The 979,901-nt window shown below is 43.0% G+C and overlaps 1 protein-coding gene and 1 long non-coding RNA gene across 7 annotated transcripts; one reads left to right on the top strand and one right to left on the bottom strand.

Annotated features, from left to right (window-relative positions):
- Nucleotides 1-113,715: 113,715 nt before the first annotated feature.
- On the bottom strand, nucleotides 113,716-139,648 carry LOC115089337. The gene is made up of 3 exons (XR_003856082.1): nucleotides 139,531-139,648; nucleotides 131,779-131,967; nucleotides 113,716-114,273 (listed from the first exon to the last, which is right to left on the bottom strand). It is a non-coding gene; the product is annotated as an uncharacterized LOC115089337 (long non-coding RNA).
- An 87,191-nt stretch (nucleotides 139,649-226,839) lies between these two features.
- On the top strand, nucleotides 226,840-972,088 carry SIPA1L1 (signal induced proliferation associated 1 like 1). Of its 6 annotated transcripts, XM_029598740.1 has the most exons (25): nucleotides 226,841-227,432; nucleotides 363,729-363,822; nucleotides 375,389-375,443; nucleotides 438,191-438,264; nucleotides 478,875-478,945; nucleotides 568,171-569,996; nucleotides 585,970-586,100; nucleotides 619,871-620,059; nucleotides 640,788-640,962; nucleotides 686,171-686,274; nucleotides 720,848-721,005; nucleotides 741,652-742,228; nucleotides 759,795-760,069; nucleotides 771,551-771,829; nucleotides 833,093-833,245; nucleotides 847,718-847,842; nucleotides 871,032-871,144; nucleotides 886,825-887,270; nucleotides 900,087-900,326; nucleotides 902,365-902,530; nucleotides 933,712-933,937; nucleotides 950,426-950,572; nucleotides 951,287-951,401; nucleotides 957,259-957,340; nucleotides 968,859-972,088. In XM_029598740.1, exons 6-25 carry the CDS (start codon nucleotides 568,496-568,498, stop codon nucleotides 969,000-969,002), a joined length of 5,346 nt encoding a protein of 1,781 aa, XP_029454600.1. In that variant the 5' UTR covers nucleotides 226,841-227,432; nucleotides 363,729-363,822; nucleotides 375,389-375,443; nucleotides 438,191-438,264; nucleotides 478,875-478,945; nucleotides 568,171-568,495; the 3' UTR covers nucleotides 969,003-972,088. The 6 variants fall into 6 exon arrangements, with proteins under 6 accessions (XP_029454603.1, XP_029454600.1, XP_029454599.1 ...); XM_029598739.1 differs by lacking the exon at nucleotides 363,729-363,822; XM_029598741.1 differs by lacking the exons at nucleotides 226,841-227,432; nucleotides 363,729-363,822 and adding an exon at nucleotides 235,155-235,579.
- Nucleotides 972,089-979,901: the final 7,813 nt, after the last annotated feature.

Below are 979,901 nucleotides of genomic sequence, written 5' to 3'. Positions count from 1 at the left end.
TGTACCTTCTCCATCGCAATTACATCTTTTTTGAGATGCGGTGACCAGAATTGTACACAGTATTCAAGATGCGGTCTCACCATGGAGTGATACAGAGGCATTATGACATTTTCCGTTTTATTCACCTTTCCCTTTCTAATAATTCCCAACATTCTGTTTGCTTTTTTGACTGCCGCAGCACACTGAACCGATGATTTCAATGTGTTATCCACTATGACGCCTAGATCTTTCTTAGGTTTTAGCACCTAATATGGAACCTAACATTGTGTAACTTTAGCATGGGTTATTTTTCCCTATATGCATCACCTTGCACTTATTCACATTAAATTTCATCTGCCATTTTGATGCCCAATTTTCCAGTCTTACAAGGTCTTCCTGAAATTTATCACAATCTGCTTGCAATTTAACTGCAAATTTGATTACCTCACTCGTCGTATTTCTTTCCAGATCATTTATAACTATATTGAAAAGTAAAGGTCCCAATACAGATCCCTGAGGCACTCCACTTCCCACTCCCTTCCACTGAGAAAATTGTCCATTTAATCCTACTCTCTGTTTCCTGTCTTTTAGCCAGTTTGCAATCAACGAAAGGACATCACCTATCCCATGACTTTTTACTTTTCCTAGAAGCCTTTCATGCCCTCTCTCATACGCACACTCTATCAAACACCTCTTCCTTCTCTCACACACACACTTGCTCACCTTCTCTCACTTGCTCCCTCATTCACACACACACACACACATGCTCACATTTCCACATAGAAAACTCATGAATAAAAGGAGCGGCCTGGGGGTAGATTCCAAGGTGATAGAATGATTAGAAATTGATTGACTGATAGACGACAGAGGGTAGTGGCAAATGGAATTCACTCTAAGGAGAAAAGGGTGATACATGGAGTGCCGAGAGGAGAGACAATGGGGATATGATACAGACTTTCAAATACTTGAAAAGCATTAATGCACAAGAATCAAATCTTTTCTGATGGAAAGGAAGCTGTAGAACTAGTGTTCCTGATAAACTCCAAGCGGGTAGACTCAAACAGGAACAGTGTAGTCTCTAGATAGAAGTACTTAGAGCAGGGGTCGGGAACCCATGGCTCGCGAGCCAGATATGGCTCTTTTGATGGCTGCATCTGGCTTGCAGACAAATCTAAATCAGTGTGTCGCCACACTTTCCAGTCCCCCGCTGACCCAGCTGCTCCCCGGTCCTCCTCCGCCCGGACTTAAAATGCTGTCAGCCCGGGCGGAACACAGCAGAATAGCTGGAGTCAGTGGCACCGGCGTGCTCTCTTCTCCCCCCCCCCCCCCCCCCCCGCGGCCCGGAAGAGGAAGCTGCAGAATAGCTGGAGTCGGCAGCACCGGCATGCTCTCTTCTTCCCGCCCCCAGCGGCCCGGAAGAGGAAGTGGTGAGCATCGGGTGCGTGCGCGGGAAGAAGAGACCACGCTAGTGTGGTCAGCGTTGGTCCAACGAAAAGAAGACTGTGCAGCGCGGCTCGGAGGAAAATAAAGAACCGCGGCCGATGGGACTCCTCCTCCGCGAGGGCTGAAAATGAAGGAGGTTAGCGTTGGGAGGAGGCTGCTGCTGCCACGAGTTCCCGGGGTGGGGGTGGGGGAGAGAGAGAGTGAATGAGCGAGCAAGCATGTGTGTTTGAGATCCTGTGTGTATGTGTGAGTGAGAGATTGCATGTATGTGAATGATTGAGAGCCTGTATATGTGAAAGAGAGTATGTCTGTGATTGAGAGCCTGCCTGTGAGAGAGAGAGAGCATGAATGTAAGCTTACGATTGGGAACCTGTATGTGTAAGTTTGTGATTGAAAACCTGTTTGTGTGAAAGAGTATGTGTGTATGATTGAGATCCTTTGTGTGTGAGAGAAATCATGTGTATGTATGATTAAGAGCCTGTGTGTATAAGTAAGAGAGAGACCATGTGTGTCTGTGTGTGATTGAGAGCTGGTTTAGGTGGTGGAGCATGTGAGTATGTGATTGAGAGCCTGTGTTTAAATGAGAGAGAGAGACCATGTGTGTCTGTGTGATTGAGAGCTGATTTAGGTGAGGGAGCATGTGAGTATGTGATTGAGAGCCTGTGTGTAAATGAGAGAAAGAGAGGACATGTTTATAAGCATGTGAATGAGAGTCTGTGTGTGAGAGAAAAAGACAGCATGTATTTATGTGATTGAAAGCCTGTGTGTGTGTAAGCGTGAAAAGATAGACAGCATGTGTGTAAATGTGTAATTAAGAGCCTATATAAATGAAAGAGAAAAAGCATGTGTATATGTGAGTGACTGAGAGCATGTGTATAGGTGTGTAATTGAGAGCCAGTGTGAAAGAGAGCGCTGGTATGTGACTGAGAGAGGAGAAAGTTCCAAGCAAACCACCCCTCCTCCTGCTAATTCAGAACAATCTCAGGACACCTGGATATCAAACGTTCCCAGGTTTGCAGAGCAAAATATTTTTTGTATCCATATTATTTTTCATTACTGGGTCTTTGTGTCTGCTATTTTTGAAATATTTTGTTGGTATCTGGAAATTTTTTATGAGTTTTTAATTATTGGATATTCCACTCATCAGCTGTTTCGAAATATGTTCTTTTTGTTAGTACAGTTTTACTGCTGATGATTTTATATTTCTTGATTTGTTTTATAAGGATGGGTGATGTTTCTTTTTTCCTTTGTTATACTGCATACAGAGACTCTGGCTTGTTGCAGTTTCCAATTCAGTTTTTTCTGCATGCTTCTAGTTATGCGTTTTGGTCTCTTTATTCTATGTTAGGTGAGGGTCAGCACGTGATTCAGGTGAGGTTTTCTGCTGGCGTGTAGTTTCTGTATAGGACTCTATAGCAGCCTGACTTGGTCCGTTTTCCTAATAGGAGATTTATTGGTGTCTTAAGGCCTGGTGTAATATTTTCAGAGACTTATTGTACTTTAAAAGTGTGATCTTACATAAAATGCACACATTTACTTGTATTTAGTTTTAAACATATTGTATGGCTGTCATGGAATTACATTTTAAAATATGTGGCGTTTATGGCTCTCTCAGCCAAAAAGGTTCCTGACCCCTGACTTAGAGGAACAAGCTAGGTATGGAAGAGAGCAAGTCAGAATGACATTTCTGCATATCATGCCCATGGTTGTTCGGTCAAGCCTTCCCCTATCCCTAAACTAGCATTCCGTTTACATAAACTACCTAGCATTTCTTATGCAAAACCTAGACCAGCCTACTTTCACATAAACATGACATAGATTAGAGACAGGCCACTCTAGCCTCCCTAAATACATTTCAGTATTTAGTATCTAGCTCTCCCTCTCTTCTTTTCCATTCCCAGTTGTTTTCCCTGTTTTATTGTAACTTTTACTTCATCTGGTTATGATTTAATGTTTATTGTTATTGTTAAGATCTTTGTTCTCTGTAAACCGAGTTGATTTGATTTGCATCAAGAAAGTCGGTATATAAAAGCTCTAAATAAAAATAATAAAAAATAATAATCCCAACAGTCCAGTCCCTTGCCCCCTTTAAATTAGCTATAAAAGACTCTACAAGAAAAGTCCTAAGGGTACCCTCTGCTTCTGTTTTTTTAACCAGTTAGCAATCCACAACAGGACACTGCATCCTATCCCATGATTTAGTAATTTCTTGAGAAGTCTCTCATGGGGGACTTTGTCAAATGCTTTCTGAAAGTTCAAATATGCTATATCAATCGGCTCACTTTTATCTGTATGTTTATTTACACTTTCAAAAAATTCAAAAAAATTGGAAAGACAAGACTTCTTGCTAAAATCATATTAACTCTTTTTCAGTAAGCCATGTCAATCTGTATTGCCAGTGATTTTGTTTTTAAGAATAGTTTCTACCATTTAGCCCAGCATCGATGTCAGGCTCCCCGGTCTATAGTTTTCTGGATCACTCCTACAGCCCTTTTTAAAAATCGGCATCATATTGGTCACCTTCCAGTCTTCAGGAATTGTGCACTTATTGTGTTTGTGGCATTGTGGACACTTTGTTGCTGTGAAGATGACTCACCCCACAGGGAGGGGCCCCATGGGGAACCACAGCGTTAGGCTGAACTCGGATATCAGACACAGAACTGGATGGAGGGCTTTATTGTACTGCTGTAGATGGATGGTGTAGAGCAGGAAGGTAAGGCACTGAGATCCATGAGGTGCCAATACGTTCAACAGGCTCGGATGTAGAATCTCACCCAGATGTTCATGATAGGCAGGAGCCCGCAGTTCAGGTAACGCCGTGGTTGGTGGGTGGAGTTGGAGCACCGGATCGTAGAAGTACTCACAGGAGTGTAGGCATCTTTCTGGTATTGAGATGGTGGGACTGAAGGTCTGTGGTACAGGATACATAGACCGGTAGACCCTGGAGGAGTAAGTACCTGATAGTCCAAGATCCTGAAATGGAGAAGAGAGAGAAAAGCCCCAAGGAGCGGTTGTCTAATTAGTAGAGACCCCGAAAGAAGTTGGAAGCGAGAGACCCCCGAGGAGCAGGTGTCTAGAGCTTCTAGAGGAGCGAGGCCCTTGGAGTGAAAGCGGCGTCTAAGCGTGCAGCTTAGAGCGATTAGAGTAGCTAAACCAAAGTCCTTGCTAACTCAAAGATGGTAGCGAAATGGAGGTTTGATATACCCAGAGGTATTGACGTCATGCGGTGGGGACACCCCCAAGGTTCCCGCCATGACGTGTATTTGAGCATAGGAGATGTGCGCACACGCACCCTAGGAGGCCACGGGAGAGAGCATGGCAGAATGGAATGCCCATGCTAAGTTGAAGACGTACGATCGCTTTGAAAAATGACCCCCTAAGATAGCCAGATAAGACTTAGCCGGGATTGTCAGCGGTGCAGCCATGCCACTGAAAATACCTGGATAAATTTAAAGTTAAAACAATCAAAAAGGACTCTCAAATTCTTTAGAGCAGTGGTAACAGCCAAAACAATTCAAACATAACAAAAACTGTTTAACCACACGGATTGAGGAGTAGTTATGAACACCAACAGTGAGAGAGAATTTTTTCTCTCATTTATCAGACCTCATACATACGCCAGTTAGTATAATCATAGGTATTAGATGAGTGGGTTTTTTTTGCTTTGCATACTGAAACAGTCTGATACACCAGAACAATTTTCAAACTTCTCATAATATTTTTGCAGGCAAAAATGTCTGAATTCCAACTATTTTAACTTAACATTTTGCTGGTCTTTGCAACTCGAAGAAACGCCATTCTTCATGTGAGGCTTAGATGGAGAGAGTGCCCGACACAGGATCCGTGTTTCGGCTATGCCTTCATCGGGGGCCAAAATTTGCTGTAGGAGTAAACAAACACAGTTTATACAGGCATCTTAGAAAATATAATACTTGCAAGATGATATGAAAATGATGGGACACCAACATGTTCAGTGCGGCTTGAGGTGCCGGCATTTGCCGGTAGTATGTTTCTTCTGCCAAGGGAGACCACTCTCGCGCCGTTTTTTAAAGAACCAACAGCCAAGCCACGTGGGCAAAAGATGACGTGGATGGATGCTATGGACCTTTAAACCAAAGAATACCATTCCACGGCTATATTTAGACCGTGAGGCTTTACAGAATTTAAATTAAAAATCCATTGTTGCTCTTTAAATTCAGCAATTTTTGTGGATCACTGTTGGTGTTCATAACTACTCCTCAATCCGTGTGGTTAAACGGTTTTTGTTATGTTTAAATTTAAAGTTAAAACAAAGAGCACTAAATAGGTCCTTGAAATCAAATAAGGAACACAAAAGGCACCACCAAAATCACTTCAGGCGCGCAAAAAAGTTACAATTATGTAAAATGAAAATTATTAATGAAGTAAGAGCTGCATCTGCAAGCCTGACAACGTGTTCAAACTCACCAGGTTGAACCGTCCGGTCTTTTCTTCATTTGCGGCTCTTACCGGGCTGTAAAGCCTATTGTTGTTGTTATGTCTGTTAAGCCTAGAGAGAGTATTTTAAAATGGATAACTTTTATCAATAACTTTTGAAATGCATAACCAATGTCACATTGTCCCGTTTCTGTAAGTAAACAATCTCCCCGACAGCGGCCGGTGTTTCGCTGCACAACTTGCAGCTTCGTTAGGGGTGAAAACCTTTGAGACAAGAAAATAGCGAAAGAATAATAATCAATGAAATGTTAAGTCAAACAAAAGTAATACTTAACTTGTAGTTGTGGCGCCAACCTCCTCTATCCGGACACAGGTCTCTCAAAAAATGTTCAGAAAACGCGGGACAGAGACGATAACAGCAGTCTAGAATGATTAAATAGCCCGCGCGAACTAAGGAACGTGTCTACATCATGACGTTCAGTAGTCATGGTAACCGTGTCAACAAAAAAAATCTTATAGAAAAACTTGTAACTCCAATGTAGAATTTAAACCCTTCGGATATACTGTATCTAGCAAGTGTATCCATCGCTGCTCTTCTTGTAACAGGGCACCGTTGAAATCTCCTCCCCGCCAGGAAGGAATGAGTTGTTTTAAAACGCAGACTCGTAGAGAATCAAAACATTGGGCTTTTTCCAGGCAATGTGTAACGAGAGGAGCTGAAATGCGTGCTTTGTTGAGGCAAGATTTATGTTCAATAATTCTGGTCTTCAACTGTCTTCGTGTTTTGCCCACATATCATAGGTTTACATGGGCATTGAATCAAATATACAACACCTGCAGATGAACAATCTGTTTTTTGTTTGTGTCACTGTAAAATTTAATCTAGAAAAGAAAAGAACTTCCATTTCAATCATTACTTGGCACACAGAACAGGAGCCGCAGGCTTTATGCGACCCTGTCAATTGAGTTTGGGATGGTCTTCTAGAGTTTGAGTGCACTAGTTGATCACATAAATTAATGCCTCTAGTATAAGTGAACCGTGGAATCCGATCAAACTCAGGATGAAGTTGCAAGATGTGCCAATTCTGCGCAATGATATTCTTCATTTGCTGCGTCATGAAGGAGAAAGGAAGCACACAGGTGAGAATATCAGAGTGGTCCTCTTGTTGCTGTAAAAATAACCAATCTCTATGTGCAAACTTAGCTCGTGTGTATGCTCGCTTTATGCAGTGTCTAGGGTAACCTCTTGCTGCAAACCTTGTACTCAACGATTGTGCTTGGACTTTGAAGTCTGCTGTGGTGGTGCAGAGACGCCGAATCCGAAGGAATTGACTAACTGGCAGATTCTCTTTAAGGCTGTGAGGGTGTGCGCTGGTAAAGTGCAAAAATGTATTACTAGAAACTGGTTTGCGGTATAATGTAGTGAGAAATTTTCCAGAGGTTTTAATGATGGAAATGTCCAAAAAATGAATATTGTCTTTCTGAATTTCTGCTGTGAAATGTAAATGGCTATTACATCTATTCAGCCAAAGTATCATAAGTGCCAGACCACAGAAGAAAAATGTCATCAATATATCTTTTCCACGTTGTGATGTATTGTATAAAAGGATTGTTATTCTAAATCCATTGTTCCTCAAAATTGGCCATATAAAGATTTGCCAAATCCGGGGCCATCATCACCCCCATGGCTGTCCCACAGATTTGCTGGTAAAACTGGCCCTCAAAGGCAAAACATTTTTTTGTCAGGGCTATCTGTAATAGAGAATGTAAAAATTGCTCAATAGCAGGTCTAAAGTTAACTGGATACTTTAGCTGGATACATTTGAATATCACTACTTATCTGGCTAAGTTTGTCATATAAGTAGCTCCTCCCAGTCATGCCACCAGAACACTGCTATTTTTATCTGCTTAGATTGTAGCCAGATAATGACTTATCCAGCTAACATCTAGCTGGATAAGAGGCTGAATATACCAAAATTTGCCATTTAGATGGATAACCAAGTTATTCATTTTAATGGCTTTTAGTTCTTTTAGAATTCTGGGTTGGATGCCATCCTGTCCCGGTGATTTATTACTCTTTAATTTGTTAATCTGATCTATTATGTCCTGCACTATCACAGATATTGGTTTTAGTTGCTCAGAATGTCTACCATTAAACAATGTTTAAGGGGTGTGTATGTTCCCAACATCCTCCTCTGTATAGACAGAGGCAAAGAATTCATTCAGTTTTTCTGCTATTTCCATGTCCTCCCTGACTACCCCTTTTTCAACTTGTGTTCCAACTGATTCCCTCCTTTTTGTTTCAAATATACTTGAAAAATGTTTTAGTTTTGCCTCACTGGCAAGCTTTAAATCAGTCTCTTTCAACCTGTCAAACTATTTTACATCTAACTTGCCAATGCTTATGCTCTTGATTATTTTCATCTTTTGGATCTGCTCTCCATTTTTTGAACCATGCCCTTATAGCTTTAACTGCCTCATTCACGTCACCATTTAACCACGCTAGCAGTCTTTTGGTCTTCCTTCAACCTTTTTGGGCCAGGTAGCCAGTAGTATATACCCACTGCTATACTCTTACCCATCACACATGGAATTTCTATCCATAAGGATTCCCCAGTGCATTTTGTTTTCTATAGTATTTTTATCATGCTTGACTCTTTTGCTTATAGTTCCACCCCTTTATCAATTTGATCTGCCCTATCACAGTGATATAATTTATACCCTGGTATCAGTGTCCCATTGGTTATCCTCCTTCCCTCACATCTCTGAAATCCTATAATGTCTATATCCTTATATAATGCCATATATTCTAACTCACCAATCTTACTGTTCAGACTTCTGGCATTCGCATACAGACATTTTAAAGTATGTTTTTATTTGTACTTCTTGTTTTGTAGTCACAACCTGTTTCTTAGCAAATGATACAGGAAGTTTAGAGTCATTTACATCTGGCTGCTCTTTGTCTACATCCATCTAGGCTACTTCAGCCTTAAACACAACCTCTCTACTGTGACATTCTGTTTTGCAGGTATCTTTGGAAGATACATCCCTCTGAATGTAGTTAGTGCAGTTAGTGTAGCTTGGTTTAAAAAAGGTTTGGATAAGTTCTTTTAGGACAAGTCCATTAACTTTTAGGACAAGTCCATTAACTGCCATTAGCAATGGTTACATGGAATAGACTTAGTTTTTGGGTACTTGCCAGGTTCTTATGGCCTGGATTGGCCACTGTTGGAAACAGGATGCTGGGCTTGATGGACCCTTGGTCTGACCCAGTATGGCATTTTCTTATGTTCTTATGACTTAGGGAATAGCCACTGCTATTATTGGCATCAGTAGCATGGGATCTACTTAGTGTTTGGATACTTGCCAGGTACTTGTAGCCTGGATTAACCACTGTTGGAAACAGGATGCTGGGCTTGATGGACCCTTGGTCTGACCCAGTATGGCATTTTCTTATGTTCTTATGTTCTTATGACTTAGGGAATAGCCACTGCTATTATTGGCATCAGTAGCATGGGATCTACTTAGTGTTTGGATACTTGCCAGGTACTTGTAACCTGGATTAACCACTGCTGGAAACAGGATGCTGGGCTTGATGGACCCTTGGTCTGACCCAGTATGGCAATTTCTTATGTTCTTATGAACCATATCCTTCTTAGTAACTGTCTGTTTTCCCCCATGGTCTAGTTTAAAAGCTGCTCCTATCTCCTTTTAAAAGTTTAGGCCAGCAGCCTGGTTCCACTCTGGTTAAGGTGGAATCCATCCTGTCAAAAATGCTCCCCCCCCCCCCCCTCCACCATCGTCCCATCCATGCATTGAGACTCTGAAGTTCAGCCCACTTCTGGGGTCCTGTGGGTGGAACTGGGAGCATTTCTGAGGATGCAGTCCTTGGTGTAACGTTCCACAGGGGGGTAACCTGCACAGTGCGGCAATTACAACCCTAAGCAAAAGGTATGGGGGGTAACCTGCATGCACAGCAATTACAAACCTAAACAGAAGGTGTGGGGGTGACCTGCATGGTGATTACAACCCTAAACACGTTGCTGGGCAGACTGGATGGACCACTGTGGTCTTTATCTATCATTTACTATGCTAGTATATTTTTATATTGACCTTTATTTCTGCACATTTTAGGTAAAAGAACAAAGAAAGAGCAGTGGTTTCAGGCTATTTGAATAAGTCATATACCAGAAAAATATTGTGTAAGGAAGGCATAAAAATGATTAAAGTGGGGAGCAAGAAATGGATGTCAGCCTTGACCAGATGACTGTTAGCAAGAGTTACATGACTTGTGACTTCTGTGATTTTAGCACTGGTCTAGAGAGAGAGCCATCAGATGGCAAGTACTGAATCAGAGGATGCAGATGTCTTACAGATGGTTTCATAAATATATGCAAATAAGTGCCCTTTATAGAATTTTGCATTATAAATGTACATGTAGCACTCCAGCCTACAACAGTATGTATTTAGTTCACCACTGACTCATCTGCCTGGGGCTGTTTCCCTCATACTGTAGATTGCATTTAGAGGAGTGCATATTTTCAGAAGCTGGCATGGTGTTAGAGGAAACTTTCTTCTCTTCGCATGAGCATGAAATATTGTCATTAGATTAGGTTGTTAATTTTCATGCTGCTATGGTATACATATATAGTATACTGCAATATTCCATTGTTGTCTCTTATGTGTCTCTATAAAGTTCTGCGTATGCAGGGTAGTGACATACGAATGAGAGTAGTAATAATAATGTGGTTTTAGTTCCTGACAATTGTGAAGCAGTCAAAGTTTCACTTTGCTTAAAATTAACCACCGTAGTGATATTATTTTGCATATAGGGTTATTGAGATTCTCGTGGAGGATGTAATAACCAGAAAGGTATAACAGACAGGGAGGATAACTTTTAAAACTGCTCATGTACACCCATATATGCGTGTGAATGGGTGCATGTGAATTTACCACTGTATTTTAATACCTGTGTGCAAATGATATGCACAGATTATAAAATATGAGTATATATGCACACTCATATGCTCACATATGTAAAAATCATGAGATGTACAAGGTCTGATTTGTACGTAAAAGTAGCAAAAATTATCAGGATAAGTTCTGATTTATGCAGCACTTAGCCAGATAAATATGAAAAGCGCTACTTGTCCATCTAAATAGCACTTTTCATACTCATCTGGGTATGTAAGATAGCTGGGTAAATCCAAAAAAAAGCACTATTTATCCGGATAAGTTCAAATTTGTCTAAGTAGCAGCAAGGGCACTATGTAACCAGATAAGTCAGAACTTTGCTGGATAAGTGTGCAAATTATATACCCACATATTTGTACTTTGTATTTTAAGGGATTATAAGAATAAATTTTACTCGCTATTACTTAAATACATTTATAGCTTATAAGTCTGTTTTACATGTGTAAGTCAGGGAATTTTATAACGTGTGCAGCATAAGAACATGCCATACTGGGTCAGACCAAGGGTCCATCAAGCCCAGCATCCTGTTTCCAACAGTGGCCAAACCAGGCCATAAGGAAAGTTCCCTTCTCTAGTACGGGTAGCTCCCCAACATTCTCTTCAGTAAACACCGAAACAAAGAAATCATTTAATCTTTCCGCGATGGCCTTATCTTCTCTAAGTGCCCCTTTAACCCCTCGATCATCTAACGGTCCAACTGACTCCCTCAGGCTTTCTGCTTCGGATATATTTTTAAAAGTTTTTACTGTGAGTTTTTGCCTCTAAGGCCAACTTCTTTTCAAATTCTCTCTTAGCCTGTCTTATCAATGTCTTACATTTAACTTGCCAACGTTTATGCATTATCCTATTTTCTTCTTTTGGATCCTTCTTCCAATTTTTGAATGAAGATCTTTTGGCTAAAATAACTTTTCATTTTGCCATCTTTCCACCTTTCTTAATATGTGGAATACATCTGGACTGTGCTTCTAGAATGGTATTTTTTAACAATGACCACGCCTCTTGCACATTTTTTACTTTTGTAGCTGCTCCTTTCAGTTTTTTTCTAACAATTTTTCTCATTTTTTCAAAGTTTCCCTTTTGAAAGTTTAGCACGAGAGCCGTGGATTTGCATACTGTTCCTCTTCCAGTCATTAATTCAAATTTGATCATATTATGATCACTATTGCCAAGCGGCCCCACCACCGTTACCTCTCTCACCAAGTCCTGTGCTCCACTGAGAATTAGATCTAAAATTGCTCTCTCTCTCGTCGGTTCCTGAACCAATTGCTCCATAAAGCTATCATATATTCCATCCAGAAACGTTATCTCTCTAGTGTGTCCAGATGATATATTTACTCAGTCAATATTGGGGTAATTGAAGTCTCCCTTTATTACCGCACTACCAATTTGGTTAGCTTCCCTAATTTCTCTTAGCATTTCACTGTCCATCTCACCATCTTGACCAGGTGGATGGTAGTATACTCCTATCACTATAGTCTTCCCTGACACACAAGAGATTTCCACCCATAAAGATTCAAGTTTGCATTTAGTCTCATGCAGGATGTTTATCCTCTTGGACTCTATGCCTTCCTGGACATAAAGCGCCACACCGCCTCACAGGTGCTCCTCTCTGTCATTGCGATATAATTTGTACCCTGGTATAGCACTGTCCCATTGGTTATCCTCCTTCCACCATGTCTCTGAAATGCCAATTAAGTCTGTCATCATTCACTGCTATACATTCTAATTCTCCCATCTTACTTCTTAAACTTCTGGCATTAGCATACAAACATTTCAAAGTTTGTTTTTTGTTTGTATTTCCATTCTGCTTTTTAATTGATAGGGATAAGTTAGAATTTTTTTTAGCTCAGGTGAGTTTTTAGTTACAGGCACTTGGACTACTGTTATTATTGGAACCTCACTGTCGGGATGCCCTAACTCTAATGCATCATTAGTATCCTTTGAAGATACCTTTCTCCGAACCATGCGCTTCTGAGTGACTGTCGGCTTTCCCCTTTGTTCTAGTTTAAAAGCTGCTCTATCTCCTTTTTTATTTATTTTATTTAGATTTTTATATTCCGCTTTTCGCACTTTTTTCAGCACTTCAAAGTGGATTACATTCAGGTACTGTAGATATTTCTCTATCCCCAGAGGGTTTACAATCTAACAACTAGCTTCATCAAAAAGAGTTATTAATGCATTGATAACAAAAAGGGGTGTGTTTATGAAAGTTTTTTAATTGGTATGATAATCCCTATTTTTCACACACAAGAGAGAGAACACCTATCTACAAGGCCATCATAGTAGTTAAGTATTTTTATCTCTATAGGAGGGCCATCTAATAGAGCAAGGTGAGGTGTTGGTGGTGGTTTCAGGCTTAGGGGTCAGTTTTGAATGTAGAGTGAGATGTGTGAAGAGCACAGTACACTTTGGTGAAGATTTGACCTCATTTTGAGTGAGGAAAGTCTCACAAAGATGAAATTTCAACTATGTTCTCTCACCCTAGCTTGATGGACTCTATAACAGGGTACCATCAAGCTAGGGTGAGGTAACATAGTACAAAATTTCATCTTTATGAGACTTTCCTCACTCAAAATGATGTCAAATCTTCACCGAGGTGTACTGTTCTCTTCACACATCTCACTCTACATGCAAAACTGGCCCCTAAACCCGAAACCCCCACCAACACCTCACCTTGACCTATTAGATGGCCCTCCCATAGAGATATAAATATGTGCACACAGTGAAGGCTCTCCCCGGAGGGTGTGCATGCTCGTTCTCTCTCTCTCGCCCTACTCTACTCTTCTCTCCTCTCCCTTCTCCCTCCCCAAGCCCAGAAATGGGCAAAATCCTATTCCAAATTTTTTTTTTTATATAATTATATCTTTATTAAATTTCTTATTTGATTATAATAAGATAAAGAAAATACAATTGTTGCAAAGCAAAATTACAAGTATAATCTTCAATTTAAACAAATATAAAGCAGTCGTATGCCCTATAAAATGGGCAGTAAGGAAAATTATCCATAACAAAAATGTTATCAAGAATATTCAATATTATCAAGAATATTCAATATTCCCTAAGACCTTACCTGCAACTACTCTCTAATCATAGGTCATTAACTCTGGTCTACTAAACCTTTCTCTGCATTTTTATTAAAAATAAGTTTCCAAATGTAAGGGATTTGTATTCAGCGTTATTAAACATCTACAAGGAAACTTAAGGAAAAAGGTTGCTCCTAATGCAAGGACCTGTTAAGCGTCAGGCCATTCTTTTACGCTTATGTCCAGGGATAGAAGAACACTTAGATTTTGGTAGAAAGCATAATTTTTTATTTATTAATATAAGTATTCTTGGGAGATGCTAATACCATTTCTCTGACAAACTGACCTCCAGCATCTCATCATATACAGGAAGTGATCCTTCTTTTATAGATAACATACAATATTGTACTGGGTTAGAAGATTCTAGAGTGAATGATTACCTCGAGGATAATTTACATAGGTTGTCATGTCAACAGCATGATAAGATCATCCCTAGCTATTCCTGAGTATTTCTCCAGTCCTTTGTTCTGTTAGAATCTTACTGGTCAGGGCAATTAACACATCTGAAGTTGTGTTTACAGATACTGCTGAGAATAGTGCCTCTTATTGTGACAGTATAGCCTGAAGTTCTCTCCGTTGGCTTCTGCTTTGTGGGACCCTATAATTAAGCATCACAGTATGGAGCCAGCTTCGACTGCCTGGGGAATTCTTGCAGGTCAGGCTCAGCAAGTCACTTTGAGGTCACATAGGCTAAGAGAGCAGAGGATTCTGGGTTGGTTTTCAGGCTCAGGTACACTCATCAGACCTTATTTTTAAAGGCAAGAAAATGTCTCCTACTTACTTGTGTAGGTTGAGAGACATCAGGAAATATTTGTATCTTTTGTCCATATAAGGAAACATCCTTATTTTTTTAAGTATCTATAGAACACCAAATCTTTATCTCTCTCTGCACAGAAAGAAACTATTAAAGTAGCTCTATTACTTATTAAATCTACCGATTCCTCAAGAAATGTTGAGAGACCAAGGCTATCTGGAATAGGAGGTTGGTTTATCTGTTCTGATCCCTTCAAGTTATACATATAAAATATCTTAGAAATATAAGGTATCTCAGTTTCCAAAAAGGACATAACCTCTTGTAGTTATTTTTTAAACAACTCTGATGCTAATAATAATCTAGTATAAGGAAAATTAATTATATGCACATTTTTAACTCTAACAAGATTTTCCAATGCTTCAATCTCATTATGCAGTACCAAACTATCCTTAATATGTGCCGCTTCAGCATTAAGTAGCAGTGGAATTTCTAGATTCAAAGCAGATGTTGTTTTTTCCAGCTCTTGTAATTTCTTTTCTTCTACTAAGAGTATTTTTTTGTTTCAATCATAAAGACATTAAACTGAGATATGAATTGATTTACATCATTATCCAACGTTTTAATCAATGTCCATAAATCAACAAGTATAACACTAGCTGAATCTTTGCCTATATCCATAGATGGTACCTTAGATTTAACCTTAGAATCCTCAGGACCAGAATTGTCTATGCCTGTTGAATCAACAGGTGAAGTAAAATCAATTGCCTGTTGATCAGAACTTGGATCATTCCCCACAATAGATATCAAAAATTGGGGAGAATCCAACATCTCAACTTGTGATAGAGGAGCAGCTGGTTGAGGAGGAAGTCTATTATTAACAGGACTCGAGGAAACTCCCGTTGAGGAGCTTCCAGTGCAGTCACTGGTGGACAACTCACCCATCTGCAGTAAATGCTTGTCCATTGGGCCTTGAAAAATGGCTAGAGCTGGTGTAGATGTTAAAATTTTCGATTTTCTCTTCTTCCTCATCAAAGAAAGCCATGCGCCGACAGCTCACGCTGTAGGCCTTTTGATTTTATAGAGGCATATGTCCCTTGCTGATGATGTCATCAATAGCGTCTGGGAAGGAGTGGGCATCACCGCAGCTGGGCGCAGTGGCCCTCAATTTTGCAATCAGGTATCTCCACCTAGGAAGCTCCCACTCACTCAGGGTAGTCCTCTAGATTTTATAGAGGCAGATGTCCCTTGTTGATGTCAACAATAGATTCAGGGTGGGAGTGGGGCGTCACCGCATATGGAACCAGCACCCAGAAGGAGCTCACAGCAGCCCTCGATGTTGCAATCAGGTATCTCCACCTAGGAAGCTCCCCCAATTCCAAAAATGTATCGCAAATTGCCTTATGGCCATTTCAAGCATATCGCACAGCCTAATGCCAGGAAAAAAGGTGTAGTTATTTCCAGTGTTAAAACCATGCAATAGCATGCGTTATGCTATCACTCGGTGTGATAATACCTCTCATTTAACTAAACTCCTCCCAAATTCCTCCCTGATCCCGCCTCTCCAAAAAAATGTGCATTTGCGCCATGCGATATAAACAATAACGCATTTTGATCAATGACCCAGTAATTTTGTACCTGAGGCAATGGAGGGTAAAGTGACTTGCCCAAGGTCACAAGGAGTGACAGTGCGACTCGAACCCTGGTCTCTTGCTCTAACCATTAGGCTACTCCTCTACTCCACTCCTTCTTTCTAAATGTTAGTGCCAGTAGCCTGGTTCCACCCTGGTTAAGGTGGAGCCCATCCCTTCAGAGAAGTCTCTCCCTTCCCCAAAAGGTTCTCCAGATCCTTACAAAACTGAATCCCTCTTCCTTGTACCATCGTCTCATCCATGCATTGAGACTCCAGAGCTCTGCCTGCATCTGGGTTCCTGCACATGGAACAGGGAACATTTCTGAGAATGCTACTCTGGAGGTTCTGGATTTCAGCTTTCTACCTAAAAGCCTAAATTTGGTTTCCAGAACCTCCCTCCCACATTTTCCTATGTCGTTGCTGCCCACATATACCATGACAGCTGGCTCCTCCCCAGCATTGTCTAAAATCCTATCTAGGTGACACATGAGGTCCACCATCTTTGCATCAGGTAGGCATGTTACCAGGCCATCCTTATGCCCACCAGTCATCCAGCTGTCTACATTACTAATAATCAAATCACCAACTATGACAGTCTACCTAATCCTTTTCTTTCTGGGCAGTAGCCCTGGGAGAGATATCCTTGGTGCGAGAGGACAATGCACCAGCTGGAGAGCAGGTCCTTGCTGTACCAGGTTGATGCTCTCCAATCATGAGACCTTCCTTCTCCAAGGCAGTACCAGGCTGCCAGACTGAAGTTGGGACTTGGCTACTATGTCCCGGAAGGTCTAATCTATATACTTCTCTGTCTTCCTTAGCTCCTCCAGGTCTGCCACTCTAGCCTCCAGAGATCGGACTTGTTCTCTGAGAGATAGGAGCTTTTTGCATTGGATGCACATGTACAATTTCTCACCGGCGGGTAAAAAATCATACAAGTGACATTCTATGCAAAAGACTGGGAGGCCCCCCCCCCCCCCTCTTGGTGCTAGACTGCTGCCTTCATCTTAAATTTGTTCAGTTTCTAGTTAAGTTTTAGGTTATGTGAGTAAGAATGCATACAATTAGGGTCCTTTAAATGTATTAGTAAATTCACTATATATCTGGTAGTGACCTACAAGGGAATGATCAAACTCTTGATAAGGTGTGGGGACTTTCTGAGTTTAAGTTAAAAGGCCAATTGATTGATTTGTTTAAGTGTGAAAGTGACACCTGCCTATAAATTAAAGGATGATTTAGGGGTGGGTGGGAGCAGGTTCACATTTGCACACATACACACACAAACCATGCAGGCTCACATTCACGCATGCACACACACAGGCTTCTATTCTCAAAGACACACATGTCCTAGGCAGGCTCTCATTCACACACATAACCCAGGCAGGCTTCCTCTCTCTCACACACACATGTGAACAGGCTTCCTGTCTCTCACAAACAAACACATTCAGGCAAGCTTCCTCTTTCACATAAACACATGCACAAGAAGGCTTTCTCCTTCACACATACGCTCATATATACAGGCAGGCTATTCCATGGCCGCCGCCGGCACAGCTGCCCCTTTTTTTGGCCGCAGGCGGGCTGGGCTCCGCTGGCAGCACCATGGCCTCTTCTCTTCTTTGTCAGCTGATGAGTTGGACTCCAGCAGTAGCCCGGCAGCTTCTCTTGGTGTTGCTGCCACCACCCCCAGGTGTGCTATCCCATGCAAAGGCACAGTTTGCATACCTAGTCGCACAAAGCCTGCCAAGAAAGAACTGCCAGGTATGGGAAGGAAAGAGGGAGGAAGTGACTAAGACTAGGAAAGTGAAAGTGAGAGAAGGTAGGAAAAAATGGAAAAGAGAGGCAGAGATAAACTAGGAGGAAAGCATAGAAGGAAAGGGGCTGATTCCAACAAAAACCTGGCCCACAACTGGAGCACTTGATCTGATGCTACTTGCCCTTCCTTGGACTTGCTTAACTACTAGTCTAAGGATATTTCGCTACGAGTGGCTTTACAGCTTCAGAAACAGTGGTCTTCTAAGTTCTAACATAGGAAAACCTGCACCTTGATCTGGATGAAATGCATTTTCTTGCTATGAGGGAAGTGAGCACTTAGGTCCTATTGTCTTTCAGATGCCACGTTTATTAGATTCAATAATTCTATTTAAGGATAGCACTTAGGATTTTGCATTACTACAAAGAGGATGAAGGGAGTCTTGATGAATTATCCACAGTTAAGTGATCCAGTTCTGCTGAACCTTGGTCTTTTCAGTTATTCTGACATTAACATAGGAATTCACTCCGGTTTGACCTTGGCTGTTTGTTTAACTCTGGGGAAGCCACATAATTCCAAAGGTACAAACAGACTTTAGTCTTTCTTCTCAGAAGATAGCGTGATTTTTGCAATGACTTAAATGTTTACCACCCACTTAAATAATTCTTCTTGTGAGACCAGTCCTTGGGGCATCTGACATCAGCTTACATCAGCGTTCAGTTTTAGAAAGGTGAATAGCTTAGGCAAACTATAAAAATTCTTCTGTCCAACAACTTGGCGTCACTTTAATTCGACAGCGTGAGCTTTCCCATGGAAAAATGCTGATATAAACACAATGTACCTCTGCCTAACAAAGCAATTTCAATGTTTAATTAGAAACTCTTTCTTCAGATTTCTGCCCACCTCTTCAGTTACAGCATGCAACTATATAACCAGCTTATTGATCTTCTCTAGGCTTTTTGCAGATTTACATTTCAGGCAAAAGTAGGGAAAAACAAGTATTAAAAGCCTATTCATCAATTTGCTTGCACTATTTTGAAATGGAGAATCTTCTGCTCAAGTATTTAATTTTTTTTGTAAATACTGGAAGAGAAAAACAAACTGAAAAAATTATGCAAGCAAAAGCATCTGTACAAAGCACTATGAGGGAATTTTCAATTGTGTGCTTAACTCAGCACATACACACATAAGCAGGTGCTTCTAAAGTTACACCAGTATTTTAATAACAGGAGCTGCACTCCCATGCCTCCATCTTGAAAGTTCGTGCATATTTTCAGTAGCCACACCTTTTTAAGGCAGGGATCTGCATTGCTTGCAGGGATCTGCATTGCTTGTCTATTTTATGAAAGTATGCATAATATTTTATGTGCAAAATAATAGTAATGTGCATGTATACCCTCAGTTTATGCATGGAGGTAGGTATTTCATAAAATTGGTTGATGTCTATATGTATCTTGTTTATGAAAATATAAAAAAAACTTGCTGAGCAGAATGGAGGACCACTTGGGTTGTTTTCTGCTGCCATTTACTATGTTGCTTGTGTGCGTTCTTCCAAGCACTAGTATCCTGAGACCTACAGCAGTTGACCCAGACGTCCACCATTTGACCCAGATCTTCCACCAGTTTATCCACATCCTCCACCACTTGCCCTAGATCCCCAACCAAAAACTACGGACAAAAGAGAAGTCAGATTTAAAGGTGAATTTTAAAAGCTGGACGCGCACCGTTACCAGCAGATGGGCGCGCATCTAGCACAAATGCTTGATTCCACCCGATTTTATATGCCGCCCACACATGGGCAGAAGTACCGATGCACAAATATCTCGCATCAGGGGGAAAAAAAAAGGGATGGAACGTGGGCAAGGAATGGTTGTTCCGGGGCAGGGTCAAGAGAGATGTGCGCATACAGTTATGCGCCGGGGCATGTGCCCAGGTCCAATTCAGTACAAACTTACTTCTGCTATGGATGCCTAAGTCCACACCAAACTATTTCCAACCATTTATTAAGTGCTTGGGGGGGGTCTGGAGTAACTGGGGGGAGTGCAGGCTAAAGAACCAGGGAGATCTGGAGGACCTAGCTGTAGACTGGGTAAACTGGTGGACGAACTGTCAGAGGAAAAGAAAAGGAAAAGTTCAGAGAGGCAGGTAGCAAAAAAGAGAAGGACCCAAAAAACACAAAGGAAGGCGATCTATAAAAGCCGTCAGGATGAAAAAAAGGGATAGATGCCAAAAGTCTTATAAAATTCCTTTATTGAAGTGGAGACACAAGGGTAGCCCGACTCTGGCCGAGTTTCACAATTTAGATTCAAGTAAATTGTGTATGGAGGATCATATAAACCACTATATGACCAACAACAGTATTGAATCTTTTGAACGCATTCACGGAAGAATCTGTTTGACCGCCCGAGTGAACACAAGAGAATATATGTAAGCCCCTGAGGCAGCCGTTTTCAGACGGCGAAACTCGGCCAGAGTCGGGCTACCCTTGTGTCTCCACTTCAATAAAGGAATTTTATAAGACTTTTGGCAAAAAAGAGAAGGCCAGACTCTCCTCAACACCAAAGCCATGCCTCTTTGGCTTCAGGTTCTGAGTGCAAGTAGGAAAGGAAATCATACCCATTGGCGCTGAGAGCTTCAAATCATTTCCATAAGAGTTACCACACAACATGCATAAAATTGGCACCATCAGTGACGATGTTTCAGAGCCACCTTCACTGAATGCCCTAGAGTTGAAGATTCAAGTGCCAAAACTGTAACTGCTCACCACAGAGATTCTGTACTTAAACCTCCTGCAAAGAAAAGCACTCCTCCAATCTTAGTAGCCAAGTCTGACAACTCTTTCTGTATTGCTTCCTCCTCCAGCTTCTGAATACCATCCATTTATCCAAAAGCTTTGGTTGGCGTTTGTCCATAACTATATGAAGAATATTCTATCCACTCCTTCACCTCTTTTGCTCATAGAGCAAATGTTATCTGTCTAATTAGATTCCCAGTCATCTATTTCTCCTTTTCAGAAAGTTAAACTAGAGAATCATGATAAATTTCCCAGATTCAATTAGCTGAAGCAGTTGAGTGGATTGCCTTCAGATCCCTCATCAGAACCATTTAGAGGCACACTGCACCAGAGGGTATGACTTACCTGGCCTTCCTCCAATAAAAAAATGGGAAAACCAATTCCAATTAAATTAGAAGAAGAGGCCAACTCAAAAGAAAACCTATTTGAGATTATGAAATACATATAGGCATTTAAACAAGCCATTTCAGTCACAGTTCATAGAATCCTTCAAGAGGTGCAATCTAAAATGCAGCAGACTCTTTTTGCTTTTCTTCCAGTCACCAGAAATGTAGATCTTAAATATAAAAATCAACTCTGACCAGGGCATAGAAAAGTACAACTACCTCATAAATCTGTGGTAGAATCTGCCTTAAAGCAAGCAAAAATAACTAAAACACACTCCTATAGTCCTCCTAGTAAGGGCATCAAATTACTCGATATCACAGGAAAGAAAAATTTCCAGTTAGTAATGTTGCAAAGTGTTTCAGCCTACCAATTCCAAATGGCTCAGTGTCTTTATGATATACTGCAGAAAAAAAGGAATGCCTCATTTCATCTTTCTCTGGATATGCAAGAGCAGTTTATGCCTCACCTGAACGAAGATATTCATACAATAGTTTCAAAACAACTTTGAAATCACAACTGTAAGAGCCAGAAGATTGGCTTGGTTGAGAGCTTTCAAGCCTATGGGAGAACATACAGGAGAAGTTGGTGGATGCTCTGTATTCAGGAGACAACTTATTTGGGGACAAAGTAAAAGAAACTGTAGAACTCATAAAAGATCACTGCTCAACTCTACAAACATTATCTGCAGTTACTTCTGAGCAACAGTCTGCTCATATTAAAAACCCACTGCAATCTTACAGAAGGCAATAATATTACCCTCGTAGAAGGTACCAATGCAGCAACAACAGAACGGCAGATCATATCCTAGAGAAATGACCCAACTAAGACCCATTCAGGAAATCACTCAGAAATCCAGGCCTAATTTTTTACTTCAAAATTCTTACCTCTACACTTCCCTCAAAGCTCCCCCGTGGTCTCTCTCATTACTGCAAACCAATGGGTTCTGATGATAATCTTGATGGCATAGTGCCCATACTGTCAAAGTTACCCCACCCTCACTCCACCGAACTCTCATTTGATTCCCTTGGAGCAATTTCAGATCCTGTAACAGGAACTAACTTTATTATTGGTAGTCATAGCAACAGAACCAATCCGAAAAATGGAGAAGGAGAAGGGATTTTACTCGAGATATTACCGAATTCCAAAAAAATCAGGAGGCCTTCATATTATTCTGGGCTAGAAAAATTTAAACAAATATCTCGAGAGATAAATGAAAATTAATTCACTAAGCACCATCCTTCCACACCTAAAAATCAATGATTAGCTGATGACACTGAATCTGAAGGATACTTATGCACATATTTCTATTCATGTCAATCACAGGAAGTATCTACAATGCACTGTAGTAGGACAACATTATCAGTACAGTATACTGCCCTTCGGTCTGCCTGCATCTCCAAGAGTATTCACCAAATGCCTGGCAGTGGTAGCAGCCCATATCAGTCGGATGCCCTCCATGAAAATCAGTATATAAAATGTTTTAAATAAATAAAATAAAATAAAACAATGTTTTTGTTTTTCCCTAATTAAATGACTGGCTAATACTGAGCAGATCCTGTCAGGATGCAAAGCTGACAATTTCCTATACTCTTAACATGCTCCTCTTGTTGTTCATTGTCAATTTCCAGAAGTCTAATCTGATTCCATCTCATCCACTGGCACCTTTTCTAAGTATGTGTACTCTAACTCGCATAGGGGGTCATTTTCTATCCCTATCGCACGCGAAAAGTCCCTTTTCGCGTGCGATAGCTAGATAGGGGCGGAGTTGGGGTGGCGTCGGCACCTGAAGAGGAGGAGTTGGGGCGGACGCGGCAGAAACTTCGCTGGCGGCGAAAAGGTAAGACCCCTTATTGCCACCAGTAGTGCGCCCAATAGCACCACCTTTCACGGTGGCGCTATTGGGTGCAAAAGCCGGCAGTGATAACACTGTGGTGGTGCGATCGCTGCCGGCTTTCGCAGGCCTGCCCCCCGCTTCGCCCCCACCCACCCCCCCCCCCATCCCCATTACCACGCAATTCACAAATCAGTGCGATCTTAGAAAATCCAGGCCATAGTTTGCTCCTTCTCCACTCGAACATCAGTATCAACCAGAGCCTTCATGGAAATGTTAGACCACATGGTAGTAAAAGGTCACATGATATCCTTTACATGTTTACATATGAGACAAGTTCACTGACACTTAAAACTTTGCTGGAACCAACATTTACAAACAATGTCTCGCAAGATATATCTATTCAGGTTTCTCGTTTGCTCATTGAGATAGTGAACCCAAACTTCAGAACTTCTTTGTGGTTCACCATTTCATCCTCCTCAAAGTCAACAGGTTTTAACTACAGATGCCTCCAACCAAGGCAGGAAACTCATCTCAAGAGACATAGAGCACACAGGAGCAAATATTTCACATAAACTTTCCAGAGCTAAGAGTCATTTTCAAAGTTTTTCTAGTATTCGAGCCATGGCTAGAGGGAACAGTAGTCTAGATACAATCAAGTAGCAATATACTATATCAACAAGCAAGGAGGAACAGGATCTTCAAAGCTTGGCAAGGAAACATACATGATATGGAATATGGGCAATTCCAAGGAAAATATTTGTCAGTACCATTCACCTCCTGAGCAAAGACAATATCTTAGTGGACTCATTGAGTCATCGTCTTCAGCCCCACAAATGGTCATTCCAGCACAATTTCTCTTTTGACTCTGGGGAACTCTGCTAGGGGTCCTCTTTGCAGCTCTGTTCAACCACAAGCTCCCTCTCTATTATTGAAAAAGACTAGCATTTGACTTCCTATCGTCAAACGCTCATTTCCAAAACAATCTTCAAATTAAAAAAGAAAAAAGGAAGATGATTCTAGCAGCCCCCTTTTGGCTATGCAAATTTGGTTCTATGGCTTCAATGCCTAGCCATTATTGAACCAGTATGTCTGGCAAATATTCCCAACAATGGGACACTTATTTACCCTTATCCTTTTGCCTCTGGAACTTGATTGAGTGATTGCACTTATATCCATACACAACTTTGATCATTGAGGCTTACAATAAACATACATATTCATAATAAATAGACATAAAATAAAATTGATTAAAATCAAAACACCATAAGTTTATATCTTACTAAAAACCTGAATATAAATAACTTATATGCTATACACCTGTCTAAAAAATGTTGCATTCAATTCTTTTCTAAAATTCAGGAAATCCACCTCCCCTTCTCTTATTTTACCCTCTGACCTATTCCACAATTTAGGACTGGCAATAGAAAAGGCTCTATTCCTAGTCTCCTGCAGTTTAAAATCCTTAAAAAATGATATATATATATATAGATAGATAGATATCTAATGAATTTTGGTTCAAAGATTGAAGAGAACAATTATTGGTGTAAGGCTTAATTCAGAAAGGGGATAATTCTCAATATGTATAGCATTATGTATATGTAGTAAGGTTAATACTTTAAACTCTGATTTTTCTAAAATGGGTAACCAATGTAACCTCTCCAACATGGGGGAAACATGCTCATGATGTTTTACCCTAGTTAAGGCCTTTGCTGCCCTGTTTTGCACAGGTTCAAGAATTCTCAATAATACTTTAGGTAGTTCTGTATACAGGGCTTAACATTAATCAAGTTTACTCAACACTAATGCCTGCAACACTGTATGCAAATCTGTGTCTTATCTGTATCATCTATTTCATACTGCAACTGCTGGACCATGCTAAGCTTATAAAAGCTGATTTTTATGTGGGGTTTCAGACTCCAAGTTGGAGTCCAAGATAATTCTTAAATTTTAGCTTAAGAAACAATAGGAATATTATAATCATTAAACTTAACCCCAATTTTTCAAGAGAGGTCTGCCTACCTACCTTACAGAAGTTTTTTTCACATTCAGGACTAATCTATCTGCCTTCAACCAGTATCTCACAGTTTCCAAACAATTATTAAGTCGCTGAGCAGGCAAACTACCATCCTGATTACAATATAACCTAGGCAAAACTGCAAATCATTAGCACATACTGTATATAATCCACTACTCCTAAGGAAGCTAAAACTTTCCCTAGGGGTTGAATGTAAATATTAGAAAGCTGAAGATAAAGCTGACCCTTGCGGAACTCTTAATGTAATAGGTTTCCAAGTGGAATGATTAGTTCCCAAACTTACTTGCTGACTTCTTCCCAATAAAAATAAAATGCAAGTCATGAAAAAAACAGTTGCAAATGAGCCAGCAACATTTTATGATTTACAGAGTTAAAAGCAATTGCAGTATCCAGTTGAATAAGTAAAACGGAGAATCCTTTATCATCTTCCTGCTATAATGTCTATTAATGATACAAGAAAAAAATCTCTGTGCTACAGTTTTTCCTAAAACCAAGTTGATATGTAATAAGTATAGTGTTTTCTTTAAGGTAATTTGATCAAAACTCACTTCTCCACAAGTTTACTTATTGATAGCAAATTTGAAATTGGGTGAAAATTGGCCAATCCATAATAATTGGATTAGAATCTTTTTGTATAGGCCAAACATTTGCCCTCTTTTATATTTCTGGCAGCACCTCTCCATCAATATCTTATTTATAATCTGGAGAATAACTCCATACAACTCAGATGGCATACTACAAATAATCCAAAAAGGAACAGGATCTAAAGGAGAATTTGTAAATTTCAGTTAGGAAATTAACTCAGGGATTTTATCCAACACCAAAGCCCAAACTTTGACCAACTCGATACACAATCTATAATCACTATGTCTTCTATCTCAAATTATCAAACGCCGGTAGGACATTTTGTAATTTTACAATTTTTGGATTTTGCAGGGAAAGTCTAATAACACATTTTATACTATATTACCTGCAAATCATTATCTTTATAATCTTTATATCTATCTACTTTTATATTTCTTCAGTCAGCCAAGATTCTTTCTATGTGACACTTGAAAGCTTTCACAGTGATTATCTAGGCATTTTAAAACATCTGATACATATCATGTTATAAACTAGAGATGTGAATCGTGTCCTCGATTGTCTTAACGATCGATTTCGGCTGGGAGGGGGAGGGAATCGTATTGTTGCCGTTTGGGTTTTAAAAATATCGTGAAAAATCGTTAAAATCATGAGCCAACCCCCTAAAACCCACCCCCGACCCTTTAAATTAAATCCCCCACCCTCCCGAACCCCCCCAAATGCTTTAAATTACCTGGGGATCCAGCGGTGGTCCAGAACGGCGGCGGTCCGGAACGGCCCCCTCAATTGAATCCTTTTGTCTTCAGCTGGCGCCATTTTGCAAAATGGCCGCCGCAAAATGGCGGCGGCCATAGACAAAAACGATTCGACACAGGAGGTCGTTCCGGACCCCCGCTGGACTTTTGGCAAGTCTTGTGGGGGTCAGGAGGCCCCCCCCAAGCTGGCCAAAAGTTTCTGGGAGTCCAGCGGGGTTCAGGAAGCGATTTCTTGCCGCGAATCGTTTTCCGTACGGAAAATGGCGCCGGCAGGAGATCGACTGCAGGAGGGTCGTTCAGCGGGGGTTCCGGACCGCCGCTGAATGACCTCCTGCAGTCGATCTCCTGCCGGCGCCATTTTCCGTACGGAAAACGATTCTTCCCACCCCTTCCCCTAACCTTCCCTCCCCCCCTAGCCCTACTCTAACCCCCCACTGACCTTTATTTTACCTTTTCCGCCTGCCTCCGGGCAGGCACAAGTTGTGCACACCAGCCGACTGCCGGCCCACGATCCCCGGCACAGCGGCTAATATGGCTGCTGTGCTGGGAGCCTGCCCCTTTTGTAAAGCTCCGGGACTTACACGTGTCCTGGGGCTTTACGCACGCCGCCGGGCCTTTTTAAAATAGGCCCGGTACGCGTAAGACAGGTTACACGCGTAACCTTTTGAAAATCTGGCCCACAATGAATATGCATGATATAGATTTACATACACTGTCTCTCTCATACATATTCATTGTGGATCTCCTGAAAACCTGACTGGTTGGGTGTGACCTGAGGAATGGGTTGAGAACAACTATTATAAACCACTGAATGCACCAGGCGCGAACAAAAGTACGTTGGATTTTATAAGATACGTGCGTAACTTATAAAATCCGGGGTCGGCGCACGCAAGGGGTGCACATTTGTGCAACCTGCGCGCAGAGCCCAGCGCGCTGCCTGTTCCCTCCGAGGCCGCTCCGATTTCGGAGCGGCCTCGGAGGGAACTTTCCTTCGCCCTCCCCCCACCCCCCACCTTCCCCTCCCTTCCCCTGCCTAACCCACCCCCCCGGCCCTATCTAACCCCCCCCCTACCTTTGTCGGCAAAGTTACGCCTGCTTTAAGCAGGCGTAACTTTGCACGCACCGGCCGGCAGCCCCGCTCCGTGTTCCGGTCCTGGGGGCTGGTCCGGAGGGTGTGGCCACGCCCCTGGAACGCCCCTGGGCCAAAACCACGCCTGCGTCGCCACCCCCGAAACGCTGCGTCACGCGCGTCGCCGCCCCCGAAACGCCGCGTCATTTTAGACATGCTCCCGACACGTCCCTTTTAGAAAGCCCCGGGTGAGAATCACTGGACTAGATGGTCAGTTTCCCCAGGATCTGTACTAGGACCCATGCTTTTTAATATATTTATAAATGATATGGAAAAGGGAACAATGAGTGAGGTGATCAAATTTGCAGATGACACAACATTATTACAGGTTGTTAAATCTCAAGTGGATTGTGAGAAATTGCAGGAGGACCTTGTGATTAGGCATCCAAATGGCAGATAAAATTTAATGTGGACAAGTGGAAAGTGATGCACATAGGGAAAAATAATCCAAACTGTATTCACTTGATGTTAGATTCCATATTAGGAGTCACCACCCACAAAAGGAATCTAGGTGTCATCATGGACAATACGTTGAAATCCTTTGCTCAGTGTGCTGTGGCGGTCAAAATAACAAACAGAATGTTAGGAACTATTAGGAAAGGAATGGAGACTAAAATGGAGAATATCATAATACCTCTGTATCACTCCACAGTGCAACTGCACCTAGAGTAGAGTGCAATTCTGGGTGCTGCATCTCAAAAAAGATATAGTAGAACTAGAAAAGGTACTGAGAAGGACAACCAAAATGATAAAGGGAATGGAATGGCTTCCCTATGAGGAAAGGCTAAAGAGGTTAAGGCTCTTCAGCTGGGAGAAGATCGCTGAGGGGCAATATGTTAGAGGTCTCTAAAATCCTGCATGGAATGGAACAGGTAAATGCAAATTAGTTATTTATCCTTGCAAAAAAATAAAAAGACTAAGGGACACTACTTAGCACATTTGAAACAAATGATGCACAATAGCACTCTGGAATTCATTGCCAGAGAATGTGGTAAAGGCAGTTAAGAGTAACTAGGTTTAAAATATTTTTGGGCAGTTCATCGTTTTATGTAAACCGGAGTGATTTGTAATTCCCACAAGAACTTCGGTATATAAAAATTAAAAATAAATAAATAAATAAATAAAATATTTAGATACGTTCCTGGAGGACAAATCCATAAAATGTTATTAACCATGTACATTTGGGGAAAGCCACTGCTTATCCCTGTGCATAGGCAGAATAGAATCTATCTACTATTTCGAATCCAGCCAGCTACTTGTGACCTGAATTAGTCACTGGAAATAGAATACTAGGCTTCAAGGACCCTTGGTCTGACCCAGTATGGTGATTCTTATATTTTTATGGGACATGTAAGAGAGAGAAAGACAGCTTGCAGGATATGGGTGAGAGATTATAGAGTGGGTGTGGATGTTATAGGGAACAGGACTAGAGCACGGGTAGGGATACCTATCTGCCTTCCCAGAATCAAATATCTCTTTGATCCCAGAAACCTCTCTCCTTTCCTATTCCACATTCCAGATGCTCCCTTTTTTCACATCTGCCCTTTCTATACTCCTATCCTCAACCCTGGCCTTCACCCCCAATCTAGTTCTCTGCTTCTATTTTCTCGCCCATCCCTGGTCTTCCCTAGCCTTGCTCTTCTGGTGGGGGCAGAGGAGAGAGTGTTAAAGTTGGGGGAGGGGCGAGGGGGAAGCTGGTAGACATGGGCAAAGAGAGAGAGAGAGGAGTCAGGGGATACTGGTGCTGGGCAAAGGATGGGGAAAGCAGATACCACAAGGGGTGGGGGTGAAAGGCTGGGGCCACCAAGCCTCCTTGGTTTTTCTTATAGGTGGCAGGAGAGGGTGTTATATAACAAAACACCTCTCATTCTCCACAAGAACAATGGTAGGGGCTCAGCAGCCCCGACATAACACCCCCTACTCCCCACATGAATGACGATGGGGCTTGGCTTAAGGAGGAAAAGTTTCTGTTTTGCTCTGCATACAGAGTCTGGCTTCTTGGGATTTCCATTTCAGTTTTATGTCTGCATATTTGTCATTTCTGCTCCATTAAAGGCAGAATTAAATTAAATGAATTATACTAACTAATCTGTGTTTGGTGGATGTCTGTGTTCTGCAAGTGTGACCGCACGGAGGTATTCTGCTAGTGTGTAGGGATCTGTAGCAGTCTTGTTCATTGTATTTTACCAACAGGAGATATCTTGTTCTAGGGCCTGGTATAATATTTCTGGTGTTGCCTTTTTATATAGGTAGGATGGTTGTGAAAGTTCTGTGAGTTAGTGTTGCTATGGTATAGCAAGTTTGCTACGTACATGCTGAATGTTTTAGTTTTGTTTTGCAGCAGTTTGAATTATTTTATAATGTGTTACTGTTACTAAAATAACACCAGAATTTGATTTTTTTTTTTTTTTTTTTTGTATGGTGAGTTGTACCAGGGAATTATCCTAGTTCTGGTCTGCCCTCATTGTTGAAGGTAGGGAGTTTCTGCCACATTCCCTTGATCTCCGATTGCATCTCTTGGTGCATGATCTTCTCTCTCTCTATATAAAGTACAGAATAACCACTTGGTACTGACACTTCTATTAGCAATGATGTTTTTGTGCTTTTCTGCTTTACCCCACAATGTCTGGTTTTCTAGCATCAAGCTTGGGGATAGCCCACATAAATAATTATACTCTGTGTGATTTATGTGAAGAATGCATGTAACTGTAAATGTAAGAAATTGGTTATAGGAGCTGAGCTGGGGGAATGGAGGAGCTTGGTTAGTTTGCTTGACCCCCCACCCATATGTTTGCATGTCAGTTTCCCATTTTCTATGAAATATTTTCCTTTACTGTTTTGGATATTCAGTTTTGAATAAAGCATTAATATAAGCCTTCTGCTTTAAAAAAAAAAATAAATAAATAAAATTTAACTCTTTGAAGAGTCTTATAAATTCAGCTTTATTGGCATGAAAAAAGAGTTCCACCTGAAAAAAAATGAGAAAATTGAAATGTGTGGCGTGCACAACTTATTTTGTTGGACCCCTCTACAAATGAAGGCTCCCGCCTCAATAAAATCTAACATTTTGTTCATGTGAAATCTTTTCAAAATTTCCAGTCCAGGTGTAGGTAGTCTGCTGTCACATATAAAGGGCAATTTTCAAAGCCATTTCCACAGGTAAAAAGTGCTTCATGCGCAGAAATGGGCTCTTTAAAAGCCGCCTAGCCTCCCTCCGTGTAAAAATACGCATCTAGCACCAATACACTTGGGCTTTTTTGCGCAGAGAGGGGGCAGTTGATGTGGGCGAAGTCAAGTCTGATCATGTACTTCTTCTGAACCAATTTTCAAAGGGAAAGTTTTCCAGACTTTTTACACGGCTAAACAGGGGCTTGCCCATGTAAAATGCGTGTTGGAAGATTGTCTCCACTCACTGTGGGTAAAAGCCCTCGCGCTGTTCAGAGTTTGTTCTTTTCCCCATGGAAAAAGGGGCAAGGGTTAGGTCAGGGGAAAGAAAGTACTCTCAGAGATTTCATTCTGAAATCCCCACTCGTACTTTCACATGGGTCGTTTGGACCTGCATCGAAGCTTTCCACTGCTGTCCCAAACTCCCTTTGGAAATTAGCCTTCAGACCTGTACCCAAAGGCAGGGCTGTCGCCAGAAGTGGGCAAGCAGGGCGACAAACTGAAGGGGGGGGGGTGCCATGGGCAGTCTCAAAATTGCCCTCAGCGAGGATAACTTTCCAAGCCGTGGCGATCTATCCGTGTAAATTGGCCGTCTGACGCTTGCCCTCTAGGCGGACACTTTTAGCTGCATTTAGAAGAGGTGATCCTGGGGTGGGGGGGGGGGGGGTTGTTTTGGGTGGGATCAGAAAATAATGTGCACAGATTGTATTTCTAGCTCAAGGCACGTTATTTTCCTTAGAAAATCTACCAGTACAATAGGTAGCTGCAAAGGTTCACCTCTAGCAAATTGCAAGGAGAAAGCTTCTGTATGAAACTGGATGCAAAACCTGCAGATAAAAAAATACCCAAGGTCTTTGTCCACAAGTGGACAGTCTGAAAATGATCCCCCATAGGGTAGAGGGAGAGAACATTTAAATAGTCCAGCAGTCTTGTCTCAGATTTTGAAACCCTGAACTGATCAAAGGATGAAACTGGATTTTGTTTTTCACATGATCTACTACAACTACTTAACATTTCTATAGTGCTACATGACATATGCAGCGCCGCACAAACAACACACCAAAAAGACAATCTCTGTTCTATAGAGCTTACAGTCTTATAAGACAAACCTACCGGACAAGAGACTTGAGGCAATTCATAAATTAAGACAATAAGTCTCAGGGAAAAAGCCCCTAAGCCAGTGGTCTTCACTTCCAGACTCGGGGGGGGGGGAGGGGAGAGAAGGTTCTAGAAACAGGGGTAGATTTTAAAAGGGTTACGTGCATAAGTTATGCGCGTAACCCTTTAAAAACCCCCCTGCACGCGCCGAGCAAGCCCCAGGACGCTCATAAGTCCCGGGACTTTCCGGGGCGGGGGTGTGTTGGGGGAGCATGTCGGGGCCGACATGACATTCGGGGTGTTCCGGGGGGGAGATGCCGGCCCGGGGGCATTTTAGGGGCGTGGCCGAGGCCTCTGAAATGGGTCCCGGGTCGGGGAATTGTGCACCAGCAGCCCACTTCTGGCAGGCATAACTTTTAAAACACAGGTGGGGGGGGGGGGTGGAAGGAAAGTTCCCTCCGAGGCTGCTCCGATTTCGGAGCGGCCTCGGAGGGAACGGACAGCGCGTGCAGGGCTCGGCGCACGCAAGTTGCACAAATGTGCACCCCCTTGCGCGCGCCGACCCCGGATTTTATAAGATAGGCGCGGCTACGCACCTATCTTATAAAATCTGGCATACTTTTGTTTGCGCGGGCGTACTTTTAGAAAATCTACCCCTTAATGTTTTCACGGTATCCGCAATTAATATGCATGAGATAGGTTTGCATACAACTGAGGCAATGTGCATGCAAATATATCTTACGCATGGGGCAGATTTTAAAAAAAGACGCGCGCGGGTACTTTTGTTCACGCAACTGGTGCGAACAAAAGTACACCAGATTTTAAAAGATACGCGCATCTTTTAAAATCTGGGGTCGGTGCGCACAAGGCTGCGCAAAATCGGCAGCCTGCGCGCGCCGAGCTGCGCAGCCTGCCTCGGAGGGAACTTTTTTTTGTCCCCTCCCTTCCCCTATCTAACCCACTCCCCTCCGACCCTACCTAAATCCCCCCCCTACCTTGTTCGATGGAGTTACGCCTGCCGCTGGCAGCCATAACTTGCACCGGCTGGCCAGGCCCCAACATAGGCCGCTGTGTCGGGGCATTTGGCCACGCCCCCAGACCGCCCCGGACCATGGACATGCCCCGGACACACCCCTGGACTGCAGACATGCCCCCCCGGACCGCCCATTTTAGCAAGCCCTGGGACTTACGCGTGTCCCAGGGCTTTGCGCGCGCCAGTGGCCTATGCAAAATAGGCCGCTGGCGCACAGAGCTTTTAAAATCTACCCCATATTCCTTACGGAAAATCCTAAAAACCAGAACCAATGGTAGCCTTCGAGGCCTGGCAGTGAACTGAGCACCACTGCCCTAAGCTATATGGAACCAGAGTTTTCTGTTTCTATTCACCATTTTCATGTCATCTTACTTTGATCCTTTGTTACCGTTGTCCTAACTGTCTCAGTCCGAGCATCAAATCTGAACAAGCTATTGTAGAGCTGATGATGTGATTGGTCGTTTTCATACTGTAAAGCAAAAGACGGCCTAGTCAACAATATGTATTATTTTGTGGCACATGAGCTTTTGAGGCTACTTCATCAAATGTCTTTGGGGTTGAGACTGAAGTTTAGTTACATTTTTGTTATTTTGGAATAATTAAAAAAAAAAAAAAATTAGAGTGAAGGGGTGAGCAAACAAAACGGGTTCCCTCGCAGAAGTGCTGTAGGAGGAGGAGGAGTGTTCTCATGGGAAATGCATGTGAATTCTTTTTTAGTGTTTAAGAAGTTTGCTAGAATGTCAACACTGCAAAATGAAAGTCTTCACTTATTCCTGAAACCTGTGTATTGATGGCAGTGCAAATTCCACACACTGCCTAATTTATTCAGTTTTTTGAATTGTTCCTTTTAAAGAGAGAGACTCCTTCCAATTTGGGCAAACGTTTTGCAATTTTCTACTTTCTTATCTAAAAATGTTTTATTCTCCAATCTGCTTCAATATGAGCTTGATATATTGCCCTCATTTTCCCCCCAGTCTCCATTTTTAGAGCATTCAACTGTTGGCATCTGTGCTATTGTAAAGAGACCATGTCTAGAAGAGCTGGTGATTCAGTTTCTATGCCAACTCGCTCTCACCCTTACTTCTCTGCTGTGAGTGCCAATATGTTCTAGCTGAGATGGTGATATTTGCCATCTGTCCACCATGACTTGAAATAAGACTACTAGCTCATATTACACAGGCCACTGAATGATCACTACATATTTGAGCTGGATTTGACCAAAGCCCATATGTACTGTATGTACTGAACATCCGTTCCCTCTGGGTAAACATTCTTAAATTTACCAGCAACAAGAATCTGCTTTCAATCTCTCAGTACATGACACATCAGAACAGTACAGCAAATTAAGTGCATCAGTCAGCCTGTGGGCAAAATTAACCTTGACAGTTGAAACAGCTGTTTTGTCCTAATAACTTTTCACTGAAAGAACAAGAAACCAGACAAGGACCTTTGCTGTCTTCCACGTTTTCTCATTGCAATAAAAAAATGACAGCAGTATGTTCATCCTGTGCAATATTATCCCAACCTGATAATAAGTGATCCTATCTACGGAGGGCTGGATGTTCAGCATTGCAGGATCAATAAGCATTCTATTTTATAGAGAGTGAATTTCTTATTTATACACTCCTAAACGTGCTGCCATCCTAAAGCAAAGATGCTTGTTGAATGACATAAGGGTTACATGTAAAACTAATATTAATACACTGTAAATAACAAGTGCAAATGCATAGAAGAATTGACACTAGGACCAGATGTACTAGATAATTTTTACTGTTTTGGGTTTTTTCTAGAAAATAATTTAGTACCACTATATAAAAAAAACCCCACCAAAGGCTAGAAACTATGATACACAAAATTGAAAGTATCTATTTTAGAATATATACTATTATACTCACAAATGAAATTAAGCTTATGTTACAAGTTTAGAATGATTATTTATAGCAAGGCCATCGTACATGGAATGCCAGTGCAATTGCTAGGAATAGCTGGTGCTGCAGTTCCCCATTATAATCAGGTCTTATTTGATGTCTTTTTAAAAAAAAAAATGTTTCAAATGCTAATAAAACATCCAACATTAGGTGCCATAGTATGTATCCTTATATATGATGTCTTATACCTGACATAGAATCATTTTGCATTAGTGGTATGAATGCAACTTCTGTCTGGTTGTACACAATGAGAATGAACGGCCATTTTATAAACTGTCTATAACATGATTGATGGGTACTTCCTTTAGCCATTAGCCATTAACCCCACTGATCAGCCCAGGCTATATCACTCAATTGCCTTTTTGAGTCTTTGCAGGTGCTACTGTATTCAAAGTTGATATCCATATTACTCACATCTGCTAAGAACACATCAGTCTTGCTATAAATAATTATGCTAAATTTGTAGCATATGCTCAGTAGGGTGTATAATGTAGATTCTAAGATAGATACCTTCAATTTTGTGGAAAACAGTTTAGTATATCTGGTCCTAAAGATCATTTGCAAAGGAACTGTCTTATTGCTGAGGAGCGAGAAAACCATGGTGGATGAGTGAAAGTGCTAGTTGATGCATTGAATTTGGCACCATTATGAGAAGATCTGTGTGGTTATGTTACAAAAACCACTACTAAAAGTGTTGCTTAAGCTGGTAATCTAAACAAACAGATGGGCATGGAGACAAAATTACTTTCATCAATCCCTGCAATTCAGGGTAGAGGTACATTGGCAGGACAGTGCTGGGTTGCTTGCACTGTTATTGTTTGTATTATACTTTTTTTTGTAAATGGTAGTTTTAAGTTTCCGGTGGCGTTTTGCAAGAAGTAAAATTACTAGAATAAAATGAAAAAAATATATATATTTTTGATTGTGGAACGACAGCAATGTAGACACACTGTTGTTAATGTTTTATATTACAGAATCTCTGATTAAATAACTAAATAAATAGTACTGTAACATGGTAGATTATGGCAGATAAAGACCAATACACTCACCAGTCTGCTCAGGTTTTCTGGAGTAAACTACTAAGCATATATTCCAGCTGACAGATAGAAGCTTGATCACTTGAATGATATTCCTCCTTATTTACGTCGGCTTTTCTTCTCCTCCTTTCTTGTTTTTCTATTATCCTGGGTAAATAAGCATGCAAGCTCCCCGTGCTTAATCCAACATCCAGGCCCTACAACCCCCAAGTCTTAGCACCAAGCTTTGAAATAATTTAAAGAACTTAGACTAATTTCATCTAAGGAACAATTTAAAAAATATCTTATGCAGGTCCTTTTGATTTCCACAGATTCATTACCACAGATTTCTAAAATCTATTTTGCCCCTATTCATAAGAACGGTAATGATACAGGAGTAAGACCTATAAACATCAATATAGATTCAGAACTAACAGCTTTTTTAGAAGCACCAACTGACAAACAGATTGAATATAGGGGAATATTATTGGTAACTTTTGTACATACGATGGATAGAGATTTCATTTTGAGATTGTTCCTTCGTAGTCGTAATAAATTGTATTACGGACAAAAAGTCTGGATCTACCCTGATGTTACAAGGGAGACACAATCCAGAAGAAAATATTTTGTGGGTATGATGCAGGAAGCAAAATCATTGGGTATTCAACTGAATATAAGATATCCCTGTAAATGCATGCTAAATTATAAGGATAATAGATATATATTCTATGAACCTCAGCATCTAAGAATTTTTCTTGATAAATGTAAAAGTGAGACCAGTATCACCTAACCATTTCAGGTGGAAAAAGAAATAAGCTGCTTGCCTCCTTATATTTGATGTTGGTAGATATGATAGCATAGATCGAAGTGTTCCTGATAAATCCTGAGATCCTTTTATTGCTTTATAAACTGATTAACAGAAATAATAGTTTACATTAGTTAGACTGCTTTATATTGTATATGTGATATCAAATATAAGATGTAAACTTTTCTGTTTGGTGTTAAGAAAAACTGATAAAGAATTAAAAAAAAAATAATAATAATTTAAAGAACTACCAAAACTAGCAAGGCTATTGCTCTAACATCCAGCTGCTTATATCCCACTGTGGTCTTGCTGGATGATACCTGGCCACAACTAACCTGCCAGCCTTCACTTGGTTGGTTTTTGGGGCATTGTATTCCACCCAGCTACCCTGTGGTAGCTTTCAGTATCACCAGCTTTTAAACAATACTGGAAGTCATTTTCAAAGGAGTGACATATGTAAATGTGACATACTATCACAGCAAGTTTCAAAAGCCATTTATGCACAGAGGGTCTGATTTTTAAAAAGCATTTGCATGCTTAAAATTGGGTTTTACACATGTAAATACACTTTACTCGATAAGTGGGCTTTTGAAAATTGGTATGATATATGCCATTGAATTGTCCATAGGATTTATTTGTGTAAGTGCATTTAAATCAGGTAAATGGCTTTTGAAAACTGCTACAATAGTATGTTACATTTATGCACGTAACTCCTTTGAAAATCTGGCCCTTTATGAGGTAATTTTCAAAGGGGTACACCCATAAGATATGCGCGTACCCCCCGAAAACCTGCCTGAAGTTCCCACTGCACGCGCCGAGCCTATGTTGAGTAGGCTCGGCGGCGCGCACAAGCCTCAGGACGCGCCTAAGTCACGGTGATTTCCGGGGGGGGGGGGCGTATTGGGGGGGCATGTCGTGGCAGCGCGTCATTTGGGGGTGGGGCCGCGGGCATGGTTCCGGCCCAGGGGCATTTCGGGGGCATGGCAGAGGCCTCCGAAATGGCTCCTGAGCCTGGAAATAGCATGCTGGTGGCCGGCCCGGCACGCACAAGTTACGCCTGCCCAAGGCAGGCGTAACTTGTGCAACAAAGGTAGGGGGGGGTTTAGGTAGGGCTGGGGGGGTGAGTTAGGGAGGGGAAGGTGTGGGGGGTGGAGGGAACGGAGGCAGGCTGCGCGGCTCGGCGCACGCAGGCTGCTGATTTTGCACAGCCTTGCTCGCACCATTCCCGGATTTTAACAGATACGCGCGTATCTATTAACATCCCGCGTACTCTTGTTTGCGCCTGATGCGTGAACAAAAGTATGCGTGTGTGCAAATTTGTAAAATCTACCCCAAAGTGCACTTACACATATAAAACCTATGGACAATTCAATGGCATACATTGTAGCAATTTTCAAAAGTCACTAACATGGGTAAAGTGCATTTATACATGTAAAACCCAGTTTTATGCGTGTAAATCCTTTTGAAAATTACCCTCACTACAACTAGGGGACACTCCTTGAAACTAGCAACTGGCAGATTTAAAACAAATCATAGGAAATATTTTTTCACTTGGCGCACAATCAAGCTATGAAATCTGTTGCTGTAGGGTATGGTCAAGGCAACTAACAGTAGGGTTCAAAAGAGGATTGGACAATTTCCTGAAGGAAAAGTCCATAAACAGTTATTTGCCAGGTAGACTTGGGGAAAACCAGTGCTTAGCTCTGGGAGTGAGATACAATAAGTAGATGAACTATTATGGATCTGAAGGCCACTTGTGACCCGGACTGGCCACTGTCGAAGACAGAATGTTGAGCTTGATGGGCCTTGGCCTGACCCAGCATAGCACTTCTATGTTCTTATGTTCCTTTATCCATGCCTTTGTTTCTTTTCACCACCTTTTCCCTTTCCACTGTTCTTGAGGTAGTTAAGAGTGGGTTGTAAAATTGCACCCTCCTAACCTTGTTCCTACCACCAACCTCTTTATTTGTCCCAAGCATGTTTGAATTCTATCAAGGTTTTGGTTGCCATTACCTCTGCCAATAACTTATTCCAGGAAGCTACCAACCTCTCAGTAAATACCATTAATCTTTTATATAATTTTCTTTTGGTGCACTTTGAAAGACATGAAAAACTCATGAAGGAAAACAACGCAATTGATGCAAACTGGATTCTCTTATTAAAATCCCTTGAGTGTGCGCTGGCTCTGTGATAGTATTCTGCACTGCTATGTGGATGTGCCTGGGTTTGATTCCCCACACAGGGCTTCTGCTCCCCAGGTTGGCCAGAGCTGGGGATGTTGCATAAACAGTGTTCAAAATCCCCAGTTTCCTGCACTACGGATTTTATAATTCTATGACATATTTGCAAACATTTGAATATATATTTCATTACTTAGGAACCTGTTTACTCAAGTGCATTAGAAATCATGATAACAGCCGATTTTAATATAGGCATTGGCAGGGGATTAAATACCTAATTTACTAAAGGCATGAGGTCTTTAGTTAATCAAGTTGTTAACAGTCGGATTTACCATGGCCAAGAATGCATCTGCTGCTAAGGACTATAGTTCTCCCTCCAAGACTCCAAAGACAGGCCCCTGTGAGTAATTCTTCCATCCTTAAGACTTGAGGATAGAGCTCTCATGGACTGATTCTGTATACTATCCTCCCCCAATGATGAAAATAAGGTTCTGTGGTTCAAACCCTTCAAATGCATATGTGCGGCAAAGGTGTGCATCTAGTCAGCCAAGAAGGGAGCAGAGCATAAAGGAGGAGTCTGCTCTCCTATCCCATCTTCATTTGAGGATCATCAGATGGAGCAGGTATAGGGATAGGTAATTGGGCCAGGGGATCCCTACCTTCATTACCTGAGAGGAAAGGGCTTTAGCCATGGGGGTCCTGCTTCCATCACTCATAGGAAGAAGGCCCACAGAGTCCCTCCTTTCAGGGTAGGGGATCAGCTCACAGAGGTCTTTCTTTGGAGTCTCAGGGGAGAGAGGGGATGGTTGGATGACATTTGGTCTCAGGGGTTGAAAGGCTGGACATCTTGGTAGGTGACCTAAAGTGCGGTTAAGTTTTGGTGGTCCTGGCAGGGTTAACAAAAAGTGCCTTTGTTAGTGCAATTTGTACTAACTGTATATGAATATTAATTTGCTTTATTGTGTGTTAACACACTTAGGGGTAGATTTTAAAAGGTGCACGCCGATTTTTATAACATGCGAGCGCGTGCATGTTATAAAATATGTGGGCCGCATGCACATACGGGCTGGATTTTATAATTTAAGGGGCGTATGTGTGGGTGGTGCGCACAAGGGGGGGGGTGTAAAATTTTGCAAATTCACGCAACGACGAGATCGGGGCTCCCCCATTTCCCTCCCAGTCCGCTCCAATTTAGGCCCGACCTGAAGTAACTTGCGCGTGCCAGCAGACGGGACAGCGATGAATGGCGCTGTCCCGGTCCTCCCCCCAGCTCGCCCCGCTCCACCCATCACCACCTCCTGGCCCATCCATTTGTCAGGGCCCGGCACTTATGCACGTATAGTCACTTACACATGTGGCCGGGCCCTGCACATGCTGCGTGCATTTTAAAAAGGGCCCGGCCACTTACACATGCTGCGTGCATTTTAAAAAGGGCCCGGCCACGCGCATAAGTGGCGATTTTTACACACGCAGCAGATTTAAGATCCTGCTGTTAGTAAAAAGTTCCCTTAATGGGAGATAATATTCAAAGCCATTTAAGCACATAAAATATCTGTTTATGCATGTAAGTGGTTTGTGCGCATAATCATATATACATAACCAAATTTCATGCATACTTTTATACTTTCAAATGTATCTGCATAAATTAACATGCCCAAGTTGCATCCTGCAAAGAGCAAGTATAGCTCTGTGGGGTGAGCTTTTGAGCATTCTGTTGGGTAATTTTGCAAAGCAAATTTATGCAAGTAGCTGCCACATATATTACTTGTAATGCTACAAACGTACTCTTCTTATGCACTGTCACTTTTTAAAATGTTTAAATATGTTTTTAGTGTATAATTCAAATATTTTCCAGTCTTTATTGTGTACATCTGATTAATTCTCTTGGCTGCTTTTACCGCGTTTCTTTCTCTATTTTGCTTTTCTCCTTTAATAAATGTTAATTCCTTTCTTTCCCTTTTTCTTCTTCTCTCCATAGCCTCTCTCCTCTGCCAAATGTGCTTCTGCTCTCTCCGCCATCCTTTTCACCTTCCTTCCTATCTATTCTCCTCTTACTTCTTCTCCATCATGCATTCTCTCCTTTCTTATCCATTTTCCATTCCACTTTCCACCCTTCCCCTGATCCCTTCTCTACATCCCTCCCATTCATTATCCTGCCTCCACCCCCATGTTTGTGCCTCTTCTGCTCAGCTCTATGTCCCCTGCAAACTGTGTGGGGCCAGCTTTACTTGGTGTTATAAAATGGGTAAGAAATCGCAGTTAGTTGGAAATGAAGTCTCATGCCACCATAGCTCAGTAGAGAGAGACAGGTTCCCACTGAATTAAAATGCCAAAGGAGGAGCAGAAAACTGCCAGCCCAAAAATATACATATAAATCGATGATCATATTTTATGGTTAAAGGATCTTCATAAACTTGATTTTGAATTTTACAAAACATTCTTTTGGACATTCAGGTTTGGTTAGCACCCCTCAATATTATTTATATATTACATTCAAAGGCATTTCAGTTGCTTCCTAAAGATATGTGCTTCATCTCCCTTAAATTTTTCATACTTGACGTTTTAAAATTATATTCTAAATTCCCCCATGCTTTTTTTTAAATTGTTCCATCAGGGTTTCAAGACAGATATCCTGTCAGTTCCAAAGTGTCTGATCATTTTAACTTCAAAGGTCCTGCATGCTTGGTTGTTTAAAACGTTCCTTTAATTTTCCTGCTCATAAGGTCATTGATGCAGTGGTTTGGTTTCAAAAGGGGCTCTTCCAAGAAGTGGCACCTTCGTCGTCGCTGTAGTGCTTAATTTTGTATCTGTGTGAACTGACTTTTGCCTTTAATGTCTGGCCTGTCTCACCAATTCAGCATGCTGCTTCACATTCTCTGCATTCAATAATTTATACCACATGAGAGGAGGAACCTGAGTAGGATCCCCTTATGTTGAATGTTTTTTGAATGTGGGCGATTGTGAGGTCCTTTGATATCTGCTGGCATAGCTGGTAGCATGGTTGCATTGCAGGAATATGTGCCCTATTCTTCTTTCTGAGTTTTTATTAGAAGCTCGCATTTTACTGAGTTTTACTTAAGATCAGGTGGTTGTCTGAAGGCTAATACCAGTGAAACAGGCTGTAGGTCTTTTAAGATTTTTTTTTAATTTTCTAGCTTTGGGCTGTATGTAACTACAAGAAGTACTTGCACTGTAGTTTTCCTTTCTTTGCATTGCAGTAGATTTATCCTGGGTATTTTAAGTGAAAAAGCCATCTTGTTGGAGATGATTTTGGAATTGTAGCTTTTTTGCTTAAAGTATTCACTCAGGACTTTGAGGTGTTTATCTCATGGCTTTCATGTGGTTGTCATGTGGCTTGACTGTGTATAATGGATATTTTTGTATGTGAAGGGTGGAAGCAGGAACTGTGAAGGTATCTGCATCTGTCAATTGGTTTCCTGTATACAGATTTATTTATTTTAAGAATGTACAAATAAATACAGATATCTGTTGGCAGAAACTGTGGTATCCAAAAAGTTGACTCTTTCTGTGGAGTAGTCCATTTTGAAATTGATTGAAAGCAGGGCCAGTAGAAACACTAGGCAGACTAGGTAGCAGTCTAGAATGCCACAAGTTTGGGTGTGGCTGCCTGGTTCTTCCGCCAGCCCTGCTCAGATGTGGTCTTCAGGCAGCAGAGCAAGACTCTGGACTCTTCCAGGTAGCAGGACCTTGGCAATTGTTCCTCTTCCTTCCTACCCATGCAGGCTGGAAGAAGAAATGGTGTCTGGATGGATGACCAACTGTCACGGCCTGAATGAATAACCTCCTCTTACTTAACTTCAAGACTCTAGTACAGGCAGGACTGGACAGGATACTGGAACAGACAAGGGAAACCCCAAACAAAGAACACTGAAGCCCAAAGGCAACAAGACTTGGAACAGGCAGAATAGACCGGAAGGCCCCAAGGCAGGATACAAGAAAGAACATAAGAAATTGCCATGCTGGGTCAGACCAAGGGTCCATCAAGCCCAGCATCCTGTTTCCAACAGAGGCCAAACCAAGCCACAAGAACCTGGCAATTATCCAAACACTAAGAAGATCCCATGCTACTGATGCAATTAATAGCAGTGGCTATTCCCTAAGTCAACTTGATTAATAGCGGTAATGGACTTCTCATCCAAGAACTTGTCCAAATCTTTTTTGAAACCAGCTACACTAATTGCACTAACCACATCCTCTGGTAACAAATTCCAGAGCTTAATTGTGCGTTGAGTGATGCAGCTTTCCTCTCCTCTCTGTCAGGCCAGTGGCATAGCATGTGGCAGTAGTGGGAAATGTTTATCACCACCTTGATAATCCATCTTTCTTCTGTTTTCTTAGTGTGCAACAGAAGCTGCAAAGGTTCTGATAGTTGCAATCAACCCCTCTCTTCTCCACATCCTCATAAAGTATAGCAGTGGGGTTTACAAATGGCCATTCTCTTCCCCACCTCTGCTAAACATGCAGAAATGCAGTTTAAGGCTTCTAATGGGTGAAAAACCAGCTACTGGACCAAGACACTCATCTGAGGGACCACGGAAATCACCTCAGGAATTCTCAACTGGGGAGGGACCATTTGGTATCACCACAGGAGAGTGGGGCGAATTAAATTTCCTTCTTTCTCCTTCTAAAACTTGAAGCAATCCCCAGTAGGGAGACGCACGTCCAACATCTGCTGGAGATGGAGAATATTGGCGGGCTGATGTCACTGCAGGAGTATATATACACTGTGATGTCAACTTTGCTCCATTTCCATCTACTGGTAGAGGTGCATAACCCACTGGTTCTGGATTCATCTGTCTGGACACTAAGAAATGCTGGATTCACACTCTCCTGCTAAGCTAATGTTCAGTTCGGAGTTAACAGTCTGCTTGGGATTAGCAATCTGTTGATATTTAGGAGAGTTGTGGGTGGATCCTTGGACCGGTGGCAGATGACCACGCCCCTGGGTGAAGATCCTGAGAGGGACCACCGGTCAGGCTCAGAGTTAGGAGACAGACACACACTAGTTCTTTTATTAGACAGTATACTGAACCACCAGAGGTGGCAGTAGTGAGCTGGAATGCCCGGCTGGGCTGTAGTCCCTCAGATACTGGAACAGCGATCCCTGGAGACTGAACTGTAGAGAAACTGAAATATAGTGAGTAGGCAGGGTATTCATGAACTGAACCAGATGGTAACACTCACACAATGTCTCATAGAAGCCCAGGAGCTGGAATGTATAGGCCCTCGAGGAGCGAGTACCTGGTTCCAGGGAAAGCTCTGAGAGAGTGATGGTAACTCACTGATGTAGTTGGCAGTGATGACTTCCAGGCAGAAGAGAGTACCGAGTAAGTCTCGGAACGAGGGTCCTCAAGGAGCGAGTACTGGTTTCCAGACGGTCTCCTGAAAAACAAAGGAGAGGGTGAGGCCCCCGAGGAGGCAGAGTAGCTTAGGTAGAGTAACCCTTGCTAACTCGATGTGTTAGCAATTCTAAGACCTTATATATCCGTCGCGGGTGACGTCATCTTCGGGGGACGTCCCCGAGGATGTGCCATCGCTGGTACTTCAGTCAGGGCCATGCGTGCGCCCCTAGGCCTCCAGGAACATGGCGGTTTGCAGCATCCAACGGTCCAGGGATGCCAGAGGACTTCGGCAAGAAGAACGACGCGGCAGCCAATCTTCCCATGGACGAAGAGGGAGGTGCCAAAGAGGTAAGGAGGGCGGAGAGAGGGTGTCGGGAACCGATGGACACAACAGCTAATGGTCTGTCTGAGTCCCCCTGCTGCTGAAAAAGCTGAATCGCCCTTGGGGAACTCCCCCAACTACTACCCCTTCGAAGCACAATCTCACAGCCATGGGCAACACCAGCGTTCTGCTTTTTTTTTTTGTTTCTAAATGACCACACATACAGTGATGTGGATGGCGCGTCATCGGGGGGCGTGTCGGGGGGCGTGACATGGTCGGCGCGTCATCCAGGGGTGGTGCCGTGGGTGTGGTTTTGGCCCGGGGGCATTCTGGGGGTGTGGCCGCGGCCTCCGGACCAGCCCCCGGACCGGAACACGGCGCACGGCAGCCGGGCCGGCGCGCACAAAGTTACGCCTGCTTCAAGCAGGCGTAACTTCTGTGACAGAGGTAGCGGGGGTTTAGATAGGGCCGGGGGGTGGGTAAGGGAGGGGAAGGTGGGGGGAGGCGGAAGGAAAGTTCCCTCCGAGGCTGCGCAGGGCTCGGCGCGCGTAAGTTGCACAAATGTGCACCCCCCTTGCATGCGCCGACCCCGGATTTTATAAGATACACACGGTTACGCGCATATCTTATAAAATCCGGCGTACTTTTGTTCGCGTGCACATAGAATTATAAAATCTACCCCTATATTTGTTGGTAGGCATAGATATGAGGCATTACAATAATCTAGGCCTGTAAGAATTAAGGCTTGTAACACTAATTGGAAGTCATTTGAATTGAGGAGGGGCTTTAAACATTTCAGTAAATGAATCTTATAGAAGATTTAACAACCCAGGATATGTGTTGAGTCATGCCTGCTCTGCAGAATGTCTCTGGTTAAAATCCCGTGCCCAAGCAGACTTCATATATTTCAAATTTATGCTGACCTCTTCCAGACTGCTATAGCACTTGCCAAGCAAGACTACTTTGTCCATCTGGCAAAATTTCTTCAGTCCAACCCTTGCTGTCTCTTTGCCACACTCAGTGCCTTCATCTCCCTCCCTCTCTTTAGTCTCTGCCCAGACTATGGCTGACTATTTTCATAACAAGATTCACAAAATTAGTCTTGAGTTCTCATCCAGGTCATCTCTACTTTCCTCTCCCTACTTCTTTCCTCTCTCCTTCTCCTGGCCTCTGCCACTCCCTCCTCCTTTTCTGAAGTCACAATGGAGAAATCTGCCTAACTTCTCTCCTCCTCCAAACGCACTACTTGTTCCTTTAACCCCATTCCCACCCAGTTCCATAGCTCGATCTCCACTGCAGTCATCCCTTCCATCTGTCACATCCTTAATCTATCATTTTCCACTTTCCATTGCTACTGTTCCTGCTGTCTTCAAACATGCTGTGATCACACCACTCCTCAAAAAACCATCATTAGACCCTATCTGTCCTTCCAGCTATGTCCCATCTCCCTCCTTTCTTTCGCTACAAAATTACTTGAATGTGTGCTGTTTACCGCCGCTGTCTTGACTTTCATTTCAGGCCTTTCTTGATCCCATCCAGTCAGGTTTTTGCCCTTTACATTTCACAGAAAAGCCCTTACCAAAGTTTCAATGACCTGTTTATGGCTAAAACCAAAGGCCTTTACTCAGTCCTTATCCTCCATGACCTATCTGTATCTGCTGCTTTTGACATGGTTGATAACCATTTGGATTTCAGGAATCTGTCCTGTCCTGGTTCTCTTCTTACCTCTCCCATCGCAATTTTAGTGTTTCCTCTGGTGGATCCTCCTCTACTGCCATCCCACTACCAATAGGTATGCCTCAGGGTTCTGTCCTAGGCCCTCTTCTCTTCTCTCTACGTATTAATTCCCTCGATGCTCTGATTTCTTCTCATGGCTTTCAATAGCATCTTTATGCTGTTTCCCAGATTTACCTCTCTTTCATCAGGAAACCAGTCCCAGACCTCAACCTGCTTGTCTAACATTGCAGCCTGCATGTCCCACCACCACTTTAAACTCAACATGGCCAAGACAGATCTCCTTATGTTTCCTCCCAAGCCCATTTCCTCTCTTCCTCCTTGTTTTGTTTCTGTGGATAACACTGTAATCCTCCCAGTCCATAACCTTGAAGTCATCTTCAGCTCCTCTCTCTCCTTCTCTATGCATATCCAAAACACTGCTAAAACCTGCCATTTCTCTCTTTATAACATCACCAAAATCCATCCCTGCCTTACTGAACACACTATCAGAATCCTTATCCACTCTCTCATCACCCCTGCTTAGACTGTTGCAACTTGCTCCTCACAGGTCTCCTGGTGAGCCATCTCTCTCCACTACAATCTGTCCAAAATTCAGTTGGGCAATAGCCATATAAATCCTCTTCTCAAGTCACTACATTGGTTCCCTATCCTTCCCACATACATTTCAAGCTCCTCTTACTCAAGTACAAGAGCCTCATTCTGCAGCTCCTCACTATCTCTTCACTCTTATTTTTCTCTACAATCCCTCCTTATGCATTCCACTCATTTGGCAAGTCACGCCTATCTATACCTTTCTTCTCTACCGTCATTTCTCAACCCTGTGCTTTCCACCTGGCTGCACCATATGCTTGGAATAGTCTTCCTGAGCTGGAGCATCATCATAACACCTGATTGTTCCACTTATGGCCTCATTCATTTTTAACCCTTGTTTTAATAAATTAAATTCCCAAAGTCTCTTTAGCCCTGTATGTTTGTCTTGATTAAATTGTAAGCTCTACAGAGAAGGGACTGTTTCTTATATGTTTTTGTACAGCACTGCAGATGTGTTCAGTAGTAGAAGTAGTATGTAAAAAAGTATATGTGTAAGAAACAGAGCACTTGTATGTGTATGATCATAGAGAGAAACATTGTGTGTGTGTGTGTGTGAGAGAGAGAGATGATAGAGAGAGATTGCATGCCGCCCCCTCCCCCTCCCCCAACCCACTAATCCACTACCATCTCAGAGTGATTGCGAATCAAAAATTTCTAGGTATGGCACGGAGGGGATTTTTTATACTTATTAGTTGTAATTATTGGGTATTATTTGATGTCTGATATTTTAAAATATTTTATCAGTGTTTAGGAAAATTTAAAAAATGTGTATATGAATGTTTAATTATTTGTCAGTGGTTTTGAAATATTTTTTTATTAGTGTAACCCCATCTTAGGACACATAAAATGATGGGAGGGTTTTCCTTGTCAAAAAAGGATCTATCTCCCAAATTTATTTAGTGGGTTCCAATTTATGGGTCATGCACCTGGTGAAGAAGACACAGATGGAGACAGCAGGGGTGGATTACATCTCTGGTCTGGTCAGGGACAACAACTATCCTCCTCCTCCGCATGAACTTTAGCCCTTAACTATCCCGAAGTGATGGCAGCGATTAAGCATTAAGCGGATTCATCCCACTGCTAGATAAACAAAAACTCTAAACTTTATTTTTTGTTTTAATCCTGCCACTATGCAGGGCTGGAGCAAGGGTGTTAGGCACCCTAGGCGAACCATACAGCTTGGTGCTTCTCCCCCCCCCCCCCCCCCCCCCCCCCCCCCCCAGTTGCACTCTCTAGCTCTACATATGTACACAACATTTTCAAAAAAATTGTATTTATAATAGATTTTACATGAAAAACAACAAAGTATAGTATTTTTAGATAAAAAATATTACTTAAAACATGTATATTATATTTACATGCACCACTATGGTGCCAATCAGAAAAACATGTAAAGAAGAAATTGGAACCCATATGGTATTAGGCCTATGGTAATGCATGTTGGATGTGGACTTGGTCATCAGAAAGCCAAGCATAAACGGAATTACAATTACAATGTAGTAAACCTCCCATACCGACACAGCACTAGTAAATACCAGCACTAAAACAGTAACAATCCGACCTATGAAAAGGCAACACTGCAAATATTACAGCAAGCCCTAAAACACCAATATATTTCCTATTAGGGAAAGCAGAACAAGCCAGGCTGCTATAGACCTGTTGTGTTCCATGGCCGTGGCAGGCCACGACCGCGGTCCCCTACCTTGCCCGCTGCGGGAGCCCTGGGGGAGGGCACTGACTTCAGGCCGTCGCTCCGGCACGGGCCTCAGTGCTGCTCGCTGCAGGGGAGAGCCATCCCTGCTCCCCCTTGCGGCGTCCAGCAGCGTTTCTCCTCCGCGGGGGAAATCGAAGATGGCCGCCGCCATCTTTAGGCATGAGGCTGCACCTCCTTCACAGATTTAAAGGGACCTGATCCCTTTAACCAGCTTCACCTGTTCCTGATCAGCCTAAGCAGGGGAAGTATAAAGGGAGGCTTCCTCTGCTCATTCCCTGACTTGGCAACGTTCTCCAGCGCTGTCTAGTCTGCTTGTTTCGGTGAGTTCCTTGTACTTTGGATCCTTGTTCCCGTTACGTCTTGGTGTTCCCGGTTCCTGACTTTGGATTGGCTTACGGTGATTCTCTGGTGTGTGACTTTGGACTGGCAAGTGGTGATCCCTCGGTGCGTGACCTCGGACTGGTAAGCGACGACCCTCTGGCACTTGACCTTGGACTTCTTCTGGACTACCATCTCCAAGGGCCCGCCTAAGTCCCAGCAGTCCGGGTCCCTACGGGCTCCTCCCGAGGGGGGGACCGCGGGTTTCCAGGGTGAAGCTCCAGTTAGCCCTTGCACCGATACCTTGACCTCTCAAAGGTCCACCTAAGTCCCAGGTGGACACCACTTCCTCATAAGTGTATTATATATAATATATACATAAAACATAAATTGGCCCACGGGTCGGAAGACGGATGCTCAATTATGCCGGTGTCCATTTTCCGAAACCCTGGCTGTCAGGGGGTTTGAGAACCGACGCCGGCAAAATTGAACATCGGCTGTCAAACTCGCTGACAGCCGCTGCTCCTGTCAAAAAAGAGATGCTAGGGACGTGCTAGAGTCCCTAGCGCCTCTTTTTACCATGGGCCCTAATTTTCATAGGCCACCATCCTGAATCGTGCGCCCAGGAGAGTGGCCTGTGCGCGCGCCAGGAGAGTGGGTGCTCGCCAGCTCTCCCGCGCATTTTTCTGTATCGGCTTGAGTATTCTCAGGATTCCTCTGCTGGGGATGCTTGGAGAACTATGCAATGATCCTTCTGGTCCTTTATTACTAGAAAGCATGCAGGGACTGTGCAAGCTGAAAGCTAGCTAGCTAGCTTGCATTGTGTTCTGCTGTGGCTGCTGGGAGAATTATGCAAATGAACCTTCCAGTTTTCTATTTCTGGAAATTCTGTGAGAACTGTGGAAAGTGAGCCTAGATCAGTGATGGCAAACTCCAGTCCTCGAGTGCCACAAACAGGCCAGGTTTTCAGGATATCTACAATGAATATGCATGAGAAGGTTTGCATGCACCGCCTCCATTGTATGCAAATATATCTCATGCAAATTCATTGTAAATATCCTGAAAACCTTGCCTGTTGTGGCACTCAAGGACTGGAGTTCACCATCACTGGCTTAGATGGCTTGCAGTGTCCTCTGGAGTCCTCTGCTGGGGCTTCTGAGAGAAGTATACAAATAAGTCTTCTAGTTTTCTACCATTGGAAATAGTGCAGGGCTGTGGAAGCTGAACCTAGATGAATTACAGTGTGCTCTGGAATCCTTTGCTGGGGCTGTAGAAAGAAGTATGCAAATGAGCCTTCCAGTTTTTTACTACTGGAAAGAGTGTAGGAGCTGTGGAAACTAAGCCTGGAGAGCTTATGGTATTCTCTGGAGTCCTTTGCTGAGAGAAATATGCAGATGAGCCTTCAGTTCATCTTCTTCTAGAAAGCATGTAGGGGTTGTGAAAGCTGAAATCTAGATGGTTCATGGTGTCCTCTGGATTTCTTTACTGGGAAAAATATACAAATGAGCCTTCCATTTTCTACTACTGGAAAGAGAGCAGGGGCTGTGAAAGCTGAGCCTAGATAGCTTGTGGTATCTTCTTGAGTCCTTTCCTGGGAAACCTATGCAGATGAACCTTCCAGTTTTCTACTACTGAAAAGAGTGCGGGGCCTGTGGAAGCTGAGCCTAGATGGCTCACAACATCTTTTGGAGTCCTCTGCTGAGAGAAATATGCAAATGAACCTTCTGGTTTTTTACTATTAGAGTGTGGGAGCTATGGAAGCTGAGCCTAGATTATCTCTGTGTCCTCTGAAGCCCCCTGCTGAGAGAAGTATGCAAATAAGCCTTCTAGTTTTAAAAGGCAGAGGTGAGGAAGCTGAGCCTAGATAGCTCATGGTATCCTCTGAAGTCCTTTTCTAGGGCTGCTGAAAGAAGTATGCAAATGAGCATTCCAGTTTTCTATTATTGGAAAGAATGCAAGGGTTATGAAAGCTAAGCTTAGATGGCTCATAGTGTTCTCTGGAGTCCTCTGCTAGGAGAAATATGCAAATAAGCCTTCTGGTGGTCTACTGCTAGAAAGCATACAAGGACTGTGAAAGCTGAAATCTAGATGTAAAGAGCGCATGTGCTGGGGGGGGGGGGGAGCTGAACCTAGAAAGCACACAGTGTTCTCTAGAGTCCTCTGTTGGGGCTGCTGGGAGAAGTATGCAAATGAGCCTTCCAGTTCTGTATTGCAGACACCACTTCCTCCTAAGTGTATTATATATAATATATACATAAAACATTAAACTATAAACTCCCTGGTTATCCCCCACCTAAACTGTCTTGTACTGTCAGCATAAAGCATGATACATATTAAGCATTGATTCCCCCTATATTAGTATTGTTTTACTATTATGACTACTAATTTATATTTCTTGATTTTATTGTTTGATGTTTTATGAGGAATGGTAATGTTTCTGTTTTTCTATTGTTGCACTGCATACAAAATCTTGATTGTTGCGGCTTCCAGTTCAGTTTTTATCTGTACATTTCTGTTTATACTTTATATTCTCCTTATTCTTTATTTTGTGAGGGTCTATCTCTTCTACATATGTGATTGAGGAGAGATATTCTGCTAATCTGTAGTTTCTGTATAGGAATCTATAGTAGGGATGTGAATTGTTTTTTGACGATTTAAAATATCGTCCGATATATTTTAAATCGTTAAAAATCGTTAGAGGCGATATTTAATAGGAATTCCCCCGATTTATAGTCAAAAATCGTAAATCGGGGGGAGGGGAAGGGGGCGGGCGGGAAAACCGGCACACTAAATCAACCCTAAAACCCACCCCGACCCTTTAAAATAAATCCCCCACCCTCCCGAACCCCCCCAAAATGCCTTAAATTACCTGGGGTCCACTGGGGGGGTCCCGGTGTGATCTTTTACTCTCGGATCTCCGGTGCATTGTAGAAATGGTGCCGGCGCTACCTTTGCCCTGTCATCACACCGGGACCCTTCCTCTGGACCCCAGGTAATTTAAGGCTTTTTGGGGGGGTTCGGGAGGGTGGGGGATTTATTTTAAAGGGTCGGGGTGGTTTTAGGGATGTTTTAGTGTGCCGGTTTTCCCGCCCTCCCCCGATTTACGATTTACACGATATTTTAAAAAACAAAACCGCGATGATAAGATTTTCTCCCCCCCCCAGCCAAAATCGATCGTTAAGACGATCGATCACACGATTTACATCTCTAATCTATAGCAGCCTGGCTTGGTCTGTTTTCTTAACAGGAGGTGTGTTAGTGTTGTAGGGTCTGGTGTAGTATTTGCAGTATTGCTTTTTCATGGGTAGGGTTGTTATTATTTGAGTGATGGCAGTTAGTATTGTTTTGGTATGGGAGACTTACTATATTGTAATTGTAATTCAGTTTACTCACGGCTTTCTTAGGGCCAAGCCCACATGCAGCATGTAACAATAGACCTAATATATACAAAACACAATTTTTCAAAATTCTGACACTGGCTCAGTGTTTTGTGCAACTTGCATCTGCATCAGGGTTACAAATCTTCTTCATTTTTTGAATGGGTTAATAAACATGTGGATAAAGGTGAACCGGTACATGTAGTGAATTTAGATTTTCAGAAGTTTTTGACAAAGTCCCTCATGATAGGCTTCTAAGGAAACTAAAAAGTCATGGGATAGGAGGTGATGTCCTTTCGTGGATTACAAACTGGTTAAAAGACATGAAACAGAGTAGGATTAAATGGTCAATTTTCTCAGTGGAAAATGGTAAACAGTGGAGTGCTTCAGGGATCTGTACTTGGACCGGTGCTTTTCAATATATTTATAAATGATCTGGAAAGGAATATGATGAGTGAGGTTATCAAATTTGCAGATGATACAAAATTATTCAGAATAGTTAAATCACAAGCAGATTGTGATACATTGCAGGAGGACTTTGTGGGACTGGAAGATTGGGCATCCAAATGGCAGATGAAATTTAATATGGACAAGTGCAAGGTGTTGCATATAGGGAAAAATAGCCCTTGCTGTAATTACATGATGTTTGGTTCCATAATACTTTGAAATTGTCGGCTCAGTGTGCTGCAGGAGTCAAAAAAGCAAACAGAATGTTAGGAATTATTAGGAAGGGAATGGTTAATAAATGGAAAATGTCATAATGCCTCTGTATCGCTTCATGGTGAGACTGCACCTTGAATACTGTGTACAATTCTGGTCGCCGCATCTCAAAAAAATATATAGTTGTGATGGAGAAGGTACAGAGAAGGGCAACCAAAATTATAAAGGGGATGGAACAGCTCCCCTATGAGGAAAGGCTGAAGAGGTTAGGGCTGTTCAACTTGGAGAAGGGATGGCTGATTGGGGGTATGATAGAATCTTTAAAATCATGAGAGGTCTTGAATGAGTAGATGTAAATCAGTTATTTACACTTTTGGATAATAGAAGAACTAGGGAGCACTCCATGAAGTTTGCAAGTAGCACATTTAAGACTAATTGGAAAAAATTCTTTTTCACTCAACGCACAATTATTTATTTATTTAATTATTTAAAAATTGTTTGTATACCGCCTTTACAAAAAAATAGTATTTGATCAAAACGGTTAAGCTCTGGAATTTGTTGTCAGAGGATGTGGTTAGTGCAGTTGGTGTAGCTGGGTTTAAAAAAGGCTTGGATAATTTCTTGGAGGAGAAGTCCATTAACTGCTATTAATCAAGTTGACTTAGGGAATGGCCTCTGCTATTAATTGCATCAGTAGCTTGGGATCTTCTTAGTGTTTGGGTACTTGCCAGGTTCTTGTGGTCTGGTTTGGCCTCTGTTGGAAAACAGGATGCTGGGCTTGATGGACCCTTGGTCTTGACCCAGCATGGCAATTTCTTATGTTCTTAGTGGGTGTCCTCCTTCATTAACAGTGGCTCAGTATTTCATGCATCTTCCATCTGCATCAGGGGTACAAATCTTAATGGATGCCCTTCTTCACTTTCAGTATTTCATTTTAACAGCCACACAGTTTACTAGCATCCAAATGTGTCGTTGTCCATATTTGTGTCATGATGTCCCTACAAAGAGCCAATCAAAATTCAATTCAGGAGCCCCAATTAGAGTAGACTTCAAGGCTGACATCATGTACATCCTTAAATGATACTAGACCAGTCAACCTCTTCATTCATCTCGAGAGGCATCATGGATTTGATGGAAAATATCCAAAATTGCTCCCTATAACTTAATAGATGAAAAATCTCTCTCACATTCCAAAATCTGCATTTGCTCAGTAATCAACTATTTCAACTCATTAAATGTGTAGTTATTTTGCAGACAGTGTTTAACTAATTGGGCTAGCTATTTCCTTGTATTCAAATAACTGCAGTGCTCAATAAGCCATACATGTACAGGACGCTTAGTGTGGCCAATATATAACAATGGGCATGAATATTGTAACATGTAGATTGCATTAAATGAATTACAATCAGTATTCTGTTTATGTGCAACCTTGTAATCCAGTAAATGAGTGATGCCATGAATTTCCCTCAACATTTGTATACATGTCGATGTCTATATTCCATCAACACATTAGAAGAATCTTTTAATTTCGGTAGTGCCGCTCTAATAACCCGATCTCTTGAATATGCTTCTCTTGAATACACTATCAATAAAGGTTCCTTGAATGCCATATGCATTTGAATACACATACCAATGCCTTTGTAAAATTGGAGGCAATGGCTGAAGACTTATTTGTAAATCTTAATAGACATACATCCTGGGATTGCTGGCAAGTAGGTTGATATTCCTTGATATCCAGGATGCCCCTTGGGATGAATGAAGAGGTTGAATAGTCTAGTCTCATTTAAGAATATAAGTGATGTCATCTTTGGAGTCTACTCTAACTGGGTTCTTCATGATGCATAAATATGGATGATGACACATTGGGGTCCTTGTAAGTCTGTGTGGATATTAAAATGCCATGCTGAAAGTGAAGGAGGACACCCACTAAGAAGATTTGTACCCCTGAAGCAGGCACAAGATGCATGAAACACTAAGCCAGTGTCAGTGTTTTTGAATATTGTTGGTTTTTTATATGTGCAATAGACCTAATACCATATGAGTTCCAAATGGGGTTGGGTTTTTTTTTGCAGCAGTGTCTGGTTGGCACCTCATTAGGGCATGCAAATATGATATACATGTTGTTGTAATTTTTACCTCAGAATATCCTTTTCCATGCAAAATCTGTTATTATAAATTCATAATTTCTAATTGTGTGTGGTGAAGTTGGGTGGGGGGAGCGCAAGGCTGTAAGGTTTTCCTAGGGCACCTAATACCCTTCCACGGCCCTGATTGAAGGATGGAGTACATTAAAGGAGTTGTGAAATTGCTTGAGAGTCTCTTTTCCCAGTATGCAAATTTTAAAAATGTCATCAATATACTGGTAATATTTAAAGGGTTTAATCTGATTATTATTAAAAAATGTCTCTTCCAGTTCTGCCATATAAAGGTTGGTGTCTGTTATTATTAAAGCTGAAGTAGTTGTGTGTAAGGATGAATGCGATTAATTTTGTAATAATTTCTAATGTTTATTGGTGGTCCAGGGTGGATATCTTTAGAAATGTATCACTTGCAGTTATGCAATCTGCATGGGGAATGTTGCTGTATGGTGATTCTATATCCATTGTCACCAGATGAGTGTCAGGAGGTAGCTGCTCGATTCTCTAACTTGTTTTGAAAGTCTGTGATGTCTTGTAGGAATCTGTGTTGTGCACTGAATCCCAGATTTGCTCCTTAAGGCTCCCAAATAAGTCTGGTTTTCAAGATATCAGCAATGAATGAGGAGGTCTCAGTCAGGAGGATTTACATGTTTTGATTGCCCTGAAAACCAGACCTATCTGACAACCTCAAGGACTAGATTTTAGAACCATGGTATTTATGCTAATGATAACTTGTTCCCTTGGTGGATGGACTGATGTGTTGCGGTTTATTTTATTTTTCAAAATTAAGTTCTGATTTTTTGTGTGCAGCTAAGAATTTAGTAATGCATTAAAAGCAAAAGCTAGATAGTTCTTTTTTTTATTATCCATTAGGATAATCAAGCTAATTATGCAAAAATCTTGTGACTGGTGGTGGTTACCTTTTCTCTATTATTAGTTCACTCCAGGAGATAAAATGCACAAAAAATTTTCAAATACAGCATTTAACTGTGAACTGCAATTAAGTAGAGGTTGCCATGGAGTCACTTCACACAGTGTTTTTACGTTCCTTATATAGCTGTAATCCCCAACAGAAACAGAATTTTTCCTCCTGAAAGCTGTTCTCTGTTTTATTTAATTTTGATTTCCTGTTATGGGATTGTTTCATATTGTTTCTTTTGCAGAATATACAAATCTCTATGTGGTGGTGGTGTAAGAAAATGAATTATTAGTTCACAAATATCTCAGACTTTTAAAAAGTTCAGACAGAAGCTAAAATACTAGCTGCACATTGTTTGTCTAAACCAAGATTTTGGATTGGTTAATGGCTAGTAGAATAATTTATACAGTTTTGCCTCATGTAGAAACATCCGTTTCATTTCATATGTCACCCATGTTTTGAGTTAAAAATGTTTTCTATCTATAGTGTACATTAGCAATTTTTCTCTTCTGGCAGCTTCTTCCTGCACCTTTGAACTTCCTAGTTAATCACAGCTGACCTTTATTGGGCTATGGCACCATGAGCCTTCATTCATAACTACCTGAGGAGATTTCTTCCTTTTTTAATACTCCCTTGCAATTCACCAACCCCAGTGACAAGCCTCAAGTGGAGGGCATGCACCAGGACGACTCCTATGACTCCTTCCAGTATTAGTTTTACCCCACTGCATATTTGGACTTGCAGTTCCAACATCCCTACTGCATGGCAGCAACTTTATAGAATGCTATAGAACATTTAAAGGGGCATTGTCAAAGCGCTAAAATGTGTTTACCCTTCATATATCAGTACCGATGGCCAACATAAAGTGCTTTCAAAGCATTGATGATGTTATACTCATTACCTTTTCAAATTCCACTGTTTTATTTTTTAGTTTTGTTTTTTAACACAAAACTCTTGAAATACTGTTAATCTATGTCCAATATCCCCCAAAGCAGAAAACACTTATTGTAATATCGTCTTCAAACAAGATGATTGTGCCCAGAACTATTCATCATGAATAACCTAACATGGGCTCTGTTTTTGAAACTTTCATAAGAAGAAAAGACTTGCCATACTGGGTCAGACCAAAGGTCCATCAAGCCCAGTATCCTGTTGCCAAGCCAGGTCACAAGTGTTGCGATGCTGCTTGTGGGCTAGGCAGGCCCAGAGGCCGCCGCTGCCGATGTACGCTGCCGTTTTCTCCGTGGCCACAGCCATTGTTGTTGCTGCCGCCGCCGCCCGCATTAGTCCAGCCACTGCCGACACCGCTGACGTCCTTCTTGCGGCCTGGAGGCCGCCGCTGATGCTCTTCCCTGCACGACCTGGAGGCCGCCACCGGCACCATTTCTTCCGCAGCCCAGAGGCCACTGCGGAGCTCCTCTTTTTGCGGCAGGAAGCCGCCTTCACTTTCCTTCTTCGCGACAGGGAGCTGCCAACATCAGGGCCTTCCCTCGCGGCATGGATGCTGCCGCCGCTCTCCATGGTCCTGCCTCCCTCCTAGGCACGCAGCTGCACCTCTCATCATTATTTAAAGGGCCCGCAAGTGGGCAGTCCTCCACAGCCCCATCTGATGACGTTTTCAAGGCATCTCCACTTCAGCCCTATAAAAAGGGCCTTCCTTCAGTCTGTCTTTGCCTTTGCAAGGAGCTAGTCAGCTCCTGGATTCTCTGTTCCAGTTCTTCGATCCAGGAGACCTCCATGATCCTTCCTCACTTCTTCAAGGCACTCTGTTCTTTGTGGGAATTTTCTTGTCTTCACCTGTGATTCCTGATCCTTCATCTTCATCTTCGTTTGTACTTCCTGGTCTCTCGTTGGATCCTGCATCCTCGTCAGTCTTGTCTTCAGATGTTCCTGTCTTCAGATGTACCTGATGCTCCATGCTCCGTGTTTCCGATGACCCTGATGTCCTCGTCTCCTGATGTCCAGATGCCCTAATCTCCTGTGTCCAGAGGTACTGGTGTCCTGATGTTCTATGTTCCAGTCCTGATCCTGATGCATCCGAGTTCTTAGTTCCAAGTTCCGAGTCTTGAATCCTGATGTCCTACGTTCCAGTCCTGTTCCTGATGTCCTCATCAGCAGCGCAAGCCTCCAGAAGTCCATTGCTTTTTATGTTCCTGAATCCAAGTTCCAAGTACCAAGTCTTGTATTCTGAATCTTGAATCCTGTTCTCGGTCTTCGGAGTACCTTGTGTCTGCTTTGTCCATGACCTGTATCTTGCATCTTCATCTGAGTATCCTGAGCCTTTGTCCTCATCTGAGTTTCCTGAGTCCTCGTCTGACTATCCTGAGTTCTCATCTGAGCATCTTGCATCTCCATCCACGTCTAAACCTCCTGAACCCTTGTCCAAGTCTTCAAGTCTCGTCCAAGTTCCAAGTATCCTCGTTTTGTTCAAGTCTTGTCCAAGTCTCCAAGTTCCTATGTCTTGTTCCAAATTCCAGTACCATCGCCTGTCCTCGACCTCTGTCTGTCCTGTCACATCTGCCGTTCCCAGACGGCCGGTCTGAATGGGCTATCAAGTGGCCGGAGGGCTACCTCAGAGACCAGCATTCCATTGCTGGGTCTCTCCCAGTGCGTTCAGGTTCGACAGAGGTCAGGGCTCTGGTGGTCAGCCTGTCCATCCATGCTTGGACACATCTTGCCTGCCTCGGTTCTTCCACGGAGTTCCTCTGCAGTCGCGCCGTGGTCCAAGGGCACACCAATCTCCCCGGAATTGGGACCGCTCCCTAGCACTCCTGCAACAGATTACAAAGGCCATGTGTCCAGGTGAGCGTGATGGTTCCACGTCTTTTTTTTTTGCATCAGGGTGTAATAGCCTCATCAACATGAATTTATATGTGATGAGCTCTATTAGCTTCATACTTGTTTGGACGTGCGTTTTGGACAGGCTAATCCCCTTATTGCTTGAAGGGTTTGGACACGTGACCAAAACGTGATTCCAAGCACTTGTAAAGTCGTGTGCTCAGCCGAGCACACTATATTGCATCGGCCTGTGATTTTTTAACACAACCTGCTTTGGCACATTTGGGGGAAGTTTTTCTGACCAATCGATCCCTGTAAATCCTGGCGGCCCAACAGCCTGGAGCCACTATCATATGGTTTTTCAGGGGCTCTGCTAAACTATGGTATTCCTCCCCATGCTATTTTACCACCAGGAAAAATACTTCAGGGTTTACAAAGCTGCAGTATTCGGTATCATTAAATCCTGCACTATCCTTCTGAAGGGGAAAATACCACAGTTTAGTATATATACCCCTAAGTGAGTACCTGAGACAACTGGAGACAACTCAGCACCAGTGCAATAGCTATCAAGGAGGAAGAAAACAAGTGGTCAGTGTATAGATCCAATTGTCAGAATGTCACACTTGCTACTAGGGTTGATCACAGATATCTAAAAAATGCCGGCACTGGCCAGTGCTTGCCTCTCACACAATCTTCAAGGAAACCCCATGTTTTGCATTCCATTGGGGTAAAATCCTTTGGGATTGGTCAGTCCATACAGAACTACGCCCCCCCCCCCCCCAACTCTGATCCAGCCCCTCCATACCTAGGCCACCATCCTTGTGGCACATATTCAGCCTGCTCCCGTTCTCTGTCATGTACCACATTTAGAAATCCTATGACAGGCAAAGACTACCCCTTGCATCATTCCACATCTTGCCTCGCCATTGGGATCATATATGTGATCATTTGTCCATGTTCAAAATTATATGTGGGAAAAACTACCCATGTGCTTAAAACTTGCATTTTTGAGCATCATTAGTGTATCTGATCTCTTCAGAAGGAAGCTCCTCTGGTGGAACACTGGACACAGGCTTCACATTTCCCCTCGATCTCAGATTTTTTGCCATAGATACTGTACTGCCTCCTTTGCAAGGCGGGGACTTTTCTGCCTCTTAATTAGACATGAGCAGAGATGGATTTTCAGTTTACATACACTCTCTTCAAATGGTTTGAACATGGAGCCTGAATGGTTTCATTTTTTGTAATTTGAATTTTTCAGCTATATTTTGTAACTTTCTGTATCTTTTGGCACTTTTTAGGTATTTATGATCCACCCTAGCAGCAAATGTGGCATTCTGACAATTTGTTCTGTACACACTGACTTGTTTTCTTCTTCCTTGCTAGATATTGCACTGGTGTTGAGTTTCTTACTGTTATGAGCTTATTGGTTTACCCTAATCATGTGACTTTCATTTGATTGGCGCAGTACCCTTTGGAGCCAAGAAAGCCAAAGCCAGTTTGAACTCATTTATAAGACTCTAGTTTTAGATGCTCAGTAAGGGCTTCTGTTATTGTTGCTACATCTCTCCGGTATGTATGAGTATATGTACATCTTTATTTTTAACATATCCTTCTGTCTGTACTATCCTATTGGGTCCCTATTAGCTTATATATTCACTGCACTTTTGTCTTTTTATAGCATGGTTAAGCCGTGGCGCTTTTCGTCTCTCCCCATGCAGCCTAAGGGCAAAACACAGAACCATGTCAGGGGACGCACAAACCTTTTACCTATTTGAAAAGTTTGACAAAAGGAGCCTTCTGATAATAAAGATATTCTGCACTGAAACTGTGATAAAGGTTTACTTTACTTAAGTGGATCACCACGCTTCCTTACTTTGAATTTTGACTTTTCCAAGTATGGTCAATACTTCTTGACTTAATGTTTCAATATGACATGGCACAATTGATGGGTTTACTAGCCTATCAGATTTGGATACATATGAAAACACGAGTGGATGTATGGTAATTGAATTATGATTTAAATGATGCCTGTTATCTTCTGTATGTTTACCTTTGCCTCCTGTGCAAGTAGACTGTAATGGATCCCTGATGTACTAGGGATATACACATGACTATAAGCAATCACAGAGGTCACTGTCCTTTTAGATAGATATGCCCAGCAAACCCTCAAAATATGACTTCAAGATCTGGTGGTGCAGTGATGCAGTATCATTGAATGGGGAAACACAATAGAGAAGTACAATACAAACAGGTAGCCATGCTATACAAAAACTTTCAGCCCTGGTACAAATCAGGAAGGAATGTTGTGGGTGACAACTTTTTCATCAGAACAGACCTAGCAGACAAATTCCTAAGTGAAAAATTGACCTACCCGGGCAACATCAGGAGAAACGAGACTAAAATTCCAAATGGTCTACAGCCTGATCCAAAAACAGAGAAATGTTCATCCATCTTTGCTTTTGATAGGTATCTCACCTTAGTTTTGTTGTGATTATCCCTGTTATGCAACCTCCCAACCACCAGAGGTCTTTGGGGAGCTGCTCTTACCCTCTCTCCATTTATAGTTTCTGTGTTCTCATGACTCAGCAGGACCCAGCCTATTTAACCCTGTCTCTGGTTATGCTCATTGCCTTGTCATCAAGTCTACTCATCTCCCTTCTTGGTCCCACATCTCTGAATGATCTGTGGCTTTCCCAAGCCTTCTGCTCTAGCCCTGTCCTGTGGCCTTTTTGGCTTTTAGCCTAGCTCTGCGGCTTTTTCTGGCCTTTTGTCTAAGTGACCTTCGGGTCTTCTGTGTATGGCCTCTGGGCCTTCACTGTTATATGTCTGTTCTAGTCTCTGTCCTGTCTGTGTTTTGTCCTGTTCCTGTACCTAGCCAATGTCTTAACCTCAGTCTTGTTGTAGCTTCCAGCACTGCCTGACATCAGCCACCAGTCCTGCCTGACCTCAGCCTCTAGTTCTGCAGCCTGCATATCTAGTCCTGCCCAGCCTCTTTCTCCAGCCCTGCCTGGACTCAGCTTCCAGTCCTGCAGCCTGTACCTCCAGTCCTGCTCAGCTTCACCGGCACTAGTTCCAGTCCAGCATCACCCTCAACACCAGCTCCTATCTAAGTCCTGCCGGCCGCCAGAACCCAGGCCTCAATCTGCAGGGGAGGGGATTCCCTAGCTCAGTTCTGCCTTGCCCTGTAGCCCTGGACTGTTCCTGTGGGAGTTTCCTAGCCTGGCTGGGTCCTCAACCGCAATAAGTTTCATATATGCCCAAGAAGAAAGAAAACCACTTATCTTTTTTTTTAAACTCTTTATTTATACATTTTTATACAAACACATTAACGAGCAAACAATGCTGAACAGGAATAGAGGTTTAATATTAAATGCCACAGTAATATATAAGAAAATTTAAACAGCAAATCCCCTAACAGAGATCCACAAAAGGAAAAAGGAGGACTAAAGAAAATAAGAAAAGAAAGAAAAAAACATTTGATACTAGCTACTGATCTGAAGAGCACAATACATCAAGATCATCCTCCAGGGGTGGCTCAAGGCAATCTGCTGCCTGAGGCAAAGGATGAAATGGCGCCCCCCCCCCAATTGGCCCTTTGCAGATGAAATCACAGAGGGCCCTGGGCAGGGGGAAGGCAACGGAGGGTGAAGTGACTTGCACAAGGAATGGCAATAGGGTTTGAATCCTGGCTTCCCTTGTTTGCAGCCCTCTGCTCTAACCACTCAGTTTTTGGGTCTGTTATTCTTTTGTTCTCAGTCTTTGGCATCCGCACTAGGGGGTGCCGGAGAAATGTTTAATGGGGCGGGGTGGCCTTTGTTCGCCCCACCTCCGGGGTCTAAAAATAGGACTCCTCCATTCCCTATTGCCTGCCTCCCACCCTTCTCCAGAATCTGCCCCCTGAGTTGTGAGAGGTTGGTAAATGGTGGGAGTCTCTGTGTGTGTGTGTGTGTGAGACACACTCTCTCTTAGGGCAGATACAAGGGTATTAGATGCCCTAGACAAACCTTGCAGCCTTTCATTCCCCTCCCCTCCCCACATAATTACAACTTATGCATTCTTTTCCAATTTAAAATTTATTAACTTCCCCAACCTAAAAAGGCAGATTGCATAAGAAAAGAGGCATTCAAAGTACAATCTTCTGAAGTAAAAATATCACTTACAACATTTATTTATTTGTTTAAAACTTTTTTATACCGACATTCATTTTCATATCATATCGGTTTACAATTAACAGGGTAACATTGAACCAGATTTAGAAGGAGAAAATAAAGTTACATGTAACAGGGAGATGAAGGAACAAGTTGGGAGGAGTAGAGGAAAAAGCAGGGTCCAGTGGACTTAGGAATGCAATTAAATAAGAGATTGGAGTAAGCAAAACTATGTACAACTGAGTATAACCAGTATAAATAGTTTAGAATTCTAGGTTCTTTGGCAGGGAGGGGTGGTGAGAAGGGGCCTGATGGGAAAGTAAAGTATGATAGCATTAATTATGTATAGGCCAAATTGAATAGCCAAGTTTTCAGGTTTTTTTTGAAGGTTTTTGTCCAGTGTTCTTGGCGTAGTTCGGGTGGCATAGAGTTCCAAAGAGTTGGTCCTGCTATGGAAAACACGCGTTCCTTGGTGGAGATGTGATGGGTGAGTTTGTGGGCGGGTGTAAACAGGGATCCTTTATAGGCAGCTCTGGTAGGTCTGTTGGAAGTATGGTAATGCAGGGAGTCATTAAGCCAATGTATATTCTGATTGTGTATTGTTTTGTGGATAATTGTGAGGATTTTGTGGAGTATTCTAGAGGGGATAGGAAAGCCAATGAAGATCTCTGAAGATTGGTGTGATGTGATCTGTTCTGCGGGAATTGGTCAGGATTCTAGCGGCTGTGTTTTGCAGCATTTGGAGAGGTTTGATGGAAATGGCCGGGAGGCCTAAGAGGAGGGTGTTGCAGTGGTCAATTTTGCTGAATAAGGTGGCTTGGAGGACGGTTCAGAAGTCATTGTGATGGAGGAGGGGTCTTAGTTTTTTAAGGACCTGCAGTTTATAGAAGCAATCTTTAGTGGTATTGTTAATAAATTTTTTTAAGTTCAGATGGCTATCAAGAATGACCCCTAAATCTCTGATGTGCTGTGGAAAAGGGGAGGGTTGATCATCGCGATATAATTTGTAACACGGTATAGCATTATCCCATTGGTTATCCTCTTTCCACCATGTCTCTGAGTTGCCAATTAAGTCTATGTCATCATTTACTGCTATACATTCTAATTCTCCCATCTTACTTCTTAGACTTCTGGTATTAGCGTACAAACATTTCAAAGTTAGTTTTTTGTTTGTATTTACATTCTGCTTTCAGTTGACAAGCATAAATTGGAATCTTTTAGCTCAGGTGAGTTTTTAATTATAGGTACTTGGACTACTTTTCTTATTATTGGAACCTCTATTTTGGGATGCCCTAACTCTAATGATTCATTAGTATCCTTTGAAAATACCCCCCTCTGAACCATGCGATCCTGAATGACTGTCGTCTTTCCCTTTTGTTCTAGTTTAAAAGCTGCTCTATCTCCTTTTTAAAGGTTAGTGCCAGCAGCCTGGTTCCACCCTGGTTAAGGTGGAGCCCATCCCTTCGGAAAAGACTCCCCCTTACCTAAAAGGTTCCCCAGTTCCTTACAAAACTGAATCCTTCTTCCCTGCACCATCGTCTTATCCATGCATTGAGACTCCAGAGCTCTGTCTGCCTCTGGGGACCTGCACGTGTTACAGGGAGCATTTCAGAGAATGCTACCCTGGAGGTTCTGGATTTAAGCTTTCTACCTAAGAGCCTAAATTTGGCTTCCAGAACCTCCCTCCCACATTTTCCAATGTCGTTGGTACCCACATGTACCATGACAGCCAGCTCCTCCCCAGCATTATCTAAAATCCTAACTAGGTGATGCGTGAGATCCGCCACCTTCGCACCAGGTAGGCATGTTACCAAGCGATCCTCATGCCCACCAGCCACCCAGCTGTCTACATTCCTAAAATCGAATCACCAACTATGATGGCCGACCTAACCCTTCCCTCCTTGGCAGAAACCTAGGTGTGGGTGGGAGGGTTGGGAAATACAAACTCACAAACTTCTGTTTGTTTCCTGACTTTCTGACCACCTATTTAAAACAAAACATATGAACTCACTAAATCAGCGCTTCTCAACTGGTATGTCGTGACACACCAGTGTGTCTCCAAGCACAGACAGGTGTGTCGCGTGCTCCCGGTCTCTCCTACTGCTCTTTCTTCCCTGCTGCAGTTGCCACCGGGCTAACAGCACGTTCAAGCCCAATGGGAATGGCAGTGGTGTTAGAGGAAGCTGTGGCACCCGCAGCTGGCCTTTTCTTCTTCCTGTGCCTGCCCCAGAACAGGAAGTGATACACAGTGCAGTGCGCAGGAAGGAGAAAGATCTGTGCCTCATGGAAAAGTAGCGGTGGTGGCGGCAGCAGCAGTGTCGGCCCCCAAGCAGTAGCGTGGCCCGGAGCAATCGAAGCAGCCGGCAAGCGGCAAAGGAGACAGCAGTATCCCGCAGCTGTTGGGATTCTTCTTTCTTGGCCTGCTGCAGCTACCATTTGTGCCGCGGGGGGGGGGGGGGAGAAGTGAGTGAGAGAGAGAGAAGACAGCCAGCCTGTGTGTGATTGAGAGCATGCATTTGATTGAGAGCATGTGTGTGATTGAGAGGAACTGGTCAGAGAGGTGATGTGTGTAGATGTGAGAGACAATAAAAGTGACTGGTCAGGGAGATGACTGGAGTGTGAGTGAGAGATTGGTCAGGGAGGTGACTGGTGTGTGTATGTGTGTGTGTGAGAGAGAGAAAAAGCATGGAAGTGAGAAATCTGGGTATGTGAGAAAGCATGGGAGTAAGAAGCCTGGTGCTGTGGGAGTGTGTGTGAAAGAAAGCATAGGAGTGAGAAGCCTGTATATGTGAGAGAGCATGGGAGTGGGAAACCTGTGTGTGTGTGTGTGCATGCATGAGAGAGAGACTGGTTGGTAAGGTGATGGTGTGTGAGAAAGAGAGACTGGTGTGTGTGTATATGAGAGAAAGAAAGTGATTAAGGGAATGAGAAGCCTGTGCTTGTGGAGAAAGCGAGCATGGGAATGAGAAAAACTGGTGCGTGTGTGTGTAAGAGAGAGAAAGTGATTATGGGAATGAGAAGCCCGTGCATGTGGAGAGAGTGAGCATGGATGTGAGAAACCTAGGTGTGTGTGAGACACAGTACGGGAGTGAGAAGTCCATCTATGTAAGATAGAACATGGGAGTGGGAAGCCTGTTTGTGTGTATGGCATGAGAGAAACTGTTCAGGAAGGTGACTGGTGTGTGTATCAAAGACTGGTTGGGAGATAATTGGTGTGTGAGAGACAGAAACTGGTCATGGGGGTATGACTGGTATGGTGTGTATGTGAGAGACAGAAAGACTAGTCATGGGACCTAAGGAAGAGGACCATGAGTACAGAGCTTAGCCCCTACTGCTGCTTCTGGTGTGTGCTACGGCCTGCACGGAAGAGGAGTAGGAGAGCTGCTGGAAGAAGGTAAGTAAAGGTGGCTTTTTAAGTTTATTTTCCTTGATTGACTGCCATTTTAATTATTTAATATTATGTGATATGTCTGCTTTTTTGAAATATTTTATTGGTGTTTGGAGAATTTTTAATAGTTTTTATGAGTTTTTAATTGTTGGATGTTGTTCTGTTCATAGCTGTTTTGAAACATTTATTCTGCTTATTAGTATAGTTTTACAATTATTTCTGTGTGGGGATCTATAGCTGTTTGCTTGTTCTGTTTTCCTAATTGGAGGTATATTGGTGTTTAGGACCTGATTTATTATTTGTAGTGTTGATAGGGTTGCTTCTGTTTGAGTGCTTTTCATAATACAGGTGTAACTGTGTGTGGATTAGTTTATGTGCATAACTGCAGATCCTGGGAGTATGTTAGGTCGGTTCTGTATGTGTTACTGAGGTGAGATATTTTACTAGCATGTAAGCGTTTGTATCAGTCTTATTTGTTGTGTTTTCTCAAGAGGACATGCATTGGTGGTAAACTGCTGTCTTTTCATAAGTAGGGCTATTGAGCCTGGAAGTAGGAGTTTGAGTTGCTGTTACTGAGATGACACCAGAACCAGAATATCTTTTTTGTAGGGTGAGTTATATGGGGAATGTCGTAATTCTGCTTTACATCCATTATTGTGGGTCAGGGGGGTACCCGTGGATACAAACTGTACTTTTACATCTAGCCCCGTGACGATCATGGGTTCAGTGTGCCATGCATGTGAGAACCATCTGTCAGGTGTGTCCCGACAGAAAAAAGGTTGAGAACCACTGCACTAAATAATATACCCCAATAGTTTACTTCTCCTCAATACTTTTAAGTTTTAAAAATTTCTCCAAGCAGTATTACTGATTCTTTCCAGCCACCAGCAAGGTGATCCTACCCTCTCAGTGCTCCCACTGGATTGTTTCGGTAATATGTTATTTAACACCCAGTTTGCTGAGTAATTGATCTTTGAATTATCATAACATTAACATTTATTTTATAAGCAAATTTGGAAACCCCTTTTTCAACCTACTTAATCTGCTGTTTGACTCCATCTGCATGCCAGATGATACAGGCACTCATAGAGTTAGCTTAACTACTTCTAGATTGCATTCCTATGCCATATCCTCTGGATCTAATTGTTGCTGTGATCTCTATCCCCACTCTCCTCCACCAGAGATAGAGATTTTCATGGATCTTATTGTTACTGTGTCTGCTGGTTCTTTTTGTACTAAAGTCACAAGCACTTGAAGTGCAGTATAGATGCATCTTTTCTTCTTGGCATTAAGGCAAATATCTTTTAGAGTAAAAGGGGGCAGTTTTCAAACTGTCCATTTTGGACCAAAGACTACATGTAATTTTTACCCATAGGCTTTGCACAAATTTTAAAAGTGAAAGTACATGTGCGCTTTTGCTTTCAAACTTGATGCTCATATAGAGTACACATGGTCTCTTGCACCTGTTTTTCCTAGAAAAATACATGCAAAGATTTAAACCTGTATTGATGTGTGTACTTTTCCTCCACGTTCCTGGAAATGCCTCCTCTATACAGCTAAAAGGGTGTGTGGTTTTCAAGAATGGGTATACTTTTAGCCATATTTAGAAGAAGACAATTTTCAGACAGCCAATTAATGCAGGTAAAATGCTTTTTATCCATGTAAATTGCTTTGAAAAATGGCTTCAAAATTATTCTAGTGCAGCACTTTCACTTGACTCATAATGTCACCCTTTCTGCACTACTGCAGTTCAACTGCAATGTCCAAGCCCATGCTCCTACTTTTCTTATCTCTGTGCTTTTTTGTTCTTACCTAAAATGAAAGTTCCCTGCAGTTGGCGCAGACCTCTCCCTTTATCCACTAGGTCCAACCCTTCTACTGTCTTTGTTTACAGGCTTTTCCAGGTAAACTTTGGTAGAACCTTCTCACTCTAATCTTCTATCCTGATGTTGCTGCTGAGGGCAGGAGTCTCATAGACCATCTTATGGTGCCTCAATCTTCTGGAAATTGTGCATTGTCCCACCACAGCCCTAAAACTTTCACATTCTCATTAGAAATGCTAAAAGCACATAAATAGATAGCCAGAACTTGATTTACTTCTTGTGCGTGCCTAGGCTCAGAAGCAATGGGGAGGTCTTCCTCTGATGAAGTTGCAAGAATGCGGAGGGGCTCCCTGGAAAACTGCAGGATCCCTTCCAAAGATGCACTGCAATCAATGTGCATCTCTTTCTCTTGGTACCCTTTCCTCCCCTTGGAGCAACCCCTTTAAAGGGCACTTGGCACCCTGTAATGGGAAGTACATCCCATTCCTGGTGCCCCTTAGGGGAAAAGACCTGAGAAAGTTAAAAGCAGGATAGGAAGCTGTTGGGGGAGGGAAAACTGACAGTTCCCTGCAGTATGAATTGAACTGCAGGGCAGGAAGTAGAACTCAGATCCTGACCTGATTAAGGAGAAGGAAGAGCCACAGAGGGAAAGAAAGTGTTAGAGCCAGTAAGAAGGAGGACATGAGAACAGAAAGAGAGAGGGGTTGAACAAAGATTCCCCAGGTACCCAGGGATTCTGCAGAGGGAATCAGGAAGGAGAGACTCTAACGGACAGAGTGCTGGAAAAAGCCTAGCGCGGTATTTCCCAATCTTTTCGAGCCCAAGGCACACCTACAATAACAAAAATGTTGTGTGGCACACCAACCTCCATGAGGCAGGCAATGCAGATGTGGAGAAGACTCATATAGTCAAAAGAAGATCTAGGAATGCACTGAAAGTCCCACCAGTGTCTCTGTCAAATTTTAAAACAAAGAGAGAGAGAGGATGGAGACAGATATGACACAATGGACCAGCTCCCTCTAAATATAAGTGCAGTAGAAGGGAGAAGTCTGTGTAGTGTGGGCAGCTAGCTCTGTGAGTTATCTTGGCTGCTGCATGTGACTGCCAGAGCTCTCCCACTGGTGTTGCTTCCAACACTCAGTGAGTCATAATCTAGTACTCTGCATATGTTCTCTCTGTCTCACTCAACCTGAGGATAAGAAAGAGGCTTGAAGGACTCAACAGAAGAAGCCCAGGAAGAGGAAAATGAAGAGGATGCTGTGTGTATTGTATGCCACACAAACCAGGGTCTGGCTATCCATGCCCTGTATGTTGTCCAATTAATTGCCACAATCCATGGCTCATGCTGTAGTTAGGAAGAAGAAGCATGCATGATTACATATGTTCTCAGAAACAAGCTTATGACTCTTGTCCCTGTGAGGTGCTGAAAGCAGAGCCCAAGTGTTGGTTTGGATCTGAGCTTCAGGCAGTGGTGACGTTTCCATGGCACATCTGATCAGGTCTGAAGATGCACCAGTGTGCCTTGCCTAGTGGACGGCTGGTGGAGACTGGGATATGGAATGCCTTACACACCCTCAAAACAGAAGGTACCCTTATTATATCTAATGGGAAATCCAGTCATGTAGATAGGTGACAAAAAAAAATAGGTTAATGAGAATAATCTTTTTACAGATAATCACATTGTTAGCCCCCTACTAGAGTTTGAGTAAAAGAGTATACCATTGGTGTGGGGGGGAAGAGGATAATAACCTTGTGATAACTTTATGGGTTTGCAGCTCCCCCATGTAGAAGCTTGAGAAGGACAGATGCCACTGGCACTTAGAGCTATTTTACCTTGTGGATCTCCTTCACTTTTGGAAGAGACAGCATCTCCTATGTTGGGTTCTTATTATTCTCCCATCCAAGTACTAACCAGGCCCAACCTTGCGTAGCTTCCTAGATAAGACCAAATCAGCACATTCAGGGTGGCATGGCCATAGGCCCTATTCTACTTTTAACTTAAAGCTTCCATGGAGTTTTTTATTTTGGTTGGGAGCTTCCACCTTCTCATTCCACCTTCTGTTCTTCAATTGATTTATTTGAGTTTGGAGTCTTCAGTAAATTGGGTCTCATTTAAGCTTAATTAATTTTGCTCTTCAATCTAATGGAAGAGATTCCCTTCATTCAAGAGAAATCTGTGATCTCAGAATCAAAGGAGAAGGATGATTTCCAGCCATCCTAAGAAGAGGAAGAAGATGGGGAGAAAGGAGTTGAAGTGGACCCCAACTGGGTCCATGAACATTTGCAACAGAAAGGAGACATTACAGGTATCTTTATGATACTGAAAAGGAGAAGGATGGAGAAGGACCGCCTGAGAGAAGTCACAAACTTACTAAAAGCATTGTAATAACTTGAAAATGAAGTACACAACTGTAAAGACTTTAAATCATCATTTGTACCTTATCAGTAAAAGTGAAAAGTTGGAAACTACCAAACAATTCTCATGTGATTTATTGATTAGTGACTTTATTGATCATCTGTGCTGTTATCATCAATGTTATGTGCAAATAACTTTAACAAGAGAAACTAAGTGAGGTTCTCGAAAGAAAGCTTCCCTCCGCACAGGAAATCCTGGAAATTACATCTTATTGCATAACCACAGTTTCCACTTAAAATAGAAATGTGAGATATGGCCTCTGGAACTGTTATCCCGGTTCTGTCATAATAGGGGTTACACTCATTTATCAGCTATGATGATATCTCTTTAAGAATACTGAGTAAAGCTTTCATTGTTTTGTACAAGATTTTGGAGTCTTTCATCTTATCCTCTGCTGAGGAAGAATCAATTCAATTCCATGCCAAACTGTCACCCAGCTTGTCTGCATGAATAAGCACCTGAGTAAAGTTTAGGCATGTAAACAGCATTTAAGATCAGACTATCTGTATATTCCAGCCCTTGCAGTGATCAAAGAGATCTGAATATACACTTGCATTAATGTTCATTATTTCATAATAGAATATTTCTAGCTTTAAGCAGAGGGAAGAAGAAACAGAAATACTATGGAAACAATTTATACTGTGCTATTTTTGGTCTGTTCAGGAAACAGAGCAGAAGAACAGAGCATCAGCACTCACAGCACACAATATAAGTTGTTATGGACCTATACAGACAGCTTCTTTCTTGTTTATGTAGTAAGCTAATATAAAACAGGTTCCTGCCCCCATGAACTTATGTGTTGGAGCCTTACAATGTGGAATGAGCTGTATCTGGATCTGAGTGATGTGTTTTGGACCTGTCAAAAAGAGGTTTTCAACCCCGCAGAGACTACTACAGCTAAGGTGAAGGAATATAAAATACATGAGAACTCCTATGTGCTCTCCTGTGAATGACAAATGTTCTGCAAGAACCAGCATCCAGCACTCACAGTGTTAAAAAGTTGGGAAGGGCCATACTGTTTAGCCTGCCCAGAGAGCAGCACTACATAGCTAGCAGAGGAGGAAGCCAAAGGAATGCTGGGAGACCATTTAAGGAAGAAAAGGCGCAATTTGGTTGCTGCTGTCTGTGTGTAAGGGGTGGGGATGGCCAGAAGTTGAAGCCATGAGCCAAGAAGCTCCTGCAATCAGATCTTTTCTTCAATAACTAATTATCAAGAGGGAGAGACAGAAGTCTGTTCTCTGAGGAAATAGAGAGACAGACAGCTGGTCTTGCTTCATAGCCGAGCTTACATGTAAAATACTAACAAGGGACAGAGGAGCCAGGAGCTGAAAGACTGAGACTTTCTTTCCAGAGATATCCAGGCCCAGGAGCACATGGCTGGATCACCCTCCTTAAAAGACTGTTAAGTAATCTAAACTTAGCAGAGGAGGAAGAAGGTTTATTTCCTTGCCTTTCACAAATTCAGTATCTCATCTTAAATGTTTCAGTCTTTCAGCCGAAAACAAGCATAAACCTTTGCCACAGCCACACTAGATAGGGCACGGAAAGAGAAGCTGATGGACCAGTTCTTTCTGTAAGAGACTGAAACCAGACCTGCTTTCTGTTTAGCACCAAGTAAACCATTTGGGGAAGCTCTCCGAGAGAGAGAGAGAGACCTTCCACACACCGCAATACTCATTTATTTTGGTTTGTCATCTAGCCAGCTCCACTAACAAGAGGGACTTCTTCATTATCTTGATTGTTTTTTCCACACAATTTTGAGTTTGGGACAGGATGCACCCTTTACAAACTGGTGTCATTGGGGTGGATCTGTCCCCCCCTCCTCCCTTTTTGAGAACTCAGACATAAAGACAATTTGTGAAAGCTTTATACTTCACTGCTTTTCCATCCAACCTTTCTCTATTAGCTTTCTTTATTTTATTTACTATCCATAGGAGTCCAGATATATTCCACACATTAAGAAAGGTGGGAGGAAAGAAAAACAATTACCAACTTGATTAAAAAGTGAGGTGAAAGAAGCTATTTTAGCCACACAAAAAAATCCTTCAAAAATTGGAAGACAGATCCATCTGAAGAAAATAGGACAAGGCATAAGCATTGTCAAGTTAAGTGTAAAACATTAATAAGGCAGGCTAAGAAAGAATTTGAAATAAAGTTGGCCACAGAGGCAAAATCTCATAATAAAAATTTTAAAATATATCCAAAGCAAGAAACCTGTGAGGGAGTCGGTTGGACCGTTAGATGACCGCGGAATTAAAGGGGCTCTTATGGAAGATAAGGCCATTGCAGAAAGTGATATATCTGCCTGAGCTTGAGATCAACATGGAGACGGCAACTGACCCAGAATCCTCTGCTATCTTAGCCTTTCTGGCTAGGTGAGCTTTAAATGCTCTACTGAGCCTGACCTGGAGGAATTCCAAGGAAACCTGGACACCAGTTGAAGCTGGCAACAATGTATGATGCCTAATTATAGGGTCACAAGAGCAGAAGGTAATGGTCAGAACCTCAGGCTAGAATGACGATTATAGGGGCATCTGAAAACACAGCACACATCCTAAGATATAACTATTACCCTGAACAGCAAGATTTTAACAGGACAAAGGATTATCTAAAGTGATGGTAAATGGGCCCCAACTTGGAGAACTGGTCGGGGTTAATTTAGGGATAATTTATCATGCTGTTGACATGACAACCTATGTAAATGATACTCCAGGTGGTCACGCAACTTAAGAATTTCTAACCCAGTATTGTATTGTATTTTACCTATATAAGAAGGATCAATTCATGTATACAGACAAAATGCTGGTTGATCAGTTTGTCAGAGAACTGGTATCCAGCATCTCCCAAGAATACTTATATTGCTCAATAAAAAAATTATATTTTCTACAAAATCTAAGTATAGGGGTAGATTTTCAAAGGGGTACGCGTGTACCCCCCGAAAGCCTACCCCAAACCCCCCCTGTGCACGCCGAGCCTATTTTGCATAGGCTCGGCGGCGCGCATAAGCCTCGGGACACGCGTAAGTCCCGGGGCATGCATGGAGGGGCGAGTGACGCAGCGTTTCGGTGGCGTGCCGCGACTGACGCGGCATTTCGGAGGCGGGTCCGGGGGCATGGTCGAGGCCTCTGGACCAGCCCCTGGGTCGGGTGATGGTGCGCCAGCAACCTGCTGGCGCGCACAGATTTACGCCTGCTTTCCGCAGGCGTAAATCATAGAAACATAGAAACATAGAAATGACGGCAGAAGAAGACCGAATGGCCCATCCAGTCTGCCCAGCAAGCCTCACACATTTTCTCTCTCATTCTTATCTGTTTCTCTTAGCTCCTTGTTCTATTCCCCTTCCACCCCCACCATTAATGTAGAGAGCAGTGATGGAGCTGCAAAGGTGGGGGGGGGGTTAGATAGGGCCGGGGGGGGGGGGGGGTTGGGTAGGGGAAGGGAGGGGAAGGTGCGGGGGGATGGAAAGAAAGTTCCCTCCGAGGCTGCTCTGATTTCGGAGCGGCCTCGGAGGGAACTGGCAGCGCGAGCCAGGCTCGGCGCGCGCAGGTTGCACAAATGTGCACCCCCTTGCGCGCGCCGATCCTGGATTTTATAAGATACGCGCGGCTACGTGCGTATCTTATAAAATCCAGTGTACTTTTGTTCGCGCCTGGTGCACGAACAAAAGTACGTGCGCGCGGAAATTTATAAAATCTACCCCATAGTGTTCTTGTATCCGTGGAGAAGCGCCATAAGCGTGTTTGGCGCATAACAAAAGACTAAATGGATTCTTTGCTTCTATGTTTACTAATGAGGATGTTAGGGAGATACTGGTTCCGGAGATGGTTTTCAAGGGTGATGATTCAGATGAACTGAACCAAATCACTGTGAACCTGGAAAATGTAGTAGGCCAGATTGACAAACTAAAGAGTAGCAAATCATCTGGACTGGATGATATGCATCCCATACCCCATAGTTCTGAAGGAACTAAAAAATGAAATTTCATATCTATTAGTAAATATTTGTAACCTATCATTAAAATCATTCATTGTACCTGAAGACTGAAGGGTGACCAATGTAACCCCAATATTTAAAAAGGGCTCCAGCGGCAATCCAGGAAACTATAGACCAGTGAGCCTGACATCAGTGCCAAGAAAAATAGTGGAAACTATTCTAAAGATCAAAATCATAGAGCATATAGAAAGACATGGTTTATTGGAAGAGAGTCAGTATGGATTTACCCAAAGCAAGTCTTGCCTCACAAATCTGCTTCATTTTTTTGAAGGGGTTAACAAACATGGAGATAAAGGTGAACCTGTTGATGTAGTGTATTTGGATTTTCAGAAGGCATTTGACAAAGTCCCTCATGAGAGGCTTCTAAGGAAACTAAAAAGTCATGGAATAGGAGGCGGTGTCCTTTCGTGGATTACAAACTGGTTAAAAGACAGGAAACAAAGAGTAGGATTAAATGGTCAATTTTCTCACTGGAAAAGTGTAAATAGAGGAGTGCTTCATGGATCTGTACTTGGACAAGTGCTTTTCAATATATTTATAAATTATCTGGAAAGGAATACGACAAGTGAGGTAATCAAATTTGCAGATGATACAAAATTATTCAGAGTAGTTAAATCACAAGCCGATTATGATAAATTGCAGGACGACCTTGCAAGACTGGAAGATTGGGCATCCAAATGGCAGATGAAATTTAATGTGGACAAGTGCACAGTGATGTATATAGGGAAAAAGAATCCATGCTGTAGTTACATGATGTTAGGTTCCATATTAGGAGCTACCACCCAGGAAAAAGATCTAGGTGTCATAGTAGATAATACATTGAAATTGTTGGCTCAGTGTGCTGCGGCAGTCAAAAAAGCAAACAATGTTAGGAATAATTAAGAACAGAATGATGAAAAAAACGGAAAATGTTATAATGCCTCTATCACTCTGTGGTGAGACCACTCCTTGAATATTGTGTTCAATTCTGATCGTTGCATCTCAAAAAAGATATAGGTACGATGGAGAAGATACAGAGAAGGGTGACCAAAATGATAAAGGGGATGGAACAGCTCCCCTGTGAGGAAAGGCTAAAGAGGTTAGGGCTGTTCAGCTTGGAGAAGAGATGGCTGAGGGGGGATATGATAGAGGTGTTTAAAATCATGAGAAGTCTAGAACGGGTAAATGTGAATTGGTTATTTACTCTTTTGGATAAAAGAAGGACTAGGGGCACTCTATGAAGTTAGCAAGTAGCACATTTAAAACGAATCGGAGAAAATTCTTTTTCACTCAATGCACAATTAAACTCTGGAATTTGTTGCCAGAGGATGTGGTTAGTGTATTTAGTATAACTGTGTTTAAATAAGGTTTGGATAAGTTCTTGGAGAAGAAGTCCATTAACTGCTATTAATGAAGTTGACATAGGAGCAGATTTTAAAACCTACGTGCGCGGCCTACATTTGTGCGCACTGCTCGGCACACACAAATGTACACCTGATTTCATAACATGCACGCTCAGCCACACGCATGTTATAAAATCCAGGGTCGGCGCGCACAAGGGGCTTCACACCAGTGCACCTTGCGCGCGCTGAGCCCTAGGGGAGCCCCGATGGCTTTCCCCATTCCCTCCGATGCCGCTCTGAAATCGGAGTGGCCTTGGAGGGAACTTTCCTTTGGCCCCTCCCCCCATCCCTACCTAAATCCCCCCCCCCCCACACCTTTTTTTTGGAAGTTACGCCTGCCGGCTGCCGGCGTGCAATCCCCTGGCACAGCAGCAAATGGCCACTGTGTTGGAGGCCTCTGACCTGTCCCACCCTTTTTTCAAGCCCCGGGACATACGCGCGTCCCAGGGCATTATGCGTGCCGCTGGGCCTTTAAAATCTGCCTCTTAGAGAATAGCCCCTGCTATTACTGGTCAGTAGCATGGGATTTACTTAGTGTTTGGGTACTTGCCAGGTTCTTGAGGCCTGAATTGGCCACTGTTGGAAACAGGATGCTGGGCTTGATGGATCTTGGTTTGACGCAGTATGGCAATTTCTTATGTTCTTATGCTGGTTGCCCTGGCTAACAGTGTTATTTCTGCATTGCTTGATTTAAAATAAGAAAACTGCAGGTTTATATTATACTTCACTACTGTACTTTTCCCATTTAATGTTCTGGTTGTATTTACTGCCTACTTACATAATACTAGTAAAAAACGGGGCCGACTCGCCGCGTGCGGGGAGGGCCCCCCCCCTTAACATGGCGTCTGCCGAGGGGGGGGGACCCCCGCTCCACCCTACCTGGTGTCCCGGGGCGCTCCCCGCGGTGACGCGCGATTGCCTGCGAGCGGGGAGCAGCGGACGTCATCGCGTTGATGACGCGCCGGCGCGGCCGCGCGCGTCGCCAGCGCAATGACGTCAGCACGGGGTCTCTCAGGCGTCCCGGGGGGACTTTTAAGAAGCGGCGAGCGCGGGTCTCGGCCTTTTCCTTGCCCGCGCTCGCCGGTTCGGAGCGTCGGAGACAGCATCAGCAGGGCCCTAACACGTGGGGCGCACAACCGGACCGCGAATCGTGCGGCGATACGTCCGGAGAGCGGAGGAGGGGGCAGGCAGCGCTGAGGACCACTAGGAGAATCGAGGACCCAGACAACAACAACAAAAAAAAAAAAGTCAAAGGCAGTCCGTTTCTCCAGCAGCACCCGGCGTTGGGATAAGCAGCGACCCCGGGACTCGACTGGTGGCCGCGCGTGCAGCCTCGAGGAGGAGGAGGAGGAGACAAGGGGCAAGAGAGGAATTTAAAGGAGCAGGCACCCACAGGGATACAGGACAGCGGAGCTGCAGGGGAACCACGTGGCAGCGCACAGACGCCAGAGGGGCGCAGATGCCGGAGGGGCAGAGCAACCCAGCAAGCTGAACCAGCGATCGGAGGCGGCAGCGATCGGAGCCAGCAGAGACACAGCGTTAGGAGGAGAAGCAGCACCGGGATTGCTCCGGGGAAAGTAGCACAGATCCGTGCGTCTTGGAGCGGCAGGTTTAACCGGGGGAGGACTGCAGCAGTGCTGTGGAGAATTTAAAGACACAGCCGACAGAGATACAAGAGGCAGGCAGGACTCCCAGCTCAGCTGAGCACGGAAACGCGCTGACTGGAGCTGATTGCAGGAGCGGGTGAGGAAGCCCCAGCGCTCCCCCCCCCCATCGTTGAAGCAACAAACCGTGAGTAGACAATTTAAACTGTTGAATAAAGAAAGAGAACGGTCCTGTGTGTTGATTGTGAGCATGCCGGGGAAAGGACCAGCGAGAACACGGGGGGGAGCAAGGAAGAAGAGGGGTGAAGAGCCACGGAATGGACCGGCCGATCCTGCCCCAGGAAGGGGAGAGGGAGGACGAGAGGCCGGGAGGAGGAAAGGACCGATCACCAGGAACTACAAGGAGGCACGGCCAGCGGAGAAGGCCCAAAGGGTGCCGGCAAAAAGGAGCGGAAAGGGGCGGCAGCAGACGCAACAAGCCCCGGTCGAACAAGGCAGCAAGGGACCGACGGGCACGCGGCCCGAGACGGGACAAGGAGGCCCAATCCAGTGGGGATGGCCCATGTGGCCTACGACAGGCGGGCCACCCACGGGAACATCCGGCCCACCACCAGAAGGAACCCAGCAAGGTGCCCAGGCATGGATGACCTCCATGGCTAACTCTTATCAGCAGCACATGTACCCACCATGGTGGCAGGTGCCTCCGCCATGGTACAATCAGGCGGCCGGGAACACAATGGCCTCGCAGGACAGGGTCGTTGGACCCCAAAAAGCTTCGGAGTTTACACAAGTGCAAGAGGGACCGAGAGAGTCGGGACCGCAGCGCAAGAAACGAACCGTGGAGAGCAAGACTTGCAGAGGCAAGGTCACCACAGGGACTGAGAGTCGCGAAAGCGAGACGAGCTCCGGGGAGGACAACGAGGCACTAGCACCGGGATGTGCAGCGGACGTGGTAGTCAGAGCAGCGGCACCCAGTGGGCGACACAGTCGAGAACGAGTCAAGGAGGGAGCGGCGAATAGGAATGGTAAGAGGAAAAGGAGGAAGGTCAGCGAATCCCCCACTGACTCGTCGGAGGACGACTCCGAGGGGAGCGAAGGGCAGGTGCGCAGGTGCACAGGAGCAGACACAACAGCTGTAACGGCACTGCCGCCCTTAGCGGAATTGTGGGAAAGTGTTCCGAGGGTGCTGCGCAGTAGAATAAGGAAAAGAGAATACATAGATATATTCTCAATATTGGAGGGACGGAAGGGTGCGGTAGAGAGAAGGAAGAAGGGAAAGGAGGAGGGAAAAAAGGCGGCCGAAGCAAAAGTGGCAAAAAACATAGTTAATTGGGCCAGAGCATTTTTGAGGATGATTAGCGTAATGGGAAGGGCGGACCTGTCCCAGTATGCGCCCATGCTCAGCTATGCAGATGCAATACTGGAAGGTTATAAGGAATATCAAGGGTGGTGCTGGTTGAATTACGACGAGCATTTTAGGGATAAAATGGAGGACAACAAGGGCATGTCATGGGGAACACAGGACGTCGGCCTATGGTTACGTCAAATGACCAGCAAAGTCCTTGACACGAGTGGTGCACATGGGAGCGGAAAGGCGGCTAACGGGACGCCAACACCGGGGAGTAATTCATGGGGGGAAAGCGGGAACAGCAAGGATAAAGTGTGTTGGAGATACAACAAGTCAGGTTGCACCTTCCACGAATGCAAGTTCAGGCATATATGCTCCATGTGCTCCGCGCCGCACCCGGCCAGCAAGTGCATTAAAAAAGGGCTCGGGACGGCTAGCACCCTCGGAGGGGGAGGAAAGCAATAGCGTCCTCGGTAAGGCACCGTCACCGATACACCTGGCGAACATGTTGGAATGGCTGGCAGTCTACCCTAAAAGAGAAGAGGCTGCCAGGCTTAGAGAGGGTTTCAGACACGGTTTTCTGATACCATTTCAAGGAAAAATTAGGAGCGCAAGTTTAGGTAATGCCATCTCTGTAGTGAGGCACGAGGACATAGTACAACTGAAGGTCCTCAGAGAAATCGAATTGGGAAGGATGGCGGGTCCATTCACGGACCCACCTTTCCGGGACATGATGGTATCACCCTTGGCAGTAGTGCCTAAGAAAGAGCAAGGGGAGTTCAGGCTTATCCAGAACCTGTCGTATCCCCCGGGCGAGTCCGTTAATGATCATTTACCAGAGGAGGCTTGCAGGGTCCAATATGCATCTTTTGATGCAGCGATCGCGTTGGTCAGGCAATGCGGCCAAGGGGCTTTAATGGCCAAGGCCGACATAAAGTCCGCTTTCAGATTGCTCCCCGTGCATCCAGACAGCTTCCCGCTCCTAGGTTTTAAATTCAAAGGTAGATACTATTTCGACAAGTGTATGCCCATGGGGTGTTCTATATCTTGTGCTTGTTTCGAGATGTTTAGCACATTCCTACATTGGGCACTACAGAAAAGGACAGGGAACAGCAACGTGGTCCATTATTTGGACGATTTCTTGTTTGTGGGACCGGCCAATAGGGCCACCTGTGCACAGACGTTAGCTGGATTTCAGGAAATGGCCAGGGAATTTGGTGTCCCTTTGGCACAGGAAAAGACGGAAGGTCCGGCTACCATCTTATCTTTCTTAGGTATAGAGATAGATACGTTGACAATGACGTCGAGACTGCCGTTAGAAAAAGTATGTAAGCTACGGGACTTGCTTAGAAAGACAATGACAGCTAGGAAGGTCACCCTAACAGCGATGCAATCCTTGATAGGAAGCCTCAATTTTGCAACTCGGGTAATACCCATGGGGAGGGCTTTCTTAAGGCGATTGGCAGTAGCGACAAAAGGGGTGAAGCGACCGCATCATCACATTAGGATATCGAGACCAGTAAGGGCGGAAATTGTAACGTGGTTACAATTTTTGGATAGGTTCAATGGCGTGGCAATGTGGCAGGAGGAGACCATGTCCAACAGGGACTTAGACATTTTCACGGACGCCTCGGGAGGTTGGGGATTCGGGGCGTACTGCCAGGGTTCATGGTGTGCGGCGCCATGGCCCCAGGCATGGAGGGATGACGGATTGGTGAGGAACATTACCTTCCTCGAGCTTTTTCCAATTTTGGTGACAATCACTGTGTGGGCCCATAGATTGCATAACAAGCAAATAGTTTTTTGGTGCGACAATATGGCCGTAGTAACAGTGCTGAACAAACAGGCGGCCCACTGTCCGCGGGTGGCTGGGCTGTTGAGGGAAGTGGTTCTGCAGAGCTTGCAATTGAACATGACCATAAGGGCCAAACATGTGCCGGGCACACGGAATCAGGTGGCGGATGCATTATCACGGGCTAAGTGGGCTCTCTTTCGCCAACAGGTGCCAGAGGCAGAGGCGGAGGGAGTCCCAATGCCGGAACACCTATGGCAAATTGGAACAAGGTCGAGCAGGGATTGCTGAGGGCGTCGGTTGCCCCGGCAACGTGGAAAGCTTACTGCCGTGGTTATGCTAAGGTGCAGGAGTTTATGGGGGGCCAGGGTAGTGCCACAGGGGAGGTGGAGGCCAATCAGATAGTCCGGTTCATATCATGGTCAAAAGAGACAGGAGTGTCCAGAGGAGCAACGATCAACCACCTGGCCGGTTTCGCCTTCTTTACCAAGGCGCAAGGTTTGGGCGACCCTTTCAGCTTCTTCATAGTCAAGAAGATGCTAGCGGGGTGGGCGAGGGAAGTAGCTTGGGAAGGCGATAAAAGACGGCCCATCACGCACGAGTTATTGGTCAGATTGTGGTACGCGGTACAGCAGGTATGCACTGACCCATTTGAGGTGGGATTGTTCAGAGCGGCCTTTTGCTTAGCGTTTTTTGCGGCATTAAGGGTTAGCGAGTTGGTGGCCCCATCCAAAAAAGATAAGGGCCGCAACGGGTTATTGTACGGCAACGTACAGGTGCAGGACCGGTTCATGAGAATCCGGGTGCATAAATCAAAGACAGACCAAAAGGCAAAAGGGGTGGAAATCAGATTGGCAGCAGGGGGGTCGATGGTGACATGCCCGGTGCGGAACTTAGAGAGTTATCTGCGATTACGGCCGGCAGGCGGGGATCACTTGCTGGTGCATATAGATGGTGTTCCGTTGACTCGGTACCAGTTTGCAGCGGTGTTGCGCTCGGCTTTAGAAAAGATAGGATTGGACCCTAAAGATTACGGAACACACTCCTTCCGGATCGGGGTAGCGACTAGCGCGGCGCAAGCGGGTATGCCAATGGACGCCATACGTAAGATCGGTCGTTGGCGATCAGCAGTGGCTAAGCGCTATGTGAGGCCGGGGTTCGCGCAAACGGGTAACTAATACATTTATTTTCACCCGCAGATCCACGGAGCCCGAGGAGAATAGCATGGTTAATAGGACACTCATTCGTGAGATGGGTGGCAAAAAGGGCGCGGGAGAGACCTTACGGTGTCCACTTGGGGCTGGCTCCGGAAGGAGTCACCCTGAAATGGATGGGAAGGTCAGGCATGAAATGGGAGCACCTGCTGTCGGACCTGCGGCACAAAATTTCCACGGCGCAACAACCAGAGGCCATAGTTATTTATCTCGGGGGCAACGACCTGGGGTCCCATTCGGCTAAACAACTAATAGGGGCGATTAAAAGAGACTTAGAGGCAATTAAGGGGTTGGTACCAGGAACAGCCATTATCTGGTCAGATATTATACCCAGGATCAAATGGCAGAGTAGCAAGCTATGGGGCAGGGGCAGGAAGAAGATTAATAGGCAGGTCGGGGTATGGGCCCAACAGAGGGGCATTCACCAAATCAGGCATGAATGGGCAGACGAGCCTTGCGCCGGCCTGTATAGGCCGGACCAGATTCATTTATCCGATATTGGTTACGATCTATTTAACAACGCCTTACAGGAAACTCTTGAGCGGGTGCTCTGCAAGGTTCGGCCGCAGCATTAAAGGGGGGGAGCCTGGGACAAGTGGGGCACTGTCCCAGTCTGGTGGCGGGGGTACCCGAGTCGGTAGGTAAGGGGGGACCTCGAGGACACGGTCAGGAGGGACCGGAAGTCCTCGGGAGAAGAAAGTGCGTGTATTCAGGCATGGGCGGCCTGGAGGAATGGTCCCCTGGCTTGGTCACGGCGGGGGGGCCGGTAAGATAATGGCGGACTGGCTTAAACGGCGGACGCCGGTTGTGACGCCCGGAACGCACTAGGGTTGAGAGCACCGACGGCTCGGGTACCGGTAATGTAATTATGTTGATTCATGTTAATTAATGTTAATAAATGCTGCGGCCTTTGTTTCACCAAACACGGAGTGTGGTGTGATATATGGGGCAATGGGGGAGGGGACTTTGGAGGGGGGGTGGTGTTCGGGGGACGGCCACGGGAGTGCAGACTGCCAATGTTAAACGGGGCCGACTCGCCGCGTGCGGGGAGGGCCCCCCCCCTTAACATGGCGTCTGCCGAGGGGGGGAACCCCCGCTCCACCCTACCTGGTGTCCCGGGGCGCTCCCCGCGGTGACGCGCGATTGCCTGCGAGCGGGGAGCAGCGGACGTCATCGCGTTGATGACGCGCCGGCGCGGCCGCGCGCGTCGCCAGCGCAATGACGTCAGCACGGGGTCTCTCAGGCGTCCCGGGGGGACTTTTAAGAAGCGGCGAGCGCGGGTCTCGGCCTTTTCCTTGCCCGCGCTCGCCGGTTCCCCACCCACCCACCCAGAGGAGTAAAAGGATGCCGCAAAGAGTCGGAGTCAGTCGGAGACAAGGGGAGAAGAGGACAAGGTACATCTCGACAGTAAAGGAAGGACTTGTCGCAGCAAGGCGGGGGTACCCGAGTCGGTAGGTAAGGGGGGACCTCGAGGACACGGTCAGGAGGGACCGGAAGTCCTCGGGAGAAGAAAGTGCGTGTATTCAGGCATGGGCGGCCTGGAGGAATGGTCCCCTGGCTTGGTCACGGCGGGGGGCCGGTAAGATAATGGCGGACTGGCTTAAACAGCGGACGCCGGTTGTGACGCCCGGAACGCACTAGGGTTGAGAGCACCGACGGCTCGGGTACCGGTAATGTAATTATGTTGATTCATGTTAATTAATGTTAATAAATGCTGCGGCCTTTGTTTCACCAAACACGGAGTGTGGTGTGATATATGGGGGAGGGGACTTTGGAGGGGGGGTGGTGTTCGGGGGACGGCCACGGGAGTGCAGACTGCCAATGTTAAGGTTAATTACTGTTTTATTCTGGTGGGATGATTTTATCTGGTCTGTGGTGCCACAAGTGGGAGGTTATTTGGGAACGGCACAGAATTGTGGTATTGGGGTGACCGGAATCCTGTCTCATCTCCCATTTAGGATACGAATCTGAAGATAAATCATATTAGTAAATATAATTTCTCATGTGGTACTGTTTATTATATCAGGCATGCATTGCTACGGGCGTCTAAATTGTGCGGTCCTAAGAAACGTGTACTTCTTTTTGAGCAAATCAATATACATTTGTTTTTCCTTATCGCAAGCAGTGTATATTCAAGAGGCGGCATGATACTAAAGAGGAAGACACGTTTATTGCAACACAGAGGTCCATATATTGTAATCTTTCTCATGAGCCCTTGACTGCAAGTTGACTTTACTCCACCTCCAGAGCTGGAGTTGAATTCCCTGCATTGAAAAATGTGCATTGGGCACCCAGCGCTTTCCTGCATCAGGTGCTAATAGTTAATGTCCTCATCTAAATGGAATTTGCATGCATTGGCTGCTATCAGGCTCGTGTTTGTTAGGGCGTGCAGTGTTGGACGCACTAATCTCCTTCCTGCATCGGGTGCTAGTCTAGCACGTCTAAAACGTGTGCCCAACTGTGTGTAAACCCATGTGCTAGGCTGGAAGCACTTTATTGCCTCATATGCAAACATCCTTCTTAGGTGCATATATGCTATTTTTATGCATGGAGCCGCTTTGAAAATTCACTCCTATGATACATGCTGAGAATATAATAAATATGAGCAAAGGGAAAAAAAAAAGTATATAGCAAAAGTTGCAGTTTGAGTCTTTAGCCTTAAAAGTAAATGTGCAAAGGAGGGCAGAAATATCTCTCAGTGTATGGCACTTATGGAAGAAAGTCAGTAAAGTAATTTACAGTTTAACTGGAGATGCTGCAAACTACCTTTCAGGACACAGCAAACTGTTTCATAAAGTGTGAATGAAAATGCAGAAGCTGTGAGGAGATTGCTGAAATGAACAAAGCAAGAGCAGCAAAGTGTGGTACTTTATGAGAGCAAAGACAAACGAGATAATGGTTCAACAGCTACAAGGTGCTTTGCTCTGTTTTGTTATTGAACACCAATGTATTGCATGCTCAGATTTTTCTGTTTTCACAACAGAATTTTGTAAAATAGTGCGTGAAATGTTTAGGTAATGTGACATGACAAGGATACATTAAGATCATTGAAATAATTTCAAATAAATTTACCTTAAATGAGGAGCAGGGTAAAACTGAGATGAACAGGTTTATATACAGATAACTCATTTACCACTGTGCATTCATGGTATAATAGTAATTGTAGATATTTGAAATAAAGATTTTTGTCATGAGAGTTTTTTCTCCAGGGACAGCAAGGAAGGAAGAGATGAGAGGCCTTAGTAAGCAAAGGTTAGGAATAGAAGCTGCTTCAATGGAGGAGGCCCACTAAGCAAGGCACCCAGCCAGGGTCTTCACCCAGTGCTGCAGCTGTTCCCATGGGTTGAGCCTGAAGGTGCAGGCTGTGGCTGAGACTTGGTGGTCCAAGGTAGGCAAAGGGCTTCAGGGCATTGGGGTGACTGGGCACTAGGGTGGATCAGGAATCAGGACTGGTTTAACAGCATTTCCACAGGGAAAGACCTCAGGAGACTGGACCAGCAAAGATGTATCAGGCAAGGGCTCTTTATATTCAGCCTCCAGTCTGGGTCACACCTAAGACTGTTCCAATCAAGAGCTTCCAGGGATATGGACCGCACCTGCTAAGTAAACTAGATAGTTGCTACAGAAGTGTTTAGAGATCAGTCCATCTTCTGGCTAATCCTAAAGTTCTGAGCTTTGGGGGTTGCCAGTTAAAAGGCAATTTTTACTAACAAGACAATTTTTACTAACAAGATACATGTTATAGAAATTAAATTACTAAGGTCATTTGAAGCAGTGAGAGTTGTAATATAAGGCTGAAGTTTTCTCATAAAATAATTTTCTCATAGACACCTAATGGAGGAAAATCTCAATATATTATTTATTTATTTATTTATTTACTCATTTTTGCTATATCGATATTCAAGACAAGTCTTATCGTACCGGTTTACATCAAACAAGGGAAAAACCATGTAAACGTGTGGAGAGAGAAAGTTACACATAACAGGGGTGAAGAACTTGGAACAAGTCGGAAATGGGAACTTATTTTAACATAGGGCTAGAATGAAAGTGAAAATAATTTAACTTGAAATAAATTTAGCATAAACAATGATTAGCATCAAGTAGCTTATTGAGAATGTGATGAGGAATTGTAATCAAATCTTGAGGATCTCAGAGGAAGACTGTATCAAATAGGTGACTGCATTAAGAGTCAGTATTAGTAGCTTAGTGTTATTTGAGTATTGTCTGATTATGGGTAGGCTTGTTCGAATAGCCAAGTTTTCAGTTTTTTTCTAAAGGTGAATTGACATTGTTCTTGGCGAAGCTCTGGTGGTAGTGAATTCCATTGAGCTGGTCCGGCTGTAGAAAATACACGTTTCCGAATGGAGGGGTGAAGTGTGGATTTGGCGTGGGGTGTATGAAGGGATCTTTTATAGGCAGATCTGATTGTTCTCATGGAGGAGTGAAGGTTGAACAGGATTTTGAGCTGGAGTGTGTAATTATGGTGGATGGTTTTGTGTATAATGGTCAGAGATTTATACAAGATTCTGAAATTGATGGGGAGCCAATGTAAATTTTTGAGGATGGGTGTGATGTGGTCTCTTCATCTAGCGTTGGTGAGGATCCTTGCGGTGGCGTTCTGGAGCATTTGTAATGGTTTAGTAGTGGAAGCAGGAAGGCCCAGAAGTAATGAGTTACAGTAGTCAATTTCTGAAAACAGGATGGCTTGGAGGACTGTGCAGTAGTCGTGAAAGTGAAGGAGAGGTCTGAGCCGTTTTAGAACATGTATCTTATGGAAGCATTCTTTTGTGGTGTTATTTATGAATTTTTTAAAATTCATTCGGGTGTCTATTATGACACCGAGATCTCTCACTTGGGATACTGATGGAATGTTGAGGTTGCTGAGGAGTGGGTCACTGTCGTTGGGGGAGATGAAGAGGAGTTCAGTTTTGGAAGTATTTAGGACTAGGTTGAGGCTGGAGAGGAGTCGGTTGATGGAATGGAGGCAGCTGTTCCAGAAGTTGAGGGTTTTGGAGATGGGATCAGTTATGGGGATCAGGATCTGAACGTCATCGGCGTAAATGAAATGTGTTAGATTTAGACTTGAGAGGAGCTGGCAGAGGGGTAGGAGATATGTTAAACAGTGTTGGTGAGAGGGAAGATCCCTGTGGTACTCCATGTGAAGAGCAGATGGGGGGTGATTCCTTATTGTTTATTCTGACCTTGTATTTTCTGTTGCTGAGGAAGGATTTAAACCAGCCGAGGGTGGTATCGGAGATGCCGATGTCTGCAAGACGGTTGATGAGGATGGGATGATTCACGGTGTCAAAAGCTGCTGAGATATCGAATAAAGCTAATAGGTAGGATTAACCTTTGTCTAGGCCTATTAGGATATTGTCTGTAAGTGAGATCAAAAGTGATTCCGTGTTTAGTAATTTATGGAATCTGAACTGGGAAGGGTAGAGAATCTTGTGAGTGTCTAGGTATTTGGAGAGTTGGTTGTTGACCAGTTTTTCCATTAGTTTAGCAATGAAAGGAAGATTGGCGATGGGACGAAAGTTAGCAGGGTTAGCTGGATCCAAGTTGGGTTTCTTTAGTAGAGGTTTGAGCGTGGCAAGTTTCAGAAGGTCGGGGACAGTTCCTTGGGCAAGGGAGCAGTTTATTATATCCACCAGGGGTTTGGAGATGGTGTTGGGGATGGTCAGTAGGAGTTTAGTCTGTATGTGGTCATATGGGTGAGAGGAAGGCTTCATGTTCTTGAGGATGGATTCTATTTCTAGGGATGAAGTGGGTTCGAAGGAGTCGAAAGTGGGATTGTGAGTAGTGGAGGGGTTGTAAAGGGGCAGGGACCATACATATATAGGAACCATACATATATGGGGACCATACATATATAGGGGACCATACATATATAGGAACCATACTGAGGGAACTTTGTTGGGCAATCAAAACCAAGTACATTTCTTAGGGCTGAATTTTCAAAGCCATTTGCGTGCATAAAACCATGTTACATATGCATAAATGGCTGTTCTAAAATAACCTGGGATTCAGTGCACCTAAAAGTATATGCATAATTTGGTTACATGCATACTTTTAAGCAAACTGATGAAAGTCAATTCCAAGGAATGGAGTTAGAATTTACGAGCATACTTTTTAAGTTTATAAAGTAATCATGTAAATTAACCCACACAAGTAACATCCTCCAAAGAAAAGGTGCAACTTTTTATATGAGTTAATCTGTGCATGTACCAGGCCAATTACCCACACATTTTCAAATTGAACTCGTGGGCATAAATTGGCTTGGAATATTCTGGGTAAAGCCGGTGCATAAAAGATATGTACAGAATTTGCATGAACTCACATTTCTAAAATTACCTCCCTAATCCTGCTTTTGAGAACGCTTCCAGTCAGCTTAGATAAATGTATATACAAACAGGATATACCCGCATACGTTTACCCACACATGAGGCCGGCAATTTTGTAAAAGGCCATTTCTGCAGATGAAATGCTGTTTTTTTGTTTTTTTTAAATGAGTTGTTTTTGTTTTAACTGCAGAACTCCCTTTGAAAATTACCCTCCTTATGGTCATCTCTGATGAAATTTAGAACTAACAGACTGCAAGCACTGCAGTAATCTTCAGAAATGAATGGCCCCCACATAATCAGTCTTGCTACTAGACTCGGCAGAAGGCAGGCTTCAAACCTATTCTACCTGTGCATTCCCTACACGTTATTGCCATGCCCCTCTAGTTCATCATTGCCCCGCCAGCTTATTCCTGTCAGTTCCACAGTTCTAAAGTGAGTTATAATATATATTGTTCAGAAAACAGCATTAGTAAAGCAATCTACCTACTGTGTTCCCATTCATCATAAATGTATTTATTTATTTTACAAATTTTTATTCTGCCGATCAATAAATCTCAAAACATAAAAAATGCCAAAATGTGAGTAAATAAACGTAATAAATTCTTAAATCGCACGGAACAGAAAGTTGTTCAAAAATGTTACTTAGCTGCACATCAAAGCTGTGTCCTGGAGGTTCCTCGAACGCATCTAAAATAATTCGGTAGCACCTCCTTTACCCCAACATGGCCAGGTTTCAGATTAAATCCTTCATCAGGGGTCCAAGCTCACCAAATAACAAGAAATTGTCCCGCTATTCACATCAGGCTCCGTGCGCCAACCTTTGCAATGTGGTCAAAGGTTGCAAAGGTTGGCGCACGGAGCCTGATGCGAACAACGGGACAATTTCCTGTTATTTGGTGAGCTTGGACCCCTGATGAAGGATTTAATCTGAAACCTGGCCATGTTGGGGTAAAGGAAGTGCTACCGAATTATTTTAGATGCGTTCGAGGAACCTCCAGGACACAGCTTTTGATGTGCAGCTAAGTAACATTTTTGAACAACTTTCTGTTCCGTGCGATTTAAGAATTTATTACGTTTGGAACTATGTTTCACAATTTTCACGGCTTCAGCTTTCATTCACACATTTTTTGAGTTTCACCTTTTTAAAAAAAAAAACGGGGGACTGTGGTCAGTTGATTACATCAGCGGGTAACTGGGATGGTACCTTTATACAATGATATGAAACCACCACTTTCTCCTTCAAAAAATTTTTTTGAGACATTAGGTTGTCTGGAAATAGTTTGACATACATAATATAACATTTTTTTCAAATTAAAAAAACTCATGTGAGTTCATTTATGATCAATAAATCTCAGCAGATTCCAGGCTTCACACACATGATCAAACTGACAATACGGTGTATACAAATACAATCAATACAACAGTCAGTTCAAAATAATACAATAGAGAAATTCAACACAGAAAATAAACAGTGGAGGCTGAAGTTCATACAGCTTTCTGCTATCAATCTGCTGTCAAACCAGCAACTTAATTAATGCTAATGAGAACATGCGAGTTGTTAATAGCTCCCTAAAATGGAGCAAATCTTTCTCTGCCCATATAATCTCAAGAAGCTCATTCCATAAAAAAAAAGATACAGCAACACAGAAAATTCTCTTCCAGTGTTCAGCAAGTTTTAAAAACTTGGGGGGAAAGGGTTAACTGAAGCAAATTCCCTGAGGAAGAGCGTAAAGAGTGACTTGGTTGATATGACTGAATGGAAGAAGGAATACATAGTGGGGCAAGGTTGTACAGACCTTTAAACATTAAAGGGTAGGTTTTCAAAGGTGTGGGCGCTTCCCGGCGCGCGCACATGGATGCACTAATTTTATAACATGTGCATGCCAGCACTCATTATGTAAAATCCCGGGGCCGTGCGCATGTGCGGGCGGCGCATGCAAGGGGGGGGAGAAGAGAATGCAATTTCCACGCAGTGACGCATCCCGGCCTTCCCCAGTTCCCTCCCTTCCCCTTCCCCTCTCCTCCCCAACCCCTAAATCCTACCTTTTTGCTTTTTTTTTTTTGTTTTCCAACTTACTTCAGGATTCGACCTGAAGTAAGTTGTGTGCACTGGCAGCAGGCCAAGCGAGCAATGGCGCTGTCCCGGCCCGCCCACAGACCCGCCCTTCCCCTCCCCATCAATGAGGCCCGGCCCTTATGCGTGTACCAGGGTTTACATGTGTGGCCGGGCCCCTTTGAAAACGTGCCCGGCGCGTGCAAGGCACGGCCACGCACGTAAACCCTGGGATTTATGCGTACGGCCCTTTGAAAATCTACCCCTAAGCATAAGACTGTGAACTGTATTCACCGAATCATTGGAAGCCAATGAAGTTTAGCAAGTGTAGGGGTTATATTTTCCCATGATGAACCACCAATTACTAAATGAGCAATAGAGTTTTGTACTAGCTGTAAAGAATTAAGAGAGGAAAGTGGGAGACCTAAACAGTGTTACAGTAGTGCAGAAGGAGATAAGACAAGGGTTTGAGTAATTAAGCAGAAATCTGCAGCACCTAAGTATGGCTTAACAGAACGTAGCATTCACATTTTATGATATGAGGACTTAATTACAGAATTTATTTGGAGTTGCATTGAGAATATTGTGTCATTGAGTGCCTAAATTATGCACATGCATGGAAAGAGGAATGCGTTGCCCTTCAAAAGTAAAGGTGGCTGGCATATCTGGCAATAATTAATTTGGAAAAAAACTGTTGTTTCTGGTATGCATTATTCTGGTTGTATAGACAATAGACAGATGAAAATATTTAATCCCTGGGAGAACACTCCCCTTAGTTCATTCTGAACAGCAGTAGAAAGGAATCCCAAATGTCTTTCAGGTTTTTCTTCTGAAATATCAATATTATGCATGTTTTCTGATGGGAAGAGTATCCTATCCCAACTTTCTACCCTGCTTTCCATACAACCATAGTCAGGACCTATGCCTAAAACAGCATGGTGTCAAATTCTGGACTCTGTTTACATAAATCACACTTTTTTTTTTAGTTCTAAGCTTGACTTTATTTTAAATATCTTCATATACAGTAATTGAAATATACTGGCTTATATATATGACAGGTTTCAATATAAAGTACAGGCTCTCTTCAAGCTTCTATAATAAGTCCATAAATGCAAGCTCACCTCAAGCATGGTTTCAATACATATAAAACCAACAGTAATTCAAATCTATTAATTTATCTTCAGGGTTATCGATAACTCAGGACCAGATATATACATACAAGTCAAGTTGCTTGGTCAGCTCTCAAGTACTTCACATCACCATCCAAGTACTCAAGAACAGATCATTTTACACAAATCACAATATCCAGGATTCACAGCCAAGTCAGCAGAGTCCTCAGGTGCTGGTGTAATCCCTGTGATGATTTAACCCGGATAACAGTTCCCACAGAGTCCCACGTTAAGGGTGCTCCAAACTTAATTAAATAGAGACTTAAGGGTGAATTGAGAGGATGGAAAAAAAACCCCTCAAAATCCAAATAATATGCACCATGGAGGCAAGAAGTCAATTAATAGAAAAAAGAAAATCACAGAATAGTATAGGACCAGCTTCCATTGTAAACCCGCTCTCTCCCCACACCAATTGGTAACTCTAGTAGGGGACTAACAGGATCCCTAAACTGGGAACAAACTTTCCTGCTCCTGTAAATCCCTTTTCTAATCCCTAAGAACAATCCAGTTTCTCAGAGGTGGAGTTTCTGAGTCTGTCAGCAAAATCAGAATGTATTATTTTATTTTCATCAGTGTCCTCAAATGGTTCAGACAGTAAAATCACTGAACTCCTAGGTGGTGAGGGCCTCAGTTTGAGGCTAGTCCTAAAAGTAGGGATCATATCCAATGGAGGAGAGCTGAAGCAAGTACAACCACTTTTTCAATTTTCTCATAATTTCTCAAGAAATTATAGAAGGCTGGTGCTGGCCTCAATCACAGATAAAATTACATCCTTTATATATATATGTGTGTGTGTGTGTGTGTGTGTGTATGTGTATACACACACACACACATATATATAAAGGATGTAATTTTATCTGTGATTGAGGCCAGCACCAGCCTTCTATAATTTCTTGAGAAATTATGAGAAAATTGAAAGTGCTTGGGATTAGAAAAGGGATTTACAGGAGCAGGAAAGTTTGTTCCCAGTGTAGGGATCCTGTTAGTCCCCTACTAGAGTTACCAATTGGTGCGGGGAGAGACCGGGTTTACAATGGAAGCTGGTCCTATACTATTCTGTGATTTTATTTTTTCTATTAATTGACTTCTTGCCTCCATGGAGCATATTATTTGGATTTTGAGGGGGGGGGGGGGGGTTTCCATCCTCTCAATTCACCCTTAAGTCTATATTTAATTAAGTTTGGAGCACCCTTAACGTGGGACTCAGCTAAGCCAATTTGTACATACACATATGGTTTAATGTTTAGGCCACTCTGAAGATGAGAGCTGTAAAGTAAAAAAACATGACCAGAAGTGAGATAGTCTTAACATATTGGCACCATGCATTTCAATGACTTTAGATCAGAAAAGAATGCAGGACAGCATTAGAAAACTAAGTTAAATCTACATGCATTTGTTAATCTTCCTCCTTTAAAAAGAAACCCAAAGTGCTTTATATAAAATGTATCAACATAATATAATACATTCATAATAATAATATATATATATATAATATATAACATACTTTAGATTAAGGTAACAAACAAGCAATGTGAGACTGGGAAGTTATAGCACTCATAGAGTGCTATAACTCTGAGTGCTATAGAGACAGACTTGTGAGTCAGATGAGTTAATTCAGCAGAAGGAGATGTAGACTCATGTTCCAACTTAAAAAGATGTTTTTTCTTGAGCACAGAAGGGTAGAAATTAATGAAAAAAAGGCCTTGTACATTGAAATATTCATTGTAAGCTCAGTTAGTACTGTAGACCAATCTTTTAACTAAAGGTCAGCACATAATACAAGACTCTTTGCATTTGTTTGAATCTGAATGGGGAAAATGCAACAAATGAGTTGATTTTTGGTTTAGTTGGCTGCAACTGAATTGAAATAAAAAGATACCTGAATCTTTTCCAGTTCATTTAGGCCTGGATTTATAAAAAAAAAAAAAAGTACCGCATGCGATAGCAAAAGGGGCGTGTTTTATATTTATCGCAATTTGCACTAATTACCTGTGCAAAGAACTAAGTTAGTGCAAATTGCGATACCATTTTCAGATTCTGCGATAAGTGCCAGACCTGTTGTATTTCCTGCATTCAACTACTGGGGGAATCTCATCTTGGAGTGAATTTCCTCATTCCAAAGGTCATCAAGTCTTCATGACACCACTGTTCTGTCCGTAGGTGTCACGTAGAATGTCAACGTGGCCCTTAACCCCCTACACTCTTACCTAAACCCCACCTCGAGTTACTAGGTGGGCCTACTATAGGGATACAAATACTTACCTATGGGCCATGATACTATGGCCAGTCTCTCTCTCTCTCTCTCTGTCAATTCACCTGAAATATGGGAGACATCGCAAAGGGCGATGAAACCTTACCACACAGTCACGGCAGCTATCGCACAGCCTAACGCAATTCAAAGAGGTGTAGTTAAAATCGGCCTTACGGCTGTGCGATAGCTCTTCGCAGTCAGGCTAACCCAGCCCACTCTCCGCCCCTAACTCCTCCTATTTTCTGAATTTGCATCGCACCATACGATATGGTGCTATCGCATGCAGTAAGGGCCTATCGCATGCGTTAACGGGGCTTTTTGCATGCGATAAGCCCTTAATGCATGCGAAAACGCCTTATCGCATTTTGATAAATGACCCCCTTAGTTTGGTGCCATTAAAATCTATGGGGAAAGCAAAGCAATGCATTTATTTTTACTTCAAACCAGGCACTGGAGCCGGTTTGGGATGGGAAAAGGAAGGTGCAAGATGAATCAAGTTGAAGCACTTTTTCTTCCAGCCTAGCCAATCTGCATGTCATGATTTCATCATTTCTTTTAGAAGAAAAGTGAAACTATAAGCACTCACTATTTTTTTCAGTCATCACTTTGATCTCAGAGAGAAGGCAGAATCTCATAAGAACATAAGATTTTCTATACTGAGTCAGACCAAAGGACCATCAAGCCCAGTATCTTCTTTCCAACAGTAGCCAATCCAGGTCACCAAGTACCTGGCGGGATCCCAAGGGGTAGATAGATTCCAAGCTGCTTATCCCCAAGAATAAGCAGTGGATTTCTGCAAATCTACATTAATAATGGTTAATGGACTTTTCCTCCAGGAATTTGTCCAAACCTTTTTTAAACACAGCTACACTAATAGCTCCTTGCTTCAAAAGTTCAGAGATAGAACAAAGCTTATAAAAACAAATTCAGATGTAGAGGAAAAAGCCAAGTATTTTGTTGCAGTCACTGCCATATATTCTAGCTGTGGTTTGGAGAGGTAGTAGCAGAAAAAGCTGTAATTTCTCTGTCAGAATGTTGCAGAGTTTATTGTTGGAGTAAGATTAGCTCTCCAGCAGACAGTATTGTATCAGTGTCTGCAGGAAAGATGCAGAAAGAGAGTGACTCTCTCTTGCAGCATGTTCAGTGGCTGTCACAGCATGTACAGTGGCTTGCTTTATTTGTGTAAACGAGTCATGACAATGTACTAATTCTACTGTATGTCACTCTTGTGTAACCCCATCCCTGGGTGCTGATTTCTGCCCAATGAGGCCATAAAATAATTTGTTGTACTCTTTGGAGCAGGAACCTTCCCAGGCTAACTTTTCAAGGTATCTTGAGTTCAGGGCTGGATCCTTTGTCAAGTGTGGGGAAAGGGGGGGGGGGGGAGATATTATTCCCAAGGCCTTGAGTGCTAAGAGTGGCTCCTTGTGTCTGTCCCGTTGTCACAGGGGTAACCAGTGTAAGTCCGTCCCAATATGTGTTGGGTGTGACAAATACATGACTGGAGTCACTGTGCTAGTGTCCAAAACAATTCTTTACTGATGAGCAATATGTGAAAATGGCATAACTCAATCCACAGCAGCACAAGGTATTGGTTTGTAACAAAATCTTCCTCAATCTATGAAGGAATATCTAAGGTCAGCCAGGGAAATTCCTACTCTCCTGGGCTTGGAAAAATATGGCCCCAGGTGGTCAGGGTAGCTTTTTGATGGGCAGAACCACACCTTCCAGTTGGCAAGGATACAAAGTTAGTGTTTCTACACAGAGAGAGAAACTTTCTCTCTCGTCCCCAGGGCCAGAAGAATCACTGGATGAGTGTCCTTTTGGATTATTTAAACCTGCTTAGTTCTAATGCAATCTTTTGTTCTTTTCTCTCGAATCCCTTATGGGAGGGAGCCCCTGGAGCAGGACTTTTACTCCAGTCAGGCAGAAAGGGCAGTCAAAACTTCCTGCTGGGTGTTGAAATCAACCTTCTGGAAACCGAGAACACCGGGGTTCTCCTTACTGCAGGTCACTACCACTTCTACAGTAGGTCTTCCCTAACCTGCACAGCCCCAGACCCAGGGTTCCCCAGTCCCTGGGCCCAGGTGGTGTACAAGCTCCAGTAAGGCCCCTACTACTTAAAAGTCAAAGTCCAAAAAATGCACCCAGAAGGAGAATTCCCACCAGACAGGTTGAGTACTGGTTAGGCAAAACCCCTCCAACCCTAGCCAGGACCACCAAACATGGTTTGCTTGGCTCCTCTGGCTGGGCCTGAAAAATATCAAAAGCTAAGCTCCTCTCTACCCCTGAACACTGTTCACATCTCAAAGGACTGCCTCTCTAGCAGTAGCTAGAGCCCCGCTTTTGAAAGCTCCCTAGAGGGATGGTCATTCCAGACCCTGGAGAGGGTGGGGCTTTATTTGAATGAATCCTCCCTCACTATCATCCTGCAGTAGATCTATTGGATACTTGATACCCAGGGCTTAATGGTAACAGAACTGAGTGTCTGTTGCATGTGCACTAAATTTGACTTAGTTTACTTAGCAAGCATTAGCAGTTCATTGTGCTCTGTAGGCCAGATTTTAAAAGGCCCGTACGCATAAAATTCAGGGGTTACATGTGTGACCAGGCTCTGCGTGCACGTGCACATTTTCTAAAGGGCCCAGCCATGCGCATAACCCCTAATACGCGCCAAAGTGCTGGGCCAGATGAAAGGGGCAGGCCTGGGGGCAGGGGCGGGGTGGGATAGCACTATTAGACGTTGTCCCAGGGCAGCTGGCTGGCACACGAAACTTACTTCTGCTCATCAGAGCAGGTAAGTTACCAAAGAAAACAAGAGTTAGTTAGGATAGTTTTAGGGGTCAGGTTGGAGAGTGGTAAAGGGAGGAAGGTTAGGTAGGGGGTAGGGAAGTTCCCTCCCAGTCTTCTCCTTAATTGGAGCAGACTGGGAGGGAACTGGGAAGAAACCCAATTGCGTCACCATGCGTAATTGAAAAAATTTCCCCCTGTGTGCAGAGGAGGCCACACGCACACACATGCATTCGTGGATATTAAAATCCAGCGCACATGTGCGTATGGGTATTGTATTTTATAACATGCATGTGCAGTTTGATGATGAGAAACAAATGAGGATTAGATGATGATGAGAAACAATGAGGATTAGACATTCCCCTGTTAAGGTCAAAAGAGATTTTTTTAAGGAGGGGAAAACCAGTGAGAGATACAGGATTGATGTGAAAGCGTGGACAGCCAGAGATGTGACTCCAAGGCCAAGAGTGGCCAATATACTGGCAAGGTGAGTTTGATTGGTTCCAACTGGAACAACAGGGCATCTTCTTCCTGTGATGGCCACCTTTTCCCTTAGGTTGAGTCCTCAGCTGCTGATGGTCAACAGGGTTTAGGTAGGAAGTCTGAAACTAGAACTAAACAGGAATGCAGTTGGAAACACAAGTGAATACTGGAAACAAAATTAGATGACACAAATCAGCCTAGAGCCTTTATTGTAAATTGCTTAGAGCCTAGTACATTAGGTGGTACATAAATTTTTAATAAAGATTTAAAAAAATACATTGGAGTCAACCAAGTAAGATGAACTCAGGAAGCAGGACCCCAGCAAGAGGGCTGGAGAATGAGAACTAAGCTCTGGCAATCTGTTGACTAGAAGCCTGGAAATTGTGTGTGATCGGTAAGAAACAAGAAGCATAATTTATGATTTTCCATGAAACTTAACTACATCTCAATGAAGTATAGTTAAATTTTGTGTGATATTGTATAAATGTTACCGCAAAATAAATGCCACATGTTTCTTTTGAATAATATTTAAATAAACCAGTATCATGCTAAACGTTTCTTATGGTACCAACTCAATTCTTGGGCAGACTCCCAAGTTAGTACATTTGTCTTTAAGATAGGACTCTCGCTCATGGTAGTCAAACAGGGCAAAATATTGTGCATGGTTTAGCCCAAGTGTCCCTAATTTCTGTACCAGTTCCAGTTAAAATGCTTTTATTGCCAGCAGTGATGGATAAACGATTTCAGAAACAAAGAAGAGCACTTTATATGATCATTCCTGTTCTCATATTAAAAATGCTATAAGATTCTTGCCGTTGTATCCTATGTTTGTTAATTAAGATTTGTAAATTGTCTATACACAATGGACTAGGAGATGTACAATTTCAACATACATAAAATAAAGCATACAAACATGTATCACCAAAAACAGTATTGTATTCTGAAAAGACATTAATGTTATCAGATATCAATCATTCTTAAATGGAAAAATGCACTTGTTGAAAAAAAAAAAGTTTTAGTTCTTGATTGAACTGAACCCAAAGTCTGAGAATAAACCTGGTGATGGGCTATCGGATTTCTTAGCAGAAACTCTCCACCTTTTATGTTCCACTTTGAGAGGCATTCTTTGCTTTTACAAAATAATTGAACAAGAAGGTCAAGATGATTCACCTGATATACTAAAGTGATTTCTCTTGCTGTTTTCTACCCATGAAAATGAGCACACTAGAAAAATAGCATGCAGTTTGCTATGTGAAGTTTTGCAAAACAAATAACTACATCTCATATACTGGGCAGTAGATACACATGTATTTTATCATGTGCACCATATAAATACACACAGATTATAAAATACTATAGTAGATCTCTGTGCACCCATATATCTGTGTATATGGGACCATGTGGACATCTTTGAACATTATCCTTATAGTGTGCTTTTAGTATAGATGCCTTAATTCATCTGCATTAACTGACCCAAAGTAAAGAAAAGCCAGTTAGCCTGGGGACCAACCTCTCCCTCTTCCAATTATCCCCTTTTGACACCTGCTCTGGACCCCTCCATCTCCCTATTTATGGCATTGGCATATGACAAATATTGCGGATCCTTAAAGACTTAAGGAAAGGAAAGGTGTAGTATTTCTAATTGGGATAAACTGCACGCAGCAGCAGTTTTCCTGTAAGCAAACTGCTGAGCAGACTAGATGGACCATTTGGCCTACCTTCCACCATTCGTATGTTACTACGTAATCCAGTAGAAAAGTCTCTTACTGTCTACTGGTTCAGCTTCCAACAGCAATCCAATACGACATACCAGTGCCACAAACTCTGAATGGCACACACATAGTTGAAAGTTCATGACATCGCTAGGCAGTGCCAGGTCATCACTATAAACTGAGCCGGTAAGGGCTGCAGCATGCTCTGCAATATTGGTAGAGGGAATGTGGAAGGGCTACCTGGGTGATGGGGAGATGGGGATAATTGCTTCTATACTAGTGGTTTGTGGAAATTTGAGTCTGGGTGGGGGGATTAAAAAGGATATATTATCGTGAGCAAAGACCAAGGCACAGTATCCCTTAATTTTGTAAATGACTAGCATGCCAAATCAGCATACTAGAAGTTTACTACAGATCCAGACAGGAGCAAAATGTATAAAACAATTATTTGCACAGGGCAGCACAGGGCACAATAATTATTTGCACAGGGCTGCAAGAAAACTAGCACCGGCCCTGGCAAAACCTGCACTATTTAGTGTGTATGCCTACATTTGTTATATATTTAAATGGAATGCTAACGATCTTGTTAGATATTAGCATATTGTATACTATGACCATCAAAACAGGAGCTAAATTTTATACATTGTTGGAAAAAGTGTGGGGGGACTGGCACTTACTTCCATATGTGGTGGACTTGTCGAAAGGTGAACATGTTTTGGGAAGACACCCAAAAATTGGTTGCAGGTATTCTAGGCTTAGAGGTTCCCCTAGCTCCTGAGCATGTTTTACTGAATGTGTCTCCACCAGTCCCTCACTATCAATGGTTACTCACACACCAAATCATCCTTGCAGCCAGGTGTGAGCTAGCTCTGTTTTGGAAGCGAACAGACCTCCCTACTAAGGAAGCAGTTGTAGCCCGACTTGACCATAACTGCTATCTTTATAAGCTAACTGCGATTAAAAATCATACTTTACCTAAATATTATAGAATATGGGATCCTTATCTGACATGGAGGAATCAACTGTCATAGAGTCTATGTGCATGTATTTTATATGAGAGACGACTTGTTAATGTATAACCTGCTCACTACAGTGGTCTAAGAATAAGACTGTATTATATGTACTCCAGTTTATATATTCTTGATTGCAGTACTCTCAGTTGGGGGGGGGGGGTTAATCTTGCATTGATAACTTGTTGGTTGTCTAGTGTCTCACTGTTTGTATATTTTACATGTGAAGACCAATAAAAATTGTCAATCAAAAAAAAAAAAAAGAGTAAAGTAATTCACGTTCTCCATACCTGGAAACTTTTGTTTTTTAGTCACTCAGATTGTTGAGGATTAGTGAGATAGAGATGCATAAACTTTCTCCTCTCTCTCTCTCATACATACATACATATGCTCTCTCCCTCATATATGCACGTTTCCTCTTACATATACATGCTCACATGCTTCCTCTCTCTCACACACATTCATGCTCACAGATGCTCCCTCCTACATATGTGTTCACACACTCATATACATGTTCCCTCTTACATACACATACACACACACACGATCCCTCTTTCTCACACATACATGCTCAGACACACGCATACATGCTCAGACACACGAAGAGAACACCCTGTGCTTCAATACCTCACCCTTTTCTGACATAAACTGAAGAATTTACTGCTTAAAAAGAACTTACTACTGTTTAGACCTCTTATTCCACCATCCCTAGAACTTGCATCTGTCTCAGTGCTCTCTTTTTCACACACACACACACACACACACACACACACACACACACACACACACACACACACGCATATGCTCCCTCTTACACAAACTTGCCTCCTCTCACATGCACATGTTCAGACACCCACACACACTCCGCTTCTGCTCAAACACACACACACCCATGCTCAGAACCCACTCACACTCTACTTCTGCTCAGGCACCCCCATACACACATACATGCTGAGACACCCACACACACTCCATTTATGCTCAGACACACACCCACACACACTCACACATAGATGCTCAGACACACACAGGTTTCCTCCTGCTCATACATACACTGTAGAACCAAGGCCTCTCTTAGCAGCCCTGGCCCTCTACTTCTTCGGTGGAGCAGGTTGGGAGCTGCCTGGTGGCTTGTTTTTTCCTTCTGGCTGCCTAGCCTAGTGGTCCTACAGCTCATCCTGACCTTGCAGCTATGCAACTCTTCACTGCGTGGCAGGTTGGGAACCTCTCCAAATAGGGGGGAGGCTGAACCTCCAGGGCCCAAGGCTGCAGGGGGAAACCCCCACTTTCTCTTCCTCTTATTAACACTCTCTTTGGTACTTTGTTGTCTCCAAGCCAATAACCAAGTTAGCCACTTGGGATGTTCCAAAACAAAATTTACTGTAGCAAATCTTCAATGGTTATGATTTGGCACCAGTACATGTTCTCAAGTCATGTCTAATCTCCATCCACAGTCGCAATCCTGTTCCTCTAGGTGTGTGTCCCTCAAGGTCACTGGCCCTAAGATGACCTCTCCTTCCAGAGTTTGGAAGATAGCAAGGCAAAGGGGTTCCCTATCCAAAATGGGTCTTTCTTTCCAAGATGAAGGAAAAAATCCCTGAGGCTCTCCCAGAGTCCCATCCACTCAGTCCTCTCTGTTCATGGGTAGAAACTCTGATGGGGAATTCTCTGCCTGAATTCCTTTTCCATTTCCCATTCTCTTCTTTGAAATAAAAAATGGATCTCTCAGTTTGAAAGTCCAATCATGCAGCAAACAGATGAAATCCTCACTCCCTTCTCCTGGGTAGAAAGGGAGGGTAGAACTTCCTCCCAATACAAAACTGGACACAAAATCTTCTAAAAAAAAAAAAAATTTAGAAATTCTTCTCTTGTAGTGAGTTACTGTTGTTCCTTCACATGCTGTAGAATGGGAATCACAGGCAGGGGGGGAAATCCTCCAGAGCCAAGAATTGAGATTCTCCACAATCCACACACAAATCTCCAAAACAATTGCTCACACAAAACTGAGACATACGCTTCCAGACCAGTTGGGTATTGAATAGGGAAATGCTTCTCCCTTTCTCTATGATATCAGATTGGGATTCTGGGAAACGCCTAAAAATGACAAACCACTCTAGGCACCCTCCTGCAGTTTTGGCTCCTCCTCTTCTTTGCTGGTTGGGAACTACCAAGTGGCCCTAGGGCTCCTCTTGTTCACAGTGCAGCGCTAAGGCTCCTTCTCTGCTTCACCGCACGGTCCTGCAAATCTCTCATCTTTGCTGCATGGCTAGTTGGGAACCGCCACGGGGCCCTGCAAGTTCCACCTCTTCGCTGCTATGGCCTGTGGCTCCTCCTTTTCTTTGCAGGGCGGCCTCGCCAGCAGCCGACTCAACTTGGTCATGGCCTTGAGGCTGCTGCCCTGCCCAGGCCGCCGCCCTGAGCAAGGGCATGGCTTGAACAGTGGGTTGCGCCCAATATCAGGGGCTTAGTACATAGACTGCTAATTAACAAGTATTAACAACAGTTAGCATACATATTCAGTGTAATGCAATTTTGGTACATGGGCTACTTAGTGCACAAAAAGTTTAACCTGCCTGATTTTGCAAATTAAAGTGGTGAATTTCAATTTTAAGAAATGTTCTTAGTCTCTTTCCTCCTGATATCCCCACCTACACACACCTTAATAAAACAGAGTTCCAAGGGGCTAAAATAAAAAAGGACAATGTAATAAGATTGCTTACCATAAATGGTGTTCTTCAGAGAGAGCAGGATGAATTAGCCATGACATGTGGATGACTTCATCTGACAGTACCGAACAGACTTCTCTCTCTTAGCAGAGCTTTTGTTCTACTGAGCATGTGCAGGAATTCCCACATGGGCATTGCCTCATGAGCCCTCTCAGTTGATTTTAGACCTAAATCTAGATAGGTCGTCAACTCTTCCGAGAGGTAGGGGGGCATTTATCATGGCTAATTCGTTCTGCTGTCTACTGAAAACATCATTTACAGTAAGCAAACTTGCTTTGTCCATCAACAAGCAGGGCTGAATTAGCCATGAGAGGTGGGGAATCCTAAGCTTAAGATTGCTACAGAGTGTTTATTAAGTAAATAACCTGGGCTCCACCATGGAGAGTAGGCCACTGGGTGAACAGCCTATGCAAAACTTCTTGTCTGAATTTACTGTTACTCCTTGAGAGGATATCCAGCCAGTAATGGGTGCAAAGGTGTGTTCTAACAACCAAGTTGAAGTTTTCTTCAAGAGGCACTGCTCTCAGATGAGCCACTAGTGCAGCCATGGCTCTAACTTGATGAGCTTTAATGGTGTCTGTATTTTGTAGGCCTGCTAGCATATATTATTTTATGATTGTTTTGTCTTGCATGCTACCTAGGACATATGCATTTGCGACTAATAAATACAAAAAAATAAATAACTCTAGTAGTGCATGATGCTGTCTGCTAGCCAGTTGGACAATGTATGTTTGGCCACCGCTATGCTCAGTCTGTTAGGATCATAAGAGACTAATAGTTGTGAAGCCTGACGATGGGACTGAGTTCTTCTTTTGTAGTAAGCCAAGGCGCTTTTACAGACTAAGATATGAATGGGTTTCTCACTTTCATGTGAATGTTGCCTCGGGGAAAAAAGTAGATAACACAATGGCTTGATAGATATGGAAAGCTGATATTACCTTTTAATAGAAATTTTGAGTAGGTGTAGAAGAATTGTATACAAGATGGATAATAAACTAAAGCCTGAAGCTAGCTGACTCTTCTGGCTAATGTTAAGCTACAAGGAATATTACTTTCCATGTTAGAAACTTAAGAGAAATTGACTCCAACGGTTCAAATAGCGGCTTCATCTGTTGCACCAGAACCATGTTTAGGTGGTTTCACAACTGGAGGTTTAGTGATGTTATTACGTGTGTTTTAGTGGATCCTTGGGTGCTGTAGAGATGACCATGCCCACGGGGAGGAGTCCCGTGAGGAGCCACAGCACTGGGCTAGACTCTAAACACAAAACACCGGAATTGAACTCTTTTATTATACAGCTTGAAGATAGCCACCAGGTGGCAGTGGTGAGTTGTAGTCTCAGGGACCTCGGCAAAGGGAGTCCTTCTCTCCTAGGTGACGTCAGGAGGTTCCACAGCAAGAGTTACTGTGGATGAGACAGATGAGATATTAGAGGATGCAATCAGTGTTAGCTGTTATGGATGCGATTCCACCAGATAGTTGTCGTAGTTACAGGCACTGAAGCAGGTAGAGCAGGCCCTCGAGGAATGAGTACCTGTTCCCTGAATGGCACCTGAAAATAGAACAGAGGGCCCCCGAGGAGCAGGTACCCAAGTTAGTAGCAAAACCCCGAAGGGCAGAAGGAAAGCTTCCTGCAGGCAGCAGGGAAGCGGCAGAGTGGCGCAGACAGGAACAGTTCAAGTCTATTCAAGCCTTTGCCAACTCAATGAGCTAGCAATCTTGAGAAGTAGATATACCCGGATTGGCGTGACGTCAGATGAGGGAACACCCTCGAGGTTCGCGCCACTGGGTGTACTTAGACGTGAGTTGCGCACGCACACCCTAGCAGGTACCTGGGATGAGCAATGGCGTACGGCTGCACCATAGCCATTCCAGAGACACCAGAGAAGTCAGCTTGACGATGCTGCGGTAGCCATCTTGCCCAGGTAAGTGGGAGGAGCCAAGATAGGGGTGCAACAAGCGGGGCAAAGCCATCGAAGAACGACTGACGCAACATTTAGTATGCTATAATCCTTTCATAAACTTGGAAACTAACAAATGAGTGAAGATAGGCTTACCTTTGATGTGAGTATGGTAAGCTGCTATGGCACTTATATGCATTCTTACTGATGAGGTGCTAAGAAAGAATGAGTAAATAGCTCAGTAATTCTTTGGGTTCACATGCTAATGAATCCAAGGTATTGAGCTGACATCATTCAAAACTGTAGGCTCTTCTAGTTGATGGTTTTCTGACAGACACTAGTATGTCTTCAATCTCCTTGGGTAAGCATAACTCAGTGATCACTGAGTGCTCAACATCCAAACTGTCAAGGTGAGGGAGGGAAGGTTCAGATGAACTAAAGTTACCTCTTCTTGAGTTAATAAGAATGGATCTGACATGAGAGAGATTGGAGGACTACTGGATAGCTGTATTAGATACACAAACCAAACTTGTCTGGGCCATGCTGGAGCTATGAGGATTAGAAGAGCCTGGTCTTTGAACACTTATGCACTGTTCTGCCTATCAGTGAAATTGGTGGAAAAGCATACATGAGATCTGCATTCCAATTGAGCAGAAAAGCTTCCTAAACTGATCTGAGCTTGCTGGGAAGAATGGAGTAATACTTTTCCAGTTTTCTGATTTACTCAGATGCAAATAGGTTGATTGCTAGAAGTCCCCATAAAGGGGCAGATTTTTTAAAAATACGCGAGCGCATACTTTTGTTCGTGCACTCGGCGCAAACAAGAGTATGCCGGATTTTAATAGATACGCGCGTATCTTTTAAAATCCGGGGTCGGCGCGCGCAAGGGGGTGAACATTTGTGCACCTTGCGCGTGCCGAACCCTGCGCGCGCTGCCCGTTCCCTCCGAGGCCGCTCCGAAATCGGAGCGGCCTCGGAGGGAACTTTCCTTCCGCCTACCCCCATCTTCCCCTCCCTTCCCCTACCTAATCCAACCCTCAGCCCTATCTAAACCCCCCCCCCCACCTTTATTATAAAAGTTACGCCTGCCAGCTGCCGGCACGCGATTCCCTAGCCCGGAAGCAGTTTCGGAGGCCTTGGCCACGCCCCGGGCCGGAACCACGCCCGCGGCCCTGCCCCCCGATGATGCACCGCCACGACACGCCCCCAACACGCCCCCCAGGCCAATGGCACGGATACCCTGTCACATGGTAAGGGCAAAGGGGCATCGGCGCCATTTTATTTTTAGAACAGCTGATGCCTGGGAACGGGAAATCTCTCCCCGAGGCCCCCCTGGATCTCTCCTCTCCCCGAGGCCCCCCTGGACCACCAGGTAATTTTAAAAGGTTTTGGGGGGGTCGGGGGGGGGTCGATTTAAAGGGTCGGGTGGGTTGTTTTTTTTTTATTGGGCCATCGGCGCCATTTTAATTAGTAGCAGCCAAAATGGCGCCGATGGCCCGAGAGCGGGAGATCGCGCCGGGACCCCCCCCCCCCCACTGGACCACTAGGTAACAACATTTTGGGGGGGTGGGGGAGGGTAAGGAATTGGTTTTAAAGGGTCGGGGTGGGTTTAGGGGTTGTTTTGGTGTGCCGGTTTTCCCGCCCTCCCCCAAATAATTCCCGTGCCCTATTTAACGATACAATACAAATGCCCCTGACGATAAATCGGGGGCATTTGTATTGTATCGTGCACTCTAACGATTTAGGACGACTTTAAAATTATCTGACGATAATTTTAATCGTTCAAAAACTATTCACATCCCTATTATACCTCACCACAGTCACATGTGCAGACCCTCACCTAATAAAGAATAAAGAGACCATAAAGCATAAATAGAAACATGCAGTCAGAAACTGAACTGGAAACCACAACAAGCCAGAGTCTCTGTATGCAGTGCAACAAAGAAAAAAGAGAAATCACCAGTTCTCATAAAATAAAGCAAGAAATATAAAATCAATAGCAGTAAAAACATATTAATAAAAAAAACAGATTTCAAAACAGCTGATGAATGGTATATTCAATAATTAAAAACTCATAAAAAATTTCTAAACACCAAGTAAATATTTCAAAACTGCAGACACAAAAACCCAATAATTAAAAATAAGGATTAAAATATGCTCTGTTCTCCATACCTGGAAACGTTTGATTTCCAGGTGCCCTGAGATTGTTGTGAATTAGTGTGTGTGTGTGGGGGGGGGGGGATTGTTTGCAAATTTCTCCTCTCTCTGTCACACACAAGTTCTCTCTCTTACTTACATAGGTTCACAATCACACAATTACACACATGCTCTCTCTCTCATACACGGGCTCTTAATCATACATACACATGCTCTCACTTCACACACAGGTTCTCAATCACACTTACAGACATGCTCTCAATCATAAAAACAGGTTCTTAAATAACACACACATACATGCACGCTCACTCACTCTCTCCCCACTTAATTAGCGACAGCAACAGCCTCCTCCTCTTCCAGCCCTCGTGGCCTTGAGAAATATCTCCATCTGCCCATTAACATTCTGGGTAGGCCAGTATACTGCTGCATGTCGAGGCTCAATGATCTGGGGCTCAATGCATTGAAAAAAAAAAAAAGGTATATGCCAGTGGTGCTGGGATCTTGTGCTTTGATGAGCCAGGGCCTTGTGCTCCAATGGCACCAGTGTGCATGTGTTGACCGTTCCAAACCACTTGAGGCTCAATGCTTCTTTGATGCAGAGTGATGCCTCTTTTTCTTCAATGCATACCACATCTGTTTACTTGACACAGAGGATTTGGCCTGTTTTGCCAATGGGAGAGATACTTTGGATTAGCTCCTGCTCAACTCTATTTCCAGGAAGGCAGACGAGGCTGCACTTCAAGAAGACCACCAACTGCAGCTTCTAAGAGACTTACGCAGTTCTTCCATTTTCTAGGCCTTCAATCTTGGGGTACCTGTGGACATCCAACTACAATCATAACAGTTGGCCTGGTTATGGTCCGGTCCCAGGCATTGGTAAAACAATTGATGTCCATCAGTAATACTCATTCTACTGCAAATGCAATCTTTAAAACCACTTGCTGTGGCTTTCTTCGTACTCCACATTGTGAGGACATTTTTTCTTTTTTCTAAATAGGTAGCACTGAAAAGTGCTGTTTGGAGGCTACTAAAACAGTGAGGCAACTTTTAAGAAAGAATTTATGAAAAATTTTCCAGCAAAAAAAGGGAGATAGAGGTACATATCCATTATGATGCTCGGACGACAAAAGACTAACAAGGCAACTCCTGCACATTCTCAGTAGCTAAGAGAGAGAAGTCCATTTGGTGCCACCAGATGACATCACCCCATGTCTTGGCTAATTCATTCTGCTGTCTATGAAGAAAAAACTAAATTAAAAATTCTTATTTTAGTTCTATTAACTATTGAGAATTCAAGCCCACTAACTCTTCTTTATTCATATTCTGAGATAAATAGCAAATTGAAAAAAAAACTTTGAATTTACTACTAATAACAACTACAGATCAGTGAGAGGATTTTGTTTCTCTCCCTTTACCATCACATTGTCCAAACATTTGGGTTACAACACCATGCCCTTCAACTGTGTAGGCCGTACTTGCACTGCAAGGATAAGTAAAGCAAACACTTATTCCTGGATTCATCATTCCACTATAAATATAGCGGAATGATGAGCCGTGAAAAAGAAGGGGCGGGAAACGATAGTGAGCAGGTGACCGCATCACAGTGGTGCATTTTCCCCCCATCATGGTTGTGGCTGCGCTGCCCACTATCACCCCCGTAGTGCCCATGAAATAGCTGTAGCTCTTTCCGGCACTAATGCAGGTGATAATGCGTGATACATTATCTCCCACAGCGCTACAGGACACACATTTTCCTAAACCCCGCCCAAACCCCTCCCCTTTCCCTAATTTACATTTTTTATTCGTGAAGCGATAGTTATTGCCGGCATTAGGGCGTTAACACGCAATCGCCCATTGCGATTTGAAAAATGACCCCCTATAGTTAGCCTTATTAGAGTAGATATTCAAACAGCCAGTTAAGTAAGTTAGCTGGATAAGACTTATCCAATTAATTTACAAGGGATATTCAACAGTATGGCTATGCTGTTGAACATCTCTGAATAAATCACTCATTAGCTGGATAAGTCTTAACCAGCTAGTTTTAGACCAGCTATTGAGCAGGTCTAACTTATCCAGTTAGCTTAATCGGATAAGTTGAACATCACTATTTATCCAGTTAAATTAGCTGGATAAGTAGCTCCTCCTCAGAATTCTTAAATCCCGCTCACCACTTATCCAGTTAAATATTTAGCTGGATAAGTACTTATCCAGCTAAGTGGCAGCTGCTGAACGAGATCGGGTATTCAGCCACCACAACTTAGCCAGATAAGTTCCTACTTAGCCAGCTAAGGAGTGATGAATATTAACCTCATTAGGGATTCAATATTTATAAATTAGTTGCATTGTCATAAATATGTCTAGAATGTTAGGTGCTCATATGCCTACAAGTTTTGCAAAATTTTCTCCATGGCATTCTTGTCAATAATTTAATTTATGTGATTTTCAGATGTCCTATTTTTATAAGAATCTTTTTATTGGATCAGGTCCTGCAGTAGTAAAATAAATGTGACTTAATGGAATGCCTGGTTTTTAGGTGCTGATCCGGAAAGATGCCATCATGAGAACATGAATGTAATCCATCAAATGGAAGAAAGAATTGCCTTAGCATTTCTTTTTTCCTTCTCCTGGATAACCACTAAGAAATTGACAGAAGGAAAAAAGATAGACTTGTGATCTCCCTCAGCCTAACCTATCTATGTGCACACCACAGAAAAAAAAAATCCTTATGAAACTGGGATCTAAAAGGAGTGTAATTTTTGTCTATATATCTGTTATATTTAAATGTATAACGCCTATTTGCTATTGTAGCCTTTGAATAACATTTGAAAATTTACTTTTAGCTTTCATTCAAGACTCTGTGTGTCTAGATCATCCCCTCTGCTCCCAACCCTAACTAGGCCAAGAATCATGAGTTTAAACTAGGAAATGAGCCCATATTTTCACATTGCCAGTGCTGAAAATCAACCACTCTGTTATTGCGCCAGCTCATTTTGTTGTTAATCTAATATTTAAAAGCCTGATTGTAAATTCTTGTAATGCTACCATTAAGAATAATGTCTAGTTAAGACATCTGTTAAAAGTCAATAGTGTTAATTATATGGAAAAACTCCAGAAATGTTCTCTTAAATTTTACCCTTCTTATTAATGCAACAGAATTTATGTGGGAGTCTGTCAGAATTAGATATTATGGTTCATAGGACTCTTTAAAATCAGCACAGATGTGCCTTGTAATGTAAATTGCCCACAAGATGCAGGGCCTGATTCACTAAGACATCAGTTTCCACTTAGCTGCTGAGAAGCTAGGTTTGTTCAGCTAGATTTAATTAATTCAGCTATTTGTGCTACTGGAGGTATCTTGCTAAATTTAGCCTTCTTAGGCCTGGATTTATCAAAATGCATTAAATATCGCCTGTGATAGAAAAAGGGGTGTGTTTTATGGTAATAGGCAGTTTATTGCAATTTATGCTAATACCTATGTGAAGAGCTAAGTTACTGCAAATTGCAATAACTTTTTTGCACTTTGAGATAAGTGCCAGAATCTGGTATTTCCTACATACAACCACTGGGGGACCATGTTTACTGTCGGGTCGATACAGTAAGGCCGCGTTAGAAAGAGTGCCGCAGTGCCGGGCGCACCCTCGTTTGCCCCACGCACTGTTCTGATCACATACCGCTCGATACTCTATTTAAATTGCTTGCAAATGCAAGCCGCGTATGCAAAGCGTTAGGCGAAGCGTTAGGCCCGTGCAACCCATTTTACTGTATAGGCGCTTAATACAGCGCCTATACAGTATCCTGGGTGCGCTGGTACCTGTCATTTCAAATGACATTTGAAATGACAGGCACCAGGAAGTGGATCCCAACTTTAACCCAGGAAAACCTAAAAACCGAAAATCCCCTCCTCCCAAAGCGGCTCGACATGTGCCAACTTACCTTTTGTTGCTTTTCAGCTCCTTCCCTTCTCTGCCGCCCTCCGGAGGGGGCAGCCGGCGGCGAAAGCGGCTCGCAGCGGTCCCCCCCGCGCATGTCCCGGTTCTCCTGGCTCGGCAACAGCAGTACAACAGCTAGGGCTCCATCCACCCCAATCCTTCCTTCCTTCCTGGCTCGGACAGATTGTGAAGCGGCTTGCAGCGTTCCTCCCCCCTTCCCCCGCGCAGGTCCCGGTTCTCCTGGCTCGGCGTGAGGTGAGAGCCCACTGTTCTGTGCCCTCTCTGGCACGAGCGGAGCGAAGCGTTCTTTCGTTGGCCGGACCGCTGCGAGCCGCTTTCGCCGCCGGCTGCCCCCTCTGGAGGGTGGCAGAGAAGGGACGGGGATGAAAAGCAACAAAAGGTAAGAAAACAACAAAGTAATGTCGAGTCACTTCGGGAGGAGGGGATTTTAGGTTTTTAGAGGTTTCCTTTTGGGGGAAAGTTTGCCGTCTACCATTACCCCTGCCTCTAACGCAGGTAGGATGGGTTAAAGGGGATAGTGTATCACAGGAAGGGCTAACGTGGCCGGAAAGTGAGTAGAAAGTGGGTTAGGAGTGGGGTAACCGCGGCCCCACTTTACTGTATTGAGCTGTGTGTGAGAGAGAGAGAGAGAACCTAGACATAATGCCCTCACCCTAGATAGGTATTTATAGCTCTATGGGAGGACCCACCTAGTAACTCGAGGTGAGGTTTAGGTATTAGTGCGGGGGTTAGGGGCCACGTTGACATTCAAAGTGAGACGTACGAACAGAACAGTGCTCTCTTATGAAGATTTGATGACTCTTGGAGTGAGGAAACTCACTCAAAGACCATATTTGTGCAATGTTCTCTCAACCTAGCTTTATGTTACCCAGGTAGAGAATCCACCAAGCTAGGTTGAGAGAACACTGCACAAATCTCTCTCTCTCTCTCTGGGCCTGGATAGCCTGGCTGGTGCTCCTGGAGACATGGCTTAACACTACTGAAAAAGGTGTAGTTAAAGTCATGCAATAGGGCTTCGCAAAATGATAAACCCACCCCTAACTCCTCCTCTTTTTCGGATTTGCATCGCACCATACGATATGGTGCTATCTCAGGCATTAACGACGCTTTTCGCATGCGATAAGCCCTTAATGAATGCGAAAATGCCTTAGTGCATTTTGATATATGACCCTATTAGTGTTGAAAATCCATGCTAACCAGTTAAACTCAAAACCTACCCCAGGGACAACTCCTGAGGTGCCACTTTTCAGACTGCCTAAATTTGTGCAATCTGTGAATCTGGGAAGATAAATTTAGCTGATCAGTGGAGAAAGTTTTAAAGTCAGATTTACCTGGCTACTACAGAGCTCTATGGCAGAGCAGAGTAGGGTCTTCTGCCTGGCCAGTTACCTCCCCTTAGGTTAAGCCCACAGGTTCTGGCGACCAGCAGGACTTCTCTGGCCTGGTGTATGGCAGGCAGAGGTCAAGATAGGCGGAGAACAGCAAAGCAAGGGCAGAAGTCAGTCCAGGTCAGCAACAGAAGATCTGTCCAAGGAAGTTTTTGATTGGACTACTTTTCTATATTAAAAAAAAGTGAGCATAAGCTCACTTCTGGGTGGGTGAAATTCATGGTGGATTCAAATGGCTATGAAATGGCATCTAAAGTGTGTGAGCACTTAGATTAATAAAAACATAAGATTTACCATACTGAGTCAGGCCAAAGGTCCATCAAGCTCAGTATCCTGCTTCCAACAGTGTCCAATCCACAACACAGGTACCTGGCAGGATCCCAAAAGGTAGACAGATTCCATGCTGCTTATCCCAGGGATAAGCAGTGGATTTCCCCAAGTCCAGCTTAATAATGGTTTATGGACTTCTCCCAAAAAAATGCCCAAAACAAATGGAATCACCCAGGATGAATAGGAAACAAATGAAATGACAAAGAAATCCCAGTCAGCAATATTCTACGGGGGTAATTTTCAAAAGGATTTACACACATAAAACTAGGTTTTATACATGTAAATGCATTTTACTCATGTAAGTGGCTCTTGAAAATTGCTACGATAGTATATTACATTTACATCTGTAACTGCTTTGAATATTATCTCCTATGGAATTGTGAAACCTCATGCTTAGGAATATTTATGTTTGTAGGACCATTCTCAAACCTAGTCTATTAATTGTAACTATATAGGCTACTAGTTACAGATCCTTATTTGCTGGTATTTTTATGATGATTTTAAGAATTACAAATGCCCAAAAGACTAAACCACTGTACATGTTCAGCTCATGAGTGAACCAATAAAGAAGACAAAAAAAATACTTAGCTTCACTAAAGCAAATTGTCTAGGCAATACTTCAACACAGGGCCGTGTTTCATAGAAAACTGCTTCAGGGGGTTTTCTGTGGCAATACAGGCTCACCTTAATCTGAATGTCAAATTTCTCTAAAAAAGGAGGAAGACACTAATGGCTTTTAAAGGGGAAGGAAACAGAAATTACATCACATATAGATGAAAACGCAGAAAAAACGTGTTGTGTATAAATGTCAAAAATACATTTGAATCTAAAAAATATCAGTTCTCTCCCCAGCAGTGGGTACATGTTTGTATCTGTCTGTTCTGTAGTTTAACTGTTTAGTGCAGTCCTCACGTCTGAGGGTTCTTAATAATGAAGTACTGTTTGTAACCTATTATAAAAATCTGTGAGCCTTTTTCTTTAAGAGGCCCCCCCTCCACTTTCTCTCACCATCGGGAGAGCTTGAATCCTATTCAACCTAACTTAAGTTTTCCAGGGTGCCTTATAGGTTCAAAGGACTGCCCTTATTGCTCCCCCTGTGTTACATGGTTCTTAGGCTTGCTGCCATTGGACCCTGTGCTCTGCCTCTAGCTGTGTGGAGGCGTTTCTGTTGGCAGCTCATGGCCATGAGTCAGTTGCTCCATGCTGGCCTCTGAGTAACTTTGTGTGCTCTGTTACCCCCTGAAACGGATTGGATTTCACCTTCCCTCTTATTGCCTTCTTCTATGGAATAAATCAGCCTCATATTCCTCTCATCCTTCCCATCTCTACAATAACTAACTCCTGCAACACAAGAAACTCCATTCACCCTTCTCCTGCTATAGTTTCAGTTACCAAAGATTCTTGCCTGGGGCTTGCATCTGAAGTGCAACAATTGTAAGTAAAGTTTACTTGTACAATAAACAATTTCAGACGTACAGAATCTTTGTCATAAGGACTGATTGTGGGGGGGAAGTTTAGCTGCCTAGGTAATAAAACATGGATGTTTTATGTGAGCCAGAACAATCACACAAGTGTAAAGTTTACCCTCATACAATCAATATTTATTTATTTATTTATTTATTTATTTATTTATTTTATGAGAGAATTGCAATTTAATTTGTCATTGAGTACATCTGGAGCAACTGTGTGTAAGGAAATAATCTAATATTGTTTGCATCTCTTTTATGCCTTCTGTATATCTCCCCGACATCGATGGGGACAACATTTTTCAAGCACTGTCCATCTAAGATCCTGAAATGGTATTTAAGCAAACACTGTGATACAATAGGAGCCGTCACTCTCGGGGTATGTATACAGCTCTTATGTTCGATGACTCCAACCAATGTAAATTAGATTGCAAGGACATTAAATAAAGTAGATGACTCCCATTGATGAGCAGTCAGTAGATTGTTTCAATGTTATAATCCAACCTTAAAGAGGGTGTGTCCATACTATCCCAGTCATAGTGGTGTCACTAATGGAGCAGTGACCACGCTTGCAATATCCACTTATCAGTTGCGGCTGACCCAAGTTATCTTGATGAAACCATGAATGTACCATCATATCCCTGATGTTATGTCCATGAGAAAAAGCTGTGCATAGAAAATCTTCAAAAATCTGATGAAGAGTTAGGACATGCCTGTGATGTTTAATAATCCTAATCATATCTTCAACCTGAGTGGTATAATGAAGAATGCATGTAAGATCACGTTGTTTGTCTTTAGATCTATATGACAGCAGTAAGGAGTTATTTGTGATAAACACCCTCTTATATGCTCTTTTAATTACTGACCAAGGATATCCCCAGGTTTGTCATTAGATTGTCTTTTGAAAACGCTCACATCTAAACAAATTCTTAGTTGCAAAAATTGGCTGACTGCAGGCTTTTAGGTTACATGGATAGCAACTATTATACATTAAAAAATTATTGCAATCAGTCTCTTTTTGATATAAAGTGATTGTTATTAAATTACCTTGCTTCAAAATCAAAATGTCTAGAAAAGAAATTTGTAAAGTGTGAAATTGCATAGTAAATCTCATATTATGATCCAACTGGTTAATGCAATGACAGAATGCTTTTAATGATCCTGAATCTGATGTCCAAATGAAAAAAATATAATCAGTATAGCAGCAACATGATAACCATAAAGTGATATCAGAGGAATTTGAAGTGACATTGAAGACTTGTTTTTTTTCCCTGGCGGTAGGACATTTGTACGAAACATGGTCTTGTGTCGGGGATAAAGAAAAGGGAATAAATGCTACATTTTAGTTAAGTACTGCATTATAGACACTATTTTAATTGCAGAATCTAAGAAAAAAAAAGAAAAGAAATATGTGGACTATAGTGATGGACCAATTATAAGATGATATTGCAGGCAATTTGAATAATAATAACCTGGCATATCCAGTATGATGGTCCTTTATTCATCCATTGGTGTGCAGGTGTCACTAAATAAAGTATTTGTAATCTGGGATAAAACATTGGATTGGTATTTAGTTCATATATTTTAAAAGAAATAAAACCAAAAGCTAATGAAAAAGAAAGGAAAAACCAAAATGAATGGAAGGGACTAGAGTTCCCCCTCCCCTGCTGAAAAAATATACAGTTTTGGCATTGTAAATATTTTAATAAAGCCCCCTGCCAGGCCTGCCTTCACTCTCTCTTCAACCTACTCCAGATCCTTCTTGCTCCATCCGTTGGTCTTAAGAAATCCAAAAGAAACAGAAATGATCCTCAGGCACTGCTGCCCTGGAAAATCCTTATTCAGAATGATTCTGGGTGGCCTTAAGGCTGCTGCCATTTTGAATAAGGACCTGGCAGGCAGGAGTACCTGGGGATTTCTCCTTCCCCATTTGGATTTCTTAAGACTCACAAACTGGGGGAGAGAAAGGGCTTCAGGTTTTATTTTGGGGTTTTTTTTTTTGGGGGGGGGGGGGTTTGCAGTGGCAACGCTTTTTTCCATGTAAGGGGGAGAGGGATTGTGGCATGGGCGGATGACTATTTGGAAAATGAAACCAAAGAAAAATAATTTGATTTTCTTTTATTTGCAAAAGAAAATGAAATAAAAGCGCATTCCTAGAAACACTAGGAGTGATGAAAACTAGGCAGAAGCTAAGCAGAAGAAACAGGCTTTCAGCTTAGAGTGGTAAAACTAGAGGCAGCATTTACAAACATTAAAACATAAATATGATGACAGATGAAAACCGCAAAGCCTGATGTGCCCAGTTTCCCAACCTACCTCAATACTGCAGATTCTACTTCATCTCTAACTTAAACTCACATCCTCCACCACTACAGTTTCTCTGTATGTCTACCTTGCTTGATTTAGTTCTGATATTGTTTTTGCCCCCCCCCCCTTCATTTGGAGACTGTACCAGGCATCCACCACCCCTTCTGTCAGTGTAAAAAAAAATGATGTATTAGATAGATGTTGGTTTACCTTCCAAAAATACCGTTATATTCACTGTTTAAAAATTCTTGTTGACATCTCATCTCATTCCAAAGTTTGCACAAAGTAATTCTTCTCAAGGACAGATAATCTAAAAGAACTATGAACCTTATATTGGATGACAGATGTTACATTTAACACTGTAAATCTATTTTTACATTCAATTGCAATTGTTGGCTTGGAAACCAGTTTTGATTTTTCTCTACTGTTTGTATGTTGTGTTCTGCAAGACAGGGGCAGCTCAAGGCATTCTGCTGCCTGAGGTGAGATGGCAGTCGTCGTCGTCGTCCCCCTCCACTCACCTCACTAGGGTGTGTAGCAGGTAAATCCTTGGAGTTTTGTTGAGCAGTAGCCTCTTAGTCTGACCCTTTTGGTGATTTAAAATGCTGGGTAAGGTGGGAGGCAGAAAGAGGTCAGGGATCCCAGAGGAGTGGCAAATAAAGTGTCAATGACAATATTTCTAGGAAGCTGACAACCCTGCTACACTCCAGAAACCCTACCATCTGCTTCCCATCTTTCCCTAGCACCTGCCCCCAGGCCCAGTAGGAGATGGGTGAATGGTGGGGATTTATTGTGCAACACTCTCTCCCACTCATATACATCCCCTTACAGTCTTGCTCCCTCTGTACTTCCCTCCCTTTTCCCTTCTGCTCTTTTTCTCACTCCCTTCTTCTACCTCACTCACACCTGCTTCCCTTACACCTTTCTAACTCATACCCTCTCCTTCCATTCCCTCTCCTCTCATACACAACCTCCCTTCTCTCGCTCACAATCTCCCTTCCCTTCGTCTCTCCCTCACACCCTTTCTTCCCTTCCCTTTTGCCCCCTCTCACTCACATCCACAGCACTCCCGGGTGTTCTTCCTTCTGCTGGTGGGGAGGAGAGAGCACTGCCAGCAGAGTACTTCTCACACTGCTGTGCACGGTGGTCCTCCTGCCAGCATGGGGTGGGAAACGCTGCCATGTGAGACTTTCTCCCCTGGCAGGCATCTAGGTGGAAAGTTAGGTAGCTGGTGCAGTGGTGCCTTACTGCTGTCCCCAAAATGTTGACACCTGAGGCAAGTATTTTATCCTGCTTAAATTATAGAAACTACCTCTGCTGCAAGAGATCTCATTCAACACTGATCTGCAAAGATGAGGAAGGGAATAGTCTTTGTTTTTTACTTGTTAATTTATTATACTATTCTGGCATTTGTTTACTAAACCTGCATATACTTGATAGCAGAATGATGGCAACATGTCCAAAATTCTTGGAGTTCTGATTTGTTTTTCTTGTGAATAATAGCATCAAAAATTGAAGCCTACTATTTATTCCCACAGTTGATCTAGTTCAACAGTAGAAATTGCCATCAAAGTGCAATGTACAGTATTCCAAATGAGCTCTCACCATGGACCTATAGAGGGGCAATATCACCTCCCTTTTTCTGCTGACCATTCCTCTCCCTATATAGCCAGAAATTCTTCTGGCCTTTGCTGTCACTTTATCCACCTATTTGGATAAAGTGATAGCACAATCACTCCTAGATCCCATTCTTCTTTCGTGCTTAGAATTTCACCCCCAATACTATACTTCTCCCTTTGGATTTTGCAGCATAAATGCATAACTGCATTTTTTAAGCATTAAATCTTAGCTGCCAGACTCTAGACCATTCCTCAAGCTTCCCTAGATCTCGCTACATGTTTTCCATGCCTTCCTGGCCATCTATGCTGTTGCAGGTTTTGGCATCTTCAGCAAAAAGACAAATCTTTCCAGATAATCTTTCAGTAATGTTGCTGACGAAAATGCTGAAAAGAGCCAATCCAAAGACTGATCCCTAAAGCCCTCCACTAGTAACAATAGGGGGTATTACTAGTGGGGTGCCTTAGGGAAGGAGATGTGAGTGAGGAGAGCTGTGAGAGAGAAAGGAAGAAAAGCATAACTGAGTTAAAGAGAAGGGGAAAGGTATTAGTAAAAATGAGGAGGGTGAGTAAGGGGAAGAGAGGAGGGTTTGGTGAAAGGGGAGGGGAAGGGGGATGAGTGTGAGAAGGAAAAGGGGTGTGTGAGAAGGAAAAGGGGTGAGTAAGAAGAAAGGCAAGGGGGTAAGTGAGAGCAGAGGGAAGGAAGGGGATATGAGCATTGATATTTTTGATGTAACTGCAACTTCACTCTCCACTTTGGTGAGGGAGGAAAAATGGGGAATTGGATTCAGATGGCAACTAACTCAGATCCCGCTGTTTACTGTCTGGGAGTACTGATATGCAGATATAAGGGAAAAAGCATAGGACTGCTTCTACAGCCAAATACAAAAGCAAAGCAAGTCAGCATTGCTGGAATTTTCTGGAAGGCTCCTCACCCAGTAAAAATGTTGCTAGCAGTCATTTTTTACGGGTTTGACAGTTGCTTGGTTTTTTGATTGAAAATATTTCTACCCTTATCATTGTTGAGGTTGAGGATCCAGCCAGGCTGGGGAGCCCCCACAGGAACAGTCCTTGGGTACAGGGCAGGACAGAACTGAGCTAGGGAAACTTCAGCCTATACCAGCCACCTCCCCCACAGGTTGAGCTCTGGGTTCTGGCGGCCGGCAGGTCTTAGACAGGGGATGGTGTTGAGAGTAGTACTGGACTGGAACTAGCACCGGTGAAGCTCGGCAGGACTGGAAGCTGAGGCCAGGCAGAGCTGGAGACTGAGGCTGGGCAAGACTGGAGATGCAGGCTGCAGGACCAGAAGCTGCAACAAGACTGAGGTTAAGACAATGGTTAGGCACAGGAAAGGACAAGGCACAGACAAGACAGAGATTAGACCAGACAGATAACAGTGAAGGTCACTTAGGCAAAAGGCCTGAGAAGGCCACAGAGCTGGGCTGAAGCCAAAGAGGCCACAGGGCAAGGCTAAAGTAGAAGGCTTGGAAAAGCCACCGAGCAAAACCGGAGCAGAAGGCTTAGGAAAGCCACAGAGCATTCAGAGACGTGAGGCCAAGCAGGGAGCCAAATAGACTTGATGACAGCCACTTAAAAAAGACTCTGCCACATGTTAAAGTTACGAAAATGGGGGGGGGGGGGGGGGGGGTAGTAATGAGTGTCTTAACTCATTTCCTCCTATTCATGAAAGTTAAGAGCTTAAGTCCCATGCTGGGTCAGATCAATGATTCATCAAACCTAGCCTCTTGTTTCCAACAAATCCTGTTGCTCAGTCTCACAAGAGGTGTGTACTTGACTAATAGTGATTAATGGACCTATTCTCCAGAAACTTGCCCAAACCATGGTTTGTTTTTTTTTCAACCTAGCTATACTACTAATCCTTCAGCAAGAAGTTCCACAACTTAATTCAGCACTGACTGAAAAAAATACTTTCTTAATTTTATTTTAAATCTGCTACCCATTAGGTTCAGAATGTCTCTTAGTTCTAGTACTATGTGAAAGTGAAAATAACCATTCCCTATGAACTTTTTACCCATCCTACTTATGATTTTATAAACCTGTCTTTCTTCTCGAGGCTCAATAGCCGTAATCTGCTAGGACAAATTGATCACAAAGGGTCAGTTCTTGCAATAAACAGTTCCTATTCCTAAGAAGGCCAAATGCTATGTACTCTCTCTAGTTGTTTTCCATTACATTGCTCATTGCACTTCTAGTGAGTCTCGGCTTACGCAGCTTCATATTAAACTCTGCACCTCTTGATTCATATCTGATCAGACACTTTGGTGCCAAGGGGAACATTGTTGTTGTGAATCGCAAGCAAAAGCCGAATCTTGGTAATTCCCAGAAGCTGCACTTACAAGAACTGTAACTGAGATTAGGGCTTTGCTTTCATAGTTTTATATATGTATATATGGTACTGCTTCCAGAAAGAATTTCAATTTGGAGAATGTCCAGTGTGGAAGATTCCTGTGTAATTAAAATGGATTTTAAAAAAACAGGACTATGCCAGTGTTTTGAATAGATTTCAGAGAAGTTCTTCTACAGATACAATGTAAAAAAAAAAATCTGCAAGAAACTCAGATACAGAAGATAAAAATCCAGTAGTTAAAACATATTTCAGGGAACTCATAAATAAGTTAAATAGAATTTTTAGGGGCAATTTTCAAAATCCCTAAATTGATGTAAAGTCAGCAGCTACTTTTTATCCATGGGCTTTGTACCAGTTTTCAAAGTTATAGTATATGCATACTTCTTTCTTTGAACATTGCCTCAGGGAAAAAAAATAATACCTGTAGAAACTGGCACCTGTTTTTCTGCAGATTTTTTTCCATCTTCTCATGAATAGATTTGAAAATGCAAACACTGGAATGAATTTTCAAAGAAGTTATGCCTGTAAAAGTAGCACATATAGCAATTTTCAAAAGCCATTTTACCCACGTCAATACTTTTGAAAATTATCCCCATGCGCATTATTGTCCTCCTCTGATCTAAACACATCCCTAGGGAATGCTGCCGCTCTATCAGGCCTGCCCTTGGACGTGTGTTTTCCCTTACCCCTTATTCAGTAAGGGGCGGAAAACACGCATCCAACCCGCGGCACCTAATAGCGCCCTCAACATGCAAATGCATGTTGATGGCCCCATTAGGTATGACCGCGCGATACAGAAAGTAAAATGTGCAGCCAAGCCGCACATTTTACTTTAAGAAATTAGCGCCTACCCAAAGGTAGGCGCTAGTTTCTGCCGGCACCAGGAAAGTGCACAGAAAAGCAGTAAAAACTGCTTTTCTGTGCACCCTCCAACTTAATATCAAGGCGATATTAAATCGGAGGTCCCGAAGAGTAAAAAAAAAAAAAAAAAAATTAAAATGGGCCGGCGGCTGTCGGGCCGAAAACCGGACGCTCAATTTTGCCGGCGTCCGGTTTCCGAGCCCGTGGCTGTCAGCGGGCTCGAGAACCGACGCCGGCAAAATTGAGCGTCGACTGTCAAACCCGCTGACAGCCTCAGCTCCGGGTCAAAAGGAGGTGCTAGGGACGCGTTAGTGTCCCTAGCGCCTCCTTTTGCCTGTTTCTACTGCACCACCTAATTTAAATACAGAATTGCGCGCACAGGCGTGTGGCCTGTGCGCATGCCGGGAGAGGGGGCGTTCGTCCGCTCTCCCGCGGACTTTACTGAATTGGCCCGTATGTGAGTAAAAGTATGCATATTGTGGAACCATATACAGTACGTACTTTTAGCCAGAGGGAATGCAGTTTTCAGACAGCCCCCTTACCTGGCTAAAATCATTATTTATCTGGGAAAATGACTTTTGATAATTATCCTACTCATTAGGAATATACATTCATTTCAAATGAAAACCAAAATTGCAATGAATAAAACCATTTTTGGTTCATCCACTCCCACCAACCTCAACTGTATTTCAGGAACCTCAGAAGGGGTAAGCAGTGGTGAAGGAGAGTTATTGGCCCTATTGGGGCAACTGCTGTCCTCAAGAGGTGCTATACTCAGTGTCACCATTCCCTCTAAGCTGTGCACATGTACATGCACCCACAACAAAACAGTGTGCACAAAAAATCCCAGTATTTGCATTATACTTGCTCGTAGCACACAAATTTGTACTCAAACTTTATAAAAAATTGCACAATAGAACATTTTTGTGCACAGGGATGGTAACTTTCAAACCAGCGTTGTTTGCATGCATGCACACAAATGTATCAACTCGCACAGAGGTACAGTCATTTTATAACATATGTTATAAAATAGCCTGGCCACGCGCATATGTGCGCAAATTCCACTTCTACTGCGTAAATTGGGGAATTTTAAAAGGAGCACACGCTGACACCATTCCCAGTTTTACCAGTTTGTCCCCAGTTTACCCAGTTAAAATATAGGTCCTCCAACCCCCCTCCCCCCTCGGTTTAATAGCCTTAACTCCCCACATTTAGCTCCGATCCTTAAATGTTAACTTACATGGCACCCACAGGAGAAGTAAAGTTATGCAGCAGGGGACCTCAGTGCACACTGGGTCGCATCAGTATTTACATGCACATTTTAGGTTCACGCCCCGAAATGCCTGCCCCGCCCAGACAATGTCCTGCTCCTTTTTTTAAACTTTCGAGATATGTGCCCTGTGGGAGATAAGTGCGTATCTTGGCGGTTTTTAAAATCTTCTTAGCACGTGTGAGCCCTTCTTCTTTCATCCCCTAATTAATGCGACCGGCTCGCTTTTAAAATTCACATCAGTCTTTCAAAAATTAGAGGTAGCATTGCTCAGGGCAGAGATGCTCTGTTTAGACAGGTTATTGGCTTTTGGGGGATGCTGCTGCTGCAATATTTGATTGGAAGGGGGGTCAGCCTGGGTGGGAGCCTTCATTATGTCTCAGACAGAATGTGCAAGACATCATGACCTGTATGGAGCTTTGCATTAGTAGCCAGATAACACAGTGGCATTATCTGTCATAAAACATCAGGCTTAATGCTCTTGAGTCTTTAGTACACTAGGCATTTAACATGGTGTTTTCTGGCAGATGCCGCATGTGGTAAAATAGTTCATTAACATTGTTACATTTCTGGTCCACGGGATGTTCATGCGAACCGGCGCACTCCAATGACCAGACTCAGCCAGCTTTAATGGCCCTGTGACGCCCATGGATGACGTCACCCACCTAGCCCTATAAAGGGCCTCTCCAAACGCTCACTCATTGCCTCAGTAATGGGTTGCCTGCATCCTAGCAGTGGTGAATTGCTGCCTCGAGTTCCTGAGGTCTAGTTCAAGCCTGCCTCATCCTCCCTGTTCCACTGTCTCTGTCCTCTCAGTATCTTCCACGCCTGCCTTTGTACTGACTACCAGATCTGACCAAAGCCTGAACCCTGACTATTCAGGTTAATAAATATGTGGATAAAGGTGAACCGGTAGATGTAGTGTATTTGGATTTTCAGAAGGAAATGGGAAAGTCCCTCATGAGAGGCTTCTAAGAAAAACTAAAAAGTCATGGGATAGGAGGCAATGTCCTTTCGTGGATTACAAACTGTTTAAAAGACAGGAATCAGAGAGTAGGATTAAATGGACAATTTTCTCAGCGGAAAAGGGTAAAACAGTGGAATACCTCAGGGATCTGTACTTGGACCAGTGCTTTTCAATATATTTATAAATGAACTGGAAAGGAATACGACAAGTGAGGTAATCAAATTTTCAGATGATACAAAATTATTCAGAGTAGTTAAATCACAAGCCGATTGTGATACATTACAGGAGGACCTTGCAAGACTGGAAGATTGGGCATCCAAATGGCAGATGAAATTTAATGTGGATAAGTGCAAGGTGTTGCATATAGGGAAAAATAACCCTTGCTGTAGTTACACGGTTAGGAGCTACCACCCAGGAAAAAGATCTAGGCATCATAGTGGATAATACTTTAAAATCGTCGGCTCAGTGTGCTGCAGCAGTCAAAAAAGCAAACAGAATGTTAGGAATTATTAGGAAGGGAATGGTTAATAAAACAGAAAATGTCATAATGCCTCTATATCGCTCCATGCTGAGACCGCACCTTGAATACTGTGTACAATTCTGGTCGCCGCATCTCAAAAAAGATATAGTTGCGATGGAGAAGGTACAGAGAAGGGCAACCAAAATGATAAAGGGGATGGAACAGCTCCCCTATGAGGAAAGGCTGAAGAGGTTAGGGCTGTTCAGCTTGGAGAAGAGACGGCTGAGGGGGGATATGATAGAGGTCTTTAAGATCATGAGAGGTCTTGAAGGAGTAGATGTGAATCGGTTATTTACACTTTCGAACAATAGAAGGACTAGGGGGCATTCCATGAAGTTAGCAAGTAGCACATTTAAGACTAATTGGAGAACATTCTTTTTCACTCAACCCACAATAAAGCTCTGAAATTTGTTGCCAGAGGATGTGGTTAGTGCAGTTAGTGTAGCTGGGTTCAAAAAAGGTTTGGATAAGTTCTTGGAGGAGAAGTCCATTAACTGCTATTATTCAAGTTTACTTAGGGAATAGCCACTGATATTAATTGCATCAGTCAACACCTAACAATAACCAAACCTCGTTCCCTTGTTTTCAAGAGACAATAAACAACCAATTATAGAGGGAACTCCCCAATATAGCAATGTGCGGTGGCTATGTATGAGGCACCCACTATGTGGTTGTCTCCTTGAATAGCCCCCGTGTTTGTTCTTTAAATCACTTTATTATTTTTATTCAATTAATTTTTTTATTTTTTTATTTTCCTGTGCCTGGGTGTCTGGTATCCGCTCCCTAGCAGGTGTCCCAACCTCTGTTATATATGTCCCTTTTATTATGGGTACTTATCAATTCTGCAGTGGTACAACTCTGTTCCTGCCATTGCTGTGAGGTCGGGGTCACCTGCCCGCCCGACATCAGCCATGTTTCGGCAGTCATCTGCCTGCTTCAGGGGCCTTGGGGGAGGGGGGGGGGGAATAACTTCTGTTCCGCTCGGCGTTACCAATCTCTAAAGCACATGTCTTTTTATAAAAAGTATAACAGACATTTAGTTTTATACATATACCTATTCTATTATACTATCTATGGGGGGTTTTTTAATACTGAAAAACAGTATACTCTCTCACATAATATAACAATGCTGGGTAATAGCCAAATAAATATTCAACACAAGCTGAAGCTACCAACCCAATATGATAATCCAAATGTTTGAACGATGATAGTACACATAGACAAGTTTGTGTAGGGAAGACCTCATACAAAGGCATACAATTCCATGCTAGTTAGCACAAAGTGTAAGTATACCGATAGTATAATCATAGGTCTAGTGTCATTTCAATTTTTCATTGAGATTTTTCATTTCAATTTGTGTATTTGTGATAAAGTGAGTATCATCATTCAAATTTTGATACTTAGCTTTTGCGCTGTTGGAGGAAATGCCTGAGACTTGGTCGTGAAGGTTTTGTAAGATACGAGCCCGACACGTACCGCGTTTCGGCATGTGACAGCCTTCTTCAAGGGGCCTATTGTGTCTAAGAATTTAAAGAGACATCATTAAAGACAAAATGGCATGAGCATTGAAAAAATATACATACTTATTGACATCTATTGGAACTAACGCGTAGATGCAGCAGCGGCATATTCTGGACCGGTAATGTATCTCCTCTACCGGAGGGGCCGCTTTGGCGCCATTTTTAAAGGGAAAAACAACCAATGGGTAAATGCCACTTAGTCAGGAAGTATTGTGATGTCATTAGTTGCTATGGGCCTCATTTTCTAAAGTATCGTAGGCCTGCGATACTTTAGAAGATGAGGGGTGGGGGGCTGAAACGGGGGAGCGGGCCTGTGCTAGCCTGCAGTGATCGCACCGTTGCGGTGCGATAGCTGTCAGTTTCACACCCAATAGCGCCACCATAGGAGGTGCATCTATTGGGAGCGAAATAGGCAGCGAAAAAGCACTTACCTTTTCGCTGTGCGCGCCGTCGTCGCGGAGTCGGCCCCGGTGATGTCCCAACTCCTCCTCTTCCGGGGCCGACTCCGCCCCCATTTTGGTATCGCACGTGAAAAGGGACATTTCGCGTGCGAAACGTCCCTTACCGCGTGCGATACATTTGGAAAATAAGGCCCTTTGTCACTATAGCAGAGAATACCATTCAATAGCGGCATTCAATCCATCGGGTTGCATACTATTTAAATGAAAAATCCAACGTTGCTCACGGAAGTTCAAAACCTTTTGTGGATCACCCCCCTTGATGAAATATATATTCTATCGATAACCTGCCACTTCAAATCCACAAATGAATGTTGTTTGTCTAGGCAGTGCTGGACTATGGGAGCAGTTAATTTGCCGCTATTAAGACAACTCCAGTGTTCAATCATTCGAGTTCTAATGGCTCGTTTGGTCCTCCCAATATAGACTTCATTGCATGGGCACATTATAATATATATAACGTGGGAAGTAGAACAATCTGAATGAATATTGACAATGTATTTTGCCACCATTGTCTTTCCATGAGACTCTGTTGAGGGACTGAGCGCACACTGTGCATCTGTTACAAGCCCAGTGGCCAATAGGGGCTTCAATCTGCGGTGCAACGTCTGGTTTCAAGAAGGAGTGGGTAAGCAGATCTCAAATTATGACCTCTACTGTAGGCAATTAAGGGAGGATCAGAAAAAACCACATATGTTTTCAACACATGCCAATATTTACGAATAGTTGTAGCAATGGCTGTGGATTTTGTTGAGATCTCAAAGTACATACTAATGGTGGATCATATCGTTGTTCAGATTGTTCTAAAAGGAGTCACTCGCGTTGAGCATTTGATGCTCGTTTTAAGGCTTTCTTGATTGTAGACGGAGGGTAATCCCGATGCAGCAATCTAGATGCAAGAAATTGGGCCTGTGTGGAAAAATCCTCTTTTTCAGAACAGAGCCAACAGAGACGTAAAAATTGGCCTACCGGAAGGCTTTTTTTTTTAAATTATAGGCATGATAGCTAGTGAAATGCAGTAGAATGTTTTTGTCGGTGGGTTTTCTGTATAAAGAGGTGACAAAATGATCCTGAATCCGGGTTATCAAAATGTCCAAAAAGGTGATCTGTGAATGATGAGACTGCATAGAAAAGAAGAGATTAGAGTCCAGAGAATTAATCCACGTTAGAAACTGTTGCAAATTTAATTCAGTACTGTGCCACAAGAAAAAAAAATATCATCGATATACCGCATCCAATGTGACACGGATGAGAAAATAGAGGCAGGATATAGATGTTTTTCTTCAGTCGGCCATGTAGAGGTTTGCTAGGCTCGGGGCCATAGTGGCCCCCCATTGCTGTTCCGTGTATTTGTTTGTTTGAAAAAATGGTCGTTGAATAAAAAATAATTCTCACATAGAGCAATTTTGGCTAATTCCACAAGAAAAATAGTTGGAACTCGATGAGGATGAGGACGAGTTTCTAATGCTTGTTCCAAAATTACAAGGGCCGGGTCTTGAGGAATACTAGTGTATAGCGCTCTAATATCCAGGGTCACCATGATACAAGGGGAAGGTAGATGTATGGCATCCAAAAGTGTCAACATAGATTTGGTGTCTTTAATGTAAGAAGCCATCTGAGGAATCAAAGGCTGTAGAAACTTGTCCACGAAAATAGACAGAGGTTCTAAAAGAGACCAAATGGTGCTAACAATGGGTTTGCATGGAGGTTTTTCAACATTTTTATGAATCTTAGGGATCATGTGCAGCACAGGTGATCGATATGATTTGTTCACCAAAAAAGTGTGTTCCTTATTAGATAAGAAACCAACAGCAAATCCATCCTCCACTATTTCTTCGATCCGTTGCAGTAACACTGGACCTGGATCCTGAGGTAAAACCAAATAGTTGTTGTGATCCGAAACATGGTCCTGTACTGTATTAACATAAAATGATCTGTCCATAATGACAGTGGCGCCACCTTTATCCGCTTGTTTAATGACCAATGTTGTAGTAGATTTCAATTCTTTTAGTGCCAAATATTGCTCCTTGGAGAGATTAAACTGTGGATACTCATTTACAGATTCAATTTCATCCAATTCACAGAGAACAAGATCAATAAATGTTTTAATATGAGGGTCAACGGGGCCCGGGGGTAACCATGTAGATTTTGGAAAGACAACCGAACAGTCGGTTGTAGGAGCCTGTAATGAAAAAAATAACCTTAATTGTAATTTGCGGAAAAATCTGAATAAATCACGTCTGGTAAGGAAAGGGTCATAATAATAGAACAGCACAAAAGACAAGCCTTTTTCCAATAGAGCAAGTTGTGCAGATGTGAGCTGCTGCGATGAGATATTCACTACAGTGGATTGAGAGCACTCTGCGAACGAGTTTGTGGGCGACCTCCCGTATCCAACCAGTTGGTCCCTCGGTTCCGAAAAAAACGACGTCCGAATCTTCGTGTAGAAGATCGGTAGTTGTTGTATCGGGGATCAGTTGGCATGGACTGTGGGTTACTTGCAGTGTCCACATCTGATCCTGATGAGGAGTCTGCAAAAGCTCCTTTTCTAGGTCTTGTAGTCCGGCGACGCTGCCATGGATAAACAGTACCGGCAGCGTAATCGTTCTCATCTCGTTTATACTTGGAGATTTTTGATTGCTGGATCTCAGCTCTGAACTTCTCCATAGAATGATTGAATTTGTGGAGTTTCTTATCATACTCCTCCAAACTCTCTATAGTCTGTAAAACTGTTCTTATTTCATCACATGTAGATTTCACTGTTTCCGTCAATTTATTTGTGGTCTCCACTAACAGGAGCATAATGTCAAGAGAACATTTATTGAGAATCGCAATCCATTATGCACAAACTCCTCATCATCACCATAAATAGATGGTTCCAAGTTTAAACGTAGCCCACGAGGGATCATCTCTGATTTAATATGTTGCAGGAGAGTGGACACATGCAACTCTGATCTAATGAACTGTTTGTATGAGACTGTCAAAGAATTCCAAAGATTTGTTATCAGATGGAACCGGTTCATCTAGGAGTAAAGTGCCCTGCAGGGCTTGTGCCACCTGTTGGTCAGTGTAATTATATACATTAGACCACATAGTTTGATGTAAAAATAAAGTGATTTTATGAGAGAATAATAACGTCAATCAGAAAAAACAGTATACTCTCACATAATATAACAATGCTGGGTAATAGCCAAATGAATATTCAACACAAGCAGAAGCTATCAACCCAATATGATAATCCAAATGTTCTGTGTAAGTACACATAGACCTCATACAAAGGCAGACAATTCCATGCTAGTTAGCACAAAGTGTAAGTATACCGAAAGTATAATCATAGGTCTAGTGTCATTTTGAAGAAGCCACTTCAAAATGTGGCTTCTTACTTCCTATGCGTACAATAAATCCCATTACTTATAGCCATGCTTATAAGTGTCAGTATAAGTAATAGGATTTATTGTACGCATAGGAAATAAGTAAGAAGCCATATTTTGAAGTACACTCAGGTTAAAAAATAGCAATTGGGATACAGGTTTATAGGTTCCATCATTGGACGGCACAAATCGCAGTCCTCTATCAGGTCCAATCCATCAGAGTACAGCAAAATCATGAAGATTGAAGTGAAACAATAATAAAAAATTTAAAAAACATATGTACAGCAGTTTCTAGATTCATAGATACACACATATAGGGACACAGGTAGGTCGGAAGTAGTTATAAGAAAACAGCACCCAAGGGTGCCTGTAGCCTCATTCTGGATGGGACGGTGGTGATTGGCCCTAGGGCATTTAAAAGTAAGTCGGGGAGAGAGAGACGCCAGATTACATCATGAAAGCGCCGCTCACGCAAAAGTCTTTTAAAGAAAAACTGTAAGTATTAAAAAAAAAAAAACCCATAGATAGTACGAGGATAAGTCAGTAAGTAAGTCACAAACATATATGGGATTAATATTCATGAAATTTATTTAAATGCAAAAGATGAATTATTTACTGTAAAATATACAGAATATAGTCACAAACAGTTTTTCTGGAAAAACCAACTACTTTTCAACGTAATCGCCGCGAACATTTATACATTTGTCCCAGCGTTTGAAAAGTCCGTCAAAACCTTCTGCGTAAAAGTCTTTTGGCTGGCATCGTAACCAGCGCTTCACCTCTTGTTCCACTTCTTCATCGCTGGTGAAATGTTTACCATCGAGATGGCTTTTCAGTTTGCCAAACAAGTGAAAATAGCTGGGTGCCAAATCCGGACTGTATAGTGGATGTTCAAGAACTTCCCAGTGCAGGTTCGCAATTGTCTGACGAGTCTTATTCGAAGTGTGTGGTCTGGCATTATCGTGAAGAATTAGCACTCCTCTTTTTTCCAGATCTGGGCGTTTTCTACGAATAGCTCCTTTAAGCTTTAATAGAATAGCACAGTAGGAAGCTGAATTAACAGATTCACCACGCTTCTGAAAACTGGTTAAGAGTATCCCATCTCGGTCCCAAAACACAGACAACATCACCTTTCCTGCAGAAGGCACAAGCTTGAACTTTCTCTGTGTCAGTGATAGTGGATGCTTCCACTGCATGGAATCATGTTTCGCTTCTGGTTGATAGTGGTGCACCCACGACTCGTCACCAATAACAATACGTGCCATCATTGATTCTCCTTTGTTTGCATAACGGCAGAGATTTTCCAAACAGACACCCATCCGGTTGTTCTTATTGTCTTCGGTCAGCTGATTGGGAACCCATCTTGCACAGACTTTGCGAAAGTTCAATGCATCGTGCACTAAGGAATATGCTAATCCATGAAAACACCCAATTTCTTTGGCAACTTCGTAAATTGTTACCCTCCGGTTAACGCGAACCATCTCTTCAACCTGCTTCACAGTTGCCTCTGTCGCAATCTCTACAGGTCGACTAGATCTGGTTTCGTCGTTCATGTTGGCACGTCCTTGTGCAAATTTATCGGTCCAGTTGTAAATTGCTTTACACGAGAGACATTTCTCTCCATATACTGGATACATTTCTTTATGAATGTCTTTTGCCACTAAGCCCTTAGCCCATAAAAATCGGACAACAGCACGTTGTTCTTCGACCGTACAATCTGTCAACACGGCAGCCATTTTCCTTGTGTACACAGCCCCTGCGCATGCACAGTTTAAATAACTATTTATGTACAGAAGCACTTCTAAGGTGCTGCCATCTATGGAATATGACAACATTACAGATCTATGTTTTATTACCTTAGTAGAGAGATTTGTGACTTACTGACTTACCCTCGTATAATAGAATAGGTATATGTATAAAACTAAATGTCTGTTATACTTTTTATAAAAAGACATGTGCTTTAGAGATTGGTAGCGCCGAGCAGGACAGAACTTATCTCCCCCCCCCCCCCCCCCCGAGGCCCCTGAAGCAGGCAGACTGTCGAAACACGGCCGATGTCAAGCGGGCAGGTGACCCCGACCTCACAGCAATGGCAGGAACAGAGTTGTACCACTGCAGAATTGATAAGTACCCATAATAAAAGGGACATATATAACAGAGGTTGGGACACCTGCTAGGGAGCGGATACCAGACACCCAGGCACAGGAAAATAAAAAAATAAAAAAATTAATTGAATAAAAATAATAAAGTGATTTAAAGAACAAACACGGGGGCTATTCAAGGAGACAACCACATAGTGGGTGCCTCATACATAGCCACCGCACATTGCTATATTGGGGAGTTCCCTCTATAATTGGTTGTTTATTGTCTATTAATTGCATCAGTAGCATGGGATCTTCTTAGTGTTTGGGTACTTGCCAGGTTCTTGTGGCCTGGTTTGGCCTCTGTTGGAAACAGGATGCTAGGCTTGATGGACCCTTGGTCTGACCCAGCATGGCAATTTCTTATGTTCTTATGCCTACTGCCTGCCTCTGACCTCAGACTGGACCATGACCATTCTCACCTGCTTGCCTGTCTCTAACCCTACCCACAACTGGGACTTCTCACATTACTACCTTCCATGAGATCAAGCCTAAGTCCTGCTGGCCCACGGAAATCACGTGCTCAACTTAAGGGGAAAGGGGCTGCTATATGTGAAGCCCTAGACCCGTCTCATCCCAGACTAGTCATGCCAGCTGTCAGGAAGGACCTACAAGGATCCACAAACTTTACAAACCTTCTTTAATGGAAGATTTTATTCTGGCTTAGTGTATTAGCCCCTAGGTAACGACTACATGCAATAGCATGTATAGCGTACATCCTACTGCATGTTTCATTCACGCCCCTCTTTCGTATCACATACTCGCTTTCCCTTAAAAAATCCACAGCACAATACAATTCATACAGGAACAGACACCACAGACTATAAATATTTTAAAAAAAAATTTGTACTTACAGAAATGAAAAAAAAATTGCTCGGAAGTCTACTGGCAGGATGAAGGGGTGATGCTGTGAAAGTGGGGGCTGGAAATCATTGTGTCCTACTTTGACTCCTAAACCAGTGCTCCTGTTTTAGTAGTGTTCTCTGTGATTCTTAAGTCTGCTGTTGTTCCTGCAGGTATAAGAGCAGCATGCCACTGTGCGACTGGAAGAGAAATGAAATAATATAGCAAGTATTTTAATCCTTTCTTAACTCCTACTCATCTAAGTGTAAAGGGGTTCTTAAACACCATATCTACAGGGGAAACGCTGACATGATGGAAGTGAAAGGTGGGAAACTATAAAAGAAAAAATAACATAAGTAAGTAGAAATAACATTTGCCAAAGTGTCAACACTATAATCAACTAGACCAGGGTTACAAATTGAAATTATTTGGTGAATAGGAATAAAACAATTTTGTTTAAAAAAAATAAAACTTTTTCCTGGGGGGGGAAGCAAAATTGCCACTGGAGGAGAGGTTGGTGGGTGTTTGAGCTCTCCCTCCACTTAAATTGTTTTCCTCTTTAACAATGCCTCATACTAAGCGTAAGGGTAAAATCAGGGAGCAATCCCCTGCATCTCCCTCGGTGGGCCCTACTCAGCAACGGATTATCCAAGCATTGCAAAGTTTTCCAAATGCAGGAACCATTGAGGAGGCTGCTGCTGAGTAAGCGGCATCATCACTGGCTGAAGAGACCTCAATGAGCCCGGGTGCACTGAGGACTCCCACTCACCCTTTATCGGCTGACACCTGCAGAAGCAGCCTTGCTATTGAGTGGTCCCGTGTCAAGCCAAGATCTGACAGTTTTGGGAAGGCTTTTATTCCTGCTACTGCAGAACCTAAGTGACTGGTTTCAGTGGAGGTTGCGTCTGTTCCGGGAGATTTGATTCATCTGCTGGTGGAGGGAGTTATCCTGGCGAGATCCTAATTTCAGGCCTCAACACCCAAGGATGGAGGGGAAGCTGCTAGAACTACTTCCATTGGGCAGGACTCCGGCGATGGCTCTCATATGAGGAAAATCGGATGAGACCTATCCAAAGTGTAACTTTAACTAAATCCTCAATTATTGCCTTAGATGTGGTTTGGAATGCTTTGGTTCTTCCAGAGAAGTCTATTTCCTCTTTAATCGTGTTGATACATATTTGCGTGTTCCGGTTGCTGAAGGTTTGATCACTTCTCATAATACAAAGAGTTAGAAGATCCGGACAAATATGTTTCAAAGATTGAGAATGTGCAATACGATCTGGTCCAAAGGGAAAATAAGAAAATGTTGCAAATAAACTTGTTAATAACATTTTTGCAGCGGGAAGAATGCCACTGCTGGACCTTCCCCAGGCCAGATTCCACGTCCAACGGAGCCAGAATAGAACTAGAAGCCGGGGTCCGGAACCCCCGCTGAACGACCTCCTGCAGTCGATCTCCTGCCGGCGCCATTTTCCGTACGGAAAACGATTCGCGGCAGGAGATCGCTCCCGGACCCCCGCCGGACCCCCAGGGACTTTTGGCCAGCTTGGGGGGGCCTCATGACCCCCACAAGACTTGCCAAAAGTCCAGCAGGGGTCCGGAACGACCTCCTGCAGTTGAATCGTGTTGGTCTATGGCCGCCGCCATTTTGCGCCGCCATTTTGCAAAATGGCGGCGCAAAATGGCGCCGGCTGAAGACAACACGATTCAATTGCAGGAGGCCGTTCCAGACCGCCGCTGGATCCCCAGGTAATTTAAGGCATTTGGGGGGGTTCGGGAGGGTGGGGGATTTAATTTAAAGGGTCAGGGGTGGGTTTTAGGGTGTTTTAGTGTGCCGGTTTTCCTGCCCTCCCCCTTCCCCCAATTTAGCTACAGACCGCCGCTGGACCCCCAGGTAATTTAAGGCATTTGGGGGGGGGTTCGGGAGGGTGGGGGATTTAATTTAAAGAGTCGGGGTGGGTTTTAGGGTGTTTTAGTGTGCCGGTTTTCCTGCCCTCCCCCTTCCCCCTGATTTAGCTACGGACCGCCACTGGACCCCCAGGTAATTTAAGGCATTTGGGGGGGTTCGGGAGGGTGGGGGATTTAATTTAAAGGGTCGGGGGTGGGTTTTAGGGGGTTTTAGTGTGCCGGTTCACGATTTTAACGATTTTCACGATACTCTAAACACTCAAACAGCCACGATACGATTCCCTCCCCCTCCCAGCCGAAATCGATCGTTAAGACGATCGAGGACACGATTCACATCTCTAATTTTAATGCCAAGCAGGTCAGTTTGGTCTTCAGCCCAAGTACTTCACTATATGGCAGTTCAGTTTTGTCTCCAGCACAAGGACTCATATATAACACTGTTCAAAATTGGCTTCCTTGCCCCCAGCCCGGCTACTTTTCCGTAGCTGGGGAGGATTTCCACCTCCCCCTTTATAGGAAACCCAAAAGATTAATTACTCGCGTTTCAGTATCAAGGATTTCAACTTTTCCTACACTGCCTGCTGCAATCCAGTTGGGGACTTCTCTGCTGATAGAACCAGTCATTTCCTCTCCTTCTTGCCCCCTGAGGTCCTCCTCTGTTTGGTTTCCCCACCAGCTTTGTATATCCAGTAGCTCCCTTGTAATCAGTTCACCACCTGGTTCCTGGTCTTGTGCAACTTCCTTTTCCCTCAGCCCTGTGGCCCTCTGGGAGGTGTAGTCATCCCCTCCCCCACCCCAAGTTCTGCCTTCACTGACTTTTTCTTGCCTTTCACTCACCTTTAATCAGAGTAATGGGATGTACTTCCCATTACAATATATATATTCCTTGCACAGTGTTAATATCACTTTTGCAGAATATATATTCCTTACACAGAGAAACCTTTAAATTTTAACGGATGGACAATCATAACACCCCACAGATATTGAACTTAAATATTTTCATTGTTTTTCCTCTGAAAGGTTATCAATAATCATTGATCTCATTAAAGAAACCTTTGTGCATTTTTTGACAGTTATGCACAAGAAGCACCTGAAGCAGTGATTCAAAACATGATATCATGTCGGGCACAATGAATGAGACGTATGCTTCTTTAAAAAAAAAAGTATAAGCATTTAAAAAATGCAAAAAAGTTTTTTCCATCTCTGGACCGATGATTATTGATGACCTTTCAGCGTTAAAAACACTGAAAATATTTAAGTTTAGTATCTGCAGGGTGTTATGATGGTCCATTCTTTATAAATTTAAAGGTTTCTCTGTGTAAGGAATATATATTCTGCAAAACTGATAAGTTTATTTGCAACTTTTTTTGTTTCAAAATTTTTTATGTCTGCAATTATTTTGGACTATTTCTTCGCCAAAGGGAAACTATACCCAAGAAGAAATTGGAAAATACGGAAAACTCTATTAGATGCTTTGATCTTAGGGTATTAAATTTTCCTGTTATATAATATGTTACATCGGTGGACTTATTCAAGAAATATATCTCTGAGATTCTAAAGATTCCTCCTGAAGGTATGCCTATTATTTCAAAGGCCTATTATCTCCCAATGGGATATGGAAGATATAGTGGAGAACAAATGCTAGATTCTACTTTAAATTTAATGGATTTCCTGGAAACTTCTGAAGAACCTCGAGGAACACTTTTGGTTTCTTTTTCTTTTTTACATGACTGAGTTTCTATTTTGAGATTTTTCTTTCATAATTGGTTAGCTGTTTTTTGGTCAGAAATTTTGGATTTACTCTGATATTACCAGTGCTACTCAAGATCGAATAAAAAAATTCTTGTCCATGTGCTCAGAAGTTCTGGTGCTTGGTGCTCAATTTATATTCATTATCCTTGTAAATGAATTGTAAAACATCTAAATGTGAAGTATGCATTTTCTGAACCATCTTAACTGAGATTTTTCTTGGATTCTCATGTTCATGGTTAGTTCCCAAAGATATTTAGCATTTGAAGTATAGGCGACGGTATTTCTTTCAGTCTTTTTCTTTTTTCCTTTTCAATGTATCGTTTAGTCTTTTTTTATGTCTTGTACTCCCCCCTCTTTCACCTTCTCGGTCATCCATGATAAAATATTTGCATAGGATTGCCTATGCATGACCTTCTTTGCATGCATTTGTATTATTCATGCAAGCAAATCGCATACAAAGAAGGTCATTGTAATAGGGGAGGAAACAGGGCAGGGAGATACAAAATATTGCATATATCACGCAATATACACGAATTAACGCACGTTAGAGCCTTACCACGGCTTATTGCATCTCTCTGTGAGTGTGGATAAGATGTGATTCTGTTTTATTGCCATCAGTTCTGATGTACTCAGTATGGACCATGTTACCAATCATTGTATATAGTTGCTGGCTATTCCACCCAGAAATAAAGTTAATAGTAGAAGTCTGAAAGTGGTGTCTGCTATACTTTATTTTAACCAGCACCAATGGGCAGCATGAGCTAGAGTTCATGGAGGGGAGGTGAGTTGTGCGGTCCCTTTTCAGTCAGGGAATACAGTGTAGTTAACTGCCACTTTGGCTGACTCTAAATAGATCCACTTCACTATCTGCATGACAAAAAATGTATAGCCCACTAAAAAAATTTGGGAAAGATAACCCTTACCCAACAGGGGATTTTTTTTCCCATCATTTTTTTAAATTCTTTAATAAGATTTTCAATTTACAATTCAAAATAAAACTTGACATTAAGGCAACAATTTCCATAAAAACATATGAAACCTTAGACCACAATTATGGTGGGTATTAAAGAAATTACAGACGAAAAGTCATAAGCGCTCCCCACCTACACTCTTTCTAAGCTGGTTAACCTACACTTTATCAGACCCTTCACTAACAGCTAGTGGCAACTCTCTATTTGACAGAAATCCTTCCAAATGACCAGGATCATAAAAAACATATTTATTGCTATTTCATTTGGCATTTGCAAGGAAGCCGTAAAGTGAAAGTAGCACCAACTACCCAAACTCTCTGCCGCTTTATAAGAAACAATTTTTGTTTCTGTTGAGTGGATCTAGCAACATCAGGAAAATACATACTCTATAACTTAAAAAGGAACAGGATTTATTACAAAAAAATACTTTAAAAGTCTATTCCCTGCCAAGTTCTCAGGGCTGGTGCTAGCTTTTTTGTTGCCCTGTGTGAACAATTACTGTGCTACCCCCCACCCTCCCCTCCCCAATTCATTCATTCTCTGTCCTGGGTCCATCCAAAAAAAGCCCACTTCCCTTACTTCCCTTCAGTGATACAAGCTTTTAGATACATTTTAAAAGGACTGTGTGTGTACCCATAAACACGTGCAAAGGTTCATGCTATTTTACACACACTTGAGGAGAGAGAAAGGGATTCCTTATAAGCCTCACTCTGATACTCTATATATGAACCATTGTAAGGGGCCTCTTTGATTCGGGGTGAGTTTTTGGGAGGTGGGATGGGGGGGGGGGGGTGTTACAGACACATTCGGTGGTATCCATTGTAAAACTGACATTATAAAATAATTGTTGATCTTATAAGTGATGAAAATGCTAACAAGAGGAGTTGATTTGTACACTGCAGCCTTGTACAAATCAACTCCTTTTTATCACTTATAAGGTCTAAAATAAGAGTTGGGGGGAGGGTCTGTAGCACCCCCCTCCCCCCAACCATTTTAAATAGTTCTTCACAAGAAGTCTATAACAGGGCTGGTGGAGATGGTTTTTAACTAAATCTAAATAGCACTGAAGTTAAAGAGAATTGTACACAAAAGAGTTGTATACAAAAGAGTTGGAACATGGGCATTGATTGTTTTCCGTTGAATTTGATTGGCTCTGGTGCTCTAGAGCAAGACAAGTTTGCAAGGTCTTTAAATAGACTTTGTTTTTCAGATTGCTATGACTGGCCAGAAGAGAAGCATGTGGAATGCCCTCAAGCAGCAGTTTAGACTGCAAAACGTGGCCATGTCTGCATCTTTCGTTGCATAGAAGTTCTGCACAAACCAGCATTTTGTGGTTTATTGGAAGCTTTCATAAGTCCAGAAAAAATAAGTGCCAAAAGTGGTTTAAACATTGTCAAGTTTGTTGATTGTGAAAACAAGTGAAATCTGACTTTGGATTCAGCAATGGTTAAATTGACAAATGTATAGAGGGTTTTTTCCCCCTGATGGCAGCTTTAAATGGCTATAGGCACCGCTAAAAGTTGTCAGGTTGACATCATGTTGGTGTGCTGTCTGAGGTTTTTTCTCCCCATTTTTCCATTGCTTTACATAGTTGCATGTGTGTGTGGCTACCTGTGGATTCTGTATTGATTAAGAAAGAATAAAAAATAAAAGGCAAATATAAAGTAATTAAGCAATACAGTAGAAGATAAAAAATTAATAAAATCTTCAAAAAAGTTTTCCCCCAACAAAAGGGATACATATAATTTAAAAATAGCTTATACACCAAAGTTGACAAAAAAAAAACCAACAAAAAAACACTGTAAATCAAACAAATCCAATCATGTAGGTGTTATGCCTGTCAGTTGCAGATGGCTGTGACCTCTCATGCTCACCTCTTTTTTCCCTGTACCATCAAGTCTGGGAAGAATGGCGGCCTCTGCTAATCCTTGCAGGTCTCTCCAGTGTTCCCAGGACAGTGTGGGTGCTGCTAACCGCCATCTTGGATCCGGAATTACTTAGGCATGTGCGCGCGTGCAAGGGCCTCCTTTGAACAAGTCATGGCAGGAACCTCAGGGGCGTTCCCTCACAATGACGCCAACCTGCTAGGGACTAGGGGGCACTCCATGAAGTTGGCATGTGACACATTTAGAACTAATCGGAGACAGTTCTTTTTCACTCAACGCACAATTAAACTCTGGAATTTGTTGCAAAGGATGTGGTTAGTGCAGTTAGTGTAGCTGGGTTTAAAAAAGGATTGGATAAGTTCTTGGAGGAGAAGTCCATTACCTGCTATTGATTAAGATGACTTGGAAAATAGCCACTGCTATTACTAGCAACAGTAACATGGAACAGACTTAGTTTTTTGGTACTTGTCAGGTTCTTGTGGCCTGGATTGGCCACTGTTGGAAACAGGATGCTGGGCTTGATGGACCCTTGGTCTGACCCAGTATGGCATGTTCTTATGTTCTTATGTTCTTATACCCCGCTCTGTGGGCCACTACCGGATCTGTATTCCTAAGGTGCCTACACTCGTCAAAGGGGATCCCCGGCATACCCCTCTCTGAGGGACACTACCGGATCTTCTCATCTGTGGCTTCGCTCTGGGTATTCCCCATTGCTCAGGACATTCTAGTATATCCCCAACTCTGTGAACATTACTTATTCCTTCCCTCATAATAAAGTCTCTACTTCTAGGTGTGTCTTATGCCACTGAGTCCATGCCTGCTGATGGTGAGGCTCACAGGGCTCCTCCCTGGGGGCGGAGACATCTCTCATCTCAGCCCAGGGTTCACATTCTTACCAAAAACATAACAGTAGGAAAGACAGAAAGCTAAAAAAAACTTGAAAGAAAATATGGGCATTCACAACACCAACTAGTAGAATTAAACCACCACTCCCTGCTTCCCCAAATAACCTATGGCAAACGTACAGTAAACAGAAACCTACCACCATGTGCTTGCAGTATGGATAACACATCAACAAGGAGTTTTGCCATGCAACAATTTGACCAACTTAACACACACAATATAAAATAGCCATGCTATTGCACAAACATGTGCTACAGATAGCAATGATTTTGATTTCAGCCATTCAAACATTTGACACAACAGGAAAAAAAATGTACTTTCTGCATGGTGCTATATCACTCACCAGGGTTGCTCCTGGATCCTCTTGCACCGTGATATCCTGGTAATCCCAGGCCATGTATCTTGGAAGCAGGGTTCTCAGGTCACTGTCCCAAACCAAGATAAGGTTTCTGGCCTGTCCACCTTTATAAGTATGAAAAAACCATGAAAGGTAACACACAGAAATATATGTTGCAGCACTACATCATATTGACTTGAATTTGTACTCCTATCAGACAATAGAACCATGCACAGATAAGACATGGAAATAAAAGATTAAATAAAACTGAACAAAAAATTTGTATCTATCTATATATAGAGATAGTCCAAAAAAAAAAAAAAGTATCACCATGTCTATCTAACAATACATTTTTTTGACTAGCTTTTGAGAGCTAATAGTTTCTTTTTTCGGTCAGAATTCAAATGAACAAAAGATATTAACAGGAAATATAAAGTGGTATGGCTGCCAAAAATGTATTAAATGAAGTAACATAGCAGCCAAACTGCATCCCAGATATTCAGAAGCCATTTAGATGGATAACTGAAAAGTTATCCATCTAAATGGCAAAGAGGTGATATTTGAAGCCCATGCAGAACAAGGGCGACCAGGAGGCATTTCAGGACAGGCCAGAGTTAGCCGCATAAGTTAAGCGGCTAACTCAGATATTCAGAATTAGCCGCTTAACCTATGTGGAAATATATCCTTCTAACTTAACTAGCCCCTCTGCGGCTGAATATGGACCCCTTCATTTATACCTTTGCAACCACCATTAAGTATACTCTAAGAACAAATAAGAAAAAAAGCACTCATAGGGGCTAGTAGGAGGATCCTCCCAGTTCATACCAGATGACAGTGAATAAAGATCCAGAATATCATGCAGGGTATATGAGGATGGTGAATTTAAAGATAAAGTTGTTTATCCATCTCTAATTCAAACTAGTCTAAATGACATCTTTTAAAGACCCTACATTACATATCCTTTCCTTGTGTATACATGAGCTTTAAATATTTGAAATTGCTTAGTGGAATGCATGAAATAAGAAAGAAAATGAAAAAAATAGAGGAAACTCTTCTTTCAGCCAATTAGCTAATTACTCTGACATAAGAGCCTGTCATTCTTCCTCCATTGCCTCTTTGCCCATTTCTGTAGCTTGGTAGACACCTTTTCTGGAGGCATGGATTTTTGTTTAGTCTTTTTGTTTTACCTGCTAGTGAATAATATACAGTACAACAAAATAAAGTAGATTACAAGTTTTCTATTTAACATAATAGAGCATAATGGGTGATCTGTGCCACCTGCCATGATATCACAATTTATGCCAATAGAGTATTGCTCTTCTTCCAGTACTGGTGTGAATGACTTCTACATGAAGGATGCCAGTTTTCTGATTAATTTACATATTGTGTTGCTAGGCAACATTAACCATTTTTCCAACAGTTCATCTTATATTTGATGCATATCACATTTTACTCTATTTTAATTTCTTACGTTCACCAACATAGCTCATTTTATTGCAGATGACAGAAAGCACTTCATCTGTTGAAACCATGTGCATTTTAGCTAGTAAAAGATGCTCAACACTCATAATATTTTCTGTGCCATTGCTTTTTTAGCATGCCTTGACACATTAGTTGGTGTCATTTGGAGTTAAGCAGCTTGGATGGCAGGATGACTCCACAATCCTTCCTTCTACTGAAGATAGCTGGGACCTCCTTAATGGTAAGTTCACATTCCAGAAGAGTAGATGGTGGATTCCATGCTAGACTGCAGAGAGGGCTCTTGCTGCTTGCGGGGAGGGGGGAGAGGAGGGTGGCAAGTTCATTGTTGCCTCAAAGGGGCTCTTGGTCTTGGGGATAACAGTGGGAGCTCTTGCTTCCTGGGGTGGATTAGTGGGAAAGTATTCTCCCAGATGATCCCCCAAGCAAGAGTCCCAAGAGGAAGAGGATTACCCTAGTTATAGCTCTTGTTCTTCAGATCAGGCATTGAACAGTAGAGAAAGGGGGGCAGAGTTTGCTTCATGATTGGATAGGGTTGGGCCTTTGATGTTGGGGTGGGGGAGGGTTTCAGGGAGAGAAGAAATTCCTGCGCTAACCAGCCAAAAGTAAAAATATCAGTTGCATGAGGGATTTTGGGCCACATTAGGCCTGGTAAAAATGCAATACTTGGTTTGAGGAACATGTTACATTTTCAGGCTTTACCAAACCTGTGGAAAAGAGGTGTGGGCAGCATGCCATGCTATTTTCCATGGGTCTTATAAAGCATTATTTGCATATGATGCTTCGTCATTTACATATGGATATACACTAGTATGTGTTGTTATTTAATTTATTTCAAATTATTTATATTAATATTTTTAAAATGTATTAATACATTATTTTACAAAAAGGAGGATATTTATGTCCTAAGGTTATTTTTTTTATAGCCTTTAAGTGATACCTTTTGTAGAATCTGCTGCAGGGGAAATATATGAATGGCTGTAGGATTCAAACTTCCTCAGTTCAATCAGTTGTATTAGTAGAGCATGGGTGGAGACTCACTGTGAAGGACAAATTTCCTTTGTGTGGTAGAATCCAGACAGACTGATAGGCTTTATAACAATTTATATTTTATTCAGGAAGACAGTGAGTATTTACAGGCCTGCTACTTCCTACCGTGTTTCCCCGAAAGTAAGACAGCGTCTTACTTTCTTTTTACCCCAAAAAGTCCCACTATGTCTTACTTTCAGGGTATGTCTTATATTGGAAAAAGCCTGTAAGACATCCCCCGAAAGTAAGACGTAGTGTTAAAAAAAAAATAAAATTTTTTAAATACCTGTCTGAGGGCCGCGTGGGTCCAGGCGGCCGGCGGCGGGAGCCGGGTGGTCGCGTGTTAAATCTAGGCCGCGGGCGGGTGGGCGCTTGTTCCAGGCGGCGGGGGGACGCGCGTTAGTTCGAGACGGCCGGCGGGCGGCCTCGTGTTAAATCTAGGCCGGGTCGCACAGGCGCGCATTCATTCACTGCCGGTGGGGGCTGCCTCGGCAGCCCCCACCGGCAGTGAATGAATGCGCGCACAGGCCCACAGCGCCTGTGCGACCCCTGCGATTCGGCGCTGGGGGCTGCTGGTGGGGGCTGCTTTCGGCGCTCAAGGCAGTCACATGCCGTGACGTCACAGCATGTGGAGCCGTGACGTCACAGCATGTGACTGCCTTGAGCGCCGAAAGCAGCCCCCACCGGCAGCCCCCAGCGCCGAATCGCAGGGGTCGCACAGGCGCTGTGGGCCTGTGCGCGCATTCATTCACTGCCGGTGGGGGCTGCCGGGGCTGCTGAGGCAGCCCCCACCGGCAGTGAATGAATGCACGCCTGTGCGACCCGGCCTAGATGTAACACGCGACCACCCGCCGCCCGCCGGCCGTCTCGAACTAACGCGCGTCCACCCGCCCCCCCCCCCCCCGGGAACAAGCGCCCACCCGCCCGCGGCCTAGATTTAACACGCGACCACCCGGCTCCCGCCGCCAGCCGCCTGGACCCACGCGGCCCTCCGACAGGTATTTAAAAATAATTTTTTTTTGAACACTACGTCTTACTTTCGGGGGATGTCTTACATTAGCCGACCCCCCTAAAATTCCCACTACGTCTTACTATCAGGGGTGTCTTACTATCGGGGAAACACGGTAGCACAGTCTGCTTCCTGTAGCTTGCCCTCTGATCTAAAGCTAATCTGTTCTAGAGGATGTTACATTGCTCAGTTCTCTGCAAGTCACTGCTGCATGTTCACCTAGGGGAAAGGAGGCTGTCTATTGTAACAGTGAGTATAAAAGCTGGTAGTAGAATATACAGCAGGAACAGAATTCACAGCAGGAGTAGTTCCAATCTGATTTGACTATGTCCATGAAGTAATTGCACAAGTTGCATTCCACAGGAAACAATTAATTTTCCAGTTCTCAACTTTTGTGAACAGTAATGAAACTATAATACTGAATTGAAAGAGGAAATCCTAAGTAGCTATATCAGTATTCACTTCATAACAGGAATAATTTATGGAACTATCAGCAGATGAATGATTCCCTGTTTTCTTAATGAGGTCACTATGCACCCCTCTTTCTGACTTGGATTGCAAGTCTTACTATTTTCTTCTGTAGTGGGAGAAACCTAATAGTACTCACAATTTTAAGACCAGATTCATATTAATCCTCTGTTGTGGAGATTCCAAAAAGAAATGTCTTCATAATCCTTCCAGAAGCATTAATTTACTCAGAAAAAGGGCAAACTTTCTTCTGCTCTGTTAGCTCCTGCTTTCCTCTCTCTAACACTCAGATTTCTGTGGAGCACACCCAGTTCAGACTGGGGTTAGATCAATAGTTATCTCTACACAGGGTTTTCTAGAACATACCCGAAGACAGAGATTATACTTTGATATCATTTTTTATCACTTTGATATATCTGGTTCATTGGTGGGGTTTTATAAATCTGAAAGAGTTAATCTTGTAATGGCCAACATTAGTTTACAGTTCTAGAATGTTAGTAGAGCCCAGCAGGCTCAACCAATCCTGTCCCATCCTAGAGAAAGCTAGAAGTAGGGTTAAAACATGGTCTAATTACTGCAAAAGCTTTAGACAGCAAATTAAACAAAAGTTTTAAAAAGTAATGTTTTGTGTGGAAGATCTGACAGAAATGGCCTCATCTACTGAGCCAGCTGCTGCTAAGTGGCAGTTGACTCTCTTTCAAGTCACATATCTTTGGTTTACCACCATGGTTTAGCAGCAAGGTCATCCATTTCTATTTCATTAATCCTAACCATGTTCATTTTACTTTTACTTATAAGGAAGCACCAGGGGGCTTTCAACTCATTAGATGACTCAGATGACTGACACACTCTCTATCTCTAACTCTTGTACATATTAAGGACGTACAATAGAATGGCAGATTGTTCTACTGCAGGCTAGGGGCATCCTTTAACCATGGTACTTAAACGTTAAGAAGTATGCACAAATATAAAATCCATAGATGCTTTATAATAAGATAAGAGATGTTACTGACACAAATATTTATATAGAGGTACATTTTCCTAGATTTCCATTATACATGTCTATTGCTTTCTTCTGAACCCACTGTAATAATTTGAAAGGAAATGGCTTGGATGCTTACAAAAATATACTACTTGGATTTCAGTAAGGCCTTTGACATGGTTCTGAATAAGGGACATATAAATAAGTTGAATGCTCTAAAGTGACTGACCGAGTTAGAAATTGGTTGAGTAGGAGGTAACAAACAGTAGTGGTAAATGGAGTTCATGCCAAGAAAAAAAATGTGTTGATGTACTCTGCCAGAGGTGTGACCTTAAAGCCAAGAGTGGGTAGTGGCGACCAAGACAAGAGGATCAGTGAACACCAGGAGTTCTTTATTCTGCACAAATCATCATAAAAAGCCCGACTCAGGCCGAATTTCGCTCTTTGAGCTGCTTCAGGGGCTATTGTATGTAATGCCGGTGGTTTGTATCCATACAGCTGTTCAGCCTCTTTAGAAATGTTTAAACAATTGCCATCACCATTTAAATGCCGGCGCAAACGCTTCAGCGACTAGTTCCGTCCAGATAGGAATTCAGCCGAATTGATACCAGTCTTCAAGCGGTCAAAGCCATCAAAATTACAGCCGGAAATGCATTTAAATGGTGGTGGCAATTGTTTAAACATTTCTAAAGAGGCTGAACTGCTGTATGGAGACAAATCACTGGCATTGCATACAATAGCCCCTGAAGCAGTTCAAAAAGCGAAACTCAGCCTGAGTCGGGCTCTTTATGATGTTTTGTGCGGAATAAAGAACTCCTGGTGTTCACTGATCCTCTTGTCTTGGTCGCTACTGCAATATTGGATCAGTTTCCGGTTTGTAAGAGTGGGTAGTGTACAGACAGGGCAAGTTTGATGAGTTCTAACTGGAGCAATGGCAGGGTGTCTTTTACCTGCTTCCTCTTTTGTTGAGTCCTCAGGTGCTGGAGGCCAGCAGGACTTGGACAGGAACAACAGGAAACACAAGGCATACACTAAACAATGCAGAACCCAATTCTAAACAGCACCTCCCTAAGGAAGAGATCTCCCGCTGTCATGGCTGAGGTTAGTGGGGTACTGTTATGTTGTGAAGAAAGTCAATAGTGGACCCTTGGGCCGGCTGAGATGGACAATGTCCACAGATGTTAATCAGCCGGGAGGCGGAGCTCAGCTGGAGCGGACTGGTGACGTCTTCACCCTGGAAACCCGAGACCCCCCCAGGAGGAGCCCGTAGGGGTCCGAGTCGCTGGGACTTAGGAGAATCGTGAATAAGTCCGAGATCGGTGGCTGGCTGAAGACAAGGAGAATCGTGAAGAAGTCCAAGGATCGTGGCTGGCTGAAGACAAGGAGAATCGTGAGGAAGTCCGAGGGTCGTGGCAGGCTGAAGACAAGGAGAATCGTGAGGAAGTCCGAGGGTCGTGGCAGGCTGAAGACAAGGAGAATCGTGAGGCCGGAGCTGGAGTCAGGATACGTACAGAACAAGCAGGAACCAGAGCTGGAACCAAGGCACAGCAGGACCAAGCAGAACCTGAACTGGAAGCAAGGCACGGCTGGACCAAGCAAGAACCGGAGCTGGAAGCAAGGCACGGCTGGACCAAGCAGGAACCGGAGTTGGAAGCAAGGCACGGCTGGATCAAGCAGGAACCGGAGCTGGAAGCAAGGCACGGCTGGAACAAGCAGGAACCGGAGCTGGAAGCAAGGCACGGCTGGATCAAGCAGGAACCGGAGCTGGAAGCAAGGCACGGCTGGAACAGGCAGGAACCAGAGCTGGAAACAAGGCAACTAACCACTCAAGGAGCGACCACGTTGCAAAGGCAAAGCAAGGAAGTCAGACGCTGGTTTAAATAGCCAGCCGGCGTCTGACGTCAGGAACGAGGCGGTTCAGCACTTCCGGGTGCTGGACCTTTAAGAGCCCCCTGCTCGCGCGCGCGCGTTCCCTGGCAGTGGGAGGAGTCAGAGTTGGCCTTCGGCAGTGTCTCCACATGGAGAGAGACGCTGCCATGCGGCCCTACAGGCCCCAGAAGCGGCGGATCGCGGTGAGCCTGGGGGAGGCGGCGGAGAGGTAAGGACCCGGTCGCTAGCCTAGCGACCGGGACCGCAACAGTACCCCCTCCTTTACGCCCCCTCTTCAGAGGACTTGGCCTGTCAGGATGGTCCAGATGATATTGCTGCAGAAGAGTCTTGTCCAAGATGTTTCGGGCAGGCTCCCACGTATTGTCCTCGTCTCCACAACCCTCCCAAGCCAGCAAATATTCCCAACGTCTGTTGGCGAAACGAGCATCTAGGACCTCTCGTACCTGAAATGTAGGATCCTCCTCCGAAATGGTGGAACCGTCATCGAGTGGCCTGGGGTGAAATCTGGAAAGAATTACTGGTTTTAAAAGAGAGACGTGAAAGACATCATGAATGCGTAGAGTGGTTGGGAGTCGTAAACAATAAGAGACCAGCCCTACCCTTTCAGCTACGCGGAAGGGACCACAGAACTTGGGTGAAAGTTTCTTGGATGGTTGCCTCAAGTGAATGTTCTTTGTGCTAAGCCACACTCGATCGCCAGGGAGAAAAGCGAATGCAGGTTTTCGGTGTCGATCGTAGTAGCGTTTAGCAGTGCGTGCGACTTTCTGAAGTCGGTGTTGAATAGAGGACCAAAGTTTACTTAGTTGGTCTGCGGAAAACTGAGCAGCAGGTGAGGAGGTTGGTACTGGTAGAGGTAGTGGTGGTTTGAGCTGTTTACCATACACAATTTGGAAAGGCGATTTCCCTGATTATTATATGCGAACTCCGCCCAAGGCAAAAGCTCTACCCAGTTATCTTGTTTGTGGTTAATGAATGCTCGTAGGAACAACTTTAACGAACGATTCATGCGTTCTGTTTGCCCATTACTTTGTGGGTGGAAAGCGGAAGAGAAACTCAGCTGGATCTTAAATTGTTTACATAAGGCTTTCCAATAACTGGCTGTGAATTGAGGCCCTCTGTCAGACACAATGTCCTGAGGCAGGCCATGTATACGAAATACATGGTGTGTGAATAAAGAAGCCAATTCAGTGGCGGAAGGTAATTTGGGCAAAGGCACAAAGTGAGCCATTTTAGAGAAGCGGTCCACTGTGACCCATACCACAGTCTTGCCCTGCGAAGGCGGGAGTTCCACCAAGAAGTCTGTGGCGATATGTGTCCAGGGTTCTGTGGGTACAGGTAACGGTTGTAGAAAACCTCTTGGAGGACCATTAAGCGGTTTCTGCAGGGCGCAAGTAGGACAAGAGTTCACGTAAAGGGAAACATCATGTCGAAGACCAGGCCACCAATAGAAACGATTTATAAGATCCAGTGTTCGTAGTCTACCAGCATGGCCCCCAGTCAACGAGTCGTGTCCCCAAGACAAGACTTTCCCCCGAAGCCTTTTAGGAACCGCAGTTTTATTTGAGGGACCAATGGAAGTGGTATTTAGTTGAACACAAGCAGGATCCAGGATAGTTCATGGAGAGTCATCCTCTTCCTCCGGCTGAAAAGTACGAGATAGGACATCGGCCCGAATGTTCTTCTCCGCTGGTCGAAACTTGAGGATGAAATTGAAACGACTGAAGAAGAGTGACCATCTTGCTTGCCGCGAATTTAGTCGTTGAGCTTGGGCTAAGTACAATAAATTTTTGTGGTCAGTATTCACTGTCACTGGATGATTAGCCCCCTCCAGCCATTGCCTCCACTCCTCGAAGGCTAACTTGATGGCTAGGAGTTCTTTGTCCCCGATGCCGTAGTTACATTCAGCAGGCGAAAATTTTTTGGAAAAGTAAGAACATGGCATCAATTTGCCGGAGGTATCGTGTTGACTGAGCACTGCGCCGACAGCCAGATTTGAGGCATCGACTTCCAAGATGAAGGGTCGTTGTGGTTCTGGGTGTTGTAGACAGGAAGCAGCTAGGAATGCTTGCTTTAAGTTTTCGAAGGCGTCAGAGGCGGTTGAGGACCAGTCGTGAGCGTTAACCCCTTTGCGAGTAAGCGCAGTGAGCGGAGCTACCTTCTGGGAGTCATGTGGTATAAAATGCCTGTAAAAGTTGGCGAAGCCAAGGAATCGCTGTAGAGCCTTCAGGCCAGACGGGCGGGGCCAATTGACAATGGCTGCCACTTTTTCTGGGTCCATCTGGAAACCGGACGAGGAAACGATGTATCCCAAGAACGGGAGCGACTCACGCTCAAACTGGCATTTCTCAAATTTAGCGTATAGATGATTGTCTCTTAGAGCCTGTAAGACCCGCTTGACGTGTTGGCGATGAGAAGAGAGATCTTGGGAATAGATCAAGACATCAAGGTACACTATGACGAAAGAATGAAGCATCTCCCGAAGTACCTCATTCATTAGATTCTGGAAGACAGCAGGGGCATTACATAAGCCGAAAGGCATTACCAAATACTCGTAATGTCCGTCCCGAGTGTTGAACGCTGTCTTCCACTCGTCACCCGGACGAATGCGAACCAGATTGTATGCCCCACGTAAATCCAGTTTTGTAAAGATCTTGGCCCCCTGAAGTCTATCGAGCAATTCTGGGATGAGAGGCAAGGGATAGCGATCTTTCTTAGTGATGGAATTCAGGCCTCGATAGTCTATGCATGGCCGGAGGGAGCCATCTTTTTTAGACACAAAAAAGAACCCTGCTCCGGCAGGGGAGTGTGAGGGACGAATGAACCCCTTGGCAAGATTTTCCGTAATGTAATCTGACATTGCACGGGTTTCTGGCAGGGAAAGAGGGTATACCCTACCCCGTGGTGGAGTGGAGCCTGGTAGTAAATCAATGGCACAGTCAAAGGGCCGATGGCATGGAAGGAGTTCAGCCTTTTGTTTGGAAAATACGTCAGCGTATTCTTGGTAAGGCAGAGGAAGTTCCAGGGTTGAGTGAGAGAGTAATATCTCCGGTCTTGGAAAAGGATCCAGGCAGTTCCGGAAACAGTAAGGACTCCATTGCGCAATTTGGAGGGAGTCCCAATGGATCACCGGAGCATGCTTTGCAACCAAGGAAGTCCCAGGACCACAGGGTGCACCGACTTCTCAAGTAGCAAAAAAGAGATTGTCTCAGTGTGAAGCACGCCCGTCCGTAACGTGAGAGGCAACGTAGTTTCAGAAATGGATCCAGGTAAAGGGGTTCCCCGGATAGAGGTAACCCGTAATGGGGGTATCCGTCGCTTAGTAGGTAGTCCTATTGGTGCACCAGTTCTTTCCAGATAAAGTTCCCTCCGGCTCCGGAATCAATAAACGCTAGGGTCTGAAAAGAGCCACCTGGACACTCCAACGTTATAGGAACCGTACATTGAGGAGTAGCATTAACACAGCCTAGGGGAATCTCCTCATTTCTCCCTAGACTAGAGCATTTCCCGGTCTCGCAGGACATTGACCCAGGAAATGACCCTTGGTGCCGCAATACAAGCACAGGCCCTGGGTGCGGCGTCGCCTCTTCTCCTCCTCGGTTAGAGGCGCGCGTCCAAGCTGCATAGGTTCCTCCGCGGAACTGTTGGTAGCTGATGGTGTCTTGTGAGGTACAGTCAAAGACCTGGTGAAGGAGGGTGCCAATGAAACAGGCCGACGAAGAACTCGACCCTCCTTAGCTCGTTGCTGCAAACGCCGGTCAATCCTCCCGGCCAAGTCTATCACCCCATTCAGGGTGAGGGGAAGATCGCGAGCCATCAGCTCATCTTTGATACGGCCTGCGAGGCCTTCCAGGAAAATACCCCGCAAACAGTCATCCTGCCAGCCGAGTTCCATCGCCAGAGTACGGAATTCAATAGCGTACTCCGCCAGAGAGCGGGAACCTTGTCGTAGCTGTAGAATTTCAGTGGTAGCGGTGGTTGCACGAGCTGGCTCATCAAAAGTCTGTTTGAAGTGAGTCACGAAATCCTGTAAATTGTGCAGCATGGCGTCTTGCTTCTCCCACATGGGTGAGGCCCACAGCATAGCCTTCCCATCAAGCAAAGACAAAATATATGCTACCTTAACGGCATCAGACGGGAACTGCCCCAGTAGCAAGGTGAAGCGGATGAAGCACTGATTCAAAAACGCCCTGCACGACCTGGCATCCCCGGAGTAACGAGTAGGTGCTGGAAGCTGAGTCTGCACGGGGTTTTGCGGTGCCGGCGGAGGCGGAGGTTGTGCCACCGGTGGAGGATTGGTGTCCAAGCGACTGGCTAGACGATCCACCGTAGCAGCTAAGACCTCCAGGCATTGCTGTTGCTGCTGGATTCTTTGGGCCATGCCGGGGATGGCCTGCATAGGAGAGGAGTCCGCCGAGTCCATGGCCTTTGCAAACTGTTATGTCGTGAAGAAAGTCAATAGTGGACCCTTGGGCCGGCTGAGATGGACAATGTCCACAGATGTTAATCAGCCAGGAGGCGGAGCTCAGCTGGAGCGGACTGGTGACGTCTTCACCCTGGAAACCCGAGACCCCCCCCAGGAGGAGCCCGTAGGGGTCCGAGTCGCTGGGACTTAGGAGAATCATGAATAAGTCCGAGATCGGTGGCTGGCTGAAGACAAGGAGAATCGTGAAGAAGTCCAAGGATCATGGCTGGCTGAAGACAAGGAGAATCGTGAGGAAGTCCGAGGGTCGTGGCAGGCTGAAGACAAGGAGAATCGTGAGGAAGTCCGAGGGTCGTGGCAGGCTGAAGACAAGGAGAATCGTGAGGAAGTCCGAGGGTCGTGGCTGGCTGAAGACAAGGAGAATCGTGAGGAAGTCCGAGGGTCGTGGCAGGCTGAAGACAAGGAGAATCGTGAGGCCGGAGCTGGAGTCAGGATACGTACAGAACAAGCAGGAACCAGAGCTGGAACCAAGGCACGGCAGGACCAAGCAGAACCTGAACTGGAAGCAAGGCACGGCTGGACCAAGCAAGAACCGGAGCTGGAAGCAAGGCACGGCTGGACAAAGCAGGAACCGGAGTTGGAAGCAAGGCACGGCTGGATCAAGCAGGAACCGGAGCTGGAAGCAAGGCACGGCTGGAACAAGCAGGAACCGGAGCTGGAAGCAAGGCACGGCTGGAACAAGCAGGAACCGGAGCTGGAAGCAAGGCACGGCTGGAACAGGCAGGAACCAGAGCTGGAAACAAGGCAACTAACCACTCAAGGAGCGACCACGTTGCAAAGGCAAAGCAAGGAAGTCAGACGCTGGTTTAAATAGCCAGCCGGCGTCTGACGTCAGGAACGGGGCGGTTCAGCACTTCCGGGTGCTGGACCTTTAAGAGCCCCCTGCTCGCGCGCGCGCGCGTTCGTTCCCTGGCAGTGGGAGGAGTCAGAGTCGGCCTTCGGCAGCATCTCCACGTGGAGAGAGACGCTGCCATGCGGCCCTACAGGCCCCAGAAGCGGCGGATCGCGGTGAGCCCGGGGGAGGCGGCGGAGAGGTAAGGACCCGGTCGCTAGCCTAGCGACCGGGACCGCAACAGGGTACTAGGTGTTAAATACTTCTGTATTGTAAGGCCTCTAGATGGAGCCTCCCAGGGTGTACTGTTTGATGCCCTCTTCCCTGTTGGGTCTCCTGTGCAGAAATGGGATCCTAAACCCACCCTGCAGAAGTCTCCTGGGGGAAGGGAGGAGAAGCAGGGATAAAGTAAGGATAAACCATCCTGAGGGAGGATGTTATCTGGAAAACCTCGGAAATAAACAATTCCTGATTAACAAGTTTAACAATTTTATTTTTTCTAAAAAAAAAAAAAAAAAAGGCTAGGAATTTCAATGAACAAAAACAAATATTCAAATTCTTTTAATAAGCAGTGCCAGCAGAAGCACTAGGCGAGCTAAGGCACCGATCATTACAGGGCTCAAGCTCTTCTTTGCCACTGCTGCTCATGAGCTATGTGGGGGGATTCGAATCTCCACTCCTCTTTGCCATCGCCGCTCACAAGAGGTAGGAGTTGGGGCTGCGACTGGGGGAGCAACTGGGTTGGGGGGGGGGGGGGGGGTGTTGGTGCGACTGAGGTGGAGGGCGGCACAAGGCAGAAGGTGCCTAGGGTGCCTAATAATGTCAATAAGTATCTGTGAAACAATATTTCAAGAAGATTTTTCTTTTTCTTCTTTTACATTAATCAACAATTAAACAAATATTTGAAATGTAAATGTTTTTAAACTTTTCTTTTACATACAGCAATGCTAAACTAATATACAACAATTACATTGTCTTTCTTGTAGAGCTTTAAGGTGGATTCAACTCAGAATCAGATAAGTATTACTTTTAGTTTATTCTAGCTGTCTCCCAAACTTGTATCCAAACTTCAAATTTGTATTTTTAAGTCATTGAGTCTGTGGATTATATTTTCTCTTCCAGGCTCTGCTGAAACAAAGAGAGTCCCTTTTATGGTAAGTATCTTTGTTTTCTCTTCATTGTATGTGTTTGGAGTTTTTTCTGTGTTGTCTGTCTTTTCTATCACTTTCCTACTGAGCTCAGTAATTTTTACTTGTCTGACCAGAACTAGATTGTGTCCTTCAGATGTGTCTCCTTGTACCTCGCTCTATGGCCTACTCAGACCTTACCTTGCAGCCTCCAGGCCTTCTATCTTCTTAGACCTTTCTCTGTGGCCTATTCAAGCCTTAACTCACCTTGAGGTCTCTGGGCCTGCTCGTACCTTAGACCGTGCTCTATAGCTTACTATCCTTGCCTAGTGGCCTAGGGGTCTTATGCTTAGCGGCCCTTCTGTATTGTTGCTTTGGGCACCCAGTTTTCTTTATTCTATGCTATCTTGTCTAGTCCTTGCCTGGTCCTGTCCTGGTCAGTCTTGTCTATCCCTGCCCTTGTCTGGTCTTGTCCTGCTCTGTCCAGTCCAGTTCTTAGCATCCATTCCCTACCCTATTGCCTTGCCTCGCCGCAGTCAGTATCCAGTCTCCAGTCCTGCTTAGTATCCAGTTCTTGCTCAGTGTCCTGCTCAAGCCTGTGTTTGTATCCACTCCCAATCCCTGCTTAGTATCCTGTCTTCTTGTCCAGCCTGTTCTAGTATCCAATCATCTGCTCCTTGTCTGTTCCATACCCAGATAAGAACAAAAGATATGCCATACTGGGTCAGACCATGGGTCCATTAAGTCCAGTGGCCAATCCTAGTCACAAGTACCTGGCAAGTACCCAAACATTAAATAAATCTCAAGCTACTATTGCTTATTAATTAATAGCAGTTTATGGATTTTTCCTCTAGGAACTTATCAAACCTTTTTTAAACCCACTTACATTTGTTACACTCTGGTGGTTTAGTGTGCCCTTGGGCCTCAGCCCAGGCCCAGACCTTCAGGGCCGAGCCGAGGGTTGACGGTGGGCTCTGCATGGCTAACAGGCTGGCCCTCTGCCAGGCCTGCAAGATCCCAAGGCCAACATCCAAGAATGTTGGAAGTTGAATGGTCCTCCGACCATTCCGAGCCCTTTCGGACCTGCTGCGGAACAGCATGGAGCAGCAGGCCTGGCCTGAGGTTGAGGGCAGACGGAGGCCTAGACACGAAGACAGGACTATGGTCGATACGACGGCATCGCTGACAAAACACTTAGTTGATGCGACAGCATCCTTGACGAAGACACTTGGTTGATGCGACGGCATCACTGATGAAGACACCTGGTACTTGACACAGCTGGGCGGAAGGACATTTGCACTGTCTCTCAGGGCGCCCTACTCAGGCCACCCGCAGGACTGAGTCGCAGACCACCCTGTCCCACTACACGCCCTACACAGCCCTTGGAAGCTGGTCACGGACCACGAGGAAAACGGGACAAGCGCAGGGAAATTCCAGGCAAAGAGGAATTCCAATGACTAAGCCGGTGTCACCCGAAGCTCCCTCTATGGCTGGCAGGAACGGAGGCTCAAGAGCACCAGGGCAATCCCACCTGCAGGCCACCTCATTCCCGGGCACACATCATCCGAGAGAACAGGCCTACAGGATCAAAAGGCTCAGGAGCACCAGACGAAGACGCAGGGAAGAACATCCTGGAAGGCAGGCACATCAGGAAGTAGACAATCATGACGAGACATCAAACATGGACCGGGACCTCAGGCAAAACACCAAGACATGAAGACGTGGTAGAAGGCAGACGAGTCGAGGAGCTCCACGAAGAACAGAAGACCTTACAAGACTCTGGCAGGCAGGAGCCTCCAGAGGGATGTCGCTCAGATGCAAGGCGAGGAACAGACTGACGGAGCAGCCCTTTATAGGGCTAAAGCAGGAAGTCCCATTAAAGGTGGGGCCAGCACACTTCCTGTGCCTGGCCCTACCTTTAATGGGACTTTAAAGGTGCTCCTCATATCCTGCACAGGGAAACAGGGGCTGTGCAGGACCGTGGACAGTGGCCTGCACAGCATCTGTGCATACAGACGCAAGCAGGGCCTGAGGAGCAGGCCCTGACGTCGGCAGCGGCTCCAGCCGCTGCGGGGAGCCCCGGGGGCGGCTCCAGCTGCCGGATGGAACCGGGGCTTGCAGCCTAGCGCCGCGAAGATGCTGGTGACGTCGGGGGCAGTCCCGGCCCCGCGGGGAGGGGCAAGAAGGCCGCGGTTCCAACCACGGCGAAGATGAAGATCCGGGGCGGCCTCTGGGCCGCATGGGGCAGGCAAGACCGCAGCTCCAGCCACACAGAAGGTCCGACGGCGGCATCCTGCCACGTCGGGTGAAGAAGCCGGCACGGTAAGTGAGTCTGCTCAAGGGGGAGACCCGCGGGCAGCAGAGTTCATAACAACATTAACTGCCGTAATCACATCCTCTGGTAATGAATTCCAGAGCTTAACTATGCACTGAGTGAAAAAGAATTGTCTTTGATTTGTTTTAAATGAGCTACTTGCTAACTTCATGGAGTGTCCCCTAGTCCTTCTATTATCTGAGAGAGTTAATAACCGATTTACATTAACTTATTCAAGTCCTTTCATGATTTTATAGACCTCTATCATATCCTCCCTCAGTTGTCTCTTCTCCAAACTGAACAGCCCTAACTTCCTTAACCTTTCTTCATAGGGCAGCCGTTCCATGCCACTTATCATTTTGTTCACCCTTCTCTGCACTTTCTCCAGTGCAACTATAACTTTTTTGAGATGCAGCGACCAGAATTGCACACAGTATTCAAGATGTGGTCTCACCATGGAGCAATATAGAGGCATTATGACATCCATCATTTTATTTGCCATTCCCTTCTTAATAATTCCTAACATTCTGTTTCATTTTTTGATCACAACTGCACACTGAGCTGATGATTTCAATGTATTAGCCACTATGACACCAAGATCTCTTTCCTAGGTGGTAACTCCTAAGATAGAACCTAACATTGTGTAACTACAGCAAGGGTTATTTTTCCCTAAATGCATCACTTTGCACTTGTCCACGTTAAATTTCATCTGCCATTTGGAAGTCAAATCTTCCAGTCTTGCAAGGTCCTCCTGCAATTTTATCACAATCCGCTTGAGATTTAAGTATTCTGCATAATTTTGTGTCATCCGCAAATTTGACCACCTCACTCGTCATACCCCTTTCCAGATCATTTATAAATATATTAAAAAGCACCTGAGACACTCCACTATTTACCTTTTTCCACTGTGAAAACCGACCATTTAATCCTACTCTCTGTTTCCTGTCTTTTAATCTGCTTGCAAACCACAAAAGGACATTACCTCCTATCCCATGACTTTTTAGTTTTCTTAGAAGCCTCTCATGTGGGACTTTGTCGAGCACCTTCTGAAAATCCAAGTACACCACATCTACTGGTTCACCTTTGTCCACATGTTTATTCACCCCTTCAAAAAAAAATGTAGGAGATTTGTGAGGCAAGACTTCCCTTGGGTAAATCCATGCTGGCTGTGTCCCATTAAACCATGTCTATCTAAATATTTTGTGATTTTATTATTTATAACAGTTTCCACGATTTTTCCCGGCACTGATGTCAGGCTCACTGGTCTGTAGTTTCCAGGATCACTCCTGGAGCCCTTTTTAAATATCGAGGTTACATTGGCCATCTTCCCATCTTCAGGTACAACGGATAATTTTAATGATAAGTTACAAATGAATTGAACTATGTCTGAAATTTCATTTTTAGTTTTTTCAGAATCCTGGAAGTTATGCCATCCAGTCCAGGTGATTTACTACTCTGCAGTTTGTCAATCTGGCCTACCAAATCTTCCAGGTTTACCGTGATTTGGTTCACTTCATCTGAATCATCACCCTTGAAAAACGTCTCCAGAACAGGTATCTCCCCCACATCCTCGTCAGTAAACACCGACGCAAAGAAATCAATTAATCTTTCTGCGATGGCCTTATCTTCCCTAAGTGCCCCTTTAACCCCTCATCATCTAATGGTCTAACTGACTCTCTTGCAGGATTTCTGCTTCGGATATATTTTTAAAAGTTTTTATTGTGTGTTTTTTCCTCTACAGACAACTTCTTTTCAAATTCTCTCTTAGCCTATCTTCAGTGTCTTACATTTAACTTGCCAGTGCTTATGCTTAATCCTAATTTTTTCTGACGGATCCTTCTTCCAATTTTTGAATGAAGATCTTTTGACTAAAATAGCCACTGTCACCTCACATTTTAGCCTTGCTGGCAATCGTTTGACCTTCCTTCCACTTTTCTTAATGCGAGGAATATAAATGGACTGTCTTCTAGGATGGTATTTTCTAACAATGTTCACGCCTGTTGCACGCCTTTTTACCTTTGTAGCTGCACCTGTCAAATTTTTTAAACTATTTTCCTCATTTTATCAAAATTTCCTTTTTGAAAGTTTAGTGTTAGAGCCATGGATTTACTTACTGTCCCCCTTTAATTCAAATTTGATCATATTATGATTGTTGGGTTTGTGGCATGGTGTGGACTCTTAGTCGCTGTGGTGATGACTCTTCCCATAGGGAGGGGCCCCGTGGGGAACCACACCGATAGGCTAGACTCAGAGAGCAGACACTGGAGATGGAAAGCTTTATTAAACTGCTGTAGATAGATGGTATTAATGCAGGAAGCAATGGCACTGAAGTCCAGCAAGGTGCCAATACGTTCAACAGTCTCAGAAGTAGAGTCTCACCCAGATGTTCAAGGTTGGTAGTGTTCCGCAGAGTGGGATAAGCCGAACCTGGTGGGTGGAAATGGAGAGCTGGATCATAGAGGTACTCACTGAAGAGTAGTGCAGGAATCCTCCTGGTAGATGATGACGGTGGGACCCGAGGTCCGTGGTGCAGGATACATTGAGCTGGTAGGCCCTCGAGGAGCGAGTATCTGGAAGCACAGGAAATCCTGAAATGAAAAAGGAGACCCTCGAGGAGCGGTTGTCTATGTTAGTAGAATAACCCCGAAGGGTCGGTGGAATCAAGAGGCCCCCGAGGAGCGGGTGCCCAAAGCTTCTTCTGGAACAAGATACCCCGGTGGGTAGCGAGGAGTCTAAGCGTGCAGCTTAGAATCGGTCAGAGTAGCTAAACCGAAGTCCTTGCTAACTTGTTCGTTAGGAGCGGAGGCTTAAATACCTGGAGGTATTGACGTCATGTGATGGGGATGCCCCCGAGGTTCCCGCATGACGTGTAGATAAGCGTAGGCAGCGTGCGCATGCGTGCCCTAGGAGGCCACAGGAAGGAGCATGGCAGACAGGGACGCCCATGATGAGTTGGCGATGCCAAGGGTTTCGGCACTCAGCACCGGAGGCAGCCATCTTACCCATGGAGGAGGAGAAAGGCAAAAAAGAGGTGAGACAGAGCAGTCGCAGCTGTCTGCGACCGACGGATGCAAAAATGATCACTATTGCCAAGTGGCCCTACCACCGTTACCTCTCTCACCAAATCTTGTGCTCTTCTGAGAATTAGATCGAAAATTGCTCCCTCTCTCGTTGGTTCCAGAACTAATTGCTCCATAAAACTGTCATTTATTCCATCCAAGAACTTTATCTCTCTCCCATGTCCTGATGTTTCACTTACCCAGTCAATATTGGGGTAATTGAAATCTTAGTCCAAAAGAAGAAGGAGCAGAAACCTTGCACGTAAGCAAGTATCACAGTACACTGGTGCAGGATAATAAGTCTTTAATCACCACAAATTCTATGGTAGTTGTAGGCAGTTCCAATAATGAAAGATCTCAATGCTAATAATGGCGACTCCAAAACGTTCAGAATGACAGTGTTTAAATTGATCCCCCGACACGGTCCCGTGTTTCGCCAGGCTGCGTCGGGGGGGACCAAGGGTATATTTAAATCTAAGATATAAAAACAAATATCAATCAGTACAAAGAAGGTGAAAAGGGCTACCCAGTACTAACCTTTACAAATGTACATACCTTTGAAAGAATACCCGGAGCGCGCAAGCCCGCACAGGTGTAAGACATTTAAACAGGAAAGAGGCGCGAAACGTGGCAGCTCTCGCGAGAGCTGTCAGAACTTACAGCTGGTCTCGGTGGATCCATAAGATTAATAAAACAAATTCCACTCGATTTCTTTATTAAGGCCAGAGGGAGCTACCGTGTTTAAGGTGAAGATCCATCTCTGCTCCCTCCGACCAAGGATCTCGGGGTAGTTACCGCCCCGGGAGGGGCGGCGCACCACCTCGATCACAAGGAAGGAGAGATCAGAGATGGAATGGTCACAAGCAAGCCAGTGGGACACCAGGGGTTCATCGAGTCTGTGTAAACGGATGTTAGAACAATGTTCTATAATCTGAGTTTTCAACATACGTGTGGTCTTTCCTACGTAGAGTAAAGGGCATGGACATTTCACAATGTAGACAACCCCTTTGGTGAGACAGTCCAAGGGAGAACGAAGTTTAAACACCCGTCCCGTGCTGGGATGCAGAAATTCAGATGTAATTGTAGTGTGCCTGCACATTGTGCAGTGACCACAAGGTCCATGTATGCCAAGACTATCGGGTGGGTTGACAGTTGTATAGGTGTGAACTAACATGTCACGTAAGTTCCTGCCGCGCCTAAAAGTGAAGCGCAGCGGGCTACGTAACAAGTCTGTGAGGGACAGAGCAGACCAGTGCTTCCGTATCGTCTCAGCAATGGATCTCCCCATGATCGAAAATGGCAGGATGCAATTGTTGGACTCATCAGATGAATTGTGGGATGGTAAAAACAACCATTCACGATTCGTATATAATGCTCTTTTAAATGCTCTCTTTACTACCCTGCAGGGATAGCCGCGGACCAAAAAACGGTTAACCATACCCTCTGCTTGTGTTAGAAATTCAAGGCGAGACGAGCACAACCGACGTAGGCGTAAGAACTGCCCCGTGGGTATATTATCGCGCAATGCGCGAGGGTGACAGCTCTAATATTGTAATAGGGTATTGCGGTCAGTTTCCTTACGGTAAATGGATGTTTCAAAGGTACCCTGACCAGCCGCAATCAAAATGTCTAAAAAAGCGATTTCTCGATGGTGGATACAAAAATTAAATTGTATGTGGACATTAAGAGAGTTCAGCCAGTCTAAAAAACAATAAAATTGTATGTCCGTGCCCATCCAAATAACCAAAACGTCGTCAATGTACCGACGCCAAAGGAAAACAAATTTATACCATTCAGATGGATAGACAAATTGGCTCTCAAAATTGTCCATAAAAAGACAGGCAAGACTGGGGGCCATCGTGGCCCCCATAGCTGTCCCTTTAATCTGTTGAAAGTATAGATCATGGGCGCCTTCTTGAAGTGGTGGTGCACGATTCCGACGTTGAACCACCCGAGGACGTTGAACCACCCGAGGACGTTGCGGCTGGTCAGGGTACCTTTATTTAGACAGAGTTTTTTTGTCTCTGTCTAAATAAAGAATCCAGATCGGACATTTGGCTTCTAATTCTGTTTTGTCGCCTCTACAGCTTTGTTAGACAGCCTTCCTTGCTGTTTCATCAGTACATGTGTGTATGTGGACAGGTCTTAAAATTCCCCCTCTTAGATCTGGGAGGAAGGCAAAACGATTACCGGCATGGTTAAAAGGTGAGGTGAAAGAGGCTATTTTAGCCTAAAAACATCCTTCAAAAATTGGAAGAAGGATCCATATGAAGAATATAGTAAAAAGCATAAGCATTGTCAAGTTAAGTGTAAAACATTGATAAGGCAGGCTAAGAGAGAATTTGAAATGAAGTTGGCTGTAGAGACAAAAACTCATAATAAAAACATTTTAAATATATCCGAAGCAAGAAACCTGTGAGGGAGTTGGTTGGACAGTTAGATGACTGAGGGGTTAAAGGGGCTCTTAGGGAAGATAAGGCAATTGCAGAAAGACTAAATGAATTCATTGCTTCTGTGTTTACTAAAAAGGATGTGGGAGAGATACCGGTTCCGGAGATGGTTTTCAAGAGTGATGATTCAGATGAACTGAACCAAATCACTGCGAACCTGGAAGATGTAGTAGGCCAGATTGACTTACTAAAGAGTAGCAAATCACCTGGACTGGATGAAATGCACCCAGGGTTCTGAAGGAGCTAAAAAATGAAATTTCAGATCTTTTAGTAAAAATTTGTAACCTATCATTAAAATCATCCATTGTACCTGAAGACTGGAGGGTGGCCAATGTAACCCCAATACTTTAAAAGTGCTCCATGGGTGATCCAGGAAACTATAGACCAGTGAGCCTGACTTCAGTGCCAGGAAAAATAGTGGAAACTATTCTAAAGATCAAAATCACAGAGCATCTAGAAAGACATGACATAATGGAAGACAGTCAGTATGGATTTACCCAAAGCAAGTCTTGCCTCACAAATCTGCTTTACTAAGGCTTTTCTCCCATTCTATGTCTATGGGAAAAATGCTTAGTAAATGAGGCCCCAAGCTAGGTGCCTAATGCTGAAAATCAGTGCTAAGTGCCTAACATTTTTTCACTGTCTAATTTCACCCCTGTAGCCACTCACCTTTTAGGGACCTCTATTTAGTCACTCAGCCTTAGTCAATTTTTAAAAGGGCTGATTTAGTTGCCAAAACCCAAAGTTAGGTACCTAGACCCTTTAAAGGAACATAAGATATGCCATACTGGGTCAGACCAAGCCCAATATCCTGTTTCCAACAGTGGCCAATCCAAGTCAAGTACCCAAACGTTAGATAAATCACAAGCTAATATTGCTTATTAATTACAGTAATAGCAGTTTATGGATTTTTCCTCTAGGAACTTATCCAAACCTTTTTTAAACCCAGTTTCACTAACTGCTATAATCACATCCTCTGGCAATGAATTCCAGAGCTTAACTATGCGCTGAGTAAAAAGTAATTTTTCTGCGATTTGTTTTAAATGAGCTACTTGGTAACTTCATGGAGTGCCTCCTGGTCCTTCTATTATCTGACAGAGTAAATAATTGATTTACATTAACTTGTTCAAGTCCTTTCATGATTTGTAGACTTCTATAATATCCCCCCTCAGTCTTCTCTTCTCCAAACTGAACAGTCCTAACTTCTTTAGCCTATCCTCATAAGGCAGCTGTTTCATTACTTAAAATCTTTAAAATTACATTTCAATCCATTGATAATAAGAAACAATAATTTAAATCTAGACCCAGATATTTTGGCTGTAATATTGAATCTGCTGTCACTATATCTGCTGTTACTGCTGAATAAAACCTTGGAACCTAAGCTGATGTTCAATTACACTGAGCCTGACTTTTAATAGCATAGACACAGATGGAAATAACAATGATATTTCCCCAAATCCAATATAACACATGACCAACAGGCCAAAAAAAAAGCCTGCGGCTCAGCAAGCCACATAGAGATTGCATAGTAAGGACTTCTGCCTTTTATGTAATTTAAAACTTATCACAGCCAATTTTGCTTTAGCCCTATCAATTCAAAACATCTGTCCTGAATTATCAACCAGAAAACTCATACACCAACCATCCATTCCACTCTAAATTGTAAAGGCAAAAGATTAAGCCCGTCTTCAACATTCTCTTATAAACTGTATCCATATAATATGATTTGAAAATGTAGGGAGAGAAGGAAACCACTATTTATTAATTCTTTGAATATGGCCCTTAACAGTTCTGTACAGAGCACCTCACGCCATACAATAAAATTTAGTAAAGTTAACATCCCATCTAATAAGTTGCATAAAGAAAGTACTAGAAGTTTACTTTTCATCAGTAATTTTGGTTATGGATGTAAAGGGGTAAAAAATATTTCGTTTTCGGTTCATTTTCAGGAGGTTTTTTCCCCCACAAATTTCAATTTGTTTAATGTTTGATTTGTTTCTTTCATTTAAAAAAAACAAATCAAATATTAAATCCCTCCAAAAAAAATGAAAACAAAAGGAAATGGGGCCTCCTGATACCTCCACCATCTCTATCACTCGAAAAAATGCTGGGGCTAGGATCCCACCTGACCCCCACTTACCCGGTCTGGTGTGGGTCCGCTGGCAGCCGAAGCTGAAGCCTTATGTAGGCTGAGGTCACAGTAGGTCACCATGACCTTGGCCTAGGCCCTACGCAAGGCTGAGGCTTGGTGGCCTACTTCTGATGCCTCTGTGTAGGCCTAATGCCAGGGACTTGGCAAAGGTTGGAGCCCGGGCCTGATGCTGGTGACTGGCCTGGAAACTGGGTCCTGATGCCTGGGCCTGGGACTAGGCCCAGGACTGATGCTGCAGCCCGGCCCAGAGACCAGGTCCCAATGTTGGGACATTGGCCTAGGCCAGGGCTCAGCCCAGGCCTGTGTCCTGATGCTGGGGCCTCAGCCCGGACCAATGCCCAACAGTGGGGCCTGGTCTAGAGGCCAGATCTTGATGCCTGGGTCTCGGCCTGAGGTTCTCTTCTTAGGTCTCTCTTTTTTCTTCTAATGATGCCATTTGTAGGGGTCATGCCAGGCACTGGGCCTGGGTCTGGGCTGAGACCCCAGTGTTGGGACCCTGCCTCTGGGCCGTGGCATCTGGCGCAGGCCCTGGCCTAGGCCCAGGTGTTGGGACCTGGCCTTGGGTCTGGGTCTGGACTGAGGCCCCGGCTCTAGCCAGGGCTCAGGCATTGGGGTATCAGGACCCAGAATCCAGGCTGGGCATCAGAATCAGGCCTGGGCCCGGGTTCCAGCCTAGTTCTTGACATTGGGACCCAGCTGGGCTGTGCTTCAGATACTAGATGGATCAGGTAAGTAATTTTTCTTGAGGTTCTGAGTTTTTTTCGGGTCTCAGCTGAGGCCCTGGCATCTGCCTAGGCTTAGGCCAATGCCCCTGGCATTGTGTTTGGGCCTAGGCCACGGCCCTTGCTTTGGGTCTCGGCTTAGGCTTGTGGTCTGACCGGAAGTTTTAAATGAATTAAACAAATAATTTTAGTTTAATTCAAGTGCCCCTCAATTGATTTCACGGCCTCCTGAATGAAATAAATTGCCCCTTATTCTTTGAGTTTTACAAATTTGCTTAAAATGAATGCACATCCCTATACTCTAATAGGTAAATCAAATTAATGCGGGTGGAATTAATTATGACTCTCAAATATAAACTATATGATAGAAATACCCTGAATGAGAGTCAAAAAATCACTATATTCTGTTATAATTAGTGATGTTTGGGTGGACCCTTGGACACTGTGGCAGCTGACCACGCCCACGGGGGGGGAAGTCCCGTGAGGGGCCACAGGTCAGGCTCAGCTTAGGACACACAAACACAGAGATTGATCTTTTATTAGACATGTGATGGAGCCACCAAGATGGCAATAGCAGCAGAAGTAGCCCGGCTGGGCTAGTGTCCCTCAGGCGCTGGAACAGCGACTCCTCCAGTAGCAGTGCTGTAGTGGAAAGAACTGAGAACAATGAGTACAGTGGAATATGCACAAAGCCCCAGTATGGAGAACCCCAGGATAGGGAGAGCAGGCCCTCGAGAGGCGAGTACTGTATAATTTTTTGGACTCAAAGCCAGGGCAATCAGAACACTTCGATTCAGAAAAAGATTTTAAAATATAATTTATTCAGCTGTTTATAAGAAAGTCCAAGACAAGTGTTCTGGGAGATGCAATATGACTGCCCTCTATTAGTAATAACTTGCATCTCCTCCAATACAGGAAGAGAACCTTCTTTTATAATTAAAACATACAGTATTGCCGAAACTTCCAGAAAGGTGTAACCGCCCACAAACACATGATGCTGTTGTCATGACAATCTATCCTGTATAGGAAATGCTTGTGAGGACCTCCCTCAACTAAGAATTCTTCTAACCCTGTTCCTCCTCCCACCATAAAAAAGTTCCTTTATCAATCATGACTTTGCTGGCTTTGTTCTTCTGTTCTTCTCTTGATATTCTTTTGTTGTGTAAACAGGTAACAAGTCTGGTTTTTGAATAGAAACTCAGCATGAATTCCGTTTTGTGGCACCAGGATTTAATTAAAGCTGCACCCTCAGGGGCATCTTCATTTACCTGGCTCCTGTCAGTTGAAATAGGCATCTGCAAGACAAAAGCTTGCATCCTGATGTCATGTGCACCGAGTTTCCTTATATTGTGGTGCAAACTCTGTCATTGAATAGGCCTTTTCCTGTTGGTGCCAGTAGATCCATCTCAGAGATATTCTGCAAGTCATGCTCAGAAAAACACTCAAAGTTCATTCACCTTTGACAGGCTACAATACAGCAGAGGCATCTGGGAATTCTTGGTTGTCTGCTCGGCCTATTCTTCAGTACCTGATCCCTGAGAGCTGAGAGGTTTGAAGGTAATGTACTCACACAGCGGTTCCACGTAGGAGATGGCACTAGGGCTGGAACGGAGGCAGGCCCTCGAGGAGCGAGTACCTGGTTCCAGGGAACAGCTCTGAGGTGAAGATGGCAGTACTCACTGATGTTGAAGATAGCGAATCTTTCCAGGCAGAAGAGGAGCAGGCAGCGAGTCAGGGAACATGGGCCCTCGAGGAGCGAGTACCAGTTTCCTGATAGCGACATGAAAAGCAATTGAGGCCCCCGAGGAGCAGGTACCCCGTTAACGTTAAGAGTCCAGTGGAAGACTGGAGAGGCAGAGTAGCTGGGTACGGAGAGCGAATCCCATCCTTAAGATACCCCTTGCTAAACCAAAGGCTAGCAAACATTGTAGGCTTTAAATATCCGGGCAGCGTGATGTCATCATAGTGGAACGCCCCTGAGGTTCGTGCCAAGTAGGAAATAAGAGTGAGGGCCGCGCGTGCCCTAATGTACCAGCGGAGCATGGCGGGAGGCAGCATCCAAGCCGGTCCGGGGACACCGGAGAGGATGGCAGGCAGACGCCGCGGCCAGGCATCCATCCATAGCGAGAGGAGGTGCAAAGAAAGAAAGGTAGGCAGAGTGAAGCCGTCGGGTAGGGACGGTTGCAACAGTACCCCCCTTCAAAGGCGATCTTCTCTGTGGGTACCAGGTTTTGGTTTCCAAGGATGCGAGAGATGAAACTGATGGAGCATCTCTTTGTCAAGGATATTAGCCAGAGGCTCCCAAGAATTTTATTCAGGGCCAAAACCTTCCCATGAGAGAAGGTATTCCCAAGTTTTGCCTCGTTTGCAGACATCAAGAATGGCTTTGACCTTGTATTCTAGGTCATCTTCTCCATTGATAGGAGAAGGTTCCTGAGATTTGGAAGAGAATTCATTGATGATCAGTGGTTTCAGAAGTGAAGCATGAAAAGCGTTATGGATGTTCAATTCAGATGGTAACTTCAGACTGTAGGTAACATTGCAAAGACGTCGGAGGATTGGAAATGGTCCAACGTAGCGAGGAGCAAATCGAGAGAAGGGTAACTTCAGACTAAGGTGCTTAGTGGATAGCCAGACTTTGTCAGCAGGTTGAAAGACAGGCGCTTTGGAATGATGAGCGTCATAAAACCTTTTGGCTCGATCACTCGCTTTGAGTAGCATTGCTTTCGTCTGAGTCCATAATTGATGGATTTCTTCAGCAGTGGATTGAGCTGCTGGGGACGTCACTGAGAGCTTCAGTGGAAGTGGCAGTGATGGAGAACATCCATATACCACTGCAAATGGTGTTGATCCAGTTGATGTTGCTGGATAAGAATTAATGGCGAATTCAGCCCATGGTAAGAGTTCGGCCCAGTTATTCTGACGGCAACTCACATAGGCCCGAATGAACTGTTTCAGGGTCCTATTCATCCGTTCTGTTTGGCCATTAGATTGAGGATGATAGGCAGATGTATAATCTAGAGAGATGTTGAAGAGTTTGCACAGGGCCTTCCAGAATCTTGCCGTGAACTGTGATCCTTGATCCGAGACTATGTGCTTCGGTAAGCCGTGGAGACAAAAGATATAGACTATGAAGAGCTTCGCAAGTTCTGAGGCTGAGAGTAAGCCAGGTAGTGCCACGAAGTGGGCCATCTTGCTGAAGCAGTCGACTGTGACCCAGATGGTATTCATATCTCCAGAAAGGGGTCGATCAACTACAAAGTCAGTAGCGATATGCGTCCAGGTCTGTTCCGGAGCTGGAAGTGGTTGCAGCAATCCCCACAGTTGGCCAGAAGTAGGTTTGTGCTTGGCACAGTTGGCACAAGATGCCGCATAGGAGAGTGTATCTTCCTTGATAGCTTCAGCAGGGTACGGCGTTGACCAGGATGGTCAGCCAGCTTGGAATCGAGCGCTCAATAGAGCACTTTCTTTCTGAGATGCTTTGGCACAATGGTTTTACCAGTGGGTACAGAATGAGTAGCCACTAAGACGACTTTCTTTGGGTCGATTATGTGCTGCGGCTTTTCCGGAATATCTTCTGAGAGAAAGGAGCGTGATAGGGCATCAGTTCTAGTATTCTTGTCCCCTGGGCGATATTTGAGCACAAAGTCAAAGCGGTTGAAAAATAAGGTCCATCTAGCTTATCTATGGTTAAGATGTTGCGCATGGCGGAGATACTCTAGATTCTTATGGTCCGTAAACACGGTAATTTGATATTGAGCGCCTTCGAGCCAAGGCCGCCATTCCTCGAATGCCAACTTAATAGCCAGGAGCTCTTTGTCACCAATCCCATAATTCTTCTCTGTCAGAGAGAAACGTCATGAGAAGAAAGAGCAGGGACATAAGGACTTGGAATCTCCAGTCTGGCTCAGAACAGCCCCCACACCGACGTCAGAGGCGTCGATCTCTATGATGAATGGCTTGTTGGGGTCCGGATGACGTAGGCATGGTTCCGTGGAAAAGGCAGTCTTTAAATCTTCGAATGAGGAAATGGCCTCTGCAGTCCATTTAGAAGCATTGGCCCCTTTCCGGGTCATTGCAATCAAGGGCACAGTTAAAGAAGCCTAGTTCTTATAAAGCTTCTATAGTAATTGGTGAACCCCCAAAATCGTCTCAGGGCCTTCAGGCTGGTAGGTTGGGACCAATTCTTGATACTTTCTAATTTTTGAGGATCCATCTGGAAGCCATCTTTAGACACAATGTAGCCAAGAAAAGGCACGGAGTCTTTATAGAATTCACACTTGGATAGCTTGGCGTAGAGTTAGTGTTCTCGGAGTCTTAGTAGAACTTGCTTGACGTCTTCTAGATGAATAGACAGATTCTGAGAAAATATCAGAATGTCATCTAGGTACACTACAACACTCTTGTACAACAAGTCCCGCAGAATGTCATTCATCATGTTCTGGAACACAGCGGGTGCGTTGCACAGGCCAAAGGGCATTACTAAGTACTCAAAATGACCATCTCGAGTGTTGAAAGCCATTTTCCACTTGTCACCACTGCGAATCCGGATTAAGTTGTAGGCCCCCTTCAGATCAAGTTTCGAAAATATCTTGGCCCCTGAAGCCGGTCAAACAGCTCTGAGATTAAAGGCAGGGGGTAACGGTCTTTAATCGTAATCTCATTCAGACTTCGATAGTCGATACAAGGATGTAAGGTTCCATCCTTCTTCCCCACAAAGAAGAATCCTGCGCCGGCTGGCGACTTTGAAGATCTAATGAAACATTTCTGTAAGTTCTCCTCGATGTACTCGGACATATCCTAATTCTCTATTGCAGAGAGTGGATAGACACGTCCTTTAGGAGTTCAGTGTTTGGTTTCAGCCGAAAGACACAGTCATAAGATCTGTGTGGCGGGAGGATATCAGCAGCTTCTTTGGAAAACACATCACTAAATGATGCGTATTGAGGTGGCAGTCCTGCCATCACTGGAGTTGTAGGCATGCAGAGAACAGGAGAAACTTCCTTGAGGCCACTGCCATGACAACCTGGGCCCCAGCGGGAGAGCTCCAAGGAGGACCAGTTGAATCAAGGCTGATGCAACTGCAACCAGGGTAACCCCAGAAAGATAGGGTGCATGGCCTTCTCTAACACAAAGAAGGGAATTGTCTCCGTATGGAGGGCTCCGGTGTGAAGGGTCACTGGTTCGGTGCGACAAATCACATCACCGGGCAAAGGCTCTCCATGGATAGATGACAAGAGTAGTGGAGCTTCTAAACTAACAAGGGGAATCCTCAAATGTTCCACTAAGCTTTGAAGTATAAAGTTGCCTCCTGCCCCCGAATCCACAAGGGCAAGAGTTTGGATTGTAGACGGTCCGCAAGTCAGGGAGACTGGTAGAGAGAGCGGAGGAGAAGGCGTGGTAAGACCTAAGAACAGTCCTCCTGCAGGACTTAGGCCCGTCTGTTTTCCAGATGAATAGGGCATGTTGGGACAACGTGACTAGCTTGTCCACAGTACATACATAGGCCATGCCTCTTCCGAAGTCTCTCTCTTTTGAAGTCAAATGACTGCGACCAAGTTGCATCGGTTCTTCTCCACTGGCAACAGGTACTGCTGGATCCATCCGAATGGCAAGTTTAGCATGAGTCTCCTTCTGAACTGGTCCTTTAGTAGGCTTGAGTTCTTTCACCTTATTACCAAGCCGGTGGTCAATTCTAGTAGCCAAAGCCACTAGTTCATCCAGCAAGTCAGGTGTCTCATGAGCGGCAAGCTCGTCCTTCAAGCTGGTATTCAGACCTCTGAAGAAGAGGGTTTTCAGGCATCTAGGTTCCCAGCATAATTCTGTAGCAAGAGCCTTTAACTCTATTGCAAAATCAGCCAGTGGTCGGTTGCCTTGCTTCAGGTCCACCAGGTCAGAAGCAGCAACAGTCACTCGAGCAGGATCATCAAAAATGGATTTAAATAATTCTAGGAATCCATTAATATCCTGCAGGATTGGATCCTTATGTTCCCACAGCGTTGAAGCCCAAGACAAGGCCCTTCCATCAAGATAAGATAGAATATAAGTATTCTTGGCGTAGGCTGTGGAGAAGTGTGCAGGCTGCAATGCAAAATGCATGCAGCATTGGTTTAGAAAACCTCTATTCTTTGAATCTCTCCAGAGAAATGAACTGGAGCAGCCAGAGATACCATAGTCTTTATAGTTACTTCAGGTAACTGACCTTTATTACTGGAAGTAGCGCTTTGCGTCTTCTGTGTTTGTAGCTGATGAAATGCTGAAGTGAGTTTCTCCAAAGCATCTTGTTGTTTAGCAATGCGCAGGGCCAGGCCAGGGACGGCCTGTAAGGCATTGAGCTGTGCAGGATCCATGGAGTTAGCAATCTGTTATAATTAGTGAGGTTTGGGTGGACCCTTGGACATTGTGGCAGCTGACCACACCCACGGGGGGAAGTCCTGTGAGGGGCCACAGGTCAGGCTCAGCTTAGGGCACACAAACACAGAGATTGATCTTTTATTAGACATGCGATAGAGCCACCAGAGGTAGCAATACTGAGCAGTAGAAGTAGCTCAGCTAGGCTAGTGTCCCTCAGGCGCTGGAACAGCGACTCCTCCGATAGCAATGCTGTAGTGGAAAGAACTGAGAATAATGAGTTCAGTGGAATATGCACAAAGCCCCAGTATGGAGAACCCCAGGATAGGGAGAGCAGGCCCTAGAGGGCCGAGTACCTGATCCCTGAGAGCTGAGAGGCTTGAAGGTAATGTATTCACCCAGCAGTTCCACGTAGGAGATGGCACTAGGGCTGGAACGGAGGCAGGCCCTCAAGGAGCGAGTACCTGGTTCCAGAGAACAGCTCTGAGGTGAAGATGGTAGTACTCACTGATGTTGAAGATAGTGAATCCTTCCAGGCAGAAGAGAAGGTAGGAGCAGGCAGCAAGTCAGGGAACATGGGCCCTCGAGGAACGAGTACCAGTTTCCTGATAGCGACCTGAAAAGCAAGTGAGGCCCCCGAGGAGCTGGTACCCCATTAACATTAAGAGTCCAATGGAAGATTAGAGAGACAGAGCAGCTGGGTACGGAGAGCGAATTACATCCGTAAGATACCCCTTGCTAACCCAAAGGCTAGCAAACATCGTAGGCTTTAAATATCCGGGCAGCGTGACGTCATCACAGGGGAACGCCCCTGAGGTTTGCGCCAAGTAGAAAATAAGAGTGAGGGCCACGCGACGCATGGTGGGAGGCAGCGCCCAAGCTGGTCCAAGGACGCCGGAGAGCAGGGCAGGCAGTCGCCGTGGCAGCCAGGCGTCCATCCATAGCATGAGGAGGTGCAAAGAAAGAAAGGTAGGCGGAGTGAAGCCGTCAGGAAGGGAAGGTTTGAACATATTCATACCAAACTTCTGAGTGAGTGTGATTTTTTAGATATAAGGTGTAACATTTTCTATGAAACTGTATAATAAAAGTGTTTATAGAAGTTTGGTATAAATGTAGCAATTTTTTTACTCTCATTCAGGGTATTTCCATCCCTAAACTCTGTCAGATACAGTCAGGAGCATGAGCAATTGACAAAATTGTTAAGCTCAAGTACCTGTTTGAAATCGGAGGAGTCAAAGTTCCAAGCCATGTGATCAAAGTCCCATGGGTGAGCAAGTATAGGCAAGAATCCAAGCTGGCAAAGATCCAAGAAGTTGTCCAGGAAGGATTTCCTGTGAATCAACAAAGACCTTTTAAACTCACCAGGTTTATATTTCCTGATCAATCAGGGCAGAGTTTCTCCTGAGCCAATGCAAGCCTAATCTGGGAGTCGCAACTCTTTCCTTGTTGAAGGTTCTTAGTGTTCTCCAATGCTACACAAGAGACCTGTAGTTTTACTGGGAATTTTCCTGTAGAAAATATCCCAATTCTTGCTAACAATGACAAACAACTAAGATCGACTTTCTGACATCAGTAAAAATGGACATTGGCTTATTTGGGCTATGCACAGCAAAATGCAGAGAAAATAAACAGGTCCTGTTCTGCCATGGACAGCCAAAAGCAGTACTGTGTACGTGACAAGCCTGAAAGATTTATTAGCCTTGCTAGCTGAGCTGGCATCAAAATGGAGCCAAAATAAACATCAGCACAGATGGATCGATGTGGGAATCGGACCTGAAATAATATCGTGGCCTCTTTTTATGGCTCCTAATGTCCATCTGGGGTCATGGTTTACCAGAGCCTGCCAAACCTGTGTAAATGTCATTCATCAGAACTGACTGTTTTTAAACTCCACAACAAATAAAGAATCTGGTAAAATAGCAGGAAGCTCTCTAATTAAAAACCTTAATTATGGATTCACCTATGTATGAGCTGCTAAATTATGCATTGGTGAGCCCTTGAAAAGGGGTAAGCTAACAGCACTCTTGGCCGTCCGTCGTCAGCCCATTGCTACCCATCTGAAGAGAAGGAAGCGGCCCATGAGTGCTGTGGCTTTCCACCCCTGCTTTGCCCCTGTGCATCCTGAACCAAGGTGACTTGAGGAGACAAGGTCTAACAGACTTGAGAGTTGAACAGTCTTTGGTGGCTGTGACTGTCCTCTCTGCATCTGTGCTGGAGACTGGTGAAGGGCAGGACCTCCCAACAAGCCTGAGAACGTAAGCCACTACCAGCCACATGGTAGAAACCTGGGCTTCATTTCCTACCCAGTGGGTTAGTAAGATAGAGCTTATTAGCGTTCAAAAGTAAGTCTTGGCTAAAGAGAGGTGAGACCAGCAGAAACTAATGGTAATTATTGGAAATTAATTAATGGTAATTAATGGTAATGCAGCTCCAGCACTACTCTCTACATCAATGGCAGGGGTGGAAGGAAATTAGAACCAAAAAGTTACCAATAAGGGCCCTGACCTCAGCGGTCAGAGTAACAGATAAGTATGAGAAAAATAAGTGTGAAAGCTTGCTGGGCAGACTGGATGGGCCGTTTGGTCTTCTTCTACCATCATTTCTATGTTTCTATATTTCTATATGTTTCTATGTTTCTATTTGATAAGCACTAGATGTCAGATATGCTTTTGTAACTATTCTTTTTTCTATAGTCTGTGTCTCTAATTGCCTATGTCTGTATTTCCTGATGAAGTGTTAAGCTTAGCCCTGTGTAACCTATAAATAAAGATTTGTTTTTCTTCATATAGTTGGGTAATTTTTCTAACAACGAACAGGAGGGTCGCTGGTAAATAGTAGGTGCATACATAAAGGGAGGTGGTGGTAGAAATCAGAGCTCTTCTCGCTAGATTCCTGATTCACCTGTCCCTGGGGCTGCCGGTTCAAATCCTGTTGGATTTTACAGTATTCCCTCCCCCCATCTCTAAGTATCCTTGGAGGCACCTATGGTGAAAATGTTTTACCAGGCCAGTCCAGTGGTTCAGGTGCTAAATGCTGTGCACTGCTATACAAAATGTCCCTGGGTTGGGTGAGGATACAACATTAACAGCCTCTTGGGGGCAGAGACATGGTTATTGATTAATGGTGGCACCCAGTGGCACCTCTGATCCGAAGCAACTCCAGCATAGCCTCTGACAGCATGCTATTCCAAGGACCCAAGATAGAACTTGCTCTAACTCATTACTGCATTTATAGGTCCCCTAGCTGGGACTTCCTATGGCACTGGCTGATGATGTCACATCCTTCAGGAGTATATAAGGAAGTCTCTTGCTACTAGCCAGGGCCTCAGCAACAGGTCTTCTAGTGCCCTTGTGGTGCTTTCCTTGTCTCATGTGATTTGTCTTGATTCTTTGTCTTGTCCTACTTCCTCTGTGCTCTGTTCCTTGTCTGGTTCCTTGTCTGTCTGTCTTTGTTCCTTGCCCTGCTTGTTTTATTCCTTGCTTGTCTTGTTGACCTTGTCTGACTTGTCTATCCTATTTGTCTTGGACTGTATATCTGGATTCTGACCCTGGTCTGACCCCTATCCTTCTGCTGCCTGCCTTGACCTGTTCTACTGTCTGCTGCCTGCCTTGACCTCTGGCCTACTTTCCATTCTATTGACTGCTGCCTGCCACGACCCTTGCTCAGATCAGATTATCACTTAGCATAGCTCTAGGGACCCATTTAATTCCTGCCGTCCGCCAGAATTATGGGGGAGGCAGCTGATACAGGGGAACTCCAGTCGGTCCTGCACAAGAACTTCTCTGCTAGCTGTTGGTGCAAGCCTGATGGGTTCACTCACTAGGCAGTGCCAATTGCACCATAGCACAAAGGGTCCACAACCCTGGGCAGTGTTACAGTTGGATTCAGAGCCCAAAATCAACTACTGCAACTCCCTTCTCCTAGGCCTCCCTGTTAACACCCTCAAACCCCTCCAAATGCTACAAAATGCCACTGCCAGAGTCCTCACTAACACTCGCAAAAACGATCATATCACTCCTATCCTTAAAGACCTCCATTGGCTCCCAATCCTTTTCAGAATTCTCCACAAGACCCTCACAATAATACACAAGACTCTTCATAATCAAAATGTACACTGGCTAAACAACTCTCTACACTTCCAAACCCCTACTAGACCCACCAGATCCGCGTACACCGGCACCCTACATATCCCCCTACCTAAACTCACTCATCTGATCTCCACCAGAGAGAGAGCACTTTCTATTGCTGGCCCCTCTCACTGGAACTCAATGCCCCCTGACCTTTGACTGGAGTCCTGCACTCAGAAATTTAAAAAGAAATTAAAGACATGGCTCTTCAAAAGGCTTTTATTTAACTCCCCTCCATCACCCATACACCAATATTCAACTACATTCCTCTTGTACATAGTTTCTTTTATTATTATTATTATTATTATTATTATTATTGTTCCATGTTATTTTGCTTTCTCATTCCTCCCCTATCTAAATTCTTATCTAACTAAGGCCTGGATTCTCTAAGGATGCAGACCTTAGAGAATCTGGCAGTAACGAGGGGCAGGGGGGTGAAGCGGGGGGCGGTCCTGCAATAGTCGGCAGCGATTGCACCTCCGCAGTGCGATCACTGCCAGCTTTTGCGCCGAATAACTACCCCATAAAAAAGGTGTAGTTATTCAGCGCGAAACTGGCGGCGATAAGGAATCTTACCTTTCGGTGCCGCCCTAACTCCTCCTCTTCCGGGGCCGACTCCGCCCCGAGCTAGCTATCGCACGCGAAAGGTCCCTTTTCGCGTGTGATAGCATTAGAGAATGATCCCCTAAATTTGTAACCACTCTCTTTATATTGTTTTTACAACTATTTACCCTAATTGATGTAACTTCTACTCCTCTCCTTCACCCTTCATTTTTGCTATCTGTTAACTGTAAACCGATGTGATGTACAAACGAACACCGGTATATAAAACTTCAACCAAGGGCTCTTAAATTGCTTCTCATTCTCTCTACTCCTTTGGGGTGTCCACTCTGTTTCAGAACATAGTGTAATCCGCAAAAAAAAAAAAAAGCCTTGTCAATGTCTTGTACCAAAGAGTTACTTTTATTCCAAAAAAACTGTACAAAACCAGATGAGGTCAATTACCTATACACTAATATTTCAGCTTGTTGGAGTAACATTTTTATATATATGTCTATACAGATTATTACTTTTAATAGTATTATCTGATACGTTTAGTATAAAACTATTCTTTATAAAACCGTGAATGTACACTTTATTGTACTTTTGAAAACAGAGAGCATTTATCTCTGCTCTCTTTACTGGCTTCCTTAAGCTGCCTGCAGCTCCACAGTGCCAGCAGGAAACAAAAATCTTGTTTCATCCTTAAAAATGGTGACTTCACAGTCAAAGCTAATGCACTGGGATGAATCTCCTTTAACACAGCTGTTGACATCCAATATGGAAACCACAGGGATTGGCATGCAGTGAAAATCACTAGCATTTGGGTAAGCCACATGATGGCCTACATTCTTTCAAATATTAAACAGCTGAGAAACCCCTCTGTAGGGTGCTTCTAAATACAGAACTTACATTTTCTTTTTTAATTACCAAAGACTGAAAATTACAAGAGCTAAATATGCAGCAATTTATTTTCTACATATCCCCATCCCACTTCTTCTCCAACCCACCCACCCCAAAAGAAAAATGACCAGTATTTGATAACACATGCCAATCTGCTTGATCATGACATGGGTAACATCGGAAATGGAAAAAAAATGTCAAGCTGTCTAACATCTTTAATCTTCCACCGAGGACTGAATAGCTCAAGGGAACTGCAAGTGCTGCACAAACTGTCATCTGTAGGTTACCAGTTTAAATCCAGATCAGACTGGTAGGGGCTAATGAAATGAGTTGGTGGTAACAATCTAGTTCCAGAGCCAATAGTATAAGCATCTACATTGCAGCCCATCAGAGTCTTACAAATCTGTGAATTTTCCTGCACAACTCATCACCAATAAGCCACAAGAACTCATCATACCCTACCAACTTGGTAGCCAGGTATCTGAAAATTCCTCCAGGACTTACTTGCCAGAGATGAAATGCATCTGCTACGTACTCCCACCCCCAATAATTTGTTTTGGAGGTGTGGCTAGAGTACATGAGAAGTGTGTTTCTTCCCTGGCAAGTGCACATCCCCCATCCGACTGGCCATCCCAGATGCAGCCCTCGCTCTTCTCTTCCATTCCCCAAATGCAGCTTAGACTTCTCCCTCCTTTCCCCTACCCAAGTGCAGTCTTTTCCCTTCTCCCTGTCTTTTGCTGCATCTCCTCTCCCTCCCCCATCCATCCCTGCTCTTTTCCTCCCTTCTGAGACTCCCAATGAGAACCAAATTCAGTTCCTCCCTCTCAGGGTCTCCCCCATCAGGACTGAAGATGCCAACGCCTCCTGTTCCCCCGACCATCCCTCCAGCCACGAAAAAGTATTGAAACCCAATTACTACTGGAGATCACTGAGCCCAAATACAAAAGGACAATTCCTCTGCCATGTCTGCAATTTTCTCCCTTCAGGTCCCCTCTAGGTCAGTGGTTTTCAACGTGGGGTCCCTGAGACCATCACAGGGGGTCCCACCAGAAGGGAGGCAATCAAAGTGCAACTGATGAGAAATATAGTAGGCTGACCTCAGCTCTGAGAAACTATACTCTAAAGCTCCTGTTGCCTTCTCCCACGGCCTGAACCCATGCTAAGGAGAGGAAAACCATAGCCTCAAGAAGCCCAAACTGATAGGGAGAGGAAGCAGGGAAACGTATGACTGATCGCTACCATGAGGAGTCTCAAGCTGCACAATGAGAAGGAGGAGGAAGCACACATCCAGAGGCAGCAGCAAGCAGACTGCTAACCAAGAAGGATTTCTGGTCATTGCTACGTGCCCTGTCTGTCCTGCCGGCCTGGCAGTGAGGGGAAAAATACATCTTGAGGGAGCAGAATGGCCATGGTGGGGGTCAGAGGGAAGGGGAGCAGGATGGAAGGGGCCAAAGTGGGATCAGCATTCAAAGAGATGGAGAAGGGGATCAAAAGGAAAAGAGGGCAAAAAGGAGGGTATGGAAAGGGCCATAAGAGGAAGGAAGGAGGATGGAGTGCTATAAACTGCTTGGCATCTTATGGGGTGCCTTAAACGTGCTGCTGCAGTTGGTTTGCTGAAATGTTTGTGACTGCTATATGAGTGCCTTACAAAGGCTGCCACAACCGCTTGTTGTGCCGAGATATTTGCATTCTTATCTAAATAGTCCTGTGTTAATATTACTGACTTGTGTTTTATTCTTAATCCTGTTCTACATTTCCCTAGTTTACTCTCGTTTAGTCTTTACTGAAGTCTCCTTCAGACTAAAGCTATTTAAATCTCCGTCAGACTTTATGCTACCTTTTGGATATGTTGTACCCCCACCTTGGGTGAATTTCTTATTTTAAAAAAAGTGGGTAATAAATCTAAATAAAAGATATACAAATAAAGGAACATTGGGCATGTGGTGGTGGGAGAGGGGAGACGACAGGAGGCAGTGCTCTCAGGAAGGGGCCATGAAAGAGGGAAGGAGAGAAGGGACCATGCAGGAAGGACGCAGGAGGGGAAGCACTCAGGAGAGGGCCTTGAGAGGGAGGACATGGGAAGGGGGGACACAGGAGGGAGAGGACAGAACGGAAGGGGCTATGCATAAGGGCATCAGGGTAAGAGGAAAGGCATGGGGGACGGGAGAGGGCAGGAGAGTAAGCTCTCAGAAAGGAGTTGCATGAGGAATGTAGGAGGGTCAGAAGCAGAGAAGGAGCTACAGGGAGGAGAAAGCAGGCGAGAGAGCACTCAGGAAGGATCCCATAGGTGGAGGGAAGCAGAACAAGAGGGAAAGCACTTGGGAAAGGGGCCATGGTGGAGAAGGAGAATAGCACTCAAAGGGGCCCATAAAGGGAGAGCAGGAGAGTGAGTGCCGTTTATATGTGAAACCATTCTTTATTTAATATTACATTTGATTCCGGAGTGCATATTATTATTACATTAATCAGTTTTCTATATGGAATTTAACTATATGTAAAAATGAAAGGTGTTGTAGTGCAAGAGAGATTAAACCTTAACCCACAAGTAAAAGTTGCATTAAAACACCAGGCAATGTGTGTGCATTACACAACGAAGACTGCATACCCTGTGGCAGGGAAAATGCTTTTAAAATCAAGGAAGGACAAAACATTACAACCAAGGTGACACTAGCTACCAATCCCAGCGGCTAGATTTTGTCAAGTGTGTGAGAAGTAGAGAAAACAAAGGGAAGGTCTGCTTCTCTGAACTATGGAGAGGTACACGTGACTTAATGCCATCTCTGCCCTGAACTGATCAGTTCACTATCATAGGAGAAAATAAAGAAAAAATAAAAATCCATGACAAATTCAGCAAAACAAACACATTTTTGTAATCAGATATTAGTGAAAAAAAGAATGGATCCCTTGATGGAGCTCTGAATTTTGAGAGCCTTCTCAGTTTCTCTCAGACAGAGCTAGGGTAGATATTCCAGGCCTATTTACTCAAAATAAGAAAGGCTAACAACCACGCCAACATCATATTTGATGATAATTAATATCCTCAATTTAATCCCACCTAAAAACATATAATTTAAGCCTGGATTTTCTAAAATCACAAGTCTTAGTGAATCGCGCGGTACTGGGGGGGGGGGGGGGGGGGGGCGAAGCGGGGGGCGGGCCTGCAAAAGACGGCAGCGATCGCACCACCGCCGCCGTGAAAGGTGGTGCTATTGGGCGCATTACTGGTGGCGATAAGGGGCCTTTCCTTTTCGCCATCAGCGATATCTTCGCCGCATCTGTCCCGGTACTGCTCCGAGTCATCCCCTTCCGGTGCCAACTCCGCCCTGATCTAGCTATCAGGTGCGAAAGCTATAGAAAATTACCCCCTTAATTCTTTTCAATTATGTCCTTGTTGTCTTAACTCAAAGCATGTTTGTTTTTTGTTTCATTTGCCCATCTTAACTTGCTTGTACAATCCAATGGAATAGGACTGTCCACTGTGCTCTCTGAACAGCGCTGTGTAGTTCTGGTATAAACTATTCAGATAATCATTAATAAGATAACTCAGGATGTGCAGACACAACCAGAATATGTAGCAGTGAGAGCTCTTTCTGTTCAGAACAGCCAAGTTTAGAAGTGAAAATATAGCTTATAAAAGGAGAACTTACTCAACTAAGGATAACTACACCTGAGTAAAGAGGTTTTAGAGAGACTTTACATTCAAAGATGCTTTATGGGAAACTTTTAAGCAAGAGTAGTAAGTGATACCATAAGGGAACTCACTTAATATAAGCTAGAGGGACATTATTTACAATGACTTATTAAACTATGAAATATAATTCCAGGAGATACTGTTCCAGTTAATGTTTGGAAAGTTTTAGAAAAAAGCCAGAATCCCAGATGCTTAAAAATCTTGGTGAGCATATTTGTAACATTCTTGATTACAAACCAATTTGTCAAAATGGCCCCATCAGCTTCTTTCAAGGTCAGAAAGGAATGTTTGATCAGGGCACATCTGTAGCGGTAAGCATGTAGCATTCTTACAAAAATTGGACGTATACACTCCATTATACAGAGAATAAACAGATGTGTTAATTTTTTCAAGCTAATTTGGAATATGTTTTTTTATTGAGACCACACTTTAATATACATACTTTGCTTCCGACACAGTTAAACTACAGTGCTTTGAAAAAGTCTTCACAGACTTCACAGATTGTCTAAAAAATACAAATCAAATGCACTAAAACAGGAATTTCTTCTTTCACAATGAAAGTGTAGCATAGGTTACGTAAATCAGCAAACAATTATAGAAATATTCCAAAAGTAATGATGGCAAGTGAAATGAAGGGAGAGATGAAGAGATTGGCACATACAAGGAAAGCAATGGTGAAGAGAAAAGCTAGAAGAATGGACTCCTGAGAAGAGATAGACCAAGAAGAGTATAAGGAGAAAAAATTAATTTTGGTAGTATAAACAACATTAGTATTTTCCTTGTGTCATTTTATTGTCTTCTAGGTTAGAATCTAATATTTACGTGTTCAGTTACATATGACATTACTCTCTGGTCAAGATCAGGTATTGTCATGTCACCAGTTGTCATATCTTCAGTTTCATCAGCATCTTACCAAATCTAGTTACACTGTTAGGTTCCATTGTGAACAATATGTTGAAATCCTCAACACAGTGGGGCAGATTTTCAAAGGGGTATGCGCATACCCCCCGAAAACCTGCCCAAAGTTCACCCTGCGCGCGCTGAGCCTATGTTGAGTAGGCTTGGCGGCGCGTGCAAGCCCCGGGACGAGCGTAAGTCCCGGGGCTTTCCTGGGGGGGGCGTGTCGCGGCAGCGTGTCATCCAGGGGCGGGGCCGCGGGCGTAGTTCCAGCCCGAGGGCATGGCTGCAGCCTCCGGACCAGCCCCCGCACTGGAACATGGCGCGCCGGCAGCCAGCCCGGCGCGCGCAAGTTACGCCTGCCTCGAGCAGGCGTAACTTTTGCAATAAAGGTAGGGAGGGTTTAGATAGGGCTGGGGGGTAGGTTAGGTAGGGGAAGGAAGGGGAAGGTGCAGGGGAGTAGAAGGAAAGTTCCCTCCGAGGCCACTCCGATTTCGGAGCGGCCTCGGAGGGAACGGAGGCAGGCTGCGTGGCTCGGCGCGCACAGGCTGCCGATTTTGCACAGCCTTGCACGCGCTGACCCCAGATTTTAAAGGATACATGCGGCTATGCGTGTATCTTTTAAAATCCAGCGTACTCTTGTTTGCGCCTGGTGTGTGAACAAAAGTACGCGTGGGCATAGTTTTATAAAATCTACCCCAGTGTGTGGCAGCAGTCAAAATAGCACACAGAATGTTAGGAATTATTAGGAAAGGAATGAAGAATTTAAAAAAAAGAGAGAAAATCATAATTTATTTGTATCACTCCATGGTGCAACCGCACTTAGGGGTAGATCTTTAAAAACTGCGCGATCGCGTACTTTTGTTCGCGCACCAGGCGCGAACAAAAGTACGCTGGATTTTATAAGATACGCGCATGGCCTATAAAATCCGGGGTCGGCGCACACAAAGGGGTGCACATTTGTGCAACCTGCGCGCGCCGAGTCCAGCGCGGCCTGCCTGTTCCCTCCAAGGCTGTTCCAATTTCGAAACGGCCTCGGAGGGAATTTTTCTTCACCCTCCCCCCACCTTCCTCTCCCTTCCCCTACCTAACCCACCCCCCCGACCCTATCTAAACCCCCCCCCCCTATCTTTGTTGGCAAAGTTACGCCTGCTGAAAGCAGGCGTAACTTTGCGCGCGTCGGCCGGCAGCCCCGCTCCGTCCTCCAGTCCCGGAGGCTGGTCCGGAGGCCTCGACCACGCCCCCGGGCCGGCACCATGCCCCCGGGCCCGCCCCCGAAACGTCGCAGCACGCCCCCGAAATGCCGCGTCATTTCGGGAACGCCCCCGGACATGCCCCCTCCCTCCCCTTTTCGAAAGCCCCGGGACTTACGCGCGTCCCAGGGTTTTACGCGCGCTGGCGGCCTATGCAAAATAGGTGCGCCGGCGCACACGGGCCTTTTAAAATCCACCCCTTAGAATGCTGTGTGCAATTCTGGTCGCTGCAACTCAAAAAAGATATAGCAGAACTGGGAAAGGTATAGAAAAGAGCAACCAAAACGATAAAGGGAATGGAACAGCTCTCTCATGAGGAAAGGCTAAAGAGGTTAGAGCTCTTAAGCTTGGAGAAGAGACGGCTAAGGAGAGATATGATAGAGATCTATAAAATCATAAGTGAAGTACTGTGGGCAAATGCAAATCTGTTGCATTTCAAATAATAAAAAGACTGGGGGACATTTCATAAAGTCACTAAATATTTTTTTACTCAATGCACAATTTAAACTCTGAAATTCATTGCTAGAGGACATGGTAAAGCAGTTAGTGTAGCTGGGTTTAAAAAAGGTTTGGACAAGTTCCTGGAAGAAAAGCCCATAAATCATTATTAACCAGGCAGATTTGGGGAAAACCACTGCTTACCTCTGGATTGTTAGCAACATGGAATCTATCTACTATTTTGGATCCTACCAGGTTCTTGTGACCTGGGATTGGCCATTGTTGGAAACATGATAATGGCTTGATGGACTCTTGTTCTAATCCAGTATGGCAGCTCTTATGATCTTATTTATGATTTTTAAAGAGAACTTGATAGTTGTGCCCTCTAACCCCCTTGATCTGTTTAGTGATGAAGCTGTTGGATTTCAAGATGTAAAAAATTATCTATCTTGACTTCTTCAATACTGGGATCTTTAAACTCTTTCTTATGTTTGAAGATATTGGCAATCTGTAAGCCACATGTTCTATTGTCAAATTTACAGAATTAAAGGAATTTTGTAAAATCTCAGATTGCAAGATTAACTATAAAAAAACAGAAGCCCTTTTGACTTTGGAAGTTAAAAAGATGCAAGCAAATTTTCCAGCTAAATGAGCATCATTAAGTAATTTCACATGCCAGGTCGCCCAATGTTCAGGGCATAGTGCCCAAAGGAAAACACACTGGCAAGGCTCAGGCCATAGGACGCAAACTTAGCTGCCACCAGCAGAACCTAGGTCCCAAAGACTTATGGAAATTTTAAAACTACATCTACAAGCCAGAATATACAAAATTGCTACTATACCTGTCAACTGACAGCAATTATTGACCAATATTTAAGGGTAAAATTAAGAACATGGATACAATGGGGCTGATTTTAAAAGGGTTATGCATATGTTATGTGCGTAACCCTTACAAAACCCCCCTGTGTGCGCCGAGCCTATTTTGCATAGGCTCGGTGGCACACGCAAGCCCCAGGACGTGCATATTCCCAGGGCTTGCAAAAAGGGCAGGGCGTGAGTGGTCCAGGGTGGTCCGGGGGCAGGGCATGGCCTGAGTCTCCAGGCACAGTGGCCATTTGCCGCTATGCTCAGGATCGTGGCCCAGCCAGTGCGCGTAAGTTACGCCTGCCAGGAGGCAGGCGTAACTTCTTCAACAAAGGTAAGGGGGGGTTCTAAGTAGGGCTGGGGGGGCGGGTTAGGTAGGGGAAGGGAGGGGAAGGTGCGGGGGGGGCGGAAGGATAGTTCTCTCCTAGGCTGTTCCAAATTCAGAACGGCCTTGGAGGGAATGGAGCAGGCTGCGTGGCTCGGCGCGTGCAAGTTGTACAATTGTGCACCCCCTTGCGCGCACCAACCCTGGATTTTATAGCATGCACGCAGCTGCACGTGCATGTTATAAAATCGGGCATAGATTTGTTCGCGCCAGGTTACACAAACAAATTTGTGCCCGCGCGCAGGTTTTAAAATCTGCCCCAATTTGAATAATATAGCCCCGAGGGAGACAGATGCCATTTGACTGCCCAAGCAATGTAGAGAAATTAATGTACATAGTAACCCCCTACAGAATTTGCAATTGCTAAAAAAAAAAAAAAATGTCACCATTAATGCTGATAGACGACATCCCATTATTCCTCCCTGGAATGTCCGCAAGGGTATTTAGGAACTAGAAATCTAAATACTTAGGATAAATCATTTTTCAAGAGGAAACGTTTTTACAATTTCCAGACTTCAAAGAGAAATTTGATTTCGATGATCATTACTTTTATACATAATCTATGAATCTCATCTTATTTATACTTATTTATTTATAAATTTATACTGTATTTTTCATTCTTAAGTGCAATTTTTAATATTTTGTTTTACTTCTTTATTAATTTAATTTACAAATGTATTCTGATTGACGCACTGCTTTGTCAACCGTTGTGATGGCTATGCCAAATGACGGTATATAAAAAAAAACCAATAAATAAATAGATCTTATCAATAAACATATTAATAAAGAGAACTTGGAAAATACAAAGAGGTTTGAAAAATATATTAATCAAAAATCCAAATGGGGCATGGACTCACTTAATATACCAATTCCTCTGTTCACTAGATAAGCTTCCTGAATTTTGTGCCCATTGGAAAGAGACTTAAAATACAAAACTAGGTACTGACCAATGGATACTAACTTTGAAGAAAGCAAAAAAATTGGTTACCTTTACAACTATCACAGAAAATGCATATTCTAGACCCCCTTAAGGTTGGTTAGGAAGAAAATTAGCTAATTAATATTGGAGAAGTTACAGTCTAGAAGGTAGTTTTTTTAAACACATGTATGAAGGGGAGTCAAATAAGGTGAATTTAATTATTATAATTCACCTCATTTACAAATCTATCAACCAACAAGCAAAAAGAAAAAAATCTACATCTCAAAACAATTTGAACTAGTCATGAACCATCCAACTAAATTTTTCTAACCAGTAGAGACGTCTTTATTCTTCATGGAAAAAATCCAAATTACTAGATCTTCCTTGGATTCCCTCCCTAAGAACATAAGAACATAAGAAAATGCCATACTGGGTCAGACCAAGGGTCCATCAAGCCCAGCATCCTGTTTCCAACAGTGGCCAATCCAGGCCATAAGAACCTGGCAAGTACCCAAAAACTAAGTCTATTCCATGTAACCATTGCTAATGGCAGTGGCTATTCTCTAAGTGAACCTAATAGCAGGTAATGGACTTCTCCTCCAAGAACTTATCCAATCCTTTTTTAAACACAGCTATACTACCTGCACGAACCACATTCTCTGGCAACAAATTCCAGAGTTTAATTGTGCGTTGAGTAAAAAAGAACTTTCTCCGATTAGTTTTAAATGTGCCCCATGCTAACTTCATGGAGTGTCCCCTAGTCCTTCTACTATCTGAAAGAGTAAATAACCGATTCACATCTACCCGTTCTAGACCTCTCATGATTTTAAACACCTCTATCATATCCCCCCTCAGTCGTCTCTTCTCCAAGCTGAAAAGTCCTAATCTCTTTAGTCTTTCCTCATAGGGGAGTTGTTCCATTCCCCTTATCATTTTGGTAGCCCTTCTCTGTACCTTCTCCATCGCAATTATATCTTTTTTGAGATGCGGCGACCAGAATTGTACACAGTATTCAAGGTGCGGTCTCACCATGGAGCGATACAGAGGCATTATGACATTTTCCGTTTTATTCATCATTCCTTTTCTAATAATTCCCAACATTCTGTTTGCTTTTTGACTGCCGCAGCACACTGAACCGACGATTTCAATGTGTTATCCACTATGACACCTAGATCTCTTTCTTGGGTTGTAGCACCTAATATGGAACCCAACATCGTGTAATTATAGCATGGGTTATTTTTCCCTATATGCATCACCTTGCACTTTTCCACATTAAATTTCATCTGCCATTTGGATGCCCAATTTTCCAGTCTCACAAGGTCTTCCTGCAATTTATCACAATCTGCTTGTGATTTAACTACTCTGCACAATTTTGTGTCATCTGCAAATTTGATTATCTCACTCGTCGTATTTCTTTCCAGATCATTTATAAATATATTGAACAGTAAGGGTCTCAATACAGATCCCTGAGGCACTCCACTGTCCACTCCCTTCCACTGAGAAAATTGCCCATTTAATCCTACTCTCTGTTTCCTGTCTTTTAGCCAGTTTGCAATCCACGAAAGGACATCGCCACCTATCCCATGACTTTTTACTTTTCCTAGAAGCCTCTCATGAGGAACTTTGTCAAACGCCTTCTGAAAATCCAAGTATACTATATCTACCGGTTCACCTTTATCCACATGTTTATTAACTCCTTCAAAAAAGTGAAGCAGATTTGTGAGGCAAGACTTGCCCTGGGTAAAGCCATGCTGACTTTGTTCCATTAAACCATGTCTTTCTATATGTTCTGTGATTTTGATGTTTAGAACACTTTCCACTATTTTTCCTGGCACTGAAGTCAGGCTAACCGGTCTGTAGTTTCCCGGATCGCCCCTGGAGCCCTTTTTAAATATTGGGGTTACATTTGCTATCCTCCAGTCTTCAGGTACAATGGATGATTTTAATGATAAGTTACAAATTTTTACTAATAGGTCTGAAATTTCATTTTTTAGTTCCTTCAGAACTCTGGGGTGTATACCATCCGGTCCAGGTGATTTACTACTCTTCAGTTTGTCAATCAGGCCTACCACATCTTCTAGGTTCACCGTGATTTGATTCAGTCCATCTGAATCATTACCCATGAAAACCTTCTCCATTACGGGTACCTCCCCAACATCCTCTTCAGTAAACACCGAAGCAAAGAAATCATTTAATCTTTCCGCGATGGCCTTATCTTCTCTAAGTGCCCCTTTAACCCCTCGATCATCTAAAGGTCCAACTGACTCCCTCACAGGCTTTCTGCTTCGGATATATTTAAAAAAGTTTTTACTGTGAGTTTTTGCCTCTACAGCCAACTTCTTTTCAAATTCTCTCTTAGCCTGTCTTATCAATGTCTTACATTTAACTTGCCAATGTTTATGCTTTATCCTATTTTCTTCTGTTGGATCCTTCTTCCAATTTTTGAATGAAGATCTTTTGGCTAAAATAGCTTCTTTCACCTCCCCTTTTAACCATGCCGGTAATCGTTTTGCCTTCTTTCCACCTTTCTTAATGTGTGGAATACATCTGGACTGTGCTTCTAGAATGGTATTTTTTAACAATGACCACGCCTCTTGGACATTTTTTACTTTTGTAGCTGCTCCTTTCAGTTTTTTTCTAACAATTTTTCTCATTTTATCAAAGTTTCCCTTTTGAAAGTTTAGCACGAGAGCTTTGGATTTGCACACTGTTCCTTTTCCAGTCATTAAATCAAATCTGATCATATTATGATCACTATTGCCAAGCGGCCCCCACCACCGTTACCTCTCTCACCAAGTCCTGTGCTCCACTGAGAATTAGATCTAAAATTGCTCCCTCTCTCGTCGGTTCCTGAACCATTTGCTCCATAAAGCTATCATTTATTCCATCCAGGAACGTTATCTCTCTAGCGTGACCCGATGATACATTTACCCAGTCTATATTGGGGTAATTGAAGTCTCCCATTATTACTGCACTACCAATTTGGTTGGCTTCCCTAATTTCTCTTAGCATTTCACTGTCCATCTCACCATCTTGACCAGGTGGACGGTAGTATACCCCTATCACTGTAGTCTTCCCTGATACACAAGGGATTTCTACCCATAAAGATTCAATTTTGTATTTAGTCTCATGCAGGATGTTTATCCTGTTGGACTCTATGCCATCCCGGACATAAAGCGCCACACCTCCTCCCGACTGCTCCTCTCTGTCATTGCGATATAATTTGTACCCCGGTATAGCACTGTCCCATTGGTTATCCTCTTTCCACCATGTCTCTGAGATGCCAATTAAGTCTATGTCATCATTTACTGCTATACATTCTAATTCTCCCATCTTACTTCTTAGACTTCTGGCATTAGCATACAAACATTTCAAAGTTTGTTTTTTGATTGTATTTTTATTCTGCTTTTTAATTGATAGGGATAAGTTAGAATTTTTTAGCTCAGGTGAGTTTTTAGTTACAGGCATTTGGACTACTTTTCTAATTATTGGAACCTCACTGTCGGGATGCCCTAATTCTAGTGCATCATTAGTATCCTTTAAAGATACATCTCTCCGAACCATGCGCTGCTGAGCGACTGTCGGCTTTCCCCTTTGTTCTAGTTTAAAAGCTGCTCTATCTCCTTTTTAAGGGTTAGCGCCAGCAGTCTGGTTCCATCCTGGTTAAGGTGGAGCCCATCCCTTCGGAAGAGACTCCCCCTTCCCCAAAAGGTTCCCCAGTTCCTAACAAAACTGAATCCCTCTTCCTTGCACCATCGTCTCATCCACGCATTGAGACTCCGGAGCTCTGCCTGCCTCTGGTGACCTGCGCGTGGAACAGGGAGCATTTCAGAGAATGCTACCCTGGAGGTTCTGGATTTAATCTTTCTACCTAAGAGCCTAAATTTGGCTTCCAGAACCTCCCTCCCACATTTTCCTATGTCGTTGGTGCCCACGTGTACCACGACAGCCGGCTCCTCCCCAGCACTGTCTAAAATCCTATCTAGGTGACGCGTGAGGTCCGCCACCTTCGCACCAGGTAGGCATGTTACCAGGCGATCCTCACGCCCACCAGCCACCCAGCTATCTACATTCCTAATAATCGAATCACCAACTATGACGGCCGACCTAACCGTTCCCTCCTGGGCAGTAGGCCTTGGGGAGATATCCTCAGTGCGAAAGGACAATGCATCACCTAGAGAGCAGGTCCTTGCTACAGGATCCTTTCCTGCTACATCTGGTTGGTGCTCTCCCATTATGAGACCTTCTTCCTCCAAGGCAGCACCAGGGCTGCCAGTCTGAAGTTGGGACTGGACTACTATGTCCCTGAAGGTCTCATCTATATACCTCTCTGTCTCCCTCAGCTCCTCCAGGTCTGCCACTCTAGCCTCCAGAGATCGGACTCGTTCTCTGAGAGCCAGGAGCTCTTTGCATCGCGTGCACATGTACAACTTCTCACCGGTGGGTAAAAATCATACATGTGACACTCGATGCAAAAGACTGGGAAGCCCCCCTCTTGCTGCTGGACTGCTGCCTTCATCTCAATTTTGATCAGTTCCTAGTTAAGTTTTAGGTTGCTATGGGATTAGGAATGTGTCTAAGTTCCTTTAAATGTATTAGTGAATTCACTATATGTCTGGTAGTGGCCTACTGGGGTCTGATCGAATTCTCAATAAAGTTTTTGTTGATGGGGTTTTTTTTTTTTTTTTTTTTTTTTTTGGGGTTTTTTTTTTGTGCAAGTGGCACCTGCCTATAAATTAAGGGATGAGCTTGGGGTGGGTGGGCGAGGGGTGGGAGGGTTGGGAATTACAAACAGTCTAACTTTAGTTAGTCAGCCTGAGTGACTCACAGCTCCCTTGATTAACAAATGTTGTTCCCTATTCAAACCTAATCACACTACCTCAACACCTTTCCAAGGTGAGTAACTGAGCTGAAATATTCAACTTTAGTCTAACTTTAGTTAGTCAGCCTGAGTGACTCACAGCTCCCTTGATTAACAAATGTTGTTCCCTATTCAAACCTAATCACACTACCTCAACACCTTTCCAAGGTGAGTAACTGAGCTGAAATATTCAACTTTTTTACTTTGGTATATACTGCTCCTAGCTTATTTCTAGCTTCTGGCTACTTTTTTGTTGGGTTTTTTTTTTTTTTTTTTTTTTGTGGATTTTTTTGTTTTTCAATACAATGCACTCAGTTATTTATTAAATAAAACACTTAGCTCTTTAAAAGTCTGGAGGACACTTTAATAGTCAGGCAGACTTTTTTAAAAAATAAACACACTACCTACTGCTACCTTATTGACTGACTATTTAAAAATGCAAACAGTCTAACTTGTTTTATTTACTGACTGACTATTAAAGGCACAAACACACAAACACACTAAATAATATTCCCAAATAGTTAACTTTGCCCCAATACTTTTAAAAAAGTCAATGTCAATGTCCCAAGCAAAAACTTACTGATTCCTTTCAGCCACCAGCAAGGTGATCCTCTCCTCTCAGTGTTTCCCTGCCCCCAACACACTCATCCCAGCTCTAGATCACCCCAAAGACTACCTTCCACCAAACCTTGGACATTGGCATTAAAAGGACTGCCATTAAATTGGTTTGAATCTTTTAAGTCAAACAGAATAGTCTGTCATTTGGAGCAACAAACTCTCCAAACCCAAGTTTTCACTTGCAGCATGTCCCAAGGCTCAGTCCTCTGCCTGATCCTTTTTAACAATTATATCCACCCAATGTATGACCTAATCCAAGACAACCTTAACATTAAATGCCACCTCTTTGCTAATGATGTTATACTCCATGTCAAAATATAGTCCAAGTGAACTTTCAGCAGGCGTAAATCTGCCAACAAAGGAAAGGGGGGGGTGTTTAGATAGGGCCGGGGGGGGGGGGGGGTTAGGTAGGGGAAGGGAGGGGAAGGGAGGGGGAGGGCGGAGGGAACAGGCAGCACGTGCTGGGCTCGGCGCGCGCAGGTTGCACAAATGTGCACCCCCTTGCGCGCGCCGACCCCGGATTTTATAAGATACGCGCAGCTACGTGCGTATCTTATAAAATCCAGCGTACTTTTGTTCGCGCCTGGTGCGCGAACAAAAGTACGCGCTCGCGCAAAATTATAAAATCTACCCCTAATTGTCTTGTGGCAGTTGCTTGATGGCTTAGCAACTATAAATTCAAAATTAAAGCCTATCAAATCTGAGCTCTCCTGGATCAGCAGGCAAGGTTCTCACTAGGTACCATGTTACATACCAAGGAAACAATAGAAATTGCCTCAATCAGAACAAAAGGATTGACGTTCTTGTAACGCAAGAATTAAAGTGCAATATAACTCTTTCTGCTTACGAAGTGAAATGTATTAACATCTGATGATATGTTATGTGAAGATTTATATTTAATGGTTATATTTGAATGTTTAGAAAATTGGAAATGATTTTTATAAGGAGTTGAATGTAGAACGGATGTGTATATGTGTAGTATGGGTGGTGTGTGAATTTTGTCTATTGTTTTTATAAAGATATTATGTCTATTGTGTGGGGTATTATGGATTAATTGTGAATATTTTTCATGAATTTTTCACCAATAAAGATTATTGAATTGGATTGATGTCACAATATATGTATTAGCCTCAATCAGAACTTCAGCATGGAAACAAACATCAACTATGCAAATACCTTGACAAAATCTGGCCACAGTGAAACACATTTTAATCACCAGCAGAACAGAATACTGCAATTCATTATTCAATGGCATCACACAATACAATTTGAAATGTCTCCAGCTCCTGCATATACTGGTATAGTATACATAAAACATATACTATACCAACTATACTGGCTCCCAGTTAAAAGAATAAAATTCAAAATGCTCTGCTTCATCTTCAAGTGTGTGAACAAAGAGGCCCCAGAATACCTCTCATAATTTTTCTCTTACAGCCCCATCAGAGGACACCATTTCTATCAATTAGACCATCTGTCCCATCTACCTCTGACCTCTGCCAGACTCTCTTGTACGAGACTTTGCAACTTTAACTGTTATACCCCAAAAATCTGGAACATGCTATCGCTAACCCAATGCCTTGAGCCCAGCAACCTCACTTTCAGGAAAAAACCATAGCCAGGCCTTCCCAACAGAAGCCTTCTGTCCACTGACTTAACTATCTAACTTAAGGTCCACTATCTATCCACTACTGGATTCCTATTATGCCATTTACAATGATGTCAATTTTGAATTTGACACCAAATGTACAGCTAATGTCTCTTTATTTAATTCTACTGTAATCCAAAATCAAAATATCAAATGTCAATAAAGAAATATTGACTCTCCCTCATGCAATTATACTTAAATGTAATGTCTGCCCAGTTACACAAAAAGCTTTGGAAAAAAAATTTGCTGACTTACATCTAAAGAATGCCCATCAATATGTGCAATATTCTTGTTAGATCACCCAACTAAGGAATTCACCCACTGCAAGGAGAAGATAATTGTTACTACCCCCCCTGTTGCTGCGCTACAGGAGGTATCTCACCTTCTCCTCCGGAGGCCGCTCTGAAGCCAGGGGTACCATCCAGGATTTGCTCCAGGGCCTGGGAGGCCTAGCTGTTCTTGAGGCCTGCCTGTGGCTTGCTTGGACGTCCTAGTTCCGACCACGCCCTTCTCCCTAGGGGCCGGCCCGCGGCACTCCACCTCAGTTATAGGGCCAGCAAGGGGCGGTCCAGGTGAACTCCTCCCAGGGAGTTGCCTGCATACTGCAGTATAAAAGGACTTTCATTCCACTTCCTGTGGCCTTCGGATTAGCCTTGCACATTGCTGTGTTCTGTCTGCTAATCCAGGTCCACCATGGTCTCCTGTGTCTTGATGGCTTCGTGTTCAGTGTCTTCTTGTTCCTTGTTTCCAGTCCTGATGTCTGCCTTCGGATTAGCCTTGCACATCGCTGTGTTCTGTCTGCTGATCCAGGTCCTCCGTGGTCTCGCTTGTCTTGACGGCTCCTTGTCCTGTCTCTGCCTTGATGTCTCTTCCAGATGTTGCCTTGATGTTTGTACCTGATCCAGTTCCTGATCCAGTTCCTGATGTTCCTACCTGCTTTAGGCTGCCAGGAATGCAGCAAACCTGCTTTAGGCTGCCAGGAGTGCAGCAACCTACCTTGACTGCCAGGAGTGCAGTAACCCACCGCTTCCTCTTCCCTGCGCTTGTCCGCTCCTGCGTTTGTAGGACAGAGTGGTCCGTGACCAGTCCAGCCGTGCTGGCTGTGTAGGGTGCCCTGAGAGACAGTGCCAATGTCCTTTTGCCCTAGTTCCTGTCTCATCCATGATGTCTTGCTTCAGCCCTCGTCCATGTTGTCTTGCTTCAGCCTCCGTCCATGTTGTCTTGCTTCAGCCTCCGTCCATGATGTCTTGCTTCAGCCTCCGTCCATGATGTCTTCTGTGTACTAAGGACTCTGTCTGCCCTCGTCCGGCCTGCCGCCCTATGCCGTTACCCAGCGGCAGGTCCGAAAGGGCTTGGAACAGTCGGAGCACCGTTCATCAATCAACATTGCGTTGTTGGTTGCCATGGGTGTGCAGGTCCGGCTGATAGTCAGACTCCGTTCCTTATCCCTGCTTCAGTACCTGCCCGGCTCTCCATGCCTGTATCAGCTCACGTCCCACGGTGTGGCTTGGGGCTCCTCCCTAAGTCTTGCCGTGGCCCAAGGGCTCACCACCTGCTTTAGAGGCGACCGCGCTCCTCGTGCTCGTAACAGAATCCGAAGGCCCTCAAGCCTTTGGCCCGTAACAATAATTATATAATCATTAGTAGCCACTGTATTTCAGTATTACTGTAACTGCCTCTATTTCAATAGCAGTCAATGGAGAACCCTACTAGGACTATCATTCCACATCTAGTTTGCTAGAGTATGGGGCATTATGTCAAATGGTAAAAAACACTTTAATGGAACAAAACCTTGGTGACAAATTGTGTCAGCTCTAGAATCCATTTTTTAAAGTATACAATTGTGAATAAGTCAAATCTAATAAAGTGGATGCATCAATACCCTTTGACAACATCCAGTAGTAAAAACTGGACATGAAAGAATATTGTTAACTGTATAACTTATTGACATCATGTATATAGGTGGAACATGTTTTGTAAATTTAAGTACCAACCAAAATTCTTAGGCAATAAAAATAAATTCTTTATAGTTTGCTTTAGACTTATTTTTTAACCGTCTTTAGCCCTTTGGGGCTAGGAAAATACCAACAGTACCTGAACATAATTAGTTTTGAATGGCAAAAGACAGAATATAAAGTAAAAAAATATTTAGTAAATTTACTCACCCCCTTTCCCCAGCTCTCCATCCACCCTCCCCAACCCTGTCTTCTTTTGCAGTCTAGCAGGGGCTCCTATGATAGACAAGACAGCAAGCATCAGATACTGAATTTCAGTCACCTGAATTTATTTTCTTCCATAGGTATATGAACTAGTTATGCTCCTGTTCCTTCTGATCTCTATATACTTGAATATATAATGTGATATATGGATGTCTGAACTGGATTGCAATCTGACAAGTCTCTGTACTGTAACTTCCTGTTCCTATAACATTTGAAAATATTGATTATTAAAGTCCAGTGAGGTGGAGGTGTTAAGATGGCAGCATGAGCATCTAGAAACAAGCAGCTATAACTCCTCTTTCCTTCATTTTTATTATGCATTCCAAACAAAAAGGTAGTCGGGATGGTATCTGCTAAGACAGACACCATTGGTCCAGCAGAAGCTAGATCACTTTTTGCAACATGACCAGCGAGTTCTAGAGGGGTTCTTTGTTGCAGCACTGGGTGAAGGAGCACTGGTCCTGCCAGGGGAAGAGGTATAGCTCTTCTCTCTAGGCTCTGCTCCTGCGCCATGCCAAGAGCCACATCCCACTCTGAAGCAAGCCTGGTGCCTTGTGATGATGTTGGAAGATGAGCCTCGGAAATGGAGGAGAATGCTGCTGGTAGATCGGCAGCAGTGGTGAGTGAGTGGAGGCCTTCAGGCTCACCATCTATGCCCTCTGGGGATGTTCAGGGGAGAGATGGATCAGCAGAGTGTCCAAAATGGAGAGCACTGGACTTCTTGGCATCCTTCGAATGTGAGTTTTTATTGTTAAACTGATAGAGACCATTTGGAAAGTCCTTATAAGACTGGACTCAATTAATGCTTCCTCTAAATATATTTCATCTTTGGTAAAGAACATTAAAATACTATACATTAAACAAGACTGAATCCAAGGAGTTTAGGCAAGAAGAGTTCCCCTATGAGGAAAGATTAAAGAGGACAGTGCTGTTCAGCTTGGAGAAGAGATGGATGAGGAGGGATATGACAGAGATCTATAAAATCATGAGAGGACTAGAACAGATAAATATGCATCAGTTATTTACTCTTTCAGATAATAAAACGACTAGGGGGTACTCCATGAAGTTAGCAAGTAGCACATTTAAAACATATATGAGAACATTCCCTCTCAATTAAAGCACAATTAAGCTCCGGAATTCGTTGCCAGAAGATGTGGTTAGGGCAGTTAGTGTAGCTGGGTTTAAAAAAGGTTTGGATAAGTTCCTGAAGGAGAAGCCCACAAACCGCTAATAATCAAGTTGACTTAGGGAATAACCACTGCTATTACTGGCATTAGTAGCATGGGATCTATTTAATATTTGGGTTCTTGCCAGGAACTTTGTAACCTGGCTTGGCCACCATTGGAATCAGGCTGCTGGACTTGATGGACCCTTGATCTAACCCAGTATAGCAACTTCTTATGTTCTTAAGCTTAGGACTGCGAATAAGGAGATGTGCGATATTAAGGCTGTGAATGCCTTTTGATTCAAGATAAGTTGTATACAGATAGAAGATTGGAACAACTTGAAAACCAAGCAATGCAATTATTAAGTGAATTTTCAAAGGCCTACATGCTTAAAAACTGAGGTTTATGAGCACAAATGCCGGCCAAGGGAAAAGGGGCGGCCTAGGGCGGTTGGGCCAGGACAGCAGTATTAGCCGCTCTCCTCGGGAAGCGTGCACTGGCAGCCAGCTGCTGGCGCACGGAGATTACTTCCAGAGGAGCAGTAAGTAATCAAACAAAAAAAACGTAAGTAGTTAGAAAGGGGTTAGGAGACAGGGAGGAGAAGGGAAAGGGTAGAAAGGTTAGATAGAGGTATAGGGAAGTTCTCTCCTAGTTTGCTCCTTAATTGGAGTGGACTGGGAGGGAACTGGGGAAGTACTACTTACATCGCCGTACGAAGGCTTTTAAAATTCCGCCCGCCCCTGCGCGTGGAGGAGGCCATCTGCCCGCCTGCACATGTGCGCATGAATGTTAAAATCTGCCATGCATGTGCGTGCGGATATCGTATTTGGAGAAGCAGCGTGGGCCTGTCCCATGCTGCTGAATATAACATGGTGCAAGCAAGGGAGATGTGAGGATCGTAGAGGGGGAAGGGGTGACCCATGGCAACAGCAGCACTTTGAAATGCTGCTTTGCTATTGGTCACTCAAGGGTAATGGTTTTAAGCGCCTTTTGCTAGGTGCCTCAGTCAGCGTCAGGCAGCAAGGCAAAGAGCAGAGCTTGCTTTTTGCTCCGTTGATGGCTGACTGTAGTCAGGTGGTTAGTCAGGCGATTTTTTGCAGGGCCCAGCTAGGTTTTGTTTCTTGTTTTTAAAATGAAGAAGGGCACCGGGCGAAGGAGGCGGCGGGCGCCTGATACCCTGGCTGCAAGGTGGGACCCGGATGTTCGTGGTAGGTCCCCCCCCCCTCTATTCTGCTAGGTGGTTGCCGTTTCGTGGGTGCCTTTGCCATCCCCGCCTCCGGTCCACGGCCCCCCCCCCACACCCCCCCCTTCGTCGTGGCTCCGAGGCTTGGCTGTGCATTTTGGACTCGGGGGAGAGCAGCCCGGAGTCAGAGGAGGTTTGCCCGAATATGCCCCCCCCCCCCCCGCCGGCCCCCCCCCCCCCCCAAGCGACTTCACCGCGGGCATGCCGGCCAACATATCATAATGCCTCCTTCGGCGATTTCCTGGAGGCAGCGCTATGGGCTTTGGGGAGGAGCGGGAGGGGGGTGAATCCCCCTAGGGCTCCTTTCCCAGGTGTTTTTCGTCCGCGCCAGCACCTGCGGACACGGCTGCTTTCAGCTGCCCCATGCCGGGTCAGCGAAGTCCTGGCCTGCAAAGGGCAGAGGCAGGCAGAGGGGAGGGAAAAGCAAGGGCAAAGCCCCGATAAGAAAATGTGATGTTGCGCCCAGTAAGGTTGAGGCACGAGGGAGGAGGAAGGGGAGCCGGGCCACATTCCTCCCTCCTCGGACTCCTGGAGGGTTTCAGTGGAGCCCCAGCAGAGGGGGAGGGGTCAGCAAAAATAAGGCAGCCAGCCTTAGAACAGTGCAGGAGAGTATTTGGGGTCAGAGCAAGTTAGGTAGAGGTAGCAGTGAGGTGGGAGCAGGTTGCAGTTCCTATGTGGGAGAGGATTCAGGAGCACAGGGAGGCCAGTCCCAGGCTGCGTTCATAGCAGACATACTGGGTCATTTTGTTGCGGTGGGATATGGCAGAAGTTCAGCCCCGGGGGACAGGAAAACGTTTGCAGACAGGACAGGTATAGGGGGTTGGCCATGGGCGCCCGCTGCAGGGTCGGGAGGGAGAAGTTTTCAGACAATTGCAGAACAGCGTGGAGGCCAGCAGGCTCACAGTAGAAGCCAGAAGGTATCAGACAGGGATAACAAAAGGGGGCATGAGTGGGAAGAGGCAGGTGGCTACAGGCCGGGGTGGAGAGAGAGTAGGGATGTTTTTCCTTTCACAGATGATGCGGAAGATGTATTTCCTGATACTTCAAGGCAGGAGGCGTAGAGGGAGGCAGCGTGCCCGATGGGACTGGATGACTATGGTGACAGCGGAGGGGAGAAGGAGGAGGCAGCACGTTGAGGTGCAGGATGGAAGCGCAGCCGGTTTAAGGCCAGGTAATCAATCTGGAGAGGGGACACAAAAAAAGAGGAATAGGAAGAGGAAACACAGAAGCCCCAGTTCTAGTTCTTCTTCTAGTTCTTCATCTTCGTCTAGCTCCAGTGAGTGGGGGTCCCCATCAGAGGTCAGCTTTGGATGAGGGGCCTCGGCAGGACATGGGTTCATCCAGCGTTAGCGTCATTAATGGAATTGTGGGAAGAGGTAGCCAAGCGATTGGTGCGGAGGGATTGGTTTAGGAAAATATGTAGATATTTTCAAATTGTTGGAAGGGAGAAGGGGAGGAAGGAAGGAAAGTAAGAAGGCGAAAAGAAAGGAAAAAGAAAGCTGACTGGTCCTAAAATATCCAAAAATATTGTTAATTGGATGAGGGGATTTTTGAGATTGGCCAGTGAAGTTGGGCATTTTGATTCCACTCGGTATGGGTCGTTGCTGCTTATGCGACAGCATACTTGGGGCGTTCCGGGATTATGAAGTTGGGCATGGCTCAACTATGATGAAAAATTCCGGGATAAGATGGCAGGTAATAGGTTTATGAGTTGGGGGTCCCAGGATATACATCTGTGGTTACACAGATAACTTTAAGAGGGTTACCCAGGGGAAAGCTTGGGAGCTGGGAGCGTGGGAGCAGTAGGGCTAACGTAGGCGGGTTTGGGTAGTAGTAAAGGTAGTTCCTTTCATGGGCAAGGGGGCAGCAGAATGTTGGAAGGGGGGACCTACAGCCTCACCTAGAGGATCATATGTGTTTTGGCATTATAACAAGCTTACCTGTCTTTTTCCTGAGTGCAAATTCAGCACATGTGTGGTGACCTGCGGAGGTGCACACACGGCTATGAAGTGTCCGCAAGCACAGGGTACTGGGGCAGCCAAAGGAGGAAAGCCGTGAGGTATTGCGATATAAGGCAGATTCACCAGTTGTTCTGTCTGTTTTACTGAAATGCTACAATGTTATCCCGAGGTTGAACGGGCTGAGTTTTTGAGAGTTGGTTTTAGTGTAGGTTTTCGGATCCCATACGAGGGTCCGGGTAGTGGAGGGAGAGCACAAAATGCTAGGTCAGTTTCAAGGAGAGCCTTGCAATCTGTTGTGAGTGAATGGTTTAGTGGAACCTTGGGCCGACCTGTGAGAGGACTGGGGAGAGGTGTACTATAGTCTCTGGTGAGTGTACAGGTCGGGAAGGCGGATACCAGGCAGGAGCTGGACGTGAGCTTCACCCTGGAAGCTGTAGTCCCCGGGAGGAGCCCGTAGGAGTCCAGCCCGCTGGGACTTTGGTGATTCACCCTGGAAGCCGGTAACTCCCCCGGGAGGAGCCCGGCCACTGGGACTTAGGAGATCATGGAAGCTGGAGCAGGCAGGCAGGGATCAGGAGACAGGCAGGAACTGAAGCAGGCTAGGACTGAAGCAAGCAGGAACTGAAGCAGAACTGGCTACTGGACCAGACAGGAACTGAAGCAGGACTGGCTACTGGAACCAGACAGGAGCTGAAGCAGGACTGGCTTCTGGGAACCAGACAGGAGCAGAAGCAGGACTGGCTGCTGGAACCAAGGCTGGAACTGAAGCAGAACAGGTTACTGCAAGCAAGCCAGACAGAAGCAAGACTTGAGCACGGAGTGAAACAAGTCTCAGGCAGGAACGGAGTTGCTAACGCCAATAGCACACTCCAAGGCACGGAGCAACTGAGAACCGCAAGGAACCCCGTTGCAAGGTAAGTCCTGGACTCCGCGGCGGCCTTAAATAGGCCGCGGCGTCTGACATCACGGATAGGTGGAGCTTCCAGTGGTGGGAAACGGCCTTCATAAGCGTGGCTTGCGCGCAGTGCGCGCCTAGGGAGAAGACATCCAGGCAGGGCTTCTCGGCGGCGTCCCCCCCCCCCCCGCGGGGATGGCCGCAAAACAGGCCGCAGACCCTTGGAGATGGGCCGGGACTATGGAGGTAAGGGCCTAGTGGCGGCTGCCAGTACTGGCACTGCAAACAACTACAGCGTGGGTTATTTTTCCCTGTATGCATCACCTTGCACTTATCCACATTAAATTTCCATCTGCCATTTGGATGCCCAGTTTTCAGTCTCACAAGGTCTTCCTGCAATTTTATCACAATCTGCTTGTGTGATTTAACTACTCTGAACAATTTTGTATCATCTGCAAATTTGATTAACTCACTTGTCATATTTCGTTCTAGATCATTTATAAATTATTGAAAAGTAAGGGTCCCCAATACAGATCCCTGAGGCACTCCACTAACCACTCCCTTCCACTGAGAAAATTGTCCATTTAATCCTACTGTTTCCTGTCTTTTAGCCAGTTTTGCAATCCCGAAAGGACATTGCCACCTATCCCATGGCTTTTTACTTTTCCTAGAAGCCTCTCATGAGGAACTTTGTCAAACGCCTTCTGAAATCCAAATACACACTACATATACCGGTTCACATTTTCTAAGCACGTTATTAACTCCTTCAAAAACATGAAGCAGATTTGTGAGGCAAGACTTGCCTTGGTTAAAGCCATGCTGAATTTGTTCCATTAAAACCTTGTCAAACGCCTTCTGAAAATCCAAGTATACTACATCTATTGGTTCACCTTATCAACATGTTTATTAACTCCTTCAAAAAAGTGAAGCAGATTTGTGAGGCAAGACTTGCCTTGGGTAGAGCCATGCGGACTTTGTTTCATTAAAACCATGTCTTTCTATGTGTTCTGTGATTTTGATGCTTAGAACACTTTCCACTATTTATCCTGGACTGAAGTCAGGCTAACTGGTCTGTAGTTTCCTGGATCGGCCCTGGAGCCCTTATTAAATATTGGAGTTACATTAGCTTTCCTCCAGTCTTCAGGTACAATGGATGATTTTAATGATAGGTTACAAATGTTTACTAATAGATCTGAAATTTCATTTTCTAGTTCCTTCAGAACCCTGGGGTGTATACCATCCGGTCCAGGTGATTTACTACTCTTCAGTTTATCAATCAGGCCTACCACATCTTCTAGGTTCACCGTGATTTGGTTCAGTCCATCTGAATCATTACCCATGAAAACCTTCTCCAGAATGGGTATCTCCCCAATATACTCTTTAGTAAACACTGAAGCAAAAAAAATCATTTAATCTTTCCGCGATGGCCTTATCTTCTCTAAGTGCCCCTTTAAACCCTCGATCATCTAACGGTCCAACTGACTCCCTCACAGGCTTTCTGCTTTGGATATATTTTAAAAGTTTTTACTGTGAGTTTTTGCCTCTACGGCCAACTTCTTTTTAAATTATCTCTTAGCCTGTCTTATCAATGACTTACATTTAACTTGCCAACGCTTATGCATTATCCTATTTTCTTCTGTTGGATCCTTCTTCCAATTTTTGAATGAAGATCTATTGGCTAAAATAACTTCTCTCACCTCCCTTTTTAACCATGCCAGTAATCGTTTTGCCTTCTTTCCATCTTTTTTAATGTGTGGAATACATTTGGAACATGCTTCTAGGATAGTATTTTTTAACAATGACCATGCCTCTTGCACACTTTTACCTTTGTAGCTGCTCCTTTCAGTTTTTTCTTACAATTTTTCTCATTTTATCAAAGTTTTCCTTTTGAAGGTTTAGCACGAGAGCCGTGGATTTGCTTACTGTCCCCCTTCCAGTCATTATTCAAATTTGATCATATTAGAGGCGCGATACAATAGGAATTCCCCTGATTTATCGTCAAAAATCGTAAATTGGGGGAGGGGGGAGGGGAAGGGGAGGGCGGGAAAACCAGCACACTAAAACAACCCTAAAACCCACCCGACCCTTTAAAATAAATCCCCCACCCTCCCGAACCCCCCCAAAATGTTTTAAATTACCTGGAGTCCAGTGGGGGGGTCCCGGTGTGATCTTCCACTCTCGGGCCACGGCTGCGTTAATAGAAATGGCACCAGCGCTACCTTTGCCCTGTCATATGACAGGGCAAAGGTAGCGCTTCCAGGCTTGCCTGTGATTAATCCAATTTTAAGCGTGTAAATGTTTTTGAAATTCAGGCCTTAAATGTTATAGCAGAACTATGGTTGAGCTCAGAGAACATAGAACTTCATCCCTTGAGTTCACTGTGATGAAACAATCGTCCAGGAATGGGAAGACTTGTATTCCCTGGTGATAGAGGTGCGCTGCCACTATCATGAGGTATTTCATAAAGCACTCAGGGCTGACAAAAGGCTAAATGGAAGTACTTGATAATGAAAATGAGAAGAACCCACCTGGAAGTGAATGTAGTGCTAACGCAAAGAGTGGATTGGTATGTAAGCATATGCATCCTTCAGATCCAAGGCACACATGAATTCATCCTTCTATATGTAAGACTGGATTGTACTGAGGGAGTTCATTTTGAATTTCTCTCAGAGAATATGTTTGCTCTGGTGTCTCAAGTCAAGAGTGGGCCACAGCCCCCTATTTTCATGGGGAATAAGGAAGTATTGGGAATACAATTCCAGGGCATGCCAAGATGCTAGAACTGGTTCTATCACTTGCTGTTGGAGAAGTGATTGGACTTCCTGTTGAAAGCTATGGTAAATGAGATGGATCCAGATAGAGCACTGAACAATGGAGCCGATGCAATATTGTGCACTGAAAGCGGGCACTGAACAGTCAGCACCCACTTTCCTAATATGCCCTCAGGCGCCCCTCCCTAGTGCCTCCTTGATAACAGGAGCCAGGGAGCATCGGCCATCCGCTGGTTAGGAAAACACATGCCAAATTTATTGGCGGTCAGTTTTTCCTAAATGGCGCACACCAGGGGTTCAGGAAGTGGACACTTGTCAACTGAGCATCCGTTTCCTGCAGCTGACTTGCCGGCACTTTTTTAAACTTTTTAAATTATTTTTTAAAGCTTTTCTGTACTACTTTTAGGAGCGCTCAGCAATTAACGCCTGCTCCAGGCAGGTGTTAATTTCTGAACACAAAAATATGCATCTTAGACGTACATTTTTTCTTGTATTCTGAGTGAATAACTAATAGACTCATTCACATGCATTTGATTGTGATGAGTGCTATTAGTTTCACTCTGTATTGGATGCACATTGTGGAGGCGCTAATCCCCTTAAGGGGATTAGGTAGCACCTATTCAACCTGCGTCCAACTGCGAGTTATACATTGCGCTCGGCTGAGTGCACTGTATTGCATTGGCCCCAATGTGGGAAGGATGGAGGCTGTGAGAAATGCAACCAGAAACTAGACTGCACAAGTTGAAGGATCCAGGGTTCCTTGGTATCTGATGCCACTCCTCCATGAATGTTGGATTATCCCCCTTGGGTGAGTTGGAAATGAATTGTTTACAGGGTTCAAAATTTAGGCACCAGTTTGGGTTGGGCCTGTTGTGCAAGTTTCAGTTGCCAGAGTTCTCTTTATCGAGGCCTGGTTGAAAGTGGATATTGTCATTGAACCAGAAGGGGTGGCAGATGGTACTGTTCAAAAGACCAATAAGGCCTTCTGTGGAAGTATGGTCATTTGTATGGATAGAAGTAATGTCATGATGTGGAGGGCTATTCAGGAGCTGTTTAGAGTAACTGTACTGCTACGTTTTGGTCTTTAATCTGGACAACTATCTCATGGAGCTTTTCACCAAACAGACTGCCCCCCAAGCAGAGTAGGTCCACTAGGTTTTTGTGGATTTATATACTGATTGGACAAGATGGTGGGTGCTCTCTTCCATATCTAGGCGTAGTTGTGGATAGTAATTGCCTTGCTTTATGGCAGGTATGTACTGTACCATGTAGAATTGATGGGTGGTAAAGCGAGCAGATAGCATTACAATTTGAAAAATGTTCTTGACAAAGTTATCTGGAAGTTTGTAGGCTTTCCCAGGAGAAGAATTTGAGCAAATGTATGTCGTCTTCGCTTTTCTCATAGCAGATGGTGAGGCAGATGGACAACCCTAAAGCTTAGTGAGTGTTGAACTCTGAATCTGAGGTCTAACTTTCTAGCAGTTGGAGTGACTGAAATGGGAGTTTCCCACATTCTTATCTGCAGAGCACTGGGAATGCTGTGAACAAGAAGTGGTGCTGGTTCGGCTGGAGTATCCAATATTTGAAGAAGTCCAAGGAGCTCAGATCAGGGTCTTTGTCTTTGGCAGACATGGACACTGAGTGCAGTACCTATCTTTTCAACAAATATATAACATGTCAGATCCTCTGGTGGTGAGGTGTGATCCTGAGGATCTGGAAGAGGATCAGAGAGTATGCTGGTAGAGTTTTCATCTAAGCCTAAAAGTATAGGGTCCACTTTTTATTTTTTAATTTATTTTTTATTGCATTTTAGTTTTACACATAATTACATAATGTGAAAAAAAACAGGTAGTATAATGAAATCAAATAAATTCAGTTTACAAGGATCATCTTCTATACTCCCAGTCAACAATATACTTATACCCCAAATTTACAGGCAATCAGGGAGGTGGAGTCATCAAACTAGGAGCGGTAAAACAGGGAAAATGCAAAAGGAAATACTAAGATAGCCTAACCTTTTGCTAACTGCACTGATCAGGTCACATTTTGGTGAGCATCTAAAAGAAATCTTAACTGTGATGGTTCAAAGAAAATGTAGTTAGAACCACAAACTTTACCAAACCTTTACATGGGTACTGCAATGTAATTTGTACACCTTCCGAAGGAAACTTAAGACGTGGCTTTTCCTCCAAGCCTTCCCCTAACACAAATTAACTCGTCATACCCAGATCAAGGAACTTAATATCTATTAATTTCATAACATATTAATTGATAATTACCTAGTTAATCTCTATCGCTCTTACTCCTACTTCACTTATTCCTAGCTACACTAGCTCCCAAGTTCAATACCCCTGTTTATTGTAACTTTGAATTTTCGACCTTTCTTATTTATGTTTAGTCGGTTTTATTTTTACTTCTGGTTTCCCCTGTTCCATGTAAACCGGCCTGATATGAATCCCATTCATGAAGGCCGGTATAGAAATGTTTTAAATAAATAAATAAATAAATTGTTAATGCTTCAGATCTCAAATTTAAGAATTTCCTTCTTCTTTCCTGTGTGGTCTTAGTTATGTCTGGATACATTTTTATTTATTATTTATTTATTTAAAAGTTTTTCTATACCGTCATTAAGTTATTTACCATCATAACGGTTTACAATAGGGCACATATAGCAAAGAAAAGATTGTACTTAACAAGGAGGGTGCCAATAGTATCCGGTAACAAATAAACATTAAAGTACTATTTGGTTTATGACATGGAATTTCATTAATGAAATTCACATGGGAGAGTACATGTGGTGGATTTTCATCATTCAGATTATTGACTACGATTATCTGTGGGATAAAAATAATTTCGAGGGTAGGTATCTGGAGATTATGTGCTGGGTGCTCTATGCCTGCTCTTCCTTATTTATTTGCTTGCGCCGTTCTTTTTGTAAAAGGCTTGTTTGAAAAGCCAAGTTTTGAGGTTTGTTTTGAAAAGTTTATAATTTCTCTGGAGTCTTAGATCGAGGGGCATAGTGTTCCATAATATGGGACCAGCCAGAGATACTGCATGTTCCTTAACCTGGGTTAGTCTTGCTGTTTTTACAGATGGAATGGTTAAGAGAGCTTTGTTTGCTGATCTTAAATTTCTATGTGGTACATGTACTCGAAGTGCTGTGTTCAGCCATTCTGCTTTTTCGTCGTGAATCAATTTGTGTATTGTGCAAAGTGCTTTGAACTGAACTCTTTGTTCGATGGATAGCCAATGCAGTTTGGCTAGTGTATCTGTGATGTGATCTTTTTTGCTTTTTCCAGGCGGAATTCTCGCTGCGGAGTTTTGTAATATTTGCAGTGGTCTTATCGTAGTATAAGGTAAACCAAGCAGTAGTGCGTTACAGTAGTCAGTGCTTGCAAATATTAGTGATTAAAGCACAGTGCGAAAGTTTGGCAGAGACAGTAATGGTTTTAGCTTTCTAAGTACCATAAGTTTAGCATACCCTTCTTTAACCTTTAGTGATATGTGCTGTTTGAGGTTTAGCTCTGTATCAATTATGACGCCGAGGTTGCGTACCTTCTTGGCTAAATCGATTTTTTGGTTGCTGTCGAATATTATTGGAGTTTGCGTAATGTTTATATTCTTTCTTTCTAGGTGTAAGAATTCAGTTTTTATCGATGTTAATTACCAGTTCCATTTGGTTTAGTAGTTGTTTTATTATGTCAAGATACATAATGGCTAAACTTATTGTTTTTTTCAATGGTGTCCTCTATTGGTAGGATTAATTGAATGTCATCGGCGTAAATGTAATGTGTGATTTCTAGCCCTGCGAGGAGATGGCATAGTGGAAGTAGACATATGTTAAAGAGTGTCGCTGAAAGTGCCGATCCCTGTGGAACTCCTGTTTTTAGGGTTATTTTTTCAGATAGAGTGTTATTAATTTGTACTTGAAATATTCTGTTGGTTAGATATGACCTGAACCATGTGATTGTGATACCGTGTAGTCCTATTTCTTCAAGTCTTTTGATAGTTTTTCATGATTCAATGTGTCAAATGCTGCTGATAAATCCAATAATACCAGAATGTAATGTTTTCCATTGTCGAATCCTCTTAGTATATTATCTGTTAGTGCAAGTAAAAGAGTTTCAGTGCTGTAGTGCTTACGGAAGCCATGTTGTGATGGGTATAGCATATTGTTATTTTCTAAGTGTTCAGATAGTTGCTTTTGAACTATTTTTTCAATTAATTTTGCAATTAGTGGTAGGTTGGAGACTGGCCTATAGTTCGCTAGTGTTAGGGGGTCCATGTTTTTTTTCTTTAATATTGGTTTGATGATTGCTTCTTTTACATCCACACTTTTTGACCGTAATATAACTCAGATCTGTTTCGGAAAAACATTCTAAATACATTACTTTTCTCAGTAACAAACGCAAATGACACCAATAATACTCCTCTTCTTGAGACTAATTCTTCCTGTGATTGTTCCAGCAAATCTGTGATATTTAGTTGACTCTGATTTTCCAAACTATCTTGAACTCTCTCCAGTTGTTTCTGGGGTAGATAGTATGCCTTGAGATTAATGGAACTGCTTCCTTAGGTATTTTCAATTTCTCAGTAAGGTAGTTCTTATCTATTGGTGAAATCTGTGGTATTGTAGGAAAATGTACCACTCTTATATTAGAACTCTGCAAAGAATTTTCAATGTTTTCAATTTTTTTACTTTGAACATTTTCCGTCTGCATTGAATTGCACTGATATTTTTCAATCACCTTTACTTTATCCTCCATTTTGTTCATTTTCTTTTCTTGAGCACATAACGTGTCTTCATTATCCCGCTTCGTTTTTTTACATCAAAGGAAGATCTAGATAGATTTATAATAGCAGTTTTTATCGATACTAATGCTTCCCAGATATATTCAATTGTTATTACTGCTGGTTTAATAAAAATGGTCTTATTTCTGATATCTGCTCACCTCCATCCATGGCCTCGGTAACAGTGTCCCATTTTGTTCCAGCTCTGGGTCAGTGGGGTTGATATTCTGCAAGAGTGAGGGTAGGTATGTTCCCACAGGGGATCTGGAAAACTCCAAAACATGTACATCTTTTCTTTCCCCCAAACTTGTATTTCCTCAGCCGCCCTCCTTCCAAGCTTCCAGCTCCACGGTGCTAACCCGAGGGGCTGGCAATGCAGCCTCTCCCATTGCTCTCATCCACTGGGGTGGGGACAGTGTCTTTGGCGTGGTGGGGCTCAGAGAAATTTCATTGGCCTGAATCGGAGATGCACACTCCTCGTCTCCTCCTACTGTGGCCCTTGCTCCTGGCTCTGTCGGCATCAATGTTAAAAAAGTCTCTATAGTTGGCTGTTTGGCATCTAAACTTTCAGTGACTGCCAGGCTTTCATGCAGCCTGGCCTTACATTTCGTGTGAGGCATGTAAATATCTCAGAAACTTCAAACTTAGGAAATAGTTTACGAGGCAACAGCAGCTAGACTTTCTCGGACCTCTTAGTCGGTCGCCATCTTGGCTCCACCAAAGTATAGGGTCACTTACCCAGGATTCCAATGTTGAAGAAGGCAAACCAACTTCCAGTTGACTTGGAGGAGAAGCTTGGTCTAACACCACCAACCTACTTCAATCCACTGCACTACCTCGTAGATGATGAAGAACCCTTGAACAAGGGTTCTGATGATGAGTTCACTCTTATAAGTGATATTGAGATTCTGGTCTTTGATATTGTCATAGGCAAGAGTGAAGAGGAGAGGCTGGAATGTTCCTTCTGTCTCTGTGGTTAGAGATGTAAAGAAATGCCACATCAAGTATGAATGATGTGTCCTCTGGTCTGGCATAGGTGTGGAACATCCTCTTCCAATACCAAGCTAAGCTCTTGCATGAGGAAAAGTGGTTTGTTAGAAGTGAGTGGTGCCATAGAAGTCACTGGAACAGCAGTATTCAGGTGATTCCTCCACCACCAGTCTAGGAGGGGTAAGTGCCCTGGTTATTGGTGGCAGCAGGAGCAACCTGACCCCCCTTTTACCGCCAATCTAGAATGGACTGTATAGAGCTGTTTTGGTAAAGCAACTTGATAAATCAAAGTCTGAGGTGGATGCATCAGTCAGGGCATGGCATGCTGGTAAGTGTAACTCCCAGAGCAGAAGCAGGTTAGTCAAGCATCAGGGTCTTTTGCCTGGACCGTCCACCTCCCTCTCAGGTTGAGCCCTTAGGTTCTGGTGGCCAGGAGAATTTAAACTGAAGGTACACTGAAAAAAACAGAGGTACAGGAGAGCACCCATCAGAGCAGGGCAGGTCTGCAGAAACAAACAGGGAACATAAATATGCCCACAACAAAACACAAAATAGAAAGTGCACCTCAAATAAGACAGAACCGAAGCCAGCCCAGGTGTCTCTTTAAATACGTCAGTGAATGTTTTTTTTTAGGATAAAGGTTGTTCTTAGAAGATGTAATATAGTCTGTCATACAATATTGTCTTAATGCTTCAAAAAAATAGCTTGGATAAATCATTTTGAAAGAACTGTTTTTTGACAGCAATTATTCATTTTGCAGTGACGTCACAGTTTTATGTCTACGTTCACTGACGTAATTAAAGAGACGCCTGTGCCAGTTTCGGTTCCTTTCTTGTTTGAGAAAGAGGCAGAGGCGTTTTCGTCCCACTTGAAAATGGTAGCCATTCACAAAGATAAGTAATTTTATGTATTTTATATTCTTTATTCATGGATTCTAAATATTTGAAATTATATTTTTAGATTACAGCTAAGTTTAGTTGATAATCGCTACAGTCTTGTTCTTAGAAAAAACTATCAGAGTGCCCCTGATGAAGCATAACAGATATGAAACATCGGCTGTGTCAGGCATTTTTTAAAAGTGGGGCAGTTCTTGGAACATAGATACAATAATTCTTCTCTAATGGACTGAGCTATTATTCCTTAAAAAAGGACTGAGTTATTACTCTTTAAAAAAGTTAAAATTGGATGGTTCATTTTAAGAAAAAGAAAAAATATATATAAATTTGTTTTAAAATAGAGTAAAAGAAGGTGAATGATTGAAAGACCGGTTGGTTTATATTTGCATAACGTCTGGCTTGCTGACACCTTCTTGTAGGCTACTACATTTATACATTTTGAGTTTCCCTTTTTTTGGTAATTGAAATCTCCCAATATTATTGCACTACCAATTTGGTTAGCTTCCCTAATTTCTCTTAGTATTTCATCGTCTGTCTCATCATTTTGGCCAGGTGAACGGTAATAAACTCCTATTACTATACTCTTACCCAACAGAAGTCCTACCCATCACATCCAAAAGACTGATGTAGCAAGGACCACAGGCAGTGAGTAGAGGAGATGTTGCAGCAGTCGGCTCATCACTGGTGAATAAGGGGGTGCAACTTGAACAGTTATGCTCAGGTACCATTGGACAGGGGGGCACCTGGGCTGGTTACAGCCATGGGCAATTTAGCGTCCTTGGTCCCCAATAGATGTAAATGAAATAACATAATAACTAATAACATTCACATGCTCTAACCCTTCACTGTACCCCCACCGGTAAGGAGTGGGAACATATCCCATGCAATTTAAATCTTTCTAGCTAATTCCTCAATTAGTAAGGTGGTTGCCCAGCAGCATCCAGCTCCATGAATACTGCTGCTAAGGGCATACAACAACAGCCGCTCCATGCTGTTTGCCTCTGCCTCACTTTTTACAGCCCTTCCCAGACCACCCCTACCAAGGTCTGAGTAAAAACTAGAATGTTGCCATTGATAACTGCCCAGGCCCCCCTCTTCTATCAGGACCTGGGCTGCTAAATTGCCCATGGCCGTAACCAGCCCATTGCGCTCTCCTAACCAATGACACCTGAGCATAACCAAAGTTGCACCTCCTTCTTGCGCTGGTGAGGAGCCGGCTGTTGTGAAAACTCCTGTGGTCCTTGCTGCTTCAGCCTTTTGGATGTGGTGGTTGGGGCTTCTGTAAGCTATCCCACTCCCAAATGGTGCGGACTCCCCCCCCCCTTCCTGGCTTTTGCTATGTCTCAAAGGACCTCCTGTTGCTAAGCAGAAGATTGGCCAGTTCAAACTGCCACAAAGGCCAAGATACTCGCTAGCCCTGCCTAATCTCCTTCCCTCCCAGCTCATTTCGGGCGAAGCCTACCCTCCCAGACTGCAGCTCTTGTTATGTGGCCCATGGCCCCTCCAGAGCCTGGGCCATCTTATACTCCAGCATATGGCCTTTCTAAAGAAGACACATTTAGTGAGAAATCTGAGACCATTATTATTGAAATTAAAAATTCAGAATGGTCCTGTGCTACAAAATGAGGATATTACAATGTACATGTTGGTAGGCTCTTTTTACATAGTCATTTCAGCTGTAATATACTGAAATATGAGTGTTAGCAATATTTTTCCTGAAAAACAGTTCACAAATTGCTTAATTGCATATGCTGGGATTATTTGTCGTCCTTTTGAAATGTAATCATTATAAAAATTTGTAAAAAGTGAAAAAAGTATTTTTTTTTTTGTATGATACTATTGAAAAGTGTAAAAAATAGGGAAAAATCCAGGCAGTTTCATATCTTTGTCTAAGGCTTCAATTTAATTTAAATATTGCTCCAGCAAAACTGATCCTGAAAAACTTCCTTTTTAAAATTAAAAAAAATTAACACAAAACCTTTTTAAAATTGCTATGGAATAGGACATTATACAAAAACATGCCACAATTGCATATTCTGGAATTAAAGCAAGATTTTTGCCTGTGGCATAAATTCAGTTCACAGCAAGAATTTATGCAGCTAATGACATGTAAGAAACACTGTGCCCAATTCCTAATCTGGCCCTTGTTTACTTTAAAACAAAATTATCTCCCTTGGCTCAATGTATTTACTGTACAAAAACATTTAACATAAATCCAATATGGGGTGTTTTAACTGCAATGGCTGGTACTTCAAATATAGGAACCAATCTTTCGGTTGTAACTAGATATAGTACTGCTTTTGATTTTATCTTTGCAATGATTATTTGTTTTTTTATATTTTTTATACCGGTATATATGCAATTAAAAACTCATTCTTAGGCTTCAATCATTTTTATAACCAGAAAAAATACTATCTCGGCGATGGTACTCTCACTTCACAGGGGATAATAAAATATTCTACTTATCTTTTGGTTGAGACTAATATCTCTCTGTAAACTTCCCACTCATTATATCCTCCTGTGGTGGCATATACTCGACACTGACAGCGTTTTGACACAATGTGTCTGCTTTGGGCACTGGAGAGAGCTAAATATAAAGGGGCAGATTTTAAAAGCCCTGCATGCCAGCGTGTCTATGTTGCATAGGCCGCCGGCGCTCGCAAAGTCCCGGGGCTTTGCTTGGGGGGCTTGTAGTGGGCGTGTCGGGGTGGCGTGGCATTCGGGGGGCATTCCGGGGGCGGGGCCGTGGGCATGGTGCTGGCCCGGGGGCATTCCGGGGCGTGGCCAATGCCTCCGAGCCGGGGAATGGTGCGCCGGCAGCCACAAGTTACGCCTGCCTCGAGCATGCGTAACTTTCTGAACAAAGGTAGGGGGTATTTAGATAGTGCTGGGGGTGGGTTAGGTAGGAGAAGGTGGGGGGGGGGGGGGGCCGTAAAAAAAGTTCCCTCCGAGCGACCTCGGAGGGAACGGAGGCAGGCTGCTCGGCTTGGCGCACAGCAGGTTGCACAATTGTGCACCCCCCTGCATGCGCTGACCCCTGGATTTTATAACATGTGTGCGGCAGCGCACGCATGTTATAAAATCGGGCGTAGATTTGTTCGCGCCGGGTTGTGCGAACAAATCTATGCCCGCGCATAACTTTAAAAATCTACCCCTGTTGGGGTAGATTTTATAATTTTGCGCGAGCGCGTACTTTGTTTGCGCACCAGGCGCGAACAAAAGAATGCTGGATTTTATAAGATAGGCCATGTAGCCGTGTGGGATCTTATAAAATCCGGGGTCGGCGTGCGCTGCCTGTTCCCTCCAAGGCCGCTCCGAAATCGGAGCGGCCTCGGAGGGAACTTTCTTTCCACCCCCCTGCACCTTCCCCTCCCTTCCCTTACCTAACCCACCCCCCGGGCCTATCTAAACCCCCCCTACCTTTGTTGGCAGATTTACGCTTGCTGAAAGCAGGCGTAAATCTGCGCGCGCCATCACCAGACTCGGGGGCTGGTCCTGAGGCCTCGACCACGCCCCCAGGCCGGCGCCACACCCCCGAAACGCCGCGTCTGTCGCGGCCCACCCCTGAAAACGCCGCATCACTCGCGGCATGCCCCCCCAACACGCCTCTGACACGCCCCTCCATGCAAGCCCAGGGACGTACGTGCGTCCCGGGGCTTGCGCGAGCCACCGAGCCTATGCAAAATAGGCTCGGCGTGCGCAGGGTGGGTTTGGGGTAGGTTTTTGGAGGGTACGCACGTATCGTACGCTCATACCCCTTTGAAAATCTACCCCTTTATGTAAACATTCCTAGATTTCAGTTAGATTATAAATTCTAAAAAACTTACTTTTAATCAGCATTCTTCATTCATATGACCACCATTTTTGGCGTGAATGGGTGGCATCATGTTGCTTACGTGAATTTTTATACAGTATCGGACCAATCAAGCTCTATTCTTTGACTGACATTACATGTCTCTTTATAGTGGGACAGTAGCCTAGTGGTTATAGTTCTCCTTCACGTCCTACTAAAACCGAAACTGCACTGCTGAAATGGGCTTATCATGTCACTATGTGGGATTCTCAATTATGTTCTCCTTTCTATCTTCCAACTAGTATAGCGTTTTCTCTATAATTCCCAATTGCATCTATTTGAGATAACACTACTAGATTAGATTAGATAAAACATGTTATTTTATCAGAGTGTTTCTCCTCTATTCTCCAGCTGACGTTATGTGTCTCTATAATTCTTCTTCATGTCCTATTAAAAAGCGGAAATCCCACTGCCGAAACAGGCTTATCATGTCACTATGTGGGATTCTCAATTACGTTCTCCTTTCTATCTTTCAACTAGTATCGTAAGAGTGAGAGTACCAATGCTGAGAGAGCATTTTTCTAGTTATAAAAATGATTGAAGCCTAAGAGTGAGTTTTGAATTGCATATATAAAAAATATAAAAATAATCATTACAAACATAAAATCAAAAGTGGTACTATATCTAGTTTTTACCACTGAAAGATTGGTTGGTTTCCCATATTTGAAGTACCCGGGCATTGCAGTTAGACAAATGATCTGTAACACCCCCATATTGGTTTTTATATTATAAGTGGCAGTGGGCATACAGACTTATTGGATATTATAGTGCACAAATATTTACCTAACACCATCAGCACCTGCTGTCCATTTATTATGAGGCAAAATCCTTATGGGTTTCCATACTAAGCCCAACTCAAGTCTTGCGAGTTGCAATACTTTTATTGGACCAACCTAAGAATAATCCAAAGATAACGTAGCACAAGATCTTGGACATTACATAGGTTCTTTCTTCAGACATTCCCCATATATTTGCATATATATTACATATTACAGGTCAGAAACCTGTGAAATTCATGGTTTGTGTTTTCACTTAGGTGAATAGCAAGTTAACAAATTCTCAATCAATAAACACACTTAAGGGCTTGTTTCATCAAGGTGTTTTCTCAAAGACACAGAATGGGAGAATAGCTTTTACAGAATCAGGCCCTAAATGCCGAATGCTGTTAAGTATCATCCAAAATTAGATGACAGGCAGAGTTTGCTTACTTCTTGTGTAATGGAATGTTTTTCATGCACACACCAGAAGCACGTCTCACATGCACAAACACCAGGCCAGTCTGTAAAAATCAGCAGGATTTTATTAGCTGGTCATATGGTCATGAATCAGAAGAAACTTCTTAATTGATATCAGCTTAGTTTTACAAGAAAACCCAGCAAGTGGTCATATAGTGGATGTTTTTAAAACATATAAGTAACATAACCCACAAAAGGGAAATAAACCTGGTTCTCCTTCAAATCAAGCCACAGAAATGCAACCATGCAACCTGCTAAAATACTGCTGCATCCTGAGCTCCCTGAGTTACTTCCTCATCCAGCCAGAAGTAGGCAGGTTGGATAAAAACTCAATTTCTAGTGTTCTTGTTACTTGCAGGCCGATACAGTAAAGCGCGGGCCGCGATTACCCCGTTTCTAACCCGCTTTGTACCCGCAATTTAGCAGCGTAAGTCTAACCCGCGATTCACTATCACCTTTTAACCCATTCCTTACCGCTTCTTTAAATCAAACGGGTAATCCTTTCCGTCCGCGGCAGGTATATGATATGTAAACGCTCCGATTCGCTATTCCCTCCCATACAGTAACCGTGCGCCCCGACTATCCCCTTTTTAACCTGCTAAATTACCGCCTACCCTTACCCCTGCGTTAGAGGGTAGGCGGTAAAGTTTGCCCGTGAAATTTCACAGGCAAACTTTCCCCCAGCCCCCGCTCACCTGCCCTGGCCGCATCCATGGGTGCCGGTCTCCCGTATGGGCCCGTGCTGACGAGGGACAGGGACACTGACTCACAATGTCCCTTCACTTCTCTTAAAGCATTCCTTCTTCCGCTTTGGCTCACGTTGTCCCCTTCATTTTCTCTTTCACATTCCTTATCTCCTGCTTCAGCAGCCCGGGGCGGATCGAGTCCAATTTGGGCGCTCAAGCAGCGAAGGCGCAGGAGCGCACGCCGTGAACCTGAGCGCCCGGCTGGACCTCCGAGGTCACGGCGTTTCGCTCATTGCGCCTTCGCTGCTTGAGCGCCCAAATTGGATGTGCGTTCATGCACCTTCGCTGGCGTTTGGGCGCTCAAGGGTCAGGGGGTGATGTCACAAGCTGCAAGATGGCGTTGGGAGGCAGTGAGCGGCGGAACGAAGGGAGCAGGCGAGCCGGAGCTGCCCAGCATGCAGGTAAGTGTAGGGGAGCCGCCGCCCCGCCCCTTCCTGCGCACCCCCCCCATCCCCGGCCCCTGGCTCCGCCGCTCTGGCAATCTTCCAGTTGCCTGCCGGGTGCAATTTTTTGGCATGATGAGCTCGCACCGCCTGTACATTCTCCATTTGGGGCGCTCAAGCCAGCGAAGGTGCCTTGAGCGCCCAAATTGGACGTGCGTTCATTGACACCTTCGCTGGCGGGTCTGCTGGAAGCCGCTTTCCGCCGACGGCTGTCCCCAGGAGGCAGGGGAGCCGCGGTGGGCGCCTCGGGAGGAGGGGAGAGAGGACTGGGGCTGCTGGAAGCATGCAGTAAGTTTACTTTAGTTACAATTTCTATTTTCTTAACTCCTGACAAGCAGGCCGATACATTAAGGACGCGGTAGAAAGAGTGCGGTAGTGCCGGGCGTACCCTTGTTTGCCGCGCGCACAGTTCGGATCACATACCACTCAATACAGTATTTAAATGGCATGCAAATGCATGCCGCATCCAAAGCACTTCCAAGAAGCGCAATCCATTTTACTGTATAGAGCGCTATACAGCGCCTATACAGTATCCTGGGTGTGCTGATACCTGTCATTTCAAATGACATTTGAATGACAGGTACCAGGAAGTGGATGGTTCTCCTACGCTCGGCGGAGTCGATTTTCACCCTGCGTCTTGCTTCGGGAGGGGGGGAGAGAGAGGACTGGCAATCCCCAGTGCCCGAGCGTAGGAGAACCATCCACTTCCTGGTACCTGTCATTTCAAATGTCATTTGAAATGACAGGTATCAGCGCACCCAGGATACTGTATAGGCGCTGTATAGCGCTCTATACAGTAAAATGGATTGCGCTTCTTGGAAGTGCTTTGGATGCGGCATGCATTTGCATGCCATTTAAATACTGTATTGAGTGGTATGTGATTCCGAACTGTGCGCGCGGCAAACAAGGGTACGGCCCGGCACTACCGCCACTCTTTCTACCGCGTCCTTAATGTATCGGCCTGCTTGTCAGGAGTTAGAAAAAACTTACTTAATGACTTTGGACTCTGGCAGCTTGAGGAGGGGAGAAAAGAAAGAGGAAGGGATCACAGGGTTGAGAATGAAATTCTCCAACAAGTTATTCATGCTCAAAATTGACTTAAAACAAGCATAGGACTGATTACTCAAGGCTTTTCTCCCATTCTGTGTCTATGGGAAAAATGCCTAGTAAATCAAACCCATGATATGGTGTTTCCATTATTTCAAAATTTCATATTATGAAACAGAATTATATAAGCAGAGTAAGAACATTCAGTTTGTCTGTGGAATTAAACAGTTACAACAGCCTAACTTACCTGCAGGTTGAACATTAGAAGATTCTAATATAGCTCACAAGTGCATCCAAAGAAATCCATTCACAGTTCGAGATAAGGAAAAATTCCAGGAAAATACAGTCAAAGAAGAAACATCCATATATAAATACCTTTAGGCAGATGACTGTCTGTTGACTGCTGGTGGGGTGCGCAGATCCTGATTTGGGCCCTCCCCAGTCCATGAAAAAAACCACATATGAAAGTGTTCCCTCCCCCATCCATCAAATCTGATTCAGCCAAGGTCTGCCCCAGCCCTTACCCCATCATGGATGCAGGTGTTTCTGGGGCAGAAGCGATCCTCAATCTCTCCTGCCCAGATGTTCCAGGATTCCAAAATGGCTGCTGATGAATCCGAGGCCTGCAGTATTCTGCCATAAAAACAAGATAGTGCCGGCCTTGAGTTTCACTAGCGGGCCATTTTATAATGCAGGAAAAGGCAGGCTGGACAAACTAGGGATTGTTCCTGCCCCAGGAACAACCAGATCTGTGATAGGGTAAGAGCTGGGATGGGTAGAAGTCAGGTAATGTCCCGGGGTCTGTAGAGATATTGGCTGAATTGAATTTGATGGGTGATAGGACAGAGAATTTTCTATGCAATTTTCAGAAAATATTTTGGAGAGTTTGGTGTTTCTTTTCTTTTCAATAATGGGTTAGGGTTGGGAGTGTTCTGGTTCCAGGTGGTAGGGTGGTGGGGGAGGGAGTCAATAGTGTACTAGAGTTGGGTTAGAGACAGCGATCAGGAAAGTGCTGGAGACAGGGTATCCAGGGGTTACATAAGAACATGCCATACTGGGTCAGACCAAGGTCCATCAAGCCCACCATCCTTCTCCAACAGTGGCCAATCCAGGGCATAAGAACCTGGCAAGTACCCAAAAGTAAGTCTATCCCATGTTACTGTTGCTAGTAATAGCAGTGGCTATTTTCTAAGTCAGCTTAATTAATAGCAGATAATGGACTTCTCCTCCAAGAACTTATCCAATCCTTTATTAAACCCAGCTACATTAACTGCACTTACAAACAAATTTCAGAGTTTAATTGTGCGATGAGTGGAAAAAGAACTTTCTCCGATTAGTTTTAAATGTGCCACATGCTAACTTCATGAGTGCCCCCTTCTATTATCCGAAAGTGTAAATAATCGATTCGCATCTACTCGTTCAAGACCTCTCATGATCTTAAAGATCTCTATCATATTCCCCCTCAGCCGTCTCTTCTCCAGGCTGAAAAGTCCTAACCTCTTTAGTCTTTCCTCATAGGGGAGCTGTTCCATCCCCTTCATCATTTTGCCGGCCTTCTCTGTACCTTCTCTATCGCAACTATATCTTATTTAGATGCGGCAACCAGAATTGTACACAGTATTCAAGGTGCGGTCTCACCATGGAGCAATAGAGGCATTATGACATTTTCCATTTTATTCACCATTCCCTTTTCTAATAATTCCCAACATTCTGTGTGCTTTTTTGACTGCCACAGCACACTGAACTGACAATTTCAATGTGTTATCCACTATGACACCTAGATCTCTTTCTTAGGTAGTAGCACCTAATATGGAACCCAACATTGTGTAACTATAGCATGGGTTATTTTTCCATATATGCATTACCTTGCACTTATCCACATTAAATTTCATCTGTCATTTGGATGCCCAATTTTCCAGTCTCACAAGGTCTTCCTGCAATTTATCACAATCTGCTTGTGATTTAACTACTTTGAATAATGTTATATCATCTGCAACTTTGATTACCTCACTCGTTGTATTCCTTTCCAGATCATTTATAAATATATTGAATTGCACGGGGGAAACTATGATAGTAACATTTGTCTTTGAGTTGGACTGGGACTGGGTGTTAAGGCTGTTTTATAAACACGGTATGGAAGAATTTCTAGCTTTAAAAGTTAGAATCTATCCTGACTTTTCTAAACAAACGCAAAGGAGGAGGAGACAATTTTTACTTCTGAAACCCAGGGTACTCCAAATTGGAGCATCTTTTTTTCTTAAACACCCTTGTAAGTGTTGTATAAACTTTAAAACTGCAAGGGTCATTCATATGTCTTTTTTTCCCCTCCTCAACTTTCTTTTTAAGTGATAAACTGTTGTGATTTAATGTAATAAGTATGTTCAGTTAATACCTTTAATAAGTGAGAGTTCCATGAAAGTATTATATTCAGCTAGGGTAGCTGCTCTATTTTTGATGATGTGCCTTAAAAAGATTATTATTGAATAATTTTTATTTTAATTTGGATCCATGATTGTGGGACTACATTAGGAAGGAGGAATGTATATTTTCTTGAAATTTTGAGAGTTTGTGTTTAATTTTCTGATTTCCACCTGTATTCAAATCAAGACTGTATTCTTGTGAAATAATTTTGTAAAAATGATAAATAAAAAATTTAAAAAAATATATATATATATTGAAAAGTACGGGTCCCAATACAGATCCCTGAGGCACTCCACTGCCCATTCCCTTCCACTGAGAAAATTGTTCATTTAATCCTACTCTCTGTTTCCTGTCTTTTAGCTAGTTGGTAATCCACAAAAGGACATCGCCACCTATCCCATGACTTTTTACTTTTTCTAGAAGCCTCTCATGAGGAACTTGTCAAACGCCTTCTGAAAATCCAAATACACTACATCTACCGGTTCACCTTTTTCTACACGTTTATTAACGCCTTCAAAAACATGAAGCAGATTTGTGAGGCAAGACTTGCCTGGGGTAAAGCCATGCTGAATTTGTACCATTAAACCATGTCTTTATATATGTTCTGTGATTTTGAGCTTTAGAACACTTTCCACTATTTGTCCTGGCACTGAAGTCAGGCTAATTGGGCTGTAGTTTCCCGATTCGCCCCTGGAGCCCTTTTTAAATATTGGGGTTACATTATCCACCCTCCAGTCTTCAGGTACAATGGATTATTTTAATGATAGGTTAAAACATTTTACTAATAGGTCTGAAATTTCATTTTTTAGTTCCTTCAGAACCTTGGGGTGTATACCATCCGGTCCAGGTGATTTACTACTCTTCAGTTTGTCAGTCAGGCCTACCGCATCTTCTAGGTTCACCATGATTTGGTTAAGTCCATCTGAATCATTACCCATGAAAACCTTCTCTGGATGGGTATCTCCCCAACATCCTCTTCAGTAAACACGAAGCAAAGAAATCATTTAATCTTTCCGTGATGGCCTTATCTTCTCTAAGTGCAACTTTAACCCCTCGATCATCTAACAGTCCAACTGGCTCCCTCACAGGCTTTCTGCTTCGGATATATTTTAAAACGTTTTTACTGTGAGTAATTGTCTCTATGGCCAACTTCTTTTCAAATTCTCTCTTAGCCTGACATCAATGTCTTACATTTAATTTGCCAATGCTTATGCATTATCCTACTTTCTTCTGTTGGATCCTTCTTCCAATTTTTGAATGAAGATCGTTTGGCTAAAATAGTTTCTTTCACCTCACCTTTTAACCATACCAGTAATCGTTTTGCCTTCCTTCCACCTTTCTTAATGTGTGGAATACATCTGGACTGTGCTTCTAGGATGGTATTTTTTTAACAATGACCACGCCTCTTGCATACTTTTTACCTTTGTAGCTGCTCCTTTCAGTTTTTTTCTAACTATTTTTCTCATTTTATCAATGTTTCCCTTTTGAAAGTTTAGCACGAGAGCCATGGATTTGCTTACTGTCCCCCTGGGGAAGGAGAGCTGGGGTCAAGCTGGGGAGAAAAGGGGTCAGAGTGTGCTGGGGTTCAGCTGGCTATGGAGGGGTGCCAATTGTGCTAGTGTGCAGCTGGAGAGGGAGCCAAGTGTGCTTGGGGTCAAGCTGAGAGGTCCGAATGTGCTGGGGGTGAAGCTTGGGGAGGGGGGGCGGGGGGGGAGCTGAGTGTTCTGGGTAAAGCTGGGGGGGGGGTCCAAATGTGTTGGGCTTATGCTGGGGAGGGGAAGGAAGGGGATGCTTGAGTGTGCTGGGGTCAAGCTGGGAGGTGAAAGGTCGAGTGTGCTGAGATCAAGCTGGGACAGTATGCTAGGGTTGGCTTAGGAAGGGAAGTCAGGCTGAGCAGGTGAAAAAGAATGCTTGAATCGAGCAGGGCAGCAGGATGGGAAGGGAGATGGGGTTGAACTGGGGCACCGGGTCAGAGAGTGTTGAGTCTGAGCTGGGGAGCCGGAGCGAGCGGTATGCTGGAGTCAGGTTGTGGAGGATGGTTGTGAGTGTGCTAGAGCCAAGCTGAGAATGCAGGGGCGAGCTGGGGAGGGGGCATCATAGTATTGTTGGCAGAAAAAGACCAAATGGTCCATCCAGTCTGCTCAGCAAGTTTCTTATGGTAGTAACTACTGCTCCATGCAGTTTACCCCCATATGTCTGTTAAGCGTAGTAACTGCCATTCCATGCAGTTATGCCTTATGTTAAGGATAGTAGCACTTAAGCAACTGTTAAACCCTTAACAAAATTACTGCTAGCAACATTTTTATGTGCTGAGCAGCCTTCCTGATAATTCAGACAATGCTGCTAATGTGCTTTGCTTTTGGACTTGGCCATAGAAGCAGTCTTGTGCTTTATCCCCAGTGTCAGCATATTAGAGACTCCGGATCGTAAAAGTTGGGGTCCAGTGTTGGTGGTCTTTAGAATCCAATATCCCCCCCCCCCCCGCCGTGAAAGTGGAGAGCAATGTTGCAGTTGCGTCAAAAGATCAAGGCTAATTGGTTAAAGGTAGTAGTCGCCCATGCCTTCTGTTAAGGGTATTAACTGCCACTCAGTGCAGGTTACCCCCATGCACCCTTTTCTTCATTATCATCCACGAGCCTTCAGGGATCCAAAGTGTTTATCCTATGCCCCTTTGAATATATTTACTGTTTTTGTCCTCACCATTTATTCCAGAAAGGTATTTCAGGCATCCACCACCCTCTTTGTGAAAAAATATTTCCTTATATTGGATCTGAGTCTTCCCCCTTGGAGTTTCATTTCATGACTTATATTTCTGCTGTTTCCTTTCCAAAAGAAAGGTTCGAAGTTTGTGCATAATTAAAATCTTTCAGGTATCTGAAGGTCTGTATCACATCTCCCCTGCACCTCCTCTCTTCTAGGGTATACATATTAAGATCCTTCAGCCTCTCCTCATAAGTCTTCTGATACAGACCCCATGTTATTTTGGTCGCCCTTCTTTGGACCACCTCCATTCTGTCTCTATCCTTTTTGAGATACAGGCTCCAGTACTGAACACAGTACTCCAGGTGAGGCCTCACCAAGGACCTGTACAAAGGCTACACCATCTCCTTTTTCTTACTGGTTATTCCTCTCTCTATGCAGCCCCGCATTCTTCTGGCTTTAGCTATTGCCTTGTCAGATTGTTTTACTACCTTCAGATCACCAGACACTATCACCCCAAGGACCTTCTCCTAGTTTGTACACATTAGTCTTTCATCCCCCATCATATACAGCTCTTTTGGATTACCACATCCCAGATGCATGACTCTGCACTAATTGGCATTGAATCCCAGCTGCCAAATCCTAAGTCCTCAAACTTTCTTAAATAACTTTTCATTCTCTTTACTCCTTCAGGCTTGTCCACTCTATTGCAGATTTTAGTATCATCTGCAAACAGACAAACTTTACCTTCTATCCCTTCCGCAATGTCACTCATGAAGATACTGAACAGAATTGGTCCCAAAACCCACTTTGGCACTTCACTTAATACTGTGCTTTCTTCACAGTAAGTTGCATTTACCATTACATGCTGTCTCCTGTCAATCAACCAGTTTGCAATCCATTTCACTATCTTAGCACTCACTCCCAAGCTTTTCATTTTGTTTACTAGTCTCCTATGTGGGACCGTATCAAAAGCTAAGTAAATCACATCTAGCGCTCTTCCTTGATCCAATTCTCTAGTCATCCAAACAAAAAAAATCAATCAGATTTGTCTGACAGGACCTTCCTCTGGTAAATTCATGATGTCTTGGGTCCAGCAATCCACCAGATTGTAGATAGTTCACTATCCTTTCCTCCAGCATTAATTTTCCCAGCACTGAGGTAAGGCTAATCAGCCTGTAGTTTCAAGCCTCCTCTCTGCTCCCACTCTTGTGAAATGGGACCACCGTCACTCTTCTCCAATCACCACTCCCATTTCCAGGGATCTAATGAACAGGACTTTCAGCAGACCTGCCACCACATCTCTGAGCTTCCTCAGTATCTTGGGATGCATCTCATCCGGTCCCATGACCTTGTTCTCTTTCAGTTTTCCTAGCTTTTCCTATACATTTTCTTTTGTAAACAGAGTTTCATTTGCTCCACCCCCATCTACATTCTTCTCAACCAGCAACGGTCCTTCTCCAGGGTCTTCTTTAGTGGACATCTAATTAAAGTATTTGTTTAATATTTCCGCCATTTCTTCGTCTCGCTCCAGAATGTGCTGGCATGGACTGAGGACAAACTCAGGAGAAGGAAAGGAACTAATGAGGAGGGTATAAGGAAATGCTGGGATCAGACTAGGAAGGTGAACAATAAATACGGGTCTCTGGGGAATTTCAGTGGGTTTCAGCTAGTTTCTCATATTATTTTTATATCTGCTACATTCATGACTGCATCCTTTCACTCCCCAGACCTAACTCTGATCCTCCCCCCTTTTTGTGGAGAAAAATATGTGCACTGTGAAGCAACATACATACAGTTATACATTTGGGTTCTTCTTTCCTTCCTGCCATGAGTTTGGTTGCAGCGTATAACAAAAGAGGGCTCTCGCAGGAAGAGTCCAATAAACTGTGTATATGAAATAAACTGTAACAACTGAGATGAGGCAGGCAGAGTCTGCTCACTCATGGTGCTAATTTCACTATTCCCCAAATAAGAGGTGTTTTGGTTCTTTGTGCTGCACTGCTGCAGCCCTGGGAATGCTGGCACGGTCCAGACTAGGGTGGCCAACTCAGAGTACCTCAAAGGGAGAACACTTGCCTCCAAAAAGAAGGATTAATATCCCAAGAGGGGGACACACCTCCAAAAGGACAAAATGCAGAACAAATTTACAGGCCGATACAGTAAAGCGAGGCCATGGTTACCCTGCTTCTAACCCGCTTCTAACTCACAATTTGGCCGCGTAAGTCCAACCCCGCGATTCATTACCCCTTTAAACTCATCCTTACCGCTTCTTTAAATCAAGCAGTAACCCTTTCCGCCTGTAGCATGTATATGAGATGTAAACGCTCTGATTAGCTATTCCCTTCCTTACAGCAATGTGCGCCCCGATTATCTCCTTTTTAACCTGTAGTTTTGCCGCGCGTTTAACCTGCTAACTTACCGCCTACCTTACCCCTGCGTTAGTGTGGAGCGTCGGGTCAGAGAGACGAAATTTCATGGGCAAACGACCCCCCTCACCCCCCGGGGACCCTCACCCTGGCGTTAGTGTGGTGTGACAGCAATAGGCAGGCTCCGGTCAAAATCCCCCCCTCCCGAAGCAGGGCGAAAATTGACATGTCATTAAAACAAAAGTAAATAAAGTATAATAAAAGTAAATTTACTGCATGTGAATTTTCTTTGAACAGTCCTCTCTCTCTCTCCTCCTCCCGAGGCGCGTACTGCGGCTCCCCTGCCTCCCGGGGGCAGCCGGTGGCGAAAGCGTGCGGGCGGGCGAAAGCATGCGGGCGAAAGTGAATGAATGCACACCCGTACGCGGCGGGAGCTGGTGGGCGTGCATTCATCTAGCGGAGGGAGCCGGCGGCGAAAGCGGCTTCCAGCAGCCCCCGCCGGCAGTGAATGAATGCACGCCTGTGCGTGCAATTTGGTCGCTCAAGGTGTGGCGTCACGACGTTTGGCGTCACGACGTGTGACGTCGGCGTTTGCTAATGCACTGCCTTGAGTGCCCAAAGTGCATTCATTCACCTTCGCCGGCGAGGGCTGCTGGAAGCCGCTTTGGCTCCCCTGCCCCTGCCGGCGAAGGTGAATGAATGCACGCCTGTGTGTGCAATTTGGGCGCTCAAGGCAGTGCATTAGCGAACGCCGACGTCACACGCTGTGACGTCAAACGTCGTGACGTCACGCCTTCAGCTCCCAAATTGCACGCACAGGCGTGCATTCATTCACCGCCGGCGGGGGCTGCTGGAAGCCGCTTTCGCCACCGGCTCCCTCCGCTGGATGAATGCACGCCCGCCGGCTCCCGCCGCGTACGGGTGTGCATTCATTCACTTTCGTCCATACGCTTTCGCCCGCCCGGGAGGAGGAGAGAGAGAGAGGACTGTTCAAAGGAAATTCACATGCAGTAAGTTTACTTTTATTACTCTTATTACACTTTATTCATTTTTGTTTTAATTTTCGCGCTGCCTTGCTTCGGGGGGGGGGGGGGGGAGAGGACTCGCAATTCCCCCTGGTACCTGTCATTTCAAACGTCATTTGAAATGACGTTTGAAATGACAGGTACCAGCGCACCCAGGATACTGTATAGGCGCTGTATAGCGCTCTATACAGTAAAATGGGTTGCATGGGCCTAACGCTTCACGGACGCTTCTTGGACGCGGCTTGCATTTGCAAGCTATTTAAATACAGTATCGAGCGGTAGGTGATCCGAACTGTGCGTGCGGCAAACTCGGGAGCGCCCGGCCGTAACGCACCTCTTCCTACCGCTCCTTACTGTATCGGCCTGTTAATTCTTAAAATTGCATATAGAATTATCAGAAATGGATTTGTGTATGCAAATACTTACAGAGATGCACTGTTACAAATTATTACTATAAGTTAAGTAGAAATACAACTACTGTATTGTAGAAGATGCTGACCAAGTAATGCAGATTACAGCACATTTAGAATGCATATAAAATAATTCCCTTCCCCAAAGAGCTTTTCATCTATATGGGTTCCTTGTCCCATCTCTTGCTCTAGCTCCCTACCCCCACCACCTTCGTACTGTTATGAAGGTACCCTGCTCTTACTTCCCTCTCCCTCATTTCCACTCCTTTCTTCCCCTGTATCCAAATCCTTCTCTCTCTCTTTCATCCTCTCCCCTGCCCAGTACCAAGTCCCTCAACCTCCGGAAGAATATCCCTGAACCCCTGCCCCTGGCCCATAGAGGGCACAGGTTCCACTCTCCCACCTGTTCCTCCCCTTCCTTTTGGCAGTTTTCCTCTTCCTCCTAACCCTGCTCCCTTGTCTCTCCTCACTACCGAACATCAAGTCTTGCTTTCTCTCTCTGACACACAAGCACATGTACTTTTCTTTTGTGCTGCTGCACACATACTCACAGGCCGATACAGTACAAACGCGGGAGAGCGGGCGAGCGCCCGCTCTCCCGGCGCACACACAGGCCACTCTCCTGTGCGCGCGATACAGTATCTTAATTTATTTAAATTAGGTCCGGTGGTAAAAAGAGGCGCTAGGGACACTAGCGCGTCCCTAGTGCCTCTTTTTTGACAGAAGCAGCGGCTGTCAGCGGGTTTGACAGCCGACGCTCAATTTTGCTGGTGTCGGTTCTCGAGCCTGCTGACAGCCACGGGCTCGGAAACCGGACGCTGGCAAAATTGAGTGTCCGACAGCCGCGGGCCCATTTTAAATTTTTTTTTTAAATTTTTTACTTTTTTAAACTTTCGGGACCTCTGACTTAATATCGCCATGATATTAAGTCGGAGGGTGCACAGAAAAGCAGTTTTTACTGCTTTTCTGTGCACTTTCCAGGTGCCCGGAGAAATTAGCGCCTACCTTTGGGTAGGCGCTAATTTCTGAAAAGCAAAATGTGCGGCTTGGCTGCACATTTTGCTTTCTGAATCGCACGGGAATACCTAATAGGGCCATCAATATGCATTTGCATGTTGTGGGCGCTATTAGGTTTGGGGGGTTGGACGTGCGTTTTGGACGCGCTATTACCCCTTACTGAATAAGGGGTAAAACTAGCGTGTCCAAAACGCGCGTCCAAATGCCGGCTAACAGTGCGCTCCGTCGGAGCACACTGTACTGTATCGGCCCGTCAGTTAGCAAGTGCTTCCACGTCACTCCCCAGCAGGCGTACAACAGTCACCTTCCCCCTCCCGCTTTTCACCAGTTGGCTTTGGCTACTCCTCTTCTGTGAGATCAGGCTGGCTTCAGGCATATGGACACTGCTGCTACTAGTGACTGTTCCTCCCCACTCAGTTACAGTCACTGGCACAGAAATGTCCCCTATTTCACTGCCTCCTTTCCTGTGATCAAGTTTGCTTTCACTTTCAACTCCATAGAGCTTTCCCATTATTTACTGGTGTCCCACACAATCCTGCTGACTCCTGCCCTTTCTTTTCACTGCCATTCTCTGCCCTGCCTAGGTGAATTTTTTTTGTTTGCAAGACAGCAGGGGTGCCAGACTCCCAGGCAGGGGCAGAGAAAAAAAAAAAAAGAATTGCCAGCAAAAACCAAGACACCTAACCACTCTAGTCCAGGCAGTAGTGGTTGCTCCACAGCACACTGGTCAACTTCTAGCAGTGCACAGGCACTGACAGTCATGGTCAGATGCCACCAGCCCTACCCTAGTATAACAGTCTCTCCTGGTTCTGTTACTAGCTAGGCCTCCCAGCCTCTTCACTGGAGTGTCCCCTCTCCCCTCAGCTCTGGTTTCCCTATCTAGGTTCAGGGACCTCTTCTCCAGACAGTCCTAGCTGCTCTTGTGCTTCTAACACAGACACTATCCCTAAGTACACGACAAACTAACAATGATCACAATAAATCACATCACAATTTCTTGTCTTTCACTCCTCACTTCTCAGGATCTAGTATGCGGTACTAGTAAAATCCTTTGTCCACCACCCCTTCCCAGCAGACCTTCCTCGCTTCCCACTGGCAGTCTCCCTTGTCCTGTATCTGCATACACGCACAGGCTGGGAGCTAGAGGGCAGGCTATAACCGATAGGTACCTGGGTCTGTGCTTGTACCAAGATAAGCAACAGGAAGTGGGGGAGGGGCAGAATAGCACAAAAGCTGTAGCTGTGGTTGCAAGGTGTGTTGTCTTGCCCAGATTTACAATACTTTTACCGCATATCGGGGCAAATTTTCAAAACATGTTTTTAACATAAGTAAACATGCATTTAATCATGTGAAAACCTTTGGGAAAGTACAGCTACCCCCCACTGCCTCAAGATAATTGTACCAATTGTTTCCCTTCCCTGGAAGATCTAAGTGAAACCATGCACTTACTTTATTGTGCAGAAGAGAGGAAACTTTATTCTTTCAAATTTAGGGCAGATCTTAAAAATCATTAGGAAAGGCGCCCTTTCCCATTTATCAAAGCCAACTTCCCATGCTTCGCCGAGTTGCTATAGCAACACGGCAAAGGCTCTGCAAGCCAATCGTCATCCTTTGGCTCTCCGGACGAACTCCAACGGCGCGGATCTTGCGAGACTTCAGTGTGCGGTGATCTCATCTCGTGAGCTGCGGCGAACAGAAAGCTGCAAAGCAACTTTGTTCCCAAGTTGTATGAACGCAGCAATTGAGGAGCACGGAGAGAGGCAGGCACAGGCTCGCGCGTGCACACATACACACATAAATCGGGAGGGGGGCAGGAGAAGCTGCAGTGCGAGAGACTGATTCCAAGTATTGCTCTCCTCTCTATGAGGCTTCGTTTGCAGAGCCTTCGACACCCTGGGAAAAAAAAAAACCCCAAAACCCGCCTCTTCCACAGGAACCCGGGCGGCTGACAGTGTTGTCGTTTGCTGGAGTTTTCCTGGGAAGCAAGGAAGAAGCTTTCTGGCTGTTTCTCCCGCCCCCCCCTCCCCCTCCAGTTTTACCAAGAGTGGGTTGGGAAAAAGAAGCAGAAAATTAAGTTTGCACTCCTGCTCAGGTATCTTCAAAGGAAGGAGAAACCGATTCGCTTTTTTATTTTCATGCGGTTGCTGGGGAAAGGAGGCTTTTTCTTCCCAAGAGTGGGAACGAAACACGGACGGATCTTTTACTCCCATAGGGAGGAAGAGGTAAGTACTAGGAGAGCAGCCAGGGGAGGGAGGCTGCTGCAGCTTTGATTTGTTGTAGTAGAATTCTTGGGCAAAATTGGGAAACTGTTCGATGGATAGCATTTTTTTTTTGGTAAGATATACTATTTCCATCTAGAGGAATTTGGTGCTGGAGCTTTGCCTTTTGTAATCAGTAAAAATCTTTAATCGGTAAATCTCTTTTACTAACTTAGTTAAGAGTGGAATTTGTTTCGAACTACCTTCAGACCCAAGTCATTAACTCATTATAATCTTTACCAGTGGTGATCTGCAGGATACTTGTGGGAAAGGAAGGAGAAGAAAAATAGGTGAAATGTTTGAGGTGGTTGTTAATGGCTGCTTTCGCTTCCTCTGGTGTCTGGAGGGTTGCAGCAGGAGGAGGAGGGGGAAAGCATCTGCAGAGTTGCTGCCCGGTCTAAGCAGAAACCTCGTGGTTCTGCCGGTCACTTGGGAGCTGTGCCCGCCTTTGCTATCAACAGTTTAAGGGGCAATCCCATTCATTTTTCTGCTGCTGCAGCAGCCATTTTTGTTTAGGGCTTTTCAGTTACCTTATCCCTCCTAATACCTTCCCTCAGGTTTGTTTCTCCCCTTCTTGATTTACAGAGTGTAAGCTCTTCTCAGGGCTTCCAAAGATGGAGTAAGAAGTGTAGGCCAGCTCACTACATACACGGTTAAGATATGGGTGGGGGTGGGGATGCTAGAAACTAGCAATATAAAGCGAAAAGGTTTGGACCCGCGCCCTTCTTATTGTCCTCTTCTTTCCCCTCACTTTCTGAGACTTTTAATCGGCAATTCTGTTGTAGTATCCCCTGTGTAGCTGGTTTATTATCTGGTTCCGTGCACTATTTCTTTTTTCACTTTTTAGTTCTGAAATACAAAGAGACTTCTAGGTTCTGCCTGCCCACCCCAATCTGGTATCAGAACTTGCATCTCTTCAAGCAGTCAGTTAGCTTGTTCCTTTTCTGATTTTTGTTTCCTTCCCCCATCTCTGCTCGCTCTGAAAGAGCAAAGAAGACTTTTTTTTTTCTTTAGTTTGCTTTTGTTTATAGAGTTATAGCCCTCTGAAGTAAGAGGGTTTCCTTCCTCTAAAAGGAGCAACCCCACTCTGAAGCAGGGAGTGGGTTGAGAAGTAATACAGGAGGAGTGCTAAACAGTCCCTCTCTGTCCCCATGAAGTCTGCCGAGTGCATTGTCCCCGGGAAGATGGGTGGGAGCATGGAAAGGACACTGGCTGTGTCCAGACATGTTGAAGCTGGGCAGGAGAGTGGGTAGCATTGTCAGCCCTTCAAAAGACAAGACCATTGACTAAACCCCAGTCCCTCCTCCAGAGCAGTCGAAAATGAACAGGAAGGATGAAAAACAATTCACCCCAGGGAAAGAATGGGTCTCTGGTCACCTTGGCAGAAGCACCAGAAGTCACCAGCCAGGGCCATGCCCAGTCTGACCACGTTCTATTTATTGTAGGTGCCAGCCTCACTCTGCCTGCGGGTGAAACCCCACAGGAAAATGACCAGGGAAGAAAAGAAGGAAACGGGAATCTCGACTTATCTCTCCCAGCTGTGGTGACCATGTCAGGTGTAGCTTTGTGAATACGGAGAAAGGGGACACACTTGTTGCCTTCCTTACCCCCTGCTCCTCCATTGTGTGGGGGCAAGACAGGCAAGCCTGTAATCCCCACCACTAAATTCCCTAAAGCGGTGGGGTAATACAGAAATGGACAGGTGGCAACAACGTTGCCTCTTCCAACCCTACCCCAAGACCCATCTATGCAGCAACTGTTTTCAGCCCCATTCTCTCCTGGCATCATTCTGAGACCTTGTCTCAGACGGGTCTTCCTCAGTGACAGGTGGGCTGGCGTGTCTGTCATTTTAAACAAGGCCCTGAGATGCCCTCTTCTGGCTTCCCAAGCTATTCACCTTTACATATTGGCCCTGGTGGAGATGGTTGGCCTCCACCAGGTGTTATCAGGTAGCTGGATGTTTGGCAAGGCCATGCTATTTGTATGATCTATGTCAGCGGTCCATAAGACCATACAAGAGAGACTCGTGTTGGAGAGCGTTTTTCAACAAAGGAAGTCTCTTGAATGGCAGGGCACACTTCTTCCTGAAGCAGTGGCCTTTGGGAGTTTTGTCCCCAGCATTGGCACTCCTTGCAGTCACAAAAACAAGGACTTGAGGCACATGACCTTTTTAGAAGGCAGGCCTGGGTGCTCCTCCATGGAGACCAGGAGGATGCTTTTTGGTGTATGATGGACACTTTTGAAGGTGGCCACTATAAAGTTTATTATTCAGCGGAGAGGCCAGATGCATCCAGTACTGCAAGCTGAGGCACACATGAATGCAGTGCCCCAGCTAAATCAGCAAAGTTGGGGTGGCATGCTTGGCTGCCTCTCCATCGGGATCTGGTCCCCCACTCCATCATCCATAGGATCTGTCATGTTAGGACCACAGGGTCCAGCCTTGGGTTTAGGAGGTGCCTTGGAGTTAGGGTCAATTGCTCTGGGAGGCGTACCACTGATTCCATAAGAGGGCTCCACCACCCTCCCACCCTCCTCTGTGGTAGTGGCTCTTGAGACCACAGAGGAATTGTTGCCACTCCAGCACTAGCCACTGATGACTTCAACACAGAGTCTTGGTATGAAGCCAGGAGGCAGGCAGCCAGGCTTGAGAAGGAATAGCAAGGAGATAATGGGGATGTCGGGGAGCACCTGCCAGCTGTGGACACTCTCCTTTCGCAAGGTAATGGGAATGTGCGGGAATCTAGAGAAGCTGAGACTAATCTCAGCAGGATGCTGGGGGGATGTAGCTGCTAGAACGCAGGGAGAGGAGCAAATTAAGGGTTGGCGCACTTTGAAGCAGTGATAGGGATCCCCACTCAGGCCACCTACCTAGTCTCATTGCCAATGGAGAAATGCTAGAGCCCTTACAAAAGGACAAATGAAACCCTCCCCAGCAGGGAACAATAGCTATGGTAGATGGGGAAGGGGAGAGCCTCTGTGGTGATGGATTCCCAGGATGCTCTCCTTCCTCTACTATCTGTAGGGCTTCCCTGGGCGAGGAAGAGGATTAAGAGAGAGAACAACTTTCCATGGAGAAACCCCTCACCTCCTCGTCTTCCAAAGGAGAGCATTCAGGGAAAGAAGGCTAGATGCCCACCAAAATATGGCACGATAAAAAGTGTCAGGTCCTGATCACCCACTCTCCAGAGGGGTTAGAATATACTGGCTGGGACTTCAACCTAACCCTTCTGTCCTGCTACAAAAGTAGTGATAGTTGCCCTTGTTCCAGCTCCACGTCAGAGGTGTTCGGGGTACCCCCTTCATGATGTGATCTGCTCACGAATGCTGGTATATAAAAAACCTAAATAAATAAAAATCTTGCTAGAGTGGCAGGGCTGGCGGAGATCACGGGTAAGGGAATGGGCCCCCAAGGGTTGGTCCGGCAGCTGCCATCAAGCGGCAGGGGATGCAAGGGCTCACTGAGAGTGTCTGTAAGGGGAACCAAGCTGCAGGGAGAGCCAGGCATCGGGCTCCTGCTACAGGAAGGAAGTTCCCCCCTCCCTCCATGTATGGAAATGAGCTTGTCCTGCTAGGCAGTTGGAAGAGGGCGAGATCCCTCCCTACCTCTCTCTGGTTTGCTGTAGGATGTGCCCTTACCCTGCTCCCACCCTTGTCACTGCCTCCACTTTTACTCCCGCCCATATGCTTTTGTTCCACCATCCCACGACCGTGTGTTCCCCAGTGGCCTTGCACTGCTGCTGGGCCATTGCCCTGCAGAGAGAGAGAGAGGGGTGGGGGGGGGGGGGGGGGGTGAGTGGAGGTCACCATGCTGATGCCTGGGAGGGGCTCTTATTCCCAAGAGGAAGGTTGCTGAAGTCTATCCTGGTCTCAAGATAGGGTGAGGAAAGTGGGCCATGGGCTAGCACGAAGCCCCCCCAGCTTCTTGGCCCCCTCACCCTCCCTTTGAGGCAACAGTCATCTCAATAAATACAAGAAATGTCTGTCACAGAGAAGATCCAGCCCCGAGAGGTAAGGTGCGGGGATGGGCCGCTGCTCAGGCCCTGTACTCCTGGAGCTGTAAGAATAGAGTCATGTGTGCTTCCCGAGACCTGAGCACTACCTGATAGAGGATGGCTCTGATATTTGGCAGTCTTAATGTTATTGGCTGCAAGGCAGGGCCCCACAAGGACTGCACGCTCTTTCTTCTATGACCTTTTTACAGGAGACCCCTCCCATTCCGGAGGGTGAGGCTTCTTGGTGTCGGGAGTGAGGCAGCGAGGTGGCCTTCAGCCATGAATCCAGTGTGGCTGGCGGGGTTGCCATCCTGACTTTATGATCCCTGCAGGTGGAGGTGCTGGGTAGCTGGGCTGAATGTTGCACCTTTGTTTTCAAATTGGGGGCTATATTGTGAACTTGGTAAATGAGCGTACTCTCAATGTTTTGACTGGTAGAACAGCAATTTTTTTTTTTTTTTGCCAATTGTCAGCCTGTTTGGGGGGATATGGACCCAAGTGAGGAGAGGTGATGCTTGGGAGGTTTTGTGCCTCAAATACGAGGAGAAACGGCGTGCTGGCTGTGTACTTGAGAAGTGGCGAGAGTAAGGGGCCCGTGTGCGGTCATGGATCCAGTTCCTGGGGGAGATGGACTGTAGCTTGTGCTTCTTCGGGTTGGAAAAGAGGAGTGGGAATAAGAAGCAGATGACATGCCTGTTACCTGTGGATGGGATTCTCTCCATGGAGGCGGGGAGGATCAGGGTGAGGGCCTGGGACATTTACTCTGCTCTCTTCTATAGGAGAGGCTTGCCAAAGTCAGCAAAAGCACCAAGAGGAGCCCCTGTGTCTAGCAAAACTTGTGGTTGCCCTTGGCTGGATGCTGTCAGGAAATCCCCTGTAATCAATGGGCTGACACCAGAGCTTTTTGGTCTTTTTTTTCCAACTTGCTGGGACCCGATCTCCTGTGGGTTCTGGCCAAAGCTTTAACAACTGGTTGATTGTTCTTTAATGCCATTGCATAGTGTTGGCCCTTTTAGCCAAGAGGGGAAACCCGCGGGACAGACTGAACTGGCACCCAGTCTCACTGCTCTGCATAAATTATAAGATCCTAGCCAAAGTGCTCTCCCTGTGGCTGACATCCATGCTGGCAGAGGGGATTCTCTCCCCCCCCTCTCCCACCCCAGACCAGTCCTACATGGTCCCAGGCTTCTTCATCTTTGCTAAAAAAAAAAAAAAAATAAATAAATTTTTTTGGTCCAGGATTTGATGCACTTAATTCATAGGACTGGCCTTTTTATCACCTGATGAGGAGAAGGCCTTTGACAGGCATTCAGGTTTGGCCCACAATTCATGGGTCTCCTCTGCTTCCTGTTCTTGAGTGCAGCATGCCTAGTTACGGTTAACTTATCTTTTGCATGCTTCTGGAATTTGGGTGAGAGGTGTGTCGAGGGTGTCTCCTATCAGGGCAACTGTATGTGCTGGCAATCGAGCCATTCCTGTGCTTGCTCTGCAGGTGGTGCATCAGGAAAGTGCTGAAATAGACAGACTTGTGGGTTACCCTTTTGGCTTATGCTGATGACATCTTTCTCATGGCTTAGGATGCCGGACTGCCAACAATTGGCCCAATTGATTAAGATCAATTGGGCCAAATGCTTAGACTCTTTGGTAAGACTACATTGAGTGGTTGCCAGCTTGAGAACTTCTCGTGAGGCAAGGAGACCCTGAAGTATTTAGGGGTCTACTTAACCATTGCAGAAACCACAGCCTCTATCAACTGGCTGGAGCTTGGAGAGAAGGTCGAAGCTTGCCTGAGGTCATGGAGGGGGTCTGCTGTGACTGGGATATTAAGAGTCTTGGTGGTTAATCAGCTGATGCCCAGCACACTGTGGCACTGTCTCACTGCCCTGAGTCTGACTCAGAATTTTTCCTTTACTCCAAAAAAAAAGTTGCTGGACTTCTGGGCAGGCATGAAACACTAGGCTTCTCTGGGAGTTGTGAGTCTCTCCCTAAGAGGACAGATAGGTGTTAGTGCCTGCAGGCCTTACAGAAATTTCTGTTTGCAGACCCTGCTTTGCAGTGGCACCCAGCTTGGGTAGGTTGTGATATGACTGGAAGCTGTCTTCAGTGCAAGAGAATACACCTATTGGTTCTCAACATTGCCATTCTTCCACCAAGGGATTTTTAAGGTCTGGAGGATCCAGGCCATAATGAGGGAGCTGGCCAACTCTGTAGTGGACTTCCTGGGTGAACCTTTCCACCGCAGTCCTACTCTTGGAGTGGAGCAGCTGGAAGATCCAGCCATGGGATGTTGACCAATTATGGACAGAGTGACCAAGATCAGCAACTTGCTGGAGGCTTCACCTGTTGTCATTGGGTGGTTCTTCCATCAAGTCAAAAATTCCCTTTTGGCCAATATGTCTGCTCTATTAGAGGTTTCCACAGGACAAGGCTCTCCCACCCACCTGCAGCCCCCTGTGTATAAGCCCTATGTATAGGGACTATGGGGCCACAAGAATAACCCTTTCTGTCTCTGCTTCCTTGAGCCTGTAGCCTTAGCCATATGAAATGTCCCTTTTGCTCTTCTGATCTGTGCCACAGAAGAGCCTCTACCTGCTGGTGTTCTCCTGGTGCACTTCCTCATCCTCACCTCCCATCCTTATATGCTCTAGCAGGGAGCTTGGGAGTCATTTTACTCAAAACCGACTCCCAGGTACATCAGGGACCATATTTTGAAGCTGGTGCAGGGTACCATGGCCAATCTGGCAGGTTTTTAGCCTATTTCTCCTGGGAAGCCTCTGTCTGTTCCTGCTGCAGACAGGAGGAGGAGGAGGACATGTTTACACACTGGGTCAAGGTGTCCCTGACTCACCCCTTTTTTTCCTATTTGAGTTCCTTTGGTGTGTTGTGTGTGGTTAAATTTTACCCCCACTTTTTCCAGTACTGGTGTGCAATTATTATGGGTCCCCACAAGAGCAAAGGACCATCTAGTCTGCATCCTGGCCATAGCCAAGGAGATTGTGGCAGACCAGCAGGAAAAGACTGGCTAAGCCAAATCCCCCCAGAGCGCAGGGCTCAATGCCCTGGTGCACACCCATATTAAAGCTGTGCAGTTTGCTTGCTGGTGGGCAGTGGGTGTTATTCTCTGCCCCCCCCTCCCTCCCTCCTCATTACTAACTTAAGTTGCACATTTAGGGTATCCCCTCCCCCCCCTTGTTTGTCTGTCTGTCTTTTGCTTCAGACTGTGAGCCTGAGGGTGGGGGGTGACGCATTGGGCAAGCAAGAGCAGCCCCAAGGCACTTCACTCCATCCTCCCTTTCCTTTTTTTTTTTTTTTTTTTAATTTTAATTTTTTGCTGCTGACCACCTGAGAATGGGGGGAAGGAACCAGCAGGCAACTGCAGACAGCCTGGAAGGCAGGTTTTAATTTTTTGTTTTGATTTTTGTTGAATCTGTGCAGGTGCCCTCTAGAAGGGGGTCTAGGTTTTATTTTGGTGGCTCCATCAGGGGGTACCGAAGAAGTGGAATGTGATCTTAGAGGGGCGGGGCTGCCTTTGGTGGTCTCTGCCTCATTAGTGGCTTAAGTAGAACTGCGAAGCAACTTTTTTGTTCCCAAGAAGTATGAGTGCAGCGTTCAAGGAGGACAGAGAGAGGCAGGCTTGGGCTTGCATGCGCACACAAACACACACACACACGTATACTGCAGGAGGGGACAGGGAGAAGCTGCAGTGCTCTGAGCCTTCCACAAGACTCCAAGAACCTGGCCCTCTCTCCATAATGCTCAGGTTTTTTTCAGAGCCGCCGTCACCCTAAAAAAGTAGCCTCTTCCCCGCAAAGCTGGAGAAGCTGTTGGTGCTGCCGTCGCTGTGTCTTACCGGGAAACGATAGTGAAAGGAGCTTTCTTTCCTGGCTGTTCTCGCCCGTCCCTGTTCACCCATCTTCTGCAATTTCATCAAGTATGGGTTTGGAAAGGAAGCGAAAAATTAAGTTTGCAGTCTTGTGCTCCTGTGTGGGTATCTTCTAGGGATAGAGAAACTGACTTCTTTTTTTTTTTCTCATGTGGTACTGGAGAACGGAGGCTTTTTTTTCCCCCCAAGAGTAGAACGAGCACAGATGGTCCTTTCACTCCCACGGGGAGGAGGAGGTAAGCAGGAGAAGGAGCCAGGGGATAGAGGCTGCCGCAGCGTAGATTTTATTTTAGTATAATTCTGAGCAAAATTGGTGACATTTTGCAATGGATAGCAACGGTTGCATTTTTTTTTGTCATATATACTGTTTCTATCTAGAGGAATTTGGTGCTGGAGCTTTGCTTTTGTAACGAGTAAATCTTTTTTTTTTTTTTTTTAATTTACCAACTTAGTAAAGAGTGAATTTGTTTCAAAGTATATTCAGACCAAACCAATTAGCTCATTTATAATTTTGCCAGTGGTGGTCTGCAAGATAATTGTTGTGGAAAACGGAAAATAGTAGGTGAAATGTTTGAGGTGGTTAATGGATCCCTTGGGAATGAATAGCTGAAAGCTCTGGGGACACCTTGTTCTGGGTCTAATCAGTAGGTATTAGTGTGGAAGTAAAACTTTAAAGTATTTCTCTTGCTATTTATGTCATAGATATGTGTGGGTGGTAGAAAAAAAGGATATGCTTAATTCTGGGACACAACAGCTTTACCCCACATTTAGTCAGTGCTGTCCCCTCCCTCCAAAAAAATGTCTTAAAGCCTGCATACATGTACTTGTGATTCTGTGGATGGCTTTGTACTGAACATCAGACAGATCCTGCAGTGAAACTAAATCCTTGTGTGCAAGTCAATACGTTCTGGAGAACTGATGTTAGGATTCTTAACTAATATTGCAAAATGTGTTTTCAGGAAGGTAGTGTCAAGTTTCTTTAGACTCTTGGTCTTTTCTGGATTGATTTAGCTTGGAATTTCCTCTGTAAGGCAATTCTTTCAGGATGAAAATAACTCAGTTGCTTTCTCGGTTACTGTATGCAGTTTAGAGTGCAAATTTTCATTATTTACCATGAGTCATTTGAGCATCCTCTTCTGAAATTTCTTAACCTTTTAGTATAATTTACTGAAATATCAGGCTGAGCACCAGGGAAGCCAGGGTTCAAATCCTGCATCTCCTGCTGATGTTCATTGTGACCTTGGGAAATCACTTAACCTTGCATTGCCTCAGGTATAAACTTAGGAACTGATGTAATAAGTAGAGCATTTAAACTGGGCACTGAAATCCAGCACCGAGTTTAACGCATATACTAAAAAATTGTTTAACACCTGACACAGTATGCTAATGTGTAGACTGTAGAGAGTTAAAAAAAAATGCATATAAAACTGAAAATGTGTATAAAGAAAATGCTTAGCACAGATAAGCCATGTTTTCTGGGTATAAGTCATGTTAAGTCCACAAAGCATGGTTTCTGCACATAAAATCCACATTACAGGTCCTGGCACTGGAATTTCATTTTGTGCCTATAGACTAACATGAGCTCTGTGAATTTTACTCCACCTCAGATTAGGAGTTAAGTTTTATGTGCAAAGAAAACAAGAGTTAAGCAAGTGCTTCTCTCTTCAGTGTGTGTGTGTGTTTGGGGGGGGGGGGGGGAGGAGGGTAGGGTGGCAGAGGGGTAATAGCTAATACCATCATTAGCATGTAATTTGCACGAGAGGGTTCTAACCTTTTATGCTCCAAAATCTTCACATAATGTGCATAAACTCCATGCACCATCACTAGTAAAGTTTGTGCACAAAACGTTTGTGTAAAACCTTGGGTTAAACTGCATTCTCTAGTACAGTGGTCCCCAACCCTGTCCTGGGGGCCTGCCAGCCAGCCGGGTTTTCAGGATATCCACAATGAATATGCATGAGAGAAAATGTGCATGTTATGGAGGCACTGCAAGCAAATTTTCTCTCATGCATATTCATTGTGAATATTCTGAAAACCCGACCTGGCGGGCCCCCAGGACAGGGTTGGGGACCACTGCTCCAGTACCTGCTTACAATCAGCTGCTTAGATTGTAAGACCTCTGGGGACAGTGAAATACCTACTGTACCTGTATATGATTCACCTTGAGCTCAGGTTTGGAAGGGCATGTAATTAAATCTCAAATTCATACTAGAAAATCAAGAGAGCCGTCAATATTTGCTTGTGTCAGCATGTTGCAAAATGATTTTTTGAGCCTATTTAGATTGTAAAGAGTTGGTATCTTTTAAGTCATTTTTACACTTTATTTCCTTCAGAAAATAAGGTATCAGATTACCACGTCCACGTGTTTGTGTTCGTTGTCCCATCCACACCAATTTTGCTGGTTGTGTCATGGTCCAGGAGTATTCTGACAATGTTTTTTTTTTTTGATCCACATATATGCATGGATACATCTGCATCCCAGAAAGTAGATGTCTTTAATTCTGCATGGAACCTCTTAATTCTTAGGATAAGAGAGCAAGTTAAAAAAAAAATATATATGGCAGCTGTAATCATGAAAGCTTCTGATCATTGCTGATGCTTTAGGCCAGTGGTATTCACTTCACTCCTCAAGGATTGCAAATGGGTCATATTTTCAGGATATCCTTAATGAATATGCATGAGAGATTTGCAGTGTCTGTCCTGCATATTAGGGATATCCTGAAAACCTGACCCATGTGTGTCCCTCACGGCTTTAAGCCATTACAGAATCTACACTGTAAAATATGAAAAGCTTCAGCCAGTTTCAGTTCCTATTTCTGAAAATTACGATGCTGTAAATCTACTGTGGTATTAACTAAAATGGAGTATGCAAAAATAAATGGCAAAAACATCAGTGATGACTTATTACACTTCAAGTGATTTTTCACGTCTTATTTAAGACTGCATGAAATACTGGGATGTGATATTATTATACAATTTGTATATATCCTGCAAGCATGAAAATGAAAACAATACGGTCTTTGATATAATAAAAATGCTTATTAAAGGCACAGTATCTTCACACTTTCTTTAATTTGGGCCCAGCAGTTTTTCCCCGCTCCTTTGTAATTCCAGTTTGATCAGAACCAGGACTAGACCCGGCACCATGAGCCTTCCCTTGCAACCTCTTAGAGATTTCCCTCCTATTTAATATACTCCCACCCTCCAAGAAGATACCTAGTCTAGTCATTGCAGTGATGTTTCTGGGACCTGGGGCAATGCTCCTGGTCTGTTTGTGGAATTCTGCAATCAGGGGCCCTAAATCAGGTTACCTGGGTGGTGGTTTCAAGCAGTGGCTGACTCGCATAGCATCCTCTGCTCACCCCATGAGCAGAAAACCCAACTCAGAATTAAACTGGGAAGCTGCCACATGGCAACGCACAGCACTTGTTACTGGGCTAGCCCACAGTTTTAACATTGTAAACTTTATTTCTGTATGTGAAGATATGCTGTAAAAAAAAAAAAAAGTTAAAAATGTATTGAAAAAGTAAAGTACTTTATTCTGGTAACAGAGCCACACAGTCCTTACTCTTCCAATTCAGAAAAGATAAATGAGAGCCGGGCCCTGTTTCACAATCTTCAGATTGATGACAACTATTTCACCAAAATTAGCCATCCACTGTTAAGTAAATAATGTATGAGTGCTTAATTTTGCATAAAATGTTTATTTACTTAGAAATGTACATATTGTATTCGGTTTCAATTAATATCTTGTTGTGCCTTACAGTATAGCTTTAGGCACAAAAAAGATTACTAAAACTCTTAGTGAAGAGGGCAGTAACTGATAATTTTCTATCTAAAATCATTTAGACATGAGGAAGTTACCACCCTTCAGTAAATACTCCTAGAAGATAAACTATTTTCCAGGCATTCTGCTGTAATATAATACAAAGAAATGCAATATAGTAGCTTGTTACAGTAGTCTTGCAGTTATGCCACGTTGGCAAGTCAAATGTTGTATTTTGAGTTATGTGCCATTGACATAGTTCTGTTTCTATAGAGGGCAATTTTCGAAAGCTACCTCTGTAAAAGTATGTGCATTGTACCTTTTTACCCGCATTTTTATGGAAGCATTCCTGGGATGGGGTTAGGCTGGGAGAGGCAACAATGCACAGAGTTTTGCATTTTCAAAATGAAACACATTATTTGGGCTGAAAGAAGTATTTGCAGGAAAAGCAAGTGCAAATCTCTGTGGGTAAAAGAATTTTAGTACCTGCCTACCCAGTTTTGACAGTTCCCCCCCCCATAGTTCTTGATGCCATTCTGGTCAGGTTCTAAATTATAATTCATAACTGTGATGCAGTAAATTAAGTTTGCAAGTGCAAAGGGAGGTCAGTCTTCGGAGTGGTTGCCTTCCAGTTTATGTAAGAGCTGGAAAGAAAATATTTGCATGAACTATATTTTGCAGTTCTTAACACTATGATTGCCTATTGCTTTGAAACTTAAGTGAAGGAATTTGCATTGGGACCTGTTGGCCTGCGCCCAAGTAGACAGTTGGGAGAAATTTTGTGAAAACCATGTTACTTCTGCATACAGTATATCACCATGGAAGCTGGCATATATCTGCTGTATTTTATCTAATTTGCCATCCTTTGTAGTTAATGTGTTTGATTTAACTCACTCAGTGTATTTTAAATAATTCACTGGCTGCTCATTGAAAGGCATTTTTACAATTAATGTTTGTTTATAATTAGAAATCTAAAAAGTGTAATTTTTTTTGTTACTGATTAACTAATTCCATAAAGTTCTGGAGCTTGTAGGCATTAACTATTAAGTATACAAACTTCTTAATGAATGCAAACGGCTAGAAATATATTTAGAAAACTTAGGTGCCAATCATAAAGTCTTATGGGACAGGGAACATTTTTCTTAATTTTTCCCTTCACATTTTTCTTTTTTTTTCTTTTTGCAATTTTTAAATTTAATTTTTGGATTTTTCAAATTTTAGGAAACAGGTGCTAAATTTTAAGTGCTCGGAGGACTGGCTCCTAGGATTTTTCCAGCTTTGCATGTGAAATGGATTTTGAGTTCGTGTTTGTAATTTTATTTTGCACCTAACTATTAAATACTCAGATATGAACAAAATGGTTCCTAATTGTTACTGCTGAATAAAACAAACAAGAGCAGAAATACTGTTATGAATTGATCACAGTTACTCTCCTGAAGGGGCAGTGGGTTTATAGTGTAATTCAGTTATGCTGATATTCATAATTATTGCAAGAATTAAATTGTCAGAGCAAAAATATATTGCCCATTGGTGGAGGGGTGTGTTTGTGGAAGGGGTGGGGAAGGTTAAGCACTGTACTTTTTTCCTCCCTTTAATTTTTAGTGGTTTAGGTAGGAATAGAAGTTTTCTACTACATCCTTATTGCTTCAGTGACCCTCTATGAAATATGGGCTTGCAGAGAGAAAGTGGAAGGTGTCATATTGCTATGAAAATATATTTTAATAACATTTATTTTAACTTGACTGGCTAACCGGTATCTTTTTTTTAAATTTTTTTTTAAATTTTTCATTGTATGCTGAAAATTTTAAAGCATATTTCAAATGTTGATATCACTTTGTAAGAGAGAAAAAATGCAAATATTGAAACGTTAGTTTCCAAGGAGATATGACTCATGGCTTGATTTTTAAATGATTCTTCTAAAGGAAATTAAATGAGGCTGAGCTTAATAAATCCAGTTTTTAGTATTTAAGTGATAAGGATTGTCTATCTTATGTATGTGAAGTAATTGGAGGTATAAGAATTTTTTTTGTAGCAGGTGATGGAGAAATACTGTTGAATTTCCTGTTGGCCTCTTACCATTAGTGTAAATTACTTGTTTTGAAAGAGTTCATTGCTTCCTGTAGTGAGCAGAGGATCAGTGTATGTAGCAGATAAAACTCATTGATTTCCCCTTTTTTTTTCCTCTTTCTCTATGCTTGAAAGGGTAACTGGACAGTTGAGGCTACAAAATAGAACACAGTCAAGCAGCAGCAAATTCTCTTTGGTGTTAGTTTTCAGCACTAGGTTGGGAGAGCTGAAAGCCTCTTCCCCCACGCATCTTACAATTCAAATACAGTATTGTGCTATTTGCAAGAGATTATATGTCGTAAAGAACACTGGATAGGAGTGAAATTTCAAAGGAGTTGTGCACGTAAAAGTAGCTTGTAGCAATTTTCAAAAGCCAATTTATGCGTGTAAAGTCTCTTTTGAAAATTCAGACCTATGGGGTGAATTTTCAAAGGAGTTACATGCATAAAAGTAGCAATTTTCTAAAGCCCACTTACTCATATAAAACCTATCTTCAGAGTATAGTTGATTAATATTTTGAAACAAATTCTTATTGCATGCCAATAATGGCCTTTAGTCACAGAAAGTTTGATAAGTGCAGATAATTGTGCATGGGTAAATCTCTTGACCAGAGCCAAATATCCCCCAAGCCAGCACAAATGGCTCTTGCAGCATGAGAGACAATGTCACATACCAAAAAGTATGACCATTTTGTATGGTTTGATAATTTTTGCAGAACTGAAGCCAATATGAATAGTTGTAGACAAATTGGATTCTCACTTTCTCACACAGCAAATTTGCTTTGTCCTTTTGATTACTTTTGTAAACTAGGTGATGAAATGGTTCTAGATTATTCTGGCATTTACAAAACAATGTACTTTTTAGACAAGTAACGTGAGTCTTTCTTTTTACTTTTTACTTGTTGGTGGTTTTTTTTTTTTTTTTATTCTAGGCCTATTCCAGAACAGCACCAGCAAACCTACTGCAATTTCCATGTCTGTGTGCAAGTAGATGAATGGATAGACGGAAGTGATGGAGTTTTGGGAGGAAGGGAGTGAAGAAACACATCTAATTTGTGCTATGCCTGACGTGTGCATTTTCCCAGCTGTTGATAAGCAAATCTTTCTTAATCTAATGTATGATAGGTAACTGGGAGATAGATCAGAGTTATTTAGCGAAGAATACTACAACCTTTTAAAAAAAATTGCCATTATCTGTCATGGCAGAGGCAGCAGTGCCTGTTTTGGCTTCATTATAGATTGCTGTCAGTCCATCTTTTCCTAAGTCTGCCTAGATCTGTTCTTGGGCCACACCTTGACACTGGTGAGGAGACATATTTACTTTGATGATCTGATGAGCTATATCAGTGGAGCATAAGCTTCTAGCAGGGAACAGGTTTAAAGAGACGAGTCGAAGTAGACCACAGGTCCCCCTTTTTGGGGGTTGTGGTAGAGGCTGGTAACTTGTTCAAATAAAAATTAACTTACTCGTAAACTTAACTTCAAAAAAGAAATAAACCAGAAGGGTCTACTGGAGTTTTTCTTTTAAAAGATGTACTTGTAGAATATTTCCAGTTTTCACAAGAATACCTTGTTAACAGAAATATATGAGCTTCCTGAGGAAATTATAACGTGAAATAATACATGAATTAATTAGATATATAAAAAGTTTGAATCATAACCCACAATACGGAGGTAGGAAGGAGGGAAATAGATTCAAAATAAAAGATATTTATTAGAAGCAAAAAAAGATTGAAAGACTTGGGCCTCTCTAATATATCCTTAACCAATAATGTCATCACCTAGTCCTGGGTGGACCCACTTAGTTTCTTCAAATGCAAGAAAGATCTTAAGTGTTCTGAGACATAAAATATATAATTAGAGAATACGTGACTAAACAATTTGCAAAGATAATGAATAAAAAATGAAGCGCCAAGAGAAGGCATATCATGGTGCATAGTCAGAAACAATTTTTCTTTTTTCCTGAGTCACTTTTGTTACATCAGGGAAAATCCAAATTTGCTGTTTCATGAATTTCTTATCCATTTTTCGAAAATGCAGATACACTAAAATGTCCAAATCCTGCCTGGACACACAGCATGCTAACAAAGTAGCTCTATTCTTCATAATCTGACCTTTCCAGCAAACCTCTAAATTGCGACTATCTTGATACAGAAGCACCCATTTGATCACAATAAGTGAAGCCCTCTTTTTCATAGGAAGATAATATACTCTGTTCATAGGAGGGCAGCATCTGTTGGAATACTTAGTCGACTAGGTATCTTTCAAAAGTTTCTACAGGAGAGAAGCATTTCATTCTGGGAATATTTAGGAGTGGAAGATTTAGGGGTCAATTTTAAGACCTGTGCGTGCACATGGATGCGGCTATTTTATAACACGCATGCGTGTTATAAAATACGATATCCGTGTGCACGTTCGTAGCAGATTTTAACATTCATGCGCGCATGTGCAGGCGGGCAGATGGCCTCTTCCATGCGCAGGGTGGGAATTTTAAAAGCCCATGTGTGGCGATGGAAGTAGGACATTCCCAGTTCGCTCCAATTAAGGAGCGAACTGGGAGGGAACTTCCCTATACCTCTACCTAACCTTTCTACTCTTTCCCTTCTCCCCGACCCCTAACCCCTTCCTAACTACTAACTTTTTTTTTTTTATTTGATTACTTACTGCTCATCTGGAGCAGAAGTAATCTCCGTGCGCCAGCTGCCGGTGTGCGCTTCCCCAGGACAGCAGCTAATGGCGCTGGGCCGCCCCTTTTCCCTCAGCCGGCACTTGTGCACGTATACCCCAGTTTTTACACATGTAGGCCTTTGAAAATTCACTTAATAATCCCTTGCTTGGTTTTCAGTTTGTTCCAATCTTCTGTGTGTATACAGCTTGTCTTGAATCAAAAGGCATTCACAGCCGTAATATCACACATCTCCTTATTCGCAGCCCTAAGCTTAAGAACATAAGAAGTTGCTATACTGGGTTAGATCAAGGGTCCATCAAGCCCAGCAACCTGTTTCCAGTGGCAGCCAAGCCAGGTTACAAAGTTCCTGGCAAGAACCCAAATATTAAATAGCTCCCATGCTACTAATGCCAGTAATAGCAGTGGTTATTCCCTAAGTCAACTTGATTAGCAGCAGTTTGTGGGCTTCTCGTTCAGGAACCTATCTAAACCTTTTTTAAACCCAGCTACACTAACTGCCCCAACCACATCTTCTGGGAACGAATGTCAGAGCTTAATTATGCTTTAAGTGAGAGGGAATGTTCTCAGATTTGTTTTAAATGTGCTACTTGCTAACTTAATGGAGTGCTCCCTATTCCTTTTATTATCTGAAAGAGTATATATCTGATGCACATTTACCTGTTATTAGTCCTCTCATGATTTTATAGATCTGTCATATCCCTCCTCAGCCATCTCTTCTCCAAGCTGAACAGCATTATTCTCCTTTAGCCTTTCCTCATAGGGGAGCTGTTCTTGCCTAAACTCCTTGGATTCAGTCTTGTTTAATGTACAGTGTTTTAATGTTCTTTACCAAAGACGAAATATATTTAGAGGAAGCATTAATTGAGTGAAGTCTTACAAGGACTTTCCAAATGGTCTCTATCAGTTTAACAATAAAAACTCACATTCGAAGGATGCCAAGGAGTCCAGTGTTCTCCATTTTGGACACTCTGCTGATCCATCTCTCCCCTTAGCATCCCTGGATGGCATAGATGGTGAGCCTGAAGGCCTCCACTCACTCACTCACCTCTGCTGCCGATCTACCAGCAGCATTCTCTTCTATATCCGAGGCTCATCTTCCAACATCATCACAAGGCACCAGGCTTGCTTCAGAGTGGGATGTGGCTCTTGGCATGGCGCAGGAGCAGAGCCTAGAGAGAAGAGCTATACCTCTTCCCCTGGCAGGACCAGTGCTCCTTCACCCAATGCTGCAACAAAGAACCCCTCTAGAACTCGCAGGTCATGTTGCAAAAAAGTGATCTGGCTTCTGTTGGACCAATGGTGTCTGTCTTAGCAGATACCATCCTGACTACCTTTTTGTTTGGAATGCATAATAAAAATGAAGGAAAGAGGAGTTTTAGCTGCTTGTTTCTAGATGCTCATGCTGCCATCTTACACAATATTTTCAAAAGTTATAGGAACAGGAAGATACAGTACAGAGACCTGTCAGTTTGCAATCCAGTTCAGACATCCATATATCACATTATATATTCAAGTATATAAAGATCAGAAGGAACAAGAGCATAACTAGTTCATTATACCTAGGGTAGAAAATAAATTCAGGTGACTGAAATTCAGTACCTGATGCTTGCTGTCTTGTCTATCCTAGGAGCCCCCTGCTAGACTGCAAAAGAAGACAGGGTTGGGGAGGGAGGCTGGAGAGCTGGGGAAAGGGGGTGAGTAAATTATTTTTTTACTTTATATTCTGCCTTTTGACATTCAAAACTAATTATATTCAGGTACTGTAGGTATTTCCATATCCCCAAAGGGCTAAAGATAGATAAAAACAATTGGTTAAAAAATAAGTGTAAAGCAAACTATAAAGACATTATTTTTCCTTATTGCCTAAGAATTTTGGTTGGTGCCTGTCTATTTATATATATATATATATATATATATATAGACAGGCAGACCTTATTAATAAAGAGAACTTGGAAAATACAAAGAGGTTTGGAAAATATATTAATCAAAAATCCAAATGGGCCATTGGCTCACTTAATATACCAATTCTTCTGTTCACTAGATAAGCTTCCTGAATTTTGTGCCCATTGGAAAGACTTAAAATACAAAACTAGGTACTGACCAATGGGTATAATTAAAAAAAAAAAAAAAAAAGCAAAGAAATTGGTTACCTTTACAGCTATCACAGAAAATGCATATTCTGGACCCTTTAAGGGTGGATTAGGATATATATATATACCGTCGTTTGGCATAGCCATCACAACGGTTGACAGAGGGTCGTCAATGGGAATACATTTTAAATTAATAAAGAAGTAAAACAAAATATTAAAAATTGCACTTCAGAATGAAAAATACAGTATAAATGTAGATTTAAAAAAAGTAGCCAATGTAGTAGCTCCAAATCTAACAAAAATCATTAACCTGTCACTAAAAGAAGGAAATATGCCAGACTCACTAAAAGGAGCAATAGTAAAACCAATTCTAAAGAAAAAAAACAGCGATCATCTAGTCATGAGCAATTATAGACCAGTATCAAACCTGCCACTAATTGCAATACAAAAACAATTAACAGAACACTTAGAGAACAACAATATACTATACCCATCACAACATGGCTTCCGCAAAAACTTCAGCACTGAAACACTACTACTTGCACTAACAGACAACATCATGAGAGGATTCGACAGCGGTAAACAATACATTTTAGTAATGCTTGATCTTTCAGCGGCATTCGATACAGTTAACCATGACATATTGATAAATAGATTAGAAGAAATAGGACTAAGCAACTCGACAATCAGTTGGTTTAAATCATACCTACATAACAGATACTTCCAGGTACAAATCAAAGAAGTAATGTCAGAAAAAATAAACCTTCAAACAGGAGTTCCACAGGGATCTGCCCTATCCGCCACATTGTTCAACATATACATGCTGCCATTATGTCACCTACTAGCAGGTTTAGGAATTTCGCACTACATCTACGCCGATGATATTCAGTTAATACTCCCAATTGACGACACAATTGAAAAAACACTAAACATAGCAAACGTACCTAGATATAATAATACAACTTCTAAACCAAATGGAACTAGTAATCAATATAGATAAAACAGATTTCTTACACCTAGAACGAAAAAACATAACTATCATCCAGAACCCAATTACACTCAACAACAACCAAAAAATACATCTAGCTGAGAAAGTAAGAAACCTGGGAGTGATAATTGACCCAGAACTAAGTATGAAACAACATATATCTCAAAAAGTAAAAGAAGGATACGCCAAACTTATGACTCTCAGAAGATTAAAACCACTACTAACGCCCACCAACTTCTGATCAGTCTTACAAGCCCTAATCTTTTTCAGTACCGACTATTGCAATGCCCTCCTACTGGGACTGCCATATACCACAATAAGACCATTACAGATTTTACAGAACTCAGCGGCTAGAATTCTAACTGGGAAAAGTAAAAGAGAACATATCACTGAAACCTTAATAGAATTACACTGGTTACCCATTGAACAAAGAATACAATACAAAACTTTATGCACCATTCATAAACTGATACACGACGAAAAAGCAGAGTGGCTGAACACAGCCCTCCGCTTACATACCCCACACAGAAACCTAAGGTCAGCAAACAAAGCACTGCTAACTATACCATCAGTCAAAACAGCCAGATTAACACAAGTAAGGGACAGGGCCCTATCACTAGCAGGACCAATAATATGGAACACCATGCCGGTAGAAATCAGATTGGAAAGAGACATCAAAACATTCAGAAAAAATTTAAAAACATGGCTATTTAAGCAAGCATACCACAAAGAGAAGCAAGAGTAGAACCCAGGGAACTGTTAGTTGCAGTCAAGCAAACACCCACACAAACACACTCCTTCCTTCTTAAAGTGTGTCTCCTCTCCTATATTCTAATCTCCACCTTTATCTTAAACTTCAAAGAACTAAAGTTAAGTAACACCAAACTTTTAGCAGAGTTAGAAAATCTAGACATAACTTATAACACTCACCAAATAGTACTTATTATGATTATAATGTTACAGTATTTTTGATGGCACCTGTGTAAGAGTTAGAATTCCAGACACTTTATGCAACATAGTTTTTGTGCCTTATTGTGAACCTTTGTGATGGCACCCGCTGAACGACGGTATAGAAAAGATTTTAAATAAATAAATAAATAAGATGAGATTCATAGATTATGTATAAAAGTAATGATCATTGAAATCAAATTTTCTTTGAAGGCTGGAAATTGTAAAAACGTTTCCTCTTGAAAAATGTGATTTATCCTAAGTATTTATATTTCTAGTTCCTAAACACCCTTGTGGACATTCCAGGGAGGAATAATGGAATGTCGTCTATCAGCATTAATGGTGACTTTTTTTTTTTTTTTTAGCAACTGCAAATTCTGTAGGGGGTTACTATGTACATTAATTTCTCTACATTGCCTGGGCAGTCAAATGGCATCTGTCTCCTTCAGGGCTATATTATTCAAATTGTACCCATGTTCTTGATTTTGCCCTTAAATATTGGTCAATAACTGCTGTCAGTTGACAGGTATAGTAGCAATTTTGTATATTCTGGCTTGCTAAGCGTAGTTTTAAAATTTCCATAAGTCTCTGGGACCTAGGTTCTGCTGGTGGCAGCTACCTTTGCGTCCCATGGCCTGGGCCCCGTCAGTGTGTTTTCCTTTGAGCACTATGCCCTGAACATTGGGCGACCTGGCATGTGAAATTACTTAATGATGCTCATTTAGCTGGAAAATTTGCTTGAATCTTTTTAAGTTTGGCCCCTTCCATCCTGCTCCCCTTCCCTCTGACCCCCACCATGGCCATTTTGCTCCCTCAAGATTTATTTTTCCCCTCACTGCCAGGCCGGCAGGACAGACAGGGCACGTAGCAATGAACAGAAATCCTTCTTGGTTAGCAGTCTGCTTGCTGCTGCCTCTGGATGTGTGCTTCCTCCTCCTTCTCATTGTGCAGCTTGAGACTCCTCATGGTAGCGATCAGTCATACGTTTCCCTGCTTCCTCTCCCTATCAGTTTGGGCTTCTTGAGGCTATGATTTTCCTCTCCTTAGCATGGGATCAGGCTGTGGGAGAAGGCAACAGCATTGTTCCTCAGAGCTGAGGTCAGCCTACTATATTTCTCATCAGTTGCACTTTGATTGCCTCCCTTCTGGTGGGACCCCCTGTGATGGTCTCTGGGACCCCACGTTGGAAACCACTGACCTAGAGGGGACCTGAAGAGGAGAAAATTGCAGACATGGCAGAGAAATTGTCCTTTTGTATTTGGGTTCAGTGATCTCCTCCAGCAGTAAATGCAGAGCAGATGCTGAGTACCAATACTTTTTCTAAGTCACGTTACCACAGTGTTATGGGTTTCAAAACTTTTTCGTGGCTGGAGGGATGGTCGGGGGAACAGGAGGCGTTGGCATCTTCAGTCCTGATGAGGGAGACCCTGAGAGGGAGGAACTGAGTTTGGTTCTCATTGGGAGTCTCAGAAGGGAGGAAAAGAGCAGGGATGGATGGGGAGGGAGAGGAGATGCAGCAAAAGACAGGGAGAAGGGAAAAGACTGCACTTGGGTAGGGGAAAGGAGGGAGAAGTCTAAGCTGCATTTTGGGGAATGGAAGAGAAGAGCGAGGGCTGCATCTGGGGTGCCCAGTCGGATGGAGGATGTGCACTTGGCAGGGAAGAAACACACTTGTCATGTACTCTAGCCACACCTCCAAAACAAATTATTGGGGGTGGGAGTACATAGTAAATGCATTTAGTCTCTGGCAAGTAAGTCCTGGAGGAATTTTCAGATACCTGGCTACCAAGTTGATAGTGTATGATGACTTCTTGTGGCTTATTGGTGATGAGTTGTGCAGGAACATTCACAGATTTGTAAGACTCTGATGGAACTAGATTGAGACCACCAACTCATTTCATCAGCCCCTTCCAGCCTGAGCTGGATTTAAACTGGTAACCTACAGATGACAGTTTGTGCAGCACTTGCAATTTCCTTGAGCTATTCAGACCTCAGTGGAAGATTAAAGATGAGACAGCTTGAAATTTTTTTTTCCATTTCCAATTTTACCTGTGTCATGATGAAGCAGATTGGCATGTGTTATCAAATAAGAACATAAGAAATTGCTATGCTGGGTCGGACAAAGGATCCATCAAGCCCAGCATCCTGTTTCCAACAGAGGCCAAACCAGGCCACAAGAACCTGGCAATTACCCAAACATTAAGAAGATCTTATGCTACTGATGCAATTAATAGCAGTGGCTATTCCCTAAGTAAACTTGATTAATAGCAGTTAATGGACTTCTCCTCCAAGAACTTATCCCAACCTTTTTTTGAACCCAGCCACACTAACTGCACTAACCGCGTCCTCTGGGAACAAATTCCAGAGCTTTATTGTGCATGGAGTGAGAGAGAATTTTCTCCGATTAGTCTTAAATGTGCTACTTGCTAACTTCATGGAATGCCCCCTAGTCCTTCTATTATTCGAAAGTGTAAATAACCGATTCGCATCTACTCATTCAAGACCTCTCATGATCTTAAAGATATCTATCATATCCCCCCTCAGCTGTCTCTTCTTCAAGCTGAACAGCCCTAACCTCTTCCGCCTTTCCTCATAGGGGAGCTGTTCCATCCCCTTTATCATTTTGGTTGCCCTTCTCTGTACCTTCTCCATCGCAACTATGTCTTTTTTGAGATGCGGCGAACAGAATTGTACACAGTATTCAAGGTGCGGTCTCACCATGGAGCGATATAGAGGCATTATGAATTTTTCCGTTTTATTAACCATTCGCTTCCTAATAATTCCTAACATTCTGTTTGCTTTCTTGACTGTTGCATCACACTGAGCCAAAGATTTTAAAGTATTATCCACTATGGCGCCTAGATCTTTTTCCTGGGTGGTAGCTCCTAATATGGAACCTAACATCATATAACTACAGCAAGCGTTATTTTTCCCTTTATGCAACACCTTGCACTTGTCCACATTAAATTTCATCTGCCATTTGGATGCCCAATCTTCCAGTCTTGCAAGGTCCTCCTGTAATGTATCACAATCCTGTTGTGATTTAACTACTCTGAATAATTTTGTATCATCCGCAAATTTGATAACCTCACTCATTGTATTCCTTTCCAGATCATTTATATATATGTATATGTGTGTGTGTGTATATGTATATATTGAAAAGCACCTGACCAAGTACAGATCCCTGAGGCACTCCACTGTTTACGCTTTTCCACTGAGAAAATTGACCATTTAATCCTACTCTCTGTTTCCTGTCTTTTAACCAGTTTGTAATCCACAAAAGGACATTGCCTCCTATCCCATGGCTTTTTAGTTTTCTTAGAAGCCTCTTATGGCTGGTCATTTTTCTTTTGGGGTGGGTGGGTTGGAGAAGAAGTCTGATTGGGGATATGTAGGAAATTGCTTCATATTTAGCTTTTGTAATGTTCAGTCTTTGGTAATTTAAAAAAGAAAATTTAAGTTCTGTATTTAGAAGCACCCTACAGAGGGGTTTCTCAGCTGTTTAATATTTGAAAGAATGTAGGCCATCATGTGGCTTACCCAAATGCTAGTGATTTTCACTGCATGCCAGTCCCTGTGGTTTCCATATTGGATGTCAACAGCTGTGTTAAAGGAGGTTCATCCCAGTGCATTAGCTTTGACTGTGAAGTCACCATTTTTAAGGATGAAACAAGATTTTTTTTCCTGCTGGCACTGTGGAGCTGCAGGCAGCTTAAGGAAGTCAGTAAAGAGAGCAGAGATAAATGCTCTCTGTTTTCAAAAGTACAATAAAGTGTACATTCACAGTTTTATACTATTAAAAGTAATCTGTATAGATAAACATATTAAAATGTTACTCCAACAAGCTGAAAATATTAGTACCTAGGTACTTGACCTCATCTGGCTTTGTTTAGTTTTTTTTGGAATAAAAGTAAGTCTCTTTGGTAAAAGACATTGACAGAGGTTTGTTTGAATGCTGAATTTGCATGGCTTTTTAGTAGGGTAAAGCAATGTTTTATGTTCTAGAAACAATACAGTCTAAGTTTCCTAGATCTCCTATGTTGGCTGCTCCACCACCTTGCTCTTTGATAATTAGTCCATGCTCCTGGCAGCAGCTGCCCCCATTGCACAGCTACACAGACTCAAAGCACCACCATTGCTTTAAAGAGTCCTTGCATTTATCATGTGCACAACAGTCACATCAAGCACTATTTTCATTGTAGTTTTGTTTATTTTTGTGTTAGTCTTCATAGTTGTTTGTTTTTGTTTTTTTTAAGTTGTTTGGCAGGCTTTTTATGGACATCTCTGACAGGACCCTGAGCTGGTAGCGTTCCTCTGAGTTCTGCATAGTTCCCAGGGCTTACAAACGGGCCGATACAGTAAGGAGCCGGTAGGAAGAGCTGCGTTAGTGCCGGGCGCAACCCGCGTTTGCCGCACACACAGTCCTGCTCACCTACCGCTCGATACTGTATTGAAATAGCTTGCAAATGCAAGCCGCGTCCAAGAAGCGTCTGTGAAGCGTTAGGCCCGCGCAACCCATTTTACTGTATAGGCGCTTAATACAGCGTCCATACAGTATCCTGGGTGCGCTGGTAGCTGTCATTTCAAATGACATTTGAAATGACAGGCACCAGGAAGTGGATCCCAACTTTAATCCATGAAAACCTAAAAACCCCTCCTCCCGAAGCGGCTCGACATGTGCCAACTTACCTTTTGTTGCTTTTCAGCCCTTTCAACCTTCTCTGCCGTCCTCCAGAGGGGGCAGCCGGCGGCGAAAGCGGCTTGCAGCGATCCCCCCCCCGCGCAGGTCCCGGTTCTCCTGGCTCGGCCCTCATCTGCTTAAGGAAGATTGTGAAGTCAGGTCTTCCTTAAGCAGATGAGGGCCGAGCCAGGAGAACCGGGACCTGCGCGGGGGGAACCGCTGCAAGCCGCTTTCACCGCCGGCTGCCCCCTCTGGAGGACGGCAGAGAAGGGAAGGGGCTGAAAGCAACAAAAAGTAAGTTGGTAACATGTCGAGTCCCTTCGGGAGGAAGGGTTTTTAGGTTTCCTTTTGGGGGAAAGTTTGCCGTCTACCCTTACCCCTGCCTCTAACGCAGGGGTAGGGGTAGGCGGTAAATTAGCAGGTTAAACGCGCGGCAAAACGGCAGGGTAAAAAAGCGATAGTCGGGGCGCGTGTTACTGTATGGGAGAGAATAGCTAATTCAATCGTTTACATCTAATATACATGCCGCGGGCGGAAGGGGTTACCCGGTGATTTAAAGAGGCGGTAAGAATGGGTTAAAGGGGATAGTGTATCGCGGGTTGGACTAACGCGGCCGAAAAGTGAGTAGAAAGCGGGTTAGAAGCAGGGTAACCGCGGCCGCACTTTACTATATTGACCTGAAAGTAAGGCTAAGGTCTCCCCTGAAAGAGAGAGCATAGATAATAGTAGGGACAGCCAATTCCTCAAGAACCACAAACAAATCAGGCTTTCAGGTATTGCACAATGAATATGCATGAAATTTATATTATTTCCACATTAGTAAGGTGGTCTGGGGAAATTCACTGCTTATCTTTGGGACAAGCAGCATGGAATCTGCCAACCTTTTGGGATCCTATCAGGTGCTTGTGACCTGGATTGACAGTGTTGAAAACAGAGTGCTGGGCTAGTTGGACCTCTGATCTGACCCAGCATGGCTAATCTTTCATATAAAAAATACCCAGAGCGGTCAAGTTTCCAATATTCGGCAGGAGATGTCTGCTTTTGCAGGTCATTTCCCCAGAAGAGAGGCTGCTTGGGCAGCCTAAACTCCCATGGAATCCTCAGTGAGCCGGGTTTTAAAACTATTTTAGCAATTGGGCTGGTGTAATAGACTTTCTGCCTGTAGCATCTCTCCACTGCAGCGCTTCTGAGTTTGAGAATGGGAAGTTGGGCAGGGCAAGCGTTTGGCAGGGAGAGCTGTGCTGTGTCCCTAGAAGCTCAATCCCTCCCCTTTTCCAAGTTCTAATTGGAAGCTTTGTTCACCAGCATCCTGCCCTCTTTGTACTTCCTGATTTCATCCATTTCTACTGACCAGTCCCATGAGGAAAAGGCCCTGAGGGTCAACAGACTGTGCAGAGCACTACAATGAAACGTAGAAACATGATGGCAGAAAAAGACACATGTCTCATCTAGTTGGCCCATCCTTCTAATTTATTGAGCCCTTACAATTCCCATCACTCCTTCAGAGATCCTTTGCATTTATGCCATGCTTTCTTGAATTCAGATACTGATTTTTGCCTCCATTGGGAGGCTGTTCCATGCACCCACTATCCTTTCTGTAAAGAAATATTTCTTAACATTACTCATGAGTCTACTGCCTTTCACCCTTATCCCATTACCCCTTGTTCTAGAGCCTCTTTTCCTTTGAAAGAGGCTAACCACCTGTGCATGAAAACCTTTGAGATAATTAAATATCTCAATTGTATCTCTCCTATCTTGTCTTTCCTCTAGGGTGTACATGTTTAGATCTTTTGAGTCCATTCCCATATGCTTTGGAACAAAGTCCACTGATCATTTTAGTAGCCACAATCTGGTCTGATTCCAATTGGTTTATATCATTTTGAAGGTGCAATCTCAGAATTGTACACGGTATTCCAGATTAGTTATCACCAAGGACCTATACAGGGGCAATATCACCTCCCCTTTTTCTGCTGACCATTCCTTACCCTATTGTTCACTTGCCAAGCATCTTTCTGGGTTCTGCTATCGCTTTATCCACTTGGTTGGCCACCTTAAGATTATCGAATACAATCTCCCAAAGATCCTGCTCTTCTCTTGTGCTTAGAAGAATGTCACCTTCAATACTGTATCTATCACTTAGGTTTTTGCAGCCCCAATGTATTACTCTGCGTTTTTTAACATTAAATCTTAGCTGCCAGTCTCTAGACCATTCCTTGTGTTCTGCTAGATCACGTCCCTCAAGTTTTCCATGCCTTCCTGGCGGTCTACCCTGTTGCAGATTTTGGTATCAGCGGCAAAAAGACAAACCTTTCCCGGCAATCCTTCTTCTGCTACTTCGCTAGTGAAGATGTTTAAAAGAACTGGTCCCAAGACTAATCCCTGAGGTACACCACTAGTAATGATCCCTCCCCCCTCCTCAGAGTAAACTCCATTTATCACTACCCTTTGTCTCCCACTCAGCCAATTCTAATCATTACAGGATCTATACTAAGGGTGCTTAGTTTATTTATAAGTCTGCTGTGTGGAACTATGTCAAAAGGCCTTGCTGAAATTCAAGTACGCTACATCTAGCACTCTTCATTCATCCAACTCTCTGGTCTCCCAGTCAAAGAAACTGAGTTGTCTGACGAGATTTACCTCTAGTAAAACCGTGCTGCCTCAGATCTTGCATCTCTTTTGGATTCCAGAAACTGCACTATCCTCTGTTTTAGTAGTGATTCCATTAATTTGCTCACCACAGAGGCCAGGCTAACTAGTCTGTAGTTTCCAGCCTCCTCCTTACTTCCACTTTTATGAATAGAAATCACATCTGCCCTTTTCCAGTCCTCTGGAACTACTCCTGACTCTAAAGAAGCATTGAAAAGATCAGACAGTGGAGCTGCCATGACTTCCAAGTTCTGTCAGTACCCTCGGATGTATCCCATCTGGTCCCATCGCCTTATCTATTTTGTTTTAGGTAGTTCCTCAAACACACTGTTCAAAAAATTGAGCAATTTTTACCTCACTTATCTTTTTTTAGTGTTGTTTTTTTAAAAATAATTTTTTGTTGGAAAGAGGTATCTGTGCCACCAGTTTTTGAACAAAACCAATTAAATCATACACACCTGAAAATAAACGCCATAGGCAAATTAAATGCATATGGGCAGCCCCAGAACAAACAAAGCAGAATACAAAAACTAGTTTTGTCCCTTTTCTAGGAGAGCTCCAGATTTACCTTACCAATATATGGAATCAATTCTTCAAACCTCTTTCTTTTCCATTTTTTTTCTTCGCTCCTTTGTCCCCTTCCTATGCCATTCTCCCACCTCATTCATACTACACTTTGTCAACATACATTCTGACCCTGTCCCTTTACCTCAGCACCCCCTTTTGACCCTCAGGCCTCCTACCCACCCACCCGTGTTCCATTATCAATGCAAAGAAGACAAACAAACACTAAAAACCATCCATTTAGTCCTAAAGGTCCCCATTAGCATACTTGGGAATCGGTCAAGGTCTTCCATATGCCAAAATCATAGACTAATCAGAACAAATACTCAGATTATCCCACCCCCCTGTAAGGAATCTTTCAAATCTCCACTCTGTTTGGTAGAATATCCTGTATTCACAAATCCATTCTTAATATCTGGTGGCAACTGATCAAAAAAGGACTTCCAATGCAACATAATAGTCCTCTTCCAACCTGTGTTTACCTGAGTTTGAGTCCAACCATTTCATTTGTATCACTAAAACCATCTTGTGCTGCCAAGAGTCAAATGTAGGCACCAACTCTCCTACCCAAACAGTCAAGATGCATTTGCATGCTATAACTGTAAAGACAATATGAGAGACACCACCTTCTCCTAGCAAGATCATCCTGCTAGTCTTGTATCGTTATACCAATACATTGTCAGATAGCTGCCAGCACTGTGCCCCAGAAAGCATCTAATTTTTTTTTGCATGCAGAAACTGGTGAATTAAAGATCCTGTATCCTCTCTCTCTATTTTGAGCACACCGGAGTTGGAGCCAATCTCATTCGGAATCTCTTAATGCCATCTATAAAAGCATGGTGAAGCAATTTGAATTTCATTTCCCTCAGGCTAGAATCAGGGCTAGTTGAATATAGCAGCTTGAAATACTTAGACATAGATTCTTTGGAAATGTCATCCTCCAAAGCTGTGCTCCAGTAGGTAGCAAGAGTTAGCAAGCTGATGATCCTGCAGGTGTGTGTTACATAATTTATGCCAGCTTGAGATGGAGTTGTGCATGATTAGAAATGCTTGAAGTTGGTTGGCAAAAGAAACTTCCCCTCAGAAGGAGTTGGCCTCTCATTTGAAAGAGCCCAGATAATGCTGTGTTTGGATATAGGCAAAATGTTGCCTGATGGAGATTTTAAAAGTTTGACAGAGTACAGCAAAAGAGAACTTCTGATTTGTCCTCTGCATACATCTGCATAATATATTTGATTTCCAGCTTAGCCCATTCCTGAAAAGTTGAGGCATATTCTACTCCCGGAGAGAAACAGTAATTACCCAACAATCTGGCTGATACAGTACAGTGCGTGCCGGTGGAGCACACTGTTAGCCCGGGTTTGGACGTACGTTTTCGACGCACTAGCTTTACCCCGTATACAGTAAGGGGTAATAGCGTGTCGAAAACGCGCGTCCAACCCCCCCGAAACTAATAGCGTCCGCAACATGCAAATGCATGTTGATGGGCCTATTGGTTATTCCCGCTCGATACAGAAAGTAAAATATGCAGCCAAGCCGCACATTTTACTTTCAGAAATTAACGCCTGCTGGCACCGGGAAAGTGTACAGAAAAGCAGAAAAAAACTGCTTTTCTGTACACCCTCCGACTTAATAGCATGGCAATATTAAGTCGGAGGCCCCAAAAAAAAATAATTTTTTAAATTGGCTGGTGGCCTGAGCGTCGGAAGATGGACACTCAATTTAGCCGGTGTCCGTTTTCTGAACCCGTGGCTGTCAGTGGGCTCGAGAACCGACGCCGGCAAAATTGAGCATTGACTGTCAAACATAAGAACATAAGAAATTGCCATGCTGGGACAGACCAAGGCTCCATCAAGCCCAGCATCCTGTTTCCAACAGAGGCCAAAAACCATGCCACAAGAACCTAGCAATTACCCAAACACTAAGAAGAACCCATGTTACTGATGCAATTAATAGCAGTGGCTATTCCCTAAGTATAATTGATTAATAGCCATTAATGGACTTCTCCTCCAAGAACTTATCCAAACCTTTTTTGAACCCAGCTACACTAACTGCACTAACTACCTTCTCTGGCAACAAATTCCAGAGCTTTATTGTGCGTTGAGTGAAAAAGAATTTTCTCCGATTAGTCCCAAATGTGTTACTTGCTAACTTCATGGAATGCCCCCTAGTCCTTCTATTATTCGAAAGTGTAAATAACCGAGTCACATCTACTCGTTCAAGACCTCTATCATATTCCCCCTCAGCCGTCTCTTCTCCAAGCTGAACAGCCCTAACCTCTTCAGCCTTTCCTCATAGGGGAGCTGTTCCATCCCCTTTATCATTTTGGTTGCCCTTCTCTGTACCTTCTCCATCGCAACTATATCTTTTTTGAGATACGGCGACCAGAATTGTACACAGTATTCAAGGTGCGGTCTCACCATGGAGCGATACAGAGGCATTATGACATTTTCCGTTCTATTAACCATTCCCTTCCTAATAATTCCTAACATTCTATTTGCTTTTTTGACTGCTGCAGCACACTGAGCCGACGATTTTAAAATATTATCCACTATGATGCCTAGATCTTTTTCCTGGGTGGTAGCTCCTAACATGGAACCTAACATCATGTAACTACAGCAAGGGTTATTTTTCCCTATGTGCATCACCTTGCACTTGTCCACATTAAATTTAATCTGCCATTTGGATACCCAATCTTCCAGTCTTGCAAGGTCCTCCTGTAATGTATCACAGTCTACCTGTGATTTAACTACTCTGAATAATTTTGTATCATCCGCAAATTTGATAACCTCACTCGTCGTATTCCTTTCCAGATCATTTATATATATATTGAAAAACACCGGTCCCAATACAGATCCCTGAGGTACTCCACTGTTTACCCTTTTCCACTGAGAATATTGACCATTTAATCCTACTCTCTGTTTCCTGTCTTTTAACCAGTTTGTAATCCACGAAAGGACATCGCCTCCTATCCCATGACTTTTTAGTTTTCGTAGAAGCCTCTCATGAGGGACTTTGTCAAACGCCTTCTGAAAATCCAAATACACTACATCTACCGGTTCACATTTATCCACATGTTTATTAACCTCTTCAAAAAAATGAATCGGATTTGTTAGGCAAGACTTCCCTTGGGTAAATCCATGTTGACTGTGTCCCATTAAATCATGTCTTTCTATATGCTCTACAATTTTGATCTTGAATAGTTTCCACTATTTTTCCCGGCACTGAAGTCAGGCTCACTGGTCTATAATTACCCGGATCGCCCCTGGAGCCTTTTTTAAATATTGGGGTTACATTGGCCACCCTCCAGTCTTCAGGTACAATGGATGATTTTAATGATAGGTTACAAATTTTAACTAATAGATCAGAAATTTCATTTTTGAGTTCCTTCAGAACCCTAGGATGCATACCATCCGGTCCAGGTGATTTGCTACTCTTTAGTTTGTCAATCTGGCCTACTACATCTTCCAGGTTCACAGTGATTTCATTCAGTTCATCTGAGTCATCACCCCTGAAAACCATCTCCGGAACTGGTATCTCCCCAACATCCTCATTAGTAAACACGGAGGCAAAGAATTCATTTAGTCTTTCTGCAATGGCCTTATCTTCCCTAAGAGCCCCTTTAACCCCTCTGTCATCTAATGGTCCAACCGACTCCCTCACAGGTTTCTTGCTTTGGATATATTTAAAAAAGTTTTTATTATGAGTTTTTGCCTCTATGGCCAACTTCATTTCAAATTCTCTCTTCGCCTGTCTTATCAATGTTTTACACTTACCTTGACAATGCTTATGTTTTATCCTATTTTCTTCAGATGGATCCTTCCAATTTTTGAAGGATTTTTTTTGGCTAAAATAGCCTCTTTCACCTCACCTTTTAACCATGACGGTAATCGTTTTGCCTTCCTTCCACCTTTCTTAATGCACGGAATACATATGGACTGCGCCTCTAGGATTGTATTTTTAAACAATGTCCAAGCCTGTTGAACACTTTTAACCTTTGCAGCTGCACCCGCTGACAGCCGCCGCTCCTGTCAGAAAGGAGGCGCTAGGGACTCGCTAGTGTCTTTAGTGCCTCTTTTTACCGCGAGCCCTCATTTGCATGCGGGCCGATACTAAATTGCACGCACAGGAGAGTGGCCTGTGTGCGCGTTGGGAGAGCGGGCGCTCGCCGGCTCTCCCTCACTTTGTTCTGTATCTGCTCGAATGGCAGTAATAATGATCTATTCACCTTTAAGCCCCTTCTTTTCCTTAGCCACTGCCATGCTTGCCCACAAGGATACAGTAGGACCCCTGGTGGTGTTAACCTTTGCAGATCCCAGTCTGAGGCTTGAATTAAATACAGTGGAGACCAAGGAGTCACAAAAATTTCAAGCAGACCAGCCTCGCAAAAGGCATATTTTGCAGTAATCCATTTGCCCACAAACATCAGTTGACATGCTGCATTATAAAATCTTAAGTCAGGGAAATCCCTCCCCCCCCCCTCCCCCCCCCCCCCCGCCTCTTCAGTACACATACAAGTAAGTTTGGCTAGGCTATCAGGGCGCCTTTGCCATTCCATATAAAAGTTTAAAAACGCCAAATTTAACAAATTAAGATCCTGGGTTGTAAGCAAGCATGGGATCATTGTAATTTGTACAAAACGTTTGGAATTGCCACCATCTTAAGGAACGCACACCTGCCAAATAGCAACAGAGCAAGAAATTGCCAGGCCCTCATCTGTGTGTGTACTATTGTAACAGTTTCCCTAATATTCAATTCATTCAAATAATTTAATTCCTTAGGGATCTAGACTTCCAGGTATTTAATCTTGTTCTGTGCCCATGTAAGGGGAAAGGGGCCCACCTATGGGTCAAGTGCCAGAGCCTCAGACTTTGTAAAATTAATTTGCTGAAATTGTGAAAATGAGCTTATAATTTTAGTTATACTTTGTTTAGGCTGGTCAAACAATAACCTATCAGTAAACACAGCAATCTTTTTTTTTTTATAAATGTTTGCCAATTAACAGACCTTTAAATCCTTCATCCAATTTCAACTGTATAGCCAGAGGCTCGGTTGCTATTATAAATAAAAGAGGGGATAGTGGGCACCCTTGGCAGACTCTACACTGCAGACTGAAAGGCTCTGACATAGACCCATTAATAAGAATACTGGCTTGGGGGTAACCTGCATGAAGCGGCAGTTACTACCTTGGGAAGCTTGCTGGGTAGACTAGTTGGACCATTTTGGTCTTTTTCTGCTGTCGTTACTATGTTAGTATTTAACCCCTGAATAACCGAGAATTAATCTCCATCTCTAATTGGAGCATTAAGTTTCTCTTCCATTTCTGATAAGAGTTTGGGCCATGGGAAATCCGTAAAGAAAGTCTGTTGGGCCTTGATATTCATTTCTTTACGATTATAGAGAGTTCTTTAGGACTCCAAAAACCTTTCTGTTATATTGGAAAGCAAATGTTTATGCCTCCCCATGCCATCTCTGATGCTCGTTATACAAGATCTTGGACCCTATAGCCACACCAAGTTTGCCAAGAGCTTGTTTGGTTTATTACCAAAATGCTATAATTGGTATGGAAAGGATTTCAGAGACTTTGTAGCTCTCTGGTGTAGGAGGTGATTCAAGGCAGCATGTGCTTGATCCACTTGATCCACTTTGAATTTAGATATGTCAGATATATCAGTCATGTGTTGTGATTGGGCATCTTTCAATGCTTTTGTTAAATTAAAAATATCTGCCTTCTGAATTTTGTTTTTTGGCACATAAGCAATTATGTGGCCTTGCACAACTGCCTTGCCAGCCTCCCAGAGCAAAGAAGCTGAAATTCCGGGAGTAGAATTAGTCCGCAAATAGTCTTCCTAACTGTCTTTCAAACAACCGTGAAAGGAGTTGACTCATCTGCCACAAAAAACGGGAATGTTGAGAGCTTCTCATCTCCTATACCCATGGATTCTGGGGCCTGATCCAATGGGGATATACCTATAGTGGCCTCCTTCATCCCAGGAAATAACCTTTCTGACACCAACATATAATCCAGTCTAGAATAAGATTTGTGAGGACTGGTATAAAAAGTAAAGTCTTGCTCCACTGGGTGAAGAACCCTCCAGATATCTAGCAACTCCAATTTCTTACACAGAAAACTGATGCCTCATCCTAGTCTCTCCTTTCAGGGTCCCTGGCTGGTTTACAATTTCTCTTCCTGTCCACAACAATATTAAAATGTCCCTCAGCTCCAATTTATATTCTGAAAAATTAAGTAAAATGCCTACCAAGTTGATGAAGAAAAAAATCATGAGAATATATATTTGGTGAGTGGAGATTACAAAGAACAACCTTATGTTGATACATCCTACCAGCAGCTATAACAAATCTTCAATCTTTATCTTGGATCTGATGCTCAACTTGAAATGGTAGCTGCTTGTGTATGAGGATTGCAGCTCCTCCTTTTCTGTTAGAAAATGAGAAGTTGGTGCATTGTCCCACCCACTCTTTAATTTCTTATGCTCCTCCTCTGTCAGGTGGGTCTCCTGCAAAAATACAATCTGAGCCTTTGAAACAGTCAACAATTTTTTTTCTGTTTTACTGGCACGTGGATCCCATCTATATTCAGTGTGGTTATTTTAACCTTTGCCTTATCAGATCAGACGTATGAGACATTTCCCTGCCCTTTTCAGGACATAAAAGGAAATTTTACACTCTGGAGGCCTTCCAGCCTAGACCCTCAGACTCCCATTATCATTATGTAAATCCAGTTTCTGTCCCCTTCAACACTGTATATTTGAATTTCACTCTCCAAACCCCCCACCCCCTTTCTTCCCCTTCCATTCATAGTGCATATGAATGAGTACAAATATCATATTCCCCATCTCAAAGACTGTAACTCCCTTTCTGTTCCTAGAGACAAATCCCTCCCTCCCCTAGTGATTTCTTATTGTTTATCTTCCTCTTGGGGGGGGGGGGGAATGTCATTTAGATCATCCCCTCCCTCCTATAAGAATATTGGACCTGATGTACAAAAGCTTTGTCCTCAATCTTCTTATCATTCACCATTTGGAGCAGTCAATACAGTGAGAAGAAACTACTAAAGAATTGTCCCACTTCACAAATAATTTAGAAATATTTTTGATGGGATGGGCTTTGGGATTGTATCAGTTGTAAGAACTAGGCCAAGTAACCAGTTGTTCATCAACCTTTCCTGTTTTCAATGAATTGAAAAGTGACTAACAATATACCAGTATAATTACAGTGTAAATAAGGCAGTTGCTTTGCCACAAGTTCTGAAGTTGTACAGTTATAGTTGTTACATTAGCTTTCTGCATATTGTCCCATTCAGCCTCCACTGCAAGCCTTTTGAAGATCTGCTTTGCCCTAAACTTCCTTCTATCTTGTTGCTGTCACCCTTCGTTTTCTCTTTCTAGGGTGGATAGGAATCTGGCTGTCTTTTCTTTGGTAGAAAAAAATAGTGTCTTATTATCAAAATGCATTCGTAGCTTGACAAGAAATTATAGTGCAAAACAAATTCATCTCAGAGCAGGCTGTCGTCATTTCTCTCCACTGTGTAGCAACTTGAGTGGAAACATCATTGAAGAAACAGGATTTCCTTGGTATTCCACCGCTGCTTGTTGACGGTATGCTTACAGCAAGCAACTTTACCTTGTGAGACCAGTTAAGACTTCGTGCCGTAACTGGTCTAGGTTTTCCATCCCCTACTCGTGGTGGCCCAATGTGATGTATCCGCTCGCAGCGAAGGTGATCCTAAGTGGTCAGGGAGCCATTTTTTGATGAAGTCATATACTTCATGCTCTCTCAGCATTTCTGTTAAGCCAATAACTTTAACATTAATATGCCTATTGTGATTCTCTTGGTCTTCGAGGTGCTCTGTTAGTGTTGCATTCTTTTTCATTTAGCACAGCAATCCGGCATGCCGCCTTGGCCGGCTTGTCATCTTGGGCCGAAATGCGGTGTTCCCTGCGGTCTCTATGCTACGACTGCCCTTCAAGACCGCTTTTAAATATAGTGGACTGTATATTAATTGGTCATCCAGTGCCACGGAAACTCTGTTTGATATTTGGAGAAGTACCTCATTTGATATTGCCACCAGTGTTTTTCTGGCCTTCACTCTTGGCTACCATTTTAACTTCTCTGCTTTTCTCTTCTCTCCCACCTTGAACAACTTTGTTGCTCATTGCCTGGCCACAACAGCCAACAAGCAGGGTGTCTCAGAATCTACCTCTTTGGGGGCCGAAGTACTGCCGATTATTGATAATTTCCAAGATATAAATGGGCTAATTATCAAAGATTTTCGGAGGGGATATCCTGGAGCTTTTACACCTGACCTCCATTCAGCCCAGTGCCATAACCAGCAGTTCTTGTGTTCGTTTTATGTGGTTCTGCTTCAGGCCCTTCCACAGTGAACAGAAGTATTTGTTATGCAGCTTTGCTTTTTCCTTAGTTTGTACACATTCCTTGTCTTCACTTTTGCACTTCCTTCTGTCCCTAACCGTTAAGCTAATTTGCTTAGCTTAACTGTTGTTATAGGTGGAATAGAAGTATTTTTAATAAAGTTTTTTTTAGATAACCTATTTTTGTTAAATGTCTTATCTCCCCCTCCCCATATTTACTATTTTTTTCTTCCATTTGAATTTTTGCATTCCTGACTGCTTTCCCCAACTTTAGTTTTACCAGATAGTGTTGCCTGTCTTCCACTTTCTGTGGCCTCTTGTAGTTTATGTATGCTAAACTCTTCTTTCTCCCTTAACTTTGCAGTTACTACTTTAGAAAATCATAGCAGCCTCATTTTTTCCTCTTTCCTTTATTTACTTTTCTAACAATAAGATTAGTTGCTCAGTAAAAGTAGTTTTGCCCTGCGCTCTTCTACTTCCCCCTAGATTTTCCCAACCTGCTTAACACCTCCATGAGGTACCCCCCACCCCCCAATTTTACCAAAATTAGTTTTCTTGAAGTCTAGGAACCTTGCCTTTTGAATGAACCTTCATTTCTTCTGCTGTAATACTGAACCACACAATCCGGGGCATGGGGGACAACTGGAAGTTAAATTAAATTGAGATACGTGGTGTTTTTAAATTATTAGAAAAAAATTTTACGCTGTGCATATCAAAATTTACTTTGGAAATTTAAGGACCATCATACCACCCAGTGCTCACAAGTCAGACTTGCATTTCATGCACTTCATATGGGTCACTTTTAATCAACTGGTCCATGTAGCTCCACTCAATTTTTATGAATTTTTAAAATATTTTTCAAGTGAAGAATTTTGAATTTTAAAAAGAAGAAGAACTTCCCTTATTCATCCGTTGTCGGGGTCATTTTTCCATAGCTGTCGGAGGTACTCGTCCGACGCGCGCGTTTCGCCAAAGTAGCTGCTTCAGAGACGTATATTCAGACTCTCCTGATCCAGCACTCCCCTTAAAAGTATACTCACATCCAAAAAGGATCCCAATTATTTACATTATTGAACTTCTTGAATTTACATTAAGTAGGAATAACTTTATGTTTGATGGGGACTTTTATTTACAGATCCGAGGAACTGCCATGGGAGCTGCCATGGCTCCGGATGTGGCAAACATCTTTGTGGCCAGGTTTGAGACTCTACACATAGAAAATTGCCAATGGAGATCTCAATTGAAATGTTGGAAACGTTATATTGATGACGTCTTTGTCATATGGGAAGGATCCCTATCAACGCTACAAGAGTTCCATATATGGCTGAACAGTCTTGATCCCTGTTTAAAATTCACTATGGAACATCACCATAATCAAATCTCTTATCTAGACATTTTGATTAAGAAAAAGACACCGCTTTGGTCACCAGCATATTCCGTAAGCCAAATGATCGCAACAATCTCTTGAGATATGACAGTTTTCACCCGACCAGTTTTAAAACCAATCTTCCTGTGGGCCAGTTCCTCAGATTGAGGAGATTATGTGCAGACCAAGAGGACTTCAAAACTCAGGCAAAAGATATGGCTAACCGCTTTTTACAACGCGGCTATCCGACACACTGTGTTAAAAAAGCCTACCGACGAGCGCTTTATTCGAACAGAGACTACTTATTTTTGCCAAAAAATCCTGAGCCAGGTTCGAACCCGCATACTGTGGTGCTGAAACATACCCTTCTGTCGGCCTCAATTAGTAGAGCTATGAGGGAACACTGGAAGATTGTTCAACAAATTCATCCTTCATTGAATCAACCTTTGAGGATTGCATACTCCCGTGGTAAAAACATTCGGGACCATGTTGTACGTTCAAATTGTTCTAAACCTATACAGAACAAGGAACTTGTTCAAACATGTGATAAATGCAAATTCTGCCCTTTAAAGTCCCCCCAGACTCAAATTGTCACAGCATCGGGGAAAACTATTCTTCTGCCCGAATTTTCTTGTCACTCAACCCATGCAGTTTATGCCATCTTTTGTCCGTGCCCATTAACTTATGTAGGCATGACAAAAAGGAAGGTTAAGATTCGTCTTACTGAACACAAATGCTGCATCAATACCAATCGAGTTGAGGAACCCTTAGTTGCTCATTTCAAAGAATTCAATCATGAGTTTGATGATATCAAATGGACCGTGCTAGAAATCATCAATCAGCACTGGAGAGGTGGTAATCGTGTACAGACTTTGAGACAATGCGAACAGAAGTGGATCTTTCAATTAAAATCAGTAACCCCTGGTGGCTTGAATAAGGACATCGAATGGTTCCATTTCTGGTGATTGCCCGCCAGAATTAGGAATCATCTGACTGTCAGGTGGATATCAGACGCAATGGTATTTAAATTCAGACCGACCCAAGCCGCTCTACCGCCAAGAACTCTGAGCGGAGAGACGGCGTTGGGTTCGGTAAGTTTACCTTTTATTTCCCTCTGTAATGTATACATCGTCAAGACATTCTGTTGCAAAAAAGTAATATCGCTGAATTTGATTTAGGCTTTTAATGTTTTTTAGAAAAATTTGATGGACCCTTAACACCACTGAAGTTCTTTTTTGCAAGAATTTACTAATGCTTAAAGATCTGTTTATATCCCCCGTTGAAACAAGGGGAGTGCTGGATCAGGAGAGTCTGAATATACGTCTCTGAAGCAGCTACTTTGGCGAAACGCGCGCGTCGGACGAGTACCTCCGACAGCTATGGAAAAATGACCCCGACAACGGATGAATAAGGGAAGTTCTTCTTCTTTTTAAAATTCAAAATTCTTCACTTGAAAAATATTTAAAAAATTCATAAAAATTGAGTGGAGCTACATGGACCAGTTGATTAAAAGTGACCCATATGAAGTGCATGAAATGCAAGTCTGACTTGTGAGCACTGGGTGGTATGATGGTCCTTAAATTTCCAAAGTAAATTTTGATATGCACAGCGTAAAAATTTTTTCTAATAATTTAAAAACACCACGTATCTCAATTTAATTTACTGCCCTCGTGGGGTTATTCATTAAGAGATTTTTTGGAATTTGGACAACTGGAAGTCCCATTCCTGTAACAGAAAGGGAGGAGGTGGGTGCCTGTGTGTTTGAGGCTTCTGCATGAGCAGGCTGGGCTGAGCAAGTGGAGTCGGTGCATAGTCTGTTAGGGAAAGAAAAAAACAGCAAGTGCAAGAACTTTACATGATGCTCCAGTGTTACACCTTAGTCAACTCCTGGGGACGGGAGGTCATTTCCTAAGTGAGCAGTGGCAGCAGAAGAATGTCTCAGAGACAAAGTGTGTGCATATGTGTGTCGAGGAGAGAGAGAAAGCATGTGTGTGTGTCCATCGTAAACATAGTTCCCCTCTGACCCTAATCTATATCAACCTTAAGGCAATAAAATTTCAAAAGTTACTAGCTATGCTGATAGGTACTGCATGGCTTCAAGGTTCTAGCTACTTGTTACCTAATGTGGAGACTTAACAGCGAATGTAGTGACTTTCTTCAGGTGGGAGTTAGCAACACTGCTCCTATAGCTCCCTGCTTCAACAGATCTCCAGCTGCAAGGGCTCTCTTCGTGCCCTTTGACTATATGAAGTGAGGAAGAAAGGGAGAAGGGGGACAGAGAACATGAGGAGGGGAGAGACATACAGAGGGGGAGGCAGGAAGATACAGGGGAAGAGGAAGAGAGATACATGAATGAGGGAAGAGATAGAGAGGGAAGGGCAGGCATTAGGGAGGGAGAGGAGAAAGGGGAGACATGGGGAAGAGAGAATACACAAGGAAAGAATGGGAGAGAGGGTATGGGCTGGGAAGAGGTACAGAGGACGGCACAGGAGCGGGAAAGTGGTTGCCACGTGTATGTGTTGGTTGAAATAATTTCTTAAAATTGTATATTTAAGACTGCTAGGATCATGAGATAGACGGCTGAAAATCTCCTTCTTAAAGATTGCTTCCCCTTGGCAGAACTGTATGCCTCATGCATATACATTGTGCATATCCTGAAAACCAGACCTGTTTATGGCTGTTGAAGAACAGAGCTGGCCATGAATTGCCTTCATTTTGTACTCTCTCCTTTAATATTCATGTAATCTTTTTAGCTCAAGTTTCTAATTGCTCTCACACTGTACTCCATTCATACAGGTATTGGACTTGCTTTGGATGTTTTGCTGCTTCTGTTATTTGGCCATACTGAGGAAGCTCATGATACAGATCCAGGTATAGCTTTCAGGACCAGTTCACTTTTCCTCTGCAGCAGAGAGAGCAGGATTGAGAAAGCTGCATGAAATAGAGCAGCGGTTCTCAATAGGTGTGTCGCCACACTTCCCAGTCCCTCGCTGGCCCAGTTGCTGCTCCTGCTCCAGTGAAATGGAGCTCTTCCTCCGCCTGGCCTATAAGTCCGGGCGGAACATGGCAGGAGAGCTGGAGTCAGCAGCACCAGCATGGTCTCTTCTTCCTGCCCCTGTGGCCTTGAGAAAGGAGTCCCATCAGCTGCGGGGACTGACGATGTTCCTTGTTTTGTTCCGGGCCGCTGCTGCTCTTCTTTGGGCCAACTCTGCAGAGACTTTTCCTAACAGAGTCTCTTCTCTGCTGCGCTGTACTCTCTTCCTCTTCCGGGCCATGGGGGTGGGAAGAGGAGACCCTGTTAGGTAAAGTCTCTGCAGAGTCTGCCTGGAGCAAAACAAGGAACATCGTCAGGCCCCACGGCTGATGGGACGCCTTTCTCGAGGCTGCGAGGGCTGGAAGAGGAGGAGGCTGTTGCTGTCACTAATTCAGTGTGGAGAGAGTGAGCGTGCGTGTGTGTGAGATTTAAGAACCTGTTTGTATGATTGAGAGCATATCTGTAAGTGTGATTGAGAACCTGTGTGTGAAGTGAGAGCATGTGTATGTATGATTAAGAGCCCATGTGTATGAGAGAGAGAGAGCATGTGTGTAAATGTGTGATTGAGAACCTATGTAAGAGAGAGAACTTGTGTGTGACTGAGAGAGAAGAGAAATTTGCAAACAATCCCCCCCCTCCCCCCCCCATATTCACAACAATTTCAGGGCACCCGGAAATCGAACATTTCCAGGTATGGAGAACAGAGCATTTTTTAATTCTTATTTTTAATTATTGGGTCTTTGTATCTGCTGTTTTGAAATATTTACTTGGTGTTTAAAATTTTTTATGAGTTTTTAATTATTGGATATTCCATTCATCAGCTGTTTTGAAATCTGTGTTTTTTATTAATATGTTTTTACTGCTATTGATTTTATATTTCTTGCTTTATTTTATGAGAACTGGTGATTTCTCTTTTTTTCTTTGTTGCACTGCATACAGAGACTCTGTCTTGTTGTGGTTTCCAGTTCAGTTTCTGACTGCATGTTTCTGTTTATGCTTTACGGTCTCTTTATTCTTTGTTAGGTGAGGGTCTGCACATGTGATTGTGGTGAAGTATTCTTCTGGTATGTACAGGGCGATTCACTTGAAAGAGGCCTCAAATATTCTGTTGTAACTTCCGTTAGGATGAAACAATCTGAACCAAAAAATACGCTTCATACCTTGACTTATGTGCAATCTTTTGTCAGGGACAGCGTTTGTAGATATTTGCATTACATGCGTTGCTGGAAGTAATCACAGTTTTCCGCCAGATGCATTTTGACGTGGTGCTCCATGTTCCTGAACGTTTTCTGCGAGCATATCGGGGGGGGGGGGGGGGGGGGGGATAACAATTTCACGTTATGTTTTCCTTCAAATCTTCCATAGTGCGATGCTTGTTCCGATAAGCTTTTCCTTTGAGCATACCCCAAAGGAAGATGTCTGGTGGTATCGGAACTGGCGACTGTGGTGGCCAAAGCCCATTTGAAATTACCCTGTTGCCGAAAAAGGACTCAATTTCTGCTATACTTTTTGCTGATGTATGACATGTTGCTCCATGATAAAGGGGATGGAACAGCTCCCCTATGAGGAAAGGCTGAAGAGGTTAAGGCTGTTCAGCTTGGAGAAGAGATGGCTGAGGGGGGATATGATAGAGGTCTTTAAGATCATGAGAGGTCTTGAACGAGTAGATGTGAGTCTGTTATTTACACCTTCGAATAATAGGACTAGGGGGCATTCCATGAAGTTAGCAAGTAGCACATTTAAGACTAATCGGAGAAAATTCTTTTTCACTCAACGCACAATAAAGCTCTGGAATTTGTTGCCAGCGGATGTGGTTAGTGTAGTTGGGTTCAAAAAAGGTTTGGATAAGTTCTTGGAGGAGATGTCCATTAATTGCTATTAATCAAGTTTACTTAGGGAATAGCCACTGCTATTAATTGCATCAGTAGCATGGGATCTTCTTAGTGTTTGGGTAATTGCCAGGTTCTTGTGGCCTGGTTTGGCCTCTGTTGGAAACAGGATGCTGGGCTTGATGGATCCTTGGTCTGACCCAGCATGGCAATTATGTTATGTTCCATCTCACAAATAGAGGTTAAACATCGCAACGCTGTCGGGCGCCTACCTCATTGCTCTGACTTACGAGCATACCGGCTTGTCTGAAGCTCCATATACTGTGGAGCACGTTGTTTCGTTCGGATTGCTTCGTCCTAGTGAGAGTTATTGCAGAATATTTGGAGCCTCTTTCGAGAGAATCTCCCTGTAGTTTCTGTGTGGGTCTCTATAGCAGCCTGCCCTGTTCTATTTCCTAATAGAAGTATTGGCGTTTTAAGGCCTGGTGTAATATTTTCAATGTTGCCTTTTCTTAGGTAAGGTGGTTAGTATTTAAGTGCTGGAAGTTGGTGCTGTTCTGGTATGGGAGGTTTACTATTTATATAATTTATGTTCAGAGAGTACTCTTATTTTCCCCTTGTGGTGTTCTTAACAATAAAAGTAATATGGGACTTTTTTTTTTATTTCCGCCATAGATTCTAATGAGCAATGTGTCACACATGTGAAAATCATTTGTCAGGTGTGTCCTGACTAAAAAAAAGGTTGAGAACCACTGAAATGGAGGATGTGTGGGCCGCTCCAGTTCTTGAAAGCCCGTAATCCTAATGAATGTGCATAAATACATTTGAGGCAGTGGACATGTAAATCTCTCTCGTGCAGATTCTTTAGGGATATCCTGAAAATCCAGCCTGTTGGTGGCTCTTGAAACTAGAATAAGGAATAACAGGCCAAAAAGAATGTTTTGTGTTATGGCTTTGAAGTTTTATGGGTATTTTTTAAATAGTTTTTTACATTGTAGGTAAAAACTGACACATGACATGGCAGTTCTCTATTTGTTGGCTGTATGTCCTCCTCAATTTAGCAAATGCTGTTTTTATGATTTTTTTTCAAATTTTAGGCAGGCCGTACTCACATTTGCTTCTCTTCCACCGTGCCCTGCCCATTTCTGCTATGCCCTGCCCATCACCCTGCAAGTCACAATCCAGGCTTGAGTCTGTGGAGATCTTGTTAAATCTATTCAGTACTAAATATTTCTGGGAAAGATGGCCTAAACCTTTCAAGGTTAGTCATTGGCATGTGCAGCAAAACATTTAAAACCTTACGTTTTGTAACAACTTGTAGAAATATTTTTCTTCTTACTGTGAGAATACTATGTTTCTGAAAACTTTGCTGTTGCCTCTGACAAGACACTGATAGAAAGCTATTAACTATACATATAGTTGAGCAGTAAGACTGCTCATTTTAATCATTAAGCAGGGGGAACAAAACTCGGGCACCAGGTTGCCTGGGCATCTAAACTGTGTGACCCTGTTCAGACAGAGTTGATGCTGCTGTGCTTGTACAATTTCTCTTTTTTTTTTAAGTGCATCTCATTTCCAGCAGCTCTAACAATTTAGCTTCTATCTTAAATGTAGTTTGACATGGTTGGATTTTACCTTTGCATTCCAAATGGCTTTTTATTGCATAAGTTCATAGTGGCAGTGGAAAGCACTGCCACTGTGAACTTATTTAAGTGGATATAGCACCTGCATAATATAAATGTTACTATGCCAGCATAGTGCTGGATCCACATCAGTTCCCTCACATAAATTGTAGACCTGTATAATGTTAAAGGCTGATTGGATTTTGCCATTACTCTCTAGGCCAGTAGTTCTCAACCTTATTTCTGTCATGACACACCTGACAGATGATGCTCATGTGTGTGACACATTGCATACTATTTATTTATTTATTTATTTATTTATTTAAAATTTTTATATACCGACATTCATCAGGGATATCACATCGGTTCACAGTGTAACTCAAACAGGCGCCTGGGTAGGCGTTTTACTACATTTAACAGCTATACTAAAAAAATATATATCCTAGATATTTTATTGTTGACAATGATGCAGGAGAAAGATAACATTCTTTAATTTCAGTAACTGCGTATAAAATATCATTAAATATTTTTCACAAAAATTATAATCTTTGTTTACTGCATCAGTGAGAAATCTAGGACTGATGATATATACATGCAGCACACAGCTTTTTGAAATAGACAAACGCCCATGCATTTCACGGTCAACTCAAAGTTCTGACCTCTTGTAGAGTTTATACAGAGCAGAGTTAGGAAATTTCCCCTTTCAACTCACCGTACAAAAAATATATTCAAATTCTGGTATCCCCTCGGTAATAGGACTTTCAAAATCCAGCCACTTTGAAATAACATGAAAACCTACTTAACAGACATTTAGAAATTATATAGCATACCAGCCATACCATAAGAGTACTAACACCCAGGACTTGGAAGGCAGCAACTTTACCTATGAAAAAGCAAGACTACAAATATAGAACACAGCATACTTACTATTAGGAAAAACAAAGAAAGCTAGACTGCTGTAGATTCCTACACAGAATCTACAACCTAGTTAGAATCCCTCACTTCTGTCAAGCATGCAGACTGTCTCTTATCTAATGCAGAATAAAAGACCATCAATTATAAACAAGCATACAGAGAAAAACTGAAACTTCAAGAAGCAGGGGGGATGGGGCAGGATACAGCATACATGCAACGTTTCTGGCTTGGATTGGTGGTGGCAGCATTTGCCAGAGTTGGGAAAAGTAGCAATAGGGAGCGGTGCTGAGGAATTTTAAGTGCCAGCTCCTTGCTCTGCACTCTTCCTCAAGCAGCAAGCACATGTGGCTGTTATAGAAAGCATAGGCTTGCTATGCCAAATTTTTGGTGACGCACCAGTGTGTCCCAACACACTGGTTGAGAACCACTGCTCTAATGAAAACTTAACTAAAAACAATTACTTGCTAAACATTCCTTGAGCTATTTCGCATGAAAAGAATATATTTTTGATGCAATTAAATTAGGAATAGTGCAGTCATTGTATCCTATATTTTATGTATCTGTATGCTTTACTGCTTCATTGCTTAGTCTTGTTTACTTTTTGCAAGGGAACTTGCAAAGTAAAGAGAAGGGTGACCAAAATGATAAAGGGGATGGAAAGGCTAAAGAGGTTAGGGCTGTTGAGCTTGGACAAAAGATGGCTGAGGGGAGATACGATAAAAGTCTATAAAATCATGAGAGGAGTAGAACAGGTAAATGTGAATTGGTTATTTACTCTTTTTCAGATCAAGTGCCCCCTAGCCCCTTGTATTAAATTATCAAGTAGCACATTTAAAACAAGTTGGCAAATTATTTTTCAGTCAACACAGTTAAGCTCTTGGAATCCATTGCCAAAGGATGTGGTAAAAACAGTTTAGCATAGCTGGGTTTAAAAAAGGTTTTGACAAGTACCTGGAGAAATCCATAAACTATTAACCAAGCTGACATACAGGCCGATACAGTAAAAGTCGCGGGTGAGCGCCCGCTCTCCTGTGTGTGCGATTCAGTAAAAAAAAAAAATTCAAATTAGGGCCTGCAGCAAAAAAAAAAAAAAAAAAAGGTGCTAGCGCGTCCCTAGCACCTTTTTTTTTTTTTTTTTGACAGGAGCAGCGGCTGTCAGCGAATTTGACAGCCGACCCTCAATTTTGCTGGCATCTGTTCTCAAACCCGCTGGCAGCCATGGGTTTGGAAACCGGATGCCGCAAAATTGAGCATCCGGTTTTCAACCCGCGGGCAGATTTAAAACATTTTTTTTTTTTTAATTTTTAACTTTTGGGACCTCCGACTTAATATCACCATGGTATTAAGTCAGAGGCTGTACAGAAAAGCAGTTTTTTACTGCTTTTCTGTGCACTTTCCCGGTGCTGGCAGAAATTAACACCTACCTTTGGTAGGCGCTAATTTCTGAAAGTAAAATATGCGGCTTGGCATCCAAAGCAACTATTGCCCGTTGGTTGAAGAACGCTATCGCGTCTATGTACATTGGTTGCGGTAAGTCTGTTCCTGAGGGGCTCAAAGCACATTCCTTGCGTTCTCAAGCAACTTCCTGGGCTGAAAGTCAACTGGTTTCTAGCCAAGAGATTTGCAGGCCGGCCACATGGAAGTCGTTGCATACCTTCGCGAGACATTATCGGCTCGATGTTCGAGGACTGTCCGATGACTCCTTTGGGAGCAGTGTAATTCGAGCGGGACTCTCTGGGTCCCACCCCAGTTAAGTCGGCTCGGGTACATCCCAGCAGTCTGGACTGATCCTGGTACGTACAGGGAAAGGAAAATTAGTTTCTTACCTGATAATTTTCATTCCTGTAGTACCAAGGATCGGTGCAGACGCCCGCCCGAGACTGTGTTCACGAGAGTCCACTCGACTTTCTTCCTGTAATGTTGATCCGGTAAGTGCTTACCCATTTTGTTTACGTTTGGGTTTGGTTAATGATTTACAGAATGTTAGTACTTGTTTCACAGAATTTTTACTACTTGATCTAGTCAGTTTTCCAGTCAGTTGCCATATTTAAGGCTTCGCTCCTTTGGTGGAGGGTTGGTTTTCCATTTCCTTCTGCTTTGATATCAAATATACTGAGGGATCGTAGGTGGCACAGCAGTATAACTAGGGGGTGCTTTCAGTGTTCTCTCTGACTCCATCTGCTGGAGGGGAGGCATAACCCAGCAGTCTGGACTGATCCTTGGTACTACAGGAACGAAAATTATCAGGTAAGAAACTAATTTTCCTTTCAGGAAGTATAAAGGATCCCCAAAAAAGGGCAAACTTAGGGAGACTAAGAAATGAAGCAAAAGGTCAAGCAGAAAGGATTGCTAAAGAGGTAAAGCGAGGTGACAACGTTTTTCAGGTATATCAGAGCGAGAAGGGAGGCCAGAAGTGGCACAGTGAAATTGAACACGGATCAATGTTTTGAGAGAAACTAACAAATGATGGAAATATTAAACACATGCTTCAGTTTGGTGTTCACAAAAACACTGAAGATGGACCATTGCTGGTTGACAAGATGATAAATGAGGATGGGATAGACAAAACTCTGTTTACAGAAGAGAATGTATGGGAAGAGCTAGGCAAACGGAAAGTGGTCAAGGTGATGGGGCTGGATGAGATACATCCCAGGATACTGAGGGAGCTCAGAAATATGCTGGTGGGTCCGCTGAAGGGCCTGTTCAATAGATGCCTGGAAAGGGGGGAGAGGTGCTGTGGAATTGGAGAAGAGCAGTGGTGATGCTGCTTCACGAGTGGTAGAAGAGAGGAGGCTGGAAACTACAGGCCAGTAAACCTCACCTCGATGGTGGGAAACTTAATGGAGACTCTGCTGAAGGAAAGAATAGTGAACTGTCTACAATCTGGTAGGGATGTGAATCGTTTTTCAACGATTAAAATTATCGTCCGATAATGTTTATATCGTCTTAAATCGTTATAGAACACGATACAATAGAAATTCTAACGATTTATCGTTAAAAATCGTTAAATCGTGTTAGTGCGCACTAACTCGAGTTAGTGCGCACTAACTCCCCGTTAGTGCGCACTAACTCGATTTAGTGCGCACTAACTGAAAATGATACAAATAAACACTTTCCAGGTCACTGAAGGTCAGTTAGGAATGAATATGTGTTCCTATTGGCTGGCTGCCCTCTTATCTATTGATATTACCAAGGTTACCACTGAGGTGATGGTTGGGGGGATGGGAAATGGAACTGGAAACTAACGAACACCAACAGAAAATGAAACAAAGTGTTCACACTTCCCAGGTCAGTAAAGGTCACTTAGGAATGAATATGTATGTATGTATTCCTATTGGCTGGCTGTGCTCTTATCTATTGATGTTACCAATATGGTTGGGGGGATGTGAAATGGAAACAGTTGGAAGCTTGACAAAAAAAGTAATGTAATGATCAGCACTCACGTGACTAGAACTTGTTTGTTTATTATTTTTGTTAGCAGGCACCTGAAATGCTAGTGCATGTTGAATTTGCCAATCACTGTGCATTTTAGAAAGGTGGTCCTGGCTGGAACTGTACACAGTTCAAATATATGTAATTGATTGTTGGTAAGTGTATTTTTTAAGTAGCCACACTGGCACCAGTATGTTTACTTTTCCTCCTACTTAACTCACTAGCTCAGCTTTGTAAGAAGGGCTTCTCTGCTTGTGTGTTGTTTTTGTTTGGTGTGAGGAGAGCAGAAACATCAGATCTTTATTCAGTCTACTACAGTCATCTCTTACAGTGCCCTATCCCTATTAATACCAGGAGTGTTGTGATCTTCCTGCACACAGTGCCCTAACCTGATACCAGTCTGAGACAGCTCCCTCCCTGCATTACTAGTGAGAGGCTGGCTTCACAGACAGGGGGGAGCTGCCTGACCCTCACTCCTGACTTCCCCCATGTCCCAGCTAGTGAATGGTGTGTGGGTGAGGGGGGGGGGGAGGATGGTGAAGTCTGAGACAGCTCCCTCCCTGCATTACTAGTGAGAGGCTGGCTTCACAGACAGGGGGGAGCTGCCTGTCCCTCACTCCTGACTTCCCCCATGTCCCAGCTAGTGAATGGTGTGTGGGTGAGGGGGGGGGGGTGGAGGGTGAAGTCCTGAGACAGCTCCCTCCCTGCATTACTAGTGAGAGGCTGGCTTCACAGACAGGGGGGAGCTGCCTGACCCTCACTCCTGACTTCCCCCATGTCCCAGCTAGTGAATGGTGTGTGGGTGAGGGGGGGGGGAGGATGGTGAAGTCTGAGACAGCTCCCTCCCTGCATTACTAGTGAGAGGCTGGCTTCACAGACAGGGGGGAGCTGCCTGACCCTCACTCCTGACTTCCCCCATGTCCCAGCTAGTGAATGGTGTGTGTGGGTGAGGGGGGGGGGGGGAGGATGGTGAAGTCTGAGACAGCTCCCTCCCTGCATTACTAGTGAGAGGCTGGCTTCGCAGACAGGGGGGAGCTGCCTGACCCTCACTCCTGACTTCCCCCATGTCCCAGCTAGTGAATGGTGTGTGGGTAAGGGGGGGGGGGGAGGATGGTGAAGTCTGAGACAGCTCCCTCCCTGCATTACTAGTGAGAGGCTGGCTTCACAGACAGGGGGGAGCTGCCTGACCCTCACTCCTGACTTCCCCCATGTCCCAGCTAGTGAATGGTGTGTGGGTGAGGGGGGGGGGGAGGATGGTGAAGTCTGAGACAGCTCCCTCCCTGCATTACTAGTGAGAGGCTGGCTTCGCAGACAGGGGGGAGCTGCCTGTCCCTCACTCCTGACTTCCCCCATGTCCCAGCTAGTGAATGGTGTGTGGGTGAGGGGGGGGGGGGTGGATGGTGAAGTCTGAGACAGCTCCCTCCCTGCATTACTAGTGAGAGGCTGGCTTCACAGACAGGGGGGAGCTGCCTGAACCCTCACTCCTGACTTCCCCCATGTCCCAGCTAGTGAATGGTGTGTGGGTGAGGGGGGGGGGAGGATGGTGAAGTCTGAGACAGCTCCCTCCCTGCATTACTAGTGAGAGGCTGGCTTCACAGACAGGGGGGAGCTGCCTGACCCTCACTCCTGACTTCCCCCATGTCCCAGCTAGTGAATGGTGTGTGGGTGAGGGGGGGGGGGGAGGATGGTGAAGTCTGAGACAGCTCCCTCCCTGCATTACTAGTGAGAGGCTGGCTTCGCAGACAGGGGGGAGCTGCCTGACCCTCACTCCTGACTTCCCCCATGTCCCAGCTAGTGAATGGTGTGTGGGTGAGGGGGGGGGGGGAGGATGGTGAAGTCTGAGACAGCTCCCTCCCTGCATTACTAGTGAGAGGCTGGCTTCACAGACAGGGGGGAGCTGCCTGTCCCTCACTCCTGACTTCCCCCATGTCCCAGCTAGTGAATGGTGTGTGGGTGAGGGGGGGGGAGGATGGTGAAGTCTGAGACAGCTCCCTCCCTGCATTACTAGTGAGAGGCTGGCTTCACAGACAGGGGGGAGCTGCCTGACCCTCACTCCTGACTTCCCCCATGTCCCAGCTAGTGAATGGTGTGTGGGTGAGGGGGGGGGGGAGGATGGTGAAGTCTGAGACAGCTCCCTCCCTGCATTACTAGTGAGAGGCTGGCTTCGCAGACAGGGGGGAGCTGCCTGACCCTCACTCCTGACTTCCCCCATGTCCCAGCTAGTGAATGGTGTGTGGGTAAGGGGGGGGGGGAGGATGGTGAAGTCTGAGACAGCTCCCTCCCTGCATTACTAGTGAGAGGCTGGCTTCACAGACAGGGGGGAGCTGCCTGACCCTCACTCCTCCGGGGTATTGTGATCTTCCTGCACACAGTGCCCTATCCCTGATACCAGGGGTGTTGTGATCTTCCTGCATGCAGTGCCCTATCCCTATTAATACCAGGAGTGTTGTGATCTTCCTGCATGCAGTGCCCTATCCCTATTAATACCAGGAGTGTTGTGATCTTCCTGCATGCAGTGCCCTATCCCTGATATCGGGATGTGTGCAAGAAGATCACAACACCCCCGGTATCAGGAATAGGGCACTGTGTGCAGGAAGATCACAACACCCCCAGTATCAGGAATAGGGCACTGTGTGCAGGAAGATCACAACACCCCTGGTATTAGGGATAGGGCACTGTGTGCAGGAAGATCACAACACTCCTGGTATTAATAGGGATAGGGCACTGTGTGCAGGAAGATCACAATACCCCTGGTATCAGGGTTAGGGCACAAGTTCTAGTCACATTGACTGATCACATTACTTGTTTTGTCAAGTTTCCAACTGTTTCCATTTCCCATCCCCCATATACTGTCAGTAGGAAACTTGGTAACATGAATAAATAAGAGGGCAGCCAATAGGAATACATATTCATTCCTAAACTGACCTTAACTGACCTGAAAAGTGTCAAATTGTATCATTTTCAGTTAGTGCGCACTAACTCCCAGTTAGTGCGCACTAACTCCCAGTTAGTGCGCACTAACTCCCAGTTAGTGCGCACTAACTCCCGTTAGTGCGCACTAATCGGAAAAAACGATTTTTAACGATTTTTTAACTAAAAAATCGTGCCTAAGACGATTTTCTTGCCCTGCCACACGATTTCTATTGTTAAGACGATATGGAAAACGATTCACATCCCTACAATCTGGTGGGTTGCTAGCATGAATTCACTAGGGGAAGGTCTTGTCAGACACATCTGATTTTTTTTTTTTTTTATGTGGTGACTAGAAAATTGGAAGCAGAGCATTTGTTGTGATCTACTTGGATTTAAACAAAGCTTTTGATATGGTCCCACATAAGAGGCTAGTGAATAAAATGAGAAGTTTTGGGAGTAAGCGCCAAGGTGATGGTGTGGATTACATACTGGTTAACTGATGGACCACGTGTAGTGGTAAATGGAAATCCCTGTGCAATTCTGTTCAAGATCTTTGTAATTGATATTGTGAAAGGGATGGAAGGTAAAATTTGTCTATTTGCGGATGATACTAAGAACTGCAACAGAGTGGACATGGCTGAAGGAGTAGAGAGATTAAAAAGTGATTTAAGAAGCTTGAAGAGTGGTCGAAGATTTGCAATTGGGATTCAATGCCAAGAAATGCAGAGTCATGAATCTAGGGTAGGGTGCATAATCCAAAAGAGCTTTATGTGATGGGGGGGGGTGAAAGAGTGGTTGTGCACAGACTGAGAGAGGGATCTTGGGGTAATAGTTTTTGATGGGCTGCATAGCGAGAGGAATAACCAGTAAGAAAAAGGTGATAATGCCCTTATACAGGTCCTTAGTGATGCCTCACCTGGAGTACTGTGTTCAGTTCTGGGGCCTATAATCTCAAAAAGGATAGAGACAGAATGGAGGTGGTCCAAAGAATGGTGACCAAAATGGTGTGGCTGTATGTATCAGAAGGCTTATGAGGAGAGGCTGAAAACTCTGAATACATATACCCTGGAAGAGAGGAGGTGCAGGGGCGATATGATACAGACCTTCAGATACCTAAAAGGTTTTAATGATGCATGAACTTCCAACCTTTTTCCATTGGAAAGAAAACAATAGAACTAGGGGGTCACAAAATGAAACTCTGTGGGGGGACGACTCAGAACCAACATCAGGAAATGGATACCTGGAATGCCCTTCTGGAAGATGATGTGAAGACTAAAACAGTCAAAGAATTCAAAGAGGTATGAGATACACTTGTGCATCTCTAAAGGCGGGACAGACATGAAGAAATGCGTGCGGGGGGGGGGGGGGGGGGGGGGGCGTTACTACCCTTTAGAGCCGCACAGGTGCTGGGGTCTGTGGCCATCGCCTGAGAGATGCCCCTGCAATGCTGGGGTAGATGGAAGAAAGGATTATAAATGGGAGAAAAACCTGAGTAGCTGCAAATGAAGGCTTTCAGTTTCTTGCTCTGGTATGGTATGCCTTGGTGAACTCTTCTGTTTTGAGGTAAGGCTAAGGGATGGGGCTTGGATGGTCATTGGACTGATGTGGGTCAGGAAAGTAAGGCAATGATTCAAGCCATAGGTGCTGCAAAGCAAGTCTAGCAATGCATACAGTTTTCATATATTTGAGTAAATATTTGTTTAAAATGTTGGACTGTTGGACACTTAAATCTTGTACCAATAGCACTGTGAATCTTAACTTCAAATTTGAATCTTATTTTACCAATTGTGATAGTACTCGTGAGAAAGTCACATAACCTTTTGTAATTCTTTAAATTCTTCTTCTTCACTAAGGTAATTTTGGTATGAAAATTAATTCCATCCTTTTCTTTCACTTTGTAATGACTGCATTTTGTTTTTTGCATTTGTAAAGAGGTGTCTGTCTACCTTTTTATAAACCAAGTTCCTGTTTTTTCCACAGGTTATCATAGCAAAAAATATTAAAACCTTATTTTGTGTACAACGAGGCCATTTATAATAATATGCGCTCAGTAAAGCACAGAGTTTTTACCTGCAGTTGCGTGTGTATATATATATTTGTGTGCAAACTTTTTATTCCCAATGTAGCAAGGAGTTTTGCACTCAGTGGTGCACAGGTTAGTGCTGTCTCTTGCAAATCACATGATGATCATTCCATTAGCTATTATCCTCCCAGTGCAGAATTGTGTGCTGGCTTAACTCATTTTTTTTCTTAGTGGTGGAAACTTAACTGCTAATCAGAGGTGAAGTAATTTTCAGGGCTAGTGTTGCTCTGTGGACAGAAATTTAATTGTGGTGCAAGGACCTGTACTCAGGATTTATGGGCAGAAAATATGCTTTTTGTGCATGAACAATGTTTTTTGCGTACAAATTGATTTATGTGCAGAAATGCTTTCTGTATTGAAAACATTTTTATATGCATAAATTGTTTTATATGCAGAAAATGTGCTTTATTTGCACAAATCATGTTTTTGTGCAAGCTAAGCATTTTATTTATGCACGTTTTGATTTGGATCACTTTTTTTTTTTAAATAAACTCTTATTCATTAGCATACCTTTAACTTACTTGCATTGGAAGCTAAATTTTATTTTAGCATAATCATTTTAACCGTGCACTAGAATTCAGTGCAGTTTTAATGCACAGCTTATTACATTGGTCCCAATGAAATTTATTTTTGTTGTAGTTGGAATTGTCTTGTTTCCGTAGATCCTTGAAATTGAAGAAATGTTTCACCATGTGGTGTTCCCTTGCCCCTACCCATTCCCCACAGAGCAGCTTTTTGTAACTGCTTAATGATAGAAGGTTATGTATTTGTTTCTGGAGCCTCTCCTTTCTATCTCATAACCATTGTTCCTGCAATAGTGATTATCTGCCTTTGCCCAGGCAAGTTTAAATCCTGATGGAAAACTTTGTTTAGAAAGATATTTACATTGTCTTTGTCATGCATGAAAGAAAAAATGGTACAGCTGGGGATGCAGGTTAACACATTATAATAACTCAGTTTAGCAATTAAATGTGGGAGTAGCAAACATTTTTGTAACTGACCTAACCGTGAGAAAATCTTTGGTGCTACACCCCTGGGTGTTCCACACATTTACCTGTAGCATCTTCAGAACCTAAACATTTATAGAGTTGATGATCTCAGAGTGGTGGGGGGGGAAGGGCAGTTGCAGCCTTATCTGTTCAGTTATTTATTGGCCCAAGGTACCTGTGTAGGAAGCAGTTGGACTTCTTGAAAACCTTGAACAAGTCATTGTGAACCGTTAAAGGAAACAGAAGCATTTAACATCTCAGGGCAATACGCTTGCAGGGCGGAAATGAAACCAGGCCCGGCACCACCAGTTAGGCAAACCTACAGGAGAGCACTCCTGGTGGGGCGGCGGCTGGAACAGGGAGAGGCCCGTGTTGCTGCTGGTGGACCTGATCCCACCGGTGGCGGAAGAAGCAGGAGGCCTGTGGTGCTGCCAGTGGACCCGATCCCACTTACAGCAGCAGAAGTAGGAGGCTACAGCAGAAGACAAAGCATGTTTTATGTAAAGCCTGTTGCTAAAATTAATGTTGTCTGTAAACCGAGGTGATGTATCTTTATATGTACCGTGGTATATAAGAATCTTGAAATAAATAAATAAATAAAAGCATGTCTGGCAACTCCTCCTTATTTGCTGGTCCCACAGTATTCAACACTTGCGATGCATGAGATGAGAATACAGAAAGTGATGATAGCATGAGTGTTGAATTACCTTGGGACAGCACATGAAGAAGAGCTGCAGAACAGTTGCTGTCCACAAAGAAGGTGGTACAGGCTGGCAGCAGCAGCGAAGGAGGAATGACCCATGGACACTTACTGCCTGGACTGCATTTGTGTGTGAGTGGATGGGAGCCTGCCTGGGTTGGGTGAGTGTATGAAGGGGATCCTGCCTGGGTTTCATATGAGTGTGGGGGTGAATGGGAGGCTGCTTGGGATATGGGTGGGGGTGAATGGGAGGCTGCTTGGGATATGGGTAGGGGTGGGGGTGAATGGGAGGCTGCTTGGGATATGGGTAGGGGTGGGGGTGAATGGGAGGCTGCCTGGGATATGGGTAGGGGTGGGGGTGAATGGGAGGCTGCCTGGGATGTGGGTAGGGGTGGGGATGAATGGAAGGGTGCTTGGGATATGGGTAGGGGTGGGGGTGAATGGGAGGCTGCCTGGGATGTGGGTGGGTGGGGGTGAATGGGAGGCTGCCTGGGATATGTGTGTGTGTATGTATGCGAATGTGTGTGTGCACATGCATTCATGGGAGCCTTCCTGGGATGGGCAGGGAGTGTGTGTGTGTGTGTGTGTGAGAGTGGGAGCTTGCCTGGGATTTGGGTAGATGTGAATGGGAGCTTGCCTTGGGGGGGGGGGGGGGGGTGTGTGTGTATGTGAGAGAATGGGTGCTGTAGGTGGATTCTAACTTGCCAGCAGCTGAAATGAAGATGAGGGCCTGACACTGCTGGTAGATCCCAACCAAAGAAAAGCTGGGGATGCCTGAGTCTTTGTCTGAGAGGGAGTGCACGTGTATGTGTGTATTTATATAAGAAAGAGAGGAGAAAACGTGTGCATCCCTAGCCCACTAATCCTAGACAATCTCAGGGTGACTGGAAATCAAAGTTTTTTTTAGTTTTATTTTTCAGGTGTTTGTCTGCTGTTTTGAAATACTTTATTGGTGTTGGGGACATTTTAAAAAACGTGTATATGAGTTTTTAATTATTTGATCTTTTATTCATCAGCTTTTTTTTTTTAATGTTTTTAGTATTGATTATGTATTTTATTTCTTGGTTTTATTGTTTGATGTTTGAGGAATGGTGATGGTTCTTTTTTCATTGTTGCACTACATAGATTGTCTGGCTTCTTGCAGTTTCCAGTTCAGTTTTTGTCCATTTGTATTTCTATTTTATGGTTACTCTTTTCTGTTTCTGTTCTGCATGTGTGACTGAGATGAGGCATTCACCTAATAGGAAGTGTATTTGGGCTTTCATAGGGTCAAGCCCACACCCAACACACATCACAATAGACCTAATACCATAGGAGTTCCAAGTTCTTTTTTTTTTTGCAGGGATTTATGCATTTATATTTTACATGAAAAATATCACTCTTAACTGTTTTGTGTAGAATGAGGCTGGGGGTGTTTTGCAAGGCTATAAAGTTTGTTTAGGGCACGTGCACCAACCATGGGTTCAGGAGTGTGTGTGTGTGTGTGTGTGTGTGTCAGTCAGTTTTTAAAGTTTGAATGGAGCTAGGCATTTTTTTGGTCAGCGTGGGACAGAAAATGAATGAACGGGAGTGGGGGGGGCAACACAGAAATTGTCACACAGGGCAGCAAAAAAGCTAGCACCAGCCCTGAATGAAACTACTTTTATATATTATGCAGAAAACACAGGAAAATGGGAGATGGAGTATTGTTTCTCTTTTTCAGGTCATTAATGTATTTGTAGGGTAGTACTTAAGATTTCAGTTGCTGTGTGTTTCGCTGAATCATTTGATTTGTATTGAAGCCCATTTACCAATCAGTACAATAGTTTTGGACAAGTGAAACAAAATATAAATGGTGACATGCTAGTGTAAAAACTAATCTAGCCTGTGGCAATTGAAATGATAAACAGGCCCATTTGTGTGTGTGTGGTTTTTTTTTGCCACTGAATTTAATTAAATAGCAACTGCTGTAGCACATTGTTTTAGGAAGCCAGGGAAGGTACGGTGAGGTAATCATTAGTACTGGTTTATCTGAGATGTCTGCCAGCTGTCTTTTATTTTTGTTTTTAACTCTGAGGGCGAGTCGTCATCTAACATCCTCAAGCTGTAAAAACTTGAGCTAGTAGAGACATGGGTCGTGAAATAGGACACAAAACCAAGAGCGAGACAACACAGTGTGGGATGAAGATGCCAAGTTTTGAGGAATTTACAGAAATGAGATTTGAGACCCGTTTGGGGAAACTCTTAGCATGAAAACAAATGAAGTGCTTCATTCTTGTTTTGTTTTGTCAAAATGTTTGTTTTAAGATCCTTTCTGCCCCAGAATATTACTTGGGCTGCTCATGTTTTTAACAGTTTTTAAGCGCATTTCCCAGTAAATGAGTGCCGCCTGTTGTTGCTTTGTCTGTCTGTACACGTGTGTCTGAGGGCAGTCTTCATGGATGGATTGGGCTGAAATTTGATGGCAGAGTGGGGTATTGAGGCTCCACTACTCTTTTTCTTTTTTTTTTTTTTCCCCCCCAGTTTCAGCCACATCTGTCCAGTGGAAGGGCCACTGATGTGTCAAAAGCGTTTTCTGGTTCCTGTTTCCTGCCTGGGATAGCATGAAGGGACAGGAAGGGTCCAAGCATGTGAGGGGGCAGAGTGTTAGGGTTGGGAAGCATGTGGGCACATCTCATGGGGGGGGGGGGGGGGGGTGGCAGGGGGAAGGAATCCCTTCTGCAGATGCAGGCTGTATTTATCATTTAAATAGCTAATTGTTTATACTTCACTAGTTTAAATAGTTAACTTTCAAAAGCAATATTTGCATTCTTAATCACAATCTGCAATAACAATGGGAAAGTGTGGGAGAACTTTGTATTGTCCCTGCTGCAATTTTTCTGTGGTTATATGGCACTTCAGTTTCCAGCATCTATCACAGGCACTAAATTCAGATGAAGAAAATTAATTAAAAAAAAAAAAAAGACCAACAACAAAAAACAATCCTTGCATCTTCTTTCCAAAAGTCATTGTAAACTGAATCTGGCCTCCTTGTGGAGAGTGTTGTATCAGGCGTGATGTGTATTACATCTTTTCAATACATGTGGATTTTCAAATATTGAAGGTGCATTGATATTACTTTATAGTCCTCATGATTTGAGACCAGCTAATACAAACCTTTTCTAATCAAATATATTTATAAAAGACTAGTATTCTAAAGTGCCATGAATTGGCATGAACTGTTGTACTGTTAAATTTTGGCATGTTAAGTATTTTTAACTTTATTTTTGGCATGTTAAAGCTGCTGTTTTTCAGTATAAGCATGACTAGGTAACTGTGGTTTGAGTTAAATGTGTTATTTGATAAAATTAACCAAATTTTCATACAGTTGGACACCCCAGCAAATTATGACAAGTGGTTATTACTGATTGGATAGTACAGTGCGTCCAGCAGCTTTTAAAATCCGAAGCATGTCACTGTGGTGCTTCTGTCCCGTCTCTGACAAGTGACCATTCCTGCCCAATCTTCTGCTAGTCTCATACAGGGAAGGACTGCAGAGCTTCCATGGAATTTGTCTCAAAGCCTTTAATGAGGAACATGATTAAGGTTGTGGCTGAAAGAGAAAAGGCCCTTCTGCCTTTCACTTAGATATTATCCTGCTCAGCTTGGCCAAGCCTTTTGGCATAGTAGCCTTGTTAATAAGCCCCTCTATATAGCCAGCTACATTGGTTATATCTTGTTGCCCTTAAATCTTTGTACTAAGAATAAAGGGACTCCACTTCCCCACCGGAAGTGCCTGTGATCTGACTGGGGCTCTAGGAAATGATGGAGCTAAACCTCCAATACTGCCATGGCAATATCCCCCCCGTCCAGAAACAGCACGCCATGGAAGCTCTGCGGTCCTTCCCTGTCAGAGACCAGCAAAAGACTGTATCCAGGCAGACTAAGTTTAGTTCCCCTACGAGGGAAGTTGGTGGTAAAGAGGTGGCAGTGAGACGAAAAGATGCAAATTTGAGGGAGAAAACCCTCAGAACATAAAGGGAGGTGGGAAAGAGAAAAAGGTGTAGTAGGTGAGAAGATGGGAATTCAGGGGGAGGCCTGATGGGAAGGATCTTCTTGGTGTTTGGGTACTTGCCAGGTTCTTGTGGCCTGGATTGGCCACTGTTGGAAACAGGATGCTGAGCTTGATGGACCCTTGGTCTGACCCCACATGGTAATTTATGTTCATATATTCTTAAGGTAAAACAAGTTGAAAAAAAGGGAGCAAAAGGGACAGCCGGAAGATATGAATGATAGTTAAGAAAGCTAGATTATGGAAATTTTTCTTATTCCAAGTTGTGTGTGTATTCGTGTCCATACAATATAAAAGGGAGAGGCAATACAGCTTACATTTACCTTATTTAAGAACATAAGAAATTGCCATGCTGGGTCAGACCAAGGGTCCATCAAGTCCAGCATCCTGTTTCCAAAAGAGGCCAAACCAGGTTACAAGCAAGTACCCAGATACTAAGTAGTTCCCATGCTACTGATGCCATAATAGCAGAGGCTACTCCCTAAGTCAACTTGATTAATAGCAGTTAGTGGACTTCTCCTCCAAGAACTTATCCAAAACGTTTTTAAAACCCAGCTATACTAACTGCACTAAACACATCCTCTGGCAACAAATTCAAGAGCTTAATTGTGCATTGAGTGAAATTGTGCATAGGTTCCATATTAGGAGCTCCCACCCAGGAAAAAGATCTAGGCATCATAGTGGATAATTCATTGAAATCATCTGCTCAGAGTGGTGCAACAGTCAAAAAAGCAAACAGAATGAGGAGTTATTAGGAAGGGAATTGTGAATAAAACGGAAAATGTTATGATGGCACTGTATCGCTCCATGGTGAGACCGCACCTTGAATACTGTGTACAGTTCTGGATACCGTATCTCAAAAAAGATATAGTTGCACTGGAGAAGGTAACAGAGAAGGGTGACCAAAATGATAAAGGGGATGGAACAGCTCCCCTAAGAGGAAAGGCTGAAGAGGTTAGGGCTGTTCAGCTTGGAGAAGAGACGGCTGAGGAGGGATATGATTAGAGGTCTTTAATATCATGAGAGGCCTTGAACGAGTAGATGTCAATCTGTTTACACTTTAGGATAATAGAAGGTCTAGGGGGCACTCCATGACGTCAGCAAGTAGCACATTTAACACTAATCTGAGAAAATTCTTTTTCACTCACCGCAAGGGTTTTTTTTCCCTATATGCAACAGCGTGCACTTGTCCACATTAAATTTCATCTCTCATTTTGGATGTCCAGTCTTCCAGTCTCGCAAGGTCCTCCTGCAATGTATCACAATCCGTTTGTGATTTAACTACTCTGAATAATTTTGTATCATCTATAAATTTGATAACCTCACTCATCGTATTCCTTTCCAGATCATTTATAAATATATTGAAAAGCACTGGTCCAAGTTCAGATCCTTGCGGTACTCCACTTTTTACACTTTTCCACTAAGAAAATTAACCATATAATCCTACTGTTTCCTGTCTTTTAACCCGTTTGTAATCTACGAAAGAACATCGCCTCTTATCCCATGACTTTTTAGCTTTCTTAGAAGCCTTTCATGAGGGATTTTGTCAATTGCCTTCTGAAAATCCAAATACACTACATCTACCAGTTCACCTTTATTCACATGTTAATTAACCCCTTCAAAAAAATGAATCAATATTGTGAGGCAAGACGTCCCTTGGGTAAATCCATGTTGACTGTGTTCCATTAAACCATGTCTTTCTATATGCTCTGTGATTTTAATCTTTAGAATAGTTTCCACTATTTTTCCTGGCACTGAATTCAGGCTCGCTGTTCTATAGTTTCCTGGATCGAACTTGGAGCCCTATTTAAATATTTGAGGTTACATTGGCCACCCTCAGTCTTCAGGTATCATGGATGATTATAATGATAGATTACAAATTTTAACTAATAGATCTGAAATTTTATTTTTGAGTTCCTTCAGAACTCTAAGAACATAAGAAATTGCCATTCTGGGTCAGACCCAAGGGTCCATCAAGCCCAGCATCCTGTTTCCAACAGAGGCCAAACCAGGCCACAAGAACCTGGCAATTACCCAAACACCAAGAAGATCCCATGCTACTGATGCAATTAATAGTATTGGCTATTCTCTAAGTAAACTTGATTAATAGCCGTTAATGGACTTCTCCAAGAATTTATCCAAACCTTTTTTGAACCCAGCTACACTAGCTGCACTAACCACATCCTCTGGCAACAAATTCCAGAGCTTTATTGTGCGTTGAGTGAAAAATAATTTTCTCCGATTAGTCTTAAATGTGCTACTTGCTAACTTCATGGAATGCCCCCTAGTCCTCCTATTATTCGAAAGTGTAAATAACAGAGTCACATCTTCTCGTTTAAAACCTCTCATGATCTTAAAGACCTCTATCATATCCCCCCTCCGCCTTCTCTCTTCTCCAAGCTGAACAGCCCTAACCTCTTCAGTCTTTCCTCATAGGGGAGCTGTTCCATCCTCTCCTGCAATGTATCACAGTCCAGGTGATTTGCTAATCTTTAGTTTGTCAATCTGGCCTACTACATCTTCCAGGTTCACAGTGATTTGGTTCAGTTCATCTGACTCATCACCCTTGGAAACCATCTCTGGAACCGGTACCTTCCCGACATCCTCATTAGTAAACACGGAAGCAAAGAATTCATTTAGTCCTTCTGCAATGGCCTTATCTTCCCTAAGAGCCCCTTTAAACCCCTAAGTCATCTAATGGTCCAACCGATTCCCTCGCAGGTTTCTCCCTTCGGATATATTTAAAGTTTTTATTATGAGTTTTTGCCTCTATGGCCAACTCCATTTCAAATTCTCTCTTCGCCTGTCTTATGATGTTTTACACTTAACTTGACAATGCTTATGCTATTTCCTATTTTCTTCAGATGGATCCTTCCAATTTTTGAAGATTTTTTTTTTTGGCGAAAGTAGCCTCTTTCACCTCACCTTTTAACCATGCCTGTAATCGTTTTGCCTTCCTTTCACCTTTCTTAATGTGTGGAATACATCTGGACTGTGCATTTAAGATTGTTTAAAAATACGATGTACATGCTTGTTGAACAGTTTTAACCTTTGCAGCTGCACCTTTGTTTTTTTCTAATTATTTTCCTCATTTTGTCAGTTTCCCTTTTGAAAATTTAGTGTTAGAGCTGTAGATTTACTTATTGTCCCCATTCCAGTTATTAGTTCAAATTTGATCATGTTATGATCACTATTGCCAAGTGGCCCCCACCACCGTTACTTCTTTCTCACCAAATCCTGTGTTCCACTAAGAATTAAATCTAAAATAGCTCCCTCTCTCGTCTGTTCCTGAACCAATTGCTCCATGAAGCAGTCTCTTATTACATCCAGGAACTTTGTTTCTAGCAAGTACTTACCAATTCAGTATTTGGGTAATTGAAATCTCCCATTATTACTTCCCTGCCAAATTGGTTAGCTTCCCTGATTTCTCTTAGCATTTCATTATCTGTCTGACCCTTTTGTCCATTTATATAGAAACATATATATATATATAGAAGTGACGGCAGAAGAAGACCAACGGCCCATCCAGTCTACCCAGCAAGCTACGCAGTTTATCCATTTTTTTTACCCCTTTTTTCTCCCTCCCACCCGTCTCTATTGGCTTCCAGCACCCTCCGGCCCCAATTCCCTTCCACCCCTCCACCAATGCAGAGAGCAGCGCCATCCTAGTGAACATCCAGCTCAATCAGGGGTAGCAACCGCCGCAACCAGCAGGCCACACCCCTGCCCCTTACCCACCCCTGTTTTGTTTGCTTGTTTGTTTTTTTTAAATTTTTTTGAGATGGCAGCCCTCCATCCTTCCGCTCCGTGAAGGTGGAACACCAACCACTGGCCACTGGCATCCCTGGTACTCCACTGGCACTCCCTCTCGTATATCAGCTAGGTTCAGGTGACTTCCTCTGCTGCCTCTTGACTTTGGATAAAGGGACACAAGTGGGTTAGTACAACATAAATTATTTGTTACAGTGGAAATAACCTAAAGAAGAAATGGTGAGGTTTCTTGTGGGGTGGGTAGGAAGAACTCTGGCCAGCAAGATGAGGGGTGGGGGGAGATGAGAATAAGAACACTGTATTTGCCTTTCTGGATACTCGAATCTAGACTTTTTTTTATTGCAGGGACACAAGTAAAACACATGGATGCCCCAGACCTCAGGGGTGTACTTGTGTAATGGAAGGCTTCATGCAGTTCAGCAGCTGCACATATTACACGCACAAACACCATCCTGGTCTGCTGCAGTCAGCAGGATTTTATTATCTGGAATCTCAGAAGTCAGAGCAAACTTCTTAATTGACATCAGCTTGGGTCTGCAGGAAAACACAGCAAGTGGTCATATAGTGGATTTTTTTTTAACATATAAAGTTTAAAGCACACAAAGGGAAACGAAATGTAATACAGTTCTCCTGCTAATCAAGCTACAGAAATGCAACCATGTGGCGTGCTAAAATAATGCTGCTGCTCAAAGTTTCTTTCCCATTTAGAAGTAAATATAAGCAGGTAGGTTGGAGAAGAACTCCATTTCTAGCATTCTTTATACTAAAACCATGTAAAAGTTAATCAGCACACTTTACCTGCTTAGAAGTTGGAACAAACTTACTTAATGATCTCTGACACAGGCAACTTGAGGAAGGAAGAGGAAAGGAAGCACAGGGAGGAGAAACATATATTATGCAGGCCCAAAATTGACTTACAACATTGAAATAATAGGGTGCTTCTATTATTACATCTTCGACATTATTAACAGAACTGTACATGGAGGAGTAAGGACTTTTGGTTGTTTGTGGAAATAACCACCAGTCTCAACAGATTAACTCCCCTGCAGGTCGCACGTTGGAAGAATCCAGCACAGCTCACATGTGCACCCCCAAAGAAAGCACTTTAGTTAGAAATAGAGAGATTTTCAGCAGAATAGTCAATAGGAGATATATTTCTCATATTATGTCTGCTACAGCTGTACACCTTCATAGTAGAACAGTGAAAGTGACTTAAAAGTTATAAAATGGACAAAGAGGAGGAGTGTGGGGTGGAAAGAAGTGTCATCAGAATCATTAGCCCCCAGTCTTCCATGAGATCATGGCCACGACAGAGGCTGCATAATCTAGCATCTCGCTGCAGAAAAAAAAAGACACCACGGAATATATATAACAGCTGGCTTCCTGCTGCGGCATTCAATTACATTGTCTGCTGCATTATGTTGGAAACAGCTTCCCTGTCTCCCCTGTGCTGCTGGCAGCAATACTGTGCTGCAGGCTGATTGACAGTTTTCTCTTATCCATCCAATCAGATTACCCCCAGTGGGAATGAGCCAATCAGCTCTGGGGGAAAGGATTCAAAGTGAGGGAGCCAGCAGCCCTGTTAGAGAGAACTCTTTTATTCTGGGCATATTGCTGATTATTGTTGCTGATGTTCAGTGGCTGGAAGAGAAAAGTGCATCCCTTCCTTGTTCCTGCTGATTTACCTGGAGGCGAGAGAGATGTATATTATGCTGCATGTTATTTTTAGCTACTGTTATGTTGCTATATATATGTGTGTGTGAAGAAACACCTAGATATCAAGCAATATGTATTCAATATGAAGTGCTCAAATTCTTACAAATATAAAACCAAAAAAAAGGAGCACTTATGTCTAATATAGCTAAGTATCAAATGACACACTTATTCATGACTCATATATGCATATCAATATATAAATATTTAAAGAGACAAATGGACATAAACATATACAATGTGGGAAAAAGTGCAGCAGAGCAGTAAGCCTGAATATCAATACATTACAATATTAATGTATAAACTGTTCCAATGCAGTTTGGATAAATCATAGATCTATATTATTACAACTTCGGAAAGGTCTTGAAAGTTCAGTAAATAAGTATCTGAAGTGAGGGACGGTAACTTTTTTTTTAAACAGGCGGGCGGGTGCACATGTGCGTGTGTTCGGCCCGAGGCTGCAGCCGTTTTATAACATGCACATGTTATAAAATAACCTGAATGCACGCACATGTGCATGCAATTTTAAGTGGACGCTGCCTCTTCTACCACGTGAGTGGGGGGATTTTAATAGACGTGTGCCGATGCCATTACCAGTTTTCCCAGTTTGTTCCCAGTTTGCCCAGGTAAGGGATAGGACTTCCAAACCCCCCCTTAGTTTAAAAGCCTTCCTGCTCTTGTGTTGGTCCCGACCCTTAAACCCACCTTGATATATCTATTTATCTTTATTTTATTATTTGCACATCCTCCAAAGCAGAAGTAAAGTTACACAGTAGGGGACCCCGGCACGTACCTGTGCGTAGAAGAATTTATGCGCTAATCTGAAGTTGAAAGCCAGGAACGCCCCGTCCTGCCCCTTTTTTGGAACTTTTAATTTGTGCACTCAGTGGGAGATATGTGTGTACTTGGGCAGTGTTTAAAATCTGCTCTGTGTGTGCCAGCCTGACATACTCGCGTATCTCCCAGTATTGGCGTGCCGGGCTGTTAAAATTCACCTTTAAGTAGAAGGAATGAGATAAACAGTCTCTCTCCTTTTAGCATAGTACAAGTGAGAACTGTGCAGTATTTCCCTCTGGTGCAATATTTTATCCCTGACAAAGGCCCTCTTTTCACCAATAATGGGTTTCTTTAGGGGACAGACCTTTTAACAATCAAGGCACTGCTGACAATTGTTTAAAAATAATAATTTTCTTTTTTCTTATTTTAATTTGTCGTATTTCACGGTACAGACTCGGCAGTTCATATCTGTTACATCTTGAGCTCTGCCTCGATGAACCCCTCCAGGAACCAAAACGAGGGCCTTTGAGGATAAAATACTTCACCAGAGGGAAATACTGCACCTTTCTTTGTATTTCAGACTTCACTTGTGTTATGCTAAAGGAAAGAGATTGTTTCTCACTCCTTCAGCTTAACACTTCTGATGCTTAATTTATTGCATATTGTTTAGTACAGTGACTGTGAATGTATGTACTGGTTTATGTACATTTGCTGCTTTTTAAATGTTTGAGCATATTTATATATTGATATATAAATCATGAACAAATGTCATTTTTTTATTTAGTTAAAAAAGAGCATTGTCTAATACAGCTATCTATCTATGTAGAGATATAGGCCAGGATTCATCATTCTTCGGAGAGTGATGAATCCTGCGAAAACGGGGGGCGGGCCTGCGATAGCCCACAGCCTTCGCAACACGGTGGTGCGACGGCTGTTGGCTTTCGCACTGAATAGCGCCACCGTGAAAGATGGTGCTATTCGGTGCACCGACGATAATGTTAGTAACATTATCGCCGGCAGCGAAAACACCGCCGACTCCACCCCCTTCCTGCCCCGACTCCTCCCATCCCCCTAATTTACATGATATCGCATGCGATAAGCCTTTGATAAATGACCCCCATAGATAGATATAGAGAGAGAGTGTACAGTAAATCAGTCAAATAATGTGTTCCATAATGAATTAAACATATAACCAAACAAAGGAACCTTAATTCAAAAGCTTACATCAGAAACTTGTTATATAAAAAACTTTTTATTCGTGTTAAATTAAATATGCAAAACTACAAAAGATATATAATATGAAAAACAAAAAAAGTTTTACATGAAAAAAAACAAACACCAAGAGAAACTCTTGACCTCATATACAAAATGGCTTTTAAAGATCTGGCAAAGACCAGCACAGTTGAAAAGGAAATGTTGCTAAAGTCAATATTCTTGTGTAATCCAGTTCAAAATAGAAAAATCCTCTTTCAAAGACGTATAACGACTGAGTCCACTTGCCCCAACAAAGGCCTTCTTGTTTCGCTGCAAAGCAGCTTCTTCAGGGGAAACGTCAAGGACTCGTATGAAACCCTAGACTAAACAGAGGCATATCCTGTATTTGTGCTGTAGGACGAGATCATTGATTCATAAATAATGTTTCCACAGGCTGTCACAGGTTATAAAATGTATCTGAGCCTTCCCTGCTGCTGACCTTCAACAGCCGGAACCAAAACAAAGCTTAAAACATAGTTTCTAATGCTCCTTTTAAAATGCTTTTTCACTTACATTTTTGATAGATACATTTTAAAACCCGTGATGATCTGCAGAAACATTATTTATGAATCCAGTGATTTAGTCATGCAGCACAAATGATGTTTTATATTGTGTTTTCATTTATGTAATTGTGCTTCTAGTCAATGCAGTAAATCAGTCAGGCAAATAAACAATGCTAAAGTGTTCTGTAATGAACTAAACATATAACCAAACAACAAAGGAACCCTAATGGAGCCTCGTTTTGTTCCCGCTATTGAAGGTCAGCGGCAGGGAAGGCTCAGATACATTTTAAAACCTGTGATGATCTGCGGAAACATTATTTATGAATCAATGGTTTAGTCATGCAGTACAAATAATATAGGATATTCCTCTGTTTATTCTGAGGTTTCATATCAGTCCTTGAAGTTAGTGTGACTTTCCGCTAAAGAAGCTGCTTTGTGGTGAAACAAACAGGCCTTTGTCGGGGCAAGTGGACTCCTTCTCTATGCATCTTTGAAAAACAGAAGATTTTCTATTTCAAACTGGACTATGCAGGAATATTGAATTTGGCAATATTTCCTTTTCAACTGTGCCAGTTTTTGCCGGATTTTTAAGTGATTTTGTATATACCATCTTAACATTTTTCTCTGTGCTGTTTTTTCATGTAAAAATTTTCCATTGTTTTTCGTATTATATATCTTTTGCAGTTTTTGCATATTTAATTTATTAAAACCAATGCAAATTTCTTTATCTAACTCGTTACGTTTTTAGATGTAAACTTTTGCATTAGAGTTCCTTTGTTTCCAAAAGAAAAGAAGGCTTATGAGATTGCTTTGGCTGGCTGTGTGTGTTTCTCCTAGGACAAGCAGGATGTTAGTCCTCGCACGTGGGTGACATCATCAGATGGAGCCCAGCATGGAAAATTTCTGTCAAAGTTTCTAGAATTTTGACAAGCGCACTGAGCATGCCCTAATCCACACGTCCATGCAGGGTCACTCTTCAGTCTTTTTTTTTTTTTTTTTTTCCTCGAAACTTTCATCTCGCAGTCATGGAGCTTGTGCTCTTTTTCTGGAAAACTAATTCATTTTCAGCTATTTTTGCCTTGTTCCTGCAGGTCCCTCTTAGTTCCCCCTACCTTTAGCCAGTCCTGTGGCACGGTAAGTTCTCTTTTCGTGGACTGTTCCCTAAAGCGGTGTCCTTTGGGGCCCACAGGCCATTGTCCATTCGGCCTTATTTTTGTCAAGGCATTGTCAAGTTTTTGTCTCTGCCGCCTGTACCTCGGGGCATCCCACGACATTTGGGGTTGACAGATCTTTAATCAGGTGACCCCCAAGGGCCGACAGGCCTTCCGCGATAAGATGGGGAAGCTGTTCGGCCCTAAGAAGTTCGAGCCTTTGATGTCTGCATCAGTGTCTTCAACACCAAAGGATCGGGGAAAACCGATGGGTACCGATCCCCCACCCTCCCCTGGTGACCCCGGAGGAGCAGGGGGCTGGGGATCGATCCTCTTCAAAATTGCAGACGTCTGGATCTTCACCTTCCACCTTGGCACCGGAGAAAAACCGGGCCTGATTGTTTGCTTTTTTGACTGCTGCAGCTCACTGAGCCGACTATTTCAATGTATTATCTACTATGGTGCTTAGATCTTTTTCCTGTGTGGCAGCGCCTAATAAGGAACTTAATGTCATGTAACTACAGCAAAGGTTATTTTTCCCTATATACATCACCTTGCACTTGACCACATTAAGTTTCATCTGCCATTTGGATGCCCAATCTTCCAGTCTCGCAAGGTCCTCCTGTAATGTATCACAATCCGCTTGTGATTTAACTACTCTGAATAATTTTGTATCATCTGCAAATTTGATTACCTCACTTGTTTTATTCCTTCCCAGATCATTTATAAATATATTGAAAAGCACTGGTCCAAGTGTTGATCCCTGAGGCACTCCACTGTTTACCCTTTTCCACTGAGAAAATTGATCATTTAGTTCTACTCTGTTTCCTGTCTTTTAACCAGTTTGTAATCCATGAAAGGATATCGCCTCCTATCCCATGACCTCTTAGAAGCCTCTCATGAGGGACTTTGTCAAATGCCTTTTGAAAATCCAAATACACTATGTCTACCGGTTCACCTTTATCCACATGTTTATTAACCCTTTCAAAAAAATGAACCGATATTGTGAGGCAAGACGTCCCTTGGCTAAATCCATGCTGACTGCGTTCCATTAAACCATGTCTTTCTATATGCCCTGTGATTTTGATCTTTAGAATAGTTTCCACTATTTTTCCCAGCACTGAAATCAGGCTTGCTGGTCTATAGTTTCCTGGATCACATCTGGAGCACATTTTAAATATTGAGGTTACGTTGGCCACCCTTCAGTCTTCAGGTACAATGGATGATTTTAATGATAGGTTACAAATATTAACTAATAGATCTGAAATTTAATTTTTGAGTTCCTTCAGAATGGGAGTCTTAAATGCTAAGCAGAAAAACCATTGTAAATAACTCCTGTTTCTATTGTAATATATTCTTGGCCAGAAGGAATGTTGAATTGGGTGTGGGTTTTTTTTTTAAATTAATAATTAACTGTGAGTAAACTTAACCTTAACCCTATGTAAGTGTTCTACGTTTGTAGTTTTACATTTGAGCTGGATGAGGGAGTAAAGGTTTATAAATGCTTTAATTTGTATTGGTTATTTATTTAATTATGATGGTAATTTTTCTATTTTTAATAAGCCTGTAACCAGCTGCTTGTCAGAGCCCAACTGAAAACAAGACTTTTGTTTTAGTCTGGATTTCGGTCATCACATTTAAATTAAATACTGTGCCAGTAGGCAAGTGTTTTACTTAGTAGTACAATTAAGTAGCCCCAGGCTACAGGGCCTGGGATTTTTCATACTGATTCTGCTTTGTGCAGGAGACAAAAGAATGTATGTGTGGTGTTGGAATGTGAATCATTTGTAGTGCATTCAGATTAGAATGGGGTCTTTTGTTGGGAAAGAGCAGTAGATTTGTTTAACTGTTAAATGAAAATTAATTGGGACCAAGTGTTTACGGTCAGGTGTTCTCAAATTTTTCTGTTGGAACATATTTTTGAAATGTTAAGTCACAGAGCCCACCATTAAGTAAATTTATAATCTAAGTCAATGTGACTACTTTTTTTTTTTTTCAGATGTGCTATATAACAGGTTGTGTTCAGTTCTGACTTGCTGCCTTGTACTTTAGATTTTCCTGGTTGAATGACAACAGTTGAGCTTTTATCTCGTATCTTAGTATCCAGATTTTGGTAATCTTTTTCTTTTGCCTGATAGTTCTCCCTTTTTCCTTTTTCTTTTAGCTCAGTGAGAACCAGAGCTGGAATTTTGTGCTGTAAGCATTAGTTCACAACTGCTTGGGGGATTTCCCTATTTTTAGTAGACTCTGCACTTCCCAAAATTCTTAGTCTGGTCATTGGAACAATGGACCTGAGGCTCATTGGAGCCTTGGGGAACCTTTTTATTATGGACTCTCTATCCAGCCACCAGGTGTCACCCTTTACATCATGGCTTCCGCCCACCCCAGAAATCGTGTGTGCTGCCTGTGCAACATTCCTAGCCCCAGCCGACCCAGGGTGCAGAAGGCTTGATCTGGGAAGTGAACCAGCGGCCTTTCACATGACAGTGCTTCTGAGCACCCCCAGTCTGGCCCAGATTTGGTAACCTGTATATTAATTGTTAAAGGGAGAGGAGGTAAAGTGAATCCCACAAATGCAAGTGAGATTTATGCTGTTGAACAATTGTTCTTATGGGTTGGTTTAGTGTTTCAGCTTTTTTCAAGCAGGTTAATAGTCTTCTGTTTAATTCCTTTCTCTCTCTTCCTTTCCCTCCTTGTGTCTGGCTTGGTAGACAAGGAGTTCAGAGGAGAGCAGAGAAGTGCTGGTATGTCTGGATTTGCAGAACTCTATGGCCAGTTCTTTTCTGACATCGTGAGTGGTGTAAGGTGTTTTGCATAAATGAATAATCTGTGCCAAAACTGACAGTACTGCTGGTGAGAAATAGAAGCTCTATTTTCCTTTTGTGGTCTTAGAAATGCTGATAAGATGGGGTGAAAAAAGGGTGACTATATTTACAATGAAATGTACTGAAAAGTAAGGCTTTGTTTAAAAAAAAAAAAAAAAAAAATACCCAGAATGCCTTTCTGTAGATTTGAGTCATAAAATTTGGATGGATGAAACATATTTGTGGGTTACTTTTCATGTACAAATATAACAATAAAATTTACATACAATTAATATACATACATATTTTAAGAATGTACTATTGCTGACTTTTTTTTTTTTTTATTCCAAGTAAAAGCACAAATCATTTAGGTACTTATATTCTAAGCATTTTTCTTGTAGAAAAGAAATATGGGAGAAAACATTTGGGACAAATTTTTTAACCACTTGGGGTACTTGCAGGCCTATAAGTACTAAGCACCTGCAGGCACATTTTCAAAGTGTTGCCTTCTGGGATTTTCCATGGAAAATGCTAGCCAGCCATGGCTGCAGATACTTGAGTATCCATGGACTTTGAATTGCAAATCTTGTGCAGGTATTTCAAAATGAAATCCCTATACTTTGTTGGATCTGCCTGCCCCTTTCCAAGTACTTTTACACAGTGGAGAAGAGCAGTTTTCAGCTCCAGATTTTTACTTGGGTATTTTGAGTAATGTTGCTTGAAAATTGCCCTCTTAGTACATAGGCTCCTTACTTAGAAAAGTGGATCTTTATTATCTCCTTTGGTTAGGTTCTCTTTGGGAAAGATGATGTAAACCAAGATAACAGAGTGAGTCAGCACTGCTGAATCAAAGGCTGATTGTGGCAGGTTTCTTATGAGCATTGTAAAATGTATTAAATTGACCATGACAAGTTTGATTAAGGTATATGTTTAACCTTTTGAGAGGGTAAACAAAGTTTGCAGATGTCCTATGCTCCTTAAAAGAGGGCATGTTGACTGTTATGTCAATTGCACAGGCAAAACTTACTACAACTCCTAATAGGGCTTTTTCAGTTAAGACCCTTTTATTGTAGAATTCCATGCCCAGAGAACTGAGAATAGTCAAATTTATTGACATTTCATTGGGGTATTAAAAACCTGGCTTGTTTGGCAGGCATTTAATATCAAGTAGCCTAGGTTTGATAAGGAACTTATTTATGGTCTGGAAAAGTAACACTGGTATACAAATTTATGGGAACATTTTGTTTCCTCCATAACCTTCAGTGTAACAAGTAGATTTTAACAAGCTGAATACAAATATGCATTTATTTTGTCTGTATCACGTACTGTTTGCCAGGAAAGTGCGATATACATTAAGCATTGTTACCTGTCTGTAGCAGCATAAGCTATAATGGCAATGTTGGCACCAGAAAACAAAACTAAAAATGTTTTGCCACAGATTTTCGTTTGTAATCACTGTCCGACGCTTCGCGGATGAGAGTCCAACAATAGTCACTCAGCATGGAAGGGTTCCATTTGCCTTGATACAGTTTCTCCATTTTGACAATGTCTTGATGAAACCTTTCACCATGTTCATCACTCACAGCGCCAAGGTTGTCTGGGAAGAAGTCCAAGTGGGAATGAAGAAAATGGATCTTCAATGACATGTTGCACTTCATCAATTTGTATGCCTGAAGCAGATTTTCAACCTGTTCGACATAGTCTGCTGCCTTATAATTGCCTAGAAAATATATGAAATAATATCCACAAGCTTTAAACTCAACAGTTTTAGCAATAGGATTCGCTCATTCACACAGACGTTGCATAGGAGACTACTCATTGCTGCTGCTATGTAAGGCTGCATTGTCATGGAAACAAGTTGAAATCTTGCAGCTGAGCTGGGGCTTGCCGAGGCAAATTCTGGCATGATCAGGCAAAGTTTCTTGGTATATTTTAAAAAAGTTAGTGTCTGTTACATGTTTTTATTTATTTTTTTTTTTTTATTTAAGTTTTTTTATATACCAACATTCAAGACGATTGTCCCATCATGCTGGTTCACAAGAAACAGGAGTGCAAATTAAAATAAACTTAACAACTTGAACAATAGTGCAGAAAAAGCAGTTACATGTAACAGGGAAATATAGAACTTGGAGTAAGAAGGAAAATGCAGATCAGATAATTACATATAATAACATTGTAAGATTATTTACATTATAATAACATTGCCATAAACGTTGCTTATGGCAGTCAAAAATACGACATGAATTTTAAAAATCATAAAAACTACTATCCAGCAAGAAAATATATGTACGTAAGATTGTTTTAAATTTCACAATTATTGTGTAACACAAAATTGTCCATTTCTCAAAAACCTTATGTGATGTACAAATTTCGAAGTAATATCTGTGATCAGCATCAAAAAAATCTATTTGGAGCACAAAAAAACCTGCTATTAAGTTCACTTAGAGAATAGCCACTGCCATTAGCAATGGTAACATGGAATAAGCTTAGTTTTTGGGTACTTGCCAGGTTCTTATGGCCTGGATTGGCCACTGTTGGAACAGGATGCTGGGCTTGATGGACCCTTGCTCTGACCCAGTATGGCATTTTCTTATGTTCTTATGAAGGAACCAAAAACTTTGTTTGCCAGTGTAATCTGACCTTTTCAGACAGGGTTCTTTGGAGGCCATTAATTGTTCCCTTCTTCCCCTTTCCTCTGGCCCTTCCCATTCTCTCCTCCTCTTCTCAAATCACAATGGAGCAAACTGTCCTACAACTTGGTCCTGTGTCCCCATTACTCCCAGCTCCTTGGCTCTAGTTACCTTGCAGTTATCTCTGCCATTTGTCACATCCTCAATCTATTACTTTCCAATGTAACTATTCCTGCAGTGCCTACAAATGTGATCATGCCACTCCTCAAAAGATTCTACTTGCTCTGCTGTTATCCTACCTCCCTCCTTCCTTTTACATCCATACTCCTTGAACATGATGTTCACCTCTGCTGTCTTGACTCTTTTTTTTTTTTTATCTCAAGCCATTCTTGATCCCCTCTTTTCTGATTTTTTACCCTCTACATTCCACTGAAACAGCACTTGCCAAAGTTACCAGTGACCTGTTTATGGCTAAAACCAAGGATCTTTACTCAGTTTATCCTCTTTACCTCTCTGTAGCTCTTGACATTGCTGATCACCAATTATTCCTTGATGCTCTGTCCTGTCTGAGTTCTCTTCTTACCTCTCGCATTACACTTTGAGTGTCCACCAGTAGATCCTACTCTACTGCCATCTCACTATCAGTTGGTGTGCCTTAGGATGCTGTCCTGGACTCTCTTCTCTTTGTATAATTCTTCCCTTGGTGCTTTGATCTTCTCTCATTGCTTTCAATACTATCTTTATGCTGATGACTCCCAAATCTACCACTCTAGACCAGAAATTTCATCAGGCATCCAGTCCCAAATCTTAGCCTGCCTGTTTGGCATTGCTGCCTGGATGTCCTACCACCAACTTAACTCAGCATGGCCAGGAGAGAACTCCTTATATTCCACTTCTATTTTTTCCCCTTTCTCTAGTTCTGTGAATAACACTGCCATCGATCCAGGAGGCATCTTTAACTATTTGCTCTTCTCTGTACACATCCAAAACATTGCTAAAATATCATTTATTTCTGTAACATCACCAAAATCTTCTCTTCCTTTCTGAGCACCCTACCAGAACCCTTATCCACTCTGTCATCACCTCCCACTTTGACTACTACAATCTACTCCTCACAGGTTTCCCTGTGAACCATCTCATAACTATGTATCATAACTATGCCTCTGTATCACCATGGAGTGATACAGAGGCAGTATATCATCCTTTGTTTTATTCTCAATTCTTTTTGTTGTAATACCTAGCATTCTATTTTCTTTCTTGACTATTGCTGCACACGAGCAGATTTCAATATGTTAACAACAATGATGCATAGATCCTTTTCCTGAATGGTGACTCCTAATGTGTAGCTGTAATTTGGGTTATTCTTCCCGAAGTGTTTCACTGCACTTGTCCATATTAAATTTCATTTGACATTTGCATGCCCTGTCTTCCAGTTTTTGCAAGGTCCTCTTGCAGTTTCTCACAAACCTTTTGTGATTTAGAACTTTGAACAATTTTGTGTCATCGGCGAAGTTCTTATTTCTAGGTCATTGATAAATGTTATAAAGCAGTGGTTCCATTATTTACCTTTTTCCATTGAGAGAATTTACCAGTTAGACCTACTCTGTTTTCTGTCTTTTACCCAGTTCCCAATCCATAGTTCCCAATCCACAGTAAGACACTGCCCACTATCTCATGACTTTTTAATTCTCATGAGGGACTTTGTCAAATCTATCTGGAATCCAAATTCATTTTATCAACTGGCTCACCTATATCCACATGTTTGTTTATACCCTCAAAAAATTGTAGCAGATTGGTGAGGCAAGACTTGTCTTGGCTAAATCTATGTTGGCTTTGTTCCATTAAACTGTGCCTATCTATGTGTTAAGTAATTTTGCTTTTTATGATGGTAGAAACTATTTTGCATGGCAAAGATGCCAGACTCATTGGTTTGTAGTTTCCTGGATCATTTCTGGACCCCTTTTTTAAAAATTGGCATTACATTGGCAATCCTCCAGTCTTCAGGTGCTATAGTCTATTTTAATGATAATTTACAAATTACCAAAAGCAGGTCTCAATTTCGTTTTTCAGTTCTTTCAACCCTCTGGAATGTATACCATCTGGTCCAGGTGATTTGCTACTCTTTAGTTTATCAATTTGCCCTAGTACATTTCCCAGATTCACTGAGATTTTTCATTTCCTCTGAATCATCACCTTTAAATATCACTTCTGGCATGGGTATCTGCTTTACATCTTCCTCAGTGAAGACAGAACCAGATAATTTCTTTAATCTCTCTACTATGGCTGTGACATCCCTAAGTACTCCTTTTACCTCTTGATCCTATGATGTTCCAGCCGACTCCCTTGCAGGCATTTTACTTCAAATGTACCTGAAAAATTTTATTCCGAGTTTTTGCTTCCTCGGCAAGCTGCTTTTCAAATTCTCCCTTTGCCTTCCTTATCAGTGCTTTGAATCTAACTTACCAGTGCTTATTCTGTTTCCTGTTTTCTTCATTTGGATCCCTTTTCTTGAAAGATGTTGTTTTAACTATTATATCCTCTCCACTTCAGCTTTTAACCATGCTGGTAGTCATTTAGCCTTCCTTCTGCTTTTTCTAGTGCGTAGAATACATCTGGTCTGGGCTTTCAAGATAGTATTTTTAAACAAGGTACATGCCTGATACAAACTCTTAACCTTTGCAGCTGTTCCTTTCAGTTTTTTTTAACCATTTCCCTCATTTTATCATCATCATTCTTTGAAAGTTTAATGCCGTCGCAGACTATTTTTTTTTTAGTTCTCCCTTCAGTTACTGAATCAAATTTGATTATGTTGTGACCACTGTTGCTAAGTGGCTCCAACACTTACCTCTTGCACCAAATCCTGTGTTCCACTAAGGAATAGGTCTTAAATAGTTCCCCTCTTGTTGGTTCTTGTATCAGTTGCTGCATGAAGCAGTCATTTATTTCATTTAAGAACTTTACTCCCACTTACACCCTCAGCTTCTACCCCTCATCCACCCTCCCCCCCCCATTTGACCCTCCTTTGGCCCTTGCCCCTTCCTTCCCCCTTCCTGTTCCCTCCTTTCTCTTCTCTCCCCCTCCTCAACTTTCACACCTTCCAATTGTAAATATTTTGCAAAAATCACCTATAGCCTCTTTGCATATGTCATGCATCTTTGATCTTATCCCATAGTTAATTCCTCTCCCGGCTCTTTTGCTTCTCGCATTTGTATTATTATCTAATGTTCTATGTTTGTTTTATGTAATCCCTTTTGTTAATTGTTTATTGTAAAGCCTGTGGCTACATTACTTTTTCTGTAAACCGATTAGATGTTCCAAATGATTATCGGTATATAAAAATGCTAAACAAATACTTCTATAGCATTTCCTGATGTGACATTCACCCAGTCAATACTGGGGTAATTGAAATCACCTATTATTACTGTGCTGCTGGTTTTATCTTCCCTAATTTCTGTTAGCATTTCATTGTCTGTTAATACATCCCCACTGCTATTTTATTCCCCTTTTCACCTTGAATTTCTATCCATAAAGATTAAACATTGCATTTTGTTTCTTGGCAAGCTTTTAACCTCTAACTCAATGCCTTCTTTAATATATAGTGCCAGCCCTCCATCAGTTTGATCCATCCTATCATGTCACTATAATTTGTGTCTTGGTATCACAGTGTGCCATCGGTTATTCTCATTCTACTGGGTCTTAGAGATGCCAGTTATATTTATCTTTTTATTCAGTGCTATACACACTCTAAGTCTCCCATCTTATTTATTTAGACTTCTAGCATTTTGTATACAGGTATTTCAAATTGTGGTTTTTTTTGTTTGTATTAACAACCTGCTTATCATTTGACATATGTCATTTGGAACCTTTCTGCTCTGTCTGCTCTTTACTTAAAGGCACCCGGTCCATTTTAGCATTTCTTCTAATCCCTGTTTTGGGATGCCCTAACTTCCCTGTTCTGTTAGTGTCCTTCAAAGCTATATCATTCTGAACCGTGCACTCCTGAGCCACTGTCTGCTTTCTTCCATCATCTAGTTTAATAAGGAGATATCGCAGTTTTTAAAGGTTAATGCAAGCAGCCTGGTTCCGCTCAGGTTAAGGTAGAGCCCATCCTTTTGGATAGAGGTCCCCCCCCCCCTCCCTCAATGCTGCCCAGTTCCTAACAAACCTAAAACCCCCCTTCACTGCCCATCATCTCATCCATGCATTGAGACTGGAGCTCTGCCTGCTTCCGGGATCCTGCATGTGAAGTGAGGAGTATTTTTGGGAATGCTACCTTGGAGGTAATGGGTTTCAACTGTCTACCTAAAATTCTAAATTTTGGCTTCCAGAACCTCCCTCCTGCTTTTTCCTATGTCATTGGTACCCACATGTGCCAAGACAACCGGCTCCTCCCCAGCACTATCTAAAATCCTATTTATGTGATTCATGAGGTCCGCCTCCTTCGCACCAGGCGGGCAAGTTGCCAAGCAATCCTCACGTGCGCCAGTTACCTTCCTAATAATCAAATCACCAACTACAATGGCCATCCTAACCCTTCCTTCCTGCCCCTGAAGACACATCCTCTGTGTGAAAAGAATACTATATCATCTTGAGGGCAGGTCCTAGCTCTACAGGATTGCTTCCTGCCTCACCAAGGTGATGTTCTCCAGTCTATCCAAAATACTGTTGCGCAACCTAGCTTTTGCTAACGTTACATCCATATAACCCTCTTCTCAGGTCACTACATTGGTTCCCGTTCTGTTTCTGTATACCATTCCAGCTTCTCTTATTCACATACAAGAGCCTTCACTTTGGAGCTCCTCACTACCTCTCCTCTCATCTTTCCCTACACCCCTCCTCGTGAGCTCCACTCACTGGACAAGTCACTCTCTTGCCAAAGCCATTCTCTTCCGCTGCCACCTCCCAGCCCTATACTTTCGACCTTGCACTGTATGCTTGGCATAGACTCCCCTGAGTTGGAATGTTGTGCTTCCTCTCTGGCCTTATTCAAATCCAGTCTAAAAACCCACCTTTTTGTTGCTGCTTCTAAATCCTAATCCCTGATTATCCTGTCCCAGCCTTATTAATTTTAACCATTTTCTTAATAAATGACATTCCTGAAGTCTCTTACCCTGTATTTTTGTTTTAGATTGCAAGCTGTATTGAGAAGGGACTTGTGGTGTTTGTACAGCATTGCATACATTGAGTAGTGCCAAAAAGTGAAATTAGTAGTAATAGTTGTTTGTTAGTATTGTCTTGTTGCTTAACTGATGGTTTATTCTTGATGGAGATTAGCTACCATGTTTTAACAGTTCTTAGTAATAAAAGATGTTATATGTTTGTATATTTTTGTGATATTGTAAATTTAATGTGTTGTATATATCCTTGTGTGAATAGAAATGGTGATTCACAAATCTAATGAAATTAAAGTTAGATCTTATGGTAAGCTGGGAAATTATAGAATAATAAATTAAAAATAAAATAAATTACTTGCTAGACAACCATGTGGCTCAGATATTCAAAGGGATAACTGTGCTAATCTGGTGAAGCAAAAATGACATAAGTCAGGTGGTACCTTATAGACAAACCAGTTTATTGAGCCATGAGCTTTCAAAGACAGAGTGCACTTCATCAAATGAATCTGACTAAGTAGACTCTGTCTTCGAAAGCTCATGCCTCAGTAAACGGAAGACAGAGTCTACTTAGATTCATTTGATGAAGTGCACTCTCTTTGAAAGCTCATGGCTCAATAAACTGGTTGTCTATACGGTGCCACCCGCCTCATGTCATTTTGGCTAGACAACTTCTCACAGTATTATCGGGTGGACTTTTCCTTGTGATTTTTTTTTTTTTTTTTAAAGCCAAATGAGCATGAAGACGCAAGCTTTCTAAACTGCTCTTTTTGGAATTTTTACTGTGGAACGAAGTACGGAGGAAAGCATTATTGGTCCATGATTTCAACAAGTGACTTTTTGCGGGCTTATGCAAACCCCTTTCACATCCTACAGCCTAAAACACCATCCTTGACTCCTACATTCTGGTGTACAATTGAACTAAATCCATATTTTGTTTTCTTTGAAGGATTTAATGTAGCTGAAGAACAAAACACATTTCTTGGTTTGGAAAGTGCAATGGAGGGAAAAATGAGAATAGTTGCCAAGAGGCAAGAAAAAAATAGATTGCAGTTCTAGAAGGTTTGAAAGAATCCTCAACAACAATATTTACTTTTCTTTAGGGAGCAGATTATTCTGATTGAACCTTTCCGGGCAAGATTTGCTTCCAGTGTATGAGTATGTTCCCCCACCCCTCCCATTTCTTTGATGCTAAAATCTTTTATAAAGAGTGAAAATATGAGCATGCATATTTGTATTTTTTTGTGTTAAAAAAAAAATTAATTAAATACTTCACTAGTATACAGATGCAGGGTTGGTTGCTCTGGTTTTGCTGGCTCATCTTAATTTAAACTGGCGAAATATAGCAACTAAACTACTGGTTTGTGACCTTCCTTGGACATTCCTTACGTTTTCTTTCCCTGCCATGTTTTGTTTGAAATGTGGTTGATGTGGCGTTCTCCCATCTTTGGAAAGCAAGTGTGGCTTTGGAGATGGTCTGTCCAGCTTTCATCTCAGATAACTTGCCACCCAAATTCCCAGGGTGAATTAAAAAGAACCACTGACATCAGGAGAGGTACAAACCAGAATGATTGTGTAGTAGCTGACTTTGAAAGTAGAATATGGCTAGATGTAATAAAAATGAATATAGGAAACATGGCTCAGGGAATGTTAACATTTTTGTGAATGAAATGATTGAAAAGAATTCTCCCTGTGATACTATTAGAAACTGAACCTGTTTCTCTCTCTTTCTTTGCAGCCTGTTTTTACATACAGTATAAGACCTGGAAAGGAAATTGATTTAGCTTGTTTAAAAATTTTGAGCAGAAACACCATCCTATGGTTGAATAGGATGCATCTAATAATATCTTTCATGGGGAGAAGTTCCCTTTTTGCTCAGTGTAAAACAAAATGAAAGGAGGAAATTCTAAAGTAAATAAAATATCCTCTTGGATAGCATGTTTTGGTCTGAAAATTGAAATTGAGTACAACCAAGAACCCAGTTCTCTGATTCTCGTGTGTGCGTGTGTGCGTGTGTGCGCGTGTGTGTGTGTGTGTGTGTGTGTGAGTGTGTTGCAGTAGCACCTGCATTCTTTGACGCTAATGATTTAGAGTTGGTTTCCATGGACATAGCTGTGGGTGGTAGGCTGATTCACTCTGGTAGCTCTTACAGACTTGTTCATATGTTTCTGAGTTGCTTTTAATCTCAGTCTCATATCTCCCTGTTTCCTTCCTAACTCGGTTGTACATTTCATTTTTAACTCCCAAAAGATTGTGATGTAAATCCACCCATCTCACTCACTCTAGATCTCTTTCATCTTAAGACGCAGTATAAACTGTACTGCTTTGTTTAGAGTATTGCTCATGGACAGATGCCTACAATCTCTTATCTTGCCAGACAGCCCTTCCCTAACCGCTCTGCTCTTATTGCTTTACCACTGTCTCATAACCATTCTACAAGTTGGATTGCGCCTTTACAAACATTTCTTTTTAAATTCAAACTTTCTCTCCTTTCCTTTAGATTAAAACTGCCTTGTGCTGTATTGGAAAAATATTTAAAAAAAAATTGGTTGCCAAAAATGTTGAGGAGCTAGGGTGAAACACTTTTTTTTTTTTTTAATATTTTGAAACCTTTTCTTTTGTTTGCTTTGCCTTTTTTTCCCCAGGCTCTCTTCCACTTTCTGTTCCCTTTCCTCTTCTGTCCTCCAGTCTCCTGTGCTGCAAGGAGTAGCTGAAGCTGCAGCAGCAGCTCTTTTCGGACCCTGGCTGGTGGCAGGTGTCTTTCTAGATGTTCCAGCAACTTGCTACCTGGGATTTTTACCACCCCTCACCATTTGAATTTGTTAGCCTATCCTTCTTTATTATTTACCCATTCCATTGCCTGAGGAAAGGGACCGTAGTAGTCTCAATAGATTGCATCTCTTATAAACTATTTTAATTTTAACTAATTTCAGTTTTCTTGGGAGACTATAAATTTTCTTCATCTATTTCATTCATCCTGTTATAACTTTTGTCTAATGATAGAGCCTGTATTGAGAGAGTGCCTTTTTGTCTTCATTACTTTGTATATACATAGACTTCTCCTGGGGGAATTCTGTGCCAAAAAAATTAAAATTCTTCGCACAAAAATGTAAAACTCTGCGTACTTTATATTGGTCAAAATAACACAATTTACATGACAGTCTTTAAGTAATTACATTTTAAATGAATACAGAAAAAAATTATTACTTAAAGATGCATAATTTTAAATATTTTGAGCAGAATTTCCCTAGAAATTCACTGTAAGTGTCCCTTCCACACTCTCTCACTACTCACCTGGCCACTTTGCCCTCTCAGGCCCCCAACTCCTCCACTTGCCAATATCTCTCCCCTCCATCTCTAGGCTCAACTCTGTCGCCACTCCCAAAGTTTGACTCTGTTCTCAGTACTGCCCCTCACATAGGCTCCCTCTGCACCCTTTCTCTCACCCACAAATGCTCCCTCACTCTTTCCCACGCACACATCCCCCTCATACAGGGACACTCTTCTTGCATACACACCCACACAAGCTTTCCTTCTCTTTCAATCATACTCCCTGACACAGGCTACCTTTGTCTCTCTCTCACACACCCCTTCACACAGGCTCTCTCAAACACATACACAATCCCTTCACACAGGCTAGCACCCTCACATACACACGATCCCTTTTTCATACACACCAGCTCCCAATCTCTCACACACATACACACTTTCACAATCTCCTTATATAGGTTCCTCTCTCTGGCACACATGTTCAAGCCCCCCCTGCTCTCTCTCATTCCCCCTTCTCTCTCTCACCCCCTCCTCTCTCTCACCCTGACACCCTCCCCCACACACCTGTTTACATACACTCTCACCACTTGGCCTATCTCTTATGTATTGTTCGTGACTCCACCTATACTAACACAGAGTGTGATCGCACTCTTTTTCACAACCTGGACTTGAGATATCTGCTACAGGCAGTGCCCCCGGAGTTGCCCCCAAGGATGCATGCTCACATATTGCTGGTGCCTTTACTCTATGCCTGGAGAGTTTTTTTTTTTTTTTTTAATTGACCTCCAGCTTTCTAGTCCATATTCTCCTTTTCTATCCATACAGGGGAATTTGGCATTTACTACAGGGATAACCTCGAGGGCTTTTCAGGACTGGAAGGGCAAGGGGCTAACACAACTCCTACAGCTATTAACAGCTGATGGTGTCATTCTCCCTTTTGAAGCTCTACAATGGCAGTATGGTCTCGGCACCACAGATATGTTCCCCTACATGCAATTGAAACATTATGTTGCTTCTCTGCTGCAGGCAGCCGTATCTTCACAAATAGTATACAAGATTGATGATTGTTTCCAAGTGGGGAGGCAAAAACTCTCGCTGACTTATTAGAAGAAGAAGGTGAGACCGAAGTGGGCGCTTGATTCCCTCCAATATAGATGGCAGGGAGATAGGGGATTACGATTTCTTTGTGGGGGATGTCTAATTGTTTTGAAGAGAGAAACTCCATCTCCATCTCCTCTAATGGATACCTTCGGGAGATGCACTATAAATTCCTACACTGAGCCTATATATCACAGGCGGTCGCCCATAAGGCCCGGCTGACGGGACCCCATCTGCCTGCGATGCCAGTTAGCTACGGGAACTCTCTCGCACATTCTGGTTTTGTACAGCTGTTCTCCCTTTTTGGCAGCGGGTCAATGGCTACATAGGCCAGTTGATTTACTGCAACCTGCCCTTGCGTCCTGAGGTTCTCCTTTTCTAATTGACCTCACAACCTACATACTGTTGAAGAGCTGATGGTGCTTGGCCTGGAAATTACTGGCACAGGCTAAACACTCTATATTGCTGGGTTGGAGATTGAAAGAGTCCCCCTCTTTTTGGCAGTGGTGCAATGCGGTCCATGAGATGCTGCAGATGGAAGCCTTAGCGGCGCGATTCTCACTCAACACACGGACCCAATTCCTGAAGGTGTGGGACCCGTATCTTCTCACCCTACCCCACAGAGCACGGAGTATGATCTTGAATACTTTGTAAGTTGTTACAATAATAGCTATTTAGGTTTTGGTGTATAATCCCAGACTGGACTCACACAGGGAGGGGAGGGGGGGGGGAGAGGAGAACAGGGAAGGGGCCTAGAAGTTCGCCAATTATGGTTCTAAGAGGCTTGGCAGCCGTGCTGGGGAATGGCGCGCCGGCAGCTGTCCGGCACGTGCAAGTTACGCTTGCCCGGAGGCAGGCATAACTTCTGCAACAGAGGTCAGGATGGGGGTTTAGGTAGGGCTGGGGGGCGGGTTAGGTAGGGGAAGGTGGAGGTGGCGGAAGGAAAGTTCCCTCCAAGGTCGCTCCGATTTCGGAGCGGCCTTGGAGGGAACTGGGAAAGCGCTCGGCGCACGCAAGTTGCACAAGTGTGCACCTCCTTGCATGCGCCGACCCTGGATTTTATAACTGCGTGGCAGTGCGCGTATGTTATAAAATCAGGCGTAGATTTGTTGCACGAACAAATCTATGCCCGCGTGTATCTTTTAAGATTTGGCCCTATGTGTCTATACCACACTCTTAAAATCTGATACTATATTTGCATCTACAGAATCCACTGGGTGGCTGTTCCATACATCTACCCCTATTTTCCTGATGAAATATATCCTTATGTTACTTCTGATTCTTACCCTTTTGAACCTCCTATCAAGATCCCCTGTTCTAGAACATTCTTTCCATTGAAAATTGTTTCTCTTGTGCACCATTGTGCACATTTGCATTTTGATAAGTGTTACCTAAACATACCATGAAATATATGGCAGTGACTTTCATATTTACTTTGAAATGAGAAAGTGTAATATATATATGAGACATCTCTGTTGGTACACGTGATACTATTATAGTCTACATGTTCTGAGTCAAACTGGAATAATTTGGTCCTAATTAAATTTTTATTTATTTATTTTGCAGTTTAATAGTAGGCATCGGGCATTCTTTTAAGATACTTGCTTCCTAACGTAGTCTTGAAGCCTCATCCAGCAGTGTGACTTTCAGAATATGCATATAAAATATTTTGGTACATTACCGTGCATATTCATTTTGGATGTTCTGACAACCAGACCTATTAAATGAGGCTTCAGGTAGCTCTTATTTTTCCTACTAACTTCTCCAAATGAAAGGAGTTAAATCATTTAACACTTAAGATTTTAACTCTGAAATATATATTATGTAACATGGGCATATGGGACATTCTTGGCTTCCTTCCTTTCGTCTCTGCTACACAATACACAAAACTGCAGTTTATTGAACAACGAAACCTGGGCCCCAAAGCATCTTAAACATGAATCCTCAAAATGCTGTAACCTCTCTTCCACTTTACCCATATGGTGAACTTTCTCTGGAACCTTTCCATTACAAACTATACTATAACACCCCAGTAATCTCCCACTGAGGAAGTGGGATTTTTAAACATAGAAATCCTCCATGTTTTAGCCCCACACACCCTCTAGTGGCACATAGGGGCCACAACACATACTCCTCCTCCAACAGCCAAACCCGGCTTCCAAGGCTGCTCCGGTGGTCCACTGCCACGCTCCAAGATCTTCCTGCCAACAGCAAAGGTTCTATAGTGCATTCCAGTAACTATTCTGGCCTGTGTCAGGCCCCACCCCTTTCACATGTGACTACAAAGGGCAACATTTGCAGGAGCAAAAGGTAAAACCAAACAAAAAGGGGTATTTGGGGTAGGGGAAGGAATGTTAAGGTAGGGGGTTGGGAATTTCCCTCCCAGTCCGCTCCTTAATTGGAGCGGACTGGGAGGGCACTGGGGAAGGCCCCGATGTGTTGCTGTGCGATTTTGCAAAATTAGACCCCCCCCCCCCCCTGCGTGCACCGACCTGGCATTTTGCAACATGTGCGCTGAGTGGCGCATGCACATGGATGTGCGCGAGCAGTTTTTGAAAATCTACCCCAATGTGAATAACAGGTATGACAAAGGGCACCCTATCTTGTCCCTCTCTTAACAACAAAATTATCCATGTATCCTCCATTTAGCTTAGTGCATGCATTTGGACTTCTATATAGCTTATGCTCCCAACCCAAATAATATCCACGGACTCCCATTCTTTCAATAACCTGAAACAAAAAGGACCTGTGTACCCTGCCAAATGCTTTCTTGGCAACAATAGCAAATAGGACAGAGGAGATATTTTTCCACCTTCATAATGAGTTAAATTAATGATTTTTTACATTCATTTGCTGCTATTCACTCTGGCATGAATCCTGCTTGATCAGAATTTTATCATAAGCGGGATTACCATTCTCAATCGTTGAGCTAAGATTTTAGCTTGTATCTTTAAGTTGATGTTTATAAGAGATATCGGCCTATATGAACTGCAGAGTGTAATTCCTCCCAGGCTTCAGGAGGACTGTTATGCCAGCTACATTAGCAGATCGCATAAGTTTCCAACCTTCTCTGAGATGATTAGACATACCAAAGGTTCAACCAGGGAGTCTTTTTTTTAAATCTTTTATAAAACGGTGTAAAGCCTGGAGCTTTCCCTGATTTAAGATTTTATAGCTCCTAATACTTCCACTGTAGTTTTCCCAGTGCTTCTTTCAGTTCTACACTAAATTGGGGTAACTCAATCGCACAAAGATTTTTTTTTATATCTTCCTCTCTTGTATATTTCGCCTCATAAAACTGATTAAAATGTTTTCTGTTAGCCTCACTATCTATTACCATGGAGCCGTCTCCTTGATTTTGACTATTTGGGATTGTGAAACCCTGTCTTTTTCAATTTTATAAGTTAATTTCCATGTTTATAATAAATTTGTTTAAACAAATCTAATTGATGTGCTATTTCATCCTCTTCCAAGAGATACATTTTGTGCCTAATATCTTCCAATTTACTTATTAACCTATGTTGGGGATATTGTTGGTTGTAATTCCACCTCGGCCAGTCCCTGCTTTAATAACTGAATATCCCTTTCTTTTTCTTTCTTATGTGATGCTACCACAGTCAACCTGCCACTCGTTACTACTGCCTTAAGGTAGTCCCATAGGACTACAGAGTTGTCATCTGTATTATGCTGTAAATAATCAGTTATTGTTGTGTGAATCTGTTGTCCAATGTACTTATTTTTAATTAAGCTATCATTCAGTTTCCAGAATCTGTCTCCCCCCTCCCCCCCCCCCCCCCACGATGTGTATTTCCCTGCATCTCCCACCAAATTGGGGCATGATCTGACCATGTTATATTTCCAGTCTCTGCTTCCTTTGAGGATGCTGCTAATGATTTTCCCACCAAAAAATAATCTATTATTGTGTATGAATTATGGGGTTTTGAATTGAGTAGTTCCTAATGGTAGGGTGACATACCCTCCATACATATATCTAGTAACTACCATTTTCCTGTAAACTTCTTTATTTGTGCTCTATCGATTTTCAAAGTTGTTTTATAACCTGTAGAGCTTATCTGCAGCTGGGATTCCGACCAATTTAAAATTCCCCCCAATTATCAATTTCCTATTCTTAGAATTTAGAAGACGTTCATCTACTTTTTTGTATAATTTCCCTTTGTTTTGTATTTTGAAAGTAAAGATTAACTAAGACACAATATTCATTATTTATGGTTAGATGAGCAATAATAAATCTCCCTTCAATATCCCTGTAAACAATCAACCTTTACCATCAGATCTTTAGATATTAGTATTCTAACCCCTGTATATTTGTGTTGGTGTATTTGAAGCAAAAAACGTTAATGAAATATTTAGAGTTTACAAATTGCCTTTACTGAAATTTGATGTTTATATGGGGAGTTTAATCCTGTCACATTCAAGGAAACCTAATGTCAGCCATCAAATATTCTCTTCCACATCTCTCCTTTTCCTTTATTGCTATATATCTTCCCCTTTCCCTACTGCCCCATCTCTGCCTTTCTTAGGTTCCCTCTTTTTATATCCAGCATTCCTCTTCTCCTCCCAACCAGTTCCTTAAACTTCCCTAGTCCTTTCCCCTTATCCCTGCTCCCTCCCACCCCCTATAATCCACATCTTCCATAGAAGAATTAAAACCCTCATGCGAATGAGCATCCCTGACTCCCTCCCCTGACACGCTCTTAGCATTAATACATATCATTAATACATATCTTACTTTGTAATTGCTCCATCTACTCATCTTTAACTGAGTTAACCACAGCTCTACGTTGCAAGATCATGTTGAAGCTAATTAAAACTTAATATATGACCTCTTCATCATCGAGCAGAATCAAAGAAAGACAAGCAATCATAAGCAACTTCTAGGAGCTGTTAATGAGAGTGCTTTTCTTCTCTGTCAAAAATCAACTTTGAAAAATAAAGAGCGACAGTAACTTCCACATTCTTTCAAGCTTATGCCAGCATTTTGCAAATTTATAGATTCTGTATTCTTCCTCAGTCTGCCACCTTTACCTACGCATTGCCATTTTGGCTTCTCTGGTTCAGCATTCCTCTGACCCCTGAGTCCCCTCTGGAATCGCTAAGCCGACTGCTTTTAAAATTTCCAGTGCTTCAGCTTCAGTGCATATCCTTGATATGACTCCGCTAATTGTGCACGCAATACCACAAGGGTACAGGCAGCAATATCTTATGTTTTCTGTTTTTAACAGAGTTGTGATTTCATGAAGATCCTTTCGTATCTTTAGCGTTAGTGGTGAAAGATCATTATATATGGCAATATTATGACCTTCCCACGTGATGTTTCCCATCTGCCGCGCTTGCTGCATAACTTTTTCATTAAGACGGTAGCTGTGTATGCAAACAATTATATCTCTGGGAACGTTCTGCAGAGGCGCTCCTAAAGCCCGGTGAGCTCAGGCTATTACAATATCCTCATTACTCACTTCCTCACCATTTTCTTCACGTACATTTAAAATAGCCCGGCAGATTTTGCAGACTATCATATATGCATCCTCAAAAACTTCTGTTTCTGGTAGGCCCCTTATACATGTATTCTGTCGGAATCTATTTTCCAGATTCTCCAGTTTAAGGGCCATATCCATGTTGGTTTTGATAATTTCTGACATTGCAGATTGTAGCTGGTCATCACAGATGTTTCATCTTCCACTTTCCATCCAAACTCCATGAGGTCAGAGTGGAGTTTGGAGAGAGTCTCTCGCAGTTCCTCTTTGATAGATTTTATGTCTGAATTGCTTGAAATCATGTACGAAAGTCCTACTTTAACTCTCCTTCTTTATTCAGTGCGGTATTGACTCCATCTGTTTGTCTTGTGCAGGCTCCATCATGCTATTCAAGGTCTCAAAATGCGATCCTTTGGCATCATATGAGAAATGTTTTAAACTGATTTTTTTACATGATGCTATGTCTCTCTGACACTGATTGCAAGAGTAAGCATTGGATTACAGAAAACTCACTCCAAGCTGCTGAAATTCCAATTTATAACGCGCGTAAGAAGAGCACTAGATTTGTGTCAATCTTCTAGGGATGATGTCACTTCTCCCCGTATCCTTTTTCCCACTGGAGGTGATGGTTCCTGCTGTACTACTCTTTCCCTCATTCCCTGTCAATCTGAGCTCTTCCTCTGAGCTGTGGTGGCAGGGCCTTCTCTTCATTGGCTGCAGTGGCAGGACCCTCATTGTTGGCATAGAGTGCTTTCTTCAGTGACAGCAGCAGTGGTGGGAAATGTTCTCTCTAATGTTTGAAAGGTTACATGAACAAACATTTTGTTTTTTTGTACAATTTTATAAGCTGAGTTCAAAAGGTGCGCTACGAGCCAGTATAATGCAAATAATATTGGGATTTCTTGTGCGCATTATGTTTTGCCATGTGCGTGGGATTCATGGCTTGCATGTGTAGATGTAGCTTAGAGGGAATGGTGGCAATGGGGCCCTCTCTTTGTTGAGGGTGGCATTGCAGCTGGGACCTTCCAGCAGTTGTGCCTGTAGCCTTGGCAATAGGCTAGCGACAGCACTGACCAGCTTCCTCAAGTGACCTAGTACAACATAGTGAGATGCACATTTGGTTAACATGACCTCTTGGCTTGCCTGTTCAGTCCTGAAGAGCCTGTGGACAGTTACCAGACTGCATTCTAGGCCTTAGCAAATACTGTTTTATGTGTAGAGGTTTCTGTGTGTTTTTTTTTTTTTTTTTTAAACATCAAACCTAATGCTGTCAGGATATGCAGGTTTTTGTTCTGATTGGCAGTTCTTAAAGAGAATCTTTGCACAAAAACATGTTTCTAGCAAATGATCTCTTCTTGTAATGCTGAGGGTTGGTTCTTTTTCCCTTGTAATCTTTAAGATCTTGATTGCAAGCATTTACAAATGTTTGATGGGATAAGTGCACAAAGAAGTGACTGAAGGATACATCATTCTTGCTTGTTCTTAACTATTCTTGGTAGCTAGTATATAATAGCAAAAGTAAAGATATTTTCAGAATAAAAAAAAAGACTAACATTTGACCTTTTTAGAGGTATTCCCTATCTCTAACATATCTTGGTATATTGGATAGAGATGCACCTCTGAGCTGTAAGGCTCTTTGTGTTTTGGTGTTTGCCATACCTTTCTGCATTGTAGTTTTTGAATAAACTGGGCTTTTTCTTGTTACCTTGATAGTGCTTTTTTTTTTTTCTATTTTCAGGTTATTTGCTTTGTTTTCATTGGAATGGGGAGCGAAAGAGTCATCTTGAATTGTTAATCTGAGCACAAGATTTTCTGTGATAGGATTTTGAAATGTTGCAGGCTCAAGACAGAATGCTAATGGTAAAATTTATAGCACTTTTGGATTACATTGAGGAAAAGGGACTAGAGCCACATTGTATACCAGGGATGTGCAGCTATGTTCATTGGGGATCACAAGCACATCTGGTTTTGTTTTCAGAATATCCACAATGACTCTTTATTAGATATGTTTAAATAATTTTGTCAAAGAAATAGGTTAACTTGACAAACAGGTTTTTTCTAGGATATAACCTCTTATAAAACCATCTTAAAAAAAAAAAAAAAAGGGGGGGGGGAGGGAATGATTTTTTTTTTTTTAGTCTTGTGTTAAAATTGAACAAGGAAAACCAACAAAAACATTAATTGAAATTAAACCAAATCACAATAATGACTCTCCTGGGCAAGGAATGTGATTTATTTTTCTATTTTAAGTTAACCATTGTGGTGGGCTTTTTGTTAATCTATTGACTGTAAAATGATGGATTAAAACCAATATCTTTTCATCTGGGCCCTAGCGATACAGGGCAATAAAGGGAGTTTGCCAAGATAATACAAAGTCTATCAGCAGGGAGTTTTGAATTAATTACCCATGACTTTTGCTAAATTCTGGTCCGGTGCTCTAACAGCTAGATTGCCTGAATCATCTGCCAAGTTTTGTTGATCTTCTCCTTTCAGAGCTCATTGCTGTTCTTTAACAGAGATGTTCTTTATTTTTAATGTGCACCAGTGTTCAGCTTCACTCTTAGCAATGGCTGTCTACATCAGATACCTTGAAATGAAGGTTTGACATTTCTTAATTGCATATTCATAATGCTCTCATTTATTCTTTCTATTGCTTCTGCACAAAAAGTTTTTACTATCCCTGTTGATCAAAAGTAAATAAGTAATTTGGATTAATTCACATTCTTGGGTATTTTCTGTCAGCAATTAAATATGCAGGTAAAGCCATTATTTTTTATATCAACTAACATTGTTAGCTGTAAAACTTCTAAACTCAAATACCTCTAAATCAGTTGCACTTGGTGCTTATTGCTTGGAGTTTGCTGTTTTATAGAAGCTGTTACTTTGTTTATATTTATATTTTGTTTCCCAGCTACTAGTAACAGCTTGTCCAAGGACGGGGAATACTGTGAAGTATAGGAAGTGAGTAATTGAGATGTGTGGTAGTAGAGAGCAGAGCCCCTGCTTCCTGCGGCAGAACTTTCAAGATTGTGTGGCAAGAGTAGGCAAATTCTGTGGCAGATATTTCAAGTCAGTGGCAATTATGTAGCAAATTTTATATATATATATTTTTGCATATATTTCCAATTTAAATGATGCTTGTTTTGTTACTTTCTACAAATAGTTGTGCATTCCTGTGTCCAGTAAATTTGTTTTTTTTTATTAGAGGAAAAGGGATATTAGTGATTCGGGCAAGGGAGGAAGGGATCTGGGAATGGTAAGAGGAGATGCAGCGGAGGGCAATGAAGGAATGTTAAGCAAGAGAGGGTAGAGAGGTAACGGATGGAGGAAGACAAATGGAGAGGATGGGGGATTCAGGGATAGTAAGGAATGGAAAGGAGGGGGGAGGAAAATGGGATTAGGAAAGGGGATGGGGATGAATGGGGTTGGGGAGTGCAAGAGGAAGGAAGATCAGGATGATGACTAAGATGGAGAACTATGGCTTGGGAGATGGAGAAAGGAGGGAAGGAAGCCACAGTCCCCCACTCCCTCCCAGTCATAGCCCCTTTGATCCCCCCTCACTCACCCTGGTTCCCCCCCCCCCACAATACCCTTCCTCTACAAAACCCTCAGTTACCCTGGTTTGCCCACGAACCCCTCACTCACCTATGTTTACTCCCCTGTCTCAAACCTTTCACACTGGTTCACTCTCTCACTCTTGCCCGTCACAGAAAACGTTTGTCAAAATTTCTTCAAACTTTGGCATGCTGAGCATGCCCAGCAGGCCACTAACCATGAGTCCACATGGGGTCCCTCTTCAGTCTCTTTCTTTCCGCAAAGCTTTTGCCATGCGATCATGGAGCTTGCGCTTGTTTCTTTCTTTTTCTGCAGTTTTTGTATCTCCGGCGTCACGTAGGGTCCCTCACATTTCTCCGGTTCTCTCCCTCTGCTATTTTTTAAGTCCTTCGTTTTTTTGCAGTCTATTGCTGATGGTATTTCCCACTCCCCCGGTGGCTGCTGACCTTTGACCGCGCGCCATGTTGTTTTTGCGATGGCATCGTCCGGCTTTTGCCAGTGTCTCTAGTGCCCCCAGACAATGTCCATCACAGACCCCCACGAGGTCTGCGTCTTCTGCCTGCTGGTATCCCATGATCTCTGCAGATGTGATCTCTCTGCCCAGATGACCCCTAAGGGCCGACGGGCATGCTTGGACAAGATGGAGAAGTTATTTGGCCCTAAGCATTCGGATCCATAATCGGCATTGGGGATTTCTACCCTGTTCGGGAAGGCAGTCCCGGCCTTGACTCCTTTGGGTTTGCCTCCTCTACCGCTCCTCGGTCCCAAAGTGGGACTGGAGGACCGGGCGCATTCTTTGTCATCTCGTTCTCAGTTGGGTTCTTCTCAGTCACTGTCAGTTCTGGGCAAGGATCAAGGTGAACATTGAGAAAAGTCAAGGAAGCATCGCTATCTATCATCTTCCTCCAGACCGGACCGTAGACAGGCATCGGCTGCATTGATGCCTCTCCCAAAGTGGTCTCAGGTGGAAGAATTGATTTCCACCAATCCTTCCGAGGCCTCTCGGCAGCCTCCACAGACACCGGTGGAGAGCTCTGTGTCTCCCTGTGCTCCGGGGTACATTCCGATTTAGCCACCGCTGCCTCATCAAGTCTTTTTGTCATTGGCTGCTTTTGAGGAGGAGTTGGAGAAGCGCGTGTGGTTGGCCAGGCCCTACAGGATCTCGAGCCTCAGTTCCACCAGGACTACCATCGCCGCAGGAGCAGACTCCGCTGGTACCTGTACCTTTATTGGAGTGGCTGGATATGCTGCTCGGTGTCCTGCCACCGCCCACCCCCAAGCCTCTTCACAGCCCAAAGGAGCATCGATGCTGCTGCCACCGGTTCCCATTCTGGTGAGTGATTCCTCAGACGAGGATGGGCCGTTGGGTTCAGTGGTGCTCCGCTTGTGCATGGTGCCCCGCCATCTTCCAGCTCTCTCGGGGCCATCGGGGTTGGTGCCCCTGAAGCCGTTAGATCCACTGGCATTTTTGCAGTCTCGAGCCCCTCCGGGGCCCTCTGTTCCCTCTTTGGTTTTGACAAGGCCTGTGCTCCAAGCACAGTTGGGTGCTTGGCCCCCCACATCTCCGGATGGACACAGTGAGGGGGAGGCCCCTTATGATCCCTGGGAAGGGGAGGCATCCATGTTTTCCATAGAGGAATCTGAGGATTTGCCCTTGGAGCCCTCTGTACTGGAGGCACAGTGGAAATCCGCCCCCCCCCCCACCCCCGAGGATCTTTCCTTCCCTGGATTCGTTAAGGCCAAGGTGGAGGCTGTGCCTTTCCAGCTCTTGTCGGAACAGATATACATCATACAGCCAGCTCTACCCCTTCATCATGTAAATATCTATAGCTAATGTTTAGCTAATGTAAATTTCTTTATTGTTATTTAATGTTATCCTATCCTTTTTTCTCCTCTCCCAGTTTCATTACCCCTGTTATTTGTAACTGCCTACTTCTACACTATTAATATTACTCAATTGTTCATTGTACACCCCTTGTTTTATGTAAACCGGCATGATGTGATTGTATCACGAATGCCGGTATATAAAAATCTTAAATACATAAATAAATAAATAAACAGGACTCTAGGCACAAGATGCTAGAGATCTTGCAATTCCTGGATGCCCCGAAGGAAGTGGTGGCTGTCCCAGTCCATGACATCTTCAAGGACCTGGTAGTCTGCCTCTGGGAGCACCCCATCTCTGTGCTTCCAGTTAACTGCAAGTCGGACGCGGTTTACCTGGTCCAGCCTACCACTGGTTTCGAACGCCGACAGCTCCCTCACCAGTCAATGGTGATAGTTGGCCTTGAATAAAGCAAAAGTGGTACCCGAGGCAGCCATTTTACCGGCTGTGCAAGTACTATCCACCGGTACCTAGGGCCTCAATGGCCTCCAGCGAGACGGGGGTCGAGGCAAGCTTGTACGACCTGCCCGACCCCCAGCCCTGCCATAGAACTCCACCCACAGCCTCCTCTGTGTGACTTCGACTCTCCAGTGAGGGATCGGCTACAGCTATTCGCAGACAGATGTACTTCGATTACATTAGACTTCTGGGACCTGTCCATCGTCTGCCGGGGCTACAAGTTGCAATTCCAACGAGTTCCACCCCGCGCGCCTCCGTGTCCTTGGTGGAGAGTGGTACGGAATTTGCAGATACTTCAAGTAGAGCTCTCCGCCCTCGTATTGGCTCGGGCAGTCGAACCAGGGTTCTACTCCAGGTATTTCCTGATTCTCAAGAAAACTGGTGGCCTTCGGCCCCTTCTGGACCTGCAGGCACTGAACAGTTTTCTGGTCAGAGAGAAGTTCAAAATGGTCTTGTTGGGCACCTTGATTCCCCTTCTTAAAGCGGGAGACTGGCTCTGCTCTCTTGTTCTAACAGACGCATACGCTCATATCTCCATTTCTCAGGCAGATCTCCAGTACCTGCGATTCTTGGTAGACTGGAAACACTATCATTACCGGGTGCTGCCCTTTGGCCTTGCGTTTGTGCCCCACATTTCCACCAAGTGCCTGGCGATGGTCAGAGCCTATCTTTGGAGGTGAGGGGTTCATGTCTTCCCTTACCTCGACGAATGGCTTATCAAGAGCGACTCCAGGCAGGGGGCACAGAGTGCCCTGCGAGTCAGTCTGGGTATTGGATAACCTGGGTTTTCTGATGAACTATCCGAAATCCCATCTCCAGCCATCCTTGCAACTGGACTTTATTGGGGCCTGGCTGGACACCATCCAGGCAAAGGCTTTTCTACCTCTAAACAGGGTGGTGACTCTCGCTCGGATAGTCTCTGCACACCAGTTTCTCCGGTTACTGGGTCATATGGCAGTGACTGTGCATGTCACGCCATTTGCTCAGTTTCACATGTGCAGGGCTCAATGGACATTATGATCCCAGTGGTGCCAAGCTACCCAGGACTTATGAGCTCAGGTCCTAATCACCACGCTCCTTTGGCAGTCCCTCATTGGGGACAACCCTTTCAAATCTGGAGCGGGGAATGACCTTCTGGAGCCCACAGTCCCAGATTGTCCTTACCACGGATGCATGCCAGATGGGTTGGGGAGCCCATGTTGCAGACCTCCACACCAAGGGGCTTTTGGTCCTGGCAGGAGAAGCAGTCCCAGATAAACTTCCTGGAGTTGCGGGTGATCAGATATGCCCCACAGATATTTAGAGAGCAACTACTCAACAAAGTGGCCCGTGTTCAGACTGACAATGAGGTAGCTATGTGGTATCTGAACAAGTAGGGAGGAACAGGGTCCTGTGCCCTCTGCCAGGAGGCAGTCCAGATCTGGCCATGGGCCATTGAGAACGGCATTCTCCTCAGAGCGGTGGAGTTCGCTGGAGTAGACGACGTCTTTGCGGACTCCTTGAGCCGTGCCTTCCGGCCTCACTAGTGGTCCCTCAATTAAGAGGTAGTGAGCCACATCTTTTGCTCTTGGGGGACCCCAAACATAGATCTCTTTGCTTCCTTGGAGAACAGGAAGGTGGATCTCTTCTGCTCCCTAGGCTGGATGATCAGGGGATCGGCGGTGAATGCTTTCTTGATTCACTGGGGCACCGAGCTGCTATACGCTTACCAAAAACCCTCCACGAGGTGCTCTACTATCTCAAGTGGAAGCAGTTTTCGGCTTGGCGTGTTGGGCGTGGTCTCTATCCCATCTCCTGTTCCCCACCGAAGCTTTTGGAGTATCCCTCTCAGAGTCTGGTGTGCAGACCACGTTGGTTAGGTTCACCTAAGTGCCATTGGGGCATACCATCAGGGTAAGGATGGTGCCTCCATTTCCACCCATCCGCTTGTGGGGCAGCTCATGAGAGGCTTGTTACAGCTTAAGCCCCCCACTCGGCTGCCAGCAGTCTCCTGGGACTACAATGTCACCCTGTCTCATCTCATGAAAGCTCTGTTCGAGCCATTGCAGTCCTGTAACCTGAAGTACCTATCCTGGAAGGTCGTCTTCTTGGTTGCGGTTACTTCCACATGCGGGGTGAGTGAACTGCAAGCTCTGGTGTCATACTCCCGTTATACAAAATTTTGTCATGGTAAGGTCGTTCTTCGTATGCATCCGAAATTGCTTCCTAAGGTGGTCACTGAGTTCCATCTTAATCAGTCCATTGTATTGCCTTCCTTTTTTCCAAAGCCACAAGCTCACTGGGGTGAGTGGGCTCTGCACACCCGAAATTGTAAAAAGGCTCTGGCGTTTTACTTGGAATGGATGTCATCTCACTGCCTATCCACTCAACTTTTTGTCTATTTTGACAAAAGCAGATTGGGAGTCGCGGTGTCCAAGCAGCCCTTATCCCATTGGCCTGCAGACAGTATTTCCTTCTGCTACATTCAGGTGGACTTACTGCTTGAAGGTCACGTTAAGGCTCATTCCTTGCGAGCCATGTCAGTCTCGGTGGCTCACTTGCGTGCAGACCGCATTCACGAGATTTGCAGAGCAGCGACCTGGAGTTCCCTCCACACGTTTGCCTCACATTTTTGCCTGGATAAGGATGGCTGGCGGGACAATCATTTTGGACAGTTTGTCCTCCGTAATCTCAGCCATAAAAACCCAACTCTCCCTCCATAGGCCCTGTCCTTGGGTGCAGGCCTGCTTCTCTGGTGATTGCAGATCTAGTTGTTGTACACGTTGGCATCTGTTCTCTGCTGCATATTTGGGAGCAGCCTGGAGCTACTTACTCACCCATGTGTGAGGACTACCATCCTGCTTGTCCTTGGAAAAAGCAGAGTTGCTTACCCGTAACAGGTGTTCTCCAAGGACAGCAGGATGTTAGTTCTCTCGAAACCTGCCCACCGCCCCGCAGAGTTGGGTTTCCCTTGGTTTGTTTTATTTTTTTCGAACTGTATAAGACTGCAGAGGGACCCAGTGTGGACAAAAGCTTTCTGTGCCAGGGTCTATCTAATGATATCACCAGTGTGTGAGGATTAACATCCTGCTGTCTTTGGAGAACAACTATTACAGGTAAGCATCTCTGCTTTATCTAGAGATTATGGAAGTATGCCAAGTCACTTACCTGTAATGACTCTTTGGTTCATTACTAATAGTGTCCTTAGTTTTAACTGTTTTTGACTAGGGACAGTGAGGTTAGCGATAGGGGGAGGCACCATTCATATACAGCCCTTCCCTTTGAGGGGGTTGGAATGGCCATCCCCCTAGGAAGTAATAAAAACAGCTCTCTCCTGAGAGCACTGGGGGCAGTAGAGGAGGTGTTGAAGCTTTACCTTCATTGATTTTTGGCCTACCTTGGGACTCTATTACCATCTGCTTTTAGTTTTAGGGCCAGGTTGTGGGATCTACTTACTCTCAGTCCACTAACTGGCTGGCTGAGTTTATTCTCGGGTGATTTATTCATGATTTGAAGATTTTTCTTTGTAAGAAGCCTATGAGACCCCCCACTAAGGTGTTGCTTGGGGAAAGGGCATGGGAAACCCTCTCCTTGGGAGGTCCAGAATAGGGAAGATCTGCCCCTCTGCAACCTCCTGTAGGACAGGGGTGTATGGTGGTGACTCGCAACATAAGTTTTGGGGACAGATGTTTTAGTTAGAGGATTGGGGAGGAAGAGTTTTGCTGTCCCTTCTTCCTTCCCTGAGAAGGTACATTGAAAGCTGCTTGTACCTGGGGATCCCATTCTACCTTGGGATTTGAGAAGGTAAGTGAGATCAAGGAGAACTGTGAGTAACACCAAATTCAGTAGCATCTGAGGGACCCCATTTGGAGTCTTTACCCCTGGGAGAGAGAGAAATTGGGATTCTGTGCGGAGACTGTGTAATATATTTTTTGGCTTGCTGGAGGGGTTTTATCCATCCCACAAAGATACCCTTAATTCAAGCCCTGGATGGTGAGTGTTTCCCTTGCCCCTGGACCAAGATAGAGACCCTTGCACAGATGAGAGAGAGAGAACTATAATAGCCATCTGTGAAAAAAAGAGTTTATTTGCCATTGTGCTGTTTATCATTCAAAGAACACTTTCAATAAAAAATTATTTTGGACTCTCACACAGAGTCTTCCGTGCTGGTTTTTTTTTGGCACTTACAGCATCCATAGCGTTGGGGGAAAAATGTACCACCTCCAGGGAACAGAGAGTAAAGTCACCTCTGTCACTCTGGGCCTTGAAAGGAGTTTTCTTTCCTCCGAACCAACAAGGAATCCAGCCCTGGGGGTAAGAGAGTCTGAGAGATCGAACCTGTGAGTGTATCCAGTCCCAAGAGACCAAAAGTCTTTTATGGCCCCATTGGAGTGCAGGCTGTTCCCCGGGATGCGGTTACATACCAAATAATAAAGTTGAATACGATAACTTAAAGTGGTTTTATGCAATGCTGATAATTCTTCTAACAGCAAAACATTTAAAAAAGGAATCTGCATCAGGAAAAAAAAATCATTTAAAACTGTTTTCATAAATCAAAGTAGCTTTTAAGGTAGGGAAAGTCTAACATGGTTATAATTGGCCCACTTTAAAATTTTGATATTTAATGTAGATAACATGGATTTTTGTTTTTTGTTTTTTTTTTAATACTGGGGTATGAACATTATTACATGCCCAGGGACTTGTACTGTGGTGATTTAAAAAAAAAAAATTTTTTTTGACCAGATAGCTCAGGTCAGTTTTGAGAAAGAATAGCTCCTCATAATAGACAAAATCAGTCTTCTTGCTGAGCCATCCTTAGCACTGAGATTAGTACCGTGTCCATAAATAAATCTGATGTTTAGTTTCTCAGCCTTGTACTTCTGAGAGTGAGGACCAAACAGCCCTTTGTTAACATATTTAGAACAGGAAATTTCCCTTAAATGGTTTGTTAGCCTATTTCAGTCCTGCTCTTCCTCTCATTTCTTCACCTCCTTGCACTATTTTCTTTCTTTCTCTCTCTCCCCCCCCATGTGGGGGAAATCTTCAGTGACCACTTCTACTGGTAGTTTATTGTCCAGTGTAATGTGGCTGCCATGGTAACAGGGATGTTGGCTATATGGTTTGAATACTGGTATTTTCCATAATTTTTGTTGCTGTGCATTCTAGCTCTCCCATCTGCCTGCCACTTCTGATTTAGAATGTTTAATATGCTGGGAATGATGGCTTGCTGTCAAAACTACTTCTTACTTTTACATAACTTCCCTGGTATTTTTTTTTCTGAAGCTGCTGTTCAAATGACTTTTTTTATTGTGATTTTGAACATACACAACATTGCAAAATTGGTTTGGTATAGAAATTATTTTGTTAACATTTAGGATTTTTGCCAGTCAGCCGCCTGCTTAAGGTACTTAAAAACATTGCATTAGTCCATGTGTGCTTTAATAAACTATATAAGACTTTTAGATTTACAAGTGTTTACAACTCAGGGAAGTGTTGTGTTCCCTCAGTACCTGAATATAATCTGCTTTGAAGTGCTGAAAAGCAGAAGACAAATCAAATAAATGTCAATTTTTAGGATGACTACTGACAAAGCAAAGAATTGAGGTGGCATAAAATGTGCAATGGTTTTCAAATCAAACAGAGCAGAGTAAGTTTGGAAGTGTTTAAAAAAAAAAAAAAAGTGGTCTAAATTTTCTGGGTAATTCTGGTTATAAATTGTGATGAAAAGAGATCTGACATAATTAACTTTGAAGTGTTCTTTATGTGAAGTAGCAGGCGTTTAGATATGTCTTCTATTTTTTCTTTACACTTGTATTCCCACCTTATTGGTCCCACAGGACTACCCAAAGTGGCTTGCATCATTAAAAATATGAAAAATACCCACTGTCAAAGACTGAGTCCATCTTCATCTTGTGAATGTTCTGTGTTCTAAGAAGGCATCCCATCTGAATGTTAACTACTTCTTTACTGCTTTGCTAACTCTATATTCCTTTGCTAGATCAGTCCTTACTCTTTGAATTTCCCTGCTTCTCAGCTGCTGGAGACAGAGGACATGTTGTCCCCTTTCATGACCTCATTCTTAGTCATAAGAGGGGCGTGGCCGTAGACCTTTTCTAGCAGCCTGCATCCTGCAGCTGCAGACCAATGTAAATGGACTTTCTAGAATCTCCCAGAGCCAGGATGTAGCCTTGGCTTGAATTCCTTAGCTCCTGGGACATCAGTCCTTAGGGGCTGACTTTCCTAGTTGAGTTGCTGCCTATTGAGGGCATGGAGGTTGGGACCCTAGTAGGAGATGACCAAGGAGCTGATCCCTGTTTCATGAGGAGCAGGTGATCCAAAAGGACCTGTTTCTCCAGTGACATGGGAGCGCTAGCAGGCAATTCAGTGGCAGCCTGCCTTTGGGCAGAAGCTGGTAGGAGTCCTGATAGGAACCCAGCCCATGGGTGTTTCGCCGGATTTTGTATTACTGATGCAGGTGTTCTGTGTTACGCAGAAGCTTGGCTTTACTTCGGGGTTGATTAAACCTGGATCAGCGGTGGGTATGTAAAAAGATCATAGTCCCTAAATGCCTAAGGCATATCCTTATAGTTAAAGCCTCTCCAGCCCTAATAGTCCCACTGGACTGAAGGGAAGAGCTCTGTTCAGCAGATGATTCAGAGTCTAATGTACCTCCGAGCTTCCAGGAAGAAGGGACTGCGCTACTCTGAGGAGGAGAATTCAACATTTGAAGGCTGTTTTGAAAAGATCTTTCTACCTCATTACTGGTGTTTGGATGGCCCTAAAGATACCAGACACCAAAACACAAGACCCTTTGGAGGGAGATCCTATCTTACAAGGAATAAGGTAACTCCCCCCCCCCCCACCTCCTTCCCCAGGTGTTTGTCTTACATAAAGCCTTAAAACTGATCATGCTGACAGACTGGGATGCCCCACAAGGAGGGCTTAGAGGAGAAGGCAGGTTGATGGGGAAGCTGTACCCTCTCCCTGCATAGGGAAATATTCTATTACGTACTCCAAGGGTTGATGTGCTATTGTTGGTGGTAACTTGTAAGACCACCATCCATGTTGAAGGAGAAACAGCACTGAAAAACTCTTAGGACAGGAAAATTGAGGCGATCTTAAAGCAGCCTTTCTCAACAGGGACCATGGCAATTCAGGCCTCAGTATGTGGAGGCAGTGTAGCCTGGGAAGTTCTGAGCTGGATACAGCAGTTGCCTGAGAATCAAGAAACTGCATGTCTGGAGTCGGCTGTTGCCTTTGTGGCAGACAAGTATGTATGACTTTAACAGGCTATCCTGTAGGTTGGTCGCCACTGTAGTTGCAGCCAGAAGACTCCTTTGGCTCCAGATTTGGGCAGTAGCCTCTGTGTCCAACTCATGACTCTGCAAGCTTCTCTTTAAAGGGGAGGGGGGCTACTATTCAGAAAAGATCTAGAAAAGCTAGTAGGATTTGCATGAATCTAAGCCCCAAAGACTCCAGGAGGATAGAGCCTTGTTAGGCGCACAAGGGCTTAGATCGCATCTCAAGTACCAATGCAAGGGCAAATTGTCTGGTCTGTTGCCTCTACATATGGGGTGAGGTAAAGCCTATTCCTTTCGATGGGCGAAGAGACCTACCTACAATGTGGCAGGAAGTGGTCACCCTCCACAGTGATACCCAGCGGATCTCTCAGATGATAATACCAGTAGGCATGTTGTGGTATCGCACAGCGTGGACCCAGATTACTAAGGACCCGTGGGTCCTAGATACATTTGGGCGCATACCCCCTTAAAATTATATCTCCCCAGTACCAAATGCCTTTATGATCTCTCCATTTGTGTCTCAAATCATAACAGGCAGTAAAAACTACCCTTCGAAAGTTGAAGGCCTTACTCCCAGCTCCTCCTCAGGAAAGAGGGCAGAGAACATGCACTATTTTATTTTGTAGTCCTAAAGAAGAATGGTACTTTCATCACATCATAGATTTAAAAGGGGTCAACAAGTGTTTGAGGATTCCGCATTTCAGAATGGAGACCCTCTGCTCTGTCATGGTGGCAATAAGAAAAGGAGATTTTTTTTGTTATTGGATCTAGCAGAAGTCTGTTTCCATATATCTATCAGGACTTCTCACCAAAGACTACTTTGCTTTTGTGTCCTAGGCCAACATTACCAGTTCCAGGCTTTGCGCTTCTGGCTTGTAACTGACCATTACCAAGGTCATGGTAGTTGTGGCAACAGCTTTTTGCAAGAATGGAATAATGGTACATCCTAATCTAAATGATTGGCTCATCAAAGCAAAAAATGCTCAGGAGAACGAGCAGACTTCAGCCTCTGTAGTCTGGCTCCTAGAAGAGCTTGGCTGACTGATAGATGTTATGTAAAGAGGAAATAAAAAAAAAAACAAAAAACCTCACGGTTCATATCATTCTTAGGGGCTTTCTTTGATACGGTAGGAGGACGCGTATTATAAGAACATAAGATTTGCCATACTAGGTTAGACCAAAGGTCCATCAAGCCCAGTATTCTATTTCCACCAGTGGCCAGTCCAGGTCATGAATAACTGGCTGGATCCCAAAAGGTTGATAAATTCCGTGCTGCTTATCCCAGGGATAAGCAGGGAGTTTTCCCATGTCCACCTTAATAATGGTTTATGGACTTTTCTTCCAGAAACTTGTTCAAACCTTTTTTTAAACTCAGCTATGCTAACAACTTTTACAGTAATGAATTCCAGAGTTTAATTAGTTTTTTTTTTATTTGATAAAACTGACTTTCGTCTTATCAAGAACCAAGGCAATGTACAATATAAAGTTGGAGTATTTATTTATTTATTTTAAATTTTTTTTTTTTTTTTTTTTTTTATATACCGACATTCATCCAGGATATCACATCGGTTTACAGTGTAACACAAACAAACGCCAAGCATGGCACTTTACATTGAACAAATAAAACAAGTTAACAAATGAATAAATGAGGGTGTGAACAAGGGGAAAATTGCATTAAATACTCAACTAGGTTTGTAATTATATACATATGTACAAAAGGAAGACATTAAGAGATAAACAATTTAGGAGTGCTAGGAGGAGAGGGGGGAGTGATGAGCAGAGGGAAGGGGTGAGAAAAAGGTAGGAGAAGGGCGAAGTGAGGGGAAGGAGGACCAGAAGAGGGGGGCAGAGGAGAGGAAGGGTGGGCAGTAGAGAGGAGGGAGAAATTAGGTGTATGCCTTGGTGAAGAGCCAGGTCAAAAAACATTTATCATGAAAAGCTGTTGTGAAACCATCTGCTGAGAGTGACGAGACAGGGAGTGTCTCTGTGGAAGAGCTTGAGAACTTGGTGATAAATTTGAACAAAACATGAGATTTATTGTCCACTTCATTTAGAAGCCTATTGCTTGCTTAATTTAATAGAGAGAGAATTTAGGTAGTGCTTTGAGTTGTAGTTCAGCCTCACGAGATTTGATCGTATACCACTTTCTTTCAGTTTGATGCTGATGTTTTAACATTCTTATCCCAGAGTGAAACCATTCATAGTCTCTGGTGGAAAGGAACAGATAGAAGGGCATGGCCAATTTGTCTGTGAACAATTTTAGGGTGGAATTCCAAGTAGAGGTTTTTAGATCTAATGGGAGATCACTAAAATCTCCTGAAAAGACCAGTTTCTGTAAAAGAGTAGCTGCATCCAAAAGGTTTGTCTGACTTGAATCTTCCTTTTAGCAGCTTTTGAAAAATAAGCAGAATAATATAAAGAGAGAAATCAAATTGTTCATACAAAAGATGTAGAATTCATTGAGGAGAGGGGAATCCATAGGGCTTCAGATGTAAAAACTAGATCTAGAATATATCTGGCTTCATGAGTTGGTACACTAATCCGCTGCTTTAAAGAAAGATCAGTCATGATAGAAAGTTGTTTTTTTTTCCCCCTCATAAACAAAAAAATAAACAACGACGAAATGAACTGGCTAAACACCGCAATTCGCCCATACCCCACACAAAGAAATCTCAGGTCCTCCAACACTGGCCTTCTCTCTGTCCCCAATTGCAAAACTGCACACCTCAACGCAACCCGCAAACGAGCCATATCGATAGCGGGCCCCACCCTGTGGAATTCCCTCCCCCCCCCAACTCAGAAATGAACCCTCATCGCAAGTCTTTAAAAAACATCTCAAAACATGGCTGTTTATAAAAGCCTTCCCACCAGACTCTTAACCTGCCCGAACGCACCTCACCCTTCCTGACTGCATCCCACCTCCCCCTTCGGACCCACCCGCACACCCCCCAACTCCCACCCTTCCCATTGCCCACCTTCTAGCATTCCTGAAACCTGTATATATATACTATTTATGTTAAACTATTTATACCACCTTCTTCTCTTCAAATGTTTAATCACTCTTGTTACTTAAGACATAACGGAATGTTTACCATGTTATTGTGTATATTTTTACCATGTTATAATGTAAAATAGTTATAATATACCATGTTATAATGTAAAATAGGGTGGACCTCCCCCCTATTTCTCAGTTTCCTGTAAACCGATGTGATATTTCGATTGAATGTCGGTATATAAAAGAAAATAAATAAATAAATCTCTCTGGCTCATCTGCATATATGTTGAAATATCTGAGAAGATTATGCATTGTTGAAAAAATATTTTCTCCTATTTATATTAAATGTATTACCTAGTAACTTCATTGCATGTCCCTTAGTATTTGTACTTTTTGAAAGAGTAAACCGATTTTTCCTAGTGTGTAGCAGATGGACTCAGGACCAATGGGTATAGTGTATTCCTGATAACAGTTGGAGACGGATCAGATATCAATCTGACATCAGCCCTAGTACATATACCCCTGCAGGAAGTGCAGCTCTTCAGTATTTTCCATCTCCATAGCAGTTAGGGACTATCTGCACGCTCTCACAGCGTTGGAGCAAATTCAACAGAGAAAACCCCTAAATTTGGAAGAGAACTTACTCTACAGACAAGCCCCGCTCTCCTGTGGTGATACCCTCGGGTCCCTCCCCCAGTCGAGAATTCCCGAGGTGATTTCCGTGGTCCCTCGGAGGTAAGCTTCGGTCCGGCGGCCAATCCTCGGCGGGGACCTAGCCCCCGACTTCGGCCGCGGCTGAGAGGCAGCGGGTGCATCCTCGAGCGCAGTGGTGAAGGTATTTGCCCTCTCCCCCCGCAGCCGGAGACCGCCCGGAACGAAACCGGGAAGCGCCAAAGATAAGGTAAGGTAGAAATCTTCTCCTAAGACTCCGGTCTCCGAGGTTCGAGGAGTCGCACAGGTCGCTGGCCGGGACCAGTGCCACCGGGTTCATCTGCCCTAGCAGGGCTAGGCCCCAGTTAGAATCAAGGGTCCCTCCCACGTGGAGACCCTCCGAAGTGGTCGCCATATTGCCTGCGTGGTCGCCGTTGCCATTTTGGCCCCATTCGCTCGCTTTGACACGGACGTACAAGGCTCGCTAGGCGCACAAAATCACATGTGTGCATAAGCTACACGCACAAGCGCTGGGCGCATAAGATACGCGTGCAGCACACATTTACTGGGCCGGGCGCATATCTACGGCTTAGGTGCACTCCTATGTGCACACAATACACGCGCACATCTTCACACTTAAGCACATAAAGATTTACCCGCCAATATACATGGTACCACTGGAAACGGAGGTCAAGGCCTAAGGCCTCTGCCCAGCATGCCATATCAGAGCCGCCCAAAACAAAGAGGTCAATGCCCCGTGCGTCCAGTGCGAGGAGGCCCTGGGAGATCCAGCTCAGGGCCAGTCCCACCCAGGGCCGAGTACTAGCTTCTCAGAGTACCCCGGACCTAGCAAATTCCAGCGGGACTCCCCCTCAAACGGGAACCCCTAGGGACTCAGTGCCCCTAGCTTGGATCCAGCATCCATCTCATGGGTGGAATTCTTCAAAGGCCTACACACCTTCTGCCTCCGGCAAATCAGCCACGGCCTCCACCAGAAGACCTCCATGTCCCAGCCCCCCCTAGGCCCAGACACACGTTTCCACCGCCCAGTAGTCCTATTTACAGGGACACGGACAACTCTGATGAGGAATCAGAGCCCCTAGAAAAGGGGGAACTCCCCCTGGGGACAGAACCTCATCGGACCATGAGACGCTTCTTCACCAAGGATGAGCTCCCAGACCTGGTCACCCACAGCCTGAAGGAGCTCGCTATCCCGGGCACAAGCGCTTCAGGGGAACCTAAGACGAACCCCCTGCTAGAGGGACTCCTCCAGACTTACCGCCATTTCCCTCTGTTACAAGCCATCCAGCAACTGATTGACCTGGAATGGAGTGCTCCAGAGTCCTCATTCAAAGGAGGACGGGCTATGGAAGCCATGTACCCCCTGGACCCGGCGGCCAAAGACCTTATGACATGCCCAAAATTGGATGCCATGGTCTGCGTGGTCTCAAAGCGCACCACCATCCCAGTGGAGGGAGGTGCAGCACTCAAAGATGCTCATGACAGACGCCTGGAATCCATCCTTAAACAGTCCTTTGATGTCACCGCTATGTCCCTACACATAGCGGCCTGCTGCACCGTGGTGACACGTGCCTGCCTATCACAGACCAGGAGCAACACCCCTGGGGAAGCCATGGAACCAGCAGTATCATTTCTTACGGATGCTGCTTCTGATCTGGTGCGCACAGCGGCTAGAGGAGTGTCATCAGCTGTGGCAGCCAGGAGGCAACTTTGGCTCCGAAGCTGGTCGGCCGACGTATCTTCCAAAACGCGACTCACAAGGATGCCCTTCAAGGGATCCCTCCTGTTCGGCAGCGAACTAGAGAAACTGACTGACAAATGGGGCAAATTTCCATTGCCGCGACTACCGGAGGACAAGAATAAGAAACACCAACGACCCTTCCCCCGATCCTCCAGGGGCAGAGGTTCGCAGCGCTTCAATCCATACAGAAATCCTTATCATGCGCCTCGTCCGGCAGGCAGAAACCAGTCCTTTCGGAACAAGCACAATAAAAGGGGAACCAGCGCGGACCCCGGCACCAGCCACACCCCACAATGAGATTCGGCCGACCCGTCCAAAGGAAGAAGCCATAGGGGGCAGACTTGCTGTCTTCTACCAAAGATGGGTCGAGAACTTCGGACAAGTGGGTCCTAACCATCATTTGAGAGTGGTACTACCTAGACTTCCTCCGAACCCCTCGGGACAAGTTCATGGAATCCTCCTGCCACGACCTCTACAAGAGGATGGCAGTGGAGGCAACTCTGACCAGATTACTGGCCCTAGAGGCCATAACCCCAGTGCCTCCGCAACAAATAATTGACACTATTTTATCGTACCCAAGAAAGAGGGAACATTCAGGCCCATCCTGGACCTCAAGTCAGTCAACCGCCACCTGAGGATCCCCCGCTTCCGCATGGAAACCCTATGCTCTGTAATAAGGGCAATACAACTGGGAGAATTCCTCACATCCCTGGATCTGTCGGAAGCCTACCTACACATTCCGATCGATCAAGAACATCAGCGCTTCCTTCGCTTCAAAATCCTGGACTGTCACTACCAGTTCCGGGCCTTACCCTTTGGGTTAGCCACAGCACCCCGGACATTCACCAAGATAATAGTGGTAGTGGCGGCAGCACTGAGGAAGGAGGGAATCCTCGTATATTCTTACCTAGACGATTGGTTGATCAGGGCAAAATCTCCAAAGTCGCCGGGCAGCCAGCAGAGTCCAGACCCTGCTGGAAAGTCTCGGATGGGTGGTCAACACAAACAAGAGCTGTCTGCAACCCTCACAGACCCTCGAATACTTAGGAGTCCGATTTGACACCAGGGAAGTCATCCTGACATCGGTGAGGAAATTAAAACTGACGAACCAGTTAAGAACCCTGCTGGAAGAACATCGCCCCACAGCATGGGATTACCTACAAGTCCTCTGTCTCATGGCATCTACTCTGGAAGTAGTACCATGGGCACGAGCTCATATGAGGCCCCTACAGCGCTCGCTTCTATCGCGATGGAGCCCACTATCTCAGAACTACACCATATGTCTACCGCTCCCTGGCAGAGTTCGAACCCAACCACGGTGGTGGCTACAAGACAGCCACCTGAGCCAGGGAACAAGACTCTCCTCACCTACCTGGATCCTACTTACCACGGATGCCAGCCTACGAGGATGGGGAGCACGCTGCGAAGAGCTAACCGCGCAAGGGCAGTGGAATGCAGAAGAATCCGGGTGGAACATCAATCGCCTAGAAGCCAGAGCAGTCAGACTAGCCTGCCTACGGTTCGGTCACAAACTCAGAGACAAAGCGGTCAGGGTAATGTCGGACAACACCACTACAGTGGCATACATCAATGTCGGGGAGGAACCAGAAGCCAACAGGTGTCCCTGGAAATAGACCCCCTAATGTCTTGGGCGGAAGGGAACCTCCAGGAGATCACGGCCGTCCACATCGCCGGGAAAGATAACATCACAGCGGATTACCTCAGCAGAGAAAATCTAGACCCAGGGGAATGGAAGCTGTCGACCACAGCGTTCCAACTGATAGTGAACCGTTGGGGAACACCAACCATGGACCTTCTGGCAAACCGGTCCAACGCTCAAGTACCCAGTTACTTCAGCTGCAGACGGGAACCTTGGTCCCAAGGCATCGATACCCTGGTTCAGACATGGCCACAGGAGACTCTGCTATACGCCTTCCCACCGTGGCCCTTACTAGGCGCAATCATTCACAAGATAAGTCGACACAGGGGACAGGTGCTTCTTGTGGCCCTGGATTGGCCAAGAAGACCATGGTACGCAGACATGTGGAGATTACTGACAGGAATTCCCCTGCCACTACCTCCACACAGAGACCTGCTCCAACAGGGACCAATCCTCCACGAGGATCCAGCTCGATTCTCTCTTACGGTCTGGCCATTGAGAGGGCTCGCCTGAGAGAGAACGGATACTCTGGGGCTGTAATAGACACCCTACTCCGTGCACGCAAGTTCTCCACATCCCTGACATACATAAGCGTGTGGAGAGTATTCGAAGCCTGGTGCGAGGACCACAACATCATACCTTGCTCAGTCCAAATCCCAGCAGTCTTGGAATTTTTACAGAACGGCCTTCAGAAGGGATTGTCCCTCAACTTCATCAAGGTACAGGTGGCCGCATTATCATGCTACGGCGCCAAGAACGAGGGCGGCAGCATAGCCTCTCACCCGGATGTCTCCCGCTTCCTGAAAGGGGTTAAACACATCCTTCCACCCCTAAAGTGGCCGGTACCTCTTTGGAACCTCAACCTGGTCCTGGATTTGTTAGCAGGAGTCTCGTTCAGACCTCTCTGAGGCCTGTCTCTCTGACTCTTAACATTGAAGACAGCCTTCCTGCTGGCATTCTGCTCAGCCCGTCGTATATCTGAGCTACAAGCACTGTCCTGTCGTGAGCTGTTTCTCAGGCTCACCCCTGGAACCATCCAGTTTCGCACGGTTCCCTCGTTCCTCCCCAAAGTGGTGTCTCACTTCCACCTTAACCAAACCATCTCGCTACAATCGCCAGATGAACATAAGAATTCAGAAGATGCCAAAAGTCTAAGCCACCTCAACATCGGCAGACTCCTGGCCAGATATCTGGAAATGTTGGAATCAATACGAAAGACAGACCACCTGTTTGTCCTTCACAGCAGCTATGGTTGCTTGCTGGATCAGGGAAGTCATCAAGGCAGCTTACATAGAAGCAGGCAAGCCGCCGCCTCTACAAATCAAGGCCCGTTCTACTAGGGCCCAGGCAGTGACCTGGGCAGAATCCAAGATGCTGTCACCTGCTGAGATCTGCAGGGTGGCAACATGAACCTCCATCCACACCTTTTCCAGATTTTACCGCCTGGATGTTCAGGCTCAGGAGGACACAGTATTTGCAAGGGTAGTACTAAGTGGGTCACGGGCAGCTCCCATCCGGTTCGGGAGTAGTTTTTATACATCCCATTGGTTTTGAGTCCATCTGCTACACATTAGGAAATGGAGAAATTACTTACCTGATAATTTCGTTTTCCTTAGTGTAGACAGATGGACTCCGCATCTCACCCACGGCTGCCGTTACTCATGAAAGCCTCGGGGGACAACTCCGAGAGCAAGGGAATCAAGGGTAAGCCATCCTTTCCTTCATCTAGGGTACCCACCCTACCGGGTGTCGACGTTTCCCGGTTGAGGGCACTGGCGGTCTCCAGCTATAGCTAATTCAACCGATTCAAGTTAATCAATTTAACCAAGTTATAAAGTTAATCAAGTTATTCAAATTAGTCAGTCACACATATATCCACAATGCTTTTTGAGGAGAATACTGAAGAGCTGCACTTCCTGCAGGGGTATATGTACTAGGGGCTGACATCAGATTGAAATCTGATCCGTCTCCAACTGCTATCAGGAGTACACTATACCCATTGGTCCTGAGTCCATCTCTCTACACTAAGGAAAACAAAATTATCAGGTAAGTAATTTCTCCATTGCATTTACCTGTACCACTCTACTCATTATTTTATAGATGTCTCTCCTGTCTCCTCTCAACCATCTCTTCTTTAAGAGTTCTGACCTCTGTAGCCTTTTCTTCTAAGGGAATTATTCCATCCCCTTTATCATTTTGTTTTCCCTTCTCTGTATCATTTCTATCTCTGCTATCTCTTTTGAGATGTGGTGACCAGAATTACACACAATACTCAAGGTACGGTAACACCATGAAGCAATACAGAGGCATTATGATATTGTTTTATTCCCCATTCCTTTCCTAATAATTCCTAGAATTCTATTTACTTTATTGACTGTTGCTGCAAACTGAGCAGAGAATTTCAACATATCTATGATGACACCTAGATTCTTTTTCTGGGTGGTGACTCCTAATGTGGAATCTTTTATGTTGTGTAACTATAATTTGGGTTTCTCTTCTCTATGTGCATAATTTGTGAATTTGTTCACATTAAATGCCATCTGCCATTTTTAGATGTCCAGTCTCTGACTTTTTAGGTCCTCTTGTAATTTTTCACAATCTTCTTGTGATTTTTTAAAATAATTTTGTACCAGCAAATTTGATCATCTCACTCTTTTTACCATCTCTATAGGTCTTCTATAAATATGTTAAAAAGCAGCAGTCCCAGTACAGATGCTTGGGCCACTCCACCAGTCATCTTTCTCCATTTGAGAAAACTGACCATTTAGTCATACTGTTTTCTATCTAACTTATTTACTATAGGCTTGTCTTATGGCTTTGTTGCAGTCTAGTCCCAGCAAGTTAACCTCAGTTCAACCACTGCTTGAGCTATGTGATGGTATTATTGTTTGGCATAATATTTCCTTAAAAGGTTTAATGTTCCAAACGCACAATGCTCAAGGCAACCACAATGTGAGCCTGCATAATCCGATTATTTACTTGGTATGCTTGGGAATGATTGCATGACTTTGCATGCAGCTCATTGCTAATGTTTTGGAAAATGGGGTTGGATGAGGGGGAATAAAGTCAGTTAAAAACCAGCCAATGTAGTTGGTGCACAACATTGGATGCATCACTGTTGGTCAGGGGAACTGCTATAAAAGAGAATGTACCTATAAACTTGCAAATATTTCATAGAAACCTCTTTTCCACTGCATATTACTTCAGGAGTTAGGCTGTTGATATTTTGTCATTGATTTTATGTTGTAGCAGTACATTTTAAGTGTAGACATGCAAATCAAATCAACCTGAACAAATTCATTTCTTTAGTTTTAAGATTTGCTGGTGCTTTGCTGTAGTTCCATTTGAAAGAATGTCTAATAAGTTTTACAAATAAGATGAGATAAGAAGCAGAATTAAGTAGTCTATCTTTCATGCCACAAAATCAGCAAGCATGACTTCCCTTTCCCTTTTGAAATATTTTCTATCATTTTTAATTGTCCTTTAAGCACCCTTCCACAAACCGAATAACAAGAAATCCCCCCCCCCCCAATGTGCCAGGGGAAATTAATTTGGAGGTGCCTTTGTAGCCCTTCTTGGACTTAGAGGGAAATCAAGCCCGGCCACGCGCATAACCCCCGTTTTTAACACGTGCAACTTTTTGAAAATCTACCCGATTGAGTTTTCCTTTTGCGCAAGTTTATAGTATCACAGATCCAGCAAAATAGATGCAAGATTAAACACACGGTGACTAAATGTGTGTTGGACTAAAAGACATTTCAGTGCTTTCTGGCTTTGCTATATTAAATTAATTGTGGTTATCTACTCCAATTTTTGCTTTTGGAATATATCAGTGATAAAGCCATCATCACTCTAAGACTACTACTAACTAGCATTTTTACAGTGTTACTCGACATATGCAGTGCTGTACAAAAATGCCATCCCTTCTCAATAGAGTTTACAGTTTTGTCAAGAAAAACAAGGAAAAAGGCAATTTCATTTATTAAGAACATGGTTAAAATCAGTAAGGCAGTGGGATTGTTCAGGAGTTTAGATTTAAAAGCAGCCACCGAAAGCTGGGTTTTTAGATTGGATTTGAACAAGGCTGGAGAAGGGAGCATAATGCTTCAACTCAAGAAGTCTATTCCAAGTGTACATTGTAGCAAGGTGGAAAGTATGGAGTTGAGAGTTGGCAGTGGAAGAAAATGGGCTTTGATAAATGACTTGTTTGAGCAAAGTTCATGAGGTGGGATATAGGGAGAGATAGTGCAGAGCTACAGAGTCAAATCTTGTGGGTGAGTAGGAGGAGCTTGAATTGTGTGGCAGCACATTCTTGTATGATTTCCCTATTAATCATATAAATGGACTAGAATCCATGTCACCTATCTTATAACTTATATTATATAAGCATGTACCGACACTGTAATGGCACTTTCATAGATACATTTTTTAACCAAACTAAATATACGTGCCTCTATGTAAACCATTGTGATGGTACATTACTAAACGACGGTATAGAAAAGATTTTAAATAAATAGTGTAACAATTTGAGAAGGATTGTATGGGCATAACAACATTGGCAAAAAGATAAGTCTCGCAGCTGAATTTTGGATAGATTGTAGTGGATAGATGGTTCATGGAGATCTGTAAAGAGAAGGTTGCAGTAGTGTAAGTGGGAGATGATGAGAGGATGGATAAGGGTTCTGGTAGTCCCTTTAGAAAGGAAGAGAATAATTTTGGTGGTTATATAGGAAAAAGAAATGACACATTTTAGAAATGTTTTGGAAATGTGCAGAGAAGGAGAGGGGTCAATGATGACCCCCCAAGATTACAGGCTGAGGGATTGAGAGGATAACTGTGTTATCCACAGACCTAGAAAAAGGGGGGGGGGGGGAGGGGATGATGGGTAGTGGATTTGGGGATGGAATGATGAGTTCTATTTTGGCCATGTTGAGGTTAAGGTAGTGTTGGGACAACCAGGCAGCAATGCCAGACAGGTTAAGATTTGAGACTGGGTTCCTGATGAAATTTCTGCTATAAATGGGTAGATCTGGGGGTCATCAGCATAAAGATGGCACTGACATCTATGGGAGGAGATCGGAGCAGCAAGGGAATTTAGTACAGAGAGAAAAGAGGAGAGGGTCTAGGACAGCCCTGGGGCGTGCCAGTAGCCACAGGAATGGCCAGAGAGTAGGATCTACCAAAGGACACACCAAAAATGTAATGGGAGAGATAAGTAGAGAACGAAGACTGGCTGAAGTCCTGAGGTCAGAGTCTCAAAGAGTAAGTGGTGATCAACAGTGTCAAAAGCAGTAGATGAGTCAAGAAAGATAAGGACTGAGTAAATGTCTTTTGGATTTAGCCATAAACAGGTCAAAGTCTGTACCTAATCCAAGTTCCCTGCATCTGGTGCTCTGAAGAAAGAAGGATATTTAGAGTGATTTTCTGACTTTCTGGCCTAAAAAAAAAATAGACTAGTAATTCTTACTCCCATATTTGGAAATTTTTTTGCTTTCTGGTGCTGTAAAAAATTTCACAACTAAAGCATCTATTAAAGTTTATTTAGGCGTTCTTGTTTGATGGCCTAGAGAAAAGGTCTCAAGATGAACGTACTCAAGAGTGCAAGCAACAGCAATTGCACTGATTAGAGAGTCTGTTAAGGGAATGGATCTTTCTGTCCACCATGATGGGTAGACTGGAAATAGTAACATCATTACCTTCCTGGATCCTAAATGTATTTCTGAAAGCACTTAGAGTTTTTTTTTCTTTTGAGCTGATGTGCTCTTTTATTGCTTTCCTTATGTTAAGATGGCTTATTGGTGGCCATTTGCTTGACCAGAAGGTTAAGCAAACTGCAGACTTTGTCCTTAGCTGTCCCTCTCATCAATTTGTTCCTGAAAAGTTGGTAATAAGAGCAGTGTTAAGTTTGTTTTTTTTTTTTATATCACGGGTCAGATCGTTCTTCTGACTGCTCACAGTCTAGAGTTTCTTGATGATATGAAATGTTTGAAGTTCAAATTAAAAATGCAAAGGGAACAAATTATTCCCCAGATTGGCCATGGCTAGGGACCACAAAAGAACTGGAGGAAAAGCTTGCTAAATAGGAAAAAAAAACCATCTCTAGTCATATAATACATTTTGTTAAATGCAATTTAAATCATAAAACATGTAAATTTATCAAGGAGACAATCCAAATTTTTGTTTAAAAATATCCATGAGCTTACAAGTGGCGACATCTCATTGCATATTAATTAAATTACATTTCTTTCATTGCAATACTTGACATCTTGGCACATGTTTTGGCTAACAAATCAGCCTGTCATGAGAGGAATAAATTCTTGTGGTGACTTACAAAAAAAAATGGAGATTCCTCTTGGCACTTAAAGAACTCGGGGGTCAAGACTTCCTTCCCTCTCTGGTCAATTTTGGCTTCCAGGAGGCAAATAGTAAATGAATATCTGCAGTAGTAAAAAGGGATATTTTATTTCTATTTGATGTGTTTTCAGACATTCCAGAAGGAATGCCTTTGCTCCTAGCCCCAAATGCTTATTTACCTGCCAGGGCCTCTACCCTGTATATATTTATAACAGCTCTGAGCAGGAATGACTGTTTGGCCTCCCTTTTGCCTTCTTATGAATTTTTGTTTTCTTTTCCTTCTCTGGAAAATTGAAAGTTGGCCAGTAACATGTCTGTCTGTTCTATGAGATTCAATTGGAAACAAATTGTAAAATATCTCGGGGAAAAAGTTGCAAGAGTCTCATTTGGAGCAGCTTCTGGATGCTTTTAAAGACAGTACAGTTATTAGCTACAGTGCATTGCAGCATTTGTTGCAAATTGACTTGGACAAATCCTACATCCTGCACAGGCATCTGTGTCCCCTGTTCATACATGTCTCCATGCACCCCCATTTGTACCTCTCACAGTTGCTTTAATGAGCATACGCTTGTACTCCTTCACGCAGATCCCCCTCATTCATGCATATACACTATTAAGCCTTGGAAAAACTACAAAGAACAAAAGATGTCAACTAAAAAAAGATGTATATTTTTTATAAACCAAATGTTTGAAACTTTTATTTCTCCTTTCCTGTGGTGAGCAGAAAAGATGATGCTCAGTTTCTGGTTAAAGGTTCCTCCATTTTTGGGTGGGGGAGGCAGTGTGCTGCTGCTAATGCTCCCTGCTGCTAGTTCCAGAGGAGGAACATGTCCAGGCATGGCTGAAAGAGATAAAGGAAAGCCATTCAAAATGCCTCACAGATAATATAGAAAGCAGCAGGCGCAAAGTAGGAAAGACAGCAGTACGCATATACATCTCCTATAAGGGTCATAGCTCACTCCTAGAGCAAATCCAGGGGAATGCATGCCTGGATTGTTGTCCCTTTGGAGAAACTGATGCATGCCATGGGTTTTGGCTCTGTCTGAAACATACACACAGACTTTCATTCCTGCAAGTGCAAAGTTTTTTATTGTAGAGGAGACTCTCTGACCACATTCATTGAACCCGTCGACAGTATGTTCAAATCCTTCTCTTCTAACATTGAAATGTAAGCAGCTAGGTGTGTCTCTCTAAAGTTCAGAGGAGGACCCATTCATGTGGTGGTGCTGATTGCAATAATGGTCTTGGAAGAATCGCTTCAGGAATGCGGGTAGAAAATGGGGGACATCATGGAGGTGCTGGCTGTCATTTTCCCCTTCTCAGTCAGGTAATGTGTTTGAGCCATGAGTATGTGCTACATGTTTGTACTGAGGTCAGTAAGCCAGTGAGCAGATAAGCTATCTTGCTAAAGTTAGCTGAATAACTTGTCTGGTATATTCATAGGGACATTTGTTTTCAGTTATTTTATTTTCCCTGGGAATTTCAATGTTAGAACAAAAAAGAATCAATGGAAAAATGACTTTGTGTAACATACAAGACAAAAATCAACGGAGAAGTCATTTTTTCACTGATTTTTTTTTTGTTCTAACATTGAAATTCCCAGGGAAAATAGCATAAAAACTGAAAGTGAAGGTCTCTATATATTCAGCAGAGTTCTGCCTGTTAAGCACTTTGAAGAATATACCTGAGGTTCAAGTTAGCCAGATAAATTTATCAAGCTAACCCTAGAACTGCTCTCTGGCAGTGCTAAATTAAGACATAACTTATGTGGATAACTCAGAATTTTGTAGTTAGCAGGATGACTTATCCAACTAACTTAACTTGCGGGCACTCTAACTCTAAATCCACAAAAAATGGAAATTGTGTTAAGGAGAGAGAACGCGATAAACTGTCAACCTTAGACCTAAGAATTACGAATATCTCTCCCTCAGATCAAGTAAGAGACCTAGGAATTCAGATCATCGAGAAGTTCACTATGAAAAAGCATGTAAGCAAATTAATCAAAACAGGATACTCCAAGCTGAGAATTCTACATTGACTGAAACATTTAACACTTTGGCACTGTCTTACAAACACTTATATATTCAAACTTAGACTACTGCAACTCCCTTTTACTAGGCTTGCCCTCAAGTCTATTAAAGCCACTACAGTTACTTCAAAATGCCTCTGCAAGACTTTTACTGGGAGCAAGGAAATTCGAACACATCACCCCCCTCGCTGATTGTCCTGCACTGGCTTCCTGTACAATGCAGAATTCATTATAAAGTATTAACTCTAATTTTCAATATCATCAACAATATTAACCCATGTTTATTAGGAGTGACAATTCAACACTACACGCCCCACCACAGAGAGACCTAAGATCTCTAAACAAAGGACTTCTAATGGTACCTTCCACTCGGAGCACACACCTAATGCAAATAAGAGACAAAATGTTTTCTATAGCAGGCTCCAAGTTGTGGAACTCACTTCGAGTCAATATGTCAGATAACAGAAAGAGAGAGTTTCAAGCGTGAACCGAAAACATGGCTCTTTAGAAATGCATACGATTTAATGTAAAATACCAATATGCTGATAACTGCAGTGTCAGTTCCAGAGATAATGTTAGTGGAGCGAGCAATAAGTAATGAATGATGTAAAGTGTATTGTTAGTAGAATTAGAACTTGTATTTACTGTTATGTCGACCAAGAATGTATGAATATGAACTAGATTATATAGTAGCTACTTGATATCTTAGAATATATATAATTATGAACTAGAATATATATTCGCTGTGGTGTTGAACTAGAAGGTGAATGTTGACACACAGTATATGTGATCATTGACCATGAATATGAATACTGATATTATAAACAGTTGAGATCTTCTTTTGGAATGATGGTAAATAAAACGCCTAAATAAATAACCTTCTTTATTCAGAGCAGTGACTACAGGAGGGGGTACAGTGCATACTATTCTGGAAGGCAACCTATTAGTCAATATGTATGAGAGCTGTGCTGTAGAAAGTGTTGGAATGCATGTAGGAATGAGATGTAGGACTGCAGAACCCCTTTGTTATGGCAGCACATGGGAAGCACAGGGTAGGTGGTGCAGGTGATGCATCTTGTCATTAATGTTGCAAGTTTCTACAGAAGAGGGTTTGGGAGATCCTGAGGTAATGCAGGGAATAAGGGTTGCATGATGATTGTATGGGAAAGGTCTATGGCTTGTGTCCTGGGAATGCTGTCCCTTGATGAAGAATATACCTATACATGAAGGCTGCAGAAATGGACTGTGTAGATAGGAAAGAATCTGTTTTTTGTTTTTTTTTTCCCCCCTTCATATGGAAACACATTGGCCTTCATGCTGAGAGTTTCTCATATCCTGCAGCTTAATAAGATATTGGCGGTTTATCTGACACTAATGCACTTTTTTTCCCCCCCAGTGTGTATGCTGGGATTTTCTTGATTGAGTCCAATGGAACTGGAGTGAATATGTTTTTCAGAAAATAAGGACATGAAATGCCAGGGAAGCATTTTTTATTTCTTGCCCTTAGATTGTACTGACATTATAGCCCAACTATGCACAGTGTAGTTTCCTTGCCTTTTACTTTAGGGGACCAATGTCCCTTGTGCAAATTGACATGTCTGAAAAGAGGCAATGAGGCTTATACAAAGGGAAATGAGGCTGATAAGGCATTCTGTGGCTCATAGCAAAATGGGTATGAAATTTGCTCTTTTTCAGCTTTCTGTGCAGCCTCTGACTCTGCTTTGAATGTCCAACATTGTTATTGAGTTGCCTTCCTAGATAGCTATTATCCTTGGTCTTCTTTCTAGCCTTAAAATGGGTGAATCGGCTGACTGCACTGTCTCCCATCAGCATTTATCAAATGTATAACTGTAGTCAGTAAAATAGGCAGAATAACTTATAGTCTAAAAAAAAAGATAAATCCTTCCTTTCAGGCCAAGATGGCTGCCGACTGAGATGCCAGCTGTTTTCTTTTCTATCTTTGCCTTATTATAACATGTCCCTTACAAAAAGGAAGGCTAAGTTGAAGGAGAGTAGTCAAATTTCTCCCTCAGTGGATTGATACTAACCCCTGATTGAGGGCTTCTTTGCTTCTGCACTGCTTTCATCTTGAATGAAGGCTGTTTTGGGATCCGATGCTGAGCGAATGTCAGCCCTGTTAGCTGAAGAGATCTCATCGAGCCCTGGTGCGCCGATAATGCTGTCACCTCCCTTCACCATGAGTTCCATGGGAAAGGAGCTCCTTCCGATTAGTTCTGAGGCTGGTCCCGAGCTTTTGGCTTGTGGATGAGCGGATGAGGAGATCATTGGGGGTCACGCCGTTTCTGCAGTGGCCCCAGTGGAGGAAACAAATGCCGCTGATAATTTTTCCTCTTCTGTTAATGCATCGCAAGTGAAAGAGCTAGCAATGGAAGTTTCTACACCCACCCCTCTAGGGAATTTCGGCTGTAATAACATCCTACCAAGAGTAGGTGGTGAGAAAAGCAAGGTATATCCGACAATTACTACTGCTTTTACCAAACCCGATGCGATTGCTCTTGAAACTATGGAACGACTTGATATCCCTTGACTCAGCAATTTCTTTGTTAATTAAAGTTACTATAGATACAAATCATCATGTTTGTTATAGAAAATTTGGTAATATGTCAGGGTGGAAAGATTAAGGTTTTGGATTCTCTGGTCTCTGCTGTTGAGAAACTCCAACAGAAATTTATGCAGTCTGATGTGGTTCATACCAAGAAACTTGAGAATATTGAAAACTCTTTGAGAAGTTTAAACATGAGAGTTCTTAATTTCCCAGTTATTAAAATGATTTCTCCTTTATATTTTTGTTTAAAAATTTTGTCTAAAATTCTCAATTAGAGGAAGATGCAACTCACCCCAGGATTCCTCTCTTAATTTGACGGATGTACTTGAATTATCTCAAGGAACTGAGATTTCAAAAAGGGGGATGCTATTGTCTCTCTTGCCTTTTTAAGTAATAGGAATTCAGTTCTCAGATTTTTCTTTTGTGATAGGTTACAATTGTTTCTTGGCCAGAAAATTTGGAAATATGCTGACATCGCTAGAATAACTCAAGTACATTGGAAGAAGTGTCTTGCAATGAGACCTGAGGTTTTGTCTTTAGGGGCCCAATTTATATTGAGATATCCCTGTAAGTGTTTGATTAAACATCTTAATTATTTTTTCCTACCTTAATTCTCACGCCTAAGTTAACTCGACTAATATCAGCTAAATATGATTATACAGTGTTGAGTGCCTCTCGTAATATTCCTTTTATATTTACATAGTATTGTATTGTAACATCAGGACTTGCTAGAGACATAAAGTTCCTGGATGTAATAAATGACTGCTTCGTGGAGCAATTGGTTCAGGAACCAACAAGAGGAGGGAGCTATTTTAGATTTAATTCTTAGTGGAACGCAGGATTTGGTGAGAGAGGAAACAGTGGTGGGGCCACTTGGCAACAGTGATCATAACATGATCAAATTTAAACTAATAACTGGAAGGGGGACAATAAGTAAATCTGCAGCTCTAACACTAAACTTTCAAAAGGAAAAATTTGATAAAATGAGGAAAATAGAAAAAAACTGAAATGTGCAGCTGCAGAGGTTGTGTTCAACAGGCATGGACATTGTTTAAAAATACAATCCTAGAGGCGCAGTCCATATGTATTCCACACATTAAGAAAGGTGGAAGGAAGGCAAAACGATTACCGTCATGGGTAAAAGGTGAGGTGAAGGAGGCTATTTTAGCCAAAAAAAATCCTTCAAAAATTGGAAGAAGGATCCATCTGAAGAAAATAGGATAAAACATAAGCATTGCCAAGTTAAGTGTAAAACATTGATAAGACAGGCGAAGAGAGAATTTGAAATGAAGTTGGCCATAGAGGCAAAAACTCATAATAAAAACTTTTTTTTTAATTTATACTTTATTACATTCTCTTCATTTATACAGGAATTTTAACCATGTGATATACACAAAGACAGATTGAGAAAATAACTTTCCATCAATATATGAATTCTTGACAATTCCAATTTTCATAATTGAATGTAAAACACATTGAATCTAATAAAGAAACAGTGGAGACCAAGAAAAAGAAATTATAGCAGATTGCTTAAAGAAATAAATATTTCCTAACATGCTCACAGCTGTAAGGCCTCGCCAATCTTTCCTTTTACCAATACGTTAAGGAGGATCTCAGAAACATGGACTAGCATCCAAATTGGAACGAAGCTGTTCCGGATCGTTAAAAATATATTTAGTATCCCCACAAAGCAATATACATCGACATGGAAAACGTAACATAAATTTTACTCCTATCGATCACCTCCCTCCCTCATCGCGAGGAATTTCCTCCTCTAACTGTTGTCCTCGCAATGTCTGGGGAAAATTTGGATTGTTTGCCCAAAGAATTTTAACTTTTGAAACCTGAAATAATGTCTCAGTACATTATCCCTTTCAGTTAGAAAAGAAAACTGCATAAGTAATGTTGCTCTTGACTTTGTCCACCTCAAAAGATTTTTCCAGAAAATTAGTTAAGTTCAAACTTAATTCTTCTTGATTTTCCTGGTGTGGTAATCTTCCACCCAATGGTTGTCTCGTTGGCAGGTAATACATAGTTGATATTACAGGTAGTGCATCTGATGAATATTTCAGTATATTTAAAAGATAACTTTTAAATAATTCCATTAGGGACGATAATTTTTCCCGTCGATAGCAGGGCTGAATGAACCATGCTGTCACAGGATCTGTCAATCAGGTCCGGGAGGCGGAGCTTGTCAAAGCAGAGATCAGAGCTTTGCTCTCTGCGGCTGTGCGTGTGTTCCCAAGCAGGAAAGTAACGGAATCTCCTCAGTCTGTTCTTTCTGCGCGCGGGATCGCACGCGGAGCTGTTCTTCTCCTCAGCGTTAAAAAAAAAAAAAAATAGAAATGTCAAAATCGGGTTTAAACCCTGTAATTGCGGCAAGGTAATGTCTGTCACGGATGGCCATGACCGATGTTACCGATGCCTAGGGCCGGATCACAATTGTGAAGATTGTGAATTTTGTTCGAGGATGTCTCCGAGAGCCCTGAAACAACGGGCCTACAGGCTTCAGGAACTCTTTGCCTCATCGGAGCCATCGGAAGCTCATTCGTCGCCTGGCCCTGTAATATTACCGGCTCCCTCAAAAAAGAGGGCATTATCATGGGATCCTCAATCCTCCAACCTTGGAGGTAAGGACATGCCAAGCCGGCAAAGGCCATCGGATTTCAAACAATCCATAGAGCCAAAAACACCAGCGCAAGAGACACTGGTCCCAGCAATCGTGGCACTGAAGACTTCTGCGCCTAACATGCCTTATGCGCATAAATCAATGACAGCGCATAACACTTCTGCGCCTGAAGAACTATTGGTGCACAACACTTCTGTGCACGACGCAGAAGATTTCTGCTTGCAGGGCGCCGAAGACATCTCTGCGTGCGATAAAGGGAAAATCTGCGCGCACGGCGCCGAACTCACTTGTGCGCACGGCGCCAACCACATCTCCACTCACGGCGCCGACAACAACTGTACGCCTGGCGTCAAACAGGTCTGTGCGCTTGGCACCGGAGACATCGGCGCAGACAACTTTTGCGCGCACAGACACAAAGTTATACGCACAAGTCTAGATCCGTGCACAAACCCAAATCGGCGCACAAGTCAAGGGAACATACCTCTCATGTAATACAACATGAGTTGAAGAGATGACATGCACCCTCACAAATATCTTATTCCACCTATCCATCGATAACCCCACCTCGTTCGGGTACTTCCCTCTCTTCCGGAGCTACTTCGACATAGTTTACAATAAAACGTAGAAAGCGATCTTTCACGTAGAAGTCATACAGACTAGTCACACTATTATCATAAGCACTCGCATCACTCCCACCACAAACGGTCGGCAAAGGAGGAGTGCAACATGGGAAGTAAGCCCCTCGACTTCTAAATCATCTCATGTACCAGCTTCAAACATCTTCTCACGTAGAGAGGTGATACAAGTTGCTTCCTCTAACGCTTCTACAGCTTGAGAGGATTCGATGGACATATGATGTGCGACACAAAACAGAAAGACTATAAAGTATCCAAGACTTTACCTTATAACACTCCAATGCAGATTAAAGCATGTGAGTCACAAGAAACAGATGATCTTACAATAATGCCCCCTCATACAAAAGAGGCATTTTACCAATTGTCCCAATCCTTAGCAGGATTTTATGAGTTTCTACAGTCATCATTCAAAATGACTAAAATTGCTTCTGGCAATTCTCTGGAACATAAGACACAAACCAATAGAGAGCAGTCGGTGGAGCCCCATAAGAACATAAGAAATTGCCATGCTGGGTCAGACCAAGGGTCCATCAAGCCCAGCATTCTGTTTCCAACAGATGCCAAACCAGGCCACAAGAACCTGGCAATTATCCAAACACTAAGAAGATCTCATACTACTGATGCAATTAATAGCAGTGGCTATTCCCTAAGTAAACTTGATTAATACCCGTTAATGGACTTCTTCTCCAAGAACTTATCCAAACCTTTTTTGAACCCAGCTACACTAACTGCACTAACCACATCCTCTGGCAACAAATTCCAGAGCTTTATTGTGAGCTGAGTGAAAAAGAATTTTCTCTGATTAGTCTTAATGTGCTACTTGCTAACTTCATGGAATGCCCCCTAGTCCTTCTATTATTCGAAAGTGTAAATAACCGAGTCACATCTACTCGTTCAAGACCTCTCATGATCTAAAAGACCTCTATCATATCCCCCCTCAGCCATCTCTTCTCCAAGCTGAACAGCCCTAACCTCTTCAGCCTTTCCTCATAGGGGAGCTGTTCCATCCCCTTTATCATTTTGGAGGCATACCCTTATGTCAGTGCCATCGTCGCCCAGGGCATTTCCATCGATGCCATCATTTATTTTATTGAAGTTATCGATGCCCAGGACACTTCTATCGATGCCATCATCGATGGCATCGGTGTCTTCGATGTTCCTATCAATGTGGTCATCGACTCAGTCAATGCCGGCATCATTTTTTCCGATGCCAACGATGTTTTTCGATTTCTCGATGCCACATCGTTTCCATAGATATCTACGCCAATACCATCAGTGCTTTCGTCACTGTTATCCTTGCTCTGCCTGGGTCATCCACGTTTTTCATATATATATTTTTGACAATGCCCTCGAGGCCACTTCGGCCGCCATCGACACCGTCAATACCGACATAGCACCTCCATGTAATGCCCTCGCCTAAACACAGTGCTCCATGCTTTGGGTTCTTATTTAAGCCCCGTATTAGCCTACGACACTACATAGTGCTAGGAGCAGTGCAGGCATGCTGACAGTCCGTCAACATTCGCCATCCAAGACAGCGAAGGCATTGACCTCGGCGCTGGGGAAAGACCAGGCCGAGCACCGTGGCACTCATTGTCACCGGCGCAGTGACCGTCCGCCACAGATGCCATCCAGCACATCGGTGCTATCCTTCTCGGTACTGGAGAATGCCCAGGCCGAGCAACATCACCACTGCCATCGCCACTGTTCCACATAGTGCTGGCAGTCCTTGGTGCTCCAGAAACACCGGAACGAGTTCCGAAGAATTCTGGACTGGCGTCACGAGAAATCGAGCTGCTGCAATGAGGGCCAGGTTCACGAGTCAAAAATGGCTCCTCTGTACCCGAGGTGTTCCCCACTGACACTGGTGCAGGGTTCTGCACCTCCACAAATTAATGTGGTAGCGACAGACACGCTCAGCCTGGACTCCTCTGTACCTGCGTCACCATACCAGGTTACAGAGTTGAGTCTGACGTCTACGTCTACCAGGCTATCCCTCGATGACTCCTGAAATCCACGGAGCCATCCATCTTCTCCTGCTTGTCGTCCTGCGAACCATGACAGATGGTAAGTACTCTACTTTAATCCCGCTTCAGCTTTTTAATACCGGTATTCATGGGTACATCATATCGGTTTACAAAGAACTTAAAGAAAATACAAAAAACAGGGAGGGAGAAACCGGGGAGCAGAAGGAAATGCGAAAGAGGAGGGGGATACAAAGCAGAGAAGGAGAGGGAAGCGAAGCTAAAGAACATAAAGATGTACAGGATGATAAGAAATAAATATTTAACTTATGGGGAGAACATTTGTATAAATTAACATTGAGGAGAGTTAACTGGGATGTACATTAGAAGACTGAAATAAAGGGTAAATGTAGGGAATATTATTTAATGTAACATAGAAAATAACTTATTTGAGGTAATAGGGTTGTAGGGGAGAGTCTAATGAGGGAAAGGCGGGAGATACAGTATAGCAGGAAGAATGTAATGTGCGTTATGTAATATATCATAGAGGGAAATTCTTTGGGATAGTAAATAGGGTACAGGAAAGAGTCTACTGTGAGAGGGAAGGGAGTTACGGGGTAGAAGTAAGGCAAGATATAACATCTGAGAGAAGAGAACTTCACAAAATACAGAGTTTAAGTTGCACAATGATGGCCATGGAGCCTGTATTTCCAGAACTTGTATCTATATTGATGCCAATGCAAAGAGAGGACAAATTGCAAATACATTTACCTGGGTAAATGACCTGACTGCAAATTGTGCCCCCTCTAAATGCAGCCCAGTGTGTATGCGACTTGCATAGCGCTTCTACTTTTTAGCTGCATTAAAAGGAGGCATTTCTATGGGTGTTATAGGGGGAAGGGGGGGGGGGAAGAATTAGTGCATGAATATGGGAATTGCAAAAGTACATTGTTTCTTACTATATAAAGAAGGCAATAATGAAAGCCTTTGCAATGGGTAAAATGCTAATTATTGCCCATCTTCTACACGGGAAAAAGAACACATGTTCTTTTACCTGTGTATCTTTATGGGCATTCATGGGGCAGGGTTAGGTCATGGGAAGCAATACACGCATAGTTTTGGATATTCAAAGCCATGTGCATTATTTTTTGCTTAAAATACCAGCACAAAAATAAAGGTACAAATTTGTACGGTACTTTTGAGTGGGCAATAATCAAAGCAAAACTACCGGTGTAGTTTTGCCTTTATTATTGCAGCAAACCTGTAGTTTATCTATTCCAAAGAAGTATCTAAAAGAAAAAAAAAACCACTTGAATTCATAGTTGCAAGAATGCAGCCCTGGGATTACTGAAGGTGGTTATTTATGAAGTAGCAGGTGTGGAGTGACTCAATTTCTGCAAGTTGGTACATTTTCAGCCTTGCTTGGACACAATACCTTGTCATTAGTTCTCTCCTGACTTGCAAACAAAGGAAGTGTTGATCAAGGATTGCCCCTGAGTGTGCGAACTTCCTTTATTTTGCTCTTCCTGGAGAAACAATTCACAGAAGGATAAATTGGGGGCGATTTTTATTTATTTATTTAACATTTTTATATACCGGAATTCATGTAGCAATGTTACATATCAATTTGGTTTACATTATAACATTAACATGCATGTAAGAATGCGGTTACATCGAACAGGGTATGCATGTAAGAATGTGGTTACATCGAACATTTGTATGTTGCAAGGCAGTGGTACAAGTTTTGATTTTGGGCATGTTGTCTGAAAGTGATAGAATACTGAATTGTTTCAGTAATTCAGTAGGTAGTGTGTATGTGTATATATCTGTATCTTTCTAGTTTTGTTGCATTTCAAATGCAAAATAACATTTGTGTGTGCTTGTAAGCACATCTTATTTATCATTTTTTGTCACCATGGATTTAATGCTTAAGAGCTTGAGCAAATTAAGAGGCAGCTGTGTTAATAAGTACCAGTTTCTGGAAGCAAGCACATCTGATACCTTTATGTCAGAGGAGGATAATTTTAAAAACAGTGGCCATAGCTTAATAAAATGCATTGTTTTCCATACAAATGTAGCTAACACAACAATCACATTGAAGGAGAAACTGATCCAAAAACAAGTTGAGGATTTTGAGGATTATGGATAATAGAATTAAAAGTACTCGGGAAGAAATATGTTCTCTGTCAAAAAGCAGGACTGTATTCGCCATGATGTGTGGGTAATATTATCTGATAATGCTGAAGACATCCATCTTGCGTAGCTCATGAAAAACTTATTGAGCATGTGTAGCGGTTCCCATGTGCACACTGCCTCATGAGCCCCTCACTCTAATTTTGTCTGAGCTATTGCATGGACACGTAACCCTCTCAAACTGATCCTGCCAGCCCCTTCTTCCCTCCTCCCGGAGCAAGGCTGCTTTTCGTGCCCTGCTTCGGGAGGAGGGAAGAAGAGACACTGACAGTGTGAAGCGGCGAAGCGACTTACTTTTTGCGTCCATCTTCGCGAGCAGCTGGAGGCAGGAGAGGTCGTCCGATGTCCGGAGGGGGCTGAAAAAAGTAAGTCGCTTCGCCGCTTCGTACTGCCAGTCCCTTCTCCCCTCCTCCCGGAGCAAGGCTGCTTTTCGCGCCCTGCTTCGGGAGGAGGGGAGGGGGGACTGGCAGTCCCGACTTCCTGGTATCTGTCATTTCAAATGACATTTGAAATGACAGATACCAGCGTGGCGTGAAGCCTTAGGCCCGCGCACCCAGGATACTGTATAGGCGCTCTATCCAATAAAATGGGTTGCACGGGCCTAACTCTTCACGGACCCTTCTTAGACGCGGTTTACATTTGCATGAAATTATAGTTCAGGATCGAGCGGTAGGTGAGCTGCACTGTGTGTGCGGCAACCGCGGGTGTGCCGGGCACTAACGCAGCTCTTCCTACCACTCGGTACTGGATAGACCTGTAAGTTTGTTCCTGAGGGGTCTTGCCCAAGGTCACAAGGAGTGGCAGTGGGATTTGAACCCTGGTTTCTAGCCTGTTACTGTAACCAGTAGGCTACCCTCCATGCCGCACTTGGGGGTGGAGTTGGCTGTTGTATGCGTTTCATGCCTAAAACCATGGTCTGGAGTAGCTAGGAATCTGAAAATAAATATAGTAAGTGCTCTGACAAAGTTTGAGGTTTATTTTTTTGTTCTTGCCACTTTTCCTTTTTTTTTTTCCTGTAGTACTGGCAAAAAAGCCTCAAAAGTGTGCACGAAGTGAGTTGCAGCTAGACTTAAATGCTGTTAGGCAGCGCGTCACACCCATTAGACTGCTCTGCAACAGTCCTGTATAAGATACTATGCAGAAGAAAGAAGCTTTTGTGATATTTTGACCATGGTTTTGCTTGAAGAACAAGTACAGTATCTATCAATGCAGGTGCTGGAACTCCAAGATGGGAATAAAAAGTTTGTTGCAGAGCTTGACATAGCACATATACAATACAAACAAAGGTTTCAGCATTTGGAAGCTGTCTTGCAGATAATTTGGCCTGTCCCTAATCTCTTACCTTTAGAAAGGATTTGAAGGAATAGGTGTGTTTTTCAGGGTTCCTTCATCAGTACCAGCTCCATTTCCAACTTTACTCTGATTTCTTCCCTGATGAAGCAAAAAAGGTGTGCTGGGTAGTTACCCTACTCACTAGAGATGACCTGAAGTGGGCTACTACATTGATGGAATGAGAGTCAGATAGTACAGGCCACCTTTCTCCAATAATTAAACAAAAAAAATTCACGGACCCACAGCTGAAACATACCGCAGAAAGTGGGCTATTGAAACTACAATAAGGAGCAGATTCAGTGCTGCCCTATGCACCCATTTCTGTCAGCTTCAGGCCAACATTGGATGGAACGATTAATCATTTTAGCACCAGTTTCCTTTAGCGCTAAGAGAAGAAATAAAGGATGAGCTAGCCCCAATGGAACCCTGCACCTCATTAGAAAAGTTTATCTAGACTTGTATCTATATTGATGTATGCCTGAGAGAAAGATAAGGAGAAAAACAAGGAACCAAGGATTGGCCCCGTCTCCTCACAAGGAACTCCACGATAACAGCTGAGGAGTAATATCTCTCAGAATCTATGCAAGTTTGTATGACCACCTCTCTGCTGCTAGTTTCAGGAAATGAAACCTGACAGTCACAACTGTGACCCCACTCCCGCAGTCTAAACTGCAGCAGTTTTGGACACACTTGGGCTCAATTTCTCCAATGGGAGATTATCCTGAGAGGAAATTCACTTCTCTTTGGAGAGGGGTTTGACATCTGGGAAACCAGTGAACCAAGTACACCCTCAAAATACTAGGTTAGCAGTAGAATAGAGCGAATTGCTAATGCCATACATGCACAAATGACAAAGGCTAGGCAAAAAGATTGCTTTAAAAGGACTGAGTTGGTTGAATTAGACCCACAGAGCCTGTATTAAAGAAATGGAGGAGATAGTGATGCCTCTGATTGCTCATTTGAACAAACTGGATACTATGGTTCTCCCTGCTATGGTCAACTTTTATATGAAAAAGAACCTATGGGCTGTGTCCCAAGGTTTGTGAGAAGGGCTATCAGAGCCAGAGGAGATGACAGCAGGGGGCAGGGATGCTCTCAGGAAATCTTTAGAAATTTGTGAGACACACTCTTGCTCAAACACAAGAAGCAAAATCTCTGCTAGAAAAAGCTGAGCGAGGAAAAAGACCCCATTCTCGATAAAGCAAACTCTGAGTATGGAGTCATTACAGGAGGATTCTGACTTTGGTGATGAGCTAAGGCATACTAAAACCAAGGTCCAGAAGAGGTTATCAGACTATACCAATGAAGGTCAACTGTGCTGTGTGGATAGCGGTGCCACCAGTATATCTGTCTTGTAGGGGTGATTGTGAGAAGACAGACTAAACCTGTCGTCCAATGCCAGTACTCAAAATAGCGCCGATAGCCTTTGCCCATACTATGTCACAGGGGCTACCGGTGCCATTGGTCAGCCCCTGTCACATGGTAGGAGCACAAGATGGCGCCGATGACCATGTGACAGGGGCTGACCAATGGCACCGGTAGCCCCTGTGACAAAGGCTATCGGCGCCATGATGAAACCGGCACCGAGGGTGTGAGAGTGCAGGGGATGGCTCCCGGATTCCCCGCTGGGCCACCAGGGAGTTTTGGTAAGTCTTGGAGGGGGGGGGGGGGGCACGAATATAAATCACCGTATTAACGCATCGGGGCGCCATACGGCCGAATGCAACGTATCTGCTCCCCGACGAATCTGAATCACGAATGCAACGTATGGCGTCCCTCTGCACATCCCTAGCTAATAGCACTCATCACATGTAAATGCCATGTTGATGAGGCTATTAGCTAGCACCCCCAATGTAAAAACTGTGTGCCGGAAGCGCACATTTTAATCCTCAAAAATTAACGCCAGCCCCGGAGCTGGTGTTAAGCCCTGAGGTGCCCCAAAACCTGGATAGAAAAGCAGAAAGTACCGCTTTTCTGTGGTTCCTCCGACTTAATATCAACATGATATTAAGTCGGAGGAACCATAGAAAGTAGCAACGTGAAAAAAAAAATTCTTGATGGTGGTCAGGCTAGGAAAATGGCCCCTCAATTTAAGAGCGTTTCATTTTCATAACCCATGCATTGCCATTTCTCCTGGGCGCACAATGCCAAGGAGGTGCTAGAAATGCATAATTTCCCTTAACGCCTCCTTTTTAATGCTGCACTTCATTAGCCTACTGAATCGCGTGCCCAGGAGAAGTGGATGGGCACGCGTTAAGAAAGCGGGCGCTCAATCATGAGCGCCTGTCTTTCATGCACCATTAATGCATTGGTCTGTTTCAGTTCTTCTGTATATGATCTGTTTTCTAATACTTGTCTTTCACTCTTATTTTTTGAAGCAAGGAGCCTCATAATTTCTTCCTTCTCTCTAAAAAAAAAAAAAAAAAAAAAAAAAAAAAAAAAGGACCATCTTTCTCTCTAAAAAAAAGGACCATCAGGACCTTATTGATTGTTCAAAGTAACCCTACACGTTCTCTGTTCAATACTATGTTTATGGTTTAATGTAACGACCTTACTTATTGTTTAAGGTTACTCTGTTCAATATTATGTTTGTTTAATGTAATGCCCCCCGGCGATAGTTGTGTTATTTGGAAACCGACTTGATTTGATACATATATATCAAGAAAGTCGGTATATAAAAACCCTAAATAAATAAATAAATAAATAAAAATCCAGCAGAAGAATGTCAGAGCAAATGGTCTCTGCTCAGACTGCTCTTAGTTTAACTTTCACCTAACAAAAGGCTGAAATCATGACATGAAACTGCCAGCTGAGAGAGCCTGGTTAAAAAAATGCAGAAACATGATTGTTCCTGCTCCTTCCTTGTCCCATCTCCAACCAGCTTTGTTCTGTCTAGCTTCTAATACAAAAATGCATTGCGTTGCTTATTTGCAGTCAGACCGAATAATCTGAAAAGAACTTTGGATTTTTCAGTGGACTGCACTCGTTTTGTTCAGTTATCTCAAACCCAAAATCAACTCATTTGCAGCCATTTTCACATTTGGATCATATGAATGCACATCCCTATTGTTTATGTTGATGTTTACCTAAGTTTGAAAATCTTTAAATGTATATATTAATGTTTTTAAATGTACACTGCATGGTATAAAAGTGGAAGGAAGAAATAAAACATTAGAGCCAAATTAGTGCAGCATTTGCTTTTAATTTTTTGTCAGTCAAAAAATGTTTGATTTTCTTTGCTTTTATATCTAGAAATGTGGAAGCTTCACTAATAATGCTGGGAACCTTTTGGGTTTATTTGGGATTCTTCATGTTCTGGGACTACTTTGGGCTTGACAGATATGTAAAAGTCCCACTGCTATTGATCCTCTCTCTCCCATTGTCCCCACCTGCTCTGAAGTAAAGCTGAAATGGAAACAGGAAGCCTATCTGTCTTCTGTGCTGCTGCTCCTCCCACCTTCTTGCTCTTTCTATTGGTTCTCAACACCACCAGTGCAAAAGAGTTCTTAAGCATCTGCCTGTCTGCTATAAAGTGCTGGCTTCTTCACAGTAACCTTGCCCTTAACATTGTGAAAACTGACATTACGCTCATTCTGTGTTCCATTGGAGGGGATGTAGGGAGAAGTTAGGATTTCCTACTCCACCCTCTCTTAGTGTACCTCCTTTATTTACCAGTGATTTCCCCTGTCTGTCTGCATGGAGAATTCACCAAATTTTGAGTAATGCTTTATTTCTCAGTTACACAGGGCTAGGCATAATACTTCATCAGGAAACACACAATTAGATTATTACTGCTTACTTATCCAGCTTATCAGATAACAGAGTAAATGCTAGTCATCACCTCTTCTAGCGGAGACTTGCATACCAGAGCTACAAAAAACCCCATATCTTTCTGACACTGATAAGGCTCAATTAAAACTCTCTAGTGCAGCGGACATTCAGCTCAGTCTGCTCTTGGTGGCTTAGACCTCCAAATTCTGAGGTGGCAAGATCTGTTCCCCAGGCAAGGGCGACCAGAACTGAGAAGGGCTTCACCTTATCACTCGCCAGCAACTAGGTGTGTTCGGCTCCTCTAATCAGGGACACCTGGTAAGGGGATCAGTCCTCCTCTCAACCATGGGTGCAGGGAGCTCAGTAGCAGCACTCAAGAGTCATGGGCAATGAGATCCTGGGCACTTGCTCCCTGCTGCTTTTAAATGCTTACCTATGCATAATTCAGCAGCTTCATGCATAGGTGAATACACAATTATGGTTTTGATAGGCTGTTTTTAACACCCTCTTCCACGTCCTTTGTCTTTTTCTCCAGTTCATGGAGCGGTCAGCATGACAACTGCCAGTTCACATCTGACAGTGAATTGATAAATCCTGTTCTTGGATTGGCCCCAGAGATGTAAAAAGAGTCCCCTAGTGTCCTGGCTGCTCAGATTCACACAGCACCAATTATCCTTATGTTTCTCTTGGCCTCACTGGCTCTATCCAGGTGGGAAGGGCCTGTAAATCTGTCAATCTGGTCATGGTCACAGCAACTGCAAGAGTCTCTCTCATATTTGCATTTGGCTGCAGATAGCCATATAGACCAGTATCCATTTTTCTAACGGCAGAGAGTCCATCTTAGCTGCTTGTCCTGTTAACAAGAATTGGGATAATCCCTGTCATTTCTATTGGGGATGCAGAAGTACATGTTTTGCCTTGAATTTAGAAGCCTTAGAGTATGGTTGGATAACAATTTTGACTTTATTCACCACATTAAAACCATTTAAATCTGGATTTTTAAAATTGTGAGTATTATGTGGTTTTAAACCTCCTCTTAATCACTCTGATTTCAATCAACAGAGCAAGCATTGATTATCTCTTTAATCGACTTCTGCAGTGCTGTGTACTTGGGTCTTCCTGCTGTTTCTCTGAAAGCTATATAGCTCATCTAATTTCTGGGAAATCTAGGAGAGAGCACATCACCCCAGTTTTATATGCATTAGAGTGGCTTCCAGTCCATTTTCGGGCTCATTGTAAAGTTTTGGTACTTGCACATGTATTACTGAGATTGGCTTCATTTCTTGGGCCAACATCATGTTAAAAATATATAATCCTACTCTATTGTTTGTGTTCTTTGCAGAGAGGATTGCTGGATGTGCTATCAATTAACAAGCTAGGCTAGTGGAAACTAGGGAAAGGTCCTTTTCAATTGCTCTTGAATTATGGAACAATCTGTTGGTAGAGATGTGACTGAAGGAATGTTTCAAAACATTCTTGTTTAAGCAGGCTTTTAATTGAGTGATGTATTCTCCTGTATTGGATGGCCGATTCATATAACTGTTGGCTAATTTGCTCTTCCATAACTGAATGAATTGTCATCCTGTAATTTGCTGCTCTTTGCCTGTTTACTTGTCGATTTTAAGCATGCTTTATTTGTAAATCGCTTAGTGCAATTCATTTGATTTTATGTACATATATTTTATTGTAAGTCTCCCAGCACTTTTAGTAGGCAATCGATAGCCAATAGGTCTTCCAGAAGCAGTAGCAGGTGGCAAGAGAAACCATATCTTGCTGTCCCTCTCTGGTTGTTGATGCTGTACTGCCCATGCAGGGTATCTTCTTAGGAGCCAGGTATGAAAAAGTTTAAAAAAAAAAAAAAAGTCTGGACATTTTACTTTTTTTGGTTGTTGGCATCCTAAAGAATACATTTCCCTAAATACCGGTTTGGTTCTCTTACATTATTCCCTATTGTAATTTCAATAAGCTGTATTAGTATTCAGTTTATTTTTAATTTATTTTAGCTGTTCTAGTTATTTATCAGTTTTAATATGGCATTCTTCTCAAGTTTCCTTCCAATATAAAACATTTTTCCAGTGTGTTTCAGTATGTTGCTTGGCTTTGAAGGAAATGTGTCCTGGCAGGCATCCCCTTTTAACTGACCTTTTGAAGTACTTTAATCATCTCTCACAGTCAGTGAAGGAGAATAATTGAGCACATAATTCTGGTTAGCTGAGGCCTCACTGAAACCAGATTGTCGGGGAAAAAAAAAGCTTTACATTATACCCAACTATAGACAACTTTTTAGATGCTAACTTTTGTTTTTCCTATTAGTCTCTGGATTTATTTGACCCCTTATGAGACATGAGATATATCAAATATGCTCTGCTTGCTATCTCTGACATCAAAATAACAACCTGTTGGAGGTGGAGGTAGTGTTGAAATATTCCTCCTTCTACTTAGTAACTTTAATATGCTGACATTTTTTATTATATCTTGTAAGTTTTATTGATCATTTCTTATATTTTTTTTTGTAAACTATTTCCTCCATTTGCTCTTTTGGGGCATCTTAAATATTAAAACATATGCATGGTATCTTTAGTACATTGAGTTTTTGTTTGCTCAGTACAAAAGAATATGCCAGAACTGACAAGAAGAAAATTTATCCAGACAGAAGACAGAGAAGGATCATATTTCATGCCTGTGAAATAGCTTTTGTCTGGTTTGGAATGGGAGTATTTTGTGATCTTATGGTCTGGTGTGTCACTCTGACAGATTAGAGTGCAGGCTATGTACATTTGAGAAGTATTTGTGGGGGGGGAAAAAAGGCAGTTCAATATTTTTCTTTTGTCACATTAAGAAAATCAATTAAACTCTGGTGGTTTGCAATGCACCCCTCCCCTCCAAAAAGAACAAACTGCAGTTTGGAAAGTCGCAAAATCCATTCAAAACGCATTAGTTTTTATTTAATTTTTCTTTACAGTTTGACTTTTTTTGCATTCAGTATGGTGCATGCTTTAAAGGTTAGATAATGTTCATATTTATGGAGACCAAAATGAAGTTTGCATGACATATACATTTTTTTTTAAAATATTTAAAATTTCCATTAAAAGGGATGATTCGATTAAAAATGTTAAAACTAAACTTTGGAAAACGTGTTTGCTTTTATGTGACTTTTATTATGTATATTTATTTGTAAACCATTTTGCATGACTTTTTTAGTTGTAAAAGCAGTATATAAACTCTTAAATAAATAAATCTTAAACGTTATTGTTCACAGATTGCCAAAGATACTATCCCAGATGCTATGTAGATTTTGCAAGATTTTTACTACTTCTACTTAGATTTTTTTTTTATTTCTGCAGTGCTCTAACTAGCAGGCACCATACAATAACAATACATGGATTGAACAATGGCTTGAATTCGGTTGCATGATAATGGTGATCTGCATTTAATCAAGTAAGATTGGACAGGATTTTTTTTTTTTTTTAAAAGCATGTGGGAATGGGAGCTTGATGAAATTTATTAGAATGGAACTACAATTGGTCAAGGATATAGGACAGTAACTGTTCTCTTGAAAAGCACATTTTAAACAAAAACACCATAGTAACAAGCATATGTTTTCTCATCAAATGTTAAATTTATTAGATGGAATAGAAGGCTGGTGTTTTATTTTTAAATAAGACAAGTTTATTTAAAAATTTTATATTTCACACTATTGCCCATTTTAGGCAGTTAACAAAGATATACGTACTGTACATATACATGCAACCCCCTTCTCTGGTGGGAGGGTCCCTGATACAGGAGCTACAGCAAAGTCCCAAGCCTGTCTTTGTTCTCATGAATCTCTCACGTACTCTTGCACCAAAACTCAACCCTGTAGGCCAGGGTTCTCTGGCAGGGAGGAAGCTTGAGCCTCCCAGGCCCTAGGTCAGAGGTGGCCAACCTGTGGCTCGAGAGCCACAAGCGGCTCTTTCATATGCAAAATGTGGCTCTTGCTCTTCTGACCATATGACAGCTGAGTAGCACTGCAGAGGACAGAAGAGAGGGAATCGAGCAGGAAGTACACACAATGGAACAGAACAGAAAATAGCCATTCTTTCCCATTGTCCCTTCCCTCTCCTGAATGGACAATACTGCTGGTTGCTGCAGACCCACAGAAGAAAGGAGCTGGAGCCAGGGATGAGAGGGTTTTCTCTGCTTATCCCTGCTCTACTACTCACCTCTTGGCTCCCAACCCCCACTCCTGCCCCATTTGCAATCAGCAACAGTGAAGGACAAGAGTAGGTGAGTTTGGAGCTTTCTAGAGTAAAAAAGATCCAGTCAGCTCCCTGCTCTAGGCACCCCCATTCTGTCCAACTTTCCAACCCACCTGCTACTTGGAGGAGAGGACTCTTTGCTGGTCTGTTGTCTGGAAGGGAAGAATTGGTCTGTACACATCCCAAGACCCAGTAGCTCAATGTGCTCCTATGACTTGGGATTCAGCTGATAGCAGAGGGAAGGAGGCAGTAACCCCAAGCTCCAGTCAAACCAGAATAATTTGTGGCAAGGGTCAATGCTGAAAGGGGTGGGGGGAGAAGAGGGTGAATGTAGTTGACGAATACTTGGGGGAGCGGTGCATGAAGAGAGTGCTTGAAGGAGAAGCGGTTCAAGAGGGGGTGACTACTTCAGAGTGGAGTGTCGTGCAAAGAGGTGAATTTTGCAAGAGTTGGGGGGAAATGACACAATTAGGAACTCGTGCTCTGGGGAAGATGGGGTGAATATTGTCGTCCCCCCGCCGCCCCCCCCCCCCAATCCCATCTCCCTCAAGCCAGCAATGAAATTAAACACTCTGGCATCTTATTCCTTCTCAAGGTCCATGCTGCCACATGTACTGCAACAGTTTTGAAGAGCTCAGGGCTTGGGTAGGGGGAATATAGAAAGAAGGAGAGGGCCAGGATAAGTGTGTGTGTGTTGGGGGGGGGGGGATGGAGGTGGAATGAGAGAGCCAGGGATGGGTGTAGAAGGGGTTCAAATGAAAGGGTAAAGGCAGTAGAAGAGTGTGAGAAAGGAAGGGGGGGATAGATAATGTGTACAAGAAAGTGGTTGTGATTGGGGGAGGGTTAAAAATCAGAAGAAGTGGCGATGAGGGTGTGTGAGCCAGAGGGAGTGAAAGGGAGGTGACAATCATAGGTAATGAAGAAGGTGGAAAGGAGAGAGAGGTAGAGGGGTGAAGGGGGAGAATGACGACAGTCAGAATGGGTGATGGGTAGGAGGAGAATGGAAACTAGAGGTGTGAGGGGATAGAGGGGGGAGAGAGCTAGGAGTGGTGATTGAAGGGGTAAGGATTTCAGGGAGAGACATATTGGAGTGAGGGGTGAATGCTTCTAGGGAGAGTGATTTGAAAAGGGGTGAATTTTGGGGGAGAGGAGGTGGCTTTATGAAAGCCAGAAAGGATAATGGTGGAGGGTGTATGTGAGCCAGAGATGTGTGAGAGTAAGAGGGAGTGGGGGCAGGGGAAATACTGGAGGTAGACAGCGGGTATGGATGGGGAACAGAGTAGCACAAGGGGTAGAGAGGGAGGTTTGAATGTTGGAGCCACTGAGCTCCTGTCATTGTTCTTGTGGGATTTGAGGTATGTTATGCTGGGGCTGATTGAGAGAGAGTGATGGGGATGAAAGAGAAACAGACAGATATGAGGTAGAGCATAAGGTTAGAGAAAAGATGATGCTGGCCAGAGACAGGTAGGGATAGGGTGGGAGGATTGAAAGAGAGCATGATGGGCAAGGGAACAGAGAGAGAGAGGCTGATGGGAACAAGATGGAGGGGATTGAAAGATTGGGGGAAACAGGGTAGAGCGATTGTGAAAAGGTTGTGGGAGGAATAAGAGAGGTTAATAGAACAGAATGAAATTGAGACAGACTGCTGGAGACAGGACTGAAAGAGAAGTGGGGGGATTGAGAGAAACTGCTGGGAGCACGATGGAATTGATAGGGACTGTGGGGATAGGACGAGTGAATTGAGAGATGGAGAGATACTGTTGGAAAGAAAACGTGAGGCCCTTTGGTACTGTGCATTCTGATTCCCTTGGCTTTTGGTGGTGAAAGGTTGGCCACCCCAAGGGTATAATATGCAAAAAGCCCACTTCAAAATCCTAAAATGACCCCTGCAGGTTCTAATTCCCATTACATACAAAAGTCAAACAATATGTAACATTTTATTACAAGTTACATTATCCAAAAACTTCTTTATCCTCACAACACAAAATTTGAACCTGGAGATAACAGGTTTTAATAAAAATGTTTTATTTTAACACTTCCTTCATACTTTCAGATGCCGTTGTACATAATAGGTCTTGGTATAGATCAGTACAGCTTTTAAACTTTGCTGCAAAATGCAAGCAAGACTGGAAAAGAAATATCTTTTTATTTTGAGTGAATTTCTCTTACTTGGCATCCTACACATTACTGCTTCATTTAATTCATTTTTTCATTCCCAGTAGTTATTGACCTACCTGACATAACATTTAATGCTTTTATGTAAAGGTTGATGATTCAAGGGATGGTCTTATGATGTGCATGTTAAATTTTACAAATTGCTGTATTAAATATTAAGGCAAATCCCCAGCTGGCTACATATTAGTGGGTTGTATCTGAAAAGAAAAGCAATACTAGCTTGTACTTAATGTTAATCTATTGTTAGTGGCCAGTTACTTGTAGTTCCTAATTGCAGGACTGACATTGAGAGAGTAATATTTTAAGTTCCAGCATAAAATCTATTTTTGTGCTTGCTGTGTTAGACCACTTAGATAACAAAATATCACTAGGGTGTAGCATCTCACTCTGCTGATCTTTAGTGAAAGTACACCTGCCAATGTATTATTTTTTTTTTCCAATATTGATTTTTGACTTATAAGTTGCACAGTATTTTTCTCAAAGCCTGTTTGAAGCACTTTGAGATCATATAAGGCTTAATTAGTATTTGCTAAGTATATGCTTACCTATTGCTGCAGGTGATGACATGGTATGCAAAGCATATCTTGATAAGGAGTAAGGTGTTGACAAAGCTTGTTAAAGAGGAGTGCATTTAAGAAAAAATTGCCTCGTGTAACTTTCCTGGTTGATGACTGTTCTGCATGGCTGTATTCTGCTGCAGTTTTATTTTTGATGACTTGCACAACCAGAGCAGTTTCCTATACAATATATCAGTTGTCAGAGTTTGGCCTTGGGCTCTCGTCTCCTTGAGTAGGTAAAAATGCTTTCATACTGGTGCTGTTCGCAGTGTTTTCACACGATAAAGTTTGCAATAAATTGATTTAACTATTTGTGACCTCAGGTTCATCTTTAAAATGAGCAGTAAACCGATATTTTTTTCACCTCTGGATTCACTTCCATAATTAGCAGCCGGTTGTTTGGCATAGATGAAAACAGATTATCCAGGTAATGACTGAATATGTAGCTGGATAAACTTATCCGGCTAACTTAGCTGCTGTTTGGATTCATGATCTGACTTGCTGCTGTTTGGATTTATGCGAGTAATTGTAGCACTGGGATTACACAAGTCTGACTCGCATCGTAAAGTTAGCCGGATAAACTTATCCGGCTAACTTTAGAGGTAAATTCAATAGTGCAGCTGCACTATTGAATATAGCTGGCTGTCTTAAAAGTTATTTTTGTTGCACGTAATTCATATATCCAATTTAAACAAAAAAGTATTTGATGTTGAAATATACAAATTCAATACCTACACTCAAAAATAGGTCTAAATGATTTTTCTCTGGATTTTGATTGTTCAATGGACAAATTTTATCTAAAAAATATTTTTTAGGAAGAGCAGAAGGTTTCATATAGAGTATAGGTGTCCCCGCACCAGTATTATATTGGTTATAATCATTAACCTCCTGCCACCTCCATATACATATTTTTTTTTTAAATTTTTTGAAAAGTATTTTCTTAGTCCCAAAATTTCTATGACGTCTGTGTTGTAATTAACACTACTTTCCAGATGACAAACGCTATAATAAAATGTGTCCATTGAACAATCAAAATCCAGAGCAAAATCATTTAGACCGATTTTTGAGTGTAGGTATTGAATTTGTATATTTCAACATCAAATACTTTTTTGTTTAAATTGGATATATGAATTACGTGTAACAAAAATAGTCTTCGCAGCGACAGAGCAATAACATTGTTGATGGGTTTATGACGTGAGAGGATCGCTGTATAGTACCTGAATGTAAACCGGTGTGATATCTCGATTGATTGAGATCGAATGTCGGTATATATAAAAAAAAAAGAAATCTTAAAAGGTAGCCAGCTATCTTTATCTGGTTAACTTTAGAACAGCTCTTTGGCTTAACCAGACTTACGGTAATTGGCTAAGTTGTCCAGCTAACCCTAAATATCAAAGTTAGCTAGTTAACTTAATCGGCTAACTCAACTCCTCACAGTTAGGCCCTCAGAATGCTCCTAACCTATTCAGCTTAATTCTATCCCCCTAACTTATTAGCTGGATATGTGCCCAAATATTAATTTAGTTGGCTAATTTCTGAGTTACTGGCTAAATGCTTTTGAATATGGACCTCAGGAAGTGCAAAAATTTTAAACATTATTCTGAATTTAAGTAGAAATTTTGAAATGAAATGATCTGACTTGCTGCTGTTTGGATTCTTGCGAGTAATTGTAGCACTGGGATTACACAAGTCTGACTCGCATCGTAAAATTCATACCTTTTTAACATTTTATACCCTGGTTCTCTCTGGCTTTCAATAGGCCTGACAGAGTACATGGGGAATGAGAGATGAGAAAAAACATTAAAAACCAGAGATACAAATTTTTTTTTTTTAGTAACAGAGGAGCTCACCAGGATGTGATGGTATTGATTTGAAAATGAGAAGAAACTCTGATGCCAGAGGGCAGGATAAGGGTGGGCAAAAGCAGATGAGGCTTTAGTATTTTGGGGCAAATCCTAATCTTTTCAGAAAAGCTCCAGCATCCAAAGTTAATTCTTCCATAAGAGTGAAGGGAGCCAGATCTTCCAACTTTTTTTTTTTTAGTCTTTGTAACATTGATCTCTATTTGGTGAATGATCTCCTAAGGGGGGGCAGCCCTCTTGACTTAGAGGAAGATGAGAGAAGACTTCATTTGTTGTTTGCAGAATCAGAGATGGGCATTCCAGACGTGGGGGCCAGTACTGACGCGCGTAACCTCTAATTTTCCTCAGCTAGCCCATGTATGTTACTGGCATAACTTTGCTACAGCTCCTCAGTGGCTGTAGGAGTCCAACAAACATCAGGGGTGGGGGAGTGTGAGAGAGACTCAGTATAGGGTCACTCTGATACTCTCTATATAGGTACCACTCTAGAGGGGCACTTTGAATTGGGGTGGGTTTTTGGGAGGTGGGTTGGTGTTTGAGGGTGGTGTTACAGAAACATTCAGAGGTATTCATTTTAAAATGGACATCATTAAAGAATTTTAGACCTTTATAAGCAATGAAAATTCTAATGAGGAGTTGATTTGTACATTGCTAGCTGCATTGTATAAATCAACTCCTTTTCATCGCATATAAGGACTAAAATTCTTTAATGATGTCAGTTTTACAATGAATACCTCTGAATGTTTGTTTCTGTAACTCTACTCCCCAAACCCCAACCCACCTCCCGAAAACTCACCCTGAATCAAAGTGCCCCCTTACAATGGTGTATATATTGAGTGTCAGGCTGAGCCCTATAAAGTCTGTCAGTCTTTCTCTCTCTCTCCATAAGAAATGCACGTAAAGGCTGCAGACATCCGCGTGTGAAGAGTATTTTAAAACGGACTCGTATACTTTATAAAATACCACATATCTTTGTGTACGCGCGGCGTGTTTTTGGGCGCTCACATGGCCCTTTTAAAATCTACTCGTTAGGTCACAAAGGAACCATTTTGAAATTGTTTCCAGCTGATCGATACTGAAGAAAGAGATGGACTAGTGGAGCGTGACCCTTAAGATAGGTGGCCTTGTATCAGGACTAACAACATACATGGGTAGTACTATAGAGGATGCAATACATGTAGGATTCCAGTGAAAATGGCTCTGAAAATAATTAAGTGAATGGGGGCTTTACTACAGGTTGCATTGTCCTCAACATATATGTCCAGAGCTGCTATCAAATTAGCTTAGCAGCTGGAAAGAAAGGGCATGATGGAGGAAAGACTTGTGTCTAACATCAGTGGCTATGCTCCTAGTAGGCAAAAGTTATAGCTCTGTAGGTAGTGTCAGCTAAAGCGATGTTCCTGCCAGGAGATGTCTTTGGCTAAAGCAGTGATGGTTGACTTTTCCTCAGTGGTGTGTATTTGAGGATACCCTTTGAAAGTAAACATCTATTTGGGAGAGAGTAAGAAGAGTCTCTTGTCCCAGAAGAAACGTCCTCAGTGGTCCTTCCCTTGTAGATCCTTTCAAAGAGACTACAGAAAGAGGTTTCATTTCAAGCTCTGTAGGAACATTCAGCCTTGTGGCTTTAAGAGGAAGCAGGAAGAAGACAGAAAAGCTTCTTTGAAACTGCATTTCTGATACTCTTAAGGTAATGCCTCCAAATGGATTGATTTTTGCACCTACCTTGACAGGAATAAACCTCACTTATAAGCCAGGATATGTTGAGTATGTTCTCAGTCTTTGAAATTTATTGCTAATTCCCTTTTTAATACTTGCATTGTGCTGAAGTGATCTTCCTTCTGGATTTTTCTGACACTCTTTGGGTAATGTCTCCAAATGGGTTGATTTTGTACATACAGTGACAGGAATGAACTTCACTCATCAGCCAGTGTATGTTATGATCTCTATCTCTGAAATTCACTGCTAATGAGGCAGAAGCGATGTCTGGAAGGGGGAGCCTTCAGTGGCAGTAGGTAGTTTGGAATGCCTCAGGAAGACAAGGGAGTCTTGTGTGATAAAAGGAGGTTACAGAATAGTATGGATCTCTGCCCAGACCAAGGGTTTTTTTGCTCTAGAGACTCAGAGGGAAAAGGGAGAGGTGCCAAGGGTAACAGTACATTATCTGTTAATGGTAGACATAGGAGCAGTATTAACTTTAATAGGAGAATGAGTTCAGGTATTTACTGAAAATCTTTTTGTCCAAAAAGTCTGTTTTTTGGCAAGCACTATTTCAGAAATCTGTTAGGAAGTTGGAGTTTAAAATCTGATGTTGAAGATGCTAGTAATTCCACCTTTCGAATCATTGCGTACTGTTTCCTTATATTTCTTGATAATCAGAAATATTTTTCTGTTGGTAATCTGTTCTGCAGTTATAGTCTGTGACCAACGAGTTCTTTGATTTCTCAAGGGTGAAAGTAGGAACATTCAAATACTGGTATTCATATTTTCTAAGTCATTGTTTCCTAACCCTCTCCTAGAGGTACACCTACCATTTCAAATTTTTTTTTTTTAACCATGTGGCCATAATGGGGAGCTTAAACGTACATATAAGAGTTACCAAACTTTATTTTCAAATATCTGTAACATGTACCATAAAATGTCATGTGAATATCACACCACCCTTCCCTTCATTCACTCATACCCCCACTCATACCATTAAAACTACTACAAACTTATAATTGGACACCCTAATTATACCAACTTATTTAACTCTTATTTTCAAGCGACTGCATGCATATATCTCTCGCTATTATATCCCTATGGCTTATATGCCATTTACAACTCCTCACATTGGCTTCTATATGTTTATGCTTTAACAATACTTTTACCAGAAAGAATTTTTTTTTTGGTTATCAATTGTATAACAAGATGTTAATAATATGAGGGCTGAATCATTCCCATCTCTTGTGCAGCCACAGTTCATATGTAAACTTCAATTTGCCCCATATTGTAAACTTCTCTCTCCTCCTGGCTCTTCACCTGTTTTTCTCCTCGTAGCTCTGAGTCACCTCTTCAAATTACTCAACATGGCAAAACATCACCCTATAAGAGGCCCTTGTTTCTCCATAATAGGCTTCGTCAGGGGGAACGTAACAACGACAACCCATAAGTTTAAAAAACACACCACCAACCATAAAAAAAACCCAACCATCAATGACACATCATTCATACTCTTACCAAAACGTTTTTGCCACAGTGCTTATAATTTCAGACCTGTTGCTTTAACCTGGGATATTTCGACATTGACCCATGCCAAACAAGTTGAACAATGCACCCGGGGTTACCACCTACAATGTATGAATAAACCAAACAAATTTAACCTATATTATTTCACTTTTAGAGCACTTCTAAAGTGAATATCCACACTATCCTTTCCTTTCCTACATTTCGTTAACCCAAAACCCACATTTGAGCTATATCAAAATCACACAACTTACCCCATCCGTTATACTAGCGAACTCCAACTCCTTTTACAAGATGTTACCAACTCGAAACTCTTTCTAAAAAATGATTGAGCCCCTTTCCTTAGCCCACTGTTTTTAAATCATGACTAATAATCATGGTGCATTGGTGGCCTGGGCGCCGCCTGAGCACGTTCTCCAGTGTCCCGAGCACCACCCCGGGACGCACGCACACGATGCCACATGCTGATGTCATATTGGAAATGTTTCATTACTAAATATTGCATAAGGAGGACCCCAATAAGTGTCTTCTCTTAACCTAGGAATCAACAGCTCTAAATGACAAAAAAAGCAAAATAGCGATTCATGTCTACCACCTTAATTGACACAACCCAAAATTTAAACATCTCGCGGACTAATGTTACCTCAGGGGAACATACTCATACCACTTCTTCAATAAACCTACTCACACCTCGGAAAAATGCCTTCATACTACTTCTTCAATAACCCTACACACACTCTCACACGACCGATTTTTATCATTACAAATAGATGCGCACCTGATTGTATTCCTCAAATCAATATCCATACAAGCGTCCCACATTCTCGGTGCACTGGCACACTTGCATTAATACAATCTCATACTGACCATGGGGCAGAAGCTCACTATTTTGCATTACTAATGCACAAACCCTTCTCTTGAATCCACCAATGCAACCACACACTCTTACCAGCCACATATATTAATTTTTAATCATAAAAATGCAGCCCACTCTATCTCACTGTTCAAACCCTTTGGGGCTAAAGTGCCCCATTCAAAAATGCATCTTTGTTCCCATTGTCTCAACAGTCTCTGAGCGTCCCCCTCTGCATCATAGCATTGTTTAATGATGAAAAACTTAATGTCATCGAAGACATGGCCCTCTTGGCTCCAATGAGACACTAACAGAGAGTTGTCTTTTTTTTTTTTTTTTCTTACACAACTCTTTTATGCTCTGTTATTCGTTGTCGAATAGATCTATTTGTGTGACCTAGAGGACAAGGGAACTTCCAGAGTCTGAGTTACAAGTGATAATTAAGGTAGTAAGGGGTTGGCTGACAAATCATCATTTGTTAAATATAAAAAAAACCTAACCTCTGATTCTCTGGGTGTGAAAGGGTTTTGAAAATGGGGTCCCAATAAAAGTATTATTGGTTGATGGATTAGATATTCCATACAAATCAAAGTAAAAAATGTAGGCATCTTTTTGGACTCTCAGTTGACTATGAAGCAGCAAATTTGTCACGTATGAAAAGTGGCTTTCTGTAAACTTAAAATGGTTAGAACATTGAGGATTTTGTTACTGTATGATCTGTTTTGCTCAGAAACAGGCCGGTTCAGAAAAACACGCGGGAGAGTGGGCGAGCGCACAGGCCACTCTCCTGGGCGCGCGATTCAGGAGGGTGGCCTATGCAAGTTAGGGCCCGCCGTAAAAGGAGGCACTAGGACATTAGCACGCGTCCCTAGCGCCTCCTTTTTGAAAGGAGCAGTGGCTGTCAGCAGGTTTGACAGCCGACGCTCAATTTTGCCGGCGTCTGTTCTCAAACCCGCTGACAGCCACAGGTTCGGAAAACAGACGCCGGCATAATTGAGCATCCGTCTTCCGACCCGTGGGCTGCAGGCCGATTGAAAAAAATTTTTTTTTTTAAATTTTAAATTTTAAATTTTTTTTTTTTACTTTTGGGGCCTCCGACTTAATATCGCCATGATATTAAGTCAGAGGGTGCACTTCCCTGGCGCTGGCAGAAATTAACGCCAGCCTTTGGGCAGGCGTTAATTTCTGAAAGTAAAATGTGTGGCTTGGCTCCATCGGAGCGCACTGTACTGTATCGGCCTGATTGTCATTTAGATTGCTGTGTCTTATTGTATATGGGATTGCCTGAGGAACTAACTCAAGTGCTATAACTGGTTCAGAATGCTACTGCTCGAGTTTTGACTGGTCTCTCGAGAAGAGAGTATGTCACTCCGGTTCTGCAAGGTCTTCACTGGTTACCAGTTAAGTGGAGGGCAAGATTTAGGTTGTTGAATATATTGTTCAAGCTTCTGAAACATCCTCATCCGTGTGTTTTAAGAAGTTTTATTGACTGGTATATTCCGAAATGGGCCTTAAGATCAGAAGGTGCCCATTTCTTGGCTATTCCTCCTGCCAATAAGTTCAAACGGGTTCAGACAAGAGCATGGGTTTTCTCTTCTGTAGCTTTTGCAGAATAGAATAACCTGCCAGCAGGGCTTCAGAAGCAGCAAGATATAAAAATGTTTAGAATGGGTCTAAAGACAATGTTTTTGAACAGGGTTTTGGATGAATTATATACTTTTGTTTGTGTTTTAAATATGTTTTGTTGATTTGTCATTTTATGTGACTTTGAGTGTATATTGTAAACCATACTGAACAGATACTAGGAATTTGTAGTCTACAAGATTTTTCAAATAAAAAAAAAGTCTGGTTTTCAGAATATCCATAATCGGTATGCATATGAGAGATTTACATACATTGGAGACCCAGGGTATGCAGATCTATCTCATGCATGTTCATTGTGGCAATCCTGAAAACCTGACTGAAAAGGTGTTGCTTCCAGGAGAGGGTTGGGAAACACTGTTCTAATTTACCTAAAATAGGAGCTGCCTTATTTGAGGCTTTTATATTCACTTTAATACAGTACTCTTTTTTTTTTTTTTTTTTTTTTAATTTCAGAGACGGATAATACTCGGCGTACCCTGGCTTACGAGTGAGGTTCATTCCTGTTGAGGTAAGTGTAAAATCAATCCATTTGGAGATATTACCCTAACATGCCAGAAATACTATTTTTAAGGAGCATTTCTCGCTTCTGCCTGCTTCTCCTTAAATTATAAGGCTAAGGGTTCCTACAGAGCTTGAAGATGAACTCTCTGTGAAGTATATCTGATAGGATCTACAATATAGTACTATATTGTATATTTCTGGTTAAGGATCAAACTTAAGTACAGATAATGAGGTTTAATCATCCTGGTTTTGGAAATAGTCTTTATGTGCCAGGCTTTTTAGAATGAGTCCTTTAAATGAGTCTTTAAGCCTGTTTTCCTTCCTAATTTAAAGTACATTATTTGGAAAATTATTATTGTAACTGGAACAAAACCTTCAACATTTTGAAGATCTACCTGCATTTTGTTTCGCTTCAGATTTAGTCTTGTATTAAGTTTTCTTTACCAGCACATTGTAATTATTTAAAGTTGTGTGGGAGAAAATTGACCGTATAAAAAAAAAGGTATCTTGAAGTGTACTGGAATACATTTTTAAAGAGAGCTCTGTAATTTTTTATTCTTGTCCTTTAACTTTGCGAGTGCTATTGCAACGAATATTTGGCGTGCTGCTACTGAGGAAATTGGACCTGATGCATCAAAGATGCTATGCATGAAGCTATCTTGAGGGAAGATTATGGCAGAGTTTGTCATGTACTTATTTCTGTGTCTCAATGAGCAGCGTTGAGGTGCTCTTCCAGGTCTCAGGCCACCAGAATCCCTTGAGCTGTTGAGGTATGCTCTATGGGGGAGGGGGAACTGAAAAGACCAGTTCCCCCTACCCCTTCAATTTTCTCCTTCTAGTGGTCTCTCTCTGGATAAAGATGCCGTACCCAAAGTATTGACTAAGCTTAACTGGCTAAGAATGAGATGGACTTGTGGATCAGTGCCCTCTACTTTCACAGAGGACATTAGCCCTGTAAAGAGTGCCATAGAGAAGAAAACGGAGACAGCCTTGAAAACAATGTTCAGTACGTTTCAGTCACTCTGTTTGGTGTATGTATCTGGGGCTGTGATTGAGTGGTGTTAGAACATGCAGATAGCCGTTAGTAAACCTGGGGTGATTCTATCCAACATACTTTTATTCTTGCTCTGGCAAATTTTGTAGTAGATGTGACTTATGATTCAGTTTCTCCTTTAAGCTGAGGCCTATGGAGTAGCAGCTAAGATAGGGTTGTAGAAGAATAATTGGTCTGCGGCATCCCCTTTCCTAGAATCACCTTATTGGGCTCTCTTTTTAAGGGCATCAGCTTGAAAAAGTGGGTAAATAAGTGCTGATGGTCAAGCTGACACTCCTGCCACAACAAATCTGGGTTAAGGCAGTGTCCCTTCTCCCCCTTATATATTTCTCCTGGGCTGCAAGATCTAGCTACTACTGGCCTTTTTTAAATTTTTTTTTGGGAGGTATTCTATGAGAGGCTTTCATAACAGAGGAGGGCAAGGGGACAAATTAAGACTTCCAAAACAGCCTCCTCAGGAAATAAGAGGGAGGCTGTTCAGCTTCTTCTTAAAACGGGAATAATCCATTGTAGATTGGCTTTTGAACATCATTCCAAAGGGTTACCTCCAAGAATCCTCAGTATGCAGAGGGACCTTTTCATAAGTATGAAAATTCAATATTTATGTTCAATTAATACTGTTTATTTTTATTACTCCTTGTTTTTATCTTGAGATTATATCTTGTTTTGAATATTTTATGAGCCAATTTTTATGTTTAGCTTCTCATTATTTTAGGATATTTAAATTTTATTTCTATATTACTATATATACTGATTTGATGTTTTTTTACTGTCATATTTTATAATTACACACTATTCCTAGTTTAGTTTTATTTTACTGATCTGTATCATTCAACCACTTAATTATATACATTGCTTTGATTTACTATGGTGAATGGCAATTATTTATTTATTTATTTATTTATTTATTTATTTAATGTCTTTTTTATACCGATAGCCGTTCACACATCGTATCGGTTTACAGTTAAACAGGAACCATTGGGCAGAACCCTTACATATAACATTGCAAACAGGTTAACTTTTGGGCAGGGCCCTTACATAAAATTGAGAACAGCAAAATCACTATATACATATCATCAAAACTATATACAAAAGATAAATACATAAATAGCCGAGTCAAAGTACAAAATCGATAGGCATACAACGTAATCCGAGAAATAAATCATAAGTCGCGTATCAGATTCTAGGAGAATCACTTATTTAATCAGTAAGGATTTATGTAATGGGAGGTGATGTGTGGTAAGCTTGCTGGAAGAGCCATGTTTTCAGTTTTTTTTTGAAAGTGGGTGTGTATGATTCCAGGCGTAAATCAGGAGGCAGGGAATAATCTTCAGGGAAAGGGGCAGGCTTCAAAACTGTGATAGATTCTGAGATAACTTGCAAGAATGCTTGTCTCTGTGGTGGAGAGATACACAGTGGTTTAATACAGCTACTTTCTAATTCCAGAGAAATGGAACAAGCTTGTGTGGGTTCAGCACTTCAGGATGGAATCTCTAATTGTCTGATTTGAGCACAAGTATGCTTTGGAATTACAAGATGTGTATCTGCATATCCCAATTACCCTATGCCAGGGATGGCCCACTCCATTCCTCAAGAAACCACAAAGAGATCTGATTTTCAGGATTTTCATAATGAATATGCATGAGAGGTGTTTATGTTCGTCTGCGACTGTTGTATGCACATTTATATCGTGCAGATTTATATCTTAACCTAAAAACCAGGTCTACTTGTGGCTCTTGAGGAGCAGAGTTGGCCAATCCTAGCCTATGGCATTACAGTGACTTGGGTTTGATCTAGTGTAACTCCTGGGCTGGCGTCCCCTTGTAGGATCACAAGGACTACACTTCTGACAGTTTTAGATGCCACAGCTCGTCACCTAATATCAGTTTACTCTGAGTATCCAGAATTCCTTGATGTTGGAAGATTACTTTTCTAGGCCCTGTGCATTGTTTAATTATCAATCAAGCATTAAAGTTCGTCAATACCACTAATAATCACGCTGGAAGCTGATGTGGTTTCTAACTTAGGGGCCAATGCAATATCATGCGTGAAAAAACATGCATCCAAACTGGGCGCCCGTTTTTTCAACACGTGCCCATTTACCTCTCCTGGGCACCTGATGCAATAATTAAATGAGCTGCCGTGCTAAAAAGGACGTGCTAGGGATAAATAGTGTGTACCTAGTGCATCCTTGGCATTAGGCGCCCAGGAGATGTATGCTGTGTGTATTGTTACAAAAATGGATGCTCAGTATGAGCATCTGTGTTAAATTACTGGTGCAATATACGCAGCTTGAAGTTCGTGTATTATGTGCCCCAAAAATCTTTTTTTTTCTGTCAAGCTTTTGTATTTTGTTCATGATGTTGCTTTCTGTGGCTCCTCCTACTTAGTGTCACAATGATACCAAGTAGAAGGAACCATAGAAAAGCAGTATTTTTTGTTTTTTTAGTTGAGCCCTGATGCATGGCAAGGCAACGCCAGTTCCGGGGCTGGCGTTAAATTTTGCATATTAAAAAGGGTGTGTCAGGCGCACGGTGATTTTTTGCATCAGGGGTAATAGCTAATAGCCTCAACTACTTGGCATTTACATGTGATGAGTGCTATTGGCTATGCGCTTGTTTGGATGTGCTAATCCTATGATTGCATTGGGAGTTATTCTAGTGCACCTAACAGAGAATCAAGCTGTGCGCTAGGCTGAGCGCACTGATTTGCATCGGCCCCTTAATCTTTTATTGTTTGTAAATAAGAGTTGTAAAGAACATTTCTATCAGTTTTCTTTCAAAGTCATTTTTGCATTTTAGATCTTCATTACATTTATGATCTTAAGCTTCCAGTAAATTTATTCAGATGATAAAGCTAATTTCAATTAAGGAATTTGTTCCTTGTTTTTTTTTTAGGTAGTTTTTTAAACTTCCTGCCTATAGATGGTAGGTAGGATTTCAGCCCCATTTAGATGTGCTAATATTAAGTCCCATTTTGAACACCTTTCCTGTAGTTACTCCATATTTTCCTCCTGTGTTGTACCTGGGTGGTACTGTTGTTCTCCTCTACTCCCTTGAAGATCTCCTTGAGATGGTCCTGGATACCCCTGGATGCTGCCACTGGTCGTCTTTCTTCCTTCACTCACTTACTCCTCCTCCAAGGGAATGATTGAGGATTCATTCCTCCCCAAGGACACAGATGGTCTCTCTCTGTGGAAGACAGTGATATAACCGAACTAAGGCCCTGGGATACTCTGGTGAAGAACAAAAAATAGTTCTTTAAAGAAAAAAGGGAAACCAAAACAAAGAGGCAGGAAGGGTGGGAAAAATAATCTCCCCATCGCTAAAGAGAGGTTTCCAAAAACTATAGCAAAATAGTGAGAGGCACCCAGCCTTCTTCACTTAACCCAGGTTTCGATCTCTGAGACCCCAGGGTCCTTCCCTAGGAAAAACAAACCAAAAGGGAGCAGCAAAAGGACATGCTATCAATAATAGTGTCAACTCAGAAATTCACAACTTAAGATGGTAGCGGGAGTTTATATAATAGTGCTCCGTCTCAGGCTCCTGTCTGGTGGAGCTATAACCCACAACAACTATGCCATGCTCTTTCCCCCTGTAAAGATAAACTGATCCTCTTAGTAGGAATCTACTGGCTTCTTTAAACTAGTAAACAGTATCATCAATTCAGGGCTTTCTCATTTCATCTCTTTAGCCTCCAGAGTGTTTGCCTGGGTGTTGCTGAATCTGATTATCATCCTGATGCCTAAATTTGATGGTGGCAATTACATTTGCACTAGATTTGTCCAGACCTGTTGCTAGACACCTAGAAAGTATATCATTTCCCACATTTTGTCCCTTTATATAGATGGTATGCATTCATACTAAAATTAGAAGCAATGTGCTTTAGCAGCTAAAGTTTTAACCTTTGTCATCACTTTTTCTTCACTCGTGTGGCTTTTTCAGTATAAAAATTAATTAACCAGCTGGTTAATTAAAGTGGCTTAAGTAACTATAGGAGTGAAATGTTAATTTTGTGTGAAGGTGAAGATCATCATTTTTTTTATTGTAGAATAGGATGTTACCCCTCTGCAGTAAAAGCCTATGAATACTTTACTGACAGATCAGTAACTTGTGGCTATTGAATTATAAAGGAATTAATGATGAAACGTGTACAAGCATGGCTTATAATTTTATAATGAAAATGGCTTTAAGCAAATGCTCCAGGTTTTCTGTGGGTCATCGTTTTTAGAACCAACCTGTCTAGGAAGCTTTGCAGAGTCTCTTATCAGAATGGTTGAGAGTAGGTTTATGGGTTTGTAGTCGGGAGTTCCAGGTCTTTAAAAATTTCGTGTAATGGTTTCTTTAGTTAAAGTCAAGTATGCACACCCTGATCCACATTCTACCCAACTGTCGTCTTTTGCATAAATGTCACGTGTATTAGCTATCTTAGCCAGTATTTGGTACGGTACAGATTTATTTGCCTAAATTGAGATTATTAATGCAGATGAATGTGTGTCCATTTTAAGTTGGTAGTGAAAGCATGATACGTTTTTAGTGATAGTCTGCAGTCTGTAATGAAGGTTTTAAAAATAAGGTGGTAAAAAGATGGATTTAAGGATTAGACTTCATCTTAAATTCATTTTGTGCATTATTGACAGCTGGCTACCTTTTGTGGTATATGGATAGAAAATGGTAGCCTTCCTCTTTCTGGTCTCCCATCTTCCATTTCCCCCTGTATCTTTTCTTCTTTTCTCGTTTCCTTGTATTTCATCTCTTGGTATCTTCTCTTCTCATAGTCCTTGACCTGCAAAAATGCCATCTGTTTCTCTCTGCAAGTTTCCCTCTCTCCTCCCAGTTTCCCCATCTGTCTTTCTCTGAGCTTTCCTCTCAATTGTTGTGTTCCCAGACTCCCACCCCTTCCGAGCCCACCGTCTTTTCGCCTCGATGCCTATAACCCACCTACACTCCCCCCTCCACTTTCTCTCTTTTTTCATGGTAACACCTTGTACTGGCCATCACAGTTTACTGAGTGACAGAAGCATCCCTTCATTTCCTCCATGCTTCTTTCTCTCTCCCCTATTTTCTGTGTTCCTCTTTCTTTCCTCATCACTTCTCAATCCATCTCCATGCTCCCTTCGTTCCAAGGGGAGATGGTCACAAAAGTGGTTGATGGAAGGGAGAGGTGCCTATATTCACAAAGCTGTGAAGACAGCTTGAAATTAGCAAGTTAGCGAGTAGGATTGTCAAGGGCTGTTAGCAAGCTTAGATGGTTTTTAATATGAACAGATGTAGGGGATCTGGTTTGATGTTAGGGTTTACAGTTAAACTGGAACTTGCCTGCCCCATGTAAGGCTGTGGCAAAATGAGCCCTCATTTTCAGCCGAGTAGGATTTTCCACTGTGTCTGTTCCCTTATTATTTTTTCTCGTTGCAGCTACAGTTATTGATAGGGGGACAGATGGAGTCTCCCTTTAGATCATGGTTTCTTTATCCTACCAGACCAGTCCAGTTGTGTGGATTTATCATATTCTGCCAGTATATGGAGACAGAGGACCGCAACTTTCCAGTGGCTTTATCCTTGGTATAATGAATGCTGCACATGAGACAGTTTTCAGTATTCTCTGTCCCCAGCAGATGGTAGGCATGTGTTGGACTGATGTAGCAGGATTCTTTGGTTCCCAGGTCTCTGGTGTTCTGGTCTTGTTCCCAGAAGATCATGTTTCTAGGGCAACTGTTTTCCCTGGTAGAGCAGGATCTCTGCTTCTAGGGCAACAAATTTTGCAAATTTTTTCTAGTGAAGCAAGTCTTGCTTCTGGTTCTCAGGGGTTCATCCTGATCAAGCTTGAGCCTAAGTGGCACCCAGGATCCTGCTGGACATGGTTGAGCCTTATAGGGTCAGGTCCTAGCATAGGGCTTCCAGATCTTTTGTGGGACTTGGTTGAATAAAGGGGGCGTCAAGTGAGCAACAGTGGAGAACCTCATTTAGGCTGCTTCTTCCTGGCACTGGGATATTTCTCACTGCCTGAACCCCTGGTCTTATTCCCTTCCCTTGCCCCTCCACTCTAAACTCGCCTTTGTTTTGCCCTGCCTTTACAGCCACCTTTTTTGGCCCTGTTAGCAAAGACAGCAGCAATAAAGCTGCTTTGCTTTTTTCCAACAAAAAGCACAAAAGGGAAGGTCCTCTGAGCAAGATCCAGCAATTGTTGATTTTGGGGTTCCTTGGCTGACCTACAAATAGGCCTGATGCTGGTCTTGTCTTAGCCACTCTGGGGTGAGTTTGTGTGTCTTTTTGTTTTTTCCCCCCTATGAAGTTCATTGCCATTTCAGTAGGGCTGGGGGTGAGGGGGCAGCCATGTATCTGGTGCAGTAAGGCCAGATTTTTTCCCCCCTTGTGATGCAGGACGACTTGGAGCTGCCAGCTCAGTGCTGTTTTGATTTTCCTGCATGTGAGGAAGCCACAGATCAGGGAGAGTAGGCTGATTGTGATCCCACAACACATCACGTGCCAGCGGGCGTGGACGCTTATTGGAGTTTCTTTTCTACGGCTTCTTTGTAACATCCTCAGGCTCTGTCTTACCCCAGTTTGGGCCTGTTGATCCCCTTCGGGACTGGTTCTTGTAGGTTGGAGAGTTCAGTAATCTCTTGGGAGCCTGTCTTCCTCTTCCAAGGAAATTTTCTCCTGATTTGCTTTGAGTATGCAGCAGGCATTCTGTGCTTTGCAGAATGCCTGGTAGGAGAGGGGTCTCGTATGAAACATGGCCAGTGTTCTTTCTTAGCTGCCTTCTGCACAGACGACGGGGAGGCTCTTAGCCAGGCACTCAGGCACCTAGTCTCACAGGGGAGGTTTTGCACCTTTTATTCATCCCTTCCTCCTCCCAGGATATAGGGCTGCTTTTGTGGGGAGCAGGAGGAATTGAAGGTGGCTAGCCTCTGGCAACGTTGAGAGGTCTCCTGGTTCTGAGAAGGACTTTGCTTCTCCTTTCTTCCTGGTTGTAGCATTTTTTGGTTGTCTGATCTCAGAGGGGTGCGGACACTGTAAAGAGATTTTCCCCTTCGTAAAGTGGTAGAGGGCATGTTTTTTGTTTTTTTTTTTGTGATTGGGATTTCCCTAAAGTGGGGTTCAAAGGAGCAAGTTCATGATTAAGCTGTAACTTCTTTTAGCAGAGGACAGGGAAAAGCTTTTTGGATTCTGATGGTTATCCTGGTTTTGTCTATGTACTGCAGAAACAGTGGAAGGGGATGCAACTCTTAAAGATCTACAGCAGGGTTTCCCAATCTTTCAAGGAGCACAGACCCCTTTTCAAATACAAAAAGTTTCACAGACCCCCACACACTTCTCTTTAATTTTTGCATGCTGTAATAAAAGTAGTATGCACTCCAGAATCATTCATAATGTATAACCCTTTGATCTTAACTGAATATGGAGGGAGGGCAATTTTCAAAGCTATTTAAAAATTGCCATTCTAATTGAAGGTTGAGGCTATTCCATCGTCCAGTCCAGCTGCAATGGGGAAAAGGAAGAAAGTCCAAAAAGGTTCTAGGTTGGCAACTTTATATGACCTGGCAGAAAATCAACACTGATACCTGCAGACCTGTAATCTAATTTTCAAAGGGAAACCTCCCATAGTTTTTTCTTTTGAAAACTTGGGCTAGTGAGAGAAAGCCAGTACTTTTGTAGCTGTGTACTTTGCATCTGCTTGAAAGTATGCACAAGGATTTCAAAATTAAATCTCTACATGAACTTTCCTTCCCCCAGCCTAGCCCTGCTCCTTTTTTTCTCCCACAGGCTGTTCACTCCCTTTTAGCCTGCATGTCTGTTATACTTTTTCTTACAAAAACATACAAAAAGAAGGCTTATGAGATCTCTGTGTGTCCACCTAAATAACTTTTGTGTTATCGTATCCACACCTGGCTTTTGTCCTCCCTCCTCTTTGATCCTGGTGGTTCTCTACCATCTCCTAGGAAAAGCAGGATGGCAATCCTCACATGTAACAGGTGATCTCCTAGGACAGCAGGATATTAGCCCTCACGTGTGGGTGACCTCATCAGAAGGAGCCCGGCACAGAAGACTTTGTCAAGTTTCTAGAAGCTTTGACCAGCAGACTGAGCATGCTCAACCTGCTACTACCCATGCAGCCACGTCAGGTCTCCCTTCAGTTGACCGTACCCCTGGCGCGCTGGATCCCCCATTAGGAGGCAGGCTCCTTGGCTTCACCCATCGCTGGGAAAAGATCATGACGGACTGCTGGGTCTTTTCTATCATCTGTCAGGGGTACCGTCTGAACTTCATTCAGCTCTGAGGCCTCTCCCCCATGTCCATCGTGGGTTCGTCCACCCAACAGGTTGTTCTTCAGGCGAACTCTCCACCCTCCTCGTAGCAGGCACAGTGGAACCGGTCCCTCGTCATCAGCAGGGCCGAGGGTTCTATTCGAGGTATTTCCTTGTTCCGAAAAGGAATGGTGGCTTGCGCTCCATCCTCGACCTCAGGGCGTTGAATACATTTCTTGCAAGAGAAAAGTTCAAGATGTTCTCTATGGGCACATTGATCCCACTCCTCAGAAGAGGAGACTGACTCTGCTCCCTCGATCTCTTACGCTCACATAGCCATTTTCCCCAGCCACTGGAAGTACCTCTGCTTTGTGGTAGGGGAGGCCCATTACCAGAACAGGGTGCTGCCCTTTGGGCTGGCCTCAGCCCCCCCCTGCATTTTCACCAGATGCCTAGCTGTGGTGGCCGCCTACCTTGGGCATCGGTCGGTGCATGTCTTCCTGTACCTAGACAACTGGTTGGTCAAAAGCGATTCCTGCACAGGGCCCTGGCTCTGACAGTGTAGACACTACAGACTTTAGGGTTTGTCATCAACTACCCAAAGTCTCAACTCTGTCAGTCTCCTCAGCTGGACTTCATAGAGGCCAGACTGGATATGGTGCAGGCGAGAGCATTTCTGCCCAGGGATCGGGCTCTTTCCCTCGCTTTGCTGGAGACCCTTCTCCGGAACAGCCGACAGGTATCCGCCTGCCTTCTGCTCAGTCTCCTAGGCCACATGGCTGCTTCCGTACATGTGATCCCTCTCATTTGTATGTGCATGTGGAGGGCTCAGTGGACCTCAGTGGCTGGGGGGGGGGGGGGATCTCGCATGGACGCATGGATAGCAGGCTGGGCATGCCCAGTCTACTGGTCAAAGCTTCTAGAAACTTTGACAAAAATTTTCCATGCAGGGCTCCATCTGATGATAGCACTCACATGTGAGGGCTAATATCCTGCTGTCCTAGGAGAACACATGTTACAGGCAAGCAACTGAACTTTCTTCCTCCCTAGATCATGGTGGTCCTCTGTTCCTTTCTCTCTATACCTCTGTCCAGCATAATTCCTTGGGGTTCCTTTCTTTCTGTCCCCTGATAGTCTACCATTCACCCTCATTCCTCTTAACCAGGTCTCCCACTTTATCCTCCAGTTCTTCATTCCTATCTCATTCCTTCTCTCCTCTGTCATTCCCATTATACTGTCAACCAGAGTCATATTTCCTCCTTTCTTCCTTTGAGTCATTCTATTCAGTTTTTGTGCAGCTCTCTTCACCTCTCTGTCAGACCAGTGTCAGAGCACATGGCAATAGTGGGAAATTTCTCACCGCTGTGACAATCCAGCTTTCCTCAGTGTGCAGCAAAGGCTGCAAAGGTTCTGACTGCTGCAATCGGCCCCCCACATCCTCATGAGTGCAATAGTGGGAGTGGGGTTTTTGATTCTCAGTGGTTGCATTTGATCCCTGTCTTCCTCACTTCTGCTAAACATGCAACAATGCAGTTTGAGGCTTCTAATGGGTGCGAATAGCCCCTCTTTGTCCCTCCTCCTTCTGGTCTACAGCAATATGGGATGAAGTTTTCAGGGCCATAATAAGCCCCACTCTCACTCTGTCCTGTTAATTTCCTTTCCTTGAATCCTGCTAGACCAGTCTAGTCCAGCACCCATCCAAGAAGTCAGCGGCTGCGATTAGCTTGTCTTGGCTGAGAGCCTCTGAGGGTTTTTCAAAAGTGCGGTCTGTCTCTGGGGAAAGGCCAGAGGTTTCTCTATGGCTTCTATGTCTGGCTGCTTTCTCAATTTTCTCACTTCCTATCCCTGAGAAGTGGATTCCTGTTGAAGTTTTATAGCTTTTTTTTCATAATTTGTTTTTCATAGGGTTTCCCTCCCCCCCCCCCTCTATTCAAGTGCTTTGATACTGGCAACTGCCTTATGTGCACCACTGTTTTTACGAGGGAAGATGTCACTGGAAAGTTGTGGTTCTCTGTTTCCATCTGCTGTTGGTACAGCATAACCTCAAGTGGCTGAACTCGCCTAGTAGGATTCAAGGAAAGGAAATTAACAGATAAGACTCAATTTTTCCATGTGTGCAATCTGAATCCCACCCTTCAGGTGTTGCTGTTAAGTGATGATTGTGATTTCCTCACTACTGGGGACTATGAACAGTGTCCTTACAACATCCCTAGGCTATGTTTGGCCCAGTGAGCAGAAGCCTGGTTTGGACGTTAAACCTGGCTGACTTTTTGTTTGGTAGGCCACACAATTAGGACCTAGTGATCAGATTTTGGGTCCATGTTAGCCAGGTTTTGGAAGAAGTCATGATTTTTGATCTGTCAGACTACTGTTGCTGTGATGGCTAGGCTGAGTGGGGCAGATGATTATAAAAGTAGGGGAAGGAATCCCTGCATAGTTGCAAATGAAGGTTCACAGTGCCCTAGCTCACCAGAGTTTGATTCCAATCAAGCTGGGAGCACAGAGGAGGAGAGTGTGAGGTATAAAAAAAAAAATCGTGTACCTGCTTATCCCAGAGGTCCTACTCTAAACCTTCCTAGAACATTTTTAGCAAAACCACAAACTAAGAAGCGTCGCATTTGTAAAAAAATAAAGCCTTGTTAGAGTTTTTGTCTGTGAAACATTGGTGTTTGCGGGAGCGTAGCCATGACAGAAATTGGAGTTGATACTGAACAGCTGATATAAAAAAATAGTTTATATGTTAATATGAGTACTCTGATCCTATATGGCTTATTTAGGGCTAGATATATCAAGATTTTTCCTCCTTAGACATAGAATGGGAAAAACCCATTAGTACATCTGGCCTCTTATAGAGGAGGTGTTAAATCACAGGCTGTACAGATTTGCCCTATAACCCTCTGCTCTTGTGTACTACAAATAGCTGTGCTTTTGATCTTTAATTTCCACTTGCCAAATACTTGCTTTTGTTCAGCACTTAGTATTGTTCAGCAATGCCTGACTTCTCTACTGTAACATAATCACCAGCGTTAATACAGTTATTGGAGCTGTAAGAAGAGAAAAAAATTGCCTGCTGCCACAAAAAGAGATTCATAAATACTTTAGTCAGAGCTGCTTCTCTTCCCCTCCCTTGCCTCAAAATAAAGGGATTGGGGGGGAGGGCAGCTTTCAGATGCCTTGCTATGCACTTATCCATTACCAGTGATGGTAATTAATACTAATTTGGCTGTAGGCAACAACAAAGCCTCTGTTTTGAATGTCTTGCTAGGTCCCTTGCTCTCCCGTGATGCTGCAGCACTTGCTGTGGAATGGAGGGAAATCAGGTGCAGGTTTGAGGGGCAGTGGCTGAATGGGCTGGACATGCGTGGGATACAATTTACCCCTCCCCGCACGTGCATGTTGATTGGTTGGTAGTAGGATGAACAGAGTGGTGGTACCTTGGGCTGCATCCTCCTCTGGTGTCTAACTTGCAGTTTGAAATGCATGGCAAATCTGAGACAGCAGGAAGGGGGCATAGCCTGTGGGGCTGCTGGTCTGCTTCACCTGCTGCTTGGCTGATCAGTGTGGGAGTGGTGAAAATCAGCTAAGGGTGGTATAGTGAGGGAGGGTGAGGTTGAGAATTAATGGGGGAGGGGGGAAGGAAGAGGGGAAGCATTGGCAGCTGATAGGTAGGTAACATGTGGTATATATGAGAGAAAGATAGGGAGGTTGTGTAAATGAGGAGGGGATAGAGGGGAGAGGCACTAAGAGGCGAATGTAATAAACATGCATTAAAATAGTGCTGACATTCAGTGTACAGTTTAACACATGCGCTAACATTTTTTACTCTGCAGTAAGCTTATATTAGGTTAATGCATTGGGAGTTTAAAAAATGTGTTTATAGAAACTCAAGTTAACGTGCGCTGGACATCTGCATAGGCTGAACGCACATTTTAACAGGGAAAAAAAGATCAGATTCACAAATCTTGTTTATATACATAATGGGCACAAATTCACACATGCAGGCAAAAAAGTGTAGTGGGGCAGACTAGGCCATGATCCCCTGTTCTCCCATCCCACATTGGAGTTAAAAAAAAAAAAAAAAAAAAAAAAAGTGTATAAAACAAGTTTGCTTACCGTAAACGGTGTTTTCTGTAGATAGCAATGAGAGGAGATGATCACCTTGCTGCTGGCTGAAAAGAATCTGTAAGTACTGCTTGGGGAAATATGTAAAACTTAAAAGTATTGGGGAGAAGTAAACTATTGGGGTATGTTATTTAGTGTATTTGTGTGTTTGTATTGAATAGGTAGTCAGAAAGGCAGACAAAAAACAGAAGTTTGTGTGTTGGTATTTCCCAACCCTTCCTATAATTAAAAACTCACCTGAGCTAAAAGATTCCAATTTATGCCTGTCAACTGAAAAGCAGAATGTTAATACAAACAAAAAATAAACTTTGAAATGTTTGTATGCTAATGCCAGCAGTCTAAGAAGTAAGATGGGAGAGTTAGAGTGTATAGCAGTGAATGATGACAAAGTCTTAATTGGCATCTCAGTGAAATGGTGGAAAGAGGATAACCAATGGGATAGTGCTATACCAGGGTACAAATTATATTGTAATGACAGATTAGGAGCATCTTGGTGGCGGGGTGGTGCTTTATATTCGGGATGGTATAGAGTCCAACAGGATAAAGATCCTGCATGAGACTAAATATACAATTGAATCTTTATGGATAGAATTCCCTTGCTTGTTGGGGAAGAGTATAGTGATAGGAGGATACTACTGTCCACCTGGCCAAGATGGTGAGATGGACAGTGAAATGCTAAGAGAAATTAGGGAAGCTAACCTAATTGGTAGTGCAGTAAGAATGGGAGATTTCAATTACCCCAATATAGTCTGGGTAAGTGAAACATCAGGGCATGCTAGAGAGATACAGTTTTACGGAGCAATTGGTTCAGGAACCGATGGAGAGGGAGCAATTTTCGATCTAATTCTCAGTAGGAGCACAGGATTTGGTGAGATAGGTAACGGTGGTGGGGCCGCTTGGCAATAGTGATCATAATATGATCAAATTTGAATTCATGACTGAAATGGGAACAGTAAGTAAATCCACAGCTGTAGCACTAAACTTTCAAAAGGAAAATTTTGATAAAATGAGAAATAGATAAAAAAAAAATACAATCCCAGAAGCACAGTCCATATGTATTCCTCACATTAAAGGTGGAAGGAAGGTCAAATGATTGCCAGCATGGCTAAAAGTGAAGTGAAAGCTAAAATAGCTAAAAGATCTTCATTCAAAAATTGGAAGAAGGATCCATCAGAAGAAAATAGGATTAAGCATAAGCACTGGCAAATTAAATGTAAGACATTGATAAGACAGGCTTAGAGAGAATTTGAAAAGAAGCTGCCCATAGAGGCAAAAACTCACAATAAAAACTTTAAAAAAATGTATCCGAAGCAGAAAGCCTGCGAGGGGAGTCAGTTGGGACTATTAGATGATCGAGGGGTTTAAAGGGGCACTTGGGGAAGATAAATCCATTGTGGAAAGATTAAACAATTGGATGTTGGGGAGATGCCCATTCAGGAGATGGTTTTTAAGGGTGATGATTCATATGAACTGAACCAAATCTCAGGGAACCTGGAAGATGTGGTAGGCCAGATTGATAAACTGAAGAGTAGTAAATCACCTAGATCAGATGGCATACATCCCAGGGTTCTGAAAGAACTGAAAAATGAAATTTTAGACCTATTTCAATTTGTAACCTATCATTTAAAATCATCTGTTGTACATCTGTTGTACCTGAAGACTAGAAGATGGCCAATGTAACCCCTATATTTAAAAAGGGCTCCAGGGATGATCTGGAAACTATAGACAAGTGAGCCTGACTTCTGGGAAAAATCGTAGAAACTGTTATAAAGCATAAAATCACAAAACATTTAGATAGATATGGTTTGGGACACAGCCAGCATGGATTTACCCAAGGGAAGTCTTGCCTCATAAATCTGCATTTTTTTTGAAGGGGTGAATAAACATGTGGACAAACGTGAACCAGTAGATGTGGTGTATTTGGATTTTTAGAAGATGTTCGACAAAATCCCTTATGAGAGTCTTCTAAGAAAACTGAAAAGTCATGGAATAGGAGGCGGTTCTTTTGTGGATTGCAAGCTGGTTAAAAGACAGGAAACAGAGTAGGATTAAATGGTCTGTTTTCACAGTGGAAAAATGTAAACAGTGGAGTGCCTCAGGGATCTGTACTTGGACCAGTTCTTTTTAATATATTTAGAAATGATCTGGGGTACGACGAGTGAGATGATCAAGTTTGCGGATGCCACAAAATTATGCAGAGTAGTTAAATCTCAAGCGGATTGTGATAAATTGCAGGGAGGATCTTGCGAGACTGGAAGATTGGACTGCCAAATAGCAGGTGAAATTTAATGTGGACAAGTGCAAAGTGATGTATATAGGGAAAAATAACCCTTGCTGTAGTTACGCAATGTTAGATTCTATTTTAGAAGTTATCACCCAGGTATAGTGGATAAAACATTGAAATCGTAGGCTCAGTGTGCTGTGGCAATCAAAAAAGCAAGCAGAATGTTAGAAATTATTAAGAAGGGAATGGCAAATAAAATAATGGATGTCATAATGCCTCTGTATTGCTCCATAGTGAGACCGCATCTGGAATACTGAGTGCAATTCTGGTTGCCGCATCTCAAAAAAGATGACTTATGACTTATGAGAAGAGATTGAAGAACCTAAATATGTACATCCTGAAGGAGAGGAGGAGCAGGGGTGATATGATACAGACTTTCAGATCTTGAAAGGTTTTAATGATCCATGTTCAACAACAAAACTTTTACGTTGAGAAAAAAATCAGCAGAACTAGGGGCCACGATTTGAAGCTCCAGGGAGGAAGACTTAGAACCAATGTCAGGAAGTATTTCTTCACGGAGAGGGTGGTGGATGCCTGGAATGCTCTTCCGGAGGATGTGGTGAAGACTAAAACTGTGAAGGATTTCAAAGTGGCATGGGATAAATACTGTGGACCCATAAAGGCTACAGGATGGGAATGAAGAGAAGAGGCATGGGGGTGGATTACTGGAGTGGAGGCTAGTTTGATTACTACTCTTACTCAATAAGCCTTCGCACAGTTAATGCAACTCCAACATTGCTCGCTGCTTCAACGGCAAGGGGAAATGTGGAAAAGAGGATTTGCATTCAGATAACTTTACAATCTGCTTAAACAAATAAGCGTGGGGGTAGCTTGCTTATTACGGAGGTTACTACCCTAAACCAATTAAGCCTGATACATCACTTTGAATGCATGTATGGCGTTGTTCTCTGCTTCAGCGGCAGGGGGAAATGTGGAAAACAGGATTACATTCAGACTACATCCAACAAGGCATTGATCTGTGCAGTCGGGGTAAATAAGCATCAGGGTAACTTGCTTGATGCGACGGTTACTACCCTTAACCATTAAGCCTTATGCTCACCCTTGATGCAACTCCAACATTACTCTATGCATCAATGACAAAGGGGGGGAGGGGGGGCAGGAAATTTGAATTAAACAGTTACCAACAAGGGCCCTGAATGGTAGTTGATGAAACAGATAAGTTTGGGAAAATAAGTGTGGGAGCTTGCTGGGCAGACTGGATGGGCCAATTGGTCTTTTTCTGCATCATTTCTATGTTTCTATATAGTTACACTGGAGAAAGTACGGAAAAGGGTGACCAAAATAAGTGCCATGGAATGGCTGCCCTATGAGGAAAGGCTAAGGAAGTTAGGGCTGTTCAGTTTGGAGAAGAGACAACTGAGGGGGGATGTGATAGAGTTCTATATAATCATGAAAGAATTTGAATATGTTAATGTGAATCGGTTATTTACTCTCTCAGATAAGAGAAGGACTAGGGGGCACTCTATGAAGTTAGCAAGTAGCTCCTTTAAAACAAATTGAAGAAAATTATTTTTCAATGATTAGTTAAGCTCTGGAATTCATTGCCGGAGGATGTGGTTACGGCAGTTAGTGTAACTGGGTTTAAAAAAGTTTTGGATAAGTTCCTAGAGGAAAAATCCATAAACTGCTATTAATTAATAAGCAATAGTAGCTGGAGATTTAATGTTTTGGTACTTGTTTGGCCACTGTTGGAGACAGGATATTGGGCTTGATGGACCCTTGGTTTGATCCAGTATGGCATATGGTTCTTATGTAATTAGCCATGCTGTCTGGGGATGTCCCTCCAGAGTGGCTCGAGGCAGAAACTTCTCTCCAGATATACAGGCCTATCCTGTAAAGTGCGGCCGCGTTTACCCTGCTCCTAAGCCGTTTTTAACTTCGTTTTCGGCCGCGTTAGCCCTTCCTGCGATCCCGAATCCCCTTTAACCTAATCCTACCGCGTCCTAAATTCCCTGGGCAACCCCTTCCGCCCGCGGCATGTTTATTGCATGCAAACGAGCGAATTAGCGCGATATTGCATGCAAACGAGCGAATTAGCTATTCACCTGCAATCCCGTAACCCGCGCCCCGACTATGGCTACCTTTCCCTGCCGTTTTGTCGCGCGTTTAACCTGGAAACTTACCGCCTACCCTGACCCAGGCGGTAGAGGCATGGGTAAGGGTAGGTGGAAAGCTTTCCCCCAGCCCCCGCTCGCCTGCCCCGACCGCGATCATGGGTGCCGGTCTCCGTGGCAGCCCCAGTCCTCTCCCCTGCTCCCGAAGCCAAAAAAAAAAAAAAAGAAGCGTAAAAAACGTTGCAGCCCCCCTCCGATGTCCGGACTGGGGCTGCCACGGAGACTGCAACGGCAAAGCGACATTTCAGTGTCCCCCCTCCTCTCGGAGCAGGACGCAAAAAGCCGCCTTGCTCCGAGAGGAGGGGGGACACTGACAGCGGCGAAGCAACGACGAAGAAAGCGGCGAAGCAACGACTAAGAAAGCGGCGAAGCGACTTTTCAGTGTCCCCCCTCTCGGAGCAGGGCGCGAAAAGCCGCCTTGCTCCGAGAGGAGGGGGGACACTGACAGCGGCGAAGCAACGACGAAGACAGCGGCGAAGCGCCTTTTCAGTGTCCCCCCTCCTCTCGGAGCAGGGCGCGAAAAGCCGCCTTGCTCCGGGAGGAGGGGGGGACACTAGCAACGATGAAGCAACTTACTTTTCTGAAGCCATCATCAGGAACACATGCGATCGTAGCTCCTCCCGATGAAGACAAAGATGGCCGCCTGCACGGGGAAAGCGTGCGATTGGCCGCTCAAGACGTGATGTCGTGACGTCACGTCTTCAGCGGCCAATTGTACGCTTTCGCCGTGCAGGCGGCCATCTTGTTGGGAGGAGCTACGGGAGCCAGATCGTGTTCCTGCTGATGGCTGATGGCTGCAAAAAAGATAAGTTTTGCCGGCGTCCAAAAGCGACTTCACGCCACGCTTTTGGGATCTTGACAGATCCCAAAAGTAAGTCGCTTTTGAAAAAAAACAAAATTTGCTCCCCTTTTTTTTTTTTGCTTCGCCGCTGTCACCTCTTCTCCCCCCTCCCTGAGCAGGGCGCGAAAGCAGCCTTGCTCCGGGAGGAGGGAGAACAGACTGACAGCGGTCAGGTCGGGTCCGGTCGGGTCCGGGTTGGGGGTTCGGGTCGGGTCCGGGCTGGGGGAAAGCTTCGCCGCTGTCATCTCTCTCCCCTCCTCCCGAAGCAGGCCTTGCTCCGGGAGGGGGGGAGAAGCGCTGTCGGGTCAGATCAGATGGAAAAGTAAGTTGCTTCGCCACTGTCATCTCTCTCTCCACCTCCCGGAGCAAGGCCTGCTTCGGGAGGAGAGGAGAGAGATGACAGCGGCGAAGCAACTTATTTTTGCATCCGATCGGACCAGACTTCCTGGTATCTGTCATTTCAAATGACATTTGAAATGACAGACACCAGCGTGGCGTGAAGCCTTAGGCCTGCGCACCCAGGATCCTGTATAGGCGCTCTATCCAGTATCCTGGGTTGCGCGGGACTAAGGCTTTTCGGACGCGGCTTACATTTACATATAATTAGGCTTCAGGATCGAGCGGTAGGTGAGCTGCACTGTGCGGGCGGTAACCGCGGGTGCCGTAGGCACTAACGCAGCTCTTCCTACCGCTCGGTACTGGATCACCCTGATAGAGAACTTTGCTCTGTGTGGCGGTTCCTGCACGATTGCCCTGCTGCCCTCAATTATTAAGAAAGTATGGGTGAACAGAAAAATAGGCAAAGACCAGGTAGGATGAGAAACTGTCCAGTGAGGAGGGCAAGATCACATGGCTAATTCATTCTATCTACAGAAAACACCATTTACGGTAAGCAAACTTGCTTTTTTCCCTGTTGATAAGGAGGCTGAATTAGCCATGCTGTCTGGGAGTCTCCAGCTAAGGGTAGATTGAGCACACTGTTGACTGTCTATGTCGAAAGGTGACACTCTTCCTTGTCGTGCTGTAATATGTCCAGTGTGTGAAACCTGCTCCATTGGTGGACAATTCTATGTGCCAGTAGGATAGTGTAGTATCTCCTCACCCATAGCTGCATCTGATCTCGTTTGTTGTTGGAGGCAGTAATGGGATATGAAGGTATGAAGAGGAAAAAGTAGCCGCTTTACATATGTCTGGAACTGGTATGTTTTGATGGTGAGCTACAGAAGCTGTCATGGCTCTGAGCTGATGTGCCTTAACTTTAGCTGCAAGGTGCTATGGCCGAGTAGCAGAAATGAATACATTGGGATAACCAGTTAGCTAATGTTATTTTGGAGACTGACAATCCTGGTGCATTCGGGTTGAAGGAGACAGAGTTGGGAATGAGTCCTTTGTTTGTTGTAAGCCAGGGGCTCTTATGATCCAGAGTGAAAGACTGAGACCACTTTTGGAAGAAATGATGGATGGGTTCGCAAGGTGCTGCGGCACATACAACTTCTGCGTTGAGTGCGTCGACTCATGGTTGTGCTGCACTGAGGGTAATTTTCCTTTCGTCACATGCGTTGATGTGGCATGCATCTGTGTTGTGGTTTGCCTTGAGTCATTCACTGTTACGTGCCATGCGCCATTCCAGGACTTGCATCGTGAGCCATACCCTGTCTTGCTCCGGTTTTAATGCTTTGTGCGTTGACTGGTGCAAATCCACATGGCTCTTTATAGTCTTCGGCGCTGTTTTGATCGACACATTGGGGTTTTTTGTGGGTTTATCATCTGAACCATTACCTCCAGGCTCTCTGGGGGCTTCCCTACCTGACACTGTGTTTTTTTTTTTTTTTGTTTTTTTTAGGTCAGCTCCAATGACGCTGCTTGCTTTGGCATGGATGTTTTTTTGGAATTTGGCCCCAGCGAGGATTGGGTGGATTGAATTGTTGGGGCATATGAGCCTGAAGAGGCTCCTTCACTGTCTCAGAGCCTGACAATCATCTTCGCCCATTGTCGCTGGGCCCTCTGTGACATCCTGACACAGTTGCGGCAGAATGTTTGGTCATGGTCTGGCCCAAGGCACAAGTAGCAATAGTCATGTCTGTCCGTGATGGACATAACTTTGCCACCTTGGCAGTACTTGAATCCTGGGGTCTTGGGAGCCATGAGTAGTACTTAAAAGTGCTTTTGGGTGTTCACCGGAGTGAAGAAAAAAGGAGAGAAAAAAAATGCGAGAGAGGATTCGCATCTGTGAGCTGCAATTGGGGAAAAAAACAGAACTGAGAGCAGTAGGGCAATCACGTGGGAACTGCCGCGCAGGTGCACAAAGCAAAGCTCTGTATATCTAGGAGAAGTTTCCACCTCAAGATGTCCTGGAGGGACATCCCCAGACATCATGGCTAATTCAGCCTGCTTATCGACGGGAAAACATGATTTGTGATTCTGATTTTTATCTCTGTTAAAATGTATACTCAGCTTATGTAGAAAACTAGTGCATATTTTAACTTGAATTTCTGTGGACACATTTTTCTGTTAGCACTAAACTCCTGATGTATTAGCATAACATTAGCTTATTGCATTGGGAATTAAAGTAAATTTTAGCCTGATTAACAGGCCGATACAGTACAGTGCATTTTCGATGCGCTAGCTTTACCCCTTATTCAGTAAGGGGTAATAGGGTGCGTCCAAACCCCCCCCCCCCCCCGAACCTAATAACGCCCGCAACCTGCAAATGCATGTTGATGGCCCTATTAGGTATTCCCGCGTGATTCAGTAAGTAAATGTTCAGCCAAGCCGTACATTTTACTTTCAGAAATTAGCGCCTACCCAAAGGTAGGCGCTAATTTCCCGGGCACCGGGAAAAGAGGCGCTAGGGATGCACTAATGTCCCTAGCGCCTCTTTTTACTGCCGGGCCTAATTTAAATAAATTTATTTACTGTATCGCGCGCACACCCTCTGACTTGATGATATGGCAATATTAAGTCGGAGGTCTCGAAAGTTTTTTTTTTTGTTTTGTTTAACTTTTTTAAAAAATGTGAAATAGGCCTGCGGCTCGCGCGTTGAAAACCAGACGCTCAATTTTGCCGGCGTCCGGTTTCCGAACCCGTGGCTGTCAGCGGGCTCGAGAACCGACGCCAGCAAAATTGAGCGTCGGCTGTCAAACCCGCTGACAGCCGCCGCTCCTGTCCGAAAAGAGGCGCTAGGGACGCACTAATGTCCCTAGTGCCTCTTTTTACTGCCGGGCCTAATTTAAATAAATTTATTTTCTGTTTCGTGTGCACAGGAGAGTGCGATTTTTACTGTATCGGCCCATAAGAAACTGCACTAAAGTTTTATTTATATATATATATATATATATATATATATATATATAGTTAGTCATAGTGGGTGATATCTCTCCTGTCCACCTCCTCCCTGAGTTCAGAAATATAGTTGAGCAGAGCAGGTGGGCACCTCTCTCTCACCCAAGTTTAATAAAATAAAGTAGTGGCCAGTCCTCAATCTCCCTACTTCCAAAAGTTAAACTTTGCAATGTTCCCAGTTCCCAACCCTCCCAGCCCTATTTATAGCCGGGCTGACGGTTGTCAGTGAAAGGATCGGTCACCATTCAGAGCTCAGATTCTGAATGGGAGTTGGTCCTTTCACTGATAGCTGTCATTGAAGGGACCAAATCAGCAATAAGTGAATAAAGTAATATTAAATCTAGGTTCAGTCGAAAGCTTTACTGGCATTGTCAGCAGCCCCGCAAGAGGCCCTTTCTCCTACTGTAATGCTAACCCTCCAAACGGCTGCCTTCAACCGTTTGGGGGGTTAGCATTACAAAGTTTAACTTTGGATGTGGGAAGATTGAGGGCTGGCCACTGCTTTACTTGGGTGGAAGAGAAGGAATTGCTGGCTCAGTCAAGCAATCTCTCTCTTTTTTTTTTTTTTTTTTTTAATTTGCTCTTAGTTGAATTTAATTTTCCATGGACTCCCTAATGAAGTTGGTGGGAAGTTAAGTTTACCTCCAGGTTTGAGAGAGAGTTTTCAAACGGGAAGTAAAAAAGTTTGCCAATTTTCCAGCATTGAAAACCATTCCATATGCAGGTCATTAGCATGCTAAATTCACTAAAATTAGTTCTTTTTATTACACAAAAAATGTGCAGTAATCCTTCTTACTTCTGAGGTAATTTGAGCGCACAAAAAAATCAGTGCTAAAAGGAAAATAACCAGGACCCATAGAAAGAGATGCAATCTGTACCAGCTGTGGGGAGTAAGAGGGAATCTTCCCTTTCGTGGTCCTTTCCTTCTTGCTCTCCCTCTGAATGTCTGGTCCTGGATCCCCTCTTCTCCTGCTTCTCTAATCCCATTCCAATTCTCTTATCTCCTTTCTGACACCAATCACTAGGATCCCTTCCCCCCTCCCCAGCATAATTTTTTTTTAAAAAGAACAAAATAAATTACCCCAACCCACATAAGTAGTCTTTAAATGACATTATTTAATATGCAAATATACTGTATAATATATCCCTGAGCTGCCACAGAAAATGTTTGGCTGTGTGCCTGACTATGTAGGTGTAATGCAAGCTGAGTCTCTTAAAACAGTTTATATAAATCTGCAATGAATAAAAATATCTGCTCATTGTGCAAACAGAATATTAGACCACATTTAGCTAAAACCTATTGCCATGGCATTGGTTATAGACAGGCATTTTATTGCTCCAGTTTATATCTTTAATCATCCATTAAAAAGAGAACTCTTAAATGGAGAAAGCAATGGTTTCCAAGGACAAGCAGGGTGGCAGTCTTCACAGATGGGGTGACATCAACCAATGCAGCCCAGCCGAGAACTTTTCTGTCAGTTTCTAGAACTTTGACTGTGCCCTTCTAGGCATGTGCAGCATATCATATCATCACACATCCCTATGGAGGCCTCTTTAATCTCAACTTTTCTGTCAGTTTCTAGAACTTTGACTGTGCCCTTCTAGGCATGTGCAGCATATCATATCATCACACATCCCTATAGAGGCCTCTTTAATCTCAACTTTTCTGTCAGTTTCTAGAACTTTGACTGTGCCCTTCTAGGCATGTGCAGCATATCATATCATCACACATCCCTATGGAGGCCTCTTTAATCTCAACTTTTCTGTGGAGCCCACTGGTTGCGATTATTCACTCTCCTGCTTCTTTCAGGTTTCTCTTTGTCCAGAACTGGCTGGAAATAGCCCTGGGGGGGTCTATTTTCTCCCCTTTAGTTCTTTGGGCAAGTTTTTCAGTCATTTTTGTAAGTTTTCATTTGTGGTCGTGCCCAAGTGGTGCATTGAGGGGCTTTGGTTGCTTGTGGACATCGCATCTTCAATTTCACTAATTTAATTTTTTTTTCTCTGGTCCTAGAGAAGCCTGCCAGCAGCTTCAAACAATGCTCCCAGTGTGACAGGGGTCATGTCTTGTCTTATGAGTTACCATGATCCAGAGGCACCAGGTTCCTGTGGCAAATGTGTCAGTATTCTGTGGCAATAACTAGCAATTTCTCTGACAGATTTTTCAAAATTCTGTGGCAATTATGTGGCAGATCTTGCATTATTTTGCATTTATTTGCATATTAATATTGATTTTTATTCACTTTATAAAAATAAAGTCCTTTTCTGACATTTTTGTGTCCAGTTATTTTGTGGGTTTTTATTAGAGGTTGGTGCTAGAGAGGGAAGGGAAGGGATCCTGGAGATGTGGAGAAGGAATCTCAAGCATGAGGGATAGTTTAAGGCAGGGGTGAGCAAACTTTTTTAAACAGGGCCACATTATTGATGTTTATTGGAGTGACACGGGTACAATGGCAAGTATACCACACAGTGAAAGTACCAAAGCAGCAGCCATACCAACAAAAAGAATAATTCAAAACAGTTAACAAAGAAGATAACATTAAATTGTTAAACTCATATAAACATATTCCAAATGCCCATAAAATATTTCAAAACAGATATATCAAATATTACTCAATTAGAACTAGCAAAGATTTAAAAAAAAAAAAAAAAAAAAAAAAAAAAATCCCCTGCTTTCCATACCTGGGAGCTTTTGATTTCCAGATGCTCTGAGGTAGTCATAGATTAGCAGGCAGAGAGGAAAAGGGGGGGGGGGGGTTGTTTCTCACACACATGCTCTTGATGTCTCACCACACATGGAATGCTCTCTCCCCCCCCCCACACACACACCACACACACCTTACACACTTACATACACACTTACACTTCTCATTCACCCATGACATGGCCCTGTCTTTTTCAGTGTTGGCATTTGCAGTCTTTGAGGAGGAACTAGATGAGATCCAGCAAGCATTGGGCAAGGCAATATGCAGCATCTGTGCATTGAGCTCATCAGTATTATTGCAAACAGATGTCTAGCTGATGCAGAATTCTGTATAACTGCCTAGCAGTCTTGTACCAATGTTTGTTGCATCAATGGTTATCTCCAGCGTATCTAGGTTGAGAGATGGGAGCTTTCCCAAGGTGCAGAAATTCCTCAGGTTCTAGGCTCCAACAGGCAAGGGCGCTTTCTCTGAGGCCTTATCTACAGGATGGATAGTATCTGGGTGTTTGCCCCCCGTGTACCTGTTGGATTCAAACTCAGAATACTCCTGGGGATGTGGCTATAGAACTGGAGATATCTCTAAAGGAGCGGAATTGACAGATCTTTCCTCAGACCCCTCTCCTCTGCCAGAAAGAAGAAATTCTCCCCCCCAGGGAAGGATTCCACAGTTTTGGAGAAGGTGTTTGAGGAAGCTATGCTGAATATCTGGATAGCTTCTTACTAGCTTTATATAGGATGTAGGAGGTGGCTGTGCAGCTTCTGCAAAAGCAGTGCGATGACCTCGTTATTGGTGCATAAGGGGATGGAATGTGGAAAATACATGATCAGGTTGACCTTTGTGTTTTTGAGAAGGCACAGAGTAACCTGATGCTCACCAAACTGCAGGTCTCAGCCTTCCAACCTGAGGTTCAGGAAAGAGTTGCTGATGTGTTGTGCATTGTAAAGAATCTCCTTGGAGACCTAATGAAGGAAGCAGTAACACAGATCAGATAACGCTATACAATGCTTCAGTAACTCTCCACAGCCACTCCAGACCCACCCTCTTCTGTCAGGAAGTACCCAAGTATTGGGTTAGTGGGAGACAATCTTCCAACTGAGGAGGTGCATTACTCCACCCCCTCGGTCTCATGCACAGCAGGTCCCCTGGACTTATCTGAGGCAGCAGAGGGCTCAAAGCTAAAGCCAGCACCTCAGTCAAAACCTGGGATCAGAGTTTGACTGCATCACAGAGAGCACAGCTTGGATCCCTATATCCATGCCAGAGGGGCCTCCCTGTCAGATGCAGGCTAAGATGATACGTAAACTATTGGCCCATTGTAACGTCAGACTCATGTGTTCTCAGTAAAAAAAAAAAAAAAAAAAAAAGTACAGACTACATCTATTGAGTCCCTCCAAATGTACCTCTTAACCCCACTTAAAGGGAAGTCTGTGCATCAGGAATTGCTACAGAAAGAGCTGTTCATTCTCTTAGAGACCTATATGGTTGAGCCTGTTCCACCAAAGGAAAGAGGGCAGGAATTCTTCTCCAAGTATTTCCTGATACCAAAGAAAACAGAAGGACTCCATCCTATCCTAGATCTAAGGGGCTTGACCAAATTTCTGGGGGAAAAAAAAGTTCAAGATGGTTTCCCTGGGCACCTTAATTCCTTTTTTTCAAAATGAGGATAGGCTATGTTTTCTAAGTCTCAAGGGTGGTTATACCCTCATAAAGATATTTTCAGGTCATAGAAAATATGATTTGTAGTTGTTTGTCATCTCCATTATCGCCTACCGCCTTTCAGCCTAATATTAGCCATATCTTTCTTCACAAAATATCTTACTGTGGTAGTGGTGCATTTATTCAAACTGGGGGTGCATATGTTCTGATGCTTGATTGGTGAAGAGCGCATCTCAGGCAGGTTCCACGGAAACCATGTGTGGAATCATTCGGGTGTTGGAGTTGCTAATTTCACAATCAACTACCCAAGCCCCACTTGAGCCCGTCATCTTAATTGAAGTTTATTGGAGCTACTAGACATGAATCAGGCAAAACCCTTCCTTTCACAACAGAGTGCTATCCCATTGATATCTGCAGTGGAAAGAATTCAAGTAAGTCAGCAGGTGTCAGCATGGGCCTCATGGCATCAGTTCATCTTACTCCTTGGCAAGTTTCTATATGAGGAGAGCCCAATGGACCCTCAAGTTACAGTGGCTTCAAGTCACTCAGGATCTTCAAGACAGTATGCGCCTCATGCAGTTGCTCAAGGACTCTGTCTCCTGGTTGTGGATCAATTCCAATCTGACCAGACTTGTATACCCTTTCAAACTCCTCCACAGACTCATCCAATATGGGTGGGGAGCCCATATAGAGGGGCTCTGCACCCAAGGCCTTCAGTCTGCTCAGGTAAAGCTTCATCTGATAAACGTCTTGGAGAAAAGGGTGGTTAGGTATGCCCTGAAGACTTTCAGAGATCATTTGGTCAATAAAGTAGACCTGATCCAGACAGACAATTAAGCAGCGATGTTTTACAGCTAGCAAGTAGGAAAGAACAGGATTGTATCACCTGTGCTGGGAGACTGTCCAAATGGGGGATGGGCCTCCGAGCCATGTATCTGGCAGGTGAGGAGGATGTTCTTGTGGACAGATTGTTGGATCCTGGAATCCCATGAATCCCTGGACCGGGAAGGGGGAGAGGAGGTAGGTAGCAAACCAGAAATTTTGTAAGTGGGGCACACCTCTTATAAATATATCTGCATCTCCCCAGAACAGGAAGGCCTTGGTTTTCTGGTCCAGGAAAGAGATTCAAGGCAAACTAGCATTGGATGCCTTTGCCCTTGATTGGTGTGAGGGCCTGCTATATGTGTATCCTCCGATTCTGCTCACTGTGAAGATTTTGCTGAAGCAAGGCAAAGAATGGGTGGATATGATTTTCATAGTCCCCTTTTGGCCAAGACAGATTTGATTCATCCTCCTGAGGGAGATATCTGTCAGGGATCTGCTCAGACTGGGGAATTCCCCAACTCTCATCACTCAAGATACAGACCGATTGCGCCATCCCAATGTCAGGTCCCTGGCTTTTGCAGCTGTAATTTGAGAGGGTAACCTTGCATACCCTGGATCTCTCAGACGATGTCTTCTGTTCTGTTTTCAAGAAAGGACTCCATAATAAGTCTACGGGCTAAAATGGAAGAGGTTTGCCTTGTGGGGTAAACAGAAGACACTAGATCTTTTCTCCTGCTCTACACAAAAACTGCTTGCTTGCCTTCTATACTTCAGGCCAATACAGTAAAAGTTGCGGGAGAGCGGGCGTTCTCCTGGCGTGCACACAGGCCACTCTCCTGTGCGCATGATTCAGTAAAAAAAAAAATATTCAAATTAGGGCCCGCGGTAAAAAGAGGCGCTAGGGACACTAGTGCGTCCTTAGCGCCTCTTTTTTGACAGGAGCGGTGACTGTTAGCGAGTTTGACAGCCGACGGTCAATTTTGCTGGTGTCGGTTCTCAAACCTGCTGACAGCCACGGGTTTGGAAACCGGACGCCGGCAAAATTGAGTGTCCGGTTTTCGAGCCGCGGGCTGATTTTAAATTTTTTTTATTTTAAGTTATTTTTTTACTTTTGGGACCTCCGACTTAATATCGCCATGATATTAAGTCGGAGGGTGTACAGAAAAGCAGTTTTTACTGCTTTTCTGTGCACTTTCCCGGTGCCGGCAGAAATTAGCGCCTACCTTTGGGTAGGCGCTAATTTCTGAAAGTAAAATGTGCGGCTTGGCTGCACATTTTACTTACTGAATCGCACGGGAATAACTAATAGCGCCCGCAACATGCATTTGCATGTTGCGGGCGCTATTAGTTTGGGGGGGGGTTGGCCGCGCGTTTTCGACACGCTATTATCCTTTACTGAATAAGGGGTAAAGCTAGCGCGTCAAACGCGTGGCCAAATGCAGGTTAACAGTGCGCTACGTTGGAGCGCACTGTACTGAATCGGCCTGTTTGTTTGTTAGGTCTCAAGACCATCTCTGTGCAGTTGACACCTATCACCACCATGAGGAAGGTAGACCTCATGGTGTTGTGTGTTTTGTTTTTTGTTTTTTTTCATTTAGGGCACTCTGTAGCTAGGGATCCCCACTTGTGAGGACTGCCATCCTGCTTGTCTTCAGAGAAAACAGAATTGCTTACCTGTTGAAGGTATTCTTCAAGGAAACAGATATCAGTCCCTATGAAACCCACCGCAGCCCTAAAGTTGGCTTCTCCACATTAAGCTAAGAAATTGGACTGAAGGGTCCTCATATGCTGCACATTAAGGCTCAAAATCCTAGAAACTTTGACACACAATTTCTGGGACAGGCTCTATTGGATTATGTTATCCCACTTATGAGGACTGATATCCTGCTGCAGTTAGAGAACCCCTATTACAGATTAACAACTCTGCTCTCAAGTCTTGCATAGCAATCTCCAAACTATCATAAATGTTTTAACTTGAATTTTATATGTAGGCTCTTTTGTTGTTCACTCAAGGACACAAAAACACATGTTTTGAAACATTCACCTCCCATTGTACCAAGTATATTGGAATAAAATGGATGGATGTTGGACTTTTATGATGTGAGCAGGGTTATGTTTCTTAGGCATTCTTTCTGCAAGAAAGTGCCTTATGTCTTGGTCATATCCATCTGACACCCGCACCATACAAAAAAAAAACAAACCAGAGAAATTTTGCCCGTTGTCATTCTCACCCAGCTGAGAAACTGAAGCGAGTCTGACCAGTGGTTGACATTTTATGGGAAGGGAAATGTAGAGAATGTTACTTCTATAACTATGCTAGCCTCGGTAAGTAAATTTGATAGGAATGTTCTGCTGGGGAAGAGCGGCAGGTGTATGTGAAGGGAAGAGAGAGTGTTTATGTAAAAACTATGCTATTAATGCTATATGATACTGAAAAGGGATGAGAGACCTGGGAAGAGTAGTGAGTATGTGCAGAATCGCGATTGAAACAGTACAGGGGAAATAGCTGGACCAAACGTATGCTGTCTAGACAGTACATTATTTAGAAGTTGTGGATGAAAAAGCTTCTCTTGGTGTTACATTTATGTTCCTGTAAAGGGAAAAAAAATGGTGTTCACACTCTGAGCCTACACCTTTTCTGCTTAAGATTTATGATGTGATTTGTTTTGCTTGTCAAGAGGATATTGTTATTGTTTGCATTGATTTATTTTTTGTTACTACGTAACTCTGTGAACTGTTTTCAAGTGGGTTACAAAGACGGCATATAAATGCACATAAAATATAAGAAGATGATAAAAAGTCATTTTTCTGTAATAGTTAAGCAACTGCATTTTGCATAGTGTGTACATACAGTGCAAAAGAGTGTATTTTCAAAGGTGTAAAAGTAGCATTTATCATAGCAATTTTCAAAAGTTCATTTACGTGTATAAAGTCCATTTATTCAAGAAAAACCTTTCGAATATTCAGCCTTATGAGGGAATTTTCAATGGAGATACGCATGTAAAAAGCCTTTAGAAAATTACTTCCTTAGTGTCTTGGAATGCATTTTATGTAGGATGAAGAAAATAATTTCTGTAAGAAAAATATAACCATTGCCTATGTATTATTTGTTATGAATGCCAAACTTGTGTCTCGAAGTCTATTTTTTAGTGAGAAATTATAATAGTTTTAGTTTATGCGATATAATTTTTCCTTTATAGTTTCATTCCATTTTTTTTCCTTGTTGAGTTAAAAATTATTTTCTTGCTCATGGTTATTCATGTACTTTTAAATCAGATTATTTCCCTTTTTCGTTCCTTTTTTTTTTTTTTTTTAATCGGCAGTTTCCACCTCCTAATCTGGGCCTCCAGCATAACTGGAACCGGAACTGGGATTCTGATGCTATGAGCCTTCATTTGCGACCATCCAGGGATTTTTCCTATATTTTATATCTCCCCTCCCTCCCTGAGGTACTTAGTCAAGTCATAATATTAGTGATACTAGCCTTATTCACCAGGGTTTCGTCTGGAATCCTGAAATCTGGATACTTTCGGGTAGATTTAAAAAATAAAAAAATAAAAATAAATACGCGCGCGCCTCCATGTGACAGTGTGCACATGTTATAAAATCGGCGGGCTGCTTACACATGCGCGCAGATTTTGTAATCTGCACGCAGAAGAGGGGGAGGATTATTGCACACCTTGCGCGGCGACGCATTTTGCCCTTCCCCAGTTCCCTCCCTGTCTGCTCCAATTAAGGAGCGGACTGGGAGGGATATTCCCTACCCCCTACCCTAACCTTTCTTCCCCTTCCCCTCTCTTCCCCAACCCCTAAACCTAAAATTTTTTTTTTTTAACCTTTTTTGCTCAACTCTTCCAGCTTCCGAGCTGTCCCAGTCCGCCCCTGCCAAGAGGCCCAGCCCTTGAGTGCGTACCGGCCTTTACGTGCGTGCCCGAGCCTCTTGGAAGATTAGCCCAGTGAGTGTAAGGCCCGGCCACGTGCGTAAAAGCCAGAATTTACGCTCGCCAGGCATTTAAAATCTGCCCATATGTGTCATCATTGAAAGATGACTGACTCCCTCCATTCCATGCATCTTTCTTTAAGGATCACCTTTTAGATGTTTACTTTGTATTTATAGTTAATTTATTGCATTTGGTGAAACACTTTTTTCTTCATAAGAACATAAGACTCTCCATACTGGGTCAGATCAAAGGTCCATCAAGACCAGTATGCTGTTTCCAACAGTGGCAAGTCCAGGTCACAAGTACCTGGCAGGATCTCAAACGGGGGGGGGGGGGGGGGAGATAGATTCCATGCTGCCTATCCCAGGGATAAGCAGTGTATTTCCCCACATCAACTTTAATTGTTTATAGACTTTTCCTTCAGGAATTTATCCAAACCTTTTTTTAAACACAGCTACACTAATAGCTTTCACCACATCCTCTGGCGATGAATTCCAGAGCTTAATTATGCATTGAATAAAAAAATATTTCTCTTATTAGTGTTAAATGTATCACCTAGGGGCCGATGCAATAAAGTCGCATAGAAAGCGGGCACTGAACAGTCAGTGCCTGCTCTCTTAACGTGCCTCAGGTGCCAAGTGGGGCGCCAGGCAATATTTAAATTAGACTCACTTTTTTTTTTTTTTTTTGCATCGGGAGTGAATGCCTAATAGCCTCATTCACATGCATTTGCATGTGATGAGTGCTATTAGATTCACTCCACATTGGACGCGTGTTGAATATGCACTAATCCCCTTATTGTATTAGGGGATTGATTAGCTCTTATTCTACCCGCGTCCGACTGCAGGTTAACAGTGCGCTTGGCTGAGCGCACCGTTTTGCATTGGCCCCCTAGTAACTTCATTGTGTGTCCGCTAGTCTTTGTACTCTTTGAAAGAGTAAACAACTGATTAATGTTTACTCACTCCACTCATTATTTTATAGATTTCTATCCTATCTCCCCTCAGCCTTGTCTTCTCCAAGTTGGTCCTAAAAGAGTCCATAAAAGAAAAACGAATGCAGTATACATTTAAATCAAGCAATATTTACCAAACAATCTTAATATAAAAATAAAAAGTACAGTAAATATTTAAAACATGAATAAACTTGAATATAAAAGCATAAATGTAAAATAAGACAATACATATGTTAAACAGTATAAAATCAAAATGTAGAACATTTTTTTTTTTTTAAAACTAAGGAGAAAAAAAATGTATTTCATGGACCATACCAAAAGGGAAAGAAAAATAGTAATTATTCCTTATAGGTCCTACTGAGCAGAAAAGTTTTCAGTCTCTCTATATTTCTTGTGACCCCTTTCGAGACCTATTGCAAGGGGCAGGGAATTCCAAATGGAGAGAACTAAAAATACAAAGACCATATCACTGTGTTTTTTTTTCTTGCCTGATTTTTCTAAAGCTGGGAACTTTCAAAAGCTCCTGTTATGAAAAGTGAAGACAGTGACCAGGTATGTAAGGCATTAACATTTTGGCAAGATAAGAGGGATGGCCAAACCTGAGAGTTTTAAAAGAGACATTCTGTTTTAGACTGGATTCTTAAAGACACAGGGGCTGATGTAATAAGTCCTAGCTGAAACGCTCACTGATTTTTTTTTTGCATGGATTTTTGGGCACACATGACAAAAATCAGCAGAACAACAAAGGATCAGGATGTAATAATGGGCTGTACATAAAATCTGCATACACCAAACACACGTGCCATGGCCCTATGTAGTAAATTGCACAGACATCCGTACGGAAACCCTCACGGACACACGTTGGTGTGTGAACACCCATGATTGATTCTCGGGGCGAAAGCCTTGCTTTTTAAAAATAAATAAATTAGTGGTCCAGAAGTTGATATGAAGGTGGGTAGAGCAATATCTAATCCCTTCATGATTGGACTCTAACCGCCTGCGAGAGCGTGAAATGCAGATCCGTGATTCTGCCTCATTGAGAAGATTTCTTCTCTCTACCAGTTCCATCTGCTGCTTGGCTGACCTGCAGAATCATTTAAAAAAAAAAAAAAAAAAAAAAGTCTCCACACTGGTGCTTTCACTTAACTACTGCCCTGACCCAGATACTAAAACCCCGTACTAACCCTGCATGTCCCATGATTAGATAATCGCCTTCTTTGCATGCCATTAGCATGCACTTGCGCAGAGCCTGCCTTGGGTTGATAAGCGGGTTTATATGCGCATTTTTCCTGTGCACAAACCCTTATTACATACCAGTCTAGGGTTTACGCAGGAAACCCCAAGTATAAATATGCGCACAATACATGCTGAAACCTGCCCCAGCATTACCGCTGCTTATTACATTGGCCCCACAGGAAGCCAGTGAAGGCTTTTCAGAAGGGGTGTTGAGTTATTTGTATTATATTAATCAGTTATTTATAACTTTGATTAATATGATACTGGATAGCAGGGGTGAAACATCCTTCTAAAACCGTTTTTGCTGGCCAGCATTATTTAGGAACTATGAATTTTATTTTTCTGTTTTGCTTTTGATTCTGATTCATTAAGCTTTTTCTCAGACACAGAATAGAGAATAAAAGCTTGAGTGAATATGGCCCTTTTTTTGTTTTTCTCAAATTTTTTTTTCTTTTGTTCATTTGTTTCTTGCTTTTTTCAAATGTTGCTTTTGTTCTTCTGTTAGTGCCTGTTCCTCTTTCCATCTCTTTCTTTTCCCTTACATTTCTCCTGTCTCACTATCTTCTTCCTTTAGGTTTGAGCTGTTGGTGAGTGTTTTGCTGTCTTTTGCCAATCTTCAACAGGTTCCAAATTTTAGGTGCCTAGGGTTTTTCTTATGGTATTTGAACTTACAGAGGTGGAAGTAGGAGTTGCTGATGGAGTGGTCAATAATGTCACACATTTCAGCTTAATAGTAAAATTGAATGGAGAAATTAAAGTGCAGAGCAGAATGATGTATGATCATTCTGTTAAGATTAACAGATCAGGTATGACTAGATTAGCTGGATTTCTTGCAGATTGTGACACCTCTTCGATCTCACAAAAATCATCTAAACATGAGCTTTTTAATATCACACCTGAATCCTTTTTTTGATTACATCTGCCCATCATTGGTCCATTAACATTATGATATAAAGTAATTGTGTATAGAGCCTTGCATTTAGGTTATTTTCCATAATTAAGAACATGGATCCCAAAATCTTGACACAAAAAAACAAAGAACTCTACAATATTCTCCCAATTCAATGCATTTTTTGAAAGGATGTGCCATGTTTGTGAAGAGTGTCTAAGTAAAATGGAGCCCTGTATTTATTAAAACTACATCATTAAATGTGTTCTTCTGGTTCTAATGACAATTGATCGTGGGTCACGTAAGTGGACCTCTTTTGGCTCTTCCATCTTATCCATCAACCTGTCTCAATTCATTGATTTATTACAACTTGCAAAATGCAGTATTAATTTAAAAAGAATGGCTCAATCCAGAAGGGGAAATTGCCTGCCAAGTTCTTTGTATGGCAGTATCGCTCACTTCTGAACAGAAGCAGCTCCAGGAGGCAGGTGGGGATGTGAAGACATCCCCACCCCCACCCGCCCCCAGACAAAGAATTTGCCCCACATGCTGCACCTCCCCCCTCTCTCCCCCCCCCCCCCCCCCCCCAGCTGGACCAGTTTCATTGGAGGGAAAGGCCTCCTTTCTATGCTTCCACATACAAATGTTTCTGGCACCACCACTGCTCTTGAAAAAATGTATGTGGCTCGGGTATCAAAGACTGAGCATCAGATTAATGCTTTGGGCAAAGAAAGTTAAAAAATCTGCATAGCTTTTTGCTTGCACAAGTTATAAATGTTGCATCTTTCCTCCTGAATTGAGTTTACAATGTCTTATAGAGCAGTGTTCCTTAACTGTCTTCTGGAGTCAGGTTTTCAGCATATCCATAGTGAATATGGATGTGATGGATTTTCATACGTTGGAGATCCAGGGTAAACCAAATTCTGTAGAAAAAAATTGTACAAACAGTGCTGTGGAATGTTTTTGCAGAATTTTCTTTTCCAAATTTGTGGTTAATTTTGGCTTTCTAAATTTGCAGCAAATTGATTTCTTAAGCCCAAAATATGTTTTTAAATGTGCCAGCAAAACTTGACAGCCTTTTGGCACTTTTTGTTTTCTGGCTTTACTTTTTTCCAAATTTGGCTCTAAGTCTTCAGAGTGAATGACTCCTAAGAGGCAATGTATGTATAGCACTTATGTTAAGGAACAAGTGATCTATTTCTGGGGTTATCCTGGAAAAAGCTGATGCTGTATTTTAGGAGTAACTTTATATCTTAGGTTTATTGTACAAATAAAGTACAGGAATTTGCATGTCAAGGATCGGGTAGGGTGAGACAGTGACAATTGAAAATATGTTGTGATAATAATGGTTTTCTTAGTTCAAGAGTTTGTATTGAAAACTAATTAGAAATGACTTGTAATTAAGATAGTTTCATATTGCATAGCAAATAGCAAAATGACTAGATTAAAATTTTACCCATGCCATTCTGTTTCAGCAGTCTCATTTAGTTGATTTAGCTTGTATATATGCCTATGCCATTTCTTTTTTTGGCAACATGAAATAAAAATATTTACCAGTCAAATGTCTGTATATATTTGAACATTTGCGCAGCCTTGATGCCAAGGTGCTTTCGTGAGCGTCATTTTGATAAAAGATTGATTACATGTACTACTTTTTGATATTTTGGCATTAACTCCTTACTAGCCAGTTTGAGGAAGGCCAGCTTGAGTATGAACTGTTTAAATTTTTAAACTTTCACCAATGATGTTAGTGATTTGCAGTTAAGTCCAAAGCAGTAATTTTGTATTCACTGAAACACTGGCTGTTAATAAAGCAAGTTTTAAAATGATATTGGCATCTTTCCCAGCTGAAAATGGTGTGTTATAAACATCCTCTTTACTTGTTAAACATCCTCCTCAGTAGTGTATCCTTTTAACAAATGTCTGGAAAGGGTGGTCTGGAAATGTTTGAACAAATTATCCAGTCAAGCATGAGAAAAAGCACTTGATCTTGTAAGATAAGTGCATGGCGAAGGAGGGTGCCTGTCTGGTTTTTCTGTCTTTCTTTAAAATTAAGGACCACATTTGCATTAATTGCAACTTTATTTGATGCTTGCAAGAATTTATAGAATGTGTATTTTGTGACATTTTGTCCTATTTTGCTGTGCTTCAAAACAGAAAAGGAAGGAAACTGTGTACGAATCTATGGTTTTACTGTGGCTCACAAATCCCAGGTCATGTATCTAGCTACTTTGCATAACATAAACCTTGTTGGACAAATTTTAAGATTTTCTATTACTAATATAATCTGGTCTAGCGGTGCCAGAGTGAGTTGTTATTTTTTTCAGTCTATCACAATTGAACACCCCATCACCCCCCCAATCACCTTTATTTAAATGTGTTCTAATGTTAGAGAAGGCTGTATTTGGATAGGTGAAATTTTGTGTGAAATATTACATTTAACTGATGCAGGACCGTCTGTTTTCACTGTAGATTATTAATATTCCAAAGAGCTGTAGTCTACCATCATTCAATGCAACCATATTTTCCATATGGAATATTAACCAAGGCCTGTCTTTAAATTCTCCACACTGACACAGAATGGGGGAAAATGTCTTAACAAATAGGGCCCCAAGTGAGCTGCCTTTGGAATTTGGACCACAGTATGATGGTCTTCTATAGACTTTTCTACGTCACAATAAAAACATTGAATGTGAAATCATTTTGGAATTTGAGCGGGAGGCTTTGTAATAGCAAGTTATACATTAATCATGGTTTTTGGTAAGCAAGTGAGAACAAATTCCAAAACATTTTGTTTAGATTTTTAGAAAACCAGCAGGAAAAAATGACTTTTTCCAATGAAGGAAGTGGAGGCACTTTTCATTTTGTTCACCCTTTATGATTTACTTTAAGCAATTTGAATTCCTGCTGAATTTTATTAATTTTCAGTTGGTTATTGGTTGCCCAAACTGAAGAAATACAACAAAATAAGAAAATTAATTGTTTCTTTGACTCTCTGTGTATGCAGATGTATTAGAATATTTATAGCAAATATCTTGAAAACCAGACTCGTCATGCTGCCCTGCTAAAGACTGAGAGACCTGTCCTATATTTTGGATTGGTTTAAAGTTCATAGAAAAAAAAACCTAACAGATGATAAGAAACCTCTTAATGCACTTAGAAAGCTTCATGTGCCATTTTAAATATCCTGCCTATACAGTGGAGATATTTTTAAAAGGATTTACATGTATAAAATTGGGTTTTACATGTGTAAATTGGTTTTGGAAAAATGCTAATCTTATACGCTCAACTCCTTTGAAAATTCACTCCATAAGGCTGAATTTTCAAAAGGTTTTATATGCGGAGATGGACTTTTGAAAATGACTATCGGGCCAATACAGAACGATGCGCTCAGCCGAGTGCACCGTTAGCCATCATCTGGACGTGCATTTTCGACGCGCTATTATTACCCCTTATACAGTAAGGGTTAATAGCGCAAGGAAAACGCATGTCCAACCCCCCAAAAACTAATAGCGCCCACAAGATGCAAATGCATGTTGATGAGCCTATTAGTTATTCCCGTGTCATACAGAAAGTAAAATGTGCCGCCAAGCCGCACATTTTACACTCAGAAATTAACGCCTTCCCAAAGGCAGGAGTTAATTTCAGCTGGCACCGGGAAAGTGTTCAGAAAAGCAGAAATACTGCTATTTTAAGTCGGGGGCCTCCGACTTAATATCATAGCGATATTAAGTCGGAGGCCCCCCCCCCCCCCCCCAAAAAAAAAAAATCAGCTTGCGGGTTGGAAGACAGACGCTCAATTTTGCCAGCGTCCGGTTTCCAAACCGGTGGCTGTCAGTGGGTTCGACAACCGGTAAAATTAAGCATTGGCTGTCAAACCCGCTGACAGCCACCGCTTCTGTCAATAAGGAGGCACTAGGGGCGCGCTAATGTCCCTAGCACCTACTTATTACCGCGGGCCCTCATTAGCATAGAGAATCGCGCGCCCAGGAGAGTGGCCTGGGTGCGTGTTGGGAGAGCGGGCACTTGCCTTGGAGTGCCGGCTCTCCTGCGCATTTTACTGTATCGGCCCATATGCTACTTTTACATGTGAAAATCCTTTTCAAAATTGTCTCCAGTGTTGTGGTTCTTGCATAAAAGAAAATGATCAGGCATGCATGACAAAAATGTAAACTTCCATCAGTATTCTGGTTTCAAATTTGAACTTTTTTTTTTTTTTTATATAAGTAGTTACTATTTGTCAATACTTAATTCACTTATAGTAAATGTTTATCTTAATTAGTAACAACTTGTTCTTTAAATTAATTAGTAATCTGAATTATATTTGGGAACAATCATTTCTTGCAAAGTTAATGAGGTTCTGTCAGGGGTAGAAAAATATTTAAAAAAAAACTTGGGCACCAGTCAATAACACTTTAAGAAGCCAGGGAAATTTTTCTTTAACATTTTGTTTTGTCTTGTTTTCTCATCTTTTAATTTGATTTTTTGCTCACCCCTTTCGCCATTTCCCCTCAGCCTCTCCAGTTATATGTGGCCTGTGGAGGTAGAAAGACAGCTGCTGCTGTTGTGGGAGTCCCTGGTGGCAGAGTAGTGCTGAGGGTGTGGCTTGAAGGAGGCACCCTGCAGCTCTTGGACTGGCAAGGATTCTCCAAAATCCTAAGGTGTGCTGGCTGAGGGGTCGATGATGGAGGCCGGAAAAGTGGGAAGAAGGCAACAGAATTTAAAATAAAAAATAGTGAGCAGTGACTTTTTTTTTTTTTTTGGCAGGGACATTCTGATCTACTTATTAGAATGTTTAATTAAAATCAATTTTCCTTTTGAGTGGGAGAAGAGATTTGAATCCAAAGCTAGGCTAGATTTATAAAACCGTACAGGTGAATAAAGGAGTTATGCATATGTGTAACCTGCTATCTTAGCAGTTTTCAAAAGCCATTTACCTGCGTTACGTGCACTTTACATGGGTAAAATCTATTGACAATTCCATGGCATATATTGTAGCAATTTTCAAAAGTCAGCTTACATGGGTAAAGTACATTTACACATTTAAAACCCAGTTTTAAGCATGTAAATGCTTTTCAAAATCAGGTCCATCACAATTGTGTATGCCATTACACTATTTCTCCTGTGCAGTGAATTGATTGGAATGTTGTGGATAATTTCTATTAATTGAACTTCATATCTGAACTTGTTTCTTTATAGCATCAACTTTTATGCAGAAAACTGTGAAAAGAAGTGTGCGTAATTCTTCAGGTTGAAAATTTGAAGCTTATTTTGGTTTCGTTTTGTGAGTTAGCGTATGAGTATCTGTATGCATATGGATTTATTTAGCAGTATAGGAAGGAGTTGCTTGAAATGGGGTTTTAGTTATAAGCCCATATAAACAGCTAGTCCATAGAACAAGGAACAGTGCCAACAATCTTCAATTAAATGGTTTTCTATGGAATTGTATGCCAAACTGATGCTCATCCATAAGGTTTGAAATTGGCAGTGAGTTGTCTGGCTCTGTTTTATCAAAACACTTTATTCCGTAATAAAGTGACCCCAAGATTGACTCTGTTCTTGATAAGCCAGCCTTTATTCTGGCATTGAACACATGAATACATGGTTTTATTTTATGGTTTTGCGCTGGTGTGCCTTGCTACATACAGAATTATGTAGAATAGTTTTAGAAGTGCTAAATTAACTCTAATTAATTTGCCTGTATTCTTCTATATTGGTCTTACTTCCTAAGACCTCAAACTTGTTTTCTTTACATCTGTGGAGACAAAAGTTGAGGAAAACCCACAAAAAATAAAGCAGCAGGCAAAAGTTCTTAAAAAAAACAAAACAGGTAGAAAAAGTTTTTAGCTTTGTGCTTTTTTTTTTTCAGCTTTCATTTTTGCTTTGCCTTTTTTTGTCTCTACTTTTTATTTATTTTCTCTCGCCTCTAGTTTTTCTACTCTCTTCCCTTCCTCAGTGAGGAGGTGGCATTCCTGGTGGTGGCTCAAGGATTTCTCCATCCTGGCCTCATCAACTCCACACCCATATGCCCAGGTCTGGCTCCAGCAGCTTCTCCATACCCAGCCACGACTTCTCCTCTTCACGCTTGGGTGGCTGGGACCAACCTGAATCAGTGACAGCAGCTCTCATGCAGCCTGGGTCAAAGTCAGTATCAGGCACTAACTTTTAGGTGACTGGAATGTTTACCATCCCATATGGTAGTACTCTGTAATGTCTTGTGTCCTCAAATGGTTTAAATTATATTCAGTTACAGTATAGGTCACTGAACGTTACTCCATCTTTATTATGTGATTTAAGCAGTATTTTTCATGAAGTTTTCTTTAAAAATGCTTGACATGTTTTGTGGAGTACAGAGACACACAGAATTTTGATGCCATCCCTGGAGCTGTCGGATCCCAGATGATGGTGTAGTGTTAAAAGAAATTATTTGTTTTATAAGATGGGTGATGCTCCTAAATGAGTATAGTCTTTGTTAGTCCAATTCATGGCAAGTTTTTCTACTTTAATAATAATGTAGTGGTAGGGCAGGGGTGAACTGAAGTTAGATTTATGTACACATGCACTGTTCATCTGAGAGAGCATGTGAAAAATGGAAATGACACATAATCTTATAGAATTACTTTGCTATTGCAGTGAGTGGGAGACCATAGAAACGTATACATAAAGGGCTTGAATTAAGCCAGACTTAGCACCTCTGATCACAAGTTTGAATTATTAAACAACCCTAACTAATGACTATTTGTGTGCATTTCTTATACATTTGTAATCTAGTACATTTAGAATTCAGTTATCTTGACTTTTGATACAAGATTCTAACACATTTTAGAATATACAAAAATAGTTACCTGTTGACTAGGGTTTTTTTTTTTTTAAATACTTTGGGCTATTTACTTGTACTCTAGAAGTCATTTCATTTTGTATGTCCCAATATAGGACTAAAGTGCATCCATAAAGTATTCAGATCCTTCACTTTTTCCACATTTTGTTATGTTACAACTTTATTCTAAAATGGATCATGTATATATGCATTTTTTTCCCTCCTCAATCTACACACAATACCCTATGACAAAGTGAAATCAGGTCTGTAGATGTTTGTGCAAATTAATTTTAAAAATAAAAACAATAAAAACACGAAATGAAACTGAAATATCACATTTAAAAGTATTCAGACTCTTTGCCATGACACTCAAAGTTGATCTCATGTGCATCTTGTTTCCATTGATCATCCTTGAGATGTTTCTCCAACTTGTCTGTTGTGAGGAGGGAAATCCCATGGTTTAGCAGGACTCAAAGAAAGAAAATTCAGGTAAGCATAATTTAGCCTTCTGATTTCTTATTGATAGATATTTGACTTTTTGTGTTAGATTTTCCTTTTATCTTTTTTTCCCTTCTGGAGGTTACATCTTTAACTCAATTTTCTAACCATTCTGGCTGTTAGGGGAAATCATATACTATTTTGGCGGTGGCCTTTATTTGAATTGCTTCTTCAGAGGTTCATAACTGGGGGTACACATATTCCTACTGATACTTGTGTTGTGCCAGAGATATAGGGTAGTAATAGTCACCAATCCATCCAGAAACAGGGAAGACTGAGCCCTAGTAATACAAAAAAATATTTCGTAACGCCAAGGATTGGTCTCATACAGGGTGCTAATCTTGCCAGCAAACTTGTTTACCAGTATTTAAATCAATTAATTGTTAAATCAATACAGATTTTCTTCTCATGAAGTCCTATGGTAAAGATTGATCTATATAGATAAATTTAAACAATTACAAACAATTCAGGTCATGTTGCCCAATACAGGACAATCAAGTGTGTGTGTGTGTGTGTGTGTGTGTGTGTGTGTGTGTGTGTGTATATATATATATATATATGTGTGTGTGTGTGTATATATATATATATATATATATAATGTATTTAACATTTTTTTATATACCGACGTTCTGGTAACAATGTTACCAATCACTTCGGTTTACATGGAACTTAGAAATGACTTAACACGAATGTAAGACATTCGTGTTAAGTCATAAATATATATATATATATATATATATATATATATATATATATATATATATATATTTATATTTATTTAAAAGCTTTTATACACCGAGGTTCAGGTAACAGAGTTACTAATCACTTCGGTTTACATTTTAAACATCAAACAAATGACATGACATATGTCTTACAATGAACACACACACACACATATGTGTGTGTATGTATATGAGAGAGTTTGAACATAATTAAACCAATTAAGTGATCAACTAATGGTTGTCCTCTATTTTCATAAGACATCTAACATTAACTAATGGGAATTTGTAGTAGAAATTTAGATAATAATAATAGGGCAGGGGTAGCCAACTGCAGTCCTCAAGTGCTGCAAACCGTTCTGGTTGTTGGGATAGCTATAATGAATGTGCAGGAAGTATATTTGTATGCACTGCCTCCATTGTATGCAAATATATCTGTAGCCTACCTCTACCATAGGGAATTGAACACAGCCCAGTTAAACTGCTGAAAAGGCTGTGATGATAAACAATGTGTGACTGTGTTTTCAGAACATCATCTAATCCTTCATTGCATGGAATTCCTTTGATGGGGAGTTCCAAAGGCTTGTCCTACAAACGAGTAAGCTTGTCTCAACTAACTTAACTGAGGTTGCTGGAAGACTTAAAGCCCTTTCTGAATGAACCAAAGGGCGGTGGTTGGGTCGCAGCACTCTAACCGGTCTCTAAGTTATTTTGGGTTGAAGTCATTTAATGCTCTAAAAACCAAGGAAAAGATCTTGAAACTGGCCCTTTTGGCAATTGATAGCTAATGGAAATTGTATAGTGCAGGAGTTTTAAGTCCTAAAAGTAAGCAAGCTGCTATGTTTTCGACCAGTCAAAGATGTTGGAGCTGTTTTTACTGTAAACCTACAAAAATGCATTACAATAGTCAAGGCATATAGTGACCAGCTCTAATGCATCATTGTAGCAGTGTCTTGTCTAAATATAGATGTAAATTCTTATTATATAACTGAGAAAAGAGGCCTTAACCACCATAGAAATGTGAGTGCTTTGACAGTGAATGATCATATTTAATAGCTTCTTTTTTGTGGAGAGGTGAGACTTGCCTTATCACTATTTGTGGAGACAATTAGCTAAATGAGGGCTTCATAATCCAGAGCAGGTTTGGGTGGTTTTAACTTTTCTACCATCCAACCTTCTCTTAAGATGCTCAGGCAGTCTTTCTAACCTATAATGATTGCTAGCATCTAATCTTAGTAAAACTGAATATCATTTGCATCTATTTGAAAAATGTATAACATGCCATCAATATTCCTAGGTGAGGTATATTTGGTAGCCTAATCTATTTCTTTTAAGTTGCCCCAGTGGTTGGACATAAATGTTGAAAAATAGGGAAATACAATTGCAACCATCTGTCTTCTACCACTCAAGAAAGAATGAACCATTTCCATATTGTGCCTTCAGCACCAAGGGCTGCTGGATGATTAATTTAAAATGTTGATGTTGACGATATTTAAGTCAGAAGAAAACTATTGAATCGTCATCTATATCCAGGTTTCTTTAAAGATCGTTGACCAGTGTGGCAAGGGCGGTCTCTGTACTTAATCTCTGTACTGAATCCGGACAAAAGCCCGATAGGCATAGATCGAAGCTGTTTTCCTCTTGTACAAGGGAATAGCTGAAATGCTGCAGTTCTTTCTATTAGGTTACCAAGAAAAATGGTTTAGAAATAGTGGTAAACCTCATCTTGTGCTAGATCCAAGTTGAATTTTTTAAAATCTTGGTGCGACCACTGCATTTTTAGATTTGTTGGGAAAATGCCACTTTGCTGTAACATATTAATCAATAATAATATGCACCAGTGAGTTAAAGCCTCAAAACATTCTTTAATTAGAGTAGAGGGACTTGGGTCAAGAGGGCACACTCAGCTAATCCCACCAAATTCCTAATCTCTTTGGCTGTAAGCAGACCAAATGAGGAAATTTTTAAACTGATCAGTGTCGGTAGTTATAAATTCAGTTTTCTTCACCTATAGAATAAATATATAGTTCATGAATTATATCTGTTTTCTTTTGAAAGAATTTGAGGAGGGAAGAGGTCGTTGGACAGTCTTGAATTTGTTTCTTAGTGGGATCTGACATTTTTCCCCTGAAATAATGCTTTTGTGAGCATTGATTTTAATGATGGAATCATAGATGTGCAATCTATAAATTATTTTCTCCTTACAGGGAAAGTAATGTTTCCAGATAGGATCCAATTTCCTACCTTGTCATTTTAATACTTGCACTTCCTCAATGAACCAAGCCGCAAATTTCTCAGCATTAAATATTTTTTTTTTTTTACTGTGCTGCTGATGGGGCAGTAGTAGCAACAGAATGAGAAATAGTCTCATTCCAACTTGTGATGGTTTGATCTGGATCATAGTTAAAGTTATCATTGCTTTTAAAAGTCTCAATACATTGATCAGCAGTCTGTTGTTTCCTTAATTTAAATTCCCTAGTCCTTTGACATTTTACTGGAAAATCCTTTTCTATTAAAGCCAAAAGATATTTTATTTATTTACTACTTTTTACTGTACCGCTGTTCAGGACGAAAGTCTTATCACACCGGTTTACATCAAACCAAAAACTGGTACAACTTACATATAACAGATGAGTAGTCAAGATAACATCAGGATAAACTAGTATAATGATAACTTAGAACTTAACTCCGAACTTAACTGAGTTCTTAAGGAAGGACAGGGCTGTCAGCAGGGAGTTGTGAGGTAGCGAAGGGAGGTAAAACAAAACAAAACACCTAAGGGGGGGGGGGGGGAAGAAGAGGGGGGAGGCAGGGGACAGGGGACAGGGGACAGGGGCAAGGATAGGAATAGAGGAAGTGATGTCTCACTAAATTACTGATTAGGCCACAATAACCATCATATTTTTGTCTGTGGATTCAGAATAAAATAACAGATAATAAGTCCAAAGAATGCCCTTTTATATAGGAAGGAAAGTTTACCACTTAAGAAAAATCTGGTGAACCATAGATGACATAAAGGTAGTAGAATATCTTGTCAGAACTGTCCATCTAGATCAGAAGTGGACAACTCAGGTCCTCAAGAACCATGGACAGGCCAGGTTTTCAGGATATTCACAATGAATATGCATATAAGATTTGCATGCACTGCCCTCATTGGACCTGATTTTAATAAGGGTTTTACTTTTGAAAATTGCTACAGTAGTATATTTACGCGCGTAACTCCTTGGGAAAATTACATTCATTGTATGCAAATCTTATCTCATGCATCCTGAAAATCCGGCCTATTGGTGGCAGTCAAGGACTGAAGTTGGCCATCCCTGTTCTAGATATTGAAGTCACCTAAAATCACCAAATTGGATGATTCTAGGTTGATATTTGCAATTAATTGTTACTTGTTTCATGGAATGCCCTAATTGCTTTGGGGCCAGGCAGACCAGAAGATATCCCATTTGATTGGTTTATCATTTCTTAAAAAAACCATTCTGACTCTAGCGGTTGTATTGCATCTTGGAGATTTGATGGAGATTTGAAAAGCGTTATGAAACACTACTGATACTCCTCTCCCCCCCCCCCACCCAGTTTTTTTCTTAGACCTAGTACAGGAATAAGAGACATATCATAGTAGATACATTTCATGAAGTTACCATTGCTGCAGCATTTAACCACCTTACTGTTATTAAAAAGGAATCTTAAGTTTTCTTCTAAAAATCATATCCAAAATGATCCCTACCTTTTGCCTTATTGAGTGGGAGTTTAATAAGAAAGCACTTTAAACCTAGCAGACTAGCTGCATTTTCTACTGCAAGAAGCACCGCAGCCTACAGGAAAAACACTGAAAAGGAGCAAGAGGTGCAGCCTCAGAAACTTCTTCTCCCCAGTCCTTAGAGGGAAAGGAGGAACAGGAACTGTCTTGGGGTCTTGAAGGACAGAGATGTAAAGAGGAATAGGGCCGGGACTGGAAGACGGGCAAAAGACTGCACCTGAGTGAAATGGAGGGGGTTTGGAGGTGAGAATGAGCTACATGGGGTTTGGGCTGTGTGCACTTTCCAGGGAAGAAATATAATCACTCATTACTTTGTTACGTTATCTGGCTACCTTGAGGTCATCAGAGATGATGACCCCCAAATCTGTTTTCTGTTTGGTAACCACTAGTTCGTCTCTCAAAAAAAAAGGTATTTGGTGGCATTGCTGCATTAACTCAAGTTAATGTTTCACCATTCTTTTTGTGAAGCCCTGCTATAAAATTATGCATGCCTTTTAGGGATGCTTTTCTATCGGGAGAAGATATACCATGAATACCTATGCTGAGAATTCTTTGTCAGGTTATTCTTTCTGTCTGTGTAGGCGGCAGTCTCTTTCAGAATTTTACTTGAAGGGAATTTTGCTGCAGTTCCTGTCACAGTGCATGTATAATTTAAGAATAAAGATGAAAATGACGAGCTATTGTTTTGAGGAAATTTCTGGGACAAGACAATACACTGACCAAAAGGTTACAGGGGTTTTATTTTTGTGACAGCATGGCTTTTATGTACAGATCTTTCAAGCTCCCATATGTTTGCTCATTTTAATAAGGTATTCACATCCTTTTAAAAACTATTTGTGCTCCAGAGAGAAGTGAAGAGACATCTCAGGATTTCTGAAAATACCAAGGTTGTAAGGGCTTTTGTTAAAGTTAATAAAATGCATTTATTATTTTTTTGCCAATCTACATGATTATTAGAGGATAGTAAAAGGAAGCATTCTTTTGAAGTCCCTTGTTGAAAACAAAAAAAATAAATTTCATTCTCAAAATTAAGTCTTTAAGACATCATGGAATTCTGTTTTGATCCAACTTGAATTTTAAGTTACTTGTGACTCCACATTATGGTCAATTTTTGTGACCTTGTCCCATTTTTTTTAGGTTCTTAAGTGGAAGGGGTTGATGGAAATACTCAAGTTTAACTATGATACTAATTTTCATGCTTATCTAATCATCCTGTTGACCCCTCTACACAGGCCAGCTTTAGCTCAGACACAGGTTTTCCCCTGTTTGGGAGTCACTTTGGAATCTGGACTCTGTGAGCATCCTCCTTTAAGGATTGCTATCATTTGGTTATTCTTGCCTGCGGAACCCTCCTCTGTGAGGAGAGTTTCAGTCCATCAGCTGGGAGATTGTGCCTTTCACCCTATTGCCATGTCCATGGCTGAGGGAGTTGGGGGGCAGAGTATCCCGCAACAGAGGCACTGCTCTTTGCTCGCAGTAGCGTGCAAGCTGTTTTTCCCCTTTTTCAGGATCGCTGCTTGTTCTTTCAAGCGTGGCATGGGTTTCTTCTGCACATTCGGCTTACCAGCTGTACCTGGGCACTCTTCTTGAGACCTTTGGCAGTCAGTGGTTGACAATCTCTTCTGAAGGGCTCGTGGACCCCAGTTTGTTTTTCAGTGTGTGTTTTTTTTCACAATGAAGGAAACTGGAGTTTTCGTCCTAGAGTCTCTCTTGTTCACATCTCTGGGTCCTTCTCGTATCCAGGAGGATCTAGAACCACTGTTTTTGTCAGAAACCCTGCTTGTACTGACTTCTTTGATGCACAGTTGCTTCTGTTTGCACTCGCATCGTTCCCCTGCTTCAGGCATCCCTGCTACACATGGGGTTTTGTCTCTTTTTCTTGGCTTTCTTTGTAGAACCCAATTCTTTCCAGCCTGGTGGGAAGGCTGCCTCACAGGCAAAGGACGGAGGTAGTGGTCCAGCACTGTGTGGTTTACAGCTTTGTCCAGATTGGACAGCCTTTAGCTAGGGATTCACCCGTGTGTGAGAACTACCATCCTGTTTGTCCTAGGAGAAAACAGAGTTGCTTACCTGTAACAGGTGCTCTCCTAGGAGAGCAGGATGTTAGTCCTCATGAAACCCTCCTGCCTCCCCTGGGAGTTGGTTTCTCCATGTATTAGCTATATCATGGACTGAGGGACTCTGCCTAGGGGGCAGGGTGAAGACTACAGCTGCACATGCTCAGTAGGGCATGCTGAAAGCTCTAGAATCTTTGAGATCAAATATCTGTGTTGGGCTTCATCCGATGATCTCACCCGTGTTTGAGGACCTACATCCTGCTGTCCTAGAACACCTGTTACAGATAAGCAACTCTGCTTTCCTCATTAAGAATCAAACAAAATCAAGATATATAAATCATCAATCATAATAGTAAACATACTCATAAAAAGAATAAATATTTGAAAACAGCTGATGAATAGAACATCCAGTGATTAAAAATATATAACATTGTTTTTTAAAAATTTTCCAATCAATAAAATAGTTCAAAATAGTAGCTGCATCAAATGACATCCAATAATTAAAATTAAGGCTAAAAAAATGTCCTTGCTCTCTCCATACCTGGGAGCTTTAGATTCTAGTCATGCTGAGATTGTCAAGGATTAGTCAGGGATAGGAGGTATGCACAATCATTCTCCCCTATCTTATACATATGCATTTTCTAACATATATGTTCATTCTCACACAAACTCCCGTATGTTCTGTCTGGCTTAAAAACTGTGGCTCACACGTATGCTCATTGGGTTAAATAGTCCTCTTGCTCACACATGCTCATTGGGTCGCTCGTTCTCTCTCAATCTCACTCACACACATGCTGTGGAAACCACAGCAAGCCTGACTACTTTGCAGTGCAACAATGGAAAAACAGAAACATCATTCCTCATAAAACATTAAGCAATAAAGCAAAGATATAACAAATTCATATTTAAAATCATACTAATAAAAAGAATAAATGTCAAGAGGCAACAAGCAACAGCCAATGAACATCCCATTATTAAAATAACTCACAATTGTGTTCTAATATTTCACAAATACCAAATATTTCAAACAGCAGATGCATTAAATAACACCCCAGCATTTAAAATTAATAGGATTGAAAATCTCCAGCTTTCCATACCTGGGATCTTTGGATTTCCAGTCATCCACATATTATGGATTGGGGAGGGGACTTCACATCTTTATCCACTCTCTCCTCCCAACACACTCATGCTATCACACATACAGGCTCTCGCTCACTCGCATATATGCTGTCACACACATACACACACACACACACACACACACAGTCTCTCTCGCTCATATACACAGGAAGGCTCTTGTTCTGTCATACATACACAGGCTCTGTTGCTCTTTCATACACACTCAGACTCTGACACATGCAGGCGCTCTCGCGCACACGCAGGCTGTCTATGTATATGCAGGGACTCTCTCATGCAGACACCCAGGCTTGCTCTCTCATAAACCCAAGCATACATTCATAGAGCTTTCAGGCCTCCTATTTTTTCTGGCCTTGGCTTTGGCCACTGTGAGATGGTAGCGCTGCTCTTCAATACCGGAAAGATGGAAGATGGCCGCTGCTATCAGCTGCTCCTGCAAGATAGGGGGTGAGAGGGAGAGTGCCACAGCCAAGCAGGTCTCTCTTTGGGTCATGGCAGGATGGGCTCTGCAGTGGCTGCGCAGGCCTCTCTTCAGGCCACAGTAGGATGGGCATGGCTGCAGCCACGCAGGTTTCTCTTTGGGCTGCGGCCCCACTGACCTTTTCTTCAGGTCAGGAAGCTTAAAAAAAAACAAAACACAAAGCACATGACTGGAGAGACCAGCCCATCAGGGGATCCCTGATCCTCCGATAGGCCAATCCGCCCCTGGCTATAGTGGTAACCCAGTGGAGGAAGTTAAATTGTATAATACTCTGTTACTGATGGTGGAATATTAATTTCATCGTGAACTTTCTGGAATTCCTGATAGGAAATTTGGGGAAAAAATTGCTTTATCAAGATTTTTAGTCTTGTCTTAACATCTTTTTTAATTCCAGACTTCTGTAATATTTTCTTAGACTGTTATAAGGTGAATATTAAGTTGCTGGGGTACAAGGTAATAGAACCCATTCATGCTTATAAAATCTGTGCAATCCGAATCTGTACTGTTAAGTACATCTAAACTTGAACGATATCTTTAGGCATTACATCACTTCTATAAACCTGTATAAATAAAAAAATTTAAAAAAAATATTGGGGGGGAGGGGAATAAACCCAGAGCCAGTTGCACAAAGAATGGAAGAACTGTATAATCAATAATAAAATTGCACTTATGTTTCTACAGAAACTATGCAAACCACAGCTAAATTAAAAAATGAAGATGAACCACCATAATGGGACATAGTGTATTTCTTCAATATCTATAAATTAATGTCCTCCATTATCATGAATTGAGTACAAACGTTTACCACCACCACCAAACAATTTAAAGTATGACTTATCTTCTAAAATGTTCCTCTCCAAATTGTGCTTCCTTATGTCCACCACTCGAGTTCTTCCTTGTTATATCCACCACAGTACTATGTTTCGAGGAGAATTCTCTGCCTTAGGGGGATATAAGTATCTCTGCAGTCCAAGAATATCTGCACAGGGAAGCGAAGCGACAATCAGTCATATTTATTTGATAAAGAACCAATCACAGTGTAACACAAAGTTGTTAGCCTATGTTGATGAAATCTCTCTCACATTATTCTATGCCATTCAATTTCCTCATTAAGTCAATAAAGCTGATCACATTGTACAGTAAAAATTCAAGTGTTTACTACTTTTAAGCAAAGCCTCATGATCATCACCTGCTACATTTCAAGAATATGTTCAACATTTGTCCATTTTTGGTGGGCAAATGTATGTTGAAACCTTAAACACTGGTTGACTATCGGAGTCTGTGTCTTTCCAGTGGTTACAGAACTTTTATGCTCAAAAGGTCGAACTCTTCTGGTTCTTTTTGTATGACCAGCATAAGTAAGTGGACAAGTGCATTGTATTAAATCACATAATCTGTTGTACAGTCAATGCAGTGTTTATATATTACTTTGTACCCAGTGGTAGGATGAACCCAAAAAGTGCTTCGATTGCTGATATAATAATCCACATGCACAACATAAAACGTGCCCTGCTTTGGTATAAATAGACTTGGGCTATTTATGTCCCATTATCACTATCACTTTCAGGCCGATTCAGTAAAGTGCGCGGGAGAGCGGGCGAACGCCCACTCTCCCGGCGCGCGCACAGTATTCAAATGAGGTCCGGCGGTAGAAACGGGGAAAAGGAGGTGCTAGGGATACTAGCGCGTCCCTAGCGCCTCCTTTTTGACAGGAGCGGCGGCTGTCAGCGGGTGTGACAGCCGGCGCTCAATTTTGCCGGCGTCTGTTCTCGAGCCCGCTGACAGCCACGGGCTCGGAAACCGGACGCCGGCAAAATTGAGCATCCGGTTTTCGACCAGACTGCCACTGGTTGACTTCAAATGTTTTTTTTTTAAAACTTTTTTTTTACTCTTCGGGACCTCAGACTTAATATCGCCATGATATTAAGTCGGAGGGTGCACAGAAAAGCAGTTTTTACTGCTTTTCTGTGCACTTTCCCGGTGCCGGAAGAAATTAGCGCCTATCTTTGGGTAGGCGCTAATTTCTTAAAGTAAAATATGCGGCTTGGCTGCACATTTTACTTTCTGAATCACGCGTGAATACCTAATAGGGCCATCAACATGTATTTGCATGTTGAGGGCGCTATTAGGTGCCGAGGGTTGGACGCGTGTTTTCCTCCCCTTACTGAATAAGGGGTAAGGGAAAACGCGCATCCAATGGCAGGTAAACAGGCCAATACAGTACAGTGCGCTCCGTTGGAGCGCACTGTACTGTATTGGCCTGTTTTTCAGTTAACTGTTGTTTGCATAGTTTCTGTAGAAACATGAGGTGGAATTTTGTTTTATTGATATTTTTGTTTCCACCTCTATTGGGTTATTTTTTGTTTTATTTTAGACTGGCATAACCATTAATTTTTGGTTGTCATGATGGAATTTAATAAATGTTAGCATACGTTCAAAGAAGTTGAATTGGCACATTTAAAAGTTGTGAGCAGTAGTGTAAATTGTCAGGGCTTCCTGATTGAAACATAAGAGCAATAGTGTCAAACCTATGCTAATTCAAGTCTCTTGTATGCTGGCTGCCTTGTTCCCACTGTATGTGCACGTTTTCCTGTGTAAAAATGGCATCAAATGGTAATATTTTGAAGGACGTTGGTCTTAATACCAGTAAATATTGCTGACTATAGATTTTTCTTATACAGATATTTTTGAGTAGATCATTTTTTTTTAGTAGTTAATAACAAGGTTTCTATAATTATGTATATTCATAGATTCTGTAGCACTTCAACAGCCAATGATTTGGGCCATTGTCAGTAGGGTAAATTCTTTGATCACAGTTGTCTTTCTCACATAGGCGCCAATATATTAGTGTGTTAATGCTTTTGCAAGCATTAATTCATGTTAAAAGCACTGTTAGTATGCACAAACAGCTCTCTTAATGCATGTTAATTAGTTTGTGAGTTTTAACGCAAAAACCTATGCTAATGAGGTGATTGAGATGCAAAGTTATTGAATACTTTTTCATTACCTATTAGCATGTAGAAAGAAAAATGTGCATTTAAAATTAGCAAAAGTAAATAGACTCAATAATATCGTCAACTTAACTACACTTCAGGGAGATGTAGTTTTTGTGATAACATCTGCATTAGTACACCAACTTTAAAGCTTATGAGTTAATGCAAAACTCATTTGCATGTCATTAATGAATGATGTCCACATACTTGAATACATTGGTCCCAAAGTTTGAAGCAAATTGGTCCAGCATAAAGAAAGTTATTGTAGTTCCAGATAGATCAAATCACTGCAAAAGCAGTCTTTCGATATGTTGGAAAGGTTTGCTACATTTTTGCTACATTTTTGCAAGATAGTCTTCTGTTTTGTATGATTTGCATACTGTGTGATCTATATAAGCATATACAAACTGTGGTGCAAGTGGGTGTGTGTACAGTGGCTATAGAAAGTTACCAACCCCCTCCAAATTGTTCACCTGTTGCTTTATAACCTGGAAGTAAAATGCATTAAACCAATATTTGTTGGATTTCAGTTTTTAAAATACATGTCTACATTGTCCCCCAATAAAACAATGTGTGGCCCTGAAAGGTGTAGAGTATAGTGTATTGAGTGTGTGTGTGTGGAAGGGAATGATTAATTTATATGCATGCAAGTCTGACACACTTGAAAAGTTTTAAAGGGGGTGTAGACCTTCTATAGCCACTGTATGCCTTTTGAAACTTGACAGATCAACTTGTCAGTGCACTGTTTCTAGTGACCCCATGACTCCCTCTTTCAGGATTCTGTTTGACGATTTAAAGTTCTGACACTTTCTTGCAGAGGAATGTGTCTTTCTCACAGGACAAAGCAGGATGGTAGTCCTCTCATATGGGTGATATCACAGGATGGAGCCCAATCACGGAACACTTTTGTCAAAGTTTCTAGAACTTGACTGGCACCTACTGGGCATGCCCAGCATGGCACTAACCCTGCAGCCAGCAGGGGTCCCCCTTCAGTCTTCTTTTTTCCTCGCAGCAGTAGCCATGCGGTTAAGGAGCTCTGCAGAGATTCCTGACAGGAATTTTCCTCACGGAATAACTAAAAACTTTCTTACTCCACAGGGGTCCCTCCTTCAACTTTTTCAAGCCGCGGTACTCTGGTAAGATTTTTACCCGTTTGCGGTCCATTCCCATCGAATTTGGCCCTCGTGGCCTACTGGCCGTCGACCGTACCGCGGCTCAAATTTTTCAAGGCCATGGCGTCTGTGTTCCATCTGTGCCCGGACTGTAACCGCACCATGTCCATAACAGACCCTCATAAGGTTTTCGTTATGTGTCTCGGATGTGAGCACGATGTCCTGACCTGCACCAAATGTGCCCTAATGACACCAAAAGGTCGCAAGGCCAGAATGGAGAAGATGGAACTTCTCTTCCGTGCTCAAACCCCCGACGCCGTCTATTGCATCGATGTCGTCAGAACTGGCACCATCCACTTCGCGCCAGTATCGACCACCGGCTGGTGATCGTCCAGCATCAACGACTTCTCGGCCTTCAACTCCCTTTACTCCCCCTCAGGTCCGAGGGGATCGTAGAGAGAGACATAGACAGCGGAAGTCTCGGACCATCGAGGGGGCAAAATCATCTGAGCCGCCGTCGAAGAAACCCCGTCCACAAAAGGCACCGACCTTTTCTGCGACCTGGTCACCGAGGAAACCCTCACCCAGACGGGTATCAGGAGCCACGACACCACATTTAATGGTGGTCCCTCCGGCTATGCCTCTACCTCCTTCTCACCTTCCGGAGCTGGGGCTGATTGCTCCAGGTCTCAGTGAAGAACTGGACCGGATGGTTCACGAGGCCATCGACAAGGCAATGCATCGACTCCAAGTTCCTCCGACACCGGTGCCGATCGTGGAACCGACCACCGACCTGATTCCGGCAGCGCTGGTACCGCTGCTATCGAAGATGGAAGCGCTTATTGCCGCTTTTCCACTGATGGATCCCGGGTCACAGATGGCTCCGGTGCCCTCTCCACTTACTTTGTCATCAGGAGGAGAAACACCGTTCCGCATCCCTCCGTCGGGAGTCCTACTGATGCCTCAGCCATCGATGCCGATGCGTTCATCGGCTCCATCGATGCCTTCATCGGTGCCTCCAGTTCTTCTTTCAGAGCCTAGACCTGGACCTTCAGGAATCTCACCGCTCCGTCCCCCTCTGGTTCCTAGAGGGGCAGGTGCTGATCCCGATGATACCTGGAGTGATGATTCTTCACCAGACACCGATGACTTGCCTTCACCACCTTCTCCTACTGAAAGCAGGAAGCGTTCTCCTCCAGAGGACCTTTCCTTCATAAATTTTGTGAAGGAGATGTCTGAATTGGTTTCCTTCCAATTACAGACCGAAAAAGATGACAGGCATCAAATGATGGAGCTGTTGCAATTCCTGGATGCTCCCAAGGAAATAACCTCCATTCCTATTCACCAGGTTCTTCTGGATCTCCTCAAAAAGAACTGGGAACACCCTGGCTCTGTTGCTTCAGTCAACAGGAAGGCTGACACCACTTATTTAGTACAGTCAGCCCCAGGTTTTCAAAAACCTCAGTTGGATCACCAATCTGTGGTTGTAGAATCGGCCCAAAAGAGGGCAAGGAGATTGAAACCCCACTCTTCCTTTCTGCCAGGCAAGGAGCAGAAATTTCTAGATGCCATTGGTCGCCGTGTCTTCCAGGGCTCAGTGCTCATCTCCCAAATTGCCTCTTATCAGCTCTATATGACCCAATACAAGAGGGTCTTATTTAAGCAGATACAAGAATTGACAGACTCCCTGCCTCAACAGTTCCAAGATCAACTTCAAACCCTAGTGAACAAGGGCTTTGAGGCAGGCAAGCATGACATAAGATCATCTTATGATATATTTGACACTGCTACCAGGGTATCTGCAGCTGCTATTTCGGCAAGAAGATGGGCCTGGCTCAAGTCTTCGGACCTTCGCCCTGAAGTACAGGACAGATTATCCGACCTGCCCTGTGTAGGAGACAATTTGTTTGGCGAGCAGATTCAACGGACGATGGCGGAACTCAAGGACCATCATGAGACCCTGAGACAGTTCTCTCTGATGCCTTCTTAGTATTCCTTCAAACAGCCTCTCCAGAAGGACACTAAGAAGTCATTCTTCCGTCCGAAGAAATCCTACCCACTACCGTCTAGAACTCGTTCTATGAGACCTTTCCAAAAAACCCAGTCTCGTCAACTACGAAAACAAAAGCCTCAAGCAGCTCCTCAGCCGGGCCCTGCTTCCAGTTTTTGACTCCTGCATAGGGAGCAGCAGCCAGCTTCCACTGCCAGAGATACCATTGGGAGGTCGATTATGCCATTTCAACAACAGGTGGCATTCAATCACCTCAGACCAGTGGGTCCTTGCGATAATCGCTCAAGGTTATCATCTGAACTTTCTCTCCATTCCACCGGACTCCTCACCTCTACTGACGTGGACAACATCCGACCACTCACTACACCTGGAGCAGGAGGTCTCCCTCCTCCTTCAGGCCAAAGCAATAGAACCAGTACCCTACTCTCAGCATGGCCTAGGGTTCTATTCCCGGTACTTTCTAATCCCCAAAAAATCGGGAGGCGTTCGTCCAATTCTGGAACTACATGCCCTCGAGTACCTGCATCGAGAAAACTTCAAAATGGTAACCTTGGCTTCTCTTCTTCTTCTTCTGCAAAGAGGAGACTGGCACTGCTCTCTAGACCTCCAGGACGCATACAGACATATTGTGATAACTCCATCTCATCGCAGATACCTGAGATTTCTGGTAGGCCCCAAGCACTTTCAGTACCAAGTGCTTCCATTCGGCCTTGCGTCTGCACCACGAGTCTTCACAAAATGCCTCGTAGTAGTTGCAGCCTTCCTCAGGACTCAAGGTGTTCACGTCTACCCCTATCTACACGATTGGTTGATCAGGGCTCCCACTCAGCAAACTGCTCTCGTCAACTACGACAAATCCTACTTAGTCCCATCTCAAACTTTATCATTCATAGGGGCAGACTTGGACACCGTGCAAGCAAAAGCTTTTCTGCCTTGACAGTGAGCTCTCACTCTCATCTCTCGCACACCAGCTACAGTTGCTGCACTGCACGGCTGCACGCCACTTCCTCATCCTGCTGGGACACATGGAGGAGTCAGTTCAGGTTACCCCAATGGCCCGCATGGCCATGAGAGTCATGTCGACCATTGTCCAAGTCACCGACTCACTCCGTCAGTCGCTAGCTTGGTGGCGAAATCAGAACAATCTCCACCAAGGCTTGCCCTTCCAGGCTCCAGATCCTCAAAATTCTCACCACCGATGCTTCCAACCTCGGCTGGGGAGCCCATGTGGCCAAACTCAGAATCAAGGATCTTGGTCTCCAGAGGAAGCCAAACACCAAATCAATTTCCTGGAGCTTCGAGTATTCAGATATGCTCTCAGGGTATTTCAGGATCGCCTGTCCAATCAAGTCATCCTGATTCAGACGGACAACCAGATGGCCATGTGGTACGTCAACAAACAGGGAGGGACGGGCTCCTACCTTCTGTGTCAGGAAGCTGCGCAGATATGGGCGGAGGCCCTCTTCCACTCGATGTACCTCAGGGCCACTTACTTGCCGGGAGTGGGCAATGTGTTGGCAGACAAACTAAGTCGCACCTTTCAGCCGCATGAGTGGTCTCTCAACCCCTCAGTGGCGGACTTGATCTTTCAACAATGGGGTTACCCTCATATAGATCTCTTTGCGTCACTTCAAAACCGCAAAGTAGAGAACTTCTGCTCTCTCACTCGCAGCCAACACTATCAACCACGAGATGCGTTCTCCCTCTCATGGGAGACCAGTCTCCTATATGCATTCCCTCCACTTCCACTTCTCTCAAAGACTCTCGTGAAGTTACGTCAGGACAAGGGAACCATGATTCTGATAGCACCTCGTTGGCCACGCCAAATGTGGTTTCCAGTACTTCAGGATCTCTCCATTCACAGGCACATTCCCTTGGGAAAGGACCCGCTTCTGATCACTCAAAACGACGGGTGCCTACGCCACCCCAATCTTCAAGCCTTGTCCCTGACAGCCTGGATGTTGAAAGGTTAATTCTTCAGCCACTTAACCTATCGGAACCGGTTTCCCGTGTCCTGATTGCTTCACAGAAGCCTTCCATGAGAAAAACCTACCATTACAAATGGAACAGGTTTAAGTCATGGTGCTCTTCTCAATCCCTTGACCCTTTTACCTGTCCTACCACAAAGTTTCTAGACTATCTCTGCCACTTGTCAGAATCCGGTCTAAAAACTTCCTCCATCAGAATGCATGTCAGTGCGGTAGCCGCCTTCCATAAAGGTATTGGGGACATTCCTATTTCAGTACAGCCCCTTGTAACACGTTTTTTGAAGGACTTGCTTCACCTCAAGCCTCCGCTGCGTCCTCCGGCCCCTTCTTGGGACCTCAACCTGGTTTTGGGTCGGCTCATGAAACCACCATTCAAGCCTCTCCAATCCTGTGATCTTCGCTATCTCACATGGAAAGTGATCTTCCTTTTGGCAATCACTTCGGCTCGCAGAGTTAGTGAGTTACAGGCTCTAGTCACCTATCCGCCTTACACTAAACTTCTGCAGGACTGGGCAGTACTCTGCACTCAACCTAAGTTCTTACCCAAGGTAGTATCGGAGTTTCATCTCAATCAATCCATTATACTACCTACATTTTTTCCCAGGCCCCATTCTAGTCCAGGAGAATAGGCTCTGCATACCCTTGGCTGTAAACGGGCTGTAGCATTCTACCTAGACTGTACAGCTGCCCACAGGAAGAGCACTCAATTGTTTGTCTCTTTCCACTCCATCAAATTGGGGCATCCTTGTGGTAAGCAGACTCTCTCCTCCTGGTTAGCGGACTGCATATCCTTTTGCTATCAGCAAGCAGGCATTCCACTTCAAGACCGTGTTAAAGCACACTCTGTGAGGACCATGGCGACTTCAGTAGCACACCTATGCTCGGTGCCGCTTCCTGACATTTGCAGGGCTGCCACCTGGAGTTCTCTCCATACCTTTACAGCCCATTATTGCTTAGACAAAGCCGGAAGACAAGATTCCATCTTCGGCCAGTCTGTCTTATACAACCTATTTTCAACTTGACGTACCAACACCCGCCTGCCCGCTAGGGTTCAGGATGCCCTCCGCCAAATTCCACCCCAGTCCCAGTACCTTTGCACACCTGGGTACATTTGGTGCATACTCGGACATCCTCAGCTCGGTACTCACCCATATGTGAGGACTGCCATCCTGCTTGTCCTGCGAGAAAGCAAATGTTGCTTACCTGTAACAGGTGTTCTCACAGGACAGCAGGTTGTTAGTCCTCACGAAACCTGCCCACCACTCCGCGGTGTTGGGTTCATTATATTTCTTATTTTCTTTTTCGGCACTTCCTGTAGCTTTTAAACAAGACTGAAGGGGGACCCCTGCTGGCTGCAGGGTTAGTGCCATGCTGGGCATGCCCAGTAGGTGCCAGTCAAAGTTCTAGAAAATTTGACAAAAGTGTTCCGTGATTGGGCTCCATCCTATAATGTCACCCATATGTGAGGACTAACATCCTGCTGTCCTGTGAGAACACCTGTTACAGGTAACCAACATTTGCTAAATTGTAGACTGTCTTGGTGATTTTATACTACTAGAGCTCTGTATTAGCAACTTTTAGAGGTCATCATATTTATTCTCATTGGGTGACGGTTTCTAGTAAAGTGTATACATTTTCCAGTAATGCAAATGGAAACGAAATTTCAATTAGCAAAGTTTTAAACATGTGAGCAGTAATGCTGTATTTACTGTCCCAGTCACTTCTCATAAGCATTCAGTCCCCCAAATCTAATTTACAGATAGCCCCAATGTAATCAGCTGAGTAAAAAAATTGTGCTGAACTTGGCACCATTTTCTTCACATGCTAAAGATTTTTTTTTAAACTTCTGCCTCTCTTGGAATATGTTGCATTTCGTACAGTCTTGCAATCTCTTGTTTTAACTGGCCTAGACTATTGTAACTCTCTCAGTATTGGTCTCCCTTCTTCTTCACTTCATCTTCTTCAACTCGTACAAAACACTGCTGCCAGACTACTTTCTGGCACTAAAATTTCTGATCATATCACTCCTGTTCTGTATAATCTTCATTGGTTACCTATAAATTGGCACATCCAGTACAAATTGCTTACCATCATACATAGCCAGCAATTTTTATTATGAATTAGGTGATTTTCAACCTTACATCTTTCTACTCTGTCCCGTATGCTTAGATCACAAAATCAAATGCTACTCCAAGTCCCTTCTCCTAAATTTACTAGGTTAATCATTACACACGAAAGAGCCTTTTCCATTGCAGGAACCTTCATTTGGAATACTCTCCCCCCTCATATCAGACTTACCACTGACACTAAAGATTTTTAAAAGGTTAATAAAATTCTACCTCTTTAAATCCGTATTCACAGATTTATGTGAGCCCCATTCCCTTACCTAATCCTTTACCTTCATCTGTCTAGATAAACTTTTCTTATTCTTTTTCTTCTCATTATTATGTTATTTCTTTTTTCTAATTTATTATTTGTTTTATTATGATGCTTAGTGTGTATAAAACATAATTTATGCCAATGAAGCATGTTTTATGTACAGAAATCTGAAGTACAGGACCCCCTCCCCAGCTCATTATGAACTCCAGGTTCAGCCTTATAGATTAACAATAGCCCCAGAAACTAAAATTTCCAGTGATAAAACATCAGCTAATCCTACACACCTGCCTATATTGGGGAGCAGTAGCTAATACTTTGATTTGCATGGAAGAACGCTAATTTGTGTGCACACTTTTTCTCATGTTTGTGCACATATGTGCTAAACTCTGTGTTAAACCGGGAGTGTTAAATCGTGTGTTAACATGTGCAGAGCTGGGTGCATCTTATTACACAGGGTGCTAGTGGCAGACAAATGGAGAGCATTTTTCATGAGAGGGTCTAAAGGCAGAGTAGAAACTTTGAAGCTGAGCAGAGTAGTTATGACATTTACAGTGGGAGGAAAAATACTGCAGCAGAAGGAAAGCTGCTGGATTCAATATAGGAAATAGGCATGTTGAGGAGGAGGCAGGGAAGACAGAACAGTATTTTTCAACCACTGGTCCATGAACCAGCACTGTTCCCCAGCAGCATTTCTCTCATTCTGCGGAGCAAGCATGATTTCAGGAAGATGAGAGGAAGCAAGACCTGCTCTGCAGCTGGTCCATGGCCAGCAGAGACTTTTCCTAATGCCCTGCCCTGTGTAATTTTTTTCCTTTTAGAGGCTGTTTCTGAGGCCTAATACCTGGAAGGGGGATAAACTGCAGTTGAATGAAAAGGAGCTGGCCTGAGACGGAGTCAGGATCTGCTCCACTAGCATGTCTCACTTCCTGATCAAAAGCCAGGAGGTGACAGGGCCACCATGGGACCTGAAAGCAGAGCAGAGGCTGACTCTGTCTCATGCAGGCTTTAAGACATCAGGCCTTAGGACTAGCTGCAACTGGGAAAAATGTCCTCTGGTTAGGGATTATATTGTAGTGGGGGGAGGGAGAGAGGGATTTTTTTTTTTTAATGGTTAACGGATGGCTGACTGCGGGAGGGGAAAGACATGTATTTTTTTTTTTTTAATGACTAACTGGTAGCTAACTGGATTGGGGAGAAGGTTTTTTTTTCTTTTCTAAGGAGAGTCCTGTTTACTGGACAAGAAAGGGAAGAGGAGATGGTGAATTTTTTTTTTTTTTTTTTTTTAAGAAAACAGTATTCTTAAATTGGCTAGTTAACCATCTTAAAATGATACTGAACAGCTGCAGGGCTGACCCATAAGATTAAAGATCAGGTATGGGAGGGAGTATATCATCTTTTCTCCCTCTCGCCCGCTCTTTAATTTTCCAGGGGGACCTCCCCTACCTCCGCTTATCCGTGCTGCAACTGATTCGTGTAATTTTAAAAAAGGTAGCTAACTGGTCCTTGGAACACAAAAGGTTGAGGGAGACTTCACCAGAACACGGAGATCATTCATTAAAAAAAAAAAAAAAAAATTAAAGCTACAAAATGCAGGAAGAATTGGCAATTCTCTTGGTCACAGGCCTCATCTCCCTGCATACATTTCTAAAACTTGAGCAACTTTTTTTAGGCTATTACTTGAACTCCTGTTAGACACACAGTCACATGATTCTTACAGTACCATTAAAACGTTAAAAAAAAAAGTCTATAAACTTCCCCGCCAAACAAACCTAACCTCATACTTTAACGTTTAACAGTGTTTTGCTGTGTACAGAATGTTGGTTTTTATGTAACTGATTGGTCTAGATTCAATCATGTGCATGTATTTTGATGCTGTGCTAAATCGCAAAATTAAACCAACTTTAAATCCTGGGTTGAGAAGGCTGTATGTTTATATACAGATTATCAAACGTTTACATAGGTAAAATTATTTTGCATTTCAAATTTTGTTCTTGGCAAGGTTTGTCTGAGAACAATTTTTTGGAAAATCTTTTGCTAGCAGTTTTTATATCTGTGTATGTGTGTACATAATGGGGTAGATTTTAAAAGACCTACGTGTGCCAGGCCTATCGTCAAAGGCCTGGCCACGTGCGTAAACTCCTGGGATGCGTGTAAGTCCCAGGGTTGCTTAAAGGGGAGGGGCGGGGCTAGAGGCTCCCAGCACGGCGGCCATTTGCCACTGTGCTGGCGGATCGCGTGCCGACGCATGCAAACCTGTGCCTGCTCAAAGCAGGCACAGCAGGTAAGACAAGGATTGGGGGGGGGCGTTTAGGATAGGGCTAGGGGGTGGGAAAGTTAGGGGAGGGAACTGCGGAGGGTTGCACAAATGTGTACCCCCTTGGGCACGCCAGACCCCGATTTTATAACATGCGTGCACTGGCATGTACATGTTATAAAATCGTGTGTCCATGTGTGTGTGCACAAGCTTTTAAAATCTACCCCAATATATGTGTGTATATTATACACACCCACACACATGTATATATGTATATATACACACATATGTATTTTATTTTTTTTTTTTTTGTAGATTTGTACTAAGGATTTCCTATGGAGTGAGGTTCTTGACATGTAGTGTGGATACCAGCACACACAGGATAAGAGGTAAATTAGTTTTTTTGTTTTTTTTTTCTCAAAACATTTTATTGCATTTTTGCTGTGTTTTCCTTCAGTCTGGCCTCTATATACCTTCTAGTGGGAAAGCCCAAATGAAATAAATGACTGCTTCCTGGAGCAGTTGGTACAAATACCTATAAGAGGGGAAACTATTTTAAATCTATTCCTTAGTGGAACACATGATTTAGTGTGAGAGGGTTACCTGGGACCTTTTCAGCGCGGATAAGTACCCGTTGCATTTTGATTACCAAAAAATTGGTTGAGGAATTTTTAAAAAAACTTTGAAAAAGATAACAAAAATTGAATATTTGAATGATTAAAAGCAATAGTGACCCCTATGAGAAACGAGTTGAACACATAATATGTCTTCTCGTGAATAGAGGGTCTTACAAAATTTGTTTAAAATTTGTTTAAAATCTGTTTGGCGTTCCCTGTACGTACCAGGATCAGTCCAGACAGTGGGTTATGTCCCCTGTCCAGCAGATGGAGTCAGAACAAAAACTCCAGGGGGCGGTCCTATATGACCTCATCCCCTGTGACTCTATCCTCAGTATTTTCTGACTCCAGCAGATGTGAGCAGGGGACTAGCTAGTCCCCAGCACAGGATTTAGGTTTTAGGCCTTTCCTGCTTACTTGAGGGATCAAGATTTAAAAAAAAAAATAAATATATATATATATATATATATACAAAAGATATATATTCAATTTAAATTTTAGGAGTTCAGGTTTCATATTTTTGTCTGAAACCGGGGAGTTAGAGGGACTTGCTGACTGACTGTATCCTGAGTCTTTCTTTCTCTCCTTATTTTCTTCTATGTGGGTAAGTTTTTATTTACTTACAGGTCATTTTTCTTCTTCACCCTCTTGCCGTTTTTCGGCACTGGAGGGCTACGCTGCCGTTTTAGAAATTTTTGTCAGGGTTCCTGACTAGTTCTTCTCACCCCCTCCCTCCGAGTCTATCGAGACTCTACCGACCCGCGGTCCCGCGAAGCGCATTCCCCGGGGCCGCAGACCGTTGGGAGCCTTTCCACCAGCGTGTTTCTTGGGTCGGTGAGAGGGAGGGTAGGCAATTCGAGCGTCGAGGACGCGAATCGCCGGGGTTTTTTCCTCCGTCTGCCGCGCCGTTGGTTTCCTGCCTCTCCAAGAGCGGGTAAAATTTTTTTCTTCATGTCGCGAGCGCACAGCTGTGCGGTCTGCGGCCGTCAGGGAAGCCGCATTAATGAGGGCAGGTGCCCGAACTGTTTCCCCGCTGGAGAAGTCAGCCCGTCGAAGGGAGAAGGCACAGGAGACCAGGCAGACAACGCTAGTTTTAGTCAGCGGCAGGCCCCGTTCCCGCAGAGCGTGGGAACGGCGGCCATTTTGTTGTCAGAGGAAGACGCTGACATTTCAGGCGGGGAGGACACAGGAATTCTAATTCCGAGGCAAACAGCGGTTTTACCGTCCCTGGCCCCTAAGGATGGCAAGTCTTCGGCTGGAGAGGTCCCAGGAGGCCCCCCCCTGGGATTACCCGCGTTTTCACCTGAGTTTGTGGTTTTAATGCACCGGGCTTTTCTCCAAAGCTCCAACCAGGCTTTGGGGTCGGGCATGGGTCCCCCTCCCGCCAAACTACCCCGTTTAGATATATCTTTGGGGGGCTCTCCAGCACGGGGGGGCGGACAGCCCATTAGTTTAGTCCAGTCTACGACTAAGGCTCTCATGGCACCACCGCGGAACCCCCCGGTGCTTCCGCAGGGCGACACGTCTCAGGATCCTTCCGGGGACGATCTCGCTCTCTCGACCCAAATGGAAGGTGATGATCCCAGGGTCCTCCGCATCTTCCAGGTTGAAGAATTGGAGGGTCTCATCCCGCATATTCTTCAGGAGATGGACATTGACCCTCCTCCAGACCCAACGCCCTCGGATCCCAAGATAAGAAAGGGAGACCCTCTCTTAGCGGGACTTAGACCCCAAGCCAAGGCTTTTCCAACACATCCCAGTTTCTTACAATTGATCTCAGGTGAATGGGACAGGCCGGAAGCTTCTCTCAGAGTTAGCAGAGCTATGGAGAAGCTTTATCCTCTCCCGGTGGACTTCCTGGAACTCCTCAAGGTCCCGGCAGTGGATTCAGCGGTTTCGGCAGTTACTAAGAGTACTACCATTCCGGTAACAGGCGGCACAGCCCTTAAGGACCTGCAGGATCGGAAGTTGGAAGTCTACCTTAAGCGTATCTTTGAGGTCTCGGCGCTTGGGGTACGAGCGGCCATCTGTAGCGCTCTGGCACAGAGAGCGGGTCTCCGGTGGGTTCAACAATTACTCACCTCGCAAGATCTCCCGGATTCTGAGGCTCAACAGGCAGACAGGTTGGAGTTTGTGATGGCTTATGGGGCGGACGCCCTGTATGATCTCCTCCGGGTCCTATCTCGTTCCATGGTGGCGGCTGTCTCTGCGCGTCGGCTTTTGTGGTTACGTAACTGGTCGGCGGACTCTTCATCCAAAACGCGTCTAGGTTCGTTACCTTTCAAGGGTAAGTTCCTTTTCGGGGAGGACTTGGATCAAATTATTAAGTCACTGAATGAGAATGCGGTACATAAGCTTCCAGAAGACAGACCCCGTGCTTCTAGATCGTTCAGTTTTTCCAGAAACCGTTCTCGAAATCAGCGTCGTGCACGGACGAATAGGCAGCAGCAAGCTCCACGGACTCCCTCTTATCGTTCTCAGGGCTGGAATCGGTCCTTTCGTGGACGTCGGCCCGGAAAGGAGGCTACAGGATCTCGTTCTGCCTCGAAACCAGCTCAATGATGCCAGGATGACCCACGAACCGATCCCTCGGGTGGGAGGCCGGCTCGCTCTTTTTTACAGGGAATGGGCCTGCATTACGTCGGATCAGTGGGTCCTGGATATCCTAAGACATGGTTACGTGTTGGATTTTGTCCACGTCCCCAGAGACAGGTTCCTTTTCTCTCCTTGCGGCTCCGCTCAAAAGCAGTCGGCTGTCCGTCAAACCCTGCAGCGACTGATACTGTTGGGAGCTATAAGACGGGTATCCGCCAACGAGTTGGGTCGAGGTCATTACTCCATCTGTTTCGTGGTTCCCAAGAAAGAGGGTACGTTCCGACCCATACTGGATCTCAAGTCGATCAACAAGGCGCTGCGGGTCCCTCGTTTCCGTATGGAAACCCTCCGATCTGTGTTAGCGGCGGTTCATCAAGGAGAGTTCCTCGCCCCTCTGGATCTAACAGAGGCATATCTTCACATTCCGATTCATCCAGATTACCAAAGATATCTCCGCTTCAAGATTCTGGGACAACATTTTCAGTTCCGGGCTCTACCGTTTGGTCTAGCGACAGCACCGCGAGTCTTTACAAAGGTAATGGTTGTGGTGGCGGCAGCTCTACGCCGGGAAGGGATCATGGTTCACCCGTACCTAGACGATTGGCTCATACGGGCGAAGTCTCGAAGTCAGGGGCTTCAAGCTGTGAACAGGGTGGTGTCCCTTCTACAGTCTCTAGGTTGGATCATCAACTACGACAAAAGTCACCTCACGCCATCTCAGTCGTTGGACTATCTGGGCGCCCACTTCGATACGAGGGAAGGAAAAGTGTTCCTACGTCTGGAGAGAGCACAAGCATTGAGAACGCAAGTGCGGCGTTTCATGTCTCTCTCGGATCCAACTGCCTGGGACTACCTGCAAGTTCTGGGGACAATGGCATCCATGATCGACCTAGTTCCGTGGGCCTTTGCTCATCTCCGACCCTTGCAGAAGGCATTGCTGTCCCGTTGGAAGCCAGTGTCACAGGATTATCATGCGGTTCTTCCGATCCCTCCGGCGACCCGGCTCAGTCTCGGTTGGTGGTTAGATCCCCAGTCTCTAGCCAAGGGAGTCTCCCTAGAGACACCAGACTGGATAGTGGTTACCACGGATGCCAGCCTCTCCGGTTGGGGAGCGGTCTGTCAAGCGAGCTCCATCCAGGGCACGTGGACGAGCGTCCAGAGACAGTGGCCCATCAATCGTCTGGAGACCAGAGCGGTTCGGCTTGCCCTGCAGGGTTTCCTGCCGTTAGTTCGGCGAAAAGCTGTCAGAATACTGTCGGACAATGCAACTACAGTATCGTACGTCAACCGGCAGGGAGGAACGAGGAGTCGACTTGTCGCGTGGGAAGCAGAACAGCTGATGATGTGGGCGGAACGCCACTTGCTTCGACTAGCGGCCTCTCACATAGCAGGCGTAGACAACGTGCAAGCAGACTTCCTAAGTCGACAGCGTCTAGATCCAGGAGAATGGGAACTATCCTCGGATGCGATGAAGTTGATAGAGCGCCGGTGGGGGAAACCTCACATGGATCTAATGGCCACAGCGGTGAACGCAAAAGCTCCTCGCTTCTTCAGTCGCAGACGAGAACACGGCGCGGAAGGGGTCGATGCTCTGGTTCTTTCATGGCCAAGGGAGGTCCTGCTGTATGTCTTCCCGCCATGGCCCCTAGTGGGGAAGGTGCTCCGACGTCTAGAGACTCATCCAGGGCCGGTGATTCTGGTAGCTCCAGAGTGGCCGCGGCGTCCCTGGTTTGCGGATCTTCTCTTTTTAGCACGCGAGGGACCATTACGTCTCGGTCACCTACCTCGACTCCTCAGACAGGGTCCCATATTTTTCGACGAGGCAGATCGCTTTTGTCTTGCGGCATGGCTTTTGAGAGGCGCAAACTAAGGCGTCTGGGATATCCGGAATCAGTGATTTCCACCTTATTACGTGCCAGAAAAACGTCTACCTCCGTCACCTATGTGAGGGTCTGGAAGGTTTTTGAGGATTGGTGTATTGCCCACTCCATTGTTCCGGGGAAAGTCTCTCTGGTCCAGATCTTGCATTTCCTACAGCCTGGACTGGAGATGGGCCTAGCCTACAACTCCATTAGGCTTCAGGTCTCGGCGTTGGGTGCTTTACTATACAACGGTAAGGACTCCCTCCTATCTTCGCACCCGGATATTACCCGTTTTCTCAAGGGTGTAAAACAGCTGAAGCCTCCCTCTAGACCGTCTTGTCCATCTTGGAGTCTTAATTTGGTTCTCCGGGCTCTGGGCGAGGCACCTTTCGAGCCTTTGCGGTCGGCCACCCTGAAAGATCTCACACTTAAGTCAATTTTCCTGGTGGCAATTAGCTCAGCCCGTCGTATCTCGGAACTTCAAGCACTTTCCTGCCGAGAACCTTTTCTACGCTTCTCTGAAGGCGGAGTTTCTTTGCGAACAGTACCTTCTTTTCTTCCAAAGGTCGTATCTTCTTTTCATCTAGATCAATCGGTAGAACTTCCCTCGTTCGCCACAACGGAACCCAGAAATCTCCGGGTTCTGGACGTCAAGAGATGTCTGATGCAATACTTGACAGTCACCAATGAATTTCGCCTCTCGGATCATCTTTTTGTTCTCTGGTCGGGTCCTAGGAAGGGTCGCATGGCGTCCAAGGCCACCATTGCAAGATGGCTGAAGACTGCAATTTCTTCAGCATACATTGGGGTTGGACGTCAACCACCGATGGGGGTTAAGGCTCACTCCCTTCGGGCGCAGGCCGCTTCTTGGGCGGAAAACTCGGCTGTTTCAACACAAGAGATTTGCCGAGCGGCCACCTGGAAGTCTCTTCACACGTTCTCTAGACACTATCGGTTGGATGTTCGGGCCCCTGTTTTTGGGTCCTTTGGAGATAGTGTTCTACGAGCAGGGCTGTCATCGGCCCACCCAGTGTAGGGAAGCTTTGGTACATCCCACTGTCTGGACTGATCCTGGTACGTACAGGGAAAAGAAAATTATTCCTCACCTGCTAATTTTCGTTCCTGTAGTACCAAGGATCAGTCCAGACGCCCTCCCTATTTTTTGAGGTTTTTTTTTGTGTTTGGGATAGGCCTCTGCTCGTTATCTCTACTTGTCTGTCTTTTTCAAGCTACCCTGGGGCTCCAGGGTTCTTCGCTTGAACAGTTTTCGTTTGCAAGTTCCATTTTGTGGTTACCTTAAACTTAACCAAAGTTCTGGTTTTGCAGTTTTTACTTGATAGTTCTCAGTTCTTGATCCCTCCTTCTCTTCTCTTTCTGGCTTTGTAAGTCTAGTTACTGAGGATAGAGTCACAGGGGATGAGGTCATATAGGACCGCCCCCTGGAGTTTTTGTTCTGACTCCATCTGCTGGACAGGGGACATAACCCACTGTCTGGACTGATCCTTGGTACTACAGGAACGAAAATTAGCAGGTGAGGAATAATTTTCTTTTTTTTGGGTGTTATGTTAGCTCTGTAACTAGTACACAGTTTATTTTTGGTTAGTGTGAGAGGTAACAGTGTTGGAGCCACTTGGCAGTACTTATCGCAATATGATCAAATTTAAGTTTATAACTGGAGGGAGGACACCAAAGAAATCTACTGCAACAGCATTTAACTTTCAAAAAGGTGACTATGATAAAATAAGGAAAATGTTTAGGAAAATATTGACAGGAGCAGCTGCAAAGGTTAAGAGTTTGCATCTGGCATGGTCCTTGTTTAAAAATACTGTTTTAGACACCTGGACCAGATGTATTCCATGCATTAGAAAGGGCGGGATGAAGGCTAAATGACTACTGACATGGTGAGAAGTGAGAGAGGCTATAATTAAAAAAAATTTCAAGTAATGGAAAAGGGATCCAAATGAAGACAACAAGAAACAGCTTAAGCACTGGCAAGTTAGGTGCAAAGCATTGATAAGGAAGGCAAAGAGAATTTGAAAAGAAGATTGCCATAGAAGCAAATTCTTATAAATTTTCTTTTAGGTATATTCAAAGTAAAAAGGCTGCGAGAGAGTCAGTTGGACCATCAGAGGATCAAGGTTTACTTAGGGATGACAACACCATAGCAGAGAGACTAAATGAATTCCTTGCTTCAGTCTTCACTGAGGATGGTGTAAGAGAGATACTCTTGCCAGAAATGGTATTCAAAGGAGATGATTCAGAGGAACGGAAACAAATATCCATGCCACCTGGAAGATGTACTAGGGCAAAGTAAGAAAGAATAGCAAATCACATGGACCAGATAGTATACATTCCAGAGTGCTAAAAAAGACATTGTGAACATACTATTAGTAATTTGTAAACTATCATTAAAATAGTTTGTTACCTGAAGATTGGAGGGTTGCCAGTGTAATGCCAATTTTTAAAAAGGGATCAAGTGGTGATCCAGGAAACTACAGACCAGTGAGTCTGATGTATGTACCATGCTAAATAAATGGTAGAAAATACCATAAACAACAAAATTACTTAACACATAGATAGGCATAGTTTAATGGGACAAAACCGATATGGTTTTAGTCAAAAGAAGTTTTGCCTCACAAATCTGCTCCACCTTTTTTGAGGGCGTAAATAAATGCCCCCACACAACCTATATTCACAATGCCAATTTTTTACTTTACATTTACAATTAGTCATTCTATATGATATAAAGTATAGTTATTCATTCCCAGGCCAATGAAATGCTTGATGCTAGAAAACCAGACACAGTGGTAAAGGAGAAAATGACAAAAACGGAACATGCCAAGCTGCTATAGATCCCTACACAGAAAGTATATGCTAGCAGAATACTTCACCTTTGTTCACACAGACGGACCCTCACCAAATATAGAATAAAGTATAAATAGAAAGTTGCAGACAACAACTGAACTTGTAACTGCAACAAGCCTGTATGCAATACAACAGTGGAAAAACAAACATCACCATACCCAATAAAACATAAAAACTAAGAAATATAAACAGACTCACTGCATCTTACTGTGAAGCTCGGCATGGCGCGGTTCAAATAGCTGATGTTTGACCTGTGCCACCCTGAGCTTCGCTGTAAAATGCACCCCAGGAACAGCAGACAGGCAGGGAGCTCAAGCTCTGCCGGCAGAAGACGATACATGGCATCAAAGTTTGTTTAGTACAGGCCATTTCCTTCTCATTTGTTTAGATCTATTAGAAAATCATGAGGGTAATATACAGCCTGGGATAGAGGACACATGATGCAAACCTTTACTTTTTTAGTTCATGGTATAGTTCAGTGATTTATGATAAAATGTTTCTTGCATATGAAGCAATGTGGATTTTCAGAACTGATTAGCAGTTTTTGACAGCTGAAATTAATGAAAAGCATACCAGGCCACCAGGAGGGAGCTCCCGTACAGAGCCCATCATGGGGATAGAATTTTTTTTTTCTTATTTTCCTCCTCTAAATCCTAGGTGCGTCTTATGGAGCGAAAAATACTGTATATGCATACAGACACGTTTGTTCTCTCGTACATACATGCTCACACACATTCTCTTCTCCCCCTCTGGAACGCACAAGTTGTGGCAGCCTCCATCTTCAGTCAACGGGTTGACTTCTCTGCCCTTTCGGGGTGTGGGCTGATTCTCTTCGTTTCTTCTGGCCACATGGGCCAGTGCTGCTCCTGATTCTTCCCTCTCACTCACCCACCCACATTCCTTTCCCTCCTTACTCACCGATTTTCTTCCCTCACCTTTTACCCCTTTCCTTTCCTTCTCTCCCCTTCCCTCTCCTTACCCATTCCCTTTCATCCACTCTTCCTCCCTTTCTTTCCCTGTCACCTAATCCATCCTTTCCTTTGCTTCCCTCCCCTCTCGCCCACTCCATCCTTTCCTTTTCTTCCCCACTCCTCCTCACTTTTCTTCATTTGCCTCTGTCATGCTCTCTACCTGCACCAGCTGCTTTTTATCATCATACTCATTTTGCTCTATCTCCCCCATCAATGAACCGGATTCTGAGACACTACTGTATATTCCTCCCAAATTTTCATCTTCTCGTATCCCTTCAGTATCTGCTGATTCAAACAAGCCAAGAAAAGGTTCTTTATCCGAATCAGTAGCTGAAAATATTTCCTTTACAGCATCACCTGGAGAAAAGTATGCTGCTGGTTTTTGGCATTGCTGTTCCTCCTACCCTTTCTGCCTTGCTACTCTCTGTACCTCCAAAGCAGAAGGGAGTGAAATGTGCTCTTCTTCAGAGGCGCATGCTTTCTGCCATTTTAGGTTTGAAGTAGTTCTGCTTCAACTTAGGTGCAGACTTCCGTTGTTGTTGCTGCCAGCCTTGTCAACATTTCCTTTACCTCCTTTGCCTTTCCCTATCCCTGACATGGATTTTGTCATTCGTGGATTGGATATTTAAATGTTTTTTATTGCTTAGCGATACCGTATCTTACTGTACACCTCATTGACTGTGCTGTGTATGTGTGTGGAGAACTTTCACAGACACAGAAACGGTGCTGCTCTGAGGGTCAGTGTGCACTAGTTCTGACTCTGCTGAGCTGACAGGCTCCACAAAACAGCCTGGTAGGTTTCAGTTTCTGCATTGCTCGCCTAGTGTCTATTGCCCAGGTAGACAGAGACAAACTCACTAACATCAGAACAACTCTCCCTACCCAAACCCTCCATCCTCCCCCAAGTAAGACAGAAAACTACAGCACAGAGCTATTGCTTGTCTGGTTCTGCTCACCGGCACAGTGGGTGAGATAACAGTGGAGCACAGACTAAAATGGGCAGCATATATCTCCCTGTACTGGGTTCACTACAGGTATCCTATATTATAGAATTATACACAATATACCCGTATTTCCACATTAAATGTATTTAAATGCTTTATTACAATCTTCATTAAAAAACATACATAACACACCCTAAATTACCATTCACCCTCTCATTCATTCATCTAAACAACATGTAATAAATACACCCTAAAACCTCTCCTTAACATCATATACATAATATGCACTTAATTACAATTGATATTGATACAATGTAAACATATCCCTCCAATTACATATTTTCAATCACGTATCTCGGCTTGTTTGTCACACAAGTTTTTCACACATACTAGATTTCAATACAGGTCTGAACAAAATATTTTCCCTTTATTTCATCACAAAAATCTTTCACAAAATCTTTCTTTTATTTCATATCCTCTCAATTATTTTTTCGTCCCTTTCAATTGCTGTCCCGACAGGTTTCTTCAGGGGATTAGCCTTATACTCAAACTGGAAAACTCCTGGAGAACGTTCAGTAAATCTGTATCGCCAATCACCTCATGTATCAAACTTTTATTGCTGATCCTTTTTTCCCCCTGCTAAGTCAATTCTCAATCATCTTCCATTTCCTCATTGTTTCAAACAAACTTATTTACTTGACCTCTGCATCGCTTGACCTCTGCATCGCTTCTCCACTGAAGTCACTTTTTACTACTCCCCGAGCCGTACTGCTTCAACTGTTTTCCAACCTTTCTCCACCTCACTCTCAGCCGCCGGCTCCCTAACTCCAACCTGTCTCCTAGAAGCTGCAGCATTTATTCATTTATTCATTTTAAAAATTTATATACCATGTTATCCAAAACTCCTAAGCGGTTTAAAAACCAGAACAGACATAAAATTAAACAAAAATGTAAAGCCACACAAAAATATTTGTGTTTCCTGTTTGTTGATTTTTTTTCAACATATTTCTCGTTCACACACACGAGATGTATTTGATTTTTCCTGTGTCAGATTCGGGGATCAGTTCCTACCCAATGGTGCAAGATAGATTTCTTAGCAAGTAACAATATCTTCTGAATCCAAAGTCGTAAAAATGTCTTATCTAAATCTACCCCCCCCCCCCCCCCACAATATATCATCAAATAACATACCTGCATCTAATGGAACTGTATTCCCACGATCTAAAAAATATAATGAACCACAGGTTTCCAAAAAGAAATAATTTCAGGGCATGTCCCAGAGTTCTTGGCATTTGATTACATTTTTCACAAATGTCACATAAGGCAATATTCATGTGAAATGCCCCTTTTTTGAAAATAATAGTATCTCATAAGGAACTTGTAGTACACTCTCTTAAATCTAATTTGCAAGTAATAGATTTTATTCTTTTAAAACAGAGCATATTGAAGTTCTATAAAGTCTAAAGCCATCTCTGTTTTCCAATTAGACAATTTTTGTCTAAGGTCAATATGTGGCTTCAAATCTAAAAGACGACGATAGATATAGGAAATAGAATTCCAAATAGGGTCTTCTATATCAAATATTTCTGATAGCAATGTTCTATTCTCCCCATCCCAATCCTGTATTTTTAAGGGTCTAATATAGCTTGTATCTTGCAAGTAACCTAAATAGTGTTTATTATCTAGCCCAAATTCCTCGACAAAGATGGAAAAGTTTTTATGCCTCCTTCAAGAACTGTTCTATCATGTGTTTTAACCTCCCATACTGTAAAGGTCGCATTATGGTAGAAACTCCTCATTGCCAATCGGAGGCAAAAATTGAGAGATATTGCTCTTTAATTTTAATGAGTAGAAGAAATAGCGCCATGATAAAATCAGAGGAATGACCAAGGAACCTCCCTCAAGTATTTTGGAATTGCTATCAGTGAGGAGTGCAGAAGAATCCCCAAGTTCTTTCGAGAAAAAAGTTTCTTTTCTGTCTCTAAAGGAGTATAAAAGCTTGTCCCCCAACAAGTCTGCCACATGGCATAGGTTGCATACCAAATTATACAATTTCAGATTCGCTAAGCCTAGCCCACCATGTTCCCATTCACGCATCAATTTGGCACAGGCTATTCAGGGCTTCTTATTTTTCCAAAGATATCACCGCAGCAGAATTTTCTGTCTGAGTCGCATTTTGTTTCGATAGATAACAAGGGATAGTTTGAAACAAGTATAACCGTTTTGGTAGAAGAATCATTTGAAATTGATTAATTTTGCCCAAAAAGAGAGGGGAAAATCCGTCCAAGCCCTCATTAATATGCTAATGGAGTGCAGCATCTTCTGAAAATTGACAGAGTACAAATCTGCCGATCTTTATTTAAAATAATACCCAAATATGTAAATGAATCATTAGCCCACCGCATTGGGAAACGTTCTCCCCAGTTCCATCTTATTTCATGAATTGTCGGGAGGACCTCACATTGTCTAGTTTTAATTTAAAGCCAGCCAACCTCCCATAAATTTCTACCTCTCTGAGGAAGGCTCTCTTGGATGCTTGTGGATCTGCAGTTTGTAGGACAATATCGTCTGCAAAAACAGACAGCTTATTCTCTTGAATACTTCCCAATGAATTGCCTGCAATGTACCCATTACCCCAAATTTTGTGGTAAAAAAAAGTTATAATAAATAGTGGGGACAGAGGAAACCCCTGTCTTGTCCACCTGCCCAAACAGAACTCCTCTGAATTATATCCATTGACTGACACACAGGCACATGGGTCATGATACAGTGTTTGTATCACCTGAAGAAAATATCCTGATATCCCAAAGGTTTCTAAGGCCTTAGCATAAAACTTCACTCCAGTCTATCAAATGCCTTTTCGGCATCTAGACTCAAAATTGTGGAGAGAATATGCTTATGTTTTCAGCTGATAAGAGAAGCAATAATCTTGTGAATATTCATAATAGTATTTCAGCCTATTAGAAAGCCCACCTGCTCTGGACCTATGATCGTTTGAAGAATTGTTGCTAGTCTGTTGGCCATAACCTTTGCTTAAAGTTTTATATCAAAATTTGAGAGAAATCGGATGATATGAGGTGGGAGAAGTCAAATCTTGTCCCGCCTGTGGGAGTACTGTTTTATAATGGCGCTATTTACTGCTAGAGGAAACCTCTGCTATTTGCTGCTAGAGGAAACATCTGTTGGTCAACTAAATGTAAGAGCAACCAGCTTTGACATTAACAGCTTGTAAAATTAGGTTGGAAGGCCATCTGGCCCTGGAGCTTTTCAAAGTTTGGCCTCTTTGATTTCCTGTACTATCTCTTGGAATTGGATAGATTGATTTAACTGCCTCAACTCCCTCGTTAAGCAAGGTATTCCTGCAGAGCATAAATATGCCGAGATATCCTGTTCGGACTCCAGAGATGCAGTGTAAAGTTCTTGATAGAAATCTTTAAAGACATTGCTAATATATTTTCCAATATTTATTAACCTCCCTCCTTATCTCGCATCGTTATGTATTCAGTACCCATCCAATTTTTTGTCATATTGGCCAATGTTCTATCAATCTTGTTGCCCTGCTGAAAAAATGTACCTTTTTAATATGCCATACCCTTCTTTGACCTTTGGTGAAGTAGCATATTTAAAGAAACCTGTCCCTCAATAGATTGTCGCCTTGTGTCTGTACTCTGGTTTTGATCATATTTTCATTTGATCTTATAAATATACTTCCATAGATAAAATTTCTGATGTCAAAGTTTTCTGTCTAGTGACCATATAAGAAATAATACCCCCCGGGAACATTACTTTGGTAGTTTCCCAGAATACAATTGGGGAAGCTTGATGATCCTGATTAAATGTTGCATATTCCTCCCACTTTTTAATCAAATAGGCTCGAAATGTAAGATTATTATATAAGACTTTTGGGAAACTCCAGCTACTTCTCATCTCATCTAGCCGAAACCCCTCTAGATTGAGCCAGACAGGTGCATGATCAGAGATTATCAAAGGCCCAATTTTTGCAGCTGAAATCCTGGAAAAAGTTCCCCCATCAACCCAGAGAGAATCTATCCTAGGTGCCATGAGCTCTGGATACATGTGTGAATTTTCTGTCCAGAGGATGTATAGCGTTCCATGTATCCACCAAATCTACTCCCCAATACACACATTCAATCCCTTTACCCAAAACCTGAGATGTGGCCACCGTCTGATTTGACATGTCCAAATAGTGGTCCAGAACACAAAATCTCCACCGACTATCATCGGAGTGTTTGAAAGTTGTGACAGGATTTTTGCAAGGTGTATAAAAAATGCACGGTCGTAATTGTTGAGCACATATACATTGCATAATATAATTGGCTTCCCAGGACACCTTCCACAATTAAATACCGGCCTTCACTTTCTGAAGTTATCTTTGTCTCCTGAAAAGGAACAGTTTTTCCATTTAGAACCGCTACCCCTGCTTTTTTGGAGCCCGATTGGGATGAATATACCTTACCCACCCATTGTCTTCATAATTTACCATGTTCAATGGCATTCTAGGTGGGTCTCTTGCACAATATGTGCCCCCCATCTTTGTAAAGCTTGTTATATCGTGTAGCGTTTACTCTCAGATCCTATACCACTCACATTCCACGTGATGCACCTAGTAGGGGTAGTCATTTACAGCCTCATCAGCCATAGGTATAAAAATGAGATATCTCCCTGCCATGTCATCCCTCCGGTCAAGACTTCCCAGCCTAAGCCCTAACCAGCTTCCAAAACAGCACATCCAGTCATGCTAAGCTGCTTTTGTAGGAAATCATATATAGCATTCTCTAACTTACCCCACTCTACTCTGCACCTACTACACTTCCTCCCTCCCCCTTCCTCCATTCCTTGCCCTATCCCTTGCCGCCCCCCCCTCTCAACCCCCCAAGAAAAAACAAAACCTCAAACAATTGCTTAACCATGAGCTAAGAACACCTGTGTGTTATGTGCTAGGGCCCCCACTCCCCTACAAGCAGAGAAAACAAACATATCCAAAAACTTGCTCAGTCCCCATCATTCCCCCAAGCTATATTTCCAATCTTTACTGTTCATTTCATACTGCACATCTCATTAAACAGGCCTGTTGCAGAAATACAGTTTGTCACTAGATCAGCAGAATGTTGATCAGTATCCACTATGACCATTTCCTTAGAAAAAGAAAGGAAAGTCCCTTCCTGTACTTAATTTAGGCATTTCCAAATGTAGGCTCTTCTGTTTTTTCGGTCTGGTATGAAAGAAAGCTTGCACTTCTGCAGCTGTCATAGAAATGAACTGCATTATTGAACACCACTCTCAGCTTTGCCCCAGGTATTGTTAACACAAACTTAATGTGATGACGCATAAGCTGGGAACAAATTGGTGCAAAAGTCTTGCGTCTTGCTGACACCACCAGGGAATAATCCGAAAATATAAATATTTTCTGCCCTTCATATTCTATGGCCTGGAGTTGTCTATATAACTGCAAATCTCCTTATGCAGAAAAATCAAAATCTTGGCAATAACTGGCCTAGCCTTCCCTGCTCGTTGCGTCGCATCCCCAGCTGGTATGTACATTTGATATGGAAGGCCTCAAGCATTTCCAGGGGGTTTAAGAGCTTGCGGCACCTATCTCTCCAGAATGCCTCTCAGGTCTCACTCTGGGATCGCCGCTGAGAGTTCAATAAAGCGTAGATTGCTCTGGTGGGAGCAATTTTCCCAAATCTTCCAGCTTGGACTCATGTTTGGCCAAATCTGCTCGGGACACTTCCAAATTTCATTCAAGGGCCTGCACTCGCTCCTTTACCCCCCACAATCTGCATCTCAGCATTGGTAATACCTGGGTGTATGATCGGTAAGCAGGGACTGGATATCATCGAAGTACAAGTGTAGCTTACCTAATTTTTCATCCATTGCTGAAAATTTTATCTCAGCTAGATCCCCCCCGGCTCTCCTGAGGCCTTCTGCGGTGATGGAGGATTACTTGCATCTTACTTACCACCGTTGATCTCTGCTTTTCCTTACGGATCATTTGTCGTGATCAGCCATGGAAAATGTTTGGGAAAAGTCAACAACGTGTCCCCAAGAGTCACTTTATACATAGTAATTCTCAATATCACTGTGTACCGCGTTGGAGAGGCTGATGGGGGCAGACAGAAGGAGTTGGGGCCCTGCAGCAGCACAGAATCACTACCGCACACACTCACCACTTCACGTGACCTCCCTGATTTCCTCATTTAAAGTAACCCGAATGCTTCTTTGAATAAAAATGCTGACAAATGTTTCCCGAAAGTTGCGGAATGTCTCAGGTAATTGATTCCACAGAAGTGGGCCCACAACTGTGAAGACTCTCTTGTGTCAACAAGCCTTATAAATTTATGGCTGGAGATTTCAAGTAGACACTGTCCAAAGGATCACAAATTTCACAATGGGCAGTAGATCTTTAACAAAGGGACTAATGCATGCTGGTGCTTCACAATTCAGAGCTTTGTGGATCATCAATATAATTTGGTCCTCTGGCTGGCCTGGGCTCCCAGCCATTTGCACTGCTTAGTGTTGGTGTGGCGGCTGTTCACCTGGTGGTGCTGGACTGCTCCTGGAAGGGCTGTTCACCTGGAGGTGCTGGACTGCTCCTGGAACAGCGCTGTACTCTGCCATTGTGAGCATATGCTGGCAGGACCTGAACTTCTGCACCAGTGTCACACCTCTCTTCCTCTGGCACTGTGATCTGTTTCTCACTGGGCTTGTCCTATCTACTAGCTGCATTGCTCGGAAGACTTGGACTTAGCATTGCATAGTCAGGCCGATGCAATATTGGCATGGGGAAAACAGGCACTCATGATTGGGTGCCCGCTCTCCTAATGCAGACCGATCAACTTCTCTGAGGCACCCTACTTAATATTTAAATCGGCTGCCATGGTAAAAAGTAGGAACTAGGGGAAATTGTGCACCCCTAGCGCCTCCTTGGCAGCGGGCACCCAGGAGAAGTGGCTGTCAGTTGGTTAGGAAACGGATGCTTAATTTTACCAGCGTCTGTTTTCCTAACCTGTGCAAGGCCACAGGTTAGGAAAATGGACACTCATTAATGGACCATCACTTTTCCTAATCTGACCGCCGGCACACTTTTTAAAAAAAGGTTCTCCTTTGTTCCTCCTCCAACTTAATATCGTGGTGATATTAAGTCGGAAGTACAGAAAAGCAGTATTTCTTTCTGCTTTTCTCTACACTTTTTGGGCTGCTCAAAAATTAATTCCTGCTCCCTGCAGGTGTTTTTATCCTTGGAAACTAACATGCATGTTGGCACACTTTTTTTTTTAATTGGGGGAGAATAGCTAATAGCCTCATCAACATGCATTCACATGTGATGAGCACTATTAGCTTTGCAGGGGGTTGGACGAGCTAATCCCCTTATAGCATAAGGGGGTTCTGGATGTCTGTCCAACCATGGGTTAACCCATGTGCTTGGCTGAGTGCACTGTATTGCATTGGCCTGAGTATATGCAGTCCTGCCACATGTGCAGTGGGTGACGCAGATTAACAAACGTCACCCAAACCCACAACTTTTTTTTATGTCATAGGATTATTGACTGGCATTTTGTTGCTCACTATACATCAAGTGGAGAATGCTATAAAATCCCCATCTTGCATTTAGTAAACTAATTTATGCTGTGGCAAAATATTTCCTAATGGAGAAGAGTGGGAAAAACTTGTAAATACTGAATATAGCATGGAAATTGTAACTGGGAAAATAATTTAATCGTAATCTGTTGGTAAACCAGAGGAAAGGAATTTACTTTACCATTTTTCATTGTAATGGGGAAGGCTGCAGGCTGGGTCCTCCAAACTGCTTGCTACCCCGACTGTGTGCATAATGGGTGTAGAATTAAAACCAAGCGAACTGATGGTCCAGGTACAGCTGAAATCAGCGATTGTCAACCAGTGTGTCGCCAAGCTCTGGCAGATGTCATGTGTTTCCCAGTCTCCCACTGGCGAGGCTGCTCTTCCATCCCCATCCTCCACCCCAGCGAGAGGCAGACAGTTCTTCTATGAACACTGCTGCTGGTCCTGCCTGGGCTATCTGCACTTTCAAGTCTGGGTGGGAACGGTAGCAGTGTTAGTGAAAGCTGGCAACATTAGCAGCATGGCCTTTTCTTCCCATTCCCCTGGCCCACAAAAGGAAGTAGTATGTAGTGGGATGTCACTTTATTCTGTATTTGGTGAGGGTTTGTATGTGTTCTGCATGTGTGACCAAGGTGAGCTCGTTTTTGTGTAGAGATCTATAGCAGCTTGGCTTGCTTTGTTTTCTTTAAAAAGAGGTGTATTAGTGTTTAGGGCTTGGTTAAACATTTGTAGTGTTGCCTTTTTTTTATAGGTAGGGTTGTTACTGTTTGAGTGTGTTCCATGATGCAGATGTAACTCTGTGCAGATTAGCAGATCCTGGGAGTATGTTAGGTGCTATATTTCTGTTTCATAGAAACATAGAAACATAGAAATGACGGCAGAAGAAGACCAAATGGCCCATCTAGTCTGCCCAGCAAGCTTCACACATATTTTCTCTCATACTTATCTGTTTCCATTTCTCTAGTTTTGCACTGCATGCAGTGTGTCCTTTTTGGGTTTCCATTCCAGTTTGTCTCCATATTTGTAGTTTGTGGTCTTTCTGTATTTGGTGACGGTTCTGTGTATGTGACTGAGGTGAGGTATTTAACTTTTTTTTTTTACTCCATATAGGCATTTGTATTAGTGTTGTTTTGTTGTATTTTCTCATTAGGATATACATTGATGGTGAACTGCTGCCTTTCCTTAAGTAGGGCTGTAGTGCTAGGTAGTAGACTGAGTTTGCATTGCTGTTACTGAGATGAAAGGAACAAGTTGTACAGGGAGTGCCCTGATTCTGCTCTGCACCCATTGTTGAGGGACGTGGGATTCCTGTGGATGCAGAGTAGGTTTATATTTAGCCCCATGACGGTCGTGTGTTCAGTATGTCAAGCCTATGAATGTCATCTATCAGGTATGTCCCGACAGAAAAAGGTTTGAGTACCATTGGCTTAAACCACACGGCAAGAAAATTCCCATTACTGGTTGATGGTTTCGCCATGCAGGAATTCAAGTATATGAGATCTTGCTGTTGGGATAAAAGAGGGGAACCATAAATATTTCCCTCCTTTGTTGATCCTGCAGTGGCAATGGATTTCTTAGTTTTCCCACTACAACATTGTGCAAGGAGGGTGATTGGTCTTTTTTTTTTTTAACCTCCTTGCAACTCTGTCCATTTGTTCCGCTTCCTCTTCTCCTTTGGCTCCTCCTGATTTCAGTTCAGTGACTATTATCACTTGCGGTAGCCTTGGTTAAAAACAAACACACAAATAGTGAAAATACGGGTTCCCAGAGAAGGATTTCTGATTGTGAGTTTGAATTGTCTGCATATTTAGGCACAAGCAGTCATATCTGAGGATGGACTGTCTCCATGAAAGAGTGCATTTTCAAGCACTGAACGGAGTTGGTGGTGTGCTTGGGTGCAGGCTCATGTCTACAAATGTCAGAACCATTGATGGCTTTGAGGATGGGCCATCTAGGATGTGACAGGGGTCTTGGCAGTGGTTGTAGTTGGCTCATTGGGGTGCTATCTCTTGGTGCATCAATAGTTGGAAAATGGAGATTTCCATTTCCTGTGTTTGATCTGACAAGATGAGTGCAGTCACATTTGCTGAGGGTGGATCATGAGTGAAGTGGTAGTGTTTGGCAGTTTGGTGTTCCATTGTTTTGTGCATTAGTAAATGGAGGACTGATATGTCAGTTTCCTGTGTCAGATTTTACAAAATGAGGCATTACAGTTTAGTAACATTTTGTGTTTCATATCTCTTGCTAGAAGAACTATCTGGTATTCTATTGCATTTTTTGAGCGCATGGCTGTTGCTGGACTTATCTGCATGTGTCATCTCTTTGGACAGCACTGGAATTTAAAAGAGCGTGGGACAAACACAGAGGATCTCTGAAGGAGAGGAATGGACTATAAAGATGAGCAGGAAATGAGGATGGGTAGACTGGATGGGCTGTATAGTCTTTATAGTCTGCCGTGTTCTATGTTTATATACAGCAATTTGGCTTCTCATGGGGCAGCTTTTCCAAATCGGTTTGTTTTGCCAAAGAGACATCACTTAAAGAAGCATTCGCAGCGATGAGCCAATAACTTAACATTTATTTATTTATTTATCAGGTTTTATATACCGTCATTTGGCTTCATTATAAAGCCATCATAACTGTTTACAAACATGGGAAGGTTACAAGCATATTAATATGACTGTTAACAACGAGAGACATCCTTTTACAAAGATTAACTAGAACTAGCACTACGGATTGCACAAAGGGGTGCACGAAGGGGAATGCCCCTTTGTTGCGCCCCTTTGGCGTGCGGTGCCTGGTGGTAATGCACCGTTTAACCGTCCGTCTTTGCCTTCGATGACGGGGGGGGGGGGGGGGGCAAGCCTCCTGATCGGGGCTCTCTCATCGCTATTCCCTTCTCATTTCCTGCTGGTATTTTCTTTTAGTTTTTTTTCTCATGGCGGTGGAGATATGCTGCAGGGTGCCAGGTGATGGTGGATGATAACAGTTCAAAACATCAGAGACTGCCTATCCATTGGATATTCTTTATTTAGGTTTTCAATTTCTTTGACTTTTCTGGCTGTTTCTTGTTTTTAGTATTTTAAGTATAGGGAGTATAGTTTGCAGCATATTAAAAGTACAGGGCCTTATTATACAAACTGTATTTCTCTCCTACTGTTTTATTTTATTTAAACTTTATTCATGTTCAGTATATTTTAGTTTATACTATTTTATGATTTGTTATATTTTTAATACCATTGTAAACCGTTTTGGTCAATTCCATATTGTTAAAGAGGGTATAGAAACTCCATAAATAAATAAATCCATCCTGGAGAGTTCATAGGGTGCAATTTTTATAGGCAACATATCAAGGTGCACTCGGAAATTCTCCTTAATTAAACCAGTGGCACCCAGTATAATCTGGGCCATTTCTGTATCTTTCAGCCATTTTTTCTTGGTCTCTGTTTGTAATTCTTGGTACTTAAAGATCTTGGCTTTCTCCATATGATTCACAGAATAGTTTGCTGGGTACTGACAACTCTATCAGCAATGCTGTGTTTTTCTACTTCACCACAATATCTGGTTCTCTAGCATGTGGGAATATGAATGTCCCAGGTGATCACAACGTCTTTGTTCTATTCTATTAGGATTGTGTTCCCTTGATATGTTTACACAGTTCCAATGAATAAGCTTTGCCACCCTTGTTGTGTCTAGATCAAACACTGACTCATCAAAATAGGTGACTCCTAACTGCAAACAAAAATGCATAGAATAAGATTATTTCTAAACAGCTTGCAGGAATTAAGTCGGATATTGGTTTTTATAACTTTTTGTATTTGTTTTAATTGGTCTTGATCCAGTGTCTCATCTTTCTTCTCTGTGCCTAGGAAAATAGAAATTAATATTTATCCCTGTACTGGTCAGACGGGTCGTTCACATCTTACAAAGTTTGTCATTCTGTTTTTATATGCTTACTTTAATCAGGAGCAAAAATGTCAGATTACTAATGTTGGTGTTGGCACAGTGAAGCAGGTGCCTCCTGCTGCTTGTCTTAATGCGGTGTTTGTATATTTTGCAGGCTTCTACAGAATTTCCTCCACTCAGTGCTATCAATTTTCAGAGGCAGTGTTCCACCTATATAATGAATAAAAAAAATATTTACATACTTTAAGGTGGTCTGGGATTTGTACAGGCCTTAACTGTATTTTTTTTAAATAGTGTGAACAAAAGTAAGCATTATTTATTACAAGTGAGGAGAATGGATTATTTGCTAAATGCTTGAGGCTTCAAGAATATTTTGCATGGCTTGAGAAACACTATTGCTCTTGGCTTGAGTACCTCAAACTAATGGTTTTGTTGACCAAAAAAATCAATGATTCTATTTTTGACCATTCTAGTAAGCATTCCATACCTAAGAAAACTGTTGTGAGATTCCAATATGCAATTCTTGCCTTCCGCCATCAGGAGCCTCTTTGGTCTAGCTGGTTAGTCTTCTCAACTCTTTGGCCTGTACTTCCTATTGGTGACCATTTTGTTTCCTGTCTGGACTTATATAATTTCCAGGCTTCCAGTCAGCAGGCTGCCAGAGCTCGGTTCTCTTTTTTTGGCCCCCCTCATGGAGCTCTGCTTCTAGAGTTTGTCATGTTCTTTTGACTTCAGCATATTCCTTGTGTCTCCATATCTGCTGAATCATTTGCTCTGATCTTGCTGTTTCCATTTTGCTTATGCTTAAACTGTATTCTCATTTAATCCTGGTTCGGGGCTTACTACCTAAGCCCTGCCAGCCACCAGCACCAGAGGGCTCAAACCAAGGGGAAGATGGCCATTGCAGGCAGAAGTCACCCTACCACTATTTCAGTTAGAATTCATCTGACTCTTCTTGCCAGTGTCCAGACCACTCTGGCCTTTGGGTCCCCCCCCCCACCCGGAAGACTATGTCATCACATTTTGGTTCTGATAATTTATTGGAACTTGTGGTGGGGCCCGCGTGTAAAAAGATTCCGAAGAAGTAATGGAGTTTGTATATATATTTTATTCCCTTTGGGAAGTAGGCTAAAAATATAGAAAATCCTTTCTTCTAGGTCACATTTTTTATTTTATAGGAATGAAAAAATAGTTTTCTGTGATCTAAAAGTGTCTCCCAACTTTTTATTTTATTTGTGTATTTAATTCATATTGATAAAAAACAAAACTGCTTTAACAAATCTAAACACAAGGCTTCCTGTTGGCTTGAGATGAGTGGGGCAGACTGAGCTTAATCTTGGTGTTTGTGGTAGAAATTAGTTACCATTTCCTACTTGTACCTGATGACGTGGCATTAACAAACTGTTGTTTATAAATATCCAAAAAGTAGAAGAGAGATGTTTCCATTTTCTTGGTTGACCTTGTATGATGAAGTAATGGAAACACGATTCTTTTGATTATTCGAAGAGAATCTTCTGTAACAATACAGATTTAGGTTATAGACTTGGGGCCGATTCAATACCTTGTGCTAGCTGCTGAACATGGTTTTAAGCAGTGTACCGCAAGGATCGGTGTTGGGACCGGTCCTGTTCAATATCTTTGTGAGCGACATTGCAGACGGGATAGAAGGTAAGGTTTGTCTCTTTGCGGACGACACTAAGATCTGCAACAGAGTGGACACGCTGGAAGGAGTGGAGAGAATGAGACGGGATTTAAGGAAACTGGAAGAATGGTCGAAGATATGGCAGCTGAGATTCAATGCCAAGAAGTGCAAAGTCATGCATATGGGAAGTGGAAATCCGAATGAATTGTATTCGATGGGGGGGAAAGGCTGATGTGCACAGAGTAGGAGAGAGCTTGGGGTTATAGTGTCTAATGATATGAAGTCTGCGAAACAATGCGACAAGGCGATAGCAAAAGCCAGAAGAATGCTGGGCTGCATAGAGAGAGGAATATCGAGTAAGAAAAGGGAAGTGATTATCCCCTTGTACAGGTCCTTGGTGAGGCCTCACCTGGAGTACTGTGTTCAGTTCTGGAGACCGTATCTACAAAGAGACAGAGACAAGATTGAAGCGGTACAGAGAAGGGCGACCAGAAAGATGGAGGGTCTTCATCGGATGTCATACGAGGAGAAATTGAAGAATCTAAATATGTACACCCTGGAGGAAAGGAGGAGCAGGGGTGATATGATTCAGACTTTCAGATACTTGAAAAACTTTAACGATCCAAAGACAATGTCAAACCTTTTCCGTCAGAAAAAAATCAGTAGAACCAGAGGTCACGAGCTGAGGCTCCAGGGAAGAAGACTAAGAACCAATGTCAGGAAGTATTTCTTCATGGAGAGAGTGGTGGATGCCTGGAATGCCCTTCCGGAGGAAGTGGTGAAGTCCAAAACTGTGAAGGACTTCAAAGGGGCGTGGGATAAACACTGTGGATCCATCAAGTTTAGAGGACGTGTATAAAGAGGAGGCAGCAAAACACTGCACGGAGCAGCAGTAGCCACAGAGGCATTCACGGAGCGGGATGCCAGTGGTTGGTGTTCCACCTTCACGGAGCAGAAGGATGGAGGGCTGCCATCTCCAAAAAAAACAAAACAGGGGTGGGTAAGAGTATGTAAAATTAACGGTGAGGTCATAGGCTATAAGTATTGCCAATTATTAGGCTTGTTCAATATTTGTTGATAGTTAATGTGGCTCTCGCGGAAATGGGGCTGCTACCTGGAGATAGTGCCCTTGTTCAGTGTACATGCATGGGGTTGATGAGGCTCCATCATGGCTCTGGGCTTCAACGGCAAGAGGTAATGTGGAAGAAAAAAAAAAATTTTGTATTCACAGGGAAGCGAGGTGTAGCTGGGCCAATACTTTACTTTCAATGCATGTCCACTGTAGCTCTCTGCTTCAGCGAGGGAGAGAGTCTGATACTTCTCTTTCAACGCATGGCTCTCTGCTTCAGCGGCAGGGGGAGTGTGGAAGGGAGGATCTGGGTGTGGACGGCAACCAACGGGGTCTGGATCGTATAGTCTGGGTAGACAGGGGCAGAGGTGTGGCCTGCTTGTTGCGGAAGTTGCTACCCCTAATTAAGCTGGATGTTCACTTGGATGCAGATCCGGCGATGCTCTCTTCATTGGTGGTGGGGTGGAGGGGAAATAGGGCTGGAGGGTGCTGGAAGCCAAGAGTAACAGGTGTGAGAGAGAAAAGGGAAGAAAAAAAAAAAAGGATAAAGTGCGTAGCTTGCTGGGCAGACTGGATGGGCCGTTTGGTCTTCTTCTGCCGTCATTTCTATGTTTCTATATGTAAATCTCCGCATAGCTAATCCATGTAGATGAGGCTATTTGCTAACCCCCGCGATCCATTAAATTTTCCAGGCTGCCAGTGCGCTCTTGTAACGTGGCAAATTTTACACTAGCCCGATGCTGGCATAAAGGTATGCCATGCTCAATGGCGCATTGAAGAAAAAGAAAAATCCTGCTTTCTGAGATCCTTCCTAATAGTATCATAGCAATACTATGTAGGAGGGGCCAAATAAAGCAGTATTTATTTTTTTAAAAAAAATTCTTTATTGGGCATCCAAAATTTTTTTTTAAACACACAAGATACACAGTCCAGGCCATGCATGTTGAGCGTGTATATGCCGGTAGCAGGAGAAAACACCCTCGTAGATTGAGCGTTCGTTTTCCCAACCCGCTTGATAGCTACCTCTCCTGTGCGCCTGATACTGAGGAGATGCTAGGGGTGCACAATTTTCCCTAGCGCTTCCTTTTTTGCGTGACCCCTGACTTAAATATTGCATTACGCGTCCAGGAGAGGTGGCTGGGGCGCATAGTATTATATAATTTGGTAAAATGAAAGAATTACTTTATCCAAAGTGCAAGAAAGAAATAATAGACATTTTCAAGGTTCAAGATGGTCTCTTACCATATTATATTTCTTGCCTAGTCTCAGGTGACACAAGTGTGGAGTAATTATGGAGATGTTTAAATTAATCTGTGGATCTGCCATGACTTATGTACTCCTTGCTTTTGATCATTGACTACATCTGACTAAATATTTTTGCCTGAAAAGAGATGTTTTTAACAGGAATTTTAATGTTATCTATTGGATTCTAAAAGTTTATATTACTAGAATTAAAATGGGCTTCTCTTGTTTCCTTTTTTAAACTTGGTCGTCACTCTTAGTACAACTTCTCAGCTTTCTAAATTTCTAAGGGGTTCAATTGTGTTACCTGGTATTTAAGTTGTGACTAACCTACTAGATGCCTGGTATTCCTTGTGTTAAGTACTGAATAAAAGGTAGATTTTAAAACGAGGACACGTGCATCCATGTGTGCGCGGTTCCCAGTGTGAGCACATGGACGTGATCATTTTATAACATGCATGCATCAGCGTGTGCATATTATAAAATGTGATATCTACGAGTACATGTGCGCCGGGTTTTAACATCCACACGTGCATGTGTGGGTGGCCTGCGTCTCGCACGAGCGGGAGGGGAATATTCTAAAGTACGTGCAGCGACACGATCGGGCCTTTGCCCAGCTTCCTATACCCCTACCTACCCTTTTCCCCTCTCCTCCCCGACCCCTAAACTATCCCTAACTATCCCCTATTATTTTGTTGCATACATACTGCTCCTCCGGAGCAGAACTATATTCAGCGTGCCGGCTGACTGCCAGTGTGCGCGCTTCTCCGGGACAGTGTCTAATTGCGCTGCCCCAGCCCTTCCTACCCAGACCACGCCCCCAGCCTGCCACTTTCAGACAGGCTGACACTTTGGCACATAGGGTACACGTGCATGGCTGGGCCTGTTCTAAAAGGCGCGTAGCGCGCGCAAGGCCCAGCCACATGCTTAACCTCTGAAATTTACCTGCTCAGCCCTTTTAAAATCCGGGCTTAAGTGTTTACGCTCCTATGAGCATAACTACAAATAATATGCAACCAGTCAGAAGGAAGTATTAGACTTACTTCATATGAAAATGTATCAGCTATGCTTGGTAAGTCTGCATGAATGTTATAGTTTTTAGGTGCATTTCGCTAAAAAGTGAGAGTGCCTGTTGTCACAGGTTTGTCTGTCCATCCGTGTGCATGTGCAAATGCATAGCTGTGCATGCTGCACATTAGACATTCGAGGACCCAAAGATCTGCTGTTGCACCCCATCTCCAACCCTGTGGCTGTTTGAATGGATTAAGGAGCAGAGGATGTCTATTCTCTGTCGCTCCTATTGAGCCAACCCTGTGGACGTCAGGTAATTGGAGGGGTGGTGATGGGTGAGGTGCCTGAAGTGAAAGGTGCTGCTGTACACTACTTCAAGTATCTGCTTTTCTAGTTCTACATCTTGTGTGTACAGCCTTTCCTCCAGACATACATAAATTACATTACACAGGACTCCCTCTTTCCAGCCTTAAAACAGGCTTCACATATTGCAAACAAATTTGCAATACCATATGGTAAATGTATGTCATGTTCTATTCTGTTATGTTTTGTATCCAAAGAAATATTTTTCTGTAGCTAGAAGAATACAAAACTGTGCTAATCAAGATTTTTTTTGTACATTTATGCTAATTTATTTATACAAAGGCTTTTATTCCTCTCCTTCCACTTAAGTGTTCATTGCGGCTTACATTTATAACTACTTAACATATATCTTCATATTAGCATAGAAAAAAACACATTGCTATCACTCAAATGCTACATTGCTACCCCTATTTACTTATGTTCAAGAAGTGCCACTAATGAAACATTATGAAGTACTTTTGTGATTTTTTTTAAATCAAATATTGATATAGTGTGTCTGGATTTTCAAAAAGCATTTGATAAAGTCCCTTATGACAGGTTCATCAGGAAATTATAGTCTTGGGATAGGAGGCAATGACCAATAGTGGACTGGTAACTGGCTAAACGATAAGAAACAGAGTAGGACTGGACTGGTCATGTCTGCCAATGGAGGAAGGTAAATAATGGAGATCCTCAGGGATCTGTACTGCGACCAATGTTTTTTAATATATTTATAAATGATCTAGAAAAAGGAGTAATGAGTGAGGTTATCACATTTGCACATGATACAAAATTATTCAAAATAGCACAAAATATAATGCTGTTTTCAATGTAGTTAAATATAAGCTGATTGTGAGGAATTGCAAAAAGGACTTGGGGAATGGGCATCTAAATGACCTGAAATTTAATTGACATTTGAAAGTGGTGCATGAGAAGAATAATTCAAACTATAGGTACATGATGCTGGGTTCTGTATTAAGTGTAATCACCCAGGAAAAGGATCTTATTTGTAGCTTATTTGTAGACAAAAAGGAAGTGGAACTGTGGTTTGGACAGGGGCAGGGCCGGATGTGACCTGTGAGGAGCAGGGTCCAAGTCGGATGTGATCTGTCTCTCTTATGGTGTCTAATTAGTAGATAAAATGGAAGTCTGTACGAATATATCTATTCTTAAAATTCATATTTCTATTTAAGGATGTCACCAGTAGTACAAATATGTTTGCAGCCCTTGGTTCATGCTGTGATTAATCAGTAGAAATTTCCTTAACTAGTACATTCACATATTCACTAACCTAGCTACAGCTAAAACTGCTCCTTGTGACCACACCCTTCTAGAACTGTTACTTCTGAAGAGAAGATTCTTCGGTAGGGAGGCTGTACAATAGTTTATAATTTTGCTGAAAAGGTTATCAAACTTTAACATGAATTCAGGCAGAGACATGACGAGCTACATCATGCTGCTGCTTCCCTTCTGCTTTCCAGTTCGATTATGACATCGCTGACTCAGGCTGCATGCTCCTGTAATGCTGATGTAGCCAGAGTTTATTCCATGTGATTACGGCAGTCATTTTATTTTCTGGCTCAGTAAAGGTTTTCCATTTTTCAAAACAAGTATTTTTTTCACATTCACTCCATTTTTTTTTTTTGGCTGTTTGGTTTGTGTGAGTTTTGTGTTTTTGTTTTCCCTTATATTAGATTTTTTTTCTTCTTTTCCATTATAGTTTTAAAAAATCTTTTTATTCTCTCCCTCTCTCTTCTCCGGGCACTCTCTTTCCTTGATTACTTTTAAAGCATTGGCCTTCAAGGTATTACATGGCCAAGGCCCAGTCTAATTATAGCTCTGTTTATTTTCCCTCCCATGCTTTCAGATCACCCAATGAGGCACTTTTGTTTTTGTTGTTTTTCTTCCTTAGAGGTGAAACTTTCAAGAACTAGAGGAAGAACATTTTCATGTTTTTATATTCACCATTTGGAATTCATTTCCTAGAGATTTTCTTCTCACTTATGAGTATTTATTGTTCCGTCATTCTTTACAGACTTTGCTTTCTCTCAGGCGTATGGCAATTGATTTTAAAATTTTACTCACTAATCTATTGTTTGTTAATTGATTATTTCATTGTCAGTGTTATAGGAGTGCCAGCGCCACTTGCACGGGACACTCGCTTAACGATGAGCCGAGTGTCCGGCCTAGCAAGCACGGATATTTGACTGCCTCGACTCTTCCTTCCCCTTTCCCTCTCCCTGATGATCTCTCTGGCGGTGATGTCGAGAAAGGGTCAGGCCAGCGGGGAGTGGGGTGGGGCAGCATAATATTAAATCTTAGTCCCGTCCCCCCAAGCCCTCTCCTTTCCATAACCCCCATACCTGCAAGTCAAAATCATAGTCCTGGCCTCCCCTTTCCATACCCTACCCAAAAGGTAAAAATCATAAAACAGGGTCCTGGGTCCCACCCTCCCGCCACCCTTTCGACCCTTCTGCACAACACTGAACCTTCAGATGAAGTCTCGGATCCTGTATAGCTGAGGTCTGATCCCCAGACCATACTCCAGTCACATGGCTGGGGCAAGATTGGGTGCCATTTTGGAACATGTTGCCAACCGGGCCAGGTGCAAGGGTGTGCTCTGCCCCGATGCAGTATGTGAGACATCATTTGAAGGTTCGGGGGTGGGAGGATGGCTGAAGGGGGGAGGGCCATGGCCTGGGAGCCTTATTGGAATTTTACCTTTTGGAGAGGGGGGTGGGGATGGGAAGAGAGGCTGGGACTCAGATTTGGACTTGGAGAGGGGGGGTATGGGAAAGGGGGCTGGGACCTGCACCTCATTACTGAAGGATTGGAGGGTGGGGGAGCACTGGGACCCTAAACTTTAATATGGACTTTGCTGGAGGAGGGGATCCGAGAGTTGTTGTCATGTTTATTGATGGATTTGGAGGGAGGGGGGGCCAGGGCATTTGCCCTGTGGTTTCATTTTTTTCTGTATTAAACTTTGGTGGGGAGTCAGGGGCCGCCTCAAGTGGTGGCCCTGGGTTGAGATGGGCATCAGCACTGATCCCTGCTGAACCTCCCCTCTTTGCAGCAATATTTTTTGTGGGTTTTGCCGCTGCTTTAAATGTGAGATGAGAGCCTTTGCTGAAAAGTGGAATATAAATAAATAAAACAGAAACAATCATTTTTATAATGGAGAGACCAATTTAGCTCATAGACACTATAGTTTTATCGATTAGCTTGCACACTAATATTCTCTTTTAACATGCACATGATAAAATTTAGTGCATAACTCAGTTTTAGCAACATGCATGCTAAAATAATTTTAGTTTAAGACATCTCTATCTATAGTAGGAACCAAAATGGCAATTGCTTAAATGATGTTCCATTTTTAACTTTTGCAATCTATTTAAAAAAAAAAAAAAAAAAAAAAAAAAATCAGACTGAGGAAATGCATTCATTTCTCATTTCCTCTTATTTTTGAATCAAGGATATAAATTGTGCTTTAAATTTCAATGAAATAAAACAATTACTATACATGGTCTGAGAGAAATTTATGCATCTGCTTAAATTTCCTTTTTAAGGTTTCTTTTCCTCTGTGATGCAGCAGTAAGATATGTAAATTAATACAGCAGTATGGATCTATCCTACTGAGCTAGGTCCTAAGGACAACAGAATCTTTCATCCCTGCTTATCTTAGCAGCAAATCCACACCTGTTGGACCACTTGACTCTTGAAATGTTTATGAAACAAGCTGGGCGCCCGCTCTCCCGACGCGCGCCCAGGCTACTCTCCTGGGAGTGCGGTTTAGTAAGGAAAAATATGTAAATGAGGGCCCACGGTAAAAGGAGGCGCTAGGGACACTAGCGCATCCCTAGCGCCTCCTTTTTGACAGAAGCGGCGGCTGTCAGCGGGTTTGACATCAGACGCTCAATTTTATCAACATCTGTTCTCGAACCTGCTGATAGCCACAGGTTCGGAAAACGGATGCTGGCTAAATTGAGTGTCCATCTTCCAACCCGCGGGCAGATTTTAAATTTAAAAAAAATAATTTTTTTTTTTTAACTTTTGGAGCCTCCAACTTAATATCGCTATGATATTAAGTCGGAGGGCATACAGAAAAGCAGTTTTTTCTGCTTTTCTGTACACTTTCCCGGTGCCGGCCGAAATTAAAATGTGCGGCTTCGCTGCACATTACAGATTACATTGTTACATTCCACTGACTATGAAGCAGCACACCTGCAAACTATACTAACTTCCTGTGCAGGATCAGGAGAAAAATCTCAAACCCACAGGGGCTTACAAAGGGGCAAACTTCTTTGGTTTACCCCTTTAGTGGTGACCTACTGCCTGTAGTAGGCTTTCTTTTGATCTTCCAACCTAGGTGATGACATCATTGGAGGCATTAGTCTTCATAGGTATGCAGAGAAGTCATGGAAGGCAGAGGGAAGAAGGACACTCGGCAATAAGCCCTAACCAGATTGAAAACTGTCCCATCTTGCTTTCATAGTGAGCTAGAGATGACTACAGTTCTTCCCCTGCTAGGCTGAACTTAAGAGGGTCTGAGGCCCAGGGCAAATCAACAAAAGTGGGGCCTTAGTGTTGGGCATGTAGCTACCATTGTAGAACAGAGCTTTCCAAAGTGTGGGACCCAGGGCGGTTTCCTCTGTTCGTCACCCTTTAAGGATGACTCTGCTCCCCTCCAGTGGTCTTCCTTTTGATATTCTGGCTTGTAATTTTGCTTTTTTGTGGTATTAACTTTGAAATAGATATCTTCCTGATTTGTCTTCATAGGAATTCAGAAGATCTTTAAAGTACAGGAGAAACACAGTCCCCAAACTTCTTATTCACAGACTTCTTGTTGGCTTGTACCAATGTAATGAGATGTATTTGATATTGATACCTATATAGAAATTAAGATTTATCTTTAGAGATATTATGGACAGGCTTGTTAGTTTTATTTTTGTTCTAAGAATTTTATGCTTGTAACTTGAACCGCTTTGAAATTTGCCTAAGCAGTTTCTCTCAGGTCAGTTGGGGAATGGTATTCCTCAACATGGGTGACATCAGATGGAGCCCTGACAAGGAAAACTTATGTCAAAGTTTCTAGAACTTTGACTTGCCACGCTGGACATGCGCAGCATGCCCAATACCACGCGTCCATGCAGGGTCCCTCTTTTTCCATGGAGCTGTAGCATTGTGGTTTGTGAGTTCACGTTTGGCCTTTTTGGCCTCTTTTGGAAAACTTACCATTTTCTTGCTTTAACGTGATTTTTTTCACCTGCGTTTGATGACTGGGCCCTGATAGTCCTCACCGTATTTATTTTTATTTATTTATTAAGGCTTTTATATACCGACTTTCTTGATACAAATCAAATCAATTCTGTTTACAATGAACTAAGCAGAATATACAATTAACCAATCAACAAGAGATACGGAGCATACAGTTACATTATAACAAGGAAGCCTTAACTTGGAGTAGGAAAATAAAGAGGGGGAGAACGGAGCAATAAATATATAAAGTGAAATAAAATAGCATAAATACTATATACAGAAGAGGGGGCAAGGGGCCAACCTCTCTTTAATGAATATTATGCATGAAAATTTGGAAAGTTTTGTTTACAGAGATGTGTGGTGTACAGTTCTAGATCAGGCAATGGAGTTTGTAGTGGGGAAGGCTTGGCTGAACAGCCATGTCTTTAGTTTCTTTTTAAAAGTTGTTAGACAAGTCTCCAGTCTGAGGTCCGGAGGCATGGCGTTCCACATGGAAGGGCCTGCGGTAGAAAATGACCGGTCTCTGATGTTTGCGTGGTGCACTAATTTGATTGTAGGAACGTGTAAAGATCCCTTGTAAGCATCCCTTAAAGGCCTGGCTGTCGAGTGCAGTCTGAGAGGATGAGACAGATCAAGCGGGGTTTGATGGTGGATATTTTTATGAATGATTGTGAGAGATTTATGCATGATCCGGAAGTTTACTGGGAGCCAGTGGAGATCTTTTAGAATAGGAGAAATATGCTCTCTCCGATTGGTATTTGTCAAAATCCTTGCCGCTGCATTTTGTAGCAGCTGGAGCGGTTTAATGGTAGAGGCTGGAAGACCATGCAGAATGGAGTTACAATAATCGTAGTGTTCCTAGTCAGGGTTTTTGTCATTTATTGGTAAGTTTCTTTACGCGGTTGATTCCCTTATGGCAGTGCTTAGATGCCCATCAGCCATTGAAGCTTGCCATCGATTTCGATCTTGCTTCCCGTTTATTTCATCCAGACATGGTTGCATCTGGTGTTTAGTGATTTCCTTGGTGCCCCAGGACCATGTCCATCATAGACCCCCATGATAAATGTGTCCTCTGCCTAGGGGCATCACATGAAGGCCGGGGTTGCCGCATATGCGTCCAGATGACCCTGAAGGGACATGTCTTTGGGTTGGAGAAGACCGAGCAATTGGCATCAGCGGCATCAATATCAAGGACCACGAAGTCACACTAAGCCGTTGACATTGGCAGGAGCATCTGCTCCATTGGTGCTGTCGGCTGATAGGGGCATCAGAGATTTTTGAGCTACTCCAGGCCAAGGATGTCTGGCTCTTCTTCATCGGCCTTGCACCAGGGAAAGACCGTGTCGAGCATCAAGGAATGTTGAAGAAGCATCGGCATCTGTCTCCATTGATGCACGAAGCCGAGCACGGGGGATGCACCACCTCATGCTGTGATGCCCCCGAAGCAATCCCACAGCAAGGACTGCCAGTCCTCCGGTGCCAGGGCCCACGACTGTTTCCACTGGTCTTGATTCCAGTCACTGATCCTGCTCTCGGGTCAACAGAGGATTGCCCACCCCTCCTTCTTCTCAGTCGGTGTTGACATTGGCAATGTTTGAGGAGGAGCTTGAGCAGCGAGTACAACTGGTGATTGAGCGGGTGATGCGGGGCATCAATCCCATGGCACTGGAGCTGGCACAGTCAATCTTGGAGCCGCTGTTGAAGAAGCTTCATGCGCTCATAGGCACGTTACTGACCCAGCTGAAATCACTTCCCGGGTCAGTGTCTGTGCCCTTAGGGGTACTGCAGCTTTCCCCTGCTGATTAGGTGGTCATGGCCGGTTCCTCGGAGGAAGAAGCTCCACCTAGGCCGGCTGAGATGCCGAGGCTTGCAGCCCCCCTTCTAAAGTCCACCAATGCCTGCACCTCTGGACGAAGGCCAAGCGCCTAGGGCCCTATCCCCTGCCGATTTCAGTGAAGATGTCCCTGTGACCCTTGGGGTGATGACACCACGGAGTCCTCCACTGAGGGCTCTGAGGGTCTCCCCTCAGAACTCCTCCTCCAGAGGCGTGAAAAAAGTCTCTGTCTGAGGACTTAATCTTTGTAGGGTTTGTGAGGGCAATAGCGGAGGCCATCCTGTTACAGTTACTGACAGAGGAGGATGCCAAGCACAAAATGCTTGAAATCCTCCAGTTCGTGGAGCTTCCTAAGGAGATTGTGGTGATCCCTGTGCACGATATTCTTAAGGAGTTACTACTGAGGAAATGGGAACTCTCCCTCACAGTGCCTCCCATGAATAAGAAGGCGGATGGGGTTTACCTAGTCCAGAAGGCTCCTGGGTTTGATAAGTGACAGCTTCCCCACAAGTCAGTGGTAGCTGAATCTGCTCTCGAGAGCCAGGCAATCTCAAAACCATTCCTTTGTGCCCCCAGAGAAGGATCACAGAGCAATAGACACTCTTGGGAGAGAGGTTTTTCAGGAAGCCATGCCCACGTAGCTTCTTACCAGCTCTGCATGAGCTAATACTTGCAGGACATTTGGAAGTAGATGCAGGAGGTGGCTAAGCAGTTGCCTCAGCAGCAGTAGGACACCCTCGTGTCACTGGTGCATAAGGGCCTGGAGTGCGGAAACACGAAGTCCAAGCAGCCTATTATGTTTTCGAGATGGCATCGAGGGTCTCTGTGGTGGGAATCGTCGCCCGCAGAATGGCATGGCTGCGGGCCTCTGATCTCCAATCAGATGTATAGAAAAGACTCACTGACATGCTGTGTACTGGGGAGAATCTCTTCGGAAATAGGGTGAGGGATGTGGTGGTCCAGCTCTGGTACCACATGAAGCCCTCCAACAACTTTCCACCAGCACTCCGGACCTATCCTCCTCTGCTAGGAGGTCAGCAAGATTGAGGTAGAGGAAGTCTTTTTTTTCACCAAAGTACTATCCTCTTCCCCCTTGCTTCTGTCAGCAGCATCAGGGCTCCCGAAGCCTTCCCTGGCAGCAGAGAGTGCCCACAGCCCAGCCGGCACCTCTGTCAACTCCAAGGACGGAGTTTTGACTGGGTCGTACGGAGCGTAATCCAGTTACCCGTACCCGGAGAGATAGATCTGCAGGTTGGGGGCAAACTACGTTTCTTTGCGAACCAGTGACCCAGTATAACCTTAGGCCAGTGGCTTCCTTCCATTGTCTGTGAAGGGTACCAATTGAACCTATTGGGTGCCTCGCCAAATTGCCCTCAGAGCCTTCTGTTGGGGCCAGTAGCGCATCATGAGGTACTAACAACTGAGCTCTCCTCCCTCTTAATGGCCAGAGTGGTTAATCCTGAGGGCAAGGATTTTACTCCAGGTACTTCCGGAGAAAACAGGAAGACTCCTTCCCATCCTAGATCTAAGGGCCTTGAACAGATTTATCAGAAAGGAAAAGTTCAAGATGGCTTCCCTGAGCATCTTGATCTGCCTTTTGCAAAAAGGGGATTGGCTATGCTCCCTCGATCTGAAAGACTCATATCAAGATCTTCCCAAGTCATTGGAAGTATCTACGATTCATGGTAGAAAATAGCACTTCCAGTATAGAGTGTTGCTGTTTTGGACTAGCGTGAGCCCCTCGGGACTTTACAAAATGCTTGGCCATGGTGGCAGGACATATCCGCAGGCTGGAAGTGCATGTTTTCTCTTTCTGGATGATTGGCTGTTCAAGAGCAAATCTCAGGTAGGGGCCATCAGGTTCATGCACTTGACCATCTGGGTGTTGGAGTCACTAAGGTTTCTCATCAGCTGCCCAATCTGAGCCTTTCACTTCAATTGGACTCCATAGGAACGCTGCTAGACATGGCTCAGGCCAAGGCCTTCCTTCATCAAAGGGCCATCACTGTGATGGCCATCATTGCAGAGATCCTGCAGAGCCAGCAGATGTCAGCCTGGTGCATATTGAAGTTGTTGAGCCATATGGCCACAACCGACCATGTCACTCCCTGGGAACACTTGCACATGCACAAGGCACAGTGGACCTTGAGGTTGCAGTTTCTCCAAGCCATGCAGAGCCTCTACGATCACCTTAGTCACATCACCCCTCTGGGACTCTCTGTCCTGGTGGCAGGTACTTTTGAATTTCGAATGGGGGATTGCTTTCTGTGGTGGTCCTACTCAAATTGTCCTAACCACGGATGTGTCCACCCAGCACTATGGAGCTCATGTAGATGGGCTGAGCACCCAGAGTCTTTGATCAGCCCAAGAAAGCTGTTGACAAATCAATTTCCTGGAGCTCCAGGTGATCAGGTATGGGCTTTCAGAGATTGGCTGTTCAATAAGGTTGTCCTGATCCAAACAGACAAACAGGTGGTGATGTGGTATGTCAACAAGCAGGGGGGTATGGACTCGTATCTCCTATGTTAGGAAGCGATTCAGATCTGGTCATGGTCCCTGTCTCATGGGATGGTACTCAGGGCCATGTACCTGGCCAGGATGGGGAATATGTTAGCGGACAGACTGTTGTGCCTTCAGACCTGGTGAGTGGTCCTTGGACCAGGAGTTTACAAATTGGCTATTGTGACTCTGGGATAGTCTGACGTGGATCTCTTCACATCCCCTTGTAACAGAAAGGTACATCAGTTCTGCTCCCTGTACAGGACAGATGGCAAACCAGCTTCAGCCACCCTTGCCCAACATTGGGGCTAAGGTCTTCTTTATGCATATCCGCAGATTCTCTTAGTAACGAAGACCCTTTTGAAGCTTCACAAGAACAACATTTCTATGAGCTTGGTAGCCCCTTATTGGCCGAGACAAATCTGGTTTCCGCGCCTTTGGGAGTTGTCCATTGGGAGGCCTCAGTCTGGGGAATTCGCCAGATCTCATCACGCAAGATTGTGGCAGGTTTAGACATCACAACCTCCAGGCCCTTTCACTCACAGCCTGGATGTTGAGAGGTTAGTTTTGCAACCACTTGATCTTTCAGAATATATGTCTGGGGTCCTGTGGCTTCTAGAAAGCCTTCCACTAGAAAGTCCTATGGACTGAAATGGAGGAGGTTTTCCGTGTATTTGTGAGCAGAACGCCTTAGATCCATTCTCCTGCTCCACATAAAAACTGCTTGATTACCTTGTACGCCTATCGGAAGCTGACTTAAAAACCAATTGTTAGAGTTCATCTGAGTACAATTGGCGCATACCACCATAATGTGCAGATAATATGCCCATCTCTGTGCAGCCTTTAGTTGTATGTTTAATGTCAGGCCTGCTTCAATTGAAGCCTTCCCTCAATGTGGTGTCAGTTCTGCTGATGAAAGTTCCTTTTGAGCTGCTGTGCACCTGTGACCTGAAGTATCTGACCTGGAAGGTCATATTTTTGTTGGCGGTCAGCAAGCTCCAGGCCTTAGAGACTTGTACACCTTACACTAAGTTTTTATCATGACAGAGTGGTCTTGTGTATGCCTAAGGTGGTGACGGACTTCCATCTTAACCAGTCCATTGTCCTGCCAACATTTTCCCAGGCCCCATTTGCACCAAGGTGAGTGAGCCATGTACAGTTTTGACTGCAAATAAGCAAGCCTTAGCCTTCTATCTGGAGTGGACAGAAGCACTTAGACAGGTCACCCAATATTCTTTCTTTTGATAGGAATAGGTTGGGCGTTACTGTTGCAAATAGACACTATCAAATTGGCTAGCAGATTGCATCTTCTTCTGTTATGCCCAGGTGGGGCTGCATCTTTGGGGTTATGTCAAGACTCATTCTGTCCGAGCCATGGTAGTATCGGTGGCCAACTTGCAAGCAGTTCCCGTGGAAATCTGAAAGGCTGCAGCGTGGACTTCTCGCTACACATTCACATCTCATAAATGCTTGGATAGGGGTGGCTGACACGACAGGATTGGCCAATCTGTCCTTCTGAATCAGTTTGAGGCGTAGAACCCAACTCTCTCCCTCCTAGGGCCCGTTTTTTAGGTTCAGGCTGTTTCCCCCCCTCTGTTTCCAGCAGCAGCATTATTGTTGTGTCTGTTGGTCCCCTTTTATGTTGGGGAAGAGCCTATAGCTAGAGATTCACCCATGTGTGAGGACTACCATCCTGCTTGTCCTTGGAGAAAGCAGAGTTGCTTGCCTGTAATAGGTGTACTCTGAGGACAGCAGGATCTTAGACCTCATGAAACCCAGCCTGTCAGCCTGCAGAGTTGATTTTCTCCTATTTTTTAAATTTATATCTAATTCTATGTTAAGACTGAAGGACCCCCATGTGGACGCATGGTATAGGGCATACTATGCATGCCCAGTGTTTCAATTCAAAGTTCTAGAAACTTTGACACGAGTTTTCCGTGTTGGGGCTCCATCCGATGATGTCGCCCATATGTGAGGACTAACATTCTGCTGACCTCAAAGAACAACTGTTACAGGTAAGCAACTCTGCTATATACATTTTTTAAATAAATAAAATCTCTTTATAGATAAGTCCTTTCACTCATTGAAGATTTTCAGAGTGGCAGAAATCCTTTGAAGCCTGGTGGTCATGACTTTTTAATGATGTAAACTAATGACCACATTACTTTCCAGGTTGCTAGTTTTCTGCCACACTGTTTTTGCGCAAATGGTACTATGTCAAAACTGCAGAGGATAATCAGTGTTATATGCTGAAATAGGACAAGAAAAATTCATAGGAAAATGTCAGGCTACTGAATTTAAAACATTGGAAATGACCCAGGACTACAAAACATACTTTAATGGTAAGGTTCAATCTTGAATGTAAACCTAAATTGGAATGGGCATCTCACCTCTCTATTACGTTAGTTTTTCCAAAATAATTTATCTTAACTTTGATGTACTTTTTTTATTTTTTTAAATGGTGTACCTTATATTATGACTGTCTTCCTCTGTTTTGAAAATCCTCCACCCCCGAGTCCACTCCAGCTGTTTATGCTGCGTTACTTTATCAAAGAAGAGAGGAACATTAAAAGCTGTCACTTATAAGGACCAAAACAGGATAACTTTTTAAACTAGAAATATGGTATTTTTTTTCTCAGTGGTATAAGTTTTTTTTTTTCTATGACTCACCAATATATTACATATTCTGTCCTGGGACCTAACAGTTTGACTCCAGACATAATATCTTGGTAGAATAATTTAGGAGTAAATAATTATTTTCCTGTCCTCATTTAAGATCTGTCCAAGAAAACAACACGGAAGGTGGTCAGTTAAAGCCAGGAGGCAAACAAATGATGAAATTGACCCAAAGACCTTAAAATACTTTATTAAAATGTCCACTACATTAAAATAAAATTGCAATAATGGCCAAGATTGTGGCAATAAAAGTGCCTGACTCTGGCCAAGTTTGTCTCTAGAGGGGCTGCATAAGGGATTTGCTATTGCTGCCAAATCATCACATTATCATTGGTCTCCTTGGAAAATGGAATGCTTCGGTTATAAACAATGTATGTTCAATCTCTTTTTGTGATATCGTGAACCAAAATGCTGTGATAAAATTACTTTGCGTTTATACCTGTCAGCTGTGACTCTTTCATCCAGCGCCTGCTATACTCTTTTAAAAGAAATACAAGGTAAGAATGTTTCTCCTTGCGAAGATATCTTAAAATATCTTATTTATTTTATTATCTTCCACTTTTTGCACTTTTTTTCAGCACTTCAGAGCAGATTACATTCAGTACTGTAGGTATTTCCCTATCCTCAGAGGGCTTACATTCTAAGGGGGTCATTTATCAAAGTTCTATATGGCGTTTTCGCATGCGTTAAGGCATTTTCGTATGCATTAAGCACCTTTAATGCATGCAAAAGCCCCATAACGCATGGTGCAATGCAAATGAGAAAAATAGGAGGAGTTTGGGGTGGGATTTGTGGCCAAGTGGGCTGGGCTCACAGTTTTGTGAAGCCATATCACATGGCTTTAATGCAAATTTTAACTATACCTTTTTCATTTGTGTAAAGCCACATGAAAGGGCTTTATTGCGCGTTGTGATGTTTTTGCAAATGCTGTTTTTTAGTACCTTTAAGCTCCTGGAGAGCCAGCCTAGCTGTCGGGGCCCTTCTACACCCTCAGAGAGAGAGAGACTAGCCATAATGCCCTCTTCCTAGGTAGGTATTTATATCTCTATAAAAGGCCCACCTAGTAACTCGAGGTGATGTTCAGGTATTAGTGTAGGGGTTAGGGGCCACTTTGACATTCAAAATGAGACGTACGAACAGAACAGTGCTCTCCTGTGAAGATTTGATGACCTTCGGAGTGAGGAAACTCACCCAAAGATGAGATTTGTGCAATGTTCTCTCAACCTAGCTTGATGTAGTGTTGGACACTACATCAAGCTAGATTGATGAATGTCAAAGTGGCCCCTAAATGCAAGGCAGTTTTATTGTAGCATTTTGGTTCGCGATATCACAAAAATGAGATTGAACATACATTGTTTACAACTGAAGCATTCCATTTTCCAAGGAGACTGATGATAATGTGATGATTTGGCCGCATTAGCAAGTCCCTGATGCAGCCCCTCTAGAGGTTGAAACTCTGCTAGAGTCAGGCACTTTTGTTGGCACAATCTTGGCCATTATTGCAACTTTATTTTCATTTAGTGGACATTTTAATAAAGTATTTTAAGTTGTCTGGTCAGTTTCATCATTTGTTCGCCTCATTTAAGATCTACCTGAAACCAAAAAAGTTGAGAGTCAATAATGGGATAGTTCTTCACAATCTAAGTTTGAGTGTATCTTACAAAATGAATAGTGTGTTTGAATCTGGAAGGTTTTCAAATTTTGCTTTTTGTAATATGATGGAAGTAACATGAGATTTTAGATTATTAATTTTGTGGATGACACTACCACCTACCCTTTTTTGAGACTATCAATATATTTGTTTCAAATAGTGGGTTAGTTTATCTGACTGAAACAAAGTAGTACCTACAACAAAAACGTCTAGTAAGGTGTCATATAATGTGCATCAAATATTGGTTTAACTTGAGTTTTTCTTTCTTTCCCTGCTCAATTCAATCATGAAATCCTTCCCTAGAGCCTTCTATGATGTTTTGCATCAGCTTTACTGGAGAGACTGAGTGGTGCTTTGTATGTAGGAAAAACTGGCTTATCTTTACAATTGAATTTTCTTATTTTAAATGCAGATTTACCAGTGTTTGAACACAACTTATCTAAAAGGCTTACTGCATTCCATCAACTAACTGGATTCATGTGGGTAAGTTGCAGTGATGAATTTTTTTTGTGCAATATGCATCAAAGAAACAAAGGAAATAAGTCAACATTTTATCAAAAATAACACAGGCTGGGGCATGCTCTGTGGCAGTACTCAGTCTGCTATGCAGGAGATCTAATTTAAGTTCTTGAGTCTAGCCTCTTCTCACAGGACAAGCAGGATGGTTGTCCTCACAAATGGGTGACATCGAGGATGGAGCCCACCACGGAAAACTTCTGTCAAAGTTTAAACAGAACTTTGACTGGCCCCTACTGGGCATGCCCAGCAAGGCACTGACCCTGCAGCCAGCAGGGGTCTCCCTTCAGTCTTCTTTTTTCCGCGCAGCAGTTGCCACGCGGTGAAAGGAGCTCTCTAACCACGTTCCTGACAGGAATTTGGAAGTTAATTTCCTAAGAAAATTTGCCCCTCAGGGGTCTCCCTTCGACAAATTTTTAGTCATCTTACGGAACCCGGTAAGTTTTTTGCCTTTTTCCATCGACTACCGTCAAATTTGGCCCTTGAGGCCTGTTGGCACTTACCGATCCCCAGCCTAAATTTTGGCTTCAGGCCATGGCAACGGGGTTCCGCCGTTGTCCGGATTGTACCCGGACTATGTCCATCACAGACCCCCACAGGGTTTGTGTGATGTGTTTGGGTAGTGAGCATGATGTCCTGACTTGCACCAAATGTGCCTTAATGACACCCAAGGGTCGCAAAGCCAGGATGGAGAAGATGGGGCTCCTCTTCCATGCACCCACCCCAACGCCATCGATAGCATCGACGTCATCGGAACCGGCACCGTCGAAGTTGTACCATCATCGTCAACCCTCCGGTGACCGCCCGCCATCGATCGCTTCTCGGCCGTCTACTCCCGTCCCTTCCCCGGATGGGCGAGGGGATCGGAAGGAAAAGCACCGCTATCGACGGCACAAATCTCGGCCTGTCGAGGATCCACAGCCATCGACCTCTGCTCAAGCCGAACCACCGACAAAGAAGCCGCGAACAGACCGGACACCCTCCACGTCTCGTTCGCAGGCATCGAGGAAACCCTCACCCTCCCCGGGTGCGGGGGCCGTGATCCCACCGGTTACGGTGGTCCCTCCGGCCCTGCCTCAGCCTCCCTCTCCCGTCGAGCCGGGTATGGTTACCCCTGGTCTCCGGGCAGAACTGGACCGACTGGTCCAGGAGGCCATCGAGAAAGCGATGAAGAAATTGCAAACTCCATCGGCACCGTCTCCGGCACCGGTTCCAGTGCCGTCCCCGACACCGGCACCGGCTTCGCCACCGAGGAGGGAACCGACCACCGAGCCGTTGATACAAGCGCTAGCACCGCTACTGAGCCGCATGGAGGCGCTCATGACGGCCCTTCCATCGGTGATTCCAGTGCCATCGACAACACCACCGTCTCCGACTGGATTTTCATCGGCAGGAGAAACACCGTTCCGGATTCCCCCTTCCGGGGTGGTTCCATCGGTGCCTTCTGGTATATCTCCACCGATATATCCTTCGGTTCCATCCATTCCACGCCAGGCACCGATTCCATCGACAGCACCGAAGCCATCGATGCCATTTCTGGTTCCACCTACGGCACCGATTCCACCTCGGTTTCCATCGATGCCTTTAGAGCCTCAGCCAGGTCCATCAGGGTTACAAACCCCACTTGATCCCTACGATACCTGGGGTGATGATGATGATACATCTTCTGACACGGATTTGCCTTCGCCTCCATCTCCTACAGAGAGTAGAAAAAGATCTCCTCCTGAGGATCTATCTTTCATTAATTTTGTGAAAGAGATGTCAGAAGTTGTACCTTTTCAACTACAATCTGAAGCTGATGACAGACACCAGATGATGGAACTCCTTCAATTTCTGGATGCTCCAAAAATCATCGCTTCCATCCCTATACACCAGGTGTTTTTGGATCTGCTCAAGAAAAACTGGGAATCTCCTTCATCAGTGTCCCCAGTTAACAAAAAAGCTGACTCCACCTACCTTGTCCAGTCAGCACCAGGTTTCCAAAAACCTCAACTGGATCATCGCTCTGTTGTGGTTGAGTCCGCGCAGAAGAAGGCCAAGCGTCTTAAGCCATACTCTTCTACCCCACCTACCAGGGACAACAAGTTCCTAGATAGTGTTGGACGGAAAGTCTATCATGGAGCTATGTTGATTTCACGCATAGCTTCATATCAACTTTATATGACTCAGTACAACAGAGCCATCCTTAAGCAGATGCAAGACTATGCTGACACGTTACCAGACCAATACCAACCGCAGCTTCAAGCCCTTCTTCACAAGGGATTTGAGGCAGGGAAGCACGAGATTAGGACTGCCTACGACATATTCGATGCTTCCACAAAAGTTTCAGCCACAGCCATCTCAGCCAGACGTTGGGCTTGGTTAAAATCATCCAACCTTCGCCCAGAGGTTCAGGATCGTCTTGCTGATTTACCCTGCTTAGGCGATAATTTGTTTGGAGAGCAAATTCAGCAGATTGTGGCGGAGTTGAAAGACCACCATGAGACGTTGAAACAACTCTCATCTGTCCCACCTGAGCTGACCTCCAAGCAACCGCAAAAGAAAGACTCTAAGAAGTCATTCTTTCGACCACGCCGTTATTACCCTCCATCGGCGAGGCCTCGTCCAGCTCGATCCTCTACTAGGCCTCAGCCGCGTCAGCCTAGGAAACAAAGGCCTACTGTAGCCCCTCCTCCTGGGCCGGCGGCTGGCCTTTGACTCCCCTGTAGGGAACACATGCCAAACCCCTCTTCCGGACATCCCTGTAGGAGGTCGACTGTACCATTTTCTACAACCTTGGTTGCAGATCACCTCAGATCAGTGGGTACTAACAATTATCGCACAGGGTTACCACCTCAACTTCATAACTCTTCCGGCAGACTCCCCGCCTCTTCAAGCGTGGAGTCTATCCACCCATTTGGCTCAATTACAACAGGAAGTATCTCTTCTTCTGCAATCAAATGCTATAGAACCCGTTCCTCCCTCTCAACGAGGCAAGGGATTCTATTCCAGATACTTCCTAATACCAAAGAAATCGGGGGGACTACGTCCCATTTTGGACCTTCGAGCCCTCAACAAATACCTTCAAAAAGAGAAGTTCAAAATGGTAACCCTAGGCGCGCTGCTCCCTCTGCTTCAAAGAGGGGATTGGCTGTGCTCTCTCGACCTCAAGGACGCTTATACCCATATTGCGATCACACAATCCCATCGCAAATATCTGCGGTTTCTAGTAGGCCACGAACATTATCAATACCGTGTCCTCCCTTTCGGTCTAGCTTCTGCCCCACGAGTCTTTACCAAATGTCTCGTAGTGGTAGCAGCATTCCTCAGGAAGGAAGGTGTCCACGTCTACCCATACCTGGACGATTGGCTAATCAGGGCCTCCACCCAACAGATAGCTCAATCCTCCCTAAAATTGACAATTCAAACACTCCTTTCCTTAGGGTTTCTCGTCAATTACGAGAAATCTTGCTTAGTCCCGTCTCAAACCTTATCCTTCATTGGGGCAGACTTGGACACCTTACAGGCAAAGGCTTACCTTCCTCTTCAGAGGGTCCACACCCTAATGTCCCTGGCTCGCCAGCTCCAGTCTCAGAACACTGCCACGGCTCGCCAGTTCCTCATTCTCCTAGGGCACATGGCATCCTCGGTTCAAGTCACTCCCATGACCCGACTAGCCATGAGAGTAACACAATGGACTCTACGACACCAATGGATTCAAGCTTTTCAGCCTCTGTCCTCCATAGTCACAGTCACACAAGCGCTGCGCCTCTCCTTAACCTGGTGGACGACTCAGGTCAACCTCCTTCAAGGCTTACCCTTTCTTCCACCGGATCCGCAAGTAATCCTAACCACCGACGCTTCTCACATCGGTTGGGGAGCCCATGTGGACGACCTTCAAACCCAAGGGTTATGGTCCAAAGAGGAAGCCGAACACCAGATCAATTTCCTGGAACTTCGAGCAATCCGCTATGCGCTCCGCACTTTCAAAGATTATCTCTTTCATCAGATAATCTTAATCCAGACGGACAACCAAGTGGCCATGTGGTACATAAACAAGCAGGGAGGCACAGGCTCCTTCCTTCTGTGTCAGGAAGCTGCGCAGATCTGGGCGGAAGCCCTCTCCCACTCCATGTACCTCAGGGCCACTTACCTGCCGGGAGTAGACAATGTATTGGCAGACCAGCTGAGCCGTGTCTTCCAACCACACGAGTGGTCACTCGATCCTCTGGTAGCGACCTCTCTGTTTCACAAGTGGGGTTCTCCCCGCATAGACCTCTTTGCGTCCCCTCAGAACCACAAAGTGGACGATTACTGCTCTCTCATTCGGAGCCAGCACTCTCGGCCGAGGGATGCATTCTCCCTCCAGTGGACAACCGGTCTGCTCTATGCATTCCCTCCACTTCCTCTTGTGTCAAAGACTCTCGTGAAGCTACGCCAGGACGGGGGAACCATGATCCTGATAGCACCTTACTGGCCACGCCAAGTATGGTTTCCAATACTCCAGGATCTCTCCATCCGCAGGCACATTCCTCTGGGAAAGGACCCGCATCTGCTCACTCAAAACGACGGATGCCTCCTCCATCCCAACCTCCAAGCCTTGTCCCTGACGGCATGGATGTTGAAAGGTTAGTCCTTCAGCCTTTCAACCTTTCAGATTCCGTTTCTCGGGTCCTGATAGCTTCACGAAAGCCTTCCACAAGAAAGTCTTACTCATACAAATGGAACAGGTACACATCATGGTGCACTTCTCAGTCCCTTGATCCCCTTTCCTGTCCAATCTCCAAATTCTTAGACTATTTATGGCATCTCTCTGAATCAGGTCTTAAAACCTCTTCTATCAGAATGCATGTCAGTGCGGTAGCCGCCTTCCATAAAGGTGTACAGGGTGTCCCTATTTCAGTACAACCCCTAGTAACACGTTTTCTTAAAGGCTTGCTCCATCTGAAGCCACCCTTACGTCCTCCGGCCCCATCTTGGGACCTTAACCTGGTTCTTGGTCGTCTAATGAAACCTCCTTTCGAACCTCTGCACTCCTGTGAGTTAAAGTATCTCACATGGAAAGTGTTATTCCTTTTGGCTATCACTTCAGCTCGCAGGGTTAGTGAATTGCAGGCCCTAGTTACCTATCCGCCTTACACTAAGCTCCTGCAGGACCGGGCGGTACTCCGCACTCACCCTAAATTTTTACCTAAGGTAGTTTCTGAGTTTCATATTAATCAATCCATCATACTACCTATCTTCTTTCCCAGGCCCCACTCCAACTCCGGGGAACAGACTCTGCATACCCTAGACTGCAAACGGGCTCTAGCTTTTTATCTAGACCGTACAGTTGCTCACAGGAAGAGCACTCAATTATTTGTCTCCTTCCATCCTAACAAGTTAGGACATCCTGTGGGTAAGCAGGCTCTTTCCTCCTGGTTGGCGGACTGCATTTCTTTTTGCTATCAGCAAGCTGGCATTCCCTTTCAAGACCGTGTGAAAGCACACTCTGTGAGGGCCATGGCGACGTCAGTGGCACACCTTCGATCGGTGCCGTTTCCTGACATCTGCAGGGCTGCAACCTGGAGTTCTCTCCATACCTTTGCAGCCCACTATTGTTTGGACAAAGCTGGAAGACAGGACTCCATCTTCGGCCAATCTGTCTTGCGTAACCTTTTTCCAACGTGATGTACCAACACCCTTCCACCTTCCCGGTAGGGTGCGGATGCCCTTTACCAAATTCCACCCCAGTTGTTGTGCCTGTTGCACGTCATTGGGTGCATTTGGTGCAAGTCAGGACATCCTCAGCTCGGTACTCACCCATTTGTGAGGACAACCATCCTGCTTGTCCTGTGAGAAAGCAAATGTTGCTTACCTGATGTAACAGGTGTTCTCACAGGACAGCAGGATGTTAGTCCTCACGAAACCCGCCCGCCACCCCGCGGTGTTGGGTTTGTTTTGTTTTTACTTTCTAGGCACTGCCTGTAGCTTTGAAAATCAGACTGAAGGGAGACCCCTGCTGGCTGCAGGGTCAGTTCCTTGCTGGGCATGCCCAGTAGGGGCCAGTCAAAGTTCTGTTTAAACTTTGACAGAAGTTTTCCGTGGTGGGCTCCATCCTCGATGTCACCCATTTGTGAGGACTAACATCCTGCTGTCCTGTGAGAACACCTGTTACATCAGGTAAGCAACATTTGCTTTCTCCTTGGGCCTTTCGGGCTGGGAGATTCTATGGACTTGGTGGTTACAGGCAGACCCAGCCATTATGCATTGGTGACATCTTCCAGAGGAAGTCACAGGCTGTGACCTCTGGCCAAGGATTAGATGGTGATGGATTAAAAGGAGAAGGTAAACCCTTGGATAATTGCCAGTGAAGGGTGATACTGCCATAACCTCAAAGGATCAGAAGAAAACTTCAGGGCCAAAAAGAAATCCAGTAGCAGTTAACATATAATTTGGCCAGCTAGTTTCACTGGCAATTGTGTGATTGCAAAGATTTAGAGGACTGTCTGTAGATGCAAGCTAACAATAGATTGGTAAAATCCACTCAGTAGTTGTCAAATTCAGTACTTTTTAAAGCATTCTTTCAAGATCTGCATGTTAATATGATAATCAGTGTTAGTAATCTACATATTTCTGAGTTTTTGTTCTTTACTTTTGCCACAGCTGAAGCTAACCTTTGGTAGTGGAACCAGAAATAAGCGTGTTCATGGGTAGAGGAAGGTGGTATCTCACTGTTTAAAGAAACCAAGAGAAGATATACAGTGCGGTCATAATTAAGGATCTATATAGCTTCCTCAGAAATACCTGAACAAAAAAGATAGAGGGGGCAACTAAGATAAGAGATAGGTAAATTAATGTAAAAACTATAGTGCAATGTGCATAAATTAGCAGTGCTCTGTGTAAGGTATGCACTACTAATGCATTATTTTTTTTTTAAATGGTGAATGAAGATTCATATGTACAGGGAGATACAGAGCCAAATAGCAGACAAATAGTTCTTTTGTAGAAATCATGTGCTGTTTCTGCCAAGAACTGGCATCTTAGTAGACCTGTGATATTCTACTAGACCAGTGGTTCTCAACCTTTTTCCCATCGTGACACACCTGACAGGCCACGCTCAGATATGTGACACACTGCTCATTACAATTCACGGCGGAAATAAAAAGTAAAGGTCCGGTAATTATTTTTATTGTTTAAAATGACACAAGGAAAAGATGTATATTCTGTCTGAACAGAAATTGCATAAATATTAAACATCCCACACCAAAACAGCACCAATTTCCAGCACTTAAACAGTAACCACCTTACCTAAGAAAAGGTAACACTGAAATATTACACCAGGCCTTAAGACACCAATGCATCTCCTATTAGGAAAAAGGACCAAGTCAGGCTGCTATAGAGCCCTACACAGAAACTACACGCCCGCAGAGAACCTCACCTAAATCACATGTGCTGACCCTCACCTAACAAAGAATAAAGAGACCAAAATGCATAACTAGAAGCATGCAGAAAAAACTGAACTGGAAACCGCAACAAGCCAGAGTCTCTGTATGCAGTGTAATAAAGGAAAAAAGAAACATCACCCATCCTTATAAAACAAATCAAGAAATATAAAATCAGTAGCAGTAAAATCATACTAACAAAAAGAACAGATTATTTCGAAACAGCTGATGACTGGAATATCCAATAATTAAAAACTCATATAAAAAATTTCTAGATACCAATAAAATATTTCAAAATAGCAGACACAAAGACCCAGTAATGAAAAATAAGGATACAAAAATTGTTTTGCTCTGCATACCTGGAAACGTTTGATATCCAGGTGTCCTGAGATTGTTTTGAATTAACAGGAGGAGGGGTGGTTTGCTTGGAACTTTCTCCTCTCTCTGTCATATACCAGCACTCTCTCTCACACTGGCTCTCAATTACAACCTATACACACATGCTCTCAGTCACTCACATATACACATGCTTTTTCTCTCACTTATATAGGCTCTTAATTACACATTTACACACATGCTGTCTATCTTTTCACGCTTACACACACAGGCTTTCAATCACACACATACATGCTGTCTTTTTCTCTCACACACAGACTCTCATTCACATGCTTACAAACATGCTTTCTCTTTCTCTCATTTACACACAGGCTCTCAATCACATACTCACATGCTCCCTCACCTAAACCAGCTCTCAATCATACACACATACATGCTCTCTCTCTTACTTATACACACAGGCTCTTAATCATACATACACATGATCTCTCTCACACACAAAGGATCTCAATCATACACACATACTCTCACACAAACAGGTTTTCAATCACAAACTTACACATACCGGTTCCCAATCGTAAACTCACATTCATGCTCTCTCTCTCACAGTCAGGCTCTCAATCACACACATATTCTCTTTCACATATACAGGCTCTCAGTCATTCACATACATGCTATCTCACTCACACACAGGATCTCAACACACATGCTTGCTCATTCACTCTCTCTCCCTCGCCCTCCCCCGGAACTAGCGGCAGCAGCAGCCTCCTCCCAACCCTAACCTCCTTCATTTTCAGCCCTCGCGGAGGAGAAGTCCCATCGGTCTCGGGGGTTGACTCTCTTCTTCATTTTTCTCCGAGCCGCGCTGCACATTCTTCAGACCGCGCCTCTCTTCTGTTCTTCGGGCTGATTCTGACCACACTAGCATGGTCTCTTCTTCCTGCACACACACCCGCTGCTCACCACTTCCTCTTCTGGGCCGCAGGGGGTGGGAAGAAGAGACCATGCCGATGCCGCTGACTCCAGCTGTCCTGCCGCGTTCCGCCTGGGCTGACAGCATTTTAAGCCCGGGCAGAGGAGGACCGGGGAGCAGCTGGGTCAGCGGGGGTCCAGGAAGTGTGGCGACACACCTGTGTTTTCTTGGCAACACACTGGTGTGTCGCGACACACCGGTTGAGAACCACTGTACTAGACCAAACTAATTGAAAGATAATGTGCTAGCACATGAGCTTTCAAGATCAGACAGGTTCCTTCTTCTGTAACTTTCTGCCAGCCGTACCACACTTCATTTCTCACCTACTTAAAATCTCAGACCATGTTGAAAGTGCTGAAAGAGTTACCAGTCACTGTAGATACCTAAAATAGGAAACACTTCCACTTAGTCAGAATGAGATATAATCTGTTGGCAGAATCATATTATTACAGTTGCAAGACAATGACTGTACCAATTTGGTTTACTTTTTACATTAACAAATTTAATGAACGGGTCAATGTAATGGGCCAGTGAATCTGCCAAGAATGAGCAACTCTAGTTGCTCTTCTCTAATGAAATTAAGCAGTGTGGTTGCCATGTTAGTCAAAGAACATAAGAACATAACAGGTCATACTGGTCAGATCAAGGGTCCATCAAGCCCAGTATCCTGATTCCAACAGTGGCCAGTCCAGGCCATAAGAACCTGGCAAGTACCCAAAAACTAAGTCTATCCCATGCTACTGATGCTAGTAATAGCAGTCGCTATTTTCTAAGACAACTTAGTTAATAGCAGGTAATGGACTTCTCCTCCAAGAACTTATCCAATCCTTTTTAAAACCCAGCTACACTAACTTCACTAACCACATCCCCTGGCAACAAATTCCAGAGTTTAATTTATGCGTTATGTGATAAAAGAACTTTCTCTGATTAGTTTAAATGTACCACATGCTAACTTCCTGGAGTGCCCCCTAGTCTGTCTATTATCCGAAAGATTAAATGACCGATTCACATTTACCCGTTCTAGATCTCTCATGATTTTAAACATCTCTATCATATCCCCCCTCAGCTGTCTCTTCTCCAAGCTGAACAGTCCTAACCTCTTTAGTCTTTCCTGATAGGGGAGCTGTTCCGTCCCCTTTATCATTTTGGTCGCCCTTCTCTGTACCTTCTCCATCGTAACCATATCTTTTTTGAGATGCGGCGACCAGAATTGTACACAGTATTCAAAGTGCGGTCTCACCATGGAGCAATACAGAGGCATTATGACATTTTCCATTTTAGTCACGATTCCCTTTCTAATAATTCCCAACATTCTGTTTGCTTTTTTGACTGCCACAGCAGTTATCCACTATGTAACCTAGATCTCTTTCTTGGGTGGTAGCTTCTAATATGGAACCTAACATTGTATAACTATAGCATGGGTTATTTTTCCCTATATGCATCACCTTGCATTTATCCACATTAAATTTTATCTGCCATTTTGATGCCCAATTTTCCAGTCTCACAAGGTCTTCCTGTAATTTATCACAATCCACTTGTGATTTAACTACTCTGAATAATTTTGTATCTGCAAATTTGATTACCTCACTCATATTCCTTTCCAGATCATTTATACATATATTGAAAAGCACGGGTCCCAGTACAGATCCCTGAGGCTCTCCACTGCCCACTCACCTCCACTGAGAGAACTGTCCATTTAATTCTACTCTCTGTTTCCTGTCTTTTAGCCAGTTTGTAATCCATGAAAGGACATTGCCACCTATCCCATGACTTTTTAGTTTGTTAAATGCCTTCTGAAAATCCAAATACACTACATCTACTGGTTCGCCATTATCTACATGTTTATTAACCCCTTCAAAAAAGTGAAGCAGATTTGTGAGGCAAGACTTGCCTTGGGTAAAGCCATGCTGACTTTGTTACATTAAACCATATCTTTCTATATGTTCTGTGATTTTGATATTTAGCACACTTTCCACGACTTTTCCTGGCACTGAAGTCAGGCTAACTTGTCTGTAGTTTCCCGGATCACCTTTGGAGCCCATTTTAAATATTGGGGTTACATTAGCCACCTTCCAGTCTTCAGGTACAATGGATGATTGTAATGAAGGATTGCAAACTTTTACTAATAGATCTGAAATTTCATTTTTTAGTTCCTTCAGAACCCTGGGGTGTATACCATCCGGTCCAGGTGATTTACTACTCTTCAGTTTGTCAATCAGGCCTACCACGTCTTCTATGTTCACCATGATCTGAATCATTACCCATGAACACCTTCTCCGGAACAGGTATCTCCCCAACATCCTCTTCAGTAAACACTGAAACAAAGAAATCGTTTAATCTTTCCGTGATGGCCTTATCTTCTCTAAGTGCCCCTTTAACCTCTCTATCATCTAACGGTTCAACTGACTCCCATGCAGGCTTTCTGCTTCGGATATATTTTTAAAAGTATTTACTGTGAGTGTTTGCCTCTACGGCCAACTTTTTTTCAAATTCTCTCTTAGCCTATCTTATCAATGTCTTACATTTAACTTGCCAACGCTTATGCTTTATCGTATTTTCTTCTGTTGGATCCTTCTTCCAACTTTTGAATGAAGATCTTTTAGCTAAAATAGCCTCTTTCTCCTCACCTTTTCACCATGCCGGTAATCATTTTGCCTTCCTTCCACCTTTCTTAATGTGTGGAATACATCTGGACTGTGCTTCTAGGATGGTATTTTTTTAACAATGACCATACCTCTTGCACACTTTTTACCTTTGTAGCTACTCCTTTCTATTTTTCTCATTTTATCAAAGTTTCCTTTTGAAAGTTTAGCACTAGAGCCGTGGATCTGCTTATTGTCCTCCCTTCCAGTTATTAATTCAAATTTGATCATATTATGATCACTATTGCCAAGTGGCCCCAGCACGTTACCTCTCTTTACAAATCCTGTTCTCCACTGAGAATTAGATCTAAAATTACTCCCTCCCTCATTGGTTCCGGAACCAATTGCTCCTTAAAGCTGTCATTTATTCCATCCAGGAACTTTATCTCTCTAGCATATCCCGATGATACATTTACCCAGTCAATATTGGGGTAATTGAAATCTCCTATTATTACTGCATTACCAATTTGATTAACTTCCCTAATTTCTCTTAGCATTTCACGGTCTGTCTCACCATCTTCGCCAGGTGGACAGTAGTATACTCCTATCACTATAGTCTTTCCCAACACACAAGGGATTTCTACCCATAAAGATTCGATTGTGCATTTAGTCTCATGCAGGATGTTTATTCTGTTGGACTCTATTGGAATGCATAGGATTAAAGGTTAACAAACAGCCTTTTATTGGCTAAAGACATTTGTAACTAGCTTTTGAGAGCGTGGTTCCTCTATTTCTATTTGTGTATTTCATATTTATTAATTTATATACCATCATTCTGAAGAATACAGTCATGGCAGTTTACAATAAAAGTTCAATGGTGTCATACAATAAGTGTGTACCCTAAAATTCTTAAATAAGAATAAAAATTATAAAATATTTTCTCTCATTCACTCTGCTTTTCATTCTTTCTCTAGCTCTGAGTATGCCATGGTAAATAACCATGTTTTAAAATCCTTTATGAAGAGCTTATTGTCTTTAGTCATATGTAGGTTTTCTGGGAGGCTATTCCAAACTTTTGGATCGGCGATTGACAGTGCCCTTTCTCGTATTTTGCTTAAATGTGCCGAACTTATAGATGAAATTATGACGTAGACCCTTATTGGCATATCTTAAATTTCTCGCTGGTACATAGAGATGTATTGTTGCATTTAGCCATTTCGTATTCTTATTGTTAATCGTATTGTGGATTATTGATATAACTTTAAATTGAACTCTGTACTTACATTTACTGGTAGCCAGTGGAGTGATTTTAATATAGGTGTAATATGCTCTTATCTACTTTTCCGTGATAATAGTCTAGCTGTTGTATTCTGTAATATTTGCAGGGGTCTAATTGTGTTTATAGGTAAACCTAGAAAAAGTGCATTACAATCAAATTCAGTGAAAATGAATTGTTTGGACAGTTCTGAAATCTTCATAAGTGAATAGCGTTTTAAGATTATTCAATTTATAGTGCCCATTTCTTATTTTTAACGATATGTTTTTTCATCAGTAAATGGCTACCAGTTATTTTCCGCAGATGAGCAGGCTGAATTAGCCATGACTTACATAGCTAATTCAACCTGCTATCCACGGAAAACACAGTTTATGGTAAGCAAACTTGCTCTTACTCTTAGGTCACGGGCTTGATCCATAATTTCAATTTTATTCTGTTCAATTGTTATAAATTTTGTGGTGGTTGGTGGAATCTTTCTATTTAGTAGAATAACTTCTGTTTTTGTATATTTAAAGCTAATTTCATGTATTTTAAAAATTGTTTAATTGCTCCTAAGTAAATATCTAATTCTTTTAATGCATGCTCAGTTATCATAGACATAAATGTAATAATTAATACCCATTCCTGATGGCAATCTACCTAACTGCAACATGTATATATTGAAAAGGGTCGCAGAGAGAGCTGAACCCTGCGGAAGTCCTATCATGTTAATTTTTTCTGAGGTGAAACCTTGAAGTCTAGGATGCCCATGTGATCACAAAGTGACTAGATGTTTTACTGTTATGTTTTTACCAGTCTATTAATGAGCATGTATCATTGGCAACTAAATATCTCCTTGACTACATGTCAGATTTGTCAATATTTTGAGATTTGTTGGATGGCACAATGTAAAAAGAGTAGCAGGAATATTTTAAAAAAATATCTTTTGTTTCCAGTCTAAAAAGAAAAGGAGTGAGAAAAGAAAATAGTCTTGTATTATGTGGTGGCAGCAATTACTCAATTATCTTAAGCAACCACTATACAGTTCTGTATAAAGAAATGACTGTTTTCACTCAGAGCAATTTATCAGAAGAAAGATAACGTATGTTTTAAAATACTATGGAAGATGTTTGTTTAAAAAATATATTTCAGAAGTATAATAGGAGATGACATTCTCTCGAAGAGCAGGTGGCCTAGGGGCTAGAGTAATGGGCTAAAGATCTGGGTTCATATTTTACTTCTGCTGGCACTCATTGTGACTTTGAGCCAAGTCCCTTTTACTTCCCATTGCCTCAGGTGCACACTTAGAATGCATGCACTCATACTCATATGCAATTTGTTGTAAAGAATCCTGGTTTGGGTGCTGTATAAATGCAAAATAATGGTGGAATAGGCTCTCTACAGATGAAAATTGCTTTTATAGTCTTCGAAACCAGTTGTTTCCAACCAGTGCGTCGCCAAGAAATCTACTCCTTGGGATCTGCATTGAGGGGAAATGCGTGAGAAGACAACCCAGAGGATAAAAATGTTTATGGCTCTAGAGGAAACAGTAACACCCCACACAAAAAGTTACATTTTAATACTTCCAGAGTTTGTCCTTTTTGTTTTTGGGGAAGAACTCTTCTTTCCTCGTTTTGGGTTACCTATTGGAACTGGTTTATTTTTACCCTCTGCCTGATTTCCTGAGGACCCAAGGACTCACTATTCTTTTAGATGGTAACACTAAGAGCCTCTCTCTGAGGGACCCATTGACCTTTGAAGGTCACTGAAGGAATGGATTTTCATTCCTGAGAAGAGGAGAAATTGGATTTCAGGAAAGACTAGTGCCACCCATCCATTGTTAGCATAGTGATTGACACCTGGTTAGTGAAGAGAAGAGGTTAGTGAATTGAGGAGTTTAAGCTGAGAAGTAAGGAATACTTTCACCTGTGAATCTTGAAATTTGCCAGGGAGCTTCTAAATTACCTTTACAATTGACAAGGATCAGGAATGAAAGAAAAGATGCATGAAGTGTTACAAAGTCAGTTTTACTGAGGAGTCAAATACGTAAATGGATTTATTTACTTATCAGATTTATAACCTGCACAATCCTAAGTACTTGGCGAGTTACAATAAATATATATATTCACATCAGTTAATCAAACAAAAATAAACCTAAAGCTAAGTCATGAGGAATTGTAAACGGTCATTTTCACTATTCCACTATCAGTTGTAAATAGAGTTAAGCTGGAAACCACAATTGGCTTCCAGCTTGACTGTCTTAATGCTCAGGGTCTTGGAGAATAGCCTCCCTCCCACAACAGAGAATCCTGGAAAACAGAGGGGCTTAAAGACAGTATGGGAAGTTTGGGCGGCTTAAGCCCCAGGAATTGAAGATGGCCCGTGGTCACAGCAGTGAGGACCCCAGCCCAGGAGTTACATGTTCTATATTTGCAGTGTTGTCTTTTCATAGGTAGGGTTGAAGCGCTGTTTCTGAGGGGATACCAGAATTTTAATATATATTTTTTATATGGCGAATTGAAAGGGGAAACATCCTAGCTCCACTCTGACTAAACTCCAGAAGTCTGAATTTCTTGGGGTTGACAGATGCACGAGAGTTTGTCTACCATTCAACCCTATATCTAAAAATTGTGCAGCATATCAGTCCCAGATTTTTACTGATGAAGTGAAGATTAAAACTTTTGTAAAAATACAAACAGTAAAATTTAATAACTTTTTTACAAGCAGTTATTAAAATTATAGATTTTCTTTCTTTTTATTCATTTTTAACAATGAAATATTTAGAAGCTTTATAGAAAATTGTTTATTTCAGAAAATACACTAAAGTACAGAATTTCAGCTATTACAAAATGCATGTACATTATATAACCCAAACTGTCAGATATATATTTTTTTAAATTCAGCTGCAGAATATAATGTGCAGAATGTCATGCACGAGCATCAACTGTCAAGGTGTGTCATGATGGAAAAAAGGTTGTGAACCACTATTCTAAATTGAGTACACTGTAGGCTTGCTAACTTTTCAACAGACCAGGACTGGACACTTGAGAATGGGGTGCTCATTTACATGAATTAACATAGTTCAGAGATTGGATCAAGGATTTATCTCAATAGCTCATATAAAATATTTTTGGATAATACTTATAGATTCCATAGAAGCTATCACAGCCTGCCAAGAATACATTTAACCCCAGGAGCCATACAATTAGTAGATCACTGTTATATATTCCAGTCACTAAACTGAAAATACAGGAATATTTCAGGACTGTAAAAATGATAAAATTATGTATTAGTATTAATCAAAATTCTTCATTTACAATAGATTTTATACAGGTTATGCTCTGGAAGAAATGCACATTAGAATTTCTCTTTACATGATTTCAGTTCAGAAACTGTAGAAACAAGTGTCTTCACATAAATGTTCTCTGCAGTTTTCTGTTATATTGACTAGATGGATAGCCCAACAAGTTTTTATTGCATCACTGAAGAATGAATACATGTTTTGATCAATTTTAGCTTCGCTCAGAACAGGGCCAAAACAGTAGTAACTCCTAAGATTCAAACAGCAACAACCCTACCCAAGAAAAACTATTGCTGCACTGGGCCCTGGAACAATAATACACCTCCTAAGGAAAACTAAAACTGAATAAGCCAGACAGCTATAGACCCCCTACACAGAAACTCACATATGCAGAACATAGACAAACCCCCCACCAAATACAGAGTCTGAAATGTACAAAACAAATGAACTGAAAACCCCAAGAAATCAGATTCTTTAGTGCAACACTGGAAAAATAAAAACACCACCACTCTCCAACACGGCAGCCCCCTGCCCCTACCCCTGTTTTCTGTAGATGCTGCTGATTCTAGGCTTGGACTAGTACCAAAGGTGCCGCAGCCTCTCACCCCAGAAGATCCCCCACTCTCTTCTCAGTGCAGTATTCTGTTGCTAGGGTTGCATGCTGTATCTTGTGCACACTGTGCAGTGCTTCATATGTACATACAACCAGCAGACATATACTGTGGTGATCAAAATATTAATTGAATTGCTTGAAATTCTGTGAAGCAGCATTATTAGCTATATTTAAAATAGCAACTTTTTCTTTCTGTGGTTTGGTTTGTTACTTTCCATTTATATGTAAAAGAAATAAAATGTTTTACGATAGCTATGCTAGTATTTTAGGATAAAAAACACACTTCTTGGTCCAGTCCTCAATTTTTTTTAAGTTTATTTATTTATTTAAAAGTATTTATATACCGTTTTTTAAAATAAAATTTTATCAAAACGGTTTACAACAAGTTAAAATAAAAAGAAATAAAATATAAATAAAATAATTAAAAAGTACATAAATTTAGCTAAATAGCTAGATAATTGCTAGTTTAAAACAAAATTATTAACTAAAAAATAAAAAAATAATAATAATAATGTGCCATGGATAAACAGAATAGGGAGAGTAAAAGGTGTAGAAGGGGGAGGAGAAGTGATAAGTTGTCGGATTGACATATCCTAAGAAGAAAGCAGGTAGGATGATTAAGTGGAAAGTTGAGGTAATATGTGTCAGGTGAGTGGAATTGAAGAGATGAGAACTACATTTTTGATGGGGGGATGCTTAGACGGAGTATTAAATGCCTGTTGAAAAAATTATGTTTTTAAAGCTTTTTTTGAAATGATGAGGATTTGATATTAAACGAAGAGGGTTGGGTAAAGAATTCCAAAGAGATGGTCCTGCTACTGAAAATGTTCTCTTTCTGGTAATGTCTAATCTGGCCTGCTTAGCTCTGCTAGTAATGAGCACAACAATCTTCATATTTCTTACTTTCCAAATAATGAAAGTAGTTAAGGAGGAGTTAAAAAAAACAAACAGACCCCAAAACCTTTGAATAGTAATACTGCTTCATAAATGTAAAGGAAGAAGAAAACAAAAAAAAGTGGCAAGTTAATTCCTAAATTTTAACTGCCTACAGAGAGATGGATTTCTTTTTCTTTTTTAAAAGCTCCCTGTAATTTCCTTGAATTTCCAAAACCAGTCATTTTAGCATGAATCCTATGCAACCTGATACCCATGGAATTCAAACTGGTTTATTTGAACATTGCCACAAATTACATCAAACACTTCCTGAACCAATCCTGTGCCATTCCATATGAGTCAGCTGCTTTATTTTCAATTTAAACCGAATTTTACCTATAAATTCCTGGATTTTTCAAAAAATGGCAATCTGTTTGTTTAAACCAATATTCACCCTAATTTTAGGTTGATTAAAAAAAAAAAGCGGCTCCAGAGTTTCATGGCCTCCAGCCACTACTGCTAGCCAGGGAGGGCCAAAGCATGTGCTGTGTTTCAAGTCTCATCCTCCACTTGTGAAAACGCTCACCCATAACGTGTTTCGTGTCTCGCTTTCTCAGCCCAAAGCAGCCAAAGTGCCTGCTGTCTGGTGCCGCAAACGTATTTGAAGCAGGCCCTGTCCTACCAGAAGCGCTTCCCGGCAGGCTCCCTGGCCCTGCACAGAAACAGAAGTGCAGTGCTGCGGAGCGCAGGAGCCTCTGTTAAGCAGGCTGCTGAAGGAGAGAAGAAAAGCCTGGAGCACTACCAGTACGGAGGAATGCTGTTGCACTGTGCGGGAGTGGGGAAGGAGGGAGATTCTTGGCAAGGTGTGGGTTGGGGTAGAGAGAGGATCATGCCAGGCAAGGGATGGGGGGAGTAGAGATGGGAGATGATGCTGAGCAGATGGGTGGGAGAATCTGATTAATATTGTTTTATGGCTCTGGCTTCTGTCTACCTAAATAAACTCCGGTATTTACTGGAAATATGATGAGTCATTTTTTTTTCAACTGGTTTTCTACTGTTTGCGTTCTTGTCATAATAAACCTTAATAAATTCCTGGGAAAAATAAAGAACAATAAAAACCAAAAATGAAGGTCCCCTACCTATTGAGGTAATCTGAGGCATGGCTTTAAACATGGCTGCTTCCAGGGATTCTAGGAAATTGTAGGAGGCAGCAGGTTGAATAATTTGACAAGTGATATTTTGGCAAAGATTTTAATTGATAGCTTTCTTTTAAGCATAGATAGGCAAATAATTAATGTTTTATGTATATGAAAATTAATAATAAGGTATTTGATTTCTATGGCATCCTTTTTTTGTATATATAGAAACTAGATTAAAACAACTTCCCCCTTCAGTTTGCCCCATGACTCACCGTACAGTGTTCTTCATTGAAGTATAGGAGACTTACTGCTACATCTCCCAGTGTAATACCTCCCAAATGGGTTAATTTTATGCATACCTTGACCAGAATGAACCTTACTCGTAAGCCAGTCTGATCTCAGTCTCTCAATTTTTTTTTCCCAAAATTAATTTCAATCTCCTAATATTCTGTATTGGTCTTTTCTCTTAGGAAGTTATGCTGAATTGTACCTTTATCCACCCCTAGACATGTATATACACCTTCCTGCTCTTTTTTGCTATTGTCCTCTGTCGGAGAGATGTTTTCAGTTTTGCTTAATTTTTCTTTACAGAAGGTTTGTCTAGGCCAAATATCATCCTGATATTGTCTGATGAACTCTTCACTACTTTGAGTTCCACTAAATGGTGATCACAGGAGCTGTAAAGTTTCAAGTTACCTACAAACATTATATGGTAGATTTTAAAAGCCTTGTGCATGCAAAAAACGGCAACATACGCATGTAGGAGGACCGCATGGGAGCTACACGAATTTTAAATAGCTGGGAAGGGTGGTGTACAGAAAAAGGTGGAAAAGGGGCAGGGCATGGACGTTTCAGAGGCCGAGCCAGCACTGACAGGCATAACTCCAAATTTTCCTCAGCTGGCACCTGTATGTTACGCACGTCATATTGCTACAGCTCCTTGTTGATGCCAACAAGAAAACTTTGCATCTTGGAATTCATATGGCATCATACCTATTATGATATATTTCGGCATGGTCCTCCCATATCAACACAGTACTATCTGCCAACACTCAAAGAATAACAACCCTACCTATGAAAAAGAATACCAAAAATATAACACCAGAATCCAAAATATCAATACAACTCCTATCAGGAAAACAGAACAGGCTAAGCTACTACAGATCCCTACAGAGAAACCACATGCTAAAAGAATGCTTCATCTCAGTCTTTGCATGCAGAACACAAACCCTCACCAAATACAGAATAAAGCCACATAAAATATAAATAGAAATGTGGAGACAAAAACTGAACTGTAAAACGCATCACGCCAGACTCTATACAGTGTAACAATGGAAAAACAAAAATGTCACCGTTCCTCGTGAAACAAATCAATAAAATAAAGATATATAAATCATTAATCATAATTATAAAATCATTCAAATAAAATAATTTCAAAACAGCTGATGAACAGAATATCCAATAATTAAAGACTCATGCAAATTTTGAAAGCATTACCAAACACCAATAAAATACTTCAAACAGCAGACACATCACATACTACCCAATAACTGTAACTGTAACATCACATACTACCCAATAACTGTTAACTGTATATCCCAAGTTACACTACCCCTTTTTTAGCCATTCCCTATATTTATTCACATTATTTTGACGAGTTATTGTTGTCCATGTAATATTTATTTATGTTCTTATGTTCAGAAACTCTGTTTATTGTAACGCCTTAACCGCGACAGTTTTGTTCTATGGAAACCGACCTGATTTGATACTTGAATTGAGAAGGTCGGTATATAAAAATCCTAAATAAATAAATAAATAATTAAAATGGTAGTCAATCAAGAAAAATGAACTTAAAAAGCCACCTTTACTTACCCTCTCCAGCAGTTCTCCTACTCCTTTCCCTTGCAGGCCATACCAGAAGCAGCAGTAGCTGCTGAAGCTGTCCTCAGTCCTCTTCCTTAGGGACCACAACCAGTCTCGTCTCTCTCTCTCTCTCACATACACACACACCAGTCACACCCTCAGGACCAGTTTCTGTCTGACACATCGGTCATCTCCCCAACCAGTCATTCTCTGTCTCTCTCTCTCACACACACACACACTCACACACACACACTCACACACACACACTCTCTCTCTCTCTCTCTTTCACACACACACACACACACACACACCTCCCTGATCAGTCTCTCTCAATCACACAATGCTCTCGCTCTCTCTTACTTACACATAGGCTTTCAATCACACACATGCCCTCTCTCACAGCCACAAGCCAGCCAAAAACATGCTCCATCTCTCTCGCGCACACACATTGACGCACACAAGCACCCTCCCTGACTCACATATACACCACACATATACAGAAGCACCCTCCCTATCTCACATACACATTACACTCTCACAGAAGAAACTTACTTTCAGACTTGCAGCATTTTTCACTTTCACTAAAGTGATGCTCCCAACGGTTCAATAAGAAAACCACATTCCTATCAGAAGGTGAAATGACACCCTTCCTTCAGGTTCTTTCCTCACAAGGGACAGCCACCCACACCGTACAGCTTCTCTTGTTTTACGCTTTCAGGCAATAAAGCAAGTGTCTTTCTTCAAACTATCAGTCGTATGATTATTCATGTGGGAGATATGGAACAGAAAGACATCCTTAGTCCACTTCACTTTTGAATGGGAAGATTCCAGTCTTAGTCATTTAAAAATATACATTTTCTAAAGGCTTAAAAAAAAAAAAAAAAAGCAAAACCATTTCAGATTCTATTCTAGTCTTCATGCTTAAATTATGCTTAAAAAAAAAAACCCCACCTGGCATCAGTATCTTAAATTTGTGATTTTGCTGAGATGATCATTTTAAATACTTTTTTTTTGCTTTAGTATTTGTCTCTACCCACTTTAAGTTAAATTTTATTTTCCAGAAGAGGGATGCTTAAAATTCAGTAATTTCATCTTTCATCCAACTTTTCAAAAGTTGAGGTATATGTATTATTTCATTTTTTTTAAACTGGCAGATTCCTTTCTCACATACACACACACACACTCACAGAAAGATCGGCACCGAGACTTAGGGGGCACTGCGGCAGGCAGCCAGCTCCCGACTCGCCCTGCCTCCCAGCCAGTGCCACCCTCCCGACACCCCCCTAGTGGTCCAGCGGAGGTCCCGGGAGCGATCTGCCGCTCCCGGGCCCTCTGCTGCCACTAAGCAAAATGGCGGCGGTGGCCTTCAGCCCCTACCATGTGACAGGCTGGCCCCTGGGGGGGGGGGGGGAGGCAGGGCGAGTCTGGAGCTGGCTGCCTGCCGCGGCGCCCCCTAATCTCGGCGCTTGGTCTCCACCTAGGCGAGTCGGGGGCTGGCAGAATTTTGAAAGGGCACTTTTTGCCCTTTCAAAATTCTGCTGCCTGCTTCTGCGCCCCCTAAGTCTCAGCGCCCTAGGCACAGGCCTAGCTTGCCTAGTGGTTCCTCCGGCCCTGGCGGGTGGGGGAGTGTAGTGTTCCAGACACATTCAGAGGTATCCATTGTAAAACCTGACATCATTAAGAAATTGATTTGTACCCTGCAGCTAGTCTGCAGGGTACAAATCAGCTCCTTTTCATCGCTTATAAGGTCTAAAATTCTTTAATGATGTCAATTTTACAATGGATACCTCTGAATGTGTCTTGTATCACCACCCCACCTCCTGAAAACTTACCCTGATTCAAAGTGCCCCCTTACAATGGTCCATGTATAGAGTATCAGACTGAGCCTTGTAAAGAGGCATTCTCTCTGTTTCTTTCTTGCATAAGATGTGTGTACAGCTGCAGACATGCGTGCGTAAAGAGTATTTTATAACTTATGCGCATAGTTATAAAATAGCGCATATTTTTGTGCGCAGCAAGATACGCGCGTTTATGGGCGCATGCGCAGCCCTTTTAAAGTCAACCTTTAAGTGTGATATCTGTGCATTATTAGTACCTCTGCTATTAAGGTCAAATCTGGTAGCCCAGAGTGTTAAGAATACTTATTGGTTTTAGTGGCAGACAAAACAAGAGTGGTGAAAGGGAATGTCCCTGAAACATTCTTTGCTTGATTTTTATATTAGGGATAACATATTGTTTAGCTTCATAATTCAGCTGGGGTGTACTCTCTTGGTAAACTAGATATACTCAAATCAGTCCAGGATTCACCATGTAAGTTTTAAGGCAATTTATTATTCACGAGTGTGGGCTACTATTAAAAGCTTTTTTATGATCTGTCCTTGCTATATTGACGTTTTCACCTGTCATGTGTTTATTCAGCATCAATTGGTCCTTGGTTCCATATACTCCTCTCCTTTGTCTTTTTGTTCTATTGACCTGATGCAGTTAAAATCCATGTGATCATATATTTTATCTGCATCTTTTGCAGTAAACAGCCTGTAGTTTGTAGGTTGGCATGTTTTTGATTTATAATAGTTACTTGGATCTCTTTTGGGAAGGAGATGTATTTTTCCTGTTAACTATTGAGAGATTAATTCTGGTTGTTTGATCAACTGATTTTTTTTTTTACAGTTAATCAGATTTTGATGGAGAGATGTTAACTGAGCCAGAAATTGGGTACCTTATCAGGGCCATGGCTCTTCCAATCTAGGGCATGCATGTCTAGGGTATGCAGTGCCCTGGTATACCACAGAGGCAATACACCCTAGCTTTGGTAGGAAGCAAAGATGACCACTACACTGTTACATAGAAACATAGAAGTGACGGCAGAAGAAGACCAAACGGCCCATCCAGTCTGCCCAGCAAGCTTTCACACCTATTTGTTTTCATAATCTGTTACTCTGACTGCTGAGGTCAGGGCCCTTATTGGTAACTTTTCGGTTCCAATTCCCTTCCACCCCCACCATCGATGCAGACAGCAGTCCTGGAGCTGCATCTAAGTGAAGTCTCTAGCTAATTGGTTTGGGGTAGTAATTGCCGTAATAAGCAAGCTACTCCCGTTTGTTTACCCTGCATGTGCAATTCAACCATTGTTGGTTGTCTGAATAAAAATCCTCTTTACTTAATTCCCTCTGTTGCTGAAGCAGAGAGTTATGTTGGATGTGCATTGCAAGTGAAGTATCAGGCTTAATTGATTCGGGGGTAGTAAGCGCCGTAACAAGCCAGCTACTCCTATGCTTATCTGTTTACCCAGACTCTCAGGCCGATACAGTAAGGAGCGGTAGGAAGAGCTGCGTTAGTGCCGGGCGCACCCGCGGTTGCCGCATGCATAGTCCGGCTCACCTACCGCGCAATACTGTATTTAAATAGCTTGCAAATGCAAGCCGCATCCAAGAAGCGTCCGTGAAGCGTTAGGCCCGCGCAACCCATTGTACTGTATAGAGCGCTATACAGTATCCTGGGTGCGCTGGCCTAACGCTTCACGGACACGCTGGTATCTGTCATTTCAAATGTCTTTTCAAATGACATTTGAAATGACAGGTACCAGGAAGTGGATGATTCTCCTACGCTCGGGATTGCCAGTCCTCTCTCCCCTCCTCCCGAAGCAAGGCGCAGGGAGGGGGGGAGAGAGGACTGGTGAAACGTCGTGTAAAGCAACGAAGCGACTTATTTTTCTTGCAGCCCTCCTCCGGAGACGGACCGCGGCTCCCCTGTCTCCCGGGGGGGGCAGCCGGCGAAAGCGGCTTCCATTGGTCCCCCGTGCTGGTCCCGGTTCTCCTGGCTCTCGATGATTTTCCAGCAGGTACTCCACGGCGCGGTTCGGGCTCTCGGCTCCAATGGCTAGAGCCAGCGAAGCGCCTGACGTAACGGCGCAAGCGAAGCAAAGCGTACTTTCATTGGCTTAAGCGCCCGTCAATTTGGGCGCTCAAGCCAATGAAAGTACGCTTTGCTTCGCTTGCGCCGTTATGTCAGGCGCTTCGCTGGCTCTAGCCATTGGAGCCGAGAGCCCGAACCGCGCCGTGGAGTACCTGCTGGAAAATCGAGAGCCAGGAGAACCGGGACCTGCACGGGGGACCAATGGAAGCCGCTTTCGCCGCCGGCTGCCCCCTCCGGAGGACGGCAGAGAAGGCTGAAAGGCTGAAAAAGCAACAAAAGGTAAGTTGGTACATATCGAGTCGCTTCGGGAGGAGGGGATTTTAGGTTTTTAGGTTTCCTTTTGGGGGAAAGTTTGCCGTCTACCCTTACCCCTGCCTGTAACGCAGGGGTAGGGGTAGGCGGTAAATTAGCAAGTTAAACGCGTGGCAAAACTGCAGGTTAAAAAAGCGATAGTCAGGGCGAGCGTTACTGTATGGGAGGGAATAGCTAATTCGATCGTTTACATCTAATATACATGCTGTGGGCGGAAGGGGTTACCCGGTGATTTAAAGAGGCGGTAAGAATGGGTTAAAGGGGATAGTGTATCGTGGGTTGGACTAACGCGGCTGAAAAGTGAGTAGAAAACGGGTTAGAAGCAGGGTAACCGCGGCCGCGCTTTACTGTATTGACCTGTATGTAATTCATTCCTTGTTGGTTGATGCTGAATATAAATCATCTTTTCTTCATTTTCCCTGCTGTTGAAGGAGAGAGCTATGCTGGATGTGCATTGAAAGTGGAGTATCAGGCTTATTTGATTTGGGGTAGTAACCGCCGTAACAAGCAAGCTACTCCCATGCTTATCTGTTTACCCAGACTATGTAATTCATTCCTTGTTGGTTGATGCTGAATATAAATAATCTTTTCTTCATTTTCCCTGCCATTGAAGGAGAGAGCTATGCTGGATGTGCATTGAAAGTGAAGTATCAGGCTTATTTGATTTGGGATGGTAACCGCCGTAACAACTGTTCCCTGCCAGTTATCAATTGGGGCTGAAGAGTATTCTGGGGCTGGTGAGTTAGACAGAAAAACGGAGTAGAAGAATTTTTAAAAAAATTCTGCATTGCATGGACTTGGGCTCAAACTGGTTTTAATATCAATAATGCAGACAGGAGCTAATGTGTTAATGATTTTCACACCTTTATCAGAGATAGATGAATCTGAGGTGTCTGGTTGTATGGGCACCTCAGATTTAATTCCTGGCACTTTCCCAGTATAGCCCATTAGAGATGAAGAACTATTGTTGTGACTTTTGCCAGGAAGAGGATCTCTTTTGGCCTGGCACAACTGCTGGGCGGAGAAGCTGTTGGCATGGCCCATGCCAGGTTGCCAATAGATGACACTGCCGGAATTTAGTAGAGGAGTTGGGGGGCTTAAGGAGAGGAAGAGGATGGAGAGAAAGAAGTAAAGAAAAGCATTAAAAAATGAAACGCCAATGAGCAAAAAGTCAACAACTCTAACAAAAAGCAAGAGAAGCTAAGAGAAACAAAAAATAGAATGCAAAACATTCTGAGTAAGTTAGAGAATCAGATTTTCCCTGGTTTATAAACATTTTGGCTGACTCTTAACTCTTCTAAATGGTAGGTGACAGATGAACCAATGTTAAACTTTCCTAATTATACAAGAGATGCATTCCATAGTAATTACTCAAGACACAATGCCTTACATCCCATTTTGTGAACTATGCTCATATGTCTCTGGTTATTATATAGTTTTACCCTGTAGCTGCCAAAGAAATGAGGCCCTGTATTTGTCAGCCTTGAAGCTTGGCAATCTGTTTGGTTAATGAACTGAGAGAGAGAGAGAGGGCTCAGAGTAAGTACATTTTTTCATGAAGCCTTTTGGTTTCATTTCTGAAAACAGCTGGAATTGCATTTGAACATGGGAGAATAACGGGGATTGAAGAGGTAAGATCTTCAATTCCTTATATCCACAGTTTAAATTACGTTATTATAAAGTTGATCGTGGTGGTTAGTCAGTTGGTAAATGAGACCACCTCTTGGTGGGACTGTTCTAAAATTTATTGGTTATTTTTTTTCTCTTTAACACCACTTTTTCCAATTTATTTTTCTTGATTACTAATTGAAATACAACTAAGGCTGGGAAAGGCTTAAAAAATGGTGACCTTTGTAAAATGAGTTGGTGGTCTTGGTCCATGTCCAATGGCCATAGCAAAAGCATGCATATGAGAGTACTTGTATAGTAAATTTTTATTAGGCATTAGAATGATTGTCAGTGCCTGGAATAATGATCCTGCTGTTTGATGTCAATATGAGAATAAAACAGCTTTATATCCAATTGCACCTTTTTTTTTTCCAGTTAGTTATACTCCTGTTTATTTTTTTGTTTTAGATCGCCTTCTTTAGTCTACTCATTAGTTCATTCTGTATCCATGCTTTACATATATCAATGCTGAGCCAACACAAGGTTCTGACAAAGAGCAGTGCTACAGTGCCCCAGTTTACTCAGTCTGAAATTACTTCGTATTTCTATTTTGGTACTCTAGACCTGTGGCAGTGTTTTTCATTTTAGAAAACTGAGTTGGGCAAGTTGAAATATACTTAACATTTTGTAAATATTTTTCTCCTTTCAGTTGTCATAAAAGCATAAGCAGAGTGCTTGCGTCTGTTTTGGGAGTAGGAAACTCTTTGAGAGATTTTGAAATGTCTTTTACCAAAACGAGGGTGTGAAAGGTTCTTATGCCAAAAGAATACTCTGTGATGTATAAAAATTCCATTTGTTGAATAGGTGAGAATGAAGTATAGTTGTACATACAGACTTGAGTGGAGAGAGTCTCCAGCAGAGTAAGCTGCTGGGGAGGGGTAAAGCTGCTTAAACTTTCCTTTCTATTATATTTAATAATTTGACTATTCTACATTTTTTGACAGAAAAAGGTGGGACTTCTTGCTGGAATTTAAAAGCCAGCCTTTAAGTAAAGAGGATTAGCATTGTTAGCTTGAGTTAAGTTAGGGCTTGTCTGAACTTGCTGTTCTCAGAGGACAAGTATGAAAGTCATCATCGGATGGAGCCTGGCACGGAAAACTTATGTCAACTTTTCTAGAACTTTGACTGAGCCTCATTGAGCATACTCAGACATGCATTATACTAAGCGTCCATGTAGGGTCCCCTTCAGTCTCTTCTTTTCTGTGGAGCCTGTCGTCTTGCATTTGGGTGAGAGCCTCACTTTGCCAATTTTTTTGGGCTACTTTTTCAATTTCTAATTTTTTCATGGTTCTTTATCGCTGCCTCATGTCGTCAACATGGAGTTCTCACGTTAGCGTCCTAGGTAGGTTTTTGACGTTTATTGGTAAGTTTACTTTTGTTGTCGATGTCCCCAGGGTGGTTGGTTGCTTGGTGCCTGTTGGCCATCGATGGCTGCTGCCATCCGTTTTGATCTTGCATCCCTATTATTTTGTGACATGTCCACATCTAGTTTTATACGGTGCCCCAGGTGTGTGAGGACCATATTTATGATGCGCGCCCCCCCCCCCCCCCCCCGCATAGATGTGTCCTCTGCCTTGGGGCATCGCATGATGTCAGGGGTTGCAGTATATGCACCAGGATGACCCTGAAAGCACGTATAATCTGGCTTGATAAGATGGAGTGCCTCTTCAGGCAGGAGAAGTTTGATGCATCAGAGGCACTGGCATCGAGGGACCTTGAGCCGCATCGATGGACCCGAGCCATCAACATTGGTGAGGTCGTTGGTTGAAAGGGACGCCAGAGACCAGCCAATGTCGAGTTCATCCAGGTTGAGGGCATTAAGTTTGTTGACCTTGGTACTGGGAAAGGACCGTTCTAAAAATCAAGGGAAGCCAAAGAAGCATTGGCATCAGTCTGTTAATGCACCAGGTGATGTGGTGATGCCCCCGAAGTGACCCAGTCCTCCATTGATGTGGGGGGGGGGGGGGGGTGCACTACAGACTCCATGGGTCCCAATATTAGTTACCAATTCTTCTCTCAGTTCCGAAGAGGATTGGGTTACATCTCTTGGCATTGGCGATGTTCGAGGAGGAATTGGAGAAACGTGTGCAGCTGGCTGTCGAGAAAGTGATGCTAGTCTTCAATGTTGCGGCACTGGCACCATTACTCCTCGTGCCACTGCTAGAATCCCTGCATGTGCTTATTGGTGTCTTACCGACCCAGCCAGTGTCTGTTCCCGGGGTGACATTGATGCCCTGTGGAGTACCACCACCACAACCTCTGATCCAGTCGTCATTGCAGAGTCCTTGGAGGAAGAAGCTCTCCCGAGGCAGAAGAAAACACCAGGGCTTGGGGCCCCATGTCCAGTTTCACTGCTGCCTGCAACTCTGGGTGGAGGCCGAGCACCTAGGACCTCATCCCCTATCGATGACAGTGGGGATGAGGACACCAATTACCCCTGGGCGGATGACTCATCCATGATCTCTGACAATGCTTCTGATTGTCTCCCCTCAGATCCATCTCCAGAGGAGTGGAGGAAGTCCCTGCCAGAGGACCTCTCCTTCCAGGGTTTGTTCGGTTGATGGAGGCCATCTCCTTTCAGTTAATGATTGAAGAGGATACCAGGCACAAAATGCTTGATATCTTTCAGTTTGTGGAGCCTCCCAGGGACATTGTGGCAGTTCCAGTACACAAGATTCTTGTGGAGTTACTGCTGAGGATGTGGGAATATCCCTTCACAATGCCTCCCATAAACAGGAAGGCAGATGTGGTATATCTCATCCAAAAGACTCTCGGATTTGACAAGCATCAGCTACCCCATCAATTGGTGTTAGTCTAATCCACTGTCAAGAAGGCCAAGCCCTCTTGGACCTATTCCTTGGAGCGCCCAGAGAAAGATCACAGACCGATTGACGCTCTTAGGAGGAAGGTGTTCCTGGGCGCTATGCTTATTGCCCGTATATTTGCCTACCAGCTCTACATGAGCCAATATATATGCAGGACATCTGGAAGCAGGTGTAGGATGTTGTCAAGCCACTGCCTCAGCAGCAGCAAGGCACTCTACTATCGCTGGTGCATAAGGACCTGGAAGGCAGAAAACACAAGGTCTGCTTGATCTACGATGTTTTTGAAATGGCATCAAGGGTCTCTGCAGCAGGAATCAGTGCCAGCAGGCTTGCATGGCTGCGGGCCTTGGACTTAGACCTGAGGTGCAGAAGCGACTTGCTGAGTACCATGCATAGGAGAATACCTCTTTGGAGATAAGGTTAAGAACATGGTGGCCCAAAACCTGGATCACTATGCGACCCTTCAGCTCTCCACCAGCATTCCAGACCCACCCTCCTCATTCAGGAGGTCTGCAAGGTCAGGGCCAAGGAAATCCTTCTTTCACCTGAGGAGGTACTATCCTCTGCCCTCTCATTCTTGACAGCAACACCAGGGCTCTCTTGGCCGTCCCAGGCAGCAAAGACCTCCAAAGCCCCAGCCAGCACCTTGTTAACTCCAGGTAGGGGGTTTTGACTGGATCATAGAGGGCATAGCCCAGTCACCCAAAACCAGGGTGATGAATCTGCCGGTCGGGAGAAGGCTGTGGTTCTTTGTGAACTGGTGGCATGGTATAACTGATTTAAACTTATTGGATGCCACACCAAATTGTCCCCTGAAGCCCATTTTGGGGCCCAGTAGCCCATCAGTAGGTACTAGTAACAGACCTCTCCTCTCTCTTGACAGCCGCCAGAGTGGTCGAACCCATTCCACCAGGGCAAAGAGGGCAGAGATTTTATCAAAGAAAACAGGAGGACTCCGTTCCATCCTAAGCCTAAGGGCCTTGAACAAATTCATCAAAGAAGAAAAGTTCGAGATGGTTTCCCTTGGAACCTTGATCCCTTTCTTGAAAAAAATGGGACTGGCTATGCTCCCAATATCTAAAAGACATGTACACTCATATAGAGATCTTTCCAAGTAACTAAGTATCTATGATTCTTGGTGGGAAAACAACATTTCCAGTATTGCGTGCTGCCACTTAGGCTCGTGTCACCCCCATGTGTCTTTTCGAATTGCCTGGCTGTAGTGGCGACTCACCTTCGCAGACTTGGGTGTTCAGTTTCCTGTATCTGGACAATTGGCTCTCGGGCAAGGGCTGACTGATCCATGAGCTCGACCATCCGGGTGTTGGAGATACTAGGTTCATCATCAACAACTCCAAGTCCCATCTCAGCCCGTCACCTCAATTGGACTTTATTGGAGCCCTGCTAGACACAGTTCAGGCCAAGGCCTTCCTGCATCGACAAAGGGCTGTCAGCCTAATGACCATCACAGCAAGGTTTCAACAGAGCCAGCAGGTGACAGCTTGGCATATGTTGAGGATGTTTGCCCATATGGCCATGACAGTTCATGTCACTTCTTTGGCATGTTTATACATGTGAAAGGCCCAATGGACCCTAAAGTTGCAGTAGTGTCAGGCTACTCAGAACCTCCAGGATTGCATCAGAGTCATCTTGTCTCTCCCGGACTTTGTCCTAGTGGCGATTAATTTCAAAACTGAAACAGGGAATCTCCTTTCAAAGTCCTCCTACCGAAATTGTCCTCACTTCGGATGCATCCACCCTGGATTTGGGAGCTTATGAAAATGGGCTCAGTACTCTGGGTCTATGGTTCGCCCAGGAATATGTTTATCAAATCAATTTCCTGGAGCTCCGAGTATTTAGGTATGTGCTATGGGCGTTCAGAGATCAGCTGTCCAAGAAATTTGTCCTAATCCAAACCGACAACGAAGAGGCAATGTGGTATGTCAACCAGTAGGGAGATACGGGATTGTACCTCCTGTGCCAGGAAGCGGTCCAGGTCTGGATTGGGCTATATCCCACATGATGAGTTCAGGGCTATGTACCTGGAGAATGTGATAGTGGACAGACTGAGTAATGCCTTCAAACTCCACAAATGGTCTCTGGATCAAGGGGTCACGAACCAGATTTTCCGCCTCTGGGGAAGCAGTGCCTTGGAACAGGAAAGCTTCACAGTTCTGCTCCCTGAATGGTCATCACCTGGCATTGGGATGAGGGTCTTCTGTATGCATATCCTCCAGCTTCACTGGTAACGAAGAATTCCATGAAACTTTGCGAGAACAAAGGGACTATGATCCTCATAGCCTCTCATTGGCTGAGACAGGTCTGGTTTCCACTCCTGCGGGAGATGTCCATCCGGAAACCAGTCAGACTGGGGACTTCCTCAGATCTCATCACCCAGGCTAGAGGCAAGTTGTGGCATCCCAGTCTTCAGGCCCTGTCACTCACAGTCTGGAGGTTGCAAGGTTAATATTGCAGCTGCTCAATCTCACGGAAGATGTCTCTGGTCCTGTTGGCTTCCAGAAAGCCTTCCACTAGAAAGTCCTATGGACTGAAGTGGAGGAAATTTTATGCATGGTGTGAGCAGAAGGCCTTAGATTGTTTTCCTGCTCCCCTCCAAACCTGCTTGACTACCTTCTATACCTATGGGAGGCTGATTTGAAGATCAACTCCGTTAAAGTTCATCTAAATGCAGTTGGTGCATATCACCATGGAGTAGGTGATATTCCCATCTCTGTATAGCCTATAGTTTTACATTTCATGCAGGACCTGCTTCAGTTGAATCTTCCCCTGAGGCCTGCCATTGTGTCTTGGGACCTCAGCATGGTGTTGGCTCAGCTGATGGAAACTCCCTTTTAGCTGCTGTGCTTCTGTGACCTGAAGCACCTGACATGGAAGGTCATATTTTTTATGACATTGACTTCATGATACAGGGTCAGTGAGCTCCTGGCCTTAGTGACTTATCCACTTTATACTGTTTCCATAATAGGGTGGTCATACATACACACCCCAAGTTCCTGCTTAAGGTGGTGTCAGACTTTCATCTTAACCCATCCATTGTCCTGCCAACATTCTTTCCCAGGCCCCATTTGCACCAAGGCGAACAAGCCCTGCATAGTTTGGACTGCAAAAGAGCCTTACCCTTCTGTCTGGAGTGGACAGAAGTCTATGGACAGTATACCCAACCTTTGTTTCCTTTGATAGGAATAAGTTGGGCATCGCTGTTGCCAAGCAGACACTTTCTAATTGGCTATGACCTTCTGTTATGCCTAATTGGGATTGCATCTTGGGGGCCATGTCAAGGCTTACTTTGTCAGAGCCATGGCAACATTGGTGGCCCACTTGCAATCAGTTCCCATGGAGGAGATTTGCAGAGCTGCGATGTGGAGTTCTCACCACACATTCACATTGCATTATTGTTTGGATAAGGATGGCAGACACGACAGCAGGTTTGGCCAATCTGTCCCTCGGAACTTGTTTGAGGTTTAGAACCCAAATCTGTTTCTGCCTAGGGCACAGATTTTGTGTTCAGGATGCCCCCCCCACCCCCGTTACCAACAAAACTAATTGTTGTGCCCGTTAGAACTTATTATGTATTTTGTCGATCCCCGATTCACCCATGTGTGAGGACTGCTTTCCTGGTGGTTGTTGGAGAAAGCAGAATTGCTTACCTATAACAGGTGTTTTCAGAGGTCAGCAGGAGGCCAGCTGCCACCCCACAGAGTTAGGTTTCCACTACGTGGGTTTGCTCTCCTTTGTTGTTTTATTCTTTGAATTCTATATTATAAGACTGAATGGGACCCCACGTAGACACATGGTATAATGCTGGCTACATCCAAAGATGTCACCTATATGTGAGGACTAACATCCTGCTGTCCTCAGAGAACACCTGTCACAGGTAAGCAACTCTACTGATTTGCGAGGTGGAATGCTTGTTGAGTGAGCTAACAAGCATTGGACTACAGGAGGAGGGCTAGGCAGGCACTAAACGCTAATAATATCAAACCCTTGAGAAGCTGCCTATATTAAATCTTTAAGTTCCTAACCTAACCTCTAAGGTGGTGTTTCCCAGTCCTCTCCTTGAATGCCTGATTTTCAGGCTAGTTACAATATGTGAGAGCTAGGTTTGCATACACTAGGTCTCCATTGTGTGCAAATTTTTCTCATGCATATTCATTATGGTTTCATAGTTGTGGAGAGCAGTTGAGTTCTCTTAGTGTTATGTAAGCAGTAAAAATACTGGGTAGAGTTAGAAAAGAAAATACAAATATTGGGTAGAAAGGCATTTATAAAAGATTTTAAAATAGCTTTTTTGGGGTACCTAAAACAACAAAATAGTTAATTTACAAGTAGCAGCAACAGTGATTTTAGCAGATAAAGCAATTAAGTATCTGTTTTTATCACTTTATTTTGATAATTAGGAAATTATCTGATAAAGATTAAGTATTGAAATATGCCAGACAATTGGTGGACTGCTTTTAGAAGATGATTAATGAACATTATAGACAACTAGTGTAAGGGCCTTTCAGAAATAACAGGAAAAAGGAATTTATATACATACAGTCACTCTTCTGATCCTCATGTCTCTATGAAACACTCAGCATTGTAAAGTGTGGGCACTGTTACACAGTGTGTGCGCTCTTCCTAGTGGGTAGAAGCATGGGTGCAGCATCCATAGTGCACAGTGGTACCAACTATGAGGGGAAGGGAAGGCTGAGTGTTCACAAGCTGGTGGAGATTGCCACTTCTTCTCTAACCTCACCCACCAGTGAACGAAGTCAAGAGAAAATGTTGTTCATGTCATCTGCCTGTCCCTCTTTCCACCAGTTAATGATCATTGGCCCAGGGCCCAAAAGAAAATGATGTTGTTGACCCTGGCCAGGGGGATGTTTGAAGGAAGGGATCAGATACAGAAGGGGTTTAAGGGTTGGATTAGGTGGCAGAAGGTTTCAGAGGAAGGATCAGATGGAGATAATGTATATGGGGGAGGGGGGAAGGGACGGAGGATTGCCTGTGGAGAATGAAACAGGGAATGATAGAAGATTAATTTGGGGATGAAAGAGAAGAGCTGGGGGATGTGAGAGAAGGGTTGCAGGGGTGGTGGTAAGGCTTGGAGGTGAGAGGGGATAGGGGATGAGAATGAGGAGAATGGGGGATGGATAAGAGGGAATTAGGTTAGAAGAAGGTGTTTGGCATGAGAGAGGATCAGCTGAGGGATGCAAAAAGGACTGGAGAGGGTGAAAGTATAGGCTAGGGAGGTAACAGGAGCTGGATTTGTATTTTTATTTGGAAGATGTAAGAGGGATCAGCTGGAAGGGGAAGAGTTTAGGAGTGGAAGTTGAAAAAAGAGATCAGCTGGAGTGTGGGGAGGATGAGAGTACAGAGATTATTGGATTTGGATACCTCCCCCTGGGGTCATGTATATTTTCAAGTGCTAAAATGGGGACACATTGGCTAAAAGTTTGGGAAGACCTGGTCTATAAAATTGTCATCCTTATGTCCCATGAAAAAATATTTTTAATTGTATTTCATTTTTAGTTAAGAATCTTAGACAAGTTTTGGTGGGTTATCAGGAAACAAAATCATTACATTTTCTGAAAAAGCAGCACAGATATGGTTTTGGAGTATGACGTACAGAATGATCAATATATAAACATACAAACCATATATAAAGAGATGGGCCTATTCAACTAAGGCTCCCCCCCCAATGCTGTGGGGGGAAACAGCCTAGTAGTAAATCTGGCCCAATGTCTCTGTAAATCATGACGGAAATTGAAGTTTTAGGAAGATGAGAAAGTAACTAATGAATTTAGTTGCCAATATTTTATTACTGCATATAGGTTTGCAAAGAGTTATACTTCTAATGCTATAAAATAAATCTGCATGTAAGCTTAACATAAGTATTATCATTCAGGGCTAGCTAATGAAAGTGGAATCAAATATTTTAGCACTTAGTGGAAAAATTAAGTAAACCATAAGAAAACGATAAAGGAAAGATGATCGTGCTCAACGCAGCTGTAGATAATTGAAAAATTGTCAAAATATTTAGTGTGTGTTTGTGTAAAGAATGAATGAAAATCATAAGGAGCTAGACAAATGACCAGTTTGATTCATAAAGTAGGTTAGAGAAAACATGGAATATGCATATTTTTATCAAGACACCACACTTTCCAAATAAATGGATTTAACCAGGTTACCTGGCCACCTAAATATTGGCTCTTACCACTGTCTTGGGCTAAGGAGGAGTCGTTGCTGCTATGCCATGGGACTGCTTGTGGCCAGCTTGAAAGAGAAGCTAAGAAAAGAGAGAGAGGAAACTAAAACACAAACAAAATAAAAAGCAAGCCAAAAACCCCAAAAGTAAATATGCAAAAAAATAATGGAAATATACATTTTTTTGTCCTGGCTTCTAGAACTTATTGCTTAGTACCCATGTTTTCTCAAGAGTTTTCCATCTCTAGATTTAACACTGAAAACTGTTTTCCATCATTGCTAAGAATATAAAAAAGTGCATCATTGACCACTTCAGATGGTACAAGCAATAAATGTCATACATCAGAATGTGAAATTCAGTTACTGTGAGAAAGATTATAATAAATCTCTGAATTTACTTACTGAGAAATGAAAAAAAAATACAATTGCCACTCTACCTATTGAACTATTCTTCCCACATTCCAAATAGCTGATTATAAATTTTTCAAAAATACCCCTGAACTACCTCAAATTCTTTAGATACTATCACATAAAACTTGTCTACTTCGGTATTTGGTCATGTAAATTAGTCAATGAAACTGGAGAAAACATAAACATATTTGGCAATGTAACAGCAAAAATTCATAATTTATTTTGTGGTGGACACAAATTGAACATATGAAAAATGAGTAGAGCCAGGCTTGACAGCTTCACATTTAGGAATACAAAGCATAGATTTTTTTTTTTTTTTTTTAAATTTTACTTTTGGCTGGTAATTTCTTCTTGTCCCTTTGTTTCTAACCTATTTGTAATCATACTCTATTGACCTACTTGGGGTATTCCACATGTCTTTATAATCTTCTCTAGTCTAGGAGATGGGAAACACTAACCACCATTTCTTCCGTATCACAATGTGTGTGTACCCTGGTTTCATCTAATATAGAAACATAGAAATGATGGCAGAAGAAGACCAAACGGCCCATCCAGTCTGCCCAGCAAGCCATGCAGTTCATCCATTTATTTATTTATTTATTTATTTATTTTTTCCCCACCCTTTTTCTCCCTCCCACCCATCACTATTGGCTTCCAGCACCCTCCGGCCCCAACTCCCTTCCACCCCTCCACCATGCAGAGAGCAGCGCCGTATCCGCATCCCAGTGAACATCCAGCTCAATCAGGGGTAGCAACCGCCGCAACAAGCAGGCCACACCCCTGCCCCATACTCTTACCCACCCCTGCTTTGTTTGTTTGTTTCTTGTTGTTGTTTTTTTTTTTTTTTTTTTGTGGAGATGGCAGCCCTCTGTGAAGGCGGAACACCAACCACTGGCCACTGGCATCCCGCTCTCTCTTACTAGATGTTGAAGAATAAGATATTTTAAGTTAAAACTTGTACTGAAGAGAAATGTTAAGTCATTGATATGTTGCATGTCAAAAGTGTGGCTCTATATTAAAAATCCAAGGAGCCAGGTAACCCGGACTCCTAAAATTTCACACTTGTCTCCTAAAATTCAGAAAAGATGTGAATGGTGCACTGGGGCCTTCATCTTCGTGCGCTCCGTCTCTGTTTGCGGCATGCCAAGGTCTCCTCTGGCAATTCTGTGCAGAAAATGGCAATTCTGTGCAATTTCTGCACTCTGCAATAGCGCAGAATTCCCCCAGGACTAGATCTATTTATGACACTATGGCATGTCTCCGAGATCTTCTGCATAGCTGTAGGCAAAAGGAGAATAGCTTGGCTGAAAGCATCAGGGCTATGTGAGGATGTTGACAGTAAATTAACAAATGCTGAATGTTTGGGAGACAATTTATTTGGAGATAAAATTTAAAAAAAAACTATCAATATTATAAAGGAACAATGCTGGATTTAGGGACTATAGCAACCTCAGATCAGATGTCTTCTCAGAGAAAGTATTAACTTGAAACATAGAAGCAGTTCTACTATCCTTGTTGAGATCAGCCTTATATCGAAGCAATGCTTCCAACATCTGTAACCTTAACAGTCACAGAATAGAGCTTGGACTAGAGAAAGAGCCAAGCAAAAATTTGTGCAGGAACTATGGCAGAAATTCCAGCCAAAGTTTTCCCAATGGGAAAAGGCTTCAATACTTTCATCAGTGTCCCTCATTACGATGGACCGTCAGGTTCTAAACATTACTCAAAGGGTATCTCCTAACTTTTTTCAAGCTCTTCTACCCTTTTCCTCTCATTGTACACAGCAGGTTGACCTGGAACATCTGTAGATCCGAAGAATGAACTAACCTCCCTACTATCAGGATCTGTAGTAGAACTGGTTCTACTCAAGATATTCTCTGATACCAAGAAAATTGGAAGGTTTTGTGTATTCCGTATTTTGTTAAAAATGAATATTTTCACTTTCATGTATGCACATGAGTGTGTGAAAAAGAGACAGTTTTGGGGAGTTCCGGGGCAAGGCCAATATGTATACACATAAGTTGCTATTTTAAAAGACACATGCTTATATTTGTCGACTTGCATATTTTTACACTTGCTAATTATCTGTCATAAGTGATAAATGTGTAGTGTACTGGATTTGGGTGCATTGGGAGGAATTCGGGTTGAAGAAGCAGGAAGGTCTCGATTTGGAAAAGGACTGGATAAACTGGTAGACTAATTGGTAAACTGTGGCAGTTTCAATTATGCGTGCATATTTTAAAATTGGCCAACTGACAGGGTCATTTATCATTTCTCAATAGGGCCTTAATGCGTGCGTTAAGGCGTTATTGCATGCTTAAGTGCCCTAATGCATGCGATAAATAACGTGATGCAAATGTGTATGCAAATTCCATATTGAGTATTCCAGTGGGAGAAGTTTGGGTGGAGTTAATGGAATGAGGGCCGTTAGTGTCCGAAGAGAGATAGCAATGCAGAATATAGCGCTGGAAATAACCACCTATTTTTCAGTGCATTGTGCTTGTGAGAGTCTTGGGTTACAGCGAAAATATTTTTTGCACAGAGAGAGAGACTTTGTTTAGAGTCAGTCTGACACACTATAAATATGTCCCACTGCAGAGGGGCACTTTGAATTGGGGTGGGGTTTGCGTGGGTGTTGTAACAGAAACATTTTGAGGTATTCATAGTAGTAATATCACTAAACATTTGTAGTCATTATAATGGATAAAATGTATAGCAAGAGGTGTTGATTTATACAATGTAGCTTTGGAAGTTGCCTATGCAATGCAGGAGCAGAGTAATTAGTCTAACCACACCCCTTTTTATCACAGGTGCTATTTTCGCTATATTTATAACATGGGGGTAACCTGCAAGAAGCGACAGTTGCTACTTTGGGAAGCTTGCTGGGCAGACTGGATGGACCATTTTGGTCTTTTTCTGCCGTCATTACTATGTATGTTACTATATTTTGATAAATCTAGGGGTAAGTGCATAAATCAGGACTTACGCAAGTGTCTTTTTTTTGTACATAAAATATGAGAATTTTCAAAAGGATTTACATGCATAAGTGCGAAAATCATGAGTGGGATGGAATCAAGAAGGGGATGCTCAATGAAATGGCCAGCAGATTTAAAACAAATCATAGAAAGTACTTTTTCACTCAGTGCACTGTCAAGCTGTGGAATCTGTTACCAGAAGACATGGTCAAGGCGACTAGCATAGTGGAGTTTAAAAGAGGTTTCGACAAATTTCTGGAGGAAAAGTCCATAAACCAATGCCAAGCAGATTAAAGAAAATTATTGCTATCCCTGAGAGTAAGTCAATAGGTCTACCCTCGAACCCCTCCTTGAGCTCCCCTAATTCCATTGCCAGTAGTGGAGGAACCCATGGCATGGATAGATATGGGGCCCTTAGATAAGAGTAGGCAGGAGTACCAGTTTGTTCTGGTCATCTTAGAGTATGCTACATGATACCCATGGGCTGTTTTTCTCCCTAGGGCCACCGCACGGACAATCGCATGGGAGCTTATAAAGATATTCTGCTCTGTTGGGTTCCCAAGACACAAATTTTATGTCCCAAATCTTATGGCAGATTTGGAATGCTTTTGGCATCAAACATGTTTGCACTTCTCCCTATCCCCTGCAGATGGACGATCTGTTGAAAGTTTCAACAAGATCTTAAAAGCAGTGCTGTGGAGATGTTTGGGCACAGACCCTTGAGACTTGGACTTGTTAATCTCTTTACTACTATTTGCTACCTGAGAAGTCCCACAAGCCTCTACAGGCTTTATCCCCTTTGAGTTGATGTTTGGGAGACCACCCGGAGGCCCCTTAGATGTGATACGAGAAGAATGGGAAGGGAGCGCACCATAATGAGCAGACACTGTCTCTTACTTGAATGAGCTTAGAAACAAGATAGAATGAGCATGCAGATTCACGGCTGACAACCTGAGGAGGGCCTAGGAAAAACATGTCTATTATGATTATTTGGTATGGGAAAGACATTTTAGTGAAGGTGAAAAGGTTCTGATTCTACTACCCACCTCCCCAATAAATTATTGGCCAAACGGCAGGGGCCGGGGATAATAGTGAGATGTCTAGGCCCCATGGACTAACGGGGCCCCAGTGACACAGATGTACCATGTAAATGTGCTCAAGCTATGGGTAGAGAGAGAGAGAGGCCTTACTTGCCACCAGTCCAAGGGAGGGGGACCTGGAATTGGGATGCTAACTGATCGAGGTGCACCAAGGGGGTGAAGTTAGAATAGCACCAGGAGTTTCTAGGGAGCAGTGAGGCCGGGACCCCAAGACATGGTCTCCCGGAAGAGGGATGTCTTCTCCCCATTTCCAGGCCATACACAGCTAGTTTCCCATATTATTACCATCACCCATAGGAAAGTAGTTTGCCAACGTGCCCCTATAGGTTACCAGAGGCAAGGCAGAAAGAGGTCCAGTGATAAGTAGCAGAAATGCTACAGATGGGAGTGATCGAATAATCCTCCAGCCCTTGGTCCAGTCCCATTGTACTAGTTCCAAAGACTGATGGGACTCTAAGGTTTTATGTTGACTTCCGCCAGGTCAATGCCATGTCACAATTTGATGTCTATCCCATGCCTCGAATAGAGGAATTGGTGAAAAGCTTAAGCTGAGACCAATACATTACTACCCTTGTCCTCACAAAAAGCTACTGGCAGATTCCTCTAGAACCAGCAGTGAAAGAGAAGACTGTCTTTACCACCTTTCAAGGGTTATATCAGTTTACCTGCATGTCATTCAGCTTGCACGTGGCTGCTGCTACCTGTTAAAGAACGATTGACATCCTCTAATGCCCACATTGCCAATACACAGCCACCTATCTAGACTGTCGTCATCTACTCAGAGTGGGCAGCACACCTACCCAGAGTGGAGGCTGTGTAAGAGTCCCTACATCAGGCCAAATGCACAGCCAATCCCCAAAAATGTACTTTAGCTGAGATAGAGGTCAAGTATCTGGACACATAGTGGGGCATGGGGTAGTTAAGCCACTCTAAGATAAAATAGCTAGCACCAAGGAGTCCTGCCATCCGAGTAGCAAGAAAAATGTACAAGCATTTCTGGGATTTAATGGTTATTGACATTTTCTCCCTTTTTTCTGACTGCGCTCTCCCACAGTAGAACAGGCAATCCAGAACTTAAAACAAGCCTTATGTCAAGAAGCCGGTGTTAAAAGGGGTGGATTTCCAGAAATAATTCATTTTGCAGACTGATACTTTGGGGGTTAGACTGGGAGCAGTATTATCCCAAATTCATGATGGCAAAGAGCATTCAGTTATGTATCTAAGTCAAAAGCTACTGGACTGTGAACGTGGCTATGCTACGATCAAGAGAGTGCTTAGCAGTTAAATGGGCTGTTGAAACCCTTTTTATTAGGGAAATGCTTCCACTTAGTAACAGACCATGCCCCATTAAAAAGGTCTAGCAAATGAGAAACACCAACAACCACTTCACCCGATGGTACCTGGTACTCCAGACATTCGATTTTGATGTGGTACACAGGGCTAGAAAGAAACACGTGAATGCAGGGGCCCTATCTAGAGAAGGAGAAATAGAGGTAGCTAAAGTACACAGGACTCCTCAAATTGTAAACCGGAGTGAAGGCAACTCTGCTATACCTCAGTATATAAAAAAATGCTAAATAAATAAATAAAATAAATCTTTAAAAGGGGGCAGGGTATATGATTGTGGAGAGGATAGTCAGGAGGTATCCACTTGGGAGATAGCTGACCCCCCAGGAGTGGATAGGCAGGGCACAAATAAAAAATTAGGAGTTCCAGGAACCCCCCTTAAACCTCTAAAGCAGTGGTTCCCAACCCTGTCCTGGGGACCCCCCAGTCAGTTGGGTTTTGAGGATATCCACAATGAATGTGCATGAGAGAAAATTTGCATGTTATGGAGGCAGTGAATGCAAATTTTCTCTCATGCATATTCATTGTGGGTATCCTGAAAACCTGACTGCCTGGAGGGTCCCCAGGACAGGGTTGGGAACCACTGCTCTAAAGACTATACATTTCCCAGGGGGCCTAGCTGAAGACCTGGGAGCCTAAACAGGAAACTGCTAGGCAGGAGGGAGCTGTAGCCTAGTTGACATTGATTAGGGTGGAGCTGAGGCGCAGTGGTCTGAGAAACAAAGGATGCTGGGAACTACCAGGGCTGATGGAAGTGGAGCTGCCCACAGAAACAGAGGGGGGGCGGTGTGTGTGCAGAATTCATGGATACCTCAGACCGAACAGGAAAGGGAGACACTTAATTGGCCTTGCTGCTATTGTTACCTATGGGCCTGAAAGAGGGGTAGCCAACTCTGCAGCCCTGAGCAACTGTGTGTCTTCCACCCTTCTTCACAAGGAGGCGATATTGCCAGTCTGGACTAGCTATCTGGCTCTGAGGTGTAAACCTGAGGCTGCTTTCAAGTGCGTGGAAGTAAAGTCTCAATCATTATCCCTCGCTGTATCCTGTATATAGAGGAGCACAGAGATCCATCTGTGACCATGAGGCGGTGCTACCCAATGATCATCATACGTGTATTGCCCCCTTTTGCATCCATGACAGCTTGCAGTCTATCTTGGTAGTTGTGAATGAGGTCTTTTATTTTCTCATGTGGTAAAGCTGCCCATTCCTCTTGGGGGGAAAAAGCCTCCATATCTTGTAAATTCTTTGGTTGTATAGCATGAACTGCATGTTTGTTTTCACAAAAGTGTTCAATGATGTTGAGGTCAGAAGACTGCGATAGCCACTCCAGAACCTTCATCATCTTCTGCTGCAGCTGCTGAAGGGTCAACTTGGCCTTTTGTTTTGTATCATTGTCATGTTGGAAAGTCTGAGTGGCCCCCATGCACAGCTTTCTGACTGACTGCAAATTCTTCTCCTATATTTTATGATAAGATGCTGCATTTATCCTATCAATTTTGATTAAATTCCCTGTGCCGCTGTAGCTCATCCCCAAAACAGCAGAGATCCACCTCCATGCTTCATGGTAAGGATGGTGTGCTTCTCTTCATAATGTTAATGGTTGTGACCATAATGTTCAGTTTTGATCTCATCATTTCAAATTATTTTGTTCCAGAAGTTTTGAGGCTTCTCTAGGTGCTGTTGTGTTGTAAGCGAGCTGTTTTGTGGCATTGGTGCAGCAATGACTTTTTTTAATGGCTGCTCTACTATGCAGCCCATTTTTGTTCAACTATCTCCTTATTGTGCATGCTGAAACACCAACACCACTTTGTTTTAGATAAGTCTGTATTTCACTAGAAGTTTGTGGGTTTTTCTTTGTATCCATACAAATGTTTCTAGTGGTTGTCTGAAGTGTTTTTGGTCTGCCTTGGTATTAACAGAACCCATAATTTATTCTTGGTCAGAGTTTGAACAGTACTGATTGGCGTTCTCAGATCTTTGGATATCTTTTTATATTCTTTTCCTGATTTATAAAGTTGAACTACTTTTGCTCGCAGATCCTTTGGCAGATCTTTTGCTTTCTCCATGCTTCAGTAATCATCAAAGACAGTGCAGCACTGGATGAAATGCACAACGGTTTCTCAAGAGCTAAGGAACTCAATGACTATTTATAAATAAACACTAATTACGATCAAACAAGGCACAGGTGTAGATACCAGGCTCACTGGTCTATAGTTACTGGGTAACTATAGACCAGTGAGCCTGACTTCAGTGCCGGGAAAAATAGTGGAAACTATTCTCAAGATCAAAATCGTAGAGCATATAGAAAGACATGGTTTAATGGAACACAGTCAACATGGATTTACCCAAAGGAAGTCTTGCCTAACAAATCTGCTTCATTTTTTGAAGGGGTTAATAAACATGTGGATAAAGGTGAACCAATAGATGTAGTGTATTTGGATTTTCAGAAGGCGTTTGACAAAGTCCCTCATGAGAGGCTTCTAAGAAAACTAAAAAGTCATGGGATAGGAGGCGATGTCCTTTCATGGATTACAAATTGGTTAAAAGACAGGAAACAGAGAGTAGGATTAAATGGTCAATTTTCTCAGTGGAAAAGGGTAAACAGTGGAGTGCCTCAGGGATCTGTACTTGGATCGGTGCTTTTCAATATATATATAAATGATCTGGAAAGGAATTCAAGTAAGGTTATCAAATTTGCAGATACAAAATTATTCAGAGTAGTTAAATCTCAAACGGATTGTGATACATTACAGGAGGACTTTGCAAGACTGGAATATTGGGCATCCAAATGGCAGATGAAATTTAATGTGGACAAGACAAGGTGTTGCATATAGGGAAAAAAACCCTTGCTGTAGTTACACGATGTTAGGTTCCATATTAGGAACTACCATCCAGAAAAAAGATCTAGGCATCATAGTGGATAATACTTTAAAATTGTCGGCTCAGTGTGCTGTAGCAGTCAAAAAAGCAAACAATGTTAGGAATTATTAGGAAAGGAAAGTTTAATAAAACGGAAAATATCATAATGCCTCTATATCGCTCCATGGTGAGACCACACCTTGAATACTATGTACAATTCTGGTCGCCACATCTCAAAAAAGATATAGTTGCGATGCAGAAGGTACAGAGAAGGGCAACCAAAATGATAAAGGGGATAGAACAGCTCCCCTATGAGGAAAGGCTGAAGAGGTTAGGGCTTGTTCAGCTTGGAGAAGAGACGGCTGAGGGGGGGGGGATATGATAGAGGTCTTTAAGATCATGAGAGGTCTTGAACGAGTAGATGTGAATCGGTTATTTATTTATTTATTTATTTATTTATTAACTTTTATTTACCGACATTCGTGCAGCACATCATGCCGGTTTACAAAGAACTCAGGTGGGCGATACAATAAAACAAAACAATGTACAAAGAATAAAATAAAAGTAAAACCATAACAATGTAACCTTAGAACAAAAATACTATTTACACTTTCGAATAATAGAAGGACAAGAGGGCATTCCATGAAGTTAGCAAGTAGCACATTTAAGACTAATCAGAGAAAATTCTTTTTCAATCAACACACACAATAAAGCTCTGGAATTTATTGCCAGAGGATGTGGTTAGTGCAGTTAGTGTAGCTGGGTTCAAAAAAGGTTTGGATAAGTTCTTGGAGGAGAAGTCCATTAACGACTATTAATCAAGTTTACTTAGGGAATAGCCACTGCTATTAATTGCATCAGTAGCATGGGATCTTCTTAGTGTTTGGGTAATTGCCAGGTTCTTGTGGCCTGGTTTGACCTCTATTGGAAACAGGATGCTGGGCTTGATGGACCCTTGGTCTGACCCAGCATGGCAATTTCTTATGTTCTTATGTTCATTGCCATCTCAACCTGTATGTGTCAACTTGTGTATATTATCAGCCCAAACATTCAATGGTATATAAACTTTTGAACAGGACCATTTTATTATTTCCCTTATTGATATGGTTTGTTTAATGATTGTGCTATTCTGTGATGCATATGTTTTAATTTGAAGCACATTAAAAATAACAGACATGTTGTGTCTGATCACTCATGTTTTCTTAAAATGCTACAAGTCTTACAAATTCTTCCAGGAGTATGTAAACTTGTGAGCACAACTGCACCTTGCGCCTTTACTCCTTTTGCCCTATTGGCATGCACATTTAGACTTCTCCATTTTAATTCCAGACATTTCAAATCAAATCTGCACTGTGTTGTTTGTACAGCAAATATTCTGTTAATTTCACCTTCTGTTGAATAGTGGATTGCCCAAATGACACAAGCAATTCACTGCAAATACTAATCTCCAGTTTATTTTTAGTAAAGCATTAATGTCTCGCTGAGAATGTGGGAGTAATTGTGAGTACTGGCAAATGCCTGCTATTAAAGCAAACTACTAAGGCAGGTGTTGGGTGGGATACCCTCCAAACCTGTCAGTTGGCTAGTAGTGGTTATGTATTTTTTTTAAATGTAGATATAACATTTCTTATGAAGATCTAGGTGGGCGCTGCGGTATTCGCAGATGCCGCCGATAATCCAGCACTATGCACCCAGAGCCGAGGGTGGTGGGGGATGCAGCCTCTTCCACTGCACAGGGCGATGCTGTTGGCAGACATATGGTGTCGGGGCAGGCCAATGATGTGGCCGTCTCCCTCACCTCTCCCCTGCCGTCGTGGACATGAACTTGACTGTGGGCAAAAGCAGAGGAATAAGGGGAGGTCCGCGGGGATGCTCATTTTGGGGGGGGCGGGGTGGCCAAGCAATGTGGTATGGCTCATTGGGTGATTTGAAGCCCTGGGCATTCCAAGTGCAGGGCGGGAAGCACTTGGCCAGAGTACAGTGCCCTGGCCCCTTTTCTTCCTGTCCCCCATGTGACTGCCTCTCAGGGGAAAAAGTCCCTGCTGCTTGGGAAAGATCCCCAGACAGAAGCAGCTCAAAACATCTGCCTTTTACATATAAGTTTGGTGATAATTTTTAATTTTTTTTTTTTTAAATTTTGGGGGATTCAAAGAGGAAAAGGCTGCAATGGTATTGCAGCATTCCCTGCTCCGTGGCAGCATTTTGTCCTGGCAAGCAGAGGAGACTTTGCTTGCCACGAGGTGGTTTTAAGCAGAGAGCATTCTTTGTGACCCAGAGGGTCACCTGGCTACAGGACTTCGGGACAGCCCAACCGAGCTGCAGTGGAGATCCGCCTAGATCTTAAATAAGGTAGGTCCCTTGGAGGATACTGTACTGGGGTCCATATTGGCTCTCCCCGGTGGGCAGGAAGGGTTCACTATACCAGTGGTTCTCAACCGGTGTGTCGCGGCACACTAGTGTGTCGCGTACCCGCTGCTCTTTTCCCCTCTTTCACCTCAGCGAGATGAACACTGCTGCCATTCCTGCCCAGGCTATCAGCACATTCAAGTGCTGAGGGGAACGGCAGCAGTGTTTGTGGAAGCTGGCAACAGAAACATGACCTCTTCTTTTTCATGCCCCTTTGGCCTGGAAGAGGAAGTGATGTTTACTGGGCACACAGGAAGAAGAAAAGGTCATGCTTGCATGCTGCTGCTACAGAAATCTCATCCCAAGGCTCTCCCCGGCCCCGCTACACTCAGCAGGTTGCCTGTGCTGTGATCATCGTTGCACTGAGCAGTCAGCTGAGAATGTGGCTGCTGGGATTTCCTGCTACGCAGCTGTTGGGGAAATCCATTCATTAGCTGCCCAGACACAGATCTGAAAATCTGTGCCGGCTGGCCACTTTGCCAGGGGCTGTAGGAATAGGTGCCACTGCCCCCCCCCCCCCCTTGTCCTAGCTCCGACCTCTCCTTCTCTTGCCAGCATAACCCCAGCAAGAAAATATAAAAATAATAATAAACTGCAAAACAAAAAGGCTGGGGTGGGGAGAAGAAAAAGCATAGAATTACATTCAAGGCTGACTGCTCTGTGCCATGATAGCAGCACAAGCAAACAGCTGAGTGCTGCCTTCTTGCCGCTGTAGCGTGGGGGAGGTCACTTCTGCTGCAGTTTCCAGCCTGTCAGGACTCTGCTTTTAATAGCAGCATACCGGCTTCCTTGTGCTGTAGCTGTCTTGTGGGGTGGGGGTGAGTGAGTGAGCCAGCAATTGTGTAAATGTATGAGAGAATGTGTGTAAGTAAAAGAGAAATTGAGAGCAAGAGACTGCTCAGGAAAGTCACTGGTATATATGAGAGAAAGAGACATTGGTCAGGGAGGTGACTGGTGTGTGTGTGAGAGAAAGAGATTGGTCAGGGAGGTGACTGGTGTGTGAGAGATTGGTGAGGGAGGTGACTGGTGTGTGTGTTTGAGGGAGAAAAAGAGATTGGTCAGGGAGGTGACTGATGTGTATGTTTGAGGGAGAAAAAGATTGGTCAGGGAGATGACTGGTGTGTGTGTTTGAGGGAGAAAAAGAGATTGGTCAGAGAGGTGACTGATGTGTATGTTTGAGGGAGAAAAAGATTGGTCAGGGAGATGACTGGTGTGTGTGTGTGAGAGAAAGAGATTGTCAGGGAGGTCACTGGTGTGTGTGTGTGTGTATGTTTGAGGGAGAGAAAGATATTGGTCAGGGAGATGACTGGTGTGTGTGTTTGAGGGAGGAAAAGAGATTGGTCAGGGAGGTCACTGGTGTGTGTGTGTGAGAGAAAGAGATTGTCAGGGAGGTCACTGGTGTGTGAGTGAGAGAGAGAGAGAAAGAGATATTGGTCAGGGAGGTGACTGGTGTGTGTGTGTGTGAGAGAGACATTGGTCAGGGAGGTGACTGGGGTGTGTGTGTGAGAGAGAGTGGTCAGGGAGGTGACTGGGGTGTGAGAGAGAGAGCGGTCAGGGAGGTGACGTGTATGTGTGTGGGAGAGAGAGAAAGAGACATCGGTCAGGGAGGTGACGTGTGTGAGAGAGACTGGTCAGGGAGTTGACGTGTGTGAGAGAGACTGGTCAGGGAGGTGACTGGTGTGTGTGAGACTGGTCAGGGAGGTGACTGGTGTGTGTGTGTGAGAGATTGGTCAGGGAGGTGACTGGTGTGTGTGTGTGAGAGAGAGAGAAAGAGACATTGGTCAGGGAGGTGATGTGTGTGTGTGTGTGTGAGAGAGAGAGAGAGAAAGAGATATTGGTCAGGGAGTTGACTGGTGTGTGTGTGTGTGAGAGAGAGAGAGTGGTCAGGGAGGTGACTTGTGTGTGTGAGAGAGAGAGATTGGTGAGGGAGGTGACTGGTGTGTGTGTGTGAGAGAGAAAGACATCGGTCAGGGAGGTGACTGGTGTGTGTGTGTGTGTGAGAAAGAGACTGGTCAGGGAGGTGATGTGTGTGTGAGAGAGACATTGGTCAGGGAGGTGACGTGTGTGTGAGAGAGAGACATTGGTCAGGGAGGTGTCGTGTGTGTGTGAGAGAGAGAGAGACATTGGTCAGGGAGGTGACTGGTGTGTGTGTGAGAGAAAGTGTGTGTGTGAGAGAGACTAGTCATGGGCCCTAAGAAAGAAGAGTGTGAGGACAGAACTTCAGCAGCCCTTGCTGCTTCTGGGTTGTGCTATTGGCCTACAAGGGAAAGGAGTAGGAGAGTTACTGGAGAGGATAAGTAAAGGTGGCTTTTTAAGTGTATCTTTCTTGATTGCCCTTTTAATTATAGAGTATTATGTGATGTCTGCTGTTAGAAATATTTTATTGGTGTTTGGAGAATTTTTAATAATTTTGAAAATGTTTAATGTTTGGATATTATTCCATTATCAGTTGTTTTGAAACATTTATTGTATTCTAGTTTTAGAATTATTTTATATTTCTCGAGGAATGTATAAATAGAAATGTGGAGACAAAACTGAACTGGAACAGCAAGAAGCCAAACTCTGTATGTGTTGCGACTGTCAGTCTGCGACGGCTTCGCCCCGCCTACCTTACTCTTCTTGTAGCTCCTTCTCACCTCGGACTACTGGCTGCCGTGGTGTCTGTCTGCCGACCTCTTCGGCGTCCCCGGACCGGCTTTGTTGCTTCCCGCCATGCTCCTCCAAGGTACCATAGGGCATGCACACCACCCTCATCTTCATTTCCTCGTTGGCGCGAACCTCAGGGGCATCCCCCTGAGATGACGTCACGCTGCCCGGAAATTTAAGCCTACCACTTTTGCTAGCTAATCGAGTTAGCAACCCTCTCGGATTACTATGGGTGGGATTCGCTCTCTGTACTGAAGCTACTCTGGCACTCCATCTTTTATCTGGAACTCTTGTCGCTAACGGGGGCTTCTTCTGCTTCATTCAGGTGCTATCAGGAAACTGGTTCTTACTCCTCGAGGGCCCATGTTCCCTGAGTCGCTGCCTGCATCTACAACCCTTTCTACTTGGAAGACTTCACTAACAGTTTCCATCTGTGAGTACAACTACCATCTATTCCACAGTACTGCTTCCCTGGAACCAGGTACTCGCTTCTCGAGGGCCTGCCCTCTGTTCCAGTGCCAGACCTCTCATCTAGTGGAATCGCTGTTTGAGTACAATACCACTGAGTCTCCCTGCTTTAAGTGATCAGGTACTCGCTCCTCGAAGGCCTGCTCTCCCTGTCTCGGAGCTTCTCCTATTCTACCTGGGACTTTGTATGTTTCTCACTGTGTACTCATATTTCTCAGTCTCTTTCCATTACAGCACAGCCAAGTAGAGGATTCGCTGTTCTAGCATCCTGTGGGATACTCGCCCAGCCGGGCTGAACATCTACTACTCACTACTGTCACTTCTTGTGGTTTTCAAAACTGTTTGAATAAAGATTCAATCTGTGTTTGTGTGTCTAGAGTCTAACCTGACACCGTGGTCCCTCACGGGACTGCCCCCTGTGGGTGTGGTCAGCTGCCACAGTGTCCAAGGATCTACCCAAACATCAATAACCATAACAGTTTGCTAACTCCATGGATCCGGCTCAGCTCAATGCCTTGCAGGCCATTCCAGGCCTGGCCCTGCGCATTGCTGAACAACGCATTGGAGAAACTCACTACTGCATTTCATCAGCTGCACGCACAGAAGAATCAAGGCTCTACTTCCAGTAATGAAGGTCAGTTACCTGAAGTAACTGTAAAGACTACTGTGCCTGTTGCTGCTCCAGTTCGTTTCTCTGGAGAGATTCAAAGCACTAGAGGCTTCTTAAATCAGTGCTTCTTGCATTTTGCGTTACAACCCTCTCATTTCCCTACAGCCTACGTCAAGAATACTTACATTCTATCTTGTCTTGATGGAAGGGCCTTGTCTTGGGCTTCCGTGCTGTGGGAACGCAAAGATCCTATACTCCAGGATATTGACGGATTTATGGATTTGTTCAAATCCGTTTTTGATGATCCTACCCGACACACTGTAGATAGTTCTGGTTTGGTGGACCTGAAGCAAGGCAACCGACCACTGGCTGATTTTGCTATAGAGTTCAAGACTCTTGCTACTGAATTATTTTGGGACCGTAGATTCCTGAAAACTCTCTTCTTCAGAGGTTTGGATTCCCGCTTGAAGGACGAGTTGGCTGCTCATGAGACACCTGACTCGCTGGATGAGCTAGTGGCCTTAGCTACTAGAATTGACCACCGGCTTCGTAATAAGGTGCAAGAACTCAAGCCTGGTAAAGGACCTGTTCAGAGAGAAGTTCGTGCTAAGCCTGCACTCAGGATTGTTCCTGTAATGCCTGATGCCAGTGGTGAAGAACCGATGCAACTTGGTCGCAGTCACCTGACATCCAAAGAGAGAAGACTTTGGAAGAGGAATGGTTTGTGCATGTATTGTGGACAAGCTGGTCATGCAGTCCAAACATTCCCCATCTGTCCGGGAAGCGGACGGGCCTAAGTCCTGCGGGAAGACTTTGCTTAGGCCTTACTATGCCCTCTCCTCTGCGCTCTCTCCCTGTTTCTCTGATCTGTGGACTGTTGGAATTCCAAACCCTCGCCCTGGTGGACTCAGGGGGCAGGAGGGAATTTTATTCTACGATAACTTGTGGAACATTTGAGGATTCCCCTCACCACTTTGAAGATTCCATTACTCCTATAGTCTATTCACGGAGAGCCGATAGCGGACGATGCTACCAGTTGTATGGAACCGGTAGTCCTCCGCACCGGAGCCCTCCATACTGAGTCAATTTCCTTCTTTGTGTTAGAGAAGGCCGTGCACCCTATCGTTCGGGGGTTACACTGGTTGCAGCTGCACATGCCACAATTCAACTGGGCTACATTGGAATTCTCCTTTTGGGGCCCAGAATGTCATGGCAAATGCCTAAAGGAGGTCTTTCCTATTCTCTGCATGCCTACAACTCCAGTGATGCCAGGGCTGCTGCCTCAGTACGCATCATTCCATGATGTTTTCTCAAAAGAAGCTGCTGACATCCTTCCGCCACATAGATCTTATGACTGTGCTATAAGACTGAAACCTAATGCTGAACTTCCTAAGGGACATGTCTACCCACTGTCAGTGGTAGAGAACAAGATCATGTCAGAGTACATTGAGGAAAACTTGTAAAAAGGTTTCATTAGACCGTCTAAGTCTCCTGCGGGCACAGGCTTCTTCGTGGGAAAGAAGGACGGTACTCTGTGTTCTTGTATCGAGGTCTGAACGAGATCATGATTAAAGACAGATACCCCTTACCTCTGATCTCAGAGCTGTTTGATCGACTTCAAGGAGCCAAGATATTCTCGAAACTTGACCTATAGGGAGCCTTTAACTTGGTTCGCATTAGCGATGGCGACGAGTGGAAAACAGCCTTCAACACTCAAGATGGCCATTTCGAATATTTGGTGATGCCCTTCGGCCCATTGTGTATCAGAACATGATGAACGACATTCTGTGGGACCTGTTGTATAAAAGTGTCGTTGTTTACCTAGATATCCTGATATTCTCACAGGATATGGCAACTCATCTAGCAGATGTCAAGCAAGTATTACTGAGACACTTAGAACACCGCCTCTACACCAAGCTGTCAAAATGTGAATTTCATAAAGATTCAATGCCTTTTCTTGGCTATATTGTATCAAAACATGGCTTCCGGATGGATCCCCAAAAATTAGAGAGTATCAAGAATTGGTCTCAACCTACCAGTCTGAAGGCCCTGTGACGATTTTTGGTGTTCACAAATTACTATAGAAGCTTTATAAAGAACTACTCTTCTTTAACTGTGCCCTTAACTGCAATGACACGGAAAGGGGCCAACGCATCTAAATGGTCTGCAGAAGTCATTTCCGCGTTCGAGAAATTAAAGACTGCCTTTTCCACTGAGCCATGTCTATGTCACCTGGACCCTAATAGACCCTTCATCGTGGAGGTTGACGCTTCAGATGTTGGAGTAGGGGCTGTGTTACGCCAAACCGGAGATTCTAAGGCCTTATATCCCTGCTCTTTCTTCTCGCGACGCTTTTCTCCTGCAGAGAAGAACTATGGCATCGGAGATAAAGAGCTCCTGGCTATTAAACTGCCATTCGAGGAATGGCGGCATTGGCTCGAAGGCACCCAACATCAAATTACCATATTCATGGACCACACGAATCTAGAGTATCTCCGTCATGTGCAATGTCTTAACCACAGACAAGCCAGATGGTCCTTGTTTTTTAATCGCTTTGACTTCGTGCTCAAATATCGCCCCGGAGATAAGAATACCAGTGCTGATGCCTTTCATGCTCTTTCCTCTCCGAGGATGTTCCTGAAGAACCTCAGCCCATCATCGACCCGAAGAAAGTCATCTTGGTGGCTACCCATTCTGTGCCTGCCGGTAAAACAATTGTGCCAAAACACCTCAGAAAGAAACTTCTATACTGGGCTCATGATTCCAAGTTGGCTGGCCATCCTGGTCAAGGCCGTACCCTGCTGAAATTACAGAAGTACTGTTGGTGGCCTACTATCAAGGAAGACACATAACTCCTATGTAGCGTCATGCTCCAACTATGCCAAACATAAGCCTCCTCCTGGTCAGCCATGGGGATTGCTACAACCGCTGCCAACTATGGAACAGCCATGGACTCACATTGCTACTGACTTTGTGGTTGATCTACCTCTTTCTGGAGGAATGAATACCATCTGGGTCACAGTTGACCGTTTCAGCAAGATGGCTCATTTCGTGGCGCTGCCTGGCTTACCCTCAGCCTTGGAGCTTGCAAAGCTCTTCATCGCACATATCTTTCGCCTTCACGGCCTACCGAAGCGCACAGTCTCGGATAGAGGATCTCAATTCATGGCAAGATTCTGGAAGGCTTTGTGCAAGCTATTTGACATCTCTCTGGATTATACATCTGCCTATCATCCACAATCAAATGGCCAAACTGAAAGGATGAATAGGACCCTGAAACAGTTCATTCGGGCTTATGTGAGTTGCCGTCAGAATAACTGGGTCGAGCTGGTAGCATGGGCTGAACTCACCATTAATTCACATCCAGCATCATCCACTGGATCAACACCTTTTGAAGTGATATATGGACGCTTACCTTCACCGCCACTTACACTGAAGCTCTGTGTTGTCCCCAGCAGCTCAATCCACTGCTGATGATATCCATCAACTATGGACTCAGACTAAAGAAATGGTAATAAAAGAGGGTGATCGAGCTAAGAAGTCCTACGATGCTCACCATTTTAAAGCGCCCGTGTTTCAACCTGGTGACAAAGTCTGGCTATCCAGTAAGCATCTGAGACTAAAGTTACCCTCCACTTGATTTGCTCCTTGCTACGTTGGACCGTTTCCAATATTCCGACGTCTTGACAACATTACATATAGTCTGAAGATACCGCCTGGATTGAAAATCCACAACGCATTTCATTTCTGAAACCACTCATTCTCAGTGAGTTCTCATCCAAGTCTCCTGAACATCTTCTATCAATGCAGAAGAAGACCTAGAATACAAGGTTGATGCCATTTTAGATGTAAGAAGACATGGCAAGACTTGGGAATACCTTCTGTCTTCGAAAGGTTATGGCCACGAAGAAAATTCTTGGGAGCCGATGGCTGCTAATATTGATAAAGAGATGCTCCATTAGTTTCACCAGATGCATCCTCGGAAACCAAGACCTGGTACAAGAGTTGGAGTCTGCCCTTTGAAGGGGGGGGGTACTGTTGCGACCATTGGTCTGCGACAGCTTCGCCCCGCCTACCTTACTCTTCTTGCGGCTCCTCCCGCTCACCTCGGACTACTGGCTGCCGCGGTGTCTGTCTGTCTGACCTCTCCGGCATCCCCGGACCGGCTTTAGTGCTGCTTCCCGCCATGCTCCTCCAAGGTACCATAGGGCGCGTGCGCGCACGCCGCCCTCATCTTTACTTCCTCATTGGCGCGAACCTCAGAGGCATCCCCCTGAGATGATGTCACGCTGCCCGGATATTTAAGCCTACCACTTTTGCTAGCTAATCAAGTTAGCAACCCTCTCAGATTACTACGGATGGGATTCGCTCTCCGTACCGAAGCTACTCTGCCACTCCAGTGTTTATCTGGAACTCTTATCGCTAACGGGGTACCCTCTCTTCAGGGGCCTCTTCTTTGAGATGCTATCAGGAAACCGGTACTCGCTCCTCGAGGGCCCATGTTCCCTGAGTCGCTGCCTGCATTTACAACCCTTTCCCCTTGGAAGACTTCACTAACAGTTTCCATCTGTGAGTACAACTACCATCTATTGCACAGTACTGCATCCCTGGATCCAGGTACTCGCTCCTCGATAACCTGTTCCAGTGCCAGACCTCTCATCTAGTGGAATCGCTGTGTGAGTACAATACCACTGAGTCTCCCTGCTCTAAGGGATCAGGTACTTGCTCCTCGAGGGCCTGCTCTCCCTATCTCGGAATTTCTCTCATTCTACCTGGTACTCTGTTTCTCTATATGTGTACTCATATCTCTCAATCTCTTTCCACTACAGCACAGCCAAACAGAGGATTTGCTGTTCCAGCGTCCTGTGGGATACTCGCCCAGCCGGGATCAACATCTACTACTCACTACTGCCGCCTCTAGTGGTTTTCAAAACTGTTTAAATAAAGATTCAATCTGTGTTTGTGTGTCCAGAGTCTAGCCTGACACATCGTCCGTCATGGGACTGCCCCCCGTGGGCGTGGTCAGCTGCCGCAGTGTCCAAGGATCCACCCAAACATCAATAACCATAACAGTATGCAATGCAACAACGCAAAAACAAAAACATTAGCTTTATGGTCATTTTTTTCTGTATTTGATGAGTGTCTCTGTGTTATGCGTGTGTGACCTAGCTAAGGGTGTTCTGCAAGCTTGTAGTTTGTGTAGGAATCTATAGCCGTTTGGCTTGTTCTGTTTTACTTAGAGGAGTTGTATTGGTGTTTAGGGTCTGGAGTAATTTTTGCAGTGCTGCCTTTTCATAGGTAGGGTTGTTACTGTTTGAGTTCCATAATGCAGGTGTAATTTTGTGAGCATTAGTTTGTGTACATTATTACAGATCCTGGAAGTCTGTTAGGTGCTATATTTGTTTTGCACAGAATGCAGAGTGGCTTTTTTGGGTTTCCATTTCAGTTTCTGTTTCCATATTTGTAATTTGTGGTCTTTTTGTATTTGGTGAAGGTCAATTCTATGTATGTGACCGAGGTGAAGTATTTTACTAGCATGTAGGCATTTGTATCAATATTATTTGTTGTGTTTTCTCAATAGAACATGCATTGGTGGTAAATTACTGTTTTTTCATAAGGAGGGCTATTGCACCTGGTAGGCAAGAGTATTTATGTTGCTTTTACTGAGATGACACCAGAAATATCTTTTTTGTACGGTAAATTGAACGGGGAATATCCTAGTTCTGTTCTGTAGACATTGTTGGGGGGTCAGGGTGGATCCTGTGGATACAGAATGTTTTCATTTAGCCCCGTGACGATCATGTGTTCAGTGTGTCATGCATGTGAGAACCATCTGTCAGGTGTGACCCGACAGACAAAAGGTTGAGAACCACTGCCTATACCGTACCAGCCATGCCACGCGGTCGCAGCACTAGAGTTCCTATACATCATCCGATCCCACGGGGAATCCAGAGGCCCCAGTACCACCTGGGAGGAATCTCCAGGTGCTCTGCTGGTTGGTAACCCCTGGGAGGGCTCAGGGTCAGGGACCTGGAAGACATCCCGGGGAAGAGCCAGACAGAGACCCCAACAACACATTGGGTGGCATTGCAGCGCAGGGAATGGCAACCGTGCAGCCCAGGGATACTTTCCCTGCTGGGGATGGTTGCATCCCCATGCTCTCCATGCTGGCTCTCCAGCCGGCGGGTTGGAGAACGGGTCAAGCAGTTAGTCACCCATGCGGTTTTACCCCTCGGGAGCGTGGTTTGCAGGTTTGCAGTTGGGGGAGTCCAGCCATAGAACTTCCCTGCATTCCTCTATGGCCCACAGGTCCCAGGCTGGAGGGCTGCGGAGGTGGTCCCTCCGCCATGACCCACATTGCCATCCCACCATAGATGGTTTAGTGGTGAGCATGGCTGCCTTCTGAGCAGTTGAGCTGGGTTCAGTTCCCAGCCAATTCATCAATACTAAGCTGAAATGTTGGTTCGGCCCAACCACATTGGCAACAAGTTATTCCTTCTGGTAACAGACAATGAATTCTGACTGCGTTACATGCCTGCATCCACGGGCACCAACATGCCGGAGCTGCAGGAGCCCACGACGTCTAGTCCCGACTTGCGCTTCGCTGAGAGCGTCCGTGCCCCAAACCGCCTGAATCTGCCCGCTACCAGGTTCAAGGAAAGGATGGCAGACATGAGGGCGGGAGCCATCTGCGCCGCCAGTCACCCTGCTATCAAGTGTACAAAGAAAGCCCCCAGTGGTCCCTACACACATGCCCCAATCACAGTGAAACGGGAACAATTGACGGGTTTTAGCCTTTACCCCGATAAGCGCTTAGCAGCTATGTACATGAGGGTTTTAAGGAGGGCTTCAGAATCCTAAGAGAGCAGGGTAAATTCAGGCTGAAACACAACCTAACCTAGACAGCGGGTCAGGCTGTGAATGTCTTCATCCCACAGGAGGTGTGTACAGACCAATATGCTTCCTTTGACAGGATGCTCGACCTCCTTAAGGACAGTGGAGAAGGGGCTCTCATGGCGATTATAGAGTCCACATTCCGGCTCTTGCTGGTGCATCTGAACGGCTTCCAGTTATTAGTGTTCTACTTCGAGGGCGCATATTACTTAGATGGGTACATGCCCATGGCGTGCTCTGTTTTGTGTGCATGCTTAAGAGACATTCAGCACCTTCCTACACTGGGAGTTGTCCTGGCACACGGGTTTGACACGTATTGTCCATTATTTGGACATTTGCTGTTCGTAGGACCTCGTGGCTCAGATACGTGCAGTGATCTTTTTGATAGTTTCCAAATCATGGCCAAAGATTTTGGCATCCCGTTAGTGGACAAGTTGGAACTGCCATCCGAGGTGCTTCTGTTCCTTGGCATTGAGCTTGACACCATTCGAATGATGTATAGGCTCCCTTCCAGCAAAGCGCAAAGTTGTTCGAATTGATCCGAAGCACTCGTCTGGCTCACAAGGTGACCTTGGCCATGGTACAATCACTAATAGGTAGTCTGGCCTTCGCCTGCTGGGTTATCCCGATGGGGCGGGCATTCCTACGCCAATTGATTAATGCTTCCTTAACAGTAACGAAGAAGTTGCACCGCTTGTGAGTTACCTGCCTGTTATGCGAGGATCTCGCAGTCTGAGAGAAACTCCTGGCTGAATTCAACAGCTCAGTGGTGTGGCTTCCCCATCCAGTTTCCAGCTTTGATCTGCAGCTGTTCTCTGACACTTTGGGAGCATTCGCTTTGGACTCTACTTTCAAGGGAGCTGGTATGCTGAGACATGTCCTAGCAATTGGGTGGGATCAGGGATCACGGCTAATATTGCCTTTCTGGAACTCTTCCCAATTGTGGTAGCGCTCCATCTTTGGCATGAGCGGTTTGAGAACAGAAGGATGATATCTTGTTCTGACAGCCAAATGGTGGTACACATAATCAACCGGTAGTCTGTGTTGCGTAGCTATGGAGGCTTATGGTTGTGAGGTGCTTGCAGTTAAACGTATTGGTGCAGGCGAAGCACATTCCCGGCCTTTGTACCAAGATTGTTGATTGTCTTTCTCGTTCTAAGTGGGAAGATTTCTGGAGACTTGCTCTGGTTGCCGAGAAGCAGGTGATTCCGATCCCCGTGCACCTATGGAGCATTGGAACCAGGACACATTTGACCTGCTGCGTCTGTCAATCGCACCATCCACCTGGCAAGCATATCTGTGAGGATACAATGACGTCTGGGACTTCTTGGACACCTTCACCCTGCCTGAGGACCTCAGTCTTTCACACAAGATGGTGGAATATATCACACGGGCCAAACAGTGTGGCGTGTCCCAAGGCACAGTCCAAACCAATTTAGCAGGCTACGTTAAGACTCAAGGTTTGCCCAACCCAGTAAGGGACTTTACGGTTCGGCACATCCTCACAGGCTGGGCCAAATGCAAAGTTCCAGATGCGTGCCGCCCGATTTTTCGCAACCATCTACTTGCTCTTTGGCACTGCTTACCTTCGGTCATTGTGGACCACCTCGAGCTGGCCTTGTTCCGAGCCGCCTTTGGCATTACATTCTTTGCCACACATCACGCGAGCAAGCTAGTTGGTTCCGCCTGTGTCAAACACGACTGCTCCTGTCTTTGAGCCTGTGACATTTCAGTCACACAGGGAAAGCTCGTTATCAGGATACAGAGCTCAAAGACCGATCAGATTGGACGGGGGCAATTGGGCAATTGGTTGCATTAGCCCGAGTTCCAGGTCTGCTTACATGCCTGGTGGCCAACGCGATGCATTATCAAGCTATCAGGCCCTCAATTTCTGTTGCATGCTAATTCACTCCTGCTGAGCAAGTACTAGTCAATGCCATCCTTAAGTGTGTCCTGGATGTGGTCTGACTGAAGTCGGAGCAGTTCATTCTCGCTCTTTCTGAATCAGGATGGCCTCCAGCGCAGCAGCATCTGGGTTTGCCAGGCACCGCCATCCAACTTATCGGCATACCTATTTTATATCAGGCAGGCGGATGGATTCCCATGTTCCAATATAGACATTTAACAGGGACATATATGGATCATAATAGTGGTAGTTCCCCTTAAGCCGTCTGGCTATTTGGACTCTTTGGCAGGTGTACCCGAGCTGTCTGTGGGTGTAAATCAGCTACTGATGGTGCACAGCACGTGATTAATACCATCAATGCGAGGGGGGCTGTCTTTGTCACTAGGGTCCACTGGCTCCGGTGCAGCGGCAGACCGGATGCCCACAACCTTCACTGGGTGGGTGGGGGAGCCGTGTGGTTATCCAGACCCTATAGTGGGTGTATCCAAGCCGGGAGAGGGGTTGCCAGATAGACAGTGCACAGCACGAGGTATAACAACATCGATGTGAGGGGGGCTGACTGTCGCCAAGGCCTGCTGGCCCCGGTGTGGCGGCAGACCGGATGCCCACAACGATGGGACAGTCAACTTGATTGGACACGGTAGGTGACTGGAACGCCCTGTGAATACCTCCCAGAAGGTGAGGAGCCTTGCTTGGTTGAGGTGGGCCTGGGCTGGAGGTGATGTGCTGCCAACACAGAGGAGGACGCTCTTGGTTAGCTTACCTATGTTATGGCTGAGTACGAAATCTGTGATACCATACTTATTGTAATAAAGCTGCGGCCAATTATATCCCACATCTGGTCTGATTGGTACTTTGTGTTCGTGAGTGTGTATTACTGTGTCCCACCCCTCTTTTCCTGGCGACGGGCAGTCGCGACTGCCTGGATTGTTACTAATACTTTGCTTTTATGATGGCAAACATTTTATTTTATTTTATTTTCCAGCTGTGTTTTTCTTTTAACTTGAGGTTCTATATGAATTTGCATTATCTTATGTCTACAGCCATTCCTGATTATTTTATATTGAGGATAATACAGAAATAAGTTTTTGCTTATTGCTTAGAAATACATAGCAGTGCAAAGATTTGTGCATTTCAGTTTGGTCTGAAAGAACATGAACCTAAGCAGCAAATAGAACATGAATTCTTTTCAAAATCAGTAAGTTATATGTAATCCAAAAACTATGATGCAGTAGACTTAGAGTATGTGCTGAGGAGATGATTGCTGAAACTGAGTGCCAGGCATTAGTACTGAAGAGCAGCCATCAATTGCATGCTATCAACAAAAGTGCTTTGAGAAGAACCACAAACTTTTTTTTTTTTTTTGCTTTGTGAGAAATGACAAGCCCTGTTTGTCTAACTACGCCCCTATACAAATTTGGAGGCTGATGTACTAACTTGGTGTTTTGTGGCCTGATCATACAAAAGCTGGCTATGGATGCAAATGTTTGCATAAAATTTTGCTACAGAGAAGCCAGCCCGCAAAGCGTTTTTCACATGCTGGTTTCCTACAGATTCACTCATGATCTGCTTTCCTTGATCTTTTGTTGCAGCAGCTCATTCTAATGCCTCTCTATTAAAATTTATTGTAATCTTCCTTGACACCAACTTTAAGAAAAGGCAGAATATCAAATGTTCATAAATAATTTTAAATGTAAATACAATTTTGTGCATAGTGGACTATGTGGAAAATTTTACTACATCGAAAACTTTTTTGCAAACAGGACTTCATGCAGGAAAATGCTGTCTCCACCCCCCCCCCCCCCCCCTTTTTCTTTTTTTTTAAATTTCTACAGTTTAGTACATAGGCTGAAGTAGCTTCACCCTTGCTTAGTTTAATTGCTGGTGTAACTAGGACTTGAAATAATAGCTAAAGACTGTAATAACCTTCTTGGATGGATGCAAGTTTTAATTTTTAAAGATTTCTATTCTCCCCAGTACATTCCCAGTCACCACTGGGGAATGTACTTGCATCAGATTTTTAAAAGGGCTCCAGGGTGATCCAGTAAATTATAGGTAAGCAAGCCTGATGTGAGTCGTTATGGTTTTAGCAAAGGAAAGTCTTGCATTAGAAATTGATTATATTCTTTTGAAAGTGTAAATATACATGTAGATAAAGATAGAGAGGTAATTTTTAAAAGCGTTCCTTGTGCAAAAACAGCCATATATGCAGTATGTGAGCTGCGCACAAGCAATGCGAACTTTAAGATGCTGGGAAAGGCGCGTGTATGTGCTTTCAGAATAAGGAGGCGGAAAAGGTGCAGGTTATGGGTGTTCCAGGGCAAGTCTAAGGCTGATGCGCGTAACCACAAATTTTGCAAAGGCAATGCGCATATTTTGCCGGTGTAACTTTGCTACTGCTCCTCATGAGACGCAGGAGCCTGGGGATGGGGATGAGGGGATGAGCGAGACTGTGTATAGAGTCAGTCTGACATTCTCTCTATATGTACCACTCTAGAGGGGTGCGTTTTCGGGCGGTGGATTGGGGTGGTGGTGCTACAGACACATTCAGAGGTATTCATAGTAAAATTGTCATCAGTAAAGAATTATAGACCTTATAAGTGATGAAAAGTCTAACGAGGAGTTGATTTATACACTGCAGTGCAAGTTGCATTGTATAAATCTAGTGCAGTTAGTGTAGCTGGGTTCAAAAAAGGTTTGGATAAGTTCTTGGAGGAGAAGCCCATTAATGGCTGTTAATCAAGTTTACTTAGGGAATAGCGACTGCTATTAATTGCACCTGTAACATGGGATCTTCTTAGTGTTGGGTAATTGCCAGGTTCTTGTGGCCTGGTTTGGCCTCTGTTGGAAACAGGATGCTGGGCTTGATGGACTCTGTGTCTGACCCAGCATGGCAAGTTCTTATGTTCCTTTTCATCACTTATAATTCTTTACTGATGTCAGTTTTCTCCCAGGACAAGCAGGATGGTAGTTCTCACATATGGGTGACATCATCAGGATGGAGCCCTCACGGAACACTTTTGTCAGTTTCTAGAACTTTGACTTGGCACACTGAGCATGCCAGCATGCCTCCAACCCTGCATCCAGCAGGGGTCCCCCTTCAGTCTCTTGTTTTCCACGCGGCATTAGCCACGCGGGTTGAGGAGCTCTCACAAAGATTCCTGACAGGAATTTCCTCACGGAATTTTTTCTCAAAAAATTGACAAATTTCGCCCCATCTGGGGTCCCCCTATCGATAACTGCTGACGTTAGGTAAGGCTTTACCTTTTTTTTGCGGTCGGTTACCGACGTTTCTTTTTCAAGCTCCGATGGTCACCGACTGCATTGCGGCTAAAAAATTTTTCTTAACCATGGTGACAGGTTTTCATCTGTGCCCTGACTATCCAAGGATGATGTCCATTACAGACCCGCATCAGGTATGTGTCCTATGCTTAGGGGCTGACCACGACGTCGCTACATGTACCAATTTCGCCCAAATGACCCCGAAGGGCCGCCGGGCCCGCTTAGAGAAAGTGGAGTTTCTGTTTCAAATTAAGCAGCCTACTCCATCGAAAACCTTGACATCATCGGAAATGTGTTCTGAATGTGTCTGTAATAATACCCCCCCCCCCAACTCCAACCCACCTCCTAAAAACCCACCCCCATTCAAAGTGCCCCTCTTAAGAGTGGTACATATATATAGTTTCTCTCTCTCGCTAAGATACACATGTAGAGACTAGAAGTATGTGTGGCAACAGTATTTTAAATGCTATGCATGGACTTGATAAAATGAGGCATATTTTTGCTTGCTCTGCAATATGCACATTTATTGGCGTACATGTGTTCCTTTTAAAATTTACCCGAGAATATATTTGGATTTTCAGAAGGCATTTGATAAAGTTCATCATTTCCAATATCAGGCTCTTCCCTTTGGGTTGACTACTGCTTCAAGAACCTTTTCCAAGGTCTTGCTAGTTGCAGCGGCAGCATTTCAGAAGGAAGGGTTAACTGGTCCACCCATATCTTGGTGATTGGCTGATTTGGGTTTTTTGGGGGTTTTTTTTGGCTACTGCAAAAGTGATTTGGTTATTGCAGGATATCGGCTGGGTCATCAGTTTCCCCAAGAGCAAGCTTCAGCCTTCCCAGTTCTGTGAGTATCTGGAGGCTTGCTTTGACACACTGTAGGGGAATGATTTCTCACAGAAGAGAGGATGATCAGGCTTCAGACTCAGGTGTGCCAGTTGCTTCAACTGTTAGCTCTCAGAGTGTGGGATTATCTTCAGGTTATCTGGGTTCAATGGCTTCAATTCTGGACTTGGTTCTTTGGGCAATGGCCCAAATGCACCCATTGTAGAGGTCCCTCCTTGGTGGAATCCTCAGTTGCAGGATTATGATGTCTGGTAGCTACATTCTTCGTAAGACAAGTGCAGTGTGCAGTGGTGGCTCTTCATCCACATTTGTCCAAGGAAGTAGAGCTGGATGTTCTTGATTAGATGGTACTGACCATGGATGCAAGCTTCGGTAGTGGGGAGCACACTAATCAGGGGTAAACAGTTCAGGGTGTCTGGAGTGCCAGGGAGCAAGTGTGGCCCATCAATCATCTAGAAGTAAGAGATCATAAAAGCATTACTAGAGTTCCTGTTTTTAGCGCAGGATAAGGCAGTAAGTGTGTTTGGACAAGATAATAGGGCTGACTTAAATAAATTAAGGAGGATACAGAAGCATGGGTTCCAAGGAAATGAAGCTTCCATTTCGCTGGGCAGAGCGCCACCTTTTTGATGATCTCAGCAGTACACATTTCCGATGCAGAAAATGTATAAGCAGACTTCATAAACAGGCGCACACTAGATTCCAGTGAATGGGAATTGTCAGATGTAGCATTCACTCAGATTGGAGACAGATTTTTTTTTTTTGGGGGGGGGGGGGGAGTCCTCATATAGGTTTGATGACTTTGTCATGGAATGCTAAATTTTCCAATTTTTCAGCAGAAGATGAGAATTTGAGATCAGTGGGGCTTAGATGTCTTAGCTCAAGTGTGGCCTCCAGCCATTGATAGGCAGGGTTATTCAAAAGATTCAGAAGCACCAGGTTGTGGGATTCTTGTGGCTCTGGGGTTGCTCAAATGGCCTCTGTTCACAGATCTGATATGTCTGAGTTCAGGTACTCTTGAGGTTCGAGTGAGTGCAGGATCTGCTGTATCAGGGCTCAGTGGCCTGTGACCAGCAGGTTCATTTTTATGTTATGGCCTGGCTTTTAAGAGGAGAAGGTGGAGGAGCCAGAGTTAATCGGACGAGGTGTTATCTATGTTGGTGGCTTTGGAAGTGCCTGACTTCATTAGCGTATGTTGTAGTCTGGAAGGTATTTGAGAACTGATCTAAGGAGGTGGGATTGCTCCCTTTACAGACATCAGTTTCTGACATCCTTTCCTTTTTGCCTCACCCTGAACTCTTTCAAAGTGCATGTGGTGGCAGTGGCATGTTTCTTTGGCATCTCATTTGGATGAGGCTCTGTTTCTTCAGGGTGGGAGGATAGGCTAAATATTTGTCTTCCAATGAGGGGACTATTCCTTTGGTAGGCACATGAAAGGTTCTAAACGTGACAACATGAATTAGAGCAGTACAAGCTCTTTGAGCAGAATAATAACACCAGGAGTCTTGGCAAACAGTCAATTAATGGCCTTCACTGCTGCCTTGTTATATGACCTAAAGACTACTATCTAAGAACATAAGAAATTGCCATACTGGGTCAGACCAAGGCTCCATTAAGCCCAGCATCCTGTTTCCAACAGTGGCCAGTCCAGGCTTACAAGTACCTGGCAAGTACCCAAACTGTAACTAGATCCCATGCTACTCATACCAGTAATAGCAGTGGCTATTCTCTAAGACTGCTTGATTAATAGCAGTTAATGGACTTCTCCTCCATGAACGTATCCAAACCTTTTTAAACCCAGCTACGCTAACTGCACTAACCATATCCTCTGGCAACAAATTCCAGAACTTAATTGTGTGCTGAGGGAAAAAGAATTTTCTCAGATTAGTTTTAAATGTGCTACTTGCTAACTTCCAGGAGTGCTCCCTGGTCCTTCTATTATACAAAAGAGTAAATAACTGATTCACATTTACCTGTTCTAGACCTCATGATTTTAAAGATCTCTAACATATCCCCCCCTCAGCTGTCTCTTCTCCAAGCTGGACAGCCCTAACCTCTTTAGCCTTTTCTCATAAAGGGGATGTAACAACTCCCCTATCATTTTGGTTGCCCTTCTCTATCGCAACTATCTGTTTTGAGATGAGGTGACCGGAATTGTACATAGTACTCAAGGTGCGGTCTCACCATGGAAAAATTCTATGAAACTACACATGAACTTTTTTTTTTTTTGCATTATTAGCTGTTTAAAATTAAGTTCTCAGATATTTAACTCTTTTATGTTTCTCCACATGTACTCAGACCTCATCCAGTTGGCCATCTGGATAGTATTGACTCTCAAATGGCTGCTGCCTCTGTGTGGCTGACCTATCAAAATGGCTACCCCTTAAGGAACAACGATCTTACAAACATGGCTGTCACATCTGACCCACTCAAAATGGCCACTATCGACTTGCCAAATATGGCCACTGCTGTCTAATGTGAAGCCTCATCACCAAAATGGCCGATGAGTAGTGACACCGATCTCCTCAAAATGTCCTCCTACCCTGACATGTCTGCCTCACATCACACATATGCTATCCTGACTTCCAATCTAACGCTTGCACAAGATTTGCAACACCTGCCCCCATGCCCCTTATCAAATCCCTGGGCGCAGCGCTTCACCTGTTACTGTTTAATGCATCTCGCGCTCTCTCTCTTTTTCTCTCTCTATTTATGTATTTAGCGATTTTATATACTGACATACACTGTGAGTATCACATCGGTTTACATTGAAACAAGAACTTAGCTTAAAATGCTTTACATATAACTCTTCATATATGCGAGTAAAATGAACTGAATGTAAATGAACTGAATGCAAATGTGGATAACACGAGCTAAACTTAAAATGGGGAATGAGCTTATTTTACAACATTTTACACTATTTTACAGAGAGCTCTTTGTAAATGTGAATCTTTAGAAGAAGGGACTAGGGGGGCAGAGAGGGGGATCACAGGGATTATGGGAGGAACCAGGGGTGGATGGGCAAGAAAGGAGCGAGATGCCTGAAAGGATTCAGTCTGGTATGGTATATGTCTGTTTGAATAGCCAGGTCTTTAGCTTCTGCTTAAATTTCTTTGGGCAGAGTTCCTGGCTTAGACTAACTGGCATAGAGTTTCACAGCGCAGGCCCGGCTACGGACAGTGATCGAGCTTTAGTGGATGCAAGGTTGCAGAGTTTGGGAGAGGGTGTGCGTAAGGTTGCCAGGTATTGATTTCTGGTCGGTCTTGAGGAGGTGTGGAATATTAATGTTTCTTTGAGCCAATTCATGTCGGGATTATGAAGGGCTTTGTGGATGATGGAGAGGGTTTTGTATTGGATACAGTGTCCAATGGGGAGCCAGTGTAGATCCTGGAGGACAGGTCATATGTGTTCATTTCTACGGGTGTTAGTGAGGATGCGAGCGGTAGGATTTAGAGTGGGTGGATGGTGTTTTTAGGGAGACCTAGGAGAAGGGAGTTGCAATAATCAATTTTCGAGAAAATAGTTGCCTGCAGTACTGTATGAAAATTGGAGAGATGGAGGGGTTTTAGTTTTTTCAAGGTGTGTAGTTTGAAAAAGCACCTTTAAGTGTAGAATTGATGAATTGTTTGAAATTCACATGATTGTCTAGGGTGACCCCAAAGTCTCTAACATGCTGGGTGAATGAGATTGATGCTGGGGGTGTGGGGAGGGGGGGAGATTTTATTTATTTATTTATTTATTTATTTAGAATTCTTATATACGGACATTCTTGAAAGAAGATATCAAATCAAATCGGTTTCCATTGAAACTGAACAATCGCGGCTGTGGTGTTACATTGAAACAAGTAGTCAGAAACAGATAACATTATGAGTAACATTATAAGAAACATTATAAGTAAAAAGGTAAAAATCAACAAATCAAACAAACAAGTCTTCAAGACTAAACCCAATGTGAATGTGAAAGAGAACCAAGCAAATTTAGATTGAGCATCAGTGCTGTGGTGGTGTACTGATAGGCGAAATCTAAAAGCGATTAAGGATGGGGAAGGTCGGGGAAGGTCAGGGGAGGGGAGGAAAAGGGATAAGTGTCATTGACACTTGCTAGGGTGGACTAGTGAAGGTGGTCAGGGACGCGAATGAGGCTCTCTGGTGTCCAGTTATGTCCTTTGACCCGTGTCTGAGTGATCTTGAGACTCCGGGAACGCTTTTCTAAAGAGCCAAGTTTTGAGGTGTTTCTTAAAAGATTGAGTACAGGGTTCTAGATGTAGCTCCGGAGGTAGCGAGTTCCAAATGGTGGGCCCGGCTGTAGAGATGGCACGTTTTCTTAGGGTGGTTTTGATCGGTGGTGCGTATAAAGTTCCTTTATAGGCGTTTCTGATTGGTCTCTCGGATGTGTGTATGCTGTGCTGAGAGCTTAATTTGAGGTGGGCGATGCCATGAATGTCCTTGTGGATCATCATCAATATTTTAAAGGTGATCCTGGATTTTATGGGAAGCCAGTGAAGTCCTTGTAATATAGGTGTGATGTGGGCTCTTTTGTTTGAGTTTTTATTATGTATGTGTTGTTTTTATTATGAATGTGAATTTTGTATATCGCTTAGACCTAACAGTGTTAAGCGATTAATAAATTTTATAAATGAAAAAAAAAAAAAATGAGTTCGTGAGTAATCTAGCCGCAGCATTCTGGACCATCTGTAAGGGTTTAGTAGATATCTCAGGGAGGCCAAGGAGAAGAGCATTGCAGTAGTCTAGCTTAGTGAGGATGATAGACTGGACTACTAGCCGGAAGTCGCTGAAATGTAGGAGAGGTTTAAGATTTTTGAGAACTTGGAGTTTATAGAAGCATTCTTTAGTTGTGTTTAGTACGAATGATTTAAGGTTGAAGAGGTTATCAAGCTGAACCCCTAAGTCTCTGACCGATGGGGAGTGGTTGATGAATGTTTTTGCGAATTGAGCTGCGCTTTGTGAGTTAAGGAGATTGTGGATTGTGAGTTAAGGAGATATCAATGTTATCTTGCAGTGTGATGAGCATGAGCTCTGTTTTGACAGTGTTGAGAGCAAGATGTATGTTGGATAGAAGATTGTTACTTGCGAGTAAAGTGGATTCCCAGGTGTTGATGGCCTTGGGTAGGGAGTCGTTAACTGGTATGAGTATCTGCACATCATCAGCGTACATAAAGTGTGGGAGATCAAGTTCAGATAGTAGGTGGCAGAGGGGCAGTAGTTAGATATTGAATAGGGTAGATGATAGGGAGGAGCCTTGCGGGACACCCAGGTTAAGGGGAATGGCTTTGGATTGATGATTTCCAATTTTGATTTTGTATTGCCTATTGCTAAGATATGATGTAATCCAGCTGAGGGCAAGTCCAGTTATTCCGATTTCGCTGAGTCGCTGTATGAGGACATTGTGGTTAATAGTGTCGAAGGCTGAAGAAATATCTAAGAGGGCCAAAATGTACAATTTGCCTTTGTTGAGGCCTTTAATGAGGTGGTCTGCCATGGAAAGTAAAAGGGTTTCGGTACTGTGGTATTTTCGGAAACTGTATTGTGAGGAGGATAAGAGTAGCTGGTTGTCAAGGTAGTCTGTGAGTTGGCGGTTAACTGCTTTCTCAAGGATTTTAGTTAGGAAAGGTAGATTGGATATCGGGCGGTAGTTTGCTGGATCAGAGGGATCGAGTTTGGGTTTTTTCAGTATGGGCTTGACAATTGCTTGTTTAAGAGGGTTGGGCACTGAGCCTGAGGTGATGGAGATGTTTATGATGGTCAGCTATAGGTTGGGCAATTATGTTAGGGATAGAGGGTAGATGTTTTGTGGGGATAGTGTCTGTTGGATGAGAGGATGGTCTTGTTCTCTTGAGGATGGATTCAATTTCCGTTGTGGTTATAGTTTCAAAGGAATTAAGTTCCGTAGTGAGGTTAAGAGGAGTCTTGCTGGGTGGGGTGGTAGTGGGGAATCATGTCAACAGTTTGTCAATTTTATCCTGGAAATAAAGTGCGAGGTCCTCGCATTTGGTGCTGGCTTCTTCGTCTGGAATATGGACAAGGGGTGGTTTAGTTAGAGAGGCCACAAATTCAAAGAGGGCACAGGCATTGTATTAGAATTGGTGAATTTTGCAGGCGTGGAAATCTCTCTTAGCTTTATTTAGCATTTCACGGTAGTTATAGAGTGAAGTTTTAAACTTTGCAAGGAGTGTAGGTGTAGGATCTTTGCCCCAATTTGTTTCTAGCTTTCTAAGTTGGTGTTTCATATTTTTCAAGTTGTGCTTGTACCAGGGGTTTTTTTTTTTAATTATTTTGAGCGGAGTTAATTTCTCTGGATTGTAGTGGACAAATTATTTCTGCCACTGCGTTAGTGATGTTCTGCCAAGAAGCTAGAGCTGAGTCGGCGCTTGACATATCTAAGCTGTCAAGGGATTCTGACAGGGATGTGATAAGGTCGTCTCTATTGCATGTTTTTCTAAAGTGTATGATGGTTTTTGAGTTCGTGGGGGGAAGGGGGTTCCTGATGGAGCAGGTAGCTTTAATGAGAAAGTGGTCGGACCAGGAATGGGAGAATATTATGGGGGGAGTCTGATTGTATGAGGGAGTTTATGAAGATAAGGTCAAGGGTATGTCCGGCTCGATGGGTGGGGTTGTTAATAATCTGTTGCCTTTAACGATTTTAGTATGGTGTCACAGGAAGTTGTATGAGGGGTAGAGTCGATGTGAAGATTAAACTCTCCAAGAATGATAGTTGCAATGTCTATGTTAATATTCTTGGTGATATATTCAATGAGGGGAGAAGGATTTGAATCTAGTATTCCTGGGGGAGGGGGGGAGTATATTAGGCAGATTTGGAGAGTTGTGGATTTGAAGAGACCAATCTCCAGCTTATATTTTATACATTTGGCATTGCTGCTCCCCTAACAAAAAAAAAAAAAAGGCCCTGTCATAACCACCAAAACCTGGGACAGCTAGCATGGAGGTTTCCCCCACCCCCCCTTTTTTTTTTCCTTAGACACCCAGAAAATGCCAGAAGAAAAACAACCATGCCACAAACCCAACAACATGAAAGAACACCATGCTTTTCTCTCCCTCACCCCCTGACTTAACTTTCATTTTTTTAAAAAAGTATTTGAGAGAAACATTGCTTCGTAAGACCCGTGTTACCCTGCTTCAATAAATGGACTGCCCCACCCAGGAAGGATCCTTCAGCTCTGTGCATGCTGACACTGGGGACACTGCAGATATGGGGCTACAGCTAAACACTGCCACTGAGAGGTCCCACTCACTGCTGTGATCTCTTGCTTGGAGTTCTAGAGACAAATGAGCAGCTCCCACACCACCAATGTAACTCCTGCCCACTGCTGCACCTACTCAGACCAAGCAAGCAGGTAAAGCCATCAAAGAGAAGAGGCTGAAGGGTAGGCTGTCCCTGACTTAAAATGGTTGAGGTCACAGCCTTGACCTTGATCTCTCCCTTCTGCTGAAAGATTTGCTCCCCCCTCTAGGGCCCCACCTGTGTTAGTCCTTTTCCCTTCTTTCCAATTCCCCTACCTTTGCCTGAATTATAGGCATTGTGATGGTGTGGGTGGGCACAGCTCATATTATGACCTTGCTTACCTTACAGGGCAGCTGCAGCAACTTAAAATGCTAATAAATGAAAATAAAATGAAATTACATTAACAAAAAGGTCATACAGCCTTTCTAGTCTACCATCCAGTTATTCAGCTCTACAATCCCAAACATTCCCTCAGATACCCTGTGTTTGTCCCATGTTCTCATGAGTTCAGATATTGTCTCTACCACTTCCATTGGAAAGATGTTTCATGCTTCTACCACCCTCTCTGTTAAGAAATATTTCCTAAGATTACTCCTGAATCTTCCCTCTTTCATCTTCATCCCATTACCCCTTTCCATTGAAAGGGGCCCACCTCTTGTCCACTGATACCTTGATGGTAATTGAATGTCTGTATCATATCTTCCATATCCTGCCTTTCCTCTAGGGTATACATTTTTAAATCTTTTTCTGTTTCCATGTAGTTCAGAATGAAGATCACTGATCATTTTAGTAGACATCCTCTTAACAGACTTCATCCAATTTATATCCTTTTGAAGTTGTGGTCTCCAGAATTATACACTTTATTACACATGAGGTCTCATCAGAGATATATGCAGAGGTAATATCACCCTTTCTTTTTCTGGTGACCATTCATTTCCATGTGCACTGAAACATCGTTTTTGGTTTTTTTGTCACCTTCACCTGCTTGGCTACCTTAATGAAGAGATCCTGTCAGATCCCTACTAAGAGTTATTCAGAATATTCCATTTGTGTTTGGAGGAAACATCTTAAACCTGTGGGTATGAAAAATTCCCCTACAGAGGAAATGTACATGGCGAGTTCCTCTGATGTAAATACTAAGCCCCCCATCTTAGGGGTGGATTTTCTGCTTCCCTTCCAGGGGCAGTATACCATGGCTGTTTTAATGCCTCCATGGAGTCTTTTATTTGGATGGTAGTTTCTTTCCATCCCGTCTATCCATTTAATCTTCATAATTTATTCCATTTTTGAGTACCCATTAACTAGGGACTTGGTTATTTTCTGATTATTGGTGTCCAGAGAAGGGATGACTTCCAACCATCCAAAGGAGAAGGAGAAATGGGTTGGGATAGACCCCTAAAGGGCCCAGTTATACCTACTGGACATTTGGAGAAGAGGAGGAACAGGAGTTACTGAAAGGGAAAAGAGGAGAATAATTGGTGACATTCAAGTACAGTGAGGTGAATGTGAGTTCAGAGGAGGATACAGCATGGAAATGTAAGAGAAATTACTTTATGAAATGGATTTCACCTCTACTATGACATCTGCATTGGGAGGGAAGAACTAAAGCTTGCCTTATGCCAATGGGATGGGGGAAACATATTAAAGACTGAATTAATTGGCTTTACCATCTTAAACTTTAATAAGACTTTGAGAAGTCTTCAACTTTTTGAGAAATACTTGTAAAATCAATAAGTGAACCAAATAACTGTAAAGACTATTTTCATCATTCATAGCATCTCAGTAAAATTAATGTAGGAAAACAGTCAGCTTCTAGCATTTTACTGTATGGAGATTTTTATGCTCATTAGTTCTGATATCGCTGCTGTATACATTAACTTGGAACTGGGACTTCAAGGCCCCCTTGCATTGTAACATTTAACATTCTTTTCCCCTGCTCAGGGAATCCTGAAGTTTGAGATACTTTAACATAATGGGAAGTTTACTACCTGAACCTGTATTTCAGATATGGTTTCTGGTATCACCCTCTGGATGCATCCATCCCAGGGGTTACATTAAGATCACCAGATATAATCAACTCCGTATTTCGCACTTGTTTTGGGATTAGAAAAAATTCATCCCATACGGTACTGCCCAGGGGAAAGAAGGTTGTGTCGTCTTATGGATTGGTAATTGGTTAAAAGACAAAAAAACAAAGTAGAACTAAATGGTCGGTTTTCCCATTGGAGAAAGGTAAATAGTGGAGTGTCCCCAAGGAGCTGTCCTGGAACCTGTGCTTTTTAATAGATTCACGAATGATCTGGAAAAAGCACGAGGTGATGAAATTCACAGATGATACAAAAATTATTCAAATTTGTTAAAAACACAAGCAGATGGGAGGAACTGCAAAAGAACATTGTGAGACTGGTAGTCTTGGTATCTAAAAGGCTGATGAAATTTAATATGGACAAAAACAAAGTGATGCATGCAGGGGAAAAACATCCTAAACCATTAGGTAGGTGCCACCACACAAGGGAAAGAATCTTGGAGTCATTTTAGACAATGATGAAATCCTCAGTTCAGTGTGTGGTGGGGATCAAAAAGCAAATAGAATGTTAGGAATGATTAAAATAGGAAAGGACCGATCAGAAGTGTTGTCCTTGGCAGCAGAGGCTGGAGAGGTTTTGCCGGCTTCCCCTCCAGACTTATCGACCTCTTTCCCCGACCATGAGGGTCCCTCCAGCAAACCCGGCTGCCTGCAGAGACCCAGATGTGAAGTCAGGAGGGGCGTGTGCCGATGCCTTGTGATCCCGTGCAGGGTCAGGCCGTTCAGAGGACAATGGAGGGGATGCCGGTGAAAGCCCTGACTTGGACTCTGCTGGCTCATCGATGGAGGGGACTATTAACACCCTGGCTGAACTTGTCTCTACTTTATCTACAAGTACCTTACGCAGATTTTCACCACCTAATCTGGTAAGACCAGTTTAATAACGCTTGATTCTATATGAGAGGCAGTAAATAAACTTGGAACCCATTTCCTTACAACTAAATCCTGTTGTGTACAGAATTTATGTAAATAAAACCTGTGTTAATCTTCTAGAAAGATTGAATGATTCTTTCCAAAAGGGAAGTGAAGAAGTTAAACACGAGGTACAAGTTCTGAGGTCTATCCAGGACTCATTTATTAAAGAAAACCAGCTTTTACAGAAAAAGTTTGAAAATTTTAGAATGTAATATGTGGGAAAAAAAATCTCCATCTTATAAATTTTCCTAAAATTCCTCAGGTCTGCAAAGGACATGTTTAAGAAATAGCTTACAGAAATTCTCAAGGTTCCTGAGATGGCGATATCGCCACTGTCTAAATCATATTATTTACCATACCTCCTTATAAAAGGCAAGAGAATCAAGCTGGCATCCAGGGGTATGGATTCTGTGATTCCTAATATGAATATATATCAGTTTCTAGAAACCTCAGACAGTGCCCTTGTTGAAGTGGCTTCAATGGTGGCCACCTTTTGCCTTTGAACTTGACCATGATTGGGTTCCGAGATTATTCTTCAGACACCGTTCTGAATTTTTTCTTCATGTCAAAATTAGGGTCTATCCTGATGTTTCTAGATAAAAGCAAAAGAGGATGCACTGGTTTTTATTGATTCAACCCAGAGTTATTCAGATTGGGGCTCTTTTTGTCCTAAAGTTTCCCTGTAAATGTTTGATAAAATATAAGGATCTTTTCTATGTCTTTCTTATGTCTTTCTTATACCTTCTCAATTAGCTTTTTTTCTTAGGGACAAACTGGTCTTGCAGTCTGGGGGAAATTGAGCTAGTTCAGTCTGTTCCTCCTTTAGAAGAATGAGTATCTTTGAAATTGTATAACCCACTGTAATATTACTGCTCTGTTCTCTTCTCTCCCCCCCCCCCCCCCATCCCCCGTCTAGGGTTTTCTTTGATATTGTGGTATTGGATCCAAATCCTCTGTATCGATCCATGATGCCATCAAACATTTGAGTATTGTGTGCAGTTCTAGTCACTATATCTAAAAAATAAATAAAATAAAATAAAACAGGAGCTAGGAAAGAAACGGAGATGGGTAACAACATTGATAAAGGGGATTGGAACAGTTCCTTTATGAAGAAAAGTTGTTAGATTTCAGCTTGGAGAGGAATAGCTGAGAAGGGGATGATAGAGGTTTGTGAAACATGTAAATAGGGAATTATTTACCTTTTTAATATAAGTATTAAGACTAAGTGTCACTTCATGAAGTGAATAAGTAGCAGATTTAAAACAAATTGTAGAAAGTATTTTTGTCATTGTGTACAGTTTCGCTTTGGAATTTGTTGCTGGAAAATGTGAGAGGTTTGGACAGGTTTCTGGAGGAAAAGGCCATAAACTATTGGCAAAGCCACTGCTTATCCCTGGAAGTAAGCAACAAGGAATTGCTCCTCTCTTTTTGGGATCTGCCAGGATACTTGTGACCCGGATTGGCCACTGTTAGAGAAAGGTTGCTGGGCTCAGTGGATCTTTCAGTATGACTCAGCATGATGTGTCTTGCCTTATATTCATCCAAGTTACTCTAGCAGCAGCTATTGTAGTGATGTCAGCTGTTCCCAAGCCTAGCAGGGAGTAAGAAGAGATGCTGACATTACTGATGAAAGGTCCTACTCTAGAGACCTCATATACCAGAAAATATTGATGACAACCTGCTTGGGTCCAATACTTGCTATAAAAGCTGGACGATAAATCTTTCCTTTGTTTTGTCATGATAGTTGTCCATTAATGCTGTAAATGGGAACTGTTGCCAAATATGAAAACACTTGGATATAGATTATTCTAAGCATTTAGTTTTTCTTTGCAGAAAGTTAATCAGAAGTTGAACTGAACATTTGTCTCTTATGAGCTCAATTTAATTTAATGAATGGAGATTAGAAACCATGAGGAAGACTGCTTAAAGTTGTTCATGCAAAGAAATGAGACTACACCTACACATACATTGGTAGCTTGCTAGGGCATCTAAATTATTTTTAAATCTTTCTTATGCAGTGGCATGCATGCCTTTTGCATACAAACGAGCAACAGATGCAGAAGCTGAAGCTTTTATGTAAATGATCAAGGTTTATGTGGTATTGTGGTAAAACAAACAAGCTAAGTGTTCTTTTCAGCTATGTGGTCTGTTGGGTGAATTATTTGAAAATGAGGGGTAGGGGAGATAAAGAGAAGGGGGAAAAAGAGAGGAGGAAAAATTGAAAGGGGGAAAAGTGAGAAGTGGGAGAGAAGGGGCAGTGGAGTTGAGAGGAGGAGAAAAGGGGCAAATGAACAATGGGAAGTGGTGGAGAAGAGAGAAAAAGGGAGGAAGTATTAAAAAAAAAAAAAAAAAAAAAAAAAAAAAAAAAGCAACTGTGAATATAGCATCAGCAAAAGTTGGTGGCCACATTCTGATGCCACAAAAAATATTTTGTGAACTGCTGCTTTAGTGGTACAACATAGACTTATCAAAAATATCTACAGATCACTACCCTTTTCACATGGAAAAACAGGAGACATGCCAGATTTACTGGAGATACCTGAAGGGACCCATCAAGGGTATTTGTCCTTATCTCAGTATGGGATCCCAGTGAAGTTGTCTGCCTTCACCCCTTCTAACAGGTCTATCCAGTACCGAGCGGTAGGAAGAGCTGCGTTAGTGCCCGGCGCACCCGCGGTTGCCGCAGGCACAGTGCAGCTCACCTACCGCTCGATCCTGAACTATAATTTCATGCAAATGTAAACCGCGTCTAAGAAGGGTCCGTGAAGCGTTAGGCCCGCGCAACCCATTTTACTGGATAGAGCGCCTATACAGTATCCTGGGTGCGCGGGCCTAACGCTTCACGCCACGCTGGTATCTGTCATTTCAAATGTCATTTGAAATGACAGATACCAGATACCAGGAAGTCGGGACTGCCAGTCAGGATACCAGATACCAGGAAGTCGGGACTGCCAGTCCCCCCTCCCCTCCTCCCGAAGCAGGGCGCGAAAAGCAGCCTTGCTCCGGGAGGAGGGGAGAAGGGACTGGCAGTACGAAGCGGCGAAGCGACTTACTTTTTGCACCCCCCTCCGGACATCGGACGACCTCTCCTGCCTCCAGCTGCTCGCGAAGATGGACGCCTGCAAAAAGTAAGTTGCTTTGCCGCTTCACACTGTCAGTGTCTCTTCTTCCCTCCTCCCGGAGCAAGGCTGCTTTTCGCGCCCTGCTTCGGGAGGAGGGAAGAAGAGATACTGACAGTGTGAAGCGGCGAAGCAACTTACTTTTTGCAGCCCCCATCGGACCTCTCCTGCCTCCCGCTGCGCGACTTACTTTTTTTTGCAGCCCTCCAGCCATCAGCAGGAACAGATTGTGGCTCCCCTGCCTCCCGGCGAAGATGGTCGCCTGCACGGGGGAAAGCAGCCCCTGTGCGTGCAATGGGCCGCTCAAGACGTGACGTCACGATGTTTGGCGTCACGGGGGGGGAAATATTTTTTTGTGTGTTTGGTCACATACTGGTCTTCATGGCTGTTTGATGGATCATATCAGCAGTTTTTCTTCCAGAATAAGCAGGATGGTAGTCCTCACAGATGGGGTGACATCATCAGATGGAGCCCTTTATGGAATACTGGTACACTGAGCATACCCAACATGCCACCGACCCCATAGCCACACAGGGTCCCCCTTCAGTCTCCATTTTTCCAAGGTGCTGTTGCCTCACGGTTGCTGGAGCTCTCTCTTCAATTTTTCCCTCACGGAATAATTTTGTGTTTTGATTTTTTTTTCAATTTTTCCCCATCTCCAGGTCCCTCATTGTGAATCGATTCCTCCAGAGTTCGGTAGGTATCTTGTCGCATTGTTGCGGCCGGTTCCCGAGCGTCTACCACCCGATGACTGCCGGCTACAGACTGCATGCTGCCCCTTTTTTCAATGATGACCGGTTTTAGGAAGTGCCCTGAGTGTCTGCGGATTATGTCCATCACGGACCCATAGGATGTCTGCATCCTATGTCTCGGGCCTTCCCACGACGTCCGGTGTCCCAGCTGTGCTCTGATGACCCCCAAAGACTGGTACAGCCTTGGCCGAGCCCCCTCCGAAGAGGCCCAGAAGGGAGGAGGCCCCATCTTCCTCCAAACCCAGGAGTCCAGGGTGTTCCCCACCAATATCAGTGCCGGGCACCGAGCTTCCATGGATGCTCCAGTGATGCCCAGCCTACTGCTTCCTCCTGGGTCAGTATTGTCCGCACCCGCATTTAGAGAGAAGTTGGACTGCGTGGTTCAACAGGCAGTTTCAAATGCCCTTTGGGGTCTCCAGCAACCACTGACGCCAGTCCCCATACCAGCATTGGAACCGGCACCCTTTCCTCTGTGGAAAGCCTGGACTTGCTTCTCAGTGCCTTACCAACGCAGCCCGTATCTGCGGGCTCCCCGGTGCCCTGTCCTCCACCGATGCCTCCCCCATCTCGATCCCGATTCCAGGCTCCTTGGAAGAGGAAGATGCGGCTCCACACCCATCTCCAGGCCAGTCTGTCCTCCGCAACCTATTCCCAGTGTGAGAACCCAACTCTCCCTACCTAGGGCCCAGTATGAGGTTCAGTCTGCCCCGTTGTTGCCAACAGCACCCCTGTTGTTGTGCCTGTTGCATATTATTGGGTGTCTGTTGGCCCAGTGTGTTCTGGGGGCAGCCTGCAGCTTGGTATTCACCCATCTGTGAGGACTACCATCCTGCTTGTCCTGGGAGAAATCAGAGTTGCTTACCTGTAACAGGTGTTCTCCCAGGACAGCAGGATGGTAGTCCTCAGGAAACCTGCCCACCATCCTGCGGAGTTGGATTAGTCTGCGTTTTGTTGTTTTATTTTTGTTATTTTTTCGCTTGTACTTTGATACGAGACTGAAGGGTGACCCCGTGTGGCTATGGGGTTGGTGGCATCATGCTGGGCATGCTCAGTGTGGCAGTCCAAAGTTTCTAGAAACTTTGACAAAAGTATATCGTGGCGGACTCCATCTGTTTATGAATGCTGTGGTAGCGGGGTGAAGAGAAGTGTGGAAAGTGTTCTGGCTTTTTGCCCTTAGAACACATTAAGAACCTGGTCTGAGCATGTTCAGTGTGGTTTTCCCATATTTTTCGATAGCTTGCTGACATCAGAACACTTTGCAAGTCTGAAAAAGATTAATGAGGTTTGTGCATAGGGAAATGAGACAGCTAATGCATATAAGATTCTTACAATGCACTCTGCATGTCAGAGCAGGGCAGGCCCAAAATGTATCACTAAATGTCCATATTCACCCTGTTTGCCTTCTTATACGGCCTGTATTCTAATCTGAGATAAGAAATTTGCCAGGCTATTGGTTTAGCTATTCACCTCCACCTCTGACTAAACCCTTTACTGTTTAAGATGTCATTGAAATATGACATCATTGCTGCTGCTACAATTTATTTCTGTAGTGCCACTAGATGTGCACAGAGCTGTATAAATACACACACAGAAGACAGTCCCTGTTCTGTGGAACGAAAATCTAGTCAAGACGTAGATAAGAGAAGCAAAAGGCTTCAAGAAATCCATGGTTAAAAGCAATACTATGATTGGGCAGAAATCTTAAACAATGGCTTTAAGATTTAAAAGAAACTTCTGGAAAAAAGGTTTTTAATGCAGCATTTGAATATGGCCAGAGAGAGGGCATGACAAACCAACTTAGGCTGTTCCAAGCATATGATGGAGCAAGATGGTGGCAGATAAGACCTCTAAAGTTCACAATTTAAAAAAATGGTTCTGGTGGAAAATACTTAGACGTAAGCAGTGCTTGACTTTGATGCTTAAAATCAACAATGTAAGTTTGTTTAGATTTCAGTCTGAATTTAGTTTTCATTCAAAACAAAAAAAAATATTGTGCAACTTTTTATAGTAGCTATTGCTTGTGTCAAATTTAGTGTTCTAATATTGAGGCCCACTGCAGTAAAACAGATCTAGAAGTCCAGTTTATTATCCAGTCTCTGTTTTGCTTAGGTTAATTTTCATTTTAGTTTTTATGTGTATATTAGGTAGTACTTAAATAGCTTAATGTTCCAGCAGCCAACAAAGAATGTGTCTGTAATTTTCAGAGTTAATACTTCATCTTTATTGCCTTCTTTTTTTGCCCCTTTTTATTGAGTCCTGTCCTAAACAAGCATACGCTGTTGGCCAAGTCATACTTTTATAAATGGGAGTATTGTAGGCCAGGAAATGACATTCTTATGTGAAACACATAGAGCTTTAATCTTGCACAGAACAAACTTTGTCTAGCATGGAAATGACAGGCTAATAAGCAAATGAATTGTGTTGTACTATGTTGGTTGACTGTACAGTTTGTAAGGCTAGAACTCAATGAGCCATAAAACATAACAAGCTGGGCTGTTTGGCATCAACCTTTTAAACCTGGGGATAACAGTCTTCAACAAAAATGTCTGACCCATAGATAAAATTATAAACAGCAGAATGATCTAGTACAAATTTAATTATCCATTTAGATGCCACTTTACGAAGGTTTTATCCTATTGTGTATCTGTGGGAAAAGACCTTGATGAATCAGGTTCTTACTCTCTCTACATAACCAGAGAGGTTTGTATCCCTCCCACCCCCACACTTCTGCATGGTTTCAGATTTTGAAGTGAAATTCACAGTTGCCTTTTAAATTCACTGCTGCTATCTCTGAGAAAAAAATAAAAAATGTTAATGAAATTAATGAGCAGAAACACTGTTGGAAATTGTAGCTGGAGGGATTTTTCAAATGTAAGCTTTTCAGTAGGGATTCCAGAGCATATGGGTATTCCACACACAGTATAGTCTTTATGATTTCCCACCACAGACCTTGCCTTTTCAAAATTAGACGTACACTTCAGCTTTGAAAAATCTCATTGAAGTATAAATAGAGATGAAGTCTTCGTCGAATTAGGGCTTTTCTGAAGAGGGATGACCTGATGACCTTAATTCATGCATTGGGCATTACTCATTTAGATTATTACAACTCTCTATATCTGCTGGGCCAGAAATATCATTGAAAAAGTATATATATAAGTAACCAAACACCTTTGAGATATATTATAGATAGCAGGAAATGCAGTAGAAATAATCTGCAATAGAATCTGAATTATAGACATGGATAGTTTGTAAAATTTCAATCTTTGTAGATTTTTTTCAGCATTAATTGTGCTGATTTCACTTGGCAGTACTGTAAGACACTATGCCCCAATATAGAAATTGTATAGCAGAAAACGACCATACAACCTATCTAGTCTGCCTACCTATAAAAAGTGCTACAATCACTACCACTCCTTGAGAGTTCCCCTGTGCTTATCCCATGTTTTCTTAAATTTTGATACTGTCCTTGTCTCCACCATCTTCATTGGGAGGCTCTTCCATGCATCTTCCACCCTCTCTGTAAAGAAATTATTCCTTAGATTAATCCTGACTCTACCCCTTTTCACCCACGTTTCATGGTGACGTCCTTCTCGAACCTCTCTCTGTCAGCTTATAAAAGTGAAAATTGTCCACTTGTTTGCTTGAGCAAGGGTTTTGCTTGTCACTTTAAGCTGTCTCTTCACATGCTGATGCCATTCATATGCTCTTGCTCTACAGTTGCAATATATTAGCTTTAGCATTACATAGTTTGTTACACTTTTTCTGTTACATGAGGCAAGGAAACAACCATCAAGCAACTTATCCTATCTCTTTGTAAAACATAAGCCCAAATTCCAAGAAATGAACACTGATCTCTATAAAGTAATATGAAAATGCAGGTGATCATTTGCAGTTATCCTGGTTGGAATTACTGTAGATGCAAAGATGGTACTCAAGCTTCTAATGACCAATATCACCACCTCATTTTCTTTGTTTAATGTTAGACTGGCATAGTAGGAGTTTTCATTAGTTTTTTATTGTAGAGATTAAAATAAATAAAAATTTGAGGCATGAATGTTTTGGTTTACTTTTAGCTGTATTTGTTGAAAAACTTTTATATCATACTGCAGGGAGAAAGTGATGATCTAATTATGTAGTTATGTGTGCCTGGTATGTCAAGTTATTATCATTTTTACAATGGCTGGTGAAGTAGAGCTACAGGGAAAACCAGTCATTATCTGACTGCACAAATAAACCAACATCTCACTGCAGTACACATGGCAACAACACTGTAAGTCAACTTGTTTTTTTGATGGGGGAGGGGAGAAGAGAAATGGCTTGCACCAATTTCCTTGTGCTCCCTGCTAGTTGGAATCAGCCATAATGCTATCAGTCTTCTTTTAAATCTACTCAGTCCCCCCACTTTTTTTTTTTTTAATATACCCTTCCCAATTCATCTAGGCCATCAGTGACAGTCCTTGGCTAGGGGCCATGGGCCATAGAACACAGCTGTCTCCAGAAGCCAGCTAGCATTGACCCCCTAAATATAGCCACTGGGTGTTACCATTGCTTGATGATTGCTCTGTGCATCATGTCAGATGAAAATTTGTTTCATTTTTGGAGGCAGAAAACATTCCTTGTGGCTTTATAATTATTGTGGAAAGAGTATATACTTATTTCTTTAGAGAAGGGGACTACAAATGGGCTATTTTTGTTGTTTTTTTTTGTTGTTGTTTTTTTTTTACATATAGTAAAAAAAAACTCCAAAAAAACAGGCCTTGATTTTTTGATGGTATTGCACTCTCAGCATTGCTGATTCAGCAGCATCTTTCCAAACATTTTGACTTGAAAATTAAAGGCCTCAGTTTGTTGCATCTTTGAAAACTAATTCCTTTCTGGGTTTTGATGTTTTTGCCTCATGAAAGCAATTGCCAAGTATTCTAAAGCAAAGATGTATATCATTCGCTTCTAGGATTTGTTTTATTTGGGTTTAAAAATGTATTGTAATGTCCTTGTTTAATGTAATAATGTATTGTGTTCTTAATACAGTTTTTTTTTAATTAAAAAGATATGTAAAATCATCATTTAAACTAGAATTTTTGGAAAGTAGGGACTTTAGAAAGAAAAATAAAGCATTATAAGTAAAATTTATTATTTTGCAGTGATTGGGATAATTGAGTGTTAAAGGTCAGGCTTTTCGTTGATGACTTTAATAAGCTTTTGCTGTTTTTTTGAAGAAGTAGGGTATAAACAGGCTATTGCTTTTGTGAGATGGATGAACAATATTGAGTGAGAATAATGCAATAGTATTAATAGTTCCTAATTGACATAAGAACGTAAGAACTGACATGCTTATCAGACCAAGGTCCATTGAATCCAGCATCCTGTCTCCTACAGTAGCCAGACACAGTGCCATCAGATCCCAAATAATTGATATATTTCTTGTATCTCACTCCCAGGGAAAAGTGCTGGCTTTCCTAAATCTACTTGGCTAATAACTGTTTATGGACTTTCCTTCAGGAATTTGTCCAGCCCTTTTTTTGAACCCTACTATGTTAGTTGCCTTAACCACAGCCTCTGGCAACATATTCCATAGTTTGATTGTACACAGAGTATTTAACAAAAAAACAAAAACAAAAAAACCTTCCCATATGTTTTAAATCTGAGGATGTTGAGGAGATACCAGTTCCGGAGATGGTTTTCAAGGGTGATGAGTCAGATGAACTAAACCAAATCACGGTGAACCTGGAAGATGTAGTAGGTCAGATTGACAAACTAAAGAGTAGCAAATCACCTGGACCATATGGTATGCATACTAGTGTACTGAAGGAACTCAAAAATGAAATTTCTGATCTGTTAGTTAAAATTTGTAACTTATCATTAAAATCATCCATTGTACCTGAAGACTGGAAGGTGGCCAATGTAACCCCAATATTTAAAAAGGGCTCCAGGGGTGATCCGGGAAACTTTAGACCGGTGAGCCTGACTTCAGTGCCCGGAAAAATAGTGGAAAGTATTCTAAAGATCAAAATCATAGAGCATATAAAAAGGCATGGTTTAATGGAACTCGGTCAACATGGATTTACCCAAGGGAAATTTTGCATAACAAATCTTTTTTTTTTGAAGGGGTTAATAAACATGTGGATAAAGGTGAACTGGTAGATGGTAGTGCATTTGGATTTGCAGAAGGCGTTTGAGAAAGTCCCTTATGAGAGGCTTCTAAGAAAATTAAAAAGTCATGGGATAGGAGGTGACGACCTTTTGTGGATTACAAACGGGTTAAAAGACAGGAAACAGAGTGTAGGATTATATGGTCAATTTTCTTAGTGGAAAAGGGTAAATAGTGGCGTGCTTCGGGGATCTGTACTTGGACTGGTGCTTTTCAATATATTTATAAATGATCTGGAAGGGAATATGACGAGTGAGGTTATCAGATTTACAGATATTACAAAATTATTCAGGGTAGTTAAATCACAAGCAGATTATGATACATTACAGGAGGACCTTGGGAGACTGCAAGTTTGGGCATCCAAATGGCAGATGAAATTGAATGTGGACGAGTTAGGTTCCATATTAGGAGCTACTGCCCAGGAAAAAGATCTAGGCATTATAGTAGATAATACTTTGAAATTGTCAGCTCAGTGTGCTGCAGCAGTCAAAAAAGCAAACAATGTTAGGAATTATTAGGAAGGGAATGGTTAATAAAATGGAAAATGTCATAATGCCTCTGTATCGCTCCATGGTGAAGACCGCACCTTGAACACTGTGTACATTTCTGGTTACCGCATCTCAAAAAAGAGATAGTTGCGATGGAAAAGGTACAGAGAAGGGCAACCAAAATGATAAAGGGGATGGAACAGCTCCCCTATGAGGAAAGGCTGAAGAGGTTAGGGCTGTTCAGCTTGGAGAAGAGATGGCTGAGGGGAGATATGAAAGAGGTCTTTAAAATCATGAGAGGTCTTGAACAAGTAGATGTGAATCTGTTATTTACACTTCCGGGTAATAGGAGGACTAGAGGGCACTCCATGAAGTTAGCAAGTAGCACATTTAAGACTAATTGGAGAATATTCTTTTTCACTCAACGCACAATTAAGCTCTGGAATTTGTTGCCAGAGGATGTGGTTAGTGCAGTTAGTGTAGCTGGGTTTAATAAAGTTTTGGATAAGTTCTTGTAGGAGAAGTCCATTAACTGCTATTAATCAAGTTGACTTAGGGAATGGCCTCTGCTTTACTGGCATCAGTAGCATGGGATCTTCTTAGTGTTTGGGTACTTGCCAGGTTTGTGTGGCCTGGTTTGGCCTCTATTGGAAACAGGATGCTGGGCTTGATGGACCCTTGGTCTGACCCAGCATGATAATTTCTTATTTCCTTATGACAGTTGCTAGTATTATGACATGTTGTTTTTTATTCCTAATGTTGTTTGAAAGAGTAAATTATCGTTCTCTAGTTACTCGTTCTACCCCACTCATGATTTAATGTATCTCAATTATATCGTCTCTCACTTGTCTTGAGTCCTATCTGTTTAGTCTTTCTCCATAAGGGAGCTTTTCCATCCTCTTTATCATTTTTGTCACCCTTCTCTATATCTTGTCTATGTCTTCTGTCTTTTTTGAGAGATTGGTTGACCAGAGCTGCCCATAGTACTCAAGGTGAAGTTACAGAGAATACTGTAGAGCAGTAGTTCTCAACCTTTTTCCCATCGTGACAGGCCATGCTCAGATGTGTGACACACTGCTCATTACAATTCACGGCGGAAATAAAAAATAAAGGTCCAGTAATTATTTTTATTGTTTAAAATGACACAAGGAATAGATACATATTCTTTCTGAACAGAACTTGCATAATTAGTAAACAACCCACACACACCAAACAGCACCAATTTCCAGCACTTAAACAGTAACCACCTTACCTAAGAAAAGGCAACACTGAAAATATTACACCAGGCCTTAAGACACCAATACATCTCCTATTAGGAAAATGGACCAAGTCAGGCTGCTAGAGAGCCCTACACAGAAACTACACGCCAGCAGAAAACCTCACCTGAATCACATGTGCTGACCCTCACCTAACAAGGAATAAAGAGACCAAAAAGCTTAACTAGAAGCATGCAGACCAAAACTGAACTGGAAACCGCAACAAGCCAGAGTCTTCTGTATGCATTGTAAAATAGGAAAAAGAGAAACATCATCCATCCTTATAAAGCAAATCAAGAAATATAAAATCAGTAACAGTAAAACCATACTAAGAAAAAGAACAGATTATTTTGAAACAGCTGATGAGTGAAATATCCAATAATTAAAAACTCATATAAAAATTTCTAGATACCAATAAAATATTTCAAAATAGCAGACACAAAGACCCAGTAATGAAAAATAAGGTTACAAAATTTTTTTTGCTCTGCATACCTGGGAACATTTGAAATCCAGTTGTCCTGAGATTGTTTTGAATTAGCAGGAGGAGGGGTGGTTTGCTTGGAACTTTCTCCTCTCTCTCTGTCACAAACCAGCGCGCTCTCACACTGGCTCTCAATTACACACCTCTATACACACATGCCCTGTCACTCACATATACACATGCTTTTTCTCTCACTTATATAGGCTCTTAATTACACACTTACAAACTTGCTGTCTATCTTTTCACGCTTACACACACAGGCTTTCAATCACATAAATACATGCTGTCTTTTTCTCTCATACACAGACTCTCATTCACATGCTTACAAACATGTCCTCTCTCTCTCTCATTTGAACACAGGCTCTCAATCACATACTCACATGCTCCCTCACCTAAACCAGCTTTCAATCACACACAGACACACATGCTCTCTCTCTTACGTATACACACAGGCTCTTAATCATACATACACATGATCTCTCTCACACACAAAGGATCTCAATCATACACACACATTCTCACACAAACAGGTTTTCAATCACAAACTTACACATACAGGTCCCCAATCGTAAACTTCCATTCATGCTCTCTCTCTCACAGGCAGGCTCTCAATCACAGACATACTCTCGTTCACATATACAGGCTCTCAATCATTCACAAATCATGCTGTCTCACTCACACACAGGATCTCAAACACACATGCTTGCTTGCTCATTCACTCTCTCTCCTTCCCTCCCACCCCGGAACTAGCGGCAGCAGCAGCCTCCTCACAACCCTAACCTCCTTCATTTTCAGCTTGCGCGGAGAAAGGAGTCCCATGGGCTGCGGAGGTTGACGTTTTTCTTCATTTTTCTCTGAGCCACTCTGCTCATTCCTCCGGCCGTGCCTCTCTTCTGGTCTACGGGCCGATGCTGACTACACTAGCATGGTCTAGTCTTCCCGTGCACGCACCCGCTTCTCACCACTTCCTCTTCCGGGCTGTGGGGGGGGGTGGGGGTGGGAAGAAGAGACCATGCCGGTGCCGCTGACTCCAGCTGTTCTGCTGCGTTCTGCCCGGGCTGACAGCATTTTAAGTCCGGGCGGAGGAGGACCAGGGAGCAGTCGGGTCAGCGGGGGACTGGGAAGTGTGGCGACACACCTGTGTGTTCTTGGCAACACACTGGTGTGTCGCAACACACCGGTTGAGAACCACTGCTGTAGAGAGTACTGTGTGCTTTATTATATACCAACTATCAACATTTTTAGATGGGGAAAGTGTGGTGATTAAAAAAAACAAAAACTCCCTTGGCTACAGGTTCTATTTTGTTCACTTAAAAGTTGAGATTATGGTTGTTAGTCTTAAAATTTGTGTTATAGTGTTGGTATATTGTCTTCTAGATGTTGTCAGGAAAGGTTTTATGGAAGTGTGGACTAGTGTTGGAGTTTGCATGTGTAATATTCAAATTTATCGATTTTAGGTTATTTTAATATTATATAGATGAGAAAGCTGACTGGTATATTGCAGGATTTTTTTTTTTTTGCAGCTTATGTTACCTGTGTACATGATTTAGGATTTGTTTGATTCTCAGTTATCTTTGAGGGCTCAGATAAAATCCATTTTGAAATTTGCCTTCTACAAACTTTCCCCTAGATTCATCAAAATGCTATGATTTTGCATGGATAACGCCCACGATAATAAAAAGGAGTGTGGTTATGATAATTTTAGAATTAGCGCACCATGCGCTATCTTACTGCTTCGCATAGGAAGTTAACCATAACATGCGGTAAAGTTTTCGCACCCCATGATACTTGTACTTCACATGTAGGAAAGTCACACAAAGATTTCTTCAATGTTCTCTCACCCTAGCTTGATAGAACTCTAGTAAAGAGTCCATCAAGCTAGGGTGAGAGAACATTGTAGAAATCTTATCTTTGTGTGAATTTCCTCACTCCAAATGATGTCAAATCTTCACTGAGGTCAACTGTGCTGTTCGTACGTCTCACTCTGCATGTAAAACTGGCCCCAAAACCTTACATCACCACCAAAACCTCACCTCGAGTTTTTAGCTGGCCCTCCTATAGCAGTATAAATAGGCGACTACTATGTGTGCCACTCAAAGGCGCTCTCTCTCTCCCCCCCCCTCTCTCCCCAAGCCCAAAGATGCCCGAAATGCAATTTGCAATCTTTATTGTGAGCTGCATTACGGTCATTTCGGACATTTTGCACAGCTTAACGCCAGGAAAAAATATGTAGTTATTTCTGGCGTTAAAGTGTGTCTTATGTTATCGCATGGTGCGATAATGCCCCTCATTTTCATTAATCCTGCCCAAACCCCTCCCCAATCCCACCCCTTTGAAAAATTTGCATTTGCACCATGTGTTACCATAACTATCACGTGCGTTCTGATGTTATTGTGGGCATTAACGCCATAAGGCTTTTTGATGAATGACCCTGTTTGTCTGTTAGTGAGGTTGAAGTACATTTTGCCAATGCAAGATTTTAGATCAGTTCTTCAGTCATTTTGAATTACTACTATGGATTATTGCAACTATCTCTATTTGGATTTACCCAAAGCCCACCTAAGGTTGTTGCAATTAATCCAGAATGCTTGTTGGGGTTCCTTATCAAGAAAATATCACTCCTATTTAAAAACAGTTGCATTGGATGCCCATTTATTATAGAGTTATGGTCAAGATTTTTGGTTTGGTGTTTAAAGTTTTACGTTTGGGTCAGCCTCAGTGTTCCCTCAAATTTTTGAAAGACTGCATATTTTTCTGTGTAACATTTTAAAAGCTAAGCTCAAATTTGTGCACTACGAGCCAGTATAATGCAAATATTGGGATTTCTTGTGTACGATGTGTTTTGCTGTGTGCATGGGGTTAGGACCTCTTTATGCATGCACAGCTTAGAGGAAACAAAAGCCAGCCTCAATATTTAAGGAATACCTTGTATTTTTATATCTCCGAATGGCCTCTACAGTCTCAGGGGGGGCAGTATTTTACAAGTCCCTTCTGTGAAAGAGGCTAGGTTGTGTTCTACAAGAAAGTGATCATTTTTTGGAATGATATGCCTGTTGATCTGCATGCTGTACCAGATTTAAAACTTTCTTAGAGTTAAACTCATAAGCAGAATATAAATATTTTATTTTTAAAATGTTTATACTAGCTTGTTTAATTTTATATTATATTTTGTTTTTATAGTTTTTGTTTATGGATTATGGTTTTATGTATTTTACTGATCATCTTTTGTTATCCACTCAGGATATTTGTTTACAGAGATGGCTGGCCAACAAGAAATTTTAAATAAATAGGTCAAAGGCCCATCTGTATCAAGAAATGTTAGTGATTACAGGATGTTAGCAGTAGGTTTTTATTTTTGGATCTTCTTTTATATATGTAATGTCTTGCTAATTGTGTATGTTACTTTGTATTCCACCCAGAAAAGATGTCTGGGAAGTAGGCAAGATATAAATTATTGCAAGTAAATAAATCTATAAATAGGACCAGAGAAACAACATAAAATAAGAGGTATTTTTCTTGCTTTTTTTTCCCCTTTAGGTAAAAAAAAATGTCTTTTAACTAAAATCTGTATAGATCTATGGTATACCTATACAGATGTTTTGTTTGCTGCTGAATCTGTATTTTTTTGTTACAAGTTTATAATTTTTTTTTCTTTCTTTTTTTTTTAGGTGTAAAACAGATGTCACAAAAATCATGGAATTAGTATTACTGAGCTCCATATGATGCCAAGACTATTTAGGGATCTCAGGTCATGATCTGTTTTTAACAATGAAGAAACTGGATTCTGAAGATTACAACATTATGAAGATTTAAATTACTTTGGTTACAATTGTACCACATCATTCAACATTTTTTTTTTAAACCAACAAGTTTTGGATCTCATGCAACCATTGTATTTTCTGGAGGTCCTTCTCCAGAAAGGAGCTGTGAATTTGAGCAACAAAAATGACTGTGTATTCTTTTGGAAGTTAAGGCTGCGTACATTATCAAATCATGACCAGCTTGAAACGGTCCCAGACTGAAAGGACTGTTGCAAGTGGGACGCAGGGTGCTGGGCCAGATGTCTCCTCCAAGGCCCGCTCCGATGATTTTTACATGAGGCGATTCAGGTCCCAGAATGGCAGCTTAGGATCTTCAGCAATGTCTCCTGTTGGACCACCTCGCAGTGAAAGTGCTCATCATGTTACTTCTACCCCTGGAGTTCCTAAGATGGGTGTTAGAGCAAGAATTGCTGACTGGCCTCCCAGGAAGGACAATGTCAAAGAAATGAGCAGAACCAGTCAAGATATAGAAACAGCAAGTTGTGTTGACACTATGTCCATTAAAAGCAGCCCTGGGAGTCAAGCTAGCTCAACTAGTTTGAACTCTAGTGACTCTGCCATGTTAAAGAGTATCCAGAACACTCTTAAAAACAAAACAAGACAAGCTGAGAGCCTAGATTCCAGGTTTCTAACACCCGAAGGTTACCCTAGTTCTCCCAGAAAAGCTCTTCGCCGCATAAGACAGCGCAGTAACAGTGATATTACCATAAGTGAACTGGACATGGACAATTTTGATGAATGTTTGTCACCTACTTTTAAAACAGGGCCATCACTGCACAGAGAATATGGCAGTACATCTTCAATAGATAAACAAGGAACTTCAGGGGAAAGTTTCTTTCATTTATTAAAAGGTTATAAAAATGAAAAGTCTGGTCAGAGGGTTCCAGCACCAGCAAAGCTTAGTGAACTGCTACTAAGTAGTGGAAACAGAGGTTCTGGGTACTCGTTGGATGTGATAGATGGGTCTGTTAGCCAGAGAGACAACCATAGACCTTTCAAAGACAGGGAAAAACCACTAAAAAGGCGATCTAAATCAGAGACCGGGGATTCTTCAATATTCCGCAAATTACGTAATGCCAAAGGTGAAGGAGAACTTGGAAAAAGTTCAGACCTTGAGGACAATCGTTCAGAAGACAGTATTAAGCCTTGGACCTGTCCAAGGTGTGTTGCTCATTATGATGTGCAGAGCATATTATTTGACTTGAATGAAGCTATAATAAACAGACATAATGTTATCAAAAGAAGAAACACCACTACAGGAGCTTCAGCTGCTGCTGTAGCTTCTTTGGTTTCTGGACCCTTGTCTCATTCTTCAAGTTTTAATTCTCCAAGCGGCAGTATAGAAGACCTGAACTCTAAAGAGAACCTCAACGTGGACCAGGGCGATGATAAAAGCAATGAGCTGGTGATGAGTTGCCCTTATTTTCGCAATGAAATGGGTGGAGAAGGGGAGAGGAAGGTCAGCTTGTCCAAATCCAGTTCAGGTTCCTTCATGAACTGTGAAAATGCCTCTTTTGAATCTACTCTTAGTTCACATTGCACAAATGCTGGAGTGGCAGTACTTGAAGTACCTAAGGAAAACCTGGTGTTACATATAGACAGAGTAAAGAGATACATTGTTGAACATGTGGACCTTGGAGCATATTATTATCGAAAATACTTCTATCAGAAGGGTAAGTTTTGATTTCAGTTGTCAGGTTTTTCTTATCTCCGTGCCATTTGAGAAGTAATTATAGTTAAGTAAAAGGAAAATTTCAGACCATTTACACTACATAAATATTCTAAATTGAGCAAATTGCCTTTTCTTTTTCTTTTTTTTTTTTTTTTATTCTCTGTCCTTTCTCAGGAATCAAATCTTTTGCTTTCTTGGCCCCTGTAGAATTATTAAAGAAGTACTCAACCCAATTTAAATCTGCCAAAATGATTCACAGCTTTGCTTAATATTAGTGAAGCATGATTATAATTAAGGTTCAAATATTCAGGTATTGTGATGTAAAAAATTATTTGGACAACTCCATAAAAATTAATGGAATGACCACAGATACCTGCAGATTGTCTATGGGAATCTGCAACATTTGGATAGTCGTTTTGTTCATGTTGTGAACTATGTACATAATTATAACCAGAGAAGGAAACTGATATCCTTGAGAGAAAACAAACATTTCTGATTTATCCCAGGATGTTTGAGGTATCGTCCATGAAGCTTTATTTTAATTTTGGAAATTGCATCTGTTGTTTTCGCTGAATTAGTGTCTATTTTAGGTGGCAGTCTGAACTGTTCCCTGCCTTGGAAGTATGTAAAACATTCCTAGAGTTGAATTATCTAGTCAGCTAATGCAATATGTGGTTCCATTGTTTATATAGTAAGAGTGCTTAGGATTCAAAGTTATGAATCTCTGGGTAACTTGAATTACTTTAAATAAATTAAATCCACCCTATTGACATCACAGTGATGGCATCTTAAAAAGCTGCTTTGCTGTTACAACTGTTTTGCTGATAGTTACCCAAAAAGTTCAGCGTTTTTCAAATATTCTTAATTGGTTTTAAACCATTTTTTTCCCAGATGTACAAGTAATTTCTTTGTACTATGACATCATTCAAAGTTGACTTATAAATTACTTTTCAAGTTTTTTGAGAGAAAGCCTAACTTAAATTTTCTTCTCTCCCTGCAAAAACAGAAAAATTTAAGTTAAATTTTCTCTAAAAAAAAAAACAAACTTGAAACACATTTTATAAGTCTACTTTGAATGATGTCATAGTCCTGTATTCCTCTTCCAAACAAATTCACATCTAGAGAAAGTTTACCTGAATATTGCATTGTAACCCAATATATTTCCTCAATAAGGATGTCACCAAAGGTGCTCGTGAGAAATTTGAAATTCATCAAATCCATTGGAAACCAGAAACTCATCAACTGCAGTATGCTCACTTTTTTTGTTTCATTTTAATTTTGTGCTAGCAACCCAAATAAAACCTACTCCATGCCCATTTGCCACCCTGTTGAGAAACTGACAGTGATGCAATACTTTTTCCTTTGCAGTATGCTTTAACTAAGGCTTGATTCACAAGAAAAAAATGTTTTCTATATAGGAAGATATTTGTTTAATTGTTTGTTGTCAAAAGAGAAAAATAACTATTTTAATAAGGTAAACCTTTTGGCAAAACCAATGTTGTAGTCCTCTAAAATATTTTGTATTTCAGCTTATCATTACAAAAGTGTCTGCTTTCACTCTTGTTTTTCTTTGTCAGTTTTTATCATTTATTATTCATTGTACATATTTTTGGAATAAGGTGTTCCTCGTTTTGTTATGGACATAAAACTTTCTATGAAGCCATTTTTTTATCTGTTCATGCATTTAGATGTAGGGGTATGATGCCTGTGTGGGATTGTGATTAGGGCCAGAAGAGGTAGTGCCTGGATTATCTTTAATTCATGATGGTGAGAGCAATTTGATAGGAAGAACTTTCAAAACCTAATATCTTAAATTTATAACAAAAATGAGAGGTGTTAATGATCTATTTATTTTTATTTCTGGTAATGCTGATTTGAAATTGGGGCATGTACCATGAACACCACACATTGTTTACCTCATCTTTATATTTATAGTAAGTGATTTAGGTCAATTTTGGTTCTCTGCAGACAGAATACAGTTTGTTTCAGGGAAAGGTTGATTTGTTGCATCTTAATAGATCTTTCTGGGAAATATTTGTAGTTCTGGTTTACTTTTATACCCTAAGCAACAAGATTCTATGAAAGGAGCCACACAAACTACATAAGAGATAGCCATACTGGGTCAGACCAAGGGGCCATCAAGCCCAGCATCCTGTTTCCAACAGTGGCCAATCCAGGCTACAAATACCTGGTACGTACCCAAAACCTAAGTATATCCCATGCTACTGATGCTAGTAATAGCAGTGGCTATTTTCTAAGTCAACTTAATAGCAGGAAATGGATATCTCCTCCAAGAACTCATCCATCCTTTTTTAAACCCAGCTACACTAACTGCACTAACCACAACTTCCCCCGGCAACAAATTCCAGAGTTTAATTGTGCATTGAGTGAAAGAATTTTCTCGGATTAGTTTTAAATGTGCTACATACTAAATTCATGGAGTGTCCCCCTAGTCCTTCTGTTACCTGAAAGAGAAAATAACTGATTCACATTTACCTGTTCTAGACTTCTCATGATTTTAAACACCTCTATCATATCCCCCCTCAGCCGTCTCTTCTCCAAGCTGAACAGCCCTAACCTCTCTAGTCTTTCCTCATAAGGGAGCTGTTCCATCTCCTTAATCATTTTGGTAGCCCTTCTCTGTACTTCTCCAATGCAACCATATCTTTGTTGAGATCTGGCGACCAGAATTGTACATAGTATTCAAGGTGCGGTCTCACCATGGAGTGATACAGAGGCATTATGACATTTTCCGTTTTATTCACAATTCCCTTCCTAATAATTCCCAACATTCTGTTTGCTTTTTTAAATTGCTGCAGCACACTGAACCAACGATTTCAACGTATTATCCACTATGACACCTAGATCTCTTTCCTGGGTGGTAGCTCCCTAAATTGGAAAATAACATCGTGTAACTAAAGTATGGGTTATTTTTCCCCTATAGGGATCACCTTGTACTTATCCACATTAAATTTCATCTGCCATTTGTATGCTCAATTTTCCAGTCTCACAAGGTCCTCCTGTAATGTATCACAATCCGCTTGTGATTTAACTACTCTGATAATTTTGTATCATCTGCAAATTTGATAACCTCACTTGTCTTATTCCTTTCCAGATCATTTTTATATATATTGAAAAGCACCGGTCCAAGTACAGATCCCTGAGGCACTCCACTGCTTACCCTTTTCCACTGAGAAAATTGATCATTTAATCCTACTCTCTGTTTCCTGTCTTTTAACCAGTTTGTAATCCATGAAAGGACATCGCCTCCTATCCCATGACTTTTTAGTTTTCTTAGAAGCCTCTCATGAGGGATTTTGTCAAACGCCTTCTGAAAATCCAAATATATTACATCTACCGGTTCACCTTTATCCACATGTTTATTAACCCCTTCAAAAAAATGAAGCAGATTTGTGAGGCAAGACTTCCCTTGGGTAAATCCATGCTGACTGTGTTCCATTAAACCATGTCTTTCTATATGCTCTACGATTTTGATCTTTAGAACACTTTCTACTATTTTTCCTGGCACTGAAGTCAGCCTAACTGGTCTGTAGTTTCCTGGGAACTACAGTATATATTTATGTATCCTCACAGATACATAAATATATATTGTAGTCTGAAAGGATGTTAAACCACACCATATTTCAAAGGAACCTGTGAGCAAGAAACAGGATTGCCAGTAGCATGGGGGAGGAAGATAGATTCTATAGGAAGGAGGCTAGTTGATTTTACTTGCAGGCTATCTGAGGAAAAGGTAAAGACTTTGGTAGGTCTTTCTCATTTCTTTCAGTAGGTAGCAGAACTAGAAACAGATACATGCCTTGTTGCTGGATTTCATGTGTTGATATTAGCAGGCCTGTGTTGAAGGAAGCATAATAAGATGGTATGGGTCATTCACTGGAAATTGTGTAAACATAATATCAGTGAAACAGAAAAGCAGTGAGATCAGAACTTTGAGAGAATTGTAGAGAATGAAGATGTGGTCACCTGAGAGATCCTCATCACACCCAAAAGAAAGATTGATGCAGGAAATTCCAGATATAGTGGTAAAAGGGAAAAGCACAAGAACAGCATTGCTGATAGAAGTGTCAGTACCAAGCATCTATTCTGTGGATTGCCTGGAGAGAGAGAGATGATCCTCAAGTATCAAATGATGCAGAGAACAAGAAAATGTGGCAGAAAGTTGTAGAATTGGTTCCAATTCTATTGGGCACCACTGTCCTGATTAAGAAGTACTTCCAGGCACATCTAGACTTGTTGCCTTTGCATATAATACTTTATAAATTTCAGAAGGAAGCTCTTTGGTGCATTGCAAATTTTAATAGGGGCATTAGCAGTGAATTTGAGAGATTTAGATCATACTTTATATACCCTGGAACATACTCTGGCTTAAGAGCAAGGTTCACTTATGTCAAGATATGCACAAAATTAACCTATTTGGAGACATCACCCTGGAAGGATGACTGGGAAACATATTGCCAAAGCAATCACCACTGTTATTCATCTGGGCAGCAGCAGACTTGTCTTGATCTGCAGTAAGGAACTAGTTCAATGTGAAAGTTGTCTGCAGATTGCCTCCTTTTTGTTAGGAAGCTAAATAAAGGTAAGAGAAAAAGAAGCTGCTGTGGTTTTCTAAAGAAGTGGTTGAAAAGTTAAGGGGAGAAAGGATAGCATTCATAAAGTACAAGAGATTACAAAAAGAAGATGAGCACAACTATCTGAAAAAGCTAGAGAAACTGAAAAGCTAGTTAGGAGAGTGAAGGCAGGCATGTAAGCTAAAATAGTTAATAGGGTAAAACGGGGGAGAAGGCATTTTTTTGTTTTTAGATATGTTAGTGAAAAGAGGAAGTGCACAGAATTGAAGATCACAGATGGAGGGGGAGATATATATGTAGAGGCTGATGAGGAGAAAGACTTGCTTAATTATTTCTGTTCATTGTTCACCAAGGAAGAGCTTGGAATAGGATCATAGAAAACTGCCACAAATAGGACTGGAAGTAAAGTAGACCTCAAACAATTTTCAGAAGACTATTTGATGAGAAGCTAGCAAAACTAAAGTAGGTAAAAGTGATGGGGTAGCCAGGAGCCAGGCAGAGGTGGTTCCTCTTCTCAAAAGTGGAAGTAAGGAGCATTCTGGAAACTATAGGCCAGTTAATCTGACTTTGATGGTGAGTAGTGTTTTAATTGTATTTGCTTTTTGCTTTGTATTTATCAGTTGTTACATGCTTGATTTTAATTGTCTGTTTATGTATGTCCCGTTGTGAGCCACTTAGGGTCCTTGACATAAGCAGCATAGAAATAATGAATAACATAAATCGCTGTTAAAACAGAGGATAATAGTTTCTGGAATCCCTGTGGAGAAGGTATAGACAAAGGACAGTATTGGAATTCGAGAGTATGGGTCAAGCTTTGAGAATCTCTGAGGAGAGGGAAGGGGCTTGTATGAGCCTTTTCTCCCATCATATTCTATTTTTCTATTTTATAATATACCAGGTATAGCTTACATTTAAGATTTTTAAAGAAGATGAGAGCATTCATTCAGTCTCAGATCAGATCATTTCAGTTAGACAAAGGGGTAGGCAGTACATGCATCTCATTTTGTCTTAAAGTTCTCCCCTGGTTCTCCTCTTTTCTCTCTCAGCGGTAATTTCAGTAACTATGGGGGGATACCTCCTCTGCATTGTCCTCTCAGGGCTCATCTTTCTCCAATCCTTTTTAACATTTACCTTGCCCCCACTCTTGCTGCTGTTGCTGATTTGGACGTTTCATTCAAACTTTATGCAGACAGATACATTTTTTTTCCCCCAATTTATTCTTTCGCTTTGGCATTAGAAAAACTATCAACCTGCTTGACAAAGATTAAGGAATGGATGCATAACAGACTGTCCCTTAATGTGAAAACAAATTATGCTGATATCTCGGAGTCAGTCAGAAGAATTTCCGTCACATTTTAGTTTTGAGGGACATACCATCCCAATTCAACTAAGTGCACATAATTTGAGGGTTGTCACTGACTCTTCTTTGTCTATGCACCCCCACATTGATAAGTTAGTTCAGTTGTTCTGTTATAAACTTTATTTATTATGCCTTTAAAGCCATTACTCTGTGTTGTCATCACTGGATTATTGTAATGTTCTGTTCTTGGGCCTTCCCAACTCTTATTTACAGGTGCTGCAGGTTGTACAACGGCCCGACTCATTGCCTGTATCCCGTGGCGCAACCATATCTACCTAGTCCTGGCTAGTTTGCATTGGCTAGCCATTGGCTGGTGTGTAAAATTTAAAATGCTGATATGGATTTTCAAGGCTCTGCATGAACATGCTCCGCCTTGTTTGGCTTCCAGCTATTTGGAAATATCAACAGACTCGTCTCCGCTCTTCATCGCAACACTTTAGATTCCGTCTAGGAAACTAATTTTTTTGCATAGTAGGCCATACTTTATGGAGTTGCCTTCCTGAGGAGCTGGGATCTAAAACAGATCTGCTTCGCTTTAGAAAGTTTCTTAAATCTTACTTCTCATCAGCTTTCACTGACTGTCTTTCCTAGCTTTTGGCTAGGTCTTTTCTTTCTTGCAGGCCGATACAGTAAGGACGCGGTAGAAAGAGTGCGGTAGTGCCGGGCGCACCCTCGTTTGCCGCGCGCACAGTTCGGATCACATACCGCTCGATACAGTATTTAAATGGCATGCAAATGCAAGCCACGTCCAAAGCGCGTCCAAGAAGTGTCCATGAAGCGCAATCCATTTTACTGTATAGAGCGCTATACAGCGCCTTATTCAGTAAAATGGGTGCGCTGGTACCTGTCATTTCAAATGACATTTGAAATGACAGGTACCAGGAAGGTGGATGGTTCTCCTACGCTCGGGCATCGGGGATTGCCAGTCCTCTCTCCCCCCCCCCCCCCCCTCCCGAAGCAAGGCGGAGGGCGAAAATAGACTTGACATGTTATTAAGAAAATAGAAATTGTAACTAAAGTAAACTTACTGCATGCTTCCAGCAGCCCCAGTCCTCTCTCCCCTCCTCCCGAGGCGCCCACCGTGGCTCCCCTGCTTCCCGGGGGCAGCCGCGGCGAAAGCGGCTTCCAGCAGACCCGCCGGCGAAGGTGCATGAACGCACGTCCAATTTGGGCGCTCAAGGCACCTTCGCTGGCTTGAGAGCCCAAATGGGACGTACAGGCGGTGCGAGCTCATCATGCCAAAAAAATTGCACCGGCAGGCAACTAGAAAATTGCCAGAGTGGCGGAGCCAGGGCCGAGGGGGTGAGGCGGCGGCTCCCCTACCTTTCCTGCATGCGGGGCAGCGCAGGTTCGCCTGCCTCCCTCCATTCCGCCGCTCACTGCCTCCCCAGCGCCATCTTGCAGCTTGTGACGTCACCCCTGACCCTTGAGCTCCCAAACGCCGGCGAAGGTGCATGAACGCACGTCCAATTTGGGCGCTCAAGCAGCGAAGGCGCATGAGCGCACACCGTGACCTGAGCGCCCGGATGGACCTCCGAGGTCACGGCATTCACTCATGCGCCTTCGCTGCTTGAGCGCCCAAATTGGACGTGCATTCATGCACCTTCGCCGGCGTTTGGGCGCTTAAGGGTCAGGGGTGACATCACAAGCTGCAAGATGGTGCTGGGGAGGCAGTGAGTGGCGGAACAGAGGGAGGCAGGCGAGCCGGAGCTGTCCCGCATGCAGGAAAGGTAGGGGAGCTGCCGCCCCCCCCCGGCTCCGCCACTCTGGCAATCTTCCAGTTGCATGCTGGTGCAATTTTTTTGGCATGATGAGCTCGCACTGCCTGTAGGTCCCATTTGGGCGCTCAAGCCAGCGAAGGTGCCTTGAGCGCCCAAATTGGAAGTACAGGCGTGCGTTCATGCATCTTCGCCGGCGGGGGCTGCTGGAAGCCGCCTCGCGGAGAGCGCCTGATCTGCCCCGGGCTGCTGAAGCAGGAGAAGGAATGCTGGAGGAGAGAGTGAAGAGTTGTGAGCCAAAGCGGGAGAAGGAATGCTGAAAGAGAAAGTGAAGGGACATTTGTGAGTCAATGTCCCTGTCCCTGTCAGCGCAGGCCCGTACGGGAGACCGGCACCCATGGACGCGGCTAGGGCAGGTGAGCGGGGGCTGGGGGAAAGTTTGCCCGTGAAATTTCATGGGCAAACTTTACCGCCTACCCTATAACGCAGGGGTAAGGGTAGGCGGTAATTTAGCAGGTTAAATACGCGGCTAAACTGCAGGTTAAAAAGGCGATAGTCGGGGCGCATGTTACTGTATGGGAGGGAATAGCTAATCGGAGCGTTTACATATCATATACATGCGCGGGCGGAAAGGGTTACCCGTTGATTTAAAGAAGCGGTAAGGATGGGTTAAAAGGGATAGTGAATCGCGGGTTGGACTTACGCGGCCAAATTGTGGGTACAAAGCGGGTTAGAAACGGGGTAATCGCGGCCATGCTTTACTGTATTGGCCTGTTGGTTTGCTGTAAATATATAAAGGGTGCAGTAATTGGTATAATTTATGGTTGTCTTAGTGGATTGTGTTATTGTTGAATATGTATGTTTTCTTGTAATCTACTGTGACTGGAGGATCAGCGGAATATAAATTTTTTTAAAATAAAAATTCATACGGCAACTTTAAAATGTGTGCATATGCCCATACACACACGTATTGGCGCATGAACGAAGATATGCTGGAATTTTAAATTGTGCGCGCACTTGTGTGTGTGTGTGTGTTTTAAAATACACCAACCATATTCATAAGTATGCTCTTAATTTTAAGAGGTTACTTAAGCAAAACTAGCAAGCATTTTGTCTGCTTTTATGGATTTTAAAACATGCTTGTGCAAGACACATTCCCACTTTTCCAGTTAGTCCACCAGTTTGTGCAGTTCATATCGAGGTCTTTATGACCCATCTGGTTCTTCATCCTGCAGGCCACCCAGTTGACCTGGACCCCTCACCCTGTCCTGTAAGCTCTAAAAGTCTAGATCTACAACTTGCTCCTCATCAGGAGCAGCAGTAAAGGTATACAGAGATATTGTTATACAGAGATCTTGTTTTATTGGGCAATGTGTTAAGGGTTTCGGTTTTAAAATACGGAGTTACGCGCCTATGTGTGTTGGCCTTACTCCGGAACGCCCATGCCCCACCCCTTTTTCACCCCCTTATTTTTCTTACGCACACAGGTACATATGTACATAATTTGAGGCTTTTTAAAATCCATGTTGCTTGCGTGGGGCCCACACACATGCATATGTGGACATTTTTGTGTGAGAAATGCCTTTAAAATCGACCTCTGTATGGACATCTTGAAAAGGTGATTGTCTTGTGGCACAAGGACTGCAGTTGCCTTACCCCTGTTTTAGACCATAGGCAAGACGTACTAAGCAGTTTTCTCATTGAAGCAAACTAGGAAACGCTCTTTAATAGTTATAAACCAGTGTCTGGCTTTTGTTCACGGTGGCTGGGAGTGGTACATTTAATACTGAAAAATTCTTCATGTCCAGGATTAGTTTTAAATAACTGGAGAGGATTTACTGACAGGATAACCTGTTACCTCTAAAGGAAAATCAACTTTTTTTTTTTAAACCCTTTTTAGATTTTTATATTATTACCAAAGATCTTTCTTGTTTTATTGGACAATGTGGCTCCCTTGTCTTCTAGAGGAGTTTAGCCAACAATGTTTTTAAAATAGTACTTTTATTTTCAGTGTTTCCTAGACGTTTTTCTTCACGCAGTTTGCCACACAGTTTGCAGTTGCTTGCTCTTCTAGATTAAGAGGTTCAATTTAATTTTTGTAGAATTTTCTCTAGAAGGCTCTTTGCTACAAGTACTCCAGATTACAACAATTTTAAAACAAATCTTAGAATGCCAACATTGCAACTCATTCTGCAGCCTTTCTTCAGGTTCCTATATCTCAAGTCCTCTTCTTTTTTTTTTTTTTTATTATGCTCAGCTAAATACCTAAACATGACTATAGAAAATTCCCCAAGCTGTTAAGAGATTTTTTTATTCTAAGATGTTTGCTCCTTGATACCAGGACCATCTGTAGCATTGTTTTTGAAGCTATTTATTTTTTCTGTCCAGGTTTCCTTTTACCTTTTTATATATATATATCTATCTCTTTGTCTTAGTTATCTGTTTCATCTTTAGTAGACCACATAATAAAACTGAGTTATATAAATAAGTTTAATATGCATTTGCATTGTAATATATGTTTGTCTTTCAACCATTTTTGGAGTTTTAATGTGTTTGATTCAAGCCTTCCTATTGAAGTATAAGCAAATGGTAAAACATGAATAGCTCATGAATTTTTTCAAAAGGTCCTAATTCTGGATTATTTATTAGATCAGCCTTTTATTCTGGAACTTATCTGCTTGTCTGTATCAGGAATTGTCGGCTGATTATACTTACTTCAGTTAATACTTATTGCCAGAAAGGAGTATATTTTGTTAAAAAAAACAAACAAAAAGTATAGGAGTGGCCTAGTAGTTGGAGCAATGGGTTGAGAATCTAGGAAACCAGGGTTCAAATTCTGCTTCTGCAACTGACATTCTTTGTGACCTTGGGAAGGTCACTTTATTTCCTGTTGCCTTTAATGGATTGTAAACTCCTTTGGGCAGGGACTTACTGTACTTGAATACTAATAAGGCAGTAATCTGCCTTGAGTATTAGTTGGAAGGGTGGGCTAAAAAATAATTATAAACTTAGATTAGGCAAGCAGGAAGCTGACATTCTTGATGCTTGAACTTTTAGCTGAGCCCTGCCGAGCTCTTTGTTGTACATCAGCAGCACTATAATAACTTTAAAATACTTTTCAGTTGTTGGAATTGGTTGAAAGAAGCATTTAAATGTGTACTCTAAATGTTCTCATTTTCTAAATTTTATGATAATCTGGTTTCCTGCTTGCTTGATTTTTTTTTTTTTTTTTGGCGGGGGGGAGGGGGGGTTGAGGTTTTTTACAGTACCTAATTAATAAGGCTTAGTCATCCATCAAGTTGATTGCTTGGAAAATAATTTAGGTATAATCCTGTGCATAAATTCAGGAATATATCTCTGGAAACTTGAACTGTGGTTAAATTATTCTGTGGTGAAATCATATTACTTTCTCACTCTAGTACCATGGTGTATGCATTTTTTTAGTGATCAGTCTAGGAGGATCAGCCATTATGAACCTTTTTTCATTCATGAATGCAGAGGAGGAAGGATTACTATAATTTTAGGGAAGAATAAGGGTCTCAAGTCATCTTTGACCCTGAAGTTTGCGAATGCCTGTTCCTGCGATTCCCTATCTTTTTTGATGAGATTGCTTGTTGGCAGGCTGCCATGCACCTGTATGGTGTAGAGTGGGATTAATGCACTGACTTGAGTGTATTGTTGGTGTTGCACTGAAAACATCCTACCTGATAGCAGCTGGAGATTTTAATCTCTATGTTGAAGATCAGGCTAATTTAGTGGTTCAGAGTTTCCTGATATCTTTAGCTGATGTTGATTTACATTAAGAAGTAAATGCACCTGTATATGCTGGAGGTCATTGGTTAGATTTGGTGTTTGGATCTGGACTGTTAAAGACAAATTGTGAGCGGAGGTTGTGGGGTTCCCAGGATGTCTTTTTTACTGATCATATTCTTTCCGTTTCCTTTTCTGTGCACAAAGATTATGGGGACATTGTTATAATTAGACTAGTATATTAAGGTGCACTTGGTAGAGCACACAGTTCATCCCACAGTTGTGCATACATGTTTGTGCGCAAAATTTACTTCTGATGCAGCAAGGAGTTTTGCATACAAAAAGTGTTCACAATGTGCATTTCTTAGCACCCTTGCATGGAAATTGAATGCTAATGATGGCATTAGCTGTTAACCCCCTAATGCAGAGAGATGTGCAGGCTTATCTCATGTTTTCATAAGTGCTGGAGTGCTTCTAGTCCAAGGTCGAGTAAAGTTTCCAAGGCTGTCTATGGGCGGAAGTGGGAGTTCTGGTGCTGGGACTTGTAGTCCATATTTTATGTGCAGGAAACATATTTTCTGTGCAAAACACATGTTTTCTGTGCATAAAATAATTTATGTACACACAATTTTTTTGTGTGCATACATCTTATTTTATGTGTTGAAAACTTTGTGTGCATAAACCATGTTTTCTGCATGTAAAATATTATTTATGAGCATAAATCATGCTTTGCAGTGTGCTAAGCCTTTTCTTTGCACACATTTTCTGATTTGTGTGCATCATTGAACTATTAGCATACCATTACCTTATTGCATCAGGAATTTAAAAAAATGAACTTGTGCATTAGGAAACAGTGCATTGAATTTCAGCTCCCGATTTTAATGCATAGCTTTTTACATCGGTCTCATTGTTTCTAGAATTTTATTGGCTTCTTATCTCTAGTGGAACAGCAGCAACTGCTCTCATCTCTTTGATGGAGAACTTTTTATTTTTCTCCCCATTCTCTTAGGACTGATCTTTGCCTATCACAGGTTGTGCTCTTTTGTCAACACTCCACTGACAGGTAGCACTCATTCCTTATCCTCAAAATGAGCAACCCTGTCAATCCTAACAGAAGGACCCCGAAGATATTTATGTCCCCAAAGACGTCTTTTATGTTCTAGGGCTGGTTATTGAGAGACCAATAAAAGCAGATGCAAAAGCCACTATTGTAGCAGTACGTCGGCTGTTTTTTGGGTAGCAAGTTAAAAGTAAGAGTGGTATGGTTTGACAGATGTTCATCTACTTCTCATGTTTTCAGGTTACTACTGAAAGCACCAGGACCCCACTTTAATATCAGTGTAGCAATTAGTCTAGCCACATGAGGACAGGATAATAAATAAGAGTTCTTATATGGGTTTCAAATAAGTTTTTGCCATAAATCTATTCAAGAACTACAAGAGATCACAGAAAGAGTAAGACAAGCGACAGTATCTGTAGAAACTGTGCAAGCAGGAGAACAAAGATGCAAATGGTTGAGAAAATAGCAAGATGAAAAGGGAGGATGACATTTTTTTAGTTATGTTAATTTTAGAGGAAGTAAAGTGGCATTGTAAGACTCTGAGAGGAAGGAGAGAAATATGTCGAGGTTGATAAAGAAAAAGTAGAACTGCTTGACAAATACTTCTGTTCTGTGTTAACTGAGGAAAGGCCAAGAGTAGGACCACAGAAAATGAACATAAGTAGAATTGGAAGTGAGGTAAACCTCAAAAGATATTTAGAAGACTGGTTCTAGAGGAGATAGCTAAACTAAAAGTATATAAAGTGATAGGAACAGATGGGCTGCATAGGAGGATTTTAAGGGAATTGAGACGTTTTGGCAGCTCCACTGGCTGACCTTTTTAATGTCTCTTTAACATCAGGAGTAGTTCCAGAGGACTGGAGACAGGCGGGATCTACAGGCCTGATAGTCTGACCTCTGTAGTAAGTACATTAATGAAATTGCTGCTAAAACAGAGATCATGCAGTTTCTACAATACAAAGGATTACAAGATCTGAGGCAGTATGGCTTTACCAGAAGTAGATCTTGTCAAGCAAATCTGATCAATTTCTTTCACAGGGTGACCATAAAGTGGACTCAGGGGAGGGAGAGTGTTAGATTTCAGCAAGGTTTTTGAAACAATTCCACAGAGGTGACTTATAAATTAGAGTGCCCTTGCTTTGTCATAAAGTGAATGACTGGGTTAGAAGCTGGTTGGATAGGAGACAACGAAGTATAGTGGTAAATGGAGCTCACACGGGGGGGGGGGGGGGTGTCATCAGTGGTATGACATAGGGATCAGTTCTTGGATGTTCTTGTAAGTGATATTGTGGAAGGACTATTCGGAAAGGTTTGTCTTGCCTTTTTTTTTTTTTTTTGCGGATGATATCAAAATCTGCAACAGGATAGGCAGTCGGGAAAGTGTGGAAAATGTGAGGCATTTTCCACACTTAGCATGTTAGCAGCTAAGATTAAATGCTAAAATATTACATTTGTTCCTCAAAAAAACCCCAAGGCAGTGGTACAACATAAGAGATGAAATTCTATGTATAAAACCAGAGTGGGATATAGGGGTGATTGTTTATGATGATCTTAAGTTGGACAAACTTTAACTCCCCCCCCCTTTATTTGTTTTGGCGAATTGTTGCTCCTAGGGGCACACAACTAATTTATACTCTTCAGGGGCTGCTCTGGCTAACCATTCCATCTCACGCTGACTTTTAATCCCCTGGGGGACTTTCTTTATGGGGGGAAGCTCTCGCTTATGGCCCAGACAATGAGAAAAGCTCATCAGTGTGCACAGTACTGTATGTGCTTCTCATGGGGTGAGAGGCTGAAATGATTGTCTGGACTAGGTCTGGGTGTTTATTATTATCAATCAGTAAACTATTTTAAAGTCCATTATCCAGATGTATGGGTTTACATCTGACTGATGGTACAGGTATAATTCTGGGTAGGTAGGTGTCCTTTTACCAGACCTCTTGGTAGAGCCCATGGTGATTTTATATGTGCGAACTCTCCCAGCAGCTGACCGGGAATCCTATTAAAGGGGTCCCCCAAGTCGCTTAAAAAATTTGACCTTTAGTTAATCTTCTTCTGTGGACACCCAGCCTGTCCTGGTCCCTTGGTGCTGGTGGAGATCCGTTTGGGGTCTCCTGCTCTTGATCTTCTTTTATACTTTAGTTGTTACTGCAGGGCATTACTCTTGGGGGAAAAATCTTTGGGATCAGTTCTCAGCTCTGCAATTCCAGTGGGGAAGGGGGATCCAAAACCTCCCCATTCTCTTTAAGTCCAAATAATACTTTCAAAAGTTAAAATGGATATCTTATCTGCCCTCACTGTCTCTTGCAGTAGGATCCATTACTGGTGCTTGCCTACCTAGGGTTTAAAGTAGACTCACAGGTCTTTTGTCCCCTGTAGAGAACCCCCTTCTCCCCCAATGCGTATCAGGCTTAAAATCTATCTCTCTGTAAAATAGAAGAAGGATCCTCAGGCAGGGAGTGCACTTCTAAAAGAAACTCCTTTGGATGAGAATGGAAGGCCTCACCAGAGTGTGGAAAAAAATAATTTTGCTCTCTGACTTCTCTTTAACTGAATCCCACAGGGTCTTAAAATGGCTGGGTTAAATACTCTTCGGGCATGCAGTCCAGACTCTCCAGGTAGGAGAGACTGAGGAATATGGATGGCTTCTCACTAATGTATTAAATTACAGGGTCAGTAACATCTGGTGGCCAGACCAAGCGGGTCTGCCACAAATCAAATGGATAAGGTAATGGCAAAAGCCAGAGATGTTTTGGTGCATAGGAATAGGCATGATGATTTTGCCTCTGTATAAATCCCTGGTGAGACCTCATTTGCAATACTGTGTATAGTTCTAGAGACCACATTTTCAAATGGATATAAAGGGGATGGAATTGGTCAAGAGGGTAGTTAACTAAAATGGTCAGTAATCTTCATTGCAAATCATATGTGGGCAGACTTAAATATCTAAACATGTATAACCTAGAGGACCGTGGGTGGGGAGATATGATAAAGACATTAAAATATCTCCAAGATAACAGTGCACAGGAGGCAGATCTTTCAATGGAAAGGAGACTCTAGAACAAGGGGTCATGGATTGAGGATGAAAGGTGGTTGATTGAGGAGTAATCTAAAGAAGTATTTCTTTATAGAAAGGTGATGGATGGATGGAACAGCTTCCCAGTGGAGATGGAGGCAAGGACAATATCTGAATTATAGAAAACATGGGTCAAATACAGGGGATATTTGCGGAAGTGGTAAGGATTGAAGAGCAGAGTAGTTGTGTGGCTGGACCGACAAGATGGGCCCTATGGTCTTTCTGTTGTCATGTTTCTATGTAGAATGAGGCCTCTAACTTGGTATGCATTTAGTTGTTTTTACTTTTGTTGAGTATATCACTAATTTAATTGGTCTGCTCTCATCTGATGAATCTAAGTGAGGAAAAGGTTAACGTAATGTAAAAATATATATAAAGCTCTAATCTTTTTTTTTTTTTTTTTTTTTTTTTGAAGAACACTGGAACTATTTTGGAGCAGATGAGAACCTAGGTCCAGTTGCTGTGAGCATTCGTAGAGAAAAACTAGATGAAACAAAAGAAAATGTCCCTCAGTACAGTTATCGCATCATCTTCAGAACCAGTGAGGTAAGTGATATAGGAATACAGTAGAATAATCAGCAATATAATCAGGTTTATATATTGTATTTGGATACTGATGTGTTAATTGCAAACTTTGTGAAAATTCTAACTATTTGCAGTAAGCAGTTCTCCCAGAAATAGAATATCTCCAATGTTTAAACCTGGACTTTGATCCTTAAGTGAAGGATGATAATCAGTATCTTGCATAGAAATCATTGCCACATGATGTGGATGGATTAAAGAGCCAAAAGGTAGATTTTAATATGCTAGCGTGGATGTCCACGTGCACGTGATTCTCACACGCACACATGGATGCACTAATTTTATAACATGCGCACATGTTATAAAAACTGCTACCCGCGCACACATACATGTCCGATTTTATATCTGCATGCCTATGTGCACGCAGGTGCCGAATCGTGCGCATAGGGGTGGGGAATTTTACAACATGTGCATGGTGACACGATTGGCCCTTTGCACAGTTGCCTCCCAGTACGCCCCAATATATATTTTTTAGCAAGGCCATGGGATTACTGACTTCTAGGTGTTTAAAAAAAAATAAATTATATATAGAGATATATGTAGATATATCTATCTCTATCTCTCTGTCTATGTCTCTCTCTATTGATCTGTGCTCCTAATAAAACAAGCCCAAATGTGATTGATGATAATGCTAAAGTTCATATAATACACTACCCAAATGTTTAGCTTTATGTAGTATTTAAGTAAATGGAAATTTTGGAATGGCAAGGGGTGTAGTTTACAAGGACATTTGTTCTCTGTCAATATCATTCTTAGAGACAGTATTTTCATGTTGAGTTTCTTAATCTCTCATGGACAGGCTTTACTGTCACTTTAAAGTTCCTTCTTAAATTGTGTGGCCTATTTTTGCTGTTTAAAATTTTAGCTGCCTTTTGCTTTTTTTTTTATTAAAGTAAAGCAGATGTACCTACTGTACTCCCTATAGAAAACCTGATTGCTCCAGGCTAAGTTTATCAGGATATAAGCAATGAATTCACTCTGTATTTTGCTATAAACCACTATTTTTCAATATAATATTTATGGTCTCCATATAATTAAGGATGCTGACTGTGCACTATAAAGGTATGACTGGTGTCTGTGATTATAATCATAGGTCATATGATTAACTTTTTGGTACAAATTTTCAAATATAAATAAAAGCATTTACCTTATGTAGGATATCTTCTGAGACAACTTTTCCAACCCAACACTGATCCAGGTTTCGAAATCTGCATCGGGGCACTTAAAGAAAACAAATGTTTCAGTAAAAAGTGATATATAGAAGCCGCATTAGGAAGGATACCCAAATACGTGTGAAAATGTCTACCGTGGCACTTCTAGTAATAATAGTAGTAATCTTTTTATTTGGACTTTTTTTTTTTATCATCATCTTTGCAGGTAATGTAATATATCTTGCTCTAAACGTTGATAGGTGTATATCATACATGTACACAGTGATATATTTGAAAAGCCTTGCAGTATAATATTCTAAGTCCATCCTACTGGCTGCAGTGCTTGGAAAGATAGCGTCAGCATCCTTGTATGCATTACAAGTGTTCAAAAACGCCACCTGGCTACTGATGCCATCTTTAAAGGGCACATGGCAGGGAAAACTCCCTCCAGCCAATCTGAATATGTGTCTGAGATCTGCTGACTAGTTCATTGAAAATATAACCCAAAGACACCTAAAGGACAGTCCTCAACATATGCTCACAAATGCACACTCACTTCTATATTTTGTACAAAAAGCTTTTAGTTTAAGTACCTCATCAAAAAAATCTCTTGTTGAATGAAAAATCTATAAAAATGTTCCCAGAACATTACTCAACTGAGAATGCACAAGGGTCCACTACCTAAACATCTTAAATATTATTTTCCCATTATAAAGAACCAAATGACACATTATGAAAAGGACAAAAAGTATTAACACTACCACTGCCCCATGACCTATACATAAAACACAAAGGACAGCACAAAAAAAGAAACAAAGGAACAGATTGAAAAAACGAAATCCACTTAAAAACTTCTTTTCAAAAATGAAACATTTTTTGGTATGAAAATCTCATCGCAAAATATCAAAAATAACAAAAACTCCTGATCTAAACAGATGTGGAGAATCGCAAAAGGGTCAAAAAACAAGAGAATGTCTCTTCACCGACTTGCGGTTCCCCGGGTAAATCATTGCTGATTTACCAGTCTACCTGTTGAGCCGGATCGGAGCGTGCAGCTTCGCTGCTATGAGAACTGTTGGAGCTATATATAAGCAGGCTGTGGTCGGCACTGATTTACCTGGGGAAACCACAAGTCGGTGAAGAGACATTCTCTTGTTTTTGTCTTTAAAGGAAACTCGGGCTTTATGAAATAGACAAGGTGTAAAAGATCTCTCCGTATTTTGATCCTTTTGTGGATGGTAGGGGGGTTATTGTTAAGAATAGGCCCTTTTAAATAACCAGGTTTTTAGTTTTTTCTTGAAAGTTTTTGGAGATATGATAGTGCAGGGAGTCTTTAAACCAGTGAGTATTTTGGTTATGAAGTGTTTTATGGATAATAGTGAGGGTCTTGTGGTGTATTCTGGCTGAGATAGGAAGCCAGTGGAGGTCTCTAAGGATTGTTGTAATATGATCTATTCTGCGGGAGTTGGTGAGGATTCTAGCAGCTGCTAGAAAAGATGAAATACAATCTCTGTTAACCATACATAAAAAAACATGTACGACATCAGTTCTACATAAATGCTGACCACTCTACCTCATTATTTAATCCCAAAGGAGCCAATGTGTGCCACTCAAATACATCGTTATTCCCATTGTCGAAATCGCCTCAATTATTATAAAGCTGTTTAATGACAAAAAACCCTAATGTCTTCTATAGTATGTTTTTCCATAAGCCAATGGGAGACCAACGGTGCATTCTCCCTGGCTGTGCAAACACTGCTCTTATGCTCAATAATACGTCGTCTGTTCTTTTGGTTTGACCTAGATATATATATATCTATATATATCTCTATATCTCTATATATCTCTATATCTATATATATCTAGATATCTAGATATATATATATCTATATCTATCTATCTATATATCTATCTATCTATATATCTATATATATATATATATATATATATATATATATATATCAAAGAACATGGACACACAATGGCATAAATGACACACTGGAATGTGCAAGAAAAATGTCCAGGTAAAATATATGAATGTGTCAACCTCCCATGAGAGAATTGTTGTATAGAAAGAACATTAGGGCAAACAGAACATATGCCACAACAAAATTGGCCTGCTTGTGAAGAATTGTCTGTGTGAACTGAGCAGTTCCTTACCAATTTGTTTCTTAGATTTTTGCCCCTTTTAACTGCAAAAATCGGATGCTCTTTAAAGCCTGGCAATGGCTTCAATATGGACCAGTGTTTCTGTATACGTTTAACCTGAGCCATTCTAGATGAAAAAGGTAAAGAGCAGACAGTTCTTGAGATGGGTTCCTTGACATTCTTAGCATATAGACCATGTTTAAAGGCTTTTCTTATATTACCATATGGGTATCCTCGGGCAATAAATGTCTGTGTTAACTCCTGAGCACAATATCTGTACATTGCAGGAGACTAACATAACCGCCTATATCTCAGGAATTGACCAAACCGGTTTATATGCTCGCATTTTGAGAAACAATTTGTTTATCCATCGCATTTATTTCATTTTGTTAGTTTTTGGTGACAATACATTAATGACTTGTTTTTTGTCTGAGCAGGTGATATGGATACTTTGTCAGTCTTTATGGCTGGGATTAATCAATATGATTATAATTTGGAGTTTTCGTTTGTTTCATACATCCCAAATTGTTTTTTTAGACATGGTAGTATACAAAATTGGTCAACAGATTAGTACATCTGTCTATAGGAAACCTACAGACAGAAATACCCTACTATACTTTCAAAGTTTCCATCTCCAGAGATGGATCAGTTAGTGTAACTAGGTATAAAAAAGGTTTGGATGAGTTTCTAGAGGAAAAATCCGTAAACTATTACAGTAATTAATAAGCAACAGTAGTTTGTGATTTATCTATTGTTTGGGAGCTTGCCAGGTACTTGTGACTTGGATTGGCCACTGTTGGAAACAGGAAACTGGTCTTGATGGACCCTTGGTCTGATCCAGTATGGCATATCTTATGTTCTTATGATTCCATGTCTGAGCCAAAGAACGATTCCATTTTGATTTCTTTGCGTAAAGCTTCATGTTTCTTCTGTATTATATAGATGCTATTCAAGAATTGATTGAAATTGAATGGGGCACCCTGGAAGCTAATTTTAAAGGGGGATGAGCCTTGAAAAGGCTGTACCGCCTAGATCTGGCTGCGAGAGAGCAGTTGTGCTCTCCGAAAGTAAATGCGCTTGTGTGTGCCGTCACCAAGCAGATGACTATTCCCGTAGAAGGGGGAATGGCATTGAAGGATGCACACAATAGAAGAATTGAGGCCATCCTTAAACAGGCCTTTGAAGTGATGGCAATGAATTTGCAGATAGCTTCTTGTTGCTCCCTCGTGGCTTGCTATTGTTTACGTTTCTCATAGAAAGTCGATGAGTCTGGTGTGAATTCCAGGGCAGTGATGGAACTAGCAGCCGCCTTTTTGATAGCTGCGGGCTGCGATTTGGGCTGCACTTCGGCCAGAACGGTGGCTTCTGTAATAGCGACCAGGCATCAGTTTTGGCTCAGGAATGGGTCGGCTGATACAACTTCAAAGTCTAATCTTACAAAATTGCCTTTTATGAGTGAGTTTGAAAAAATGGCCAATAAGTAGGATGAGGCCCAGGTTCCTCAGTTATCAGAGGATGAGAAGCAGGCGCCGCACTCCTTTTGGCATGAGATGTCATGCCAGGGGTTTCAGACGCAGCTTCTGAGAGGACCTGGCCTTTGGGTAGCTCTCAGCCTTTCATCCCAGGCAGACCAGAAGGGGTGCAGGCTCGGGTAGTGGTGCCCCTCGAGCCTCTCAATGAAGGTGTGCTGACCCACTCCCAGGAACAGGAGATAGAGGGTTGCCTCTCTCTTTATCGGAGATGGGTTGAGATCACATCAGACTAGTGGCTCTGGTGGTGAAGAGAGATGGCTCCACTCTGGAGTTTCTCAGTGTCGCTCGAAACGTTTTCATGGTGTCTCCCTGCAACTCTCTGCAGAAGAATCAAGAGGTGGAGTGTATATTGTCAAGGCTCTTCAAGTTGCAGTGCCTGTGTCACAATATGAGCCGATATTCCATTTATTTCATTGTGCCCAAAAAGGGAGCTCCTTTCGCCCCATCCTAGATCTCAAGAGAGTCAACCGTCATTTGTGGGTTACTTGTTTTCGCATGGAAACCTTACGCTCCGTGATAATGCCAGCACAGTGGGGGAAGTTTCTGAAGTCTCTGGATTTGTCGGAGGCATACCTTCATATTCCCATCTGTCTGGAGCATCAGCTATTTGTGTTTCACTGTTTTGAGATGACATTAGTTTCAAGAGCTGCCTTTTGGGTTGGCCACTGCGCCAAGAACCTTTTCCAAGGTTATGGTGGTGGTCGTGGCAGTGTTCAGGCCCAAAAAACAAGAAGGAAGTCTGTCTAACAAAGCCGTGAGGGATGCAAAAAAAGAGATGCCGAGGGTCCTCAAAAGGTTTATTAATCAAACAATATTCCGTAAATGCCTGACTCTAGGTCTCAGTTTCGCCCAGTGGGGGCTGCTTCAGGGGCTACAATAAAATCATTACAGAAATAGCATTAGTTACAATTGTATTCATAGACAACACACAGAAACATGAATTACAGTGGCAGTGTTCAGAAAGGATGGTATTCCGGTCACCCATACTTATACATTTGGATGATTCAGGCCAAGAGTATGGAAAAGAGCCTTCAGGTCTCACACAAGGTGATCTCCTTGTTACATGAACAAGGTTGGACGGTGAACTTGACTAAGAGCAATCTACGGCATCTCAGACACTGGAGTATCTTGGTGTTTGCTTCGACATCAAGCAAGGCAGCGTGTTCCTGCCAGAGGGCTGCATTCAGAAGCTGATGACACAGGTGCGACTATTGACAGAAACAATATGCGCGACAGTGTGGTTTTATCTACAGGTGCTCAGGTTGATGGCAGCCATCATAGAGGTGGTTCCATGGGTGAGGGTGCATATACGCGCTCTTCAGCACACTCTGCTGTCTTGGAGTCTACAGTATCAAGACTATTCAATATGGCTCCATCTACTAGTGGAGATCAGCATACAACTGCAGTGGTTGCAAGCGGATCATCTAAGGAAGGGTGTGACCCTACGATCACCAGATTGGATAGTACTAACAATGGATGCGAGCCTGCAGGTTGACAATGCAAGGGCACTGGAATACAGAAGAGTCTTTCTAGAGCATCAATTGGCTGGAAGCCCCAGCTGTCTGGCTGGCATGCTTTCAATTCCTCAACCCATTGCAGGGTCAAGCGGTCCAGATAATGTCAGACAATGCAACGATGGTGGCTTACATCCATCGCCAGATAGGAACCAAGAGCCAGCAAGTGTCAGAAAATTGCCCAACTCATGGACTGGGTGAAAGTGCATCTTCAAGAGATCTTAGCCTCCCACATTGCAGGAAAAGACTATGTAGAGGCGACTTTCTCAGCAGACAGAGTCTGGATCCAGGAGAATGGGAATTGTGAAATGAGGTATTCCAGCTCATAGTGGATCGCTGGGGCCTCCCGTTTCTATACCTGCTGGCGACATCTCACAATGTGAAGGTTCCTCGCTTCTTCAGGAGAGATCAAAAGCACTTGGCCATCAATGCCCTTATGCAGGAGTGGCAGGAGGGCAAGCTCCTACATGCCTTTCCTCCATGGCCCATATTGGGCCGAATGATTTGGAGGATCGAGAGTCATATGGGGATGGTTCTTCTGGTGGCACCGGATTGGCCCAGCAGGCCGTTGTATGCAGATTTTGCGAAGGATCTTGATGGACTCGCCTATCCAATTCCCAGTTTATATGGATTTACTGCAGCCAGGGGCCTGTGGTTCACAAAGATCTGACTCAATTTTGTCTTCCGGCATGGCCCTTGAGAGGGCTCAATTGCTGAAGCATAGATATTCCACTGTGGTGATAGCCACCTTGCTACGAGCGAAGAAAGTTCTCCACTTCATTAGCCTATGTGCGGGTTTGGCGAGTGTTTGAGGCTTGGTGTGAGGATCAAGGGGTTCATCATCATTTGGTCAAGATTTTGCTGATTTTGGAATTTTTGCAGGATGGATTGAGAAAAGGGTTCTCCCTTAATTCATTGATGGTACTGGTGGCGGCACTTGCCTGTTTACGAGGTCAAGTAGATGATGGACCCTTGTCGGCTCTTCCAGATAAGGCTCGTTTCTTAAAAAGTGTAAAGCAACTTTGTTCTCCTCTGTGCTTGCTGGTGCACTTGTGGAGTCTTAATCTGGTTTTGGATTTTCTGGCGGGTCCCACCTTTCGATCCCTGCGTGAACTTTCCTTGAGGTTACTTTCCTTGAAAACGATGTTTCTTGTGGCAGTTCGTTTGGCGCGTAGAGTTTTCGAACTGCAGGCTTAGTCTTGCTGGGAACCATTTCTACGAGTGACTCTGGGGGCGATACAGTTGCATACTGTTCCATCTTTTTTGCCAAAGGTGGTCTCGGATTTTCACTTGAATCAGTCAGTTTCCCTGCCGACTCTGGACAGGGAGAGAGAGAGATGTGGATTGCCTGTAATGGTCCTTGCATGTCAAGAGGTATTCGGAGGTTTCTGAACCTCTCAGGATGAAGGACTGCCTGTTTATACTCCAGGGTGAGCCGGCCGCTTATGTGGATGCTGAGCAGCTGTTGCCTAGTCAGGTTAGGGCTCAAGCAGTGTCATGGGCAGAGATTAGATTGTTGTCTCCTGTCGATTTGCTGAACTGCGACATCCTCCTTACATACCTTTTCCAGGCATTACCACCTGGATGTGCAGGCCCATGAGGATGCAGCCTATGCATGTGCGGTATTGATCAGACCGCGGGCAGCCTCCTGCCCTATTCGAGAGTAACTTTGGACATTCCACTGGTCATAGATCCACCTATCTGAATGCTAAGAAAGGAGATATTTCTATTTATCTGATAATTTCCTTTCCTTTAATAAATATAGGTGGATCCATCTTCCTGCATTTGGCTGCCAGATGTTGGTGCTATTGTCATCCTGCATGGCTGGGTGTTCCAGAGATTACTGGTAAGTGTCAGTCCAGTCCCTAGTCTAGTGTTATTACACTCCTTGTCTGAGCTCAGTGGTTTCCTGTTAGCGGCGAGCTGGAGTGGTTTCCTGTTAATAATCAAGTTTTGTTAGTTTGTCCATAGTGGCTTTTGCAGAGAACACTGGTTGGCTGATGTAAGTGCTTTGCTTCATCTCCATTTGCTGGTAGAGGTGCATAACCCCCACTGGTCGTTGATCCACCTATCCTTATTAAAGAAAAGGAAATTCAGGTAAGTAGTAACTTCTCCTTACAAACTTCTGGTCACTGCCATGCTTATTTTTTCACAAGTTTTTGTGTGCATGAAGTTGAATTTTAGAATTACACTTTATCAAAAATTGTATGCAGTGGCTGAAATAAGCCATTTGATGTTTGTAGGTATGTATTAAATGTAATATATTATATTTTATGTGTATATTTAATCTCTATAGTATATGTGTAAACCAACGATTGCAACTGTATTGCTTATACTTCATTTTCAGAAATTCAAGAAAAGGTGAAACAATTTAAAGAAAAATAAACATTTTTTATGTTGTCGTTTGAAAAAGTTCTGAGTCAATAATCTAACCCATTGATTCTCAATCCAGACCTTGGGACATATTCAGCTGGTATTCAGGATATCCACAATAAATATGTATAAGAGAGATTTGCATACGATGGAGGCAGCGCATGCAAATCTACTTCTCACACATTCGTTGTGGATATCCTGAAAACCAGACTGGCTGGGTTGAGAATCACTGGTGTAATCCATATCTCTGGGAATGCAGAACAATCACTAAGCCTTTGGGCTACTTGGCTTATTTATTTGGTTTGATATACTGCCTTTCAATATTCAATCAAGGCAGTTTACAATAAAAATAAGAAAACATGAGAAAGCATAAATACAGAAAAATATAACTCATAAAATACAGTTTACAATAATATAAACACCATAATATACAGTAGTGGATATTTCAAATTGACAAAAGCCAGTGAGATAAAAACAAGGATAGCTAGATCTATACATTTTAGTTCTCACTAAGTGACTCTTCCCCTATCTCTTCCCATCTTTTCCATGAGCATTGATATGCAAAGTTATAAGGGGTAATTTTCAAACAGTTTACATTGGGACAGAGTCCACAGGTACTTTTTTACGTACAAACTTTGTACTAGTTTTCAAAGAGAAATGGCATATAAGATTTCACTTAGAAGCTTGCCGTGGATACAAATACCCATGGATATTTGTACCTACTTTTGTGCAAGTTCTATTTCCACTGAATGTAAAGCATATGGAGCTGAAAATTATTTCTCTGCATGTTTTCTTTCCCTTACCTAAACACCACCTTTAAATTGTGGAACAATATGTATCTTTTTAGCCATATTGCAGGAGAACAGTTTTCAGCAAGCCTAATTTCGGGTGTAAATCAACTCTCCACCACTGGTAATATTTACCTGTGCCTCCCAGAAGGCTTGTTTTTAAATTTTAAATTGTTTCGGTTGATTTTCTCGTAGGCCTCCTGAGCCCGGAAATCCCGCAGTGCTCCACCCCCTCTCTGTCTGCATTAGGCTTTCGACAAATAGTTAATCAAGCAACACACAATGCAGGACACACATTAGATTTGATATTTATCAATTCTTACATCTATAGCCCTTGCAGTCGCACTATTAATACAATCCCATGGTCTGATCATAAACTAATTTCCACTGAGATTAATGTCCAATACCCATCTCTAGCAACGCCAGCTACAAAGACTAAAATTGAATATAGGAAACCCTGTCAGTTAGATACCCTAACTGATCATCTCACTAATGCACTGAAGGAATTAGATTTATCAAGTAGTAATGACGCAGTTAATTTTTGGATTTCACTAACTAAAAAACTAAAACTAAAAATAATATAAGTGGACAGCAGATAATTGCTGTCCACTTACTAAAAAAGTTATTTCTATTAACAAAAAACATTATTCACCATGGTACACCACCGAGTTGAGAACCCTAAAAAGAACACTGAGAAAAGCAGAGACAATGGAGAGCATCTCCTACGACTGACTTATTAACAAAATATAGATCAATCCTACATAAATACAACGAATCCACAACAAAGCAAAGAGAGAATTTTACTCCAACAAAATAAATAATTTTCAATATAGCACAAGAGCACTGTTTTCCTACGTAAAATATCTGACAAATCCCATATAAATTCCCACATCAGACAATTCTATTAATTCTAATACAATTGCCCAATATGTCAACGATAAGACTTTAAACACTAAAAAAACCCCATCTCCTCAGACAATGCAAATCAAATTGTACTACCAAGCAACCCTAAAGACCATTTAACTTCTTTTGAAACAATTTCATCTGCTGAAGTAGAGGGTATAATAAAAAATATGAATCCAGCTTCCCATCCAATTGACCATATTTCAATAAACCTATTAAAAGCAGTCACCAATATAGTTTCCAGACCTATTGCGGATATAATTAACTTATCTATTGATGAAACAAATGTTCCAAACATTTTAAAAATGGCCATAGTAAAACCTATCATGAAAAAACCACAACCCAATTCTCTTGATTTGTCAAATCTAAGACCAATTTCTAATTTACCCTGTATATCTAAGATTTTGGAGAAGGTAATTAACAAACAATTAACAGATTACTTTGAAACCCATAGTACACTATTCCCTGTACAACATGGATTCAGAAAATATTTTAGTACTGAGACCCTGTTAGCATCTTTACATGACATTATCCTTAGAGGAGCCGACAACAGCCAAACTTATTTTCTGATTATGCTGGATATATCTTCAGCATTTGATACAGTTAATCATAAAATTCTCTTAGACAAGGTATTAAAGACTCTGCACTGAAATGGTTTGACTCCTACTTACTTTTAAAGTAAAATTTCATAATAAAGAATCTCAACCAATTGATATTCAACACGGAGTATCACAGGGATCCTCTTTGTTAGCGACCCTTTTTAATGTTTACACGCTTCCTTTATGCAGAATTTTATCTGGTCTCAGTCTTTTATTTATGCTGACGATATGCAAATTTTAATTCCAATCGAAAAATCAATTGATCTACCTCTTAAGCTTTGGGATATATACCAATCTGCCATTAATAAAGTTCTATCCAAAATAAATCTCTTCCTAGCGTGTAGCAGATGGACTCAGGACAAATGGGTATAGTGTACTCCTGATAGCAGTTGGAGACTGATCAGATTTCAATCAGACGTCAGCCCCTAGTACATATACCCCTGCAGGAAGTGCAGCTCTTCAGTATTTTCCGTCTCCATAGTAGTTAGGGACTATCTGCACGCTCTCACAACTCAAAGTAGAAAACCCAAAATTTGAAGAAAACCTACCTCTGAAGATGAGCCCCGCTCTCCTGCGGTGATACCCTCGGGTCCCTCCCCCAGTTGAGATTTCCTGAGGTGATTTCCGTGGTCCCTCGGAGGTAAGCCTCGGTGCGACGGCCGAATTGCGGCGAGGACCTAGCCCCCGATCCCGGGCGCGGCTGAGAAGCAGCGGGTGCACCCTCGAGCGCGGCGGTGAAGGTATTTGCCCTCTCCCCCCGCAGCCGGAGACTGCCCGGAACGGAACTGGGAAGCGCCAAAGACAAGACAAGGTAAGGTAGAGATCCTCAGTGTTGACTCCGGTCTCTGAAGTTCGAGGAGTCGCACAGGTCGCCGGCCAGAACCAGTGCCGCCGGGTTGATCCGCCCTAGCAGGGCCAGGCCCCGGTTAGTTTCAAGTGTCTACCCACATGGAGACCCTCCGAGGTGGTCGCCATATTGCCCGAGTGGTCGCCGTCGCCATCTTGGCCCTATTCGCTGCTCCGTTCGTCGGCTCATCCCGAGCGCACAAGTCTAGCTAGGCGCACAAATTTCATGTGCGCATAAAGTCACACGCACATAATCCTTGTGCGCATAAAGTTACATGCACAAGGGCCGTGCGCATAAGTTATATGCGCGCCACACGCCTACCGGGTTGAGCGCATAACCACGACTTGGGCGCATAACTGTGCCCACAACCCACACACATATCTTAGACATGCCGGAGTGCATAAGGGGTTACGCACCGATAACCATGGCACCACCGGAAACAGAGATAAAGGCTCAAGGCCTCTGCCCAGCATGCCATATCAGAGCCGCACAAAGCGAGGAAGCCAATGCCCTGTGCGCTCAGTGCAAGGAGACCCTGGGATATCCAGCCCAGGGCCAGTCCCACCCAGGGCCGAGTAATAGCTCCTCGGTGGGTATCCCGGACCTAGCAAATCCCAGCGGGACACCACCGCAGACAGGGACCCCCAGGGACCCAGCGCTGCTTGGCTTGGATCCAGCGTCTATCTCATGGGTGGAGTTCTTCAAAGAGCTACATACCTTTGTTCACATGCAAACTGAACCTCTGGCTGATCAGCCACATTTGCCGCCAGAAGACCTGTATGCCCCAGTTCCCTCGACAAAGGTTTCTACCGCCCAGAAGCCCCACCTATGGTGACACAGACTACTCATCAAGAAGCGCGGGCAGTCAGACTAGCCTGTCTACGATTCACCCACAGACTCAGAGACAAAGCGGCCAGAGTAATGTCTGACAACACCACAACAGTGGACTACATCAACCGGCAGGGGGAAACCAGAAGCCAGCAGGTGTCTCTGGAAATAGACCCCCTAATGGTGTGGGCGGAAGTAAACCTCCAGGAGATCTCGGCCGTCCACATCGCCGGGAAAGACAACATCACGGCAGACTACCTCAGCAGGGAAAGTCTAGATCCAGGAGAATGGAAGCTGTCGTCCACAGCGTTCCAACTGATAGTGAACCGGTGGGGGACACAGGATATGGACCTTCTGACAAACTGGTCCAACGCCCAAGTACCCAGCTACTTCAGCCGCAGGCGGGAACCTCAGTCCCAGGGGATCGATGCCCTGGTACCGACCTGGCCACAGGGGACCCTATTATACGCATTCCCGCCATGGCCCCTATTGGGCGCAGTCATTCACAAGATACAACTACACAGGGGACTAGTTCTTCTAGTGGCCCCGGACTGGCCAAGAAGACCATGGTACGCAGACATGAGAAGACTACTGGCAGGGAACTCCCTACCACTGCCTCCACACAGAAACCTGCTACAACAAGGACCGATCCTCCACAAGGATCCAGCTCAATTCTCTCTTACGGCCTAGCCATTGAGAGGGCTCGCCTGAGAGCGGATACTCGGGGGCTGTAATCGACACCCTACTCCGAGCACGCAAGTTCTCCACATCTCTAACGTACATAAGGATTTGGAGAGTATTTGAAGCCTGGTGCGAAGACCACGACATCAAGCCATGCTCAAGTAAAATTCCCATGATCCTAGAATTCTTACAGAACGGGCTACAGAAGGGGCTGTCCCTCAACGCCATCAAGGGTACAGGTAGCCGCATTGGCATGCTACGGCTCCAAGAACGAGGGTGACAGCATAGCTTCTCACCTGGACGTGTCACGCTTCCTGAAAGGAGTCAAGCACATACGCCCACCACTAAAGTGGCCGGTACCTCTTTGGAATCTCAACTTGGTCCTGGATTTCCTAGCAGGAACCTCTTTCAGGCCCCTCCGAGGTCTGTCCCTCCGCCTGTTAACATTAAAGACAGCATTTCTGCTGGCGGTTTGTTCAGCCCGCCGCATTTCAGAACTACAAGCACTGTCCTGCCGTGAACCGTTCCTCCGGCTCACTCCGAGAGCCATACAGCTACGCATGGTCCCTTCGTTCCTTCCCCCTTAACCAAACCATCTCGCTACCATCGCCAGATGACTTGAAGAATTCGGAAGAAGCTTGAAGTCTACGTCACCTCAACATCGGCAGACTTCTATCCAGATACCTGGAAATGTCGGAACCCGTACGAAAAACTGACCACCTTTTCGTCCTTCACAGTGGGAAGAGACAAGGGGAAGCGGCCTCGCGGGCAACCATAGCCCGCTGGATCAAGGAAGTCATCAAGGCGGCCTATGTAGAAGCAGGCAAACCACCGCCTCTACAGGTCAAGGCCCATTCTACCAGAGCCCAGGCAGTATCCTGGGCAGAAACCAGAATGCTGTCACCCGCCGAGATTTGCAAGTCTGCGACATGGTCCTCCATCCACACCTCCAGATTTTACCGCCTGGATGTTCAGGCTCTGGAGGACACTGCATTTGCAAGGGCAGTACTAAGTGGGTCACGGGCTGCCTCCCACCCGTTTCGGAAGTAGCTTTTATACATCCCATTGGTCCTGAGTCCATCTGCTACACGCTAGGATATGGAGAAATTACTTACCTGATAATTTAGTTTTCCTTAGTATAGACAGATGGACTCAGCATCCCATCCTTGGCTGCCGTTACACATAATTCGAATGATCAAGGGTAAGCCATGTTTTCAGTCACTGCGGATTTCCACCCTGCCGGGTGTCGACGCTTCCGGTTGAGTACACTGGCGGTCTCCAGCTATAGTCAATCCAACCAGTTCAAGTTAATCAAGTTAACCAAGTTATAAAGTTCAACCAAGTTATGAAGTTATCAAAGTTATTCAAATTAGTCAGTCACACATATATCCACAATGCTTTTCGAGGAGAATACTGAAGAGCTGCACTTTCTGCAGGGGTATATGTAATAGGGGCTGACGTCAGATTGAAATCTGATCCGTCTCCAACTGCTATCAGGAGTACACTATACCCATTGGTCCTGTCTACACTAAGGAAAACAAAATTATCAGGTAAGTCATTTCTCCATTCTCTGAATGCGAAAAAGACTGAAATCTTATATATTGGCCCAAAATTAACCCAGTCAAAAGCACTTGAAATTCAGGAAGCTGCCAAAAATTATCCCATTTCCCTGGAGATACGAGATCTTGGGATCTTCCTTGATTGCGAATTCACACTGAAAACATGCATTAAAAAAATCATTAACAATGGGTATTTTAAATTAAATGTACTTAAAATATTGAAGCCTCTCTTATTTCCAAAAGATTTTAGAACAGTTTTATAAGCTCTTGTTTTATCAAAATTAGATTACTGTAATTCACTGTTTTTAGGCCTACCAGCGAATGTGACAAGACCATTACAACTGTTACAGAACTCAGCAGCTAGACTCCTTACAGGAACTAAAAGATCTGATCACATTACACCAATATTGAAAGACCTCCATTGGTTATCTGTTAAATGTAGGGCGCAGCATAAAGTTCTATCGCTAATTCATAAAACCCTCTACAATGAAAAGATAGAATGGTTAACCTCAACATTACATTTTCATATCCCTTCAAGAATTACAAGATCAGTAGGTATAGAGATGCTACCCATACCTTCTCCAAAAATTGCTCATTTAAATAATGTCAGAGAAAGGGCTATTTCCATTGCAGGGCCTCAGCTGTGGAGCTCTCTACCCCAGGATCTAAGGATGGAATCTGACATTAAAATATTTAAAAAGGGTATTAAAACATGGCTATTCAATTAAGCCTTCCAAGAGCTTTAATCTGAGGATTATACGCCCCTTTAATATAAACACTTAATTATTTTATCTCTGCTCTTACTGTTCTGCCTCTTTAACTGTTTACATTTTGTTTATTTATTTTACTATTTTATTTGTTTTAATGGTTTATTATGAAACTGTATTTTCTTCTCGTCTTTTAATTTTGGAAATGCAAATATTTTTAAACTAATATTTAACTATTGTAAACAGATGTGATATGATCTCATGAAACTTCAGTATATAAAAAATTTAAATAATGATGATAACCATGTAAATGGTTTTGAGAAAAGTGAAATCCTGTTTCAGAAAGCAAATGTTTTTTCCCAAAGAGCAGAGTTGTAATGGGACATTTTTTTTTCTTTTTTGACCAAGTAGCTCTTTGCTTTAGGCTTGTAGAAATGTATAATTGCTATGGACACTTAAAATTTGCACAAGTTGCATTATATTGGTAAAAATGATCTCCTATTTTTAAGCATTTTCTAAAACATTCCTTTCTTTGATAAGCAACTTAGAATAATACAAACATGAATGCATCCAAAATTTGTATGCTATACATTTGTTAAAGTTTTTGTAGTACCTACCTATATGAGCACTATTTATAGAAAGTTCTCTCTTATGTAATAGCTAGTAGACAACATCTGTGTTTAATATCTGGTAATAATCAATAGAGGTCATGTATAGCTGCCAAACCACGTAGATTTCTCATTCTTGGAGTCAGGCCATAAGGCATCTGAAAACAGATTTTTCTTTTTATCTTCTCAAGTAATATTCCATAAAAGGAAGGACCCTTTGAAAACAGGAGGTTGAGTACCTGAGTACAGCAATCAAATGATCAACAGATTTTACTGATTTGTTAGTCTATAGAATACAATATGTGCAGGCTGCCTGAAGAACCAAAACTCTGCCAACATAATAAATAAGAATGTGACTGGTTGCTCAGAAAATCTACAAAATAGCAGTTGTATTATGTCTACAAAACAAGAAATTGTATGTGACACAGATGATATGCTATGCAAGTCCTATTTAGTTTTATGTACCACTGTTCATTCCATAAGAACATAAGGTATGTCATACTGGGTGAGACCAAGCATCCATCAAGCCCAGGTCCTGTCTCTAACAGTGGCCAATCCAAGTCACAAATACCTGGCAAGTACCCAAACATTAAGCAGATCTCAACTACTAATGCCAGCAAAAATCATTGGCTATTCCCTATTGATTGATAGCAGTTTATGGACTTTTCCTCCAGGAATGTATCCAAACCTTTTTTTAAACCCGGCTAAACTAACTACCTTAACCACATCCCCTGGCAACGAAATCCAGAGCTTTGAGTAAAAAATAATTTTCACAGATTCTTTTTAAATGTTACTAGCTAACTTCATAGAGTACTCCCTAGTTCTTGTATTATCTGAAAGAGTAAATAACCATTTCACATCTACCCGTTCAAGACCTTTCATGATTTTGTACACCTCTATCATATCCCCCCCTCAGCCTGTCTCTTCTCCAAGTTGAATAGCCCTAAGCTCTTTAGCCTTTCCTCATAGGGGACCTGTTCCATGCCCTTTATCATTTTGGTTGCCCTTCTCTGTACTTTTCCTCCGTGCAACTATATCTTTTTTGAGATGTGGCAATCAGAATTGTATACAATATTCAATATTCAAGGTGCGGTCTAACCATGGAGCGATTCAGAGGCATTATGACATCCACTGTTTTATTTGCCATTCTCTTCTTAATTCCTAACATTGTTTGCTTTTTTGACTACAACACACTGAGCCAACAATTTTTTATTTATTTATTCGTTTAGAAAAATAAATAACACAAGGATACTCTTGTGACAGAAAAAGCATTGAGACTTGGAATACACAAAAAAAGAAAATATATAATCATTGTATAGCCTCAAATTTAAAATAAAATGCGGGGGAGACATAAGATCAAAGGAGCCAATACAGAAATCAAAAGAAAGAGATACAGAAATTATATTGGGACAATCCAAAAAAAAAAAAAAAAAGCTGATCAAGAGATATCAATTAGAAACAAGGTGAGCATCCAGATATGATCTCAGCTGTGCAGGATCCAAATATATAAACTTAGAGTTTTGATGAGTAAAAATATATTTGCAAGGGTAATGTAAAAGAAAGTTAGAGCCAAGGGATATAACCTTTTGACACATGGTGAGGAATTTTTTCCTTCTTTCCTGCGTGGCACGTATAATATCTGGATACATCAATACATGCTGACCAAAAAATAGACATGTTCTTTGGCAAAAAGACATCTTCAGAACATAATCATGTCTTTAGAGAAAACAAAAGAAACATCCTACGATTGGAAAGCACTGGATCAGCAAGATTCTAAGAACTGTGTTAAGTTCAAACTCTGCTGGTGAATAAAAGCAGTCACCAACCCCTTCAACCCGCGATCCTCTACTCGCTCTCTCACCTCTCTCCGCCGGGGCTTGTGCGGTCGGCGCAGCCCATCCAGGGCAAGAGCCCGCTCACCCGAGCCGTGCGGAGACCAGCAACAATGTGGTGATGAAGCCGCACCCCCTAGAAACCGGCCAACCAATCAGAAGCTACCAGGAGCCAAGTAAGGCCCTTTAAATCTCGGCCCTGCTCGGCGGCATCTCTTTCGTGGCGGCAACCCCCTCAACCTGCGATCCTTTCTTCGTTCTCTCACCTCTCTCCTCCGGGGCTCGCGCGGTTGGCGCAGCCCATCAGGGGCAAGAGCCCGCTCACCCGAGCCGTGCGGAGACCAGCAACAATGTGGTGACGAAGCCGCAACCCCCGGAATCCAGCCGACCAATCAGAAGCTACCAGGAGCCAAGTAAGGCCCTTTAAATCCCGGCCCTGCTTGGCAGCGCCACACACCGGGCATCACACGCACGAAGGAGCGCGACCTAAGGGGCCTGCCCCTTAGTGCGCCCCTTCGTGCGACCCAGAACCCAGAGACACTCGCCCAGCACTCATTCCAGCTCAGCAACAGACGGACTCTTGCCCAGCACTCATTCTACTTCCAGCTCAGCAACAGACGGACGCTCACTCTCTTCTCTTCCCCCATAATAAGAGAAGCAAGACACAAGGCTTCCTAACTAAGCATACAAAGATGCTAACTTATCCTATCCCATCATTAGCCATCCATACTACAACAGGAGAAAACCAGCAATCCCTGCTCACCCCCACCAAAAGAGATCTCTGATTCTCATCATGACATCCCCACTTACACAATTCCTTGGTCTCTCACATTTCTCACTAACCCTTCTCAACGCCTAATCCCTCACAAAAAAAACTCACATCATCAACGACTAACTAATGGATTCGAAACCTGATATCTGCGCAATTACTGAAACATGGCTGAAACATACAGACATAGCCCTCATCAACCAACTACCGCTACAGCTCTACGACATTTTCCCAATACCCAGACAGAAAAAAAGAGGCGGAGGCATTCTTCTAGCTGCAAAAAAAGAGCTAAAATTAACTCCTCAAACAGTGAAAACGGCTTCCAAACTAGAAATTGGCCTCTTCAAATCTAACCAACTTCAAATCTGCCTAATCTACTCCCCCCTGGGCTCCTTGAATCTGACCCCTCTCCTCTCATCGAGCTTATCGCCAAACGAGTCAATGCAGACTCCCCAGCTATTATCTTAGGGGACTTCAACATTCATGTAGACAAGACTCCAATGTCCCCCAACTGCGAAGCCCTTCTATCCTCCCTCAAGGCAATGGGATTTAATCAAATCAACAATCCCACTCACAAAGCTGTCCATACCCTGGACCTCATTTTCATAAACTCAACTGTCACACTCATATCCCCTACGTCCTGCACCCCTATCCCTTGGTCGGACCATTCGATGATCACTTCTGACCTCTCAATAAAGAAATATCAAACCCCCCCTCCTTCTCAAAACACACATCCACTTCAGAAAACCCTGCTCCATGGATGACCTCAGTTCCCACCTCTCTAAGGACCTTCAAAACCTGGATTTCTCTAACGCAGACTCTTCCCTGACGTCTTGCCTCAACATCACTAACTCAGTGGCAAACAAATTATGTCCCATGACCACCAAAGAAATCAACCCGGCTCTTAAAAACAAAAAAACATGGTTCTCACCAGAGCTGAAGAACCTAAAACAAGAGCTAAGACACAAGGAACAGAGATGGTGCAAGAACCCTTCACCCACTTCACTGTCAGTCTACAAAGCCACAGGAACATCATACTCCGCACTAAAAGAGGTTTATACGCCAGCAAAATCCACAACATCCTCTACGACGCAAAGGCCCTGTTCTCATACGTCGCAGCTCTTACAAAACCTTCCCCTCCCTCCATCCCAGATGACAAAGCTCAAACTAAGTCTAACGAACTGGCAACTTTCTTCGAAAGAAAATTCTCCAATCTCCTAGCCCCGCTCATTCTCTCAAATACCCAACCTCCCCCTCCATACACACCCCCCAATGGCCTAAAGGCGAACTTCGACACCTTTGATCTCACATCATCCCTAGAAATTGAATCTATCCTTAAGAAAATGAAACCCTCCTCGCACCCCTCAGACCACATCCCTACTAAACACTTACTCACCATCCCAAGCACCATCTCCAAACCACTAGCAGAAATCATAAACTACTCCCTAACACAAGGATCAGTACCTGACCCTCTGAAAATCGCCTCTCTTAAACCACTTCTTAAGAAACCAAACCTGGACCCAGTAGACCCAGCTAACTTCCGCCCTATAGCTAACCTTCCTTTTATCGCCAAACTAATGGAGAAACTGGTCAACTCCCAACTCTCTGACTATCTGGATAATCAGAGGATTCTCTACCTGGCTCAGTACGGATTTCAGAAATCCTTAAACACAGAATTCCTCCTTATCTCACTAACAGATAATATTCTCATGGGCTTAGACAAAGGTCAATCATACCTACTGGCACTACTGGATATTTCAGCTGCGTTTGACATGGTAAATCATTCCACTCTCTTAAACCGCCTTGCAGACATTGGCATCTCGAGTACAGTCCTCAACTGGTTCAAGTCCTTACTGAGCAATAGGAGCTACAAGGTCAAAATAAGCAACAAAGAATCCCATCCTTTTAGCTCTTCACATGGAGTACCACAAGGATCGTCCCTCTCTCCCACCCTCTTTCTCAGATATCTGCAACCCCTCTGTCAGTTCCTCGCAAATCTGAATCTAACACACTTCATTTATGCCGACGATGTTCAAATATTAATCCCCATAACAGAATCCATCTCAAAAACCCTCAAATTCTGGAACAGCTGCCTACACTCCATCAACCTGCTCCTCTCTAGCCTCAACCTAGTCCTAAACACCAACAAAACTGAACTCCTCCTCATCTCCCCCAACGACCATATCTCCCACCTCAACAACCTCACTATAGCTTCAGCCTCCTCAACCCAAGTGAGAGATCTTGGCACTATACTAGACAACTGACTGAACTTTAAGAAATTCATTAACAATACCACAAAGGAATGCTTCTATAAATTACATGTCCTGAAAAGGCTAAGACCACTCCTGTGCGTCCACGATTTCCGCACAGTCCTATAAGCCACCCTATTCTCAAAAACAGACTACTGCAACTCTCTACTCCTTGGCCTCCCTGCAACTTCAACCAAACCTTTGCAGATGCTCCAGAATGCAGCCGCAAGGATACTAACTAATTCTAGTCGAAGAGAACATATCTCGCCTATTCTCAAAAATCTACATTGGCTTCCCATCAACTGCAGAATCCTTTATAAGTCCCTGACCATCATCCACAAGATCATCCACAATCAGTCCTCACTCCAGCTAAAAATCCCGCTCCACCTACACTCCTCCATGAGACCTACCAGAGAGGCCTATTAAGGTACCCTCCAAGTTCCCCCCACCAAGTCCATGCTCTACCCCTCCATAAGGAAACGTGCCTTCTCCACCGCTGGACCTTATCATTGGAACACACTACCCACAGAATTACATCAAGAACAATGCCCCTTACATTTAGGAAGAACTTAAAGACTTTGGCTTTTCAAACAAGCCTTTCCTTAATCCGACGCGGCACTAAAACCGATCTTCGATTCTGTCATCTGTTCAGTAACATGCTGTTATCAGGCTATTTCTATGCCGCTATTACGATTTAATATTCGCTGTAACTAAGTCCCAAGCACTCCCACGTGTGCCTATGCATATCCTCTCCCCCCTTCTTAGTTTTCCTACCCTCCCTCCCCCCCCTCCCCCTGCTTAGAGCTACTATCCTGACAGCCCCGCTCCTTCCTGAAAAAACTAAGCTAAGTTAATTTCGGAGCTAATTTCTAATTACCTTTTTCTCTAGGTTTTTTCTCTAGGTTTACTTAAGTTATTTTTTATTTCTCCACCAGTTATTTGTAACTTATATTGATTACCTTGATTATTCGTCTGATTATTTGTAACTTTCCCAGGTTCAGTTTTGATGTAAACCGGTGTGATAAAACTGTTGTCCTGAATGTCAGCATATTATCTATTTATTTATTTATTTTATTTAGATTTTTTATGTTAAAAGTATGTAAATAAATAAATAATAGTATTGACTTTTGAGTTCCTCAAGAATTAAAGCTTAGCAATATTGGGTATAAGAGGTGGAATCTCAAGGACTTCGGAAACATATTTCTTAAAGGTATCCAATGGAGAAAGTACATCACTTAATGGATCATTCAGAACTCTAAGATTTAGATAATGAAGCAAATTCTCGGTGTTTTCTAATTTCCTAGAATGTATCAATTTGGATTGAATTGTTTGCCTGAATATTTTGGCAAACAGAAATCTGATTACCCATTTCAGCTATCTTCTGTCCATACTGAGTAAGCAAGACTTCATTTTCTTGAAATCAATTATGAATATCAGTAACAGTCACCAAGGAGGAAATGGATTTTGCTAAGGTCATCAAAGCAGACCAAACAGAATCTAAATTCACTGCAGCAGGCTTATCCAGTATTGGGAGAATCATAGGATTCTTCAAACCTTGTCTGGTGGGAGGTGATAGAGGGCCTCCATATTCTTTCATTCCTCACAGAGGCGTTGAAGCTTGAATCTGCACGATCACTGCAGTCTTTGCAGCAAGCCCGGCATCTCCAGGCACCAATCCAAGGCTCTGAAGCCACCCACACAGCAGCAAGACCGGTCCCACTTATGATACAGGCCGTGGGGGGGGGGGGGGGGGAAGGAGTAACTTCAGTGTGTGGAAGGAGGGCCGCATGCTCCTTGGTACCTCCAATCAAGGAACCAGCAACCGGCGATATTGGCCCAGCGGGGGCTAGGAACCCCACAATCTTGAGCTGAGAAGGGTCAGAAGAGGGAGGTAGCTAGGGATACCTCCCGGATTGTTGCCTTTCTTTTGGTATGTGGCATCGTGGAAGGCAAGGAATAAGAAAAAGGTAAGAGCTTCTATCACTCCGCGTCTCTGCTAGGACGCCCCTCTGAATCAACCATTTCAATGTAATACCATCTGTGATGCCCAGACCTTTTTTCTAGGTGGTAACTCCTAATATGGAACCATAATGTAACTACAGCATGGGTTATTTTCCCCGATATGCATTATCTTGTACTTTTCCACATTATATTTCATCTGCTATATGGACTCCCAGTCTTCCAGTCTCACAAGGTCCTCCTGCAATTTATCATGATCCTCTTTTGACTTAACTGCTTTTTAATAATTTTGTGTCTGTGGCACTCGAGCGGTCAAGGAATCACACTCAAACTCTGCTGTAACTTCAGTGCGTTCATTTACAGTGTCACATTCAACACAGTCAGGATTGGCATACACAGTTGCAATCACAAAGACTATTCTCAAGTCTCAGCTAACAAGGCACTTCCCTGAAGTCTGCCCGTTCTCCACTCTCAGGGGCCGATGCAATACAGTGCGCTCAGCTGAGTGCACTGTTTAACCTGTGGTTGGACATGTTTTTAGACGTGTATCCACAACACCTTATTCTGTAAGGAGATTAGTGCATCCAAAATGCATGTCCACCCCCCCCCCCCCCCCCCCCCCGCGCAACTAATTAATGCTCATCACATGCAAATGCATGTGAATGAGGCTATTAGCTATTCTTCCCAGATCCCAAAAAAATGTGCGCCCAACTAACACATTTTTATGCTCAGAAATTAACACCTGCCCAGAGCAGCCATTAATTACTGAGCAGCCCAAAAAAGTGTACAGAAAAGCAGAAAAAAATGGTTTTCTGTACCTCCTTTCACTTAATATCGTGGCAATATTAAGTCGGAGGAACCAAAAGGACAAAAAGGTTTAAAAAATTTTTTTTTAAATGTGCCAGCTGTCAGGTTAGGAAAAATGATGCTCAATTAAAAAGCACCCATTTTCCTAAACCACTGAGAGCCACCTTTCCTGGGTACCTGCTGCCAAGGTGGTGCTAGGGGTGCACATTTATCCCTAGCGCATCCTTGGCAGCGCCACCACTCATTTAAATATTTGATCGTGTACCTGGGAGAGATGGTTGGGCATACATTAAGAAAGCGGGCACTCAACACTGAGCGCCCACTTTCTGCACATATTTATTGCATCGGCCCCTCAGAAAGCTACACGCTAGGCACTTCCCAGAAGTCTACCTATCTTCACAGATTCTTAGGCATTTCCCAGAAGTCTGCTATAACCTCCCAGAGAGAAGTCTGGAGTTGCCACTCTGATAGGACCTAGAGCTCCCGATCCCAGATCCATGGGGCCCATCCTCTCCCTGCTGGCTCAGCAACTTATCCTCCCCTATACTGGGCATGCCCTCCAAGCACTTTCTGCCTGATAGGGTCCTGCCCATAGACATTCTCTCTCTAGGGGATTTAAAGGGGACCAGGATTCCAGCCTGGTCCGGCATATGCTCACAAGGGGACGCTAAGGGCATTACCTCAGTGTCATCTGCAAATTTGATCACCTCACTTGTCATACCCCTTTCCAGATCATTTATAAATATGTTAAAAAGCACTGGTCCAAATACAGATTCCCTGAGGCACTCCACTGTTTACCTTTTTCTACTGGGCAAACAGACTATTTAATCCTACTGTTTCCTGTCTTTTAACCAGTTTGCAATCCACAAAAGGTTCATAGGTGTCCCTTAGGTTGGAGACATGTATTCCTAATGCAAATTAGAATTTATTGAAAGAAATGGTCTTGGTTGAAGTTGAGGATTAAACAGAAAAAATGTTCTAATTCTTAGGGTCTACCCAGCTTCAGCACAGATATAAATCACATCTCTTGTTTGTAAATATAAGCAATAAATTTGGGTAAGGATCTTGAATGTTAACAATGTATCTTTATATAGTTTATTCTATCTTAGGAGTTATGACCCAGGAAAGAGATCTAGGTGTCATAGTGGATAATACATTGAAATCATCGGCCCAGTGTGCTGTGGCTATCAATAAAGCAAACAATGTTAGGAATTATTAGGAAGGGAATGGCAAATAAAACAGAGGATGTCATAATGCCTCTGTATCGCTCCATGGAGAGACCGCACCTTGAATACTGTGTGCAGTTCTGGTTACTGCATCTCAAAAAGGATATAGCGCACTGGAGAAAGTGCAAAGAAAGATGGCCAAAATAAGGGGCATGGAACGGTTGCCCTATGCGGAAAGGCTAAAGAAGTTAGGGCTGTTCAGTTTGGAGAAGAGACGACTGAGGGGCAATTTGATAGAAGTCTACAAAATCATGAAAGGACTTGAACAAGTTAATGTAAATCAGTTATTTACTCTCTCAGATAATAGAAGGACCAGTGGGCACTCCATGAAGTTAACAAATAGCTCATTTAAAACAAATCAAAGAAAATTCTTTTTCACTCAGCGCATAGTTAAGCTCTGGAATTCATTGCCAGAGGATGTGGTTTAATGGTTTAATGGAACAAAGTCACCATGGCTTTACCCAGGGCAAGTCTTGCCTCACAAATCTGCTTCACTTTTTTGAAGGAGTTAATAAACATGTAGATAAAGGTGAACCGGTAGATATAGTATACTTGGATTTTCAGAAGGCGTTTGACAAAGTTCCTCATGAGAGGCTTCTAGGAAAAGTAAAAAGTCATGGGATAGGTGGAGATGTCCTTTCGTGGATTGCAAACTGGCTAAAAGACAGGAAACAGAGAGTAGGATTAAATGGGCAATTTTCTCAGTGGAAGGGAGTGGACAGTGGAGTGCCTCAGGGATCTGTATTGGGACCCTTACTTTTCAATATATTTATAAATGATCTGGAAAGAAATACGACGAGTGAGATAATCAAATTTGCAGATGACACAAAATTGTTCAGAGTAGTTAAATCACAAGCAGATTGTGATAAATTGCAGGAAGACCTTGTGAGACTGGAAAATTGGGCATCCAAATGGCAGATGAAATTTAATGTGGATAAGTGCAAGGTGATGCATATAGGGAAAAATAACCCATGCTATAATTACACAATGTTGGGTTCCATATTAGGTGCTACAACCCAAGAAAGAGATCTAGGTGTCATAGTGGATAACACATTGAAATCGTCGGTACAGTGTGCTGCGGCAGTCAAAAAAGCAAACAGAATGTTGGGAATTATTAGAAAAGGAAAGGTGAATTAAACGGAAAATGTCATAATGCCTCTGTATCGCTCCATGGTGAGACCGCACCTTGAATACTGTGTACAATTCTGGTCGCCGCATCTCAAAAAAGATATAATTGCGATGGAGAAGGTACAGAGAAGGGCTACCAAAATGATAAGGGGAATGGAACAACTCCCCTATGAGGAAAGACTAAAGAGGTTAGGACTTTTCAGCTTGGAGAAGAGATGGCTGAGGGGGGATATGATAGAGATGTTTAAAATTGAGAGGTCTAGAACGGGTAGATGTGAATCTGTTATTTACTCTTTCGGATAGTAGAAAGACTAGGGGGCACTCCATGAAATTAGCATGGGGCACATTTAAAACTAATCGGAGAAAGTTCTTTTTTACTCAGCGCACAATTAAACTCTGGAATTTGTTGCCAGAGAATGTGGTTAGTGCAGTTAGTATAGCTGTGTTTAAAAAAGGATTGGATAAGTTCTTGGAGGAGAAGTCCATTACCTGCTATTAAGTTCACTTAGAGAATAGCCACTGCCATTAGCAATGGTTACATGGAATAGACTTAGTTTTTGGGTACTTGCCAGGTTCTTATGGCCTGGATTGGCCACTGTTGGAAACAGGATGCTGGGCTTGATGGACCCTTGGTCTGACCCAGTATGGCATTTTCTTAGTGTTACTGGGTTTAAAAAAGGTTTGGATAAGTTCCTAGAGGATAAATCTATAAACTTCTATTAAGGTAATTAATAAGCAATAGCTTGTGATTTGTTTAATGTTTAGGTACTTGCCACTACTTGTAGCTTGGATTGGCCACTGTTGGAAACAGGATAGTGGGCTTGATGGACCCTTGGTCTGACCCAGTATGGCATATCTTATATTCTTGTGCATAGTATCATGAAACAAATGTAATATCACACATTCTCCAGCTTTGTATAGCATAATTAATTGTAAATCAGGAAGACTGAGAAGTGACTCAAGGTTTTAGCTTCATTTTGTACTTCTAAAAGTGTATAACTTGTCTGAACACCTAGAATTAAACAGTTTCAGCTTTACTTTGTTATATTTTATGTGATACATGTATTGTGGGTGTGGGTTGATGGTAGCATTGAGTGTGATTAATGCTTCATTTAAGCTATGTGTGAGGTTAAGAGATGATTTATTGTGTGTTAAAATGAAAATGGGCAGAAAGTACATTGCACATATGCTAATAAATAAAAGTTCTTCTAGGACAAGAAGGATGGTAGTCCTCACAAATGCATGAGATTGGATGGAGCCCAGCACGGAAAACTTATGTCATAGTTTCTGGAGCTTTGCGTAGGCATACTGAGCATGCCCAGCACGCCTTATCCCACACGTCCATGCGGGGTCCCTCGTCAGTCTTTTTTACTGTTGAGCTTTCGCTTCGTGGTTAAGTGAGCTCGTGGCTTTTCCTTCAGAAATTGCCTCTGAAAAATTTTCACAGGTTAATTTAGGGGTTTTTTGCTTTCCTTTGATGCTGGGTCCCTCTCTGTGCCTCCCCTGGGGCTCCTTAGTCAGGTTTTTCAGTGTTTTTAGTAAGTTTATTTTTGCTCCGTTCCCCTTGTGGTGGTGGTGCTTTGGTGCCTACTGGCTTTGACCGCTCACCATCACCGCTTTGTTTATCCCTTTCTTTTCGTTTGTCATAACCTCATCTGGTTTTTGTCTGTGCCACCAGTGCCCGAGGACCATGTCCATTATGGTATGTGTCCTCTGCCTGGCGGCATTGCATGACGTCCGGGGTTGTCGCTTGTGGCCCAGATGTCCCCCAAGGGATATCACGCTCAACTCAATAAAATAGAGAAACTCTTCGGGTCGAAAGTCTAAATCAACGTTGGCATCTGAGACATCGTAAGTCTGAGCCGTTGGTGACATCGGCAGTAATGGACCTTGGAGCCGCACCAGTGGACACTGCTCCATCGAGATCGGCGGGGCCGATGATCCCATTGATGCTGGCAGATATGGGCACTGGGGACTGGCCTCTGTCGGTCTCTTCCAAGTTGAAGATGTCTGGTTCATCATCACCGACCTCAGCACCGGGGAAAGACTGGGCCAAGCACCGAGGGAAGCTGGGAAAATATCGGCACCAGTCACCTTTAATGCACAGTGTCTGCCTCGGGGAGGTGCCAGCTCATGTCGGGAATTCCCCAAAATGATCCCACTGTGAGGAATGCCAATTCTCCATTGATGCTGGTGGTCTGCTATGGTCCGTGATGGTCGCCACTGGTCCTGGTGCCAATCGCCAATCCACCTTGGGGATCTGAGGAAAATCTGGCCACCCCTCCTGCCTCCTAGTCGGTGGTGGAATTGTTAACTTTCAAGGAAGAGCTGGAGCGAAGAGTCCAGCTGGTGGTGGATTGAGCACTGCAGGGCGTCGTGCCTGTTGGATTGACGGTACCGATGCTCTCACTTTCCATTCTGGAACCGCTGCTGGAACAGCTCAATGTGCTCATTGGTGCATTACAGATCTACATCAGTTCCCGGGAGGCCAGCGATGCCCGGCAGGGCACTGATGCTTCCCCTGACCAATATGGCACTCACTGGTTCCTCCGAGGAGGAAACTCCATCGAGGCTGGCAGGGATACAAAGGCCTGCAGCCCCCCTTGCAGTGCTGCCAGGGCTGGCACTGGTGCCACTGGTGCCCATGCTTCTGGACGAAGGCAGAGCACCTAGGGCCTCATCCCCTATGGACTACAGTGAGGATGAGGCTCCATATGAACCCTGTGGAGATGGCACTGCAGATTCCTCCTCCAAGGTCTTGGAGGATCTCGCCTCAGAGCCGTCTCCTCCAGAGGAATGAAGGAAGTCTCCACCAGAGGACTTAACCTTCACAGGTTTTGTGCAGGCGATGACCAAGGCCATCCCTTTTCAGTTGTTGCCTTGAGGAGGATGCCAGGCACAAGGTGCTGGAAATCTTTCAGTTCGTGGAGGCTCTTAAGTAGATTGTGGCGGTCCTGGTGCATGACATCCTTAAAGAGTTGCTGCTGAGGATCTGAGAACACCCCCTCACAGTACCTCCCGTGAACAGGAAGGCAGATGGGGTTTACCTCATCCAGAAGGCTACTGGATTTGAGAAGCATCAGCTGTCACACCATTCGGTGGTGGTCGAATCCGGTCTCAAGAGGGCCAAGTGCTCTTGGACCCATGCCTTGACACCTGTGGGGAAGGATCACAGGGCAATGGATGCTCTCAGGAGGAAAGTGTTCCAAGGAGCCATGCTTATTGGCCACATTGCCTCTTACCAGCTGTACATGAGCCAGTACTCACAGAATCTCTGGAAGCAAGTGCAGGATGTGGCCGAGCAGCTGCCTCAACAGCAGCAAAGACACCTTCATGTCACTGGTGCAAAAGGGCCTGGAGTGCAGAAAACATGAGGTTCGTACAACCTATGTTGTTTTTAAAATGGCATTGAGTGTCTCTGCAGTGGGGATCTCCGACTGGAGATACAGGAAAGATTTGCTGACTTGCTGTCTATGGGAAAGAATCTTTTCAGAGATGAGGTGAAGGATGCAGTTGCCCAGTTGTGGGACCACCATGAGACCCTCCAGCAACTCTCTGCCAGCACTTCAGACCTGCCCTCCTCAGCGTGGAGGTCGGCGAGACAGGATCAGAGGAAGTCTTTCTAATGCCAGAGAAAGTACTATTCTCTGGCCCTTCGCTCCCTTTCACAGAAGGTGAGCTCCCGCAGCTGTCCCAGGCAGCAGAGAGCTCTCAAGCTCCAGCTGGCACCTCAGTCAAATCCCAGGATTGGGTTTTGATTGTATCTTAAGGAGCATAAGCCAGCCACCTGCATCCAAGATACTGGATCCCCCGGTCAGGGGCAGGCTAGGTTCTTTGCGGATCAGTGACCCAGTAGAACCTCTGACCAGTGGGTTCTGTCCATCGTCCATCAAGGATACCAATTAAACCTATTGGATGTCCTGCCAAATTGTCCTCTGTGTCCATTTTGGAGGCCAATAGTGCTTCAGGAGGTACTGAAACGGGAGCTTACCACCCTCTTAACAGCTAGAGTGGTTGAACCTGTTCCACCAAGACAAAGAGGGCAGGGATTCTACTCCCGGTACTTCCTGATTCCAAATAAAACAGGGGGACTCAGTCCCATCCTAGATCTGAGGGCCTTGAACAAGTTTCTAAAAAGAGAAAAGTTCAAGATGGTTTCCCTGGGCACCCTGATTCCCCTCTTGCAAAAAGGTGACTAGGTATGCTCCCTCAATTTGAAGGACGTGTACACTCTCACATCCAGGTCTTCCCAAATCACAGGAAGTATCTCAGATTTGTGGTGGGGAAAAAAGCACTTCCAGTACAGAGTGTTGTCATTTGGGCTCATGTTGGCCCCATGTGTCATCACAAAATGCCTGGCCATGGTGGGGGCATACCTCCGTAGGCTGGGAGTGCATGGTTTCCCTTACCTGGACGATTGGCTGGTCAAGAGCCACTCTTGTCTATGTGCTTGACCATCCGAGTGTTGGAGTCACTAGGGTTCGTCATCAATTACCCTAAATCCCATCTCAGCCCATCTCCTCACTTGGTCTTTATAAAAGCCTTCCTGCTGCAGTCCAGGGCGGTCACCTTGATGTCCATAGCGGCGGTGATTCAACAGAGTCAACAGGTATCAGCTTTGCACTTGTTGAGGCTATTGGGCCACATGGCCGCAACTGTCCATGTTACTCCCTTGGCATGTTTGTACATGAGCAGAGCCCAATGGACCCTGAGGTCGCAGTGGTGCCAGGCCACACAGAGCCTCCAGGATCGCATCCAAATCACCCCATCTCTCTGGGACTCTTTGTCCTGGTGGTGTGTCTCCCAAATTGGAACAGGGAACATCCTTCCTGAGTCCTCCTACCCAAATTGTCCTGACCACGAATGTGTCCACCCTGGGGTGGGGAGTTCATGTAGAGGGGCTTCGCACCCAGGGCCTCTTCGTCCATCCAGGAAGCATGTTGTCAAATCAATTTCCTGGAGCTCCAGACGATCATGTACATGCTATGGACTTTGAGGTTGACTGTCCAACAAAGTTGTCCTGATCCAAACAAACAACCAGGTAGCTATTTGGTAGGTTAACAAGCAGAGAGACATGGGGTCGTACCTCCTGTGTCAGGAAGCGATCCAGATCTGGTCCTGGGCCCTGTCCTACAGGATGGTGCGCAGGGCCATGTATCTGGCAGGAAAGGAGAACATGAAGTGGACAGACTGAGTCATGCCTTCAGACCCCACGAGTGGTCTCTGGACCAGGGGGTAGTGAACCAGGTCTTCCACTTCTAGGGGAGCCCAGATGTGGATCTGTTCATGTTCCTCTGCAACAGAAAGGTGACTCAGTTCTGCACCCTGTTCAGATCAGATGGCAAACCAGCCTCTTAAGCCTTTGCCTGCCATTGGGGCAAGGGTCTTCTTTATGCATATCCTCCGATTCCCTTAGTGGAAAAGACGCTCTTGAAGCTTCACGAGGACAGAGAGACTATGATTCTCTTAGCCCCTCAATGGCTGAAACAGGTCTGGTTTCCAGTTGTCTATCTGGAAACCAGTGGGTCTGGGGATTTCCCCAGAGCTCTTAAGACCAAGGCAGGTTGTGACATCCCAACCTCCAGTCTCTGTTGCTCACAGCCTGGATGTTGAGAGGTTAATTCTGCAACCACACAATCTCTCAGAGGATGTGCCTCTGGTCCTGAAGGCTGCCAGAAAGCCTTCCACTTGAAAGTCCTACAGACTGAAGTGGAGGAAGTTTTCAGTGTGGTATGAGCAGAAGGATTTAGATCTGTTCTCCTGCCCCACACAAAAACTGCTTGATTATCTTTTACAGCTGTTAGAGGCTGGCTTGAAAACCAATTCCGTTAGAGTTCATCTGAGTGTGAGGGGCACATACAATCATGGTGTAGATAGTACGCCCATCTCTGTACAGCCTAGAGCTGCATGTTTCATGCAGGGCATGCTTCAATTGAAGTCTCCCCTAAGGCCGCCTTCTGTGTCTTGGGACCTCAACGTGGTGGTAGCTCAGCTGATGAAAGCTCCTTTTGAGCTGCTTCGTTCCTGTGACCTGAAGTACCTGACCTAGAAGGTCATATTTTTGGTGGTGGTCACCTCAGCGTGTAGGGTCAGCGAGTTCCAGGCCTTAGTTATTTATCCATCTTACACTATTTCATGACAGGGTGGTCTTGCGTATGCACCCTAGGTTCCTGCCTAAGGTGGCAATGTATTTCCATCTTAACGAATCAATCGTCCTGCCAACATTCTTTCACAGGTCCCATTTGCACCAAGGCGAACAAGTACTGCATAGTTTGGACTGCAAGAGAGCCTTAGCCTTCTATCTGGAGTGGACAGAAGCCCACCCATCTTTTCATTTCTTTTGATAGGAATAGGTTCGTTGGGAGCTGCTGTTGCCAAACAGACACTGTACAGTTGGCTAATAGACTGCTTCTCCTTTTATTATACCCAGGCGGGACTGCATCCTGGGGGTCATGTCAAGGCTCATTCTGTCAAAGCCATGGCAACGTCTGTAGCCTACTTGTGAGCAGTTCCTGTAGAGAAGATCTGCATGGCTATGACATGGAGTTCTCTCCACACATTCGCTTCCAACAACTGTCTGGATAAGGATGGCCGACGAGACAGTAGGTTTAGCCAGTGTGTCCTCAGGAATCTCTTCGAGGTGTAGAACCAACTCTCCCTGCCTAGGGCCTTTGGGTTCAGGCTGTCTCCCCCTCTGTTACCAAAAGCACTGTGGTTGTATCTGTTAGCACCTGGTTGGTGCCTGTTGATGGTCCCCTTTTGTGTTGGGGAGCAGCCTCTAGCTAGGGATTCACCCATGTGTGAGGACTACCATCCTGCTTGTCCTAGGAGAAAGCAGAGTTGCTTACCTGTAGCACGTGTTCTCCTAACAGGATGTTAGTCCTCATGAAACTGCTTACCACCCTGTGGAGTTGGGTTTCTCCTATTTTTTTAATTATAATTTTATCATAGTTCTATGTTATGAGACTGAAGGACCTCGCATGGATGTGTGATATACGGCATGCTAGGCTTGCTCAGTGTGCCTAGTCAAAGTTCCAGAAACTTTGACATAAGTTTTCCGTGCCCGACTCCATCCATTGATGTCACCTATGTGTGAGGACTAACGTCCTGCTGTCCTAGGAGAACACCGGCACATAAAAATAAATATCACTGTTACAGGTGAGCAACTCTGCTTTCTGTGGGAAATATAGATGGAAAACTGGTTTTGTGCCTTCTTTTCTGTTCTTGCATATGGTAACACATTGAATGGCTAAATATGAATATCAAGATACTGCAACCATAGAAAGGCTTCTGGAGGAAGTTGGGGTAGTTTCTTTTCCTTCAGTTAAGGATCAGATTACAGTTCACTCTGTGGTCCAAAGTTTGGGTTGCATGGCCACAATCACTCTGTGGCTTGTCCTTGATGTTCCAAAGCAGGTTGTGGCATTGTTGTACCTTAATTAAATGTGTAGTGCATACAAGTAGAAGTGTTGATTGTTGCACAGTAAAACTGCAATTTTCACTGAAATATACCTGTACATTTCTAGCTTATGACATTAAGAGGGTCTGTCCTGGAAGATGCTGTCCCTTCTACTGCGAAGCATTGCACAGCTAGAGGCCTACCGCTGAAAGAGGTGCTTGAGCATATGGTTCCTGAGCTGAATATTCAGTGTCTCCGCCTGGCCTTCAATACTCCAAAAGTCACAGAGCAGCTTATGAAGCTGGATGAGCAAGGGGTAAGTTTTATGCTGATGGAGTCCACTTCTTTGTGAATGATATTGCATTGGCAAATGTATACTTTCCTTGCAGAATATGTTGTACGTAATCACTTGAGACAAGAGTTTTCATTTAAAATAGGGCATACAAGCAAGTCATTGCTCCATTGCAGCATAGTCCTTTTATTTTATTTTTTTAAAGTTTTGTGGTAAAAATATTTAAAACAATAAAATCTACTGTGTGAACAGGACTTATCTTGCATTTACCACTCAAATAGAGATCTTCATGCATCCAGTTCTCTTCAATACTGAATGAGAGAATTCTCTTCAGTAATAGTTGAGATAATATTTTATAGTTTTTCTTGCAATTAAAACATGACAACATGGAGACTTCAAACTTGCTTATTTATTTAAAAAATGATTTTACGCCTAGCTCCAATTCTAGGTGGATTACAATATACATACATATTTGATTGAAACATAAATCCAGCAAGCCTAGAAACATAAAAGCATAAAACCAATAAAAGACAGACACACACTAACAGCATGAAATAACATCAAACAAATCCTTTAAAAGTAATTGCTCTCCTCACTCTCGAACTCTCTGAGCCTTGTTGGAGGAAGTAAAAAGTAAGTAAGTTACTGATCAAATGCATAGCTAAATAATGAGCTTTCAGCAATTTCCTGAATTGCAATGAAGATCCCTTTGGTTTTAATGTCTCAGGTAACTCTTTCCTGAGAATTGGTCGATGGTACCTCGAGTAAGTTACATGAGGAAGATCTTAAGGTACGGGATGGCCAGTAAACCTTTAAAATAGCATTAATATAGGCAGTGCGAATTGCTTTAAAAAACTATATTTTTTAAATTAATTCTTCAAAAAAACAGGTAACCAGTGAAGCTTCATTAGTACTGAAGTGATGTACTCATAAATCTTTGAGCTATTAAGTAGTCTGGCAATAGAATTTTGTATCAGTTTGATTGCTCTTAGAGTGGATTGGAGGAGACCAGTGTAAAGAAAGTTGCAATTATCAATTGAAGATATCACAAGAGCATGCAAAGCGGTTTTTAAATCTGCCTCACTGAAAAAAGGATTGACCTGTCTAATAAGGCAGAGCTTAAAAAGAAAATATGTGTTTACAGTGCTCTTCCCTGAGTGGGAAGGAAATGAAAGTGGGGTATAAAGCAGAGTCAAGATACATTTGAAGTCTCTGTTTTACAAAGATGTTTTAATTGCAAGAAGTGTCTTAAAGGGGAAGAAAATGGAAGTAAAGTAGTTAAGACAAGTTTGAAGTCTCCATGTCGTCATGTTTTAATTGCAAGAAAAATATTAGAAAAAAGTAAATATATAAGACCTATGATTATAAAATATTTACTCATCTGTTATTGAAGAGAATTCTTTTATTCAATAATAGAGAACTGGATGTATGACAGTCTCTTTATTTAGTCTCTGAGTGGTAAATGCAAGATGTCTTACACTGTAGGTTCTATTAGTTTTGGATAGTTTATCCACTGTTACTGGGCTATGTAGTATGTAGTAAAAGTATTCAATCATATCAACAGAAAAAGATGCAAGTTATTGCTCATATACATACCATAAATAAAGAGACAAGAAATGCTCAATATGAAATATATCACCCTCCCTGATATCTCTTAGGACAAAAGTTGTGGGGTTTCAGCAAGCCAGTAAACATAGTCCGATTGATATATATAGTCTATGCTGGTCTTCTCTATCATTAATCCCGAGTCATCATTTTTTTTAAAGAAATGTTAGCTTTGCTGGTGCGCATGTTCCCCTGAAAGCAGTCTTGCTGTGTCGGGACTTTGATATTTAGAATTTGGGGAGACTGTATTTTGATTTTGAGGGCTATTAGTGACATGCTTTTCAGCTTTTTAGAATTTTGTTATGAGGAAGTACTAAAAAAACAGACCTTACAACTGATGTGGTTTTACACCAGCATAACTAAAATTTCTTTAAAAAATGATGATTCAGGGTTAATGATGGAGAAGACTGGTGTTGACTGAATATATCAGGCAGATGATGTTTACAGAGAGGACAATATATTTCACATTGAGAGTTTCTTCTCTCTCTCTTTGTGGTAAAAGTATTTGACATTACCATGCCGTATTAAGTTATAGATCTTAACTGCTGCATGTGCATGGATAGCTGATATTCCTGCTACTCTTGCACCAATAATTTGTTTGTACATGCTGAATGAGTAGGATCACATTTCTGCTGAAGTCCCATAGTATTTACTGAACCTTGTTTTATTCAGGCAAAATGTTCCACTGATAACATCTCAAAGATCCCTGCAGCTAAAGTTCCAGTAAATACGAATGCTGAACAGTAAATGTCTCATCTGGATCTTAGTGAAGTTCCTGAGAGCTGGCATTATTTTGAGTCGAAATACAATTTTTCAGATATTTTTGTTACTTCCTTTTCTCTCCCATTAGAGAGGTTTATAATGGTTTTGATTGTGAAAGGGTAGCATCCAGTAAAATATGACAGTATGATGGCCATTTTAGTCCTAGTCATGTTGAAGATGTGAGGAAAAATTAATGAATTAAATGTGTGCAGTATCTTTTCATTGGACCAGCTCGATTTTTTGAGACAAGCTTTTAAAGTATCCATTCCATCTGATTTTGTAAGAATTTGCACAAGAGCATTGTTACAGAGGTTGAAACTGTAAATCAAGTTTTTTAGGGGTCTGTTTTCAAATATACAGAGAACTTTCTGCCTTAAATATTACATTTGAAAAATGCTTGTAAAAATGTTCTACATTATTGAAAAAAAATTGAGGGGAATATTCTTATTTAGATTATTTTAATTATGTGAGTAACAAGATTTTTTCAGTCAGGATCAGTATCTATTGCATGGAGATAAGTGGGCTTCTTGAACAACATTTATGGCCTAGCAGTTTTCTCCTGCTCCTTTTGATCCTCTTGCTTACTCAGAACCAGGCCTGGGTTCTGGGACCATGAGCTTTCATTAAAAACTACCCTTGGATGTTTTTATATTTCTCTGTATTAATCCCTTACCAACTAACTTTATTCTGGTCCTCAACAGGGGGCACGCACCAGGGCTCCTTTTGGAACCTTGCAACATTAGGTATGGCCACTGCAGAGTATCTATCACCCTCCCTCCAAATACTGTGAATGCTTCCTCTGCAGCATCCCCAGCCCCGGCTGACACCCCTGACAGATCATAAACCAGGAGTTGAACCCATGTTACTCTGCATGACAGTGTGCAGCATTGCCACTGAGGGACCAGGTTCACCTGGACTTCTTGAACTCTTAAAAACAGTACTGCCAAAACATATTTTTAGTAATTCATTTGACTGTTAAGACAATCAAAAAGATCTTCTTGTATTCTGATTTTCATTTTATTCCTAAGCAGAGTTTAGTGTGTGTTTTATTTTTAAGCTCTTCCTACTTGACTGCTCCCACCATATTACAGCCAAGTAATCTGGGCAATGCTGTGCTGACCCTTATCAGAATCTTGTGAAGCATCAACAGGAATGCAAGTAAACACAACTGTAGCATGAGCAAACTGAAAAGTGGATAATCAGAAGGAAATTGTAAAAATTTGGAGTATAGCTATAAGAGCCATACTTTATTATTCCAAAAGGTCTGAGGATACAAGAAACTACAGGGACCCCTACAATTTCAAAGATAGAGTTGGAAGCTATTATCCCAACTAGGGTCTATAACTACAGGAATAGCTACTCTTCAATTATACCTATTAATCTGTCGTCTGGTGACTTCTTCTGATATTGCAGCTGCTTACCGTACAGTAGTACAGAGAGAAAATGGAAACCACCACACAAAAATATGACCAATATAAGGGGAAGCAGCTCAGGCTCGTCCTGCACTGCTGATAACATGGGAGCAAGTAGAGAGAGGGAAGAATAGAGTAGGGGGGAGGGGGTGGTGACCCTTAGCAATAGCAGCATTTGTAATGCTGCCTTGCTATTGGTCCCAGGGGGATATGAGTTTCGGCACCAGTTGCCAGGCGCCCAGTCAGTTCCAGACAGCGAGGCAAAGAGCAAGGCTTGTTTTTGGCTTGCTTTTTGTGCCGTTGTGGACTGACTTCTGCAGGATTCGGGTGGTTTTATTATTTTTCACCTGGAATCCTATCCATCGAGATGAAGAAGTGAGCAGAGAGGGGGGGGGGGCCAGGAGGTCGAGGTAGGCGGCGGAGCGAGGTGAACGTGCGGTTCTGGGGTTGTCCGGAGCGAGGAGGGATGCGGCAGATCCTGGTAAGTCCTCCTCGACGGTCCGGCAGACTTCCGCTGGCCAGCGGGCTCCTCAGTCGCCGCCCCTACCCGGCCCGGGGCCCTCCCCCTTCCCTGGAGGCCATGGTGCAGCGGGTGGGAGACACGGACTCCGGCGAGAGCGGCCCGGAGTCAGAGGAGGTGAGGCAGATTACTCCTCCGGCGTTGAGCCCTGCTGCTTGTGGGGTTGCGTCCTCCTTTGCGCCGTTCCCTGCCTTCCCGCGGCCGTTTTTTCAGCCCGATCTCGCAGCTGGGGGGGACCCCCCTCCTCCGCAGTGGGCGGTGCCTGCTTTTTTCCCCCGAGAGAGCTGTTTTTCAGAGTGAGCCCGCCACCCTCCCCGCCCGGCCCATCCCAGCGAGTTTTTTACACCCCCGGTCCTCCACGCGGTGATTATGATGCAGGGATAAGGAGATAACTGGGCAGGCTGGGAAAAGGCAAGTCTCCAATTCCCAGGAGAGTGCCTACCAATAGGCAGTCAGAGGGGAGGAGGAGGGAAATAAAGAGCAGGGTCCCTAGGATCATGCCCCATAGACGCGGGGAGTTACTGCAGAGTCCTAGGAGGCAGGGAGATGCGAGCAGAGATCAGCCGGCCTGCCCGGTATTAGAAGGAGAGACTTTGGGAGGGATCAACCCCAAGGCAAAGGGTGTTAGACAGAATGAGACTGAGCCCCACCCGCAAGGGACTGAGGAGGGAGGTCTCTCCGAGGCTGCCTTTATTGCGGTCGTGCTGGGGCACGTCATGGTAGCGGGGCATGGCAGAAGCTCAGGTCTGGGGGTACGGAGTATTAGTCCTGGGCGGGTAGGGTTCGGTGGGTGGCCATGCGCTCACCCAATTGTGGGCAGTGAGGGCAGCTCCTTTAGCAGGGGTTTTCAGGACATGGGTCCTTTAGGTAGAGGCAGGCAGTTTCCAGTGTGGGGAGATCCTAGCTTCCGGCAGAGCGGAGTAGCAGTAGTGGACCAGGGGTTAGGAGGTAGGGGGAGCAGAGATGGTTTTTCCATCCACAGACTATGCAGAAGAGGAATATCCGAGCACTTCCAGGCACGAAGCATGGAGAGAGACTGTGCACCAGCCGGGATTGATGGCGAAGGGTGGCAGCACACGGGAGAAGGAAGGGGTGCCCCCAGCGGTACAGGACAGAGGTGAGGAAGGACGAAGGACAGGTACTCCAGAGGAAGAAGGGGCACAAAAAGATTAGGGGTAAGAAGAGAAAGTATAAAAGTCTCAGTACTAGTTCTTCTTCTAGTTCTTCTTCCTCTTCCAGTTCTAGTGAGCAGGGTCACAGACAGAGGTCAGCTTTAGAGGGAGGGCCCACACAGGATATGGGTCATCCTGCATTAGCGTCGTTAGTGGAATTGTGGGAGGAATTACCCAAGAGAATGTTAAGGAGAATCCGTAAGAGGAAATACGTGGATATTTTCAAATTGTTAGACGGGAGAAGGGGAGGACGAAAGGGTAGCAAGAAATCAAAAAAGAAGGGGAAACGAAAATCGGCCAGTCCGAAAATATCCAGGAATATAATTAATTGGATGAGGGGGATTCCTTAGGTTAGCTAGCGCGGTAAGGCATTTTGATGCCTAACAGTATGGGTTCTTGCTGTCCTATGCAGACAGTATGCTTGGTGCATTTCGGGATTAAGAAGGTTGGGCTTGGCTCAACTATGATGAGAAATTCCGAGATAAGATGGTAGGAAACAGGTTCATGACTTGGGGGTCACAGGATATCCATCTGTGGTTGACACAAATGACCCTCAAAGGGGTAGTACAGGGTAGAGGGGCGGCAGGGGGGAACGCTGGGAATGGAGTGTCTTCAGTAGGAGGATTCAGTGGTAATAAGGGAAGTTCCTTTCGTGGGCAAGGGGGATAGTAAGGTGTTGGAAGGGGGGAGCTCGGCCACAATCAAAGGATCTGATGTGTGCTGGAGATATAATAAGCTTACCTGTCTCTTCCCGGAGTGTAAATTCAGGCATGCTTGTGCAAATTGTGGAGGGTCCCACCCAGCTACCAAGTGTCCTTCAGGAATTGGTACAGGGGCAGCTAAAGGAGGAAAGTAATGAGGTGTTGCGTTGTAAGGCAAACTCACCTATAGTTTTTTCGGTTTTGCTGCAATGGTTAAAATGTTATCCCAATGGGGAGCGGGCGGCGTTTTTGAAGGAAGGTTTAGGATCCCATATGTGGGACCAGGGAAAGGGGGGTGGGTAAGGAATGCGCGATCGGTTAGCTGACGAGCAGAGGTGGCTAGGGATAAGTTGGTTTCAGAAATATGGTTAGGGAGGGTGGCAGGGCCTTTTGAGAATCAGCCATTTAAGTACATGCACTTGTCTCCTTTGGCAGTCATACCCAAGAAGGTCTCGGGGAAGTTCAGGTTAATTTTGAATCTGTCTTATCCGCCAGGGGAGTCTGAATGATTTCATTCCTAAAGAATTTTGTTCTGTAAGATACACATCTTTTGATGAGGCGGGGGCGTTAGTAAGGGAAGCTGGGAGGGGAGCTCTAATGGCAAAGGTGGACATTGAGGCAGCTTTCTGGGTATTGCCTATGCATCCGGATAGTTTCCCCTTGTTGGGTTTCACATTTGAAGGGGCTTTCTACGTAGATCGTTGCCTACCCATGGGTTGTTCCATTTCTTGTGCCTTTTTTGAAACATTTAGCACTTTTTTGCATTGGGTGACTACAAAAGTTACACGGCATAGAGAGATGGTGCATTATTTGGACGATTTCTTGTTTGTAGGTGCAGGAGGGAGTGAGGCTTGTCAGGAGCAGTTGAAAGGTTTTTTGGAGATTTGTAGACAGTTAGGGGTTCCGATAGCAGCGGATAAAACAGAAGGGCCTAGTTGCCAGATTTCCTTCTTAGGGATTGAGTTGGATTCCCAGGCCATGGTGTCGCGTTTACTGGCAGAAAAAATCATTCAGTTAAAGGACTTGGTGAGTGGGGTACGAGGTGCAAAAAAGGTTACTTTGCGTCGTATGCAGCCTTTGATAGGGTCACTTAATTTTGCTTGTAGGGCGATTCCTATGGGGAGGGCATTCATCCGTAGATTGTCTTCTTCAGCGAGAGGTGTGAAGGCAGCTCATCATTTCATCCGAATTAAAAATAGTGTGAAAGAAGAATTGAAAGTTTGGGATAGATTCCTGGCTGAATTCAACGGAGTTCGTATGATCTCTGCAGTTGAAGTGACCAATAGCGAGTTGCAATTGTACTCGGATGCGGCAGGAGGTGTTGGTTTTGGGATATATTTCCAGGGTAGTTGGTGTGCTCAAAAGTGGCCAGGGGAATGGGTTGCAAATGGGATCACTAAGAACGTCACTTTCCTTGAATTGTTTCCCATAGTGGTGGCTGTTAACATTTGGGGTCAACAGTTGCAAAATAGGAAGGTAGTTTTTTGGTGCAATAACTTAGGGGTTGTGCAGGTCATTAATAGACAGACAGATTGATGCGGGAGTTGATATTGTTGTTTGCAATTAAATATGACAATGGCAAGACACGTGCCGGGAACTAAGAATTTGATTGCTGATGCTCTTTCTCATTTCAAGTGGAATGTTTTTCGGGAGCTGGCTCCAGGAGCGAGACATACGGGAGAGGTTTTCCCGGATCATCTGTGGCAGCTGGGAACGAGGAAATGTGGACTTTAATTCAGCAATCAGTGGCACCTGCCACGTGGAAAGCATATGCAGCGGGCAGGGAAGTAGTGTTGAACTTTTTGCGAACGGTGGGGTGGCAAGAGGGACCTGTGAAGGAGGATGATGTAGTGCGTTTCATAATGTGGGAAAAAGGGCAGGGTTATTCGTTAGCGTCGGTTCGAGCTCAGTTAGCAGGGTTCACCTTTTTCCAAAAGTTGAGGGGATGGGGTAATCCGGTTGAAAGTTTTTTGGTAAGTCGCGTACTCAGCGGCTGGGGACGCACCGGGGGAAGGGTGGAAGATAGGAGAAGACCGATAAAGTATGAACAATTGGTTGGAATGGTAGAAAAATTGGGGGTAATTTGTTGGTCACAGTATGAGGTCTTGCTGTTCCGAACGGCTTTCATACTAGCCTTTTTCGGTGCATTTCGGGTAAGCAAGTTGGCGGCTCGTTCGTCTGTTAGTTCAGGAGAGTGCAAGTGGAATGAGTGCGGTTGTTTTCAGAACAGGTCAACTTGTGGTTACATCGGTCGAAAACAGATCAGAAAGGAAAAGGGTACTGGATAACATTGGTACCTGCGGCCGACGAGGTCGTTTGCCCAGTTAGGATCATGCAAGAGTTTGTGAGAGTGAGACCACAAAAGAAAGGTTCGTTGTTGATGCATTTAAATGGTGAGCCATTGACAATATTTCAATTTGCCACAGTTTTGAAATTAACAGTTCAGTCGTTAGGGTGGCAGAGTGAGTGCTTTACACCGCATTCATTCCAGATTGGGGCGGCCACCACGGCGGCAGAATTGGGTCTTACTGGTGCACAAATTCAATTAATAGGGCTTTGGAGGTCAAAGGCATTCCAGTATTATGTACGAAAGTAAAAGGGGGAGGGGAGTTGCATTCCAAACCGGTAAACATAGTTTTTGTTTTTCAGAGACGGAAGGGGTGAAAGGAAGAGTAGAATGCGCCTGGGTCGTGGGCCATTTGTTCATGTATTGGGCATTTCAGCGAGCGGAGAGGCGTCCATATGGAACGAACCTGGAACTAGATGTTCGAAAGTTTAAAGTACATTGGTTTTTTAAAAGGGGCATGAAATGGGGGCAGCTGACAAACTTTTTGCAGAGGTTGATCAAGATGCATGGTTACCCTAAAGTTTTAATTATTCATTTGGGGGTAACGACGTTGGTGTTTTCTCATGTAGGCAGTTGTTGGCAGACATGAGAAAAGACTTAGCGGGCATCATGAAATCAATGCCAGGGACCAAGGTTGGTTGGTCGGATATAATAGTGCGAATCAAGTATCATAAATTACGTTTATGGAAGAATGGGGTTAAAAAATTAAATAGGCAAATTGGGAAATGGATGCAGGGGCAAGGGGGATTTTGGGTGAGGCATGATTGGTCGGGGGAAAATTTGACAGGCTTGTTTAGGCAAGATAGCGTACATTTATCCGAAGTGGGGATCGACTTGTTCAATATTACTGTGCAAGAAGGTTTGGAACAGCAAATGTTAAGTAATGGCAGGGCCGCAGTGGGGGACAAAGACAACTAAGTGGTCTTTGTTGTGGCGGAAGCCTGAGCCCTATGTTATAAGTTTGTATTGAATGAGAAAAGGAATTGGTGGGGGGTGAGACTCTCGTGTAGTTTGGGGCTGCTACACGGGATGGCCAAAGAGCAAGGGGGGTGGCTAATGCTCTGGCCGCATGCTTACCCTCGCTGGAGCCAAGGCGGGGTAAGTAGAGGTGTGGTGGTGGGGGGGGGGCGCGGCCGGGTGGAGTGGACGACTCTGCTTACCATTGGGACTAGGTGGTAAGCAGCGGAATAAGAAGATGGGGAGGGGGAACAAGGGGGGGCTGGTTTTTTGGATTATTGTATTAATTTAAGGGCTCAGGGCAAGTCATTTTGAATAAACTGTGGTCTATTGTTTAAGCCATTACTGGTGTGATGTTTTTTGTACAGGGGGTGGGGGAGATTCCAGCGAGCTTAAGTCTTGCATACCTATGTTAGAAGCAATAGAGTAAGGAAAAGAAGCAAGTCGACATTCTAGTCTCTAGTTTTCTGAACTGCAAAGATTTTGTTGTAAACTTCGTTGATAGCTCTATGCTAGAGCGTTATGACATTTTTGGAAGTCTGATGGAAATCTTACCTATGGATGTCACTATTCTTTCCCACCCATATCTGTATATTTGTATATAAATGATCAGTCTCTAATTGCTTGATAAAATGTTGTGATTGCATGTCTATGAGCCTTCTGATTGGCTATGAATTCTTTAGCCCAAGTTTTGAGTTTGTTATAAGGTATCGTACACTATTTTGTGGTACAAGGAACTTTTAGAAATTTTGGAAATGTCTGGATAAGGTATGTACACTGTCATTTTGATTTTCCTTTTTATTTTCTGATATATGTTGTAGTTAGATTTTTTTTTTGTTCTTTCCTTAATTCTGTTTTCAGTGTGCCTCTGATGTCCCTTCCAATGCAGCCTTCGGGTGACACATGGGACCGTGTCGGGAGGGGGGAGGTCTTACTCTCTCATAAGTTATTACTTTGGAAAGCTCCAAATCAAGTGTTTGTGATTAATTTATGGACTATTAGCCTGGACGACTTTCTCTGAAGGTCAGACCTGTCATTAGACTGTGCATACCTTTTGACTTGCTGGGTTCTATTTGATTGTGTGACTTGTCGTTCCATAACATTATTTTTGTATGTGAAAATGAAGGAAACATGATTTTCTCATGTTGACCCTTGTCCATTACATCAGCTGTTGCTGCTTTATATTTTTTGCTATATTTGCTGTTCTAGGTTTCTGCTTTTTGCATTTCTTCTTTAATTTTGTTTTTCTTCCCTTCAAGGCCACATGCCTTATTTCTTTTCTCATCTGGTTTGAATCATATAGTCTGCCATTGTGCACTGTTTTTTGGCACATCCTGCTGTCCTTCGGATAAAGGACTTCACTGGCCTCCTGTGCCCAAGGGAACAGGATCTTGTGAGTTGTCTGTCTGTATTTTTTATCTCTTTATTGTATCTGCACTTTATTCTGTGCTACTATATACTGTATGGCTGTAGTTATTTTCAGCTGATAGCCACAAAACAGTTTATAATCAAACTCAGGCATTTGTAAAGCTTTTGCGTATATTTTGTGTTTTCTGGGATCTAATTCACATGAAGTCTTGAGGTACTTGAGTTACTTTTACGCTTTTTCATTTGTAACCTTTGTAACTTGAATAAGATAGATGAAAAACTGGGACTGAGTTCACTAAAATAACCCTTGCATTTTTTTCTTCTTAAATAATTCAAAGCAGCAAAACACCTGTTTTAGTGCATTAAAGTGTTCACTAAACTGAGAAGTTCACTTTCACAGAATAGACATAGAACAGCAGTGTTCACTGAATGTTTTTAGCTGCATGTGTTCTTAATGATCTCGATGTATTTTGTTCATCTTTGTTCAGGATAAAAACTACAGATCTTAAGTATTACCTTTAGGAGATGAATTCCCGATTTAGATATTTAAAACACATCGGCGCTTACATTTGCATGCAAAAAACCTATGAATAAATTAAACCATCTGTCTAGTGCTCAGTCGCTCTTAATTATTATTGTTTTTTTGTTGTTAGCAAATATGCAGGCAGGGATTTTATGCACATGCACATCTTTTAGGCTGACTTGCTCAATATGAGGCTTGCCTTATTTCGATGTTTTACTTTTCTTGATGTATTAGCAATTTGAATTTTTTTGTCTGCTTATTAACATTTTGAATTTTTTCTTTCAAAAGTGGTGTTCAGCTAATCATTTCTTCTCCTGCTCTTTTTAAAAATTGTCATTTCTTTGTGTTTTACTTTGCTTTATTTACTTTTTTTTTCCTTTTCCTTACTTTATCTTTTTCCCTATTAGATATTCACCAGATCTTCTACATTTTGCTGGTTTCTGTATTTTTAGCACACTTACCCTCAGCTCCTCTTATCTAGAGCCCTCTTGTTTCCCTTTCTAGCTCCTTCTGTCTCTTTTGTTCCTCTTGCTCTCTTTCTGTATAGTGCACTTGTAGTGCTGCTTGTTCAGGAACAGCATGAGATGCGCAGAGTTCAAGGGTATAAACTGCTTGCCTATATGTACATATAGAGGTAGATCTTAAAATACGCACGCGCGTACTTTTGTTTGCGCAACCGGCGCAAACAAAAATATGCCAGATTTTATAAGATACGCGCGTAGCCGCGTGTATCTTATAAAATCCGGGGTCAGCGCGCGCAAGGCTGCGCAAAATCGGCAGCCTGCACATGCCGAGCCACGCAGCCTGCCTCCATTCCCTCCGCGTCCCCCACCTTCCCCTCCCTTCCCCTATCTAACCCAGCCCTACGTAAATCCCCCCCCCCCCCCCCCCCCCCCCCCACCTTTGTTGTGCAAGTTACGCCTGCTTGAGGCAGGCGTAACTTGCGCGCGCCGCCTCGGAATCCCCTGGCACAGGCCGCAGTGCCGGGGGACTCGGGACCGCCCTCCCGGCCCGCCCCCGAACCGTCGCCACGCGCGTCCCGGGGCTTTGTGCGCGCCGGCGGCCTATGCGAAATAGGCGCGCAGGGCTTTTAAAATCTACCCCAAAGTGTAAGAGAAACATAGTATATAACATTAAGGCACATATATGTCTCTCTTCCAAATTGCTTTGGAAACTTGAAGAACAATTTTTTTTTTTTTTTTTTTAATAATTACCATGAAATTCTTCTTACTGTTCTTGCCTTTTTTTGTAAGTTGATAGATATCCGCTGTAGTAACACCTGTAAAAATAATCTGGGTCATTTTCAGAATGACAGGAAACCTTTCTGGCTTATTAAACATTTTTGAAAGAAAACATCGTGGATTAATTAGTGGAACTGTACAGCAGTAATGGTGAGGTGTTTTCATGAAAGAGTTGTGGAAGGCTAATACTGTAAAGATCTCCTTAGCTCTATTTAGACCTTGCCTTAAAAGCCTACATTTAGCAATTATCAAGCCAGCATACTTCCTTATTCACTTGTTGGGCATATTTTGCATTTTGTTTGATCACATTAGAGGCTCATTTCACTCATACATGATTATTTTAAAACTATAATACTCAACAGTTAAGGGGGGGGGGTTTGTGTGTGGGGGGGTGATAACTTAGTTGTGAAATAAAAATATTTCAAGATATTAATTTTTTTTCTGTTTTATTTATTTTTGTCTCAAGATATTGTTTAATAGCTTTAAAAAAAAAAAAAAAAAAGCTTTTTCATCATACCTGCCATTCTGAAACACAAGTAAATCGGAATACTGCTGTGATGGTAGGGACTTTTCAGAGATGAAGTATGGTAGTTAGGTTTCATGAAACCTGCAATTTCGTTTCCATGTATTTAAGGAGATAGTCTACAGTTAAAATTCAAAAAAAGGTTTATGGTATTATCTTTGGTTAATTTTATAAAGTGCACTTGGAATCATAGTTTTGTAGTTTGTTTTCTGTGTTGTCACAGGGAGGGTTCTAAACTAAATTATCTATTTAGGATATTTTTGGTATCTAAGATTGTCACAAAGGTAAGAGTATTTATGTCCTTGCCTGCTGGCTGATTTATGAGTTGGAAGGCATATCTGGAAATTTGTTTAGTCTTGCCTATTTTGCACAGATGTAGGCTAATGCGTGTTTAAAGATGAGGGTTTTTCAGATTATTAGAGTTTCTTCCTGAGGTTGTCTACAGAAAGGAATTTAGTTGTCTCAAAGACTGATATCTTTAGACATTGGCTAGCTTAAAAAAAGTATCATTTGTACCCCAAAACTTTGTTGGTTTTCTCTTAATTACTTTTAGTTTTGATAGGCAAATAATTACCTTATTGTTAATGAGTAGAGTTAGCTGTGTTGAATAGGAATTAAGGGAATACCTGTGTGAAAAGTCAAAGAATGTACTTGTTTTAATGTCACCTTACTCCCCCCCTCCCCCCCAAAAAAAATTATATTATGATACATAGTTTTTATTGCTACTGCCATTACATCCAATTCAAAGCTTCATCTTTGAATAGGTTTTTAGGTTAATCAGACTTGGAATGTATCATTTTGAAGAGGAAGGCTATGAGGTTGAAAAATTGACATCCTATCTTGTTATTACACCTGTGGTTGTTTGGTTTGAAGGACAGCATCTTCTCTGTAGTTATGTAACAGCTGTGAAGAAAAGTGTCTCTTGAGGAATAAAACACAAATTCAATTATGCATGCTGTACTTGGCACAATGCCGTCGGAACACTTCATTCTTGTACAGTTTGTTCCTTTCTTTCCTTAGTAAACTGAAGTAAAATTCCAAAGATTCCTGGCTGTGGAATGAATTGAAGAATGATGATAGTGGTGCAAGAAGAAAATACACGCAAAGACCTCTTTATTTGTAGGACTGTTCTGATCCAGTACTGGGGTTGTGGACAGTTTACCTCATACTAGGGATGTGAATCGTTTTTTGACGATTTAAAAAAATCATCAGATATTTTTTAAATCGTCAAAAATCGTTAGTCGCGATACAATAGAAATTCCCCCGATTTATCGTTAAAAAATCGTGGAGGGGGGGGGAGGGCGGGAAAACCGGCACACCAAAACATCCCCTAAACCCACCCCGACCCTTTAAAACAAATCCCCCACCCTCCTGAACCCCCCAAAATGTTTTAAATTACCTGGTGGTCCAGTTGGGGGGTCCCGGTGCGATCTCCCGCTCTCGGGCCATCGGCGCCATTTTGGCTGCCACTAATATAAACGGCGCCGATGGCCCGATTAAAAAAAAAAAACCCACCCGACCCTTTAAAATGACCCCTTAGCCTCCCCCACTCTCCCGACCCCCCGCCCAAACTTTTTACACATACCTGGTGGTCCAGGGGGGCCACGGAACAGATCTCCAGTTCCCATGCTATCAGCTGCACTAAAAAAATGGCGCCAATGGGCCTTTGCCCTTACCATGTGACAGGGCAAAGGTAGCGCCGGCGCCATTTTGAATATTGGCAATACGGCCGGAGGGCAGAAGATCGCTCCCGGACCCTCACTGGACACCCAGGGACTTTTGGCCAGCTTGGGGGGGGGCCTCCTGACCCCCACAAGACTTGCCAAAAGTCCAGCGGGGGTCCGGGAGTGACCTCCTGCACTCCGGCCGTATTGCCAGTATTCAAAATGGCGCCGGCGCTACCTTTGCCCTCACTATGTCATAGGGGGCTGATGGCAATAAACTCCAAAACCAATTTCTCCAGCAGCATCAGAAAATTGATCCAGATCACGATTGAGAAGTGGCTCATTCTGCCAAACTGACACACCACTGAAACCACTCAAAAAAGTGTCCCAAACTTTTAAATCCTCTCAGATATGACGAGTAATCCTAATATGATGCCTCTTCTGCACCCCTGACATTGCCGTAGACAAACGCTGCAAATAAACGCAACCAATGGGAACCAAACGACAGGCAAAATGAAAACTGCCCACCAACGACTGCATTTGGTGAAGCATAACCTTCCTTGACCTCAAGACACCCACCACTAGAGATTTCAGCTGTTGCACCTTAACTGATGGCAATCGAGACACCATAGTTAATTCACTGCCCAAAAATTCAAGATGTCACAGGCCCCTTAGTTTTTTCCTGCGCAATAGGGATTACCAAAATTATGAGCAACGCCTTGGAAACTGTTCATAATACTAGCACAAACTTGGGAACCCGCTGGACCCACAAACAAAAAGTCATCCAAATAATGTACAAAACTACTAAAACCAGCTACACATTCAGTGACCCAATGCACAAAGGAACTGAACATCTCAAAATAAGCACAGGAGATAGAACAGCCCATAGGCATACATTTGTCAAAATAATATATGTTCCGAAACTGAAAACCCAATAACTGGAAACTGTTCAGGGTGAACTGGGAGAAGACGGAAGGCAGACTCAATATTTACCTTCGCCATTAAGGATTCCCATCCACACCAGCGAACCGCAGAATCAAAGGAAGTGTAGCACCCAATTCAAATCCTCTTTAGTAATAAAACCATTTACTGAAAAATCCTCAGGAAGGACAGTTGTGAATCAGCCTGAACTTCCCTTGCTCCTTCTTAGGCGCCACCGCCAAAGGAGATATAATCATCCTAGGAAATGGAAGTTCGACAAACGGTCCAGTAGTCTTGCCCAAAGAAAGTTCTTAAATCAGCTTCTGATGCACCACCTCCTGCACCCTGCCTTCTGAACCAGAATTTAAACCCCATGCTCCATATTACCATTATATGGAATTCGAAAACCATCAGTAAAACCATCCCTCAAAATACTATCCACTTCATGGTTAGGTTATAACTACAGACAATAGACCTTCGCAGAAACAACAACCAGAGTAGGAGCCCTATCCATATTTAAATTACTTTGCTCCAGTTGCTGCGGGACCAGATCCCCTTTTTCGAGGATACTTAGTAGCAGAGTGATTGGAGACATATACCAAGCAGAGATACTTGAATTGCAATCAGGGAGCATATATCTGAATGAGTAAATCGCCCGCAAACATCCGGGACACTTGCTGTGCTTTTTTCCCTGCCCAACTCCTTCACTCTGCCCACGAAAGTGCCAACCCTGCTGAGCCGCTCCCACCTACACAACTCGCCCCTGCTGTCCCAAAACCGTGGAACCAGTTACATGCGCTTTATTAGTCATCTGTTTTAACCAGGACTAACATCCAGTGTGCCCCAGCGCATCAATTTATTCCCCTCCATCCTATCCCTGAATCACTCATCATAATAAAGCCATGCTTATCCTTCATAATCCTTGTGAGCCCCAATAATTGTATCCGCATAAGTAAGCAAAAGCCATTCTGTGACAGGTCAAAATGACCCACCACACTGACCAATCTGAGAAAGCACCTAACCCAATTCAATATTGTTCTAGGAACCTTTCCCTCTGTACCCTGAAAACCCACTTTCTTGCCCTTTTTCTTTTCTTTACATTTACCCCACCTACCCTCCAACAAACAAAATATATCAATATACTTTTGCTTTTTTCTCTATGCGAATGGAATACTTCCTCCCACAATTCTGTAAGAGCGACCAAAGTTAATCAGATAAGTTTAACTGGCTAACTTTAGAACAGCTTTACTGATCAACCAGACTTAGCTGGATAAGTCACCCGGCTAACTCTGAATATTGGATTTAGCTAGGTAACTTATTCGGCTAACTCAATGCCTCCCAGTTGCTCCCTTGGAACGCCCCTAACTTAAAGGCCGATACAGTACAGTGAGCTTCGATGGAGTGCACTGTTAACCTGCCCTTGGACGCGCATTTTCCCTTACCCCTTATTCAGTAAGGGGCAGAAAATGCGCGTCCAACCCGCGGCAACTAATAGCGCCCTCAACATGCAAATGCATGTTGATGGCCCCATTAGGTATGCGCACGGGATACAGTAAGTAAAATGTGCAGCCAAGCCGCACATTTTACTTTAAGAAATTAGCGCCTACCCAAGGTAGGCGCTAGTTTCTGCTGGCACCGGGAAAGTGCACAGAAAAGCAGTAAAAACTGCTTTTCTGTGCACCCTCCGACTTAATATCATAGCGATATTAAGTCTGAGGTCCCGAAGGGTGTAAAAAGTTTAAAAAAAAAAAAAATTAAATTGGGCCGGCGGCTGTAGGGCCGAAAACCGGACGCTCAATTTTGCCGGCGTCCGGTTTCCGAGCCTGTAGCTGTCAGCGGGCTCGAGAACCGGACGCTCAATTTTGCCGGCGTCCGGTTTCCGAACCCGACGTCAGCGGGCTCGAGAACCGGACGCTCAATTTTGCCGGCGTCCGGTTTCCGAACCCGTGGCTGTCAGCGGGCTCGAGAACCGACGCCAGCAAAATTGAGCGTCGGCTGTCAAACCCGCTGACAGCTGCCGCTCTGGTCCAAAAGGAGGCGCCAGAGACACGCTAGTGTCTCTGGCGCCTCCTTTTGGAACACCCGCCAGAGTGGTCCTTTTGGACCACTCTGGCGGGTGTTCGTCCACTCTCCCGCGTTTTTACTGAATCGGCCCGTTATTTGGCTAAATTCTAGCCAGTTAACTTATTAGAAGTTAGCTGGGTAAGTGACCTCATTTTCATTTAGCAAGCTATTTTCTCAGTTAGCCGGCTAATGCATTTGAGAGAGAAATTCTCCAAGTCGTGGGGACTGCGATAGAACATGCGATTTACTTTACTGTCAGTTCCCATTCTAATAACTCCTACAGCAGTCAGAATGGTCCTTCCCATGAATGATTTTGGTAGATTGTTTGCCTACACAGGACCTCTTGCTTTGCATATTATATAGGATAATCTATATAAATAAAAATGTTAAATAGTTTGGACAAAATCGCTAATCTCAGAAACCACTGAACCGATTGCTTTCTAATTTGGACACAACCTTCATTTCGCATACAGGAAGGTTCTTCTGTACTTACATTACAGATATGTCACACCTGTGACAGGTAAAATAGGTTTAAAAATATTTTCCAGAAAACAGCTACATCTGCTAGATGTAAGCGCCATCTAATTTGGACACAACCTTCATTTCGCATACAGGAAGGTTCTTCTGTACTTACATTACAGATATGTCACACCTGTGACAGGTAAAATAGGTTTAAAAATATTTTCCAGAAAACAGCTACATCTGCTAGATGTAAGCGCCATCTGTAATGCCTTACACTAATCATTTCGCCAGTCCAGGTCCACGTTTCACTTCCATTTTAACACATTCGCGTACTTTTTTCGTCGGAAGATAACTATGTCCTTTATAGATAAAATACACCCACCACCCTCCTCACACCCCCCACACACATGCCAAATTGATTTACTTCCCACAACCTCCCAACACACTAAAACCACCCTCCTCACACCCCCCACACACATGCCAAATGTATTTACTTCCCAGGCACTCACAACACACAAAACCTGACAGAAGTCCAGGAGGCTCCAGCGGGGGGCCAGGACCGGTCCGGGACACATCTCCTGCACTACGGCCATCGGCTGCCAGCAATCAACATGGCACAGACGGCCCTTTCCCTTACTATGCCACTCGGGGACACAAATGGCGACAGTAGCCCATGTGACACAGTAAGGGCGAGGGCCCCTCGGCACCATTTTCAGGACTGGCAGCCGGCGGACCTTTGCCCTTACTATGTCAGAGGACCTACCGCTGCCATTGCTCCACCCCACTGACATAGTAAGGGCAAAGGGCTGTCAGAACCCGTTTCAGTGCTCGCAGCCGACGGACCAACGCCAATACATTGCTCCCGGACTGCTCCTGAACGCCTGCTCCATCGACTGACATTTTAATCAGGTCTGGAGGGTGGGGGGTGGTAATGAATTTATTGTGAACATCTTGGGGAGGGGTCACGGGGGGGGGGCAGGTTTCATTCATTCAGCAACTCTGGGGGGCAGGGGGTGGGCTACTGTTTTTCGCGGGGCTGGGGGAGGGGGGCAGGAGAGTGTGGGTGGTTAGTTTAAGAAAACTTTTCTCATAGGGTTGTTTTTTGGGGGAAGGGGGAGGTTCATACACAAATACATACACTAAATTTGCACGATCTCGGGAACACACCAAAATGGCTCTCCCCAGACCACAAAACAAATTTGGAAGTGTAAATTTGGTTAGGCACTCCCCTATTTGGCTACATAATGCGCACAGATGGCCGGGGACAGACCACATGTAGCACCTACAATTTTAATTTCCCAGGTCTTGGGAGGGGGCAGGAGGGTGGAGGGTTATTATTTGATTTAAAGGGTTGGGATTGGGGTGTTTTGTTTTTTTTTTTTGGGGGGGGGGGGGGGGGTTCCCACAGAAATAGAAAGACAAAGGTTTTCTGATCTGAAGGGTAGGCAGTAGTCGGCGAGGGGAGGGAGAATGAGGGGAGAGGTGAGTGTGAGGGGAGAGAGTTGGAGTGGGGACAGGGGAGGGAAGGGGGGGTGAGTGACCAAGGGGGGAGGAGGATGAGTGACTGAGGTAAATGAGCAAGGGGAAGAGGGAGGGAGGGTAAAGAACCTGGCTCTGCCACTGCAACGCGTGGCCAGGTACCGCTAGTGTATAATATAAAAGATAATCCTTGAATTGTGCTTTTCGTATCTTGACTTGCCAACAAAGTGCTCAGAGTCTGCTGAAAGGGTCTCTGCAGGAGGAGAAGATGGACCAGGAAAACTACGATATAACTTTGGTTTGAATCTACTGACCTTAACTGCTGTAGAAGTTAAGAGAAGGCGAATTGACAACATGAAAAATTTCCATTTTTATCTAAAATGAGACCAATTTAGGTAAAATGATCAAGAAGATAGCTCTTGAAATCATGGACTAGTATTAATTTTGCAAAGAATAGATGACTTGCTTATCTTTGTTAGGCTGTGCTGCCATGTTAGGTTGTGCTGTTAGGTTGTGCTGCCATGAGTCTTCATTTGCGAGTCCCAAGTTTTTTTCCGATAATTTTTATATCCCCTTCCAATTTACTTAGACAAGTCATTGCAGCAACAAACCTTGGCCGGGGCATATGCACCAAGGCTCCTTCTGGAACTCTGTAGTCATGGGCCCTAAATGTGGTCATTAGGGGCCTTATTTACTAAGGCTTTTTCCCATTCTGTAGCTATAGGAAAAAAGCTTATTAAATTAGGCCCCAAGTATTGTCGTTTGGCTGGGAATCCCTCCCCAAATGCTTCCTTTGCAGTATTCCCTATCCTGGATGATTTGGGGAGCAGGGTCCCTTGCCCAAGACTTGCATCCATTCATCTACATGGCAATGCATGTAGCACCAGGTTATTTCAACACTGCAATTTAAAATTTCAATTCAACTTAAGTCCTGTAATATTTTGAAGCTAACTACTAAGTGGTTAGATGCAAGCTGCCTTACAAAAATTACATCATGAAATGATAGATTCTGAAATTCCTTCTACTCACAGCTCAGCTATCAACTAAAAGTGGGGATCATGTACTGTAAAGCAGGACAGAGCACAGAGGAGGAAATGTACAACAATGAATCTGCCGGGCCAGCCTTTGAAGAGTTTCTTCAACTCTTAGGAGATCGAGTTCGACTCAAGGGATTTGAAAAGTACCGGGCCCAACTGGATACCAAAAGTAAGATCTTTGATACTTATTTTATGTTGTAAATTGCTCCAGCCAGGTCTAGTACCTGAGTGAGTGGTATATAAGAGCTGATAAATAAATTATTTGCAACTATACTACATCTTTTAGCATAGCCCAGTATATGTCATGTTCCACTGTATTGGGAGATCAAACTAATGGTCAAATAATACTAACAATGGTTCTAAATTTTTTAATTTAAAGGTGGTGAAATAACTGTATCCGGTTTTTGCTGATGAAATATCTTATTTCAGTTGTTAGAGCTGCCCGAGTTTAAGCAAATTCTGATGCAGACAAGACCCACTTATTGTTCATTGGATCCATGTCCCTCATGGACTGTAAAAGCTTTGTTAGGATGCTGGCATGAGTGTATTATGCAGATAATTAATAGTTCTTTAGCAGAGGGTATTCCTCTAGCCAACGTAACTCATTGGTGACTCTAATATTGAAGAAAGTTTTATTTGATGGGGCAAATGGTAGTAATTGTTGGCCAGAGGTGAGTATCCCATTTCTAGAAAAAGTAGTCATTTAACATTTTATTTAGAATAAAGTACGTTTGGATCCATGTCAGGGGAAGAGGGTGGTGGTTTTTGGAAGAGCTACAGTACTGAAAGTATACTGGTTTCAGAGAATGATAGTTTGTGTTAGAGTGAAAGAGATTCTTTTGGTTCTTCGGGATCTCTCATCTGCTTTCAATCTGATGAACCATTCAGTTCTGTAACTAATTCCGTGGATTTGTAGGGAAGTATTACAGTAGTTTGCTCCCTTTTTGATAGAAAAATCAGCTCAGGTATATGTTCAGGTGGTTTGTAACCCCAATTATGTTGCCTAAGTGTGGTGTCCTCCAGGGAGTCAACTCTTCCATCTTTGCTCTTTAATATCTTTATGCAGCATATGTGGGTGCACTGCTCCATTTGCTTGGTCTGCATGGTTATATGTACGTTACTGATATCCAGCATGTTATACCATTAGAAAAGGATGTGGTCAGGGCATTATTGGAGTTCAGTATAAGCTGTCTGCTGTTGTAGTGCAGCTTGTTTAAAGAAGTTAATTTTGAATTCCACTAAAACAGAGATCCTTTGAATAGGATCTGTTAGTCTGGTGGTGACACTGCTGGTTTTGTTTTGTTTTGTTTTTTTAATACATTCCTTAGTGATTTCAAACTATAACACTCAAAAGACTTGATTTAAGAAATAGAGTGAACCAAAGAAAACTGTTTTTTTGAAGTGGAGGTGGAGAAAGTTTCAACTATGGGGACAGTTAAAGGTTTGGATATCTGTGAAGGGGTATGCACAAGAGAGCCCCAGAATACTTTTAAAAAAAACAGATCCAGATATCTGGTCTAGTCCAACTTAAGCCTCAGGCAACAGGGAATCCTGTTTTGGGTAGAGATCCATGGAAGGTGTATATCTAGCTTGGCCCAGGAAGGGAATAAGAGGCCCCAGGGGAGAGAAGGAAGCCTAGAGAAAGAACCTATCACTGAATTGCAAGAGATAAATTACTGTTAGGTTGTTGAACTTCAAAGAATGGCAGAGGTGCATTGTTTAATTTTGTCAGTAATAAAGGAGTTTATGCAAAGATTTCTACCAGAGTCCAGCCTGAATCTGTTCTCTGGTTACTCTGAGATTGCTCACAGTGCCACATATGGTGTCAGTTTGGGGATCTCTGAGCTAAACGTACACAGCCAGAAACCCACGCCAAACAGGAGGAGGATAATATTTTTTTCTTTTTTCTGAGGGCTTAGAGACAGTGGCTGCTGGGAAACTGGTTTAATGAGGCTAAGGAGACTTAGTTTCGCCTTCAAAGAGGGACATATCAGTAAGTCAGTGCCGAACAGGCAGGGATGGCTTATTTTTTAAAGGAGAAAGAAAATGTTGTGGGTTGCTCGGCACAGGCCGGGCTCCTTCAAGGAAATGTACATGCTACCAGAGCCAGTTGGCTAGTATGGAGCAAATAATACAGGCACTCACTGGAGTGCAGTGTACACCCTGACTGAATAATTCAGATAGCAGTTGGTGATGTTGGGTCAACCGCAGACGACACTAACTCAGCCCAAGCAATGCAAGCCATCATGGCGCAAGCACAGTCTATACCTTCTATGCTGTTTAATTTGAAAGCGAGGGAAGACCCAGACATGTTCCTAAGGAATTTTTTATAGACTGCTCGCTTGACGGGTTGACCGAAGCCAGCTGGACCATGTACCTGGAAAATTTACTGATGGGCAAGAGCTAAGCAGCCTTTCAAGGGGCTATTCTATATGGGACCGCCAACTACACCGCAGTCAAGGCTGCCATCCTAGAAAGGGCAGGATACACCACAGAGACCTACCAGCAACATTTCCAGTGGGACTTCCTACAGTTCCATAGATTAAAGGATGCCAGATGGAAGTGGCTGCAGCCAGAGGTGAAGACCGGCCTCAAGGTAGCAAATCTGGTTGTTCCAGAACAGTTCTTAGAAGGGCTCGGCCGGCCTATGTAGAATTGGATCTGCCGCCATCCAGGTGTTTCATTGGAAAAAGCATTAGACATGGCAGACACCTTCTACTAGATTCAGTTAATACCTGATGTGGTGCGGAGGCTAGAAAGATAGCTCTCACAGGCTCTATGGTGCAGCAACAAGAGTGGAGAACCCCAGCAGCAGCCCTTGGACATGGACAGCTCAGGCTCTATATCCAAGCCACATGCCACAGCCTCTTTTGCTTGCTTCAACTTTGGAAGGAGAGGTCATTTGGCCAGGGACTGTCGGTATGATCTCAGTTAAGCAATATAGGTCAATTTGTTGACACAGCTGGCATGAGAAACTAAAGTCGATATGGAGAAAGGAAAGTCTCCTAAGCAAGGTTAACCCACAATTCAAAAGAAAAAAAGGGGATGTGGAGGGACTGGTATGCCATAATAATGAGGAATTGGGTCCTTTCTCCTTTTTTGCCCTTTGTGCGGAGAATGGACATGAGGAAGAAAGCTGCTCATAAAGAAAATAAAGAGGAGAGCCCTTGGGAACCGGTAAAGTTAAACAGGAACCCCTCTCGTGGGCATGCTCCTACTGTAAAGTAGAGGGCCACAGGGTCAAAGAGTGCCCATAGCTTGAAGACACAGTGTGAGAGCACAGGCTGGCAGAACAGCACAAGAAGGAGAAGGTTGCGGAAGATGACTCCTTGTACGAAAAGTGGAAAGCGAATGGGCGGGCACTTTCGCAAAACTTCACAGCTGTAACTTGGTGGGTATCCCTCATTGGAATCAGAAGGAATTTGTGATCCAGTTGGAGCCAGATGAAGTTGCCACCCAAGCCCTGGTAGACTCAGGTTTGTAACAACTTCATCAAGAGAGAGGATATCGATGAGAAGAAGGTGACTTTGATCTGTATACATGGCGACAGACAGCAATGCCTCACCAAGTCCGATCGTGCTGAAAACGCCAGCAAGACAGAACTGTTGTTGAAGTGGAGGTGCTTCCTGAGTTCCCTTATCCAGTGGTTTTAGGACATGATTGTACCCAGTTTTAAACCCTGTGGGATCAGCTGATAGGCAGTCAAGCCAAATTGGAAAAGCAGGCACCCCACAAACCTTGGAGCGGTTTCCCAAAATGACTTGGGAAGGGGAAATCTTAAACAAGTTAAGCAGCCCTAGCATAGATTGGGGAATGAAGAGACAAACAGGGGTCATCTTCGGTGTATATTTTTAGTAAGGACAAGTGCTTAATCTAAGAAGTTTGAGCTGAGGGGGAGGATATGTAAAGGGGTTATACACATGAGCCCCAGAATACCTTAGAGCCAGATACAGTCCACTTTAAGCTTCAGGCAATAGAGAATCCTGATCTGGGTGAAGTCCCAGGGGAAGGTGTATATCTAGCCTGGCTAGATATACACCTTCCCAGGGGAAGGTGTATATCTAGCCTGGCTTTCTTCTCTCCCAAGGGAGAGAAGAAAGCCCAGAGAAAGAACTGTTTGTAATGTTTTAGCCTACTACAGCATGTTTTGCAACTGGCCGCACTCACCTTGAATGCCACCGACACGGCCAGCACACCATCTTGCTGCTTCCCTCTTGGCTCGCATGTGGAGCACTGATTCTTCAAGTCCCACAATGGGAAAAGGACCATTGGCACTCAGTGATGACATTACGTGGCTGGGGTATTTAAACCCCAGCCACTCTCCTTTCCTTGCCTCAGTAACAGGTCCTGCAGTGTGTTCCTTCCTGATCCTGCTTGCTATGTTCCAGATCCTACCCATTGTGTTCCTAACACAGCCTGCCTTGCCTCATCTATCCTGCCTTACCTGATCAGCCTTTTCCCATCCTGCCTTGCCTTGTCCAGTGTGCCTTGTCTCTATTTCAGCCATGCCTTGTTCCTGCCTTCCTGTCTTGCTCCTGCTGCCTGCCTGTCTTGTCCCAGTCCCTTCTCTGCCTGATCTCCTGGTATTGACCGATACTGACCCAGACCACTCTTTTTTTTTTCCTGACGCCTGTCACTGACTTCAGCTACGGATACAAACTACAACTTGCTCACTGCCTGCCCTGACCTTCAGCTTGTACCTGGTAACTGTCTGATTGCAGCCAGCCCTGATTTCAGCTCAGCTTTTACTCCTGGGGGGAAATTCTGCACTACTGGGGAGTACAGAATTTGCGAAGAAATTCCTTCCTGTGCAGAATTTGTATTTTTTACTCAGAATATGGAGAAAGGCCTATGGGCCACGAGCAGAGCCCATCCCATTCATGGCAGAAGAAGAGGGAAACCGGTGGCCACAAGCAGAGCCCATTCCACTTGCGGCAGAAGATAGGAGAAGCAAGAAAGTCTGTGTGAGAGAGAAGTATGGCAGTGTGCCAAAGACAGAGTGAGTATATATGTGAGTGAGAGATTAGGAGCCATATATATGTGATATAGGAATTTGATGTGTCTGTGTGTGAGAGAGGTATTCTGTGTGAAGGTGGATGAGGGGGTGTGTGTGTGCGCGCGCGCAAGTGTAAGGGACAGAGGAGAGTGAGTGTGAGTCAGGGAGAGTGTTTGCAAGAGAAAAGGTAGCCTGTGTTAGAATGGGTGATTGTGTATAAGAGAGGAAGGGTGTGTATATGCAAGAGAGAGGGTGCCTTATGAGGGTGGGGGGGTGTATGTGTGCAAGAGAGAGAGAGGGAGCCTGTGTGAGGGGCTGTGTATGAGAGGTGTCAAACTCTTGAGATCAGAGGACTAAAGGGTTGAGTATGGAGGGGAATGGTAGAGAGAGTGGATTTGGGGGCAGAGGGAAAGGGATCTGGCCAGGGGAGTAAGGAGAGAGGCAGAAGGAACACTCTTACAGTGTACTTTTTGGGGAATGTTGCTCAAAATATTTAAAACTCTGCATCTTTGAGTAATAATTTTTCTGCATTACATTTAAAATTAATTATTTTGATGAATATAAATATGCAGAATTTTGCAGAATTTTACATTTTTGTGAGCAGAATTCCTCCAGGAGTAAGCTTTGGACTCCTCCTTTCTTATCACCACTTGGTAAATTCGCCTAAGTCCTGCCAGCCCCTAGAACCTTAAAGGCTCCACATGTGGAGATCGGGGCTATTATATGTGAAAGTCCAGCTCAGTTCCAATCAGGGGTGTGTCCACCAGCTCTCTGTCAGGTCGATACAGCAAGGCCGCGTTAGAAAGAGTGCGACGGTGCCGGGCGCACCCTCGTTCCCCGCACGCACAGTCCTGCTCACATACCGCTCGATACTCTATTTAAATTGCTTGCAAATGCAAGCCGCGTCTGCGAAGCGTTATTTTTTTATTTATAGGTTTTTTTTTATACCGAAGTATTGATGAAGGACTTCACTCCGGTTTACATTTTAAACAATGAGATACAGAGAACAATCAAATGATAACTAACATGTAGCTTAACAAAAAAACAATCAAATGATAACTTTAACATATAATATTAAACGAGGGGTATTTACAGGTAGTGTATTCGAGAGGGGTTGGACGAGTAAAGACATTTTAATATGAAGAGGCTGTGTTGGAAGTACAGTGCTATCGGAGGGGTCAGCAGGGGGGTTGGGGTGGGCTGGGAGGGAATAAGAGGAGGAGAGTGAAGAATATAGAAGGTGGGGGCAGGGTGTGGAAATGGAGGAGAGGACAAGGTGGAGGAGGTAGGGGAAGTGCTGTGGGTGTCGAACATGTTGGCTTATCCAATCCCATCTTTTATGCTCGTTTGAAGAGCCATGTTTTGAGTAATTTTTTGAACATAGATGTGTTGTTTTGTGTCCGGAGGTTGGATGGGAGGGAGTTCCAGAGGTGGGGTCCGGCTATTGAGAATGCTCTATTCCTTGTGGTGGATAATTTGGCTGCGCTGACTGGTGGGATTTCGAGTTGAGATTTGTTGGTTGATCTAGTGCATCGTTGAGATTGGTGAGTTTGGATTAGGGATTCGAAGCATTCAGAGTTGTTGTGGTGGACAGCGTGGTGAATGATTGTCAGGGTTTTGTACTCTATCCTTTTTTCAATGGGGAGCCAATGTAGTTCCTTCAGTACAGGTGTGATATGATCAGTTCTTTTGAGGCCGGTGAGAATTCGAGCAGTGGAGTTTTGGAGAATTTGCAGTGGGTGTATGGCTGATTTTGGTAGCCCTAACAAGAGGGAGTTGCAGTAGTCGATGCCAGAGAATATCAGGGCTTGGAGAATGGTTCTGAAGTCGGAGTGGTTGAGTAAGGGTTTGAGGATGGAAAGTTTGTGGAAGCCTTCATTTGTTTTAGTGGTGATATGTTTCTTGAGGTTGAGTTGGGGGTCGATCCAGAATCCAAGGTCTTTGACAAATTCTCTTAGTTTGATGGGGGTGTTATCGATGAAGATGGGGTGGGTCAAGTGATCACCGGAGATGTTTTTTTCGATCAGCATACATTCAGTTTTGTCGGTGTTGATGCAGAGCTTAAGTTGGTTTAGTAGGAGTTTGATTCGGTTGATGGTTGAGGCGGCGATTTTTAGAGTGTTTTCAAGGGAGGCTGAGACGGGGATGATTAGTTGGATGTCGTCAGCATATAGGAAGTGGGTGATGGAGAGGCTTGATAGAAGTTGGCAGAGAGGTAGTAAGTAGATGTTAAAAGGATGGCGGATAGTGAGGAACCTTGTGGTACACCAGTATCAAGAGGGATGGGGTCGGAGATGTGGTTGTTTAGGTTGACCTTGTAGGTTTTGTTTTGGAGGAAGGAGGAGAACCATTTTAGTGTTTTTCCAGATAGGCCTATCTCGGAGAGCCTGCTGATTAGGCTACTGTGTTCGACTGTGTTGAATGCAGCGGAAAGGTCGAGTAGGATGAGAATGTACCGTTGACCATGGTCGAAGCCTCTTAAAATTGTGTTGGTTAGGTTGGTGAGCAATGTTTCTGTACTATGTTTTTTTCTGAAGCTGTGTTGAGATGGGTACAGGATGTTGTTTGCGTCAAGGTGGTCGTTCAGCTGTTTAAGAGCGGCTTTCTTGGTTAGCTTGGCGAGGAATGAGAGGTTTGAGATTGGGCGGTAGTTACTTAGGTCTGAGGGGTTGAGGTTCTTTTTTTTTTAATATTGGTTTTATGGTGGCTATTTTTAGGTTGGTTGGAAGAGCACCTTCTTCCAGAGATTTGTTAATGATTGAAGAGATGGTCGGTGCAATTGTTTGGGAGATTTCTTTTAGAGTGTGGGTAGGTATTGTATCAAGTTCGTGTCTGGCTGGATTCAGAGTTTTGATGAGTTTCTCTGTATCAGAGATTGATATCGGATCGAAATGGTCCCAGGGTGGAATGTTTGTGCGATTTGGGATTGTATTAAAGGAGGAGGTATTTGTAATTTTTTCTGATATTTTTCTGATTTTGTTCTTGAAGAAAATTGCGAGGTCTTGGCTTAGGTTTTTTTGAGATATGTTGGTATTATTGTTCACTGTGATTAGATTGTTTACGATGTTGAAGAGGGATTTGGGTTTGTTTGTAGAGTTTAGGATTTTTTTGCTGTAATATTCTTTTTTTGCTTTGTTTATTAGGTTTTTGTAGTAGGCGAGGTAGGTTCGGTATCTTTGAAGAGTTAACTGGTCTTTGTTTCTTCTCCATTCTTTCTCTTTCCTTCTGAGGTTAGATTTGGTCTCTTTTAGCAGTGGATTGAACCATGGGTTGTTTTGGGTTCTTGAGTTGATTTTTTTGGTTCTATCAGGGTTTATAGAGTTGGCTGTTTCTGTTGTTATTTGGTGCCAGGATTGAGTGGCGTTGGTGATATTGGAGAGATCGATGTTTGGTAGATGTTTTTCGAGTTCCTGTTGGAGCAGGTCGGGGGAGAATGGAGGTCGGTATTTAAATGAGAGTGAGTTGTTGGTTTCGAGCTTTTTGATTGCCGTGGTGTGGGTTTTGCACTGTAGAAGGTAGTGGTCTGACTATGGTACTTGGGAGTAGTGGATGGAAGAATTTGAGAAAAAGTTGTCGTTTGAGAAAATCAGGTCGAGGGTGTGACCTGCCTTGTGTGTTGGGTTGTTGACTAGTTGAGTGAATTGGAGAGTAGTTAGAACATCAAATAAGGTTTGACATGCTTGGGAGGGAGGGGTTAAGTCAGAGTGGAGATTAAAGTCTCCTAGGATGATTGTAGGTTTTTTGTTGTTTATCTTTGATATGAGGACTTCGATGAGAGGTAATATGTCTTTGTCGAGGAGTTTGGGTGGGCAGTAGATAAGACAGATTTGGAGGTTTTCTGAGTCGAAGAGAGCTCGTTCATGTTGATTGGGGGAGGGGTGAGTGGGATTAGTTTCATGTTGAATTGTTTTTTTATGATTAGTAGGAGTCGTCCTCCTCGTCTGGATTTTCTCGGGATCGAGAATAGGTCATAAGGGTTGTTGTTTAGTTGGTTCAGTAGGACATGATCGGTGGGCTTGAGCCAAGTTTCAGTCACTGCGATGAAGTCTGGGTTTTGGTTATGGAGGATGTCGGAAAGGATAGCGATTTTCTTTGTGAAGGCTTGAGCGTTTATGAGCAGGAAGGTTAGGTAGAGCAAGCTTTTTGTGGTTTCTGAGGATGGGATGTTTATTAAGTGTCGGTGTCTTTGAGTCGGCATATTTGATGAATGGGTGAGGAACATGTTTCGTTGGGTGTGAGAGATGAGAGGAAACATGGGTTTTTGGAAGTGTCTCTGGTGGTGGTGGTGGGGGGGTGCTTGCTTGGTAGAGGTGCAGACAGCTGGTGCCAAGCGAGTATTTATAGTTGATATTGTGAATCTCAAATAAGGGTGCTGGTTAAGTGGAGGTAGGGTTGGGAGAAGTGGTTGTTGAAGAAGATTCAGGGAAAATGGTGGGGCACGACAAGGGGCAGGCCCCTTTGGCGTGCGACGCTGGCGCGCGGCGCTAGTCTTTGAGGGCTTTAAAGCCCTGTCCAATCAGGTCCCACGTCGCCGCCTGGGGAGCGTCGGTGAAGAGTCGGGCCTAACCCTTCGTTAGGCGAAGGGTTAGGCCTGCGCAACCCATTTTACTGTATAGGCGCTTAATACAGCGCCTATACAGTATCCTGGGTGCGCTGGTACCTGTCATTTCAAATGACATTTCAACTGACATTTGAAATGACAGGTACCAGGAAGTGGATGGTTCCCCACTCTCCCGAAGCAAGGCGCAGGCGAAAATTAAAACAAAAGTGTAAAAAACAAAAGTGTAAAAAAAGTTAACTTACTGGTGGGAGCCGGCGGGCGCGCGTTCGAGGCGGGAGCGAGTTCATCGAGGCGGTAGCCGGCGGGCTGTCATCGAGGCGGGAGCCGGCGGGCGGGCGTGCTGTCATCGAGGCGGGAGCCGGTGGGCGGGTGATTGTCAGCCCTCTCCCCTCCTCCCGAAGCAAGGCGCGAAAGCAGCCTTGCTCCGGGAGGAGGGGAGACAGGACTGGCAGTGTAAAGCGAAAAAAAAAGTAGCAAGAGGGGAGAGAGGACGGGCAATCCTACGCTCGGGATGGCCAGTCCCTCACCCCTCCTCCCGAGGCAAGGAGCGAAAAGCAGCCTTGCTCCGGGAGGAGGGGAGAGAGGACTGGCAGTGTGAAGCGACCAAGCGACTTACTTTTTTTTGCAGCCCTCCGGAGGAGACGGCCATCAGCAGAAACGGATCGCGGCTCCCCTCCCCTGCCTCCCGGCGAAGATGGACGCCTGCACGGGGGAAAGAGGCCCCTGTGCGTGCAATTGGCCGCTCAAGACGTGACGTCACATGCCGTGACGCCAAACGTCGTGACGTCACGTCTTGAGCGGCCAATTGCACGCACAGGGGCCGCTTTCCCCCGTGCAGGCGTCCATCTTTGCCGGGAGGCAGGGGAGGGGAGCCGCGATCCGTTTCTGCTGATGGCTGTCTCCGGAGGGCTGCAAAAAAAAAGTAAGTCGCTTAGTCGCTTCACACTGCCAGTCCTCTCTCCCCTCCTCCCGTAGCAAGGCTGCTTTTCGCGCCTTGTCTCGGGAGGAGGGGAGAGGGACTGGCCATCCCGAGCGAAGGATTGCCCGTCCTCTCTCCCCTCTTTCTCTTGCAACTTTTTTTTTCGATTTTTTTTTTGCTTTTGTTGCTTCGGGAGGAGGGGAGAGGACTGGGGCTGCCCCGGAGACCAGCACCCATGGACGCGGCCAGGGCAGGAGAGCGGGGGCTGGGGGTAAGTTTGCCGCCTACCCTTACCCCTGCCTCTAACGCAGGGGTAGGGGTAGGCAGTAAGTTAGCAGGTTAAACGAGCGGCAAAACGGCAGGGTAAAAAAGGGATAGTCGGGGCGCGCGTTACTGGATGGTAGGGAATAGCTAATTCGATCGCTTGCATGCAATATACATGCCGCGTGCAGAAGGGGTTGCCCGGGGATTTTAGGACGCGGTAGGAGTAGGTTAAAGGGGATAGTGTATCGCAGGAAGGGCTAACGCGGCCGGAAAGTGAGTAGAACGCGAGTTAGGAGCGGGGTAAACGCGGCCGCACTTTACTGGATCGATCTGTGTGTGGGCCTAGTGGGTTCGCCTACTAGGTTGCGACAATTGTGCCATAGCACAAGGGCACACGACCCGACACTGTTGGATTGTTGAACTGCAAAGAATATTACAGCTGCTTTGTTTAATTGCTCTAGTTTCATTTTATCATTGTCTCCTTGTTTAAAGTTAAATGCTACTGTAGTATTTTCCTTAATGTCCTCCCTTTAGTGATTGTTAATTTAGTTATGATTACTGTTGCCACGTAGCCCCATTGTGTTACCTCTCACACTTGATGCTGCATTGTAATGAAGATCCCCGCGTGTCTGTTCCAGGTCCAGCTGCTCCTTGAAACAGTCATTTATAGCATCTAGAAACTACTTCCCTAGCATGCCCTGATGAGACATTTACTCAATCAATATTAGAGTATTTGAAATCTCCCATTGTTGTGTTGCTTAATCTGTTAGCACTTCCGTATCTGTACTCTTTCCCTTCATACAGGGAATTTCTATCCATAGAGATTCCTTAGTGCATCTTGTTTCCGCAGGACGTTTATACTGTTATACTATATGCAATCCTTAACATTTAGCATCACCTCTCTACCTGTTTTACCTGCCCTGTCATTAAGATATAATTTGTACTCTGAAATCTCAATGTTCTATTGATTATCTTCCTTTCACCAGGTCTCCTAGATGCCTATTATGTCTACATTTTCATTCAATACCATGTGTTCTAACTCTCTAATCTTATTTTTTAGACTTCTGGTATTTTCATGCAGACAATTCCAAAGTATGATTTTTATTGTATTTATAGCCTACCTAGTGAAATGGGTAGTTTGAAATCATTTATCTCTGTCTATTCTTTATTTAAATGCACCTGGGCTACCTTAGTAAACAGAACAAACGAAACTGGAGAACCTTGAACACAAATGCTTGCAATCTGGGCAATAAAATCCCAGACCTGCAAGCCTTAATGGTGGAAGCGGACTTGGATGTTGTTGCTGTTAAGGAGAAACTGTTCACGGAATGTCATGATTGGGATTTGGCCATACTGGGTTATAACTTAAGGGAGGACAGAAAAGGGGGAGGAGTAGCTTTTTATGTCAAAATCAATATCCAAGCAACTGAACTGCAAGGAACAGAGGATAGAGAAGAAGCATTATGGGCTGCCCTAAAAAAAAAAAAAGGATGGTATATCCATTTTTTGCTGGAGTGGTTTACAGGCCTCCCACTCAAATGGAAGAACTAGACAGCTGATTGAAGACATACAAAAGAGCTGATTGAAGACATACCGGCATGATGTGATACCCTCACGAATGCCGGTATAGAAAAAACTTAAATAAATAAATAAAAATAAATAAAAAGATGGGAAGAAAGGGAGATATGTTGATTGTTGGAGATTTTAATCTGCCTGACGAAGGCTGGAGGATCCCTTCTGTGGAATCTAACAGAAGTAGAGAGATAGTGGATTCCCTGCAAGGGGCTCTGTTCAAACAAATGGTAATGGAACCCACGAGGGAGGGAGCTATTCTTGAATTAGTGCTCACAAATGGGGATAACGTCTCAAATGTCCGGGTGGGGGGCACACCTTAGCACCAGCGATCATCAAACAGTATGGTTTGATATTGCAAATAGGATATGGAGAATTCACATGAAGACCCGAGTTTTAACTTCAAAAATATGGACTTTGCTGAAATGGGAAAATTCCTGGAGATGGAACTTGCAGACTGGGAGAAAATGGGAGAGGTGGAACAAATGTGGGCCATACTAAAAGGAGTGATTGCAAAGGCAACTAATCTTTGTTAGAAAAGTAAACAAAAGCAAGAGAAATAGGTAACCTATCTGGTTCTCAAAGGAAGTGGCTGACAAAAATAAAAAGAACAGCGTTCGAGAAATATAAAGAATCCCAAAAAGAGGAACTCAGGGAAGAATATCTGGTTAAACTGAGAGAGACAAAGAAAGTAATCAGGAATGCAAAATGTCTGGTGGAAGAAAGGATTGGTAAAGAGGTGACAAAACTTTTTTCAGATACATCAGAGAAAGGTCCAAAGTGGCATAGTGAAACTGAAAGGTGAAAAGGATCAATGTGTGAAAAGAGATCAAGAAAAGGTAGAAATATTAAACAAATTCTTCAGGTCAGTGTTCACTAAGGAAGACCCTGGGGAAGGACCGTTGCTGGTTAATAAGGCAGTCGATGGTGGATTTGAAGCCCTGTTTATGGAAAAGAATGTATGGGAAGAGCTAGGAAAACTGAAAGTGGACAAAGCCATGGGGCCTGATGAGATTCCTCTGAGGATACTTAGGAAGCTCAGAGATGTGTTGGGGGGTCCGCTGAGTGACCTGTTCAATAGATCACTGGAAATGGGAGTGGTGCCGAGTGACTAGAGAAGAGCGGTGGTGGTCCCGCGTCACAAGAGTGAGAGCCTAGTAGAGGCTGGAAATTACAGGCCGGTTAGCCTCAGAAATTAATGGAGACTCTGCTGAAAGAAAGGATGGTAAACTACCTACAATATGGTGGCTTGCTCGATCCGCGTCAGCATGGATTCACCAGGGGTAGGTCCTATCAGACTAATCTGATTGGTTTGTTTGATTGGATGCCTAGAGAATTGGATTAGGGAAGAGTGCTTGATGTGATCCTCTTGGATTTTACTAAAGCCTTTGATACAATCCCGCATAGAAGACTCGTGATCACAATGAGAATCTTGGGAGTGAATGCTAAGGTGGTGGCATGGATTACAAACTGGTTGATGGATAGAAGACAGAATGTGATGGTTAATGGAACCTACTCTGAAGAGAGAACGGTGTTAAGTGGAGTGCTGCAGGGATCCATGTTGGGACTGGTTCTGTTCAACGTCTTTGTGAGCAACATTGCGGAAGGGATAGAAGGTAAAGTTTATTTGTGGATGATACTAAGATCTGCAACAGAGTCGACACGCTGGAAGGAGTGGAGAGAATGAGACGTGATTTGGGGAAGCTTGAAGAGTGGTCGAAGATATGGCAGCTGGGATTTAAATCCAAGAAGTGCAGTCATGCATCTGGGACATGGCAATCCAAGGGAACTGTATGCGACGGGGTGAAGCGCTGCTGTGCACAGAACAGGAGAGAGACCTTGGGGTGATAGTGTCTAGCGAACTAAAGATGGTGAAGCAATGTGACAAGGCGATAGTTAAATCTAGAAGAATGCTGGGCTGCATAGAGAGAGAAATATAGAAATATTGAGTAAAAAAAAAAAAGGAAGCGATATTCCCCTTGTACAGGTCCTCGGTGAGGCCTCACCTGGAGTACTGTGTTCAGTTCTGGAGACCGTATCTGAAAAAGGACAGAGGCAGGTTGGAGGCGGTCCAGAGAAGGGCAACCAAAATGGTGAAAGGTTTTCATCAAATGATTTACGAGGAGAGGATGAAAGACATAAATATGTAAACCCTGGAGGAGAGGAGGAGCAGAGGAGATATGATACAGACCTTCAGATACCTGAAAGGTTTTAATAATGCACGATCAACAACAAACCTTTTCCGCTGGAAAGAATCCAATAGAACTAGGGGTCACGAAATTTAAACTCTTGGGAGGACAACTCAGAAACAATGTCAGGAAATATTTCTTTATGGAGAGGGTAGTGGACGCTTGGAATGCCCTGCTGGAGGAGGTGGTGAAGACAAAAACAGTGAAAGAATTCAAAGGGGCATGGGATAAACAACGTAGATCCTTAAAGGCAAGGGGGAGGGGAATGAAATAATTCATGGGGGTATCTTGCTGGAGTGACAGATACTACCCTTTGCAAATAGACTTCAAAATGTGATGCAACTCCATCATTGCTCACTGCTTCAATGGCAGGGAGAAAAGAGGAATTGGATTCAGACAGCAACCAACAAAGACATGAACTGAGGGTCTGGGAAAACACATGAGCATGGGGGTAACTTGCTTGATGCAGCGGTTAGTTCCCTTAACCAAAAACCTGATACTACACTTCTGATGCAACTCCAATGTTGCACATTGCTCTCTGTTTCAACGGCGAGAGGGAGGGAAATTGGTCTCAAACAGTAACCAACAAGAGCCCCTGACCTTAGCGATCTGAGTAACTGATAGGTATGGGAAACTGATAACCTTGGGAGCTTGCTGGGCAGACTGGATGGGCCGTAGGGTCCTTTTCTGCCGTCACGCTCTATGCTTCTATCACAAGCTCTGTATAGGGGTATTCTAACTTCCCCATTATGCTATTATCCATGTGCTCTTGAATGACATTCCTCCTTGTTTTGAAGCTGCTCTACCTCCTTTTAAAATGTTAGCGCCAGTAGCTTCATACCACTCTGGTTAAGATGGAGTCAATCTTTTTAGAATAGGTTCCCCCTGCCCCAAAATGTAACCTAGTTCTAACAAATATAAAATCATCTTCCCTGCACCATCACCTCATCTATTCATTGAGACTCCAGAGTTCTTCCTGCCTCTGGTGTCCAGTGCGTGAGAAAGGGAGCATTTCTGAGAATGCTACTCTGAAGGTTCACAATTTCAACTTTCTACCTAAAATCTTAAATTTGCCTTTCAGAACATCCCTCCCACATCTTCCTAAGCCCCCAGTGCTGTCTAAAATCCTATCTAGACACATGAGGTCTGCTATCTTTGCACCAGGCAGGTTAGTTACCAATAGACCCTTAAGCCCACCAGTCACCTCAGCTATCTTTATTACAAATGATTGAAAATGATCCTAACTCTTCTCTTCTGGGCACATACCTCTGGAGGCTCGTCCAAGGAGATGCTTTGCTTCCAGGTGACTTTACTCCTTCAGGTAGCACAGGGGCTGCCAGACTGGAGGTGGAATTGTTCGTCTATGTCCGTGAAGAACTCTATATACCACATTATTTAAAAAAAAAAAAAAAAAAAAAAAGGCTGCTGTCAAAGGAATGAAATCAGTAAGATATTGCTAGCGCAATTTAGAGTTTTTACAAATATTTCTTACCTGTCTCTGGATTGATCCTACTTCATTGCAATATCCTCTAAACTGTTATCCCATGTATTTAAGTAATTTGCTGAGGAAAGTAGAGATATGTTTATGAACTTTAATATAGTAGGTGATTTCTCCTTTGCCAGAGACTTTGAAAGAGTGGATATGCTAATTCCAGGGTGTACTGTTCATGTTGTATGGAAGATATATATATATATATATATATATATATATATATATATATATTTACGTTCCACTGGTACAGTGGTAGTGGTATCATATCTATGAATAATAAATATAAATAGATTGTGGTGCTAGATAAAAATGCAAAGCCTATTCAATTTGCTTTTTTCCTCTACTTGTTATAATAGTGCCAACCTTCTTCCCCACCACAAATAGTCCCCTGGCTCTTTTCTTGTGGTTTCTTCAGTTCTGTTAGCTTTTTTTTCTCCTCCAACATTGGAAGGCTTCCATGCATCCACCACCCTTTTTGTTACAAAACGATTTCTTATATTTGGGTCTGTCCTTTCCTAGCCTTCTTTTTTGCCCTCTTAGTCCAGAGTTTGCTTTCAAGCAGAAATGCAAATCTATCAATAATACTGTTGTGAATTAAAAATTAAAATGTACAGTTCTGATGTTATAAGAGAGACAATTATAGGTTTGTGTCTAGTTTCATGTTCATATAACTAAGTTACAATAAATCTAACTGGTACCTAACTTATGGGAAAACATTACAATGCTTTAATATAGTGCAGTGGTTCCCATCCCTGTCTGAAAACCTGACTGGCTGGGGGGTCCCCAGGACAGAGTTGGGAACCACTGGTATAGTGGATATCCCAGATATCCCATATCTTATATTATCACTCGCAGGTGATAAGATTAAGGTTATATAATAAATAAAAACAGTAAAATGTTTTAATCAAATATCCTCTTATTTAGTAGGAGTTAAATTTTTGAAAAACAAAAGTAAAATGTTAGAAAAAGGTGATGTTTGTTTAAAAAGAGCATTGCATAGCAGACACCATTAGAAAATAATGAAAAATAAGAACAAACTTGAAACCTGCAGGGCAGATACTAATTAGGCTAAATATTGGCATTTAAGATGACAGTGTTCTTATATTTTTTTTTCTCCAATGTCGACCCCTTCCAGACTCTCCCCAGTAATTTCCTCTATTGTTCCTTAAGTCTGGACTCCTTTTGTATTCTAAAATACTTGAAGCAGCAGTGCTAGCAATAATCTCTTTAAATACTTCAGTTCGCAGTTAAAGCAGAGTGTTAAAAATTTGGTTTGTTCTCCCTTTTTTTTTGCTCCTAAGGAAGTATAGGTACTAACCTTTTTTTTTAAGGCTTTCCAACATAAATGTTCCTGCTGTTTTGAACCTAATTTAATTGGAACATTGCTGTGCTGATCCTTTAGAAGTATCAAACTGAAAAATATAGAATATAAATATAGCATGAATATCTGAAGAGTGGACGTAGAGTGCTATATATAAAAGGGAGGATATGGCCATACTGAGAGTTCCATACTGTCTAATCCAAAAAAGAAAAGAACACCAAATATAACAAAACAAGGGTAAAAAGAAGAGACTTTTGGTGCCAAAATAGGAAACAGTAGGACCAAGGAGAAGGCAAATTGATATGCTGAGTAATCTGATTAGTGTATGTGCGTGCTTTTGTGTTATCCAGCCTCACTGTCCGCGGCTGCCTGAACTGTGTTCCTGTGTACAAAATTCAGAGTGCCAATTACAGAAATTCAGGAATAATTAAAATATCATTCTAATTTCCCATGTAATATAAAAGGAATTGCAGGAATTGGACAACTCTCCAGAAACTAACTGCTTGGTTTAGAGGCAGGTTGGTGGTGGCCCAGTATTACTGTCCAACAAGGTCAGAAGGCGAAAATTAGGAGAAGGTAAAGGAAGCACAACCTAGGGTTGCCACAGGCCTTGGCATAGCCGAAGGCTGGTACCAGCAGGCTACAGTTCCCCAAATATCAGCCAGGTTGGTGGCAGCAGGTACTGTTCAGCAATGCTGTGAGGACAGAGGAGACAGGATGATTGGGCCACAGCCTTGTTAGTTTTGGTAGCTGTTCATGTTATCAAGCTTAGTGGGAGTGAGAGGCTTGATGTTTAATTGGTAATTTATATGCTTATCTACCCAGAAGAGGAAGACCAAAAAAACCAACTTGGGCAAGGAGTGATATCCTATAAGCACTCAAGCTTCTACAATTGGCAGCTGAGATATATTATTGCAGGAATAACTGGACCACACTGGATGTGTCAGTTGGTCTTTTTCTGACATTATCAACCATGTTTAAAAAAAAAAAAAAAAGCCCTTCTTCCCCCTCCTCCCCCCCCTTACTGTTCCTCATAACATTACCGTCTTAATTTTTAAAATGTGGCATTTAATAGTTTTATACTTGGCCCTTTTTAAGTTTGTCATGCACTACTCGCACCCTGAAAAATAGTTGTTGAGGGTTAACTTACATATGTGAGGCAACTGCATGTGTATCTCTACAGTGCTAGAATTGTAAACAGCTTTAGGATAATTGACTAATTCAGATAATATTGTTTCATAAGCAAAACTGGTAAGCTCTGTATTTATTGAAGAACATATGCACCATTGTTCAGGAACATATACATGTACCTCTGCCATAGCACCTCTATCTCCTGTTGGGCACGTGCCAGGAATCTTCTCTATTTTCCTTTGCTTCTAAGTCTGATACTGAACAAGTTATGGAAAAAAAAACTGCTTTCATCCCGAGCAATATCATATTTCAGCTGAAACTTGGTATTTATTAAAAGAAGTGTTGCCAGTAGAATCAAGTAGACATGGAAAAAATGTTGTACTTAGCTTTATCCAGTACTTTCAGTTATTTTTGCTAGGCCCAGATACTACTGCCTTTTACCTTCTTTTCTGGCTAGTAAATTTGATTGGAAAATGTTAATCTTAGTCCTTCCCAGCTAGTAATAACATAAGGAGATGTTTGCTCCAAGCGCTTCTGTCCCTTTCCAGTGCTTCCTGGTAAAACTAATTATGGATTCTGACATTACTTTTAGGACTAACAGTTTCAAATGCTTATATCACCTTTATTTCATCAAAATTATTGCTTTTACTCCAGAGAACCAAAACATCACTTTTATCCATATTCTAATAAAACAATGTGGTGCTAAGAAATTTAAGTCATTTCACCCAGAATAAAGGTGAGATCATGGTTACCCATGCTTGACACTTTTGGTTAATATGGAGAACATGACAATAATAAGGGGTTAATGCCCTGGCACATGACCTTATTGGACATCTAATAAGATTATAACTATTGCCTTAGCAGGCTCATATTATAATTTAGGAAAGAACCTATTTATAAGAAAAAGAAAAAAAAGCAACCCAAAACATTCTTTCTTAATCTCTTGTTTACAAAGTGAGTGTAGTGTGTATTTTTTACACATCCAGCCCTAACAAAAACAGCAATGCAGGAAGGGTAAAGGTATACCTGCACTGTTATTTTGATACGTGAGGGTGTGGGTAGAAAATATATATACCACACTCACTTTGTAAACAAAAGACTGAGAGGGAATATAAAAGTATAGTCATTTTTTATTTTAATTCTTGATGCTAGACACAAGTCAATAAAATTATCCAAAGTGAAGTTTTATAAAATTGTCTAAAACCAACTGCAAAACACAAAAAAAATTACTGTACTGTTCTCCTACCCCCTGCAGCGTGCTCCACCACCCAATTATTAGTGATGTCTTAAAAGGGCCCTGCTTTTCTGATGCAGCTTCTAGGTAGATTGTACCAAGAGTTACAAAATTCACCAGTGTAATTGCGTAAATCTACATAAAGGTTTATTTTCCCCTTCACCAAAAACCCACCAATTTGTTTCATTTTTGTGGAAAATTTTGTGTTTAATGAATGCATGGCATGATCATTATGCATACGCTTGATAAGGGTGATCACCAAATAAACACATAAAAAATTATGTTTAAGAAACATAACTTGGGTCCTGGCTTGTATACTACAGTCACCTGGTGGAACCAACTTGTTTTAATTATACCTCCCGCATATTTTTTCATATACTGTGTTTCTTACAGAGTGTTTTTATGTGGCTTCTGCAGTTTTTCTGGTTTTTGAACACACGATGACATACTTATAAATAGTCCCAAGCTCAGTGCTATATGAGCTGCTAACAATTATATGCTGCAGCCATCACAAATGCACACACTTCGAAACATAGATGTGTATCACAGTTTATGAGCACTCCTTAATAATTTTGGTTTTGATGCATTTTCTTTGATGGTCCCCCTTATCTGGCACATGTTACTCACCTGGTGATTTGTCTGTTTTTCTTTTTTTTTTTTTTGTTTGAAACTCAGAACTGTTGCCAGGTAATTTGGCATCTATGGCCAAGTGAAAAAGTGTTGCCCCACCTTCCCACTCCATCCAATACCACCATTCCCTCTCTGTCCCTCCCTGCTCACTCCCAGCAACCTATCTGTTCTCTGTCCCCCCCCCCCCCCCCCCCCTACTATCACCATTATCAACATCCCTCTCTCTGTTCCCCCTCCCCCCGGCTAAGTTAGTATATTCTTTTACCTTTTTTTCTACTGGAGGTTATGGCTCCTGCTGCAGTATTTTCCCCCTCTCATTATCTGGCAGGCACATAGCTCTTCTCTCCTTCTCTTCATTGGTGGCGGTGGCAGGACCCTCTCTTTGTTGGCATGGAGCCCTTTCTTCATCATCAGCAGTGGCAGGGACCTTTCTTTATTTTGGGGATGGTAGCGGTAGTCGTGGGGGATCTCTTTTTCGGGGGAGGAGGCACTACATTTGGGCCCCTTCCAGGAATGGCAACTGTAGTCTTGGCCATAGGCTAGCAGTGGCACTGTTGGAGCTAACATTCATTATGCATTCATGTCTAAGGACCTCATGTGTCAGAGGATGCTAATCTTAGATTTATATTACACAAGGGTTTTTTGGTTTTTTTTAAGACATAGAACTATTACTGTGTGCTTTAATTTACATTTTGATGGATTTGGCTGGAAATGAGAGCTGTTCATGATGGGTAATATTCTAAAAGAAACTATGTATAATGCAGAGGGGTGGGGGCAGAATGAAATAAACTACAAGAACTATATAATATCTCTCACTTTAGGTTGGGCTTTCTGTAAGGACCCTCAAAAGCAGAAATTCCATACTAGCAATTTGTCTCTTTTCATAGTTATCTTTCAAAAAGTTCATGTTTAAACAAAACAAACCATACAACTGAAAAAAAAAAAGATTTAAGATTTGAATCCACGCCATAGTGTTTGTATGTGAAACACAAATCCCTCTACTTACTTCCTAATGTTGACAGCTCTTTTATCAGGGACCTTTTAATAATGTGAGTTATCTTGAACATTAGTATGGTCATGAACAGCGCTATATAAATACCGGTAATAACAAATCTTTAGGTCTCCGTTGTTAGCTCAGATTTAAGAATGGAACTTTAGGAAATCAGCATTCATGTTAACACCAGAACTGCTCCAGAGTAATTTAGGTAATGGTACTTGATACAAAGAACACTTGTGGAGAAAACTGATAGGAAGATGGTTTTAATTCTATTCAAGTATAGCTTCATATACTTAAAAAGAGTCAAGGTGCAGTACTCATCCCAACTGCTCTGGTATGCAGGGATTTTACTCACTGAAATAACTCATTTTATGCTTTTATCAATTTGAGTGCAAGAGCAGTGGGGATGAGTACTGCCCCTTGACTCTTTTTAAGTATATGAAGCTATGAAGAAAGTCACCCAGCATTAGTAGCCAGAGACCATAAGCTGAAGTAAGGTGTTTAATGATTATTCCAGAACATTTTTATATTGTCTGTGTGTTGGAAACTTACGTTGATTCTGAAATTGCCTTTAGAAAAGGCTTCAGTTGGTTTTTTTTGGAGGGTGGAAGGTATGGTGAAAAGGGGCAGAAATGTCCTCACTTTTGCCAGAATCTCACAAACTGGAAAATCATTGTACAGTTCAAGATGGTATATTCCTGTGCCTACTCTGTATTTCTTGCTAAAATCACTTGCCCATGCCAATTCAGACATTTAAAATTCATGCTGACCACCTTCCAGTCTGCTATTGAACTTGCCAAGCAAGACTATTATGCCTATCTGGCAAACTCTTGTATTTCCAACTTTTACCGTCTCTTTGCCACACTCAATTCCCTTCTCAGACTGCCTTTGCCTCCCACTTCCCCTTTCACTCTCTTCCCAGACTATGGCTGACTGCTTCCACAAAATTTGTCTTGCATTCTCTGCCAGGTCACCTCTATCTCCCCACTTTGTTTCCCCTGCCACACTGTCCTTTTTTTCTGAAATCCCAGTGGAGAAAACGGACCATCTTCTCTCCTCCAAACTCACTACTTGTTCTCTAACCTCATTCCCACCCAGTTCCTCAGCTCAATTTGTTATCCATTCCATCTGTCATCCTCAATCCATCATGTTCCACTATAACTGTTCCCACTGTCTTCAAACAAGCTCTGATCACACCACTCCTTAAAAAAAAAACAACCCCTCATTGGACTCTACCTATTCTGTTGTCCCATCTACCTCCCCTGTTTTTGCATCAGAATGACTCAAACATTGTTTTCCTCCACTGTCTTGACTTTTTCATCTCTAGCCATTTTCAATCCACTCCAGTCTGGTTTTGGCCTTCTACATTCCACAGATCAATCCTTGCCAAAGTCTCCAGTAGCCTGTTTATAACTAAAATGAAAGGCCTTTGCTCAGTCCTTATCCTCCTTGATCTATCCACTGCTTGTGCAGCTGTTGATGATCACTTCCTACTGGAAACTTTGTCCTCATTTGGATTACAGGACCCTGCCCTGTCTTGGTTCAATTCTTACCTCTCCCATTGCATTTTGTGTGTCCTCTGGTGAATTCTCCTCTACTGCTATCTCATTATCAGTATAATTTTAATGGTTTATATTCTGTCTTTCATGACTAGTCAGCTGCTTCATAATTGGTATGCCTCAGGACTTTGCATGGACCATTTTAATGGAACAAAGTCAGCATGGCTTTACCCAAGGCAAGTCTTGCCTCACAAATCTGCTTCACTTTTTTGAAGGAGTTAAACATGTGGATAAAGGTGAACCGGTAGATGTAGTGTACTTGGATTTTTAGAAGGCGTTTGACAAAGTTCCTCATGAGAGGGTTCTAGGAAAAGTAAAAAGTCATGGGATAGGTGGCGATGTCCTTTCGTGGATTACAAACTGGCTAAAAGACAGGAAACAGAGAGTAGGATTAAATGGACAATTTTCTCAGTGGAAGAGAGTGGGCAGTGGAGTGCCTCAGGGATCTGTATTGGGACCTTTACTTTTCAATATATTTATAAATGATCTGGAAAGAAATACAAGTGAGGTAATCAAATTTGCAAATGATACAAAATTGTTCAGAGTAGTTAAATCACAAGCAGATTGTGATAAATTGCAGGAAGACCTTGTGAGACTGGAAAATTGGGCATCCAAATGGCTGATGAAATTTAATGTGGATAAGTGCAAGGTGATGCATATAGGGAAAAATAACCCATGCTATAATTACACAATGTTAGGTTCCATATTAGGTGCTACTACCCAAGAAAGAGATCTAGGCGTCATAGTGGATTAGCATGTGGCACATTTAAAACTAATCGGAGAAAGTTCTTTTTCACTCAACACACAATTAAACTCTGGAATTTGTTGCCAGATGATGTGTTTAGTGCAGTTAGTACAGCTGTGTTTAAAAAAGGATTGGATAAGTTCTTGGAGGAGAAGTCCATTACCTGCTATTAATTAAGTTGATTTAGAAATTAGCCACTGCTATTACTAGCAACAGTAACATGGATTAGACTTAGTTTTTGGGTACTTGGCAGGTTCTTATGGCCTGGATTGGCCACTGTTGGAACCAGGATGCTGGGTTTGATGGACCCTTGGTCTGACCCAGTATGGCATGTTCTTATGTTCTTATTTTCTCTATATATAATAATTCCCTTGGTGCTTTGATCTCCTCCCATGGCTTTCAGTACTATTTTATGTTGATGATTCCTGGATTTACCTCTCTACATCAGAAATTTCATCAGGAATCGAGTCCCCAGATCTTAGTCTACTTCTCTGACATTGCCTGGCTGTCCCACCACCACCTTAAACTCGACATAATAATGACTGAATACCTTGAAGTCCATATTCAGAAGCATTTAGCTGATCAACTCAGTTTTTGGGCAACTGTCCGACTAAATTCTAACCAACTAATAAGTTAGCCAGCCAGATTTAGCCGGCTAAGTTAGGGGTGTTCCTGGGGTATAACTGGAAGAAGTTAAATTAGCCAGCTCAAGTTTCCAGCTGACTCTGATGTTCAATATAGCCAGCTACCTTAGCCAACTAAAGGGCCGATACAGTAAAAGTCGCAGGAGAGCCGGCGAGCGCCCGCTCTCCCGATGCGCGCACAGACCAGTGTCCTGGGCGCATGATTCAGTATCGGCCCGTATGCAAATGAGGGCCCACGATAAAAGGAAGTGCTAGGGACACTAGCGCGTCCCTAGCACCTCCTTTTTGACAGAAGCGGCGGCTGTCAGTAGGTTTGACAGCCGACGCTCAATTTTACCAGCATCTGTTCTCGAACCTGCTGACAGCCACAGGTTTGGAATACGGACGCCAGCAAAATTGAGCACCCATCTTCCAACCTGCGGGCTGATTTAAAAATATTTTTTTTTTTTTTTTGGGCCTCAGACTTAATATCACTATGATATTAAGTCGGAGGGTGTACAGAAAAGCATTTTTTTCCTGTTTTTCTGTACACTTTCCTGGTGCTGGCCAAAATTAACGCCTGCCAAAGGCAGGCGTTAATTTCTGAAAGTAAAATATGCAGCTTCGCTGCACATTTTACTTTCTGTATCGCGCGGGAATGACTAATAGGCCCATCAACATGCATTTGCATGTTGCGGGCACTATTAGTTTCGGGGGGGGGGGGGGGTGTTTGACTCGTGTTTTCCACGCGCTATTACCCCTTACTGTATAAGGGGTAAAAATAGCGCGGGGAAAACGCGCAGCCAAATGGGGGCTAACAGTGCGCTCGGCCTGAGCGCACTTTACTGCATCGGCCCGTAAGTCTAGTCAGGCCAAAGAGCTGTCCTAAAGTTAGATAGCTAACTTTAAGATAGCCAGCTATATTCAACGGTGCCTCTAAATTTAGGCAGATAAGTTTATCCAGCTAACTTTGCTATCCGGACTGAATATGGATCTCTTTATTTTTTCCTCCCTAATCCACTTCCTATCTTTTCCCTTTCTCTGTTTCTGTGGTTAACACTGTCATCTTCCCAGTCCCCTCAGCCTGAAACTTTAGTGTCATCTTTGACTCCTTTCTTTCCTCCTCTGCATACATCCAAAGCACTGCAAACATTTTTCTTTCTCTATAGCATCATCAAAAGTCATCCCTTCCTTTCTGAACACACTACCAGAATCCATAACCACAGTCTTATCACCTCCCACTTAGACTACGGAACCCTGCTCCTCACAGATCTCCCAGTAAACTCACTCTCTCTCCAATACAATCTATCCATAATTCAGCTGTCTTATCTTTCACCTGTGTCACTATACCCATGTAACCTCTCTTCTCAAATCATTATCAGGCCGATACAGTAAGGACGCGGTAGAAAAAGTGCAGCGCGCACAGTTCGGATCACATACCGCTCGATACAGTATTTAAATGGCATGCAAATGCAAGCCGTGTCCAAGAAGCGTCCATGAAGCTCAATCCATTTTACTGTATAGAGCGCTATACAGCGCCTATACAGTATCCTGGGTGCGCTGGTACCTGTCATTTCAAATGTCATTTCAAATGACATTTGAAATGACAGGTACCAGGAAGTGGATCCCAACTTTAAGCAAAAGAAAAGGATCAGAGAAGTATCAGCCGGCCATTAACAGCAAGGGTCATGATTTAGCAAGACAGTTCCCCTAGGGGGAAAAAATACAATCAAATCAGACCAAAAGAAAAACGTATTAGGAAGGACCTGTTGTTTCCAAGCATAACCTAACCTCTTGCCTGCCCAACCTAAAATCCAACGCACCGGGAAAGCCACTCTTCAGATCGTGACTAATCCCATCACTGGAAGGATGAAAGATTTTTTTTTAAGCATCCCAGTTCCTCTCTCCACTATATCGATGCATTCTCCTTTCCACTGCAATGAGAACAGTATTCTGAAAAATAACTTTCAAACCCATGGTGGTGGAGCATTGTTGTGCTTGATAAAACCTGCACTCAACAGGATCGGGCAAATTTTCCCCCAGCCCCTGCTCACCTGCCCTGGCCGTCTCCAGAGCAGCCCCAGTCCTCTCTCCCCTCCTCCCGGGGGCAGCCGGCGGTGAGAGTGAGAGCGGCTTCAGCACCCTGGGGCGGATCGGGCGTTCCCCATGCGAGGCAGCTTCCAGCAGCCCCTGCCGGCGAGGGTGCATGAACGCACGCCGTGACCTGAGCACCCGGCTGGACGTCCGAGGTCACGGCGTGCACTCATTCAGTGCACGCTGTGCACTGAATGAGTGAAAGTTTGCCCGATCCTGGCTCCTCTGAAGGTCTTGTCCCGGGGGTGAGGGGGTCATTTGCCCGTGAAATTTCGTCTCTCTGACTTGACGCTCCACACTAACGCAGGGGTAAGAGTAGGCGGTAAATTAGCAGGTTAAACACGCGGCAAAACTGCAGGTTAAAAAGGCGATAATCGGGGCGCAAGTTACTGTATGGGAGGGAATAGCTAATCCGATCGTTTACATCTCATATACATGCCGCAGGCGGAAAGGGTTACCCGTTGATTTAAAGAAGCGGTAAGGATGGGTTAAAAGGGATAGTGAATCATGGGTTGGACTTATGCGGCCAAATCGTGGGTACAAAGCGGGTTAGAAGCAGGGTAACCACGGCCGCGCTTTACTGTATCGGCCTGTATATTGGCTCCCTATCTGCTTCCACATACAGTTCAAGCTTTCCTTACCTATAAGAGCTTCCATTCTGTAGCTTCTGATTTCCTCTCCTCTCACCTCTCCCTACATCCCTCCTTGTGAACTCCACTTATCCGGCAAGACACTCTTATCTGTGCCTGCTACATAATGCCTTAGTGCTACAGCTAACACCCATCAGAGTTAACCCTGTGAACACTTGGAGGATCCTGCAAGCACTGCAGCAGCCTCTTGCACCTCTGCATTTCCCCTTATATTGGCAACGTGCTACCCACCACCTGGATATTCCCTTTTGCCTCTAGGCACATATTCTGCCTGCATGTTCCTAAAAACCACTAGTAGATAACACCTTGACCACACAGGACCCAAGGGTCTCAAAGTTCCTAGAAATACCAAAAAATGCTGGAATTGTAAGTCAGCCACATGACAGAGATAGCAAACTAAAAGGTTTATTACCAAATAACAAGAACATTGAAAAGAAAAAAAATATAATTTACAAATAGCAATACGTAAAATGAGAATTCATACAGATAATGCTAATGACAATTTTCACTGTACATAGTTAATGCCTGGGAAGGTTTAGGAGAGGCTGTCCTCAAGGATATGTAGAATTGGGACAGGGCCTTGACACATACTTGTTCCACTGCACCCCCAGCCAAGATGGGAGAATTCTGGCAACTTCTGGGCTACTTTGAAGCTAGTACTGTACAATCAATGAAAGCCCAATGCACCAGTTTCTTGACCAGTAATAAGATAGAATGTTGCCACATTTCACCACCTTGTGAAAACTGAGGAAGTATGCATTTCAAGCCTCACTTTGGGGTATATGGTAAGTTAACCTGTTCAGTCCTAGCTGCCAGAACTGCAGAGCTGGAGTTAGGCTGCCATCTGCCTGTCAGTCCAAGAATTGCAAAGGAAAGAGTTTAGTAAGAAAGCAAAAAGGTCTTTGGTGCAAAATAAATCTCAGCAGTCACAAAGATCTCCATTTCGCCCAGTACCCTTCACCACAACTCTGTGCTGTTCACTTTGCTGCACCATATGCTTGTAATAGACTTTCTGAGTTGGTGTATCATGCTCTCCCTCTGGCCTTATTCAAATCCAGTCTAAAAACCCAGCTTTTTGAAGCTGCTTTTAAATCATAACCCCTGATTATCCCGCTCACTGCCTTATTAATTTAAATCATTTTCTTAAATGAAATTCCCAGAGTCTCTTGCACTGAATGTTTGTCTTGATTAGGTTGTAAGCTCTGTTTAGCAGGGATTCTCTTTATGTATTTTGTACAGTACTACATATGTTGAGCAGTGCTATAGAAGTGATAAATAGTTACTACTATGGCCAGAGTAGAGAGTTCAAGAAAAAATATTTTATGCTTGCTAGGCTTATTTCTGTTAGCTACAGTGTGCTTTTCTCGTACCATCTTTAGCTATGTTGCATATTTCTATCTAGTTTCTTTATTCTCAAGGAGAGTGCGCTGACTTGATTATATTAAAGAAAATGTATTTTTTTTCTGCAATAAAGCAGACTTAACTTGGAAATAGCCTAATAGATTCAGTGAAGAATCCTTGTCTATGAGTTTTAAACCTAACTCCTATTTGAACTGGCAGGAGCTGGGCTAGGATGCCTTCCTGAGCAGGGGTGGAAAACTCCCTGGTTGCCTATGTAGTAATAGATATTGTGTGGGAGACCACATTTTCATGACTGGCACTTACTAGTTTGTGTTTAGCACAGTGTGTACTACTGCAGCCCAGCACAGGGCTCTGGAGAGTAAAACATGTAGCCCAGACTTGCAGCACAAACAGTAATAGGCACAGGCCTGAAATATGGCTATTGGGAGGAGCAGGTTAGGACCTGGAGCACTGCTGTTAGAAGGAGGAGGTCCAGAGCACCATTGCTGAGATGAGCAAGCATGGATTATGAGTTTAAAGCATCCACCGTTGGAAGAATTAGGCGTGGGCCATGGGCCTTGGGTCTAGAAAAGGGGTGGCCAACTCCAATCCTTGAGAGCCACAAAAGGCCAGGTTTTCAGAATATGCACAATGAATATGTGTGGCCTAGATTTGTATGCAGTGAGTGCAAATCTATCTCATGCATATTCATTGTGTATATCCTGGAAACCTAGCCTATTTGTGGTTCCCGTCCCTGGTCTAGAACTCTGCTGATGGGAAGAGCATGTGTGAGCTCAAAGCATTGTCATTGGGAAGAGCAGGCACAGACACTGGGTCTAGAGCATCAGTCCTGGGAGGAGCCAGCATGGGCCATAGGCTGAAGAGAGTCCCACCAGACCACTAATGGGAGAGGGCTTCAGCTGGTGGGTGGAGGGAAGATAAAAGAGAAGAACTGGATGAAGATAGGGAGGGAAGAAAGTAAGAAGATGACAGGAAAGGATGAGGACAGTGAACAAAAGTGGAAAAAAATAAATTTAAATTTCTTCCAATTCCCATCTCTAAAAAAAAAAAAAAAAAAAAAAAAATTGTGATGGAAGAGATCAAAATAAGCTGCTCCCTCCAAACAGAATTATTTTATTTTATTTTTTAAAGGCCTCACATTTGTAAAGAAAAACCTTTCTCGTCTAGCTTATACAATTTTGGCTACTGCCAAACTTCTAAAATGTTTCCACCTCTTTTCTCAAGGACAAGAATATTGCCAGAACCACATGGCTCTGTGCACATGGATATATTCTCCTCAAAATTCTTAATACTTGAAAATAAATAGTTTGATAATTAACTGTTCTGATAGCAGTTCCGGTTTTATGAAACTGGATAGGTGATATATTAAATTTCAAACAAGCACAAAGTGTATACAGAAATCAGCTGCTATGATCGTTGGATATAGCGGCATATAAATATTTTAATAAATACTTGTTTCCCAGAAAGCATAATCCAGATAAAATGCCCACTAGAATTTTCTGTATTGAGGGATTTGTGCATCATATCTATCAAAGATATTTTATAATAATGGCATAGGAGAAAATCCTTAATAAATTTGTCCCCTTCTCTCTCTTTAAAAATAGTTGCATGCATATGTATAGGCGAGTTATAATTCTATCTACTGCACTGCTCAGATTTGGTACAGATGGTTCTAAAATTAGTAGTTTCTATCCCTCCAAGTATTGAACTCAAGTAATTAAATTAAAAAAAAAAAAGTGGCCTCTGGTACATGATAAATTACAATGGAATTATATACTGGAACTTGAACATCTATCATGAACAGTATAAGAATTAATGACTGCCCAGTTCAATGTTGTGTGCCATAGAAGCAGGCCTCTCAGCCAGTCCAACATGTTTCACATTGACTTTAAAATAGCAGTTCATTTGAGCTGAAAAAAATTCTATATAAAGCAAGTAGTATAATGCTCCTGTGCAATACTCATTACTTTTCATGATATATTTTTCAAGAAATCTTTCTGGTTTTTAACTTTAAAAAATCTAGATTGAACCCATTATAAAAATACAGAACAGTACATCATATCTGCCTATAAGATGCAAACATATATAACCATTGTACAATATATAAACCTGTGCATTTTTAAATAAACAATTGGCTTTGATTTCTGAGCCTGCTTCTGCTCCTCAAGCTGGCTGAGGCTATAGATGCTGCAAAGGCAGTGTTCACAATGCCAGGAGCAAGCCTCAGCCATTGCACATTGTATTTTCTCTATGCCTGATATCTTGACCTAATTTTAAGATAGGCAATGTCACCATTCCTATTCATTCCAGTTCATTCCAAGATTCTCTGTTTAGAATTAATTCTTGATACTAAATTGTTGATGAAAGTATAAATGAGAACATCTGCAAAGATTGCCTTGTATAGGTTAAAATTGATCATAATAATGATTTCAGGCTTGTTGTACAAACTTTCTTACATTTGCAGTTACATTACTGTAATGCATTGTATTTAGGGTCCCACAAAACAGACCGGAAGATGGTATGTCGAAGCCAGAAGGCAAACAAAGAATAAGACAGTCGCCTTAGGATGAGGATAATTTACTTGCACATATATCTTGATAAAAGAGCCCAACTCTGGCCGGGTTTCGCACAAAGCTGCTTCAGGGGCTTTATGGATGGTATGGTTATGGTTCAGTTTTTCAGATGTAATTATAGTCTATGGAATAATGTGTGTAGTCATAACAGAGTAAACTTATACAGTGTGCATCAGTCTCTTGGTTCAATTGCTAAAATTGTGCAGAACAGTAGTGGTATCAACCATAGTTTTCTGCCATAAGTTTAATCTGTTATGACTACACACATTATTCCATAGACTAATTACATCTGAAAAACTGAACCATAACCATACTATCCATAAAGCCCCTGAAGCAGCCTTATGCGAAACTCGGCCAGAGTTGGGCTCTTTTATTAAGAGATATGTGCGAATAAATTATCCTCATCCTAAGGCGACTGGTCTGTCTTTGTATGCATTGTATTTAGGACTTCATGTGCTACAGCTGGTCCAGAAAGCAGCAGTCTGGATGATTTTCTTCCAAACTTGTAGACTTGTACTGGATTCTTATTTAATCATGAGTCCAAGTTAAGATTTTGTCTCTGGTATTTAAGGCTCTCTATATTGTATTCGTGTTGCTATTTCTGTCCATATGCCAGCTTCTTACTCAGAGGTCACAGGGAAGGATGATTTTATCTGTGCCTCCTATTATAAGAGCTTATGCTTGGCTGAAACACGCTCAAGGGATTTTGCAGTAGCCGCTCCTATGCTTTGAACTTCTCTTCCTTCTGAATTACAAATTTAGATTTTTATTTATCTTTTTGGGACCTAGGGCGAGTCCCTTCACCCTCCACTGCCTCAAGTACAAAAAACTTAGATTGTGAGCCCTATGGGGGCAGGGAAATACCTAGCACCTGCATGTAATCTGCTTTGAAGTGTCTGAAAAGCAGAATATAAATCAAATAAAAGCCTTTCTCTTTGAGCTGGTTTTTCTGTGTTTTTCCTGCTGTGACTTTCATTTTATTTGAAGAAATGGATGACTGATTTTTGTCCTTTGTTCTTATGCTTGTTTTTATTTTATTTGGGGATTTTTATGTATTTTATTTGACTGATTTTATTTATATTGATGCATTATAAAATGTTTGCTTTGAGTTGACTCTTCCATCTCATTAATGCTTCAAACTCCCATAAATAATTCTTCAACAGTCAACTTGATTGCATTTTCCAGGTTCTTGCCATCATTCACAGCCATGTGCCTGTTATGGTTTTGTAGGAAATTGTGAACCCCGGGCAGAGATGAGATGACTCCGCCCACAGGGAGGAGCCCCGTGATCCTCACCGTCTGTGGGCATGGTCTCAGCGATGTAGGACACGGCTGTGAGAGAGACTGTTAGAGAGAAAAGATAAGGCATAACCCGAGGAATGGGAAATGCAATAAACACAGTTCTTGAGCAATAAGATATACCCAGGGTGGTATTGTAGATGGAGAAGGTCTGGTAGTGGCCCGCAGCACGGGGATACACCAGGAGGTTCCTGCAGGCTGGTGGAGATACCTCAGAGTGCAGATCCGGTAGTGGCCCACAGCGCGGGGTATGCCGAGGATAACTGTACTGTAGGTGATGAGGTAGATGAGGTCTTGAGATACAGGAACCAAGCAGAGGATCTTGAGTAGCTGCAGCAATACCCTGAAGCTCAGGATATGTAGAAGCGATAATGCTGAAGAACGGTAGTGGCCCGAAGCACGGGGTATACAGTGGAGACTTCAGCAATGTTGGTATTGTAGGAAACTGAAGAAGGTACTCACACAAGGAAGTTCCAGGAGAGAGACACGAGGAGCGGGTTAGGTGAAGTCCAAGGCAGAAAGGCCCTCTGAGGAGTGGATAGCCAAGATGCAGAAGGACCCCCGTGGAGTGGTTACCCAGAGCATCCGAATGCAACGAGGAGATACTGGAACAGGAGATCTAAGAGTGAAGTGGATTTAACAACGAGAGAACTCCTTGCTAACTCGTCTTAGCAGTGGGCCGGTCAGCTTAAGTACACCAGCGAGTTGACGTCATTGGGAGGGGACACCCCCAAGGTTCCCGCCATAACTTATACAAAAGGAGGCCCTGTGCGCGCACGCCTAGGTGATTCCAGAAGTAAGATGGCGGTCGGGGAGGTCGGCGTTGGTTGACGGAGGCCGCCATTCTTCTCATGATTGACAGTGCAGGGAAAAAAGAGGTGAGCATGAGAGGTCGCAGCAGTCTGCGACCGGGCACAACAGTGCCAGGTGAGATAAGCATGACATAGTTACCTAATAAATGACTCAAATGTGTAGGGTGTTCATAGACAAAATGACATTAGTAGTTCTGTGCATCCATAATATAATCTCCTTCCAATAGGTTTGTATCTCTGAACATGTTCACAATTCTGATACTATTCTGGACAGGTTCACTATATAAGGTACCATTCTGACCACAGCTCTGCAACACAATAAATATAGTGGGCCGGATTTTAAAAGGGTTACGCGCATAACGCACGCGCATAACCCTTTTAAAACCCCCCTGCGCACGCCGACCCTATTTTGCATAGGCTTGGCGGCGCGCGCAAGTCCCGGGGCTTGCAAAAAGGGGCAGTCGGGGGCGTGGCCAGGGGGCATGGTTTCTGATCGGGGGCATGTGGGCGGTCCGGGGGCGTGGCCGAGTGCCCCGACACAGCAGCCTGTGTCGGGGCCTTCCGCACCAGCGCACATAAGTTACTACTGCCTGGAGGCAGTAGTAACTTTTCAGATAAAGGTGGGGGTGGGGGGGGGTCTAGATAGGGCCGGGAGGGTGGGTCAGGTAGGGGAAGGGGGGGGGAGTGTGGAAGGGAACGGGCAGCGCGCGCAGGGCTCGGCGCACGCAAGTTGCACAAATGTGCACCCCGTTGCGCACGCCAACCCCGGATTTTATAAGATACGCGCGGCTACGCGCAGATCTTATAAAATCCAGCGTACTTTTGTTCGCGCCTGATGTGCGAACAAAAGTACGCGCATGCGCTGTCTTTTAAAATGTACCCCAGCTTGTTTGAATTGCTAGATTCCTTGGATGCATAGAAATAAAAGTGAACAAACAAGTTGTAGGTGATAACCCTTTTATTAATTTAATACATTTGTGACTAGTTTTAGAGAGCAATGCTTCCTTCATCAGGTCAGTGCAGAATGAGCTGTAGATAATGTTGCCGAATTATGCAAGTAAAATGCAGGGTGCATTACAATAGTGATATTTTCAAAGCTGCAAAGAGATGTATAGTAAAAGAATAGCGAGAGAGGTGATGTTTACTGAGGGAACTTGGTTTCCTTAGCAGACATAGTTCTTCTGTAGCTGTAAATTCTGATGGTCTCCCTCAATTTCTTCAAACACAATTCCTCCGGAATCTTTTTACTCTGCAACTCTTTACAGCTTTCAAAACCATCATCATTGTAATTCAGCCTGTAGTTTACTTGCATAATTGGGAAACATCATCTGTAGCTCATTTTACACTGATTTGATGTGGTAGGATGCACAGCTCTTGAAAGCTGGTCACAAATGTAGTCTAGTAAAAAGGTGTCAAGTACAACTTTTTAAGTGATCTTTTTATTTCTGCAATGCAATAGAGAAACTCTTTACCATGTTCTATGCAATTCATCTGGGATATAGCATGAAGATCTATAGTCATTTTTGTGTATCTGAGTGAAGATTGACTTCCCTTTTGGAAATATTCCTACAGACTTGCCTGAACTGAAAAATAGAATATGACAATATGTCTGCCCAGTTTAATTTCTTGTTGCAGTAAGTAGACTCTACCTGATTATCCTTATGCACCCAAACATTCTTTTGGTTCTGGTCACTGCTTAATTGTATTGTTCTGCAGCTTTGAGATTATTACATATAATCACTAGAGATTTCTCTCCTCACTGGAGCACATTAGTATCTCACCCACAGTCATTTAATGTGTCCTTGGATTTCTGCACCACCACGGCTGGACTATAGTTTTTTGCATTGGTTTTTAAATGCCAAGCACATGGCCACTCCTCAAGTTAATAGGTAATAATGGTTTTCCACGTCTTTCTCCCAATTCTCCATCGGCCCAATACTCACTGCTTCCTGGATAAGTAACCTAGCCGGATATACCTTATCCATCTAAGTTACAAGGGGTATTCAGTGACATGGCTATGCCGCTGAATATCTGCGTATATGTTATTACTTAATTGAGTAAGTTATATCCAGCTAAGTTAGACCATCTCTATGGCTGGTCTGACTTATGTGATTAACTTAACTGGAGAAGAGCGAAAATGGCTACTTATCCAGTTAACAGTATAAATAGCACCACCCTGATCTGCCACTGCCCGCCCACAAATTGACCTGCTAAAACATAGCCAGATTAGTGACTTATGTGGCTATCTAGCAGCTGCTGAATATAACCAGATGTTCAGCGGCCACTAGATAGCCAGATAAGTCCTACTTATGCAGCTATTGAGCACTCAATGTGCTTTGAATATTGGGCCCCCTATGTTTAGGGAGCTTTTCATTTATTATCTACATTAAACTAATATAGACCAGAACCGTTGTTCCAGAACATGTCCTGGGGGACCCCTAGAACATCTGCAGCAAATATGCTTGGGATAGATTTGTGGCACAAGGAATTTGTTTAGCAAATGGACATACTGAGCAGTATGAAAGCCCTAGTAGCTCAAAACTGTTCAGAACTAGCTAACTTAGGCCTAGATTTTCTAACGTACCGCAGTGTTGTGAATCGCATGGTGCGGGGAGGTGGGGGGGGCAGGCCTGCGATAGCCAGCAATGATCGCACCTCCGCGGTGCGATCGCTGCCGCTTTCACACCCAAAAGCGCCATCGTAAAAGGTGGTGCTATTGGGCGCGAAATTGGAAGCGAAAAGGCTCCTTACCTTTCTGCCATCCACGCTGTCTTCGCGGCGTCCGCCCTGACTCCTCCTCTTCCGGGGCAGATGCCGCCCCGACTCCGCCCCTTTTTAGCTATCGCTCACGAAAATTCCCTTTTCGCGTGCGCTAGCTTTAGAAAATGACCCCCTAAATAAAGTCCAGCACAGTGACATGAAACATGTTTTCAACATGCACTGTTTCTGTTGCATGCAAATTTATCTCATGAATATTAATTGCAGATATCCTGAAAATCCCACCGGCATAAGCTTCCCAAGAGAGGCTCTGGAGCTGCTGGTCTAGAAATCGAGCCTTTTTGGTTTAGTGCTCCCCTCAGCCAGCTTTGCAAAGTTTAAAAGCTCTGCTTTTTAGCTATAGTTGCTTCTTAGATTTATACACATGACACTTGTGGTTTTTTTTAATTAACACTTACCAGTGCATTTATTTTTGGTACTACTTCATTGGGTTTTAATAGTTTAAAATTTGACACTCTAAGTACTCATCCTATTACATATGGAAATAACTGACCGGTGTGCATAGATGGCCAATTTTCTAACAGAAGTACCCTTCATGATAGCAAGAACAACCTTATTATCCAGTTATTGTTTGGTTAAATTGAGACAGGAAAGTAAAGGGGTCGATTTTAAAACCTGCGCGTGGTTCCCGGCACATCGACCCAGCTATTTTACAACATGCGCGCATTGGCATAAAATACGATTCTCACGTGCACATGCACACCGTATTTTAATGTCTGCATGCACATGTGCGGGTGGGTGGCCTCTTACACATGCAGTGGCGGGGGGGGGGAGGATTTACAAAACGTGCAGTGAAGGGAGTAGGGTTTTCCCAGTTCCTTATCCATCTAACTACCCTTCCTACCTTTTCCCCTCTCCTTTCCACCCCGTCCTCTAACCCCTACCTATTAGATGTTTTGTTTTGGTTTTTTGCTTCATAACTTACCTGCTCCTTCCGGGCCAGAAATAAGTTACGCGCCAGCCGGCTACTGGCGTGCACTTCCCCAGGTCAGGGCTTAATGGCTGCTGTCCCGGCCGGCCCCCCGCCCAGACCAAGCCACCCGTCCTGCCCCTTTGAGACAGGCCGGCATTACCAGGGGATACGAGTGTGGCCGGGCCATCGAAAATTAGGGCAAAAATGAACTATCTAAGGTCATGTAGTGTTTCCTTGGCAGAAATATTTGTTTCCTGCCCAGGTGGCTTAATGAAGAGCTGAGGATGCATATCCAGACATAAACCAATAAACAGTGACGTATAATACGTTAGGAGACAAGTTATCTCAAATTCTCCATTGGAACAGACGATAAACTGTCAGATTGGTACATTAGAAGGACTCGATATATCTGAGATGGACAGGGAAACAAAACAACCCAGATCCTAGGCAACTGCATCTTGCTGAAAACCTTATGTTTTATTAGCATAAAATGTTTTCCACTCTACCAGTTCTCTCTCCTTTCACGCTGATCAAATGACAGTTTTCCTGTAGTCGGCAGTTAGGTGCTTTTGTGCAAACAACTGATTTAGTACTAGCAAAGGGAAAAATATGTCCCAAAGGCAATGGAAATATATGTTTAAAGTTTTGTTTAAATATAACAAAGGAAGGTCGATGATTGATTGTTAATGGAGCTTTCACTGTCAGGCAGTTTTAGCATAAAATATATACTGTTGTTCAGCAAAGCCACTGATAATCTTTGGCTCATTATTAATGTAGTATGGTTGCACTTGGATACTAAGAAATGATAGCCATCAAATGCATTTTAGGTGATTCCTATTTGTTAGACTGACTTGATACACTTCTGACTGGTTTTTGACTTAATTAAAATGATAGGCATTTTCGCCCAAATTGACATTGATAATTTAAGAAACATGATCATATATTTGTAGGCAAATTTTAAAATGAGCGCGCAGGTGCCCATAGGCACATGTAAGGGCATGTGAGCTGACATATGATGGAATTTTAAATCATGCGAACATTGTACATGCATTGCTTAAAAAAAACATTTACTGCGCATATGTATGCTTCTAATTTTAAGCAATTACTCAAGCAAACATACTTTGTGCTCCTTTCTTAGGACTTTATCGGCTTTAACGCTTGCAGGTAAGCAGATATTAAAACATACTCGCGAGAAGGTCATTGCCAGTTTTACCAAGTACTCCTCCAGTTTACCCAGTCAATCTGTCACCCAGCTCCTCTGGTTCTTCAGCCTGCACTCCCCCCATTTAACCTGGACCCTTCACCCTGTCGTGTTAGGCCTAAAAAGCAATTTCTGCAGACTTACTCTTCATCAGGAGCAGCAGAGAATATACATGGCAAACAAGCTACCATATGTTGTGGTCTTTAGTTTTAAAATACAGATTTATGCACGTAACTATTAGCCCTGCCCCAGAACGTCCATACCCTGTCCCTTTTCTGCCTCCCCCCCACCCACTTTTTAGCAAACGCACACACATGTATGCACGTAATTAGCTTTTAAAATCCACATCACGTGTGACCCATGTTCTCGTGTATATGGGCCTTTTAGTGCTAGCAACATTATGAAAATTAAGCCCTTAAAGTGTGAACTGTAAACATGTCTAAAGAGAATTAAAGAAGGAAACAAGATAAAAGTGAACATAAACAGAGCACTGTATGCAAATTGTTATGTTCTTTAGTCATAAAACTTTGCATACAATGCCCAATTTTTTTTTTTAAATTTTTTTTTACTTTTTTCTTGTTTCCTTCTTTAATTCTGTTGGCATGCTGAACAGCGTAACATTTTACATTCCTCCCTACTCCATAAGCATTTTTTTATTTACCCAAAGTGTTGGAGAAAAAGATAACGTTATAATGGTACTTTTGGAGGTCCAAAAGAAGAGGAGGATGTTGGATGTTAACTGGATGGGTTGGAAATAGCATAACTTTTATCTTACAATTATGGCTCTTTCATTATCTGTGGTTTCCATGTATCTGTTTTCATGGAGCTGAATTCAAACAGCTCTTCAAGCAACTTTGAACATAATGGCACGGTATTACTCAATATGCTTAAATAGTAAGGAATAACAGGTTAACTTGTTTGTCCTATGCTTGGCCCTTCATTGTCTGTCCTTCCTGCTAGGGGTGAGGAATCAGAAGGCTGATACGGACCAAACCTTCCAGGTGCTTGTCCCCAGGTTTTACTCTAATTAGTAATTTTTCTTACTTACCTGAACATGACAGACAGGAAGAGATACGCATAAAGCCAATTTGTATAATTTAGTAAAATGTATTCAATAGCCAGCAAATATCTTAGTGCATACAAAATCAGTCCTGCTTAGTGTTTAATAGTTAGGGGCGGATTTTCAGAGCCCTGCTCGCGTAAATCCGCCCAAAACCGGGCGGATTTACGCGAGCAGGGCCCATTTTACGCGCCAGTAGGCCTATTTTACATAGGCCTACTGGCGCGCGCAGAGCCCCGGGACTCACGTAAGTCCCGGGGTTTTCGGAGGGGGCGTGTCGGGGGCGGGCCCGAACTGCGCGGCGTTTTCGGGGCGTGTCGGGAGCGTTCCGGGGGCGGGCCCGGGGGCGTGGCTACGGCCCGGGGCGGCCCGGGGGCGTGGCCGCGCCCTCCGGACCCGCCCCCAGGTCGCGTCCCGGCGCACAGGAGGCCCGCTGACGCGCGGGGATTTACGCCTCCCTCCGGGAGGCGTAAATCCCCCGACAAAGGTAAGGGGGGGGTTTAGACAGGGCCGGGCGGGTGGGTTAGGTAGGGGAAGGGAGGGGAAGGTGAGGGGAGGGCAAAGGAAAGTTCCCTCCGAGGCCGCTCCGATTTCGGAGCGGCCTTGGAGGGAACGGGGGTAGGCTGCGCGGCTCGGCGCGCGCCGGCTATACAAAATCCATAGCCTTGTGCGCGCCGATCCAGGTTTTTAGCAGATACGCGCGGCTCCGCGCGTATCTACTAAAATCCAGCGTACTTTTGTTTGCGCCTGGAGCGCAAACAAAAGTAGGCTATTCGCGCTCCTTTTAAAATCCGCCCCTTAATGTTTATCATCAGCTCTTTCTTCCTGGGGAGAGAATGCTATGATTCCTACAAGTTGCAAGATATCTCTGTGCACTTCTTTCCAAGGTTCATCTTACACAATAGGCTCCTATTATCCTCTGTGTGTACATGCCAAGCAGCACATAGTCACTGGTCAGTCTTTGTACATTCCCCAGTGTCCAGCCTGAACATGTTCATACTGGGTCTTTATTGCTGACCATATCCTTTCCTGCACTTTGCTCTTTTGTTGCGCTCTTTCTGGAAAACCCAGGGTGGTTTATTTTTTTTTTTTATATATATATATCCCTTTTTCCTCCAGGCACAGAATTCAAATCCTGCAACCCCCCCCCCCCTCCCCCCCGGCTGCTAAGTCAAAGCATTTGTCCTCCAGGTTTCCTCAGTGTTCCATATGTTGCTATTCTTTTTCATACCTGTATGTTTTGTCCACCAAAGTCTTTCTGTTCAGTGAAGCAGAGCGGGCCAGGCCCTACCATACAAGGATTAGTCGTTCTTTGGACTCTTACAGCTGTGCACATTTTTACACCTATGCTTGTCATCAACATCAAGAAAGTATATAATGACGAATAGATGCAGCTGTTTAGGCTCATATTCTGCACAAATAACTGATTTCAGATGGGTTCAGGTTATACAGTTTCTTTGTTTCTGTCTCTTCTATTGGTGATATTCTTTGTAATTCACCAGTCTGATTGGTCAGTTAAGCAGTTTCCAATAGATAATGCAACTCTATTTTCTATAATGATTCAGTGATGTTACAGAAGTCGTATCATTTTTATGAGATCAAAAAATATTGCAGCATATTCCATTTTTCTTAATAGAGGTATTTTTAATCATTTGTTGTATTCTGCATTTTACCCTGGATACATACTGGAAGTTGATTTTTAAAATTCATATTTTTGTGTATGCATTGGGAAGAACTGTACCTATACCATTGTAGTATGTTTGGGTTTCAGGCTACACTGATTTAAAAAGAAATTAAAGAAAATCAGAATGCATGTTCCTCTACTCTTAAAGAAACTGTGCAAAAGAGTAACTGATAGCTAATTTTATAAAAACATAAACTCCAAAGTGAATTCTTAGACAACCCCCACAAATATATAAAAAATGTAAAAACAGATATATAACCCCCTCTTGATTTGAGGTCCCTAATACAGGGATGGATTACACAATCCCAGGGCCACATTCACTGTCTAGACCTCTCTCTCTTCTCAAAATTTCTCTGAAGTTGTTAGCATCTGGGAAGCCAAGGTCTAGCTAGTGGGAAGGAGGACAAGCTTCTAGGGCCCCTAGGCTCTTGGGGGTGGGAACCCTTTCACAGTCTCTCACAGCTATAATGCTAATAGTCCTCACATAGAAAGCTCTCTTCAGTCAGGTTCTCAAGAAGGAGGGATCAAAAATCAGGCAATAAACTGGGATCTGTGGGTGGCACCCTCTGGCAGCCCTGGATGGATCTGTTTCTCCAAGCTATAAGAACTTTCAGCTCTACCAGGCATGCGTGGAAGTTCCCGCTTGGCCACCATCATTGCAGATCCTTCTGAAGTTCTTGGGCGTTGCTTTCCTTTTCCTCACTTTGCCGAGCCCAACAACACTTTTCAGTGCCTCTCTCCCATTAAGGGATTTCCCCCCCCCCAAAAACAAAAATCCAGAAGAAGGATCCTGAGCAGAGATGGACAAGAGATCCGCCAGTGGCTTGAAGGCCTACTCTTGCAACCAGATTGTCTCTGACGAGTACAACAGATGCTACCTTTGCCTGGACCATGACCAAAGCAACTGTCCCGCCTGTGGACGCATGTCCCTGCGAGCTCAGTGAGTGAGGGTAGCTAAAATTAAATGTCTTCGGCTCCAACTCAGTGACCACTCTTTCTCTCCATCTAGGAGGGGTAAGAGCCAATCATTGGGAGCCAGTGGCTCTCGTGGGCCAGATCAAAAGCCACCAAACTGGTCAGTCTCAACGTAGCTTCGGCATTCATTGCTGGAAGTAGTCTATTGATGCCTTAAGGCTAAACACAGAGAACCCTCAACGCACTTGATGCAGGTGCCTTCAAAAAAGCCTAAAACATCAATGCAATGTCGAATTGAAAAGCCTCCTTAGTCTGACTTCAGTCACTTGATGCATCCTGTGTTGGACCGCCTGCTGCATTCAACGTCTAAGCAGCCGAGGCACGAGGCACTGAAGACTGGCGCCAATACACTGGCACACTCTGATGCAGGCCTACATACCTTGACTAAACTGATGAACTTAAAGCAAATATTGACTCCAATACATAAGATGAGCCACTCAAAACAGCAGCTGAGCAAACACCTGGCACATTCAACTCCTGAAGCTTCAAAATCAATGGCACGACATGTCAAAGATCACAACTTAATCTTTAGCTACCGAAAGCGAGCTGGCTCCTTGATCTGCCAGTCTTCCATCTGTACCTCTGGAACTGCAATTGATTATCTCAACCGGCTCGGATAATGAGTCTGACTTTTAACCCCAATCGATATCCAAGGGATCCTGAAGGGGAGATTACTATTACCCAATGTTCCCGGGGTACCCAGATGAAGGGACTGCCTGGGAGATCCTATGCACAGCTTTGCCCACTCAGAAGTACACAACTCCGGCCTTTTCACGAGGGGACTCTGCAATCCAACTACCACCCCCTCTGATAAGAGCCCTCCCAGTACTGCAACTGTTATCACAAGGCCTCAATCTCTAGATCCCAGAGTCCCTCTGCTCAGTCCTCTCAATCCTTGATACCAACCACTAGAAGGAGAACACATTCTTGGAAGAGGAAGCTCCTCCTTTAATTCTGGGACAATGCTGCCAACAGGCAGTGGAGCAAATTACAGACAGTTTTCAAAGGTGACGATTCAGATGAACTGATCCAAATCATGGTGAACCTAGAAGATGTAGTAGGCCAGATTGACAAACTGAAGAGAATTAAATCACCAGGATCAGATGGTATACACACTAGGGTTCTGAAAGAACTGAAAATTAAATATTAGACCTATTACAATTAATTGTAACCTATCATTAAAATCATCTATTGTATCTAAAGACTGGAAGGTGGCCATTGTAACCCCAATATTTAAAAAGGGCTCCAGAGGTCATCCAGGAAACTATAATCTGGTGAACTTGACTTTAGTACCAGGAAAAATCGTGGAAACTATTATAAAGAATAAAAATCACAGAACATAATCATAGACATAATTTAATTTGACACAGCCAGCATGGATTTATCCAAGGGAAATCTTGCCTCACAAATCTGTTACATTTTTTTTGAAGGGGTACATAATCGTGGGTAAAGATGAACTGGTAGATGTGGTGTATTTGGATTTTAGAAGGCATTTGACAAATTCACAGTCGTGATGAGGATTCTAACAAAACTAAAAAGTCATGGGATAGGAGGCGATGTACTTTTGTGGATTGCAAACTGGTTAAAAGCCAGGAAATAGAGTAGCATTAAATGGTCTGTTTTCACAGTAGAAAAAAGTAAACAGTGGAGTGACTCAAGGATCTGTACTTGGATCTGTGCTTTTTAATATATTTATAAATGTTAGAGTTGCTGCTCGGAGTTAGCAATCTGTTATAGGTTAGACTGCGGAGTTAGCAATCTGTTGTAGGAGATGCTAGGAATTAGCAGTCTGTTAGGGTTTGCTCCTCCCAAGCGGAGGAGTTAGCAATCCTGTTGAGCTGTACTCCCCCAGAGGGGAGGAGCTAGCAATCTGTTAGCGACTCTGCTAGGGTTAGCAATCTGTTGGCAAACTGTTATGGAGTTGCTCCCCAGAGGGGAGAGGGCAGCAAACATATAAGATCTGTTCTTCCAGAGGGGAGGAGTTAGTATCTGTTATGGATCTCCACACAGAGTGGCAACCTGATATACGAGAGTTCCCCTGAAGGGAGCTGTTGGCCATCTGTATGGTTCCTGCTAAGAAGTAGCAGTTGGTTATGATACAGTTCCTGAGGAAGGAGATGTTAGCAACAGTTGAGGGTTAGACTGCAAGGTAGCAGTTTGTTGTACTCAGCTCTTGAAGTGTGAGAGATGAGCACTCTAATGTAGAATGGTGAATCCTTGGGCCGATGGCAGATGACAGCGCCCTCAGGAGGATATTATGAGAAGGACCACAGACTAGGCTGGAGTATGGAGACAGACACAGATAGTTCTTTATTAGACAGGTAGTAGAACCACCAGAGGTGGCAGTAGTGAGCTGATGTGCCTGGCAGGGCTGAAGTCCTTCAGATACTGGAATTGCTATCTCCGGGTTTGCTGAGCTGTAGAGAGATACTCATAGTGAGTAGACAGGGTATGCTGGATACATAACCAGAAGTAAATGATGCACTCACATAGATTAATAAGAAGGCTCAGTAGCTGGAGAGAGTTAGGCCCTCGAGGAGCGAGTACCTGGTTCCAGGGATAACTCTGAGAGAGCGATGGTAACTCACGGTTATCTATCTTTGTAATGGTTTCTAGACAATAGAGAATAGTTAGTATATTCAGGAACAGGAGCCTCTAGGCGAGTACTGTTTCCTATATGCAAACTGAAATAAGAACTCACAATATCTGTATATGAAATAGCTTCTGAAATAGAAGAGCGTCTTTGGAGGGTTTTAGGAACATGGGCCCTCGAGGAGCGAGTACTGGTTCCTATATGCAACTGGAATAGAAACTCACAATGTTCACGTCTGCTATCGCTTCCAGGCAATGGGGAGTCTTCTGAGCGTTAAGGGACGTAGGCCCTCGAGGAGCGAGTACCGGATCCCGTCTTAGCAATCTGAAAACAAGAAGAGAGAGTGGGGCCCCCGAGGAGCGGGTACCCCTGGTAAGTTCGAAGAGGCAAAACAGCAGAGAATGAAGCAGGTCGAGATGATCCCCCACAATCAATCCCTTGCTAACTCGATTTGTAAGCGTAAGCAAAGACTTTTTATGTTGGAAGCGGATGACGTCACTATGGGGGGACACCCCCAAGGTTCGTGCCCTTGCTGGTACAAACTTCGGAGTGCGCTCCAGAATCATCAGGAACATGGCGGATCTGCAGCGTCAGGCTAGCCCGGGGACTCTGGGAAGAAACGGCGAGGAGAAGCCGCGGCAGCAACTGTCCATCAGACCCGAAGGGAGTCGCCTCAGAGGTAGAGAGGGTGGAGCGAGGGCAAGAGCAGGCACGAACGCAACAATAAATGATCTGGAAAGGGGTACATGTGAGATTGAGTTAATCATAATTAGGAAGTATATTGTTTCAAAAATGTAAAAGCTATGAAAATTAGGGATCTGAAATATTTTACTTTGTTAAATTCTATTTTCCTTTAAAAATTTGTGACCTTATTGACCTCCAGCGATATAAGAATATTTCAAAAACCTAGCTGGCATGGATTTTTTTCTTAAAAAATGTAAAATCCAACTGTAGGTGGTTATTAATAATGTGAATACAGAGTGGCACTTTAACATACCATATATAAAATAATTGGTCATTTTAGGTTGTTTTGGAATACTGATGAAAATTTCTCAATTTTGATTTGTCTGCTCTGTCGGTTTGTGTTTAATAGATATTTCTCATATTTCCTTATTTATATGTATAATAAATTGTTCAATTTTTCTTGCAGCTGATTCAACTGGCACCCACTCTCTGTACACAACTTACAAAGACTATGAGATCATGTTCCATGTTTCCACTTTGCTACCTTACACACCAAACAACAAACAACAGGTAGGATAAATTACTGCTTAAAACTACAAATGTCAATTCTTCTGTTTTCATTCCTCCCTTACCAACCCTACTAAACTGAAATTTGTTGCATTGTAGCACATCAAACCTTAGCCAAAAATCCACACTTTGACAAAATGTCAGAACAGCAAATTAATGCGTGAGGAATGAATGTATTCAATATTACTAATCATCTGACCATGGAGCTTGTATAGGCTTCAGATCTGATGAACATGCTGATCCAGTGAAAGGTCATTCTGTCCTCTGTGCTACTACTATTAAACATTTATATAATGCTCCAGAGCTTATACACTGTTTTGTACACACACATAAATCCTGCTCCATTTGTTTGTTTATCTGCTTATTTTTTATTTATATTCCTCTTTTCAAGCACTTTCAAAGCAGATTATATTCAAGTACTGTAGGTATTTCCCTATCCCCAGAGGGTGTAAAGCTAATTGCCTGATTCACTAAGGCTTTTCTCCCATTCTGTGTCTATGGGTTAACACCTTGATGAATCAGGCCCTAAGTTTGCTCCAATGGTCTTGCAATCTTGTCAAGAGACACAAATAAATGAGGCTTGGTTTTAAATTGACAAAGTTTGTTATCTGATAAGTATTAACAAACCTGTTCACAACGAGGTCAATATTCAGTTGCTGGGCGGCTTTCAAGGTAGCTGGTTAAACTTATCCAGTTAACATCCTATATTTATTTATTTAACAGCTTTTATATACCGGTATTCATAGATACATCATATCAGTTTACATGGAACGTTAATGAGTTACATGGAGCAGGGAAAAGAGCAACCTGGAGGGTTTGTTAACTGAAAAAACTGAACAGGAAAATTGTAGCAGATGTAAAGTAGAATAATATGATGGCACTATAAATGTTATATGGAAAATCATAAGGGAGAGGAGGGCAGGAGAAAGGATATTAAAATGAGGTGGAAAGAAAGGAGAAAGGGTTAAGGGGGCATGGAATATATTTATACTGTAAGTGTTTAAGGACATACTGAGCATGTTTAAGATACTTGGAGATACAGGAGAAAGGAAATACTGTACATGTTTAGGAAAAATACTGTACATACTATACATGTTTAGGATACATACTATATATATTTAGGACTGAATATATACGACTATCTTAAAGTTAGCTGGATAATTGTATCCAGCTAACTTCAAGACAGGTCTATGGGCCGACCAGAGTTAGCTGGATGAGTCATCTGTCTAATGACTGAGTCGTGTGGGGAAGTAGAGACAGACATACGAGATTATAGAAAAGTGACTTTATAAAATAGTATAATACAAATATGTGATAGCAAAAATATCAGGATAGAGAAAGTTGTACTAATAAGTGACACAAGCAATACATCAGACTATAGCATATGTCATATAGAAAGGTAATAGAAGAAAAATGAAACTATTGCTGACAATGTGCTTATGTACTGAACAGCCAAAATAGAGAGAGAACACTGTCATAGGTTCATTTTACTTATCCTAGTCCTCTGCATGCAAGTGATGCAGACTTCGTATTGTCCCTGCAAGGAACTGGCATAAGATTTGAGAGTCTCCCCCGGGTATGAGGACAAACTGCACAGGGGTACAGATCTGCTTTTAGCTGTCTTCCATCTGTTCCAGTGGCTAGGGCTGGGGCTTCTATACTGTGTAGTATATAGACACGTGCAGCTCAAGTTTTTGTCTTCCCACTGCCAACGCCCTACAGGTCTCTTCTTACACACAGTCTTAAGATAGGGGGTCATATTTCCTGATCCTCAGTATTTACTTTATTTGGGGGGGGGGGGGGGGGGGGACGACTGCGCTATTTGGTATCTGCACATATATCTAAATTCTTAGAAATGAAGGCAGAAAAAAATCAAATGGTCCATCCAGTCTGCCCAGAAAGCCCATGGCAGCACCGCCGTGCCATACTGGTCACCCCCAAACTTATCAGTTTCTCAGAATGTAAGTCAGGACCCTTGTTTATTGCTGTCTTGAGTCCAATAACTCATCATCTCTTGCCATTGAAGCAGAGAGCTTAACCTTATTGGTTAAGGGTAATAACAGCTGCATCAGCAAGTTACCATTTGTTTCCCCAGACTGTAACAGTCAGGTTCCTTGTTGGTTGCTGTCTGAATCCAATTCCCCTTTTCCTCTTTTCCCTCTGCCGTTGAAGCCGAAAGCGATGATGGGGTTGCATCAATAAGTATGAAGGCTTATTGGTTAAGGGTCCACCCTCCCTAATCCTAATACACCAGCTAACTCCTCCCCCTTACAGATTTTCCACGCACACCACTAGGCTGGATAAATCAGAACTAATCCAGCTCTGAATATGGACCTCAACAATTCTACCACCTTTTTGCTGCTCTGCATTCATGATTTTGAAAGCTTATATACTATAAAGTTTTGTTGGTTTTCCTTTAAAAGGTATCACAAGCTACTAAGATGCCATCTAAAAATCAACAGTTCATCCATTATTTAGAAGTCCAGTTTGGTATAACATTTTATTTTTTGTACTACTTCTGTTGGATTCAAGATGCCAGGGATTGAACTTTATTTCTATTTCTGAGTATCATTAATTAATTCACTAACTTGTGGTATTACTGGAATTATTACTTAAAACTTCTAAGATGCTACAACAAGTATTTAGATAGCAATGTAATTGATAACTTTGCTCCAAAATGTATTAAGGATGGAGAAACCCTGCAGAGTGAATCACTGTGCCTCATACTGACAATTTACAAAACTGGATAAATGTGTACATCTAGAAAAGAGTTTTCAACACCATTTACCCAGGTAAATAGGCTGTTTGGAAATTGCTTTCATTTAATCAGGTTAAAAGAATGTGCAGGGTTTGATATTGTGCATATTTTTTTTAGCCAGGATGAGGGGAGGTGATCTGAGAGGCATTGTGTGTTTAGCCTGGGGTTGAAAATAATACATGTACAGTGGCTTACAAAAGTATTCGTCCCCCCTTAAAAAGTCAGCAGATTTGTGAGGATTACAAATGACATTTCTCCTAGGACAAGCAGGATGTTAGTCCACACAGGTGGGTGACATCATCAGATGGAGCCTGGCACGGAAAACCTTTGTCAAAGCTTCTAGAACTTTGACTGGCGCACTGAACATGCCCAGCATGTCACTATCCACGTGTCCATGCTGGGTTCCCCATCAGTCTCTTTTTCCACAAAGTAGTTGCCTCGCGGTAGTGGATCCTTGATCTACTAAATTTCTTCAAGTCTTCCTGGTCATTTTCCGTTTTTTTTTCTGCGCTGGGTCCCTCTTCTCTGGTTGGTGCCCCGTCCAGTGGCGAGGTAGGTGTTTTCTCCCTTCGTTGTGGTCAATTCCCGGCGAGTTGCTTCTCGTGGCCGCCGGCCATCGACCGCTCGACGGCTGTTTTTTCATGGCAGCATCCGGTTTTTGACAGTGCCCGTGGACCATGTTTATTACAGATCCGCACAAGGTCTGTATTCTCTGCCTGGGGGCCTCGCACAATGTCCGGGAGTGTCATCTATGCAATCAAAATGACACCCAAGGGCTGCCGTGCCCAACTGGATAAGATGGATAAGCTTTTTGGCCCCAAGAAGGTCTGATCCATCCACTCCGGCGTCGGGGGTGTTGATGCGATCGCATTCCAAGACGTATGGATCTTCAGCTTCTTCTGCACCAGGGAAAGACCAGGCCAAGCACCGCCGAAAACACTGGTCGCCATCGATGCATGGCCCCGGAACCGGTGTGGCATCAGTGGCTGCTGTACACCACTGAAGCGACCCCATGGTGAAGAGGCATCATCCTCTTAGACCTGGGAGGCCCAGCATTCCCTACCAATATCTGTGCCAGGCACCGAGCCTCATCGGGACTCCGAGGAGGCTCTGGTGATTCCTCCTCCTCCTTCTCCATCCGTTTTAACTTCACTGGACTTCAGGAGGAGTTGGACTGCAGTTTTCAGATGGCAGTGTTTCGAGCCCTCCAGGGTATCAAACCACCACCGGCACTGGTGCCAATGCTGGTGCCAGAGCTTGTGCCGTCTCCACTGGCGCTCCTGCTAGAGCATCTGGATGTCTTCTTAGGCATCCTTCCAATGCAGCCAGTGCCTGGAGGACCTTTGATTCCTCAGCGGCCACCAATACCCTCCTCTGGAGTGATACCCATCATTTGGTCCTCTGAGGAGGAAGACTTCCAGCAACCTCCAGCACCTTCAGGACCATTGGTCCGGAGGCCAGATTTTCCCGATCCCGTTTCAGGGCCCACAGTGATCTTGGTGCCATTAAACCCCCTAGGGTTGTCAATGCTCTTGGGGTCATCAATGCCCCCAGTGCCCAAACTGAGAGGCTTGGGCAGGGACCATCCACATTGGCCCCCAGGGGACTTGAGTGAGGAAGAGGCCCCATATGACTCTTGGGGTGATGATACCTCAGAGTCCTCTTCAGAGGCTTCTCCAGATGAGAGGTGTAGATCTCCCCCAGAGGATCTTTCCTTTCTGGGCTTTGTCCAGGCTATGGCTGAGGCCATTCCCTTTCAGCTCCTCATGGAAGAGGATACCTGCCACAAAATGCTGGAGGTCCTCTAGTTTGTGGATGCCCCAAAGGAAATAGTAGCTATCCCAGTTCATGATATATTTAAGGAGCTTCTCCTCAGGATCTGGGAACATCCAGTGTCCACACCCCCCCTCCCCCCCCCCCAATTAATCAAAAAACAGATGCCATTTACATGGACCAACAAGCCTTGGGTTTTGAAAGGCACCATCTCCCACACCAGTTGGTTGTGGTGGAGTCTGCCCTTAAAACAGCCAAGTGCTTGCTCACCTACACCTCTCTCTCCCCCCCCCCCCCCCCCCCCCCGAGGGAGAGAGCTATATATGACCCAGTACAACCGGAACCTCTGGAAGCAGTTCCAGGAACTGTCAGAATGCCTGCCTCAACAGCAGCAAGAGGCGTTCTCAGCAGTAGTTCAGCAGGGTCTGGAGGTAGGAAGACACGAAGTGAGATCCATCTACAAAGTTTTTGAAACAGCAGCGAGGGTGGCTGCAGCGGTTATCAGTGCCCGCAGGATGGCCTTGCTCCGTGCCTCGAACCTTTGGAGGTCCAAGAAAAGCTGGCAGATCTGCCTTGTATGGGTGAAAATCTCTTCGGGGATAAAGTCAGGGACGTGGTGGCCCAATTAAAAGACCACCACGAGACCCTTCAACATATGTTGGCTAGTGCTTCCGACCCGCCATCCTCTGTCAGGAAATCCTTCAGACAAGGCTTGAGGAAATCATTTTATAGACAGAGAAAATACTATCCTCCTGCCTTGTGGGCTCACATGCCCCATACTAGTACCAGAGGTCGTTTCCTGACCTCCAGACCTCAGCCAGCCCCCCAGCAAAGCCCTGCCACAGGTTTTTGACTGGGAATGAAGGAACATGAGTCAGATTCCTGGACCCTCGGCATCCTGGCCCCCGGTCGGAGGCAGGCTGCATTAGTTTGTGCCCTACTTGTCCCATGTCACGTCAGACAAGTGGGTTCTCACCATCATTCACCAAAGATACTGGCTGCACTTCAGGGAAGTCCCTGGGGTCTCTCCCCCACATCCATCATGGGTTTCGTTTGCTCCTCAGGAAATACTTCAAACAAGCTCTTTTGTCCTTCTAACGGCTGGAGCTGTGAAACCCATCCCCCTCCACCAGTGGGGCTGTTAAGCGCCACGCCATTTTTTTTATGACTCTTATATATCCAGGGAAACAAGAACACTTAGATTTTTATTGAAAGCATAATTTTTTATTGAACAATATAAGTATTCTTGAGAGATGCTGATGCCATGTCTCTGATAAACAGACCAGCATCTCATTGTATACAGGAAGTGATCCTTCTTTTATAAATAACATACAGTATTGTGGAAGATTCTAGTGTGCGTGACTGCCTAGAGAATAATTTACATTGGTTGTCATGTCAACAGCATGATAAGATCATTCCTAGCTACCCCTGAGTATTTCTCCCAGGTGGGGCCCATATACCATCACTCTTTAGGTAGTCCTTTGTTCTGTTAAAATCTTGCTGGTCATGGCAATTAACACATCTGAAGTTGTGTTTACAGATACTCCTGAGAATAGTGCCTTTTATTGGGACAGGATAGTCTGAAGTTCCCGCTGTTGTAGTCTCCTCTTATGACCCTATAATTATACATCATAGGTGGAGCCAGCTTGACTGCCTGTCCAGATGTCCTAGGAATTCTGCAAGTGATTCTCAATAAGTCACTTAGAGTTCATACAGCTAAGGCAGGCTAAGAAAACCGAGGATTCTGGGGCATTTTCCTTTCTCCATGATGGTTTTCTGTTCAGGCACACTCATCATTTCCCTCTTGTGCCACTTATGGCAAATGGGATGAAATGTGTAGGCTAACAACTAACCTCTTATGTGAATTGTGATCCCTCTATATCCCCACTAAAGTAAATGAGACTCATAGATAGACATGCATTCTCTGATGAACAAATAATAGCATTGTGACTAAGTTTCACTAGATATTCGTTAGCTTTATGATTGAGTTGTAAGGATACCTGTTATAAAAAGGACCTAACTTATAGCAAGACCACATATGTTATCTTTCAGTGTCAAGTAATTACATAATAGTGTTGTAACAAGTGTAAAGATAGGAAGAACAAAGAGAGACTAGTATGAAAGTATTATTTTTCTCATATGATACTATTTATACTGGGTGAGTCTCTGCAAGGAGTACTGCTATTGTAAACAACAACCCAGGATTGTTGGGTTATAACAGGGATATAAGCAATGCACATAACCAGAAAAGTGAAGGAAGCCAGGAAAATAAAGAGGAAAACCAAGAATCAGCAGAAGGACTCATACTGTGTTGTGCATACATAATGTGGGCCAAGTTATAAAAGTGTTGCAAAGCATAAGACATTGTTTGGTCATAGGCAGAAGTGGGCTTATAGGTGAACAGAAATGTTACACTACCAGAGAACATCTGTGAGAGGTTTTAAACAAACTCTAGGTAAAGAAACTGTTAGGTAGTGTTACAGGAAGTCATGCTCAAAAAGGTATTCAGAATATACCTTTTTTTACTCATAGTAGAAGGGGCTAACCAAATTCAGTATATTGGGTAAGGTTAAGAGCAGGGGGAATAGAATGTGAAAGGCCAGCAATGTGGTGAGTGCCATAACTGTAGGCTGCAAGGAAAGAAATAAAGATACATACTTGTGCAGAAGCAGCAATAGGGCAGAATTTAACTCAAGGGAATATTTGATTTATACCAAAACATATCACACTGTAAAGTGGCAAGTAGTGGGACAGGGTGATTGGTTAGTGTGATCAGACTAGCTTTCATAGATAAAGTAAAAGAGAACATATTAAATAATCATCTTACTGACTCAGCAAGTAAATGCATATACGCATTATAAGGTATAGGACTGGATAATGCTACAAAACGCTTGGACTGTAGGGAATAATAAAAACTGCAGTAATTCAGACTGTGTCATTAACTTAAAATCTAAATAGTGGCATTTTCAAATGTGTACATAACTAAATATTGACTAGGTGTATCATAACAATATTTTTGCTATGACAATCAGTTATCACATATCAAATAAAGGTCCATATAATGAAAGGTGCAAGATGACTTCTGGCAAAGGATGGGATGATTTCTGAAATCAATGACACATGATGTATGCAGTTCTCTCAGCATAGTGGATTTCTGACATTGGAGGATAGCCTCTTAACTCATTTTTAGATGCATATGTTACGGATTAAAGCCTAATATAAGAGCAAAACTAATTCAAATTAATCAATGAGACAAATTCCATCATGGCCTTAACTCCCTGCATCTAGTAGTCCCTACATTTGCATATGCTTAACAGGGTTCTGCTCTTGGTATTTCCTAATACCAAAGAGAACTGGAGGTCTACACCCCATTCTCAGTCTTGAACAAATTCCTTCAAAGAGAAAAGTTTGATGGTCTCTTTGGGCACCCTGATCCCTCTCCTAAGAAAAGGAAACTGCCTCTTCTCCCTCAAACTAAAAGATGCTTTCACCCACATTACGATTTTCCCGGGTCGCAGGAAGTATCTTCGCTTTGTGGTGAGAATGGATCACTTCCAGTATTGGTGTTGCCGTTCGGCCTTGCATCAGCCCCCCAGATCTTCAAGTGCCTGGCAGTAGTAGAGATGCACCTCTGACGTCAGGGAGTGCACATATTCCCCTACTTAGATGACTGGCCAGTCAAAAGTGCCACTCAGCAGAGGGTGCTGCGCTCCTTACATCTGACCATCCAGGTATTGCAGTCTCTGGGGTTTGTCATCAATTGCCCCAAGTCCCGCCTCAGCCTGTCACTACATTTGGGCTTCATTGGCACCAGGTTGGACACTATTCAAGCCAGGGCTTTTCTGCCCCGCGATCGGGTGCCCACCCTATCTTCGCTGGCGAGCTTGGTTTGCAGCCAGCAGCAGGTTTCGGCTCATCTGCTGATTCGTCTTTTGGGTCACATGACTGCGTCTGTTCATGTTGCCCCCTTAGCCTGCCTGTGCATGCGCAGGGTGCAATGGTCCTTGCGGTGGCAGTGGCAGCAGGCGTCCCAGGACCTCGGGGCACATGTCCACCTCACGCCGCCTCTCTGAGTCTCTCTGTCCTGGTGGAAGGATCTGTCCAACCTAGAGAAGGGGATCCCTTTTCAGGGTCCCCGCCTCAGGTGGTGCTCACCACTGATGCTTCCCCCCTGGATTGGCGGGCATATGTGGAGGACCTCCATACACAGTGTCTATGGACAGCTCAGGAAGCTCTATGTCAGATCAACTTCCTGGAGCTTCGAGCAATCCACTATACGCTTTGGGTGTTTCGAGACCATTTGTCCCACAAGGCAATTCTGATTTGGACAGACAATCAGGTAGTAATGTAGTATATTCACAAACAGGAAGGGACTAGGTCATTCTTCCTCTGTCAGGAGGCGGTACAGATTTGGACCTGGGCTCTTTCGCAGGGCATGCTTCTGAGAGCAATGTACCTTGCCAGAGTGGAGAATATGGTAGTGGACCGTATTAGTCGAGCGTTCAGCCACACGACTGGACGCTGGACCCAGCAGTGGTGGCCCGGATCTTCCACTGGTGGAGAACTCTGGATGTGGATCTCTTTTTCTCCCCTACAACTGCAAGGTGAGTAAATTCTACTCCCTGTTCCGGACAGACAGACTTCCAGCTTCGGATGCCTTTGCCCGCTATTGGGGCAAGGGTCTTCTGTATGCGTATCCTCCGCTTCCGCTGTTTATGAAGACTCTTCTGAAGCTCCAACAGGTCCAGGGGACCATGATCCAGATAGCTCCTTATTGGCCAAGACAGGTCTGGTTCTCGTTCCTGCGGGACCTGTCAGTCAAAGAGCCCATCCGTCTGGGAACTTCTCCCGATCTGATCACGCAGAATCGGGGCAGACTGTGCCATCCGAACCTCCGGGCGTTAACCTTGATGGCCTGGTTGTTGAGCACCTAGACCTGCAGTCCCTGGACCTCTCTGACAATGTGTCTCAGGTGCTGGTAGCTTCCAGGAAGCTTTCCACCAGGAAGTCCTACCACCTGAAGTGGAGGAGGTTCTCCATCTGGTGCAAGGGTCATGGCTTGGATCCCTTCGCCTGCCCTACACCAAAGTTGCTGTGGCACCTCTCGGAGGCTGGGTTAAAAACCAACTCTGTCAGGGTGCACCTGAGTGCCATCAGCGTGCACCATCAAGGTGTTGCTGGACAGAAATGGTCATACCAGCCCATTGTGGGGCGATTTCTGCGGGGCTTGCTTCAGCTGAAGCCTCCCCTTTGGTCTCCTGTGGTGTCCTGGGACCTCAATGTAGCATTGGTGCGGCTCATGCGTGACCCCTTTGAGCCCTTGCGCTCCTGCAATATTAAGTTCCTTACATGGAAAGTTCTCTTCCTGGTGGCAGTCACTTTGGCACACAGGGTTAGTGAGCTTCAGGTGTTGGTTACCTATCCTCCCTATATGAAATTCTTTCATGATAGGGTAGTCCTGTATTCGCACCCGAAGTTCCTGCCTAAGGTGGTGACTGATTTCCATCTTAATCAGTCCATCATTCTGCCCACCTTTTTTCTGAGGCCCCATTCTCACCAAGGCGAATGGGCTCTGCACAGCTTGGAGTGCAAAAGGGCTTTAGCTTTCTATCTTGAGTGCACAGCAGGCCACAGGCAGTCCACACAACTCTTTATATCCTTCGACAGGAATAGGCTGGGCATTGCAGTGGGCAAACAAACTCTGTCCAACTGGCTAGCGGATTGTATCTCCTTCTACTATGCGCAGGCGGGCCTTCAGTTTGGAGGCCGAGTAAAGGCTCGCTCTGTGAAAGCCATGGCGGCATCGGTTGCCCACTTGCGAGTGGTTCCCATTGCCGAAATCTGCAAGGCCTCAACGTGGAGTTGCCTATACACATTCGCTGCTCACTACTGCCTGGACAAGGATGGTCGACATGACAGTAGCTTTGGCCAATCTGTTCTTCCCAACCTCTTCCATGCTTAAAACCCAACTCTCCCTGCCGAGAGCCCATGGTTCAGGTTCAGGCAATCTCCCTATGTTACCAACAGCACTGCAGTTATTTTTGTGCCCGTTGGCACCCAGTTTAGTGCCTGTTGGACATAGTTGTGTCGGGAGCAACCTGTAGCTTGATATTCACCCGTGAGGACTACTATCCTGCTTCAGGAGATCTTCAGGAGACAATGTGAGAGCCAGTTTTCTCAGCTCAATAGTGGGCCACTGGATCCTACAATATCTAGACTTACTAGCGATGTCACACAATGCAAAGGTTCCTCATTTTCTTCAATTGCTAGTGAGATCCAAAGTCTCAGCATCGATGCTGTAGTGCAGAAGTGGCTGAAGGGCAAGCTTCTGTATGCCTTCCCTCTGTGGCCCTTGTTGGGCAGGTTGGTTCGTAGGATTATGGTGCATCTGGCTCCTTACTGGCCCAGAACACAGTGGTATACAGATCTGTGGAAACTCTTATCAGACTCTCTTCTCCGGTTACTGGTACAAAGATATCTTTTATGATAGGGCCGTATTCTTTACGAAGATGTGACTCTTTTGTCTTACGATATGGCCCTTTATAGGGCTTGGTTGCTGAAACGTGGATATTCCACTGCTGTGATTTTTCACCTTGCTTCAAGCTTGCAAGTTCTCCATTTTCCTTTGCCATTGTTCAGGTTTGGCAAGTGTTTGAGGCTTGGTGTGAGGAATGAGAGGGTTCATCCTTGTTCGGTTAAGATCCCGCTCATTTTGAACTTCTTGCAGGATGGTTTGATCAAGGGTTTGGTCCTTAATTCCTTGAAGTTACAGGTTTGTTTATTTATTTATTTATTTAACACTTTTTTATACCGGCATTCGTAGGACACATCATGTCGGTTTACAAGTAACTGAGAAAGGAAATTACAATGAACGAGGAAAGAGGGCTAACTGGATAATATACAAAAGTACAGGTAAAGAGAGTCAACGAGCAGAGTTACCACTTTGCATTCATGTTAGGGTTAGATAAGCAAGTGAACTATAAACAATGTTAAGGAAGCATGTGCACTTAAGAAGTTAGCATATGGAACTTATTTACAGTAATGAAGTAGGCAAGTGCACGTATGTACAGATTAAATGCTGGTGCAGGGGGGAGGAAAAGAGGGAGGGAGTGAGAAGGGAAAAGGAGCGGGGGGGTGGAGGGAACAGGGGTACAACAGGGCGAGGGTACTTTCAGGGAGAGATTGCTAGGGGGTGAGAGGGCGGGATCCACCATTACCTGGGGTCAGGTAATGGTGGACCCTTGTTGGCCCATCAGGATGTGGCCCAATTCCTGAAAAGGGTGAAGTATCTTCGTCGTCCTTTGCGGTTGCCGGTGCCTTTGTGGAGCCTTAAACTGGTTCTGGATTTTCTAGCGGGTCCCACCATTCGACCATTGCTTGTCCTCTCCTCGAGGTTACTTACTTTGAAGACTGTTTTTCTTGTGGCAGTTTGTTCTGCGCATAGAATTTCCGAACTGCAGGGTCTTTCTTGCTGGGAACCATTCCTTCGAGTGAATCTGGGGGCATCCAGCTATGAACAGTTCCATCTTTTTTGCCAAAAGTGGTTCGGACTTTCACTTGAATCAGTCGATTTCCCTGCCGACATTGGACAGGGAGAGAGATGTGGATGAATATCGCCTTTTGCGAACCTTGGATGCAAGCGACATCTCTTGAGGTATTTGGAGGTTTCTAAACCTCTCAGGAAGACTGACTGGCTGTTTGTACTCCACAGTGTGGGTAAACAGGGTGAGCTGGTGTCGCGGGCTACAATAGCCCGCTGGATTAAGGAGGTTATCAACGCCGCATAAGTGGATGCTGAACAACCATTACCTAAACAAGTTAGGGCTCATTCCATTAGGGCTCAAGCAGAGTAATGGGTGGAGCTTTGATGATTATCTCTCGTCGAAATTTGCTGAGCAGCGACGTGGTCCTCAACACTTTTTCCAAGTGCAGGCCTGGGAGGATGCAGCCTTCACGCATGCAGTGTTGGCTGAACCATGGGCAGCCTTCTGCTCTCTTTAGGAGCAGCATGGGTACATCCCACTGGTCATGGATTAATCTGTCTGAATGCTGAGAAATGAGAAGTCACTACTTACCTGATAATTTCCTTTTCTGTAGTGAAGACAGGTTAATTCACCTTCCTGCCCTTAGCTGCTGGTTTGTGGTTCTATTGTCCTGAGTGGCAGCGTTTCCGGGCATAACTGCTAAGTGTCAGTTTCAGTCCCTAGATTAGTGATGTTACATTGAGCTCATACAATGAGTGTTTCCTGTTGGCTGAGTGCTTGAGTAGTTGTCTGTTAATGATTATAATCAAGTATTGTTGATTTGTCCACAGTTGGCTTTTGCAGAGAATAATGGCAGGCTGTTGTCAGAGCAGGGGTATATATACTATGACGTCAGCTTTGCTCGGTCTCCATCTACTGGTAGAGGTGCATAACCCACTGATCGTGGATTAACCTGTCTTCACTAGAGAAAAGGAAATTATCAGGTAAGTACTAATTTCTCATTTAAGAGCATACTGGTTTGCAATAAACACACTGTATAGAACAATCTGTGTAAGTGTCATTTGTAATCCACAGAAATCTGCTGACATTTTAAGGGGTCGAATACTTCCACGAGCCACTGTATATTGGTTTTCAAATCTGAGTGTTGTTTTCTAGTAAACATCTGCCCTCTGAGGAAACAGGTGCATAGTCTGTGGATCCTTTGTACCCATGGGGAGCTTTCAAAGGAACACTGCACATATGGTTTCCCTTTGAAAATTAGGTATAAAGTCCTGTGGATGGTTTGAAAAGTGTTCTCTTATTGCAAAATTTAGCAATTATCAAATTCATCTGAACTAGAAAATAGGAATTTAAAAAGAAATACAACATTTAATCTGTAAAACATGTTTCTGAAGCTTTATATAATTATACAATATTACATATTACACTGTATGAAATGTAAGGCTTTAGTAGAGTATCAATATCACATACTAATGTAGGGGCTTCCTGCAGAGCTGAGAATGTTCTTGTTCAAGCTGAAAAAAAAAACCCCCAAACAAACAATGAGATGGTAAAGCTTTTGTTGTGTGTATTGCTATAATTAATGGTAGTAGAAATGTGCACTTCTGAAGTGTTGCTCGCTACATGATGTTTACAGTTTTCTTTTTAAGGAAAACTACCATGAAGCCAACTTATTCCCAGAGTAATGCAAATGGCTACTGTGACTTCTGTGCTTTCCCAAAGCATGGTGAAATCACATGACCATGCAACACTGCCCCCCCTCCCCCTATCTGTGTTTTCCTTCGCTAATGCTCACCCACCTTTTCCTTCTATGGTCAAAGTAGGACAGACAAGAATTTTGTTACCAAATTGCTGACGGGCTATGTTTTTCTGGGATCATACTAAAAATCGACTGAAAAAAGCTCTTGCCACCTCCACAACCTTCATACATTTTAATTTTTTTTTTTATATTCATAGTCTACTTTTCCATTGTGCACTCAAGGTGGATTACAATATGAAAGGCAACGTAGGTTGTCTTCTCTGACCACTTTTTTGAGCCTACTTTCCAAAGGGTAGAATGCTTATAGATCACTGTGCCTGGTGTATCACCTGCTCCCCCTTCCAAATAACTTTTGTTTTTAGAATCCTAGCCGCACCAAATTTTCAGTACAGATCAGGGGGTTCTATGGAACCATGACAGTAATTTTTTTTGGATCCACATATACACATGGATGTATCCAGAAAGCAAGCTCTTTTAATTTTGCATGGAACATCTTGATCTCTTGTCTCTTCTGTTTCTTCTTTTGAATTATAAGCTGTTTGTAATATTTAATGTCTGGTCTTGTCATTCTGTCCTTTTCTTTCATCTCACACTGTACACATGCACGCACACCTTGACGGTTTACCATTTAGAATTGGTGTACTCTCTTTTTGTGTTGCATGTCTATATATCCCTCTGTCCTAAATGAGGTTGCCTTGTGCCATGATGACTTAAAGAGGTACATATATCTGAAATAATAGTTGAAAATGGATCATTTCTGTTATCTAATTGATACCAGGATCAAAAAGGCGTTTTCTCATGATAGGATTCTTTGAAAGCAAGTATCTTTAAAAAAAAAAAAAAAAAAAAAAGTAAAATATATACAAAATCATGCTTTTGGGTGTTTTTGTTTGTTTGTTTTTTGGTTGTTTTTTTTTTAAGTCCAATAATGTAGAAATGATAAACCCATCTGGTACTGGACTCTTCCATAAATGGAGCCTTGCTTGATTTATGTTTTGAAGTCTCTTACCTGTAACTGGGGACATCAGACTTCAAGTTCTTATAGATTTCTCACAGTCTCAAGGTCTTTTGCTTAAAATTCTTTATAGAACTGATGCTAAGAAATACTGATACAGTGCTTTTAAGACATGGTAACAGTTGGAGAGGCAATAATTTTATCAGGGGTGCTGCAGAGCTCTTCCCTATCTGCTCTTCTTTTTAACACATACATGGCCCCTGTTTCCAAAATATTGGCTGGCATATGCGATGGATACAGATTGTATGTAGATGACATACAAATTATTATTATGCTGTCATCTTCATGGACTGAGACCAAGCAATCTGCAACAATCTGTATTAATTCGATTAAATCTTGGATGACTCACAATAACCTGGCTCTCACCGTTTCTGAAACCGAAATAATTCACAGTTGGAAAACAACTATCCCACAAGAACGATCAGTATCTATTAGAAGCATTTTAATACCAGTTGCCTTGGGTAAAAAGTTTAGGGGTCCAAGTGGACACTTGTCTTTCTTTTCACTCTCTAATTAAATCTGTTGTAAAAACTGGCTTTTTAAAAATTGAGTACTTGGGGATCTTAAGCCCCTTTTATGGCCATCAGATTTTCAGATTATTATTCAGACTTTCATACTACCTTTATTAGATTATTGTAATTCTCACAGGACTAGCAGGATGGTAGTCCTCACATATGGGTGACATCACAGGATGGAGCCCAATCACGGAACTCTTCTGTCAAAGTTTCCAGAACTTTGACTGGCCCCTACTGGGCATGCCCAGCATGGCACTAACCCTGCAGCCAGCAGGGGTCCCCCTTCAGACTTCTTTTTTCCGCGCAGCAGTAGCCACGCGGTTAAGGAGCTCTGCAGAGATTCCTGACAGGAATTTTCCTCACGGAATTACAAAAAATTAATTTACCCCACAGGGGTCCCTCCTTCAACTTTTTCAAGCCGCGGTACTCCGGTAAGTTTTTTACCCATTTTCCGTCGATTACCGTCTAGTTTGGCCCTCGCGGCCTACTGGCCGTCAACCGTACCGCGGCTCAAGTTTTTCATGGCCATGGTGTCGAGGTTCCACTGGTGCCCGGACTGTAATTGCACCATGTCCATCACAGACCCTCACAAAGTCTGTGTAATGTGTCTAGGATGTGAGCCCGATGTCCTAACCTGCACCAAATGTGCCCTCATGACACCAAAAGGTCGCAAGGCTAGAATGGAGAAGATGGAACTTCTCTTCCGTGCTCAAATCCCGATGCCGTCTATTGCATCGATGTTGTCAGAACCGGCACCGTCAACTTCGCGCCAGCATCGACCTCCGGCCGGTGACCGTCTGGCATCGATGACTTCTTGGCCTTTGACACCCTCCACTCTCCCTCAGGACCGAGGGGATCGTAGAGATAAACATCGCCACCGGCATCGAAAGTCTCGGACCATCGAGGGAGCGAAATCATCGACCTCACCACCGAGCCGCCGTCGAAGAAACCCCGTCCATGAAAGGCACCGACCTTTTCGGCGACCGGGTCACCAAGGCAACCCTCATCCGACAGGGTATCGGGAGCCGCTACTCCGCCTTTAACGGTGGTCCCTCCGGCTATGCCTCTGCCTCCTTCTGTTCCGGAGCCAGGGCTGCTTGCTCCAAGTCTCCGAGAAGAACTGGACTGGATGGTTCAGGAGACCATCGACAAGGCGATGCATCGACTCCAGATTCCTCCGGCACCGACATCAGTACCGATTGCAGAACTGACCACTGACCGATTCCAGCAGCGTTGGCACCACTGCTCTCGAGGATGGAAGCGCTTATGGCCACTTTTCCACTGATGGACCCTGGGTCACCGATGGCTCCGGTGCCCGCCTTGCTTGCTTTGTCATTGGGAGGAGAAACACCATTCCGCATCCCTCCATCGGGAGTTCTGCCTATGCCTCAGCCGTCGATGCCGATACGTCCGGTGCCATTGATCCACCCATCGGTGCCGACGCGTCCATCGGCACCACCGAGCCATCCATCGATGCCCTCAATGCCTGCACAGGTGCCTTCGATGCCCTCATCGGTGCCTACAGTTATTCCTTCGAGTCCTTCGGACCCTCGACCAGGACCTTCAGGGATCCCACCACCCTGTCCTCCTCTAGTCCCTAGAGGAGCAGGTGCTGATCCCTACGACACCTGGACTGATGATTCTTCACCAGACACCGATGATTTGCCTTCACCACCTTCACCTACTGAAAGCAGAAAGTGTTCTCCTCCAGAGGACCTTTCCTTTATAAATTTTGTGAAGGAGATGTCTGAATTGGTTCCCTTCCAATTGCAGACTGAACAAGATGACAGGCATCAAATGATGCTTGTCATCTGGATGCTCCCAAGGAAATAACCTTCATCTCTATCCACCAGGTTCTTTTGGATCTCCTCAAAAAGAACTGGGAACATCCTGGCTCTAGTCCACAGGAAAGCTGACACCTGTGTGGTTTCCAATACTTCAGGATCTCTCCATCCGCAGGCACATTCCCTTGGGAACGGACCCGCATCTGATCACTCAAAACAACGGATGCCTACGCTATCCCAATCGCCATCCCAATCTTCCCAAGAGAGGCCTTGTCTCTGACGGCATGGATGTTGAAAGGTTAATCCTTCAACCACTTAACCTTTCAGATTCGGTTTCTCGTGTCCTGATTGCTTCACGGAAGCCTTCCACGAGGAAATCGTATTCTTACAAATGGACCAGGTTCACGTCATGGTGCTCTTCTCAATCCCTTGACCCCTTTACCTGTCCAATCATGAAGTTTCTGGACTATCTCTGGCACTTGTCAGAGTCAGGTCTAAAAACTTCCTCCTTCAAGGATGCATGTCAGTGTGGTAGCCGCCTTCCCTAAAGGTGTCGGGGATGTTCCCATATCAGTACAACCCCTTGTAACACGTTTTTTGAAAGGCTTGCTTCACCTCAAGCCTCCTCTGCGTCCTCCGGCCCCTTCTTGGGACCTCAACCTAGTATTGGGTCAGCTCATGAAACCACCATTCGAACCTCTTCAATCCTGTGACCTTCGATATCTCACATGGAAAGTGATTTTCCTTTTGGCAATCACTTCCGCTCGCAGAGTTAGTGAATTACAGGCTCTAGTTACCTATCCGCCTTACACTAAACTTCTGCAGGACCAGGCAGTACTCCACACTCACCCTAAATTCTTACCTAAGGTAGTTTCGGAGTTTCATCTCAATCAATCCATTATACTACCGAACCTTTTTTCCCAGGCCCCATTCCAATCCAGGAGAGCAGGCTCTGCATACCCTTGACTGCAAGCGGGCTCTAAGGTTCTACCTAGACCGTACAGCTGCCCACAGGAAAAGCACTCAATTGTTTGTCTCTTTCCATTCTAATGGGGCAGCCTGTGGGTAAACAGACTCTCTCCTCCTGGTTGGCGGACTGCATATCCTTTTGCTATCAGTAAGCAGGCATTTCACTTCAAGACCATGTTAAAGCACACTCTGTGAGGGCCATGGCGACTTCAGTAGCACACCTACGCTCTGTGCCGCTTCCTGACATTTGCAGGCTGCCTCCTGGAGTTCTCTCCATACCTTTACAGCCCATTATTGCTTAGAAAAGGCCGGAAGACAAGATTCCATCTTCGGCCAGTCTGTCTTGCGAAACCTTTTTACAATTTGATGTACCAACACCCTTCCGCCTGCCTATTAGGGTTCAGGATGCCCGCTACCAAATTTCACCCCACTCCTTGTGCCTATTGCACATCTTGGGTACACTGGTGCATTTCTCGGACATCCTCAGCTCAGTACTCACCCATATGTGAGGACTACCATCCTGCTTGTCCTGTGAGAAAGCAAATGTTGCTTACCTGTAACAGGTGTTCTCACAGGACAGCAGGATGTTAGTCCTCACGAAACCCGCCCGCCGCCCCACGGTGTTGGGTTCATAACATTTTCTTATTTTATTTTCGGCAGTACCTGTAGTTTTTTAACAAGACTGAAGGGGGACCCCTGCTGGCTGCAGGGTTAGTGCCATGCTGGGCATGCCCAGTAGGGGCCATTCAAAGTTCTGGAAACTTTGACAGAAGTGTTCTGTGATTGGGCTCCATCCTGTGATGTCACCCATATGTGAGGACTAACATCCTGCTGTCCTGTGAGAACACCTGTTACAGGTAAGCAACATTTGCTTTCTGTGTATTTTGGGTTATTTGATTATGCACTCAGGGCTTTGCAGGCTGTTCAAAACGCTGCCGCCCATTTGATCTCGGTAAAGAACATGAGTGATCATAATTCTCCATTGCTGGCCAGTCTTCATTGGCTACCTTTTGCTTTCTGAGTGAAATATAGAATTGCTATCATCGTCCAGAAATTGGTGTCCCTGGACTCTCTCCTGTGGGCCAATGCCATGTTCCATCTTTACAATATGCTGCAGCTCGTCTTGCTGAAACTCTGGAAAGATTGCTCTCAGTTGCAGATCCTGCTTTTTGGAATTCTTTGCCAGTGGAATTATAGCTGATATGTACAAAATCTTTTAAGTCCATGCTGAAAGCCTGTCTTTTTTAAGTTGGTGTACCCTGAGTTATGTTCATTTATCCTGGCACTACCTGCTGTCTTTTTATCTCATGTACTATAATCTGATTCCAGATTTTGTTATTGTTTGGTTTTTTAAATTTTATTTTACACTATTATAGTTTTATTGTAGATACTGATTATGGATATTTTTACTGTAATTACTCTGGAGTTTGTCACCAAGTGACAAAATAAAGTAATTTCTCAATACAAACCCGCGACTTGCAGGCCGATTCAGTAAAGTCTGCAGGAGAGCGGCGCGCGCACAGGCCACTCGCCTGTGCGCGCGATACAGTATTTAAATGAGGCCCGGTGGTAAACGGGCAAAAGGAGCGGCGGCAGTCAGCAGGTTTGACAGCCGACACTCAATTTTGTCAGCATCTGTTCTCGAGCCCGCTGTCAGCCACGGACTCGGAAACCGGACGCCGGCAAAATTGAGCGTCTGGTTTTCAACCCGACAGCCGCCGGCCAACTTCCAATTTTTTTTTCTTTTTTAAACTGTTTTAACTCTTCGGGACCTCCGACTTAATATCGCCATGATATTAAGTCGGAGGGTGCACAGAAAAGCAGTTTTTACTGCTTTTCTGTGCACTTTCCCTTTGCCGGAAGAAATTAGCGCCTACCATTAGGTAGGCGCTAATTTCTGAAAGTAAAATGTGCGGCTTGGCTGCACATTTTACTTTCTGAATCGCGCGAGAATATCTAATAGGGCCATCAACATGCATTTGCATTTTTTGTTTTTGCATGTTGAGGGCGCTATTAGGTTCGGCGGGTTGGATGTGCGTTTTCAGCCCCTTACTGTAGCGCACTGTACTGTATCGGCCTGTTGATGAGGTAAGTAAAGACGGTTTGGAGTGGGATGGGCAGGACAGAACTTCATGATATTTAACTGTCTATGCTAGGCTAGGGGAGTACTTTAGTCTCTGCAGTAGCAGGCTGTACTTCCAAACAATTGCCTGCAATTTAGTAAGGGTATGTAATGAAACATTAGCATTCTCCTTGCATCCTGCTACTGAGAGGAGAGTCACTTTTAGAAAAGTGAATTAAAAAAATCCCTCCACTGGAAACATTATTTAACTAGCTCTTTATTTTTTATAATCCACTGCTTCAGATGCAAATTCAGCAAGCTTTTATTGTTGAATAATACCTGTTAAATCTTGTCACTAATTCTTGTGACAGGAATGATACATTTTTAAAGAGTGTTTTATTCCCATTTAGAAATGGAACTGGCATATAATGGTTTTCTAGTCCAGAAAAGACTGTTTCAGTCAGTACACTGGGAAACTTACTTGGGCTATTATCCGAGATTAATATTGCTGTTTATGGTATCACATCTATAGAGATATTCTGTTTATTTTTCCGATTGAGAGGATTCATGATGTCGCCTATGTATCGATGTGTTTTTAGTAAAATTAAAATTTAAAAATATGAAAATTACATTGTAGTCATTCATGCAGATTCAAAGCTATTAGACATTCCAATGCTAAGAAAGAAATGGAACATAACCACTAGAATCCTAGTTTAAAGATCAAATGAAATGCCTGTTACCATGGAAACTGAACAAGTTGATCTTAGATTTTTCAAATGCATATTTAAAGCATCTGTGTAAGTAACATTGTAATTTGGTTCAGGCTGTTCTCTTTGTTTATGATATCAGACATTTGCCATCCTATTATAGGATGATGTAACAAGCAGAAAAATCATAGATTGCAGTGATCTTTAGAGATGAAATACCATCTGCATAGATTTTATATATTGTACTCCTTACCTTGGTAGGAGTGCAAATAGGGTTTTTTCCCCCCTACTGCTGGGCAGTATTTTTTTAAGTTACTTTATTTCTCTGCTTCTGACTCAGCATGCTTGCAGTAATCTTTCTGTGTTCTTTTTGCTGGTGCCAGAATGTATCCCACAATGCACTTCCTTTCTGTTTCCTGTGCAGCCTGAGAGTTGCAGTGTTTATCAAAAAGTGTTGCTGATGCTAAGAACATAAGTGTCATGCTGGGTCAGATCAAGGTCCATTGAGCCCAGCATCCTGTCTCTGACAGTGGTCTATCGCAAAATGTAAATCCAATTTCTTGTTGCTTAGGCCTAGCAACAAGTACTGGGCTTCCTGGCGTCAACTAGTTAATAACTGTTAATGGACTTTTCCTGCAGGATCCCGGCTAAACCCTTTTTAAATCCCGCTATGCTAGCTGCTGTGACCGCATCCTCTGGCAACAAATTTCATGGTTTAATTGTGCATTGAGTGAAAAAATACTTCTTCCAGTTTGTTTTACTTCTACCATCTGTTAATTTCAAGTAGTGTTCCCTAGTCCTAGTATTTTTTGAAGAAGTAAATTACTCATCCCTGTTTCTTTTCCACCCCACTCATGATTTTATAAACCTCTGTCATTTCTTCTCTAAACTGAAGAGCCCTATTCTGTTCAGCCTTTTCTCAAAAGTGCCATTCCATCCCCTTCACCATTTTTGTTGCTCTTCTCTGTACCTTTTCTAATTCTAGAATATCTTTTTATGGGGTGATCAGAGCTGTACACAACGCTCAAGGTGCAGTTGCACCATATACCTATACAGAGGCATTAAAATGTTCTCTGTTTTAGTTGCTATTCCTCATCAAATAATTCCTAGCATTTTGTTGCTTTTTTGACTTGTGCATCACATTGTATTAAGGATTTCAATGTGCGTGTAGCATCTTTGGGCCTGTGGCCTTGGGAATAGTTCAGGAACACACCACAAGACTTGACTAGCTCAGGTCTGTTGCAAGTATTTATTTACAGTGCTTCACACTTACAGAAACAAAATAATGGCTCACCTTGCGTCAGGTACAATTGTTAGGTAAAGATACTCTGTACAAATATACTAGGAGGTTCTACCAGCTCCCTGGGGCCTCCTCAAGCTTTCTAGGTCAGGGTTCTTATGGTAGGGTGAAGGGAACTTTGTTTCACCCAGAATCCCTTTCGGTGTTCTGGGTTAGAACCCTGAACTGGACTCCTTAAGGGTAGAATGAGGGAGTTGTCTGTACACTTCTTCACATCGGCCTTATCAAATTGAGCGTCCAGACATGCCCGGGGCACACCCTGGCGCTGATTCTGGTGGGTCCCCCTCCATCTGTATTGTCCTCAACACTCATGAGTTGTCTCCATAAGATTGCAAATTGGGGATAATCTTGACCCAGGATTACTGGGTACGGAAGCTTGAGGAGGACAGTCACTTCTAACACAGCTTGTCCTGTAGTGGTCAAGAGGACATGGGTAGCTGAACACTTCTGTTCGTCTCCGTGTATACAGGCCAATATTTTCTCCATTTTCTTATAGTTACTGGGTCCTTGACATAGTCCTGGTGAATGAGCATTTTGCTACAGCCGGAGTCTTCCAAGGCCTGGGTAGAGGCTCCTTCCAGTTCCACCTAGATTACAAAGTCCTTAAGGCGTGCACACAGAAAACCCACGAAATTGCAGCTTTGAGGTTTTGACAACTTGTGATCCCAATTATGTTCCCACATGTCCTTAACATTTTGGGGCTCTGTCTCCCCATTCTTTGCTCCTTCTCCTGTTCTGCTAACTTGCGTTCACATTCCAGGTCATCAAACCAAGGGCATTCTTCCTTTGCATGCCTTTCTTTTTTACAGAAAGAACACTGCCTTGGGGCCGGTCAGGTTTCTGCCCTAGCAGTTTCACTTAAATACTCTTCAGTTACCGGCTGCCCTTATGCACAGCAGTCTCCTTCATTCCCATTCTCAGCACAAAGGGGGCACACAGAGAGGGTCTGCAATGCTCCTTTCATGGGTTGTTCCCGTCTCTCCAGGCTCCCCATTTTTTTTTTTGGGGGGGGGGGGATTGGAGGTTGTTGCTGCTTCAGAGCATTGGGTTTTTTTTTGTATGTGTAATTCTTCCTCTGGCGTTGACTGGGTCACCAAATTAACATCTATAGACACACTTCAGCTATACCAACAGTCCTTTGCTATGTGTCCTTTCTGTCCACAGTTAAAAATTGTGGGCGAGATTGGCATCTGAAAGGTGGGTACGGAGGCTGTGCCACTTTCCTCAGAGGTTTGTTGCTGATGTCCTGTCTCATGCCAGGGAATGGTTACCGATTGCCGCTCTAAGCTCCTTATGCTGGCGGGCATTTGCTGTGCCTGGTGGAAGGCTTCTGCCACTTCCGAGGCTCTCTTCAAGGTGAGTCTGGTGTGCCAGCAGACCCAGTTTCACATGGACCAGTCTAGACTCTCTAGAAACTGCTCCAGGAGTATCTGATGGGCTACTTCCAGCTGGAGCCACTTTCAGTTGGTGAAAGAGGTTTCTGGGGCTCTCCCTATTCTGTATGGTCGCTCGCTGGAACTGCTGCAGGAAATGTTCTAGGGAGTATCCAGCTTTCTGTAGTATAGTGGCCTTGATGCCCTCATTTGGATTGGTGGCCTGGAAGGCCTCTTGACTCCTGCCAGTGAGCACATTCCCCAAGTAAGTAGGCCATCTGGTCTCCAGCCAGGCCAACAGGTGGGCAGTCTGCTCAAGGTTTTTTAGAATGACTTCCAGGAAGAGTTGGACAGCAGACTGCAGAGCTCTGAGCCCTGCGGTGCATCGAACCGCCACCAGCACCGGCCCCCATACCAGCGCCAGAGCCTACCCTGTCTCTCTTGGTGCCCCTACTCGAGTGTTTGAACATCCTACTGTGTGTCTTTCTGATGCAACCGGTGCCCAGGGACTCTTCGGTTACCCAGTGTCCACCTATGCCCTCCTCGGAACCGATTCCCATCACTGAGTCCTCCGAGGAGGATGACACGCAGCGGCCATCGATGTCATCTGGTCCTTTGGTCCCAAGACCACAGTGCCTTAGACAGATTCCCTGTTGTCTGACCCTTCTTCTGGGGGGTGGGTATCAATACCATTAGTGCCTAGGGATGTCAGAATTATAAACTCGTCACAGTGCGTGAAAGAGCATGTAAGAGCATCTGTGTGTATATGTGTGAAAGCATCTGTAAGAACATGAGTGAGAGCATCTGTATGCGTGTGTAAGAGCATATGTGTGTGTTTTATATAAGAGAAGGAAGTTCACTCACCTTGCCTCCCCCCATACTAATCCATGGTAAAATCTGAGTGACTGGAAATCAAAAGGTCCAAGGTATGGAAAGTGGGGAATTTTTAAATCCTTATTAGTTTTAATTATTGGGTATTTTGATATCTGTTTTGAAATATTATTGATTTTTGAGTTTCTAATTGACTGTTCTATTCATCAGCTGTTTTGAAATATTTTTAGTATGTTTTTACTATTATGATTTTCTGTTCCTTTATTTTATTGTTTTGAGGTATGCCATTTTTATTTTTTCATTGTTGCTCTGCATATAATCTGGCTTGTTGAGGTTTCCAGTTCATTTCTGTTTATACTTTATGGTCTTTATTCTGTATTTGGTGAGAGTCTGCCTGTGTTCTGCATGTGTGACTGAGGTGAGGTGTTCTGCTAGTATGTAGCTTCTGTGTAAGGATCTATAGCAGGCTGGCTTGTTCTTTTTTCTTAATAGGTGTATTGGTGATTAGAGCCTGGTGTAAAATTTGCAGTGTTGCCTTTTCATAGTTAGGGTCTTTACTGTTTGAGGGCTGGTAGTTGGTGCTCTTTTAATATGGGAGGATAGGTATATTGTATTTGCAGTTTAGTTTACTCTGGGCTTTCTGAGGGCAGAACCCACACCAACAATTAATACTATAGACCTGTTACCATGTGCATTCCAAGTGTGTGTGTACTTTTCAAGCTCCTCTTCCCCCACACTTTCAGCTACTGTTCCTTTGGTGCTTACCATCTCCAGTTGCTGCTGCATTCCTCCACCCTGGCCTCCATCTTCAGTCACCATTCTTTGGGTCCTTTCTCCCCTCCTTCACCTCATGCCATGGCTCATCCTTCCTCTCCCATAAGAAGAACATATGAAATTGCTATGCTGGGTCAGACCAAGGGTCCCTCAAGCCCAGCATCCTGTTTCCAACAGAGGCCAAACCAGGCCACAAGAACCTGGCAATTACCCAAACACTAAGAAGATCCCATGCTACTGATGCCAGTAATAGCAGAGGCCATTCCCTAAGTCAACTTGATTAATAGCAGTTAATGGACTTCTCCTCCAAGAATTTATCCAAACCTTTTTTTAAACCTAGCTACACTAAATGCACTAACCATATCCTCTGGCAACAAATTCCCATCCCTCTGCTGCTACTACTTGAGTCCTCCATTCTTATAATATACTACTGCTTTTGCTCCTTAGGTTTTCCCCCCCACTGTTGCCACTTCATAAAGCACAGCTCACAGCCTTCAGTATCTGCCTCCAGAACGTTCCCACAAGCTAGATCCTGCTTCCTCTCTCACAGGTATTCTAGACCATAGTCGCAGTTATAGACAATGCCTGCCTTATGACAAATCTGAGCCTCTTTGCCTACAGAAGTCTTCTCTAGTTGAGCCAGAGGTATATACATCTGTGAACTCCTCACAGCATTGTGACATTTTTACTATTATCCCTTCTAACACAAAAAAATCCAAGATGATTCACAAAGAAAAGTAGAAATGACTAGCAAAACACTTTTGCTGGCCAAATGCCAATTAATCCAAAATACAAGGAGTTAAAAAAAAAAAAAAAAGGGACAAGTTCCAGGTTGGTCCACAGTAAATTGGTGCTAATTGTTTGCTAAGAGAAAATTGATTCCCTGCATTTCCACCCCCCCCCCCCCCAGCCAACAGCACAGGAATTGCAGCTACCATTAATAGTACAATCAAAAATAGCTCCAGCCTCAACATAGTACTTTGTCTAGACATTTTTTTGAGCTAGGGATACAAATTATTGCCTCCAGCATCCTCCCAAAATCCCCTGAAGGTCCCATGAGAGGCCCGCCTATGGGTCACCCCTTTGAAGGCCGGCCGTCGACACTGTGAGATTATGGCACAGAGACTCAACAGCAGCGATTTTCTCACCAGGAGGTACACCTCAGATAGTGTTCGGTGCACAGCAGCAGCTTGGTGAAAATGCAGTGTGCCTTGCAGCCTGCAGGTCACCCCTTTTAGGCTGGAGGTCAGCATCACATGCAGGGGGAGGGGACAACAGTGAGAGAGACAGCAGAGTCCATCAAGCCCAGCATTTGTCTCTAACAGTGGCCAGTTCGGCTCATTTGAAAAATACCTGGCAGATCCCAATAGGAAAGTCTATTTCTTATTGCTAACTCCCTGAAATAAGAGTCTATCTGGCTAATAATTGTAAATTAAGTTGTAGCTAAATGTAGGGATAACTGCAAATCCCTAAATTTTATGACAGAGCATAATTTTTATGAGATCAGACTCAGAACAAAGAATCTCCTTGATTTGTCTAAAATGCAATTATTTCTTAAAGGTTTTTATCAATTAAGCATAATTGATTAATCTAAGTTTTATTATATAAATCCAGTTATTTCACAGCATCCAAATTGACTTAATAGATAATTAGTTAAGACTAAACAGATGTCAGAAATCTTACTAACTAACCTCCAGATTACTTAGACCCAAGACTCTAAACTTTTCAATTTAATTAGGAGTTCTCTTCTATTATCTTAGCATAGTGATAAACAATGATTGAAGCATTGTACAGTTTATCTGTTTGTGGGCAAGGAGCCTCTGTGATAGGCAGGGATACAGAGAGGTTCATATTCAGTCACTGTCCAGATAACAAAGTTAGCAGGATAAATGTCCCTGGCTAATTTTGGAAGTATATTTAATAGTGCAGCCTCACATAGTATGTGATCTGAGTATTGTTTGTTTTATTGGCTTTTATATGAATGTGTCACTATAATGTTTTTAATATAAATGTAACATTGTGAACTGCCCTGAGCAATTTCCTTGTAGGGCATGGTATATAAAACTTTTTAAAATAAGTTTTATTTAGAAAGTGTGGCAAATCTGAATGCCTGCTTCCCTATGTTGTCCAGTGTTTACATTTTTTTTTTTTTTTTTGTAATTTAAAGTTTATTGAAAGAGTTTTCATGTAGTACAACAGGCAAATAAACCAATACACAGGTACAAGCGCAGTATAACAACAATCCAACAATGCCACACATCGCATCAGATAGGTATTGAAATATGACTGCTATGCACTAATGAACAAGACTACACTACTAAGAGAACAACCCTAGCCCCCACCCGTCCACCTGTCAAGCAAAGTTATCAACACGTATGTTTCCATTGTCTCCTCCCAAATACCACCTGATCTCATATGAAAGACAAGAATGCAGTATCGCACAGACATATCCGTAGGCATAATATATCAAGGTACATGGTCAATGAAATATCCAGACAATAATGTACGAGCTCAGAGCATAGCAAGCATGGCTTGGGAAATATATAGTTAGACCAAATTGCACAAGACCATCGGGAAAAACTGTCTAGCAAGAGAATGTCAGCGGGCTCAGTCCCCTCCCGCTGCGACCAGACTCAGAAGAAGTTGGAAAAGATCTCACACCAGCTGTTGCAGGATCGGTTTCCACACTGCAGAATGGTGCGCCACCCGGTTATGCCGAAGAGCTGTCAAATAATCCATCCGGCGATGAGATCTTAGCCGGTTTAACAAGTCATTCATTGACGGAATGGCGGTGGATTTCCAACATTGTGCCAACGCCATCCGCGCCGCAATCAATATATATAGACATAGTCTTTGTTGTGATTTATCCAGAGGCTCCAAAGGTGCATTAAGCAAAGCTGCCGCCGGAGTCAAGGTAATGTTCGCCTGGAACACGTGGCTCATCCAGGCACCAAGAGAAGTCCAGTACTGTTGTGCACCAACACAATCCCACCAGAGATGAAAGTACGAGCCATTCTGGCCGCACTGCCTCCAACATAATATAGAAGCAGATGGATAAATTCTATGCAGCTTGGCAGGGCTAAGGTGCCACCTATATAGCATTTTATAATTATGTTCTTGGAGCCGTGCAGACATCAAGCCCCTGGTAGCACGTTGAAGAACCTGCAAAGAAGGCGTAAGAGTGACTCCCATGTCCAGTTCCCAAGGGGAGAACAATGCAGAGACACTGGCCCCATCGTGCGTGAGCATAGAATACAATTTAGAAATGACCTTAGTGACAGAGTCCGCTCTAGCGCAGAAGTGCTCAAACAGAGAGCGAGACTCCCTTAGTTTACCAGCTGTCCGCAGAGAGAGAACAAAGTGCCGGGTTTGAACATATGAGAAATACATACTCATTGGCAATGCATACATTTCCATTACTTGAGGCCACGTCATAAACTCCCCCCCCATCATCAAATGGCCAATAGTGGTTATGCCCTTAGATTTCAAAATTTGAAAAGCAGCGGTCTGATGTCCTACTGAAAATTCTGTGTTATAGAACAAAGCTGATTGGTAGTAATAATCACTAGCCCCAACAATCTGTCGCCTCCATTTATTCCAAGCCTTAAATGTCGCAATTAGGGACCATGGCATACAATTTACATGCAACCTGGAAGAGCTGGGCTGCCACGGTAGTGCCGCCACATCCATAGGGCCAATCATAAGTTGTGCAGCCATAACCCACTGTTTCGGCTGAGTGGTGCGGCTAAGATCGATAACAGCTTTTAATTGGGCTGCTGCATAATAAGCATTTAAATCAGGTACACCTAGCCCGCCCTGTGTTTTATGGTGATATAATACCCTCCGGGCTACCCTAGGAGGCCGACGGCGCCAGATAAAATCAAAAATTTTCTTTTGAGTTTTCTTAAGAAAAGCCGAAGGCAACTGAAAGGGTAAGGTAGTGAAAAAATATAGAAATCTGGGGAGCACGTTCATCTTAACAATGGCGATCCTGCCCAACCAGGAGAATTGACCTCGATACCATGTATTTAGATCCTTATCAATTTTTTGAGACAGAGGAACATAATTAAGCATGAATAAGTCAGAGAGGTTAGCATTAATATGCACCCCCAGATACTTCAAAGCTTTCTTGGCCCAGCGGAAAGGGAATCTTTATGCAATGCTTTGGACCTCGGCCTCAGAGAGATTAATATTCAGTAATTCAGATTTTTCTAAATTAACTTTAAAACCTGAAACATTACTAAAGCTAGCTATTTCCAATTCAACACCGGAGAGGGACTGTAAGGGATTTGTCAGAGTGAGCATAATGTCGTCCGCAAATAGAGACAATTTAAAGCTGCGGTCCCGCAGCTGTACTCCCGTAATGGTATTTGACATGCGGATCTTGGTGGTGAATGGCTCCAAAAATAATGCAAAAAGCAAAGGTGAAAGGGGGCAGCCCTGCCTGGTCCCCCTCTCAATGGCGAAATGATCCCCATAACCTCCATTCACCTTTACCCTGGCCTGAGGGAGATGATAAAGCTGCGTGAGCCATGTGATAAAGAAAGGACCAAAATTCATCCTGGCCAGCGTTTGAAATAAAAATGGCCAATGGACCAAATCAAACGCTTTTTCCGCGTCAATGGCCAAAAGGACAGTAGGGATATTTTCCCGTTTCACCCACCAGATAAGGTCCAGAATTTTCCGGACGTTATCCGCCGCCATACGCTGTGGGACAAAGCCCACTTGGTCAAAGTGGACTAATTCAGGTAAATGTGTATTAAGTCTCAAAGCCAGAATACGGGCCAGGATTTTCAGATCTTGGTTTATTAAGGAGATGGGGCGGTAAGAGCTACAAAGGGACGGATCCCTGCCCGGTTTTGGTAATACTGTGATTCCGGCCGTGTTAGTTTGAGCCATGATGCTCTCCCCATTTCTAATAGCATTAAAGAATTCTACCAGTAGCGGAGCGACACAGTCCGACATTTGTTTATAATATTCCCCTGACAGTCCATCGAGTCCCGGGGATTTGTTATTCTTTAAAGATTTAATCACTGACGTAACTTCCTCAAGAGTGATAGGCATGTCTAACTCTTGCTGGTGAATGTCAGACAGTTGGGGAATAGGCAATGGCTGCAAATAATCGCTAATATCCGTGTCACAAATATTGGAATTAGCACGATAGAGCGTGGCATAAAAATCTGTAAAACATTGCCTGACTTCCATGGGGTCAATAGTAATCTGATCTTTAGAATTCTTAATTTTAGTTATTATACTCTGATAGGCTTGCTCTCGTAATTGTTTGGCCAATAATCTGCCAGCCTTATCATTTCCCTCAAAATATTTTTGTTTAACACGGTCCAGGATATAGACCACCCGATTGTCATCCAATGCACTCAGTTGAGAACGAGCCTCCTGTAACTGCTTATAAACCTTATTCGATTGGGAATGATAATGACTATCAGCCAGCTGTGCAATCTTAGCCAGCAGTACCTCCCTCTGACGCTCCCGCTGTTTTTTGAGTGCCGTTGCTCGCGCTATACATTGGCCCCTAACGATAGCTTTTGAACATTCCCACAAGCAGCTGGTCGAGATATCAGGTGAGCGGTTAAGGTGATAATATTCGGCTACCTGTTTAGTTAAAGTGTTAACAAAACTCGCAGTGCGCAGTAGAGACGCATTGAGCTTCCAAAATACTTGTCCACCCTGACCCGCGCAGAGGTGGAGGTCCAGCCAAACCAAACCATGGTCGGACCAGGTGATAGGCTCTATCTCACTTTTCCCAGTACGAATTAGTAAGCAAGCATCAACCAATAAGAAATCAATACGTGAATACGTGTTGTGAGGTTTTGAGTAGAAGGAATACGAGCGAGTATTTGGATGGTGATGACGCCAAACGTCTGTGAAATAGCATTCTTGAATAATATTATTCAACGCTTTCCGAGCTTTAAAGCCCGTTGGGTTGTGAGGTCTAGTACTTTGATATGAGTTATCGTAATCAGTATTGAGGGTAAGATTGAAATCTCCCCCCCACAACACGTATCCTTCTCCATGGGATGTCAAAAGTTTCCGCATCTTAAGATAAAACGCCTCCTGATCATTGACTGGGGCGTAAATAGCCAATAAGGACAGCAGGTCTCCCCGTATTTTAAGCTTTAGGAAGACATAACGACCCTTTGGGTCAATCACTTGGTCAACCAAGTCAAAAAGAAGGGTAGCTGAGAAAAGTATCCCGGTGCCTGCATATCGACATCCTTTCCCCGCCGCGGCGTGAAACATGTGAGGAAACCCCTTGAAGTGTAAGAAGTGTTCTTGTCTCTTTCTAATGTGGGTCTCCTGTAAGAACACAATGGACAAGTGCAAACGGTCCAGGTCTTTCTGCAATCGGTACCGTTTCCCATAGCTGCCCAACCCTTTTACGTTCAATGAGGCCACCCTAAAAGACATAGGACCGGAAAAAGAGTTGGGTTATACACATCAGACCATCCCCTTGAAACCTCACCGTTAGTGAGCCCGCAAAGTATGTCTATGCCTCCGCCTCCCATAACTGCAGGTGCAAATGTGGTGAAGTAGCGCTGCTTAAGCCAGACAGGTAACTGAACAGGAAACCCCCACTCCATTATACGATCCGTGTCCCTCCTACTACGGATCCCTCTGTGGGGAGCACACCAACTAACTCAAGAAAGCCCCCCTCCGCCCACCCACCCCCTCCCCCCCGTACATATTTGCTACTAAATATATAGAAAGATAAACACTCAAACAGCACTGTAAAACAGTAAAGAACATAGCCAGCTCCCAAGAGCCAAGTTCGAGCCAATTGGCCCTCCTTAACTGAGCACGACGAAATATCTGTGAGAGACCTTAAGCAGTCCTCCACCAGCAGTAATGCACGCTCCATCAGAGTTTAAGATGGCCCCTCATCCCTGATCCGATAAGGAGCCCTGGCCAACTCTAGATCTGGTGTTCATTCGGCGTTTGCTTCTGACTACTTTTTGCCACTTGCTCAATTGGCCCGGCATACGTGCTCCCACGGCTGCCGCTACAGTAGGAATGTTAATCTTTATGCCCGCATCCGAAAAGACAGTCGCAGCATCCGCCATGTTCTGCACCCGATAGGATTTTCCGCCATATTGAAAAGTCAGGGCAAACGGGAAATTCCACCTATATCGAATTTCAGCCTGGCGAAGCGCTTCCGTGGCCGGCCGCAGATCGTATCGCTTTTTAAGTGTGCTTGCCGCTAAGTCCTGAAAGACCGCAACCTCTTGCTCTTCCCAGGACCATTGCCGTTGCTTTCGGGCAGCAGCCAGCACCGATTCTTTTTGCGTGAAGCTGTTGAAATTTAAAATAATATCTCTGGGCTGATCACCCCGACGGGGCCCCAGAGCCCTGTGAGCCCTCTCAATCGCGAGAGATGCCAAAATCTCCTCCTTGGTGCGACACGATTCAGTACTCACTTGCAGCAGCAGAAACGTGCAGAAGCTCTTGGCGGTAGCCATACTGTCCGCAAAGGCCGCCGTTTCTGGGATGCTCCGAAGGCGAATATTTGAACGCCTAGACCTGTTCTCTAGGTCTTCAATTTTGGTCTCTAAAGTTGCTAACTCGGTCTTAGTTTCCATATCGTGTAGTGATAGTTCTTTTAGAGTATGCTCTTGGTCCTCGACCCACAATTCCAATTCATCTACCCGGTGCCCTAGGGCCATGAGGTCATCACGGAGCTCAGAAAAGGATGCGAGCAGTTCTTCCTTGTGGGCTTTGTTTTCAGCGCGCAGTTCGATAAACCACTCGCGCATGGTTGTTTTCGTGGGCAAATCTGCAATAGAAGGCGTCGAAGAGACAGTCGCCTGCGGCGAAAGAATCGGGGCATCGGATTCCACTTCTGTCTCTGCCGCCTCCATGCACCCCGTGGGATCAGGGCCTGCGCTATGTATTTCCGGCACCGAGCGGGTAAACGAAAATTTTTGTAAGTCGCTTCTTCTCTTAGAAGTCATCAGGCCGGGTTTTCGGACAAGGTTAGCGGCTGTAGGTCTCGAATAGCCAGAGCAAAACCAAGGTTTTGAGTGTTTTAGTCCCGGGGGAGATAGGAGCGAGTGAATCAAGCGGCCATCTTGTTTCGTGGCGAACAGCGCCCCCCCCAGTGTTTACATTTTTATATTTAAAAATGGTAAATCTTTCAGAAACTGATGCATGATTTCAAAATTGTGCAAGTAGTCTTTTTATTTTTCACGCATATTGCTCTAATTTTGCTCAAAATTGAATCTGTATTATTGATTTTTTAAATTTATATTTTGCCTTTTGACACTTGCAGTTGGCTTTGAATTGGCTGACAGGTTCTATAAGTATTTCTCTGTCCCCATGTTTGTACCTGAGGCAAAGAGGGCAGGGGAGAAAGACATACTTCACGCATATCCAGCATAGCGCTCTGCTTCAATGGCAGGGGGAATGAAGAAAAGTGGATCTATATACAGACAACAACCATCAAGGACTGAATTACATAGTCTGGGTAAACAAATAAGCATGGGTGTAGCTTGCTTATTGCGGCGGTTACTACCCCTAACTAATTAAGCCAGATATTTCACTTAGATGCAGTTCCAACACTACTCTCTACATTAATGGTAGTGGTGGAAGGGAAATAGAACCAAAAGGTTACTAAGAGCCAAGAGAAACAGATAAGAATGAGAAAAAAGAAAAGTATGAAGCTTGCTGGGCAGACTGGATGGGCCGTTTGGTCTTCTTCTGCCATCATTTCTATGTTTCTATGTGACTTTCCCAAGGTCACAAGGAGTGTGAGCGGGATTTGTACCCTGGCTTCCCTGGTTCACAAGCCTGCTGCTCTAATTGCTAGGCTACTCCTCCACTTGTGATGTATCAAGAAGAGTAACTAATAGGAAAATAGCTTTAAGAATATGGTATTAATGTGTTATTAAATATGCACATAAAATATTTATTTTCTTTGTACCATTTAGGGAAATGTCTTTAATAAATAGTTAAATTTAAAACAGAAATTCAGTTAAACAGCTGGGTTCATGTTTTGTGCGTAGCAACATATCTACTCTGATACAACAGAGCCTTTCTGATATTTTCTTGAAACCTGAACTCCCTCCAAATATAAACGTAAGAAACTGTGAACCCTCTTTAGTTAAGTAGTGTTAGAGGTACACACTGTGGGGATTGTTAACCTTGTGTTTACAGTTCACTTGCATTCACTTGAAAAGTAGACACACAGTTTTAAGCTTCCTTTCCAGCAGTTAAAGTGAAGATTAAATCATCTTTCAGAATAAAAGAAACTTTAAAGCCCACATTGTACATCAGTGTAGTTTTACAAAAATCCTGGCAATCATTTTTCTTAGACGTACCTTCTTTAACTCTTACTTTTGGTACTTTGGTTTACGTTTTTGTATCTTTTTTTTTTTTCCTGCCATGACATTGTTCAGCATATAATTTCTTGCAAAAATATAGGCCTTGAACCTAAAGTCTTAATATCTTGTCTTTGTAGCTCTTGAGGAAACGTCACATTGGAAACGATATCGTAACAATAGTTTTCCAGGAACCAGGAGCACAATCATTCAGCCCGAAGAACATACGTTCTCACTTCCAACATGTCTTTGTCATTGTGAGGACACACAATCCCTGCACTGACAGCGTCTGTTACAGGTATCTGTTTCCCTGGGCTCTTCAGGCTTGGTTTGCTTGTTTTATTTTTAATATGAATTTTTGTGAATCCGTACATATTCACTATAAGCGTTTTGTTTTGAATTATGGCCTGATACACTCAACTTCAGGCATATGCAGAGAGAAACATTTTGGCAAAGGCAGTAAGAGTCATTACAGTTCACATATGTTGACAAAGATTAGTTGGAAAGGCAAGGGTTTTAAACTAATTCATCATGCACATCTGTGGATAAGTACAGGAATTAATTTTCCATTGCTGTCAGTGTGGCACTAAATTAACTTTAAATTTAAAGAAATTCCATTTAGCAAAGAAAAATAAAAAAAACCCAACAATGCAAAATAGGATTATACCTGAAATCACACCCAGATTGATAAATACTATATGCCATTGTAGGTGTGGCTGAAGTATACCACATTAAAATATCTTAAATTAGATTATATAGCTTTGATTAGATTGTAAGTTCTACCGAGGGTAAGGACGGTCTCTTATGGGTTTTTGTACAGCATTACATGTGTCAAGTAGCGGTATAGAAGTGGAAGAAGAGGAATATAAAATTGTTTAAATAAATAGTGATAGATATAGTCAGAGTAAACCTAGGGCAAACTAGGTAGACCTTGTTGTCATTATTTGCTTTTATAATCTGTTTTGATAATGAGATTTCATGTGCAAGCAAGTCATTGTACAGTCTGTTATGGATTATATACATTAATGTATTTGTGGACTTCTAACTAGCATTATTTTTTCAGTAGTAGGTCAGATACTAGACATTATGGCACTCAAGCACATGAGTGTGTGAAGGGTACCTACTTCATGCTGATTGCAGGCCTTTAGAATATGTGTAATTTAGTGATAAGAGTTATGAGGCCCTGATGTATGTATTGGAGGGAAAAAAAGAAAATTGCAAAGCTTCCCAAACCTGTTCTGATGATCTCAAAACCAGTTGGGCTTTCAGGATAACCAATGTATGCAAATTTATCTATACGTATTAATTGTGTAGCCTGAAAGCCCAACTGGCTGGGGTTCCAAAGACAAGTTTGGGGAGCCCTGATTATATGGGATTATTTAGAATTTCACTTTTGATAAATGTTTAAAACTATCATTTATTGAATACAAGCCGTTAAGCCCGTTAAAACCGGCGAGATGTTTGTTCCAAATGCCAGCTAAGCGCTGTGCGTGGAGGTGTCAGGATGTGTACTCTTCCCCCTCCACCCTCTCTCCCTTTGCACTCCCCTTGCACCCAATGCTCCCTCCTCCAGCTCCCCTCCCCTCTTACTCTCCTGCTGCCCCATCTCCCCAACCCCCTCTCACTTTCCCACTGCTCCTCATCTCTCATTCTTCCAATGTTCCTCCTTTCTTCCACAGGTCCTCTCCTGCAGCTCCCCTCTCCCCTCATTCTTCGATTACACTCCCCTTCCCTCACTGCTCCTCACCTGCCCAGCACCCTTCTCTTCCTTATTCTCCCACTCCACCTCCTCTGGCCCTCCCCTTTCTTCTTACAATCCTCTTCCCCCTCCACCCTCTCTCCCTTTGCACTCCCCTTGCACCCAATGCTCCCTCTTCCAGCTCCCCTCCCCTCTTACTCTCCTGCTGCCCCATCTCCCCAACCCCCTCTCACTTTCCCTCTGCTCCTCATCTCTCATTCTTCCAATGTTCCTCCTTTCTTCCACAGGTCCTCTCCTGCAGCCCCTTCCCATTCTATCACCCGCTGGTCTGCCCCTGCAGCCCCCCTCTCCCCTCATTCTTCCATTACACTCCCCTTGCACTCACTGCGCCTCACCTGCCCAGCACCCTTCTCTTCCTTATTCTCCCACTCCTCCTCCTCCACCTACTGTGGCCCTCCCCTTTCCTCTTACTATCCTCCTCCTTCTAGTCCCTTCCTACCTTGGTCTCTGACATCATCTTTGTGCAGCTGGTAGGGCCTGGGATACAGCCCTTCTGCTGCTGGTGAGTCCATGTTTGCGTTTGTTTCCCTTTACTGTGAGGCCGACGTGCTCTATCGCCCCCACATGCGCAGCACGTCCATCAGAACCGCTCTGTATTGCACATTGAGCTCTGAACGTCGTGCTCTGTGGGTCTCTCTCTCTCTCGTGCGCACGCGCCTCACCGCAGCCCTCACACGGCTCCATTTCCTCCCGGCGCCACTCCGCTCTGACCGACGTGCTCTGCCCGAAGTGCTCTCTCGCCCGCGCATGCGCGGCACGACGGGCAGAGCTGCGCTGTACTGGGTCAGAGCCCATTTATATTGTAGATTCTACCCGTGGAGTAGTTGTGGAAGTTTGATTTTCTGCCATTGTCTGGATAATGAGACTGTCTGATAGCTCAGAGAAAGCAGAAGTGCTGCCAAGATAAAAATAGGAAGTACTGACAAGTAAATTATGGGATAGGCATCTAAAATGAGAAATATAACAGGGAAGTTGAAAAGATGTGGAACATTTTTTAAATAAGCGTAAATGGAAAAAACTTACAGAATTACATTTCAAACTTTAAAAAAAAAATACACAAAATACTTTACCAAGTTCAAACACACAGGAGGTAATTTTCAAAGGAGTTACATGGGTAAATGTGACACATACTATTGTAGCAATTGTCAAAAGCCATTTACTCAAGTAAAGTGCACTTACACAAGTAAATCTTATGGACAATTTAATGGCGTATATTGTAGCAATTTTCAAAAGCCCACTTGCTCAAGTAAAGTGCATTTACACGTGTAAAACCCAAGTTTAAGCATGTAAATGCTTTTTAAAATCAGGCCCAGACTGAGGTCAGTATTCAAAGGCAGATATTTGGATAAATGCCAAATTTGAAAATCAGAGTCAATTATTTGGATAAAATTTATCTGAATAAATGGTAAGTGTTTTGGGCGCATTCCAAGATGGAGATGAGATAGCCGAATAACACATTCTGCCAACTCCGATATTTGGAGTTAGCTGAATAATTTATTTGGCTATCTTTATAAGATCGCAGGAACTGAGGTAAAGGTTTTTTGGGTTTTTTTTTTGGGGGGGGAGGGGGGGAACTTAACTGGCTATATTAAAAGTATTGGCTAAGAAGCACTTAAATAATAATAATTCTAAAAAAGGATTCTGAGCAGACCTATCAGCCCAGACCCCTAGCCCAGTAAAATCATACTTGCCCTGCCAGCCAACGCCCCCCCCCAATCCCCACCCAAGACATATTGTAATGGAAGGTCCCCAATTATAAGATCATCCTCTCCCCACCCTAACCCTGCTGCTCCCACACTTAGAGCAGTGTACTACCTGGCTCCCTGTGCGTTTAGCTTTGCTTTACCAGCTTATGCTATCAACATTGCTGTCCAAACAACGTTACATGTGCCAGGACTCTAGTTCCAAACTCCCAGCCGTGATAAGATTGGTAGGTATGGGGTTTCAGCTAGGCGCAGATGTAGCTGCCCCTAGCTAGGGGCAGATGTAGGGTTAAGATGTGAGATGGAGTGACCTTATGTTTGGGAACCTTTGCTTAAATTATATTTTGACTTGATGGGGGAGAGAGGCTTTTCATGGTGCATTATTTGCACAAATGTGTGCAAAAGCTGAAGCCTTTGACAGAATTGTCAGACCCTAGACAGGCACACTTCTGTCAAGACTAGAAGAACATGGAATAATGTGAAAAGCATCTTATTCATTCTGCAAATGAAGCTTTATTGTGGCTACAAATGATTAACAGATGTAATTGATAATCTTATGATACAAATTCACTAGCTTTAAGAGAGCAGTTGCTTACACTTTTGTGAGGTAATCAGTCAGTTTTATAATGGCAGCATAAATATACAAGATTTAATATGGTAAATTGTAGTTTTGTTTTTAAGCTTCTAGGTTTTACAGAGTAAAGTACTGGCATGAAAAATGAGCATAAATTCATGCATAATCTCCAGTCAACTTGCACTTGACAAGTACACAATGCCAATCTAATTAACACAGCTGAAACATTAATTAAGCCAGTTTCTCACCCTTAACTATTGGCAGGTCACAGTTCTGAAGAAATCCAGGACCTGTCTCATAGCGTTACATGGGGGATCCAGCAGCCCCCAATAGACAAATGACAGAAAAATTGAACCCAGAGGTCTCACAGACATTTCTATGAGGCATTCTGGCAGGAACAGGATAAAGAAGGACTTGGCTTGTCAAAGTTCTTTCAGGGAATAAAATTGTCAAGTATGACAAGGCAACTACCCCAAGGTTAAAGGAGCAGGCTATGCTGAGCACGGAACTCTGTCTTAAGCTTGCTTAGTTCGCAGGTATAGTGAGTTGCAACAGTCCAAGTTCTGGGGAAGAAAATCCTCTAGGGAAAAATCCCTTAGCAAAAGGTCCTGAGAAAACCCACAGTCTGTCTATAAGATTCATAGCTCACTAATCCACAGCTCTCAGTGGGTTACAATAAACATACACCAGTATTAAAAGAAACACATCTCAATATTGTATTGAATTATAACTTTTAGTGACCAAACATGGAAGTGACCAACAGGGTAAATTAGACTGGAAATGCAGAAGGAAACAGATGTGGCCATGTCTTCCTCATTGGAGTATCCGATGATAGGGAATCTCTCCTGAGGGGGGCATCAGTGGCCGCTAGGGAACTGAAGGACCCTCAGGCACAGATTGTGTCGGTAGGGCGTCTAACAGGATGTCCAGATGCTCGAGCAGAGGTGGGAGAATAGACAGCGGAGGCTCTGGCACCAACATGGGAGCCAGTGGCACGGGCAGCTCGATGCTTCGTAGAGCTCCGAGCACCACAGTCTGCACCCTGCGGTCCATGTCTGGTGATGTGAGGACTGAAGGAGTGGGGTGAGGCATCACCGGCTCTTCCTCGATTCTCTGGGGAGGCACTGTACCCAGCACCAAAATCGGTGGGGGGACTCCTGGGTATATCAGAGGATGGGGCCTCCGAGGCACGGGGTCACTTTGGTGGCAATATGGTAGCTGCCGGTAGTGAACCTGTGCCGCTCACAGACAGCGGCTGGTGTCTATGTTTGCTGGATCTCCCATGGTGCTTGGCCCGGTCTTTACCCTGCGCCAAGGAGGCAGAGGATCCAGATGTCGTGGAAACCAGTGATTATCATAGAAGAATGATCACCGTTCCCACGATCCTTCAAAGACTCAGTAGGAGTTAGCAGCAAGAGGGAGCATATCGAGAGGCTCCCCTCAACCCCCAGTATCGACAACTCTGATGCGGGTGTGGATGGAGCAGCCTTTTTGGAACTGAAAAGTTTCTCCATCTCGTCGAGGTGTGCACGATGGCCCTTGGGGGTCATCTGATCACACAGCTGACACCCTCTGATGTTGTGCAAAGCCCCCAGGCAGAGGATGCAAACTTCATGCAGATCTGTGATAGACATGGTCCGCAGGCACTGATGAAAGCCGGATGACACCATGGAAAAATACCCAACATGTGGTCGATGACCAGCTGCCACCGAGCAGCTGAATGCCGGGAATCGACCACAAAGAAGCAGGAGAAAAAGATTTTTAACCTACTGCACCGAGGAGGCACTGACCGCGAAGGGGGATCAGAGGATGGAACAGGAAAAAATTTGCTTGTCAAGCACAAAAGGCAAAAATAAAGCAGAGCTCCACAAACCTGCACCGCGGAAAAAGAAAGACTGAAGGGGGACCTCATGTGACGCGTGGATAGTGGTATGCTGGGCATGCTCAGTGTGCAAGTCAAAGCTTCAGAAACTTTAACAAAATTTTTCCATGCTGGACTCCATCTAATGATGATACCCACATGTGAGGAGTAACATCCTGCTATCCTAGAGAGAACACCTGTTACAGGTAAGCAACTGCACTTTTTCTGAAGCGCAATAGGTCTTTTTCTCAGAATGTCATTGCAAATTCAGTTTACTAGGATCCAGCAGTGATCTTGCTTGAATATCACCACCATTATAGACACAGGATTGGTGATGTGCTAATGATGTCGCCTGAGTCCACTTGCATGTGAATATTCTCAATCCTGGTAATGATGTTAATCAGCGAACATTTCCTGAACAATACCCGCTTCATAGCTGATTTGATGTCTAGATACAAACTTTTCACCAAAGACTTGCTCACAGTTCATATGGAGTGTGCTAGCACATTGTGAGGCGTAGAGAGATGTCTGATAGGGAAGAACAATGGCAGTTTCTTCTCCTCTGTGTGATTCATAATCCCATATGAAGTTGCCAAGATCATCATGTGGCTAAAGACTCCATGTTTGTGAGCTTAGGCCTACACTTTGGTTCAGTGTGTTTGCGCATGGCTGCAAGCTGAGGTTCAATTATGCAAATCCTTGTTTAGGGTCACTGGCTTTTACCCTAAAGACACTATTGCCAGGACTTTAGCTGCTTCTACAGGAGCTCAAAGGCTTGCATGGTTGCAAGCAAGTGACCTTCGTAAAGATGTGCAAGAGAAAGTGACTGTGATTAAGGAGCATCAAACTATCCTAGTGTTATTAGCAGCAATGGGGAGGACCAGTCATCGATGGAACTTTTCCTACAAAGGTCAGTTTTTCCAAAAAATTTCCCTCCACTTTTTCAAATGTCAGTGAGCTCCTCCCACTCCAGAAACTTCCCACTATTAGAGGGAGAGATGTCAGCAGCAGTTGCAGTCTAAGCCTGGGACCAGTTTTTGATGTCCTTGAGGCCCACCTCCTCCAGTGCAGGGAAGGGTCCAGTCCTTCCTTCTGGAGTGAATCTGTCACCAGGGAACAAGTGCATCCTGAAAACTATGGAATATGGTTTTCTCATGCTCTTCTCTCGCCTTCCTTCTCTGCCACAATGGTTTTCCTGCTTCAGCTCCAATACCACTCAGTCTACCCAACTATAGTTGGAAGTGGTCTGTCATTCAACAGAACGTGATTGAGCTTTTCTCTTTATAGAAGTGTGGCCAGGGGATCTATTCTTGAGACCTATCCTGGATTTATGGAAGCTGAACAGCTTGTTAGTTCGGGAGAGGATAAAGATGAGCTCCCTCTAGATTATCATTTTTTTTTTTATCGCCTTCCATCCAATCTCAAAGCAATTTACAATACATGTAATAAAACATACAAATAAAACATCAGAAACAGAAATACAGCATTAAAACATGTCAAATTTCATTAATCAAGGACTAAAATAAACTACAGTTTGCCTCTTCAGACAAACCCACCCAATCAACTGTCAGGTTAGGCAAATGCTTGAGCAAACAACCATGCCTTTAGCGATTTTCGAAAATATAAATCCTACATATTTCTCAACTCAAAACGAAGAAGATTCCAGTTCTTTGGGGCTACTACCTCTGAAAACATTTGAGAGTGATGTTTCTCTAGTTTAATTTCCCTAACTGTTGGAACTACCAAAAATTTCTGCTGAGAAGAATGAAGCACACAGTCTGTAACACATTTCTGAATTTTTTTAAGCATATTGTGAAGCCTGATTGTGCAGGCTCCACAATATACTTAAAACTAACATCTTAAAACACATACACTGACTTCAATCCAATATTGTAACTTATGAAACTTAAAGGAAACACTCTTACTTTCAGACCTCCAATCATATCTTGCCATAGTCTTCTGAATTAACTGAAGCTGAGTCGCTAAATAATTGGGAAAACCCAAGAAAACCATATTGCAAAAATCAAGTCTCAAAATTACCGATGCTTGTATGGGTTTTTTTTTTTGTTTGTTTTTTTTTAGATCATGGTGACACAGGTAATGAATCTGCCAAAAACTCTTGGATAAAAATATGCAGTCTTTGCTACAAAGGTTATATGGTCAGATAACAACAAATCTGAATAAAGCCATATCTCTAGGTTACAAACCACTCTTGTAGGTGTTGGCTGATGAGTAAACAAAAAACTAAATCTGATTTTATGTTAGGTAAACCAATTCATAAAACCTCAAATCTACTAGGATTCAACTTGTCTATTTAGACTATTTTCCAATTATGTCCAAACATTCATTAATAAAGTTCTTCTCTTCTATTCTTCCATTCTTCACTGGAAATATAAACTGATCATCATCTGCAAAAAGATAGTACTCAACAGATAGTGATAACAGGCTGCATAATGAGCACATAAAAATATTAATTAAACCAGGTGCAAGAATCCAAGCCCTGAGGAACTTCACAAGGGAACACCAAGGACTGAGACACACCCATATGAAACTGAGGCCTTCCACACAAATAGGACTCAAACTGTTGTAAGACCAATCTTTCTAGCCCCGGTCAGATCCAGAAGAAAAACAAAAGTCCTCTCTCCATGATCCAGTGTTTTATGTAAATTATCCAGCAATTACATTAAGTCTCTCCATACCATAAGATTTCTGGAAACCAGATTGAAAATCATCTAGAAATTTTTGAGCCAGTAAAAAATCATCCAGTTGTTTAAGCACTACTTTCTCCAATCCTTCCCTTTATTCGACCAACAGATTGGATATGTGCTCTGGTTCTGAAACACAGTTGTGCATACATTCCTATTCACTGCATTCATTGGCAGGTCCTCAGGTGTGTGGTGTGGCCCAAGGGTAATGGCCCCTAGTGGAGAACCATCCACTAGGGGCAATCCAACTTGCATAAGTGTTAGCAAGTTAAATGTAAGACATTGATAAGACAGGCTAAGAGAGAATTTGAAAAGAAGTTGGCCATAGAAGCAAAAACTCACAGTAAAAGCTTTTAAAAATATATCTGAAGCAGAAAGTCTGTGAGGGAGTCAGTTGGACTGTTAGATGATCACGGGGTTAAAGGAGCACTTAGATAAGATAAGGTCATTGCGGAAAGATTAAAAGATTTCTTTGCGTCGGTGTTTACTGAAGAGGATGTTGGGGAGATACCCATTCCAGAGAAGGTTTTCATAGGTAATGATTCAGATGGACTGAGCCAAATCATGGTGATCCTAGAAGACGTGGTAGGCCTGACTGACAAACAGAAGAGTAGTAAATCACCTGGACTGGATGGTATACACCCCAGGGTTCTGAAGGAACTTGTTGCATCCATCGGTGCTAGACTGCTTCACCCCGTTTGCCTCACCTTGTTCACAGCTCCTCCCACATCCCTAGGGAAAATGGCTTCCACCGTGTCTATAAGCTGAGCTCTCCGGCGTCCCCGGAATGGCTATGGTGCTGCCTCCCACCATGCTCCACCCAAGGGCCTGTTAGGGTGCGCGCATGCCACCCATGTCTTTATTCCAGCATTGGCGCGAACCTTGGGGATGTTCCCCTTTACTGACGTCACGCCATCCAGGTATATAGCCTGTACTAAGTTTCTAGCTCGTTGAGTTAGAAAGGACTGGTTTCGACCGGTTCTAAGCTACGCTGCCACTTCCGTGCTGCTGCTGGAAGCTCTCTCTCTGCCCTTCGGGGTATTGCTAACCTGGGTACCAGCTCCTCGGGGGCCTTCAGCTTCATTTCAGATGCCTTACAGGGATCAAGTACTCGCTCCTTGAGGGCCTGCTCTCCCTGCCTCTGTGCCACTACCTAACTTCTTCAACATGGTGGAATCGCATACCAACAGCAATCATCTAGTGAGTAATCTAACCCTCAGTCTACCTCATCCACAGTACTACCTTGCTGGGAAACCTGCACCGAAATTCCCCTATACCAACGGGGTGAGATGGGTCCCCTCTGCCGAGGGTCCTGAGACTGCTACTTCCAGACTACCTCACTACTGCCACCTCTGGTAGTACACCACAAGCTGTTTAATAAAAGAACTAAACTCTGTGTTTATGCGTCTGCGTTTAGCCCAGTACTGTGGCGCCTCACGGGGCTCCTCCCCGTGGGCATGGTCATCTGCCACAGTACCCAAGAATCCACCCAAACATAGCTTAACCAAAACGGAACTAAAAAATGAAATTTCAGATGTATTAGTTAAAATTTGTAACCTATCATTAAAATCATCCATTGTACCTGAAGACTGGAGGGTGGCTAATGTAATCCCAATATTTAAAAAGGGCTCCGGGAAGCTATGGACCGGTGAGCCTGACTTAAGTGCTAGGAAAAATCATGGAAACTGTTATAAAGAATAAAATCACAAAACATTTAGACATGTTTTGATGGGACACAAACAGCATGGATTTACCCAAGGGAAGTCTTGCCTCACAAATCAGCTACATTTTTTGGAAGAGGTTAATAAACATGTAGATAAAGGTGAACTGGCAGATATAGTGTATTTGGATTTTCACAAGGCATTTGACAAAGTTCCTCATGAGAGGCTTCTAGGAAAAGTAAAAAGTCATGGGATAGGTTTCATTGTCCTTTCATGGATTACAAACTGGTTGAAAGACAGGAAATAGAGAATAGGATTAAATGGACAATTTTCTCAGTGGAGGGGGTGGGTAGTGGAGTGCCTCAGGGATCTGTACTGGGACCCATGCTTTTCAATGTATTTATAAATGATCTGGAAAGGAATATGACAAGTGAGGTAATCAGATTTGCAGATAATACAAAATTATTCAGAGTAGTTAAACCACAAGCAGATTGTGATAATTCAGAGGAGGACCTTGTGGGGCTGGAAAATTGGGCATCCAAATGGCAGATGAAATTTAATGTGGATAAATACAAGGTGATGCATATAGATAAAAATAACCCATGTTGTAGTTACATGATGTTCGGTTCCATATTAGGAGCTACCACCCAGGAAAGAGATCTAGGCATTATAGTGGATAATACATTGACATCGTCTGCTCAGTGTGCTGCGGCAGTCAAAAAAGCAAACAATGTTAGGTATTATTAGGAAGGGAATGTGAATAAAACGTAAAGTGTCATAATGTCTCTGTATCGCTCCATGGTGAGACTACACCTTGAATACTGTGTACAATTCTGGTCGCCACATCTCCAAAAAGATATAGTTGCGTTGAAGAAGGTACAGAGAAGAGTGGCCAAAATGATAAAAGGGATGGAACAGCTCCCCTGCGAGGAAAGACTAAAGAGGTTAGGGCTGTTCAGCTTGGAGAAGAGACAGCTGAGGAAGGGGGGGGAGGGTATGATAGAGATCCTTAAAATCATGAGAGGTCTAGAACAGGTAAATGTGAATCAGTTATTTACTCTTTTGGATAATAGGAGGATTAGGGGGCACTCCATGAAGTAGATTTAGAAAATAGTCACTGCCACGGTATTGCTAGCATCAGTAGCATGGGATATACTTAGTTTTTGGGTACTTGCTAGTTACTTGTAACCTGGATTGACCAGTTGGAAACAGGATACTGGGCTTGATGGGCCCTTGGTCTGACCCAGTATGGCAATTTCTTATGTTCTTATGTTCTAACCTTCTGAAGCCATATTTATTTATTTAAGTCTTTTCTATACCGTTGTTAAGTAGCTTCCATTACAACGGTTTACAGTAGGCACATAAAGATAGGGATGCTGAGACATTAATTTACACACATGCCATTAATTTACATATATGCCATTAATTATTCACTAAGGCCTTTCTCTCACCTGCTCTCATGATACAGAATCTTGATTCAGATAGACAACCAGGTAGCCATGTTCTCTACTAAAAAAAAAAAAGAGGAAGCACAGGTGCATATGTGTTTTGTGAGGATGCTCTCCAAATCTGGTCTTGGGCTGGCCATCAAAATGCACATTTCCTGGTGATTTACCTTCCAAGAATCCAGAATACATTGGTGGACTGTCTCGGTAGAATACTGCACCAACACAAGTGGTCCTTGAATCAAGGGATTACAAATAACTGAGTCTCATAATTGAGATACAGCCATCCCAGGCAATAACTTGTTAAGAACAGAGAAGACAGACAAACAATATCCAAGCAACTGAATTGCAATGGACATGGGGTAGAGAAGAAGCATTATGGACTGTCATAAACATTTTTTTTTTTTTTAAATGGTGCTTCCATTTTTACTGGTATGATCTACAGGCCACCAACTCAAACTGAAGATCTGGACAGAGATCTGATTGAAGACATCAAAAGGTGGGAAAGAAAGGAGAAGTGTTGCTCATTGGAGATTTCAATCTGCAGAATCTACAAGAAATAGAGGTGTAGTGGATGCCCTTCAAGGGGCTCTGCTCAAACAAATGGTAATGGAACTTATGAGGGAGGGTACGATACTCGATCTAGTGTTCACTAATGGGTATAATGCCTCTAATGTTCAGGTAGGGGCTCACCTGAGCACCAGTGATCATCAGACGGTATGGTTCGATATCGCAAATAGGATACAGAGAAGTCACACAAAGACACAAATTTTGAATTTCACAAATACGGACTTTGTCAAAATGGGGACATACCTGTGATGGAAAACAGTGGGCCAAATTAAAAGGAATTATTACAAAGGCAACAAATCTATACATTAGAAAAGTAAACATGAGGAAGAAGAAAAAGGAGGTGGCTGAAAAAAATACAAGCAAAAAGAACAGCATTCAAGAAGTATAAAAAATCCCATAAAAGGGAACACAGGGATGAATATCTGTTGAAACAGAAAAATGAAGAAAGAAATAAGAAAAGCATATGTTCTAGTGAAAGAAAGGATTGTCAGAGGTAAAGTGAGGAATATATCAGAGAAAGAGAGACCAGACGTGTTATAGTGAAATCAAAAGGTGATGAGGAGCAATGTATGGAGAGAGAGAGTAAGAAATGGTGGAAATATAGGGTCATGTGAGGCAAACCTAGAGGGCAGACGTGCTTCAGCTCAGCTTCCTCAGCCTTCATTATTTTTTTAATATATTTTCAGTTTTCTCACCTTGAATATAATTCTAATAGGACTTTAAGATGTCTAAAAATTCTATTCCAGCTATGTGGGCTGAAAAATCAGGCAAACCACAGCGTTCTGTACAGAAATTGAGTGTGAACAAAGGTGAGTCAGGAGAAGAATGGCCTGCGCTGCCAACCCCGTCAGACAGCACTAAAGCATTATGTAGTATGTTTAAGTATTTTTCTTAAAAAATTACTTATAAATTTAATTCTAAATTGGCTGTCGTAGTTGAGAAGGTAGCGATGTTGGTGTTCTCCGTGCAGGAAAATACTGCCCACGTTAACTAGACCTTGGAACAGGTGTCAGGTTACGTTTTCACTTACACAATCCCGTGTCTCTGGACAGAAGGTATACTGCTCTTAGCGAAAAAATGACAACCTCGAAAACAGGGGGAGATGGTCTTCCTGAAACAACGGAGGGAGGAGACCTGATGGCTTCCAGAAATACTGGACCTGGATTCAAAGAGAGGCCTGGTGAAGACAGAACAGGCCCATTGGGTATTGGCATCTACCGCCGGGCTTGAAGGGTAGCCTAGAGCCATAATTTTGCAGTTTCATAGTTAGGAGGACAAGGCCCGTGTCATGGCTAAAGCCCAGCAAAAGAATGAAATATAAAACGCATCAAATTTACCTTTTTCACGACTTTTCTCAGGCGGTCCAGAGGAATAGATCAGATTATCAAGAGGTGATGCATGCCTTAAGGGTGAAAAGCATGCCTTATGTGATGCTTTATTCGGCTCGCCTGAAGATAAGCTCCAGGAATCAAACACACATCTTTTGAGACTGTAGCGGCTGCAAAAAATGGTTGAAATGGATTTGGAAGCAGCGGAGTGACTTTAGACTTGCAGCTGATGTGATGGTAGGAAAAAATGTGCTGGGCCGAGGGATGATGGGGCCCTATCACGAGGACATATGGACCCTTATTTTTGTTTGTTTTTCTTTTGGATTTGTTTTTATTGTATGTATTTGTTTAAAGATGCCATTCACTTTCTGGATATTGTCAGTCCACCGATGTGTTCAAGTTGTGATGTATGGGTCAGGGTGCTTGGATTTTGCCAGAGCGAATGCACAGCATGGAAGCAACAGATGTGATCTGGCAGGACTGCAAATTGGCCGCTCCGGGAAAAGCTTTTTATGGCATCAGGATGCCTTAGTGTTGTTTTTGTGTGCTGCCAATGGGAGAGATTGAGGAGCGGCAACAGTCGCAGCTGCATTTTATCATAACTTCAGGAGTCGATGGAGACTTCGGTAGATAGAAGACCTGGTCTCGCTGCTGGGTTGTTTTTTTTTTGTTTGTTTTAATTTTATTTTTCAGGTCACAGTCCATAAAATGTCCAGTAATAAAAAGTCCTTTTTATTACTGGACTTTGCTGTAATGCCAGACGTTTTCATTATAGCCTCTTTCTTTATGCTCTGATTCAAAGAAGAGGCTTCCTTGGGCGTTGGTAGCGGCACCAGATGGAGTTGCCAGATATGCATGTTTTGGGGTGAATGGCTTATATTTTGTCAATTTAACAGGAATGATCTGTACTTAAGTAATGTAGGAAGAAGGAATCAGAGTTTTTTCTTTTTTGATTTAGGGAAGAGTTGTTGGTTATGTGGGGAGGTAAATGGGGGAGGACTGGGGTTAAGGGGAGGAGTGGGGGAGGGGGGAAGGGGGTAAGTGTCAAGTAGTAAAGGGAAAAGCTCAGAAGGCTGATGGGGAACTGTTTTCCCCTCTTCATACCTGAGAGCTTCTAATTTCCAGTCACCCTGAGATTGTCCTGGATTAGTGGAGTGGAGATGGCGGTGGGGGCAGGAGAGGAGGGAACACACAAAGTTTCTCCTTCCTCTCTGTTATACACAAACTTTCATCCACACACATGCACCCTTCTATCTCATCCTTCTCATTCTCCTCTTCTGCATGCTCACTTCTCCTTCTTTCCCTTTCACTCACCTTTGTCATTCACCTCCACCTCTTCCCTCTGACATTCAACACCCTTTCCCTCACTCTAAACCTCCCATCTCTCCCACTCAAACTCTTCCCTTCCCTCTGTCACTCACCCCTCCCCTCCTTCCCTTCCCTCTGTCACAACCTGCCATGTCTCACCCTACCACCTCTCGGTGGTCCTTTTCTTCTTCCTGTTAGTGGGAACCCCAACAGCAGGTCATCATTTGGCCTCTTATGCATAGGTTCTCACACACACTCAAGCTCCCTCTCTCTCATACACACAGGCTCACACACATACATACAAGCACCCTGCTCTCTTAAATGACCTCACACTCCTCTTTTTCACCTGGTCCTCTGCCTCTCTTGGAATGTGAGGGGGGGGGGGGGAGTCCCACAGCTGCCTCCTAATTCATGCTATTGGCAGATTGCTGTGTGCAGACAGCTATGCAGCTTCTTGATTTTGTCAGTGGCCAACAGCAGTTATGTGTATGGCCCGCAGCATTTCTTTGATTTCAGCCAGCTGGCAGGTGGGTTAGAGTGTGCAGTTGTCTCGATGGACCTCTTTTTCGGCCACTGAGAGATAGGGTCCATGGCATCCTCAATGGACTTTTTGTTTGTTTGTTTGTTTTGTAGCCTAGTAACTGCTGCAGAACCTGTGCTCCACTTGCTTAGGCATGCAGCTCTGTGACATTTTCATTAGGCCTGCTTTTGCAGCAGGACCTGGAATTTTCAGGAAAGCTCCCAGTATATGCTGAAAAAAAAAATACAAAAAGAAGCTCCCATGCAGTGTTCCCTCTATGGATTGGATTGCTATATGCAAAAATGTTTGTTTTTCATTATCCTTTCTTTGATGCAAAAAGCCCATCAATTTTATGTCCGGGATGGCATAGAGTGAAACAGGATACAGATCCTGCCTGAGACTAAATGTACAATCGAATCTTTATGGGCAGAAATCCCTTGTGTGTTGGGGAAGAGAATAGGATAGGGAGTATATTACTGTCCACCTGGCAAAAATGGCGAGACGGACAGTGAAATGCTAAGAGAAATTAGGAAAGCTAACCAAACTGGTAGTGCAGCAATAATGGGAGATTTCAGTTATTCCAGTATTGACTGGGTAAGTGAAACACCAGGGCATATTAGAGAGATAAAGTTCCTGGATGGAATAAAAGACAGTTTTATGGAGCAATTGGTTCCGGAACATATGAGAGAAGGAGCAATTTTAGATCTAATTCTCAGTGGAGCGCAGGATTTGGTGAGAGAGGTAATGGTGGTGGGGCTGCTTGGCAATAGTGATCATAATATGATCAAATTTGAATTAATGACTGGAAGGGGAACAGTATGTAAATCCATGGCTCTAGCACTAAACTTTCAAAAGGGAAACTTTGATAAAATGAGAAAAATAGAAAAAAACTGAAAGGTGCAGCTACAAAGGTAAAATGTGTGCAACAGGCATTGACATTGTTAAAAAAAAAAATACCATCCTAGAAGCCAGACCAGATGTATTCCACGCATTAAGAAAGGTGGAAGGGAAGGCAAAACGATTACTAGCATTGTTAAAAAGTGAGGTGAAAGGCTATTTTAGCCAAAAGATCTTCATTCAAAAATTGGAAGAAGGAGCCATCAGAAGAAAATAGAATAAAGCATAAGCATTGGCAAGTTAAATGTAAAAATTGATAATACAGACTAAGAGAAAATTGGAAAAGAAGTTGGCCATAGAGGCAAAAACTCACAATAAAAGCTTTTTTAAAAATGTCCAAAGCAGTACGCCCACAAGGGAGTCAGTTGGACTGTTGGATGATCAAGGGTTTAAGGGGCACTTAGAGAAGATAAGGCCATTGCGGTAAAGGATTAAACGATTTCTTTGCTTCAGTGTTTACTGAAGAGGATATTGGAGAGATACCTGTTCCGGAGAAGGTTTTCATGGGTGGTGATTCAGATCAACTAAACCAAATCACGGTGACTCTGGAAGATGTGGTAGGCCTGATTGATAAACTGAAGAGTAGTAAATCACCTGGACCAGATGGTATACATCCCAGGGTTCTAAAAGAACTAAAAAATGAAATTTCAGACCGGTTTTTAAAAATTTGTAACCAATCATTAAAATCATCCAGAGGTGATCTGGGAAACTATAGACCAGTGAGTCTGACTTAAGTGCCGGGAAAAATCATGGAAACTGTTATAAAGAATAAAATCACAAAACATTTAGATAGACATGTTTTGATGGGACATAGCCAGCATGGATTTACCCAAGAGAAGTCTTGCCTCACAAATCTGCTACATTTTTTGGAAGGGGTGAATAAACATATGGACAAAGGTGAACTGATAGATGTGGTGTATTTGGATTTTCAGAAGGCGTTCGACAAAGTCACGCATGAGAGGCTTCTATGAAAACTAAAAAGTCATGGGATAGGAGGTGATGTCCTTTTGTGGATTGCAAGTTGATTAAAAGACAGGAAACAAGAGTAGTTTTCACAGTGGAAAAAGGTAAACAGTGGAGTGCATCAGGGATCTGTCCTTGGACTGATGCTTTTTCATATATTTATAAATGATCTGGAAAGGGGTACAACCAGTGAGGAGATCAAATTTGCGGATGAAACAAAATTATACAGAGTAGTTAAATCTCAAGCGGATTGTGATGAAGTGAGGGAGGACCTTGTGAGACTGGAAAATTGGGCTTTCAAGTAGCAGATGAAATTTAAAGTGGACAAGTGCAAAGTGATGCATATAGTGAAAAATAACCCTTGCTGTAGTTACACAATGTTAGGTTCTATCTTAGGAGTTACCACCCAGGAAAAGAGATCTAGGCATCAGTGGATAATACATTGAAATTGTCGGCCCAGAGTGCTGTGGCGATCAAAAAAGCAAACAGAATGTTAGGATTTATTAAGGGAATGGAGGATGTCATCATGCCTCTGTATCACTCCGTGGTGAGACCGCACCTTGAATACTGTGTGCAGTTCTGATCACTGTTTCTCAAAAAGGATGTAGCTGCACTGGAGAAAGTGCAGAGAAGGATGACCAAAATAAGGGGCATGGAATGGCTGCCCTATGAGGAAAGGCTAAAGAAGTTAGGGCTGTTCAGTTTGGATAAGACGATTGAGGAGGGATATGTATGTATACAAAATCATGAAAGGACTTGAACAAGTTAATGTAAATTGGTTATTTACTCTCAGATAATAGGACCAGGGGGCAAGTAGCTCATTTAAAACAATTAAAGAAAATTATTTTTCACTCAGTGCATAGTTAAGCTCTGGAATTCTTTGCCAGAGGATGTGGTTACAGCAGTTGGTGTTACTGGGTTTAAAAAAGGTTTGGATAATTTCCTAGAGGATAAATCCATAAACTGCTATGATGGTAATTAATAAGCAATAGTAGCTTGTGATCTATCTAATGTTTGAATACTTGCAGGTACTTGTGACTTGGATTGGCCACATTTGGAAACAGGATGCTGGGCTTGATGGACCTTTGGTCTGACCCAGTATGGCATATATTATACTCACAGCAACCCAATCCTTAGAGACAACATTGATAATGCACATTTCATAAGATAGCATATGCCAATCACTAAAAATTCAAAATATATTTTTTAAAACCTTTGTTGTCTGATCTAATTTTTCTAATTGGTTGGTTCTAGGCTTTTCTTTTCTATGTTCCCTTTCTTGATCTTTTCCCAATTGCTTTTACTGGGTCTCTTTTTTTCTTTGTTTCTTCTCTCGCCGCCTATCTTCTTCCCCCTCTTCCTTCAAACAGACACTCAAGCTCTCATTCTGTGGATTCTTTGGATAAAGACTATACATTTAAAGAATTAGAGGTACAGGAGTTATATTGGATTTGTCTTGCATACAGAATGACAAGAATGAACCTCATTCTTAAACGAGGGCATGCTGGATATGATCTCAAGCTCTCAGATTTACTGCTAGTGCTCCTGTTAATGCTTGCATTGTGCCAGACGGCTTCTTTCTGAAGCTTGTATGGTGGAGTATATACAGATAGCATTGGGCGTTCTTATGCAAAGAATGTATGTAAGAAAGAATGGCTAAGTCTGAATGTAAAATAAGAAATTGGCAGTGGGAGCTGGGGCAGAGCTTAGTTGCTCCCTTCCCTCCCATTCCCCAACCAAAAAGACATTCTGCTGCCTCTGGAATACAAATGCTGTGAAGAATAACCTAGATCTTAAAAGATCAATTAAAGGGAGACACATTTTGATCATTTTAACTGCCAAGTGTATAATAATTTTTGACAATATGGCTGCTTTAGTAAACTAACTATAAAATAGGTACCAGTGTGCCCAGTGTTTTTATCATTTAACCAAGAACCTATGAAATTATGACCTTCATAATAGGCTTCATCGTATAGTATTAGGTTCCGCTTTCACACTCCGCCTTATATTTAATCATTGGTCATGAAAAGTACATTTTTGTTTGTTTTTTCTTTGCAACTTATCCCTTGATGTGCAACTCAGTATATGATAAGTTGCAAAGAAAAAAACAAAAATGTACTTTTCATGACCAATGATTAAATATAAGGCGGAGTGTGAAAGCGGAATCTAATACTATACGATGAAGCCTATTATGAAGGTCATAATTTCATAGGTTGTTGGTTAAATGATAAAAACACTGGGCACACTGGTACCTATTTTATAGTTAGTAAGTGTTTACCAACGGTCCATGCCATAATAATAAGTAATTCAAGGTCTGTGGTTTTAGTAGTGCTTTAGTAAACTTACATTGCTAATGAAAATAAGGGGCATTTTTTAATTTGTTTTCCTAAATCTGAATACAGTAAATAGTTCTCTGCCCAGTCTAAGCTTGTAGCTGAGGCAATGGAGAATGAAGTGACAAGGAATATCAGTGGGAGAGGCAGGATTTGACCTCCAACTTTCATGTTTCTCAGTCTGCTGCTCTAACCACTAGGCTACTCCTTAACTCAGAATGAAGTCTTAGAGATGGTTACTAGTATGGTTACTGAGGCATATACAGTTTACCCAGTTTTCCAGTGCGTCAGACTTACACTTTGTTATATGGAATTTAGTTAACTTGAGCTGTTAGTTTGCTAAGCTTGTTTACAGTATCTTCCCAATATTACTACATGTGGAAGCATATATTGCATCCTTACTTAACTAGCTTGCATTATTGAGGCTAATATTGTTTAGTTTAGATTCAAGTAATATTTGTTCATTAGCCTATGCTAGACATTTCTGTATCTTCAGATTTAGAACAATGGCACAATTAATTTACAGTATATAGCTACTGAAATTATTTCTTACTGATCACAAATTGCTTCAGAACTGCCTTCTGCTCAGTCTATAATGATATTTAAGGCAATATTATAACTGTGACAAACTACAGTTATATTCCATTTTGAAAAACTTAAAATGATTCATTGTTCAGTCCGATGTGGAAGAAATGGTTTGGCTCAGTAGCCACGTCACATGGCATACTTTTATTTTTATTATTATTATTATTTTTTTTTTTTTAAATCTCCTTCAGTATGCCCTCATTGAAATATGGTTTAATTTCCGTTCTTACTCCTGCTACTTCCTTTGAATTACATAGTAAATGACAGCAAAGACCAAAATAGTCCATCCTGTCTACCCAGCATGTTAAGGGTTGTAACTGCTACTCTGTGTAGGTTACCTATGCAGAAATGTTCTGATATGCCCAAGAGTAAAATGGAAACCGCTGCAAACAAGCTGAATTATTTCAACTGAAAAGGGACAAAATGTATGTTGAAATCCATTAAACAAAAATGGCTATGGGCCTGTCAGTTGTACGAGGTTTTAGTGTGTCTTGAAATTGTTTTTCATTGGTTTGTGTAATTTATTTATCAAATTTTTAAACTGTATTCCTGGCCTTAGAGAGGTTGACCAAAACAGTGTACAATACATAAAATACAGTATAATTCATTAACATATATTATATGCTGTGCATATAATTACATTCTGACTAGAAGACAGCTCTTTGAATGCTTTATATACTTTCAGTGCGACTTCCATTCAGTTTATTTCTTCTATGCTTTTTTTTTTTGTAGTGTTGCTGTAACCAGATCCAGAGATGTGCCTTCCTTTGGCCCTCCAATTCCAAAAGGCGTTACCTTCCCTAAATCAACAGTGTTCAGGGACTTCTTGCTAGCCAAGGTCATTAATGCAGAAAACGCTGCTCATAAGTCAGAGAAATTTCGTGCTATGGCCACCAGGACCCGCCAGGAGTACTTGAAAGACTTGGCAGAGAAGAATGTCACCAATACCTCTATTGACCCATCAGGAAAGTTTCCCTTCATCTCACTTGCATCAAAAAAGAAAGAAAAATCAAAACCTTATCCAGGAGCAGAGCTCCATAGCTTTGGTGCCATCGTGTGGAATGTTCATGCTGATGATTACAGCAGTGCTGTAGAAATAGAATGCCTGCTGGGTATTTCCAATGAGATTGTGGTCCTGATTGAGCAGGATTCAAAAAGTGTGGTATTCAACTGTTCTTGCAGAGATGTGATAGGCTGGACCTCTAACGATACTACTGTAAAAATCTTCTATGAGAGAGGAGAGTACATTTTTGTGAGGAGCTTCAATAATAATACTGAGGATATCAAAGAGATTGTCAAGAGATTGGAGGTTAGTATTTTTCCCTTAAATGATTTATACAGTGAACTAAAATGTAAAATGATTTCACAGTTAAGCTCATCAAATTTGAAATCCTAATTCAAATAAGTAGTGTTCCTTCCTGAGCTTTCCTTCCTGAAATATCACAGAATTAAACTTACTGACCCAAGATGGTGTTAAAATTCTGTAAGAATAAAATTACTCAAGGGATTGAGTTACATTATTAGATAATTCTTTGTCAGGGGTATAAAAAAAAGAATTATCTGACTGTTATTTAATGACAATTTTTCCAGATTTAAGCACATGAAAAAAATCTTTATTAGGTGTAGTCTTTTTTTTTTTTTTTATTTTATTTATCTTTATTTATATACTACCAAAGCCATAAGCAGTGCGCAATTTGACATCCATTATTTATTTATTTATTTATTTAATTAATTTATTTATTTAAGAATTTTCTATACTGGTATTAGTCAAAACATCATATCGGTTTACAGTGGAACAATAGCATGGAAAATACAGTGAACAGGGGAAAGGGAAGGGGGAACAAAGAACCACAAGTAGTAGCAGGAGAGAGAAAAAAAAACAAGCACAAAGCAACTTGGAAACAAATGTATTGCAATTATAACATAACTATGTACAAGGAATGGGGAAAGTCTGCGGGCATAGGGGGGCAATTAGGTGGGGGGCTCTTAATGGTTCTGAGGGTAGGCTTGTTCGAATAGCCATGCCTTCAGTTGGGATCTGAATTTCAAGGGGCATGACTCTAGCCTGAGGTTGGTCGGGAGTGCGTTACAGAGAGTGGGCCCGGCAATGGAGAAAGCCCGATCTCTCGTGGATGATAGGTGGGCCTTCTTTAGGGGAGGGCTCATGGAGGTTCCCTTTGTTAGAGGTTCTAGTAGGCCGAGTAGGGCATGAGGGACGGAGTGGTTCATCAAGCCAGTTGGAGTTGGGTGTAAAAATGGCTTTGTGTGTAATGGTTAGGGTTTTGAAGAGTATACGGGATAGTACCGGGAGCCAGTGAAGGTCTATGAGGATAGGGGTGATATGGTCATATTTGCATGCATTGGAGATGGTTCTGGCTACTGCATTTTGCAGCATTTGGAGGGGTTTTATGGAGGAGTAGGGTAGGCCAAGGAAGAGGGAATTACAATAGTCCAGTTTGGAGGAGAGTGTGGCTTGGATGACGGTGCGGAAATCACTGGGGTGCAGTAAGGGTTTTAGTTTCTTCATAACATTGAGTTTGTAAAAACCCTCCTTGAGGATTGTGTTGATGTGATTCTTGAGGTTCAGTTGCTGGTCGATCTGAACCCCGAGGTTTCTGGCGTAGTGCAGTGCTGGAAGGGTGTTATAGGCAGGATCGTTAGCAATGGCGGGTTTGATGGGGAGATGTTGGGATATGAGGAGTAATTCCGTTTTGGAATTCATAATAAAAACAACACCAACAGTGAAAAGCATCAGATTTCCAGTGTTTCCCAACTCTAGGGAACCTGAATCTTTATAGTGAATTTTCAACTTTTAAGAACATAAGAAATGCCAGTGGTTTGTTTGAGTCTGCTGTCCAAGAAGCCAATCTGGCTCACTTGGAAAAAGTGGTCAACAGATCCCAATGAAGAGATTTATTCCCAGCTTCTGACTGTAAAAGGTGGTGATCCCCATGTCTACTTGATTATGAACCTATCTTTTAGAAACTTATCCAGACCTTCTCAGCATGGCATGTTTTATGTTCTTTTAAATCCAGCTATATGGCTGGCCTTGACTACACTTGGCAACAAGTTCCACAGCTGAATTGTGCGTTAACAGAAAAAATATTTAGATTTGTTTTAAATCTGCTAGTTTTCAATAAAATATTATTTTGAAAAGATAAGTAATCATTCCTTGTTTACTAGTTCTATATCACGCTTGATTTTATAAATTTCAGTCATATTCCCTCTGTTTCTTCTTTAAGCTAAAGAGTTCTAACCTGTTCAGGCTTCCGTCATAAGTGAGCCTTCCATACACTTAATCAATTTTGTTATCCTTGTTATCCTTGAACCTTTTCTAGTTCATTTGTATCATTTTTTGAGATAGTTCAACCAATAATATATACGATTCTCAAGGAGTGCACCATGGTCTTGTACAGATGGATTATCATATTCTGAGTTTTATTCTCTATTCCTTTTCAATTAATTCTTAACCTTCTATTTGCTTATTTTGATTACTGCTGCATACTAAGCTGAGTATTTCAATGTATTGTCCACAGTGACTTCAAGGTCCTTTTCCCAAGTGGTAATTCCTAATATGGAACTAGGAATTTTGTATGTATTAGTGGGATTTTTTTCCCCTATGTGTATCAATTTGCACTTTTCTATATTAAATTTCATCTACCATTTAAATCTCAATTCTTCAGTCTTGCAAGATCTTCCTACAATTCCTCTGAATCTTTATCTGCATATTTGATCACTATAGCGTTTATTTTCTTTTCCAGATCATTAATGAATGTTAAACACTGGTGCCGGTACACATTCCGCAGTACTTTACTGTTTTTCATTCTTTAGAAGGAAATTAACCATTTAGCCCTACTCTGTTTCGTATCCTTAAACCAGTTACCAGTCTTCAGCAGGACATTGCCTTATATCGCATGATTTTTAAAATGTAATAGTAGGTCTGTAATTTCATATTGGAGCTTCTTCAAAATTCTGTAGCAAGTGCCATGTGGTCTGGATGATTTGCTACAATTTAGTTTGTCAGTTTGCTCAGTATCTTTTTCAGATTCACATTTATTTGTATCACTATTGCAGAGGTGGCCAACTCAGGTCCCCGAGAGCCACAGACAGACCTGGTTTTCAGCATATCCATAATGAATATAAATGAGAGAGATCTGCATGCACTGCCTCCATTGTATGCAAATCTAATTCATATTCATCGTGGATATCCTAAAAACCTGGCTTGTTTGTGGCTCTTGAGGACCAGAGTTGACCACCCCTACAATAGTGATACAAATAAATGTGAATCTGAAAAAGATACTAGAGCAAATTGACAAACTAAATTGTAGCAAATCATCCAGACCACACGGCACTTGCTACAGAATTTTGAAGAAGCTCCTCAACATCTTTTGCAGTGAAGGCTGAAGCAAAGAATTTAGTTATCTGCAATGGCGTTATCCTCCCTGAACACCCCATTTACTCCCTGATAAAGAAGCAGTCATTCACGGCATCTAAAAATGCTTTCTCTCTAGATTGCTCTGAGTAGATATTTAGTCAGTAGATATTAGGGTAATTGAAATATCCTATTATTGAAATCTCTCCATTATATTTAATAAGCTGTCTCATCTCCCAGTATTTTAGTCTTTCACCATTCTGGTCAGAAGGATTAAAGTATTCTACTGCTGTACTCTTCTCTGTTACACATGGAATTTCAATGCATAGAGATTCTAGAGTGCAGTTTTTCTTGCATAATTTTAATCCTATTTGTCTCTGCTATCTTTAACATATAATGTCACACCTGCACTAGTTTGAGCTACTGTTTCATTTTAATATATTTTGTATTCTGATATGTGTGTCTCATTGATTATCTTCTTTCCACCATGTTATTGAGATGCCTTTGGAAAGGTTATCTTCAGAAATAAGAAGTAACCCATGTTCTGAATTTTATTTTTTTCAAAAGCATGGAACAAAACCATTATTTTGGTGTTGCTTCATCTTAATTTTCTAATGTCACACTATCACCAGGATTCCAGTTGCATATAAGTCGTTTGCTGCTACGTAAGTGTGACAAAACTTTACTCACATACCAATACAAAATAGACTTAGATTGCACTTCTTTTTACCTCTCCCACTGTATTTTTACAGTATCCTTTGGTGCTTCTTCCTTCACTGCTATTCCCCTATCGCTGTGTGCCTCAAGGTCCTTGACAGGGCATGCAGTGCTGGTAAGGGTAACCCCCAGAATAGGAGCGAGGCTGGACCCAGGTACTGCTGACTAAAACAGATTAGGACCAAATCTTCTGCCTGGTGTGGCCACCCCCCCTCAAGTTGAACTTTGAGGTTCTGGTGACCAGCAGGACGTAACAAGAGGTGCACTTGTAGTCAGGGTCAAAAGAGTCCCTACTAGAGCAGGACTGGACTGCAAGGAAACAGGATCAAAAGAGTACCTAGAGAACAAGACAAGATAGGAGCAAGGGAGTTCACCACAAGTCAGGAACTGACAGGCAGGACAAGGCTAAAACAAGGGCCAACACAGACAAGGCTAGAGCAAGAACAAATACAAAATTTGGAAGGCTGCACAAACTGGGGCCAAACAAACAGCCAATTATCAGCCAGAAGACCAACCAAGAGCTAGAAGGGCAAAGACTAAGGCATAGAGAGCTATAACATGGGCCAGGCTAGGACTCAGCTGAGGTGAGGTACAGTAAGTCAGGCAGGCTTTTAAGACTGTGGCAGTGCAGGGAACGTGGCCACCAGCAGGACTTCCAAGCCAGAGGGCTTAGGAGACTGAGCAGCAGGGAATTGGCCCACTGAGGACCCCTGTAGGCAGGAGGCGAGCACTGCACACTGTACTTCTTCACTTAGTACTCTGATCTCTTCCCATGGTTTGCAGTGCTGCTTTTATGCTGTTAACCCTGAGATCTACCTCTACTTCATAATTGTCACAAAGAATTGATTTCAAAATATCAGCCTGTTTGTCTGACATTACCACGTGGATCTCACGCTCTACCTGTCCAAGAAGGAATTTCTTGTCTTCTCCTTCCCAAACCCTTTCCCTCTCTTCACTCTTTTTCTATGTCTGTGGATGAAAGCATCATCCTCTCAGTTCTTTTGGTTTGTAACTGGGGATTATCTTTTTCTTTTTTTTTACTCTCTTCTCTGTACACATGCTAAAGCATAGCTCATCCACTCTTATCACCTCCTACTTAAACTACTGCAACTTGACTCTTTCAACCTCCCACTATATTGTCTTCACAGCAGTGTATCCAAAATTCAGGTGCATGCCTTATCTTCCTTCAGCATCACTATGATCATGTAACACCTCTTGTAAAGACACTATATCTGCTCCCCATCCACTTCTACATACGGTTAAAGCTTTTCTTTCTCTACCTACAAATGCATTCATTCTTCATAGACAAGCAGGCCATAAAATCAGCACCAAGACAGTAAAAGCTTTCTAAGTTCAGAAAGACCAAGAAAGTATTCTTTGGTGCTTCTTCCTTCACTGCTATTCCCCTATCACTGTGTGCCTCAAGGACTTTTTCTATAGGTATTAGAAGTCTGGCATGGCTTTGAGCTTTAGGCCTTTGAGAAGATGTCTAAGATGTCTATGAAAAGCTAGTGGACGCTTCTTGCACAAATCTTTTTTGAGACAAAGGAAATAAGATGATAGATCTTTTAAAACACTACTCCACACTTCTGACACTATCAGCAGCTATAATGCAACAATCATCTTCAAGTAGAACAATTCAACCTCAGCATTATAGAAGATATTACTTCAATTTCCAGTGGCTTTGTGTCCAGCAATAACAGAGCACAGCCCAAGGGATAGAAGGTAAGGTATGTCTTTTTGCGGATGACACTAAGATCTGCAACAGAGTGGACTCGCCGGAAGGAGTGGAGAGAATGAGACGGGATTTAAGGAAGATGGAAGAGTGGTCGAAGACATGGCAGCTGACATTCAATGCCAAGAAGTGCAAAGTCATGCATATGGGGAATGGAAATCCGAATGAACTGTATTCGATGGGGGGAGAAAGGCTGATGTGCACGGAGCAGGAGAGAGACCTTGGGGTGATGGTGTCTAATGATCTGAAGTCGGCGAAACAATGTGACAAGGCGATAGCTAAAGCCAGAAGAATGCTGGGCTGCATAGAGAGAGGAATATCGAGTAAGAAAAGGGAAGTGATTATCCCCTTGTACAGGTCCTTGGTGAGACCTCACCTGGAGTATTGTGTTCAGTTCTGGAGACCGTATCTCCGAAGAGACAGAGACAAGATGGAGGCGGTCCAGAGAAGGGTGACCAAAAAGGTGGAAGGTCTTCATCAAATGACTTATGAGGAGAGATTGAAGAATCTAAATATGTACACCCTGGAGGAAAGGAGGAGCAGAGGTGATATGATACAGACTTTCAGATACTTGAAAGGTTTTAATGATCCAAAGACAACGACAAACCTTTTCCATAGGAAAAAAATCAGCAGAACCAGGGGTCACGATTTGAAGCTCCAGGGAGGAAGATTCAGAACCAATGTCAGGAAGTATTTCTTCACGGAGAGGGTGGTGGATGCCTGGAATGCCCTTCCAGAGGAAGTGGTGAAGACCAGAACTGTGAAGGACTTCAAAGGGGCGTGGGATAAACACTGTGGATCCATAAAATCAAGAGGCCGTCAATAAAGAGTGGGTGGCTAGCCAGAATGACGGCTACTGCCTGGAGACAATACCCTTATTCAATAAACATACACATGGTTACTGTGACTCCAACATCGCTCTAAGCTACAACAGCAAGAGGAAATGTGGAAAAAAGGATTTGCACTCACAAAGTGGGGAGTAGCTGGCTTGTTACGGCGGTTACTACCCCAAACCAAATAAGCCTGATACTTCACTTTCAATGCATATCCGGCATAGCTCTCTGCTTCATCGGCAGGGGAGAAGAAAAACTGATACTTCACGCATATCCAGCATAGCTCCCTGCTTCAACGGCAGGGGAGAAGAAAACCTGATACTTCACGCATATCCAGCATAGCTCTCTGCTTCAACGGCAGGGGAGAAGAAAAACTGATACTTCACGCATATCCAGCATAGCTCTTTGCTTCAACGGCAGGGGAGAAGAAAAACTGATACTTCACGCATATCCAGCATAGCTCTCTGCTTCAACGGCAGGGGAGAAGAAAAACTGATACTTCACGCATATCCAGCATAGCTCTCTGCTTCAACGGCAGGGGAGAAGAAAAAAGGATTCGCACTCACAAAGCGGGGAGTAGCTGGCTTGTTACGGCGGTTACTACCCCAAACCAAATAAGCCTGATACTTCACTTTCAATGCATATCCTGCTTCAACGGCAGGGGAGAAGAAAAACTGATACTTCACGCATATCCAGCATAGCTCTCTGCTTCAACGGCAGGGGAGAAGAAAAACTGATACTACAAGCATATCCAGCATAGCTCCCTGCTTCAACAGCAGGGGAGAAGAAAAACAACCAATAAGGGCTGAACAACACAGTCTGGGTAAAACAAATAAGCATGGGTGTAGCTTGCTTATTGCGGCGGTTACTTCCCCTACTACCCATAACTAATCAAGCTTGATATTTCACTTGGTTGCAGCTCCATCACTGCTCTCTACATTAATGGTGGGGGTGGAAGGGAAATAGAACCAAAGAGCTAAGAGAAACAGATAAGTATGAGAAAAAAATGTGAAGCTTGCTGGGCAGACTGGATGGGCCGTTTGGTCTTCTTCTGCCGTCATTTCTATGTTTCTATGTTTCTATAAGACCATCTAGCAGTCTCAGCCAAAAACCAATCCGTTTTTCACTATTATACAAGTTTAGGTCTAAAATTATATTCAGACAGCCTTCGAATCCACAATGGTTTCTGATCATAACAAACCATTGTATATTAAAGATTATACAGCAGGATTATCTATTAAATTTCAAGATGTCCAAACAATCTTCTAAGGAAACTTTCCATCAGTACGGAAGAGTTAGAACTCCTTCTTCAAACAAAGCTGACAACTCTCCTTGCAGCAAATGCAGTGGAGCCTATCCCCATGTTGGACAGAAACACAGGCTTTTACTCCAAATATGTCCTCATACCTGAAAAAGCTAGAGTACTTTGTACTATTTTGAACCCAAAATATCTCAAAACACACACACGCTCACACATGCACACGCCCACACCTCTCTAGGGAAAATCCTTCCTCATTTGTAAATCAACTGGCTACACCCCTGGCTCTCAAGGATATTTATATGCACAATTGGATCACAGAAAATGTCTGCTTTTTACTATAGCATCTGGGCATTACCAATATTGTGTCTTCTTCTTTGGACCCTCAGCTGCACCTAGGGCATTCATAAAGTGCCTCATAGTAGTAGTCCATTTAAGGAAAAATGTTTCCCTACATAGATGACTGGCACTTCTTGTCAGGAAGGGCATGTATCCACTCTTGCTACAATAAAGGTTCTTTGATTCATGGATTTCATCATCAGTTTTCCAAAATCTGATGTATAACCTACACATACTAGATTTTATAGGAACCATACAAGTGAAAACGCTTTTTTTTTTTCTCTCAGCAGAGCATGGGCAATCTAATCACCATAATCCTACATCTGTCCAATCAAAAGGCAGTCTCTGCCCATCTCTTCATGAAAGTGCTAGGCTAAATGGCAGCAACTGTTTGTTATACCATTCATGAGTCTCCAGATGAGACAGGCTCAATAGCATTTAAAACCCCAATGGAATCACTGCTTACACCACTATCACACAAGATCTACATCTTTGACCCACACTCTGAACTGGTGGACCAAACCTTAAAACCTACTAGGTCAACCATTTTCAACACCTTCAATTACTTGATGTAGTGTTATATATGTATTTATGTAGCACAGAGAGAAAAATGTTTAAATACTTTTCAAACAAGATAACCAGTGATGCCTCCAATCATAGAAACATAGAAACATAGAAATGACGGCAGAAGAAGACCAAACGGCCCATCCAGTCTGCCCAGCAAGCTTCACATTTTTTTTCTCTTACTTATCTGTTTCTCTTAGCTCTTTGGTTCTATTTCCCTTCCACCCCCACCATTAATGTAGAGAGCAGTGATGGAGCTGCAACCAAGTGAAATATCAAGCTTGATTAGTTATGGGTAGTAGGGGAAGTAACCGCCGCAATAAGCAAGCTACACCCATGCTTATTTGTTTTACCCAGACTGTGTTATTCAGCCCTTATTGGTTGTTTTTCTTCTCCCCTGCCGTTGAAGCAGGGAGCTATGCTGGATATGCGTGTAGTATCAGTTTTTCTTCTCCCTTGCCGTTGAAGCAGAGAGCTATGCTGGATATGCGTGAAGTATCAGTTTTTCTTCTCCCCTGCCGTTGAAGCAGGATATGCATTGAAAGTGAAGTATCAGGCTTATTTGGTTTGGGGTAGTAACCGCCGTAACAAGCCAGCTACTCCCCGCTTTGTGAGTGCGAATCCTTTTTTCTTCTCCCCTGCTGTTGAAGCAGAGAGCTATGCTGGATATGCGTGAAGTATCAGTTTTTCTTCTCCCCTGCCGTTGAAGCAGAGAGCTATGCTGGATATGCGTGAAGTATCAGTTTTTCTTCTCCCCTGCCGTTGAAGCAGAGAGCTATGCTGGATATGCATTGAAAGTGAAGTATCAGGCTTATTTGGTTTGGTGTAGTAACCGCCGTAACAAGCCAACTACTCCCCACTTTGTGAGTGCGAATCCTTTTTTCCACATTTCCTCTTGCTGTTGTAGCTTAGAGCGATGTTGGAGTCACAGTAACCATGTGTATGTTTATTGAATAAGGGTATTATCTCCAGGCAGTAGCCGTCATTCTGGCGAGCCACCCACTCTTTATTGACGGCCTCTTGATTTTATGGATCCACAGTGTTTATCCCACGCCCCTTTGAAGTCCTTCACAGTTCTGGTCTCCACCACTTCCTTCGGAAGGGCATTCCAGGCATCCACCACCCTCTCCGTGAAGAAATACTTCCTGACATTGGTTCTGAATCTTCCTCCCTGGAGCTTCAAATCGTGACCCCTGGTTCTGCTGATTTTTTTCCTATGGAAAAGGTTTGTCGTTGTCTTTGGATCATTAAAACCTTTCAAGTATCTGAAAGTCTGTATCATATCACCTCTGCTCCTCCTTTCCTCCAGGGTGTACATATTTAGATTCTTCAATCTCTCCTCATAAGTCATTGGATGAAGACCTTCCACCTTTTTGGTCACCCTTCTCTGGACCGCCTCCATCTTGTCTCTGTCTCTTCGGAGATACGGTCTCCAGAACTGAACACAATACTCCAGGTGAGGTCTCACCAAGGACCTGTACAAGGGGATAATCACTTCCCTTTTCTTACTCGATATTCCTCTCTCTATGCAGCCCAGCATTCTTCTGGCTTTAGCTATCGCCTTGTCACATTGTTTCGCCGACTTCAGATCATTAGACACCATCACCCCAAGGTCTCTCTCCTGCTCCGTGCACATCAGCCTTTCTCCCCCCATCGAATACAGTTCATTCGGATTTCCACTCCCCATATGCATGACTTTGCACTTCTTGGCATTGAATGTCAGCTGCCATGTCTTCGACCACTCTTCCATCTTCCTTAAATCCCGTCTCATTCTCTCCACTCCTTCCGGCGTGTCCACTCTGTTGCAGATCTTAGTGTCATCCGCAAAAAGACATACCTTACCTTCTATCCCTTCCGCAATGTCGCTCACAAAGATATTGAAAAGGACCGGTCCCAACACTGATCCCTGCGGTACACCGCTTAAAACCGCTCTCTCTTCAGAGAGAGTTCCATTTACCATCACACATTGTCTTCTGTCCGTCAACCAGTTTGCAATCCAGGCCACCACCTCGGCACTCACTCCTAAGCTTCTCATTTTATTCACCAGTCTCCTGTGCGGGACAGTGTCAAAAGCTTTGCTGAAATCCAAGTAGATGACATCGAGTGCTCTTCCTCGATCCAATTCCTTGGTTACCCAGTCAAAAAAGTCAATCAGATTTGTCTGACAGGATCTTCCAATGGTGAATCCATGCTGCCTCTGGTCCAGCAATTCTCCCGACTGTAGATAGTTCACTATTCTCTCTTTCAACAGTGACTCCATTACTTTTCCCACCACCGAAGTGAGGCTAACCGGTCTGTAGTTACCAGCCTCTTCTCTGTTCCCACTCTTGTGAAGCGGGACCACCACCGCTCTCCTCCAATCATTTGGCACCATTCCCGTTTCTAGGGATCTATTGAATAGGTCACACAGCGGACCTGCCAGCACATCTCTGAGCTCCCTCAGTATTCTGGGATGAACTTCATCAGGCCCCATGGCTTTGTCCACTTTCAGTTTCACCAGCTCTTCCCATACATTTTCTACTGTAAATGGAGTTACAGCTACTCCATTCCCCTCCTGAATAACCAAAACTCAAGAAAAAAGAGATTTACCGTGGGCTCAGGTAGGATAAGACCTGTAACCCACAGACACCCATTATTGAAAGCTGTGCAACCCACAACTCTATCCCACCACTCACACAGGCCATTAAGGAACTTTAAAAGTATTTCAGTGGGCTCTGGTAGAATAAGACCTGTGTTCCGTAGACACACACTGTATCAAGTGCAACAAGTACAAAATGCCTTCTCTGTATTAAATTCTGAAGAAGTCCTTAAGAAAAAGATTGAAATGTTATCGGAAAAGAGAGAAAAAACCCAATGCATACAGAAATTCCAAATCAGAAACCAAAGGAAAAAGCTCACAGTGATGGATGACTCTGTCATCAGAGGCATTAATCTCTTCCCTTGCACAAATGCAAAGAGAAAAGTGGATAACAAAACTCAACTAAATAGGTCACAAAAGGAGTCCAGGAACAGCAGTAACCTGAGCAAAGAAATCTGGAAAGCTATGAGCACAAATGCTCGTAGTTTGGGTAATAAAATCCCAGAGCTGCAAGCCCTAATGGTGGAGGCGGACTTGGACGTTGTTGCTGTCACAGAAACATGGTTTACAGAATATCATGACTGGGATACGGCAATACCAGGCTATAACTTGTTAAGGAAGGACAGAGAGGATAGGAAAGGGGGAGGAGTGGCTCTATATGTCAGAAACAATATCCAAGCATCTGAGCTGCAAGGAAGATGGGGCAAAGAAGAAGCACTATGGGCCGACTTAAAAAAAGATGGGGCATCCATTTTTATTGGAGTGGTTTACAGGCCTCCAAACCAAAAGGAAGAGCTGGACAGAGATCTGATTGAAGACATCCACAGGATAGCAAAGAAAGGAGAAGTGGTGATCATTGGAGACTTTAATATGCCAGATGTAGACTGGAGAATCCCATCTGCAGAATCTAATAATAGTAGAGAAATAGTAGATGACCTGCAAGTAGCTTTGTTCAAACAAATGGTAATGGAACCCACGAGAGAAGGAGCTGTACTCGACTTAGTGCTCACTAATGGAGATAATGTCTCAGACGTCCAGGTGGGTGCCCACCTCAGCACCAGTGATCATCAAACGGTATGGTTTAATATCACAAAAAGGACACGGAAAAGAAGCACAAAAACCCAAGTTTTGATGTTCAAAAACACAGACTTTGATGAAATGGGGAAGTACCTGGAGGAAGAACTAAAAGGCTGGGAAAACGAGAGAGATGTGGATCAACAGTGGACCAATCTAAAAGGAGCAATCACCAAGGCAACTAATCTATATGTTAGAAAAGTAAAGAAAAACAAAAGAAAAATGAAACCTATCTGGTTCTCAAAGGAGGTGGCTGACAAAATAAAGGCTAAAAGAACAGCGTTCAAGAAATATAAAAGATCCCAAAAGGAGGAACACAAAGAAGAATATCTGGTAGAACTGAGGGAGACGAAGAAATTAATCAAGATGGCAAAAAGTCAAGATTGGTTTTCCCCAACCAATCATGGTTGGGGAAAACCCCCCACCCTAATCAGCCCTTGTTCTCAAGAAACTGGACAGCACAAGAAGAAAAGCTGTCCATAAACCACCTGACAGCTCACGGAAATCATCAATACTTTAAAAGGTTTTCAACCCTTGTTTGAAAAGAAAATTGGTACTTACTAGTCCAGGCAACCAAGTAGCTATGTACCACATCAACAAACAGGGAGGGACAAGCTCTCTCAAACTTTGTCAAGAGACCTGCAGGATTCGGAATTGGGCAATTTCTCAAAAGATATTGATAGCACTTCATCTTCCTGGGAACAAAATCAAATAGCAGACACATTAAGTTGCCAGCTACAACTATATGAATGGTGATTGGATCAAAATATAGTAGATCAGCTTTTTCGACTTTGGGGAGCTCTGCAAATAGAACTCTTCTTGGTCCCATTCAACAGCAAAGTGCCTACCTGCTATTCCAAAAGACCAGCAAGGAGTAGTTTAGTGACAGACAGGTTTTCAGTTCTATGGAATCTGAGACTTCTTTATGCCCTTGCCTCAATTCCTCTTATAGCCAAGATGATTCAAAATTTAAGGGGAAAAGAGCTAATGATTGATAGCCATTTTTTGGCCACATGAAATCTGCTTTCCCTGGCTTCAGCACCTAGCAATTCATCAATCAGTAAGATTGGAAATTTTCCCAACCCTAATCACCCAGTATGATGGGAATCTTCTCCACGTGTTGCAATTCAGGACACAATTCTGACATGTTTAGAGAGAACAGGCTTCTTTAATACCACATCAAAGTGGAAGAACAAACAGTTTTGGATAATCTACTATATGCTTTAAGATTGAGAAATGCAGATGTTGTAGAAACATCCTAAGTTATAAAACTTTATTTGACAGTGTCTCCAGACTGCCTTCCTTTTGGTCTTGCCTGAAATAAAGAGCTTGGATACTGATTAGCCACTGATGATCTTTAAGCATTCCTGAGACAAACAGACATATCTAATCAAAGTTTAACAGTTCAGTTTAATAAAAAAAGAACACACTTTCCAATCAAAGGGTTTCTGGCCCTCATCCATATGGATGCCAACATGGCTTACTAGATAAGCCAAGAAAGACAAAGGAGCCTGCCATTATAAAAATCAGCCTGCCATTTCTAGTGGCCACTGATACCCTGATGGCCAGCATCAACAAAGCTGAGATTTCTACTCTGAGGCTGCTGCCTCTGTGCCCTGTCTTGTGATTAGCCTGCAGACGATGACCTGAAAATCCTTTACTGAGCCAAGATACACCTACGTTCCTGACCAGCACAGGCTACTTTGCTGGCAAAGAACAGTATGATACTTCAATTGCTCACTTTTACCAGTTTAGTGAGAAACAGATTTTGACGCCTTATAATATTAAGAAGGTCAGAGAGTTGATCCTAAATAATCAGGGGTTAGTTAGCCTGTAGTATTTGAGAATTAAATCTGTGTAGACTTCTAGTCAATGATCTGTTGTGTTACATTAGAAACTGTGAAAACCTATTTGGTTTGCATTACTAGGCAAATTTTTATGTACCATATTTTTTGCTCCATAAGACTCACCTGACCCTGAGACACACCTAGGATTCAGAGGGGGAAAATCTAAAAAAAAAATAAAAAAAAATGGTGTGCTAAACCGGCTCTGTTCCCGGGTGTCTGTGCATCTTATGGAGCAAATTAGGGGAGTGCATAAAATTCTTTTTGTCCCCATTTCGTTTTTGGGTCTGGGGAGGGCCATTTCAGGCCACTCCCCAGATCAGAAAACTTTTATCGTTCTCTTTCTGTGGGGAAAAAAATACCTATCCCAACCCTTTAAATTGAATTAACTACAACCCCCACTCTCCTAACCTCCCACCCCCCAAGACCTGCCAAAAGTCCCTGGTGGTCCAGCGGGGGTCCGGGAGCGATCTCCTGCACTTGGGCCGTCGGCTGCCAGTAATCAAAATGGCACAGACGGCCCATCCCTGGGACACAGTAAGGGCAAAGGGCCATAGGTGCCATTTTGATTACTGGCAGCCGATGGCCCAAGTGCAGGAGATCGCTCCCGGACCCCCGCTGGACCACCAGGGACTTTTGGCAGGTCTTGGGGGGGGGGGGGGGGGGGTTGTAGTTAGTATTTTATTTTATTTTTTTTATTCGTTCCATAAGACGCACAGACATTTTCCCCCCACTTTTGGGGGGAAAAAAAGTGCATCTTATGGAGCGAAAAATACGGTAGATAAAATCAGTCCATTATATTTAATTGATTAAACTAGACAAATTGAAGAGTTTCTTTATTCTGAGTACAATCCAGTGAATAAATTATACTCTTAAGAAATACATTCTTGATATTTGTAGTAAAACTGCTTTAGGAGCCTATCACCAGCATTTACTATTTCTCAACAATTTACAATTAGCAAATTCATGAAAGCCCTGAATCCTTGTTATCCTCCAATTAGAGATCCTCCTATGCCAAGAGATCTGAACATAGTCCTTGCTCAGCTTATGAAACTATCCTTCAAGCCTCTAGTATCAGCAGAACTAAATGTTTTCTTAGCAGGTATTTTTGGTAGCTGTAATTTCTGCACACAGAGTGAGCTGCAAGCCCTAGTCTTGTAACTCTGTATACTCAAATTTACAAAAACAGTAATGTTGAAAACCCATCTAGAATTTCTACCTAAAGTATTCTCTGTTTCATTTGAATCAGTCCATTGTTCTATCAACATTTTTTTCCCAGACCACACACCAATAACAACAATCAAGCTCCTCATACTTTGGAATTCAGGAGAGCTTTATTGTTCTATTTGGACAGCAAAGAATTTCAGAAAGTCCGTTATTCATCTCTTTTAACCCAAGGATTTCAGTTACCAAGCAAACTTATTTTCCACATATATCTGATTCATTTGTTACTGTTATCATCAATCAAGTCAGCAACTTCAAAATAAAGTAAAAGCACATCTAGTCAAGGCTACTTAGCCTATCTTTGTTCTGCTTCCATAGAAGAAATCTGTAACTCTGCCATTTAGTCGTCTTTTCATACCTTCACTGTTCATTGTCTATAAAAATGCTTATCAAGATAGAAGATTTGGTCAAGTGGTTCTTAAAAGCTTATGTAACTGAACCTTCAACTCTTCCACCAGCCTCTTCAAAGTGCTGGTTGCATATTCTGCTGCTGATATGATAATAAAATGAATACTTGCATGCAGCCTTCAGCTTGGGAGTCCCCACTTTTGTAGCTGATCTATGTCCTGCTTCATCACAGAGGAACAAAGTTGGTTGCCAGTAATAAGTGTTCTCCGTAGTTAGCAGGATAGATCAGCCACACAATTCCACTTGCCTCCCCTTAGAATTGATGGTTAACTTGCTATAAAGAATGAAGAGACTCGTACGGTGGCAGCTGTGCAGGAACCCTTGTGCAGCATTCAGAGAGCTTTTTCTATCTGCGTCTTCGGGTGATGTCGACTACTCCCGTGGCTGGTTTGTCCTGTCTACAGTGCATGCTCACTCACCTTTTTGAGGCTGATTTTAAATCCTAACCATTTCCCTACAATAAATATACTATCCATTGACTCATTTGCCATATGTATTTGTCTTGACTAGATTATAAGCTCCAAAGAGCATAAACTGACTCTTATGCGTATCAGTGCAGCTATGCATATGCCTACTAGTGCCTTAGAAATGATAAATAATTGTCGTAGTAATAGATTGCTGTTTAATTTTGGTAACATCGATACTGGTCTGTGTAAGAGGCTTAGAAAATTGTTTTTAACATTGTGTAACTTCAGAGCCTATGAGCAACAGGAAAACCTACTGACCGTGATATCCCAAAATTTTGTGATAGAGTATGCTAAGACTTAAAATGGTGTTCCCCAGCACTCCTAAGAATCTGCAGAGTGTATGTTTAAACAAAAAAGGATTAAACTAGAAGTTGCAGAATACAGTCCTTTGAAAGGCAGCCCTTCCAATTGTAGAGAACTCAACATAAATGTTTACGTTATCTTTAATGACATGAAGCGGGTGGCACCTTATAGACTAACCAGTTTATTGAGGCATTGATGTAGCTTTGTGTGGGATATGAAAAAAGTTAAGCCTCATGTGGCCTGACCACTTTAGCCTTAACCTGCTATATTCAAAAGTTGCAACTAGAAAGTGCCAACTGGGGATCTTGGTAGCAGCTGGGAGAATGGGAAGGGTAGGAAAGAAGAAGCCACATGAAGGCTGATTCATTGACATTTCTGATGAACTGAAGAAAGGGGAGAGATGCTGGCCTAGGATCCCTAGCTCTTTGTGTTTTAAAAAGTGATCAGAGGGGGGAGGCAAGCTTTGCCCAGTAGGGCATAGGGTTTACCACATGGATAGAGGGATGTGCTTTTGGTTGCCAGGCCCACACCGGATAGTTTTAATTGGGGATATTCAGCGGGATGTTTATCTTATTGAATATCCATGATAATATATCTGGCTAACATTAACCAGATAAGTTATCCATTTGAGGAGTTGTTTTTTTTTTAATATTGACCTTTAAATGTTTTCAAAAAGCAAATGGCACAATGAGAGAACAACTATATTCTCATTAGCCTGTTGCTCATTTGCAGAATTTAGGGTTGGATTAAAAGTAATACAAAAAAGTAAACCCAGGTACTTGGCAAAGTGGATGGTTACAAAAACATTTATAAAAATTGTTTTAAAAAATGTTATTTTTAGTTTTTGGTTTTGCAACCCCCCCCCCCACCACCACCACCCTAGTATTACCACTGTTGTTTCTAATGCAAATGTAGTAAGGGAGAGGGTACTGCAATTTCAGTATTTTAGGCCTTAATGGTTTTAGCTTGGCACTGCATAATAACTTCTCCATTTTAAAAAAAATGTGTATAAACAGCCTGAAGAAAATGTTTCCATTTTCTCAAGATGATTTCATTATAATGTAGTTAAGTGAAAATGTAATTTTGAAAAAAGCTGTTTACATGTCAAGCCTCTATATTGTCACTGACTGCTAACAGTTCTCCTTGTTTCTTTGAACAGATCGTGACAAAAGGCTGTGAGACAGTGGAAATGACTCTCAGAAGGAATGGGCTAGGCCAGCTCGGTTTTCATGTGAACTATGAGGGCATTGTGGCAGATGTTGAGCCTTATGGGTATGCCTGGCAGGCTGGGCTAAGACAGGGCAGTCGCCTTGTGGAGATTTGCAAAGTTGCTGTGGCGACACTCACACATGAACAGATGATTGACTTGCTGAGAACATCGGTTACTGTGAAAGTGGTCATCATCCTTCCACACGAGGATGGCGTTCCACGTAGGTATGTTGTGAAGGCCTGCTAATGATATTTCTGAGCTACTGGAAGATAACATTTTTTCTATTTAAAATCCTCTCATCAGGTGTAGACCATTATAAAACAAAGGGAGGTAGTTGGTATTTAGAGCAATACAGTTATGGGCTTATTATCTAACTACCAAGAACTGGTTGACCCAATTAACCATATTAAACATTTCAGCAACCAAGGTTAGATAAGTCCGGTTATCTTACATTCAGCTTTTCTGTCATGTGCAGCTCTGCTCAGGACCTGCCTTCTCTTGCATCCTCCTGGGCTGCCTCATTTGGGACATGGGCTTTCTGGTAGGCTCTTGCCCACCAGCTGCTGCTGCTTAGCCCCTCTGTTTCCATGCTCACCAGGCCAGGTCACCCTATCAGACTCACTGCTGCTACCTTACCAAGGAAACCAATAACTAGAGAGCTTAGCAGGCCAAGAACAAGAAATAATGTGGCATCATAGAAAGCAATTCAATGTTAGTGCCTTTTGTATATCACTAAACTGCCCAATCACGGGCTGGCTCTTTTCCTTCATGTGCTCAGCCATTGAGGCCAGATGTAAGGCATATACCTTCAGTCGCGTCCTCAGAGCCTTTTGGCATCTGTTTGGGATTGTAAGCTGTAACCTGTTGGAGACTAGTTTCAGAGAAGCTTTGGTCTGAGAAGAACTCTATTGGTCTGGGAGCAATAAGAGGAAGCTGAGGTAGCAGCGCAGATTTTTTTTCATGATTTGGAAAGACACACACCTTGAAATACAGACTGAGCTGGCCCAGATACTCCCAATAACGGACTGTTCCATCTTGAGAGATCCACACCCAATAACAAACTGTTTGTTATTAAGAAGATAGTACAAAGGAGAACAGCTCTAAGAGTGGCCCTGTGTCCCTCTCCAAAGTAAGCCATATGTCCTTTCCCCAGTTGACCAGATATCCAACACTTCCAATTATCTGACCTAACTCATGTTCTAACAGGGTCAGATAACAGATCAGTTACTATGTACATTCATAATTGTAGGCTTTGCTTTAGAAACAATATTTGCATTTTCAGGTCTCATAGAAATGCAATATCCTGTAGGTTAAAATGTCTTGTACAATATATATTTTAACTTCTAAAGCAAACAATTTAGATAGCTAATAATTTTAGATATATATAATTGTTTGCTGATAAATATAAAGTGGGTACATAGCACTGCCTATTGATAAAATGAACTGTTAAGTATGTCCCAGAATAATTTTCTTTCTTTAAAATACAATTTCGGTATAGCAAACTAGAATGGTTACAACTGTTAAAGCAGCACTCTTTTTGCCTCTTAGCAAATTACGAGGGAAGAGGCAGCAGACAAATGGCAAGTGAAGATCTATCCCTGGGGCTGGTTTGTTATAATTTCTTTTTTTTTTTTTTGGTTAAAGGAGCAAGCCATTAAACATATGATTGGAGCTCCAGGTAATCTGGACTCCAGAAAATACGAACAGCATGCCACTCATCTATTCTTCCCTTTTCAACTCCTGTTAACTTGCTGGAGGACAAACTGAAAAATGTATACAAACCTGAAACATATTTTCACTCCTGGAGTACTCCCAGTAAGACAAAAATAAACAGCAAAGCATAATTGAGCAAACCTAGACACTTCAATTAAAATAAAATGAAAATAGTGTTATTAATTACATTTTTTTTTTGGTTGCTTTATTTCTTGAGGTGCAATTTGCCCATTGATTGCTGCTTCAGAGGTTCCCAATTAATGTCTCGGCCCTTATACAATGTAGACAAGCTGAGAAGAGTGGTGCTGCTGCCAGCAATTGTCTTTGTGCCCAGTTAATTGCTTAACTGGAGCTCCAATTACGGGTTCACTAGTTCATTGTAGAGAACAAACAGACCTATGGAAACATTTTCATTTTCCATCCGCCTTCAGTCTTTTATTTGCAGCAAAAAAAAAATTAATATTTATAGCTAGTGGATGGTAGGTCTGCGGGCCACTAAAAATTTCTGGGTTCTTGCAGACAAGGAAAAGATTATAGTTTTACAAACATCTGCCCACAGATTTCCATAAAAGTCTGGTATATTTTACATTGAATGTACTCCTCCAGCTGTTCTTTCCTGCTTGGTGACTTTGCCTTTCTCTTGGAGCCTAGCAGACAGTCTGCACTCTCTTGAGTAGTTCCTCCAAAGGGTCCAACAGGTGATTTAGGGGACAACGGAGAGTGAAATTCCTGAAGCTTAACTTCCAAATAGAGAAAGCAAGATAACTATAAATTTAAAATTACTTTTTGTTCATATATATATAGCATTATCTATGTTGTAATAAATGTCAAAATAGCTGACTTTAGTTGACTTCATTAAAATGCTGTTGTAAAATACTCTTAACCTTAAAGAAACATAGCCATTTTAGTGTAAAAAAAAAAAAATATATATATACTTACTATAACATAGTTGGCTCTGGATCATAAAATCACTGTTGCCATATTCAGCTACTTTTCCCTGCATTTTTCCCAAGGGAAAATAATCAAAAAAATTTTCACTATTGCTATTTTGCATGCCACAGTGGTTTTCTTGACTGGAAATGTCATACAGTAATTACCATCATAATTATCATCATCTTTAGTGATGCCAGTTACCCTTGCTAATTGAGCAGGCATTTGGGTATTGCTGACAAGTGCAGATATATTTTGTCACTTCACAAGTTATCTGTAAAATGGTAAGAGCCCTAGCATTATTTATCTCTTGAAATAAAAAAAATGTATTGCAAGGATGCTTTTTGTTAAAATTACCTTTTTCCTTAGTTTCAACATGCGCACATCAATCACAGTTGTGCCATGGGCAATTAAATTTGGCATCCCAGAGCAAAGAGTGGGTGCTAAATTTACTAAGCTTATAACGTCATATGAAAGTGAGGAAGGACACTGTTTCTCAAATAGAGCAAGGCAGACTGATAGTAATAGGGGAATGCAGAATAAAGGAGCAAAGAAAAATATCATCCATTTTTGCTACCATTTGCTGTTTATTTTAAGACATCTTTTTGGGCATTAGAAAGAGTAACTCAAACAGCTGCGTGGGTGCACATGTGGGCGCGTTTGTCGGCTCACACCCCGGGACACAGCTGTTTTGACAAATACGCACATGGTATGCGATCTTGGTTATAAAATAAACTGAATGCACGCACACGCAAATGCTGCTTCTACCACGTAAGTGGGGAGATTTTAAAAGCCACACACCAACACAATTGGCCATTTTCCTAGTTTGCTCAGGTAAGGAATAGCTTACCTTCTCTCCGTTAGCCTCGACCCTTAAAACCAATTGACATGCCTAGTTTTTTTAATAGTTTTTTTTAAATTTTGTTACTTGCACGCCAGTCATAGCAGAAATAAAGTTAAGCGGCAAGGGACCCTAGTGCATGCTTGTGACCATAAGTATTTACGCTCACATCTCTTGGTCTTCCCTTGACACGCCCATGCCCTGCCCCTTTTATTAATATTTTGACTTGTGCATGTAGTGGGAGATACATACGTACATGGTCGGCTTATAAAGTCCACTCGGCATGCACCAGCCTGACTTGTATGTGTATCTTCTGGCTTTGGTATGCATAGGGCTTTTAAAATTCGCCTAATAGTGATAGTTTTTAAGCTATTCAAAACTTTTTCAAAAGAAATGCATTAAATATAAAATAAGGATATTACAGGGATAGGCTTATATAGGCAGAGAACTTAGCTAAATTATCTAAAAATGGGATTTACACATCAGGAAAATACCACTAAGGAGACATTTTGTTAATTTTAACAGTGCTGATTATAATTCACCTTAGTAGATATTTATTGTGACCTATTAAAAGACCAACAAGTGAGATGATGAGATACCCTGTTATGAATCCTCCTGTAGCTGTGCTATGGGAGGCTTCTCACCTCTTCCCTGGAGGTCGCTCCAAAGCCGGGGTCTCGCCTACAAACTATCCAGGATTTTCTCCAGGGCCTTGGAGGCCTTCGATGTCCTTGGGGCCTGCCTGAGACTTCCTGGTTTGGGGCCGGCCCGCAGCCCTTCTCTTCAGTTATAGGGCCAGCTAGGTGTGGCCCATCCAAACTCCTCCCAGGGAGTTGCCTGTTTTCAGCCCTATAAAAGGACTTCAACTTCCAGTCAGCTTTGCCTTTGCAATGAGCCAGTCGTCTGAGGAGCTTCTCCTTCTCCTCAGACTCCATGTTCCTGCTCTTGCTTGGTGTTCCAGTATTCCAAGGGATCCCGCTTCGTTTCGTCTCTGATGTCCCGATGTTCCTGTCGTCCTTTGTCTCTGCCCTCCTGATGTTCCAGAAGGCCTGACGTCCTCGATGGCTAGAGGTCCCTATATACCTGATCTTCCTGATGTCTGTTCCAGCTCCCCGAGTCCTCCAGATGGCCACCCCGAGGGTAAATCCGTTCTGTCTGTTCCTGTTTCCGGTCCCTGGAGCCTCTGCCAGTTGGATTACTTTCCTGAGCCTGACGTCCTCTGTCTCTGCCGTCCTGATGTTCCTGACATCCTCCGTCTCTGCCCTCCTGATGTTCCAGAAGGCCTGACGTCCTTATATACCTGATCTTCCTGATGTTTGTTCCTGCAATGTTCCACTCCCCGAGTCCTCCAGATGGCCACCCCGAGGGTAAATCCGTTCCGTCTGGTTCCTGTTTCCGGTCATTGGAGCCTCTGTCAGTTGGATTCCTTTCCTGAGCCTGCCCCGCTCCCGCATGATCCGTGACCAGCCTTCTTTGGCTGTGTAGGGCGCGTAGAGGACAGGGTGGTCCGTGACCAGCCCATTAGGTCTGCCCGGGAACAGTGCCCATTTGTCTTCGTCTAAGTCTTCCAAGTCCTTTTTGTCTCATCTGGATTTCCCAAGGTTCTTAAGAGTCATCCTTGCCTCGGACATTTCTGTTGCCTTGAGACCCCACCTACTCTAGTCTCAGATGCCTTCTATGACCGGAGCTTCCATCTGCTCGCCTTTCTGGATGTCAATGCCTTGTGTTCTTCTCCCGAGTCTTGAAGCCTTCGTCTCAGCCTTCAAGCTTCAGCCCTTGTCTGCCCTCGTCTCTTGTCCGGCCTGCTGCCTGTGCTGCTCCCTGCAGCAGATCCGAAAGGGCTGGGAGTAGTCTGAGGACCACTCAGAGACCAACCTTGCGTGGCTGGCCTCATTCAAGCATGTAGGTCGGCAGGGGCCTGGTCACCTCCAACCCTAGACGGGGTCCGTCTTACCATAAGGGGCACACATCTCAGCCCTAGCGCTCCCAGCCAGCGGAGCGCAACGTACCCAAACTTACTTCACAGGCCTCCTCTTCAGGTGTAGATTACAGTTTTCTCCAGGACTGATACAGCTTATATTAGATGTCTGTATCTTAAGCTACTTGTTGACTGTACCACAAGATCATTGAGGATCCGTATGCAGTGGGTATCCAACTCTGGTCCCTGCATACTGGCTTTATTTTAAAGCTATCCCTAATGAATATGCATGAGTTTAATTGCTATGTATCGTGTCTCAGATGTATGCATATTCATTAGGGATATCCTGAAAACCAGACTGATTTGCAGCCTTGAAGATTGGAATTGTACACTCCTGGTATATAAGAACATGTTGCTGCAATCAAATAGAATAGCCAAATCCCAATACTGAGCAACCATTTTAAACAATATCAAAACAGTCTGCATATTATCAAGGCACCTAAAAACAGAGGAGAGAAAATCTACTAGGAAAGGTAATAGAAAGCTTTAACATTAATATGCTATTTCCACGTTTATTTAGAAATCATTAAAATGGCTTTATTCAAAATGTCATGTGTTAATTTTTGCAAGCCCATCTTCCCTAGAGGAAGTGGAAGGAGATCTTCAACCTGTCAATGTGGCTAAATTGTAATTTATCAGCAAAACATTTTCAAGTTTATCCTGATCCAGCTATGAATATGAGTGCTCCCAAACTTTGCTTTGGTTAATGTTTGGAAAATACTTGGTCACATATGCAGTTGTAACATCTCTCTAAATTATATACAGTGGCTATAGAAAGTCTTTACCCACCTTTGAAACGTTCACCTTTTGTTGCTTTGTCTAGAAGTAAAATGCATTAAACTGGTGTGTGTTCCATGTTATCCACATATTCTACCCCCAGCTGCCAAGTGAAAAATCCCATCTACTTAATCACCCACAAAAAGTCAACATCAATAAATCTAGCTGCTCTTGGTACTTCACCAACACCGGCATCCCTCAAGGCTCCTCTCTCTTGGCTACCTTCTTTAATATATACCTCCTCCCTCTGTCACCTTCTTGATGGATTAAGTGTTAACTTTAAAATCTACACTGATATCGAGTTTCTCATTCCCTACTCAGTGTCCTGGACCAATACTATGTCACTAACAAATTTATATTTGGAAATTATAAATATCTGGTTATCTCATAATCATTAAAAATAAACACAACTAGAACTGAAATTCTAATTTTATCATCTATATCCACTCATGAACATTTTCCCACCAAATTTTCATTTAATTGTACTATTCAAATCTCCCACCATATCCATAATTTAGGCATTATAATTGATTCAAATTTGTGTATGGCCAAAAATATCTCATCCATTGGGGGAAAAAAAATCCTTCTACAAACTTCTGCTATTAAAAAAGCTAAAACCCCTACTCTACCCCTCGGATTTCCGAACAGTTTTACAAGCGCTAATATTAACCGGCATTGTCTATTGTAACTCTTTACCTCGGTCTCCCTATTAACACTATTCGTCCACTTCAACCAATTCAAAATACTGCAGCCCGTTTATTAACCGATACCTCCCGATGTGAACACATTACCCCCATCCTTCAAAACTTACATTGGTTAACGATTCAATATCACATTCAATATAAAGTCTTATCTATAATTCATCGCTTAATTTATAGTTCTACTATATGGCTCTGTTCTGTATTAAGATTATACAAACCGTTGCAACAATTACATTCACTAGACAAATGCTTATTAAAAATACCTTCCATCAGAACTGCTCGACTTGACGTGTTAAAAGGCCTTCTCAGTAGCTGGCCCCACCTTGTGGAATACATTACCTGAACATATTCGACTCATCTCCACCACAAAAGATTTTTAAAAAGCCATTAAAACATATTTATGCTCGATTGCCTATAACTACACCAAACCTCTCTAGAATCCACCCTTGTATGCCTTACTGTTTATATTTGATCCTTTTATTTCCCATTTTATTTTATCTTACTATGCATTTAACTTATTTTATTATGTTACCTTGATGTATCTTTGAAACCGCTCATCACTTCTTACCTTTTATACTTATCTTTTTACTATGACATCCTGATGTATCTTTGAAACCGCTTCTCGTCTATTTATACTTTTATTTTCTTTTATGTAACTTGATTTTATTGTAAACCTCTTAGTTCAAACATATGTCTGTATAGGCAGTATATAAACATTTTTTAAATAAATATTTCTTTCCTTAATCTTCCTTAAAATCACTGCAATGACTGAAACTACTGCATCCAGACAGCAAAAAGAATCTTTTTTTTGTGATTTGACTACTGACCTAGTGGTCTCGGCTATATCTCCCATCCCTTGGACACTTCCCCTTTTGCTCTCGTTCCCCCACACCAGATACTGCCTTTCTTCCCTTGCACCTTTTCCAATATATCTTCCATCATCCTAATCAGCACATCTTCCTTCTCCTTACTTCAATGAGACATAGGAGCCCCTACTACCTTGCCCTTTAGTTAATCTCTCCACACCTTATCCTTCTTTACACCGTTCCTGGAATTTCTCTATGCTTAGCGCCCCCCCCCCCCCCCCCTTCACTCTGAAATTTCCTTATGCTTAGTATAAACGTGAGCGCTAATATATAAAAATTCTTCTATAAATTTTTATATAATCCACCTTGAGACAGGCTTAGGTAAGGCAGAATATCAAATGTTTATAAATATTAAATAAAATTAGAAAATAAAGTAGAAATAAAAACATGGAATAGCTTTGTTGGACAAGTGTCCACCCCATGTATATTTTTTCCTTTGTTATCTATTGTTTACCAGTATTGTTACCTCAGTTACCCTTGTTAAAATGTAAACCGATCTGATATGGTTATCTACTATGAAGGTCGGTATAAAAAACTGTTAAATAAATAATAAATAAATGTATATCTGTAACAAATCTAAATGCTTAAAGCTCTAGTGTAACTAATCGCCTTCAGGTACACACACCAAGGGGTAGATCTTTAAAAAATACGCGATCGCATACTTTTGTTCGCGCATCAGGCACGAACAAAAGTACGCTGGATTTTATAAGATACGCGCGTAGCCGCGCATATCTTATAAAATCTGGGGTCGGCGTGCGCAAGGGGGTGCACATTTGTGCAACCTGCGCGCGCCGAGCCCAGCGCGCGCTGCCTGTTCCCTCCGAGGCCGCTCCGATTTTGGGGCGGCCTCGGAGGGAACTTTCCTTCGCCCTCCCCCCACCTTCCCCCCTTCCCCCACCTTCCCCTACATAACCCACCCACCCTCCCCCCCCGGCCCTATCTAAACCCCCCCTACCTTTGTCGGCAAAGTTACGCCTGCTGAAAGCAGGCGTAACTTTGCGCGCGCCAGCCGGCAGCCCCGCTCCATCCTCCGGTCCCGGGGGCTGGTCCAGAGACCTCGACCACGCCCCCGGGCCGGCGCCACGCCCCCGGGCCCGCCCCCAAAACGCCGCGGCACGCCCCTGAAATGCTGCGTCGTTTCGGGAATGCCCCTGGACACGCCCCCTCCCGCCCCTTTTCGAAAGCCCCGGGACTTGCGCATGTCCCGGGCTTTATGCGCGCAGGCCTTTTAAAATCCGCCCCTAAGTGAATTGTCCCCACCCATATTAAATTTAGCCTGGTATTGAAAGCATTGCATTGACTCCCTGTCATCCAGAGAGTTTAATTTAAGCTGGTGATATTAACGTTCAGAGAGTTGCAGGGGAAGGTCCGGCATATTTGAGATATTTAATATCTTGGTATACACCTCAATATTATGTGGAGATCTGAGGGCTCCTTTTTGTTAAGTGTGCCTGGGGTTAAAATGACTTAACTCCAAGAAAATATGCATAGGGCTTTCTCTTTGGTAGTGCTAGTCCTTTGGCATACACTGCCAGTGAGTATTTGGCAGCAGCAGGATTACAAGACTTTCCTAAAATAGATTCAAGCACATTTGTTTCTAGAAGCTTTTAATTAATTCTGTTATGTACAAGTTATTGTTTTTGAGGAGTTTTAATTTGGAAGCTTTAACTGTATTTTATGTTTGTTTTTATACTGTGTATGTTACATTGGGAACCGCCCAGAACAGTTTGTTAATTCGGCGGGGTAGAAATTTCTATAAATAAATTGTACTAATTTACATGATGACAGGATAAATTCAGCTGTTCCTATTGGTTCTATCGGCTGGGTAGTGTATTTCAAAGCTAAAACAGAACCATGACTATCGGAGAGCTGTCAGAAGAACTCCAGGACAAAGTTGTGGAAAGGCATAGATGTGGGGAATGGGTATAAAAGACAGTAAAATCCTTGAATATCTCTCTGACCACAGTCCAGATGATTATTAAGAAGTGGAAGACATGGTACCACCAAGACCCTGCCTAGATCAGGCCATCCCTCCAAACCAGATGATCAAGTAAGGAAGAGACTGATCAGAGAGGCGACCAAGAGGTCAATGGCAATTATGAAAGAACTATAGGTTTCCATGGCCAAGACTAGTTAGTGTGCATGTGATAATATCCCAAGCACTCTTGAAGTTTGGCCTTTATGGTAGGGTGGCAAGAAGGAAGCTTCTACTCAACAAAGCCCACTTTGAATCCCATTTGAAGTGTAAAAAGAAACACTCAGGGGACATTGTAGCCAAATGGCAAAAAGTTTTGTGATCTGATAAAACTAAAGTAGAACTTTTTATCCTGAATGCAAAGTATTATGTTTAGTGCAAACCTGGAACAGCACATCACTAAGAGAACATCATCCCTACTGTGAAGCATAGTGGTGGTAGCATCAGGTTATGGGAATGTTTCTCATCAGCAGAGAATGAGGTACAATGAATGGAGAAAAGTCCTTAAGGGAAACCTGCCACCACCTGCAAGAAAACTGGAAAGGGAGTTCACCTTTCTGCATGACAACGACCTGAAGCACACCGCCAAAGCTGCACTGATTGATTAGCTAGGGAACAAAAAGGTAAATGTCCTGGAGTAGCTCAGTCAGAGCCCTGACTGCAGTCCAACTGAAAATCTGTGTCATGCCTTGGAGATTGCTATCCATCAGTGTTTCACAGAACTGAAACAGTTTTGTTAAAGAAGAATGCTCTAATATTAATAAACCACTTAAATAGAACAACTCAGGATCAAATAAACATAAATGTATGTGCTATAAAGACCACAAACCATTACAACTCAGCAGCCTGGGTGCTGCGGGGAAACACTATCATCACAAGCCTCTATTTTCTGTTCATTTTTCTTTATGCAATTAAAACCATACAGTCTTTTCCTGATTGAATAGTAGTATTGTAAATCCAGAATCAGGAGTGAGTGAAATTTTGATTACAGGAGTGAGTGAAATTGACCGGACACCCAATGCTAAACAGCATTTCGAGAGTTCACAGCAATCTAACTCTCTGCATCAGGGGACTCGCCACCATTTTGAAACAGTTGAAGTGTAATGGTTTGAGATCACTATAATACAATTAAATTTGTTCATTTGATCCTGAGTACTGGGGGTTCTATTTAAGTAGTGACAGTATAGAAAACCTACAGTATGTGAGTATTGGTAGTGTCTAATATTAATAAAACCAGGTATGCAAAGTTGGAAACCTATCCCCAACACATTCACATTTATAATTGTGCCAAAGGTGCTTCCAGCAAGTATTGAATCAGGGGAGTGGAGACTTATCCAATTGGACTTCAGTTTTGTTTTTTGGTTATGTATATGCTTTGTCCCCCAATAAAATATTTTTATCCCTAAAAGGTGTGGAGTATGGTATATTGATGAATGGGAAAAAATTCTTCATTTAAGTGCATGAAAGTCTGAGATAGTGGCACAACAAAATGTGAAAAACGTTCAGGAGGTGTAGACTTTCTGTAACCACTGTATGTGGCTGTATTGATTGCTTACTGACCAATCAGACTGGTTGATTCTATAATCGTGGTTCTCATGCTGGTCCTCAGGGACCACCTGGCCAGTCTTATTTTCAGAATACTCACAATGAATATGCATGCACTGTATTAGCCTGTATTGTACACAAGCATCTCATGCATATTCATTGTGGATATGCAGAAAACCAGATTAGCCAGATGGTCTTCAAGGATTGGGTTGAGAAGGACTGTTATAGAAAATAACCAATTTTGATCCCTAGAATAAGTTGTAGTAGGATCCGAAGTTAATTCTCTGCCATCTCCAATAGGAATTTATGAAATGTAGAGAGACATTATCTGAAAAATGCATACTGCATAAAATATCACTCAATTGTTCTTTTCATCTAGGGGCTGCTCAGAAACATACCGCATGCCAGTAGTGGAATACAAAGTGAATGAAGGTATTCCATATGAATATAAATTTCCCTTCAGAAATAACAACAAATGGCAACGAAATGCTGCTAAGGGACAGGTGCCTCAGCTAGGTCAAGTACCGTCACAACTACAGAGTCCAGTGACTTCAAGGGTTACATCAGGGAAAGGAGAAACAAAAATACCACCTCCAGATCGATCAACCAACATCCCACGTAGCATTTCCAGTGATGGACGCCCATTGGACAATAAGAGGTACCCAGTTTATTGTGCATGTCCTGTAGGAGTGAATTTTCATATACTATGAATTAATTTTAAGAAATAAACATTTCATGTGCCTTTTATAAGACTTTTAAATACATAGGGAGTGCCAGCTGTGATCAGACATGAAAAAATTCTCGAGTACAAAGCAAACAGCAAATTTGACAGCTTTCACAAATGCTACAGACACAAAATATACAAATCTCAAATTCAGTTGTATAGCTCCATCTTTTTTTTTTTACATCCAAATTTATATTATTAAACACTTTTTATTTATTTATTTTGAAAATATATTACACTCTTTCAAGTTTGAGGTGGGGTAAAATGTAATATGCATAATATTTTTCTACACAAAACAAACCACAATGAAATAAAATCAATAAAACAGAAAATAACAGAAAAATAATAATGAAGACTTTTAATGGGAAAAATTGTACTATTAATTTTAAAGATCAGATGTAATACTATAAACTTAGCATGGCTTAATTCTTTAGTCCTGTATAGTGGTCTCTTGGTTTCAGTATTGCCTGTTCTCTATGAACAAGCAGGACTGAATTGCCACACAAGTGGGTGATGTCATCACAGAGCAGAATGTGCTCCTTCACAGCTGAGAAAGCCCTAGAAGTCTTTCTAATCATGTGGTGATCCTTTGCAGCTACTGCGATGCGAGTGTCCTAAATCATTTTTTTCTGCTGAAACAAAAGATTTTGTTTTCTAGCAGCTTGGTTTTTGGGTTTTTTTGCATGTTTCTTTTCAGTTTTTTGTTTTTAGTTCATACTTTTCTTATTTTTCTCTGAATATTTTTTGTCTGTAGGCAACTAAAAAAAAAAAAAAAAATGTTCCCACCCTCTCAATAGTCCTCATGTTTGGAAATAGGCTTTTAAAATTCTTCTCCAAATGCAAGCACAAAATGTTGAGCCTCGACTTCATGATATCTATTTCTACTACCTGGATCCCCTCGGGCACTCTTAGAGATGTCAAATTAAAGTTCCATGTGTCCTCTCCCAACTGAAGAAAAGAAGAGGACAAGTTAAGAGGGTCCAGTATTTAAGATGAAAAAAGTCAGTGTCACTTCAGTGCTGAAGCCATAACTCTCCAACTTCAGGTGATCGATTAAAAAAAAAAAAAAAAAAAAAAAAAGAGAAAGCACTGAGGATCATCAAAAGCCCCACAACAAAGCACCGTGCCAAGACTCCAATGGTGCGTTTAACATCAGCGCTGTCCTTCTGTCTGTCTTCAGCTGGGCGCTGTTGTAATGTCTGACTGTGAATGTGCAAGTTTCTGGGAAATTTTCCTTCCCCAGTATTTGTTTTGTCTGTCCTATGGAGCATGAAGAATTAAAGGGAAAAAACAAGGGTTTATAGATCATGTAGAAGCCTCTATACTGAACATGGGGAGTTTTAAGTTGGCTTTTAATAAAATGAACACACACAAAGGTTTATTAGACAAATGATAACTTGGTGCTGGGCTGACGCACAGATGCTTCAGCTAATCCAGGGCTGCATCCAGAGCAGGAGAGGTGGGGGCAGCACAAGGATCACTCACCGGGCAACATCTCTATGCAACTGCATTGAGTGCAAGTGACTTTGCGACTGTGACGTCATCTGTGCAGGCATGCGAGCCAACCAGGTGATGGATTGGGGCAGGCCGCAGAGTGAGCCAGGGGAGAGTTGGGCTAGGCATTCGGGGTGGGGCATCAGGAGGGGCTTTCAGGCCCCAGGGCAGGTCAGGACATTCCCTGAGCCCCCACTGGGCACTTTCAGAATGAGGCTGATGCCTACAGCGCAGGAAGTACAATTATGGGGCACGGCCAAAGAGCCTTCCTTTTTTGCTCCTGCTCCACGTGCTGCTGCCCTTGCTGCAACCCACTCAACCTCCCAGGTTTAAGGCCTTTCTCAACTGGTAGTTGCCTTGCACTGGAATTCTGCTGTTTTCATGTCACAGTTGGGGCAGGGGTGCCTAAGCTGGGGGTGGGGGGGGGGGGGGCAGGAGTTTTCTGAGCGGAGGCAGTGAAAGGATCCAACAGAAGAAAATAGGATAAGCATTGGCAAGTTAAATGTAAGATATTGATAAGACAGGCTAAGAGAATTTGAAAAGAAGTTGGCCGTAGAAGCAAAAACTCACAGTAAAAACTTTTTCAAATATATCTGAAGCAGAAAGCCTGTGACAGAGTCAGTTGGACTGTTAGATGATCGAGGGGTTAAAGGGGCACTTAGAGAAGATAAGGCCATTGCAGAAAGATTAAATGATTTCTTTGCTTCGGTGTTTACTGAAGAGGATGTTAGGGAGGTACCCGTACTGGAGAAGGTTTTCATGGGTAATGATTCAGATGGACTGAACCAAATCACGGTGAACCTAGAAGATGTGGTAGACCTGATTGACAAATTGAAGAGTAGTAAATCACCCGGACCCGATGGTATACACCCTAGAGTTCTGAAGGAACTAAAAAATGAAATTTCAGACCTATTAGTAAAAATTTGTAACCTATCATTAAAATCATCCATTGTACCTGAAGACTGGAGGATAGCTAATGTAACCCCGATCTTTAAAAAGGGCTCCAGGAGCGAACTGGGAAACTACAGACCAGTTAGCCTGACTTCAGTGCCAGGAAAAATAGTGGAAAGTGTTCTAAGCATCAAAATCACAGAACATATAAGAAGACATGGTTTAATGGAACAAAGTCAGCATGGCTTTTTACCCAACACAAGTCTTGCCTCAAAAATCTGCTTCACGTTTTTGGAGGAGTTAATAAACATGTGGATAAAGGTGAACTGGTAGATGTAGTGTACTTGGATTTTCAGAAGGCGCGTTTAACAAAGTTCCTCATGAGAGGATTCTAGAAAAAGTAAAAAGTCATGGGATAGGTGGCGATGTCCTTTCATGGATTACAAACTGGCTAAAAGATAGGAAACAGAGAGCAGGATTAAATGGACAATTTTCTCAGTGGAAGGGAGTGGGCATTGGTGTGCCTCAGGGATCTGTATTGGGACCCTTACTTTTCAATATATTTATAAATGATCTGGAAAGAAATACGTCGAGTGAGGTAATCAAATTTGCAGATGATACAAAATTGTTCAGAGTAGTTAAATCACAAGCAGATTGTGATAAATTGCAGGAAGACCTTGTGAGACAGGAAAACTGGGCATCGAAATGGCAGATGAAATTTAATGTGGATAAGTGCAAGGTGATGCATATAGGGAAAAATAACCCATGCTATGGTTACATAGTGTTAGGTTCCATATTAGATGCTACCACACAAGAAAGAGATCTAGGCGTCATAGTGGATAACACATTGAAATTGTCTGTTCAGTGTGCTGCAGCAGTCAAAAAAGCAAACAATGTTGGGAATTATTAGAAAGGGAATGGTGAATAAAACGGAAAATGTAGTAATGCCTCTGTAACATTCCATGGTGAGACCGCACCTTGAATACTGTATAGAATTCTGGCCACTGTATCTCAAAAAAGATAGAATTGCGATGGAGAAGGTACAGAGAATGGTGACCAAAATGATAAGGGGAATGGAAAAACTCCCCTATGAGAAAAGACTAAAGAGGTAAGGACTTTTCAGCTTGGAGAAGAGACAGCTGAGGGGGGATATGATAGAGGTGTTTAAAATCATGAGAGGTCTAGAACGGGTAGATGTGAATCGGTTATTTAGTCTTTCAGATAATAGAAAGACTAGGGGGCACTCCATGAAGTTAGCATGGGGCACATTTAAAACTAATCGGAGAAAGTTGTTTTTCATTCAACACACAATTAAACTCTGGAATTTGTTGCCAGAGGATGTGGTTAGTACAGTTAGTATAGCTATGTTTAAAAAAGGATTGGATAAGTTCTTGGAGGAGAAGTCCATTACCTGTTATTAATTAAGTTGACTTAGAAAATAGCCACTGCTATTAGCAATGGTAACATGGAATAGACTTAGTTTTTGGGTACTTGCCAGGTTCTTATGGCCTGGATTGGCCACTGTTGGAAACAGGATGCTGGGCTTGATGGACCCTTGGTCTGACCCAGTATGGCATGTTCTTATGCCACATTAAGATCCGCTGTCTGCTGTCACGGCCGGTTGGCCACAGGGCAGCAGCAGACTGGATGCCCTGTCAGTTGGGCAGTCATTTTGCTTGTGTGTGGCAGGTGACCAGGAAAGCCCACGAGGAACACCTCTCAGAAGGACAGAGCTTTGCTTACCAGTGGCTAGCCCTGGTCCTAAGGTGACACATTGCCTGCCGCAAGGGCACTTGGTAGGATACCTCTGTTATGGCTCAGGTACTTAGGTCTTTACTGTATGTCTTTATACGCATTAAAGCTGTGGCCAGTTTTACACCAGTACATTGTCAGTCTCTTTGCTTTGTGGATTATGAGTGTGTGTGTTGTGGTTGGCACCCCCTCTTCATGATGTGCTGGTTGCAGTTACCCAAGTTACATATTTATGCATATGCAGGAAGGCTTTATTTAGGCAATTTTATATTCCACAATTCTAATAATATACATTGTGGATTACAAATTGCGCATAACAATAAAAATTACATAAAAATGAAAATAGTAACCAAAGATTCTAAATCAAATGATACAAAGAAGCTAAAATAAAACTTTATACTATGAAAGCTTGAGGAAAAAAATACTTTCAACATCTTTGTAAATTTCAAATCTGCTTGGTTGCGAATCTCAAAAAGTATAGTATTACATATCTCAGGGCTGTATACAGAAAACACTTTAGCTCTTGTCGCACTCAGTTAATAGTCAGCAATTGATGGAACAGTAAGCAAACACTGAGAATCAGAACATAAAAATTGAACAAGAAATCTTGTCCTTCAAACAGGACTCTTGAGTATATGGCTTTGTGGAGCAGCATTAATAATTTAAATTGAACTCTCTGTAATGCTGGTAGCCAATGTTACTCCTTTATATGTGGAGTAATACTGTCTTTCCATTGTAAGCCAAATGTTAGAGTGTGGACCCTTATGTTGGAGTGAGGCGGGTTGAGCCTTTGTGTTCTGGGGCCTGGCAGATCTTAGGTGAGTGTCTCTGGTGAAGGCTTAGAAAGGTTCCGTAGTCAGGCTGTGGTCGAGGCAGGTGGCAGGCAAGGAGAGTCAAGCCACGGGCTGTTGCCAAGACAGGCTGCAAACAGGGATTGTCAGGTCACAGGCTAAGGTCAATACAAGGGGTCAATCCAAGGGAGCAAGGCTGAAGGCACGGAAGGCTGGACAAGGCTGAAGAGACAGATCCGAAACAGCAACTCACACTACCTGGAGGTAGTCGACTTGTTGCTGAGGTGTTGTGTGAGAACCAGTAGAGGCTCTTTATAGAGCAAAGGCCTGACATCATTGGTAGGCATTTCCCGCCATGGGCCCTTTAAAGAGGGGTGAGAGTCCTGCTTTCTGGGGGGAAGTTGGAACGGTGGTGTTTGGTCATGAAAAATCCCAGTGGTGGCAGCCTTCTCCAGCCTGGCAGCAAAAGGTGAGTGAGCCAACTCAAGGGGCAGCCCATGAGCCGGCAAACGTATTACCAAACACAATTCGCCCTGCAGCATTCTGGACTAATTGCAAGACATATAATACATTTTTAGATAAATCCATATGGGGCAGATTTTAAAAGGGTTACGCGCGTAAAGCCCATTTTGCATAGGCCCGGTGACGTGTGCAAAGCCCCAGGACGCATATGTCCCGGGGCTTTGTGAAAGGGGCGGGGCCGAGGCCTCCGGCAAAGCAGCCGTGCTACGGGATCATGCGCTGGCAGCCGGCCGGCGCACTCTGGAAGGCGTAATTTACAAAATAAAGGTAGGGGGGGATTTAGTTAGGGCTGGGGGGCGGGTTAGACAGGGGAAGGGAAGGTGAGGGGGGGCCGGAGGGAACGGGGAAAGCCATCGGGGCTCCCCTAGGGCTCGGCGTGCGCGCAAATTGCACTGGTGTGCACTCCCTTGCGAGCGCCATCAAAATGGCGCCAACAGCCCTTTGCCCTTACTATGTCACAGGGGCTACTGCTGCCATTGGTCGGCCCCAGTGACATAGTAAGGGCAAAGGGCCGTCGGCACCATTTTGATTACTGGCAGCCAACGGCCCAAGTCCAGGAGATCGCTCCCGGACCGCTCCTGGACCCCCAGGGACTTTTGGCAGGTTTTGGGGGGGTTGTAGTAAATTAATTTAAAGGGTTGGGGGGGGGGTTTGGGGGGGAGGGGTTCCCACAGAAAGAGAAAAATAAAAGTTTTCTGATCTGGGGAGTGGACCGAAATGGCCCTCCCCAGACCCGAAAACAAAATGGGGGGAAAAAAAATGTTGTGCACTCCCCTAATTTGCTCCATAAGACGCACAGATGCCCAGGGACAGAGTCTGTTCAGCACACAAAATTTTTTTTTTTTCAATTTTCCCCCTCTGAATCCTAGGTGCGTCTTATGGTCAGGTGCGTCTTATGGAGCGAAAAATACGGTAATTTACCTAACCAAAGTGCAGATGTAACAAATAAGGACCAAACCTTTTTCTGTAATCCACTTTAATAATCATAAAATTAGTATTAAAAGATTCAACTGGAAACTCTCCAGTCCTTTCACTATGAATATAAAATTGCATATCATCTGCACATATCCAGTAAATCATATTTAAAGATGCTAGTCTGACCCAGCGGTTGAAGAAAAATATTAAAAGAACTGGAGATGACGACTCCTGAGTTACCCCCAACAAATTTACATGCCATTCAGAACTCTCTCCTTCCAATCTAACTTGCTGCATCCTACCCTAAAGATAAGAAATATACCTCTAATCCCAATATTAATTTAGCCTTTTACTCAGCTTCGAGTGTGACCCAATGTAATGTAATATCAAACTGTACCAATATCCCACACTTTTGCTATCATGACTACAATGCATCTCATCTAATAAAATTAATAAAGTGTCAGGTCCTCAACTTTTTCTAAAACCATACTGGCCCTCATCTAAATATTCTAAAATAAAAATGCATCCAGCAAGTTCAAAACCAACTTTTCTAATGTTTTCGCTTTAGTGCATAGATTAGATATTGGATGGTAATTAGATAAATATCTGAAGGCACTGATGAATCTTTTAAAATGGGCCTCACTATCGCCTTTTTCAAGTTGGCTGGAGCTTCACCATGTAACAAAGATTAATTATGTGAATCAAATACCCAGCAAACTTATTAGCTTTGTTCTTATGTAACTAAAATGGAAAAAGATCTAAACTACAGCCAGTCACTCTAATCTTGGCAATATTTTATTTATTATTTAGATTTTTGTATTCCGCTTTTTGGCACTTCAGAGGGTACATCAAAGTAGATTAGATTACATTCAGGTTCTATAGGTATTTCCCTATACCCATAGGATTCACTATCTAATTTTGTACCTGAGGCAACTGAGGATAAAGTGACTTGCCCAAGGTCACAAGGAGCAACAATGGATTTGAATCCTTGTTTCCCTGGGTTGTAGCCCTCTGCTCTAACCACTAGGCTAGTCCTCCACTCTAACTGCAGCTACTAACGTCAAAGATTTTTTTAGTAATTAACTGAAATTTCAGATAAATTTGAGTAACCCTGTAGAATACCACTAAATTCTTCATTCCTTAGGGCAGTACTTTCACCACATTCAGAAATACCTTACTATGAACTTATTAATGTTATCAATCAATAATTCAATTTCCCTGACAGCATTCATGGATGGATGCGAACCAATAGATCTTAATAGATATTTCACCTCTCTCCTTCCCTGTTCCCTAGAATGCCCATGTTCTTGATTATGTGAGTTTAACTTTGAAGGTATTGCTGACTGGCCTAAAAGTGTCCTCCAGACCTGTTATGCTATATTACTAATTCCCTTTCTCCCTGATCATTATGCCTATGAAACTTATAAGCCCTGTATGGACAGGGCTTATAAGTTTCATAGGCATAATGACAGTACCAATTGTACTTGAATGTAATTTGAGCTAAATCTAATAAACCAGCTCTACTTTAGTATCCTCCTTTGCCTGTTACAGTTTCCAATTCAGACAGCTATAATGCTTACTCCCTTTTCCCTATGTAGGCAATTGCACCTGATTCCCAAATCACTCCCCTATTGTTCATAAATGATATATTTTACTTTGGAACATAAGTGATACCGATGTCTTATTACCAAACTATTGTTTTGAGCCATCACCATTCTTCCTATTTTGGAAGTCCCCTTGTTATGCATACGCTTACCATACCACCCATATTATGGAAAATGCAATAATTGGATAGTTATTAAGTAATGTGTAATAATTATGCATCCAGCTAATGACAAGTTATATGTGATTCCTACACAAAAGGCACATGTTTTGTTATACTGATGGGAATTATTATATGGAAAATCTATAACTCTTGATGCTACACGGCCCCCTTTTTTTTGTGGAAATAGTCTGTCTAATAAATGTACATAAGAACATAAGAACATAAGAAAATGCCATACTGGGTCAGACCAAGGGTCCATCAAGCCCAGCATCCTGTTTCCAACAGTGGCCAATCCAGGCCATAAGAACCTGGCAAGCACCCAAAAACTAAGTCCATTCCATGCAACCATTGCCAATGGCAGTGGCTATTCTCTAAGTGAACCTAATAGCAGGTAATGGACTTCTCCTCCAAGAACTTATCCAATCCTTTTTTAAACACAGCTATACTAACTGCACGAACCACATTCTCTGGCAACAAATTCCAGAGTTTAATTGTGCGTTGAGTAAAAAAGAACTTTCTCCGATTAGTTTTAAATGTGCCCCATGCTAACTTCATGGAGTGTCCCCTAGTCCTTCTACTATCCGAAAGAGTAAATAACCGATTCACATCTACCCGTTCTAGACATCTCATGATTTTAAACACCTCTATCATATCCCCCCTCATTCGTCTCTTCTCCAAGCTGAATGACTACTTTACCTACTTCACAGAACTTATAACGCTAGAGATCTTTGACCATCATAATAGGCATCATTGTGTTATGCTTCTTCGCAATTTTTGCACTCTGCCTTATTTATAATCATAGGTCAATATTATCACCTCAAATTCTTTTTTATATTTTTCTATACTTCATCACCCGTGATATTAAAATATGTCCATGATCTATGAAAACTTCAACTTATCTTAGATTTCAATTTTGCTGCTGGTGCAATCTTCATATTCACTCTGAACTCTCTGTAAGGTATTGTAATTTGTTGCAGTCTTTAAATTTATAGCCTGCTCCTTGCCCACATGTTGCGATCTCCTTGCCTGACACAGTGCTGTGTTTCAGACTAGATAATGTCCTTTCTCAAGGGCTTGTTTTATATATTCAACATGGTTTCTCTCGGCGTTTTCGGCACATTTCTCCATTATTATATGGACACATACCTGTATTCCAGCAATTTGTTGAAATCCTGAAACACCCAATTATTCTAATAATATTGCAAGCTATCTTAATTTTTTGTCATGGTTTGTAGTCTGCTTTGGATATATTGCTTATGGCAAAAGCTGTTTTAATCAATGCAAATACACTTTCATGAAATTCTCATGTAAATTGTGATCCCTGTATGTTGCTAATTAGCTCCAGTCAAGGATCAAAGGGTGAAAATGTAATATATATTTTTTCCCTTTGTATAATCAAGCTTAAAAACGGAATCTGTCTCACAAAGGCAAACAATTAACTTCTGCTTTTTCATACAGATGCTTTTTGTAGATTCTCTCTCACACACACATATATCTTAAATTAAGCTTTGCAGAATAAGTAAACATTTGAGGAGGGGAGGGGAAAGAACAATGAGTGATTGAGTGTAGCTATTTTGAACTGTAGAAATGGTTATCCCATGTAGAAATATCAGACAGGATTGTCACAAAAGAGACATACATCTCTGTCTCAAGTAGCTGCACCTGAATGAATGAACATGAATTCATCATTTCATAAAGCTATCTAGAGAAAACCAACTAGAAAGGAGAACTTGGGAAAGTATCATTGACGCTTCCAAGAAAACAGATCATGGTCATTTGACAATGCTAAGAAGGGCATGCCCGCTAAGATAGCTTGCCAGTGGAAATGAGTAAACTCTGACTAATAAAAGTATGAACTCTAAATCACTAGCCATTCATGATGCCAGTGTGGGACCACCTTGTTTTTGACTTTTAACCATGAATATTGAAACCTGGAGATCAGATCATAACTAAAGATGCCAAGGATGTCTGTGACAGCTCCTTCTGAGACATCTGTCTGGCCAGTGGATAGTTCTGCAGTTCAAAGATTTGGGTGAAATTGACTGATTATTTTAAAAATCTTATATTCCGCAACATCCAACATATGTTCAGGGTGGATTATCTATAATTAGTCTTAGAAGATTGCAAATTGGTGACTTTCAGAAAAGCAAGTGGGATTTCAATTTGTTCAGTAAATCCCGGTGCTTCCCTGATTCATCTGAATTATTGTGGAACACAGTACAGAAGTCCAGAGTTGCAAGGTGTCAACATCGACGAGTCTTGTGCCAAAGCTTTTGGCACCAGCGACAAAATTATTTTAGCTCATTGTGGAAATTCTGGAGCCAAACCAGTGACTAGGGAATTCATTCCACCTAGTTTGGTACCTGAATTAGTTCTTCCATGATTCTTCCTCCATCTGTGCCTGAGTACCACCCTTTTATGTAACAGCTATAGTTGGAATTTGTGCATAACTATACGAAGAAGATCCTTTCATCTCCTTCATTCATGGAATCAATTTTGAAGAATCTGTCTAGTCAATTAGATTCTCAAGCCTATATTTCCTGATTCCAGAATAAACAGTCTCAACAGGGAAAATCTCACAGTGCCATCTCCTCAGGAGATTAACATTAATAGAGCCTCCTTTATTACTCATCAATTCTAAAAATAATGTATTCCTCTTATGGCTCCTGTTTATATCTTTCAGTAGATGAATAGACAGGACTTCTGTCAGATCCTTTACTGGAACCAGCTAGAAGCATCTCTCCACCAGAGGGCTCGACTTACCCCCCCTGCCTTATTTCAAAAAATGGCAGAAGCAGGGCCATTTAAATTAGAGGAAGAGATGAAGCAAAGTGAAGACTTCCTAGATATCTTAAAATACAAGCATCTAAAAAAAAAACATTTCCGTGCCAGTTCATAAGGTCCTACAGGAGTGTTATAGTCTAAATTGTTAGACTCCTCTTTCCACACTGCCAGTCATGATTCTGTGGTAGTAAAGCTTCCTCTAAAGAAAGAAAAACGATCTATATAAACACTCCAGTACTCCAAGAAAGGATGCCAAATTACTGGATAATATAAGAAAAGTCTTTCAATCAGCAATATTGCAGAGGAGAATTTTCCCACCGATTGCAGATGGCCCAATAGCTATAAAATATCAGAAAATGACACACTTCATCTCATCTTCCTAAAGATTCAAGATTGGTTCACACTTCATATAAATGAAGCTGAAAAACATGCTAAGCCTCTCTTTAGATCTTTGTATGATGTTTGAGACTGCTTCTAAATCATGAGCCATAGTTATAGGAGCTAGAAGGCTTACTTGGCTGAGAGTGTCAGGTCTAAGAAGATGTACATGATAAATTAGCTGATGCCCCATGTGCTGAAGATAACTTATTCAGTGAGAAAGTTAAGGAAACAGTTAACTGTTCAACCTTCCAAATACTAGCTGCAACTACTTTTGAATAACAAACTACTCAAAAAAAAAAAACAAACAAACCCCACCTCAATCTTTCAGAAAGCGGTATTACCCTTGTAGAAGATAGCCATACCCTTTCCAGAGGCAATCTTGCAACTTCAGCTGCATCAGCAGTCACAAACACACTAACTTTTCTTTATTAGCTGCCTTACTGTGACTATTAAAAGCACAAACACACTAAATAATAAACCCCAATGGTTTACTTCTCCCCAATACTTAAAAAAAAATAAAAAAATTCCCAAGCAAAACTTACTGATTCCTTTCAGCCACCAGCAAGGTGATCCTCTCCCTACTGGATATGGTTTCCTTGGGTTCAACAGATAGCTGTTGTTCCATCAGTACACCTAAAAATATTCCCAAATCTTCTTTCTTAATACAACTAACACTATCTCACCCCAGTCTTCAGTCCCTGCACTATCCTACTTTCAATACCATGCTGTGAGTGCTAAACTATGCCTACTCTCAAAAATCAGGAAAGCCTTTCTTACAGCAAGAACGTCCACCAGATATTTTACAACTTCAAATGGAAAAGATTTTCCTTCTGGTGTACTTCATAACAAAGATCGGTTTATCTCTTCTACTTCAACTCTTCGATATCTGCTCAGCCTCTCCAAGGCAGAGTTGAAAACTAATTCCATTAGAGTGCACATAATTGCTATAGCAGAATGTCACCAACACAAGATTTTTTAATCTCTCATCCAATAGTGACAAGATTCATTAAGAGTCTCTTTCATTTTCATCCTTCAATAAGATCCCCTCCCACTCAGTGGGATTTAAATGTACTTTCTCAACTAATGAAGCCTTTTTTTTTTTTTTCTTTTTTTTTACCCTTAGCATTGGTGAATCTCAGATTTCTCACTTGGAAATTGTTTTTACTAGCAAGCTCCAAGCTTTGGTACTCCATCACCCTATACACAATTTTTAAAAAAAATAGGGTAGTTTTAAGGATTTATCCTAAGTTTTATCTAATGTGGATTTTCAGTTTCACTCAAATCAGTCCATAGTTCTACCTACATTCTTTCCAAATCCTTATTCTAACAAAGATGAACGATTTCTTAGGCTTCAGAAGAGTTTTGTTGTTCTACTTGGAAAAATCCAACTGTGAGCCTAAACTTGGGGAATTCTTTAAGATTCACAGAGTCAGTTAGAAAAGATAGTGGGGCTAAGTCATATGCACAGTCATAATATACTCTCTTCAAGCCCGTATTCTTCATTTGGGGGGAGGAGGAGGTGTGATATCCTTCAGAGTTCAAGGCATTACACGTGTCAATTACTAGGTGTATTTGAAAGGGCCAGAGGGATGCATCACTGCTATTCCAACGTAAAGCAATTGCTGAAGTGCTTGTGCAGTAAAGGGGATCTAACACAAAATACCCGTTTGCTTTTGTAAATCAACAATTCAATAATAAATACTTGAATATGCAACTATGTGGTCCCTCTTTTCTGTTACTGGGGTTTCCCTTATTCCTTTTTGACACATAGGTCCTCCATCAGCTATTTCAACTCGAATTTAGGCACTGTCAGGTCTCTGCACAACAGGTACTCCCTCCAATTTAGAGTTCTTTGTAAATGGTAACTGAATAATGTTCTCTGGCTGGATATTTTTCTTTACTTCCAGTCCTGTTTTTCTCTTTTTTGTATATTTAATTTTTGCTCCTCTTTGACTATCTGGGGTATATCAGATGGGTGTAAGCTGCGAGTAAGCATTTTGTGGATGCAACTTCTCATTCCTGCTTCCACTGGATACTGAATGAGTATCCCCTCCTTCTCCAAGATTTTTGCTGTGTGAGTACTGACTCTTTTGAATTGAGTGAATCAGATGGGAAATAAGTTCCCAAACAAAAAGAGAAAGTAAGGGTGGAAAATCTTTCAAACTAAAACTTCAAAATAGAGTATTTGTAATGTTTGGCTAGTCATAGGCCAGTCCGGCCTCACTCACCCTGGGATGCTGCCATCGATCCTCTTGAAAGACACCTCATCCAGCTGGTCTCACCACCCCTAGGCACATGCTCATGCACTTGTCTACTTGAAGGGTAGGCCCTGAGGCAAGAAAATCTGCGGCACCCCCAGATGACATCACGACGACCGGCTTCTTAAACTCCCAGCTGACCAGAAACTGATGCATCAACATGCTTCTTGCCTGCAGTGTGTTGATTCTCCATTTCTTATCCTGCCTGCCTTGCCTAGCTTCTGACCTCCCCTGGTCTAATCTTCAGTCTCCCTTCATTTCCTCCTCTGCCTCCTGGATTTTGACCATTGTTTGGACACTGACTCCGCCTGATCTCTACCTGCCTCGATCATTGCCTGGACACGGATGCCTGATCGCTGCTTACCCGACCACGTCTTTATTGTCTGCCGCCTGCCTGACCTTGGCCTGTTTCCTGACCTTGCCTGACCGCTCTCTACAGGACCATCGCCTAAGTCCTGTCGGCCCTAGAACCCAAGGGCTCAACCTGTGAGGGAAAGGGTTGGTAAAAGTGAAGCTCAGACTCTGTCCCAGCTTGAGCAAGATGCTTGATGTCGGCGTGGGCCTAGCCGGTTCGCCTGCTAGGCTCTGTGGCATGATTAACGCAGCCTAAGGGCTCACAATCTGTGACAGTATTCTGTATCCTTGAAAAGTAAAAATCAATCATAAAGTCTAATTATCCACAAATCCATCTTTCTCTGAATTGAGTCTAGGATTTCACCAAGAAAAGGGAGCTGATAAAGCACTCCTCTCCCATAGACTTTCAACTCAAAAATCCCCAACTCATCTAGCAAACAGCCATTGCAGAAGTCTGACATGGGGGTGCTGTGGTATAAATGGCATGTTCTTCTCTTTTTTTTTTTTTTTTAGATGTGTAGCTTTTCTACAAGGCCACACCTTCTTAGGGATCCTAATGGGACCTTACATAACACTTTTAGAAAATCTTAACTGTTTTTCTCACAACTATTTATCACAAGGGACTGCTAGTTAAGAAACAAACATTCTCCGCTTTGATATCAGATTGTATTTCTTACTGCTATGCTATCTTTGGGCAACAGCTTCATGGCAAAGTGAAGGAACATCAAGTGCAAGCAACTTCAACTTCTTTAGCACACCTTTGCTCCACTTCAATTCAAGAAATCTGTAAAGCAGCCACCTGGTCCTCTGCCTACACCTTCATTAAACATTATTATCTAGAGGGCAAGTCCCACAAGGATACTAACTTTAGCCAAGCAGTACTAAAAAAAAAATGTATTTAGCCAAGTGCTTGAACTCTCCATCCAGCCTCTTTTTTTTTTTTTTGTTTAACCAGGTTTCACTTTCTCAGTTATTGGACAAAAAGATATGTTGTTATGATGCAATCCTCACCTTGGAAGTCCCCATCTGTGTGTCTGAATAAGTCCTGCTTGTTCAGGTAGAAAGCAAATTTGCTTGCTTATAGCAAGTGTTCTCCATAGAAAGCAATATGTCAACCACACAATCCCACCCTCCTCCTCGTAGAGTTCGAGTTTAGCTACTAAAATGACAGAGGACACTTGTGCAGTGGCAGCTGCATGGGAATATCTGCACTTGTAAGATTTCAAGGTCTTTGTGAACTCTGAGAGAGCTCGTCTGCATTGGTGCCATCCAGTGATATCACCCACTTGTGGTTGACTTGTCTTGCTGCCTATGGAGAATACCTCTAACAGCTAATCAACTTTGCTAAATCTTTGAACTCTATTGGATTTTTTAGCTACTGCAGCTTCATATTTATATACTATACCAGAAATGCACGTCTGAAAAATTGCAATCTTTTCAATTCCACACAATTGTTTTCCGCATGAGGGATAGCGGCAGGTTCCCAGGATCAAAGTTTCTCTCGTGGACCTCCAACAGGTCTCATTCATGAGATTTATATTCTTTGGAGGCTAGATTCCCCGGCGGGAAGAGAGTAGGAACTTCCTGATGCCCTTTGTGCTATGGTGGGAGATTCAGTCTTTTTAGCACTCACTCTCTTTCTACCGCGGTCACTTAATGGTTGAATACTCACAGAGGTAGAGCCCACTTGTTGAAATCATTTGCAGTAAGGCTGCATGGAAGGCAGTGATGGTGTTCAATAAAAATAAACTTTACTGAAGCTTGAAAAATCGGATACATGCCAGTATGGCAAAAGTCATAAAGAAAATTAAAAAAAATTATAAAAGCAGCATTGTCCTTATCCATTGTGCATTTCTTTTTCTAGCTGGTACCTCTGGATCAGTGTCCATGAAACCCTCCCCTTGCAGGGGGAGCCCATTTCTAAAGGGAGAAGGTAGAACAAGGAGGGAGGAGCCCAAAATGCAAAAATGCAAAAAAAAAAACCCCCAAAAAAACCCTTTAGAGGCTGTACCAGGCAACAATATATTTACTCTGGCAAAACAGGGTTACACAAACGTTTTTTTTTCTGGATCTACATAGGCATGTGTACACAAATGTATGCATGCATTTTGGAAGATAGACTCTTAGCTCTGTGTGGAACTTCTAGTTTAGTTTATTTTTGTTAAACTATGGAGTTATGAGGGAATTGCTTGTATATTGCATGTAAGTAGCATATATATACATAACATAGTAATGATGGCAGAAAAAGAGCAAATCGTTCATCCAGTCTGCCCAGCAAGTTTCTTATGGTAGTAACTGCCACTCCAAGCAGGTTACCCCCAAGCCTTATGTTAAAGGTAGTAATATTTTTAGCACATTTTTATGGCGTGAGCAGCCTTGATAATGCAGATAATGCTGCTTGAACTTGCTTTGCTTTTGAATTTGGCCGTGGATGCTATCCTGTGCTTTATCCCTAATGCGTGTGTGTCAGTACCCTGGACTGTAAAAGTCAGCGCCCAGTGTTGGCTGTTGTCTGAATTAGATTCCTGTTTCACCCCCACCATTGGAGCAGAGAGTGATATTGCAATTGCATCAAAATCATGAAAGCAAATTTGTCAAGGGTAGTAACTGCCGCTCCATACAGGTTACCCCCATGCACCCTTTTCTTCATTTCCATGCTCTAGCCTTTAGGGATCTACAGGGTTTATCCCATGCCTTTTTTAATTTGTTTATTGGTTTTGTCCTCACAACCTCTTCCAGAAGGGCATTCCAGGCATCCACCATCCTCTCCATGAAGAAATATTTCCTGACATTGGTTCTGAGTCATCCCTTCTAATTTCATGAACCCTAATTCTACTGTCTGCTTTCCAATGGAAAAGGTTGGAAGTTCATGCATCATTAAAACCTTTCAGGATTCTGAAGGTCTGTATCATATCTCCCCTGCACCTTCTGTCCTCCAGGCATATACGTATTTAGATCCTTCAGCCTTTCTTCATAAGTTTTCCAATACAGACCCCACAACATTTTGGTCACCCTTCTCTGGACTGCCTCCATCCTATGTATATCCTTTTTTGAGATACAGTATTCTAGGTGAGGCCTCACCAAAAACCTGTACAAGGGTAGTCTCACTTCCTTTTTCTTACTGGTTATTCCTCTCGCTATGCAGCCCAGCATTCTTCTGGCTTTAGTGCCTTGTCGCATGGCTTCGCCGCATTCAGATCGCCAGACACTATCACCCCTAGGTCCCTCTCAGAGTCCGGCCACATTAGTCTTTCACCGCCCATCACATGCAGCTCTTTTGGATTACCGCACCCTAGATGCATGACATTAAATCCCAACTGCCAAGTCTTTGACCACTCTTCAAGCTTTTTAAAATCACTTTTCATTCTCTCTACTCCTTCAGATGTATCCATTCTGTTGCAGATCTTAGTATCATCCGCAAATGGACAAACTTTACCTTCTATTCCTTATGCAGTGTCACTCACAAAGATATTGAATAGAACCAGTCCCAATAACAATCCTTGTGGCCTCCACTCCACAAGGCACTCTCTTCAGAGTATGTTCCATTTACTATTATCTTCTGTTTCCTGTCAGTCAACCAGATTGCAATCCACGCCACCACCTTGGCGCCCACTCCCAAGCCTTTTATTTTATTAAGAAGCCGTCTGTGCGGGATTGTATCAAAAGCTTTGCTGAAATCTAAATAAATCACATCTCGTGCTCTTCCTTGATCCAGTTTTCTAGTCACCCATGCATGTATATTCCAGTTTATAAGCCTTGTGCACATGCATTGTTGTGCATAAAGGTTATCAGGGGAAAAAAGAGGTGGTTTGGAGGCATTTCAAGGCAGGGTTCATAATTTTGTAAGTGGAAAATGTGCATACATTACCAAGCTTTTCTATATTCTTTTATACCCGCTACCTGATTCTTGCAATTGAAAGCACACTTGTCTTTTGGGTGGCAGTTTTGGATGAAGTGGTGGGGGTTCAGATTGAAGTGCTAGGCAGTCAAGGTGCTAAGCACCTTAACTTCCCCTCCCCCCACTAACTTTAACCCATAGTCACCTATTTTTGGGGGACTTAAATTTAGGCCCTTTAATACATTTTCAAAAGAGCAAATTTTGGATCCTAACTCCAGAAGTTTAAATCTGGTCCTTTCTGTCTTGGCTGGAGGTATTCTGTCAGTCTTCGTATCAGATAGGATTTAATAGTACAGAATTTTGTTGTCATTTCTTTCTGTCAGCCATCCTTGACACTTCTTCCATCTAAGTGAATGATTCCCCTGTTAGCCATTATGCATATTTGCACCTTAAAATCAGATGTACATGTTTCAGCTTATGCATGTATTTATAGGAACTTTTGAATTTTATTCAGCAGGTTAACTTCATTAATAGGTATGCTATGAAATGATCATTTTTGTAGGAGGATTGATTGCGGTTTTTTTGTTTTTTTCTAAATGGGTATAAGTACATGAAGCATTACTTTTAGATAAAAACGATCCGTGCATGCATAAAATTTACAGATAGAATTTGCCAGGAATGCTCAAAAACTGAATGTCAGGCTATGAAAAATTGTCCATATAACTGTGTTCTTTAAATATGTGGAGACCTGAATCCTAGGAAAGAAAGCCACTGCAACATGCATTTCACTTGAGAGTTTAAGGTTAATAAATAGCATATGGATTTTATTTGCAATTGTTTTCCATGCAATTTTTTAATGTATTTTAGCATTGTCTTCAATGTAATATGGGCCTTTTATTGACAGAATTCTTCTGATATGATGATGAATAATAATTTGCTATTTATAAATCGAAGCTTCCTGGTGTTCTGTCATCATCACTCCTGTTTCTTGTTGCCATGGAGATGATTCTAATCTAACACGTTATTTTGTGATTTTGTTGTACTGGTTAGAAGGAAAAAAAGATAGTGGAAGCTTGAATTTTATGTGATTTCCAGTATTTTCAAAGGAAATATACTTAATGGATTTGACTAACCAGCAAAAATAATTTGTGTTAGAATTTCTGATGTTGATGTTCTGTAGCATATTGAAAACTCGGCTATCCACTTGCAATGTAATAGTGCTGAAAATGTATGTATTTATTTATATTCTGCTTTTCGGAACTTCCAAATAGATTACATTCAGGGACTGAATACTGTAGGTATTTCTCTATCCCCAGAGGGCTTACAGTCTGTTGTGTACCTGAGGTCATAAAGAGTGGCAGTGGGATTTGAACAATGATTTTCCTGGTTCATAGCCCGCTGCTGTAACCACTAGGCTACTCCTCCACTGTTTATGAATCCAAAAACTCAGCTCCAAGTCCATCCCACAACTTCTACCACATCCTCCACACCACACCATCCTTGTGTGGGTACTTCATAGTAACATATAGTAATGATGGCCAAAAAGGACCAAATAGTCCATCCAGTCTGCCCAGCAAGCTTCTTGTGGTAGTATCTGCTGCGCTGGGCAGATTACCCCATGCTTCTCTTAAGGGTAGCAACTGGCGCTTCGGTCAGTTATTTGATGAGCCTTCTTGAAAATTCAGACAGCACATCTGTATTTTGCTTATGAACTTGGCCTTAGAAACAGTCCTGTACTTTTTCCACTTATGTCTGCATATCAGTACCCCAGACCGTAAAAGTCAGAGCCTGTATTGGTAGTCATCTGAATCCAATTCTTCTTCCTTCCACCCACCCATCCCCTTCCACCATCAAAACGAAGAGTGATGTAGTTGCATCAAAAATATCAAGGCTTATTGGTTAAAGATAATCACCACCACACCAGCAAGTTTCCCCCATGCACTCTTTTCATTTCCTTGTGTGTTGCCAGATGGACTCACGACCAATGGGTTATATGCTCCCCTGCTAGCAGATGGAGACAGTCAGGTTTCAAAGCTGATGTCACCCTAGATACACCCCTGCAGTGACCTCAGCCCTTCAGTTTCTCACAGGACAAGCAGGATGGTTGTCCTCACAAATGGGTGACATCGAGGATGGAGCCCACCACGGAAAACTTCTGTCAAAGTTTAATAGAACTTTGACTGGCCCCTACTGGGCATGCCCAGCAAGGCACTGACCCTGCAGCCAGCAGGGGTCTCCCTTCAGTCTTCTTTTTTCCGCGCAGCAGTTGCCACGCGGTGAAAGGAGCTCTCTAACCACGTTCCTGACAGGAATTTGGAAATTAATTTCCTAAGAAAATTTGCCCCTCAGGGGTCTCCCTTCGACAAATTTTTTTAGTCATCTTACGGAACCCGGTAAGTTTTTTGCCTTCTTCCATCGACTGCCGTCGAATTTGGCCCTCGAGGCCTGTTGGCACTTACCAATCCCCAGCCTAAATTTTGGCTTCCAGCCATGGCAACGGGGTTCCGTCGTTGTCCGGATTGTACCCGGACTATGTCCATCACAGACCCCCACAGGGTTTGTGTAATGTGTTTGGGTAGTGAGCATGATGTCCTGACTTGCACCAAATGTGCCTTAATGACACCCAAGGGTCGCAAAGCCAGGATGGAGAAGATGGGGCTCCTCTTCCATGCACCCACCCCAACGCCATCGATAGCATCGACGTCATCGGAACCGGCACCGTCGAAGTTGTACCATCATCGTCAACCCTCCGGTGACCGTCCACCATCGATCGCTTCTCGGCCGTCGACTCCCGTCCCTTCCCCGGATGGGCGAGGGGATCGGAAGGAAAAGCACCGCCATCGACGGCACAAGTCTCGGCCTGTCGAGGATCCACAGCCATCGACCTCTGCTCAAGCCGAGCCACCGACAAAGAAGCCGCGAACAGACCGGACACCCTCCACGTCTCGTTCGCCGGCATCGAGGAAACCCTCACCCTCTCGGGGTGTGGGGGCCGTGATCCCACCGGTTACGGTGGTCCCTCCGGCCCTGCCTCAGCCTCCCTCTCCCGTCGAGCCGGGTATGGTTACCCCTGGTCTCCGGGCAGAACTGGACCGGCTGGTCCAGGAGGCCATCGAGAAAGCGATGAAGAAATTACAACCTCCATCGGCACCGTCTCCGGCACCGGTTCCAGTGCCGCCCCCGGCACCGACGCCGGCACCGGCTTCGCCACCGAGGAGAGAACCGACCACCGAGCCGTTGATACAAGTGCTAGCACCGCTACTGAGCCGCATGGAGGCACTCATGACGGCCCTTCCATCGGTGATTCCAGTGCCATCGACAACACCACCGTCTCCGACTGGTTTCTCATCGGCAGGAGAAACACCGTTTCGAATTCCCCCTTCCGGGGTAGTTCCATCGGTACCTTCTGGTATATCTCCACCGATTTATCCTTCGGCTCCATCGATTCCGCGCCAGGCACCGATTCCATCGGCAGCACCGAAGCCATCAATGCCATTTCTGGTTCCACCTACCGCACCGATTCCACCTCGGTTTCCATCGATGCCTTCAGAGCCTCAGCCAGGTCCATCAGGGCTACAAGCCCCACATGATCCCTATGATACCTGGGGTGATGATGATGATACCTCTTCTGACACAGATTTGCCTTCGCCACCATCTCCTACAGAGAGTAGAAAAAGATCTCCTCCTGAGGATCTATCTTTCATTAATTTTGTGAAAGAGATGTCAGAAGTTGTACCTTTTCAACTACAATCTGAAGCTGATGACAGACACCAGATGATGGAACTACTTCAATTTCTGGATGCTCCAAAAATCATCGCTTCCATCCCTATACACCAGGTGTTTTTGGATCTGCTCAAGAAAAACTGGGAATCTCCTTCATCGGTGTCACCAGTTAACAAGAAAGCTGACTCCACATACCTTGTCCAGTCAGCACCAGGTTTCCAAAAACCTCAACTGGATCATCGCTCTGTTGTGGTTGAGTCCGCGCAGAAGAAGGCCAAGCGTCTTAAGCCGCACTCTTCTACCCCACCTACCAGGGACAAGAAGTTCCTGGATAGTGTGGGACGGAAAGTGTATCATGGAGCTATGTTGATTTCACGCATAGCTTCATATCAACTTTACATGACTCAATACAACAGAGCCATCCTTAAGCAGATGCAAGACTATGCTGACACGTTGCCGGACCAATACCAACCGCAGCTTCAAGCCCTTCTTCACAAGGGATTTGAGGCAGGGAAGCACGAGATTAGGACTGCCTACGACATATTCGATGCTTCCACGAAGGTTTCAGCCACAGCCATCTCAGCCAGACGTTGGGCTTGGTTAAAGTCATCCAACCTTCGCCCAGAAGTCCAAGATCGTCTTGCTGATTTGCCCTGCTTAGGCGACAATTTGTTTGGAGAGCAAATTCAACAGATTGTGGCGGAGTTAAAAGACCACCATGAGACGTTGAAACAACTCTCATCTGTCCCACCTGAGGTGACCTCCAAGCAACCGCAAAAGAAGGACTCTAAGAAGTCGTTCTTTCGACCACGCCGCTACTACCCTCCGTCAACTAGGGCTCATCCTGCACGGTCCTCTAACAGGCCTCAGCCTCGTCAGCCGAGAAAGCAAAGACCTACTGTAGCCCCACCTCCTGGGCCTGCGGCGGGCCTTTGACTTCCCTGTATTGAGCACATGCCAACTCCCTCTTCCACACATCCCTGTGGGAGGTCGGCTGTACCACTTCTTACCCCGTTGGAAACAGATTACCTCAGATCACTGGGTGCTAGCAATTATCGCACAGGGTTACCACCTCAACTTCACAACACTTCCGCCAGACTCCCCGCCCCTTCAGGCATGGAGTCTAACCAGCCATTTGACTCAATTACATCAAGAAGTATCCCTTCTTCTACAATCAAATGCTATAGAACCCGTCCCTCCTTGTCAACAAGGGAAAGGATTCTATTCCAGATACTTCCTAATACCAAAGAAATCAGGGGGGTTACGTCCAATTCTGGACCTTCGGGCCCTCAACAAGTATCTGCATAAAGAGAAGTTCAAAATGGTAACCCTGGGCGCCTTGCTCCCTCTGTTGCAAAAGGGGGATTGGCTGTGCTCTCTCGACCTCAAGGACGCTTATACCCACATTGCGATAACACAATCTCATCGCAAGTATCTGCGTTTTCTGATAGGCCACGACCATTATCAATACCGAGTACTACCTTTCGGGCTGGCATCTGCTCCACGAGTCTTTACCAAATGTCTCGTAGTAGTAGCAGCATTTCTCAGGAAGGAAGGTGTCCACGTCTACCCCTATCTGGACGATTGGCTAATCAGGGCCTCCACCCCTCAAATTGCGCAATCCTCCCTAAAGTTGACAATTCACACACTCCTCTCCTTAGGGTTTCTTGTCAATTACGAGAAATCTTGCTTGGTCCCATCTCAGACCTTATCCTTCATTGGAGCAGACTTGGACACCTTACAGGCAAAAGCCTACCTTCCACTTCAACGAGTCCAAACTCTCATGTCTCTAGCTCGCCAGCTCCAGTCTCAACACACTGCCACAGCTCGCCAATTCCTCATCCTCCTAGGACACATGGCATCCTCGGTTCAAGTTACTCCCTTGACCCGACTAGCCATGAGAGTAACGCAATGGACTCTGCGACACCAATGGCTTCAAGCTTTCCAGCCTCTGTCCTACATCGTCACAGTTACACAAGCGCTACGCCTGTCTTTAACCTGGTGGACGACTCAAGTCAATCTCCTTCAGGGCTTACCCTTTCTCCTCCCAGATCCACAGGTAATCCTCACCACCGATGCTTCCCACATCGGTTGGGGGGCCCATGTGGACGAATTACAAACCCAAGGGTTGTGGTCGCCAGAGGAAGCCAAATACCAGATAAATTTCTTGGAACTTCGAGTAATTCGCTACGCGCTCAGAACTTTCAAAGATCATCTATCAGATCAGATAATCTTAATCTAGACAGACAACCAAGTGGCCATGTGGTACATAAACAAGCAGGGAGGCACAGGCTCCTTCCTTCTGTGTCAGGAAGCTGCGCAGATTTGGGCAGAAGCCCTCTCCCATTCCATGTACCTCAAGGCCACTTACTTGCCGGGAGTAGACAATGTATTGGCAGACCAGCTGAGCCGTGTCTTCAAGCCACACGAGTGGTCACTCGATCCTCTGGTAGTGACCTCTCTGTTTCACAAGTGGGGTTTTCCCCGCATAGACCTCTTTGCGTCCCCTCAGAACCACAAAGTGGACAATTATTGCTCTCTCATTCGGAGCCAACACTCTCAGCCCAGGGATGCCTTCTCCCTCAAGTGGACGACAGGTCTGCTTTATGCATTCCCTCCACTTCCTCTTCTGTCAAGGACTCTCGTGAAGCTACGCCAGGACAGGGGAACCATGATCCTGATAGCTCCCCACTGGCCACGCCAAGTGTGGTTTCCCATACTCCAGGATCTCTCCATCCGCAGGCACATCCCTCTGGGAACGGATCCGCATCTGCTCACTCAAAACGACGGATGCCTCCTCCATCCCAACCTCCAAGCCTTGTCCCTGACGGCATGGATGTTGAAAGGTTAGTCCTTCAGCCTTTTAACCTTTCGGATTCGGTTTCTCGTGTCCTGATAGCTTCACGAAAGCCCTCCACCAGAAGATCCTATTCATATAAATGGAAAAGGTACACATCATGGTGCACTTCTCAGTCCCTTGATCCCCTTTCCTGTCCAATCTCTAAGTTCTTGGACTATTTATGGCACCTATCAGAATCCGGTCTAAAGACCTCTTCCATTAGGATGCATGTCAGTGCGGTAGCCGCCTTCCATAAAGGTATAGAAGGTGTCCCTATTTCAGTACAACCCCTGGTGACACGCTTTCTTAAAGGCTTGCTCCATCTGAAGCCACCCTTACGTCCTCCGGCCCCATCTTGGGACCTTAATCTGGTTCTTGGTCGTCTAATGAAACCACCTTTCGAACCTCTGCACTCCTGTGAATTGAAGTATCTCACATGGAAAGTATTATTCCTATTGGCTATCACTTCAGCTCGCAGGGTTAGTGAGTTACAGGCCTTAGTCACCTATCCGCCTTACACTAAACTCCTGCAAGACAGGGCGGTGCTCCGCACTCACCCTAAATTTTTACCTAAGGTAGTTTCTGCATTTCATATCAATCAATCCATCATACTACCTATCTTTTTTCTCAGGCCCCATTCCAACTCTGGGGAACGGACTCTGCATACCCTAGACTGTAAACGAGCTCTAGCGTTTTATCTAGACCGTACAGTTGCTCACAGGAAGAGCACTCAATTGTTTGTCTCCTTCCATCCTAACAAGTTGGGACAACCTGTGGGTAAGCAGGCTCTTTCCTCCTGGTTGGCGGACTGCATTTCTTTTTGCTATCAGCAAGCTGGCATTCCTTTTCAAGACCGTGTAAAAGCACACTCTGTGAGGGCCATGGCGACTTCAGTAGCACACCTTCGATCGGTGCCGCTTCCTGACATCTGCAGGGCTGCAACCTGGAGTTCTCTCCATACCTTTGCAGCCCACTATTGTTTGGACAAAGCTGGAAGACAGGACTCCATCTTCGGCCAATCTGTCTTGTGTAACCTTTTTCCAACATGATGTACCAACACCCTTCCACCTTCCCAGTAGGGTGCGGATGCCCTTTCCCAAATTCCACCCCAGTTGTTGTGCCTGTTGCACGTCGTTGGGTGCATTTGGTGCAAGCCAGGACATCCTCAGCTCGGTACTCACCCATTTGTGAGGACAACCATCCTGCTTGTCCTGTGAGAAAGCAAATGTTGCTTACCTGATGTAACAGGTGTTCTCACAGGACAGCAGGATGTTAGTCCTCACGAAACCCGCCCGCCACCCCGCGGTGTTGGGTTCGTTTTAGTTTTTACTTTTTTAGGCACTGCCTGTAGCTTTGAAAATCAGACTGAAGGGAGACCCCTGCTAGCTGCAGGGTCAGTGCCTTGCTGGGCATGCCCAGTAGGGGCCAGTCAAAGTTCTATTAAACTTTGACAGAAGTTTTCCGTGGTGGGCTCCATCCTCGATGTCACCCATTTGTGAGGACTAACATCCTGCTGTCCTGTGAGAACACCTGTTACATCAGGTAAGCAACATTTGCTATCTCTCCGTTTCCTAGCAGATGTGGATGTTCTTTCCCTATGGGGGATTGCTGTACTGTTTAGAAGAAGAAATTCTACTTTTAAATTGGAAAAAGATTGAGCCCCGCTCTCCTGCGGTGTTACCTAAAGGTCCCTCCCCCAGTTGAGAATTCCTGAGGTGATTTCTGAGATCCCTTAGAAGTGTGCCTTGGTCCAGTAGCTGATTCCCTGTGTGGACTTTGCTGCTGAAGCAGCTGAAAAGCAGTGGGTACAGGAAGCTGAGCACGATGGTGACTGCCAAAGCCCTCTCCCCCCACAGCCGGAGACCGTCTCTGTTCTCAGCCAATAAGTGCCAAGCCCAGGTAAGTTTAAAAAAAAAAAAAAAAAAAAAAGAGGATTTCTCCCGATTCAGAGACTGAGGGGTTTCAATAAGACTTCCTCCAGTCTCCTTGCTCGGCGCGCCATATGGGCATCGTTCCTGATCCCGTTGGAGTAAGGGGAAGTGGGCTTCTGAGTGGGTTGAGCAGCCCCCAGTGGGCTAGGTCCTGCTTTAGGTTCAGAAGGCATGCCGCATAGTAGGCCGCGGCAGTGCCATTTTGTGTGCGTTTTTGTGCACCTTGTTTTGCCCACCTTAGAGCATCGGTATATGCGGTGCATGCCAGCTCTGTGCACATGCTGTGTGCATAATGCCACATACGTACGCTCACAACTCTCTAGAGGCAGAATTTAGTGTGTGCCTCGCCACGGCCCATGTAGGCACCTGAAATTTGTGCGCACAAAATTTTTAAGCGCGAGCCAGCTGAACACACATGAATGGCTCTGGCAGCAAAGAAACATAAGCGCCATTTCTCTCTGCACTGCTTGTTATATTAGGGCTACACAGTCTGACCTGGATTCTTACTAATGTCAATACTGTGAGAAGGCCCAGGGAGAATTGGCCTCCCCAGACTTTGCTAAGCCCAGCTCCTCCAAATCAGAGGAAGGGTTATCCGAACCTTAACCGAAGGTATGCCCCGGATCAGAGCAATCCTGGGACTTGGTCTTCCATGGGAGTGGGAAATCCAGCAGCACCTACCCTAGTACTTTCTGGGCTAGGCATGGACCCAGCTGCCTTCTCTTGGGTGGAATTTTTTCAAGGCCTTCAAGCCTTCATACAGGCACAGTCTGCTTCATTTTCCCCTGTTCGGGCGTAACCCTAGCCAGTAAGGCCTCCCTCTCCCAGCTCTTTCATCAGACCTCGAGACATTCCTCACCTCACCAAGCATATCCCTGGCAGGGACTCGGACAGAACAGACGAAGAAGGGATATCTGGATTCCTTGGAAGATGGGGAAATCCCACCGTGTTTAGAACCATATCAGACCATGTTAAATTTTTTTCCTTAGAGATGAATTGCTGACCCTGGTTTCCCAGACACTGAAGATGCTGGGAGTTCCTGACAGAACCAAAGAAGAATCCCATTAGTTTCTCTACGGAAAGCCTCTTGCTATTTTCCAGTGCTGGAAGCTATCCAGGAGTTGATTGACCTGGAATGGGGTGCCCCTGAAGTGAGTTTTAAAGGTGGACGAGCATTAGAAGCTCTATACCCACTGGATCTGGCGGTGAGAGAATGTCTACGTTTCCCTAAAGGGGATGCGCTGGTCTGTGCTGTCTCGAAGCGAAAAACTATCTCAGCGGAGGGAGGTGTGGCCTTGAAGGATGCGCATGATAGGTGGATGTGGAGTCCATCCTTAAACAGGCTTTTGACGCAGTAGCAATGACCTAACAGATTGCTTCTTGTTGTGCCCTGGTAGTTCGTTCGTGCCTGCTCCTCTCTTGGAAGGTGGATGACTCAGGAGCGAATTGCAGAGAGGTTATGGAACCCGCTGCTGCTTTTTTAGCTGACATGGGATCACTGCTCTTTGGAAGTGAATTGGCAAACCTGGCCGTAAATGGGGTGAATCTCCAGTGCCCCGGCTATCAGAAGATGAGGCAATTACAGCACCCCTTGGGATTGAGAGGCTCCCAACGCTTTTGGCCCTACAGAAGCTTGATATTTCAGAGGTCTTGGTCCCTTGGGAGGTCTCAGACCTTTCGGAGTCGACAGCCCAAGAGAGGGGTAGGTTTGGGTTCAGCTTCATCCCGAACCCCCCAATGAAGTTTTGCCGACCCACCCTTGGAACGAGGAGATAGGGAGTCGACTGTCCCTCTTCTACTAGCGGTGCGTCAAGATCACTTCGGACAAATGGGTACAGGAGGTCATTCGAGAAGGATATGTGCTGGAATTTCGTAGCACTCTGGACATGTTCATGATATTTCCTTGCCATTCCCAGCGCAAGAAGCAGCAGTGGAGTCTACCTTGGTAAGGCTCTGCAGGATGAGGGCTATAATTCCAGTACCTGCACCCCAGTAAAATACGGGGTGTTATTCCATCTATTTCATCAGACCCAAGAAGGAGGGTTCCTTTTGCTTCATCCTGGACCTCAAGAGAGTCAACTGACATCTACGAGTGATTCATTTCTGCATGGAAACTCTGCGCTCTGTGATAATGGCCATACAACCAGGAGAGTTCTTAACCTCCCTGGACCTTTCCGAGGCCTACCTTCATATTCCAATCTGGCAAGAACCTCAGCGTTTCCTATGCTTTGCGGTACTGGGCCGCCATTATCAGTTCCGGGTGCTGCCTTTTGACATGGCCACCACCCCAGAACATTTTCCAAGAATTATGGTGGTTGTAGTGACTGCACTGAGAAAAAAGGAACCCTGCTGCACCCATACTTAGACAACTGGTTGATCCGGGCAAAGTCTGTGGAAGAGAGTCTCCGGGTGATCAGTTACTTGGGTATGTTTAAATGGATGCCATAAGTTTCATTTGATCAAAGTGCAAGAAGGAGAAGCCAAACAGGGAGATCAAATACTTTTGCTTCGGACTGGAAGTTTTCGTGGATTTATCACCGTTCCTGAGGAAGGATTCTTAACGGAAATGGGGCCATGTTGGGTTCAGTTATCATAGTGAGAGATATCTATCTATAAAATTTTATGGACATGTGGATGGAACTTTTCAGTGTAAGATAATCATAATGGAAGTATAAAATTTTGGAGTTTTTGTGCACATTTTTATTAGGATAAAAATTGGTGGTTTTGAAAAAAAGATTTCTAAAAAATTTTTTCTAAAATAAATAGTAATTTAATGACTGTCATGACAGGAAATCATTTTAGGTGGTTGGATGGATGTTGATGATTATTGCAGTTGTCCACAGTAACCTGGATGGTACTGTTGGACATTTTATGAAACTACCACCTTCCATCATATATTATATTTTGTTTTTGACAGCCTGTTTTACGTCCATATGGTCAAGTGGTAGGGTGTATTCTTTATATATAATATTATTGCACCTATGGTTAGCCATCCAGAATGGCCTTGCACTATGCTGAGCTCTGTGTATCAAAGATCTCCTTCTGGGTAACTCACATTATGCATTTCTTTTGTCATTGGCATTTAAAGCGACCAAATTGTCACTGCTCAATATTTCACTGGTCATGTATTCTTCCCCTCCCATCAGACTCTTCCTGCTGTGGTTTCCTGAGTCTGACAATGCAGGATATAATGGTCACTAGCTAGAGAGAGAGAAAAAAAAAACCAGTATTTTGATTTTTAAAACTTGTATAAAAGTGGCTAATATGTCCAGGATTGACTGCTATGACTTGACTTAAAATCATGTTGCCTATTATCCTGTTACCTGTACGTGGGTACGTTAGTCTCTAATGAATATGATGAGATAGAATTGTATGCACATCTATTTCATTCATATCCATTAGGGATGTCTGGAAAACCCAACTGGATAGGGGAGCCCTTGAAGACCAGAGTTCCCACCCCTGCTATAACCCACTAACGTCATAGTGCTGCACTCTTCTCTTAGAGCTTCCATTACATTATCCTATTATAAAGGATGTGAGTACTAGCATTTCATAAATGCATGGTTTTCCTCTACTGAACCCTTTCCTTATTTGACTGTCCCCTAATCCTTAATCTGAGGATGAGACAATAGCTGAAGTATCAGAAGACACTGTGTGCCTTTCTAGATTACATGTGGGGGCATCAGTTAAAAACATACAAGTAGATTTTCAAGGGAATACGCGTGTGGCCGGGCCTTGCGCGCGCCGAGCACATTTTAAAAACAGCCCAACCATGCGCATATCCCCCGGTATGCACAGAAGTGCTGGTCGAGAGAAAAGGGGCGGGCTGGGGGGCATGGTCTGGGTGGGGGCCGGCTGGCACAGCGGCCATTAGGTCCTGTTCCGGGGAAACATGTGCCGGTAGCTGGCCAGCGCACTGAACTTATGTCTGCTCCTTAGAGCACATAAGTAAAAAAATAAAAAATAAATAAATAAATTTAGAAAAGTTAGGGAGGGTTTAGGGATTGGGAAGGAGAGGGGAAAGATAGGAAGGCCAGGTAGGGGTGTAGGGAATTTCCCTCCCAGTCTGCTTCTTTATTGGAGGGAACTAGGAAAAAGGCAAATCGTGTCACCCTGCACAATTAAAAAAAAGAATCCCTGCCCCTGACCCCCCGCAGAACAGACCACTCGCCCGCACATACGTGCGCAGGAACCAAATTTTATAATGTGCATGCCGACGTGCGCATGTTATAAAATAGCTGTGTCCACGTACATGCACGTGGACACGCGTGCATACCTTGAAAATTGACCTGTTAGATTTTATTGAACACTTTAGAATGGAATGGTTATTTATAAAAGTATTGCAAGTTCTTTCTAAAAATGCTCAAGCTAAACAGTTATTTGCTCTCATTCATTCCATGTATCTTTTTTTTTTTTTTTTTTAAATGCAACAAATTTATTCTGTGCTACTGCTGCAGTAAACCTTGCCTATTTTGAATAGAATATATGCTTTGTGCTATGTATAATTCTCATTGTGGATTTTTGAATATCTTAACAGTAAAATGTTAGCAAACAATTAAGTCTTGTCCTCTCAAAAGGTAGACAGCTAACAGCTTCCAATATTTATTTATTTAAAAGTATTTATTGTCTGCCCTTTCTGGTAGCTCAGGGCAGGGTAAAGACAAATATGCAAATTTGATGATGACAATAAAACAAAAACACAGCAGCATAAGTATAATATCTGCAGCCATTACAATTTAGTTCATATAGCAAATAGTTTGACTACAATTGCTTGAAAATTTCTAATAGTGATAGTTAATCTTCACTTAGTAAATGTTTCTTCCTGATTTACTTTCAAATGCAAATATTCACTTTGTTTCTATGTTGTTTTCAACATTTTATTATATAAAAGTTACACTTAAGGCATTGAATGTTTACATGAGCTAAAAGTTGAGTATTACTTAATATAATCATGAGGATTTATAGCGATCCATCAGTATTGATTGCTAATGAGAAAAGGCTAATAATAAAAATCTGGGAGAGAAGGGAGAATATGGAGGTTATTCCCATCTATTCCTAAATGCAACATCAATATATGTACACATCAGATTGTTTGAAAAGAATGAAAAAGTCTTATGCAAGATGGTGAACATATGTCATTAATTTATGCTGCCTTCACATTCTATTTATAGACCAATGGAAACTTGTTAGTCAGCCAGATTTCTCCATGTGTTAAAATTCCACGCTGCCTTTTTTGGAAGGAAAGTGGCTTATGCAGCTCTGTCATTGGAATATCTTATCACTGCAATTGCAAGCACCCTGTAAGGATAGTGGACCTCTGTGCTGCAGCATGGTTGATGCAGCCTAATAGGCGAATCCACTAGGCCCATGGCGGCAGCTGGCGAACGCATCCTAGACTTGGGACTAGGTTGGAGCTTCACCTATACCAGCCTCATTCCCCATAGGTTGAACGTTTTGAGTTCCAGGGGCTGGCAGGACTTAGGTAAGGGTCTCAGAGAGCATATAGAGAGAGAGTCCGGACAAGGCCAAGGTTGTCAGGAGCTACCTGGAGGTTGAGGCAGGAGACAAATAGGGCGTTGGCAGAGTTCGTAGCTGAGATCAGTGGCTGGCAGCAAACAAGAGGGAAATCTGGGTCCAAGGCAGAAGTCAGTGGCAGGCAAGATGACAGTCCAGTCCAAGGCAGAGGTCAGAACTAAATAGACTGGCGAAGGACCAGGATGAAGGAAAACCAAGGTCAGAGCAGACTGGTCTGGGCAGGGCAGACTGGGCAAAGCAGGATCAGGAACCTAAGCAGGAGCAACATGCACTGTGACTGAGCAGGGAGACCTGTTGCTGAGGCAATACTATGGAGAATGGCTGGGCATTTTATACCCAGCTAAATGACATCAATGCTGTGTGCCAGCTGCTGGGTTTCCTGCCGCGGATTCTTCATAAAGCGTTGCGCCGTGCACACACATGTCTAGAGAAGCCCTGGGAGCATCGTTGCTGACAGTGACATGGTGGCGTTCCTGCTTCTTCAGAGGCCATTGGCATCCTAGAGTGAGTGCTACCGGTCACAGGGCAACCCCACAACTGGCAAATGTTACAGTAGCCCCCCTTCTAACCCCCCTCTCGAGGCCTCCAGATTTGGGCTTCTGGGAGAACAGACAATGGAAGTTTTAATACCATCTGATGGGCTTGAAGATTAAATACAGATTACCATGAGTTTTCTTCTGGCCCAAAGTTTTCCATGAAATCAGTTATTCCAAATGGTTATGATGATTCCTAGAGTCTAGGATTTCCTGCACCTCAAATTCAGTATCTGTTTCAGAGATAGCATCTGTTGGGCTTGGAGAGTGACGAGAAAACCATGAGAGCAGCAGCGGTTTTAAGAGATACATGGAACATGTTATGGATCTTTAGGTGGATGTTTCAGTTGGTAGGCAACTGCCCCCCTCTGCCGCAGGATGGGAAATGGCCCAATAGATCTTGATACGAACTTGATTGATGGCATCTTGAGGCACAGGTTTCGCGTTCTTGCCCATACAAGCTCTCCAGGTTTTAACTGTGGTGCAGGCCAGCATCTCTTATCAGCTTGTTTCTTAAATCGATCTGCCATTACAGTGAGCAGTGATGTGATAGATCTTTGAGATTGCTGCTCATGATGTTAGCCATGGAGCAGGAAACAGAGAGAGGTACTGAAAGTGGGACAGTGGATAGCTTCCAAAGACAATCTGAAAGACAATGGCTCCTGTCGAACTCTGCCCAGGGGAGAAAGGAAGCCCAATCATCTTGACACTCATTCACATAGGCCCTTAGAAAGAGAATCAAATTCTTAAAAGTTTTCTATTTGCCTATTACTTTGCCAAATGGAAGGCAGAAGTGATTCTCCAAAAAGGGTCAGTGAATTGTACCCCTTGGTTTGAGAGGATATGAAAATGAAGTCCATGTAAATGGAAGACATTGCACAAAGGGAGAAGCCAACTCTGGTGCAGATGGTAGGCCGGGAAGGGAAATGAAATGAGCCATCTTGGAAAAGTGATCCACCACTACCCGTATAGTGGCATGGCCATTTGAGAGGGGAATGTCAGTGACAGTCATTGGCCAAGTGGGTCCAGGGTTCCTCGGGGGCTGGCAATGGCTGTAACAGCCCCCAAGGGCAAGCCCGAGCTCTTATGCCTTGCACAGATGGGGCAAGATTCTACATAGCGATTCACATATTGCTTTAGTTAAAGCCACTAGTAGTGATGGTTGATAAGCTCCAGGGTACGGGTGATCCCAGGATGTCCTTCCAGACTGGAATCAAGAGTCCATTTTATTATTCTTTCTCTGAGTCATTTAAGAACAACAGTTTTCTCAAGTGGTACGGGTATGGCAGTGGTAGCCACAATTCTTGCTGGGTCTATGATGTAGTGAGGAGCCTCTGTGGCATCTTCAGTTTCAAATGAACTTGAGCTGTTCATTGATTCTTTTCTGCAGGATGGCAGCATAATTCAAAATTGAAATGATTGAAAAATAATGACCACCAAGCTTGTCAAGGGTTCAACCGTTGAGCCTGTGGCAAGTATCCTAGATTCTTGTGATCTGTATGTATTGTGATCGGATGTCTGGCTCCTTCTAAAAGAAGGTGCCATGCTTCTAAAAAGAGTCCTAAGTTCATCATGTTGAGTGAGAACAGCTCCTGCCCCCAATGACAGAAGCAGCTACCTCTAGAACAAAAGGTTTTGATAGGTCCAGATGATGAAGAGCAGGGTTCCTTAAGAAATTTTTGTTTAAGATGCTTGAAGGCCTGGATGGCCTCTTCTGGCCAATGCCTGATGTCTGTGTACTTCTTTGTGAGAGCGGTGAGAGGAGCAGCCAGCAAGGAATATCCAGGTATAAAAACTGTCTATAATAATTGGCAAAGCCCAGAAAGTATTGTAAAGTCTTAAGTCCCACAGGTTGGAGCCAGCCCAGGATGGTTTTCCGCTTTTCAGGATCCATGAAGAACCCGTGCTTGGAAATGTTATAACACAGGAATGGTGGTAATTCTTGTTCGAAAATACATTTTTCTAGTTTAGCATAGAGATGCTGCTCTCGAAGCCTCTACAGAATCGGCTTTATGTGCTGCTGATGTTGGGCCAGGGATTGAGAGAAGATGAGCATATCATCAAGGTACATGACCACATGAGAGTGTAGAAGATCCTGAAAGATCTTGTTGACCATGTGTTGGAAGACAGCAAGAGCATTACATAAGTCAAATGGAATCACCAAATTTTCATAATATCTATTTCTGCTGTTGAAAGCATCTTCCATTCATCACCCTCATGATCCATATATTCTTATAGGCCCCGTGCAGGCCAAACTTGGTGAAAATTTGTGTCCCTCAGAGATGGTCTGTGATAAGGGGCAGCAGATAGTGGTTTTTCCTCTTGATAGCATTGAGGCCTCTGTGATCAGTGCGGGGCCTAAGGTACAATCCTTTTTCCCCACTGGTTCTGACAGGGTAAACCCATAATCTAGGGGCAACCGGAAAATCATAGGACTGATGAGGAGGCAACTTCTTGGCCTGCTGTTTACTGAAGACATCTACGAAGGCTGCATATTGGGGTGGCAAATCTGGAAGGCCTGGAGAAGCCACCCAAGCTATGATAACTGCTGACAAGACAGGAGCTAGGCAATTTTGCCTCTTCGACCAACCCTAGGTATGCAAGTTTCCTGACTTCTCCGGACAACGATTTGGCGAAATGCCCCTGTCCGGCACAATATAGACAGGTTCAACTGTCTTCACCTACGATTTTCCTCTTCAGGAATCTTAAAGCAAACCAGCTGCATGGGTTCCTCCACTGGGGTGGTCTGCACCGGGCTGAGCGAGGACGTCATGGAATGGTAGGATCAAGGTGTCAGACAGATGGGACAGCAGGACACTAAGCTTTATTTATGCCCGCTCTGGGAACCTAAAGTCCACCCAGATAGCTAGGGCTATCAGGCCCTCCACCGTGGAGGAGATATTTCGGCCTGCTAGTTCATCCTTGATTCGCCCTGATAATCCTTGCCAAAACAATAGCTGACTGGTTGTCTTCTCCCCAGCCAAGCTCTGAGGGTAAGGTTCGGAACTGAATGGCAAATTTGCCTGTGGTGCGATCCTTTGGGTTTTCATTAGTTCCATAGCGGTAGATGTAGCATGGCCCTGGTTCATCAAACACCAACCAGAATTGTAGAAAGAGATCCAAGTTCTGAAGTATTGGATCTTTAAATTTCCCACAGCAGGGAGTCCCAAGCGGGACAAAATGTACGTCATTTTTGAGCGATCAGTGGGAAAAAGAACCACCTAAAGCTTGAAGTGCATTTTACACTGGTTTATTAAAGCCCCAGCATTCCTTGTCATTTCCCAGATACCTGGGAGGTGGCAGAAGCTGCAGCAGGGGTTGAGCAGGCCTGGGTGAAGGCAGGGATGCAGGAATGTGGACTGGAGCCAGTGATGGCAGCTGTGCCTCTGCATTGTGTCCATCCGTAGCACCATCCTTTTTAGTAGACTAGTGACTTGGTTCAGCATGTCCTGTTGTTGCTGAATACGCTGGGCTAGACTGGGTATGGCCTGAAGCGAGGATGAGTCCACCAGGTCCATGGCCTCAGCAACCTGTAAGGATAAAGGACCCTTGTGCTGAGGCGTAATTGACGCAGCCTAGTAGGTAAACCTAATAGGCTCACGCCAGCAGCTGGCAAACACACCCTGAACTGTGTTTAGATTGGATTTTCACCTATACCAACCCTGTTCCCTGCAGGTGGAGTCTTTGGGTTCCAGGGGTCAGCAGGTGAGGGTCCCACAGGACGTATATGGAGGAGTAGCCTAGTGGTTAGAACAGTGGGCTACAAACCAGGAGACCAGGGTTTGAGTCCCACTGTCGATCCTTGTGACCTTGGGCAAGTCACTTTACCTTCCATTGCCTCAGGTACAAACTTAGATTGTAAGCCCTCTAGGGATAGGGAAATACTTTGAAGCTCTGTGAAAACTGGAATATAAATAAACAAATAAGTATAGAGAAAGTCTGGGCAAGGCCAAGGTCTAGACAGGCTGTGGTGAGACTGTTACCAGGAGCTAGCCAGAGGTCAAGGCAGAAGGCAAGCAGGGCGTAGGTGGAATTCATAGCTGCGGTCAGTGGCGGGCGACAGGGAAGAAGATAGTCTGGGTCCAAGGCAGAGTTCAGAATTGAAAAGACTGGAGAAAGGACCAGGATGAAGGAAAGCTAAGGACAGAGCTGACTGGGCTGTGTGAGACAGGCAGGACAGGCTGGGCAAGTGTAGTGGGTGCAATTGCACAGGGTGGCATACTTGGTGGGGCAGCATCGGGAATGGGGAGAGGCCCATGTTGCTGCTGGTGGATCTGATCACCCCAGCAGTGGAAGACTTTCATTTTTTCTGCCACCAGTGGATCAGGTAGTTTCGTACCAAGGAAGGGGGCAGGGGTCATGTCACTTTGATCAGCGTGGCATTGATGCAGCTCATCCCACCAAGGCCCGAAGAAAAATTCATGTCCAGGTGCCCCTCCTCCTTCCTGCCCGCGCAGCTCCGGATGAAAAACTTTGTTGGAGCCGCACGGGCAGGAAGGAGGAGGAACATCGGCCGCATGCAGAGGAGCAGTACAGATTTGAGCAGGGCCGCTGCGGTAACCCGCCAAGAGGTGAGGTCTTGTAGAGTGTCTGTGTGTATGAGAGTGAGTTGAGATACTGTGTGAGGGAGTGAGAGCCTTTATGATCAGAGAGACAGCATGTGAAAGCCTATGTGTGTGTTTGCGTGTGTACGACAGCATGTGAGTGAGAGCCTGTGTTTAAGAAGACAGCATGTGAGAGTCAAAGCCTGTGTGTTTATGTGAGACAGCATGTGAGAGTGAGAGAGCCTCTGTGTGTGAGAGAGAGAGAGACAGCATGTGAAAGAGAGACTATGAAAGAAAGCATTTGAGAGTGAGAGCTGTGTAACAGCATGTGGGTGTGAGAGAGAGGGAGAGAGACAGCATTTGAGAATGAGAGCTTGACCGTGTGTGTGTGTGAGAATGAGAGCCTGAGTGTGTGAGAGAAGACAGCATGTAAGAATGAGAGCCTAAGTATGTGATTGAGGGAAGAAAAGACATGTGGATAAAGAAGAAACAGAAAAAAAAAAGAGACCCTGTGAAAGGAATTGGCAAAAGACCAAGAAAGGGAAGGTGGGAAAAAAAAGAAAAGCCTGTGACCAACCAATTAGAAAACTAAGATCAGATAGCAGAGGTACAAAAAAATTTAAAAAATCATTTTTTAATTTTTAGTGATTGGCATATGTTATCTTTGGAAATGTGCAAGAGCAGCACTTTCTCTATGCCTATCTCGAGATGACCCATATCAGCATGGAGGAACTTGAAGCCCTGCAAATTTTTAATACCACAGGGCCTGCACAGAAGAGGCAACAGAAACAGGCTTCAGTGCCAGTAGCAGCGAGTGGCGCCTCTCCAATAGCCATGCGGCAGCAGTGATAGCGGCAGCAGAGAAACGAGAGAGGCCTTGAGGTTGCTGCCCAAAGAAAGAGAGGGGGGGGAGTTTGCCTTCAGTTATGTGCATGTGTCTGAATGGGAGCGCTGTGTGTGTGTGTGTGTGTGTGTGTGTGTGTGTGTGTGTGTGAGAATGGGTGCTGCAGGTGGATTCCAACCTGCCAGCAGCTGAAATGAAGATGAAGGCCCTTGCTGCTGGCAGATCCCAACCAAAGGAAAGCTGGAGATGCCTGCAGGTCTGTCTGAGAGAGCGAATGTATGGATAAGCTTGTATGTGTGTGTATATATAAGAAAGAGAGGAGAAAGTTCATGCATCTCTCTTCCACTAATCCATGACAGTCTTAGGATGACTGGAAATCAAAGTTCCCAGGAATGGAGAGTGTGAATTTTTAAAATCCTTTTTAGTTTTATTTTTCAGGTGTTATTTGCTGTGTCTGCTGTTTTGAAATATTTTATTGGTATTTGGGACATTTTAAGAAACTTGTATATGCGTTTCTAATTATTTAATCTTTAATTCATCAGCTTTTTAAAAAATATTGTTAGTATTATGATCATGTATTTATTTTATTTCTTGATTTTATTGTTTGATATTTGAGAATGGTGATGATTCTGTTTTCTCTTTGTTGCACTGCATAGAGTATCTGGCTTCTTTCGGGTTCCAGTTCAGTTTTTGTCTGCACGTTTGTATTTATACTTTCTCCCAGGACAAGCAGGATGGTAATCCTTACAAGTGGGTATCGTCACTGGATGGAGCCCTATCATGGAAAACTTTTCTGTCAAAGTTTCTAGAACTTTTGATGGCACAGTGAGCATGCCCAGCATGCCATAATCCCTGTAGCCACAGGGGTCTCCCTTCAGTCTCTATTTTTCTGTGCTGCAGTTTGCCTCGCGGTTAGGAGCTCTGTGAGAATTTTCTTACTACTTTTCCTCATGGAAAAACTTGAAGTTTTCATCCCAAAAAGTTCCCTCATAGGGATCTTTGGAAGATGAAGGCATGGACTCCAATCCTCTTCCAGTGCCGATTCCACCAATGCCAGAACCGGTTCCTGGTCCATCAGGGATCTTGGGATCGAGACGCCCACGATTTGCATCGATGCCGCCGCTTCATCCATCAAGGCCATCGAGGGATCCATCGATGCCAACACATCCAGAAGTACCAGGTCTTTTTCTTCCCTTCGGATCTCAGCCAGAGACCCCTTATGACCCATGGGAAGATGTTGACACCAACACTTCTATGGAGGACATACTTTCCGAGCCATTTCCTCCGGAAGATAGGAGGCGGTCTCTCCCAGAGGACCTCTCCTTTGCTAATTTTATAAAGGAGATGTCAGAGTCAATTCCCTTTGACCTGGTCACCGAGGAAGATACACGTCACAATCCTCCAATTTGTGGATGCTCCTAAAGAAATCATGGCTATTCCCGTCTATGAAGTACTCTTGGATCTCCAGCATCGCCTTTGGGAGCACCCTTGCATTGTCCAACCAGTTAATAGGAAGACAGATGCAACTTACTTAGTCCAGCACACTCCAGGGTTTCAGAAACCACAGCTGCCCCACCAGTCAGTTGTAGTGGAATCTGCGCAGAAAAAAGCCAAAAGACTGTGTCCACACTCTTCTGCACCCCCTGGAAAAGACCAAACATTCTTGGACGTTCTGGGTCAAAAGGTGTTCCAGGGCTCTATGCTAAGGTCACGCATAGCAGCCTATCAATTATACATGACACAATACCAAAGGAACCTTTGGAAACAGGTCCAAGACCTAACAGACTCTTTGCCTCAACAACAAGAAGGCCTCAATACCACTCTTCAGAAAGGCCTTGAAGCAGGAAAACATGAGGTAAGGGCTGCTTATGATTCCTTTGAGACTGCTTCTCGATTATCAGCAACAGGAATCAGTGCCAAAATGTGGGCCTGGCTTAAAGCATCGGAATTACGAGCTGAAGTCCAAGACAAGCTCGCTGATCTACCGTGTACTGGAGAAAATCTATTCGGCGACAAATACAGGACGCAGTGCTCAACTGAAAGACCATCATGAGACCCTACGTCAGCTGTCCACAGTTACTTTGGAGGCTCCCTCCTCTGCAAGAAGATCCATGAGAAGGGACCCTAGAAAACCATTTTACCACTCACGCAGGTACTATCCACCTACGTCCCGCGTGAGACCATCCAAACCACCTCAGAGAGGACATCCACGACAACCCAAGCCATCCAGACCTCAGCCAGCTCTGCAAGCAGGCCAAGCCTCTGGATTTTGAAGCCAATCCACAAATCCAAAACCAGATTTGCCAATAGGAGGTCGTCTTCACCACTTCATATCCAACTAGCTCAGCATCACCACAGATCAATGGGTCATATACATTATAGCCCAAGGATACCATCTACATTTCCTGATGGTACCCCCGGATTCACCACCCAATCCACTGGATGGAAAAAGATCACACAACCCTTCTAGAGTCAGAACTGTCCACCCTTCTGAGCACCAGGGCTGTGGAAGCCATTCCCCGGGCACAGGAAGGCAGAGGGTTCTACTCCCATTTCTTTCTCATTCCAAAGAAATCAGGTGGCCTTCGTCCCTTCCTAGACCTGCGAAATCTCAACAAATTTCTCCAGAAAGAAAAATCCAGAATGGTGTCCCTAGGCACCATGCTACCTCTTCTACAAAAAGGAGATTGGCTCTGTTCTCTGGATCTTCAAGATGCGTATGCTCACATTCCAATATCCCCTCATCATTGCAAATACCTGCTTTTCAAGTGGGGCATCAACATTTTCAGTACCGGGTATTGCCTTTCGGACTTGCCTCAGCACCCCGTGTCTTTAGAAAGTGCCTAGCAGTGGCTACGGCCCATCTACGCAAGAACAACATACATGTTTTTCCTTACCTGGATGACTGGCTGATCAAGAGCCAATCCAAGCAAGGAGCTCTCAATGCTCTCAAGCTCACTATCAATCTACTACACTCGGGCTTTCTCATCAACTACCAAAAATCCCACCTGACTCCATCTCACCTCCTTTCTTTCATCGGAGCAGATCTGAAACCACAGTCGCAAAGGCCTTCCTACCCATTGACCGCGCAGACACTCACCAAGATAGCTATGTCTCTGTGTGCAAAGAACACAGCCTCAGACCATCAATTCCTAACGTTGCTGGGCCACATGGCTTCTACAGTTCATGTCACTCCCATGGCCAGGCTGGCCATGAGAATAACTCAATGGACTTTGAAATCTCAGTGGCTCCAAGCCACTCAACCTCTTTGTCCAATATCCATGTAACCCACCAGCTATGGTTATCGCTTCTCTGGTGGACAAACAAAGCCAACTTGCTAACAGGTCTACCCTTTCAGCAACCAGTTCTGCAAGTAACTTTAACCACAGACACATCCAACTTGGGTTGGGGTACTCATGTGAACAATCTCCAAACTCAAGGTACTTGGACACAGCTCGAAGCAACGCTTCAGATCAATTCCTAGAGCTTTGAGCTATACGTTATGCTCTATATGCGTTCAAGGACTGCCTTTCACACAAGACTGTTCTCATACAATCAGACAACACAGTGGCAATGTGGTACTTGAACAAACAGGGCGGCACAGGCTCTTATCTTCTCTGTCAAGAGGCTGCGCAGATCTGGGCCTGGGCCCTGGCACATTCCATGCATCTACGGGCCACTTATCTAGCAGGCAATCAGAATGTACTAGCAGATCGCCTCAGTCGACAGTTCCATCCTCACGAGTGGTCTCTGGATCTTGTGGTAACGAGGAGAATCTTCCAGCGTTGAGGTCAACCAACAATCGACCTCTTTGCATCCGAACTGAATCACAAAGTGGACAAATTCTGCTCCCTGTACAGGCAACAAAACACGTTAGCCATGGACGCCTTCACTCGCCCCTGGAATACAGGCCTCCTATACGCGTATCCACCGATATCGCTGATAGCCAAAACTCTCGTGAAACTGCAACAGGATAAAGGGTCTATGATACTCATAGCCCCATATTGGCCTCGTCAAGTATGGTTTCCCATGCTTCTCGACCTCTTGATCAGAGAACCAATTCGCCTGAGCACAGCCCACTCTCATAACTCAGAACCAAGGCATGTTATGCCATCCTAACCTTCAGACCGTATCCCTCACAGCCTGTATGTTGAAAGCTTGATCCTACAACTGCTCAACTGATGTCTCTCAAGTGCTTGTAGCTTCATGAAAGCCTTCCACACGAAGATCCTATCATTCTAAGTGGAATAGATTTACCATGTAGTGCACGCAAAAAGGTATTGACCCCTTTTCCTGCCCCACTCCATCTCTATTAGACTATCTCTGGCTCCTTTCAGACTCTGGTCTCCAGATTTCTTTGGTGAGGGTACACCTGAGTGCCATCTCAGCATACCACAAGGGAGTTGGGGATGCCCCGGTAACAGTTCAACCCCTTGTGACTAGATTATGAGGAGCCTATTACAACTTAAGCACCCTCTATGGCCACCAGTCACGGAATGGGACCTGAATGTAGTACTTACCATGGCTCATGCGTTCCCCGATTGAGCCTTTGCAGTCCTGTGATGTTACATTTCTTACATGGAAAGTTCTCTTCCTAGTAGCCATTACATCCGCTCGAAGGGTTAGTGAGTTACAAGCACTTGTCACATACTCACCCTATACAAGGTTCCTACATGACCGAGTGGTCCTCCGTACTCACCCTAAATTCCTTCCCAATGTAGTAACAGACTTTCACTTGAATCAGTCTATAGTTTTACCCACCTTTTTCCCAAGGCCTCACTTTCACCAGGGTGAGAGGGTTTTACACACCTTGGACTGTAAACGTGCACTCGCATTTTACCTAGACTGCTCTGTAGTCCATAGGAAATCCACCCAACTCTTTGTTTCTTTCGATAAAAACAAACCGGGAGGTGCAGTGGACAAACAAACCCTCTCCAATTGGCTAGCAGACTGTATTGAATTCTGCTATGAGAAAGCAGGCCTTCCTCTCCAGGGACGAGTGAAGGCACATTCAGTGAGAGTCATGGCAACCTCAGTAGCACACTATCATTCAGTACTGATTGCCGAGATCTGTAAAGCTGCAACATGGAGCACTCTTCACACATTTGCAGCACATTACTGCCTGGACAAGGAAGGACGTCAAGACTCTGCTTTTGCCAAATCCGTCTTGAAGAACTTATTTCCATTATAATCCCAACTCCTTCCACATCCAATCACCTGTGATTTTCAGGCTGCCTCATTTTTATCAACAGTACGCCAGGTATGCCTGTTGCACAAGTTGTATGCTGTTGGTCCAAACAAATATGAGTCAGCCTGTAGCTTGCTAATCACCCACATGTGAGGACTACCATCCTGCTTGTCCTGGGAGAAAGCAGAATTGCTTACCTGTAACAGGTGTTTTCCCAGGGCAGCAGGATGTAGTCCTCATGAAACCCACCCGCCTGCCCGTGGAGTTGGGTCCGAAACGTTTTATTTTATTTTTTCGCGCGCACATTTTGCTACAAACTAGACTGAAGGGAGACCCCTGTGGCTACAGGCATTATGGCATCTGGACATGCTCAGTGTGCCAGTCAAAAGTTCTAGAAACTTTGACAGAAAAGTTTTCCGTGATAGGGCTCCGTCCAGTGACATCACCCACATGTGAGGACTACACCCTGCTGTCCTGGGAGAACACCTGTTACAGGTAAGCAACTCTGCTTTATGGTTGCTCTATTCTGTATTTAGTAAGGGTCTGTTTATGTTCTGTGTGTGTGACTGAGGTGAGGCGTTCTCAGAATAGGAAGTGTATTAGTGTTTTTAGACTTTCGGACGGTCAAGTACACACCCAACATACATCACAATAGGCCTAATAGCATATGGGTTCCAAGTGTCTTTGTTGCAGGGATTTCTAGTTGGCTTCACAGCAGTGTATGTAAATATAATGTAAGTGATATTTTTACTGCAGAATACTGTACTTTGATATTTTTCAGTAAAATATGAATGCATAACTCTTATCTGTGTGTGTGTAATGGGGCGGGGGCATTGTGCAAGGCTATAAGGTTCGCCTAGGGCACCTAATACCTTGCATCAGCCATTGGGGGGGGTGTCAGTTTTTAAAGTTTGCATCACTGAAGGTAGCTGGGTGTGGGTTTTTTTTGTTTTTTGTTTTTTTTAATAGTCCCGGGACAGAGAATAAATGAACGGGGGGGGGTAGGCAGCACGGTAATTGCTAGCACAGGCCCTGAGTGGGTGGAAGGATTGTAGTGTTTGCCTTGCTAGTCTGGATCACACATGCACACTAAGAAAATGACACCTGACTATGGATTACGTGAAAATATGAAAAGCTATATTTTCTGTATAATATATGCACGAATAGTTGCTTATAAGAACGTCTGTGACAAGAACAAACAAGTTATAAAAGCACAAATGAGCAGGGTAAATAATCTTCCCTGGCTAACCAGGGATAATTATATTCAAATAGCATAGCAGGAAGCGGTCATTTTCCTGGATAAGTGTCTCTGGATCTTTCCAGATGATGACTTACTAAGCTGGATCTCGTTTTGGAGACTGGCCTGCGCCGGAGTTTGAATCTTTGCTGAGATGGTTTGCTGAAGTGATCTGGTACAACTCTCTGCAGGAATCTACCCATTCTGCTGTGGGTTTGGATCTTAGATCTTTGGGTGGCACATGTGCTGTACAGTTATCTTTGTCTTCCAGCTCTTGAAGTATTGCTAAACTAACTGATAAAATAAAATTACTTCATGTTCAGCTCTACTTTGAAAGGGTGGATTTCTTATATTTTGTCCATATTCATGTTTCACCATTTTGTACATCATTCTCTCTCACGTGAGACTACTACCTCTGCACATTCTCTAAACCTTACACATTTCGTTGGACACCTCGAGTAATGAAGTCAGCATCAGTAGCATTAATATGTAAATAAAATCATTTAATAATTCGGATAGCAAGCAAATACTACTGTAAAATGGATAGGAATGTGAGTACCCCAAAAGTGATTTCTTCATAGGACCTATAAAATTATATTCTGTGACTATAAACTAAATCTGGGCAGATGCCAAGTGTTTTCCAGTCCTCAGCTCCAGAAGAGCTGCTAGAATTACTCTTCAAGGAAAAGATTTTAACTTCCTAAATGCCAACTGGTTTGCTTTCACATCTAAGTGATGGTCTTATTCTCTAACTTGGTCTTGTCTCAGTCTTGAATTTTGTATCTCTCTACCTGGGTATCCTTGAAGTATTCCAGGCGTTTTTTTTGTTTTTTTTTTTATCAGACTAGGAAAAGGGAGGGGGTTGTAAAGAGAGGGCTTCCTAACATAAGTTTTACATGCAACTGCAGCTTTTAACTGTGAATCAACATAACTGTATTTCTCTCTCATATGGAGCTAAATAAATCTTGTGTACTCAATCAAAATGACTTCCACAAAACTATCCATTACCACTAATATATAGCAAGGCAGGCTGGAACCAAAGCAGGAGCAAACATGCACTGCGACCGAGCAGCGAGACCTGTTGCTGGGACAGTCCTATAGAGCGCAGTTGGGCCTTTTATATCCAGCTACATGATGGTCATCGCTGTGCGCCAGCAGCCCAGTTTCCTACTGTGGGGTCTTCATAAGGCGCCCCGTGTGCCTAAGGGAGCCTGGGGAACAACATTACTGATAGCAACATGGAGGCGTTCCTGCCTCTTCAGAGGGATTTTCTAATTCTTTTTCACTCAATGCACAATTAAGCTCTGGAATTTGTTGCCAGAGGATGTGGTTAGGGCAGTTAGTGTAGCTGGGTTCAAAAAAGGTTTGGGTAAGTTCTTGGAGGAGAAGTCCATTAACTGCTATTAATCAAGTTTACTGCTATTAATTGCCTCAGTAGCATGGGATCTTCTTGGTGTTTGGGTAATTGCCAGGTTCTTGTGGCCTGGTTTGGCCTCTGTTGGAAACAGGATGCTGGGCTTTATGGACCCTTGGTCTGACCCTGCATGTCAAGTTCTTATGTTCTTAATTAATACCGACAGTTCATCCATGGATGCTCCTCATTGGCAGTTCTACTCACGGTCTTAACCCAAAAAGGAGCAGATGTATGCAATTGGACCCCAGAGGCGGTTCAAGCCTTTCAACAATTAAAGAAAGAATTCATCAAGGATCCCTGTTTGCAACATCCAGATCCTACCAGACCATTCATTGTCAAAGTAGATGCTTCCTCTGTAGGAGTCGGAGCAATTATTTTAGTTGCAGCTGGGAAATTAATTACCTGTGCCTATTTCTCAAAAAAGGTTTCTTCTACTGAAAAAAAATTATTCCACAGGTGAGCAGGAATTTCTTGCCATTAAGTTAGCATTAGAAGAAAGGTGTCATCTACTGGAGGGAGCCAAACATACCATCATGATCCACACCGACCATAAGAATTTGGCATATCTTTCTCATACCCAACAACTAAATCCCCGACAAGCTCGATGGGCTCTGTTTTTCAGTCATTTTGACTTTAACTTGTGCTTTTGCCCAGCAGAAAAGAATCAATGGGCAAGATGCTCTATCCTGATGGAAACCCCTGACTAACCTCATTACATTATAGAACCAGCTTGAATCATGATCGCCTCTACTTTCACGGTTCCGGTGAGGAGGACAGTCTCTAAACGTTTGTGAGAACGAGTCCTCCAATGGGCCCATGATTCTTGTCTTGCAGAACATCCAGGACTTAACAAACCAATGAACGTCTCTCCCGACACTATTGGTGGCTGCAGTGAAATCCTGTCCTACGTGTGCAGTCCACAAAAGTCCCTGAACTCGACCCTGGCGTTTAATTCATCCGCTACCAGTCCCTGAGAAATCTTGGACCCATATCGCCACTGACTTCATCACAGATCTGCCCTCTTCTGAAGGAAACAATACGATTTGGGTAACGATTGATTGTTTTTCAAGGATGGCCCACTTTGTTGCCCTCCCTGGACTACCATCTACATCAGAGTTGGCGTAATTGTTTGCTCAGCATGTTTTTCGACTACATGGACTTCCTCATCACATCTTATCTAATAGAGGAGTTCAATTTTCTGCACATTATTGTAAGGGCCTTTGTAAAAAAAAAAAAAAATTCAGAATTACACTCTTTTTCCTCAGCTTATCATACTCAATCTAATGGACTAGCAGAGCAAACTAATCAATCACTTAAAACCTTTCTACGATGTTATGTGAACTAGCATCAGGACAATTAGTCCTCCTTACTTTTATGAGTTGAGATGTGTCATCATGTTAATCAGGCCACAGGAACATCACCCTATTATCTGGTTTTCAAACGACATCCTCAAGTACCCACTGCCTGTTGCTACAACATCAACATGCCCGGCTGTCAATCTCACTACCCAAGAATCACTCTAATTATGGCAGAATACTCGTCAGCTTCTGGAGTGGGCCACAACTTGCACTAAAAAAAACAGGCGGACAGGAAGTGACAACTACCACCACAGTTCCATCCAGGAGAATTGGTCTGGTTAAGTACCTACAATCTTCGATTATAAATGCCCTCATTAAAAATCGCTCCTCGATTTTTGGGACTGTTTCCAGTTGAGAGACAAATAGGAAATTTCATGCCATTTCATCGTGAACTCTTCAAATTCACGATGTGTTTTATATATCTCTTCTTATGCCTGCAATTCTGTCTTGGCCAACTAGGAAGCCAAAACAAACTTCACTTACAATAGTTGATGACACATAGTATGAAGTAGACAAGATCTTGGATGTTAGGAAAGGAAAAAAAGAACTACAATATCTGATCTCCTGGAAAGGTTATGGCCCAGAGGAAAACTCTTGGGAGCCCACCAGTAATATTCAAGCTCCTCAACTTGTTCATGAATTCCATCAATGCTTTCCATTTAAGTCAGGCCTAGGAGGCAGGGGAAGGGACATTGCGGGGGAGGTACTGTTACGAAACAACCCGATCCTGCCTGTCCACAGCGTTTCTTTGGCATGGTGATGGCCGTCGGCGGCAGCAGCAACTCCCTCTGAGAGGAGTGCGACGTGAGGTGCACTCTGTTCTATTTATTTATTTATTTATTTATTTATTTTTTAAATTTAACTTTTTTTTATATACTGACATTAGTTGGGAACATCACATTGGTTTACATTAAACATGAATGCAGCCGAGAAGGCTTTACAGGGAAATGAGAACTGTAGAACAGAGTAGAACAAGGATTTTTAACAATGGTTCGGCATGGTGTTTGCAAACAAGGGAAAAAATTAACTATATACAGGGTAAAAAAGGTTTAGTATATACAATGTAAGAAAATTTGCAGGGTAAATAGGGTTTTGGTCTATACAATGTACGTTTTTAGTCTCTACAATGTAAGTGGAATCCGGATATTTTCATAATGAAGTGTGGAGGGGTGGGGAGATGAGAGGGGGTCAGGGAGAAGGCGGGAGGTTTGAGCAGGAAGGATTAAGAATTTACAGTAAAAAGAGGTTTTAGTAAATGCAGTGGAAATGGAAACACGGGCGTTTAAATAAAAAGCGATGGGGGTGGGGAGAAAAGAGTAAGGTCAGGGAGATGGAGATGGAGGGACGGGATTGATGGGAAAGCGAGTTTAGAAGGGGAATCCTGTAATGGATGGGATTTAAGAGGGGGAGAAGGGAGGGTGTGAAGGTGGAGAAAAATGTAGAGGAGGGAGGAGAATGGAGGGGGAGGGGAGGTAGAGGGGTGACAAAAGAGATGCCTTGCGAGGAGGTGGTTAGGGAGGAAGAAGACTTGCGAGGAAGGTTAAAGACATGTTCAGGTGTATGCCTGTTTAAATAGCCAGGTCTTTAGGTTCTGTTTAAATTTTTTTGGACAGAGTTCTTGGCGTAGTTCTATAGGCATGGAATTCCATATAGCGGGCCCTGCAATGGAAAGTGCACGATTTTTGGAGGTGGAGAAGTTAGAGAGTTTGGGTGATGGAGTGCATAATGTTGCTAGGTACTTATTTCTGGTTGGTCTTGTGGTGGTGCAAAATAGTAGGAAGTCATTGAACCATTGCATATTAGGATTATGCAGTGCTTTATGAATGATGGTGAGCGTCTGGTATATTATTCGAGATGAGATAGAGAGCCAGTGAAGTTCCTTGAGAACAGGGGAGATATGTTCCTTTCTGCATGTGTTAGTGAGGATGTGGACAGCAGCATTTTGCAGCATTTGGAGTGGATGGATAGCATTTTTAGGTAGGCCTAGTAGGAGGGAGTTGCAGTAATCTATCTTAGAGAATAGGATGGTTTGAAGAACAGTATGGAAATCGTTGAGGTGCAGAAGAGGTTTTAATTTCTTTAGGGTGTGAAGTTTGAAGAATTTGGTGGTCTAGTGTAATGCCTAGGGTCACGTACTTGTTGTGGGAAAGAGATTGTGGGTGGGGGAGTATCGAGTGTGGGGAGATTCAAAGGGTTGTTTTGTGTAGAGATGGTCATTAGTTCAGTTTTTGTTGTGTTGATAGCTAGATTTATATTGGTGAGTAGATTACTGATTGAGAGGAGGGTGGATTCCCATGTTTTAATGGCATTGGAAAGGGTGACAGGTATGAGTATTTGTACATCGTCTGCATATATAAAATGCAGCAGACCAAATTCAGAAAGGAGGTGACAGAAGGGGAGAAGGTATATATTGAATAGTGTGGATGACAATGAAGAGCCTTGTGGGATGCCTTGCGTCAGGAAGATTGGTTTGGATTCACAGTTTCCTATTTTGACTTTGTATTGTCTTTTGCTAAGGGATGATTTGAGGCGTTGTAGAAGAATGTTATGATTAATGGTGTCAAAGGCTGAGGATATATCCAGTAGGGCCAGAATGTATGAGTGGCCTTTATCAAGGCCTTTGATGAGGTGGTCAGTTAGGGAAAGGATGAGGGTTTCTGTGCTGTGATATTTACAGAATCCAAATTGGGATGGGGATAGAATATGATGTTTGTCCAGGTAAGTCAGTTAGTTGTCAATTAACTATTTTTTCTAGTATTTTTGCAATGAAGGGAAGGTTGGAAATGGCACGATAGTTGGAGAGATCTGTGGGGTCCAGTTTGGGTTTCTTTAATAAGTGTTTAACTATTGCTTGTTTAAGAGCATTTGGGACTGTGCAGAGTGTGATGGAACTGTTTATAATATCTGCAATGGGTTGAGCTATTGTATTAGGGATGGATAGGAGGGTTTTGCTGGGGATATTGTCTGCAGGGTATGAGGATGGTCTCATTTTCCTTAAGATAGCTTCAATTTCAGAAGCGGTGGTGATTTCAAAAGAGTTCAGTTCTGTGGAGTGGTTTTTTGGGAGGGTTCTGGTGGTTGCTGGGGTAGATGGAAAGCGTGTCAGTAGATTAGTGATTTTATCATGGAAGTATAGTGCGAGGTCTTTACATTTGGTTTTGGCTTGTTCATCAGGAATAGGGTTGGGTAGTGATTTAGTTAAGGCTTTGACGTATTCAAAAAGGGCTCAGGCATTGAATTGTAAATGGTGGATTCTGCGGGCATAGAAATCCCGTTGAGTTTTGTTTAATGTCTCATGGTAGCTATGGAGGGACGGTTTGTATATTGCGAGCTGTGAGGGTGATGCATCTTTACGCCGACTCCTTTCTTGTTTTCTAAGATTGTATTTCATGGTTTTTAGTTCTTGTGTGTACCATGGGGTTTTTTTTAATTGTGTGGGGATTTTATTTCTTTGGATTGCAGTGGGCAGATTTTGTTGGCAACAATGTTGGTGAGATGATTCCAGGATGAAAGGGCAGAGTTAGAATCAGTCATATCTAAATTGTCTAGAGCATTAGAAAGTGCTATGATTAGGTCATCTCTTTTGCATGCTTTTCTGAAGAAAATGGTGTTTTTTGTGTTTGTGGGGGTTGGGAGAGGTTTTATGGAACAGTTAGTTCTGATGAGGAAGTGGTCAGACCAGGGGATGGATGTGTATGGGGGGGGGGGGGGGTCTGCATGTATAAGGAGATTTGTAAAGAGTAGATAAAGGGTATGTCCTGTTCTATGTGTTGGGTTGTTAATAGTCTGCTTAAGGCCTAAAGCATTGAAAGTGGCCAGGAGGGCGTCACATGAGGCTGAGCGAAGAGTGGTGTCTACGTGGAGATTGAAATCTCCGAGGACGATGGCGGGGGAGTGTATGGTTATGTTCTTGGCAATAAATTCAATAAGAGGAGATGGGTTACTGTCTAGTAGCCCTGGTGGGGCGTATATTAGACAGATTTGGAGGTTATTTGGCCCCTCCTTCCTGCCATGCTGAACGTTCCTGCCGAAATTCTCTGCAGAAGAGGTCTAAAGCAGTCAGCATTTAAGTGGCAGTTTCATTTAGCTCTTCACCTCAGCAACAGGCTCGGTGAGAAGGAGTTTTGCTGCTTCTACTGGATTGTGCTGATTGTCCTGCTCCTTGTGTTACCACCCCCTCCCCCTGCTTCTTGGTCCTGCCTTGTGAGTTCTGTCCTTGGGCTTCCCTTCGCTGCATTGACTCATTGCTTGCTTCTTGACTTGTTCGTTGCCTGCCCTGACCATCTGCCTGCTTCTGGACTTGGATTGTTTGCTGCCTGCTCCTACACTGTCTGATTCTGGTCAGGACTGGTTGCCGCTTGTCTTGGTCACCTATTCAATTCTGGTCGTTGACCACTCGTCAATTGTCTTCGCTTAAATCACCATTCCAAGGTAAGACTATTAGTTTCTTCCATTGGATGCACAAAAATTGTTACAGTACCATGACTGGAGCAGGAAGTAGAAGTTGACCAGCACTGTAGGCCTGGAACTTGTCAGCAAGCAGGTCTCAAAGCTGAAATGAACTAAAAAGTGAATCTGGAACTGGAGTCAAAAAGTAGGTTACCAGGTTGGAGCAAGAATTAGAAGTGAACTGGAGCGCAAGCCTGTAACTGGAGTCACCAAGTAGATAATAGATTAGCCTGCAGCAGAGAAACTTGACAGTAAGGATTCTGCAAATAGGAGACTCAATAGCAAGCAGGTTGGTTAGCCTTTGGGCTGCTGCCAACAGATTCTTGCTTCACAGCAATCCCTTTAACTGAGCCCTAGCTAATGCCTAGAGGTATGGCCTTGAGGGCTCCCTGGCTTAGTCTTGATCTCTTTAGCCTTAGAATTCTCTAGGTTACTACCTGGTCTAATGACTATGACTCCTTTCCTGAATTCCAAGTCTGACCCCAGTCCAAGCCCCATTGGAGTCTTAGTCTGACAGAGCGTGATACAAGTGTAGTACAGGACATTTAGGAATTTGCAACATTGGTACTTGAAAGGTCTTTGTTATTTCTTGCTAAACTGAAAACAGTGTTAAATAGAGAACAATATGTAGCTTTGGGTTTTGTGGGAAAATAAAAAAATATTGTTTAAAATAGAATGGTTTCTGGATGACACTATTTCCTCAGTTTAAACTTTCTTTCAGATCATTTTATTACCATATATATTTTTCTTTATAAGGTTATAAGAGATTGGAAATCTTTTATTACATAGCATATTTTTCTAGTAGATTTAAATGTCTTTTTAGATTGATATAAGTAGCCAAATCTAAATTTTGATTTCTCTCATGGTAATTAGAATATTTTGGAGGCATCACTAATTAAACTAAATTGGGATTCAGTTGATTATTTGCTGAAGAATAATATTTCTATATTGATGTTTAAGAAGATCACGTCTCATTTCAAGCAAAAGGGATTTTAATGCTCATATTAAAAACAGCTTAAGTTATTTGGGGGGGGGGGGGTTGCTCATTTTTCTTCTTGTATGTGTTCCTTTGCCTCTTGGTTCTCTCAAAACTCAACTGATTTTTTTTTCCTTGAAATTTTGTGGGCTTTTAAATTATATTTTGAGGATGATTTTCAAAACCTTTCTCTTGACAAATTGGTCTATCAGAAAATTGCCCTCGCATAATTCAGCTAACTTTAGGTATAGGGTTCTATAGAGTATGTATGTTTAGCCAGGGCATGCTTTAGATGTGGTTGGAAAGCAGTGTGCGTAGACTGAATTTCAAATCCATGTGTGTGTGTGGTTTTTTCTCCAGCAAAAATCTGCCAACTGAAAAAACATATGTCCTTTGCACCTGTGGGCATTTCCAAAGGGAGTTTGTGCCTCAACCAACTGTCTGAAAATTGCCCCTTCCTCTGTACATTTAAGAAGAAAGCTGTAAACTTTGTGTTCTAAATATTTTGAAAACTAGAATAAAAATAGTGTGTGTGTGTTGTGCCAGAGGTGGACCCTCGGGCCGAGGTGGGGTTGACGCTATCGATAGGAGGGATCCTACGGGTCCCCACTGTCTGCAGGCAGAGTGAGCTGAAGGACGGATGCCGACTGGCGCTTTACCATACCAGCCCTTGTTCCCTGCAGGTTGAGCCTTTGGGTACCGGGGCCGGCTGGACTTAGGTGGGCCTCTGTATGTTGTCGTCGAAGGGACCGAAAGGTCAGCCCAGAGGCAGCAGCAGTGAGATGAAGAAATCTGTACTGGACAAGGCGGAGTCCTGGAGACCCGGGTGCTAATGGAAACAAAGTCAGACAGGAGGCGCCTGAGCAAGAACAGGGCCGAAGCCTGAATAGGCCACATCCAGGACATAGACTGAAGAGGCTTCGTAGTGCAAGCTGGAGTCATGGGCTGGCAGCAATCAGGAAGTAGTGGCAAGGCAAGGCTGAGGTCTAAACGAGGAGAGAATCAAAGGCGTAGTCAGGCAATGCAGAGGTCCGGGCTTGGAGAGAGTCAGTAGCGTAGTCAGGCAATACAGAGGTCCAGGCTTGGAGACAGTCAATGGGCGTGGTCAGGCAGTGTAGAAGTCCGGGCTTGGAGAGGGTCAACTGCGTGGTCAGGCAATCTGAGGAATGGTCAAGAATCAGAAACGAAGGAGAACAGGAACAGGACTTGTGAGGATCAGGAACACAGGAGAATCACCAGGAGGCAACGAGTACACGACCAGCGTGGAGACCTGTTGCAAAGGCGATCATAGGGAGCCGAGCCCGGGCTTAAGTACCGGAGCTCAGGTGACATAATCATCCGGGGCCGCGGCCAAGCTCCCACCGCGGCCATTCATAAGAATCAGTGATGCGGGAGGGGCGTGGAGCAGGACGGCGGTGTCTCTCCACAGGCCACGTGGAGAGGCCCAACGTGGAACACAGGAATCCATGGCTGTAACTGAGGCACCGGGGGCGGCCCGAGGATGGAGCCGGCGGCCCACCATTGCCAGGGATGAGGAACCTGGCACTGGATTCATCTGAGAAAGGCGAGGGGGCCGGGCTGCGAGTCTGCTGTGGACGGCACACTTAACAGTGTGTAAAAAAAGTTTTTAAAAAACTTGTTCCAAATATTTGAATAATTTTTTAAACTCAAGTAAGCTTTATTTACAAGCTTAATTAAGTTAACTAGGAATTTTGTAATCAGTTACTTGCCTTTCCAAACCTTTGCTCAAGGCAAGTTACAGTTCAGATTCAGTGGATAGGTCTCTGCCCCAGAGAAAGTTTACTGTCTTAGTTGGTACCTATGGTAGTGGAGGGAAAAGTGCTTTGCCCAAGGTGATCAAGGAGCATCCGTAGGAGAAGCGGGATTAGAGCCCTGGCTTCCCTTCTTCAAGGCTTGCTGCTCTAATCAGTAATTATCTATAATTTATAATTATTTGTTGCCATTCCACATGGGGCCCAAGATGAGTAAATGAATGGCGTGAAACTGTTCTGCCTTGTGGATGGATGATGCAGAAGCATCCTTGATTCATCATGTACATTAGAAAAACCTTGAGCCTTTATTAGTGGAGTCTAAAAATGACTTTTTTATTACATCATAGATCACAGTCAAATTGTTTCACAGCTAATATCAACCACATACCCAAATTACATCATTCTTACTCTTTCCCTTATCACTTCATGACTAATTAAAACTGGGGGTGTCAGAAGGTGCGTAATGCCTGGTGGAGGTTAGGTTCTGATAAGTGTACAATTTATGCATGAGATGATGATGCAATTAGCAAAATTGGTTATATAGGTAAGGGTGAAGTGGAGGTGAAAAATATCTGATCTTTTTACCTGATAGTGTAGAAATATTTTTTGTGACTTATAAAGTGCCATCTCCTTGGATGGTGCACTTTCCAGCAGCAGATGTACTGCTAGCTATAAGAAATTATGACTGTAACTTTCAAGCTGGCACGCAGGTGCTCTTGAGCGCTGTGGGTTAGCCATTTTTAAATTTGCATGCATGTTTTATAATTTATTTTATTTATTTATTTATTAGCTTTTATATATCAACATTCGTGGGTACATCATATCAGTTTACAATATAACTGAAAGGAGGAAATTACAAAAAACTAGGGTGAGGGGAAGAGGGAGCAGATAGGAAGAGAGAAGGGGTGAGAGAAGAGAGGGAAAAAACAGGAAGAGGAGAAAAGGAACAGTTCCTGATGAAAAACAACTGAGGAAACATAATAAATAGCATTGCAAATTATGTACTCAATAAGGGACAGTGTGTAAAAACTTATCCACTGTGGGTAACCTTATATAACTTATACACTCCAAAAAGTATTATATATAATAATAACAAAAAGTATTATAAAATAGCCTGTCTGCACGCGTGCGCCCAATTTTAAGTGGGCGAGCATGGGTACACAAATCTTGCTTTTACCACGTAAGTTGAGGTATTTTAAAAGGGGCACGTGCCCATGCCATTGCCAGTTTCACCAGTTTATCCACCAGTTTGCCCAGTTAACAGCTAGGTCTTGCAAACCCCCCTAGTTTAATAGTCTTCACTCTCCCAGTTACCCCAGACCCTTAAATGGCTTTTTTTTTTTAACCTACACCTCCTCCATAGCAGAAGTAAACTTATGTGCCACTGGACCTGGTCTCATGCTCAGGCTCATTATTTACGTGCATATCTCTTGGCCACGCCCAGATCACACCCAGCTCCACCCCTTTTTGAAAACTTTTGAGATGTGCTCGCAGCAGGAAATGCGTGTGTATTATCTGGATGGCTTTTAAAATTCACCTTTAAATGTTTTTCAGTGGTATTCAAGGATTTCCTGCAGAAATCTTTATTATTTTAAGTTAGCATTGTGTAAACTGAATATAGTTTTCCTAGCATGTACACAGATGGACTTGGGACCATTGGGTTATGCTTCCATGCCAGCAGATGGAGACGGAGCAAGCTGACTTGACAAGTATGTATACTCCTGCAATGACCCCAACCTGCCATTGTTCTCCATCTCCAGCAGATGGTGGGCATGCAACTCGCTATGGGAATTGCTTCCGATTTGGAAGGAGAATTTTAGAAAAGAAAAAAAAAAGCCCCGCTCTCCTGATGTTCCCTCCCCCACTTGAGAATTCCTGAGGTGATTTCCGTGGTCCCTCAGAGGTGTGCCTTGGTCCGGTAGCTGTTTTTTGCCAGCTTGGACTTAGCTGATTGTACAGCTTAAAGGCAGCGGGTGCAGGAAGCCGAGCATGCAGTGACTGCAGGTGCCCTCTTCCCCTGTAGCTGGAAACCACCTCTGTCCTCAGCCAGGTAAGTTTAAAAGAACGTTCAGGCAGAGAGAGTGCCGAGGGGTTTGAAGGACTTATTCCGGTTTCCGTACTCTGCGCGCCGTCCTGACATTCCTTCCTGCTCCCGTAGGGGTTAGAGGAACTGGGCAGCCTGGGTGGGCTGGGCCCCGCAGTTAGGCTTTTCCCCACGCGCTACATGGTAGGCCGTGGCAGCGTGTTTGCACGCTTCTGTGTGTGCTCAAGTGCCCTCTATCGGAACATTGGTGTGCACAGTACATCCAACTCTGAGTACATGTTGTGCACTCTGTTTTGGACACATTTTTTGTGTGCACATTTTTAAGTGTATCGGTAGTGCACCCAGATTTTGGCATACAGCTTGTGTGTGTGCCTTTTTCACGGTGCTTAAGCTTGGGGAGTACTTAATTTTTATGTGCATAAAATTTGTGCACTTGAAACTTTCAGCTCAAGCCAGCTGGACGCACATTCTCTGTTGGTTATGCACTAATGGTGCCAGTGAACAAGAAACTAAGCACTTTTCTTTCTGTGTTGTCTGTCATATTTGGGCATTTCAGCCTGGAGAGATTCTAATGTGTCAGCGCTGCTTAGAGGCTCAGGGTGAATTGTCTTCCTCTGATTTTGCTAAGCCTGGGTCCTCCCAGCCTGATGATAGTCTGGCTAATGCCTTGTCTAGAGGAATGCCAGATCTTGGAACTTCCTTGACTTGTTCCTCCGCAGGAGATGGCAGCTCAGTGGGCCCCACTCCAGTACCTTCTCTTTTTGGCCTGGATCCTTTTGCCTTTTCATGGGTAGATCCGCAACCGGCAGCCCCTCCCTCTTCCAGTCCTATGTTTAAGATCCGAAGCACGCTTTGGTTAGCTGTGGGTATTCCATATGGGAACCCGGATGGCACTGATGATGCAGATCCTGAATCCCCGTAGGATGGGGAAAATTCCTTCAGGACTGGAACCGTATTGGACCATGCTGAGGTTCTTTCATAGAGATGAGCTGCCGGCCCTAATTTCCCAGACCATGAAGATGCTTGGGTGTATCTGGAACAGATTCTGTGACTCAGCCAAAGAAGTATCCTATCTTGGTTTCCTTGCATAAAGCCTCTTTTTTGTTTTGGTTTTTTTCCCTGCTATGGAAGCCATTCAAGAAGTGATTGATCTTGAATGGAACGCTCCTGAGTTAAATTTCAAAGGAGGTCAGGCTTTGAAGACCTGTACCCCCTGGATCCAGCGGTGAGGGAGTGTTTGCACCTTCAGAAAGTTAGATGTGCTTGTCTGTGCTGTGTCTCTAAGTGGATGACTATCCCCATGGAGGGAGGAACAACCTTGGAGGATTGAGGCCATCCTTAAGCAAGCCTTTGAAGCAGTGACACTGACTTTACAGCTAGCTTCTTGTTGTGCTCTAGTGGCATGGCTCTTGTCTGCTTCTCTCACAGGAAGTTGATGATTCTGAAGTGAATTCCAGAGCATTTATGCAACCCTCCGCCGCCTTTTTAGCTAATGCGGGCTGCAATTTGGTCCATATCTCAGCTGGAGGAGTGACTTCCATGCTAGTAGCCAGATATCAGCTATGGTTGTGAAATTGGTCAGCCAATGCAACATCCAAAGCTAATCTTACAAGGGTGCCTCCATGGCTTGCTCTTGTTTGGGAGTGAGTTGGAAAAACTGGCCAGTAAGTGGGTTCCTTAATTGCCAGAGGATATGAAGCAGTTGCAGCGCCCCTTTGGTATGAGGGGTCAACTCCAGGGTTCCAAGCGGTTTTGTCCCTATAGAGGGTCGACCTTTCAAAGGACTCGGCCTTTCGGTAGGTCTCAATCCTTTTGTCCCAGACAGCCCGAGAGAGAAGCGGGCTTGGGTAGCAGACCCACCCAAGCTTCCCAATGAAGGTTTACTGACCCACCTTCAGAAACAAGAGAAAGGGGAACGCCTCTCTCTCTTTTATCAGAAATGGGTCGAGATTACATTGGATCAATGGGTCCTGGAGATGATACAAGATGGATATTTGATGGAATTTCACAATGTTCCTAGGAATGTGTTAATGGTGTCTTCGTGCCACTCCCCACAGAAGAAGCAGGCAGTGTAATCTGCGCTATTAAGGCTCCTCCATCTAAAGGCTGTGGTCCCAGTATCTCAGTCTCAGGAAAGTACGGAGTGATATTCCAAGAAGTGAGGGCTCCTTTCGTCCCATCCTGGATCTCAAGGGAGTCAACTATCATTTGCGGGTAATTCATTTTCACATGGAAACATTGTGTTCGGTGATACTGGCTCTGCAGGTGGGGGAATTTCTGACATCCCTGGATCTATCTGAGGCCTACCTTCACATTCCCCTCTCTTTGGTGCACCAGCGGTTTCTGCATTTTGCAGTGTTGGGGCGCCATTATCAATTTCGGGTACTGCCCTTTGGTCTAGCTCTGCTCCCATAACCTTTTCCAAGTTTATGGTGGTAATAGCGGCAGAGCTGAGAAAAGATGGAATCCTGGTACACCCGTATTTGGACTGGCTGATTCGTGCCAAGTATCAGGAAGAGAGCGTCCTGGTGTGGCCCCCAAGGTGATCTCCTTGTTGCAGGAGCTCGGTTGGGTGGTAAACCTGGCCAAGAGCAGTCTTGAGCCTTCTCAGTCGTTGGAGTATCTGGGCATTCGTTCGACACAAGGCAGGACAAGGTTTTTCTGCCAGAAGTTCGGATTCATAAATTGATGTCACAGATGCGTTAGTTGGTGAGCACTATACGCCTGACAGTGTGGGACTATATCTGCAGGTGCTCGGTTTGATGGATGAGGGCGCATATGTGTCCTCTTCAGCGCTCACTGCTGTCTCATTGAAACCCACAGTCTTATGACTATTCGGTTCAGCTCCTCTTGCCAATGGAAATCTGCTCTCACCTCCAGTGGTGGTTGCAGGAGGCACATCTGAGAGAGGGTGTTTCCTTGACTTCCACAAACTGGTTGACTCTCACAACAGATGTGTGAGTCTCCATGGTTGGGGAGCTCACTGTCAGGAACTGATGGCCCAAGGACATTGGAATGCAGGAGTCCCTCTGGAGCGACCATCGCCTGGAAGCCCGGATGGTCCGGTTGGCAAGCTTGCAGTTCAGCCACAAACTGCAGGGTCAGGCAGTCCAAATGGAGAATGGGTGTTGTCTGACGAGGCGTTTCAGCTGATAGCGGATCGCTGGGGCCTTCCATTCTTAGACCTGTTGGCGACTTCTCGCAATGCGAAGGTTCCTCAATTCTTCAGTCACTGGAGAGATCCATGGTCCCTGAGCATAGATGCTCTTGTACAGGTCTGGCTCCCAGACAAGTTGCTTTATGCCTTTTATCCGTGGTCCTTGTTGGACAGGGTAGTTCGCAGGATCAAAGGCCACAGGGGCTGGGACTCCTGGTGGTACCGGATTGGCCCAGACAACTGTGGTATGCAGATCTGCGAAGACTCCTGGTGGAGTCCCTCCTTTGTCTTCTGCCGCACAAGAATCTGTTGCTGCAGGGATCTATCAAGATCCGACTCTGTTTTGTCTTATAGTTCGGTCCTTGAGAGGGCTCGCTTGTTGAAGCATGGATATTCTTCTGCCGTGATTGCTACCTTGCTCCGCATTTGGAAGTTCTCCACTTCCTTGGCCTATGTATGGGTTTGGAGAGTGTTTGAGGCCTGGTGTGAGGATCGAGGTATTCTTCCTCGTTTGGTTAAGGTCCCCCACTCATTCTGGAATTTTTACAGGATGGTTTAAATAAAGGATTGCCCTTAATTCCTTGAAGGTACAGGTTGGAGCTCTTGCCTGTTTCAGAAGCCCGGTGAATGGTGACTTATTGTCTTCTCATCCTAATGTGGCCCGTTTTCTGAAAGGAGTGAAGCATCTTCAGCCTCCCTTGATGTAACGGTTCCAATGTGGAGTATTAACCTGGTGTTGGATTTCTTGGTGAGCCCTACATTTCAGCCACTGCGTAGCCTTTCCTTGCAGTAGTTGACCTTTAAGATGGTGTTCCTGGTGGCAATATGTAATGCGGGTCAAATTTCCAAACTGCAGGCCTTGTCTTGCAAGGAACCATTCCTTCGGGTGACTTTGGGAGCGATACAACTGCATACTATTTCCTCCTTCTTGCCTAAGGTGGTTTCTGATTTTCACTTAAATCGATCCATTTCTTTGCTGTCCTTGGAATAAGGATAGGGACGCAGGGGAATATCACCTCTTGCATCCCTTAGATGTCAGGAGACATGTCATATGGTATCTGGAGGTCTCTAAACCTTTCTGTAAGATAGATCGCCTGTTTGTCCTTCATGGTGGGAGGAAGCACAGCTTTGCGGGCTACTGTGGCTCGCTGGATTAAGGAAGTAGTCTCGGCCGCATATGTGGATGCTGAAAAGCCGTTGCCTACTCAGGTTAAGGCTCATTCCACTAGGGCTCAAGCAGTGTCATGGGTGGAGGTTAGATTGCTGTCTCCCGTTGACATTTGCTGATCTGCAACGTGGTTTCCCTACACACTTTTTCCGGGTTCTATCGTCTAAATGTGCAGGCCCAGTAGGACACAGCCTTTGCATGTGCAGTGTTGACTGGACTGCGGGCAGCCTCCTGCTCTACTCTGGAGTATCTTTGGTTCTTCCCACTGGTCCTGAGTCCATCTGTCTACACACTAGGAAACTGAGAAATTACTACTTAGCTGATAATTTTGTTTTCCTTACCGTAGACTAATAGACTCAGCTTCCTGACCTCGGCTGCTGAATGATTGTGTCAGTGGTCCTCCTGTGGGGCTCCGAATTGCAGGGGATTATTGGTAAGTGTTCATCCAGTTCATCCAGTTATGGTTGACTTTTTAATCAAGATGTTTTTGCTAGTCTGTCCACAGTTGCTTTTGAAGAGAATACTGGCATGCTAGGGGTCACTGCAGGAGTATATATACTGTGATGTCAGCTTGCTCTGTCTCCATCTGCTGGTAGGGGAGCATAAAACCCACTGGTCCTGAGTCCATCTGTCTACACTAAGGAAAATGAAATTATCATGTAAGTTGTAATTTCTCCAATCTATGCTCAGATGGGGACTGGCCACAAAAATAATCTTGACTCCCTTGTTTTTATCAACAGACTGTCTCCAGGGTCAGAGATCTATGTCACAGTTTCATCAGTTGCCTTGGGAAGGTCCCAGCAGTGTCGCAACTCTCCCAGCAGCCTCTCATCCTCTAGTGACACTGGCTCTGGTGGAGGTACTCACAGACGGCAAAAATCCATGCCAGAAGGGTAGGCACCACTTTTCAAACTTTGTTGCCATTTGGTTTCCGTTTATCTTTCTTTTTCATGTGGTGGTGGTGGTGGTGGTAGCTAACAGCTTAGGGGAAAACTAAAAGCTGAAAGAGACAATGCCCTATCGTAGGTGTCATTGTTTTCACTTCAGTGTAGTACTTTATATGATGATCTCCACATCTGTAAAAGTAAACATTGCTTTCCTTTCCTTTTCCTATTTGGTTACCTTGCCTGCAGGAATATCGCTATACTCGGGGACAGCTTGAAGTGTTTTAACGTATCTGGCTTCCATTTACAAACTGTTTCATTTCTCAGCTTTAGCTTGTAAACTGGAACTGCTGGTGCACAATTTTAAGACCGAGGTTCTCAGGTTTCTCACTCTGGTGGCTGCACTGCTGTTTTCTTATAAAGAAAACAGTTCATACATCTTTGGCTTGTTGCTTTGGAGCTTCAGATTTTGGGGTAGAAAGACAGCAAGTGACCCACAGAGGCTCTTCAAACCTGCAATTTCTTTCACAGATGGAAGGTCTCTCTGATTTCAACCTGTTTCCTCCATCCTTCCTGAAAGCGAGAAAAAGGTCCCTGAAATGAATCAACTTTTCACCTTGGAGAAATTCAAGGAGGAAGACTTAAAAAAAAAAAATACAGTGTTTTTCAAAGAGAACCTTGAAAGGAACACACAGTCAAATATATATAGAGAGAGAAAACAGGAAGGTTAAATGCAACAGAACTGCATGACTGTGGTGCAATAAACTGTTGAGGCAGGAGGGGAGATAATGACCATCATATGTAGTATTCACACTCTGAAAGTGTGTTATGGATTACAGTATGTGGAGATTATGAGGGGTATTGTACAGTCAGGTTTTTTTAATCTATACACTTGAATATTTATGCTTTAGAAATATCATTTGAAAGTCTTCTTGGATGGTTTGACAAAGGAAAGCCAAGCACATTTGAACCCAGAGCTTTCACTATCCAAAGTGAGAAAAAAACCGCTGCAAAAAAACGTTACCATTTCCACTGCTGATAAGCTTGTTTTCTGCCTTGGTTTTTGTATGTATTTGATATTTTTATGTACTGTATGTGTGTGTGTTTTTGTGTGTTTTTATATGTATATATATATGTATTCAGAATACTGAAGCACTTTCAAAGAATTAGGTTAGTGGATTGGCCAAACAGTCCCTGCCTTTTCTCTAGGGTTAGTCTAGTGTGGGTTAGCATATCGGGCTTTAACTGATTCCCCATGGTTTGATGATAGTTTTTAAATTAATATTAGTTTAATACTTTAAATTAAAATTTTATTTAATTAAAAGTACCTGATGATAAAAAAAAGGCATTTTTATTGTGTCTGTTCATTTATTTTTAAGATTTTTTTTGGGGGGGAGGGGTGAAGCTGTGTTCCTTTGTTATAGATATTTTGATTGTATTTAAAAAAAAAAAAAAAAAAACCTTTCCCAAATGCATTTTTCCAGTTTTTCATGGTTTACCTGTCTATTTGACTGCCTGAGGTTATGCATAGTATCAACATTGCAGCACTCCCATTTACTTAGGTTCATAATGTGGCAATAGATAAATAGGAGGAACTTTCATAAACTATAAGCATGAATATCTCCACACAGATTAACTGATTTAACTGAAATAAGAGGGATTGCAATGATTTTATCTGAATGTTCTAGTGTAGTACCTTTTTCCCTTTTTTTAAAGGCGCTTACAGTTGTAGGCATTCCGCAGATACTCGTGAGATACTTTTAACTTCACTTCTGGTTTCATTGACTAAATTCATTTAATTGATGGTATGAAGCAGGGGTTGCCAGCACTTACCACTGCTTTAAGGGATCGCCTATAGGTGTTTCTTCCAAATGAAAATATTCCTCATTAGAGGATAGCACCAATCCCCCTAGTGGATCTAATCTAAGTGTCAGTAGAGGAAACAGTTGAAGCACTTGAATTGTGATTTAATCTACAAGAATAACTTTTGGCTACAGTTTTCATACCGTAGTTTTCAGCTACAGATACTCACACTGCTCCTTGAGGTAAAAAATGTTTTGGCCACGACGGTCTAGTTACATTCAGTATTTGCAGAGTTCTACAAATTGTGTGCCAGGTCATTTTGGAGAAGAATATCCCACTTTCTTAAGGTGTAGAGAGAAACAAGCAGTGATCTAAAATAAGACATGTTACATGATCTGAAATATGTATCGATTGGTTCACACAGATGAAAAACTAATTGAAACATTTCAAGTCACATGCCACAGTGACACCCCGAGACTCTGCTGAATGGATTCCAGTGAATGTGCTTTTGAAAATCATTTCCCTGTTAAAGTTAAGGCATTCTACCTGTTTCTTTGTTTTTCCAATAAACTACTTATACTCAGTGGCATGCGAACATAATACTAATAATGAGTTATTCCAGAAACCTCTTGATATTGACTCTGGTGCACATTATTTATGGTGCAAATTTGCGCATAAGTTAGACCATTTTTCTGTGTGGACTAGCGCAGACACATCTGCTTTGAAAATTATCCTGCACGAGTTACACCTGCTGTTTGCACACAGCATTTTTTTTTTTTTTTTAGAAAATGTACACTCATATTGAATTTTACAAAGTATGCCCATAAGGCCAAACCCTGCTCTGACTCTGCCCCCAGGAACATCTCTGCTCAGTCCAAGTAAACCTGCATGCCAGGATGACATACACACGTAAGTTTATCTGCATCTTGGGCAGGCAATTTTGTAAAAGATCGCTTCTGCACATTAAACACTGTTTTAACCACAGAAAACCCTTTGAAAATTACCTCCTAATGGACTTGTATTGGTAGATCGGGATGAGGGCCTGTTCATTTCCTGTGGTTAGTCGTCTGATGAGAGTACTGGTATTGTGATAGTTACAGTATGGTAAGCACTCTGGAAAGGACAATAAGGTAGCTGCAGGATGGTGAGTGAGCTGCATGGTCCTATGCCTGGGCAGGCTTCCTCATACCTAAATTGGTAATATATTGATCTCAGTGGAAAAAGTATAAATGTTGTGAATTATATATGGAGAAGATCATTGGCTAAAGCAGTGTGTTGAACCTGGGAAGATGTTATTTCCACTATGTTGGTCTATTTCACTAGATTTAAAAAAAAAAAATGTAAAAAAAAACCCCCAAAAACCTAATATTACTATGAAAATAAGAGATTTTTTTTTCTATAGAAAAAGAATGAAGATGGGACCTTTACACATAGAGGGATAGCTTCATACTTTAAATGTGATCCAAGAAACATAGTTGACTTTATCCAAGTATTTAAAAAAAATGCCTTTATTGTATGGTTCATTAAACCAAAAATTGAATTAAAGATGGCAAGTTTTGATTTTATGTGAAACATTACTTTTCTGCCTACTGGCTGCTATCGGTTTGCCCAAAAATAATCTGAGATAAGACCCATATATAAAGTTCATCGCATTGACTAGCAAATAATAATATATATTTATAGCATGAAAATAAGCACAGTGCAAATGGTTATATTCCAGTTTCCGGGTAATGACTCTGTCGAAGGCACCTCATTAATGAGCAAGGGCATGATGAAAAGGGAGCGGGAGTCTGAGACCACACCCACAGTTGTCCTGATTCTTGAATTAAGTGACAAATGTGATTTTCTTTTCTTTTCTTTATTTTTTTTTTAAGAGAATAAAGTTACATTTTTCCCTCCAGCAAACCCTGTCGTTCATGTAACATTTTAATTATGCTCTGAGCAGGAGGCACTAATGAATGAAGTAGTTGCAAAATATGAATGCTTGTCCAGTCAAACCCACACAATCAACCCCTTTTTAAAAAATAAAATACTATTAAATCTCACTGTATATAATTTATTACTTTTGTATATTGGTGTCTTAACTCAAAAAAAGCATATTTGTTCCACATTTTTTTTTGGGACATGTCACGATTGATTTTGTTTCCTTAGGCTGTCCTCATAGTAACTCACCCAAAATTGTTCATTAGCCGGCTTAATTAAAGAAGAAATATAATTAAAATGTTTCTCTTTCTACACATTTCCTGTGTTTGACACAAATATATACTTATAAACCACTGGCATCTCTGGGCAAAAAAATGTATGTCATTTATCCATGATGGAGTAAGTACAAGGAGAAAGTCAAGGGAGTGGCTCACACCCATACATGCCATTTTCCCCTGGCATTTTTGACAGCCCTTTGCACCAGTGTTTATATTTTAGTGGAGGTCACTTTTAAGTTGGTATTCTCCCTAATTGAGATCACTCTTGAAAGAGAAAGGAAAAGAAATCTAGGAAGCATGCAACATTTTCCACTTTTTAAAATGTTTGGTTTGTTTTCCATGTTTACTGTCATTTCTTCCAGTTTTGACCAGTGGATATTATGTAGTCTTCCTGCAGGAGAATTGATCACAAAACAGATTTTACCCCATGGTAATTTTCTAGAGGGGAAAAAAGGGTACCTGGCCAGGTTCACTGGCAGCCCCCACCGTCTACTTCTCCCCAATGGAGAAAAGGAAGTAGGTTCAAAAGGTTCCAGATTGGTGACCTGGTAGAAAATTACCAACCAGTTTACCCACTGGCTTAATAAATTAATTTTCCTGAAGACTCTCAGAGAAAATCACCCTTCAGAATGCTGCAAGGAACAAATCTGCTTCAAACATGTCTTTTCTACTGCCAGTTTATAGCCAGACCAACCAGAAGCAGCCAGTAGATGTTACGAGGAGGCTCAAAATATATTTAAAAAAAAAAAAAAAAATATATATATATATATATATATATATATATATATATATATATATATAAATGAAAGTTTTTACATTTTCCCTTAGTCAAGCATTACTTCAACTTTAAAAGAAAAAGGAGCTGAGTTGGAACGATTGGAATTCTGACCAGAGGACTGTGTCCTGTCCTGAGCTTTATTAACCAATTTTTATTTGTTTTCTTTATTTAGTAGCATTTCTGAATCGCTTTACAGATAAAACTATCGCCCAAAGCAATGTACAAAGATCACAGTTTAAACAATATACAAAATTCACACATCTAAAACAAAGTCATTAAAAATATAACAAAACATAGATCATTCCAGCGCCCCCTACAAATTTCTCATCTTCCCAGTATAAACTGTGCAAATTGTCAATACATAGATACTCTGCCACTAGCATGAAATTTCAAAAACTGCAACCCAGCAGCAAAGTCTAGTTGTCAACAGACATAAACCATGTCTTTATGACCCACCCAGCTATGGTGACATAGACAATTCCACTGAGCATGTTCTGCGCAATCTGCCATGTAATCATTTGTTGCCCATAATGGAGGAACAAATGGGATGGTATTAAACTCATCTGCCCTCTAGATATTTAGTGCAAGAACATCCTTCCTCAAGATGATTTACACAAGAGCTTGAACACATTTTTCTTTTATTAGTGAGGCCCATGGATAAAATCTTTTTTCATATCATGAACCATAAATCAAATTGCATACCATACTGCATTTGCAGTCAAACACATTTCACAAATAAAACCTCAAACCACCATTATTTCAACCCCTCCCACTTTGTTACAAACCCTGCAAAATTGTATTCCTGTCATAACCTATATAAGGCTATAACTTCTTCTGCAGGTCACAGTTAAACCAGGTAGTGAGTGAACCTTTAGGTATTTATCGCTTATACCAAGCAACGGCTTTCCCAGAGCTATCTGGCTAATCGTTATTTATGGACTTTTCCCACCAAGAACATATCCAAACCTCTCTTAAACCCTGCTATGCTAGTTGCCTTGACCAGGTCCTCTGGCAACAGATTCCACCGCTTGATTGTGCGTGGAGTAAAAAATACTTTTTAAATCTGGTTGTTAGTTTCATGGAGGGTCCCCTTGCTTTAACATTATGTGAAAGGGTAAATAACTGTCCTTTGTTTACCCTTTTCACCCCACTCGTGATTTTTAAAATTTCTATCACATTCCCTCTCGGTTGACTCTCTTCCAAGATGAAGAACCTTAACCTGTTTAGCCTTTCTTCATAAGGGAGCAGTTCTATCTCCATTATCATTTTTGTTGCCCTTCTTTGTACTTTTTCTAGTTCTGCTGTTTGGTTTGTTTTTTTTAGTTGGATAGACCAGAACTGCACACAGTTTTCAAGGTGTGATCACACCATGGATTGATACAGAGGCAGTGTATTTTCTGTTATATCTGTATTACTTTCTGACCCATTCCTAAAATTATATTTGCTTTTTAGACTGCCACCACACACTGAGCTGAGGATTTCAATGCATTACCACAAGGTTTACAAAGTCATTTTCCTAGATGGTGATTCCTAATAAGGAATTCAGCATTGTGTACCTCTAGCTGGGATTATTTTTCCCTATATGCATCACTTTACATGTCATATTAAATTTCATCTGCCATTTAGATGCCCAGTCTTAGTTTTACAAGGTCTTTCTGTAATTCCTCACAATCTACTGCTGTTTTAACAACTGTGAATAATTTTGTCTCATCTGCAAATTTGATCATCTCACTCGTGGCTCCCTTTTCTAGATCATTAATGAATATATTTAACAGCACAAGTTCCAGTACTGATCCTTGGTGCACTTTATTATTGACCTTTCTTCATTTGGAAAACTGATCATTTAGTGCTACCCACTGTTTCCTGTCTTTTAACATGTTACCAATCCACAATCTTTTAACATGTTACCAATCTCTGACACTTTTACTTCCTCAGGAGTCTGTCAAATGGGACTTTGGGAAATGCCATCTGAAAATCTGACTCACCTTTCTTTATCCTCATGTTTATTATACCTTTGATAAAATCTAATAGATTGATAAGGCAAGACTTCCCTTTATTAAAATTTTAACTCTTCCCCATTAGACCATGTCTGTCTCTATGGCCAGCAATTTTGTTTTAAGGACTAGCTTCTACCATTTTGCCTGGCACTGACATCAGGCTTGCTGGTCTGTAATTTCCTGGTTCATTACATTGGCTACCCTCCAGTCTTCAGGTACTGTGGCTATTATATTTAACTGCTAGAATAGAAAACTATCCAATTACCACTGTTGGTAATAACTACTAATTCATATTTAATTTAATTGCTAATTAATAGGATTTTATCTGAAAGGGTGGATACCGATGACAAATGTTGGAGAAAGTGTAGAGAGTTGGCAGCTCTGCTGAATATAATATGGAAATGCCCAAAAGTGCATACACTCTGACACGAGGTCTGCAAGGTCTCAGCTGTAATTCTACAGAAGACAAGCAGCTGAGATTAAACTCGTCTCCTTGGAATAACAGAAGAGGTCTCAGAGAGAGAATTTAAAGAATGAATAAATAAAGATTGCTGATGGTTGCAAAAATGTATTACATTTGCTTATACCAGATTCCCTCATGAGACAGCAGCATCTTAGTTACAGTACACATTGTGAAAGGAATCATTTATCCTTGAGATACAGTAGAATACATACAGGAACTGGTGAGCTACTTTTAAGGCAAACAAAAACATATTTTAGTAAAAAGAACACCCTAAGTGAAACAGATGGGGTTAACCTCGCATTTGGTCTCCTAATATCACTAAGATTATAATACATTGTAAGTTAGTATGATTAAAGTTGTTTATGGATAAATTATGCAAGTAAAGGAAGAAATAAACATTTGCCAGCAAAGGCTATAAACAGCAAGGTCAATATTAGTGAACTGGTGAGTGGGAAAGTTATTTGGGTGAAGTAACCCAATTGACTTTTCTTGGATGTTCAGTGGAATGTACCTGGTAAGTGTTCTTCAGCATATGCCAAAATAAAGTTATTTAGATAACTTTGGGACAGGTATTTTCCCAACCCAATTTACGTGACTAACTTTGGCCAGGCAACATGGAATATCAACGTTGCCTGGACAAAACGAAACCATGCCCCAGAAATGTTCCCCAGCACCACCTCTTTATAACCAGGTAAATTTTGTGTGGGTAAAGGGGAGGGGGAAAATGTTCAAATCTTGATTTTTTTTTTTTTTTGTCCAAGTAACTCCAAACGTTACCCAGACAATAGGGGCCGATTTTCAAAGGAGCACGCATGTTATAAAATACGATATCTGCACGCACATGCACGGCAGATTTTAACATTCGCATGTGCGGGCGGATGGGCCTCCACGTGCAGGGAGAGGAAATTTTAAAAGCCCATGTGCAGCGATGCAATCGGGCCTCCTCCAGTTCCCTCCCAGTCCATTCCAATTAAGGAGCAGACTGGGAGGAAACTTTCCGGTGTCTAACCCTACCTTTCCTACCTCTTCCCCTCTCCTCCCCAACCCCGACCTAACTGTTAAATTTTTTTTTTATTTTTTACCTTGCTGCTGCTCTGGAGCAGCAGTAGATTCCGTGCGCCGGCAGCCAGCGCGCACGTCCCCAGGACAGCGTCAAATGGCGCTATCCCGGCCCGCCCTTTCTGAGAGGCCCGGCACTTGTGCACCTATCGGTGGTTACGCGCATGGCTGGGCCCTTTAGAAAATGCATGCGGCGCACGCGAGGCCCGGCCACAAACGTAACTGCTGGTGTTTGCGCGCGCGGGCCCTTGAAAATTTACTTGAAAGCCTTTAAATATCAGCCTCGGTGATTTTAGATTATTTAAATGTTCATGAAATATTATAACAAATCCATAGAATTCCATGAAAACATGTGGCATTTAAAACACCCATATGTAAATATTATATGCAATTAGTTTATAAACATTTTTTAATAAAAACTTAAAATGTGATTGTAAGATGCCAGGTGCTTTTTTAAGTTATCATGATTTTAATTTCACACTTCAAGAAACACATTCTTGAGACTCATATGAACAAAATAAAAATGACGGGTTATACCATATACAGAAATTGCAAAACCTCTTGTCATTTAAATCCACCATAGATAAGAAAACCCACCCTCAATTGAAAGAAGTTATACCAAAGGTGAAAAAAATAATAAAGGGATAAGGTGAGGTTATCCATTATTGAGGAATAAGGTGGAAGGAGCCCCGCAGAGTCTAATCAGCAGCGGGAGGCTGCCCCTCAGATACAATCTTATCACTTAGAAACAGAGAGAGTTGACCAAGTTCAGAGAAAATATAAAAAACATTGTGATGTTTGACAAAGCACTTTCACAGAAACTTGAGTTAAACATGGGCCCTCTTTGTTGAATGTCCTTAGCTACATCTAGATACATCTTAACCTTGCAGTTAATGAATCGTTTCTCTCAATATTTGAATATAACTTCAAGAGCCAGTCCCTGCCAGCCTCTAAGGCCAAAATCACAATCAGGGTAGCAGGAACAGATGACGACTCATCAGAAGACTCTAGAAAAGTGGTCAGATCTTAACTTTCCTCAGAAATTGGTGATAAGACATTCTGTCCCTTTCTGTCTCTCTGTTAAGAACATAAATCGCCATACTGGGTTAGACCAAGGGTCCATCAAGCCCAGCATCCTGTTTCCAACAGTAGCCAATCCAGGCTACAAGTACCTGGCAAGTACCCAAACACTAAGTAGATCCCATACTACTGATGCCAGTAATAGCAGGGAGAAAGGGTAATACCTAGAAACGGGAGCAAACTGCTACAAAGGAATCTTTTAAAATCTCCGAAAGAGAAATTAACTTGATAGGAGGAAAGGTTATTAATTGCAAATTCCATCAAATTAAATTTTCTAAATTCTCCATTTTGTTATGAAGAAAACTGTTATCCTTAATTATAACCTCTTATATCAAACTTTGCTTTCCCCAGTTGAGTTCCATAGCTTCTACTCGCTTGTCCAATTCTGATACTTTTAACTTCACAGACTTTCAATTTATCCTCTTGGCTGTTTGCCTTTTCTGTTAAAAGGGATATTTGAGTTGTGAGGGCTTGATCCAGACCTCTAAAGCATGCCAAATGGCCTCTAAAATTATTTCAAGGATCTAGAGAGTTGAAATATCTACTACTGTGGCAGCTGAGTATGCCAGACATCAGGATTCCCTATGCATGTTCCAGCTTTCAGTCTGATTCTTCTTGCAGGGACTCACTGCCCTGTGCTTCCAGCTGCACTGCCATCTAGTTATGCATGGAAACCTTGGGGGTATTTAAATATCTCTATCATATCTCCCCATTTCTGCCTTTCCTCTAGGGTATTCATGTTTAGATCTTTAAGTCTGTTCCCATATGCTTTAGAACAAAGACCACTGATTATTTTAGAAGCCATCTTCTGAACCAACTCCAACCAGTTTATATCCTTTTGAAGGTATAGTCTCCAAACTTGTACACATTATTGCAAATGAGGTCTCACTAGGGACTTAAATGGCCAATATCACCTTTTTTCTGCTAACAAGTTCTTTCCTTATGCACCCAAGCATCTTTCTGACACTTGCTGTCATCTTATCCACCTTAAGATCATTAGATGTGATCCTGCTCTTGTTTCATGCTTTGAAGAGTTTTACTTCCTGTGGGTTTTTGCATCCTAAATGCATGACTGCATTTTTTAGCATTAAATCTTTGCTGTAGACCATTCCTTGAATTTTGCTAGATCACTCCTCATGCTTTTCACACCTTCTTAGCTGTCTACACTGTTGCAGATTTTAGCATTCCTGACCATCCTTCCGCAATGTCATTTACAAAAATGTTGAAAAGAACCAGTCCAAGGACCGACATTTGCAGCACATCACTAGTAATGCCTCCTCTTGGCGTGAACTCCATTTATCACTACCCTTTTTTGCCTCTCACTCAACCAGTTTCAAAGCAGTCAGTCACTTTGAATGCCCTTGGCATGGACCCTAATTTATATGTCACCTATGTGAAATCTAAGTGTATTGAATCTTATGCTCTCACCCATCCAATTTTGCAGCACCTAAAACTCATGAACCACTTTTTTAGGAAGACCTACAAAAAAAGGCAATAGTCAAGATAAATGATTACCAACACATGGATGACAATGTTTATGGGAGAATTTTGTAACATTGAACATAAATAACACCAGTTTTCAAAGCAGACTCGTGTGCATAAGTCAGCTTTGAAAATTAACCTGGCAAAACTATGTGCATACAATTATACCTGCTATTTGATGTGCATAGTTTTGCCAATAGAATTTATGCACATACTTTTTAAAATCAAAAAGTATATGCATAAGTCCCACCCCACCCAGACTCTATCCCCTGGAATGCCTCTCCCATATTTGTATAAAATGTCAAGGCTGTTTGTGACCAGGATGAAACAAATGTGAAATCTTCCACTTGCTGAAACTTAGCAATTTTGAACTTATCTCTGGAGCATTAGTTTTCTGAATAGTCCTGTAAGTTACTTTAAAAAAAAAAAAAAAAAGTTGCTGGGCATAATGATTTGGGGTGCTAAAGTCAACACAAAACTATTCCTCCGTGGACACAGTGAAGGATTTCATTCAATATTGTGGGTACTCAAAACGCCCGCTGCGCTCACAGAGTTGCTGGGAATCTTTGGAGGCAGCATTCACAGCCATTGGAGTGAAGAAATCAATCATTGCACTATAGTGAGATCTGGTGATCGGATTTAGAGCTCCATGATTACAGAGTTTCAGAAGGAGCCTTAGTGCATGCCCTGGAGGACTAAATTAAATTGGAAGGGGAGGAAAGATAGAGGAAAAAATCCCCGGGAAGTTGTGAATGAAAGCCCATGACCAAATTCCAGCCTTGGGTCCAATTGAACTAGAAACCCAAAGGATCAGGAGGAAACTGCTGGGTTTAAAATAAACAAAAAATGTACTTGTTACTTATTGTCATACATTTTGCTAATTACCAGATATGTAAAAAATATGCAAGGTTTTCATTTTTAGTCTTTCAAACCCACTTCAATGTGATTTTACCACAACATGATTTTCTTCTGAGTGCAGATTTGCTAACGAAAATAAATTATTCTTGTCATAGTTCAAAAGAGACAAATTGAAATTAATGCTAATATTTTATTGCAAGACCTTTTTATTTTAAAATATCCTAAAAGTTAAATGCAACTTTTTAACAAAAATAAACTTATCTTTTAATGTTTTTACCATTTCCACAAGAGAGCATCATGGGAGTTATTGTTTCATAGAAAACAAAGCTATATTTCGGGATTGCTCATTACCAATTTTAATTACCAAGATAAAACATGTAATCTGTTATAGTTACACAGAAATCAGGTTGCCAACTTTTGCATAGACCAGGACTGGACACTTGAGGATGGGGAGGAGAGTGGGGGAATGGTATTCTCTCATTTGCATACATTTTAGATCCTGCCAGTGAATTGCCTAAACAGTGGAGGCAGAGATACAGCACAGCTCTCCTCCGATTGGCTCCGACCTGCCTTTCTCTTCCTCTAACTAAGAGGCTGTGGGGAAAAAGGAGGATCCACTTGCAAAACTGGGCATTTAGTGTCTGGTTGGTACTTCTGATTGGACACTGTACAGAATTCCTGAAAACCTGGCTGTCTGGTCCAAAACTGGACAGTTGGCAACCCTACACAGAAACCTTACTAATTAAGGGAGTAATTTTCACAAGGATTTCTGCACATTAATCCTAGTTTATTATATAAATCAATTATAGAAAATTATCCAGCAGGGAGGGGATTATAGGGAGAAAAGTACATATGCACTGTCCCCTCATTAGAGGCAATCCACGAGCTAGAGTTGGGTGGAGAAAACATTACCATGCATACTTCTGAAGCAAGTGTAACTTTCTGCATAGAGAGAAGGGTGACCAAAATGATAAAGGGGATAGAAATCGAAAGAGATTAGGGCTGTTCAGCTTGGAGAAGAGATGTCTGAGAGGGGTCTACAAATGCATGAAAGGACTTGGGAAATGTGAATCGGTTATTTAATCTTTCGGATAATCAAGGACTAGGGGGCACTCCATGAAGATAGCAAGTAGCTTATTTAAAACAAATAGGATAAAATTATTTTTCAATAAGTATATAATTAAGCTCTGGAATTCATTGCCAGAGGATGTGGTTACAGCAGTTAGTGTAGCTGGGTTTAAAAAGGTTTGGATAAGCTCCTAGAGCAGAAGTCCATAACCTGTTATTAATCAATAAGGATTAGTAGCTTGGAATCTATTTATTTAATGTTTGGATACTTGCCAGGTACTTGTGACCTGACTTGGCCATGTTGGACACAGGATACTGGGCTTGGCGGACTCTTGGTCTGACCCAGTATGGCATATCTTATGTTCTTATGTACATGTGTACACTCATATATATTTATTCTTATATTTTGAAATTCTTCCAAAAATTCTTCCAAAAACGTGGAACGAACATAATAAAAAAAAAAAAATTAAATGCCTGCGAGAATAAGAAAGCTTTCAACATCTTTCTAAATTTTTTATAATCGAATACACTAGGGACAGGGTAATACCCACAGAACCTGAATGTAATACACTTTGAAGTGTTGAAAAGCAGAATGTAAATCTCCCAGGGAGTGGAGTTCTAAAGCTAAAACAGGAAAAGCTTTCGTTCTTTGACTGCTCAGTCTGACTACAGACATAGGAGAAACGCTAGGTAAGCCTGGTGAAGCAGAGGGTAAAGCACACCTAAGTACATATTAGTTTGCTTCAGACATAAACAGATTATAAAAGTTTATGAATTAAACTTAGCAAGTTTGTCTGTTGCATAGCAATGTTTTCTTTTTAATGTTTGTCTTATATTTTTAAGAATGTAAACTTTTTGAAAGCTGCCTAGAGGCATGAATAGGTGGCATATAAGATGTCAAAATAAATTTAAATGTAATCCTCAGATCCATCAGTAACCAATGCAAATCTTACAGGTAAGGCAAAATAGTATATAATGTAAACTAAATATTCTAACAGCTGCATTTTAAATTGTTGTAATACATGCAGTAAATACTTAACGTAAACCACCATACAAAGAATTGTGTACTGGGACAACTCACAAATTTTCAAAACCAACTTATGAAGATAAGTCTGCTTTGAAAATTCATATTAAAGTCTGTGGGTGCTTTATTCTTGCAGATATTAGCCCTCTGCAAGCTGTCTGAAAATTACCCCTCCCAGTAGCAGTTGAGTTTAGTTGAGCTTAAAAGGGTGAAATGGTCCCTGAAGGCTCTAAATAAAATGCTCTCAAACCTTAGAAAAGGAAAGTAACTTCTTATTTTCACTGTTATACTAATGCTTTTCTTCCATGTGCTTTATTCTCATTGGCCTTTTATAACTACCTGATGAGTCTCTGGGGTTAATGCTGTGGGTACCCAGGTCTCCATGAAAGGGGCAGCTGACAGACAGGAAACCAACAGTCGTGCAAAGCTCCACATTATGGAGAAAATATATTATAGTGTTAATTTAAACAAGGAGCTGGGTCCAGCCTTGCTTACGTTTTTAAGTTAAAGTTTTACTTTAAACATAGCTACTTCATAACATTCCATGCAAATGTTTGTATTTCTTCTCTCCTTAGAAGAATGAGCAGCAGTCAAAAACCAAAGAAAACATTGTTTTACCCTTTTGCTTTTGTGTGCATTTTTTTTTTTTTTATTGGATGACTGACCAGGTTTGGAGTTAGTCGTAGATCACCTGCTTCCACTGACCGTCAGATCACCCAGGCTGACACTGGTAGCAGCAACAAGTCCACATCCAGTTGGCAGAGGAGCGAGGAGAGTATCACTGACCAGATAGGTAAGTGCCTAATATAGTTTCCACTACTCATGATGATATCTCCAAGATATTTGGCAATGTGATGTGACAGCCACTTAAACTGCATTGTATGTGTTATTTATGAAGGTTTGCCTCCCATTTTGTTTGCTTGTGAAAAGAACTTATAAATCATATCCCTTTGTTTTTCATACATCAAAGAGAGTTAACTTTACTTATTAGGGAGAATGTTAGATCTCTAATATTCTCTGGGGTCTATATCCTTGGGGCATCTGTCTGATCCTGGTTCAAATGAAATCATTCTGGGATTAGAAAGTCTTGGAATTTCCAACTCTTTGTGTTGATTGGTAGGTTGGTTAGGATTTATATTCTGTATATAATTTCCAAAAGGATTGGCTCTTTCACTTTACTATTGTCTTTGCTCAGATCATTCTTTTTTTGCTTAGTTTATTCCAAGTGCTCTTGTTGATTCCTTTCAAAAGATGTGATGTAATATAAACTTTTGATTGGTACAGCCTTAAAAATGTCCGTGTACCAAATAGTGATTATGGATAACCCAATGATCATTGCATACCTCAATTGCATCAAATAAAGGCTTTCACACTCTGGACTCTTTAAGTGGAAAATTCATGGCTGCAGCTTTATTATTGACTTCATGGTTAAATGTCAGTAATTAACATAGAAAACACTTGAACATTTAAAACAGCCATGCTTATCACTACTTACTTCTCCCTTCCATATTTAAGTCATCAGCTGTCAACCACAGATAAGAGGTAATTCATGGTGATTCCTGTGATAAAATCCATCTGTTCCCATTGCCATTTTCCTATCTCCTCTCCCCTAAAATCATGGGAAGGCATAATCTGCATTTCTGCTGCTTCACTGAGACTGCTGCTGAGCCTTTGGCACCTACTCCTTATAAATCCTTGCTTTCCTCTCTCTCCCCAGTTCCACCACTCTTTACAGTACCTTATTGAAAATTGTAATTTTTCTCTGACAAGCATGCATGAATCTCTCAAAATTTTTGGCCTCAAATGCAAATTTTTTTCTGTTTTCACTGCTTCAGTAACCTATCAACAAAACCTTTCAATTCTACAAAAAAAAGAAGGAAAAACCCAAGGCCTTAAAAGCATTTGGTTATTGGGTGTAAGTTTTGTGGGTGTGGACATCGCACGTCCATCAGTAACATCCATCACTGCCTGGACCTGGATCATGATACTCCTAGTTGTCTCAGTTGTGGTCAGATATCCCCAAGAGTACAGCAGTCCGCCACCTGGAAGATGGAGGCTCTGCAGAATGTGCTGTTGGGTAAGTTCCTGAAGCCTTGATGTGACAGCAGGTATCAGGAGTCACTCCTTGTCCCAGAGTGCGGTGTCTTCAGACTCTCAACATCACAAGAAAGTGAAACAGGATTTGACTTCCTCTCACTCCCACAAGTTAGGGAAGACTGCATCCTCCACACTCCATGGCAATAGCTTCCAGACCTGCTACAGGTTAGGGGTTGAGTAAGGCATAGAAGTACATGACCCTGAGAACAACACCTAAACAATGAAAGGGCTGTCCTCTGATTTGTCTCCCTTGGCACCTAAGAAGCTAGCAACATCCGTACAGTTTTCCACTGGGGCAAGCCCAAGAAAGAAGATCACTTCCTCAGCGAAGGTGACCTCATTTTATTTTGGTATGGAAGATCCCTGTGGTGCTGAGCCATTTGTTCTATCCAGAACTGGCACCGGCTTGGTACCATCTGTCACATCAACACGGACCTTGCACTCCAGGGTGTAGTCAGCCCCCATAGCACAGGGTACTTAGGGCATTATCAGTATCACTGGAGCAGATTGCCTCAGCATCCAAGGTAGAGCTTTGGCTCAGAGATGTTCCTTCCGGTGCCAATGATAAGACCTTGCGCCAGTCAGCAGAATACTGTGACGCAGCAGGTACAGAGTGCATCAGCCCTGAGCTTCTATAGTTGCTTCTACTGTACTTCAAAGCTTCTATTCAGTGCCACCACCAACTCTCAGTGAGAATGAGAGATATCTGGATATCTAAAGAGAATGTCTCTCCCAACTCCAGCGCAAAGGGTTCTTCAACCAGTGGGAGCCCAACTATAGGAAATGGTGTAGAATTTTTTTGATTTAAGCCCTGAAGCCCAGAAAGGCATGTTGGATTCTTTCCTGTCCCAATATAGAGGAGCTTCTTCCACATAATGAGGCTTGCAGAGTCTACAAGTGGCTCATTATTTGCCTCAGGTAGGGGTAAGTCCCTGTCCTGATGCGGTCAATTTGTTGCCTCCAGGGGAATCCCTTCATTCCAAGTTCCTTCCAGTTGTTTCCCCTTCAGCTCAACAGAAGTGGTTTTCTAAGTCTTTTTCCTCATTCTTGGGGTCCTGAATTAAGTGTTCCTCAGTGGTCTGGTAAGGAGAATTTGACAGGGATAACATCAGATCTTCTGCCAGATTTGCCTCAGCATATTTTTCCTCTGGAAGAGCTCAGCCACTTTAATTTTCTGGATAAGCTTGCAATGACATTATCCATCAATGTTAGGAAGGAGCAGGACCCGAGAACGGATATCTTTACCTTATTGCAATTTCTCCAGCCTACAGTGGACTCTGTCCATCCCAATACCTAGCCTCCTTAAGGATGTGATAAGAGGTAGCCCAAAATATGGATTTGAAATATAGAGTTCAGACCTCCCCAGGCTGTGGGGCTGGTTCAGCTACTGCATCACTCCATTGTGGAGTCACCGTTTAAGCAGGCAAAACATGCCCAGGATCACACTCGCATCTTCCGTAAAGGATCCAAACATGTTTGATGCGTTTGGAAAGAAGGTTTTTGAGGGATCCATGCTTAGCACTTAAATTGCAGCTCCCCAGTTGCTCATAGTACAGTATTTGCATAAATGTGTGCAAAAACTGCAGCCTTTGACAAAATTGTATGAAATATGAACACTTCAAGTGAATGTAATTGGTTCCTATAATACTTATGTCATGATGTAAACTGTTGTGATCTTCTTTTGGAAAGACTGTATATAAAACGGCTAAATAAATAAATCAGATTTTGAGCAAGCAAAATTCTACCCGGTCGTGGAAGATGCAGAGGAGGGTGAGAAGCATTTTATCTACTCTGCATAAAAAACTTTCAACACTGCGACCAGGACTTCAGTTGACTTTCTAGGGGCCAGGCAGCTCACATGTTTACAAGTAAGTATCCTCCTTGAAGATGTATATGACTGCCTAGTGGATTTGCCTTTACACAGGAAAACTTGTTCGGGAACAAGGTACAGGAGACAGTGGCTCTGATTAAGGAGCATCAAGCCACAATACAGGTACTGTCTGCGGAAGATAAGCCAGGTCCTGCTAGAAACGAGCTCTTCACCTACACGTGCCCATTTTTCCAGAGACATCCTTTACTTCCTTTTCAATGTCATCAGACTCCTCTTACTATGCCACAGCAGCTGTCCACTAAAGGTTATCAGAAAGAAAGACATCAGCCAAGGGCCAGCAACAGTCGCAGCTTAAGCCTGGTACCAGTTTTTAACTTCCATGAAGTCTGCCTCCCTGCCACCTCCGGTGGAGGGGGGAAGATTCCAGTCCTTCCTTTTGGAATGGATCCACATTATTAAGGACAAGTGGATCCTAAAAATTGTGGAATATGGCTACCATTTAGACTTCCCTCACTCTCCGGTGCAGCGGAGGTTCATCCTCAGGTTTGACCCCTTTCAGTCTACTCAACTGCAGTTAGACATATCCTCTCTTCTTCCACAGAAAGTGATTTTGTCCTACTTCAAGAAAGTGGCCAGGGTTTCTATACCAAGTAATTTCCCCAAGAAATTAGGGGGATTGAGGCCTATTCTGGATTTACAAAAACTGAACAGATGGTTCAAGAGAGGTTCAAGGTGAATTCCTTCTAGGCAGTCCTACCTTTCTTTCAACCTAAGGGTTGGATATGAGCTCTGAATCTGAAAGATGCTTATACATACATTCCTATTCACCCTGTCCATCTCAAGTTCCTTAAGTTTGTGATTCAGGGCATGCACTACCAATACAAAGTGCTTGCATTTGGCCTTTCAACAGTTCTGAAAGTATTCATGAAATGTCTGGCAAACTTTTGTAGCCTTGCAACTTTTTCAGCAGGGAATCTGTTTTTCTTTACCTTGATTGGTTAGTAATGGAGACATCCCTGGTAAGGGTGCTCAGTTTCATCCATGGTATAATCAGTTGTCTTCAGTCTCTGGGGTTGCTGGTCAATTTCTCAAAATCTAACTTGACTCCATCCCAGAAGATATAGTTCATAGTAGCTTGGAAAAGGTGTTTCTTTCTGTCAAGAGTTTTGATTGGCTTGGTGAGGTTCCTTCTATGGAACTGGATGCTGGCAAAGGCGGTGCTGCGTCTGCTAAGTCACATGGCTTGAGCAGTGCACATGATTTCTCTCACTCATCTGCATGCGCAGGGTCTCCAGTGGCTCCTGTGAAGCCAGTGGGATCATTACAGCCATTGACCCACCAAATCTCGATAACTCCCGAGTCTCTCTCCAGAGGTGGATGAATCCAGAGGTTCAGATGGTGGCCCTCTCACTAAAAATCCCAGTGTATTAAGTAACCCTGTCCTCTGACATCTTTGCAAGAGGTTTGGAAGCATGCACCAGTGTTGCTTGGATCCCAGGGCATGTTCTTCCTACAATAGTCTCACCTGCAGATCAACCACCTGGAAATGCAAGCTATTTGATTTGTCCAAATAGCTTTCTTCCACCTGCTCTTAAACAAGCAAATCTTGATCCAGAAAGAAAACCAGATGGCCATGTTCTACGTAAACAAGCCTATGGCTTGTTGAATTCCCTCTGTGTGGAGGCTTGATAATCTGGTCTAAGACTAGTCATCATAACACACATCTTCAGGTTACCTATTTTCAGAGAATCTAGAATACTTTAGTGTGCTGTCTCAGCAGAGTTCTGCTTCCACACAAGCAGTCCTTGGTTCAAGAGATTGCAAACAAATTCTGTCTTTGGGGTATGCCAGTGATCAACCTGTTTGCCTTTGAGACCAACAGGAAAGTCAAGACGTTTTGCTCCATTCATCCAAACAACTACAGATTAGCTCCTAATGATTTTCTGTAGATTGAAGCATAGGTCTACTCTGTGCATACCTGCCAAACCCCTCTTATGGCCAGGACTATCCAAGTCATCCTTCAGAAGAAGGCAAAGGTAATTCTCATAGAACCAACCTGGCAATGTCAGGTATAGTATTCATATCTTATCTGTCTATCCGTTCAGTCTCTGATTCGCTTAGGGATATCTCCAATTCTCATCACACAAAAAGACAGGAGACTCTGCGATCTGAACCTGCCATTGCTGACCCTCACAATGTGGATGTTGAATGTGCAATGGTCTCCTTACTCCTTCCTACAGAGATGGAGGACGTACTAATTTCAGTCAGAAAGCCTTCAACCAGAAAATCTTACACTTTCAAATAGAAGAGGTTCTCAGTATAGTGTGTGACCAGCCAGCTGGATCCCTTTTCCTGTGACCAAGGGACTAACTTCAGTACCTATTCTTCTTCTCATCCTCAGGCCTCAACATCTCTATAGTCTGCATTCATCTCAGCACCATCATGGCATATCATGTTGCTGACTCTTCATGTCAAAGTGATGGCAAGAAGAAACAGTACTGTCCACATGATACTTTAAGTTCCTTTTCTTGAGAGGCTCAAAGAGAGGTTTCATAAGTTAAGATAGGACCACACTGTGGTACCAAGGCACTGGAGGTTTACTGACCGGAAGCTTAGAATGCCGACACCGGCAAAATTGAGCGTCGGCTGTCAAACCCACTGACAGCAGCCGCTTCCGTCAAAAAAGAGGCGCTAGGGACACAGTAGTATCCCTAGCGCCTCTTTTTATCACCGGGCCTAATTTTAATAAATTAAAATACTGAATCGCGCGCACAGGAGAGTGGTCTGTGCGCGCGCCGGGAGAGTGGGGTCTCGCCCACTCTCCCGCGATTTTACTATATCGGCCCATTAGTAAGCAAGACTGCTAATGCACTGTAAATCAAAGCACTTAAAAAACACAAAGACCACTTGCACTATCTTACAGCCCATTTGTGTATAATTTGGGAGACCCAGTTGTATATAACATATGGATCCTTGTCGGAGCTGTCAGATGACATCACCTGTGTGTTGTGGCTCATTCATCCTGCGCTCTACAGAGAACCCTGTTTACAGGTTGCTTTTTCTTCAAAGTCTCCCTCCATTTTTTAAGTTGCTTCACACTCCATTGCCAGCCTTTTCTTCTTCTCATCCTATTACCATTTCTACAGGGTTACAAGATGTGCACAGCACTGTACAGATACATATAAAAGACTGTCTCTGCTCCGCTTAAAATCTAGTCGAGACATGGACAAGATGTATAGATGTTAGGAAATGTATTTGCTATATTAAACATGGTTAAAAACGACAATGCACTATGACAAAGAAGAGCCAGGGTTTAAGGTTTAAATGATTTTAAAGCAACTGCTAAAATGTGGGTTTTTAGTTGGGAATTGAATATGACTAGATAAGGAGCATGACTCACCAACTTGAAGCTGTTCCATGTATACAGTATAGCAAGGTTGATAGTGTGGACGCAAGAGAAATGGTGAGGGCCCAGCTAAGAGTAGCTTGTCTGATTAATGGAGGTCACAAGGAGGGCTTTAAGGAGGGAGATAAGATGAGTTGTATAGGTGAGTAGGGGAAGTTTGTGATTGTACAGAAGCAGAGGGGGAACCAATGTGTTGAATTCAGAGTGCTACATGATCATAATTGCTTTGTAAGAAAAATCTCCCTTTTTTTTGGGGGGGAGGGGTTCCTGCTCTTTAAAAAAAATCTCCTCCCCATCCCCTACCATAACTCCCAAAACACATGCTCTGGCAGTGTTAAGCCATAGGCTCCAAGTTTTGTTTGTCAGCTGGAAGAGAGACTGTGACCCTTCTCACCCTCTGCTTGATTACATTTTAAATAGGGAAATAAATGTATAGCTTTGTTCAAATTACCTTGCATAAGTGTTTACATTTTCATTGCATTGTGCAATTAAGCTGTCAGTTGAAGGTAACACATTAGCTGTGTAAAACAGCTGGGGTATTCAGGATTTAAATATTTAAGCCTGCATTTCAGTTTCAGTGCTGACATTTCACTCATTAGATAATGCTGTGGTATACCGAAGTTTAGTGTTGGCAACCAACCAGTATTAGAAATGCTGTGATTCCTGGTCTGTTGCGCTCAGCTCCATCCTATCATCGCCATTGAGAGGGTGAGCTTGGCTCATTCTTTGGTGGTTGATTTCTGTAATCTAATACTATTATCCTTTCTGCTCTTGGCAGATGGTAGCCTGTTCTTCTTTTTTTTTTTTTTCTGAACTGCAGTAAATTACTTTTCTCATGTATAGTGATGGCCACTAAAACCCGTTGTTTACCTGCAGCATCACTTTAGGCATATTGCTGATTTACTGATTTAATTGGTTGAGCCAGTCAGGGGACGACAAGGAGGGACTTGACTAATGAGACTCTCCAAAGAAAGCCACCACCTGCTGACCAGTTTGCCAGCTATACTAGTGACTAGGCCAGGTTCGGTATAAATATTCATTGGGCACCTGCCTTTCTTCCTTTCTTTTCTCTCTGCTCATCTCAGCCACACACCTTCATACGTCCTATAAATATGAAAAGCAATGTACTACTGTATTTTAGCACGCTTTCTGCACATTACTCCTGAAGGAATCTGTATATGTCTCAGTTTAAGCATGTGTTCAGCAGCTACCACTACAAATGTTCCAGTCCAAAGTGGACGAACCAAGGGAGGAAAATCAATCTTGCAAGGCAGGGAAAATTCGTAAGCAGTGAAATTAAATTCAGAGTATCTCAAAGGCTTGCTTTGTTCTAGTCACAGTAGAGCTTTATTGAGCTACTACTTCTCTCTCTTCCCCTTCCCTTTTAACATGGAAAACCTGTTATGATGATAATCTTCAGTTTTCATTTTGGCAGAAAGTGTTTTTGCATCGCAGATGTTTTGATACTGTTGTGACGGTAACAATACACACACAGCACTTGATCTCTTGCTTCCATTCAAATTGGAGAAATTTCTTATTGCAGGTTCTTTGATTTGGGAGGTTGGAAATGAAGGAAGAACTCTCTTTTGTTTTTTTTGCATCCAGTGTTTTCTACTGTGGTTGCTCTTTATTCAGTAACACTAGTTTACTTCTTTCTGTCTAAACCTGCTTGGTCTGCTTGTCTCTCTCTTGCTCCAGTGTTTGTTATAGAGACCAAAGAGAAATACGTTGTAATTCGTTTAAAATGACGGAGACTGGATTTCTGCTATTTTAAACATTTTTTAAAATTATTTTTGCCCCCACTTCCCCCAGAAAGGTAAGTTTAATGTATAATTAGCTACCACATTCTGTGTCATGACCAGTGGGGGGGGGGGGAGGTGTGGAGCGAGAGGAGGGTGTGGGGAATGGATTGTGCACACCTAAGCACTGGAAGAAGTGGCTCATAGCCCTGAGATCTGCTGCTGCTGCTTCTGTAGCTCCTGGGTAGGATTAAAGTTTAAAGATATAGCAAAGGTCTGGAGCAGGGATTGTTTTACATGTAATAAAACACACCTTTTTTTTTTTTTGTTTGCTGTCCTTGTAACTGAGGCATGTTGAACCAGGTAAAGGGACAGAAAAAGTGACACCCGGAAAGAAGAGCGATGAAGGAAGGGATTTGTTTTGGTTAGGAACTGGCAGAGGGAGAGGGATCCTTATGACAAAAACCTGATTGGTTGTACCACATTCGACCTTTGACATACCTTCGCAGGTGTAGCCAGTTTTGGCTAAACAGGATGGAAGATTTTCTCCAACCATTTGACACCTAATAATGTCGGTGCCTGTAAGAATCCTCTTTCAATTTGTATTCCTTTTTTTTTTTTTTTTTTTAAGACAGTTTAACAGTCGCACAAGGAGGAACAAACTTTCCAGAGTTTTCTAGGAAAGGCTCAGTTTTTGCCAACTATTTGTGGGACTTACTGTACTGTGGTGGTCCTTTGTCTTCTTTCAGTTTATTTTTTTTTCTCAACCAGCCCAGTGCTGGATGTGTTTCCAGCAGGTTTTCGCGGCTGCTTCAGTATCCATGCTAAGTTTTTCTCCTGACCTTTGCCAAAAAATATTGCTTTCTCCTGTTAGTTTCCAATTCAAGATTTCTCAGCATTCTGTTAAGTTTTATTATCTTCTTTGATATTGTCTGCCAAATTGCCCGCCCTTCTCCCCAAACTGATATTTCAGAGTAAAATGGGACATTGTTTTTTTGTTTTTTTTCTCTCTGTAGAGAGAATGTTTTTCTTCTTGTGATTTTGTTTTGACAGCTTTTCTTATTATAAGGAAGGGCCTTGATGTCGATGGCTGTGAAATCTAGGATGTCACCCAGAGCAATTCAATTTCAGGACAGGCTCTCCGCCTTTCTTCGTTGATAGTGAGCCTTAGCCAAGTGCCAGTAAACTAGCCTTGTAGGGTTGAATCAGCCCGAAAAGTGAACCATGGTCAAAACGATGGCCGGTCCTCAATCTCTTCAGTACCTTGCTCCAAGAATAGTCCTTAGAGTTGAGCCAAGTCTTTATCTCCCCACTTGAGTCTGGGTAAACACTCCAAAGACTTTTGCTGAGACCTAAAAAACAGCACCTGCCAAATTTCAAGTGAAAGCTGACACATCAGCTTTTTGACACACTCTTCTGAGAGACTGGATGGGGAAGATGCTCTGTATATTCCAAAGCGGGCACACTTGAAGGTTAGCTCAGTCTCCTGGGCCAAGGCTGCTATGGAGAGCCAACCTGAAGAACTCAAGCTATCCTTAGAAAAGGTCATTCAGAATGTAATTTTCTGCGAGGGCTGTCCTGTTGTCTGAATTTTTCGACATGGAGTTGAAAAGGAACATTTAAGAGATACTCTTTCAATTTGGGATATTGACAGAAGTCTAAGAAGCTGACTGTTTTGCCCATGACCCTGACTCTAGGAAGCTTTGACCCAAGATCAGACTCACCAATGATGTCAGCTTTCGGGTCGGCACTATCTCAGTACTCCTTAGCTTCTCAGTATAAAGAGGATTCAGGCCAAGGAATCCTAGTGCTCTGAATGTTTCTCTGTTGATATTAGTCTTTTGAGAGACTACTCCCCACGTCTCCCTTTTGAGCCCTGTTCATAACAGGAGAAAATGTGTTCTCCACCTGAGGACCTTTACTTGATTTATAGGTTGCTGGAAATCCCAAGGCACTCTCTTGGTCTCCTGAAATTACCTCAACACCCTGAAAGAGTTGGCAGCAGAGTCCATTCATCCTCTCTTGCAGTATGCTCATAGGAGGATGTGGGGTACTCTACAGGTCATGTTTTCATCACAGCTGCACCGATATATTGTGGATTACACAATTTACTCATGACTGACAAAAGAACAATCGTACATAAATGTGTCTGTAGCAAGTGTTGCACTTAAAGTTTCTTGAGATCTGCAAGAAAATGAGTACAAGTAAAGCTACTCTTTCTAAATTTTAAGAGCTTTAATTTGACAATCTCCTGTATGGTAAGAGCGCAGCACTTTTTCTCACATCAGTGCAAAAAGATGAATTTGATGATCTTGACTGTAAGCCAGAACATCACCTGCTCTGCTGTCTGGAGATGGCTTTTCTCTTGTTGGGTGAGTTGGTGCGTGAGGTGATTTTCTAGTTATTTAAAAAATTATTTTTGGTAGTTATATAATATTGAAAGAGTAGCATATCTGATTTTCTTATTTTATGTATATTAGAAGATGAATGGTGGATTTATACCAAAAAGAAATGAAGTAACTTTACTCAAACCAGAATATCTGCTGAGTGTAGCATAGTCATTTCTAGATTGTTATATTGACACAAGTATACCACTGCTCACTGTCACAGTATACACAGAGAAAAGAACATCATTTCAGGTCTTAATGTAATACATGTAATTTGAAAATAGAGCTAGAAAGCCAGTAATTATTCATTGTGACCTCTTAGAACCACCCTGTAATCAAGCTAGAGCACAGGTCATACAATTATTGCAGGCGAAAAGAAACCCGCTCACTCAGCAAGTTTATTCTAACTGCTTTTTTTTTTTAAGTAACATTCTGTTTTAATTGTGCTAAATACAGTTGTGTGCCACTGATTCTGCTTACAATATTATTGGAAAGCTGGTGCTCTTAGAGTCTCCTCTCTTCGTCTAGCAACAGATGAGATAGTTACAGCACCAGAGAGTTCCAGATGTCTGAAGGGAAATGTAGGATGTGCTCTTAGCGTGCTTTGTTTTGGGGTTTTTTCTCCTCTGCTCCAAAAAAAAAAAAATTGCATGAATGGGGATGATATTATGATGCTGGAAATGGGACTAGGGCAGTTCGGGAGTAGGTGTGTGAAACTTCAATAAAATATCGCTCTTTAATGCCACACGACAGAGGCCGTGCCTTCATCACCCCTCAGGCACTGTTGGGAGCACATGGAACATGTTAAATATGAAAGCATACGCCTTCTCCATAGACACTTCACCTTTACCTTTAAAGAAAAAAGATAAGGAACCCCAAGAAAGGGCAATTTAAAAAATAATGCAACTTTATAAAGGAATAGGTTAAGATTCCATATTAGCTTTGGTTTCTATTAGCAGCTTGTTTAAAGGTTGTAAGGAGTGTGGGACATAGACTATGGACTGAGGGCAGCAAGATGTGGCACGGGGCTTTAAAAAATAAATGTAGATTTCTTTTTTTTTCTTTTTTTTTTTTAAGCTCTTCCTGAACATCACCCTTGCTTGAGTTACCTTTTACTTTTTCTGTTAGGTACAAAAATGAATCATTTAGGGAAGATGAATGCTTTAATATACTTGAATGCATTTGAAAAGGGTAGACAATTCCTAGTACCCCTTTTGATTTTGAAGAAAAAGGGGTGCCCACTTTCAGCAAGAGCCCTGCTTTCAAAGGACGCACTACTGTCCATTGTAGCCTGCCCTGACAAGTTGCGTTTATTTGGGCTTCCAGATCAAGTCAGAACCAGAGCTGTGATTCGGTGTTATGAGCCTTCATTTGCAACTACCCTCGATTTTTTTTCCCCCTGTTTTATATCCTTTCCCAACTTACTTTCAGCTCAGTGACTGCAACAGCAGGCCTTGGTAAGGGCCCACGCGCCAGAGATCCTTCCGGATCTCTGAAATCCTGAGTCCTAAATGTGGGCATTGCCCAATGACTGACTCTTTCCCCTCCATGGGGACTGTGAGCGCTGCTTCTGCAGCAACTTTAGCCCCAACCTCAGCTGCCACTTGAGCCACCAGGCCAGCCCAGCAGATCTTCTTTAAATGTTTGTGTGTTTTGTCAGTGGCAACATTATTGGATTTGCCCTGAAGTCTTCAGGCATTAAAATCACAAAAATGGCATTTTGTCTTTGGCTTGTGGCATTTTGCTTACATTATGCTTTCGGTGCCTAAATATTCTTACCATGTCACGCCTGTATGCTGCAGCGGGACATTCTGTCTTAGCTATACTGTGCATAACAAAATATAAGCATAAAGAGAAGTGATACTACAAAGTGTAATAATTAATATTTCTGAACCAGGAATCGAACATTAAAAAAGCCACCATCGTAGTCATACTGCAATGCCAAAACACAATTTTACTTGATTTTATTGGGGTAGTACTGAAGTGACCTTTCTACCTACTAATTAATGATCAAAAAGCTATTTTACATTTTCTTATTAGACAGAGCTTTGTTCAAAACACAAAGTTTGAAGCATACATTTGTTTTAAAACACTTTTCATTGTTTGCTCTGGGGTATCATTTTGAAATCATTGGGTATCTGCCATCATAGAATCCACAGAGAATACTTATATTTCTTATACTGAGGGCTGACTGGGGGGGGGGGGGGGGGGTTCCAAACCAGGGCAGTCACCCTGAGCCCTATGCTTTGGAGAGATGTGCACCACTGGGGCAGCCCTGCTGTAGTATGACATTAGGTCTCCAGGAGAGAGACCTGGCACTAACTGTCCTCTTTCTCCTTCTCCTGCTGCTGGCTCCACTCCCTCATCAATCACATTTCTGATTTGACCCACATGAGAGAGAGAGAAGCCAACGGCAGCAGGAGCAGCTCCAGCAACCCAACTGCCGGCTCTGTTGTCCTTCTGGGCAGGTCACTGAAGAGGGTGAGGAGGCTGGAGGAACAACCTTCTAGTTGACAAATCAGAGAATGGACAGAAAACAGAGAGGTCTGAGCGGGGAGGGAATGGTAAAACAGTGGGGTCTGAGCGATAAGATTAGGAAGCAGGGCTGTCTCTTCGGCAGGGGAGAGGATGGAATTTGTGCAACTACCCCCAAAATCTTTTCCAGTGGGCCAGGTGATGCTATAGACGTCAGGTATGGAGAGAGAGCCCCTATTCCCCAGTCTTCAATCTCAAGGGAAGCTGGGCCCAGCTCTGGCCAATTCATGTTGAGCCCCATTCCCTCCATGGCAGTGGTTCCCAACCCTGTCCCAGCCAGTCGGGTTTTCAGGATATCCACAGTGAATATGCATGAGAGAAAATGTACATGTCATGGAGGCAGTGCATGCAAATTTTCTCTCATGCATATTCATTGTGGATATCCTGAAAACCCGACTGGCTGGGTGGGGGGTCCCCAGGACAGGGTTGGGAACCCACTGCTCTATACTCAGCCTTGCCTATACTTTTGCAGTATTGTAGAAAAAGAACTAAAGGCAGAGAAATGCCATTCAAAACATAAATTGGACATCCCAGGGGAAAATGCTGCATTTAGGATGTCATTTTATAACAGCCTGCAGCGGTATAAAATCCATAGGTAAGTTTTCCCCTTGGATTTTGCCCCAGCTTTCAAAGTGAAAGTAATAAGTATGCTTTGACCGTGAAAATTATCTCAGAAAAACAACTTACACAAATTTATGCCTGCCATATTTCACAGACAGTGTTTCTGAGAACACAGGGCTGACCTGGGGAGGTGGGGCCTGAAAACCAGGGCAGTCAAAAATATGCATGCCTCTTGTTACTGCAGGTAAAGTTAGACATGCAGTGGCACTTTGCATGTAACTTTATCTGCACACATCCCATGCCACTGGAGCCCATCCCCTTGGTGGCAAAGAAAGCCTATTGATGTAAGGCCATGGCAGCAGCCCATCCCCATGGCAGTGAAGAAGGCCCCGTCAAAACAAAGCCACCAATAAAGCCCATCCCCACTCCCAGTGCATGCGTGTGGGAATGGGAGCCTGAGTGTAGGTATTTGTGCATAAGAATGGGAGCCTGGGTGTGTGTGGACAAGAATTTGCCTGGATATATGGGTGAGAATTTGTGTGTGTGTGTGTGGTAGAACATGTGGGGTAGATTTTCTAAATTTGCGCGATCGCATACTTTTGTTCGCGCACCAGGCACGATCAAAAGTACGCTGGATTTTATAAGATACGTGCGGCTACGCGCGTATATCTTATAAAATTCGGGGTCGGCGCGCGCAAGGGGGTGCACATTTGTGCAACTTGCGCACGCCGATCCCAGCGCGCGCTGCCTGTTCCCTCCAAGGCTGCTCCGATTTCAGAGCAGCCTCGGAGGGAACTTTCCTTCGCCCTCTCCCCAGCCCTTTCTAAACCCCCCCTTACCTTTGTTGGCAGATTTACGCCTGCTAAAAGCAGAAGTAAATCTGCGTGCGCCAGCGGGCTGCTGGCGCGCCGTCACCCGACCCGGGGGCTGGTCCGGAGGCCTCGACAACGCCCCCGGGCCGGCGACACGCCCCCGAAATGCCATGTCGTTTCGGGAACGCCCCCGACACGCCCCCTCCCCGCCCCCTTGACAAAGCCCCGGGGCTCTGCGCGCGCCGGCGGCTTATGCAAAATAGGTGCGCCGGCGCGCGAGTGCCCTGCGCGCGTAAATCCAGAAGGATTTACGCGCGCAGGGCTTTTAAAATCCGCCCCTGTGTGTATAAGGGAGTCTGTGAGAGAAAGTGTGAGCCTTTGTGTGTTATGGAATGGAATGCTCTGCCCTCAAACCTCCGCCTGGAATCATGCCCAAATAAATTCCGTAAAATGCTAAAAACCTGGCTTTTCCACCAAGCCTTTCCTGACTAACCTTGCTCCTATCCTCCCCTCTCCCTGCGTCCCCTATAACCTTTTTGCCCCCCCCCTGTAAATAGTATCCCTCCTATACCCCCCCACCCCACCCTGTGTATATAGCTCCCGCCTTACACCCCCTCCCCCCTCCCTGTGTATATAGCTCCCTCCCTACACCCCCCCTTTCCCTCCCCCCCCCCATTTTTAACTATTGCCTCGGGCTCCCTGTTAGAGCCCTCCTAACTCTTGTTTATGTTGTTATGCTGTTGTTATCCACGCCCACATCCCAGTTCTATGTATTTTCTACCTGCTGTTATAATGTAAACCGATATGATGTGTATTTTAATGTCAGTATAGAAAATCTGTTAAATAATAATAATAATAATGGGAGAGAGAGGGAGGGAAGAAGATAGGAGAGAGAAGAAACAGAAGAGTAAACCTGGAGAAAAGGAAAAGGCTAACAAGAGGAAAATGGAAAAAGAGATTGAGACTGATTAGAAAAATAGATCAGACAACAAAGGTTAAAAATAATTATTTTGAGATTTTCGCAATTGGAATATGCCATCTTTGGGTATGTGCATTTCTTATAATTTTGTAATTTGCTCTTTAGTGTTCAACTATTCAGAAGCTGGTTTCTCAGGCTTACTATTTTGGTTTTGTTTGCATGTTTCTATTTCTAAATTAGTCCATTATTTCTCTATTAGGTAAGGGTCTGTCTGTGTTCTGTCTTTGTGTGACTCAGGTGCAGGATTACTGCTAGTGTTTGATTTCTCTGTAGGGATTTGTAGGTGTGACTTGTTCTGTTATCCCAGTAGGTAGTGTATTAATGTTCTCGGGCCTGTTGTATTTGCATTGCTTCTTTTTAATAAGGTTACTGTTATTGGAGTCCTGAGAGTCAGTGCCATTATATTGTATGGCAAGGTTCTAGGCACTTTTTTTTTTTTTTTTTTTTTTTTTACAGGGGTTTGTGTTAGTTCACAAAATGTTTAGCAGTGGAGGGACTCTTTTTTTTTTTTTTATTGATTCCAGAATTTGAATATAGTTTTTTTTTTTTTTTGGTTTTTTTTTTCATGTTGGGTTGTAATGTGAAACTGTCAGTTTTGCTCTGCATCCATTCTTCTGGTTTTTGCTATTTTATTGTAGTTAGGGTAATTTCTGCCTTTCTGGAAAGAGGATTCGTGAAAGAATACATTGATGCTTGTTTTATGATATAATTGAGTGGATTTGATGTTTGTTTTCTTTTTACCTGATATTCTTGTGTATTTATAAATTGAAATATAAAATAAATTAATACAGATTAATAAGGAAGTTTAAATGTTGGTAAGTGCTTGAAATAGTTAAAATATTCTAAAGGTTTTCACTCATGATGTATAAGGGCTGTTGTAGGCTACTAAGGAACCCATTGTAAGGTGCATGCTAAGGCATTTATCAATAAGAGTACAATTAGTAGGGCTCAGACATGTATGCCTACAGCCCATCCTTGTTAATCTTGGGCCCACCCAAAAATTAATTCTGGTTATGCCACTCATATAATCATTGGTCTGCAAATATCTGTTTTTTGAAATTTTTACTATGCAATATAAAATACTCACTTCACAGGTATCCCAACTGCATGGTGAAAAATGTTTTTAATAGTGGTACTTAGCTGTATAACTGATCCCTACATGAATTCATGTTTTGAGGGGTGTTCTGCATCAGGGGATATCTTGTGGCCCCAATTCCCTCAACACTATCATAGACTAACAGCATTTCTAAATGGATGGCACAAGCAAATTGTTCTAAAAGCAAGCAATGTGTAGGTTAACCAGTCATAGGCAAGAACCTGGATGAATTTAATTGGTAACAGATATGTCAATAATCTCCAACAACACACATTTGAAACCCTCTTAAAGAACTGTTTAAAGAAGGCATCTTCATGATGTTTTAAAAAAAATAAAAACAGGATCTTCGACCTATATTTATTTTGATTTATTTATTTGAAAGTCTTATATACTGCTGCCTAGAAAGTACTGCTTGAGGCAGTTTACAAGTAACATTCACAATTAAAAATAGTAATGAACTAAATCATATATCTATGTAACATGCAGAAAGTATTTCATCAGGTAACTTTTAAAATAATATACAAAGTTTAAAATAATGAACCAAAAATAAACTCGTACATTTTTAAGACAAGATTTTCAAGATTTAATATTTTCATTTCATATGGCAGTTAAATGGGGAGATGGAGATTCTTCAAATATTAAAGGCCTGTTTAAACAAATGTTTCATCAAATGAGTTTGATGAAACATTGACAGGACCCTCGCGCTCAAACACTCTAGCAGAAAAATCCATTGGTCGATCTTAAATGATTTGATGGATCACAGAGCACTATGGACCTGAGTGGCAGAATAGTGTAACATTCCAGGCATTCTCAAATAATCTTGTTCCATTCTACTGCTTCATTAAGTCCAAAAGAAGTTACTGAATTCCAGATAAAGATCCAGTATTGCTCCCATAAATTCCGCCAAGCTGAATGATCACCCCTCTGGATGAAGGCATTACATGTTCTATAACAGTCCATTGAAGATCAGAAAATAGATGACACCTGTCCACACTGTGTGATATTATAGGAGCATGCAATGTACCAGTCGATAAACAACTTCTTTTTATGAGTCTTGTTTTAATTTGGCATTTTGTGCTTCCAACATAGATGAAATTCCATAGACATACTATAATATATACTACATATTGTCAATCATATTGTGTAGTGTACTTGAAAGTAGGTCCATGTTGCCTCATATTCTATCTATTCATGATTTCCATCTTCAAACCATCAGCTTTCTCAATTGCTGTGCCTTTACTTTGGAATGCTTTATCTCTAGGGTTGCGACAGAAACAGGATTATTTAACATTTCAGAAGCACGTAAAAGCAGTTTTACTCAGTAAGGAGTTTTCAGATGTGAAGAGTATATTTTGAGTGCAATCTAGGGGACATGGGCTGTATTTTATATATGTTTTTAATGTTTGCTTTTTTGTGTATGTATGGATTTATTATAATATTTCATATCTATGTTTTATGTTAGATTTTATGTATATGAAGCTGTAGTCCACGCTGAAGAAAATGTATTCACAGAATATAAAATGAAAATTTTATAGTAATGTGGAAGTGTTTTTGAAGGGGATGATCTTACAAATTGTTTTTTTTTCCTTTATGTTTTGGGTAAATATAAAATGGCTGGGTTTTTGTTCCCCAATATACCAAAAAAAGGAAATCAGAAAGAACTACTAATCATTGAATTGCCAATCAACATTATGAAAATGTTTTACAATTTTTTATGAGTTTTTCAATAATAATTTATAATTATAAATTATTATACCGCATCAGCAAGCCTGACAACGTACCTCAATATTTCTTTTAACGAGGCTGTCCGGACTATGCAATCATTTGCGGTATGGATGGATATGAATTATCACAAAATTTCTATCAATGGTGATGAAACATATATTATGTATGAGATTTTGAATGAGGCACAAGTGTTCAACTCTAGGCTCGACAACGGCCGAAGTTTCGCATGTTAAATGCTTCGTCAGGAGCTATTAATGTTCAACATATTCAATCTTTTTCATATGAACATCTTTATATCACTGCTTCTACTGGATCTCTTATCCTATATAAAATCGAACTATGTTAGGTTCTATGTAACAATCAACATCGAATTACTTATCTTTTTGTTGGCAATGGTTTTACCCTTCTTCAGGACGGACACATCTCAAAAAAATCAAAAGATCGAATGTTCAATTCTTTTCTTGATATGGGTTTTTGTTCCTCCATTTTAGCCTGTTTTATCAGGCAAATTCATGTTTTTCTCTCACCTGTTCAGTTTGTTTTGACCTGATGAAGAGAATATTGGCTTCCATAAGCTAGTTAACAAATATTTTAACGGTCTTAATGGCCTGATGCACTCCCATTTTAATACTTCCCTCAAATTTATCCACTGTCTAGACCCTTAAGATCAGCTTCAGAAAGTCTAGTTCCTTCACATAGAGTAGTCAGATTGGTTGAATCTTGTAAACGGGTATTTCACATTCAAGGTCCTGAATTGCCATTACCCTAAAAAAGAGAGTTCACTTTTAAAATTTTGGAAGATGGTTAAGGGTTTCCTGTTTCAACAAGCTTTTAACTAACTATATTTTGGGGCATAAGGCTTTTTAATAGGCATAAGGTAGATGCAAACTTTACATTCATGTAGCTTGTTGAATTGGGTTTTATGACTTGGCAGATGAGCTTTACTGGTTGGGAACTAATGGTTTAAAATTGCATGTGCAGAGGTTCTGTTTTATTTCGTATTATGCGTGTCTTTGTTAATGATTTTGTTTTAATGTTTGATATGCATATCAGCTGTTTGTTTTAATGGTTGTGTTTCGTTTTTATCACTGATTTTATAAATGTGAATTTAGAAACAGCCTAGAAGTTCTAATATGCGGTATATAAATTTTGAATAAATATTTAGTCCAATATAAAGGAATTTGTTGAACTTTTTCCACATACATCAGGTCTCTGAAACCCTGAGTCCCAGTATGTTGTGGATGATAGTCTTTGATGAGACAATGCTCTAGGAATCTGTATTATTTGAGGGCCATTCCGGTTACTGCTACTAGTCAGCAGGATGGGGGGGATTGTGACTTATTCTCTTATGCACTGGCAGTACTCTTCCTTAGTTTTGCAGGTAGATTATGTTCTCAGCCAGCAGCTACAGTAATCAAACTTTAAAAAAAAAATACAGCATCAAAATGTTTGCTGCAGATGCACTTAGACTGGCTGCCTGTGATCTGGTATCAAATTATGCCTCCTCTACTCCTGGGGGAAATCTGCACAAAAAAATGGAAAATTATGTATATATCAGTCAACATGACACAATATACATGACAATCTTTAAGTAATTAATTTAAAATGCAATACAGAGAAAAGTTATCACTTAAAGATGCAGAGTTTTAAATATTTTAAGCAGAATTTCCCTAGAAGTACATTGTAAGAATGCCCCCTTCCACCCTCTCTCCCTGCTGCCCTGGTCAGTCTCCTTTCACTTTACCTTCTCAGGCCCTCCACTATCTCTCCACTTCCCCGCCATCTCCACTCCCAAAGTTTGACCCCTCTCTCAGCACTGCCCCTCACACAGGCTTCCTCTGACCTTCTCTCACACACAGGCTCCTTCTCTCTCGTGCACATACACATCCCCTCATACAGTATCTCTCTCACTCTCTCATTTGCATACACCCTAATGCATGTTCCCTTTCTCTCACGCGTACACTCTCACGCAGGCTACCTATCTCTCTCACCCGTACTCCCATCTCTCACAAACAAGCACCCTCATTCCCTCACATACATATATTCCCTTTTTCACGCACACCAGCTCCCAATCTCTCATACTATACACACTTCTTCACAATCTCCTCATATAGACTCCCTCTCTCTGGTACATACACACACCCTCACTCTTGTTCTCTCTCTCTCTCTCTCTCACACACACACACAGACACACATTCACACACACACACTCGGTCTTACATACACATCTAAACAAAGCATTGGAGTGTCTCACATAAATAACCTCTACACACAGACTCTCACCAGGGCCTGCTCCATCTTCGCCATGAATGGGACGAGTTCCACTTGCGGCATGCCGGAACCTACACCATCTTCACAGGGAGCGAGATGGGCTCCATTAGCAGCATACCGGGACCTTCTTCCTCTTTGCTACGACATGGCACGCCGGGACCTTCTCCCTCTTTGCCGTAATGCAGCATGCCATGGCTGCCTTCTGCGACGCAACACTTCTTCACCACAGTGGGATAGGTCTACTCGCAGCATGCCAGGGCCTGCTCCAAATTCTGCGCAGAAAATGAAAATTTTGCACAGACTACTTCTGTTTAAATTCTGTGCTCTGCAGTAACACAGAATTCCCCCAGGAGTACTTCTCAAGCTCATTGTTCCATGAAAATATCACATGGAACGCTTCTTTGTGTTAACCCTTACAAATCAAATGGTCAGTCTCCAGTCCTAAGTTCTTTGCCATTTAAAGTTTGAGTTTGTGGACTGGAGGAGATGCACGAAAATTGCCAAAATGCAGTGGGAGGAGAGAAGATTTCATGTTTTGTAGTTTGTGAACACACTCCTGTAAATTAAACTTCTTTATTATGATCTAGTTCAGTTTTTTGTTATGCTGTGGTCCTTGAATAACAGAATTATGACTTTATTTTCAACCAGAGAAATAAGTGAAAAATGTTTGTTCTCCTAGTATCACCTTCAAAAATTAGTAACTAATGTGGTTCGGTTTCATTGATTAGACTTAAAAGCTAGAATTAAGACAGCTCAGCAATGAGGAATGGTTACTACATGTTGAAAAACCAACACACGGGCCAATACAGTAAAAACCGCGGGAGAGCCGGCGCTCCGAGGCAAGCGAGCGATCGAGTATTTAAATGAGGGCACGTGGTAAAAGCAGGCACTAGGGACACTAGCGCGTCCCTAGCACCTCCTTTTTGACAGAAGCGGCGGCTATCAGCGGGTTTGACAGCCGACGCTCAATTTTACCGGCATCGGTTCTCGAACCCGCTGACAGCCATGGGTTCGGAAAACGGATGCCGGCTAAATTGAGCGTCCGTCTTCCAACCCCCGGGGCAGATTTTAATTTTTTTTTAATTTATAATTTTTTAAAAATTTTGGGGCCTCTGACTTAATATCGCTATGATATTAAGTCAGAGGGTGTACAGAAAAGCAGTTTTTTCTGCTTTTCTGTACACTTTCCCTGTGCCGGCCGAAATTAACTTCTGCCTTTGGGCAGGCGTTAATTTCTGAAAGTAAAATGTGCGGCTTCGCTGCACATTTTACTTTCTGTATTGCGCGGTAATAACTAATAGGCCCATCAACATGCATTTGCATGTTGCTGGCCCTATTAGTTTCAGGGGGGGGGGGGTTGGCCGCGCGTTTTCCATGTGCTATTACCCCTTACACTATAAGGGGTAAAAAATAGCGCGTCAAACGCACGGCCAAACCGGGGCTAAAGGTGCACTCGGCTGAGCACAGCATACTGAATCAGCCCGACAGTTCTTTCAGGTCACAGGTTCTGTTGTCTACCAGAGAAGTATTTGACAAGTATGAGAGACATTACTCATGTGAAATGATTATTATAAAGAAATGTTCTGCTCAAGTTAACCCACCTACATTCAGCCTGTAAAGAAACTCACTGCAGTATTTTTACTGGCATTGTACATATTTTATCATAAATTCATTTAAATTGAGTTTCTTCCAGACTACAGGATATGTTCCATTTAGAAAATGTTGATTGAGTGAATCCCAGATGTCTCATCCATGACAATGTATTTAAAGCTAGCTTCCTGTGCAATTCTGAATTGCAAATGAACTTCTATACTGTAAGAAATACTCTGTTCAGAAGACATTGAATAACTATAAACAGAGCGTTGAACCTTTTGTGACTCTTTCACCTTAGAAAGAAAGTAAAAGAGAGCCAAAGAGCCTACTTCTGCAATGTGTTTTAGGAAGAGATGAGTAAACAAGCCTTCTAAAAAGTCATTGTCATAAAATCTAAAGCTCAAGTTGATCAGGTATCAGACAGTGATTAAAAACTCTCCTGAATCTTAAAATTTCACAGCAAAATAATGCAGTGCTAAGAGGCTACTTTATTGTGCTATCATTACTTCGACGCCGGTCCTGGAGTGCCACTAGCAGGTCGATTTTCAGGATATCAACAATGAATCCGCATAAAGAATATTTGCAGGCACTGCTTCCATTGTATGCAAATATATCTCATGCATATTCATTGGGGATGTCCTGAAAACCAGATCGATTTGTGGCACTCCAAGACTGGAGTAGCCTGCCCCTGTAGTATACACTCATAAACTCTTCTTTCATGTCTAGTAGTAGTTTGATTTATATAATATGCTTGTATGACTATTTAAAATGTTAGCTGCTAATTAGCAATTTTGACTGCCAATTCATAGAATCATGGAATCAGTTTTGTTACTTATAGCACTCTATTGCAGCATCCAGTGTAGAAACAGGGTTACTGGGCTTGGACTCTTGGTCTGACCCAGTATGGCATATCTTATGTTCTTATGTTCTTTGTGTCTGTTGTATTCCAGAACCAACGTGCCATCTCCCTGCAGTTTCTAAAGTACTGCCATCCTTCCGAGATAGTCCCAGCGGGAGATTAATAAGGCAGGATCCTGTGGTCCACTTGTCTCCTCATAAACAAGTAAGTTAATTTGTGCAATTTTGGGTCTGTTTAAAAAATTTACACAGGGGTTCTACATGTAAATGGGCATATATGTGCATAAGTAGCCTCTGTGTGCGATAAATGAAATTTCAGAAAGGTGGAAGTATACGCGTACTGTTATGGTGCAAAAAAGTGTGCAAATATGAAGGTGTTTCAAGGGCGTACTGAGGCATTGTTTGGAATCATATGCACATTTAATTATATAAGCAGAGTACATGCATACGTCAAACGTGCATGTGCTTTTACATCTGCTAATCAAGTCATTGATATTAAATCTTTTGTCTGCAGTTTTTGGGTGGGAGCCTGGAGCAAGTGTTGGAGGGGAGGGGATGGGTCATCTGGGAGAAGTTGTAACCAACTGGGGCTTGAAAGTTCACACACAAGTATTTTCGTAAGCAAAATGTTTTCATGCATCAGATAACTTTATAAAATACTGCCTCTGTGCATAAACTGAGGGTCATTACATACACATGTTAAAATTATTTAACCTGTGAAATATTTGTGCATACATTTATAACATAGGTGTATAAACTGTGTGGATCCCTACATTAAAATAAAATGTGTATTTACTGAAACATACATGCGTACTTTTAGGACAGCGATATGTGATATTTTATAAACTACGTGGCTTCTACTGCACAGGTTATAAAATACTGATATAACTTTAAACAGTCCCAACTATTTCACTTGTAAATTTCTTTTCAAAAGTAGATTTTGAAAATCTGCTAAAAACATAATTTCCCTCTGAGAACAAAGAGTTTAGGGTAGCGTGCATCTGCTAGCATCTTGGGTTCTTGGACTTAACTACATAGTAAATTTATTAACAGGAACAAGTTGCTGCCAAGCGAGCATTTAATTGCTTATTTGTTGATCAGCAGAGGATTTTTCAGGAAATCTGATTCCCCTGTTTAAGGATGAACTATAATCTCCATATATGCTAAGGTCTTTTTCTTTACCTAGAACTGGCATCGAATAGTAATTTGGGTTTCCTAGCGTGTAGCAGATGGACTCAGGACCAATGGGTATAGTGTACTCCTGATAGCAGTTGGAGATGGATCAGATTTCAATCTGATGTCAGCCCTAGTACATATACCCCTGCAGGAAGTGCAGCTCTTCAGTATTTTCCGTCTCCATAGCAGTTAGGGACTCTATGCACGCTCGCACAGCGTTAGAGTAATTTTACTAAAGAAAACCAAAATAAGAAGAAATCTTACCTCTACAGACAAGCCCCGCTCTCCTGCGGTGACACTCATTGGGTCCCTCCCCCAGTTGAGATTTCCCGAAGTGATTTCCGCGATCTCTTGGAGGTAAGCCTCGGTCCGGCGGCCAACCCTCGGCGGGGACCTAGCCCCCAACATCGGGTGAGGCTGAGAGGCAGCGGGTGCAACCTCGAGCACGGCGGTGAAAGTATTTTCCCTTTCCCCCGCAGCCAGAGACCGCCCGGAACGAGACCGGGAAGCGCCGAGACAAGGTAAGGTAGAAATCTATTTAAAAGTCTCCAGTCTCTAAAGCTCGAGGAGCCACACAGGTCACCAACCGGGACCAGTGCCACCGGGTTGATCTGCCCTAGCAGGGCTAGACCCCGGTCAGATCCGAGGGTCCCCCCACGTGGAGACCCTCCAATGTGGTCGCCATATTGTCCGCATGGTCGCCGTCACCATTTTGCTCTGTTCGCTGCCCTGTCCGCCGTTTCGATCCGTGCACACAGAGGCGAGCCATGCGCACAAATACCTTGTGCGCACAACGTCGCGCGCCCAAGTACCGAGCGCACGAGTGAAGCACTTAGCCACGCGCTTACTGTGCCGGGCGCACGACAGCGCGCACACCAAACCTACGCGCAGAACTTCGATGCACACCGGAGCGCACAACTGTATTTTACACGCACAAGCCATGGCACCACCGGAAAATAAACTCAAAGCTCAGGGCCTCTGCCCAGCATGCCACATTAGAGCTGCACAGCATGAGGAGGCCACGGCCCTGAGTATACAGTGCGAAGAGGCCCTAGGGGATCCAACTCATGGCCCTCCCCAGCCGGTACCGGGCTCCAGCCTCTCGAGTAGTACACCGGACCTAGCATTGCACAGCAGGACACCCCTCAAACGGGGCTCCCCAGGGACACGGCACCTCTTAGTCTAGACCCAGCATCTATCTCCTGAGTGGAATTCTTCAAAGGTCTGCATACCTTCGTCCACATGCAACCGGGGCCTCCTAAAATACGGCCAGAGGCTCCACCAGAGGACCTCAACATGCCGGGACCCTCTATGCCCAGGGAAGTGATCCCACCACCCAGAAGCCCCACCTTCGGGGACAGGGACAACTCAGATGAGGATTCAGAACCCCTGGAGGAAGGGGAACTCCCTCCGGGGACAGAGCCCCACCGAACCATGAGATGCTTCTTCAGCAAGGACGAGCTTCCAGACCTGGTCACACACAGCTTAAAAGAGCTTGCTAGCCCGGGCACAAGTGCCTCGGGGGAACCTAAGACGAACGCCCTCCTAGAGGGACTCCGTCAGACTCACCCCGGGAACCATCCAGTTACGCACAGTTCCATTGTTCCTTCCCAAAGTGGTGTTTCACTTCCATCTCAACCAAACCATCTCACTACCATCGCCAGATGAGCATAAGAATTTGGAAGAGGCTCGAATTCTATGCCATCTCAATGTTGGCAGGCTCCTAGTCCGATACCTGGAAAGGTCGGAATCCGTACGACAGACGGACCATCTATTTGTCCTTCACAGCGGGAAGAAGCAAGGGGAAGCGGCCTCGCGAGCAACCATAGCCCGCTGGATCAAAGAAGTCATCAAGGCGGCCTGCGTAGAAGCAGGCAAGCCACCGCCTTTACAAGTAAAGGCCCATTCTACTAGAGCCCAGGCAGTGTCCTGGGCAGAAACCAAGATGCTGTCACCTACTGAGATCTGCAGGGCGGCGACATGGTCCTCCATCCACACCACCTCCAGGTTTTACTGCCTGGATGTTCAGGCTCGGGAGGACACAGCATTTGCAAGGGCAGTACTAAGTGGGTCACGGGCAGCCTCCCACCCGGTTCGGGAGTAGCTTTTATACATCCCATTGGTCCTGAGTCCATCTGCTACACGCTAGGAAATGGAGAAATTACTTACCTGATAATTTCGTTTTCCTTAGTGTAGACAGATGGACTCAGCATCCCACCCACGGCTGCCGTTACTCATGGAATTCTCGGGGGATATCCCCGGAGCGAGTGATTCACGGGTAAGCCTTGCTTTCCTTCATCTAGGACATCCATCCTACCGGGTGTCAACGTTTCTCGGTTGAGGGCATTGGCGGTCTCCAGCTATAGCCAATTCAACCAGTTCAAATTAATTAAGTTAACCAAGTTATAAAGCACTTCCTGCAGGGGTATATGTACTAGGGCTGACGTCAGATTGAAATCTGATCCGTCTCCAACTGCTATCAGGAGTACACTATACCCATTGGTCCTGAGTCCATCTGTCTACAGTAAACTAAGGAAAATGAAATTATCAGGTAAGTAATTTTTCCATTGTTGAGGCTGCAATGTTCTCATGTAGGCTGTAAGAACATAAGAACATAAGAAAATGCCATACTGGGTCAGACCAAGGGTCCATCAAGCCCAGCATCCTGTTTCCAACAGTGGCCAATCCAGGCCATAAGAACCTGGCAAGTATCCAAAAACTAAGTTTATTCCATGTTACCATTGCTAATGGCAGTGGCTATTCTTTAAGTGAACTTAATAGCAGGTAATGGACTTCTCCTCCAAGAACTTATCCAATCCTTTTTTAAACACAGCTATACTAACTGAACTAACCACATCCTCTGGCAACAAATTCCAGAGTTTAATTGTGCGTTGAGTAAAAAAGAACTTTCTCCGATTAGTTTTAAATGTGCCCCATGATAACTTCATGGAGTGCCCCCTAGTCTTTCAACTATCCGAAAGACTAAATAACCGATTCACATCTACCCGTTCTAGACCTCTCATGATTTTAAACACCTCTATCATATCCCCCCTCAGTCGTCTCTTCTCCAAGCTGAAAAGTCCTAACCTCTTTAGGCTTTCCTCATAGGGGAGTTGTTCCATTCCCCTTATTTTGGTAGCCCTTCTCTGTACCTTTTCCATCGCAATTATATCTTTTTTGAGATGCGGCGACCAGAATTGTACACAGTATTCAAGGTGCGGTCTCACCATGGAGCGATACAGAGGCATTATGACATTTTCCGTTTTATTCACCATTCCCTTTCTAATAATTCCCAACATTCTGTTTGCTTTTTTGACTGCTGCAGCACACTGAACCAACGATTTCAATATGTTATCCACTATGACACCTAGATCTCTTTCTTGGGTTGTAGCACCTAATACGGAACCCAACATTGTGTAATTATAGCATGGGTTATTTTTCCCTATATGCATCACCTTGCACTTATCCACATTAAATTTCATCTGCCATTTGGATGCCCAATTTTCCAGTCTCACAAGGTCTTCCTGCAATTTATCACAATCCGCTTGTGATTTAACTACTCTGAACAATTTTGTGTCATCTGCAAATTTGATTATCTCACTCGTCGTATTTCTTTCCAGATCATTTATAAATATATTGAAAAGTAAGGGTCCCAATACAGATCCCTGAGGCACTCCACTGTCCACTCCCTTCCACTGAGAAAATTGCCCATTTAATCCTACTCTCTGTTTCCTGTCTTTTAGCCAGTTTGCAATCCATGAAAGGACATCGCCACCTATCCCATGACTTTTTACTTTTCCTAGAAGCCTCTCATGAGGAACTTTGTCAAACGCCTTCTGAAAATCCAAGTATATTATATCTACCGGTTCACCTTTATCCACATGTTTATTAACTCCTTCAAAAAAGTGAAGCAGATTTGTGAGACAAGACTTGCCCTGGGTAAAGCCATGCTGACTTTGTTCCATTAAACCATGTCTTTCTATATGTTCTGTGATTTTGATGTATAGAACACATTCCACTATTTTTCTGGCACTGAAGTCAGGCTAACCGGTCTGTAGTCAGGATACAACCCACAGGTGTGGTACAGAACCTCAGGGCTGGACAAGAGCTGGTCTTCTGCCTAGCCAGCCCCCTTCCCTGCAGGTTGAGCCCTTGGGTTCTGGGGACCAGTAAAGCTTGGCTTCTGTGGCAGGACTTCATGGCTTGGAAGCTGGGTTGGTCTTCTGCCTAGCCAGATCCCTCCCCTACAAGTTGAGCCCTTGGGTTCTGGGAACCGGTAGAACTTAACTGGACGAGGCTAAACAAGGCAGGGTAGACACAAGCCTGGAACTTGCGGTCAGATACAGGTTGGACGTTGTGGGCAGAGACAGACTGGAAGCAGATGTCTGGGTATTGGAACAAGGAAGAAGCTGAGATATTGGATACTGGACCAGGCAAGGAGCTGAGGACAGGGTACTAGGATAGAGTAGCAGGTAAAACAGGGGCAAAAACTGGGTAAAAATATAGGCTTGGCATCATACTGAGCAGGGGCTGGAACTGAAAACAGGCACAAATTTGGGCAGGACAAAGCAGGGAATGGAGGCTGGGCACTGGACTGGGAACAAGACCAGAAAGGACAGGCAGACAAGGACAACAGAGAACACTGAGGCAACAACATAGAAGGCCTATAGGGCACCTAAGCAAGGAGAGGTCTGAATAAGCTACAGAGCAAAGCCTAAGGTAAGAGCAGGCCCAGAGGGCAAAAGGTAAGTTATGGCCTTTATTGGCTGCAAGCCAAAGAGCAAGGTACAAAAAGGCCCAGAGGCCACAAGGCATGGAGCAAGGTAAGAGCTGCCAGGTCAGAGAACCAAGAGTGATTCTATGAACTGGCAAGATGGTACTGACAAGGCAGAGTTAAATGGGGTTAGAGCTTGGGGTGGGGTATGTGCAGCAAGGAGGAGCTTGGCAAGGCTGGAGGTGAGACTCTCTGAAGGCCCCTGGTGTTGGGAAGGCTGCACTACAGGCTGAATCAGGGCATAAAGAACCTGTAAAACAGGTGAAACCATGACAAATGTATACACGCCTTTGAAATTCTCATTGCATTGTCAATTTGCAAATCTGTTTATTTAATGTAACTCTTTGTCGGCAGATTTGCTATTTCCCCTAGAGCCATAAAAGTTATTATCTGGGGCTGTCTTCTCGCATCTATTTCCCCTCAATGCAGATCCCAAGGTGTGGATTCTTTCTATGGGAGTAAAGGTAGTCCCTTGTGGCCCAGGTGATGATTACCTTCTCCTTAAGTGAGTGTATTTCTGTGGTGGTGTCATTATCTCAGAGACAAACAGGCTGGCTGTTAAAATAAAATTTACTGATTATTTCCAAAAGTTCCACCATGGTCCAATAGGTACTCTACAAATATTGTAAAACTGTATAGTGGATATATTTACAATGTCTCTGGGCTTGTATCCTTTTCTCAAATCTCTGGGGTAAAGCTTGTCACTTTTCTCCTCAGTATACAAACATTCCCAGTGTGTGAGGGGAATCCTATTGGGGAAACCCCAAAAACCTGAAAAAGATCCTACCTGAGTCCAGTGTTCTATTTTTTGCCCACAACCTATGTCCTGGTCCCTTGGGGTGGAGATCCTGTGTAGAGTCTCCAAATCTTGATTCTTCTTCCCGCACTTCCTTTTAGATGTGAGTGACTTATCTGAAGGAAATGTCTGATGTCTGAAATTCAGAACTAGGTTTCCAATCTCCTGGATATAATTGGTGAGGAGGGGTGGAAAAAACCGTCACACGAACCAAAAAAGGGGAAAATCCAAATTACTCTTAGTCCAAAAATCTCACGCTGGGTAATGCTTTCACTGGGCTTGCTTTCTCTAGTGAGTAGAAGGATAGCTCAAAAGTCTCCGCCCCTTCTCTCTGGATTGGGGCTTGTCCCTCTCCAAAGGGTATAGGGTGTTCCCCAGTATGAGACCTATACAAATTCTGACCAAAATTCACAGTCTCTCTTTCAAAAAATGAGGCAGACCCTCTCAGACAGGGAGTGAATTGATAAGGAATCTCCTCTAAATGGAAGAAACCCAAGTTGGGGTAGTGGGCCCAACTCACTAGGGAAAAAGAAAACTGGCTTTTGCCTCTCCAAGTACCAACTCAAAATGACCACAGTTGCCTCTAACCTTGTCTCACCAAATAAAATTGGGACCTCCAATCACAGCCAGCCTCAGAGGAGGGGCTGAAATGGACTGAAGTCTCCCACTAATCTGGAAAATCAAGGACATTGATATACGGCCATCTAGTGACTGACTGGGGGGGGGGGGGGGGGGTGGTCCCTGCTTTTAAAAGGACAATTTTCAAACTCATTTACGTAGTTAAATAATTTACTTAACTGTCTGTCTGCTCTCCTTCAGTTTACCTAAAAGTACATGTGGGGTTCCATGATGCACATAATTCAGCATTTCTGGGTGCATGTTTTGGGCAGGTTTATATATTCAAATCTATGTGCGTTTTATTTCATGAAAAACCAGCTTGCATAAAAACAGGTGCAAAATTCAGAAAGTATTTTATACCCATAGCAAATTTCAAAGTATATATGCATTTTCCCTTTGAAATTTGGTGCAAGATCTGCTGATAAAAAAAAAGAGATGGGGGAGAGGTCAAAACTTTATAGGTGACTTTAGACCAAGAGGATTTAAATATCATATCTCTTCAGATTTTATTAATGTGACTATAGTGGGTGGTTCTAATGCAAGTTTTCTGATTCCATAAGAGTATTTATTACCAATGAACCTGACAATGTTTCTCTTGGACATTTGGTACTTGGTTAACAAGGTGGAGAGGATTCTGGCTAACTCATTATCTCAGTTGAGTAAAATTACACAGGGCGCTAAAGCCAAGTTACAGGAGAATGATTCACGTCTGGATAGTGTTGAGATGTCAACTGGTGCTCTCAGATCACAGGTCACTTCGCTTACAGGCAGTGAATGCTGCATGCTAAAGACACAGTCTGATTTTGCATAGTCATTTGGGTTCAATTGAAAATTAAGAGGAAGGAATTTGTGTTTCCTTAATTTTCCTGTATCTTGATTATTATCTGTTTCAATTATTCAAGAAATATCTTGAGCTACTAGGAATTTCAAAGACAATACACCCTTGCTCTCCAAAATGTATTTTATACCTAACTCTAGAAGGATGTTAGCAGATGTGGAGGGAGAGATGGATTCTTTATTCCAGGAAAGTCCTGCTTTGACAGACTTCCTAGATGCTTCAATCAATGATATCCCGTGAGAGCTACTTTATTAGTTACCTTTTGTAAGGAAGAAGGTAAAGATAAGGTCTTTCAAAGATACTTTAGGAATAAAGATAGTTATCTTTTGTGGGCAGAAAGTACAATTATTTCCTGATTATATATCTAGAGAGTCTCAACTCCATAGGAAACAATTCTTCAATCACTTTAGGGGCATCTTTCTTCCTTAAATTTCCATGCAAGTATGTAGTAATATACTGGAAAAATAGATTTGCATTTAGTGAACCTCTTCACTTAGAAAGGTTCTTGAGAGATGAGCGACTGGGTGATTGATTTCTTTAGTATTTTTCTTCTCCTATATCTCCTTTCTTCTCTTTTTTTGGGAGGTTATATATCTCCCCGCCTCCCTTTATGGGGACTTGAATCATTATGTATTTCTTATGTTGTAATTCCTGTTCGAATATTTCTATAATCTGATTATTTTTTATTTGATTTGTTAATTTCACAGATTTGATAAATCGATAAAGTATTAATTATAAAAAAAAGAATAAACAGTGAATCTGTAATTTCTTTCCTGGTATGGGGCCCATTTGTGGATCGAGTACAGATGGTTGTTATCGGGTAGCATTTAGTGATAATGCGAGTGATTTAATTTTGTTTTTTCTTTTGCTTTTTATCTTTGCTCGTTCCCACTCCCTTCCCCCTTGTACTGTAGACCGTGCTTCTGATTTAGACACATGGTTTTGTTATATTTGATTAATTTAATATTGTAATTTTTTTCTGTTTTCTTCTATAAGTGGGGATAAAATTGGGACTGGCTCAGGCTGTGTCTGATCATCTGGAGCCATCTAGTAACTCTACCCCATTCCATCCACACACATCCAGAAATCTGTGTAACATAAGTGCCATGCTGAATCAGACCAGTGGTTTATCAAGCCCAATCTCGGGTTACCTAGAATTCCCCAGTAGATGTTAATGGGAGAATCCCTTCCCTGTTGCTCATTTACAGACATAGGAGATCTCTGGCCTCATGTCTGCCTGTCTAATAATTGTTAATGGGCTTGTCCTTCAGAAACTTGTTCAAACCTCTTTTAAATCCAGCTTGTATTAATAACCTTGACCACATCCTCTGCAACAAATTCCTCAGCCTTAGGGTGTGTTGACTGAAAAAATACTTTCCTATATTTATTTAAAAATGTGCTACCAATTAGTTTCTTGGTGTGTGTCCCTTAGTCCTAGTACTTTTTGAAAGGTTAAAAAATGTTCCCTATTAACCTGATCACACCACTTGTGATTTTGTAAATTTCTATCATATCCGCTGATAGTCATTTCTTTTTCAAGCTGAAGAGCCCTAATCTGTTTATCCTTTCTTCATAAGGGAGCTATTTATTCCCTCTGTACCGTTTCTGGTTTCGCTATATAAATTTTTTTTAACTGCCTCAACCAGAACTGCACAGAATGCTTAAAAAGTATAATCACACCCCATAGATCTATACAGAGGCCTTACAATATTCTCAGTTTTATACTTCTTTTTTTTCTTCTTTTTTTTTAATAATTCCTAACTTTGTTTTCTTTTCTGATCACTGTTGTACACTAAACTGAGGATTTCATTGTATTGCCCACAATAATTGCAAGGTCCTTTTTCTGTGTGGCAACTCCTAATAGGGAACCCAGCAGATATATATAGTTAAGATAATTTTTCTCTATATGCCATCACTTTCATTTATCTACGTTACATTTCATCTGCCATTTAGATGCCCAGTTTCCCAGTCTAGCAGGGTCCACCTGCAATTCCTCAGTCTATTTGTGTTTTAACTACTTTGAATAATTTTGTCATCTGCAAATCTCATCACCTCTTTCAATGCACCCTTTTTCAAATAGGGGCAGATTTTAAATAGTTGCGCGAGCGCGTACTTTTGTTCGCGCAGCAGGAGCGAACAAAAGTACGCTGGATTTTATAAGATACGCGCGTATCTTATAAAATCCGGGGTCGGCGCGCGCAAGGGGGTGCACATTTGTGCAACCTGCGCGCGCCGAGCCCAGCGCGGCCTGCCTGTTTCCTCCGAGGCTGCTCCGATTTCGGAGCAGCCTCGGAGGGAACTTTTCTTCGCCCTCCCCCCACCCCCCCGGCCCTATCTAAACCCCCCCTACTTTTGCGTGCGTCGCCGGCAGCCCCGCTCTGTCCTCCGATCCCGGGGGCTGGTCCGGAGGCCTCGACCACGCCCCCGGGCCGGCGCCACGCCCCCGGGCCCGCCCCCGAAACGCCGCGTCGTTTCAGGGATGCCCCCGGACACGCCCCCTCCCGCCCCTTTTCGAAAGCCCCGGGACTTACGCGTGCCGGTGGCCTATGCAAAATAGGCGCGCCGGCGCGCGCGGCCCTTTTAAAATCCGCCCCATAGTGAATAAATAAGTTAAACACCAATAGTACTCTACTATTTACCTATTTCCATTGGGACAACTGACCTATTCTATTCCTATTAGTTGTTTCCTATCTTTTAACCAATTACCAGAATACAATAAGACATTGCTTTTCACCCCATAACTTTTTAATTTCCAAGGAGTCACTCTTGAGGAGCTTTATCAAATGTTTTCTGAAAATCCAATTACACTATCTTGACTGGCCCACCCTTATTTACCTGTTTATTTACACATTCAGAGTATTCTAATAGATTAGTAACAACTTCCTTTTGCTAATTTTATGGCGGCTCTTCTCTATTAAGCCATGCTATTTATATGACTAGTAATTTTGGTACCACTTCGATCTGATTGGTCGGTAGTTACTTGGATCACTCTTGAAGCCCTTTTCAAAATTTGATGTTACGTTGACTACCCTTTACTCCACAGATATAGTGAAAGATTTAAAAGATAGGTCATAGACTACAAGTAGCAGGTTTGCAATTTTATATTTGAGTTCCTTTAGAACACTGGGATGAATGGTATCAGGTTTGGTTGATTTGCTACTATTTAGTTTGTCAATTTTCACTAGCATCTCTACCAAATTCACTGTGCTTTGTTTCAGTTTCTCTGAATCATCACCTACGCAACTATCACCTATGCAACTATCTCCTTATTCAATAAACATACACACGGTTAATGCGACTCCAACATTGCTCTATGCTTCAACGGCAAGAGGAAATGTGGATAAAAGGATTTTCACATAAAAGCAGGGGAATAGCTTGCTTGTTATGGCAGTTACTACCCCAAACCAAATAAGCCTGATACTTCACTTTCAATGCATATCCAGCATAGGGGGAATGAAGAAAAGATGATTTATATTCAGACAACTACCAACAAGGACTGAATTTGCACAGGCTGGGTAAACAAACGTGGGAGCAGCTTGCTTTTAAGGCGGTTATTACCCCAAACCAATTAGCTGGATACTTCACTTAGATGCAGCTCCAGCACTGCTATCTACATCATTGGCGGGGGTGGAAGGGAACTAGAACCAAAAAGTTACTTAAAAGGGACCAAGAGTAAAAGAAAAGCATGAAAAAAAATGTGTGAAAGCTTGCTGGGCAGACTGGATGGACCGTTTGGTCTTCTTCTGCCGTCATTTCTATGTTTCTATAACATCAACTGCAGTAAAGACAAAAGCAAATAATTTAGTTTTTATTCTATGGCCTTAAAAACAATTTGATTAGTTTTTGCCTTTTTGGCGAAGTCTATCCTCATATTCTTTTGGCCTGCCTTATTAATGTTTTACGTCTAATTTTCCAATGCTTGTGCTGTTTGTTTTTTTCCCTCATTAGGTCCTGTTTTACATTTTTTAAAAGATGACTTTTTTATTTTATTTTAATAGCCTCCTTTTAAAGCACCTTTTAGCCATGCTGGCAGACATTTGTTCTTTCAACCTTTTTTAAACTTGTGGAATGCATTTTATTTGGGATTCCAAGACGGTATTTTTAAATAGTCTCTATACTGCATGCAAACTTTTAAACCTAATAACTGCCCCTTTTAGTGTTCTAACTAATTTCCTCATTTTATCTTCTTCTTCTTTTCTAAGTTAAATGTTACTAAGTACTTTTATTTTTCTCCCTGTAGCATTTACCATATTTTTCGCTCCATAAGACGCACCTGACCATAAGACGCACCTAGGATTCAGAGGGGGAAAATTTAAAAAAAAAAAAAATTGTGCTAAACCGGCTCTGCGTCTGGGCGTCTTATGGAGCAAATTAGGGGAGTGCATAGCTTTTTTTTTTCTCCCCATTTTGTTTTCGGGTCTGGGGAGGGCCATTTCGGTCCACTCCCCAGATCAGAAAACTTTTCTTTCTCTGGGAACCCCCAAACCCCCCCCCCCCCCCATCCCAACCCTTTAAATTAACAACCTCCACCCCCCTGACCCCCCAAGACCTGCCGAATTAATTTCCTGCAACCCCCCACCCTCCTGACCCCCCCAAGACCTGCCGAATTAATTTCCTGCAACCCCCCACCCTCCTGACCCCCCCAAGACCTGCCAAACGTCCCTGGTGGTCCAGCGGGGGTCCAGGAGTGGTCCGGGAACGATCTCCTGGGCGTGAGCCGTCGGCTGCCAGTAAACAAAATGGCACCGACGGCCCTATGCCCTCACTATGTCACTGAGACCGGCCGCTGCTATTGGTCGGTCTCAGTGACATAGTGAGGGCATAGGGCCGTCGGCGCCATTTTGTTTACTGGCAGCCGACGGCCCTATGCCCTCACTATGTCACTGAGACCGACCAATAGCAGCGATCGGTCTCAGTGACATAGTGTGGGCATAGGGCCATCGGCTGCCAGTAAACAAAATGGCGCCGACGGCCCTATGCCCTCACATATGTCACTGAGACCGACCGCTGCTATTGGTCGGTCTCAGTGACATAGTGAGGGCATAGGGCCGTCGGCGCCATTTTGTTTACTGGCAGCCGACGGCCCACACCCAGGAGATCATTCCCGGACCCCCGCTGGACCACCAGGGACGTTTGGCAGGTCTTGGGGGGGTCAGGAGGGTGGGGGGTTGCAGGAAATTAATTTGTCAGGTCTTGGGGGGAGGGTCATGAGGGTGGGGGGTTGTAGGAAATTAAGTCGGCAGGTCTTGGGGGAGTCGGGGGGGGGGCGGTTTGTTAGATTTTTGTTTGGTTTTTTTTTTATATTCGCTCCATAAGACGCACATACATTTTCCCCCCACCTTTGGGGGAAAAAAAGTGCGTCTTTTGGAGCGAAAAATACGGTATATCATATTTGATTATCAGGCCGATACAGTACAGTGTGCTCCGGTGGAGCGCACTGTTAACTGGCATTTGGACACACGTTTTTGACGCGCTAGCTTTACCCCTTATTCAGTAAGGGGTAATAGCGCGTCGAAAACGCAAGTCCAAACCCCCCCCCCCCCCCCCCGAGACTAATAGCGCCCGCAACATGCAAATGCATTTTGATGGCCCTATTAGTAAATTCCCGCGTGATACAGTAAGTAAAATGTGCAGCCAAGCCGCACATTTTGCTTTAAGAAATTAGCGCCTACCCAAAGGTAGGCGTTAATTTCTGCCGGCGCCAGGGAAGTACACAGAAAAGCAGTAAAAACTGCTTTTCTCTGCACCCTCCAACTTAATATCATGGCGATATTAAGTTGGAGGCCCCAAAAGTTAAAAAAAAAAAAAAAAAAGTTAAAAATTAAAAAAAAAATTTTAAATGGGTCCGCGGCTCGAAAACCGGATGCTCAATTTTGCCGGCGTCCAGTTTCCGAACTCGTGGCTGTCAGCCGGTTTGAGAACCGACGCCGGAAAAATTGAGCGTCGGCTGTCAAACTCGCTGACAGCCGCCACCGCTCCTGTCAAAAAAGAGGCGCTAGGGACGCGCTAGTGTCCCTAGCACCTCTTTTTACTGCGGGCCCTAATTTAAATAAATTAAGTTACTGAATCGCGCACAGGAGAGTGGCCTGTGCGTGCGCTGGAAGAGCGGCGCTCGCCTGCTCTCCTGCAATTTTTACTGTATCAGCCTGATTGTGATCATTATTACTGTGCTTTCATCACCATTACCTCTTGCTCCAGATCCTGCACTCCACTAAGAACTAGATCTAAAGTAGTATCTTGTCAGTTCCAGGACCAGCTAGCTGCTCCAGTGGTCATTTATGGTATCTGGAAAATTAAACTCCTTGACATGTCGATATTAGAGCAATTAAAATCTCTCACTATTATTGTTTCCACTTTAAAGTAGCCTAATCTCTATTAATATTTGTCTGTTTCATTATTCTGGTCAGGTGGATGGTGGTAGACTTCCCTCTGCTGTATTCTTTCCCTGTAACACACAGAATATCTATCCCTAGAAATTCCAGAATGCAATTTGTTTTCTGAAGAATTTGTATCCTATTTGATTCTATGGAATCCTTGTGATGCCATGCCACCACCACATCTGTCTGTTCTGTCATTTCTATGTATTTTGTATCCTGGTATTACCCTTGTCCTCTTTCCATCAGATCTCTGAGATGTCTGTTATGTTGATATTATTTACTCCCGTATACTGTAATGCTTCAGCTTTAGTTTTTAGACCTCTTGCATTTGATATAGATTTCTAAATTGTATTTTTATATCTTTTAACAACCTCCTTATTAGCAGTTGATTCAGGTAATTTGGAATCATTCATGTTTGTTCTTTAAATCCACCTAAATTGTCTATGCTTTTTTCACATCCTAGGGATCAGGATACGCTGTATTAACAGTATCCTTTAAGATACCTGATCTGAACCTATGAAGGTATTCCTTTGGCCTCTGAGTAAAACATTTTGCCTTTTCAAAAAGATCTTTTTTTTTTTGTTTTCATTTTGACAGGCTTTGTAACTTATTACTGTGCAGCAGTACTAACCAGCTTCTTCAAAATATGAATGTCTTGTTCCTGGTCTATGTGCTTTTGGTCTTACTGTTTGCTTTCCCTTTTGTCATAATATATTTTTGTAATGACAGGTCTGTGCCTTATTATAGTTACATCTTTTTTTTTTATAAATGTTCATAAGTCTACATTTCAGTTTTTATATTATAGTTGTACCTGAATGTTCCTGACATTTGATTCTGATAAGGCTTATTACAACTACACTCAAGCTGACAGTAGCTAAGGAGAACATTTTGAGCATTCATCCTCAGGAATAAAATATGAAGCAGAAAAAAAATGATCTTAATGGTTTGTCTGATTTTTAACAAGTGTTGCCATGAGGTTTGAAAATACTGAGGGTCTCTACAGCACTGCACCACCAAACACTCAGTTACCAAAGTATTTATTACAATGAGCTTTATATGGCATGGGTTTGTGTCTGAGAACCGAAAAAAAACCGTATTTTACGTCAAAAGCACAACATAATATATTATCTTCCAAATCTTCCCTTTTTATGCACTATATATTTTTTTTTTAATGCACTATATATATATTTTTTTTTCCCCGCTGGTTAAATATTGTTTGCACATATAAACAGAAGTTACGTCTGTTGTATTTCCTTTCATTTTGTTAAAATGGCTTTAAAATAATTTATCTAAACTTTTTCTTTAGGCTGATAGCCACTACTCTAGCCACTCCAGCAGCAATACTCTTTCCAGCAACGCCTCAAGTGCACATAGTGATGAAAAGTGGTACGACAGTGGGGACCGCACTGAGTCAGAGTTGAACAGCTATAACTACCTTCAAGGAACCTCAGCTGATAGTGGCATTGATGCTACATCCTATGGCCCCAGTCATGGAAGTACAGCTTCCCTTGGGGCCTCTACAACATCTCCGCGATCAGGGCCTGCAAAGGAGAAAGTGGCACCTTTGTGGCACAGCTCAAGTGATGTGGGTGTCTTGGCCGACAGGACTACTGAAAAAGAATCTCATGCTATGGAACGAAAATTGGATTCTCCACTAAGTATGGAAATTCACAACAAAGGTCACCCAAGTTCCAGCCCTTTGACAAGAGAGAACAGTACTTATAGTCTTAGTGATGCTGCTTCTCACACAAGGTAATATTTATTCTCAAGTTCTAGCTAATTATTTTTCCATATCACTCCTTTGGTGCACTAGCAGAGGTGGTGGTGGTGATGGGGCCTAGCAATATCATCTTTTTCTTTATTATGATTATTTTGGGGCTATAATTCTTAATTTGAATACTTTCACATGTGGCTTCATCTTTATTGGGCATGTTGAATCAATCTCTCTCCTTTCCCAATGCAAAGAGGCACATAGTCCTCTGGAATTTTAAAAACATCTTGGGTGAACTGCTCGATTAGATGGCATCATCAAGTAATGAGCCTAAAGATAATGGCCCCATCCAAATTGTCTTAGGTTTAGACTGCTTTGCAGTTTTTTCAAAAGCACTTGGAACACTGTGTGAGAAATCAGAGTTGACACTTCAGAAAATAAATGATCATCAAAGATGCACCTTAGTTCCATTGGCTTTTCAGAAGGAAATGAAAGTGAACTATTTTGGTAGATTGCTTGTTACAGAGTTATCTGTCCTTTCTCATTTTTATTGTCATCTTGTCTTTAGTGATTTCTAGTTCCTGCAGTGGCTATCCTCTAGCGTACTAACAGTATGTAATCTGTCAGGATCTGTTACCATTGGTTTCTGCTGGTAATGTTTTTTTCTCTGTAACAGATGCTACAAAATTGCTCATATATTCTCTCTCTTTCCATGCATTTTCCCATGCATCTTCCCCAAGAGAGAGCATCCAAGTGTAACTCCATGCCTACAATATTTGAAAGAGTGGTTCAGATTTTATTATTTCCACTGAAGATTTGCAGTTGTTATTGTGATGTCTTTGGATATTCAGTGTGAAAATCCAAAGGTCACTTTAAAATTCTTGTCCTTCAATTACAGTAGTCCTTTCATATTACATTTTTCAAACACTTATTTAGATCTGTCCTGAGAGCAAGACGGAAGCCGATCCAGTTGGCTGTGTTAGAGTAAAAACAATAGGAATCGGATGATCAAACGAAGCCCTTTATTATATGCCCGACTCTGGCCGAGTTTCGCTCGTAGAGCTGCCTCAGGGGCAACTAAAAACAAATAAATATATAAATATCAAAAATTTGAAACAGCAAATTAAAAAATTAAAAACCATAAAAACATGTATAGGTGTACATACTTAAATCATAAAATGAAATACATGTATAAGTGTACAAACTTGAATTGAATCAATATATTTAAAAATGCAAACTTTGAACATAAATAGCTGTGTGAACTCATGGATAACACATAAATCAAACTTTAAAATGTATTTAAACATCAAAATGGTGTAGACAGAAAAAATGTAACGAATACATTATGGAATGAAGACTGGAGAGGCTGAGTAATCCACATTAAAATTCATGATTAACATCTAAATTGGAGTCTATATTGATAATAATGAAATAACTCATAGTTAATATTAGTTATTCAAGTGAATCTTACTTCAATTAGCAGGACTTAAAAAATGCCTGCTGGGCTGCTGTCACAATGTCACACTGTCACAAAATCACGTATGGATATACATTAGTTCCTAAATAGAAATCATCAGTGAATATACCACACAATTGAAAAAATTCTTAAAACATTCCTTTTTTTTACAAAGCTACTAACAATCTATTGCATATTGCTCATTATGGACCACAAAATATCTCTAGATTGAGTAATGAATACAATAACATTATCTCTTGATGGACTGAATAAAAATTGCTATTTGTGTGATGAAATATTCATCAAAATAACTATAAATTTTTTAATGAAAGTCTCAAGCTTCGTTAAATATAACAAACTTACTGCATGCTTTTTAAAATGTATCTAACATCATAAGAGAAGCTACAATAAATCTCACAAAGCGTGCTGTCTATTATAAAGCAGATATATTTCTGTTTGACCTCTGCAGTTTCTTATATATATCTCTTAATGTTACCGCTAAACAACTATAAATTTTCTTTAATAAAAGACTTAGGCTTAGTTCAATGTGACCAAAACAAACTTGGTGAGAGGCTGCAGATTACAACACTAGAGCAACAAGTTTTATGATATTGTCATTTGCCGGGTAATTAGTTGTTTGACAACAAGTTTATTGAGATTCGTTTTTTAGATTTGGTGAGTGAGTTGAATCTCCTCTCTCCTTGGTTCGTGATCAAAACAAACTTACTGCATGCTTTTAATTATATCACAGGAGAAGCTACAATGAATTCTAACCATAGGAAATACCCCAAAGTGTGCAGTCAATTATAAAACTAATATATTTCTGTTTACCCTCTGTAGTATCTTATTGTTACCGCTAGATGCATCAGACGCTATAAAACACTGCAACAAATCGCGCTTCTAACCCACTCCTACCTGCGGAATGCATCGACATTCATTCTGCTGCTATCAACTGTGGACGCCGTCAGTCCCAGTATAAATAGCGATTCTCACGAGCTACGCGGTATTTTGGCGCCAAAACGTCAATTTACCTAACCTGCCAATCAAGGTGCGCTCAGGCGGGTCCTTAAAGTTTAATGATGTTCAAGAAACAAACATAATTATGACTTTTATTAAAGAAAATTTATAGTTGTTTAGCGGTAACATTAAGAGATATATATATAAGAAACTGCAGAGGTCAAACAGAAATATATCTGCTTTATAATAGACAGCACGCTTTGTGAGATTTATTGTAGCTTCTCTTATGATGTTAGATACATTTTAAAAAGCATGCAGTAAGTTTGTTACATTTAACGAAGCTTGAGACTTTCATTAAAAAATTTATAGTTATTTTGATGAATATTTCATCACACAAATAGCAATTTTTATTCAGTCCATCAAGAGATAATGTTATTGTATTCATTACTCAATCTAGAGATATTTATGTGGTCCATAATGAGCAATGTGCAATAGATTGTTAGTAGCTTTGTAAAAAAAAAGGAATGTTTTAAGAAAATTTTTTCAATTGTGTGGTATATTCACTGATGATTTCTATTTAGGAACTAATGTATATCCATACGTGATTTTGTGACAGTGTGACATTGTGACAGCAGCCCAGCAGGCATTTTTTAAGTCCTGCTAATTGAAGTAAGATTCACTTGAATAACTAATATTAACTATGAGTTATTTCATTATTATCAATATAGACTCCAATTTAGATGTTGATCATGAATTTTAATGTGGATTACTCAGCCTCTCCAGTCTTCATTCCATAATGTATTTGTTACATTTTTTCTGTCTACACCATTTTGATGTTTAAATACATTTTAAAGTTTGATTTATGTGTTATCCATGAGTTCACACAGCTATTTATGTTCAAAGTTTGCATTTTTAAATATATTGATTCAATTCAAGTTTGTATACTTATATATGTATTTCATTTTATGATTTAAGTATATACACCTATACATGTTTTTATGGTTTTTAATTTTTTAATTTGCTGTTTCAAATTTTTGATATTTATATATTTATTTGTTTTTAGTTGCCCCTGAGGCAGCTCTACGAGCGAAACTCGGCCAGAGTTGGGCATATAATAAAGGGCTTCGTTTGATCATCCGATTCCTATTATTTTTACTCTGAGAGCAAGACTACATTTTTTTCTCATCGCCACTAATTAAGTAGGGGGGTTTTGCCTCTGTATACTTTTACTTTTTCAAGGTTGGTTATTTTCTGTATTTTGAAGTGTTTCCTGAGCCTTTTCCCACTCTTATGTAATAAGGAGAGCAGCATTTCCTTTGAAACACCCACAGTTCTTGAATTTAAATTTTATTTATTTATAAACTACCTTTATAAATTTTTCAGTTTAGCCAGAGCAGTGTAAAGCAGATGAAATATATCAGCATTGCATAAAAGACATTGAAACCAATTATAAAAATGTCCAAATACATAACAAGTCATCTCTCCATATGAACATTAATGCTACATCTCATAACCACTTGGCCATCCCACTCAATCTGCACCCTCTGTATTGCACAGTAAAAGCATATCTTATCACCTGTAATTCTAAAACATCATAAATTCTACCTCAATATTAGTGAGGGATCTAGAAATCTACCTCTGTCCTTCCTGTTGCAAGAGCAACCTTCTAAAATTGTATATAATGTATATATTTTTTTATTCATATTGCACCTTTCAGACACCTCAAAGTGGATTACATGTAGGTAGTGTAGGTATTTCCTTGTCCCCAGAGGGCTCACAAGTTGGAAGGTGAAGTCACTTAAAATGGAGGGGTAGGATCTGATTAACTGTGGGGCCCACAGTCTACCTACCCACTTCAAATAAGACACATCTGCTCAGCAGTTACAAAACAATTTATATCATACCTAAGTTCTTCGAGCCACCTATATGTTATTGCTAGTCTGTACTAATTTAGTAATCGCAGGGCAGGGCTTAATTTGAGGGGAGGGGGGTGGCCTGGAACACAATTCCACCTATTTTCAGACTTACGAGGCAGAGCAGCAGGGGTATTCTGCTCCAGTCCCTCTGCTTCAGGCAGCCTGCAGATAAGAGGAAGGGATGGGGAATATCCTGGAGCAGACAGAGCAGAGAGCATCGGTTCTGCTCCCTAAACCAGCCCCTTCCCCTTTGTTCTAGAGGGAACAGGAAGGGATGGGGGTGATACTGATACAGACATTCCAGAACAAACCAGTGCAAAAGAGGCTGGATTAGAACATGTTTGAAACTTACGAGCAGCAGTGCCAGTCATCAAGGCTTCGATCCTGACCTTGATGATTAGCACTACAGTTCACAAGTTTCAAACCTGTACAAATTCAACCTCTTTTTGTATTAATGTAGGGCTTAATTTCTGGCAGAACAACTCAGAATGGCCGTCTGCCATCTTTTTTGCAGTACTCAGGTAGGCAGAATAAAGCTATCTGTGGAAATCAGATCTGGCTCCTCTGCAGAAAAGGGGAGTAGAGCTGTGGTAGTGGCATGGATCATTTCTGGACCCCAGGCCCCAGAGAAGCAGAGCAGTTTGTGTTGAAGCTGCTTATCCTGAGACTGAAGCAGCCATATGGCCTTGATTTTTTTGTGCAGTTTGCTGGCAACGATTGAGGCCGTGAGGGAGAATGCCCAAGGTGGAAGAGACGGGAGATGAAAGCCTATTAGTGCTTCTGCAGCTACTGGATGTGTTTAGGAGAGAGATCACACCCGACCCTGGACCTTCTCTCTCACATGGGTCACACCCAGCCCTAGCCCTGCTCCCCCCCCCCCCCCCACACCCCACTCTGCCTCCCTCCCTCTACTCAACTGTTCCACTTCCTTTTTGTGTAGAAATTAAGCACTGTCACAGAGCCTATTTTGAGATTCAAATTCTAACCCTCACCATGGTAGTATGTCACACCACAGCTAGGCCTGAACTAGTCTTGATTATAATTAGTTCTGGAAGCCGTTTCTTCTGCTATGGACTATGGCTGCACATTACAAACCGATCTTCCCATCTTGTTGAAAATGCAAGTTAATAACTTTTGTTAGATGTAAGAAAGCAGAAGTCAGAACTGCATGAACTGAATCTAACTGGATGCAGAGCCTGAGGCAAACCTGTCAGAGGCTTCTTCCTTCCTCTAGCGTGATCTTATTTATTTATTTATTTAATTTAGATTTATATTCCGCTTTTCACACTTTTCAGCACATCAAAGTGGATTACATTCAGGTACCATAGGTATTTCCCTATCCCCAGAGGGCTTACAATCTAAGTTTGTACCTCAGGCAATGAAGGGTAAAGTGACTTGCCCAAGGTCACATTCTTCTCCTCCGTCTCCTCCCGCCAAGTGGAAGAGAGCAGGACTTCTCACCTGCATCTTCCTCCTCTTCTACAGATTTCACAATGAAGTTTGAACCACAGGGGCCGGCCCATCTCCCTCCCTCCCCCCCCCCCCCCCCCCCCCCCCCCCACATACACCTACCTCCCAGTTCAAAAATGGATGCTGGGGCTGTGAGTGTTGTAAAAATGACAGCTCCTGCTGGGAGGGTGCTATAGGGATGGCTTTATAGTAATGCTTATAAGCCAAAGACGAGTTTCAGCTGAAAAGTTGTGTTGAACACACTGAAGGTTTGCCTGCTGCCCTGGCTTGGTAGAGGTGGACATGTGGATTTCTTAATATCCCCAGTTTTCAGTATTAGCCAGGATGGGGGAGAATGGGGATTGGGGAGTGAAGTAGGGAAAAAAGTATCTAGTGGTTGTGAATGATTGCCTTCTGTTGCCCTTAGTCTTGATTTGACCGCTTGGTATGGAACTGAATTGGGTCACATTTAGGTCTACACAGCAATAGGAACAGAGGGGACTCCAGATGGAAACCAGTTAAAAAAAAATATAATATATATGAAATAGGATATATTTTGGTGCAGATGTTTTTTTTAATTTATATAGAAATATGACTTTCTATCTTTATTCTTCCACTTAGTGCTTGCTTTAAAGAAAAGGTACTGCATAGCTTAAATCTTCCTCCGCTTATGTAACTATGATAGTGTCATGAGGAGGAGTAGGTCAAAAGATACTGGTAACAATTGTCATTGAGAGAATTTCTTAGAAAAAGAATGAGCTATAATATCTAGCTCTTAACTAGTAGCTTGCAGATAACCTTTGAAATGAGCAACCATATATTAAAATCTTAACATAATTATAAAACTGGGATTTCAAGTCCACAACAGCTTCACCTGTTGAGTAGAGTTTCATTTATTTATTTATTTATTTATAGATATTTGTATACCGTCGTTCAGACAAACCATTTTGCATTATTATGTTTCAAGAAATAAATGAACAGAAAAAAAAGTATAATAGCACAATTTAAATACAAGTGCACAATTATTTTACCACTGAGCATTCTTTTAAGCAATATTCTTACCTCTTGATTGCAAGTTCAATCTAACTTAAACCTCATTAATTTTAAAAGTATACACCATGCATTGCATGACCTCTTAAAATTGGTTTGTAATGTTAACTAATTATATTTGGGGGGGGTATTTACATTTTGGGGGTGTCACAAAATGTTTTATTAGAGCGCATTTTCAGAACCGCTAAATCTGGAGCTAGGAGCTGTACACTCATTTAGGGATCGGTTTTAAGACCCGCGCAAATGCATCCATGTGCGTGTGGTTCCTGATGTGCTGATTTTATAACATGCGTACGCCGATGGTCACACATTCACACTGGATTTTAAAATCCATGCACGCATGTGCGGATGGCCCGTGACTCGCGCGCACAGGGGGCAGGAATTTTAGCAAAATATGCATGGCGACGCTGTCAGGCCTCCCCCAGTTTCCTCCCAGTCCGCTCCAATTAAGGAGCGGGCTGGGAGGGAACTTTCCTATCCCTAACCCTAGCCTTCCTACTTCTTCCCCCTCTCCTCCCTGACCCTCAATCTCACCATACCTATCCCTAATTTGTTTTTATTTTAATACTTACTGCTCCCCAGGAGCAGAAGTAATGTCCGTGTGCCAGCAGCGGCTAATGGGGCTGTCCTGGCCCGGCACTTCGGCATGTAACAGAGGTTACACTCAAGGCTGAGCCCATACTTAAATGCGTGCAGCACGCACAAGGCCCAACCACATGCATAACCCCTGTTTTTTTACGTACGTGGCCCTTTTAAAATCAGGCCGTTAATATTTAACACACTAGCTTTTTTTCTTTTTAAAGGGTAGGGAGATTGTTTATCTAGCAAACTCATTTCCAGGGGAAGTCTGTTGTACAACACTAATTTGAATACATTGTGAGTTGGACAGCTCAAATTCAGATGTCTTAGCCAGTATAAGGAGAAACTAGTGCATGTATCTACTACAACTCCTTCTATAGGGCTACTTGACATACGCATTGCTTTAGTGCACAAGATACAATGCACAGGAGCTGGTCTATCTGCAGTTCTTGCAAGGCGAGTAAAGATTAGCTCTTAAATAAGGCAATCATGTTTGCAAAAAGCCCTTAGTACAAAATTCCTAAATCAGCAAAGCAAAAAGAGTTTAAAATGACCAGGTGTTGGTATTTGTGTCCTTGAGATTTCGGATCACCTGAAAGAGCATAAAAGAACTGAACCTGGGATTTGCTGACAAAATGCAAATTACAGTGATTACATTTTGCAGCCTTCTTTATAGCTGTTCTTTATATTTTTTCCCACCTATTTGCTGTATCCCTCTGCATGATAATTATGCAGGTTTCTTCCAGCATCCCGTGAGCTCTGTATTAATATAGGGTAGGAATTACAGACTCGTATTCAAATGTCATTGACAAAAACCATATAGGCTGATACCTTGAATTGCAGAGCATTGAACAAAAATATGGGAATATTAATTACTTTGCAATAAATATGGCTCTCACTGGAAGAGTAAAGCAAAGGATTAAGAAAACTAATACATGAAACAATGTGATTTTAAATTAGCAGAGTTAATGCTTTCTTTCCTATATTGGAAATGGTTGAATAATTAGAGAGTATTTCATTTTATCATCTTATAAAATCCAGCCATCCTGGTTTATATGTTAAACTCTATACTACAGGATTAGCACAGAGGTATGTGTGTAGTTCATTACTGTGAAATTGTTACCCGATATCCATTGGATTCCCCACATATTCCCCCTTTCTTTTGTTCACTTAAGGTCAGAATTTATAACTAAAAATCTTCCTCTTTTCTTTCCTTTTCAATGATTAATCTGAGGAGGACCAATTAAACATTTATTACTTGTACTTCAGCTTGGAAGATCATTTCCTGCTTTTAACTCCCCAATAAGGATGCAAAAATTGACAGGAATGTTTGTTTCCATTCACAAGGAAGGGGGGACATCCTCTTGGGATGTGAATTCATTCCAATTTATTGGATATAAACAAAAAGCCAGTGTCTTCTAAGAAAAATGTGCTGCTTTGTCCTGCACCTTCTGGTTTAAGTTAGTGGTTAGGCATCTTGGCAGACAGGCCAGTTTATCCAGCACATGTAGGAGTTTGGCCCCGTTGACTTCACCTTAATTCATTCAAATGTAGAAAATGTGTTCTTAGGTTTTTGGAGTTCTTTTTTTTTTTTTTTGTCAAAATCTTGGATTAAGGACTTGGGAATTTCCTTAAACCATACTCTGAATTCCCCTGATAAAAGCACATACTAACAAACAAAAATGCAATTCTAAAGTATGAATTATTCAGCCATAAAGATGAATTTTAAGACCTGCTCACAGGAGCACATGTATGCGCATTTGTTGGCTAGTGCACATGGATGCAGCGACTTTATAACATATGCCCGGTATAAAAATCGGCTATATGCGCATGTGCACACAATTTTACATTGACGCGTGCATCTGCATGCAAATGCTGCTTCGATCGTGTAAATGGGGGGGTTTAGTAGATACACGGGCCGATGCAGTTATGTTTCCCTAGTTTGTTCCCAGTTCGCCCCAGTCAAGGAGAGGACTTCCTAAACCCCTCAGCTACCTTGCCTCCCTTTTACCCTATTAGCCCCGAGCCTTAAAACCCCGCTGACTAACCTAGTTTTTGGGTTTTTTTATTGTTTGATGACTTACCATCCAAAGCAGAAGTAAAGTTATGCAGATAAGGGACCCTGGCACACACTGGTACGCACATTCCCCACCCACACCATGCCCTTTTATAAAAAAAAAAAAAAAAAAAGTTACACACGTACCTGGGCACCACTTAAAATCCATGTGGTGTGCACTGGGCCGATATACGCACATATCTCCCGCCTTTGGCACACATAGCGCTTTTAATATTCACTCGGTCGAGAGTGCTTTATTGATGGGCCCTTCCAAGGAACTATGATCCTGTGAAATGGAACTTTATTGAATTAGTCTCCTGCACACCTAGATGCATATTTTGTTATAAAGGAAGATAATATATTTTTTGTTTAACTCTTCTTTGAGTTTCACAACATAAGTACAACAAGTAACAATATTGAAAACAAAGAAATTCCTCCCTCTTTCTTCCCCTATCCCTTCTTCAAAAGGCCAGTCTTAATATTCCTTGAAATTCAGAGGAGATTATTAGTACTTTGACATTTTGTTTTGTTATTCAAGGAGGAGCATTCTAATGGCTGAAATAATGAGAACTCTTGAGAATTTGTGCAGTTTGGAGTTGCTCTGCCACTGACTGTGTGTAATCCATTTAGGTTACTTCATGTTCTGATACCACACAGCATTCTGGATGCTGTTATGTCAGGGCTTACCAAACCTGATCTTGTGATCCCACAGCCAGGCAGGTTTTTCTGTAATACTTATGCATGAATAAATTTATATACATTGAAGACCCAATATAAAAATGTATCTTGTGCATATCCTGAAAAGCCAGTTGGTTGTGAGGTCACCAGGACAGGTTTGGGAAGGCCTGTGTTATACAGTGCACAAATAATTGTGCAGAATCATCTCTCTAGATGTTTTGTTACCTTGGGAAGAATGGTGATTGTAGGGCTTATTAGGTTAAAGACATACTAATGTAAATTGTTTAAAACATACCTCTCCTTTAAAACAAAAACATTAATAGCACACCAAGTTGGGTTTTTTTGTTGGGTTTTTTTTAAGTATTTCTGCACACCTATCAGTGCCAGTAAGCAAATTGTTTACATTCGGTTGATGGGAGCTTTATTCGTGAAGCCTTTGTTGTGCTTTCAGAGAGGGATTTGCCTGAAAAGTTTTCTCAGAAAGCACGCAAGTCACCTTTGTAAGATAAACACAAGCATTAAAAAATAAAACATGTAAAAGAAATTGCAAATTGATAAAGTAGCTTCTCAAGCAATCCTTTACCCTTTTGGTTTAAGGGAGAGACCTTTAAAATATTAAAAGAATATAAATAACATTCATATTATAGCATTGATATTCTGAGAAATCCAGTTATCTACAACTAAAGTTTAAAACTTACAGTTGGCGTCAGTTATTTTTTATTGGAAACTTATTTCCATTCTGCCTCATGATAGCTAAATGACCTTCCAGTGAGTTCTAGAAGCCATGGCCATTTTCCATAACAGGCTCCATTGCACTTGTTGACCTGCCTGATTGCATAGCTGCAGAAGTAAAGAATTTGACAGCATGGCATTGAAATGGGTGGCAAATAAGCAGGGGAGATTCAAGTTACTATGAGTACTAAAGGTTCAGTTCTCTGACTATGTAAAATAGAGATGGTGAATAATAGAAGACGAACACTGAAATTTAGTAATGAGACCAGGAGTTGAAAGTGTAATGTGTAATCCAGTATGTATGTAATTTTGCATACTTTCACTTCCCTCATTACCACTACACACGCACACATATTCCCATAGAATCCTAAAAGAAAACATTGTGAAAATGTATTGTCTATTGAAATATGCATTATCAAATGTTCCTTGCAAACTTAGGCAATTTTCAAAGCAAAATGTAACATATTATGGTAGCAATTTTCAAAAGCCATTTACCCACGTTAAGTGCACTTAACATGGGTAAAACAGATTGACAATCCATTGTTGTTTTTTAAATGGCACATAACCACTGTGTTACAGACTATGCTTGGATTCTGGTTGTGACACACCAGTTGCAATAGCTGTGCAAAGTCTTAAAAATTGATGCTAGTATGACAGTAAAATATATCCATTAAGATATATGAGGGTAATTTTCAACAGCCCGCAGAGGGCAAAAGTTGGGGTGGTACAAAGAACCAGCAGACTTCATCCTGAATTTTCAAAGCAAATTTACCATATTTTTCGCTCCGTAAGACGCACTTTTTTTCCCCCAAAAGTGTGGGGGGGAAATGTCTGTATGTCTTATGGAGCAAATATTAAAAAAAACAAAACCTAACTACAACCCCCCCCCCTCCTGCCTTCCCCCCCCCCCAAGACTTACCAAAAGTCCCTGGTGGTCCAGCGGGGGTCCGGGAGCAATCTCCTGCATGCGGGCCGTCGACTGCCAGTATTCAAAATGGCGCCGATAGCCTTTGCCCTTACTATGTCACAGGGGCCACCAGTGCTATTGGTCGGCTCCTGTCACATGGTAGAAGCACAAGATGGCGCCGGCCATCCATTGCACCTACCATGTGACAGGGGCCGACCAATGGCACTGGTAGCACCTGTGACATAGTAAGGGCAAAGGCTATCGGCACCATTTTGAATACTGGCAGCCGACGGCCCGAGTGCAGGAGATCGCTCCCGGATCCCCGCTGGACCACCAGAGACTCTTGGCAAGATTTGGGGGAGGGGGGGGGGAGGTCAGGAGGGTTGCAGTTTATTAAATTTAAAGGGTTGGGATGGGGAATGGGGCCAAAAAAACACATTTTATGCCCTCCCCTAATTTGCTCCATAAGACGCACAGACGCCCGGGAACAGAGCCGGTTTAGCACACCTTTTTTTTTTTTTAATTTTCCCGCTCTGAATCCTAGTTGTGTCTTTTGGTCAGGTGTGTCTTATGGAGCGAAAAATACGGTATATGCATAACTCTGCTATGAAAATTCCCAGGTATTTCCATTACACGTGGGGACGTACACAACGTAAGTTATAGCTGCTCCTAAGCAAGTGTAGCTTACCCATGTGTACCTTTGCCCACATACTTGTGAAAATTGAAAGTATGCATGGAAGTGTTTTCCCCACCTTGTCTCTGCCCCCAGAGTGCCTCTCGCTAGTCCAGGGAAAAGAGCATGCAAAATAGTGTTCCACTCATACTTTCCCTGGACTACGTCGTCAGTTAATTTTCAAAAGCAGATTTATGCACACAAACTGGGGTTTATGCACATAGATTCTTTTGAAAATTACCCCCATAAACTTTAGGACACAACAGAGGATTAACTAAACTCTAAATCTACTGAATTTAAATATCAATAAAACTATGTTCCTGGTAACAAATTGCAACTTTACACAGGATGCATACACACCCCAGTTAAGTCAAGCTTTGTCTTTGTGTTGCTTCTTCCACCAGTACCATGAGCTCACGGCATTCGGCCAGCCCAGTTGTTTTTACTAGTACCAGAAGTTCACCCAAGGAAGAGCCTCATTCTGCTACTTCCCCACAGCTCGCACCTTCTTTCTCCTCCTCCTCTTCCTCCTCCTCTGGTCCTAGGACTTTCTACCCTCGCCAGGGCGCTACTAGCAAGTACCTGATTGGATGGAAAAAACCTGAAGGGACAATAAACTCTGTGGGGTTTATGGATACAAGAAAGTAAGAGCATTTTTGCTTTTATTGTTTGGCTGTTCATTTTCAGTAGCGTGAGGAAGGTTAATGTGGGTGAATGTCAATACGGAAGTTTTGCTGGAAATCCCATAACAGCAAAGTGAATAGAAAGCATCTGGATGAAGAGATTGTATGTCTTCTCTTCCTTGTGATTTAATGCAGCTAGCAAGCTTGATAAACTAAACTTTCTACTGCCCGTTTTGTAACACGTACATTGTTTCTATACTTTGGATACTTGTATGTGTATAGCTGAGAGTGCACTCTTGAATGTTCTTGAACTTTTAGACCATAAAGTGAAAGTGAGCAGTTCTGTCAAGGTAAACAAAAAAAAAAAAAGATGTTCAGGCAGATACCAGAGTGTCAATAGAGAGAAATTTCTTCGGCAAATATATAAAAAGAGCAGTGGCCCTCTTTATAAGAAATGTGCTGGAAGATTGTGCTGCAGTTATTTCTGTGCAGCTGGATACTGCCCAATAACATAATTTCAGCAAAAAATGGAGGTTTAAAAAAGCAAACACAGCATGTAAAAGCTCAGTAATTCACAACTGTAGTCTGTATTGGCTTCCAGCATCACTTGCTGACTTAATATTTCTTCTTGTCTCAGAAAAAAAGAGGAGTAGGCATCAGCCATGCTATGACTGACAGCCAGCTTTGGCCCCAAGGAGCTTTAAACTGCTGCTCCCCGTTAGCTTTCTTAAAAATTAATTAGCTAAAATAAGTATTTTCTAGTAATACTGCAGTATTTGTGAAAGGAAGCAATTTAGCATGAAAAAAAAGCTAATTATAGCAGGGTTTTAACTCATTTGGCATAACTTTGTTACAATCAAGGTTTGTTATCAAGAGGAACATCTATAATCTGAATAGTCATTACAAATTTGGTTACTGTTTATGTAATATTCCTATAAATGTTTCAAATTTGAATAATCACATTTTTCATTAAAAGAAATTTGTCTAGTTGGCAATTTTTTCTTGATATCTCTAGATATTGCTTTTGCTGTGATCTATAAAAGATATATATCATGTATTGGTATGGTTGTGGCATATTTCATTTTTACAATGTCAGGGGAAGTGTATATAGTTGATTAATTTTTCGAGTGCTTTTTTTTTGGGGAGGCGGCAGGCAGGGTCATAATTTTATTTGGGGAAACAATTTGATGGCATCTGTTAGTGTAGAGGCACACAATCCAAGAAGTGTTTCTAATGAGAAAAGAAGTTGGAATCTTTGTAGTTTGTGATGCTCTTTATTGTACTAAAAGCAAAGGTTTCATGGCGCATAGACTTTCACAGGCACTTCCTTCAGATGTGCGAAGAAGAGATCTATGCTTGTCTCCTAAGCTCGTTCTTATACAGTACTACAACTGCTTTTTAGTCCAATAAATGGTATCACAGCCTCTAAAGACTCCAGTTTTCTGTAGGATGAATACAACTATTAGAACTCTGTACCAACAAGACATTTGACCTGAAAAGAGATATTAATGAATAGAATTACTTCCCTTTGACAGTCTTGGAGACTATGCTAGTTGTAGAATTTATATACCTAATTTGGAAGAAAGGTTTTAGATGAACTTGAAAAGAGATGGAGAAATGATAATTGGAAACAATTGGGAACATGACAAAAATACTCAAGAAAATTAATGTAATTTTAAACTATTTCTTATTGCTTTTTAGCACAGTTTGAGTAGTTAGCGGTGAGTGTAAGCTGGACATGAAAGGAAATGCCGAAACACTACTCTATATTTAATAAAGATATTGGTGTGTTAAAACATGTTTTTTTTTGCGCCAAACAGGTTTTAGTAGCCTATGATTTTGTGACACTAAAACAGTCTTGTTTTAACATGCCTAATTTTTCCAACATAAACAAATTTATTCATTCCACTGGGCTCTATGGTACTTCATATAATTCTTATATCATCTTCCCTTTTCATGTTTCCCCCACTTTCTCTGTTAAAATCTTGTTAATTATGTAGTAGCCACCATTCAGTTTAAATACAGTGGATTCTGATGGTTTGTCTGTTTTTCTTAAAAGACGTCACCAAAGTGATGAGAATGAAATATCCCATACCAGGTTGCGTGCAGCAGTCAGAAATCTCCAGGCATCTCCAAAGAGAGTGCTAAAATCAACCATCCAGGAAGAGCTGAAGAAGTTGATTGATCTTGATAGTCCACCACCAGGAATGGAGAAGAATTTCATGGTATGTCAGAGGACAACAACATATCTCTTGCGTGGGGATTACCACTGTCTTGATCACCTGAACTCAATTTTGTGGATATGGAAAATTCATTTTAACTAAAAATGAACTTAGATTGAGGAAAATAGGAAACAGGAGGGAAAAAAGCCTATAGATGTGATTATACTATTAATTCATTAATACAATGATGAATATGAAGATTACTGTATCCTGCTTGTGATTATACATGATTTATTTTAGTTTATTCAGACCTTTTGGTATACAGCCTTTCAACCTCAAACCAAAGCAGTTTACACTCTGATCTTGTGATATAATGTCACAAGTTGGACTGAGCTTCTGTCAGTCACTACTCTATTAATCAGTACAAATTCCTGTTCAATTAGTCATTCATAATCCTCATCTCTTTATACATTCATAATCCTCATCTCTTTATACAAAGTAATTCAAAGCATAAATAACTGGGTTTAAAAATGGTTTGGATAAGTTCGTAGAGGAAAATTCCATAAACTGCTATTAATTAATAAGTAATAATAGCTTGAGATCTATTTAATGTTTGGATACTTGCCAGGTACTTGTGACTTGGATTGGCCACTGTTGGAAACAAAATGCTGGGCTTGATGGACCTTTGGTCTGACCCAGTATGGCATATCTTATGTTCTTATGTAAATTTTTAGATTGTAAGCCCTTTTAGGGGATAGTGAATTACCTACTGTACCTTATTGTAAACCGATGTGATATCTCTTTTTGAAATGAACATCGGTATATAAAAATCGTAAATAAATAAATAAATACAGGACCATCAGAGTACATCAAATAAATCACTAGTTGTGCAATTCAACATCCATGTTGGCAAGCAGTTTTCCCCACTAACCCAGTTCTTCTCAACTGCTGTGGCACCCATAACAAAATCCTTTCTGTACCATGGTTTGATGCTATCTGCTTTCCTACAGTGCTATCTGCTTTCCTACAGTGTGATTTTCTCTCACCAGGGTGTAATCTTCTCCCTGCTTCTACTGGCAGGGATAGAGTAGTCTTTCCTACCTGCATCTGCCCCCTACTCTGCCGGTTTCAGTCTCAAGTCTTGCAGGACCCACCACATGTTCAGATTGAAGCCAGCAGATGAGGAGGCAGATGTTGGTAAGAAACACTGCTCCTGCCAGGGGGAAAAAACTACACACACACAGAGTAAAAGGGGAGTGAGGAAATTGGTAAAACTGGTAAAACTTAATTGGTAAAACTGGTAATTTCCTTGAGCACACTTGTTTTAATTGTTAGGAATTATTAGGAAGGGAATGGTTAACAAAACCAAAAATGTCATAATGCCTCTATATTGCTCCATGGTGAGACCGCACATTCTGTGCAATTCTGGTCACTGCATCTAAAAAAAGATATAGCTGCAATGGAGAAGGTACAGAGAAGGGCAACCAAAATGATAAAGGGGATGGAACAGCTCCCCTATGAGGAAAGGCTGAAGAGATTAGGGCTGTTCAGCTTGGAGAAGAGATGGCTGAGGGAGGATATGATAGAGGTCTTTAAGATCATGAGAGGTCTTGAACGAGTAGATGTGAACCAGTTATTTACACTTTCAGATAATAGTAGGACTAAGGGGCACTCCATGAAGTTAGCAAATAGCACATTTAAGACAAATCGGAGAAAATTCTTTTTCACTCAACACACAATTAAGCTCTGGAATTTATGTATTTATTTATTTAAATGTTTTTATATACTGATATTCGTTTGTACATCATACCGGTTTACATGGAACAATTGGAAGTAGTACAAGGAACATGATGAAAAATAACATAAAAACTTATCAGGTTAAAAGGAATACATAACGGGTTACATGGAAAAATAATTTAAACATATTGGGTTATATGGAAAAATCATAACAGGTAACGTGAGAGTGGAAACAGATTTTAAAAACAAGGGAAATGAAGCTAAAAGGATTTCATGGAATTGGTTGGTATGACAAATTACAATAAAAGGGATATGGATAACGCTAATTGGATTACATGGAATTGGAAGTGGATAGTCTAGCAAATGTGAGGTGTGAGTGGGGTGGAGGGAAATTGCTGGGGTGTTGGATGAGATGTTGAGGTGCAGGCAATAGAAAAGTTGTTATGCAAATGCCTGTTTGAAGAGCCAGGTCTTTAGCTTTTTTTTAAATTTCTGGGTGGTGTTCTGGTCGGGGGGCATGGAGTTCTAGATTGAGGGTCCTGCGATGGATAAAGCTCGTTGAGTTAAGATGTGTGAGTTTGGGGGAGGGTATGTGTAGGTTCCTTTGTAGGCTGATCTAGTGGGTCTTTTGGAGGTATGGAGGGTGTAGGGAGTCATTTAGCCAATGTATATTTTGGTTATGTAGTGTCTTGTGTATTATGGAAAGACTCTTGTAGAGAATTCTGAAGGGTATTGAGAGCCAGTGGAGGTCTCTTAGGATTGGGGTAATATGGTCTTTTCTGCAGGTGGTAGTGAGTGTTCTTGCGGCGTTTTGCAGCATTTGGAGCAGTTTGGATGAAGAGGGGAGGCCTAGGAGTAGCGAGTTACAGTAATCGATTTTGGAGAATAATGTGGCTTGATGGACAATACAGAAATCATTAAAGTGGAGGAGGGGTCTTAGTTTTTTTAGGACATGGAGTTTATAATAGCATTCTTTCATGGTGGAATTGATAATTTTTTTTAGGTTTAATTGGTTGTTTAGAATGATGCCAAGATCGTGTACATGTTGCGTGTGAGATATTGGGGGGGGGGGGGAGGGAGTTGATATCAGGGGGGATTACGGTGTTTAGGTGTGAGGAGATGATGAATTCAGTTTTGGAAGTGTTGAGTGCGAGATGAAGGTTTGTGAGGAGATAGTTGATTGCTGTGAGACAGTTTTCCCAAGTTTTGAGGGATTTGGTAATGGGGATAAGGATTTGTACGTCGTCTGCATATATAAAGTGATTGAGACCTAATTCGGGGAGGAGTTGGCATTGGGGGAGCAAGTAGATATTGAAGAGTGTGGAGGATAAAGAGGAGCCTTGGGGTACACCTCGATTTAAGTTTATGGAAATGGATTTGCTATTACCTATTCTGACTTTGTAGTATCTATTTTCAAGGTAGGATTCAAACCATTGAAGGCCGGTTCCTGTTATGCCGATTTTGGTGAGATGATCAATTAGGATGTTATGGCTGATGGTGTCAATGGCAGACGATATATCGAGTAAGGCTAGAATGTATGTGAAAAAAGAACTGGTAAACACCAAAGATTCTTTATTCTGCACTGAGCATCAAAAAAGCCCGACTCAGGCCGAGTTTCGCTCTGAAGAGCTGCTTCAGGGGCTAATAAAAACACATATATAAACAATTAAATACATATAAAAACATTTAAAAATATTTATACCATATGAAGCCATATATACCAACATATAATGAAATAATAAAACATGAAAGTATAATAAATATAAATAATAAACATACAAGAATGATAAATTTAAAAAACCATACAAAAATGTGATCATATACTTCAAAAGACACAACCACTTACATACTCCTAATCTGTCTATGTGTATGATTTCAATTATGAAAATGTATGGAAAAATTAATGATGATAGAATTAATAAAAGCTAGCGTAGCATGAATGAATTAAAAAAAATGAAAAGGACAATGTTCATTTGAAAAAAATGAATAAATACCTATAGCACAAGATGCCAAGGTAGCCTACATCCAGCAGATCGACTTCACTGTTTATGCTAAAAATCAAACATATGAAAAAATTTTGCAATAGCCAAATGAAGATGACTCAAACAACTATTAAATATTTTGGACTGCACAATGACAGACTGATAGGGATGGTAAATCGTGCATAAAAGAGGCATGCCAGGTTAAATAGTACTAATATGTGGCTCTAAACTGAAGCAGAGACATGATTATGACGATTGTGGAAAAAACATCAGAGGTGACATGTCTGTGAACAGTGCATGCTTGAACCACCGAATTACCCACATTACCATCACTAAAACATAATAAAAAGCACTTAACCATTACTCAAATAATAAGATAATATAGAATAGAAAACTGCCGCAGCCAAAATTTCTGCGCTCAAGCGGAGATCATTCCCGCGACTCACTACAGGTATTTAAAGGTCATGATTCACGCCAAATCGCTTTATGACAGGAAACAAAAAAAAATGAAAATGAAAATAAAGAAAAGATAAATAAAGATGTCATTAAATACGCGTGTGATTATATAAAAAAGAGGCCAAAGTACTATAAAACTGTGTAGACAGATAAAAACAGTGCAAACGTGTGGATTAAGTTATAAAATACCCACGGGTAAACTGATTATAAACCACTGAAAACGCATCTATAAACAAAATAATTGCTAGGACAAGGTGAATCGCTACAGTGACATGTGAGCAGGTTAAAACAGCCATAAAACACTTACCAATGTTAGAAACACCTTAGTAACAAGCTCTAAGATAGCCAGCACATACTAAACTGAAACGGACGCCGCAGCAACTACTTCAGCGTCCACCGGGAATGGCTCGCACAGCTCACTGCCGGCATTTAAATGCCGTTCTTTGGCTCCAAAAAGTTTTGATTTTTCACCCAAGGGAAACCAGATTAGAGTCCTAAAAATTATTTATGCATCTGTCATTTATTGAAAAAGGCAAGAGGGAACAGAGAATATCTGAAAGAAGTGATATCTGAAAAAAGTGATATAGAGCCGGAGGGACAATGATCATATGCAGGTATGAAAGACCAATGAGTATACTGAATTTAAAACACTAAAGGGTTCATTTTCAAAAACAGCGCGCGCGCGTACTTTTGTTCGCGCACCACGCGTGAACAAAAGTACGCTGGATTTTATAAGATACGCGCGTAGCCACGCATATCTTATAAAATCCGGGGTCGGCGCGCACAAGGGGGTGCACATTTGTGCAACCTGCGCGCGCCGGGCTTTTCCCTCCGCCTCCCCTCACCTTCCCCTCCCTTCCCCTATCTAACCCCCCCCCCCCTGGCCCTATCTAAACCCCCCCCTACCATTGTTGGCAGATTTACGCCTGCCAGAGGCAGGCGTAAATCTGTGCGCGCCAGCAGGCTGCTGGCGCGTCATCACCTGACCCGGGGGCTGGTCCTGAGGCCTCGACCACGCACCCGGGCTGGCGCCACGCCCCCGAAACGCCTCCCGCCCCACCCCGAAATTTGCGCCGCCCACCCGACACGCCCCCTTTGCAAAGCCCCGGGACTTACGTGCATCCCAGGGCTTGCGCGCGCCACCGAGCCTATGCAAAATAGGCTCGGCGCGCGCAGGGGCTTTTTAAGAGGGATACGCGCATAACTTATGCGCGTAACCCTTTTAAAATCCACCCCTAAGATAGCATCTAACAACTAACAACTGTGCATCTAATTGCTGGGACGAGGTTACTCGATACAGTGAATTTACACAACGAACTTACCCATGTTAGAAACACCTTAGTGAGAAGCTCTGAGACAACCGGCACAAACTGAACAAGAAACACCAACTTCAGCGTCCACCGGAAATGGCTCGCACAGCTCACTGTTGGCATTTAAATGCCGTTTTTTTGGCGCCAAAAAATTTTTTATTTTAATTTTTAACCAAATTGAGGACCTATAAATTATTTATGCATCTATTATTTATTTAAAAAGGCGAGAATAAAACAGAGAATATCTGAAAAGACGATATCTGAAAAAAAAATATATAGAACTGGAGGGACAACACATACGGGTGTGATGGAGAGATGGTTATAAAAGGGGCATATCTTGAGATGAATAAGCCCAAGGTGCCGAGCTAGGGTAAAGCTTACATAAAAATGAATGAACACTACATTCACTTATTTGAAATCATACTTAAAAAAACACAATCAAACATAAAACATATGTGGCACTAATAATGTACAAAAATGGCAATGAAAGTGCATGGACACAATAAATGCAAAATCTAAAAAATGAAATAAATAATAAGCCAAAGCATGTAGAGAACAATAGGAATAAATACAGTATTATAAAAAATAAATACAGTATTATAAAAAACTTAGCCCATTTGGGATACATAAAAAACAGAAAAATCGATAATAAAAACACCGAAAAAAACTAAAGCAGTAATGAACAGTAAAAAATAAATACAGTATTGTAAAAACATTCTGCCCAATTGGAGTTCATAAAAAAACAGAAAAATCGAGTTCATTGTTAAGACCATGTGGCGACATGGTGTTAAAATTAAAAATGAATTTTTGTTCAATCCTTAAAAGATTTAAATCAAAATTGCCCCCTCTCCAATTTTTGTTCAGTTTTGAGGAGGGAGTCTGAAAGTGAGATAAGAAGTGTTTCAGTACTGAAGAATTTACGGAAACCATATTGGGAAGGGGATAAGATATTGTATTTTTCTAAGTGGTCTGAGAGTTGGAGGTTGACTACTTTTTCCATGAGCTTTGCTAAAAAGGGTAGGTTTGAAATTGGCCGGTAGTTAGTTGGATCATCTGGGTCAAGGTTGGGTTTCTTTAGAATAGGTTTGACTATGGCCTGTTTTAAGGTGACAAATAGATACAATGCCTAGAGAGAGGGAGCAGTTGATGATCTCAGCTATGGGTTTGGCTATTGTGTTCGGGATAGTTAAGAGGGATTTTGTGGGGATAGTATCAGAAGGGTGTGATGAAGGATTTAATTTCTTTAGGATTTAATCTATTTCTGAAGCAGACGTGTTCTCGAGAGAGTTCATGATGGCGTTTGGGTTTTTTGGGATGGTGTTTGAGTGAAGGGTGGATGGGGGAAAGCGTAAAATGAGTTTTGCGATTTTGTCATTGAAGTAGTGGGCAAGGTCATCGCATTTGCTTTTGGAGTCCTCATCAGATATGATGGGGGGTGATGATTTGGTAAGATCAGCAACATAAGAGAAGAGAGCTTTGGCATTGTATTGAAAGTTATGAATTTTAAGAGCGTAAAACTATCATTTGGTTTTAAGTATGGTGGATCTGTAGATGTGAAGGGAGGATTTGTATGAGGCCAGCTGGGTGGGCGAGGGGTCTTTTCTCCATTTCTTTTCTTTGGTTCTGAGGTCATGCTTAAGTTGTTCTAATTCAGAGGAGTACCAGGGCCTTTTGGAGTTGCGCGACTGGTTAATCTCTTTAGTAATTAGTGGACAGAGCTTGTTGGCAATATTGTTAGTGAGCTTGTTCCAGGAGGAGAGTGCAGATTCTGCGCTTGATAGGTCTAGTTTATCTAGGGCATTGGTGAGGGAGTTAATTAGGTCGTCTTTGTTACAGGGTTTTCTGAAATGAATGGTGTTGCTGTGTGTGGGATGGGGAGTGGTTGTTTTTCTTATGGATAGATTGGTTTTTATGAGTGAGTGGTCTGACCAAGGGATCGGGGGTGCCTGAGGAAAGTATGCATGAATTTACAAAGATTAAATCTAAGGAGTGGCCTGCTTTGTGAGTAGGGGAGTTGATAATTTGTTTTAATCCCATGGCGGTGAAAGTTTAGTAAGGTTTCGCAGGTGGAGGAAAAAGGGATGGAGTCCACGTGGAGGTTGAAATCTCCAAGTATAATGGCCGGGATGTCTATGTTTATGTTGTCAATTATGAATTCAGTGAAGGGGGGAGGGGTTGTTAAATTCTGGGAAAGCCAGCTACACTAAGTGCACTAACAACATCCTCTGGCAACAAGCGATGTCAGCAAGGTGCCAAGAAAGGTCTTTTAAAACCCGGTGCCTGCCTCAGGTGCCGCGCGCCGAAGGTGCGCGACCAAGGAGCCGGCCCCTTTGCATGCCCCTTCAGGCAGCCCGAGGCTCCCCCTCTCCCTACTCCACACTACCATCCTTCACCACCAACCTTCTAATTTTCACCATTGTAAGAACCACCGCTCTATCTCCCCTCCCTTCTGCCCCTACCCCTTCAAATCCTCCTCGATATTACCCCTGCTAACTACCTAACCCCCGTCACCAACAACCCCACCACATCACAAACACATCCCACCACAGCTAATCATGCTTGCCCTTCCTATCCCCATTCTTAAACCTCAAACTCACAAACATGGACTACCCCGTTTCTCAAGTCCTACATCACATCTCAGATCCCTTCTTCCTATCATGGTATCCCCGCTCACACAATTCCTCAGCCTCACGGCTCTATCCCTCATTTTCTTCAACTCCCAATCCCTAGTTAAAAAAACTCCAATCTTTAATGACCTCTTGCTAGACTGCCAATCTCACCTCTGTGCCATAACTGAAACCTGGCTCAAACCAACAGACTCAGTCCTCCTAAACCAACTTCCCATACACTCTTACGACATATTCTCTATACCAAGGCTCAAAAAAAGAGGCGGAGGTCTGCTACTTGCCGCCAAGAAAGGCTTTAAACTAAGATCCCTGAACGTCAATACCACACCCAGATTTGAAATTGGTCTTTTCAAATCATCCGAACTACAAGTATGCTTGTAGTTCGGATGATTTGAAAAGACCAATTTCAAATCTGGGTGTGGTATTGACGTTCAGGGATCTTAGTTTAAAGCCTTTCTTGGCGGCAAGTAGCAGACCTCCGCCTCTTTTTTTGAGCCTTGGTATAGAGAATATGTCGTAAGAGTGTATGGGAAGTTGGTTTAGGAGGACTGAGTCTGTTGGTTTGAGCCAGGTTTCAGTTATGGCACAGAGGTGAGATTGGCAGTCTAGCAAGAGGTCATTAAAGATTGGAGTTTTTTTAACTAGGGATTGGGAGTTGAAGAAAATGAGGGATAGAGCCGTGAGGCTGAGGAATTGTGTGAGCGGGGATACCATGATAGGAAGAAGGGATCTGAGATGTGATGTAGGACTTGAGAAACGGGGTAGTCCATGTTTGTGAGTTTGAGGTTTAAGAATGGGGATAGGAAGGGCAAGCATGATTAGCTGTGGTGGGATGTGTTTGTGATGTGGTGGGGTTGTTGGTGACGGGGGTTAGGTAGTTAGCAGGGGTAATATCGAGGAGGATTTGAAGGGGTAGGGGCAGAAGGGAGGGGAGATAGAGCGGTGGTTCTTACAATGGTGAAAATTAGAAGGTTGGTGGTGAAGGATGGTAGTGTGGAGTAGGGAGAGGGGGAGCCTCGGGCTGCCTGAAGGGGCATGCAAAGGGGCCGGCTCCTTGGTCGCGCACCTTCGGCGCGCGGCACCTGAGGCAGGCACCGGGTTTTAAAAGACCTTTCTTGGCACCTTGCTGACATCGCTTGTTGCCAGAGGATGTTGTTAGTGCACTTAGTGTAGCTGGGTTTAAAAAAGGTTTGGATAATCAAGTTGACTTAGGGAATGGCTTCTGCTATTACTGGCATCAGTAGCATGGGATCTTCTTAATGTTTGGGTAGTTGCCAGGTTCTTGTGGCCTTGTTTGGCCTCAGTTGGAAACAGGATACTGGGCTTGATGGACCCTTGGTCTGACCCAACATTGCAATTTCTTATGTTATGTTCTTAAAATACACCAATTTACGTACATAAATCCCAGTTTACCAGAGTAAGTTCGCCTTTATTTTCGTGCATAGAATATACATGCATTTATTTTCGAAATAGGTAGGAAAAATACAAGTTCAAGGCATAGATATATGTGCTTTTAATGCATTGCATATATTTGTAAGTAAGCCTACAAACACGTGTTGCAGGGTAGAAATAACTATATTTATAAAACAGGTGTATATTGTGCGCACAGGTTATAAAATAGCATAGAGCTGCTCGTGGCCATATACACGTAGCTAGTATTTGTTTGAAAGTTATTTATTAATTTATAAAATTAATCACTTTCCAATTTTGTAACAAAATTTCCAAAGCGATATACAAATTTGAACAACAGAAAAAGTTGCACAAACAATAAAATATATAAATATTAAAACAAAATAACGTTTCAAATTAACATCCCTCTATAGCAACCCTGGAAAATATCCCACCTCCAGCCCCTTAGAGCAATTCCAAGATTTAATTCAGATGCCCTATACACATCTATCTGGTTTTATTATACGCCGACATCTCCAACCCCTTAACCCTAAATGGCTTTCCCAGAATTTAATTCGGAAGCTCTTTCTTCATCAGCCAGGTTTTTATTTTGTGCCAAAATCTGATCAGGTTCATTTCTTCCCTAGTCTCCAATGGGAGACTGTTCCATAGTTTGGGAACAGCCATGGAAAAGGACCGGTTTTGAAGTCTTGAAGAAAGCTTTTAGCCAAGGGAAGTTGCAACTGTGAACCATACTGGAAGCGTGTAGCTCTGTGAGCGTTTCCAGGAAATCCTATTCCGCAAATTGTCCTTGAAGGAAATCCTATTCCGCCTTGTCCTTGAAGGATCTTAAGTGCGAGGACCAAGATTTTACATTTACATCTCAGTTTGACAGGCAGCCAAAGTTGTCCTCCTTATGTTTTGTTCTGGCATGCCTTTGCATTTTGACTTATCTTAAATAATGGAAGAATAGCCAAGCATTTTTAATTTAAAAAATGTTAGAGTAAAAAATCCTGTGCCTCTCACCTCACAAGACACTTGGCACATGATTGCATTCTATGATTTAATTGCCCTGATGTATTAATATCGTTTAAATAACTTAGATTTTCTAATCAAAGCAGTTCTGGAATTTACTTATCTGATAATTTTGCAGCTTTTCACAGTTTGTAGCATAGATGCTTCTAAGACCATTCTTACAAGGTAAGTTTTTTTTTGTCTCATGAGCAATGAAATGAAAACTACAGAGTGAAGCCGCTGTGATAGCTAAACTGTCAATGATGCTGACTGTTTTGGTAAGTAATTTCCCAAACTTCTTTGATTTATTAAACATGCTTATAATTTAGGCAGTCCAGTACCTCAGTTCACTGTATCTCACATGATGTGATCATGTCTCAAGTGCCTTGTGAGGCAAGAGGCAAAGCCCTCTGAGATGGATTAAATCTGGAGACTGACATGGCTTCTGTCTCACTTGGCCAGTTATTCCACTCACTAATTGATGTATCAGGAAGTCCTGCCTGCAAACAGACATTATTTATGCTTTACATACTGACTGTGCTGTTACTCCCCTCACATTGCATCAGGATCAAACTAACTCACTTAAAACAAATACTGGTATAGCATAAATCAGCTCAATCTAATTTACTAAGATTTTACCAGAAGGAGAATGAGCGGGTTTATTAATTAATGTTAATCTAATGAAAGAGATGTATTTAAAAACCGGTGATTTCTCTAATTTTCTGCACAGCAAGTCAGTGTTTTACAGTGAAGGCACATCACCCTGAGCACGAACTGTATCCATGGAAACCATGCCAGAGAAAATGCTGCAATTCATTTTCTGTTACACAGAACCCAAAGAGTTGGATTAAAGCTTATAAATAATAATTTCAATATTTTAACTTTCCCCATTTGGAACTTTTCAGGTACTATCTGCCACAAAGAATAGGGATTTTATTTTGTTTTGTTTTATCTTTTTTTTTTTTTTTTGTAACTGGGGTAACTTGAGGGAAGGGATTATCTCCATGGATAAGCAGGACAGATAGCTACACTAAGTGGGTGATGTAATCAACAGTGCCAAGATGGAAATGCGTTCTCGGAGCTCAGAAAAACTGAGAAGGTTATTCTAAGTATGTGCAGAACATCCCACAGAGATGCTGCTGCAGCATGAATCTCCACAGACTTTTTTTCTTCTGCTCACGCAAAAGGTTGCGTTTTTACTTTCTCTTAACGTTGCGCATCAGATTTTTACCTTTAATATTTTTCTTATTTTCTCTGTGTGTTTTCCTTTTGATTTCTTCTGTTTTGCAAGTTTCCAAAATATTTTTTTTTTACAAAATTGTTTGACCTAATCTGACTCTCTTTTTTTCACAATGGCAAAATGTAGAACAATCCTCTAAGAAGCCATTCCATAAATACAAAGAAGCTCAAACTCTTCCAGCAAGAACCATAAGCTCTCCTTGCTGCAGTAGAAGCTGTTCAAATACTATGAACATAGGGTTCAAATATGTCTTCATTCCCAAGAAAACAGGTGGTCTCTCTTCCATTTTGAACCTTGGAGACCTCAGTAAACATCTGAAGAAGGAAAAATTCAGGATGAACTCATTAGCATCATCCTTTCTCAATTCGAGATTTTTTGGCTAACTCTACCCTAAAAGATATGCCCTCTCACAGGTACCAATTCACAAGACTCACAGAAAGTATCTATAATTCACTATAGTCAACAATCATTACTATCATGTTTTCCCTTTTAGCTTCTCATAGCACCCAGGGTGCTCACAAAGGGCCGGATTTTAAAAGCCCTGCACGCGTAAATCCGGCTGGATTTACGCGCTCAGGGCACTCGCGTGCCTATTTTGCATAGGCCGCCGGCCCGCGCATAGCCCCGGGACGTGCGTAAGTCCAGGGGCTTCGTACAAGGGGCGGGAGGGGGCGTGATCAGGGGGCGGGTCCGGGGGTGTGATGCCGGCCCGGGGGCATAGCCGAGGCCTCCGGACCAGCCCCCGGGTCTGGTGATGGCGCGCCAGCAGTCCGCTGGCGCACGCAGATTTACACCTGCCTCGGATAGGTGTAAATCTGCCGACAAAGGTAGGGGGGGGTTAGATAGGGCCGGGGGGTGGGTTAGGTAGGGGAAGGGAGGGAAAGGTGAGGGGAGGCGGAAGGAAAGTTCCCTCCGAGGCTGCTCCGATTTCGGAGCAGCCTCGGTGGGAACAGGCAGCGTGCGCCGACCCCGGCGTGCGCAGGTTGCACAAATGTGCACCCCCTTGCACGCGCCGACCCCGGATTTTATAAGATATGTGCGGCTACGCGCGTATCTTATAAAACCCAGTGTACTTTCGTTCACGTGTGCGCTGTTTTTGAAAATGTACCCCAAAATGTCTAGCAGTTGTTGCTGCTCACCTAAGAATAAATAATGTTTTTGTTTTCCTGTATTTGGACGACTGGCTCATATTGAGTCACACCCTTCAAGAACTCTCCATACCCTTTGATGTCTAGGATTCATCATCAATTTCCCAAAATCCAATATGGAATAGGCTTACAAAATAGATTTCATTGGGAGCCTACCTGAAAATCACACAAGGGATCGTGTTCCTCTTTGAGCAGAGAGTGCATGAATTGACCTAAATAATCTTAACTATTTTAGATTGGAGTAGTCTAATGGTTATACGAGCAGACTATAAACAGGGAAGCCAGGGTTCAAATCATGTGTGTAACACACAAAAAAAAGTGTATATCTCTGCAATATCTTCCCTAAAATTCCACCCATATTGAAATACCTTTGCAAGCATGAAATTTGGAAATGCATGCAAAGCAGTTCATTCCTACCTAATTTTGTGCAAATTAAATACGGCTTTCCTTAAATGCAAACTTCATCTTTTCCCTGAAAAATTAGCTACAACTCAGGAGGTGTAGCTAACTTTTCCCCACAATATCAGGACATTAATGTATATCCCGATGTTCTGGTGCTGAAATTTAAAAGGCAACCAGTGACCCGTAAAATCCCCCTCCCCACCCCCCACCACCTGTCTAGGTGGCCCAACAGGGAAAATATATAAAATAGAATTAAAAAGTTGTGCAGCAATGTACCACCCCAAACTCTATATCAAAAATAAACCCCCCTCCTATGCCGAGCCCCCTCCCCCCCAAAATCCTCTCCATCTTAACCCACCTTCCGTACCCCACCCAAGTACCTTAGAATAGGTCCCTGGTAGTGTAGGTCGGCTATGAGCGCATGATCCTCCAGCCCTTACAGCTCTCGGATGGTATTTCCAGGGTCTTAATTGAATCCTGGAAACCTTCCACTCTGAGATCTTACAGCTTAAAGTGGAAACGTTTCTCTACTTGGTGTGGCGACCACAGACTGGACCCTTTCTCCTGTCCGCTCCCCTGCCTCCTGGATTACTGTAGCATCTGTCTGAGTCTGGCCTCCAGATCAGCTCAGTCCGAGTGCACCTCAGCACCTACCACCAGGGGGTCGCTGGGGCGCCCATTTCAGTCCAGCCACTAGTCGGGCATTTCATGCGGGGCCTGGTTCAACTGAAGCCCCCACTTCACCCGCCAACAACCCTTTGGGATCTCAACGTTGTCCTGGCGAGGCTCATGCGGCATTCGTTCGAGCCTCTCAAATCCTGTGACCTGAAGTTCCTCACCTGGAAAGTTATGTTCCTGGTGGCGATCACTTCCGCTCGCAGGGTCAGTGAGATCCAGGCCCTGGTTACGTACGCTCCCTACACAAAATTCTTCCATGATCGTGTGGTGCTGCGCACACATCTAAAATTCCTGCCAAAGGTGGTGACTGCTTTCCACACCAACCAGTCAATCATCCTTCCCACGGCCTCATTCTCACCCGGAGGAACGTGCTCTCCACACCCTGGACTGCAAACAGGTGCTCACTTTCTACTTGGACCGTACAGCGAGTCACAGACAGTCCACCCAGATCTTTGTGTCTTTTGACACCAATAGACTGGGAGCAGCAGTGGGGAAGCAGACCCTATGTAAATGGCTAGCGGACTGCATTGCCTTCTGCTATGAACAGGCAGGCCTCCAGCTGGCTGGCAAGGTAAAGGCTCACTTCTGTGTAGGCTATGGCTGCGTCAGTGGCCCATCTGCGTGCAGTCCCTGTCGCCGAAATCTGCAGGGCTACAACCTGGAATTCCCTCTACACATTCGCGGCTCACTACTGCCTCGACAGGTATAGTCACCAGGACAGCGCTTTTGGCCAGCCTGTCCTCCGCAATCTGTTCCAGTCCTGAACCCAACTGTTTTCATCGTGCTCTCTGTGGGGCCAGACTGCCCCTGTTTTTCCCACAATGTCACAGTTGTGTTGTGCCCTTGGCACCTTGTTTGGCTACTGTGGATCCCTCTGATCACATGGGGCAGTCTGGAGCTCTGTAATCACCCACAGGTGAGCACTACTATCCTGCTTGTCCTAGGAGAAAACGCATTTGCTTACCTGTAACAAGTGTTCTCCTAGGACGGTAGGATTTAGTCCTCAGGAGTCCTGCCTGCCTCCCCACGATGTTGTGTTCACCTTCAGTTTGTTGTTTTTCTCGCTCGTAATTTTTGCTATGCTACGAGATTGAAGGGGGACTTCGTGTGGACGCATGGATAGCAGCAGGCTGGGCATGCTCAGTCTGCCAGTCAAAGTTTCTAAAAACTTTTCCGTGCTGGGCTCCATCGGATGATTTCACCCACATGTGAGGACTAACATCCTGCTGTCCTAGGAGAACACCTGTTACAGGTAAGCAACTGCACTATACCTGAGTGCAGTCCTCTTTGAAGTGCCTGAAAGATGGAATATAAATAAAGTATAGGTTTAAAAAATTTGATTTCTGCCTGCTTTTTTTTGTTGTTTTTTGAGATTTTGGGCCACCTGGTGGCAACAATCAGCATTGCATCTTTTTTCTGTCTCAGCCTGAGACAGACTCAGTGTTTTCAGAAGTTTTAATGGAATCAACTCTACAGCAGTTGTCACACAAAGCAAAGATATCCATTACTCTCATACATGGTAACTGGGTCCTTCAGGTCTATTGGGTTTTTTCCACCAATCTCAATTTCAACTTACGATAACCACAGGTGTCTCCAACCAGGTGTTGTGACCGTCGCTGCCCAACGTCTCCACTCCGCCTACCTTACCTCTTTGGTGACTCCCTCTTGGGTTGATGGAAGTTTGGCTGCTGCAGCGTCATCTTGCCGTTCTCCTCCGGCGTCCCCGGACCGGCTCAACACTGCCTTCCGCCATGTTCTCCTGAGGCCTAAGGGCGCACGCGCGGCGCGGCCCCCAACTCAAGTACCGGCTGTGGCGCGAACCTCAGGGGCGTCCCCCTGAGATGACGTCACCATCACCAGATATTTAAGGTCTCTTGTTTTGCTAGCTAATCGAGTTAACAAAGGGTTTCCTACCTAGCTGCCTCCAGGTATCGCTGCGGATGGGATTCGCTCTCCGCGTACCTTGCTACTTTGCCTCCTCGGACTTTACCAGGGGTACCCGCTCCTCGGGGGCCTCGCTCTCTTGCTTTTCAGGTCGCAGTCTGGAACCGGTACTCGCTCCTCGAGGGCCCACGTTCCTGGACCTTCTACTGAATATAACTTCTGCCAGGAAGTCACCGCTGCCTACAACACCAGTGAGTTACCATCTCTCTCTCAGAGCTTTCCCTGGAACCAGGTACTCGCTCCTCGAGGGCCTGCTTCATTCCAGCTCCTGGGCTGTTCCAAGAGACTATTGTGTGAGTGTTACCATCAAGGTTCTGTTCCTGAACTCTGCCTATTCACTATCTCAGTTTCTTTACAGCTCAGCCATCCTGGGATTGCTGTTCCAGTGCCTGAGGGGACTACAGCCCAGCCGGGCTCTTCCAGCTCACTACTGCCACCTCTGGTGGTTCTCTAAAACAGTTTAATAAAAGAACTAGTGTGTGTCTGTCTCCCAACTCTGAGCCTGACCGGTGGTCCATCTCGAGATCTTCCCCTGTAGGCGTGGTCATCTGCCACCGGCCCAAGGATCTACCCACAATTGTCACAAATAACACCAGGGTTGAGGAGCTCATCTGAACAATCTTTATTCTTAAAGATCTTGGTCTCCACAAGAAATGTTACTTCAAATAAATCATGTAGCATTCAAAGCAGTTTTTAGTGCTATAAGATGGTAACTTTAAAACAAACATGTGGGCATCTATACACGCCTGCATGGGCATACAAGTGGACATATGCTGAAATTTTAAATCGTGCACGCACTTGTACACGTATAATTAAAAAAAAAAAAAAACCCCTACCATGCGTATATGTGCTCCTAATTTTAAGCCATTAGTCTAGCAAATATAGTTTGCGTATCTTCCTTAGAACTTTGCTTTAATGCGCACAGGTAAGCAGATTTTAAAATTTTCTTACGTGAAGGACGTTGCCAGTTTTATCAATTACTCCAAGAGTTTGCCCAGTCTATCTCAAGGTCATCCAGACCTCTCTGGTTCTTCATCCTGCATTCTCTGCCAGTTGACTGGGAACCCTCACCCTAGTGCATTAGACCTAAAAAGCGATGTCTGCAGTCTTCCACCTCATCAGGAACAGCAGTAAATATATGTGCTAACAAGCTGCCATGCACTGCAGCCGCCAGATTTAAGTTACATATTTCCACGAGTAGCTATTGAGGCCCCCCCACCCCTCCCCTGGAGTGTCTACCACATGCCCTAGCTCTCCCCCGCCTTTTTTTTTTTTTTACTTGCCCCTGCGTATCATGTGCATAATTTCTGGCTTTTAAAATATGCGTTGCTTGAATGCGTCAGATACTTGCATACTTTGGCCTTTTAGCGTGAGCAGCACTTTTAAAATTCACCCCTAAAAGTATTCAATCCATGGTTTAAAAAAAAAAAAAGTGAGGTTGATCAAAACATTCACCAAGTAGCTATGTTCTATTTCAACAAGCTCTTTCAGTCTTTATCAGGAAGCCTGTAAGATTTGGAAATGGGCAATTTTCCAAGGTATGCATCTTATAGCTGATTAAAATTTTCGGAAAGATAGACAGAGGACAAGCTAAGTTGCCAATTACATCCACACGAATGGTCATTGGGCAGTCACATAGCATGAGAAATGTTTCAGCTTTTGGGAACTCTCCAAATAGATTTGTTTTCGTTTCATTGAATAAAAAAACAAAAAGTCCCCACTTTCTGCTCCTAGAGTCCAGCATTGGGCTGTTTAACTACAGCTACGGCTGTTTAACTACAGCATTCTTGATCCCATAGAATCGAACATTTCTGTGTATATTCCCTCCAATTCCAGTTAGAAGCAACACAATTCAAAAATTTAGGAAGGAGAAGCATATATTAATTTTGATAGCTTATTTTTGGTTTCCGTAGCTTCCATATCTAGCTGTTCTGCATCCCATAAATTTGAGAATATTCCCATCCCTAATCTTGCAGTGCAACAGGAATGTTCTTCATCCCAACCTTCAATCTTTGACACTAATTTCATAAATGAGGAAAGTCAACTAGTCTCTCCTATGCAGTTGCTTACTGAAGTTAGCAAAGTTATTCTAGTTTCAAGCAAATACTCAAAGATCTTACAACTTCAAATGAAAGAAATTTTCTATTTCATGTTCTCATTTCAGTCAGGACCGCTTTTGAGCTCTATTCCCCTTTTACTTCAATACCTACAAAGCCTATCCTATTCAGGATTGAAAACTAATTCCATCAGAATTCATTTCAGTGCTATACCACAAAAATTTGAAAGGAGTTATCACAATTATCAGATTCTTAAAAGACTTAGCCTATCTTAAACCTCCAGTTAAAGATTCTCCTGTTCCTTGGGATCTCAGTGTGGTTCTAGCTCAAATCATGAAAGTGCAATTTAAGCTATCTGTGACAGCAGAGCTAAAAATTGTTTCTTGAAAGATTTTTTTTAATGGTAGTTGCTTACTCTTCGGGCAGTGAGTTGCAAGACTAAGTCCTATACTCTGCATATATACACATTTTCACAATATAATAATTTTGAAAACTTGTCCCAAATTTCTACCAAAGGTGTCTTAACATAGTAAGTTAGTACTGTCAGCAGAAAAAGACCAAATGGTCCATCTAGTCTGCCCAGCAAGTTTCCTATGGTAGCAACTGCCACTCCATGCAGGTTATCCTCAAGCCTTATATCTTAACCAAGCAACATTTGTACTAGTTGAAGAGCCGTTTTGAAAATTCTGACAATGCTGCTTAATGTGCTTGGCTTTTGAACGTGAGCATAGAAGCAGTCCTATTCTTATTCCCTTATGTCTGCATATCAGTACCCCAGATTGTAAAAGTCTGTGCTCATGTTGATTGACCTCTGAATCCAAGTCCCCTTTTTCCCCCCATGCAATCAAAGAGCAGTTGCATCAAAAGCATCAAGACTTATTGGTTAAGGGTAGTAATCCCCATGCATATTAAGGGTATTATCCACCATCGAGTAGGTTACCTCCATGCACCCTTTTCTTCCTTTCTTCCTTCAGCCTTTAGGGATTTACAGTGTTTATCCCATGCCCCTTTGAATTCTTTGACTGTTTTTATGTTCACCTCCTCTGGAACAGCATTCCAGACATCCACCACCCTTTCCGTGAAAAAATATTTCCTGACATTGGTTTTGAGTTGTTCCCCCTGGAATTTCATTTTGAGATCCCTAATTCTATTTCTTTTCCAATGAAAAAGGTTCAAAGTCCGTGCATCATTAAAACCTTTCAGGTATCTGAAGGTCTGTATCATTTCTCCTCTGCACCTCCTCTCTTCCAGTGTGTGCAAATGCAGATCATTCAGCATCTCCTCACAAGTCTTCCAATACAGAACCCAAACCATTTTTGATCGCTCTTCTTTGGACCTCCTCCATCCTGTCTCTATCCTTTTTGAGATACGGACTCCAGTACTGAATGCAGTATTCCAGGTGATGCCTTGCCAGGGACCTGTAGAAGAGCATCACAGTCTACTTTTTCTTACTGGTTATTTCTCTCTCTATGCAGCCCAGCATTCTTCTAGCTTAAATTATCGCCTTGTCACATTGCTTCACCACCTTCAGATCGCCAGACATTATCACCCTAAGGTCCCTCTCCCAGTTGGTGCACATTAGTCTTTTACCGCCCATCACATGCAGCTCTTTTGGATTACCGCACCTCAGATGCATGACTCTGCACTTCCTGGTATTGAATCCCAACTGTCAAATCCTCAACCAGTCTTCAAGCTTTCTTAATTTACTTTTCATTTTCTTTCTTCCTTCAGGCATGTCTACTCTCTTGTAGATCTTAATATCATCCACAAATAGACAAACTTTACCTTCTATCCTCACCACAATGTCGCTCGCAAAAGATACTGAACATAATCTATCCTTGTGGCACTCCACTTAACGCAGTTCTCTCTTCAGATTAGGTTCCATTTACCATTACCACACTGTCTCCTGTCAGTCAACCATTTGCAATCCATGCCACCTCCATGGCACCCATTCCTAAGCTTCTCATTTTATTCACGAACCTCCTATGTTGAACCATATCAAAAGCTTTCCTAAAATCAATCCATTGTGTTGCCAGTATATTTCTGAGTCCAGACACTCATAACAGGAATTAGGCTGTTTGTATGTTGGACTGCATAAGAACTTCATTTTATTTGGAGAAAAGAGTCTTCAACTCTTCCTCTCTTTCAACTCTGTCAGAATTTTTCAGTTACAGAAAGGAGTCGCTCATCTTGGATTTCAGATTTGAATCAGGGCAACATCTACAAAGTAAGGTGAAAGCCCATAAAATTAGGGCTACATAAGCTTCCTTGGCCCATCTTAACCCCACTTTTATAGAAGATATCTACAAGGGTGTCATCTGGTCTTCTGTCAATACCTTCACTGCTCATTACTATCTAGAAAATGCTTTATGTCAAGTTAGTTTTGGCCAAGTGGTTCTCAAGAGCTTATTTAATTCTTTCAACTCTTTGTCCATACTGTAACACAATATGTTCCACTACTGATGTAAATCATTACTCCTCAGACTGGAAGTTCCCACTTGTGTGACTATCTGTTCTGCTTGTACACAGAGAAAGTTAATTTGCTCACATGTAGTAGGTGATCTCTCTAGACAGGACAAATCAGTCACCCAATCCCTCTCTTTTTCTCCTAATGTTGAAGATTAGCTTGCTATAAAGACTGAGTCTGTGTGAGGGCCACAGGAAAATGTTGCTGCCTTGGGGGGAAAAAGGCCTGCTACTGCAGTCCCCAGAATGTGTTCTGTAGCAACTACCAAAGGGACTGAGAGACAGTGTGTGCACACCATCTTTGCTACTGGTGGACACATTCTGGGTACTTCTGGAGAAGATGAGGATGACACATGTGGAAACTCCCTTTAGGAACTCCCGGGAGGAGTTTATTAGGGAGTTTCCATACACAGCAACTCCTCTTCTGTGTCAGCTTCCTCAGGACATTCCCAGAGCAAGGGGGACCTAGTCAGCTGACTCGTCCTCTACACCCTATCTTTCTCTCCCAGAGGCTCTACACTCTCCTCTCCCTTTCCTGTGTACCTCCCTCCCAATCTTTGGACATCTATTCTCTCATCTTTTCTTACCCCTTTTGACAATCCTTTTCCTCCTTTGTTATCCTCTCAGTATTGATTCTTGTTCCCTCCACTCTCCTCTTTCTCCCTCTCCCTCTCTTCTCTTTCTCTCCTCTTGTTCCCTCCACTCTCCCTCTTTCTCTTTTCTCCCCCCTTGCTGCCTTCTATCTCCCCTTTCTTTGTGTGGTGCGGTGCTGGCAGTAGCAACAAAAATGTAGCAGGAGTGGGAGAGGGTACTTTTGAGCACATTGCTCCTTCCTTACCTTGCTCTGCTGATATCTTTATGCAGGAGTGAGAGAACAGAATGGAAGAAAACAGCAGTCTTTACTACTAAATTCATGAAACCATAAGTCTACAAAGCTAGTCACAAATGTATTAAGTTATTCTCATAAAAAGATATCACCTGGGTTAGCCTGGTGTCTCAGTGGAAGGCTGCATACTTCTATGCAGAGGACCTGGTGATGCTGTGATGTTATTTTTCACAGCCCTTGGAAGGGGAGAAGAAGGAGGATGTCCCATTCATAATACGGAGCCCTTCTGTGTGGCCCCAATTGAGGGCTGTCAATGGCCGTGACTGGTGTAGATCAGTATTAGAGTGCAGGAGATGATGGTCCTAGATTTCAGGAAAACTAACTTTGTTAAAGTGGGAGGGTACCTGAAAGTGAGAAAATCTAGGAGAAACAGAAGAACAGTGGCCAAAACTAAAAGAATGTACTATAAGGGCAAATAACATTTTTGTTTGGAAAGTAAATAAAGATGATAGGAAAATGAGATTGCCATGTTTTCTAAAGAAGTAGCTGAAAAGGTGGCGTTCATAAACTAGAAGAGATCAAAGAAAGAGGAAGACAGGGAACAATATCTGGAAAAGCTAGGAAAGTAACCAGGAATGCAAAAATTCAAATAAATGGAAGAAATAATAAATATGGTAAAATGGATCAAGGCTTTTTTTTTTTTTTTAAGATATGTTAGTGATAGAAATGCACAAGTGGCATTATGAAACTCTGGAAAGGAATATGTAGAAACTGAGGAGGAAAAAGTGAAATTGCTTAATAAATGTTTGTTCATTTTCATTGTGGAAGGGCCAGAAGCAGGACCACACAAAACCAACACAAATAAGATTGGAAGTGAGGTAAACCTCAATCGATTTTCAAAAGTGTGTTCGTAAAGAACTAAACTTAATTAGATAAGGCAGTGGGGTTAAGGGTACTAAGGAAATTAAGACCAGTTCTGGCAGCTCCACTGGCTGACCTTTTCATTGCTTCTTTAGAATTGGGTGTAGTTCCAAAGGATTGGAAATGGGCAAATGTGATTCCTGTTCATAATAGTGGAAGAAAGTCGGAAGATGGGAACTACAGACAGATTAGTCTAAACACTGTGGTGAGAAAATTAATGGAATTGCTGCTAAAAACAAAGGATATTTCAGCATCTGGAATCCACTGGATTGCAAGATCTGAGGCAGCATGGTTTTACCAGAGATAGTTCTTGTCAGATGAATCTGCTCAATTTCTTTTTACAGGGTGACCAGAATTGGATCAAGGGAGGGTGCTAGATGTAATATACTTGGATTTCAGTAAGGCCTTTGACAAGGTTCTGCATAAGCAACTTATAAATAAATTTGAGTAACCTTCGTATGGGCCCTAGAGTGACTGACTGGATTAGAAACTGGTTGAGTGTGAGACGACAAAACAGTAGTGGTAAATGGAGTTCACTCAGGAGTAGAGCATTACTAACAATGTGTCTCGGAGTCAGTCCTTGGACCAGTTCTTTTCAACATTTTTGTGAGTGAGATTGCAGACGGATCATTGGGAAAAATTTGGGGTTTTTGCCAATGATACCAAAATCTATAACTGGGTAGACAGCCAGGAAGATGTGGAAAATACGAGGCTGGCTCTACCAAAGCTCAAGGAATGGTCTAGGATCTGGCAGCTAATATTTAATGCTAAAAAAATGCATAGTTACGCATTTAGGGTTCAAAAACCCAAGGGAGAGGTACAGTATTGGGGATAAAATTCTTCTAAGCCCAACAGAGAAGCAGGATCTGGGGTGATTGTATCTGATGATCTTAAGGTGGCCAAACAAATAGATAATAAAATGATGGCAAAAGCTATAAAGATGCTGGGCGGCATAGGGAGAGGAATGGTCAGCAGAAAAAGGAAGGTGAAACTGCCCCTCTATAGGTCCCTGATGAAACCTCATTTGGAATACTGTGTACAATTCTGGAGACCGCACCTTCAAAAGTATATATAAAATGATTGAAGCCTATCCAGTGGGTGGCTATTAATATGGTCAGTGGTTTTTGTTCTAAATCATATGGAGACAGACTTAAAAATATAAATATGCATATCCTAGAGAAAAGGTGAGATATGGGAGAGACATTTAAATATCTCCAAAGAGGCTCTACAATGAGGATTCGTGGGATGAGGGTAAAAGGGGGGAGATTGGAGTAATCTGAGGAAATATTTCTATGCAGAGAGGGTAGCGATTTCATGGAAAAACCTCACAAACAGCTCGATACAGTAACATTCATTTGAAGATTTCTCGTCTGTAACGAGCTCGCTGCGCACAATTCGGACGCGTAAGGCAAACCAGCGATACAGTCTCCAGTTTCGCGCGTCCGTAGCGCTTCTTAAAACAGACGCGTAACCCTTCCCCACCCGGCATGTAAATGAACGAATTAGCTGTATAATGAAGGAATTAGCTATTCCCCTCCGATACCGTAACGCGCGCTCAGGTTATCTCATTAGTAACGCACTGTTTTGCCGCGGCCGTAACGTCTTAGTTTACCGCCTCCCCCTAGTAGGAGTTAGGACTGTGAGTCTAGTAACAAATCCATCGACACCGCTTAAGACACTCAAAAACAATAAAACACAATAAAAAAAAAAAGCGATACAGAGATGATCGAGAAAATGTAATGATGTGGGACACATAAAACCTGTCAGAAAAAAAAATAAAAATTTTTAAATACCTGTCGGAGGGCCGCGTGGGTCCAGGCGGCGGGAGCCGGGTGGTCGCGTGTTAAATCTAGACCGCGGGCGGGTGGGCGCCTGTTCCAGGCGGCAGCGGCGGCGGGGGGACACGCGTTAGTTCGAGACGGTCGGTGGGCGGCGGGTGGTCGCGTGTTAAATCTAGGCCGGGTCGCACAGGCGCGCATTCATTCATCCAGGCGGAGGAGCCGGCGGCGAAAGCTGCCGGCTCCGCCTGAATGAATGCGCGCCTGTGCGACCCCTGCGATTCGGCGCTCAAGGCAGTCACAGCATTCATTCACTGCCGGTGGGGGCTGCCTCTCCGGCAGCCCCCACCGGCAGTGAATGAATGCGCGCCTGTGCGACCCCTGCGATTCGGCGCTCAAGGCAGTCACATGCCGTGACGTCACGGCATGTGACTGCCTTGAGCGCCGAATCGCAGGGGTCGCATTCATTCACTGCCGGTGGGGGCAGCCCCCACCGGCAGTGAATGAATGCTGTGACTGCCTTGAGCGCCGAATCGCAGGGGTCGCACAGGCGCGCATTCATTCAGGCGGAGCCGGCGGCTTTCGCCGCCGGCTCCTCCGCCTGGATGAATGAATGCGCGCCTGTGCGACCCGGCCTAGATTTAACACGCGACCGCCCACCGACCGTCTCGAACTAACGCGTGTCCCCCCGCCGCCGCTGCCGCCTGGAACAGGCGCCCACCCGCCCGCGGCCTAGATTTAACACGCGACCACCCGGCTCCCGCCGCCTGGACCCACGCGGCCCTCCGACAGGTATTTAAACTTTTTTTTTTTTTTGAACACTCAGGTTTTTACATATTTTGGTATTTTTTTTTTTCACTTCATGGTGCCTGTCATTTCAAATGTCATTTGAAATGACATTTGAAATGACAGGTACCAGCGCACCCTGGTTACTGTATAGGCGCTGTATTAAGCGCCTATACAGTAAAATGGGTTACGCGGGCATAACCCTTCCCTACCGCTTTAAAGCCGCGGCATGCATTTGCATGCAGTTAGAGGAGAGTATCGGGGAGTTAGTGAAGAGAACTGTGCGTGCGGGGAGGAAGGGTACGCCTGACACTGCCGCACTGTTATTACCGCGGCCTTACAGGATCGACCCGAATGGAAGCAGTGGAGAGAAAAAAACATATCTGAATTCAAGAAAGCATGGGATAAGTAGGGGATCTCTGAGGGAGTGATGGGAATTGTGAAGCTAAATTAATTGAGCAAATGGGTAAACTAGATAGACCCTACAGTCTTTTTCTGCCATCACATTTCTCTATTAATTGAGAAAAATATTAAGTAGAGAAAAACTTCCTATGGAGTTATGAATAAAGGCTTGTGGGGCCATAGACCAATAGAGGCGGTTTTTGATTAACTGTGCACCCAGTAGAGCAGGAGGAAACTTCCAGTCCAAAAAAAAAAAGTGTATTGCTTATAATTTTTTTGTTGAACTTTTAATTCTGCATATCTAAGTGGGCTAACATGACAATGTCTGCATGCCCCCAGTACACCACTTATTTTAGTAAATCTTAAAGCATTTTTGCTACCTAAATTTCTGTGGACGAGTTAATCTGCACAAAAAAAGTCTAAATTTCAGCGGATAATTTCTACTGAATGTGCAGGTGGTTATCCTGATATTTACCCATTCACTGATTTTCTGAATATGGACCTCAGTGTTAAGCAAAATTAAACAAAACTTTGTGGGCTTGTTTGATAAGAACAGATGACATGACATATATTTTGATTTGTGTGAACCTCTGTATATCCAAGAATGTATAACTACATTTTTTTAAGCTCTATTCCGTGCTCCAGTTTGTTTGTTTTTTATGCCAGTAAGAGGATGGTAACTGCCTGAATTAGTGCATTTAAATAATTGGTAGGTGGAGGCAGTTATTCTCTGGTCATATATTGGAAATTATCTCCGTCCTCAATTATTTTTTGTTGCTTTATGTTAGTATACTATGTTTCTTATATATATGAGACATCCTTCCTGCCCTCCGCACTTCACTCACTGGGAGCCGTCCAGCTTCAAAGAGAGAGATCAACCCTGGTAGTATAGCCTCACAGCAGAAAAACAGTGACAGCAGCCTCTTTAGAGGTAACACCAATGAGTTTGGTATAATTAAGCTATTTCATCAGTAACCTTCACAAGACTTGATTCAGAAAATGTGTCCCCAGTCAGTTTCTGGAGTAGTGTACATGGAGCCTGAGCTCACGCTATGTTTTCTTAAAAGCAGAGAGACTTTGGAGTTTACAGGCCTATCAGCCATTTTATGATACCATATATACACATTTCAGTGGTACCTAAGGAAGTTATTTGCTGACCAGTGTGTGTAATTATCCTACAGATTTTTCTCCTGTTAGATTTATGTGAATTCTGTTGCAGACAAGATGTATTAACATTTATGCAAAAAATGTCAATTGGTCAAAACTATATGAGGAACATATAGCATGCGTCAGGGTCAAAGGAGGCTACTCGGGGAAGTTTTCGGTCAATAGAGGAACAAGACAGGGGTGTCCATTATCCCCTCTGCTATTTACTATATTCTTAGAACCTTTTGTGACTAAGGTATGGAGTAATGAGGATATACAAGGGGTACGGATAGGCGAAGGAGATTTTAAGCTGTCTGTTCAGGTGAAGTTATTTTTTCAATCACAGACTCAATCTGCTCTCTTTGAGAGGTGACAGCTGAGATTGTTTAGTTCAGCGCAGTGCTAGAGTTCAAGATTAATGCAGACAAATCTGAAATACTGGTTGTAACTCTCACTGAATCTCAGATAAGGGAAATAAAAGGGGGATTTCCCATATTAATGGGGGTATTGAACAAAATAAAATATTTGGGGGGATAGATATAATTTATTTATTTTATATGTGTATATATATAGAGAGAGAGAGAGGAAAGGCAAATGAAAGACCGTTTCAATTAATCTACTTACCTTTGCTTGACCAGATTGGGAAAGAGATGAATAAATGGGAGGCATATGATTTATCTTGGTTTGGAAGGACAGCCATGATTAAAATGAATATTCTTCCAAGGTTGTGTTATGTTTTCCAAACCGTGCCTATCTCAGTCCCAAATAAGATGTAAAAAATGTGTGCAGAAGCGAATGTTTTACTTTATCTAGACCCCTCCAGGATAGCTCAGGTGCTTTTATATCAATCACGATCCAGTGGAGGTTTAGGGGTCCCTATCTTGCGATGGTATTATGCTGCTTCCCATCTGGGTGCCCTGGTGAATTGGCATAAAACGAGAGAGACAAAACAGTGGGCAGACATAGAATGGAGTTTAGTGGGCCATAAATGTACTGCCATGGCAATCTAAATGAACCTGGTATCCAATTTTAAAGATGTCTCTGTATACAGCTAATACACTGAGGGTATGGTCCCAGTGGAAAGCTGAGATAGTAGAGCAAAGAGAATATTTGTTAAGCACAGTGCTCTTTCATAATTTGGAATTTGCTCCTGGGCTCTCTATGGGTGTGAGGTTGGGACTGAGAAGAAATGATGAAATTGCACGCATGGAACATGTTTGGGGAGGTGGGGGACATCCTTTCGTTTGATTGTTTGAGCGAAAAGTATAATCGTATGGTCAGGGACTGCTATTCTTATTTACAGATAAAACATTTTGTGTAACAGAAAGGTGTCTCCCTTGATCTTCAATGGGGGGGAATCATTTCTTGAGGTGATGTGTGAGCAAGCAAATAAGGGAAAGGGTGATCTCAGAAATATACTCCTTATTTAACAAGAACTTACAAGAGAATCCGGCACACGTTAAAGCTTGGGAATTAGTTAGGCGCTGCTTTCTTGGATTCTGAATGGGAATTATCTTTTCAGAATATCAGTAAGTGCTTTATCTCAACAATACTTATGGAAAACAGCTATAAGGTACTCGCAGGTTGGTATTTATTTATTTATTTAACATTTTTTATATACCGAGGTTCTGGTAACAATGTTACTAATCACTTCGGTTTACATATAACATTAGGATGACTAAACATATGAGTCTTACATAGAACAGGCGAGTAAACTTGGACAAAATTGAATTAAAAAATAAGGCACAATAAGACAACAAATAAATAACAACAATCTTATGGACAGGCAATAAGAATGAATCAATCGAGTATCTAGTATTTGAAACTTGTCTAGATGGGTATGCAATTGGTTCTAGTATTATTGAATAAAGTAGTATGAAATGAACTTGTCCAGGAAGGGGGATATTGTGAAGATCAGCTCAGGCGTATGCTTGAGTGAAAAGCCAAGTTTTAAGTCTTTTTTTGAAAGTGATGGGGCATTGTTCAAGCCTAAGATCTGATGGTAGAGAGTTCCAGTGGAAAGGACCTGCTGTGGATAGGGCTCTTTTGTTTGATGAAATTTTGAGTGGAGGGGTTTTTAGAGAGCCTTTTTGCGCTGATCTCAATGGGCGGGAGGATGAATGTAGCTGGAATGGGATCCTGAGGTCGAGGTGTGAGACTTTGTAAATGGATTTATGGATGGATGAGAGGGTTTTGTAGAGGATCCTATATTTTATAGGGAGCCAGTGAAGATTCTTCAAGATTGGAGTTATGTGGTCCCTTTTTTTTGCTTTGGTTAAAATCCTAGCAGTGGCATTTTGGAGCATTTGCAGAGGTTTTAGGGAGATAGCTGGGAGCCCAAGTAACAGAGAGTTGCAGTAATCAATTTTGGAAAATATGATTGCTTGCAAGACCGATCTGAAATCCTGGGGGTGTAGTAAAGGTCTGAGTCTTTTTAGAACCTGGAGTTTGAAGAAGCATTCTTTTACGGTGTTACTGATAAAGCTTTTGAAATTCAGATGGTTATCCATAGTGACTCCAAGGTTTCTGACCTGGGGAGATAGAGTAGGTGATGCCAAAGGAAGAGTGTTAGCGAGTTGGTAGTTGCCTTCTTGGGTGATTAGGAGGAATTCAGTTTTATTGGTGTTGAGAATTAGGCAGAGATCAGCGTGGAGATTTGATATGGAGAGGAAGCATGAATTCCAAAAGTGAAGAGTTTCTTGCAAGGATTTCGTGATAGGGATGAGAATTTGGACATCGTCGGTGTAAAGGTAATGGATTAGGTTTAGCTTGGAAAGTAGGTTGCAGAGAGGGAGCAAGTATATGTTAAATAAGGTCGGAGACAATGAGGATCCTTGAGGGATGCCAAGGTTAGAACTGATCGGTTGAGATTCATTGTTGTTGATCTTAACTTTATAGAACCTGTCTTGTAAGAAGGATTTAAACCAATTGAATGCGGTGTTTTTGATACCAATCTCTGCTAGTCGGTCTAAGAGGATCTTGTGGTTTACAGTGTCAAATGCCGCTGATAGATCAAGGAGGATCAGAAGGCACGGTTGTTTTTTTTCTAGGTTGAAAAGAATGTTGTCGGATAGAGAGCGGGATAGAGAAAGGGATTCAGTGCTTCGGGATTTAGTGCCTATCAGATTACATGGGATGTTCTCACAGATATCAGATCTGTGCTGGAGAGCTTGTGAGGACAGAGGGACATTGCTTCATATGTGGTGGGAGTGCCAACAACTTGATTGCTATTGGGGTGCTGTCTTCTGTTTATTCCAGTTGATAGCAGTCAATGGTGAAATCGCCTGGACTGGCCTCTCTGGGCTTCAGTGATCCACAGTTATCTTACACCATACAGAATTTGTTACAGCTGTCTCTTGCGACATGAGAGGATCTTATAAAGACTGACCAAAGTGTATTACTTGAACAGAATAACGGCCCTGAGGAAAGAGAGACTGACCAAATCTGAGAAAGTCTGGCATTCCTTTGAAAACTGGAAAAATAACTAGGGAATATTTTAATCATTTTGGACCAAGGAGTGGTGATTTTTTCCTCGATTGATCTTATAAACAGTACTGTGCTTCTTTGTTGCACCTCTTCTTTTTAATGTGTTTGACTGAGGACAAGGGGGGAAGGGGAGAATTCAAGTTATTGTGTTTACTTGTGTATATTATGGATGGACAATTTGTATTTTATGGTGGATTGTTACAAGTGCAATAAAATGTTAATGAAAAAAATTCCAATTAGTCATATGTATACCTTTTAGTAGTTTATTTGTAAACAGACATTGTTAACAAGTAGTTTGCTTCTAGATTTATCATCTAACTCCAGTCAAACTCTGTACCTGAATGTGGGAACTGAAATATATGCAAAAGTTATTGGATCTAATAAGTTGGAGTTAACTATACAGTATCAGACTGCTTTCAGCAAAATCCACTCTTTTGATTTACCCTTACTTGTTCTTTAAACATCTCCTGTAACATCATCGCTTTGTGTTAGGTTGTTTGTTTTTGGGGGGTTGTTTTAATAACTTGAATAAATCCAATTTGTCTTAACAATGGACTTGAATGCCATGTGCCAGAAAAGCTCATGCTGGTTTTTTTTATTAACAGATTATTTTTTGTAATAAATGGCTCCCCATAATGCATTTAATTGATAAATTATTTCTCTTCCAGAAAAGTTAATTAAAATGTTGTTTTGTGGAATTTATTTTTAAGCTTCAGCATTGTTTCAAACATAGTTCGATGTCTTTGGCAATCAGTAATCAGCTTTCTGACCAGCCAATATTTTAGCATAAAAGTATACGGCATGTTAAGACCCTTAGTGCTAGAGAAGGATGTCATATAGTATTTTTTCTACTTTGGTTAGAATACTGTCTTTTGCACCCACACTGATATATTGCTTTGGGATTGTGTTGATGCTACACCATTATAATGCAACAATATTGAGTAATTAATCCTTGCATTCTGATCTTTTTTTTTTTTTTTTTTTTTTTTTTAAGCTTAGTTTCCTCCTGCTCCTGTGGGCTTCCAGCTCAGTTAGAATTAGGACAGATATGGTGCCAAGAGCATTCATTCACAATTTCCAAGGGATCTTTCCACAATTTTGTATCACCTTCCCAACTCACCTAGCCCTGTCACTGCAGTGACAGGTTTCAGCCAAAGGCCATGCACCAAGGCTCTTTCTGGAACCTTAATCATGGGCCCTAATCGAGCCACCAGGTGGCACTGTTGCATGGTGACTGGCTTTCCCTCCCCCAGGGATTATGAAGACTGCCCCTGTAGCATTCCCAGCCCTGGTCAGCCTGGGGAGCGCAAAGACCAAACCTGGGAGTAGAACCCAAGCCCTCTGTATAGCAAAGCATTGGACTGCCATTGAGCTATTGGGCAGGGACCCGCCTTATGACTATTTTTAATGTCTGCTGTGACCTCATTCTGATATGCTTTCTTCCCACAGTCTCCTTTTCCAACCACTCCTACCACAAGACGCTCCTTGCATAGGACTCTTTCAGATGAAAGTATTTATAGTGGTCAAAGGGATATTTCCTTTGTGAACTCCAGGACTTCACTTCTGGATCAGGCCCTGCCAAATGATGTCCTCTTCAGCAGCACCTACCCTTCTCTGCACAAATCGCTACCATTACGAAGGCCATCTTACACTTTAGGCATGAAATCTGTACACGGTAAGAGCATCCTATTTTACTTTAACTTGTCTTTTAAAATAGATTAATTTGCAAAGGTCAAGTTAAATAACACATATGTTAGAGTCAGAATAAAATAAATGCTGTAGTATTAACAAAGAGCACCAAAGCAAAGCCTATGAAGTATTTTTACGGCACTTAGTGCACACATTCCTAAATCCTTATTATATCAGACACTGCCCCTGAGCTCAGAACTTTTCCCTTTTGCTTTGTATTTGCCTTATAACAAGCAATTAGGAAATATTAAATTGTATTTGTAGGGAATAATATTTATACCAATACACTAATAACGGCATGTGTAGTGGTAATGTTAACTAATTTTAGCGGCCATTAGAATTTCTTTATATATCACAAATTTTGGCAATAAGTGAGTTACCTACAACATATGCTATCACCACTATAGTGCATCTCATTAGAGTAGTAAATAGTTATTTAAACTATATTGGCCAAGCCATAAATTTGAGCAGATAAATTACATACATGATAGGGATAATAAAACTTTTCCATGAATTACATTGCATGGTGTATACAGGAGTTCTTATTTCAATTGTTCATGCTCAGGTCTTTAGTAGACTCGGTTATTGAAATGCATTGTATGGGGCCTGCCCAGCAATACGCTCAGGTAATACAGAACACTGCAACTAGGTTATTAAGAAAATGTGTCTCGGGTCATGCTAACTCTATTATTATTCCAACCGTACTGGTTTATTTATTTAAAACATGTAGATTCCACCTATAGCAGACTAGCTATGCTAGGCGGATTGCAAATCAAACAAAGGGTATCATTTAACGTTCTGTGCCTGGTCTTTAAGGTAGTGTACTGAGGTATTCCAGATATCTGGCAGATTTATTGGAAACTTACCATCCTCTTAGATCACTTTGCTCTTCACTGTGTGCTCTGCGTGCAATCCCTGGCTTAGCTGAAACAAGACCATCTTCCACACTGCAAATGGCTTTTTCCTTTTTTGTTCCAACTATGTGGCATGTAGTGCTAGTTGAGTTGCAACTGGAATTGAATTACCTGACTTTATGAAAAAAAAAGCTTAAGGCTTGTTTTTTTCGCTCAGGAGTTTTCACAGTGAAGGGCTAATTTCCTTGTTGGTACGATAGTATTTTTTTTTTTGTATGTGTTAGGCAGCTCTTTGTAGAAGGATAATGTTTTTTGATTGATGGTATTGCTTATTTTTTTAGGGAAGATTTAGCTGTTAATTTGTGGTAACTGTTCTGCCTTTTCATCTATTCATATGAGTCAGACTTTGTACCTTGCTCGGAGCTTGTTGATGGACTGTGTAATAAAGTGTAAATAAATGAAAGAAGAGAATATTGCTAATCTGTCAGATAACCTGCAGATAATTTAGTTAAAAAGTAGATTTTGGTAAATGCTATTTATAGAGGACAATAATAAAACCTACTAATTATCCCAAATGCATCCTATATACAAGAGAATAAATGATCACTACAAACACATCAAATCTCTGTAAATCGCTTTAAAGTATATTTTCACTTCACTCAGAAACACCAAAATAGGACTTTCATATGTGACAGGCTGTGTACTGAGACAAGTAAAATATGAACACACACTTTTTTTTGGCCTGAATATAATCATCGATCCATACAGTCTTTGTACTCTTTTTTTAAATGTTTTTTTTTAATTATTTTTTTATGTATATAAAGACATTGTCTGTTCAAATTGAGCATAACTTTAATAGACTGAAAGGACCCGACTCCAAACTTAGCTTTATCGGTGATGAGAGCAATCCTGACATGGTCCTTGTTTCGAAACAAACTTCCTACATCCGGAGGGTACACTCTGAATTGGAGATTCTGTGAAGGGAAAAACACTGCCATCATTTAAAAGCTTCTACGTTCCAATCAGATCATTACACATGGCACATTTCCATTGGTTTTCAAATAGCCCTGCCCACATCATCAAATAGCTGTCAAAAAGATTAATCAAGAATTATAATGACTTATACTAAAGAATACCACACAACGTCTGAGTTGAAACCCATTGGATGAACTGTACTATCATGTAATATAACATTGAAGCACTATATGGACTGTTTGACAGCTTGGGTGGTGTATGCAATTGTTTTCCCATGCAGTTTAGCGTATGTAGGACAAACAAAACAAGCAGTCTAAATACAGCTCAGTGAGCACAGGAGTTGTATTACTACAAGAAACTTTCTGCACCGATGGTGCAACGTGTTGAAAAGAACCATTCTTTTTCAGATTTGAAGTGATCATGTGCAAGCATTATGATGAGGAGGCAACAGTCTCATTTTTCTAAATGAGAAGCAGCAATACCTGATATATAGCTTGAATACAGTTCAAGAGTAGCAACAGCAATGCAGACTTCCCAACCCTATTGCACAAATAAATAAGCCCCGATTGTTTTCTGATGGAACGGTTTTAAGCAAAATAATGTATTTATCATGTCCACTCAACACTTGCTCTATCTACTACTGTTGGTAAACCTATAACACTTGTGCCTAAAATGGCTATCATGGCCAACGATACTAGCATTCAAGAAGCCTGTTTTCAAACAGAAATTGAAATCACATTGATGTTACCACTCGCCAATCACTAATCTCAAAAGGTTTCCTTATCACTGCTTTATGCTGAGACTGCCAGTAAAATGGCTGATGTGATAGGTCTTTTTGGGGCCTGGGATGAAACCATTGTTTTCATAGGTATTGTACACCACAGAACAATCATCAAAGAGATGTTCAGTTATTACTTTACCTAGTTTGGATTAAATCTGCAACCTAGATGTCAAAAGTTATGTAACACTATAAATTCTTCCTTTTATATTCACTCATAGATTGACATTTAGGCAAAGAAAAACACAAAACAAAATACCTGTCAACAGCTGAAAGAGAAGTGTACAGCACCCCTCCACCTTAACCTTCACTATTTCATGCTGTTCCCTTCTTGGACAATTGCTATCAAATTTAAATTGTAGCTTTTGGTGGGTAAATAGGTCTTATTTCTGGTGCTTGATTGACTTAGGTGAATAATACTTGCAGTACATACTGTATATAGAAAGAATTCATCTTTACAGTGCTTTCTTTGAGTTGTCCCTCTGTGTAGTCAGCGTACTGTAACTTATATTTTCTACCTCTGAGTAGTCAGCGTACTGTAACTTATATTTTCTTTAGAGGTGACATGTATGGGTTAAAGAAACACTGAGGTCAGAAGGGATAAGTGAGGAGTTCAGTCTCCCATTATATTAGCTCTCTGTTTTGTGAAATTGTCAGTATGCCCTGCAATTTTATGCTCCACTCAGCATCGCCATTGTTTTATTATTAATTCAGCAAAATGGCTCGATAGGATTGTCACAGGAATATATTTTATTTTTTATATAAAAATCAGACCTTAATTACTTAAAAGGACACAAGTTGAGTGACACTTTAATTTCCTATTCCACCTACTTGCCTTTGATGAAAGCAAATTTTAGTAGACTTGGTTTGCACTTAATGGCTTTCATTTGTTCTTAATTCTACTATTCTAGGAAAATTATTAACAAGCTAGATGAAATGGCAGATGAAATGTAATGTGGACAAGTGCAAGATGTTGCATATAGGGAAAAATAACCCTTGCTGTAGTTACACGATGTTAGGTTCCATATTAGGAGCTACCACTCAGGAAAAAGATCTAGGCATCATAGTGGATAATACTTTAAAATCGTCGGCTCAGTGTGCTGCAGCAGTCAAAAAAGCAAACAAAATGTTAGGAATTATTAGGAAGGGAATGGTTAATAGAACGGAAAATGTCATAATGCCTCTGTATCGCTCCATGGTGAGACCGCACCTTGAATACTGTGTACAATTCTGGTTGCCGCATCTCAAAAAAGATATAGTTGCGATGGAGAAGGTACAGAGAAGGGCAACCAAAATGATAAAGGGGATGGAACAGCTCCCCTATGAGGAAAGGCTGAAGAGGTTAGGGCTGTTCAGCTTGGAGAAGAGACGGCTGAGGGGGGATATGATAGAGGTCTTTAAAATCATGAGAGGTCTTGAACAAGTAAATGTGTCTCGGTTATTTACACTTTCAAATAATAGAAGGACTAGGGGGCATCCCATGAAGTTAGCAAGTAGCACATTTAAGACTAATCGGAGAAATTCTTTTTCACTCAACGCAATATAAAGCTCTGGAATTTGTTGCCAGAGGAAGTGGTTAGTGCAGTTAGTGTAGCTGGGTTCAACAAAAGGTTTGGATAAGTTCTTGGAGAAGTCCATTAACGGCTATTAATCAAGTTTACTTAAGGAATAGCCACTGCTATTAATTGCATCAGCAGCATGGGATATTCTTAGTGTTTGGGTAATTGCCAGGTTCTTGTGGCCTGGTTTGGCCTCTGTTGGAAGCAGGATGATGGGCTTGATGGACCCTTGGCCTGACCCAGCATGGCAATTTCTTATGTTCTTATGTTCTTAAATGCCTGTCAAAAAATGAGAGGATTTGATAAAGGCCTCACAGCTGACTTAGCTAGTGCACTATCCATGCTGCTCACATCACCTCTCCTCCCCCTCTAGTGTGGCCTGGCTCTTGAGCTTCCCACCACCTTGATTTGTTTGGGTATTTATAAACTGAATATATAAATAAAATATTCATAAAGACTCCAGGCTGGTTTATAAAAACAGTAAACATAAAATACAATAAACAGTGAGTGGTATTATATTGTTGCTTTTGTTCTTTGGGTTATTGTGTTTAGGTTATTGTGTTTCCTTGGGGTGGATTTTCTGGGGAATAATATTGACATTGGAAGGGATGGCTGTAGAGGAGAGGAATAGTATATGAGTGATTGTGGAGCAGGGTAGATATGGTGGGTTGTCTAAAGTACATTATGTAAACCTTGTACCAGGTGTTTAGTTTATCCTGTGTTAGCTGGCATAAAAAGTTTGAAATCTGAAAGGAGGAGTTGGTCAGCTTGAAAAAAAGGTTGAAATATCCTATTTTACTGCAATATGATTTAGATATTTTACTAATAGCTAAGTCTTGGTATAAGCCCAAAGATTTAGTTTTGATTAATCATGTGTGTCCCTCTGGATACAGCCATTTGGGGTGTACCTTGGCAAGGCAAGGAAAGAAAAGGGAGGTGGTCTTTTAGTGATAGTTAAAAGTAGCATTGAAGTGAAGGAATTAGTGCTTAATACATCTGATTTTTTTGAAGATATGCTAATTTAGGTATATTGTTTGTTGGTTTATTTATTTAAATAATTTACAGCCTGCTGATCCGCCAATCTCACGGGCCGATACACTACCCTCCAAGGAATGGAAAAATAAGGTTCCCAGGGTGGAAATGGATACCCTAGATTAAATGTTTCTCCAATCCCAGCTCAGACATGAAATACCTGAGGTCACATATGTTCTCCAATACTCCAAACCTCCCAGTTTTCCTTCTCATCCAAGTTTCCAGTTGGAGTCTCCAGATGAAAATGTTCTTACTCCCAGTTTGCCTCTGATGGTAGACTGGATTTTTCAGGGTGAAAGTCCCAACACTCAGCAGAGCAGGGACTACCTCCTTTACTTAACCACTGCTGTGCAGAAAGGGTAGAATAATCTTTCACAAACAAAAACCACTAAAAAGTGTTCAAACTATATTCACTAAGACAGGGTCACCGCTCTCAAACTACTGGGTGGAAGATGGATTTCAACAGGTCTTCTCTTTTGCTGTCCTTCCCAATACAGGTAATTTCCCTCCCTGCTCCAAGAGTAGAGGGATTCCAGAAAAGAATCCATAATTCCTTAAATTATTTAAAAAACTGAGACAACTTCAACCACCAGGATGTGGACTAGCAAGGTAACGGTCTCCTTCCTATTCTGTCCAGCCCGGGCTGTGAGGCCTAACCTACCATGAATAGGGGAACCAACAGATCCTGTCTCTAAGTCCAAACAAAAATACCACAGTGATCTCACACCCCACCTACACTGAGCAGGCAGGAGCCTACCACTGTAGCCACCACACAGATGGTACTATTACAATCCTATCCCGGGTCTCAGACTATGAGCAGTTAATGGAGATCCTAAAGGGTCTGTACATGCATATAGTAGCGTGAACATAAATAATGTTTCCTTATCCTCCTGCCAGACCAGTCCCTTAGAAGAGGGATTTCTTCACCCACCAGCCGTTGGAGTCAGAGGGCCAGTCCTCTTTTTCTTGTGACCTCCTCCTGATTATAGAGGAGGTATTGGCTGGGTGTTAACCAGTAATCTCTGCTCCAGCAGATGGTGGACACCCATACAATAATGATTGTGTATCTGAAGGTCAGATTGTCTCCCAGAGGCTAGGCCTAGACTTGGTAGAGAATAGACAACTTGCTCCTGGTGCAGCAGTTCCTTTCGGCTGCTTTCCCAGTTGAAGTACACTCCTGGTTGAGCAGAGGCCTCAGAGCTGATCCCAGGCTCATAAGGATCCTGGTAGGTCACCTCTGGTAAGTGGTTCCCTGGCTTCCTTGTTAAGCCCAGGGGGAAACAGGGAAACAAAGGAAGTGTAAGAGGAAACTTCTGCATATTGTTCCTGCTCCCCTCATCTTGTCCTGTTGGCAAAACTACTAACAAAAAAAAAAAAAAAGAAAGCTGAGCAGAGGAAAGGAAAGGAAGCTTGAGGTTCCCCAGCCAGACAGGGCTTCCTGGTGCAGCCAGCGCTCCTGTGGCAGACCTGCAGATAAAGTAAGTGTAGAGGACAAGGAGAGTTCTGTACAGAATTAGCTTCCTAGCCATCAGGTCTGTGAGTGTTTAAAAAAAATAATGAAGAAGCTAGGGTTCCCAGTGGCCATAAATCAAGGCCACAGGTGCATGCCAAGTGTGTCAGGGTCTTTCTGTCCTGTTTTTGATGTGGAGCCTCCCACCCCTGGTGTGACACATTTGGAGAATGTGGAGCAGGGAGATCAGGCAGCCAGAGAAGCAGCAGCAAATCTAGCTACAGCAGCAAGAGAAGATAGCAGCTCACAGACCCTAATAGCTGCTTTCTTTTCCAGCCCCTCCTTTCCAGACTTTTACTACAAGAGAACTAGGGTTACTGACTGTGTCTCTCCAAGCAGTCCCATGAACCCTCTAGGGAGTCATAGAGCACTTGTCATGAGATTGTGTTGCTTATGTACCAGGCTTTCTGCGCTATGCAGAGAGGCTTGGAGGGTCTGAGCATGGGCCTGAAACACCCAAAGGATGCCCAGGGAGCCTGGCTCTCAGCTGCAATCCTAGGTTCCTTGGCGGAATCAGAATCAAGCGAGGACTATGATCCGGGGAGCTTACAGGACTCTGGAGGATGGAGAATGTTCTTCCAAGAATGAGGAATCCTTCATGCTCAGGCTATTCTGCAAGGAAAAACTGCCTGCCCTCTTTGCTTGGCTAGTGAGCTTGCTCAAAATTCAGACACTAAGGTGGAGCAACCCACCAAGGGAAACCCTATTTTGGAGGGAATTTGTAAGCACTCTTGAGCTTTTCTCTTACATAAAGCCTTAAAGCATATGGCTTTATCTGAGTAGGAATCGCCCCAAGGGGGCTTAAAGGGAGTAGAGTTCTGAATAAATTATAACTCCTGCCACTAGATGACAAGGACAACCTCCTTAGAGTGCCTGTGTGGATGCATTGGTATCAGCTGTGACAGTTCTGAAGGATCCTCAAGATTATAAGATTGAGACCATTTTGAAACAGGTCTTCTCAGCAGGGGCCATGGCAGTACAGTCCTCTATTTGTGGGCGATATGTAGCATGGGTAGCGGTGCGCTGGGCTCAGCAGCTCCCAGAGAATACGGAAACAGTGTGCCTGGAATCGGCTGTGGCCTTCCTTGCAGATGCTATGTTTGATTTAGTCCGAATGTCATCCTGAGTAGTAGCCACAGCAGTAATGACTCAAAGGTTGCTGTAGCTCCATAATTGGTCAGCTGACACGGCATCTAAAACCTGCCTCTGCAAGTTGCCCTATGGGCAGATTGCTTTTCAGCGAAGACCTGGAAAAGTTAGTCAGACTTGGGAATCAAAACCCCAATGGCTTCTTGAGGGTAGATTCCGGTCAGGTTGTTAAGGCGCTAGAGGGCACCCCCGCCTTTGGGATTGGTGGAGATTCAGGGCCTGCAAGTATTCTCCCCTTTCAGATGAGGCACACTCATGCGGAAATCCTGTTCTTTAAAGAAGCCAAGGAGTGACATCTTGGGTGGAAAGGGCTTCAGTCATCGTCCTTAATAAGGTTCACTAGAACCCTCCCAAAATAAGACGCCTCCAATGATTTTCGGGAAGTGACTTAGATTACAACGGACTAATGGGTCCTGGATATGCCTTGGAACTGGCGGTCTCTGTTCCCAAGGCTTTTATGGCTTCCCCTTGCACATCCCTTGCCAAGAGAGAAGCCATAAAGACCACCTTGGAGAGGTTTCAGACTTTGGAAGTGGTACTCCTCATACCAATCAAGGCTCAGAGCAGGGGAGATACTCAATCTGTTTTGTGGTCCCAAAGAAGGACAGGACCTTCCGCCCAGTTTTAGACCTAAAGGAAGTCAACAGGTGTCTCCAGGTTCCCCATTTCAGAATGGAAACCCTTTGATCGATTTATATTAGCAATTAAAAAAGGAGAACTTTTCTCATCCCTGGATCTAGCCAAAGCTTATTTCCTTATCCCTATTCAGGAGAACACCAGAGTCTCCATTTTTGCATGCCTGGAAGCATGTCCAGTTCAGGGCTCTTCTATTTGTGTTCACAACAGTGCCGAAGACATTTTTACTAAGGCAATAGTGGTGGTGTCAGTGGCCCTATGGAGACAAGGTTTTAATGGTGCATCCTTGTTTGGATGATTGGCTTATCAGAGCCACATCCCTTCAGGAATACCAGGAAGCATCAAATAGTCACTCAGCGCCTGCAGGAGCTAGGCTGGGTAATAAACTTCATGAAAAGCAGTCTCTATCATTCCCAATCCTTGGAAATTTTAGAAGCATACTTTGACACAGCAGTGGGTCAGTCTAATGCAAAAAAGGACCACCAAATTGATGTCCACTGTGCAGTCTTTCCAAACCCAAAGAGCCCCCATGGTGTGGGATCCTGTGTCCGATGGCAGCAACCCTAGATCTGATGCCATGGGCCAGGGCTCACAGTCGCCCTCTACAGTGGATTTTTCTGGCCCAGTGGTCCCCAACATCTCACAGATATGAAGCACGACCACCTATGCCTCATCTGAAGAAAAGGAGCCTGGAATGGTGGACAATGCCCTTGAGCCTATTAAAAGGAATAGACTTAGACCCAGCTGAGTCATAGGAACATTGGATGCAAGCTGACTTGGCTGAGGAGCTCAGGACAAGTGGCACAGGGCCATTGATCCGAAGAGGAGGCATCTTGTTCAATAAACAGGCTAGAAACAAGAGCCATCCAGCAAACCTTGTTATATTTTCTCCTACAGATAAGGGGAGTGGCAGTTTGAGTGCTGTCAGACAACGCCATGGTGGTGGCATATGTAAACAAGCAAGTGGGCACACAGCGCCTCAAGGTAGGAGAAGAAGCAGGACTTCTTTTTAGGTGGGCAGAACATAACCTGCTGCACCTCTGCATGTCACAGAAATACATCATCCAAACTGACTTCTTCAGCAGAAACCAGCTGGACCCCAGAGAGTTAGGAGCTGAGTCAGAAAGTCTTCTTGATGATAGTGCATCAGCGAGGCAGGCCATTTGTGGACCTCATGGCAACCCACAGGAACTCCCAAGCCCAGCAGATTCTTAATTTGTTGGAGGGAACCGGGATCCAGTGGGATAGATGCCTTCATTCAGCCATGACCAAAGAACAAACTCCTTTGCTTATTTCCATCCTGGCCTCTCATAGACAAAGACCCTAAGAAAGATAGAGAACCACTCTTCAATGGTAATATTAGTAGCCCCAGAGTACCCAAGAAAGCCCTGGTATGCAAACCTAATAAGGATGCTTTCCCAGGGACCCTCTGAAGCTACAGGGGCAACACAGACTACTATTGCTCAGTGCAGCTGGATCTGACTCCATTGTCTTATGGCCTGGACCTTGAAAGGGTCATCTGCACAGGAAAGGTTCTTCCTCCTTAGTCAGAACCATGTTGAAGGCTCACAAAAACACTGGCATATATCTGCAACTGGTGCATTTTGAAGCCTATTGCAAGGAATATTCATTCTCCTCTTGGAGGGCAGATATTTCAGCCATTCTGTAGCTAGAAACTTGAAAGGTGACTATCGCTGTTTCAAAGCTATTGAAACACACAGTTTTTTTTCTATATAATGGGAGTAGCATTCATGATTGACCGACATGGAAATTGCTCTATAATGGATTTCCAAGCATAATTGAGTCATATTACAGGTTGTGATGTTCCCAGTGTTTATATCCAGCGTTGTCATGAAATGTGGTCAGCAGCTAGAAGAGGACCTGATAGAAGTGAAATACAGGGACAGGCTGGATAACAAGGGGCAATCAGGTTTCTAAACAGGACAGCCTTTGACTCTTACTGCAGAAGTGGGACTCAGGTGGCAGGGTGGGACTGGGCAGTTTGGAAAGCATTATATTTTGGGGGGGGGGGGGTGTAATTTCAGCTGGTGTAAAGTCTGCATAGATTTTTTTTTTACCTGTAGACTTGTGCACTAATATTTCAAAGCAAACGTATGCACATAGTTTCACTTTGAAAACTATCCCAATAAAACTATGTACACGCAATTACACCTGGTATTGCGCTGATAGGGGTAGATTTTCAGAGCCCTGCTCGCCTAAATCCGCCCAAAACCGGGCGGATTTAGGCGAGCAGGGCCCTGCGCGCCGGGAAGCCTATTTTACATAGGCCTCCCGGCGCGCGCAGAGCCCCGGGACTCGCGTACGTCCCGGGGTTTTCGGAGGGGGGCGTGTCGGGGGCGCGGGCCCGGTCGACGCGGCGTTTCGGGGGCGTGTCGGCCGCGTTTTGGGGGCGGGTACGGGGCGTGGCTACGGCCCGGGGGCGTGGCCGCGCCCTCCGTACCCGCCCCCAGGTCGCGGCCCGGCGCGCAGCAGGCCCGCTGGCGCGCGGGGATTTACGTCTCCCTCCGGGAGGCGTAAATCCCCCGACAACGGTAAGGGGGGGGTGTAGACAGGGCCGGGTGGGTGGGTTAGGTAGGGGAAGGGAGGGTAAGGTGAGGGGAGGGCAAAGGAAAGTTCCCTCCGAGGCCGCTCCGATTTCGGAGCGGCCTTGGAGGGAACGGGGGGAGGCAGCGCGGCTCGGCGCGCGCAGGCTATACAAAATCGATAGCCTTGCGCGCGCCGATCCCGGATTTTAGTGGATACGCGCGGCTCCGCGCGTATCTACTAAAATCCAGTGTACTTTTGCTTGAGTCTGATGCGCAAGCAAAAGTAGGCTGTTCGCGCGCCTCTTAAAATCTACCCCATATTGTTGTGCCAAGAAAATGTAGGCACATACTTTTTAAAATCAAAAATGTATAAACATAAGTTTCTTCTCTGCCTAGACCCCCCACTTCCTGGAAGTATGTACACACATTGAGTGCTTATGTGTGTGTCTGTATACACATCATTTTATGTGCCATTTCTTCAGGAGTTCCTTTGAAAATTATTCTCAAGTTTATATACTAACATTTTCCCAAAAGGAAAACCCAGTAAGAGATAACGATGTAAAGTATGATAAAAAGAGGTTACACAATAGTTTCAGTCCTTACCTTGACCATGTTTTTCTTTTTTGCTTCAAAATGCTAAGAGACTAAAAAAAGAGAGAGGGCCCTGAGTGACTCAGTAAAATGTCTGTTAGGTGAAGAAGCAGTTATCTCTGTACAAAAGAAGTTAGGAGATTTTCACCTCATATTGGTCCTAGAGACTGAATACATTGGCCGTACATAAGATTGTTTTGAATGAAATTCCTGTTGTACAACTTATAGGCCAGGTTTTCAAGACATCTCTAATGATTATGCATGAGATAAATTTGCATTCACAGTACCTCAAATATATGCAAGTCTCTCTCATGCATATTCATTGGAAATATCCTGAAAACCCAACCCATTTGCAACTCTCGAGACCTGGAAGCAAATACTACTGAGCTGGGCCTATAGGAAGCTTATTTCCCCATTTTCATTATGTAGTGTCACATTGTGGTGAACAATATGCTAGACTGACCTTTCCCAAATGGCCTGGTATGAGCTCCAAGAGTGTTTACAAAAGTGCTATCTACCTCTAATAGCAACATTTGAGGAGCAAGGGATTTTTGTGCAGTCCCATCTGGATAATATACTGATACATGCCACATCTTTTTTGGCATGTACTGGATTGGAAAATCCCTGCAGGGTCATAAGAACATGAGAAGTGCCATGCTGGGTCTGATCAATGGTCCAGCATCCTGTCTCCAATAGTGACCACATTAGGTCAATTAGAAGTAACAGAAAATCCTTTCCCTATTGCTAATTTCCAGATGTAGAAGGTGGCAGTCCTCATGCTGCATCACCAACTCCTACATCTGGATTGCTTTGAGAGAAGTTTTCACTATTGATTTAAGAGAAGTGTCATCTAGGATCAAGGTTTATTATTCAGAACAAGATGGAAATACTGTCAGATGTCCAAATGATTGTCTGGAAGAGTTGGCCAGACACAAGATAAAGTGGTAGCCTCAGAACAAGGTCTATACATATTAGGATTTCTGTTGGCAGCTTTCAAGAATGGTACATAAGAACATGCCATGCTGGGTCAGACCAAGGATCCATCAAGCCCAGCATCCTGTTTCCAAAAGTGGCCAATCCTGCTATAAATACCTGGCAAGTATTCAAAAACTGTCTATCCCATGCTGCCAATGCTAGTAATAGCAGTGGGTAAGGTTCCATGTGAAAATTTTACCTTATCTGTTACTAAATCAGTGAAAGTTACCAAGGGAGGATCTGACAAAGTTCTCATTTGTTCCAAGAAAATATCCAGTCTCTGACTTGGTAGATTTCAAAAGAAGATCCTTGTCAGGAAAATATTGAATATTTTAGTTGATGTGAGCTTGCTTAGATTGAGCTATTATATCAGGGCTTTCAGCTCTAGGACTTTGGTCTCAGGAGGAGACAAAGTTACCAATGAATATTCTGAAAATGAGAGCAGAGGGGATACTTCAGTAGCCTAACAGCAAAGTGTTGTGTGAAAGAATGTTCACATAAAATCAAACAACTTTTTAATAGGTGTGCACTTTGCACTTAAACAAGAGCAGACAATCCCAAGATGGTTAGAGATGGCAAAAATGTTGTCATAGATTGTGAGGAATCTTCTCTGTTTTTCAGCAGTTCACATAACAGGGAAGATGAATTCTCAAGCAAACTGACTGAGCAAATATTGCTATAGCCAGGAAAGTTGGAAGTGAACTAGGAGGTATTTCTATCCATATGGGGGTAATTTTCAATACTGCTTGCATACATAAAACCCAGTTTTTTGCATGTAAGTGGCTCCGAAAACAGCCACAGTGGGTATGCATGTAAAAGTATGCACATAACCAATTATGCACACTCAAGATAGGCATTCCAGGGAGCGGAGATACTTGAGCATAGACTTTTGGATTTTCAAAGCTCTGGAAGTTTTAACACTTGAAAGTCATACACTGCTAGGAGCAGGTATAACTTTCTGCATGCAACTTGTGTGCACACTTTATTAGCAGATTTTATGCATATAAAATTGCTTTGAAAATTAGCATTAAAGTCTGTGCGAAGCAGGTATGCTGTGTATGATATAAAATTAATCTCATAAAGGAATGGGGTCTCCCACTGATATATCGTGGGGTTCCTAGATATTTCAACAGATTTAGAAATCCATAGTAGTGACTTTGGATGCGGTGTTTCAGAAATGTGGTATATTTATCCTCCGTGGTCTATGACGAAAAAGATAGTGGAGTAGATAGAACACTTTTAACATTAAATAATCTATGAGTAATGCCTTAGGGCAAAGAAAATCTTGGACTTTTTGGAAATAGATAGCGCCTTTTAGACGTCCCCTTAAAAAGAATGTAATCAGCAAGGGCCAGTCCTACATATGAACTCAGAATTGTTCTCTGATCGCTTGGAAGTTGAGAGTCTATCTCTAAAGAAAAGAGGCAATTCCAACAGAATTGTGGAAAGCTTTCTAAAGTCAGCAAAGGCTTCCATAAATAGAGTATTATATTTGGAGAGAGGTTTTGCTTGCTAATGTCAAAAGAGGACCATTTCTGCCAGTAAAGCCTCTTTGGAATTTGTGTTCCACAGTCTTGTAAGAGCCTCATAGTATTCATGTTAGAGTGCAAGTGGCAGCACTGTCTGCAATATACATGGTCTGAGGGACCGGATCCAAATATTGTAAGGTTTTTGAGGGCAATAAACTTGCTTAACCATTAAATTAGAAGTCTGTGACCAAGATGGACTTTAAATTTGATTTTGAAGACACTAATGAAATCACATTTTGAACCTTTGGCTTATAAGTTTGCTTATTTCTTTGACAATCCAAATGGACTTTTGGTGGCAAGCTCGTTGAGCTGCAGGCTCTGTCTTCTGTTTCTCTTTTCCTTCAATTTCTTAAAGAAAAGGTAGTTTTACATCCTATTCTAGCTTCATTTTTAAGGTGACTTCAGTGTTTCATTTAAATCAGAAGGTGATATTGCCTGCTTCCTAAGCAGCGGAATGGGGCAGGCCATTGGAGTCATGGCCCAACCACCTTTTGGTCTCACAGAGCATCAGCAACTATGGAGCTTTGGCAGGAAGGAAGGAGAAGTGTAAGTTGCATTATTTGGTGCCCCCAACCAAAACAGTGTTCCACTGTCCCTGGCCTTCTTTTTGCCCAAGGCTCTGTTAGTGCAAACTTCTCTGTCTGGTTGTTAAGAGGCTTTAATATTTCATTTAAAGAGGTTGAGATCTTTCTGAAAATGTGCTTTGCTGGGTGCAGATAAAAAGTAACCTTGGCTTCTAGATCCTCCTGGATAAACATTTGCATTTTCAAGGGGGAAGGGAATGTTTTTGGTCCTAAGCTTTGTGAGAGCTCATGTAATGAAAACTATTGCAACTTTATAGGTGATGAGAGTGGATGTCTGTGACAGATATGTAAGGCTGCTACTTGAAAGATCATGTTTGCCTTTAGGAAACATCATGTGGACATCAGCAGATGTGGCATTGGGAAGGGAATTGGAAGCTGTCTTTAACTCATCTGAGTGGGGCACTGTCCCTACAGTTAAGACCAGCAGGTTTGACAGAAAAAGGGGTTTATCTTCTCTGCCAGTGCTTTGTTAGTCTTGTTCCAGTGTGGATCAAACCTGCCCTGGCAAAGTTAAGTATGTAAGAAGTATGAACCTGATAAAATAATATGGGTTTATAGTTGTTTTATTTTGTGTCTCAGAATTATGCCTTTATATAGTTGGGGGAAGTGCTCAGAGTAAAGGACGAGCAGTAAGAGTAGGAAAAGGGAACAACGTGGAAATATTTCCGTAGTAACATAGTACACGATGGTAGAAAAAGGGCAGTTGGCCCATACAAGTCTGCCTGTTGTTCCTGTGCAATGCACACTGTTAAGATATAGTCCGAACGTGAGCACTTGTGGGATTATCACTTCTTATCCAAATCTGTTTCTACTGTTTTCCTCTTTGGTCCTCCACCATACTGGGTAGATGATGAGAATACAAGTTCCCATACTTAATCCAACACTCAGCCACTCCTCACCATGCTTTGTAACCTGAACAGCGACCAAAACTAGCAGCGGCATTATTGGATACTTCAAACGTATAGTTCATCCTCTGAAGATATGAGAGCTGGGAGGAGGGGATGTCCCCCTCCAGGGATGTGGGGGGTTATCCCCCTCACCTAATAATGTGAGAGTGAGGGGGAGGGTCTTTTCCAAGGATACAGGCTCTTCTTTACTACATGCCAGCTTAATTACTTATCCAGTGGCTCTTTGTCTCCAAGATTGCTGCACAGTCAGCAGAACGGCAGTACCTCGATGGATCTGCCCCCTTAAATTTGCAGGGGGCTCGCAGGCTGGCAGAAGACAGCAGTATTCAGGGATAGTCAGAGCATGGACCCTTGAAAACTAGCGAGGCTGTTGCCCGAACATCTGCCCTCTTAAGTACTCTTGGCCTGACTTAGAAGACTGGCATTGATGATCTTATCTAGCAGCTGGTGCTATATATTATGTGGGCCAAACTTTGCAAGAAATTTAAAAAAAAAAGCAGAATTAAGAGAAATTTCTCCTTATTTGTGAATTATTGCTTTAAATCATTTTACAGTTGTTATGAATCCCAAGACAGCCGTCTCTAACTTATATGCTGTAGGTTTTATTTAAGGAATCATTCAACTATGTAGACTCAGCATATCTGCCAATATATTGCATCAGAAACATTGGCAATAGTTTTATTGACTGTGGTTTTATGATGAGCTTACCTTCTGGATGGAGTGAAAATAACTAGAGGACAGCTATGAAAGTTAAAAGACGTGTGGACTGGCTTGGATTATTGTTTGGAAAGAAAAATAGTGTCTGGTCAAAATAGCTGATTTTGTAATTCTGTTCTGAATTTTTCCAGGAGAATTCTCTGCCTCTGACAGCTCCCTTACAGACATCCAAGAGCAAGGAAGGCAACCCTTGCCAGACCCAGGCCTCATGCCTCTTCCAGATGTTGCAGCTGACATGGAGTGGTCAAATTTGGTGGATGCTGCCAAAGCTTTTGAAGGTATTTATTCACTGCTAATGTATAGTGGAACAAATTGTTGATGAACCAGTTTACTTTGCATGTTAGAGTAGAGCTGTGAGTGGGTTAAGAGAGTGCGTGTTTTGTGACAAGTGGAAATAAATTTAACTTGGGAGCCTCCTCTGTTTGTTCAGACTTTCCAACTGTGAGTTCAGTTGTTTCAGATTAGAACCACTTAAGTCATTTTCATAAAACCTATTGTTTCCCTGTACATATTTTCTCCTCACGTTTCCGTCTTCACCCCCCCCTGCCCCCCCCTTTGTCTCGACCACCCCCTCCCCTCCCTCCCCTATTTATTTAGTTATTGATCTGTTACTATGTTCTAGGTTACACAATGTTCCTTGTAAAGGCTTTGCCTATATATATCCTTGTTTTAAGTTATCTGTAAACCGGCACGATGTGCAAACGGTTGCCGGTATATAAAATTAAATAAATAAAAAAATAAATAAATAAAAAAAAAAAAAAATGTTGAGGATCAATGAACAAACTATAAATTTAATGTAATTTAATTAACTGATTTATTATATTCTGCATTTTTTCAGGTGCCAGTCTGAGCAAAGCAGATCGCAACAGTATCATTAAATTTCCAAAAGTTAACAAAGCATAAAAAAAAAAAACCAGGAAGATACCTCATGCACAAACTGATTTTAGATCCACTCTGCAGTTTTTCAAAATGTTTTTCTTTCTTTCCTGTAGTCCAGCGAGCATCATTGTTTTCTAGTACTGAAGAAAACCACAGACCAATGAGTGCTGCTTCAATGAGTGATCAAATGGAGAGCCAGCCTACACCACAAACCAAGCCTTACATAGGGTATGTGACTATATAATCTAGTGCATCTCTGCTTTATACATCGTCTTGTATGGAAGCCATATCTCCAGAGGCTGAATGTTACAAAAAAATATTGGATCTTTAGTTATATGAGGTTGCCTGAGATATCACTTTAATGTGCTTGGATTAATAATTATAAAAATATTTTGAAACTTATTACAAAACAAAGTAATACCTGGACTAAAAGGGGGTAATTTTAGGATTTGCATGCATAAATATAACTACTATGGTAGTTGCAATTTTCAAAAGCCATTTACCCGCATAAAGTGCACTTATGGGGATAAATCCTATGGACAGTTTTCAAAAGCCCATTTACTCGGGTAAAGTGCATTTACACATGTAAAACCCAATTTTAAGCCTGTAAATGCTTTTAAAAATCAGGCCCCAAGTGAGCACTTGTTACAATATAGAAGAGAATTAAAAGGATTTGATTTGCTGCTTCAAATTCTCAGTTATGGCCAGGGCTTAATTTGTGGGGGGAAACAGCCAGGAATGCAGTTATGGCACCTCTTTTCACACACAAAAGGCAGATCAGCAGGGCTATTCTCTAACCCCTCCCACCCAGGGAGCCTGCAGGGGAGAGAAGGAGGGAGCATGTGAGCCTGGAGCCCACAGAGAACAGCTATTGTGTTCCCTTATCCAGCCCTTCCCCTCTTGTTCCCCTCCCCTCCCCCTTCTCCTCATGTATTGCAAGGAACAGAAGGTGAAGGGGGGAGACTGAGGTAGAAACTGCAGAGCAAAGAGCAGATATAAAAAGGGTATGAATGAGCACAAGTATGAAACTTGTGAGCCGTAGTACCAATTGTCAAGGCTTCAACCCTGGCCTTGATGAATGGCACTCCTGCTCTCAACTTTCAAATGTGTGCTAATTCAACCCCTTTTAGTGTCCATTGCCAACCCAGAAACAGCCTTGTGCCACCTTTTATCTGGGACTCAGGAAAGTAGAGTAAAGCAGACAGTGAATATCAATTCTGGCTCCCCTGAGGAAACAAAACAGAGCCATTAATTGCATGGATTATTAATGGCCTTCCCAGACCTTGGAGGAAGCAGAAAAGAACAGAGTTTTGGAATTGCTTACCCTCAGATAAGGGCAGCCACATAGTTTGATTTTTGTGCAATTTCCTAGCACAATTTAGGAGGCTATGAGGGACAATAGACAAGGTAAAAAAAAAAAAAAAAAAAGAAGTGGGGTGAATGCCTGTTAGCCCCTCTGCTTCTGCCACTCCTGAGTGTGTTGCCTTCCTGCTTATCCTACCAAGCCCTACTGCCTTTGCTACTGGTGACCACACTGGTGAAGGTGAAAGGGCCAAGAGAGTGAATGAGGGGATATGGGAGGGGAGAGTGTAGAAAGTGAGTGAAGGTATCACGGGGAGGGGAAGGGGAGTGGGTGATGGTATGTAGGAGGACAAAGGAGTGAGTGAAGGAATGGGAGAGGCAATGTGTTATGTGAGGCAAAGAGTGAAAGTGAGAAGAGCACAGGTGCTGCGGGGTGTGACTGAGGGGATTGGAGAGACTATGAAGTGTGAGTGAGATGATCAGAGAGGGTAAGAGGGCAATCTGTAAGTAAAATGACTGGAGGAGGTGTAGAAGGAAGGAAGGAGATAGGATTGGATGTAGTTGGTGGGAGGGTGAGAGAAGAGAGTGAGTGAGGACAGTATTTAGCATTTCTCCCTTCTGCCCCTAAGGAGGCAAAGAGCAGGCCATACTTTTGAATTCCAGGCCCCATACGACTGTCCAAGGAGACTGAGGACAGTGGACCATGCACACCAGTCTGCCCCCAACCCAGAAGTCAGTTGATTCTGGCTTTGAAGAGGAGGTCTGTACTTTACTAGCCAAGGAGGATGATTTTCCAGGGAGAGGAGGTTAGACTTAGGGGCTTTAGAACCACTGAGGGGAGGGGGAAAAGAACCACTGGGGAATTTGTGTGGGGAGGGGGGGCTGGAGATGGAGGATCAGGATAACCAGGGCAGAGAGGAAGAAGGGGTTAAAGAGAGAGTCCAGTTCTCTCTATCCACCTTTTCCTCCCTACCTCAGTGATGCTGCATGCCCAGCCACTAGCCATCTTTCGTCATCGAGCATGTTAAGTGTGTTTGAAGAATGTGTGTGTGTGTGACTACTCATACATACCTAGCCCTGGTCCTGTCCCTTTGCACAGTTCCCACCTGGCCCTGGCCACGCCCATCTCACACCCACTTCCATTTGGTCTGCAAATGAAGCCATGGTTATGGCAATGTATTGGTGTAGTTATATCCAATGTATACTTAGGTAAAGAAAAGAAAATAATGAAAGCGGGAATGCAGATGGTAGAGCACCTTACAAGTGGAATCTTTTACGAAGTTGGTCAAAGTTGCATGGAGAAGCATGCCTTGGACAGGTCTATATGTGGATTGATCTATCATGAGAATAAATATGTCTATGAATTATCAGGTTAGAAGAATTCCTTAAAGAGTTTCAAAGATGATATTGTAGTTTAATTTTGTTAGCAACGAGACTGTTGAGATTAAGTAAAATATTGTAGAATATGATAGAGATGGTATGTAAGAGAGGCAAATTGGACCATTTGTGAAGTCTAAAAAAAACCAAACCCAAAAAAAACCCAAAAAACCCCTTACATTCTCCCCACCCCAAATTATGAACTGGTTTATTAACAATGCCTTATAGGAGTTTTCACACTCTTCTCCATTTTTTGCATTCTGCTATCGAAAAAATACAAATAAAAAATCCATTTAAGTAGGAGTTTATTTCACTGATCTATGTAACATAGTGTTCAATCTACAGTAATTGAGTGGATTTGAATACTTTTGGATGAAGAATTGAACTGTTTCTGTTGTATGAAATGAATTTGAAGCAAAAGTCAGAACATGCCGAACAAGGAACTGCTGAAAAGTCTGGGATAAGGCTATTCAAAGGTGCAGATTTGAAGAAACGTTATAAGTAAATTTCAGTGTGTTTGAATATCCCTGGTCACTGTCCATCATTGTAAATGGGAAACAGTTTGGCACCATCAAGGCACTTTTGCAATCAGGCCATCCTTCCAAAGTCAGTAGGTATGAGTTAAAGAAATTGTTGCAGAAGTTCACTGAGAGGCCTAAAATTACTTTAAATGAACTACGGAGCTTTCTGGCTGAAACTGTGGAAAATGTTGATTGTTCAATAATTCTACCTTTTGGATAAAGGTCAAGACTTATGCTTTTTTCTTAAGAGTAATCTGGCAGATGATTGTCTTGTAACAGGGTTTTAGGTGGTTACCTTAGTATGTAATTTTGTAAGGAGGATAAAGTCATTGGATTAACCAAATAAAATAAACACATTTATGTGTTAATTCAAGATATGGCTTTAGAAATGAAGAATTTGTCTGTCAGAGTGATGGCAGCTTCCGCCAGACTGTGCTTCATTCATCTGTTGTTGATTTTGTTTTGTTTATTATGTATTGAGATTTGTGCATGTTCTTTTGTATACTACCTTGGGCATCCTTTTCTGAGTTGGGGAAGCAATTAAGACATTTTAAATACCTAAATTTCAAGATGACTCCACAAACACAGCTTGTATATAGGAGCATGGCAAGAAGAAATCTAATGCCGGGAAAAAAAAGTCATATGATATGCTGCATAGCGCACGTAGGCAATACTGCATGCAAAAGGAAGTTTTATAGTCTGGTGAGACAAGAGCAGAACTTTCTGCCCTCAGCGCTAATCAAAATGACAATAACTTTCAAAGCGGCATGCAGGCATACATTGGCACGTGTGCATCAGCGCACGCCCGGGACACGGCGATTTTATAACTTGCTCGCATGTGTACATATTATAAAATAGCCTGAGCAAACATATGTGTGCCTAATTATAAGTGGTAGTGCTCCTAGGCATGTAAATCCTGTTTCTACTGCGTAAATCGGGGTATTTTAAAACCAGCGCGCATCCACGCCATGACCAGTTTCACCGGTTCATCCACCAATTCGTCTAGTGTTGAGCGAGGTTCTCCAAATCCCCTGGTTTATTAGCCTGCACTCCTCCCAATAACCCCATACCCTTTAAACCCCTTCATAATGTCAGTTTTATTTTATCTATTTATTTATTAGCGACTTACTCCTCCTCCATAGCAGAAGTAAATCTTAGCTATCAGAGGATCTGGGCGTTTTAAGTATTTATTTGTACATCTCTTGTTCGCGCCTCCCTCATATCACGCCTCTTTTTGAAATCGAGTGAGATTCGCCTGCAGTGGGAGATACGCGCGCATCTGGGCAGGTTTTAAATTTTGATGGGCGCACGTGAGCCTGACCTGGGCACACATCTCCCAATTTTGATGCGCAATGGACTTTAAAATCTACCTCCTCTTTGTGTGGTGTCAAACATACACAGCACATCACCCTGCTAACCCATCCATCCAGTTAAAGTATGGTGGTGCTGGCAGCAGTATGTTGTGAGGATGCTTTGCAGTAGCGGGGACAGGGAGGCTCGTGAAGATGAAGGGAAAGACAGATGTTGCAAAGTACAGGCAGATCCCAAAGGAGAACCCTGTTCCAGTCTGCTGTAGACCTGGGACTGAGGGAGAAGATTGACCTTGCACCAAGACAGTGTTCCTAACAACCAAGCAAAAGCAACGATCATGTGGCGCTCAGCAAGAAGAAATTGAATATCCTTGGGTGATCCAGTCGAAGTCCATGCCTGAATGCAATAAAAAAAATCTGTGGCAAGACTTGAAGGCCAGTCCACAGATGATCCCCAACCAACCTGAAAAAGCTTAAGCTCTTCTGACAAGAATAGGTGGGCACTTATCCTGAACAACTCATGGCTGTTATTGCTGCAAAAGGGGCTTCCACCAAGTATTGAGTCAAGGGGTATAAAGACTAATACAATCGATTGGGGGGCATTTATTCTTAATTACTTTTAGAATATTTCTATACTTATTCTTTCATGATGAAAGGGTAGGGTATATTGTATAGATCAGTGAAACAAACTCCTACATTGGGATTTATGCTTTTTTTAGACAGCAGAATGTGAAAAATGTACAAGGGTTTTGAAAACATTTACAGAGCTCTCTTACTTGTTTGTCTGAGCGCTTTATTTTAAGACCTTGGTTGAGTGGGAATTAATTCAAAGGTTAATGAGGTTGAAATACTTCCCCTTTCTAATAGTTCCGCCCCCCATAATTTTGGGATCTGTAGTCATGTACCACACTTCTTCTAAAAGGTCCTTGGCGAAGCTTTTCATCCGAGCTGAATTTTTATGTGTGTTGTTTTAAGTAAATGAGTGAATACATAGAAACTTGTAAACACAGTAGAGGCTGGCAGATAAAGACTAATTGACCTGCAGCCAGCTGTCCTCACATATACTGTTTTAGCTAAGGATAATCCCAGCTATCAGCCATACAAGCTTGACCCTCACACAGAATCACTCCTTCTCAAGTCAGTATGTATGTCTCCCCTCTTTAGTCCTCTAATTCTCTAGATAAAGGAAAACTCACATTTCACACAAGGCTATTTCTTTCCCCAACCTTTCGACCCTATTCTTGCCACTGCTTTCTATATCTGTCATCAACCTGCTTAAATTCTGTCACAGTACTTGTTTTTGCCTTCTCTGCTGGTATTGTATTCCAGATATCTACCACCATCTCAGTAAAGAAGTATTTTTTCATACATCTTCTAAGTTTTCCTCCTTCCAAATTCGTATTATGACCCCCCCCCCCCCCTTTATCCTTGCATTTCTTTTCTTAATTTAGCAAAATAGATTAAAAATATGAATATGTAAAAATGTGCAGTATAGATAAAGCCTTGGGAGTGCAATTAAGTATAGTAGTAAGAAATATATTTGTATAAGGAAGATCTGCATTTGTTTTCATGCAGTAAGGAATCTCCTACCAGTCTTGCTTCAAAAGTGGACCAATTGGAGAATATGTTGAAGCTGCTGCAAGATGATTTGAGAAAGGTAAAAAGCCTCAAGGTTTTTTCCTGCTAACTTAAAGTTCTTGAAGTGTTTGGTAATATGGTATAAAGCTATAGTTGTGTGTTTTTAAATAAACATAAAAAATGTATTAAAAGCCGTAACTTATACTTTCTGGTTATCTGCTTTCTCCCCTCTGGGGCTGATACAGTAAAGTGGTATAAAAAATGCACTAATATTTTAGTGTGCTTTTGTTTTTCCTACTGTCCTAAAAGTGAGCTTTTTCCGTCAATAAGCAGGGCTGAATTAGCCATGCCATGATATGTGGGGCAATGTCATCCAGTAGCACAAAATAGATTTGTCTCCTTAACTAATAGAGCTTTTAGCTCTACTGAGTATGTGTGGGAATTCCCATGCAAGTCATTTTTTGTGTGAACACAGCACAGACATGTACTTAAGTTTCTCCATATTTTTTTCTCAACCCTTGTGTTTTTATTCAAATTTCTACTTACTTTTGCTTCTCAGTTGTCTCACTGCCTCAACAGCACTTTTCAGTGTGCCTGATGAATCGCAAAAAGTAGTCATCTGATTTTAAGAACTGCATTTGTAGCAAGGTAATGTCCATTACAGTTGGTCAGGAACTATACTACCATTGCCTGAGCCCAGACTACTACCAGGTGAACTGCTATAATTGCAGATGGATGTTCCCATGCATTCAACTTGCCAGGGCATGTAAAATGGAGGAAATGCTGAAGTCGCTTCGTTGGTTGTCCTCCAGCAGCACAGCATTATCTGCCTCGCTAGGAAAAGACTTGAGCGGGAGTTCCTCAAAAACTCCCCTTTGGTAAGATAGGCTGAAGCATCTGGTTCGAGTAGTGCTGACCGTCCTGCATCGAAAAGAAAGTAGCATCACTTCATGGAGCTGTCGCAACAGCCAGCGACAAAGTGCCTTCATTGTCTTCAGCTCTGATGCATGGACCTTCCATGCATGTTGCATTGGTGCTATCAGCACACTGCATTAGCACCAGCGATATATGGCATTTCATTTGCACGGCACGTCGATGCATGGCGCAGCAGCACCATAGACAACTCTGTGCTGGTACCTCATCGATGCATGGAACTCCAGCACCGTGCACCAATGATGCACGCGTGCTCTGTGCTGTCAACATTGGCACACTCAAAGCAGGCAAGTCTGTGCCACCAAATCTTGGGACCACAAAGACTTTGAAGCATCTGGTGCTGTTGAAGTATGTCTTCAGCACCTCCAAAGCTAACAGCCTCGACGCCATAAGATGCATCGAGCCCCGGATCATGGCCATCATGCCAAATTACCGATGCAGCTTTTATGTCTGTTGCTTGAGATCAGGAGCAGAAGGAGATGTATTACTTCAACTCCCCTCCAATCACTTGAGCTTTACTCCTAGAGACACCAGATCCAATATGTTCTTTAGTGCCTCTTAACTCAAACAGGCCTCTCATTCAAGGGCAAGAGCCTATCCTAGTTTCTGAAGATGTTCTACTGCTTATACCAGGTCAGAGGACATGTCAGCCACTTGACCAAGTAGCAGAGCTGGTGAAGAATTTCCTTGCCTTTTTGGCTAAGGAGAAAAAGGGCTATCTTTCCTCTCCCCTCCAGTATTGCTGCCATAATCCAAAAGGACGAAATTCCAGTATCCCTCATTTGAGTGATTATGTCATCAGAAACCCCACTAGGAGGTTCTTCTTTATCTCATTTACTAGCAGCAGAGTCCAGCCATTCAGAGATTGCAGTCCAGAGTGTTTTGCCTCTGAAGTGACCAATTCACTTTCTTCATCATTGGAGTCCTAGATTAGTGTTCCCATACTCTTGGGATCAGAAAAAGGATAAACAGGAATACCCTCTGACTTGCTACTGGTGCCTTCAGAGCATTCCTCTTCTCCAGAAGACCTGTCTTATTCAACATTTTTTGATAAATTGGGAAAAACACTTGCAATGAATTTCACAAAAATAAAGATCCTTAGACAGAGGTCTTTGGACTCCTTCAAATTTTAGATACTCTATCAGAACCAACAGCTATCCCAGTTCACAATATCCTGCATCAGCTGCAAATGAAAAGATGGAAAACCTCATCTCTTGCACCCCTATAGCAAAAATGTTAGACCTCAAGTATAGAGTACAAAGATCACCAGGATTTGGATTTAGCCAACGATCAATTTATCATGGAATCTATCCTGAGCAAAGCAAAACAATAAAAGAATTTATTCTAATATACCTCCAGGGAAGGTTCCCAGGCTGGTTGACAATTTTAGAAGGAATGTTTTTCAGAGCTCCTTGCTAAATGCATGGATTTCTTCTCACCAATTTAATATGATACATTGCCTACACGACTAAATACAAACGTTAAAACCTTTCCTTCATCCAGCTGCTTCTGGACACAGAAGAGTGCATACATCACCTTCTTAGATCGGTCTATGACTAGTTTAATATTATCTCATGTACTTCAGCTGCTTCTGCAGGAGCTCAATGCATGGCCTAGTCGAGAGCCAGCAGCATATGTGACAATGTTCATGAAAGGTTGGCGGATATTCCTTGTCTGAGGGAACACCTTATTGGAGCAAAGCTCAGATAAAAGAGCAGAATTTAGTAGTCCAATCACTTTCTATAGGACCTAAACAACAGTCTTTTTCAAGATGCAACAATCAGCAGCTGACACACTATTTAAATTATGGGGTCTTCCAGCAATCAACTTATTCTGCTCCACTCAACCCAGCAAACTCTAATTAGTTCAGATTGATTGGAATACAGATCTCATGTACACTTTTCCACCAATTCTGCTAACAGACAGAACAGTCCAAAGAGTGTTAAAGGATCAGACTTGGCTAATCCTCATAGCTCCAGCATGGCCCGGATAGATTTGGTTTTAATTTCTCATACAGCTTTCCAGCAGTCCTCCTATTAATCTGGGGACAGACCCAGCCTTGTTAACGCAAGAGAAAGGAAATCTGTTCCATCTGAATCTTCCATCCCTCAAACTGATGGCTTGGATATTGAACATTCCCTAATCACAAATCTCTTTTTACCTAAATAAATTGAAGATATAATATCGGCCAGAAAACCATCAACTTGGAGAGTCTATGGCTTTCAATAGAAAAAAAATTCTCCATATGGTGTCAGCATAATGCCTTACATCTGTTTTCATACGAATCCAAATATTTGCTAGCTTACTTTTTCTCTATCTGAATCAGATTTTGCCACATCCTCTGTAAAAGTACATCTCTGCGCTATAGCGGCTTACCATATTCAAGTTGATAGGAAACCTATCTCGACTTATTCATTTGTATCGAGATTTATGAAAGGCTTATGGCAAGTTAACCTCTGGTTAAAGAAACTTCCAGTGCCATGGGACCTGAATATTTTGTTTTACTTGATGATGCCACCCCTTGAACCATTAGAATCTGTTTCTCTTAAGTATTTGACTTGGAAGGTAGTGTTCTTTTAGAAGTAACATCAGCCAGAAGAGTCAGCGAACTTCAAGAATTAGTTCACTATCCACCATACATTCTTCCACAATAAGGTGGTACTCCATACCCACCCCAACTTTCTACCAAAAGCCATATCAGCTTTCCATATTACTCAGTCCTTCATATTGCCTCCCTTCTTTCTGAGGCCACATGCTTATGAAGGGGAAAATGCTCTTCATAATTTAGATTGCAAAAGATTCTTGACCTACTACAAGGGAAGAACTCAGCCACATCACGAAGCTTTGCAGCTCTTCTTATCTTACAGACCTAACAGACTTGGCATAGCAGTCACCAAATATACCTTGTCTGACTGGATAAAGGATTGTATCGAGCACAGTTATATAGCCTCAGGACTGCAAATTATGGGGTCTATAAAAGCTCATAAGGTAAGAGCTATGGCCTCTTCCAGTGCTCATTTGTGGGTAGTACCTCTCAAAGATATCTGTAAAACTGCTACTTGGTCATCAGTGCAAGGGGAGGCCAATATTTAATAGGCCACTTAGTGGAAAAGTTACCCGGAATTCTTATTCCATATATTCAGCGAGATAAATATCCCGCTGAATATATAAGCTTAAAGTTATCTGGCTACATTTAGCCGGATAACAAAAATCCTAACGGTTATATTTGAAATTAGCCAGGTATGATTTAGTAATTTGGCCTTGTGTGACTGGATAATGTGCTTCTTAACCGGATATCTTTAAAAAAAAATATCCAGCTAGGTAGCTCTGTCATTAAATGAAAACTAAAAATAAATAACTGTGCCAGCAGGCCATCCCCTCCCTCCCCCACAAAAAAATATCTAATACAGGCCCTGTTGGGCCATGCCCACTTCACCCCCCAAAACATTAAAATGTCCCTGAGACCCCCCCCGTCCCACATGTTTTTCTAACACCTAAATCAGGCTGTCCCCTCCCACCAACTCCTCCACAATGATTTAAAGGATTGCAGCACTCCCCTTCCCCCGACCCTCCCATTTCTCCCCCTTTCCCAAATACCTTATAGCTTTGTGTGTCGGGAGCAAGGGACCCTCCACTGCTCTAAGAGAGTTAGCACTGGATGCGTAAGCTTACATTAAGTTTATGCTTCCTGTGCTGCCTCTAGCCAGATATTTATTTGTTAATTTTATTTGTTAAAATTTCTATACCGGTATTTGGTGGGGACCGACATATCGGTTTGCAAGATTACATAAAAACATTTAAACTAAAAATAAAAAAAATTACAAATAATAAAACGACAATTCTAATAAGTTAAAAATTCATACAATTTTCATAATAATGGCCTAACAGTGAGACATCTGGACAACAACATTCAACACTGTGACTAACTCAACTATGTTTCTCCTCAGCCTTTAGTTCTTTTTCTTTTTTGTGATTTTTTTGTTTCACAGATTACTATCACCATCATGAAACTCTTGCTGAAAAAGCCATGTTTTGACTTTTTTTCTAAATGCCATTCTATTTGGTTCTAGCCGAATGTCAGCTGGTAACTTGTTCCAAATTTTTGGAGCAGCAAGTGATAGGGCTCTTTCCCTTACTGATGTTAGTTTTGCTGATATCTTTAAAGATTTCCAGTTAAGTAGCACTTTATCTGGCTAACCTTCAGGCCGATACAGTAAAGCGTGGCTGCAGTTACCCCATTTCTAACCTGCTCTATACTCACAATTTCGCTGCATAAGTCTAATCCGCGATTCACTATCTGTTTTTACCGATCCTTACCGCTTCTTTAACTCGACGCGTGTCCCTTTCCGCCCGCAGCATGTATATGTATGTAAACGATCCGATTAGCTATTCCCTCCCATTCAGTAAAGTGCGCCCCGACTATCGCCTTTTTAACCTGCTATCTTGCCGCGTCTTTAACCTACTAATTTATCGCCTACGCTGACCCTTGCGTTAGTGTGGTGAACTTAGTCGCCCCGTCCCAAACCAACCCAATCCACAGAAAAAAAAATGCTTCTCGCACTTAGCCGCCCAGTCCCAAACCAACCCAATCCACAGAAAAAAAATGCTTCTCGCACTTAGCCGCCCAGTCCCAAACTAACCCAATCCACAGAAAAAAAATGCTTCTCTCACTTAGCCGCCCAGTCCCAAACCAAACCAAACCAACCCAATCCAAGCCCAAGCAGAGAGAGACGAAATTTCACAGTCCCAAACTTTCCCCCAGCCCCTGCTCACCTGCCCTGGCCGCGGCCACGCAAGCCCCCAGCAGCAGCAGTAGAAGGGCGGCGAGAGAGAGCGGCTTCAGCAGCCCTGCCGGCGAAGGTGAATACATGCACGCCTGTACATCCAATATGGGCGTGCAAGGCAGCGAAGGCGCATGCGCACACGCCGTGACCTCCGACGTCCAGCCGGTCACGGCGTGTGCGCATGCGCCTTCGTTGACTTGAGCGCCCATATTGGACCTACAGGTGTGCACGTATTCACCTTCGCCGGCGGGGCTGCTGAAGCCGCTCTCTCTCGCCGCCCTTCTACTGCTGCTGCTGGGGGCTTGCGTGGCCGCGGCCAGGGCAGGTGAGCGGGGGCTGGGGGAAAATTTGGGCTGTGAAATTTCATCTCTCTCTGCTTGGGCTTGGATTGGGTTGGTTTGGTTTGGGACTGGGCGGCTAAGTGCGAGAAGCATTTTTTTTCTGTGGATTGGGTTGGTTTGGGACTGGGCGGCTAAGTGCAAGAACCATCCACTTCCTGGTACCTGTCATTTCAAACGTCATTTGAAATGACAGGTACCAGCGCACCCAGGATACTGTATAGGCGCTGTATAGCGCTTCATGGACGCGCGTTGGACGCGGCTTGCATTTGCATGCCATTTAAATACAGTATCCAGCGGTAGGTGATCCGAACTGTGCGTGTGGCAAACGCGGGTGTGCCGGGCACTAACGCACCTCTTTCTACCGCACCTTACTGTGTCGGCCCGCTAGCTGGATATACTCTATATTCAGCTAGGTTAGCGAGATAACTCAGTCCCGCCCCTGAAACACCCCTTTTTTATCCAGCTAAATTATAGCCAGAAAACTGCTCATCCAGCTATAATTTAGTTCTGGATAAGTGGTTGAATATGCCACATTTGCCATTTAGACAGATAGCTTGTGAGTTATTTCTCTAAATGGCTTTTGAATATTGACCTCCTCAGGTCCCATTACTGTCTGGACAACCTCTCAAGAAGTGACAGTAAATTTGAGCAAGCAATTTTGCATAGCTTGTTCACCCAGTGGTCTGCTGTTCACAGTGGAGTCTGAGTTGTTTACTCAAAATTCGCTCCACTGCAACCCTTAGCTTGGGAAGGTGTTTTCTGTAGGTGGGTACATAACCATACTAAATACTCACCCGCCTCGACTACCTAATTCGATTTTGCTTTAAAATTGACTGAGGAGGCTCACAAGGCATTCCCCCACATGCTCAGTAGAGCTAAAAGCTCTCTTAGCTAGGAGAGATGTCCTTTTAGTGCTACCGGAAGACATCACCCTACATGTCATGTCATGGCTAGGTCATCTTGCTGTCTATGGAAAACATCATTTATGGTAAGTAAACTTGCTTTACTGCCAATGCAGTAAGCTAATGAGCTACATAGTGCTTGGTAGTAAAAAAAAAAAAAAAAAAGTTGTGCTGAAACTGGTACTAAAGAAAAACGTGTACTAAAATGTAAGTAAACTTCCATTTTAACAGTGGTTACAGTTAAACATAACTTGCACATTTCACCACTGAAAAAAACAAAAAATTTGCAGTTCCCTGGTCCAATTCTGAGTGATTTCAGATCCCGAGGCAGAGAGCCTCACACATACCCCCACTTACTAAACCCCTCCACTACTACTTGAGCCCACCACAACTCATCTAAACCTCCATTACACACACTCACTACCCTTCAGACTACTGCCCCACCATGTATTCCTCCCTCCCCCAATCCAGGCACTTCCACTGGATCTCTAATATTTACCTGTCCTATAGAACGGTTCCTCCTTTCTGCCCTGCCAGCCATTGTAAAAAGTCACTGAACTCAAATGGAAGGTGCCATTTTTAAAATGCTCAGCAGGGCAGAAAGAAGGAGCTGTTCTACAGGACAGCTAAATATAGGGGGGGGTCCTGGTAAGTACCTAGATTTGGGAGAGGATGCACAGATAAGTGCCTAGGGGCAGATAGATGAGGGCATGGGTTAGTGAGTAGTGGCATTGGGTGGCTGATTATGAGTGGGAGGAGGTGATTGGGGCTTAGGTTAGTGGGGGGGGGGGGAGTATGGGTGGGTGGACTTAGGGGATGGAGGACAAGATAGGGGCTGGGGAACATAATGGGAGCATGGAAGGGGGTGGGGGACATAGTAGGGTGGGTTAGAGCAGTGGTTCTCAATTTTTTTCTTGTTTTGACAGACCTAGTAGACAGTAATCATGTGTATGACATGGCTCACTACAGTCCATGGCTGAACTAAAAGTAGCCCAAGTATTACTTTTTTTGGGGTTAAGGATGGCGCAAGAAAAAGATCAGTACTGTCTGTGCACAGAAATTACATAATTTTTTAACAAGCTGCCTAAGGGTCAGGAAATTCCCACTCAAGTGGCAGGTGGGGTTATACAGAAAATCCTGTAAAAAAAAAAAAAGTGAAAAAAGACACATTGAACTCATATTGTAACACAGGTATGGGGTAGACCCTCAGAAAGCCATGAGTAAACAAATTACTATTACACTATAGTAATCCTCCCATACTAGAAGAGTACTAACTTCCAGTACTCATTCAATAAGAACCATACCTATGAAAATGCAACCTTGCAAGTATTACACCAGGCCCTAAAACACTAATACACCTTCTATTAGGAAAATAGAACAAGGCAGGCTGCTGTAGATCCCTATACAGAGTCAAAGGCAATGCTGATACAGTTCTTGGTGAATCAGGTTTTATTGCTTTATAATTAGTATCACTCTTTAACCTGCCTTTTGCTCTTTCTTCCTCACTGGTATAAGAACTTTGTCCTCCTCTCTCTTTAACATATAGAACAGCTTCCCTCTCTCCCTTCTGGTGAATTAACCTATTTTTAAAATCCCAATTAAAATTAATTTTTTACCCACCGTTTGTTTCTTCTTATTACTTTAATTCCTTTTGTTCCGGCTAATATTTCAAGGTCTTGGCCAACCTCACTGTATATCTTTGCTTTATGGTGTTACATTGATGATGTCATATTTGCTCTCATGGTTGTAGCTTGCATATTTTGTTATTTTTATTGTACATTGCTTAGCATAGAAACTCTGTTATAGGCAGTATATAAAAAATTTTAAATAAACCTGTCACACATGCAGAACACAGACCCTCACCAAATACAGAATAAAGAGACCATAAAGTATAAATAGAAACGTGCTGATAAAAAATTGAAGTAGTGGATCTGTATGATGTACAACAATGAAAAAACAGAAACATCACCATTCCTCATTAAAAAAAAAACATGCTAATAAAAAAAAACATACTCCAAAGTTAGTGATGAATAAACCAACATCCAATAATTAGAAAATTTATGAGATTTTAAACACCAATAAAATAATTAAAAACAGTAGACACAAATGACCCAATAATTAAAACTAAGGACTAAAAAAAATCTCCTGCTCTTCATACCTGGAAACTTCATTTCTAGGTGCCCTGGCATTGTTGCAGGAGGAGTGGAAGGGCATTGTTGCTCACAAACTTTCTCCTTTCTTCCTCACATACATGCTGCCTCTCATTTACACACACATACATTCTCTCATTTGTGTGCATGCACGTGCTCTCTCTCATTCCCCCCTCCCCTCCCTCACCCCAGGGCTACTAGTGGAAGCAGCAGCTGCTGCCACTTCCTACCCCTGTTAACAGCAGGACTCTTCCTCTTTCTTCGGGCCACAAGGGTTGATGCTGCTCTGCCGCCTGCTGCTCCTGTGCCTTTGCCTATGCTGCTCCTCTTCATACTCCTGGCCCGCGCTGCTACTCCTGCTGCTGCTTAATCAGACCTTGCGCAGGCTCAAGGCCGATGCTGCTCCTTTTCCTTCTGCTTCTGGCCTCTCTGTATCACATGCATGGGCCAACCACCACCACTGCCTATTCCAGGCTGTGTGGACAGGAAGAAGGAGAGGCCGTGCTGCCACCGTTCTCTAATGCTTCCACCAGCTCTCTACTGCTGTGCTCTGCCTAGGCTGTCAGCATTTTCAAGCCGAGGCAGAGGATGAGTTCTTCCTGTCCTGCCTATGCAGAGGGAAGGGGAAGGTAGAGCAGCCAGGCCAACATGGAATTGGGGAGTGTGGTATTCTGCCGGCAAAGCATGGCAAGCTACTGGTTGAGAACCGCTGCTTAGAAGTGCAAGAGTTCTGGACTTGGGCTGCCCAGTGCAGGGGTCTTTGATTCAGGGCCTTGGGAGCCTGAATCAGGGGGTTCCCAACTTGGGGATCCCCTGTTTGTGGGTGCTTGTTTATTTAACTTCCCTGTACTTCCTTGGAAGTTAAAACTTTATTTCGCCTTAGGGGTTGAAGTAAAGATTGAGTGTTTAAAATGGAAGTAAAAAGTGAGCTAATTTTTTAGCACACTTATCTGCACTGGAAATAATTCCTTATGCAAGTTATTACCATACATTTACATGGAAAGTGTGCTAAAATTAATTCACTTTTTTACTTCTGTTTTAGTGCATATTTTTGCACACTGAAATGCTTCCTGATTCAAAAGTATTTTTCGTACACAAAATGTGTGCTAAAACGGAAATAAAGACCCCTAAGCCTAGCATACTTTATTGTATTTGCCCTTCTGTTAGTTGGGTTCAGTAAAGAAACTATGTTAAACTCCATTAATGCAACCTTCCTCTTTAAGGAAATCTCACATCCCCCTTTTATCCCCAAGTGTTTATCCAAAATATTTTGCTACACATCTTATTGCAAGTGCTAGATGTGATATAGTTGTGCTCTTACTATGACTTTCCTAGGAAATCGTTACACTGTCATAGGTTGTTAGAGACTATAAACATAGGGGCATATTTTAAAAGTTAAGCGCGTGGCCTAGATTTTATAACATGCGTGCGCAGCCGCACACCTATTATAAAATCAGGGGTCGGCGCACGCAAGGGGGTGCACGCTAGTGCAACTTGCGCGCGCCGAGCCCTTGGGGAGACCAACTGGCTTTCCCCATTCCCTACCCCACCTGTCCCGCCCCCTAGCCCGAACCCCCCCCCCCCCCCCAATACCTTTGTTGTTGAAGTTACGCCTGCTGGCCAAGTGCCGGCACGCGATCCTCTGGCCCAGCGGCCTTATGGAGGCCTCTGGCCACGCCCCCGGACTACCCCGCCCATGCCCCCCCCCCCCCCGGACCTCACATTTTTTCAAGCCCTGGGACTTACACGCATCCCGGGGCTTTATGCGTGCCGCCGGGCCTTTTGAAAATAGGCCCGGCGCGTGTAACCCCCCTATGCACGTAAATCCTTTAAAATCTCCCCATAGTGTTGTGTGTCACTCGGCAAGGAGGGAAAGAAGTGACTGATATGCCACAGCTCTTCTCTTCTCACCCAGTTAACATGTAGCTCCATATCAAGATTGGGGATAGGCTGAGCCAGTTTTGATTTTACCCCATTGCTTGCATGGAGATGTTATTCTGATTTCCCAATCAATTTCTCTTTAAAAAAAAGAAAAAAAAAGCATAGAATCACATCTCCATGCAAGAGGGTAAAACTGGGATTGACTCAGCTTCTCTCTTGACATGGAGCTCTATAGTCATGCTAAGAGTGCCTACAACTTTGTTATTGGCAAGGATTTCATTTTATTTGTTTTATTGATTCTTCACTTTATCACCTTTAGGTTGTTTTTATCTATTCAATTTTTCATAACATGGACCTGAATTCTTGAATAAAATACCTTTAATTCTATTGTCCATAGAAAATTATTCATTTTTCAGTACCATGTGGTTCTGGTGACAACAGGTGAGATTTTCATTGTAGTAGAGTCTCAAGACTTGATCCATGCTTGCTACTAATATAGGGATTAAAACTTAGTAATCAAATGCCCCTCATTTGGAGGACCTCTTGCTTATTGCAAAAAGAGCTCTGCAATGGGTCTCAATTTATATTCTTCTCCAACCCCATCAGGAAAAGGAAGACAAGGCCAACCTTCAAATTGAAGTTCAGCATTTGCGAGAAGACAATTTACGATTACAGGAAGAATCCCAGAGTGCTTCGGCCAAGTTGAAGAAATTTACAGAATGGGTTTTCAACACCATTGACATGAACTGAGAAGGCATTTTGCTTGCAACATTAAAGGGAAAAATCATCTCAACAAAGCATACTCTGCTATAGATATTGCTCATGGGACTTAGCTTTAATTCCAATTTTACAAAGAGAAAAACCATAAAAATGGCCAGAGTACTTTTCCCATCAATCATACACATGTCGAAGCCAACTTGTCCATGGGTGACAACCTTGTACAGAATATCCATAGATCAAACAGTCACTGCCTGTTATTATTTTGTTTGAGATAGAAAAGGAAATATGTTAATTTTACTGCTAAAATGTGAATGTCTTTTTTGCACAAATATCTATTTACGCCAATGTATAGAATAATTGGAGATTAGATCATCTGTTTAATCTCTGTTTAACCTCTTTGCCTCTGTTCCAGGCCACCCTCATTTTTTTTCTGTGATCCAAGGGAGGGAATATATAGAGAAATGAAAAGGAAATTTTGCTTCCAACTTGTTTTTCTTAATGTTTTCATTAATGTGCCATAAACGAGATACATGCAACTGCATATCCTTTATCCCTTCCCCTAATCCCTGCTCCCTTTATAATGGTTTTTCATTTGTTTTCAGTCCATCAACTACAACAATACTGAGCAGTCCAAGACTCTCTTCCACCCTCTCTTCCTTATCCCTCTTCCTTTGGATAGGTTAGCATTGACGACGAGACTTTAAACATAAGTCACTGTTAGAGATACTGAACATGATTTAATACATTCTTGATTACTACAGATATACCTTTTAATGACTTATACTTAAAATCTTTTTTTTTTTTTTTTATAAGGCCTTCCACATTGGTGCTGCTAGAGTCCTCCGGACTCCCAAACCTGATTTTGTCTCATGTAAATATCCTGGGTTAAGGTGGACTTAGCAGAACCACATGGTTTGGTCAGCTTGAATAACTGTAGATTTAATTGTAAAATAAAAATGATCACTCTTTTTTTTTTCTCCCCCCCCCTCTGCTTTATGCTTTTTGTTTGTTTAGCGACCCCCGTAGTGAAACACTGCATGGCTGTAAAAAGATGCTAGCTTTTTAATAGACTGCTCTGGCGCAGGTTTATAGCACTACTAAACAGCAGTATAAAACCTGATAAGAGAAAAATCACTACAGCCTGGTTCATCAAGATTTTTTTTTCCCATACACAAAGAATGGGACAAAAGCCTTAGTAAACCAGGCCTTAAATGTATTTAGTATATCTTACTGAACATTAATTTTTTTTTTTTTAATTGTCAAACTTCTGGTCTATTAAGTTAACCAGTCAGAGAGCAATGTAAGCTTATTAATTAGACCCATTACAAGTCAGAGTAGCGAAAAAGAATTATGAACTGGGTGAGAAGAATACATCCATCATAATTTTTTAAATGATTTCAAGTTATTAGTCTTCCTTCTGGTACACCTCTCTTCCCCAAATAAAAAAAAACAGATATAGCGCTACACTGTAGCACTACACATCTGAGCCAGAGCAGTTCAGCAGGACTGAAAAATACTTGGCTGCTAAATTCTGAACTACTACTTTAAATGCAGATGGTGAACACACAGCTTTGTTGGTATTTTCATGTAACTTCATATCTTGAAGTTTAATGTAACTTCTGTTCAAAATAAGAAATATAAGTATTTGTTGCCCCTTCTTTTCTTAATCATAACCGCTAATGAGCATGTTTCCCCATTGTCTTTAATTCTTAATGTCAGAACAACATTTCAAGCGATGGCTGTCATTTTCTGAGCTGAACACAGTTTACAGCGGATGCCACTGCAGGGTTGTCACATTAAGCTGCAAGATCAGAAGAAAGAAGCCAGGAACGTTTCACCAATCTGAGCCTAGATAACTTTTTCTGAATGTGTGTCTTCCTGTCGGGGCTTTTTCCATGATTAAACCTTGTATATGATAGCACACTGTTGGGCATCGTTAAAATGAAAGTTGAAATTTTAATAAAACTAAAAAGTATTTATCAGTAGCAGGATATAATTCAATTAACTTTATGAAGCTTAAAGATGATGGAAAAAATATCTTCAGTGCTTACACTTGCTTTCTGAGTTTTGCCATTCCATGTGGGTATTATTCAGACTGCTAATGTGCTGGGAGTGGAGGGCAGGGTTGCTTTATTTTGTAATCTGTTCATTTCTTCTCCTTTAATATTGTTTGCCCTGCTTCTCAGTCATTCTCTGAGGAGGTTCAGGGAAGGTAGGTGGCTAAGATGACAAGAATCTCATCCTCAGCCATGTTCAAGAATAGGTGATGTCATATGTCATGCCCAGACTATAGGAAGGGGGAGAAACAACCACTGTTTAGAAGAGTGGCAGTGAGGCGAAAAGAGCATAACTTGAATATATACAGCATGTGCTGATTACCATGGGAGTGGAAGGGGGGAAGATAGGAAAAAGCAGAATCCTTGTGAAAGCTCAAAAACAAGGAAGCACAATGGAATACATTTTTCAAGTGGCTGGGATTTACATTTTTAAGCCAAATAAGGCAGTAGAGACATCTTGATGCACTCGTCGTTTTGGACTTTTGAGTATAGTAACCCAAGGAACTTTACGAGAACCTTTCTCTACCATGCATCATTAATACAATCTGTGATGGTGAACTCCCATTGCCTTATATGATCATCTACGTTTCTAGCCTTCAGTGCTCCCATTCACCCACCACTATTACCCATATCCTGCTCCCTCATATCTTTGACTTAAAATCTGTATATCTTTCTGTGATTAAAATACATGTCATTTTTTTTCCTGAAAACATTCTTTATTGTAAAGCACACTTTATAGTTGTTATCTCAGTAAATGTCATTTCTAGTAACATTTTATCATGCAAAACTGACTTTCTAAGTGTTTTGGTTTTTTTTTGTAAAAGTTGATGGTCTTTTTTAATGACTTATATGAAGGAAATTTATATAATGCCTGATATATGTAAATGGGAATTACTGCGATTTTTCTCTTGAGTATTCTGAAGTCTAGCTTTATTCTTTTAATTTTGGGGGGACTTGAGGCAAACTATTTATTAGAGTTTTGCAACAGAGTTCTTGTATGAAACCTGCAGAGGCAACTTGTAAAATTCTGACAATAAAATACATTTTGAAGGCTCTTCTAAACCATTTTCCACTGTCTTTCCTTTTTTCCTCTTTTCATCACAGGAAGAAAACTTCAGCCTTTCTATAATAGCACTTCCTTGTCACACCATCACCACTCCTGGAATCTCTAAGTTTACATTATCCCTGACTTGACATGCTGGTTTTCCTAGATGTACACTTGTGTAAACTTCAGTGGGGAAACAGTATTTACAATGCTGAACAGTGTCATGGAATATAGTACACAAAAACATTATCACACAAAATTAAGATATTTGCAAGTGGAATGATGTGGTAAGCAGGGTCAAGTTTTAAAGTTGGTTTTTCTCTTAGGTCAAGCAGGATGGTAGTCCTCATATGTGGGTGACATCATCCGATGGAGCCCGGCACGGAAAACCTTCATCAAAGTTTCTAGAAGCTTTGACCAGCAGACTGAGCATGCCCAGCCTGCTACTATCCGCACGTTCACACGAGGTCCCCCTTCAATCTCTTCTTTTCTGAGGTGCAGTTGCCTCGCAGTCCATGGAGCTCTTCCTTTTCCACTTTTTCCTCAATATCCTCGCTTGTTTTGTCAGGTCCCCCTTTGCGGTCGGTGACTCCTTGGTACAGTAGGTCCTTTTCCGGCCATTTTTTTCCAACTTATTTTTATTTATTTTATTTTATTATTTTTTTTATATACCGACATTCGATCTGAGATATCACATCAGTTTACATTCAGGTACTGTAGGTACTTGCGGTTGATTCCTGACTCTTTGCCTCACGGTGTCCGTCAGTCATTGACCGCACACCGGGAGTTTTTCATATCATCGACCAATTTTCGTCAGTGCCCCCAGTGCTCGCGGACCATGTCCATCATGGATCCATACAAGGTCTGCATCATCTGCCTCACACAATGTCTGGCGGTGCTGTCTCTGTGACCAGATGACACCCAAAGGGCGTCAGGCGCACCTCAATAAAATGGAGACTCCCAAGTCCTCCACACCTGTGTCTGTCCCCTCTATGCCCAGAGATCACGAGGAGCCGAGCAACCCGCTTCCCCTCAGGGCCCTTCTAGCTAGTACCTCTAAGGATCGGGGAAAGGGGGATCGATCCTTGGTCTTCCCACTCTCCCAGACCTCGGTGTCATCAGTTTCCTCGGCACTAGGGAAAGACCAGGCCAAGCACCGGAAACAATCCCGCAAGCATTGACACCGGTCACCATCGGCACGCAGTTCCACGGCATCGGCTTATGAGCCGCCATTGAAGTGGCACCAGCCATCAGAGGCCCCGTCCTCTGGTGCGTCCGGTAGCCTGAGGCGTTCCCCACCAACACCAGTGCAGGGCACTGTGCCACCTCAGAAACCCAAGGAAGAGCTAATGACGCCTCATCCCGCTCCATCAGTCCTGGCCACCCAGGACTTCCAGAAGGAGTTGGACTGCAGGGTGCAATTGGCTGTGCTCAAAGTACTGCAAAGCGTTGAGCTGTCGGTGCCCGAACCTCTGCCATCGATGTTGGCACCACTGCTGGAGCATCTGGACATCCTTCTAGGAGCCCTACCAATGCAGCCGGTGCACGAAGGGCCCTAGATGCCCCATCGGCCACTGATGCCCTCCACTGGAGTGATCCTGATTCTCGGGTCCTCCGAGAAGGAAGATACAGCCGGTACCGGGTTCCCTCGCCCACGGTTCCCTGAGCCTTTGCCGTATCCCTCTGGCTTACTGCGGCCGGTGATTCCACGCCCCCCCCCCCCCCCCCCCCCCCCCCCCCCCCCCCCAATGTCGCTGGTGCTCTCAAGGCCTTCGGAGTCTAGGGCTGATGCCCCTCACAGACCTTGCTCACGACACACTGGTCCCAGTGAGGAGGGAAGGGCCCTATGACCCCAGGGGGGACAAGTCCACAGACTTGTCCTCTGACTACTCCGACCCCCTTTCGGAGCCTTACCCTCCGGAGGAGCAGTGCCGGTCGCCACCCAAGGACTTGTCCTTTGCAGGGTTTGTCAGGGCCATGGCTGAAATCTTCCCCTTTCAACTCCTTACGGAGGAGGATGTACGTCATAAGATGCTGGAAGTTTTCCAGTTCGCTCCTAAAGAAATCATGGTGATTGCGATCCAAGAGATTTTGAAAGAACTCGTCCACATGTGGGAACACCCATTTCGGTCTCTCCCATTAACAGAAAGGCCTATGCCACCTACCTGGTGCAACAAACTGGGATTCTATAGGAGAAAGCTCCCCCACCAGTTGGTAGTAGTGGAGTCCGCCTTACCTTCGCTCCTCCAGGACGCAAGCATAGGGAGCTGGATGCCCTGTGCAGAAAAATATTTCAAGGCGCCATGCTGGTTTCCTGCATAGCTGCCTACCAACTGTACATGACCCAGTACAACCGCAATCTCTGGAAATGAGTCCAAGATTTTGCAGACGGTCTTCCCCAGCAACAGCAGGAAGCCCTTTCTGCCATTGTGTCACTGGGTTTGGAGGCGGGTAAACAAAAAGTGTGTTCCACCTACAATGTTTTTGAAACAGCTGACCACTTGGTCGCCATGGGCATCAGCGCCAGGAGAATGGCTTGGCTCCGAGCCACTGATCTCCGACTGGAGGTCCAGGATAGGCTTGCCGACTTCTCCTGTACAGGTGAGAACCTGTTTGGGGACAAAGTCCAAGATTCAGTGGTGCAGCTGAAAGACCACCATGATACGCTTCAGCAGCTGTCAACTAGTGCCTCAGAAGGGCCTTCCTCAGCCAGAAAATCCTCCAGGCAGCACTAGTTCCAGGGGTCAGCCCGCCAAAGCAGGTGCCTAGATCCCAGCAGGCCCCCGTCCATGGGCTTTTGACTGGCGACGAGGGAGCATAAGTCAGCTGGCCGTCCCCCTGGCGTCAGATTCCCCAACTGGCACAGGTTTCTCAGCTTTGCCTGTCACTGGGAAAAGATAACATTGGATCGCTGGGTCCTCCATCGTTTGCCAGGGGTACCATCTGCACTTCAGCCAGTTCCCAGAGACCTCTCCCCCATGTCCATCGTGAGGCTCATCCGCCCATTTGGTCATCCTTCAAACGGAACTCTCTGCCCTCCTTGCAGCAGGCACTCTCAGCAAGGCCAAGGGTTCTATTCGAGGTATTTCCTCATTCCAAAGAGGAATGGCGGCTTGCACCCCATTCTCGACTTCGAAGGGTGCCAGCCCACCTCCTGCCCTGCCTACTGGGCCATATGGCAGCCTCTGTCCATGTAACTCCATTGTCCTGCCTCCGCATGCAGAGCCCTCAATGGGCCTTGCGTTCCCAGTGGTGGCAAGCATCTCAGGATCTAGAGGCCCCAGTCACAGTTACGTACCCTCTGAGGCGATCTCTAGCCTGTTGGAAGGATTTTCCCAACCTGGAACGGGGATTCACCTTCTAGCCTGCTCCGCCTCAGGTGACTCTCACCACTGATGCTTCCCCCCAAGGATAGGGGGCCTACATGAATGGTCTGCACACGAAAGGTCTCTGGACCGCTGCCAAAGCCCGCTGTCAGATAAACTTTCTGGAGCTTTGGGCAATACGGTATGTCCTGTGGGCATTCAAAGACCAGTTATCATCCAAGGCAGTTCTGATCCAGATGGACAACCAGGTCACGATGTGGTATATCAACAAACAGGGCAGAATGGGCTCGTTCCACCTCTGCCAAGAAGTGCAGGTCTGGGGCTGGGCCCTCTCTCGAGCGATGTTTCTACAGGCAACCTACCTACCAGGTCACTTCAATGTGTTGGCAGACCGTCTCAGCTGGTCCTTCCAGCCGCGCGAATGGTCTATCAACCCAGCAGTGGCTGCCGATCTATTCCGCTGGTGGGGTACACCGGATGTGGACCTATTCATCTCCCCTCTCAATCACAAGGTGAGCAGGTTCTGCTCCCTAGTGCTGGGGAATGACCATCCGGCCTGCGATGCCTTCACCCTTCACTGGGGGCAGGGCCTCCTGTATGCATATCCCCCTCTACTGCTCCTCTCAAAGATTCTGTTGAAACTTCAGGAGGACAGGGAACCATGATACTCGTGGCACCTTCTTGGCCTCGACAGGCTTGGTTCCCACTTCTACTTGACCTATCAGTGCAAGTGCCCATCCAGCTAGGGACGGCGCCCAATCTTATATCGCAGAATCAGGGCACCCTGCTCCATCTGAACCTCTGGGCACTGGCCTTCACAGCTTGGATGTTGAGCACATAGTTCTCCAGCCATTGCAGCTCTCGGACTGTGTTTCCCGGGTCCTGGTGGAGTCCTGGAAACATTCTACCAGGAAGTCCTACAGCTCAAAGTGGAAATGATTTTCCATTTTGTGTGAGGGTCATGGTCTAGACCCTTTCTCATGCCCCCTTCCCCAGCTGCTGGACTACCTGTGGTACTTGTCCGAGTCTGGGCTCCAGACCAGTTACATCAGGATGCACCTTGGTGCTGTCAGCGTGTATCATCGAAGTGTTACTGGCACGCCCATTTTGGTCCAACCCTTAGTGGGCCGTTTCATGCAGGGTCTCCTCCAGCTGAAGTCCTCTCTTGGGCCTCCGGTTGTGTCCTGGGACCTCAACGTTGTCCTGGCAAGACTCATGCGGCCTCCTTTCGAACCGCTGCGGTCTTGCAACCTGATGTTCTTTACCTGGAAAGTCATATTCCTGGTAGAGATCACTTCAGCTCATAGAGTCGGTGAGCTTCAGGTTCTGGTCACATACGCGTCATACACGAGGTTCCTCCACATCCTAAGTTTCTGCCCAAGGTCGTGACTGATTTCTATCTCAATCAGTCCATCGTTATGCCCACTTCCTTTCCGAGGCCTCATTCCCATCCAGGGGAACGGGCGCCTCATACCCTGGTCTGTGAAAGGTCTTTGGCGTTCTACCTGGATCACATGGAGAGCCACTGGCAGTCCACCCAGCTCTTTGTGTCCTTCAACTCCAACAGGCTGGAGTTGGCGGTAGGTAAGCAGACCTTGTCCAGTTGGCTGGCTGATTGCCTTCTGCTACACGCAGGCAGTCCTTCAGTTTGATGGCAGAATAAAGGCTCACTCTGTGCTGGTTATGGCAACGTCGGTGGCCCATCTGCAGGCGGTCCCTGTCATTGGAATTTGCTGAGCCGCAACCTGGAGTTCTCTTCACATATTTGTAGCCCATTACTGCCTAGACAGAGACGGCCGTCAGCACAGTGCCTTCGGTCAGTCCATCCTGCGTAATCTGTTTCAGACCTGAACCCAACTCTCTCGTGCTTTTTGTGGGAACTAGACCGCCCCCTGCTTACCTACTGCGCCACAGTTTTGTTGTGCCTGTTGACACCTTGTTCGGCTGCTGTTGGTGTCTCTCCAGTTGAATGGGGCAGTCTGGAGCTCTGTATTCACCCACATGTGCATCCTGCTTGTCCTAGGAGAAAGCACAGTTGCTTACCTGTAACAGGTGTTCTCCTAGGACAGCAGGATGTTAGTCCACAGGAATCCCGCCCGTCTTCCCACAATGTTGGGTTCACCTTCGATTTGTTGTTTTATTGTTCGCTCGTATTTTTGCTATGTTACAAGACTGAAGGGGAACCTTGCATGGACACGGATAGTGGCAGGCTGGCCATACTTGGTCTGCTGGTCAAAGCTTCTAGAAACTTTGACAAAAGTTTTCCGTTCCGGGCTCCATCTGATGATGTCACCCACACGTGAGGACTAACATCCTGCTGTCCTAGAAAAACACCTGTTACAGGGTAGCAACTGCGCTTTCAGACTTAGATCTTTGTTATAATTGATTCCCTTTGTAATGAGCAGAAGTTCAAAATGTTATAATAGGATTATTAATAAATGAAAGCTAAACATACCCATGTTTTTGATCTTCTCCATCAGTACAGCTCCTTTTGTGGCTGTATAAAGAAGTGTGATGACCATTGTAAATACTTCTCCCCTCTGCTCTCTTAAGAGTAGTACTTGTAAGATTTTATCTTGTCTTTATTTCTTTTAAAGAGAAATGTAGTGATCTTTTGCCACAAAAAAAAAGTTTGCTACATCTAACCAGCTGCATGTATAATATGCTGAACTAGTCATTTTCAAAACTTGTATTAGTAATATTCTAATTCACCTGAAGCAGAAATTCAGCATAAACAGATGCAGAGTAATTTCATTGGTAGGGAATTTGACAAAGAAGGCATACACACATTATCTAAATACAAGAAAACTTTTGGATTATTTGAGAGAGTGAGTCTAGATCTAATTCTCAGTGGAGCGCGGGCTTTGGTGAGAGAGGTAATGGTGCGGCTGCTTGCCAATAGTGATCATAATATGATCACATTTGAATTAATGACTGGAAGGTGGACAATAAGTAAATCCATGGCTCTAGCGCTAAACTTTCAAAAGGAAAATTTTGATAAAATAGAAAAAAACTGAAAGGAGCAGCTACAAAGGTAAAAAGTGTGCAAGTTATCTGACCACATAAGGCCCAATAACTTAAAAATCTATACTCCTTTATTCAAAACATAGATGGCTAGGTTTTTAAGCTATCCAGCTATATATATACCGGATAATTTTAGGCAACTATATTTAGTGGGTCATTTCTCCCCCTGATTCTATGGGACAAATTATCTGGCTAACTTTAACTGGATAACTTCCCACTAACTGGCCTTCTGAATATGACACCCAATAGTGTCTGCCAGGAACCCATCAACCAGGAGATCCTATGGTTTTAAATGAAAATGTTCTCCACATGGTGTCAACAACATTCCTTGGATCTATTCATATGTGAACCCAAAGAGATACTCAGCTGTTTGCTCTCTTTCTGCTTCAGCACCTCACCCACCTGTGAGAAGTTGTACGTGAGCAACCAATGCAAAGAGCTCCTGTCTCTCAGAGAACGCATCCAATCTCTGGAGGCTAGAGTGGCAGACCTGGAGGAGCTGAGGCAGAGAGGTATATAGATGAGACCTTCAAGGACATAGTAGCCAAGTCCCAACTTCAGACTGGCAGCCCTGGTGCTGCCTTGGAAGAAGAAGGTCTCATGGTCGGAGAGCATCAACCTGGTGCAGCAGGAAAGGATCCTGTAGCAAGAACCTGCTCTCCAGGTGGTGCATTGTACTTTTGCACCGAAGATATCTCTTCAAGGGCTGCTGCCCAGGAGGGAAGGGTTAGGTTGGCCGTCATAGTTGGTGATTCGTTTATTAGGAATGTAAGCAGATCGGTGGCTGGTGGGCATGAGGATCGCCTGGTAACATGTTTACATAGTGTGAAGGTGGTGGACCTCACGTGTCATCTAGATAGGATTTTAGACTGCTGGGGAGGAACCGGCTGTCATGGTACACGTGGGCACCAATGACAGGAAAATGAAAGGGAAGTTCTGGAAGCCAAATTTAGGCTCTTAGGTAGAAAGCTGAAATCCAGAACCTCCAGGGTAGCATTCTCTGAAATGCTCCCTGTTCCACGCGCAGGTCACCAGAGGCAGGCACAGCTCCAGAATCTCAATGCATGGATGAGATGACAGTGCAAGGAAGAGGGATTCAGTTTTGTAAGGAGCTGGGGAGCCTTTTGGGGAAGGGAGAGTCTTTTCCAAAGGGATGGGCTCCACCTTTATCAGGGTGGAACCAGGCTGCTGGCGCTAACCTTTAAAGAGATAGAGCAGCTTTTAAACTAGAACAAAGGGGAAAGTTGACAGTCACACAGCAACTCATGGTATGGAGGGAGGTATCTTCAAAGGATACTAATGATGCATCCCAACAGTGAGGTTCCAATAATAAGAAAAGTAGTCCAAGTGCCTATAATTAAAAACTCACCTGAGCTAAAAGTTTCCAATTTATCCCTATCAATTAAAAAGCAGAATGAAAATACAAACAAAAAACACACTTTGAAATGTTTATATGCTAATGCCAGAAGTCTAAGAA

This window comes from Rhinatrema bivittatum, chromosome 4 (assembly GCF_901001135.1).
Source record: "Rhinatrema bivittatum chromosome 4, aRhiBiv1.1, whole genome shotgun sequence".
Classification (NCBI taxonomy): Eukaryota; Metazoa; Chordata; class Amphibia; order Gymnophiona; family Rhinatrematidae; genus Rhinatrema; species Rhinatrema bivittatum.
Note: the sequence above shows the minus strand (reverse complement) of the source record. Positions and strands in the feature narration are given on the sequence as shown.

Coding starts and splice junctions, on each gene's coding strand:
- SIPA1L1 (XM_029598739.1), top strand. CDS start 568,496: ATGACCAGCTTGAAACGGTCCCAGACTGAAAGGACTGTTGCAAGTGGG. Junction 569,997..585,969: donor AAAATACTTCTATCAGAAGG/GTAAGTTTTGAT, acceptor TTTTTTTTGAAG/AACACTGGAACTATTTTGGA. Junction 721,006..741,651: donor ACTGACAGCGTCTGTTACAG/GTATCTGTTTCC, acceptor TTTTTTTTGTAG/TGTTGCTGTAACCAGATCCA.